This window comes from Crinia signifera, chromosome 2, assembly GCF_055691185.1.
Source record: "Crinia signifera chromosome 2, ASM5569118v1, whole genome shotgun sequence".
Taxonomy (NCBI): Eukaryota; Metazoa; Chordata; class Amphibia; order Anura; family Myobatrachidae; genus Crinia; species Crinia signifera.
The window spans coordinates 288650851-289804283 of NC_139218.1; the positions used below are offsets into that span (position 1 = coordinate 288650851).

General features: G+C 42.4%; 1 protein-coding gene and 1 pseudogene across 3 annotated transcripts; both read right to left on the reverse strand.

Annotated features, from left to right (window-relative positions):
- Positions 1 to 170077: 170077 nt before the first annotated feature.
- Positions 170078 to 176376, reverse strand: SLITRK5 (SLIT and NTRK like family member 5). 3 transcript variants are annotated; one of them, XM_083168799.1, is made up of 2 exons: positions 176044 to 176376; positions 170078 to 174155 (listed from the first exon to the last, which is right to left on the reverse strand). In XM_083168799.1, exons 1-2 carry the CDS (start codon positions 176084 to 176086, stop codon positions 171502 to 171504), a joined length of 2697 nt encoding a protein of 898 aa, XP_083024925.1. In that variant the 5' UTR covers positions 176087 to 176376; the 3' UTR covers positions 170078 to 171501. The 3 variants fall into 3 exon arrangements, with proteins under 3 accessions (XP_083024925.1, XP_083024926.1, XP_083024927.1); XM_083168800.1 differs by having other exon boundaries at positions 176034 to 176372; XM_083168801.1 differs by lacking the exon at positions 176044 to 176376 and adding an exon at positions 175709 to 175884.
- A 681308-nt stretch (positions 176377 to 857684) lies between these two features.
- Positions 857685 to 857804, reverse strand: LOC146060810 (5S ribosomal RNA; annotated as a pseudogene).
- Positions 857805 to 1153433: the final 295629 nt, after the last annotated feature.

Below are 1153433 nucleotides of genomic sequence, written 5' to 3' on the forward strand. Positions count from 1 at the left end.
GGGACCTGAGGGCAGGAAGTAGGCTAGTTAGTGATAGGTAGGAGGGTGAGGAAAGATAGTGCTATTGATTCTAGAATCCGGTAGCACTGCCCAACGAGTGCACAGGGAATCACAGAGCACATAGATATATGTGTGTTATCATGCATATAATATATGTGCTGCATTTATTGTCCTGGATTCACCAGCGCTGATTGCATCAGGTCCCTGGGAATTGGTATAAATCAGTGAATTGTCAGTCTGCCCACAGGGCTCTGATTGACCAGTGGGTGGGCTTAACACTGTAATAGCTTATGCTGATTCCTAGTCAACTCTGGTGATCCCTGGCACTGTGGACCAGGGACTGCGGCCTCCTCTGAGAAGTAAGGTACAATAACTATACTGAGAAATCTACTCATAAATCCTCACCACAAAAGGGACAGTCACTGCCTTCTGCAGTAGCACCTGCACTCCTGGGGCTGCTGCTGCTGGCTTCGGCTGTTTGCGGGCACTTGGAAAAGTTTAAGGGGGCTCAGGAGCACTCAGGTGTTTGGTTGCTTAGCCATTCCTCTGTTTGGGCATTCCTGTAAACACAGGAATGCTCAAACAAAGGAATGGCTGAGCAACCAAACACCTGAGTGCTCCTGAGCCCCCTTAGACACCTGAACACATGAACAGTCGAGCACAACTGAACCTCCCTGAGTGGCCCTGTTCCTCCCTGAGAAGCCCTGGTCCTGTTCAAGTGGCCCCGATCCTGCCCAAGCAGTGACAGGGAGGATTGGAAATGGTGACGGGGAGGATCAGCAATGTGGGGGTGGGTGGAGGATCAGGAGAGATGTTTGTGTGCCATTGGTTCACCACTGGAGGCACCACTAGCACACCCTTTCTTTACAGTGGCATGCATGGAAATTTCACTGGCATTTTATCAAAGGGGTAAGGCTTATAAGTGTCCATTAAATGAAAAACATTTTCACTTTACAAAACTTTAGAAAATTGCATTAGCATAACCTTTCACCCCTCCGTCGGACGAACCTTAAGACTAGTGCTCAATATATTGCTGGGGTGTTTAAGAATTTTTTTTTACAGGATGCAGAAAGAATTGATAATTGTGATCATCTTTACTTCAGAAGATGTGAAAGTGAATTAACTAGTTGATGCTAAAATGCATAGGGGTCAACCCATTACCATCTTAAGGGTGCAATATGCTATTACATTTTAACACTGGTAATAGCTCCTGATTTTGCACCTTTCTGCAGCTGAAATCAGCCCAACTTCACGCAAAAAAGGTTCAGAGACCTATGGTTGTGTAAACACTTTTATGCAAATCACAGCCACCTTACCGTCATGATGACACACACACCTGTGAATTTATCGCATGGAACAGGATTGACCACATAGTTGACAAAATCCTTCTTAGATGGGCAAAACCATGTGCACTGCAGGTGGGGCAGATGTAACATGTGCAGAGAGAATTAGATTTGGGTGGGGTTTTAATTCAAAGTGAGATCTATATTGCAGTGTAAAAATAAAGATGTCAGTATTTTCCCTGCACAGAAACAAAATTACTCACCCAAATCTAATTCTCTCTGCACATGTTACATCTGCCCCCCTCCCCCCTGCAGTGCACATGGTTTTGTCCATCTAAGAAGGATTTTGTCAGAAAGAATGAACCAAAATAAGGCCCAGTGTGAGGAAATGAGGAGTCCACGTTTTCCTGCTTGCAGACTCGACCATGGGCCTTATTTTGGTTCATTCTTTCTGACAAAATCCTTCTTAGATGGGCAAAACCATGTGCACTGCAGGTGGGGCATATGTAACATGTAGGGGGGGGGGGGGGGGTTGGAGTAAGTTGCGCTGCTGTTTAGGAAGATTTTAACACCAGTAACACACTAATTGGCTGAAAAGGAATGAGTCACGGACACACTGTGACTATTGAAAAATCTTTATCTAGAATCAATAAAAGATAATACATACAGATACATACAATATATAAAAACAATATAGAATATAAGTGAGAAAGGGATCCCAATCAATTAACTAAAATAGCATTTGATATATTTCCAGCAATACCGATTGCTTCAACAATAATAATATGAAGATAATTGTCCTTCAGATGGTGGTAATTTGCAGTATGGGATGGAAGGAGGACAATATATATATAAAGTCCTGATTTGGCAGAATAATGCTGCAAGAGGACTGATCAGTAGATTAAATCATATGCAGTCACGGATTAATATTATGCTCACCCGGGATAGGAAGCGCTCTCTTTGCAAAAATATATCTCCTGAAAGTGGTCCCAGTTGTTTCAAGGGATAAGATTCCTTCGAGATGTAGCTTGTCACTCCTCTCGGCAGCCTGCCGGTAAGATCTGCTCGTGGACAGGTGAGAATCACCGTTCCGACCACGGCGATACAAGGAGTGACTGAATGGACAAAGTAATGCACTTTGCGGCGGACCTCAATCCCCTTGATGTGACGTGGGGAGAGGGTTAGTGTGCAAGCAGCTGATGGCCGGCAGTTAGGGGGGAGAGAGCTGCACTTCAGCTGGATGGTGGGTGCACAACTGACGATAAGCCGGAATGAGCGTTCGTGCTGGAATAAGCCCGGGCAGCGTGGAGCGTGAGGCGGCTGGTTGCCGGTAGTGTTGGAGAAGCTCACGCTTACACAGAGAAGCTCACAGGAGTTAATGCTGCAGCTGTATTAAACTCTCATAAATATTTTTATTTCGTCTTGAGAAAGTTCCCAGCCAACCACGGAACGAAACGCGTTGACGTCAGCCATACACCTGAGACGGTGATCCAATCAGCAATACCTCCACCTGCTTCTCTGTGTAAGCGTGAGCTTCTCCAACACTACCGGCAACCAGCCGCCTCACGCTCCACGCTGCCCGGGCTTATTCCAGCACGAACGCTCATTCCGGCTTATCGTCAGTTGTGCACCCACCATCCAGCTGAAGTGCAGCTCTCTCCCCCCCGAACTGCCGGCCATCAGCTGCTTGCACACTAACCCTCTCCCCATGTCACATCAAGGGGATTGAGGTCCGCCGCAAAGTGCATTACTTCGTCCATTCAGTCACTCCTTGGATCGCCGTGGTCGGAACGGTGATTCTCACCTGTCCACGAGCAGATCTTACCGGCAGGCTGCCGAGAGGAGTGACAAGCTACATCTCGAAGGAATCTTATCCCTTGAAACAACTGGGACCACTTTCAGGAGACCCCTGTATATTTTCGCAAAGAGAGCGCTTCCTATCCCGGGTGAGCATAATATTAATCCGTGACTGCATATGATTTAATCTACTGATCAGTCCTCTTGCAGCATTATTCTGCCAAATCAGGACTTTATATATATTGTCCTCCTTCCATCCCATACTGCAGATTACCACCATCTGCAGGAGAATTATCTTCATATTATTATTGTTGAAGCAATCGGTATTGCTGGAAATATATCAAATGCTATTTTAGTTAATTGATTGGGATCCCACTCTCACTTATATTCTATATTGTTTTTATATATTGTATGTATCTGTATGTATTATAGAAGAAAAGTGGTTTGTTCACCAAACAGCGCTACCCTGAGATATTACCATAAATTTCACCAATATGTGGTAAATATTAATACATAACTTAATTGTAGGTAGATAATGAATCCAAATTGCCAGCCAGAGATTCACTCTGAAATAAAGCAAGAAAGTACCCATTTGTCCCCCAATAATTGGGACTCACATTGAGGGCACATAAAGACACATCATAGTGTAATATGGTACAAACAATTGAATTTTTAATGTGTAGATAAACTCACAAAAGTAGATGGTTAAAAAGCATATAAGCATGGAATCCTAGGCAAGTGCTGCTAACCAGGTCCTCAAGTTTTTTGTTCCAGGAAATGCAGGGTCCAACACCGGAAATCGGGTCCCACAGGGTCCTGGGAGTAGAGGGTGCCGATCAGCTTGCACAAGGATCCACATCAATAAACACCAAGCACTGCATTTCGAAATGCACCAATGCATTTCGGGCCTGAATAGGTCCTTCTTCAGAGAGTGCGCTATATTTTAAACAATTCACCCTTCCATCTGTATGTATTATCTTTTATTGATTCTAGATAAAGATTTTTCAATAGTCACAGTGTGTCCGTGACTCATTCCTTTTCAGCCAATCAGTGTGTTACTGGTGTTAAAATATTCCTAAACAGCAGCGCAACTTACTCAACCCCCCCTATTTCTTTATTTTGTGTGAGTCTGGACGGGCTCACAGGAGTTAATGCTGCAGCTGTATTAAACTCTCATAAATATTTTTGTTCAATTGAACTATACCCAAAACTGCTGAGCGCCAGGAGGTGTGTCACGGAGTGCTCTATCCCAGTACCACTCCGTCACACACAAACCCCCCTGCAGATGTAACATGTGCAGAGAGAATTAGATTTGGGTGGGGTTTTACTTCAAAGGGGGATCTATATTGCAGTGTAAAAATAAAGCAGTCAGTATTTTCCCTGCACAGAAACAAAATTACTCACCCAAATCTAATTCTCTCTGCACATGTTGCATCTGCCCCCCCTGCAGTGCACATGGTTTTGTCCATCTAAGAAGGATTTTGTCAGAAAGAATGAACCAAAATAAGGCCCAATGTTATCCATGATTCAGTTATTTCCAAATGGTTAAAGTTGATTGCATGGAAGAGGAAGGCATTCATAGCTATTTTTCCATGGGCTGAGTATACACTTATTGGGCATGTTTATAGGATCTTGAAAGTTAATGGAGACATACAGTACTGTACTGTATGATTCATGTGCTTTATATTGGGTGAAGACTCTGACTGAAATCTATGGGATGAGAAAGAAATGTTGACTCAAGCAAGATTGAGCAATGTTGACCCAAGCAAGCATATATTGCTTTATAAATAAACCACATATTTTATTTTGGTAATACCATTTGTATTATTCATAAACATAGCTAAAGTTTAAAAAGTCAAGGTCTAACTTTTATGATAAACATTTTTTTTTATATTTTATAGGAATGCACAATGTTTTGCAGTTATAAGTAGTCCTTGAAATGCTTTAAAATATTGTACATTAATGGATACACTCTGGATACAGTACATGGCTAATTTAAGAACTGCAATATAACTTTTACAAACATTTTATTTTTAAAATGAAATATCATTTGCTTTATTAGAACTTACAACTAAGTGCAAGCAAAGGCATTATTTAAATTTAAAACATTCAAATCTTTGTAACACTGAGTTGAATAAGGTACATAAACTAAACATTTGCTTATTTATATGAAATGTTTCCTATTCCTTTGCAGGAGGAAAACACTTTTCTGCAAAGTAATGGTGTCCACTCACGAAGTGATGTGCACCATACTCGCATCGCATCTAGTACAAAAAGCATGCAATGTGCTAAAGCGGAGTGCATTTTGTACTAGATGTGATGCGAACTAGTACAAAAAGTACGGGCTGCACATAATGTTTGTGCTGTGATATGTGTGGGAGCGCGAATTGCATCGCATTGCACGGGCAAAATGCACCATGTATGAGAACCTATAGTCAATTACAAGGACACTGATATCATAGTACTGCCTTCTAAGCTTGGCAATCTGTATAAAATGCTATAAAGCAGAGTAGGCTTTTGTATGGGCAAACCTGGTCTCAATCCAGGTATCATTAGTATCATCATTATCTTTATAATTATTTATAGGGTAGCACATATTGTCTTCAGTGCTGTACAGATGGCAACCATAAGACATTGGATGGTAGCACAGTAATGTACTGTATTCATAATACAATTATCAAATAAACAAAATACTCAAACACTCAAACTACTGTAAACTGCTGCTCATATCTAGATAACCTAAGAAGTGTGTCCAGGGCTGCAACCAGGAATTTTGGGGCCTGGGACTGATTTCTAGTCTGCCAACCCCCCCCCCCCCCCCCATTCACTTACCACTTGGCTCCCCCCTTCTGCTGTGTTGCCTGCGCTGTTCAGTGGCTGAACGAAGCGCTGCTCCCGAACATCAGAGTCAGGATGCTGGCGGCCAATTAATATGCGGCAGCCGGTGGTGAGCCAATCAGAGCATGCATATCGGTAGCTGCTCTGATTGGCTAGCAGTACACTAGCTCTGATTGGCTCACCACCCAGTGCCACATATTAATTGGTTGCTGGTGTCCGGATGTGAAGAAGCCTGCGCTCTGGTTGCAATGCTTCCTTCAACCACTGAGCAGCGCAGGCAGCACAGCACAGCGGAGGGGGAAATGAGTGGCCCAGGCCCTTTTCTCTCTCTCTGAGAGGCCTGGCCCAGGACAGCTGTACCCACAGCACCCCCCTAATGGTGGTCCAGAGTGTGTTGCCTTGTTGTCTGGGTTATTGCTATACTTCTAGATCATAGCCTATCTTCCTTATTTGTTCCTCCTTCCTCACTTCCTTTCTTTGGGGGGTTTTCAGAACTGATTGCAAGGCTGCTACTTTGCAGAGTCCTATGATAAGGTAAACACCACCCAAGCAGAATGAAACCCTGCCCTGTGCAAGGCTGTGATAACCCTGTGAAAATTTAGCATCCATGGATTTGGTGCAAATTCATTTGCAATCACTCACCATCTAAATGATTTTTCCAGTGTGTGCAGTCTTTGTTTAGCCCAGATCTTACTGCAATAGAAACAGGTTGATAAGGGCCAGAGCTGACTTCACACAACTTCCAATTTGATAATGAAGTACCATCTTGCTGGGTAATGCCAGAGATAAAACACCATCCCAAAGGCAAACATTTGGAACTGTGAACTGGTGGCAGAAAGTTCCTGCAGGACTGTACACATTACTAGCTAAATGATGATGATGCTGATGATGATGATGATGATGATTGATAATTAAAATAATACTACTACTACTAATAATAATAATAATAATAAAAATGCACTTTTCTACTAAAAGGAATCAAAGTGCTTTACTTTTGCCTTTACAGTACAAAATGCAAAACAAACTTAACAGTAGATATTTGTGAAATGCTTGCGTAAATTTGTCTTGAGTCTGTTTTTTAAAAATTCTAGAGTGGGAGCAGAGAGTTCTATATTATTAAAAGAAAAAGAAGAAAGCAGCACTCAACTCATTGGGTAACAATATTGAATGTTAATATGAATTAAAAAAAATATATATATGAAAAATTAATAAGAGATTGGATGGTCTTTACAAATATTTAATAGGACGTGGTAAAATATTACTATAGTAAATAACATGGTATTAATCACAGCGTGAATAATATAAAATGTCCACTCATAATTAAGAATAATCAATGAATTGGAGAGTCCGTTCCTAGTTATACCCTATACGGATAACACGTGAGCCGCAAATCAACATCCAGACTCTCCGTCCCTGCACCACAGCAACTATGGGGAAAGCAGCATGGAGCGGGACACCTCTCCCTGCTGGAACTTTTATTCCTGAAAAACATTAGCATATTTACTTCCTCATTAATACCCAGTGGGTTGGACCTAAAAAATGCTCAAAACAGTAGACCATATTATCCCCAGTGAATGAGCACACATCCCTAATACCAACCTTGCCCAATAAGAGACCGCTGTGGTTACCTATAGTGGACATACAGTAGGTCCCAGGTGAGGGACCTATGGTTTATAGGGGTCCCTCAAAGATAACCTAGCGCCCCATAAGGGGTCACATCGAGTGATACCTCGCTGGCATATGCATGTGAATTGATAAGCTACTACTCACTAGATTATGAATAAAACATTGTTTTAACATCAGTGTTCTTGTCTTTATACAGCTAATTGTTACATTTCACCACACCATTAGGTGAGTGCTTAGTATCGATTATAACTATGGTAATTAATATATATAAACCCAGATATTAATTATTATAGAGATACAGATATTGTTATAATATATTTTCATATAGTTTTTATATAACTCAAAATAGGAAGCAGAATTAATTTGTCAAATGATCACATTCAATTCAACCATTTACTTCAAGCTGTCTGGGCAAATGGAGCCCAACATCCAGAAGACTTCTTGCTTGCAGTTTTCTGAATCTATATGTTATTCTAGATAATACTCAGACTGAGGATATAGGTGTTAGGTTCATTGAGTTTTAGTCCTTCAATAAAGCTCATAGGGGTAACCAAGCAGATTCTGTATATTAGCTTCTAGAAGAATGTGCTAAAAAAATAAGTAGTAGAATCTGATTGGATGCTATGATACATCCCATCTTCAATAGAACTCCCATCTTAGTAAATTTACCCCATAATGTTCTTTAATATAATTCATTGGATCCAGTAGACCTCTTGTGCTATTTTGAGAATCAGCAGCTTTTGAAAGCAATAGAGGAAATTGTAATGCTGCATTAAGGGTGGTATTCAATCCCACCAGAAATAGTCTGAATAGTCGAGTTTTGTATTTTTTGTTTTGCTCGACATCCAAAATGCAGCTCGACAATTTGAGTTTCCACTTATTCAAAGTGTAAATCATCAGTGACTCCTCCTGTCAGAGTTTGACAAAGGAAGCGAACTGTAGGTGTGCCGATCTCGCCTTCCGGCCTCGACAGATACTTTATAAACCTATGTACCTCTTGGGTCGGTGGCATTTCCTCGTTTCGCCTGGGATGTTAATAGCTTGTCAGCGGACCACGACAGCGCTTGGAATTGTGATGCAGGGAATTATCCCACACAGACAACATTTTCAAAGGAAAGAAACAAGTTTTAAAAAGCACAATTTAAGCAACCAGCAATCGGCCATATGAGCTGTTCAGTACAGTAGTTAAATAGTAAATCCCCCATTACAGTAGTGTTGAAATGTATAAGGTGTAAAAGGAATTTAATCTATTCTAGAGATACATATGTACTTTTCCATTTATTAAACAACTACACTGTTCATAAGCTATGTTTCATAATATTCAGTAATCTTCAAGCATGCTTGTGGAAGGCTACTGAAATAGATGCTCCAGCAACAAACTTTGGAAAGCTGTACAGTATGCATTGCCATTAGACAACATTCAAATCACTTTTGTAAAGTTATCCATGGAATGAAAGTATTCAAAAATCTAAAAATATGAGCTGAAAAGAGTTGCATAAACAAAAAAGCTTGTGGTTTTGAAAGGGCATGCTTTTGAGGCAGATTTGAAAATCAAAAGTACCCTATCACGACTCCTGAAATAGGCGAGTTAAAAAAGGTAAGAAACTGGCTTGAAGCAGTCAAACACCTGAACAATAATCAACATTGAATAGGCAGATGAATATATCCCAAGTAATCTCACCCAAATATGCTCGACATTTTGAAAATCGGTCATCAAGCAAGCAAAACAAAACTACAAATCATACGAGCTCACCTCGAAAATCGAGAAATAGTTAGAATGAATAAACAAGCTCTGAAAAACAGAATTTCCTGTCCAACAAATTAACAAACTAGACAAAATTACATGCTTGACTGGGATTGAATACCCCCTACGTGTAAAGTCAACAGGCTTTACTTTTAATTTTAATACTACTTTAAATTTTTGCCTTAAACCCCCCAAAAATTAGCAGCTTACAAAGCAGCTGCTTTGAAATTGTAACTCCTTCAGTGCAGAGATTGTGTATCTTTGTACACTGTACCCCATACATTTTAATGAAGGACTAGAGTTTAATAAGTTAATAACCTAAATCACCAGCCTGGTAATGAATTTAAAGTATAAAGAAGAATTCCTAATCTTATTTTGTAGTTAAATGATCTGCTGTATAGGGTTTTAATTTAACACATTAACACATAGAGCGACAATTACATATCCTCCATGTACAGTATTTAAAATGGCATGTTCTTATTAATCATTACACAATACACAGGTGTTTTAATTTATATAACATATTAGTATATCATTATCACCTGTCATGTGATAGATGCTTTTGATTTCATACTTTCACATAATTGTTTCATTTTCAAATACACTTATTATCTCCAAATACTTTCAATGATCATGGGATGCAATTTGCATAAATATGCACATTTTTGCTGTTGCAATATCTGGATGGTCTTGTGTTATGTGGTCATTACTGGATGCAGTCAAAAGGTCAACAGTAACAATATTGACATTCAAGATATTGATACCACAATGTCAACAGTTATAATGTTCTCATTATTAACATGCCAAAAGCTAATGTAGATCTATTGTTAGAATGTAGACAAGATTAGGCTGTATATGGGAGAGTTAGAGTTAGGTTTCTGAGGGTTATGCACTAGAGGTAGGGTTAGGGGGGGGGGGGGGGGGCTTAGGGATATCTTAAAAAATATTTGCCAGGAAACCAGACGATCAAAGGCATGACCCAGAAGTGAAGTTCATATGATTGCTGGGACCCAGTAGATGCCACTGGAAGGTCTCCAGCTGCCAAGCGCAGGTAAATCCCCACTGGCTGACCAGGGACGATATGTCGAAATTCAAACATTTCAACATTTCATCATGATGAAATCATGAAGAATGTCAACATGCTCAATGATGATATAATTATCATGCTGACTTTTTATGTTGACATAATGAATGTCAATTTTATGACTATTGACATATTATATTTATTCCAGCCATTTTCTTCATACAGTATACTGTATTTCACTCTTGTTATTGAGAGGGAGAGGATTAAAACCTTAACATTCAGGAAGAAGGTAGTTATCTTTAATTATATTCACAAAGGGTGAGATGTAATAGGATTAGATTTTTAGACTTTTAGACCTCTGAATTAGAAAGTTTTCCAAAAATCACACATGTAATAGGATGCAAATTGCTGTAAAATCTCTCTTTTTGATGCAAAATTTGCACATTTTGACCAGTACATTTTTGTCACACTTCAGGGCTTCCCCATGCTTTACCTGTCAAGGGCTGAAACTCACGGCTTTCCCCAGCATCCCAGGTTGGTGAACTCTGGGCTAATTTTTTGTAAAAATTAGACCCAGCATTGAGAGCATTAATGTGCCCACTAGGTCTCGTAGTTCACCTGTAAAAAGAATGTGTAAAGAAAGAGTCAGACACCCAGAGAAGTATAATTTTACTAACACCCCTTTTACAACACATTTTCACACTCACACATAGTCATCTGGTCTGTCCAGCCATGTCCTCTCTTCTTCTGCTCACTCTCTTCTGACAGCCATGACACTGTAGCGGAGACCAGGACTCGATGCTGTCACCGGGTCTCCATATCCACAAGTAAACTATTAGTGGCTGTAGTGGCTAATAGTTTACACAATAGACCTTGGATCCATATCATTCCATATATCCAATTGAGAGGGATACACTGAAATCACAGATAATCCTGTATTTGCATCCCAAGCCTAGACTTTACTTTGAAGCTTTTAATCAAATAGATTATCTGGAATCTCTTATTAAAGCATTTTAGAAATCACAGTCCTTGAATAGAGAAGACCTTTTCTTAAGTTAATTTCTAAGTATAGAAATTGTCCTAATAAGATACAAAATGTTTTTTTAAGGATAATTTGCCTTTTATGAATAACATCCCTCCCAGACCTTCTGTAATATTTTATAAATTCACTAGAACCAGATAATTGGATGCCCAGCAATCCCATTTGTGGGTTTAAGAGTGGAAACATCTTGGGTATCTCCTGTTCTCACATTTAAAATAGTTTCTACATGTAAAACCATTGATACTAAAAAAAAAATCTTTAGAAAGTCCTAAGTCATTTGCTGAAATGCATTATCATTGGTAGAACCACAAGAGTAAAAATTATCCACTAAAGCTATTTAAAACAATTTAAAGAAACTGATTACATTCCAACCATTTATATTTTATTTATCCTTGACTTCAAAACACCTTTTTTCATTACTATTGAGAATATTGCTTGATATTAGGTCACTAAATAGAAGGTTTTATCATTTTATATATTTTCTCTAAACGGTTTCTTATTGCAAAAAAAAACATGTGTAAACTGCTTGCATCAATGTACAGTAGTAATCACCACAGGAAAGTAATTAAAATACTTTACTGGTATGTTTAATTAAATCTAATTGAATGTAAACACATGATTACAGTAATTACAGCAGTTAAAAACGTTTTTGCCAATTTTTTTAAAAGGATAAATAGGATAAAAAATTATTTAAAGTTTTTTTTTTTTTCATTCTCGGAAATACACATTATGGTGTATGGATACAAAATATTACAATACATTTTTGCTAAAGTCAATAGTAAAACATTTCTGCAGTAATCAGTATTATTCCTGGCTAAATTTAATCCAGTATATAAAAATAGAATACATTGTTAAAAGCACTGGAATACATTGCCCTGTGAATGCCTGGTGAATCAAATATTACAGAAAAAGCCCATCAATAGTTTAAACCAAAGAACAAAATTTGAATAATGTTCTTTATTCTAGCCACTTGTGTTCAATAAAAAAAAAACTACAAAAAAATAGTTTTATTTTGTCCTACAAATGTATAAGTTATATTTCCTCTTGTAAGCATTGCTAAGCCAGCAATGAAAATGCAATTAAAAACAAAGCAGTGTTTGTTCTAGTAATGAGAGAACTGAAAACAAGTCCTTTGTTACTTGTATCTCCAATGATGTTGTTTACTTGTTGTATTGTCCTTTCGAAAAACATTACAATACAGTTAGGAAAAACGTAACATATTAAAAGATTGAACCTTAAAGCCCCATACACACTGAGTGATAAAATGAGCGAGATTGCGCATTTTAGCCCTTCTGAGCAATACTGCTCATTTTATCACCCAGTGTACTGTATCTGTACGCTGTACAAGATGTATCATTATTAACCCTCTCCATTAATGAGGGCCATGCAGACTGCAGTATGGCTCTTGCTCCCCCTGCCACCATCGCTTATCCCCAGCTGTCATCGGCAAGGGAGTATGCACTTGCCAATGCCAGCAACCCATTGGAGCCCATCTGTTGCCGATATTGGGGATCAAACTGTGTGTGTTGACCATAAGCCTCAAAGTACAATTTCACAATCTGAGGCTATCAGGACTGAATAAAATCTTGCCATACAGTAGTAAAAAAATGACAGCAAGGAACACAAACAATATTAAAACCATGTGTTTCCATGAGTTAATATGACTTATTCAAATAATATCCTATATCCTATTGTAAAAAGTAGTAAAATGCTAAACTGCTCTGGTTTCCTATTTTATGACCAGAATGGTTATGCCTTTAAGATTCTAGGACATAAACAAATTATACATATTCAGGTGCTGGCTAAATTCAGTCATCTAATTCAGTGGTTCCCAACCCTGGTCCTCAAGTACCCCCAACAGTGCACGTTTTCCAGGTCACTCGGCAGGTGCACTCATTATTCAGGCACATGTGAAAAGATCACAGGTGGAGCTAATTATCTCAACTGTGATTCTGTGTGGAGACCTGCAAAATGTGCACTGTTGGGGGTACTTGAGGACCAGGGTTGGGAACCACTGATCTAATTCACCAGGGTGAATTATATTTGTCTCAGATTAAAGGGATATTTTGGCAACCATAATAATGGATAAAATTACAAATGTTAGAAATTGTAAAAAAAATAGTTCCTGCTGGACTGCTTGTAGCAGGAGCTTCAGTGCTCAATAAACCTCATGATGATATGTCATGAACAAAAGTGTTTCAAGGTGTGTATACACTGGCAGATATATTGGCCATTCAATCAACAGCTAATGTATAGATGCATCATCAGCCAGTATGTACGAGCAATATATCTGTGAATGGTGACATTCACAGATATACCCCATTGGCTCTACGTCACAGCTGATGCCCGATATATTTAGAAAAATATCAGGTCATCGTGCTGAGTGTATGGATGATCTTTTGTCTGCCCATACAGACATGTCGGGAGCCGCTGGTAATTGACAACTCAGTGCGCCCGCCCACTTATGATGTCAGTTAAGATGGATCGGGCAGTGTGAATGAAGAATACATCTGTAGATCTATCTGAAGATCAATTCATCTGTAGATATATCTAATAGTGTGTGTACAAAGCTTAAGGCTATACTGCATAGATCATGGAAAGTTATCAATGGACAACAATTTGTAAGAGAATATTGTCCATGTCTATGATGTTTATGAATAATTTTGCAGTGCAAGGAGCGCAAAAGAGGTAAACTGCCAGCTGGCACATTTCAAATGTCAAAAACTGATCAATGAAACTTTACAGGGAAATTTTTTAGAGGGCTTTTCTGATTGACTTTCACTTACTGTATATGTTTTCCTGGATATTGTGCATTAATTGGCACTTATGGGCGATATTTGAATGCACGTCATAATTCTAAACATATTGAGAGGTGCTATCATGATAGGACCTATAGTTCCATATGGAAAAAAAGAGAAAATGCAGGTGCACATTCTAAGAACTAAACACTGCTAATTAGAATATTTAGAATAAAGTATGAAATATAACATAGAGTAAAACTGAGGTGCTAAGCATAATTTGGGCCCACCAAAAGTAACCAGATGGCCTCATCATGTGTGCCCTAACATTTCTAAGGTTCATATTAAAAAAACAGAACTCTCCAATCCAGCACAAACCAACCACCCCACGGCTCAGTGGACATTCATGCAAATGACACCACAAGAATCAAAAAGTGCTATGCCTCATAGAAATACACTAGGAATGCTTAAGTTGATAAAGAGAAGCAGACACAGTGCTCCGACAGCTTCTGCTTTGTGCCATCTCCTGCCGCATTGAATTGTCTAATCCACTCATAAGAAAAGCAGATCAGTCTCTGCTGTCAGCGGGCGTTCCCCTACAGCCAGTCTGCTGGTGATGTCAAGGAAAACTCTGCCAATGAGAGGACAGGAAAGGAGAGGTCAGCCTGTGGGTGTAAAATAGATGACCTGGTGTGGATGACTGTGGTCTCCTTCTGGAGTAAATATATGAAGCAGTGATATGGGAGAAGAAGTGGCCCCTGGCAACCAATCAGCACTAAAGTAATAACTGTCATTTATATAACATTTTACAGAGCAGCTGATTTGTTGCCATTAGCCATTTCTTATCTGGCTCACTTCTCCTTCCTTATACCTGCTTCATACATCTACCTATCTGTGCCTAGATGCTGGGGGCACGTGTACAGCATGGAACCTGGAAGTTAGTGATGCAAGGGTATTATGTCTTTTTGATGACCATTTCATCCAGTGAAGGGAATCCCTGGCAGAGATTTAAAAGTCCATCATGAACCTATCATGGCAATAAGTCATTGATTGGCAGTTGGTCTAACTTATCACCATTACAGTGGGTGGAATAGGGGATGGAGAGCTCTATTCTTGGAGAATATGCAGTAAGAAAAAAAATATATAATTAATAATAATTATCAGCTGTGGTTTAATCAAAGTTAATTAATTTGATGCATTGGTAAAAAAATATCACAGAAAAATAACATAGTGCACAATATAACTGTATGTTACCGAACAAACAATATACATGTAGGAAGAGATTTATCCAGTAAGATGAGAGGGACCCAGATTTAATGCTTAAAAGTGCCACTGTGTCCATATTAGTTATTTTATTATTTATTTATTACCAGTTTCTTATATAGCGCACACATTCCGCAGCGCTTTACAGAGAATATTTGACCATTCACATCAGTCCCTGCCCCAGTGGAGCTTACAATCTATATTCCCTACCACATATACATGCACACAGACATTCTAGGGTTAATTTTGTTTGAATCCAATTAGCCTACCAGTATATTTTTGGATTTTTAGGAGGAAACCGGATTACCCGGAGGAAACTCACACAGGTCTGGGGAGAATATACAAACTCTGCACAGTTAGAACCATGGTGGGAATCGAACCCATGACCTTAGTGCTGTGAGTAAGTAATGCTAACCATTACACCATCCGTATTTCCCCCTGTTATTGTGGAAAGACTACAGTCTCTTTAGGGGATCTACTGCTGAGAATGGTAAAATGGACAGAGGTGGTGTCATAGTCCTGGATAGTGTATGGTGATTAATGAGTGTGGTGATTTGGTAGTGTATTTATGTGAGGCATTGCACTTTTTGATACTTGTGGTGTAATTTACAAAAATTGCCACTAAAAAATTCCCTCATGTGGTGTTTTGAGGCCTTTTATATGCAGTAAACACTTGTGGTCTTCCAGAATTATATATTATTGAAATGTACTGCTATTTATGAAGATATCTCTGCCTGTTCTTCAGCAGTATTTTGAAAATGTACCACTATGATAAGCCTTATCTGTACTGGAGAAAAATACCTCTTACACGTTTTCTCCCACCAATCACACGGTAATTTAATACCGCAAATACTTGAATTGATTGCTGTATGAGCTGTATCTTTGAGAAAAGCGCCAGAGAGCTTATTTGGAACACCTCTTTTTCTTTCTTTTTAGAATTACTTTGATTGTTTGGATAACTTTTTCCAGGATATTACAGATAAATGTTAAGTTTTAAACTTTTAAAATATACAAAATAGTGCACCCACAAAGAGGTTTTACTCATTTTCACCCAGCATTTTCACGGAAACAACAAGAGGTGTCTCACATACAGCGCTCTGTGTATAACCTCAATATAATGAATAAATATCACCAAAGATTTTCCATTGAATGAAGGTCTCAAATCAGCAGGCTTTTTTTATATAGGGACCTGTAATGATAGCCACCCAATCTCACAGCATGAGTGAGAGAGTGGAATAAAGGGAAAATATAGTGCAAATTACCCTTGATTTAAAAGCACATATCTAATAACAGTCTGCACTTACAAAGTTTAGACTTTAAGAACAGCATGTAAACAATCCCACGGGCAAAGCAGCTCACAGTCAGATGGAAGATAGGGCTTGCAGTCAGGGGTCCATAAGCCAGTCCGGAACCAGGAGATGGGGTCCACCACTGCACACCTCGACTAGTGTTCAGCCTTTAATCCAAGGGATGTCCACAGTAACACTCAACGCGTTTCAAAATGATCTCTTACCTGAAGAAGATAATTTTGAAACGCGTTGAGTGTTACTGTGGACATCCCTTGGATTAAAGTCTGAACACTAGTCGTTGAGGTGTGCAGTGGTGGACCCATATCCTGGTTCCAGACTGGCTTATGGACCCCTGACTGCAAGCCCTATCTTCCATCTGACTGTGAGCTGCTTTGCCCGTGGGATTGTTTACATGCTGTTTTTAAAGTCTAAACTTTGTAAGTGCATACTGTTATTAAATGTGCTTTTAAATAAAGGGTAATTTGCACTATATTTTCCCTTTATTCCACTCTCTCACTCATGCTGTTAGATTGGGTGGCTATCATTACAGGTCCCTATATAAAAAAAGCCTGCTGATTTGAGACCTTCATTCAAAGGAAAATCTTTGGTGATATTTATTCATTATATTGAGGTTATACACAGAGCACTGTATGTGAGACACCTCTTGTTGTTTCCACTATATGTCTTTTTAGTATGTTCTGGATGTCATACTTCTTGGTGTAATCACACTTGCTGCACTGTGTTTGAATTGCACACTCTATGTTGGTACTCCCTTTTTGTCTCTACCCAGCATTATCAAGGCATAGTCTCCTAATGCCATTGTTGGTCATTTTTCTATGAATTTACATTTTATTCGCAATATAATTTACATTTTCTTCACAATAGATGAGTGGGTAATAAATAAAATGATAAAAAATGTTAGTTTGGTAAAAAAATATTTAGTTGCTAAAAAATTGGTAGGTTAAGTGTTACTAGAAGCTATTCAATGATCAGGGTGCTGTTTCTGTGTTTTTCAGTAAGATTGGTAACTCTCTGATAAAGCTTTAGGTTTGATTTGAATCTTAGCAAGGATGAGTACATGGGTGAAACCAAGTCTTGTGAAAGCTTTAGAAAAGCGAGCTTTGGCGAGCCTTAACCCCTTCCCGACATTTGACGTATATATACGTCATGGCCGGGATGTACTTCCCGACACATGACGTATATATACGTCATGACTTTAAACTGTCCCCGCGTCTATAGACGCGGTGACAGTTTAAACATGTCTGCTGTCCCTGACAGCAGACATGTCCCTGCATGCCCAGGGGGGGTGGTGATGCCTCCCCCCCGTCGGCGATTGCTGTGATTGGCTGTTCAATGTGAACGGCCAGTCGCAGCGTTTTCCTGTGTTACCGGCGAATCAGACGTTCGGTAACACAGGTGTCAATCACCGCCGGGTGTGAGGGGGCATGAGGGGGTCACCGGTGATGACCACACCTCACCCCACCTCACCCCACCTGCCCCCAAGGCTGTGATGGGTCCGTCGGACCGACGGACCCATCACAGCCAAGGCGCGTCATTTAAACTAACGGTGACTGCGCTGCAGACGCCATTCCGGTCTGGAATTGCGTGCAGAGCGGTCACCGGCCACTCTGTCGTGCTATACATACCTGAACCTTGCCTGATACTTACCTGATCACCGCTGATCACCGCTGGTAGCGTGCTGCCAGCAGCTGGATGCTTCCTGGATCTTGTGACTTCCTGTGTGCTGCTGCTGCAGTGTCATAGAGTCACAGATAGTGAGAGATAGTGAGAGATAGTGACAGAGAGTGACAGAGAGTGACAGAGTGATAGAGAGTGATAGAGAGTGCTATATTTTGTGTCTGCTGCACCCCTTTTGTGCTGATCAGTATATCTGTGCTGATCAGCAACTTTTTTTTTATTTATTTTTTATATATATATACCTGTCAGTTGCACCAAAGGTTGTGCTGCCTGTGCAACTGACTGCTGCCCCCCCTGCTGCCCCCCCTTTTGTGCTGATCAGTTTAAATTAATTAACTGATCAGCAACTTTTTGGGGGTCCAGGGTGTTTTTTTTATATATACCCTGTCAGGTTGCACCCACATTTGTGTGCCTGCTGCCCCTCACTGCTAATCAGTGTTGCATCACTGCATCACTGATCTGCAGTTTTTTTTTGGAGAGTGCAGTGGGGTTTTGGTTTTACACCCACGTTGCTTTTGTGGGTGCTTTTGTGGGTGTCCTGTGGCCGCTGATCAGTGACGTACATCACTGAACAGCATTTTTGGCACAGGGTTGATATAATTTTTTTTCTGCAGTTTTTTTAAATTGTTTTTTTTTTTGGAGAGTGCTGTGGTTTATTACACCCACGTTGCTTTTGTGGGTGTCCTGTGGCCGCTGATCAGTGACGTACATCACTGAACAGCATTTTTGGCACAGGGTTGATATAATTTTTTTTCTGCAGTTTTTTTAAATTGTTTTTTTTTTTTTTGGAGAGTGCTGTGGTTTATTACACCCACGTTGCTTTTGTGGGTGTCCTGTGGCCGCTGATCAGTGACGTACATCACTGAACAGCATTTTTGGCACAGGGTTGATATAATTTTTTTTCTGCAGTTTTTTTAAATTGTTTTTTTTTTTTGGAGAGTGCTGTGGTATTTTTTTTTTTTTAATTGTTTTTACACCCACGTTGCTTTTGTGGGTGTCCTGTTGCCTTTGAGCGCTGTTCAGTGACGGACATTACTGACCAACATCTGTGCTCAATTTTTGGCGCAGGACCTTTTTTTTTTTTTTAACCCCTTCAGTTTTTTTTTTTTTTTATTGGGATCAAATTCCTGTATAAAGTATTTTTTTTTCTGCACTACATACACACTACACACTACATACCCCCGTGTTGAAATAAAGTTTGTACCCCCCTACACTATACACGTGTTGAAACATTACACTTACAGAAACACAAAAATAAAAATGACATCCTAAATGTCATCCCAAATGTCATCCCAGTCATCCAGAAGAATGTATTCAGTGGAGGAGGCATATGCCATGCTTGCCTCTGACACAGCCAGTGATGCAAGCGGGGAATTTGAAGGATTCGTCTTAAGCTCCTCTTCCTCCTCTAGTGATGAGGGACCCCCTCAAAGACGCCCCCGTAGAGCAGCTGAGACCCCCCCCAAATGATTGATCCCATATGGACCCCACCACCAGACAATTTTGAGCCCCAGGTTCCTGAGTTTTTGGCCATCCCAGGAATCCAATTTGATTCAACAGGTCTCAGAGAAATTGACTTTTTCAAATTATTTTTCTCTGATGATTTTATAAATTTAATGGTGGACCAAAGTAATTTATATGCCCAGCAGTTTATTGCTCAAAACCCCACGTCATCATTTGCTAGGTGGACCCCTGTAGATGCAGTAGAGATGATGACGTTTTGGGGTCTGGTGTTACATATGGGCATAGTAAAAAAGCCAGAAATTAGGCAATATTGGAGTACAGATGTTCTGTACAGCACCCCATTTTACCGTATGGCCATGACTCGGACTCGTTTTGAGACAATCCTTAAATTTTTACATTACACCGATAATGCACAGTGCCCACCCAGAGATGATTCCACCTTTGACTGGCTATTCAAAGTCAGGCCGGTCATTGATCATTTCAGTGCCAAATTTGCAGAGATATACATCCCTGAAAAATTTATTTGTATCGACGAGTCCCTTATACATTTTAAAGGAAGGGTTAAATTCCGCCAGTACCTTCCCAGTAAGAGGGCAAGGTATGGCATAAAAATGTATAAACTGTGTGAAAGCACCTCAGGGTACACCCACAGGTTTAGGGTATATGAAGGGAAGGATTCAAGAATTGAACCGCCAGAATGCCCCCCCTCCCTCGTAGGTGTTAGTGGAAAAATTGTCTGGGATTTAGTGCACCCCTTCCTGGATAAAGGTTATCACCTCTATGTGGATAACTTTTACACTAGCATCCCCTGTTTAAGGCCCTTTGTTCAAGAGGTACAGCAGCTTGCGGTACTGTGCGCAAGAACCAAAGAGGCCTCCCAAAAACGCACATTGCCCAAGTACTGAGAAGGGGTGAAAGCAGGGCACAATCCACCGAAAATATGTTGTTGGTCAAATATAAGGACAAGAGGGATGTCCTTATACTGACAACAATTCATGGAGACAGTATCACCTCCATCCCTGTACGAGGTACCAGTACCCACACCTCAAAACCTAATTGTATCCTAGATTACAATAAGTACATGGGCGGAGTGGATCTTTCAGATCAGGTACTGAAGCCGTACAGTCCCCTGCGGAAAACAAAAATCTGGTACAAGAAGCTGGCCGTGTATATCATCCAGATGGCACTGTATAACGCTTATGTGCTATTCCGTTCTACCAGCCAGAGGGGGACATTTATGCACTTTCAAGAGGAAGTCATAAAGGGCCTAATATTTGGGAACCAGCAGGCAGAGGGCCCCAGTACTTCTAGTACTGGCCCCCGTATTGTACCAGGGCAGCATTTTCCTAACGAAATCCCCTCCACTGCAAGAAAGGGCAGGACACAAAAAAGGTGCAAAGTTTGCTATAAAAAGGGAATAAGAAAGGATACTATTTTCCACTGTGAAACTTGCCCCGACAAACCCGGCCTATGTATAAAGGAGTGTTTTAAAATATACCACACATCTATGGATTATTAGGTTCATCATTTCACCGTGCTTCGGGGGTCTTGCTAATGCCACATAGCACCCACCATTCATTCCACCAGAATCTGAGCTGCAAAATCCAAAAATCACTCCTTCCCTTCTGAGTCCTGCCATGCACCCAAATGGTATTTTTTGGTCACAAAAATCAGCTGCAACTGCTCCAAGCCGGAAGATTTTGAAGCCCAATCCCAACAAATGATCAGCAAGTTTGAACAGAGACTATGACCCAAAATTCAGAGAAAAAGAACGAGATAAAGTAAACAACCTAGAAAGAGATGAACTTCTTACATACAGAGAAAAAGAAAAGAAAGGGAAGAATCAGAACTTCCTGTTCATATCTGAATACTCTGCTCAAAGCAAATAATTTGAAGCAAGCTTATGGAAACACTGGCATATTTTACATGGAAACGACTAACTAAAGGACATATTACCCCAAGTTCCACGCATCGTATACAGAAGAACCGACACGCTCAGATCAACATTAGTGAAGAGTTACCTGGACCCCAAAACGGACATCTTCAACAAAGAACCATCTCAAACACAAAAGGGTTCTCGAGATGCGGCTATTGTATGGCATGTAAGAAAACCTGATCAGATGGCACTAGAATAACTAAAGATGTAATATCCACATCAAACAATAGAATCTATAAGATCAGAGATCGCATAACATGTAATACCGAGGGGGTTGTCTATATGTTGGAATGCCCCTGTGGGCTATAATATATGGGAAAAACAAAGAGAAAACTACATGGACGTATCCAGGAACACATCTGCAGTATCGCCAATAAAAAGGAAACCACAGCATCCCTTCACACTATACAGAAAAACACAATAACGACCCCAGATCAATGAAGTTCATCAGTTTAAAAACAGTAAAAATTTACTGGAGAGGAGGCAATCAAGACACGACTTTAACTAAACTTAAAAATACTATTACCCGCCTCAGATATGTAGTTCATCATACCCAAAATTCAATTATTAATCAGTAACAATTATTTGATACTCAATGAGCATAGACAAATCATAATAAAGTACTAAATAATTATCCAAAGAAGAAATTTCATTCATATTTACCATCTCACATTTGTGTATGTGTGTGTGTGTATATATATATATATATATATATATATATAGCAGATAGATGAAAACAGCGGCACTCAGAGTCTTGAAACGATGCAAACAGCGTGAAAACTTTACTGATCTACAGTTTCGGGGTAATCACCCCTTCATCAGGACAAATACACAGTGAAAATACAAGCAATAAATACACTTCAAACCACTCACCCACGCCCCCCGGCGTTCCCGCGTCTCCGTGGTCCTACCCCGAACTTCCGGCTGTATCCAGGAGCGTCATGCTGCGGGGCGGACGTGCGTCAGCTGTTGATCGCCGTTGTCCGGGCAACCAGAGGACTCTCACCCCTCTGGCGTCTCCGGCTTCCGCTCTCCACTGCATCGTTCACTTAAGATTAAAGAACATTTTCACAAAAACCCGGTTCTGAGCCAGGAATCCAACCTTCCCGAGCGTGTTCAAAAATTGGGACCAAGATCCAGATTCGACCCTCAGTCCCACAATCCGTCGATTAAAACGTTTTCCCGGTTGCTGGAACAGGAGGGCCCCTGTTTGGACCACACTATTGGGAATTCCAACTTGTCCCGTGATCAAATGTCCGCCCTGAAGTCACTGAGCAAGCGCCAGGACATCATCATCAGAGGTGCGGATAAGGGGGGATCAATTGTGATCCAGGGCACCCCAGAGTACTCCAGGGAATGTCTTCGGCTCCTGGGTGACTCCAGTACCTATGAGGAACTAACACATGACCCGACCATACGTTATCAAACGGAATTGAAACAAATTCTGGATGAAGCGGTCATCGAAGGTACGATGTCCAAAGTCATACGGGACAAACTATTTGTTGAATTCCCTAAAGTGCCTATTTTTTACAGCATACCTAAGATTCACAAGGACGCACAGTGCCCCCCGGGCCGTCCTATCATCTCGGCGAGGGGGTCACTGTGCGAGCCAGTGGCTATCTTTCTGGATGCATACTTACAACCATGCGTCCAGAATACCTTTACTCACCTGAGGGATTCTGGTATGCTGCTACAGAGACTCATGGACGTTAAACAGATTCCTGAGGACCTAGTGTTGGCCACGTTGGATGTGACCAGTCTCTACACCTGCATCCCACATGTGGAGGGGTTGGCAGCGGTGCGGAGACTGGTCACAGGAAACGTGAACTACTGTGGTCCTGATATCGATGTCTTTATTTGTTAGAGTTTACCTTGTCCCACAATTTTTTCTTATATGATGGTCGATTTTATCGCCAAAAGACAGGCTGTGCGATGGGGTCCCCAGTGGCCCAGTCGTTTGCTAATTCATATATGTGGGAGACTGAGCGGGGTATCTTTTTTGAGAACCCCGAAATCACGGATAAGATATTCATGTACTTCCGGTACATAGACGATTTGATCGTGCTATGGACCGGAGAGGAAAAAACTCTGCAGGAGATTGTGGATCAACAAAATGGCTCTCCTAGTCCCATAAAACTCACGCTCACCAGCAACAAAAAAGAAATTTGCTTCTTAGACATCTTGCTGAAAATTGAGGGTGGCACATTTAGTACCTCCCTATATTCCAAGCCAACGGACCGCAACACTTTGTTGCGGTTCGATAGCCATCACCCCCGCTCAGCAGTCCGCGGACTGCCGTATTCTCAATTCATCAGGGTCTGCCGTGTCACCAGCGACCCAGATGAGTTGGAATTTCAACTATCTAAAATGTTCAATAAATTTAGAGAACGGGGATATCCTGCTAAGGAACTGGAAGAAGCCCAACTAAAGGCCCGCAAACAAAATAGGGCAGATCTCATTGCCCATCGGGAGAAAAAACCAAAAACATTGGTATACCCATGGGTTAATCAGTTTAACACAAACAGCCCTAAGGTAGACAAAAAGGCCAAAGAGCTGTGGCCAATTTTGACAACTGATCCTGAGTTAAAATTCCTAAAGAACACCCGGCTAATGCCTTGTCACACGAGAAGTAGGAACATTAAGGATTATGTTGTCAAGACTGACATCTCACAATTCAGCAAAACAGCCCCCAGAGCTGGCTTCCTCAGCAGACGTAATGGCTGCTTCAGATGTCTAGGCTGCCGGACGTGCAGCTACATGGCCCCAGGAGAAGATATTCTCCATCCCCACTCAGGGAAAAGATTCAAAATCAGGTGGCCCCTCACGTGCACATCCAAGTTCGTGGTATATGCGGTAATGTGTCCATGCGGACTTTATTACATTGGTAAGACTGAATGCCAGTTTAAGGTCCGCATGGCACAGCACCGCCAAGCCATTCGCACGGCCCTGAACACAGGGTCTAGCGAACAACCAGTGGCCCGGCACTTTGTGGCCATGAAACACAACATGGCCACACTCAGGTATAAAATAATTGACCAAGTGCCGGATAGCCCCCGTGGAGGTAACAGGGGTAAAGCCCTGTTACAATTGGAATCCCGTTGGATTTTTAGGTTGGAAACATTAAAACCCAAGGGACTCAACGAGTCCCTTGGGCTAATTAACTTTTTGTGAATTCTAGCTGTACTGGCTGTTATATGTATCCAACAGCAGGCCAGTTGGCTAGTCAGAACGTATTGAGTTGTTTTGATGTACCCACTGCACACAGAAACATGATGGGGGGATGGATAAGAAGGTTCACCCCACCCAGGTACTTATTAAGACAGTAGTGAAAGGTTTTTAGTAGGAGTCATGTGCTCACTTCGCATGCTGATGAGAAACACCATAGCCCAGCTTTTTAACATTAGAGTTAAGTTTCCACAGGGCCATGGACACTGGGGATCCAGTGATACCTTGTTCCTTTTTTAATATTGAAGCACTTTAGAGATTTGTTTCTCAGCACTTAACACTTTTTTATATATTCACTAATGTCTTGATGGTACATTTGTTTGATAATGTCGCACTTATTAAGGGGAGAGCACGATACCCACCAGACCATGGGGTCTGGCCACACAAGGATGCATGAATAGAAGTGCCTCTTGTTTGTTAATAGGGCGCCATGGAGTGTGGAGAAATTGTCCAGATATTTGGACACACTGATATGTAACACTAGTATGTTTTAAGGTTTGACAGGATGGCAACACCCGACATGTATTTTTATAAGTTTTTTATATGCATAATATTGCACATGATCACATTACTGTCTGTGTTTACATTTCAGGCAGTTCCCAGATCACCGTGACAACCATCCCTGAAGCGTACGGGCAACCAGCGTATCAAATGCTGAGGGAGCGGTGACGCAGGATGGGGGCCGGGTTGATCGGCTAAGTGAGAGATGGCCGGTTACCAGGGAAACCACCAGCGTCACAGAGAGGCGGGCGAGCGTGGAGAGCGGAAGCCGGAGACGCCAGAGGGGTGAGAGTCCTCTGGTTGCCCGGACAACGGCGATCAACAGCTGACGCACGTCCGCCCCGCAGCATGACGCTCCTGGATACAGCCGGAAGTTCGGGGTAGGACCACGGAGACGCGGGAACGCCGGGGGGCGTGGGTGAGTGGTTTGAAGTGTATTTATTGCTTGTATTTTCACTGTGTATTTGTCCTGATGAAGGGGTGATTACCCCGAAACTGTAGATCAGTAAAGTTTTCACGCTGTTTGCATCGTTTCAAGACTCTGAGTGCCGCTGTTTTCATCTATCTGCTACATGTTTCTGGCTTCTCAGTCAGCACAGACAGGCAACGGAGCAAGTTACCCCGTGGGGGGGTCTGAGTGCCGGGCATACAAGACTCGTATATATATATATATATATATATATATATATATATATATATAGACAGAAAAGGTAGTCCAGACTGCGCACAGCCAATTTGAATATTGAAGTGCGTCCTCTTTCACATGTGTGTGCAGCTTTCTCCAAATGAACCAGACCACGGTTCAGTATCCCACAGACATGCAAAAAGAAACGGAGAGGGAGCGTAGTATGAGCATCACAATAAACTTTTACTAAAAAAGTGAAATCAAGCTCACATACATGTAGGTTAAGATTTAACAGCTTGCCAGAATATAACCACCACACCACGCCGACAGCCGTTTCACCGTCTGTGGAGCTTCAGTGGGTCAGGAACAAACAGCACAGCGTTGTAGATTTAGGCCACTTCCAACGCGTTTCATCATTGGATAGACTTTGTCAGGGGGTGTGTCCATTCAAAGTGCTAGTGTGGTATATATGTCCATCATTACAGCTGAAGTCAATTGATTCTCTCACCTCTAGCCCTCTAGCTTTCATCTAAACGTATCACGCTGTCTCAGCATATCACAATAAAAATACATTTTTATACAAAGAAGGAAAAGTATACATTACATAATAATTTAATACATACATTAGAAAAAATTATATACATACATAAGAAAGAAACCTTTTAGAAAAAATCTTAACCTACATGTATGTGAGCTTGATTTCACTTTTTTTGTAAAAGTTTATTGTGATGCTCATACTGCGCTCCCGCTCCGTTTCTTTTTGCATATATATATATATATATATATAAGTTTGTGACTTTATGTGATTTCAGTATCTTTACATATCTCCATATTTTCATCATAGTTATTTATCATTAGTATTATAATGTGTTTAATCTTACATACTTTTAGGCTCATTCTTTTTTGATATTATAAACTTAAATACTCGTAGAAATGTCACTATACGTTTCTGTCTGCCATCTTATACAAATGAGAGAAGAAGAAGTATAACCAAAAATTACAGCAATTATCAACTAAAGCCATTGCCCCTACTTAGTTAAAGGCAGAAGTCAATGGGGCAACAAGGAAGATGCCGATATAACTGCACAGCCCTCCCCCTTGACAAAAAGAAGGAAGACCCAATGACTGACACATCACATGCCCTTTATGGGCAGACACATCTAACTCAGTGGCCAAAGTGTCTATGGGCAGAGGTGATGTCACACCCGATCAACTCTAGGGAGGAAGTCAGCTCCCATCACACCCAGGTATGGGAGGAAGTGCAATCGCAGCATGGGAATCCTGAGTGCCCTCACGAGGGTGTACAAAGCCACTAGAACCAATGAGAAGGCATGAAAATCTACTTAAACCCCGGTCTGCAGGGGTACAAAACGCACACCATCCTGAGGAAGCCTTGCTGGCGAAACTATTTGATGACACTGGTGATCCCGGCATCGCCGTTTGCGCACAATGGCACTGACAGGTAAGTCTGCCGGCAGACCCCCTGCATCTTGGAAGATAGGTACCTATTAACCTTCTATTTTAATTTATCACTCAAAAAGAAATACTTATCCTGAAAGGAAATTTTATTCAGCTAATCACTGCACCAACACTGCACTGGCACTGGACTTATATATGTTTGTCTTGTGACCCATAGTCCGTATGGATGTGTATACCGGTATTATCTGTTACTAATTTATACTTTACAGATAGTGGTAGATGCTCTAATTAGTTCAGTAAAACTGACATTGGTTCCCCCGGCACACTGAATAGTTTTAGCAACCAATCTTGAACACTACATGATAATAGAATTCAGAGGTATTGGTTACATATACCTGCGCAGGTGTATGATATTCCCTCAAGCCGCGTCAAGGCTTCTCTGTATATTGGGGGTCCAATTTAATTATTATTTTTATATATAATTTTTTATGCTGATTACTTTTATGCTGTCAATTTAATAAAATCCACTGCAGCTTTTTAACAAACCAATGTGTATGTAAAATCTGTATATGGAAGTGAAGTGCAGGGTGTATACCGCACCTGTTTTAGTTACACACACAGAACTTGGCTAACAAATGATCCACCTGCTGCCGGAATTCCTGTATTATTTGTGTCAAAAAACACCATTTTGGGAAACCTTAAAATGACCTGGTTTCTTTAGATTAACCCCTTCCCGCCGCAGCCTGTTTTTGCCTTCCTGACAGAGCCCTTTTTTTCAAATCTGACATGTATCACTTAAGTGGGGATAACTTTTTTTGCTTTTACTTATCCCAGTGATTTTGAGATTGTTTTCTCGTGACACATTGTACTTCAAGTAAGTGGTCAATTTTGGTCGATACAGTCTGTGTTTTTTTGTGAAAAATACCAAAATGTCGTAAAAAAATGGAAAATTTTGCAATTTTCAAAATGTTAAATTTTCTGCTTGTGAGACAAATAATCATACCACTCAAAATAGTTAATAACTAACATAGACCATATGTCTACTTTATGTTTCCATCATTATTTCAACCTCCTTTTAATTTTTTTGGACACTAGGAGGCTTAAAATATGAATAGCAAATTCTCAAATATTTAAGAAAATTTCAAACACTGATTTTTTTAGGGACCAGTTCAGTTCTGATGTGACTTTGAGGGACTTGTATGTGAGACACCCCCATAAATGATGCCATTTAAAAAACTGCACCCCTCACAGTATTCAAAACAGCATTTTGGAAGTTTGTTAACCCTTTAGGTGTTTCACAGGAATTAAAACAAAGTGTAGGTGAAATTTCAAAATTTCATTTTTTTTGCAGATTTTCAATTTTAATACATTTTTCTAAGGAACACAGTAGATTTTACTAGAGAAATGTGACTAAAAATTGATTCCCCCAATTCTTTTGTTTTCATAAATATCCTATATGTGGCCCTAGTGTGCACGTTGACCAAACCACAGGCTTCATAATAGAAGGAGCACCTACTTGATTTTGGAGCCTCCTTTTTATGAGATTATTTTTTAGGCACCATGTAGGTTTCTAGGCACCATAAGATGCTAAAAGTTAGGAACCCCTCCACAAGTGACCCCATTTTGCAAACTACACCCCTCAGGGAATTCATCTAGGGGTATAGTGTACATTTCAAACCCCCAGGGGTTTCACCAATTGTGGTACAACTGGGCTGTGAAAATGAAAAATTAAATATTTTACACAAAAATGCATTTCTGGCTCAAAATTTTTCATTTTCACAAGGAATGAAGGAGACAAAGCAATCCAAAATCTGTGCCCCAATTTCTCCCGAGTACGGCAATGCCTCACATGTGACCAAAAAATACCATTTGGGTGCATGGCAGGACTCAGAAGGGAAGGAGTGATATTTGGATTTTGCAGCACAGTTTCTGGTGGAATGTTGGTGGGTGCTATGTCGCATTAGCAAGACCCCCGAAGCACCAATACAGTGGAAACCCCCACAAGTGACCCCATTTTGCAAACTACACCCCTCAGGAAATTCAAGTAGGGGTATAGTGTACATTTCAAACCCCCAGGGTTTTCACCAATTGTGGTACAACTGGGCAGTGAAAATGAAAAATTAAATTTTTTACACAAAAATGCAGTTCTGGCTCAAAATTTTTCATTTTCACAAGGAATGAAGGAGACATAGCACCCCAAAATCTGTGCCTCAATTTCTCCTGAGTACGGCAATGCCTCATGTGTGACCAAAAAATGGCAGGACTCAGAAGGGAAGGAGTGATATTTGGATTTTGCAGCACAGATTCTGGTGGAATGTTGGTGGGTGCTATGTCGCATTAGCAAGACCCCCAAAGCACCAATACAGTGGAACCCCCCCACAAGTGACCCCATTTTGCAAACTACACCCCTCAGGGAATTCATCTAGGGGTATAGTGTACATTTCAAACCCCCAGGGGTTTCACCAATTTTGATACAACTGGGCTGTGCAAATGAAAAATTACATTTTTTTACACAAAAATGCAGTTCTGGCTCAAAATTTTTCATTTTCATAAGGTATGAAGGAGAAAAAGCACCCCAAAATTTGTGCCCCAATTTCTCCCGAGTATGGCAATGCCTCATATGTGACCAAAAAATACCAGTTGGGTGCATGGCAGGACTCAGAAGGGAAGGAGTGATTTTTGGATTTTGCAGCTCAGATTCTGGTGGAATGAATGGTGGGTGCTATGTGGCATTAGCAAGACCCCCGAAGCACGGTGAAATTATGAACCTAATAATCCATAGATGTGTGGTATATTTTAAAACACTCCTTTATACATAGGCCGGGTTTGTCGGGGCAAGTTTCACAGTGGAAAATAGTATCCTTTCTTATTCCCTTTTTATAGCAAACTTTGCACCTTTTTTGTGTCCTGCCCTTTTTTGCAGTGGAGGGGATTTCGTTAGGAAAATGCTGCCCTGGTACAATACGGGGGCCAGTACTAGAAGTACTGGGGCCCTCTGCCTGCTGGTTCCCAAATATTAGGCCCTTTATGACTTCCTCTTGAAAGTGCATAAATGTCCCCCTCTGGCTAGTAGAACGGAATAGCACGTAAGCGTTATACAGTGCCATCTGGATGATATACACGGCCAGCTTCTTGTACCAGATTTTTGTTTTCCGCAGGGCACTGTATGGCTTCAATACCTGATCTGAAAGATCCACTCCGTCCATGTACTTATTGTAATCTAGGATACAATTAGGTTTTGAGGTGTGGGTACTGGTACCTCGTACAGGGACGGAGGTGGTACTATCTCCATGAATTGTTGTCAGTATAAGGACATCCCTCTTGTCCTTATATTTGACCAACAACATATTTTCGGTGGATTGTGCCCTGCTTTCACCCCTTCTCAGTACTTGGGCAATGTGCGTTTTTGGGAGGCCTCTTTGGTTCTTGCGCACAGTACCGCAAGCTGCTGTACCTCTTGAACCAAGGGCCTTAAACAGGGGGATGCTAGTGTAAAAGTTATCCACATAGAGGTGATAACCTTTATCCAGGAAGGGGTGCACTAAATCCCAGACAATTTTTCCACTAACACCTACGAGGGAGGGGGGCATTCTGGCGGTTCAAATCTTGAATCTTTCCATATACCCTAAACCTGTGGGTGTACCCTGAGGTGCTTTCACACAGTTTATACATTTTTATGCCATACCTTGCCCTCTTACTGGGAAGGTACTGGCGGAATTTAACCCTTCCTTTAAAATGTATAAGGGACTCGTCGATACAAATAAATTCTTCAGGGATGTACATCTCTGCAAATTTGGCACTGAAATGATCAATGACCGGCCTGACTTTGAATAGCCGGTCAAAGGTGGGATCATCTCTGGGTGGGCACTGTGCATTATCGGTGTAATGTAAAAATTTAAGGATTGTCTCAAAACGAGTCCCAGTCATGGCCATACGGTAAAGTGGGGTGCTGTACAGAACATCTGTACTCCAATATTGCCTAATTTCTGGCTTTTTTACTATGCCCATATGTAACACCAGACCCCAAAACGTCATCATCTCTACTGCATCTACAGGGGTCCACCTAGCAAATGATGACGTGGGGTTTTGAGAAATAAACTGCTGGGCATATAAATTACTTTGGTCCACCATTAAATTTATAAAATCATCAGAGAAAAATAATTAAAAAAAAAGTCAATTTCTCTGAGACCTGTTGAATCAAATTGGATTCCTGGGATGGCCAAAAACTCAGGAACCTGGGGCTCAAAATTGTCTGGTGGTGGGGTCCATACGAGATCAATCATTGGGGGGGGGGTCTCAGCTGCTCTACGGGGGCATCTTTGAGGGGGTCCCTCATCACTAGAGGAGGAAGAGGAGCTTAAGACGAATCCTTCAAATTCCCCGCTTGCATCACTGGCTGTGTCAGAGTCAGAGGCAAGCATGGCATATGCCTCCTCCGCTGAATACATTCTTCTGGATGACTGGGATGACATTTGGGATGACATTTGGGATGCCATTTTTATTTTTGTGTTTCTGTAAGTGTAATGTTTCAACACGTGTATAGTGTAGGGGGGGTACAAACTTTATTTCAACACGGGGGGTATGTAGTGTGTAGTGTGTATGTAGTGCAGAAAAAAATACTTTATACAGGAATTTGATCCCAATAAAAAAAAAAATAATAGATCAACCATGTGGCAAAAATGCTGATCTGTGATGTACGTCACTCAGCAACTTCAAGGCAGCTTTTGGTACAACCTTGAAGGGGTTAAAAAAAAAAGGTCCTGCGCCAAAAATTGAGCACAGATGTTGGTCAGTAACGTCCGTCACTGAACAGCGCTCAAAGGCAACAGGAATTTGATTAAAAAAAAAAAAAAATAGATCAACCCTGTGCCGAAAATGCTGATCAGTGATGTACGTCACTGATCAGCGCTCAGCGGCCACAGGACACCCACAAAAGCAACGTGGGTGTAAAAACAATTTAAACAAAATAAACCACAGCACTCTCCAAAAAAAAACAATTTAAAAAAACTGCAGAAAAAAAATTATTTCAACCCTGTGCCAAAAATGCTGTTCAGTGATGTACGTCACTGATCAGCGCTCAGCGGCCACAGGACACCCACAAAAGCACCCACAAAAGCAACGTGGGTGTAAAAACAAAACCCCACTGCACTCTCCAAAAAAAAAAAAAAAACTGCAGATCAGTGATGCAGTGATGCAACACTGATTAGCAGTGAGGGGCAGCAGGCACACAACTGTGGGTGCAACCTGACAGGGTATACAGTATATAAAAAAAAAAACCTGCACCCCCAAAAAGTTGCTGATCAGTTAATTTATACTGATCAGCACAAAAGGGGGGGCAGCAGGGGGGGCAGCAGTCAGTTGCACAGGCAGCACAACCTTTGGTGCAACTGACAGGTATATATATAAAAAAAAAACTGCACCCCCAAAAAGTTGCTGATCAGCACAGATATACTGATCAGCACAAAAGGGGGGGCAGCAGACACAAAATATAGCACTCTCTATCACTCTCTGTCACTATCTCTCACTATCTCTCACTATCTGTCACTCTATGACACTGCAGCAGCAGCACACAGGAAGTCACAAGATCCAAGAAGCATCCAGCTGCTGGCAGCACGCTACCAGCGGTGATCAGGTAAGTATCAGGCAAGGATCAGGTCAGTATATCACGACAGATTGGCTCGGTGACCGCTCTGCACGCAATTCCAGACCGGAATGGCGTCTGCAGCGCAGTCACCGTTAGTTTAAATCACGCGCCATGGCTGTGATCGGTCCGACGGACCAATCACAGCCTTGGGGGCAGGTGGGGTGAGGTGTGGTCATCACCGGTGACCCCCTCACGCCCCTTCACACCCGGCGGTGATTGATCCCTGTGTTACCGAGCGTCTGATTCGCCGGTAACACAGGAAATCGCTGCGATTGGCTGTTCACATTGAACAGCCAATCGCAGCGATCGCCGACGGGGGGGAGGCATCACCGCCCCCCCTGGGCATGCTGGGACATGTCTGCTGTCAGGGACAGCAGACATGTTTAAACTGTCACCGCGTCTATAGACGCGGTGACAGTTTAAAGTCATGACGTATATATACGTCATGTGTCGGGAAGTACACCCCGGCCATGATGTATATATACGTCAAATGTCGGGAAGGGGTTAAAATCCCATTTTGCAGCACTATACTGTATGCTATTTATGTCATGCTGAGACCAAAGTTACCTTAGGACAATTCTGTGTATACTATATACTGCTTTTTGCTGAAATAGGTACTATAAGCTAAGAAATAAGGTAAAATTTGTGTCACTTTGCTCACCATAGAAACTCCCCTAATTTTATAAAGTTGCATTACTAATCCTGCAAATGTAATTTTTGTCAAAAATACTGAAAACACTTTTTTTTTCTTTTTAAATTGTTTTGTAACTGTATTAAACATAAAGTAGAAACAATATTGGTTTCAATATAATTATTATGATATTAAATATATTGTTTTGTTAAAAAGAACACCTGGTAAAGAAAAAACTAAATAAGTAAAGTACAAACCAGTTATTAAGATATTAATAAAAGTTTTAGGATGATGTCTTAAATCTTGGGGAGAGACTGAGTTTTCTGTCGAAGCCTATATAAATTACATTTTTAAAAGCTAATTGGTTGGTATGTTGTATCCCTTCATGTTTTATCTATACTATATTTGAGAAATATTATTCTGAATTCGCTCATTAGGTCTGAGACTCTCTGACCTATATACTTTACTGTCATTAAGCTTGTGATACAGCCACAGTGCTATAATTTTCTGTACTGCGAAACATAAAACCATTTTTGCCTAAAGTAGAAAAGCTGAGAACTATGTAACCGCTTCTGTAAACAACTGCTAAATAATAATGAATACAGAGTATATAGGTATATTTATGAACCCGTGGAGAGATAAAAAGTTCCATTAAACCAACTGCTGTCATCTTACAGTTTGGGAGTTGGATAATGACAGTTAGGGGCCGGGTTTGCTAGTTTATCTCCATTCACTTTATTTTCTTCCAAGACTTTGTACATACTGTAGGTCCCAAAGCACAATGGACACTTTTAGACACATGTAATATTAAAGCATGGTAGTAGCAATTTTACTTTATAAAACTTTAGAATATTTTAATATCAGTTTGTACAAATAATGTTTTTAGCCAGCTCTGTGGGTGTGACAAGGTCAAGGGTGAGTTCCAATGTATATTGTAATATTCTCATATTCACTACCATATTCATATTCACTATTCATATTCACTACCAATACCATTACAGATTGAACCTGAATGTCTTCATTTTAAACATATTTAAAAATTGGAATTTTGTAAATTAATATTAAATTAATTTTAAAAAGTTTTAGTTTTTTCTTTAAATTCCTATATATGTCCAATATAACAAATATGTTACTAGAAAGATAAATAATAAAAAGTAGGGGCATGAAGAGAAATAGCTATAGTACAAATGAAATTTTGAGAACCTTAAAATATGTAAAGTAATTCTATAATAATTAGGGGTGTGCATCAGACCATTTTTTTGTTTTGGCTTGGGTTGTATGTTTTGGTTTTGGATCTGCATCTCCTCCATTTTATGGATCTGTATTGGTCTTGCCAAAACCACCCTTGCAGAATTTACTTTTCCACTTTAAGGTGAGGGTTTGAAAAATACAAGTGTGGATAGGTAGTTATTAAGTATATTAGATTTCTGTACCACTTCTGATGATCAGTGTGAAGATCTGGGGTTCCAAATCACTCAGGCACAGTGATAGATAAATAACCAACAGTGGTTTATTAAACAGAATGGGTGATAACAGCTCAGCATACTCCAGTAACAAGTCCAAACCAAGTTTCCAAAGCAATCCCCTGAAAGAATATCACTTCTTAGCCTGGGAGCAGAGAGAATCTCTCTTCGTTCTTTTGGCAGCTCTGTTTATACCCCTAGAATAGCAGGGGTGTGTCCTCCTTTCTTCTGTGTCTCAAAGTCTTAAGTATGGAAATTACATCTACAGTTTTCAATCCAGGTGAGTACATGAGACACAGAGACAACCTGTCTGGTCAATTTTGTAACAAAGGAGAGGCCACCACACATAGCTGGGTTTGGTTAAACAAAGAACTTCCATGTCAGCAGCCAAGTCCATGGGTTGGCTCCATTATATGAGTTCAAGCCTAGGAAGAGCATGCTCCTTTGGCACATACTGCACTGTGCCTGCTGTGCATACTGTACTGTCCCTGCTGGTCATAACCCCACTGTGCATATTGTACTGTCCCTAGCATCAATAATGCAACTGTGCATACTGTACTGTCCCTACTGGTCATAACCTCATTATGCATACTGAACTGTCCCTGCTGGTCATAACCCCATTGTGCATACTGTAATGTCCCTGCTGGTCATAATTCCATTTGCATACTGTACTGTCGCTGCTAGCCAGAATCACACTGTGCATACTGTATTGTCACTGCTGACCATAACCCCACTGTGCATACTGTAACATCACTGCTGGCTGGCCACAACCACACTGTGTCCCCACTGTGTCACTGCTGTCCATACCTCACCATTTGCTAATGGTACTGTGACTGCAGGCTGTACCCCGCCATTTGTTCTGTGACTGCTCACAACCTCCATGGTTTTTTAACAGTACTGTTACTGCTGTCTATATACCACCGTTGTAAAAACAAGTTTAATTTTTTTTTAATATAAAAATTTCACAAATATATTTTCTTTTTTTATTGCACCCCACTGTGTATACGTTATAGTGACTGAAGGCCATATCCCAGGCTGTATACTGTGTATACAGTACTGTACCCCCACTGTGTATACAGTATTGTGACTATTGGCTGGATCCCCAGTGTATATATGGCACTGTGACTATTGGCTGTATCCCCAGTGTGTATACAGTACTGTGACTGCTGTTTGTACCCCATTATTGTTAACACAAATGATATAAAACAATTAAAATCCCCAAATATATTAAAAGTAAAAGAAAAGAAAACATAATAGTTTACTGTGTACTGTATTGGTTAATGTTTGTGACTACTGGCCGTACCCCTGTGTATATTCTATTGTGACTGCTTGCAATTTCGTGCTGTGATCGATATGGAGGACACAAATCAGCAGAGGTGCAAAAATCTTTTGGTGAGAAAATTGTCAGCTCAAGCAGAACGTGACATGGCAACTTCTCCTCTTTAATTTTCTCTGGCAACTGTCCTTGCAAGGAAAAAAAATAGATTTCCAAACAGACCTACTGGCAGTGATGCAAATCAGTCAGAAACATGTTTTGACATTTGGTCTGTTCTGAAGGAGCTGCCTAAAATGACATGTATGCTATCACTGCATATGATGCTGTTATCATTGAAAGAATGGTTGACAATTATTTCAGTGATACTGTAGGCATGTCAGACAATCAATTTATGTACTGGCAGGAAAAAGAGCCATTCTGGAGGTCCTTGCACAAAGGGGGTTATTTTGGTTCACTCTTTCTGACAAAATCCTTCTTATATGGACAAAACCATGTGCACTGCAGGTGGGGCAGATGTTACTTGTGCAGAGAGAATTAGATTTGGGACGGGTTTTACTTACAAGTGAGATCTTTATTGCAGTGTAAAAATAAACCAGTCCGTGTTTTCCCTGCACAGAAACAAAATAACTCACCCAAATCTAATTGTCTCTGCACATTTTACATCTACCCCACCTGCAGACAGTGCACATGGGTTTGTCCATATAAGAAGGATTTTGTCAGAAAGAGTGAACCAAAATATCCCCCTTTGTGCAAGAACCTCCAGAATGTCTCTTTTTCCTGCCAGTATAGAAATCGACTGTCTGACATGCCTACAGTATCACTGAAATAATAACCCCCAAAATGGCTTTGTTTTACTTGTTAGTTAGTTGCTTGTACTCAGAGAGATTTAATTGGAGCTCAGAACCTGATCAGCGATTGGCATTGGAGGTTACTTACACAAAATGTGGAAAAGATGATGTTCTTGAAAATTAATTACAAATTCCACTAGGAAGACCTTTACCAACAATTACCTCCAAAAACTACGCAGGGACCTGTGATGGTGGATGCCAGCAGGGACAAATTAAAATTCTGAAGACGAAGAGGTACACACTGATGGGATGAAAAATCAGATGCTGATGACTACATTATGTCTGCTTGTTTTGTGGGCATCCAAACAAATCATTAATTTCAGCCACAAGTTACAGTCCCTGTCACTGAAATGATTGATTTCTTAAACTGTGCATGTCCTGTTTAATATATACAACATAAGGGTGGGAGGGCCCAAATTACATCTTGAACCTCTTTTTTGCATTATGTACCCTTTTAACATTTAACATTTAGCATTTGTTTTGGCATATTTTGTAAAACTGATATCCTGGCTGTCACTCAAGTGGAAATTAAGATTATTAAGGTTAATAATACTGTAGGAACAAAAACACCCCCAAATGTTGTTATTTTAGCTGTTTTTATGATATTTTATAAAAAAAAAAATCCAAAACCTGCTAAGCTTCACTTTTTCAGATGTATGTAACCTCAGCCTTCATTATAGCAAGTTCAATTATTACTATCTGGAGATTACTGTCTTCTCTATATATACTGTAGTATTGATACTGATTAATGCTGTCAACATGTCTGTGAGAGATGTACAAAATGTCAGCTACAAATGGCAGCGTCGCTCACATATGTTAAATAATGTTGTTAAAAACTGTTTTAAAAAAGATTATATTCTCTGCATAAGGTAAATATTACATTTTATTCATCCTAATGACTACGATTAATAAAAATGTTTGCTTGGCAATTTTCACACCAATTTATGTATATTGTCCAGTGATAGGGATAGAAAAGGAAGAACTGTTCATTAATGAAAAGTTAATATGGTTTTTATTTGAATGTGTAAAAATGGTTGTAAAAGAAACTACTCTGTGTAACAGAGCGATTGTATTTTTATGAGTGTTGAATTCTAATCCATTTACCCTTGACAGCATTGGTTCCAATACAACCACTTAAATTTACTTTTTTCTCCAAAAGCTGCTCGGAACTTGTTAATGTTTTTTTTATGATTGAGTTAGGTCAAAAACAAAACTTACACAAAATAATTTTATTTAAATATAACATATATTTCCCCAAACATTGAAACATGGCAACCATTACCTTCAGAACATCAAAACACTGGAACATTGGAACTATCGCGACCAACATTACATGTATTCCCCAAAAAGTGTTATGTGTGGTGTACACAAGAGGGGTGAGGGGTGGGGGGTAAATTTACATATCCCATGCATCTGCTCCTCTTTGTGCTGTTGGGTTAATGGTCTTGCTGTTGTTGCCTATCATGAGTGATCAGTACCAATCAGGAGTGCTTGGGAGGCCCATCTCTGATTGGCAGCTGCTAGAAGATTATTTCTGGCAGCGGCCCACTCTGCATTTCTGACTGGCTGCAATGTTTGCAATTAGGTACAGCCTGGTGTGGTAAAAAATAATGCAACTATGCCAAGCAAGTGGGTAATCAACTTTTTTGCCAGGAATTGGAGGGTTACTTATGTACAATTTTGTTGAGGAAGCTCTGTGCTAGTATACTGCATCTATAATTTTGTACATATCATGCTCCTGCATTTGGCATTTACATAAAGTATTTCTAAAGCAATAGTGTATGTATGTGTGTTTTTAGAGAGGAGTGATCATGATCCAGGCTCACACAAATTATCCACATTTTAAATACATAAGTTATGCCCCAATTGATTGAGAATTGTCCTCTCTCCTCTAACCTGAAATTAAGGCATAATGTAATTTTCACATGATGTCACAATCTTGTGTGCATTACAATACATTACACAATGGGCCTGATTCAGTACTGCTCGCTAAGCAGAAGTAATTTGCCTCTTAGCAAGTGGCTAAATGCCACCCTTGGCTCGGTCAAACACCCCTTCCCTGTTAAATCCCCTCAGTACCATGCAAGGGGATGTACGCAAACACATCTCCTTGCATTCAGCCAAAGGGCAAGATAAATCATTCAATGGTCGCTGACAGCAGACCTTCCTGCTGTATCTGCCCTTCTCCCAGACTCACTTGTCACTGTAAGATAGTCAATGAGAGCCAATGATAAATTACTGGACAAATTAAGAAAGACATTAATTAATGTAGGAGCCATTGGTGGACCCCAGAATGATGCTGATGCCTCCACTAAACATCATGAAACAACTTGAGCTCTAATTAAGGATTCAGCAGCCTTTAAGTACCTTAAACCATCCTCTCTAAGCAGGTGAAGAAAAGATCAAAGCCGGTGTATTTGCTCAGTCAGATGAGGGAAACTGCTTGGACCAGCTTTATCATGGTAGATGGGGGCATCTTAGGCAATCACAAGGCCGAAAACTACATGTACTTGGTTAAGATTTTGGTGAAGAACTTCAGCACAATGGGGTGCAGGATGTCCCTCAAATTCTTGATTCTCTTATTGATCCTTTTCAAGAATAACAAGGGAACATACTTAGAGGAGGAATAACTCTAGTAGGCAATGGAGTCATCTTCCACCAGGCTCCTGCTCCGAAAGGGGCACTTATCTGGGACGAACTCACACCACTGGTGCTTCTACCAAATCAAGGCTAATTTGTATTGTAATCATAACTCTTGAAAAACTGCTCACCTATAAGTCTTTTGTGGCCATTTTTGTACATCTTTATTTGTCAATTTTTATATATGCATTGATGTTTTTACTCACATTTTCACTTTGCCCTCACCTGAAATATGTAAATGACAAAGTTTTATAATTACTGGTTACAAAGAAAAGTTTGAAGGGAATAAATACCATTCATTGTACTTTTGAGACATAAGTAATTAAGAAACAGCACTTTCTAACAAAGGAAAAATATTTTGTTAGATTGTGTAATCACTGTTGAATTTATTTCACATACTGTAAGTGATTGATTAATTAACATGCAACCATAGTTACTGTATGTATTATACTAATAAATAAACATTTCTGTTTATTGGTATAAATGTTCTGTAACTGTATTTTTGAGCCGAGTCTGGTTCTTAACGATTGAACTGAATTTGGCCCCTGCCCCTATGGTGAATTTGCAATCCCGTACTGCAAATGGCTGCATCCTTGCTGGACCTTCCCATGGGTACGCTGGTGGGCCAATGCCTGCTGGGGGCAGACTGCTGATGTCACATTACATCAGCCACCCACCCTGTGATCATCCCAGCAGCTGCTAATATAAGTCAGTATCAAATGACTTCTTTTTATGAAGGCAGGGGAAATCATCCGATTGTCGCCGACCATCAAATAAAGTTTGCTGCTGCGGGCACATGTGAGAGGGTGTGTCTTCCTAACACATTAACACATTCCCTCACATTGTTGCCATGTGAAATGGCAGAGGGGAAATGGGGATTTGTGCGGGTGGTGGGCAGCGTCACAGGGACTCGGTAAGTTGTGAGCTTTAAAACTTACCGAGTCAATCAGAATGTCTATTGTGTCTATTATGTTTTCTGTGGTGTGTAATGACAAACAGGTACAATTTAGAAATTACTTAAGTACATATATATATATATATGTACTTAATAACTACAATTTAAAGTTTACATATAAAGAACATGATACAGAGATTGATTTCCTAGATATTGTACTAACGGTAGACCAAACTAATAAAATCAACACCAAAACATACTTCAAAAAAACGGACGCGAATAGCTTCATTCCCGCTAATAGTTGCCATTTAAATAGATGGATAAATAATGTGCCTTATGCCCAATTTGTCAGGATTAGAAAGAACTGCAGCGATGAACAGACTTACTGGGAACAATCAAATCAATTAGTAAAAAACTTTGTGGAAAGGGGTTATAAAATGATAGATCTACATAAAGACCAAGAAAGGACTGCAATACTAAATAGGCAGGACCTTTTACAGATCAAAGAGAGAAGTCCTCCAAAGAAGTTGAGACCTTTTATAACTCAGTACAGCCAGGAAAATAGAGCTATTAAAAAATGTCTTGAAAAACACTGGCATGTGCTAAAAATGGACCCTATTCTCGGCCCGCACTTACCTGATAGCCCCGACATAGTCTATAAAAAAGCAAAAAATTTAAAAAGCATACTAGCCCCCAGCCAGCTCAAAAAAATAGATAATGCAGGCCCCCCTGTACAAAGTGGAATATTAAATAGAAAAGGACTGTACCCCTGCAACAGAAACATCTGTTGCGGCCACATAGACAAACGAGGCCCCTGTATACCTGACAATCTAAGGAAAGAGTATAGACTAGATAAAGTGATAACGTGTAACACAACATACGTGGTATATGTGATTAAATGTGGCTGTAACCTGTCATATGTGGGGAAGACTAAGAGATGTCTGAAAATTAGAATACAGGAACATTTAAGGAATATAAAAAAGAAAGTACAAACACATAGCCTTCCAAGGCATTTCGAACAACAACATAACTCTGAAATTGGAAAACCCCAGAAGAGGGGATAGAGAAAAATTATTAACTATGAGGGAATCTTTTTGTATTTTCTCTCTGGATAGTATAATCCCCAATGGCCTTAATGAAGGCATCGAAATTACACCCTTTCTTTAAGTGTACCATTCTATGACAAACTTACAGCCATAATAATCTGTATTTATTTATTTCTTTATTTATATATTTCTATAATGATGTATATGTATTGAATGTATATATTCTTCAAACCATCGACCTGGTAAAAACACAGGTCCATATAAAACTATCCATATGTAAACAATGTCTAAAAAAATCATCTGTAAATATTAGTTGTAATTTGACGTATGTATAAACTGATGTAAGATCCTGATTATGTATGACTAAATGTATATGAAAAGTACGTGATAATGTTCATATGATGACAATTTGGTCCATATGTGCATTCATGAAATAAGGGTTACATTGTATTGTGTTGCAGTGTCTCGCATTTGAAAATCATGTATGGAACTATTTACTTATAAAAGGGCTATATGAATGTACATTGAGCAAACAAACCTTGTTGTTTGATCATGGGGTCACATCCTCAGTAAGGGTACTGTTTATAGTATGTTTTATTGTATATGTGTACAAAAAAAAATGTTGTCTTTATTTTTATTTTTATTTTTGTATTTATATTTATTCATTTGTATGTATATTTTGCTCGTGTGTAGAGTACATGCAAATTGTAACATCAAGAGCCAATCTGGAAACAATAAATTCCACAAAAGATTGCACTTACACATTTACTATAAAGATTCATTCAGGTACATAAAATTAGGCCACTCACTTATAAATCCACATTCACAATCACCCTAATAATAGTAGCACTTTGACCACTTAAGTATATATTATATCTATTAGATAACACTATAAATATAAAAATAGAAATATGCCCATATAAGAAATTTTATATAAGGAAAACGTCCCCTTTAAGAGCACATATTAGAACACCTCTAACATATAGCACTAAGGAGTTACAGTATATGCACTCGGAGTTTATATAGTATGTACAGCACCTATATAGAAGTGAAGCATCCCATCAGATCAAATAGGTGGAACCCTTTAAGTACAGCAGATCCCGGCGCTAGTTCCTCCAAAATGGCGGTGCGTTCCACCGATAAGTAAGATGACTAATAGATCCCGGCGCCAGTCCCTCCAAAAATAGCGGTGCGTTCCACCTGAACATTGAGGTGGAACGCTGACCGCCCGGAGGCATATCAAAATGGCAGTGCGTTCCACCTGGCATAAGGGTGGAACACAAACCGCATTTCTGCCTATAGAACAACCGGAGAATGGTTGTGCGTTCCACCATCGGGCAGGTGGAACGCAAACCATATTATTAAGCTTTTTATGGTCCCCTGCTTATATACTTACAAATTTGAATAAAGATATTGTCATATAGATAGAGGGCACTTCATATAGGGTTATATGACACCCTATATAGTATTTAAAAAGGAGTTAGGTACCCTTCCAGTATAATACATTGTGTAATTAACACTAATAACTTATAGATCTAGTAGTAATAGTCATAATGCACACTATGTATTTATTCAAAAAGCCAGAGTTGACATCTAGTATAAATGATAATAATAATTAAATATTTATAAAACAGGAAATTAGGTCATAGATCTCTCCCTATAAATTCCTGCACAGGGATGCACACAGCCACTTGCTACTAGGACTCTAATGAGCACACATGCACCTGGACTAAGGTAAAGGAAATGGAAGGTTTTGTTGTTCTAAGATTGGTTCTTGTTGATCTGCATGGTAACATTATGTCTCTATACAATGTTGTAGGAGCAGCCCCAAATACTTCCTCTTTCTGAAATACCCATTAGAGGACAAGTTTACTATTGCGAATTAGAGGTATGTTCATCCTTTTATATTAAAAAAAAAATATATATATATATATATATATATATATATATATATAATAGGTAGGTCCGCACTCCCAATCAGGATGGTAGGCAACAGTGGGGTGCTTCACTTAAGGTACCACAAGTGTACCATATATAAGTCTGTGGGCTAATCTTTGTATACGTCAGCCGAGAGAGCACACACCAAAAAAGTTCAGCAAAAAGTAAATGGTTTAATACATCACCATTATTAGGAAAGCAAGTCGACGTTTCGGACTAGGCACAGTCCTTTTTCAAGACAAACAACACTGTAACTCAACAGCTCAGCAACAATGCAGGAGGCAATGTGATGTGCTGAGCCTGGGGCGCCCCTAATAAAGGTCCTTAATTACATTCATTAAGAGCAGCTGAAAAGCTGTCAGATACATAGTGCAACGGGAGCCTGCATGGCTCAATTCAAAATACCTTGTATCACTGAGAATCCCCCAAGCGCGCCAGTAGTTGGACAGTCAGTAACGGGTGTCCTGTCAGGACAGCCGCACAGCGGACATGCTGTCTGTGCGGTCCACCATTAATTTAATCCCCTTGCGTACAGATACAGAGCGAGCGCTCAGCTCGGGCGCACGCAACCCGGAAGTGACGTCGGTGCGGTCCACCGTACGGTCACTTCCGCATACATGCGTTCCAACTAGCTGTAAGCGCGTTCGTACTGGGTAAACTGCACTGTATGTCGACCATTATGTCGTTAAAGTGTTAGTGACATAAGTCTTCAAATAACCATTAATGTGGGCAGACCTCAGTGCTAATTATAAATGAGGCACGGGGGTAAGGTGGAGATGGGCTTGGATGGGGGGTTCTCAGCAAACCAAAGGCATATATAGTGTCACCCTTATTTTAACACTAAACAGAGCAATGAGAAAAAGTTGTCAAGGGCTCACACTCAGTCAGCCCAGACCATAGACCAATAAAGAGGCGCAACCAGGTCACCCCAAGATAGCCATAAGCAAGCATGATAATCAATTCATCAACACAAACATACATATAATACAAAATCAAAAACACACAAAAACATAGAATATTTACATATGTACAATGGTATAGCACCCGTCCAAAAAAATGTTAGGACAGATGAAAGGTTAGTCAGCGCCTATCGGAAAACTACCACCCAAAGCCAGCAATTGGCTATGTGGGCAGAAAGCAATTTAAAGGATTGTGCTCGTTGAGCCCACGCGGGGTCACTGTATTGAGTCGATGTATCCATCGTGCTTCAAGGCGACGTAGCAGCAGATTCCTGTCACCCCCCCTGGTCGAATGAGGTACGTGGTCAACCAAGATGCAGCGTAGGGTGGATGTCTGGTGTCCCAGGGCCAGATAATGTTTGGCCACTGGCTTATCTGAGACTCCTGTGGATAATGCAGTCCTAATCGAGTAGCGATGATTCGCCATACGATCTCGAAAGGACCGTGTCGTCATGCCGACATAGTATAATGTGCATGGACATATTAACACGTAGATCACGTGTGTGCTGGTGCACGTCAGCCTATACTTGATTTTAATGCTGTTACCATTGTGGGGATGTCGAATTGAGGTCCCACTATTCATAGAGTGGCATGTCGTGCACCCTGCACATCGAAAGCAACCCCCTCTCATGGTCATTGTAGCTTGACCTGTCCCAAGCGGTGGGTACAGCGTAGGTCTCATTAGGAGCTGTTGTAAATTTCGTCCACGCCGATAGGAATTCATGGGTGGTTTGAATTTCTGCAGTTTGAGAGCAGGGTCGCTGGTCACCAGTGGCCAGTGCTTTTTATAGATGTCCTGTATCATGTATGCTGTGTGGTCGTAGTTGCCCACACGCACCAACTGGGTCGACATGTCGGACCTTGATGTTATTTTATCCACAGGAGTAGTGTGTCTCTCTCGGGCTTTGACCAGGCAGCGTTCAATGGTAGAACGTGAATACCCACAGGTGAAAAAACGTTTACTCATCTCAAGGATCTGTACTTCTGCGGCCGTCGCTGAAGAATTGGTTCATAGTACACGGAGGAATTGGGAAATTGGTAGGCTTTCTTTGAGTCGCACAGGGTGCTGACTACTAGCTTCAAGCAGGGTATTTCGATCGGTCTTTTTCCTGAACAACGTAAACCCCAGCTTGTTGTCCTCGCGGAGCACTGTTACGTCCAGGAAATCAACCGATTGCTGGCTCAGGGTATGTGTAAACCGAATTGGCTCAGGCACTGTATTGAGCCAACCTACCATTGACAAAAACATATCTTGTGATCCCGACCAGACCAAGAATACATCGTCAATATAACGCAGGTAGCATATGAGCATACGCAAGGGGATTAAATTAATGGTGGACCGCACAGACGTCATGTCCGCTGTGCGGCTGTCCTGACAGGACACCCGTTACTGACTGTCCAACTACTGGCGCGCTTGGGGGATTCTCAGTGATACAAGGTATTTTGAATTGAGCCATGCAGGCTCCCGTTGCACTATGTATCTGACAGCTTTTCAGCTGCTCTTAATGAATGTAATTAAGGACCTTTATTAGGGGCGCCCCAGGCTCAGCACATCACATTGCCTCCTGCATTGTTGCTGAGCTGTTGAGTTACAGTGTTGTTTGTCTTGAAAAAGGACTGTGCCTAGTCTGAAACGTCGACTTGCTTTCCTAATAATGGTGATGTATTAAACCATTTACTTTTTGCTGAACTTTTTTGGTGTGTGCTCTCTCGGCTGACGTATACAAAGATTAGCCCACAGACTTATATATATATATATATATATATAATCCTCCAATTTTAGTTTGAAGTCTCAAGATTTCTTAACACAATGGTAGTCTATCCCCTCTAGGATCTACAGAGATCTTTTGCTTGCTTTTATATTTAACCGTGATTGGATTTAAATTTCTGAACTCTTTGTGGGATCTCGCCCAGCTGAATAGGGGGAGACTCTAATCCCTTTTAAAAGGGTATGTAACCTTTAATACTATAGAAAAAAGATATACATATACAGTAAATAAAATATCTGATGTATATATTAATTTACTAGGTCCCTTATTAGATATCAGTATCGTGAAGGATCAGTATAAGAGAATATTGTCTTGATATCAGATCAATTACAGGTAAAATACAAAAAATAATTTGATCTAGATAACGTGTTAAGTTATGATGGTACATTTGAACATATAATTGGTGACCCGCAAAACACAGAGGGAATTTTCCATTTCGGCAGAAGGTTGACTTAAAATACCTATATTTTTACTACCGGAAGAATTTGTGGTTAATACCTATTGGAGGTAAAGTAGAAACGTTTTCATTTATATTATCCTCACCAGTTAAATACCTGGAAAACCATATAAGAAAAAATCTTTAAATATGATGTAACTATTCTGAGCAGATGATGCCCCTTAGAATTTTCTCAACCTCATTACTCGTTCCCATTTATATTATCATCACCAGTTAAATACCTGGGGAATCATCTAAGAAAAAAGAAAAAATCTTAAAATATATGTAACTATTTTGAGCTGATGATGCCCCTTATAGTTTTCTCAACTACATTACTCGTTTGTTCCTTATCCTTCTTCAATCTAATTTATAGTGCGAATTGTACATATGTCTCTCATGTATTTTACACATCTATGTTTAAAGTGTCTCCATTTGTAATTACTTATTATTATATTTTATTCTTACTTTTATAGATTTGTTTAAAACATTTGTACCCCTGATGAAGTCTCACAACGAGACGAAACGCGTTGGGTTCATGTTTCATCCATAATCTTGTGAAAAACCACCTCTGACAAGAATCTGACACTGAATTTTTTTTAAAATACTGTATTAATAAATATTTCATGTTTAAGAAATCTTGTGTGTATCAACTATAAATTAAAGAGAGACAGGAATTCCCATTTTACTATATAGGGCGCCAGAGAGCACTATTGTGGGAAGATTAGGATTTGGAAGCCCCACTAGTAGGGGGCTAAGTGCTATCGGCGACCACTTTTAGACTTTATATTTAGCGTGACATAAGGGATTTTGTTGGTTATATATATATATATATATATATATATATATATATATATATATATATATATATATATTAAATACAAATGTTGATAACTTGATTCATTGAATGTGAGCCACTCATAAAGGACATTCAATTTGAAATCCCTGGCTGCACTTAGAAAGCAAGGTGAAGGAAAGGACATTTCTGGTGACATATTTACAGTTAAGAGATTCAAGCAATGATCATAGCTACCTTTATATTCAGTCTCATCTTTTATTATCTAAGTAAATGCTAAGCATTATTGTGTAAATATATCTTGATTATATTATACTGTTCAACCATTTCCTATTCATTACTTTATAAATAGCACTTCCTTATAAAGTCAGTAATTTTGTATTCAAGAATAAGTAGGAGAACCTGGACACAACAGCAGTAAAACATAATAATAATAATAATAATAATAATAATAATAATAATAATAAAAAAAATGCTCTTAATTAATCAAAAAACCAGAGAACTATTGAATGGAAGGGATTAGTTTAATAGATGATAAACAGCATATGAGAGAAAAAGGAAGATCAAAAGACAGCCAAAAACACAGTAATATATTACATAAATTGAATGTCTTTGAAAGTGATATTGAACAAGTAAATTATTGTGATTATTATATTAGTACTCAAGGCCATGTGAAAGATTTGTAACACAAACTGTAGCAAATCATTACTTTAATTAAATATCAAAAGGATAATGATCAATTGCTGTTAATTGGGGATTGAAAACTAACATCCTAAAAATAAAAGAGGCTTCCTTTACCTTATTGCAGTGGGTCTCAAAGTTGGTCCTCAGGACCCAACACAGTTCACGTTTTCCAAGTATTCCAAAAGGTGCACTCATGTTGACTGACACCTTTCTATAGATCCACAGGTGGAGCTCTATATTTTATTTGATTCTGTGAGACCTGCAAAACATGCACTGTGTAGGGTTCTGAGGACCAACTTTGAGAACCTATGCCTTATAATAATTATCTGTTGAAGAAAATTATTTTTTTTATATATAATTTTATTGTCAGATTTACAAATACAATAAAAGTTTTTTCACATGACATGACAGATTAGAATCATTGATCAAACATTAAATATCAACAGCCCCCTTCCAATGGCTGGCGGCAGATGGTGGAGGCTGGCGGCAGATGTCGATTCCATCACCAGCCCCAGACTGAATGAGGTGGGCTTCCCCTTAAAGGGGTTGTGTCTCCATGGCAATGCTGCATTTGCAATTCTCGCTCCTGTTTTCTGCCACTGTGGGGGCATGGTCAGCACTCTGGCCCCCTGGCCCCCTCTCTCTCTTTCTCGCTCTCTTTGTGTATCTATACAGTATGTGCAAAAATCAGGAGAAGTTGGGAGGTATGCAGACAGACAACAGTGAGGAAGGGCAATACATAGGCATGAAAATATGCATAAAATTATATTAGAATTCTGTCACCAAAATATTTACATTTCCAATCAGTTGCATGTAACTGAGACATCATTTTTACAATACTTATTGCAGATGAAAAGAGTTAAACCTCTTTTGCAGTGAAGATGGGACTAGAATTGAGGAATTAGACTTTTTTTGTTTGGAACAGTTTCTTACAGTACAAAGAAAACTGCAAAACACATATGCAATATTAAGCAGAAAGGAAATAGAAGCGGTTGAGATAAGTGTGTCAAGCACTTACAAATCGATAGCAAAATGTGTCACAGAGCTCATGCCAAGGACACCTTGTGCCTCTTGTCACTGAAGAATTAAATGCAGCAGCTTTATCATTTCACATATAAAGCAACTGAACTCTCTGCTGTGATCTCTATCATACGCACTGACTAAACAAAGGAAATATAAAAATGCATAGTACTTGTATTGTTAATGTAAAAACATGATTTTACAAGTACTGTATTGTAGTGATTTTTTCTCTTTTTGGTCATTTCACTGTGTAACTATGTACTTGGCAAAACCTTGAATAGCTTTTTACAGAAAAGAAAACATAGAATGAGGTTATAGAAAATAAGATATTGTTGGCATTTTGACAGGCAAACTAAGACAATCAAAATGTCAACAACAAAATGTTGACTGACAAAATAATGATATGGTCAAAATTGCGAAAAATAAAAAGGTCAACAATAAAAAAAGGTCAATAATAACATAAAATGATGAATGACAAAATGTTGATGTAATCAAAATGTCGAAAAACAAAAAGTCAACAAAAACATAAATAAAAACAAAAAGGATAACAAAAAATTGATAGTCAAAATGTAGACACAGTCAAAATATGGGCAGTCCAGAAAATAACACAGGCAGGGACTCTAAGGTGCTGCTAAGAGCCGGTGGCTTAGATGCCTGTTAGCTCTCAGGCTAGGAGCAATTGATTAGCTCCATTTTGTAAAGAAAATAGATGAGATCCATCCCAAATCTATAATCAACCCCATACCTCGTAGCCTGGGCTGGTATGGAATATTGATGGAACAATGGCATTGGGTTCCCATTACTTTCCAATAAATGTCACCATACTTATCCAGATTGGGGGTAACGCTATCAAGGATACACACATCATGAAGTTCATAAGGTTAATCAACCTCAAACTGTTTAGCCTAAGATTGTAATTTCATGGAAAGTCAGATCCCCACCAAACTGTGGGCAACTCTACAGATAGACAATCAAATCTGTGATATTCTCTGTATCGCTAGACCACTAAAAACACTTGTATTGTGCTTACATTATAATTCCAACCTTAAAATACCTGTAGTATTATTCTATTGTAGAAAATAGCATAAATATATTTTAAAGCTTTGTACATTGAAATATATAATGAAATACTGACCCAGAAGATCTTACAAACTAATTTGTGAGCCACAAGCACATAAACACTCCAAGTTAGTAAAAAGATAATTAACCCGCAATGGATCAAATAAAATAATTCAGGAGTATAGTAAAACTCTATGCAGACAGCATCTAAGCTTCAAATCTAATGCTAGGCCTTAGTACTGCAAGTAAGTAATGTTAAGTGAATTGCCACAAACTGGATTATTTGTGTGCATCGTTATAAGGACAAACTATAAACTCACCATCTGGTATCCACAGGTCCACACTTTACAACTTATCACACTAAACCGTAACTTAACCTTAACTTATATAACTTAACCTAAAATAAAGACACGGACACAAAGTGCTGACATTTCAAAATGAATGTCAAATTTATTTTTGACAATTAAACTATGACTATAAATGGTAGCGGCACTAAAGAACGGTCACTATAGGAAAGTGGGCTTAAAGATCACTACACATACACACCATCGCTGGTGATCACTCTCCCTGGTCATCCACCCTGGCAGATGGTGTGGCCAACCCCCGTGCAGAAGCATGGCCCATGACAATCGATGTCACTATCTACACACACACAGAGATCTTAAAGGATGACCGTTCTTTACCGCCACAGCTAGGCCCTAAGCTGCAGCACCACCACCACCTAACAAAATGCTCAGCACTGTGCACCCAACCAATCAAAAACATCATCCACAAACAGAGCCACGCCCTCCGGGCTCAAATAAACACCATCGCTCCTATACAGCTCAGGTTGCTGATAGCTGATGGCGTCATGGCGAATGACAACCCCACCATTGGTCAGCAGGTACCCTTCAACTGCAGCGTCACTTTCTTCCGCGAACGCTCCAGGCGGGGCAAGATCTAGCATTCCTACATACTCTCCTAGAGATCATGGAGGACCACACCAACCTACATGATGGCAAAGACTGGGCAATGATGTGTAGGTCCCGGATAATCACAGAGCGCAGCTCCAAGGCGGATCCCCGCCCTAGGTCATTTCCACTCAGGTGGAAGATAATGACCTCCGGGACCCCAAACATCCGCAAGGCTCTAATCAGCCAAGCCTGCAGTCCACTCCACATCATCCCTCGCACACCCAGCCACCTAACCTCCCCAGCCTGTGGAAACACACATACATCAGAGGCGAGGTTCACCGGCGAGGCCCAATAAACAAAGGAATGGCCCAACATCCACACAGACTTTACATCCTGTCGACCTGAAATATGCATATGAGAGGTTAGTTAGCTGCCGACATTCTTTCACGTGCACTTGAGAACCAAACAGGTTAATAAAGAGAGATGAGAGGAGAAAACCGTGGTCGACCAGCTCTTGAGGCAAAAAACACAGCGCCTTGAGTAAACTAACAGGTACGCCATGCCAGATTGAAATAGAAGCCAAATTGTGCCCCCCAGGCGACTGTGAAAGCACACGTCAAGGCCCCCACAGGAAGTTGGCGAGCGCATATGCACCAAGTCGGCTATAGTGAAAAGGGACAGATAAAGCCGGCCGAATGTACATACGGAATGCTGCAGAGCGCCATCGACCCAGAGACTGAATCTCTGCATCGGAGTGGCCCTCCGCAGCCGCCGAGGTAGCAGCCCCGATCCAAAAGGAATGCAACCCAAATTCCTTTGGATCGAGACCCGTGGCCTCCAGCGCCTGTCCAAAAACATGGCAAAACTGATATTTGGTGAGAGGTGACCCGTCCTCATGCATCAGCCACGCACCAGGCATATCTGGGCGCACCCGCGCAAAGGCCTTTACCAATGCCACGGGGCACGCCCCATCCACCGCGCATGGGAGCAATGACAGCCACCGCCCCTACCAGCCTGGTCCATTTTGGATCGTCGCAGGTGACATAGCACCGAATCCTCTGGGACCACCAGGTCATCCATGGCCAGCAGTGAGGGCGTACGCTTCGACGGCGCCACCAGCTCCCCTATCCTGAAGGCGCCATGATAAGAAATCACATACGCCGTACGGAACAAAAGGACCTCATAGGAAGGCCAGCAAATGTCCACCAGGGCCCCCAACAATGCTGGCAGCAATGACAAATCAATTGGATGCCTGAAGTCCGGGAGCGCCGGTGAGGCCCGCCACCCACCACGCAATGTCCTGGACACCAAGAATGACCGGGACGGGTCCGCCCTGCCCTGCAAAGAGGAGAAAAGACACCCCTGCAAGCGTCCTGCGCACGGAGGCGACAGAAATACCGCCGGAGTATAGACTCCAAACAAAGGCCACCATGGCCGCATCACGTGTCTTACCTGCTTGAGGGGCAGACAGCCGAAACTGTTCCCACTCCTGCCATCCTGCTTGATAGCATTTCAGCGTCCTGGGCGCAATAGCCCGCATGGCTAGCCCCTCCATTCCAGCCTGATCATCTGCCAAATATAAGAGGGACAGGGCTCACCAACCAGGGAGGCGTCCGGTGCCAAGGCTTAGTCCAGTCGGCCCTGGACAATGCGTCTGCCACAGAGTTCTTCACTCCGGGAACATGTTTTGCCACAAACTGTACATTGAGCAGCAGGCATTTCAGGACAAGACGCACAAGCAGGCGAACCACCGGAAGGGAGGCTGAACCCTGCCGGTTGACCGCGTGCACCACCCCCAGGTTGTCGCACCAGAAAATAATACTAGAATCGCGTAGCCTGTCCCCCCAAAGCTCCAACGCCAGGACAATGGGAAACAATTCAAGGAGCAACAAATTTTTGGTGAGGCCCTCCGTCACCCACTCCACAGGCCACGGTGCAGCGCACCACGACCCATGCAAGAAGGCTCCGAAACCCATATAAGGACCCCATTAAATTGCTCCAAAAAGGCAAGCCATATGCGCAGGTCTCTCTTCAGTTCAGCGGACAGCCGGACATAATGAAGGGGGTAGAGAAAATAAAGGGGGTGTCTGATGCCCGCCATGGACCTCTCGAGTTTTCTGCAGAACACTCGGCCCATGGGTATGACCTTGCAGGCAAAATGCAAAAAACCTAGCAGTGACTGGAGCTGGCGCAATTGGAGTTTTCCCGTGGCGAGTGCCAGCGAGACAGCCCCCGTAACCTTGACAGCTTGTTGAGGGGCAGCCGGCAGCATCCCGCCACTGTATCTATTTCGATGCCCAAGAATGACAGGCACGGCTCCGGCCCCTCCATCTTGTCCACCGCTATGGGAACCCCAAAATGCTGGAACAGATCCTGCATGTAGGAGAGCAGGAAAACGCACGCACAGGAATTCATCCAAATAGTGGGCCACCCCATCTTCCCCGGAGCCTGTCACCACGCACCAATGTAGAAAGCTGCTAAAGCATTCAAAATATGCGCACGAAATTGAGCAGCCCATCAGCAAGCACCTGTCCACATAGAAGCCAGTGGAAAGGCGAAAGCCCATGAACTGAAACGATTCCGGGTGGAGGGGAAGCAAGCTAGCGTGTCGTGGGGGCCTGGCCCGCTCCCGCGAGTAGATGCGCAGCGGGCTCTACCCCTGCCCGACGCCCCCGGCTGGGCAGTACATCCTGCCCGCCTGCTGCGGCCTACTCCCACAGTACGCGCGGTCAGGCGCCCAGCCACGTCATCAGCCGGCGCCGCAACCGTCACACTGGGTGCCTCCCTCGATTTGGGAGCCGCCGGCCCGCACCGCACACGCCTCCGGTCCCCACTGAAACCACCAGGGATAGCAGCGCTAAGCCCCGCGGCCCTCCCAGCGAGGTATGGAGCCTCCAACAGGCAGGCGGGCGGGCACGACACCGTGGGCGGGTGGGACATTGCTGCAGGGAACAGCGCTATAGTAAGAGAAAGAGGAAGAGACAGTAAGAGCACAGCTAGAATAGAGAGGGAGAGAGGAGAAGAGAGAGTAAAGTGTCAGAGATGTGTATCGAAAATGGATGTTACAAATCACTATTGTGCTGCACTGCAGCTACTGCCTGGTCAGATGCTTTGCAGGACAGAGGGAGATCACCTCTAGCATGTGATCTTTCCTACCCTGTCTAAATCCCTCCCCCTGCTCAGATTGGCCTTGTGCCCATCCTCATTATCATATCACATGACTATCTACAAGTGTAACCTGCAGGAACCATCAGTGGTTTATGCTCTCTCATTGCTTACTCAGCATTCACGTTTCTTTTTTTTTTTAAATAATATTATTCTATAATATTAATATTTTTAAATATTGAGATGCTATTTGTGAGAAAGAACACACTGGGGATGATTTAAACAAAAAAACGTACTGTTTTAATTAGTTCAAAGTATGTCAATGTCAAATTGAATGTAACAACTTCATTTGCCAAATATAAGAGAACTTTGCAAAGTTGATGAAATTAGAAATCTGCAGCACAAATTCCATCTGCAATGTTCTGTACTTATATTTTAACCAGTCTACAATGGATTTTTAAACGGCTTTGAACAAAAGGATGATGGCAACAGGAAAGTAGAAGAATCTGTCTCATTCTCTTGTAAAGAATTGTCTGGCTCATGGTGTACATTGATAAATGTCAAGGATGCCCTAGTGGAGAAATGCCATTTTGTTTTGCTGGAAGATATTTTGGAAATAAAGCATTTTAATAAATGAAGACTGTACAGTAGGATAGCATGCTGTTTTTTTTTTAGCTTTCCACCTAGCCTTTTCATACATTAAAATATACATAATGTTAATCACTCTTGGATAGCGTTTGTATCATTTAAAATTTATTGCTGAATTATTTGTTCAAAAATGATGCAAAGCTAATCTCCATCATCTCAAAGTAATGGAAGTTTTGGCAAAGTGTTGTGGAGGGAATGCCAAATATGCAGTATTGCATGTATTAATCTAAGACACTCTGCCCTGACATCTGCCCCCAAGAGATGGCCATACAAATCTGCCATAAAGAGGAAAATATGAGGGAATGAATGGAAAGTATGACTATGAGATTATATCATATATTTCTTCCCAATGGTTAATCACTGCCTTTTAAATAATGTGTCTGAGATTAATAAAAGTTTACTATATACAAATCCATCAAAAATGCTTTGGCTGATACAGAGTTGTGAGAGTCTGTTTTGTGTGTGATGCTCCAGCACCCTGCACACAATTAGTACATACATGTGTACTGAAGAGGCATACAGTATCTGGGTGGAACAAAAATGTTGCATTTGTACACAGTCTATGTTAATTTAGAGATTATCAAGGACATGTAGACAAAATTGTCATCCAGAGTTTTTTCCAAACTCAGAGATCAATATATTTACAGATAAGGATATGGCAAGAGTATTCCGATTAAAACACTATGGATAAATGCATACAGGGCTGCTGCTAGGGTGAGCAATACATTTGCGCCTTCCCATATATTACCTAGTCGCATTGCATGCCGGAAGAAAGGGTGTGGTTTCAAAATGAAAGGGTTTGGCCACACAATAGTGTCCCTATTTTAAATAACACCACACAGTTGAATAAACTTAATCACATTACACCTCACGTAGTGCCCTTGATTGATATTGCACCACATAGTAGTGCCCCTTATTCATGTTACACTACAAAATAGTGCCTCTTACATATCATGCCCACAGGAGTAGTGCCACCTACACATGTAATGCCCACAGGAGTAGCATTACATATGCACATAATGCCCATAGGAATAGTGCACCTTAAGCACAGAATGCCCACAGCAGTAGTGCCACTCACTTCTGTGCCCATAGTAAGAGCTCTGCTTCAACACATAAGGCCCACAGGAGTTGCACAGCTTGCACACATTACACTCATGCCCACAGGATTTGAACAACTTACGCACATAATGGCAACAGTAGCAGTGCCTGCAGTAGTTGTGCCAGTGCTGCTTACACACATAATGCCCACAGGGTAGTATATTTTTCCTGGTGCTGGCTTTCCCAAGGGGTTGGGAGGAGCTTCTAGCTGCCAGTGCTTCTGACTGTCAAACTGTGTGATAGGCAGTTTTGACTGTGTGACATGAGTTTTGTCCACTTATGTAATAAAAGTCAGTACAGACAGATTTATTCTGGCCGCTACCCGCTGAATTTTGGGTGGGCGCTGATGTCATGTGACATGCCTGCCTTCTCAGGGGTACACTAGCATTTTCATGGGCATACCCATGAATCTCCCTTCCCGAAGCCGTTTTTGCTCCCAGGATTGCACATGCTCAGAATCGCGCATGCACATACCACAAACTTTTGGGGCAAGGCTGAATTCGGACCCTAATGAACAGGTCTGAATGGACCCTTGGTTCTATGTTGGCCGATTTAAGTACAACTCTGAATAAGCACCACTGTATTCTTTGTGTCAATATCCATCGCATTCGTTTTTGTAGTTGAATTTATGTTTATTGCAACATTTATTTTAACTGCAATTGAAAAATAACCATTTATTTATGCGAAAGCCTGTTGTGTTCATAAGCTCTATAGGTTAACATAAATGGTTTATCTACCACTTGTATTTAAAAATGATATGGTCCATTCACTCCGGTAATACATTCATATCAGTGGGGGTGCACTCCTTATAGAGAAAACTGAAAGAAGTAAAGAAATCAATTGGCTAAATACATAACTGAAGATTCAGAGCATTGTTGTATGCATTTCCCATATCATAAGAGATTTATTAACCTCTATTGATGTGTGATCAAAGTATGGGTTTCTTGAAACTCATCTTCACTACAATGACATCAGTCATAGCATGGAAAACTGCTTCTCATTGGCTTAGGATAGATCCAGTCAATTGAGTTTACTATGCACTGATCATTTTTATTTTGCAGCAGTGTTCCGAGAAAAAAGGTTTAAGATTTATTACTCATGGATTACAAGATTTTATTTGGATTAAAACAAAATCTGGTTTGTCTTTCACTTTTACAATACAAAATAAAAGGATATTTTACATTGGATTAAAAGAAGACAATCTTGATTCAATTTTGTGTTGCAGTTAAAGGACATGTTTAATATTAACATTCAAATCTGCAAAAGAGTAAAAAATAATACTATTAAAGAATGTTTTAATAAATATTTTGCCAATGTGTGTATGTCTTTGTTCATGTTTATTTATATTTTAAAATTTATTTTATATAATGGGCAGGTGACTTATGAATCTTTTGCTCATTATGTGGGGAGGTGTGGCAATATTGCAATTATAGATTTTTTCCATTGCCCAAAAGTACAGTAGATTTCATTACAGGACTGGTAGTCTTTTTGAGGAAGATCAACTTCTGTTTTCACAGGACAGTGGTCAAAAACAAACTCAACCACCAGCTCCGATATTTCCATTAAAGCTGTACTTCAGAGGGGTCACAGGCGTATATAATTGTGCTTACTCCTCTTCAACTCTTTTCAGTCCTTGTTGCCTTATGCACTGGTGATTTACATTATGCTTAGCATGAATAGTAACTGATTTCTATAGTAACATTTACCTCTCCTGTAATATGAGATTCATGGTTGGAGGTAATTAAATTTTAAAATGAAAAATTATAGTATCTACTATAAAATGAAATATTCAACAGTAGTTACCAATACATGGAAATGTTTATCATTATTTCAGTGTAGTACAGTACACCTTGGATAGCTCCACAGATATGTATGTCATTTTATGTTATCCATTTAAAGAGTACTACATAGTGCGCATTGACCTCAAATAGTAAGAAGCAAAATGCACTATATGAAAAGAATCCTGTCATGTGGGTTACATTTTTTTTGTTGTAACATTAAATTCTATTGCAATTCATATTGTGTGTGTCTACAGCCAAATATAGCCTGTATATTTTCTTTTCACAACATGGAGAAGTATTTAATGGGGTTTTTTTGTGCTGCAATGAAAAAAAATAGAAATACAAAATGCCTTGTACACAAATCTCATAACAGTAAAAAATTGCACAATATAGTGATCTGTCTATAGATTATTCTCAGCCCGTGCCATCACTGATCCGTCCAGAAGACCCCAGCAGTGCCCAAGCCAAAAAAATTGTCACATTGGCTTTAAAGTGGTTTTAGGCTCCAGAGGACAAGTTGACCCACCAGTTATCTGCTCCAAGCAGAGGGAGACTGAATATGCAGTGGTGACCCTGTTTGTACTTTCTGCTAAAACAGCTCTCAAACCAGCCCTAGTTATTGATGGCATTGCGTAATAAACCCTTAATACTGTAACTGCAGATATCTTCAGTTGTTTTAGCATCTATTTCCATTAGTTTTCCATCAAGAGACAACTGAAAGGTTTCAATTTGTATTTTCACTACAAAAATGTTGTATGCTAAATTTTTAATTGGAGTTATACACATTATATGAAAAGTACATTCCAGAAACCACACAGTCCTAAAAGCTTAAATTGGAAGGATATTCCAAAATGCTCCAGAACTGAAGCTAGATTATGCCTAAAATTTATCTAACCACATGGCAGAGGCTGAACTCATGTCAGGTACTCAGTGTTAATAGTCTATGAATACTTAGGGGGAATTGTCAGAGGCTTTATCTGGTAAAGATTTCCATAGGAAATACAGATATGTTCTCCTATATATTTACTGCAGACACACCAAACAGTCTATCTTGGAACACTAGCATCATGCATCTCCTTTGCTTTTTGTTTGCCAAAAATGCATCTTAGCAATGCGACTAGGATGACTGTTCTGATTAATTGCATACTGTACAGTATATATAACTTGTGTATCTGTGTGCAACTGAGTCTCTGAATATGTACATGAAGGGCTACAATGTTAGCAGCTGCAGATGTTTCCAATACAAATTCTGTTCCGCTTCATATACAGAATCACACACAATATACAAGTTTCAGATATTTAATGAATAAGCAGTTTGCTCTGGAGTCCTAGGGATCATTCTGGAGCACTGGTAGTGATCCGAATTTGGCCCCTGCCCTGATGTTCATTAAGTCTTCCTTGCTTTTATTCCCTCGGTTTACTTTTCTTTGCTATCTTTACCTTACTTTGTTCTCTTCTTTATCTGTAAGATAAACAGCCTACTTTGTGGATGGTTGCACTTTTCTTTCTGGGTGCAACATGTCATCTAGTATGTGCTGCAGAAATGCCAAGGTTAGTTCTTGATTTAGTTGTGGATTTGGGAACTCAGGCTGCTGAGTCCTGCATGACAGCAGCGATTGCTCAAGCATAGCATCATGCCATGTTTTGTGCATGGCCTGGCCCCTCGATGAAGAAAAAGCTATACAGTGGAGAGGTTCACCTAGAGGACCACCTTCCAGGAATATGAGCAGTGCATTGCAGATTCTGGTGACTGTAGACCCCGTTCCAATTTTGGCAAAGAATCAACTTTACATTAGAAGCTATTTTGTGAAGCCAGTGTGTGTTAAGACAATGTAACTATTTTATGTACTGTATCAGTGCAAAAGGAGATTCTCATGGCTGATTTATGACCAAGAAGTTTGTTACAAGAAGATTGGTGTGTGTACTATATTTTAGGGGTGTATAGCCATAGATAAATGTTTAGAAGTCACTCGACCTTTGTTTTTATTTATCATATAATATTGGGTTTGTGTTGCACTCTGGTCCTAATGTGTCTGGCTTGTAGGCCCAAATTTGTATATCTAGTATACTGTATGGATAATAAAGTTGGGGTAGAACCCCTCCAATTAAGTGGGTGATATTCAGGAGTACATGTTCTATGATGGATGTAACACAATGTGGTTTTATCAGATTTTTACACTTTGTTTTTATTTGACAGTGCAGCTCAGCAGAGGAATGATGGATCAGTCCATAATTCCAGTCAACATTTTCAAAAGGCAAATTATCTTGATGATCTCCTTTTCATTGATCCTGAAAGTGCAAGCATTCCTTACAGTCTCTTTTTATGCATTTTGGGGTTCCCATAACAAGTGAAAACTTTGGGGGAACAACAAATCATTAGTCCTATTTGGGAATTTAGATTGATATCTTGGGCAGATGTTGTAGACTTTTTGTGGACAGTATTAAATTGCTCACTGTCTTTAAGTCTTCCTTGGCAGCCAAGTCGTGGTCATCATAGGTTTACTTAATATTTCATTCTGGGTCAAACCAATTGACAGGACACATTACTTTGTTTGTTTATCATCTGATTTGATGTAGGATATGTATGTCTTTGATACTTCTCCAGAAATTAAATGCTGTTCTCTTGTTGCTACCCCCCCCCCCCCCCAGAAAACATTACTTCACAGTTACACTTTATTTTGTTTACAGATTTGCAGTGCCCACGGATTTTGTCTGTTTACTTGTATGAATCTTGGTGATTCCCACCATGGCCTTTGATTTGGGTTTTCTAAGGCCTCTTGCAAGATTGAATAGTATTAGAAGAAAGTTTGGCTGAACAGTTGCAGGATCAGAGCATAGGGGGTTATTTTGGTTCATTCTTTCTGACAAATTCCTTCTTAGATGGACAAAACCATGTGCACTGCAGAGGGGCAGATATAAAATGTGCAGAGAAATTTAGATTTGGGTGAGTAATTTTGTTTCTGTGCAGGGTAAATACTGACTGCTTTATTTTTACACTGCAATATAGATCTCACTTTGAAGTAACACCCCACCCAAATCTAACTCTCTCCACACAAGTTACATCTGCCCCCCTGCAGTACACATGGTTTTGTCCATCTAAGAAGGAATTTGTCAGAAAGAGTGAACCAAAATAACCCCCATAGTGCTGTGCTATAATAACCTAGGGGTTGTGTATTCATTCAAATAGCAGTTAGGTGACAATATGGTTACATTGTGGGGTGAGGTTAGGTTTAGGCTGTGTGTGGGAAAAGTTTCTGTTAGTCATTAGTGGAAACATTATGAGTAGGGATAGTGGAATAATAATAACAATAATAATAATAATAATAATAATAATAATAATAATAATAATAATAATAATAATAATAATAAAAAGTTTATATAACATAGAAGTGATGATCACATGACCACACAAGCGCAGAAGCCATGCTTGAGCCACTGGCTAAGAGATTACTACATAACCAGGGGCACATTTTGTTGACATTTGATTGTGTTGATAAATCATAATACCACAACCATAACACACATTTGTATGTGTTTTTGTTTTGCATATGTTAAGTCCAAAATACTTGTACCATCATATTTTGCAGGAAGTTATAGTCTGAAGTAAAATTTACATGTTCATATGAAAAGGTCCAGAGCATGATGAATGAAAAATAAGACTACTGTATATACAGTATTTGTTTACTCAAAAATGTTTCAGATAAATTGAAGTTTATTTGCTGTGTCAGCTTAAACTTGTGTCAGCTTGTGTTAAAGTCTAGGCCTACAGTAGCATTTGACAGTAAAATACTGGCTATTTTGCTATTTAAGTCCCAGAAGTACAGTATGACTGTTATTGTGAGAATACACTTCTTTTTTTTTTTTTATCAATATCATTTATTGAGACAATCTTTTGATTTACATTTTACAATATACAAGAAATACATACAATAAAAAGGGACAATGTCATTCAAAATATTGCAAAGTACACTGTGACTGTTCAAAATATAGCAAAGTACATGGCGACTGAAATTTTTAACTCAATCTTTTGTTTTTTAAACAAAAAATAATGAAATGACACCAGTATTGCAATAAACTATGTATTTTAAGACATGTTCTTTAAATTGTCAAATGCATAAGAAACATATTAATTCCTAAATAATAGTTTAAGTTATAAGGGTGAATGGTATTGGGAGAAGAAAGAAAAAATATGGTTAAAAGAAATAGAAAGGGTTTGCCCTGGGGGTATTTGAAGGGGAAAAAAAATTAGAGTGGAATTTTAAGGAATTACCATGGAAGAGGTCTCAATGAAGATTTAGATTACATAACTCTCAAGATGGTCAGAGTTATTTCTGCCACAAAGAGATTAGCTAAAAACAAACCAAGGATTCCATATTTGAATACATTTTAAGGATTTGTTCTGAAGAAATGCTGTTATATTCTCCATGAAAGCTACAAACCATATCTTATTTATAGCTGCTTGAGGGGGGTCCAGGTTTTTCCAGTGTGAGGCAACTAGGCACCTTGCAGCGCTAAGTATCTGGGATGCTAATTTTTCATAAAGCGGGTCTAGGGAAGCTATGGTATGTCCTAAAAGAAAGGACCATGGATCCATTATAACTTTAGTAAGTAACACTTTACCCAATAAAGTTGCCACTTCCCAATAAACTACAATTTTAGAGCATGTCCACCATATGTGTAAAAAAGTGCTGGACTCTCCACAGCCTCTCCAGCATAGGGGAGAAGCAGAGCTATATATTCTATTTAGTCTTACAGGTACCAAGTACCAGTGACAATACATTTTATAGGCATTCTCTTTAACCAGAGTAGAGATTGAATTTTTAGATAATCTCTCACGAATAAGGGACCATGAATTTTCCTCCAGGGGATCTCCCAAATCTATCTCCCATTGTCACTCAAATTTGGTAGTAGGGGGATCTGATGAATGTAATAATAAATTATATAAAGAAGAGATAAGGGGTTCATCCAAACAAAGTCATTTCAATGGAGATTTTAAGGGGAATTGGGTGGGGAAGTGTAGGGAATCAACATAATGTTTTAATTGTACTTATGTGAAAGTGGTCATATCCGGAAAATACATTTTTTCTTGTAGATCACCTAAACTCATACAAATACCCCCTTGGAGGATATCTGCGGCAAATCTTATTCCCTTGGCAATCCACTTTGCTGCAAGAGAGGTAGACTGCCCCAGTACAAAAGAAGGGTTTCTCCATAGTGGGGTAAGGGGAGAAGGAGCAGAGAGTAATTTAAAATTTCTAATCCCCTGATCCCATATTGAGCTGGTGAAATTAATTACAGGGTGGGAGGAGACCTCTGGTGGACGGCTTTTTGAGGGAAGCATTAATACAAGAGGGAGAGATATAGTTCTACAGGTAGTAACTTCAATGTCTACCCAGTTTGGACCAAAAGAAGATGCAAACCAGACCACCGCCTGACTGATATATGTAGCTATACAGTATAGTTTAATATCAGGAAACCCACGGGCATCACAGGAAGTGTCCTTTCGTAAAGTTAAAAAACTAATTCTGGGATTTTTTCCCTTCCAGACAAATTTTATAAACCATTTATGAAGCTGGGAGAGGATCTGGACTGGAACATTAACAGGCAGTGTTTGAAATAGGTAGAGAAGGCGTGGTATAATATTAATTTTAATAGCTACTATTCTTCCAAAGCAGGATATATAATACGTTTACCATCTGTGTAGATCTAATTTTATAGAAGAGAGAATTCTGGGGATATTGGCACTATATAGAGAAGTACTAGTAATGAATACTCCAAGGTATTTTATTTTATCTGATTATCATGCAAAGTCATATTTTGCTTTAAGGAGATGTAATTGATCTTGAGTCATGTAAAAAGGTAGAGCCTCTGTTTTTGTATGATTAACCTTATAAACAGATAAATTACCATTTGTGTTAAGGATATTAAATAGTTTAGGGGAGAAGATAAGTGATGTTAGGGGAGAAGATAAGGTGAGTAGTACATCATCAGAAAACAACAAGATTTTGTAGTCTTTCGGGCCATCTAGTATCCTTTTTCCTGGACTGACGTATGTAAGCAGCAAGGGGTTCAATAGTCAGAGCAAAGATCAGGGGAGGCAGAGCACACCCCTGTAAGAAGGAGTCTGAAACAGCACCATTGACCGCAATTTTGCCCGACGGAACTGAGTATAGAGCTAATACACCCTGTAAAAAAGGACCATCAAAACCAAAATTACGTAGAGTCTCTTTCATAAAGGGCCAACTAATCCTGTCAAATGCCTTCTCAGCATCTGGGGAAAGCATTATTGCAGGGATTTTGCTGGAATTTATAATGTGTATCAGGTTAATAACCTTTCTAGTATTATCACGGGCCTGACAACCAGGTATAGAACCTACCTGATCTTTATCAACTAAAGAAGATAAAACAGAGTTTAAGCGGGATGCCAATCTTTTAGAATATAGTTTTAAGTCGGTGGTGAGAAAAGATATTGGCCTATAATGGGCACAATTTGTTGAGTCTTTACCCTCCTTATGAATGACAATAATACGTGCCTCTAAAGATAAAGGAGAGAATGGAGCCCCATTCATAATACTATTAAATAAAGAAGTCAGGTGGGGGTCTAGGACACCTGAGAACGCTTTATAATAGGCTGCAGCAAACCTGTCAGCAGTAGCGCACGCAGGGGGGGTTTCAGAGTACCCAGAAACCCCCCCAGAAGTCTAAGGACCCTTGTCTGAAAGCTGAGGGTCCCCTCTTTCCAAGGGTACAAGAATTTAAAAAATCGGCCCTTGGGAACCGGAGATATCTGACTTCAAAGCAGTGGTCCCCATCCAAGCCTGTTAATTGCTCTTCCCAGTCGACTTCCGGTTCCGGTATGTGTGGATAAGCAGCGTGTCCACGCAGCTCCGCTTCCAGAGACGGGCTTTTTCCTACCTTCAAGCTGTCGAAGACAGGCAGGGACAGATCCCGTTCCCCCCGAAGATCCTCCCCAGACATGGAGAAATTTCTGGGTCCAGCAGTGACGGGCAAAGCTAGCCAGATCCCGTTACAGCAACGACAAGACAAGAGACGCGGCGAAAACATGGCGCCTGAAGAGAAAGACACCGCAGGTCTTCCAGCGTCTAAGAAACCTATCCCAGAAGGGAGACTTGAAACCGCAAGTATTACTGACTCCACTTACCTATCGTCCTTACAGTACAGAGATCTGACTGCGGCCATACAAGCCACGATCACCCCCCTGCTTAACCAAGCTGTCTCTGAAATTACCTCACAGCTCTCTAGTATCACTGTGCGGCTCACTGACGCTGAGACCCATATTAGCGACAATGCTGACAATATTCATGACATGCAGAAAAGTCTCAATATGATATCTAAAGATAATATCAGACTAACTGCCTCTCTACAAAATATGGAAAACAGAATGCGTCGCAACAATTTACGCATCTCGGGTATACCCGAATCTGTTAAAGGTCCAGCTCTAATGCACTTGGTGAGAAACGCTCTCCCAAAAATCCTCCAGATTGAGCGAGACTGCTCGGATTTGGTTATTGAACGGATACATAGAGTTGGTCAGATCACAGCCAAGTCTCAGGCTAGCTCAGCCCCCCGCCCTAGAATCGTTATTTTCAAAGTACTAAACTTCTTGCACAGGCAATTGTTTTGGTCCGCCTCTCGGAAAATTAATCCCATAATCTGGGAATCGCATACATTGAGGATTTATCAAGATTTCTCCAATGAAGTTTCCCAAGCAAGGAGAATGTTGGCCCAGGTGTGTACTAAGCTAGTGAAGGAAAAAAGGAAATTCTTTGTTATCTTCCCTGCCACCCTTCGAATCTTCACCAGTTCTGGTTTTAAGGACTTCATAAACCCAAAAGAAGCGGAGGATTTTATTTCTTCTGCCTCCTTTCGAGACACTCAATTAGACCAGGAGGATATTGCGGACATTCCCCCTACCTGAAATCCCCCTGCCTCTGCCTGAATGGCAGTATCTATAACCTCTCCTTAACGGAGCACCCTACAACAGCTTGTTGGTATATAATTATACAATATTTGTTCTTGTTATTTGGTTCTTAGCCCTCTCTGAGGCAGATGCCTTACCGGTTTAGATTATGTTCTTCCTTGCAATAGCAAGGTTAATACTTTTTTTATCGTTGAATAGTAACGGAAGTCCAGAAGTATGTAAAGGATTTGTAGCTGCACTTGTTTCTTGCTGTTTTGTATGCTTATGTCTCTTTGTCATCCCCCTTCCTCATGTGTTTACCCTATATGTTTTCTGTGGACAGATTCCTAGGAGGTATAAAGGTTTAAAGAAACATTACTACGGGATATGGCTCTGACCATAGCTTCGTTAAATATAAGAGGGATACACACCCCTTCTAAACGCCGTAAATTACTCATATATCTTACTAAACAAAAATCAGATATAGTTTGTTTGCAAGAGTCACATCTACTTCCTGAAGAAATAAAAAAACTAAATATGCTAAATTGGTCGGTATTAGGCTCTTCCTCATTTACATCTAGATCTTGTGGGGTTGTGACTCTTGCACGCAAAAATCTGCCAGTAACGGTTGACTCCTGTCAAACTGACCCAAACGGGAGATATGTAATTTTGTCTATTACACTGTATAATAATAAATTAACTATTGTTAATATATATGCCCCTACCAAGTATGATCGCACATTTTTTACTACTTTATTGGCAAAGTTATGTACCTATGATCCGGCTACTCTGGTCATCTGCGGAGACTTCAATCTTGTTGCTTCTCCGATGCTAGATAAACACCCAACACCTAAACGCTTTGCCTCTCTCCCGAAAATTGGAATACCCTATATACTAAAAATATTGAATCTGATTGATTCTTGGAGAAGCTTAAACCCCACGAACTCCGAGTTTACCTGTCAATCCTTGACGCATCATACATGGTCCAGGATTGACTACATTCTAGTCCCTGAGGCCTTTATTTCCAAAATTGCAGACCCAAAAATCCACCCACCCCTACTTTCTGACCACGGTTTAATTTCCATTTCCATTACTCTGGACCATCAAAATAAGCCCACCCCCAGTTGGAAATTTCCTTCTCATCTCTCACAGTCCCAAGACCTAAAAAAGAAACTTATTTCTGTCTGGCTGGAATTTGCTTCTGCGAATGCTGATAGCAGACAGTCGAAACCAGATATGTTTTGGCTTATAGCGAAGGCAGTTATTAGAGGGGAGATGATAGCCTATATGGCCAAAGTAAAAAAAAAAAATAATTCAGACTATCTATCACTGCAAAACAACCTCTCAAACGCTTATCAAACCTTTAAATCAGATTCATCTCCTAAAAACAGGGAATCCTATCAATCTGCTAAGTTAGCGTTCGATGAGTACTTAAAACCGCATGGGGATAAGTATTTATTCAATATTGATTCTAAGTTCTATAACTTCGGGAACAAAACAGGGAAATTATTGACTAACCTCCTGAGAGGACCAAGACAATTTAACACAGTCCAGCCTTTGGTGGCGGAAGATGGCTCTGTGGCTAAATCAAACCAGGACACTGTTGAGATCATGAAAAATTATTATCAAACACTTTATTCCAACCCATCTTTATCCCCCTCCATACCTGTAGATTCGCTAACTGACTCTTTTTGGAATTCCCTTCCTTACCCGCAAATACCCGAACAGCACATAGATTCCCTAGTAGAGGACATTACAGTGAAGGAGGTCAGATGGGCAATCTCTCAGTTAAAACTTGCCAAAGCACCTGGCCCAGACGGCTATTCCACTGAATTTTATAAATTAATGGTAGAAAATATAGCTGAACCTATTACAGAATTTTTAAATCATATAATTAAATCCGGTTCACTCCCCTTGTATTTTTCAGATGCAATTATTAAGATAATACCGAAACAAGAAAGAGATCTAAGCCTTCCAGGATCTTATAGGCCGATCTCTCTCCTTAATTTGGATTTTAAAATTTTCACCAAGATTTTGGCTGAGAGATTAAAACCTGTCCTCCCTCACGTTGTTCATAAAAACCAGTCTGGTTTCATCACTGGTAGACATGCAGTCACTAATGTGAGGCGAGTGGTAGCGGCTATCCAAAATTCGAATGCCTTCTCTGCGTCGGATGGATTACCTAATATGGTTCTTGCTCTTGACGCGGAGAAGGCATTCGATATGGTCCTCTGGTCTCATTTGTACAAGACCTTAGAAAACTTTGGTTTCCCCAAACATTTTATTGATATTATACGTTCCCTATACACCTCCCCTAGATCATCAGTTAACTGCAACGGCCTGTTCTCCACTTTTTTTACCCAACAAAGAGGCACGAGGCAAGGGTGTCCTCTGTCTCCTCTTTTGTTTGATTTAGCCATAGAGCCATTGGCCTTAGCACTCAGAGCCTCTCCATTGATACATGGAATATTGATACATCAAGTGGAACTTAAAATAGCTTTATTTGCTGATGATGCGTTAATATTCATATCAAAACTGTCACAAACTATCCCTGCAGTTTTGAATCTCATAGAATCGTTCGGTCGAAGAGCAGGATATAAGGTTAACTTGAGCAAATCTGAATTAGTTCCTCTGGGACCCCTGAACCCTTCTTCTCTATCCTCTTTAAATATTCCCTTTGTACTTAATAAAATGTCTTTTAAATATTTAGGAATTAAAATTCCAGCAGACCTAAATTCCCTTTATACCTTGAATTTTTCTCCCTTAATAGCTGATATTAAACTAAAATTGGAAACTTGGAACAACTTACCGGTCTCCCTGTTAGGCAGGATGGCCATTATTAAATCCATAATCTTCCCAAAGCTTCTCTATATCATGCAAATGCTCCCTATTGCTATAAAGAAATCTGATATTCTGAAATTTGAATCCATTTTTGCAAAATTCCTTTGGAAAGGCAAGCATCCGAAGATTGCTAAAGCAAGATTGAAGTCTCCCAGAGCGATTGGAGTATTGGGGTTTCCGGATATATACACATATTCATTAGCTATATTTTTTAGGTATATCTCTGATTGGCTGATGAGTAGGTCAGTATATACGGATATAGAATTAGAAATGGCTCTATTTCACCCCTTTGCCCCGGCTGCTTTGTTGCTGACACCTAGTCGGAAAATCCCTAAAGATATACTATCACATATTTTATTTAAAGATACCTATAGTTCTTGGCTTTTATTAAATAAAAAAATGAATAGTAATCCTAATGTATCGAGATATATGCCTATCTGGGGAAACCCAAATTTTCCGCCGTCACTCAATAATGCTTGGTTTGGACACTGGAAAAAGAAAGGCCTAGACACCGCTACAAAAGTTTTTGACCCAGGGGGATGCCTAATATCGTTTGATACTATTGCTGAAACATATAAACTCCAGGAAAAACATAGATTTATGTTCCTTCAGTTGACCCACTACCTTCAACCTATTCAAAAATCTCTTCAACCCGTTCGCAATGTCACTTCAATACGCCAAGTGAATAATATAGACTCTCTGCTTCAATTCATCCAAAACCGACCCTACAAGTTGAAATACCTTTATTCACTGCTTGTCACTGGAACCCAATCCTATGGAAACCTCTCACCTTTATTACTAGAAAAATGGAAGTTGGACATTCCTTCTCTAGCTTCCCTTGATGATATTCTGGCTCTTCAGACGCTGACTAAGAAGTCTATAGTTTCTTCATATTTTTATGAAGTTTATGTGTTGACCTTTCATAGAGCCTATATAACTTCGTATCAAAGGAGACATATGACAATCACAGAAACGGGTTATTGTGTCAAGTGTAATACTGTGAAAGCTGATTTCCAACATTGTATGTGGGACTGCTATAAGTTAAGACAATTTTGGTTTAAAGTCCTACAATACATCTCTGATATTTTTCAAACTAACTTTACTTATGAGCCAAGCGCTCTGATGGGTCTAAACTTTGGAAAATGGCCAATTCACAAGATAGACACGTCATCGCTCCCCTTTCTTATAAATGTTGTGACAATTGCTAGGAAATGCATATTAAAATTCTGGACCAAACCTGCTGCTCCTCGTCTAAAATTAGTCAAGCAACTCCTTATTCAAGCATTGCACTTTGAATGGAGATTTGCTAGATTAGACCCAACTAATGGTGCTAAATTTTTTTTTAAAAAATGGTCTCCATTAATAAACACTTTAGATCTCAGCCTTAAAGCTTCCTTTGTGTAACCGAAAATAAGTAACTTATTCTATGGTACCGTACGCTTAATCTCTTGGAAAGGAATTTTGATATGCATCCTACTGTGGGGTATTTATTTCTGAACAGTCAGGCCAATATACCTTGTTATATATAGTACTCTTACTTGAACATATTTAATCCCTCCCTCCTTTTTTTTTTCTTTCCATGTCCACTTCTCTTCTTTTCATTCCTTTTCTTACTCTCTTTCTACCCCCTTTTCTTAATCCTATCCCAAAACCTGTCCTGTCGTCGTCGTTTATGTTTGTATGCCTGCCGGTTATGTTATTGTCTATGTTTAAGCATAAAAAGAGAGTATTGGATAGATCTCGATACATACATGGAGTGAAATACTTGGAATATGAACTCTTGGAAGTGTGCTCCCTCAAGCGGCTGTTCTTGAACGAGACATAAACAACCTCAGTAATTAATGGCGTAACAATAAATACAACTCCATAGTTCTGGATAGAACTTTCTACTTATGTTGTGCGATTAGGTCATTGAGCTAAATTACATCATATTTTCGTTCTGTTTGTTCCCGCTCTGAGCGGCTGCTGAGGGTTCACTATACAGGAGACATTATATATAATTCGTGATATATCTACATCAGTCATGTAATATCTCTGTGAAAGTATGTAACCTTTCTTTTTCTTCTTCTTTATGTATGTACAACTTAATAATTTTATGTCTTGTACAATTTTTTTTTTATATTCCATGCTCTTAAGTATAAATAAACATTTAAAAAAAAAAATTGCTCTTCCCAGTCAGATCTTTCAGGTTCTGTCTGACTTAGAGTTTTTCTGAGGGTATATTCCAAAAGCTGGGACTCTCCCCCTTTGATGGGCACTAGAAGCTTGTCTCTACTGTTTCCAGAACCAGAGATATCAGCCTTCCAGCAGCTGGTTACTGCTCCAGCTCCACACACCTGGTATGTAGTTTTATATACTTGTTGGCAGATTGCTCTGCCTCCTGAAAACTGATCCCCTAGACCCCAGTACCATTTGGTAGGTGGGATTCTCTAGTTTTCAATTCCATTAAAATTGAAGAAATCTATTTCCGAGAAATGGAGATATCTGCAGTCAAGCAAGCTGTCCTCCCACCAGAAATTATGAATAATAAGCCCACTCCACTATACACCCTCCTCTGCATATTAAACATCCTCTACCACCCTGGAAGTTATTTATCAGGGCCCCTTCATTCAGCCCAATGCCCTCATCTCCCACCATCTGTGCAGTAAAGGGGTAATTAGTGGAAATTACTGATCCAGGCCCTACATGCTGAGCGGTTGATATAATACCCCCTACCACCTGTGGGACATCAAAGCTTCCCCCACCCCTACCGCTGGAGGATTGGTAGGGGCCCCAATACATTGCTATGCCCAGGGACCTACACTGCTGTTGATGCCCCTGTATGTATATATATATATATATATATGTATATGTATGTGTGTGTATATATATATATATATATATATATATATATATATATATATATATATATATATATATATATATATATATATATATATAGCTTACAGAGAAAAATGAGGACACTCACCGGGCTTCATATATGTATAAATAACTTTTTCTTTTTAATCCATCTTCAGCAGTTCACAAACATAAAGTGCAATGTGCATGACAGTGGGCCATGGGCCAACGTTTAGGTCTGCCCCCAGACCTTTGTCAAGGCCCCCACTATCTCCTCCTAAAGTGCATAAACCCCATATGTGTATATATATATATATATATATATATATATATATATATATATATTTGTTTTTATTATTTATATACATTTGGTCTATCTATAATACTTTAACTGACCCGGCATATACTGGGTCACCTAAGTGTCCATTTCCGTGCTTTGCTCCGCCCCTCTGGAAACCCCCGTCTGAAAATCCTGCGTTTGCCACTGGTCAGGGCCTGGGGCTTTACTGGATTTTGTACGCTTAATAGTTTGAAGTATTTCTTCTTCAGTAAGGGACTTAGTAGTTTCTACAGACAGGTGAGGGAGTTTACATTTGGTTAAAAATTGTTGGATCAAAGATGTAAGCAAGGAAGAATGTTTTTGAGAAATATTATACAAATTGGAGTAATATGATAGGAATTATTCTGTAATGTGTTTAGGATTTTAAACCAGAGACTTCTATTACCATCAATGGTGCACTTTTGCAAAGTGCACTTTTGCAAATGCCAAAGCATTTGCTTTTGATTGGACAAATAAAACCAGCTAAAAAGCTGTAAACCATTATCAAATGTCAGGGACACAACAGATAGAAATAAAATCACAACATGAAATAGTACAAAAGATAAAACAACTATGTAAACAATTAACAAGGATAAAAGATATAGGTGGAGTTGATTTTATAAAGCCCGAAGCATGGCGAGTGCAGCGAGTCCTGCGAGGGGCTGGTTAAAACAAACCGGAAGCATGGAGAGTGGAATACACGTCAAGTAATCCGCGTCTGCTCGCCACGCTTCGGGCTCATTTTACGCATCCCCTTGCGGGGCTCGCTGCGCTCACTACGCTTCGGGCTCACAACACTTTATAAAATCAACTCCACGCTGACGTGGATAGTGGGGGGTATGCACAGGTCGGGAGGAAGCATACCGTGTCCTCTCATGGGGCTCGCTGTGCTCACCATGCTTCAGGCTGATGTGGCTAGTGGGGGTGTTTCAGGAACATATTCGCACCTGTCATGTCATCCATCTGAAACAATAATGATGACATGTGTTAACTGTCAAATGGATTTTACTGACATAAAGAATAAAGAAGACAAACAATGAGCACTGTTAAATAATAGCGTAGAACAACAAGTTCCAGAAGGTCAAAAACACTTATTCCTCCGGCACAGCAGTCAGTGCATGTAATATGCGCAGGAAAGCATCCTCTGCCCCTAGGGTTTTGTGACACATGAATTCCTGCAATTATGAGTCCAGGCACTAGTGTGCAGTGCCCCTCTGCCTCTTAGTCCTCTACTTGCAGGAGTCCCAGAGCCGCTCGATATTCTGGGTATGGACCCCAGTGTCTGGGTACACGAAGTTCTAACAGTGGTTGATGTGCATGTGGTGGTACCCCACCTGCTCAAGTTCTTGCGTATTGTGCGCACACCAACAGTCTGAGTAGATGGTGGTACCTGGCTCAATGTGTGCTTCGATGGCAGACATTAGGGTCTGGGCATCACGGCTAGCCCCTGGTGTGATGAAACAGTCACAAGTGTCATGTGATATCCCAACGAAGAGCCACTGCTGTGGTAGAACACATCCAACATGGCTTTTGCATTGAACAAAAAGACTTTCGTCCACCTCTACAATTTTCCCAGGTCCACCAATCCGGCATTGTGGTTGTGCCATGAGATCAAGGGTACATGCCTCTCGCTTCAGGTTGTTTTGCAATATGGCAGTTTTGTTGGAGATTTTGAGGTGCCGCTCACAAAACCTTACACTTGTCAACCCCTTGGCCCACAAAAAAATGAAGCGCAGAAGGATCAGAAAGGATAGGTAACATCCATGAAACCAATTTGCCCCATGGAGACTGACCTTCTTCCTGCAGCCTCTTATGTGGCAGTGCTACATACGCTCCTTCACATTAAGCGCCATAGGATGGCCATTGACACAGGTCTGTGTCTCTGCCAGTAAGTGGTGCTACTGAAAAAAATCACTGACTCCTCGGTCTGTGGCAGGTTAAAAAGGGGTGAATGGTTCGGCAGCCATAAACCACACAATGTAATAAGCGGTGACACAATGCTGACTGATTACGCAAACTGCGTAAGCTCCGCACACAATGTAATATGCATAAGCTCTGCACACAATGTAATAAGCGGCTGACTGACTAAGCTACCTGCGTAACTCTAACTCTGACTACGCTAACTATGAAAGCTCCGGTGAGCTTCGAACGTACTGACTATGCTGACAGGGATGCTGACTATGCTCAGCCGCTGGCTGTGGGAACACAACGCTGATGCTGACAGGGACGCTGGCTGCGGAAACACAATGCTGATGCTGATAGGGACCCTATGCTGACTAGGTAAGTGGCACCGTGAAACTACAGAAGTACCATTTATTCTTGTCAAGACTTACTAGTATACTGCAGGTTTCTCAATTGTTGTTGAGAAATTGTGCCAAAACATCCCAATTTAAGTAAAAAAAAACATGACTGTAAGAACCTGGCACAAACTGATTTCATTCAGGTTCCAAGGGAGACACAATTAAAATATGTATTGCTGTGTTTAGATTTGTTTTCAAGTTAGGTAGCGGCTGATTAAAAGGCAACAAGTCAGTTAGAATGACTGCTTACAACATAGTGAAAGTCCTTAAATGACGATACAAGTTTCAACAATATAGATTATATTTTGTATATGCAGGTGCACATTAAAAAATATATTTAGTAGTGCAGCTGGCAAAACCAATATTCAATATTTATTCAATTATAATTGAAAAAAAAATGTTTATGCCGTGATTACTGCAGCCACCCTTCCTGACAAACTGACCACAAGTTCCTAGACAACTGCAAGTGATATGTTTGCCATCCCTCCTTACGGACCTGATTCAGACCTGATTGTACTGTAGTAAAAAAAATCAGTATTCAGCGATTTCTGCACTTCTGCTTATGAATGCATGCTGTAGCATGAATGCTTGAGTCCTGATACTGAGATCACAGGCAGTCACAACTTCATCGCTGAAATGGCCTAGACCACATCTGTTGATCCAGTTCATCCCAAAGGTTCTCAATGAGTTAAAATCAAGAATCTTATCTTGCCAGTCCATCCGGGTTACCAAATTAACTGTACAACCTGCTGAAACAGCCCCACAGTATAATGTCTCAGGACAGTATTAGCACATTTTGAGTACAATCCTGAGTCTTGTTGTATCAGCCTATGTGGAATGCATGATAGGACAATGAGTGTTAAGTCCAAATATATTTGTCAAGAGAAGCTAAATGTTTAATCCAATGCTGCATTAGTTTTATACAATGTTTTTCCTAAGTGTGATTACAGTATTTATTCTTAGACGCTCAAGTGAGATCATGTATTTCTCCTGAAACCTTGTAGTCCTAACATAATTATGGCTACATTACTGTGCCAAATAATATATGTATGAGTTACACGATTTTCTTAGTGCCACTTATGTATGAGTTACACGATTTTCTTAGTGCCACTTGAACTTCACAGATCCTTTCTTAAAATCAACAACATACTGTATTTACATGCTGTGATGTAACCATTTAGCCTTATGTGTCATCGTACAACTATTAAATGACCCTGCTAAATGTCACATATTATTATTATTATTATTATTATTATTAGGTGCCAAGAGTGGTTCGCAAAGCCATATATAGGGCACATTCAGTATCAGAACAGGGTACACAGAGCTCAACATAACAGTAAAACCCTGTACACTGTACATGTATTTGTGCATTATTTCTAAGCAATCTAGTCAGATCACGTAGAAATGAGGCTTACATCACCCCTTGTGTGTGCCCCATAACTGAAGAACAAAAACTGAGCACAGGTAACAATTAGCAGCACAAAAAGAAGTACACAATACAGCTGAGATGTAGGGAAATAGAGGAGCAATCTGCATGTTACCAGGGGCAGGTTGTCAGTGGTAGAAATGAATGAACACAAGTAATAAGAGATGCGGATATAGATGGTAGGTGAGTAAGAGAGCTGTAATTCGGAAGAGGGCTGTGCGAATAGGAAGGAAGAGGGTCCTGCTCCAAGGAGCTTACAGTCTACAGGGACCTACACATATTTATATCATATACAGTTTATATATACTATATATATGTGTATGTATATATATACATATATATATATATATATATATATATATATATATATATATATAACAACGTTGTTTGTTCGGCACTCCGGAGGAAAGGGCAACTTGCTGGGGTGCCTTCAGAAGTAAATAATAATACTAACACGGTACCTCCTGGTCTGGCTAGGGCCAGGTAGGAAAAAGCGGCACTCCACAGGCTCCAGTAGTGAAAAAAGATAAATTTATTCCATCAAGGTACAGTACATCATAGTCGACGTTTCAAGACCTACAGGTCTTTTCCTCAAGACTAGTACCATAAAGTGCGTATAGTGCTGTGCTGGTGACCCAAAAGAAAGCAAAGACTCTCTTACCTTATATAGCTGATCTGTGTAACGAAGTGAGCGTGCAGATCCCATCAGCATCCCGCAGTTGAGCCCCCGGAAGTGCCGGTGTCGGGCAGACCATCAGAACATTCCGGGAGCGGATGGCCCTCCACCGGTCTGCGATCAGTGCCTGCCTTAAAGGCGAGGACATTGACCAGCCGGTGGCCCGACATTTTAAAGAACATGGCCATACTTTAGCTAGTATGAAGTGTAAGATCATAGATCATATCCCCCGCTAAATAGAGGAGGCAATAGACGCAAGCTGCTAACCCAAAGGGAAACAAAATGGATATTTAGATTGAATTCCCTAAAACCTGCGGGTATCAATGAAAAAATAGATTGGAATGTCTTCATTTAAAATTTACTGTGAAAGTGTCCCAAAAATGTATGGTTTGTGTAGTGATTTGATACATGATTATATATATATTTGTGCTCTTTTGATGTATATATAAGGTTTTGACAGTGCTGCTTTTAATTAAGCGATTTTATTATATTGCTTATGATATATGCATAGCCTTCAACCCCATTATTCCATAATCTTAGACAGTGGCTGGTTTTTTATAGATACACTTATGCCCAGAATCAGCCCATGAATGGGTTAACACATTGCACTTTAAAATTTTCAACAGGCAATATTTACTAAACATCCGACACATAGCCTGATCACAGTTCGCTTTTGTTATAACACTGTTTTGCACATATCCAACCATTTGTTGTTGGTCTTATTTACAGTTGCACACGCAGTCCTGACGCGCACCACAGGAGAGGCGTCCGGTGGTTGCCAGGAGACACTAACGGAGGTATCCGGTGACGTCACCGGCACTTCCGGGGGCTCGACTGCGGGACGCTGATGGGATCTGCACGCTCACTTCGTTACACAGATCAGCTATATAAGGTAAGAGAGTCTTTGCTTTATTTTGGGTTACCAGCACAGCACTATACGCACTTTATGGTACTAGTCTTGAGGAAAAGACCTGTAGGTCTTGAAACGTCGACTATGATGTACTGTACCTTGATGGAATAAATTTATCTTTTTTCACTACTGGAGCCTGTGGAGTGCCGCTTTTTCCTACCTGGCCCTAGCCAGACCAGGAGGTACCGTGTTAGTATATATATATATATATATATATATATATATATATCTCACAAGCGGTCCGGCACTGCCCAAAAGTAAAAGCAAGAAAACCTGCCCGGGTGCTCGCTCACTAGTCAGCTAGCAGAAGCTGACCACATGTAGACTTCCCCAAATAAGAACGTCACTCCAGGTCTCTTTAGTAATCAAGTGCGGTTTTTACTGATGCCTACGGCGTTTCGGGCCAAGCCTGAAGACGGGCTTGGCCCGAAACGCCGTAGGCATCAGTAAAAACCGCACTTGATTACTAAAGAGACCTGGAGTGACGTTCTTATTTGGGGAAGTCTATATATATATATATATATATATATATATATATACGCACGATACCCCCTGGATTTTCAATCCAAGGAGAAAAGCGGCACTCCACGGTCTTGTAGGTAAAAAAGGTTTTAATCCATAAAGTGAAAAGATACGATCAGTACATATGAGTCTCATGACTCATTGACTCATATGTACTGATCGTATCTTTTCACTTTATGGATTAAAACCTTTTTTACCTACAAGACCGTGGAGTGCCGCTTTTCTCCTTGGATTGAAAACCCAGGGGGTATCGTGCGTATACAATTACTGATGAAGGCACCCCGGCAATAATCTGTTTATCCTTGTGAGTGCCGGACAAACAAGTCTGTATATATATATATATATATATATATATATATATATATATATATATATATATAAAGACCAAAAAGACACTCTCTCCAGACTGTTTGATGCAAAATAAAAAGCTGTGTATTTGTATTCACATAGACATCATAGTATAAAGAAGGGTACTCAACGTTAGCGTTTCAGTCCATATAGGACCTTCCTCAGGAGTTAGACAACAAGGGCATCCATTTGGGGTGAAGCACAGCGTGGACCACACAGCAGGTTCCTACAGCAAGGAGCCACTGTTGGTCCTGTGATATATATACCCCCCTGAGCATGTCAAAAGGGCGCCACCCAAATCAATCAATGTGTGCAGTACCTTACTTTCGCGTTCCATGCTGGAGTGCATATGACATCACTTCCGGTTTCGTGGTATCACGAAAAACGGGTATAAACAAATAAGTAACAAGTGAAAAAATGTCTCTGTGTGCCTGTTAGCAACACAAAGCTAAACGCTGGGCAGCTGAACAAGCTGCATCAGTCAGACAAATGTGTCTGTGTATAGCACTAGCAGAGAGACAGGAAGTGGTGGGGGCGTCATAGATAGACGGACCTGGGACCGTCCAGAGCACCACCATATAGGACCTGTTAGAAAAAATGAAAAATATGAAAAATGTGAAAAATATGAAAAATATTAATATACACGTTGAGGACTTGCACAAGTGCTCCCAATGTCAACACTATGGTGTGTGTTGAGACGCTGTCGATTTAGGGGAGGAGCCAAAAAATTGAAGAATAATCATGGGCTAATGACATCCACATCTCAAGTCACCGGGGCTTGCCGGTTCACATTAAGGGGATAGTGACCGATAGAAGCTTCATCTGAGAAAGATATTTAGTGGATTGTGCTCGTTTAAGCCAAACGGGGCCACAGTATTTAGCCGGTGGATCCATATAGATTTACATTTTTTGAGGATGAGGGCTCTGTCGCCGCCCCTGGGAGGTGGTGGCACCCAGTCGATAATTCTGCATTTAATCGATGCCACTTGATGTTTATGCAGCAGACAATGTTGTGCGACGGGCTTGTCGGAGCTGCCCTTGGCGTGTGCCTTATTGATGGCGCTCCTGTGGTTCGCCATTCGCTCGCGGAAGGAACAGGTGGTGAGGCCCACATAAGTCAAGCCGCATGGGCAATGGAGCAAATAAATGATGTGATCCATCAAACAATACAGAGAGGGGTTTTGGATCCGCACAGACTTGAAAAATCATTATTTCAAAACATCTCAAAGAAATGTATCTAATTACCAATATTATAGACTACTTTTTACCATTGTTGTAGTCGTAGATTGGTGCTGCGCCCAACACATTCAGTATTGTGACTGAATAGAAGGGGGTTTTGTTTGCGGAGGGCAAACAGAAAGACAAATGTGCCTTTTTGGGCGCACTCTTTTATTTATTCATTAAATGATAAGATTAGTTATTTAAAACATCACTTTTATTTAGACTCTGCACCTAAAATATAGGAGGTGATTGTAGCTCATGCATTATACAGTCAATTAATATTGTGCACTGTTATCTACACGTGAATAAAAAGTTTTTCAACTAGACTTTGTGTTATTGTATGGATTAAGCGTTCATTCTAGCTGTCTACACATATTCAACAGACTTACTCATTATGTGCCTTTTATTGGCTGGCTTCGTCTCTTACAATACACAGTCTACAGATTATACATACTTGTGTGTGTGCATAACAAGCATTTTTTTATATATTTTTTCATTTTATTCAATATTCTCGCACATAGTTAAAGAAGGCCCACGTGAAAAATTGCCCCCACAACCGGTTGCTCCTGTACATCTACTATTGACCACCTTGCCTATGTTACCAGCCGACTCTTTGCCAGGAGTCTCCTCACTGGTTACTGGGTCGGCCCCTATTTCCCCCCCTGTATCCTAGCAGGAGATTTACTCCTTATTCATGTTTTATTGTTGTGTGTGTATTGTCTGTCTCGCATATACCATTAAAGTATGTAGTTTCTCCGCACGTGTATATCTGTGAATTTCTGCCAGCCTTGAGCAGAGTGTGTACGCCGGAGGCATTAATTGGTTCAATCAGCAGAAAAGTTTCTGTGCTGGAGCGAAAATAGGCCAGCTGAAACAAGGTATCAGGCTGACTTAGGTTATAATTGGAAATTGGAGTGTTTCTGGTGGATATAATTTAATTCTACCAGCAGTGGAAATCCTTTGCTGCAGAGTAAATGTGTCAGTAATTACAGGTATCAGTGTGAACTGTGGTTCTGACTTCATGAGCAGAATGTTGGTGCCACAATCTGTGATTTAATCAATTGTACTTAACCAGCCATAGGATCGCGGCACTGGTAAAATTGTGTCAGCAAGATTGGCTGTAACTTCTAATTATTCTGTACACACCATCCAATTTAACAGAGATGGGATCTGATAAATAATTGTCATTTAGAAATGCGATTTGATTGCAGGTGTGTATAGTTCAAATGATGCATTACTGATTTAGAACAATAGGGCACAGTGAATTTAGAATGTATCTTCATGTTTACAACAACGTAGGGCAATAAAGTGCCAACACCCTTGTGTTACAGGGAACTCTTCACACAGTGGGTGCCAATTTACTATTCTGCAGCTATACCAAACACTCACTAAATTTAAACCGCTTTGGTCAGATACTGGGCACTTTCCATCTTTATCTATATACACACCATTCCGTTGGACACACACCTGACAACCTAAGACTCTCTCATCATGAATTCGATGTCTTGACAGATCCCTGAAAGCAGAAGTCCGGTTGATAGGTGGTCTGACACTCTGCTACTGGTAATCACCTTTCTATCACTCTCTCATCCACCCAGTCCGAGAGGTTATCCCTGCAATACTGAAAAGCATCAGGGGACCCATCGGGCTGGACTGGAAAGCAGAAGTGATCTGCAATCTAGCTCCCGTATACAACCCACCTGGCACTCTCATTTGACACCAATGCCATATTGTTACCCATGTGCCTTAACCATAACTAGAACTCCACGGTGTAAAATAGGGGCCGACCCAGTAACCAGTGAGGAGACTCCTGGCAAAGAGTCGGCTGGTAACATAGGCAAGGTGGTCAATAGTAGATGTACAGGAGCAACCGGTTGTGGGGGCAATTTTTCACGTGGGCCTTCTTTAACTATGTGCGAGAATATTGAATAAAATGAAAAAATATATAAAAAAATGCTTGTTATGCACACACACAAGTATGTATAATCTGTAGACTGTGTATTGTAAGAGACGAAGCCAGCCAATAAAAGGCACATAATGAGTAAGTCTGTTGAATATGTGTAGACAGCTAGAATGAACGCTTAATCCATACAATAACACAAAGTCTAGTTGAAAAACTTTTTATTCACGTGTAGATAACAGTGCACAATATTAATTGACTGTATAATGCATGAGCTACAATCACCTCCTATATTTTAGGTGCAGAGTCTAAATAAAAGTGATGTTTTAAATAACTAATCTTATCATTTAATGAATAAATAAAAGAGTGCGCCCAAAAAGGCACATTTGTCTTTCTGTTTGCCCTCCGCAAACAAAACCCCCTTCTATCCATCAAACAATGTAATTTATAGTGGATCTTGATGGGAATCCCGCTGTGTGGGTGTGGGAAGCTGGCTCCTGGAATCATGGAATTGCACGTGGTGCATCCAGCACATTTAAAACAACCCGGTCTGCGGGTATGTAGCCAGGTAGTATCGCCAGTGGTGGTCTGTCCCTTGTGTTTAAGCAATTGATTCAAATTCCTACCCCTGCGGTATGCCACGGTTGGTCGGTCAGGTATCGCCTTGTGTAAAATCGGATCTGTCGCTACAACTGGCCAGTGTTGACGGATGGCTCTAGAGATGGTTGTAGACTTCTCATCAAATTGTGTAACATAAATGTTGGTCGGCCCAATTTTCGTGGTCGGGTTACCAAACTTGGAGCGAGCTTTCTTCAAGCATTCGTCCAGTAGCTTCTTGTGGTACCCCCTAGCAAGAAATCTGTCCTGCATTTCGAGCAGTTGTGCTTCCGTTCGTGTGGGGCAGGTGTTGTTACGGAGGACCCGCATGAATTGAGATATGGGGAGACTGTCCTTCAATCCGGGGGGGTGGTTGCTTGTTGCAAAAAGTAAGGAGTTGCGGTCCGTATGTTTGCGGTACAAGGTACTGCCAAGTTTGTTCTCACTTTTGAAAATGGTAACGTCCAGAAAATGTATGGACTGGGAGTTGACCTGTCCTGTAAATCTAATGGTGGTGGGTAGACTGTTAAGCTCACTGAGCATCTCATCAAACTCACTGGAGGTGCCATTCCACAAAATAAAAATATCATCGATAAAACGCTTGAAATAAACAATATGTTGACCATACTGGGGGAGGATATATTTCTGTTCATAGGCATGCATGAACGTGTTGGCATATGATGGCGCTACGTTGGAACCCATCGCGGTCCCCACCCGCTGGATAAAGTATTGATTGTTAAACATGAAATGGTTGTGGGTCAAGATAAGTTCTAATAATTCAACCACAAACTCAACGGGGGGATCGCGGTGGGCTCCAACGCAGAGCAAATCACATATGGCCATACAGCCCTCGTCATGAGGAATGACGGTATATAGGGCACAAACATCAAGTGTGGCCAATAGTATGTCAGGGCCTATGTCAGGTATGAGATTGAGTTTTTCCAGAAAATCCCCTGTATCCCTGATGTAACTGGGAATCAAGGCTGGTCTTATCAAATTGTGCAATCTCCACTCTGATTTTACCCAATTCAATGCCCACTTCTTCGATTACGAAGTAAATGGTGTGGAGTCCTTAATAAATGTTCGCTGGATTTAATCCTCCTCGTAAGAAGTGGGCATTGAATTGGGTAAAATCAGAGTGGAGATTGCACAATTTGATAAGACCAGCATTTCTGTATTACGTACCGACAAAACCGACACTTGGTGTGATAAATTATCTACACAAATTGATACCTTTCGTGACGAACTTATTGCCTTTAAACGCAATAAATTACAAACTGTGACTAACGATTACACCAACCACCAAGTCTATCGGTGGCTCACAGGGGAATCTAGGGGCAGAAGGAATTTCCGTAACCCCAGATTCAACCGTAACAGACCTGGCCGCAATTTGGAGTCTGGCTCTTCCCAATCTGATTCAGACTCCGGTACACAACAGACCGCCGTTTTTTTAGGACAGGCAGCTACCCCCCCGACAGGCCGCGGCAGAGGAAGAGGTACAGGCCCCATCCGAGGCGGGGCGGACACAAGGCAAAAGGGCAAGAAGGGGACAACTTAATATTTAATTTGTCCGACCATACCCTTACCCCAGGGGAAATATCGCTCTTGTCTCTTGGATTATCGTATGTCCCCTCGACGCGACATAACAGCTTCAATTTTGAAGTTGACCATTACAAATTCGGCCGCAAAATGCGGCTCAGGGAATTTTTTGCCGATAAAACGGCCAGCAATACCTCTTCCACTGCCAAAGCACTACTTAGACCCAGCCTGTTTGATCCACCATCGACCAACCCGAGCATACGGACCTATCAAAGGATGGTACACCATGATGTATGTAATGATAAGAAAGACAGATATTACAGCAATCTGTCACCCATCCAGAGACAGGCAATAGTCACCCTAAGAGCCGATCCCAACTTGATAATCGTAGGGGCGGACAAGGGGGGCTCGATAGTGCTGCAGAATAAGTCTGCATACGATGCAGAGATCTGCAGACAATTAGCCGATAGCAGCACCTACGAACTCTGCACCACCAACCCCATCCCACGCATTAAACGGCGTGTGGACGTGACTATCCTACGTGCCCTACAGAACCAATGGATCACAGAGGGCCTGGCCAAATACCTTACGGTTGATTATCCAATTTGCCCCACGATTTATACCTTGCCAAAGGTGCACAAGACCCTTGTTAACCCCCCAGGGCGCCCCATCATCTCGGGGAGGGGTTCCTTGTTGCAACCTTTGGCGGTATTTATCGATGGTTTCCTACAGAAACTCATGCCCCTGATTCCCAGTTACATCAGGGATACAGGGGATTTTCTGGAAAAACTCAATCTCATACCTGACATAGGCCCTGACATACTATTGGCCACACTTGATGTTTGTGCCCTATATACCGTCATTCCTCATGACGAGGGCTGTATGGCCATACGTGATTTGCTCTGCGTTGGAGCCCACCGCGATCCCCCCGTTGAGTTTGTGGTTGAATTATTAGAACTTATCTTGACCCACAACCATTTCATGTTTAACAATCAATACTTTATCCAGCGGGTGGGGACCGCGATGGGTTCCAACGTAGCGACATCATATGCCAACACGTTCATGCATGCCTATGAACAGAAATATATCCTCCCCCAGTATGGTCAACATATTGTTTATTTCAAGCGTTTTATCGATGATATTTTTATTTTGTGGAATGGCACCTCCAGTGAGTTTGATGAGATGCTCAGTGAGCTTAACAGTCTACCCACCACCATTAGATTTACAGGACAGGTCAACTCCCAGTCCATAAATTTTCTGGACGTTACCATTTTCAAAAGTGAGAACAAACTTGGCAGTACCTTGTACCGCAAACATACGGACCGCAACTCCTTACTTTTTGCAACAAGCAACCACCCCCCCGGATTGAAGGACAGTCTCCCCATATCTCAATTCATGCGGGTCCTCCGTAACAACACCTGCCCCACACGAACGGAAGCACAACTGCTCGAAATGCAGGACAGATTTCTTGCTAGGGGGTACCACAAGAAGCTACTGGACGAATGCTTGAAGAAAGCTCGCTCCAAGTTTGGTAACCCGACCACGAAAATTGGGCCGACCAACATTTATGTTACACAATTTGATGAGAAGTCTACAACCATCTCTAGAGCCATCCGTCAACACTGGCCAGTTGTAGCGACAGATCCGATTTTACACAAGGCGATACCTGACCGACCAACCGTGGCATACCGCAGGGGTAGGAATTTGAATCAATTGCTTAAACACAAGGGACAGACCACCACTGGCGATACTACCTGGCTACATACCCGCAGACCGGGTTGTTTTAAATGTGCTGGATGCACCACGTGCAATTCCATGATTCCAGGAGCCAGCTTCCCACACCCACACAGCGGGATTCCCATCAAGATCCACTATAAATTACATTGTTTGATGGATCACATCATTTATTTGCTCCATTGCCCATGCGGCTTGACTTATGTGGGCCTCACCACCTGTTCCTTCCGCGAGCGAATGGCGAACCACAGGAGCGCCATCAATAAGGCACACGCCAAGGGCAGCTCCGACAAGCCCGTCGCACAACATTGTCTGCTGCATAAACATCAAGTGGCATCGATTAAATGCAGAATTATCGACTGGGTGCCGCCACCTCCCAGGGGCGGCGACAGAGCCCTCATCCTCAAAAAATGTGAATCTCAATGGATCCACCGGCTAAATACTGTGGCCCCGTTTGGCTTAAACGAGCACAATCCACTAAATATCTTTCTCAGATGAAGCTTCTATCGGTCACTATCCCCTTAATGTGAACCGGCAAGCCCCGGTGACTTGAGATGTGGATGTCATTAGCCCAGGATTATTCTTCAATTTTTTGGCTCCTCCCCTAAATCGACAGCGTCTCAACACACACCATAGTGTTGACATTGGGAGCACTTGTGCAAGTCCTCAACGTGTATATTAATATTTTTCATATTTTTCACATTTTTCATATTTTTCATTTTTTCTAACAGGTCCTATATGGTGGTGCTCTGGACTGTTTAGCTGACTTATAACCTCCTTTTGTACTTTTTTCCTATTTTTTACAATTTTCAGCATACTATATTATGCGCATGTATTTATGCCTTAGTGCATTTTTTCTATTGTACATATATTGTTGTATTTATTGTGCATGTCCTAGTCTGTGTATTTCTGTACCCCCCTGTAGCTGTCAGATCCAGCGCCGGGCTTAACAGCCCTATCATACTTCTTTTACACATAGGAACCTTGTGTCAGATTATCTGTTCACCAGGACTGGAATCATTACATCAGTGTCCTTGGTCCATCATGTAATGATGCCCCCTCCAATTGCTGCTTATCCAGAGCTAGGCTCATCAGCCTATACATTCATTCAGCAATAGGAACCTTTTTTCCAGGTACTTTGTTCCCGCTGACTGCATTCTTTACATCAGGGTCCCAGGTCCGTCTATCTATGACGCCCCCACCACTTCCTGTCTCTCTGCTAGTGCTATACACAGACACATTTGTCTGACTGATGCAGCTTGTTCAGCTGCCCAGCGTTTAGCTTTGTGTTGCTAACAGGCACACAGAGACATTTTTTCACTTGTTACTTATTTGTTTATACCCGTTTTTCGTGATACCACGAAACCGGAAGTGATGTCATATGCACTCCAGCATGGAACGCGGAAGTAAGGTACTGCACACATTGATTGATTTGGGTGGCGCCCTTTTGACATGCTCAGGGGGGTATATATATCACAGGACCAACAGTGGCTCCTTGCTGTAGGAACCTGCTGTGTGGTCCACGCTGTGCTTCACCCCAAATGGATGCCCTTGTTGTCTAACTCCTGAGGAAGGTCCTATATGGACTGAAACGCTAACGTTGAGTACCCTTCTTTATACTATGATGTCTATGTGAATACAAATACACAGCTTTTTATTTTGCATCAAACAGTCTGGAGAGTGTGTCTTTTTGGTCTTTATATACATGGACTTTGTTTCTTGTAAGGAAAGTTCTGGACATCACCCCAGCGGTTGCATATTTTGTATGGAGTGCGATCTTATTGAATATATATATATATATATATATATATATATATATATATATATATATATATATATATAAAATCCAATCCGTGTGGACAGCACTCTCCAAACATGGGACAACAACCAGGGTGCCAAACCAAAAAGAGTCCCAGTAGTCCAGGTATCTTCAGTATTTAAAGTAGAAAAATGATGGGGCACTCACCAGATTTGCTTGCAGAAGCAATTTTAATCACATACCGATAATAACACCATTGTGTGACAGTGGGTACAGGTCAACGTTTCGGTCCTTCCTTGGACCTTCTTCAAGACCCCCTTTGCTGCCTCCTCTGCATGCAACTACCCATCTGTTCCAATGGTCCTTAAATACCCAAATCCAGTGTCACATGGCCACTCCCATTAGAGTATTCAGGAAGTTGTCAAATTATGTTATTAACCCCTTCCTGACACAGCCAGTTTTTGCGTTCCTGACAGAGCCATTTTTTTCAAATCTGACATTTATCACTTAAGTGGGTATAACTTTTTTTTGCTTTTACTTATCCCAGTGATTTTGAGATTGTTTTCTCGTGACACATTGTACTTCAAATTAGTGGTAAATTTGGGTCGATACAGTCTGTGTTTTTTTTGTGAAAAATACCAAAATGTCGTAAAAAAATGGAAAATTTAGCAATTTGCAAAATGTTAAATTTTCTGCTTGTGAGACAAATAATCATACCACTCAAAATAGTTAATAACTAACATAGACCATATGTCTACTTTATGTTTCCATCATTATTTCAACTTCCTTTTAATTTTTTTGGACACTAGGAGGCTTACAATATGAATAGCAAATTTTCAAATTTTCAAGAAAATTTCAAACACTGATTTTTTTAGGGACCAGTTCAGTTCTGATGTGACTTTGAGGGACTTGTATGTGAGACACCCCCATAAATGATGCCATTTCAAAAACTGCACCCCTCACAGTATTCAAAACAGCATTTTGGAAGTTTGTTAACCCTTTAGGTGTTTCACAGGAATTAAAACAAAGTGTAGGTGAAATTTCAAAATTTCATTTGTTTTTGCAGATTTGCAATTTTAATACATTTTTCTAAGGAACACAGTAGATTTTACTAGAGAAATGTGACTAAAAATTGATTCTTCCAATTCTTTTGTTTTCAAAAATATCCTATATGTGGCCCTAGTGTGCAGGTTGACCAAACCACAGGCTTCATAATAGAAGGAGCACCTACTTGATTTTGGAGCCTCCTTTTTATGAGATTATTTTTTAGGCACCATGTAGGTTTCTAGGCACCATAAGATGCTAAAATTTAGGAACCCCCCCACAAGTGACCCCATTTTACAAACTACACCCTTCAGGGAATTCATTTAGGGGTATAGTGTACATTTCAAACCCCCAGGGGTTTCACCAATTTTGATACAACTGGGCTGTGAAAATGAAAAAAAAATATTTTTCATTTTCACAGCTCAGTTGTATCAAAATTGGTGAAACCCCTGGGGGTTTGAAATGTACACTATACCCCCTGATGAATTCCCTGAAGGGTGTAGTTTGCAAAATGGGGTCACTTGTGGGGGGGTTCCACTGTATGGGTGCTTCAGGGGTCATTCAACCAGAATCTGTGCTGCAAAATCCAAATATCACTCCTTCCCTTCTAAGTCCTGCCATGCACCCAACTGGTATTTTTTGGTCACATGTGAGGCATTGCCATACTCGGGAGAAATTGGGGCACAGATTTTGGGGTGCTTTGTCTCCTTCATTCCTTGCGAAAATGAAAAATTTTGAACCAGATCTGCATTTTTGTGTAAAAAAATGTAATTTTTTACACAAAAATGCAGTTCTGGCTCAAAATTTTTCATTTTCGCAAGGAATGAAGGAGACAAAGCACCCCAAAATCTGTGCCCCAATTTCTCCCGAGTACGGCAATGCCTCATATGTGACCAAAAAATACCATTTGGGTGCATGGCAGGACTCAGAAGGGAAGGAGTGATATTTGGTGGTGGAATGAATTGTGGGTGCTATGTCGCATTAGCAAGACCCCCGAAGCACCAATACAGTGGAACCCCCCCACATGTGACCCCATTTTGCTCACCAGCTTTGGGAGGGGGGCTGGCTCTGCGGCTGGTGGGGGGGTGGGAGGGGTGCTGGCGCTGCGGCAGCCGGGTGGGTGGGAGGGGGGGCTGCCGGGTGGGAGGGGGGGGGGCTGGCGATCGGTGGTGATCGGTGCTGTACTTAACAGCACCGATCACTGTATATATATATATATATATATATATATATATATGTGTGTGTGTGTATATATATATATATATATATATCTATATATATATATATATATATATATATATATACACACATATATATATATATATATATATACATATATACACATATATATATATATATATATATATATATATATATATAGTTCATTTAATCCCATTTCACTTATAAATCATATTCTTTCTGCTGCTGTGCTGCAGCTGGCGGGGGGGTGGGAGGGGGGCTGGCGCTGCGGCTGCTGGCTGGGTGGGAGGGAGGCTGCCGGGTGGGAGGGAGGCTGCCGGGTGGGAGGGAGGGTGGGCTGCCGATCGGTGGTGATCGGTGCTGTACTTAACAGCACTGATCACCACCGATCTCTGTGTTACCGAGCGGCTTAGCCGCCGGTAACACAGAAAACGCTGCAATTGGCTGTTCACTTTTGAACAGCCAATCGCAGCGATCGCCGACCGGGGGGGGCACCCCTGCCCCCCCTGGGCGCCGAGGGGGGATGTCTGCTGTCAGGGACAGCAGACATCTCCAAACTGTCACCGCGTCTATAGACGCGGTGACAGTTAGAACTCATGACGCACATTTATGCCATGTGTCGGGAACTACATCCCGACCATGACGTAAATGTACGTCAAATGTCGGGAAGGGGTTAAACTTAGCTTACTACAGCTCTAGATGCTCAATATTTATGTTGAATGCTATCTGCCATCAAAACACCGCAATCACATATAAATCATGCACAGAAAATATATACAAAGTCCTGCATACCTGCATATTCACGCCAGCCATGCGTTTCATTAGTGCTGGCGTGCGCTCCAGACCTCACTTTGATCAGCCGCCAGGAAGTCATCACTACAGCCCCGCAATATCATGAAGGCAATACAGACTTCCGCATCATGCGTTCCATCTGCGTTCCAAGGCTTGCTTTGGCAAGCGGACCGGAACTCATCACTACAGCCCCGCAATATCATGAAGACAATACAGACTTCCGCATCATGCGTTCCATCTGCGTTCCAAGTCTCGCTTTGGCAAGCGGACCGGAACTCATCCCGCAGTATCAGGGAAGCTATTGTGACATGCGCATTACCCTTATGCTCTCCATTCCCCGGAAGGGGACATTTTTCAGCATGAATATGCGTTCCACCCGCCGAGTGATCAGGGTATTAACCCTAATCCAAATGCACATCACTATGTCATGCTCAAATATAGAAAAAACGCGTGTCTTAAAGACATTTATACTGATCTCACTACATATCAGCCAAGTGCTTACCATTATGGAAAACCTGTGGATAATAATATATCGATCACAGTGCCATCTATGGCATTGCCCTATACTGCTACTGTATATCTATTAGGTATTTTACCATTATGGTGAATCTGTGCATAATGATACATGGATCACAGTGTCATCTATGGCATAGCCCTATTATTTAGACCATTCAACTGACCATATATGGAACATTTGCTATACAAGTGCCCCCATAAAAAAACTAAATACAAAACATACAAGTAAATATATACAAAATATACAAAAAACAAGAATTTAATACACGGATTACGTCATGTGCGATAGTATTGCCAGGCACAATAACCTAATATTACTTCAAGCAAAATTCTCAAAAATACACTCAAGGTGTTAGACTCGTTCAAGCCCTTTGGGGCGATGGTGTCCAACCTCATAATCCATTTTGCTTTTTTTCTTAAGAGCAAGAGGCTGTGGTTTCCTCCTCGTTCAAGAGGTGGTACCCAGTCTATTATTATGTAGGACATAGCCGATTTTGATGCTTAAGTCTGAGGAAGTGGGCTGCAACTGGTTTGTCAGTTCCGGACGTCGCATACGCCAATCGGATGGAAGACCAGTGCTGATTCATCCTCTCCCTAAAGGTCTGTATGGTCTTGCCCACGTATATGGGCCCACACGGATATTTGAGGATATATACCACATTGTCCATTGTGCATACAAGGTGATGTTGAATCTGTATCTTCAGACCAGAATGCGGGTGGCAAAAGGTACTCCCCGTAATGAGTGCCCTACATGTGGTGCATTTCAGGCACCTAAAGCAGCCGTTCTTGTGCTGAAGCCAACTGCCCATATCTCTTGTGTGGCACATGTTTGGGCGCATCAGGATATCCTTGAGGTTTTGACCCCTCTTGGCTCCTATTAGTGGTGGAGTATGACTCACTGATTTGAAGGCAGGATCAGTCGCTAGTAATGGCCAATGTTTACGTATTGCTTTGGTGACACTGTTGTACCCACTGTCGCATTTCATTACAATGGTCATCCAGTTCGAATTGTCATGTTTGCGCCCATCAGTACTAGAGTCCTCATTTATCTTTCTGGCCTTTATCAGGCAACACTCAATATCACCTGTCCTATAGCCTCTTGCTTTGAAGCGCTTCATCATTCACCATAGCTAGAAAAGACTCCTCCGTCCCCTTCCAGACCATGAACAAGTCCTCAATAAATCGTTTGTAATGTACTATATTTGCAGCATATTTGTACAGGATGTGGACCTCCTCAAATTTCGCCATATAAAGGTTGGCAAACCCTGGTGCGAGGTTAGAACCCATTGCCGTACCAGACATTTGCATAAAATGCTCACCCTGGTACTGGAAATGGTTCTACATTAGCACCTTCGTAATCAAGTCACAAATGAACTCAATCAGGGGCCCACTATATGGACCACGCTGTAATGCCTGCCGCACTGCACAGACTCCGGCCTCATGGGGTATCACAGTGTACAACGAGGCCATGTCAAGTGTGGCTAGTATGCAATCATCATTTAACTCCACAAGACCACTCAGGCCCCTCAGGAAGTCCCCAGTGTCTTTGATGTAGCTCGGTACCACCTGGACACATGGCTGCAAGTAAAAATTAACCAACTGTGCCAGGGGTTGTAGAATAGACCCACAAGCTGAAATGATGGGCCTTCCTGGGGGGTCCTGGAGTTTGTATATATTTACTTGTATGTTTTGTATTTAGTTTTTTTATGGGGGCACTTGTATAGCAAATGTTCCATATATGGTCAGTTGAATGGTCTAAATCCAGTGTTCTAGGCATTTTTAATAATAGGGCTATGCCATAGATGACACTGTGATCCATGTATCATTATGCACAGATTCACCATAATGGTAAAATACCTAATAGATATACAGTAGCAGTATAGGGCTATGCCATAGATGGCACTGTGATCGATATATTATTTTTTTTCCATAATGGTAAGCCCTTAACTGATATGTAGTGAGATCAGTATAAATGTCTTTAAGACATGCCTTTTTCTATATTTGAGCATGACTTAGCGATGTGCATTTGGATTAGGGTTAATACCCTGATCACTCGGCGGGTGGAAAGCATATTCATGCTGAAAAATGTCCCCTTCCGGTGAATGAAGCGCATAAGGGTAATGCGCATGTCACAATAGCTTCCCTGATACTGCGGGATGCCAATGATGAGTTACGGTCCGCTTGCCAAAGCGAGACTTGGAACGCAGATGGAACGCATGACGCGGAAGTCTGTATTGTCTTCATGATATTGCGGGGCTGTAGTGATGAGTTCCGGTCCGATTGCCAAAGCGAGACTTGGAACGCAGATGGAACGCATGATGCGGAAGTCTGTATTGCCTTCATGATATTGCGGAGCTGTAGTGATGACTTCCTGGCGGCTGATCAAAGTGAGGTCTGGAGCGCACGCCAGCACTAATGAAACTCATGGCTGGCGTGAATATGCAGGTATGCAGGACTTTGTATATATTTTCTGTGCATGTTTTATATGTGATTGCGGTGTTTTGATGGCAGATAGCATTCAACATAAATATTGAGCATCTAGAGCTGTAGTAAGCTAAGTTTAATTACATAATTTGACAACTTCCTGAATACTCTAATGGGAGTGGCCATGTGACACTGGATTTGGGTATTTAAGGACCATTGGAACAGATGGGTAATTGCATGCAGAGGAGGCAGCAAAGGGGGTCTTGAAGAAGGTCCAAGGAAGGACCGAAACGTTGACCTGTACCCACTGTCACACAATGGTGTTATTATCGGTATGTGATTAAAATTGCTTCTGCAAGCAAATCCGGTGAGTGCCCCATCATTTTTCTAATATATATATATATATATATATATATATATATATATATATATATATATATATATATATATATATATATATATATATATATATATATATACATATACATATATATATATATATATATATATATATATATATATATATATATATTGATACTGTAGATCCTAGTTGATCTGAAAATGACTCAAATGTTATTCTGCAAGGATAACTCAATTCCTATATAATAATTTCTTTGATCTTAATGTACAGTATGCACTGCAAATGTTCACATTGTATCACCATCTCAGAATAGAAGCAGAAGGAAACATTAATTATAAAACGGATGATATATTAATTTAATAACTGAAAATATTTTTTTTACATTTTTTTCAGGAATTGGATGCTCAAACAAGATGCCATAAAGTGTTACGTTTTTTATTAACCTAAGGTATCTGGAACCCTTAATCAGACCTTGGGTCTTAGTAAATATTGATGTTACTTTATAACACAAGCAAAATGTTCAAGACTACAGAATCATTTTAATTTTATTATTAAATGGATACAAGCAGTACTTTGTGTACATGTCATGAAATTCAACCAGAATGACCCTGGATTTATGTTCTATCATCTTATTCTAATTCTAATACATATTACAGTCTTACTGCAAGACATGCGCCAGACTGGTGCAGATAATGAAAAACGGAAAGTTCTACCATTGAGTGGTCGAAATTGCTTGGGCAGGACAAACCTACCCAGGTTTCTCCTGCCCCAGCAATACTCACCACTCAAGGGCAGCAGCCAGTCTGGACTCCACCCTCCTGTCACTCCCCCTCCTGTTCCTGACCTACGATCTTATGCCAGAGCTCCCCCCCTGCCATTTGCACTGCATCAGTGACCAGGTCTAGGCCACGCTCGCGGAGGTTCATGGCAGCTCTGGGGAACTCTGGTGCCCAAACTCCCGAGTCCCTCCGAGCCTTCCAAACCTCCCAGAGTGGGGCCTGCCACCTGGTCACTGATGCAGTCAGTGCGAATGGCGGCAGGAGCAGTGGCAGGGGAGCACCGGCTTCCGGTCGCCGGAGCGCGAAAGTCAGGGGAGGAGCGATAGGAGGCGGGGAGCAATTGGAGGATGCCACTAGAGGTGGTATGCCAGTGGTGCACAGCTAGAGGCACCATTGGTGCACACCTACCTGCTGGTGGTATGCCTGGAAATGGCAGCTGAGCCCGGAAAGTTTCCGGGCATACCACTGAACCTACAATGTTCAATTGTAACCTACAATGCATGAGATAAATACACTGAAGTCCATCTTCCTTTTCCTGCATACTAGTGATTGCAACTTAACCAGTTGCCCTCCTGGAAAGCCACACCAGTAGTTGTTTATTTATGCTTTTATTCAGAAGGAATAGTACCTACTGGATTAAATTAAATTAAGAATGCCAAATGATTTATACATACCAAAATGTATAAAACATGGTAGTCAACTGCACAGATTGTCATTTTATTAGTCTAGCCATTTTACACATCATTCCAGGGATCCCTGTTTGCATAACACTCTAGCTTTGTATGATATTTCATGCTCTGACTCCTATGATGTGTAGGAATTCCTAATAACTTTTGATTCTTAATTGTTGACTCTGGAACTAATGCATAAGGAGTTCTCCTAAAGTGTCTTGCCTGATTTTGTACTGTACATGCAAAGAACAGTGATCATGCATGATTCTGCTTCTTAATATTTAAGGTAACTGGACAGGATCAGATGAGAATGGGGCTATTTTGACAAATACCATGTACAGATAGTGCATGTTTATTTACATAATTGTAAAGAGATTTAAACTCTCATTGGGCATTATTCAATACCGCTGGGAAGGGGGCTTGTGCAGCCGGGATGGCTTGTTTTCAGTGAGGATCACCGAAAATAAACCATACCCGCTGTCTAATCCCCTCGCAGGCCACTTGCTGTATTCAATGTTCTGGGGAAACCCTCACCACAAGAGGACAGCGAAGACTACTCGGAACGGTGAGTTTCACCACAAATGCAGCAAGCCTGCTGCATTTATTGTGAACCCCGTCGTTTTGATGGTCGCACTCGCCGTTTCCACTCCACTGAAAAGAACCAGCGAGTGAAGGTGATGCCATTGAATACTCTGACGGCGAGCTATGGCCACTGTTCGCCATATAGCTTGCCATCAGAGGCTCGCCGGTAGCATTGAATATACCCCATTATATGCAGGTGGTCAGATATGTAATTGTCTATGTGCTTTCATAGACTTTTGCTTTATTTGTTAGTTGACCATATATAATCTATTTTTTTTGCACTTACAATGTGGGCAGTTATTTCATCTGTGGCATAAAGATTTTTGAAGTGGTGTGTAATTGTGAATGTGTTTGTTGTAAATAAGTGGTTAATATTAAGAGAAAAAATGAGAAACTATTGTATTGTCTGTGACGTGTCCCTTTTGTCATATCACTAAAACGTGGAGCTATTTGCTCCTGCATATGATGCCTGCTACAGTAATTCTTACTATATGAAAATAGATGTAATGGATGGTTTAAAGCCATTGCCACAATGCAATCATACCAAATAGATGATAGGATGGATCATACATTATTGTCCCTACTCTATTGCTGAGGAACTAAAGGTGCCCATATGCGGTACAATTATTGTATGCGTTATGGACTACAACACATCGCATCTCATGCAATCTGCAATTGTGCAGCACATACTTTTTGAGCTGTGCAATGGGATGTTCCCAGGAGCGCACATCTTATTGCACACAACAGCTGTACCGTGTATGGGCACTTTAAGATAGCTTGGTATAATTTATGTTTATCCATCTTCAATTAAATGGTCACCACAATTCAATCTGGAAAATGATTATTTAGAAGACCCTTCGTTCAACCCAAGGCTGTTTAAATTGTCCAGCTGTAAAGCCTTCATTTCTCTATAAATGACTGTTACTTTCAACAATTATTTCCTTATTGTGAGCAGTATTGGAATAACCTTTTCTCTACAATCAAACACAAGATCCTCTACAGTTATGCATGCGATTGTACTCCAATGTCCTTTACATTTCCCAGAAAACTTATCTCTTTGTTAGAGAAATTGGCCAGTTTCATTGCCAGTCATCCTTTCCTCCATCATTATCAGATATGTCTGGAGATGGCCTGGCTAAATATATGCAATTTAATAAAAAATAATTGCAGACTTTCCTGTGTAAAATGAAGCACAAATGCACACAGTACACTTCAAATATTTATGAAATAGACTTGTAGCAGGGTTGGCAATTATATCAGCGGGGAGTCTTGTTGGTAAGTAGCAGACCACCCTTAACGCCGGGATGTTCATATTAATCTGCTTTGAAGACACTGAATAACTTAATGCAAGCTTAGTTTACAGATGTTTTCCACACAGACTCTATATTTTCCAACACCTACATTACATATACAACCTGTTCCCTTGCAAGCTTGGATCTATCTTATCACAGTTCAAGCTATTACACTTTGAATGACTCAATACCTTGTAGCTCTCCATTCTCTGCAGCACTTGCAGGCTGCCTGGGCTTGGCTTCACGCCTCAGCAGAGACATGTATGAACTGCTCATGGGTTTCTATTAGCAAAGGCCATATGGATCTGTAGTTTATTTTGATCATTATATTAATTGGGATGGACCCAGTGGCCTTGTGGACCTTGCAGACCATATCTGATTCCTTGGACTTACTTTTCACCAGTCCTATTATTGAGTCATCCCACTTTTCAGACTCTGCAAGTGCAACACCAAACAAAGGGATCTGATCATAAATGCAATTTTAAACTTAAAAAAAAAAAAAAAACTCATACTGCGCACAAATTGAGACTAACATGGATTTTATGCAAAACCGCCTTTGAAAAACAAAGGAGTCATACAAACTTCTAAAATGTTGTTTGAAGTAAAAACAAGGTGAAAATCAAAATAATGTAATTTTCATTGCTTGTTTCAATTAATTAACACAAGGGTGTATGTACATTATGTACATGCTTGGTTTCCCTGACTCTTCTGACATCCCTAAGTGGCAGTAATGTCTTGATATAATCTGTACTAATCCCAGTTATAGAGGCAGTCGTATCACTTCTAGAGGCTAATAAACTGCACTAATATCACTTAAAGAGGTCCTACAGCAATCATCTCAGTTACAGAGGTGGTCATTCCTAAAAATCATTCTCAGGTAAATAGGTTTGACAGTCTCATTAACAGAGGTGTATTGGTACAACAATGGTTAGACCCCCCAATTAATCCCCACTTATCCATGTTTGACTGCTAATGTTTTAAAACAAGTAAAGTAAGGGTACTCTGCACCTGTTGAATGTATTATCATCTATATATGTCTAGTGTCTGAGTGTCATTGAAACACTGCCATGTGTTGACTGCAAGTAAAACTACATCTCTTTCTCTATCTCTCTCTCTCACATAAACTACCTTACTAGCTTTAGAATCATTTGATTCGAGGGGGCTTACTTGTTTTGAAATATTTGGTGAATATTTATACAGTGTCCAAAAATATAGACTGTAATACCAGCATTTCTAAACATTATCATTGAACTATGATTCCAGAGTTAGGATCTTTATATGGTATACTACAGTGGTTTCTAAACTTTTTCAGTCCAAGACACCCTTTTGAGTCTCCATTACTTTTTCAAGGCACCCTGGTCACCTGGACCCATTTATAAAAAAAAAAAAAAAGCCCATGCTTTCTATCAAGGTCATGCACCAAGAGCCCGATTCAGACCTGCAGCAGGCAAACGCCTCCCTGCCAAGCTTAATCCCCCCGCCCCTGTGCACAGCTGCAAACATGATTGCAGCCTTGCCCACAGGAGGAAAATCACTCGTCATCTAATGATTTTCCCCTCTGCCTGCAAGCACAGAGTAATTCCACAGTGGCATTATGTGTGTATGCAATCACCTCTGCCCTCGCTGCACCCAGCAGACCCATCTGCCTTTCTGCACTCAGCAGACCATACTGCCCTCTCTGCACCTGTCAGACTCCTCTTTCCGTTGTACTCCGCAACCCAGTGGGAGGGGAGAGGATGCTCCCAGCATGAGAGGCTGGGGAGGGTGATCATGGCCTGGTGCAGTCACAGCGCACATGGGGCAGGTCCCAGCTTCCAGCCCCAGCCTGCAGCACAGCCTCCTGCCCGGGAGCACACAGCTGCCAGCTGCAGCATAGCAAGTGACACACATAAACCCCCTCAGAGATTTGTCATCAGTTTGAGCCGGCTGTCTACACCAGTGATCAACGGACCCCCAGTGTCCTGGCACCAACAACGCAAGTTGTTCTCTTGCAGAAGAGATAAGCCAGAACAGCCTGGATGAGTCTACCTGCACCTTACACAATTCCTCCTAGTCCCCGGCAGTCCAGCGGCTTCCATCTAGCTGTGCACCAAAGGGGAACGGCTTGCTCACTGTACATAGAGTATCAGCTGGTCATCAACAGGCGGCGGCAGCTGACAATGTAGCTCGAGCGGTCCACGGACAGGATGGACTGCAAGTATAAAGCTTAAAAACCGGCTACCTATTACCTTCTCGATTCCCCTGAAATCATTACCTCTAAGTCGTGCACAGGGAGCGACTAACCTAATTGCACATACCACTTAAGGAGAGTTCTTTGAATTATTAACTGTCGGGACTATTATCTGCTGCAAATATTTTTAAAGGAGTATACATTGTTCCTTCTTTTATATATTTTTATGCGTATTTTTTATTACAAATCTGTACCTAAGGTATAATAATTTTTCTAGATTATATGTTTGTACCAATAAATCTATTAACACTTTGAACAATTTCCAATTGTGTGGCGCTCTCTGGATGCATGTGTTTATTCACATACATCCGAATGTTTATTGTTCCACTCTAGCAAACCATCCAATTTGTTAATTGGGAGCAGCCATCCATTTTTTAATATACTGTATTCCCTTATTCCAAGGGTGAGGTTTTAGTGTTTGCGCCTGATTGGTGTTACCTCAACCTAAGTTTTTTATATCATAGATTTACTCATTTTACATTTTTAAGGTTCAAATGATAAATGATCAACTGAATATGTTTGTGTAAAATTAATCTGAGGCCTCTGCATTAATGTGGTATGATATTGGTCATAGGTTGATCTACTTAATGCATGATAAATACCATTATCACAAAGTAAACCATTTCATAACATATTGACTTATATTGTGAACTATCAGGTTCAGATGCTGATGAATGTAATTATGGCAACATTAGAATCAATGAATATGATAAAGACAGAAATAAATGGATTATTCTCTTGCCTCAGGTCTTTGGTTTGCATGAGAAAATTCATCCTATATTGTCATATTATACATCTTGGTGTCTTCATTTGTAATGAATAGTTTTTTTTACATTATGTGCATTGCTGCAAAAGCGCATCTGGAAATTGCAAAATGTGTCCTATTTAAACTATTGTATGAGTCCTAATCTCTTCCACCTCAGAGGTGATAGAAAAATGATGTCCTTTTACAGGAAGAAAAACTCTGTGCCCCATCATGCAAAAGAAAAATTCTGAATAGTGTGACATACATCTTTCTATGCTGCATTCATTTATAAAATTGCACACACATGAAAACAGTATTTAGAAATGAGCAGTGTATAAACAGTGCACTTAGAATGAAAGACAACATTCAATTTTCCATAGATCTCCATTTTGGATTGTATCATTAATGCTCTGCATGTACAGTTGTTAGCCGTTTACATCCCTCCATCATTCACTTTTGACATCTTGGTGAAAGCGGCCGATTTTCACCGGATACCCATGTTATTTGCATGGTTGATTTTAATAACGTGATTAATCCTCAACTGGATAGATGGAAAAAAGCTCAGATCAGTAGTGGTAAAGGTAATAAGGGTTTTGGGAAATTTATAGCAGATATAAGCTGGTTGGATCCCTGGCGGGGAAAAAAACCCTGATGTAACACAGTTTTCCTGTTTTTCTATCTTTTCTATCATTATCTGGAACAGTAAACGGGCCAAAATTCAGGTGGTATTGCTCTTCCCAAATTCAGATCTATCCGGTCAGTTTATGCATATAAGGGACTGGTGATAGAAGACATTGGCAGTGATGCAGTTAAGATACCAGTGACCCAAAGAAACGCAAGTAGTACTCCCTTACAGCATCTTTTAAAGGGTCCTTAAAATATTGCGAGAAGCTTAATAATAGATAATTAAATTCTCTGACATAAATTTTGATCACCCTGCGGTGGATTATAAGTTTTTGAAAGAACTGAGGGCCTTATTCTAGTTCACTCTTTCTGACTAGAGATGTGCGGCGGCCACTTTTTCGGGTTTTGGTTTTGGTTTTGGATCTGGATCTCCCTTCGTGTTTTGGATCTGGATTGGTTTTGGCAAAACCACCCTTGTGGGTTTTGGTTTTGGTTTTGGATCTGGATTTTTATGAAAAAATGCTAAAAATGGCTAAAATAACAGAATTTGGGCCTGTTTTTGCCCCTAAAGTATTATTGACCTCAATAACATTAGTTTCCACTCATTTCTAGTCAATTTTGATCACTTCACAGCTTACAAAATTGTTTTCATTTACTGTAGTTGGGCCAAAAGGGTATACCGAGGTAGCTGGATGACTAAGCTAAGCGACAGCAGTCGGCATCACATACATGTGGACCTTACACTTCCAACCTGGCAGAGCGGCACTGCAGGGGCAGACAGGGTGGCAGTTTAATAAACTATCCCAAAAAAAGAGAAATGCTCCAAACAGCAAATACAAAGAGGTATCGGCCTTATCATGACTGGTGGTAGCAGCTTCAGCACTCCCACTATTTCCTCCTCCATCATCCTCCAAAAATGTGTTGTTATTTTATTAATTACTTTTATTTATTTTTCTTACTTTACACTGGACACAGCCTGTCACACTGGACACAGCCCCTTGGACACTGGACACTGGACACTGGACACAGCCTGTCACCCTGGACACAGCCCCTGGACACTGGACACAGCCTGTCACCCTGGACACAGCCCCTGGACAATGGATACAGCCTCTGGACACAGCTCCTGTACACTGGACACAGCCGTCACACTGGACACAGCCTCTGGACACAGCTCCTGTACACTGGACAATGGATATATGTCACGCTGGACACTGGATATATGCCGTCACACAATGGTTAGATGTCACACTGGCCACTGGATATATGTCGTCACACTGGACACAGGATATATGTTGTCACACTAGACACAGGATATATGTCGTCACACTGGACACTGGATATATGTCGTCACAGTGGACACAGGATTTATGTCGTCACACTGGACACAGGATACATGTCGTCACACTGGACACTGGATATATGTCGTCACACTGGACACTGGATATATGTCGTCACACTGGACACATGTCGTCACACTGGACACTGGATATATGTCGTCAAACTGGACAATGGATATATGTCACGCTGGACATAGGATATATGCTGGCACACATTACATGTCACACTGGACACAGGATATATGTTGTGACTTGTGACACTAGACACAGGATATAATGTCGTCACACTGGCCACTGGATATATGTCGTCACACTGGACACAGGATATATGTCGTCACACTGGACACAGGATATATGTCGTCACACTGGACACTGGATATATGTCGTCACAGTGGACACAGGCTATATGTCATCACACTGGACACAGGATATATGTCGTCACACTGGACACAGGATATATGTCGTCACACTGGACACATGATATGTCGTCACACAGGACACAGGATATATGTCATGAGTGACTGGACAATGGATAAGATATAGGCCGTCACACTGGACACAGCCCCTTGTATTACTGCAGCCCCTGTACACAGTGTACTACTCAGCAGTACTGCAGCCCCTGCGTGTGAGCACTGCAGCACTGAGTTAGTTAGTTAAATCACAAAAAAACACAGGGTTCAGGGCTAAATAAATCACAACACAGGGCTTAGGGCTAAATAAATCACAACAGGGCACGGGCCACAGGACAGCCCCGCGAGAATCCGACAGCGCGATGATGACGTTCGGCCTCGTTATTGGTCTGGAATTCAGGCAGGAACTCCCGAGCCGGCTCGGATCTGGCCCGGATCCCCGATATTCGGATCTGACGGATCTCGGGGATCCGGACCCGCTCATCTCTAATTCTGACAAAATCCTTCTTAGATGGACAAAACTATGTGCACTGCAGGGGGGCAGATGTAAAATGTTTGAGAATTAGAGATTGGGGTGAGTTATTTTGCTTCTGTGCAGGGTAAATACTGGCTGCTTTATTTTTACACTGCAATATAGATCTCACTTTGAAGTAAAACCCCACCCAAATGTAATTCTCTCTGCACAAGTTACATCTGCCCCACCTGCAGTGCACATGATCAGGTAGGGGGTGTCCTGGGGAGATTAAAGTCAGAAACATCAGAAAGGCTGTTGGAGGCAACAGCTCATTTACAGAAGCCCTACCTTTTTTTTCTAGGCTGCAACGTTACCTCATTACAGGGAGAGCATAGAGACATTTTACTGCATCTTCATTGCCCCTTACTGCTCCACAACCTCCAACAATAAATGGGATGCAACTATAAGAAGTGGGAATAAATATCTTCCCCTGGTCTAACTGGTCTAACCATAATCCTATAAGTTTATAGTTTTTTTGTTTTTTTTCGGGGGCGACCCCAAAAGTCGAAACTAATTAGACGAGGACATATAGAGTCTATATAGAAAAGGCTCTTTAGTCTCATACTGGCTCAGAGAGAAATCTGACATATTATCCCAAAAGAGCCAACTCTAACCTACAGATATATGAGATGTGCAAACATGGACAAATACGTTACAGCACAACAACCTCCATGAACCCAGCAGCAGACCGGGAAACAAGTAAAACGTGGCCCTACTCCTGTAATGGCGAAGGATTTGGAAGATGTAACTCTCTCGTCAGCTTTTAAAAAATCTATTATAAGCATGCATGAAGAGAACCTTGATTCTTACTCTCAGCGCACGCGAGGCCCCGCTTACATACAGTATGATAACATGTGGACACTATAACGGCAACAATGGCACCTTTACTGGCTAAAGCGGTGTGTGATATATCATCCAAAATACAGAAACTCACTATGCGTGGTGATACTGCTGAAAATAGAATTGGCACAATAGCACACAACTTGGCAAATGCACAATGTGATATAAAGCAGTTAGAAAAAGAAAACTACTCCCTCACCAACAGGAGGAAATAGAAAATCACTCTAGGAGAAACAATATCAGAATAATAGGCCTTCCTGAAGCCATCAAAGAAAACATTGACTCTGTAAAAACATGACTCTGGAGAGAGTACTCAGAATAGGACCTACCCCTTGGCCTAAAGACACCCGTCCAAGGGTTTCATTTTTTATGACCCTAAGCTATACACATAAGCTGAATATCTGGAGAGCCTCTAGGAAAATACCTGTTATTAAATGGGAAGGAAACACCATAAGATTGTTCCGAGACTTCTCAGCCACAGTTAGCTTTTTAACCCATCTGCGGCTCCTTAATTGAGTCAAAACAGAAGTTTGCTTTAACATATCCAGTGAAACTACGTGAAATGACACACACTACGACTTCACTTCACCAGCTGAAGCTATGGAATTCCTAAGGGAAGGCACTGCTCAACCGGATCAAGATATTACCGATGCTAAGTAATGTGTTGGTGTGATGGTTAGAAACAAGTTACGTTCCTTGTATACGTTGTGTAAATTGTTATCTGATTTGTGATTTGTCTAAATAGTTGTAGTAAGACGGAGAAAGGGTTACCTATAAGGAAAATCTTTAGATAAGCCATAATATGTTAATAATATCGATCAGCCGGGTCTGGGGAGAGCTAGGCTCCAGATTGAAATAGTTAATAACAAGTACGATGTTAATAGTGCTAACACCTTCATACCGAAAGTCATGTAAAGTGGAAGTACGATACTTCAATGCTCTGAGAGCATTTATGTTCTCAAAATGATATAGTTAGAGTCTGTCTAATATGTGTTTTCCCCCACCTATTGTGTCCCCCCCCCTCTCTTCGTATCTTAAGGGTATTACATGTACCCTAAGTGGAACTTGGAAGATTGGTACTTTAAATGTTGGAGGATTTATTTCACCTATAAAAAGGAGAATTATGGTATATTGCAATAAATTAAAATTAGATATTGTGTTTATTCAGGAAGCCCATCTTATTCCTACAGAACATCTGAAATTACAAATGCTCGGTTGGAAATTGGTCAACAGTGCTGCTTTTACCTCTAAAGCAAGGTAAGTAACTATATTGATTAAAAGTTCAATCCCACATGAAGTAATCAATACGACATCAGACCCTGAAGGCAGATTTACTATAACACATATATCTATATACACATCTAAATATTGCTATGCAATATTTATGCTCCCACAGTGTACAAGAGAAATTTCTTTTTAAAATTACTCAGGGATTTGACTCCTTATATGTATGGAGCTTTAGGGATTCTAATTTGGTCACAGACGTCAACTCAGATAGATCGTCCCAAAGCACCCATTCATCCACCTTGCCCAGCTTAGGGGTCCCACAATTTGCGTCACAACTCAAATTAGTAGATATTTGGAGAGCAACTAATCCTACATCCAAGGAGTATACATGTATTTAGGAGGCACATCATACACTATCAAGAATTGACTATTTGCTAATCTCTGAGTCCCTGTTCACGAGAGTTTTAGACACAGAGATCGAACCTAACTCGGCCACGGACCACGCACTAGCGTGGTTCAAGATATCTGTTTTGGAAGAGACTACAAACAGGGGGGTGGGGAGATTCCCTGGTCATCTTCTTTTCTCTACCGACTTCAAAAAATATGTACTGGACAGATGGGTAGAGTACTGCTCGAACAACCAGTGACATGCTTCCACAAGCCCATCTCTTTTTTTTGGAAAGCAGAGGAGACATCCCATTGTTTTGGCTATAAGACAGGCAGATTGTTAACAAATATATTAAATGGTACAAGACCTTCAGCTGTATTTCACACACTAAAATTACCAGATGGCTCTTTTACCACGTCTAACAAACAAATTACAGAAGTTATGAAGGAATTTTATTCCTCTCTTTAATTCACCACAGTTATACCTCCACCAATTATTGAGCCCATTGTCACCTTTACTTTTTGCTACCGCAATCGAACCCCTAGCATTACTTCTCTGCCATTCCAGAGAATTTCAAGGAATAAAGATTGCCTCATATGAACTAAAAGTGTCATTATTTGCGGATGATATGATTTTATTTGTCACCAATTCCCGAGAATCTATACCCGCAATACTCTCCATAATAAATATCGGTAAAATATCAGGCTATAAAGTTAACCTAGATAAATCAGAGATTTTAATGGTAGGAAATACAAAAATAGATCAAACATCTCTCCCGATATTATCAAGCTTTCAGCTTAACCAAACCCAGATAAAATACTTAGGAGTTAATATCACAAACAAGATCGAAAATTTATAAAGTGCTAACTTTACTCCTATAATTGCCAAATTAAAAACTTTAATGGAGTCGTGGAACTCTCTCCCCCTCTCATTGGGGTTTATTCTAGTTCCTTCTTTCTGACAAAATCCTTCTTAGATGGACAAAACCATGTGCACTGCAGGGGGGCAGATGTAAAATGTGCAGAGAGAATTAGATTTGGGTGAGTTATTTTGTTTCTGTGCAGGGAAAATACTGACTGTATGATTTTACACTTCAATATAGATCTCACTTTGAAGAAAAACCCCACCCAAATATAATTCTCTCTGCACAAGTTACATCTGCCCCACCCGCAGTGCACATGGTTTTGTCCATCTAAGAAGAATTTTGTCAGAAAGAATGGACTAGAATAACTCCCATTGTTAGGTAGAGCTGCTGCAGTAAAGATGATAACAAACATTACATATCAAAGTTTTTGTGGAAAAGACAAAGACCCAGGGTCGTGATATCAAATCTAATGCTCCCAAAGACACAGAGAGGACTTAAAATAACAGATTTTAAATCATATACCATTGCAGTTTTTTCAGATACGCAAGCGACTGGTTGTTGGAAAGCTTGGTATATAGCGACTTTGCTTTAGATGAAGCAAACTTCTACCCATACTCCCCATCTGCCTTGCTCCATATGACAAGGAGTAGTATCCCAAAAGAAATTGCTAACAATGTCTTATTTAGAGATACCTATACAAATTGTATAAATCTACATAAGAGACTTGGGGGTGACTATGGGCAGTCTCCACATCTTCCTATATGGGGGAACCCAGACTTTGAACCTTTGTTAAATAACCCAGTCGCCAAAATATGGAGACAAAATAGATTGGCTCTCGCGAGTAGGGTCTTCGATCCGGGAGGGATAATTATTCCTTTTAACGTACTAAGCCATAAATACTCACTGCCATATACCCATTTTTACTTCTACCTTCAAGTCCGACATTACATTCAAGGACTATGCCTAAACTCTTTCTTGGGCAAAGAAGCTCATATCATATTCACCCTGGTACAACTTAGGGCCACTAGAAAATACACCCTTAGCTAATTGTACCCCTTGCTACTTTAGGCTAAATTGAAAATTCCGATGCCAAAATCCCGACGCCAGAATCCCGACCGCCGAAATCCCGACCGCCAAAATTCTGGCATTTTGTCCCTCTATGGGTGTCCATGACACCCATAGAGGGAGAATAAATTAGTGTGCTGAGCATAGCGAGGCACCGGGCACGCTGTGTGGCGAGTGCAGTGAGCCTGCAAGGGGGGTGATCCACGTTCCCCCCTTTTGATAGTTGGGACCTGGGCCCACATGGATCTAAATACATTACTTTCATGGTCATAACATTCTCAATGGCAAAGAAATTGATACTACGTCATTGGATAAAAAAATCTACTCCAACTCTACAAGAACTTAAAATAAAGCTTATTCAACTAATATACTGTATAAAAACTTTAATGCAGAATGAAACTCCAAACTCTGACCTTTCATAATAAATGGGACATGTTTATCCGCTCATTGGACGAATCTTCAAGACAGTATATTATGGACTTTTTTGTCTCTGTCATAGAGTTAACCCTTTACTGGTTCTTGATTAACACGTGATATACTGTACTCTAACTCTAGACACCTCTAGGGCCAACAATATATACAGTAATTATGCTATTTAGCCCTGACGCAGATCCCATACACTCCCCCTACCCACTACCAATTTTAAATTTTCAGGAATCCAATCAGTAAGAGAATGGGACTTTATCGCCAAGTGCGAGGTTAACCAAGAATCCCTCTAAATTGGCGTACATCCACCTATCTTATCCATTTTATATTCAAGAGGACGAATACTTAATTAAGTATGAGGACATGTAAGCGACCTAGTTTTTTAAGGACAGAGACTGGGACAGGAAACTGGGAAGGGGAGGAAGAGTGAGGAAAGTTAAGGGTGGGGAAGGTGTTCAGTTACCTGCAGGGCAGGCAGCCTATGGGAGAGAAAGGGGTAGAAAGGCCAGGGGGTATACAAAAGGGGAAGTGAAAGGGAAGCCTTTCTCTTTGTCCTGTGATCCAGTGAAGTTCCACCCACCCGCCCAATGTAGCAGTAACGGTATGAAAGTAAAATGCGTCAGAGGGCATACACAGGTTATGGCCTTCTGACAGATAGGGTGCAGCCCGGCGGTAAGCAGTGCACCTTAGCAGCCTCTAGAGATGCAATAACGGTTGTCTGGCATTTCCCCTTGAAGAATGGCAAGAGTGTCGCTACCTATGAGAGGGGACCAGGCCAACATATTTAAGGAGGGGTCTGTGCTTCGCCCAATAAGGGGAGTAGTTACACTAAACCAGGTTGCGCAGGTGCGGAGGGCCTTCTGCCCCATTGGTTAAGGAAAGATCAAAAAATTGATCAAGAGGCTGTTGCTGCTGGTACGCACTGCTTCTTACCGCCACTGCTTCTTACCGCTACCAATTCTAATTTAATAAATACATTTGGCTGTGACCCCTTTTTATTTGCAACACTGTTGTCCAGATCATTATTGGGAAGGACCAAGGGAGGGGGCCGAGGGTGGTATTGGGAGGGTAAGGGAAAGGAGGGACAAGGTGAATGGGAGTAATACAATTATTGGGCAACTTACTATTCATATTAGAACTTTACACAATAAGAATAATTTCAGCACCATACTGTATGTATTGCTGCCCACAAAGACTAATCATAGCAAGTCCTTACCCTTACCTTCCCCTCCCACATTTTCCCAGTCTGTGTGTCTTCATGTAAACTTGATTATTTTAGTTTATAGATTTAAGCCTTTACAGTTATAGAGTGTAATGGTATCACTGAAAATGCCTCCTTCAGGAACAACTCCTAAATTTGCTTTTGGAATAGTAACTCAGTTATGATTGTTATCTCAGGGTTTGCTCATTGTAATCTTCTACAAATGTTCTTGATGGAAAAATACATTGAAAACTAAATAAAAAGCGTATTAAAAAAAGATAGTGGTGGTGCCTCACTGTCCTCTGTGTTTATGTTAATGTATGTTTTTGTAATATGTAAGTGCTTTTACATTTCTTGCTAATGTCCGACCTCCAGTCATGTTGTACTGTATTGTCAAATATATTTTATATATAAAACTTAATAAAAAAAACAATTAAAAAAAATTCTCCATAGACAATAGTTGGGGACAAAATCGATTCCCCAAAGTCAATGGACGGTATTCAATGAGGCTGATTCGCCAGGTTTTTATGGTGATTTTGTGCTGTAAGGCGAATTTCTGACTAAAACGGTGAATCACCCTATTCAATGACCAGATGGCGAATACATTTCAAGGTTTTTTTCGCCATGATTCACCGAGTAGCAATCGCTATCTTTTTATGGTGAAGTGGAAGGTGAACTTTTAAAATAAAGTGTTTTGTTTTTTTACATTTGGTGTCAAAAAATCAGGAATTTTATTCTGAGGAGGGGCATGCTATTTTTATTCATGTGCTGTAAGCACATGAATATATATTTTTTTTTTTTTTTTACACAGAGCAGCCAGCAGGGGGCCGGGAGTCGAGCCGCTCATTAGATATTCATATATTCACTTCACCCGATCATTACATATGCATGATCGGGTGTAAGGAATATACCCGGTCCCCTGCTGGCACCCCCGGGGGGCAGACTGTGCTGCGGGGCACCCGGGGAGCCCACCTCCCCCCCACAAACGTTCTGGGGCAGGCAGGGAGACTTCCATCTCCCTGCCTGCCACCGTCCTCAGGCTCCCTGCGGCGTTCGCTGCAGGAGCTCAAATTCGCCGGTCAGGGGCAGCGAGCCCCTGACTCGTTGAATGCCGGCGAGGCTCCGGAACGCGGCGACCAGTGGCGAATGTGCAGTGAATCCTAAACAGGATTCGCTGCACGTCACCAGTATTCACATTGAATACTGCCCAATGAGGGGTGTAACAAAATTAATGTTGTGAATGGTTTTAGTGTACCATCCTGCTATTCAAGGACCATGATGACAAATAATGGCCAGAATTACACAGCACTCAGTGTTCTAAACATCTTTGATGACAATATGACTGTAACCTGTACTTTTCCTAGTGCTGTTGATCTGCAAGTCATAGAAATGCATGCATCTGCAGCCATAATATAAGAAGCCTGAATCATAAAATGTATACATTAATAAACACAAATAATAAGTTAAACCATGTTTAAATAACATGCATTAAAAAGCAAAGTATTTGCAATCCCTCTTTGTATGGGTGTTACGTGTCTTTTTTGTCCAATAAAAGGACACTCTAAATCCTTTACCTAAAAAGATTTTATACAAGAACTATGTATTTTCATTGCCATCCATTATGGGGGGGGGAGGGGGGGGGGGTCCTTACGCTTTAAGAGCTACTATAAAGGTTGAATCATTAGCACATACAGCATTGATGCCTCTTTAATTATTCCAGTAATTTTAGGCACTACAGTGTGCACTCACTAATGTGCTGTTTTGCATTTCACCAGTTTTCCAGGGATTTTTCCATTAGATTGCATCCCACTGATTTACTAATGTCAGGCCAACTTGGAATATGATAGAGCAGTGTCATCAAGTTTTTTTTTTTTTTCCATTAAAAGTATAGAAACCCATACATAACCAAGTAGCTCTAGAACTACCACTACAATTCTGACAAAACTGCCCAAATAATGATTTATTACAGAGGCAGACCTCAAGAAATATATTACATTCAGAGAATCTCTGACTGGATTTTTTTACTCATAAATGCAGCCTCACATTCAAAATACCTGTTCAGGACAGCTATGTAATATAATATCAAACAGAGGGCCCTTTCTTACAGTTGTCCTGTATTATGCAGTATGCTGATACTGTCGCAATTTAATAATTAGACTGAGCATGTACCAGAATTATTCTGCACGCAAAGGCGGTAAAAGTTTTTTGGCACCATAAGCATAACTTCAGCTTACTGCTCTCACCACCACCCACATACAGTACCAATACTGACTTTCCAGAACCTCAGGTGAAAGTGTGGAGGTGGCGCCTTCGAAAGCCAGTTGCCATTAAGTTCAACAAGGACACCTCTCTCAGAGACATCCTTATTTATTGATAAACTCAGGGCTACCCCCCCCAGATTATGGAGCCCCTAGGCAGCTGCCTTATGGTAGAGCCAACCCTGACTGCATGAGTGCAGCAGTGTGGCATACATTGCAGAGTGATTAACAAGTGATCATTTAGAGGAGTTGAAACCAATTGGTGGCAAAAATGTGGGCGTGTAGTGGACATTTTTGTGGTGTGTTTATGCTGGCAGCTGTGATCATGTACACAGAGAAACATGACACCTGTGTTGCTAATTCCAGGACATTACACCTATAAGGAGTAGAGCACAGCGATATCACCTATATTATATTCAGAATTGCCAGGCCGATCACCTGTCAGTGCTGCAGCTCCAAATTACCAGACTCAGGGGTAGATTTATTAAGCTCGGTGAAGTGTTAAAGTGTCTGGTTTTTATCACCAGCCAATCAGCTACGACCTGTCATTTTTCAAACCAAGCCTGTAACTTCACAGGTAGGAGCTGATTGGCCGGTGATAAAAACCAGACACAAAAAGGCCCCATTTTTTGTCCAGGCTACATCATTTTCTCAGTCCAGCCTGGTGTCACCCAGCTAAGTGTTTTCCCTTGATTCATGCTATTTTATATTATTGTCTCATGTTTTTTGGAATAAAGGATATATATGTCTTTAAATCATAGTATCCATTCGGCTGTGTTGTATGTTTTGACATAAAAAGCATTACACAGAAGTTGAAAGAAATCAGAGGAGGAGATAAAAGACCCACCAGACACGCTATTATCAGACAGCTCTGTGTGAGTAATTTGTTTAGGGGTGGATGCCCCACAACATTTGCTTCTATTTGATCCTATCCTGAGGGATGTTATATGTGTGCTTGAATTATAATCCATTGTGAGTGTGATTAAAGGGGTCAATACCCCAACATACCACTACTTATTATTGTGTGAACCATCTAACATAAAAGTGTGGTTTACAGTAAAGTTTGATAGTTAAAACTGTATTACACGAGGGATCTGCCCTCCATCTCTCCCTTTTTTGTCGTTCCATAAATCCCCCACTATGAGAATAATGGATTGAGGAGACCCATCAAGAAACATCATCTGAACATGGGAGTACAAGTTTTTTCTTCAAAGCGCCCATTTTCCTATAATTGAGATTCTTTCTTCACTGTCCCATGTTTTAAGGTACTAGGTGGTAACCTTATCTCAGTTGGATTATAGGCAGCTTCTAAACGCGCAGATAGATATACACTCCACCTTTCTTTATAGTTATGTCCAGCATCTCGTCCATACTGCGTGTAACCGGTAGGTCAGCTCGCACACTGTGGGCTAGAGATCAGCAACATGGGCAGGTTTTCTGGGCTACATTGGAGGCATTTGAGGATAATCAATGGCTGGCAAATTTTAGGATGTCGCATTCCAAACTTTAATTATGTTTTGGAACTCCGCTTACCAGGCAATGAACCCATTGGAGACAACCCATTTCCCCTAGCAGGACACTGGCGATTGTCTTATGGTGTTATGCCACCCCTGGCAAGTACAGGACAATATCATGTTTGTTTGGTGTAGGCATCTCCATGGTGCCTACACCATGGCATCTCCATGGTGCCTCCATGGTGTGTGTTTTAGTGCAGGAAGTGACAAAGGCAATCCTGGATTCCTTATATCACCGGTTCATATCCCTACACCAGGGAGAGAGACTGGATGAGACAGGGTCTGGGTTCCTGCGTTGCAGATATCCGCAGTGTGCAGGTACCATTGATGGCACACACATACCCATAATTGCTCCAAGAGACAGTGCAGCAGACTACTACAACCAAAAGGGTTGCCATCCATTCTAAAAGTGGTAGTGGATCATAAATATTGGTAAGTACTTTTATATGGTTGTGAGGGGGGGTGTTCAATGTGATCTGTATAGAACAATGATCTCCAGCTGTTGTGAAACTACACATCTCAGCATGCCCTAACACAGTTTTTGCATTCCCTAGGATAAAAACTGTTGCTGGGCATCTTCTGACTTGTAGTTTCACAGCAGCTGCAGAGCTATAGGCTGGAGAGCACTGGTATTTTCAACAATAATTTTGTTTCCCAGCTTTACCGATGTCTTCATTGGCTGGCCTGGTCGTGCTCATGATGCCCGTGTACTGGCCAATTCGGACTTGTACAAGATAACGGAGCAGGAAGAGGAAAAATGGCAGGCTATTCCCTGAGGAGAAAATTTATGTGTATGGCACAAAAGAAATGTGGGCCTAGTCAGATAAAAAATAAATATTTGCTATATAAGAATCTTTTTTGTGTATTTACCGTTAAAATATATTCCTGTACCAAGTCGGTGTAATAATGTGCAAGTTTTCACCTTAAGTTCCACTGCTCTATATTGATCCTGTTTTTTCTTTGAAGAAGTCAAAGATTGTTAGGGGGGGGTTCCAAGCAACATCATTGGAGATGCTGCTTATCCTTTAAGAAGGTGGCTAATGAAAAGTTACAACCCGGCACCGGAACAGATATGGTACACCCATACCTTCAGCTCTGCCAGGATGATGGTGATGAAAGCATTAGTCATGGCTCTGCATGGTCTAATGATGAAATTGAGCTGACGAGCAACACAGGCACAGATAACAGAAACCTCACACCTACCCACACACACCTTCCCCATGCTCTCCACACACCTCCACAGTGCTCCACACACACCTTCCCCGTGGCCCCACATCTCCTGGAATGTCGAGATTTGGAATATAATAAGCTTCTCCCAGTGGTTTCTGGACAGGGCTTGTGTGGGCCATGGGCAGAGCTTGTGCTGTACCAATTTCCCCCATTAGAATGTCGGGAGCTGGGGTGACAGCCGGTGGCTCTGGCTGAACAGACAGTCCTGTGACCATCCTTCCGTTAGTGTCACAGACCCTTGAAGGAAGAGCTTGGAATCTACATCCTGTGTTAAGTCAGCAACATAGCTTTGTTGCCCACTGTGCTAACACTGCCTGTATCACAGCAAGGGCACTCGCCTGGCTTTCTTCTACAGATGTAGTGGGTCTTATTGTTGCTGGCGAATCGCCGCTCCATCTGACTGAGACGCGCGTGCGTCCCCCACGCACACGCGTCTCAGTATCCGGGCGGCGGGTCGGCGAGGCGGACGCAATCCTGTCCGCCTCCCGCTTCAGGGGGCTGCGGGGGTCTTCAGGGGGCTGCGGGGACCCGGTGTAGACACCGGGCAACTGCCGGCAGCACCGTCGGAAGGGGACGCGCGCACACCTCGTGCGCGCGCGTCCCCTTCCGGCATACAGATGGCGCGGGGCAGGGGATGGCGGCTGGCGTCGCCATCCCCTGGATAGATAAGTCCCGCTCCATCTGTATCTCCAGCCTTCCCCCACCACTCATCTCCCTTTTGTGCCACTCATCCAGTCCCTCTTGCTCTGGCCTGCTCCAGGTTTCTCCAGCTCGCATGGATGACCTTCCTTGCTCCCGCCCTGGTGCCCGCTCACCAACCTGCCGGCCGAGGTATAATTAAATAAATACATTTAAAAAAGGTCTGTATGAGCTCTGGCCTGGGCCCTCCAGACATGCCCAGGACTGGGTAAACTATAATCACCCCCCTCAACTCCCTTCACTACCACCCTATTACCCTGCATATTTTGCTCTGTGGATTATGCAGCGTTTCCTTTCCCACCTAAATGCTGGACGTCCCCATGCGAATGCAAATGGAAACCTGCCTTCCAAGGGGTAAGTGGCTGATGGTATAGGATGGCAGCCGCCTGCCCAGTTCTCGTACCCGGATGCCACAAGTCTAAATCAGCCCAGATTGACTTAGATTTGTGAGCAGTGTAGACATCATTCGATGCTCAGCAACAATCAAATAATTGCAGCCCCACACGCTACCCTGTGAATGGATGTTTATGCAAAACATCCATTTGCATTGCGGCAGGGATTTTGACACCGTGGTGGGGGCAGGAATTTGTAGGCCTGGCTAGCGGCGTTAGAAGGCTCGTTAAGCTGTGAACTACAGCTGCTTAGCGAGTCAACAAAAATCACCCCCTATATTCTAAGCACCATATTCTTATTATTATTAATATTATTATTAATATTACTATTAGTGTTATTGTCATTAATAATAATAATAATAATAATAATAATAATAATAATAATAATAATAATTATTATTATTATTATTATTATTATTAGTAATTATTCAATTACAAGAATATGCCCAAAATCATCCTTTTGGAATCTGTTCCAACTTAGATTCACATGACATGAAATGCTGAGAATGTAATCATTGTGACACAAACCTGGATAACATGATTTTTTTCCCTTTTATATCACGGACCATCTGCACATTCATAGATTATGAGTGAAGTCAGTTAATGCAAAAATATGTACAATTCCTTGGTGGTTTCAGCCCTACTGTATGTGTGTCCAATCTCCAGCTCTCAGGACATTAGGCAAATATGCAAGTCTATATTTATTTATTTACAGTTTCTTATATAGCGCATACATATTCTGCAGCGCTTTACAGAGAATATTTGACAATTCACATCTGTCCCTGCCCCAATGGAGCTTACAATCTATATTCCCTACCACATGTACACGCACACAGACATTCTAGGGTTAATTTTGTTGAAAGTCAATTGTCCTACCAGTATATTTTTGGATTGTGTGAGGAAACCGCAGTACCCGGAGGAAACCCACGCAAACACGGGGAGCATATACAAACTCCGCACAGTTAGGGCCATGGTAGGAATTGAACCCATGACCAAAGCACTGTGAAGCAGTAATGCTAACCATTACACCATCCATGATGCCCTCTATAGAAAACTACCCTGATGCCACTGTGACTCCTGACTGGAAAAGTACAGAAGATGTAGGCTTTGGCAACTGGGATGGATGCTGCCACCTGGGTTATGTGTCTGCTAAATGTAAGCTATTATAAACTCATCACTTTCCCTGACTGAAAGGAACCAGTGCAAAACAAACTGCAGCTTGTGCAGGCCTTATATGACATGTGTCCATGCAGTGTCTGGCGCAAGCAGAGTCTTGACATGGTCATACTGTACATCATCATTCTGTTGTAATTGCTGACCTCACTAGAAAGACATTCATTGATATTTAATAAATAACTAGGCTTACAGTACATATAGATTTGCATCTCATTGCCCAGCATTGAATCACCATGATCACTACAGCCACAGTGTAGTATTGCAGGTTTCCAGTTGTTTTCAAATAATCTCTGTGTCAATTTTAACACTAATATTTAGTAAATATCCAGTATCTACGTATTAAAAAGATGTTGGCTCAATGTTGTTTTGAGGTTTGTACTGTATTTTGGTCAGCTTTCGGTCAGTTTGGTTTTTATTACTATGGATGCCTGATTTTCAAAATTGAAAATGAATATAAAAATTAATGAGCGATAACCCCAAATCAACCACAATACCACAACAAAATACCACAATCAAGTATTATGTGTTTATATGCATATAACGTTGTCCTTATAAAGGATTGCAATATTATCATAATACGGATGATATTATATTGTACATAGAGCCTTTTTTTTTTCAAAAACTGTATTTAAGGTTATCACGAACTTCATGATGAGTCACAATAAATAACAACATTCTTAACTCATGTTAGGTTATGGAGATACTAACAACTGTCATTTGGAAATTTGTCTGAAGCAGAAGTGTTTCAAAATGCTATCCATCATGTTATCTAGCCAGTTTGAATTGCCATCAATTACAATGGTTTTCAGAGCAACATGCCAAGAACATGATGTGGCTCTCTGCCAAGAGGTTCAGTGTCAGGAATTTGACATTAAATAAAGACAAATGCTTATTTCTTTGGCATTTAACCCGCACACCAAAAATATATTTCCTTTGTATTGCAACATGGGTTGATCTTGATAAAAAAAGTTTCATACTTTTAATTTCTTTTCTTTAAAATCAGAATCAAGCCCAAAGTTATGGCTTTCATAAGTGTGTCGAAATCAAACAATTACTAGAAGGGCTGTTTAATGTGAAAGGAGGCTAATTGTACGTGGACAAATGTACTGCAGCTATGCAATTCTCTTTGAGGCTTACCAAAAATACAAAGACAACACTAACTCCACTATAAAACAGTCATATTTAATGACATAGATATATTTTTATGAGTTTCTCCAAAATATATGTACATTTTTTGAGTGAATTTTCACTTTCACAAATTTGGTACTAAGACAGGCTTTCTCAATCTTCTACTATGGCACTGCTATGCTACGGTAGTTCATCGACTGTGTATTGCAGATTGCTATTTTACTAATCCAATCTGCATATTGATTAAGGTATAATTACCTTTTATGAGTAATTATATGGATGAGAAAATTGGCTCCAATCTTGCACTGTATACAGGGTATGGCAAGGCGTTGCAAAATGGAGTGAAAGCCTTCAATATTCAAAATCCCTTTTACCTTGTGCAAATCTTCCACTTTATCACCACCAATGCAGCCCCAGACCATCACATTAACTCCTTCAAGATTGACAGATGGTGTCAGGCACTCTTCCAGCATCTTTTTACTTGTTTTGCATCTTACAATTTTTTTTCTGTGTGATCCATATACCTCAAACTTAGATTCCTCTGTCCATACCAATCTTTTTTCCAATCTTCCTCAGTCCATTTTCCAATGCCCATATTCATATTTTCCTTATATTGACCAGTCTCAGATATGTTTTTTTTCTTTACTACTCTGCCTAGGCCAGCATCCCAGAGTCACCTCTTCACTGCAGACGTTGACACTAGTTTTTTTTTTACGGGTACCATTAAATGAAGCTGCCAGTTGAGGACCTGTGAGGCGCAGACTCTAACGTACTTGCTCAGTTGTGCACCATGGCCTCTTACTTCTCTTTCTACTGTGGATAGAGCCTGTTTTTGCTGTTCTCTGAAGGGAGTAGTACACACCATTGTAGGAATGTTCAGTTTCTTGGCAATTTCTCACATGCAATAGCCCTCATTTTGAAGAACACAAAAAGACTGTTGAGTTTCACATGAAAGTTTTATTTTGGGTCATTTTTAGAGTATAATCGAACCCACAACTGTGATGCTCCAGTTACTCAACTATCTCAAAGGAAGACCAGTTTTATAGTTTCTCTAACTAGCAAACCCATTTTCAGCTAAAATAATTGTACAAGGGTTTTCTAATCATCCATTAGTCTTGTAACGTGATAAACACAATGTACCATTAGAAGTGATGGTTGCTGGAAATGGGCCTCTATACACCTATATAGATATTCATTTAAAAACCAGACATTTGTAGATTGTATAGTCATTTACCACATTATCAATGTATGGAGTCGATTTCTGATTTAATATAATGTTATCTTCATTAAAAATAAACTATTTATTTTCAGTCAAAAATAAGGAAATTTCTAAGTGACCCCAATCTTTTAAACGGTAGTGTATGTTTCTGTGTTATTTTGAACATTTTTATTGAAAAATCTCAATAAAAAATATATTTTTTTTAAAGTACAAAAAGCTATTGATCTATTGGGATATGTTTAAAGAAAAGAAATATCCAGAGAGATATTGGATGAAACTTTAAAATACTCTCTTTCCCTGAATAGATCTGAACTGTTTCACCCCACACCGTATGTTAGAAATAATGAGACGACTGATAGGTCCATCTCCTTTATACAATATCTAAGCAGAATAGATCAGGGAATAGGATATAATAAATAATGAGAAATAATTATTGTTAGATATGCTACTTTAAGCTCACTTATTCTCCATCTGTTGTCTTTAAGAGGACATGAAAAAGGAGGAGAAAGGTACTCTTATGCTGAATCACGCTTTTTCAGAAACAAGAAACCTGTATGGAAATAATAATATAATTTATTGAATTATTATTATTTTTTTAAAAAGCAACAATCATTTTCCTGTGCTATTAAAGGCAAGTGAAAATCTGAAAAAAATTCGATAAATAATTCTAAATAGTATACCTACTATGATGTGTAGTGCCTGATTCAGGTTGGCTCACAAAAGCAAAGTCTCTCTCTAATGGGCAAAACCATGTGCACTGCAGGTAGGGCAGATGCAACATGTGCAGAGAGAGTTACTCTCTCTTCACATGTTAGAGAGTGGGTGGGGTGTGTTCAAACTGAAATCTAAATTGCAGTGTACAAATAAAGCAGCCAGTATTTACTCTGCATAGAAACAAAATAACACCCAAATCTAATTCTCTCTCCACATGTTACATCAGCCCCAACTGCAGTGCACATGGTGTTTTCCATTAGAGAGAGAATTTGCTTTTGCAACTGAACCAGAATCAGGCCACATGCATCTGGGTAATATATTTATAGACTGCTATAATCTGTTGCAAGTATTAAAATACTTTTTGGTACAAGGATTTTTAGCATTGTCACATACAGAATTTAGTAATTCAATTTAACTGTGTGCAAGCTTCTCACACTCACAAGTTATCTTGGCAACAGCAGCACCTTATGATGGCCCAAACTTACACAAAAGTGCTTGCTACCCCATAGGACTGTAAACAAATTCTGGCAGAAATCAGCCCACAAGGGGTGCGAGTTCAGGGGCCATTCTAGGAGTTTGAATGCTGAAGCAATGGCAAAATGCACCCTTCACATATCATTGGATTGACCCCAATGTATCTTCTTCTTCTTCTTCTTCTTATTATTATTATTATTATTATTATTATTATTATTATTTCGCTTTTTTTTTTCTTTATTTCATCAATAAATAACATTTCTATGAGAGAACAAGAACATATACTATTGGAATGTTGACAACCTCGCCATCACTATTTATATTTGCCATCAAATAAAAGTCTTTGAAGTGGGCAGATAGAGATGTAAGTACTGTGGTGAAACAGGGTTAATTTCACCAGAGAGTGTTAGATTTCTCTGGTCACAGCTGCCCTGTAAAGAGTTAAGGATCTGTGAGAGTGCTTTGCAGCCAGGAAACAGAACTTGGTTCACTGCAAAGCCAGGAATGGGTCTCTGATGTGTATTTGGGGAATAGATGGGTGGGCTTCCAAATATATGGCTCCAGTCCAGGTTTTCAGACCTGCACAGAGGCTAATTGCAGAAGAAGGGATTTGTTCAGTGTGCTGCTCATGGCACTGATGCCAGTAAGTAGATCATGGTTGCCTACCTGACCCTCTCCTTCAGGGAGAAAATGCTCTGTTCCTTGACTTCCCTGATAATGTATGATTGTCATGATTTCCTCCCCGCACGCAAGCTGCAAATGGATGTTTATGCAAAACTGTGAACTTGACAGCTTTGGGTGTCGACCAGAATGAGCTGCTCTATGCGATCAAATTGTGACTGTTTTTCCATTAAATATTTTTTTTAAATCTTAAATCATTAATTTTTTTCCCTATTTTCAACTCAGTCCTATGTGCGATTTTGTTTGTGTGTGAGTTTAGTGTGATGTATACTGTGTATTTGTATGCTTTTTAGATTTTTGTAGTTCAGCTAAAGTCCAGCCATTTTTGCTGATTGACTTTATAATAATCCTCCATATCCCAAATAGATGATGTACCTATCAATCATTTATTGCCTGTCAAAATCAATTTACATGATGTAATTGGAAACACATCTACAGTATACGAAGCTAGTCATTTGCATTGACAGGTTTTCCAGAAGTTTTATGTTCATTTCCCAAACCACTGCCTTATAAATCCACAATTCCTATTGTACAGTATTATTTCTATGGTCTAAAATATCTATGGCTCTTTGATAGTTACTTTTGCTCTTTGTATTCTAAAGTGTGGTATGATGTCAGCAAGTTTGCCCTAAAAAAATATGTGACTAGCAAAACCACGATCATTACACCAGGTTTAGAACCTACTGCTTAGTAAATTTAGCCCTAAGTCACTTGGAGGGGTGCTTGTTTTTATGCTACTCATAATTAATAGAACTCCTAGTACGTATAATTTTCATGGTTGTAACTGAGAATGCACTTTAATATCCAGAGTACATACAGTAAAACCATGTTATGTCATACTTAGATATACTCAAATTAAATAACATGCTCCTGTCGACGCGGTCATTGACATCCTGACACTTTTTGACTCTTTCCTTATTATCTTGCATTGTCGTGCTATTAGCTCCAAATCTTCTAAATTTTCTAATTAGTTTAGGAAAACTAATTAGATTTACAATGACTTTATGTCTTACTTGGTAGTTTATGGTATGAGGCGTATGTCATTACAGCTGTATAAAGGAACTCAACATAAATGCCATTTATCCCATCTGTTATTCAAGTTTGGGACTAGTTTTATGGTATCTGCAAGTGTTTCACTGATATTAAGGTCACAGCTTTTATGAATGCTTTGCTTTCATAGTGTATACCCAATCCAAAAAGATGTCTTCTTAAATCATGCGTAAAATAACAATTTGGCTTAATTTAGACATTGACATAGTTAAATCTGTAGCAATGTATCTAGATGGATTCAGTATGAAATGCTGGTGGTTGGAATCCCGACGGTCGAAATACCGATGCCGGAATCCTGACCGCCGATATGCCGACAAGGGGTGGCTGTGGATTGTCCCCCTTGCGGGCTCACTGCACTCGCCATGCAGCTGGCCCGGTGCCTCGCTGCACTCAGCACATTTTATTCTCCCTCTATGGGTGTCCTGGACACCCATAGAGGGACAATGTGCCGGCATTGCGACGCTCGGGATTCCGGCGTCGGCATTTCACCCGTCGGGATTCTGACCGCCAGCATATTGACCGCATCCCATCAAGATGTCCTTTCTTATATAAAATACTTTATGGTTATGGATATGTTCCTATATCAAGAGAGGCTCTATATGAATTGAATGTATGGAACACTGTTATGACGGTATAAGTTCACCAATTGAGAACACCTCCCCCCTCTCTATTTTAGGTAGAATCAAAATGAATTTGGCACAGATTATATAGCCTTTGCAGGCACTTTTTATTGTCTTGTTCTGACCATCTGCACATTAAACAGACAGTTAGATATTTTATATAGAAAATCTAAATTAGCCTAGCTATTTTTAGTTGTGCTAAATCAGAAGTTGGAGTCAATGTCCTAGATCTTGAACTTTATAAACAAGCGGCACATTTTTAAATTGTTATGAGCTGATTGGGTAGGGATGCATAATAAGTCATTGATTAGTAGTATTCACATCATGAGGGTTTTTTGGGAGAAGACATACAGACTGAATTGATGCAGGTTATAATTGCAGACAATTAAAATATTTGGCAATGCGGTACTTATGTATTATCTGGGCTCCCATGTTAAATGCACCACATTTTTCATACCCTTACTATCCATCTACGCATGTAGTTGATTTTATATAGTGTGGCGAGCACAGCGAGCCACCGTGCCCGAAGCGTGGCGAGCGGACGCGGTCTCATAAGAAAAATGGGAGCCCAGATATTACATAAGTACCGGCAATGCTGATGATAGTTTGAAGCATTACATGACCCAGCAATGTGTGCTGGGCTCAGGCAAACTTAATGTACAGGTCTCAGCAGAATTCCATACTGATAATGGATGACTAGTTAATTAACTGACAAAGAGCCTGATTCAGACCTGTTCACTAGGCCTAGCAAGTGGGTAAACACTACCCGCCGCCCCATTGACTGCCCTCCCCGCAGCACGAGTCCCCGCATTAGCATACAAGCTCACCATCAAATGTTTTTTTCCCATCTCAGATAAGTCAGTTTAAGCTGACTTTTATTCTGGCCAGAGATGGCTGAATTCAGGGTGGGTGCTGATGTCATGTGCTGTCAGTCACCAGCCCCAAGCAGGCATCAATATGCCTGTGTATAAAGTGTGTGTGAGAAAAACAGGAACCTTGGCGATTCTTACTGAAGTTCTGCTGCCCGGCTTTGTCAAAAATGGAGACTATTCCTTAAAGTCCCAATAAAGTAATATAGATAAAAAAGGGGGGATTTTGGTAATTGCATGGCGCTACTTCAGGTTAATCATAGATTTCTTAATACTTATCTTTTTTGGTGATGTGGGGTTGTCTCTCTTCTCTCCTCTTTTATTTTCCGGTCTCACGGATTGATATAGAGGGGGTAAAAGATAAGAGGACGTATTTTTAGCGTAAGAATATTGTTAGATGCTTGTCTAAAAAAAAAATTTTTAATCAAGAAAGATTTTGTCCCAGTTTGTAGGTATTCCTACCTCACTTACACATCAATGTAGTGAGGGTAAGCCTATCTGGGTTTCTTTATACTCAATGAATCGTGAGTCCCCGTGGATTCGTACCTTACTTACGTAAGAACGATTAAAGCCTCTCGCATCTAGGTATCTTTTGAATATACAGGTGCTGTCTGTGATGCCTTCACATCAATATATTTCTTCAAATGTGTATAAATGCGTACCAATACTCACGATAGTATTCATATGATTCCTCTTATAAAGGTTTCTTTTCCAGTGTGTCAGTTTAAAAGATTTTATTTTTGACATAAAATTTCAAAAAACATAATAAAAACTTTTTTAGCTGGTGGAAGGGCAGCTGCGTTCCTCCTAGAAGAAGGTAGGGCATGGGTACAGGGCTGCAGACCGGTAAAACAGACTCTGTACAGTAAAAAACCTCTGTCCTACCTTACTTCCAGGAGGGAGACGGTTCACTGCCAAAAAAAAGGCAAACCTCCAGCAGAAAATGACATCAAATGAAATAGCAAGTCCTCCAACCCCACATCACCAAAAAAGATAAGTATTAAGAAATCTATGATTAACCTGAAGTAGCGCCACGCAATTACCAAAATCCCCCCTTTTTTATCAATATGCCTGTGTTTGCAGGGGTATGCCCTGCATTTCTATGGGCGTGCCTATAAAACGCTGGGTGTTCCCCTGCTTCTGCCCCATGCCCACCCCCTACCCTCCCATAGTGGATCGATTGCTTTGGCGAGTGTGAAACCTGCCAAACACTTTTACTCAGGGATTTTGCACATGTGAATATTTGCACATGCGCAGACCCCCTACCATCTCCTGGGGGATCGAATATGTCCCACTACGAGCGGGTCTGAATCACCTTCTAAGTCAGAGCAGCAGCACCTCTGCCCTGATCCTGAACTGCAATGCAAAGTCAGGAGGGTTGGTGTCAGTACTTATATATCGGAAAGAACAGTCTAACATACATACTGTATATCCATACACCAATGTGATATTTATGACACCTGTTTTAGAACAATGGTTTCTAGCAACAATTACATTCATTTATAGATTACACCTCTTCAACAAAGAAATTCCAAACTTTAGTGCTATTAATTGCCTGCTGGTTTTGCTCTGAGCTCTGTGACATCATCTTGATCATACTGTACATGTGATTGAGTAGTAATGACTATATTTTTCACTGTAGCATTTCATGATGGAGAGGCCCAACTTTCCTTCTAAGCCTGGGTGCAACAGGGGGGTCTGGTATGGTGCTCCGACAGTGTGGATACTGACAGCCAGTATCCCGACATCAGGATCCTGACTGCCGGTGCTCCGACAGGGAGGCGAGCGCAAAGAAGGCCCTTGCCGGCTTGCTGCACTTGCCACACTGTGGGCCCGGTGGCTCACTACGCTTGCCTCAGGTTTTATTCTCCCTCTATGGTGGCCGTGGACCCCCACAAGGGAGAATATCTCCTGTAAGTCGGGATCCCCCTGTCAGAGCACTGGCAGTTGCGATCGTGACATCGGGATACTGACTGTCGGGATCCCCACTGTCGGAGCTTCATCCGTCACCCACAACTGGGATGTTAGTTTGTTAATTTACTTTCCAGTAAACTGTTTAACTTCTGTGAAGCATGCTCTAGATTTTATTCGCTTGAGTTGCATAATTTGGCTTTTTTTGTGAGCCCAGCTCTATGCACATACTGTGTTATCATTTCTGTCCTCCTCCAATAGCTGTAATATATTCAATCTGAATTTTTCTAACTCCAGGGTATTACCTCTTGCTATTTCTCAGCTGTATCAACTGACGCATACTCCTAAAGTTGGCTGAAAAAGAACCTCGGGTATCTCCCATATTTCTAGCTTGGAAGTTGAGCAAATCACTATGGCATTGATTATTGTTAACAAAACTCTTACTTCCACTATGTATCAAGAGAAGCATTTTAGAATTTGTTCTAAAGGTTATATGTCTCTCTGCTGCCAGAGGCTTACTTACAGCTATCTCTTTCATATTTTAAATGTGCTTGTGAGAACGTCTCTTTATATCATTGTTTGTTGGACTGTCCAATAAGAAAATTTGAAACAAAGTAACAAAAATAGGCTCTGCAAGAGCTTAGTAATTGTGTCCATTTATCTCCTGAATGGGCTATTTTTGCTGTTACTCTTTACTGCTGTCAAAATTACCAGTGACTGTAAAAACACACTTTTCATACATATTCTGATGCAGCTAAGAATGTATTTTACAGCATTGACTTCTTTCTACTTCCCCTTTATGTCTTTCTTACAGAAAAGAAGGTTGTCTTTGTTTGGTGCCAGATGGGGTCCAGACAGTCGGGATCCCGACTGTTAAAATACGACGAACGGGTTCCCGACGGCCACCAGGTATTCTCCCTAGTGGGGGTCCATGACCCCCATAGAGGGAGAATACAATAGGTGGCATCGTGCCACAAGGGGCTTTGTTGCGCTCGCCATGCTGTCTGAGTCCGGCCAGTCAGGATCCCAATGTCAGGCTAAGGACGGTTTGGATCCTGACTGTCGGAACCCTGTACCACACCCATAGGCGAATCTAGGGGGTGGTCCGGGGGTGCACAGGACCACCCATTAGCCCATTTTGTAGCTGAGGGATGGGGCTTTCCAACGAGCCCAGCCCCGTGTCTCTAGCCCTCTGGGAACCGGAGATACGGCCAGGCAAAGCTGGAACGTTTTCCCTATAGGATAACATGGGACCCCCACCCAGTTCAACGGCTGCCAGTTCCCCCTTCAGCATCACTGAAGCTCAAGGTTGATCTCAGTCGAACCCAAATCGCTGGGCCTTCAATCTGATACCAGGCTGGATCTATATGGATTAATTGGTTCCAGGGATATTGAGGTTAAACCGTTTTTTTTTTTTTTTCATTTCTTAAATGTAATTTCATGACTGTTTATGTTCTTTGAGGGCAGATTTCTCTGGAACCAAACAGCCCAGTTTAACGGGACCAAAATCATTCGAAGCCAACTCAAAAGTTCTTCAATATGATACTTGTCTCATGTAAATGGGTCAGTTGGTTCCAAAGATATAGCTGGTTGGTTAAAGGGGGGTAGGGAGAGGAGAGTGTTTGTCTCTCCCCCTCACACCAGAAAATGCATCCTGGGACCATATTCCCGGGTAAATCCCTGCATTTTCTGTTGTGAAAGGGGTATTATTTCAAAGGGGCATTACGGTGTGCAGCATCATGTGTAAGCGGCATTATGTGTGCAGCATCATGTGTAAGGGACATTATGTGTGCAGCATCATGTGTAATGGGTACTATGGTGCACGGCATCATGTGTAATGGGTACTATGGTGTGCGGCATCATGTGTAATGGGTACTATGGTGTGCGGCATCATGTGTAATGGGTACTATGGTGTGCGGCATCATGTGTAATGGGTACTATGGTGCGCAGCATCATGTGTAATGGGTACTATGGTGCATGGCATCATGTGTAATGGGTACTATGGTGCGCGGCATCATGTGTAATGGGTACTATGGTGTGCAGCATCATGTGTAATGGGTACTATGGTGTGCGGCATAATGTGTAATGGGTACTATGGTGTGCGGCATCATGTGTAATAGGTACTATGGTGTGCGGCATCATGTGTAATGGGTACTATGGTGTGCAGCATCATGTGTAATGGGTACTATGGTGTGCGGCATCATGTGTAATGGGTACTATGATGTGCAGCATCATGTGTAAGGGACATTATGTGTGCAGCATCATGTGTAAGGGACATTATGTGTGCAGCATCATGTGTAATGGGTACTATGGTGTGCGGCATCATGTGTAATGGGTACTATGGTGCGCGGCATCATGTATAATGGGTACTATGGTGCACGGCATCATGTGTAATGGGTACTATGGTGCGCGGCATCATGTGTAATGGGTACTATGGTGTGCCGCATCATGTGTAATGGGTACTATGGTGTGCGGCATCATGTGTAATGGGTACTATGGTGTGCGGCATCATGTGTAATGGGTACTATGGTGCCATCAAGCAAGAACCCCCTAGCAATGAGCACGTAGGTATGCAGCACTTATGTGGCAAATATGTAATGGGCATTACGGTTTGTTATATAGTATGTAATGGACATCATGATGTGTGGCACAATGTGTAATGGGCATTATGGTGTGTGGCCTTATGTGTAATTGGCATTACGGCGTGTGTCTTTATGTGTAATGGGTATTACGGAGTTTGCTAAAATGTGTAATGGGCATTACTGTGTATGGTCTAAAGTGTAATACCACACCCCTTTTTGTGATGCCACGCCTCCTTCCCATGAGGCCACGCCCCCTTTTTGCCGCGCGGCTACGCCGCGCAAAGGTCCCCCTCCTATTATGTCTAGATCTGGGACCACCCATTACCATACATCTAGATTCGCCTATGACCACACCCTCTTTGTTTTGGATGGACAGACTAGATGCCTTTTGGCAGTGAAAACTTAGTTCTGGCACCTTTATCAGAATCTGTGTGTGTTTTATATAGACAGTCTAACCAATTCCATTAAATCCCAATGTTTTCACCACACTATGTGGTATTAGCTCAGGCTCTACTCAGAGGAAACCTCCCCATTCAATTACTATATAGTATAGGCCTTTTTTATTTGGTATAATCTCACTCTGCTATAAACATTTTGATCCTATTACATTCCCTACATAACCCCCCCCCCCACACACACACAAACCTCTCAATATTTTGTTGCCACTGCTCCCAGACAGGTCTGGATATGTTTCACCTCATTTATAAGTAATGAAGAGCATGGTGTTTCTCTATTCATTTTGTTTTCAATTTGTTTTTATGGCTATAGTATGTTGGTACAGTACAGTAGGTCTGTTCATTTTTTTTCTATACTTCCACTCTTATATTTGAATTTATTGTGTTTCTTTGCTTCAAAAGGATGCTTTCCGAAAAAAAAAATTACATTGGCATTTTAACTATGTCAACATCATCAATTTTGACTTTCTACTGTCTATATTTAGAATTTTAATGTAATAATTCACATTTTGACTGCATAACTTTATTGAAACATAAACACTACTCAAATTCCTTTTTCATTTTACTCATAAAACCATTTGGCTTCTATTGTCATTTATATTGAATAAATCCAAGATGAATCCAATGGGAAATTTATCCAGGTGAAATGATATTGAACTACTGTAGAGCTTCAAGATTTCCTAGCAAAACTAGATGCCAGAACAGTCCAAAGTCAGCTTGACTTTTATTGGCTGCAGTGCTGTAAATATCACTACATAGTGTATGCAAACACTATTGCGCCTGGTTTATGAGTAAAGGTATCCAAATAGCCCCAATGCTTTTTTTTTATAACGGATGGTCATGGGCTATATAATTAGATCTGGTTTTCTTCAGAAAAAAAGGTCCCCATTTTGGGCAATGACACATGAGATCTGGGATAACTTACCAAACCTATGTGCTATTGTGGATCTGCAGGCTGCTTAATGGGATTAAGGCACCTGAAGCATAACCTGTTATAAGTACCATGTTCTCAGGGCTAATTGGATAGCCCCAGGCGAATCCATCAGCTGCAGGAATTTACAGCAGATAATTGGATATCGCCTTACACTGGTATGAATGAAGTCCATTGATATTTACAGTATTTACAATTTAATTTCCAAGTTATAGTTAAGGCAAACTGTTGTTGATAAATAGCATGCTAATCATAGGTGCCGATTCTGTGGGTGCTCAAGGGCCCGAGCACCCACGGAAATTGATGAGCACCCACGGACCCAAGTCCCACTGCTGGGCCACTGTATTAACTTGCTAATTTGCGGCTGCAGCAACGGCATCGCTGGACCCGCCGCCCGGGAAACAGTAAGCCAGGATGGCGGGAAGAGTGTATTCCTTCTGCAGAGTAAAAGGTGGATGTGAGGCAGTCCAGCCTGTGCGTGCTCTGTGCGTGCTGTGCACATAGCACACACTGACAGAGTAGCTCAGCAGCAGCCCTTCCACCCATGTCCCACCGCACTCCCCCTCCCTCATTGCCAGCACAGGTACTGTGGGGGCATTTATGTATTAGGCACTGTGGGGGCATTTATGTATTTGGCACTGTGGGGGTATTTATGTACTTGGCACTGTGGGGGCATTTATGTATTTGGCACTGCTACCATATTTCAATATTGGAGACAACTTACTACGTAATATAAATTGGTATTATTTTGTGGCCACGCCCCTTCCCCATGAAGCCACTCCCCTATATTGTTGGCTTGAGCACCCACCAGCAAAATCATAAATCGGCACTTATGATGCTAATATTCAATCAATATGGCAACTATTATTTTCTACCATATTCAAGCCAAAAATGAATATTTAGCTGCTGCACCTCACTTGCATTTTGACAGCATGCAAAAGTAAAGTCAATGCTATCTTATTCTATGTGTGCGCATATGCGTTCATAATTGTAATTGCATTAGGGTTTGGGTTTTGCTTGTTCAATTTCAGTGAATTATAAGAATTAAATTGCATTTCATAGGAATGGGAAATTTAGAGTGCAAGGCTTGTTAAACCTCTAGTGTTAATCTGTAGTGAGTATGTTCACAGTATACTGTACTCCCATAGAAATAAATTGACTTTTTCAAATGCAATAGTAGTATCTTTGAATACTTTTTAAATAGAGCGAGTAGCATAGGTATGAACATAAATGATTATGGAGAGAATGGGTTTTAACTCTTACCCAGTGGGTAATAGCTATTACTCAGACAAAATTGTTGCAAGGTCTAAGTGTTCTCTATAATTGAAAAAAAAAATAATAATAATAATAATAAAGAACTATTATTTGAACTTTATGTTTTCTTATCTTTTTGACCTTTTAATATATATAAATATAAAAAAATTGGCTTCATATTTAATCCGGTAAGGTACCAATATATATTTATTTTTACAAAACCATAAAAAAGGAGGTGCCAACATTATAAAGTACTATTAGTCACAAACTGCTTTAAAGCATGAATCACACAAATGGCTTCAATATTTTTACTTCTATATGTACTTTCATTTTATCACTTCACTATCGTCAAGGTTCAGCTGAAAGGACAGTTAGAGCATGAGGAACATTATGAGCTGTATGCAGTAAAGTAGATGTGTCCATTTTCATTAGTTAATTCACATTGCTATCAGCAGAAGGAAATGGCAAATGTTCTTTTCATATCATAGGCAGTATATGTCTGCGTTTCTGGTTCTGAATTTAAATCTTAAGTTGAAAATGCAGCAATGAAAGCACCTCCACCCAATACCACTACAAAGTACATAAAATATATGTATTAAACATAACATTTTTTTAAGGCCTTAATTTACAGTAGAGCAAAAGGATATGTTTACCAAAATTGCAATGCCAGTGCGTTTTCACTGTGATGGAAGGCACTCACAGGTGACTTTAAAATAAAACTTACAGTACAGTATATTATGGAAAGTACATTTTCAGTTCCTGATGATGTCATATTTAATTAGAGGTTCGGGAACCCTGCTGAAAAATAGCACTGCCTGCAGGCATAGCACTTATTGAAATAGTTTCCATGTTGATAAAAGCCACATTTTGCAATCCAAAAACATTTACCCCCCAAAAAACATTTTATTTGGCATTTTGTTCATGAACAGACAATCACAGTGGAGAGGAACATAAATGACAGTCCATAGAACAAGGAATAACACCATACATAATTATACTGCAACACAACATATGAAAATAAGCCGAAGATTGTCTTCCCTGCGGAGGGTGAAGTACAGTGGTTGTCCTTGTTAGTCAGACAAATATGCATATCATATATGGGTTGCTAGTTCTATAACGGTTCCAGTCCTAGCATTTAGTCAGTTTTTGATCATTTCTAAAAAATTGTAACAGTAGCAATTACTATGAAAACACTTTAAAGATTTTAAAGAAGGGTGGAGGAGGGGGGGGGGGTGACGACTGCATATTTTTTGCAATAATGAGAGAGAGAGATGTCCACCCCCACATCGGACAAAGGCAATCAGGCTAAGTAGCTGGTACTTTACACATCAGTAAAATTATTTTCTCATAAGTATAAATAAATAGGTAAATAAGTAGTCTTGATATTGTGAGTGGGCATTAGTCGAGTGAAGGGGGATGTCCATTAGATGGGGTAGTTCTATTCATCTGGGGAGGGGTCAAAGAAGACCATCTGGTAAATTCCGTAGAGAAAAGTATTTTGTCTCTGTCTGCAGCCTCCATGGTGGAAATATACGGGTCCCATTTTTTGTGGAACCTGACATGGGATGCATTAGACATAGTCAAAAGGGTCTTCTTGTCAAAATACAGTTGTTGCAACATCATGTTATGAAGTTGCATAAGAGATGGGGCTGTCTTTACCGTCCAGTGTTTTAAGATTAGTTTCTTTGCAATTGTAAGTAGCATGGTAAGCATAGGGTACAGAGGTTTTGCTGATGCAATAGAAGACCATTCCGAAAAGACCAGACATAAGCTAGCTTTAGGTATAGGGTTCAGAATCAAAGCAAAGTGAGAAATGACAAATAAATATACCTTATTCCAGAACTTTCGGATCTTCGGGCAATCCCAAAAGCAATGATAGAAGTTGGCCCGGTATCTCCTGCACTTAGAGCATGAGGCATCTACCAAGGGGTCGAAGTGTTCTCGAACTGAGGGAGCCAGATAGGCCCTGTGTATAGTTCTGATGTGCACTTCTTGTAAGTAGGACGAGCTGAGTGTCTTTAATATGGAAGCACAATCGGTTAGCAGTGGTTCGTATGATTGGATTGAGGGAATGTCCCTGGACCAGTTACTGGCCAGGTTTTGAAGAGGAAGTGTGGATGGTAAATGTGCTATTAGTTCATATACCTGTTTTAGTTTAAATGGATGTGTTGTCCATTTGAAAATAAGGTTATGTATTGGATTGGAAGTTTGCTTGTTATGAGGGTCAATATGTAGTGATTGTAGATAATGTCAGGTTTGGAGAAACATAAAAAAGTGGGTGTTTGGCAGATCATATAGTGTCTTTATAGAAGAAAAAGTGGCTACAGAGCCCCCAGGATCAAACACCTGACTCGATGCACACAGTCCCCTCTCCCTCCACTGCAAGAATTGACTGTTGGAGAGTGACAGAGAAAAGGAGGGGTTGCCCCATAACGTGACATATGGCAATGAGGTGTGGTCTTTACCTAGTATTTTATGAAGTTTAACCCAGGCCAAGAGAGTAGGGGTGGAACATATTGGCATCCAGTTCAGAGTCAGTATACATGTTTTTACAGAGAATCCAGTCCACAGCACACCGGGAGAGAATAGAGTAAGAGGAAAAATCAGGAGTTCCCGTGCCTCCCTTCTTCTTATCTAGTATAAGTTTCGTATAGGCTATCTTGGGTTTTTTCCCCTGCCACAAAAATTTTGTAATGGCCTTTCTTAGGCGTTTTTCGTCCGCGTCTGAGATGGAGATGGGAAGGAGCTGCATTACATACAGGAATTTCAGGAATAGATTTTACAACCGCTACTCTACCCATAAGGGATAAAGGAAGTTCCATCCAACCCTCCATTTTTGTTATAAATTTATTAATTGTTGGTTTAAAGTTAAGGTCATATAGGTTGTGGATATCTCCTCGAATTTGGACCCCCAAATACTTAAAATGGGAGAATAGGAGGGAGGGGGAAAGATGTAAAGGCCCCCATACATTAGTCCGACTTGTCCTAAGGACAAGTCGGACCTGATTTCCCCCTGCAGCTCCCCGGGAGGGGGACACACGATTTGGCACTTGATGTGCCAAGTTTTGCAAATGATACATCGCATGCGATGTATAATTTGCAACTCCCGGGGAGCTGCAATGTGGAGCGAGCAGGGGGGCCGGGGACATCGAGGTGGCGGGCGGGGGATGCTGCAAGGCGACTGGGGGGACGGACGCACGCTGCTAGTACTGCGGATGCTGCGGAGGACACAGGCGGCAGTAACATAGAGCTGGGCGGGGGGAGCTGGGAGCTGTCAGTACTGGAAAAAAAAAAGCCCATACAATGAATGGGCAGCCTGTGATTGGCCAATCACAGGCTGCCCAATCATTGTATGGGCTTTTTTTTTTTCAGTGCTGACAGCTCCCGGCTCCCCCCGCCCGTCTCTATGTCACTGCCGCCTGTGTCCCCCGCAGCGTCCGCACTACTAGCGGCGTGTCCCCCCCCTACCCGGATGGAGCATGACAGCTCCCTGCTCCGCCGCCCACTTCCCTCGCCGGCATCTCCCGCCCCCCCTCCCTCGCCGGCGTCCTCAGAGTCCCCACGGCTGCACATAAGATTTATCTTATGTGCAGCCGGTCCGACGTCCCGACTGTGACCCGATGCACACGGGACTGCGCATCGGGTCAGACCGGGTGTCAAAACCTGCGATTTGATCCGATTTCACTGCCCGATCCATCTGGATGGGGTGAAATCGGGGCCAAATCGCATAGTGTATGGCAGCCATAAGGGAAGCAATTCTGATTTAGAGATGTTAATCCTGTATCCAGCCGTTGCACCAAACTCCGCAATAAGTCTTAGAACTTCCCTTATAGAGGGGGTGGGATCTGATGTGAACAACAACATGTCGTCCGCGAATAAGGATAATTTTAGTACTATACTCCCAATACGTATACCTTTATATACCTGGGAGGCGCGTAGGGCCATCGCCAAAGGTTCAAGGGCTATAGCAAACAGCAATGGCAATAATGGACAACCTTGTCTAGTCCCCTTTTCAATTATAAAGGGAGAAGACATGAAACCATTGCAAGAGATTTGGGTGCTAGGCTGGGTGTACAAGACACGAAGTGTGCGGAGGAAGGGCTGTGGGAATCCAAATTGGGTCAGGGTGTGATATAAGTGGGGCCATTTGATAAGATCTAAAGCCTTCTCAGCATCTAGGGATATTATGGCCTGGTTTGTAAAATAGGGATCGTGGGGGTTAGTGGAGAGTGCAGCTATAACTTTTCGAACATTGATATTGGAATGTCGACCTGCTATGAACCCAGTCTGGTCTGGGTGGATAATGGAAGGTAGGATCATCTTAAGTCTGTCAGCTAAGATCTTTGCCAGGATCTTATAATTAAGGTTTAAAAGTGAGAGAGGATGATAAGACCCTGGCAAAGAGAGATCCCTCCCTGGCTTGGGAAGAATATTCAATATTGCAGAATTAAAATTAGGTGGGGGGGAGGTGGTCGTGAGGAACGCATTAAATACCTTGACCAGTGTTTGACTTACCTGCCCAATCATCATTTTGTAAAAGTCACCACTGTAACCATCTGGTCCCGGTGCTTTATTAGGCTTTAGGTGTTTTATAACTTTATCCACCACCTCCTCCTGTGTAATCATGGCTGTGAGGAGTGTGGATTGTTCAGGAGTGACTTTGGGGAAGGTCAATGTATCCCACATTGGTGAGGGATGTAACGATGGTTCAGGAGAGGAAGGGGAGAAAGGAGAGGAGGGATTATCATGACCTGAACTGGAAGTATTGATAGTGGATGAGAAGAGTTTTTTGTAATACAGATGCATAGTGTGAGCTATTTCCGAGTTATCTTTTGTTAAGATGCCTTGTTGTGTTTTTAGGGGTTGGACTACTGCCGGTTTGACCATTCCTTTCATAAGGTTTGAAAGAAGTCTGCCTGTTTTGTTACCAAAATAGTGAAACTTATGTGAGATCAGAAAGAAGTGTCTGTCTCTCATCTCTGAGATATACCCCTCGAATTGCGTCTTAGCCACTGGGTACTTTTGCTTTGTGACGGGGGTAGGGTTTTGTTTATAGTGGTGAAAGGAGTCTGATAGCGCAGCTTGTAAGGATAGGTATTTTTGTTTATAGTCCCTGTTAGAGGACACCGTGAAAGAGATCAGTGATCCTCTTAATACAGCCTTCGCTGTCATTCAAAATAGAGCTGATCACTCTCTAGATAATCACCATTGGTGACATAGAATTCCTTCCAGGCCTCCTCCAGTAGGGATTTGAATTTAGGTGTTTTGGAGAAGCGAGAGGGGAATTTCCACAATTTGGGAGAGCCTCAATAGTTACAAGGGCATGATCTGAGATTGCAATGGGAGCTATAACTTTAAACGGCGTCTGCGTAGGGCAGTTATTGCAATAGAATTTGTGATGCAGAGGTGATATAAAGTGCAATATTATACTTCCTTTATGAGAAAGACCCACATCTCTTTGGGTTGAAACGTGTTGGCGGAGTCCAGTGGCATTTGGTATCCAGGAGGACATAACGACTTTACCTGATTTCAACTTTTCCCAGACCTGTTACCCGGGCACCGGACTGGTGAATATTGACAATACTATGCGCATGAACTGACTAACCACCAGTTCTGATACATCGTCTGGTAATTAGTACCTTTGCACCCTAATATTGGATTTTATTATTGGATCTTTATTATTGTGTATTCCATGTACTGTATTTTGTGTATTAAAACTGGCTTCACTATCATAAGCCCTTTTTCTTTCCACATACATTGGAGCATTCCACCGTGCGGGGGACCTTTATTGATTGGAAATGAGGACATAATGGAGCTCCGTGCCTCATGAAGGAAGTATAATATTGCACTTTATATCACCTCTGCATTACAAATTCCATTGCAATCACTTCCCTACCCAGGCGCCGTTTAAAGTTATATACCCTGTTTTAGTGTGCTATATTGTTCAAAGGAGTTGGGAATTTCCTTTATTTATAACTTTTGTGGCAGCCATAGGGAGCGCAGAACCGGAGATAACCTTTATCTTTTTTTCTATGCAATGGGAGCTATATTAGAATTAATAACTTGAGGGAAGAGGTTCTGAGAAATAAAAATATAGTCTATTCGCGAGAGGAAACCGTGTGCAGCGGACTAACAAGTGAAATCTTGCTCGACAGGGTGCATGGCCCTTCAAACGTTCACCAGTCTCAGGGTTTTTATCAGCAGATTGACTCCTATCTTAGGAAGCGGGGAGGGGGTGGAGACACTGCCAGATCTGTCCAAAACTTGGGGTGAGACCATATTGAAATCTCCGCCTATTATAACGTTATCAGTCATATACCGGGTCAGTAGTGCAAGTAGGGTTCTGTACTATAACTTGGAATATGGGGGGGGGGGGGCGTAATTGTTTGATAGAGTGTATGTTTGACCGAGATGTGTTACCTTAGCAATCACATATCTGCCCTCCATATCCATCTTGGTTTCAACAACATCCAGTGCGAGAGACCTCCGGGCCAAGACCACCACTCCTCGGGCTCTGGAAGAAAAAGAAGAGTGAGCCACAACAATCCATCCCAACATTTGCAATTTAGGTATCTCAGAGGGAACCAGATGAGTCTCCTGAATATATGCTATATCAACCTTGCTTTTGTTCAAATATATCAGAAGTTTCCTCCTTTTAATCTGGGAATTTATGCCTCCCACATTCCACGTTGCAATTTTAATACCCGAGGTCATGGTGTGTATCAGTGAAAGAAAAGATGGCAGTGTACCACACTATCGTAGGAAATGGAGACATCTCCTCTTACAGCCAAGGATCCGAAATCAGTTAGAAAGAGGCTGCCTCGAAAAACAAGTGAAAAGAGAGAATTGCATCGTCACAGATAAAACAGGGAAAGGAAAAGAAAGAGGCGGAGGGAATGAAAGGTAAGGAGTGGGAAAGAGACAGAGGAAAAAGGCATATAACATGCCCCAGGTAGTAGCCCCTGGGGGCAGACTTTCTATAACATTAAACATAGTTGTTATTGACAGGGTGGGTAGTCGCCGGCAAACATAGTCAGCGCCGTCCACCACTTACCAGCACCCAGTCTGAACCAATAAACAAAGAATTAGCCATTTCCAGCCCCTTAGCACTTATTATTAACCGAGGTTAAAGACATAATAAGAGCTATCTATATGTGATAGCCTAAACATTAATTTTATCATTTTATCTTTAAAGAAATAATTATCTATATAGAGCGAGAGATTTCTAAATATTGATAACATAAAGAAAATCAGTGGTGAGCACATGGTAGATAAGCTACCTAATCACAGTAAAAAAAAAGACAAATGCCAACCCCTGAGGTATATCTTGTTGCATCCAGTAATCAAGCTGACATGGTTAGCCGTGATGTGCTAGTCCAATCCTGGGGGGTGGGGAGGGGTGATGAAGAGGGGGGGGGTAGGCCGTTATTTCTTCTGTTGAGTCTGGATGAGTAAAAAGAAAAAGGAGGATGGGGGGGGGGTGTTGGATTAGTAGACTGTCATTGGTTCACAATGGAAACATCAGAGTGGGGGTTCGATGGCATCGGGTAATCCCAGCAGGTGGAGAAAGATCAGTTTGCATGGTATTTCAGGTAGGGATGTCAGAGATGTCTTTCGGGGGATTTTTAGAAAGTTCCTTGAGGTATGTGTCAGCATCTGTGGGGCTTGTGAAATCTTTGAACGAGTTCCCCTCGTAGATCCTTAATTTGGTTGGGTAAAGTAGGTCAAACTTGCGGCCTTCTGCCGCAAGGGCCGAGCAGATAGTGAAAACCGCCTTTCTTGCACGGGAAAGCTCCGCAGAGAAATCTTGAAATATAAAAAGTTTGTGGCCCTCTCACGTAAGGTTTTTAATTCTTCGTGATGCAGACCATATTTCAGTTTTGTGGAGATACTGTAGTTGAGACATTTGAATAAAGTAACACGAGGTCGAGGTCGAGGTCTGTTAGGGGTCAGTGTAGGACCCACCCTGTGCACCCTCTCAATAACCATGTCCTGGCAAAGTGCTTCTATGCCTAAGAGCGAGAGCAGGGTGTTTCATACAAATTGAGCCAGTGCTTGAACATTGATAGATTCAGGCAGTCCCACCAGTCTGATATTGTTCCTGAAAAACAAAAGGTCTGGCGCTGTATATCTGAATAAACCAAATTAAAAAGGTTCCTATAACCAATAGCTGCTGTTCTGATGAGAAGTTTGCCTAGGCTCCTCAGATTAGAATACACAAGAAAACACAACAAAACTGAACTGTGCAGAGGTATAGGTAAAATGAAAACAATGAATTTATTTAATAAAAATTCATAAAGGAATTATGTCATTGTCACAATTGGCCTATAAATACTATACATACTAAGTGAACCCTCAGAGAAATAAGATGGCTGCAGAATTAGGTAGATGTTTTACAGTTCCTTATCAGAGTTTTAATAAGCGATGTTAGTTGCCAGGGGTTACTTTGGTAAATGCAGAGATTAGTAGAAACTTCCAGTGGCTTACCCCCCTTAGACTCTCCTGGGGATTTTTGGTGTTGGACAATGCCAGTAACATTGTGCGGCCATTACACATGGGACATTTCCAGCACGTGCCATGTTTTGCCCACACAATAAATTTGGTGGTGCAGCATTTCATCAGAAGTGAAAGGAGCGTGCAGGGATGCTTGTGGTGGACCGAAGGCTGGAGCGGCAGCAAAAAACACCAACTTGCCCTGCCATCAGCTTAAACAAGAGGTGGTGATGCGCTGGAACTCCACCCTCTATATGCTGCAGAGGATGGATGAGCAGCATAAGACCATTAAAGCCTACATGGCCACCTACGACATAGGCAGAGGAGCGGGGCTGCACCTGACAAGCGCAGCGGAGACTGATTTCCGTGTTGTGCAAGGTTCTCCAGCCATTTGAACTAGCCACACGTGAAGTCAGTTCTGACATTGCCAGCATTAGTCAGGCGATTCCCCGATCAGGCTGTTGGAGAAAGTGAAGGTGGAGCTAAAGCGTTGTGATTTCGCAAAGCATGTCGCTCTTGTGGAGGATGTGTTACAGGTGTCTCCCGGAAGCCATTCTGCAGTGTCATTAATGTAGGCACTGTACCTTAAGCACAGATAACATGTACATTCCCAGACACTGTAATGCAGATGGGTATATTCCCTATATTTTTCCGGTAGTCCGCCGCTGCCGCTCTCACCCTGCATCACACAACCAGATGCCGTCGGAAGATGGCCTAAGTTAAAGGAGTGTTTCTACCACTGCCTGCAGAAGGCTGCCGAATCGAAAACTGCTCCTTGGATGGTGGTAAACAACACAATCAAGCCAGATAGTGGTATTATAAGATATTAAACTGATAAAATCAGATACACAGCACACTCGCAGACCAACTCAGTGCTGCACCAATCGCCCACTGCTCCTCGGCTGGTCACCGCCTGTGGTCACAAGGTTCCACCCCTTTGCAGCTATTGCATTGCTGCACCAATCGCCCACTGCTCCTCGGCTGGTCGCCGCCTGTGGTTACAAGGTTCCACCCCTTTGCAGCTATTGCATTGCTGCACCAATCACCCACTGCTCCTCGGCTGGTGGTAAACATGATCAAGCCAGATAGGGGTCTTTTTGGGGCCTAATTTTTCAATCTGACATCCTGTCTGCCGCTGCAGTGCCACTCCTAGATGAGCCACGTGTTTGTGCTGCACACATGTATGGCTTAGCATAGTTATCCAGCTACCTTGTGCAACCTTTTGCCCTAAAAGCAATATTGTGAGGTGTTCAGAATAAACTGGAAATGAGTGGAAATACATGTTATTGATGCTAAAAATAGCGTAGGAGCAATGAAAAACAATGATTCTGAAATTTTAGCAGTTTTTATGCTTTTAAAAAATAAAAAATCAGAACCCAAAACCTAAAACGTTTAGGGGGTGTTTTGGCAAAACCCATTAGAGCCCAAAACCTAAAGGTAATCAGAACCCAAAACCCAAAACACGAAAAGTGGCCGGTGCACATCCTTCGTTTTCACTTTCTTAAAACAAATATACAAAACTAAGAAATACTGTATGGGATATTTATTCTAGGTCAGAAGCAATGCCAGTAGTCTCACAAATGAATGATATATTTATATCTGACATGCAGCTAAGTAGCTAAAAGCTCAAACAGCTCATGCATACCAAGGAGTGTGAGCACAAAGTTGCAGTAGTGATTGGGACACAGTTTTTTCAGAAATCTATTTGATGTTGGCTATTTGTATTCAGGAATTGCATATGGACTTGTGAGTGGATGCCATTTAGTAATCATTCACAAGTCTCTGACAATTGTGCAAAGGGCGGTTACTCTTTCTGTTCAGGTGGTGGCTTAATACTCACAGTCCATAAAAATTTTCACATTAGCAATGTATGGTAACCCCATTGTTGCAGTAGTTATTTGAGTTGTGTCCTAGGATAAAGCATCAGATTTCTCTTCCCCACTGGCCAGCTTACTGCACCCATTATACTGCACAAGCCATCCGTCACAGAGACCAGGAACTCTGTATTCTTTGATAGAGATCCTTAACCTCTCCTCTCTCCTAAATGGCAATAACACACCTCTGTTTTCACAAATGACTGCCATCAACTCCCCCCCCCCAGGTAGGAGACTGTCCATCACTGACAAGTTGTTGTTGCCCTATTTTGCAGGCCCAGCTTGCATGCACACAGATAATTGGTACTTTGTGCATTATAGCACAGGTGCAACCACACCTGAAAAAAAAACTACTATTGACTTATTGTATCACAGAACCACTGTAACACACATGCTTTATGACCTGCATCACAAGACAATGCTATGAGTTTGTCCACAACCAGCATCAGAGGGTGAGTGTATTACATCTTACTAAACATCTATCATAGCACATTGACAATTCTACCAAGCGTCCATTACTGACATTTAAACTTTTAAAAGTAAATACTTCATCATTTCCAATGAATCTCTGCATGTTGCTCTAATGTAACACCCTTGGCTCACACCAATACCTTTTTTAACATTTCTCTGAATGGACCTCTCCTTCCATTGCCACTATCATTGGTGATTTCAATATATCCATTGATAATCCATATTCTCCTTCTGTATCTATCTAACCTCACCTCTTGGGCTTCCCCTATGAAGTGTATTTTTTACATCCCATGGTGGCCATTTATTTTATTCTTTAAATACTTTAACCTCTCTTTTCTAAAACTCCACAAAGTTTCGTCATAACCACAGATTTCACATATAAAAAAAAACCACCTGTAACAATGATGTGTATATATTCTAGTGCAACCTTAGGCACCTGAGGGCAAGGATAACTCCTGACAGCACTGTAGATCTGAATGCTATGTCCTGAGATACTGGATCAGTTCATGTGTGAGACCATCAGCCATCTCAGTGACCTTGAAATTTCTCAGATTTGTCCTTGCAGTTCAGAAGATGTAAATCCTGGCCTCAGCACTCCCAGAAAATTGGGATGGAATTATCCTGTAATGATGCCCAGCAAGACCTGAATATACATAGGCATCCCACCATCAGTGATGCACACTAACGGATGAGGCCTGAAAACAATGTAAAGCTACCCACCTTCCTAATCTTATCAAATCACCACTCAACAGAAGATATCCAGGAAGCAGATTTGAGGAACCACAGCAGTTTCTTTAATGTGCAAAATAGTAGTCAGTGATTGACAGTCTGATGCCTTTTGGGGCAAGGTAGGGGTAGCACTAGTATCAATTTCCCAAAATGGCAACATCTCACTATAGTTGATGTGGAGGGACTGAGCCAGGATGTCTATCTATGTTTGGAGAATTTCCAGGCCTCTTTGTAGTAGAAGCGATGACTGCCATGTGTTAACCCATGGGCCAAGAAGTTGCCCACTAGTTTTGTAAATAATCCAATGTTGTGTCCTAGGATGCAGCTCAGATCACATCTGGAGGTTAGTGTAGCTGTCTGTTCTGAGGCATACTATGAACGGACAGCTACACTAACCTCCAGATGTAAGGCCCTTTTTGCATCCCATATAAAGGCACTTTCCCCCAAACGGCCATTCATTGTATAAATAAATTTGTTATATTTTTTTAATGAAAAATCAGTCCAATCTCATTATGGTGTTTTATTGTTTTCAATTTGTTTTTCTTTAGGTTTTTTTTTTTTTCAAATCAGCCAGCGCTGCTATTCCCCACCTTGTTTTGTCTACAAGCAGGAGGCATGCCCTGTGCTTACTAGTTTCTCTGTAAAAAGACTTTCACTCTAAAATCTATAATGCTGACAGTGTCTTGACTGCTTTTACCTGCAAAACATTCTTCTAGTGCTTCTATACAGTGGTAGCCTGTGTTTTACCAAACTCAATATAAAATATTTCTGCTTACAGATAAGACTTTGAAAAACAAACTACACCAACATATCCATCTATTATTTGCTTATCTCTAAATATCCCATGTCCTCTGCTCATCACATAGCAAGCTAGTCAGATTGCTGAACCACCCCCATCTCCAGGGTCATTAGGTTGACACAAGCATTAGGTCGACGTGGGGAAGGTTGATAGTCAAAATGTCGACATGAGGTTTCTCACTTTTTTTTACCCAAATGTTGACACAGTCGACATGGTAACTAAACCATAGCACTGCATCCCCTCACTTGCCTCACTGTGCTCACCATGCTTCAGGTACACTATTTTATTCTCCCACACACCCTAGTGGAAGACAGTCCATGAAATACCACCTGTCGGCACATATCAGCTTAAAAATTAACAACACGTCAACCTTTTGACTGTCAACCTTCCCTATGTCGACCTAATTTCCATGTAGGTCTAGTGGTGTCAACCTAATACATATTGACCTAATGCTTGTAGACCTTGTGACCCTATCCCCCCTCAACTGCATTGGAGCAGTTATGCTGTACTGACTTGGGGGGTCCTGTGTCCTGCACTTGAAGCTTAAAATTAAGAACCTCCAAGAAGAGGTCACCTGGTTCTTGGTTGGTGGGTCCACATTTTTTGACAAAACTTATTCTAACAACCTTATACCCATTTCACATCACACCTCAAATCCAGGTTATTGCCGGGTTGATGATGTATGGACCCAGGTTGAGGTGCGTTGTGAAAGCACCATACCTTATAACCCAGGTCGACAAACCTAGCAATACGACCCGGGTTATAAGAAGGGTTAAACCTGGGTCATCCTCCATATAATGTGCAGCCTGGGTTTAATGTGAAAGCACCGGACCTGGGTTGCACCGTCCGACCTCTGTTTGCGATGGGAAAGGGGTATATAGTTTAGCTCTGTGTTAGATTACGGAGTTTATTACAATTATTCTGATTAGCAGTGCTTGGTTTTATCGAGTGTGCATCTGCATTTTTTCTTCTGTGTGGAACTACAAGTCTCAGCATGATAGCACATCTTATTATGTTTGCAATTAGAGTGTGCAGTCCAATGTCTCCATAAAGACACACATTTATAAAATACATCTACCTTTCCGAAACAGTCACATATTGTACATATTTTCTGAAGTGCCTCAGTTTATTCTAAAAAATAAAATAACCAACTCATTTATGTTTTCATTCAAGCATTCCTAGTAATACATAAAGGAACCACTGTTCATTGTTTTTTCACTATTTTTAGATATATAACTCCAATCAAATTTCAAATATATTATCCCTCTTCTTTTCAGCAAGCCATGACGGTAACTGTCCAGAGTTTCCATGAGAACTAATATAGTTCTCATACATTGGGTTGTGGTTACATGATTTTATTACCCTTTGTTTATACTGACATGCTTTTTCAATTAACCTGTGTCTGAATGTGTATTGTATTTACTCATATTTATGTTCAAATAAATTTCCAGAAAAGGTCAGTTAAAATGAACAGTACTTCACTGCTTTTCACTCTGACAAGCAGACGGTGGCTATATTGTGTAAATGTATACTTGTGTACAAATACAATGTATGTAAATATGTGATGTTATAGTAGTGAATATGTGCAGTGCAGTGCACATGCATTTGTACTATCTTGTGTCACTCATAAAGACGTTTAGTTACATTAGTGAGATTTTGCAGGCAAAAAAAATTGCGGACCTAATGCTGTGTACACACGGTGAGATTTTACATTAGATTTTGACTATATAATCAAAATCGCATGCAGATCGTACAGGTTTTTTACCTTGCGATCCCGATGCGTGCTCCCGTGACAGCATAAATTGAAACCCAAATAGACAGGGCAGCGATGACTATATAGTGCAATCTAAAGCAGATTGTATGAATTGTATGTAAATAGTACAGAGTTATGGTGTGTACACACGGTGAGTTTCCTTTGCTATTCGACTTAACATGCGATTGCTATAACACTAAATTTTAAATTCCCAGTGGTCAGTACCCTCCTGATAATTGCAGAATTCTACAAATAAAAATGGTTGCTTTTTTTTTTCTTTTTTTTTGCAGACAAATTCCTGCGGGAATGTTTTTTTCTTTAAATCACTATTCACTGAATGCAGTCACCAGAAGGCTGACACTGTTGTATTGGGTAGGGGTGGATAGTTATGGGTAGTGTACTGTAGTACATGCAGAGTGAGGGTGTAGGGTTAGTGATAGTTTAGAAAAGTGCAGTGTGTGGTGGGAGCAGGTGCAGGTTGAGCAGTGTTGTAATGTAGTGCATCAGTGATCAGGTGCAGTGGTAGCATAGAATAGAGTAGTGTAGTGCAGTGTGTGTGTGTGTGAGGAGGAGGTATAGGGTGAGACATATTACCTCTGCCTGGTCCTTGGAAGAGCTGCTGTCTTTGACACTGGAGAGAGAGGACAGCATTGCAGGAGGTGACTAATTATCGGCTAATTAAGCTAATTGGAAACTTTGAATTGCTTAATTAATCAGGGGGTTCCAAAGGGTTTATCAAAACAACCCTCAAATGGTTTGGTTTCAGGTTTCTTAAAATAGTTGTTAAAACAGCTAAATTTGTGTCATTTGGACCAGTTTTTCTTCAAACCATATTATTAACATCAATAACTTTAATTTCCATTCATTTACAGTGCATTTTAACTACAACAAAATGTACAATATTATTTTTACTAAAGGCTGCAACAAGCTGGCTGGCTAAACTAAGGGCTTGATTCAGCACTGCTTGCTAAGCAGCGGTTGTTCGCCCGGTCGAACACCTGCCCCCCTTACTTGCATTTGACCAAAGGGAAGATAAATTATTCAATGGTCGCTGACCATCAAATGATTTCTCTCCCCTTCGGAAATAAAAGTCAGCTGAAAATGACTTTTATTATTACTTCCGCCTGAGTCTGCCACAGAGGGCAGGTGATGTCCTGTGAAGTCAGCTGCCCAACCCCCGCAGGCATTGGCCCACCTGCATTCCCAGAGGAATGACCAACGTTTTCATGGGGACGCCCATAAAATGCTGGGTGTTCCCCTGCTCTGGCCCCTGCCAGTCCCATTCCCTTCCCTACCCATGCGAGTGCCTCAGTGACTATGACAGTCACCGAAGACATTCGCACAGCAGCTCTACACATGCGTATAATCACCTATATGCATGCCCACTGCCACATTATCGGTTCTACGTGCGAATACGCTGGAGACCGAATACTGTTGAATCACCCCAAGTGGCAGAGCAGCAAAAAAATGGCAGTTTAAAAGAATATACCAAATCTCTAAAACATACAGTAGTGACACAGCAGTGGCAGACAGGAAGGTTGTTTAACTACAGTATATGGTATGACCCTATAGAATGTTTTTATTCATCAAGTACTAGATAGGCCCAGTACAGGTGACTCAAGGCAATAATTGTGTGATGATATGATATGATTTAATGATTAGAAGATCATTTGAAGATTTGATCTGAAGAGACTACTCTGTCTGCAGAACAGAGTAGTCTATACACCTGGATGAGATGATGGTGATTAATGCCCCATTTAAGTACAGTATTATAGGATGTCTGACAAACACACACAATACAGGATTATAAAGAGGATGAGCTCGTGATGGATGGCCTTGTAAGATACTGAAGACCATCAACACCCCAGTAAAGAACAGTATTATATGCTGCCTGTCAAACACACAATAAACAATAATAGGAAGGATAAGCTAGAGATAATGTATATGTTCTGGCAAGATACAGAAAATTGTCAATGCCTTACCAAGGTACATATTTACATGTTGTCTGTCAAACACACACAATAAAGGATGATAAGGAGGATAAACTAGTATAGCCTTGCAAGATACAGAAGACTGCCAATGCCCCAGAAAATTACAGTCATACAGTATAATATACAGACTAGATGGCCCATGTGGATATTTCCCATGCAAATAAAATACAATTAATTTTATAGCAAGGTTGGTGGTTTGTAATAGGATGAAAGAACCGGTTCAATTGTAGCCATTTTCAGTAGCCGAGCAAAACTTATCATCGAAGCCATGCTGTATCAACGCATCCAGGGAAAGAACTCTAGGGGCAAAAGTTAATTGTTAACTTAGATTTTTAAACAAACAATATAATTTGCAATTCTAAATTAACAATTTGTCAGAGGCGGAGAACTTAATCTTTAAAATGGTACCTCATTTATCAATTTTGGTTAAGTATGAAGGGAGAAAAAGGATATTCATCAAAAATCACCTTCTAGAAATATGATGGAGCCAGTTTTACCTATCCAGCCGGCACACCGGAGCTCCATTTTTGGCACAACTGTTCTCCAATATTGGGACGCATGAGCATCTTGCAAAAAACCTGCGTCCCATTCTCTGTGAACGGTGCACCAAGACAGAAAGCTCTGGCATGCCAGCGGGATAGATAAAACTGGCTCCATCTGTACTTTAGAAGGTAAGCTCCTGGGCCCTCTTCCCTTCTGTGTATTACCTACTATTATTTAATCTTCTACTCTATATTTTGCCCCCAAACTTTTGTACAGAGTGTAAGGTGTTAACAACCAAAAAATGTATTTTCGAGTATCTGAAAATTAAAAGGTAGCAACCCTAGCCATGACCTATATTCAGCAATGTGGTTGCAAGACACCAGCGAGTTGACCAGTGCACTGAGGCTGAGGGCAAGGGTTGGGAATCATAGAATACACAACTAGTACATGCAGCCAGGGATGCCATCAGAGATTGTGGGGCTTAGAACTAACAAAATAGGCCCTATCGAAACCATAGGTGCCGATTATGTGGGTGCTTGAGGGCTTGAGCACCCACGGAAATTGATGATCACACACCCGCTCAGCAGCGGCCCACCCATCTGTGTCCCACTGCACTCCCCCTCCCACGTCGCTGGCACAGGTACCGTGTGGGCATTTATGTACCTGCAGTGTGGGGGCATTTATGTATTTGGCACTGTGGGGGCATTTCTGTATTGGGCACTGTGGGGGCATTTATGTATTTGGCACTGTGGGGGCATTTATGTATTTGGCACTGTGGGGGGAATTTTGTACCTGCACTGTGTGGGTATTTATGTATTTGGCACTGTTGCCATAATTTGAATATTGGACACAACTGTGCTGCGCAATATATATTTTGGCTTGAGCACCCACCAGCAAAAACATAAATCGGCACCTATGATCAAAACACTCTAACACTCCAAATAAATACAAGGAAAAAGCCAACTCTGCATCAAATATGATGAAAAACACTAGCTCATCATCAAATACAATAAAAAAGGCATAACACATTGCTTCATGTGTCACTCCAACCCCAAACATGTGTCTTTCAATCCTCCGCTAATGTGTTACTCCATCAGGCCCCCTTAATATGCCTATCCATCCAGTTCCCCTAATGTCCCCCTCTCATGTTTCACGCCAGCCAGGCCCATGTGCCCCTTCAGCCAACTTCCCTTCAAGCTTCACTCCAGCAAGCTGTATGCACGGAACCCTGGTCCTGGCAACCCCCCCCCCCCCCCGATGGCGGCACTGCACGCAGCCAGTGGGGGCCAATGTGGGATTTCTTTTCTGTGGGGGCTAATGTGCGGTCTTTATGACTGTGGTGGGCAACATGTGTATTTTTTTTCTGTTTGGTATCAGAAAAAGTATTAAAGTTCAAAATCAGCCGGCAAATTATAAAGTTTCAATAGAAATGAACAGTGATAATACAGGAGAAATAAGTACATAGGGTTATCAAACACTAGTGTTTTGCTTATTTACCCTCCCATTTTCCGATCAGCTAATAGCTGTCAATCCTTTTTCAGCTCACTCTCCAATGATTTTTCCTGTCTATGCAGTCTGTGCGTAACCCAGAACCTATTCTGCCTGTGCAATAGAAACAGGCTGATTGAGGCTGGAACTAACATCACACACCCTCCCCTGAAAATACTTGGGCACGTCTACATTTTTCCTGACAATCGCAGAAAACAGCCGTTCACCACCCCAAAACGATGGCTTCATGTCAATCAAACGGCTATTGATCAATAAAGGTTATTGGTTTGGCCTCACACATGCTCGCGACCATCCGGACGCATGAGCAGTCGATCGATAATCGACCGCTCTGTGGATTCATAACAGCTACCAGGTCTAAAAAAAAACATTGTTAAAAAACCCTAAAATATTACCTTCTTCACCAAACCTTTGAGTAAGACCCTTTTTTTACTTATGAAAGACACTATAGACAAAATACATATAAAACAGACAAAATGTAACAGAACAGAGGGGTCCGGGCCTTTCAAAGTAATCAATATACATCAATGTGCACAAATAAGAAAGATAATAATAACAATTTTCCTTGAATTCAAAGATAGTTCTTTGTCTTCTATTTTCATTTTAAATGTGTATCTTCTTATATGTCATATTTAAATATTGAATGAAAAGTATAATGAAAAAACAATAGTAATATAGTGTATTACATTCAAAATGATATTCACACCCAGTGACATTTATCTTCATATATGCATGTAAGTGTATTTTTCTCTTCCCATTGTGTTTTATTACACACAGCAGTACTATATCTCAGGAGGAGATGAAAGATATTAAGATATGAAAATCGATTTTCAGCATTTACATAAAATTTCCATGTGATTGATGCATAGCCAGACAGGATGTGGAAAACGATTTCTGAGATTTCAGTTTGGACTCTTAATGAAGAGGGTTATCAGTGTTTCATTAAGGTAGTGTGCTGTCATAACTTCTACACTTTGGTGTGTAATGGATTTTGGATTTCAATTAAGAAATAATGTATAAAGTTAAATATTGCAAAGTATGTGATATGATTGTTAAAGTCTTACCCTATGTATGTATGTGTTTAGTATTTATCTTATAATCTTATATTTAATGCTCTAATTATATATATATATATATATATATATATATATATATATATATATATAATTTTTATGTAAAGTCCGCACTCTAGTAAGAATCAGGTTTGAATGGGAGGTGCTCCTACAGATGACCGAACATCAAAGTATACATTGGAGGAAAAGGGCACTCACCACTTTGGTAAAATTTTTCAAACGATTTTTATTCCATATAGGTAAATGCTGACCGACGTAACGTTCCGGTCCAAACTGGACCGTCATCAGGATATAATGCAGCCAAATTAGATATACATCAGACAACCGACCTGGCATCCATCCCCATGAGAGGATACACCCCATGTATCCTGTACCCATCCCCATGTATCCTCTCATGGGGATGGATGCCAGGTCGGTTGTCTGATGTATATCTAATTTGGCTGCATTATATCCTGATGACGGTCCAGTTTGGACCGAAACGTTACGTCGGTATGTCAGCATTTACCTATATGGAATAAAAATCTTTTGAAAATTTATATATATATATATATATATATATACATATATATATATATTATATATATATATATATATATATATATATATAATGAAGAGGCACTCTGAGGCTAGTTGCAAGTGAAGAAATTACGAACAACTTTAATCCATAGATTGAAAAGCTATCAACGTTTCGGGGTAGGCACACCCTGTTTTCAGGATGGTGTGCCGACCCCAAAATATTTATAGCTTTTTAAGCTATGGATTAAAGTTAGTGCTACTTTCTTCACTTACAACTAGCCTCGTAGTGCCTCTTCATTTCTTTTGTAATATTTGAGGAATTAACCCCTCATTGGCAGGCACCTGAGAAAGGACTGCGTTATACGCAAGCAGAATTAAGACCTGAGTGACAGTTCTTTCCCAGTATATATATATATATAGGTACTTATGTAGTATCTGGGCTGCCGATTTCTAAATCGGGTCGGATCGGGAGATCGCATCGCATCGCATGCGACCATGCGATTCGATGCGATGCGATGCGATGCGATGACCCGATTTTTCCATAGGAATCAATGTTAAAATGGACTGAGTCCATTTTAACATGGAATTCAATGGGAAAAATGGGTCCTTTTCATACCCCTACTATCCAAGTGGGCATGGAGTTGGATATAAACCTGTGGCGAGCGTAGCGAGCCACCGAGCCCGAAGCGTGGCGAGCGAAGCGAGCCCCGCGAGGGGACGAATACCGTCCCCTCGCGGGGCTCGCTTCGCTCGCCACGCTTCGGGCTCGGTGGCTCGCTACGCTCGCCACAGGTTTATATCCAACTCCATGCCCACTTGGATAGTAGGGGTATGAAAAGGACCCCTTTTTCCATAGGAATCATTTTAACATTGATTCCTATGGAAAAATCGGGTCATCGCATCCGATATCGGATGCGATGCGATGCGATGCGATATCGCATCGCATCTGATTGTATGCCTTAACTTAAGGCATACAATCAAAAAATCGGCAGCCCAGATACTACATAAGTACCTATATATATATATATATATATATATATATATATATATATATATATATATATATATATATATATATATATAGACAACAAGGATGCGTTACTCCTGGGGCTTAGCAAAACCAAAAAAATTTATTGGCGCATGTCAACGGCGTTTCGGGATGTTTCCCGTCATCAGGACAATTACCAAAGAAATACAAACAGTGCATTAAATTAATACAAAAACATATTTCTTTGGTAATTGTCCTGATGACGGGAAACATCTCGAAACACCGTTGACACGCGCCAATAACTTATTTTGGTTTTGCTAAGCCCCTGGAGTGATGCATCCTTGTTGTCTTATATTGGAGTACGCTGTGACCCCATGCGAGCACCCGGGCAAATATACCACAGCCATCCCCTGTTGTCACTGGAGTGCCAGACCTCAATTGCATATATATATATATATATATATATATATACATACAGGGGTTAAAGTGAGGGGGGACGGGGTGGAACTGAGAACTGAAATGGTGAGGTGGAACATTTTAACCTCCACATTGGCCCTGCACAGTATTTCTCACAGAAAAGCATTCTAGTTTGCAGGGGGATGCCAAAACCCCTGCCACTGGCCCTGTCTCTGCCTAATGGGGGATGGGTATGGGAGGTAATTAGGTGGCATAGAAAAATTAGTTCCCCCACCTCTGCATTACCACTTTAAGCCCTATATATATTCAAAATATCAAGGTAAAAGTTTGACAATATGGTCAAAAAATTTTTAACTATATATTTACTACTGGCCCAGTAAAAGTAAAGTATTCACATTTCATGTTTTAACTAGTGATGTGCGGGTTCGGATTTACTTGGTTCTTACCCCCAAATTAGTTTGGATTTATACAAAATGCTCTTATTTTCTATCCAAAACATGTCATAGCTGTTTTACTTAGTAAGCCGCTGACATTACATTAAAGCAGAGAAATGCATTGTGAGTTTTGGGGAGACCCTTATTTCATTATTTCCAACACGAGGAAGGCCTAAATAGGTGTGTAATTTGTAAGGAGAAGAGACCCAAGCAGGACCCTGATTGACTGTGTTGTGCTACTGTTAACAGTCCAGATGGTAAGACACTGCATGCTAATGGGATACTCCTAATATAAAATCTCATCTATTGTGGATATCAGTGCACTTATAAGGAAGGAGACACCCTTTATCCAAAAAATAGGTAACTGCCGTATATCTGCTAACTGAGCAAAGTTATGTATCTGTACCTGCAATATTGCAACCTTCAGAAAGGAACTTTTGTGTTTTGTGTATGCATCCTCCTTCTTCTTGTATTTGCCTCAGATACCAGCAACCATATTGCCTCATGAAAAAGCTTATATAAAATTGTAGAATGTACTGTATATGACATGCTTGTTTTTTATGTGTTTTTTTATTGTCAATTGTATGTTTTTTATTAAAAAGGAATTAATCCCAAAAGTATTCTTGTATATAGTGTGATTGCTTGAGCAGCGCTTCATCTTAAATAGCAGATTGATTTGCTATATACAGTTTTACAGTTTTATTTATTTATTACCAGTTATTTATATAGCACACACATATTCTGCAGCACTGTACAGAGTAGGTTTGAACACTTACGTCCAGAGCTTCCAATTTATATTCCCTACCACATGCACACAGACATTCTAGGGTTAATTTTGTTGGGAGACGATTACCCGGCCAGTAAATGTTTGGATTGTGGGAGGAAACCGGAGTACCCGGAGGAAACCAACAAAAGCATAGGGAGATATAGAAACTCTGCACAGTTAGGGCCATGGTAGGAATCAAACCCATGACCTCAGCACTGTGATGTAATAATCCTAACCATTACAACGTTCGTGTTTCCCCTCAAAGTGTGGAGGTGGCATGTTAAAGTGTCCACAGCTGCCACCTACATTACTTACAACAGGGATGTCTTCCTCATAGAAATCCTTAATTGTGAAATAAGCAGACTTGGTGGTGCCCCCTAGACCCCCAGAACCCTAGACAACTGCCAAAAGCTAATAGAGAGCTGGCCATGCCACCAGGACACTGCCTTAAGATGTTATAAATGGTTTGGCAAGGTGGTAGTCTACTGTTTGTGGTAGAATTGATACTGAATAGTTTAATTTACCTTTAATTTAAAGTATAGGTTTAATGACCCCTTATTTGAATTATTTCTCCTATAGTACAATGCTACATATCAATGTTTCTAAACCAGGGGCGTAACTATAGCACTGCAGCCCCCGCGACCGCGCGGGGGGGGGCGCTATGCATGTGCGGGCGCCGGGGGCTGCAGTGCTATAGTTACGTTACACCCCGCCGCCCGCCGCACCATCCCCAGTCTTTACCTGTGCAGGTGGGACGGACGCTGCGAGGCGGCTGGGGGGACGGACGCTGCGGGGGACACAGCTGAGCCGGGCAGGGGGACCCGGGAGCTGTCTGTACTGAAGAAGATAAAAAAAGCCCATACAATGAATGGGCAGCCTGTGATTGGCTGCTGAGCGCTCTCTCAGCCAATTGCTGATTGGCTGAGAGAGCGCTCAGCCAATCACAGGCTGCCCATTCATTGTATGGGCTTTTTTTTTTTTCCTTCCGTACTGACAGTGACAGCTCCCGGCTCCCCCTGCCGGCTCAGCTGTAAGTAATTGCCGCCTCTGTGTCCCCCGCAGCATCCGTCCCCCCCACCTGCATTGACGGCTACCTGGGGGAGCGGCGGGTGAGTGGCTGGGCGCCCTCCCTTTAACGGCGGGGGGGGCGCCCAAAATGTAGTTACGCCACTGTTCTAAACATTGGCATTTATGATAAGGAGTTTTGTGGCCATAGTTTTTCTAGTGGAAGTCCAGCTAAATGGCTTGTTTTTCCATAATCAAATAGACTGGATATTTAAGTATACCCTCTTTACAGTAATTCAACAGGATTGATCTATTGCTATCTTTACATATTAGAATAATAATATGATAACTTTTGGCATCTAATTATTCTGTTTGTTTTCTGAACATTACATTAATCTTCTGTTGATACTGTATGTATACTGAATGTAAAGCTCAACCGATTCACATCATGATAACCTTCAGTTCAGTGAATCTATTTCTCATTCTATTTAATGAGCTTTAACCGATGGTGAAGTTCCGAGCAGGTGCATATTGTCATATGCACATGTGTAGGGCTTCTCTGCAGGTGTCTTTGCTGACCTGCATGTCAGCATGGCACTCACACAGGGAGGGGCTGAAGGGGGCCATGGTGGCAATAGGGCATAGGAACACCCAGCATTTTATGGGCATCATCTAATGATTTTTCCTGCTGCGGGCACATACTAGGGGATGTGTTTTCATAACACATTCCCTTGAATGATTGTGTGGGGTTGTGGCAGCAGGGGGGCAGATATGCGGCAGGGTGGCATCACAACTGCTCAGTAAGATGCAGGCTTCACAGCTTACCAAGCAGATCAGAATCAGGGCAATATTGAACATCTGCTGAATTCACTGTCATTAATAAACAAATACAACAAAAATAAGAAAGAAAATAAATGAGAAATGGCACCACACTAACAATAGATTGTGTAAGGTTTATATTTTATATATTTAGAATGCGTTGCCTGTGACAACCAATAGTTGATGAGCTTGGGAGGCCTGACTGACACACCATGCACTAAGCCTTTGTTTGTGCTTTGTATGAATGCACTACATCTTTAAATGTACAATAGCTTGGCCACACAGTTTCTTGTATATTTAAAAGGTTAATCTTATTATTGCTTCTTGGAATTGACTTGTGTCTATTCGAGTGTGAAAGAACCACTTCAGCGTAAAATAGTTATTCAACAGTGAGTGACATTTGTAGCATTTGCTCTTCATCCTCTGCTTTGTGCAAAGCTATAGTGCATTTCCAGAATAAATAATTGTACCATGCCTCCTAAAATTACAGCATGAGGATTTTCATAAGGAAGACATGATGGTCAGATGGACTAAAAACCACAGGTACAGGCTACTACTGTGCACAAGGTAAAAACTAATTGAGACTGGAATAAGCCTATATATCTCAACAAAAATCTTCATTTTACCTTTGCCCATATTACAGGCAAGAGGATAACACAATTCAGGAATTAGTGCAGCATGCAGGATTCAATCCCAATCAAATGTCCTAACTATTCCAGTTTTCTGCATAACGACTATTCATTCTTGGACATTTTGAAGGGTTCCCAACAGAAAATATATTATTTATTGGTTGTTACGTGGTTGAGTGGATCAGCTTATATGGGATAATAACAACATGGCCTTTACTCTGGCTTATATTGTCAGCATTCTGGACAGTTTTAATTTTGATGAAGAGATTGGGACAGATTAATGATCAGCGACAATGCTTACCCCACAGAACCGCAAGAGAGCAATCAAACTATTACATTTAAGCCATCACACACACACACACACACACACACACACACACACACACACACACACACCCTGTATTCCATGTTCTTCTCTGTCTTATATTGCTAAATTCTATCCTTGCATTGACTATGAACCACATCTCAATTTGCATATATTTGCCTAGTAGAGTGTATATAGAACTCCCTAAATATGCTGTTTTTGATATTTAATTTTTGGGAAGAATAGGATGGGACCTCTGTCTATTGCTTTTTTTCACATTGTAAACTTGTAAAAAAGGCCCAGTCTGTACAGCTCTCTCGAACATTACAAACAGTTAAGTTCATCATAATGGAGTAAACCTTTAACAGATGTATATACAAGTTTAATACTCCTTGCTCCTCACTGCACCACTCAATCATCAACTTCACAAGGAAAGCTGCACCTTTTTAGTTTAAATTGCATTGGGTCTTGGTCAAATGGCACCATGTTTATTTTGCTTTGCAATGCAATACACGCTCCCCTTTAGTCCATATAGCTATGCAAAAAAGTATATGCAGGCAGGTATTATTTAACTAGATCCCATTTAACTAGTACAGCTAATCATCATTCATTCGTAGCCTTGGATGCGGGGAAGAAATCATGCGATGGTCGGTGACATCTCTTTGGTGTCTCTGATCTCTGAGCGCCTTGTGTGGGAAGCAGCCGTCTGCTGACATCAGCTGCCCACCCCCCACACCCGCGTCATCACCAGATTACCATGGGAATGCCCAGCATTTTCATTGGAACTTCCATGAAATGCTAGGCATTCCCATGGGCTGTGCCCCCTGCCGCCGCCCCATGCCTGCACTGCTAGGTGCCAGCTGGATGGCAAATTTACACATACGCAGACTCAAAACATTAGCCCCCTGTGCGAATGAATGGGGGACTGAACCATTTAGAATAACCCCCATAGCGTGAAGTCCAAATTGTATAGCACAAATTGTATGGCTCGAATCGCACCTAGCACACATCGCACCATGTGTGGGCAATATAACTTAAAGGAATCCAGTGATAAAGTAGATAATGGCCAGTATTCAATGCTCCCAATTTTATTTCTGTTAAGGGGCATGCTATTTTTATTCATGTGCTTGAAGGACATTAATATATATTAATTTTTTATTTATAATTTTTTTACATTTCTTTTTTACACATTCGCCAGCAGGGGGCCAGGAGACGCTCATTAAATATTCATATATTCACTTTACACTGGTCCTGGCTTATTTATAGCAGGACCAGTGAAGCGGCTCCCAACCCTTTCCCCTGCCAGCTCTCCCGGGGGGGGCAGCTTCTGCTGCCTGTGTCTCCGGGAGCCCTCCCCCACAAATTCTGAGGAGGCTTACATCTCCCTGCCTGCCGTCATCAGGGGCAGCGAGCCCCTGTAGCATTGAATAGGGTGACAGGGAGGGCTGGCAGCGAATGCTGCAGCCCTCTGGAACCCTGCGAATGTGCAGCGAATCCTAAACAGGATTCGCTGCACATGGAGAAAAAACCCATTGAATACAAGCCAATGTGAGCAGCAGATTTATCTTTTACCAAGTTTTGCTAATTTATATCTCAATTCTGAATCAGTCCCAATGTTTATCAATACAGCAATCAAAATCATCTTGTGTTTTCTTGGATGAGGAACTGTTACAATTATTTATTTAAGTTTAAAGTAGTGCCCTGCTATAAAACACCAACTGATATATTATGCCTCAAAAAGATATTATTGGGTGAGAGTAGTGAGTTTTCTCCCCACCCCCATTCCCTTGAGAAATAATATATTTTTTAGGCATAATATGTCATTAAAGGGTTGGGGCAAATAGGGTGTGAGATTCAGAAAGTGAGAGATTTGGTGGGGTTTTTATTTTTTTTTAAAGCGGCGATAAATATATGGCAAAATCAACCTGTTTTTTTCAGTGTAATTGATTGCCGCTTTATAAAAATGGGAAAGCTCTCCAAAAATCTCTCTTTTTCTGGTTCTCACACCCTGTTTCATTTGGACCTTTTATATAGTGTTCCCTAGTTCTTCTCTATATTTCAGTGTAAAATGAATCTGTCCAGTATTCATGGGCCAAATACAAAAGCAGCCAATGTATAACTTTCATGTAAAACAAAAACAACATAAAATCAATCAAAAGGTCCATGGTGAACCCCAAATGGCCTACATGGTAGATGGGCATAGTGGAGGAAAAAACAAGAAAAATGCAAGTTTTCTTCTAATTATGATTCATTTAGTTAACTGAAAAAATAACTGTCAAAGGAGACAAACCCATTTTTTTTTAGCAGTGCTTTGTTTCATAGCTAAATACTGTTAGAACTACCAGAAATGAAGTAGTAAATCCACAATGGGATATTAACGCATAATTAATTCCCAAATTGATCTTTTATAAAGCATAATGGCAAATAATTTAATTGTTAACCTGTTAATGTGAAAAAAAAGACTGATTCTGAAATGGGAGTAAAGCAAAAAACAAAAACTAGCTAGTATCTTTTGGGATAAATTTACTAAAATGGGACATTTATTGAAGATGGGATGTTGCCCATATCAACCAATCAAATTCTACCTCTTTTTATTTTGCACCATCTACAAGATAATAGATATAATCTTATTTGTTGCTATGGGCAAGATCTCATCTTAAATAGAACTCCCATCTAAGTAAATTTACCCCTTTGTATCTGGAACAAACCTTGTCGTGAAGCAAAGGCTGAAACATATTGGTTTTGTTAAATGCAGGGTAAATACTCACTTCTTTCATATGTAACTCAGAAATCCTGGACACATTTATTTGAAAACATAATTTAGATTTTAGTTTGGACACATCTCACAGAAATGTATCAGCACCTTTTATATCTACCAGCTGCGTAGCTAGGATTTTTGCGCCCCCCCCCCGCCGTTATACCGTTATAGGAGGCGCCGCCCCCCCCCCTAGTTCTTCCAACCGCCCACGTAGAGTTAAACACCCCATTCCCACCCATCTTACCCCTCTGCCGCCGCATTCCCGCAGCGCAGATCTCCTCCAGGCTCCGGACCGTCTCCTCCTGATGTACAGTGCTAATGAAATAATACCATCACAAAATGGCTGCCCCCTAATAGCAGACTGATTTTAAGGATGCTAGAGGAGGCTGCCGCCTCCTCTAGCATCCCTACAAAAACTGTCTGCTGTTAGGGGGCAGCCATATTCTGAGGGGCAGTTTTCAATAGCACTGTACGTCAGGAGGAGACGGTCCGGAGCCTGAAGGAGATCTGCGCTGCGGAATGCGGCGGCGGCACAAGGAGGGGTCAGGGGGGTTATTAACTGTACGAGGGTGGGCGGATGGGAGGGCGAGGGGAAGGGGAGGGGGCCGCGCTGTCTGCCCACACGTCCCGGCCAGCCACACACAGCGTAACATAGCCCCGCAGCGGAGACCGGCGCCCACAGTTACTCAGCGCCTCCCCGCCATGGCGGGGGCTGCGGGGCTATAGTTACGCCACTGATATCTATCCCACCTTAAGTGCAATATGCCAAAGTGCAGAGTTATTCGCTCTTTTTTGCCCCATTATCTGTGTTGATTAAATTAAATATTACAACTATGGTAAATTAAGTTACTGCCCTTTTCTTTAAGAGATAGTGCACACAAAACCCACATTTGATTATATAAAATCACAAATACCATATACAGTACAGTATATATAAAAGTTTGAAAAGATTATCAGAACTGAACATATTTAAGATTCAGTTATAAGCTGGAAGCTAAACATTATACACAAAATTATTCCAGCCAACAATGCTACATGTATTTCTTTTGGCAACCTTTAGCCTAAAATTTCAGACTACAGAGAACAGTGCAATGTATGCTAAATACTCTATAATGCTAAATATATCATGGAATAAGATGATTAGCGCATTAACTATGTTTGCAGAATATCTTTAAGGTAACTTGCTATTCTTATATACTACAGTAGGTCTTTGATCTCTTCACTAGGAATAGTTTTTACTCAATTCAATGGCCGGGGGTCGTGGGCGGCAGCGAATCCTGTGTAGGATTCGCTGCCCTTTCGCCTTGGATTCTCCCTGCTGGGAGATTCGCCGGCAGCCGCCCGTCCCCTGTATTCAACGCGTCAGGGGCTCTCATGACGAATTGCTCTCCCCTGCTTCTGTGGCTACACTGCCACTGCAGGGGATGGAGCGGAGTCCCGGCCGGGGAGCGCACTAATGCTGCTGGGAGCCCCTGCACAGCCTGACGAGTCCAGCAGCAGCAGCAGTAGCAGACCTCCGGCTCAAGCAGCCCCGGCGCTGACATCTGCTATCACCGTGCTGGGGCTGCCGGAGCCAGAGGTCTGCTACTGCTGGAGCCGTTCCTGTCAGCTAATGTCCCCCGCATATCTCCCCCCCCCCCCTGTCCCCTCGTCCACTCACCTCCCTCCCCTCACCTCACCCCCAGCAAAGCAGCACACGTGTCCCACCTGTGGGGTGTCCGGACACTAGTGGGGGTGAAGAAGGGCTTGCAGGGTGCTGCTGGGGTCGGAGCCGCTGCACTCACTGGTCCCGATCGTGCCTATGTAATGATCGGGACCAGTGTGCAGTGAATATATGAATATTAATGAGCGGCTCCGGCTCCCGGCCCCCTGCTGGCGAAAGTGTAAAAAAAAAAAATATATATATATTGTTTAAAAAATATATATATATATATTAAAAATATATTCATGTGCTGCAAGTATATGAATAAAAATAGCATGCCCTTTAATAGAAAAAAAATTCAGATTTTTTAACACCAAAAAAAAAATTAAAAACGCTTTAATTTAAAAGATCACATTACAGTTCACCTAAAAAAGATGACGAATGCTAAACGGAGAATCATGGCGAAAATCAATGGAGAAAGCAGTTCTCCATTTGAGCATTGAATACACTGTCAGCGAATTCCACTAAAAACCCCATTGAAAATCACAGGCGATTTGTGGAGAATCATTTTCGGCGAATCGGCAGACATTCGCTGTTCATTTGTGGCGAATTGCCTCCATTGAATATGGCGAATTGTTTTTTCTAACAGAAAATTCGCCGTTAACCCAGCGAATTGCCAGATTCACTGAAAAAAAACTGCAAATCTGAGGCATTGAATACTGGCCTAAAAGTGCAAAAGTCGCACATATCCTGTAACTAAGGGATACACATAAGGGATACAAGTAAAACCACTGAGCACTGCCCAACATGATCAGTGAGTCTTCTTTTTATACTGTAGTAGGAGTACCACTTTGTGCATGTGGCTAGCGAATAAGCACTATAATGCCAAGGATAGGCTGAGACTCTTTCAGTAGATTTATGACTCCTGGATCAAAAAATCTCGTGTGACACTGCTTTGTAATTTCCCATTTCATATTATCTCCAACTTGTGCTTAGTAAATAAATTAAACATAATATTCCAAAAAACTACTGAACATTTTAGCCTTAGGTTTTGTAGAAATCTATACTCATTCAGAAAAATGCATTTATGATTCAAGTGAATACCAAAGCTTGTTTATATTGAACTTGGAATGTGATTTGTCCAAAATTGGCAAAATAGGCTCATCATAGAAATAGAATATAATTGAAGCAGTTTACCTTATGTTCTTCTCTATTGATGGTATCCGGATGAAATATCACCAATGTCTAGGTCATGCATTAGATCAGCAGTGACAAAAGGTCAGCAGATAAGTGTTTTACAGTGCGGTCAACAGATACAAATGGTCATTAGGTTCAAATGGTTGACAAGGAAATGTTGCCACATTTAAAAAAAAAAATTTTTGGTACTTATGTACTAACTGGGCTGCCGATTTTGAAATCGGGTCCATCGCATCGCATCGCATCCGACCATATCGCATGCGATGCGATGCGATGGACCCGATTTTTCCATAGGATTCAATGTTAAAATGGACTGAGTCCATTTTAACATGGAATTCAATAGGAAAAGGGGTCCTTTTCATACCCCTACTATCCAAGTGGGCATGGAGTTGGATATAAACCTGTGGCGAGCGTAGCGAGCCACCGAGCCCGAAGCGTGGCGAGGGGACACAGAATACCGTCCCCTCGCGGGGCTCGCTTCGGAGTTGGTTTATATCCAACTATATATATATATATATATATATAATATATAAACTTTGGAAATCCCTGGCACTCCCCCGCAGGGTTGTTTGCGCTGGTGCCTTCCCTGGATTGAGCGTCCATCAGGTATTTAGAGCAGTAAAGGGCGACACTCACAACAACCAGTGATGTGGTGAATGTGCAATTTTCATAACGTTTCGAGGCACGCAGCCTCTTCATCAGATTAATCAAACAACAGTGAATAAGCGGAATATATGTGACTAGTCACCAACCACGACGTGGCTGCTCCATACACGTCACTGCTGCCGGATGCCAGAAGTGGGGGACACTGGCGGGGCAGACGGGGCGGACAGGGCGGACGGGTTCCCGTGATTGTTGAGTAGTCAAATATATTCCGCTTGTTTGGTAAATCTGATGAAGAGGCTGCGTGCCTTCAAAATTATATTAAAATTGCACATTCACCACGTCACTGGTTGTTGTGTGGAGTCGCTGAGTGCCGCCTGTTACTGCTCTAAATATATATATATATATATATATATATACAGTATAATATATAGAGCAAACAAAGCATTATCCAGCACTCCAGAATATGCTTCACACAACAACTACCCCAGTTCTGAAGTAAATGTGGGCAATAAATGTGGTGGCACTCAGTGGACCCACAATGGAGACAGATAAATAATTGAGACCACAAACATATTTGTGAGCTAACATTTCAAGATGACAAAAGAAGTAAAAAAGATATATATATATGGTACTTGTGTACTATAACGGCACCCATCGCATCGCAGACCATACCACGCGATAACGGCCGATGTTGTACAATGGCATACAATTTTTAAATTGTATGCCATTGTATATGGCATACAATGCCATACAATTCGATGGGATGCGATTATAAATTGTATAAGCACCCTAATGGGTGCTTACAATGCTTAAATGCACCCCCATGCCACCCTCCCTGTATAAACGTGAACCCAAAGTGTGGCGAGCGCAGCGAGCCCACGAGGGGCGGCGGTACGCGTCCTACGACCTTTTCATACCCCCACTATCCACGTCGGTGTGGAGTTGATCTTATAAAGTGTGGTGAGCGCAGCGAGCCACCGTGCCCCGCGAGGGGACACTGATACCTTCACAGGTATCCGCGTCCCCTCACGGGCTTCACAGGTATCCGCGTCCGCTCGCCATGCTTCGGGCTCGGTGGCTCGCTGCGCTTGCCACACTTTATAAAGTCAACTCCACGCCGACGTGGATAGTGGGGGTATGAAAAGGTTGTAGGACGCGTACCGCTGCCGCTCGCCACGCTTTGGGTTCACGTTTATACTGGGGGGTGGCGTGGGGGTGCATTTAAGCATTGTAAGCACCCATTAGGGTGCTTAAAAGCACACATTAGGGTGCTTATAAAATTTAATATCGTATAGGCGTTAAAATCGCATCACATTGCATGCCATCGGGTGTATGGCATGCGATGTGATGCGATTAAAAAATTATTGGGGCGCCATGCTAGTACACAAGTACCATATATATATATATATATATATATATATATATATATATATATATTCACCACTTTACGCCACGTTCCGGAGCCTCGACGGCTCCGGTATTCAACGAGTCAGGGGCTCACTGCCCCTGACTGGCGAATTTGTGCTCCTGCGGCGATGCCGCAGGGAGCCTTAGGACGGTGGCACTTAGGACAGTGGCAGGCAGGGAGATGGAAGTCTCTCTGCCTGCCCCAGAGCGTATGTGGGGGGGAGGTGAGGTGGGCTCCCCGGGTGCCAGGCAGCACAGGCTGCCCCCCGGGGGTGCCAGCAGGGGACCGGGTATATTCACTACACCCGATAACGATAGGGTGCAGTGAATATATGAATATCTAATGAGCGGCTCGGCTCCGGCGCCCCCTGCTGGCTGCTGTGTAAAAAAAAATTAAAAAAAAATATATATTTTTTAATTAAATATATATGCATGTGCTTACAGCACATGAATAAAAATAGCATGCCCCTCCTCAGAATAAAATTCCTGATTTTTTGACACCAAATATAAAAAACAAAACACTTTATTTTAAAAGTTCACATTCCACTTCACCATAAAAAGATAGCGATTGCTACTCGGTGAATCATGGCGAAAAAAACCTTGAAATGTATTCGCCATCTGCTCATTGAATAGGGTGATTCACCGTTTTTGTCAAAAATTCACCAAACAGCACAAATTCGCCATAAAAACATGGCGAATCAGGCTCATTGAATACCGCCCTATGTCTACGGCGCTTCAAGCTTATAGCTCGTCTTCAGGACATAACGAGATGAGCTATACTCTTGAAATGCTGTAGACATTGAATACAATTCATGTTATTTAGTTATATGTGGAGTCCCTGGCTTACTATTGTGAACGACACCCTCGTTGGAGTGAGCACCCGGGCACATAACAATTAAGAGTGCCTGATTGGTGGATTAGATATCGTATTTGATATATACATGTCTGTATGTGTAACCGAAACACTACGATCTGCTGGCAGTGACTAAAACGACATCTCTTTCACACATACAGAGACACAGGGCTCAGCTAGTATATATATATATATATATATATATATATATATATATATATATATATATATATAGTAGGTGAGAATGGCATTCACAATGGCTAACTGGTGGGGTGCAGCTCCCAGGCACCCAATCCCTCTGACTGTAGGAGAGGGGCCAAATAAATAAAAAAGATAACTAGAGAGCATTCACCAGGCTTCCACTTTAGCAGATAAACAAACAAGTCCTTTAATAGTCCAACAGTATAAAAGTGCAGTTTGTCGACGTTTCAGGAATCTACAAAGCCCTTTGTCAAGATCAAGCATGGATGACTCAGATACAGCAGATCTGCCCATGACAACATTTTGACAATGTCAACCATATACATGTTGCCCATACTGTATGGTGTTCACCTATTGACTGTCGACATATTATTTTTGGACCTTTCGACTGGATACCAGTTTAAGACTCTTGGGCTAAAGAAGCCCATAAACTTCAACACTGGTGTTTTCATAGTTACTCATTTTCATTGGACTAAAATGCAGTTCACAATGTTACACAATGGTACAAAATGCTAGATAGTATGTTGCAGTAGTTCAAAGGGTATAACTTAAAGTTGCACAGTGTAATTACTGTTTATATGTGTAAGACTGCACATACTGCTTTTGCTGCATTTCCAGGAAAGGATTTGGACATATAATATGATAATGTATTTTCACAATAGATATTTTTGTACTGTATTTTCTGGTACTGTACATTTGACTTTAAATAAATTACCTGTGAAAGATAGGGACATAGGGCCTTATTCTAGTTCACTCTTTCTGACAAAATCCTTCTTTGATTGACAAAACCATGTGCACTGCAGGGGGGCAGGTGTTATTTGTGCAGAGAGAATTAGATTTGGGTGGGATTTTACTTCAAAGTGAGATCTATATTGCAGTGTAAAAATAAAGCAGCCAGTATTTACCCTGCACAGAAACAAAATAACTCACACAAATCTAATTCTCTCTGCACATTTTACATCTGCCCCCCTGCAGTGTACATGGTTTTCTCCATCTAAGAAAGATTTTGTCAGAAAGAGTGAACTAGAACAAGGCCCATAGGCAGAATTTCTGTAGGAGGGGTTTCCAAATCATTTATTTATACTGTTCCTGCTCAAGATGGGTACAAGATATGATTCTTCTTGCGACTAAATATTTAAACTATAATTTTGCATATCATCGGATGCTTCTTTTCAAACTACAGACTTAAAAACCCAAGTGCATAGAAATACATTTGCTTAAAAACAAAGGGCATTTTCAACTTCTTTCTGGTTCCCAATTGATTTTCCAGCATACTGACACAAGGGCTACCATTATTGCTACATCACTGCTCATGAACATGAAAGAAAATAACAAACATAACCAAAATGAATACAAATAATAAAGAAAGATAAATAATTCAGGGCCCCATTTAGCATAACCATTTCGCAATGCAATTATTTTTTTTCTGCATGTAGGGAAAGTTCTGGTTGATTTCTTTGCAACAATGAAATAGTGGAGAGCTTTATTTTAACTAACTCTTAATATAGTCATACATCTTAAATCTCACCCATACTACTTGCGGGTATTGTCTACAGTATCCAGGTTGACAAGAAAACATCAACATTCACTGGAAAAAGGTAGACACAGAAAAGGTTGATTTTTTCGCATTTTTGTACGTCAATGTCCACACCTGAGCATTTGGACCCCTAAAAAGGTTCCATGTTACCCTCAAGTGGCTTGCTTTGCATGTCATGCTTCCGCTCAGATGCCTCGCTCCTCTACCATGGCACTTGGGACATGTTACTGTTCCCAAATGTAGTCCAGGTGGATGGTAAAGTTTTTTTTTAACATTGTAATGTGTTGACTATTGTTGATGTTGACCCATTGACTATTATCCAAATCCCCCCCCCCCCCGTGCGCGCAGTGCAACATAATTGTAATAATTTAAACAAGTTCCAAATTTGCCTCTTTTTTTTTGCTTTACTCCTGACTTTACATAAGGCCCTCAGTGTACTAATTTGCCACATGTTCACTGTGGGATGCGGTCAATTTGCCGGCGGTCGGGATCCCGGCGTTCAGAATCCCGACACTGGAATCCCGAAACTTTCTCCCTCCGTAGGTGTCCACGACACCCATAGAGGGAGAATAAAATAGCGTGCCGAGCGTAGCGAGGCACCGGGCCCGCTGCGTGGCGAGCGCAGCGAGCCCGCAAGGTGGGGCGATCCACGTCCCCCCCATGTCGGGATTTCGGTGGTCGGGATTCCAGTGTCGGGATTCCGACCGCCGGGATTCCGACCGCCGGCATTACATATCGGATCCGTTCACTGTTATGTTGTAATGTATTTTTTAATAACTTAATCTTGCATGTGAGATCAAGACCCACTACTTCACAAAATCCAGCCAAATCTCATTCTAACTCTCTATTCTGTACTGTTTACCCCAACTTTGTCACCACGGGCTGTCTGTCTCTCTTCTTTAGAATGTAAGTTCTCAAGAGCAGGGCCCTCTTCCCTAATGTGTTTTTTTCTCTTACTCCTATCATGTATCATAATTGTATTCAACTGTAAGTCACTGTTTCCTGTAATTACTCTGTAATAGGGTGCTGCGGATCCCTTGTGGTGCCATAAAAATAAAGGATAATACTACTACTACTACTACTACTACTACTAATAATAATAATAATAATAATACTAATAATAATAATAATTCATATTTATATATAAGTATTGAATATTTAATTCAGTGCTTTATCCTGGAGTCTCTGCTATGAAAAAATATGTTACTTTATTTAAGTTTAAAATCTTTAATAATGTCCTATGTGAACAATAAATACTAAATATATTGTATTGATTTCCTGTGTGCTAGCAAATATTCAATATGCAGTTCTGTGTAATATAAATTAAGTGCATGAGAAGTAAAAATGTATCATAAACCATAAACCATAAAATTGGGATTGGCAATACATTTAGAAGGAAACAGAGTACATTTACTTCTACTTTTAAAAAAAAACCTCTTATATAATGTACAACCCAAAAAAATAGCCACCCAAAATTGTTTGCTTCAGCGCACTTATGCATCAATCCCATACTCTGTGTCAGTAAGCCAAAAAAGAGTGGTGTTCTAAGTGCTAAATGTGATATTTTAATAAATAATTTTAATCTAGCATATTATTCTAATAACTACTGTATACACATTATGTATTACAGGTAACTGACTATTTTGTGATGTAATGATAGTTGTATACCATAGCGCTATAGGAACACCTTCTCCCAATGCTGAATCATGCCTCATGTCAGGGAAGCCAAATTCCCAGCACAAATCTCTATTGAAGCTGGCAGTTAGAATTCTCCAATACCAAATGAATTACTTAGCAGAGAATGGCAGCTGAAACTATCAGCATGATTGGGATTCACGTAGGCAGTTTGAATCCCCTGACATCTGATATGTAGCCGTGGGGGGTGGACCTCATATACTGCTGTAGAATAGAAGCTTGTTTTTATTTTAGATCCGATTAGAAAACATAAATAGTTTACGTATTAAATATACTCACTGATGCAGAAAAGATATAGCTAGCAATAAACTGGAACTTGACCAATTTCTTGTTTTTTAATAACTCCAGCCTTTTGGGATATCAATAGTATACACTTAGGGAACTCTGAAGCTATAAAGATAGAGAGCGGTGGCATCTGTACCGTATGTTACGCTTGTATATGTAAGTCTAATAGCTTTAAAATATATTGTGCAGAAGTAGGTTGTAGGTTGTTCCTAACCAAGCATGTTGTTGCCAACCTTTGAATATAAGCTTTACATTTAGATTTTCCTGCTTGAAGAATGAAGTGTAAAAATTACCATTGATCAGTTTTGAAGGCTCTGGACATAAAACACCTACAGTTTTTCTAGTTTTATAAGTTAGGGATAGGAGAGTTTACTTAGAAGAGAACTTGTGTTTTTAAGTGTTTATAAGCAAACACAAGAAATCCTGTTCTACTGTAAACTGATAAAAAATATATATTTACTTAATTGGCTTCCTAGAGATAATGGGCTATATTCTGCAAGCATTTTTAATTACTGTAAATCATGCCCAAACATGGGTTACAGCATAAATTAAGTATCCTTGATATTTAGCAAAGAAGATATTTAACAAACAAGATATTGCAATTATCTTCTCCCTTAATACCCTGCATCTCCAAAATTCTACTGTAGAGAGCAAGCCATTGATCTGTACAGTGATTAATGTTTTCTGCTAGCCAAGTAGCTGAGAAAAGTAAAAATCATGTTAAGTATATATATATATATATATATATATATATATATATATATATATATATATATATATATATATATATATATATATATAGTGAGCAGATGGGCAGATGGGGAATGTGCAGGGACATTTAAAAAACTGAACAAGGCTCTAGAAGGCCAGCGTGTTAATGCAGCCAATGGCAGACCTGTGTTTGGTGACTCCCCAATTGCTTCACTCTGGATATGTGGGCCTGCTTCCATAGATTATTCCAGCACTGCTGGCTCCCTTTCTGTGACAGGGTCCAAGTGCTGCAGGAAAATGTAAATGCAGAACATGGCTCCCGTCATTGTCATTGCGGGGGAGTCATCAATTTGATATTACCCTCTGGATGGATGACACTGTGAGCAGGCCAAACCCCTCTTTTGATGCCTCTGAATGAAACTGCTGTCTCTGAACTCTTCACTCGATAATAGGGAAAGATTTGTGGAAAAGGAACTAAGAAAAAAATTGTGTTGTAATATTGCTGATATCACCAATGTGTGGTAGAGAGCAGAGCAATATTGCATAAAATATTGCATAAAATATGTACCATAACTAGCTTTATCAGTGAAGATAATATCAACCAATGGCATGACATACCTCCTTCAATTTGGATCTATCAATTAGAATGTGCATATCATCAGTCCACTACATATTCCACCTGAGGACAATATTGTAATTGCTATGTTAAACACTTTAACACCCATTCACACATGAATGTTCACATTATGTTAAAGCACATTATTAATACTTTTAAGGCTCTGATATTCAATTAGTGGTTCCCATCTGGTGTGAAACCATTGGACTATGCAAAGCTTACGATTTGGAAATCCTTGTTCAGAAAAAAGATTGGCCATGTAACCTTTTTACAATGTTACCTTTCATAATGTTTTTAAAATTAATTAAAATGATGTATCCTATCTTAATTCATTGCGTAGGCCCAAATTGTACAGATAACTTTTATGACCTGTAGGACATTCTAAATTATGTGTCATATAATAACAAAAGCGTGAATACTATAATACAGATTGGTATCATCAATTTTAATAGAATTATTTAATTTCTTAAAATATAATTTTACATTGAAATCCCAAAATTTTGTAGATTAAATAAAGTACATATCACTGAACAAAATATCTGAATGTAAATAAAATAACATCCTTCATACATTACAAAGCTGCCTTGTAGTATCCTGTCTCTAGTTTCTCATGTATCAACAAAATATCATCAGCAAGTGTTTGGTATAGACATATGATTGATATGTACCCTTTGCTATTCCAGTAAAATACACACATTTTTCTTATTATAGTTAAAGAGTGACATCATTTATATTTAATATATTAATGTGTTGATCTTTATTTTTTTATTTTTTGTTCGATCATGTGGCTATGTCCCTTTATTGAATGCAGAAATATCATATAATGTAAAGATCTTTCACTCTAGCAGAATAATCAGTTTTTTAAATCATCATTTTCTTAATAATGTATACACTGTACAAATGTTGATTAAAATCATATTAAGCGTGCATAAAAAAATATATATTTCAGATTTATTTTTGTAGAGATTGATTGATTGTATCTTGGATAATATTAGAAGGAAAATCATGGCAGAAATGAATGCATTCTAATGAAAATTAATTGAGCCAAGTATAAAAATGCAATTCATTACATTAATTTGAAAAATGTGTAAAGGTTTCGATGATTTCAAAATAACTCTATGAAGAGATAAATATATAATGAAACATTAAAGTATTTAAGCCAATGAAAACATATGAATAAAATCAAACATGCACTAAAAATGAAACATGATGTTTTAGGTTAACTGTTTTGATTTTGATTTTATACCTAACACAAACACATAGAAAATAATATGCTGCTTTTAGGGAACATTGATAAATAGCAAAAACAATATAATTTCAATAATGAATAAATTATGCAGCATTGTAGTCCAATGCTAATCATAATATACTTCATAAAAATAGTTTCAATTTTTGAGGGCAGTTATTTGAAAAGTTGCATATCCCTGTTTATCGTCATTTGAAAATAGCAATACAAAGTACAATACCGTATGTCAACAAATTAATCTTCATGAAAGAATCCTGAAATGATATTCAGTAAGTAAATCATTGCACATGAGAAATGTGTCTCAATGCAAAATACTATATAAAACTTTTGAGGAGTAATCTACAAACCAGAAATATGTTTAGATTATTTTATACATAAACACTATAGAAACACTTGCATGAATTTACCATGATCAAGAGGAGATAGATCCGCACTCCAGATGAATGTTTTTGAGGATGCATATATATATATATATATATATATATATATATATATATATATATATATATATATACATATACACACACATATATATATACATATATATATACACACACATATATATATATATATATATATATATATATATATATATATATATATATGGATGTAGAAGTTTGTTTGTGGGAGTGTATATGTATGTATGTGTGTCACTTCTTACCCTGTTGCAAATATTAAATAAAAAAATAATTTAATGACATTTATAGAAGTCAGAAAATAATAAAAAAAGAATGTGTTTTCATTATTAATACAAATGAGAAATTAACATGTTCTGAATAATGGAAATAGTTCTAATTGTTTCTTGTCATAATCTCAGACTGGGCATTACAGAATAAGGTATACATCAGAGTATGAATACCTAGCTCATATTGGACACATTAACATTGACTATTTCTTTAATACTTGAATTTGTGCCATTCATTCCAATGGCAGAATCCAAATGAAAAGGAAAAGAAATGTTTTGAATCTGGAATGCATACGGAATGGTTGTGTTTGCTCATATAACATTCTTGAAAGTTGAATACATGTATCAGTGCAACTACTTTCCATTAAAAACAATAATAAAATTAATAATAATACAGTAACTTTCCAAGCTTATACATTTCCATATGTCAAACCTACCAGGTGACAGAACGCATGTCAGTCTGTACAGTGCAGTTGATATTGGCTACAATAGTAGTCAAGAAATTACATTTGGTTCACTAATGAAATGAAATCATTTTCCAATTAATACCAGGTTTATCCCTTAATATTAAACTATCTGAAGTGTCCAATGATTAATTTAACCTTTGCACTAACCTCTCTTTACAATTTGGTCACTTAAGTCTAAAATTTGCACACCCATATCTCCCATATTACTATTTCTTAAAATCAACATCTTTATGTAGTGCAACACATTTGAGCAAATAAAAAACTGGAATAGTGAAGAACAAAAATGCTAATGTGCATATAAAAATAGGTGCTACATTAAAATATTTGATATTTCAACAATAAGTTATTTGACTACCCAAGTTATGAATTCTATGTCTTTGCACTTTAGAATTTGTTACACCATCTATGGTGATGCATAAAGATCGTAGTAGCTTACATAATTTAGCTTTTACTTCAAAAGTTCGGAAAGCATACAAATACATCCTGTAAAAATGGACCTTTATATTAAACCTAGGTGGACTGGTGCTAAAACACCATAAAAGTCTTTTAGACCCACCCTTATCTGAAGGGTTATAGCATATGTGTGGTATATTCTTCATAGATACCTCCTAGCACCAGGAGTGATTCCAACTTTTTTAATTCTCAGGCTGCAGAAATAGACCACAGCGGACCACTTGCAAACAGTAATTGTTGTGCCCAGTTTATACAATTGATGTTGTCCTACAAAAAAGAAGAAAATTGCACACCCTTTCAGTATAATTTGCTGCAGCTGAAAATCTTGTGCCAAGGCACTTCATCCGAAGGTTGAAGCAACAAAATTGTCATTTAGTCCTTTGTTTCAGAGATAATACTGTAGTCGTAGGAGTCTAGAACTGGCTAAATGTTGTCTGTTTTTCCAGCACTTCGAGGTAGTCCGGCTCAACGTTTAGTTTTGCTTTTAATTCCAGATATTCATTCCTATTAGGTTCCACGTAGACAGTACTGGGTGTGCTATACAGCACAGCTTCTCTTAACCTATCCGGATGTAAGAACTGACGCTTTGCCTCATATTTTGGGGTGTAGGTAAACGCAGGAGGGTTGCTATATTTATAATCTATATTATTTCCTGGCGAAGGTGTTTTATCAGGTTCTAGAATTCCTCTGTAGACGCGATCTGTATCTTGCACAGGAGAAAGCTCCACTCTGGGCTCAATAGTGCTGACACTGTAATTTGGACTCCTGAGATGATTTTCCCTTTCCTCATCTAGATGATTTCTGTACGTGACTTTAAGTTCATGGAGATCTTTGTAATCATCCACAGAATTGCCTTCTCTAGATCTGTATATAGGGTTTTTGCACATGTGACCAAGAGGGTGGGGGATGTACTCATACACATGGCCAGCTGGAGTCTTCACTTTAGGCAGTGGTCTGTTGCTGTACACACTGTACTGCATGTTGAATGAGCTCACGTCTGAGTTATTTGTGCTGGCTGGCTCATTTTGATTCTTTTTCCTCCGTTTCATCACAAGAACAAATAGCCCTGCAGCCACAAACACAGACATAATGAAAACCAAGAGAAGGCTCAGTATGAGCACAGACAAGGGCACTGTGCTTGACACATTGTTGAATTGAAGGGGATAAATTAACGTTGTAGTACTCTCTGTAGGCAGTTCCTCTGAAGGAGTAGAAGTTGGCACTACAGTATCAGAGTAATCTGGACAGAGAAGATCAGACTTGATTGATCTCATTTCTTTCAATGCAAATTTCTTGGGACTTTTACATATGACATCATCCACCAGGACTCCAACACTGAGCTGTTCCAGCCAGAGCTTCATCCCAACTACATCACATGTACAGTCCCAGGGGTTTTCGTGGAGGTCTATCTGCACTAAAGACTGGAGCTGGTCTAATACACCACTCACTGTCAAATGTGAGAAATGATTACTTCGTAAATTTAACCTGGAGAGCTTCAATCCAGAGAAAATGTTGCCAGGCAAATATTTCAAGAGGTTGTTGTTGAGGAATAAGAGGTGGAGATCAGGAACAGAGTCAAAAGTTCCAGGCTCGATAACCTTAATAGAGTTATATTGAAGGAAAAGGTATTGAAGGCTTTGAAGGCCATAAAACAAGCCTGGATTCAGCTTTTCAATAGAATTGCCATTTAAGTACAGTCTGCGTAGATTAGTCAAATCCCCAAAGGCTCGATCCTGTATAACAGATATCCGATTGTTCCCAAGATGCAGAAGGTCCAATCCAGTAGAATCAATAAAGTCAACCCTACGAACCAAAGTTATATAATTGCCTGTCAAATACATCTTTTTGGGATTATAAGGTTTAGGGTGTAATTCCGAGATACTCTGAATCTTTCTCTCCTGACAGTTAACATTAAGTCCCAGATTGGAGATCTGCAGGTTGCAAGTGCAGTTTGTAGGACACTCCAAAGGCACTGGGGATTTGGTCTGATAAGCAATGTATCCATTTTCTTTGGGAGGGTGGTGTGATGTGGCTCGCACTCTGGATCTGTTAGGTTGCCGTGTGCTTTTGGGTTTTGTTGGGTTTTTGTAAACAAATGATGAAGAGATGGTTGCACCAGAATTTACTGAGGCTGGGGTAGTGTGGAAGTACTCATTTGTACTCCGAGGAATTGGTGGCCGCATTTCATAGGATGGAATCAGTTTCCTGGGACATAATTCCTGCTTCGAAATTTCATCTAGATCTCTCCCATATAGTCGAAAAGGAGTTTCACAAACCACATCACCAACTAGAGCAGAGTAAGAAATGCTATATAGCCAATCCTTTAGGGCAATTAGTTCACAGGAGCAATTCCATGGGTTCTCCTCTAATTGCAGCTCAACCACCTTATCCATGTGTTCCAGTAGGCCCATAAAGGGAAGCACTTTTAGTCTATTTCCTCTCAAGTCTAGGTGTGTTAAAGGGACAAAACGAAATAGATTGTTTGGCAAAGTGGACAAAAGGTTGTCATTTAATATTAATACTTGCAAAGTGTGAAGCCTACTAAAAGCATGAGGCTCAATAGAGATTATATAATTATAATCAACTTGCAAATACTCCAGGCTTTCTAGGCCAAGGAAAGTGTCATTTTTTAAAAGTTCCAGCTTGTTATTGTTCAGATGCAGCCTTTTTAGACCATGAAGTCCATGAAATGACCCAGTTTCAATATCCTGGATGTCGTTATTACCAAGATGCAATATATAAGCACCGGTGTAGTTGACAAACTCGTTTAGGTATAGACGGTTCAAGAGGTTCCCAAACAGGAAGAGATGATAGATTGAAAAACGTGGAGGGGTGATCTCAGAAAGACTAATGATCCCTCTATTTTCACAATTCACAGATAATATACCATCTCGTTCCTCACAAGGACAATTGTCACAGACCTCGCCATAGGATTCTATTGTTTCAGCCCAAGAGAGAACCAGTGATGTTAAAGCAAATGCAATCGTCTGTAATATCCACATCTGCATTTTCTTGTTTAGGTCCTGGTCAAACGTGACTGCGGAGCAGCAATAGTACATCTTACCTCCTGAGGGACAAAATACAAAACATATTAAGTATGACAGCAGCACACTGGGACACAAACATGCCATGTTGCTTTCATAGATGTTGTATGTACTATAAACTATACAGTATGTCTGCTGTGCAATATTCCACACAAACATGTCCTAGCATTGCTTTTCACAAGCCTGTATCCATTATAACCTGCATCTAATAAATGTCAAGTACATATTTAAAAATGTGCAATGCAATGCCATGACCAGACAGGTTTCCATTACTAAAGATTCACAATTTAGAGTGTTCATTATCATCTATAAGTATGCATAAAATGGCTGTCACTACTGCTTCTGGAGATCTTTTCCCACTTCACCTATCTTATACTCTTTTCCTTTTTCAGCACCGCTTCATAGAACAGCGCACTGAAAGATCTCCATATTAACCGACATGGTTTAATCCAAGTTGGGTATGGTATCAACGCATTTCTACCGCAATGCGTTGCAGTCTAGCTTCTACCTAGGAGCAAGTGGTTCATTTAGTCTAGAAATGACTAAGGTATCACATTATCATTGATAACACGTATACAATAATCAGACTGGAGGAAATGAACGGCAAGCTCAGTGTTGCTTGTAAAATGCGAATCGGATTCGCAAGCAAAATGGCACTTTGTAAGGGAGCTAAGGACTATGCCGGGGATCTACTGTATACTGTAGACCCCTCTTCCATTCCTATTCTGCTGTGACATTCAGGAGAAGAAAGAGCCCCTGCTTCCATCCTCGTCCATACAAGAGCAGACTGCACGACATCATTCCTATTCTAATGCCTCATCATAATCTATCAAGGATGCAGACTGGGGGAGCCGGCGGGGAAGGGGTTAATCGCTGTATACTCCGTGCTGCTGCTGCTGCCTATTAATGCAAATAATACACATACATGTACATGTCTCCCGGGAGCGTGTTTAGTTCAATACGATTTACTTCGGAGATGCTAGAAAACTAGCTTAGTGAGATGGATCGAATGGATCATTTCTATTTTCACCATTGTCAATACTCTCAGCATTAAAGCTGCTCATTACAGCCAAGGATGGTGGCTAATGGTGCTCCTCTGGGAAGAGGGGAAAATACACCGGGCAAGAGCCTGTCCAATAATAACAAAAGCTTCAAACATCTGTATAATCGATAGGTGATGGTATCTAGGCATGATTACTGTTTCATTTTTTTGAACATATAAATGGGATCCACAGAGACAGCATGGCTGGAGCTGGCATGATGCTGCTGCTGCTGTTGCTGTCAGTGACAGCAGCACAGAACCACTGACGTGCCTCCAGTCACCCTAAAACAACTTGTATCCCTACAGCCACAGCCGACAGTAATAAAACAGCTACAGATACATACAGTATAGCCAATGATCATATGCAACACAAACAAGCAAGTGAGCTCTCCTATCCTACCTTCCATCCATTCATCCACTAAGCCACCCTTGCCAGCAGTATATGTAACATGTACAGCTGTATATGACCAGCAATCATTCATATACTCTCAGTCCCAGTCGTCTTGCAACTTTAATTCAATTACAATTGCTTACCAGAAACGCCAGGCAGGGGATCAGTGCCCTTCTATTCACATACAGTTAACCATTCACTTGCCAGGATCCTATATAATGAGCAGAGGATGACTATTAATGAGCAGAAGCCCCGGAATTCTGCACTGCATCCGCCTCGGAGCAGCCCATCCAGTCCTCTCTGAGCAGACTCCAGCACAATTACACTATGTTGCTGCCTAGATCATACCAATGAAACAGGGAGCATGGCAGCGCCGACAAGGAGAAGGCACACACACACGAAAAAAACACCCACATCGCTCTAATCATTTAACCTGCACCGATCATCGTAATAAATCAGAATACTCACTCAGACTTACGTCTCCAGGGCCCAACCATCGCGGAAAGCCATAAAAAATGCATCTGGTGTGTTTAGGGTGGCAGGAGAAGAGGCGCTGGCTGCTGAATGCAGTCTGCCCAGCAGCCCTCACACACAGACAGACCCACAGCCCGCACTGCCAAGCCTCCAGCGCTCATCCTCCGGCTTCAGGAGTCCCATTGTGATGTGTAACCCGATGGGATTGCAGGGAGGCAGCTATACAACGTAGAGGGAGAGATAGAGAGAGAGGAGAGCGGGAGAAAGTATAGGGGGATGGGGGGAACAGAAGGAGGAGTCTGACAGTAGGTAGGGTGGATGGGGAGAACACTGAGCAGACTCAGCCTTTCTAGTTATCAAGTTGACAAGCCTCTAGATTCTACCATGCATTACATATCAATCCAGCCCGCAACTGCACACAAGCACGCAGTCCCTTTAACATAACATGACAAATGGTTTGCCTACCGAGGATTTGTGGTCATCACTGCAGAGTTTTCTTGTGTGTGTGTTTTTATCTAGGATCTGATTTGTGTGCTATTTAGATGTATTGAGCACTTATCTACATGTATTGAATCCTTGTCCTTATGTCCATGTTTAGTATCACCATTCCCTGGACCATATAACAAAGCGCAGCGAGGCTGAGACTCGCAGGGATGTCTAGCTGGTGTGTGGGTTGGAGATTGATACATTGTATCACTGATACTGAAAGTTACAATGCCTGTCTTTCCAAGTGATCGGTGGCGTAAAGCGTTACATTTCTGTAACATGCTGTATCTAACAAGAGATACATGTGTATGTGCTTTCTTATTGGTGATACAGATAATGGCATTATCCCTGGCCCAACCACCTGTAATAACCACACTCACATCGATCTCTCCCCCACACACTCATCTATCTCTCCACAATGACCTTTCATTTGTCCCGATTGCCGATTACCTATCGCGATTTAGCAGTGCATACACCTACAGTAACAGATTTCCGGGGGCTTTGGCCAAGGGGGTGGGCAAGCAATCTGCTGTTGAAAGCTAATGCACTTTTTTTTTTTCTCACTGAAGAAGTGGTGTCATTTTTTTCACTGAATGAAAAAGCCAAAATTTTGGGTGAGAGAGGAAAGTGAAAACCGACAGATGGCGATACAAGGCGACACATCGTATTGTTTTTTTTTGTCTTCTTCCCAAGGAATGCAAAAATGAAAGATGAAGCCATTGCTAGGCAAAGGATGTCTGTTTTAACCTGGATTGAGGCACAAAAGCATTTCATTTGTAATGTAGTCATATTTAGGTGGTGCTATAGGACAGTGAATATCCTCCATCTTTCCTTGGATAATACAGGATGTTTTGCATCCTGTAATCTGGCTGTGCATATATTTCTGCAGAATGCAGTTATTCATTTTTATTTAATAACATTGCACACATAGATGTCACATGACACATGTACTGTCTGAGTCACTTAAAAGGTTATCCGTAGTGTAACACAGCAAATTCAGTTTTACTGTCTTGTAAAATGCTTGTGCCAGATGCAAATTCTAATGTTATCCTGCCACAATGTTAACTGAAAAAGACAGATCCAACTGCTCTAAGCAGGCAAGGACATGCTGTCTACAGACAGTAGCAAATGGATTTGGCTCCAAACAATGCACAGCCAGTATTTCTGCATTAGATTAATTAATTTTTTTGTGAGTGTGACTTAGTTACAATGACATAAATTTCATATGGAGATTAATTTATTATTTCAAGTCTCAATGATTTGTTTTCGTTGGTTCTATTTGCTAATTTGGTATTTATCATTCCTCCTCCTAGATCTTAGTAATGTATTTGTGTCACAGGATTTATTCTAAATAGGGTTTACCTCCTTTCATTTGTTACACGGAAAGGACAGCTGGGAACTTTCTCATTGACACTAAAGGCTTTAAATAAAGGAAGGTGTGTTTGAGGTGATGCTGAAGCCAAAAAAAACTCATCACAAATTACATTGCAATACTGTTTGTTCAGATAGTCTGACCACTAGGTGCCTCTTGAAGAACTTGTGTAATGGATCTCTAGAGGAGGATGGTAGTGGAAGCCAAGGATGTAAGACAAGAGCAATACTATGGAAGCTGGTAACTGAATTAACAGCCAGTAGAGTGGAACACAGAAAAGAATATTAAACAGTACACAGAGTCCTTCTTGACTTTGTCTTAGATGTGTGGGAATTGCATATGAGTAATCAATTCTGTCTTTCAGGGAGGCATAGTTCAGAGTTATTGTAAAAGCAAATTTAGCTGCTGGGTTCAAAAATTTCCCCTTCAAATAAAAAAAGAAAAAAATATATAAATATATATATATATATATATATATATATATATATATATATATATACTTAGCCATGTAACGTCACCCGCCAGTCGTGCGAATGCCCACCCCTGCTAAACATTGAATTTCCCCACAGCACTGTGAATGGATGTTTTGCATAAACAGCCATCTGTGATGGTCACTCTCTGGTGACTTAGATTAGCGGCTCCCTGGTCCAAAAACTGGGCGGGCAGCTGAAATCTGGTGATGTCAGCGGCCCGCTCTCAAGAAGGCGGAGACCGCCCCTATTCGCAAGTGAATGCCTAGTGTTTCCTTGGGTTCACAGTTTTTGTGGGTATGCTTATGTAAGTCTTCAAAGACGCCCACTGAGAAGTCCTGCATATTTTCTTATGCGCATGCATAGAGCCTCAACATTGAACTTCCCGTACAAACGCAAACCAGAATCACGCCCTATATGTGTGTGTGTGTGTGTGTGTGTAGAAAATTGTGGATAGGTTATTAATGACCAATTATTTATTTAGACATTATAAAGTATTTGAACACATTTTTCTTAAAACTACATATATGATAGATAGATAAATAAATACATACAGAAACAAATCATAATATAAGACAATAATAGATGTAGCTTATCTTTTATTGTGGGGGGGTCAAAAATAAATATGCCTACATGATTTGTCAGTCAGGCTAAATCTTAGATACAGGTTTCTCAGTTATAGCTATAGAAGTTAGGAGTTCACTATGGGCCATATGTACTAAGCTTCAAAAGTGATAAAATGGAGAGTGATAAACAACCAGCCAATTGACTCCTGTCTAACAGTCTGTGACATGACAGGAAGGAGCTGATTGGTTGGATGTTTATCACTCTCCATTTTATTACATTTGAAGCTTAGAACATCTTGCCCTATATGACATCACTTCCTGCTTTGGTGACTATAAACTGCAATTAAGTTTTTCTGTTTACTTAAGAACAAGTTACTATATACATAGTGTAATGATTGGTCAAATATGTATTAAAAACATAAAAAGAAAGTTTTAATTAGTTTTTCTCTTAAAGTGCAGCACTTTTCCCACACACTTACGGTGTTCCCGGTGTCTATCTGCACTTTCTGCGCATGCGCCACTTCTGGTTTGTGTCCTTAGTGGCGAATGGATGCCCCCATGGTAATGTCATTGCAATACTTTCATTTGACTTCATAGTTTTTTCCCCTCAATGCTACAACTCTGCATGCTGCAACATCCAACAGAGTATGCGCAAGCCAGACTCATGGGTGAGGAATCCTCTCCAGAAAAAAATTGGGAAAGGTAGCACATAATACTGCTTTCACATTGCAAAAACCTGCTTTCAACCCATTTTTCTAAACGTGTCTTAAAACTGGTCAAAAGCCAGTTAAACCCCTTTCATATTGCATGTTGTAAAGGTATATTGCAGTTTAAATACCGTTTTGTACCTTTCAGATTCAACCCGTTTCACCCATAGAAAGCCATACAATGTCATTTTAAATGTTTTTTTCCTGCTTGTGGGCGGGGATCAAGTGTGGTTATCATTTGTAGCAAATACCGTTTCTGAGCTGTTCAGACTGCAGGAAAAACGGCTCAGAAACGTGTAGGATCCTGCTTTTAACACGTGTCAAAATACCGGTTTTCTGTAACCGGTAAATTGACAATGTAGCTTTCACATTGCAGTTGGAACCGTTTTAAAGCACTAAAAAAACGGCAATATACCGTGTTACAGCTGCAATGTGAAAGGGGTATTAGCTACTATGGACTAATGCCATCTGGAGATGGATTAGTAGCTGGGACCTATTTCCAGAATGCTGTACATTACAGAGCTTGGTAAACTTGGCAGTGCAGAAGTCCCTAGAGCAGGCATTCCCAACCACGGTCCTCAAGGCACACCAACAGTGCAGGTTTTAGTGATATCCAGGCTTCAGTACAGATGGTTTAATCAGAATCCATCAGATACTAATTAAGTCACCTGTGCTCAAGGATGGATATCTACAAAACCTGCACTGTTGGTGTGCCTTGAGGACCGTGGTTGGAAATGCATGCCCTAGAGAAACGGGATACGGTCGTATTGTCGACCCGACTTAGGTCGACAGTCATTAGGTCGACACCATTGCGTCAACAGGCAACAAGTCGATAGGTTGACATGGATGAAGGTCGACAGGTGTCTAGGTTGACATGGGACAAGGTCGACATGCTTTTAGGTCGACAAATGCGCTAGGTTGACATGGGTTAGGTTGACAGGTCGTGAGGTCAACATGGGGTTTTTCACTGTGTTTTGAGCCGACATATGCCGACAGGTGGTATTTCTTGCCCCACCATCCACTAGGGTGTGGTGGGAGAATAAAATAGTGTGCCGAGCGCAGCGTGGCACTGTGCCCGAAGCATCGTGAGCGAAGCGTGCGATGCGAGTGGCTGCGGTTGACTTCCAACTGTGTCCATGTCGACAATCGGGTAAAAAATAGAGAAAAAAACCATGTCGACTTCGCAACCTGTCGACCTAACTCATGTCGACCTAACGCATTTGTTGACCTAAAACCATGCCAACCTTGTCCCATGTGGACCTAGACACCTGTTGACCTTCACCCATGTTGACCTAGAACCCTGTCGACCTTACTGCCTGTTGACCCAATGGTGTCGTCCTAATGACTTTCGACCTAAGTTGGGTCGACAATACGATCCACACCCAGAGAAGCGTGGGGATTGCGGCTTCTGATAGAAAAGCAGGGTCCACAACACATATTGGATATACTGTACCTTTTGCAGTCTCAGTGTTACGCACAGGGTGGAATTTTGGTTACCAAGAACCACCCTCCCCCTCAACAGAAATATTATTTTTTTCAGAGATGGAGACAGCTGTGTCTCCATTTCAATTAAACTGCTACTTTGAAATTCCTCATCAGTCCATCTGGATGGTAAAATATGAAAAAGTACAAAACTATAAAAACCTAGATATCAGGTGTTTCAGGGGCTATGCTGAAAATATACTTCTATAAAATAGCGTCTTTGTGCTGTATGAGTAAATATGTCATTAAGATTTTTTAAGGATCATAAGGATCAAAGAAAAAAAAAACATTATGTAAAGTACAGTATCTGCAATATACAAGGACATGTAATATATCTCCTGCATGCAAAATAAAGCTTTTATAGACATTTTTGGCTTAGTTTGCTGATATTACAAAAATGATTTCCTTTAATATGCAACCAATGTACCAAATATATGCATTGGCATACTCTATATATCTACTAGTAGTTCTAGGTTACCTTATTAAAATAAGAGATAGAAAACCTTCAAAAATAATATATTTAAAGACGTGATAACGAGTTTATAATTTATTGACAAAATTTGATGCAATCAAAAATCAAAAGTTTTGTGAATGTTATATTGCCTTTATTAAGTTAATGTAGTTACACAGTTACACAGGAAAATCTAAGGAGGGGTTAACAGTTATCCAGAACCCCAACCCCCCTTCCCACAGTGTAGCCAGTGGTCACTATGACCCTTATTCTGGTTCATTAGCTAGGCTGCAAATTCGCACATGGACGGATGTTTTGTGTATGCACATGCGTATGTGTAAAGGCTGTGTGGTGTGAACTCGGAGAGAAGTCTGGTCGCCGTGGGCACATTCCCAGCCTTATATATACATTATATGCATATATGCATATGCAGACGTACCCACATTATCTTTCTCTTTGCAGCGGCTGCGTTGTCCAAACCACTCTTCCAAAATGTCACTTACAGTAGGCCCTCACCACCACTGTTACTCACAGTGTGATCACATACTTCCGGAATGCGCAGAAGTCCAATCATTGGACAATTTTTGAAATTATACATCCTAAACTGAATCGGGCCCAATGTCTTTAATGCAATAAACACTGCAATGGTTAATAAAGACCTGTTGGATCTGTTCACCCATCTCTTTAACTGCATTTAATTCCAAAGAGCCCCCCTCACCCTCCCCACCACGACAATTTAATATCTGTCCATTTTGCGCTTCTACATCTCTCTGCATCCTAAACACCCCAGGCAAGTCCACTATGTGTTTGTAGTCAGGTAGCAACTAGTGTTTTATGCTTTGTTCAGCACTACACTGCCAGCTTTCCATAACTATTCCATAACCATAACAGGGTGGCTTTAAGGCTGCCACTACAATCATTTGAAAATGTTTATACATCCCAGAAGTGAAAAGAATTGTACGAAAATACTTGTCCAGAGGAGTCCACACGGCAAACCCTGTACCCCATGGGTCTTCAAACTGTGGCCCTCCAGATGTTGTGAAACTACAAATCCCAGCATGCCTTGCCACAGTTTTGCTATAAGGGAGTGTTAAATCTGTGCAAGGCATGCTGGGATTTGTAGTTTCAAAACATCTGGAGGGCCACAGTTTGAAGCCCCATGCTGTACCCACTTCTTCTGTACATACCTTTCCGTACATACCTTCCGATTTCAGAGATGGCTGCTGCAGTGATACAAAATCAATGTCATGGTAGCCATTTTCCCTTCTATTCACACATGTGTAGCATGCAAAGGAAATCATGCCATTTCCTCGGACACCTATTCATGTGCAGTAGACTATGGCACACCGCCAGAGTCTAAAAGCACTCAGAAGAAAGCTGTTGACTACAGGCGAGTGAATGGGGTCGGGACAGAGATTGCACAACGTACATGCCTGGTTAGGCCCTATAAAGATATCTTGGCTGTCCAAAATATTCCCAGAGGAACATTGCGTGACTACCATATCATGTCATAACATCTACACTCTAAATGTCCCTTTAATTAACTTTCATACTGCAGGTAAAAATTGTTGGGACACACAAAATGGTTTCATCCACTGTGTGTGGATAGTTTACTTTATATGTGACAAAAGTATTTAGCGTACTTCAATCTTCTCGGTACACTGAGAACGTGCCAAAGCTCTCTATCGATGTCTTCTGCAATCCGAAGCAAAAGAATAGAGTGCTATGAATTGTTTAAGGGAAGAGGGCCCCAAACGTGTATCTTGCCTAGGGCCCCATATGGTCTAAATCTGCCTTTGATGCTGGTCTTTGGAGGTTGGCAGCTTATTTTAAATATTTACATTTCAGGAATGCATGCTTTTTTATAATGCAGCAGCACCCCCTCTCTTTCCCCAAATTTGTTTCTCTCTGTGATCTCCATGTTTTAGCTCAGTTGTGCGTGTGTGTGCTTTATAGGCCTGATTCAGACCTGATCGCAGGACAAATTTGTTCTCAAAATGGGCAAAACCATGTGCACTGCAGGTGGGGCAGATGTATGATGTATGAGATTTAGATAGATGTATAGAGAGTTAGATTTGGGTGAGTTGTCCTTTTTCTGTGCAGGGTAAATAAAACAAACCCAACTTTTCTAGTTAAAAACTAACTTTTGAATGAAAAGACCCAAATGGGACCTACACCCGGGGCGGTTACGGCCCCATTTCTAAATGATCTGACTAGATAGCTTAGAAATGAAGCAAGGATCGCTCCGTGTATGTGGCCCCTGGCGACAGCGATGCACGGTCCCACTCGTCGCTATCACCAGACTACATATTTCAAACATGCTTGAAATATCTAGTCATTGCCAGTGTTCTCTCCCTAGAGAACACAGACATGACAGGTTGCTCAGCAAACATCGCTGGTGCAGCGCTATGTGCTGAGGAACCCGCGGTATAGTGTTCTACAAATCTATATCTGTGCATTTCCCATAGAACTCGGGCAATGAAATCATACAAAACTAGCTACAGTACGTTACCTTACAAAAGTGCATTTGTGCTAGGGTTCAAAACTTTAGCATTTTGTAATTGACCCTTACTTTGTATAGCTGTAACAGCTGGGAGGCATACATATTGCAAGTTAATAAGAGGCTTCCCTTCAGAGTTTTCATAGCAACTGCCATTTCCCAGTGTTCTTTGCCACTTACTGCTGAATGCTGCAGGTATTAATCTGGATTCTGATGGATGCTTACCGCAAGGTTGTTAGGTGTTTAGCAAAAATAAGTTACAATGAGCATCCACCAGCAGCAATGTAGGTGGAGGCCTTGTACTGTAATAATAATCCACATTAATAATTTTATGCTTAAACAGAGGAGTCACTCATTTATTTTTTACACTGATAAAATGCATCCCATATTATATTTACAGTTATAATACAATTATTCTTCCTATAGTTACATTTATTTTAGAGATGTGTGTGGACCCACATGTTTTCATTTTGATTCTTAATCATCATGTTTTGCTTTTTACAAAACCAACCTCAAGTATATTGGTTTTTCGATCAGTTTAAAAAGAAATTGCCCCCTACTCCACTGTTTTGTCTTCAATTTTCCTGGTATTACATATTTTCTCAGTTCTTCACTGAGTTCCTAAAAGCCTGCAGTGTATGTGAGACAATTTAGATAAACAGTGGGCAGTAGTGATGGGTGTGTGTACTCGGTACTATTACACTACAAAAAATACATACTATTAATTAGCTTCCTTTATAAAAATATTATATTTAATAATGTAAAGAAAAACAAATATGTTTTTATTACGGTAGCTCTGGACTTTGAACTGCTTTTCTCTATATATACTTCTGTTATATATTCATAGTGAAAAGCAATGTTAAAATAATCTTATCCAGTACTTTTGTGATACAAATTAAGTAACAGTTGTTTCTATTCTATCAATCGTAAATAAGAACACAATATATAACAACAGGAACAGTCTCAAATAGTGGTTTAGTCATGAGAGCGTTCTCTTTGTATGTTGTTTATATTCCTCTTCTAGGGCATCTTTTATAACTGCCCAACAGCAGTCATCAAGCATAGAAGCATTCCATGCACCCTGAAATCTTCATCCATTGCTAAAATGTGTTGATGGAATCATTCACTGCACCAAAGTTTTTGAGAAAATGGATTTTGAGTAACTTGTTGCAGCCTAATTGATCAGAGCTGGTCCTAACAAATTTGAAGCCCTAGGCAAAATTTTGGATAGTGCCCCTAGTACCACTGCTACCTCAACCTATTACAAAGCACCCCTCTCCCAGAATAGTACCCATCACAGCAACAGCTGTCACATCTCATTCATATCAATACCCATTTTGGTGCCCTATGCCAGCAACAGCATAGGTGCCCCCCCCCCCCCCCCCATTCCTCATATTTGAGATAGGAAAAATTCACATAAGTGCAACATTATTCATATTATTGGCCCAAATAAGACCCATTCGGCTAAGTCCAAACTTTGACACTGGCCATTGGTTGCGCTACTGCACATGTGCATTGGCTGCGCATGCACAAGACCTGAGTGAAGCGTTGGGGTGGATCCTGTCCATTTCACAAAAACAGTGGCTAATGATTGAATGATTTTTGCTCTAGGGGGCAGCTTACAAACGGATGCTTACCTGCACACATCCATTCGCAGTCCCTGCAAACTTCTTTGTAAGGCGTCATTTTGCAGGGCAGAGGGCAGTGGCTGAATTAGGCCCTATGTCACTCAGTAGTGTGCCTTATTCACATTACATCATGCAGTAGTGACCCCTATTTGCAATAGTGCACCTTATTCACATTACACCACACTGTAATGCTACTTGTTGACGTTACACCACACCATATCACTCCTTATCGAAGTTTCATAACACAATATTGCTAATTGTTCACATTACACCTCTCAAACATGCTATTTATATATATTACAGCACAGTTATAGTGATCCAGTACACCTAATGCCACACATTAAAGCTAAAACACTCAACAAGAACAGTATATATTCTTGGTGAAATATTAAAATTATAGATAGAAAAGAAGTGAATAAAGTATATAGGGCCACTGTCTGTATAGAATCTGTGTCTAAACAAACAGTGCCCATATTTATTTAAAAACACTTATTCATTTCTTTGCTCACTATCTATAGAATCAATATTTCACCGATATGTTATTTAGGTTTTAATACAAATTAATAAAGGTTATATTTTCTCTACCCACCTATTCCCGTAATAAATAATAAAATTTAATAAAGAATAGTTAAAATATAATAAAGTATAATTATATAAACAGTCAATAAACTTACCCCCCCTCCCCGCCCTCCTAATATACATGCTCCCAATCTGTGGCTGCTGCCCCCTCCTCCTCATTTTTTAAATTTAGTTATTTTCTGGACCAGGAGAAGGCGGAGCTACATGCTAGGACTGGAAGTTGCAATACTAGAGTATCGCTCTGCAGCTGCAGCTAGTGTAAGATACGGAGGGAGGAGCATCTCTACCAAAAGCATGTGACATAAAGATATAGGCAGCGGCCACGCACCGTATCAGGAGGAAGGGAGGTGCTAGCATGTCTAGACTGAGGGCCTGCTCTGTAGTTGAAGATACTTTTATCGTAGGTTGTTCACATAAATTCCAGCTCTTTTTTTATCCAAGAAACCACTCACAACACCATTAAAGGCTTCCTAAGCTGCTTTCTTATTAACCTGGACAATTTGGCTGTAGTTTTTCAGTTACCCTGCATTAACACCAAAATAGTGATAGTAGACTGTCTTCATGAGTGAAGAAAATTGCTGTTTCTGGGTGGGAAATGTCACATTACCACACTCATGTCAAATTGTCAGCAATTGTAACAAATTTAGTGTATGTGGAATCCTGACTTTTAACAGACATATCTATACTGGCAGTTGCTCAATTAGTTTAGTGATATCACTCAGGTGCTCCCAAGGGAAGAGTAAATCTGAGTCAGAAAAACACACTTAGTTTTCCCTCAGTACCCTCAATAATACCAGTAACAGGATATAAATGTAAATGTATATGTATAAAAAATATATATATAAATATATATATATATATATATATATATATAGTAACAAAATTCAGAGATATTGGTTACATATATTTGCGCAAATGTATGAATAAGCCTCCAAGCCGTCATCAAGGCTTTTCTGTGTATTGGTCCATAGCACAAAAAAATCAGCATAAACAGAAAAGCCCAGGGCAGCACACCAGTGAAACTAATACATATTAGTGTTAGGAAACCAAAGCTATATACAGTAAGTGAAACAAAGATAATGAACTGTCATTAAAATATTAAAGGAAAAGTGTTAGAAAGAAAGAAATTGGTAATAGGTAATAAGTGCTAAGTGTTAATACTGGTATCTTTCAGCAGGATTCAGTATTGAATCCCGGCGGTCGGGATCCCGGCGTTCAGAATCCCGACGCCGGAATCCCGACAGCCGAAATGCCGACAAGGGGGGGACGTGGATCGCCCCCCCTTGCGGGCTCGCTGCGCTCGCCACGCAGCGGGCCCGGTGCCTCGCTACGCTCGGCACACTAATTTATTCTCCCTCCAGGGGTGTCGTGGACACCCCAGGAGGGAGAAAGTGTCGGCATTTCGGCAGTCGGGATTCCGGCGTCGGGATTCTGAACGCCGGGATCCCGACCGCCGGGATCTTAACTGCATCCCTTTCAGCATGCTGGGGGAAAACATCCTGGCTTTTAATGTAAAATATAACCACAAAGCAGAAATGAATTAGATCTGAGGCTTCCACTAATCTGCGGCTAAGATAGGCTGGAAGTGGTCATGGCTGACCTCAAAAATGGCTAGGCACCCCTGTGTTTTTTTCAAGCACACCCATAAATGCATGTTTCCACCCCTAAATGCTGGCTTCTTGTCATTCAAACTTTGACTGCTGCGATCAAACTACGGCTACATAACACTAAGGTATTCTGTTCATAATTGTGGCAACGCTCTCACCATGGGCCTTATTTTGGTTCATTCTTTCTGACAAAATCCTTCTTAGATGGGCAAAACCATGTGCACTGCAGGTGGGGCAGGTGTTACTTGTGCAGAGAGAATTAGATTTGGGTGGGGTTTTACTTCAAAGTGAGATCTATATTGCAGTGTAAAAATAAAGCAGTCAGTATTTTCCCTGCACAGAAACAAAATTACTCACCCAAATCTAATTCTCTCTGCACATGTTACATCTGCCCCCCCTGCAGTGCACATGGTTTTGTCCATCTAAGAAAGATTTTGTCAGAAAGAATGAACCAAAATAAGGCCCCATATGACAGAGAAGCACGTGCATTTGTTTGATGATTGGTCAAATTGGAAAGTGGCTGATTAGCGATCAGGTCTGAATCAGGCCCATAGCACTGATAAGAAAATCAAGTTGGAACTGCAGTGACTTAACCCTTTGAGTACCAATGTTTCTATGAGAAATGTGCAAAATACCCGCTAAAAATGGCAGCTTTGCTGACAACTGTTCATTTTTTTTTACCCAATTAATTGACTTCATGGGTGAAATGTAATAAGATGAGAGATTCAGAAAATGAGAGATTTGGTAATAAATCTCCAGATTTTTTTAAAGCAGCAATCATTTACATTTCAAAATCAAACTGGTTTTGCAGTGTAAATGATTGCCGCTTTAAAAAAAACTGGAGATATCTTACCAACTCTCTCACTTTCTGAATCTCTTATCCTATTAAATCCCCCCCCCCCCCCCCCCATATTTTTCGACCCTGGCATTTTTAGCAGATAGTTTGCACATCTCTCACAGCAACATTGGCACTAAAAGGGTTAAGCAAAAATGGGGTTCATACATATGTCCCTTATGAATGAACCCCGTATAATATGTGCTTCATATGCATCACATATTTAGTACATACTGTAATTTTTATTTGATGTTTTTCTCTTCCAAAATCTGCATTATCATTTTATACTGATATACAAAACTTTTATTGTTCACAACAAATATGTGCAGATTTTTTTTTTTTTTTAAGACAGTATATGATAGTTTTTGGACCACCCCATTTGATGTGTTTATTTTTCTTTTCATTTTTTATGGAACCATTTAAAATTGTGTTTATTTTTCTTTTCATTTTTTATTGAATCATATGCAATAAAACACAGTAACTTGACAATATAAACAAAGTATTCAAAAGAAAAATTAAGTAAAACATATAGCACATTAAAGAAAGGAATCAAGTGATAAGATGAAGGATCTAATATATAGAATAATAAAAGTATGTTGTTTAAATCGACATGCTCTAGTTACATTATATAGTTACATAGTTACATAGTTACATAGTAGATAAGGCTGAATAAAGACTTAAATCCATCTAGTTCTGGGGTAGCCAACCCTTGTCCTCGAGAGCTACCAACAGTGCATGTTTTGCAGGTCTCCTCACAGAATCACAAGTGAGCTAATTAGCTCCATCTGTGGATCTTTTAAAATGTGTCAGCGATTAATGAGTGCAGCTGTGCAGCAGCTAGGTTGTCTGGAAAATGTGAACTGTTGGTAGCTCTCGAGGGCTAGGGTTGGCTACCACTGATCTAGTTCATCCTAGGTTTTAGTAGCTTATCCCTTGTAAAAGACAGAATATGATTCATTTCAAATTCAGAATATGATTCTTATTAGTACCCTTGGATGTTTTTATCCAATAAATGTTTGTCCAACCTTACCTTAAACGTACCTATTGTGTCCACCGACACCACCATTCCAGGAAGAGAGTTCAACAGTTTGATTGCTCTGACCGTAAATACATTTTTTCTTTTGAGGGAACAAAATTTTCTTTCTTCTAAACTAAACTCATGCCCTCGTGTCCTATATTCCTTTCTTGCAGTAAAAAGGGTGCTTGACAGTTCCTTATATTGGCCCTTGATATATTTGTACATGTTGAGCATGTCCCCTCTTAAACGTCTCTTTTCTAGTGTAAATAATCCCAAGTTCTCATTCTCTCCTCGTAGTTTCAATTCTCCATTCCCCTGATTATCTTAGTTGCTCTTCTTTGGGTTTTTTCTAATTCAATGATGTCCTTTTTATAGAGTGGGGCCCAGAACTGTACTCCATATTCTAGGTGAGGTCTAACCAATGCCTTGTATAGTGGCATAACTACTTTTGAGTCCCTATTTTCCATGCCCCTTTTAATACATGCTAGAATTCTGGTGCCCTTTTTTGTTGCAATGTGACATTGAGCACTACACCCCAGCTTGTTATCTATTTGGACTCGTAGATCCTTTTCAAGTACTGAAATACGCAATGCCTCCCCACTTAGGTTATAACTAGCACACTGGTTATGCCTCCCGAGGTGCATAACCTTGCATTTATACACATTGAACCTCATCTTCCACTTTTTAGCCCACTCATCTATATTTTTTTTTTTTTTTTTAAGATATTTTATTAAATTTTCACATAAGAGAAAATACAATCATTACGGTCAAAATGATCCACATTCAGAAAATACAATTATGTCATTAGAAATAAGTCTAAAATAATAGACTTGCAAACAGCAATAATGTAATGATTCATTGAGCGCTTTGTTTACACACTTTAAACTAAAACAAGTTTTAAGAAATGGGGGGGGGGGGAGCGGACAAAAGGGACACACATAGGGGGAAGAAAAATATAGCGAGTAGGGGGAAGCTGTATAAGCATACATTAATGATAACAAAGTTATTACTAAGAACAGAAAGATATCTTATCACTTAAATACTTAGATCAATAGGTAACATCATACTCCGGTGGAAATCTGTCAAAGTAGGTTCCAGGTGGTATTCTCAAACAGTTTCATTATATGGTCTTGGGTCTGCTTATCTAATATATTAATAAAGAACTCCCATTTTTTATAAAAATTTTCAACTCCGGACTCAATATCGGGAATAGTTGAGCGTCTATCATAATATAAAACCTGCAGTAATTTTTGTTTTACTTCTGCAAGAGAAGGGGTAGATCTCTGAGTCCAGTGAATTAGAATTGCTTTTTTTGCAACAGTGATAATTACAGCTAATATACGTATTTTAAACTTTTTATCCTGACCCAAGTTCCAATTTTTAAAATTCCCACAAATACATGCCAGGGGATCAGGAGACAGATGGGTGGAAAACATAGTATTAATAAATTGTACAATTTTGTGCCAGAATTTTTTGATTTTTCTGCATTGCCAAATACAGTGAATAAAATCAGCATGAGATTTTTTACATTTGATACAGGCACCAGTTTCAAGAGCATTCATATATTTCCTTTGTGCAGGGGAGATGTAAGCCCTGTGTAGCATTCTAATATGGACCTCTTGTAGGTAAGAGGATTGTAAATATTTTAGTGTGGGTTCATACTGGGACAGGAAATCTGACTGCAATCTTATTTCGGGAATATCTGTCATCCATTTATGTGTGGTAAGGGTCCAACTATCAGAAGCCAACAGAGAAACTAATGGTATATATAGTGTACTAATTTTGTACGGAATGGTAGATAAAAGTTTGAGAAAGGAGAGGAAAAGGATTGCTGTGTTATCAGTTGAAGCAGGGGTAGGCAGGGACCTAGCATAATGTCTGACTTGGAGATACATGTAAAAGTTATTGTTAGGGAGATTGTAGGTAGACTGAAGGTCTGTGAACGGGCGTAAAATGCCTCCTGGGTCAAAAACTTTTGCAATTGATGCCAAACCCTTCTTTTTCCATTGGAGAAACGTTATATTGGACAGTGATGGAGGGAAGGCTGGGTTGCCCCATAACGAGACATATGGAGAATAAAGAGGGCTACAATGGAATTTCTTATTGATAGTTTTCCAGGCATGGTAGGTATCTGTAAACAGTAGGTGTTCCTTAATAAAAGTAGGTAGCTCCGACCATTTAGAATGTAACAAACCATTTGGTGAGTATGGGGAACTCATCTATATTGTTAAGTGCAGTGACATCCTCTGTTGATTTAATAACTGTACTCAATTTTGTGTCATCAGCAAAGATGGATACATTGCTGAGAATCCCCATCCCAATATCGTTATTATATATGGTAAATAAGATGGGCCCTAATACCGAACCCTGTGGCACTCCACTTAGGACTGGTGTCATATTTGATACAGCACTGTTCACAACCACTCTTTGTTCTCTATTACACAGCCAGTTCTTTACCCATCTGCAGATATTTGCCCCTAATCCCAGGTCCTCCATTTTGTTTATCAACCTCTTGTGTGGTACTGTATCAAAAGCTTTTGCAAAGTTTAGGAAGACCACATCTACTGCGTTTCCAAGCCTAGTAAATTTGTCTGGCATGAATGATTTTTCACAAACCCATGTTGGATAATACTAAGTAAATTATGAAGGTCTAAATATTCCATGATGCCATCCCTTAAAATTCCTTCAAAAATTTTACCTCACCGGTCTGTAATTAGATGGGTCGTCCCTTTTTCCTTTTTTGAATATTGGCACTACCTCTGCTATTCTCCAGTCTTTTGGTACCTTACCTGATGATAGTGAATTTCTCCCTTAATTCCATTAGTACCCTAGGATGGATCCCATCTGGCCCTGGTGATTTGTTTGTTTTGATTTTGCTGAGCCTCAATATTATCTCATCGGACGTGAAATCAATAATGAGATCTGGCTTGTTAGTCACAATTTTAGTACCTGTGCATTGCTCTATCTGCTCTCCCCTAGTAAACATTGATGAGAAGAACCCATTTAACAGTTCTGCTTTTCCCTTATCCTCTGTAATACTTTTACTATTTATATCGGTTAATGGGCTTATGTTCTCTTTAATTGTTTGTTTACTATTTATGTACTTGAAAAACTTCTTGGGGTTAGTTTTGCTTTCAGCGGCTATGCACTCTTCATAATCCCTTTTAGCTGCTTTGATTACTTCTTTACAAATTTTGTTTGTTTCTTTGTACTTGTTGAACGCCTCCTCATTTACGTTGTTCTTATAGAATTTAAACACTTTCCTTTTATTGTTGATTGCTGTCCTTACTTTTTGTCTAACCATGATGGATTTTTTTTATTGAATTTACCCTTATTTACTTTAGGAATGTATTTAGTAGTTAATGATTCAAGCACATTTTTTAGTGTATTCCACATTTCTTCTGCGTTCTTCCCTTCAAATAACTCTTCCCACTTAATTTCTTTTAGAGCTTCCCTGAATAATTCGAAGTAAGCTTTTCTGATATTTAGTATTTTGGCCGGTCCTCTATGTTTTAGTTTACAGAAGTTGATTTTCAGTGAAACCATGTTGTTGTCACTATTCCCTAGATGTTCAATTACTTTGGTGTTTAATACTAAATCTATGTTATTTGTTAATACTAAATCCAATAGTGCCATGTTACGAGTTGGAACTTCTACAGTTTGTGTAATAAATTGATCTTTGAGCAAGCTTAGGAACCCACTGTTTTTTGTTGATTTACATGTCTCATTTTTCCAATCAATATCTGGTAAATTTAAATGCCCCATTATTAATACCTGCCCCAGGTCTGACGATTTTTTGATTTGGTTTAAAAGTAGAGACTCGTCCCTACATTTCGCGGTCTGTAGCATACCCCTATTAAAATTGTATTATTGTTTTTTTTTGTTAATTCAGCCCACACAGCCTCCGTGTTATCTTCTTCTGTATCTGAGGTCATTTCTTTCCCACATGATTTTAAGTTATTTTTTTACATAAAGGCACACACCCCCGCCCCTTCTATTTTCTCTGTCTTTTCTGTAGAGAGTATATCCCTCCATGCTTAATGCCCAGTTGTGCGACTCATTACACCATGTTTCTGTTATACCCACAATGTCATAATCATCCCTAGTGACCACAGTTTCCAGTTCTCCGATTTTTCCTGCTAAGCTTCTTGCATTAGCCAGTAGGCATTTAAGTTTATGTTTATTTTTAGTTGCTTCCATTGGGGCTAGGTTGGGATCTCGATGCTCTATTGATTTCTTACTGACTCTAATTTTGCTCCCCGACCCCCATTCTCCAACCTTCAATCTCTTATTTGCCCGTTCCTCACTGTTCTTTCTTACTTGCCTATAGTTTATATCTGCATCTTCCCCCCTATGACTGGTTTAAAGACTCCTCCAACCTTCTAAATATCCTGCCTCCCAGCACTGCCGCCCCCTTTCCATTCAGGTGAAATCCGTCTCTGCCATATAGATGGCGCCTGTCAGAAAAGTCCGACCAGTGCTCTAGGAACCCAAACCCCTATTTCCTACACCATCCATTTAGCCATGTGTTTAGCTACATAAGTTTCCTCTGTCTCCCTAGACTAGCGCATGGCACAGGTAACATTTCGGAGAAAATTACCTTTGATGTCCTTGCATTTAATCTTCTTCCTAAGTCCCTGAAATCATTTTTAATGACACCCCACCTGCCAATGACTTGGTCATTTGTGCCACTGTGCACCATAACTGCTGGGTCTTTCCCAGCCCCTCCCAGTAATCTGTCCACCCGGTCCGCGATATGCCGTACCCGAGCACCCGGAAGAAAACAGACTGTACGACGATCACGGTCCCGGTAGCAAATTGCCTTGTCTGTCTTTCGAATGATAAAATCCCCTACAACCACTATCTGTCTTTTGGTCCCTGTTTCTCTAGCCCCCGCTAAGTCTGATGTGCCAGTAAGGGGGTGCTATATACTATATTATATTATGCTATATTATTATGCTATGTTATATTTTATTTATGCTATATTATATTATGCTATATTAAGTGTTTACTGTCTGGGAACTATGTTACTGGGGGGAATCTAATGGGCACCTATACCGATATTAGAAACAGATAAATATGCTATGTAGAATGAAGGAAAGAAGAAGAGAGACAAAAGACAAAAATGTACTGCGTGTAACTGTGCTAGTAAGCCTATACAGATCCCACCCCAGATACAGATCCCACCCCAGAAGTAAGGAAAATACTCTAAAACAACTCTAAAACAACTCAATAAAGTAAACCTGCACAATACAGTTGAGATACAGATGAAATACAGTACAATAAGTGGGAGAAGAGAAAAAAAATAAAAATAAAAAAGACGACAAGAGAGAGAGACAACTTATACAGTATTATACACTATACTTGCTGTTTTCAGCTGCCTCCGATAATCATTCATCACCCTGCTTCGCAGCGTCCCCTCACTTCTCCTGGATCTTGCTTCACGTGCTTCACGTTCTCTCCTCCTCCTCCACCTGTGTATTGGGCACCTACACCTCAACTCAATGCCCGGTACATTATGCAAAAGTATTCGGAACATGGACCAATTAGTCTGTCCCCCCACCCGCCGGAATGCTGCACAACCCCCATAATAAGCAGGGGCCATATAAAGATCTTTAGGTGGGCAGTTATCTTTCATATGCAATAGGTACCATAAGGTAAGAAGTGGTAAATTTGGCATAACATGTCAATGGATAATGTACTGTAGATATATATAGTTTTCCCATATATCAAAGAAACACAAGAGGAGCTACCCTACCAATGCGTTTCGACCTGCTGGTCTTTTTCAATGGGGCGTTGTGCAAAATTACATTTCCAACTATAATCTCCCTGAAACTAGCGGTGACATTTAATAGAATGCAAATTTTTCCACATTTTAAAATCTCACCGTATCGCCGCACATCACACATTTTCCCCTTCAAAATCGCATATTTTATGAGATGCGAATTCGCGGAAAAAAAGCGCAATAATGTGCGATATAGTGCAATTTTTAGTCATGAAAATGTGAGATTTCAGACGTGCGATTTGTGTAAAATAAAAAAAGCGGGGTACTTGTGTATTTTGGCGGCGCCCGATTTCAGCATCGTTCGATGAACGCATCGCGTGCCATGTACCCGATGGCATACGATGCGATGCGATTTTGACCCCCTATACGATGAAAAATCGTATAAGCACCCTAAAGGGTGCTTTTGAGCACCCTAATGGGTGCTTACAATGTTAAATGCACCCCCACGCCACCCCCCCACTATAAACGTGAACCCGAAGCGTGGCGAGCGCAGCGAGCCCGCGTGGGGCGGCGGTACGCGTCCTACGACCTTTTCATACCCCCACTATCCACGTCGGCGTGGAGTTGAGAATAGAAAGTGTGGCGAGCGCAGCGAGCCACCGAGCCCAAAGCGTGGCGAGCGCAGCGAGCACCGCGAGGGGACGTGGATACCTTCACAGGTATCCGCGTCCCCTGGCGGGCTTCACAGGTGTCCGCGTCCCCTGGCGTGGCTCGCCACACTTTCTATTCTCAACTCCACGCCGACGTGGATAGTGGGGGTATGAAAAGGTCGTAGGACGCATACTGCTGCGCTCGCCACGCTTCGGGTTCACGTTTATAGTGGGGGGGTGGCGTGGGGGTGCATTTAACATTGTAAGCACCCATTAGGGTGCTTAACATTGTATAAGCACCCATTAGGGTGCTTATTCAATGTTTAATCGCATCGCATCGCATCGTATGGCATTGTAGCCATGTACAATGGCATACAATTTGAAAATTGTATGCCATCGTACACTATGGCACGAAATCGCGTCGCATCGCATACCATCGCATGCGGTATGGTATGCGATGCGATGGGCGCCGCCAAAATACACAAGTACCATAGGCGGAAATAAAAAACGTTGTGGGGTCCCCCCTCCTGAGAATATCCAGCCCCGGGCTCAAAGAGCCGGTACTGGTTTCATAAAATCACGAGTCAAAACAAATAGGGGTCCCCTGGATTTTATAAAACCAGCACCAGACTCAAGGGCCAGTCCTGGTGCCCAAAATACTGGGGACAAAATGTGTAGGGGTCCCCCGTATTTCAAGAACCAGCATCGGGCCCTAACCATCCAGCAGGGTAATGCTACAGCCGGGGGGAGATTTTTTTCACAAGTCCCCCCCGGCCAAAGCATTCATCCCTCTGACCGGTAAAGCCTGGGACTGTCCTCGATGCCCCTGGGAGGTGGACATCGAGCTAATTATTTTTTGAAAAACTATTGTGTAGTGCTGTGGAACTATGAGTCCCAGCAAGCCTGCACCGCATGCAGGGACTTGGAGAACCACAAGTCCCAGCATGCGGGCAATAAAGGGCCCACTGGGACTTGTAGTCCCACAGTAGAACAAATAGTTAAATAAATACACACACACACTGACATTAAAATGTTATTGCACACAGAGCCCATTCATCCAATACTCACCTATGTTGCCACGAAGCATCGGTTCCCTTGTCCAGTAGTATTCACTCGGGTACCTGTGGAGAGAAAACATACTCACAGTATGTCTTCGGGGCTTCTCCGGGACCCCTGCACACCTGTCACCACGCTCAGGTCTTCTGTTTACTTCGCCGGTCTTCTTCATTGGGAAATCCTGGACCATGATTGGCTGGTGGGCGGGCCTAAGTCCCGGTTGGGGGGGCGGAGCCCCAGAAGTAAACAGAAGACCGGAGCGTGGTGACAGCAGTGCAGGGGTCCCGGAGAAGCCCTGAAGATGTCCGGTGAGTATGTTTTCTCTCCACAGGAACCCGAGTGGATACTACTGGACAAGGGGATGATGCTTTTTGGCAACATAGGTGAGTATTGGATAAATGGGCTCTGTGTGCAATAAAGTTTTACTGTCAGTGTGTGTGTGTGTATTTATTTGGTACTCTTTACTTATCACGGCGCCCATCGCGGCCATCGCGGGCATTGAATGCACTAAAAAATCGGGTGCGACGCGACCGACGCGATGCCCGCGATTTCCCATAGGGAACAATGTTAAATGTCTCAATTGACCCGATTTTCCTGTTCAGTGCCTCAATTGACCCGATTTTTCCATAGGAAACAATGTTAAATGGCCCACAGAGGCCAAATAGGCACCCTGAAGTGTGAAATGGCCCCCACAATTGTTAACGCCACCCCACGATCAACGTCAACCCGAAGCGTGGCGAGCGCAGCGTGCCCGCGAGGGGCGGCGGTACGCGTCCTACGACCTTTTCATACCCCCACTATCCACGTCGGCGTGGAGTTGAGAATAGAATAGTGTGGCGAGCGCAGCGAGCCACCGAGCCCGAAGCGTGGCGAGCCCTTGAGCCTGGTGCTGTTTTATAAAATACAGGGGACCCCTATTTGTTTTTCCCTGTGATTTTATGAAACCAGTACCGGCTCCTTGAGGCTGGGGCTGGTTATGCTCTGGATGGGGGACCCCCACACTGTTTTTTTTTTTGGTTTTTTTATGTTTTAACTCTTTTTATACACCAGAACCATGCACAGATCACAATGATCTGTGCATGTCTCTGACAAATTAGCCCATCTGAACCTGGTCTGAATAATGTATGATTTTTAGACACCTCAAAAATGCGAATTCCGTTTGTGCATGCCTATTAAATAAGCGATTTGTATACTTTTCTATGCGAAAACATCTGGATGCGATAAAAATGCAAATTTTTACTTGCAAGTGAGAAAGTGCAAGTTATTGCACAAAATGTACGATTTACTGGACTTATCGCACCCTATTAAATTGGCAATTTACTCAAAAAATGTGATAATACCATTTTGTTGTCTAATTATCACCACAAATCGCATCCTATTAAAGGTCACCCAATTTTTCCAAAGTAGGCAAGTATGCGTCAAGCACAGTCTGTGACATGGCAGGTAGGAGCTGATTGGCAGGCTGTTTATCACTCTTCATTTTATCACATTTGAAGCTTAGTGCATCTAGCCGCTTGTAATGCATCACAAAATTTTTTCCAAACATTTCAGTATACATAAATTAGAATACAGGAGAACAGTAGTTTACAGTACATGATAAAGTAAGTGTGGCAAGTAGATCATGGACTTCGAGTGTTGGTTATTCTGTCAACCATTCTGCCATTCCAGTGAGAGAGATGGAATTATGCAATGTGTCACAGAAGACTTGTAAAAGTAGATTTTCTTTTTTCAGCTTAGTAAGAAACAACCAGATCTGTACTTGAAATGGACTAAACTTTACTAGCAGTTACAAGAAGATAATTTTATGGGAGCTTCAAGTCTTAGAGGGACCTCCCAGCCCCTTTGCAACCACAGCTCCTTCTCTTGTGTGTACTGATAACTGCTGTTTGCATTGATAAAGAAACTTGCCCCGCCCCCCACAAAATGGCTGCCAGGGAAAGTAAACAAACAGCAACTCTTCAAGTGGCTGCAGAGAGGAACAGCCAGCAGGTACATGGACATACCAAAACCTCTACCCTCCTGCGTTATCAAAGCAAAAAAACAACATGCAAATGAGCAAATCTATGATGCAGTTCAGGTGGGGCATATGTAACATGTGCAGAGTTAGATTTGGGTGGGTTTAAAACTGAAATCTAAATAGCAGTGTAAAAACAAAGCTGTGTGCTACATACAAAATCATCTACTATTTACACTGCATAGAAACAATATAAATGCATTTGTTCCCCTTATATATAAACAATGGGTGGGGGGGGGGGGGTGTAATAGGGTGCTAGATTCAGGAAGTGATAGATTTGGTAAGAAATCTCCAGTTTTTTAAAGAGGCAATCATTTATATGGCAAAATCAAACAGGTTTTGACGTGTAAATGATTGCCACTTTAAAAAAACCTGGAGATTTCTTACCAAATCTCTCACTTCCTGAATCTAGCACCAAATCTCTCACCCTATTACATTTCCCCCTTGGTTTGTTCCAAACACAAAATACATGGCCCTTTATACAATACTATTTTCTATAATATAATATACTGTATTTAAAAAAAAGAAACAACCAATCACGCTGAAAGCGTGTGAGTAGCGCCACCACAATAATACCACAACAGTTGAATAATATAGGCTTTACTGTATATTTTACTTTCTTTTGAATGTTTAAATGTTTTGAATGATTAACATAGGCGTGCGCACGGGGGGTGCTGGCCATTAGGGGGTGCCTGGGCACCCCCCGTGCGCACGCCTATGTTAATTATTCAAAACATTTAAACCAGTACCCCTAATGACCAGCAGTGCCGTTTTTACCTGTAAACCGCCATGCTGTGACACGGGCGCCTGCCGGCTACTGACAGTGGAGCACCCGATGGGGCCCGGCCGGATGAGCTCCGGCATTTCATCTTGGACCTGGTGGAACCTAGCACAGCTGAGCACATACATGCTGTGTAGCCCGGCCCCCTGCTGAGTCTCCACTTCCCCGGCGTGACATCGGGGGCGGGGCTACACAGCCATGTCACACACACACTGCCAGGCAGCACAAGCCGAGCAGCATGGAGGGAGAGGAGGAGAACGGAGGCTTGTACAGTACAAGTACAAGTTGTACTGTACACAGTGAGTGTACAGTATCTACCGTGTAATATAAGGATGGAAGAGGCACTTTATAGTCTGTGTGTCTGTGACTCTATTCATGTATGTGTGTGTGTGATAATTGTGTGTACAAGTATCTGACTGTATGTGTGTGACTCTATTAATGTATGTGTGTGTGTGTGTGTGTGTGTGTGTGTGTGATAAATGTGTGTACAAGTATCTGACTGTATGTGTGTGATAAATGTGTGTACAAGTATCTGACTGTATGTGTGTGTGAATAAATGTATGTATGTTTGTAACTGTATGTATGAGACGTGTGTGCTTTTGTGTAACTGTATTTATATTGTATATATGTATTACTGTATATTGTGTGTGTGTGTGTTTGCGACACTGTATGTAGGTCTATATTTGTGTAACAATGGCCCTCATTCTGATTCATACCTTGCAAATTCGCAACGGTGAGTGATGTTTGTCGACTGCGCATGCGCATAAACATTTATGCACATGTGCAGCCGCTTGTTGCAAGCGGGCATGGCAAATTGCTTATTCGCATCCCATTCGTGCATGGCAGTGCAGGTGTGGGGCAGCGGCGAGGGGTTGCGCCCATGGGAACATCCAGCATTTCTTGGGCGTCCCCATAAAAATGCTGGATGTTCGCACGGTAATTTGCGATAGCTCGGATCACTGGATGTCAGCTGCCCGCAATCTTCCCATAAAGGGACCCACAGATCAAAGACACCAAAGACTTCCCCCTGGGCAACGAGCATATAATCCCCCTTGTCAGCGATAATAAAACCCCTGACAAGTAGCATGTAACTACAGTCATTGAGCCAGAAACCTCTGGCAACGAGCATTACGGAGTGTGGCATAATGTGTAATTACATAACGGTGTAAATTTTTGACGAGCAACTTTGCTGCGCACTGTCCCTATTTCTAGTGTGTGTGTGTGTGGATGATTCATTCTGAAGCTCATATACATAAATAAGTCACCACCTATTTAGTTTGTATTGATGCCTAGTAGGTAGTGATAGACACGCCCAGTAGGCGTGATAGACAAGCCCAGTAGGTGTGATAGATACGCCCATTGACATATTAGACACACCCCTCAAATGCTGCACCCCTAATAAAATGGGCTGCGCACGCCTATGATGATTAATATAGTTTTGAAGTAAAGTTAACACACATGCTGAACGTCGTTTTCCAGTTATATATATGTGACACACGAAAATTTTAATCTCCTTCAAAGTTGCATGGTGGCTGGTGGGATGTTTGGCGCGAGCGAAATCCGAATATAAAACAATTTTCATTCTACTCGCCCCCACATAACTCATTCTCTCGAATCGACAACATATTTGTCTCTCAAAACCTACTCCCCAAAGTGTTAAAGATAGAATATATGCCCCGGGGAATATCAGACCACTCACCAGTCTGGATGCAGATAGACCCAGTTGGTAATACCGGCATAAAATTATGGAGGCTTCATCCATCATGGCTCCCTCAGCTAGGGGATGAAGAGGAGATGAGATCACTTGTCGACGGCTTCTTTAGTGTGAACGTCGAGTCTGCCAAACCATCTATAGTTTGGGAGGCCTCAAAGGCCTATATCCGTGGGTTTTGCGTTAAAAAGATTGCATACGCCAGACGGAAACTCCGTGAAACAGCTGTGGGGTTAGAGAATCATATGACACTTAAGGAGCAGGAATTCCTGACTGATTGTACAGAAAGCACTAAAAAAGCCTGGCTGGACTCCCAGCGAGTCTGGGTTGAACATTTGCAGAAAATGATGGCCCATAAAGTTTTAACTGATTCACATAGATTCTATATGAACATCGATAAGGCGGGCAAGTATCTGGCCTTCTTGTCCAAATTAGATAAACCTGCAACTATTGTTTCGAAACTACGTCTAAGTTCAGGAGATATGGTGACATCTGCCTCTGATATCGCGGCTGGGTTTCGGGAACACTTTATTCAAGTGTATAGTACAAAAATCACTAGTGGTGATAGGCATATCGAGGAGTATTTAAATACCATTGACCTCCCTACACTGACTGATGAGGATAGGGAAGTCACGGAGGCACCAATCACGCTTGAAGAGGTGACCGCGGCAATAAAATCCCTCCCTACTGGGAAAACCCCCGGGGTAGATGGTCTCCCTAGCGAGCTGTATAAAAAATTTGCTGATGTTCTGGCCCCACAGCTGTTGCAATTTTTTCAAGAGATGGACAAGGAGGGCTGTTTCTCCAGTTCAATGACTGAGGCTATTATAACAGTTATATTGAAAGAGGGGAAAGACCCATGTAGCGCGGATTCTTATCGGCCGATTTCTTTGATTACAACTGACGCCAAAATCTTTGCGAAAATATTGGTCAGCAGATTGAATACGGTGATCGACAAGCTCATACACCCGGATCAAACGGGATTTATGAGCGGGAAATCTACTAGTATCAATCTACGGAGGCTATATATGTTTTTGCAGACTGCGGATCTAGGACACACTAGTGCTGCGGTAGCCTCATTTGATGCCAACAAGGCATTTGATTCAGTGGAGTGGCCGTATTTAAGGCAAGTGCTCAGGGCCTTCGGGATAGGTCCAAGGTTCGCTAACTGGGTCTTTCTGCTATACCAAACTCCGTCAGCAAGGGTTTTAGTTAACAGCTATCTATCAGATTCAATCCCACTGTTCCGTGGTACGCGGCAGGGGTGTCCCCTGTCGCCGTTACTATTTGCACTTGCCATGGAGCCAATCGCTTGTAAACTCCGATTGACTCTGGCGACAGATGCCAGACGACAGGGGACGCTCAAAAACATTGTTTCACTATATGCCGATGATCTATTGGTGGGGCTGACGGATCAAGCTAGCCACTTACCTATAGTAATCAACAATATGAAGGAATTTGGGGAAATTTCTGGCTTGACAATTAATTACAACAAGTCACAACTCCTACTTTCTAACATCGTAGATAACTGCAACGTTAGTTTGAATGACAACTTCTGTCTCCCAGTGATTAAACAATTTAAGTATTTGGGTATAATTGTAACCGCGAACCCAGTGGAATTTGTTGCCCATAACTTAGATCCAATTATTGAATCCACTAGACAGAGGTGTTAAAATTGGCAGAGGCTCCCGCTAACCATGTTGGGGCGTATCAATTTGGTAAAAATGATACTCCTGCCTAAAATGTTGTATGTTTTTATGAACTCCCCTATCCTTATTAATGAAAATGTTATTTGCAAAATTAACCAAATATTATTCTCCTTTGTGTGGAAGAATAAGGTACCGCGAGTAAAGCAATCTGTACTATGTAAAGAAAGGAAATGTGGGGGTTACGCCATGCCCAATGTAAAAATGTATTATTATGCAGCCCAGCTAGCCCAGCTTTCAAACTGGCTTAAGGATAATGAATATTATCGGGAGTTAGAGGATTTTGTTGGTGCTGTCTACCCCCGCCATTCTCCCCTGCAGGTGCTATTGAAGCAAAAGGGCTACCGTGGCTTGCCTCCATATATAAAGCAAATGAGGTTCATATGGAAATGGGTTCATAGAAGGCTGGAGTATTGCGGGTTGGACCCGGATACATACCTTTTTTCTATGCCCGGGCTCGCTAGTTTAAATCTTAGCCAGGGGGGGAGAGCTTGGGGACACTATGGAATTAACTCTATTGGTCAGGTCTTCAACGACGGGGAATTGAGACAATATTCCCAACTGCAGACTGAATATGCCTTAGCAAAGAATATGTTTTATAGGTATCTGCAGTTGAGAACTGCAGTGTTACAACTCCATAGGCGGCACTCTATTATTGTGGTAGAATCTCCCGTGAAGAAGTTTCTGAGCACAGTGGGCAAAAATAAGAAATTGTCAAAGTGTTATAAATATCTCACGGCCATTACCCAGAAAGACGATTTTGACATGTATGCACAGAACTGGCTAGCAAAGGTGCCGGAATTGACTAACGACAGCTGGAAAGTGGCGCTTGCTGTTCCAAGTTTAGCGACTAGTTCTCTAAGAATTCAGCAGATTCAACTCAATATACTATATCATGCATATTTAACACCGAACAAGATGAAAAAATTCTCACGTAGCGGTAATTTCCAGTGCCCAAAGTGTTTATCGCTCGATTCTGACTTCTGGCACCTTGTATGGTCATGTAAAGTGCTGCAGTCATATTGGGAAGGAGTAGGTGATGTATTAGTGGCTATAGGGCTTGCGGGTCCAAATCTATCTCCTCTATCGGCACTCCTTGGGGTATGGCCTAGTGGTACCCAGTCTGGAGTTAAATCGCTTTTGATAAATTTATGTGCAATTGCTAAAGTTGTTATCGCCCGGTGCTGGATGGCAAAAAACGGGCCTAATGTGCAAGATTGGATCGTGGCAGTTAACTATACTATGGCGCATGAGAAGTATGTGTATCTTTCCAGGAACTCAATCGATAAATTTTATGATATGTGGGCGATGTGGTATTATTCAGAGTATAGCGATAATAACCATGAGTGAGCCTTTTTCCTTTTCTCTTTTTTTTTTTTTTTTTTTTTTTTTTTTTTCTCTCCTTTTTTTCTCCTTTCTCTCACTTTAATATTAGGAATCCTTAATTCCTCATATTGACGCACAGTAAATACTTACACTTAAAATAATACACGTAATTTTTCTTCTACTGCCACCACTCACTGAGGCAGCTTGGTACGTCACAATTTAATAGAAACGGTAAAGTAAAGGTACTTGGGGGGGTAGTTAGGGATTAGTATTGGAGGGTGGGACGGGTGGGACTTGGGGTAAAAGGTTATAAAATAATAAATCTTAATAAGGGCGAATTGTAGAGCACTAATAATGGTTGAGAAGTAGTGGAGTATAAATTTAAAAAAAAAAAAAAAAAAAAATAATAACTAAACGGTTCACTAGGCACTCTAGCTGTGGCACTCCACAGTTTATTCACTGACATAAGTAGGTACTAGAGAATATTTGGATGATAATATATTATCTTGGGAAAAAGGAGATTTTATTTTTTTTTAAATGGCTCACAATTAGCGACTGGAGTTGTTAGGTTGATTTCCTGGAGAATAGACATGCTATAGCACTCTGATTATGTGCGCCACCACGCATAATGCTGGCTTTCTGTATTGTCTGCATCTCTTTTTCTTTCTAGAGTCTTCCTGCTTTTTTTTTTTTTTTCCTTTCTTTCTCTCTCTGTTTATCTTCCCCCGATCGACTTCGTAACTGTCATTATGCACTTTATGTATGCAATATTTATATTACTATGTCTACTGAGATATTATGCACAAAACTGTACGCGTTTATATGTTATGTATGTGAATTGTTAGTCTTGTCTTATTTTGTTTTTATGATTGTAAGGAAAAGTAACAAAACTTTAATAAAGAATAATTAAAAAAAAAAAAAAAAAAAAAAAAAAAAAAAAAAGTTGCAGAGCCAATATCTTTAGCTGCACACACCCTTCGTAAAATTAGAGGGAACATTGCTGACTACCCCCTTTCTGTTGAGCAGCTGCCACTTTAGAGACACACCTCTTGTCCAAGCGCCTCAATATATTCTTATCGAATATTTTTTGTTGTATTTTAAAAAAAATACAATAATATTTTTTTCAATAAAATTGTTTTGGTAAATGTAAATAAATGATCTTGACCTGATTCATTCATAAAAAATATCAATTTCTATGGGTTTTGTTAGGTGGCTAATGAATTTCTGCCTTCAGAATCTTGTCATTCTGTTTTAAATCATAAAAACATAAAATCCATTAGTGTATTTGCATAGTAACACAATTACAGATGGAGCCCTCCTCATTTAGTCGGATCGTCAACCGCCAACCCCTACCAGCTGGCGGAAGAGGACGTGCGTGCACGGGTCGCTCACACGTCCCCTTACGCCAGAGCTCACCGTTGGCACCCGCCTCCCCGTTGCTGTCCGCTGGTCCCCACTGCCTCCCCGCACCCCCCTTACCCGGCCATCTCCCTGAAGCGGAGATGGGCAGGGTTCCTATCCCCTGCCACCTGAAACCTGGGATGCTTGAGCGTGTGAGACGATCGCCAGCGGGGGCATTCTGTTGAGCCCCGGCGCTGGCTCAGAGGCTCTCCATCTGTATGAATAGTAGTGATGGTGTCTGATGAAGAGTTGCAAGTATATTAGGAGTACTCAGTGGTGCCGGAACGGGGGGGGGCGAGGGGGCAGCTTGCCCCCCCAAAATTACTGAGGCGCTAAAGCGGCTGATTAATCAGTAATATAGGCGGGCGGTGGGCTGATTAAGCTTGATCCAGCCTCCTGCCCGTCCGCCTATATTACTGATTAATCGCAGCCGCCCGCCCGCACAGCTGCTTTAGCGCCTCAGCAAGAATCCGATTCCTATTCGCAGCCGTCCGCCCACATGGATGACTGCTGCGGGGAGATGTTGAGAACCAGCGCCCGCCAATCACAGTGGCTGTGGATGTGATGCGTCCACAGTGATTGGCGGGCGTGATGCGGGCCGTAGGGGGGAGACTGGTCGCGTGGATCAGTGCATGGGCGGGAGCCGCGGGAGCATCCTACAACAGCCGCAGCAGCAGCCATCACGCTGTGCTGCCACAACTAAAACTTAAAGGTAAATGCTGCTCCTCTCACCCTCCCTTCCCCAGTGACTGACAGATCCAGGGGTTGTCATTTACCCCTGGATTCACACCCAAACAGGTTTATGTAATTATGTCTGATTATCATAATCAGACATAATTACATAAATCTGTTTGGGGGTGACACTGCCACTTTTTCCACTTTTTACGTGTAAATGACAACCCCTGGATTAATGTCAGTCCTGGTGTCTCTGGCCACATGTATATGCCGCTGCCCGGTGTATAATGCCCACGTGTATATGCCGCTGCCCTGTGTATAATGCCCATGCGTAAATGCCGCTGCCTTGTGTATAATGCCCACGCATATATGCCGCTGCCCTGTGTATAATGCCCATGCATATATGCCGCTGCCCTGTGTATAATGCCCACGTGTATATGCCGCTGCCAGTGTGTATAGTGCCCGGGGGTAACATATAGCAATTTAGGGGGCGCTCAAATGAGATTATATCTTGCCCCCCCCAACCTAAAAACGTTCCAGCGCCCCTGGGAGTACTTTGAGGCCAATTCACACATAATTGCTCAGGTCCAAATTCGACGCACATATGCAAACTCCAGGAGTGAATGCCTTCAGAAAGTTTCATAATTACCGGTGCTTTGCAACAGGATGTATGGACAGGGTGCGGGCATAGGGTAGACATATGGGACCATCCACAGTTTTGTGGATGTGCCCACAAAAAGGTGGGCACGCCCATGGAAATGCTTAGCAAACCCCTGCGAATGCTGATTGGGATTGAATCGGGATTGAATGGAATGGTACAACTGGAGTGCCCGTGGTTCTTGCAGGGGTTGGTGGTCAGATCCAGCCTCCAGAAGGGGACACACACACGACCCCTTATTACAGAGCTCCCTGCCGCTTCTCCACCGATCCCTGCCACCCGATCCCACCTCTGCGCTCCCCCCTAACCCTGCCCGTCTCCCAGAAGTGAAGACGGAGAGGGTTTGCGTCCCCCACCACCCTGAAACTTGCGCATCCCAGTTAGATGGAGCAGCATCTCACCAGCAGGGGCAATCTGGTTAGCCCCGGCACTGGCTGAGAGGTGCTCCATCTGTAAGCAAAATTCATTTGAATTGACTATGTACTGTAGTACAGATCTGTACTAGATAGAAATACGTGACAAGACTAATTGTCTTATTGATTTACACTGCACAGGAGCGTGCATTGGGATCAAATCTGCATCGAATGTAGAAAAAGCATTCATTGCCCATTCGATTTGCTATTCGAATTTGCTTATATAAGCAAAATCGAATAGAAAAATACTGCATATCGCACAGTGTGTACCCTTTATTACTGTTTAGAGAGAAGGCTAGATGAGGTGAGCGACCATCAAATGATTTCTCCTCCTTGCGGCTGCATGCAAGTGGATATGTTAGCATACACATGCATGCTAGTGTGGGGATTTGCTCATTGGGGGTCGGGCATGCCTATGGCGTGGCAGTGTTTACACAGCCTAGGGAGCAGGTCTGAATCAGGCCTCTTCTAGGTGCAAAAGATATAACTTCAACAACTGAAGTTTTACTTAATTACAGTCTAACTCTTGATAGTCCTCAATTGGATATATAACGATTACATTTGTATGACTCTATGTTGGGAACACACAAATAGTGGCGTAATAAACTGTGAAAACTGACTTTTATTTGCATGCACCAGGACATCAGCCGCCCGCCCCTGGTAGGCATCGGCCCGCCTGTGTATCCATGGGAACGCCCAGGATTTTCATGGGGATGCATTCCCATAAGCGAACCCCATTCCTGTTGCCATCCACCACTGGCCCTCCCCCCCTGCAACTATTTCGTTGCTGAGGTCTGCACATGGACAAATACGCAGTCACATATGCGCAGACCCCCGAACAGGGCCGAATTTACCTCATTCTGAATGAATAAGAATTAGGCCCAAAGTTCAGATAAGAAAGGCCAGAAGAGAAATGTGGAGTTGGAATCAATAATTATCAGCATTTTATTTATCAATGGGTGAATAAACTGAACATGAATCAATTCTGGCTTAAAGAGGTAAACATTTATTATCTTATCAATAAATATATAAATATATTCTACCTTTTATAATAAATTATTTAAACTTTTACAAACACCACACCATTAAAAGTCTTCAAAAATAAATGAAACCACCACATTTATGAATAAATACTATCAATTAATAAAGGTTTATTTTATAATAAGTTTAATAAATATTACACTTCTCTGTTACACTACACACTTACACTGTAAATATTAAAATCAGTTCATCTACCACAATATACTGTAATTAATTGTAACATTGGTGCACAGTTGGGGCCAACATATTGTTTAACGAGATAATGCCTGTAGTTGCACAAATTAGGTTTATAAGCTCATTAAATGTTGTGGTGATTTATATATCCTGTGCCCTATTTCACTATCTGGGTATTATAATTATTACATATTAAAGCTATAAACTAGTGATGTCTCCTCTAGCTGTGTATTTGTGCTATATAATTAGGAATGTATATGCTAAGCGGCTCGCAGCAATTTAGCATATGCAATCCTCAGAAATGCAAATGCAGGAGGAGGTGCATACCAGCCCTGCATGAATACCATCTAGAATACTAAGTCCAGGTCTGAGGCCATATCCTGCGGCAGATCCAGGAGAAAATGACATGGGGGCTCCATGATAGGGGAGGGGGAAGGGGGGTGTTAGTGGTGCCAGTGTGCCCACTCAGAGAGTGGAGAGGGAGAGGAGCAGAGCAGAGAGAGAACGGGAATTGGATAATAAATAGGCCCTGGCATTTAAAGTACACTGGCCCACCTTGGCGGCAAAAGTGAAGGCTGTAGGTACGTGTTCCGGAAAAGGGGGTGTGGACAGTCAAAAAAATGTGTGTCCTTGAGTGCACATACACATTATGCAACAAAATAGTAGACCCCATTATACTTGCTCCTTACACATAATGCTAAATGGATTTAGCCAAAATTCACATACTGCAACACGGATTAAGGCAAACTTCACATAACGCCACACGGATTGAGGCAAAATTCACATAATGTCACAGGGATTGAGCCAAAATTCACATAAGGCCACACGGATTGAGCCAAAATTCACATAATGTCACAGGGATTGAGCCAAAAGTCACATAATGTCACAGGGATTGAGCCAAAATTCACATAATGCTACATGTGTTAATAAATTACATAAACAGTGACATTGCGTGCCGAAGGTGTGCATCTAAAGTTTACACTGTAATGCCAATTACTCGATAAGACACCATAATGTCCATTACATGTTATGCCAAACACCGTAATGCCTATTACAAATTATGCTACAGAAATCCTGCTTACCTACATGCTAGTTGCCAGGAGTCCAATGTTCATTGCCAAGGGTTCCATGCTCATTGCCATGTGGGATTACATGTCATTGCCATGTGGGATTAGGTGCTCCTTGCCAAGGGGAAATACAGGTACTTGTTTCCTAGAACGGCGCCCATTGCGGGCATCGCAAGTACATCGCATGCCATTATAACGGCATGAGATGTGACCGATGCGATGCCCGCGATTTTACATAGAAATGCATGGTAAAATGTAAATCGTGTCGGTCGCATAGCATGCGGCCAAAAAATCGCATGCGATGCGACCAACGCAATAACCAATTTTACATAGGGAACAATGTTAAATGGCCCAATTGACCGGATTTTACATAGGGAACAATGTTAAATGGCCCACAGACACCAAATAGCCACCCTGAAGTGTGAAATGGCCCCCACAATTGTTAACGCCACCCCACGATCAACGTCAACCCGAAGTGTGGCGAGTGCAGTGAGTCCGCGAGGGGCGGCGGTACGCATCCTCCGACCTTTTCATACCCCCACTATCCACGTCGGCGTGGAGTTGAGAATAGAAAGTGAGGCGAACGCAGCGAGCGGACGCGGAATACATGTTAAGTAATCCGTGTGCGCTCGCCACGCTTCGGGAGCGCGTTCCGCGTCCCCTCACTGGGCTCGCCACGCTTCGGGCTCGGGGGCCCGCTGCGCTCGCCACACTTTCTATTCTCAACTCCACACCGATGTGGATAGTGGGGGTATGAAAAGGTCGGAGGACGCGTACCGCCGCCCCTCGTGGGCTCGCTGCGCTCGCCACGCTTCAGGTTGACGTTGATGGTGGGGTGGCGTTAACAATTGGGGGGGGGGCATTTCACACTTCAGGGTGGGTATTTGGGGTCTGTGGGCCATTTAACATTGTTCCCTATGTAAAATCCGGTCAATTGGGCCATTTAACAATGTTCCCTATGTAAAATCGCGGTAATCGCGTCGGTCGCATCGCATGCAATTTTTTGGCCGCATGCGATGCGACCGACGCCATTTTTTTCCTTGCGATGCCTAAGATAAAAATCGTGGGCGCCGTTCTAGGAAACAAGTTTCGAAATACATGCTTGTTGCCAAGGGGAAATACATGCTCTTTGCCATGGGGGTTACATGGTCGTTGCCATGTGGGATTACATGCTAATTTCCATGGGGGAATACATGCTCGTTGCCATGGGGGAATATATTAAGACAATTTCTCTACTTGCACCACTGCCTTGTATTTTACCCCAGAGATGGTCATTGCCACCTACCAGACCATGTCCCTACACACTCACCCTGTCACATACCAGACCTTATCACCTACTGCCCCTCATTGAGAGGCCACATCTGCTTTTTCCAGGAATGCATGACAAAAGAATGCGCAGATGCGCAGATGCGCAGATGCACAGCAGGGTTGTAAACTTTTGTCCTTCGAAACAGGAAGTCTTTAAATTAATTGTGCACTATGTGGATGTGCACAGATAAAGGAATGATTTAAGTGGCAGCAAAGACAATTATGGATTACAAAGTCAGGCATACAGTACAGTAAGTTTGTGAGCAGCAATAAGCAAAATCCAAATGATAGGAAAAAAAGCAATGCAAAGTTGTGCCATGGGGCAAAGATTCTGTCCAGGCAGCAGTAAGTAAAATCAGGCTCACAAGCAGATGTCTAAATCCAAGCAGCAAACATGAACATGCATAGTTGTGTGCAAGAATGGTGCCTAGTGTGCACAGGCACACCCTGATGTCATCTTCCTCCTCATGCTCCCACAACTTTGAGTGGCCCTGGCACTAACGGCTGCAGGCTGCAGCTTTGACTGAAGTTACTGGCCAAGCCAGCAGTGCAGCAGCAGCACTGTCCCCTAATACCACCTCCCTGGGAAATATGTACACCTCCAGGCTCCTCCTCCCCTGCAGCTTTGTGGGTGGGATGCACGGCCCTTCTCACGAGGTGAGGTAATTCCCCTAGCAACCACAAGGTGACATAAGCTGTTCATAAACTGCTAGTGGCACTCAAGGGATTTGGCTGTCAGCGGCTCCCTTTTTATGTTTTTGTCCTGACTGGCTCCTGCCCTGCAAACTGGGAGCCTGGGAGAGCACCACTGCCATCTGCCAGCTAGACACAAATAGGTGATTTTGGCAGTGCACACCTTAATAGAATAAGCTGTGCATGCCTATGTGCACAGACACTGAGGAGAGAACATCAAAATTGTAGCGCTTACTAGTAAGATGTCTTTGAATCAGAAAGAAGCAATATTGTCTCTCACAATATATTTAATTATTTAATTTTTTACAGTGATTATTAGCTAAACCTATACCACAGAATATAAAATTATATTCCCTACTTACAGTTTTACTATTTAAAAATAAATATTACTATAAGCCTATTTTTTAAGATACCCAGAAATGCCTGAACAAACAGTAAAATAAAGTATTGAATAGATTTGATTGCATCATCCTTATCTAATTAGTGTATTCCAATGACTAAAACTGTCAGGGGAACCATTTCCAAGAGAATTAATGAAAGTAAGCTATTTATTCCTATTGGTTTGCAGATCAATGTGCTCCTCTCAATGTACAGTATAGCAACAATAAAATGTATTTTTCAGTGGATCAAATGAACATACAGTATAAACAACTCAGGTAGGATCTATGTAGCACATAGGCCATATTTTCAATAATTATATAGTTGGATACTTTCGTATTATCTTATATTACACTCTGCAGATAGAGACATCTCTGTGCTCATTTCAAACTGATAGGACAATTCAGCAGAATCTTTGCTTGTGCCTGGTTTATTTAGTTTAACTACTAAAATGACATATTAGCCCATTGTTTTTAATTTATATCACAAACAGGTAATAAGATTTTTAGTTAAACCTTAAAGTGGTATAGTTAAAACATTGAGAAATAAAGAAGGATTTCCGGTCACAAAATCTGTCTTTAGTGTTTTTCATTGTTATATCTCTGGGAATGGCATCTGGGTACATCTGTACCAACAAGATTGAATGCACTGTCTATTGCTATTGACTTTACTTTTAATGGGACACATTTTGAACCTTTACACTTCTGCAGAAATAAGCACTTGTAGGGTCATTACTTCTCTTTTAAAACCTGTGTTTTTATGTGTCACCTTCACTTACAGATGTAGCAAGCGCCAAATTGTCTTTTAACTCTGACCGATTCAACAGTAGGTACCTGTGCAGTTTAAATTCTTCACATGAACATGTGCTGATATCTATATTTGTTGTGGAATCCTCAGATATATAAGGCTGCAGTAAAAACATCAGATTACATTGAATGACAGATGTTGTGACTATAAATACTTACAACGTCTAAAGGTGCAATTTCCCATAGATTTACAATGAAAATATAGTTGTTTTTCTACCAATCTAATATAGAATTGTTTTTATTTTTAAGGCTGTGTTCCTAAAACTCAGTCTTTCATTTTTAAAGTATCTCTGTGCGGGAAAATGACATGGCTGTAATACATTGCAAGAATCCAACTTCGATAGGCTCTCTGGAACCCAATAATACGATAGTTGTTGGAGAGTTTGCAAATCAAGTAACCAAATGTAGTAGATGGGGAGTTACAAGGCTAAGGTTTAGTAACACATCAACTACTTCTATTAGGTTGGCTGTAACTGTAACATTCCAAAAATGACCAACTTCTTATGGTGACTTAATACATGGCCTAAATTTTTACCAGGAGAAAAAAAAAAGTTTTTGCCTGTTTTTTTGGGGCAAATTCGATTTGCCTATTCAATCCCAGTACTGATTTTCACCTGGATGAAAAATCCAGCATTGGCGAAAACCGCATATAACGGCGAAATTGCCTCTAATTCACGTATTTGGCAAACTCTCTGCCATTTTCTCCCATTTTTGCTGCAGTTTTTGCTCATCTCAATTCGAAAAAAGAAAAAAAGTGAAATGGCATTGGGAAAACGGACTAAAAATGGGCAAAAATGCCCATGATTCAATACTGAAAAGGAGAATCTCGGCTGTTTTTTTCATTTGGTGAAAAATTTGGCCGGCATTGAATACCCCCAATTGTGTTTGCTGTTAATCCAGTAGATATTTTTTCAACCAAAGTCATGTAAGTTTGACTTCATTTATCCAAGAATCTAATTTTTTTTATTTATTTAGCATCTTCTAGAAGAAAATAGATAAAATCTGATTGGTTGCCCATAACAACATCCATCTTCAATAGAACTCCCATCTTAGTAAATAAACCCCTTAGTCAAAGTTTATGTGAGTGCTCTTTAATTACTTATTGATTTGTTTTTGTGGATTGTGTTTTTTTCCATCTCTCCCATCTTTCTTTTCTCCATACGTGCTCATTTAGTGATTTTCACTCCTTGGGGTGGAAGAAGTACTAATCCTTGAAAAGTGATACAGTGGACAGTGATAAAGTGCTAGCCATGTAACAGTTATATTGCAGTCTGTGTTTAAAGAGCTGATTGGCTGGTACTATCACTCTCCACATTATCGCTTTTCAAAACTTAGAACATGTGGCCTCCATTATTTTCCTTTTAGTTCACAAGTTCAGGAATTTGAGTTTCATAATTTACTTTATGCATCACAATTATTGTTTGATGTTACCTATTTTGAGGTATGCCTACAGTATAGCATTTTTAAATTCTTTAAATAAATTATTTATACAAAATTTGGCTCTTGTACAGTAGTTTGTATTTTTTATCTATCTAGACTTATTTGTGTGTGAGTGTATAAGTGTTGTGTGATATGGTATATTTGTGTTACTTTCTAGTTTTCTGTTACCTAATGTTTGGGAGTAATATGGCAAGTAGGAGGCTTCATGGATGGGCAAGTATGGAGGAGAAGATGGGAGAGGTATCCTTTGAGTTAGTGGAGGTGAGTGTAGATGACAAAGATGTTGAAAATAAGGAAGGGCCTGAATAGTATACTTCCAGTAAAACTAGAACAGTGGAATATTGGTTATGCTGAAAATTGTGTACTAGTCATCATTAGACTGGGGCATGAAGAGCCCATCAGGGCTATGCAGGGGGTGTGGCCAATTACACAAAGTGGGACCAGCCCCCACAAATGTATAGAGCAACAATGTATAATTGGAGTGCACCATCTAGAATGTTAGAAGGAGATGATGTGCAGTCATGCAGTAGGGCCAATCAGGAATATCTGTACCTGTACCACTGTGGGCCAGACACATACAGTTTAATTCAGGGACGATTTTCTGCATTGCGCCGGGTGGCCGTGTCATTTTCATATTGACCTAATGACACGACCGCCGCACATCTGATCCGCCCCCTCATGTCTGAGCAGCCTGTGTGGGGGAACTGAGAGGCCGACCATGACGCAGCAACGTCATAATGTCTGAAGCGCGCCGCCCACTGTGTGTATAGACAGTGCCAGGCCTCATGCTACTAACATTCAGGGGCAGATGGCAGAAGCGGAGAATGGAGCATCTCCTGTCCAGCGGCGCCTCCTCTCCTTGCTGCAAAGCAGCTGTACCGTACTTCACTGTGCGGGTAGCAGCGCCGGCTCTTACCGCGACCACATCAGGTGGGAGAAGCTGTAAGGCGGGGCACAGAGCAGAGCAGTCATCGCGCGGATCTGTCCTGGGCTGCCTGCCTGCGAGAGTACTGGTGAGTGTCCTGCAATCTTGTCCTGAGTCCGACTCCTGCCACTGTGAATGTCATCCTCTTCTTTGTCATTGGGAAGAAGCACTTACTGGCAGGCTGCCAGTAAGTGCTTCTTCCCAATGGCAAAGGAGAGGATGACACTCACAGTAGAATGACTTCTGCAGAGCATTCCTCCTTGAGGCATCTGCTGAGGGAGGAAAACAATATATATCTCTGTGTTCCCACTGGTACTAAGAACTCACATTCTAAAGGCTATTATTAGAAGGTGTGTTCCATAATGTGGAATGGGCATATTAAATTGTGTATTATTCTGTAATGGGCATTATGTGTGTTCCATAATGTGTAATGGGCATTATGGTGTGTGCAAATGCCATAATGTGTAATGGGCATATTAAATGGTGTAATATTCTGTAATGGGCATTACATGTGTTCCATAATGTGTAATGGGTAACGCCTCCATTTTCTGATGCCACGCCTCCTTTCCATGAGACCACACCCCATTTTCACAGCATGACTTCGCCGCGCAAGGGTCCAGCCTCCTTCCGGTGTGCTCAAAATGCTAGGGCTGATTTCTGGTTATTTTCAAATGTATAAGTGGCAAATGTATCATTAAGGGTTAGGTGAGGTTAGGAACCAAGGGCCTGATTCAGTTGTGGTCGCTATTTTGATATTTAGGCAGTTGAGCGATTATTTTTTGGGATGCATTTTAGCCACGATCACACTTGGAAATTCTGTAAGAGAGGGTAATACATCATTTTTTAGGCTACTGAAGTTAATCCAGCTATTCCATTTTTGTTAATAGTACAGTGCTCATATGAGGTGAGTCCATGTTAGCCATGGCCTGTCAGGGTGTGTGTGACTTCATATATTGTGCAAATGTTTGCATCAATTGTCCTTTATTATGTTACATTTTATATTGTGCCAAATAGTTACATAGTAGTTAAGACTGAATAAAGACGAGCGTCCATCGGGTTAAACCTTTGGTTAGAGTATATGATCTAAAATTGTATATTTTATTTTAGACAGGTTATGATTGTTTGTTGTACCTCTGGATGTTTTTACCCTATAGATGCTTGTCCAACCTTATTTTAAATGTATTTAATGTGTCTCCCGACACCAGCTCTCCAGGAAAAGAGTTCCACAATTTAACTACCCTGACCATAAAAAAGTTTTTCCTTCTAAGGGTACGAAATCTTTTTTCCTTTAGTCTAAACACATGCCTACATAACTTATACTCCTTTCTCAAAGCAAAAAAGTTGCCTGATATTGACCCCTGATATATTTGTACATGTTAAGCATGTCTCCCCTTAAATGTCTCTTTTCTAGCGTAAACAATCCCAATGCATTTATTTATTACGTTTCTTATATAGTGCAGCATATTCTGTTGTGCTTTATTGTCCATTTGTCATCATAGCTTAATTTCTCCAACCCTCTAATTAGCTTTGTTGTTCTTCTGGGTTTTTTCCAGTTCTATTATGTCCTATTTTTTACTGCATACCATAGTATTCCATATTTTAGATGTGGTCTAACCAATGACAAAGCATTGACAAGGGGCATAATTACATTTGGGTCCCTAGTCTTCATACTCCTTCTTAAACAGGCTAGTATCCTGTTGGCCTTATTTGTTGCTATGTGACACTGTGCACTACACCCCAGTTTCTGTATTTAGACTCCTAAATCCTTTTCCAGTTCTGAATTACCCAAATGCCACCCTGTTTAGGTTATAACTAGCATGCTGGTTATGTCTCCCAAGATGCATAACCATGCATTTATCCACATTTAACCTGATTTTCCAATTTTTTTGAAAATCAGGTTCACTTCTATACTGTTCTCAGTTAACTGTTTTGTAAATTTATCATCTGTGTCATTCGGTAAGAGCCTATAAAAAGAGAATAAAATCCATGTCTAACAACAATCACAATACAGTCAAATTACATATAGTACAGTATTGTGTAATAACAGTGGCGTAACTATAGATATTGCAGGGGATGCAACTGCTATGGGGCTTGGCGGCTTGGGGGGCCCGAGTGCCCAGCATGTGATCCCCTGCACCCTCTTCAAGTTTTTTTTTTTTTGTCAGTTTATTTTTTAAATAGTGTGGTTGCGGGGTCCCGGCTCTGCTTTGTGAGCAGGGGACCAGGACCAGTTGAGGCAGGTGGAGACGCGGTGCGACTGTGGGAGCAGGGAGCGGGTGCAACTGCATGAGCAGGGGACCCAGCTCTGTTGCTGGAGGAGGGCACTAATTTCATCCGAGGTAGGAGAAGACCCGGCATGACTGTGGGAATGGGGAATGGATGCGGCTGTGGGAGCAGAGGACCAGGCATGACCAAGGTAGGAGTAGACATGGCGGATGCAGTGGACTGGACACTATCACACGCAGGTAACAAATTGTGGTGGCGTGTTTTTTTGGGGACCAGGGTTTATATAATGTTTATTTAATGTGCATATGTACAAAAATTACAATTGCACTTCAGATGTAGCCTCATGCATGGATGACACAAGGATTGTGCCCGAGAATAAGATGTGCGTGCATGACATTCATTCCTGTGGATGTTCCGCTGCAGCCTGGAAAAGACTGCAGCATGCCGAGATGCACATGCACATGTTTACACATTGCTGAAAAGGTGAGCGTGGCTACATCTTGAAGTTTTGATTTTGTGTGCCAAATGTAATAGGGTGTCAGAATCAGAACGTGAGAGTTTTTGGTATATATAATGGGGGAAATTTACTAAGTAAAATACGCCCCAAAAAAATCTTTTTTTGTATATTGTAAAATACTAATTTTTAGGAGTATACTTATTTTCAGGAGTTACTATACTGAAAATATGTAAATTTGTATTCGAATTTATGGCACATTCGTATTTGTAAATACAAATGTATACGCCATCGAAAGAATACGACTAGGAATCACCATTCCAAAGAATGGTGATTCTGTAGAGTTTTATTTTAGGGATCATATATCTCTCTTAGCCCAATAATAGTTATTGAGATTGAGATATTATTATATAAAATATATTTATTATATCTTGTATTGATATAACACATATATTTTATATAATAATATCTCAATCTCAATAACTATTATTGGGCTAAGAGAGATATATGATCCCTAAAATAAAACTCTACAATGGCGACCGCAGCAGGACTTGTGAATTTTGGTATCTGATTGGATGATTATAATATTTATAAGGAGTAGCAGATGCGTGAAGCTGGCTACCTAACCTACAGAATCACAGTGAGGATGTATCTAGGAAAACGTAATACTATTGTGTATTTTTATCTTGCATTGTTTGTAGACCTAGAATTACGTATTGGTGAAACAGAACTGATATTCCATTGTTACCATTATCTGGGAGTGCACGCTTAGATATTGATAATATGGTATTATTCAGAAACATTTTTAACTAATACTATATTTACTAGGCTCAGCACAAGGGCATGTTAGCCTGCTGACACATTGCAAGATCACAGTGGGGTATGTTACTAAATAGGCACTTCATAATTGCAAAGGCCTAGAATAAATAAACAGTGGAAATAAGCATTTCCAAATAAATGATAATTAGTACCAGATATTAGAGTTAACTTTGAGAATCCGGACACTCTCATTGGGAGGATATCTTGTGTACAAAGGTATAAATACAGCATTGTAAAATAAGTGCAATGTTGAAAATGCAAAGAGTTGCTGTAGCATTTAGGAAAATGCACAGAGCAGCGACTTTAGAAGTTAAGCAGGAATGTAAAGAGAAATCAGGTTCACGTCTTAAGAGGGCATGCCTGAAAATGAATGCAAATGTGAATTCCTTCTTAAAATCCCTAAAGGTTAAGAAGTGTACTCAGAAGAATTCTGAGACAAAAGTAAATTTTCTGGCAGATTGTAAACAAACTGCCCAGATCTCTCAGGAAGGGATCACAAAAGCACCCAGCAAAGGAGATGGGAGCAGTGATGAGACCACTGAGGTGCTCATTCACAAACAGACTACAAAGTCTGAAATGGTCACAGATGCTAATCAGGGCTCTGTAATAGAGAGAGAAAGTAATACTGTGCACGATGTACCTATACTCAAAGCGCACATTACTGCAAATAAGGCAGGAGCAATGAGAGATATCCCCTGCACTGTTTTGATTAAGGGGGGAGATCATTACATTGAGAAGGAGAGAGATTCTGCAGAATCCAATCTCACAGCCCCCATAGTGACAGAGAAACTTGTGTTGTCCTCAGGGAAAGGGGAACAGACAATAACCTTGTATACACACACTCCAATTGTAGGTAAAGTTGTCACAGAATTAAATGAGCAAATGTATTCAGCCACAAATATGTCTGAGCTGAGCAATGGCATGAATTTGAGCATGCATGATCACACAAAAGGTTCCACCATCTCTGTAACCCCCACACAGCAGTTAGAGACATATAGTGGTGGAGCAAATGTCCACAGTCTTTTAGAGAGACCACATGCAGAGTGTCAATCTGTGAACACCACACAGAAGTACAGGAATGCTAAAAAGCATCACCAGGATGAGAAGGTTTATATGTCCTGGAGTCCTAACCATTTTATTTTAGGTTTGGTCAAACATGAAGCTCCGAGTCATACCAAGCATATATGGCAAAGCCTAACCAGTTTTTCGCCCCAAAAGTATATTTTTCAGAAGCTCCAAGTTTCCAGACTGAAGAAACTCGCAGGACCACCAAAAGCAAATCGAGAAAAGATGCATCCTGGCAATGACAACAGGGAGTATCGTTCATTTACTTTATAGATTAAATCTAGTTATTGGGTGGTGTAAGGAACTGCCACATGTTTAAATGTATACAAGATCCAGATTAAATGTAACCTGCATCATACCTGCAGCAAAGTTTGTGTTGTCAGTGACATATACTATTACATAGAGGAGAGAAATGGTACAAACCAGAAAACCTGGCCAGCAATGTTGGACCAGCAGATATCACAAAAGATATAGCAGCATTGTCACACCAGTTTGTAAATAGCAATAATAGTAATTGTATTTCTTTTTGTTTAAATTTTAGGTTACAAGTTCTACACAGCAGCCTTATTACTGATGGACACAAAGTTTTAAGGAAAGCCCCAAGTCGCAACAACAACCTCTACTAAACCTTTTATTGCTGCAATTATGCAAAGAGCCAGTACCTTGCACAGCTTGTGCTTGTCATCCAAGGAGAATCCACAGTAGCTCTAAAAAAACTGTCACATGGACAAAAATCAAAGGACTTTTTTTTTATTAGTTTATTTTTCTTTCTTCAGTCCTTCAGAGAAGGAAAAGGTTTAACTACAGCAACTATTATTTGTTTTCTGGACACATGGACAAAATCCCCTTTTCTCTTCTTCAGGAGAAGTTCATTAACCCCCTCATTACAGCAATCATTGTTTGTCAGGACACTGTGACACATGCACATTCCATTTACAGCGTGCATCATTCTCACCACCAAGTATGCAGAATCCTTTTGTACATACATTTTTTTTTAATCGCCGATCAATTCACACATATGATCTTCATTCTTATGTCATTGTATATACCTTGTAAATATTTTATTTTTTCTTCATATTCTTCATATGAGTATATGCTGATTATATATACGCTTCCTTCTTAAAAAGCTTCAAACTAATTTAAATATCAGACAAAGAATGGTATGCCTTACATCAAATTGTAAAAGAGAAACGTTTTGTTAGTTGTTGAGATGGACCATTCTCTTAATACAGACTCAACCAAGTCTAAGAGAATGAATAATAGCATAGATGGAATATAGTAGTTATTGTATATGCACATGGCTGCATATCACACACACTGGATGGAATTCGATATAGCCAAACCCATTCTTAACAGATATTTGGTATTACTTTGAAGCAAAATCGTAGTCATTTATTGTATTGATAGGATGTTTTCATAGATACGTCAAATCAAAATATCATTGTTAGTTATAGGATTTAGCTGGTGTATGGTTATTTTAGTTTAAGATAAGATAGCATATAGGAAGGTAGGTAAGAGATCAGAGACTGAATGGTAAATTATTATTCAGTGAGGAAATTTAGTATAAATGGAGTGGATCCTTTAGAATCTACCCCAGACATTTACCTGCCAATGCCTGAAGATAAATGTTCTTACCAACCAGTAAAGCAAAAATACTTGGTTAAAGTTTCAACTGCTGTATTCAACATCACAAACTGTTTTGTTCAACACAACGAGGTTGGGGTTAAAGAGAGACATGGACACTTATCATGATTGCAGCGTGATAATCTTAAAGGACGCACAAGGACACTTGTCCCGATCACAGCGATAATCGTAAAGGACATACAAAGCAAACTCGCTAAGGACTGCATTAATGAGGCTTATCAAAGGCCTTGTGTTTTGCAAAACTGTGGTGAAGAAATTTATCAAGACCACAGCACTCCAAGGGCCACACATGTAAAGCAACATTTCAAGCAAGTCAACAGCCTCTACACAAGTAAAGCAACATTTCAAGCAAGTCAACAGTGTCTATGAAGAATTCTACTTCTACGTCCACCATACTAAAGTGTCTATGAAGAATTCTACTTCTACGTCCACCATACTGCAAATGTAAAGTGTCTCCAAGAACTGCAACCCACACAGGTGACAGCCCTCAGCCAGGAAATCACTGTGAGCAACAGTTCAAGGAAAGTGTCCTCACTCATCGACCAAACAAGATCTACAAGGCAAGCTGTGGCGTGGCATATAACTGTCTGTAGCAATGAAAATATTTTCCTCATGAATACTGAATATAAATAACCTCTGTCCCTGGTCAAATTTAGTTATTATAGGGTAAATCAGGTTAATTAAGTTAGGATATTTCACACTAATGGTTAATGTATGGTTAGGAGAGTTGGGAAAAGAATGTTTGAAAATATATATGAAGCAATTATGGTAATTTACTGTGTGACCAATCAAAATAATTTCTCATGGTCACAAGCGGGGGACTGTTACCATATATAATTTTGTTTGCATAGAAATTGAATATTATTTTGATACTATAAAGTAATGTAGCTATAAATTGAATATGTATATCATTTAAATGTTTACAGAATGTAGCAATATTTGTATTTAGGTAGTCTGTGCTGTAAGGCAGAATTGTGTGACAGTGTATATTAGACAGACTGTATTGACTCCAGCCATCTGGTTTCCTTTCTGGAGAATGTAGCTGCTAGTACATCATCCAAGTTACTTTGCAGGACAAACAAGACACTATTGTATTTTGACAACAGGAGTGTAAAATAGATTGATGCACAGGGAGAGACCAGAACAGGAGATCTCGCAAAGGAGATTACCACTAGCGTCCAGACAAGCAGGAGACCCTGTCACCATTAGCATCCATAAATTTAATAACGTCATGAGAACAGGGAACTTCAATTCATGTATTTGTGATATAAGGAGAGAGATAGAGTAGACATTCACTCACATTCGCACACAGACACACACGGACAGTCAGCAAGAAACCTATTCAGTGAGTCAGGAGGAGAGATGTGAGCCACGGGCAGGAGAGAGGACGGAACCACAGTAACAAGCAATGGGCTGGAGTGAGAGGTTGTCAGTAAACATGGTAAATATGAATGTTCAATTGTTGGTAAAGTTATGGAATACTGAAGTCTACAATTTATGTTAGTTTTATAGCAGTCTAAGTCTGTCAATTGTTTAATGTAATTTTATGTAATATAAGCAAGGAGGCGTGTATATAAATATATATATAATAGCATATACATTAATTACTGTGTTACAATTATTCTGTATGGTTTGTTTGCCTATAAATAAAATCCTCCAATTGGAGCTAAAATTACAAGTCTCGAACTCTCATATTTGGGGAATCAAATTATGACAAGTACTCTGCATATTGTATTGTAAGGTCTATTAGAATATAATTGCAGATGTCAAATATATATGTTATTATATCAATACCAGATATAATAAATATATTTTATATAATATTTCAATCTCAATAACCCTTATTGGGATAAGAGAGATATATGATCCCTAAAATAAAACTCTACAATTCCTAATTTACTAAGCAGCCATAATTAGCGGTAAATGGCAGCTAATTGCTGGCCAAATACGCAGGAAAATACACTTCATTTTTCTGGCATATTTGGCAGAAGCCTGCACGGAATAAATAAATAATTAAAAAAATTAAATATAAAATTACATATACATATATATATATATATATATATATATATATATATATATATATATATATATATATATCCAAAGGAGGCAGCACTCAGGAGGCGGTTATTAATGTAGAAAAAAACGTCTGTATTAAAATACAAGCTTTCGGGGTGTGACCCCCTTCATCAGGTACAGAAGGGGGTCACACCCCGAAAGCTTGTATTTTAATACAGACGTTTTTTCTACAATAACAACCGCCTCCTGAGTGCTGCCTCCTTTGGATATATATCTGTGTATTTTGTCCGGGCACCGGGGCCTTCTATACATTGAGAACAAGCTGAGTGCCGGCTGATTTGGACTCCTATATATATATATATATATATATATATATATATATATATATATATAAATATATCCAAGGAGATAAAGAGCGCACTCACCAGACTTGAATTAAAACTTCAAACTTTTATTTGATCCATTAAAAATTCCACAAGGCAAGGTCGACGTTTCGGGTCATCGCATGACCCTTTTTCAAGACAACAGACGCCTGGATCCCTGCTTCAGGCCAGTGCGGAAACATCGTTGCTCTCAAAAGGTCTCAGCTTTGTGCCCACATGTAAATTTGACAGTTTCAACTGGTCGGTAGACCATTATAAAATGGGCAGGAAGCTGAGGCTCAATGAGTATTTTTCAAAGGATAAGGACAGGGATAAAATCAATGTTGTACCTATGAAGGAGGAGGTGGCTAAATTTAAGAACCCCAGTACTTTTGATCCCCTGTCAAATAATCCTAACATCAAAACATTTTTGAGACTGGTTAATGAGGATGTAACTTCTAGTGCCGATAAGATACCATTTGACAACTTGACTAAAGCTGAAAGAGAGGCTTTGAGGACTCTGAGATCTGATTACAGCATTGTTATAAGGAAGGCGGATAAGGGAGGGGCTGTGGTCCTCCAAAATTTGACTGATTATGACAATGAGATCCGAAGGCAGTTGAGTGACAGTGTCACGTACGAGAAACTGTCATATAATCCTATGATGAGAGTTAAAAAAGAAGTGGACAAGCTAATTTCAATGGCCTTGGGCAGTGGATGGATAGATGAGGTGCTGGCAGGTTTTTTAACTGTAGAGCACCCTGTCTGTCCGATCCTCTATACACTGCCCAAGGTCCATAAGTCCTGTAGTGAGCCGCCGGGTAGGCCAATAATTTCGGCCCGTGACTCGGTGCTACAACCATTGGCACGTTTAGTAGATTTTTATCTACAAGATTGTGTCATAAGGATTGACAGTTATGTGCGTGACACTGGTCACTTTCTGGAGGGTTTAAAGGCCCTGGGAGAGATACCAGAGGAATGTTTCTTGGCGACTATGGACGTTAGCTCCCTCTACACCGTCATCCCACATGGTGACGGTGTGGAGGCGGTGAGAAAATGTCTTTGTAAAGGTCCATATTCAGGCCCACCGATAGAATTTGTACTATCTTTATTGGAGATTGTCTTAGAAAAAAACCATTTCATGTATGACAAAGACTTCTTTTTTCAGCTGTCCGGGACGGCTATGGGCTCGAACCTGGCACCGGGGTACGCGAATATTTACATGGATGAATATGAGCGGAACCACATTGTGCCAGTGTTCGGGTCCCATATCCGATATTACCGGAGATTTATTGATGACATTTTTATAGTTTGGCAAAGCAGTGAACAGTCATTTTTTTCGATGATAGAGAGCCTAAATTCCCTGAATACCCCAGTGAAATTTACTGCGGCGATTGATTTTTATCAAATGAGTTTTCTGGATGTACTGATATTCAAGAAAGACAGGAAACTCGCCCATACCCTGTTCAGAAAAACAACGGACAGAAATACGTTGTTATCAGCAACAAGTCACCACCCTGATGCCCTCAAGAACAGTCTGCCAGTCTCGCAGTTTATGCGAGTGCTGCGTAACAACTCGGAGGAGGAGCTGGCAGCTGTTCAGATAGAGGAGACAAAACAAAGATTCCGTGAACGGGGTTATGGCATGAATTCGATCAATAAAAGCCTCACCAGGGCACAGTCTCTGTTTAAAATGGAGACTGTAAGGGAAAAGCAGAAAAATTCAGACAGGCTGCTCTTCAGTGTGAAATGTGACACGAAGCTGCGGACGGTACAGCATGCAATTAAGAAAAAATGGGAGATCATTAAAACTGACCCAGACCTCAGTAAGGCCCGAAGTGGACCACCCTTGTTGGGTATAAGAAGAGGTTCAAATTTAAAAGATTTGCTCTATCGTACCAATGCCAACTCAGATGATCTAAAAGATGGCAGCAGTAAGACCTGGCTGGCACGAAAAGACGGGTGCTATCGATGCCTCGGTTGTATAACGTGCCGGTCATTGATGGTGGGTAACTCCTTCCCACATCCCCAAACAGGGAGGAGGATTTACCTGCGGCATAAATTGCATTGTCAGCTTGACTTTGTGATATATATCCTTCAATGCCCGTGCAGCCTGATTTATGTCGGGAAAACAAAAAGGACCTTTCGCGAGAGAATGACGCAGCATCGTTCTGATATACGTCTTGCATATGAAAGGGGTAGTACCGACAAGCCAGTGGCTGCGCATTTTATGCAAAAGGGACATCATATCTCAATGCTGAAATACATGATCATTGATTGGGTTCCGCCGCTACGCCGGGGTGGTGACAGGGACTTAATCTTGCTGAAGAGAGAGTGTCGGTGGATACATGATCTGGACACTGTGGCCCCAAAAGGGCTTAATGAATACAACCATCTTGGTGTTTTTCTACAATAGGCTCAATGTCAAAGTGAAATGATGTTTTGAAATTCTTCAGATTTGGTCTGGTTTTTCACGTTTTTTTATGTTCTTTTTGATTTTTGACTTTTTCCTGCCTGGATTGCTATATTCTTATGTGCAATATAGGGTGATTATTGTTGAGATTTGGAGGCCCGCATTGTGTTTATGTTACTGATGCGATGGTGTGTTGTTGTGAACATCGATGCACCATCGAGTATCATATGTTGAATGTGTGTTAGTCATAAGTTTGTAATATTTGATGTTTTTAATATAATTGTGATGGCATGTGTTGAATACGAGTAGGGACCCAGAATACCCTGATAATGGGCCGTAGATAAATAAACAGTATATGATTACAATGTACTGTGGGCTGTATGCGCACGGAGCTACAGCGCTGGAGTATAGAAAACATGGCCGTGCGCTCCACCTGTTATAATGGGTGGAACGCAGATCAGCTGTTGGGAAACGGAAGCTCTAGATCCTGGGTGACACGCAGGACAGAGTTACTTCCGCCGCAGTGGAACGCACGCCGCTTTGGATGTGCCTGTTCTTGGCTGCAGCATGATGCGCGGCTGTGACATGTGTGATTATCAGATCAAGTAAGTAATTTTGTGCGCTGCTGGCTGTGTGTCATTGTGCTTACAGTGCTTTGTGATACTTTTTAAGGGGGATTTGCCTTGATTGGTAGCCTTTTGGTGGGCGGGACTGGGGCTCCCATAAGTATCGACACATGTCAATAGGGATTTACCTGTGTGTCTTCTGAACGAGGCGGTCATGAGTAAGGCCACGTTCTGTGGCCGAAACGTCGACCAGATCCTATGCCTGTAATTCTTTCCTGATTTATGGATTAAAAAACCCCTTGCTGGGAAGATTGAAGCCCTGGTGAGTGCCATTTCTTCTATTTGGACTGTATTTGTGACCCTGTCATAGGGATATCACTGATGTGCAACCCCAGGCGGATGTTTTTGTAAATGAGTGTGCCAGCCCTATCCAGGATATATATATATATATATACAATACAAGTGAGTCCGGCACAATCCTCCAAACGATAATAGTACTCGGGTGCCTCCAAGGGGTATAGACAGTCCAACAAGAATGATGTGGCACTCCAAAGCTTTGATGCTAGTGAATTTATTAAATTCACTAGCATCAAAGCTTTGGAGTGCCACATCATTCTTGTTGGACTATATATATATATATATATATATATATATATATATATATATATATATGTATATGTATATGTATATGTATGTATATGTATATAGTATATTTATATATATACAGTATATTTATATATATATACGGCGAGGGTTCCTCCCACGGCCATTACCAGCCCCAGGCTCAAAGAGATGTTCCTGGTAGTAAAAAATCAGGCATCGAGGCAGCACCAGGCTTCAGCATGGGCAGGTAAGTTCTGAAGGGGGGTCCCCACTTCCCCAGGAACCGTGCCCATGCTGAATGGTAAGGGGGTGAATGCTTTGGCTGGGGGAACTTGTATAAAAACTCTTCCCCCCTGGCTGTTGCATTACCCTGCTGGCTGGTTGGGCCTGGTGCTGGTTCTTAAAATACGGAGGACCCCTAGTCATTTTATGCCCTGTATTTTGGGACTGGCTCTTTGAGGCTGGGGCTGGTCACGGCCTTGGGGGGGAACCACACTCCGTTTAAAAAAAAATATATATATTTTTTTTTTACACACTGAAGCCGATATGAATTTGAATTTTAAATATGAATTTGTATTTAAAAATACGAATTTGTATCAGCTAAAATATGAATCCATACACCATTGGAAAATACTAATCAGTCAAATACGATTGACTAGTAAATTTTCCTCCGGAATACAAATTTGCATACCGCTAAAACAGCCATATGCATTCATATTAATTCGTATTAAGAATACGAATATGACAAATCGTATTTGTATTCTTAGTAAATCCCCCCTGAATGACAATAGCTGATTTTCTCTTTACACTTTTCCTCTCTCTGAGGCTTAGTACATCTTCCACAGTCTTTTATACATATGAACAATCTTTCTATGTACAGTATAGGAGATTCATTTGCTCAAATCTATATTATAATGGTCTATGGAGGTGGTTTTTTAAACTGCTATTAGGCATGCAAAAGTTGTGGCAGGGCATGCTAAAATTTACATTATACTTCCACAGCAGCAGGATTAAAAATGATTGCCTATTGACGGAAGAGCCCAGCAATCAGTAATTATATATTGTTACAGCATTCTATTTAGTATCATACGGTACATCCAATTTTCCCACATTTAATGGGACAGTCCAATATTTTTGGTATTGCACCACTGTCCCACACATGAGCCCAGTGCTGGATCCAGGGAGGGGAGCACTCAGGCCCATGCCTCCCCTGTCATACAGTATCTTGCATATTTTTTAATTGAGAGCAACATGCTGATCACATGTCATAGGAGCAGATTCACCCATAATTAGTGTTGTGCCTGCTGTTATCTACAATAATAGAGGCAGTGCTCTCAGCTTCTTCTCTGAAGTCCTGTACTGACCTCTGCAGTGGCCTATTCAGCTCTTGTTTGTAGGGTGATATATAATCTCTCCTCTCCACACACTATCAGACACACTAATTGAGTGCTGCACTGCTGCATATAATGTTGTAGGAAGAGAGAAAGATTGGTAGGGCACTCCTACTATTCTGTGGCATTATGTGGAAGGCACTATTACTACTACTGTGTGACTTAATGTAAAAAAGGTGTTATTACTGTGTGTGTGTGCATTATGTATAAAGGGCATTACTACTGTGTGGCTTAATGTGCAAAGAGTATAAATACTGTGTTGGCATTATGTACAATGTGAACTACTACTTTGTGGCTTAATGCACAAGGAGCATTTCTATTATGTGGGCATAATGTGTAAGGGGTAATACTACTGTAGTACTGTGTTTCTTAATGCGCAATAAGCATTATTTCTAGTCTGTGGCATAGTGTGTAAAGGGCACTTCAACTTTGTGGGAATAATATGTAAGATACATTACTAAAGTCTGGCAAAAGGTACTCTACTACTGTGTGGCAAAATGTGTACGGGGCACTACTACAGGTGTGGTTTGCAAGAACAGCATATACAATGAGGCCATTCTCAATTTTTACAGGAGTGGGGCACTGCTACTACTACTACTCTGTGGCATTACGTGGAAAGTACTATTACTACTACTGTGTGACTTAATATGCAAGAGGTGTGACAACTGTGTGGGCATTATGTGTAAGGGACACTACACCTACTGTGAGGCTTAATGCACATTGCTAGTACTTACTACATAAGGAGTATTACTACTACTATGGCATAATGTGTAAAGGGTAATACAACTCTGTGGACATAATATGTAAGATACACTACTACTATGGGTCATATATTCCAGAAGGTGCTCTACTACTGTGTGGCTTAATGTTTAGGGGGCACTTTTACAGGTGCTCCTTGCAAGGATGGCATATATGATGAGGCCACGCCCTTTGCAGCAAAGTCACACCATTTTTTCATGGCGTGCATGCACCATAGGCACGCACAAATATTCCCACCCCCCTTCCCTTATCATGGTGTCTCCCTTACCCTATCACAGTACAGGGAAAGCCTGCTGGCAGCCCATGCTTAGTACATCCCCACAGTGACGTGAACATGGGTTGTGCAAGGCTCTGCCCCATTTTTCTGTATGTCCGCCCTTTTTCTTGCACATGCTGGGTTCCGCATCTAGATGCTCAAATGCTTGGAGGTATGTTGTCACCCATACAGTCATATTTACCTAACTGTCATGCCCCACCCACACCGTTAGAGAACATTGCATTGACTAAGAATGCTTCCATTTTGTGACACATCATAAAATAATTTTCAAAAATGTTGCACTTAACCCTGTGATAGTAGCACTAAGTCTCGCCATGGTAACACCAATCCCTTTTATAGCTGTGATAAAGAAAATTACAAGCCAAGCAGCCATCGTTTGCTTTTCTTTTTTATTATATGTTGACATGTATATATACAATACAATATATCATAATGCTTTAAAATGCATTGTTTAATGTTCTTGTGTCTCTCTCCACTTCAATACTAACTTGATATTATCTTAAAGTATGTCTTTTAACTGTATTTTTTACACACATTTCTATTAAAACTGAAAATTACTATTGGATATTTTATGTAATAAAATACATGTTATTATTTTGCTACTAAAAACAGTAAATAGTATAAGCCAAATTAAAAATGCTATAGTTTGTTATATAATTTAAATAACAACAAGTAACTTATTCAAACCTGTCTGTGCCTCCATAACCTGGAAATGTATGGATGTGGGAAAAAAAAAATAAAACTCCTTCTGACTCATCTCCAGAAGTACTGTAAGGTATTGTTTTGGGTATCTTTGTTATTTATTTTTTTAAATGTTAAAGACATTTTAAAAATGAGAAGATGCCTGTGCCCAATAAATAAATACTTCAGCCTACCATAGACTAAATGGGGATGGATGTGGACATAATCGTCTTTGATGCTGAGGAGAAGCCTCCTGCTAATTATCATGAAATATAAAAAGCATCTGTCTATCATCACAGCGTGAAGAGTTAATCACACACATTGTCAAAAATATAAAAGTGTATTCGAATTCAGAGACAATCACACCATGAGGATGTCCTGACATCATTATCTCACCAAAGTCTCCAATCGTGAAGGGACCTGCAGTCACACAGCATAAAAAGTGAGGAGAATCTCCAGGCAAACCTTGAGATTACAGGGAGGACCTACAGATTTGTACTCATACATCTTTGCTGCAGTAGCACCAAAGAGCCCTATTTGGTACGCCAGTGCCGTGAGACTCTCTGAGCATTGGACACCATTTTTGTGTCTTAGCAGCAAAATGATGCAGCTAGGATGCACCAAGAGACTGTGCTGATTAATTTATTTGCAACACTTGTGTATCTTTGAGTGACTCTGAAGTGACCATATTTGAATTTGTTTTATGTAAATAATGTATTTGTTTTTATATATTGAGATAAAATCTATATAATATTAATTATGGAAAAGGGGGTATTAGAGGCCTGCGCTCAGGTTGTGTGGGAGCAAATGGGTTAAAGAAGGTAATAAAGTGCGTGACTGGGGATAAACAATTTAATGATGAATCACACTGAACCTGCTGTACATTTACATGCACTGATGCACCTAAACAAGATGAACATGTGGTACAAACAAATGTATGTAAGAGTGGTGTGCTGACAGCCAGCACTCATGAGGTGGTGGGGTAGTAAAGAACAAAGTTGTGAAAGTCTCAGTGCACAGGTCGGTGGTGCGGGGGGCTGGTGTCCCATCCCGTCTGCAGTACACTTCTAACCTATGGGCGCTGATGGTGCAGATGCTTCCGACCTCCTTCATAGTTCCTATCCCACCACGGCTGTGTTTGGCGCCGTGTCTGCACAACCCGCCTGCTTCCACGGACTTCACTGCAGGCGAGACTTCCGGGTGCGGGTCCCACGAGATTCCGGCACCAAAGTCTCAGTCTGTAGCAAGTACCGTGCGCTCGACTCCCGGCCGGGAGGAGACTGATGGGCTGTGTTCTGGGAGTGAGGGCAAGTCCTCCAACGCGTTGCGACCCTTCTGGGTCTTCTTAAGGGGGCTGCCACAGAATTAACAAGCCAATATCTAAATGTGTGTGGCAGGTCATGCTGGAAAGTGTAGGTCCACAACAGCTGTAGGCCCATGACTTTAACACCACTACTCTAGAATCTCTCAATGAATGTAAGGTGTGTCAATCACTGAAGGGGTGATGCATGGCCACACTCCAAACCTACACCAAGGAACCCATTGTTCCTGGAGGAGGACACCCAACAGGTCATGGTGGGATTGGAGTGTTGTGGAGTGACTACCAATGTTTTGGAGTGGACATATGTGTTGTAAATGTAAATGTGTGTAAATGTGTATGACAACATTAGGCACATTGTTTACTTACATCTGCCATTGACATCCATGTGCCCATTTCCAGAAGGTGTGGTGGTTGGGGATGGGGGACCAATGAGGGATGAGGCAGGGATAGGAGTAGGGATCAAAGTTATTGGGTGTGGTGGTGATTGGGGTTGGGTGGTTGGGAGTAGTAGGGGGGTTGGAAATGGAGTCGGGGTGGATGGAGGTAGGGGAGTGGGTGGGGGCAGAGGAGGGGATGTGGGATGGGGAGTGGGTGGGGGCAGGGGACTGGATGTGGGCAGGGGAGTGGGTGTGGGTAGAGGAGTGGGTGTAGGTAGAGGAGTGGGTGGAGGCAGAGGAGTTGATGGAGGCAGGGGAATGGGTGTAGGTAGAGATGTGGATGGAGGCAGGGGAGTGGGTGGGGGCAGGGGAGTGGGTGTGGGCAGGGGAGGGGGTGGGGATAGGGGAGTGGGGGATGGTGTCGACACCAGCAGGTGCAGCTGCCTGATCTTCTGCCTCCTCCTCCTCTTGTCTGGAATCCTCCTCAAGTTGCTCCCGAGCTTCTCGTGCCAGGATGCATGCCCTGGCGTGTGCTGCGATGTGAATGTTGATTGAAGTGTTATAGAAAGTGGTGGGATATGAAATGAAAAATAAAAACAAAAAACAGTTATTAATTCAAACAACAAACATAATTTATATTTTCTTATTATGTGTTTAACAATTAAAACACACACACACTGTATTTCTTGAACATTCGCAAACATTCGCATGTACATACTGTATGAATTGTAAATATTACTCACAGCGGCGGACATAGCGGAAAATACAGCTCAGCAACTCCAGCTACCTCCTGCAGAGATTGGACCACCACCTCTCTAGTTGGGCGATGGTTCGCCTCACTCCCGTGCGGGAGAGAATTCGGTGCCGGGCAGCATTATACGCCTGGAGCTTGATGGCATTACTTATGTAAGTGCCCATGGGCCCCAGGCGTTGGTCCATTACTTGGACCAGCACCAGCAGCTCCCTGGTTGAAAATGGCGCTGCCCAAGTGAAACTCATATTGGCATTGGCGCAGCAAAAAATTGCAGGTACATATATAAATGATGCTGTTCACTGATTCGTATAAGCTTTATTAATCCTTTCAATATTAACAATATGTGTGCGTTTAAATGTCTTTAATAGCTACACGGGCGTACACATGCTTGCCCATATCGTCACTGTACTGAGAGATTTGTACATAAATATGAATACATACTAAAAAAAAAAAAAACATGGTCCAGCGATTAGTTTGCATCTGCATAACAATAATATTAACAAATATATCACCTAATGACACCTGTTATGCTGTCCTTTTTGCTAAAGTGTGGCATAACCTTACTATCCGGATTGCAATATAACACACACACACATACATTGATACTCTACATACATATTGAATAAGGAATGACAAAACAGACTAGGCCATGGACCACACATCCAACTCAGTCTGTATGTGTGATCTTTAGCATGCTCACGTGCATTCAGTCGGCGTAATTTTTCAGCGAGAAAAAAAGGTGGGATTTAGAGTATATTTAGGTGACCGCCTAGAAGGAAAGGTTGCTGCAAACATGTCTGACTCTGGGTCTGATGGGTCTATGTCTGAGCAAGAGCTGATTTTAGCCAAAATTCAATCAATGACAGAAAGTATACAGAGGAAGGCAGAGGAGCAGAGAAGCAGGAGAGAGCCACGGGCAAATGACCCAGTCAGCCCAAGGGTTAGCCTCACAGCCAGAGGCAGGCCCAAGTTCTGTTGCTAAACCGGGGCCAAGCAACCAGGCAGAACAAGGTGTGCCATTACTTGAAACATCTGAGACCCAGCAGTTGTGTGCTGACGTGACTGGCCACCCCAGCAATCGGTCTGCATCATCTAGGAAACGGCGTAGGCAGGATCCCAACAAAAAACATAAGAACCCTGCATTTCAGGAGTGTGAACTACAGATTTTGGTACCCCGAGCACGGTAATGGATTGAGATAACTCCCAGGAAGCTGACCCCCTCTGCGAAGGACAAGATTTGGGCCCAAATTACAGATGAAGTCAATAAGGTGGCACCACTGCACAGGGATGAGAGGTCTGTACGCAAAAGGCAAGTGTGTTGTTTGAACTGATGTGTAGTTGTTTGTGTAAAAATTCAAAAATAGAATATGATAAAGGTGTGCTTGTTGATATGTCGTTAGTTCCTTTACACATGTGATCACATTTATAGATGGGAGTGCTGTCCAGGTGGTGTGATTATGACACCTTGCACCATGGACTATAATTTCAGGTGCTATTGGTTCCCAAACACGCTCCTCAAGGCAGTCAAATGTTCCAGGAATTAAGTGTATCCATGCTTGGCCACAGGTCACTTAATTAGTATCTCAGTCAGTCTGATTTAACCATCTGTGTTGAGCCATGAATATACCTATAAACAGGACCGTGGGGTGCCTTGAGGACCACATTGGTTTTCTGTGCTGTATGTGATGATACAGCCGTACTTGTGTGTCCCAAAAAGTTGCAGTGTTTCCTGCCCAGCATAATTCCTGGATGATGCAGATCCTATGCTGGGGTGGACATTTTTATTTCAGCACGTAACTGTTGTGTCTCAGATTCAATAACTAACTCAGTTTTAGTAAATTGCACATTTTGTTCTGTCTGGTTTTTGTTTTGTTTGGTTTTTTTTTTCATTCAGTGATGGAGGGTGAGAGTGAGTGGTAGAGGGCCAGATGTGTGTTTCCTCCAAAAGTGTAAAAATGGAAAGTGGTAAACTGTCAGCTAAAAAACTAGCAAATTCATGTTACAGAGTGGTGGGCAGATGTAAGAAGCCTTAACCAGAGATAGGTGGTGGCAATCAGGTCCTAACTGCCATGTTACATACAGAGGCTGAAAAAGACAGTAGAAACAATAGAAACAATCCTACCTTGGAATGGTGGCAAGCATAGAAAGTGAAACTTCCAATGTGTTTCAGGGCTGTGTATGGCTTGCAGGTACTCAAATAAGCTATTATACTAAATTGCCTGCAGCATTGCTTATTATTGCATTCAGGTGACAGTATTTTAGGTGTGGTGAGCGTCAATTAGTTGACCGATTGCGGCCGTACTCAGCCGGATGGTCTAAGAGTGCTAGGGAGAAGTTTTTGCCGGACCGATGGTTTATATTGTGTTACAAAATGTATTTTGTGATCAGGTGCGCATAACACAGAAGCAGCTTATCAACAGTTTAAGGTGACATTCAATAACCACCTAGTATAGGAGATGAGCAGAACAAAAAATGCGAAACTGTTGAATTAGCGCTGGTGGTGTTCCCATAAATGATAGGTCCATGTGAAATATCACAAACAAGTCAAAAATAATGTCACCAATTATGGTTTCATGAAAGGTAGGATTGCCAATCGTTTAAATCCTTCAATAGCCATGTCCTCTCAGCAGTGGCACATATATGAAATAACACAATAAAAAGAAATAATAGTGCATAACTTTAAAAACAGGTGAATTTAATAAAATTTGTGCACTTACAATTTATATGCAAATGAAAGCATAAGGTTAAAATCGCTCAAGGCAAACTGCGGTCCAATAAAGTAGTCCAGGATACAGAGTCCCACCAGGTCCGGATACTGGGAGAAGCTGGAGCCTTGGAACCCGCAACAGAGTCCGTATGTAGCGAATGAATTATCAGGCAAGACACGCCAAATGCATTTCGGACCGAAAGGTCCTTCCTCAGTAGCGTGTCTGATGTCATGCCAATACTTCCTTATATATGGTGTGTGATAGGGGTCATAGAGTTAAACACATTTCCGCTTATCGGCGTACTCAATATGGCCGTACGTTCCATCCTTTATTAACTAGTACGTTCCACACATGCTGCGGCTTAGAGAGAAAAGCACTTCCGCCTTTCGGTGTGCTTAACATGGCGGTGCGTTCCACCCCTTAATTCAGGTGCGTTCCACACACGCTACGGAACAATGAAAAAGTGGCAGTGCTTTAAAACTCATAACAGTTCATACCTCCAAGCCCGCAGGCATAACCATCCATAAAAGATGTACACTGTATAAAAAGGACATTACAAAATGATAAAATACATAAAAGTGTTCATTTCATAAAATATAAAAATAACTGAAGAGATGGTCAGGGAATACCTAAAAAACATAATAATATCTAAAACATATCTAGCAGCACAAATCGATAGCAGCTTACAATAATAGCACCAAAGTGAGAGTGTTTTTAGCAGCAAACAGAAATAATGATTTAAGCAGCAAGAGAAATATATAGCAGCAAATAGTGGGTTTGGTTTAAGACAGAAAATGTTTCAATTCAAATTCCCCGTTTAACCCCTCGGGTACGAGGGTGTTCAAACGATAAATCCATTTCACTGATGGGTTATAGGCAAAAGTGTCCCGAGTGCTCACAAAGCCAAGCGGATGCACCTCCGTGCAGTTTGGGTACACGCCCCCGTGTACACCCACGGATATGCCCAGTCTTACCCTGTTTTCTGGCCTCTCCCATAAAAATAACCACAATGCGCCCACTTTGTCTGTCTGTAATCAGACTTGTCTTTTTGATTGGAGAGTATCGTCCGCTAGCGGGGTACTGTCGTTGCACATGCGCATTGCACAACGTACACATGTGCAGTGAAAAAAGAGTGTTCCGGAACTTTGGGTGCCAGCATCTCTGTGAGAGATGTTCAGGATATCTGCTAAAAATGCCAGCGTTGCTCACATTTGTTTTATAAATTCAAATAAAACTGTTATAATATCTTATATTTCCTATATAAGGTGAACAATACAGGTCATTTTGATGAATACTTGTTAGGGATAGAAAGAGATTTGTCACTGTAGTGGTGCACCAACAAAGAATAATGGAGACTTAAAAAATACCTTTTATTGGGTTATAGGTTAAAAAGCTGCGAGGTATGGCAAACTACATAAAACATGAAACAAAGACAAGTGTTTAAAGTGCAAATTAAAAGCTTGGCTCATGTGGTGTCCCTTAGCACACTGGGACTGGCGGGTGACAATAATTATTGGTACTTGTTACCTAGCACGGCGCCCGTCGGGTCCCATCGCATACCATAGCTTAAGGTATGCGATGGGACCCCACAGACCCGATTTTCGGGTTTTAAAGACCTTCCCATACAATTAAAAAATCGGTGGCATCGCATGTCATTACAATGGCATGCGATGCGATGTGACGCAACCGACCCGATTTCACATTGTACCCAATGTTAAATGCCCCCCCATACCCGATTTTTAATTGTATACCCACATGATGGTTAATTATCAATGCAAATTCCCCCCCCCCCCCCCCCCTTTGTTAACGCAACACCATGATAAACATCAACCCAAAGCGTGGTGAGCGCAGCGAGCCCGTGAGGGGCGGCGGTACACGTCCTTCGACTTTTTCATACCACCACTATCCACGTCGGCGTGAAGTTGATATTATATAGTGTGGCAAAGTGTGGCGAGTGCAGCGTAATACTTCACATGTATTCCACATTCGCTCGCCATACTTCGGGCTCGGTGGCTCGCTGAGCTCGCCACACTATATAAAGTCAACTCCACGCTGACGGGGATAGTGGGGGTATGAAAAGGTCGGAGGACGCGTACCGCCGCCCCTCGCGGGTTTGCTGCGCTTGCCACGCTTCGGGTTGGCGTTGATCGTGGAATTAACAATTGGGGGGCATTTGACATAGTAATTACCCATCAGGGTGGGTATACAATTAAAAACCGGGTGTGGGGGGGGGGCATTTAACATTGTAATCAGCCATCAGGGTGGCTGTACAATTAAAAATCAGGTCGATTTGGTTGCATCGCATCGCATCTCATGCGATTTGGTCGCATGCGATGCTATGGACCCGATTTTTCCGACCCGATTACATACAATAGAAATCGGTGGCGCCGTGCTAGGAAACAAGTACCACATTATTTACTTGTCACGGTGCCCCATGTATATTCACTGGTAGATGACCGAGGTAAATTTTGCACAATATCAAAACATTAGAGTCCTTAAAAGGAGTAGAAATCAGGCAAGGGTACAGGAGGACTAAAGGGAGCCGTGCAGTCGCTCCCTTTAGCCCTCCTGTGCGATTTATCCTTACATATTGGAATGAATACATATTGTGTCCCCGTTTCATTTAAGGCTATATAGCCGTTATTAAAGGGAAAGACACATTAAAAAGGATATATAATTTATTTAAGGAATAAGTGCTAAGGGACACGAATTAGTGCCAAGCTTTTAATTTTCACTTTACTCACTTGTCTTTGTTTCATGTTTTATGTAGTTTGTCATATCTCGCAGCTTTTTAACATATAACCCAATAAAAGGTAGTCTCCATTAGTCTTTGTTGGTGCACCACTACAGTGACAAATCTCTTTCTATCCCTGATGAGTATCAATTGATCCTTGTCCTTTGGTAGCACACCCCTGCATGACCATTATAATATTCATCACCATATTCAGCAGGGGCCAATCTCCAGAAATAAAAAGTGATACTGTGGTCCTGTGCGGTTGACCCCCCTTAAAATGCCGTCCATTATGATGAATACAAATGTTTGCTTGGCAATTTTTTACATCTATTTTTACAAATTCACTTGGCACTTAAAGGTTTCAGGATTTAAAATGAAATATGAAAAAGTTAACTCTTAAGGGTTTAATTACTAAGCAAAACGCTTTCTCTTATGATAAAGCCAACATCTAAAGGTACTTGTTTCCTAGCACGGCGCCACCGATTTTAATTGTATCCATCGGGTTGGAAAAATCACGTTGATCGCATCGCATGCCATGCGATCGACGCGATCGACCCGATTTTTACATTGGAATCAATGTAAAATGGTCCCTGAGACCTGATTTGACATTGATTTCAATGTAAAAAGGCCCAAAACCCCCCATTTTAATACCAACCCCCTCATGTTTGAAATGCCCCCCCCCCATTGTTAACGCCACCCCACTATTGATGCCAACCCGAAGCGTGGCAAGCGCAGCGAGCCCGCAAGGGGCAGCGGTACGCGTCCTCCGACCTTTTCATACCCCTACTATCCACGTTGGCATGGAGTTGATTTTATAAAGTGTGGCGAGCGCAGCGAGCCACCGAGCCCGAAGCGTGGCGAGCGCAGTGAGCCCCGCGAGGGGACGCGCATAACTTCACAGGTATACGAGTCCCCTCGCGGGGCTCGCTGCGCTCGCCACACCATTATAATGGCCCGCGACCGACGCGATCAACCCGATTTTTACTTTAAAAAAAATAATTTAACATTGTTCCCTATGGGAAAATCGCGTTGATCGCCACATCGCGGCCCCTTATTAAGGGCCGCGATAGACGCGATCAACGCGATTTTCTCTTTTACCGGCAAATTAGCTGGTGATTGACAGAAAATCGGGTCCATCGTGTTGATTGTATGCATTAAGTACCTTAAACTTAAGGCATACAATCAACGAGATGGGCGCCGTGCTAGGAAACAAGTACCCATCTTAAAATTCCAATGCTTTCAAAAGCAAACTATAGCTTTACATGCAACTTAGTAAATACCCCCTACCCCCTTTCCTATCTTGATTGAAAGATTTTTCTGAACAATGTGACTTGACTGCCTTTGGAATATAATAATAAGTAGATAATGGTCTAAAACATACCACAGAATAAAACATCACACAATTTTCTGTTGCAGTTTCCGCACAGAAACCTATCCTGTCACAGAAATGTGTTATAATGAGGACTACCATATTTTTTATTGTTTACAAAAAAATTATTTTTATATAAAAGTTTTTCCCCTAAAATTTATAACAAGCCCTAGCACTATGCAGCGTGGGCAGGTTTCCATTAAGCAACATTTAATCACACATTATTCAGTCTGGTTGGTTACTCGTTAGTAAATGACTAACAGTATAGTGACAAGAAAAAATATGTGAACTACAGTATTTTGAATATCTAGATTTCTGCATAAGTTGGTCATATAAGTCTCAATAATAGACAAAAAGAATCTGATTACCTTAGTTATACCAGTTTTCTTGTGAATATGGAATACATATATCTAAATATATCTTGAAAAATGTATGTTAACACCTTGGTTAATGACTTTTAAAAGAGATAACATGCTTCAAGAGTTAGCTAACCCGGGGTCCAATAAATTGAATAGTTTTAGATATAAACTATAGTTGCTCTTCTCTTTAAAAAATAGAAATGTTGTTTTGCTGAGAAATTAACACACCTGTACTTTGAGATTTCCTGTCAAAACATGTCCCTTCAATGGTCACTTTGGTTTTGGATCTTGGATCTCAATAATGATGCTTGCATGTTTTTTATATGTAGTACACGTACTTCACTCATGATTTAAGGTACCATTTCACACTGTAAGTGAAAGTTATTGATGTAATTAAACCTGCAGAAACAACAACAGATTCAACATTAATATGGTTTGAACGGTCTATCAATTTTAAAGAAATAGAAAATCAGAACACTTGAGGGTGATTTAGCAAAAACCAAAAGATGTGGGTTCCGGTACATCTCTATTGAAAACATTTTCAAACTTTGTTTTGAGTTTGTTATTCAGTGAAATCTTTAATTTATGGTTATGATTATAAAAGTAGCACTAAAAGGCTTGGCGATCATCTACAGTATATATGAAAAGACACATTTTGTATACATGGAGAAAGTTCAGCACTGTTGCCAAAATTCATAGAAGTGGCCATCTTATAACTGTAAGAGAATTGCACAGAATGCTCAAAGCGTTTATGAGTAATCCTAAAGTAAAGACATCTCTTCAACTTGCAAGCATATCACTAGAATCTACAATCCTTAAAACACTTAACAATTGTCGTGTTCATGGGAGGACTCCACTGAAGAAATTACTTCTGTTAAAATGTTCTGTAGACCAATTACTTTGTTCAGAATGGGCAAAAAACAACGAGTTGATCGCTGATTTACGAATTCACAATCTGTTCGATTATCAAAAGACTGCACATACATTCCAATCATAGGGCCTTATTCTAGTTCACACTTTCTGACAAAATCCTTCTTAGATGGACAAAACCATGTGCACTGCAGGGGGCAGATGTAAAATGTGCAGAGAGAATTAGATGTGGGTGAGTTATTTAGTTTCTGTGCAGGGTAAATACTGACTGCTTTATTTTTACACTGCAATATACTGTAGATCTCACTTTGAAGTAAAACCCCACCCAAATCTAATTCTAACATCTGCCCCCCTGCAGTGCACATGGTTTTGTTCATCTAAGAAGGATTTTGTCAGAAAGAGTGAACTAGAATAAGGCCCATAGTGCACATATGCAAGTTAAAATAGCTACAGGAAAAGTGAAATGTCTAATTGTAATCCCCTCATAATTGGACAAATGGGAAGTTAACGAAAGGGGGTGGTAACCTGCCATATTCTACATGTGTCAGGAAAATGCAGGGCATACACAAGCATTTTAAGAGGATGTTTTATGTCAGCCTCGATCACTATGTCTTGGTTGCAGAATTTAAAAAGGGTCAGACTTACTCACATTTGCACAGACTGGAAAAATAATTTGATGGTTCGTGAATAGATGTTGTGAATAGATGTCCAACAGGATACCGGATAGCGATTCACTTGCAGATTTACACAGTGCAGGTTTTCACTCTGTGCAATCAAGTCTGAATCAGGCCCAATATTTACAAAAGTACAGGTTTTTAGAAGTGAAGATGTTGATCGTAGCAGCCAATAAGAGTTTAGCTATTATCTTCAAGAATGTGCTAGAAAAATAATGAGTACAATCTGATTGGTAACTATGGGCAACATCTCCACTTCTAAAAACACACTCCTTGGTAGATATACCCCTATGTGTAGCATCAAAATATCTTCCCAATTGTAAGGTATGATAAAGGACCATCATGGTAAAGAGTTCCTTGGCTGCCTCATTTCTTAGCTCTCTCTCATAGATGACCGATGACAAGGATTACACAAATTATCTTGACATTTTGTTGGATAATGTAGGTATAACTGCTGTCTACCAATAGAAATGAATTAACATTTCTGCAGTCAGAATCCTGATCTCAACCCAGTTAAAAATATGTGGCAAGTAAATTGATCACAACATACATCTGAAGAATATTACTGAATTGAAACAGTTTTGTAATTAGGGCCCTTATTCTGGTTGGTGCGGTCGAGCCGCATATGCGGCTCCGACCGCACCAGACGAATCCCCGCCTACAAGACGGATCGGCACGGCCGTCCGTACACGGACGGCTGCCGATCCGCATGAAAATGGTGGAGGCGTACGCCTCCACCATGGTGGGAGCTGCCCCCTGCATTCGATGGTCGTCGACCATCGAAGGCAGGTCCGCACGCCGCGGCAGCTCCCGCAAGCTGAGACCACACGGACAATCGTCCGTGTGGTAGCTTGTATGGGGGCTGAAAGCTGACATCCGGCGACGTCAGCTTTCCGCCCCCATGAGTTGCGTCATGGCCTCATTACCATGCGTACGCCCCGCGTTTGCATGGGAACGCCCATGAAACGCGGGGCGTATACATAGGGAAATGAGGGCATGAAGCCCCTCACGCCCCTATACGCCCCCTTTGCGGCGTACAAACGTTATGTGCGGCGAATTCGCCTGCACATGCGCAGATTGACCTCTGCGCATGTGCAGACGGAAAACATCGGCGGTACGGCCGCACGCGGGCCGTACCGCACGAACCAGAATAAGGGCCTAGGAGAGGAATGGTCCAAACTTCCTCCTGAATGTTGTGCTGGTATGATCTGCCACTACAGCAGTGGCGCATGCAGGGGGAGTTTCTGTATGTATACGTTCTTCTCTCCCAACCCGCTCGTGACAAGTCGATACATCGCATGATTTTTCCTACGACGTTCTCTATTGCCTCGGCGAAGCTGAGAGAAATTATTTTTGAGCACTGGCACATACTTGAGTCCGACCCTACTATGGGCCCCCATTGTGTAGAGAAACCGCTATTTGCTTATAAACGTAGCAGCAACTTTAAGGATCAAATCACCTCCTCTGATATTGGGCCAATGGCCAATAGAAACACCTGGCTAGGTGGCAAAAATGGAGCCTTTAGGTGCAGCGGCTGTGTGAATTGCCAGTTTATGATCACTGGTGACACCTTCCACAATGTAAAATCGGGGACTGACTTCAAGTTGAAACATCGTATGAACTGCGACAGCAAATTTATCGTCTACGCGGTCGTTTGCCCATGCCACTATGTGTATGTGGGCAAAACGATTCGTATGCTTAAGGAGCGCATCGGAATGCACCGTTCCTCAATTAAAAAGGCAATGCTGGTTCGCAATCATACCACCCCGCCAGTGGCACGTCATTACTTTGAGGCTGGACATACAATGCGGGACTTTAGATTCATGCCTCTATTTCAGATTAAACCTCCCAAAAGAGGAGGAGACCGACACCTTTCACTTCTATGGAAGGAGTGTGAATTTATTTATAATTTCAACTCCTTAGCTCCTAATGGACTCAATGAGGAGCTGAATTTGAATGTTTTCATCTAAGTGGGCCTGCTCGCATGTTGATGTTCTATTTTTATCTGAGTATATTATTATGTAACTGTATGCACATTTTCCACATATAGTGGTGACATGATGATTATGTACATACGGATTTATTGACTTGTAAAAAAATGTTTTGTGTATGTCACTTGGTGGTCTCTTGACATATACACTTTCCCCTTTAAATTCTGGTGACATACTATAGCTGTCCAAGCCGGGTAGGACATGTATGTCATCATGTGTTGTTGTTTTTTATATCACATGGTGAAGGTCCTGTTTGGGGCAGCAATGTGGTGGCCTTAATCATACGCAGACAGTAATTCCTCATTGTTGTCAACACTAGAGGCTGACACTAGTCGCACATATTATATATATTTTGTTGCCAGTATACAATGATCATTTATCTAGGCTGTATATGCTGCGGCCAGCCGTATGTACGCCGATTGTGAGAAGTGAGTGACAGCGGTGGTAGCCGGAGCATTGGCTGTGCGTTCCATTGCCCTGCTCTGTGCGTTCCACTTGAGAGGAAGTGACGCGGAAACTGTTGTGCTGTCCGGCTGTTGATGGGAAGCGCACCGTAGGTGTGCTGAACATCGATCAGCGGTGGTAACGGCTGCTATGAGCGTCACCCTACAGCTGGGTTCACCAGGTCTCCGGGCGCTGCGGTATGTTTTTATATTTACTTCTGCTGGCAACATGTATTAACGGAACAGGAAGCGCTTATGTGTTCCATTATATGCTTCCTGCGTTCCAGCGGCTTAGAGTGACGTTGTCTAGCCCAGGTGTGTGAAATCAACAGGTGAGGTTTGTATGGTGGATTTTGGCGCCATTTGTTGCTCTATTTAATGGCAGCATTTTTAGTATGCTTTGTACCCTTGAAGAAGGTGGTAGCACCACCGAAACAGGCTGTCGGGTAACCTGCTCTGAAGTGGTGATGGGTGTCCTATAGAGTATGCAGTTTTCATGGATGCATTGGACCTTTAATAAGTAACCTTCCCACTTGTAACAAAACTTTTTATACAGTATGTTGCCATGTGCTATTTTTTTTTACTTTTCTGCTTATAAAAGCTTTTTTCAAATTTGCATAAATTGGTGTGCAGGCCATTTTTCTACCGTGTGTGGGAATGTATCTATAATGTTGTTTATATGATCTGGCACCCACTGTTGGAAACAGAATTTTCTTGTGTGCGGTTTCTCTACTTGTATATATATATGTATATATATATATATATATATAAAGAGCAAAAGAAGAGGGCACTCACCAATCGTTGAATGAAATTTGAAGAAAAAAACGATTTATTTACATGACAGGGCTAACGTTTCGGTCTTACACAGACCTTTGTCAAAGCCAAGCAATATAGAGAGCAGATCCTTCCACCATGAACACCCATGAATATATATATATAGCAACAAGTCTGGTTTTTAGGCCAGAGAGGGCACTCACCACCACAGCAGGTAAAATTGCTTTTTAATCAAAGATTGTAGACAGGCCTGGTCAACGTTTTAACCCCGGAGGGCCGTTTTCAGGACAGCTACAGGAATTCAGTGTGTCACCACAGCAGGTCAGACATGCTGTGTGTGTATATGTGTATATATATATATATATATATATATATATATATATATATATATATATATATATATATTTTTTTTTTTTATTATTATTATTATTATTATTATGATTATTATTTATATACATTTGGTCTATCTATAATACTTTAACTGACCCGGCATATACTGGGTCACCTAAGTGTCCATCTCCGTGCTTTGCTCTGCCCTCTGGAAACCCCCTTCTGAAAATCCTGCGTTTGCCCCTGTACAGGAAACATTTTTGTTGATGCAATTTCTGTGAGAGTCAAAGTGGTTTATTTACTAATATGGGAGTCCTATTGAACATTAGGCATTAGCCAAGAACACAGATGCAGAGAAGTGTGGATTTTAAGTCGATATATGATAAGGAACCATCCATTTATATTTATTTCATCATTCTTTTGCTGATTTAGTACATGTTTTTGTTTTATTTATATATTTTTTATTATATTTTTATTTTCTTATTTACATATGTTTAATGTTTTTGTGATATACTATACTATACTATACTATACTATACTATTTATACTATTTACATGTGTGAAGTTTCGATTTGTTAAGCAGGCGAATTAAAAAACATATTTGTTAACTAGCGCAGGATTACCTAAGCGCAGTATTACATATTTGTATATCTTTTTAGTCTTATTGAAGATGGATTGTTGCTATCAGACATACAATCAGATTCTATATATTATCTTCTAGATCTAGAAGGTGCTAAATAAAAAAGAAGTACAGTAGAAACAGTTTGGGGTACTTGTGGATTATCACGGCTCCCATCGCATGCCATCGCATGCCATCTATAGTGGCATGCGATGGGATGCGATTTTTGCCGGTTTTTGTCATTTTTGTCAAAATCGCATGCAATCGCATCGCATTGCCATTGCACATGAAAAAATCGCATCGCATCGCATGCGATCGCATGCGATTTGAGCGCATGCGATCGGATGCGATTTTTAACTGAAAAGCATCCAAATGCATTGGAATTAGTATGAAACATGTTCAATGGCCCCTAAATGGCATTTTTGAGGCTGTACCACCCCCACTATCAACGTGAACCCGAAGCGTGGCGAGCGCAGCGGTACGCGTCCTACGACCTTTTTATACCCCCACTATCCACTTCGGCGTGGAGTTGAGAATAGAAAGTGTGGCGAGCGCAGCGAGCCACCGAGCCCGAAGCATGGCGAGGGGACGCGGATACCTGTGAAGCCCGTGAGGGGACGCGTATACCTGTGAAGGTATCCGCTGCACTCGCCACGCTTCGGGCTCGGTGGCTCGCTGCGCTCGCCACACTTTCTATTCTCAACTCCACGCCGACGTGGATAGTAGGGGTATGAAAAGGTCGTAGGATGCGTACCGCCGCCCCTCACGGGCTGGCTCCGCTCGCCACGCTTCGGGTTCGCGTTGATAGTGGGGGTCGTACAGCCTCAAAAATGCCATTTGGGGGCCATTGAACATGTTTCATACTAATTCCAATGCATTTGGATGCTTTTCAGTTAAAAATCGCATGCGATCGCATGCGATCAAATCGCATGCGATGCGATGTGATGCGATTTTTTCATGTGCGATGGCCATCGTGGGAGCCGTGATAATCCACAAGTACCCAGATTGGTTGCCCATAGCAACATTCCATCTTCAATAGAACTCCAATTTTAGTAAACCCCAAACAGTTACTAATCCAAGGATTAGCTTGCTTTTTCTACCCTGCAGTGTGAATGTGGTCAAGATTGTCATCAAAACATATAATTGTATGGGTGTTTTTAGTTTAAGCATATTGTGTTTGTATATTCTTGACATTTTGATAAAGATTTTATGTCCATTTTCTAAAAAAATTATGTACCAATGGAGAGAAGTTTTCTTTAAAATCTAGTGCAACCAGGAAATACAGCCAAAAAAGCATAATTAGCGTTTTGTCACTGTCACCGACCTAATGGTCACTTCTCCATATATGTCAATCGGTGCAGCACCATCCGTGACTTGGGGGTCACTATCAACACATGAGGTCAAACATATAAGGTAAACTGCCACCAGCACAAGTCCGGATTTAGCTTTCTGCTTGCAAGGTAAACTTGTTCTAACACAATACAATATATGCAAGAAAAGAAGTAGGGCTGTAGGGTGCACAATAAAACCAAAGTGCTGCTATACACACACTCATAGAGTAGAAAACACCTTAGACTACTCAAAACATATAGCGATTGTGGAAAAGAATGAGTATGTGCAATGGCGCTCAGAGGTAGCCAAATACAGAAATAGTTTTAACCATATAATGATATAGTCAATAGGATACCATACAAAACCCTATACATTACACATCTGAGGTCAACAGGTTAGTATGTAATAGGAGGGATGGATGGTCCGAATTCATCGAGTTCTCCCCTTATTAAAGTGGTGACTTGGATCGTGGCAGTGGAGTACCGTGGACTGAGCCCCCCTTGCTTTCCGGACACAAGGGACCCAGACTAGAGGACTTCAGACAAACATCTGTATGCCTGCTGTTTGCCGGGAACACTCTATTACATGCTTTTATGACAAGTCACCACTTTAATAAGGGGAGAACTCGATGAATTCGGACCATCCATCCCTCCTATTACATACTAACCTGTTGACCTCAGATGTGTAATGTATAAGGTTTTGTATGGTATCCTATTGACTGTATCATTATATGGTTAAAACTATTTCTGTATTTGGCTACCTCTGAGCGCCATTGCACAAACTCATTCTTTTCCACAATCACAATACAATATATAAAAAAAGGTATAACTTAGGCCAATAGGCATTGAGTCATAAATAACACAGATTCAGAGCTAGAAATGTAAATGATTTATTTCCAAGAACACTTGCATTTTTTACCTTTGCAGATTCATGCCCCCACCTTTTTGTTTTAACAAGTTAAATGCTAGACAATGGACCCTGTAATGAGTCAACCCCCTCACCTATATGTAATCTGAGGATTTATGTGAATATAGATCCTGGTTTATAAGACCCGGTTTTATGATGAGTAACCTAAAAATGTGATTCCCATCCAGAGAATATAAACAATCAAAACATAAAAACAATAATAGTGCAGCACCTTCCAGCTAGTAAATTTTTTAATTCAATTGCACTTACAGATAACAGATGGTTAAAACAGCATAAAACATATGTCGTGGCAAACAGCAATCATGGTGGTACTTCACAGTCCCTCTATGGTCCTCAAGTGGTCCCGATTGGAGGATAAGATGTCACCTGCATAGGTCCAACCACAGTCCACTATGTTCTGAAGTGCAGTAAATGGTCACATGTTTCAAACTGTGCTAGTTATTACTCATCTTAAATCTGCACTATTGTTTCTTTAAACAATTCACATAGAAATCCAGATACTTTTTATTGCCATTGCAAAGTGGTTATTTTGGAATATAATCCACTGCTTCCCATTATAATTGTTAGAAAATTCCTTCCCCCTTTTTGTTAATTTGGTCAAAACCTCATATATCTTTATTTTTTATGACTTAGTTCAAACTTTTTTTTCTCAATAGAGTACAATAGGAATTTGTTGATACTGTTGTTTTTACTATTGATACTGCATTCAACTTGGAATAATAATGACAAGCAGGGGCATAGTGAGGGCAGAGCCCAAGCTCTGGGTGCCGAAAGATCACAGGGTGCTGGAGCCATGCACTGCAAACTCTGCTGCCAGCTCTCCCTCCCTGCTCACCCGCTCCCTTGCTCCCCCACTCTCCCAGCTCACCTGCTCCCCGCTGTCGCCGCTATATTCAATTTAAGTCTCCTGCTGGACTGCTAGCCAATAGGCACTTGCGGTCCAGCAGCCAATCAGAAGCAGCATTGGTGGCTGCTGGACTGTTAGCGCCTATTGGCTAGCGTTCCAGCGAGGGACTTGAGAATTGAAAATAGTGGCAGACAGGCTCAGCTGGGATCGGGCAAGCTGGGCGGATGGGGGAGCAAGCTGCAGTCCCCCTTGACAATGAGCTTTTCAAGTCCCCTTTGGCAAAGAGCTATTTTAGTCCCCCTTGGCAATGAGTAATTTCAGTCCCCCTTGGCAACGATCAATTCCAGTCGCCTTTGTCAATGAGCAATTTAAGTCCCCCTTGGCAACAAGCTATTTCAGTCCCCCTTGGCAATGAGTAAGTTCAGTCCCCGTTGGCAATGAGAAAATGTCAGCCCCCCCTTGGCATTAAGCATGAAGCCCCTTGGCAGTTCCTAGCAATGAGCATGTAAGTAAGTGGCACTTATGTGTCAAATATGTAATGTGGGCATTACGGTTTGTTATATAGTATGTAACGGGCATTACGGTTTGTTATATAGTACGTAATGGGCATCATGTGTGGCCTTATGTGTAATTGGCATTATGGCATGTGGCTTTATGTTTAATGGGCAATACAAAGTTTGGTAAAACGTGCAATGGGCATTACGGTGTGTGGTATAATGTTAGGCTGTGCCCCCTTTTTTGCTATGCAAGAGTCCCGTCTACTAAAAAATTGAGGGGAAGGTGGGTGTGAAACATGCCCTTGCCCTAGGCACCGTGGTACCTAGCTACACCACTGCTGACAAGGCAGACTCTGGTTTGTAATACTTTGGGGGTTATTCTAGTCCATTTTTTCTGACAAAATCCTTCTTAGATGGACAAAACCATGTGCACTGCGGGTGGGGCAGATGTAACTTGTTCAGAGAGAATTAGATTTGGGTGAGGTTTTTTTTCAAAGTGAGATCTATATTGAAGTGTAAAATCATGCAGTCAGTATTTTCCCTGCACAGAAACAAAATAACTCACCCAAATCTAATTCTCTCTGCACATGTTACATCTGCCCCCCTGCAGTGCACATGGTTTTGTCCATCTAAGATGGATTTTGTCAGAAAGAATGAACTAGAATAAAGCCCTTTATGATATGTGGACATACCCCATGCTCATTGTCCCACATTTTGGGTGGCAAATAGCTGCATATGCTTCTCTTTATTTTTTCAATCCTTAACTATTCATTTCTATTTATGAATGACACATAATGTAGTCATAATTGTCAAGTTTTTCCCTTAGCAATTCAAACAACTGAAACTCATTAAGATGATTATTAATGCCATGGTATTTATGCTTCATATGCCACTATATGCTAAGCATAATTTGAGTATGATGACTGGTGTATTTTTGCTATATGGGCCTGATTAATGTTTGTAGGTAAAGCAAAAAAGCATGTAACTGGACAAAACCGTGTAACACTGCAGGTGGGGCAGACTTATTGTAACATGTGCAAATAGATTTAGATTTGGGCAACAAGGATATGTGCGTGGTTTTGGAATTTGATAGATTTTCATGAAGAGGTATGCTTTCAGTGAATGCTTGAAAGTTATGACAAATGGATATTCTTAGTGTGCATTGTGGAGAGCTAAGAGGCCAGGTTGGAGATATTTTGAGATCAGCAAAAAAATGTACATTGTTGTAGTTTTGTTTATGGCCTTGTGTGTGTAAATAAAATGATTTTATATTGAATACAGTAGAATACAGTTAACCAATGGACTAACAAAGCAGTTTTGCAGATGATGAATGTCTAGTGAGGAAGATTAACCTTACAGAATCACTCAGAATTAATTATAGTGGTAGTAGTATGGGAAATACCAGTAAAGAGACCATTACAATAATCAATGGGGGAGATAATGAGAGCATAAATTAATTTTTCTGCAGTGTCTTGTGTAAGATATTGTCATATTTTTTCAATATGTTTTGTTAGATGCATGATTTAGAGACAGACTGGATGTGGGGACGAATTAACAGTTCAGAGTCAAGGATGATAACTAGGCAGAAAGCTTGTGTGGCAGATTTTGATTGTCATGTTCTCAACATGGATAGATATATCAGGTTGGTAACTACTATTGGTCAGTGGAGATATAATTAATTCTGTTGTCTAAATATTCAGTTTGAGGTGGCAAGATGAGATCCAAAATGAAATGGTAGAAATGTATTTAGTGACATGGACCAAAACAGAAGGTGACAAGTCTGGGGAGGATAGATAGATTTTTTTTAAATTCAATATCTTTTTATTGATGAGGATAGGTAGATTTCAGTATATTGCATGTACATGTGATACTGAATCCAAAAGAGTTGATTAGCTTGCCAAGAGGTGTAGTATATATTGAGAAAAGCAGAGGGCTATGACCGAGCCCTGAGGTACTCCAACTGATAGAGGAGATGTATTTGGATAAATAAACACTGAAAGAGATATTAGATAATGTAGGTAGGATTAAAACCTAGAAATGGATTTCTACTGAAGATTTAGAGGTTATAGTGTTTGTATGATAACATAAATGGTCAATAGTGTCAAAAGCAGGTGGACAGATTATTCACTACTTTAGGAAGTTTTGTTTCTGTGGAATGTTGGTAATGAAAGCCCAAATGATGTGGGTCACATAAGTTGTGCGAGTTAAGAAAGTCTGTAAGGCAAGTGTATGCAAATTTTTCAAGTATCTTGGAGGGGCAGAAATGCTGAGAGTTGGGACAGTAATTTAAGGGGGGTATTCAATGTGAGGGTCACGGCAGTCAAACTTGCTCGACCGCAGTGACCCAGTCCCGTTCTGGGTCAGCTCGACTGAGAACATGCAGGCGGGATACAATGTCCCGTCTGCCGGGGAGTGAGAAGGGGGCGTGGCCACGAGTTGCGACTGGGAAAAGGGAAGCTGCAGCCAGCAGCTCGTCACTTCCCGGCTGTTCTCAGCAGAATGAGCCTGACAGCTGGTGCTGTCGGGCTCATTCTGCCGAGATACCCTGCTCAATGCTGTTGGGGAAGACAGCATTGAATAGGGCCCGGCGAGCATCTCTCCGACGGGAAGTGTTTGCAGGAGCTTGAATATCCCCCTAAGAGAAAGTTTGGGTCAGAATTGTATTTTTTCAGAATGGGAGTAATTGCTGCATATTTGAACAGTGAATGAAAAATATAAGTAGAGAGAGAGAGATAAAGAGCAAGATTACAGAGTTTTATTAAGTTTTGAATGAACACAATAAACAGAGCTTTACTTACAAATATAACCATGCTCATTGGATCTTTGATATGATGCTAGTACGCACTTGGTGCAGCAAATCACACCCGTAACTTGGATACACTGTGTTGTGCCATGAGCAAGCTAATGCTGTTCAATGAGTCTTCATTACCTGAGTGAGGCAGAGAGTATGCATCTTTCACCATGCATGTCACAACGGCTATATCTGTATTTGTGAAGGTACTGTATAGAATTAAAGTAGAGGTAGTAGAGTAGTAGAAAGAGTAATGTTTTTATACTGTACTTGTGAGATCATATGAAGAGAAGGTGCCAAAGGGTTCAAGTAGGGTATTTAGAAAATCAGTGACTGAAGAAGGGCATTTCTTTTATCTTGGATCTTATCAATCTTGTCCTTGATGTAGGAAGCAATATCTTTTGTACTGATAGTGGCTGGTGGGTTGGGTGAGAGAGGATTGAGAAGTTATTTAAATGTATTAAAATGCATGCACTACGTGCAAAAGCAGCAAGTATTTATCCTGTACAGAAAAATTATAAATGTATTGTCTCCCCCTCCACCAGATACAAAGTAACTTATCTTTCGTTTGTTTGTTTTTGTTTTACTTACAAACATAAATCAGGTACTAATCGCACTTAAATAAGTATAAATTTACAAAATTTCTGGTATGTTTAGTCGACACTTTGTGATTATTCAACAATAAATGTGTATGTAAATAGTAAGGCATTTATATGAATAAAAAACTAAAAAACAGATGGTTTCCAAAATCCCACAGATGGAGCCCTTCTTAGCCATCCTGCCAGCTCGCCATATCACAGTTTCTGGCAGAACTGGTGACGGCAGATGGCAGGGATGCACGAGCATCCAACTCATTCCCACAACCCATTGTTATGTGATAGACAAGGTATAGACAAGGTGTACCTTCGGGGGTCACGATGCAGGCTTCTGGGGTCCGGTGCAGGCTTCAGAGGTTGGGTACATGTGTGCAGCACAGCTGGCAGAGCTCTGCTGCGCTGGTAATCGTGGCACTGGAACACTCCTGAATGGTGCGTGGAGATAGTCGCAATAGGTCCCCATCTATAGAGAGTGGCTCCATCTGTTCATATACAGTATGTAAGTGATTAAAAAGTTAAGCATTTACTTAGAAAATTATGATACAGAGAAATCTCTATATTATTTTGAATTGAGAATTCATTATTGTATATCCTATTTAATGAATAGGTCAGTGACTGATTGTGGGCTTATATTTTAACTTTGGGATATAACACATTATTAAATTATTCTTATTACTCTAAATTGACTGCAGATGCAGTAAGTAGGTTGTAATTATGTAGTTGCAATAAATTGGAAGTGTTTTAAGTTCAAATATAATTATGTGATATTAATAGAAATAATACAAAAATAAACATACATGCATTTTAAAATTAAACTTGCAGCATTTGAATATATATGATATAGATAAATAATATTAAATGTATTCGTTAAAAATGTTTATCAATATTTTAGAATATGTATCCAATACCTTTAATTCTGATATAAAAACAAAGGTGTTTGCATTCTAAGCAATCTCATTTAGAAACTCTGCACATTTTAAGAGTTATAGAGGTCATATGGTTGTTTTATCCTGATTAAACTACTTAACAAATTTCTATATTTAGATTTATATTAATACCTTTTTCTCCCAAGGACAATTTTAGCATATACTGTAATATGACATTTAGAAAATGCAAGTTGCTTTATAAAACTGCTGATGTTAAACATTATTCTTATTTTGTATTTTTTTTATATTAAAGTGTTTGGATACTTCAAGAAATTTCAGTCTTTTTTCCAAAATAAACAAATAAACAAATTAAGATAATTCCTCCAATAACTTCATAAATATTAAAGTCATGGTAAATATGTTTTTATACAGTATTTTATGTACAAAAGGTTTATTTTAGTATATTTTGTTAAATTGCATTGGTGATAAAGGAACTGAAACCAGGGGCGGATTGGGATGCAAATCCAGCCCGGGAACGGGGGGAAGGGCTGGCGATACCGCCGGTGTGTGTGTGTGTGTGTGCGGACACTAGTACTTACCAGGCACCGCCATCGTCATCAGACAGCGGCCGCAGCTGGTCACAAAGTGCAGCATCGCCCAGAACAAATATGGCCGCCACATATGTGCATACACCAAGTTACTCTATTGAAGCTTCCTGCAATCAACACCAAACATATAGTGCTATGGATTGTTGGAGGGAGAATGGCCCCAAACCAGTATCTTGCCTAGGGCCTCATCAGGTCTAAATCCGGCTCTGATGTTTTGCGATATGAGGATGTATGTATGTTGACACATCTGCAACGGCGGACTTAGGGATAAGGGCGCCCCTATGCACAACGATAATGGCCGCCTCCCCTCCTGCCTAATTATTTTTTTTTATTACCTCATTTGATAATATCCAATTTAATGGATTTATAAAAAAGTCACTAACTGTGACATTTTGTATTTTTTATTATGTATACCCATTTAATAAGTAGGACAGTTTATAGGGCAGTATCGGCATGTCCTATCGATTTACACTCTATTCAAGATAGTATATGATACAGTAGAGTGGATATTTTGCAGTTACCGGTACATTTCAGGCTGACAGTACTATCACAAGAATCCAAGTGCCGCCCCCAAACATGTTCCTCGCCTAGGCACATGCATCACTAGCCTAAGGGGAAATTCAGCACTGCACATCTGTACACATATATATAGTGGGGCAAAAAAGTCTTTGGACAGCCAATGATTTTTCAAGTTGACCCACTTAAAAAGATAGAGGTCAGTAATTTCCATCATAGGTACACTTCAACTATGAGAGACAGAATGTGAAAAAATAAAACCAGGAAATCACATTGTATGGTTTCAATTTATTTGTATATTCTTGAGGAAAATATTTTAACACCTACCAATCAGCAAGATTTCTGGCTCTCACAGACCTGTTAGAAATTGTAGAGCTGAACATGGCTGGGAAGAGCTACTTGACCATATGCAAGCAGCTTGGTGAGAAGAGATCAACTGTTGGCATAATTATAAAAAAAATGGAAGAAATATAAGATTACTGACAATCTCCCTCAACCTGGGGTTCCATGCAAGATCTCACCTTGTGGGCTATAAATAATCTTGGGAATGGTGAGCTATCAGCCCAGAACTACATGGGGATCTAGTCAATGACCTCAAGAGAGCTGGGACCACAATAACAAAGGTTAGCTTTAATAACACATTACATCGTTGTGGATTCAAATCTGAAAGGTCCCCCTTCTTTAGCCAGCACATGTCCAGGCCCGTCTAAAGTTTGCCAGTGACCATCAGAATGATCCAGAGAAGGATTGGGAGAATGGGCCTTATTTTGGTTCACTCTCAGAGGCAAATTCCTTCTCAAATGGACAAAACCATTTGCACTGCAGGGGGGGGGGGGGCAGATGTAACATGTGCAGAGAGAATTAGATTTGGGTGACTTATTTTGTCTCTGTGCAGGGAAAGTACTGACTGCTTTATTTCTACACTGCAATATAGATCTCACTTTGAAGAAAAACCCCACCCAAATCTAATTCTATCTGCACATATTATATCTGCCCCACCTGCAGTGCACATGGTTTTGTCCATTTTAGAAGGAATTTGCCTCTGAGAATGAACCAGAATAAGGCCCAATATCATGTGGTCAGATGAGAGCAAAATAGAACTTTTTTGTATAAACTCCACTTGCCGTGTTTGGAGGGAGAAGAGTTTATTTATTATTTATTTACAGTTTCTTATATAGAATGATGAGTGGCATCCCAAAAACACCATACCGACTGTGAAGCATGGATGCTTTGGGGCTGCTTTTCTGCAAAGGTGATAGGACGACTAATCCGTATTAAGGAGGGGATGAATGGGGCCATTTATCGTGTAAGCGCATTGAAGATGGAACGTGGCTGGGTCTTCCAGCATGACAATGACCGCAAACACCCTGCCTGGGCAAATAAAGAGTGGCTCTACAAGAAGCATTTCAAGGTCCTGGAGTGGCCTAGCTAGTCTTCAGACCTTAACCCAATAGAAAATCTGCAGAGGGAGTTGAAAGTCTGTGTTGCCTGGCAACAGCCCCAAAGCATGACATATCTAGAGAAGATCTGCATGGAAGAGTGGGCCAAAATAACTGCTACAGTGTGTGCAATGTTTTTCCCACATTCTGTCTCTCACAGTTTGTGTGTACCTATGATGAAAATTACAGACCTCCCTTATCTTTTTAAGTGGGTCAACTTGCACAATTGGTGGCTGTCCAAATACTTTTTTGCCCTACTGTATGTGTGTGTGTGTGTTGGTATGTGTTTGTGTGTGTTTGTGTGCCATTCCATGTGGTTCACATTCCATTATTACATTTCATGTACATTTTTTTTCAAAAGTTTAATTGAACCACGCACAAAAGCAAATCTGAAAATCAATGTTTTCAAAATATGACAAAAATGTATGGTGAAAATCGTTATAATTAATACTTAGAAGCAGAAAACATTACTCACCATGTAGTAATATTTTATTGTTTATATGTGTAACTCAAAATGAACAAACTCAGAAACTTAGGGACCTTTTTATTGAAACCTGCTTTCCTAATTATTTCTACAGTATGATTGTACACTATACACCTCCCAGACCTTAAACTTATGATTGACTCACAAACAAAACTAAATATAACCTAACTATACTTAAAATCAGTTTTCACAAGTGTCTCACGTTACATATGAATGTGACTGACATTACATTTCTGTCCCCAGAAATTTATGTCAAAGGGGCTTATACACAAATTACTCAAATGTGTAGAATCCATATGAATTAATTAGTGTACGCCTAGGTAACTCTTTCCATCATATTAGTGGCGATGAAAACACACAATAAAAAGAAATACATTTTTGTAATTTTTTTTGTTTAATTAATCTTTGTATTTGTTCTTTTTACAATTTCTGTGTATCACTGCGATTATATAATTATAGTAACTGTGGCATGCACCTGTGTACTTCAATAAAGTGTTAATGCTGCACTGAGGGCAGTTATAAAAAAAACACCAGTTGGTTACTCATCATGTTTTAGGTGGAAATTATTGTTGATATATGCTGGGCATTCTTGTGCCTGTAGTCTCAGGCAAATAAAAAAAAATTGGTTAATGCTGCACTTGTGTACAAATGGGGTGACGGGTGACCCATGCTGAGCAAGCAAAGTAAGCACGGATAGCTTAGCACCAGCGGCGACTCCTACCTTTGTATAGGAGGGGCTGCTGCTGGCCGCATCGCTGGGTCCCACTGCCAGACGCTGATGCTGTAGAATGTACTTACAGGTGCCTGATCCGGTGCATAAGCAGTATTGGCAACGGTACTGCCCATGAGCATACCCCTGGCTTTTATCAGTTGCATTGGCTGCAGCTTCGTACAGAAGTCAGCTCTCTGCCTATTGCAACCCCTACTTGCAGTCCTAGAAGGAGGGGAACTGGGTTTTTGGGAACCGCACAAGGTTATGCCCACCCCGTGTGAGATGGGTCAAGTGAGACCCTGGTCTCCTCGTGGGGTGGGTTTCGGCCTGGGTAGCCTGATCCCAACTGTGTTAGATGTGGTAGTCCCAAAGTCTGCAGAGGGTGTCTGTGTGTTTTGGCGGTGCTCGCCTGAGTCCAATTGAATTGCAAAGAAGAAGAGAGGGGAAAGAGGACTCTTTTTGTGGGGCACTCTTGGTTTAGTTAATTTATTAAAATGTAACTTTTAATTTTAATTTGTTAAGAAAAGTTTTCAAATTTAAATTTTTATTTTTCATTTTACTTTTTAACTTTTTGTTAAAACGTTTGTCTGTTTCACTGCAAATTTCATGTTGTTAGTCCTTATCTGTTTGTCTGTTTATATTGTGTATGTCTCTAAAACTTTTCTTAACATTTTAAAATTAAAAGTTAAATTTTAATAAATTAACTTATCCAAGAGTGCCCCACAAAAGAGTCCTCTTCCCCTCTCTTCTTCTTTGCAGTCCCAGAAGGAGGTAACACCGCCCAATGGGACTGCTTTTACTGCGGATGACTAGCAGGTCGGACTTCCAATAAGAAGGCACTGTCAGTCGCAGTGAACCCAGTATAGTCTGACTGATTGCACCTGTCTCTCTGTCTCTAGAGCTAGACATAGTGTTGGGTTTTAATTGGGGTTGCTGCAGTCCTGCAGCCCATAGATAAAAACCACCACTGCTCATCACACATTGCTGCACACACAAGATGCACCTGCGATGTGTGCTGACTGACCTGTGATGAGCATTGCAATCTAAGCAGGATAGACAAGCAGAATATAGATAGAGGATTGAGAAGCAGCATAGACAAGCGGGATATATGCATCGCTATATAGTGTACACAAGGAGTGAGCCGTGCTTAATTTCTAAGCAATTTAGTCAGATCACTTAGAAATGGGGCTTAAATCACCCGGTGTGTATGTTCTTTTAGGAGGATAGTATTGCTGATATATGCCCTGGTACCCAAGTGGCTGTGTCCTCTTACCAGCATCTGCAGTTAATTCATCAAATTGCTGCCAAGTTAAAGGATGCATATGGATGGGGCAGCCCTCCATACTGGGCAATATTCCTTGGAGTTCCTAGGGCATCAGTATTACATTTATGGCTCCTGAAAGCATTTTAGGGTCTTCATCTAGTTGGCTTATCATTTGTGCAACCAAAATTAACTATGGAGTTGATTGTGCACAACTTGGATATATGGGAACTTATATAATTAATAAAATGGTGTTGGCTTGTTTCACATGTTTGTTTAATGTAGATAATTATGTGTTCTTAACAATGACTTTATTTCAGTTAGTTCATGCAGAATTATTTATCATTTACTATTTGTACAATACACTACATTTGTTGTACTTATTATATATATTTGTGTTAATATAATATAATACTCAGACATGTGTTTATGTTCATCACATGCGTGTCTGCCACCTGCAGCACCACAAAATCAGAAGCTCAATTTGCCAACCATAATTCTTGAAGATAATTCTGCAGAGCTAACAGTGTCTGTGAGTGTGCATCCCCAAGGGCTGGACAATCACCACAAGATCCAGCCATACCCAGTATGAGCAATCTTAAGATGTAGATGACCAGCCAAATATGGGGGTCATTCAAATCTGTTTACTCAGGTCCGAATTTGCCCCCAATCTTGATGGTGGGGCTTTGCGCATGCAAGTCCCAGGACCTAACACTTTTGGCGAGTTTCATACTCGCTGTGGCATTCACTCAATGGTGAGCGGATATGGGGCAGATGCAAGGGACACCCATTGTTTTTTGGGCATCCTTGTGGCAGACAGCTGACATCACATGATGTCAGCACCCGCCTCCAATTTGGCCGATAGCATAGACTTACTTTTCAGAGCGAAGGCTGGAGAAATCATTCAATGGTCAGTGACCATCCAATGGTTTCTCCTCTGTGTGTAGGCATACACATCTGCTAGCATGCTAGTGAGGGGGGGATGGATTCGGCAGGGTGGCATACTTATTCAAATATATGCTGCCTAGTTAGTAGATCTGAGTCAGGCCTTGTGTACATTGTTTAATCAGCTATGAAATAAGTTAATTTTGTAAATTTTTTATATTTTATGCTGTATGGTTGGTTTAACAATGAATGAGGATAAGTGCTTATGATATGAATAGAACGCTCACCATTAGTAAGAGACAATAGGTTTATTCCGCACAATGCACATCAGTACAAACAGAACACAATGTCACAGAACTGAAACAAAAAAAAATACATTGTCTTTGAAGTTGTAAGTACTATTATTAGAATGGGGATGATATAACCTAGTGCAAAGATGTTGGCAGCACTTACATTTTTTGCATTATCTTCACAAGAAGCTTTAAAAAAACCATGAAATACTGTATAAACTCACTCTATTCAAAATGGGATGTTTTTATAGGCTGTGCCAATTTTGTAATAGTCAACAGAAATTTGCTACCATATATCGCTATTGATGTCTAATAATTAAATAATATTAAAAAGTGTAGTCCATTCATTTAATGATTATGAAAAGAGTCTTGAAAAAGAGACCTTGGTTTAAAAACATGTCAGCATAGAGCAGCATCGAAAACCCAATCTAGAAAGTCATTTGGGAAAAGGTAAGTTCCCCCACACTTTTTGATTCAGCACTGTTTTGATTGTGTTCTATGCATCTGAAAAAGTGTGGATGGAACCGCCAAAAATTCCCATACCACTCTTTAGTTTCGATAACTGCTTTTATGTTTTTTTTAACTTTTTCATGTACACCAAACCTTTATTAAAACTACATATCAGTTTAAAAAAACTGTAGTTTTCACTGCATCCTCAAAGGAAAGGAAGATACTGTACCTTGATGTGATATTAGTCTGTCCACCTTCAGTGAGTATTGCTATGCATTCAACTTCAGAAAATATTGTACAACATAGCATCTCCGTAAGTAGTGCACGCATCCCTACTAATTAAAATATCATCTAAACATTCACCTAAAGATACCTTTATATTTATTTAATTAAACATTTCTGTGTATGTTGCGATACGCAACCTGTTGATGACAATATGCATTCCCTATCGATATATTGTGCAGTTAATGTTACAAACAATACTAGGCATTGTGTCCATCTTCTCTTTTTTCATACTGCTAACTGTATCTATCGATCAATATGAGGAAAAATCTCATGCACTGTATTCGCAGACAAGAAGAACTACAGTATGTATCCCATTAGGCACGAGGAACATAATACTGTATTTTATTCTTATTACCTTAAGTCCTGATATTATCATCCCCATACATCAAGTAAGAGCTCCCATTGATATACACACAATACACTATACTTCGTTCATTTATCACCTTTACTAGTGATTTGGTCTAGATCAATATTAGAGGGAAAAAGAACATGGTGTACCCCAAAATTTTTATTATATTATGCATTGAGTATTGAGATGATATCACAATAGAAGGGTACACAAACAACATTGGTTCCTTCACCTTTGTGACAACCAGCCTTAGTTATTCTGCTAGTCTGCACAGGGTGCTCCTGCTCATACAGCTCTTTCTGCCCCAGTACTGCTCCCAGTCTCTGCAGTTATGCAATAGTTCATATCCCAATGGTTTGGTCATGAATTTGCATCATCAGCACTGAAGCTGGTACCAGAGCCTCCTTCAGTGACTGGAATGCCAACTCCAAAGCAGGTGCACAGTCTATTATCTTGGGAAAACCCTTCCTAGTAAAACTTGTACAGGGACATCTTGTCAGAGGACTCTTTAGCGGATTAGCTGAGAGTCAACCAAAGTATCAGTGACCTAATAGTAAAAACACATTTTGGGTACCAAACACAAGAATTTTTATTGTCAGAGGTATTTATAAAATAACAACATCATCTAGACAATAAATAAATTATTTTCTCCACACATTGAAAATCTGCTTAATAAATAAAACTGACATTCTCCAGTCAAGATCTTTTTAGGATCACTTTTTACTCAATTCTTTATCACCTAAACACCATCTGTGTGTATATGTTTGTTCGTATGATTTTAACCTCTTTAAATTCACTGCGGCTTCCCACCATGTTATATAATGGGACCTTTTAACAATATAACTCATTAAAAGTTAAATTTTATGTGATTATTTTTTTGTCCAAGTGCGTTCCCTAAACAGTCCTTTTTTATTCCTGTTTATTGTCCCATGTTGTGGCCAACAAGGTGTCTTACCCACTCCTGCTTGGGCAAATCCTGCAGTTTGCAAGTCCTCTCAAAAACTTGCAGATGCCCATCAATGTCCCTAATATCACTGTTGGCAAACACTGTAAACTGGATATGCCCCACAGTGGCTGACAATGACTCTCGGGGTACCATGGCCTGTAGTGCCCATTCTGTATGCCACATATGAATGATGAGCGTGCATTCCTGCTCTGTTTCCCTTTCTCCTAGTTCCATTAGCTAATCTGCTATGGTATCTATGCTGACCCCCCTGGCACTTTGGGATCCTGGCCCTGCTAGGGAAGGTTGGGAAACCTGGATGCTGATAGAGGGGGAGCTTGTGAATCTCATTGGGTCTACATGAAGGTCCTTTTGCTGGACCATCCTCTTGGATGCTGATGCCACCAGCATTTTCCACCTCCTCCAAAATCATAAGCGCTGCCCTCATGACTCGGTTGCTTTAATAGGGATCTCCACACCCTTTTCTTAACACAAGATTTCAAGGTCATTTTTATACATTATGCTGAAGTCTGCCATCATGTGTGTTCTCCTGCACTGCAGTTATTGCTCTCCTGAGTAACTCTGCTTCTCAAATCGGATGACTGAGATTATTCTACCGCTATGCTACCAATATCTGTGACCAGACGCCTGCCCTCACTGGCTACACCCTTTGCTGTCAGAGATAGGGATTCTGCTCTTATAGGATCTGACAATAGGGGATTCCCTCTTACCATAAGTAACTTCCTTTACTGACTCTACTTACTACACAGTGGGCGGGTATATTGCTGCCACCACCAGACTCCTGATATGTGGTGTCTGGAACCACGGTTACTTGCTTGTTGTGGTGTATGCATCAACACGTTGCTGACACACCTGGACCAGGCCTCTACAGTGGTAGCCTGCAGAAGACAGAGCTTAGATTCTGGGTCATACCTGGACATGCGGAGGATGGGGCTATGTGTGGGTGCTGGTCACAAGAGAAAGCAAACATTGTCTTGAGGCACTGATGTTTATTTGCTCAAATAGAAGTCCTGGAAAGGACCCTCACCTCATGCCAGGTGGCGCAGCATACAAAGTTGCAGCAAGATAATATACCTCAAGATGTTCAAGCAGAAGTACATTTACAACTCAGAGTCTACTTTATAACTGCATAAAACACACTTGCATGATTCAAATACTCCTGTATTTACTTTTGGGATTTATATATAAAACAGATTACAAGTCAAATGGATCAATACTGTGTAGGAGATTAGCTTTGTATGCTTCCCACAGAGAAACACATACAAGTCCATTACTAGTAATACTGTACCTTGCTCACATGGGCTGCAGATGACAAGATGTTGCCTGCTGTGCACTAATCAGCATCAGACCTTCTATTTGGAAATTGCAATTGCCATCTCATCTAGTCACAGAAGCTGGTGAATCCTTTTCCAGTATTTTACTTTTAAAATGCATTAATACCACATCTTACATATTAATACATTTAAACATATAATCCTACAACTGTGTATACACCAATACATAGACCATATTAAAACACTGGAATTAACCCCTTCAGTGCCATGGGCTCCATTTTGTCCATGTGGCTAGGGGGGTCTCCAGCCACAGAGACATTTTCCAAAATGAGTTATTACCAAAAATTCTATAATCACGTTTATCACAATACTAAATAGTACTACCAGGTGCAAATCTGTAATACAATTGTTTGATGATACTATGAAATGAGTTCCCGCAGTTTATAAAGAGTATAATAGTTGTCATTTTACCACTGTTTTCCAACTTTCACCAGTCACTTACAAATATATTTTATGACCTTTATGTACAGTATCAAGCAGTGAAAAGAATGGTGAGGTGGACCAGAGGAGAAATTCACCATAGCAACCAATCATCTTCGAGGTGGCATTTTTCAGGTACATTCTATAAAATGATAGACAGAAGTTAATTGGTTGATATAGGAAACTTGGAAGCAGGGTACACAACACGACAATGGGGGCCCATACAGCAAACCCTGCACCCATATAATTATACTTTCCTTTCTGGAGTCCTGTGTTAGCCAGCGCTGCAGTCAGAAATCACAGAGATAATGGTGTGGTGGGAATTACTTCAGAGATTTGGGCATGTGCAGTGAAGAAGAAATGAACTAGAGAAGGGCCCCTGAAGATGACAAACTGTTATAAACTTTTGAAATGGAAAATAAAATATCTGATACTTAAAATAAATGCATAAACAAAATTGTGTCAGGTATTATACAAAAGACGTATACAAAAATAAGTTTTGTGTAATCAAATAAGTGAAGGACAAATATACTATATACTGTTGTAATATAGTAACATAGTAATAAAGGTTGAAAAAAGATGTTACTCCATCAAATTCAATCTATTTGACTTGTAACTATCTATATGATTCCCTTAGTGGCCAAAAATGTATCCACTTTTGATTAAATTCATTAACAGTAGTTGCTGTAACCACCCCCACCGGCAATGAGTTCCAGAATTTTACTGCTCTAATGGTGAAGAATCCCCTTCATAATTCAGTAAGGAATATATTTTCCTCGAGCCTCAGTACATGCCCGCGTGTCCTAAGTATAGCCCTCTTACTAAACAAATCATCTCCCAGATACATGTGATTCCCAATCCTATATTTGAACATACTAATCATATCACCTCTCCGTTTCTCCAGTGAAAACATATTCAGCCTGGTTAGCCTGTCTTTGCATTGTAGTGATTTGAGACCTTTTACTAGTTTAGTCACCCTTCTCTGTACCTGTTCCAATTCATTTATGTAATTTTTAAGGTGCAGTACCCAGAACTGAACACAGTGTTCCAAGTTTGGTCTCACCAATGCCTTGTAAAGAGGCACTATCACATTGGCATCCCTACCATTTTTAATGCATGACAGTGTCTGGTTTACTTTTGCTGCTGCACTTGAGCAATGTGCACTATTACCCAATTTATCATCCCTGGTGACCCCTAAGTCCTTCTCCACTGCAGAATTCCCTATATTAACTCCATTTAGCCTATAAGTAGCTTGTTAATTTTTTTCTCCATAATTAATTACTTTTTTCATCATTTAAGTCGCTTTGTATATACTTTCTTGAGTTAATTTCCTTACTTATTTTTGTGCTGTCCACAAATATCTCTCTATGTCACTACCTAGGTCACTACCTATATCATAATGAATACATTAAACAAGCTGAGTCCCAATATTGAACCTTGTGGGACTCCACTCTGGACTTTACCCCAGCTGGAATGTATGCCATTTACCATGACTCTCTGTTCCCAATTGTGGAAGCAGTTTTTAATCCAATTACAAATTGTATCTCCTGCCTCTAACTAACCTAGTTTTATTAATAATGAGGCACCATGTCAAAAGCTTTAGTGAAATCAAGAAGTATTAAGGCCCCCATACATTAGTCCGACTTGTCCTAAGGACAAGTCGGACCTGATTTCCCCCTGCAGCTCCCCGGGAGGGGGACACATGATTTGGCACTTGATGTGCCAAGTTTTGCAAATAATACATCGCATGCGATGTATCATTTGCAACTCCCGGGGAGCTGCAATGTGGAGCGAGCAGGGGGGCCGGGGACATCGAGGTGGCGGGCGGGGGATGCTGCAAGGCGGCTGGGGGGATGGACGGACGCACGCTGCTAGTAGTGCGGACGCTGCGGGGGACACAGGCGGCAGTAACAAAGAGCCGGGCGGGGGGAGTCAGCACTAAAAAAAAAAAAAAAACCCCATACAATGAATGGGCAGCCTGTGATTGGCTGAGCGCTCTCTCAGCCAATTGCTGACAGGCTGAGAGAGCGCTCAGCCAATGACAGGCTGCCCATTCATTGTATGGGCTTTTTTTTTTCAGTGCTGACAGCTCCCAGCTCCCCCCGCCCGGCTCTATGTCACTGCCACCTGTGTCCCCCGCAGCGTCCGCACTACTAGCGGCGTGTGTCCCCCCTACCCAGATGGAGCATGACAGCTCCCTGCTCCGGCTCCCCCTGCCGCCCCCCATCCCTCGCCGGTGTCTCCCGCCCCCTCCCTCGCCGGCGTCCTCAGAGTCCTCACGGCTGTACATAAGATTTATCTTATGTGCAGCCGGTCCGACGTCCCGACTCTGACCCGATGCGCACGGGACCGCGCATCGGGTCGGACCGGGTGTCAAAACCTGCGATTTGGTCCGATTTCACTGCCCGATTCATCTGGATCGGGTGAAATCGGGGCCAAATCGCATAGTGTATGGCGGCCTTAACATCAACAGATTTACCTAATTCCACCCCAACTGACTTCTGATTATATTAGTATGACATGATCTATTTTTGATGAACCCATGCTGAGCCTTACTTATCACCCTTTCCTGTTCTAAGAAATGTTGGATACTATCTCTTATTATCTCTTGTTTTATTTTCCACACAATGGATGTAAGGCTGATGGCTCTATACTTTTCAGACTTAGTTTTGCTACCTTTCTTCCATGTTGGAACTATGTTAGCTATACTCCAGGCCCTTGGTACCGTCACTGAGTTTATTGAATCGCTGAGTATCAGATAGTGCTATGACAGAACTCATTTTTAGTATCCTAGAGTGTATTTCGTCCATGCCAGGAGATTTGTTACTATTCAGCTCCTGTGATCTATTTTTTTTCACTATTTCCTCTCTCAAACATACAGTTCGAGAGCAATCAAGAGTCAAACCTTCAATCTGTGGGAGAATAACTGAAGGTTTTTCCCTTGTAAATCCAGAAGCAAAAAATGTATTGAATATTTCCACTTTTTCTTTTTCTGCTATTACCAGGGTACCCTGCTTATTTTTTTTATTGTATTTTTACATTTCTTATTACATTCTTTATATGCAGCAGATGATTCGGGTGTCCTATCTTGTTTAAACATTTTAATTGCCCTCCTTTTGTTAGCCATTTCAGAATTGACTTTGCTGTTAAGCCACATCGGTTTCATTTTGAAATGTGTTCTTTTATTCACCCAAGTAATACATTTATCAGTGCTGTCCTTCAGTAATTTTTTTTAAGTTTGCCACATTTTAACAGTATCCATACCGCTAAAGAATTATTTCCAGTTTGTGTCCCTTAAAGACTCCTCAAACTTATCAAAGTTTGCTTTTCTGAAATTAAATGACCTACAGTAGTTGCTCCAATATAATTATCTTTGTTAAAATTTATATCAAACATGATCATATTGTGATCTCTGGTCCCTAATGTCTCTCTTATAATTATGTTAGAAATAATGTCCCCATTGTTGCTTATCAGAAGATCCAGGATATTATTATTTCTAGTCGGATTTTAGATAAATTGATACAAATAGTGGTCATTCAGGGCATCCAATAAAACATTTCCCTTAGCGGTACTACTTGACTTATCATTCCAATTTATTTCTGGGTAGTTAAAGTCAACCATAATAATAATGTCCCCTAAGATGGCTGCTTTTCTCACCTGTAGCAAGAGTTTTTTTTCCGCATCTGTATTTATGTTGGGTGATTTACAACACATCCCTACTATAAGTTTATTAGCCCCTTTATTGTTACCTGTGATTTATACCCATACCAATTATACTGACTCCATTGTGCACTTATGGATGGTTTTCAGGATGATTTAACATATAAACATAGCCCCCATCCACTTTTACCTAATCTATTGTTTTCTAAACAGTATAACCCTCTATGTTAGCCTCCCACTTATGTGATTCGTCCCACCAAGTTTCTGGGGAATATTTACTTTTACATGTGGTTGCAAGGATCACTGACATCAGATATGGTATTTAAGGTCAACAATGTCTAGGTCAACACCAAAAGGTTAACATGAACAAGGTCAGCAATGGAAAAAAGTTTGACACAAGCAAAGATAGACGTGGAATGAAAATTTTGCATTCGTTTTTCTTTCTTGTGTGTCAATTTTGATCCCCTATAACTGCACAGTGTCCCCTCACATGGCTTACAACACTTACCATACTTCAGGCAAGGTGCCTCACTCCACTAACCATGTGGTTGGCACGCTTCACCTTTCCCAATCAGAATCCTTGTGGATGGTATGCATGAAAAAGTTAAACAAATGCAAATAAAACCCAAAACTAATGTGGAACTTTTTTATGTGTTGAACTTTTGCCTGTGTCAACAATATGTGTGTTGACCATATTATATCAACCTATTAATTATCCACCTATTCATTACCTACCTGTATCAGCCATCTTTATACCATTAAAATGAGGCAGTCAGATCAACAGTGTGATGGGTAACCTTGACACTCCAGCTGTTGTTGAACTACACATCCCAGCATGCCCTGCTACAGTTTTACTATTTGGCCATGCTAAAACTGAAGCAGGGCGTGTGTTGGAATGTGTAATTCAACAACAGCTGGAGTGTCAAGGTTAGCCATTACTGGTGTAGATAATAACAAATACTACCCAGTAACGACAATGGCATGCATTAAGATGCATTAAGCTCAGTGTGTCATGTTGCTGTATTGCACTGGTTAATATGTTAGAAAAGGTGGTGTTGTTAGATCCTTCTATTTATAAACAACTTTATATGATTGGGTGAAGGTTACCGTTTCTACCTTGTTTATCTTAATTATTTCCTACTGTGCTTATGAAACCGAGTTGCCATACATGAAGCGTAATACTGTGTATCAGTTGGATTTATTTTAAAATGTAATAATACTACAGAACACTTTAAGAATTCTCAGAAGTGCTAAGTAATACCACTAAATGCTTTATTGGAGAAAAATAAGATTTTTATCAGATCAAATAGAGTGAGCTACTATATATTACAACTGTATTTAAGAAATCATTGCTATAGATGGTAAAAGAGTTATCACATTATTTCCCACTATTGCATTCAGGGGACCATGCAATGCATGTGTCCAGTCTAATCATTTTTTCAAATATCTTCATTACTAACTGATATGGCTTCTAGAACCTCACCAAGTGTATTACAGTGAATGTAAAATGAACATTACACTAATCTATTATTTCGTTATAGTCTCGTTATAGAGGTTTTTGATGTTTAGTGAATTCATTAATTACAGTATAAAAAGTAAAAAAAGAGTATATTAATGTAAGACTACAGAAAAATAATATAGCATTTCTATAATTCCACATCTTTACAGTGGTAGCACTTTGCAATAACAACATTGTTATCAACTCTAAAAGCGATGTGGTGTGAATGCTAACTATGATTTTTCTCACAATGTTCAATATAATGATTACAAGGAGAATACAAATAAGGTTGGATAAAAATTTCAAGGTAAAATCCATCTTACTTAACTTTATATGTAAAACATTTTTCTCTGTAAAACATCTAATAGCATATCAGTTGAGTTTGACAATGTTGCATGACTCTATAAAGAAATTCATTTTATCTTAATAATTTATATCTTACAGCAAAGTAAATCGCAATATTTTTACTATGTTTGCTTTATTAACAATTTTCTAAAGAAAACTCAGTTTGGTCCAACTGCAAGAGATTTGCGCAGTCGGTTCAACAAGCAAAACATAATTTTCCAGGATAATGTATTTCATGCACTATGAAAATACTGCGCTGTGGATTGGACCAAATAATGTTCCACCATTTTGTTGCTTTTTTTAAATCTGTTCTGTATTAGCAAGAATAATATTCTAGATAGATAGATACCACTTTAGTGTCATCACCCTAAATTAGGGCGACAAAATTCAATTTAGCATCCATCCGAATACATACATACATACAGTAAAAAAACAGTAATCCATAAGCAAATTACAATGAATACTTAAAACCCATTAACCCTCCTCCCCTGTCCTAATTTCGCATTTAATTCTACAATAGCCCTAGGGAAGAAGCTATTCCTCAACCTAATAGTCCTACTCCGCAAACAACTAAAACGCCTGCCTGACGGTAGTAACACAAACAAACCATTTGCCGGGTGGGTACTATCTTTTAAAATGTTATAAGCTCTTCACACACAGCGCTTTCTCTGAATCTCCTCAGCAGTCGGGAGAGTAATACCCATTATCCTTTGGGCCAATTTGATTACCCTCTGTATAAGTTTCCTTTCTGCAGCGGTGCAATTACCATACCAAACAGAGATACAACTGGTCAAAATACTCTCCACTGCACATCGATAAAAACTTAGCAATATGCGCTGTAACAATTGATGTTTTTTCAACATCCGAAGGAAAAAAAGGCGTTGATAAGCCTTTTTTACCAAGCATTTAATATTAATTGACCATGTTAGGTCCTCAGAAATCTGAGTACCCAAAAATGTAAAGCTAGAGACACGCTCCACACTAGTCCCATTAATCTGTATGGGCGTGATCGGGATAGATTTTTTCCTCCGAAAAAATAAACCCCACACACTTACATCACTTACATACACCCCCCCCCCCCCCCCCCCCCACACACACACACACAGACACACTTACACCTTCCACTTCCTCATCCTGTTTATAATGGGCATCTTCCACAGTAATGTCCCTAATTTTTAAACCATCATCATTACTACTCATACAGATTAATCTAAAAGCCCTGGGAAAAGCTGGTACAGAGTTAGCCTTCCAGCACTTGGTGTCAGTCAGATGTGCCACCACATTATTGTTAGTATGGCTTTCTTGTGGAAAACTGTTGGAAGAGTAGCAGGAGAAAATCCATTCTAAACACATTCACAACAGTTGTCCTTATTAACCCCTGGAATGGACTCAGATTGGGTAAGTAATTAGGCATCTTGTGGGAAAGGATGGTGAGTAGGAAGGTGGAATAGTAGTATAAATGTGGGGGAGAGAACTACGGGGGAAAGGAAAGAGAAGAATGATGGCTATGAAAATATGAATGAGCAAGGTTGAATGAAGGTATGCTTGGAGGTGATTTTTTTGTATTGTGGAATGAAAGGAGTGTGATGGAGGAGTGGGTTGAGTATGCCTGATGGAAGACTAATCTGGAGGATTGTAGAATTAGGTGAATTTTAAAGGCCATACTAAGAGAAGGGGGTGTTGAAAGTAGAGTAGATAAAGTTTGGGTACACTAAAGTGAAATGCACCTAATATGATGCTTATGAGTTGATTTGGAAAATGTGAAAGGTTTTATACATTTATATTTTACATTTTTTTAAAATGTAACACAGGTGCACTATTTGAAAAAATCTAAACATGAAAGATGAACCAGTGTAACTGTGTCAGTAAATGCCCAGCTTACTTTGGTTGTATCCAGTGTGACCAATCACAGTAACTGTTTAAAGTGTAAATTAAACTAAAACTTGCACATACTGCATGTATCCACCTTCACTTATCCATTTAAAGATAATTGCCTTTGTTCTGGCACTTATAATAAACTCCGTAAACATCACGATATAATCTGCATAGACTATATTGAATACAGACAGCGGAATATAAAGTATTATCTTATATTTCATATAGCTCAGAATTAAATTTTGCAGTGTGTTCTCTATGATTTTATTTAAAATTCAACATGGTTGTTTTTTTATTGAGATCCTTATGAACCGACTTGTGTTTTTTTTAACAGTCCCTGCTACTCTCCAAAGTGTCTGTTACCCAATGTTACACAATTAAAATGACCATGATACCCATTGGACATCTTTGAAGACTGTGAATGTAGTTTTAATTTTATACAAGAAAGAGTGTGGAGACAGGCTCAAGACTAAATAATTCCTATAACACATGGGGTCAGATGTAAAAGCCTCTGAGTTAATTGGCTGTGTGGGATCCCCGCCACACATTGAGTTTTTTTCAAAGGGGCAAAGATATGCAAGGAAAATCTCTGCCCCTTTAAAAAAAATCAGCATCCCACATGGGTGCGAACTTGAGGCTATTGCATCTGACACATCGTGTAATAAATAATTGAATAAATAAATCAAAAGAGTACTTGTTCCCCAACACCTCAAATAGCTCTGTATAAAATCTGGCCTACACTTTAAACTTTTTGGTGTATTTCATACAAAAATGGTGCATTCCCATCCTAGGGGTGCTGTAAATTTCTAAGAATTGTGTTTGGTAGAGATTAATGTCCCTATGGCATTAACACCCCCCCCCCCTCCCCCTCAGTGCTAGTTCATGGATATGGGAGAGATGGTGTACGGGGCAACCATTTTCACATTTTCTTCCATGTATTTTCAGGACTAGCTCATTGGTTTGGTGCTGGCTATACTTTTTTCTTGGTAAAAGGCAAACATTTTTTGTAATTTTTAAGCATTTATTTACACAATAACAAACAGAAACACTGCACAGATCACAATGGCAGGGCTATGCATGTTGAAGTGAATTGTTTTGATGGTTAATTGACTTATTTGCATTTTTGTCCAGATAGAAAAGTGTTTTTAGACCTGTCTTTGGCTTTAGTAACCCTCCGAGTAGAACAGGTTAAACACGCATGGCAATGAATTCTTGACCAATATGATTTCTAGTACATTTACCCCTGAGATTCATGCAATTCCTTCCCTAAGCTAAAACACATAATGGCTATTCCCAAACATTCTGGAAACTTTCCTGTTATGCCACACACAAATGTAAATTAAAATAACAACTCACAGATACCTGCATCGCTGCTGTACTAGCAAAGATTTGTGTTAACAAACAGTTCCGAATTTTTTCGGTTTTTTATATAGTAATTGCAATAATATAAAAACTGTACCATTCCTTGATTTTATTGGTAACATAAAATGAAGTGTCATGTGATGCAACACAAGGATATTTAAATAATTATATTTGACTTAGGAAGAGATTCAATTGTATGGTCACTGAAAGCCAGTAGATGGCAGCCAAGAGAGCAAATCAATTGTTGCTCCAATGTGGAGATAGTTATTGAAGAATATGAGACACCTTTAGATTATAGAGAGTCACAAAATGTTCAATCATTCAGTTTCTGATAACTCAAGTTTGAGAGTAATAGATCTACAGCACATAGAGAATGGAGGTGAACCTGAGACATCAACCAGGAGCTTTGGTTCCTTTATCTGATATTAGTTGATATAATATCAAATTTGTGTCTGCAGAAAGGGATTGAGTAGGCCATTAGTCTGATGGAGGTTGTGTCAGGTCTAATTTGAAAGAACACAAATAGCTGTGAAGGTGAGATTAATGTTATACCTGAGTTGTTTTCTAGCAAGGAAAACTGAGTAAATGAAAATAAAGAAAAAAATTGAGCATGGGCATAGAAAATAACAATTTATATTGGTTTCTTGGCTGGATGGTGGAGGAGGGAAAATGTTTTATTTGCATTTTATCTTACAAAGTTATGTGTTGACTCCAATAAATAATAGTGAGGGGGGAGAGGGTTGGACTGTTCACCCTAATTTTACACATTATAAGAGGGTGCTAAGCACTAAGAATGCTGATACTGGAAATTATTTGATCATCTTTACAATTAACATGAAGAAATATAAAGGTTCTTAGCACATGGTTGGCCAAAAATATGAGTCCATCGATCGAGTCAAAGTGAACCCCCTCTAAGGTTTCTAGCATTGGTACCACTAACACATCAGATGAAGTTGCCTAGGATTTACCTATAACAGTGGTCATCTTAATATGTAGACAGTAATGCAGGGACCTGTACTGATTAAAATCTCCTATGGACAAATAGGTGGGTTAATACCAAGCAGAAGGAAACCCAACCTTCATGTTAGTATTATCCGCAGAAATATAGAAGAGCAGTTCTATGTACATTATAAACACAAACATAGAGGAATTGGAGGGGGGTGGAGTGGTCCTGGTCTGAACACCCTAATTTACTCTATGGCATAAAATATAGGTTCTATATTTTATGCCATATGTTTTTTGCAATTTTGGTGCAATGGAAATACAGTAGAATTTGCCAAGCAAGAGTCATAAAATTGTAACTTAAGTTTGAACTATTGAAAACTAATAGCAACAAGTATTCATTGAAAAATTCCATATATTCATATAATTCTACTTTTATTACATCTACTGATACAGGTTGAGTTCCCCTTATCCGAAATACTTGGGACCACAAGTATGGGAATTTTTCCAGTTTTTGGAATATTTTTTTTAAACATACTTACCTGACCCCTGGTGGTGCCCTGATGGTCCCTCAGCATCCACGGTGTTTCCCAGCGCCAACAGTAGGTTTTCAGCATCATCTCTGGCATCTCCAGCAGTCCCAGGAGTGTATTGTTCAAGTTTCCAGACGCCTCAGTGACGTCACCGATGCGTGCGCTCACTCGGGCAATGCACTCCTGAGACTGCTGGGGACGCCGGAGAGGATGCTGAACACCTGTTGTGGACACTGGGGGTCTTGATAAGTATAAAAAATGGCCAGGGGGGCAACAAAAAAAATTCAAATTATTCAAAAAAAAACACGTTTTTTTAAATACTTCAGATAATAGATCTCCGGATATGGGATACTCAACCTGTACTACTATTTTTATTCCAATTACTAACAATATTTATGAATGGAGTGGATGCTTCAAGATGTAAATCAAAACTGATGAAAAAAATACATTATCACAGTAAGGTAGTATAAATTAATAGCTTTCTTACTTTACAACTAGTTTGATGAATTACAGTCAGTCAGTCTGGAAGATTGTTTTGTGCAAAAGGAATGGGGTGGTATGGTGCACTGTATTCTTCTGTTTAAGGTGATCAATCAGTCCACTTGTCACTGTGATGCAAAAGCTTGATATAGTGATTCCATCCATTGTTCATTCATCTTCATAAAGTTCAACAATGTTATACTGTACATCAACCAGGATATACAGTACAGTATTTCCAGATCCCTAACAGCCCACCAGCACCACTAATATTGTCATCAACAACTCTTGTCTGACTTACAACAAAATAACCTTCATTGTCATCACTGCAACACAAGCAATTATTTTTAATGTTATTTACCAGCAAATTTAAACACCATTTTGTTTAGCTTGTAATGATAATGGCACTTTACACTTCACTATCTTCTTACAGTTAATTGAAAATTAAGCCTATAGCCTTTCAATGCTAAATCAAATTTATGCACCATTTTTGCACTAGCTGGTCAACTATACTTATTAATTCTAGAAACCTTCTTTTTTGGACTTTGTTTATTTAAAAAAGAATATTTTTTTGCAGTGTCCAACTGGGGCAACTAGGTCCCACCAGGGTATTGAAGTGTAAAGGTGCACCTACACTTATACGATTTGGGCCCTTTTCATCCAATTATGATGGATCGGGCTAAGAAATTTGGTGAAAAATGCACAAATTGTAGATGCCTAACATCTGATTCTGAATCGATGCGCAGTCCCGTGTGCATCAGATTGGATCCAAAGATCGCAAGTGCTGCACATCAGATTATCGGATCTGGCAGGACTTGCTTGGGTTTACGTTTGATACATTTTATGCTGAAGGACCAAATAAGAAGTATATTATGCGTTCTCGTGACTTGGCAGTTCAGAGGTATAGCATGCGATACCTTGTTTTATGGGAGTCTTTAGGGGTTCATTGTTATATGTGTGGCCAGCCCCCCATAGAGTCTTGGCTAACCATTACAAAATACATTATTAAGGCCCCTAATAAGTATATATATATATATATATATATATATATATATATATAATCAAGAACATACCCTTGTATCGCACCACAGGAATTAGAGTTACTATGTGGGGGCTGCCTAGCTTACAAGATCCCCTGTTGGATGGGGGGAAATATGGAGTACAGTTGTAAGTTGGCACCCCTTGTGTTGATGTTTGCAATTAGACCAATCAACCCTCATGTTAATTCACTCTAGCATACAGAAAATAAGTCCATATAATTACAAAAGTCTCTTATTCCACACAGTAGTAGCAGTTATTCCAGATTTTTACAATGTTTATTGAGAAATTTCAGGTACTTGGAAATAGCAGATGAGAATACACAATGCGTTTCGACCCTTAGCGGGCTTCATCAGGGGTTTACTGAAAATTGACAACATATAAAAACATATACATTAAAAATATTTTGCAAACAAAATGTATATTTTATGACAAAATTAAAACCTATTTTCAAATGGACTTCAAAAGAAAAAAAGAACTAAAGGAGTAGAGGTGAGAACAGTTGAACAGAAGCAGAACGACAAAAGGTGAACATTTATTGTAGCATTCATCTGTACAACGGATTACATACCGGATCACAAGAATTATTTTGGACAGTTTCCACAAGAAGAGAATATTCACAACAAGGTGATTAATGAGTCCTTGTAAAATTGAGGTACCTAATACCTAATACAGGATAATACATAAAGCATTTTTAGAAGATCATTTCTATAGACATTTGGTTATAAAACATTGTTCAACCTGTCCTCCAGAACATTATCTCCAGATGAGATCAAGGTCCTCAATCTGGGCCTATCATTTGTACCTACACACCATGCAAGTCAATTTCAAGTTTGACAGATATCTGACCATTCATAAAAAGTCTACCTTCACCCCAAAATCTGGCAACAAAAACATCAAATGTTTCACTGACCACATGGAAAATAGAATTGACAACAGCAACATATATCTTCAAACTATTGGAAATAATCTGATGGCACTACAATGGCAAGTGCTCAAAAACCTTGGAGAATACAAGGACATTATTATTCGCCACTCAGACAAGGGAGGGGTGGTACAAAACCTGAATATTGCTGAGATTGACCGCCAATTAGCAGATAATCAGGTATATATAAAATTGGACAAGGATCCATCGTGCGGTTACAAAAAGGAATTGGATGGGATCCTGAATGACGCAGTTACCAATCAATTAATTCCCAGTACAGTCCGGGACGCACTCCTCAGTGAGCACCCTAGGGTACCGGCATTGTACACAATTCCCAAAATGCACAAAGATGCAGTGAATCCTCTGGGGAGGCCCATCATTGTCGCAAGGGACTCGTTATACTATGATGTCTCGAAATATTTCGACCATTATTTGCAACCACTGATCCAATCCCATCTGAGATTTTTGAAGGATACCACGGTTTCTTTATTAAAGCTTCAATCTTGGTCAGCGGCTCAAAACAGATCCTTGCTGTGTACCATAGATGTCTCAAGCCTGTACACGAGTATCCCACAGGTGGCAGGCTTACAGGCAATAAGACACTTCTTGACAGACAATCTGAACTACAAGGGTCCAGAGATGTCATTTTTTATGCACCTGCTGGAACTGACTTATACTCACAATTACTTTCTCTTCAATGGCTCCATGTATTTGCAGAGCTTGGGGTGTGCAATGGGATCTTGCGCAGCCCCGAGCTTTGCCAAAATCTACATGTTTGAGATTGAAAATGAATTCTTCTTCCCTGACTCGTTAATATCCAAAAGTATAGTGGGCTTCACCTGCTATATAGACAATATTTTCCTGTTATGGACAGGTAGCCTGGAAGCCTTACAGGACACATTAAAAACGCTTTACAGTGTCTGATCATATTGATGTTTGAATGCAGCTATGACACAGTACATTACTTAGATGTCAAAGTCACACAGAATGCAGTTGGTTAACTATCTAGTACCATGTTCTACAAAGCCATCCATAGAAATACTTGTCTACAGGGGACAAGTCACCATCCAGACACATTAAAGATATCCTTACCATTCTCACAATGTCTCAGAGTGAGAAGAATTTGCAGTAACCCCGAGGACACCAAAAAGCAAATGGATCACATGCTGCGCAGATTTTTGCAAAGAGGGTATCATCCGAAAACCCTATTAAAGGCAAAAGCTAAGGCACTGTCCTTTACCAGAGAAGAGGCACTTGCAGGTAAACCTTCACAAACTGAATAGAAAGTGGTTGTATGGACCCAGGAGTACACAACAGCCAGCATTCAACTGATGCAGCAGGCCAAAGCAATATGGCCAATAGTGTCTCAGGATCCAGACTTACCAGCATTTAACGGCACAAGCATCCTGCCTTCTTATCGGAGAAGCAAAAACATTAAGGACATTATAGTACACAATGATGTTACAGACATGGCAATATCTAGACCCACTAATTTCCTTTCTCGTAAACCTGGAAACTATAGATGCACAGGGTGCACCACTTGTAGCTCCATGGAAATTGGGGATAAATTCTATCATCCACACACACTGGCAAACAATACATCATTAAATTTCCCTTAACTTGTTCAAGTCGAAATGTAATATATCAGATAAAATGCCCATGTGTCATGCTGTACATTGGCAAAACCACAATACAGATAAAAGAGAGAATTGCGCTCCATAGATCACACATTAGAGCTACATTCGAAGGTAAATCAGCAGACCAACCGGTCGCACAGCATTGAAAGGACTCACATCACAGCATTTCAAGCTTTACCATAAAAATGATTGATCATGTACCAGCAAGCACAAGACGTGGAGATGAAGGAAGAACATTATTACAGAAAGAAACCTTCTGGATATTCACGTTGCAGCCTGTGTACCCCAAAGTACTGAATGAAATTCTCTCTTACACAGCATTTCTATAGACATTTGGTTATAAAACATTGAGTTGATATCAAAATTGCCTCCGTCAATTTTCGAGCATTGGATGATTATATTGGAGGATAGGAGGATTGGATTGGACTACCAGATTGGCCGATCTGGACATATCCTTTTGAGATTCACAGACCTTTCATAAACCTGTATATATTTATGCGTTTATCTGCATGCTGCCTATTGTACCCCATTATTGCTTTGCGTCATCTTGCAGATCCTTGTTTTAAACTTTCATTAATCATGATTTATTATTTTTTTCCATTGTCATTCTACATCCAGCACCATCAAAGCGCCATTGTGCCCAGAAGGGATCCGAACACCAGCGCATCCGTAGAATCTTGTCAGGCTCTTATATCCCGCATCACGGGCAGCACACATGGTATTAAACTTACACAACTAAGGTAACCATGGCAACTGGAGCTTGAGTGGAAGCCTCGCCCCTGGGAGGTGCTGGACAGTCACTGCAGGCACACAGTGATGACGTCACCGGACCCCACACGGCAGGCCAGACAGGTGATGAGTGCACTTTCATGTAAGTCTTGTATGTTATAAATGTGTTGGTCTGTTCACTGCGCTTCAGGTCTTGATAAAAGGGGTAAATCCCTGAAACAGTCTCTGTATTATTGTGTTTCATACTCTGAATGACATCTCACTATTTGGACATATACTGTATATATATATATATATATATATATATATATATATATATATATATAATAATATATACACTTAACATCGGCACTCACCTTTCCTAGTTTTGGGGTGCCCTATGGCTTGTGACCACATTGTTTAAACAGACATTGGATGGGCTCTGCACACACTAAATTAACTGATAATAAATAGTGGAGATTTGGTTCATGAATTGATCAATGCATTTAACCCTGCAGCCCCCGTCAAGGGACCCCACTGTTCTGCAGGTCCTACCACTATCGCTGAAAATGGCTGCAATACACATACTGTAGCTATCACATCAATGTTTGATACCAGGCATGCTATCAGGTCTGAAGCTCACAGCAGACTTTGCTTTTATAGGTGAGCAGCTACCAACACACCTGTCACTAATCATCTAGGGAAATGGCTAACATAAGCTATGGAATCTTAGTTAAAAACAGGGTGCATGAGAGAATGTGACCACAATAAGACTAATTAACAAATTAATCTAATAAACAATATATACACTTAACATCGGCACTCACCTTTCCTAGTTTTGGGGTGCCCTATGGCTTGTGACCACATTGTTTAAACAGACATTGGATGGGCTCTGCACACACTAAATTAACTGATAATAAATAGTGGAGATTTGGTTCATGAATTGATCAATGCATTTAAGCCTGCAGCCCCCGTCAAGGGACCCCACTGTTCTGCAGGTCCTACCACTATCGCTGAAAATGGCTGCAATACACATAGCTATCACATCAATGTTTGATACCAGGCATGCTATCAGGTCTGAAGCTCACAGCAGACTTTGCTTTTATAGGTGAGCAGCTACCAACACACCTGTCACTAATTATCTAGGGAAATGGCTAACATAAGCTATGGAATCTTAGTTAAAAACAGGGTGCATGAGAGAATGTGACCACAATAAGACTAATTAAAAAATTAATCTAATAAACAATATATACACTTAACATCGGCACTCACCTTTCCTAGTTTTGGGGTGCCCTATGGCTTGTGACCACATTGTTTAAACAGACATTGGATGGGCTCTGCACACACTAAATTAACTGATAATAAATAGTGGAGATTTGGTTCATGAATTGATCAATGCATTTAAGCCTGCAGCCCTCGTCAAGGGACCCCACTGTTCTGCAGGTCCTACCACTATCGCTGAAAATGGCTGCAATACACATAGCTATCACATCAATGTTTGATACCAGGCATGCTATCAGGTCTGAAGCTCACAGCAGACTTTGCTTTTATAGGTGAGCAGCTACCAACACACCTGTCACTAATCATCTAGGGAAATGGCTAACATAAGCTATGGAATCTTAGTTAAAAACAGGGTGCATGAGAGAATGTGACCACAATAAGACTAATTAAAAAATGAATCTAATAAACAATATATACACTTAACATTGGCACTCACCTTTCCTAGTTTTGGGGTGCCCTATGGCTTGTGACCACATTGTTTAAACAGACATTGGATGGGCTCTGCACACACTAAATTAACTGATAATAAATAGTATAGTAATATATATATGTGGGTACAGACAGAGGCCACTCTCCAGACTGAAGATCAATGCGAATAAATACTTTTATTTGATTATGCTGCCATCACACTGGTGTACCCACGTATAAATTGAATGCTCTTTTCGACATGAAAAGGATGTTTTGAGTGTTAACCCCAGCACTAATGGATTTTAGTAGTGAGTGGCATCTGACCCCCTGGATATATATATATATATATATATATATATATATATATATATATATATATATATATACGCTTGGAGGGGGGTTGGTGGCACTCGCAGGTTTTTCAAAGAAAGACACAACACCAATGTCTTCTTAACGTTTCAATTCAAGTAAGAATTTTCATCAGAAACATTAGACAAATGAAAAAGAACATACCTTTATAGTATCCCATCACCAACACCTCCTGTGGGTTGGTGTTGTGTCTTTCTTTGAAAAACCTGTGAGTGCCACCAACCCCCCTCCAAGCATATCCATTTGACCCAGGAAGGCACCCAGGGACTCGAGACTCATGTCGAGTGCCGACAAACCTCCATATTCGCTATCTATCTATCTATCTATCTATCTATCTATCTATCTATATATATATATATATAGGCAGGCAGGTGTGGTGCGGCACTCTCGGCATAATAAGACACACTTAGTCAGCAGACCACAAGCTGACTAAGTGTGTCTTATTATGCCGAGAGTGCCGCACCACACCTGCCCATACTCTCACCTGTGAGGGCACCGGCTCAAGCTACAAGCACGTTTCTGGGAGTGCAGATTCTTGGACAAGTATATATATATATATATATATATATATATATGCCAAAGCATTATAGAAGTATAGAAAAAAAATGCAGCACTCCAACACTACTTTAAGGCTCTTTAGTGAGCAAGACAGTGTAACAGGTACAGCAAAGTTTCAACACCACTTAAGCCTGATGATGACACTACGGTGTTGAAACGTTGCTGTACCTGTTACACTTGCTCACTAAAGAACCTTAAAGTAGTGCTGGAGTGCTGAATTTTTTTCTATACCTCTATAATGCTTTGGCATAGTGCGGGCTTGAAATGCTGTTATAGATATAGATAGATAAATAGATAGATATTGTTTTTTTTTTTTGTCTGGTGTCGTGTGTTTTTCTCCTGTTGGGGCCACCAATGTGTATTGTTTTCTGTATGGGACAATGTTTGTTTTTTCTTTGGGGGCCAGTGTGTTTTTGCCATGTGGGGGCATATGTTTTTGTTTTCTGTGGGGTTTTATATTGGGGTTCAGTATGTGGGGTCATTGATTTTTATTTATTTATTGGCGGCCAATATAATTGTGTTTGTACAGAGTTGCTGATGCGAAAGTACCGACAAGTCTATTATAAATGTGTTTATGCTTTTCTTTGGGTTACAGGGGGTCAGCTATTCACAGTATGGATGTTATTGGAGTAATATGGGCGAGTTGCTGATAGTGGTTGCGTACAGAGAAGCTGATTTAGCCTGCATTGCAATTACAACCTCTGCAGCTAAAATATCAAGAAATGTACTTCCTCTGTATTTTAGCAACTTTATGGATAATGACAACAGACGAAGCAACTAGTTTTGGATACATTAATGTATTGAGTAATATACAAAAGTGGTGAAAATGTCAATTTGCATAATAGAGGAAAAAATCAACATATCTTCTGTATTGTACTGATTTTAAGTAGGATTCCAAATGCAGATAATAATTACATTATTTAGTGGCCAGGCAAATGATAAATCACATGTCACAATACATAGATTCTTTTCTGTAAAACAGTCTAGGAAGAATGAGCACCAGAGGGATTGTAATTCCCAATAATAAGGATATAGACATGTTATTCACCCTTGAGATTGGATTCTCTATGCCCAGTTCACTATAGTTGACCTGATTTTGCCAGAAGGAATTCAATTATTCTATGGATTTTACATGTACAGTACCTGGACTGATTTGCAGTATTTGTAGTGTAAATTAATAAAATGACTATATATTGTCAAAATGAATAAATATAAACTTAATTGATTTGTCTAAATCTATGTGCATGGGCCAGAAAGAATTGTCTAGCAACTGCATACTGTGATTTTATCAGCAATTACTGACTTAAAAGAACAGAAAATAATTAAATCTAATAAATTTTGCACATCAAACTAATGATCTTGGATATTTTAAAACATTTATACTGTACAGTTGTTGTTTTGTTCTGTAATTTTTAAATGGAGTGTGCTAAAAAATGCAAGCCTTTATTACAGTAATAATAGTTTATTTGCTATCCCACAATATATTAATTCTCTTCTTGGCAACAGTAGACGTACAAGGTTTTACATGACATTGATGATTTATGAATTTATATTTGCGTGTTATGCTTTGCCAGTAATGACTCAAATTTACTGTATCATGAAGAATGAAGGCTATTATTAAGAGGGCTTAATGTTATGTAAAAAATATTTTCAGACCAATTTTTGTCATAACATGACATCATACAATTTAATTATGTACTTTTGGAAATTATTTGTGAAGAATTTGGGGGATTTTTTTCGAGGGTGATATGCAATTACAATTTTTATTTTATGTAAAAAAATAAATGAATCTATTTCTGTGCTAATAATGTAAGGTTGAAAGTAAGGCAATGTTAATACAGGTTGAGTATCCCCTATCCGAAATGCTCGGGACCACGAGCATTCCGGATAGGGGAATTTTTCGGTTTTTGGAATAATTTTTTTTAGCCATACTTACCTGTCCCCTGATGGTGTCCGGTGGTCCCTCGGCGTCTATGCAGTCCCCGGGCATCCACAGCAGGCCTCCGGCATCTTCTCTGGGTCTCCAGCGGTCCCAGGAATGCATTGCGCGGGTGTGTGCGCGCACCGGTGACGTCACCGGCGCGCGCGCACACACTCGCGCAATGCATTCCTGGGACCGCTGGAGACCCTGGAGAAGATGCCGGAGGCCTGCTGTGGACGCCCTGGGACTTGGAAAGTATGAAAAGAGGGTTAGGGGGGTAAAAAAAAAATTTGAATGATTCCAAAAACCACGGTTTTTGGAATAATTCGGATAATGGATGCACGGATACGGGATACTCAACCTATAATAATTCAGCTCTTTGCCATAACTAGATATTTTAGTATGGAATGCATGTATCTACAAAATTTATGAGTATGACTTATAGAGGAATATTTATGAAAGCTTGGAGGGATAAAGTGGAGAAAGATAATACAGACTGTAAAATTATTTAGTTTGAAGCTGATTAGATTGTACTAATTCTCACCCCAGTTTATCTCTTCCAAAGCTTTCTTAAATGTGCTCCCTAGAAAGGCAATTATATATAATGTATCAAGTACAATGCACACCCAATTTCTAGTGACCCCTGGCTGGTTGTTGATCATTTTTGGATCCTGTTAGTTGTGGGAGACTTGATTGGGGTTTTCCTGATGGAGAAGCACACAGACATGGGCAGATTAAGAATGGGGTGAATAGGTATCCAGGTCTCCACCTAAAATAGGCCCATCATCATGACAGCTGGCTACTCAGTCCACCATAAGTATTAAAATGTCATGCTATTTTCTTACTTTTACATGCAGAAAACTTAGGGCCTTATTCTAGTTCACTCTTTCTGACAAAATCCTAATTGGACAAAACCATGTGCACTGCAGGGGGGGGGGGGGGGCAGATGTTACTTGTGCAGAGAGAAATAGATTTGGTTGGGGTTTTACTTCAAAGTGAGATCTATATTGAAGTGTAAAAATAAAGCAGCCAGTATTTACCCTGCACAAAAACAAAATAACTCACCCAAATCTAATTCTCTCTGCACATGTTACATCTGCCCCCCTGTAGTGCACATGGTTTTGTCCTTCTAAGAAGGATTTTGTCAGAAAGAGTGAACTAGAATAAGGCCCTTAGTACCAGAGAGGTGTGTAGTGGTGGTGGAATGCAAGGTGTATGAAGGTTCCTAGTGTGTCTTCTTCCTACAAATAGGATAGGAGGTCTTGGGTCAACACTAAATATCTTTAGCCTGGACCCCAGACCACCAGGGCTTTCTACTGGAATGCTAGAATTTTTGGCACTAATCCTGAGTGGTATAGTCAAAAAGTAGGCAAGCATTAGGCCCATAGCATCTATTTAAGTTCAGGCACTAGGCCTGAGGATTGAGAAGCCTCTGATTGCTTGCACACACTCTTCTCCAAAATTAAGTCAAAACTCCTCTGAAGTATCATCAACTGCACCAGAGGTAAGCACTTTGGAGGACACCTCTATACATCAATTTACATAACAATGTAACAATAGCTGACAAGGAACAGAGCTGTTCTGAATTTTATATAACATTTAGAGCACGGCAGCTTGTTGATGAAGGCTTAGTATGACTGTAAGATGCCTCCCCTGTAATTTATTACCCTGGTGGGTGGTATATGTTGCACACTTAAAATGGCCCAGGCTACTCCTGGCAGTGGCAAATCTTTACCATCCACACATCAAAGGAATTATTATCTGGGATGTCCTCTTAAAGATTTCGCTCTTTGCGGATGATATGCTACTGTTTATTTCTGGTTCACCAATTAGCATACCTGTGATTATGGACCTGATACATAAATTTGGTAAAATATCAGGATATAAGATTAACATAGACAAAACTGAACTTCTCGCTTTAACCCCAATTCCAGAATCCCTTCGTTCACCTTCAATAATGTCTTCCATTAAAATAGTCAACAGAGTGCCTACTAGAAACGGAAACCAAGGCGTCGAAATTCTTTGGCACTTGGTTACTATACATACAGTATCTTCTCTCACGACTCAAGAAAAAGAACATATTAGGCAAGCAGTTATGCTTACAACATGGTATAATTTGGCCACTTTGGAACGAGGACACTCTCCTTTCTGAATCAGTTTTAGGCGTCTTCCATTTCTTTTTTACCCACTATATAGAAAAATAGACAGTATGTCCTACATGTATCCAGGATATGATGTGAATATGTCTACTGTCCTGATATTGCAATGTGCCATTCTGTCTTCTATCGTATATTACTACAATGTTCTATATTATTTTTGTTGTACCATATGTCAATTTATTTTCAATTTTTCAATAAAAATATATATATATAAAAAAAACATTTTAAAACATAAAATTATTATACAAGGGGTATGCAATAGTGCTTCCTCCATAAAAGCAGTTTGCTGTCACTACAAATTATTCTGCTGTTGCAGACATCTCTTGTAGTTATAGAATATCATAGCTTTCCAGTGATATCTGTTGTGTTCCATAAGGAGTTTTTGAAGGAGTTAGTGAGTTCCAGAATGCGTGCGATGAACCAGGTAGAGCCACTTCAGCAGCATCAGTGATACAGTGTAGTTCTGGACCCTAGCCTCAGAAGTGTGTTGGAACAATGAAGCTTTGATGGCATTGTTCACTCAACATGTTTCAGAAAGGATCAAGGATGAGTTGGCATCCCAACAGCTGGCTACTTCCTTGTATAATCTAATTTCTATGTGTACCCGAGCAGACCTGTGTCACCACCAGCAAAAGAGAGGGAACAATCTTGGAAATTCAGCTTCAAGTTAGCTCCATGATTTATTCCTCCTGATCCTTTTGTTTCTTATGCAGCTCAAGTTTCTTCTGCTCAGCAGGCCAAAGAGCCAATGAAAAGTGGGAAGTTCTGTCTTCCTGATGGAGAGAGAGAAAGGAGATTTAAAAATCGCCTGTACTTATATTGTGGTGAATCCGGACATCTCCTTTCTTCTTGCCCATAATGTCCGGGAAACGCAAAGACCATAAGTGATCAAGGGGTGGTTAGCCTAGGAACACCTAACCGAATCTCCACAGTGGGATTCACTATTGACGTGACCCTACAGGATCAACAACCTCCCATTGTTCTCAAGGCCATCTTAGATTATCGTGCCGATGGCAATTTTATTATGGCACAGACAGTGCATCGCTTAGGAATCCAGTGTCAAGCACTGGCTAGTCCTCTACATATTAAAGGGGTATATGGAAACAAGTTACCAGTCTCTAGTATACAATACAGCATGGTACCAGTCAACAGGAGTGCTCCACAAATTATTTATTTCTTTATTGTGCTTCCTTAAGCAGAGAATCCCATTATCCTAGGGTTACCTTGGATTCAGTTGCACTCACCCATGCTGGACTCGAAGAGTCTGCAGGTTTTATCCTGTGGCACAGATTGTCATGGTTGGTGCCTCACCAAAGCTGAACGACTCCATCATGCTATTTCCTCAGCCAGCTTGTCTCTCAGTTCCTTGGTCCCAGCTCCCTATCGTGCCTATGCTGATGTGTTCAGTCAAAAGGAAGCATAAAGGCTACCAGCCCACAGGAAGTCGGACTGCTCCTTTGATTTAATGTCCAGGAAGATAACTCCTCAAGGAAGGGTATTCTTGTTATCCTTGAGCAAATCCCAGGCGGTGTCGGAATACATCAAAGACAATTTAGAACAAGGCTTTATTAAGGAGTCTGAGTCTCCAGCCGGTGTGGGACAGTTTTTGGTGAAGAAGAAGGATGGAGGACCCTCTATTGATTATAGGGGTCTAAATGAGTTTACAATCCTCTTCCACTGATCTCAGAACCATTTGACAGGATCAAGGGAGCACAAGTCTTTACAAAATTAGATGTTCATGAAGTGTATAAATTATTTTGATCTAAAGCGGGTGATGAGCGGAAGACAGTCTTTAACACTTGGGATGGGCACTTTGAGTTACTAGTGATGCCCTTTGGCCTGAGCAATGCCCCAGCTGTCTTTCAGAGATACATGAATTATATTTTTCAAGATCTACATAAACTCATTGTAGTTTATTTGGATGACATTTTAATTTTTTTCAGAAAGCCTCCAGAAACATTGTCTCCATGTCCAAAAAGTGTGACTTGACTTCAAAAACATCAGCTTTATTGTAAATTGGAGAAGTGTTATTTCGAATAACAGGAGATGCCATTTTTGTGATACATCATTACGGGTACTGAGATACGTATCGACCAACAAAAACTCACTACCATAACCAATTGGCCCTAACCAGTAGGTCTAAATCCTTTTCAGCAGTTTTTAGGATTCTGCAACTTTTACAGACAACTCATCAAGAACCATTCTTCAGTAGTGGCTCCTATAACAAAGCTCACCCGTAAAGGGGAGAATACCAAAGACTGGTCATTGCCTAAATTGTCGACAAGAAAGGTGGTCCATATTTTTTTTATAATTTTAATATGATTCTTACTTATTGTTCAGGAGGTAAGAATGTCAAGACTGATGCACGCTCCTGAGTATTTATGGCATCTTCTTCTGAAGAATTGGATGATCAAAAACCCAACCTGAAATCCTTCTGTTTTATTTCATCCACCAAGAAAATTAAAATTCTGGCTGGGAAAACATTTGTTTCCCTAATATTACAAGCCAAATTAATGGATTGGATTCATTTGTCCTTATTCACTGGGCATGCGGGGGTCAAGAAAACTCTGGATTTGATATGTCGTGATTACTGGTGGCCTTCTATTAGATGAGATGCTCAACACAAAGTAACAACTCAAGATTTGGCAGGGCTACTACAACCTCTACCAAATCTGAGTCATCCATGGACTGACATTTTCATGGACTTCATAACTGAACTTCCAACCAGTGGCAGATGTAACACAATATGGGGGTGGTGGTGGACCGATTTTCCAAATCAGCCCTTTTTATTCTTTAAAAGGCCTTCCTTCAGCTCCCAAGTTGGCTGAAATTTTTTTCAAGGATATTTTCAGACTCCATGGATTTCCTCAGAACATAGAGCCTTATTATGGTTGATGCGGGCGGACCGCCGTATGTACGGTCCATACGAGCAAATACCGCTTTCTTTCGGGCAAGCGTGATTCCGCCCACAACACATCCACACACGGACGGAGTCAGCAACCGACAATGGGGAGTGGCGTTCATATGAGCGTACGCTCCCGTGCACGGACGGTCCACAGCCTCATTAATCGGAGACAGAACGCAGCTCTGATCAGAGGTGGTGGCATACGCCCGAGCACGGGAGCGTACGCGTCACTTTTCTGGACCAGCAATTGGTCTGCTATTTTTTTTTTTAATTGTATGTTTGTGTTGCAGTAAAAAAGTTGACACATGTCGACTCCTATGAATTGTGTATCCTGTTTTCCTAACATTAAAAGTACACTTGCATTAAGGGTGTAGATGGTTAAAAAGTTACTAAATGGACACATTGAAATATGTGTATTTGTATTAATACAACATAAAAATAAACATACCTTGAAATGGTGATTAGTGTAGAAAGAGAACCTTGCAATGTATTTCAGTGCTGTGTATGGCTTGCAGGTACTGAATCTAGTTATTTCACTAAATAGGCTGCAGCATTGTATAATATTGCAGTCAGATGTATGTAATTCACTTGTATTTGGCGTTAATTAGCAAACCCAAGGCGTCCGTACTCAGGCGGAAACTCTGAGTGGTATTGAGCACTCTTTGGCGTCCGACTGTTTTGAGCCAAAAATGCACTGTGTGCTCGCCAAGCGAGGCAGTTTTAGTGCACACCCCCGTGTACACCCAGGTATACGCCCAGTTTTGCCCACTTTTCTGGCCTCTCCCTGAAAAATGCCCACATCACACTTACTGTGACCGTGCGCTTGCGGATAGGAATTTTTGCTCGGGAAGGTCCGTTCGTGCACTGCTGTCGCCGCACATGCACATTACGAATGGTACGCATGCACAGTTGAAAAAAACTCAGTATCGTACGAACGCAGTCTGACCGAACCAACCAGAATAAACCCCATAATGTCAGATAGAGGAGTCCAGTTTACTTCCAGGTTCTGTGCCTCTTTCATTGTTGAGCTTCATTTTTATAGACAGAGAGAGGGCATTGGGCCCCTCGGGCTGTTCTGGCTGGACTGTCCAGCCAGAACAGACACCCCCCCCCCCTACCAACCTCTATGTTTTTAAGCAGGGAAACAGCATGGACTGTGCTGAGACAGAGGCATAATTCTAAGTAAGTTCTATTTATTTGTATATAGTGTCAGAAAATTTGGGGTTGGCATCTGGTCATGGGCCCCCCGGGCTGTTCTGGCTGGACTTTCTCAGGGCATCACTACTTAAATACACAGTCACTTTTTATATCACGTTTGTTCATTATTTACAAATGCACATTTTTTTCACACACTCTCTACCTCTGAACACATAATACGTATCTTCATACTTACTACTTTATCACTTTACTATCATTATTCTTTATTGTGATGCCCTGGGGGGTCCTAGGCCGGATCATGTTTTGGGGTTCCCTGCGCCCCAGATGGTGTTAGGGACCTGCTCGACAAGAGGTGACCTGGACGATTGGTGGGCAGGCCAATATCACTGGACAATGATATACTTATAACCTCTGACTTTGTTTCCTGACTATCATTTGGCTTAATCCCAGTGTACTTTAAACCATGATTACCCGTGTATGACCTGGTCTAACTTTGGATTCTCCCTGCCTTATCCTTTGGTACCTACAGATGGAACGCCTCTTATTCAACGCTGGGAATCGCCAGATCCCCTGCGCTGGTGAGAGCTGGTGAAGAGGCGATCCATCTGACGGGGACTTGTGAGCATCTCACACACACACATGTGTCCCTGTCAACATGGCGGAGGGGTGCGCTTTTCCTGCCTGTCTCCAATTCAGGCAGGGTTAGGGGGTGCAATGAGCTATGGTGGAGCGGTGGGGAGCTGTGGGGAGGTGATGGGAGGTGGCGGAGGGCTCAGACGGAAGGGGCACGCAAGTGTCTGGTTTGTGCGTGCCCCCTTACGTCTGATGGCGGGTTCTGGTGGTTGGTGATAGAATTACCAGGACCTGCAAGAACAAGAGGTGCTTTATCTGTACTTGTCTGTTCTGATCTTGACCAGGCTAGACAACTATAACTCTGTAACCTGCTCCCTAGTAGATATCAACTCAAAAGGGGAACCTGACCAGGGGGCTGTGATCGGCTTGTTGGGTGCCGCAAAAGCCCAAATCCTGTTCGGAGGGGTCATTGGTAGAAAACCCCCAGCAAGGTAAGACTCTGTGCTTGTGTCAGGTCACGCCAATTCCCAAGTTGATAGGCTGTTTACCGTGGTTTGTGACATAAAGATCAGACTGGCAAAAGATGCTTATATAGTGATTTTATTATATATATTGCTGAGGTTTCTACAGCAATGCATTTGTTTTTTATTACTATTCTTTCTGTAATAAATGCATTTTTTTTACATTGTGTTGTTTTAATAGCTTTTAGCAAACTTTATGGATACTTTAATAAACGCAGACTTATTTGGGTCTCCAGAGATAAGTGCTGGTAGTTCTTTTGTCTACACTTGTTCAAGTTGACATAAAAACCCTGTTCTTTAATTTTATGTACAGCAATAAAAATTCTTATTATGTATTTGCAATAGTCATTATTTATTAGAATAAAGTTACAGGAACATCACATAATAGGATATGATCACTTGAAAAATGTTGTGCTCAGAAATTTAGAAAATTGATGTTACTGTACTTTAGCCATGATTTAGTCAATAGAAATCTCTGTTTTATGTTGCAGTTAAGTGCCACCATGAAGATTGCAAAATATACAACTTGCTGGTCTTATGAATACACATAATGATAGTGTATGTGCAGATAAAATAAGAATTGATGTTTACCGGTAAAGTAAAAATGCTGGGAGTGGAATTATGTACATAATTTACAATGGTAAATACAGACACATTATTTATTGGTAGACAACTACTCTTCTTGCTTCTATCATTGTCTGTGTACTTGAGAAATCAATAGCTGCATATTATTTTATTAAGGAAAGTGTATAAGAGAGATAATGGATTACATTAAAAATTACATATTAATCAGTGCTGATGTCATTCCACAGACAGAAATGTTATATAAACTATGCAGACACTTATATATGTGCAACATGCATACACATTAAGATAATTTAGACTGTTTAATTAAAGTTAAGAGATGGTACAAGTGAAATTAAAGCACATAACAAATAATAATCACTGGTTCACTCTCTATTACCTAGAGAGAAATTGTAGATACAGAGTACTTATTTTATGCAAATGATATAGGCATTTGGCAGCTGGCCTGTGCAAAGAGAACATCCAATACACATATTTCTTAGGGCAAGATAAAGATCTATTGTGTGGTACTAAAGTCAACTGAATTTGTAACTTGATCATTTGTAGGCTGTTTCAATGTTTTATAGCTCGAAACACCAAAGGACGATATTATTCTTTAAAATTAAATATGACTAGCAAGGTCTAAGATTGCAGTGTAGTTAGGAGGTAATTTGTTGGGTTTGTAATGTTATCCTGGTGGTTACCATGCTGGTTTTTAGAAGAGTAACAGTGGCATTCCGGTGCCCAGGATCCTGACACATGGTGGTTAAATATACTAACCCTCTCCTCCTATCTCCTTAACCCTAACTACCTGCAGACTTAATCCTAACCAACCCTCCCCAACAAGCTAACCTTATCCATCCCCCTTGCAACCCAACACTACTACTACCTCTTTTACACCATAACGCCAGATCCGACCCAGTATTTGGAACATGGTTCAAATCCGGGATTTTCCTGTTTAAACTGCGGTGCCTACAGCAGCTAAGGCTGTGTGTGCCCCCTGCCCAACCTCCATACTGACCGTAGGATGCTGCATTCAGGAGGATGGGCTCCCCCATTGATGTAAATGGTAGCCAGGTCAAATGACCCTGTCACACTCAGCCGCGGCGGTGCGCGGCGGGCTTACTACTCACCCGTTCGCGCCCGCCGTCGGCTAGCGTGTAGTGGTCTCCAGTTCAGTGGCAGCAGGCAGCGGCAGTCTGGTGGGCAGCAGGCAGCGTGGGACGCCGGCAAGTGTAGCGGTATGTGCTGTAGGGGCACCGGGAGGCCGGCGCCGCCATCTTGGTTAAGGGCAAATAGCAGATTGGTCCTTGTCTGAGGTTTCCGCCCATACTGACCTGACAGCCAATGGCAGCCGCCCTCTAGGGATATAGGAGATCTGCCTAGGCCTGTTCAGTGTCAGTACAAAGAGTCTCCAGAGGCGTTCACAGCTCCCAGCTGACTCCGGCTCTCTGACTCACCTCTCCTGACTTGGTGCCTTGCTTCAGTGCTCTGTGTTGGTCTCGGTTCAGCTTAACCCCATCGCTGCCAATTCTCTCCACAGTCTGGTCTCTGCCTGCATCCCTGAGCTTCCTGGCCTAAGCTCTTCAAGCCGTCTGCTTCCAAGCAACTTCCCATTTCTTCTGTCATCATCCATCTTCTTTCAGTCTTCAAGGATCCCTCATTACCATCAAGTACATTCTCTTTCCGGATTTCTTCATTTCTCAAGACCCCAGCCTGCCGTCTGCAGTGCTTGAACTGTCATTGTTTAAATTAACTTTTCTTCTTTCAAAGTGCCGTGCTGGCTCAAATCTTATTACCACTAACTGCCACTTAAAGAAAGTATTCAAGTGTGTATTGTTCCATTTATGAATTCTATTATTAAACCTGCACGATTTAATCCTTCCTCCTCTGGTCCGTCTCCGGTTGCTACACACCACATGACTTCATCCATCCAGTTGTGACAGACCCTGCATACCCGTTTACACTGCCCCCCACCTTGGTCCTCCCTGCGATCCACTCTGGTCAGGTCCAGGGTAGGATTCACGGGGAAATGGACTTTTGTTTTTATTTTCAGCTACCCCTTTTACACCGATGTTGAACCGGGTCTATGAGGCAAAAACATAGGTTTTTGTCTCAGTGTAAAAGGGGTATAACTGTCCACATTTAGTACATAATCCTAACCCACCCAGGATAGAATGATTATAAACAAGAAAATTGTTAATCTTTTGAATTGATAATTTGTTAATTGTTCATCAGGGCTTATTATCACACATTGGGGAGCTTGTATATATATCAGGAATAGTATATATATATATATATATATATATATATATATACACACACACACACACACTGTATATATATATATATATATATATATATATATATATATATATATATATATATGGATAGCAGTTGTGGGTTGGCGCCCCTTTGTGTGACCTTCAATAATTAGATCTGTACAGCCTTTAGTTATAATTCCAAAACACAAGCAAATAGGTAAAGTCCAAAATTCATATAAATTTATTAAAAAGTCTTTGGTTCCACACTATAGTGGTGGTTGAATCAGACCATAAAAAGTTCAGTGGTATATTTCATAACAGCACTTTAAAAAACGATCCCCATTTAAAGTGCTGTTATGAAATATACCACTGAACTTTTTATGGTCTGATTCAACCACCACTATAGTGTGGAACCAAAGACTTTTTAATAAATTTATATGAATTTTGGACTTTACCTATTTGCTTGTGTTTTGGAATTATAACTAAAGGCTGTACAGATCTAATTATTGAAGGTCACACAAAGGGGCGCCAACCCACAACTGCTATCCACATTCTCCTTGTCCCCATCCAACAGGGGTCCGTGTGAGTCCGGCAGCCCTAACAAAGTTTACACCAGTATTAGTGGCGCGATAAGAGAGTCTGTTCCCCATATATATATATATATATATATATATATATATATATATATATATATATATATATATATATATATATATATATATATATATATATATATATATATATTAAGGAAAAATACTTTCGTTTGTGCTGCATATAGCAGCTACTCTATAAGACCTCCCTGTTAGAGAGAGAGCTCTAGATAGTTACCTCCACCTTCGTGTGAAATTTGACAGTGGATACAATTTTTTACTATTTATAAAAAGATTTATTTAAAAAAAATATAACATGATTAGTCTAAAAATGGGGGTAGTGGGAGGAAACTGTTGCGCTAAACCTTCGCTGAGGGATGTACGGGAAAGTGTGGGTCACCTACTCACACAAAGAAGTAAACAATCTAGAAAAGGTTACCAGTATATCCCCTTAGCGCTGGTTGTAAATGATTTTCTTGTTCTCTTATTGGTTTACCCAAAAAGAAAAAAACAGAAAGAAAGACACAATAGTGTGATACAGTTTTTTACAATGTTGGTAACATTATTGACACAGGTGATTTAACTGACTCGTACCCTTTTCCTATGTCTACTAACATGTAGACATTAGCGTTTTGATAGGGGAGCGGTCACGTCACCGATGAATCAAATTGTATCTGTATTGCTCATAAAAAAGAAGAAGGTACAGATCGTGTGGTCCACACACATAGATGTAGACAACTGCGCAGATGTTTAAGTTTTGTTGGGGGGATCCCAGGCGTCCCTGATAGTCTCCCAGCAGTGTAGTGCCACCAAGCTTCCTCACTCCAGCCGCCAACGCGTTTTGAAACACACCGGTTTCTTTGTCAAGGCATATGGAGTGTAGTACAAAATACCTCTATTTATACCCCCTTCATGCACACCTATTTCCAGACATGGATCATCCTAACAGCTAATACCCTATGCTATACACATGATGGAGTATAAAGTCTGTTCCAGGTCTCCTTTCAGACCCGCGGGAAATGTCCGTTACTTCCGGGTTCCCGTCTGAATTCAAGCCGGAAGTGACGTTTGCGGTTCATTCCGCGTACTTCCGGTTTTGAACTTGCGGGGAACGTACATTATTTCCTGATTCCCGGCTGGGTTAAAGCCGGAAATGACGTTTGCGGTTCATTCCGCATACTTCCGGTATCGTCGTGCGTGTCATTCGCCAGGATGTTATGGCGGAAGTGCCGGTTTCTGTAGACTGATATGCGTTCCAGCTGCCGTTCCGCCATTCTTTTAATATGATGAGATAGTTGATCTCTCAATTAAAGTGCAATATGCGGGGAAACAATAAAAGCAATATAGAAAATTGAGGTATTAATGTGCAATTCATAAAAATAAGTTTACAATACAAATATATCATTTAATAACAATTTTTTTAAAAACATGTTAAAAATATTTGATGTACTAATAAAAAGATAAAAATAGATAATATAAGAGTACAAAATCTATAAAAGGGGACTGATCACATAAACCATTTGAGCTCAAAGTCTTTATTTAAGCCATTTGGTAACAGTGTATGGAAATTAAAAATCATTGACATTTCTTTTTTCGCCAACACTGAGCTAATGTCACCTCCTCTTCTGTTCAATTCCACTTTTTTCAAAATATAAAAAATTTTTATACAAGCGGTGTCACAATTGTGAACCAATTTAAAGTGGGAGGAAAATGCATGTGCTTCTAAGCCTTTTTTAATATTCCGGATATGTTCACTGATCCGTACTTTAAAGGCTCTACTAGTCCGGCCTATACACTCAACATATAAAAAACGACAACTACAAATGGTCCTTTACTACCAACTTCTCCTCACAACATAAAGAAGTAAAGAAAATCATTGGTAGACATTGGGATATATTAAAAAAGGACCCAATTATAGGAAAAGAAATTCCCACCAATCCGAAATGTGTTTTTAGGAAGGCACCTAACCTGAAAACTAAACTCGTGAAAAGCCTTCATCCTACCTCCCCCAAAAAATCTACTATTAGCTCAGTGGGATTCTATAGGTGCGGCACCTGTATGGGTTGTAAACATGTAACAAACACCTTTGGCCCCAAAATTACCGAGCTAATGGGAAAAAACACACGATTAAAGAATTTTTAACATGCCACTCTACGAATGTGATCTATGCAATAGAATGCACATGCTCTAAATTCTATATAGGCCGGACTAGTAGAGCCTTTAAAGTACGGATCAGTGAACATATCCGGAATATTAAAAAAGGCTTAGAAGCACATGCACTTTCCTCCCACTTTAAATTGGTTCACAATTGTGACACCGCTTGTATAAAAATTTTTTATATTTTGAAAAAAGTGGAATTGAACAGAAGAGGAGGTGACATTAGCTCAGTGTTGGCGAAAAAAGAAATGTCAATGATTTTTAATTTCCATACACTGTTATCAAATGGCTTAAATAAAGACTTTGAGCTCAAATGGTTTATGTGATCAGTCCCCTTTTATAGATTTTGTACTCTTATATTATCTATTTTTATCTTTTTATTAGTACATCAAATATTTTTAACATGTTTTAAAAAAAATTGTTATTAAATGATATATTTGTATTGTAAACTTATTTTTATGAATTGCACATTAATACCTCCATTTTCTATATTGCTTTTATTGTTTCCCCGCATATTGCACTTTAATTGAGAGATCAACTATCTCATCATATTAAAAGAATGGCGGAACGGCAGCTGGAACGCATATCAGTCTACAGAAACCGGCACTTCCGCCATAACATCCTGGCGAATGACACGCACGACGATACCGGAAGTATGCGGAATGAGCCGCAAACGTCATTTCCGGCTTTAACCCAGCCGGTAATCAGGAAATAATGTACGTTCCCCGCAAGTTCAAAACAGAAAGTACGCGGAATAAACTGCAAACGTCACTTCCGGCTTGAATTCAGCCGGGAACCCGGAAGTAACGGACGTTTCCCGCGGGTCTGAAAGGAGACCTGGAACAGACTTTATACTCCATCATGTGTATAGCATAGGGTGTTAGCTGTTAGGATGATCCATGTCTGGAAATAGGTGTGCATGAAGGGGGTATAAATAGAGGTATTTTGTACTACACTCCATATGCCTTGACAAAGAAACCGGTGTGTTTCGAAACGCGTTGGCGGCTGGAGTGAGGAAGCTTGGTGGCACTACACTGCTGGGAGACTATCAGGGACGCCTGGGATCCCCCCAACAAAACTTAGACATCTGCGCAGTTGTCTACATCTATGTGTGTGGACCACACGATCTGTACCTTCTTCTTTTTTATGAGCAAGAGATACAATTTGATTCATCGGTGACGTGACCGCTCCCCTATCAAAACGCTAATGTCTACATGTTACTAGACATAGGAAAAGGGTACGAGTCAGTTAAATCACCTGTGTCAATAATGTTACCAACATTGTAAAAAACTGTATCACACTATTGTGTCTTTCTTTCTGTTTTTTCTTTTTGGGTAAACCAATAAGAGAACAAGAAAATCATTTACAACCAGCGCTAAGGGGATAACATGATTAGTGTCAGACACTGTATACATTTGGATGATGGTTATGAGATGGCTTAAAGATGAAAAAGAGATCCAACGCGTCCCGTCAAAAACGACTTCTTCAGGGGTTACTGACTCCAAATAGTGTGGTTTGAAGATTAAAATTAGTTATGAAAAAAACTTCATATGGAGGACATTCGTGACGTCCAACGTGATCACAGATAAATCATAAATATTGGACCATCCATATATTTTGTACGTGGACCAGGTGAATAGCAATAGAACTCTCCAGTGTCTGCCTCTAGTATGCTGGTGTCCCAGCATGTTCCTTACGGAACTCAATAAATTGGACTTTAAACAACAAGATTTCTTTTTGTGTACTGTGAACGTTGTAAATTTGTACACCAGCATTCCACATACATTTTGCTTACATAGCAGTCAAGCAAATTTTAACAGACAATGCTGCATACAGAGGACCAGATGTGGATCTATTTATGCAACTACTAAATCTGGTATTAACAAGAAATTATTTTGTCTTCAACAACCAGATATACATCCAATTGAAGGGTTGCTCGATGGGGGCTTGTGTTGCCCCCATGTATGCAAATGCATTCATGATAGAAGTTGAGGCTGATCTGTTTCTCACCAATCCACAGTACTCATTGATAATATCTTTCTTTCGTCGATTCATCAATGATATTTTCATAGTCTGGGGTGGCGTAGTAGATGAATTCAATACAATGATGATGGAGATTAATCTTCAAGATGAACATGTCAAGTTCACCCACAGCATCAGTAATAAAGAAATTTATTTCCTGGACGTACAAATATCACTACATGGAGGCAACATCACAACTACCATATATAATAAACTCACAGATGACAATTCCTTATTACTAACGACCAGTTACCACCCGGACCCCCTAAAGAAAGCTTTGCCATATGCTCAATTTTGCAGAGTGAGACACATATGCTCTACAGTAGAGGATGAACAACTGCAATTGCAACTTATGAGAGAAAAATTTCTAACTCAAGGTTACAGTCCTGATCTTTTACCTCAAGCATACAATAGTGTCATGGTGGTTCCTAAATCCCACTTTTTGAATCCAACAGCTAAACAAAAAGATGCGGATAAAACAGTCTTTATCACGGACTATACCCCATCCAGCCACTTAATATCCAAAACAGCAAAATCTTTTTGGCCAATAATGAAAAGGGATCCTGGTTTACCCTTATTGAAGAACTCCACATTAACACCTTGTTACAGGAGAGGTCGCAATATCAAAAATTGGGTGATGAAGACAGATGTGACCTACCCAATACCAAAACGGTGGGTCACTTCCTCCTGAAGAAACCAGGTAACTATCGGTGCTTGGGCTGCACCACATGCAGTTACCTTGAACAAGGGGATACTTTTACACACTCACATTCAGGAAAAATTTACAAAATAAAGAACATCTATTCATGTAACTCCTAGTATATTGTATACCTCATAAAATGCCCGTGTGGTATTGCCTATGTCGGCAAGACCACAAGCAAATTCAAAGAGAGTATGGCAATGCATAGATGCTCAATCAGATATGCACTAGATGGTAAAACATCTGACCAGCCGGTAGCACGGCATTTCCCCTCTCACAGACATGGACTCTCTACACTGCGGTATAAATTTATCGATGATGTTCCACAGACACTGCTGGGCAGTGATCACTTGCTCCTGAGGAAGCCAGAGGAGGATATTCTGGGGAAATGCGTTGAGCATATTTAAAACTGCTGACTTCCTGAAAGTGACCGAGTTCATTATCCTGCTGACCTCCCTTTAAAAATCTGGATAAAATTGTTTGGGTTACAGCTCTATCCCTAATTAAATCCACACCAAAAAGGAAGACCGTCGCATGGGAATCTTGAGCCTTTGAAATCATAAGGCACCACAGAACCATTGTTGTCACAGACTTCTGGATACAAATCTGCCAGACGAATTGGATGGTAATATACAATATTGCATCAGTCAGCCTCAAACATTTCCCTACTAAGGGACTATATACATATGTATGAGATCACTCCAAAGTGAGATATTAATGATTCACCAGCACTCAAATTATTTTTATTTTCATATTTATTTTTATTTTTCATATTAAATGTACGTATGTATTTTATATGTTAATTTTAATTAAATAATTATTTTAGAGAACCGTGTAATTATTGAAACAGCAAGCGCTGGCACACATCTTTCTTTTCTGGGCGGTGATCATGCCTGGCATTTACTACAAAAGGAAACTCGCTGGACTTATGAAATTAATAAGGTTAGCCCTAACGGATTATATGAACAACTCAATTTCAACTGCTTTCTGTAAAATAGGAGGTAACATGAATGTACTTTCCCCACAACCGGCTGATCATTTAGTTAACAGTGTCTTATTGATCTGTCTTTCTAACAACAGTCTCATATTATTTATTGAATACACATTTACTTTGCTGCATATAATATGCAACAAGCTGAGCAGCGTTGCCAAAACTTTCAAACCATAAAACAAGACTTGGTGATGCAGTTGCAAGAATTATTTTTATCGAAAAAAGGTACATAAAATGTATTATTTTAGCAGATAAAACACCACCAGGTGAACAAGACAGATGTTTTAATGCACAGTGGCATCAGAAGTAGCAGTAATTATGGCTGGAACACACATACAGTAGGCAAACGCAGGGGGGGGGGGGGGAGGGGTGGTTCTGGTTGCCTAGAAACCCCCCTCCTCTTGGCAAGTGCTTTAAATTATTACAACAATAGCACTGTTATATAATATGATCATTAGAGCAGCCACCACATCATGCAGTGTAAGTGACACATGCCCAGTGTACCAGCTGATTTTACCACATTTACTGTATGTGTGGATCTGTGCCGTAAAACATTGCAGTGAACCAGAGAGTAGCTGCCAGGAGGAAGAGATAGGAGCCTTTCCATGAAGTGGGAGATTGTGAGCTCAGAAAGTGCAGTACTGGTTCTATTTTGTTTGTGTATTTATATTTATTATATGTTTAACCTTTTCCTGAACACTTATTGTATTTAAATGTTTGAAACAGCCTATACTATAGACCATCTGTACTGTTAAATATCTATACTGTATTCCATACATTATCGAGTGTATATAAAGACCAGTTTTCAGGGCTGTTACTGCTCCCCCAGACTCCCGTACTTACTCCAATGTGCTGCAGAGTGGGAGATTTTTGGGTTACATTTGGAAACTCCCCCTCTAAACATCCTGCGTTTGTTACTGGGAACACAATATGGAAGTAGAGATATACTATTGTAAACAAAAACTACAGTAACAACATTAAGAAAATTGCAGACTCTATCAGTATCCAATATTATTTCCAAGAGGAGAAGATGGATTCCATTTTGCTCTACGTCAAACCAATCCAGTTACAGCAATACTGACAACACAAAAGATTTCAGCTATGGATTTCTATCTATATAGGCTCATGATGCGTTTTTCAAATTACAATATTCTTCTCTGAAGTAAGGACCTATTCCACCAGTTCATCGTAAACATGTATGCGAAGATTAAATAGGAAAGACTAAGGTATATTCGTCTGAATCAGAGGTCACTCAGGGTGGACAAATATGTGCATTTGTGGGATGCCATTATTAATTATGGTAATGTTTCTGACATTTGTAAGTTAATCATTTTGCCTTCAATCTTCACTGGTGGTCCAAGATATATACAAGAGCATACACAGGATGCAATGGCATATGTGCAAAATTATGGTCGCCCAGATCTCTTTATCACTTTTAAATGTAATCCCTGTTGGACTGCAGTCCAAAATGAACTATTTCCTGATCAGAAACCCCACGATCATCATGATTTGTTAGCAAGAATTTTCCACCTGAAACAAAAGACGGTACTTGTTTCCTATCTGGGCGCCCGCTAAGTTAATTGCGCACCATGCTATTCTCCGTAGAGAAATCTGATCGCATCGCATCGTATACATACACGATATTGAACGATGCGATGCGATGCGATCCGATTCGATTTCCCATAGGAAACAATGTTAAATGGATCAATTTACCCAAATCAGCATAGGGAAGAATGGTAAATGGGCCAGAAACCCAAAAAAAACCCACAGAGCAGTGGAATGTCCCCCCAAAAGTAGTTGACGCCACCCCGCCATCAACGTGAACCCGAAGCGTGGCGAGCGCAGCGAGCCCGCGAGGGGCGGCGGTACGCGTCCTCCGACCTTTTCATGCCCTACTATCCACTAGGGCGTGGAGTGAGAATAGAACCGAGCCCGAAGCGTGGCGAGCGCAGCGAGCCCCGCGAGGGGACGCGGATACCTTCACAGGTAAACGCGTCCCTTCGCGGGCTTCCCAGGTGCCCGCGTCGCCATGGACACCTGGGAAGCCCGCGAGGGGACGCGTATAACTGTGATGGTATCCGCGTCCCCTCGCGGGGCTCGCTACGCTCGCCACGCTTCGGGCTCGGTGGCTCGCTGCGCTCGCCACACTATTCTATTCTATTCTCACTCCACGCCCTAGTGGATAGTAGGGCATGAAAAGGTCGGAGGACGCGTACCGCCGCCCCTCGCGGGCTCGCTGCGCTCGCCACGCTTCGGGTTCACGTTGATGGCAGGGTGGCGTCAACTACTTTTGGGGGGACATTTCAATGTTCAGGGGTGTTTTTGGCCCATTTACTATTGTTCCTATGATAATTTGGCTAAATTGAGCCATTTCACATTGTTTCCTATGGGAAATCGAATCGGATCGCATCGCATCGCATCGTTCAATATCGTGTATGTGTACGATGCGATGCAATCCGATTTCATTACGGTGCCGTACGTAGAAAACCTGGGCGCCCAGATAGGAAACAAGTACCCAAAAGACTAATGAATTTCATTACCAAATGCAACATTTTTGGAAAAGTACAATGTCATATGTCAATAGAATGGCAAAAGCGAGGACTTCCTCATGCTCAAATTCTGGTATGGCTTCAAGACACTTTGCATGTAAAGAGTTAATAGCTTCATCTGTGCAGAAATACCAAATCCACTGAAAAACCCAAGCCTATTTCACATTGTAACAAGTCAGATGGTACATCGTCCCTGCGGAAATTTCAATCCATGTTCACCTTGCATGAAGAATGGTAAATCCACAAAGAAATATCCATGTTGTTTTTTTAAAATAAATACATATGGGACAAGATGGGTTCCCACTCTATCGATGTAGAATCTTCAATGATCACATAAATGTTCTGTTAATTTCATAAAGTACATTTGCAAGTATGTCAATAAAGGCTCTGACATGGCTGTTTATAAAGTAACTACTAACAATGTATGTATGTAGTGCATCCAAACAACTTGGAATGTTTTCACCTGAAATTGCTACTAAATGAGTTATGAGGACCTACTTGCTTTAAACATCTTAGAACTGGGGTAGTTAACTCCAGTCATCGAGAGCTACCAACAGTTAATATTTTTCAGATCTCCTCACAGAATCACAAGTGAAGTCATTAGATCCACCTGTGGATCTTTGAAAATGTTTCAGCTAGTAATGAGTGCACCTGTGCAGCAGCTAGGTTGTCTGGAAAATGTGAACTGTTGGTAGCTCTGGAGAACCGTAGTTGGCTACCACTGTCTTAAGCTGTGTACACACGGGGGCGATAGGGGCTGAAATCACTGGAAATATTGTCACAGGCGACCATATTGCCAGTGATGGAAGTGTGCCCCGGGGATAAATCGCCAGGTGCGCGCTTCCGTTTTCAGCCCCATTCTAATCGCTGGTCGCAGGATCTTGCTCCTGCGACCAGCTGATTACCTCTGCGGCACCACCGGCAGAGGTTCCCTTTCATCAGCGACCATCTCTGGTCGCTGATAAAAAGGAGAAACTGAGCAATATATTGCTCAGCCATATATTGCTAGATATATATGGCTGAGCAATATATCTCCCCCGTGTGTACGGGGCTTTCGAACATTTCAACATAGACTTTGTGAATCTTACAAAGAAGCTTGCCCGCTTAGAGAATTTTTTGAAAATGATGAACACTGGAATAGGACACTAGAAGAGACAGCTGCAGGTTGATCACCAAAGACGTTATGTAACCTGTTTGCTGTTATGCACCAAATATGCTCCATGACAAATCCTTTACAATTATGGATTAACCATAAGGAAAGCCTGTCTGTGCATATACTACATCAGGCCCGACTTCAACAACACAATATAGATCTACAATATAATGACTCCATATTTGATACAGTTCTAGTCATGATTGAGGACAAGAATAAATCATTAGATGTATCAGATATACAAACTTATGGATTGCCTCAACCTTCACGAGACCAACATTCAAGATTACCTGATGAATTTGTAGCAGAATTAGTTTACAATATTTAGAATGAATCAAAACTGCTTCCAGATTAAAAATAAAAAAAAACATACGCCAAAATTCTGATCTCCCTTTCAGAGTGATGGCATATTTCTTTTCTGAATGCTCCAGGAAGAACAGGGAAAACTATTCTTCTCAATCTTCTGGCCAAAGTACGCCACAGAAAGGAAATTTCTCTGGCAGTTGCTTCATCCGGTTTGGACAGTAGGTAAGACAGCTCACTCTGCTTTTAAGTTACCTTTATATCTAGCAAACACAGGGCACTTGTGTATTATCACGGTGCCCATGAAATCGGCCGAAAATCAGCCGCAAATCACATGCAAAAATTGGATGCAATTTAGCGGCCGATTTTTGGCTGATTTTCTGTGATTTCCTGCCAATTTGCATGCTATTCCATCCTTGCACACCCCCACTATCCAAGTCAGCCCGATGCATGGCGTGGCGACCAGTTCATACCCCCACTATCCACGTCGGCGTGGATTTGATTCTACAAAGCGCGAGGGGACATGGATTACTTGATGTGTATTCCACGGCCGCTCGTCACGCTTCGGGATCATTTCCCACGTGAGCTCGCCACGCTTCGGGCTCAGTGGCCTGCTGCGCTCGCCACACTTTATAAAATCAACTCCATGCCGACGTGGATAGTGGGGGTATGAACAGGAAGGACCCAAAGGTCCGAAATGCATTAAGCAAGTGGTTCCCGTGGCTGGCTGAATTACCTGTTACCTATTATCCTTTGGAGGAGAAAAACCTGCTTTTCGCCCCTTAATCTCCCGTGTGACTGAAGAGGTTCCGGAGCCTTGATGTTTATCCAGGAGAGAATTTGGGTGTAACCTCCCCATCACTTCACCGGCTGGTGACTATATGTTTTATATGAGTTTTAAATTGTGAGTGCAATAATAAAATTGTTATCCCTTTCCAGCAAAGCGGTATTGCACTATTTCTTGTTTTTTTTCTAGAATTACTCATTATGGACATACCCTCCATCATGTACTGACTGTGGATACACCGCACCACATATTGGAGGACTTTAACATTATACGGCTGATATTCCTTGTGAAGGGTTTAAAGACCATTTATGTAAAGGATACTTACCCGTCTATTTGAGTGTAAGTTCATCTGAAGGCGCTAAGGGACATTTTGAACTTTCTTTTGTACTCTGTGTTTTTGGAAGGGGGTGAAACCTTCCGTTTTCAAAAATTCCCAGCTGCATTCATTTATCAGCGCAAGAATATCAAACTAACCCATTGTTTTTTAGCTAAGCAACAGAACAGAGCCACAAACATGCAGCAGATATTTATGTTTAAAAATGTTTGTCCATGCAAAAATACTGTCACCAGTGCCACCCGCCCCACGAAAACAATACAGCTCACAATGGAAAGAAAAGTGGTGTAAAATGGAATTGTCCTTAAACCATCCCACCCAACCTTATGTTAGATATTAAAGGAATATGCAGAGTTTAACATACCAATGACTTCAATGACAGGAACTGACACTTTTGAGACTGAAGTGCTTAGTTTGTTTTGGCCCCCATAAACCAAACTAATAATCAAGACAGAGAACAGTAAGTAAGTAAGTAAGTAAGTTTTATTTATATAGCGTACTTTCTCCAACAGGACTCAAGGCGCTTTGCAGACATGAATAATAATAATGCACATACTGTAATACAAAGGGTTGTCAGTACATGGAACAGGCAACAATGGCAGTACAGATATACATCACATATACAGATATGCACAAGATGGGGAACATATTTACCGAGCTGTGCAGTACCCAGGCAGCCATTCAGCGGCGCCACATGGTGATTGCACAGCCAGCTAGGTAGCCAGTAACAGTACTGATATATAACTAGATGTACTCTAATGAGGGACACAGACATGGGGAACATATAATTATCGAGCTGTGCAGCACCCAGGCAGCCATTCAGCAGCACCACATGGTGATTGCACCAGCCAGCACATAAGACATAACACAATTAAAGCACAATTCTTAGTACACAATACAGCTGAGCTATAAGGAAGTGAATGAGATTAGACGCAGGTATAGATTGTAGGTGAGTAAGAGAGCTGTAGTTGAAATACAAGAAGAGTGCTGTGAGAACAGGAGGGAAGTGTTGTTAATCCTCTCTACAGTTGACAAAGGACCTTTCCCTTGTGCAATTCCAGCAAATAACTACACTACAGTACATGCATCTCCCAGCAAATGAACAGCCCCAAGCCTCATTCATCCACACGATAGCGACACCACCACTCAAGACATCTTGCATTCTGCATTTGGGGGCAGTCAGCCCTAGATTTACTTTACATGTAAAAAAAAGTCATAAACATTTTTAAATGCAGAGCAGGCACTGAACAAGGAATACAATGATACAGATAAGTAATCTTTAGAAGAATCATTTTCACAGCTGTAGTACTCCAAAATGTAAACAAGAAATGGATAAGGCTGCAAATTAAAGTCAAATAATTAAATAGTTACTGTCTTTAATGTTTGAAGAATGTATAAAATAGGAAACCTAAGTAATGTAAAATGATTTCTAACTATATTCTTTTGAAAATTTGAAAGTAAGGTCCAGTTAGGAAAGACTTTATATTTAGTATTTAACATTTATTAGAACATTTTCTTTATTTAGCATGAATATTTAAATATTGTCCACTAAAATACACTGCTCAAAAAAATAAAGGGAACAATAACATAGCACATTCTAGATCTGAATGAATGAAATATTCTTATTAAATACTTTGTTTTTTACATAGTTGAATGTGCTGACAACAAAATCACACAAACATTGTCAATGGAAATCAAATTTATTAGTATAAGTCACACTCAAAATTAATGTGGAAAAACACACTACAGGCTGAGTAGTGTGTGTGGCCTCCATCTGCCTGTATAACCTCCCTACAATGCATGGGCATGCTCCTGATGAGGTGGTGGGTGGTCTCTGGACCTGGACTAAAGCATTTACAAACTCCTGGACAGTCTGTGGTGCAACGTGGTGTTGGTGGATGGAAGGAGACAGGATGTCCCAGATATGCTCAATTGGATTCAGGTCTGGGGAATGGGCGGGCCAGTCCATAGCATCAATGCCTTCATCTTACAGGGACTGCTGACACACTCCAGCCACATGAGGTCTAGCATTGTCTTGCATTAGGAGGATCACAGGGCCAACCGCACCAGCATATGGTCTCACAAGGGATCTGAGGATCTCATGTTGGTACCTACTGGCAGTCAGGCTAACTCTGGCGAGCACATATAGGGCTGTGCGGCCCTTCAAAGAAATGCCACCCCACACCATTACTGACCCACTGCCAAACCGGTCATGCTGGAGGATGTTTCAGGCAGCAGAATGTTCTTCTTGTCATCTCCAGACTCTGTCACGTCTGTCATGTGCTCAGTGTGAACCTGCTTTCATCTGTAGCACAGGGCACCAGGGGTGAATTTGCCAATCTTGGTGTTCTCTGGCAAATGTCAAACATCCTGCACGGTGTTGGGCTGTAAGCACAACCCTTACCTGTGAATGTTGGCCTTCATACCACCCTCATGGAGTCTGTTTCTGACCGTTTAAATAGACACATGCACATTTGTGGCCTGCTCCTGTTCCTCCTTGCACAAAGGCAGAGGTAGCGGTCCTGATGCAGACACAGCAAACCTTCTTGCCACAGTTTGCATTGATGTGCCATGCTGGATGAGCTGCACTAACTGAGTCACTTGTGTGGGTTGTAGACTCTGTCTCATGATACCACTAGAGTGAAAGCACCACCAGCTTTCAAAAGTGATCAAAACATCAGCCAGAAAGCATAGGAGCTGAGAAGTGGTCTGTGGTCACCAACTGCAGAACAACTCCTTTATTGGGGGTGTCTTGCTAATTGCCTATAATTTCCACCTGTTGTCTATTCCATGTGCACAACAGCATGCAAAATTGATTGTCAATAAGTGGACAGTTTGATTTCACATAAGTGGGATTGACTTTGAGTTACATTGTGTTGTTTAAGTGTTCCCTTTATTTTTTTGAGCAGTGTACAAAGCTTATGATGACTAGCACGAAATACTGAGCTGCTAATGTAATCTGATCTCCTAATTATCTCTGCTAGTGGCTCTATACAGTGGTATAACTCCCGGAAACAATGGAGACATTGGCCGCCCAGCGTTAGCCACTAGGGGGGCACATAGGAGCCCACACCAGAAGCCTGTGACTTCTGCAGTGAGCAGCAAATAACCTGTTGATACAGTTGTCACAGGAAAGAAGTAGCCAGTGCCACAATTATGGGGGCATGATCCGATGCAGGAGCCAGATCAAAGTGAGCGCCACTATCACTGCTGCAGCAGCCAGGTCATAGGTGCACTGCAGGGATGAAACTGAAAGTAAACTACAGTTCCTAGCAGCCCTTGCTGAAGGAAGCTCAGGGCTGCTGGGAGCTTTAATTTACATTTAGTTTCTTCACTCACTGACAGTTAGTCATTGTAATGCTGTCAGTTGTCCAGCAGCCAGATGAAGAGGGGGCTAATAATCTCAGCTCCTCACACCAGCCTCCCAAGAGTTTTTATGAATCACCCTAGCAGGCTTCGGAGGAGCAGTCCAAAATGGGGTCGGGGCTAAACACCAGGCCCTCCAGGATCATAGTGAGTGTGACAGGAAGGTGCACTGTACATATTTATCTGTGTGTGTGTTACTATTATACTGTTTGTGTGCATGGGTGTGACTGTATATACTGTATATTGATACAGGTGTTTGACTATGTATATTTGTGAGTGAATGTATGCATAGGTGAATGTATGCATGTGCGTGACTGTATATATATATATATATATATATATATATATATATATATATATATATATATATAAACTGGTTTGGCTGCCTGGCACTCACCCAACGGGGTACAGCTGCCTGGGTGCCTTCCGGATACAGTGAATAATAGAAAGAACTCACAACAGCGGCACTCAGCAGGAACTTTTCAGCGTGTATTTTCAAAACCAAAAACCAACGTTTCAGGGCCCGTGGTGCCCCTTTGTCAAGGTGTAGGTAACAATAAAATACAAATCAAGTCTTACCTATATAGCAGGTGAAAACTGGGTAAACAAGGATCAGCTGCACGGTGGCGCCGCGTCCAGCGCCGGCGGAAGTGGTCATAGCCGGAGGTGCTATGTACAGGAAAACGGAGTGGAACGCAACCTTCCGGGTTGCTTGGTACGCAAGCTGCCGGGGTTGTCATGGTGAGGGGACGGCTGTGGAGACGCGGCGCGCTCGTGTCGCTGAAAAATCAACAAAGAGGGGACATGTCAGTTTACACAACAGTGGAGGGGTGAAATATACATAATTGTGAGACAACATTTTCAGTAAATGCTCTGGTGTACTGAAAGACTGGTCTGGCCGGAGCGATGTGTGAGATAGTGCAAACGTTGATAGTGTCCACATATAAGAAAAATATTTTTTTTTTTTAAATATTGGCCTTGCCCTCCTCCAAAAAAGGTCCAGTGGTATTCTGCATATGGGATACACCTACTGGGTACCTGGTGGGGTGTATCTATTTCCAGGGGTGATCAAGTGTATCCCCGTTATGTTCCAAATTAGAGACCTGCAGGGGGCATTATATGGTTCATCTGGACAGGAGGCATGGACATATATTTATATATATATATATATATATATATATATATATATATATATTGATAGCAGATATCGCACCAGCTTCACAGAAAGTTAGGTGACCGTGCTCAGGCCAGTAGTATATTTAGCAATAGATCCCACTAATGAATGGGAAGACCAGCACCATTCCAATAAAAGAATGAAAAAATCGTTTATTGTCACGGAGGACACATCATAATGAGCATGAAATCATGTCAGCACAACAGAACACCCAGCAGGCTATACTTAGCAAACATCAGGCTGTAGTAAGTGTAATGGCATCGTCTCCTCGATGGATTTTGATGCTAATGATTTAACTGGCACAAAGAGGTTCCTTGATAAGGATGTGAATAAAATCCTCTTTTCAGATACTAAAGAACTGGCTTTTGATGTGGATAGCCCCCTTGAGGTACATACTGATTTACTCAGACTCCGTAAGAGGCTGGTGGAATTAGAACTCCATGGATTAACCCTGTCACAGTACCACAGGGAAGGTTATATACCCAGGGGGTTCCGCATCAAGAACCAGCCTACCATAGGCCGCACTAATAAGGATTTTTGTAAAAACTGGTGTGCCATCCTTAACCAGTGCAGTTTTGATTTAATTGTATTGGTGGTACAGCAGGTGAATTGTGACATAGATACTGTGAAGCGAGAAATTGTGATTTGTGAAAAGGAGGGCACTGCTATTTTAAAAGCTGACACCTCCACTGATTGGTTGACCAAACTGGAAGACACAGTAGCTACATTCAAATCTGAGCTATTAGCCTTTAAGAAAGGCAAATATAAAAAAGTAAAGGATGATTACAGAGAGCTACGTGTTTATCCCTGGCTAACAGGACAAAATTCCAGACGTCCGTGGCGTGAACAATATACTGCCAGTAGGAAACGCAGAGAGGTTAACTTTACCGATCTTGAGTCGCAAACTTCACACAGCGACTCGGATCATTCAAGTAAAGGTGTTTTTTTAGGCAATCGAGCGAGCAATCGCAACAAAGAAAAAAGAGGCCCACGAGATGCAGGAGAGGGGGCGTCAGGCACAAGTACTCAAAAAGGAAGGGGAAGGAGGGGGGATCTGAAATAATGGTGTTTAACCTCTCAGCCCATGTCTTGTCCGAGATGGAAATGTCCGTACTTAACAAGGGTTTAACTTTTGTACAAACCCATAAGCAGAGACCTTTTGAATGCGAAACAGAACTCTTTCGTTTTCATAGACAGTTACGGCTCAAAGATTTTTTCCTCAGGCAACCACAGGCTGCCAAAGCTAATCCATCTCCTTTTCGAGTCCAAAGTGACTTTGACCCCCCCTCTCCAAATGCATCCATCGACACTTTTATGCGCCTTGTTAAACGTGATGCTCTACCGGTGGTTAAAAAACCAGGTAGATACTATTCTAACATCTCTCAAGGTGAAAGATTGGCCATCAAATCCCTGCGAGACAACGCCAATATCATCATTCGCCCCGCCGACAAAGGCGGGGGCGTAGTTGTTCTCGACAGGGATTACTACATTAATGAAATTAAAAGCCAACTGAGTGATGCCAGCTGTTACTTAAAACTCACGTATGATCCCACCCAAAAATACAAAAAGGAGTTTGATTCCCTTATTTCTATGGGTTTGAGTAACAACTGGATCGATGAGTCCACTAGTGAGTTTCTCAGTCAAAAATTTCCTGTGACGCCTTTGCTCTATTGCCTTCCAAAGGTACATAAGTCTTTGGTCTCCCCACCTGGGAGGCCAATTATTTCCTCCATGGGGTCAATTAGCCAGCCGGTGTCTTAGTACATAGATTTCTTTCTTCAGCCGGTGGTGCAGGCTAGCCCATTTTTTCTGCGTGACACCACAGACTTTCTAAATAAACTCGGGCAGTTTGGTCAACCTCCAGAAGGGTGTTTGCTGGTGACCCTTGACGTCACCAGCCTTTACACCAACATTGAGCATGAGGAGGGCATCGGAGCGGTTCGGGAGTGTATCAGTGCCAGTCCACTTTATACAGGTCCACCAGTTGATTTTTTACTTACCTTACTTGAATTGGTTCTCAACAAAAACTATTTTTTGTTTGACAATGGTTTTTTTTTGCAACGCCGTGGCACAGCGATGGGGTCAAACATGGCCCCATCGTATGCCAACCTTTTTATGTTTCAATATGAAAAACGGTATTTGCTTTCCCATCCCATTTTTTCCAAATTTATCAGCTGTTACGTTCGTTATATTGATGATTTGTTTTTTGTTTGGACTGGCACTGAGAAACTCCTTAATGATTTTGTATTGTTTTTGAATTCTATCCCAGGGAAAATTCGCTTTACTTCTAGCTTTAGCCCCACATCGTTACACTTTCTTGATGTTCTAATCTCTATTAAAAATGGGACTTTTGCTACTTCACTCTTCAAAAAGCCAACCGATAAAAATACTCTTTTACTTGCATCCAGTTTCCACCCCCAACCGCTCAAGCGCGGTTTACCGTTTTCTCAGCTATTGAGAGCAGTACGCATCACGTCTGACAGAGCAGCACTTGATGAAGTCCTGACTGAGATGTGTAAACAATTTACGGATCGCCAATACGACCACAGAGAAGTGGACGAGGCAAAATCCAGGTGTCTGAGCCTATCCAGGTCTGATCTGCTGATTCCAAAAGTTAAGGAAGAAAAAGAACAGAGGCTGCATTTTGTGACTACCTATTCTACAGCATCTAAGGCCATAAAGGAAGCCTTTTTACAGCATTGGCATATTTTGCGCACAGACCCAATTATGGGGAAGGTATGTCAGAGTCCTCCTATGTTCTGCTTCAAAAGAAGCCAAAACCTGAAACAACAGCTGACCTATTCGGACATCAGCCCTAAAGTTGATCAGAGAAGTTGGCTGTCCAGGCCAGTTGGCTCGCAGAAGTGTACTGGTTGCGTCAACTGCCGACACATAATCAAAACCAATGTTTTTACACACCCATTAACAGGCAATAGATACAATCTAAGGCATGCTATGGACTGTGATACAAAGTACGTTGTGTACCTAATTCAGTGCCCGTGCAACAAATTGTACGTTGGCAAAACAATGAGAATGTTAAAGGAGAGAATTGGAGTACACAGGTCCTCAATTAAGAAAGCCTATCTGAAGATTGATGCTAGCACCCCTCCGGTAGCCAGGCATTTTGTCGAAATGGGACACTCTATCAATGATTTTGCTTTCATGCCCATCGAACACGTGCCACCGTTGAGGCGAGGTGGTGACAGACATGGCATTCTTATGAAAAAAGAATGCTACTGGATTTATGAGCTCAACTCTATGAGACCGGTTGGCTTAAATGAAGAGTTTTCCTTTTCCCCTTTTATCAAATAATATTATTCTGTATTAATATTGTTTACCGCCTCCGATGTCCTCATAATATTCTAATATTCTGCTTAGTGTGTTTTATATTATTGATCTATTGCTATGCCACTCTTTTTTGCATATTTTTCTTGTTCACCATTTTTTATGTACATATATTCCTTGCGATTACTATGGTACGCCGCTGTTTAATGTTATAGCTGCATTGGCGTCAGTTTTCCATAGCAACAACCTGCGACCCGGCTCACTTCCGGGGACTAGGAACCACATTGTCTTCCCCCCTGCGGCGGACGCTGCACTTTAGTTCCATACCGCCGTCTGGACTTCCGGTCCATACGTGCGGCAGGTGCTGACTGCGGTGACGCGCGTGTGGGTGTGAGCATGTGAGCGCCGGATCCCTATGATTGAGCTGACGCTGCGCAGGTGAGTATGGCTCTGTACACCTTTTAAATTCTAGGTCTCTGGCTCAGTGTCTTGATGACCCCTCTTGATGAAGGCGCTGTGTGCGCCGAAACGGCCGTCGAGGAGACGTGTAACGTATTGCCTTTTTGTATCTGCCTGATGGGTGTTCATAACTAACTCACTGTACTGAGCCTGGATTTATTATTCATTAAATGAAATCACTTTGAAAACTTTATCCTTTGACTGGTGCCGGTTGTTCTGCGTGCTCTGGAGCATTCTGACAGGACTTCTCCCTATCCAATTGTGACCTGGCACGGTCCGTCTACACTAGTCAGCGGGTGCGACTGCTCTTTGGACTATATATATATATATATATATATATATATATATTTTTTTTTACCCAATAGTGGTATGGCGCCTAAAATAAAGTCCACAATGCACTCTTGCAAGATCCAAAATCCAGTGAAGTAAACAGGGGATGTATTTCCAATAATTGTTTATTAATCTTCATAGGATTGTCAAGGTAAAAAAACGCTTGTAGAGTCCCAACGCGTTTCGTCTCATAGAGACTTCATCAGGGGAATATAATGGTCTTGTGATCTTGAATTTATGAGATCAGAAGAATGAATCTTTCCTTATAGAGATGCTTTCCAAAGAGATTTTTTTTAAATATAAGGATGTGGTGTCCCTTGAACCTATATTAGGGATATACAACAGTAACAGTTGATTGGATATTAGTATGCCTAAAATGGTGGCCTATAGTTTAACAGGACTAAGTATTCCTGTTAGCCTCCTCTGTGTCGGAGCTAAAAACGTACCTAAAACACGGATGACAATCCTTCATCCAATATAAAAGCAAATAAATCTTCAATGAGACTACTGGTTGCTTCAGAGTATGCAGATACTGAGGTATCCTGCACTCGGATTGACTGAGACAACTGCTCCTGGTGACCTTGCCCAAATTGTAACATGCAGGTGTAGTCTGATAAAGTTGTGTCGGAGACTGGAAAATAATTACTCAGAACAACTTCATGTTGTAGTCAATGTTTCTGAGGCACTTTATTGCCTTTACTGTCAGGACAGCAGCATATACAAAGAACAAATAACATTTATATACCTTACCAGAAGAAGCCCCAAATCATCTCCTGCACGCAGTCCCGGGCGTCATCAGAGTGCATATATAAATATATATATATTATAAGGGCACGGTAGTGCCCTTATATTAAGGCTGAATCCAACGAACGGATTTTTCCCATAGGGAACTTTTCGGATGGGGGCATGGTGTTTGAGGGACTGCACCTCAAAAGTGACTGGGCGTACTGAGCTGAAATTTGGCATGTACGCGTAGAATCGTCAACCGGTGCTGCGTGCCAAATTTCAGGGCGAAATATTAAAAAATGTCCAATTGGGAGCGATCTAAACTTCCAACTGCCAGTTTTTTTCTGACACTTCAGAAATGACACTTTGTCACCCATGTTAGTCTATGAGGGTTTTTTTGGGAAGGCATAACTCGGGGTAGGGGAACAATTGAGACTTGGGGTTTGTTTTATTAGGTAGATATTGTCCCAGTGGAGTGCCTTTTGGGGTTGAGGATTTTCAGATAGGTACAGTTTTTTTATAATTTAGTGAAACATGCCCCATTATAGAGATAGGAGCTCCAACTTGTTGCGCATGCGCAGTACATAGTTGCCAGCAGCAGGGGGAGTACACAGACAGGCAATCAATACGTTGTGCGCACGAGACAGGAGCAGTAAAGTTTCCCGCCCAATAGGACTTGATATAAGGGGCGCAGAGGAGGTCGTGCAGACAGAGCAAGGTCTGCTGAGGAGAGAAGTGGTTGCAGGACTCAGGAGCAGCGCTGCGTGGGTAAGTACCTCACACAGCGTGGGTTAACGGTGCCTGTGTGTGGGGGCAGTGGCGTCCCTACCCAGGTGCGGGGGTGCGGGCCACACCGGGTGTCACCAGTCTCTAGGGTGACACCCAGTGCTCTGAGTCTGTCTCGGGCCCCGGCCTAGTCAGTCACTCTCAGTGACAGACAGCCAGGCCAGGGCAGTGAGCGGCGCATAGACCGGGAGGGGGGAGGGAGCCGGGACTACAAGTCCCAGCATTCTATCTAGCACCAGCGGCACCTGACCCGGGCCGCACAGCGCAGTGCACACACAGCAGGGGGAGAGGGGGGCGAGTCGGCATAGCATGATGCGCACTGCGCATCATGGCATGCTATGCCGACCCGCCCCGCTCTCCCCCTGTTGTGTGTGCGGCGCGGTGCGCCAGCCCGGGCGAATTGCGAGAAGCGGCGGCACAAGCAGCGGGGCCGGGGTGCCGTCCATACACACCCCAGCAGCCTCAGCTTGGAAGAGGGAACTGTGCGCTGCCGCTGGTGCCTGCCGGGGATATGCTGCTTGTATCCTGACGAGACCCCTAGTGTGCGGCAGGTCCGGCTGCCGTGTCGCAGCCTCCCCCCTCATCCAGGGAGGCTGCGACACGGCAGGACATGTCAGAAGAAGGAATTGGGGCTGTGGACTGGAGGAAGTGTGGCTGCGGACTGTTCCCAGGGGCGTCGGAAAGGGTTTTGCTGCTGCAGCCTGTCATACTGTATGACAGGCAGCAGCGGCGCTGGCAACACTATCTCCTGTGTAAGGAGGCTCCCCCTGCACGCTCCTCCGCGCTGCCCTGTCATGCTAGCAGCTTACAGACACTCAGACAGTGTCTCCGTCCCCGGGTCCCCCCTCCTCCCTCCCTTCAGTGTAAACACAATGACAGTGACACCTGACCTCTCTGGCTTCCTGAACAGGAAGTCACATGGTGTGCAATGGAGGAGCGAGGAGCCCAGCAGACTCAGAGCAGCAGCCACACGTCTACATGGAGCACAGACTTGGTCAACGGGCTCAGGCAAGTCCTGGTGAAGATGGAGGAGGGTGCCAATAATGTTTGCTGGGAGGGGGTGGGGGTGTCATTAATGTTTTGCTTGGGGTGACAGCAATGTTTGCTGGGAGGGGGGTTTCAGTAAATGATGTTTGCTGGGTGTATGTCATTAATGTTTTGCTGGGGGTGTCAGTAATGTATCATGGGAGGGCGGGGGTTGTCAGTAAATTGTTTGCTGAGGGGGGTGTCAGTAATGTTTACTGGTTGTCTGTGTGTGTTTAAATATGGGTCACTAAGCGTTTTGTAATGTAAACATATGGACACTACATGCTGTAATATTAATATGGGTCAGTATGTGCTGTGTAATGTAACTGTCGGACACTGCGCTGTGTAATTTGACTATGGGTAACTACGTGCTGTGTAATGTGACTGTGGGATACTATGCGCTGTGTAATGTGAGCATAGGTAACTACGGGCTGTGTCATGTGACTGTGGGACAATATGCGCTGTGTCATGTGACTGTGGGACACTATGCGCTGTGTAATTTGAATATGGGTCACTACGCGCTGTGTAATGTGACTGTGGGACACTATGCGCTGTGTCATGTGAGTATGGGTAACTACGGGCTGTGTCACGTGACTGTGGGACACTATGCGCTGTGTAATGTGAGTATAGGTAACTACGGGCTGTGTCATGTGACTGTGGGTGTGTACGCCGTGCCCCCCTCCTCGGAGTGTACGCCGTGCCCCCCTCCTCGGTGTGTACGCCGTGCCCCCCTCCTCGGTGTGTACGCCGTGCCCCCCTCCTCGGTGTGTACGCCGTGCCCCCCTCCTCGGTGTGTACGCCGTGCCCCCCTCCTCGGTGTGTACGCCGTGCCCCCCTCCTCGGTGTGTACGCCGTGCCCCCCTCCTCGGTGTGTACGCCGTGCCCCCCTCCTCGGTGTGTACGCCGTGCCCCCCTCCTCGGTGTGTACGCCGTGCCCCCCTCCTCGGTGTGTACGCCGTGCCCCCCCCCTCCGTGTGTACGCTGAGCCCTTTAATATTATTATTTATTATATTTCCTGCCCAGACGCTGACCTCCCCATGCCACCGACAGGACTGAGGAGATTCCACAGCCTGCGGACCAGATTCAGGCGCTTCCTTGAGTTGCCTCCGCCACCGAGAAGGCAGAAAGAAGCCATCCGGACCATCAGAGGAGCAGCTGCATCTAGGTAAATCCGTCCCCCCACTGTCCGCGTGTGTACCCGGCCCCCACCCCACTGTCCGCGTGTGTACCCAGTGCCCCCATGTGTACGCTGTCCCCTTCCCAGTGCCCCCATGTGTACGCTGTCCCCTTCCCAGTGCCCCCGTGTGTACGCTGTCCCCATCCCAGTGCCCCCGTGTGTACGCTGTCCCCATCCCAGTGCCCCCGTGTGTACGCTGTCCCCATCCCAGTGCCCCCGTGTGTACGCTGTCCCCTTCCCAGTGCCCCCGTGTGTACGCTGTCCCCTTCCCAGTGCCCCCGTGTGTACGCTGTCCCCTTCCCAGTGCCCCCGTGTGTACGCTGTCCCCTTCCCAGTGCCCCCGTGTGTACCCGGCCCCCACCCCACTGTCCGCGTGTGTACCCAGTGCCCCCATGTGTACGCTGTCCTCTTCCCAGTGCCCCCATGTGTACGCTGTCCTCTTCCCAGTGCCCCCATGTGTACGCTGTCCCCTTCCCAGTGCCCCCATGTGTACGCTGTCCCCTTCCCAGTGCCCCCATGTGTACGCTGTCCCCTTCCCAGTGCCCCCATGTGTACGCTGTCCCCTTCCCAGTGCCCCCATGTGTACGCTGTCCCCTTCCCAGTGCCCCCATGTGTACGCTGTCCCCTTCCCAGTGCCCCCGTGTGTACGCTGTCCCCTTCCCAGTGCCCCCGTGTGTACGCTGTCCCCTTCCCAGTGCCCCCGTGTGTGCTCTGTCCCCCCCAGTGCCCCCGTGTGTACGCTGCCCCCCCCCAGTGCCCCCGTGTGTACGCTGTTCTCTGCCCCCCCTTTGTATGCTGTTCCCTGCCCCCATGTGAACGCTGTTCCCTGCCCCCCAGTGCCCCGTGTGAACGATGTTCCCTGCCCCCCAGTGCCCTCGTGTGTACGCTGTTCCCTGCCCCCCAGTGCCCCCGTGTGTACGCTGTTCCCTGACCCCCATTGCCCATGTGTGTGTTCGCTGTTCCCTGCCCCCCAGTGCCCACGTGTGTACGCTGTTACCTGACCCCGTGTGTACGCTGTCCCCTTTTCAGTGCCCCCATGTGTACGCTGTCCCCTTCCCAGTGCCCCCATGTGTACGCTGTCCCCTTCCCAGTGCCCCCATGTGTACGCTGTCCCCTTCCCAGTGCCTCCATGTGTACGCTGTCCCCTTCCCAGTGCCCCCATGTGTACGCTGTCCCCTACCCAGTGCCCCCGTGTGTACGCTGTCCCCTACCCAGTGCCCCCGTGTGTACGCTGTCCCCTACCCAGTGCCCCCGTGTGTACGCTGTCCCCTACCCAGTGCCCCCGTGTGTACGCTGTCCCCTACCCAGTGCCCCCGTGTGTACGCTGTCCCCTTCCCAGTGCCCCCGTGTGTACGCTGTCCCCTTCCCAGTGCCCCCGAGTGTACGCTGTCCCCTTCCCAGTGCCCCCGTGTGTGTACGCTGTCCCCCCCTATGCCCCAGTGTGTGCTCTGTCCCCCCCAGTGCCCCCGTGTGTGCTCTGTCCCCCCCCAGTGTCCCCGTGTGTGCTCTGTACCCCCCACAGTGCCCCCGTGTGTACGCTGTTCCCTGCCCCCGTGTGTACGCTGCCCCCCCAGTGCCCCCGTGTGTACGCTGTTCCCTGACCCCCAGTGCCCCCGTGTGTACGCTGTTCCCTGCCCTCAGTGCCCCCTTGTGTACACTGAGCCCTTTAATATTATTATTTAATATATTTCTTGCCCAGACGCTGACCTCCCCATGCCACCGCCAGGAATAAGGAGCTTCCACAGCCTGCGGACCAGATTCAGGCGCTTCCTTGAGTTGCCTCCGCCACTGAGAAGGCAGAAAGAAGCCACCCGGACCATCAGAGGAGCAGCTGCATCCAGGTAAATCCGTCCCCCCACTGTCCCTGTGTGTACTCGGCCCCCACCCCACTGTCTGCGTGTGTACCCAGTGCCCCCATGTGTACGCTGTCCTCTTCCCAGTGCCCCCATGTGTACGCTGTCCTCTTCCCAGTGCCCCCATGTGTACGCTGTCCTCTTCCCAGTGCCCCCATGTGTACGCTGTCCTCTTCCCAGTGCCCCCATGTGTACGCTGTCCCCATCCCAGTGTCCCGTGTGTACGCTGTCCCCTTCCCAGTGCCCCCGTGTGTACGCTGTCCCCTTCCCAGTGCCCCCGTGTGTACGCTGTCCCCTTCCCAGTGCCACCGTGTGTACCCGGCCCCCACCCCACTGTCCGCGTGTGTACCCAGTGCCCCCATGTGTACGCTGTCCTCTTCCCAGTGCCCCCATGTGTATGCTGTCCCCTTCCTAGTGCCCCCATGTGTACGCTGTCCCCTTCCCAGTGCCCCCATGTGTACGCTGTCCCCTTCCCAGTGCCCCCATGTGTACGCTGTCCCCTTCCCAGTGCCCCCATGTGTACGCTGTCCCCTTCCCAGTGCCCCCATGTGTACGCTGTCCCCTTCCCAGTGCCCCCATGTGTACGCTGTCCCCTACCCAGTGCCCCCATGTGTACGCTGTCCCCTACCCAGTGCCCCCGTGTGTACGCTGTCCCCTACCCAGTGCCCCCGTGTGTACGCTGTCCCCTACCCAGTGCCCCCGTGTGTACGCTGTCCCCTACCCAGTGCCCCCGTGTGTACGCTGTCCCCTACCCAGTGCCCCCGTGTGTACGCTGTCCCCTACCCAGTGCCCCCGTGTGTACGCTGTCCCCTACCCAGTGCCCCCGTGTGTACGCTGTCCCCTACCCAGTGCCCCCATGTGTACGCTGTCCCCTTCCCAGTGCCCCCGAGTGTACGCTGTCCCCTTCCCAGTGCCCCCGAGTGTACGCTGTCCCCTTCCCAGTGCCCCCTTGTGTACGCTGAGCCCTTTAATATTATTATTTAATATATTTCCTGCCCAGACGCTGACCTTCCCATGCCACCGCCAGGACTGAGGAGCTTCCACAGCCTGCGGACCAGATTCAGGCGCTTCCTTGAGTTGCCTCCGCCACCGAGAAGGCAGAAAGAAGCCACCCGGACCATCAGAGGAGCAGCTGCATCCAGGTAAATCCGTCCCCCCACTGTCCCTGTGTGTACTCGGCCCCCACCCCACTGTCTGCGTGTGTACCCAGTGCCCCCATGTGTACGCTGTCCTCTTCCCAGTGCCCCCATGTGTACGCTGTCCTCTTCCCAGTGCCCCCATGTGTATCTGTCCTCTTCCCAGTGCCCCCATGTGTACGCTGTCCTCTTCCCAGTGCCCCCATGTGTACGCTGTCCTCTTCCCAGTGCCCCCATGTGTACGCTGTTCCCCTTCCCAGTGCCCCCATGTGTACGCTGTCCCCTTCCCAGTGCCCCCATGTGTACGCTGTCCCCTTCCCATGCCCCATGTGTACGCTGTCCCCTTCCCAGTGCCCCCATGTGTAAGCTGTCCCCTTCCCAGTGCCCCATGTGTACGCTGTCCCCTTCCCAGTGCCCCCATGTGTACGCTGTCCCCTTCCCAGTGGCCCCATGTGTACGCTGTCCCTTCCCAGTGCCCCATGTGTACGCTGTCCCCTTCCCTGTGCCCCCGTGTTTACGCTGTCCCCCCCCCCTGTGTATATGCTGTGCCCCCCCCTCCTCGGTGTGTACACCGTGCCCCCCCTCCTCGGTGTGTACGCCGTGCCCCCCTCCCCGTGTGTATGCTGTGCCTGCCCCCCCATGTGTATGCTGTGCCCCCCGTGTGTATGCTGTGCCCCCCCGTGTGTATGCTGTGCCCCCCGTGTGTATGCTGTGCCCCCCTCCTCCGTGTGTACATGTGCCCCCCTCCTCGGTGTGTACGCCGTGCCCCCCTCCTCGGTGTGTACGCCGTGCCCCCCCTCCTCGGTGTGTACGCCGTGCCCCCCCTCCCGTGTGTACGCCGTGCCCCCCTCCTCGTGTGTACGCCGTGCCCCCCCTCCTCGGTGTGTACGCCGTGCCCCCCTCCTCGGTGTGTACGCCGTGCCCCCCCCTCCTCGGTGTGTATGCCGTGCCACCCCCCTCCTCGGTGTGTACGCCGTGCCCCCCCTCCTCGGTGTGTACGCGCTGCCCCCCCTCCTCGGTGTGTACGCCGTGCCCCCCTCCTCCGTGTGCTATGTACGCCGTGCGCCCCCTCCTTGGTGTGTACGCCGTGTGTGCTCTGTCCCCCCCCAGTGCCCCCGTGTGTGCTCTGTCCCCCCCACAGTGCTACGTGTGTACGCTATTCCCTGCCCCCGTGTGTACGCGTTACCTGCCCCCGTGTGTACGCTGCCCCCCCCAGTGCCCCCGTGTGTACACTGTTCCCTGCCCCCCAGTGCCCCCGTGTGTACGCTGTTCCCTGCCCCCAGTGCCCCCGTGTGTACTCTGTTCCGTGCCCCCATGTGTACGCTGGTCCCTGCCCCACAGTGCCCCACTGTGTATGAGTATTCCTGCCTCCCAGTGTCCCCTGTGTGTACACTGTTCCCTGCCCCCCAGTGCCCCCGTGTTTACGCTGTTCCCTGCCCCGTGTGTACGCTGTTCCCTGCCCCCCAGTGCCCCCGTGTGTACGCTGTTCCCTGCCCCCCAGTGCCCCCGTGTGTACGCTGTTCCCTGCCCCCCAGTGCCCCCGTGTGTACGCTGCTCCCTGCCCCCCAGTGCCCCCGTGTGTACGCTGTTCCCTGCCCCCCAGTGTGAACGCTGTTCCCTGCCCCCCAGTGCCGGCCCTGTGTAACGCTGTTCCCTGCCCCCCCAGGCCCCCGTGTGTACGCTGTTCCCTGATCCCCTGTGCCCCCGTGTGTACGCTGTTCCCTGATCCCCTGTGCCCCCGTGTGTACGCTGTTCCCTGTCCCCTGTGCCCCCGTGTGTACACTGTCCCCCCCCAGTGCCCCCGTGTGTACGCTGTCCCCCCCCAGTGCCCCCGTGTGTACGCTGTCCTCTTCCCAGTGCCTCCCATGTACGCTGTCCCCTTCCCAGTGCCCCCATGTGTACGCTGTTCCCCATCCCCAGTGCCCCCATGTGTACGCTGTTCCCTTCCCAGTGCCCCCATGTGTACGCTGTCCCCTTCCCAGTGACCCCGTGTGTACGCTATCCCCTTCCCAGTGCCCCCGTGTGTACGCTGTCCCCTTCCCAGTGCCCCCCGTGTGTACGCTGTCCCCTTCCCAGTGCCTGTGGTGCTCTGTCCCCCCAGTCGCCCCCCGTGTGTGCTCTGTCCCCCCCAGTGCCCCTGTGTGTCGCTGACCCCACCAGTGCCCCGTGTGTCCGCTGTTTCCTGGCCCCCCAGTGCCCCCCTGTGTTCGCTGTCCCTTCCAGTGCCCCTGTGTGTGCTCTGTCCCCCCACCAGTGCCCCCTGTGTGTGCTCTGTCCCCCCACAGTGCCCCGTGTGTATGCTGCCCCCACCACTGCCCCCGTGTGTCCGCTGTTCCCTGGCCCCCCAGTGCCCCCGTGTGTACGCTGTCCCCCCCCAGGGGCCCCATGTGTACGCTGTCCCCCCCCCAGTGCCCCGTGTGTACACCTGTCCCCCCCCAGTGCCCCCGTGTGTACGCTGTCCCCCCCCAGTGCCCCCGTGTGTACGCTGTCCCCTTCCCAGTGCCCCCGTGTGTACGCTGTTCCCTGCCTCCGTGTGTACGCTGCCCCCCCCCAGTGCCCCCGTGTGTACACTGTTCCCTGCCCCCCAGTGCCCCCGTGTGTACGCTGTTCCCTGCCCCCAGTGCCCCCGTGTGTACTCTGTTCCGTGCCCCCGTGTGTGACGCTGTTCCCTGCCCCACAGTGCCCCCCTGTGTATGCTGATTCCTGCCTCCCAGTGCCCCCGTGTGTACACTGTTCCCTGCCCCCCAGTGCCCCCGTGTTTACGCTGTTCCCTGCCCCCGTGTATACGCTGTTCCCTGCCCCCAGTGCCCCCATGTGTACGCTGTTCCCTGCCCCCCCAGTGCCCCCGTGTGTACGCTGTTCCCTGCCCCCCCAGTGCCCCCATGTGTACGCTGTTCCCTGCCCCCAGTGCCCCCGTGTGTACGCTGTTCCCTGCCCCCAGTGCCCCCGTGTGTACGCTGTTCCCTGCCCCCCCCAGTGCCCCCGTGTAGTACGCTGTTCCCTGTCCCCTGTGCCCCCGTGTGTACACTGTCCCCCCCCCCCAGTGCCCCCGTGTGTACGCTGTCCCGCCCCCAGTGCCCCCGTGTGTACGCTGTCCCCCAGTGCCCCCGTGTGTACGCTGTCCCCCCCCAGTGCCCCCATGTGTACGCTGTCCCCTTCCCAGTGCCCCATGTGTACGCTGTTCCCCATCCCAGTGCCCCCATGTGTACGCTGTTCCCTTCCCAGTGACCCCATGTGTACGCTGTCCCCTTCCCAGTGCCCCCGTGTGTACGCTGTCCCCTTCCCAGTGCCCCCATGTGTACGCTGTCCCCTTCCCAGTGCCCCCATGTGTTACGCTGTCCCCTTCCCAGTGCCCCCGTGTGTACGCTGACCCCTTCCCAGTGCCCCTGTGTGTGCTCTGTCCCCCCCCAGTGCCCGTGTGTTCTCTGTCCCCCCCAATGCCCCCGTGTGTACGCTGCCCCCGTGTGTCCGCTGTTCCTGGCTCCCCAGTGCCCCGTGTGTACGCTGTCCTCTTCCCAGTGCCCCCATGTGTACGCTGTCCCCTTCCCAGTGCCCCCATGTGTACGCTGTTCCCCATCCCAGTGCCCCCATGTGTAGCTGTTCCCCATCCCAGTGCCCCCATGTGTACGCTGTTCCCTTCCCAGTGCCCCCTTGTGTACGCTGTCCCCTTCCCAGTGCCCCTTGTGTACGCTGTTCCCTTCCCAGTGCCCCCATGTGTTCGCTGTCCCCTTCCCAGTGCCCCCATGTGTACGCTGTCCCCTTCCCAGTGCCCCCGTGTGTGCTCTGTTCATCCCCCAGTGCCCCCGTGTGTGCTCTGTTCCTTCCCCCAGTGCCCCCGTGTGTACTCTGTTCCTCCCCCAGTGCCCCCGTGTGTGCTCTGTTCCTCCCCCAGTGCCCCGTGTGTGCTCTGTTCCTCCCCCAGTGCCCCGTGTGTGCTCTGTTCCTCCCCCCAGTGCCCCCATGTGTGCTCTGTCCCCCCCAGTGCCCCCGTGTGTACGCTGCCCCCACCAGTGCCCCCGTGTGTCCGCTGTTTCCCTGGCCCCCCAGTGCCCCCGTGTGTACGCTGTCCCCTTCCCAGTGCCCCTGTGTGTGCTCTGTCCCCCCCCAGTGCCCCCGTGTGTATGCTGCCCCCACCACTGCCCCCATGTGTCCGCTGTTCCCTGGCCCCCCAGTGCCCCCGTGTGTACGCTGCCCCCCCCCCAGGGGCCCCGTGTGTACGCTGCCCCCCCCCCAGTGCCCCCGTGTGTACGCTGCCCCCCCCCAGTGCCCCGTGTGTACGCTGTCCCCCCCCCAGTGCCCCCGTGTGTACGCTGTCCCCCCCCAGTGCCCCCGTGTGTGTACGCTGTCCCCTTCCCAGTGCCCCCGTGTGTACGCTGTCCCCTTCCCGTGCCCCCATGTGTACGCTGTTCCCTTCCCAGTGCCCCCATGTGTTCGCTGTCCCCTTCCCAGTGCCCCCATGTGTACGCTGTCCCCTTCCCAGTGCCCCCGTGTGTGCTCTGTTCCTCCCCCAGTGCCCCCGTGTGTCTCTGTTCCTCCCCCAGTGCCCCCGTGTGTGCTCTGTTCCTCCCCCAGTGCCCCCGTGTGTGCTCTGTCCCCCCCAGTGCCCCGTGTTGTGCTCTGTCCCCCCCAGTGCCCCCGTGTGTACGCTGCCCCCACCAGTGCCCCGTGTGTCCGCTGTTCCCTGGCCCCCCAATGCCCCGTGTGTACGCTGTTCCCTGCCCCCTGTGTATGCTGTCCCTGCCCCCCAGTGCCCCCGTGTGTACGCTGTTCCCTGCCCCCCAGTACCCCGTGTGTACGCTGTTCCCTGCCCCGTGTGTATTGCTGTTCCCTGCCCCCCAGTGCCCCCTGCGTGTACGCTGTCCCCTGTCCCCAGTGCCCCCTGCGTGTACGCTGTCCCCTCCCAGTTGCCCCCTGCGTGTACGCTGTCCCCTTCCCAGTGCCCCCTGCGTGTACGCTGTCCCCTTCCCAGTGCCCCCTGCGTGTACGCTGTCCCCTTCCCAGTGCCCCCTGCGTGTACGTTGTCCCCTTCCCAGTGCCCCCTGCGTGTACGCTGTCCCCTTCCCCATGCCCCCTCGTGTACGCTGTCCCCTTCCCAGTGCCCCCTGCGTGTACGCTGTCCCCTTCCCAGTGCCCCCTGCGTGTACGCTGTCCCCTCCCAGTGCCCCTGCGTGTACCCTGTCCCCTTCCCAATGCCCCCTGCGTGTACGCTGTCCCCTTTCCAGTGCCCCCTGCGTGTACGCTGTCCCCTTTCCAGTGCCCCCTGCGTGTACGCTGTCCCCTTTCCAGTGCCCCTGCTTGTACGCTGTCCCCTTTCCAGTGCCCCCCGTGTGTACGCTGTTCCCTTCCCAGTGTCCCCCGCGTGTACGCTGTCCCCTTCCCAGTGTCCCCCGCGTGTACGCTGTCCCCTTCCCAGTGTCCCCCGCGTGTACGCTGTCCCCTTCCCAGTGTCCCCCGCGTGTACGCTGTCCCCTTCCCAGTGTCCCCCGCGTGTACGCTGTCCCCAGCGGTGTACGCTGTTCCCTTCCCAGTGTCCCCCGCGTGTACGCTGTCCCCTTCCCAGTGTCCCCCCGCGTGTACGCTGTCTCATTGCCAGGGGTGTGTTATCTTTAAACATTTTAAAAAATCTAATTTATTCTTACACTGAAATTTAAAATTTAAAATAAAAAATAAATAATTGAAAAAAGCTATGAAATTACATTGACAAAAAACCTTACGGTTTCACATGTCCCATTAAGGCTTCTTACACATGATCTGGCATTTCAGAAACCTGTTGCAACTCTTCCACTCAAACGCCAAAAAGCAATGAAATTACGATCATTAAGGCTGACGCCTTAATGGACGTGTTCCTTGCACAATACAGATATGGTACGCCATCACAGCCTGTGGGTAAGTGCAGATTCAGCACTCTCACAGAGTGAGATTGCTGTCACTCACACAATGGTGGAGCTGCTAATTCACAGATTTGTGTGCTCATTGGAATACAACACATGCAGTCTATGCAACTGAAGGTCTGAGCAAGTTATGTGGCGCACTCATCCTAATAAGTACCTGCAATTATCTAAAACTGTCTAGCCCACTAGGTTACTATAGTGTTTATTCTAGCACCCGCCATCTTTGAAAACCCATGCAGTTCCGCTTCCCTGCCTGGTGTGTATCTATCTGCTGTAGTGCTTCTAGCACAGTGTGATCTGTATATCAGCACTGCAAACCAGACATGTGCTAGAAACACTACAGCAGACAGCAACACCCCAGACAGGGTAGAGGAACTGCATGGGTTTTCAAAAGATAGCGAGTGCTAGAATAAACACTATTACTAGAACTATCCCACTGAGAGTCCAACATCTTTCACACTCACTACATACTGTATATCCATTTCATTAGTATTCACATGCAGTTACCAGAAACATCTTTCATAATTGCAAAAACTATAATACTCCCAACTACCTATGCATCTACACTTTCTTCTCCCACCTTCATGCTGTTCTGTCTTCCCCGATACCTACTGCTGTGTGTATTCCCTCATCTGCACCAATGTGTCTTTCCCCATCTGCGCTGCCCTGTCTTTTCACACAGGTGCCACTGTTTCCTTCTATCTGTGCCACTGGCTTCCCCTCTATTAGTGGTACTCTGTCTCCCCCTCCATCCATGCTGCTCTGCCTGCCTCATCCATGACACCGTTTCCTTCCATCTGTACTGCTGTCTCCCCTCTCCATCTGTACCGCTCTGTTTTCCCTTTATCCCCTTTGCTCCGAACCCCCTCCCCCATCAGTGCTGTCTTTCCTCCAACTGCTCCTCTGTCTCCTACCCAATCGCATCACTCTGTCTTACCTTCCCCAATCTGTGCCACTGTTTTCCACCCATCTGCTTCGTTAGTCCCCCATCAGTGCTGCTTAGCTTAGCCTTCCTACCATCTACGCATTTCTATTCCCCATCCGCACCACACTGCCTCCTACCCCAATCAACACCACTTTTACCCCATCCTCTCGGCTCTGTTTACTGCTCAGACCTTCAGTTGCATAGACTGCATGTGTGTATTCCAATGAGCACACAAATCTGTGAATTAGCAGCTCCACCATTGTGTGAGTGACAGCAATCTCACTCTGTGAGAGTGCTGAATCTGCACTTACCCACAGGCTGTGATGGCGTACCATATCTGTATTGTGCAAGGAACACGTCCATTAAGGCGTCAGCCTTAATGATCGTAATTTCATTGCTTTTTGGCGTTTGAGTGGAAGAGTTGCAACAGGTTTCTGAAATGCCAGATCATGTGTAAGAAGCCTTAATGGGACATGTGAAACCGTAAGGTTTTTTGTCAATGTAATATATATATATATATATATATATATATATATATATATATATATATATATATACATTATATATATATATATGTGTGTGTGTGTGTGTGTGTGTGTGATTTTATGTATGTATATTGTACACACAGTTGCAGACAGGCTGACGTGGACTGGGGGATGGTGTGTGGTGATGGAGGGGCAACATAAATCCCAGTTTCAGCTACTGCATACCTTCCAACAGAGGGGTTGGGGGCATAACTGCTGATGTTATCTGTGGTATCTGGGGGTTGCAGGTGCTGTCTGTAGACCTGGGGGTCACTTATGCTATGTATGTGCTATGTATGTGTAGTTGGGGGGGGGGGGCACTACCATCTGTGTCACCTCTGGTCACTTGGTATAAACTTACGCCACTGGCTTTATAGTTAGGACAAATATAGAGTAAAAGAGTATTGGGTGCACCCTTGTGTTTTAGCACTGGTGTTTTTAAAAGTCAAGATAAAAAAGTGTTACTCACTTTGAGGGAAGCTCCCATAAAACCAATTACAACATCCCCTAATATTGCTGCAATATCAAGCACCCACATAGTATAATGAGGTAATTGTCTACCCAAATAAAGCTTGCTTGAAATTCATTAATGTGTTTTGGAAGAATAGGATTTAGCTTACTGCAATTAAATTAGTATTCACATTTAGCATATATACTCGAGTATAAGCCTACTTTTTCAGAACATTTTTTATGCTGAAAAAGCCCCCCCTCGGCTTATACTCGAGTGATGGTCCCACTTGAGTCAATACGTTTTCCCAGTTTTTTGTTGTAAAATTAGTTGCCTCGGCTTATATTTGGGTCGACTTATACTCGAGTATATACGGTATATGCCTAATTTATCAGGCATACTAATACCACTACTACTACTACTACTTATTATTATTATTATTATTATTATTATTATTTCCAAAGTAGACTGAAAAGTGCTTTACATTTTCACTAATTAAGCCATATTGGTATTACTAAAATGGTTGCAATGGGTGAATGTAAAACATGAAATAAAAACTATTAAAAAAATATAATAACCCATGAAAGAATTAGTAGCTTTAACTAAAACTTTCATTTAAAAAAAATTGCACCCAATAACTCTGACCCCACAGCTAAAATTTCTGACGACTCCATGATCAAACTGTTTATACTTGGAATTGGAACTAAAATAAGAAACTTTCTAGATTCTCCCCATGAAAAACAATGATAGACTAATAACAGTTTATTTTATTGCAATCATATTAGGTCTCTGTTGTAACCCATATAGAGAGGTGGACCTTCCATCTATTGATATCCCATTTACCATCTGCAACCATGTGTACCCTAATGTTTAATCAGTCTACCTGTCTAATAGGGAAATTAAAAAAAGTACATTCTAATATCTTCTTGCAGAAATCAGTGTTTAAATCACAACACTTTTAGCTTAGTTTTTCACTTGTGTGCTGCCCTGGGGTGACTGGCCTATGCCAACCTTTTCGGGGTTCCGCACCCCAGATTCAAACTTAGTATTAGGGACCCACCAGAAATGAGGCCACCGTGAAGCTGGTTGGTGGGCAAATATTTCTTGGCCAATTAATATACCAAGAGCCTCTATTATTGATTAATGATATGGAGTGTGCATCTGCACCATGTATTTTTCTTTGCAGAACTACAAGTCCCAGCATGATAGCACCTCATGTATCTTGGGTGTGCATTCTAAGATCCCCCCCCCCCCAATAAGCTAATATTGTGTACACCTGTACACCTGAAGGTTGGGACTCCTTCAACTTAGAGTAGCACCCCACCCACCTGATTTGAATATTATTTTACCAGCTTGGTCCCTGGTAGCCAGACTGCAAACTGGAGGCACAATATAGGTAAGACCTAAAATTGACATTTATTGCTAGTCTTGGGGATGGATTTGGGGCGCGGCTCCCCTTGGGTTGGTGTGGCTGAGTTGCTTTCGGGGTGGCACACCCTAACATTTATTTAGCACTATTTATTTCCCACTAATATATTATACGGTACTTGTTTCCTATCTGGGCGCCCAGGTTTTCTACGTACGGCACCGTAATGAAATCGGATCGCATCGCATCGTACACATACACGATATTGAACGATGCGATGCGATGCGATGCGATCCGATTCGATTTCCCATAGGAAACAATGTGAAATGGCTCAATTTAGCCAAATTCTCATAGGAACAATAGTAAATGGGCCAAAAACACCCCTGAACATTGAAATGTCCCCCCAAAAGTAGTTGACGCCACCCCGCCATCAACGTGAACCCGAAGCGTGGCGAGCGCAGCGAGCCCGCGAGGGGCGGCGGTACGCGTCCTCCGACCTTTTCATGCCCTACTATCCACGTCGGCGTGGAGTGAGAATAGAATAGTGTGGCGAGCGCAGCGAGCCACCGAGCCCGAAGCGTGGCGAGCGCAGCGAGCCCCGCGAGGGGACGCGGATACCTTCACAGTTATACGCGTCCCCTCGCGGGCTTCCCAGGTGTCCATGGCGACGCAAACACCTGGGAAGCCTGCGAAGGGACGCGTTTACCTGTGAAGGTATCCGCGTCCCCTCGCGGGGCTCGCTGCGCTCGCCACGCTTCGGGCTCGGTGGCTCGCTGCGCTCGCCACACTATTCTATTCTCACTCCACGCCGACGTGGATAGTAGGGCATGAAAAGGTCGGAGGACGCGTACCGCCGCCCCTCGCGGGCTCGCTGCGCTCGCCACGCTTCGGGTTCACGTTGATGGCGGGGTGGCGTCAACTACTTTTGGGGGGACATTTCAATGTTCAGGGGTGTTTTTGGCCCATTTACTATTGTTCCTATGATAATTTGGCTAAATTGAGCCATTTAACATTGTTTCCTATGGGAAATCGAATCGGATCGCATCGCATCGCATCGTTCAATATCGTGTATGTGTACGATGCGATGCGATCCGATTTCTCTACGGAGAATAGCATGGTGCGCAATTAACTTAGTGGGCGCCCAGATAGGAAACAAGTACCTATTATACTTTCTAGCACTTCACTTTTTAACCTCTAGCTTCTGCTACTTTCTTATTAATACACCTTTAGCTTAGTTTTTCACTTGTGTGCTGCCCTGGGGTGACTGGCCTATGCCAACCTTTTCGGGGTTCCGCGCCCCAGATTCAAACTTAGTATTAGGGACCCACCAGAAATGAGGCCACCGTGAAGCTGGTTGGTGGGCAAATATTTCTTGGCCAATTAATATACCAAGAGCCTCTATTATTGATTAATAATATGGAGTGTGCATCTGCACCATGTATTTTTCTTTGCAGAACTACAAGTCCCAGCATGATAGCCCCTTATGTATCTTGGGTGTGCATTCTAAGATCCCCCCCCCCAATAAGCTAATATTGTGTACACCTGTACACCTGAAGGTTGGGACTCCTTCAACTTAGAGTAGCACCCCACCCACCTGATTTGAATATTATTTTACCAGCTTGGTCCCTGGTAGCCAGACTGCAAACTGGAGGCACAATATAGGTAAGACCTAAAATTGACATTTATTGCTAGTCTTGGGGATGGATTTGGGACGCGGCTCCCCTTGGGTTGGTGTGGCTGAGTTGCTTTCGGGGTGGCACACCCTAACATTTATTTAGCACTATTTATTTCCCACTAATATATTATACTTTCTAGCACTTCACTTTTTAACCTCTAGCTTCTGCTACTTTCTTATTAATACACCTTTAGCTTAGTTTTTCACTTGTGTGCTGCCCTGGGGTGACTGGCCTATGCCAACCTTTTCGGGGTTCCGTGCCCCAGATTCAAACTTAGTATTAGGGACCCACCAGAAATGAGGCCACCGTGAAGCTGGTTGGTGGGCAAATATTTCTTGGCCAATTAATATACCAAGAGCCTCTATTATTGATTAATAATATGGAGTGTGCATCTGCACCATGTATTTTTCTTTGCAGAACTACAAGTCCCAGCATGATAGCACCTCATGTATCTTGGGTGTGCATTCTAAGATCCCCCCCCCAATAAGCTAATATTGTGTACACCTGTACACCTGAAGGTTGGGACTCCTTCAACTTAGAGTAGCACCGCAACCACCTGATTTGAATATTATTTTACCAGCTTGGTCCCTGGTAGCCAGACTGCAAACTGGAGGCACAATATAGGTAAGACCTAAAATTGACATTTATTGCTAGTCTTGGGGATGGATTTGGGGCGCGGCTCCCCTTGGGTTGGTGTGGCTGAGTTGCTTTCGGGGTGGCACACCCTAACATTTATTTAGCACTATTTATTTCCCACTAATATATTATACTTTCTAGCACTTCACTTTTTAACCTCTAGCTTCTGCTACTTTCTTATTAATACACCTTTAGCTTAGTTTTTCACTTGTGTGCTGCCCTGGGGTGACTGGCCTATGCCAACCTTTTCGGGGTTCCGCGCCCCAGATTCAAACTTAGTATTAGGGACCCACCAGAAATGAGGCCACCGTGAAGCTGGTTGGTGGGCAAATATTTCTTGGCCAATTAATATACCAAGAGCCTCTATTATTGATTAATAATATGGAGTGTGCATCTGCACCATGTATTTTTCTTTGCAGAACTACAAGTCCCAGCATGATAGCACCTCATGTATCTTGGGTGTGCATTCTAAGATCCCCCCCAATAAGCTAATATTGTGTACACCTGTACACCTGAAGGTTGGGACTCCTTCAACTTAGAGTAGCACCCCACCCACCTGATTTGAATATTATTTTACCAGCTTGGTCCCTGGTAGCCAGACTGCAAACTGGAGGCACAATATAGGTAAGACCTAAAATTGACATTTATTGCTAGTCTTGGGGATGGATTTGGGGCGCGGCTCCCCTTGGGTTGGTGTGGCTGAGTTGCTTTCGGTGTGGCACACCCTAACATTTATTTAGCACTATTTATTTCCCACTAATATATTATACTTTCTAGCACTTCACTTTTTAACCTCTAGCTTCTGCTACTTTCTTATTAATACACCTTTAGCTTAGTTTTTCACTTGTGTGCTGCCCTGGGGTGACTGGCCTATGCCAACCTTTTCGGGGTTCCGCGCCCCAGATTCAAACTTAGTATTAGGGACCCACCAGAAATGAGGCCACCGTGAAGCTGGTTGGTGGGCAAATATTTCTTGGCCAATTAATATACCAAGAGCCTCTATTATTGATTAATAATATGGAGTGTGCATCTGCACCATGTATTTTTCTTTGCAGAACTACAAGTCCCAGCATGATAGCACCTCATGTATCTTGGGTGTGCATTCTAAGATCCCCCCCCCCCAATAAGCTAATATTGTGTATACCTGTACACCTGAAGGTTGGGACTCCTTCAACTTAGAGTAGCACCCCACCCACCTGATTTGAATATTATTTTACCAGCTTGGTCCCTGGTAGCCAGACTGCAAACTGGAGGCACAATATAGGTAAGACCTAAAATTGACATTTATTGCTAGTCTTGGGGATGGATTTGGGGCGCGGCTCCCCTTGGGTTGGTGTGGCTGAGTTGCTTTCGGGGTGGCACACCCTAACATTTATTTAGCACTATTTATTTCCCACTAATATATTATACTTTCTAGCACTTCACTTTTTAACCTCTAGCTTCTGCTACTTTCTTATTAATACACCTTTAGCTTAGTTTTTCACTTGTGTGCTGCCCTGGGGTGACTGGCCTATGCCAACCTTTTCGGGGTTCCGCGCCCCAGATTAAAACTTAGTATTAGGGACCCACCAGAAATGAGGCCACCGTGAAGCTGGTTGGTGGGCAAATATTTCTTGGCCAATTAATATACCAAGAGCCTCTATTATTGATTAATAATATGGAGTGTGCATCTGCACCATGTATTTTTCTTTGCAGAACTACAAGTCCCAGCATGATAGCACCTCATGTATCTTCGGTGTGCATTCTAAGATCCCCCCCCCCCAATAAGCTAATATTGTGTACACCTGTACACCTGAAGGTTGGGACTCCTTCAACTTAGAGTAGCACCCCACCCACCTGATTTGAATGTTATTTTACCAGCTTGGTCCCTGGTAGCCAGACTGCAAACTGGAGGCACAATATAGGTAAGACCTAAAATTGACATTTATTGCTAGTCTTGGGGATGGATTTGGGGCGCGGCTCCCCTTGGGTTGGTGTGGCTGAGTTGCTTTCGGGGTGGCACACCCTAACATTTATTTAGCACTATTTATTTCCCACTAATATATTATACTTTCTAGCACTTCACTTTTTAACCTCTAGCTTCTGCTACTTTCTTATTAATACACCTTTAGCTTAGTTTTTCACTTGTGTGCTGCCCTGGGGTGACTGGCCTATGCCAACCTTTTCGGGGTTCCGCGCCCCAGATTCAAACTTAGTATTAGGGACCCACCAGAAATGAGGCCACCGTGAAGCTGGTTGGTGGGCAAATATTTCTTGGCCAATTAATATACCAAGAGCCTCTATTATTGATTAATAATATGGAGTGTGCATCTGCACCATGTATTTTTCTTTGCAGAACTACAAGTCCCAGCATGATAGCACCTCATGTATCTTGGGTGTGCATTCTAAGATCCCCCCCCCCCAATAAGCTAATATTGTGTACACCTGTACACCTGAAGGTTGGGACTCCTTCAACTTAGAGTAGCACCCCACCCACCTGATTTGAATATTATTTTACCAGCTTGGTCCCTGGTAGCCAGACTGCAAACTGGAGGCACAATATAGGTAAGACCTAAAATTGACATTTATTGCTAGTCTTGGGGATGGATATGGGGCGCGGCTCCCCTTGGGTTGGTGTGGCTGAGTTGCTTTCGGGGTGGCACACCCTAACATTTATTTAGCACTATTTATTTCCCACTAATATATTATACTTTCTAGCACTTCACTTTTTAACCTCTAGCTTCTGCTACTTTCTTATTAATACACCTTTAGCTTAGTTTTTCACTTGTGTGCTGCCCTGGGGTGACTGGCCTATGCCAACCTTTTCGGGGTTCCGCGCCCCAGATTCAAACTTAGTATTAGGGACCCACCAGAAATGAGGCCACCGTGAAGCTGGTTGGTGGGCAAATATTTCTTGGCCAATTAATATACCAAGAGCCTCTATTATTGATTAATAATATGGAGTGTGCATCTGCACCATGTATTTTTCTTTGCAGAACTACAAGTCCCAGCATGATAGCACCTCATGTATCTTGGGTGTGCATTCTAAGATCCCCCCCCCAATAATTTAAATCACAACAGACTGCTACTTCTACTTTGCTAGTTGCATTGCCATAATTGGCTTCACATTTGATAGTCAAGATTTATGAATGTTTATTATCTAGTAGTCATGATCAATGCCTATTCCAGCTCATGCTATTGATGAGAGTGTGATAATTCCACATTATTTTCCATTTAAATAACGAATGTACTGTAGGGTCATCATAGTTGTGGAAGCCTGCAGTGGCCAATAGCTCATCATTCATTCTAAGTGCTGCTTTTTGTAGCAACTAGAGTCAAGAACATGGTAAGTTGTGGTATATTGTAAGTTTCTTTCTTCAATTTTGCAGGTCCAGTTGTTATCTCAACTCTCATCCATTCTTGAGAGTCCAGTCACTGCCTTATACCTTATGATTCCTTAATTGCCTCTTGCTTTTTAAGTCCTCTTACTGCCTCCTCTCTTGACTTTCTATTTACTGCTTCTTGTCTTGAGGGTCCACTTGCCATCTCCATCCTTGAGGATCTACAGTATATTGTCTTCCTATTCTGAAGTCCATTCAGAGCCTTTCTAACTTGAGGCTCCAGTTGCTGTCTTGTTGTGAGGTTCCACTCAATGGGGGTGAATTTATTAAGATGGAAGTTCTATAGAAGATGGAATGTTGCACATATCAACCAATCAGATTCTAATTCTTATTTATTTAGCACCTTCTAGAAGATAATATATTGAATTTGATTGGTTGCTATGGGCAACACTCCCGTCTTTGTAAATCAAACCCTACAGTATGTCTCTTGTCCATATTGTCCATTTCTTGTATCGTATCCTGTCATTTTCTTTTACAGGGGTCTTACACTTTTTTTTCAGAGGAAAGTTGATTCAACACTAAATATAAACTCTTGAGCAGCACTAGTGGGACAAACATTTTTTCATATAAGAATTTTTTTTTTTGCTGATGTAATCCTGAAGAAGTGCAAGGTGTCTGGTTAGGCTGGATAGGCTGGGCAGCTCTAATCATGTCATCTGCATCCCATAAATAGATGATCTCCATACAGAGGTTTATTAGTCAACTGAGGCTTTCAAACATGATCCAGTATTTGGTAGTCGGGAAGTCCGGAGGAAGTCTGGAGGTTGTCTGGAACAAGTGCTGAAACAAGTGCTGACACAATGGCTAAACCTTCTTCAGAGCTACAGAACATAGATTTATCTACTTTTGAGGTGACATTTAAAGTGGATTGCTTTCCAGCAGGGGGAAAGAAAGTAAATTAAGCTTTTTCAACAGCTGGGCCAAATTTACTATACTTGGAAGATACAATTTGTGTTATGGATTGCTCAGTAGTATGTTATAATGCTAAGTATACATTAACAGGTTTTTATTAAGAAGAACAAGAATGGCAAAGAACATAATCATGTGCAAAATATATATATATATATATATATATATATATATATATAAATGGTATTCCACCAAAGAAATCAGTAATAAAATATATATATTAAAAATATATAAGTTCTCAAAAAGAATCACCAATGCTTGGGAATTAATAATATTCAGAAGTGTCCAACTCTGGATTGTTTATATAGGTAGTAAACAACCACTTTTTGGGTCAATTCGATATTAACGTTAGTTGATGTAATTCACTGACCCAAAATTATTGCAGGTTTTGTTGTAGTTATTATTGTGTTGGGTCAAAGCCCAAACTACAGTTATTTAGCAGATGATATTTTGTATAATAAGCACAAAGCCTCGTATGTGTGGGGGTAATTTATACTACCTTATAGTAGTAGCAGCAGCGGTCCACCGATAGCAGGAAAGGAGGACAGTCCAGCTGCTTGAGCTGTACCCACCCACTCGCCGTTTGTGTCAATTGAAAGGTGGCTAGTAGTTGGATTGGGTGGGAAGCGAGCTGTTCCTAGTAAGAACCGAGTTGTTAACTGGCAAATTTGAAAGTACAGAGCGTCCCTCGGCTTATGCTCCACCCGCCTTGTGCTGCTGTCCGATGACAGACAGCTGTTTGGAGATTTCAGCGGGGAGCTAGCCGTGTGGTAAATGGACGAAGTGTAGATTATGCTCAAACAGAGCAGTAGCTGGTAGCTGTAGATGCCGCTGAATCGGGTTGATAAGGAGATAAAATTCTCTGCACAGGGATCGGTGTCAGGTGGCAAACAATCCTGGTTGGAATGAATGTAGTAAGGGGTTCAATATCCTCAGCCCTTGACACGTTTCTCCATTATTGATAGCAACGGTTTCTTCAGAAGGAAGGCTGGTGGAAAGAAAGTAAATGAAGCTTGTCCAACAGCTGGGCCTAATTTACTATACTTGGAAGATACAATGTCTGTTATGGATTGCTCAGTATTATGTTATAATGCTAAGTATAAATTAACAGGTTTTTATTAAAGTTGTATACCCATTTGGGTATAATAATTCATACATTAAGAGGTTATTCTGGTTGATTCGCTCTGATGAAAATTTGCGCCGGCCCACCATTCACAAGGCGCGTACGTTTGCACTGGCTGTAAATGGATGCTTTACATAAACATCTATCACATCATTCGATGGTTGGTGACCATCGAATGATGTGGAACGTGCACACAGATCTAAGGTTGCTCAGAGCAACCTTAGATCTGCGTGCACATTCTGAGGGAAGTGGGCGGGCAGCTGCCCACACCCGCATTATTGGCTTATTACCATGAGAACACTGGGCATGTTCGGTTTTAGTAGAAGAAAAGAGCAAATTTGCCCTAATTTATCCTGCCAAGCTGCACATCTTTTTAGATGATACTCACTATGATTTTCACACCCCTGATGATGCTCGTGACTTCCTTAAAGAAAAGTTTTCCAACGCCTCAGTAGATATAACCGATCCTCCTGATTGAATCCCTTCCTGGCATATTCATCTTTATCCAGTCATCTAACCTGACTCATTACCCACATCTCATGATGAAGCCTAGTTACTATCAATTTTCATATATTTTGACATATCCACTCCTCTTTTTTGGATATTAATTTTTCTATCCCATTTAATTAATGCCTAGGTTTAATGCTTACATGCCTGTTCTCTAATCCTTATTTCCCCATAAAGGATTCCATACTATATACAATATTTACCTGGTTTATTAATGCTACCATGATTACTACAGTTACAGTAACTCCTCCTGAGGTGTATATTAAGTTAATTAACTATCATCTTTGATAGGGTTACAGACACCGGCATTGCCCCTTATTCATTATTAATCTGTTATATTCCAAAATGTGGTTACCACACTCCTTGGAGTGTTTTCACTTCAGATACCGGAATGTCATATTCATGTTAGATGATTACAGTATGTTGATCGTACTACCTGTATTATTTTAGCTGTTCCCCATGTTCTGTGCTGTTTTGTTTTTCCCTTCCATTCTTCCCTCCTGTCTCTTTCTTTTCAGATCTAGAGTCTAGGAATATATTATCACCTTCTCTATAATGCTGAATGCTTCCCCCATCCTGATACACATAACTGAATTGATATTGGGATCATTCAACATCGGAGGCTTCCACTCCCCGGCTAAACGCTGCAAGGTATTACTATACCTACGCAAACAGTCTCTGGATATTGCGTGCTTTTAAAAAACTCATCTTCTTCCACCAGAAATCCTCAAATTGCAAATGTTAAAATGGAAAGTTATAGCATCGGCCCCATACAATTGCAAAGCCAGAGGTATTATCATTCCAGCATCTAAATCGTCCCTATTGAGGTCTCTTCAACTCTTTCTGACCCGGAAGGCAGATGTTTAATTGTAAATTTCTCTATACATAGCAGGCCATATATACTTTGCTCATTATACGCCACAAATGTATATTCAAATCTCTTTTTTAAGAAGTTTCTTAGCCTTCTCATGCCTCATCTTCTCTTATCTTGTGTGGTGATTTTAATATTACCTCCCACACCACTTTAGATAAATCAGGATCCCCAAAACAGGCCAGACATCTTCTTAAACTAGGTATTCCCTTTCTACTAGACTCCCTCCTGCTAGTTGATGCATGGTGAGCACTTCACTTCCCCTTAGAGAATACACCTGTCCCTCTGCAGCGCACAACACCCTTTCCCGAATAGATTTCCTCTGTGTTTCTATTTCTCTCTTTCCACTGGTTAAGGAAGCTAACATTTCCCCTATCATAATTTCAGATCATGCATTAATCACTGTATCACTTCAAGTTTCAAAATAAACATCTACATACCGAGCATGGCATTTTCCAGCATGCATATTGACTCCTCTTCATTCCAGACCTATTTAACTGAGGTTTGGATCGAATATGACACTCATAACAGCCACAAATTGGCTGAAGATCCTCCGATATACTGGCAGCCAAGGTAGTACTAAGAGTTGCAATACTAAAATATGAAGCTTTGCTACGCAAACATCATTCCCACTTATATCTATCCCAACATCAAGCTCTTACTGCATCCTACTCTGCTTTTACACCTAAACCCTCCACCTCCACTAATAATACATATCTTCAAGATAAGGCGCTTTTAGATTAAACTTTACAATCTATGACATACAAATTACAATTTACATCTAATTACAAATACCATAAATTTGGCAACAAAACTGGCAAACTCGTAACTAACTTACTTAATTACTCTAGACCCCCCAATGTTAGTACACCCTCTTTCACTACTTGATGGTTCCCTTACCACAACTAACTCTCAGATCTCCCAAATAATGGCAGACTTTTACACCTCTATTTACTCCACTCCATCATCCCAAACTCCCCCTCCCCCCCCCACTGCCCCATCCTTGAGTCTGCCCCCTGACTTATGGTCCTCTTTACATTACCTTAGTGGCCCATCTCATCTACTCCCTTTTCTCACCCCCCCCCCCCATTACACTAGAGAAAGTTATCAAAACTATAAAAAGATTAAAATAAGCGAAGGATCCTGGTCCTGATGGATTTTCTAATGATTTTTTCCACTCTCTCAGAAAAAATAGCTCATATTCTGGTTTCTTTCAATCATATTCTCTAAATTGCCTCTCTTCCCCCTCACTTCAACTCTGCTATTTTTTTAATATATTCATTTTTATTAAAGCATTTACATTGTAAATACAAGCTTTTGCATACATCACGGTACCAGCAATAGTCACTATATTTTGGTATTAACTACAAAAGTTTGTTACAGGTGAAAATGATATCGACCCACAATTGTCGTTTTACAATAGGTTAAATCCGTCTTGAAAAAGTCTCCGCCCCTTGAGACAAAACGCGTCAATGTCACAGGTCACGTCTGCAAACCTACGTGATTCTCCTCCCTAATGCTCTCCAAACGGGCTGGTCTGCCGCAGTCAATTACACCTGATCCACCGTCATCTGGCAGCAGCCGCTGGACACAAGTCAGCGGTCGAGATCCAACTCCCGCTGCACAGCGCACAACCAAGCCGTTCACTAACCGGACTCTACACCCTCCACTTCTGCCAACGGACCACGGGTAGAGCTTCGCTCCCCGCCCCACCATCATTCTACAACCGGCTAGAGCCTGCATTCGCTCCCCGTCCGACCATCATTCTACAACCGGGTAGAGCTTGCATTCATCAGAAGCTCCCCCTAATCATCCCAACATCCCATTAACGGAGGGTGAGATATTAAAACAAATTCCTGCACTCAGTGCCCATTCACGGCACCTTAGTGATATACTAACCCTGCATTGAGCTAATTGACAGTGTTGTTGGCTATCTGCCTTAATCCATCTCATCCTTCATTTCATCCTGTTTCATTATTTCATCATCCTAATGACTGTTACTAACCACTAATTATACATAAACTCCGGAGCTCCCACAATAAGTTTGCAAACGTCACCCCTTTATGGCCATTTAAGCACTACTAATTTTATATTGCTTGTTGCCTACATATATTTTAATTATTGCCATTTATGTATGTTTTTGTGTACCCTTGAATTTATTTTTCTTCTATATATAAAATTTTTATAATTATCTAACAGTGTGTCCGGTGTTATTCTGTCCAGTGGTATATTAATCTAAATTTATCCACTAGCAGCGCAAAGTTGTTTAAAAGAACTCCATACTCCATTTTGTACCTTTATGAGTCTTAGCCAACTCATATAAACCATCTGCAGCAGCAGTGGACCGGCTAAATATTGCCTTTTATATACAATAGTCCATAATTCTGTATGCACAATATTTATTCTTTCTAACAGCGCCAGAAAAACTGTGCAGTACGTGCTGGCTTTGCATCCACTTACCTGTACACCCCCCCACACACACACACCCTCTTTCACTACCTGATGGTTCCCTTACCACAACTAACTCTCAGATCTCCCAAATAATGGCAGACTTTTACACCTCTATTTACTCCACTCCATCATCCCAAACTCCCCCTCCCCCTCCCCCCACTGCCCCATCCTTGAGTCTGCCCCCTGACTTATGGTCCTCTTTACATTACCTTAGTGGCCCATCTCATCTGCTCCCTTTTCTCACCCCCCCCCCCCATTACACTAGACAAAGTTATCAAAACTATAAAAAGATTAAAATTAGCGAAGGATCCTGGTCCTGATGGATTTTCTAATGATTTTTTCCACTCTCTCAGAAAAAATAGCTCCTATTCTGGTTTCTTTCAATCATATTCTCTAAATTGCCTCTCTTCCCCCTCACTTCAACTCTGCTATTTTTTTTTATATATTCATTTTTATTAAAGCATTTATATTGTAAATACAAGCTTTTACATACATCACGGTTACCAGCAATAGTCACTATATTTTGGTATTAACTACAAAAGTTTGTTACAGGTGAAAATGATATCGACCCACAATTGTCGTTTTACAATAGGTTAAAGTATTTACCATACGACCTTTCCATCGTATGACAAGGCAAATTCCGTCAATGACTAAACTGCGATGACCTTACTGGTAACAGGTATACAAAAGTAACAATATGACAATGACATAGACAATACAACGACAGAGAATGGGCTAGGGAAGATTAGGTATAATGAAAAGAGTGGTGTGGGAAAGGAGGGGGAGGGGCGTTATTATGAAATATATCAACTTACTTTTCATCTAATAAATTTCACTCATCTTTATTCAGTAGTAGTCCTAGTAGGTAAAGGGATAATTATACATTTATGTATACACGTGTGTTCAAGTTTTTATCTTTCCCAATAGGTAATGTTGATTGTATTTTAATTGTTATCTGTAGAACAGGTATTTTCAAATTCTGAGAGAATGTTTTCTTTCTGATATGTCCAAGGTATTGATAAATAAAGTCCATTTTTTATAAAAGGTATGTATGCCATTCTTCAAGTCCAATCTGGCGTATCTTCATTCAAAGTACATGATTTGCGATCATTTTTGTTTAAGCTGTACCAAACTGGGAGCTGATTTTTTAGTCCAGTGAATTAGAATGCATTTTTTTGCCATGGTGATGATTGTGATAAGAAGTGGCAATGATTGTCTGTTAATTGTTTCCCGAGGCCACGCTTGAAACGATAGTCCCATAAGTGCTGAAGCTTCATTGGGAAAGTAAGCATTACACATATTGCCAATAAACCCTGTTACCTTGTTCCAAAACCTTTTCACTTTAAAGCAATCCCACATACAGTGTGAGAAATCTGCATTTTGCATTCCGCATTTAGGACTATGACCTTTTTAATCTGGAACCATATGTTTGTTCGGAGTAATATATGCTCTATGCAGAGTTCTCACATAAATTTTCTGTAAATAAGCAGATTTCAGGGAGGTTAATTAAATAGTGTACAAAAGTCACACATCTTTATTCCTTTCAAATGTTGGTACAGTATGTCTAATTTCAATTTAGTCCATAAGAGGTTCCACTGCGGGTCATTAGAGACATCAGATTTCATTAGTAGGGAGTATAAATATTTTACTTTATATTTATTTTCTGTGTTATAATTTAGTAATCTAAAGGTGTGTACACACGGGTGCGATATGGCTTCCGATGTTGACGATATAGTGCACATCGGAAGCCATATCGTATACCGGTTATGTACTTTTCAGGGCTTACGAGCCCGATGCGCTGCCGATGCGCGCTCCCGAGTGAGCGCAAATCGGCAGCGACATAGTGAGGGCAGCCAAGACTATATAGTGCAGATCTGCACTATATGGTCTTTGTGCCTGAATACTCACTATAGCTCCGGCGGCCAGAGGGAGAGGGGCTTCTCCTGGGGCTGCGCTGCAGGGCTGATGACCCGGAAGAAGTCTGCATATAGAGGAGGGCGGGGGGATGTGGCCTGATGTCTGCACGGCGGGGGGGAAGCTGTTTCATGTGCCGCGGCCCCGGGTGTCGCAGCACGCTGACATCCTGGTACCCAGGTACTGTCCTCTGCTCTCCTTCATGTTCTTACACGGTCGACATGCTGCCATGCGATGCGAGTCCCGATGCCATCAGATCGCATCGGGACTCGCATCGCACGGCAGCATGTCGACCGTGTGTACACACCATAAGTCTAAATACAAATAAAGTCTATATTTGTTATTTGTGAGAACATAGTAGTTGGGTTATTATTTAAATTTGTAATTTTGTTTGTAGTTAAATAGTGTCTAATTTGTAAAAACATAAACAAGTTAGAATGAGTCCATTTTTCCTCCAGGATCAAATACTTTGGTAGATTTGTCTAATCCTTTTTCCTTCCATTTGAGATATGTGGGAATTGTAAGGGATAGAGAGAATGAAGGCTTCCCCCACAGCGGGACATATTGTGAAGAGAATGGATTTCTTTTAACTTTCCTATTTGTGTATATCCAAACATTATAGGCGTCTTTAAATAGAATATGGAAATTAAAGGTTTGGGGGTTAGTGGTAAGTTTAGATTGAATCAAGGCTCCTGGTGCATAGGGAATAAAGATAGCTTGGTCTAATTCTCTATCAGTGTAGTTAGAGTTATTCAAGAGCCAGTCGCTCACATATCCGAAGAAAATTGCTGAAGTTTAAGCATTTAGATCTGGATATCCTAGTCCTCCCTCAGATTTAACAGTTTTTAGCTTCTGGCAGGCTATTCTAGGTCTTTTATTTTGCCATATAAATTTGGAAAACATAGAATCTAAATTTATAACATTCGATTTAAGTAAGACAATCGGCAACATCTGCATAATATTAAATATTTTCGGGAATATTATAGATTGTATGATTGCCAATCTACCAAGTAAAGATAATGGAAGTTCTTTCCAAGATTCAAGTTTGGTGATTATTTGAGATATAACTGGTGTAAAATTCAAGATATACAATTTAGAGAGATCAGTCGGTATCTGTACCTAGAAATATTTAAAATGTGAGGTATTTATTGTAAATGGCATATTTAGGTTTTTAACAAATTCTATATCGGCCTTATTTAGTATCAATATCTCTGATTTTGCTAGGTTAACTTTGTATCCCGACCTAACACCAAACGATTCTATTAGGTGTAATAAGGCTGGAAAGGAGTGAGTGGGGTTTGAGACAAAAAATTGTGTGTCATCAGCAAATAATGCAATTTTTAATTCTTCCGGACCAATTTTAATACTTTGCATGAGGGGAGATGTTCCAACCGCTATAGCGAGTTTCGAAAAGATGTGGCTATAGGACCATATCAAAGGCCTTCTCCGCTGCCAATGCAACACCATATTTGATGGCGACGGCAACGCGGAGTCAGCCTCCGATTTTTAAATGACAGCAAGTACTCTACTAGCATTAACTGTTGAGTGTCTTCCTGTAATAAACCTGTTTGATTCTTGTGAATTATAGACAGTAATATGTGTTTTAATCATTCTGCTAATATTTTTGTTAAAATCTTATCATCTACATTAAGTAGTGAAATGGGTCTATATGACCCTGGTATATTTAAATTGCTGCCTGGCTTTGGCAATACTTTAATGACAGCATCAGATAAATAATCCAGTAGAGTTCTCTTATTAATAATATCATTAAAACATGCCGTTAATGGCTGTGTTATGTGCGGAGCCATGGTTTTATAAAATTCATTTGTGAAGCCGCCTGGGCCTGGTGCTTTGAATAATTTCAGTTGACCTATGGCCCAAGTGACTTCCAGCTGGGTAATTGAAGAAGTTAATGTGTTTCTCATAGATGCAGGCACCTGAGGCATCGGCAAAGAGTCCCAATAGGAATTTAGTAAGGATGGATTAGATTCCATATTTGTGTCAGTATTGATTAAAGAGTCAGCCGGAGGTAATTCAGGGACAGAGTATACATTTTCAGAATAATTTTTAATTACTTTGGCTATTTGCTTAATATTCTTTGTAAGGGTTGTATTGTATTTTGAAGCTTGGGTCCTTGTAGGAGGTTTGTAAGTAGTTTTCCTACTTTGTTTCCAAATTTATAAAATTTGGAATTGACATTAAATAAGTATTTGTCTCCTTGTATTTGGAGATAGTCATTATAGCGCATTTTGGCTGTTTGATAGCAGGCCTTATTTTCTGGTGTTGGGTGTGTTTTAAAATCATGAAAGGTATTTGTTAGAATAGATTGTAATTCTTTATACTGACTTTTTTGTGTTTTTGTCAGCCTCGAGACATAGGCCACAACCTCTCCTCTCATTACAGCCTTTGCAGCTTGCCAGTAAATAGTTGGATTATCATTCACATATGATTGATTTTCCGTGGTGTAATGATTCCAAGTTGTATTGAGGCTGCCACGTAGGCCCCAAACCTGCAAAAGGTGAAGGAAATTCCCATTGTGTATTTGTTTTTTCTTTATCCTGTAATAAAACATTATAAGATCTTAATCTGTGGTCTGATAACACTGGGGGACAGATGTCCGCTGTGGTCAATTTGGGAAAAAGTGGTTCAGAAATTAGAATATACTGTAGTCTATTCTAGACCAGGTTTTTTGTGTTAATGATAGGCATGTATAGTCTTTTATATTGATTTTAAAGCCTGCCAGGAGTCAAATTAACGGCTTTAATTAAATAGGAGACTCCTATTTTTGGTAGTTTCTGAAGGTGTTTCAGAGGGGGAGAGCGATCTAAATAGGGGGATGAAATCAATTTCAAATCTGCACATACAATTTAAGAAGTAGGGTCATATTTATGTAGTTTAGCATATCAAATGGGTGAAAAAGATTTTTTTGTATTGAGTTGGAGCATAAGTGTTGCACATAGTCAATATTGTTTCTAGAATATTCAAATGTAGAATAATATATCTGCCTGCTGGATCTGCATCTGCTGAGATTATTTTAGCATTTAATTGTTTTTATTTTGGCCAGAACTGCCACACATTTTGAAATAAAAGCGGCAGAGCCCAAAATTTCCCATTGTAATATTTTATGTTTGTTGATCTCTGGGGGCATTAAGTGCATCTCCTTCAGACATATAAGATCTATTTTTTTGTTTATTTAAATATATGAGTAATCTGCGCCTCTTAACCAGTGTGTGGATTCCTCTTATGTTTAACGATCTTATCGTGACTGACATAATAGATGTGGTTTAAAGTGTAGGTTAAAGTGGGGTGATATAATTGGAGAGGGGGATAAGGAAAAAACATTAGGAAGACAAACAACAATATGACAAGACAAAACAGAAAACATCCAAAATTCTGTAAAGGTATACAGTACTTAGCAGATAATAAACTAACTATGCAGCAATATAATACTAGAAACTAGACTTCCTGTAAAGTGACAGGGGATATGTCACTATGACAATATCAACTGGCAATATCAATGTATTAGTCATAAGCTTAACCTAAGGCCTATACTCCGTTACCCAACCAATCCTCCATAACAGCTCTAAACGGTTTCAAATGTGAAATTAGTTGTCTATATAAATTTTACAACTTTAGATCTCAGACATGTATATTTGGTTTTATGGCTAAAATAGCCTTCAGTGACCACATGAAGATGTTCATGTGGTATTTGTTATATCCATAATATCTTCCTCTGAGCTTTGCAAGTGTCCTTCCCTAGCAAGTTTAATAAAGAGAAAGAAAAGGCGTGTCCTTAACGGGTGCACCTGACAGGTTTTAATAGATGTTTATTAAAACTCAAGCGAAATATGACAAACACACAAGTAACATAGACATGTGAATACAAGGGAAAGGATAGGTGTGTTTATTTAAAATCGGTGGCCTACTCGTGTCGCACTATTCTATATAGCAGGTTTTAATAACCACGTTGTATCTGCACCTTAGAGGTTAATAAAGATAATGCCGCGTCAGTGTTTTATATCGTGTCTTAAGTCATTAAATCTTAGATAGTGTCTATATATATCCCCAAATCAAGTAATGATTCTCTTAACTGAGATGAGAGAAAAACACACACCTAGGGAGTCAGTGCCTTTATTAGTATAGGCAAAATCCCTTCTGTTGATTCTGTGTCGTCTCACAAACTGTATGTTAAATCTTAGGCCCTTTTAAATAGTGCCGTATTTATACATCATCAGGGTGCCAATACATACAGTCCGACAATTTTCTGCAACACCTTTATTTAGTTCAGATGTCGAAAAATATGTGGTATGTCCACTACTACCTGTCGACACCAGGTTTTACGTGTGAATGCAGCAGAAGATGTTGTTATATTTCTAAGCCACAAAATCTGTGTGTAGGATAAATCTCCTTCCTGCAGCCCAATCTTTAATCTGACAAATAAGGATTTTAAGTCAGATTTATATGGGGTGTGTCAATCGTCGTATGTCGACACAAAAAATATATACGAATCAGTAAGGTGTGTGCTGTCTACATCACACGGTAGATTTCTACACAGGTTTGCAGGAGGGGATAGTTATTTGTACAAAAAGACACTTTATTTAGACATGTTGCAACATTGTGTTATACGTAAGATCATGAGCTCATGTGGTTTAATTTTAATACTTATTTAACACATGGTAGTGATATGTTGCATTTGACAACGGATAGTTACAATATCACTGCTGCCTGCACATTTAAATGGGGTAGACTACGATAGTGTCTCCCATTATGTATGCAGACAAAGGAAAGTGCAGGAATAATAATGAAAATTCCCTGCAGCATATACTGTACACATGTACCGTGAAGGTAGAGGGTTTGATTGGCATATCTCTCAGCTCTATGGCTGTGTTGCCAACCCCCTATCTCGCCAGTAATATGCGGGGTTACGTGGTGAGCTATGTAAATGACACAATCTCATTAAAGTGCCAGGTATTAAGGCTAAAGTCAGGCTACCGCCGTTGCCCGTCTGATAAGTTGCGGGAACAACAGCCGGTACTAGATATTAGCCAAGCTCAAGTATAACCTGTGGGTGAAAAATGCATAAATCAAAATACAGTGCTAAGTATGGGCGAACGAGTAGGCACCACCGCTAGCCGGCGTGCGCTTCGCCTCCAGCTTTTTCAAGGCCAACCCGACTCTTGAACCGGATGCTCCTTAAATACCCTGTTGGTGTGGGCGTGTAGCGGAAACTTCGTTCCTGCGTGTGATTGACATTTGTGTTCCCCTATCGGCAGATTACTGCTGGATGGGGGCGGGCAAGTTACCCGCAACTTGGATTAGCAGCTTCTTCTCAGACATCGGATCGCGATGAGGTAAGTATCTAGTTACAATATATATGTTTTGTGATGACGGAAATTCGTCATCATGAAAATCATGTTTCCATCATCACAAAACATATATATTGTAACTAGATACTTACCTCATCGCGATCCGATGTCTGAGAAGAAGCTGCTAATCCAAGTTGCGGGTAACTTGCCCGCCCCCATCCAGCAGTAATCTGCCGATAGGGGAACACAAATGTCAATCACACGCAGGAATAAAGTTTCCGCTACACGCCCACACCAACAGGGTATTTAAGGAGCATCCGGTTCAAGAGTCGGGTTGGCATTGAAAAAGCTGGAGGCGAAGCGCGCGCCGGCTAGCGGTGGTGCCTACTCGTTCGCCCATACTTAGCACTGTATTTTGATTTATGCATTTTTCACCCACAGGTTATACTTGAGCTTGGCTAATATCTAGTACCGGCTGTTGTTCCCGCAACTTATCAGACGGGCAACGGCGGTAGCCTGACTTTAGCCTTAATACCTGGCACTTTAATGAGATTGTGTCATTTACATAGCTCACCACGTAACCCCGCATATTACTGGCGAGATAGGGGGTTGGCAACACAGCCATAGAGCTGAGAGATATGCCAATCAAACCCTCTACCTTCACGGTACATGTGTACAGTATATGCTGCAGGGAATTTTCATTATTATTCCTGCACTTTCCTTTGTCTGCATACATAATGGGAGACACTATCGTAGTCTACCCCATTTAAATGTGCAGGCAGCAGTGATATTGTAACTATCCGTTGTCAAATGCAACATATCACTACCATGTGTTAAATAAGTATTAAAATTAAACCACATGAGCTCATGATCTTACGTATAACACAATGTTGCAACATGTCTAAATAAAGTGTCTTTTTGTACAAATAACTATCCCCTCCTGCAAACCTGTGTAGAAATCTACCGTGTGATGTAGACAGCACACACCTTACTGATTCGTATATATTTTTTGTGTCGACATACGACGATTGACACACCCCATATAAATCTGACTTAAAATCCTTATTTGTCAGATTAAAGATTGGGCTGCAGGAAGGAGATTTATCCTACACACAGATTTTGTGGCTTAGAAATATAACAACATCTTCTGCTGCATTCACACGTAAAACCTGGTGTCGACAGGTAGTAGTGGACATACCACATATTTTTCGACATCTGAACTAAATAAAGGTGTTGCAGAAAATTGTCGGACTGTATGTATTGGCACCCTGATGATGTATAAATACGGCACTATTTAAAAGGGCCTAAGATTTAACATACAGTTTGTGAGACGACACAGAATCAACAGAAGGGATTTTGCCTATACTAATAAAGGCACTGACTCCCTAGGTGTGTGTTTTTCTCTCATCTCAGTTAAGAGAATCATTACTTGATTTTGGGATATATATAGACACTATCTAAGATTTAATGACTTAAGACACGATATAAAACACTGACGCGGCATTATCTTTATTAACCTCTAAGGTGCAGATACAAACGTGGTTATTAAAACCTGCTATATAGAATAGTGCGACACGAGTAGGCCACCGATTTTAAATAAACACACCTATCCTTTCCCTTGTATTCACATGTCTATGTTACTTGTGTGTTTGTCATATTTCGCTTGAGTTTTAATAAACATCTATTAAAAGTTAAATTTTATTGTTAAGGACCTGTCAGGTGCACCCGTTAAGGACACGCTTTTTCTTTCTCTTTATTAAAGTTGTTCCCTAAGTGTCCAGTGGTCGCACACCTCCCACAAATAAGATTCTGTTGACTACACGCTAGTTATTACAAAACCTTGGGGGGTCCATAATTTCCTCCTACCACAAGGAGGATCCTGTGCGGGTGACCACCCCCTCCTTTTCTTGCCCTTCCCTAGCAAGGAATTCTTCTGCCTCCTTTGCTGTCACAAAATCTTTGTAGCCTGATCCAATGAAAATTCTTAAACATGTTGGGTACATCATATAGATTTTTTGTTTCAGGTGTAGTAGCTTAGAGCAGATTGGAGTAAATGTACGCCTCTGTTTAGATAGTTCTAATGAAAAGTCCTGATATATCTGTAGGATACGGCCTTCCCATTTGAGAGGATCTATTTTACGTGAGGCTGATAATAAAGTCTGTTTATGCAAGTAGTTTAGAACTTTAAATATTACCACTCTTGGGGCCTTATTCTGATCGGTGCGGCCGGATCCGAATATGCGGCCAGCACCGTGTGTCTTAAACCCCGCCTTCCATAGGGATCGCCAACTCCGTCCTTAAGCGGTAAGAAGCTGTCCGAACGGACCGCACGTGTATTTCTCATGAATACACCTCCTTCATCTCAGGGAACCTCCCCCATCATTCGAATGTAGGACCGAGTGGCCAGGCAGCTCCCGCAACCTCAGACCACACGGGCATTTCTCTGTGCAAAAGCAGGGATCTGGGCGGGCAGCTGACATCCGGCAATGTCATATGTCCGCCCCCTACATGTGCGTCACGACCGCATTACCATACGTACGCCCAGCGTTTTCATGGGAACGCCCATGAAACGCGGGGTGTAAACATATGGTAATGAGCCCAAACAGCCCTTCACGCCCCTCTCCACCCCCTGTTCGTAGTGTACACATTTCATGCGGAATTTGGACGTGCGTCCCATTTGCACATGCGCAGAGACGCCTCTGCACATGCGCAGACACAAAACATCGGTGGACCGACCGCACGCGGACATTACCGCACCAACCAGAATAAGGGCCTGGGTCTTGAAGTGGTTTGGGGGTGGGGAGCTCCCATCCTGTGAAAACTATCCACTACCATATCTGAGCAGGATTTTTCAACTTGTAATAATTTTGGGAGGGTATTGCATATAAGATGTTCTAATTGCGGTCCTTTAACCTTTTCCGGAATACCGGTGATTCTCAAATTTTTAAGCTTTGCTCTATTTTGTATTTGGTCAGCATTATCACTTATATGGGTTTCAGCAGTGGTCAAGCGGTCAGACAGAGTGTTAATCTGTGTTAAAATATTTGTGACTGCTTTTGTAGCAGAGGTGCCATTGTGTTATTAATAGCATCCACTAAGTCTTTATAAGATACAGTAGAAATACTTGCATGATCCAAGGGGGAGCCAGCATCAGAGTCCTGGTCAGAAATTGGCTTATTTGCAGCTGACATGCCTTGGGTATTATTTTGGTCCAGCATCACGCTGTGTTCTAACTTTATCTTCTCCTGCCTTTGTGGCTGGGAAAAGTTGTGATGCTGCATGGGTGTTTTCGCAGCCGAGAGAGGTGCCATGAATGTGTCCATGGCTGCAGGAGACTGTCTGGGGGACCTGGATCTGTGTGATCGAAGCAGATGGTATGTCTGTATAAATGCTCCAAATAATTTGGCACCAGACTGTGGGAATACTAAAATATAGCAGGCTGGGCCATCCAAAGATGTGACCTGTTGTTTATATAAAAATATACAGCCATGGAGTCAATAAGTGTGAAAAGTTTGTGTTAAGATGGCCGACAATGCTGAAGGTCTGTATCTTAAAAGGAGACAGCTAGTCGGTTTTTCTCCTCCTTCAGAGTTACTTGAGGGTGATATGGAGACCCTCTGCAGGTGTCTCCACATGTAGGGGAGACCATGTAGAGGGAGAAGAAGTATTTATATACCTCCCGCGGGTCCGCTTTCCCACGATCAAAATGCAATTGACTCTAGGCCGCAACCTGCAGAGTTCTCCACAAATCAGGCATATACTTCTCTAAACCAGGTTCCTACCTTCCCATTTCTTTACTAAACTGTGACTATATTTATTTATTTATTTATTAACAGTTTCTTATATAGCGCACACAGATTCCGCAGCGCTTTACAGAGCATAGTTATAATCAAAAACACATAACAAATTACATTACATTACAGTTTAGGACAAGTACATGGTTAATATGGATAGTTGCAACAGGGGACAGGACACTGAAGCAATCATCAGGGTGGCAGTGGTTTATATATTCTAAGAAAGGCACATGAGGAGAGAGGGCCCTGCCCGTGAGAGCTTACATTCTAAAAGGGGAGGGTTAGACAGACAGGGGTGACACTGAAGGGGAAGAAGTGGGCATAAACAGTAGGTTAGGATGAGAGATGGTCAGGTTTTATGCAGGAGGGTGGGAAGATGACAGCTTAGTCTTTGATATTTTAAGTCTAAAGAAGCGCTGAGTCATCCAAGAGTAGACAGCAGAGAGACAGTTGGAGATATGAGTGAGGATAGAGGGAGAGAGATCAGGAGAGGAGAGGTAAATTTCAGTGTTATCAGCATAGATGTGATAGCGGAAGTCGAGTGAGCACATAAGCTCACCCAGAGAGGACATGTAGAGAAAGAGGACACCTACTATCAATGGAAGAGCAGGAGAGGTGAGGTCATTAGAGGTACAGCTGGTCATTTTCAAAACTGACAGTGCAAGTACAAGCTTTAACAGTGATAGTAAAAGTTGTTTGCAGATGTAAAATGCTGATGTTATGGTTGAGTATATATTAACAAATATTCTAGCTGACCGTATTAATCCGATCCTCCCACATATTATCAATCAGGACCAAACAGGTTTTATAAAAGGAAGATATTCAGTTAAAAATATACGTAACGTACTTGCTGCTACACAATCCCTCCATAATACCACCAACCCCCTCTCCCCCAATTTAATATGATCTTTAGACGCCGAAAAGGCATTTGATTTAGTATTATGGCCCAATTTATATGACTCTATGTCCAAATTTGGGATACCTCCTCTTTTCATCTTATTCCTGTCCACATTATACACTTCCTCCTCTTCCCAGATAGCCTGCAATGGTTTTCTCTTCCCCCTTCCCTATCACTAGAGGTACAAATCAAGGATCTTAGCCATTGCTCTGAGAACCTCCCCCACATTTACAGGTATAATTGTTAGTAACATTGATCTTTAATTAGCTCTTTTTGCAGACGACATGCTGTTGTTTGTTTCTAATACCTTCACCTCAATCCCGAATATCATGGAAATTATTGCATTATTTGGTCCCCTATCAGGTTACAAAGTAAATGTCAGTAAGTCTGAACTTCTTCCTATCACCCCCTTAACCCCTGATATCATACGCCATCACATCCTAGCTCGGTTTAAATAACAAACATCGCACATTAAGAGTGAAATTTACTAAGATATGAAATACACTTCACAGGTCATGTTGCTATGGGCAACCAATCACATCCTGCCTACTATCTTCTAGAGGGTGGTAAATAAATAAGAAGTAGCTTCTGATTTGTTTCCCATAGCATCATGACCTGTGAAGTGGATTTCACATCGTAGTAAATTTCCCCCTAAATATCTAGGAGTTCTAATCACCAGAGACCCACATATCCTCTATAAAATCAACTTCGTCCCTTTACTATCTTCTATCAATACTCAACTTGATATTTGGGACAAACTCCCAATATCTCTGCTTGGTAGAACAGCTGTTCTTAAAAGCATTGTTTTCCCTAAAATCTTATATCATCTCCAACTGCTCCCTTGTGTTTAGCGGTGAATAAATACATGTCTAGGTTTCTCTGGAGTGGTTAAAAACCATGGATGTCCCTTGCGAAGTTGATGCTTGATAAATCTGAAGGTGGGCTGCCCACTTCAGAATTATTTCAGACTGGTTCTGTGATACCTCTCTTTATACTAATACCTAACTTGAGTCTGCCATTTTTCTCCCTTAGCGCCTTACTCCATTCCCCCTCTGCAATCCATTCCCTCTCATTTTCTAGAACATATCCTGTTTCGGTGACACATACGATGCATGGATCCATATCAATAAATCCCTTGGCAGAAACCATGCTCTTACTCCATATATACCAATCTGGGGTAATCCAATCTTTACACCCTCCTTATCTAACCCCTCCTTCAACACCTGGAAACGTAAAGGTTTAGACTTAGCCTCAAAATTATTCAACCCTCGAGGCAGTATCTTCTCCTTTTCTCATCTGAAAGAATCATGTGACATCCCCAATTCTCATTTCTTCATGTACTTACAAGTTCGTCATTTTGTATCATCTAAGATACCTTCCTTTCTCTCCTTGCATAACGATGACCCACTTTCCTCACTTTTTCTACTTCTATATCACCATAATTTCAATATGAAACACCTACAGTATATAACCTCCTCCTATCACCTACTCCTATCTCTATATATATACATCTCTAACTCAGTCCTGGTCAAAAGATATTCCTGACGTATCCCAGTCTCAATTACTTTTGAAATCCTTCCCGTCCACACTGAAAATACTACATTCCTCATATTTTCAGGAAGTCCATTTCAAGACAATTCATAGATTTTTTATTTCTCCTGCATGTAAACATATGTCTCCTGATGGGACAGGTATTTTTCCAAAATGTGGCATGAGTAATGCTAAGTTCTTTCACTGCTTTTGGGCTTGATCAAAAATCTTAAAATTTTGGTGTAAAATATTAAACTTTATCAACAAAATGCTTCTCACCTCCTTTTACCTGATCCCATGGACTCAGTGTGTTTACATTTTGACAAATGGATATCTGTCCACTGATGCTTGCAATTTATCCCTTTACTAACCCTGATTTTTACATTAGCCAAAAAACTTATTCTGATCCACTGGATCTACCCCACATCTCCGACATTGAATGAACTACATGCCAAATTATTCCAGAAATTACTTTTTGATAAACGATCCCTACTTCTTAATGGATCATCATTTCATTCTGCTTTCCTATGAAAATGGCACCCATGCATCTCCACTCTAACAAAAGTACAAAAGGATGCAGCCCTCTCTCTATTGTCGCCTGACAATATCCCAACCTCCTCTCCTCGTCCTTGACTACTTTCTAACCATTTATGCCATTTTGATTTATGTATCAGTCTTATCATATTATCCAGTTTTTACTAATAATATTTATTTAAAGAAAATCTCTTCATCGCATATCGCCAATTGCAACTGGATAGACTCTTCTTCTGATCCAGCCCCCCCCCCCCTATTTTCCCCACCCCATCTTTCGCACTTGATGTGTATCTCGTCTCGTTGACCCCCTCTTTTTTTATTTTATTTTCAATATTTTTATATGGAAATTATTGCTGTGCTTCAGTATTAATATGTATGATTGTTTATATTGTCAACACTCTTCCTTGTGCTTTATTTGCACTCTAGGTTATGATAGAACAGTACATGTAATTTCTTATATAGTTATGATATATTACTTACTTGCTTCTCAGCTCTTCAACTTCAACCTGGACATGGGAACTTATTTTGACTGTTAATATTGTTAGTTATGTTTTACTTAAATGTTTCATATTTCCTAATGGAGGCCATTTAGTCATCCTGCTCTATTGTCTCTATGTTTAAAAACCCAATAAAAACTTTTTAAACCAAAAACATAATTTTGACATGGTGTTGTCAACAGGTTTTCATTTTCTTAAACATTATTGTTAATAAAAAATTTCTACTTTCTGTTGTTGCAGATAATGGCTTGCATGGTTTCCAGTATTGTAATTTATTGTCAAAATTCTCATTAATATATTTAGTTTAAAAAGGAACAAGTAAAACCCAGCGAGCTGAATATGGACAAAACCAAACTCATTATCTTTCCCCCACCCAGAGCTATGCCCCCTACTAATATCTCTATCACTGTTAACAAAACCATCATCTCCCCCGTTCCCCAACTCCGCTGCCTGGGTGTCACTCTTGACTCCTCCCTCTCCTTTGCACCCCACATCCAAGCCCTGGCCCATTCTTGCCGGTTCCAGTTACGCAACATTGCTCGCATCAGGCCCTTTCTCTCACAGAGTGCAACTAAGCTGATCATCCACTCACTGGTCATCTCACGGCTCGACTACTGCAATGTTCTCCTCACCGGTTTCGCTCAATCCCAACTGGCTCCTCTCCAATCTGTCCTCAATGCTGCAGCCAGGCTTATCTTCCTCTCCCGCCGCTCTAATTCTGCCACTCCCCTTCAACAAAATCTGCACTGGCTTCCATTCCCCTACAGAATCCTCTTCAAACACCTCACACTCACATACAGGGCCATCTCTAATTCTATTGCTCCATATATCTCTAACCTCATCTCCATTCATAAACCCTCCCGCCCTCTATGGTCGGCTGATGACTGTCGTCTATCCTCCACCCTGATCACTGCTTCCCATGCTAGAGTACAGGACTTTGCCCGTGCTGCACCCCTTCAGTGGAACGCACTCCCTCGCTCCATTAGACTCTCCCCGACCTTGCAAAGCTTCAAAAGGGCACTGAAAACTCACCTATTCATCGAAGCGTACCCTTCCACTGCATAAACCAGATGGTTCTCCGACCTCTTGCCTGTTTACATCCTGCTATCTAACCATCACCCACTTGCTTGCACCTCTTGTAATATGTCTGTCTCCCCTTCCTACTAGATTGTAAGCTCCTCCGAGTAGGGCCCTCTTCCCTCCTGTTGTCAAAGCCCACTTCTCTTCACATGTCACTTACCGCTCTCCTATACTCCAACACTCATTGACCATCTTCGTCCGCATACTCATCTCCATCATTGGCATCTAGCCTCTAGTTGTATGTTGATTGAGTCCTCACTACTTATATCTAAGCTGTAATGTGTATTGAACTGTGGCGCTCTTTATTTGTACTGTATTTTTGTTATTTATTCAATGTTATGCCAAACTTTGTCTCCCTGTATTGTTCCTTTGTACGGCGCTGTGAAACACTTGTGGCGCCTTATAAATAAAATTATAATAATAATAATAACCCAGTGTAAAATTGAGTTCAAATATTTGAAAGTTTATACACTGTGCTTTCTTGAAATAGTCAAAATTGTCATGATCTCAGAAAATAGTTGGTTTAAACAGTAATTTTTGAAAAGTTTGAAGAACTGGTCATACAGTACTGTATGTTTATATTTTACCAATAATATATAATTTAACAAAAAAGGTACAATTATATATTTTTTAGAGTCAACTTGACACTGTAAAACTTGTAATTTTTCTGAAGCTCTCACCATAAAAATCTATAGGTCAGGAGCCAAGTAGAGAGCAGAATATGGATGGTGAAGTTTTTACCTCATTCTTCACATTTCTTGAACATAATTTAATGTTAAATACCTTTAAAGTCCAATGCAGAATTTTTCATTTAATGTTAATTCCACCTGAACTTCTGCCTTATTGAATCCATAGTACATTATGACATAGTAAGTTCCACGTGATGAAACACCGAATATACTTTAAAAAGATTCACTCACAATTACTTTTGTGAAAGAAGAAAAAAATAATTAAAAAAAGACAGAAAAACAAAGAAGATCCAGAGAAAAGTATAGTAGGAGGTAGAAGATACAAACTCTCAAATAACCAACAATAAAAAAGTGTCATACATTTATTTTAATTTTAAAATTGTCTAGTTCTGCTAGAGAATGTAGCTTGAGATGTGTATTTGACATTGGCAAATATGTTTCATATGTGTTAAGAGAAGAACTTCTGCATGTCCCACTCATTTGCACAGATTAGTAGGGATTGCAAAGTTTAACCACAGTAACTAAAAGTTTATGTCAGTGGTAGCCAAACATTTTTGAATCATGGCACCTATAGTATCAGAATTATTTCATGGCACCTTTAGGCCAAGATTGTTTTATTAAGCCATTTTAACAAAAATGTTAAATGTCAATTGTGTTAATATGTCATCCTGAGGTTGAGTTATGCGATGAGGGACAAAAATCACTTCTGTTTTTCCACATATTTTATTCTTGGCAGCCATCAGCACTGGTTTTGCCTATTACATTGACTATAAATAATTTGAAGCGGTCCTGGACCACCAACCCTGGGTGCCAATTCTAATATCCTGATGCACCCCAGGGTGCCACAGCACACAGTTTGGTAACCACTGCCCTATGTGCAGCATAATAAGTCTCAGTATTAATGCTACTGTTCCTCAAGGATATGATAAACAAGTACATACTGTACATACTGTACATGTATCCTCATACACCTTTCCATTTTTTGCTTCATTTTGGCACAAATAATTAGCATGACTAGATACTCCACCATGAGTAGCAATTGCTGTACATTGATTCCCATTATTTTACCACAAAATAATTATTATAAAGTAGCATATTAAACTTCCATATTTAAAATAAATCACAAGATTGCAATGTCGCAGACAAAGACATAGGGGCAATGGGGAAAGGTGTATGTGGACACATCTGTTTATACAGTAATTAAGTAAATCTAAGAGTAGCTCAGACTTGGTCAAAAGCTGGTAAGAAACAATCATCAGATTTGCAGACAAAATTTCTGCTACAGTTTATAGCTTAATTAATTTTCAAATGCAAGCCAGGATTTGTATATAAAAATTCAACAGTAGAGGTAGTTGAATGTAAGCCAAGAACTGGAACATGGAATTCATGAAAGCAGTAGTCTTTAGCAAAGCCAAGATCAGCTAAACAATAACTCAGGCAAAGAACACTAGGCACTAATCCAAGATATTTATTAATCCAGAAATATGAGAATTAAGCTGCCAGATACTTAAAACCACTTAGATGTGACAGGTGTTTTTGATGGCATCACAAGATGTTCAATAAACAATATAATTTAATATTCAAATTCAATAATAAAAATAATATTAAAAAAACAATATTATTCATCAGTCTGCCACTTATACAATGAAAATAAGCGATGTAAGCTCTTATGAGCAGGGAGAGCACTCTCCTTATATGCTTTTCCTAGAACATATACAGGTATATCTCTGCCACCCAATTATTATTTCAATGTCCTGTATCCTGATTTATCGGTCTTCATTTACCATGTACTACATTGCCTTGTATTGTAATTAATATTTCTTGTTTTTTCCTTATTTATGTATTGTTAGGTGCTGCGGAACCCATGTGGCAACATATAAATAAACTTCTGAATAATAATAATTAATCATTGGGACTTCCCTACTGTACCATTTGCCCGTATTGATTATTTCCTGATATGGTGCTTTCAGTAGCTCTGTTGCTTTAAAGTAACACCTCTGTGAAGAAGACATTAACTTCATTACCATTGACCATGACCTCATCTGTTTTACCAGATTGTTCGCTTTTTTTTCTTCACATTGTTTTTTTTTTTGTGTGCAAATTTGTTGTTTTTGCAAAGTATGTGTAGCATTGCAAAATGTACTGCACAATATTATAATAATAATAATAATAATAATAATAACAACAACAATAATAGTAATAAGGCATACAATACCCCCCCCCCCCCCCCCCCACAAGAGAAGGCATTGTTAGAAGGCATTGCCAGATTTATCAAGGACTAACGAGAAAAAAAGTTGAGAAATATACAATATACACCAATCAGATCTTAACTGTTCAGCAGGGCAGCACTTACCAGTTCGCTAGGCTGGTTTGAATCAGGCCCTATATTTATTACAATTGCTTTACATTTCACTTAGATATTATATTGTACTATTTTCATACAGGGCCGGTTTAACAATGGGCCTGATGGAGCTACAGCTCCAGGCCCACTCTCCAAATAGGCCCATTTTGTCGCTGAGGACTGGGGCTTTCCAACGAGCCTGGCCCATGTTGTTAGATACCGCCAGGCAAAGCTGGAACATATAGGATAAAATGGGACCCACCAATTCCGACCCCCACCCAGTTCCAACGACTGCCAGTTTCCCCTCTGGCATCATTCAGTTGAACACAAATCGCTGGGCCTTCAATATGATACAGGCTGGTCCATATGGGTTCATTGGTTCCAGAGATATTGAAGGTACAGTAAACTGATTTTTTTTTTTTTTTTCTGAAATGTGATTTCATGGCTGTTCATGTTGTTTGAGAACTAATTTTCTTACTCATAATTAGTCCTTCCTTTCATGCACTTGTGATATCACTAAACTGATTAAGCGTTTACTAATATAAAATTCCCTCATGGCAGAGATGGCCAGGACATGAGGCAGCAGGTAGGGAGTTTGGCCACAGTACTAGGTTATGTAGAATCAGTGGCGTAACTACTGTATTAAATTTGAGCCCCCCTGCTGTAAATTTTGGCAGCCCCCCCCCCCCCAAGGAGGGTTAACAAGCCCCCCCTACAGCCGGTACCTCCTGCTGCCGGCTCTGTCGGGTCCCGGCTCTTCCGGCTCTGGCTGCTAATAAAAAGTGACAATCGGCGGCTGGAGGTACCGGACACAGGGGGGATGTTAACCCTATGGGTGGGTTGTGTTTTATTAGCAGAAGGAGACGGGAGCAGACAGAAGTGCCGGCAGCAGGGGCAGATGGCAGTGGGTAACAATAGCCCTGCAGACCCCCCCGGGGCCCACACCTTCTCAGTGCCACCGCAGTAGCTGTGGGGCTATAGTTATGCCACTGGTAGAACGGTCTATTTAAGTGCAGAAGTTTCAGAGCATGAGATGGTATTCAACTGGAGTTTAAAGAGGGTCTAAAGGAGAAGTAGTCTGAAATCCAATGGGTCAAGTGACAGTGACTCTGATAATGAAGAGTGCGCAGTTAACTAAGTCTAAGGGCCCATTGTAAACAGGTCAAAACTCATCGTCCTAGTCCAGCAGCATGAAATTGCTTGTGGGTTTATGTGATGACTATTGTACTTTTATTGTACTTTTATTGTAAATTACATATGTAATAGGGTGCTTGTATGCTAAAAATTAAATATTTTTACCTTTACCAAAAAAATTGCATCCAGATGTTTTCACATTGAAAACTATAGAAATCACAAATGTACAGTATCCACATCAAATGTGTCTGACGTAATTCACCTCTGTGGTTACACATGTTAACATAAGTAAGTATATGTGTTTGTCAGTATGTCTGTTAAATAAAGTTCTAATTTTACTATAGTTTATTGTATTTTTTTTTGTTTTTATTCAGCTATAGAACTAGATGTGCCAGCAGGCCCTTTAATATCCTGCATGCTGGTACTTTTGGTTCTCCAAATACCATCATGCAAGGAAAGCTTGCTGGGACTATTAGCTTCACAGCCAAACAAAACATAATTTCTTGTTTTACACCAAAAAGCTATCAAATCGTCATCCACTGCCCAAGGATGCAAAGGATAGCCCCGGTCTTCAGCCCAGGTCCTTGGGTGCCCTGGGGATACCACTTTATTGGTATTACAGGGACTAGTTGAGGTGTTAAATGCCATGGCATCAGGGACCAATTTAAAAATGTCCCCCACCTGTGGCATAACCTTACTAACTAGTGGAGCCTGGTGCTGGTTCAAAAATACAGGGGACAATACATTTTTGTCCCCCCATAATTTTGGACTTGGTTGACATGGATAGGGGGACAGGGTCATTAGGTCAACAAAAGCATTAGGTCAACATGGGGAAGGTCAACAGTCGACATGGGTTTTTTAACTTTTTTTACTTAATTGTTGATGCAATTGTTGATGCAATTGACATGGACACTAAAAAAGAGCACTATGTCCCCTCACATTCACTCGCTGTGCTTGCCAGGCTTCTGGCACAGTGCCTTGCTATGTTTGGCACACTATTTTATTCTCCCTCCATGCCCTAGTTGATGGTAGGGCATTAAATACTGCCTGTTGGCACATGTCGGCTAAAAAAAAAGCAAATTAAGCAATGTCAAACTTTTGACTGTCGACCTTCCCGAGTCCTTGCAAGCCGCTAAGAAGGGGTTATCTGGATTCAGACGGAATTTGGTAGGGTGTAGGGGTAAATAGGGGTGCACTGTTCAAAACACTCCTAAACCTGTTCACAATGACACTAGTCGACATAACAGCTGTCAACCTTGTTAATTCCACTATCCACGCCAACCCGAAGCATGGCGAGCGTAGCGGTACGCGTCCTACGACCTTTTCATACCCCCACTATCCACGTCGGCGTGGAGAACAGAAAGTGTGGCGAGCGCAGCGAGCCTGAAGCGTGGCGATCGGACGTGGATACCTTCACAGGTATCCGCGTCCCCTCGCGGGCTTCACAGGTGTCCGCGTGCGCTCGCCACGCTTCGAGCTCGGTGGCTCGCTGCGCTCGCCACACTTTCTATTCTCGACTCCACGCTGACGTGGATAGTGGGAGTATGAAAAGGTCGTAGGAAGCATACCGCCGCCCCTCGCGGGGCTCGCCACGCTTCGGGTTGGTGTGGATAGTGGAATTAACAAGGTCGACAGCTGTTATGTCGACTAGTGTCATTGTGAACAGGTTTAGGAGTGTTTTGCACAGTGCACCCCTATGTACCTCTACACCCTACCAACTTCAGACGTCTGAATCCAGATAACCCTCTTCTTAGCGGCTTGCAAGGACTCGGGATTAAGACGCTAAAGCATCTCAATTGTAGCGTGTACATTACGCTACGCTGATAGCGTAGCACTGCATTGAGAACAGCTAGAGTGGCACGCGCACACGCTACGCTGGTAACGTAGCGCTAAGAACAGCTAGGATAACAGCTAGAGAGGCACGCGCACAGAGTCTGGCAAGCTGCCAAGTTTTCTAACAGACTGTGCGTGCGGTGGAGCCTTGAAACTACACAAGTACCGTCTTATGTTAAACGTGCGATATGGTGCAATTTTTGTCAGCCAAAAATATCTGGCCTATTTTGTCTGTGGAATTGGAGAAGTCACTTCATGCTCAAAGAGTCATTGTATACAGTGGATTCTGAAAATAACTGTTATTAATAGCTAAGGTTAAATTACAAAGAAATGTTTTTGATTCTGGCCACTAAATACAAATTCAAAGACTTTAGCTTAAGTGGGTAGCACATGTTTAGGCTGCCAGTACTTACAATGGAAGCATCTCTGAACCATTTCTTGTGTATAAAGACATTATATCAGATACACATTGGTTAACCTTCAGAGTAATTCCAACCTTCAGAGAAACCCTATGCTCATACAACACTGTTGTTGGAAGTACAGTAAGATGCAAGAGCCAATATATCTGTGTACAGGATCACAGTTACAAGCTACATCATGCCTATGTTTGAGTGGTCATCCCCTGGCCCTGTCTGAGGGAACATTTGAGCCATGAAACATTTAGTAAGATTTCAATAAGTGAAACTCATTTCTGTTTTGACCTTATACCCACAAACACTTCCTGACTTTGTATCAGTTTGCAAATAAATCCTCACTGCAAACGCTATCACAAATCCACAACTGCAGATGCCCTAGGTGACCAGGGCCGGTGCAAGGCACCGGAGCACCCCAGGCGAGTTGGGGTGCCCCGGTGCCAGGGGGAGGGAGGGGGGGTGGTACCTGTGTAAAGAAATTGCTGCCCCGGCGTCCCTGCGGCGCTGTCATGTGTATAAAGCTGGCTGCGGCCGGCGGGGTCCCTGTAGTGAATAGCAAATAACTAGCGCTTCCCGCGCCGACGCCGTGCATAGCGCTATTTATTTGCTATTCACTACAGGGACCGCAGCCAGCTTTATACACATGACGGCGCCGCAGGTACCCCTACGGCACGGACACCCCTGACCGCCCCAGCACTGCAGGGACGCCGGGGCAGCAATTTTTTTACACAGTTCGCTGGGGGTGAGTGGCGAACTGCCGCCCTCCAGGTGCCGGCGCCCTAGGCAAATGCCTAGAGCTGCCTAGTGGTGGCGCCGGCCCTGAAGGTGACAAATGTTCATTGACAATTTGTCCCTTTTTTAGTCAGGCCCATTTTCAATTGATCTGTCCCAATAACAATGCAAACCTAACCATTGCCTGTGCTGACACTAAATTTATGCCTATAACATAATTGTCCAATTATAAAATAAACTTAATATACAATTTATTAGCTTATTTGGTTCAAAAAATTGAATTAAACAGAAAACCACTGCAGTAAGTTATCATGCTTGATAATAATAATGTATCACAATTAAATATCACAGGCCAGATTATATTATTGCCCTGTTTGAAGTCTTCATCTATATTAATATTTTTTGTAGAATGCTTTACAAATTATCCCAGATGTGACATTGAAGATTTTAAGAAAAAAATATGATATTCAAACATACTTCTAGATAGAGAATGAATGTCATCAATAGTTAGGAATACTTGTTAGATTTTTATAAAGCTGTGGTAATATATGTAATATAGGGATCTGAGGCTTGTCTGAAAAAAATCAAATCAAATTCCTGTCTGGTGATTATGTCGGCTATTAGAGTCTCTTCTGAAATACTTTTTAATAGAAGATTCTATTCTTTAGTGGGAGCGCTTTTAAGTTGTAAATACAATTTTCTTTCATTCAACATTCTATTACATTCATTATAATAAAATTCTTTTCAGCTTCTTTCATAATGATATTCAAATTATCTTTAAGTTGTTAATTGCTTTTCTCTCTATCATTTTTAAATTGTTCCTTTTTTCCTACAGTATTTGATGAATTAAATATATATTTTTTTTTCACTCAAAATAAAGTGATTTAATGTACTGAAATTAGCAACTCTTGCCGGTGTTGTTTGGAAAGAAAAAATCTTAGATCATTCTTAACAAGAAGTTTTGCAGTCTACTTCTACAGATCATTAATATTATCTTGGTGCTCAGTGTGGACTACACCATCTGCTGTATTTCATCTTAAGTCAATTTATATTATATAAAATCAAGTGCTGATAAAATGCATGTCATCACAATGTGGTACTGTATATGACAGTTGCATAGAACTTTGACCAACCCCACCAGCATCAGAAGTGTCACTTCCAGAGAGTTACAGGCAAATCTACAATCAAAAAATTACATGGCTTATGGGTTTGGTATACTTTGCAAATTATTGAAATGTTGACAAGTTAAAAAATTTCACATTGGTCACGTTGGCATAGATAGAGCATGAAGATATTTAAATATGCTACCCATCTTGACAGTCTGCCGTATGGCGATGTGGTTGTTTCAGCAGTCATGGAGGTAACTATATTTGCAGATTTAGGTATGTTATCTGTAAACATTTAAGCAATGTAGCCAACACAACTATTGCCATTGTACTGTTGACATTAACAATGTCAACATTGTGACAAAGGATATCCTGACTGCATGCATCATATTTTATGATTCCAGTTAAGTTATCTAATAAATCCATGAGCAATAAATAAATTAGTGGAATACATTATAACTTTCTTCAGTCATGGATAAGAAATTTTGGATGACTACCATCCATAAAAGGAATCATATTGATATAGTGCAACCTATTGTTATACCTCATATTCAAATATTGTGCCATACCAACTATCCACATTCAGTTTTGGACTGGCCCACAGGGGAAACCCCTGGTGGGCACCTCTGCTCGGGTTCCCACCTCCTCCTTTAAAGATCAGGTTCAAGACTGTGCGCTTGAATTATATATTCATATGTTACCTTATACTGCACAGGACAATGGTGTTACTACTACTACTGTGCATTGCTGGTAATAATTTTGTGTATTGTTGTGCACAAAATAGTAATATTAAGTATATATATATATATATATATATATATATATATTTATCAAGGGGTCCAGACTATGCACTCTCTAATAGTTAGCCAAACCTCTGGCCACTGGCCTCAACCCTAAACATGAACCCCTACTACTGCATTCCCCACAGTGTGCCCTTCATGCCCCAGGCTGACACAGTCCACACTCACCATAAAACACAATGGATAGGTACAGATGGAGCCTCTTTCTTCTTGGCCTTTAATAGGATTAACTGAGAAAGACGTCACACTATTCCCCTGTTAATCCCCTTGCTGTATTGTTCTCTTTATTGTATTGCAGCTGAGAACAATAGATGAAAGGAAGCATTTTCTGTGCCTAAGTGCAGAAACTTAGTCAAGAAGAACCTGGCACTATCTGTATATACAGTAATTGGATGGGTGAAATATATGGTACTTGTTACCTAGCACGGCAACCCATCGCATTGCATACCATAAGCCTTACAATGGTATGCGATGCTACGCGATGGCACCCAATGTTATACAATTTAAAATCGTATACCATCGCATTGTATGCCATTGTATGCCATATAAAATGGTATACGATTTTAAATTGTATAAGCACCCTAATGGGTGATTTCAATGTTAAATGGCCCCCCCCTATAAGATTATTAATTGTATAAGCAACGGGTGCTTACAATGTTAAAAGCACCCCCACGCCACCCCCAGTATCAACGCCAACCCGAAGCGTGGCGAGCGCAGCGAGCCCGCAAGGGGCAGTGGTACGCATCCTCTGACCTTTTCATACCCCCACTACCCACATCGGCATGGAGTTGATTCTAGATAGTGTGGTGAGCGCAGCGAGCCACTGAGCCCGAAGCGTGGTGAGCGGACACGTATTACTTTACATTTATTCCGCGTCGCTTTACTTTATATTTATTCCACCACGCTTTGGGCTCGGTGGCTCGCTGCACTCACCACACTATCTAAAATCAACTCCACGCTGACGTGGATCGTGGGGATATGAAAAGGTCTGAGGACCATTTGCACAATATTATCTATCGCACCATCATAGTAAGGTTTTGAACATGCCTTTCCATTGCAGTACACGCATTATATTTAAACATATACAGCAGCGGTGGCTCTTATCCGTTTGGAGGAGGGGGCTGCCGCAATGTGCCCCCACCCCTCTGCTGCTGCCACCACCGTCCTCCCCACACCTACTCGGTTGCCGGTCCCCTGCAGGGAGCCAGCGCATGCGTAGTAACTTCATACATACTGTGCATGCACTGGCCCAAGCCTCCATGGTATGCCTTTGCAGCAGCCCCCGGAGGCTTAATCAGGTTCCCGGGTCCGGCACATGCACAGTATGTTTCGCTGTACTGCATTTTGGGGGCTGCCGCAGAGAGGCAGCCTGGAGGGAGGGAACACCTCCCAATGGGACAGACTTCCAATACGAAGTCACTTCCAGTCACATTGAAGCCAGAGCAGTCTCACAGACTGCATCTAGCTTCACTTTAGGTTGTGGTTTAGTACTATATAATTTCCAGCACCTTTTCTGAAATATCACTTACAGTACAATGGCTGAAGAAACTAATTTATTCTGTAATTCACAATTGAAAAATGTATAAATTAGTCGCTGAGTCTGTGGAAGTAGATTATTAGTTTTCATCTCAGTATTAATTCTTATAGTAGTAGAATTTGACACATTAAATTAGAATATTTTTCAGAATTTTATTCAAATGGTAAAAAATTCAGGATTTCCATTATTTTGTGTACTGTACTTTGGAGTATGTGTCCCACATTTAAAGCATTTTCTTTGAGGATTTGGTATGATGATTCAGCTCTTTGTTCATAATGTAACTTCATTTGAGGCAACAACCAATATGTAACATCACTGCAAGTTTATTGTGATTCTAGAATGTTGTTTTTATTAAATAAAATCCTTTATGTGCTGTATAGGTAGCCTTATCCATTGTTTCTTTTGTAACTGTAGCTAACAAATGCTACGTATATTGGTAAAATATACCCAGGGGCAGATTGTGAACTAAATGTGGCCATGGAAAAATTATAGACTTGGCCTCACATGGGTGACACTAAATCAAATGTAGGCGGAGCAAACACCAAAATAGGCGGGATTGAAACATCACTACATCTGGGTGGAAGCCATTGGTTTTAATGTGCTTTGCAGTCTAGTAACCCCAAAACATTTAAGCTGCTGTGACAACCCACAAACCTCCACATTTCAAACCAGAGGAGACCAGAAACACCTCAGAAAATGTTAGACCCCAGATAGCAACAACTTCTGTCCCATTAACAGATGTCTCAATGGAAATAGATGGGCACCCACCTTAGATGAATATTTGCAGAAATGGGTACTCTGCTCTGTGATCCAGCAAATGTGTGTGGGAAAGACATGAGTGGGGCGGGGCCAGGACTGTGGGCAAGGCCAGATTATAAAGATAAGTAACTGGCTGGTACTGTAAGTGGCCTCGCAGGTGTATCAGTCTCCCAGTAATCGTCCCTGTAAGGTCTATGGCCAATCCACACCTGAATATATCACAAATCCCAGGTTAAGCAAGTTTAATTTGATTGAAAAAGGGAATGACACTAGTTACACATCACATGATGCAGTCCCAGGCAGGGGCTTGCTGGCACCTTTTAGCATGGGGGGGTAAGTCCAGAGCACCAGCTCTGGATGTAACAATGCATCCTTATTATTATACTTTATGTCCATTACACATTATGCCACACATGTAATGCCCATTTCAGATTATGCCCCCAGTAATGACCCTTATACATAATTCCCCCAGCAGTGCCCCTTACACATTACCCACATTAGTGCTCCTTATAGATTTCCCATCTTTGTGCAGGGGAGGACAGCATTCCCCACCACCGCCCGGTGTGGAGTGCGCTCAGCTCCTATTCTGCTGAGTTGCTCATACCAGCAGTGACAGACATTTGAAATATAGCTCTGTCTCATGAGACAATCAGAGCTCAAGGTCTGGCAGCCAATCGCTAAATCTGGCTGGCAGTCTGCGAGCTCTGATAGTCTGGAGACAGGCACCATACTGTATTTTAAATGTTTGTTGGTGCCGACAAGTGCCACTCAGGAACCAAGGAGCTGAGCAGGCGCCACACAGGGCAATGGCAGGGGGTAGCAGTGGGTGGACAGTAGTCATGCGCTGCCCAGCCAGGAGCCAGCGTTTAAGGCTGCAGCCTGCTCAGACAATTGATTTATCAGGCACTGAACCCCTCCCTATAATATTATTATTACAATGTTGGCAGCCATGCAGCCAACCCCCCTGTAGATATTTTAGTTCTATTATATATTCTGTTATTTCTTCCACCCTCCCCTTTCTCTCCCTTTAAATTTAGTTTTCCTCACCTGTGGCTTCGACATTCTGCTCCAGACCTGGTGTCACTCTGGAGGCTCCTCACTGCTTTAGATCACTTTACTTCCTGTCTGAGCAGTGTCTTCTGGCCCCAGTTCAACAACAGGCAGCCTCGTGATTTGCTGCCTGTTGCTATACCGACTGAGAGGAGTGACAACCTCTGGCGTAGACGCAGAAATCAGGGCCAGTGCTGTCTGCATACATGTCCATCTCTCCATTTATGTTTTTGGCATCCTGCTGGACCCGTTACCCCCTAGGGGTCATGCAAACCCTCACTCCATTCAAAGATGAGAAAAAAACAAAGAATCACCCTTTGTGCAAGTTGGTGTACTGGGATGACATTTTGCATTGTTTCTCTTAAACAACTTGCTACTTTACATTTGTGTTGAATTATTACCTTCCCTGAAATAACAGTGATATAGTTAACTTTGCAGTTTTGCTCACATTGAACGTCTATAGAGTTTGCTTCAAAATATTTTTATAATTGTCTATGGAGTAGGACAGCAGGTTTTATAAGAAACTGATTTTGATAGCCGTGAGGGATACCATGCAAAACAAACAGAAGCAGATTTCTTCTGTAATAAAAAAACAAATTCTGTCCTTTGAAGGCAAAACAGCAGCAGTCCTTACAGCAGTTTCCCTTGAGGGAAGCAAGCACAGTAGTACAAACTGTATTAAGCTTTGCAGGAGACGAGCAGAGGTTGTATATGTGTTTAAAACTCTTGGTGACATAAGATACTCAATTTTAAAGATAGTAATTAAAAAAAGCCTTTAAAGTCATGGCCTGAAAGAGTCTTTTTTTATTACTTTTAATGATAATTGTGTGATAATGTGTATACTGTAAGTTTTTTTGTTTTATCACATGAGAGATCAATATATCGTATGCTGTGTAAATATCTTTGAAACATCTTCTTTTGTTGAGCAAAAATCAATCTTTTGTGCCCAAACACTTATACTCTGGTATAATAATTCAATTTCGATAAATTGCAGCATCAAATTACAGTGGCAAACGCAGGATTTTCAGAAGGGGGTTTTCAGAGGGGTGGAGCAAAGCACGGAGATGGACACTTAGGTGACCCATTATATGCCGGGTCAGTTAAAGTATTATAGATAAACCAAATGTATATAAATAATAATAATAAAAAAAATTATATATATATATATATATATATATATATATATATATATATATATATACATACATGGGCTTCAACAGCAGTGTAGACCCCTGGACATAGCAATGTATTGGGGCCTCTACCGATCCTCCAGCGGTAGGGGTGGGGGAGCTTTGATGTCCTGTGGGTGGTAGGGGGTATTATATCAACCGCTCTGCATGTAATTTCCACTAATTACCCCCTTTCTGCACAGATGGTGGGAGATGGAGTGGGAGAAAGGGGCATTGGGCTGAATGAAGGGGCCCTGATACATAACTTCTAGGGTGGTAGAGGATGTTTAATATGCAGAGGAGAGGTTAAAGCGGAGTGGGCTCATTATTCATAATTTTCTGGTGGGAGGACAGCTTGCTTGACTGCAGATATCTCCAGTTCCCGGAAATAGATTTCTTAGATTTTAATGGAATTAAAAACTAGAGAATCCCACCTACCAAATGGTATTGGGGACTAGGGGATCAGAGTTCAGGAGGCAGAGCACTCTGCCCATGAGCATATAAAACTACATACCAGGCGTGTGGAGCTGGAGCAGTAACCAGCTGCTGGAAGACTGATATCTCTGGTTTTGGGAACAGTAGAGACAAGATACTAGTGTCCATCAAAGGGGGAGAGTCCCAGCTTTTGGAATATACCCTCGGAAAAACTATAAGTCAGACAGAACCTGAAATATCTGACTGGGAATAACAATTAATAGGCTTGGATGGGGATCACTGCTTTGAAGTCAGATATAATTCTTGTACCCATGGAAAGAGGGGACCCTCAGCTTTTAGATGAGGGCCCTTAGACTCCTGGGAGGGTTTTTTGGGTACTCAAAGACCCCCCCTGCGTGCGCTACTGAATTACATGGATCGTACACCAATCACATTTCTCCCCAACACGATGCATGTGCACATTGGTAGAATCTTGCATCTCAAGATATTATGTGCTACCAGGGCCGGCGCCACCACTAGGCAGCTCCGGCCACTGGAGGGCGGTAGTTGGGAGCCAGGATGGAGGTGAGTAGCTGCCTCCTGTCACTCCTCTCCCCCCAGCTCCCAGTGACACGGCGGCCGCCGCATAACCCCCGCCCATCTGCCCGTCATCCCAACAAACCCCCCCATGGTGCCTTACAGCCAGTGAGCCCGTCATCCCAACACCCCACCCGTCATCCCATCATCCCAACACTCCCGCCCCCCCGTGGTGCCTTACAGCCGGTGAGCCCGTTATCCCAACACCCCGCCCGTGATGCGATGCGGCCGTGGCATGGAGCAGGGGAGCGGGCAGCGCCGGGGTGGGTGAGCGCCGGGGTGCCCCCCCCACCTGGGGCACTCCGGACACAGATATTCGGAGGTTGAGAATAATGTTTGAGGGGAAAGAACCCCCCCAGACATTAAAGATATTAGTGGGACTTTTAAAAATATAAAGTTACTTTATTCCCAGCAGGACCTGCTATCTTTAAATATTTTGTGGTGTTTTTATTTATTTGTTTGTACATTGCATACTGTACTAATCTCTAATAATGTTAAATTGTCGCTAGTAAGTTTTCAAGTAAACAGTTTGGGAGCTGCATTAACCAAGCCTACTTATGGTATTATTGATTATTAGTATTCTTGCTGCTTTTTATTTTTTAATATTGGTTTTGACTCTGATAATACAGGTTGAGTATCCCATATCCGAGTACCCATTATCTGAATTATTCCAAAAACCATACATTCCAGAAAGTGGATTTTTTTTGTTTTGTTAAAACTTACTGGGGACAACTGTAACAGCACTACAGAGGACATGATATGTAACTGGCACTATATATGTGCAAGAAAATGATTGCTTGGCATTCACATTAGTACCTGAGATAGTACACAAATTTTGTTTCATATTTTGAAACCTTGTTTTTGAACAAATAAAATATATTTGTGCGTATTTCATGTGTTTGATGTGTTTATAAATGCATAAATGCAAGATAAAGCATACATGTTATAACAAATAGCACTGCACAATTGCCATTTTGCAAAAATGGGGAAAGAGCAGTAAGATTTTTAATAAAGTTGATAAAATAAATGACAGATGGAGAGGGGAGAAATGAAAGGCAATGAGCTAAGCTGAGGAGCAACTCCCTGATACTGACACAGCAATTGGTGTAAATGCAAGAGGTCACTATTACATATAAGCATTTATGCTGAGAGTGAGGCTCCTGAAGAGAAGCTGAGAAAACAAGCTGCAGCAAAAGAGTAGTCAGGAATAGCAGTGCAAAGTCAGTTTCAGTGTTCAGTTTCTCCACAAGAAAAACTCATATTGACCTTTTGACTATCGACCTTGCCATTGTCAACCCAATGTTTGTGTTGACCTTAGCCATGCTAACAATACTAACAAATGGGATCATTAGCCAACAAAAGAGATTATTAACCTCAAGGGTGGGATCTTCTGGAACTTCCTGTCTCCAAATTTTTCCTCATGTAGTAATAGGAAATATACTGTTGGACCCCCCCCCCCCCCTTGGTTCTTGCCCGGGGATCGCCAGCATGCCTGTGCTGACGATCGCCAGCACAGAGGCACTCTATATGCCTGGGATGCGCATGTGTCTCACACGCACGCGCATCCCAGTTTCTGGATGGCGCTGCTGCGGGTCCCTGCCCGTCTCCATTTCCTTATTTTGGAGCTGAGCAGTGTACACTTCCATATAGGACCACAAATGTCCTTTTTGGATGATTCCAAAAACAGTTTTTTGAAGGCCGTCATTTTGCCTAAAAGAACTTGAGTTATTCCCTCCTTTTATAAAATTTACATCAGCTGGTAGATATCATGATGATTTTATTACTGTTACTTGGGATCCAACACTTCTATCATATTACCCTGGAGAAACCTAGTCTCAATTTGTGATGGTGTGATCATCAGATTTAACCATTGTACCAGTGACCCTGATGAAGTCATGCTAATTACAAAACGCGTTGGGATTATGGGCTTATTGTAGTATCCGTCTTGATTATTTATCTACTGTACAGGAGGAAACTGGGTGTTAGTGATTCACTGTAAATTAAATCACATCAACCTTTGTTGTATACTGCTATGCCCTGTGGACAGTTTTATAAAAAAAAATTACTATGACCTGTATGATTCTGGTCAATAAGTTAAGGTTTAGCGCACCCTGAATCCCCCCTTTTATTTATTTATTTATATATATATATATATATATATATATATATATATATATATACCGTATTTTCCGGCGTATAAGACGACTTTTTTCCCCATAAAAAAATGCCCCCAAGTGGGGGGTCGTCTTATACGCCGGGTGCACTTTGGGATCAGGGGTTAAAGTGAGCCCGGAACGGGGCGGAACGGTTCCGCCTCCGTCCGGTCACCTTGCCCCGTTGTGTCAGTGTCCCTGCCTGCAGCGTTGCTATAAGAGACTGCCGGGCAGAGCGATGCAAACCTGGGTGTCTTTATGATCTAACCCTACCCGCGACTATGCAGCACGGCGTGGCTATTTAAAATGACGCGCCGGGCCCGGCAGCCAATCAGGCAGCTCGTGACTCTCAAGCCAATCAGAGCTGCTTGCCTTGATTGGCTGCTACGCCGTAAGCCGGGCCCGGCGCGTCATTTTAAATAGCCGCTCCGTGCTGCATAGTCGCGGGTAGGGATAGATATTAATAAAGACACCCAGGTTTGCATCGCTCTGCCCGGCAGTCTCTTCTAGCAACGCTGCAGGCAGGGACAGACAGCAGCAATGGCGGGCGGGCTGGGCTGGGGGGCAGGGTGCCAACTCCCCCCCCCCCAGGCCACTACAATAACCCATCAGTAGGGTCACCGCAGCCTGTCACCTTCATGGTGTCTGCTGCACAGTGTTTGGCACAGAGCAAGAAACCCCTGGCACAGAGCAAGAAACCCCTGGCACAGAGCAAGAAACCCCTGGCATCAAGCAAGAAAACCCTAGTAATGAGCATGTAGGTAAGCAGCACTTATGTGGCATACTATGTAAGGGGCATTACCGTGTGTGTGGCATATTGTGTAATGGGGAATATGGTGTTGCATAATGTATAATGTGTGTTTTATTTGGTGTGTGGAAGGTGTGCGGAAGAGGGGGTAGTCTAATCTGGCGAGTATGTAACAAACTCTATACTTTGAGTGGAAATGTTCGGGGGTCGTCTTATACACCCAGTCGTCTTATACGCCGGCATATACGGTATATATATATATATCCAAGTGGGGAAATGTGCACTCACAAGATTCATCCAATATGTTACCGGAGGAAACGCGTGCCACGGGGATTTCGCATTGCCAACACCCCCACCATCGGACGCAGGAACCCTGCGTTTTGCGTCAGATGGTGTGGGGTGTTGAACAAATGCTCTTTAGACCTTATAGCACTTGTAATTGAAGAGGTCGGGGAGAGTTTGAAAAAGGTCAAAATTGAAATGAAAGAATTAGAGAGAGAATCCCTCACAGTGCTAAAAAATGATAAGGGTGAAGAATGGCTCAACCGGTTGCAAGAATTGGTGGATAAATACAAAACTGATCTGGTAGCTTTTAAAAGGAAAAAGCTAGAGCAAGTGGAAAATGACTATCAACAGCATGCTGTCTATCGATGGTTGCTGGCGATGGAGACAGGCCAAGACCAAATAGGACCAGATATAATAGAAACCACCATACACAATACAGGCCCTATGAGCAGGACAGATTTAATTCCCACTCCTCAACTGATACCGATTCGTATGACACCTTACCTCCTACTGGATCTTCCTCCTCCACCTCGACTCCTTTTTTAGGCCAAGACCTGGGCTTACATCGACAAGGCCTAAGACCCAGGGTAGACCGCACCCGAGGCGTGGTGGGTGGAAGAGGAAGGGGACGCCCAAGGGGCAGGAGAACAGGGAGGAATTAATATTTAACCTCTCGTCCCATAATTTAACCCCAGCAGAAAGATCACTTCTATCTAAGGGACTGTCATTCATTCCCACAAGCACGCATGACTCATTCCAGTGGTCAATTGACCACTATAAAAATGGACGTAAACTGAGGCTGCGCGAGTTTTTTGACAATAGAACAGCGCCAGATCCCCCACCAAAGACAGAATATAAACCCTTCAAGAAGAACAGCACTTTTGACCCTATTTCAACAAATCCCAGTCTTAAAACTTTCCTAAGAGTAGTGGAACATGATAATAAAACACATAATCGGTTTGACAACTTAAGCTCAGATGAAAGACAAGCCTTAAAAAATTTAAAAATGAATAACGAGGTGGTGATCCGTAACGCCGATAAAGGCGGCGCGGTAGTTTTGCAAGATTTTGCAGCATACCACAAGGAGGTCCTACGACAGTTGGCAGACCCGCACACATATCAGAAAGTGCCTACCAATCCCATGTGGTCTGTCAAAACTAAAATTGATGCATTGATCAATCTAGCATTCGGACAAGGCTGGATTGATGATGATGAAAGAAGCTTTCTAACCGTTGAGTTTCCAGTGTGTCCAGTGTTATACACACTGCCGATGGTGCATAAAACACTAGTAGCACCCCCGGGACGTCCAATTTACTCGGCCAGGGGTTCTGTGCTCCAGCCACTGGCGAGGTATTTGGACTACCAACTGCAACCGTTGGTTATAAAGACTCCAACTTATTTAAAGGACACAGGCCACCTTTTGCGTGATCTGGATCAGCTGGACACTCTGGAACAAGGAGATATACTGGGCACACTTGATGTATGCTCCTTGTACACCATCATACCCCATGTTGAGGGGGTTGAGGTGATCAAGGAAGCACTAAAAAAACGTACCACTGCCGGCCCACCAGCAGAGTTTCTTACCTCAGCATTGGAATTGGTCCTAGGTGAAAATCACTTTATGTACGAGGGCAATCATTACGTACAATTGGCAGGTACGGCAATGGGGTCGAATGTGGCCCCTTGCTACGCCAATCTTTATATGGACCATTATGAACAGTGCCACATCATACCTAAGTACCAAGAAAATCTGGTATATTTCAAACGCTACATTGATGATGTGATAGTGATATGGCGTGGTGGAATTGAGTCTTTCTTTGCAATGGTGGAGGCTCTCAATGTCCTTGATAGCCCAGTGCGCTTCACAGCAACAGCCGATCCAGTGCAAATACACTTTTTGGACGTTACACTGTTCCGGACTATAAGTGGTATTCAATATACCCTGTATAGAAAAGAAACAGACAGAAATACCCTGCTGTGGGCTACTAGCCACCATCCGCCTCAACTTAAGTCTAATTTACCAGTGTCCCAGTTCTTGAGGGTACTACGCAACAACTCTAACCCTGAACTAGCCGAGACACAATTACAAGACTGTGTTGAACGTTTCGTCTCAAGAGTCTACAAGAGATGTGAAGTCAACAAATGCCTAGAAAAAGCAAAAGCCACTCACCAGACTCCAGTCCCAAATCAGAAGGACAAGAAAACTGATCGTGTGGTGCTAAACACCAAATGTGACACAAACCTGGCAGTCACACAAAGATCAATAAAGACCAATTGGCATCTGGTCACGTCTGACCCAGCCTTCAAAAAACTCCGTAACCAACCTCCCCTAATTAGTATCTCAAAGGGGAGAAATTTGAAGGATGAACTGTACCGCACATCAGTAAAACATCCTAAATCTGCTGATACCAAATGGCTGTCTAAGAAGATTGGCTGCTACAAGTGCCTAGGATGCACTACTTGTCGGGCACTTGTAGTAGGAACATACTTCTGCCATCCTCACAGTGGCAAAAAGATATTTTTGAGACACAGGGTGCATTGCCAGTTGGATCACATAATCTATTACCTGATATGCCCATGTGGTCTCATGTACGTGGGGAAGACCATCCGAACCCTACGGGAAAGAATGAACCAGCACCGATCAACGATAAAATTGGCCCTGGAAACAGGCTGCACTGATAAACCAGTAGCAGCCCATTTTCTCAAAGCAAAACATCAAGTATCGTGTCTCCGCTATATGATTATAGACTGGATAGCACCCCCAATACGTGGTGGCGATCGAGATCTAATGCTGCTAAAGAAAGAAGCTTTCTGGATTCATCATCTAGATACTGTAGCTCCAAAAGGGCTGAATGAAATGAATTCACTATCAATGTTTCTATAAGCATCCCCACTATTTATAACATCAAGCAGCAACTGCTGACATTAATGCTGCACATTTAGTATTGAGACCGAAATTCATTATTCACACTGATGCGCCTCTGGGGTGGACTGTGCACCTCCAGACCTGGAGGGTTAAGTTTCCCATCCAGGCTGGGGGGTTGCACTATCCACATTTTTTAGATTGTATTGTCTTTTGTAAATATATATGTACACTGACCCCCTAGAGCCTGCTCGATACCTAGGTACCTTTCCTCCTATTAATATTGAATGACAGTTCAAAATTGTCTTATTTTGTAACTTGGAAGCTGGCGCTATATTATAGACCAGTTGGAATGCACTTGAAACGCAAAACGCGGAAGCAGAGGCTCTCTAGATACGGCTGGAAGGCAGGTGGGACAGACGGATAGTGATGTCATCACATCCGGTACTGTGGAACGCAAGCCGCAGGTAGCGTGTCCCCATCCCCTTCCGCCCTACTATAAAGACCAGCCGGGTCCCTCCCGCTTATTATACAGTGGAACGCAGAAACGGAGGGTGATGATATCACTTCCGGGCCTGTGGAACGCACGCCGTAGCCAGCGTGCTCTGACCCGTTCTGAACACACTGATTAACTGGTCTTCTCTTGTAAGGTATGTGTACGCTTACAAATGTTTTCTATATGCAATTAACATTTTGATTGGCTATGAGCAGTTTTGGTGGCAAACTGGAGGTATTTATCAGGCTTGGGGGCATCAGTGTTTTATGCTGTTTTCGTGATACAAGCATCTTTGCAGTGTCTTGAAAAAGGGTCGGGTGTCGACCCGAAACGTCGACCATCTTTTAAAATGGATTATTAAAGTTTTGGGATTTTAAACCTACTCTGGAAAAAAGTCTGGTGAGTGCGCTCTGAACTATTGAATATATATATATATATATATATATATATATATATATATATATATATATATATATATATATATATATATATATATATATATATACACACACACAGGGCTATTTTTCAGTAGGCTCCAGCAGGAACTGAGGCCCTTATTCTAGTTCACTCTTTCTGACAAAATATTTCTTAGATGGACAAAACCATGTGCACTGCAGGTGAGGCAGGTGTAAAACCCCACCCAAATCTAATTATCTCTGCACAAGTAACACCTGACTCACCTGCAATGCACATGGTTTTGTCCATCTAAGAAATATTTTGTCAGAAAGAGTGAACTAGAATAAGGGCCTCAGTTCCTGCTGGAGCCTACTGAAAAATAGCCCTGTATATATATGAGTAGAGGGGGGTTTGTCAGGAGTGCGCTCTATTAGTACCACCTAGTCCGTATATACAATCAACATGATATTACAATCATTTAATGTGTGAAGTAGAGTTCCGATGTTTCAACAATATAACGTAGACTTCATTCAAAGAATAATCTTTTATTGTAAAAGAGACCAACGCGTTCCGTCAACACGACTTCATCAGGGGCAAATTCAATAAGAGGTAGTAGATATATAATCACTGAAGTGGGTCAATATCCCTTTAATTGAATAAATGGTATCACCTGTGGGTTCCAGGTATGGGAAATATGAAGAACCGCTGAAGTGGGTAATCACTTTGAATTTGAAACTCCCAGCCAGAGAGAGAGATAACCACAACGGAGACAGGAAATTCTCACCACAGATGACTGTCTCTTGCCGTTTGTTTGCTTATAAATATATATATTTGTATATATATAGCTTGGATTAGATATCGCACCAGCTTCACATGAAACAAACGGTGACCGTGCCAGGTCCACAATAGGTAGACTCACAGTTATCCAAAAATCAATTTGAAAGACCAGCACCAGCCCAAATGAAAAAAAATCAATGTAAATTTAATGTCCAAGGACAAACAATAAGATCAGCCATGATCATGTCAGAAAAAACAATTCATAAACACCCAACAGGCATAAGTGAGGCTATACTTAGCATTCTCAGCAAAGTTTTCACAACAGCGTCTCCTCGACGGCCGTTTCGGTGCCTCTGCACCTTTATCAAGATAAAGGTGCAGAGGCACCGAATAACGGTGCATATTGATAAAGGTGCAGAGGCACCGAAACGGCCGTCGAGGAGACGCTGTTGTGAAAACTTTGCTGAGAATGCTAAGTATAGTCTCACTTATGCCTGTTGGGTGTTTATGAATTGTTTTTTCTGACATGATCATGGCTGATCTTATTGTTTGTCCTTGGACATTAAATTTACATTGATTTTTTTTCATTTGGACTGGTGCTGGTCTTTCAAATTGATTTTTGGATAACTGTGAGTCTGTATATGTAATATATATATATATATATATATATATATATATATATATATATATATATATATATATATATATGTGTGTGTGTGTGTGCCATTTACCCTGCACTTATTCAATATCCAGGGACTCTTATTGCACCAGATCCATACTACACACTCTGCAATGGTTTTATCAACAGAGTTTGTGGTTTGATTATGTGTGCAAAAGCAAATCCCTTTATATTTTCTACAATTTCAATCATCCCTGGTTTATCTTCAGCACTCACCTGCTCACTGTTCATTATAACATACAGGGGAGAAACAGAAGTGGGATATACTGTAAATAATATGAATGTGGACAACTATTTACCATAATTAGATAAAGCTTTAGCTATTGTTACAAAAATATAGCTCATATGTCATTGAAAATCAGGTAAAATAAATTATAGATATGGAATTTATTATTGTCATGTTATTTATGTGCCATTTTGCATAACATATATAAGTAGATAAAATATATGTCACAGTGTATCTTACCCTCTTATTCAATAAACAATGGGCCTAGTTTAAGTTTTAATAAATTTGATCCGATGGTAGGAATTCAGTGCATGCACATATGTGCACATTGTCACGTTTCGTGAGCTTGCTGAAGCACCAGCCAGAGTGTAACGGAGGCTGGGTGCTTTAATGTAGGGCTGTTGCATGAATGACAGAATGGAGTGAAGCAATTGAATAAAATGTAACCTTTTTTTAATGAAGATACTGTTGGTACAAAAGATATGGATGATGCACAATGAAATAACTGTAAATATTGATTGAATGATAAAGAAGACAATAATAATAATACTTATTGAAGAAGCTTGAAGATGATTGGATGATTGAAAGATTGGATGGTTTGGATGATTGGATGATTGAAAGATAATAAAGAAGGAATGGAGATAAAATGAAGTCCAATAGTAGTTTCTTGCTGAATGAGGTCGTGGCTGTCAGGATACCAGGGATACTGGCCACGGATATTGACCGTCAGGATCTGCAGGAGGAAGATGACATCTTTGGGGTGTTTAACCTTGTCCTTGTCCATAAAGGCGGCAGAGGGGTTCCGTGGTAGGATATGATTTGAGCAGTGGACGACCAGCAGGAAGGATCACAATAGAATTCACCCAGGAGTTAGAGGAGTCAGCCTGCAGCGGGTACTGCAGGAATTGTCAGGGATGCACAGAGATGCTATCTGTTGGACAACATTGTACTTACTGCCTGTCTGGCCCGGCTAGTCAGTATTTCAGTGCTGAGCTAAACGGTGATTGGCCGCAAGAGTGACATCACGGCTGGAGCCGCGTAGTATAGGTTGTGGACACCAAAAAGGTGGCCGCTACCCATTGTGGCGACAGAAACCAGCCGGCGGAGAATACTATGCGGAGGCGCTGCGGCCGGGGTGTCCCAGCCTGAGAATGACGCGGACACCATCATGGCGGATTGTGCCTCACGCTACCCAAGCACGCCAAGATATTGCACACCAAAACTGACACCCGGCAAATGGACATGGAGCCTGGGTGACAGAGTGACACAATGTAGCAGGTCGGCATTGGCATCAGCAGCGGAGGTGAGCACCCCCTCTTTTACGAGTGGCCCCAGGACACTCTGGGTTTAGCTGGAATTTTTTTGTGAAAGTCCCGAATCATTCTGGGGGGGTGTACTTCAAAAGCATTGGTCCAAGATCTTTCTTCAGGCCCACAGCCTTTCCAATCAATCAAATACTGTAGACGCTTGTACCTAATGCGAGAGTCCAGAATTCGGGCCACCTCATATTCAATGCCCCTATGCGTGAAGACTTTTGGAGATTGGGGAAGTGCAGCATGAAATTTGTTCAGAACTAAAGGTATGTGGAATGAATTTAGAATTCTTAAGTAATGTGGTAATTTTAATTTATAGGCAACTGGATTGATGATCTGTATTATCGGAAAGGGACCGATAAAACGAGGCGCAAACTTCATCGATGGTACACGAAGACGAATATTGCGAGTGTACAGCCATACCTTGTCACCCACTCTCAATGTGGGAATAGATCTTCTTCTTCTATCAGCAAATTTCTTGTATTTCTGTGAAGCTTTCAATAATGAACTCCTGACTTTCTTCCAATGCTGACGAAGTTGGCGATGAGTCAAAGCTACACATGTCGAAGGTAAATGTTGGAAGTCAGGAACCCTAGGATGGAAGCCATAATTAATAAAACATGGTGTAGAAGAGGAAGATGAATGGTATTGATTGTTGTGACCAAACTCGGCCCATGGTAACACCTCGACCCAATCATCCTGAGAGGATGAGACATGCAAACACAAGAAAGTCTCTACATCTTGATTAACTCTCTCTGTTTGGCTGTTAGATTGAGGATGGTAGGCTGTGCTGAAATTGAGTTGGATTTTGAGAACTTTACATAGGGCTCGCCAGAATTTTGCGACGAACTGTACCCCACGATCTGAAACTATTTCTTTAGGAAGTCCGTGGACCCTGAAGATCTCTTTGATGAAAAGATTTGCTAGTTTAGGAGCAGATAGTAAACCACGGAGTGGTATGAAATGAGCCATTTTAGAAAATCGATCTATGACCACCCAAATGGTGGTATGACCATCTGATGATTGGAGGTCGGTGATGAAGTCCATCGATATATGAGTCCAAGGACCCTGAGGGATGGAGAGTGGCATCAATGGACCAACTGGAGCTGAATGGGAGGACTTGTGTTGAGCACAATGAGGACAGGAAGCAATATACTCTTTGACATCTTTTTTCAAGTCAGGCCACCAGTAACTTTGGGACAGAAATTCGTAGGTCTTCTGAATCCCCGGATGACCGGAGAATTTGGAATCATGAGCCCAACGTAATATTTCTTTCCTTGAACTTGGTTTGACAAAGGTTTTACCTGGGGGGATTGATGCCTGTACAGTTGTTGCAGAAAAAGCAGGAGGATTAATAATAGGACTTCCCTCATAAGACTCGGATTCCTCTTCAATCTCCCATGATCTAGACAGAGCATCTGCTTTGCGATTCTTTACTCCAGGACAGAAGGACAATTTAAAGTTGAATCTAGAAAAGAATAACGCCCATCTGGCTTGTCAAGGATTTAGACACTGAGCATTTTTTAAATATAGCAAGTTCTTGTGATCAGTGATGATGTTTATGATGTGGGCTGCAACCTCGAGTAGATATCACCACTCTTCTAAAGCCATCTTGATCACTAATAGTTCTTGATCCCCAATAGCATAGTTTTGTTCAGCTGGGGAAATTTTTTTGGAAAAGAAGCCACATGGATGTGAATGTCCATCAGAACTTGTCTGGGAGAGAACAGCCCCTACGCCAATAGCAGAGGCGTCGACTTCCAGAGTGAAAGGTAAACTGACGTCTGGTTGGGCCAGGACTGGCGCTGAGATGAACTTTTCTTTGAGAAGAGAAAAAGCTTTGGAGGCATCTGGGGGCCAGTTGGAAGGTTTGGCACCCTTACGAGTGAGGGCAGTTATTGGAGCTACAATAGTAGAAAAGCCTTTGATGAACTTTATGAATAATAGTTTGCGAATCCAAGGAATCTTTGAACCCCTCGGAGGGTGTGAGGATGAGGCCATGTCTGGATTGCTCCAACTTTAGCTGGATCCATCTCCAGACCAGAACCTGATACGATATACCCCAGAAAGGGTAATGATGGGACCTCAAAAATAAATTTTTCTAGTTTACAGAAAAGAAAATTCTTCCTGAGGCGAGAAAGTACTTCTTTGACAATTTCTCGATGTTTCTGAAGACTATTGGCAAAAATCAGGATATTGTCTAGGTATACTATGACATGTTTGTAGAGAAGATCACGGAAGTGTTCGTTCATATAGGATTGAAATACTGCTGGCGCATTACTCAGGCCGAATGGCATGACGAGATATTCGTAATGTCCATCTCTGGTATTGAAAGCGGTCTTCCACTCGTCTCCTTCACAAATGCGAATGAGGTTGAAAGCTCCTCAAAGGTCTAGTTTTGAAAAGATGGTAGCCCCTTTGATCCTGTCAAAAAGTTATGTGATGAGAGGCAATGGGTAACAATTTTTGATGGTGATTTTGTTTAACCCTCGATAGTCAATGCAAGGCTGTAACCCTCCATCATTTTTCTTGACGAAAAAGAAGCCGGCTCCAGCAGGAGTGGAAGAGGGGCGGATAAACCCTTTGGATAGGTTCTATTGTATATATTCAGACATAGCCTGTGTGTCAGGTAAGGACAAAGGGTAAGTGCGACCACGAGGAGGACTCCTTCCAGGCATTAAGTCAATTGTGCAGTCCCAAGGACGATGAGGAGGCAACTTGTCAGTAGCTTTTTTACAGACAACATCAGAAAAATCTTGATATGGAGTAGGTAACCCTTCAGGAACTTGAAGAGAGATTTGACGTGTAGGTGCCACGGACTTAAGACATGACTTAGTGCAAGTGGCACCCCAGGCTTGGACCTGGGACGTTACCCAATTGATACTGGAATTATGGGCATGTAACCAGGGGAGACCCAATACGATTGGGTAGGGGGACTTAGGAATGACGAAGAACTGAATTTTTTCAGAATGTAAAAGTCCGATTTGTAAAGTCAATGGTTGGGTTTGAAGAGTAACTGTCTCACCCAGAATATGGCTGCCGTCTACAGGGGTGAGATAAACCGGGTGATGGAGAGGTATGGTAGGTAGATGCCAACGCTTGACAACATCGGTGGTGATGAAACTTTCTGAAGCTCCTGAATCTAGGAGAGCCGGCAATTGTCTGAACTGATGTTTGACTTGCAAAGACACTTGAAGAATACAGTCTTTATTATTTGGAGAGGTAACAACAACCCCTAACCTGCCCTCTCTCTTACAGGTTAGGTTCTGGCGTTTCCCGGTTTCTTGGGACAAGAATAAACGGCGTGATGTGGATCGGCACAGTAGAGACAGAGACGTTCAGTACGACAACGCTTGAGTTCATCAGGAGTCAAGTTGAAACAGTTAACCTGCATAGGTTCCTCCGCTGGTGGTGGTGGAGGTATAGGAATATTGAAGGATGAACTAGTATTAGCTCGACTTCTCTCTTGACCCCTCTCTCTGAGCCTTAAATCAATTTTTGTGCAAATGGATATCAAATCTTCGAGTCTAGGAGGTAAATCTCTTGCTGCAAGCTCATCCTTGATTTTATCGGAGAGACCATTCATGAAGGCCGCAAGAAAGGCTTCCTCATTCCAGGCCGACGTAGGCGAAGGATTTCAGTTTCAGCTGAGCTAAGTCGGTATAGACAAAAAGAGAAAATAATGTCCTTAACAGGTGCACCTAAGAAATTATTAAAATATAACCTTTATTATTGTATCAGTAAAATACTGCGAGATAATTTAAAAACAATAATGACATACAAAGGTGGGGATCACACATTTAAAACTATGGTGGCAGGCAGAAATTGCTATTACTGTTTGTATTGTGTTTATACGTTGTGTTGTGTTTTAGACACAGTGTTATGGCTACCCACTTCTGCACAGCAAGTGTGAGTCTGCAGACCCCACACGTTGCTTGTGAACCGAGTCAGGTACGGAGTGCCAGCTAAAGAGTGGGTCTACTGACCTCTAATAACTCTTTTAGCCTCAGACTGGTACAGGCTCAAGGTGCTATTGTACTCTAATCAGGGTCAAAGTGCCCCACTACGTTGTAGCAAGTGGTAATCACAGCCCTCAATGGCACTGCTGTAGCACTGTCTGCTCCCAAGTGTACTAAGAAGACTGCACACTGGGTCAGATATTGAGCGTTTGGAGACAAGTCTAAGCCCTTACAAGGGCTTGTGAGGCATTGCGCTGTGGTCACACATAATCAAAATACATAATAAGAAAAATAACAAACAAGCAAACAATCTGCGCTAGCCAGCACGCGCTTTGCAGATTCGCTTCCTCAGGGCCCCGAGGAAGCAAATCTGCGAAGCACGTGCCGGCTAGAGGTGCGCAGGCAGATTGTTTGCTTGTTTGTTATTTTTCTTATTATGTATTTTGATTATGTGTGACCACAGCGCAATGCCTCACAAGCCCTTGTAAGGGCTGAGACTTGTCTCCAAATGCTCAATATCTGACCCAATGTGCAGTCTTCTTAGTACACTTGGGAGCAGACAGTGCTACAGCAGTGAGGGCTGTGATTCCCACTTGCTACAACGCAGTGGGGCACTTTGATCCTGATTAGAGTACAATAGCACCTTCAGCCTGTACCAGTCTGAGGCTAAAAGAGTTATTAGAGGTCAGTAGACCCACTCTTTAGCTGGCACCCCGTACCTGACTTGGTTCACAAGCAACGTGTGGGGTCTGCAGACTCACACTTGCTGTGCAGAAGTGGGTAGCCATAACACTGTGTCTAAAACACAACACAACGTATAAACACAATACAAACAGTAATAGCAATTTCTGCCTGCCACCATAGTTTTAAATGTGTGAATCCCACCTTTGTATGTCATTATTGTTTTTTAATTATCTCACATTATTTTACTGATACAATAATAAAGGTTATATTTTAATAATTTCTTAGGTGCACCTGTTAAGGACATTCTTTTCTCTTTTTGTCTATACTGTTCTAACCCATGTCCTAAGGTAGCACACCCCTATCCAAAGTGATACATACCTTTCTTTATCATAAGGCACAGGGGTCCTTCAGACAAATACTCCAGCCTTGTGCGACCCCCCTTTTTGCTGAGCTAAGTCGACCTGGCTCATTGAAGATAATTTTGAAGGCGGAGATAAAACGAGGACAAGCTAGGAGTGGGTCCGCTTTTTTTCCATAATGGAGATGCCTCTACAGTTTTTCGGATTGCCATCAAATTTAGTTGGAGTGGGAAGTTGGAGATGAGCTGTGTTACCTGTCGTTGGAGACACGGGTCTAGGCGGTTGCACTGGTGTGACTGCTGACCCTTGGCCCTTCTGAAGTGTTACTTGAATCGTATCCAGTCGTTTTGACAATCCTTGGAGTGCATGAATGACTTGCTCCTGTGCGACTTCCTGTTGATCTAGATGGGCCTCTAGTTGTTGAACTGGAGAAGCCCCTCGCTCCTGTCCCAATGCTGGATCCATGGAGTCAGTACAAACTGTCACATTTCGTGAGCTTGCTGAAGCACCAGCCGGAGTGTAACGGAGGCTGGGTGCTTTAATGTAGGGCTGTTGCATGAACGACAGAATGGAGTGAAGCAATTGAATAAAATTAAACCTTTTTTAATGAAGATACTGCGGTACAAAAGATATGGATGATGGCACAATGAAATAACTGTAAATCTTGATTGAATGATAAAGAAGACAATAATGATAATATTTATTGAAGAAGCTTGAAGATGATTGGATGATTGAAAGATTGGATGGTTGAAAGATTGGATGATTGAAAGATAATAAAGAAGGAATGGAGATAAGATGAAGTCCAATAGTAGTTTCTTGCTGAATGAGGTTGTGGCTGTCAGGATACCAGGGACACTGGCCACGGATATTGACCGTCAGGATCTGCAGGAGGAAGATGACACCTTTGGGGTGTTTAACCTTGTCCTTGTCCTTAAAGGCGGTAGAGGGGTTCCGTGGTAGGATATAGTTTGAGTAGTGGACGACCAGCAGGAAGGATCACAATAGACTTCACCCAGGAGTTAGAGGAGTCAGCCCGCAGCGGTTACTGCAGGAAATGTCAGGGATGCACAGAGATGCTATCTGTTGGACAACATTGTTTCACTTAGTGCAATATATTACTTAAAATTATCAGGGTAACTTTTCCATTTGGCAGTTTTAGGCATATGACTAGGGAATCGGGATCTGGAGAGAGTCTGTTTATCACAAAAGGACGAGGAAGACATCCTTGTTGTATTTAACTTCTAAGATGTCACCTCCACATTTTCACTTTAGAGGCTTAAAAGTGTTTGACAGTGTGGGGTTGGGAGAGAGGGCAGTATAAGTATTGACAAGAAGCCATTCACCCCCTTTGCAGCTTATAAGCTACATTTACAAAACATCATACAGTACTAGTACTTTACATGAGAAGTCACTGTACCTGTATAAAGCACATAATAACATTAATATAAAAGCAGTTGAACATTCTGTTTTATTGTTCTTTACAAATCCAGTAATAAATATGTTATATAACTTCCTTTTTAAATTACATTAATGATTATTTGAAATATTAGTCACAATTTAATTATAGATAATTTTTCAATGATCTATTTTTTTCATTTAATTATTTTGCTATCATCTATCTATATGTCTAGTGTCCGCGAGTCTCCAAAACACTGCCATGTGCTGGCAGGGAGTGAAACTAAATCTCTTTCCTATACATGCACAAACACAGAAGGTAGCAGACTAGCTTTCGAAGCTTTGAAATCAAGCAGGCTTACTAGTCAATACATAACCTAATAAATCGTCATTAGACTGATCACTACAAAAAAAATATTGTGATCATCTTTTCTACACATTACTTATCATTTCACAGGACAGCCTATTCCTTTCTCTTTTCATTGTTTTTTTCTATTTTAGAAATTGCTGATATTGTATTGGGCAAGATGTATTCCACACTTTGGACACGTAGGGGGGTATTCAATCTGCTGCCGCTATTTCCGACGTGGGAAATAGCAGCAGCTCCCTATTCAATGCTGTCATTAACGACAGCATTGATGAGGGATCACGGCAGAACGGGCCCGACTTCAGAAGCTGTCGGGCCCTTTCTGCCGATAACGGCCGTGGATTGTCGTTATCCGGCCCGCAGATCGACAATCCATGGCCATTTCGCGGCCACACCCACTTTGCGCCGAGCGGCAGGCGGGACATTGAATCCCGCCTGTCGTTCTGCGGTTGATCTGACCGCAAACGGGCCCGGATCACGGCTGTCGCGGGGATCAACAGCCATGATCCCACATTAAATACCCCCCTAACTCTTCAGGTATTAATAGATAAAGTGATTTATATATGCTATATTAACAAAAAAAAATTTAAATGATTGCAAAGAATTATTATTCCTACTATAGTGAAAGGTTTAGATAGCTGCAGGAGAAGCGAAAAGGGATGTCATTGTACTAATCTAATACTAATTAACTAAATTTGAAGATAACCACACCATTTACATTATGGTTAGTTAGAGAGTATTTGCACCTTATGTATCCAACCATTGATGAATTGAGCAGATGGAGAGGAGTCAGAATAGATAAGGGAAATCTATTGTTATTACATTTTATGGTACTTATGTATTATCTGGACTCCCATGTTAAATGCACCCCATTTTTTCATACCCCTACTATCCAACTTCGCATGGAGTTGATCTTATATAGTGTGGCGAGCGCAGCGAGCCACCGTGCCCGAAGCGTGGCGAGTGCAGCGAGCCCCGCGAGGGGACGCGGTCTCATAAGAAAAACGGGAGTCCAGATATTACATAAGTACCCATTTTATTTATAATGTGCCTCAAGGGTTTTGAAGCACCATACATAAGGTACACATTATAACAAAACAACAGATACTGAGAAACTACAATAAAGCCCAGATAACAATTAGCAACACAACTATCAGTACATAATAAAGTTGAGATGTAAGGAAAGAGTTTTTTGCATATTACCTTGGATTGTATTTGGAAGAGATGAAAGAATACGAGTGAGAAACAGCTGCAGTTATACATTGTAGCTGTGTAGAAGAGTACTGTAATTGAATTGTGGGAAAAGAGAGCTATGAGGACAGTAGGTAAAATGCACATTTGAAGCTTTGTAAGGTTTGGGACAGTGTAAATAAGTTCATGCCAGTGTAGGGGAGCAGCATGGGAAAAATCATGGATATGTGCATGGGACCATGATAAAGGAATGGTGATGATCATCGGCCAACCAAAGATGGTGGGAGGGAGTATGTAGGGAAATTAGTTTGGAATTATTAGGAGCAGTGGAATTAGAGCAGGCCTTGTATGTGAGGATGAGGAATTTGAAGAAGATTCTGTAGGGGACTGGCAGCCAGTGCAGAATCTCATGAATGGCATTATCAGAATTGGAGCAGTGGGAAAAAAATAGCTGCATATTAACACAATTTGTTTACAGGTACCATACAAAACAAATAATGGGCAATGCACCAAGTGATCCTTTTCAATGACTGCACCATGTGATTCATCTCGAACAGTGATCTACCTCAATACTGCTAAAAAACATCACCCATGCCCCCTACCATATGAGACATAGGGGAAATTTACTAAAGGAAATTTGTAAAAAAATAGGTGTATTTGTATCCAGAAATACACTTATTTTTGACATTAACTATCCCTAAAATACGACAATTCGTATTCGTATTGATAGCACATCAATACGAATACGAATTGCCGTATTTTCGGGATAGTAAATGTCAAAAATAAGTGTATTTCTGGATGCAAATACACCTATTTTCTTTTTACAAATTTCCTTTAGTCAATTTCCCCCATAATGTCTAGCACTTAGTTCATTTACACTTACTATACTATTCAAAATATGGAGATACATCATGTGATACGCCTCAAAGATTGGCAATCAACCACAGAGGTGAAGCACAGCAGTATGTAATTGACCAACCACCCATTTAAAGCATTACCGATTGCATAAAACTACATCCTTAACAAAGGCATTTAATTGCTGAAAAGGGTTGGATAACATTGCAAGAAACACATTGTAACTATCAGCCAAAGTCCACCTACTGTAAGCCACCGACAAAAAAGCCACTACTTCTTAAATCTGCTCACCAGGCCTAGTGAGTATTGTAGCGGGTATGCGCCATGCAGAAGGCCATTGACCGTGTGACCTGCTTGTAGCACTGGAAGTCCTGTGGCACCCAGCAAACCCCAACTATTGCTTCAATCACACCAAATAGCCCCTTTTTTGCTTGTCAGGTCTTTGTTATCCGTGTTGCGCATCTTTTTCAATGTAAATTGAATAAGATCCAAAATTTGAAGAAAACAATGAATGGAGATGACACTATTTGTATATTTTTTATATTATTATTTTTTTAACTTATTTATAAAAAAAAACAGTACTTGTGTATTATCTGGGTGCCCGATTTTTTCATTGCACGTTAAAAAATCTCATCGCATCGCATACAATCATATCGCATGCGATGCGATGCGACGCGATTGGACCCGATTTTTAATCGTACAGGCACCCATATGCCGGATTCCTATGTTAAATGCCCCCCCAGACCCGATTTTTGATTGTACACCCACCCTGATGGGTGATTACTATGTTAAATGGCCCCCCATTGTTAACGCCACCCCACTATCAACGCCAACCCAAAGCGTGGCGAGCGCAGCGAGCCCACGAGGGGCGGCGGTACACGTCCTCCGACCTTTTCATACCCCCACTATCCATGTTGGCGTGGAGTTGATTTAATACAGTGTGACGAGCATAGCGAACCACCACACCCGAAGCGTGGTGAGCGGACGCGGAATACATGTGAAGTAATATGCATCCCTTCACTCGCCACGCTTCGGGCTCGGTGGCTCGCTGCACTCGAAACACTATATAAAATCAACTCCATGCCGATGTGGATAGTGGGGGTATGTAAAGGTCGGAGAACGCATATAGCGTCCCCTCACGGGCTCGCTGCGCTCGCCACGCTTCGGGTTGGCGTTGATACTGGGGTGGTGTTAACAATGGCGGGGGGGGGGCAGTTCACATAGTAATCACCCATCAGAGTGGGTGTACAATTAAAAATCGGGTCTGGGGGTGCATTTAACATTGTAATCAGGCATCAGGGTGCCTGTACAATGTAATATCGGGTATAACCACGTCGCATCACATGCCACTAGTTAAGGCATGCAATGCGACGCGATATTAAAATTGTACACTCCGCCTGAGAAAGGCTCAAAATCGAATCCAATCGCATCGCATGCCGTAACTAGTGGCATGTGATGCGATATGGATTATGGATTATGGTTTCTGCGCTGACAGGAAAGCAGCTCTTTTAAAATTAAGTTGGCAAAAGAGGGTTAATGAAGAGCGCTTGATACTGTGGTGGAGTAGTGCATAATTAAATGGTGAAGATTGATATGTACTCGGGAGGGGGGAAAGGTGAAAAGATTGAGTGGTACCTGTGGAATAAACAAGTTAGTTGTCGGAAGGGGGGAAAGGTGAAAAGATTGAGTGGTACCTGTGGAATAAACAAGTTAGACACCCGCTTCAAAACTCCATCCAGCGGCCGCGGCATCACTTCCGGCAACTTCGGGTTCCAGCGGGATCAGACGCCCGGCACCGCAGCCACAAGTAACAACAAGCGGCTGCCCCTGCAATAGACGCTGCCTCCACCTCGCCACAAAAGGAGGTACACTATATTGCAGGAGAGTCAGGGTAATTACAGGGACAGCAAGCTGGTCACACCAACTTTTAACATTTACCCAATTATTCCCCAAAAGGGTGTAAACATTATAACTAACTTGTTTATTCCACAGGTACCACTCAATCTTTTCACCTTTCCCCCCTCCCGAGTACATATCAATCTTCACCATTTAATTATGCACTACTCCTCCACAGTATCAAGCGCTCTTCATAAACCCTCTTATGCGATGCTATATATCGGTCGCCCAGATAATACAAAAGTACCAAAAAAAACATATTTACACTAGTATTATCAATTACTCACACTGTCAGTATTTTTTATTTTAGAAATATATCTCTTTGAATGTAATATTCTGGAGGGACAGATTATTCGATACTTTGATCTTTAGTTTGAATATATTTTTGGTGATCTGAGAGATCTATTTTTAGATTGCCCTCTTTTTATTCTTTTCTCCTACACTTCATGATTTACTAGAGTTACATCACCACATATATGCAGCTTAATGGAGACAATTAATCAGCACTACCTGTGGTATTTTAGAGCGCAGAAGCTTCAGATGGCACAAAACATGTTTTATGGGTATATAACTTTCCAATATTGATACCTATTATAGAAGTCAGTTGTTTAAAATGCTAAAAATGCATTAATAAAATAAACTAAATTGCACTGGGAAATAAATTTGTTGGATCAATATATTAAAGGCATTAATATGTCAAAAACACTTGCATTTGATATGGACAATGAAACAGATGAAAAAGAATGTCAGGGTATGTTTATTAAATCCATTTGTATTATGTTATAAAAAGAAATAGGACAAATTCAATTGTTTAGTTTAGTAAGAATATGAAATAAGCTAAACTACTGTTAAGAACTAAGAAGGTTTAAGACGTTTAACTATCAGGAATGAAGAAAGATGCAGTTCAACAAGTATGCACAGCTATGTGCATGGCTGTAGGCCTAGGCTGCAGGTGATTACAAATACAAACTGTATATACTACCATTCAAAAGTTTGGTGTCACCCTGACAATTTCGGATTTATAGATGGAGCGCCGCTCACTCTTGCAGGGGCTGGCGCTTCCATTGCCAGCATAAATGTGTGTAATGTAATGTGTTTTAAAAAATAGTTTTTGTCTATACATGTTGTGATAATTATATTTACTGCCGGCCGGTGGTACTTTATATTGTATTTATTGTTTTTTATATATAAAGAAAAGGATATTAAATAAATAAAATATATTTTGATACTTGAATTGTAGTCCTTAAAGCGCCGCTTACACTGTTTCGCTTTGATTGTTGTCCATTCTAAGGGTTGAGTATCCCTTATAAGCGGCAGCTGGGACTATAGTGCCCTGCGCTTGGTTATAATGGCCCTTATTCTGATCGGTGCAGACTTTTCCGCATTCTTTCGGATGGCGTTTTTTAGCCGTCTGCGCATGCGTGGAGAACGCGACGCGCATGTGCCACGCATGGTCTCCGTACTTGTTCTCACTAATCCCGTACAGAACTGTGCACCGCATACATTCGGCCAATAGGGGTGTGTTATGGGCGTCATGCGGAATGACACAGGGGCGTAGTTTCAAAGTGGGCTAAACTGGGCGGAAACATGGGCGGACACGGGGGAGTACACATATATTGGTAGGCGTGCATTCGGACAGCACGCCGAATGCACGCGAACAAAAAGGGAAGAAATGTGCGGTGTCCAAAAGGTTACTTTTGCTTTGCGGACACCACTCGGTCATGCGCTAGGCAATCGGAACGCCTAATCAGGACGGACGCACCTCAACCAATGTCACCTGAACCCAATACAATCACATACTTTACCCATTACAGTGGCAAACGCAGGATTTTCAGAAGGGGGTTTCCAGAGGGGCGGAGCAAAGCACGTAGATGGACACTAAGGTGACCCAGTATATGCCGGGTCAGTTAAAGTATTATAGATAGACCAAATGTATATAAATAATAATAATTTAAAATATATATATATATATATATATATATATATGTCCATGAATACGGATTAAGTTCAGAAACGCCGTCGGATAATAAAGGCTTGTTTTACTACACTGAAAGAAGACTGACGAGTGCCGCCTCATTTGCACACCTATATATATATATATATACATACATATATATAAACATACAAGGGCATCAACAGCAGTGTAGACCCCTGGGCATAGCAATGTATTGGGGCACCTACCGATCCTCCAGCGGTAGGGGTGGGGGAAGCTTTGCCCCGGGTGGTAGGGGGTATTATATCAACAGCTCAGCATGTAGGGCCTGGATCAGTAATTTCCACTAATTACCCCTTTACTGCACAGATGGTGGGAGATGGGGTGGGAGAAGGGGGCAATGGGCTGAATGAAGGGGCCCTGATGCATAACTTCCAGGGTGTATAGTGGAGTGGGCTTATTATTCATAATTTTCTGGTGGGAGGACAGCTTGCTTGACTGCAGATATCTCCAGTTCCCAGAAAAATATTTCTTAGATTGTAATGGAATTAAAAACTAGAGAATCCCACCTACCAAATGGTATTGGGGTCTAGGGGATCAGAGTTCAGGAGGCAGAGCAATCTGCCAATGAGTATATAAAACTACATACCAGGTGTGTGGAGCTGGAGCAGTAACCAGCTGCTGGAAGGGTGATAGCTCTGATTTTGGGAAAAGTAGAGACAAGCTACTAGTGTCCATCAAAGGGAGAGAGTCCCAGCTTTTGGAATATACCTTCAGAAAAACTCTAAGTCAGACAGAACCTGAAATATCCGACTGGGAAGAGCAATTAACCGGCTTGGATGGGGACCACTGCTTTGAAGTCAGATATCTCCGGTTCCCAAAGGCCGATTTTCAAAATTCTTGTACCCCTGGAAAGAGGGGACCCTCAGCTTTCAGCCTAGGGTCCTTAGACTCCTGGGGGGGTTTCTGGGTAATCAGAAACCCCCCTGCGTGCGCTACTGCATTACTTGTTAATTACACGCTTCTCACTGCTACAATTGGAAGCATTGCAGCTTAAAGGGAACATTACATGCTGCACTTGTCACACACTTTAACACTGCAAATAATGCACACAACTTAATAATATTAATACTAATACACATGCCACTTCTGCATGTCTAAATTAATACAGACATTTGTGGGGCCAAAATAACATTTATTAAACAAACTTTGGCAATATTTGAAAATACATAACAAAACAAAATGGTACCATACCAGGACAAAAATTACATAATAAAGAATAAATAGCCACAGCAGAATCATTGGGAACACATCAGGTGGCTTCACAACAAAAGTACAGCACCAACACTTCAAGTACAGCACACTGAAACAGGGCAACAGAGGAACCAAACATGACATTTGAACCGCGGGCAAAAGTGGTGACCCTGGGCACGGATTTGAACACAGGATGCTGACACACACAGCTCAATGGAAGATTTGGGAAGACATAACGGAGGAGATTAATGGGGACACAAGTTCATTTGCGAGCACGTTTGCCCCTGGCAGGCTCCTTGCCACGTGCAGCAGCTCTTCTGCCTCGTCCACGGCCAGAGTCAGATGGTGGCTCATGTGGAGCACGTGCTGGTGAGGGGGTGGATCTTCTTCCCCCTCTGGCAGCAGGGAGTGATGAGGTTGGCAATGCACCCGAAGCGGGTGACATTAGGGCCCTATTGCTGTTAACTAGCTCCACCATAAGTTCATTATGGCGGAGGAGGAGGTCATTTTGCCGCAGGGCTTGATCAGCCAGCACCTGCAGGCTACCAGCAATAGCTTGGTGGCTGCCAGCCATAGCTTGCTGGCTGGCACTCATAGCCTGCAGGCTCTCAGCAATACTCTGCTGGCTGGTGGTCAAACCCTGCAGCACCTCCTCGGCCCTACGCACCCGCTCGAATGCCGACTCTCCCTGCTGCACAATACTATCCAGCACACGGCCCCACATGGACAATTCAGCCGCAGACAATCTTGGCAGCTGCTGCACGGGCCTGCTACTGGGGCCAGGTGGCACAGACTCCACAACCTCCTCAAGAGAATCTTGACCAAGCGGTGGCGATGCTGTTGAACAAGAAAATTCAAATTACCACACATTCCATGCAACATTTAAAACATCTACTTATGGCCTGGCAAATAATTACCTTCAAGAGTAGAAGCCATCACTTCCGCTGGGGACTCGCTGTCTATAGTGCTCACCCCCCGGACCTCCTCCACTGCTATACAGCACTGGGCCATCTCTTCCAGGGGGGTGAGCTCCAGCTTGCCAGGCATGGGGCCAGCCCCAGAGGTCTGGCTGTGTTGCCACCGCTCGGTCAATTTCTTCTTGAGGTTGCCTTTGAAGTCGTGCCACCTGCAATCAAAGTGTACATATTAATACATGTAACTCCTCATGTTTGCTGTAGCACCCATTGCAATCTGAAACATAATACAACATGTGCCTACTGACACCAAACGTACTATATTCTTTTTTCAAACCAATCCTTAGAAGATACCAAAACAGTCACCCTCCAATAATTATCAATTCAATGTCATGGCCTACATGTCTGTGCGTCCAAGCAACGTGAACTCCCATTGGCCAACTCCATCTAATATTGAATGTAAACATTACTGGACTTGTCCTACTCAAATTTTACACACATGTACTTGCCTCTTCTTAACGTGCTCCGTCTGACAAACTTGTGGAGCCACTGCATTAATCTCCGCCGTTATCTCCTCCCAGATCTTCCATCTCCTTGTGTGTGTCAACTTCACCGCAGGACACTCAATTAAATCACGTGCCTGGGTCACCAGGATGTCAAGCTCCCGCGGTTCAAATGCCATGTTTCGTGTTGTTGGTTCCCGTGTTGCCCCACTGCGGCCACGGGCACGGGCACTGCCACTGCCACGGCCACGGGCACCGGTTGCTGTACCTGAAGTGCTGGGCTGGCTACTCTGTTGGGAAGCCACCTGCTGGGTTCCCAATGATTCTGCAGAGGATGGCCCAGCTGCTGATTGGCCTGATGTGGATGGGCCAGCTCGGTCCTCTGGGTTGAGGGGTACATATGTGGTGTTGGCCTCCATGCGGGACAACAGATTCTGCACCACCTGCTCTTCCTCAGAGTCTGAGCCTGGCATGTTTGCAACAAGTGTTTGCCTTTCTAGGACCACTTTAAATACTATTTCTGTAATTGGCGTTAATCAGCTGCAAGCTGCGTTCCGTACGGCCGCGTTCCGTACCCCAGCGTCAACCGTGCGGCGCATACGGCCCGCCCCTTGGTGTGGCGAAATATTTCCAGAAAACCTGGCAAACTCAGTAAGTGTGATTTATTTGCTAAATGCAGATTCCAACACCAATGACCAAATACAACTGAGGTCAGACATGACATGTATATTTGAATGTACTTCTGTACTGTGCACTTGTTTGCTATGTAGTACAACTGACACTACCCATTCCATATGTCAATCCAGTCCCCCACTTAGCCACAAGTAATCAGTGCTAGCATCCAAATCACATGTGAAAGCACTCCACATTCAGGTTAGATGCTAGCTACTTTTCATTCCACCTCTGTAATATGGCCCAGTAGAAGGTAAGTGTACACATGGCAGCATTGCCTAATTTTGGGAAAAGGTCTGCCTTCATTATAAATTAGCTGTTTGGTACCTTGTGGAGTTAGGTGTAAGTGTCTAGAGATGCAGACTATTTCACCTGTTGCTTAGACCCATGTTTGGTGAATGTTATAGATTAGATATAATGTGTTTCCATCTTATTTTACACTGTTTCGGATGGGTGTGCGATGCAATGGGTTAGCCGTCTGTTCGGGCGCATACACGCTGTTAGTGTAAAAATGAACAATAAAGTTAATACCAAATATCACTATGATCAACCAATGACAGCACATGATTGTTAGATTTGTGCCATTGCTAAGATGGCGGCCTATGGGAGAGCAGCCCCATTCTCTTCCGCGGAGCTGCGAACTCTGGTCTCCGTTATGGAGACCAGGCTGGGGCGTGCCGGCCCTTTTATTACAAACAGGCAGAAGCGCCAGGCATATGCATCGGCCCGCAGGCGCATATTCGCGCACACCCAGGTGCACTGGACCATCGCACAGCTGGAGCGGCGATGGTCTGATCTCAGGCGGCGCCAGCCTGAGAAGCTCCAGCAAATACGGGCCAGCATTGCTCGATGTAAGTGTTTACCCATTAAATGCCCAATTATACAATATTGCTGACATGACCATATTTCAACCAATAAGGTAACCTGCCTGATCCATGAGTTAAACATGGCATACAATATATGAGTGCTACTTCCTGTTTGACACCCTGTAATGGTCATAAAATATGTTATTGGGGAGGATTAATGCTTGTGATGCTTACAATGGGCCAAATGTCACAGCATACCTGCCATGTTACAGGCTGTGTTTTGTAAAGGCCACTAAGGAGCTGTTTGCCTGTACAATTATCTGTACTTCTAACCTTAGCATTTATAGCGTGATAAGGCATAATAGTAATTACCACTAATTGGCACTTTTATGATTTTTCACATACACAGCACGTGCTCGCGCAAGACAGGCCCGGGAGGAGGCAGAGGTGGCCCTCGAGGACCTGCCCCAGGAAGGGAGCCCGGAGGAGGGGGCGCAGGAAATGGAGGAGGAGGAGGCAGCGGTGGCCCTGGAGGACCAGCCGCAGGAAGGGAGGCCGGAGGAGGGGGCCCAGGAAATTTCCGATGACGAGGGGTGGGCTGTGGAGGCACTGGCACCCGTGGAGGACGTCAGCGAGGCCGAGGATGGCGCATTGGAGGCCCCTGAGGAGGAGGTGGAGCCCGATGAGGTTGTCCAGGCGGCCGGAATTGGTATGTATACATAAGGATTTATTTTTCTGTTTGGCATGTACTATTTGCTATGTAACACTGGTGATTCAATTGATTTTTACAATACTATAAAATGACAAAAGAAACGGGATCGCAACAGACACACTTTGGGGTTAGATAGGGTGGGCAAACCATCCCTTTCAGCCAGGACACATATTAATGACACAGGTTGTGAGGATGGCTTTCATGTCGATTTTAAGTGCCACTGAACCTGTGTAGTTAATCTGTATCCTGGAAGAAAGTGATGACTTGCTCATGTAAGGGTTACATGTCTCTGCTGCAAGCATACAATCTGTAGACTCATATAGGTGAGTAGAGTTTACTGGTGATTGATCTTTGTAAACTAGATTCAGTATGGCATAAATGGAGTATGGACAGGCGTGGCTTAGACTGGAGTAACAAGTGGTCAGTGCCCCTGGGCCCTCCTCTAGCTAACCACCCCCTGCGGCCTGCATGTATGTTTTGCACCATAATTGTGTGTTGATTTGGTCTTAGTAATGCTTTTGAGCATGGGAGTGGGTTAGTGCTGCAGCCTCCCCTAACTGGCATTCTGACAATGATTTCTGGAGCAGACCATCAGCAGGCAAGCCATGCTTGATTGCACAAATGTACTGAGCATTCCTGAGAGTTGTGTAACTCCCCTGCCAGGCTCCATCATATAACAGACACTGAACTTTGTTTGCCGAATTGTGATTGGTGCAGAGCGTGGCATGCTTCTCAGAGCTTAGTCATGGGTGGGTTTGGATGGAGAAGGAGCAGTATGACTGTGAGGTGTTCTACAGAGTAAAGGGTAGAGGGCCAAAATCAGGCTTTCCATGTAGTATGTATGCATGTATGTATAGGTGTATGTCTCATATATATAGGTAGATATGTGTGTATATATATATATATATATAGATATATATATATATATATATATATATATATATATATATATATATATATATATATATACACACACACCTCGCAGAATGCATGTTTAAAATGTAGCTTTGACTATGTTAAATGTATGCATGAATAGCACTAGTCATTTTTATTTTTTAATTTCCTCCAAAGATGAGCCTGCCCAAGCAGAGGAGGGTCACCGTGGGGCCCTCCTGAGACTGAGAGGCCTGATGAGCCAAATGATTGTGGAGATGGACCGCATACTTGATGGGGAATTTTAAATTTTGGGTTGGGGCAAGTTATGTTTGAATAAATCGTTATTTAAAGTTGAAAGTTGTCAGTGTTTTTTTCTAACATGCTAAAGTATATGTGTAAGTTGTTTAAAATGTTTAAAATAAGCAAAATGTACATAGTGTATCTAGATGTATGTTTGGGTCACATGCTGTAAGGGTTAATGTGTGTCATGAATGTAGTAGGAATGTGGGTCAGTATAGATGAGCATTTAATTGATTGCAATTGCTAACAATCCCTTTTTCAGGAGGTTGCCTAATAGCCTAAGTGGGTCATGTGATCGCTGTGTGTACTCAGCACAAAATTGTCTTGGATTGTGCGTAAATACTCCGCATCGGGGCATACGGACAGCTTTCCGTACGTTCTCACGCGGTAAGACCGTGCTTGTGCGGGAAGACCGTGCAAGAATCTGTACGTTTCCCCCGCACACGCACGGTTTGTATGTCGTCCGTACACACGCCCTGTTCTTAAAGAGTGACTCCGTCCGAATGCGGAGGACACGTGGGCGTTTCTACGGACGATGCCCGCACGCTGCCGCACAGCGTTGCGTGCGGCCCGCACCGTAACAATTCGGGAATGTCCGCACCGATCAGTATAAGGCCCCATATTTGACTACGTTTGTTATTGTAGAGTTCTCAGAGCCCTGGTTAGTACCACTCATCCGATGCTGACGCAAGTGATGATCCCTGCACCATTGTTAGTGGACTGTGAGAAAGGACTTGACAGTGGACGCTGAGTCTGCAAGCTTCAGATGGTTGAGTCTTTGTAAGTTGTGTGTGTTATATACTTATATACCTATGTTATATACCTATGCTATAGACCTATGCTGTTCCTCTGTCCTGCATGGGGTGTTGCTCTCTGCCTTTGTGCTTCTGGTGCTCTTTTGTCTGTATCTCAGCACTAAGTTGCAGGCCGAGCAGCGCTGGAGGTGCCGTGGCGGAGAGTGCACCCAAGGAGGAGGGGAGGGGCTGGGTTTGTGAGTTGCAGAGTGCTAGAGTGTACACAGAGAATATAATCCTTGTGGATCTATTAATGCAGAGTTTATCATACTATTACACATATAAGTTTCCCATATGTGCATTGCATCCATTTGTGTCTTTTCTCCTACAGCATAACCATCATAGTGTGCCCAAAATGGCTGCCTTATTTGGTATGCCTGTGGATAGAATGAAAAACACATGGATCTAATGGTTACGCTGGGACAGTAGCACTAGGACGCTGAAACCAACCATTTTGTGTTATATGTTCTGGGCGTGACCTATTTCTCCCAAGGTAATCCTACGTTGTGGGCCCAAGATGGCTGCCACGCCTGGTACCTTTTATGGTTGGAATATATAACCCAAAAAAGCTATAACTCAAAATGCCTACACCAACCCAGCAGTGTGCTTAATGTGCTTTCTACGTCAAGTCCTTAATTCTCTCTGTTTTTTAACTTTGTGCAATTCTGTCTTTGTTCAATGTACAATGTTGTTGATGTACTGTATCATAAGGGACTTTGAGTCCTATGGGAAAAAAGCGCTATATAAATAAAATTATTATTATTTGTTTTCCATTTGTTGGGAGGGGGGGTTGCTCCAAACTCCAACTTGCATTCTGGGCAACTCGAATGAACGTATGCCTCCGGTCCAAATGCAACATATTCAGCATCTGCAGGGAAATTAGCAAATACTGGGGCAGATGTATCAACCAGCGTTAAGTGCAAAAATGCACTTAACGCTGGTTAACTGGGGGGGATTACGTCTATCCCTAATGTATTACTAGCGCACCTAACGTGCGCTAGTGACAGCCCGCTGAGTTACGCTCGGCGGGGCTGTCCCTGCAATCCCCCCCAGGGATTAGCGGCCGGGGCGATGTATTAACAGCCTTGAAGGCGATAATTCGCCCCGGCCGCTTCGCCAGCTCAGGGCTAGCGTTGTCCTATCCCCCACTGTGGGGACAACGCTAGCCCTGCTTCTGGCTAGGGCTGCGCTGGAGATCTCACGTTTTTTGCGAGATCTCGCGCATGCCCAGTAAGCCGGGCAGGGGGGGGGGGGCGACGGCGAGTGCGCATGTGCGGGGCGGCGAGGGAGCCGATAAGGAGAGCCGTTAATGCTGAGGATAACGGCTCTCCTTATCGGCATGGGGGATGTTAATACATCTCCCCAGTAACGTGTGCCCGCTTCTCCTCGTTATGCAGGAGAAGCGGGACGTTATCTCTGAAGCGCAAAGTGGGGGGGTTAGTACATCTGCCCCAATCTCTCATTTTGCCAGACTTGATCACTTGTTAATGCTCAACCTTTCCAAATATATCACCAGAAGGCACTGGGGGAAAGGTTCTGGTGAGATGTGCTGTATGTGGTGTTGATGGCGAAGCATTGCACATAGCCTGCCACCTCCCTCAAAACACCTTAAAGTAAAAACTAGTCCTGACTGCAGTGATTCTTTGGAATTGAAATAGACATAGTCCAATGTTCAGCATCTGGTACAGTCTGTAGTGTTTACTTTTCATACAATCTAAATTTCTTTTAGAAAGTGTTTTATCCAATTTGTCAAGAGATGCCGGTAGACTACATTTTAGAAGACACCAAATCTTTACTTAATGATTTCTTATTTTCTGTGACAATTTATATACTCCTTATGCCTTAACATTTTAAAATCTGTGTGGTGCTGATCTTTTATTGGCTTATTGCATTAACCTATAATTGCTCCACAGGGTATATAAAGTGTCAACTATAACATAGAAAAGTACAGTGTTTTAAAGGACTTCCAAATGCATTATTGATATTAATAGCAAGAAAATGAAAAGTGAATGTCATCTACTGGCTAATTATGGAAATAATGTATGATATTATCATCGTAGGTTTTGTTTAAGCACAACCTAAATATTAAGTGATATTTAAACCTAACTGAAAACATCTCTTCTTGCTTTAATTAAGGAGCCAGTGTTGCGCCTTGAGGTCAACCTGCTAGAATTAATCAAAGTACACAATTCATAGCTGGCTGCAAAGAGTACAGAATGTTAGAGGCTTTTTATTTATGGTTATCTTGAATCCATTTAATTTCCTCTGTATTTTGTCTTCAATGTGCAATACGGAGATCAATAAATAAATATAATAAAAAGAGACAAGTGGTAATCTCGTAAAGATCAGCTTGTTATCCATGACCACTGTACTTTACTTTTATTTGTTCACCAGAACAGTAAGTAAAAGCCTCTCTCATTGTTTATAAAATGCATTTGAATTTTCTATAAAATTAAAATTATAAAATTGTTTAGTAATGTATGTTTTCAAGGGAATGTTTTGAATACATTTTCTTTTTTGGTTTTATTAAGCAATATATGAGTTCAATGGAAAGTTCCATTAACATTTCCTTGCAGAATTTTGTCTTTGTGTTAAAATGATACATGGAACATGCACAATGCATCCATTTTATAATACATACCTAACATTCAAAATGGAGACCCTATTATTTATATGGTGAGCATGTTTTAACAAGGTCACAGGATACATTGACAAAAAAACAATAACATGAAAATATTTTTTAAAAAGTAACATTATAACCCACTGGTACTTTTCAAAAGCTTATTTATTGCTATACTTGTAGTTAATAAGCCAAAAAGACTGACTGTGGCAAATGGTGCTGGGAAAGGAATTTAGTCCTTCACAATGCCAACATTCAGAATGTTGACACCACAATGTGTCCATACTATTTCATGGTTGATATGGAACATGTCAGAATCTGTCGTATAATGACATGTTCACAATGAGGATTAGAGGATACTAACATTGAAGATTTAAGGCTAGGCTTGGTATGGGCTTATTGTTAGGCTGTAGGAAGGAAGGTTTATACATTAGGGTAAGGGATATGGGTTAGCTGTACTCAATACCATTAGGTTTTTTTAGATGTATGTCACTATCAGGCAGCTGGTACTGGGGTTGTCAGTCCTAAGTGAAGTACAAGGGGGAAAAGTATGTACCAGCGCCGGCTGTAAATAATAATAAAAATGAAAAGTTTCTTCTATACAAACAACACAGTCCTGCTAGAAATGTATGTTGTGATTGATATTAACACATTACAAGTTCATTTTATTATTTGTTTATTCATAAAATAAAACTATTCTGTTTGTATAGAAGAAACCGTTCATTTTTATTACTATTTACGGCCAGTGCTGATACATCATTTTTTTCTTTCCTCAATACTATAAGATCTGCTGGACTAGGAAGAAAGTGCTGGAACCAACAGACAAGTCACCAATAGACCACCAGGGACATTCATTGACATCAGCATACTGTAGACATTACATAAAGTGATAACTTAAACAATCAACTTTTTGGATAATTCTACCCTTTAAAAGTAAATTAACCGACTGTTAAGAACATATTTTTTGGATTATAAAGGCTGTCTATTTTGTCTACTAAATAACTTATGCAATGTGTCTTTTAGTGGCATCTGGGCAATCAGTTTTTTTAGGCTATGGAATATACAATGTATCCAGCAATTGGACATTTGAATGTAGATATGTATAATGTGGCTATAATTATTTAGGATTATTTATCATATATTTGCAATTTATCTAGCAAGATGTGTATTATTAGACTGCACAAGAATGATACATTATTTTATGCATATATAGATGCTGGAGGTCGTTTTACTAACCTGTGGAAGTTTTATTGTCACATTGTTAGATAATTGAAGGTGAAACGCAAGCTGAACAACCACTTTTTTACAGTAATATTAATAGGCACTTGCCATCCAGTCATCTTATAATTATTCACTCATTATGAACATTGTGATCATTGCTGTTAAAATACTATACAATCTAAATATATTTATGCTAAACTGTGATCACATAGTAATATAAAAAATGCCATAATTATTCTATATAATAATAATAATAATAATAATAATAATAATAATAATAATATTAATAATACAATCATATGAATGAAGTTATAAATGTGTCAAGTATAACATCATTCTTTTAAAGTGGGGGCCAGTTCAAATCAAATAAACAGCCCCTCTTCCTACCAATAGAATTTCATGACTATTCATCTAGTCTACTTAGATCATCAACAATTTGTTTTAACTCTTCAGGTGTTTCTCTACTTTTGCATATCTTTGTTTCATCTTCAAAAAAGTCATACTTTCCCTTCAATACCATTGGCAATGTCAGCAATAAAGATATTAAAAAGCACTGGTCCAAGTATGTATCCCTGGGGTACTACACTCGTAACATTAACCTCCTGTAAATGCATTGCATTTACTACAACTTTTTGTTTTCTATTCTGCAACCAAGATCCTATACATCATTATCTAATCCCATGATTTCAAGTTTATTTATACCCCTTTTACACCGCCGAAAAATCCGGGTCAGCGGCGGGTCAGACCCGGATCTTCGGCGGTGTAAATGGGGTCAAACCGTGTCCATTTACACGGGTCCTCTACCCAGGTCCTGACCTGGGTAGAACACGGTTAGGACCTGTGTAGAGCCCGGTGTAAATGGTCCCGCTGCGGGTTGAGGCACCCCGCAGCGGGTCTGTGCACGGCGTGCAGTGCTGGGGAAGCTGTCCCCAGCTGCTGAGGGAGGAGAGGGGTGTCTGCAGCTGCTGAGGGGTTGGTGGGGGGCGATCTGTCAGGCTGCTAAGGGGGAGATGGAGGGGATGCTCACTGCGGCTGCCGGTGTAACTCGACGTGGAGGCAGCGGGATCCTGCAGTGCAGGTGACATCATCACTCTCCACTGCTGCATCACATCATCACCCCCCCAGCGCGGGGTCAAGCAGTGCAGGCGGGCAGGGCGTCCATCCGGCGTATGGGAAGTCGCCGGCGGCAGAGTCCATCCAGCGCATGGGAAGTAACCGGTGAGGGTCCCTGCGGCGGCTAGGAACTACCGCTACTAGTTCCCATCCGCCTCAGTGACCCCACGGGTTACTTCCCATGCACTGGAGGGACCCCACTGGCAACTTCCTATACGCTGGATGGACCCCCTGCCCGCCTGCCCTGCACGACCCCGCTGCCTGGAGGCTGGTCCCCACACTGGGTTGAGGTGGGGTGGTGATGTGATGTAATGCTTCAGGGGGGTGATGATGTGCAAGGGGCATGGGGGGGGGCTGATGTGATGCTTCGGGGGATGAAGATGTACAGGGGTGGTGGGGGTATGATGTGATGCTTCAGGGGGGTAAATATGTGCAGGGGGGGGATTTGGTGCTTCAGGGGGTAAAGATGTTCAGGGGGGGGATTTGGTGCTTCAGGGGGTAAAGATGTGCAGGGGGGGATTTGGTGCTTCAGGGGGTAAAGATGTGCAGGGGGAGGTGATTTGATGATGCAGGGGAGGTGATGTGATGCTGCAGGCCATTTTACACAAGGAAAGGCAGGGCTGACCCAGGTCCAGTATAAATGGTGCAGACCCTGGTCCGTGTTCAAAGACCAGGGTCCGACCAGGGTTTTTGGTGTAAAAGGGGTATTAGTAGTCTGATGTGAGACAGTGTCAAAAGCCTTAAAAAAAGTCTAGATAAGCTACTGTAGTATATCTTCAGCCCCTTCTTTATCTATTACTTAAGTCACCCAGTCAAAAAGGTCAATAAGGTTTGTTTGATATGATCTCCCCCAAGTAAATATATGCTATTTAGGATCATGTAAATTGCTGGATGTGAGATAATCTACAACTCACAGTTTTAAGAGTGTTTCCATCAATTTCCCTACTAATGATGTGAGGCTCACTGCTAGGTAGTTGCTTGTGTCTTCCTTGCTTCCTCTTTTTGCAATGGTATAACATTTGCTCTTTTCCAGTCCTCTGGAATTACTCCCATACAATAGTTAGTGACTGGTGGAATAACTCTGGTAATGGTGCAACCAGCACCCCCTTAAAATCTTTCAGTATCCTTGAATTTATCCCATCTGGCCCCATTGATTTATTCACTTTTAGATTTGATAGTCTGGTTAGGTCTGTCTCCACTATAAATGTACATATTTAACTTTTCTGAATATCCCTGCAAATTAACTCTTTTTTTCAGCAATGAATACTAAGCAAAAATAATTATTAACAGGATGTGCTATTACAGGTGGAGCCTCTTTTATCTGAGCGGCTCCTGGTGTGGTAAGCTCCAACCCCCACCAAGTAATGTAGTGTGCATGAATCGAGACATGCGCATCCATTCCTGGTGATGGACAAGTGAGCGTGTTCCACAGTTTCTGGTGTGCCGGCTGCCAGATCCTGATGGCTGGTGGTTCACCAGAAATAATAAGAGTGGCTCCATTTGTACAGTATATGACTCCCTCAATAAGACACCAAGGTTGAGATATAATAGGCTGTGATTTTTTAGACAATTTCTGGTGATATTTAGTAATGTGAATATGCATCTTTTTATTAATGGAAGATTTTTGTTGCAATTAAAATAAAAATATGCCCCCCCCCCCCTTGAGCATAACCAGCATGGTTCCCCAAATACTGGGAATAGTGGGGATTACCAATATTTAAGAAACTAGCACTGGGGTCTTGGAAAGGTCCTGGGGGGTCAAAAGAGTCTGCGGGTGCCCATATTTTGGAATCAACACTGGACTCCAACAGCCAGCAGCATCATGCCACAGACGGGGAACACTTTTTATATAGGGTCCTACAGCCGAACAATGACTACTGTGGCTGGTAAGCCCAATAAAGGCATCCCCCTAGGCTTCACCTGTCCAGAGCTGTAGCGTGGGGCTGTCCCCAACCACTCTTGGGTGGTGGGCTGATTGTTTTGCTGTAAAAAATAATTACAAAATACATTGGTTTTCACAGTAGAACTACAAGTCCCAGAAGGCCTCCTCCTCCTCATGCTGGTACTCGGAGAACCACAAGTCCCAGCATGCGGGGCATTTATAGGCCCACTTAGACTTGTAGTTTTACTGTGAAAACAATGTAAAAAAACAGACTTTTGAGCTTCTGCTTTTGGCCTTGTATATATACATGTGTCCTATATGTATCCTGTCTGTACCTTCTCTTACTGAGTTTCTGTTTGTATACCTGTCAGTCCTGTGTTGCTATTAGCGACTACTCTGCTTCCAGAGTCTAGCCAAAACAGCACGTTTTCAAAAATCGCAAATGTAGTATCGTGCGGATTGCAGTGCAATTTGCATATTTTGACCTGTCCAAAAATATCACTTCCAGATGTTTTCTCATAGTAAACATCAAAATCTCAAATGTAATAGGGTGTGATTTTTCAAATTGCACCCTAAACATGACCAAAAAATTGCAAAATAAATACACCAGGTCCTGCCTGGCGAGTTTGACAGAACCATGCAAAGATCAATGAGATCTGTACATGGTTCTGTCAAAAAAAGTGTGATAAAGTTAAATTAAATGGGCTATAATTGTATAGTCACATAATGACCATTGGGGTAAATCGTAATAATAGCTCTTTTTTTCATGAGAAAAAGCAGCACAGGTAATTGGATACTCCCCAAAGCATTTATCTTTGCTTTAAATCCAGTACTTTAAATTTGCAGTATTGAACTATAATACTTGTCATAAGTCCAACCAATTGTCATCTGTTTATCACAGGTCAACTAATTTCTACATCTGCAAAAGAAACATATATATATGAAATGATTATTATCATACTTCCAGTAATACTTGTAAAGTCATCTTTGCTAATGAGATAATTAGTCCACATGCACATAAAAAATTTACTATAATATGCCTTGAAAAATATAATAACATGGTACACAGTCTGTTTGATCCCATTTCCCTAACATAATTAGAATTAGATATTGCCATCATTTTATGATTAAAATATATCTTAGAGACCATTAATTTTTATACTTTCCATTTCAGTAAGTTCAGCATACAAACTAATTACTATAAAGGTCATTGTTCTCATTTTACAATACCAACAGATCATTAAAACTGCACAGCCATGATTATGTTGATGGATACAATGAAGCATTCTGAGAATAACATTTGTGTCTGTATATAAACAACTGTTATATTTAGAATATAAAGTTTCTTACATTCACAACCCGAAACTCTTCTGGAGTCAACATTCAGGGAGGTGGGGGTGCATGCAATATAAGATTAATGTAATGCCAGCAATAGGCATGGAGTGGGTTAAACATCCAATGCTGTGTGTGTGACCCTTGGGAAGCATGTGACTCGGGGATCCAATAGGGTTAAAGGGAATGCAGGTTAATAGTTTTAGCCTTCATTATCTAGTTATGCAAAGTATATAGATTGTTTTTCGGTGCGCTCGCCTATTCAATGACTTAGGCCTCTCGCTTGATCACCCACTTGGGGGCAGCGAGCCCACCCGGCTGAGTGGGTAGTCAATGCAGTAGGTTGAGTGGATACCGCTTGGTAGGGTAGTTTGATTACATCTGCTATGAGTGGGGGTGGAGTTTTAGTTAAGTAGCCGTTCTTTCTTGGCCACCATTATTTAATTTGTTTATTTATTTATTAATTCAGGTTTATTTAAGTAGGTTAAGTTATGTTTAAGGTTGAACATGCTAGAGGTACACACATAAGGTGCTAGGATGTTTGTAAGAATTACCATAATGTAAAATAAAATTTATACTAACCTATACAGTATATGTCCTGCCTATATTTATGTTAATACTACAGTATATTTAATCAAAGATAAGTGCAAAGTGGAATTAAAGTAGTGTCCTGGTACTACATATTTTCCATATGTAATAAAATAAACACATTACAATGTTAAAGTCTATTTGGAAACAAATGTCATTGATAGAACTGAAACGTTTCCATACTAAAGATTTTACATGTTTAAATTGCTGTCTGGAACATTGTGCACAGCACTAGTGAATGATGAAGCTATATCTGTCATTTATGACATTGGCAAATGGTTATAATGATTGAAAATTAGCAAAACTCACGTGGTAAAAAAAAATATCTGAATGTGACAAAAACAATGTCAATATTTCAGTCCAAAGTGGTATATATATCCTGGTTCTACTTGAAATGAATGAATAAATTATTTTGTGATTACCTGATGAGGATGATGGGGATGATATTGATGATTATAACTTATAACTGAACATTTAATAGAATAATTCTGGAGTGAAGTGTATATATTTCCCATGTGTGCAGTTTCAATTGTGCAGCACCGCTGCTGGACTTTACTTACTAGTAATATATAAATGATTGCCTTAGATGTTTAACTTATGCTAACATATTATAAGTAATGAAAATTAGTTCCATATGTTACAATAAATTGGTTCATCATACTGCATGTTTAATATATGAATCTAAGAACACTTTTTTTATATAAAAAACACACAAAGATATTTAAGTTGTAAATGTATGTACAGAAGTCATACTCTAACAAATCTTAAATCTACTATTATAGCACATTATGATATAATACCATTGTGGTAGCAATAAACAAGGGGCTACGCCACTATCAGATGGAGCAGCATAGTTAAGTTTATTGCATGCGTACACACGGGTGTCTCAGTCAACCAACTGGTCCAACCAACAAAGAAGACATAGCTGTAACCAACTGGATCATACATGACATCATAAAAAAAGTTATTACTAGACACTAGACACAGTTATCTATATAATCAGGATGTAGGGCCTCAGGATAGTTAAGTAATGGCCACATGTCCAAGAGGATTGTACATCCATCACTCTACATGAACGGAACCCTAAGTAACCACCATGTAAACCCTATACAAAAATGCATATATTTTATCTTATGTAGTCCTATGTAAAATATTACTAATATTAGCGCATCATAAATGGATATTCTTATTAACAGATATCAATGGTAAAGCGATATCAATGGTAAACCAATTTAACCCTTGGTACATTCAGCTCCATATTGTGAGCTCCAGATTTCTCTAACATAGCAGGTTTATTCTTTAAATATGGATCCTGTTAATTTAATGTCATAAGTGGTTATGGTGAATTGGTATAAAGTAGTTATCGAATGTCAATGTTATTATTTCATAGTTTGGTTAAAAAACACCTTTAACCCCTTCACGACATTTGACGTATATATACGTCATGGCCGGGAAGTACTTCCCGACCGTTTACGTATATATACGTCATGGCTTAAAACTGTCACTGCGTCTAGAGACGCAGTGACAGAGGGACGATGTCTGCTGTCCCTGACAGCAGACATGTCCGTGCATGCCCAGGGGGGGCTGCGATGCCGCCCCCCCGTCGGCGATCGCTGTGATTGGCTGTTCAGTGTGAACAGCCATTCACAGCGTTTTCTGTGTCACCGGCGAATAACGTTCGCCGGTGACACGGGATCGGAGGTGATTGGTGCTGTAAAGTACAGCACCAATCACCGCGGGGTGTAAGGGTGACACTGGTGTCACCCCACCTCACCCCGCCCGCCCCCAAAGGCCGTGATTGGTTCGTCGGACCGACGGACCAATCACAGCCAAGGAGGGGGATTTAAACTAACGGTGACTGCACTGCAGACGCCATTCCGGTCTGGAATAGCGTGCAGTGCGGTCACCGTGCCCAGCTGCCACCACTACTGACCAGAACCCATCCAAATACTTACCTGATCACTGCCTAGATATTGCTTATTCTTGTGACATCTTGTGACATCCTGTGATATCTTGTGCTGCTGCGAGTTATTAGATAGAGAGATAGAGAGAGAGAGATAGAGAGAGATAGAGAGAGATAGAGAGAGATAGAGAGGCCTAGTGCTATATTTTGTGCTGCTGCAGTGTGATAGAGCTATAGATAGAGAGATAGAGAGAGATAGAGAGAGAGAGATAGAGAGATAGTGACAGATTGTGCTATATATTTTTTATATAACTGAAAGAGATAGAGAGAGATAGAGAGAGATAGAGAGGCCTAGTGCTATATTTTGTGCTGCTGCAGTGTGATAGAGCTATAGATAGATAGAGAGAGATAGAGAGAGATAGAGAGAGAGTGATAAAGAGATAGTGACAGATTGTGCTATATATTTTTTATATAACTGACTGCTGCCCCCCCTTTTGTGCTGATCAGTATAAATTAACTGATCAGCAACTTTTTGGGGGCGCAGTTTTTTTTTAATATATATATATATATATACCTGTCAGTGCTGCTGCTGCAGTGTCATAGAGTCATAGATAGTGAGAGATAGAGAGATAGAGAGAGATAGTGACAGAGAGTGATAGAGAGTGCTAAATTTTGTGTCTGCTGCCCCCGCCTTTTGTGCTGATCACTATATCTGAGGTGATCAGCAACTTTTTGGGGGTACAGAGGTTTTTTTTTTTATATATACCTGTCAGTTGCTGCCAGTTGCACTGTCAGTTGCACCAAAGGTTGTGCACCTGCTGCCCCTCACTGGTAATCAGTGTCGCATCACTGATCACCTTTTTTTATTTTTTGTGAGTGCTGTGGGGTCTTTTTAAAAAATTTTTTTTACACACACTGTGATTTTGTGTGTGTCCTGTGGCCACTGTGCGCTGATCAGTGACGTACATCACTGATCAGCTTTTTCGGCACAGGGTTGATCTATTTTTTTTTTTTTTTGATCAAATTCCTGTTGCCTTTGAGCGCTGTTCAGTGACGGACGTTACTGACCAACATCTGTGCTCAATTTTTGGCGCAGGACCTTTTTTTTTTTTTAACCCCTTCCATTTTTTTTTTTTAACCCCTTCCATTTTTTTTTTTTTTAACCCCTTCCATTTTTTTTTTTTTTAACCCTTCAATTTTTTTTTTTTTGTATTTTTTTTTTTCTGCACTACATACACACTACACACTACATACCCCCCGGGTTGAAATAAAGTTTGTACCCCCCCCCTACACTATACACGTGTTGAAACATTTCACTACCAGTAACACAAAAATATAAATGGCATCCCAAATGTCATCCCAAATGTCATCCCAGTCATCCAGAAGAATGTATTCAGTGGAGGAGGCATATGCCATGCTTGCCTCTGACTCTGACACAGCCAGTGAGGCAAGCGGGGAATTTGAAGGATTCGTCTTAAGCTCCTCTTCCTCCTCTGGTGATGAGGGACCCCCTCAAAGACGCCCCCGTAGAGCAGCTGAGACCCCCCCCCAATAATTGATCTCGTATGGACCCCACCACCAGACAATTTTGAGCCCCAGGTTCCTGAGTTTTTGGCCATCCCAGGAATCCAATTTGATTCAACAGGTCTCAGAGAAATTGACTTTTTCAAATTATTTTTCTCTGATGATTTAATAAATTTAATGGTGGACCAAACTAATTTATATGCCCAGCAGTTTATTGCTCAAAACCCCACGTCATCATTTGCTAGGTGGACCCCTGTAGATGCAGTAGAGATGATGACGTTTTGGGGTCTGGTGTTACATATGGGCATAGTAAAAAAGCCACAAATTAGGCAATATTGGAGTACAGATGTTCTGTACAGCACCCCATTTCACCGTATGGCCATGCCCCGGGCTCGTTTTGAGGCAATCCATAAATTTATACATTACACCGATAATGCACAGTGCCCACCCAGAGATGATCCCACCTTTGACAGGCTATTCAAAGTCAGGCCGGTCATTGATCATTTCAGTGCCAAATTTGCAGAGCTATACATCCCTGATAAATGTATTAGTATCGACGAGTCCCTTATACATTTTAAAGGAAGGGTTAAATTCTGCCAGTACCTTCCCAGTAAGAGGGCAAGGTATGGCCTAAAAATTTATAAGCTGTGTGAAAGCACCACAGGGTACACCCACAAGTTTAGGGTATATGAAGGGAAGGATTCAAGAATTGAACCACCAGAATGCCCCCCCTCCCTCGTAGGTGTTAGTGGAAAAATTGTCTGGGATTTAATGCACTCCTTCCTGGATAAGGGTTATCACCTCTATGTGGATAACTTTTACACCAGCATCCCCCTGTTTAAGGCCCTTGGTTCAAGAGGTACAGCAGCTTGCGGTACTGTGCGCAAGAACCAAAGAGGCCTCCCCAAAACGCACATTGCCCAAGTAATGAGAAGGGGTGAAAGCAGGGGAATATGCACCGAAAATATGTTGTTGGTCAAATATAAGGACAAGAGGGATGTCCTTATACTGACAACAATTCATGGAGACAGTACCACCTCCATCCCTGTACGAGGTACCAGTACCCACACCTCAAAACCAAATTGTATCCTAGATTACAATAAGTACATGGGCGGAGTGGATCTTTCAGATCAGGTACTGAAGCCGTACAGTGCCCTGCGGAAAACAAATATCTGGTACAAGAAGCTGGCCGTGTATATCATCCAGATGGCACTGTATAACGCTTACGTGCTATTCCGTTCTACCGGCCAGAGGGGGACATTTATGCACTTTCAAGAGGAAGTCATAAAGAGCCTAATATTTGGGAATCAGCAGGCAGAGGGCCCCAGTACTTCTAGTACTGGCCCCCGTATTGTACCAGGGCAGCATTTTCCCAACGAAATCCCCTCCACTGCAAGAAAGGGCAGGACACAAAAAAGGTGCAAAGTTTGCTATAAAAAGGGAATAAGAAAGGAAACTATTTTCCACTGTGAAACTTGCCCCGACAAACCCGGCCTATGTATAAAGGAGTGTTTCAAAATATACCACACATCTATGGATTATTAGGTTCATCATTTCACCGTACTTCGGGGGTCTTGCTAATGCCACATAGCACCCACCATTCATTCCACCAGAATCTGAGCTGCAAAATCCAAAAATCACTCATTCCCTTCTGAGTCCTGCCATGAACCCAACTGGTATTTTTTGGTCACATGTGAGGCATTGCCGTACTCTGGAGAAATGGGGGCACAGATTTTGGGGTGCTTTGTCTCCTTCATTCCTTGTGAAAATGAAAAATTTTGAGCCAGAAGTACATTTTTGTGTAAAAAAATGTATTTTTTTCATTTTCACTGCCCAGTTGTACCAAAATTGATGAAACCCCTGGGGGTTTGAAATGTACACTATACCCCTAGATGAATTCCCTGAGGGGTGTAGTTTGCAAAATGGGGTCACTTGTGGGGGGTTCCACTGTATTGGTAATGCAACATAGCACCCACCATTCATTCCACCAAAATCTGTGCTCCAAAATCCAAAAATCACTCCTTCCCTTCTGAGTCCTGCCATGCACCCAACTGGTATTTTTTGGTCACATGTGAGGCATTGCCGTACTCTGGAGAAATGGGGGCACAGATTTTGGGGTGCTTTGTCTCCTTCATTCCTTGTGAAAATGAAAAATTTTGAGCCAGAAGTACATTTTTGTGTAAAAAATTAATTTTTTTCATTTTCACTGCCCAGTTGTACCAAAATTGATGAAACCCCTGGGGGTTTGAAATGTACACTATACCCCTAGATGAATTCCCTGAGGGGTGTAGTTTGCAAAATGGGGTCACTTGTGGGGGGGTTCCACTGTATTGGTAATGCAACATAGCACCCACCATTCATTCCACCAAAATCTGTGCTCCAAAATCCAAAAATCACTCCTTCCCTTCTGAGTCCTGCCATGCACCCAACTGGTATTTTTTGGTCACATGTGAGGCATTGCCGTACTCTGGAGAAATGGGGGCACAGATTTTGGGGTGCTTTGTCTCCTTCATTCCTTGTGAAAATGAAAAATTTTGAGCCAGAAGTACATTTTTGTGTAAAAAAATGTATTTTTTTCATTTTCACTGCCCAGTTGTACCAAAATTGATGAAACCCCTGGGGGTTTGAAATGTACACTATACCCCTAGATGAATTCCCTGAGGGGTGTAGTTTGCAAAATGGGGTCACTTGTGGGGGGGTTCCACTGTATTGGTGCTTGGGGGGTCTTGCTAATGCGACATAGCACCCACCAAAATTCCACCAGAATCTGAGCTGCAAAATCCAAAAATCACTCCTTCCCTTCTAAGTCCTGCCATGCACCCAACTGGTATTTTTTGGTCACATGTGAGGCATTGCCGTACTCGGGAGAAATTGGGGCACAGATTTTGGGGTGCTTTGTCTCCTTCATTCCTTGTGAAAATGAAAAATTTTGAGCCAGAACTGCATGTTTGTGTAAAAAAATGTAATTTTCCATTTTCACATCCCAGTTGTACCAAAATTGGTGAAACCCCTGGGGGTTTGAAATGTACACTATACCCCTAGATGAATTCCCTGAGGGGTGTAGTTTGCAAAATGGGGTCACTTGTGGGGGGGTTCCACTGTATTGGTGCTTGGGGGGTCTTGCTAATGCGACATAGCACCCACCAAAATTCCACCAGAATCTGAGCTGCAAAATCCAAAAATCACTCCTTCCCTTCTAAGTCCTGCCATGCACCCAACTGGTATTTTTTGTCACATGTGAGGCATTGCCGTACTCTGGAGAAATGGGGGCACAGATTTTGGGGTGCTTTGTCTCCTTCATTCCTTGTGAAAATGAAAAATTTTGAGCCAGAAGTACATTTTTGTGTAAAAAAATGTAATTTTTCATTTTCACTGCCCAGTTGTATCAAAATTGATGAAACCCCTGGGGGTTTGAAATGTACACTATACCCCTAGATGAATTCCCTGAGGGGTGTACTTTGCAAAATGGGGTGACTTGTGGGGGGGTTCCACTGTATTGGTGCTTTGGGAGTCTTGCTAATGCAACATAGCACCCACCATTCATTCCACCAAAATCTTTGCTGCAAAATCCAAAAATCACTCCTTCCCTTCTGAGTCCTGCCATGCACCCAACTGGTATTTTTTGGTCACATGTGAGGCAGTGCCGTACTCGGGAGAAATTGGGGCACAGATTTTGGGGTGCTTTGTCTCCTTCATTCCTTGTGAAAATGAAAAATTTTGAGCCAGAACTGCATGTTTGTGTAAAAAAATGTAATTTTCCATTTTCACATCCCAGTTGTACCAAAATTGGTGAAACCCCTGGGGGTTTGAAATGTACACTATACCCCTAGATGAATTCCCTGAGGGGTGTACTTTGCAAAATGGGGTGACTTGTGGGGGGGTTCCACTGTATTGGTGCAACATAGCACCCACCATTCATTCCACCAAAATCTGTGCTGCAAAATCCAAAAATCACTCCTTCCCTTCTGAGTCCTGCCATGCACCCAACTGGTATTTTTTGGTCACATGTGAGGCATTGCCGTACTCGGGAGAAATTGGGGCACAGATTTTGGGGTGCTTTGTCTCCTTCATTCCTTGTGAAAATGAAAAATTTTGAGCCAGAACTGCATGTTTGTGTAAAAAAATGTAATTTTCCATTTTCACATCCCAGTTGTACCAAAATTGGTGAAACCCCTGGGGGTTTGAAATGTACACTATACCCCTAGATAAATTCCCTGAGGGGTGTAGATTGCAAAATGGGGTGACTTGTGGGGGAGGTTCCTAACTTTTAGCACTTATGGTGCCTAGAAACCTACATGGTGCCTAAAAAAAAATCTCATAAAAAGGAGGCTCCAAAATCAAGTAGGTGCTCCTTCTATTATGAAGCCTGTGGTTTGGTCAACGTGCACACTAGGGCCACATATAGGATATTTTTGAAAACAAAAGAATTGGGGGAATCAATTTTTAGTCACATTTCTCTAGTAAAATCTACTGTATTCGTTAGAAAAATGTATTAAAATTGAAACTCTGCAAAAAAAAAGAAATTTTGAAATTTCACCTACACTTTGTTTTAATTCCTGTGAAACACCTAAAGGGTTAACAAACTTCCAAAATGCTGTTTTGAATACTGTGAGGGGTGCAGTTTTTGAAATGGCATCATTTATGGGGGTGTCTCACATACAAGTCCCTCAAAGTCACATCAGAACTGAACTGGTCCCTAAAAAAATCAGTGTTTGAAATTTTCATGAAAATTTGAGAATTTGCTAGTCATATTTGAAGCCTCCTAGTGTCCAAAAAAATGAAAAGGAGGTTGAAATAATGATTGCAACATAAAGTAGACATATGGTCTTTGTTAGTTATTAACTATTTTGAGTGGTATGATTATTTGTCTCACAAGCAGAAAATTTAACATTTTGCAAATTGCTAAATTTTCCATTTTTTCACGATATTTTGGTATTTTTCACAAAAAAACACAGACTGCATCGACCCAAATTTACCACTAACTTGAAGTACAATGTGTCACGAGAAAACAATCTCAAAATCACTGGGATAAGTAAAAGCAAAAAAAAGTTATCCCCACTTAAGTGAGACATGTCAGATTTGAAAAAAAGGGCTCTGTCATGAAGGCACAAACTGGCTCTGTCATAAAGGGGTTAATATGTATTTGTTGTTTGTTTTTTGCAGAGACAAATAGTATACTGTATTTCACTTTTTTAAATGTAGCTCCAAAAATTGTTACTTAAGTCACCAGCTGCAATAAGTAGGCAATGTTCTAATTACAGTTAAGAGAAAATAGCACATAAAGTTATCTGCACCATATTTGGGGGATTGTTGTGGAAAAACTGGAATATACCTGTATGCATTGTATGAATACCTATAAGTATGCATTGACAAATACCTATACTGTATGTTTTAGTATGGATCTTTCCAGAACAATCTCTATTACATTAGACATATTTTATTTCTACAATAAGTTTGTGATGAAGCAAATACAGGTGCATTTAAAGAAATCTCACTCATACAGTAAGCTGTGCACAGTGGTCTAGATCAATACAGACAGACATCAATAAGAATTCTGCCGTCAGTGCTGAAAACATACATTTTAAACACATTTTTATAGAAGGGTGTTCCATAGTTACATCGTAAGCTATATGATTTGTTAATTCAGAGTAAGAGGGACTGACACATAAGGTCTAGGGATGTAAGAGATGCATACTCTGGAACTATAAAGGGCTAATTCAGCATAGATATCCAAAGTGAGAATTCGCAAATTGAGCGATATTCGATAACTGCGCATGCATTCTGCACGTATCACAACAGAAAATGTGTATGGATCTTAAACGTAATTCACTTATTTATTTTATTACCAGTTTCTTACATAGCACGCACATATTCCGCAGCACTTTCCAGAGAATATTTGAACATTCACATCAGTTCCTGGTGGTGGTAACAAGCCTTATTCTGGGTGTGTCAGAAACAATGCAAGCTTGCCCAGGAGTTTTTGAGGAGGGTCTGTGACATCAGCAATGACCACTTTTGGTGGAAGCCTCAGAACTACTCAGATTTGCACAGGCAGTGAAATCATTTTCATGGTTTAGGAACTGCATATGGATGTGCGAGTGGAGGGTGATTACCGATCCATTTGCAATTCTCTCGCTATTTTGCAAGGGGCTTTGTCTATTTCTGTCTGTTCAGCGGCTTAGTCCCCAGAGTCCACTGTGAAGTTTCACATTAGTGATCCATGCGGAATGTTGCACTACATGTAGGGCAGATTTAAATTGTGCAGAGAGATATATATTTGAGAGTGGCATGTTCAAATGAATTCGTTATTGCAATGCAAAAATACAATTTTCCAGTATTTCAGGGCTGCATACAAACATAGTATTTTCTCCACATACAAAACTAATACAGTATTTTTGTTTGCACCCCTTGCATTGCAACATTGTTTTCCCAGGTACACTTTTACTTACACTTTGTTGCTTTATTGCCAATTCAGAACCAGACACAGACACAGGGGTCACTAATATTGTGTGCACTTATCTAAGGTGTGAGTTCCTTTATGGCACAGATTCAGACAAAGGTGCTTGCTCCACAGGACTCTGAGCACTTTTTCCTCCCTCGCATTAAAATGCTGTGGCAATGGCACATTTCAACCTTTGAAAACAAAAGGATTGGCTACACAGTGTCTTGGATATTTTATTTTTTTGTGGAGACCTTTCTCCTTTTTTGTTTAATATATCCCTGGACTCTCTTTTTCAGATGTTTAGAGATTGTCCTACACTGTCTAGATGGGATGACTGACATAATCAAGATAATTAGAGGAAAAGGATATGCCTCATTGTTTTGTATAAAACCTTTTTGACCTTGTCTGTGTTACTGCACATATTAGAGGAAAGTAAATGATAGTCCTTCATTGTATTTTTCATTTACATCTTTGCTAACGGATGTTTTGACAACTGAGCTATTCTGTCACACCATCCTTACAAAGTAAACTATCTTTACTACATATACTACTGCTACTTTTACTGGCTTTACTGGTATAAAAAGCTGTCTTTATGTGTACACTGCATTGCTTATTTGGGATTTTCCATTGTTGCTTCATACTTCAAATGTATACAGCCTAGAAGTCCTGTAAGCCAAAAACCACCCTGCTGTCCTGGCATGCACGTCCAGCATGGAGCTGTATGACCACTTTTGTGCAGTAAGCCACCAGTGTTGCTCCATACTCAATAGAAGTGTAAAGAGAATCCCCCTAGCATGTACTTGGATAAATAGGATTAATTTCCAGCAGCAACTTCAATGTATATACAATTATTCTAATAATACTATTCCTGTTCTCCTGAGGAATTAATATTAAAAGATGGACATTCTGGTTAAGGATTCCTAAAATTTACCAAACTATTTTGATATACAGTAGCAGGCTGATTATGGGCATGGAATTGGAAACAATGGACTTGGAAATGATATTTTATATATCCAATATTGTTTTTATATGTAGTGAATGATTGAATTCTAATTTATTCAGCAATCTATTGTCTTTTATTTTATAAATACATTTTAAAAATAAAAATATACAATTTTTTCAAAAGTTGTTTAAAGAGAATGAAGCACATATAACCAGTGCTATAGCACAAATGTAATAACATGAACAAGCATATCAAGAACCAGGAGTTTTCATCCTCATTGAAAAGTTCTTTATTTTTATTTTTTTTGTAATTATTGTTTTTTTTTTTTTCCATCCAGTCACAGCAATATATTTTATCATTAGGTGTTTTTCTTTCATAAAGAAAAAAAAAGAAAACTTTCCCAACACATGCAATTTGCTGTGTTTATGTATATACATATATACACAGCGCCTAGGCAGCTGATGGCTGCCTAGGCGCTGTGAAGCATGGTGGGTATGTGTTCCCTTGTGATAAACTGTACTGTCTCTGCTTAATTGTTACCCACCTGTCCACTGCAGCGACCAGTGGTACAGCTAAAGGCTGCTAAGGCGCTGTGCAGCTCGGCGGGCATGTGTTCCCTGCATGTAATGTCTTAATGCAATGTATGTAATGTCTCCCCCCCCTTCTTCCCCGCTTGAGGCTGCACTGTAATCCACAAAAAAATCCTAGTTTGCGCAAGCATACATGGCCAATAAAGTTGAGACTATTGTATTCTATTCTATATGTTGAAAAAAATCCAGTTTCCAAATCCAGAATCATGACAGGGGTCAATCATAAGCATGCACCCCTGTGCTCTGAAAACAGGTATACTACTACAACAAAAACAGAGACAGTATTTAGGAGGTCTCTTTTTGACTTTTATATTATTGTGTATTTATTAAGTAGAGTCTACTTTCTAAAAACCTGTGCTAAACATTAGGTCTAACTAAGAATTAAGTCATAATATTTTACAGGGTTAATCAAAGGATGGAGCATCATCTAGGTTTTAAAGTAGTGCTTACTGTATATCAAAGAAAGTATGCACCATATTGGAAATGCTTAGAGAAAAACTTCCCTTTAGCTAGACAGGAAAAGCAAAAATAAACTAGACCTAGCACACAAACAAAAGTGAAAGAAGTTTGATCCCTGTACAGTGTATTATACTGTATTTCACAAACTGCAGAAATATAAAGTCCAAGTACTTACACAACATTAAAATACATAAATGAGTAGAACCTAAAATCTGGCCAAATACCTTAAGCCATAGGCTAGAAATTATCAAAAAGGTTATGGTGTGATAGAGTCCCAGAACAGGCAAGCCCTCAAATATGCCTCTTCTGTCATAGAGCAGTTGGATGAGGGACAGTCTATTAACCATTATGTACCGTAGATAATTCCATTGAACACTGGATGCAAAAACATTTGGTCAACTTTTTTAGTGTTTCAATAAGTGAATATGATCTTCAATAATCAACTGTTGAAAGTAAAGATATTACCTAGTATAAACACGTTATAAATGCATAATAAAACAATACAGAATTTCCGTATTACAATAAACAAAGTTAAAACAGTTTCTAATAGACTGTTTGTATACTGCATACATTTTTAAAATGCAAAAACATAAATTTCAAGCTGAAATAAAATTTTCCTTATTTAAGAATTGATTACTATAATCTAGGATCCTGCAACTGTAAAAATTTCCAGAAACATTATTTTGAAAATGCTGTGTACAGTACCTTTACAATTGTCTACTATTGTGTTTCAAGAATCAATAAAGTATTCTTTAGACATATAGAAAAATATCAAGCTAGGAAAATTATTTACATTTTAATAAGGTGCATGTACATTAAGGGTATTAAAAAGTCTATATTTTAAAGTTTATTTTGTGAAGACTATTTTGTTCACAAACAATTGTGCAACTGTGTTCCTTTTCCCAAACACCTCCCAATAAAAAAAAACACAACATAAAAAGAAACGTAAAATTCTATAAAATGTTTATTTAACTTTAAAATATGGGCTTAGTTCATGTTGGTACAGTATGCAATGCTGATGTTTATGCAAAGGAGCGATTATCAGAAAAATTTTCATAGGTCTCATTCTCACAGTCCAAGGTACCTTTGCAACTGCCCTCACACTGACATTTTTTTAAAGACAATTTTTATTAAATAGATTAAAAATATATAAAAAATTCACATGCAGAAAACAGATCAGAAATACATTTCAGATATCAACTGAAGACAAATACATTTGCATGTCATACATAAAATATTAACTGTATAAAGTACAGTATTTATCATCTAAATTAGTAGGTTTTTTTTCTTTTAAGCTGTGTAAACATAGAAGAGAAAAAACTAATAAAGTAGTGCAGAGAGAAGTGTGGTTTGGAAAACCGCATAGGAGAAAGAAGAAAGGGGAGATAGGTGGGGTGTGAACAGTATTGTTGCCCTACTGGATATTCCCAAAGCTCTATCTAAGTCACCCAGAACCATGCCTCATTGAAAAGAAGGAGGTATCCGAAAATATGATGTCCATCGGTCCCAAACTTTTAGAAAACTTTTGGTATAGTTGTGCAAGATACTGGTCATATCATCCATAGAGTGCACATGCCAAACTCCCACTGACATTTTATAAGCAGATCGATTGACAGGAATTAACCATTTGGGTGAGTTAACTTGGAATTGGCAAAACAAAAAGCAGGTTTGTAATGGCCATATTCAGCTGTAATCATGGCCATTTTCAGTTGTTACAGCTGTAAGCTGTGATCTTGTACATAGAAGAACATGTAGCCAGCGCTGCTACTGATGGGCATTCTGCTTAGCCATAGGTCAATCCTAGGAGTTAATGTTCCTAATTTTTGCACCAATGTTGCACGTGTAGTCAATAAGCACTTTGCAATGGCTCTAATGGACATCTATATCCTTTACCTGGTAGCTGCTTCACTTGAAATGTTTAGCAGATTTGTAGCCTGAAAATGTGAAGCTATGTACGCATTACAGTACAATCTATTCTAAATATTTTGCCAGTATCCCTAGTCAAGGAAAAACGAATACATGAAAATCATTTAAAAATAAATTTAAGTTTTAAGATGGAAATAGAGTGAGGAACTAGAGTGAGGAACTGTATTGTTATTGTTATTACTTTTACTACTTCTACTACTACAACTACATCTACTACTACTACATCCTGTTTAATAAAAGGCTTACACTGCTCCTAACCTCTTTAGGATAAATTTGAGTGTGTTGCATGTTGGCAGCCACTAGATGGTGCCCAATGGAGCAAGTCAAGTGTTGCCTCCTTTAGCCATACAAAGCTGCAGCCACTCGCATTGCAGTTTTGTTGTTCCAGGATACTGATGGGCTCGTGTCTAGTTTATATACAATTTATGATGTACTGCTGCACAGTAGAAACAAATGCTACAATTATATTTGATAGAATGCTACTTGTGTATTATCACGGCGTCCACTAAGCAAATAGCTTAGTGGGCTGATCTGCGTAAGAAAATCGCATCGCATCGCAGCCGATTATTGTAAGGCATGCGATGTGATGCGATTTTCCTATGTAATTTATTCACTGCTCTCTGTCAGTGAATACATTACAAAACTCATATCTGATATAAAATCGGGTCCGATATCGGATCTAATATATCGGATCCGATATCGAACCCGATTTGACATGGTTTTATGGCATTTAATGTACTGTACAATGATATGACATACAATGTCATTTATTAATGTGATTTAGGCCCCCCCCCATCCACGCCACCCAGAAGCGTGGCAAGCACAGCGAGCTCCGCGAGGTGCGGCACAATGCGTCCTCCCAACCTTTTCATACCCCCAATATCCACGTTGGCGTGGAGTTGATTTTATATAGTGTGCTGAGCGTAGCGAGCCACCAAGCCCACAGCGTGGCGAGCGCAACGAGCCCCGCAAGTGGACGCGGATTACCTTACATGTATTACACATCCCCTCGCAGGGTTCGCTGCGCTCGCCACACTATATAAAATCGACGCCACGCCAACGTGGATAGCGGGGGTATGAAAAGGTCGTCAGGATGCGTTCCGCCGCCACTCGCCACCCTTTGGGGTGGCGTGGATAGTGGGGGTGCGTAAATCACATTAATAAATGACATTGTATGTCATTTAATTGTACAGTACATTAAATGCCATAAAACCATGTAAAATCGTATCCGATATAGGATCCGATATATATTGGATCCGATATATATCGGATCCAATATATCGGATCAGATTTTATATCGGATCTGATTTTTGTTATTTATTCACAATGTACAATACATTAAATGCCATAAAACCATGTAAAATCGGATCCGATATCGGACCCGCTTTTATATTGGATACGATTTTTGTAATGTATTCACTGACAGAGAGCAGTGAATAAATTACATAGGAAAATCCTATCGCATCTCATGCCGTACAATTGGATGCGATGCGATTTCACTATGTTAGCGTACATAGCAAATCTGGGAGCCGTGATAATATACAAGTACCGATAGAATAATCAGCCATACATATGTATACCAGTTTACCTGGCACCTTTAAAAATCAAATTTTTTACCACGAATCCGCATATGTAACAAGATGCGGATTTGCAGCAAAAAAGTGGGTACTTATGTAATATCTGGGCTCCCGTTTTTCTTATGAGACCACGTCCCCTCGTGGGGCTCGCTACGCTCTCCACGCTTCGGGCACGGTGGCTCGCTGCGCTCGCCACACTATAAAAAATCAACTCCATGCGTAGTTGGATAGTAGGGATATGAAAAAATGGGGTGCATTTAACATGGGAGCCCAGATAATACATAAGTACCAAAAAGTGCGATATGGTGCGATTTCAGGTGATTTTTAGTCATGAAAATGTGCACATTTTAAAACATGCGATTTTGTGTAAGAAAAAAAACGCGAAATAAAACGGCATGGGGTCCCCCCTACTGAGCATAACCAGCCCCGGGCTCAAAGAGCCACAGGGACAAAAAATTTGGAGTTCCCTGGAAAACCAGCACAAGGCTCAAGGGCAGGTCCTGGTTCCCAAAATACGGGGGACAAAATGACTAGGGGTCCCCCGTATTTCAGGGGGACCCTGAAAATGACTAGGGGTGCCCCGTAAGAACAAGCACCGGGCCCAACCAGCCAGCAGGGTAATGCCACATCCGGGGGGAACCAGCACCGGGCCCAACCAGCCAGCAGGGTAATACTTTTTATGCAAGTCCCCCCCCCCGGCCAAAGCATTCACCCCCTGACTGGTCAGCATGGGCAGAGGTCCTGGGGGAGTGGGGACCCCCCCAAAGAAGGGGTACCCCCCTCCAGAACTTACCTGCCCATGCTGAAACCCGCTGTCCTCGATGCCCCTGGGTGGTGGGCATTGAGCTGATGATTGTGATTGCTGTGGAACTATGAGTCCCAGCAAGCCTGCACCACATGCAGGGACTTGGAGAACCACAAGTCCCAGAAAGCGGGGCATTAAAGGGCCCGCTTGTATTTCAACAGTAATAAAAATATTCAAATAAACACGCACACAGACACAATAAAAATAAAACTGTAATACATCCAAAGCCCACACATACTGATACTTACCTATCTTGAGCCCATTGGTAGGTCTCTGGGTCCGAGGTCCAGAGCTCCTGGGTCTGGGCCTCCATGGTCCAGGTCCAGGGGTCCGGGGCTCCAGGGTCCGGGGGTCCGGGGCTCTATAGTCCAGGGTTTGGTGCCTTGGTTCCTGGGTCCGTGGCTGCAGAGTCCGGGGTCCGGGGCCTTGGTTCCATGGCTGGTCCGGGGTCCGGGGCACCAGGGCTGAAGAGTCCAGGGTCCTGGATCTGAAGAAATCCATGGGGGACCTGTGGAAGGAAATCCAACTCACTAAGCTCCTCTTGCGAAGATCTGTCCTCTTCTTTCCAAAGTAGTACAGTTCTTCTGCCAAATGCCGGCGATTCTGGCAGCTCCCCGCATCGGACTGAGGAGAGACACAGAGATGTTTCATCTTCCGCGCCTCTCCTCCGAATGATTCTATTGGCCGCCTAGTGGCCAATCAGGAGCCTAGCAGCCAATCAGGAGCCGCTAGGACCCCTACTCATTTTGTCCCCCCGATGATCTGTGCATGGTTCTGTCAAATTCGCCAGCCAGAACCTGGTTTAACTTTTTGGCGATTTTTGGTAACCTTTACCAAACATCGCACCCTATTACATGTGCGAGTTAGATGCTTTCCAAAGGGAAAACTTCTGGATGTGAGTTGAAGTGCGACTAAAAAGCGCCACCAAAATGTGCGATTTCACGGCAAAAAGTGTGATTTTTTTGCAGCGAATCGCACCCTATACAATATGTGATTTTTGGAAAATGCCCAAAAACTGACATTTTTGCGGAAAAAAAATCGCACCCTATTATATTTCGCCCTATGTATCTTTTTAGAAGTGACAACATGACACCAGTGACAACATCTTGGAAATAAATATATAAATTAACTACATTTTTCTTTTTACAATAAGACTTAAAGATATGTTTATTTACTATTAAAATATTCAGAAATATTGCCACAATACCTGTACCTCAGCTGCTAAAGAAGAAGGATGTACAGTATTTACTGTACATTTCATACATATCAAATAGAGTATTCTTCTCAGATAGATAACTTAGGGCCTTATTTTGGTTCATTCTTTCTGACAAAATCCTTCTTAGATGGACAAAACCATGTGCACTGCAGGGGGGGCAGATGTAACATGTGCAGAGAGAATTAGATTTGGGTGAGTTATTTTGTTTCTGTGCAGGGAAAATACTGACTGCTCTATTTTTACACTGCAATATAGATCTCACTTTGAAGTAAAACCCCACCCAAATCTAATTCTCTCTGCACAAGTAACACCTGCCCCACCTGCAGTGCACATGGTTTTGCCCGTCTAAGAAGGATTTTGTCAGAAAGAATGAACCAAAATAAGGCCCATAGTGTGTTACAAGTTTGTCTCTGGTGTGTCATGCATGATGGCAATGGGATGAGGCCAAGTCCCACATGACATGCTCTATCCCAAGTCCAAATACTTACACAACATTAAAATACATAAATGAGTAGAATCTAAAATATGGCCATAGACTAGAAACTATTAAAAAGCTTATGGTGTGATAGAGTCCCAGAGCAGGCAAGTCCTCAAAAATGCTTCTATCATAGAGCAGTTGGATAAGCAACAGTCTACTAAGCATTATATACTGTAGATAATTCCATTTAACACTGGATGCAAAAACACTTGGTCAACGTTTGTTAATGTTTCAATAGGCCAACTTCATCAACAATTTCATAAACGAACCCCTCCCATACACAAACAGTGAATACGATCTTCAATAATCATTGCATACGGCTGTGGCCATAGTTTAGCTGTGGGCTTATATTTTAGTGGCCCATTTTAAAGTGGGAAAACTGAATCATAACTACAGCATTATACCAGCGTTACACCAAAGTGACACGGAAGGAGACCACTCTATCAAAACTCTGAACCCTACAGACCAATTTAACAAATGTATGTGATTTACATTAGCATCTTAAAATCACTATAACTGCTAATCTGTATTTTGCCCATTGCATAATCAGTGTTGTATTGTTAATGTGTTTCTAGCCTTTGTAGTACCTGTTTGAAGCTATGTTCAGTGAGGCATAATTTATTGGATTATATTTTTGGGCAAGTGTTTATTTAACCCAGACTAATTTATATCCTTTGATTAGCTGGACATGTGACCTCAGCTGTAGGCTCTCTTAATTATACCTGGTATATCTGTTCACAAAGAGGGAAGTTCTCTAAGTGAGAAATTACAAAGTGGGAATTACTCATGAAGAACAGTTAAAAAAAGAATAAATAAATAAAAAAACTGCTGAAAAACATTGAACATCTTCAAGCAATACAATACTTTTACACAATATTACTATACTTATCTACTCTACTTTACCCTATCTCTAACATATACCAATTACATCACACTCACCAAACTGCTACTTCTCATTTCATTACATGGAATACACACCAAACTTCAACCATCCTGTAATCTCCCTGACACTCACCACTCAGTACACATTGCCTCTTCCATTTTTCACTCCCCTCTTCTAAACACTCATGAGCTCTTTACTTACTTCTCTACTTGTACTTTCACATCCATATCCCACCACCAATACAAAAAAAAACACGAACATTCACCTATATCTATCCCCTTTATAATCTTATTAGCTGGTGACATATCACCAAACCCAGGCCCCAACCACCTGTCCCACTCAGATTTTACTGGTTGTAAGCCTAGAAATTCAGCTAACCTCGAAAATATCACATGCCTTCCACCACACACCAAACAATTTAAATGTGCCCTATTGAATGTACCCTCTGTTTGCAATAAATTAACATCCATCCATCTCACAACTTCAACCTGATGGCCATTGCAGAAACCTGGTTCACACAATCAGACACGGCCTCGTCTGCAGCACTGTCACATGGTGGTTTCCACTTCACTCATACCCCCAGGCCTGGTAACTTTAAAGGAGGTGGGGTTGGTATATCACTGTCACAAGCCTTCACATACTCTGTTATACCACCAATTCCTTCACTCACATTTACATCATTTGAAGTTCACTCTATTAGGGTTTTTTTCCCTTTTCTCTCTGCGTGTTGCTGCTATCTATCACCTACCTGGGATTCCCAAAACTCAATTTCTAGAATATTTCTATGCCTGGCTCCCCCATTTCTTATCCTCTGACATCTCCACTATCATGCTGGGTGACTTCAATATTGCTATTAACAGTCCACCATCTTTGCATGCTTCCAAACTCCTCTCTCTAACCTCCTCTCTCGGCCTCTCCCAGTGGTTTGATGCCTCTACTCATGAGGAAGGCCACTGCCTTGACCTTGTTTTCACCAGGCTGTGCTCAGTCTCTGATTTTACTAACACTCCCTTCCCTCTCTCTGATCACAATCTCATTACCCTCTCGCTCTCCTCCATTACCCCAAGCTCATTGACACTGAAATCATGCAAGCCTTCCCTAACCCGCAGAAATACTTATGCTATTAATTTTCCACAACTTTCCACCTCCCTGCAACAACAGCTCTCACTAATTTCTACATTTACCTATCCTGACTCTGCTGTTTCCCACCTCTACCAGACTCTTGAATCAGCCCTTGATGAAGTGGCTCCAGCTACCCATTACACCCCACGTAGGCTTAGCTGCCAACCGTGGCACTCCAAAACATCAAGACAACTATCAAATCATTCACGTAAAGTAGAACACCAATGGTTTAAATCTCGTTGTATGACTGATTTCCTCACATTTAAGACTAGCTACCACTCCTACTGCAATGCTTTGGCCAAACGAACATACTACCAATCTCTCATCTCTTTTCTAGCCTCCAACCCTAAGCGACTTTTTAACATATTTAAGTCTCTTCTGTACCCTCCCCCTCCTCCCCCACTGGCTACCATCAGTGCAAAAGAACTTGCATCCTACTTTAAGGACAAGATTGATAACATCTGAGATGAACTGGTATGCTCCACAACCTCTAAACCTCTTTCTTCCCCACCTGAACCCTCTGGCACTTTCTCTTCATTTGAGCCCACAAATGAAAAGTAAGTATCCACACTCTTCTTATTCTCCTACTCTACTACCTCGCCTCTTGATCCTATACCTGCACAAGTCATTAAAAATCTATCTCATGTGCTTATTCCAACCTTAACTAAAATCTGCAATTTCTCTCTTGCTACTGGTACTTTTCCTTCTCTGCTCAAACATGCAGTGATTACTCCCATTCTGAAAAAACACAATTCTGAACCTAACTCTCTCTCTAACTATCGTCCTATCTCTCAGCTCACATGCCTATCCAAGCTACTTTCACAAACTTTCTTAACTCTCACACCCTATTAGACCCACTTCAGTCAGGCTTTCGCTCTCAACACTCAACTGAGACAGCACTGAATAAAGTGTTAAATGATCTGGTAACTGCTAAGTCTAAAGGCCATTACTCACTACTTATTCTTCTTTCTGCTGCATTTGACACTGTGGATCACAGTCTTCTCTTACAATTACTACACTCCCTAGGTCTTAATGATACAGCCTTTTTTCCTGGTTCACATCTTACCTATCTGAATGCTCTACATTGTTTGCTTCTCTGATTCTACTTCCTGTTCACTACCTCTGTCAGTCGGAGTTCTGCAAGGCTCAGTCTTAGGTCCTCTGCTTTTCTCAATCTATACTTCCTCTCTTGGCACACTAATCAGCTCTTTCAGATTTCAGTATCACTTATATGCGGATGACACTCAAATCTATCTATCAACCCCAGAGTTGTCACCAGTGGTTTTGGGCCGAGTCTCTGAATGTCTCTCTGCCATCTCATCTTGGATGTGTTCTCACCAACTCAAACTTAATATATCCAAAACGGAATTACATATATTCCCGCCAACTAAGAACAGTTACCATCGTCACATATCCATCGCTGTTGACAAATCAACAATCCACTCTACCCCACAAGCTCGTTGTTTAGGGGTCATCCTCGACTCTGAACTGTCCTTTCTTCCCCACATTCAATCTGTCTCCAAATCATGTTACATGCATCTAAAAAAACATATCCAAAATACAACCCTATCTCACACAAGACACTATTAAATCTCTTATCCATGCGCTCATTATATCCCACATTGATTATTGCAATAGTCTCCTAACAAACTCTCGCCACTGCAATCCATTTTAAATGCTGCTGCTAGGCTGATCTTCCTTGCAAGACACTCATCATCTGCTGATCCGCTCTGCCAGTCCCTTCATTGGTTGCCTGTATCTTACCGTATTCAATATAAAACACTTCTACTTGCATATAAATCTATTAACCATACTGCACCAGCTTATATCTCATTACTTATCACAAAATATCTCCCATCTTGACCACTCCGCTCTGCACATTATCTGCGTCTCTCTTCTACACGGATCACTAGATCCCATTCACTATTATAAGACTTTCATCGGGCTGCTCCCATCCTATGGAATGCCCATCCACGCACAATAAGACTCTCCATTAGCCTCCAAACTTTCAAATGTTCCCTGAAAACTCACCTCTTCAGGCAAGCCTATCATATTTAAGTTTTACACGCATAACTCTCTGAGGAAGTTATGTATTACCTAGCTTCCCTCCTGGACTTGTAACTTGATGGGAGTGCTATGCTATTACTGATGTCTGTCCTTGTGTTTCCCTACTATATCCCTATAGATTGTAAGTTTGTTTTAGGGCCCTCTAACCTCCAAGTAGTGTTTTATCACTGTCCACCATTGTAAAGCGCAACAGAATCTGCTGCGCTATATAAAAAAACTGTAAATAAATAAATCAACTGAAAATAAAGAAAATATTAACTAGTATAAAAATGTTACAAATGGATTATAAAACAATACATAATTTCCATATTACAATAAACAAATTTAAAACAGTTTCTAAAAAACAGTTTGTATACTGCATACATTTTTAAAATGCTAAAACATAAATTTCAAGCTGAAATAAAAATTTCCTTATTTAAGACTTGATTACTATAATCTAGAAGCCTTCAACTGTAAACATTTCCAGAAACATTATTTTGAAAATGTTGTGTACAGTACCTTTATGACCTTTGTCTACTATTGTGTTTTCAAGAATCAATAAAGTATTCTTTAGAAATATAGAAAAATATCAAGCTAGTAAAATTATTAACTTTTTCATAAGGTGCATGTACATTAAGGGTATTAAAAAGTGCCCTCACACTGACATTTTTTTAAAGACAATTTTTATTCAATAGATTAAAAAGAAAATTCACATGCAGAAAACAGATCAGAAATACATTTCAGATATCAACTGAAGACAAATAATCTAGCATGCCATACATAAAATATACACTGTATAAAGTATTTATCATCTAAATTAGTAGTTGTTTTTTCTTTTAAGCTGTGTAAACAGAGAAGAGAAAAAACTAATAAAGTAGTGCAGAGAGAAGTGTGGTGTGGAAAACCGCATAGGAGAAAGAAAAAAGGGGAGATAGGTGGGGGGTGAACAGTATTGTTGCCCTACTGGATCTTCCCAAAGCTCTATCTAAGTCACCCAGAACCATGCCTCATTGAAAAGAAGGAGGTATCCGAAAATATGATGTCCATGGGTCCCAAACTTTTAGAAAACTTTTGGTATAGTTGTGCAAGATACTGGTCATATCATCCATAGAGTGCACATGCCAAACTCCCACTGACATTTTATAAGCAGATATATTGACAGGAATGAACCATTTGGGTGAGTTAACTTGAAATTGGCAAAACAAAAAGCAGGTTTGTAATGGCCATATTCAGCTGTAATCATGGCCATTTTCAGTTGTTACAGCTGTAAGCTGTGATCTTGTACATAGAAGAACATGTAGCCAGCGCTGCTACTGATGGGCATTCTGCTTAGCCATAGGTCAATCCTAGGAGTTAATGTTCCTAATTTTTGCACCAATGTTGCACGTGTAGTCAATAAGCACTTTGCAATGGTTCTAATGGACATCTATATCCTTTACCTGGTAGCCGCTTCACTTGCAATGTTTAGCAGATCTGTAGCCTGAAACTTTTAAGCTATGTACGCATTAGAGTACAATCTATTTTAAATATTTTGCCAGTATCCCTAGTCAAGGAAAAACGAATACATATAAATCATTTAAAAATAAATTTAAGTTTTAAGATGGAAATAGAGTGAGGAACTAGAGTGAGGAACTGTATTGTTATTGTTATTACTTTTACTACTTCTACTACTACAACTACATATACTACTACTACATCCTGTTTAATAAAAGGCTTACACTGCTCCTAACCTCTTTAGGAGAAATTTGAGTGTGTTGCATGTTGGCAGCCACTAGATGGTGCCCAATGGATCAAGTCAAGTGTTGCCTCCTTTAGCCATACAAAGCTGCAGCCACTTACATTGCAGTTTTGTTGTTCCAGGATACTGATGGGCTCGTGTCTAGTTTATATACAATTTATGATGTACTGCTGCACAGTAGAAACAAATGCTACAATTATATTTGATAGAATGCTACTTGTGTATTATCACGGCGTCCACTAAGCAAATAGCTTAGTTGGCTATTCTGCGTAAGAAAATCGCATCGAGCCGATTATTGTATGGAATGCGATGCGAAGCGATTTTCCTATGTAATTTATTCACTGCTCTCTGTCAGTGAATACATTACAAAACTCATATCTGATATAAAATCGGGTCCGATATCGGATCTAATATATCGGATCCGATATGGAACCCGATTTTACTTGGTTTTATGGCATATAATGTACTGTACAATGTGAATACATGACGAAAATTGTATCCGATATAACATCGGGTCCGATATCCGATCCGATTTGACATGGTTTTATGGCATTTAATGTACTGTACAATGATATGACATACAATGTCATTTATTAATGTGATTTAGGCCCCCCATCCACGCCACCCAGAAGCGTGGCAAGCACAGCGAGCCCCGCGAGGTGCGGCGCAATGCGTCCTCCCAACCTTTTCATACCCCCACTATTCACGTCGGCGTGGAGTTGATTTTATATAGTGTGGCGAGCGTAGCGAGCCACCAAGCCCACAGCGTGGCGAGCGCAACGAGCCCCGCAAGGGGATGCGCATTACCTTACATGTATTACACATCCCCTCGCAGGGTTCGCTGCGCTCGCCACACACCACGCCAACGTGGATAGTGGGGGTATGAAAAGGTTGTCAGGATGCGTTCCACCGCCACTCGCCACGCTTTGGGGTGGCGTGGATAGTGGGGGTGCATAAATCACATTAATAAATGACATTGTATGTCATCTAATTGTACAGTACATTGAATGCCATAAAACCATGTAAAATCGTATCCGATATCGGATCCGATATATATCGGATCCAATATATCGGATCTGATTTTTGTTATGTATTCACATTGAACAATATATTAAATGCCATAAAACCATGTAAAATCGGATCCAATATCGGACCCGCTTTTATATTGGATATGATTTTTGTAATGTATTCACTGACAGAGAGCAGTGAATAAATTACATAGGAAAATCCCATCGCATCTCATGCCATACAATTGGATGCGATGCGATTTCACTATGTTAGCGTACATAGCAAATCTGGGAGCCGTGATAATATACAAGTACCGATAGAATAATCAGCCATCATATGTATACCAGTTTACCGCACAAATTTGCTACTACTGTAATATCATGTGCTAAATTTGATTTGGCCTTCTTTACTAATTATGGCTGATTGCATGCAAACCTATGTGGGCGAAATGTAATAGGGTGCCATTTTTTTGCTTGGAAAAAAATCGCACCGAATCGCACCTTTAAAAATCGCATTTTTTACCACAAATTCACATATGTAACGAGTTGCGGATTTGCGGCAAAAAAGTGGGTACTTATGTAATATCTGGGCTCCCGTTTTTCTTATGAGACCGCGTCCGATCGCCACGCTTCGGGCACGGTGGCTCGCTGCGCTCGCCACACTATATAAAATCAACTCCATGTTTAGTTGGATAGTAGAGATATGAAAAAATGGGGTGCATTTAACATGGGAGCCCAGATAATACATAAGTACCAAAAAGTGGGATATGGTGCGATTTCAGGTGATTTTTAGTCATGAAAATGTGTGCATTTTCAGTCATGAAAATGTGCGCATTTTCAGTCATGAAAATGTGCACATTTTAAAACATGCGATTTTGTGTAAAAAAAAAAAAAAACAGGAAAAAAACGGCGTGGGGTCCCCCCTACTGAGCATAGCCAGCCCCGGGCTCAAAGAACCGGTCCTAGTTTCATAAAATCACAGGGACAAACAATTTGGGGTTCCCTGGAAAACCAGCACAAGGCTCAAGGGCCGGTCCTGGTTCCCAAAATACGGGGGCCAAAATGACTAGGGGTCCCCCGTATTTCAGGGGGACCCTGAAAATGATTAGGGGCCCCCCGTAAGAACCAGCACCGGGCCCAACCAGCCAGCAGGGTAATGCCACATCTGGGGGGAACCAGCACCGGGCCCAACCAGCCAGCAGGGTAATACTTTTTATGCAAGTCCCCCCCGGCCAAAGCAATCACCCCCTGACTGGTCAGAATGGGCAGGGGTCCTGGGGGAGTGGGGACCCCCCCAAAGAAGGGGTACCCCCCTCCAGAACTTACCTGCCCATGCTGAAGCCCGCTGTCCTCGATGCCCCTGGGTGGTGGGCATCGAGCTGATGATTGTGTAACAAAATAGAAAAACTATTGTGTATTGCTGAGTCCCAGCAAGCCTGCACCACATGCAGGGACTTGGAGAACCACAAGTCCCAGCAAGCGGGGCATTAAAGGGCCCGCTTGTATTTCCACAGTAATAAAAATAGTCAAATAAACACACACAGACACAATAAAAAATAAAACTTTAATACATCCAAAGCCCACACATACTGATACTTACCTATCTTGAGCCCGTCGGTAGGTCTCTGGGTCCGAGGCCCAGTGCTCCTGGGTCTGGGCCTCCATGGTCCAGGTCCAGGGGACCGGGGCTCCAGGGTCCAGGGGTCCGGGGCTCTATAGTCTAGGGTTTGGTACCTTGGTTCCTGGGTCCGTGGCTGCAGAGTCCAGGGCCTTGGTTCCATGGCTGGTCCGGGGTCCGGGGCACCAGGACTGAAGAGTCCAGGGTCCTGGATCTGAAGAAATCCATGGGGGACCTGTGGAAGGAAATCCAACTCACCAAGCTCCTCCTGCGAAGATCTGTCCTCTTCTTTCCGAAGTAGTCCAGTTCTTCTGCCAAATGCCAGCGATTATGGCAGCTCCCCGCATCGGACTGAGGAGAGACACAGAGATGTTTCATCTTCCGCGCCTCTCCTCCGAATGATTCTATTGGCCGCCTAGCGGCCAATCAGGAGCCTAGCAGCCAATCAGGAGCCGCTAGGACCCCTACTCATTTTGTCCCCCGTATTTTGGGAACCAGGACCGGCCCTTGAGCCTGGTGCTGGTTTTATAAAATACAGGGAAAAATCCAGGGAACCCCCACTTGTTTGTTCCTGTGATTTTATGAAACCAGAACCGTCTCTTTGAGCCCAGGTCTGGTTATGCTCAGGAAGGGGGACCTCACACCGCTTTTTTTTTCTGTTTTTCTTTTTAACCCTTGTTTTGGACAGAACCATGCACAGATCACGATGATCTGTGCATGGTTCTGTCAAATTTGCCAGCCAGAACCTGGTTTAACTTTTTGGCGATTTTTGGTAACCTTTACCAGAAATTGCACCCTATTACATGTGCGAGTTAGATGCTTTCCAAAGGGAAAACTTCTGGATGTGAGTTGAAGTGTGACTAAAAAGCGCCACCAAAATGTGCGATTTCACGGCAAAAAGTGTGATTTTTTTGCAGCGAATTGCACCCTATACAACATGTGATTTTCGGAAAATGCCCGAAAACTGACATTTTTGCAAAAAAAAATCGCACCCTATTACATTTCGCCCTATGTATCTTTTTAGAAGTGACAACATGACACCAGTGACAACATCTTGGAAATAAATATATAAATTAACTACATTTTTCTTTTTACAATAAGACTTAAAAATATGTTTATTTACTATTAAAATATTCAGAAATATTGCCACAATACCTGTACCTCAGCTGCTAAAGAAGAAGAATGTACAGTATGTACTGTACATTTTATACATATCAAATAGAGTATTCTTCTCAGATAGATAACAGTGTGTTACAAGTTTGTCTCTGGTGTGTCATGCATGATGGCAATGGGATGAGGCCAAGTCCCACATGACATGCTCTATCCCAAGTCCAAATACTTACACAACATTAAAATAAATGAGTAGAATCTAAAATATGGCCATAGACTAGAAACTATCAAAAAGCTTATGGTGTGATAGAGTCCCAGAGCAGGCAAGTCCTCAAAAATGCTTCGTCTACTAAGCATTATATACTGTAGATAATTCCATTTAACATTGGATGCAAAAACACTTGGTCAACGTTTTTTAATGTTTCAATAGGCCAACTTCATCTACAATTTCATAAACGAACCCCTCCCATACACAAACAGTGAATATGATCTTCAATAATAATTGCATACGGCTGTGGCCATAGTTTAGCTGTGGGCTTATATTTAAGTGGGCCATTTTAAAGTGGGAAAACTGAATCATAACTACAGCATTATACCAGCGTTACACCAAAGTGACACTGAAGGAGACCACTCTATCAAAACTCTGAACCCTACAGACCAACTTAACAAATGTGTGTGATTTACATTAGCATCTTAAAATCACTATAACTGCTAATCTGTATTTTGTCCATTGCATAATCAGTGTTGTATTGTTAAAGTGTTTCTAGCCTTTGTAGTACCTGTTTGAAGCTGTGTTCAGTGAGACATAATTTATTGGATTATATTTTTGGGCTAGTGTTTATTTAACCCAGACTAATTTACATCCTTTGATTATCTGGTCATGTGACCTCAGCTGTAGGCTCTCTTAATTATACCTGGTATATCTGTTCACAACGAGGGAAGTTCTCTAAGTGAGAAATTACAAAGTGGGAATTACTCATGAAGAACAGTTAAAAAAAGAATAAATAAATAAAAAAAACAGCTGAAAAACATTGAACATCTTCAAGCAATACAATACTTTTACACAATATTACTATACTTATCTACTCTACTTTACCCTATCTCTAACATATACCAATTACATCACGGTCACCAAACTGCTACTTCTCATTTCATTACATGGAATACTCACCAAACTTCAACCATCCTATAAACTCCCTGACACTCACCACTCAGTACACATTGCCTCTTCCATTTTTCACTCCCCTTTTCTAAACACTCATGAGCTCTCTACTTGTACTTTCACATCCATATCCCACCACCAATACAAAAAAAAACCACGAACATTCACCTATTTATATCCCCTTTATAATCTTATTAGCTGGTGACATATCACCAAACCCAGGCCCCAACCACCTGTCCCACTCAGATTTTACTGGCTGTAAGCCTAGAAATTCAGCTAACCTCGTAAATATCACATGCCTCCCACCACACACCAAACAATTTAAATGTGCCCTATTGAATGCACGCTCTGTTTGCAATAAATTAACATCCATCCATGACCTCTTCATCTCTCACAACTTCAACCTGATGGCCATTACAGAAACCTGGTTCACACAATCAGACACGACCTCGTCTGCAGCACTGTCACATGGTGGTTTCCACTTCACTCATACCCCCAGGCCTGGTAACTTTAAAGGAGGTGGGGTTGGTATATTACTGTCACAAGCCTTCACATACTCAGTTCTACCACCAGTTCCTTCACTCACATTTACATCATTTGAAGTTCACTCTATTAGGTTTTTTTTCCCTTTTCTCTCTGCGTGTTGCTGCTATCTATCACCTACCTAGGATTCCCAAAACTCAATTTCTAGAATATTTCTATGCCTGGCTCCCCCATTTCTTATCCTCTGACATCTCGACTATCATGCTGGGTGACTTCAATATTGCTATTAACAGTCCACCATCTTTGCATGCTTCCAAACTCCACTCTCTAACCTCCTCTCTCGGCCTCTCCCAGTGATTTGATGCCTCTACTCATGAGGAAGGCCACTGCCTTGACCTTGTTTTCACCAGGCTGTGCTCAGTCTCTGATTTTACTAACACTTTCTTCCCTCTCTCTGATCACAATCTCATTACCCTCTCGCTCTCCTTCATTACCCCAAGCTCACTGACACTGAAATCATGCAAGCCTTCCCTAACCCGCAGAAATACTTATGCTATTAATTTTCCACAACTTTCCACCTCCCTGCAACAACAGCTCTCACTAATTTCTACATTTACCTATCCTGACTCCCACCTCTACCAGACTCTTGAATCAGCCCTTGATGAAGTGGCTCCAGCTACCCATTACACGTGGGGTGGGGGGTAGGCTTAGCTGCCAACCGTGGCACTCCAAAACATCAAGACAACTATGAAATCATTCACGTAAAGTAGAACACCAATGGTTTAAATATCGTTGTATGACTGATTTCCTCACATATAAGACTAGCTACCACTCCTACTGCAATGCTTTGGCCAAACGAACATACTACCAATCTCTCATCTCTTTTCTAGCCTCCAACCCTAAGCGACTTTTTAACATATTTAAGTCTCTTCTGTACCCTCCCCGTCCTCCCCCACTGGCTACCATCAGTGCAAAAGAACTTGCATCCTACTTTAAGGACAATATTGATAACATCCGAGATGAACTGGTATGCTCCACAACCTCTAACCCTCTTTCTTCCCCACCTGAACCCTCTGGCACTTTCTCTTCATTTGAGCCCACAAATGAAAAGGAAGTATCCACACTCTTCTTATCATCCTACTCTACTACCTCGCCTCTTGATCCTATACCTGCACAAGTCATTAGAAATCTATCTCATGTGCTTATTCCAACCTTAACTCAAATCTGCAATTTCTCTCTTGCTACTGGTACTTTTCCTTCTCTGCTCAAACATGCAGTGATTACTCCCATTCTGAAAAAACACAATTCTGAACCTAACTCTCTCTCTAACTATCGTCCTATCTCTCAGCTCACATGCCTATCCAAGCTACTTTCACAAACTTTTTTAACTCTCACACCCTATTAGACCCACTTCAGTCAGGCTTTCGCTCTCAACACTCCACTGAGACAGCACTGAATAAAGTGTTAAATGATCTGGTAACTGCTAAGTCTAAAGGCCATTACTCACTACTTATTCTTCTTTCTGCTGCATTTGACACTGTGGATCACACTCTTCTCTTACAAATACTACACTCCCTAGGTCTTAATGATACAGCCCTTTCCTGGTTCACATCTTACCTATCTGAATGCTCTATCATTGTTTGCTTCTCTGACTCTTCTTCCTGTTCACTACCTCTGTCAGTCGGAGTTCTGCAAGGCTCAGTCTTAGGTCCTCTGCTTTTCTCATTCATTACTTCCTCTCTTGGCACACTAATCAGCTCTTTCAGATTTCAGTATCACTTATATGCGGATGACACTCAAATCTATCTATCAACCCCAGAGTTGTCACCAGTGGTTTTGGACCGAGTCTCTGAATGTCTCTCTGCCATCTCATCTTGGATGTCTTCTCACCAACTCAAACTTAATATGTCCAAAACGGAATTACATATATTCCCGCCAACTAAGAACAGTTACCATCGTCACATATCCATCGCTGTTGACAAATCAACAATCCACTCTACCCCACAAGCTCGTTGTTTAGGGGTCATCCTCGACTCTGAATTGTCCTTTCTTCCCCACATTCAATCTGTCTCCAAATCATGTTACATGCATCTAAAAAACATATCCAAAATACAACCCTATCTCACACAAGACACTACCAAATCTCTTATCCATGCGCTTATTATATCCCACATTGATTATTGCAATAGTCTCCTAACTGGTCTTCCCAGGAACAAACTCTCGCCACTGCAATCCATTTTAAATGCTGCTGCTAGGCTGATCTTCCTTGCAAGACACTCATCATCTGCTGATCCGCTGTGCCAGTCCCTACATTGGTTGCCTGTATCTTACCGTATTCAATATTAAACACTTCTACTTGCATATAAATCTATTAACCATACTGCACCAGCTTATATCTCATTACTTATCACAAAATATCTCCCATCTTGACCACTCCGCTCTGCACATTATCTGCGTCTCTCTTCTACACGGATCACTAGATCCCATTCACTATTATAAGACTTTCATCGGGCTGCTCCCATCCTATGGAATGCCCATCCACGCACAATAAGACTCTCCATTAGCCTCCAAACTTTCAAATGTTCCCTGAAAACTCACCTCTTCAGGCAAGCCTATCATATTTAAGTTTTACAAGCATAACCCTCTGAGGAAGTTATGTATTATCTAGCTTCAGTCCTGGACTTGTAACTTGATGGGAGTGCTATGCTATTACTGATGTCTGTCCTTGTGTTTCCCTACAATATCCCTATAGATTGTAAGTTTGTATCAGGGCCCTCTAACCTCCAAGTAGGTCTGTCATTACCCAGTTTGTTTTATCACTGTCCACCATTGTAAAGCGCAATGGAATCTGCTGCGCTATATAAAAAACTGTAAATAAACAAATCAACTGAAAAGAAAGAAAATATTAACTAGTATAAAAATGTTACAAATGGATAATAAAACAATACATAATTTCCATATTACAATAAACAAATTTAAAACAGTTTCTAAAAAACAGTTTGTATACTGCATACATTTTTAAAATGCTAAAACATAAATTTGAAGCTGAAATAAAAATTTCCTTATTTAAGAATTGATTACTATAATCTAGAAGCCTTCAACTGTAAACATTTCCAGAAACATTATTTTGAAAATGTTGTGTACAGTACCTTTATGACCTTTGTCTACTATTGTGTTTTCAAGAATCAATAAAGTATTCTTTTTAGAAATATAGAAAAATATCAAGCTAGGAAAATTATTAATTTTTTCATAAGGTGCATGTACATTAAGGGTATTAAAAAGTCTATATTTTAAAGTTTATTTTGTAAAGATTATTTATTTCACAAACAATTGTGCAACTGTGTTCCTTTTCCCAAACACCCCCCCCCCCCCCCCCCCCAATATAAAAAAACACAACATGAAAAGATGGTAAAATTCTATAAAATATTTATTTAACTTTAAAATATGGGCTTAGTTCATGTTTGTATGCAATACTGATGTTTTTGCAAATAAGTGATTATCAGCAACATTTTCATAGGTCTCTTTCTCACAGTCCAAGGTACCTTTGCAACTGCCCTCACACTGACATTTTTTTAAAGACAATTTTTATTCAATAGATTAAAAAGAAAATTCACATGCAGAAAACAGATCAGAAATACATTTCAGATATCAACTGAAGACAAAAACATTTGCATGTCATACATAAAATATACACTGTATAAAGTATTTATCATCTAAATGAGAAGTTTATTTTTTCTTTTAAGCTGTGTAAACAGAGAAGAGAAAAAACTAATAAAGTAGTGCAGAGAGAAGTGTGGTGTGGAAAACCGCATAGGAGAAAGAAGAAAGGGGAGATAGGTTGGGGGTGAACAGTATTGTTGCCCTACTGGATCTTCCCAAAGCTCTATCTAAGTCACCCAGAACCATGCCTCATTGAAAAGAAGGAGGTATCTGAAAATATGATGTCCATGGGTCCCAAACTTTTAGAAAACTTTTGGTATAGTTGTGCAATATACTGGTCATATCATCCATAGAGTGCACATGCCAAACTCCCACTCTTCCCACTGCTCCATTAAAAACTGTGCAAAGCGTTGTTTTAACTACCACTGGCATCCTGCAGCATCAGAGAGGAGTCTGTAGCAGCCAGGGATAGGTAGCACCTAGTATTTGAATCCCACCTGTACATACACGTGTTTATTCTCCAGGGGCATCTAGGGTGAGACTCCAGGGGATACAGAAGGGCAAACTTCCAATACATCGAGCGCCACGCTAACCTTCACTCCAGTTTTTTCCATACTAGTTTCACTTACCCAAGAAGGTTTTGAGCGCAAGGATGTTTGGACACAGAGAAAAAAGGAAAGAAACTGTGGAGGAAGTATTCAAACTCAACGAAGAAACAGATATGACTGATGAAAAACTAACAATAGCCATGAAAAAATTAGGAGATTGGCTAGTGACTGAGAACAAGTTATGGTGGGAAGTAGCCACATTGGAAAGATATATGGCGGAGCATATTATACCGAAAGGCCTACGCCTGAAGAAGACACCATCATTCGAAGAAAGAACTTAAAATTTTAGTAAAGAATGGGAGAATATCCTGAATATATGTTCTTTTTCCCTGATGGAACTAATCTTGAAAGAAAGAAGGGGAAAACTTAAAGAAGTTTCAGAGAGAGTGGATACTATCCAATCATTGATAACCCAATTCAGCCAAATGTCGATATATACTGAATTGGAACAGAAAGTCATAGCCAGGCTAGACAAAAGTACAAAAATGTTGACAAAGAAAAAGCAGAAAAAATAACACAGCATAAAAGTATTTCAACAACTAGAAAAATTCTATAAATTGCTGGGGACCTAGAACGGAGGCAGGGTGACCTGCTACATATATTTTGGACAAGTTATATCATATGGGAATGATCCGGACACTTACATCCGGTTTTGGAAAAAACGGAAGTGGGAGGGGATTGAGGAATAAAAAGGGAGCATCATTATACACTAATCCAGGCCCTGATGAAGAGACATGCTGTCTCGAAACATGTTGACCTGGATTTAAGTGTGCATAAGACTGGGAGACTACAACCGAGATCAGGTGAGTGTGTATGAGCTGGTCCACTGTCATTTGGGTCCGGAATACCAGGTGGGAGTGTTGATAGCTCATTATCACCATCAGATTCAGGTTTGCTACTCAGAACAGTCTTATTTTTATAAGATATTTTTACTTAACTGTGTGGATATGTATCAATAAAGAGTTTATTTGAAGAATCCAAAAGAAACCTTGTTGAGTGTCAAACCACCATTTACATCATGAGTACAGGTGCGTGTCACCTAGTAGAAAGATACCCAGATACATGTGTTTAATTAGTCCCCATAGTGAGTTTTTTTGTACGCCTACGAATTCACATGAGGAGTTGTGAGATATATTTCTAAAGGAATAATATAACCCATTATATGTACCATCTCTTTCCATATTTCCAAATTATTTGGGAGAAAAATACACAAGAAAAAGAAGAAATAAAGAATTTAAGAAGGACACGAATATCTTGGAAAAGAAGATACTGTCTCGACGTTAAGGGAAGTACTCTCCATTTTTCACGCTTGGCACCCTTACATTTGCATCATCAGATTTGATCTATGCCCATAGGAAGAGCGCCTAGTATTTGAATCCCACCTGTACATACACGTGTTTATTCTCCAGGGGCATCTAGGGTGAGACCCCAGGGGATTCAGAAGGGCAAATTTCCAATACATCGAGCGCCACGCTAACCTTCACTCCAGTTTTTTCCATAGCAGGAAGCGGCACTAATAGAAAAAGAAATGGAAAAGGTAAAGAAACTTATACTATTAAAAAGAAAGTAGAGGGCTGGGACATAATAAGTGTTTGATATTCTGACAGAGTGTACAATCAGTGGCATCACAAAGGGGGCAGGGTTGGCAGGTGTCACCTGCTAAGGGCTTACACCAAATTGTTCACTCCTGGGGACAGCCCTCATCTCCAGAACATAGATTTGGCCATGAGGCCACATCCCTCCTGTGAAACCACACCCCTTGTATGTGGCCACACCCAATTTGTGTCCGATGGGTGTCACCAGGGCAAATGATTCCCCTGGGGATTAAGTAAAAAAGTCTAATTTGCATTTATTTTCTATATTTAAAAATGTGTGTCATGTATTAGGATCTTATTCTACAGTTTGTCCCAGCACAAAAAAAGTTTGAAATCACTATAGTAGAGTGCTGTTCTTGTCACTTGCTATCCAGGTGTGCCATAGAACATAATTTTAATAAATTTATATTAAATAAGTTATATTAATTTTAAAAAATTCTATTTTTGGTCTCCATTGTACTGTGTACTATTAGAAACCACTGGGTGATCTGCGCAGGTTACAAGGATCCAATGGATCAGGTATTGTTCTAGCAAAATTAGGCACTACCATGCTTGTGCAAGTGTAAACTTTGCACTATTTACTAGATATGTGCATGGACCCCCATGTTTTGGTTTAAGTTTTGGGCTGAATTAATCAACGTGTTTAGTTTTTGGGAAAACCATCCACATGTGTTTTGGTTCTGATTTGGATTTAACATGCGTAGCAGAAAATGCTGATCTAAAATAAATGAACAGGGGGCCACTTTAAAAAAGATAGGTACATGTGTATGCTCCCAGAAAGTGGAATGGGTCCACTAAAAGGGGTGTGGCTTCACAAGATAAGGGGCGAGATGTACTAAGCTTCAAAAGTGATAAAATAGAGAGCGATAAACAACCAACCAATCAGCTCCTGCCTGACATTTTTTTCAAACACAGTCTGTAACATGGCAGGTAGGAGCTGATTGGCTGGTTGTTTATTACTCTCCATTTTATCAAGCTTGGTGCATCTGGCCCAGGGATAGAGTCACTATCAGTGGGTGACAGGGAGAGTGAGTGGCTTTGGGTGTTGGTGAGAGTGATTGGCAAAGGTAGGCAGGGAGACTGGGAGAGGGTGACAAGAGTGACTGTCAGTGGGAGCCTGGGAAACTGGCAGTTGATGACTGGTAGAGAGACTGAAAGTTGATGACAGAGAGAAGGTAACATGTAAGTTAGTGTGATGTGGGCATTTACTGTATAAGTTGGGGAACAAAATGAGACACACTTAATAAAATGTTTTTTTTTTTTTTTATACAAAACTAAAAAGTCTGCCATCATCATGTAGCCCTAAAGACAGGTTATATATCAGGCCTAATGTCCCAGCTGTGAGGCGGGGAGACAACAATTTCCCCCCAGCACTGAGTGCAATACCCAACATGATGTTCCAGGACCAGCTCTAGCAGTCAGTCACCACTAACAACTGCACCCCCCTGCCACTGCCCCCTGCATTAGCATTGTTACAGCAGGCTGCCACCAGACCCACAGGCCCCATTGCTCTAGTGCCTACTGGCTCTGAAGACAGCAGCACAGCTGCTACTGCACATCGATTTTAAAACAAAGTGCGACAAACAACATGGGAGCATGGGGCTGAAGCCCGTCCAGCCCCATGGATCTCTGGATGAACTTGGCTGCCTGGGAGAAGGTATGGCTCCAGAGAGAGGGCTTTGCCTTGGCCACAGGCCTCACTGTCTATCCCAGGCCCCAGGCTCCTGGCCTCACTGACTCTTCCCCCCCAGCACCAGCCCCCCCAGCCTCATGGACTCTCTCTCTCTCCCCCTCCCCTGGCAGCTGCCTGCACTGACTCTCCCTACAGGAGGATGGCCTGGTGAGGCCTTCAAAATGGCACCACAAATTGCTGCCTAGGATCTGTGCTCAGCAATATGTATCCCGTGTCTCATGTGTGATAACTGTACTGTCCCTGCTACAACTGTACTGTCTCTGCTCATACTGTCACCTGCCCGGCTGCCGCAATGAACAGTGGCACCGCGGATGGCTGCCTAGGCGCTGTGCAGCTTGGCGGGTGTGTGTTCCCTTTGTGATAACTGTACTGTCTCTGCTTCTATTATTACCTACCCGGCTGCTGCAATGACCAGTGGCGCCGCTGATGGCTGCCTAGGCACTGTGCAGCTCGGCAGATATGTGTTCCCTGTGTGATAACTGTACTGTCTCTGCTTCTATTATTACCTACCCGGCTGCTGCAATGACCAGTGGCGCCGCTGATGGCTGCCTAGGCGCTGTGCAGCTCGACAGGTATGTGTTCCCTGTGCGATAACTGTACTGTCCCTGCTTATATTGTTACCTACCTGGCTGCTGCAATGACCAGTGGCGCTGCTGATGGCTGCCTAGTCGCTGTGCAGCTCGGCGGGCATGTGAATCCCCGCAAGTAATGTCTAAATGCTCTCAATGTAACGTGTATAATTGTCTCAATGGAATGTATGTAATGTCTCCCCACCCCATTTCATCCCTGCTTGATGCTGCACTGTAATCCACAAAAAATTCCTAGTGTGCGCAAGCACACATGGCCAATAAAGTTGATTCTGATTCTGATTCTCTACTTTATCTCCAATTTGGGCCTTATTCTAGTTGACTCTTAGAGACCAATTCCTTCTTCTCTCTGCACATGTTACATCTGCCTCCCTGCAGTGCACATGGTTTTGTCCAGCTAAGAAGGAATTTGCCTCTGAGAGTAAACTAGAATAAGGCCCTTTATCTCTTCACCGGGCTTACTACAACTGCCCCCATGTTCCTTAATGCTTAATTGTGTAAATGGCTGTAGCAGACAGTTTGGTTGATGCTGAATTATCTAAAAAGAATTCAGAGATATAAGATCTAATTAAATACTACAGTAGGTTTATCTGTTCACATTTATTGATGACTTAATATGTGAATGACATGGTGATGTTTTTAATATCCGTGGTCAACTGTTAATATAGAAATGTTTTGCAAACATTTCAAACATCATTACTGCCTTAAATGTGAGTTTTCTCATTCATATTTAATAATGTGAATATTTATGCATTGTATGCATGGAAATGAGGACAAAGTTCAAAATGTTATTTACTTTAATCAGAGAGTAAGATACTCATTATAAACATTGGTGAAACTGCTAAACACCACTTTGCTGATGAAGCAGGCTGCTTCTCTGGGGAACAAGTCAAAATGCTGCAATTTAGACTTCCATCTTCTGTGACTTCTTCTGTATGTCCTTTAATAAAACAAACTACATTAATGTATATGTGTTTCATTGTGCACTAATTGCACAATAAAGGCATTGTGTAGGTACTGTGTACATAATAGAATCCAACATTTTTATCCTTTATTTTAAATTATCCTCTCATTTCACTAATTTGTGTTTGCATTATGCTCTGTTTTTTTGTTTTATTATTTTTTCATAATTTCACAGAAGAAAAATCATTGTGGTAGGTCCTTTAAGAGTATCCAGTGATGCTGCTGTATATGGAATTCTTAAACAACTGGTGTTAACATGGATGGTGTAATGGTTAGCATTACTACCTATGTCACTCCCTGGAGGTCTCCACCCACACAAGTTTAGTCAACAGAATACGCATGAGCAACCATATTGCCAGTGATTTGTTTGTGCTGTCGGCGATAAATCGGCAGGTGCGCACTCCCGTGTGCAGCCCCTGATGGTCACTGCAAGCTCCTGCGATCAGCTGTTTCCCTGCCTCTTCCCCCAGCAGAGTCTCCTGTTCATCAGCGACCATCTCTGGTCGCTGGTTTTAAGGTACAGCAATTGTGGACATAAACGCTTACAAGACATTCTGAAAGTTATACATCAATAAACTATAAACTATTACTAATTACTAATTGAGGCACATATAAAAAGTTAAAAGTGATATGTTAAAAAAAGATAAAGAAATTAAACATAGAATAGATAATCAAGTGAGAAGATAGAAGGTACAGTGTACGCATGCATGTTTGATATTCATTTTATGAAAGTAAATATAAGACATTATAAAAATAAAGGATTATTTGTGCTATAGGTCACGGGTTCTCAAACTCGGTCCTTAGGACCCCACACAGTTCCCGTTTTCCAGGTCACCCGGCAGGTACACAGGTGCATTCATTACTCATTGACACATTTTAAAGGATTCACAGGTGGAGCTAATTATTTCAGTCATGATTCTGTGATGAAATCTGCAAAACATGCTTGGTCCTGAGGACCAAGTCTGAGAATCTCCGGTGCTATAGGAGATTTATATATATTTCATGTCTGCAGTATTTGTTCTATGTTGAAACTTAACCGTCAATGTCTAAAGAGGAGCTTTCAATAGTCATATTGTTTAGTTATACTAATTCCTTTTATCTATTCTGTATTCCAGGCAGAGAACAGAAAAGCAAGCACTATGATCTTTAGAAGTATCATAATATTGCATTATCATTTATTTTTATGTATTTGTATGTATTTTGTTTTGTTTTTTTCCATCAATAATTTTTTTTATTAAGAATTGTGTTCTGTTAAGTACGGAAGGGGGGGGGGGGGGCAGAAAAGAGAGGGGGGGGGGGGGAGTCCAGTATCAAACTTCACAATGCACTGTAGATACATCGAACAATGAAACATGTAGGTTACAGGACATCTAATACATATAAATCAATACATAAAAACAAAAAGGAAACCAGTAAGAGAATACTTTGCAATATCAATAATACAGAGTCCAGTTTCTAATCACATATAATCAATTTGCAGCACTTAGTAAGTTAGCACCATCTTCTGATGTCAGGAATTCTTGCCATCTAAACAACTTGAATAGAGGAGATTTAGTTGTAGAGTAGGGTTAATCCTATAATTTCCATCTGAAAAGCATGGTGAATTTACTGAAAGATTTTAATAATTGATGGGGGGGGGGGTTTCCAATCTTGGGCTATCGCTGCCATAGTAGCAATAAGAATATGACCTAAAACAAAGCAATCAGGAGGGGAGAGATCCTTTGGATAAACATGTAACAGGGCCAATGAAGGAGATTCTTGAAGCAGACACGCAGCACCTTGGAGGCAAGAGTAAAAACATCTCTTCAAAGTTGAAAAAGATGAGGGCATGCCCAGTAAACATGAAATAAATCTCCCACCACTGTACAGTTCCTCCAACAAAATTTAGATATCGTAGGCCAAATTTTATGTAATTTATTTGGGGTGAAATATAGAACATGTAATAGTTTAAGGTGCATTTCTATATGGTTATTACATTTGGACATAGTATATATTGAGTGATAGATCGACTCCCACTGTTCGGGGTATATGTACCGTTTAGGTTAGTTTCCCATGTCAGTTGTATGGGAGATTTATTATCCAATTTGAGGTCTTGTGCTATATCCAAACAAAATTTTATAGAGTCTCTGCTGCTGCCAGCTGGGATCTTCATTAATATGCTGGGAGGAGGTAGGAGTATGGGACCTGAAACCCTTAACGAGTTAGATATCCAAAACACAATCCTATTATACAGTATGAGAATAATTTCCCAGTGGTGAGGTCATATTGAGTTTGTAATGTAGGAAACCGAGTTATTGGCATACCATCTACAATGTCTGCGATAGTATTAAAACCACACTCCATCCATTTAGAGAGATTTAAATCTGTGATTTTTCCTGTGAGCGCAGTCAAGGAAGACAGCCTTAAAGAGGTTTACAATAAAATACCATGCTTTAAGGGAGTCTATAATAGCTAAGGGAATTTATTTGTGAGAGGTCTCTGACTAGATGAAGTCCATAGCAAATCTACTAAGGGAGTACGAAAGTATAAATATTTCTCTAGATCTACCCATTGTTTGACCCCTGTGGGTAAAGACCAGTCACTTATTTGTGCCACTAGACAAGCTAGATGATATTTCTTTAAGTCTGGGTCTTCTAGAGCTCCTAGCTTCTTCTCTCTAGTTAATTTGCTATATGCTAAACGGGGAGGTTTGTTTTTCCAAATATATCTGAGTATAACTGAATGTATTCGGCTAATGATCTTCTGGGGGATTAAATAAGGAATGGAGCGAAAAAGATACATTAGTTTAGGCAAGATTGACATTTTGTATGCTGCTAGTCTACCTAGCCATGATACTTCTAGGACTAACCATCTTTTTAATAAAGAGTCTATCCTAGACAGAAGAGGATCATGATTACTTGCCAGTATAGTAGATAGGGAATTAGAGATGTGGATACCTGGACATAATATGTGATCTTGTTTCCAGTTATATTTATAAAGCTGTTTGAGATTGGACAGTTTATCATTGTCCAGATTAAATGGTAAAGCCTCAGTTTTCAATGTGTTAAGTTTTTAGAACGAGGCATCACTGTAATGCCCAATAATCAATTATTAATTAGTAAATTAGTTATAAACAAAATGACATCATCCACAAATAAACTGAGTTTGTGAGAAGAAGAGCCAACTTGGGAAGGTTTAAAACTTGTGTATAGCTATCGTAAGTGACTCTATCGCAAATACATTCATTAGGGGTGAGAGGGGGCATCCCTGTCGGGTACCATTTGAGATCTTAAAGGGGGCAGATGAGAAATCATTGCTAAAAACTGTGGCTGTTGGAGACCTATTTAATAGAAGTATTGAGGACAAGATTGCGCTCCCTAGTCAAATTTTCAGCAATATCTCATGAAGGAATCCTCAACGCATTCTCAGCATCAATCGAAAGAAAGACTACTTCCTCGTCCCTACGTGAAACAAATTCAGCAAGGTCTAAGGTCCTTCTCGTGTTATCTGTAGATTGTCTACCTCTTACAAAGCCTACCTGGTCCTGATGTTGGGGAAGTCTATAAGCTATTAGTTTGGAAAATATTTTCAAATTGGTGTTGAGCAAAGCTATCGGTCTATAATTCTGACAGAAGGAAGGGTCTTTCCCCTAATTTTTGAATAATAATAATAATACTTGCTTGGAGCATATCTTCTGGCAATGACCCTATAGAAGTGGAATAAACAGGAGGGAGGAGCAGCATAAGATTAGGGGCATATTTTTTGTATAAAGAGTTAGTAAATCCATCCGTACCTGGAGCCTTTCCAGAAGGCAAGGCTTTAACTACTGTTGCTATAGCCTCCTCTGACCAGTCTATATTAAGGGAAGATAAATCATCTGATGACAATTGAGGGAAATGCAGGCCTTGCAAAAAGGAAGCTATCAAGGAAGGAGTGGGCTGCAAAGTGTGGAGATCGGAGTTTAAATTATATAATGATTTGTAATACTTCACAAAGTATGCTAGATGGATCAAGAAGCTTTTTTCCATCAGATGTTTGAATACATTTAATTCTAATCTGAGCTTGGTGTAATCTGAATTTGTGAGCAAAAAATTGCCAGATTTGTTACCTAGTGTATAGAACTTTTGTTGCAGTTTCTTATAGGCATCTTACTTAAGATTTAGGAATAATTTTTGGAGTTGGTTCCAAATTAAAACTATGTAGTTCCCTTTTCAGGAGACATGAGGGTATTGATCTAAGTAAGGACTCTACTTGATGTAGGTGTGTTTCTAGATCTTCCTGTTGGCTTAAATATTGTCTCTTTAGTCTAGCCCCTGTTTGGAAGACTATTCTGCGCAGCACTGCACACCAATAAGTTGGGATTGACGTATCACTAGGAGAATTTGTAGCCATATAAGTAGCCAAAGCATCAGACAGAGCAGTGGTCGCTTCAGGGGAAGTTAGAATATACTCAGGGAATCTCCAAGGATGGGGAGGGACCTTAGAAGTATTATGATTCCAGGACCAAAGAACCTCTGCATGGTCAGACCAAACCAATGGGATGATGGTAGAGGCGGACGTATATTGGAGAGACCGCATATCCAACAAAATTAAATCTATACGGGAGTATGAGGTGTGTACATGAGAAAAGAAGGTACTTGTTTAGTTTCATGGCGGCAGCATGGCCGTGCATCTGAGTCCCATTGCTACGGGTTCGGTGGCTCGCTACACTCACCACACTATCTAAAATCAACTCCATAACAATGTGGATAGTGGGGGTATGAACTATCCACATTGGCATGGAGTTTATTTAGTTTATTTTAGAAAGTTTGTCGAGTGCCGAACCTGAAAGTAGCGCATGGCCATGCTGCCGCCGTGAAACTAAACAAGTACCGAAAAGAAAGTATAATCTCTGACCATTGGAGATCGCATGCGCCAAACATCGTAAAGATCAAATTTTGTTAACAAGCGATTTAAACTATTCTTGGAACGTAACACTCTGAAGGATCGTTTAAGAGGAACAGACTTATCTAACACATATATAATATAAAAAGAGGTTTAACATTGCACAGTGTATCAAATAATTTTCTGGAACATCATGAAAAAAATCCAACAGGTCTAAAATACACAATCATACAAAAAGTGAATAAACATTGGAGAGGCGGAGATCTAGTAACAGAATTGAAAAAGGCAGAAACAAAATGGATCTTTGAGCTCAAAACATTAGAACCCAAAGGTCTAAATATAGACATAGAATTAAATGCCTTCCTCTAAAATAATTGCCTAATCACCTAATTTTTCTAAAATCCTTTTTTACATGACCAAACACATTACCAATTATTAACATCGAGTGACACCGAAAAAAAAAAAATGTAATTATATTTTTAGGAAAAATATTTGACATGTGTTTCCTGCTTTTATCGAAATCCGGAAGTGATTAAATCAAACACATTTCCTGAATATTTTTTAGTATAAATAAAGCATCCTGCTGTAGTAAAGTCATCTTTGACAAAGTGCCCTGTGAGGCATGAAACGCATTGGAGACTTGAGGAGAGAACCAAGCCGCCCTGCTGCTACCCGAAGTTCCCGTACGATAGCCGCTGACGTCATCAAGCCGCGTCACGGGACTGAAGCCAAATCGGAGAAAATCCATCCACAAGCGGACAGCATTTAGCTGAAGAATACCACTGCCTCCGAAGGTTAGGGTTAGTAGGGACACCACCTCTCTACACACCAAAACATACTCGAAAAGGAGCGTAAACATTTTACCATTAACCTATTTTTTCAGGTGTCACTCGCCAAACTCCCTTTTACCCTAGCGCTATACCCTAACTAATAGACTTATCTAAATGTTCATCTGGGATAGTACTGAAATCACCCATAATAATCACATGACCTTTTTGAATCTTCTGAAAAATTTCAAATACCCTACGCAGGAAGGTAAGCTAATTAGTGTTTGGAGCATATATTAAAAAAAATTGTAACAGTTTTATCTTCTAGCTTTCCCACTAAAATTAGATATCGCCCATCCTTATCTGAGATCTGGGTAGTCAAGTCAAAATGAGCAGTGCTATGAAACAGAATCGCCACTCCATGTTTTTAGGAGGGATCATTGGCAAAGTAAGCATTAGGGAAATGAGAGTTTGAAAAAGTAGGGGAGCTTTAGCTGAAAAGTGCATCTCCTGGAGACCAACAACTCTAGCTTTTTCTCTGGGGAAAGTCTCTAGGGCCTGGTGTCTACATTTAACGAAAAAAAAAAAACGAATAAAACTTAACCATCGAGGTGTTTGAAGAAATGCCAAAGATAACATACTGTATCAAAAATCTAAACAAACAATTGGACTCCAGGGAGAAGAGAAGAGACAAAAGGGGGACAATAAAAATATAGAAAGGGAGAATAAGAAAAAAAGAGAAATAGCCCTATATTCAAGGCCACAGTATATTTTTGCCTAAAAAATTACAACAAATCCAAAAACATTGGAGGAGTGGCCTGAATGGGTCTCACTCAGTCAATAGTGATTTCAAGGAAAGATATTCTAAAGCCCCTGTATTAACCGCAACCACTAATCTAAAGTGAGGGACAATTTAGCATTGTTCATTCCAACTAAATACACAGTGCAACCTAGAAAAAGAAAACATTACAACACAAAAGCATATAGAGTTAGCAAGGGAGAACAATCACAATACTGTGGCCGAACAATAAAGTACATCACATATCAAACTGATATCTTAAGAGTATTACACAGTACATCACTTTTGGAACTGGAGTTAACAAAACATACTGTTTTATAACTCATATAGCAATGCATGAGAGCAGAAAAAGTTTGTTCCTTCATTCAACAGGAACCTTAGCTGAAGCACCAGCTTTGGGCTGTGAAACCGCAATTTCCCAGTCTAATAAAAGCTTAACTCCAGCTTCAAAAGAGGATATCACATATGAGGAAGAGTCATATTGGATGATAATTAACAGGGAATCCCCATCTGTATAGGATATCGTTGTCACGCAGGGCAGACGTGATCGGTTGGAAAGCTCATCTTCTAGACAAAGTAAACTGTGATAAGTCAGGGTAGATTTGGAGACCTCCCAAAGTATCCAATCTCACTTCAAATCTCACGGTTTTTAGGATGTCTTCTTTATTATGGAAGAAGTGAACTCTCAGCAGTGTATATCTTGAATAGTTAGATGCGTAACCACCTCTTGGTTTAGGAAGGCGATGGACACAATCTACAGTATGATGAGGTCTTGGAGTGAAGCAGACGGGAGTAGTTTTTGAAAAGTTTGGTGACCTAGTCCTTTAACTCTGATGGTACCACTGAGACAGGAATTCCTCTAATCTTTAGGTTGTTTCTCCTCTACCTGTCTTCAAGGTCAGCTACTTTTTCACGCAGTGAGGACACCTCTGTTTGTAGCTCAGAATGAGAAGAAAGGAATTCATTATGAGAAGACACTAATTCCTCAATTTTAAATTCCAAATGTTCAGTCCGATCGGCAATTCCCACAATATTGGTCCTGAGCATTGGGATTAAATACTTCAGTCCAGATAGTATGTCTGTGCGAAATGCAGTGAACATTTTGAACATAGATTAAGTAGTAAGGGGGGCTTGAGCATCAAGATCCATTCCCAAATCTACAGGTGTAATCAGAGTGGAGGATATAGTAACAGTGACAGTCACTGACAACAAGTCGGATGATTTCTGTTCATATTGGAGGCTGTAGGAAATTGTATCGGAGCAGGTGGACGTAAGGATTTACTTCCTTTCTTTGCTGGCATGGCGGACTGAGCAGACTAAAACTTACAGAGGAGGAAACCGTAGTACAGAAGCCCAGAGACAGCGGTTAATAAGTGTGTGTTATTGAATGTGTATTTAATTGATCAATCCATTCAGAGAGGTGGGAGAATCTGATCTGTGAGAGCCATTCAAAATTCATCAAAGAGACATTACATCAAGTGTTGTGGTGTAGGGAGGAGGAGCCACGGACAGTATGTAGACCCGTGAAGGTTATAATCACTCCAAAAGAAACATCAGAGAAGGGCCAGCAATATCTCCAAGCATTGTGGCAGTAAGGTATTATATGGGGCAAATTTTGCACCTGCTAAACTACTGCAGCACACAGATCAGGGAGTACATGGAGCCGGCCAGCAACTGGGAGTGGTAGGGGCCCAGAAAGACATTTAAGCTGTAGTGCATGAGAGGGAGAGCACTCTCCACTGTGTGAGCAAATTTGGATGTGCTGCCAGGAAAATGGGGTAGATGCAGTCAGGAGCCCAAGATGGTCACTGGGATGCCGCAGGGGTGCAGTGTCTCTCCGTCTGCCTCCCTGTATCACTAGCAGATAGGTTTGTTTAACAAGGTAAAAAGGACCAGGTGCTGGTATGAGGTGCCTCCAATTTATGTATAATTAGCAGCTGTGGTTATAGTGGACCACTAGAAAAGAACTATGCAACTACTGTATGCAAAACAACAGAAATAAAACAGCGCTGTTTAGTGGTAAGTTGAACACAAATTTCAAGGGATTGCCTGTAAATATTATGTTTATTAATAAAACAATATTAGCAAAATAAAGCACAAATAAAACATATAATAAAAAATTATATAAGCGTTAATAACCCTCTCTGGTTAGTGTATAGGTTCACTGGCTGTAGTAATTCCTCCTTTAGATTAATAAAATATATGGCATTTTTCTTTTTGTGTACAGAAAGTCTCACCACTTGAAGATTTTGGATTATTTCCGGGATGGGGTCCGTATTCCTCACTATTCTGTGGTTGTGAAAATGTTGTAAACAGGGCCCCTGGAGGAGTTGCAAGGACCTTGTGGAGCTTCCCAATATGGTGGTGTCCTTTTCCAGGATAAAGGGACTGGTAAGAGATGTCCAGGCAAGGTAAGAGGAAGTACCTCTTACCTCCCAGCCCAGTTCCAGGCAATCTAGCTGCTTCCGGGGCCCGTAGTGTGCCAAGATTGGGTCAGGGAACTCAGCCGCCGAGTGTCTTGCCAAATTTAGGCTGCAGCTTCACCCCAGGCGTAGGACTCAATGTGCAGGTAGGGATTACTCCCTCACCCGACTTTGAGGCACTACCGTCCTCAGTCCGGAGGGTCTCTACAGGGTGGGTAGGGGTAGGATAGGGAAGCAGAGGCTCAGCAAGAGGTGAAAGCCACTGGTTTAGAACAGCAAAAGTCAGAGCTCCGGGATAGTGCAACTTGTCTCCTTCACAGCCAGGCTACGACCCCCCCCGGATTTTTATGTTTTGATTGTTTTATTTATTGTTTATTGTAAATAAATTATATATTTTTAAATAATGTACTGTTCTAAAATGTTTAAAAAATGAATATGTTTATTACAGTATATACAATAACAATAATATAGAAGCAATTATTATATAAAAGGGTTAATAAAATGTTAGTAATACGTATTATCAAGCGTAATAAATCAAAAACAATTAAAGAACTACTGTACTGTAAAGTATTAATTGTTTTCAGCCAATGGTGCTTGTACAGTTTTCAGCAATGGAAAATGTAAAATATACTAATATCTTGACTAAAACATGTAAACTATGCTGCAAGTATTGACAGTAACTACAAAATATATTTTTAATCTTTATGGTTGATAGCCCCAAAAGTATAATAATTGAACATTTGTGAGCCTTAAAAACATAATTTTGCATATAAAAAAAAGAAAAAGGAAATAAACTTTATCGGACAAAGGGCCAGATGCACTAAGCTTCAAAAGTGATCAAATGGAGAGTGATAAACAACCAACCAATTAGCACATGCCTGACATTTTTCAAACACAGTCTGTGACATGGCAGGTAGGAGCTGATTGGCTGGCTGTTTATCACTCTCCATTTTTTCTCTTGTGAAGCTTAGTGCATCTGGCCCATTGTGCTGTAAGAATAGTTCACAGGCTTCCATGGTCTACCAGTGCTAAATGTATTATACCAGAATATTATAATGTATTTGAATTTGTGCGCATTATTGGAAACTTGTAATACTACTTATTTTGCTTTAAAAAGACCTGTGGCATATATCCACATATCTGATGTGCGGTTTCTGATGCAACACACCTTAATCTGTCCAGAAAAAGAGGAAGCTACAGTATGGGACCACTGATAATGCATCAAGAAAGGGGCTGCAACATGTCCACAAAAACCTTCATGACACAATTGCACTTTACTAGCCACACAAAAAAAATGATAACTATTCCACAGTATGACCTTCATTGCAATACCATTGTTGCACATGACGACTGAGTGTGATTGTGACTCATGATGCATGCAGCGTAAAAAAACATTTGTCAACTGCAAATATTTTAGACATTGACTCCACATTTGAATCAGGCCCAAAGTCAGGATTTCTGTGTGTATTTTTTTGCAAAGATGGGTTATATTTAAAGTAGAGGTTTAGAACCATTTTTTTTACTGATTCACTCGGAAAGGCAAATCACTCTTTAATGGATAAAACCATGTGCACTGCAGGTGGGGCTGATGTAACGTGAAGAGAGAGTTCGATTTGAGTGTTTTATTGTTTCTGTGCAGGGTAAATACTGGCTTTTTTATTTTTACACTGCAATTTAGATATCAGTTTTAAGTACACCCCCCCACACACACACACACACAAATCTAATGCTCTCTGCATATGTTACATCTGCCCCACCTGCAGTGCATATGGTTTTGTCCATTTCCGAGTGAATCCGAATAACCCCTATGTTATTTAATGTGTACTTGTTATATTATCATAATACATACAGACAGTCTAATGACAAAGGTCAGACAAAGTATATAGGTTTATATATCACCTGTCCCTATTTTTATAAACCATATGGTTGTTCTTATAACAGGGACCTGAAACCTGCTTACGGTAATTATGTTCATATGCTTATGCAACCTTTTTGAAGTTTCCAATTATCATGATTTAATGGGTTCACAGCAAGACTATTTTCTTGTGGTCATTTTTAAATTGCTTCACAATGAAAGACTAATGGAAATTAGGAAGGATCAGAAAAAGAAACATTTAAGCTGAATTTATTAATATGAGACTCAGTCAGTATTTTCATTTATCTAGCTCAAACCTGATTTACTCTATACTTTCCTGTGGTGCAAAGAAATCATCCTAAAGCCTGCATTCAACTTTAGCCTACACGTACATGAATTTTAAATCTCTACATAAACATATTATTTTTATGTTATATTATTAACTATATTTCAGAACCATTTGTCCAACAATTGGAAAGCATACCTATGAAAATTATTTCAAATCTAATAATTCAATACTGTATGTCATGTATTTAATTTGACATAATATTAAAATACAGCACGATTGTGACTATTATATTTCACTTTTGGTATTACTGTACATTGTTATTGCTTTGGAAACATTGTTAAATGTAATTTTTTTTCTTTTACCTGCTGATTAAAAAAACAAGAGTCAGTCTAAATTGTAGGCAATTTTTTGTACTCACAGGAGTAAGAGGACAGTCTAGTATATTTGAAGCAGCTGGCATACTTTTACATGTATATATCAAGGGCAAATAAACTCATTCCACATCTTCCAGGACCCAGATTTGAAAGTATATTTTCAGCGTTTTATAAGTCTATTTTAAAAATATATATAAAAAACAATGACTAGTGAAAGGATAAGAAAGAAAATAAACATGTCTTGTAAAGAAATGTATAAACTTTGTATATGTATCAGGCTTGCCTACCCTCCTGAAATTGTGGGAAGGCTTCCGAAAATCAGATCCCGTCCCAGCCCCCCAGGAAGGTGGGCATTCCTCCTGCATTTGCCAGGCACCAGTTTTCCATTTGCCAGGCATTTGCCAGGCACCAGTTTTCCGCGGTCCGCGGCGAGGGTCAGGGCTAAAATTATGCCTTTTGCATCATTTTAGCCCCTCCCTAATTGTGAACCCGCGAATTGCGTTGTTTGACTGCCATGGGGGTGGGGCTTGATGACTTCTGCACCGCTCCGCCCCCTGCCATTCTACCATCTGGGCTTCTCCAGGAGAGGAGAAAACAAAAGTCGGCAAGTGTGATATGTATGTGTTACTCTCCATTGACTGAATGACGTTATTTTAAAGAAGTTACATTTTCTAGAAGTGAATAATGTATGCCTGCAAATCAAGTTTAAAACAAACTTTTGTGCATTGATTTTATATTACAGTATATGATCAACTGACACAAAAATGGCCAGGAGGAATTCCATTCAAAGGCAAAGGAGATTATTTAGCATTGTCAACATGGGAAATGTTCTAAAATGCACAGTAAAGATATCTGTGAAAAAAAAGGCTTGCCAAAAAAATCATGCAGTCTAGACAGAGGATTTGCTTTTTTTTTAAGGATAGAGGATTATTCTGCCATTAGCATTAAAAAATGTGTCTTATCCTCCAAAAAAAGATCTGTTAATTTGAATCCATTTTTAAAGTTTGTTGTGATGTTATCTGCTATGTGACTGTTTTTACAAGGGTGGTGATAATTATCTTCTTTTACAATAGATATGCACTTGGGGAAGTAGATGCAACAAATATGCATACTAAAAAGATTTCTAGGCCTCCTTCTAGGTTTCGGTACAGAATGGGCCCAGGCATGATGATTTTAGATTTCTAACCCATTCCTCAAATGATATGCCACAGTTTGCCCCCTAGTTCCCATTGTGTGCAACAGTGTGCTCCTAGTTCAAATGAGAAACTATACTGTACACTATGCCCCATGTTTACAGTACACACTTGCTTAGTTGTTGCACAGCTGTTCCTTTAAGTCTTTCTGTTTTACTTTTTGTCCTCTTTTATCACATTCTTCTGATTCAATAGTTCCTTTTGCAAGATTCTCATAAATGACACTCATGGTGGCTCTTCTTCCAATCATGTCAGCAGCCTTTCATCTGTGTGCATCTTAGAAAGTTATCCTTCAGACCCAATGCATCATTGGCAATTAAATCCATTCACCATGTCTTGGGATAGCCAGCTAAATTATACCTTGCAATGAAGGATAATCACACATCTAGGCATTTGTAGGCCATTGTGTCAACCTATGTCACTAAAGATTGGGGCTGAGAACACATGGTTCCCCTTAGACCGCCTACTGTATAATATAACTGTTGATAAATTACATCTACAGTAAATCTACCTACAAATATAGGCATTTCTGTCCATCATGGAAAAAAAATCACATTTTTCTCTGAAGAAGAGGCCATACGTTATGTCTATTTAAACACCAGCCCTTTTTGTAACTTTTGTATAGTGGTCTGTTTACTATATTTTATTTAACTAAACAATCATGTACAGGTCTTTCCAGAGTCACTCCCACCAGACTTCTATCTAAAATGAATGGATGACCGGTGCAAACATATGCATGTTCCTGTTTTCCCGTGAATCAGAACATCTGTAATTAAAGAATAGAGAAAGGGGTGCAATATAGTGATGTTTTTAACAACTTTAATAATGCATACTATACTGAAAATACATTTTTATTAACCTCAAAAGAGATTATAATTATAGTGTCTACCTCACAATGCCAGAAAAGCATACTGTACAAGCCTTGCACTTGTCTTCACAGCAGTAGCCACCGAAGTATAGTCTTTGTCGCCATGATGATGTCAACCTTTGGCATACCCAATGTGTTTTGTCACTAAGTATGATTTTTTAGGCGGGTGTGATTTTATATATAGAATTCATTATCAAAGGATCCACAGCACCCAATTGCAGAGTACATAAACAAATGATAAAAATGGAAAACAAGGGCTTAAAGTTGAATACAATGGAGGATAAATACAGGGTACATAAACATACTGTAGCTGCATAAGCAGATGACACTGAAATCTGCAGGACTTGGTGTCATTGATGATGGTTTAAGTAAAAGAAGGAGTGCTTACATTCTAAAGGATTAAGACGGAGATGGGGTAGACAGTGAGCATTCAGCATGATGGTGGCATTTCAAGACTGTAGTAACTTTGAAATAAGCAGTGCTTTATTATTTCAAAATGTCAAAACTATATCCATTGACAAGAGGTATTGTCCCAAAACAGTGAAATAATAAAACATTGTTTTTAAAAGTTACTACAATCTTGGAATGCCAACATCACTTTGCCTATCTCAAATTGCAAATTTGTCACAATGACACCTGGTGCCTCTCCCTCTAGTTAAATACAATTAACTACCTAGTTAATGGCCATATACTTTAACTGCCTTGTGACAAGGAGCACTGTATCAGATTGGTGGGACAATCACCATAGGCAGGCTAGATGAGAGCTGCTCCACCTCTAACTGACATACTGTATGTTGCTCTGTGCACAAGAACAGACAGTGTTTTATCCACTATCCAAGCATTATAAGACAATCACAGAAAACAATGAATCAGTTACACTCATGTGGTATGCTTGTATGTTTGTGTGCTGCAGGGTAAACCCAAAAGAAAGTCATATGCCCAAATTAGGTATGCAATGGAATATGCAACATACTGTTCTGTAGCCAGGCCTTGCATTTTTTTAAAGCTATAGGGCCATATGCAATAAGATGATAGTTTAAGAAAGTGAGAGATTTTCTTTGTGAGCCTGTTTCTATCGCAGCCACCGAGAAAGTCCTGGGCTATGCACAGACTGCACAAAGTGAAAAAAATAATTCTTGGTGAGCAGCTAGCAAATGGATTTGCAGCTACTCACAGGCCTCTGATATATTCATAAGCCATGCTAAGCAAATTGCAGGCTTTCACTGCACAGGATTTCACTGTGGCTGGTGAAGCAAACCTGAACGCTAGGCTCTAAAAAATAGCTATTCCATCAGGTCTGAATTATGGCCATTATTTCAACATGTTGAAGTACAGAACTAAGTAAACCTTAAATTAAACAGTAAATAGCTGCAACCAGACAAAACAACAGCCATGAACAATCAGACAAAACAATAGCCATACTGTAGTGTTAAACAAGTTCCGTAAAGCCAACAGACTATAGCACCAATCATATAGTGCATACAGCATCCCACTTCTTCTAAGCCTGCCCCCTGACTGTGAACATAGCCAAATGGAGTCTGGTGGCAGGCATAGAAGGAGTGTACCGCATGGTGCCTGATAAATTCAGTACTGCCAGTCCTGCCGGAGGCTGCATCCGCTGCTTTGTAAGGCTGAGCTTTGTGGATCGTGAATGAATGGATTAACATCATCTTCACATTGCATAAACCCAATGACTGCAAGGGAGCAACTTTCCCAGAAAGGAAACTTGCAATTCCTCTCCAATTGCCTTAAATTGATACACTTAAGTTAATTCTTACTGCCACAGTACCCAGCTAAAAAGGATTCTTAATATTTGGGGCAGATAGCAATTCATAATAAATATGCTCCAAGCTTTGGTGAAACGGTCATTGGCTAGCAATGACCACAGCTTCCTCTCCAAATGTTTCCTAGAAATGTTAATATGTTGAATCAATGAAATGTGATGTGATGTGATATGTTTAGCTAGCAGTCAGAGAAGCGGCTGGGCAGAAAAGTTAGAAGCAGTGTGGGTATATATTTCGGCTAATTCAAGCCAACTCACAGCCTCAGTACAGTCTCCAGTGTCGCATAGGCATTTAGACCAGATAACAGCGGCATGAGTGTACTCTCTGGCTGATAACAGCCGACTCATAGTCTCTGTGTGCCCGCAAGAACGGACGCCGCTTTGGTATCACAAACCCATATTAAATAACCTCTGACAGTTAGAACACAGTGGATGTCGAGCTAGCAGTTAGTGAAGCGGCTGGGCAAACAGGATAGAAGCGGTGTATGTGCATTTTCCTGCTAGTACAAGCCGACTCACAGCCTACGTTTATCCACGGTACCGCTCTGACATTCAGGACAGACAGTAGCGGGATGAGTGTACTGACTGGCTGACAACAGCCGATTTATAGCCATTTGTGCGCCCGTAAGATACGGATGCCGCTCCAGCATACATAAGCCCACATAAGCCTGTATTAAACAACCGCCGACTACTATAACATAGCGGCGCGATATACTGTAGCTTACCAATATGACACCATATTAAAATCTTAGCCCTAAGTACCCTAATATTTGGCAAAGCACAGCAGGCGCAAACAGCGTATATTTGAAACAATATTAGCGGCAAAAATATTCAATATAGCCGCATCTATAAACCATCTAAATGTTCACCTATAATTATAATACAGTGGCATAGAATAGCTCGCTGAAGCCAGGTACTCAATAACACCATACTAAAATTTAAGCCCTAAGCACCGTGACATTTGGTATCAGTGCAGAGGGCGCTAACAGTGTATATGTGAAAAATCATCAGCGGCAAAGACATCATATATAACTGCAGTGCGTTGAGCTAAAACACTTATTAGACATCCTTTGTTTTATAGGTATATGAGCTGAAATATCAAACTATCTATTATAGAGTATTAATACCGGATATAGCTCAGAAATTATACACTCTGAAACAAAACCTGTATATTAACAAATGGTGTTGGGCTATAGAGGATACCTGATGTCTGTCCGTCATAATAAAATCTGTGCACTGTTGAATGCATGAATCTGCGGTATATTAGACAGAACCTGTCTGCAGTGAATATTAGGTGTCTGTTTGCCACATTTATTTATTACTGCTGAATGAAATTAAAACACACACATCAATCGAAGATTTGAACTCTTGATATAAAAAGCATGAATTGGCAATACCTGATAAGTGAGGATTTATTGATTAATTAAAATAATAAACAGTATCCTCAGTCCCATTAGCAATCAGGAACAAACTTTTATAATAATCAGAGATTTACAGTGTAACACAAAATCCTGACATAAAGGGGGAAATTTACTAAAGGAAATTTGTAAAAAAAAATGGGTGTATTTGTATCCAGAAATACACTTATTTTTGACATTTACTATCCCGAAAATACGGCAATTTGTATTCATCTTGATGTGCTATCAATACGAATCCGAATTGCCGTATTTTCGGGATAGTAAATGTAAAAAATAAGTGTATTTCTGGATACAAATACACCTATTTTTTTACAAATTTCCTTTAGTAAATTTCCCCCAAAGTATAACAATACAAGAGTTCGCAACATTTAAGCACAAAGAAGTAACGCTTCCTGACATTGAAAATAGGGAGAAAGTGTGAAATAAAACATATAGGAAACATACAGGGAGAAGACAACCCTGCAAAAAGTCTAGACGGGGGAGCAGTGGTCATTCATATTTTAAATTCTACATTTCTTCTTTTTCTTTATTTCTTTCATATATTTTAAATATTTCACGATTTTATTGAATACTAATAAAAGTTAAATCTTAAAAATAAAAATTTTGACTTTCAGTGCACCTATACCATACTTACCTTTTTCTTGTAAAAAATGTAAGACAATAGCCATACTGTAGTGTTAAACAAGTTCCGTAAAGCCAACAGACTATAGCACCAATCATATAGTGCATACAGCATCCCACTTCTTCTAAGCCAGCCCCCTGACTGTGAACATAGCCAAATGGAGTCTGGTGGCAGGCATAGAAGGAGTGTACCGCATGGTGCCTGATAAATACAGTGCTGCCAGTCCTGCCAGAGGCTGCATCCACTGCTGTGTAAGGCTTCATCTTCATCTTCACATTGCATAAACCCAATGACTGCAAGGGAGCAACTTTCCCAGAAAGGAAACTTGCAATTCCTCTCCAATTGCCTTAAATTGATACACTTAATTTAATTCTTACTGCCATAATACCCAGCTAAAAAGGATTCTTAATATTTGTGGCAGATAGCAATTCATAATAAATATGCTCCATTGCGACATACAGTAAAAATATAAGTATGGCATTCCAATTGTTACACCCATTATAACCAGATTATTTTTTATTCACAGATTGTCAGAATGACATCATCTAATTCCACACATGAATTTAAGCCCAACATTAAATTAACACTTCAGAGTTAATCACTGCTGTGGGAATTCACTTAGCGATCATTTATCGAATGGCAGCACAACCTTATGGATCATAGACTGCCTGCAAGAGGCCAAACTACAACAAATATCAGTGATTTTTTTTATTCACAACCCCCCTTGCAACGTGACTGACAGGAAGCTACCATTTGGGGGTGGTCACCTGCCATTTTCTGGTGTGTGGAAAAAAAAAACAGGCATGTCCTGGCGTTTTCGGCAAATTCAAACAGCAGTAACCAGCGATAGTCTGAACAATTCAGAAAGTGTGTGTGAAAGGTTTGCAGATTTGTTATTTAAAAAATAAACAAAGTATTGGTTTATGAATTAATATAAAAACATAGGTCAAGTTAAGTTCAGCAGCTTAACAAACTTTTGTTTTAGGAAGTATTTTGTGTGCTATGCAAATTACAACTAGGAAAAAATACAGAATTATCATGCTGTGATGGTACGTTTTTTAAATTTATTTTATTTCAGCATCAAATAGCTCAAAAGTAAAGCAAAAAAATGAATAAATAACAAGCAACATTCCTACCCAGATGAAACATAGAACAAATGTCCAGAAGACGAAAAACAAATACTGTCTTTCCAGCTGGGATATAATAAAGCATATTGCATTCATTCACAACTTTTTAAGCAGTATTAAAATAAAGAGATGTCAAAAGATTTTTTTTAAATATAAAGGCATTAGATAAAATTAGGGAGGGGAAAGGGAAAGAATTGTAAAATATAGCAAGAATGGTAGCCTTGTAGGAATTAGGTTAATTTGGCATACAGTAGCACATATATCGTAATAGAGGAGTAAGCTGCTATCATGTTTTATCCAAGGGACTCAAGTTTTGTAAATGGAATCTTCAAAAGACCCTGAGGATGCCAATTCTCAGTTTCTTCTCCTAAATAAAGATAATTTCATATCACTTGTAAGGAGGCATTAAGAATTCCAACCTTTAGCAAAGAGGCAGCACTAACTATATGTCATGTATTATTATGAAGAGGGTTTAGGGAAAAAAACTGTTTGCAGTGAAATGAGATGTCAATATATGTTAAAGAAGAGATAAGGGCAATAATATCTGACCAGAATCTCTTTATGGTCAGGTAGTGCTAACTATTCTTTATTCTTTCACATGGCAGTTTCAAGGGAAGAGGAAGTGGAGTACATGCTGTGCAATTTGTTGGAACTAAGTAGAGAAGTTTGTATGCATTTTGTTTATAGTGATCACATATGGAAAATTTAGCCATCTGTAGCCACATATCATCCCAGTTCTCAGCATCCAGTATCCACTTATGTTGGATTCACAAAGTAGCTCATAAGAAGGTTTTTTTCAAGCTAGATGTGCCAAGAACTGTGATAAATGAGGCTGATGGACATGGAACTTTGCAAAGAGTTGTTCCAAAAATAAGAACATACTGTACATCCTGCAATCTTGTCTGCTACTGATGTGCACCAATGCATCATAGATGTGCTCTATTATTTTAAAGTACTGCAGCTTATTTATGCTGCTTGTTTAGCCAACCAGTCTTTGGCCAATATTGGTGAACAATTTTATGAGCTGTAAGGGGGTCAACGTTTTTGAGAAATATTGGAAATTAATGTTAATGTTATTAACGTTAGTAATGCTATTTTAACAGAAATAGGTCCAAATTACATAATTTTAGTTGTTTTATCAAGTTTCATGAAATTCAAAACCAAAACTAACTTTGAATCAAGATCAAAACACTTGATGGATGTTTTGCAAAAAAACTAAATCAAAGAATTAAGGGTGGTTTTGGCAATACCAAGATAAAATAAATGGTACAACTCTATTTAAGAAAGGCAATCTTTGAAGTTCACCAAGCAAAAAATCAATTGGTGGTCAGTTATTAAATTGTTTTTACTTGAGCCAATTATATAATGAAATAACATTTAGTTTTCAGATATAGTATTCTGTTTTAAATATTTTTTTTTTTGGGGGGGGGGGAATAAATATATTTATGTTTTACGATATACTGGGGGATATTCAATGTTAGCCAATATATCTGACAGTTGGAAATATCAACCATCAGTATTCAATTCAGGCCATTTTCAGCCAAGACTAACCTCATGCAGATTCAACTTTGTTTAAAGTCGAATCTGCATTGTCAAAAAGAGCCACTGGATTGTCAAGTCTGTGGCTGTTTTCCAACAGTCGGAAAAATGGACCCAACATTAAAAAGAGTGAATGTCAATTCGACCGAATCTTGTTGGAATCTGACAATATTTTTGCCTGGCAGAAATATTGTCCGGGCATGAATACTCCCAAAAAGGGAAAAGGCAAATTTTCAATGTCCCTATCTTTAGAATGTAAAAACTTATATTAAAGTCTTACCGTTAATTTCAAAAGATCTATTTTTTAATTAATATGTAATGTATATTGAACAAGCAAAGGGGAAAAGTTTTTATTTTTCAAATATTAGGATTAAGACAGATCAGCTTTACTTAATATTTTTCTTAAACTTGGTATAAACAGTACTGTATTTTCTGCAACTGCTTCTAGTGTACCTCTTAAATGTCAGAACACAAGGTGTCTGTTTTATTTTCATTTGTTTGGAGTTTTTGTGCATGTTGCAAAAGATACTTGCTCCTTTCTTTCTTGCTGTAAAGTAAAGCTTGCTTTTAAAGTACCAAATGACAGTTCTTTCAATAACAAACCATTAATCTTTTAAGTTTCCCATCTATATTGTTTCCTTCAGTGATATAAATGGCTGTATCATAGAAGCAATTTAGTGCTGTATCTCTAAATTAAACCTGTTCAACTACATGACCTTATTTATAATTTTAAAGATAGCCCACATCATAAATATAAAAAAAGTTGTAATATTTAAATTAGAATCCGAAGGGCGTAATACAATTAAGCATTATTGAGATTAAGGTATTAAAACTATGTTTTGGGTTCCAAGTGGACATACTGTCATTTGTATTGTTAACACTCATGATTCTATTTTCTCATTCTAGGATGCTGGTTTATTGCACTTCATTAAATATTAAGAACATTAAAGTACAGTACAGTTTGCTTCTTTTCATTTCCTGTTAGCTAGGACAGACATTTTGTAAGTTAGCATATTTTTAATATCTAATTAAGTAATGATGTGCACCAGAGATACTGGTTAACAAGTCCCAAGAGTTTCCATGAATTAGTTGTGTGTGTTGCATAGGTGTTTCTTTATCTACTCTAAATGTAACACTAATAACAGTGCATTATTAAAATGTAGATATCAAGGTGGTTAGAAGTGCCATTAATTGGGAATATAAATCCTTCAGATGTGTCCTCGTTTAAATGTGTTTCTCGATGGACCTACATGTAGCTTATTTGTGATTTTCTAATTGCTATACTGTATATCTAGTGATAAGGTATCACATGCTATTACAATACAGATCTATGGAAATATAGCTTGTAACATCCTATCATACATATCACTTCATGGTAAATTACAGTATGTCATCCAGAAAGACTGTAAAATTACATTTGTGTAATCCTTCAATATAAAATTAATGTTTTTATATAATACAAAAATTACGTTTGCTCTTATGGGTCTACAAATGGGGTGATTTTCGGGAATTTTCTAAGGAATATCACTAGATAGCTTAGACGATGCCTCTACATCGCTCAATGTGTAGGGGACATAGCGATAGCGATCCGCAGCCCCACATGATGCTACCGCCCAGCGATTAATATCCATCATGCTGGAAAAATCTAGTTAATCACTGGTCAAGGACTGTGTTTATTTATTTACAGTTTCTTATATAGTGCAGCAGATTCTGTTGCACTTTACAATTGTAAACAGAGATAAAACAAACTGGCTAACAACATACAGACTTTGAGGTAAGAAGGCCCTGCTGCTAGCTTACAATCTATAGGGATATAGGAGGGAAACACAAGGACAGACACCAGTAATAGCTGAGCTTGTAGGTCCAGAAGGGAAGATATATAATACATCTGTGCCTCAGAGGGTTATGCGTATGTACTTAAATATGATAGGCTTGCCAGAAGAGGTGAGTTTTCAGGGACGCTTGAAAGTTTGGAGGCTAGCAGTGAGTCTTATTGTGCGTGGAAGGGCATTCCATAGGGTGGGAGCAGCCCAATGAAAGTCCTGTAATAGTGAATGGGAGCTGGTGATCCTTGCAGAAGAGAAATGCAGATCTTGTGCAGAGTGGAGTGGTCGAGATGGGAGACATTTTGAGATAAGTAAAGAGATATATGCTGGTGCAGTATGGTTAATAGCTTTATATGCTAGCAGAAGGGTTTATATTGAATACGGTAAAACACAGGTAACCAGTGGAGGGACTGGCAGATCGGATCAGCAGATGATAAGCGTCTTGCTAGGAAGATCAGCCTAGCAGCAGCATTTAGAATGGATTGCAGTGGCGAGAGTCTGTTCTTGGGAAGACCAGTTAGGCGACTATTGCAGTAATCAATGCGGGATATAATGAGTGCATGGATAAGAGATTTAGTAGTGTCATGTGTGAGATAGGGCTGTATTTTGGATATGTTTTTTGGATGCACGTAACATGATTTGGTGACAGATTGAATGTGGGGAACAAAAGTCAGTTCACTGTCGAGGATGACCCCTAGGCAATGAGCTTGTGGGGTAGGGTAGATTGTCGAGTTGTCAACAGTGATGGAGATATCAGGATGGTAACTGTTCTTAGCTGGTGGGAATATAAGTAATTCATTTTGGAAATATTGAGTTTGAGTTGGCGAGAAGACATCCAAGATTAGATGGCAGAGAGGCAAGAGAACACTGGCCCTGACAGATCGCTCAGCACACAACACTAACATGTAGCTGTGTGCTGAGTGATCTTTCTGAATGTTCTGAGTGATCTTGCATTGCTCAGAACGCTCAGCAAATCTCCCTGTGTGTAGGCCCCTTAAAAGTAAAGTACATTTCTGAATATTACTAGGATTATGTGGCCCTGTAATCCAGCCCTGGAGTAATTTATTTTTTACTCCAGGCAGGAATTATGAATATTGGATCATATACTGTATATTTCCACCATTAAGTGCACAGTTATTTGTATGCTTTGCATTGTATGCTTTGCATTCAATGTATCGCAATGTTGTTGGTTGACCTTCTGCTTCCCATGCAGCAGTTTCTACATTAAGTGGAATGCTCTTAAGTCTACATTACTGGTAGCAGTTGAGAGATTTATGAAATACGGTGTTTTTAGTTGCTCACTGAGCTGATTTGGTGATGCACATACTGTACTGTATTTTTTATAACTGGAAAGCTGTTGCACAGGACCAGTTGATTGAAATGGTACATACTTTGAGATGTGGTGTAGTATTTTGTCATGGTCCCAGTCATTCTGGCATTGCTTTCCTAAGGGGGCATCACACATATCCATGATGTAAATTTTGTATTTTTTTTTTTTATTTAAACAATTTTATTGAGCAAATACAAGGATAAACAAGCTTTACAGACCAGCTGTTTTCACTAAATATCAAGACAGCGTGTATCACAATTTGCCAAGTTTTCTGTATTTAACATAGTGCAAGAAGAGAGTCGACAGATAGAAAGAGGGGAGGGAAAAGGGCGTGACATCAGGGGTGAGATAGAGAGGAGGGAGGGATGGGGGAAGAAGGAACAAGAGAAGAACGAGTGGGGGGGGACGGGGAAGCGAAAAGGGGGGGGAGGGGGATGGCCTCCATTAACATGGCTCAAACGGGGGTGGCATGTTTTGTTGTGAAAGCCACGGGTCCCAAACCTTTTGAAAGGACTTAAGTGAGTGGCGTAAATTTTGTATTTATTAAAGGCAATTGTTGGTAGTCTATCATTTATAAATTCACTATCTGAACATGCATCAAGGTTGGCACATCTGAAGGTCGACATGGGCTTAAGTTGACAGACCACTATGTCAAAACATTCATGAGGTTGACATGGGCTAGGTTGGCAGACAAAATGGTCGACATGGGGTTTTTCATTTTTTTGCTGACATGTGCCATCAGGTGGTATTTTATGCCCTACCATCCACTAGGGAGAATAGAACAGTGTGCTGAGCATACTGAGACACCATGCCTGAAGTATGGTGAGCTCAGCCAGCCATGCGAGGCACCTTTTTATTGTCAACTGTGTCAACATTTGGGATAAAAAAATGTTAAAAACCCCATGTTGAACTTTTGACAGTCGACCTAGCCCATGTTGACCTAATGCATATGTTGACCTAGTGACCTGTTGACCTAAACCCATGTCGACCTTCAGGTGTGTCAACCTTGATGCATGTTGACCTTCAGTGGTTGACCCAATGCATGTCGACCTTCAGTCTGTCAACCCTATGATACATACTCCACATATCTTTTGTGTCAGTCAGTCTAGTCAGTTTATGGTCTATCAAAAGGGCAGGAATTCACATCACAGGTAAGGACACTAACCATTAATTTACAAAGATTGCAGGAAACCGATGAAGCATTCTGAATTAGACATTCTGAAGAACCACATTAGTAACTTTGTTAATGTAGTCAATTTTTTTTGTGACACTTCTTTTTTGTGTGTTTAAACTATACTGCTTTTTAAGGTATTTTATTTATAATGTAGAGAAATAATTTACTTCTAATTACTCCATACACTTTAAAATTCCCATGGGAATTTAAACTGAACATAAACTGGAGTGAATTAGTGCCAATCACCCTTTGAGATCTTAGTATTTATTCATTAACTACAGTATATTACTGCATGAGCTAATATGACATTACTTAGTCATTATTGCTTTAACAGTTACTGTATTATTCACATTTCTTAACAAGCTGAACTGTCAACTTTATTTTTGAGATTTATTGTCATTTTTGTGGGGATTTTTTTTTTCATTTATTTTATAAGCTTGTGTTATAATGTTTATTATTATTAATGTTACAACACAAACTTAGTGGAGAATATTTGCTAAAGTGCGGGTTTTCAAAAGTGAAGATGTTGTCCAGAGCAACCATTCATATTATAGCTATTATCTTATTGAATGTGCTAGACAACCTACAGTAAAAGTAGAAACAGATTGGTTGCTACAGGCAACATCTTGTCTTCTGAAAATCCACACTTTAGTAAACATACCCCTCTCTATCCAAAATGAGAGGGTGCGAGACTTCATACTTTATCATTAGCATACAACTTTATGCAACTTTTTTATATTTATAATAAATATACTTTATTTAGCACATATACAATAGAACCATACTACAGGCTGAGTATCCCTTATCCAAAATGCTCGGGACCAGGAGAATTTTGGATAATGGATTATTCCGTATTTTGGAATATTTTAATATTTCAATGATGTATCTTGAGGTATCTTGCATTTATGTTGTACGTATACATCAAATACATGACATAAACACAAATATATTTTATTTGTTCATAAAACAAGGTTTCAAAACATGAAACAAAGTTTGTGTACAATCTCAGGCACTGAATTTGAATGCCAAGCAATCATTGTCTTGCACATATATTGTGCCAGTTACATATCATTCCCCCAGTAGGGCTGTTACAGATGTCCCCAGTAAGTTTTTAGCAAAAAAAAAATTTTTTGTTCACTTTCTGAAATGTATGGTTTTCGGAATAATTCGGATAACGGATATTCGGATACGGAACACTCAACCTGTATTGTGTTTTCTTAAGAAAAGTAATTGTACAGTAGTTACAGTAATGGGCCCTACATATGCAGAGATGTGTGCCAGAGATACATAACGGGAGATTCAGCACAAGAGATTTCACTCTTGTGACTCATTTCAGACAATGAGCCACATACAGAGAGATTTGTGTCAGAGATTCATAATGGGAGATTCAGCACGGGAGATTTCAAATCTGTCACAGAAAGTGAAGTAAAACACTGCACTTCATCACAAAAATTTTATTATTACTGAACACATCTAGCACATAACTAATGTCTTCTTTAATAAGTATTCTTTCACCTCCCCTAATATGCTACCCCCCCAAAAAAAAAAAAATTAAATCATGGTGGCTAGTGGTTCCCCCTGAACCGAATGCAAACCCATATGCAAACTATTAAACGTTGGTGGTACAGTGGGAGCTGACAAAAAAAATACTTACCAAGTCCGGGGTCCAGCGTCTCATCCTCTGTCACACAGACAATAATTTTGTAAAAAAAAATGGCATGGGGTCCCCCCACCCAGGCATGACCAGCCCCGGGCTTTTTGAGTGGTCCTGGTTCCCAAAATCCAGAGGACAAAGTGCGTGGGGTCCCCCGGATTTTGGGGACCAGCACCAGGCTCTTGAGCTGGCCCTGGTTTCCAAAATACGGGGGACAAAATGAATAGGGGTCCCCCATATTTTGGAGACCAGCACCAGGCTCAACTAGTAGGGGGTGTAATGCCATAGCCAGGGGACACGCTTGATGGTGTCCCAGGCCAGGAGTTTTTGGGGAGGTGGGGACCCCCCAAATAAGGGGGTCCCCCCTCTCCAGGGCACCCCAGGCCTGGGCTGCAGCCCGGGGCTATCCCCTGCACCCCTGGGCGGTGGGTGCAGGGTTGATAGCTTATTTAACAGTAATATTGTCTTTTACAGTAGGACTACAGGTCCCAGCAAGCCTGCCCCACATGCTGGCACTTGGGAGAACCACAGGTACCAGCATGTGGGGCATTAAAGGCCCGCCAGTACCTATAGCCCCCCTGTAAAGGAAATATTAAAATAAAACAACAAACACTGGTTTTAAATGTTTTATTTAATAAAAACACAAACACAGAGTTTTTAGTATTTTATTAAACTGCATCTGGTTTTCACCTGGGGGCAGCGGCCCCCTAAGCTCTTTTGCATGGCCGCCGCCTCCCAGGGCTTCTGCCTCTTATCTGTGTTCTTCACCTGGGGGCGGCGGCCTTTTAAGCTCTTTTGCATTGGCCGCGCCTTCCAGGACTTCAGGAGCTCTTCTCTCCTCCGCCGTCGGACTGACTGCCCCGACCCTGTTTCGAGCTGGCTAATATAGCCAGCTCTAGGGGGCGGGGCAATGACGCGGCGAGCCGTGATTGGCTGGCCGCGGCCATTTTGAAATTTGAATTTTTTTTTTTTTACATCTCCGTCCTGATGCCGCCGCGCTGCCGCCGAGGTGAGGTGGGGGTGGCGATGGCAATGGGTGCTCCTGCTGGTGGGGGAGGGAGGTCAGGGGTGGCGGCGGTGGCGGGTTCTGCGGTGCGGGGTGCGGCGGTTCTGCGGTGCGGGGTGCGGCGGGTCTGCGGCGTCCGCAGTCGCTCGGTCCTGCTCATCTGCCCGCAGCCACACATGCGGGAGATGAGCAGGAGCTTTCTGAGCGACTGCTCTGAATTGTACAGCCCGTCCGTTCTGAATCTTGGACAGATTCAGAACGGCGGGTGCGCGCATGTAAATCGCTGTGTGGGCTATATACACAGCGATTTACATGCATCTTCAGGCATTTTCTGAGCGATTTGTTAGAATCGCTCAGAAAATGCCTGAATATCGTGCTGAATGTGGGGGCCTTAAGTGTTCATTTTTGCATGGGTGCAGAGCCAGTAGGAAATCTACTAGACCACAGAAGTATGTGGTTTTTATTTTTGTTTCTGTTTTATTTTCTTTGTTATTGTTATTTGTATTCTTACTGTTTTTTAATGCATTGTATACATTAACAAGAAATTTACTATGATCTTAAATTAGTTACATTAACTTTCCAGAATGTGGTAGATTGTCATTTATACACTATGCGGCCGTTTCAGATGGGTACACATTTGGGCCTGTTTTCGATGGTGCCGGGTTTGCACTAGTAGCATGCCGTGGGGTGAGGCAGGTGAGGCACAGCCTTTCCTGTCATACTAGCGTATATGCTGGAGTTTGGAGTTTATATTATAGTATGTCAAAAATACAAAGAACCTATAAAAAAATCTTATTTTTATTATTCTAATAATTTTTATAGTCAAAACTCTGGAGTAAAAAGTCTATGGCAGGTGAGGCAGTGCCTCCCCTGGCTACCTTTTCTGCACATCTCTTATTAAAACTAAGCGAATCTCCAGCAGTATATACTGCTGCACTTGTGTATAATGCAGGCATGTACATCTTGGGTCATATATTGTGTGCAAATCTGGCTCTGGTACTTGCCAGGGACTCCTCAGTCAATTACCTCACCGCACATTGTGTTCTCGGCAGTGCTAACTCGTTCACTAGGCTGCCAGTATACGCAGCCTAGCGAACAGGTCTGAATCAGGATTACTATATGTTTAGAAAAATATAATATCCATCCTGTTTTACAGTAGTTTCAGCAATGTCTGTGCTATGTATAGTAGGATAGAGAATGTGTGAACAGTGACTCATTATTCAGACTAATTAGCCTGTATGTACATTGCTAAATGACATGGATAAAGAGATTAAGCAATAATAATGTATATATGTATAAAAGGGCATAACTAACATAGGTGCAGGGGGTGCATTTGCTAAGGGGCCCAGAGCTTAGTGGGGCCCATCTGCTTTATGTAAGTTACTGTACAGTACATGTGTTTTATACATTTATCCCCATATGTTGTTAAACAGGAGACCTTACAAACATTTGCTATAGTCAGGCTTGCCTACCCTCCCGGAATGGCCCGGAGCCTCCCAGAAATCGGGTCCTTCTCTCGGCCCCCCAGGAAGGTGGGCAAGTCTCCCACATTCTGCTAATTGCCCTCGATCCCACCTTGCCCGCTGGTGTAATTACCTGAAATCGCAGGTCCGTGGAGAGCGGGCGGGGCTAAAATGATGCGACCGTGCATTTCGCTTCATTTAAGCCCCACCCCCTCTCTGCGTCCTGCGAATCATGGAGTTTTTTGGCATGGGGGTGGGGCCAAGTGATGTCAGACTTGCTACCACCCCCCTGACGTGTTGCCTCAGGGGGATTATTTTATTGAAAATTTATCTTTCCATATTTTACAATTATTTATTGTTATGAGAATATCTTTATATCAGGGACTTAACTAGATACAGTAGTTGTATGTACTATAGCCATACTTGCCTACTTTTATTTTCACCTCTCCGGGAGAAGCCCTCAATAAAGTTATATTGTCAATTGTACATTTTTCCATTGCACTATAGTATGAAATGTCAATTTTATAGTAAAACAATATACTGTACATGACAAGCCCCTAAAGTGTGCAGCAAAAAAAATATTTTAAATAATAATAACAATCTGTTTACTTTATATAGCTAAAGCTGTGTACACACGGTGAAATTTGATATTCGATTTTGACTATATAGTCAAAATCGCATGCAGATCGTATGCTGATCGTAAGCAGATCATATGCAGATCGCACAGGTTTTTTACCTTTCGATCCGGACGCGCTCCCTTGACACCACAAATCGAAACCCAGATAGACAGGGCAGCAATGACTATATAGTGCAAACCTAATGCTGATTGTATGAATTGAAAGTACAGAGATAGCAAAGACTGTATAGCACTCGAATCTTAAGTCGAACAGCAAGGGAATCTCACCGTGTGTACACACCATAAGTCCTACTTTAAAATGAAATGGTAAATTTACTAAACATTGAAATTTCCTGCATTTAAATCCCAGATCACTTAGGGAGCTCAATGCAAATGACAGGTTACAAGTGGTCATCTCATAGAAATCAGAGATGGCTCCTACCACTCTGCAACCAACAAGAGTGTTTCTATTGATTTATCTGGGTTATACAGTATGTGTTAACCTATGAAATGTGGCAGGTAAAGTGTTGTTACATATATTTTTTTTCTCTCTTCTAGTTTATGAATGCCTGCTTGGGTTGAAGCAGACTTATTGTCTAAGCATTTTGTAAGCTATATATACAAAGGGGTGTGATGGAGTTTTTGTTTTCTAAATTATTTTTTCTTGGTGACATTTTTTAAATCATTTTTACAGGTCCACTGCAGTTCCCAGTGAGTCGTGTATCCTGCATAAAAACAATATTAATTAAATTTGCCAACAATATTTATAAAGAAATATCCACTACAAAATCTATCACATTCTTAATGCTATAACCATATTCAATCTAGAAGAATGCTTTAAGTTACTGTACTTCTTATGACTCCAGTCACTGTCAACAACGGAATAGTGCCAGCTCTCTTCTGAGAGGACTAGCTGGAACAGTAGTAAGTCCTGTGATAGCTATTGTGTGAGTGGAACTGTCTGTGAAAATTGTGTCAGCTGCAGTGCCACTAGGAGATCCACTGAGCCAGGGTTAAATTTGGGGGCATGGCATAATCATGGATGGTTTTTACATGTACACTTGGGGAAAAATAGAGTTTCAAAATTGTGTATACAGCTGTTGAGCAGGGGGCAGTCTCAGCAGCAGCAGCAGCCTCTCTGCAGCACATCACAATACAGTGTGTGCTGTACTGAGCTCTCATGGTGCTGCTGCTGTTGCCTGGGAGGTAGGGAGGGGAGAGGTGCAAGGGGCCCACTCGTTCAGGCCTGGGTAATTAGTACCCCCGTCCTGTGGCCATGGTCAGTTGCAGCTTTCAATAATGTCAACTCAATCTGAATGGTTTAAATGTATTATCTTTCATCATCAACCTTTAAGTTTAGTGATGAGTACTACTTTTATAGTTAGATATACACTTTTAACATTAAAGCAGGAAAATTATGTGGCTCACTATGGATTACTTTGTGATAACCAAAAAGCCTGTTTTCTGCCAGCGATATGTGCTAAATATCGCCCCACGTGTACACAGCTTAAGGGATACATTTATGAGAGTCTATTGAAGAGTCTAGCCCATAGACTTTTTTTACATTACGTTAAAGCTGGACTATCTCACTAGCTGCACCGGTGCACCATTCACTGAGACACGGATGTGCAAGTGTCTCACACGCCCACACATCCATTGATGTGAATGGGGCAGGCAAGCATCTCACATGTGCATGTACCTCAATCACACCCTGGCGTACCACGCCAATAGTCGGAAGCAGCTCAGATGAGAGCGGCCCCATTTGTAGGCTGCGGCGAGCCTTGTGTTTCAACGGTTCTAACGGTTATCTCAGTTTTCAATCATCTTCAGGAAATCCCAAGGCATTTTGCCCCTGGACCTCCAGAGGTTGACATTTAACAATATTTACGGTTTTTGCAGATATTTACAGTGGTTTTACTATAGTTATAGTTATACTGTACAGTAGTCATCACATGTAAGGAGTTTTGACTACAGTTTGTTTTATTTATTTGTTTAAATATGTACAGTATGTTACTAAAAGTGTTCATTGCACAATTAAAACACGAATGTATGCTGCAGATACTTGAACTACAAAGAGAAACAGAGTTGCCACAGAACAAAACCTGTTCCATATTAGGAGATGTGAGATATGTAACACGTGTACTATTCCACTATGCAGACTGGATATAGACAAATGGTATGTGCATATTTTTACCTAAGACACCTTAGATCATTTTTCAGAATCACTAAAAATGCAAAGAATGATTACAGGAGATACAGTTGTTGATTAAAGTCTGCCTGACTTGCTTTGCTCATTATGTACTGTGAGAGTCATTAGCTGGAAATAAAACCCTAGCTGTTCACTATTTACTACATATTCTGGGCTATGAGGCTGATGTAATGCTAGATTATGCAATAGAAAGCAGTCTTTTAGAAGCATTGAATTTGATGGCAGATAAGAACCAGCCCATAGTTCTTTATAAGGATATCCTTATGTCTATCCCATGCATGTTTACATTGTTCTACTGTCTAACCCTCTACCACCTCTGATGAAATTAGCCTACCAGAAAATGTTTGGATTGTGGGAGGAAATCGGAGTACCCAGAGGAAACTCAGTAATGCTAACCATTACACCATTCATACTACCAATGACCTATACAGAGCTGTATTAAGTCTCTGGGGCCTTGGGGTACTGAACACAAGGGGGCCTGTCAGGGGTGTTAGGTTTAGGCACTTAGAAGGGGGGTTAGGATTAGACTGTGGGGCAGGGGGGTTAGGTTTTGGTGGTGGGATATGGTGACTACGCACTAGTAGGGAGGGTTAGGCTGTGGATGAAGGGAGGGTTGGGGGCAGGGGGAGGATAAATATTTGCACTTGACCCCTGTCAGGATTCCCTCCTTCAAGATGCTGGTGTTGGATTTCTGACCGCTGATGGTCCGTATACATCCCACAAACATATATACACTGCTCAAAAAAAATAAAGGTAACACTAACATAACATATCCTAGATCTGAATGAATTAAATATACTTATTAAATACTTTGTTCTTTACATAGTTGCCCTCCTACGGCCTCCTCCACATCTCCTGATGTACTGGCCTGTCTCCTGGTAGCGTCTCCATGCTCTGGACACTACGCAAACAGACACAACAAACTTTCTTGCCACAGCTGCTAGGGATCCAATGCTAGCAGTGCACATCCAGTTTCATTGAGCCAATATTGGCTTGTGGCCTTTTAAACGTACTTGTGAGAACTGACAGTGCATAAACTTCTGGCATTGAGATTTTTTGACTAATCTTCGGTTTTATTCAAAAAGTATATCTCTGACGATTTTCCGCCATTAAATTCAGGAGCAATTCCACTGGAGCAATTTAGGAGCAATTCAGGAGCAATTCCACTGTATTGTTGGTCCCAAGAGAGACACTTTTCTGTGGCAAATTATGCACAAATTGTTCTTATAATATGCTGCTTCCACTGCCCCTGAAGAAGTCATTTTGATGAGGAAACGCATTGGACCTGTTATTCTCATCTTGAAGTTTCAACATCAGAAAAATAATCATCCAATGCTGTATTGAAAGATTTTTATTTTGTATATACATTGTTATGCCCATAGGGAAATTTGTTATGGTACTTGTGTAGTTTCATGGCACCAGCATGGTGCTCGCCCATGCTGTGCACTCGTTGGCTCGCTACTCTTACCACGCTATCTAAAATCAACTCCATGCCAACGTGGATAGTGGGGGTATAAACTATCCACGTTGGCATGGAGTTAAGGGACTTTATTTTAGATAGTTTGCCGAGCGAAGAACTCGGAAGTAGCATGGTGCCATGCTGGCACCGTGAAACTACACAAGTACCTTTTTTATTATTAAAAAATTATTTTATGCATATCGTGTATTCATCCATAGCGCACTCTGAAACTTTATATATATATATATATATATATACATATATATATATATATATATATATATATATATATACCTCCCCGAACAGTCAGCACTCTCCTCTCCTTTGCTTTAATGGCCGGGGTGCCCTGTCTGATAAGGCATACAACTTACAATTCTGTACCGGCACTCCATGGATTTGGCTCACTCACAATAAAGCTTACAGTCGACACACTGGTCTTGTGCAACGTTTCAGGATTTTTATTCTCCTGGTTTCAGGCAGTGTACATTTGCTCTTTCTTCGGCTATGTACCAATACAGTGGCATTATTTCTTTATTTCTGATACTTATTACTCTTAATATGCTACCAAGCATCTGACTTTCTGACTTGCCTTTTTCATTGCTTTGTCACATTGCACACCTGCCTTTAAGTCACCTGAAATAGTGATTTCTAGATCCCTTTCCTCCTCAATAGTTTCCAATACAGTGCCATGATAGCGGCATAGGACATCATGTACAGAATCAAACTCTTTTGTACACAGATGTACAAATGCCACACTATAAATGAATGTTAATTAGAAATGTAGTTTTGTCAGTATCAATTGTATTACTAATGTGTATAAGATGCACATTTGAAGCAAAAATTTGGAGTTGCCAAGTTGCCCTGAACATGCTAAGAAAAGATGTTTGTCACAGCTGAAGCAACAGTGTATGAGGACACATCTGTATTTTCTATAGCCACATTTCTGGAGTCAGTTTTATTTTTATTTTATAGTCATCATAAAGTTTGGATTAATAGAATCTCTTTAAGATAGATACCGACCTCTCCAGTGGTACATGAATTATGTGGGTTCTCTGCTGGTTCTACAATATTATATCTAAAATACTGTTGATTTTTGGATTGTTGTAAATGGTCCTGATTCTGAATATAGTAAGAAAGAGCAAGTTACTGTACCTGAACAAACCATGTCGCAATATGCATGGAGTGTACATATATTTTTTGTGCATATTGGGTGACTACTAGCTGTTTTTGCATGTGGCCCACAAGTGCTGCAAAGCTAAATTGTTAACTGTATTGTTTGTTTCAATTCGGACATGCCCCAATCAAATCTAATAAATCAGATCAGTCCCTACCCCCATAATGCATTGTGGTTTTAGCAAGGTGAACAGTTACTCTACATGATCTCTCTTACTTTATTACTGACTCAGAACTACTGTAGGCTCTATGTTACAGTATTTACCAAAGGTCCATCAAATGGTTTATTAATGTGCAATGCTCTCTAAAGTATTTTTGCACCTTTTTATTGGATTTCACTGTAGTAAATCTCTGATGTGCAAATCCAACAGAAAATCAGAAATACCCCAAATTGACGCTCATTAGATTTGCCCCTAAATGTGATCATGGTGGGCCTCACTCAGGGACAGATGTATCAAGCCTTGAAATGTGATAAAATGGAGAGTGATAAATCACCTAACAATTGGTTTCTTACTATCATTTTTCAAACCCAGCCTGTAACATAGCAGTAATGAGCCGATTGGCTGGTGGTTTATCACTCTTCATTTGATCACTTTCCAAGGCTTCATACATCTGTCCCTCAAAGATGAACATACAGTTAATTGGTAGCTGATGACTATGTGGTGGTGGGCCTGATCTCTAACAATGACAAGACAGTCTACCTAGAGGAGGTTAGCAACCTGGAATCTTGGTGCCAGGTCAACAATCTCAACCTGAACATCAGCAAAACTAAGGAGCTAAAAGTGGACTTCAGCACAAAGCAGGAGAGGAACTACAAGTCCCTGACAATGGGCGGGTCACCAGTGGAGAGAGTAGACAGTTTCAGGTACCTAGGTGTCTACATCATGCAGGACCTGACTTGGTCCTGCCATGTTAACTCACTGGCAAAGCAGGCCCAGCAGCGTCTTTATCATCTTAGATGACTGAAGGACTTTAGAATATCCTCAAGAGTACTAAAGAATTTCTATTTCTGCACCATCGAGAATATCCTGACAGGAAATATCACGGCCTGGTTTGGAAACAGCACCAAGAAGGAAAGGCAAGCTCTCCAGAGGGTTGTGCGATCGGCAGAGCGTACCATCCATTTTGAGCTCTCAGACCTGGACACTATATACAGCAAGTGATGCTGGACCAAAGCCAGGAAGATAATGAAAGACCTCAGCCATCCCAACAATGGACTATTCAGTCAGGGAAATGCTACCGCTCATTGAAGGCAAACACAGAGCAAATGAGAAGGAGCTTCTTTCCGCAAGCCATTAGAGCCCTCATCCAGCCCTCCTAGTACCGGAACTTTCTTTCTTTATTTCTGGACCTACCCAACAATTTCTCTCTACACTCTTCCTCAGCTAATCTACTTTATCGTAATGTAGGACGGTTGTATAAAAAAAGCATTTCACTACATATTGTACGATGTATGGTTTTTGTATGTGACAAAAAAAAATTGATTTGATTTGAAGATGCACTGTGCCATTCTGTGCACATAAAAAAATGCTGCCATTCATTCATAGGGTGGCATTCTATAAGCCACAGGGTTTATATGACAGCTAATTGCTACATCGAGGGAATCAATATGGGGAATTAGCCCGCATCAGTAAAACTGAAACTGAACTCCACGAGTTGCGGGTTAAAGTCCGCTTAAAAAAAGTATAATTTGGATTCCAGGTTTTACGTTATATCAGTAGGTTTCCGCAACTTAATACCAATTTTAAGTAGCTGGAAAAAGGCTATTTGATTAAAAATCCCCCCACCGCAGAGGTTTTTTTTGTTACATGGTAAACCCCACAGCTAATTGAATACCCCTGTTAGTGTCTAATGTTTTTTTAACTTGAATGTACTGTATGGTGCACTTCACCTGGAGAATCAGATTAATTGTCTACACATTTGATTTAATTTTAGACTTTTCTTCAACATATTTTTTTTCAAGGATGTGTTTAATTACCTTTACACTGAAATGGCACTTATATTCCATTCTATTGTTTATGTTTATTCACCTTTTAGGTTTACTACACAAACATTTGTACTAATCTTGAATAATGAAAAATTGAACATATTAGGTGCTTTTTACAGAGGAATGTCAACTATTTCAATGACCGAAACAATAGCCTGCAAACTATATTTGCCTCAATTAAAAATATAGTTGACAGCATATTTAATATTTATCAAATGACATTTAAAATAGTTTATTCACCATATGTTAAACTCCATTAATTACTTAAATTGTGGTCAACATTGCAGAAAATATCCTATGACAATGGAATAATTTTTCTTGTCAGTACTGATTGATTAAAGTGACATAAAAATGCAGAGTATCTTACTCATTCACAAATATTGTATACTGTATATTTAAACTGGATTTTATTGAGAAAATTCCAGTATATTCCATGTGTATTTCACACTCATGCCACCTTGTGGATTGGATTTTTTCTTTTGCATTCATTTTGCAGAATTATGTTGCTGCACAATTCAGTAAACTAAAGTACTGTACTCAGATACAGTTGTGATGCTACTGTAAATATTTATTTTTCATTTTGAAATCGGTCAAATTAGTTTATTTCTCATATTTTTCATTTTTTCGTTTTTGTTATAACTGTTTTGCATTAGAAATGAGAAAATAGTGTTAGCAGTTTAAATGTTTGCAAATCAACATACTTGTCTACTATTCATAGGAAAATGTTATACTGTCAACATGATCTGGAGAACATTATTTATTTATTACAGTATTTATTTACAGTTTCTTATCTAGTGCAGCATATTCTATTGTGCTTGAAATTGAAAACAACAGTGACAAAACAAACAGGGTAGAAATAAACCGACATAGAGTTAGGAGGTCCTGCTTGCAAGTTTACAATCTATAGGGATAATAGGAGGGATAAATAAGTATAGGATTCCATAGCATAGCAGTCCCACCAGATTACAAGACAGTCCTGATGGGGTGCATTTATATTTGAATGCTACTGGATGTTATGTGGGGGTTTTGTAATATGATACGCTTGCCTAAAGAGGTAAGTTTTCAGGGAATGCTTGAAAGTTTGGAAGGTAGAGGAGTCTTAATGTGTGTGAAAGGGCATTCCATAGGGTGGGTGCTGCCTGACAAAAAGTGTAAGTGGGAGAAAGCAATGAGTATGGATGAGAGATGCAGATCTTGCACAGAGCGGAGAGGTCAGGTGGGTATATATTTTTAGATAAGTGAAGCGAACATTACCGGTTTAGATAGAGTATTTAGCACACAAAACATATTAGCTAACACTCAGTAGCAAAAAAGTTTATGTCGGTTATGTTAGATTGATCTTCATAGATAAACCAATTATGAAAACAATGTTGGGGTGACACAAATCACATACAGTAATTGTAGCCATGGTCCTGTGACATTTTTCCACAATTTCCAGAATGGCGTTACTGGTAGCTTAGCTGTGATTATGTTAATCATAGAAAATAAGGTCATCATGCCCCTTACCCTACAAATTTCAGTTTTGGACGAACATTTGTAAGGCTCCTAAGAAATCTGAGTAATTCCAAGCTGTATCCTTTGCATCAGTAGTCATACAAAACATTGGGGCAGATGTATTATAGCGGCGCTTATCGTGCCGCTATAATACTTCCTGCTTTGCCTCATTAGCGAGGCATAGCAGGAAGGGACATCAACAAGATGCATTAACATCTTGTCTGCCAAAGCAGGGGAGCGCTAACTCCCCCCTCCGGCGATGTCCAATCCTGGCGCATGTGCGGGATCTCACTGCTCACGTGAGATCCCCAGCGCAGCCCAGAGCTAACAGCAGGTACAGCGCTGTCCCTGCTGTTTAGATAGGAGTTCACCAGCCTTCTGCTGGCGAAGCCAAAAGCGGCATCATGTGGAATGGTCAGCAATGCTGACCATTCATACATTCAGCTTGCTATCATTTAGATAGCAGTTCCAATATTTACAGGGGCACATAGTGCCCGTGTCCTTTACCGCATCCCGGCTCCATCATACATGAGTGCACTGATACTCCTTCTCCCCCATAACAATCTTTCATACTTCTGCCCCAGTATTAGCTATAAGATTCCCTGGAATTAAAGGGCAAATGTTACTGTATATCATAAATCCCAAGGGAAAAAAAGCTTTTGGGGAGTTCAGGATAGGGGCCCTACATTTTACACATTAAAGCTATACACTTAGTCGCATCAGCATCCGATTTCTCCACCTAGCCACCAGTTACGTGTAGCTCATCTGAATAATCTCACTGCCCCTTTTATATTAAAAGATTAAGTGGGAAAATGTCAGCAGTATGAAGATACATTTTCATACAGTACAGAAGCTTTTGAGAAGTGTTGTTCTAGTACAACTGATCAGCAGGACATATTGAAAGTTTGTGACAATAGTTGAAAAGATCTCAGTGTGTAAGCGGGTACCTCGGAGGGTGATTTGCTGTAAAGGAAGTGGAGGCTACTTACCTCAGTTCCCTGTGGGCAGCATCCCCTCATATCCGGTCCTGCAGCATGTGCAGGGTCGAACACAGCAGCGGTAGGATGCAAGTTCCTCCAATGAGACCATGGTGTTTTGAATGGCATGCCCAGCATGAGCCAATCAGAGCTCACGGCTGGGCAGCCAATCAGGAGTGGCCACGGTGACCAATCAGGTTCATGCTGAATCATAGCTCCACCTCTACCAGTATCTTATAATAGACGGTGCAAAATGGGACAGCTTAATCTGACAGCAGAGAGGGAACAGAGAAGAGCCCTTGAAGAAGCAGTGGAGCCAGAAGCGGCAAAGACAGCAGCAGAGCTTTGAGGATGGTGTCGGCAGGTGGAAACAAGATTGAAGACAGCAGCAGAGCCTTGAGGTTTGACTGCGGGATCACTACAAAAGGCTGTAGAACCCTGCTTGGCTAAGAACAGGAGAGGAGGAAAGCAGTGGGAAGCTCCTTACTGTCCCCTCTTCCAACATAATGGGGCAGAGAAGTTCATTATGTTCTACAAGACAAAAATAAAAATTGCTTTAAATTCATTAGAGCTATGTTGTTTCCACTAGGAAGATGTGTCTCAGCAATTAATTGGATGCATTTTGGTTGCAATGTGGGTGGGACTTTCCCGGGGGACAGGATTGCATGAGATACATTGCATACGGTCCTTATGCATGCAATGTATCTCATGTGATCCTAGCTGGGCTTAAAGGGCTGCGACAGATATTCTTGGCAGCCAGTGAGATCTGCGACTTCAATGCACGGTTCACGGGAGCGGCTGCACCAATGGGAGTGATCAGCATTTTATGGCCATAAGATATTGTAAACTAATATGCAGCTAAGTCACAGCTGGCTCAGAAGTGGAACAAAAACTCACCACGGGGACTGATGGTTTAGCTTCCTCTAAATTTCTCTCTATTCTTCTCCATGACCAATTGCATTTTTTTCATAAGGTCTTGTCCCCATGCATTTGTATAATAATACTACCTGGATTTCCTGGACCTGAAATTTCCTATACTCCCTCTTTTTCAGGAGGCTGGTATCCAACTACACGCCTCCAATGATTCTTTCCTTCCTGGCCCTTTAACATATACACGGCCTATGTAGTCTAACATGTTTTATATTCCCTGACCTTATTAGAAAACTTTTGCAGCCATATGTGTGATGCAATGGATAATTTATGCTAATTTATGTCTTTGTGCGCACATATGTGTTTTTTTTTTTTTTTACATACTGAACTACAGTATGCCTTATCATTTTCTGTTGTGCAACCACCTGCTGTTTCCTATAATGTATTCTGCTTCTAAAAATAAAGTATTTTTTATTTTAAATTTCTATATCAATTTATCTGCCTCTTTGTGATTTACAGGTAAATTCCAGTTTAGGATTTTCTTTTACACTGTAGACTCTTGTCAATACTAATGTACTTTCAACAGGAATCCAGTTGGAAGTAGCTTTCTATTCTTCAATATATAAAATATGTTGCTGCCAGGATTACAGAACAGTTCTCTAATTCTGTCTCTTACTCCGTACAATGCTTGATTTAATATATTATTTTGACTTTGTGCAAGGGTAGAGGATAATCTGTCAACACAATTACAATTAACCGCAGAAGAGTGTTTTATGCTAATTATTTATTTGTCAATTAAACCTTCTAGAACAGATATACCTATGCCTTATATATTTTGATATGTGTGCACTTTTTCAATACTTACAGTAGCTGCGTTTAATCAGTACAAAGCATATCATTATTCCATATGCACTTACAGAAAATGCACATGAGTATAACTTATTTTTTATGTGATGTTATGAAGAAGTGAATGTGTTTATCAACATGCATTAGTAAAAATCTCCTATAAACGGGTGACCTATTTTACAGTACACTCCTCATTCTACATCATTATGTGTCCATAGTATGAGTAATATTTAAATATAAAATAAAGACTTGCAATTTTATGTAACTCTACTACTATAACATTTACCTGAAATTAAGTATATAGTCTACACTACAATAGATAATGCTTAGTTCACCTATTTATTATGATACCTTTAAATAGAAGTGCCATTATGAAGACTATAAATATATATATATATATATATATATATATATATATACAGTTTTTGGAGAGACCGAACTCGCACTATATGAAGGCAACAGTGGGGTGCCCAACAAAGGGATTGTGTACCCACAATATATCTATTCTCCCCAGTCGGCAGAATGGGGATGTGGGGCACTCGCCACAACACAGCTCAATGGGAGGTGTGTCGTTACTACAAAGTCAACAATCATCCAAAAGTTGGTATCAAATTGTAAAAATGATTAAAGAGTATTTATTTGTAATCCAATCACATGCCCCGACGTTTCGGTCCAAGCAGAAGGACCTTTTTCAAGGAGTCTAAAACAATGATACATAGATATAAATCGGAAACATTGCCATAAAACATAAATAGCAGGAATTAACAAAAAATCAAAAATGTGAAGTCAAAATCAGCATCAGGCGATGAAAGGGAATAAGTACCTCTTCCTAGAGGGGACAGCCTGTAACTGGGACCACCCCGGGCCGGCTTTATATACCAGACTGTATTAAACACGTGTAACCACGTTTGGCGCCGTTTGTGACGGCGTCAGCGCAGTTTTCCCGCCACTTCCGGCCGGACCGGAAGTCAGGCCATCGGAAGTGTCGGAAATGACACGCATATTGGAACGCACTACGGCTGATCCAGCGTCGTGCGCTCCGTACAGTCTGCAATTAAGTACAGGGGGCGCAAGGGCTCAAAACGAGCGCAATCGCGCTACTGCAATACATGGAAAAACGGGGACATAGAGTGGTACAAAGCCGGACCTGGGCTAACAAATGCTCCATCACTATAATGAATCGGATAACATTATCGGATGACTATTGGTATATATAATTAAATGTTTAAATAAACAACAAGCAAAAATTAATCGGACAGTGAGCATTTGTCAGGGACTTTAAATACGCAACCAAACCAGAGGGACCAGAAGAATAAATTGCACAAGAGAAAATAACACATGCATCAAAAAAAGGCATGGATAAGATGAAATACTATAAAAAACTATAAAAAGGACAAATAAAGAGAAATATATGTATACTGCGTACATGCTTTAGTAAGTGCATGACACATGGTGTATTGAATATGTATATATTTATGTATTTTAAATTTTTATTATTTTTATATTATTTTCTAGATATATTTTATATTTATTTTTATCAAAAAAATATATTTTTTTATAGAAATTTTTGGTACTTATGTAGTAACTGGGCTGCCGATTTTGAAATCGGGTCCATCGCATCGCATCGCACCCGACCAAATCGCATGCGATGCGATGCGATGCGATGCGATGCGATGGACCCGATTTTTCCATAGGATTCAATGTTAAAATGGACTGAGTCCATTTCAACATGGAATTCAATGGGAAAAGGGGTCCTTTTCATACCCCTACTATCCAAGTGGGCATGGAGTTGGATATAAACCTGTGGCGAGCGTAGCGAGCCACCGAGCCCGAAGCGTGGCGAGCGTAGCGAGCCCCGCGAGGGGACACAGAATACCGTCCCCTCGCGGGGCTCGCTTCGCTCGCCACGCTTCGGGCTCGGTGGCTCGCTACGCTCGCCACAGGTTTATATCCAACTCCATGCCCACTTGGATAGTAGGGGTATGAAAAGGACCCCTTTTTCCCATTGAATTCCATGTTAAAATGGACTCAGTCCATTTTAACATTGAATCCTATGGAAAAATCGGGTCATCGCATCGCATCGCATCGTATCGCATCGTATGCGATGCGATGCGATATCGCATCGCATCGCATCTGATTGTATGCCTTAACTTAAGGCATACAATCAAAAAATCGGCAGCCCAGATACTACATAAGTACCAAATTTTTTTATATTTATGGAAAAAAGGAAAAAATGAAAATAAATGAAAAAAAATAGAAAAAAAAGAAAGAAAAAAATTATAAAAATAAAAAATCTATTTGAACTCCATAGAGTATGTCTATGCTTAGGAAATAGTATGGCTCGTTTAACAACCATTCTGATGGTCCCTAAGGTAAAGAAACAAGCAAGGCTGAGCTGCAGGCATGGGGTATCATACTATTGTGAGAATGGCCGGGGCCATGAATTCCAAGTGAGATGTGAATCAAAGACAGGACATTATCGTAAGAAAATGTTCATGGGATTATTTTCATTGAGCTCGTGAGGGGCAAGAGTCCCCAATTGGTGAATCCATCTGCATTCGAGTTTTTTCAGGAGTAATACTCGATCGCCCCCTCTGGGTGGTGGGGGGACCCAGTCAATCAGACGACATCTCAAGCTGGCTATTTGATGACCTGCTGCAAGAAAGTGGCGTGGGATGGGAAGATCAGCCTTACCGGTCTGTGTGGCTGCTCGGATGGAGTTTCTGTGGTTAGCCATCCTTTCCCTAAATTTCCGGGTCGTCATCCCGACATAGGCAAGGCCACAAGGGCAGTGTAACAAATAGACAACATGGTCCATTAAGCAATGCAATCTATGACGGATGCGGATAGATTTACCCGAATGCGGGTGTGGAAATGAAGTGCCAGGGGTTAGGCTGTTGCACGTAGTGCACCCGGAACATTTAAAACAGCCTGGTCACACAGAGTGGAGCCATGTGGTGTTCTTATCGATATCTGGGCAGGCTGTGGGTCGCATTAGGAGTTGCTTTAAGTTTGGACCTTTTTTATACGCCATCATCGGACTGTCAAACTGTTGTAGTTTGAGTGCAGGATCTGAGGCCACGATTTCCCAGTTTTTCTTAAGGTATCGTTGGGTCTGGAATGATGTATGATTGTACATGTTCACGTAGATTAATCGGGGAGTCTTGCTCTCTGCGGTGCTAGGTGTTGTACTGTTGCTCATGTTGAACCGTGCTTTACTCAGGCATCTCTGGAGGGTTGCAGACGGATAGCCCCTCTGTAGGAATCTCTCGGTCATCTCGGAAATCTGGGACTCGAGTATCAGATTATCAGTGTTGTTCCTTATCACCCTCATATATTGTGATATTGGTAAGTGCTCTTTAAGAGCTGGAGGGTGCTGGCTGGTGGTTAACAACAAGGTATTGCGATCTGTCTCTTTCCTGTAAAGGCTTGTCTGTAGTATGTTATTCTTTATAGAGATGTTGATATCGAGGAAGTTTATTGTTTCAGCCGAGATAGCATGGGTCAAACGAATCGGGCACTGTAGTTGATTCAAAGTCACTGTCATCTCAGTAAATGCTTCCAGTGTGCCTGACCATAGAAGGAAGATATCATCTATGAATCTCTTGTAAAAAATGATATTGTGATGGTAATGAGACAGTATGTTCTCTTGCTTGTAATCATACATATAGAGTCCGGCATACGACGGGGCCAAATTGGACCCCATCGCAGTACCGGACGTCTGTACGTAGTATTTACGCTGATACATGAAGTGATTGCACGTTAGTATAAGGCGCGCCATCTCGACCAGATAATCAGTCGGTGGGTCTTTATCAATTCTGGTGTCCAGAGCTTTATGCAGTGCGGCTAAATCGCTTTCATGCGGGATCACTGTATATAGTGAACTCACGTCCATTGTGGCTAAAAAGGTATTCGGAGGGATGTTGATGTCCTTTAGCTTATCAATGAAGTCGGACGTGTCGCGAATATACTCTATGGAGTTCAAAAAGATTTTTTATTTTTATCATTTTTTTCTTTTTTTTTTTTTCTTTTTTTTCATTTATTTTCCTTTTTTCCTTTTTTCCATAAATATAAAAAAAATTCTATAAAAAAATATATTTTTTTGATAAAAATAAATATAAAATATATCTAGAAAATAATATAAAAATAATAAAAATTTAAAATACATAAATGTATAAATATTCAATACACCATTTGTCATGCACTTACTAAAGCATGTACGCAGTATACATATATTTCTCTTCATTTGTCCTTTTTATAGTTTTTTATATATCCATGCCTTTTTTTGATGCATGTGTAATTTTCTCTTGTGCAATTTATTCTTCTGGTCCCTCGGGTTTGGTTGCGTATTTAAAGTCCCTGACAAATGCTCACTGTCCGATTAATTTTTGCTTGTTGTTTATTTAAGCATTTAATTATATATACCAATGGTCATCCGATAATGTTATCCGATTCATTATAGTGATGGAGCATTTGTTAGCCCAGGTCCGGCTTTGTACCACTCTATGTCCCCTTTTTTCCATGTATTGCAGTAGCGCGATTGCGCTCGTTTTGAGCCCTTGCGCCCCCTGTACTTAATTGCAGACTGTACGGAGCACACGACGCTGGATCAGCCGTCGTGCGTTCCAATATGCGTGTTATTTCCGACACTTCCGGTGGCCTGACTTCCGGTCCGGCCGGAAGTGGCGGGAAAACCACGCTGACGCCGTCACAAACGGCGCTAACTGTGGTTACACGTGTTTAATACAGTCTGGTATATAAAGCCGGCCCGGGGTGATCCCAGTTACAGGCTGTCCCCTCTAGGAAGAGGTACTTATTCCCTTTCATCGCCTGATGCTGATTTTGACTTCACATCTAGTGAGTAATTGATTTTTTGATTTTTTGTTAATTCCTGCTATTTATGTTTTATGGCAATGTTTCCGATTTATATCTATGTATCATTGTTTTAGGCTCCTTGAAAAAGGTCCTTCTGCTTGGACCGAAACGTCGGGGCATGTGATTGGATTACAAATAAATACTCTTTAATCATTTTTACAATTTGATACCAACTTGTGGATGATTGTTGACTTTGTTGACTTTGTAGTAACGACACACCTCCCATTGAGCTGTGTTGTGGCGAGTGCCCCACATCCCCATTCTGCCGACTGTGTATGTGATCATTCGGTGTTTCTCCCGGACCACCCGATGATCTCTTAGACCTGATACCCACACCAATCTCCCTCTTTCCAAAAAGGGTTCAATATAGCCCACATCTGGGACCAGGACAGCAGATACCTCTACCATCCCTCTCCGGACCTACTTTATTTCAATTTGATCCTCCATAAAATCACCCCGACTCAGATTCCCCTGAGATGGCCACCGGTGGTTTAGGATTCCTGAACGACGACCTACTTATGCATGCCGAACATGGCATCATCTCCTTAACCGACGATGATGCAGACAAGGTGCTATTCGACCAGTCTGATTTTGACACTCTCCCAACAGAATCACCCACAGACCTCTACCAGCGACTGATAAAACTCAAGAAGCGTGAAGTTGATCTATCCCTTCATGGACATTTTTTGTCCAAGTACCATAGGAAAAAGCTGATACCAAGGGGTTTTAGGATCGCCAACATTCCAACTATAGGCAGACATAACCCCACCTTCTGCAGCCGCTGGTGTGGGGTCCTCAACAAGTGTTCCTTGGATTTAATCCTATTGGTTGTTGAGGAAGTAGGGACTGAATTGAAAAAAATCAAAAAGGACATTGATGACTTTGGATCAACCCACCTTGCTGCAATCAAGACCGATAAATCTTGTAACCTGATTGAGAAACTTAGGGTTCAGATTGATGAATACAAGAGAGACTTAGTCTCTTTCAAACGGAACAAATTATCCATCGTATCCACCGACTACCAGAATCATACGGTGTATCTGTGGTTGGCAGGAGAGGCCGGCCCTAAACGTACATCATGACCATATCGTAATCGTCGCCAATTCAGGAACCCTCAACAATACAACACCGGTTCATCCACCTCGGCTTCTGACACGGAGTTCTCTGGCCCAACCCCTAATTTTTTAGGGGAAGGCCCAAGTGGCTACAACAAAACACCAAAACCACGGAGAGGAAGGGGAAACGACCCCATCCCCGTCGTGGAAAACCTAGGAAAAAAAATCCGCAAGCAGGTGCAGACATAGTCTACAACTTATCTTCCACCCTAATGTCTCCAGCTACCATGTCATTATTGTCCAGAGGTTTATCCTTTGTGCCCACCCATCCCCACGATTCCTTTGAGGCATCTATTGACTTATATAAATTCAGTCGGAAGATTCGTCTTCATGAACAATTTCATGACAGTCAAACCTCGGTACAGCAATCTACATTTAAATTACCGTCTACGTATGATCCGCCTTCAACCAATCCGAGTATTAAGACCTTTAGCAGGCTGATGGAACATGATCTCCAGCAAGCCGCAAGATCTCCTAAATATGACAACCTGACACATGAAGAACGCATTGCATTAAAAGCGCTTAAAAGCAACTCTTCGATTGTTATTCGTCCAGCGGACAAAGGGGGAGCAGTGGTGATACAGGATTGGACACAGTATCACCAAGAAATCACCAGGCAACTGGCCGATACCAACACGTATCAACTGGTCGCACAAAATCCCATCCCAGTGTTTAAGAAAGCAGTAGACACAATGTTGATGAAAGGCCTTACTGCCAAGTGGCTCACGAAAGATATCTTTGTGTACTTATCTGTTCAATTTCCGGTGTGCCCAATCCTGTACACCCTCCCGAAGATCCATAAGTCGATTGAAAACCCCCCTGGTCGCCCAATCATTTCGGCGCGACAGTCCCTTTAGCAACCTTTGGCCATATATGTTGACCACCATTTACAACCTTTGGTCACCAGCAGTGCTACCTATATTCGCGACACGTCCGACTTCATTGATAAGCTAAAGGACATCAACATCCCTCCGAATACCTTTTTAGCCACAATGGACGTGAGTTCACTATATACAGTGATCCCGCATGAAAGCGGTTTAGCTGCACTGCATAAAGCTCTGGACACCAGAATTGATAAAGACCCACCGACTGATTATCTGGTCGAGATGGCGCGCCTTATACTAACGTGCAATCACTTCATGTATCAGCGTAAATACTACGTACAGACGTCCGGTACTGCGATGGGGTCCAATTTGGCCCCGTCGTATGCCGGACTCTATATGTATGATTACGAGCAAGAGAACATACTGTCTCATTACCATCACGATATCATTTTTTACAAGAGATTCATAGACGATATCTTCCTTCTATGTTCAGGCACACTGGAAGCATTTACTGAGATGACAGTGACTTTGAATCAACTACAGTGCCCGATTTGTTTGACCCATGCTATCTCGGCTGAAACAATAAACTTCCTCAATATCAACATCTCTATAAAGAATAACATACTACAGACAAGCCTTTACAGGAAAGAGACAGATCGCAATACCTTGTTGTCAACCACCAGCCAGCACCCTCCAGCTCTTAAAGAGCACTTACCAATATCACAATATACGAGGGTGATAAGGAACAACACTGGTAATCTGATACTCGAGTCCCAGATTTCCGAGATGACCGAGAGATTCCTACAGAGGGGCTATCCGTCTGCAACCCTCCAGAGATGCCTGAGTAAAGCACGGTTCAACGTGAGCAACAGTACAACACCTAGCACCGCAGAGAGCAAGACTCCCCGATTAATCTACGTGAACAAGTACAATCATACATCATTCCAGACCCAACGATACCTTAAGAAAAACTGGGAAATCGTGGCCTCAGATCCTGCACTCAAACTACAACAGTTTGACAGTCCGATGATGGCGTATAAAAAAGGTCCAAACTTAAAGCAACTCCTAATGCGACCAACAGCCTGCCCAGATATCGATAAGAACACCACATGGCTCCACTCTGTGTGACCAGGCTGTTTTAAATGTTCCGGGTGCACTACGTGCAACAGCCTAACCCCTGGCACTTCATTTCCACACCCGCATTCGGGTAAATCTATCCGCATCCGTCATAGATTGCATTGCTTAATGGACCATGTTGTCTATTTGTTACACTGCCCTTGTGGCCTTGCCTATGTCGGGATGACGACCCGGAAATTTAGGGAAAGGATGGCTAACCACAGAAACTCCATCCGAGCAGCCACACAGACCGGTAAGGCTGATCTTCCCATCCCACGCCACTTTCTTGCAGCAGGTCATCAAATAGCCAGCTTGAGATGTCGTCTGATTGACTGGGTCCCCCCACCACCCAGAGGGGGCGATCGAGTATTACTCCTGAAAAAACTTGAATGCAGATGGATTCACCAATTGGGGACTCTTGCCCCTCGCGGGCTCAATGAAAATAATCCCATGAACATTTTCTTAAGATAATGTCCTGTCTTTGATTCACATCTCACTTGGAATTCATGGCCCCTGCCATTCTCACAATAGTATGATACCCCATGCCTGCAGCTCAGCCTTGCTTGTTTCTTTACCTTAGGGACCATCAGAATGGTTGTTAAACGAGCCATACTATTTCCTAAGCATAGACATACTCTATGGAGTTCAAAAAGATTTTTTATTTTTATCATTTTTTTCTTTCTTTTTTTCAATTTTTTCCTTTTTTCCATAAATATAAAAAATTTTCTATAAAAAAATATATTTTTTTGATAAAAATAAATATAAAATATATCTAGAAAATAATATAAAAATAATAAAAATTTAAAATACATAAATATATAAATATTCAATACACCATGTGTCAGGTACTTACTAAAGCATGTACGCAGTATACATATATTTCTCTTCATTTGTCCTTTTTATAGTTTTTTATAGTATTTCATCTTATCCATGCCTTTTTTTGATGCATGTGTAATTTTCTCTTGTGCAATTTATTCTTCTGGTCCCTCTGGTTTGGTTGCGTATTTAAAGTCCCTGACAAATGCTCACTGTGCGATTAATTTTTGCTTGTTGTTTATTTAAACATTTAATTATATATACCAATAGTCATCCGATAATGTTATCCGATTCATTATAGTGATGGAGCATTTGTTAGCCCAGGTCCGGCTTTGTACCACTCTATGTCCCCGTTTTTTCCATGTATTGCAGTAGCGCGATTGCGCTCGTTTTGAGCCCTTGCGCCCCCTGTACTTAATTGCAGACTGTACGGAGCGCACGACGCTGGATCAGCCGTCGTGCGTTCCAATATGCGTGTCATTTCCAACACTTCCGGTGGCCTGACTTCCGGTCCGGCCGGAAGTGGCGGGAAAACCGCGCTGACGCCATCACAAACGGCGCCAAACGTGGTTACACGTGTTTAATACAGTCTGGTATATAAAGCCGGCCCGGGGTGATCCCAGTTACAGGCTTTCCCCTCTAGGAAGAGGTACTTATTCCCTTTCATCGCCTGATGCTGATTTTGACTTCACATCTAGTGAGTAATTGATTTTTTGATTTTTTGTTAATTCCTGCTATTTATGTTTTATGGCAATGTTTCCGATTTATATCTAGGTATCATTGTTTTAGGCTCCTTGAAAAAGGTCCTTCTGCTTGGACCGAAACGTCGGGGCATGTGATTGGATTACAAATAAATACTCTTTAATCATTTTTACAATTTGATACCAACTTGTTGATGATTGTTGACTTTGTAGTAACGACACACCTCCCATTGAGCTGTGTTGTGGCGAGTGCCCCACATCCCCATTCTGCCGACTGGGGAGAATATATATATATATATATATATATATGTTATATATATATATATATATATATATTTATGTGTATACATATATATATATATATATATATATATATATATATATATATATTTATATATATATATATATATATATATATATACAACAACAAAATTCCTGAAATTGCGCTATGGATTTGTGGTCGCCAATGACACTAGGCCCCCTACTAGCGGAGCTACCTCTACCTAAATCTTCCACAATAGTGTCAGGCGCCCTATGCTTAGAATGATAATTTCAGCCTCTCCTTAGTTAGCTTTTTCTCAATAAACCATACATATATTAGCATATAAAAAGATTGTTTATTAAAAAGCGAAGATTTTTTCTTAAAACCAGATTACTCTTGACACTGGAGTACGCTTTGTTTTTAAAGATGCAACCCAACGCGTTTCGTCTTCAAGCAAGACTTCATCAGGGGTATAGATATTTTTTATACAATGGTCTCTGTTTGGACTGAGATGAATGTGGTTATAAGGGTGTTTCCTTGGACTTTTTGATTATTTCTAGGCTTATATATGAGCCTTATGGTGGTATGTTTCACTCCTGAAAACAATTACTGGATTGGGACCGTAACCTTTTTTTCGTCCACTCGGACCAACTGGTAGTATTTATATCCCTGTGGGTATATCTAATCCTAGTATACTTCTCCGTGGGGACTGTTTGTAGGGTGTTTTCGGTGGTCCAACTTTTTACACACAATTGATCTTAATACAATAGCCTCCAGGAATGGAAATTTATATATATAAAGTAAAATTATTTTGTCCTTATAAGGACATAATGACCATAAACCTGCCTATGGATCTGTATAAGGAGCAATAGTGGTTCCTGATCAAGTGGTGCTTGTGTTCTCCTCAGAGTCCAGAGTGCAATAATTTTACTTTATATATATAAATTTCCATTCCTGGAGGCTATTGTATTAAGATCAATTGTGTGTAAAAAGTTGGACCACCGAAAACACCCTACAAACAGTCCCCACGGAGAAGTATACTAGGATTAGATATACCCACAGGGATATAAATACTACCAGTTGGTCTGAGTGGACGAAAAAAAGGTTACGGTCCCAATCCAGTAATTGTTTTCAAGAGTGAAACATACCACCATAAGGCTCATATATAAGCCTAGAAATAATCAAAAAGTCCAAGGAAACACCCTTATAACCACATTCACCTCAGTCCAAACAGAGACCATTGTATAAAAAATATCTATACCCCTGATGAAGTCTTGCTTGAAGACGAAACGCGTTGGGTTGCATCTTTAAAAACAAAGCGTACTCCAGTGTCAAGAGTAATCTGGTTTTAAGAAAAAATCTTCGCTTTTTAATAAACAATCTTTTTATATGCTAATATATGTATGGTTTATTGAGAAAAAGCTAACTAAGGAGAGACTGAAATTATCATTCTAAGCATAGGGCGCCTGACACTATTGTGGAAGATATATATATATATATATATATATATATATATATATATATATATATATAGAAAATGTCCGCCGGCACTCCAAAAGTCAAAGCAATAGGGTCGGGTGCCCTCCCAAAAGGAGAGAGACAATCTCTGTCCAATATAGCGATGCTGCACGGGTGGCACTCCAGAAATAACGACAGGTAGACAGGTGTCAGGTGACCAACGTTTCAAATGTTATATTAACATGATGTTATTATAACATTTGAAACGTTGGTCACCTGACACCTGTCTACCTGTCGTTATTTCTGGAGTGCCACCCGTGCAGCATCGCTATATATATATATATATATATATATATATATATATATATATGTATAGGATTTGTATAAAAAGTAATGAGACATAATTGTTTCTGACGCGACGTGCATGCTCCAGGCAGGTTTGATGGAGGGGTAACTCAGCTTCAACGCGCACCGAGCGCCAGTCGCCCACGAGTTTCCGTGTTGTTCATATTGTGGTTTTGGTGAAACCTTTTCCTAGGCTCGGTTGAAGCTTAAAAAATGCAATGTTCTATCAAACAGCGCTACGCCATTAAATTATTATTGTAAAAAAATATAAATAGTATTGTAAAAACAAGCCATTGTTGTTTTTATAGATGTCACCCTGATGAAGTGCCACTAACAGATAAAACACTATTTGTGACATTCTATGGGATGAGATTTGTGTTTTTTGGCGAAATTTTTGCAAAAAATGGCCGAAATCCCGTTTTCGCATATTTAATGAGATGCAAAAAATGGCAAAAATCGTAAATTTTGCTGCGAAATTGCACTTTTACAAAGTGCGATTTTAACTCGCGCCGGAACTCGCATCCAGATGTTTTCCCATTGAAAAGTATACAAATCGCATATTTAATGAGATGCAAATTTGGGAAATGTGTCTTAAATTCGCCAAAAAATCAGACCATGTTCTGATATGCGAGTTGGCCAGAACCCTGCACAGATCATTGAGATCTGTGCATGGTTCTGTGGTAAAAAAATATTATTTATTTTTTTTGCAAAAAATTGCGTGGGGTCCCCCCTCCTGAGCATAACCAGCCCCGGGGCTCATTGAGCCAGACCTGGTTCCAAAAATACGGGGGACAAAAGGTGTATGGGTCTCCTGTATTTCTGAAACTAGCCCCGGACTCTTGGACCGGTCCTGGTTCCAAAAATACGGGGGACAAAAAATCTGGGGGTCCCCCGTATTTTGAAACCAGCACCAGGCTCCAACAGCCCGCAGTGTCATGCCACAGCCAGAGGACACTTTTTACATAAGGTCCCCCGGCCGTACCATGAGCACCGTGGCTGGTCAGCCTTGGACGGGGTACCTGGAGGAGTGGGGACCCGTCCAGGGCTGAAGTCCGGGGCTGTCACCGGCGTCCCTGGCCAGTGGACGCCGGCCTGATGGGGTTAAATCTTTCAGTCCTAACATTGCTTTATACAGGAGAACTACAAGTACCAGCAGACCTCCCCCGCAGGCTGGGACTTGGAGAGCAACAAGTCCCAGAATGCGGGGCATTAATGGGCCCGCTGGGACTTGTAGTCCACCTGTAAAAAGAATGTTAAAAGAAAACACACACACAGAGAGAAGTAAAACTTTATTACATACACATCCACACACCTCACTTTTACACCCACGTACTCACCGATCCAGGATCCAGCGCTGGTCTCCCTCCCTTCTCCATAATAATAACTACAGGAGAGCTCAAGATAAGGGTATAAATAGCAAAAAAAAAAAAAAATATATATATATATATATATATATATATATATATACAGATGGAGCCAGCCTACCTCTTGCTGGCTAATCGCCAGATTGTCTCTGCTGATCCACCAGCGGCGAGGCGCTCCATTTGACTGAGATGCGCATGCGTCTTACACGCACACGCATCTCAGTTTCCGGGCGGCAGGCGACGGGAACCCTGTCCGTCTCCGCTTCAGGGAGATGGACAGGGTTAGGTGGGAGAGCGCGGAGGCGGTGGGGACCCCGGGTGACCGCCGGCAAGCCAGCGGGGACCCGGGGGAAGCGCTGTCGGAAGGTGACGCGCGCGCATCTCATGTGCGCGCGTCCTTTTTCGCAGATCAGATGGCGGCTGGCGGGGGATGGCGGCTGTAGATTCTTCCGTCATCCCCTGCAAAGCTGGGACCAGCTCCATCTGTATATATATATATATATATATATATATATATATATATATATATATATGCATTGGTCAGCCATGTGTGGTCTCCATCCTTCCTACTCAGTGCCGCTGCTTTGCATCTTATATTTGGGCCACAGATAAACCATTTGTGAATTCAGCATGTATAGTAGTCATAGGCAGCATTCCAAATCATAACATCCCAGGTAGGTTCCCGCCAGATCACTCACAGCAGGGGTCCAAATATAGAGTGTTACACTGGAACTCACATGAATGCAGTTTTCGGAGGGTATTCAATCCCCGTCACTATTTCTGTGTAATAGAGGTGGGCGACTATTCAATGTGGTAATTTCCGACAGCATTGAAGAGGCAGCTCGACAGAATGTAACCGACTTTAAAAGCAGATGGTCTGATTTGGCGAAAACGGCCATGGATTGTCGAATTCAAGGCTGGACATCAACAATCCACAGTCGTTATCAAGAACACGCCCCTTTTAGCTGCTCTGCAGGCGGAACATTGAATTCCGCCTGCAGATAAACTGGCGAGTGGACTGAAAAATGAGCCAGGGTTCTGACTGTTGGAATGACATTTTCATGAGACAATTATTGTCATTTCGACCTAGACATTGTCTGTGAGCCACCCCAATACTGAGTGCTGCTGTCTTTGTTGAACACACACACATATATATATATATATATATATATATATATATATATATATATATATATACTGTATTCATATTCTACAAGCACTTTCCATCTTTCACGCTTTGATGCAGTCCAGCACTTCTATAAAACTTGTGTGCAGTATGACATAAGACATGTGTGGACAGATACAGTACATGGGTATCATATTGCATGCCAACACCCTGTACTTTGAACCAAAACTAGATATTTTGGTGCCCTTTGCAAGAAAGGAATTCAGTACCCCCTCCCCATATGTAAAAAAGACACAGTTCAAAGATAATGGGGCGTGGCTTCATGGGAAAGGGCGTATCCATTTTTAAGTACATATACACCACACAGTGCCACTTGTAGTCATTGCACCAAGTAGAACCCCTTAGGCACTTTGCACCAGGTAGAGCCCCTTAGGCACTTCGCACTAAGTAAAGCCCTTTAGATACACCACACCATATGCAAATAAAACAGAAAGTTATGATCAGACCAAAAAGAAAAAAATGACATACTGTATTATAGCACTAGAAAAAAAGTGCTATAATATTACTTCCCTGGAGATGGAAATGTGCACCGGGTTGTGGATGAATCCTTTTGATAATATTCCAAAATGGCAAACATGTAAAACAATGCCCATATAATATATATTATAATATTATTCTGCAATTGTATGTAATTGTAGGTAATGATGAATAGAAAGAACAATAACAATAATATATGTGTGTGTCTGTTTGGGTAGCAAGGTGGCACTTCAATAGGGTTTTGCAATGGTTCTGGTGCCTGGTCCATAAAGTAGAAATACAATGCACTTACCCCCCACGAGGAAGGATTCCAGACCGGCACACAGCAAATCAAGAAATGAAAGATTTATTTGATGCGAATGATGTATATATACTAATATAATGGGCGGTATTCAATGAGGCTGATTCGCCATGTTTTTATGGCGATTTTGTGCTGTAAGGCGAATTTTTAACTAAAACGGTGAATCACCCTATTCAATGACCAGATGGCGAATACATTTCAAGGTTTTTTTCGCCATGATTCACAGAGTAGCAATCGCTATCTTTTTATGGTGAAGTGGAATGTGAACTTTTAAAATAAAGTGTTTTGTTTTTTACATTTGGTGTCAAAAAATCAGGAATTTTATTCTGAGGAGGGGCATGCTATTTTTATTCATGTGCTGTAAGCATCCTCCGACCTTTTCATACCCCCACTATCCACGTCGGCGTGGAGTTGAGAATAGAATAGTGTGGCTAGCGCAGCGAGCCACCGAGCCCGAAGCGTGGCGAGCGGACGCGGATACCTTCACAGGTAAACGCGTCCCTTTGCGGGCTTCACAGGTATCCGCGGCCCCTCGCCACGCTTCGGGCTCGGTGGCTCGCTGCGCTTGCCACACTATTCTATTCTCAACTCCACGCCGATGTGGATAGTGGGGGTATGAAAAGGTCGGAGGATGCGTACCGTCGCCCCTCGCGGGCTCGCTGCGCTCGCCACGCTTCGGGTTCACGTTGATCGTGGGGTGGCGTTAAAAATTGTGGGGGCCATTTAAGACTTCAGGGAGACTATTAGGGCTCTGTGGCCCATTTAACATTGTTTCCTATGTAAAAATCGCGGGCATTGAGGCATTTAACACTAAAATCGCGTCCAATCTCACTTTTAACATTGATTCCTATGGGGAAATCGCGTCGCACCCGTTTTTTATGTGCATGCGATGGCCGCGATGCCCGCGATTTTTTACCCCCGACGCCCGCTATGCTAATCGCGGGCGCCGTTCTAGGTAAAGAGTACCATATATTCACTTCACCCGATCATTACATATGCATGATCGGGTGTAGTGAATATACCCGGTCCCCTGCTGACACCCCCGGGGGGCAGCCTGTGCTGCATGGCACCCGGGGAGCCCACCTCCCCCCCACAAACGTTCTGGGGCAGGCAGGGAGACTTCTATCTCCCTGCCTGCGGCCGTCCTCAGACTCCCTGCGGCATCCGCCGCAGGAGCTCAAATTCGCCGGTCAGGGGCAGCGAGCCCCTGACTCGTTGAATACTGGAGCCGGTGAGGCTCCGGAACGCAGCAGGCAGTGGCGAATGTGCAGCAAATCCTAAACAGGATTCGCTGCACATCGCCAAAATCCTCATTGAATACTGCCCATTGTATTGTTTAATAGAAGACTTCTTAGCCCTTATTCAAGCTATTTAAAAAAAAGGGACTTTACTATTTTGGATGTATGTGAGGAATCCTTATTTTATTAAATTGTGGTATTATTATCTTAAAAATATTGTGTAATAAGACCATTTAATTACCCACAGGATAGAATAAAAAGTTTTCCCTTTATGTGGCTATGCTATATATTTGGACGTATTTTCTGATTAGTACATCACTTCCAAATTAAATGATGAAACTATTACTCACCTAAAAATGGTATGTATGTATGTATATCTTTGGCCAATTAAATTCCATTATGAAGGAATAAAGTTGTTTAGGGCTTATATGTTATTTAAACCCTATTAGGTTCTCACCTTCAACTGATAAAAGAAGAAGATAAACTGAATTATTATCAGTAGATTTCAAGTTTAGGATAAAATATTTACAGGTATATTAAAAATTCATTAAAAATCTATTATTAACCCCACTATATAAAATATGTTTGGATTAATATATTTATGGTTTCATATGTTTTATTTACAGTAAAATCTCATATTCTATTCTTTTTACAATTGTGGTTAAGAAATACATTGAATCCCACCTATGTTAAATCCTACTGAATCCTTAAAGGTACAGTACCTAAAGAAATTATCTGTCAATAACAGATTAACCTATAAAAAGTTGTTAAATCATCTATTGCCAAGCAAGATTGACTTTAAATTGTTTCACCCCTGATCCATCTGTTCCCCATTTTTGTTTCATCTTTTTTTTTTATTTATTTACTTTCTTATTTATGTACTTTACAGTCATTTGTTAAATTGATTATTGTAAATGTCTTCCCTGTTATATGATGTTCTTCTTATCATTTGATGTATACTTACAATTATGTTCTACTATTGTAGATTCATACAAAAATTGTCATACCTCTGATGAAGTCTCATCAAGGGCCTTATTCTAAATCGGACGGTACGGCCCGCGTGCGGCCGTACCGCCGATGTTTTTGTTCTGCACATGCGCAGAGGTCATTCTGCGCATGTGCAGCCCCCTTCGCCGCAGACGGATTTCGTCCGCCGCAAAGGGGGCGTATAGGGGCGTGAGGGGCTTCAGCCCCTCATTACCCTATGTGTACGCCCCGCGTTTCATGGGCGTTCCCATGCAAACGCGGGGCGTGTGCATGGTAATGAGGGCATGACGCCCTCATTACCATGACATGGGGGCGGAAAGCTGACGTCGCCGGATGTCAGCTTTCAGCCCCCTTTCAAGCTCCCACACGGACGATTGTCCGTGTGGTCTGAGCTTGCGGGAGCTGCCGCGGCGTGCGGGCCTGCCTTCGATGGTCGTCGACCATCGAAGGCAGGGGGCAGCTCCCACCATGGTGGAGGCGTAGCCTCCACCATTTTTGTGCGGATCGCCAGCCGTCCGTGTACGGACGGCCGTGGCGATCCGTCGGGTGGGCGGCCCTTGGTTTGTGCGGTCGGAGCCCCGTGTGCGGCTCTGACCGCACCAACCAGAATAAGGGCCAAAGAGACTAAATGCTTTGGGTACTTGTTATAATTCATAATCTTAAGGAGAATACTGCCAATATAAATCCAAGAAAAGGCTTTTTTTAATGCGTGTTTATTAATAAATGTTTTATATTAAGGATAAAGTCTTTGTTGATTTTGGCTGTATAGGAAAGAGGAAAGACATTTACTATTTGGGCGCTGTATAACACTATTGTTTGTGATTATATATATATATATATATATATATATATATATATATATATATAATCATTTATTAATCTATAAGTGGGCAGTGCTGCCCATTTTGGTGGCTTTGGAAGAAGTAGTCACCAGGTGCTGCCTGCCACCAGCTAGCAGTGAGATGCAGAGCTAGCACATATAATCCCTGTGCAGTGGTGGGTAGTACCGTGGCGAAGCTCTAAGGGTGCTGCTGGTGATACTGTGCTCACAGTGCATATAATATAATATCCATAATGATGACATAATAACAATCCTTTACATCACAACTGCTATAGTTATACTTCTATAATAAATCTAACTGGAATATTTCCAGGACTTTAAAGAAATATCTGTAGTTCACTTTTCGTGTTGCATACAGCCAAGAGCAAAAAAAAGTGCATTGACATTAATATGAAATGATGTGCATACTTCCAGTTTGGTAAATGAATTCACACTAAAGCCAACACAGGAGGCTAATTCTGTTATAGCCTCAATTAGGCTCAATAACTAATGTACAATCATTGAAAATACCAATTAATCTCTGTTAGATGTACTGTAATCAGCATTTGTATTAGGTTTTCTCATATTGACAATACCACCCTATTGTCTTCCATACATGTTAAAAGTAGCACCATCTATTATTTGTATCTTCTCTTATATAATACAACAGTGGTTCCTAACTCTGGTCCTCAAGTACCCCCAACAGTGCACGTTTTCCAGGTCACCAAGCAGGTGCACTCGTTATTCAGGCACATTTGAAAAGATCCACAGGTGGAGCTAATTATAGCACTTGTGATTCTGGGCCTTATTCTGGTTGGTGCGGCCGGGCCGTACGCGTACGTTCCTGGGTTTTTCATGATCTGCGCATGTGCAGATTCGCTAATGCGCAGGCGCGACCACTGAACAACGCTTACGGACGGGTCTCAACGTGCGAAAAAACCTGTACGCGAGTGTACGGGTATTGGGGGCGGCATAGGGGCGTGTTGAGGGGAGCGGCCGAAATAATGAGGGAAAATGGGCGTAAATATGGGCGTACAAGGGGGTGTGCACCAAAAATGAGCGGTGCTACTACCGCACGATTGACTAAAGCACCGTTCATTTCGGACACCAGACAAGCGCCCGCCAACCGCCAGCTCAGACCACCCCTACAGATACCGCATGCCAGCGTGCGCCTGAGTTTGCTAATTAACGCTGATTACTACTCAAACACATACACCTGAATGTAATAAGCAATGCTGCAGTCTATTAAGTCCAAACCATTATTTCACTGCCTGCAAGCCACACACACAGCACGCAAACACATTGGAAGCTTATGTTTCTATACTTCTCCACATTTAAAGGTTTGTTTAATTTAAGGTAAGAATCTTTTTAAGACCTGCTTATATACGCTAAGGTAGGTCTTTGCTAAACAGTTAGACACATTCACTACGTGCTTTCATAGACTTTACGCAGTAGCACACTCAATCTACACAAGTCGACATGTGTCAACGTGTTCACTGTAATACTAACATAGGTTTTGTATTTAGGATACAATAACATAAACCACATCTAACACCTACAAAGGATGTTTCAGCAATGTTTTAAGCCCATGACCACTATTTTGCACACAATCTTTGTATAGTACCCAAAATAATGACCTGTACCACTATCTCATCTGCTATGATTTGGATTTGACTACACTCTGGATGTAAGATGCCACCAATCACATTATTGCACTCTCATCTCTCTAACAAAGGATTCCTACATCTGCTTATGACACTGTAAAATCATATATATTTAAAAAGTTATGCATGTTTGTTCACAAGCTAATTTATCATGTTTGGCCCATTCACACATCTTTTTTTAGGGAGGACACATATGCATTCCTACACCAATGTACCTTTTCACCCTTGTTTGTCTGCCTCACCCACTCCATGAGGAAAGCATTGTTCTGGACCTGCTTTTACCTACTACTGTAGGAGCTACCTCACCTGCACACAAACTGCTTTCTCACCTATTAAGTTGCTCTGCACATGTGCTGACACAAACTAATTAGCAGGGAAAAGTTGGATAGGAACATGGGAATGGCCATGGAGAGGGTTACACATGGGAAACTTCTACCACACTTCCACAAATGTTCAAAAATACCCTGGTCAGTAAGTACACATAAATCTAGTATTTGTTTCACACAAGAAATGACACATACCACAATTTTGATTTAATTTGTAAAATAAATTTATTTGCTGTTCAGCATCACAGCTTATTTCACACTTTAATGTGAGAAATCAAATAAACAAATAAAATAGACACACAAATAATAAAACAGCCAGAACAAGAGGTTGCATATCTCCAAACATGTGTTACCCTGCAAATGCAATGGTGAAAGAAATGGGGACACCAGAATACGTACTGCAACAACCAGGGTGAATACTAAGCAAGATACACACCACCAAAAATTGATCCTGCATTTGTAGAGGTCAAAATACGAACTTTCATGCCCATGGCACGCAAATGGATAGATGGCCAACTCAGGAAGCGGATGTCCAGTGCAATTTAAACATTTGGGGTCCAACCACAGAGGAAGTGAACCAGGTCTTATTATTTGGGCCCTTTTTTCCCCCTTTTAGATGGGGCCTTGGGGCCAGGGGCCTTTGGCTCAGCTGCCTTGCGGCGTCTTCCCCTAGTCGACACAGGAGGGTCAGCAGAGGTGGAAGGTTGGGGAGCAGCTTGGGGTGGGGCAGCAGATGGGGGATTGTCCCTTAGGGACCTGGCGGTGGACAGCTGCTCCGCAAGAAGTTCATTCTGGCGGCTGAGGTGTTGGCCAATGCTTACTATGCCAGCCGCCAGAGTGTCGTTAATGCGGGTCAAGGCCTCACACTGCAGCCTGTTTGTGGCCTTCCACTCCGCCAGAAATTCCGCCACCTGCTGCTGACGGATCGCAGCATCCACCCCTTGCTGCTCGATCCTCTCCAGCGTCACCATCATGCTCTCTTCCCATGTCTCCTGTGGCTGGGGCTGGGGGTGTCTTCTTGGTGGAGGATGGACCACTTGCTCCACCTGTGGCTCTGCAGAGAAAGATGCTGCCGGTACATCCTGGGTTTCTGCTTCTTCTAGGATAAGAATTGAAAACAATGTCACCATCACATACGCAATAAAAAATATCTTTCTAAATGCAATGCATTACTGTGACTTACCATCAAAAGCAGCAGCAAAGACCTCCGCCGGGAGCTCACTGTCCATATTGGAGATCCCCCTGACCTCCCCCACATCAATCACGTCCAAGGAGTCCTGCTCCAGGGGGGTATACTCCAAATGGTCAGGCATAGGACCTCTCCCGGTGGACATGCTGTGGTTGTACCGGTCAGTCATCTTCCTCTTTAGTGTACTTTTGAAGTCAGTCCACCTACAAGTTTAAAAATACAAATATCACCATGAGATATGTGCACCACTGTGCTACGTGTAGGGTTACCACCTAGTCCCTTAAATTCCGGACACATGTTAATTACACCGGTTCTGTGGCAGTTTAAAATTAGGTGAAGTGGAGTCTTGAAGTCAGCCAGCCACAGAACCTGTGTAATTAATATGTGTCCGGAATTAAAGGGACTATGTGGTACCCCTAGCTACGTGACATTTCCTAGTGTGGGTGATCTTATGTTTTTTTGCCATATGTGTCCCACACACACATTCATGTCTCAATTAGGAGTCATTTCAGTGTCTCATCTCATTCATTAGGCCACTAAATGCACATACATACATCACTATGCAGAAATGACATCATCCATGGCCAAATTAGGCACCTCCACCTGGTGTGAAACTACACATTCCACCATAGCTTGACAATGTGGTTATTATGGAGTAATTTAACTATGGAATGGCATACTGGGATGTGTAGTTTCTCACCAGCTACATGTGCACAGTTTGGTCATTCTTGTTTCAGTAGCATCATATGGAACATGTTACAACAACTCTTTCAAAAACACACTTTCTCTTGTCCCATCACATACTTAACATGAGCAGAACTGTGCCCATAACCTCACATCACACCAATGGTGCATGTTTCATATATCAATGTGGGTTATTAGACATGGTTGTGTTCACATGTGACATTGAAGTGTAGCACTATCTACAAACACACCTTTCTATTAGTCTCAAAACATACATGTAACATATGTACACACATATGACATCAGGGGGACAAAGACCAGGGCAATTTTTCAGCAGTCTCCAGCAGGAACTGAGGCCCTTATTCTAGTTCACTCTTTCTGCCCAAATATTTCTTTGATGGACAAAACCATGTGCACTGCAGGTGAGGCAGGTGTAAAACCCCACCCAAATCTGATTATCTCTGCACAAGTAACACCTGCCTCACCTGCAGTGCACATGGTTTTGTCCATCTAAGAAATATTTGGGCAGAAAGAGTGAACTAGAATAAGGGCCTCAGTTCCTGCTGGAGACTGCTGAAAAATTGCCCTGACAAACACACTAACCTTTTCTTCACCGCGTCCCAATTTCTGACCACTGGTGCCACCTGGTTCACTTCCTCTGTGATCTTCTCCCAAAGGTTTCTCCTTGCACTGGCACTAGGCTTCCTGGTTGCCAATTCAATCCATTCGCATGCCCTGGGCACTAGAATTCGCATTTCGGCCTCTACAAATGCAGGGTTTCTCTTTCTGGTGGTGGTATCCTGCTCAGTCCTCACCCTAGATGTTGCAGCTCGTTTTCTGGTGGCCCCAGTTCTCTCACCATGCACCTGCTGGGTCACACCTGTTTGGAGAGATGCAACCTCTTGTTCTGGCTGGTTGCTTGCCTGTTACTGAGGGACCCGCTTGATCTTGCAGGCTACTCCTCTCTTGGGCCCTCCTTCTCCGCTCCTGTTCCCTCTTGTTCAGTGCATCAAGCAGGGATTGTGCTGTAGCTCTCTGCAGAGCGTCCTCAGCTGCGGAATCGTCTGAGTCAGACATGTTTGCAGCAATTGTGGGCTGCATCTGAGTGAATATTTATATGTTAATCTCCCGCCATGAACAAGGGGGCGTATATTTTTCCACGCAATGTAGATGCAAATTTACGCCGATATTTCCCGCCGATAATTCCCGCTTAAATTACGCAGGTCTCAACGCACCTGATCAATCACCTGTATATGCACATACACAGGTTGTGGAGCATTGTGGGCTACATCGTGAAATGTGTGCACCTGTCATTCCAATGATGAGTGTTGTCAGCTGGTATCTGTTGGAGTTCGTGTATGCTTTGTGAGTCACATTTCAAAACATCACGTTACAATGCTTTCCTTACATATGTAATGTGTATGAAATTGTCATACAGCAACATGTCGCATTGTGGCCCTTTAAGCAGCGTAGTTATAAGTAGAGGGTTGCGTGTATTATTTTCCGCACACTGTAAATACAGTACTCCTCTCCATGGATATCGGTGTATCGTGCCCCCTTTAAGCAGCGTAGTTATAAGTAGAGGGTTGCGTGTATTATTTTCCGCACACTGTAAATACAGTACTCCTCTCCATGGATATCGGTGTATCGTGCCCCCTTTAAGCAGCGTAGTTATAAGTAGAGGGTTGCGTGTATTATTTTCCGCACACTGTAAATACAGTACACCTCTCCATGGATATCGGTGTATCGTGCCCCCTTTAAGCAGCGTAGTTATATGTAGAGGGTTGCGTGTATTATTTTCCGCACACTGTAAATACAGTACTCCTCTCCATGGATATCGGTGTATCGTGCCCCCTTTAAGCAGCGTAGTTATAAGTAGAGGGTTGCGTGTATTTTTTTCCGCACACTGTAAATACAGTACTTCTCTCTTCATTGAATGCATGCTGTTGGTTGTGGTGTGTGTATATCGGAACGGTCCGCGTAAGTTTCTATTCGCATCCAGTTTGTTAATGTAAGAGGGATTAATAAAGTTAATACCAAACAAACAATTTTTTCGACCAATCAGCAAGCACCAAAAGTGATATATGTACCTGCAATTATTAACTGCGCCATAGCCAATATGACTTGTAACAGAGCTAGGCCGTTTTCCACCCCTGAGCTGTTGGCCCTGGTTGACGTAATGGACCGTCACCTGGGGCCCAGGGGCCCATATGTTAGCAATGCGGACAAGCGGCGGGCGTATACTGCTGCCCGCCGCCTGATATTCTCGACGACCGGCGTCCGCAGAAGCCTGGGGCAGGTTGAGTGGCGCTGGTCAGACCTGCGCCGGCGGCAGCCCGTTTTTCTCAGCAGCCTTCGCCGCCATATTGCCCGATGTAAGTTTTGATTACTAGTATGTCAGCGTTTTTTAGCAATGTTTTGTGTACTTTTTATAAATATGTTCCTAAATATGGGGGTGTATATGGGGGTGTATATGGGTGTATATGGGGGTATATGGGGTGTATATGGGGGTATATGGGGGGTATATGGGGGGTATATGGGTGTATATGGGGGTATATGGGGTGTATATGGGGGTATATGGGGGGTATATGGGGGTATATGGGGGGTATATGGGGGGTATATGGGGGGGATATGGGGGGTATATGGGTGTATAGGGGGTGTATAGGGGGGGGGTTTAAGTAGTTGCTCAGTTTTTGGGTGTAGGATATCAATTAGTTTGCATGATAAATGTCTGAAATATCACAGCAATGATAATTTTGAAGGTTATGAGCATGACTAATGTGAATTTTTCTTTCCCCCTTTTTTATGAAACCCAATCTTCGATTTCTATGCCATCAACATGAACATTTCAGCACGGGCAAGAGCACGCAGAGAAGCCCGGGAGCAGGCACGCCGGGACCAGGCAGCCCAGGAGGAAGAGGAGGAGGAAGAGGAGGAGGAAGAGGAGGAGGAAGAGGAGAAGGAAGAGGAGGAGGAAGAGGAGGAGGAAGAGGAGAAGGAAGAGGAGGAGGAAGAGGAGGAGGAAGAGGAGAAGGAAGAGGAGGAGGAAGAGGAGGAGGAAGAGGAGAAGGAAGAGGAGGAGGAAGAAGAGGAGGAGGAAGAAGAGGAGACACTGGCTGTAGCTGGGGCCCACACCATTTCTCCATCCCCTTCCCCCTCCCCAACCCCCACCCCCTCCCCAACCCCCACCCCCACCCCCTCCTCAACCCCCACCCCCACCCCCTCCCCCTCCCCAACACTGGAGACACTGGCTGTAGCTGGGGCCCACACCATTTCTCCATCCCCTTCCCCCTCCCCAACCCCCACCCCCACCCCCTCCCCAACCCCCACCCCCTCCCCAACCCCCACCCCCACCCCCTCCTCAACCCCCACCCCCACCCCCTCCCCCTCCCCAACACTGGAGACACTGGCTGTAGCTGGGGCCCACACCATTTCTCCATCCCCTTCCCCCTCCCCAACCCCCACCCCCACCCCCTCCCCAACCCCCACCCCCTCCCCCTCCCCAACCCCCACCCCCTCCCCCACCCCCACCCCCTCCTCAACCCCCACCCCCACCCCCTCCCCCTCCCCAACACTGGAGACACTGGCTGTAGCTGGGGCCCACACCATTTCTCCATCCCCTTCCCCCTCCCCAACCCCCACCCCCACCCCCTCCCCAACCCCCACCCCCTCCCCAACCCCCACCCCCTCCTCAACCCCCACCCCCACCCCCTACCCCTTGCTCATGACCACCCCAAACACCGCACAGCCAACCAGCGGGGACCAGGATGGCTCAAGTAGCCGTAAGTAAATAATGTGTATAATGTTGACCTACACATTTCTACACATCAAAAATCACAACAACCACATATGTGTATCCAACATCAACATTAGTTGCAACATATCACTGCAGGCCGACCATAAGGTGTGTCCTGTCCTTCTCCATGAACAAGGGTCCCCTTGGTGATATTTTTGAGTGTGGCCATGCCTCACCCCTTGAATAATTGACATAACAGTACATCCAATGAGATATCCGACATTAGTGGTGTGGTAGTTATGTGGCTCCAGGTGTTGGGTAACTCCAGTTCCCAGCATGATGTGCAACACAGGGCCGGATTATAATGGAGGCACAAGGGGTCAGTGCCCCTGGGCCCCCCTCTAGTTAGGGGCCCCCTGTGGTTGGCATGTATTTAAAAAAAAAAAAAATTGATTTGTTTTGTATTTTTTGTTTTTTGCTAAAGGTTTTGTCCATGGGTGGGGTAGTGCTGCAGCTTCACCTATCTGCCAATGTGACAATGATTTATGGTGCTGAACATCGGGAGCCAAGGCACACTGATTGCACAAGTGTGCAGTGCATTTCTGGGACTTGACTAAGTCCCCTGACACTTTGCACCAGAGGACAGAGGCTGAGAAGTTTGTGCTGAGCTCGGATTGGTGGAGCTCATTACATGCTTCTCAGGTCCATGGAGAACAGCAGCAGCAGCTAAGTCATGGGAGGGTTTTTAATCAGAGGCAGCAATAGGACTGTGAGGTCTCCTCCAGAGTAAGGGGCAGAGGGACAAACACAGGCTTTTCATGTGGTGTGTGTGTGTGTGTGTGTGTGTGTGTGTGTGTGTATATATATATATATCTATCTATCTATATATATATATATATATATATATATATATCTATATATATATATATATATATATATATATATATATATATATCCCCTGCAGTTAACCATTAACCAAGTTTACTCTGTGTTTTGACAGTATAATTTTCTCCCATGCAGTGTGCGGCCAGTAATGACAAGTGCAAGGGGGCCCCCCGGTCTAAAGTACCCCGGGCCCCCCAAAGGCTTAATCTGGCACTGGTGCAACATAAATGTAGAGATTGTTTGGGTAATAGTGTGTGAGGCCATGCGGATGCATGCTTTACAAACATAGCTGTAGGCCTATAATTTGTACAGCAATGTCCTAAATTTAAAATAGTAAGGAGTGCTTAAGCCACAACAATCTCATAACCCTTAAATAGCACAGGCTAATTGTGAGGTTAGAGGACAGTCCCCCAAAACCAAAGTACCAATTGGGATACAGCATACATTCATCCATGAAGGAGTAATTGAATTAATGTTATTTACTATGTACAGTATGTGTGTGTTAACATATTATTTTTTAGTACTGTGTTGACAGCAGACCCATCTTCAATGTAGTTTAAAAATGTATGTGGCCTTCACACATAACTCTGAACTTTTTATTATGTACAAATACAACAAACATTTGTGTATGTTATATATTAATTTTTTTTTTTTATCCCTTCACTACAGACACTGAACAGCAGCAGGAGGAGGTGGCAGCCCTAATGAGGGAGATAGTACTGACCCTCCTGTACCTCCAGATACTGTTTGGACTGTTGGAGGCCCGGATTTAATTTTTTTTTATCCCCCCCCCCCCTTATTATTTTTGCCCAAAATAAACGTTTATGTACAGTTCGAAATTGCCTGTGTTTTTACTAATAAATATGTTAGAGGGCTTGTAAGGGTAGGTACATACAGATGTGTACTGTACGTTATACTTGTAATTTGAGGTGAGGGGTAATGATTGATGTGTGAATGTGTGTGTTTTTGAGTAAAATAACACATAGTGAAAATGCATGCATGTTTAATGTTGTTAGATTAAAACATCACACATAACATCAGGGTAGGTATACATGTTACACATTGTGGACAAAGTAATTATGGACATAATTTAGTACATATACAGAAACACCAACATAACTTGATGTAAAAGTAACAGCAATATGGGGACACATAGATAGTGATTAAAATGCCACATTAGAACATAACAAATATACATGTAATGAGGGTTCAAATGTAGTTTTATTAGGTCTTTATTAAGGTAGACAATTGAGTTAATAGAAAACAATAATTGAATAACAAATAGATTAATTAATCAATTGTCAGATTAGTAGTTGAGAGGCAAGATTTGCAGGTCCATATGTGAAGGGTATGGCAGCGTACACGGACGTACGCTCACTCTCACGAGCGGTGACATAACCTGTGTTTTCCATTGAAAACAATAGGGACCCGTCCGTGCAAACTGGCGTACGCTCAGATCTCCGCAAGAAGTCGGTGGGGAGACGGAGGAAAGACGTCCGTAAACGGCTCCGTACGCTCAGTTGTACGCCTGTTGTCGGAGTGCAAGGGCTGGGCCGTCCGCGTACGTTGCCGTACGCTCATTTGTACGCCACTCCCCTTCTACGGTATTTCTGCCCGTACGTAAGTGGCTGATTTGTGGGTGGACCTAACCCTAACGGCCGCGTACGGCTAGCGTACGTTAATGGCGAACGTACGCACGTTTGGCCGCTCCGATCAGAATAACCTCCTCTGTGTGGAGACCTGCAAAACATGCGCTGTTGGGGGTACTTGAGGAACAGGGTTGGGGACCACTGTAATACAATATAAAGCTATTTGTAAAAGGGTTATTCTTTTTAAGATCTTTATTAAAAAATATTATATATATTTTTTCTGTCAATGTATGGTGCACTTAATCAGTCATCCTTTTCTTTTATGACCTCTGCTGCCTTAGACTCTGTTCCTGCATTCTGTCTCCTGAAAGCATTGAATTGGTGCATAAAGTTCCCTACCGGTGTAACTACTAAGGGTTCAGGGGGTGCAGCTGCTATGGGGTTTGAGGTGCTTTAAGAGCTCAATGCTCCCCTTGCACACAGTCACTGGCAGCCTCCAAATCCTGCAGCTCTGCTCCACAACCCTTCACCTAAAGGGGATGCAGTTAAAATCCCGGCGGTCGGGATCCCGGCGTTCAGAATCCCGACGCCGGAATCCCGACCGCCGAAATGCCGACACATTCTCCCTCCTGGGGTGTCCACGACACCCCTGGAGGGAGAATAAATTAGTGTGCCGAGCGTAGCGAGGCACCGGGCCCGCTGCGTGGCGAGCGCAGCGAGCCCGCAAGGGGGGGCGATCCACGTCCCCCCCTTGTCGGCATTTCGGCTGTCGGGATTCCGGCGTCGGGATTCTGAACGCCGGGATCCCGACCGCCGGGATTCAATACTGAATCCACCTAAAGAACGCTGCCCCCTCCTACCTTCATTCCATTCCGTTCCACCAAGAGTGCAGGAAGGCTGCAGCTGTATGGAGGAAATATAGTGGACATTCTCAGTGTGTCCACGACTCACGATTCATGGGTAATTTGGGGGCAGGGCATAATGCTGGGAAGTGCCCATCCCCAACAGAGACCTATGCAGCTGTTTACCACAGTTAATAACTGAACCCCTTTCTCTTGATTTTTCTCTCCTTCTCTCCCCCTCTCTCTCTCTCCCTCCCTCCCCTACTTTCTATCTCTACCTGGAATACAGTGCTCTGCGTGGCATAATGGGGGGTTCTTCCTGGTGTAACATAACGCTGGCTCTGCCTCACGTAAGGTGTGTAATGGGGGCTCTAAGTTTTGTAATGGAAGCTCTGCCTAGCATAATGGGTTCTGCCTGGCATAGCATGAAATGGGAACTTTGCCTGTCGTTACAGGGACTCTCTGTATAACATATAATGCTGGCTCTACCTGGCATAACGGGTTCTGCCTGGAATAACATGAAATGGGAACTTTGCCTGGCATATAAGTATAAGGGGGCTCTGCCTGGTGTAACAAAAGAATATAAGCATAACTGTAAATAATAATGTTAGTGATAAATAGCCTGCATTTGCCTGGTCTGGTTATGAAGAAATCTTGTGTGCCAAGGTCCCAAGACAGCTGGGCTAATATCTCATTACAGACATCAAGATTCAAAAGGGTTGATGAGGCCCTTATCGGAGCTGGAATCTGAAAGTGAACACTGCTCTGGTTTGCACTTCAGAGATGTGTAGGCTGCCCAAACATCCTGGCTATTGTGTACTCAACCCCAGGAGGTCTTCTTTACAAAGATCAGATCCCCCTCAGCTAGCTATAATAGTATCAGTGTTGTGATTGATAAGACCTGATTGCTCAACTTCAAAAGGAATGGGAAAACAAATTAGCCAGCCCCTGCTTATATGACCAGGAGACCCTATGTGACAGGTCAGTTACACTAATAACTCTGATTTGGAAAGGGTTAAGATTTCCGAGGGAGGGTACAGTACCACACACAGAAAGCAAATTGTTCATTGTCTTGGAATGAGTCTTCTCACAGAGGCTGTTTCCAATTCACCCTACAGTTTCATGAAACTGTCTTTACTTGTGACTTTTACCCATATATCTTTCAACTTTCTTTTTTGTAATAAGTTGAAGGATTTAACTTAAATTAAATTTTCCATAATTTAGTTCCGGTGTCTGTTGTCTTTCCAGCTCAAGTCTCTGAAGGAGCATAACCATAATATTAATAATTGGCTATTATTAAAATCGGTGCTTTATGGGTACTGCCATATTTATTGGCTGGTGGCAGCAATTCTGTTGGAATACACACGCACACAGGTGTCTAGTAATGGTGTCACATGGCACAGATTCACAGATTGTCATATCAGGAATTGCCGTGTCTAGGATTGTGAAAGGGGGCTGCCTGGCATAATTTATAATGCTGGCTCTCCCTGGAATAACATGTAATGGGGGTCTATAATGGGGGATCTGCCTGACATAACATGCCTTGCTTCCCTATCTCTCTACCTCTCTGATACCATGGGGGTTATTTTGGTTCACTCTTTCTGACAAATTCCTTCTTAGATGGACAAAACCATGTGCACTGCAGGTGGGGCAGATGTTACTTGTGCAGAGAGAATTAGATTTGGGTGGGGTTTTACTTCAAGGTGAGATCTATATTGCAGTGTAAAAATAAAGCAGCCAGTATTTACCCTGCACAGAAACAAAATAACTCACCCAAATCTAATTCTCTCTGCACATTTTACATCTGCCCCCCTGCAGTGCACATGGTTTTGTCCATCTAAGAAGGATTTTGTTAGAAAGAGTGAACTAGAATAAGGCCCAATGTCCCTCACTGGCTCTGTTCTGCTCCCTCTTTTTCTCCTCCTCATCTTTCTCTCTCTCTGACACTTTAGCACTTCCCTCTCATCCCTTTCTAATTCTCTGATACCCTCTCTTTATCTTCTTCCTTCTTTTTCCATTAAACCCTCCCCTTCTCTCTTCTTGCTCGTCTCTCCTCCCCTCCCCCCCCCCCCAACACCTTTTTTCTCTCACTTCCCTCTCACTCTCTCCTGCTCTCCTAAGGGCATTGTAGTGACATTGGTTGCATAGGAGAATGGGGGGGTGGGGCTTTTTATTTGCTATGGTGCCATCAAACTTCTAGTTACACCCTTTGGAGTGTGGCAAGAATCCAAGGGGGGAGGGGGTGCCAGTCACTGCAGAGATTTGACTAACCATTATAGAGTGCATGGTCTGGGAACCTTAATAAACATATACATTTAATACTGTACTGCTAGTGCATGCCTGAGAATTAACTAGATTGGTGACAGCAGTGCACTGTACAAAATATACCACAGTCCTGTGCAGGTGAGGCTTTCGCAAGTTGGACATCTATTTAGGACATGACTTTTCAAAAACTATGCATGCTATGGCACAAACCTGGTGATAATGTTCCACCATAAATGCTGCAATATGTCATTTTTTAGGCTGCGGTCAAGGGGCTGTACGACCTAATCTACACATGCAGCATTTGTAGGCAAACCATTTGATTTGTATAAAAATATGAATTTGACCCAAAGTACACATAGATAGGACCAAGGAACTCTGCCATAGAGCCCAGAGATACTATCTATCAGGCTATGCTAACCCCTTGGCTACCTTCTAAAGTAAATATCATGTTATTATTTTATTTTTTATTTTTTTAAAGTCTCAAAGCAATGAGATCTGTTACAAAATAAAAATACCTTGAAGGTTGCTGAAAACACATTTTCATTAATTTATTCAAATCACATTATCATGCACTGAGAAAAATTAATTTCAGAAGTGTCACAATGGTAAATGAATATCCATGTCTTCGGATTAGTGATGGCTAATCTTGCATAATGAAGCAATTTTATAAGCTAAAAGAAGATTTAAACAACATCTACTTCTTTCTCATGCCAGACCAGGTTTCAGGCTTTAAAGTATTACAGAAATATTGAGTCTGACCGCAATAGAAGAAGCAATTATTTGTCAGCATACAGCGATTCCACCTGCTGACCAAAAAAATAAGTTTAATTATATGGTTTTGCATTTCAATAGTGTCAAACTGTTGCAAAATGAAAGGTTTTATTGATCAAAGTTTCATTTTCACCTAGAAGGATTTTATGTCAACTTAAGTTTAAAGAAAAGAAAGTGCTCTTATGTGTAGTTTACAAATGTAAAGATTTTCAGGCTTTCCATCTATATAAGTAAAAATAAATACTGCTTTGATCTTTTACTAATGGTATAAAATCTTACCCAGTCACCGTACTTTCTTGTATGGAAATATAGATACATGGTTATACAATCTTTTAATACACATATTGGCCCTTATTCTGGTTGGTGCGGATATGTCCGCGTGCGTTCGTTCCGCCGATGTTTTGTGTCTGCGCATGTGCAGAGGCATATCTGCGCATGTGCGAAAGGGACATACGTCCAAATTCCGCTTGAATTGTTTACACTACAAACAGGGGGAGGAGAGGGGCATGAAGGGCTGTTTGGCCTCATTAACATATGCATACGCCCCGCGTTTCATGGGCGTTCCCATGAAAACGCTGGGCGTACGTATGGTAATGCGGCCGTGACGCACGTGTAGGGGGCGGACATATGACATTGCCGGATGTCAGCTGCCCGCTCAGATCCCTGCTTTTGCACGGAGAAATGCCCGAGTGGTCTGAGCTCGCGGGAGCTGCCTGACCGCTCGGTCCTGCATTCGATGGTATGCGACCATCGAATGATGGGGGAGGTTCCCAGAGATGGAGGAGTGAGCGATCCGTATGGAAGGCGGGGTTTAGGATGCACGGTCCTGGCCACATACTCGGCTCCGGCCGCACAGACCAGAATAAGGCCCAAAGTTATTGTAAGTATTTCAATGCAGTTACTAGCAGTAAAAATAAAATTTTTGTACTCCATGTTGGTATGTTGGTACAATCATGCTCTGTGCATCATAAAATCACTCCCACTAAAATGTGCACCCAATAGGGCAGTGTTTTTCAACCACTGTGCCGTGTCACACTAGTGTGCCTTGAGCAGTTCTCAAGTTTGCTCCCAATAGGTATGTTTTTCTTCCTGTGGGGGTCAATGTGTTATGCCCTGTGGGGATCTCATGGTGTGCATTGACAATTTAAAAATCTTATTCAGTGTGCAGCAAGGTAAAAAGGTTGAAAATAACTGCAATAGGGCATAGCACTAATTTTATTAGTAGCTTAAAAATGAAATAGGGTGTAGAATAGGGGAAAAATATGGGACATCACGTTGATTATTCTGAATGTGCAATAAAAAAGAAATTACGGCTAGATAAAATATTGTAATATATTACATCAATGGCTATAAAACAATACACATGTTAATACCACATACAGTATAAAAACAATGGAAAACCTATTTAATTACCATTTAAACCTCTTAAGACTCTCAGTACTGGTAAATCTGGACTGGCTAAACCAAGGAGAACTTTTCTATCCCAAATACTGTTACATGCTACACCAAATAAGGACATCTTAACAGACCTACAACTTACTGGGTAACTCCTATTATTTGCAGAATATTATTCCAGGACAGATCTAGTATATCTATCAGCATTACAGAATATATATCAAGAGTATATGTGTACATTTTTCCCATACAGATTTAGACATGCCCATCTATCCTGTAAGCCCAAATGTCCCATTATGGCACAATAAGGCATACTATGGAAAAAGCATGTAATTACAGAGCTTCACAGCTGGGTGGCGATTGCTCAACAAATGAATAGTACAGTACAGTGGTGTGGATATATATGTAAAGCTCGATCTCCATTTACTGGCTGCCTTTGCTTCCACTTTACATGTTTACAGCATGCCGAGCTTAGCTCTATAAGGATGAACTCCCTCATGGCCAATATTCTTGGCCTGCCACCATGTTGTACAGTATTAATCTACATAGTCACTCATTATCCTAATGGACTCGGTATGTAAAGGTATGCCGAGCTTACCTCTGTAAGGGTGGGCTAAGCACAGCATACATTTAGACATCGAGTCCCTAAGGCTGAATGAGTTACTACAAACATATTTACAATTTGGTGGCTGACAGAGTATACTATTGAATCTACAATTCCAAAGTACTGTATATCATAGGGTATTCACAACCCGTACCGTTGAAGGTGGTCTACAAGGAAAGTAGACTATTGGAGCATTTGCATCAACACTGATGTCATCATAGGCAACCAGATCACATGCTCCCAATGGATATATGTAAATAAATAAATCACATAATAGTGCAGCACACTTTTTAATAAAAATTAAATATTAAAAACATCAAGGTCTCAATGCAGACCGGATTCTCACCTAGTGGGGTGGTCCACTTAAGAAGTAGACATACAGGCACAAGATGTTACAAACAAAGGCATCCCCGCAGTCCTTATGGTCCCTCAAGGTGGAGTCCCTCTTCTACATCAAAAAGTCTTTCAATAGACAAGCTATCTTTCTCAAGACTTACAAAATCATTTACATTAAATACAATATTTACAGCAATTCATCTTGAAATCTGCTGCTTGGTTGATCTTCCGAGCAAGATGTTTATCATCTACTGATGTGTTCTTCCAGTCTCTCCATTGGTTGCCGGTATTTTACCATATTTCTTTTTTTGTATAACAGTTTTATTGAAAATGAATTGAGCAAAGATGACATACATAGTATATATTTGTTACAGAACAAACATCAATAAATTGTATCATCTTAACAATGCGTGAAATATTTGTAGTTATTCATTTTAGTTTTTTAAAGTTTTTGGGAGAGGGGAAGGTTAAGGAACAAGGGATATAGTGGGCAAGGAGGGGAAGAAGGGAGGAAGGAAGGAAGGAAGGTAGGAAGGGAGGGGGAAGATGGTGACCCATACTAACATAAGCAATAGTAATGGTAGTGCACCAATACATTGCAGGCAATAAGATCAAGAAATTATATAGATAGATTTCTCACAAGTGACCACTTGGTGTTTTCAAATATCTCCATAACAGAACCAGAAACATTGTCTGCAGATACATTAAGTATTGTTCCCATTTCTCATGAAGTTTTTCTACTCCCTTTTCAATATCATAACAGGCAGAACGTCTATCATGATGTCTATCATACATCATGAGTTCGGTTTTCAGCATCTCAATAGATGGAGATAGTCTTTCCAACCATTTTCTCAGTAATAATGATCTGGCCAAGGTGGTGAGTATAGTTAATAAGGGTAAGGACTTAGAATGAATTATATTTGGGAACCATGGTGTAAAATCGGCCAGCAAAAATGGTCTCCATGTAAATGGGAGTTTGGTTTTTGTAATGGTTTGAATTAGGTTATGGGTTTTGTACCAAAATGTTTTATTTTTGGACAGTGCAATATATATTATGTATAAAAGTGGCTGGGGAGATAGAGCATTTGGGGCATGCAGAAGAGGCAGAGCTATGAAAGTGGCTCCATTGAGCCTGAGAAACATAAGCTCTGATGAGGAACTTATATGAATTTCTTGTAGTTGGCTGACTTCAGCCTTTTTAGCACGTAAGGGAATTGTTTTAAAACAATATCTGGGGAAGGAAAATCTGGGAAACCATGTGACCATGTAGACCATAGCTTATTCCATATTTTATCCATATCTGAGGGTAAAAGTAATAGTTATGGCGGATCTTGAACTTAGTCAATTCCGCTAGATGAAATAAAGAATTTAGGGAGTATGGAGTGATATGATGTACTGTAATAACATATTATAAGAGCTCACTTTAACTTTACTATGTATGTAGTGTCAGACTTGAAGATAAACAAAGAAATGAGAGTTGGGAATATTAAATTAATCTTTTAATTGTTGAAATGAGTATAATTTGTCTCCAGGTCAAAACCTTGTCTTATGGACAATAATCATTTTTTTGGCTTCCAGTATTTTACCATATTTAATATCATATTTAATACTTCTACTCGCATATAAAGCTATTACCAAACTACACCAATGTAAATCTCTACTTCTCTCTAAATACTGTATCTCCCAACTCAACCACTCCACTCTGCACAAGACCTGCATTTGTCTTCTGCATGGAATACTAGCTCCCACTCACTATTACAGGACTTTCATTGGGCTGATCCCAAGCTATGAAATACCTTTCCATGCACAATAAGACCCTCTACTAGCCTCCAAACTTTCAAACCTGAAAACTCACCTATTCAGGCAAGCCTATCATATTTAAGTACCACACACACATAATCCTCAGAGGCACGTATGTATTATATAGCTTCCCTTCTGGACTTGCAACTTGGTGGGACTGCTATGCTATTACTGGTTCCTGCCCTTGTGTATTCCTCCTATGTCACTATAGATTTGCAAGCTTGCAGTAGTGCCCTCTTACCTCCATGTCTGTTATTAACCAATTTGTTCTATGTAGTGTATGCCAAGCTTTGACAAACCCCACAAAGCTAAGCTCGGTATACACGATCTGTATTCAGTGATCATCTGTAAGGCATACTGCACATTACTTCATTTAACATACCGTAAAGTATTTCTTGGACTATAATACAGTACTGTATTTCATTGAAAACCTCACACATGCGCAATGGGGATTTGCAAAAGTGGATGAAAATAAGCATTACACTCAACAGCAATGCCATACGCCACACTAGCCACATTGCTTACTGCTCGCCACCCTGTGACACAGTGTAACGTGTATCGCTCGGCAATCAAACTGCCATAGGTAGGATAGATGAGCACAGCTATATATATGTTTGAACAGTGAATGATTTTTCTCCTTAATCAATCAGGAGCCAATATAACCCACTTGTAACGATTGAAAGGTTTTTCGAGTTTTTTTGTGTGTGTGATATTAACATGTGTAATGTTTTATAACCATTGATGGAATATATTTTAACAATATATTTTATACAATATATTTTAACAATATATTTTATATAGCTGTAATTTATTTTTTATTGTACATTCAGTGTAACCTAAAAGCTGACCCATCTATTCCCCTATTTTTGTTGCAATCTTTAATAGTCATAGGGAGTCACAACATTTCTGAATGAAAGCCTTTGCTGATAGGTGTGAGGCAGTTGATATTATAATCATTTTATATGGGGGAAGGTCTAATATTATGACAACTTGTCATCGGCCTTGCAAAAGGTTTTTCTAAACCTAATTCCTAGTTAATCCACAGTTTCTAAACGTCTAATGAAAAGAAAACAATTGCTGGTGAGCATATGTTTAATTGTGTGTTCAAGTCTGTATTCACAGCGGATTCTAGTTTTGCCATTTAGTTAGAGCTGGTGATAGGGTGTACTGCAGCCCCCTGCAAATGATGACTTTGCACACTGCATCCCATAAGTAATAAAGAGGGGGCATGGCCATAAAATAAGGTACTTATGTATTATATGGGCTGCCGATTTTTTGATTGTATGCCTTAACTTAAGGCATACAATCAGATGCGATGCGATGTGATATCGCATCGCATCGCATACGACCATATCGCATGCAATGCGATGCGATGACCCGATTTTTCCATAGGATTCAATGTTAAAATGGACTGAGTCCATTTTAACATGGAATTCAATGGGAAAAAGGGGTCCTTTTCATACCACTACTATCCAAGTGGGCATGGAGTTGGATATATACCTGTGGCGAGCGTAGCGAGCCACCGAGCCCGAAGCGTGGCGAGCGAAGTGAGCCCCGCGAGGGGACGGTATTCTGTGTCCCCTCGCGGGGCGCGCTACGCTCGCCACGCTTCGGGCTCGGTGGCTCGCTACGCTCGCCAGAGGTTTATTTCCAACTCCATGCCCACTTGGATAGTAGGGGTATGAAAAGGACCCATTTTCCCCATTGAATTCCATGTTAAAATGGACTCAGTCCATTTTAACATTGAATCCTATGGAAAAATCGGGTCCATCGCATCGCATCGCATGCGATATGGTCGGATGCGATGCGATGGACCCGATTTCAAAATCGGCAGCCCAGTTAGTACATAAGTACCTAAAATAATTCTCCCAATTTAAATTATGCCATGCAGTAGCACATGTGATGATGAGAAACACTTTTTTTACCGCTAAAGTGCGTATCTAGACTTGCACTGAGGTGCACTTCTAAGGGACTCCAGCACAATGTTCAGATAGCGGCAGATCTGGCATCCAGATGACGCAGCCTGCAGTAATCCACCAGCAGCCATCCTATCATTCTGATGCACATTCCTCTACTGCAGGCATGTCCAAACTATGGCCCTCCAGATGTTGTGAAAGTCCCATCATGCCTTGCAACAAATTTGTTATTAGGGATTCATAATGGGAGATTCAGCATGGAGAGATTTCAAATCTGTCACAACTGTCACAGAAAGTGACATAAAACACTGCACTACATCACAAAAATATAGTGGCCATATATACGTCCCCAAATACGTATGGAGTGGCAGAATTGCACGGATCAGTGGGATCCGTGCAATGCTGTCCAGTGTAAAATATTGAAAGAATGAATGAATAAATAAATCATTTAAAAAAATCATTGTGTGGTCCCCCCCCCCCCCACGGCTAGAAAAAGCCCTGGGCTCAAAGAACCGGCCCTGGTTTTAGAAATTGTTGAAAATGTTTGGTTCCCCCGGATTTCTAAAACCAAAATACGGGGGACAAAATGAGTAGAGGTCCCCCATATTTTTGCAACCAGCGTCGGGCCCAAACAGCCAACAGGGTAATGCCCTAGCCAAAGCATTCATATCTGTAGCTGGTTAGGCCGAGCAGGGACCCTGTGGGAGTGTGGACCCCCATGAAGGAGTCCACCCCTCCAGGATACCCCCTGCCCGGCCTGAAGCCCGGGCTGTTCCAGGTGCCCCAGGGCAGTGGGCTCCAGGCTGCTTGTAGTATTAAAAATAGAATATAGAAAAATAGAATATACTATTCTACATTGACTAGGATAACCACAAGTCCCAGCATAGGTGGCCAATAGCGGCATTCGGGAGGCGGAGCTGCACGATGTACACAAACATCGTGCGGCTCCTACTGTCCGGCTGGTTTCGGGTGTCGGTTTGTTTTTTTGCCAAGACCCTTACCTGGACTACGTCGCCCTGGGACAGGTGAGTATGGTTTCCTTCCACAGCTTCCACAGCTTCCTCCATGGATTTCGTCGGATCCGGACGCCATCGCCGACAGTGACGTCGACTTGAAGAAGGACGTCGACATGGATCCAGAAGATCGCTGACACAGGACCAGAAGACGACACAGGACCAGGGCTACCTACGAAAGAAGATAGGTAAGTATTAGTATGTGTGGGCTTTGTATGTATTAAAGTTTTATTTTAAGTGTGTGTCAGTGTGTTTTATTGTACTATTTTTAATACTGTGGCACTACAAGACCCAGCGGGCCCATTAATGCCCCGCAGGCTGGGACTTGTGGTTCTCCAAGTCCCAGCTTGCGGGGGAGGCTTGCTGGGACTCATAGTGCCCCAGTATTAGACAATAGTTTAATCTTTTTTTTTTACACCGCTATCAGCTCGATGCCCACATCGAGGACAGCACCAGGCTTCAGCCTGGTCAGGTAAGTCCTGGAGGGGGGGGGACCCCTTCATTGGGGGGGTCCCCACTCCCCCAGGACCCCTGGCCAGGCTGACTGGTCGGCAGGGTTAATGTTTTGGCCGCGGGACCTTATATAATAAGTGTCCCCCGGCTGTGACATTACCCTGCTGGCTGGTTTGGCCTGGGGCTGGTTTTTAAAATACGGGGGACCCCTAGTCATTTTGTCCCCTGTATTTTGGGAACCAGCCCCGGACCTGGAGCCTGGGGCTGGTTGTTAAATATCGGGGAACCCCTATTTGTCGGGTTCCCTGATTTTTAATTACCGGCCCCGGCTCCTTCAGCCTGGTGCTGGTTACAGCTGTGGGGGGGACCCCACGCCGTTTTTTTATTTTATTTATTTAATTTTTCTATTTTTTTACACACTGCAGCCTGCACGGATCTGACTGATCCGTGCAGACTGCCTGTACGAATTCGTATTAGCGGCCATATATATGTGCCGCTAATACAAATTGTTACACCATCGGAGGGTTACAAAGCAGTCGTATCTGACTGCTTTGTAATTTCCCCTCCGGAACACGACTTTGCATACGACTAAAACAGTCTTATGCAGCCGTAGGGGAAATACCAATACGAAAAACTAGGTTTTTCATATTGGTAAATTTCCCCCATAATATACAAATATTTATTTATACAATTATCAATGTTTTTGCCATAGAAAACATTGTTATTCAGTTGCTCAATGCACATACTTCTATTAAATTTTTATGTAACTACTGATATTTCAATCTGCTCTCTTCTACTCTCCCATGAGAGCTGGACCAGTCAGTTAATGATAAAAAAAAAGATACTACTGTAATGACTTGTTTTCATCTCCGACAGACATTCTAAAGAAGAGGGACTTGTAACTTTTTTTTATCCTTATGGTTACTGAATGTTTTTCTGCTGCTGTGTCAGATTTACTGAATATGCAGTTTGACCTTTCAGTATCTTTCCATATACATTTGTTCAAGACTGGCCCTAATTTAAATCTATAACAATTACTGTTATGCTGTATGCTGTATGACTGCTGTTTTGTTGTTTTATTGACAGAGTCTGTATCTTATTCTTCAGTATGTCCAGCAGCGCCTCAATGTTTGCTTAAGGTTTGACTCAAGTATTTTATTACATTTGTCAGATGGGATGGGACTCAAGTGTTCAGCGTCATTGCCGGGGTTTTGATTGAGAGGAGATTGCCCATGATATGTTCTCCAGTGTGGGGTATATTTACTTACAATCAGATTCTTATTTTAATCTATCTTGCATCATCAACAAGATAATAGCTAGCATTGTATTGGTTTGTATGGACAACATGCACATTTCTAAAAACCCACACGGTTTAAAATATACCCTTAAGTGATTAGCCCCTATTCCTTGAAACTGTGTGAGCCCCGCTTGTAAGTCTGACACCTATTACTGAATCTTGGCTTTCCACTCTTGATGTGCTAAACTTGTGTATTCCTTATGTATGGAAACACCCTGTGATCTAGAATTCTTCCCCCAAATGTGATAGCCTCCAAGTTTGACGGCTGCGTGGGATTCAGGGGCGAACTTGAAGGTTTTTTAAAAGGGCAATCACTGACAAGGTATAACCATGTCAGTGATTGCCCTTTTAAAAAACCCTTTAAGTTTGTCTGGCATCCCACATATCCACCAAACCTATTACATTTGGCCACTGCTGTGCAAGCTTGTGATTTCCATGCACTCCCGCACATCAGTTATGACTCTAACCCCCCATTGTTGTAACGCAATTTTCACTATGCAATGACTTGCATGTTCAGCGGGTATAAGTGATGTCACTGAATAGGATAGGTAACTGATATTGTTCTGCATCTACGAAGCACAAATCATTCATATACAGGACTTGTTCATGTTACACATTAGGATAAGCACAGCTTTCATGGTAGAATATAAAATACCTTTTGAAGTATAAGACATTCAATGTGATCCACCGAAGGATAATGGCAGTACAGTAGTTTAAATTAGTGAGGAGGCCTTCATTCTTCCTGTACCTTCAAATTGTGCATGGAAATAAGAATTCATGCATTTGTAAACAAGAAAAAAATTCCCCTTGGAACATGAAAATAGGCTACAAACAATACATGTCTGTAATCACAGTGCTAACAATACTAAGTAATGAATTTATCATATTAAAAATACATACACACATATACTTTATGCATATAATAAATACACACATATACATTTAGGTGTATATATATATATATATATATATATATATATATATATATATATATATATATATATCCAGGCAAAGGCAACTTGCACACTCCTCGGAATTCACCAGGTGGGTGCTCAGACCATGTAAAAGGTTTGTAGATTGGCAATTAGAGGCAGGCACACCATTGCGATAAAAGATGAAAGTTTATAAGATGAAAATTTTCAAAAGATCCATGTATGCAGCGGAACAGCGATAAAACAGCAATCCATACTTAGCATGACCATCAGGTACAAAGAATCACAGATACATCACTGCAGGATCAGTCTAGCTCAACAGCTGTTTCGGCACGTGGTATGCCGTCATCAGGAGCACAATTGACTGAACCTCAGTGCGCGTATATATAGCGTCACCAATTGTGTCTCGTCAGAAATCATTAAGCCCACCTGTGTATAACGAAACTCACCTGTCCTGAGAGCCGGCATGGACGCGAAGCTACTTCCGGTATTACCCGGTCATAGCGTCCGTCTCTTAGGCAACAAAGGACAACGTCACCGGAAGTCACATGACGCGGGGTAACAGAGTTATCCGTCCACCGCGTCTGTAGCTATGGTAACGCGGAATATCACGTAGCTGGTTCACAGCGGCTAGAAGCTGACAAATAGCCAGAGCCTGTCGCTGATCCCACAACCACGTAACAAAACCGCACGGAATCACCTATTAGTCATGGAGGAGCCTTCAGTGTAAGGCACCATCCCCTGACATAGGGTTCCTATGGGTGAGTGACAGTGGATCCGGGCATGTAATTCAAAGCAGACACTTGGGACCTTAATACAGCGCAGAGAGGTGTACAAAAATATATCAATCTTTAAAGTGACAATACATATGCAAATAGAAAGAACTAAAGTAGAGAAAAAAATATAAAGAAAAAACATGAGAAATTTTAAACATGTAGATTATATTGGGCAATTCATATGAAGCAATGTAAAGATAATTCTTCATTTAGACCCAGTGGTGATACACAATTGAGCTTTCGAATCCAGTAGCATTCCTTCTGCAGAAGGAGCTTTCCCCGATCTCCTCCTCTCCGCAATGGTGGAATGTGATCAAGAGCCACAAAGTGAAAGTCCTTAAACGTATGTTTTTTTAAAGCAAAATGTCTAGCCACTGGCGGTGTGCTGGAGTCAATGGTTAACAAGGCTTTTTTAATGGAGGTCCGATGCATGGCTAATCTTTCTTTGAGGGTACGTATTGTTTTGCCAATGTAGATTAAGGGACAAGAACACATGATGCCATATATGACATAACGACTGTCACAGTCCAAGTGATGATTGATGTTATAGCTCTCCTGAGTTAATGGATTGGTGAACTTAGGTCCTGTAAGGGCGAATTGACAGTTCACACATTTCGAGCACCTGAAACTGCCTTTTTTGGCAGTCAACCAAGAACGTGTATTCACAGGTTGTAAGTCCGATTTCGCAATAATGTCCTTGAAGTTCCGACTTTTTTTATAACAAAATAAAGGGTTCTCTTGACAAAACTGTCCCAAAATGTCGTCGGAGCGCAAGATGTGCCAATGCCTCAACAAGGTCTGTTTAATTTTCTCAGATGCGATGGAGTAAGTTGAAACAAATGTGAGACGTTCAATATTAGATCTATCCTTATGTCCCATCAATAGATCATCCTGTGAATAATTCATACATTGGCTAATCGCTTTATCAATCTCAATTTTAGGATAACCACGTTCTAAGAACCTGGCCCCCATCTCACATAAAGATGCATAACACTGTTCGAGATCAGACGTAATACGCACCACTCTCATCAGTTGCGACAACGGCAAACCTCTTTTCAGAGGACGAGGGTGAAAACTCTCGTTGTTCAACGGATAAAAATACTCTGTTGAACAACGAGAGTTTTCACCCTCGTCCTCTGAAAAGAGGTTTGCCGTTGTCGCAACTGATGAGAGTGGTGCGTATTACGTCTGATCTCGAACAGTGTTATGCATCTTTATGTGAGATGGGGGCCAGGTTCTTAGAACGTGGTTATCCTAAAATTGAGATTGATAACGCGATTAGCCAATGTATGAATTATTCACAGGATGATCTATTGATGGGACATAAGGATAGATCTAATATTGAACGTCTCACATTTGTTTCAACTTACTCCATCGCATCTGAGAAAATTAAACAGACCTTGTTGAGGCATTGGCACATCTTGCGCTCCGACGACATTTTGGGACAGTTTTGTCAAGAGAACCCTTTATTTTGTTATAAAAAAAGTCGGAACTTCAAGGACATTATTGCGAAATCGGACTTACAACCTGTGAATACACGTTCTTGGTTGACTGCCAAAAAAGGCAGTTTCAGGTGCTCGAAATGTGTGAACTGTCAATTCGCCCTTACAGGACCTAAGTTCACCAATCCATTAACTCAGGAGAGCTATAACATCAATCATCACTTGGACTGTGACAGTCGTTATGTCATATATGGCATCATGTGTTCTTGTCCCTTAATCTACATTGGCAAAACAATACGTACCCTCAAAGAAAGATTAGCCATGCATCGGACCTCCATTAAAAAAGCCTTGTTAACCATTGACTCCAGCACACCGCCAGTGGCTAGACATTTTGCTTTAAAAAAACATACGTTTAAGGACTTTCACTTTGTGGCTCTTGATCACATTCCACCATTGCGGAGAGGAGGAGATCGGGGAAAGCTCCTTCTGCAGAAGGAATGCTACTGGATTCGAAAGCTCAATTGTGTATCACCACTGGGTCTAAATGAAGAATTATCTTTACATTGCTTCATATGAATTGCCCAATATAATCTACATGTTTAAAATTTCTCATGTTTTTTCTTTATATTTTTTTCTCTACTTTAGTTCTTTCTATTTGCATATGTATTGTCACTTTAAAGATTGATATATTTTTGTACACCTCTCTGCGCTGTATTAAGGTCCCAAGTGTCTGCTTTGAATTACATGCCCGGATCCACTGTCACTCACCCATAGGAACCCTATGTCAGGGGATGGTGCCTTACACTGAAGGCTCCTCCATGACTAATAGGTGATTCCGTGCGGTTTTGTTACGTGGTTGTGGGATCAGCGACAGGCTCTGGCTATTTGTCAGCTTCTAGCCGCTGTGAACCAGCTACGTGATATTCCGCGTTACCATAGCTACAGACGCGGTGGACGGATAACTCTGTTACCCCGCGTCATGTGACTTCCGGTGACGTTGTCCTTTGTTGCCTAAGAGACGGACGCTATGACCGGGTAATACCGGAAGTAGCTTCGCGTCCATGCCGGCTCTCAGGACAGGTGAGTTTCGTTATACACAGGTGGGCTTAATGATTTCTGACGAGACACAATTGGTGACGCTATATATACGCGCACTGAGGTTCAGTCAATTGTGCTCCTGATGACGGCATACCACGTGCCGAAACAGCTGTTGAGCTAGACTGATCCTGCAGTGATGTATCTGTGATTCTTTGTACCTGATGGTCATGCTAAGTATGGATTGCTGTTTTATCGCTGTTCCGCTGCATACATGGATCTTTTGAAAATTTTCATCTTATAAACTTTCATCTTTTATCGCAATGGTGTGCCTGCCTCTAATTGCCAATCTACAAACCTTTTACATGGTCTGAGCACCCACCTGGTGAATTCCGAGGAGTGTGCAAGTTGCCTTTGCCTGGATCTACATTTGTATGCAATTTGGCACCTCAATTAATGTCTTTTTGTCTTTGTATATTTATGGTCTTATATATTTGTTTGTACAATTCTTTGCACTAATACGTTAGTCTTTTTTGCACATGCTTTGCAAATGGATATTAATCCAACTATGGATGATTTGTCAGGTACTAAACGCTTTGACCTTAAGGATGCTGCTAGAATACTGTTTGCCAATACCGACACACTGGCTTTTGATGTTGAGACACCTGGGGAAATTTATGCTGATTTATTGAAACTCAGAAAAAGAAAAGTTGAATTATCATTACATGGTTTAACCTTATCTCAGTATTACAAAGAAAAAATTATACCCAGAGGCTTCCGCATACGGAACCAACCTACAGTCGGTAGGACTAATGTCGGTTTTTGCAAACAGTGGTGCCAGATCCTTAATGACTGCTCATTTCAATTAATGCTTTTGGTCATTGAACAAGTTAATACTGACTTAGCTTTGTTGGATGTTGAAATTAATACATGTGTTGATGCTGGCATAGAACTACTTAAAAATGACCCTTCTGGTGATTTAACATTGAAGCTGGAGGAATCCATTACAGCCTTTCATACTGATTTATTGTCTTTCAAAAAAAGCAAGTACAAAGTGGTGAAGGAGGATTATAAGGAGCAAAGAGTTTATGGATGGATTTTTGGCAATGAACCTAAATACTCATGGAGGGACAATATTAGATCTAGAAGAAGGCGCCCTAATAGAAATGAAAAATTTTCTGAGGTTGATACACACACCTCAGCTTCAGATTCTGATCAATCTTACAGACAGGTTTTTCCAAAGGGTACAGTGACCCGATCCAAACACAAAGGCGACCCAATAAGAAACCCTGTAGAAGGGGAAGGACTAGACTACAGACAGACCGGGAGAAAGGGAAAGGGGAAAATGTGATTTTTAATTTGTCGCATTATACCCCAAATCCCAGTGAACTGGAAGTTCTCACAAAGGGTTTATCCTTTGTGAGGACTTTCAAGCAAAAACCCTTTGATTTTGAAGTTGAATTTTATAGATTTGTGCGCTTACTCAAACTAAAGGATTACTTTAGTAAATACGAGAGCCCTAATACCAACATAAATAAATTTAAACCTGCCAGTACCTTTGACCCGCCCTGTACCAATGTGGCAATTGATATGTTTTCCAAACTGGTTAAAAGAGATTTACTGCCATTCATTGGATCACAAAAATTATCTTATTCCAATTTATCTAAAGAGCAGAATTTAGCTCTTGACACCTTGAGGAGCAATACTGCTGTAATAATACGACCAGCTGACAAAGGGGGGGGGGTAGTTCTGCTTAATAGGGAAGACTACGTTAATGAAGTGAATCGACAATTAAGTGATAATATGTGCTATAAAAAACTTACTTATGACCCCACCTATAATTACAAAAAAGAAATTGATGCAGTAATTAGGTTAGGATTGGTCAATGGTTGGATAGACGAGTCTACTTCTTACTTTTTAACGCAGAACCATCCCAGGACCCCAATTATCTATATCTTGCCAAAAGTCCACAAAACTCTTGTTAAACCTCCAGGTCGACCTATAGTGTCGTCGTGTGGATCGTTGTGTCAACCTCTATCCCAATTCGCTGACTTTTGGCTACAGCCAATAGTACAAAATACTTGCTATTATTTGAAAGACACTACTGATTTTATTGTCAAATTGAAAAATTTGGGTAGCTTGCCCGAATCTTCCTTACTGGTCACACTAGATGTGTCCAGTTTGTATACAAACATCAAACACAAAGATGGACTTGATGCAGTCAGAAGCTTGGTTACCGACAGTCCCCATTATACAGGCCCTAATGTTAATTTTTTACTTTTACTTATGGAAATTGTGTTAACTAAAAATTATTTTCTTTTTGAGAATTCTTTTTATTTACAGTTGCAGGGGACTGCCATGGGGTCCAACATGGCCCCCACATACGCAAATCTCTTTATGCATATGTACGAAAAGCAACATATTATGGCGAACGGTTTATTTTCCAGTCATATATTTTTTTATGTTCGTTATATAGATGATTTGTTTATGATTTGGACTGGCGGTGCCAAGCTTCTGACTGAGTTTGTTGATCATCTTAATTCGCTAGCCACCACTATTAAATTTACTATGGCATTTAGCAACACCATCTTGAGTTTTTTGGATGTCAATGTTTCTATTGATAAAGGTGTATTAAGCACTACACTCTTCAGAAAACCAACGGATAAAAATACTCTGTTGAACAACGAGAGTTTTCACCCTCGTCCTCTGAAAAGAGGTTTGCCGTTGTCGCAACTGATGAGAGTGGTGCGTATTACGTCTGATCTCGAACAGTGTTATGCATCTTTATGTGAGATGGGGGCCAGGTTCTTAGAACGTGGTTATCCTAAAATTGAGATTGATAACGCGATTAGCCAATGTATGAATTATTCACAGGATGATCTATTGATGGGACATAAGGATAGATCTAATATTGAACGTCTCACATTTGTTTCAACTTACTCCATCGCATCTGAGAAAATTAAACAGACCTTGTTGAGGCATTGGCACATCTTGCGCTCCGACGACATTTTGGGACAGTTTTGTCAAGAGAACCCTTTATTTTGTTATAAAAAAAGTCGGAACTTCAAGGACATTATTGCGAAATCGGACTTACAACCTGTGAATACACGTTCTTGGTTGACTGCCAAAAAAGGCAGTTTCAGGTGCTCGAAATGTGTGAACTGTCAATTCGCCCTTACAGGACCTAAGTTCACCAATCCATTAACTCAGGAGAGCTATAACATCAATCATCACTTGGACTGTGACAGTCGTTATGTCATATATGGCATCATGTGTTCTTGTCCCTTAATCTACATTGGCAAAACAATACGTACCCTCAAAGAAAGATTAGCCATGCATCGGACCTCCATTAAAAAAGCCTTGTTAACCATTGACTCCAGCACACCGCCAGTGGCTAGACATTTTGCTTTAAAAAAACATACGTTTAAGGACTTTCACTTTGTGGCTCTTGATCACATTCCACCATTGCGGAGAGGAGGAGATCGGGGAAAGCTCCTTCTGCAGAAGGAATGCTACTGGATTCGAAAGCTCAATTGTGTATCACCACTGGGTCTAAATGAAGAATTATCTTTACATTGCTTCATATGAATTGCCCAATATAATCTACATGTTTAAAATTTCTCATGTTTTTTCTTTATATTTTTTTCTCTACTTTAGTTCTTTCTATTTGCATATGTATTGTCACTTTAAAGATTGATATATTTTTGTACACCTCTCTGCGCTGTATTAAGGTCCCAAGTGTCTGCTTTGAATTACATGCCCGGATCCACTGTCACTCACCCATAGGAACCCTATGTCAGGGGATGGTGCCTTACACTGAAGGCTCCTCCATGACTAATAGGTGATTCCGTGCGGTTTTGTTACGTGGTTGTGGGATCAGCGACAGGCTCTGGCTATTTGTCAGCTTCTAGCCGCTGTGAACCAGCTACGTGATATTCCGCGTTACCATAGCTACAGACGCGGTGGACGGATAACTCTGTTACCCCGCGTCATGTGACTTCCGGTGACGTTGTCCTTTGTTGCCTAAGAGACGGACGCTATGACCGGGTAATACCGGAAGTAGCTTCGCGTCCATGCCGGCTCTCAGGACAGGTGAGTTTCGTTATACACAGGTGGGCTTAATGATTTCTGACGAGACACAATTGGTGACGCTATATATACGCGCACTGAGGTTCAGTCAATTGTGCTCCTGATGACGGCGTACCACGTGCCGAAACAGCTGTTGAGCTAGACTTATCCTGCAGTGATGTATCTGTGATTCTTTGTACCTGATGGTCATGCTAAGTATGGATTGCTGTTTTATCGCTGTTCCGCTGCATACATGGATCTTTTGAAAATTTTCATCTTATAAACTTTCATCTTTTATCGCAATGGTGTGCCTGCCTCTAATTGCCAATCTATATATATATATATATACATATATATAGCCAGGGGGGTTCAGCACTCACATCCAAATGCAGTGAGTAGATAGGGGTGCACAATAAGGGTCATCCTTTTGAGATGGCCAAATAATACTTCCAAGATGCTTAATCAAGAGCGGAGGCACTCACCATTGCAGCACAAAGTCAGTCACTTTTAGTCATTGGTCATAGTAAAGTTGACATTTCGACCCAAATAGGGCCATTGTCAAGACAAACAGGTAGATCCATAGGCATCTTGCATCTTAAGCATCTTGGAAGTATATATATATATATATATATATATATATATATATACACACACAGATATTGTAGGTGCTCTGTACACACTAAATTAACTGATAATAAATAGTGGAGATTTGGTTCATGAATTGATCAATGCATTTAAGCCTGCAGCCCCCTTCATGGGACCCCACTTTTCTGCAGGTCCTAACACTATCGCTCAAAATGGTTACAATACACATAACTATCACATTAATGTTTCATTCCAGGCATGCTATCTGGTCTAAAGCTCACAGCAGACTATGCTTTTATAGGTGAGCAGTTACCAACACACCTGTCACTAATCATCTAGGGAACTGGTTAACATAAGCTATGCACTATAAGTTAAAAAAGAGTGCATGAGAGAATGTGACCACAATAAGACTAATTAAAAAAATGAAACTTATAAACAATATATACACTAAAATCGGCACTCACCTTTCCTAGTTTTGGGGTGCCCTATGGCTTGTGACCACATTGTTTAAACAGACATCGTAGGGGCTCTGCACACACTAAATTAACTGATTATAAATAGTGAAGATTTGGTTCATGAATTGATCAATGCATTTAAGCCTGCAGCCCCCTTCACGGGACCTCACTTTTCTTCAGGTCCTAACACTATCGCTCAAAATGGTTACAATACACATAGCTATCACATTAATGTTTCATTCCAGGCATGCTATCTGGTCTAAAGCTCACAGCAGACTATGCTTTTATAGGTGAGCAGTTACCAACACACCTGTCACTAATCATCCAGGTAAATGGTTAACATAAGCTATGGAATCTTAGTTAAAACAGGGTGCATGAGAGAATGTGACCACAATAAGACTAATTTAAAAATGTATCTAATAAACAATATATACACTAAACATCGGCACTCACCTTTCCTAGTTTTGGGGTGCCCTATGGCTTGTGACCACATTGTTTAAACAGACATCGTAGGGGCTCTGCACACACTAAATTAACTGATAATAAATAGTGGAGATTTGGTTCATGAATTGATAAATGCATTTAAGCCTGCAGCCCCCTTCACGGGACCCCACTTTTCTGCAGGTCCTAACACTATCGCTCAAAATGGTAATATATATACTGTATATATATATATATATATTGTGACAAGGAATCACATACACTGGAAATACCATAGATGAAGTCTGAGTCTTTAGTTTCTGGCAGATAAACACCAAACCAGGTTAAAAGCTCGGCAAACAAGGTTACAGCATTGCAGGGTTTTTCACATATTTCAGTCAGGATACACTCCAATGCAACTAATATAATATTACATTAAGGCCTATCACCCAGCTGCTTTTCAGCATTGGGAGCAATGACTTGCTGCCCTGGACAGGAAACAACAGGTACTGCGAATTGGCCAAACCTTGATCACATCAATTTAGGAAACCTAGACTGTATCTAACTTTCCCGCTGCTGCTGCTGCTGCTTTTGCTGGACTCAATCTTCCACATTACTCTCATGGAGAAATATGCAGTCCCTGCCACACTCATTCCTCCTTAGTTTCAACCACCCTGGTGAAGTTAAGAAATTTTCAAACGAGCTCTATTCCTCACCCACCTCTACTTGTATCTTCTGCCAAGGTACACAGCCCTCCATCACTTTCCAGAAGTCACTTACCTCACCCTCTTCCTCATCCTGTAGCTTCATCATAGGGTTGCTTATAGGATCGGGACCTCTTGGAAAAGGCATCCGCATTGAGGTGCTGTTTCCCCTGATGATGCCACACCTCAATCTTAAATGGCTGTAAGGCCAAAAACCAATGGATCACATGAGCATTTACCTCTTTGTTTGTGTGCATAGACTGCAAGGGTGCATGGTCTGTGACCAACAAAAATTATCGTCCCAATAAATAATACTTGACGGACTCCACTGCCTACTTAATTGCTAATCACTGCTGCTCTACAGTTGAGTACTTGCGCTCTTTGTCCAGTAATTTATGGATAAGGTAGTGGATAGGCTTCTCCTCTCTATCTACCCCTTGGGAAAGGACTGTCCCTAATCCTATCCCAGAGGCATCCATTTGCAATACAAACTTCTTTATAAAAAAAAAAAAAAGCTTGCAAGACAATCTCTGTACATAAAGCTTTTCTTAAATCTTTCCAAGTAGTTTCCACTGCTCTAGACCACGTTATTTTTTCTGGAGACAGTTGATTTGGTGGAGCTGCTTTAGTTGCAAAATCCTTTATGAACCTGCGGTAATATGCCACCAGACCAAGAAATGTCCTTTTGCAACTTACATATGGGTTGAGACCAATTGAAGACTGCTTTTACCTTACTAGACTGAGGTTTAACTTGTCCTTTGCCTAAAATGTACCACAAATACTTTGCTTCCAACAATGGCACATTTCTCAGGGTTGGCTGTAATCCTGTGTTTCCTTAGAGACTTTGACAAGGCCTCTACCTTTGGTAGATGTGATTCCCAATCAGAGTTAAAAATAACAATGTTGTCTAATTATTCCAGGCCTTATTAACTTATTCATATCTCTCTGGAAGGTTGCTGGGGCACCATAAAAACCAAATGGCAGCATTTTGTACTGAACTAAGCACTCTGGGGTAGAGAAGGCTGTTTTTGCCTCAGCAGCTTCAGTCAAAGGAATCTTCCAAATACAATTTTGTAAGATACTGACTCTTGGCAAAATTTTCCACCAGCTAATTAAACCAGGGCGTAGGGTACGAAGCTAAGCGAGAAACTTGATTTAACACACAGGAGTCATTGCAGAATCTTAAAGCACCTGAAGGCTTAGGTACTAAGATAATGGTATTATTCCACTAACTGGTTGATTTCTCTATGACCACTTAGCATAGTATCAGCTCCAACTCTTTCTTTTATGCTGCCTGCTTTGCCTCGGGTATGCAACATGGCCACTGTTTAATGACCACCCCGGGTGGAGTCGATCCATCATGGTGGATGATTGTGTCTTTTCTACAATTGCAGAAAACATATCTTGGTACTGCGCAGGGGGTGATCCAGGATAAAATGACAGGGGGGGCACCAATGATAAAAAAGGGTTTGGGTGGGGGAGGGGTGGTGTTAGTGGTGCCAGTGTACATGCTAAGAGAGCGGCAGGAGAGGGTGGGAATGGAATTAAAAATAGGCCCTGGCATTTAAAGTACGCAGGCCCACCATGGCGACAAAACTGAAGGATGTAGTTGTGCGCGCGCCGAAGGCGCGCTCCGGAAAAGGGTGTGTAGCCACTCAACAGGGGGCGTGTCAACACCATATACAACTTCTACACATTATGCAACAAAATACTAGACCCCATTATACTTGCCCCTTACACATGATGCCAAATGGAATGAGCCAAAATTCAAATAATGCCACATGGATTGTGTCAAAATTCACATAATGCCACATGGATTGAGCCAAAATTTACATAATAACACACACGGGTTGAGCCAAAATTCACATAATGCCAAATGGATTGTGTCAAAATTCACATAATGCCACACGGATTGAGCCAAATGCATAAAATGCCATACGGATTGAGCCAAAATTCACATAATGCCACATGGATTGAGCCAGAATTCACATAATGCCACACAGATTAAGCCAAAATTCACAATACACTTCATAAACAGGGACATTGTCCACCAAAGGCTCGCATTAAACATTTACACCATAATGTCCATTACACGTTTAGTTACACGCCATTATGTCCATTATGTGTTATGCCAAACACCATAATGCCTATTAAAAATTATGCAACATAAGTGCTGCTTCTCTACATGCTCATTGCCAAGGGTTCCATGCTCATTGCCAGAGGTTCCATGCTCGTTGCCATGTGGGATTACATGCTCATTGCCAAGGGGGAATACATGCTCATGGAAATGGGGGACAGCAGAAGTGATAGCCACTGACAGTGGCAGAGCCTGGCTGTATTCAGAGCACTGCAGGTCCCGGCTATTTGAAATAATACCCCTTTCACACCAGAAAATGCATTCCCAGGTTGGCCCCTTTTACACCAGCCTAGTTCTTGCATTTTCTGGTGTGAGGGGGAGAGAAAACCACCCCTCCCCCCTTTAACCAGTTATCTCATTTAACCGCCTTTATCTTCTGAACCAACTGACCCATTTACATGAGACAAGTCTTATGTTGAAGAACTTTTGAGTGGGCTTTGAATCATTTTGGTCCAGTGAAACTGGAACGTTTGGTTCCAGAGTAATCTGCCCTCAAAGAGCATGAACAGCCATGAAATTACATTTCAAAAATAAAAAAATCGGTTTACACGCAATATCTCTGGAACCGATAGCCCGATTTAGACCAGCCTGGTATCATATTGAAGGCCAAAAGGTAAGTTGTATAATGTGATAGGGGCAGATGCACTAATATGATATCAGTAAAATATTACCACAAGCACTTTCAGTTAACTTATACTCCTTTCACACCACTGCCAAAACCTGGGGTTTTGCCTCTTTGACACAGGTCAGCGGTGGTGTAAATGGGTTGGCGCAATCTAAATGGGTATGCCAGGTTATCCAACCCATTTTACATCTATGGGGGAGCAGCCCCAACCTCCCAATGCTGCGGTCATTATTGAGGTAGGGTGGGGGGCACACAGGGGCGGATCCAGGATAAAATGACAGGGGGGCACCAATGATAAAAAAGGGTTTGGGTGGGGGAGGGGCGGTGTTAGTGGTGCCAGTGTACATGCTAAGAGAGTGGCAGGAGAGGGTGGGAATGGAATTAAAAATAGGCCCTGGCATTTAAAGTACGCAGGCCCACCATGGCGACAAAAGTGAAGGATGTAGTTGTGCGCACGCCGAAGGCGCGCTCCGGAAAAGGGTGTGTGGCCACTTAACAGGGGGCGTGTCAACACCATATACAACTTCTACACATTATGCAACAAAATACTTTGTTACTTTGAATCTGCCCTTAAAGAACATGAACAGCCATGAAATTACATTTAAAAAATAAAAAAATCGGTTTACACAAGCTTCTGTGATGCCAGGGCGGGAACTGGCAGCCGTCGGAACCGGGTGGGGGTCGGAATTGATGGGTCCCATATTATTCTATGGGGAAAAAACGTTACAGGTTTGCCAGGCGATATCTCCGGTTCCCGGGGGGCTAGAGACACGGGGCTGGGCTCGTTGGAAAGCCCTGGTCCTCTGCTACAAAATAAATGACAGCGGGGGCACGTGCCCGGGTGCCCCCCCTGAATCCGCCACTGGTACTGCGCCACTAAATTTACCACTGACAAGGACTAACTGTGACTTCAGTGGGTACCTAGCATTCTGGAACATTTTTTGATACCAAAGAGAGCTTGCTGACACTTTCCTTTCAAGGTTTTATCATGGTTTATATGGTAAATTTATATAGTATTTCTCTCCTTCTACCTTCCTGATGAACCTCATAATTGACTGGTCCCACCGCCTCTATGATCTTATAAGAGCCCCACATTGGGCACCAAATGTGACAATTAATCACATACACTGGATATTGATCATGATATTATGTAACATAAAAACAGCATACAGCTCAGCAAACAAGGTTACAGCATCGCAGGGTTTTCCAAAGATTTCAGTCAGGGTACTCTCCAAAGCACCTAATGTATGATTACATTATGGTTTCTCACCCAGCTGCTTTTCAGTATTGGGAGCAATGACATCCTGCCCTGGACACACATAACAGGAAACAACAGGTGCTGCTAAGAAGTTAAACCTTGATTATGTCAGCTGCTGCTCTTTAAAACCTGGACTGAATCTTCCACAATAACCTCATGTGGAAATATACTATCCCAGCCCCATCCGTTCAAGCATGAGTCAGGCTGTTAATGACGTATCACATAACAGTTGAAAAACACAGCACATTTGAAATTTCAGTTAACCATAACTGTAAGATGAAATCAAAAATGGTACCCCTTAAATTAACCACATTTTTTTATAAACTGGTAAATGTACTCTCATGTGAACCTAGTACTCCATGTGTAAAGCACTGTGTGAGTGATCATTTGCCTGCTTCCCAGGACAAGGGCCAATCCCTGCTGTGGTAGGAGTTGTCTACATGTGATTAGATTCCACCTGCTGCATTACCATACAGGGGGGTTTATTCTAGTTCATTCTTTCTGACAAAATCCTTCTTAGATGGACAAAACCATGTGCACTGCAGGGGGGCAGATGTAACATGTGCAGAGAGAATTAGATTTGGGTGAGTTATTTTGTTTCTGTGCAGGGAAAATACTGACTGCATGATTTTACACTGCAATATAGATCTCACTTTGAAGAAAAACCCCACCCAAATCTAATTCTCTCTGCACAAGTTACATCTGCCCCACCCAAAATTCACATGGTTTTGTCCATCTAAGAAGGATTTTGTCAGAAAGAATGAACTAGAATAACCCCCAGAGTTATCTCTGCTGTTTCCTAGGAAGCATCTGTTATGGCCACTCAAACCACATGTGAATAGCCACTTTTTATGGCAAAAGAAGCAATGCTAGTATAAGACATAACAAAACCAAAATGATCCATTGTAATATATTAAGATGCAAAATATTATGACTGTGAAACATTACACAATTTTACAAAATGCAGAGAAAACTTATTGTACGTATTGAAAACAATGTAACACAACAAATTTACTAAGGTACTTGCAATATTCTGTTAACCTCTAGTATGATGATAAAACATTTTTTGTTCTATTCATACAACTACTGTAAATTAAGCTTCCATAGAGCAGGCACATACACATCAAAAAAGTGCAGCTTAGTAGCACACAACCAGTAACTTGAAAGAATAATTCTACTGTTTGCTAAAGCTAACTTTATCTTACAGTATATAGTACATGAATCCTATAATTCAATATTTAGCAATCCCATCACTGACAATTCTCTGTCACCTAAAACCTTATAAAAGTGCCCTTAGAAAGCTAAGCCAAGAAATGCAAGCCATGTGTCACCTAAAAGGTCAACCAACACTGGAAGCTGAAAATCGTTGGCTTGAAAATTTTTGGAGTGTCACAGGCCAAGCATATAGAGTTTGTACAAAGGCTCAGCGGGTTTCACAGTTCTGAATATCATCTTACAGCCTACATATGAAAAAGCATTTGTGGTTCCCTTGGGAGAAAGTAAAAGAACTGTACTGTATATGTTAACTGAAAATGTACACAAACACTTTGGAATTTTAAGTTCCAACAATCTAAAATTTTGATGTGAAAGTATAAGTTAGTAATGATCAGTTAATAATAGTGACAATTATTGCAAACCATTTCTTGTCATGTTTTCCCTTATTGTACAGATGATACAATATTAGCTTTAAAAATAAAACATAAAAATGTGTAATTATGTATTTTTCTATGTTACTGAATTGCATTAAAATATATATACAGATGTTTCCTCTTACATCATTGCTTATTGCACACCATTCAAGCCTCCCAGTCACAGCATAGCATGGGTCATGTCACAGAATTTAATGGCATACCGATGGAGCTGCTCTCATCAAATCGGCTCCTGGCATGGTTATCGCCATCCCATGTCACAGAATAAGGCGCCTGTGCATCGGAGACGCACACGCGTCTCATTCCCGGCAATGGATGCGAGACCATGTTTGCTAGTGCGCCAGCTGCCAGATCAAGATGGCTGACGATACTTCAGCAGCAACAGAGCTGGCCCCATTTGTATGTATGTCATGAGAAAATCCACACCACACAGTTCACAGTTGAACCACTAGATGGCGAGAGCCCCATGGATAAAAACCACTGTACTAAAAACAATATTGTGCCAGTGGACATTGATAACTAATAAGCTGGCAAGTCACAGTCATACAGTATCAAAAGTCACTTGGCTCGGCACCCAATCACAAACTTAGTTTATATGCTGCTTTATGCCCTTGTAGTATACCTTACTGTAGGAATGATGCAAACTTGCTGTAAATTTGGTAGTTAAAATGCCACAAGATCAGCATTTCACAAAGTGAGTTCAATTCATGTTCAGAAATGCTGTTCATGAAGTAGTGTCATAGTGGTAAGTAGGGGGTTATTCTGGTTGGATCGGTGAAACATGCGTTCGGACACGCTTTCCAATCGCATTACGCATTCTTTTGGTGAGCGTGAGTCCGCCCACAGAACATACGCATATGGACGGTGGGGATGCGCCAACAAAGGGGAGTGCCGTGCATATGAGCGTACGCTGCTGTGCACGGACAGTTTCTTAACCTTGCTGCTACGATCATAAGCGGTAGCATATGGCTGAGCATGGTAGCCTACGCTTCACTTATATGGACCAGCAATTATTCTGAGAATTGGAAAATTGTTAGAAGGCAACTTCAAAGGGAATTCCCTTTGAAGTTGCCGTCTAAAAATGTCCTAATTAACCTAATTGTAATGTTTGATTTGCTTATTATTACCTAAATTTTTCTACAATTGAACCCCCATTATATGTGTATTTATTGTGTACTAATGTGCAACTTTAATCAATATCTATGTGTCCTCCAATGTTTATTATTTTTGTTTTTGGTGTTTGTTTGCATGCTGTAAATAATGTGAATACTTAATATGTTCCTATTTATTTACATGTTTTACTACCCTAATGATATGTGTGATGTTTTACTGCACCAACAACTAACATTCATGCTTTTACATTTTACATAATGTGTGCATGAACAGCACCTATTTCTTAACCCCTTCCCGACGCAGCCAGTTTTTGCCTTCCTGAGAGAGGCCTTTTTTTCAAATCTGACATGTATCACTTAAGTGGGGATAACTTTTTTTTGCTTTTACTTATCCCAGTGATTTTGAGATTGTTTTCCCGTGACACATTGTACTTTAAATTAGTGGTGAATTTTGGTCGATACATTTTTTTTTTTTTGGGGAAAAATACCAAAATGTCGTAAAAAAATGGAACATTTTGCTATTTGCAAAATGTTACATTTTCTGCTTGTGAGACAAATAATCATATCACTCAAAATAGTTAATAACTAACAAAGACCATATCTATACTTTATTTTTAAATCATTATTTAAACCGCCTTTAATTTTTTTGGACACTAGGGGGCAGCAGAGTCTAAATTTTACACTACACGGAGTTTAACGCTAGTTTTGGCTGTTCACTTTTGAACAGCCAATAGCAGCGATCGCCCAAGTCGGGGGGCAACCCTGCCACCCCTGGGCAATGAGGGAGGATGTCTGCTGTCAGGGACAGCAGACATCGTCCCTCTGTCACCGCGTCTGTAGACGCAGTGGCACTTTTAAGTCATGACGTATATATACGTCATGTGTCGGGAAGTACATCCCGGCCATGACGTATATATACGTCAAAATGTCGGGAAGGGGTTAAACATTGAAAGGAAAAAAGGTGTGAAAAAACATCAGTGGTGTTGTTAGACGTGATAGAGGTGTATAAAGTAATGATGTGAAGTGTATGTTTGTGTTGCATAGTGTTGCTCGTGTGAATTGTGTGTCCTGTTGACCGAACATGACAGGCACACTTGCATTAAGGGTGTAGTTGCTTAAAATAGACCTAATTCCACATATTCAAACATGTGTATTTTGCCTAACAAACAATCCTGCAACATCATACATTGTAATGGTGGCAAGTGTATAAAGTGAACCTTCCAATGTGTTTTAGGGCTGTGTATGGCTTGCAGGTAATCACATAAGTTATTATAGTGAATTGCATGCAACATTGGTAATAATTCTGTTCAGGTGTCAGTATTTTAGGTATGGTGTGCTTTAATTAGCCGACCGAGTGCAGCTGGACTCAAGCAGATGGTGTAAGAGTGGTATGGTCTAAGAGTTGTATGGAGCATTCTTAGGAGGACCGATTGTTTTGGGCCAGAAATGTCCCGAGCAGTCGCCGAGCCAAGTGGTTGCACCTCCGTGCACTTTGAGTACACACCCCATGTACGCCCAGGGCCGGATTAACAATGGGCCTGATGGAGCTACAGCTCCAGGCCCACTCTCCAAATAGGCCCATTTTGTAGCTGAGGGTCAGGGCTTTCCAACGAGCCCAGCCCCGTGTCGCTAGCCCCCCGGGAACCAGAGATACCGCCAGGCAGACCTGGAATGTTGTCCCCATAGGATAACATGGGACCCGCTAATTCCAACCTCAACCCAGTTCCAACGGCTGTCATTTCCCACTCTGGCATTACAGAAGCTCGAGGTTGATCTCAGTCGAAAACCCAAATCGCTGGGCCTTCAATCTGATACCTGGTCCATATGGGTTCATTGGTTCTAGAGATATTGTGGTTAAACCAAATTTATTTTTCATTTCTAAAATGTAATTTCATGGCTGTTCATGTTGTTTGAGGTCAGAATTCTCTGGAACCAAACGGCCCAGTTTCACGGGACCAAAATAATTCGAAGCCTACATTTAAATGGGTCAGTTGGTTCTGAAGATATAGCTGTTTGTTTAAAGGGGGCGGCGGTGGTTTTCTCTCCCCCTCACACCAGAAAATGCAGGGATTAGGCTGGTGTAAAAGGGGCCAGTCCGAGAATGTCCTTGCATGATCCTGGGATCATATTCCCGGGTAAGTGGTGTGAAAGGGGTATTATTTTAAATAGACGGGACATGCAGTGCTCTGAATACAGCCGGGCAGCCCCCTGCTCTCTGCATGGCTGTCAATCAGTGCCAGATTAAGCCTTCGGGGGGCCCAGGGCACTTTAGACAGGGGGACCCCCTTGCACTTGTCATTACTGGCCACAAATTGCATGAGAGAATATTATACTGTCAAAACACAGAGTAAAGACAGTATAAACTTGGTCAATGGGTAACTGCTTACTCTGTAGGACTGTAGGAGACCTCATAGTGTCAGTGCCTCTGATTAAAAACCCTCCCATGACTAGGCTGCTGCTGCTGTCCTCCATAGGCATGAGAAGCATGTAATGAGCTCCACCAATCAGAGCTCAGCATAAACCTCTCAGCCTCTGCCTTCTTGTGCAAAGTGTCATGGGACTTAGTCAACTCTCAGTAATGCACTGCACACTTGTGCAGTCAGTGTGCCTTGGCTCCCGATGCTCAGCACCATTAATCAATGTCACATTGGCAGATAGGTGAAGCTGCAGCACTACCCCACTCCCATGCACAAAACCTTTAGCTAAAAAAATAATAATAATGTTTTTGTTAAAAATACATGCCAACCACAGGGGGCCCCTAGCTAGAGGGGGCCCATGGGTACTGCCCCCTTTTGCCCCTGCTTTAATCTGGCCCTGCTGTCAATGGCTGTCATTTCTGCCCCGCGGTGGCTGTCCCCCAGTTACCGCGAGCATGTATTCCCCCTTGGCAATGAGCATGTAATCCCACATGGCAACGAGCATGGAACCCCTGGCAATGATCATCGAACCCCTGGCAATGAACATGTAGGTAAGCAACACTTATGTAGCATCATTTTTAATAGGCATTATGGTGTTTGGCATAATACCTAATGGACATTATGGTGTGTGGCTTAACATGTAATGGGCATTATGGTGTCAATTTTTAATGCGCGCCAAATGCCCCTGTTTACGGAGCATATTGTGCATTTTTGCTCAATCTGTTTGGTATAGTGCAGGCATGTCCAAACTATGGCCCTCCAGCTGTTGTGAAACTACAAGTCCAACCATGCAATTCCACAGTTTTGCTATTAGGGAATGCTAAAACTATGTCAAGGCATGCTGGGACGTGTAGTTTCACAATAGCAGGAGGGCCACTGTTTGGACATGCCTGGTATAGTGTGCATTTTGGCTCAATCCATGTGGCGAAATGTGAATTTTACCTTAATCTGTGTGGCATAACGTGAATTTTGACTCAATCTGTTTGCCATAGTGTGAATTTTGGCTCAATCGGTGTGAATTTTGGCTCATTCCATATGTCATAATATGTAAGAGGCAAGTACAGTATAAGGGGGTTACTATTGTGTTACATGATTTGTATAAGGGGTATACGGTGTGGTAACTTTAGGTGACCACATAAAAGGTGCTGAAATGTTGTCTACCAAGTTTCGGCTTTCAGTATTTTTTTTATGACTGGAGTGCCGCCTCACCCCGCAAGTATCTGAGGACATCGGCATCCTGCGGGTGTACCTTTGGAGGGCACCTGCCAATATATCTCCATGCAATTTTCTTATGCCAGCCCCCTGCCTTTTCCAGGCATATATAATTAGTTGAAAGCATTTACACAAATAAAGACACTCCCATGAGCAGACCACCCAACCAGAACACTGGTCACGCCCCCCACATTATTGCGCATAATAGGCCCTTGATCATTTTCAGCTCCAGGCCCATTTAGACCTTAATCTGGCTCTGTGTACGCCCAGGGATACACCCAGTTTTACAAAAACGCGTACAATAGGCTAACTTTCTCCGTGTGTGATCGGACAGGATTTTTTGATCGGGGAGGTCCGTACGCGAGCGGTGTGCTGTCTACGCACATGCGCATTGCGAAAGATACGCATGCGCAATAGAAAAAAAACACATTCTGTCTGTACGTGGTACGGACCGATCCAACCAGAAAAAGGCCATAGTTACATAGTAGGTAAGGCTGAATAAAGACTTGCGTCCATCCAGTTCAACCTAGGTTTTGATAGCTTATCCCTTGTTGTATAGTATGTTGTGAATTTCTTAAAGACAGAGTATGGTTACTATTAGTACCCCTGGATGTTTTTAACCAATAAATGTTTATTTAACCTTAGTTTGAATGTATTTATTGTCTCTGCCAACACCACTTCCCCAGGAAGATTGTTCCAAAGTATGACTGCTCTTAACGTAAAGAAGTTTTTTCTTCTAAGGGAACAAAATCTTTTTTTCTTTCAATCTAAACTCGTGCCCTCGAGTCCTAGATTCCTTTCTAGCAATAAAAAGGGTGTTTGACAGGTCCTTATATTGCCCCTGATATATTTGTACATGTTGAGCATGTCCCCCATTAAATGTCTCTTCTCTCGTGTAAATAGTCCCAAATTTCTAAATCTCTCCTCGTAGCTTAAATTCTCCATTCCACTAATTAGTTTTGTTGCTCTTCTTTGGATTTTTTTAAATTCTATTATGTCTTTTTTTTTAGTGTGGGGCCCAGAAATGTACTCCATATTAAAGGTGAGGTCTAACCAATTATTTGTACAGGGGCATAATTACTTTTGAGTCTCTAGTTTCCATGCCCCTTTTAATACATGCTAAAATTCTGTTGGCCTTTTTTGTTGCTCTGTGACATTGAGCACTACACCCCAGCTTGTTATCGAATTGGAATCCTAGATCCTTTTCCAGTACTGAACTACCCAGTGTCTCCCTGCTTAGGTTGCAATTAGCACACTGGTTTCCATTCCCAGTGATCTATATCAATACCAGGATGTGGTTTTAAAAAACTTTGAGTATTTTTGATTTCAAGGGGGAGACAAGCAATTCACTATATGCATCCTATTTCCTTTATAAGGAGACCTCATCATAGCCAGCTTGCTTATCATAGCCTAAGATAGTAAGAATCAAAGATTTAGCATGTTCTAAGAATGGAGAGGAGAGTCATGACAGTATTTTTGTCTGGACCTTAATCCAAAAATTGCAAAATTGGAACATAATAGTCCAAGGAGGTCGTTTATGAGGTGCAGGCAAAAATACTAATAATAAATAATACAACTTTCCACCAGAACCTGCTAATTTTTGACCACAGACAGAAATTATGAAAGAAAGTGGGCATATGCATTTGAGGCATTTACCTGAATCTACTGTAAAACTCCTGCAAGCCTGGGAAATATAGACCAGATGCAGCATTTTGATATGGACATTTTGCAATCAAGTACTCTCCGTCCTCGCACCAGACACCCACCAACTGGCAGATGGACAGCGGTGGATGGTGCATCAGGGATCCGCTTAACTGGACTGGATGGTGATGTCCCCTGATGTGCTGCAGTAGATGCTGACGGGTCTGGCCATATAGGTCAGTGCGTCAGCCCACTCCAGGAAGGCAGCTGCACGGGAGCCTGTAGCGTGCACTGCCAGCTTGCCTCAAAGTGAAAGTAAAAATAAGAATGAAAAATAAAAGTGACCTGTTCTCGGAGCACCAAGGAAAAAAACTGAGGCCTAGGGGTGGGCAATGGGGAGAAGGAGCCTGGGCTGCACTCAAAGAGGTCTTAACTTCTTTGTGCCCTGTTGCTGAAGCTCCACCCACACCCACTGTTCCAATGACCACCATCAGTACGAATTAACATTTTTATTTTATATGGTTGAAATAGAAAAAAATAAAGTAATTAGTGTATCTGGTCCGGTAGACCTGTAGACTGTAACTGTGTTATTTTAGAATAAGTGAACTGAACAATTTGGAGAGACATGCAAAATTGTTTTTGGGGAATATAATAACATTCATGAAAGGTTTGAAATCATATTGTATATTTGCTATAGATTTGTGCTGTCAATTATGATTACTATTGGACAACATCTGTATGCCACAGTTCAGAATATTTTTGAGTATACAGAATTGTATTTAATTTGGCAATTGTATTGAAAGTGACCATAGACTGTGAATAATGTATGCTACAGCATGATTGTTTTGCCATATTAGAAATAAGTATCCTCTTCCTGGCCCATTTATTAAGGATTACATACACAATGCAATCTGGATGGAATATTACCGCCCAGACTCGCAATTCAAAATGTGATACTATTGCAGGGTTGTATTACCCTACACTCACAGGGACAGGGCTCCAAAAGGAGCCCATCCTTGCGATGCGCTAAGCCGGGCGCTGCAGGGTCTGCGCATGCACATGCCCTGGTGGCAGTGTGGTCTGTAGCCCATAGGCTACAATGGGCTACTGCCATCTCAGAAAAGTGGTAGGCCAGGGACCCAAAGCAATGCTGCTCAATGTTGCTTTACATCCCCCCTTAGTAACCTATGGGGGTTGCTGCCGGCTGTGGTGCTGCAGGGACTGGAGATTCGTGCTGAAATCCCTCCTCATACATTATTATTTATTTATTTATTAACAGTTTCTTATATAGTGCATACATATTACGCAGCACTTTACAGAGAATATTTGAACATTCACATTCTGGTGATACTTAATATTTGTGGCTAACAGGTGGTTTTGGGGATTAAGCTGCAAATATTAAATAATAAATGGGCCCCTGTGATACTTGGCTGTTTCACGTGATTTTGCCTCTACATCTTGTCACTGTATAGTTTTCACTTTGCTCTTCTTTTTCTTTCTTCCTATTAATATATCTTCTTTTCTCAAGCCGTATTATCCCCAACCCCCACCCTCACTGCTCCTTATTCCCTTTGATCCTTGGGAACTTAATATGACATTTCAAAATGTCTAATGGATCTTTGATTTGCTAGTGAGATAGATTATTATATTTTGCGACAAATTAAAATGTTATGTTTGTTATATTGTTTGTTCTTTCATTGTTATTGTTTACTGAATACTGAAGATTACTCATCATATATGTTCTGGTACAAAATGAGGTACTTGACCTGTTGTTGTACTTATTGACTCTGTTCGGAATGTATTTATAAAGAAAAACCAATAAGGAGATCTTTAAAAAAATACTTCCTTTTTTTCTAGCCTATAATTTGTGGCAAGTGCTTTTATTTCTTAGGTAGATATCAAAGCCCCTTATTGTGTCTTTATTGCTGAAAATGTTTCTTACACACATTAATGTAACATTTGCAATTTGGTTGAAATTACTGTGCAGTGTTTGGGCCTCCTGTACAAAAAAAGCATGAAACACATTAACAGGGCAATATAGATCCTGGCTGGACCCAGGTTCTTTTAAAGGGGCGTGGCCTAATAATGGGAGGCATGGTCATGCACCCTTAGAATAATTACAGACAAAACAGCACTTAAAGCACATCAATGGCCACACTGCAGTCCAGCATACAGCAGCATGTGCTGTATTGGGAAGAGCAGCTTCACCTGCTGCTGCTAGGTAACAGGGGCCCCACTGGGGTCACTCCAGCAGACCTGAGACCAGGTAATTAGTACCTATCTCCCCTTCTCACATTGGGGCAGATGTATTAAGCTTTAACAAGAGATAAATCCAAGGGTGATAAGGAGAGATAAACGTCCAGCCAATCACCTACTAACTGCCATGTTACAGCCTGTGTTTGAAAAAAGTCAGTAAGGAGCTGATTGGCTGGACATTTATCTCTCCTTATCACCCTTGCATTTATCTCTTGTTAAGGCTTAATACATCTGCCCCATTGGACCTTATTCTGGTTGACTGGCTAGGCTACCAAATTTGCAGCCTTGTGAGTCCACCAAAGGTCGCCCGCCCCTCCCTAGCATGCCCCTCCTGCACAGCTGTTTGATTTATTTATTGTATATTTTACTACACCTTAAATGTGTTTCCTACATCAACCTATATTACTTGTTATGTTGTTATCATTTGAAATCTGGCTATGAAATCTTGCCCTGTGTTCAATGTTATTTGAATGAAACTCAGCCTTGGGCCTGAATCATAATGGTTTGACAGTTCTTTGTGCTTCCCAGGCTCCTGGTAACTACTGGATATGCAGGTTGAATTATTAAATGGCACTGCTTTGCACACAACAATCCACCTCATTAGCAGGCATGTTCCTACTTGGACCTGGCATCAAAGTAAAAAAGCGATTTAGTAAATTCTGATTCCAAAAGTATTTTCCAGATCAATTCTGATAAATAATAATTCATGTAAAAAATAATAGTCTAAATCACAATATAATTTTTTTAGGTAAATAAAAAATCTCATTAACACTACCATCGGTAACAGCAGTAGTTTATGATCATGTTCCAACAAAGGTTCATTAATTTTTTTTTTCAAAATTAACATAAAATACATCAGATGAAACATTCTGTAAATTAAGAACAACAGAAATTAAGAAAAACATGATGTGATTTTTGGAATATTAAGCTGTCAATATGATACATTGGACCCATTTGTTAATTAATACTATTATTAATTAATTAATTATTAATTATTATTAATTATTATTAGTTATTAATACTTTACATAAAATAATGTATTAATTGCAAAAACTTATGTGATCATATATTTAAAAAAATATTAATAATGAAGTATAAAAAATTAATACAAAGTACAAAAGCATAGAATATCTACTAAATTCAAAGTTAAAACATATAACCAACTTTCTAAAAGCCATATTACTATTTTGTGAAAAATATACGCACAAAGAATGATTCATGCTAATTAAGCTTTTATTTGCCAATCACAATGAACCATGTATAATTGTGAAGTACATAATTAAAAAATGCCCACACACACTCAGCATGGTATTAGGTCTTATCTGTGCTAAATAACCCATTGCAAAACATGAAAACAATAGCACTTTATAAGCTGTTTCCGTTGGTATATTTTGGATCACCTTACTTCCCTAGATTTTCCAGTTACAAATAAAAATATGCCATTAACACATGTATCGAAAACTGTGAGGGATTTCAATATTTTGGATCTTTTAATGAATGGTAATAGCTAACAAGCAGTAATACCTAGAAATGTTTTAAGGATTTTAATTAGGCCTTTGGATATAATACAGCCATAATGACTTTGTGAATGCTAATTAGTTTTCTATTCAAATATTTCAATACAACTACTTCATTAATCTGAAGTAAACATAATTAGAAAACAAGAATGATTAACAAACGTGATATTTCAAAGTAACAGTGCTAAACATTGCAGAAAAAACAAATATTTCTGCATAAGTATATTAACATATGAGCATCATTTCTAGCATTTGCATTCAAAACAAAACAGTGATATAGCAAAATCAGTAATGATATTTAATATGTGTATGCTGGGACAAGTAAATTCAAGGGCCTGATTCAGAGACGCTTGCTAAGCAGCGTTCTTTCGCTAGCGAGCGGGTTAGCGCCACCCGCCGAATACCTATCCCCCCGCGCTGCCCATATCCCCATGATAACATGCAAGATGATTTGTCCGAGAACACATCCCCATCGCATGCGACCGAAGGGAAGAGAAATAATTTGATGGTCGCCAACCATAAAGTGATTTCTCTGCCATTTGGAAGTAAAAGTCTGTGAAAACTGATTTATATTTCCACCGCTGTTTGCCAAAAAGGCGTGAACGCCGATGTAATGTGACTTTAGCTGCGCGCCCCAAGCAGGTATCTTCCTGTCTGCATTCCCAGGGAAACGCCCAGCATTTTCATGGAGATGCCTATAAAGCACTGGTTGTTCCCCTGCTTTAGCCCAGTGTCCACCCCGACTGCCCCCTCTGGAGCGAATGGCTCAGCAAGCGTGAAACTTGCCATAGCCTTTTGCTCCTGGGGTCTGCACATATCCAAATATGCACATGTGCAGAACCCCACCATCAAAACAGGCCAAATTCAGCGCCATCCGATTCAGATTTTAATCACCCGTTAAATACACTGATTACCTTGGGTCTAAGCAGAATCAGTACAATTTTCACTTTTGAGACCACATTGCTTGCATCAACATAATACATGTGTTGATGGCAACAGCAGGGCCTTAACTAGAGGGGGTCACGTGCCCCTGGAGTGTGGGGGGCATGAAATTGACAGGCTGTGTGCTATGTCAGCTATCAATAGCGGACAGCCTGTTGGGTTGCAGCTACAGCAGGTGCAGAGGAGCCACCACAGCTTTTGGCTCATCCCTGCATCCAGTCACTGGCGGCTCCAAAAGCTGTCTGCCATCGCCACTCCCCCTCACCCCTGCCACCGCTTCAAGGGGGACACACAGGGCACCTCTGGTAGGGGGGTGGGGGCTCCCAGATGTGGGCTGCCACCGGGTGAGAACAGAGGGGGCACCATATTAATGCCTGCACCAGACACTGTAAAACCTGGTTTCAGCCCTGGCAACAGAGAGAGAGCTGAAGTGGATGATCCTACCTGATTTTAATGTGCCTTAAACACAGAACAAGTTTTTTGGGTGGAATGTCTTCTATCAGCTATTTGGCCACTGGGTGAAGGCATGCTCTGTGGTATCGCATATACATGGTTTCAGAACTTTCTGTTATACTGAGGCCTATAGCATGCTCGTTGGTGTATGGTAGTATGACATTCATTAGTCACAGTGGTGGAGGTCTCAAATTATTGATGAAAGTCTAAAACTGTTAACCAGTGTGCAAAAAGCAATCAGACTAATACCCCTTTCAAACCTGCCTGAAATTCCATCATAATTGGGTGCAGTATCATTTATATTCTTTTTTTGGAAGGAGGGGGGGCTAGGGGGAGCACATGGGAAATTCAGTATGCTGCTGCTGCAGGGGAAGGGGGCTGGGGGAGCACATGAGAGATGCTGCACTTTTTAACTGCTATGTGTGCTTGAGCACTGAATATAACGTTTTGAAAAAATATTTGCCACAATAAACCAACCAACATTTTTCAATGCTAACTTGTCATGTGTTTAACTTTTTATTTAAATCATTGAGGGAAGGTTGACTGGCAGTTTATCAGTCCTAAAATGGATATTTTTAATGTCTCCCATAAGGAAAAGAAGGGCTGACTCCGGTTCAGTGTAAATGGTGCATTACTGATAACCACAAAAACATTAAGATTTTTGGTGTGATAAATTTATTAGCTAGGAGAGCACAAAAGAGAAAAAGGGATGAGTAAAAAATATATTTGACTAAATATCATAAAACCGAGTCAATAATACAACATATATTGAACATTTGTTCTGATTACTATATGAGAACTTTTATAACGTGAATAAAAAATGTGCTTTCAGATACAATAAAGCAACAATTTAAATGCTTTGAGCAGTACTAGGTGTTTGCGTAGTCTGTAACAGAGGCACAACAGTAGCATCTGGTATTTACTCACCATCAGAAAATTCTGCATCATCAAATAATTGTTTGACATTGCATAAGTAATTCTATTATTTAGGGAGTGGACAACTCTATTTCATGTGGAGCAATTGGCTTTTTCCAAACAAAAATAAGTATCGCTATAGTAATTATTAGTAATATCTTGCTTATGATCCAACTGTTATTATTACTGGTATAAAATAGAAAAAAGGAATTATGTAAATAAGAACACACACTAACAAATAGTAAAACATTTTCACAAAGTTTTTATTTTACTTTTTAAGGACAATTCCCACCACTGTATGCATGGTTTTAAGATACAGTATGTGGGACTTCCCCCCCATGTCGACCTTTTGACTGTCCACCTAGACCATGTCGACCTAATGTTTGTGTAGACATAATGACCTGTCAACCTAAAGCCATATCGACCTAGAACAATGTTGACCTTGACCTATGTCAACCTATCCCCATGTCAACCAAATGGTGTCAATCTAATGATTGTCGATGAACTTGCTGTAGACCAAATTATCCCATTCCTGTGAATGTGTGAAAAAAATATATGTCTTCCAAATTCTGGATCTCACAGTTTTAGAAAGTGAATCCACCAAGCTATTTGTTGGTGTTTTGAAAAACTGCTACATTTATTTGAAGCATTAAAGCCGGGTGAGGAAAATCCCTCTTCACTGTCTACATTTTTTCTATTAAATCTGTTCTTATCCTGTTTTCATTGTCAGATACCTCACTACTATTTGCATCTGTGTTGCCCATTTCTTTGCCAAATAACTGCTTACTGAACTGGTCTGTCACTGTTACTTTCAAATGAGTGAATACTAATGAAAATGATTAAATAAATACAGATATAAGAACAAGAAAGGTAAAAAAATATTTCACACGGTTTGCTTTTAGTATTCATCAAATTTAGCTTTTAGAACCATAACAAAAATCAAAAACTATTGTATCTGACTAGAAAACTACAATATTTTGCAGTCCATTGGGGTATTCAATTACAGGTGCTATTTCCTACAGTGGAAATAGTGCCTGCCGCCTATTTAATGCTATGATTAACGTGTTAACTCTTATGAGCAGGGCCCTCCTTCCTCACGTACTCACCCTACCTCATTACTTCACCTGTGCTCCTGTCCTGTTCTTCCCTTCCTCTACTTCATCTTCGGTCTCCTTGACTATTTAGACACCTACTTCTGAACTGATGCTGATTTTAGTTCTACCAGCTATACCCCTATTTATACTGTATCTTTCTACACACCCTGTACGTTACCTCTTAATTTTTTTTTTTTTTTTGTTTGCTATGTACGGCGCTGCGGACACTTTGTGGCGCCTTATAAATAAACGTACTACTACTACTACTACTACTACTACTACTACTACTATGATTTCTGACAGCATTGGATTTCGACAAAACAGATCCGACTTTAAAGGAAGTCGGATCTGTTTTGACGGAACGGACTTGGAGTCTCAAATTTACTGCCATTTCTCGACAATCCACAGCCATTTTCGCCGAAATGCCCCCTTTTTGACACTGAGCAGGCAGAACATTGAATTCCACCTGTCGAGAAACTGTCAAGCTGGGTGAAAAGCGGGCCAGGATTCCATTTGTTGGAATGCAAGATTGAATAATCCTCTTAGTGGGAAAACTTTTAACTGTTACTTTTCAATGTTGTGGTTCAGCTGTGGGTTATAGTATAATAGCAGTCTTTTGTTTTTGAAGGTGACATTTTTTTATTCTAAGCTAAATTAAAATAAAATCATTTAACTCTTTTGTCATAACATTAATACAATCTACATAGCTTGGGATGGAGACGTAAAAACAAGACTGAACTTGGAAATAATGTAAATTCTTTACATTCAATTATTACACTTACAATTGAAAATAATGCATAAAGAAAATCTGATTTGCCTCAGTCTATAGCAGTGGTCTCCAACCTTTTTAGGGTCGGGAGCTACTCGCGACAAAATAAACCGCCCAAAGAGCTACTAAAGTAAAAAAAAATTAAAAATCTGCATAATATCCCAAAAAATGCCCTTTACACATAATGCCACAAACTGTAATGCCCCAGACACATTATGCCACACACTGCAATGCCCAAAACATACCTCCCAACACTGGAGGCAGAGGAGAAGAGTCATCTGCGCGTGCCTTAGGCACGCGCCAAAAATTAGATTGTTCAGCTACTACCGTGGAACTCCTGCGAGGCTACATCCCCCATTTTTTCCGCTATGGGGGCATAGTCAGCTCTCTAAGAGCTGTAGCCACATGGGGTGCGGCCATGGAAAATGGGGGTGTGATACACATATGCCCTCAATAGTGCAGTGCCAGATACACATGACCACAATAGTGCAGTCCGTGATACCCATTATAAATATGCCCCGCACCGTGATGCTCCATTATACAAATGCCCCACACCGTGATGCTCCATTATGCATATGCCACACACACACGATGCCCATTATACAAATGCCCCACACTCTGATGCACCATTATACATATGCCCCACACCGTGATGCACCATTATACATATGCCATACCGTGATACTCAATTATACATATGCCACACACCGTGATGCACCATTATACATATGCCACACACCGTGATGCTCCATTATACATATGCCACACACCGTGATGCTCCATTATACATATACCACACACAGTGATGCTCCATTATACATATGCCACACCGTGATACTCCATTATACATATGCCACACCGTGATGCACCATTATACATATGCCACACCGTGATACTCCATTATACATATGCCACACACCGTGATACACCATTATACATATGCCACACCGTGATGCCCATTATACATATGCCACACACCGTGATGCTCCATTATACATATGCCACACCGTGATACTCCATTATACATATGCCACACACCGTGATGCCGATTATGCCTATGACCCACGACGTGAAGCTCCTTTATACATATGCCCCACACCTTGATGCTCATTAAACATGTGCTACACAAATGATGCCCATTACACATATTGCACACAATGTCCCACAGTAAGGCTTCTAATAAAAAAATGTAAATTACCTGCTTGCTGTCAGGGGTTTATTTTTGTTGCCAGGGGTTAATGCTCATTGACAAGGGGGTCACTGCTTGCCCCCTCCACTATGCCCGTCTTCAAATGGGCATAGTGGGCAGTTTCACTATAATAAATTCCTGAATAATAATATAGTCATTGCTGCTGCCGCGTTCGGAGCTCAGCTCAGCTCCATCATCCCCTCGCTGGCTTATGGAGTCCCCCACACTATGCTAGAAGTCATATTTGCATCTGACAGGGAACAGCGCTGCAGCGTTACCCGGAAGTGCCGGGAGCGCTTAGCGCGGTGCTCCCTGTCAGACGCTAGAGGTCAAATATGACTTCTAGCGCCTGCTGTCTCCTCTGGTCCTGACTCCCCGTACAAGGACTACAGCGGGGGGGAAGGTGATGGCGGCTGTAGCGGGGCAAGGCGGCGGCGGCGGCTATAGCGGCGCGAGGTGGCAGCTATAGTGCCGCAAGCCAGCGGGCGGGCGGGCGGACCGGGCAGGCAGCAGTGGTCGAGCCACCCGTTTCGCTCAGGCGAGCTACCAGTAGCTCGCGAGCGACGGGTTGGCGACCACTGGTCTATAGCAAGCCAACGACCAAAAATGTCTTACTGAGTGTATCTCGTTTTATCCATTTACCCTTACAATTTGAGTTCACAATGTTTTTATTTGAAAGGAATTTTTATAACGCTATTGTTCTGGAAAAATAACTCACCAATATTGCTAAAAGGGGAAGTAAACTACAGGTATTGTTCTTGTACTCGATCACTGATATTTGTGGTTGCATGTTGTACTAAAAATACTCAAAATATTTCCTTAAAGTTTGTTTAAGTTTTTATAAGGGGATTCATTGCATTCAGTATTATACCACTAGGGTAGATTTTCCTCACCCACATGGGATTAAACATCCTAGCCTTTGATGTGTGACCTTGTGCATGTATATATTTTCACATTTCAACACAGCCTCCCACCACCCAACCCCACCCAGTCCCATCCACATTAGTAAACCCTGTGCATTGCCCAACCACAGAGGTCTGCTAAGGATCAACCCAACCTCCCACCCAGGGAGGATTACTACAACCCAATATGCAGAAGACACCAAGTGAGATCTGCAATATTGGAGGTCCATGAGACTTACCTACCCCCCACCCACCCAGCACTTTTTTGAGAACCCCCTAATTTTCAAGTGTCAAATAAAAGCATTTTGTTTACTATTAACAACAGTTGTGCAGCACATTATTACCACCATTTATATTTAAAAACACAAGAGGTCCATCATTATACCCAGCGAGTGCGCAATTCACCGAAATTGCAGTACCAGTACCCCGGGCTCTATAGGCGAAAGAACCCAGAATCTGCTGCACCGCAGAAACATTTATTAGTGGAGCGCAGAACCAACCCCCCAGAACCACACATCGCTTACTGAAGACCTAAATCAATTAATCTGCCGTTCTTTCCCGCCTTTCAGCCAACGCGTTTACAGCCCCCCCTTTATCCCCTCTTTACTAAATCGTAATAGGGCGGGTAGGGTGGGAAATTCCACAGGGAAAAGAGGAAGACTCCTCCTTCCCTGCCTCTATTATCCCAGCTAACTCTGCCCTCCCCTGTTTTCCTATTGGCTCCGAGTCACATGCCCATAGTGTACACACAGCCTTGGATGTTTAATTCACTCCTTTCCTATGGCAGTCATTGCGTTATTCTAAACATCCTAGCCTCTGATGTGTGACCTTGTGCATGTATATATTTTCACATTTCAACACTTACTTATATAAACCTGAAATAACGACTCAGAGACTTGGGTTTGGCAGAAATTGTTAGCTGAATTTATTTAAAACAATTTAAGCTAATTGCTTTTTATTAGAATTCCTTAATTAAATGGTGGCCCAGAAAGAACGGCTAGTGATCTAAGCTCCACCCCACGACTGACGTATGTTATGACGTATTCCCTACACAAGCGGTATGGCTCCACCTGCTCCATTGACTGCCAACCCGAGCGGGTGGTCTCGCTGTCCCCCGAGCGGGTGATCTAGCGCAGGCCTAAAGTCAATGAAGGTGAGCGCACCGAAAACAACCGATATGATGTATAAACATCGCTTACTGAAGCTGCAATTTCGGTGAATTGCGCACTCGCTGGGTATAATGATGGACCTCTTGTGTTTTTAAATATAAATCCACCCAGGGAGGATTACTACAACCCAATTTGCAGAAGACACCAAGTGAGATCTGCAATATTGGAGGTCCATGAGACTTACCTACCCCCCACCCACCCAGCACTTTTTTGAGAACCCCCTAATTTTCAAGTGTCAAATAAAAGCATTTTGTTTACTATTAACAACAGTTGTGCAGCACATTATTACCACCATTTATATTTAAAAACACAAGAGGTCCATCATTATACCCAGCGAGTGCGCAATTCACCGAAATTGCAGTACCAGTACCCCGGGCTCTATAGGCGAAAGAACCCAGAATCTGCTGCACCGCAGAAACATTTATTAGTGGAGCGCAGAACCAACCCCCCAGAACCACAGATTGTTGAATTTTGCCTACGGTCTCTGCAGCAGACACTAACTACACATAGGGGAGAAAAATCCTCACACGTAAATGGGAATCCTTGACCTCAGGAACAGTAGGATAGATAGGGCCAAGAACACCTTCTCACAATTTGATCAGACAGCATCTGTACTGACAAAGGGACAAGACATACAGACACGTATTTTCAAATTAGAGAAATTATTGAACAAAGAATCTAAATTGTGGTGGGATACATTCGCATTACAGTGGTATCTAGACCAAAATACCATACCAAAAGGCCTACAGATAAAAAAGAAACCCACATGCAATTTAGACAATGAGGACTTTATGAACAAATGGAACACTATTCTCAAGAACAACTCCATACAATTAATCAAACTCCTGATAGAACAGCATGAGAAAGACTTAGACCATCTCGACACAGAAATAGACTTAATACACAAGACTCTAGAGCCCCACATTACGGACGGAGACTACAAGGACATAGAACAAATCACAAAAGCCAGGCTAAACAAGGGCGAGGATAACATAATAGCAAGGAAAAAATCCAAATTCCTTAGGGACAAATGGGGCATTAGAAGCAAGACCATTGACAAAAAGAACAAGACACCACCCAGAAAACATCAGACCTTGACTCAACACACCCACAAGAGAACGAACATCACAAATAAGAAACACCTCCTCATACACCCCCTGAACAATTACAAAAAAATTTACAGACACCCCAAAAGCAATGCTATACTAACATACCATCAATACATGAAAGCTATACACACCAATACTGAGAGGGACACAGAACTAGAAACAGAGGAAGCAAATACAGAGGAGACATGTGCTTCAGAGGGAGACTCCTCCTTCTCAATACATGGAGTAGAGCAAATAGATTATGCGGAGACAGCAAGACAGTCATTGGGAAGGGGCTGCATCACACAAAGAGGAGACATGGTAGATGCAAGAGAGATAGGAGAAGGAGGAGATCTACAAACCCAGGAGTTAGGAGGGGGACACATACAAGAAGTTCTCACACAACCACCACAATGGGACATCAATTTTTTAGATATAGAGGCAGGTCTCGCTGCCTGCCAGACGCAAACACCAACGAGAACCACAGCACAGAAACGAAAATTAGCAGACATAGGAGAGGATGTAGAGGAGGGCAACACAACAAGACCCAAAAACACCACGACAAACAGGTAGAACAGCTACATAACCCCAATGACAACAAAGGCATATTCAATTTGAGTAGCACACAACTGACAACACCAGCCAAAAAAGCCCTTCAAAAAGGCCTCAAATTCGCGCCAAATCACAAACTAGACAAATTCGAAACCTACCTTGACATCAAAGCATTTACTAGGAAACTGACACTTAAGAAATACTATGCAAGAGAGACAGTACAGTACACACCCAAAACCACTGAAGACATGTATAAACATACAACTCTCAAAAAACCATCAAAATTCAATCCAACATACATAAGGGGACACCTCATCAATACATTTGAGACAATGGTTATCAACGACATGGAGAAAATAGACACTACCAACAAAAATAGGACCAAAACCAACCTCACGAAAGCAGAGAGAGAGGCCATCATAGCACTAAGGGATAATACAAATCTGACACTTAAACCAGCAGATAAAGGGGGAGGGTTAGTTATCATGGACACGGAGAAATACACAGAGGAGTCACTCAGACTGCTAGGGGACCAGACAACCTACCGCATACTCAAAGGAGACCCAACTTTAAAATACAAAGAGGAATTACAATCACTACTCAATAAGGGACACAGCTTAAACATACTGAACAAAAAAGAATTCGAATACATCAATCCCACCAATCCAGTAATACCCGTTTTTTACCAACTACCCAAAATCCATAAAGACACAACAAACCCACCAGGAAGACCTATAATTTCGGGCATTGACTCCATAACAGCAAACTTGTCAAGATACATAGACACATTCCTACAGAAACACGTTAGTACACAGAGATCATACCTAAGGGACACCACTCATACATTACAAACACTTTCAGAGATCGAATGGAAGGAGGGAATGTGGCTAGCTACTAGCGACGTCACTTCCCTCTACACCATAATAGAACACACGCATGGAATAGAAGCAGCTAGACATTTCCTAGAATCAGACACCACCATACCACAGGAACAGACAACATTCATCCTTGACTCAATCAACTACATACTCAACCATAACTATACCTGGTTTAACAACCAATTCTACTTACAGATCAAAGGGACAGCGATGGGGACGAGGTTTGCCCCGAGCTATGCCAACCTCTTTATGAGTAAGTGGGAGGAGGAGAACATATGGAGGGGGCATGGCTTCGGGGGAAACCTCGTCCTCTGGCGCAGATTCATAGACGATGTACTTTTCATATGGGAGGGAACTGAAGCAGAATTACTTGAATTCAATAAACACATCAACAACAATAACCTTAATCTCCATTTCACTACACAGTACAGCCAATCAAAGGTAGAATTCTTGGATCTAGAGATATACATCAACAACAACACCATAGCCACCAAAACATTCCACAAACCAGTAGATGTGAACAGCTACATCCTCTCCACCAGCAGCCACCACCCCAACTGGATTAACAGCATACCCACAGGACAATTTACACGCATTAGAAGAAATTGTTCCACAGTAGAGGAGTACAAGCAACAAGAACAGGAACTCAAACAAAAATTCATTGAAAAGAAGTATGACCCACAGACAGTAGAGGAGGCCTACACCAAAGCACTTACAATAGACAGATCAACACTAATTAATAAGATTCACAAGACAAAAAATACCAAAATCAATAAAGGCCCATTTTTCATAACTCAGTACAACGATTCGGCCAGACAAATTAAGCAAATAGTAAATAAACATTGGCACATTCTGAAGCAAGACGAAACACTAGCAGAGAATCTAACTGAAAAACCAAAAATAGTCTACCGGAAAGCCCCTGACCTAAAAAAACAATTGGTACATAACCACATACCACCCAAAAATCCCATACAAAGCAAACTGGACGGAACAACTCACACACCAGGATTCCACTACTGTGGGACTTGTACAGCCTGCAAAACAACAGACAGGAAAGGACACAGAAAAGTGACAGATATAACATCACATACCACGGGTCAGGTATATACTGTACAATTAAACAAGAGATGACGTGCCACACTAAAGGGGTGATATACCTTATATCATGCCCATGTAACAAACAGTACATAGGGAGAACGATCAGACCCCTTAAAACAAGAATGTATGAACACATCCACAACATCAGAAAGGGATTTGAACAGCACAGCTTATCACAACACTTTAATGAGACACACAACAGAGACCCCAAAGGGATGACGTTCACCGCCATCACACAAGTACTACACAATTGGAGAGGGGGGGATTACATCAAGAAAATAAACAAAGAAGAACTCAGGTGGATATACAAACTACAAACAATGCAACCCAAAGGACATAATATCGACTTTAATATAAGTGACATAGTATAGGCACAACACACTTCCATCTCAAAATTTGCACGCCCAATACTGACCATCAAGTGTATTTATGTGAGAGGAAAGATATCCTTCAGGCCTCAAACCATTAGTTAAATCTTAAATCTTTAACATTCAATTGTGAAACATCATTACCACAAATATGTTCATTGAAGGTTTTCTATTTTATTTCAATTCCATTTTAATTGATTTAAGTATATTCTACTCTATTCTGTCTTCACCCCGTCCCAATATAATTCCATTTCCAAGCACCAGCCTGTGATTTATCCACTCCATTTCTCCACCCCAATGTTTTCATCATCAGAAATCAACCTATAAATAGGTTAGAGAGTAGAGCACTCCTACTGTAGCACTCCCAGTATCTGCGCTCCTCTGAGATCAACATATGAACACCTCGCAATAATATCCAGAATTCCCCAACAACCATGTATATGCCGGCTACCTTGTAAAAAAGCAGAGGAGTCGACATAGTCAACACACACAGGTGTGTCCACACATAGACCAGACAGGACGCAGCTACAAGCTGCGTAACACAGACCAGCTTGAACCCCACAGCTAACAGGCTGTAACCCCGCCCACCGTAGAGCCAGCAACCAATGGCTGAACACCCGGGCAGGTAGAAATACAGGAACACTAAAGACATTATCGCATCCTTGATAAAGGCACAAACGTGCCGAAACGCGTTGGACACCAGGACAGAAGTCCTGCACCCACCCAGCAACCCAAAAGTCTCCTCCGCAAGGAGTTGAGCGCGCGCCGCCGCAGGACCTCTGACACCCCGGGTAACGCCGTCAAGCCGAACCCGGAAGTGCCGTGAGTAACTGCATCAGCGGTGCGGACCAGACTGCCGGCTATCGCATCAAGTGAGGACGCCGGTGAAGACTCGAGGAAGGACGCGGCAAGCATCTCCTGCTAGCAACAAACCAGGTATCGGGTAAGTGCACGGTGCACCACCGGAGGGTCAGGGACGCCAGCCCACCGGTACCACCGGTCACTTTCCTTGACCACCCAGACTTTGTCTAATAAGAGACTTCCGCTAATACCTAAAGCCTGACAGTGCCCATCCACAGTTCCGATCAGCCACCCACCACCCAACCCCACCCAGTCCCATCCACATTAGTAAACCCTGTGCATTGCCCAACCACAGAGGTCTGCTAAGGATCAACCCAACCTCCCACCCAGGGAGGATTACTACAACCCAATATGCAGAAGACACCAAGTGAGATCTGCAATATTGGAGGTCCATGAGACTTACCTACCCCCCACCCACCCAGCACTTTTTTTAAAACCCCCTAATTTTCAAGTGTCAAATAAAAGCATTTTGTTTACTATTAACAACAGTTGTGCAGCACATTATTACCACCATTTATATTTAAAAACACAAGAGGTCCATCATTATACCCAGCGAGTGCGCAATTCACCGAAATTGCAGTACCAGTACCCCGGGCTCTATAGGCGAAAGAACCCAGAATCTGCTGCACCGCAGAAACATTTATTAGTGGAGCGCAGAACCAACCCCCCAGAACCACACATCGCTTACTGAAGACCTAAATCAATTAATCTGCCGTTCTTTCCCGCCTTTCAGCCAACGCGTTTACAGCCCCCCCTTTATCCCCCCTTTACTAAATCGTAATAGGGCGGGTAGGGTGGGAAATTCCACAGGGAAAAGAGGAAGACTCCTCCTTCCCTGCCTCTATTATCCCAGCTAACTCTGCCCTCCCCTGTTTTCCTATTGGCTCCGAGTCACATGCCCATAGTGTACACACAGCCTTGGATGTTTAATTCACTCCTTTCCTATGGCAGTCATTGCGTTATTCTAAACATCCTAGCCTCTGATGTGTGACCTTGTGCATGTATATATTTTCACATTTCAACACTTACTTATATAAACCTGAAATAACGACTCAGAGACTTGGGTTTGGCAGAAATTGTTAGCTGAATTTATTTAAAACAATTTAAGCTAATTGCTTTTTATTAGAATTCCTTAATTAAATGGTGGCCCAGAAAGAACGGCTAGTGATCTAAGCTCCACCCCACGACTGACGTATGTAATGACGTATTCCCTACACAAGCGGTATGGCTCCACCTACTCCATTGACTGCCAACCCGAGCGGGTGGTCTCGCTGTCCCCCGAGCGGGTGATCTAGCGCAGGCCTATAGTCAATGAAGGTGAGCGCACCGAAAACAACCGATATGATGTATAAACATCGCTTACTGAAGACCTAAATCAATTAATCTGCCGTTCTTTCCTGCCAAAGCGGGGGTCCTGGTCCCAGGACACCCCCGCCCCGCCACCAGACTAGAGCACCAAAAGGACGCTCCTAGGAATAGATCCTCTACAAATCTGAGCCTCCCTTTCCTTACATAGGGGATTCTAACCGGGAGAGGCCAACACCGGACCGCTCCAGGTCATGGCCCGCAGCTTCCCTGCTGCGCTAGTGTACATCAGACCACTCGAGGTCAGGGTCCGCAGCTTCCATGCTGTGCCCTTGGCCAACTGGCCCCTTCTAGGTCAGGGCCCGCAGCTTCCCTGCTGCGCTAACATGCATCAGACCACTCAAGGTCATGGGCCCACAGCTTCCATGCTGTGCCCAATGGCCAACTGACCACTTACAGGTCAGGGCCCGCAGCTTCCCTGCTGCGCTAATATGCATCAGACCACTCAAGGTCTTAGGCCCCCAGCTTCCATGCTGTGGCCATGGCCAACTGACCACTTACAGTTCAGGGCCCACAGCTTCCCTGCTGCACTAGTATGCCTCAGGCCCCTTAAGGTCGGGGCCCACAGCTTCCATGCTGCGCCCATGGCCAACTGACCACTTGAAGGTCAGGGCCCGCGGTTACCATCCTGCGCTAGTGGCCAACGGACCACTTGAGGTCAGGGCTTAAAGCTTCCATTTGGACTAAGGTGTGACCTGCCCTCCTTACCCCGATACTATCTCTTCCCGACTCCTTATGGGTGGGTACAAGAATTGTGCACTGCTTTGTAAGGCTATGATATGTTAGTGTATTTTAGGAGGATCTGCCAAAGAAAATAAAAATTTCTGATGCCCAATTTTGGTAGCATACAATTTGGTAAAGTACCAATTGAACGCCCATTTCTGACACAAAGGGGGAAGGGTTCTGGGGAATGGGAATTACTCCGCCGGAGGACAAAAACGTCTGGACCTGCTGAGGGACTATTGACTATAGAATTCAGTCTGTCAGTTCAGGTAAAAAAGCGTGAAAACTCCGGACGCTCTGCCCAACAACAGAGCGTAGTTAATCCCCGAGTAGGATGGGCACAAATGACATACAAACATCCACCCAAGCGCTAGCGCAATTTGGCTGTTGCACTGCCCTCATGGCAGTAGATGCGGGCAGATGTACTTATTGTAACTAGCGGTATGCCATCGGCCTAAGGCCCTAAATGTTTTTGCCGTGCGGCCTGCCCTTGCCGCGGTTGTAGCAGACCCTATTCTGTGAGAGTGTGTGCCGAATTCCCTTGGGGAGAGGCCTAACCCTTCAAGGCATCAGCGCAACATCCAGCTGAATGGGTACCCCACTTCTAGGTCAGGGCCCGGAGCTTCCCTGCTGTGCCCAATGGCCATCTGACCACTTACAGGTCATTGTCCGCAGCTTCCCTGCTGCGCTAATATGCATCAGACCAGACAAGGTTGTGGGCCCCCAGCTTCCATGCTGTGCCCATGGCCAACTGACCACTTACAGGTCAGGGCCCGCAGCTTCCCTGCTGCGCTAGTATGCATTAGACCCCTTAAGGTCGGCATGTCCCTTTTTAGCCCCACTTACTCCCCTTACTGTAGTTAAGTAAGAGGGATTACAATACTGCGCCCCTGAAGGCTGCTGTAACCGTTGTGAAGGTTGCCCTGTAGCGATGGCCGTGGGCCCCCTGATACGTGAGCTTCTGCATTAAGCCATGTTTCCTTTAGAAAGAAAGGGCCATGACGTATATCTGTAATTGGCTGTTGTGCCTGCGGCTCTCTTTCAAGCCTCGTGGATCTGCGGTGTAGCCGTATTCCCCTGGCCAAGCCACCCTCCTGCCCTTAATGCTGTGTCCTTGCTTGCTCGTCCGCCTACTGGCCTACCTGGCTGGCTGTGCGCTTGGGAGCCCTGGCCGTGCTACTTACTCCCGGCCCCTTCCTTTCAAGAGTGGCTGGCGTGAGACCCAGCATGTGCAGAAAAGGAAGAACACCACAAACATTGTCTCACCACTGGAAGGACCGTCACCTGCTTGCTCTGACTCGGCTGTCCACGTCTCCTCAACACCCTTGTTCGATCTGGGTCCGCTTTCCACCTCCTTCCATGTTTTCCTGAGCAATTTGCCATCTGTGGAGACATGTGATTGGGCCCTGTCCTACTTCCCTTGCTGTGCGGCTGCTAGCATTAACCCGTCTGCCTGATGTGCGCCTCCTGCGGCCCGCTTCCCTAATGCTGGAGTTATGTTAATGCATATAGTGCGACCAGGTCAATAAGCCTACGCCTCTCACTACTACTTACTAATCCCCCCTACCGGCTTCAATCTCCCCTATACTAGAATCTAGGCGCTGTGGTGGCGACTCCCAGGCCTTCCAGTAGCTTGGCATGTTGGCCTTTGTCTGTGTCGACCTACACCCCCCAGTTTTTTGGGAATAAATATATATCCACTAGGTGCTTTCCACCTCCTTAAGTGGGTATCAACATGATGCTATGACATTGCCACATATGGCCATATCCGACTAAAGGAAGCTTTAGGCCGATATGTAATAGGGTGCGATTTTTAGACTTTTGCGATTTTTTGTCAAAATTGACCAAAATCCCTACTTCCCCAGGACCCCTGCCCATGCTGACCAGCCACAGGGCTGAATGCTTTGGCCGGGGGGACTTGTATAAAAAGTCTCCCCCCGGCTGTGGCATTACCCTGCTGGCTGTTTGGGTCCGGTGCTGGTTCTTTAAATACGGGGGACCCCTAGTCATTTTGTCCCCCGTATTTGGGGAACCAGAACCGGCCCTTGAGCCTGGTGCTGGTTTCATAAAATCGGGGGAACCCCAACTTGTTGGTTCCCTTGATTTTATTAAACCAGCACCGGCTCTTTGAGTCCGGGGCTGTTTTTTTTTTTTTTTTTTTTTTTTTAAAATACTTTTTATTGGATTTTTGAGCAAAATATAACAAAGCATATAATAATATATTTGTGTTCACTCTCAAGCATTAGTTTCACAATAGGATACAATAGGATACATTCTTGGTATGTATTTTTATGTCATTGTCTCTATTACTTCTAGACACATATTAAGAACATTATGTGAACCCCTTGCTTATCAAACAATTGAAGTAATTCTAAATTTCCTATCTATCTATGAGCTGTTGTATTTCTTTATGACGTAGTCTTTCCTGAAAGTTAGAAAAACGTTCAGCTCCCTAATTTTAACTAAGCTCGTGTATCTTAAACCAACGTTTATCTAATTACTAACAAATATATTTATTTGTTCTAACAAATTATATAAAGACATAGACAGAGAGGAGGTAGGAAAGGAGGGGGAGGGGATAAGGGGTGCAGTGTTCTTTTATTCAGATAACTTTTATGCGCATGCCGTATGATTTAACTATTTCGTATCAGGTATGTTTGTTTCAGTCATGTTTGTTTCAGTCGTGTCAGCGTGTCTTCTTCTTTTCGTTCAGATCCCCTTCAACGCGAGAGATCCACTACTTTTGGGGTCTATATGGCCAGTTTCCAGTTCCCTAATTTAAACTTCTGTTAAAGGACCAATGAAGAGGGTATTTGATGGGTTCTATTTTCTGCAAGACCTTCCGATATCAGCGGATTAACTCTACTCCAAGAAGAGGTTTCGAAATAATTTAAAATAATAAATCTGGACTCTTGGTCTAATGATATTATGTAGTTATGCCATTTTATTTGGAATTTGTGAATAGAACTGCTTTCTTGTAAAATAATAGATTTTAAGTCGAAATATAAATATTGAAGCAATAAAGATTTCAACTCTTGAATACTGGGTGCCTTCTTTTTTATCCAATATTTTAAAATTAATTTCTTCGCTAGGGTAAAGATTAGAATAAGTATAGGGATGTTCCGTGAGCTAGTGGGATTTTCATTTTCTGATTGAAACTTCAAGAGTAGGCAGACTTCAGGTGTTGCTTTTAGCGAGGTTTGTAGTATAGAATTGGTATAAATTATTGTTTTGTTCCAGAATCTGCGTACTTTTGAGCACTCCCAAAAGCAGTGTATAAATTTAGCATTGCTCATTGAGCATTTGTAACAGTGTCCTGGGTCGTCCACTACCATGTATTTCTTTTGGGCTGGAGATATGTAGGATTTGTGTATAAATTTTAAGTGTGTTTCCTGAAGATACGCCGAAGTCAGATGTTTAGTTAGTGAACAATAATTTTCGATGAGTTTTTCCGGATATTCAATTGTGGAGGCAATATCAGGTTGCCATTTATTTGTCAGATTTTTAATTTGGTTTTCAAAGGGGAAGTTGGCTTCTATTAGATGGGGATATAATAAGCTTAACTTGTATTTTCCTGTCGTTCTGTAATGTAAGATATGGAGGATTGGGTGGGAGGGGGAGTTATTATTTGTTGTTAGGTTTAAAGTTTGTGCGTAATGTCTTACTTGGAGATAAAGATAGAATTGTGAATTCGGTAGCGCATACATTTGTGCTAAAATGTTGAAAGGCATAATCCCTCCACCTGGGTCGAAGACCTTGGTCACGAGAGACAAGCCACTTTGTTTCCATTTCAGAATTGTAGCATTCGAAAGGGAAGGGGGAAAGCCAGGGTTTCCCCAGAGCGGAATATAAGGAGTGATACGTGGATCTCGTTTAAATTTTTTATTTAGGTAGATCCAATTTAGGTATGTATCTTTAAACATGATATTATTTAATATTGCTTTTGGGATATCTGCAAGCTTCTGGTGTAGTAATGCTGCTGGGGAGAATGGGTAGAAATTTGCACAATCCAACTCATTGTCGGTATAGACAGAGTGTTCCAACAACCAGTCACCTGCATATCTAAATAAGACCGAGGCCGTGTATGATCTGAAGTCCGGAATTCGTAGCCCTCCCTGTGCCTTAGATAATGTTAACCTCTTCAAAGCGATCCTTGCCCTTTTGCCTTTCCACAGGTATTTCGAGAATGATGAATTTATTTTTTGTATGTCTACCTGTTTCAAGGCCAAAGGGAGGAGTTGAATAAAATAAAAAATTTTGGGGAATACAATAGACTTGATTACCGCTGCTCTGCCGAGCAGTGAAAGAGGTATTTGATTCCACGTTTCTAAGAGCGTTAAGGTTTTAGAAATAATTTGTAAATAATTTGCTTTATATAGGTTTTCCGTTTTGTTTGTAATATTTACCCCTAGATATTTTATCTGTGTTTGGGCTACTTTAAATTTGTTAAAGATGGGATCTTTGGACAGATCTGCTGTATAGTTCCCTATCAGTAATAGCTCCGTCTTGTCCACATTAATTTTATACCCCGATATTTGGCTAAATTCTTGGATCAGAGATAAGATAGCAGGTATTGACGATTGAGGTTTCGTGATATACAGGATCATATCGTCAGCAAATAGTGACAGTTTTAGTTCTAATCTATTAATAAAAATACCTGTAAATTCTTTAGCTTGACGTAAAAGAAGAGCTAGTGGTTCTATGGCCATAGCGAACAAAAGGGGAGATAAGGGGCAGCCCTGCCTGGTACCTTTAAGCAAATGAAAATAGTCTGATATCTGCCCATTGCTTACTATTTGGGAGACCGGTTCATTGTAAAGTAATTTGATGTAGCTAATAAATTCCGCAGGTAGACCAAAAAGTTCCATTGTTTTGTGCAGATGAGGCCATAGAACGAGGTCAAAGGCCTTCTCTGCATCAATAGACATTATAATGCCTGGTGGGAGGAAGTCCTTACTATTTTGCATTTTCTGTATAACTGTTATTGCTTTACGGACATTTACAACTGAATGCCTTCCCATTATAAACCCCGACTGGTCAGGATGTATAATTAAAGGCATTAAAGGTTTAAGTCTGTCTGTTAAAATCTTAGCTAAAATCTTGTAATCGGAATTCAACAAAGAGATCGGTCTATACGATCCTGGGTTGGTCAAGTCTCTTCCTGGTTTCGGAAGGGTTTTGATGAATGCTGCATTAAAAAGGGAGGGTAGGGATTTAGTTTGTAATATATGATTAAGGGCCTTAGTGAGGGGTTGAAGTATTTGATTTTCCATTAATTTATAAAAACTGTTTCCAAAGCCGTCAGGGCCCGGTGCTTTCCCCTTTTTTAGACTTTTAATCACCCGTGCGACTTCCTCCGTTGTTATGGGTTCTAAAAGTGGAGTAGTTTTGTCCGTAGGAAGTTTTGGGAACGTGATTTTTGAATATAGTAAGGTAGAAACGTTTTCCTGGGCTTTCTCATTAATATTGGGGGCAGGCATATGGGAATATAAGTTTGAATAAAAGTCCTTTAGGACTTGGACTATTTGTGCGTTAGATGTAGTCATTGTCCCGTCTGCTATTCTGAGGGGACTAACTATAGCCGGGCTCCTAGTTCCATTAAGCATATTTGTTAATAGCTTGCCCGTCTTGTTTCCGAAACTATGGTAGCGATAGTTAATACTGTACAGGTATTTATTGCCTCTATTGTGTAGGTATTCATTCAGATGCGTATTAACTGTTCTATAAGCTTGGTGATTTGTGGTATTGGGGTTTTGTTGATAACTTATATATGCTTGCGTTACTTTCTGTTGAAGCTTTAAAAAAGTTGATGCATAATCCTTATTTAGTTTGGCTACGTATGATAAAATGTTTCCTCTTAATACTGCTTTCGCAGCGATCCAAAACAGAGCGGGGTCGGACTCAGCATGTGACTGGTTGTTGAGACAATACTCTCTCCAGTCTTTCCTCAATTTTTCTTTAAACATAGTAGACGTGATAAGGTGGTTTGGGAATCGCCAGGTGGATCTAACGGAAGGTTCATCAGAGATTAATATTTTGAACCACACAAGCGAATGATCGGAGACTACAATTGGCTCAATTTCAGTGGCTGTGACTCTCGGGAGCAAGGCCTCCGACCCCAATGCATAATCGATCCTTGAGAACGTGCGATGTGCCGCCGACTGGCATGTATATTCTCTTGCTGTGGGATTCAACACCCTCCATATATCCATAAGTCTTAATGTTGATGCCAATTGTGGAACTCCTAGTTTAGGTAAAGTTGCTGCACGTGTGTTGTGATTTGATCTATCTAAATAAATGTCAGAAGTAAGGTTTAAGTCTCCACAGAGAATCATCTTCGTGTCTATATAAGGGGTTAAGTTCCTAATTAAGCTTTGATAAAAGGACTTTTTGTATATCGTGGGGGCATAGACATTACAAAGGGTGTACAAGTGCGAATTCAAGGATATCTGGGCTATTACATATCTTCCCTCTGGGTCTTCTATTTTTTTAACTAATTCATATGGGATGTTCCTTTTGATTAATATTACTACCCCTCTCGCTTTTGAATTATAACTTGCAGCAGCTATCATTTTCCAACCTAACATTTGTAATTTGACCATCTCAGCGGGTATAAGATGTGCCTCTTGAATATACATGATGTCCAATTTCAATTTATTCCCATATACTAATATCTTACGCCTTTTAGCTGGCGAATTGAAACCGCCCACATTGAGGGATCCAACTTTCAGTTCTGCCATATCATACAAAAAGGGTGGGATATCACGCCGACATGCCTGATCCGATGTGTTCTTTTGATCTCAGGATCTTCACTGCATTTAGGAGAAGGAAGATACAAAAGGGGGGGGGAAGACAAGACAACAAAACACAATAAAGATACATTTAAACATTTTGAGCTCGATATTCGAGCTACTACTCTTTCCGTTGCCAAATGTCTGGCTACAGCCCAGTAACTGCAGTAGAAATATAACGTTTGTGTGACCTGCACACTTTATCATCTAGATCCGGGTTAAGCTCCCTCCGGATCGGCCTTTAAACTAGAATGAATACATTTAACCTTCTGAACCATATATATGTATGTGATGATGAATATGATGATGGAAATGGGGGGGGGAGGATAAGTGGGGAATAGATGGGAGAGGGTAGTTTGGTAAGAAGGGGGTAGATCCTGGAGAAAAGATAGGATCGAATGGTACCAGAGGAGGAATGAGAGTTATGGGAATGGAAACATATATTTTTCTATTTACGGTAGGAGAATAATATAACATTTTAACTCTATTAGCAAACTTTTAAACCCACTAGAAGAAGAACATATCTTATAGTAGTGTCCATTTTTAACGGGTTGACCTCGGGAATTTAAAGGATACTCTCTCTCTCTTTTTGAGCTTCAGGGAGTATCAGAGATATTCTCTCCATTGTGGTGGATTTTGCTCCGTAGAAACTCAATTGCATCCGCTGGCGAGGTGAAATCCCATTGTTTGTCCATGTGAAAAATTCTCAATTTAGCAGGGTAGAGTAAAGCGAATTTAACTTTCTCAGCAATCAATCTGCTGCATATAGGTGAAAAAGTTTTACGGGCCTTAGTAACTTCTGCCGAGAAGTCTTGAAACAGTCTTAGATTGTTGCCTTCCCATTTTAGATTTGGAATTTTCCTTGAAGCTCTCCATAAGGTCATTTTATGGACATAGCTTAAACATTCAAATATTAATACTCTGGGCCTAGTATCTCCAGGGCGTGGGGGAGGGCCCAATCTGTGCACTCTCTCAATAACCATCGATGAACACTCTTCTTTCACATTGAGCAATTGCGGGAGTGTGTCTCCTACGAAAAGATCAAGGGCCGGGCCCTTGAGAGATTCTGGTAGCCCTATTAATCTCAAATTACTCCTTCTAGAGCGATTTTCAATTTCTTCCAGCTTGTTAGTGATGTTATAATTTTCTTTCTCAAGCCTTTTTATCTGACACATGGCTCCAGCTAAATCATGTGCAATGGCTCCTACATTATTCTCCACAATGTCCACCCTGTGAGTAAGACTTTGTAGTTGGGATGTAATGTCGCTCACTGCTTTGGCTAACAGGGGAGCCATCGTGGACGTAATTGCGTCTACCATGTCATCATATGTTAAGGGTACAAGGTTAGGGGATTGAGGGAAATCTGTCTCTTCCTCTTGATTATCTGGGGTTGCTTTTTTCTGTGCAGGAAGGTGTGTCTCTGTTTCAGAGGTTTTTGAACTCCCAGGGCCTCTTTTCACCTGTATCCCGCTCTGTTGTGCTGAGCGCTGAGGCAGTGGGGTAGATTTAATTCTGTCCATTTCTGTATCGTTTGAGGGATTTGAATTATAAAGGTTTCAGTCGGTGTCAGTGTTGTGCTCTATATACAGCCGAGGCCTTATCCGAACGGGAGCTTGGTGGGTTGTCACTTAATCCATGACTGTATAATAAGACTTATATACTAAAGTTCCTCCTTATTTATGGGGATTAGTGCTAGACCCTTAATTGTGTCCCACAGGCTTGTGTCAGGTTATGGTGTCAGTCAGTCCCTGTTGTCCTTCAATGCTGCAGGCAGTGATCTTTCCTGCTTATAAGTTATTGTGCCTGCTATATTATTGCAGGGAGTTATGCAGGACTAGAACTGTAGGAGAAGTTGAGCCTATGAGGATAAGAGGTATAGTTCCCCTTTTCACTTAATCACTGATTATGACACCACTCTCTATAGGTCTCGCGATGCAACAGGGAGCCTTTATATTTCAGGGATATCTGGCTTTGTGATAGTGTCCCTGCCCCTTCCAGCTGTGATATGGGAATCGTACAGTACCTTGGCTGTGTTTGTCTGGTACTGCTGAGTGTCCAGGTGGCAGCATTAATCCCAGATGGAAGCTGTTTAGGTGTTCTAGGCTTTTGTTGGAATAAGGGGAGTCCGTCTCAGCGCGTTCCGACTGGGCTGCGCCTTCCAAGATGGCGGGCGCTACTGGCAGGCCTCAAGCGTCGCAGCCTGCAGGAGGGGAAATATTCCCTCCCCGGCTCTGCGAACTAGCTCGGGCGGGTCAGGCGGTGTTCCGACGGCGGCTGGTGCGTCCAGAGGTGCCTTGATGTCGGGTAAGCTGTTCGTTTTTACAGCGTCCTCCGGAGCTCCGATGGAAAGCCACTGCCTAAGATGGCTGCCAAGCCACGCCCTCCCGGGGCTGGTTATGATCGGGAGGGGGACCCCTCGCCGTTTTTTTTTTTTTTTTTTTTTTATATCGCACATTTGAAAATGCGCACATTTTCATGACTGAAAATGTGCACATTTTCATTACTAAAACTCGCCCGAAATCGCACCACATCGCACTTTTTTCCCGTGAATTCGCATCTCATTACATATGCGAATTTGCAGCAAAAAATGCGATTTGGAAAGGTGCGATTTTGTGCGATATGGTGCGATTTTTGGACTAGTCCAAAAATCGCACCCTATTACATATCGCCCATAGTGTGGAATAGAATTATAATATTCCACACTCATACTTGTAAATTCATTGGGTGCGGACAACAAAATTAGTTTTTAATGGCCATATGCGTCCACATGAAAGGAAATATAGAATGTAAGATCCCAGGGCAGTGAGTTATGGGTAAAAGGTTACCGGTAATGCACTACGTAATATGGGAACAATATGAATCACCGCTAACACGTAGATAGTAGCAAGTGCAGGAATACATACATTGGGACTATTGGTTATTAATGTAATGCTAGCGGTTTTAGCTTTACTTATGTTGCTGCTTGTGACCCAATGGCCACGCCATAGTGAATATCTGAGCGGGAACCTATCTCTGTCCCTACACATAACCTCTGTGTTCTGCAGCCAAAACATGCCATAACTTTGCCATTGCTCTTAATAATTGTAGATCGCAGTAGCAGATGGCGGCTCCTCTCTCCTTGGATGTAGCTACTTAAACAATTAAAGGTTATTGCTCTTAAATAACTAATTATGCCGTGCCCTGTGCTTCCACTGTCATATTATGTAATCTATTTATTATGCTGTTATAAGGCCCCAATTCTAGACAAATGCCTGGAGAATGGCGATCCCTGAGCCGAACACCTTTATTAAGAACTGTATACCTAGAGATTGCGGCTGATCTTTTGAGACATAAAACACAAAGGGCCAAGTGCAATTATAGCAAGAGATTGCGGTTATTGGGCAATATGACAGAATATCTATAGATTGTAAGCTTGCAGCAGGGCCCTCCTACTTCCCAGTCTGTCTTTTGTTAACCAGTTTGTTTTTCCCCTGTCTACGATTGTAAAGCCCCACAGAATGTGCTGCGCTAAATAGGAACTGCAAATCAATAAATCAATGTGCAAATGTGGTAATTCTAGAAGGAAGTTGCTGTTAGTGCAGTATATGGTGGTGCAGTGGTTAGCATCACTGCTACTAGCAGGGCCATTGTATAATTGCAATCCTTGTCCACCCATTCATCAGCAAGTTTGTCTGTAAATTGTAACAGTATATAAGTCTAAGGCCGCCTGTCTTGAAGGTGGCTATTAGCTTTGAGGCACCATGTCTGCATAGGGGCGCCCCCGATTGCCATATAACATCTAAGTGGACTCCGGGTCTTAACCAGCGGTGACCCCCTTGCAATTGTTATTCTGGGACATACTAGACTACTTTTTGACAACTTGTTTCAGGAAGATTATAGTTGGTAATAGAATTTTGCAAAGTGCTCCCCTGATGCGGCGTGTCCTGCTCCCTCCAAAGGCTAGTTTCATCTAAGGAGAGATTGTGAACGCAGCCCCAAAAGTGTGGTTGTACATCTGAGAGGAATCTTTTAAAATGCCTTATTCAATTGTTGATGATCCCCAAAGCAGTTATTTTAAGGCAAATGTAACAGAGTTATGTGTGGGTATAGCTACCTTATGGTAGCTGTGCAGAATATGTTTGCCCAGGTTGCTAGTGTATAATCTAGCAGATGTTTTAAATATGATGCATTTTAATGTCTACTTAAACGCCATTTTTTGGAGGAACGAGGAATACTGCAGAGGACCGGAGGTAATATCGGCCCCCCGGATTACCATAAAATTAATAATAATAATTTTTACAGTGCTTTTCGTTTCCCCTCCACCTTGCTCCTAGCTTCTCTGCTAAGTGCAGGTAAACTGGAGTTTGCTGCTCTTTTCCCCTGTGGACCTCTGGATTTTGTCCTGTTTTTCTCTCCCACACCCTCCTTCTTAACCCGGCTGTACTCGCGGGGCAGAAGCAGGCGACTGCCCCGGAGCTGATGTTGCAACAGGGTCGCTGTGATCGGGTGTTGGGAACGGGAGCTGCTGCTCTTTCCCCCAGCATACTCTGGGTCCCTGAGCAGGCTGCCCCCGCCCGCCTCTGACCCCCGGCATTGAGGGGTCAAATGTGGAAGAGGGGGGGGGGTTGCTCTGACGTAACTGCCAGACCTGGAGGAGGACCTGGAGTTTTCCTCTGTTTTTGTACCCCTAGTCCCCCCTCTTCTGCTCCTTTGATTATCCATTTCCCTGTGCCTATGTGGAGAGCCTGTCCCTTCTGTGCCATCCAGTGGCCTGGCTGGGTAATGCACCATATTTGGAGGCATTACCTTCCACCTGCTACCTGCTGTATCCCGTGCTGTATGCCCGCCCACCACCGACCCTTGACCATTGGCTCCCATCAATCCTCGTGGCCGCGCTGCTTGGTGACGCGGTGCTAGAGCTGCCCCAGTTCCGTCCTGCCCCGGATCCCCACTGTCTGAGCCGTCTGAGACTCCCTCACAGCGCCGCTGCTGCGTGCACCCGACGCCCTCCCCCTGCCTGCCGCCGGACACAGCCTAGCGTGTGCGGCGGCGGTAGATGATGCTCTCACCGCTCCCCCCGCGGCAGGACGCAGCCACAGCATGACTTGTCCGGTGCCGGGAGGTAAGGGGGAACCTTGAGAGGTGCTGCGGGGACACAGCTGATCCTACAGTCGGCGCAGCACCACGCGGTAAATAGTGGGGGAGGGGAGGCGTTGTTGGTTGGCCGAGGGGCGACACGGAGAGTGCAGCACTGGGCCCAGGGAAGCATTACTTAGGCCAGAGTCCGCAGCGAAGCGTGCGGGTGGCTGGGACAAGCGATGTGGCCGGGTAGACACCACTGGTGCTTAGGTGATAGGGCAGGCGGGCACAGATAAAAATGCTAAGAGATTCCCTGCTATAACAATCCTAACAGTACTAGATAAAGTAATATAAAAGTAACCCCTTTTCTATGTATATCCCGTTAAACCAGGTGAGGCCCAATCAACTATATAATGCTAAAGTTGTTAAGCACTGAAAGCAATTCACAACCTAGGCCTCAAATCTACAGCAGGGTCAGTGGTGAGAACAAAGGATTCCCTCACCCCATCCCCCAGGAAATAGGCTATAGCAGGAGCAGTACTCACTCCAACCATCCAGAGGAAATTCCACAGGGAAAAGAGGAAGACTCCTCCTTCCCTGCCTCTATTATCCCAGCTAACTCTGCCCTCCCCTGTTTTCCTATTGGCTCCGAGTCACATGCCCATAGTGTACACACAGCCTTGGATGTTTAATTCACTCCTTTCCTATGGCAGTCATTGCGTTATTCTTTTTTCTGGTCCGTCTGGTCCGATGTTTAACACCTGGACATGCGACCTGTATGGGAAGTGGGCGGGCAGCTGATGTTAACTGCCCCCCCCCCACACCCTTGTCACCAGTCAATTACCATGGGAACACCCAGCATGTTCATTCGAGTGCCCCTAAAATGCTGGGCGTTCCCATGGGCTGCACCCCCCTCCCCCGCCACCACCCCACGCCCCCTGCCCACACTGCTAGGTGCGAGCAAGATGGCGAACATGCCTAGATGCAAAACATCAGTCCCCGTGCGAACACACGGGGGACTGAACCAACTAGAATAACCCCCGTAATTTATTAAATGTGAGACATCAGATGTAACAGCAATTTATAGTTCACTAAAATTAGAATTTGTTCCAACAACTTTTTTTCCCTATTATAGTTTCTTGATTGTTTTGCTCTTTTAAGGCTCTTGTTTTTGGTTTGTTTTTAGACCCTGTCATTGTGAATCATGGTACATTGTTGAAAACATCACGTCTACTAAACTTTGATGGAATTATTTTGAGAAAAGGAAATGTCATGCTGGCTTTAGTTTGGCATTTTACAAATCCAGTGGTTTGAGCTGTGCCACTTTTAACCCCTTCCTGACAGAGCTAGTTTTTGCGTTCCTGACAGAGCCATTTTTTTCAAATCTGACATGTCTCACTTAAGTGGGGATAACTTTTTTTTGCTTTTACTTATCCCAGTGATTTTGAGATTGTTTTTTCGTGACACATTGTACTTCAAATTAGTGGTAAATTTGGGTCGATACAGTCTGTGTTTTTTTGTGAAAAATACCAAAATGTCGTGAAAAAATGGAAAATTTAGCGATTTGCAAAATGTTAAATTTTCTGCTTGTGAGACAAATAATCATACCACTCAAAATAGTTAATAACTAACATAGACCATATGTCTACTTTATGTTTCCATCATTATTTCAACTTCCTTTTAATTTTTTTGGACACTAGGAGGCTTACAATATGAATAGCAAATTCTCAAATTTTCAAGAAAATTTCAAACACTGATTTTTTTAGGGACCAGTTCAGTTCTGATATGACTTTGAGGGACTTGTATGTGAGACACCCCCATAAATGATGCCATTTCAAAAACTGCACCCCTCACAGTATTCAAAACAGCATTTTGGAAGTTTGTTAACCCTTTAGGTGTTTCACAGGAATTAAAACAAAGTGTAGGTGAAATTTCAAAATTTCATTTTTTTTGCAGATTTGCAATTTTAATACATTTTTCTAAGGAACACAGTACATTTTACTAGAGAAATGTGACTAAAAATTGATTCCCCCAATTCTTTTGTTTTCAAAAATATCCTATATGTGGCCCTAGTGTGCACGTTGACCAAACCACAGGCTTCATAATAGAAGGAGCACCTACTTGATTTTGGAGCCTCCTTTTTATGAGATTATTTTTTAGGCACCATGTAGGTTTCTAGGCACCATAAGATGCTAAAATTTAGGAACCCCCCCACAAGTGACCCCATTTTGCAAACTACACCCCTCAGGGAATTCATCTAGGGGTATAGTGTACATTTCAAACCCCCAGGGGTTTCACCAATTGTGGTACAACTGGGCAGTGAAAATGAAAAATTACATTTTTTTACACAAAAATGCAGTTCTGGCTCAAAATTTTTCATTTTCAGAAGGTATGAAGGAGAAAAAGCACCCCAAAATCTGTGCCCCAATTTCTCCAAAGTACGGCAATGCCTCACATGTGAACAAAAAATACCAGTTGGGTGCATGGCAGGACTCAGAAGGGAAGGAGTGATTTTTGGATTTTGCAGCACAGATTTTGGTGGAATGAATGGTGGGTGCTATGTTGCACCAATACAGTGGAACCCCCCCACAAGTCACCCCATTTTGCAAAGTACACCCCTCAGGGAATTCATCTAGGGGTATAGTGTACATTTCAAATACCCAGGGGTTTCACCAATTTTGATACAAGTGGGCAGTGAAAATGAAAAATTACATTTTTTTACACAAAAATGCAGTTCTGGCTCAAAATTTTTCATTTTCAGAAGGAATGAAGGAGACAAAGCACCCCAAAATCTGTGCCCCAATTTCTCCCGAGTACGGCAATGCCTCATGTGTGACCAAAAAGTGGCAGGACTCAGAAGGGAAGGAGTGATATTTGGAGTTTGCAGCACAAATTCTGGTGGAATGATGGTCGGTGCTATGTCGCATTAGCAAGACCCCCAAAGCACCAATACAGTGGAACCCCCCCACAAGTGACCCCATTTTGCAAACTACACCCCTTAGGGAATTCATCTAGGGGTATAGTGTACATTTCAAACCCCCAGGGGTTTCACCAATTTTGATAAAACTGGGCAGTGAACATGAAAAATTACATTTTTTTACACAAAAATGCAGTTCTGGCTCAAAATTTTTCATTTTCAGAAGGTATGAAGGAGAAAAAGCACCCCAAAATCTGTGCCCCAATTTCTCCCGAGTACGGCAATGCCTCACATGTGAACAAAAAATACCAGTTGGGTGCATGGCAGGACTCAGAAGGGAAGGAGTGATTTTTGGATTTTGCAGCACAGATTTTGGTGGAATGAATGGTGGGTGCTAAGTTGCACCAATACAGTGGAACCCCCCCACAAGTCACCCCATTTTGCAAAGTACACCCCTCAGGGAATTCATCTAGGGGTATAGTGTACATTTCAAACCCCCAGGGGTTTCACCAATTTTGATACAAGTGGGCAGTGAAAATGAAAAATTACATTTTTTTACACAAAAATGCAGTTCTGGCTCAAAATTTTTCATTTTCAGAAGGTATGAAGGAGAAAAAGCACCCCAAAATCTGTGCCCCAATTTCTCCCGAGTACGGCAATGCCTCACATGTGAACAAAAAATACCAGTTGGGTGCATGGCAGGACTCAGAAGGGAAGGAGTGATTTTTGGATTTTGCAGCTCAGATTCTGGTGGAATTTTGGTGGGTGCTATGTCGCATTAGCAAGACCCCCCAAGCACCAATACAGTGGAACCCCCCCACAAGTGACCCCATTTTGCAAACTACACCCCTCAGGGAATTCATCTAGGGGTATAGTGTACATTTCAAACCCCCAGGGGTTTCACCAATTTTGATACAAGTGGGCAGTGAAAATGAAAAATTACATTTTTTTACACAAAAATGCAGTTCTGGCTCAAAATTTTTCATTTTCAGAAGGTATGAAGGAGAAAAAGCACCCCAAAATCTGTGCCCCAATTTCTCCCGAGTACGGCAATGCCTCACATGTGAACAAAAAATACCAGTTGGGTGCATGGCAGGACTCAGAAGGGAAGGAGTGATTTTTGGATTTTGCAGCTCAGATTCTGGTGGAATTTTGGTGGGTGCTATGTCGCATTAGCAAGACCCCCCAAGCACCAATACAGTGGAACCCCCCCACAAGTGACCCCATTTTGCAAACTACACCCCTCAGGGAATTCATCTAGGGGTATAGTGTACATTTCAAACCCCCAGGGGTTTCACCAATTTTGATACAAGTGGGCAGTGAAAATGAAAAATTACATTTTTTTACACAAAAATGCAGTTCTGGCTCAAAATTTTTCATTTTCAGAAGGTATGAAGGAGAAAAAGCACCCCAAAATCTGTGCCCCAATTTCTCCCGAGTACGGCAATGCCTCACATGTGACCAAAAAATACCAGTTGGGTGCATGGCAGGACTCAGAAGGGAAGGAGAGATTTTTGGATTTTGCAGCTCAGATTCTGGTGGAATTTTGGTGGGTGCTATGTCGCATTAGCAAGACCCCCCAAGCACCAAGACAGTGGAACCCCCCCACAAGTGACCCCATTTTGCAAACTACACCCCTCAGGGAATTCATCTAGGGGTATAGTGTACATTTCAAACCCCCAGGGGTTTCACCAATTTTGATACAAGTGGGCAGTGAACATGAAAAATTACATTTTTTTACACAAAAATGCAGTTCTGGCTCAAAATTTTTCATTTTCAGAAGGTATGAAGGAGAAAAAGCACCCCAAAATCTGTGCCCCAATTTCTCCCGAGTACGGCAATGCCTCACATGTGACCAAAAAATACCAGTTGGGTGCATGGCAGGACTCAGAAGGGAAGGAGTGATTTTTGGATTTTGCAGCTCAGATTCTGGTGGAATTTTGGTGGGTGCTATGTCGCATTAGCAAGACCCCCCAAGCACCAATACAGTGGAACCCCCCCACAAGTGACCCCATTTTGCAAACTACACCCCTCAGGGAATTCATCTAGGGGTATAGTGTACATTTCAAACCCCCAGGGGTTTCACCAATTTTGATACAAGTGGGCAGTGAAAATGAAAAATTACATTTTTTTACACAAAAATTCAGTTCTGGCTCAAAATTTTTCATTTTCAGAAGGTATGAAGGAGAAAAAGCACCCCAAAATCTGTGCCCCAATTTCTCCCGAGTACGGCAATGCCTCACATGTGAACAAAAAATACCAGTTGGGTGCATGGCAGGACTCAGAAGGGAAGGAGTGATTTTTGGATTTTGCAGCACAGATTTTGGTGGAATGAATGGTGGGTGCTATGTTGCACCAATACAGTGGAACCCCCCCACAAGTCACCCCATTTTGCAAAGTACACCCCTCAGGGAATTCATCTAGGGGTATAGTGTACATTTCAAACCCCCAGGGGTTTCACCAATTTTGATACAAGTGGGCAGTGAAAATGAAAAATTACATTTTTTTACACAAAAATGCAGTTCTGGCTCAAAATTTTTCATTTTCAGAAGGAATGAAGGAGACAAAGCACCCCAAAATCTGTGCCCCAATTTCTCCCGAGTACGGCAATGCCTCATGTGTGACCAAAAAGTGGCAGGACTCAGAAGGGAAGGAGTGATATTTGGAGTTTGCAGCACAAATTCTGGTGGAATGATGGTCGGTGCTATGTCGCATTAGCAAGACCCCCAAAGCACCAATACAGTGGAACCCCCCCACAAGTGACCCCATTTTGCAAACTACACCCCTCAGGGAATTCATCTAGGGGTATAGTGTACATTTCAAACCCCCAGGGGTTTCACCAATTTTGATAAAACTGGGCAGTGAACATGAAAAATTACATTTTTTTACACAAAAATGCAGTTCTGGCTCAAAATTTTTCATTTTCACAAGGAATGAAGGAGAAAAAGCACCCCAAAATCTGTGCCCCAATATCTCCCAAGTACGGCAATGCCTCACATGTGACCAAAAAATACCAGTTGGGTGCATGGCAGGACTCAGAAGGGAAGGAGTGATTTTTGGATTTTGCGGCTCAGATTCTGGTGGAATGAATGGTGGGTGCTATGTGGCATTAGCAAGACCCCCGAAGCACGGTGAAATTATGAACCTAATATTCCATAGATGTGTGGTATATTTTAAAACACTCCTTTATACATAGGCCGGGTTTGTCGGGGCAAGTGTCACACTGGAAAATAGTTTGCTTTCTTATTCCCTTTTTATAGCAAACTTTGCACCTTTTTTGTGTCCTGCCCTTTTTTCCAGTGGAGGGGATTTCATCAGGAAAATGCTGCCCTGGTACAATACGGGGGCCAGTACTAGAAGTACTGGGGCCCTCTGCCTGCTGGTTCCCAAATATTAGGCCCTTTATGACTTCCTCTTGAAAGTGCATAAATGTCCCCCTCTGGCCGGTAGAACGGAATAGCACGTAAGCGTTATACAGTGCCATCTGGATGATATACACGGCCACCTTCTTGTACCAGATTTTTGTTTTCCGCAGGGCACTGTACGGCTTCAGTACCTGATCTGAAAGATCCACTCCGCCCATGTACCTATTGTAATCCAGGATACAATTAGGTTTGGAGGTGTGGGTACTGGTACCTCGTACAGGGACGGAGGTGGTACTGTCTCCGTGAATTGTTGTCAGTATAAGGACATCCCTCTTGTCCTTATATTTGACCAACAACATATTTTCGTTGCATATTCCCCTGCTTTCACCCCTTCTCATTACTTGGGCAATGTGCGTTTTTGGGAGGCCTCTTTGGTTCTTGCGCACAGTACCGCAAGCTGCTGTACCTCTTGAACCAAGGGCCTTAAACAGGGGGATGCTAGTGTAAAAGTTATCCACATAGAGGTGATAACCTTTATCCAGGAAGGGGTGCACTAAATCCCAGACAATTTTCCCACTAACACCTACGAGGGAGGGGGGGCATTCTGGCGGTTCAATTCTTGAATCCTTCCCTTCATAAACCCTAAACCTGTGGGTGTACCCTGAGGTGCTTTCACACAGTTTATACATTTTTATGCCATACCTTGCCCTCTTACTGGGAAGGTACTGGCGGAATTTAACCCTTCCTTTAAAATGTATAAGGGACTCGTCGATACAAATAAATTTTTCAGGGATGTACACCTCTTCAAATTTGGCACTGAAATGATCAATGACCGGCCTGACTTTGAATAGCCGGTCAAAGGTGGGATCATCTCTGGGTGGGCACTGTGCATTATCGGTGTAATGTATAAATTTAAGAATTGTCTCAAATCGAGTCCGGGTCATGGCCATACGGTAAAATGGAGTACTGTACAGAACATCTGTACTCCAATATTGCCTAATTTCTGGCTTTTTTACTATGCCCATATGAAACACCAGACCCCAAAACGTCATCATCTCTACTGCATCTACAGGGGTCCACCTAGCAAATGATGACGTGGGGTTTTGAGCAATAAACTGCTGGGCATATAAATTAGTTTGGTCCACCATTAAATTTATAAAATCATCAGAGAAAAATAATTTGAAAAAGTCAATTTCTCTGAGACCTGTGGAATCAAATTGGATTCCTGGCATGGCCAAAAACTCAGGAACCTGGGGCTCAAAATTGTCTGGTGGTGGGGTCCATACGAGATCAATTGTTGGGGGGGGGGTCTCAGCTGCTCTACGGGGGCGTCTTTGAGGGGGTCCCTCATCACCAGAGGAGGAAGAGGAGCTTAAGACGAATCCTTCAAATTCCCCGCTTGCATCACTGGCTGTGTCTGAGTCAGAGGCAAGCATGGCATATGCCTCCTCCACTGAATACATTCTCCTGGATGACTGGGAGGACATTTGGGAGGACATTTGGGAGGACATTTGGGATGCCATTTTTATTTTTGTGTTACTGGTAGTGAAATGTTTCAACACGTGTATAGTGTAGGGGGGGGGGTACAAACTTTATTTCAACCCGGGGGGTATGTAGTGTGTAGTGTGTATGTAGTGCAGAAAAAAAAAAAATACTTTATACCAATAAAAAAAAAAAAAAAAATGAAGGGGTTCAAAATAAAAAATTGAAGGGGTTAAAAAAAAAAAAAAAAAGGTCCTGCGCCAAAAATTGAGCACAGATGTTGGTCAGTAACGTCTGTCACTGAACAGCGCTCAAAGGCAACAGGAATTTGATCAAAAAAAAAAAAAAAATAGATCAACCCTGTGCCGAAAAAGATGATCAGTGATGTACGTCACTGATCAGCGCACAGCGGCCACAGGACACCCACAAAATCACAGTGTGTGTAAAAAAAAAATTTAAAAAAGACCCCACAGCACACACACAAAAAAAAAAGGTGATCAGTGATGCGACACTGATTACCAGTGAGGTGCAGCAGGTGCACAACCTTTGGTGCAACTGACAGGTATATATATAAAAAAAAAAAAAAACTCTGTACCCCCAAAAAAGTTGCTGATCACCTCAGATATAGGCCTTTATTCTGGTTGGTGCGGTCAGAGCCGCACACGGGGCTCTGACCGCACAAACCAGTCCCCGCCCACCCGACGGATCGCCACGGCCGTCCGTACACGGACGGCTGGCGATCCGTACAAAAATGGTGGAGGCGTACGCCTCCACCATGGTGGGAGCTGCCCCCTGCATTCGATGGTCGTCGACCATCGAAGGCAGGACCGCACGCCGCGGCAGCTCCCGCAAGCTCAGACCACACGGACAATCGTCCGTGTGGGAGCTTGAAAGGGGGCTGAAAGCTGACATCCGGCGACGTCAGCTTTCCGCCCCCATGTCATGGTAATGAGGGCGTCATGCCCTCATTACCATGCATACGCCCCGCGTTTGCATGGGAACGCCCATGAAACGCGGGGCGTACACATAGGGAAATGAGGGGCTGAAGCCCCTCACGCCCCTATACGCCCCCTTTGCGGCGGACGAAATCCGTCTGCGGCGAAGGGGGCTGCACATGCGCAGAATGACCTCTGCGCATGTGCAGTTTCAAAACATCGGCGGTACGGCCGCACGCGGGCCGTACCGCATAGATTAGAATAAGGGCCATAGTGATCAGCACAAAAGGCGGGGGCAGCAGACACAAAATTTAGCACTCTCTATCACTCTCTGTCACTATCTCTCTCTATCTCTCTATCTCTCACTATCTATCACTCTATGACACTGCAGCAGCAGCACTGACAGGTATATCTATATATAAAAAAAAACCTGCGCCCCCAAAAAGTTGCTGATCAGTTAATTTATACTGATCAGCACAAAAGGAGGGGGCAGCAGTCAGTTATATAAAAAATATATAGCACAATCTGTCACTATCTCTCTCTATCTCTCTCTCTCTATCTCTCTCTATCTCTCTATAACTATCACACTGCAGCAGCACAAAATATAGCACTCTGTCACTAGGCCTCTCTATCTATCTCTCTCTCTCTATCTCTCTCTATCTCTCTATCTCTCTCTCTCTATCTATAACTATATCACACTGCAGCAGTACAAAATATAGCACTCTCTGACACTATCTCTCTCTCTATCTCTCTCTATCTCTCTCTATCTCTCTCTATCTCTCTCTATCTATCTCTCTATCTAGCTATTACACTGCAGCAGCACAATTTCACAGCACAGGAAGGCACAAGTAGCAACAGGATCCAGGAAGCATCCAGCACAGATCAAGCAGTGATCAAGCAGTGATGAAGCAGCGATCAGGTAAGTATGGAGCAAGGTTCTGGTCAGTATATGGCGGCAGGTGGGCACGGTGACCGCACTGCACGCTATTCCAGACCGGAATGGCGTCTGCAGTGCAGTCACCGTTAGTTTAAATCCCCCTCCTTGGCTGTGATTGGTCCGTCGGTCCGACGGACCAATCACGGCCTTTGGGGGCGGGCGGGGTGAGGTGGGGTGACACCAGTGTCACCCTTACACCCCGCGGTGATTGGTGCTGTACTTTACAGCACCAATCACCTCTGATCCCGTGTCACCGGCGAACGTTATTCGCCGGTGACACAGGAAAACGCTGTGAATGGCTGTTCACACTGAACAGCCAATCACAGCGATCGCCGACGGGGGGGCGGCATCGCAGCCCCCCCTGGGCATGCACGGACATGTCTGCTGTCAGGGACAGCAGACATGTTGAAACTGTCACCGCGTCTATAGACGCGGTGACAGTTTAAATCCATGACGTACATTTACGCCATGTGTCGGGAAGTGCTTCCCGACCATGACGTAAATGTACGTCAAATGTCGGGAAGGGGTTAACATTCATTTGCTTAGTTCCTCTGTACAATTTGTTGTAATAATCCAACAAATAGATTTCAATGCTGAAGAGAAGAATTCACAGAAATATGTATTTGTGTCACAAAATATGTTTTAACTATGCAAAATAAAGGAGCACCATGAGTTACTATCTAACGGTCAGTTCTGCTTTGGAACAAGAAATCTGCCTGAAGAATGATGTAATCGTTCCTTCATATTTGTGGAAATGAATCTTTGACAAGTAGGGTCCTCTTTCTTGTCTTCTACAGTAGAAGAAAATATAAACAGCGCACTGATGGCCAAGTAGCCTAATTAGTAAAGTTATAGCTCAAAATTCTGCAAGATATAAATAAAACATTTATACATTGCATAATTGTATTGCATAATTATTTATGGTAAGAGAATTTACCAGTTCTGTGAATGTTCGTTTAGGGAACTGAATTAGCAATGAAATTTAATGTAACGTAATGTTTGAGAGCAGACACAAGATACAATGGGGGAAATTTACTAAGATGTGTATTCTACTTCACATGTGATGTTGCTATGGGTAACCAATCAGATCCTGTCTAGTATCTTCTAGAGGGTGCCAAATAAATAAGAAGTGAATTCTGATTGGTTTCCAAAAGCAACATCACGTGTGAAGTAGAATACACATCTTAGTAAATTTCCACCAAAAGCTGAATTTCTGGTAGTAATGCAATAAGCTATGTGTAAGGAAAATGTGTGGTACATTGTTGATGGAAATAGGTGTCTTCCTAATTGTTTTTATACATTTGTACTGTCCACAGAACCAGGAGAGTGAGACACACACACATATTAAAATACTTCTAATAATGAAGCAAACTGACAATTCATATTTATACAATATTATTAAAAATATTCTAATAAAGGTATGACTTTATAGACCTTCTGTCCAATCTCTGCATGGGTCACAAAACAAGATAATCACAAAGATCACATGTATTATAAGTGTGTATGCACACATAATAGAGCAGCCATAAGTGTAGGTGAGCATCAAGCTGGTCTTTCGTATGCTGAAGATGGAGTGTGCATTGGCTTATGTGTGATGCTTATCCCATTATCACAAAGTACAGGAACACTAAGGTTTTTACGTTGTACAGCCAATGCATGTTATTGCTGCTTGTCATTGTCTGCAGCTTGATACAGTATCATGATTGGGATTTGGGCTGAATTCTGGTTTAGAACCTAAATTTCTTTATATTTTGTTGGCTGATTTTCAATTGGATAGTCATGTAAACAACTTGTAAACAATGAATGAAAAATCTAAACAGATTCAGCTGTTAGTGATCATTATGCAAAAGAAATTAAAGAAGCCAGTATTAATACAAGGGCACACTGTACAATTGTTAATATCATTTGAAATGGCAAAAGCAAAACAAGGTCACAAACAAACCATACAGTTACAGTATCTAATACAGTGGGCTGGTGTCACTATAGAAAAGAGTAAATAAAAAAAAGTGTTGTCCTACCATTAGAGTGATAAACAGCATTAGGTCAGTCATCATGGACAGTGTTCGGCAGGTGGTTTGGGCACACACAAAAAAATGTGCTCAAACCAGAGTGGTCATTCTTAACAGTTTTCTTTTTGGACAAGTTGAGTGATGTTTACTACTGTATAAGTGTTTTTGTATGTCAAGTCAGGCAATGGATTCTACAGTGCATGGACCGTTCTTGTTTTTCAATAAAATACTCGGTACTTGTTTCCTAGCAGGGCGCCCAGATTTCCTATGTACGCTTAGTAGTTAATTTAGTTAATGTATTCACTGCACTCTGAGTGAAATCGCATCACATAGTCCTTTTTTGTGGCATGAGATGTGAGATGAGATGAGATCTCAGTAGTTCATATGGTAAAACACCTAAAACAGCACCACCCAAAGTGTGGTGAGCCTCACGAGGGGCGGCAGGACGCATCCTCCGACCCTTTCATACCTCCACTATCCACGTCGGCGTGGAGTTGATTTCATATAGTCTGGCGACCTCAGCGAGCCACCGAGCCCGAAGCATGGTGAGGGGATGCCACACTTCAGGCTCGGTGGCTCGCTACACTCGCCACACTATATAAAATCAACTCCACGCCGACATGGATAGTGGGGGTATGAAAAGGTCGGAGGATGCATTCCACTGCGCTCGCCACGCTTCGGGGTAACGTGGAGTGTGGTGCTGTTTTAGGTGTTTTACCATATGAACTACTGAGATCTCATCTCATCTGATCTCATCTGCGATGCGATTTCCCTCAGGGGGCAGTGAATAAATAACTAAATTAACTACTGATATCGCATCGCACATCGCATTGCACGCATCGCAAGCTACAAAAAGCCATGCGATGTGCGATGCGATTTCACTATGCCGAATAGCCCACTAAGCAAATAGCTTAGTGGGCGCCCTGCTAGGAAACAAGTACCAAATACTCTAACATTTTGTGTCTGTATCCTGTGGGGGTTTTGATTGGTTGAACTAAAGTTGAAGGTTGCCTCCTGCTACTAACGTTTTTTCAAGCACAAGTACGCCTATCCAGCCATTAAATTAAACCTCCCTATACTATCACAAGTTTTGTAATTAATGCACTGTATTTTGAGAGGGGACTATATTTAGCAAAAAAGACAGTATATTGTCTTGGTTAAAGTATTGCTCTGCCATTGGAATAATGTACAGGTAAGGCATATACTTTTGAGGTTCTGAAGTGCTATTAAACACTGCCACTTGGTAAATCTGCTGGTTTCTTTTCTTAATGAAACATCAAGATAGTAATAAGTATTGTTAGAAATAACATGACTGTGAACAAACATGTCAGTGTCACTGGACAAACACCAAGGGAAGTGTGTGTCCAATTACAATAAAACATTGGGGGGAAAGTCCAGTCCAGTGGCACTGACGTTAAAGTCCATTGGTACTGCTGCATAAATCCAGTAATCCTGCCATTATAGTCCAGTGATATTCCTGCATAAATCCAGACCAGTGATACTGCATTATAGAGATTATGGAGAACTAAATAACTTTGGAGGATAAACTAGTGAAAGAACAAGAACCACTTTGTCCAAGTGCTGAAGCCAGGGCAGCCGAGAGGGGGGGGGGAGTGGGTACTAATTACCCGGGCCCAGGCTTGCTGAAGGGGCCCTGCATGGGCCCTGGTCTGACCCCTCCCTTCCCCCTTCGTCCCTCCCGGGTAGCAACAGCAGCACACACTTCTACAGCATGTGCTGTGCTGACAGCAGGCTCAGCATGAGTGTCTCACTAACAGTGTGAGAGGTCATGCTGGGCCTGCTGTCAGCACAACACATGCTGTAGGTGTGTGCTGCTGCTGAGATTACAATTTTTAGAGTTTTCTTTCACCCTCCTCTAAACATTTTGGGGGTGTGGCCTAAGTGCGGTAGGTGCCCACACCTCCCACACTTAGGCCACGTCCCCAAAATTTTACCGGGGCCCGGCATTCCTCTCGGCTGCCCTGGCTGAAGCTGCTGTCACTAGTCATGATGACATAGAACATGAAATGCCATCAATGTCATCTGCCAAGGACAATGCCCAATGTCAGTGTAGAGGTAATGTAAAATCCAATATGCCAAAGTTCAGTAACTTGAAGAAAAAAAATAAATGCAATTTTTTTAGGAGAAACGTAAGCTTGCCAAAATGCCATTTATAACACTTATTGGCAAGGAACGGCTAAGGCCCTGGTCTATGTTCATCATGAATAGTACAGGTTGAGTATCCCTTATCCAAAATGCTAGGGACCAGGAGAATTTTGGATAAAGGATTATTCCGTATTTCGGAATATTTTAATATTTCAATGAGGTATCTTGAGGTATCTTGCATTTATGTTGTACATATACATCAAACACATGAAATAAACACAAATATATTTTATTTGTGCATAAAACAAGGTTTCAAAACATGAAACAAAGTTTGTGTACAATCTCAGGTACTGAATTTAAATGCCAAGCAATCGTTGTCTTGCACATATATAGTGCCAGTTACATATCATTCCCTCAGTAGTGCTGTTACAGATGTCCCCAGTAAGTTTTTAGCAGAAAAAAAAAAATTGTTCACTTTCTGGAATGTATGGTTTTCGGAATAATTCGAATAACGGATATTCGGATACGGGATACTCAACCTGTAATTTAGATTCACACAACGATCTAAGCCCTCCTCCTCCCCCACTAGAAAATATAAGAGAGTTAAGCTGTCATCAAAAACACAGCAAACAAATGTGCCTTCTAAAGAAATGGTATCACAGATCCCCAAGGAGAGTCCAAGCGTGTGGGTTGTTGCGATTGATGACCTTTCCATCACTGTATGGGAAGAGGTGGCTCCTTCCACCATTTGCATTCCCTCTGCATATGCAAGGTGTCAATGTTGTACACATGGGGGAGGATATTGATGCTAAGGAGGAAGTAGACGAGGATACGGCTGCTGATATGGTTTGCCTAAATAAGGCCCCGGGTGAGACAGTTGTTGTACGTGGGATGCAAAAGGCCCTTGGCATGCCTGGGCAGAAGACCAAAAAAATCCACCTCTTTGGTCTGGAATTATTTTTATCCAGATCTGGACAACAATTGTCTTCCCATATGTAGCTTATGTAAAGCTGCAATAAGCAGGAATAAGGCCGTTGGCCAACTATGGACAGCTTTGCTTATGCGTCACCTAAAGTTTATTCATAAAGATGTAGCACCTGTCATTCATGCTGTAGCTGGCGATGGAATCACCAGCCGTCAGCCTCCGCCATCGACTGACAGCTGCCGGAAGGCAGTATGTGCACACGAGACTCTTGCCCTGTTCTGACAGAGCTCCCCGTCGGTACACACCACCTCGCCGATGGTCCCCGTCAATCATTGATGCTTCCACATATCACCCCTTACCCTGCCTGTCTCCCTGAAGCAAAGGTGGGCAGGGTTTACGAGAGGGGCTCCATCTGTAAGTCACTGTTTAGCTCAGAAACTGTGGCTAGGACCATAAGTAGTCCAGGGACACCTAAATCCCTTGATCCTGTTGTATCCAAGAGCCTGAAAACCAAACCAGCAAGTCACTCCTTGTCAATTTCCTCCTCATTCAGGATCGGAGGTATTGCTTCAGGCCCTGTCAATGGCATGAATGACTCCTCAACGGTACTTCTTTACTTTCACGGCACCAGCATGGCGCCGTGCTACTTCCGGCTTCTACGCTCGCCACAAACTATGTAAAATAAAGGAACTTAACGCCATGCCAACATGGATAGTTCATACCTCCACTATCCATGTTGGCATGGAGTTGATTTTAAATAGCATGGCGAGCGTAGCGAGCCACCGAGCCCGCAGCGTGGGCGAGCAAAGCGAGCCCCGCAAGGGGACTCAGACGCACGGCGCCATGATGGCGCCGTGAAAGTAAAGAAGTACCTCCTCAACTATCTGGGATTCCTCTGGAGCATCCTGCAGTGCTACACCTACTACTGCCGCTGCTGCTGTTGCTGCTGGGAGTAATTTATCATCCAAGAGGGGAAGTCGGAACACCTCTACAACTTTAACTAAGTAATTGACTGTCCAGCAGTCATTTGCGATGACGTACAACAGCGGTCATCCTATGGCAAAACGGATAACTGCAGCCTTGACAGCTACAATATATTGGTGTTAGATGTGCATCTGGTATCCACCATCAGTGGAGTAAGATCGAGATGATTGATGGAGGTATTGTGCCCCCACTACCAAATCCCATCTACAGTATATTCCACTTCACTAGGCAGGCAATACCCAGGATGAAAAAAAAGCCCTCAGGCACTTTAAAAATGCCTACTGTTCACTTAACCATTGACATGTGGACAAGTGGTACAGGGCAAACTAAGGACTATATGACTGTGACAGCCCACTGGGTAGATTCATCACCTTCCACAGCAACAGCATCAACACCAGTAGCAGCATCTCCGAAATTTCAGCTCGTTCCAAGGCACGATGCAATGCTGTGTATCACTAGTTTCACAAAGATGAACAACACCGTTAACCTCTTAAAGAGTGGTGTTGTGGGAAATGCTAAGGGAAACCATTGCACAGTGGCTTACCCCCCTTGGACTCTCCTGGGGATTTGTGGTATCGGACAATGCCAGTAACATTGTGTGGGCACACAATAAAATGGGTGGTTCAGTACTTTATTTAAAGTGATGGGGAATGCAGTGGATGCTTGCAATGGCCCACAAATTTATGGGACACTTTTTCCATTCTGCCACTACCTGCCAAAGACTAGAGCGCCATAAAAAACTCCTGAACCTGCCCTGCCATCACCTCAAACAAGAGGTTGTGACCCGCTGGAACTTAACCCTCTACATGCTGCAGAAAATAGAGGAGCAGCAAAAGGCCATTCAAGCCTACACAATCACCTACAACGTAGGCAGAAGAGTGGGGATGCACCTGACTCAAGCGCAGTGGAGACTGATTTCTGTGTTGTGCAAGGTTCTCCAGCTGTTTGAACTTGCCACACGTTAAGTCAGTTCTGACACTGCCAGCTTAAGTCAGGTCATTCCCCTGATCAGGCTGTTGAAGAAGAAGCTGTAGAAAGTGAGGGAGGAGCTGAAGCATTGCGATTCCACAAAGCATGTAGCTCTTGTGGATGAAGCCCTTCAAACGCTTTTCCAGGATATGAGGGTGGTAAGTCTAATAAAGTGAGAGGAATACATTTTGGCCGACCGTGGACACCTGTGGCAGCTCAAATTTCCTACCTGACCTGCTGGCAGTGATGCAGGGCAGGCATGAGTGAGTTTGGACATCTGTTCTGGACTGAATAACCTGCCAATGATTGCTGATATCTCTACTGTCGCTGCATACGATGCTATCACCATTGAAAAAATTGGAGGAGGCTTACTTTGGTGACAGCATACAAGTAGACATTTCAGGTAGTCCATACCTGGTCCAGCCCTTGTACAAACTGGCTCTATTTTACTTGAGTTGTCCCCCTCTAGTGTGTACTCCAAAAATAATCTTTAGTGCAGCCGGGAACCTGGTCAGTGAGCAGCGTAGGAGGTTGCGGCCAAAAAATGTGAAGAAGATTCATCAAAATGAATGATCAATTCTTCAATGAAGACCAGCAACTGTCTCCAGAGACTGGAGAGGGGCCTGAATTGGTGGATTCCATTGGGTACAAATTGAATATCTGTGAGGATGTACATACTGAAGGGGGTGAGTAATTGAAGGATGAGAACTACATTTTGCCTCTGTAGAGCCAGTTTGTACAGGGAAAGATGCTTTTTTTGGGGGGGGGGGAGGCCCAAACAAACCAAACATTTCAGCCACAGTTGTGTGGCAGATTCTATTGCTGAAATGATTGGTTTGTTAAAGACGGTGTGCACTTCCTATTTACGCAACGTAATGGTGGGTGGGAGGACAATTCCATCTTGCACCTATTTTATTTTTGGCATTATGTGCTCTTTGGGGCCTAGATTTTTAAACTGTCATCCTGTCTGCTGCTGCATTACCACCCCTAGATGGGCCACGTGTTTGTGCTGCCCACTTGTGTCGCTTAGCATTTTTAACCAGCTACCTCAGTGCAACATTTTGGCCTAAAAACAACATTGTGAGGTGTAAGGTATTCAAAATAAATTGGAAATTAGTGGAAATTTATTTTATTTAGGTTAATAATAGCGTAGGAGCAAAAATTAATTCTGTGATTGTTATGTTTTTTTTATAGAAAAAACAGATCCAAAACACGAAACAGGGAAGGGTGGTGTTTGGGAACAGATCCAGATCCAAAACACGGCCATAGATACAGACCCAATACATGAAACACTACATCTACAGTATGCTTATGTAGATAGATGAGATAGAGGTGCTTGCCACTATTAGACCAACTGCCTCTCTCATAGCTTGTTTTTTATGTGGATGTAGTAAGCATTAAGCAGGACAACAATCACTAAAAGAAATAAGTTCTATTAGTACAACTTTGTTCATTAAATGCAAATTTATTTACAAACATATGTTATTGACCAAAAAAACATTGACAGTAAGCTGCCAATCTCCACTGTAATGTGATTATTAATATTTAAGAGTATAGCAGAAAAGAATGGACAAAATAATCTAATTAGAATTAGATATGTGGACACGTGGCTTCTGCATAATTGTAAATAAACATATTGTGACAGTAAGTGTTTATAGTATGTATCATATAGAAAGTTAGTATGTACTCTCCACTTTACTATCTGTTCTCCCAAAATGAGCTGATTAATATCTCCTGTGTAACAAAAGCAACACCCCTGCTCCTTATCTCTGAAAGGAAGAGGATGATCTAACGGAATGACAGAGAAGGCCAGTTGTGATTAACTTTTAAAGATATGAAAGCAAGTTCACATAAGCGCGGGCAGCCAACTAGGGAAGACACTGCAGGGGAAAGAGGGAGAACAGGGTGCACGCCAGTAACTGACAGCAGTGACTGTGGCTATCTAGGCTCAGGGCCGCCAAGAGGACAGCCGGGCCCATGAAAATGGAAGGGGCTTGGCCACCAATCGGGATGTAGCATCGGGAGGGGCATGGCTATGCCCCCGTAAAATAAAACACTAGAGGCAGAGAGATCACAGGCTGCAGCTACAGCTGTCTCTCTGCCCAGCCCAGTACACTGAGCTGGGCAGCCCATCCTCTGTACTCCCACTGCCAGGTTCCTGCAATGGGGGAGGGGAAAGTGGCTCCCCGGGCCCCTACAGCAGACCCAGGCCTGAGCAAAAAGTACCTGCCTCCTCCCTCTTGATGGCCGTGGCTAGGCTAGCATCACATACTCTCCAACTGTACCTTTTTGGCCGGTACAATACTTTTTTGTGAGCTGTGTACCATTTTTGGGGGTCTCCAACTCTCCATTGTAAGAATAGGAATGGGGACAGGACCGCGCCCACTTTACCCCCTAGTCACCCCCTTTATGAATTTATATCTGTTTCTGCCTTTCACATGTTGGAGGGTATGGCATCAGCCGCTGTTAGATCATGCCAGCTACAGCACATTGTTATGTTATGTTTTAGTTAACCTCATTTACAGTATCAGCAGTGGGCAGCGCTCTCCAGTGGATGGCTGATAGTTTAAAAATTGTCACTTAAATGTTCACTTTGTCCTTATAAGTCACAGAAAATGGAAATAAAATATACCACATTCTTGTCTCTAAAATTTAATCCTGAGATCTTCTAAATTGAAAGAAAGCAAACTCGCATATCACTCTTTTACCTTGGAATAATAAAAGGTCAAATCCAGTGATCATCTGTCTCCATAATTTCACTAGCAATTGGCAAGTACAATTTAGATGCTGCCAAGAAATAAAACTGATCTCATTCATGTAGAAAAAGAGCATTTATTCATTAACTTTTTGTTAGGTATTGCAGCAATAAGAAAGGCATACAGTCATACAGTCATAAATTGTTCTGTTTTACAAAGTCAATATATCTTTTTATTCATTTTGCTTCACATTTATTGTGGAATATATTTTACATGCAGCAGTTGGTCAATAAAATCAAAGCAAAGTTCTATGGACTTTTATATTTTTGGTTAGAAATAATTTAATCAATTACCTAATATGATTTGTCTTAAATATTTTCAAAACCTCTCCTCTATAATAAACATTAATGCCTTTTCATATTGCAGTTCTTACATGCTTCAGAACTAGTTACCAGCCACTTCAACGTAACAGTAATATCAGATTTATCAAGCGTCAAAAAGTGATTAAATGGAGAGTTATAAACAGCCAGCTAATCAGCTTCTAACTGCCATGATACAGACTGGGTTTGAAAAATGAAAGTAGGAGCTAATTGGCTGGCTGTGTATCACTCTCCACTTTATCACTTTTTGAAGCTTAATACATCTGTGTGATGTGATCTCATGAGAAAAGAGTATCATAATGGTATGGAAGCTATTTCTGATCATAGAATACTTCAAATGCACATGATGTGTATGACAACATATATAAATGTGCAATGACATATATAAAACCACATCAATAAAAATCAATGAAAACCAATGAATTGGTAAAAATCTATGAAAACCAATGAATTGGCTGTGTGGCCATATCTCACGTGGGGAGGTGGGCCCAAATGGGGTTTCAATATGACCTGCACTGTCCACACTGTGGTTAGGGACCATGTTGTCAGAAAAGCGATCAAGTGATGTTTCAATGGTCTCCCTAGATCTACAACAGAACAGCACAACCAAAGTGTTTCACTGGACTAGCGCCAGCTTTACCAACGATAAAGCTGGCGCTAGTCCAGTGAAACGCATTTTACTGGCCACACAGCCAGGGAAACGCGTTAGTTGTGCTGTTCTTTTGCAGATCTAGGGAGACCATTGAAACATCACTTGCTCACTTTTCTGACCACATGGTCCCTAACCACTTGGAAGTCATCGGCTCATTCCCTGTTCATTGGATACAAATTTCCACGAGGTTGAAGGTCAGGCTTCCAACATCAGCCACTCCCTCGGCTGGTATACAGGATCATTCACTGCCGAATCAATTTGGACTCCATCTTTCTTTGGGACTACCACAGTGTGGACAGTGCAGGTCATATTGAAACCCCATTTGGGCCCACCTCCCCACGTGAGATCTGGCCACACAGCCAATTCATTGGTTATCATTAATTTTTATTGATGTGGTTTTATATATGTCATTGCACATTTAAATATGTTGTCATGCACATCATGTGTATTTGAAGTGTTCTATGATCATTAATATCAAATATTCAATTTTAATTGGTATTCACTCATCACTAAACAAGAGCACTGCTATCTCTTTGTGTTCAAACTTCATTTATCTTTTGTGGGGACTGACCATCCTCACCCCAGCAGCTGCTTCATTAAGTAAAGCAATTCTGATTAAGCGCTCTAGAGGAGCAACACTTTGGTTCTGACCCTTCAATTTCTCTCTTCTTCATGGAAGCTATTTCTACCTGTTTATGTATAAACATCACCGCAGAATGTACAACCATGAAAGGGTTAAAACAGTCCTCCTCTTCCTGGTATAGGATGGACTTAGCTGGAATACTAAGCACATCTTTGATGATGTATGGGAAGAGGAGGATTGCATTTAAAAAAAAAAAAAGAAAACCATCACATTTCCAATAGCTTTTAACTTCATAAAAAGTGCTTTCAGCTTAAAAATATGGCCACTGCTTTCACAAGTTGGTGTAGAACGCATGCAATAGTACTTATGAGGAAACTTCCTATCTAATAAGCTGAATTAAATACCAGCTACACTACTTTTTAATTATAAAAGGCAAAGTCTCTGGATGGTTGTATGCTACCTTCCAAAAAAAAAAAAAATATGACAGGTGCTCTCTATATACTGTATTACTATAATCAAATACTGCAAATAGAGGATTTAGCACTAGTCAGTAAACTGTAAAAATATACTGCGTCAGCATAGGCGTGCGCAGCACATTTTATTAGGGGGTGCACCACCTATTGTGCATGTCTAACAACACCCATTGGGTGTGTCTAACAACATCAATCAGGCGTGTCTATCATCATCTATTGGCACTCACTACAATATAAAAGTCTCTCAGCCACAACATATTCTCCTGCCTATTTCAGTCAGTTTTAATCTTCTTATTAGTCTCTGTAACAGTTCATGCAAATAAAGTCAAAAACATATATGGATGACACAGGTATGAATGTAGTGATATGACAATGGTTTAGTACAATTAACAATGCAAAACACACATAATTGAATGATGGGCTCTTCTTTTAAAAGAATGCAGTTCTAAAAAGAAAAAGTCTTTGTTAAAAGGTATTGCTGGTTGCTAGCGGCAGGGAGGTGTTTTTAAGGGTGGGCACAGCATTAGGGGGTGAGTGTGCACCCCTAACACTCTATGTGTGCACGCCTATGCTTCTCAGTTGCTTTTGGAAAAAAACAGTACCTTACTTAAGCCAAGAACAGCACATCCAGAAAAAAGTATTCAACAGCGACTCCCAGAAAGAAGTTTGGAGTCGGAAATGTCAGTATCGAATATGCAGCAGCCTCTATTTCCCCCGGCCGAAATAGCAGTCAGGATTGAATATCCCCTTAATGCAGTGGTTCCCAAACTGTGCGCCTAGGCTCCCTGGAGTGCCTCGGAGCACTTGCAGGGGTGCCTCAGGTTGGTGGTCCAGAACCAATTCAAATTGTTTATGGTCAATATAATGGGCAAAATCAGTGCTTGTGGCTTTCAGTTATAAAATATGTGGATAAACAGAAGTGAATCATGTTCCTCACCACATATCTGGACCTAAGGATAACATTTAAGCACAACTTATTTAAATATTTTAATATAATTTTTTATTCTTGGTAACTAACTTTTGGCTTAGGGGTGCCCTGAAAAATACTCTGATACTCTAGGGTGCCGTGATTCAAAAAAGTTTGGGAACCACTGCCTTAATGTGTTAAATTAATTTAATGTGTTAGTAATAGATATGTAGGGAGCTGTCTTTTTCCTGCATGGTACTACAAGTCTAATCATGGCAGAATCTCCTGTTTTGTTTAAAATGACAGTGTACATTCCAAGCCCCCTCCTCTTTTTTGTAGAGGGCCTGATTTAGATCTTGTGGGAAGTGTACATGAAAGCAAGAGCAATAGCACTTATACAGCAATGTTGGGACCTTATTCAGTCCCAATGTGTTCACCTGCAGTTTTATTTTCTGCCTTGTACTACTAGTCTTAGCATGGTAGTAAGTCTTGTAATGTTTAAAATTAGGATGTACAGTCCAAGCCTATGAGACTGTACTGGCTTTACTGTGACTGGCAGCAGGGCTGGCACCACCACTAGGCAGGTCTAGGCATTTGCCACTGGAGGGCGGTACTGAGCCGCCGAGGAGGAGAGGAACCATAGAGGTACCCGTACCATAGAACGCCTCACTGCATGCCGCAGTGTTGCCCGCACCCCCACCCCGTGGTGCAGTATCGTCCACACCGCCCGCCGCCTGTGCCGTCCGCTGCCCGCTGAAATCTCCCCTGTAGCAGGGATTGGGAGCAGGTGAGAAAGGTAGCTTAGCTTTCCTCTCCCCCCTGAACACCGGGTTGCGGGCACACGCCGCAGTGTCACATGCACCCCTACCCTGTGGTGCAGTATTGTCTGCACCCCCTGCCCGCCCGACTGCCATCTGCTGCCCGCTGAAATCTCCCCCGCAGTGGGCAGCGGGCGGCGAGAGGGCGGGCAGGGGATTTGCCTGGGGTGGCGGGGAGGCTTGCACCGGTCCTGACTGGCAGTGACTTCCTATTGGAAGTCTGACCTCCCAGTTACCCAAGGCACTCCCAATGGGAAGTGTTTTCTCCGTCCGGGATGTGTCTATGGGCTGCTGTGGCTGCAGCTCATAAAAATAGGTTCTGGGTATGTGCAATACCAAGGACAATACTGTGCATGTGCTGGACCTGGGACCATGCTTCTATGGAGTGTTGCTGAAGCAGCCCATAGATGCTGGGGTCCAGCGCATGTGCAGTACCGAAGAACCAACTGCGCAATGGCAGCAGGGACCAGCAGCATCAGAGGAGCGTGGGCCAGCATTATGCTGTGGCCAGTGTCAGCCCCCCTCCTCCATGGAGGTAAGAGCTGCCACTGCCTACTAAGGTTCCTGAGAAGGCCACATTTACTTGATCTTTTGATGAATGCCAGTTGTAACCATGTGACTTCCAAATCTTTATGGGGACCATCAAGTAAACATTGCATTTTTTATTATTTTACAATAAGTTAATTGAGCTATTTTGGGAAAACTGATGGCAAACATTTTATAGTATATTACAAACTATTTTAAGTTTCTCTTTAAATGCATAGATTTGCTTTACATCTGAAAATGAGCACAAAAATGTCATCTATGTATGGAAAGATATCATCTCTGCAGGAGCTTACAGGTTTGGGTGAATGTATAGAAGTAAGCAATACTTTAGAAAGTTTAGAATTCATGTTATCTGGTGACAAATGACTGTGAATAGCATCATATAGGCAAAATATATTACTCTACTTAGTCTTAGTCAATCAGGAGCAGTCTCTTACATCACCCAGCTAATCATTGCTAGTAGATCTGTAATTAGTTGAGCTCATCCTGTGACTACTGCTGTTTTCTAGCTGTTTAATTAAACCCATTTTCAGAGTATGTTCTAAGATAGCTTCCTATTATTTTTAGTATTTAGTATTGACACTTAAGTGTTCTCACACCATTTTTACATTTATATTTATTATTTATTATGCAATAAAAATGATTCTTACTTCAGGGTTGCCTACCTGACCCTCTCCTTCAGGGAGAATCCTACATTACCAGGGAATCCAGGAACAGAACATTTTCTCCCTGAAGGAGAGGGTCAGGTAGGCAACCTTGTCTTACTTTTACAATGTTGAATACTGTATATTGTGGTATCTTATAAAACTTTAATGATGACAATGGCTGTTTACCATTTAGTTTTACAAACAACTTTTTGATAAATACATGTATATATCCAAGCCAGGTCTAAAAGCATGAAATTCGTTTGGAGCCATCTAAGTTTGCTTTGATGCAATTTATTCATACTTGCCTACCTAACCCTCTCCACAGTGGTCAAACTGTGGGAGGCAATGGAGTCACTTGCCGCCTGGCTTTTTCTCTTAAGGGGGCGCTCCTCCATTGCCTCACACTGGCCGGCGATCCATTCCCACAGTTTAAAATATTTTTTCTCAGCCGACGGAGGAGGGGTGTCACGCGGCACCCCAGCTTCCTCCTTTCATTAATTTTCACACAGAGTGAGCCGGCAGCTGGCTTACACCAGGGGGAGCTCCAGCATACAGTTCCTCCAGTGGCGTAACTAGCGGTAGGCAGCCCCAGCGGTGGCGGGGGGGAGCCGGGGCCACAGGGGCGCAGGTGTTGGAGAGGTGTGCTCGGCAACCTTCTCCGTGGCAAACTCAGCAGCAGCCCGCAGGCTGTTTGTCCCCTGCAGCCACCATCCCCAGGTATAGGCAGTCCTGCGCTGTCACATCTCTGAGTGACAGCAACAGTTAGCCCCTCAGCGCTCCGTTACCAACAGCCAATTGTAGCGCTGCTTGTGTGGGGGGGGGGTCCCAGCGCTGTAGTGTGCGGTGCCCGCGCTGTGTAAAGGCAGCGTCCCTCGCAGTGGGGACGGGGGGGACGGGACTGGACTTCTGCCACTGATGTGCGGAGGATTTCTGCCAGTGATGTGTGTTGGCGGCCCTCACTGCATCCCCCTGCTGGCTGGCGCCGATACCGTCCCCACCGCATACACCCATCGCAGATGCCGCTGCAGCCCCAAGGAGTGGGAGACACCTGCCGGGGGGTGAGGAAGCCGGCGCAGCGTACGGGACCAGGAGACACCGCGCTGGCTTGTAGGACACCCGGCGCTCTGGAGAGGTGAGCTGGACACACGGCTTCAACAAGGAGAACTGGTGCGGTGAGTGGTAGACACTGCTCCAACAAGAGGGAGATTGAGCAGGAGGCACCGCACCAGTGAGTGGGAGACCCGGCACGCTGAGCAGGATCCCGATTCCCTGCCAAAACCAGAGGTGCACATGGGGGAGAGGGTATTTAGGAGCCACAAAGTGATGGCTGTCATGAGCCTTTCAAACCTGCTCTTCCATCTCCCCCACCTCTTGTCCTCTACACCCCTGGTATTCTCTACCCCCCACACTCTCTTGTCATATACCCCCCACACTCTCATCCTCGAATCCCCACTCTCATCCTTGATCCCCTACTCACTTCCTCTACTCCCCCCTCTCTCATCCTCTACTCCCCCCCCCCCCACTCTTGTCCTCTACTCCTCCCTCCCACACTCTCGTCCTCTCCACCCCCCCCCCCCCACATGTCCTCTACTCCCTCCCACTCTAGTCATTCACCCCCCTAATGTGAACAGTAGTGAGAATGGGGCAGGGGGCCCCTTTTAAGATTTGCTATGGGGCCCACAGAGTATTAGTTACGCCCCTGGTCCCTCCTGTATTGACTGAAGAGAGCCCGGCGCTATATTTGCAGCCGCTCTGAGGAGACGCTGTATCATTATGCGGCCGGTGGATGTCATTATGCCAGGAGGAGACGGAGCCCGCTGTGACATTATGCTGGGAGGGGGAGCTGTCAATCACCGCCCGACGGTGTCTCCAAATAGCGCCCGCAGCGCTATTTCATTGCCTGCCTAATAGAACCCTCCTGCTCCAGACGGCAAGGCTGTGCAGACTTCAAGCCAGCAGAGAGACCTCTGCAGGAGCAGATAAGTACAATAACTGCACCAATACACCTGCACCAAGTTTGCGTGTGAGTGTGTACACCTACCCCCCCCCCTGCAGCCTATAACCCTAACCATACACACACACCGCAGCCTATAACCCTAACCATACACACACACACCGCAGCCTATAACCCTAACCATACACACACACCGCAGCCTATAACCCTAACCATACACACACACACACACCGCAGCCTATAACCCTAACCATACACACACACCGCAGCCTATAACAATAACCATACACATACACCCCGCAGCCTATTACCCTAACCATACACACACACCGCCGCCTATACCCCTAACCATGCACACACACCGCAGCCTATAACCATAACCATACATATACACCCCGCAGCCTATAACCCTAACCATACACACACACCGCAGCCTATAACCCTAACCATACAAACACACCCCGCAGCCTATAACCCTAACCATACACACACACACCGCAGCCTATAACCCTAACCATAGACATACACCGCAGCCTATAACAATAACCATACATATACACCCCGCAGCCTATTACCCTAACCATACACACACACCGCCGCCTATAACCCTAACCATACACACACACCGCCGTCTATAACCCTAACCATACACACACACACCGCAGCCTATAACCCTAACCATACACACACACCACAGCCTATAACCCTAACCATTCATTCACTCACACACCACAGCCTATAACACTAACCAGACAGACACACACACACCCCGCAGCCTATAACCCTAACCATACAAGCACGCACCCCGCAACCTATAACCCTAACCCTAACCATACACACACTGCAGCCTATAACACTAACCATACATGCACACCACGCAACCCTAACCTTACACACATTCACACACACACACACACACACACACACACACAGCAGTCTATAACATTAACCATACATGCACACCACGCATCCCACAACCCTAACCTTACACACACACACACACTGCAGCCTATAACACTAACCTTACACACACACCGCAGCCTATAACACTAACCATACACCCACCCCGCAACCTATAACCCTAACCATAGAGTGTATAGTGTAAGGTACATTATGGTGTGGAGTGTATAGTCTGAGTGGAATTACAGTGTGTATCATATAGTGTAAGTGACATTAAGATGTATTGCCTAATGTATAAGGGACAGTATGTGGGGGGCGCCTGAAAATATTTTGGCTGGGGGGAGCAAAATTTATAGTTACGCCACTGAGTTCCTCCAAGGCTTAGAGCTGCCTGTCCGGGAAGAACGCTGTAAATGAGGAACGCTTTTGCTCCTTTATGGGGGGAGATGATAGTGTCTAGATCCATTTCATCGGAGAGATAGCTGCAGCCTGCAGGTACGCAGTGCCAGTGCTGTTGTTGCTCTGTGTGAGGCACATGTGGGGTGGGGGTCTTAAGTGTTGACAGAAATGGGATTTTACAGAATTTTTTTACAGAGAGTGTGTGTTTTTTTTTAGGGAATGCTGTTTTTTTTTTTTTTTATTCAGTAATTTTTATTAAAGATTTAACATTGTACAATTAGAAAAACCCCAAAACAGTATCCGACAGGGGCTGAAGGTTCCAGCAACATAAAGGTGCAGATAATATTTTGACTTGACATAGGATATTGTATACATAGCGTGAATTAGGAGATTGAGTTGTTACGGCTTCTGTTGCTACTATAAGAGAAGCGTGTAATCCCGGAGGCGCCATCCGGGCAATTGCTACAAAGGAGGTACTGAAGCCTTAACACAGAATTATGGATAAACGATACTGCACAAACACAGGAGAGAAACATCAATGATTAAGCCTCTGTCTGGAAATCTACCCTAACCAATAATCCTATCAAAATAAACCACCCATAAACCCAAAACAACCCTCCAAGAAAACCCCCCACCCTGTACAACCCCCTTTTTGTTTTTGTTTAATTAAAATGGGAGTGTATGTGTGTATTTTTAAATAAAAGTTGTGTGTGTGTGTGTATCTGAGTGAAAAAAGGCATGTGTGTGTGAGTGTGTGCATCTGAGTGAATAAGGTGTATGTGTGTGCATTTAAGTATGTGTTTAAGCATGCATCTGTATGAGAGGTGTGCATGTGTGTGCATTCGTTAAGGAGTGGTGTGTATGTGTGTGCGCACGTCTGAGTGAGAGGTGTGCATGTGTGCGCGGGCGTCTGAGTGGGAGGTGTGTATGTGTGCACGTACATCTGAGTAGGAGGTGTGTATGTGTGTGCGCGCGACTGAATGAGAGGTTTGTATATGGGCATCTGAGTGAAAAATGTGTATGTGTGTGCCCACGTCTGTGAGAGGTGTGTATGTGTATGCGCACATCTGAGTGAGGTGTGTATGTGCGACTGAGTGAGAGTTGTGTATATGGTCGTCTGAGTGAGAGGTGTGTATGTGGGTGTCTGAGTGAGAGATATGTATGTGGGTGTCTGAGTGAGAAGTGTGTATGCACGTCTGAGTGAGGTGTGTATGTGCGACTGAGTGAGAGGTGTGTATATGGTCGTCTGAGTGAGAGGTGTGTATGTGGGTGTCTGAGTGAGAGATGTGTATGTGGGTGTCTGAGTGAGAAGTGTGTATGCATGTCTGAGTGAGAGGAATATATATTAGTGTGGGGGGTGCCAGCATTTATCATGCCTCCGGGCGACTGGGGCAAACTTACGCCAATGCCTATCCATGAGGGAGAAAATGCTCTGTTCCTGGACTTAAAAAATATATATTAACAAGGTATTTTTCTATGAGAGACAAAGACAAGGGCGCCTATATAGGAGCTGATCCTCTAAATGAGGCTGCTGTTCAGTTTAGGGGTAGTCAGACCCTAATAATATTGCACCAAGAAAAAGAAAAAGATAAAGAACAGCGCCTCTTCGCTACAATGAAATACACACAACCACTAGTTACAAGAAAAAAATTATAATATAAATAAATATAAATATAATAAATAAAATAAATAACACATAAATACAATTATACAGCAAATTTAATTAAAAAATAATTGATATGCTCACTCCTGAATGGATTAATGGTGTATATCACTGGCTCAGTAATTAAACAAGGGGTACATGCACATTACTAATGGACTAGATGGTGGGTCACTGTCCATGAATGGTGGAAAGAGTATCACAGGTCCTCTCTAGTAGTAAGGTCTTCAGATGTTAGACCGCTGGAGGTGACTGTAAATTGGTCCTGGAAATTGAATCCCGAGTAACCCAATGGTCCTCTCTGGTTATGCGGTGCCCCTGAAGCCGCTGGAGGAAACACAATGGTACCGCAAGGTGATGGTGCAGTGTCCTTGCTTGTGGTGGTAAGTGGTGCCCAATTTCACCAGGGTATCCGGATGGCAATGAAGACAGGGGTTGTCTGTTGTTAAATCTCCAAAAAAGGGATAGTGACCAGATTTGTCCAAAAGGCAAATTGGCAGTCCTTGAATTTTAACTTGAGGTTTTTGAATCCAGGAGTGAGTGAACACCTCACGCGTTTCACTACTGGCTGTAGCTTTATAAAAGTTACAGCCAGTAGTGAAACGCGTGAGATGTTCACACACTCCTGGACTCAAAAACCTCAAGTTTAAGGACTGCCAATCAGCCTTCTGGACAAATCTGGTCACTATCCCTTTTGTGTGAAATGGAGAATGGTCCACACAGTGGGTCCATAACCATGCTTGCATGTTTTATTGGAATAAGCGGTAACAGCGATACAAACACACTGTGGTAATATGGGTACACAGATGTGACTATATCTGTGGTAATGCAGATAATGACAGTGGAATTTGATGTCATCTCTGAGGAGCTAAGAACTATGCAGCTTTGCAGCACAATGACACTCATCCCAGTGACCTGCACATGTCACATGTACAATGACATCATCCAACCAGGGTAACTTATCTAAGTAGAAGTAAACAGCACAGGAGTGCTCTCCTCTCCAACTTCCCTCTTGCTCATCGCTATTTCTGGTCAGATGAAATAGATCATTGTATTGAATACATAGAAAAGTAGAGGGTTAAATCTCAGGCTAGGGAGGACCTTATAGGATATAAAATGGTAATTTTCAGGTTACCTGTTTTAGGATGTATATATTAAAACCATATGTTTATTAGTTTTCATTTGTTTCTAGCTGTTGGTGCACTCACCTTTGTGGAGGAAACATGGAAGCATATATTTCAATGGCAGTTAAGAAATGCTTGACCCATCAAGTATGTCTCTTTTTTTAAGCAATCTAACCCTTTTTAAACAATTAGTTTTTTTTGTAAGGATATTCATATGCCTATCCCAAACATGTTTAAATTGCTCAATTGTCTAAGTCTCTACTAATTTTGATAGGAGGGTTTTTCACTTATCCAGTAGTGTTTATGTGAAGTGATTGTTTCTTAATTTTTTACTGATCCTCCCTTCTACATTTTAAGAACATATATTTGAGTTCTAATACAGTACTTATTTTCCTTTGAAGAATGTTTCCCTCCTGTACCTTTTTAATACACTTGGTATATTTGAAAGTTTCTATCATGTCCCCCCTTTCCTTTCTCTGCTAAAAACTATATATGTTACGATCTTTTAGAGTTTTGCAAATAAGTTTAGTGGTGTAGGGCATGCACCATTTTAGTTGCCCTTTGTTCTACACTCTCTATTATTTTTATGTTCCTTCTGAAGCTATGGCCTCCAGAACTGGACACAGTGCTCTATATGAGGCCATAACAATAACCTATAGAGTGGCCTTATTACTTATTTTTTTCCTGCTAATAATTATTCTGCCTATGCAACTAAGCAACTGACTTGTCTTCTTCATTGTTTTGTTGCATTGCTTTATTGCCTTTAAGTCACTTCCTCAGTAGTCTGCAATATCGTACCCTTAATATTATATTTAGCTTTTAGATTTTTGAGACCCAAATGCCTTATTTAGCATTAAACTGTAGCTGCCTTGTTCTTAACCATACCTCTAAAGTGATTTATTTAGCATTAAACTGTAGCTGTCATGTTCTTAACCATACCTCTAGTCTACCTTAGTAATCATTCTTTTGTTTTTCCCCTCCTGGTGTATCTACCCTGTTTCATATATTTGTGTCATCTGCAAAAATGCACACTTCCCCTTCAATACCATTTGAAATGTCAATAGCAAGGATATTAAAGAGCACTGGCCTAAGTACAGATCCCTGGGGTACTCCAATGTTAACACTTCCCTCCATAGAATGCACCACATTTACTACAGCTGTTTGTTTCCTGTCTTGCAACCAAGTTCTTATCCATTCAAATATTTTGTTCTCCAATCCCATGAATTGGAGTATATTAAGCAGTCTGCAATTTGGGACAATATCAAATGCCTTACTAAAGTTTAGATGTGCTAAATCTACAGCTCCCCTTAATCTATTATTTTTTATAATGGATTCAAAAAAGTTGATACATTTGGCATGATCTCACCCAGTATATCCATGCTGTTTTGGTTCCTGTAAGATGTTTTATTTAGGATATTTCACTACTGTCCCTTTTAATAGTGTTTCCATTACTTCCCCTAATACTGATATAAGGCTTACTGGTCTGTTGCTTGCTTCTACTTTTGTTCAGAGGAACTACATGTGCTCTTATCCAGTCCTCTGGAATTACAGTTGTATTTAGTAACTGACTGAATAATTCTGGTAATTGGGTTCCTATCACATCTTATAGCTATTTGGTATCCTTGGATGTATACCATCTGGCCTCATTGATTTATCCACTTTCAGTTTTATTTCTGTTGTGACCTTCTCTTGTGTAAATATACTTCAATTTACTTTCCTATGAATGCCCGTGCAACTAAGGTGCACATTCTCTTCACCTTATGTCATGAATTCTGAACAAAAATAGTAATTTAGATGATCAGATATTGCCTTGTTTCCCACTCTCTGTCTTCAGTCTTAATATTCCTCCATTTGATTTTCTCCTTTTACTTATATACTTAAAAAAGTTGGGCCCCCTATATCTATTGACTTGGCCATTTCATCCTGATCACATTCTTAGAAAAAAAGGACTGTACATATAGCTCTATGTTGTTGTGAAACCTTCTTAATAGTTTAGTAAAGAAATGCAGAGAACAAATATATTTTTTGTTTGTACAGATAGTAGACTATTTCCATATGTTCTATAACTCTTTAAATAACATTTGATTGACATATTAGATGAAGTGAATGGGACTGGAAAAGATTACAGCAGAGAATAGCAGAGAGGAGTATGGAAGATAAGGAAGAGAATTGCTTTTAATGTTTATGAAGTTCAAATGTTTAAGATGTACAGTATCATATATTTTTTGTACACAAACACCCATGGGATTAAAATACTCAAATGTAAAATGATGACACACATTATAACAACTATAATGTTCCTCTACTCTAAGGATTAATTAAAGATGCTGCCATTTACAGAGGATTGCAGGATTAGTGTTTTCAGTTTTGGTTATGTTTTTCCTTTAAAAAAAAAAATATATATATTTTTTTTCTTTTTTTTCTTTAGCAATACAACCTACAGTGACGTTCTTAAACAGATGGAGCTAACAGCAGTAGGTCCAAATCTCTATGAAAATTCAACCTTTGACGTAAAGTCTTATCAATGAATATATTGTTAAGAAAACTAGTCTGGAGAAGGCAATGTGTGACAGGCATAAAGGAGTGATGAGGTTTGCTTTATTAAAATTGATTTGCAATATTTTCCACATCAGGAATAAAACTGGCATGTCTATGAAAATTGGGGAATTCACATATGATTGTACACTCATATATCGCCTGCAGAAAAAAAATTCCACAGTCTAAAAAAGGCAGTTACAGAAGGCATTTTAATACACCTACAGTATTTTACATCTCACACAATAAAGGGGGGTGTGCGTTTACACATATTTGGTTATCTTGTAGATGCCAGTGTTAAGTCACAATGGGGGACATTTACTAAGGGAATTACGCCTGAAATAGGCATATTCATGGGCAGTTGAATAGAAGTACAACTGCCTACATGTATTTCAGCATTTACAGTACTATTGCCAATATATATGCCCATTCACATTCTTTTGACAGGTATATTCGTATTCCGAATCAAGTGTGCGAGGCCTCTCACTGGCGTAACTATAGCACCACAGCCCACGCCACCGCGGGGGGGGGGGGGCGTTGTGCATATGGGGGCGCCGGGGGCTGCGGTGCTATAGTTACACCTCCCCCCAATCCCCCGCTGGCTTACCTATTTCGCTGGTCCCGGCGGCTCCGTTCTTCTGCTGAGGACCACCACAAAATGGCCGCCCCCATATAGCACACAGTTCTCTGAAACTGTCTGCTGTATGGGGGCGGCCATTTTGTGGTGGTCCTCAGCAGAAGAACGGAGCCGCCGGGACCAGCGCGAAAGGTAAGGCTGCGGGGGATTGGGGGGGGGGGGGCTGTAATCCACACAAGCTGAATTACGGAAAGACAATAACTAAGTCTTGTATACAGATGTGTAATAATCACACACCTTTTTCCCCATTTAATCCATATGGCCAGACAATGCAATGGAATCTATGAGTTAGCCAAATCTTTTTTGTAATATCTGCTACTTTAATCTCTTACTTTAAGTTAATTATTTTGTGGCAAAAATTCTACCTTACCTTTCCCATGTGCTGCCATGGTTTTAGTATTTTCTATTCATAGCTGCGAGGGAAGAGTGTTGCGGACAAAATGGGTAAGAGAAACCCCTTTTACAGATTCGGGGAGGCCGACTAGTCGTATGTTATTTCTGCACAACCTATTTTCCATTTCCTCAACTTTGATCCATAAAATATACTTGTCAGTAGAAAGCCTTTTAACTAAATGCTTGAAGATCAAAAATATCATGGGAGTTAGCACCAAGGTTTTGTTCAACAGTCACTCTGGGTTAGCTGCTGCAGCTATGAGGGTATATCATGTTGCTGTTAGAGCCTCTACTACATTTTTATAGCTTACAAGGGTATTAGGATTGTGACTCACGTGCCCAGCGGGGCCAACATCTTGGGCTGCATATTTTTTATGTGCTGAGAGGCAGCTCTCCCCAGCATTGTACGGTGCCATACTGCCTGCCTCGCTCCTCCATTCATGCAGCAGCTGAATCGGCTGATGTGGGGACAGAGTGGCTAAGAACTTTTCCATAGAGTGGCAGCAGGGTCAGCGGAGTGTGCGTCCGGGGTTGGTGGTGAAGAGGCTCAGCGAACCGATTAACTTTGACAGAGCGGGTGGCAGTAAGGAGGAGCTGTGGTGGTGAGCTCATTACGCCATAAGCCGGAAGTGGCATTGCTGCTGTTTAACCCACTCACTGATTGCAGCTTCCCAGTGAACCCTGTGACTAGTTTCCTGCTATTGCCTACACAAACAACTGTGCAATCTCCTAACCAACAGCCATTTGTGTCCAGTTTCAGACTGAGGATATTTTCATTCATTTCCAGTTTCCACAGCAAGATTTTTTAGTTGCAAGGTTCCTGATTTGTTTAAATTGAGACTATCCCCTGCTGTTATTCACCACTTATATATTTCCCCTTTACTTTTCTCTGCTATAAAGAATCCTGAAATCACAGCAGTGTAATTAACCTCTGGACTCGCAGCACAGATTCAGCATTCTTCACCATTGTTTCATGGTTTCCAGGTAACCCATAGCTGCTATCCATACCAGTTTACAGTTTTCTTCCAGTCCTGCCATCATCTCAATGCATCCAGACCCTGTAATCCATTTATCAAGTAAGGAGGGTGTTTATTAATATCTACAGTACCAATCCATTATAAAGTCAGGTTATCTACTGCTTAATATTCCATCACCACTAAAGTCCCCAGTGTTCCAGTTGTCAGTTTATGGCTGTCTCTCCCTTTGCCGAGACACAGGTTCAATTCCCAGTTAAGGATTGCACTCTCTCTTCCACTACATACTGCTGTGAGTTTCCCAAACCCACCAGTCTCACATACCTTTAGTCTTCAACACAGACTTATACTGACTTCGGGTTCACACACATAACAAATTTGACAGTCATTAGGGAATGGGTTAAATTAAACATTGGATAATATTTAATTATATCCAGAGTTTGTTTGGAATGTGGATTAACACCTGCAATATAATAAAGGAAAATGTTAATAATAGGGAAATATGTCTGATAAAAGATGCCTTCATTTTTCTGATCTATTCAGTGATGATTACATTTGCAAGTTTGCAGCTGTAGCTCCCATCCCTTCATGTTTGTAGCTTTATGTCGCTGGAATATAAGTGGACATATGGCTTCATAGTGAATGATAATATTTCTAAACATAAATGTAAACAATTGAAACACATTGCAGTTAAAGACTAGATAGCACTAGATCAGCATCGATTAAACGAAGCCTACACCATTTTTTTCTTCTTTTCAAAATCTATATCTACTGTACATAAACCTTTACAGGATTTTTACCAGGGAGTTATATTATTGACCAAATGGACTAACAGTATTTAACTGCAGGATAACTTTTGTGAGTTATAGTCTTTTCACCAAGTGATTTTCACACTTGCATTCTTTTTGATTTATAGTACTGTAGTATGCACATATATTCACTTTAAACCCATCTAATGATACAGCATTCAGGGTCATTAAATTATTTGTGGGGTACTATGGCATGAGGCATGGTAATACACTCTCCAAAAGATAAATCCATACTGTGAGCATACTCAGCTCTAGCACACACACAGTCTGCAGAGCAGGGAGGCACTGGACAGAAAAGGTGCTCTGCTTACCATATCTGGACTGTAAAACTAAATGACAGGCAATGGCACAAGTGGCCTGTGCAGCGACCCTCCTCCCTGCTGCTAGGGCCAGGCCACACTTTACATACAGCTCCATATGTCTTCCACTGCTGTACTAAAAGTGGATCACTGGCTTGATTGAGGTACTCTCCCTCTGCTCTTCTTCAGCTGAAGCAGTCAGTCAGCAGCAGCCAGCCCATGCTGTATGAGCAGGGCTGCACTGGGTGACTGGAGACTTCTGCAGTCCTTTTCTCTCTGCAGGAGAGAGGGGTGATACACTGATACACTAATAACCCCCCCCCCCCAATGAGCCATATACTTACTGAGAGGCGCTGTAATCTGAGGGGAGTTACATGCTGTGCTAAAATGGTACTATGATGGGATTGGGGTTCTGAGAGGGGATGTTGTCAACATCCTGACCAATGAATACCAGCTGTCAGAATACCAACTACCAGCTGTCAGAATTACAGCTGTAAGGGCTCTGGGGAGTCCCTTTGTGCAAATATGGTAGGAGACTGACCATGCACCACACCTGACTCTGTTGTCTCTCCCAATGGTCGATTGATGCATGCAGTGCTAGACTTCACCTATAGCAGCCGCATCCAAAGGAGCGAGTTAGGCCCGCTCCAAGCCCGATGCCCCCAGGCCTTATGTAGGACAATGCATTAACTGAGATTGAAAGATGGTCAACAGGCTAACTGACTAAAACTTGTGGAAACAAACAGACAGTGGTACATATTATAATAAGTGGTCAGAAACACCATGGCATTGGATAAATATGAGAGCAATCCTCCACTGAACTCCCAGGAATGCAAAAATGCAAGATGTTATGCAAATAAGTAATTACACACACCCACACTTGTAACTACAGAGACACAGCAGGATGTGAGCACAGTACAGATGGAGCCGGGCTCCCTCTTGCTGGCGATTCGCCAGAATGTCACGATAATAGTTTGATAAAGAGATACTGTGCAATTGATAGTCTATCTCACGTTTCTTGGCTTTGAGCAGTTGGAAATAAGCATCCTCAGCATTGTATCCCGGATCCGTATGATCCACTGTTTCCTTGGAAAGGATCCTTTCAATCTCAGCAGAAGAAAACATCTAAAGTCCATCAAACACTACAGGTCACCCACCCCATCGTGCCCGTTATATATACGTTGCCAAAACTGCACAAAAACAGCTCCAAGCCCCCTGGTAGGCCAATCATTTCGGCCCGCGGGTCATTGATGCAGCCTGTATCTAGGCTATTGGACAGCATTGTCCAGCCACTATTGCTGTCACAGAGCACATTTCTCAAGGACACCACCACATTCTTACAGAAATTGGACCAACTGCCCGCCATCCCAGAAGGCACGCTGTTATGCTGCCTTGACGTCAACAGCTTATACACCTCTATCCCCCATGAGGGGGGACTTCGAGCTATGAGGATGTTCCTTGAAGCAAATCTGGATTCCAGAATATTTGACCATCAATTGTACTTAACTCTGTTGGAACTCACCCTTATCAGAAATTTCTTCTTGTTTGACGGATCCTTCTACCTCCAGCGGCGTGGGTGTGCTATGGGGTCATCCGTAGCACCCACGTACGCGAACGTCTATATGTTCATGGTAGAACAGGACATGTTCTTCTCTGATCCCGATGTATCTCGTAATATTATTATGTATACGAGATACATCGATGACATCTTTATGTTGTGGTCCGGGGGAGTACAGTCATTTATCAAACTCATGGCTGACCTTAATGAAAGGGATTTTCCTATCAAATTCACCTTCACATATGATGTGGCTCGAGCAAATTTCCTTGATGTTTCGATTTTGCTGGAGACAGGCAAATTTCAAACGTGTGTGCATAGTAAGGAGACCGACCGAAACACGTTACTTAGGGCCACTAGCCACCATCCTCCAGCCTTAAAACGAGGCCTCCCTCTATCACAGATGATGAGGGTGGCACGCATTACTAACCGTGAGGAACTTATTCCTGAAGAGTTGGATAAGATGGTTGTTAAGTTTGAGGCCCGGGGTTATGACACTGAGCTCCTTCTTAAACAAAAAGCCACCGTTCTTTCTAAAAACAGACAGGAACTTTTTGCCACTAAAATCAAACAGCCCAGTAAAACCATCCCCTTTGTTAGTGATTTCACTACGGCTAGCCCTATCTTAGGCCGTGCCATGAAAGCATTGTGGCCCATTGTAGGCACTGATCGGGACTTGCCTTCCCTAGCAGGTGTCAGACCTCTTCTGGCTTACAGGAGGGGTAGGAACTTGAGGGATCGTCTTGTCCATGCTGACGTGACCGACATCAATGTGTGCCTACCCAATGTGACTAGAAAACCCCCCGGCTGCTATAAATGTCTTTGTGTCACCTGCAAATTCCTTGTAGCAGGGAGAACATCCCCACCTTGACAAAACATATGACATCCGTCAGGTCCTTAATTGTAATTCAACTCATGTCGTGTATGTGGTTACATGTCCGTGCCACATATACTACGTGGGTCAAACAATTAGGAAATTTAAAGAGAGGATGGGGGTACACAGGTCCTCTATCAGTATGATTTTAAGAGGGAAGGACATAGACCAGCCTGTCCCCAGACATTTTAGGGACGCTGGCCATGTGCTTGAGGATCTGAAGTACTTTATGATAGATCAAATTCCTGTCTCTAACCGTGGAGGAGATAGAGCGAAGGCTTTACTTATTCGAGAGTCCCAGTGGATCTTGCGCTTGGGGACCACCAAGCAAGGTGGCCTCAATGACAAGATCAACTGGAACAGCCTTGTATAAATTTATCTGTATTATTGTTTTTTTGTTTTTTCTTTCATTATATTATATGCGGTTTTTCAATGTATTAAATGATATTGTTGTATATTGTGTTGCAACTTAGGTCACCTGTATGGCATGCTGACCCCCGCAGGGTGCGTTGTTACCAAACCCTGCCCAGCCTGTCTCGGCTGTCTAAGGCGGTGGAACGCACAGTTGGAAGCTGGTGGTAAGCAAGCTTGCTGCTACCATGGCAACGCTGTTGCGGAGACCGGAAGATCAGCTGAGAAGACTTCCGGGAGACGGTGCACGCGGCGGGAGACGCTGCTAACAGGTAAGATCTGGGGGGTATATATGTGCAATGTTTGTTCTATGTAATTGCTGTAGGAGGTTCTGAGGAAGGCAGTACGCTGCCGAAAGTACTTAACCACTTCAATACAGTTGTATTGTATTTATACAGTCTCCGAGTGCTTTCTTGATTTGGAAGTATATGAATGTTTGTGGACCCAGCACCGGAGCAGTTGCGGAATTAGAGTGCCGGCATAAGGAGACATATATATATATATATATCCCTTCATTCACGTATTGGACACACAGCCCCGGATCACCCGGAAGCTGTGCGTTCCATATTGCGGTCCATTGGCCGCGTCACTTCCGGTTTCACCGGAAATCAGTGAGCGTTCCAGCAGCCTGACACGCAGGCTTATTCGGCGCGCTCGCTACACACCTCCGCCCCCTTTTAAACACTTAAATAGCGGGACCTGGACTGCACTAAGGTGGTAGCTGACTCTGATCTTACCAGGCAGAGATTACTTCCGTCGCTGACTACCAGACTTCAATGATGGCTATGTAAGCTTAAACCTGTACCTTGTTGTTTCAATGCACTGTCTGTTTCATTCTAAGTGTATTTATGCTATATGTTTCTTTTGTGTGCCTTAGGCTCCTTGATAATGGTCCATGATTTGGACCGAAACGTCGGGGCTGTCACACTAATATACCTTTTTGTCTACGCTGGACTCTGATGACTCTTTATTGAACTGATTATCTACTTCTTGGATTTCACAAAATTTGTTTTGTGATTGGCGAGTGCTCGCCTTTCTGCTCCCTAGCGTGCAGATATTTGGATTATTTTTGAGTACACACCCTTTTGGGTCTGTACTTTTGGTTGGGCACCCCACTGCTGTTTGTTTTTGGGTGAGAGTGCGGTCTTTCTTTGTATTTGTATATTGGGGTTTAAGTGACTAGATCACCACAACCTCTTGACCTGACACCCACAAAAATCCTCTGCCTTTAATAATGGTTCGTTCTTAGTAACTACCTCCCCGGTGCTACGTTAGATTCTAGCAGATCACCTTCGGTGACTCGGCTCACCCCTATTCTCCTCCTCACCCCAAACCTCCATTATTTGTTGTTGTCCTTTGCCCCATAAAACCACACACCCCCCGTCTTTCCTTTCTTGTTTGATCTCATTGCTATCGATACCCCTGCCTCGACGCCAGCACACACTAAGCATGGCCTCTGGAGGCTTGGGTTTTTTGGATGACAACCTACTGACACAAGCTGAACACGGCATCATCTCATTGACTGATGATGATGCTGAAAAAGTATTATTTGACCATTCTGACTTCGAAACCCTACCGACTGAATCCCCCACTGATCTTTATCAAAAACTCCTCAAACTTAAAAAACGTGAGACTGATTTGACCTTACACGGCCACTTTTTATCAAAATACCATAGAAAGAAATACATCCCATGGGGCTTCCGTATATCCAACATCCCCACTATTGGTAGACGTAACCCGACCTTTTGCAGTCGTTGGTGCGGCGTTTTAAATAAGTGTTCCTTTGATCTCCTACTGTTGGTGATAGAGGAAGTTGGTACCGAGCTCAAAAAAGTAAAACAAGAAATTGATGAATTTGGCATTGCCCATTTACCAGCCATCAAAAGCGATAAATCCTGTAACCTTATAGAAAAAATCAGAACCCAGGTGGACACGTATAAACAAGAATTGATCTCGTTTAAACAAAATAAGTTGACGGTAGTAACCTCCGACTACCAGAACCACACCGTGTACAGGTGGCTGGCTGGTGACTCGGGGAGTGGCCGCACGCAGAGGCCCTATAGACCTAGACGCCAACCTAACCCATATCGCCTCAACACGGGCTCATCTACATCTGCCTCTGATACTGAGTTGTCTGGCCCACAGTCTGATTTTTTAGGGTCCGACCCCGGCAACACCTCCAAAGCCCGCAAACCACCAAGAGGACGGGGAAGGGGCATAGACCACACCCTCGGTGTGGCCGAATTGGGAAAACGAGTCAGGAAACCAGTGCTGACTTAGTATTCAATCTGTCTGACACTTCCCTGACCCCAGCCATGACATCGCTATTAGCCAAAGGCTTATCATTTGTTCCCACTTGTCCTCATGACAGTTTTGAAACGACTATAGACATGTACAAATTTGGCCGGAAATTACGGCTACATGAGCAATTCGCTGGCACCACGACTATGACTCCCAGATCCAATTTCCATAGACCATCAGTATTCGACCCCACGTCCCTCAACCCTAGCATCAAGACCTTCACCAGACTGGTCGAAAATTATATCTCACAGTCACCTCTCAAGCCCAAGTATGACAACTTGACCCATGCCGAACGGGCAGCACTAAAGGCCCTGAAAAATGACCCTGACTTGGTGATTCGCCCAGCAGACAAGGGTGGGGCGGTGGTGGTACAAAACTGGTCTGACTACCATTCCGAGATACTACGCCAACTAGCCGACAGTAATACCTACCAAATGGTACCACAAAATCCGATTCCTGAGTTCAAAAGGAGAATTGACAAACTCCTACTCGATGCCCTAAAAAACCAGTGGATCACCAAAGAAACTCATGAATACCTGACAGTAGACTTCCCAGTATGCCCCATAATATACACCCTGCCGAAGATCCATAAGTCCCACTCTCACCCACCAGGCAGACCCATTATCTCCGCCAGACTCTCACTTCTACAGCCTTTAGCTATTTTTGTGGATAGCTTCCTACAACCGTTGGTCACTACGGGCACCACGTATGTGAGAGACACCTCCGACTTCATTGAAAAAATCAACACCACCGTCATCCAATCAAACCCGATCCTACTAGCAACTATGGATGTGTGTTCACTGTACACAGTAATACCACACACTGATGGTCTGAGAGTATTGAGAACCAAACTTGACGCAAGACCAATATTAGATCCCCCCACCAACCTCTTGGTCGACCTAGCAGAAGTAATCTTCAAATGCAATCACTTCCTCTATCAGAAGAAATATTATATTCAGGTATCAGGGACCGCGATGGGTTCAAACCTGGCTCCGTCGTATGCCTGTCTCTACATGTCAGACTATGAGGACACCCACATCATGCCACAGTATGGCCACCAGATCCTTTTTTATAAACGCTTCATCGACGACGTGTTCCTGATATGGTCCGACACTACAGAAGCATTCCACTTGATGATGAATTCCTTAAACTCACTCAATTGCCCCATCAAGTTCACTCACCTTATTGACAACCAGTCGATCAACTTTCTCGACATCAACATCTGCATCAAAGAGGGCACTCTCCAAACCAGCCTGTTCAGAAAATCTACTGACCGCAATACATTGCTATCAACCACCAGCCAGCACCCTCCTGCACTAAAGGAGCATCTACCGTTTTCCCAATACATGCGGGTTATCAGAAATAACTCAAATCACGACACCATGGAGGTCCAACTCAAGGAAATGACTGACCGATTTGCCCAACGGGGCTATTCTGCAACCACTTTGAATCGATGCCTCGCGAAGGCCAGGACCAATATGATGCGTCCACGTCTAAACTCTTCCACCACTACCAAAAGTCCATCAAGGATGGTCTTTGTGAATCAGTACGACCACGTCTCCTCCAATGTCCAGAAGAGCCTGAAGAAACACTGGCCCATCATCTCTTCTGATAAAGCTCTAAGATTACAGCAATTTGGTCCACCCATGATTGCCCACAAGCGGGGACCTAATCTAAAACAACTCCTCATGCGCCCTATGATGAGCCCCTCCTCAGAGAGCAATCTGACTTGGCTCCATTCCAAACGACCTGGGTGCTTTCGCTGCACTGGGTGCACAACTTGCAGCAGCATGACTCCCGGCACTTCCTTCCCGCACCCGCACTCCGGCAAGCCTATCAAGATCAAATATCGTCTCCACTGCCAAATGGATCATATCATCTATCTCCTAAACTGCCCCTGTGGACTGGCGTATGTGGGAATGACCACCAGGAAATTCCGAGAAAGGATGGCAAACCATAGGAACTCGATCCGCACTGCAATTGAGACCAAGAAAGCAGACTTGCCCATACCACGCCACTTTCTCGCAGCAGGTCATTAGAACTCCAATCTGCGCTGCCGACTTATTGACTGGGTACCACCCTCACCCCGAGGTGGCGACAGGGGACTTCAATTGCGTAAACTTGAGAGTCGCTGGATTCATCGATTGGACACGATTGCCCCTCGAGGACTCAATGAGAACAATCCTTTGTCCATTTTTTTGAGACAGTCATAACATCATGTGTTCCATTTTTTATTATTATTTCTTTATTTTTTGTTTTCTATGTTTTTCATGTCCGCTGACCGTATATATGGTCCCTCTATTGTGTCAGTATCCTGTACACTTTGCATATCATGTTGGTGGCGGGTTGTTACCCCTTTGGGTAGCAGTGACAAGCCTGCCTTTGATGTTTTGATCTTTGATTTTTGATGACTGTATCTACTCTCGCTAATAGACATGTTTACATCACGTTATGTCTTTTAGCCCACAGGTATGCATTGATTGCCATACTGTAATCATTATTCCACCATGATATGGCACCTCTATTTCCCTACATATTGTATATTTTGAAGCCTTTATGGTGATTTTGCTGATATGGACTTAAATATCCATTCACTACCCTGGTGACTATTCCCTTATATATCCCCATTGCGATGGTATTTATCCGTTTACACATCTTTCTAATTACCTATTATATACCCAGCACTTGGGCTTACTTAACCCGTGTTAACCAAACCAGGCATCCATATTTTATCACTCTATTTTTACCTCTCTATTTATGTATCTCTCTCCCTTTCCTCACTCCTGTGCTGCTCTTATCTAACACCTGCCCCCGCTATTTAGTGTATTTACGTTTATTAATATATTGCGCGCTCTGTTTACCCCATATACTCCGTTGGAGTTGTTAACAGTGACACCGTCACTGTCCTATAGACCAATAGTGTCCTCCTATCCCAGCGCAATTTGTATCCCTTCATTCACGTATTGGACACACAGCCCCGGATCACCCAGAAGCTGTGCGTTCCATATTGCGGTCCATTGGCCGCGTCACTTCCGGTTTCACCGGAAATCAGTGAGCGTTCCAGCAGCCTGACACGCAGGCTTATTCGGCGCGCTCGCTACACACCTCCGCCCCCTTTTAAACACTTAAATAGCGGGACCTGGACTGCACTAAGGTGGTAGCTGACTCTGATCCTACCAGGCAGAGATTACTTCCGTCGCTGACTACCAGACTTCAATGATGGCTATGTAAGCTTAAACCTGTACCTTGTTGTTTCAATGCACTGTCTGTTTCATTCTAAGTGTATTTATGCTATATGTTTCTTTTGTGTGCCTTAGGTTCCTTGATAATGGTCCATGATTTGGACCGAAACGTCGGGGCTGTCACACTAATATACCTTTTTGTCTATGCTGGACTCTGATGACTCTTTATTGAACTGATTATCTACTTCTTGGATTTCACAAAATTTGTTTTGTGATTGGCGAGTGCTCGCCTTTCTGCTCCCTAGCGTGCAGATATTTGGATTATTTTTGAGTACACACCCTTTTGGGTGTGTACTTTTGGTTGGGCACCCCACTGCTGTTTGTTTTTGGGTGAGAGTGCGGTCTTTTTTTGTATTTATATATATCCCTAGGTATATGAACACCTACAGTATGTAGGTGATAACAAGTAAAAAAAAAAAGCAGCTGTAGTTTTGTGACAGTGCTGAATGGAGTAAAGGTGAGTGATGTGAAAATATTACTACAAGTTATGCAGTGGAAGAAAAAAGAAACCTACACAAAACTATTGGGCTCCAACTTGGTTTTGCACTTGGGTGATTTGTGTCTACCCAGATCATATAACTCTAAAAACTCTTCACTAGCAGGAACTGCTTCAGAACTGATATAAAAATCAAGTCCTTTTGCCAGATAGAATTGACTGATTTGTTCCATACAGTGCGACACACAATAAAAATTCTTGTTAATGCATGCACCAGCTAACATGCATTAATGTTAATGCATGCACCAGGACAACCGTTGTAAAACTTTCTACCAGAAATAAATGATGTCACTTTATTCAGCTGCACTCCTATTGTGCAAACGATTTCTTTCAACAAACATGTCCTGTATATTTTACAGTATAAATCAGTATGCCAATGCAAAAGTTTATTAACATTTACACCAGTAAGGGGCAGCTGTGGTTCTCAAATCTTTTGGAATCACGGTATCCCAGAGTTTCAGCTGTTTAGAATAATAGTTTTTTTTATTGATACAACTGGAAAAGGGCTTTAAGTTTTAATGGTTTTCAAGTGTTTTAAGTTTTAAGGGTTAAGTAATTTTTGCCAACCTCTCATCCTTAGATTTAGTCAAATGATGGTCTACAGTTGTGCTTCGCACTGTCCACATGTTTCATGATTGGCAGTTACTAGCACTGGTTTCACCTATCACTTTGAACATAAATATTTTTATTTAGTTCTGAACAGGGGTTACAGTGGGGAGCGGTCAGGGGGGGGGTGTGTAACTGAGTTCCACCACCTCTTATGGTGAAATGGAACTAGTTCTTCTCTGCTTTGGCCCTGGCAGAGTAATTCTAGCAGGAAGGCATTCTAGTTTGCATGGTGGTACTGAAAACCCTGCCACTAGCCCTCGCTCTGCCTAATGGGAAGGAGTTCCCCCACCTCTCCAGGACCACTTTTAGCCCTGCTTCTGAACCACTAACCAGTGCCACCCTACAGGAGCCTCAGGGCACCCCAGGGTGGATAGGCACGCAGCTTGAGAACCACTGGTCTAGCGGTTTGAAATCAGGATCTGCATGTCACTGAGACTATTTTCCACTTTATATTGACCTCCACTGGGTTCAAAAAAAGCTCTAATGGCAAAGCTTGTTCCTGATTGATTACTTTATAGTATTTGCAAAAAATGAAAACATACTTTGTTAGAGTTCAATTTATTCTTAGCTTATATTCATGATCTGGAATGTACTATTGGCATATACAAAAAGCTTTTACTGACATTTTGTAGAACATAATGAACATGATCTAAGTGTTTTTCAACATTAAACATATGGAGATAGAATAAAAATGTGTTATTTACAACAGAACAGTAAAGTAAAACATCACTAACATTGTGGTTATTTATATTTAATAATAAAAAATGTGTTTACATACAAAACTATTTTTTCCCAATAATTACATGATAGAAACAGAAAAAAATACCCATTGTATGATGCCTTTGGGTCATTTAATCACCCAGGAAACAACAACTATTTTGTCATTAACATTTGGAAGCCAGTGAGTTATTTGTGAGTTATGTAAAATGAGCATATTTCTTTTTTTCCTGTCAAGCCTATTATGCCATATCAAATTACTAATACCATCAAGTTATAGTTCCAACCCTACCATACTGAGCTTTAAAATGGCCTTGAATCAAAAGCACTTCTCCCTCCTCCACAGAGCTGGCCAATTTTCAAAATTTAAGAAGACATCTTTTGTGATCATGAACAATTTGTCTACAGGGAGCTCCATTACTTATGATTTTGAACATTTGTATGGAAATATGATACATATGGCATCTGATGTTTTTTAATGGTCACCCATTTACACAATACAGTATATAGAGTCTAAATGTTATATCTGGGTTTATAAAAAGTAAGATGGAAGATAATTTCTTTGCAAAATATTTATTTATACATCTTATTTACTAGGTTATTGATGTGTATGATAAATGTGTAGAGACATTCATTAAAATATACACAGAGAAAACACAAAGTAACTATTGTTCAGCCTGTCCATACTAATAAGGAATATATATGTGTGATATCTATTTTTCTTTAAAGAATATAACATGTCTTTTACTGAAATTTTAATGAAATCACAGTAGAAAAACAGATGGCTTTGGATCCAAAGTGGTAACTTCTGACTTCTATATATTAATATCTCAGTTCTTTGAAATTTTTTGTTCATACAAAATATATCTTCACACATTTATTCTCTAAAACTAAAATCATTTGAAATAATACTTTGTCTGCTCTCTCTACCTGGTGCCTCATGTCCTGACCCTCCCTGCCATCCTCACTTCTTGTCACAGGTCTCCTTACCTGCACCTCATGTCACCTGTCTGTCTCCCCCTCTAGATTTGCTTAGAGCAGGGCCCTCTTCCCTCCTGTTCTCACAGCTATACCTGCATCTCTTCTAAATCTCTTCCCTATATCTCAGCTGTATTGTGTACTAAGATTTGTGCTGTTAATTGTGCTCTGTTTTTGATCTTCTGTCACTTTTATGTCTAGTTCTGTTTACCTTGCACTGTTCTAATGTGTTCTATATGTACGCGCTGCATACCACTTGTGGCACCTTATAAAAAAAAAAATAATAATAAATCGAGCTTAACCAATAGCCAGTAGGAATAAAAAAAATGGTATATGCATAGAATATATCAGTGACATTAATGTTATTTTTAGGAAAAATGTGGAATATATCCATTAGTGATACTTGACCCTGATTCTGGTTCAAATGGTGCATTTGAACAGGGGAGCAATGTTTAGCAACTGCACACGTGCATAAACTTTTATGCGCATGTGCAGCCGCTTTGTGTGCGCGAGTGCTGAGAATTCCTTACTTGCCAACCCCGGTTGCACCTAGCAGTGTGAGTGGGGGGACATGGGGTGGTGGCGAGGGGTAGTGCCACTGGGAACACCCAGCATTTCATGGGCATGAAAACATTGGGCATTCCCATGCTAATGCGGCCGTGATGCGGGTGCAGGGGATGGGAAGCTGATGTCAGTGGATGTCAGCTGCCCGCCCTCTTCCCGTACAGGGACGCCACTTATCTAAGACACCAGAGATGTGTCTTAGGTCTTGGTGTCTTAGGTCTTGAGCACTGTAGAAATCATTTGATGGTCAGTGCAAGCTTTGGGGGAAATCGGCGTGTAAGGGGGTGGGCGTTCGTGCGGGCGGTGTTTAAATAACCCGCAAAGCTACTAAAGTATAAGAGCCAATCATATAAATTCTTATATAGACAGCTTAGACATGCTTTAGGTAATCTTGTTAGGGGCTGTATAATGTATCTACATTTTACTTGAGTTATTTAACAAATCCTGGTAAATGATATGCATATACTGTACTCTGTATTATTATTGTTTTTTTTTTTTTTATCTGATATACATTCTTATACTTTAACCATTACAGACTACAGTTATTTCTTAATTTAGTAATAAACATTTCCTCTACATGCAATAAACATTTCCTCTACATGCTATTATTAAGAGGTTAAAAATTATATTAAAACTCTGTATCACATGGTTTTGTTTACCTTATTGCATACTATCTGTTCACCTGTGTCCATTATATAATGTTTCACATTGTAAAGTGTTGGTTTGACTGAACACATTAATAATATTTGCCTGAAGCCTTGCTGAGCTTGCTGTCACTGCAATAAAAATGCTTGTTTCATCTTACTTTGTATGTGCTGTCCTTCCACAGACACATTATTGTTTCACAGAGTGTTGCTAGAGGCCTCGTTGTAAGCAAAAATAGTGTACAGTACACTACGTATAAGAGTGACCTTTACATTTATGCTATTAAAAACCTCAAACGCATCACAACTGACTTTTTGTTACATTAAGTAATAGAGCCAAGTTATTTATAATTAGTTTGGGGCAAAAAAAAAATATCAGATAAAAAACAAAAACCTGTAAGACTACATCCAGTGGTGTAGCTAGGTGCCACGGTACCCGGAGCAAGGGCATGTTATGCCCCCCCCCCATTTGTAGTAGGTGGGGCTCTTGCGTGGCAAAAGGGGGTGCAGTCTAACATTATACCACACACCATAATGCCCATTGCACATTTTAGCAAACTTTGTAATACCCATTACACGTAATGCCACATGCCTTAATGCCAATTACACAGAAGGCCACACGTGATGCCCATTACATTCTATATAACAAACTGTAATGCCCATTACATACTATATAACAAACCATAATGCCCATTATACATTTGACACATAAGTGCCACATACCTACATTGCTAGGAACTTCATGCTCAATGCCAGGGGCTTCATGCTCAATGCCAGGGGCTTCATTCTCGATGCCAATGGGCTTCATGCTCAATGCTAAGGGGGACTGAATCAGCTTGTTGCCAAGGGGGACTGGAACAGCTCATTGTCAAGGGAGACTGAAATAGCTTGTTGCTAAGGGGGACTAAAATTGCTCCTTGTAAATGGGGACTAAAATAGCTCATTGCCAAGGGGGACTGAAATTGCTAGTTTCCGAGGGGCACTAAAATTGCTCGTTACCAAGGGGGACTAAAAAAAACATGTTGCTAAAGGGGACTAAATAGCTCATTGCCAAGGGGGACTAAAAAGCTCTTTGCCAAGGGGGACTGAAGCCAGCACCCCACCCCCTCCCCGCCCTGTTCCCTGCTCTGCCTGGCTGAGCTGCCCTGTCCGCCACTAAATTCAATTAAGTCTCCCACTGGACTGCTAGCGAATAGGCGTTTGCGGTCCAGCAGCCATCAATGCTGCTTCTGATTGGCTGCTGGACCGCAAGTGCCTATTGGCTAGCAGTCCAGCGGGAGACGTTATTGAAAATAGCGGTGGACAAGGAAGCCGCAGCTCAGCCGGGCAGAGCAGGGAGCAAGTGGGGGAGGGAGCGGAGGAGTGGGCTGCACGTTTCTGGCGTATTTTGATCTCTCAGCATCCGGAGCTTGTGCTCTGCCAGCTCCGCCCTCCCTATGCCCCTGTCTACACCTTATACTATATTATTATTATTATTATTATTATTATTATTATTATTATTATTATTATTATTATTATTATCTTTTATTTATATGGCACCACAAGAGTTCCACAGCACTTAATAATACATAAATTAGTAAAAACAAGAAAACAATGACTTATAGTACCAGGCGATTTAGGACTAGCAAATGGTAAATAAAGACATCAGGGGACAGGACAATTAAGTAATTATTAGGGTGGTAGATATATACAGTATATTTTACAAGAAATGCATATGAGAAGAGCTTACATTTGAAATTGCTTTTTAAATAACACAAGAAAAAAGTAGGTGAATCTGAAAGTGAAAATGAACTACAGATCTTATGTCTTTTTTATAGTGTACAGAAAGTAAAGCTTATGGGCCCCATACATCAGCAATCACAATTAATGGATTTCCAGATCCAGTGATTTTTGGGCCAGATAAATGGATTATACAATCTATTTGACTTGCCCACACATTACAGATTTATTTCAGTGATCGGCAGATTTATTTCAGTGATCGGCAGATTTTTCCATCTAAAGATTGCATTTTCATATTTGTAAATTGCCCAATCGATTGTCATCTCAGCTGTTCATAATGTAAATAGATGAAGAAGACGAATTGGGAATGCCCACACATATAAAAAAGATCCGCAGATAATACCAGATTATTAAGCATGTTTAAAAATATGATTAAGCAATCGATTGGCGATCCCTATTAATTTTTGATTGGGATTGCCAAAAGGGGGAGCCCACACATCTTAAATTAATTGTGGCAATCATCTCCAGATCTCAGGATTGTCACAATTAATTGCTGATGTATGGGGCCCATTAGTTGGCAAGTTTAAAAAGGTCAGAATGTGGTTATGAATAGTATACTTTATGAGGAAAAAAAAACATGAACAAAAAGGAATTATCATATATGAAAAGGATGGATAAAGAAATATTATTCAACTTTTTATGTAGGTACTATAAAAATATAGAACAATAACATGAAGGCCTCAACTCTGCTGCATTTAAAATAATCAAAAAGTGATTTTACTTTTTGAAATAAGTACAGAAAAACTATAAGTGTGCACACACGGGTCGATTGGCTGCCACCAATATAGATTTTAGTATTGACGGCTGCCAGGACCTGGTGGGGCACCGGTATCGGCTGGAAGGGAGGGAAGGAGAGTGCGCGCACTTGGAGAGGAGGGGGAGCAGGGTCCATGCTGCATTGAGCAGCATGTCTATCCTTATGATCTAGTAGAAATAGAGGGCCAGATGCACTAAGCTTCAAAAGTGATAAAAATGGAGAGTGATGAAAAACCAACCCATCAGCTCCTGACTGAAATTTTTCAAACACAGTCTGTGATATGACAGGTAGGAGCTGATTGTCTGGCTGTTTATCACTCTTAATTTTATCACTTTTGAAGCTTAGTGCATCTGGTCCAGACTTTTGAAATATCTATTTCTACTCACGATATCGACGCAGCAAGGGCCACTAATTAGTATAGCATCAGTATCAAAAGCCCCCTTACTCAGTGCAATTTTGGCTAACTGTCTTTATGATTTTGACTATATATTCAAAATTGTAAGGCAAAAAATAGCCACAAGTGCACCGTGCGTACACAGCATGAAGCAATTTACACATGATGAGATATTGGCTAATGGCCAATTTGGACTAAGAGATTTTGACTAGATGCTTTGGAGATTTTGACGAAGCGATTTTGTCTAACTACTCTTACTTCTATATGTAGTAAAGACTATACAGGTATAGTATTTGTATAAATATGTCTGCTGTATAACTATCTATATCAGAATAACAACAATGTAGCAAAATCAGTTTGATAAATTGTGTTACAAATTAAATCCAATGGGAATTTTATATGTTCTGTAGCTCCGACAATATTTGCTCAAGATTTAAGCTAAAGTTTGTACATTTTAATCATGTCTGATATTCTATGCAGATTTGACTGAAAAAAAAATAGAGTTTATTTTAAAAGTTATTTTTCCTTGCTCAACAGTATTGCTATTGGTTGTTAATAAATCTAGAAAATATGTAGAGGAAAAATAGTGGCCCCTATAATGCGCTTAGGAGAGCAGCACCTCTATAGTACCCTGCTGTCAGTGAAGGTACGGGGTGAAAGAAATAGAAAAAGAAATAGGGGTGCGCTTTATGTACCACTTGGTGGCTAAACATACAATAAGTAAAAACGTATTTTTCATAAAAGCAGAACAATATTTATTATAAGTTCATCCAACAATAAAAGAATCTTTCATTAGTTCAGAATTTTTCAGAAGTGTGCCACATACACTGTGAATCCGCGGCCCAACGCGTTTCGTCCCTTAGGACTTCATCAGGGGCAGAGAGTCAATCTATGTAAGTGGTAAAACATGCCGTTACATATAGATAACATAAAGTTCATACAGATGATAATCCATGAACAAAAATATATAAAACAACATACATATATATAAAAACACATACATATATATAAAATATAAAATATGTCTAGAGAAAGGCGCAGTTCTTTCAAGGAGGTGTGGAGGAGGAAATGGAGATTGTTCAAGAGAGTGAGGAGGAGGAGATGGATAAAGTGGTGGGCTGAGCATTTATAGTAATAAATGTCACATACCTAATTAGGATAGATCACCAACTTAATTTATAGGTAAGATTTAAATTTCTTTTTATAAAAGGCTTAGATTGAAATAACCTATGGGGGTAAACAAAAATATTTAATATTTGATATTATACTCAAATGTTAATACCACATCAGTAGTGGAAACAATTAACATATCAATTAGAGTGGATAAAGGTCTACCGGCTGGGGCCATTCTGTTCTAGTAAGGGAGATTAAGTACCACTTTTATAATAAAAGGGCCTTATGTTGAAGGACTCCTCTTAGTTAACGATGTAATTTAGTATAAGAATACATAAAAGACATACCGGAATGGATGTGGTCTTCTTTAACCAAAAAGCAGGGTTAGCATAGATCAATACACAAATGACAGTGTGGGTTTCTTCAGAATTCTAGCGGGTGTGTCTATAACCTTTGAAGTGAGATTAGATAGACATCTTACTAGTGTTCCTCACATGAGGACAGATATAAGCCTACAGTGTGTATATAAAATTAAATTGACATACCCTTTAGGGTGGATGGATGAATTTCAACACCAGCAATGGGATCACATATACACAAAAAATTTTTATTAGGATATCCCTCTGTTCACAATAGGATGCAATTTCTAAGATGTAACCAAATTCAAACGTTACAATGACATAGTGGGATAGGTATAAACTAACAAAATGTGTAAATCACAAAATGAACATACCCTTTGGGGTGGGCAGAAGAACTTCGACACCAATACAAAAGAAAATTGGGTATCCCTCTGTTCACAAATAAGTGCAATTTCTATGGTGTAACCAAAATCACACATTACAATGACATATCAAATTACCAATATATATGGAGTCTGAGGGAGCGCAACCTTACCTAAAAGCGTGTAGACCAAGTATCACAGGGTCTCCAGGAGTTAATATGCAAATGACTGGATAGGGCACCTTAATAAAATTTAAATTTAATGAGACCAAAAAGCAATGACCAATACAATCCCCTATATAAGGAGTCCCAGGGAGGGTAACCTTACCTAGAAAGCGTGTCAACCGAGTATCACGGAGTCTCCAGGAGCCTGTGTTCCACTTATGCGTTCCAGTAATAATATCCGGCCAGTGACAACATCCGGCCAGCGTGTATTCATATGTATAGATTTAGTCTAATAACTAACCAAGTATGTAAGTACCCTACTGTTCTAAGCAGTAGGAGGCATAGGTATAAGCCACTTGAGATATACCGGGAGTTCAAGTGTATAACGTGAAGGCAGGTGAACCTAATGTTCACATCAATAATGTCCCTGGAAACTAAACTTCCGCTTGGACGTTCCTAGATTCCAAGTGTACTAAGTGTTGGAGCAACCTCTATTGTGTCCCCGGAGTCCAACTAACGGTATGAGGTACCGCCAGGGGATGTGAAATATTATTAGTATATAAAAACAAGTGAGCTAACATAATTGTGAAAAAATGAATGAAATAATTAATGCTGTCCCCAAATAGAGACAGTGTTACATTTAACTATGTCCCCGGGTGTAAAGGACATTAAGGGCCCTGAAAGCTACATAATAAGTGCTGGGTGTAGGTGGATAGTGTCACCCGGATAGGAATATAATATATAAAATATATAAATGGATAATAAATAAATATTAATAAAAATAAAAATATATAAAAATAATAATAAAAATAAAAATAAATAAACATAAAAATGAAAATAAAAATAAATAAAAATAAAAATAAAAATAAATATGAAAATAAAATAAAAAAATATATATATAAATAATAAAAAAAAAAAAAAAAAAAAAAAAAATTAATTAAAAAAAAAAAAATTATAAAAAAAGAATAAAATAATATAATAATAAAATAAAATAAAAATAAAAATAAAAAATATAAAATTTAAAATAATAATAATAATAAAAATAAATAAAAATAAAAAAAAATATAAATATAAAAATAAAAATAAATATAAAAAATAAGATATATGTGTAAATAATGTATCTATCAATAACTGCCTCCTAGAATAAATCTAAGGACTCAGTATAGCCAATAATGGAGGGCTCAGCATAGCCAATATTAGAGGCTCAATGTGAACCAACACGTAGGTGGGGATAGCAGAATATGGGGTATCAAGGGGTTCATAAGTATTAGAAGTAACATAGAAGGTGTGAAAGTACATAATAAACTATCCATGGAGGGTGAATAATATATGAGGCTCAATGTGAACAGACACGTAGGTGGGGGTAACAAAATCCGAGGTATCAAGGAGTACGTAAATATTAGAGGTAACATAGAGGGTATGAAAGTAAATAATAGACTAGACTATCCGTGGAGGGTGATTAATCGTACTCGAAACTGTGGGAGATCTCGAGCAGTCCTAATCTTGTTCCACTTTTGATAGAGGTTTATAGCTCCCTAGACTCCATATGTACAATTCAGTGGACATATATCCCGTAAACCAAGGTCGTATCTTATTTTCTCGTAAAACACTATACTGTGTGAACTAGATAAGAAATAGATTTTAAAGGAAGGGAAAGAGGAAACGAATAGTAGAATAATAGTAGAATGGATGTTTATAGAAATGATGCTATGTCAATATTCTCGTTAAGGCCCAACGGGCATAGGGAGTTAATGGTATAGATCCAGAAGGATTCTTTTTTTGACAACGTGAGTTCTCTATTGCCCCCTCTCGGATGAACTGGGATGTGTTCCAGTACTGTGAACATGAAGTTCTTGGCGTTGATCTCCCCGTTGTGCTTTTCGGCATAGTGTCGAGGAAGGCTATGCGTCATCACTTTGTGTTTTATATTCCTCATATGCTCTTGGACACGGATTTTGATCTGTCTCTTCGTTTTTCCAACGTAAAATAGGCCACAGCCACATGTAATCCTATACACTACATAGGTAGAGTTGCATGTGCATGGATGCTTGAGGGAGAAACCCTTTTTGTTGTCATCTGTTATCCATTTGAACGGTTTCTTTTCCATAAACCTGCAACAAATACATTTGCTGCAGGGAGTGCATTTGTTTTGATCGCTTAGAAAATGTTGTTTCTTCACTACTCCCGTAGGTTCCGCAGTAAATTGACTCGGAGCAATGAGATTTTTAAGATTCGGTGCTCTCCGAAATATGATGTTCGGTTTCGGTGGTAGGGTGGGTCCCAGAATGGGGTCTTTTTGTAAAATATTCCAGTTTTTCTCCAGTACTTTCTTGATAAGTGCATTTTCTTTATTGTACTGTGTGATGAAGGGACGACTGGTGGGGTTGTATATTTTCCTGTTGAGGGGATTTCCAGTTAGCATGGTCCCTCTGTCTAGTTCACCAGCCCTTCTCCTTGCATCTTCAATCTTCATTGGGTTGTAGCCTCTATCTTGGAACCTCTTTGCAAGCACGCTTGATTGAACCGTATAGTCTTCTTCTTTGGTACAATTTCTCTTGATGCGTGTGAATTGAGAGAATGGAATCCCATCCTTCCATTTCTGATGGTGGCAGCTATTATAGGGTATGTAGCTGTTGGCATCCACTTCCTTGAAGTATGTGCTTGTAGATATTTTCTCCCCAGGAGTGCCACAAAGGGAAAGGTCCAAGAAGTCAATTTTCCTGTTGTCATACTTGGAGGTAAATTTAAGGTTAAAGTTATTCACCTGGAGGTAGTTGGTAAACTCACAAAGACTTTCCTCGGTGCCCTGCCAGATGAAGATCAGGTCATCTATGTATCTTTGAAAAAAACAAATATTCTGCTCATATCTGGAGCCGTATATATGCCTTTCTTCCCAGACCCCCATCAGCAAATTCGCATATGAAGGGGCAAATTTGGTCCCCATTGCTGTGCCATTTTTTTGCAGGTAAAACTTGCCGTTAAATTCAAAGAAATTGTGTTTTAAAATATACTCAATACTAGCCAGGATGAATTTACTTTCTTCTTCTGACACAAGTGGGTCTTTCGTGAGTACCAATTTGACTGCTTCAATCCCTTTGTCGTGAGGGATCGAGGAATACAAGGCCTGGACGTCCACAGTTAGGAATACCGTCCCCTCGCGGGGCTCGCTACGCTCGCCACGCTTCGGGCTCGGTGGCTCGCTACGCTCGCCACAGGTTTATATCCAACTCCATGCCCACTTGGATAGTAGGGGTATGAAAAGGACCCCTTTTTCCATAGGAATCATTTTAACATTGATTCCTATGGAAAAATCGGGTCATCGCATCCGATGGTCGCATGCGATGCGATGCGATGCGATGCGATATCGCATCGCATCGCATCTGATTGTATGCCTTAACTTAAGGCATACAATCAAAAAATCGGGCGCCCAGATAACTCACAAGTACCATATTCTTCCTCTGAGATGAAATTATCCTTAAGGGCTTTAGTCAATAATGATTTCAGTTCTTCTTGAAATTCTGTGGTTGGATCTTCGAGAAGTATAGTGTATGTTAATTCATCTTCAAGTATATTGGCCGCTTCTTTGAGGTAGTTCTCAGTGGTTTGTACTACCACTGAGCCTCCTTTGTCAGCGTTCTTCACGATAATCCCTTTATCTTTTTTGAAGATTTTTATCGCTTGTTTTTCTTGAGGATTGACATTACTACTATATTTCGTGTTGATCGTTTTAAGTTTTCTGAAATCATCTTTGACCGTGTCGTAAAAGATATCAATATAACTTCCCCTGGATTCTACCGGGTAGAAACGGGAAGGAAGAGCGACTCTTGGTGGAGTCTTTTTTTGGGGATTTTCAAGTGGAGGGTTTTTAAGGAAGTGACGTTGTAGGGTGATACTTCTTATATATTTATTTAGGTCAATAAATAAATCAAATTTATTCACGTTGTTGTCAGGTGCAAATTTGAGGCCTTTGCTTAGAAGTGTGTTCTGCGATGGAAGTAGCTGCCTCTTAGAGATGTCAATAACCCCTGACTCTGGCTGGGTTGGTTGTACGCACTTTTCCTTTTTTTGGGGCTTTTTTCGGCCCCCCCTTGTGCCTCTTCCTCTCCACTCTTTCTGTTCTAAAAAATGCCTGGTAGTGTGTCGGTCAGGGGATGGTGTACGGTAATTACGACCTCTTGACTGGTAAGAAGGTATCCTTCGCCGGTATTGGTAAGATAAATGCTGGTCTCGATATCCTGGGAATCTAGAAAATATGTTAAGAGGCCATCAACTCTAAAATAGAGTTGATGGCCAGAAGAAAAAGGCAAGTTCAAGAAAGTAAGGAAGAAATCAAAATTATACACTCGGTACAGACATGCTCGAATTGTAGTATCAAAATGTACAACCTATCACAAATAGAAGTTTAATATAAATTACGGAGCTAATTCTTTTCAGATTGATTTAAAGGATAGAATTCTCTTATTACATATATGCTTACGTGGATGGAATTGTCAAAACGATCGTTATAAAGTAAGGAAGAAAATGTAAAGGAAGACTATCAAACAGTTTTGTCTTAACAAATTGGACAGTTCCTTTAGGCCTTCTAATGCAAACGTGAGAAAATATGGAAACATTTTAATTAAATACATCTTCTTATCCATCAAGAAACATACTGTATTGCTCTACAGAAATGATTATCTCTTATTTGAGTAGATAATTAGAATTATAAATCAAATGAAAAGGCACAAGCAATTAATTGAAGTCTGTGTGTATGTTGATAGAAAATATGATGACATTTAGAATGCTAATGCTTATTCTAGAAATCAAACATTCTAAAACATGTCTGTTTTTTTATAATTATCAACAATTCTTACTTGTAAAACAAATTGAATGCATTACAATGTTTCTAATGGATCATTTAAGTAGCATACATTTTTAACATCAAATATTGCAATGCTAATCATAGCAAGTTGTTTTGCTTTCAAGCTTACTGTACTTTAGATTTACCTTTATTTTATATTATTTACTTATTTGCTTTTATTTTAATTTTGTAAGCAGTAAGAATATGTCAATTGTCACAGTGAATCACCTGCTTTGTATCATGTGCACATGCTAAATATATAGCAAAAATATAACTATGTACTATTCAGTACAATGACTGCATGATTCATTGATAATAATTAGCACTCTTGAACCAGTAGTACATCACCTTACTGCAGTTTCAACTATTACACATAGAAACAGGTAAAAAAATCTAATCATTTTAATATGCTGTTCAAAATGGTGACTGAGTATAGCTGTTCAGTATGTTGTAGTGTCTTTAGGACAAAACAAGAATTTTTTATTTTTTTTGCATTTATGACCTTGTATTATATCCTAAAAGACAAGTTCAGAACGAAAGAGGATTGGATTTTTTGTTGTTGCACTTGCAGTTTGATTTTTATCTTTAATTCTGACTGTATTTCTGAGAATAAAGGCTATTGAGAATAAAGGCTACATGGCTATTTCCACTCTGCAAGAATACTTAACTTTCCCTTCAAGCAAAATTTGCAGCTTTGCCAGTCAACCAGAATGACCTCCATAGTGTGGAGATGTGGCCATTGCTAATACTCATGTGGACAATTGTGGCTTCCTGCATAAAATAATTTGTTGGCACTGGTTTCTGCCTGCACATACACAATCTTCTACATAAATTGAATGGATCCAGCATTACCATAAATTGGCATATATTATAAACAGCAGTAGTTTACTGCTGCTAATCAGTTCATCAAGGGTTATCCAAATAGCCCTAATACCGGCATCTGGATTCCCCATTGCTGTTTTTTTGGGTATTATGCTGTGGGTAGCTCAGGCACTCGAAAAGTAATCTGCGATAAGCAGCCTATAGATCCATGATCCTTATCCCAGATCACATGTGTTATCGCACCCAAATGGGACCATTTTCACCCCAAAAATAGGCAATGATGGCACACTATCAGCTATTTTCTTTTTTTTTTGGGGTGGGGGGAGGCAGGCAGAAAGCATTGGGGCTAATAAGATACCCCTCAAAGTAGTAATATAGGATTCTGCAGCTGTCTGCAACTACATCCATTTTACGTATGGCTCATGGCAGTATAGTATATTGTGCATGCTATCTTGATAACACAATGGGCAGTATTCAATGCCACTGGCAAGGGGGTTTGTGTGGCAAGGATGGTGAGCATCGCCAAAAAAAAGCCATCCTTGCCATATAACCCGCTAGCCAGCCACTCGCCATACACAATGTTCTGGGGTAATCCTCGCTTTCAGAGGATGGTGAGGATTCCCAAGAACAGCAAGGTTTACCACAAATGCAGCGAGCCCACTGCATATAGTGGCCAGCCTCAATGTTTTGATGGCCACACTCACCATTTCCACCTCTCTGAAAATAACTAGTGAGGTGGAAATGGCGAGTGAAGGGGGGGGTCAGTTGAATAGTGACTGTGAGCTATGACGGTGAGCTATCAGCATTGCTCGCCACCATAGCTCGCCTAAAGGGCATTGACTATACCCCAGTAGGTAGACAGTATATTTTAAAAGGTGAAATATTAAGTAGTAATAAGTGCCAAACACTCAAGCTTTGATGTTCGTAGTCAAACCATATACCGGCTCAGTTCACTTTTTGGCTTTTGAGTGGCATTAAGTACCCGGAAATTGCTATAAATGTATGTTACTGATGTTAGTAATATTGATGGAACAAAAACACCCAAACTACATGCTGTTACACTGTTCCAAGGTTACGCGCGCCAAGCTATCCTCTAACCTTGTGCTAGCTAAGTCTTCACCTATAACAACCACCTTTCCCAGGTAGATAAGGTCCACTCGGTATTCATATACCTCCAGGTCTAAACCCGGTGAGTGACGGGTTTTGCTAGGGCAGGACAAACCAACCAGGGCAGGTTTGTCCTGCCCCAGCAAAACACACCACAGGATGTAGGAAGGCTCTCCCCCTCACCTCTGCTCCAGCATTTGTACGCTGGAGCTTCCCTGTCCCCGCTGCCCCAGTCGCAATCACAGTCGGGGATGTTTGCGGCCGCTCGGTAGGACTCGGGCGCCTGAACTCCTGAGTCCCCCAGAGCCACCCCGAACATCCCGAGCCTGCCGCCTACGTCACTGCTGTAAAATGTGTGGTGGCTGTGGTAGTCAGGAGTGTCCAAGGTACAACAGAGTTCTCAGGTTAACACAGATTCCACAAGAACAAAGAGTAACAGGACTTCACGAGTATTCAGAGTTTCTCTGGATTATTGCCAGCATTAGGACAAGGGCAGGCTGCATAAAAAGGGAGAAACTCCCAATCAGGACAGCCAGAGATGAACAGACTCAATCATCTGGACAGTCAGACACACAAGAGAAAAAGTGATGACGCTGAACACAGCAACACAGCAGGAGTCTGTTTGAGTGCAGTTTCACATACCAGCCACAGGTGGCTGGTAACACATCCTTCTTTAATGTTCTTATAATTATTTAGCAATATATGTTTTAGATTTATACAAGCATATCACATTCAACAGACAATACTTTTGCAATTTTTAAAGTTATCCAGATGCAGAACCAAAACACTGGAGGGTGGTTTTACCAAAACATGACAATGATTTAGAACAAAACCTAATACCAAAACATGGGATCTGTAACCCATCTCTAGTAATTAGTTGGAGTTTGGTTCGAAGTTTAAACATTTGCCTGGCAGAAACTCCCTAAAATGGAGAGGTGAGATTTCTAAATTGCCTTTTATTTGAAACCCTAATATATTTCACATCCGAAATATATGGTACTTGTGTATTAGCATGGCACCTGGCTATGCTACATTTTCAGCATAGGCTAAGCTATGCTGTCAACATAGCCCAACGGCTGCCTAGCATACTTAGCATAGTGACTCTGCAGCAGCCCAACAGCTGCCTAGCGTAGTTAGCGTGGTGAATCTGCAGCAGCCCGGCTCTGTCCCCGGCGTCCATGGCTCTGTCCCCGGCGTCCATGGCAAGCCTAGTGAGCGCCTCTCACACAGCGCAGGTAACCGCCAGATCACCTGCTCTTGCAGACACCGGCGGAGAGGGAATAATGCGGGCACTGGCGGAGAGGTGCTCTATCTGTCTGAGATGCAGATGCAACTCAGATGTTCCTGCATCTCAGTATTATTGCGGCAGGGTACGGCAACCCTGCCCATGTCCGCTTCAGGGAGACCCTCCTTTTCAATCCCCCACTATCCACGCCAGCCCGAAGCATGGGGAGCGCAGTGAGCCCTGCAAGGGGATGCATTACACGCCCCCTGACCTGTTCATACCCCCACTATCCACGTCAGCATGGAGTTGATTTTATAAAGTGCCTGAAGTGTGGCGAGCACAACGAGGGGACGCGGATTACTTTACATGTATTCCGTGTCTGCTCACCACGCTTCATGCTTGGTGGCTCGCTGCAGTCGCCACACTTTATAAATTCAACTTCACACCGATGTGGATAGTGTGGGTATATCCATGCTCGCCACGCTTCGGGCAGGCATGGATATTGGGGATGTTTCAGGAACAAATATCTGACAGGGATGCTGACTACGCTGGCCGCGGGAACACTACGCTACTTCTGACAGGGACGCTGACTACTCTTACTACACTAGTGGGAACACTACGCTACTTCTGACTGACTACGCTAACTATGCTGGCCGAGCGAACACTACGCTGATTCTGACTACGTAACTAGCGCCCTGCTATTACACAAGTACCAAATATATATTTATTAACTTTATCTTTAATAACAAATTACGCATAAATACATTAGTATATGCATAGTTATCTATTTTTTTTCTGGGCATTTTTTATTAATCACAAAATGTAACTTATATTTGCTACAGACATAATTCAAGATTGACTATTCTTTATTCTCTGTGCACATAAATATAATATTTTTCCTATTATTGGTAGGGTTTTGCCATTCCTGTTTATTTCTATTTTATTCTGTCTTAGCCCCTCTGCTTGATTGTCTAGACAGAGCATATGAGTTATTCAGCTGCTTTCTCTTCCTTCAAACTTTGATTAAAAATGACATTGCTAGTCTACTTATTCTTAGATGCTAACTTGATATACTTGGGATATAGGCATGCATACAGATCTTACATCAAGGTAAGCTTATTTCTCTGCCTTTAGGAAATATTTCTAACAGTATTTTTGTCTGTGGTTATTTGCTCTTTATTCAGGGTATTTAAGCTTATTTTTTAAATCACTTAGGCCCTTATTCTGATCGGTGCGTACTTTCCCGAATTCTTTCGGATCGCGTTTTTTAGCCGTCTGCGCATGCGTGGGGAACGCCATGCGCATGTGCCACGCATGGTCTCCGTACTTGTTCTCACTAATACCGTACAGAAATGTGCACCGCAATCACTCGGCCAATATGGGCGTGTTATGGGCGTCATGCGGAATGACACAGGGGCGTAGTTTCAAAGTGGGCTAAACTGGGCGGAAACATGGGCGGGCACGGGGGAGTACACTTATTTTGGTAGGCGTGCATTCGGATAGCACGCCGAATGCACGCGAACAAAAAGGGAAGAAATGTGCGGTGTCCAAAAGGCTAGTATTGCTTAGCGGACACCACTCGGTCATGCGCTAGGCAATCGGAACGCCTAATCAGGACGGACGCACCTCAACCAATGTCAGCTGAACACAATACAATCACCTAATTTACTCATTACTTGTAAAATACTCCAACTTCTTTATTAGCTTGGTAGTCCTTCTCTAGACTTTTTCTATTTCTATTATATCATTTTGGTGTTGTTGCACTAGAAATTCTAGATGAGGTCTAAACAGTGCCGCGTATAGTAGCATATTACATTGTCTTCCCTAGCTTTTATGCCCCTTTCTTTATAGGCTAATATACTGTTGGCCTTAATGGCTGCCCCATGACACTGAGCAATGCACCCCAGTTTGTTGTCAATTTGGACTTCTACAGTAGGTCCTTTTCCTTATCTGATTTACGCAAATTTACCCAATTTAGATTATAGTTGCTGCATTGAGACATCCTCATCTGTTCTAATCACCCTACACAGTTTTGTGTCTACAAAGATGGATTCTTTGCTTAGTATTCCCTCCTCTATGTTATTAATGAATATGTTAAACAGAAGATGCCCAGCACCGAACCCTGTGGTACCCTACTTAGCACTGGTATCCAACTTGAAAATGCACCAATTACCAGCACTCTTTACTCTCTATCCTACAGCCAGTTACTTACACAGCTTTATGGTTCACAAGATCAAAGGGTTTACTTGAAAATGGTTGAAATGTTTCAAATGATTAGCACATACTTTTTTGCAACATCTGTTTAATTTACTATCCACTCATTTATTGGGAATAGTAACTAACAGTAGTTTCTACTGATGGTGGTCACATAACACGAAATGCCCTAATGCATGATGAAAATATAGGGATACATTTACCAAGATTGGAGTTTGATTTAAGATGAGATGTTGCCCATAACAACCAATCAGATCATATGTCTTATTTATCTAGCACCTTCTAGAAGATAATAATGTAGATTGAATCTAGTTGCTATGTGTAACATACTGTATATAGGACTCCCATTTTAATAAATCTATCCCATAATTTCTACCTAATGACTTTACCTAGACATTGTTGATTTAGTAATCCTCACCCGCCATCGTAACTTGCAAAACTATAGTACTATCCATAGCTGAGAAAATGTGTGCAAATGTAGACACAAAAGGCAATTGTTACAAAAGACCATGCTTTAGTTACCCTGTATTTTATAGAACTTGCATAATAATCCTTTATTTTACATATTCCCAGATATAAACCATATTGCATATTTTTTTATTATCAGTTATAAACTTAGGGATCCTATATATTTTAACAATATGTCCTATCTTTAAGAAATATGAATAAAATCAGAGGCTGCTAAAGAGCAGTTTGGTACAACAGCAGACACAAAAGACCTTTCAACACAAGACATCAACCTTTTCTTAGCCAACCAAAACTTTATGCAGAATCATCAGCATAAGGTCATTTGAGGAAAATGCTTCTGCATGTCTAACCTTGTATATCAATCATTTAGGTTAAATGTAACAAATGATGTCACGCTAAAGACATACTTTTCCAGTGGGCTTTTCTACTTTCATTACCAAATTTAGTTTGAAATTTTGCCAGCTTTAACAATAATCTATTTTTGAGAGGAAGAAAAAAAAGATAGGCAATTGATATTAGAAATGACAGGATACAGCATGAAGTGTGAACAAGCATCATCTTCTGCAGTCCTACAGTAATGTGTAATTCTAGTGCAGACAAATATAATTGGTACTTGTTTCCTAGCACGGCCACACCGATTAAGATCGGGGTGGTCGTGCTGAAAAAAATCGGTCGGTCGCATCGCATGCGATTTGGTCGCATGCGATGCGACCGACCGATCCGACCGATTTTTGACCCGATTTTTTCATTAAATCCAATGTAAATTGGGTCCCTGGGACCCAATTTTACATTGGATTTAATGAAAAAAATTCCAAACCCCCCCAAATTGAAGCGTGTACACAGCGCCCCACGATAGACGGCAACCCGAAGCGTGGCGAGCGCAGCGAGCCCGCGAGGGGCGGCGGTACGCGTCCTCCGACCTTTTCATGCCCTACTATCCACTAGGGCGTGGAGTGAGAATAGAATAGTGTGGCGAGCGCAGCGAGCCACCGAGCCCGAAGCGTGGCGAGCGCAGCGAGCCCCGCGAGGGGACGCGGATACCTTCACAGGTAATCGCGTCCCTTCGCGGGCTTCACAGTTGTCGGCGTCGCCACGGACACCTGTGAAGCCCGCGAAGGGACGCGTTTACCTGTGAAGGTATCCGCGTCCCCTCGCGGGGCTCGCTGCGCTCGCCACGCTTCGGGCTCGGTGGCTCGCTGCGCTCGCCACACTATTCTATTCTCACTCCACGCCCTAGTGGATAGTAGGGCATGAAAAGGTCGGAGGACGCGTACCGCCGCCCCTCGCGGGCTCGCTGCGCTCGCCACGCTTCGGGTTGCCGTCTATCGTGGGGCGACGACGGGGACATTTTTAATGTGAAATGGGTCATATTGACCCATTTCACATTTTTTAACATTTTTACACCATTTCAATGTTAAAAATTTTTTTAACATTGAATCCTATGTAAAAATCGGGTGCATCGCGTCGCATCGCGTCGGGACCAATGTTAATGGTCCCGACCGACGCGATGCCCCCGATATTTTACAGTTCCCGACAAGATTTCAATGTTAAAATTTTTTTTAACATTGAAGTCAATGCAAATATCGGGGGCATCGCGTCGGTCGCGTCGGGACCAATGTTAATGGTCCCGACCGACGCGATGCCCCCGATTTTTGTTTCCTAGCCGGCAAAATGGACCTGATTTCAAAGGAAATCGGGTCCATCGGGCTAATCGTGTCCCTTAATTAAGGGACACGATTAGTTACGATTGTGGCCGTGCTAGGAAACAAGTACCATATAATTATTTCTTATGTCAACAAACTTTATCACATATTAATATATTTAGCATTTTTTGACATAATGTTATCAATTGTTAATAGCTTTTATCCAATTTGATTAAACTATGTTCATGATAACCAGAAATAAAACACATTCCTTTCCTAGTGAGATTAAAACATAATCAGAAGCAGGTCATACATGCCTGCAAAACTTGTGCTTTCATTATATGTTATGTAAATGAAAGCAGGAAGGGGTTGTAATCTTTTTTATAACCCCCTGAAAACAAATTCCTAACCCAGGGTAATGGTATGATAACAAAGTGAATTAGCATGATGAAGAAATAAATGGTTTTGAGCTGTAGCCAAAGATGCTGTTATACTATAATAATTAGCTGTCAGACTCTAAGCTAATGACTTGTGACACACCTGCGAAGCTGACGATATATATTTTTATCATGATATTGAAATATCATAATATTGTAACAATCAGTTAAATAGATTCAAGACCAAAATTATTAACATTAACCTTTATTTATATAGCATGAGCCAGTGAACAACGTGGGCTACATTTCAGCTCTGGCATTCAGCAATGCCAGACCCAGGGCTGCCGACAGGGGGGTGCTGGGGGCACAGCTGTCCAGGGCCCCCGGTTTCTGGAAGGGCCCGGGCAGCTCATTTTGCCCACCGCAACCCTCCAATGTGCTGCCTGTGCTGCGCTCGGTGCACTGAAGGAAGCACAGGCTTCATCAATGCAGGACGCCAGCAGCCAATCTAAATGCTGCACCAGCTTTTGAGCCAATGAGAGCTCGTGTACCATTAGCCAATCAGAGTGGCTGCTGGTACATGATCTCTGATTGGCTCACCAGCCAGTGCTGCATTTAATTGGCTGCCGGCCTCCTGTATTAAAGAAGTCTGTGCTCCGGGACCTGCTGAGTCAGGCGGTAAGTGAAGGGATGGGGGAGATGGGGGCAGGGGGGATGAGGGGGGGGGGAAATAGGGGGCAGAGGGGCCCGGCTTTAAAACCAGTCCCAGGCCCCAAAATTCCTAGTGGCAGCCCAGCCGGATCTACACATACTACACCCATTACAGGGTGAGTGGACTCTTGCACAATGCCCCTGTCTCTCTTCTGCACACGTGTGTCAAAAAGAGGGGGATGGGTTTGAAGCAGAGATACCGGAAGTTGTGCTGCTCATTTGCCAGAGATGTCTGGCACTGGCAGTAGTACAGTATGCTCTGTTTTGATTTACAATTTTAATCACAAAATCATTAAGTATTGTAAACAAAAGAAGAGGGAAAGTCAGAACAGTAACTTTATATAGCTGTCCCTGACATGCAAACTTTAATTAGAGAGAAAAATCATTAACCTATGCAATAACATAGTCAATATCTCACTACACTTGATTTGACAAAAGGTTATTGGCAGATGCCGTTAACAGAAGCTGCTATGGCAAAAACAGCCTTCTCTACCCCAGAGGGCTTATTCCAGTATAAAGTGCTCCTATGTAGTTTACATGCGGTACGGGGTGGTATGGCGGTACGGGGTGGTATGGCTTACCGGTAAAAGATATATTGCTGGTACCCCGTACCGCCATAAAAAATATGCGCGCATGCGCACATATATAAGTGGCGGTCGACAGTAACACACATACCCAGCTCACTACTGCACTGATGCACAGCACTTTAACATGATAGTATGGCGACGGCTACCGCACTTTCCCCTCCCACCTCCTGGACTCATCATGACACGCCCCCCAGCTGCGTTGCTCCCGAACAGCCAGATCAACTCACCGCCTTCCTTCCCCTCCATTATGCATAAGCGGCAGACTGTGGGGTGGGAGCAACAGGTGACCACCAGTTAGGACTGACTGGTGAGAGTGCCTGGAACTGCACAGGCTCATGAGAAGGGAGGCAGCAGCTCTGCCGCAGGCTGTCAGAGAGTGGCCGCACACTAGAATAGAATCAGAATCAGAATAGATTGGCACTTAAGATGAGAGCGCAACTGCTGTTGGTAATCGTCTATGCCTGCCCTAGGAGGGATGGGTTGGGTGGGTGTCTATGGTGGTGTATGCAGCACTTGGGTGTAAAGACTGTTACAGGGCCCCTGTGTCTGTGCTGATCACAGCTAATTAGCATCCAGACAGTCCCCTATCCTCATGCACAGAACTGCCTAGCAACTACCCCAAAGCAGGGCTAGTCTTTTTTCAGTGGTAGTGCTCCATATACGTCCATACAGGCTGGCACTGAGTACTAAAGTCTATTTTCTCTTTATTTTTAAGATTAAAACATGTTCAAACACTAACCTGCGGGGGCATATTATATCTGTCACTGTGGGGCATATGTGTGGCACTGTGGGGGCATATCTGGCACAGGGGGCATACTTAGCACTGTGGGGCATATGTGTGGCACTATGGGGGTATATCTGGCACTGGGGGCACACTTAGCACTGTGGGGGCACTGTGGGCATACCTAGCACTGTGGGGCCATATGTGTGGCACTGTGGGGGTATATCTGGCACTGCAGGCATATTAAGCACTATGAGGGCACTGTGGGCATATCTACCACTGTATCGCCATATGGGTGGCACTGTGGGGGTATATCTGGCACTGGGGGCATACTTAGCACTGTGGAGGCATATATGTGTGGCACTGTGGGGGTGAATTATATCTGGCACTGTGGGGGCATAGATGTGCACAAGCCCAAACAGAAATGTCATTGTGTTTTAAAGTTTTGTCATATAGCCACTCCCCCTTGTGTCATATGACCATGCCCCTGACCACACCTCTAACCCCGGCACAGTACCACTAAGACATTTTCTCTACTTGCACTACTGTTTAAATGGTGGCCCAGTAACCTTCCAGAGAACTATGAATACGTTTTTGTGACCCCACAGAGAGTATGCAGCTGCATATTTAGATTACATTGTTATTTATTAGCACTGACTAGGAGTAACACCTACCAAAATTAGACCTGTGGCACATTGTAGGGACAGATAAAGATTTACCCATGTTATCCCAAGGGAAACCCCCTTTTAACTCACAGGCAGGGAAGGAACTTGCAAACGATACTGAAGCAACTGTCACCCCGGGTAATGTGTATGTAAAACCTCCCGGGTATTATAAATGCAGCAATTGCATTACCTCTAACTACTGTATATGGTCGCATACAATGCTATTTTTCAGCAGGAACCAGCAGGAACTCAGGGCCTTATTCTGGTTGGTGCGGGCGGGCCGTACGCGTACGTTCCGGGGTTTTTAATGATCTGCGCATGCGTACCATCTCCAATGCGCAGGTGCGAACACTCCACAACGCTTACGGACGGGTCTCTCCGTGCGAAAAAACCTGTACGCGAGAGTACGGGCATTGGGGGCGGCATAGAGGCGTGTTGAGGGGAGCGGCCGAAATAATGAGGGAAAATGGGCGTAAACATGGGCGTACACGGGGGTGTGCACCAAAAATGAACGGTGCTACTACCGCTCGATCGGCTAAAGCACCGTTCATTTCTGACACAAAACAGGCGGCCGCCAACCGCCACCTCAGACCACCCCTACAGATACCGCATGACAGCATGCGCCTGGGTTTGCTAATTTACGCTGATTACTACTCAAACACATACACCTGAATGTAATAATCAATGCTGCAGTCTATTAAGTCCAAACCATGATTTCACTACCTGCAAGCCACACACAGCACTCAAACACCTTGGAAGCTTATCTTTCTATACTTCTCGACATTTAAAGGTTTGTTTAATTTAAGGTAAGAATCTTTGTAAGACCTGCTTATATATGCTAAGGTAGGTATTTGTTAAACAGTTATACACATTCACTACGTGCTTTCATAGACTTTACTCAGTAGCACACTCAATCTACACAAGTCGACATGTGTCAACGTTTTCACTGTAACATCAACATAAGTTGATCTAAAAGTAACAGCAATGTGGGGACACATAGATAGTGATTAAAATGCAACATTAGAACATAATAAATATACATGTAAGGAGGGTTAAAATGTATTTTTATTAGGGTGTTCATTAAGGTAGACAATTGAGGTAATATAAAACAATAATTGAATAACAATTAGAATAATTCATTTAATTGCCTTAATCATAGTTGAAAGGCTAGATTTGCAGGTCCATATATGTGAAGGGTATGCCAGCGTGCACGGACGTACGCTCACTCTCATGAGCGGTGACATACGCTGAGTTTTCCATTGAAAACAATAGAGACCCATCCGTGCACGGTGGCGTACGCTCAGATAGCCGCAAGAAGTCGGTGGGAAGACGGACGAGAGACGTCCGTATAAAAACAAGTGTCTGTGGAGTAATTCAGCGCAATTAATTAAGTGGGGTGCAGCTGTTCAAACAAAAGAAGGTACACCACCTTCAAGGTACAGATTCAAAGAACAAATATGTTTGAATGGTAGCGCAACCCCCTTAAAAAGATGTGATGGACACAATAAACATTTGAAAATTTATTGTGACAAGAATGATAAAACAAGCAGAATAAAGCACATATAGAATATTTACAAATGATCCAAGGGCAGGTTTCAATTTCCTAATGGTTACACCAGGCAAATGTAATGAAGACTTTCTCTCACCATATGATGGAATTGCGGTGGGCTATGCTCCCATATGAAGTCCTGCGGCCACACCGCAGATGGCTTGATGTAGAAAAAGTCCTCAAGTAAAGTGCTGGTGCGTCCTTCAAAAAGTGTCTGGTCGTTTTTTAAAGTGCAAGGTGCCAGTGCACTGTGATGGGCAGTCTGTATCCAGAAAAGCTGCAACGCGTTTCGGAGAACTAAGTCCCCTTTTTCAAGCTGTGTGTGGATACCTTTTGCCACAGACTCCTTTTAAACCCACTTCCTGGGTCTGATTAGTCTGATCTTCCAATCAAAAACGCTGCCGATTCGCGGGCAGGAAGTGCCGTGCGTTCCACACGGCACTTCCGGTTTGCGTTCCATTAGCCGCATCGTCACTTTCGCTTCCGGTTTTTGTATATGCGGATGCGGTTATGGACTCGGTCCTTCGGCGCGCTCTGATCCTCTCCTCTCATTTTGATAGTGTGGACTCTGCTGCTTTAGTAAACACCTCCCACTTGCTCTCACTTGAGGGATGTGGCTTCTTCTTCTATAAAGATGTACTCGAGGTGCGCCCGCCATCTTGTTTAAGGGCAAAAGTGAGGGCAGATGGTAATATGCTTCAAAACATCCAATTCTTTTGGAGTTAACCCTGTGGAGAAAGGACACCTCCTCATATACCTCACTGTGCAGTACTTTGTATTCCTGCATAGTCCATCCCTAATTACCGGGAGGGTCCCCTTCCACTAGGTTTTTATTGCAGAATTGTAGTAGGTCCAGATTCACATATAATAAATAAGAAGAGATAAAAAAGAGTTTAATAAAATTTGCAGTAAACATATGACATTCTAAAATATAATAGACTTTAAAAATAATGGGTTCCTTAAAAATGAGTAAAAAGCAGAGTGATAAAACAGTGAACTGCAGATATACCTTATTCTAAAAACCACTTTAATTCGAAATCGGCATTATGGCCATTGGGATGAAGACTATTGAGTGTAAAAATCCACTTCATCTCGCTTTTGGCTAGCCTGATTTCAAGATCTCTGGTTTTCCAGTTAGTGGACAACTGTTGGATCCCCAGAAATCTTATGATCTTATTTTCACATTTGTGGTGTACTTTTAGAAAGTGATCTGAAAGGGGGTGCGTCAGACATCCTTTTTTTATATTGTAAATATGCTCTGCTGACCGCAATTTGAGATTTCGAGTGGTTTTTCCTATATATATTTTTTTACACTCGCATTCCAATAGATATATCACGTTTCGTGAATGACACGTGATGAATTGGTTGATCTTATATTTAACTGCATTCACTTCGAAATGAGTGGCTTTTTTGTCAAAAGGTTTTGTGTTGGTAGCTTTACACATCAAGCAGGATCAACACCTGTGGAACCCCTTGTTGCGATCGCTACCTTCACTTTTCTCTGGTAGGGCGCTCTTAACCAAGAGATTTTTTAGTGAGGGAGCTCGCCTATAAATAAATCTCAGTTTTTGAGGCATCACCCCCCCCAGCACAGGGTCATCCAGGAGTATCCTCCAATTTTTTTTGATGATTGCTTCTACCTTTTTGTGGTGGGATCCATATTGGGTAAAGAATGGCCACTCAGCAACACCCGATTTGTCATTTTTATCTTTCTTGGGTTTGACTTGGTATGTGAAAGAAATTGAGAGACAATTGGGCGATACCTTAACATATAAAAAGCTAAGAAGTGACCCCACAGCCCCAATAACAGGGAGACTAAAAGAACTTACCTCCAATGCAATGGAAAATAATCTTTTATCCAAAGAAGAATTTGATTTTATTAACATCTCCAACCCCACCACACCTACTATTTATGTATTGCCCAAAATTCACAAACATCTTACGAAACCCCCAGGGCGACCAATAATTACAGGAACAGGAAGCATTACCTCCAACCTGTCAGCCCTGGTTGACTTTTACCTGCAGCCATTAGAAAGTAAAACACGTTCCTTTTTAAAAGATACAGGGGACGTTTTACGAAAAATGGACTCTATCCAATGGACAGAAGATTGCTTCCTAGTCAGTGCTGACGTAAGCACATTGTACACAATTATAGATTGGCAAAAAGGACAAGAAGCAATCAGGTATTTTTTAGATAAAAGTGAGTACTCTAAAGAACTACAAGAGTTTTTAGTTGAGTCCATTTTATTCATTTTAACCAACAATTATTTTTATTTTAATGGCAGCTACTACTTGCAGGTAAAGGGAACAGCCATGGGCACCAGGTTCGCCCCCAGCTACGCCAACCTCTTCATGGCCTATTGGGATATGGGAGCGGTGGATGAGAGGTTGGCGGGAGGGGGGGATCTGGTGTCCTGGTGGAGATTCATAGATGATGTTTTATTCATATGGAGAGGGGAGGAGAGGATTTTAAAGGATTTTTGTGACGTTTTAAATTTGAACGATTTTAATATTAAATTAACTTTTACTATGAGTAAATCTAATCTAGTTTTCCTTGATCTCCACATATATATTGAGCATGGGAGTATTAATACCAAAACTCACAGAAAGGAAACAGATTCCAATTCATATATACAAAAAAACAGTGAACACCACGAAAGGTGGCTTAATAGTATCCCATTCGGACAATATATGCGTCTGAAAAGGAACTGTACGAAGCAGGAGATACTAGAGGAACAGTTCTCCGAAATGGATCAAAGATTCATACAAAAAGGGTATACACTGGAAAATCTCCAAGCATCAAAAGAAAAGGTTAACCAGTTGAATAGGCAAGATCTCCTCAAAGTCAAACCCAAGAAAGATAAAAATGACAAATCGGGTGTTGCTGAGTGGGCATTCTTTACCCAATATGGATCCCACCACAAAAAGGTAGAAGCAATCATCAAAAAAAATTGGAGGATACTCCTGGATGACCCTGTGCTGGGGGGGGGTGATGCCTCAAAAACCGAGATTTATTTATAGGCGAGCGCCCTACCAGAGAAAAGTGGAGGTAGCGATCGCAACAAGGGGTTCCACAGGTGTGGATCCTGCTTGATGTGTAAAGCTACCAACACAAAACCTTTTGACAAAAAAGCCACTCATTTCGAAGTGAATGCAGTTAAATATAAGATCAACCAATTCATCACGTGTCATTCACGAAACGTGATATATCTATTGGAATGCGAGTGTAAAAAAATATATATAGGAAAAACCACTCGAAATCTCAAATTGCGGTCAGCAGAGCATATTTACAATATAAAAAAAGGATGTCTGACGCACCCCCTTTCAGATCACTTTCTAAAAGTACACCACAAATGTGAGAATAAGATCATAAGATTTCTGGGGATCCAACAGTTGTCCACTAACTGGAAAACCAGATATCTTGAAATCAGGCTAGCCAAAAGCGAGATGAAGTGGATTTTTACACTCAATAGTCTTCATCCCAATGGCCACAATGCCGATTTCGAATTAAAGTGGTTTTTAGAATAAGGTATATCTGCAGTTCACTGTTTTATCACTCTGCTTTTTACTCATTTTTAAGGAACCCATTATTTTTAAAGTCTATTATATTTTAGAATGTCATATGTTTACTGCAAATTTTATTAAACTCTTTTTTATCTCTTCTTATTTATTATATGTGAATCTGGACCTACTACAATTCTGCAATAAAAACCCAGTGGAAGGGTACCCTCACGGTAATTAGGGATGGACTATGCAGGAATACAAAGTACTGCACAGTGAGGTATATGAGGAGGTGTCCTTTCTCCACAGGGTTAACTCCAAAAGAATTGGATGTTTTGAAGCATATTACCATCTGCCCTCACTTTTGCCCTTAAACAAGATGGCGGGCGCACCTCGAGTACATCTTTATAGAAGAAGAAGCCACATCCCTCAAGTGAGAGCAAGTGGGAGGTGTTTACTAAAGCAGCAGAGTCCACACTATCAAAATGAAAGGAGAGGATCAGAGCGCGCCGAAGGACCGAGTCCATAGCCGCATCCGCATATACAAAAACCGGAAGCGAAAGTGACGATGCGGCTAATGGAACGCAAACCGGAAGTGCCGTGTGGAACGCACGGCACTTCCTGCCCGCGAATCGGCAGCGTTTTTGATTGGAAGATCAGACTAATCAGACCCAGGAAGTGGGTTTAAAAGGAGTCTGTGGCAAAAGGTATCCACACACAGCTTGAAAAAGAGGACTTAGTTCTCCGAAACGCGTTGCAGCTTTTCTGGATACAGACTGCCCATCACAGTGCACTGGCACCTTGCACTTTGAAAAACGACCAGACACTTTTTGAAGGATGCACCAGCACTTTACTTGAGGACTTTTTCTACATCAAGCCATCTGCGGTGTGGCCGCAGGACTTCATATGGGAGCATAGCCCACCGCAATTCCATCATATGGTGAGAGAAAGTCTTCATTACATTTGCCTGGTGTAACCATTAGGAAATTGAAACCTGCCCTTGGATCATTTGTAAATATTCTATATGTGCTTTATTCTGCTTGTTTTATCATTCTTGTCACAATAAATTTTCAAATGTTTATTGTGTCCATCACATCTTTTTAAGGGGGTTGCGCTACCATTCAAACATATTTGTTCTTTGAGAGACGTCCGTAAACGGGGGCGTACGCTCTGTTGTACGCAAGTTGTCGGAGTCTAAGGGCTGATCCGTCCGTGTACGTTGGCGTACGCTCAATTGTACGCCACTCCCCTTCGACGTTGTTTCTGGCCGTACGTATGCGGCAGATTTGTGGGTGGACTTAACCTCAACGGCCGCGTACGGAGAGCGTACGTTAATATGGAACGTACGCACGTTTGGCCGCACCAACCAGAATAACCCCCTCAGTTCCTAAACCTCTAATTAAATATGACATCATCAGGAACTGAAAATCTACTTTCCTTAAGATAAGTATTATTTTAAAGTCACCTGTGAGTGCCTTTTTTCCCAAAATACAATATATAGATCTATCTCTCTCTCCCTCTCTCTATTATATATATTTTTTATTTATTTAATTGATCCGCCCCCAGACCTGGAGTTCCTGGACCTATTTTTCCAGAAAAATAAAAGTGGACTCGCATGCAAAATGTTTTGACAAACTCATCTCAAAAAGACGTATGACATTGGGCAAGTTCTCTCGTGTAATTCAACCTTTCTGGTTTACATTGTGACTTGCCCTTGTGGGATATTCTATGTGGGCCAGACCTCTCGCAGATTCAAAGAGAGAATGGCAGCACATAGATCATCCTTTAGTCTAATGCATAAGGGTAAAGATATAGACCAGCTGGTACCCAGACATTTCAAGGATGCCAGCCATGGTCTGGAATGCCTTAGGCAAGATCTGAGCAGCGGCCTCCAGGTAGCGTGGATCCGGGCAGTGGTGCTGGGAGCTTTTAGCAATTTTTGCCAGGCGGTGGTGGAAACGCTGCTGAATTTGACAAGACTGGCCAGATGCTGATTAGCTGAATTTTCTCAGCCAATCAACATACCAAATGATGGTCTTAAAGGAACAGTCAAAAGGTAAAACTTCTAAACATATAAGCGACCTTGTTGCAAACCAAGGGCTATCTAGTTGCAGGCATAAGAAAAAGACACCACACAATAGCACAATATTATACTGTACCACACAAAAAGACACAGCAAACCACACAAAGGTACAGGAAGTACCGTAACATAAAATATTGGGGGAAATGCCAAGTAATAGCGCAAAACCTGTGGCATACTCTGAACTGACCAGAGCACCCTCATGCAATTGTGGACAGGAAAAGAATATACAGTAACAAAATGATAAGGAATTTGCCCACCAGAATATAAAGAAGAAATACCTGGGCTCCACAGTGGACTATGAGCAGGCGTGCAGTAGGAGTCCAGGAATGAATGAAAATATCCAGCCAGAAGCAAAGGGTCACTGCATGGAAGGTGGGAGTGAAAGCAAGCAGAGAGGAGCAAGGAGAGAGGCAGGTGCCTGCTGAACACAGGACTATCACCGGCTGGGCTGTGCTGACCTGAATCCGTTAAAAGGGCTCAGGTGCCCAATCACCTGAGCAGGGTCAGCCCAGTCCCCTGGACTAATGACTGCCTGCTGTGACGAGGGATGAGGCCACCTGTGCAGCTTCTCCCATCGTCCTGACAACCATTAACCAGAGTTCGTAATCCGGTTAATCCTGCCTGGGGCAGAAGCAGCTCCAGCGTTCCTGGTTGCCGAGCAACTGGCACCGGGGATGCGATCACATGCTGACAGGAGTGCTGGGACTCCTGTCAGCCTGCGCATAGAAGAGATGCCGTTGCTGCCCCTAAGTGTGGTTAATATAGTATATGTCTCATTATTTAGCATGTATACCAATATATCTAGCATGTATATCATTACCATTATTATGTAGTATTTATTTTCCATTTTTATGCAGTATTCATTCCATGATATTAATTTAGAAAATTGGGAGCATAGTAGTCTGAATGAGAAAGCAGCAACAATAAATGAGCAGAGAAAACCCGCACAGTTGTATGTAAGTAAGTACAGTTAAAATCGGGGGTTAAAGTGTGTGGGGGGGAATGGGGTAGAATGAAAGAGGGGGGAAACCCTACCACCTGCTCTGGCACTGATTAAGGGGGGAAGGGGGACAATAGGTGGAAGAGGGAAATGAGATCCACCACCTCTCTAGAACCACATTAAGCCCTGGTTATAATCCAGTGATGACTGCAGCATAGCATTTGAACAAGGTCTGGACTTGTACAACTACAGCTACTAATCCTCGTGAATAACTACAGCTCATAGAAATGGCTGATTGCTGCTCCTCCTCTCCTCCCTTCGCTGAGACAAGTCAGTGCTGGAAACACCCACAGTTTCAAGACATCATCCTGGCACCAGTGGAAAAGTCATAGATGCAGCCAAAATAAGCAAATTTTGCAGAGAAAAAGGATGAAAGCATAGGTGCCTATTTATGTTTTTGCTGGTGGGTGCTCAAGCAAAAAATGTAGAAGAGTGGCTTCATGGGAAAGGGGCGTGGCCACAAAATAATACTGATTTATATTACACAGCACAGTAGTCTCCAATATTCAAATTATGGCAACAGTGCCAAACACATAAATGCCCACACAGTGCAGGTACACAAATCCCCCCCACAGTGCTAAATACATAACTGCCCCCACAGTGCCAAATACATAAATGCCCCCACAGAGCAGGTAGATAAATGCACACACAGTTCCTGTGCCAGCGACAAGAGAGGGGGAGTGCAGTGGGACACGGGCGGGTGGGCCGCTGCTGAGTGGGTGGGTGCTCATCAATTTCCCTGGGTGCTCGGGCCCTCAAGCACCCAAAGAATTGACACATATGGATGAAAAAACTGCTCCTCCTTCCTCTCAGGCCCAGACCATAACCCCACTCCTTGCATTTAGGCATGAGCCACATCAGCAGAGTGAGACAAGAGATGTGGCTGTTAATTTAATGTGCAGGAGAATATCTAGAACTATAGTAGTTTTAAGGCAGACTACATAACTTTATGAAAAAAGTTATGAATTGATTAATGGTCATATTGTATACCTAAACAAACGTATGTTGCTAAAAGTCAAAAAGTACCCAAAATAGGCTATTTGTCTCTAAGGCCCTTATTCTGATCGGTGCGTACTTTCCCGAATTCTTACGGTGCGGTCCGCACGCCACACTGTGCGGTGGCGTACGGCCAACGTCCATAGAAACGCCCATGTGTCCTCCGCATTCGGACAGACTCACTCTTTAAGAACAGGGCGTGTGTACGGACGACATACAAACCGTGCGTGTGCGGTGGAAACGTACAGATTCTGCACGGTCTTCCTGCACAAGCACGATCTTACCGCGTCAGAACGTACGGGAAGCTGTCCGTACACACCGATGCGGAGTATTTACGCTCAATCCCACACTTTTTTACTGAGTACACACAGCGATCACATTACCCACTTAGGCAATTAGGCAACCTGATGAAAAAAGGATTGTTATCAATTGCAATCAATTAAATGCTCATCTATACTGACCCACATTCCTACTACATTCATTACACACATTAACCCTTACAGCATGTGACCCTAACATACATCTATATACACTATTTACATTTTGCTTATTTTAAAGATTTTAAACAAGTTACACATATACTTTTGCATGTTAGAAAAAAACACTGACAACTTTGAACTTTAAATAACTATTTATTAATAGAAAGAACCAATGTAGTAACAAATAAATTCCCAAAAAATTAATTTGGCCCATCTATGAGCCGGTCCATTTCGGCCAGAATGTGCCGCATGTGGCCTCTAATTCGTAGGAGGGCCCCACGGAGACCCTCCTCTGCTTGGGCAGGCTCATCTGTGGACGAAATAAAAATTGAAAAATTAATAATGATATTCATGCATACATTTAACATAGTCATACCTACATTTTAAACATGCACCGTGACAGGTGTGTGTGTATATGTATATATATATATATCTATATATATATCTATATATATATAGAGAGAGAGAGAGAGACACATATATAACTATATATATGACACATACACCTATACATACATGCATACATACTACATGGAAAGCCTGATTTTTTCCCTATACCCTTTACTCTGTAGAACACCTCACAGTCAAAGTTCAGTGTCTGTTATATGATGGAGCCTGGCTGGGGAGTTACACAACTCTCAGGAATGCACAGTACATTGGTGCAATCAAGCATGGCTTGCCTGCTGATGGTCTGCTCCAGAAATCATTGTCATAATGCCAGTTAGGGGAAGCTGCAGCACTAACCCACTCCCATGCACAAAAGCATTACTAAGACCAAATCAACACACAATTATGGTGCAAAACATACATGCAGACCGCAGGGGGTGGTTAGCTAGAGGAGGGCCCAGGGGCACTGACCACTTGTTACTCCAGTCTAAGCCACGCCTGTCCATACTCCATTTATGCCATACTGAATCTAGTTTACAAAGATCAATCACCAGTAAACTCTACTCACCTATATAAGGCTTTCTTCCAGGATACAGATTAACTAGACAGGTTCAGTGGCACTTAAAATCGACATGAAAGCCATCCGCACAACCTGTGTCATTAATATGTGTCCAGGATGAAAGGGATGGTTTGCCCACCCTATCTAACCCCTAAGTGTGTCTGTTGCTACCCAGTTTGTTTTATCACTTTATAGTATTTAAAAAAACAATTGAATCACCAGTGCTACAAAGCAAATAGAAGATGACAAAAGGAATAATGAATCTTTATGTATACATACCACTTTCTGGTGCCTGCACCACCTCACAGGCCTCCTCTTCTCCTGTGGACTCCACATGTGGCACCTCCTCCTCTTCTGCCACCTCATCCTCCACTGCCACCACCTCCGCTGCCCAGACCTCCTCCTCCACTTCCTCCCTTTCCTCTTCCTCCACTTCCTCCGCCACCCCTTCTTCTATGGCAACCTCCTCCGCCATTACTGCCTCCGCATCCTCCTGGGCCTGGGAGGCCTCGGAGTCTTCTCGGGCCTGTCTTGCTCGTTCCCGTGCTGTGTTTGGGAAAAGACAAAAAAGTGCCAATTAGTGGTAATTTGTATTAAGCCTTATCAACCTATAAATGCAAAGGTTATAATTACTGATAATTGTACAGCCAAACACCTCCTTAGTGGCCTTTACAAAACACAGCCTGTAACATGGCAGGTATGCTGTGACATTTGGGCCATTGTAAGCATCACAAATATTAATCCTACACAATGACATATTTTATCACCATTACAGGGTGTCAAACAGGAAGTAGCACACATATAGTGTATGCCATGTTTCACTCATGATCAGGCTGGTGACCTTATTGCCTTAAATAAGGTCATGTAAGCAATCATGTACAAATGGCCATTTATTGTATAAACACTCACATCTCGCTATGCTGGCCCTGATTTGCTGGAGCAAATCTGGCTGGCGACGTCTCAAGTCGGACCACCGCCGCTCCAGCTGTGCGACGGTCCGCCGCACCTGCGTACGTGCGAATATGCGGCGGCGGGCCACCGCATAAGCATTCCGCTTCTGACGGTTCGTTATAAATGGGCCCGCCCGCCCCAGCCTGGTCTCCATAACGAAGACCAGTGTCCTCAGCTCCGCTGGCGAAAAAGGTGCTGCTCTGCCATAGGCCGCCATCTTAGCAATGGCACAAATCAAACAATCATGTGCTGTCATTGGTTGATCAGAGTGATATTTGGTATTAACTTTATTGTTCATTTTTACACTAACAGCGTGTATGCGCCTGAACAGACGGCTAACCCATTGCATCGCACACCCATCCTAAACAGACAGTGTAAAATAAGATGGAAACACATTATATATAATCTATAACATTCACCAAACATGGGTATAAGCAACAGGTGAAATAGTCTGCATCACTAGACACTTACACCTAACTCAACAAGGTACTAAACAGCTATTTTATAATGAAAGCTATGCAGCACAAACATAGCAAATAGTGGCAGACCTTTTCCCAAAATTAGGCCATGCTGCAATGTGTACAGTTACCTTCTACTGGCCCATACTACAGAGGTGGAATGAAAAGTAGCTAGCATCCAGCCTGAATTTGGAGTGCTTTCACATGTGATTAGGATGCTAGCTCTGATTACTTGTGTCTAAGTGGTGGACTGGATTTACATATGGAATGGGTAGTGTCAGTTGTACTACATACCAAACAAGTGCACAGTACAGATGTACATTCAAATATACATTTCATGTGTGACCTAAGTTTTATTTGGTCATTGGTGTTCAAATCTGCATTTAGCTACTAAATCAGACTTACTCAGTTTGCCAGGTTTTTAAGAAATATTTATCCACACCAAGGGGCGTGCCGTATGCGCCGCACGGTTGACGCTGCCGTACGGAACGCGGCCGTACGGAACGCAGGTTGCAGCTGATTAACGCCAATTAAAGAAATAGTATTTAAAGTTGTCCTAGAAAGGCAAACAGTTGTTGCAAACATGGCTGGCTCAGAGTCAAAGGAAGAACAGGTGGTGCAGAACCTTTTGGCCCGCATGGAGTCCAACACCACCTATGTCCCCCTCAACCCAGAGCAGCCAGATGGGCCATCAACATCAGGCCAATCGGCAGCTGGCCCATCCTCAGCATCAGCAGAATCATTGGGAACACAGCAGGTGGCTTCCCAACAGAGTAGCCTGGCCAGCACTTCAAGTACAGCAACCGGTGGCCGTGGCCATGGCAGTGCCAGTGGCGGTGCCAGTGGTCGTGGCCGTGGTCGCAATCGGGCAACAGAGGAACCAACCACCAGAAACATGGCATATGAACCGCAGGAGCTTGCCATCCTGGTGACCCGGGCACGGGATTTGATCGAGTGCCCACCGGTAAAGTTGACACACACAAGGAGATGGAAGATCTGGGAGGAGATAACGGCGGAGATTAATGCGGTGGCTCCTCAAGTTCGTGAGGCGGAGCACGTTAAGAAGAGGCAAGTACATGTGTGTTACATTTGAGCAGTACAAGTCCAGTAATGTTTACATTCAATATTAGATGGAGTTGGTCAATGGGTGGTCACGTTGCTTGGAGGCACAGACATGTTTGCCATGACATTGAATTGATAGTTATTGTAGGGTGACTGTGGTTGTATCTTCTAAGGGTTGTTTTTCATAATGAATATAATGTAAGTTTGGTGTCAGTAGCCACATGTTGTATTATGTTTCAGATTGCAATAGGTGCTACAGCAAACATGAGGAGTGACATGTATTAATATGTACACTTTGATTGCAGGTGGCACGACTTCAAAGGCAACCTCAAGAAGAAATTGACCCAGCGGTGGGAACACAGCCACACCTCTGGGGCTGGCCCCATGCCTTCAAAGCTGCAGCTCACCCCCCTGGAAGAGATGGCCGAGTGCTGCATTGCAGTGGAGGAGGTCCGGGGGTGAGCACCATAGACAGCGAGTCCCCAGCGGAAGTGATGGCTTCTACGTTTGAAGGTAATTATTTGCCAGGCCATAAGTAGATGTTTTGAATTTTGCATGGCTAAAACTGAACTTCTAATCTTCCATCCCCCGAACATCCCCTCTTCTCCCACTATCTCCATCAGCATTGGTGAAACCGAGATCACCTCCACCGACCAAACGCGCTGCCTCGGTGTCATCATTGACTCCTCACTCTCTTTCACCCCCCACATTCGTGCTCTCTCACAGTCTTGCCGATTTCACCTACGCAACATCTCACGCATCAGACCATTCCTCTCCACTGACGCGACCAAAATTCTCATTCACTCTTTTGTCATCTCCCGCCTTGACTACTGCAACATCCTTCTTTCTGGGCTACCTCTTACCCGCCTCGCACCTCTCCAATCCATTCTTAACGCTGCTGCTAGGCTCATCTTCCTCTCCCGCCACTCTACCTCCGCCCCCCCCTCTGTCTATCTCTTCACTGGCTCCCCATTCCTTTCCGAGTTCTCTTTAAACTCCTCACCACCACCTACAAGGCTCTCTCCTCCTCCACCGCTCCCTACCTCTCTTCACTGATCTCTATCCACACTCCCTCCCGTCCTCTTCGCTCCATCGCTGACCGCCGACTGACCTCTCACCTAATCACCTCCTCCCACTCCCATGTCCAAGACTTCTCTCGCGCTGCCCCCCCTGCACTGGAACAACCTCCTGCCACCCATCAGGCTATCTGATTCCCTTACCTCCTTCAAGCGCTCCCTCAAAACCCACTTTTTTTGACTAGCCTATCCCTCCTCCTAACCTCTTTTGATCCTCCTATCCTGCCTCTGTTCCCCTCCGTTCCTACTTATCCTATTGTATTTCGTTCGTCCACCCACCTATTTTTAGTATGTTAACTCTTATGAGTAGGGTCCTCCTTCCTCACGTACTCACCCTACCTCATTACCTCACCTGTGCTCCTGTCCTGTTCTTCCCTTCCTCTACTTCATCTTCAGTCTCCTCGACAATTTCCACACCTACTTCTGAACTGATGCTGATTTTAGTTCTACCAGCTATACCCCTATTTATACTGTATTTTTCAACACACCCTGTACGTTACCTTGTAATTTTTTTTTTTTTTGTTTGCTATGTACGGCGCTGCGGACACTTTGCGGCGCCTTATAAATAAACGTACTACTACTACTACTACTAATTGGTATTTTCTCTTTCAACAGCATCCCCACCGCTTGGTCAAGAATCTCTTGAGGAGGTTGTGGAGTCCGTGCCACCTGGCCCCAGTAGCAGGCCCGTGCAGCAGCAGGCGGCAATGTCCGTGGCTGAATTGTCCACGTGGGGGCATGTGCTTGAAAATATTGTGCAGCAGGGAGAGTCGGCATCAGAGCGGGTGCGTAGGGCCGAGGAGGTGCTGCAGGGTTTGACCACCAGCCAGCAGAGTATTGCTGCGAGCATGCAGGCTATTGCTGCTAGCCTGCAGGTGCTGGCTGATCAAGCCCTGCGGCAAAATAAACTCCTCCTCCACCATAATGAACTTATGGTGGAGCTAGTTACCAGCAATAGGGTCCTAATGTCACCCGTTTCTGGTGCAGTCCCAACATCATCACTCCCTGCTGCCAGAGGGGGAAGAACATCCCCCCCCTCCCCAGCATGTGCTCCACGTGACCCACCATCTGAGCGTGGCCGTGGGCGAGGCCGAAGAGCTGCTGCACGTGGCAAGGAGCCTGCCAGGGGCAAACGTGCCCGCAAATGAACTTGTGTCCCCATTAATCTCCACCGTTATGTCTTCCCAAATCTTCCATTGAGCTGTGTGTGTCAGCATCCTGTGTCAAATCCCGTGCCGAGGGTCACCACATTTGCCCGCGGTTCAAATGTCATGTTTGGTTCCCCTGTTGCCCTGTTTGGCCTAGCATTACTGTGTGCTGTACTTGAAGTGTTGGTGCTCTACTTTTGTTGTGAAGCCACCTGATGTGTTCCTAATGATTCTGCTGTGGCTATTTATTATATATTATTTACTTTTAGTCCTGTTATGGTACCATTTATTTTGTGATGGTTTTGAAAATATTTTCTACGTTGATTTAATAAATGTTATTTTTGCCCCCCAAATGTCTGGATTAATTGATACATGCAGAAGTGACATGTGTATTAGTATTATTAATATGAAGTTGTGTTCATTATTTGCAGTGTAAAAGTGTGTGAAAACTGCAGCATATATGTGTGTGTTTAGTAATGGTCCATTTAAGGTGCATTGGTTTCAATTGAAGCAGTGAGAAGCGTGTCTTTAGGCTATGATGAAATATTAGCAAAATTAAGAATTGTAGGCTGAAAAAATCGACATTTAAGAGGAGACATGCTTAACATATACAAATATATGAAGGGGCAATATAACAAACTTTCAGGCATCAAATTTACTTGAAAGTCAAAGGGCATGCGCTCAGACTAGAGGAGATTTCATACCCTTAAAAGAAAGTACTATTTTACTGTCAGTGCAATAAAGGTGTAGAACCCTTTGCCAGTGGAAGTGGTGGTGGAAGACAAAACGGATCAGTTTGTGTAAACAGTATTTTTTACCCTGCAAAATGGACTGAGTTTTCTAGGTGGTGAAAGGTTCTGTAATTTGCACTTTCCATTCAAACAGCAGAAAATGCTATATTTTTTTCACCCTGATTTAATGTAATAAAAAGTTAAACCTGTCATAAGGACAGCCAGGACATAATTTTCCCCTAGAATTGGTAGTTTTAAAGTGTCTATTGTACAAATACTGTAGTTAACAATTGGGATTTAAGACATTTTGTTTTATTGTTATCTATTAATGTGTAAATATCTTTTAAAAAATAGTTCTATGGGACATTACCATTAAATAAGAAGTTTAGATGTATCTTACACTGAGCCAAGTGTGCTCACTAGTACAGATGTGTCTTCGTACATCCAGCCTTAATAAACTATGCGGTGTAGATGCCTGTGCAACTGAGGGATTGAGAATCACACGTGTACTTTGCACCTAATTCAGCAGGGATTGCTAATCAGAGAATTTGAAAAACAAAGGATTATCGAATAACTGCACATGTGTGTGCCCAAGTAGTGAAAATATATCTGTACACAAAGATGTTAAAGAGTAGTTGCAATTTGATTAACAAGAATTGGCGTTTAGTGGCGGAAACATGGTATTTTCTGGGGTTGGTTGTGATAATTCAGGCATGCCTGTGTGTTTTTTGGGTAGGTCTCTAATGTCAGCAATAACCACTTCCAGTCCGATTCTTGAGCCGATTAGTGGAAGCCCTAGACTGTTGCAGATGGAAAAAAACTATTCCAGTTTTGGTTTTTGTTTATGGATTGGGTTGGCATCTACAGAATCACAATAGTAATATAAACCACAACACACATGGTACAGTACAAATAGTAGAATATGATTTGATAAAACAAAAAACATAAACTAAGACTAAAACAATAAGAATAATGCAAAGTTATGTATACCCACCCATAAGAGTTCAGAGGTGCAAGATTCCAAAACAAGATGTGATGAGTGTCAAAGAGACCAAACATCAAAATAAGCAATGCATTTTCATTTAAAGTATATGAAAATTTAATTAGATACAGAAATGTTCATCATCCATACCCAGGTAGCAAGGGGTTTAGCAACTTTAGCTAATGTTAGAAGAATAGTAACAATAAAATGTAGGTAGGATTTTAGGGAGTTTAAAAGGTTGTAGCCAAAGAACTGTATGAGGGTCAAAAAGTTAGATCATTTCTACAAGTTTGAACATATCATTTTCATATTTATCCAGTGTTAATATCATCATCATGCAATATTATCTCATCTTTGCTAGAAGTCTCTGTACTTTGATGTAATTGGCAAGAAAGGTCTTCCTCATTAAATTTGTAGTTCATATTTATGAACATCATGTTTTCCATATTTTTATGAAGTAGCCACATGTGCCAATTGCTCACAAGATTCCTATGCAAAAACTATTTTTTTTTTTTTTAAATTAATACTTTTTTTATTAGCATTTTGTTTTTGTTTTTTTACATACATACAAAAGACAAGGAAACATACATTAGCAAAGAAGACCAGATTGAAGAAAGTAAAAGGAGTTTAACAGGTCAAGGTCATGCATGAACATCATCAAGTCCTTATAGTCTTACATATAACAAGCAGTCAACATTCCTGCTGTGATATATTAACTGTTATAACCGTTTATTCAATTATTATGCTATATTTCTTCAATAAACATCATGTATTTTGAACGAAACAAGGCTGTAGCTACCCATATGTGGAACGTGTTGCCTCTAACTTGTGGTCAGATTTCCAGTCTCTCGTATAAGTTTCCCTATGCCCCAACAAAGTTGGAGAAGCAAGCAAGCACTTTATTGGGTGATGTCTGTGTCTGTGCTCCAAATGTATTTGATAGCCTGGTTTCCTCACTTTATGCTGTTGTTGCTAACATCTCCCATCTACTTCACGGCTAGGGGAAATCAATATACCGCTGCCCAACTATGGTCTGACATATCGAGGGGAGGATAGCCACCTATCCAATATTCTCAAGTATTTGGGTTCGGAGTTTCTGGACATATATACAAATCTCTCATGACACACAGTCTCATTAGTGAGCGTCACCCATGCCTCGTGAAACGGCCCTCTAGGTGCCAGCCACGCCCGGGCTATGCATACCTTGGCCAGCGTACACAGGATGTTTATGTAGCTCGTGGTATCTTTATCAAGTGTGTCTCCTCCAACAGCTGCCAGCAGGCATGTCACAGGCGTGAGTGCGTCCGGGGGTACCCCCGTAGAAGCTATAGTATGAGTAATCTGTTACCAAAAGGTTTGTATCACGGGACACGACCATATCAGATGCCAATAGTTGGCCTCTGGGTGGGCACACTTAGGACATCTGGAATCAGCCCTCCCCCCCATCCTTAATAGACGGGTCGGGGTGAGGTAGACCCTGTGTAGGATATACAGTTGAATTTGCTGAAAACGTGCACAGGAGGTTGCTACGCGTGGTCTAGCCAAGGCCAGTTCCCACGCTTCAGAGGCCAATGGGCCCAGGTCTTCCTCCCATCGCGCCCTGAGATTTGGAAGTGCATTATTGTGGTGTAGAGTAAGTATTGAGGAGTATATTTTAGATATCAGCCTTGAGTCTCCCAGGGATTGCAATAAGGACTTGACAGGGGACACTTGTAGGTTGGGCTGGCCCCGGGGGAATTGGGCACCGCATGCGTGCCGCAGTTGTAAGTACCGGAAGAAGTGTGTGTTGGGTATTGGGTTGGCTACTTGTAGTTGTTGAAAGGAGTTAAATATACCGTTAGTATATAGTTGTCCTATGGAGATTACCTCATATCGTCCCCAGATTTTCCTTAGTTGTTTTCCGTTCAACTCTTTAAATCCTAGTGTGCCATCTAGGGGAGTGTCCGGGTCCCACCCTGTAGCTCGCATGATGTCGTTTGCTCTTTTCCAGATCAGAATGGCCTGCTTAACCAGTGGCAGTTGGACAAGTGCCGCATTGCCCGATAGAAGGAGTTGTAGTGGCTTAAGTCCCGGAACCAGGGTGGAGACCATCTGCGCAGGCAGGTCCACCTCCACCTCCTCCCCCACCCAGGAGTGTACGTGGGAAAGTTGTGCTGCCAGGTAGTAGAAGCGGAAGTTCGGCACCGCCATGCCCCCCGTGTCCTTTGTGCGGGTTAGTGTGTTGAGGCTAATCCTGACCCTCTTTGAGGACCATATGATGGAGGATAGGATTCCATCTATTTTCTTAAAGATATATTGAGGAATGTAGATTGGGGAGTGTTGTAGGGCGTATAGGACTTTAGGCTGTGCTATCATTTTGATGAGCCCTATTCTGTCTGTCACCGTTAGGGGCAGCTTTCCCCACACCGCTACCCTGGACTGTAAGTATTCTATCTGGGGCTGGATGTTATGTGCTATGTAGTCGGTTGGGTTATTGGATATCCAAATCCCCAAGTATTTAAATTTATCTACCCATTTGAGCGGAAGGGGGATGGGCGTGTCAGTCGGGCATGGGCCAGTATGGAGCATAATACATGATTTGTCCCAGTTTATCATCAAACCAGAGTGTTTACCGAATGTGTTGACGATGTCCAGGACTATGGGCATAGTGTTTACATAATCGGAGACAAACAAGAGTATGTCATCCGCATACAGCGCTATTTTGTCCGTCCGGGATCCCGTTGCAAATCCCTTAACTGCCTGGCTGTGCCTCAGAAGGCATGCCAAAGGTTCCACCGCCAGTGCAAACAGGGCGGGGGAAAGGGGGCAGCCCTGCCTGGTGCCTCTAAATAACGGGAATGAGGAGGAAATGTACCCGTTGGCTGAGACCCTGGCGCTTGGCAAGGAGTATAGGAGCCGCACCCATTTAATGAACCCGGGACCGATACCAAACCTAGACATGGTTCCCCACAAGAACGCCCACTCCACCGAGTCAAACGCTTTTGCAGCATCTAGGGATACTACAATGGATGTCGGGGCGTCCCTGCGGGGAAGCTGCAAAAGGGTGAATAGTCTACGAAGATTAATGAGTGTGGATTTGCCCGGCATGAACCCCGTTTGATCACTGTGCACAAGTTGGGCAATGACCGAGTTGAGTCTCATGGCAAGGACTTTTGCCAGTATCTTGATATCAGTGGTAAGAAGGGATATGGGTCTATATGATTCCACTCTGCGCGGATCTTTATCAGGTTTCAGCAACACAATAATGAGTGCTTCCGACATAGAGCGTGGGAGAGAGCCAGACTCAAATATCCCGTTAAAGGTTACAAGTAGTCTAGGTGCATAAAAAGTGAAGTATTTTTATAGCGCTCCAGGGGAATGCCATCCAAGCCCGGGGCCTTTTTACTCGGGAATGACTTGATTGCCGCTTCCACCTCCTCCACCCTAAGGGGGGAGTCAAGGATATCTCTTGCCTCAGTTGTTAACGTGGGCATGGGTATGCGGGTTAGGTATTCCTCAATTTCTCTTTCTGTGTGTTGTAATTTGGTGCTGTAGAGTTGATTATAGTATATCTGAAATTGTTGAGCTATGTCTGGAGTGTTGTCATATATAGTTCCGCTATTATCTATTAGTTCGGATATGGTGTTATTAAGGCTATCAGCCCTAGCCAACCTTGCCATGAAACTGCCTGGCCTGTCCCCTGTGAGGTACTGGTTGTTTTTATTAAAAAGGAGTTTGGTGCAGGTCTTATCTTTAAGGCAATTAGTCCATTCTTTCTGAGCCCTCAGCCAAGCCACTCTGGACGCATCAAGGCCATCCTCCAGGTAAGCAAGTTCGAGTGAGCGGCAGGAGGCTTCTAAAGCCCTTTCCTGTTGTTTGTATGCTTTTTAAGGGTGGATATGGATTGTATCATGGTACCTCTTAAGAAGGATTTAAATGCATCCCACACTACAGAAGGCGGTGCCGACCCCACATTGGTCCTAAAGAACTCCTGCCAGGAATCCTTCAGGTCCCGTCCTGTACCCAGTCTGGTAAGCCAGAAAGGGTTGAGTTTCCAGTGGGTTTGTCCCCTCAAGCCCCCCACGTCCAGCGTGAGCGACAAGGGGGAGTGATCCGAAATACCCCTGGTCTCGTATTGTATAAGTCTGGTTCTGGGCAGCAGGTCAGGTGTAAGCAGGGCCATATCTATCCTGGAGAAGGCGGTGTGCGTCGCTGAAAAGCATGAGAACTGTCTTGTGTCTGGGTGTTTATGTCGCCAAGCATCACACACGCCCATGCCCTCCACCATCGCCCGGAACTGTCCGTTACCCCGTCTATGGGTGTCCCCAGCGGTCGTGCGTCTATCTAGTGTGTGGTCCATGACATTATTGAAATCCCCCAGAATAATAGTGGGGGTGTCGGGGTAGGCTGCCATCATTTCAGCGGCCTTTTTTAGCACGTCATGTGAGTAGGGAGGTGGGATATATACTGCCATCAGCAGCAGTGAAAGGGAGTGTATTCTACATTTCAGGAAAATTGATCTGCCCAGTGGATCAATCTGTACCTGTTCTAGCATAAATGGGATGGTCCTTCGTATAAGTATGGACACTCCCCTTGATGCAGAGGTGTGAGTGGAGTGGTAGGCCCACCCCACCCATGGTTTCTTGAGGGCAAGGACCTTAGCCCCTTCCAGGTGTGTTTCCTGTAAGAATACTACATCGGGTCATATATTTTGAGCTGTCGTAGTACTAGTGCTCGCTTAATTTTGTCATTGAGGCCCCTAACATTCCAGGTAAGGAGTTTGATGTTGTTTGAGGCCATCATCTATTGTGTGGTGGGGCATGTGCATAGGACCACAAGTGTGCAAGCGAGGCAGCATAACAGTATCGATAGAGCAGGTAGCATACATGTATAACATTTCCAGCAGAAACAGAACGTTTGGCTGTAGCGAGCCATAAAACTAACACTAAACATTTAGAACAGCCCATACCCCCCTCCCTGTATACTTTCTTAACTAAGTACACCTCTTCCCTTTAACCGGAAAAAAAACCTGATGAAAAATATTAACCCTAGTGGTTAATAACTATATGAGGCAAAAGATTGAATGGCTCCTGTGCATGTGCACCAAACCAAGCCATCCGTCCCTTTGCTTTGCACCCAACAGGAGTCTGTTGTGTAATATGGTTATTAGAGTAGACCCCTACTGTAGCCAGTGTACTGGCCGGGTATTAAGTGCGAGTTTTTTTTTTTTTTTATTATTATTTTTAGATGCCATGGGCGTTAAGAGTATATTCCAAGGATCCACATTGGTGACCCATCAGGACCAGCTCTTCTCGGATAAAGTCCGAGCGGAGGGAGCAGCCCGCCAGCCATGTTGAGTCAGCAACAGGACGGTGTGTTTCTACCCCACATGCACTATCATCGTCACAAGGTCACACCCACATCCCCCCCATGCCCAGTATCATATATAGCTCACACAAGCGTGCCCCCAATCATTGGACCCAGTGTATCCCCTGCTATAGTGTGATTGCAACAGGCGAGCCATATATTCTGCAAGGGTAGAGGGCATGCTCAGATCAAGTCATCAATACGCTGGCATTCCTAGCACACATCAAAGTAAATAGTCCTTTACACCCTATATGAGGAAGTTAGGAGTACGAGAATAAGTAAGAAAAAGGGGAAAGGGATAAAGACATATATATGCATCTATTTTCCAGCACGTATCACAGTATACATTACGGTTCCGCTGCCATTGGTCTCCGTGCAGGCCTAGCAGTGTCCAGCCATCTGGCTGCCTCTCTAGGAGTGGAAAAGAATTTAGTGTCCCCGTCCACAATTACTTTAAGGCGGGAGGGAAACAGCATGGCGTATGTGATGTTTAGTTCGCGTAGTCTTCTTTTCACCGGAAGGAATTCTGCCCGGTTCTTTTGGACCTCCACGGCGAAATCAGGAAAAACTGAGAGTCTAGTACCATTCCATGACAGTGGGCCCTGTGTGCGATTCAGCCGAAGGATGGTGTCTCTGTCCCTATAGTTGAGGAGTTTGGCAATGAATGTTCGCAGTGGAGCACCAGACGGCAGGGGTCTGGTGGGCACACGGTGGGCTCGTTCAACAGCAAAGAACGGGGAGAAGGAATTGGCTCCATAGGTATCCAGCAGTAGTTTTTCAAGGAATTTTTCAGGGTTTTGGCCCTCTTCTTTTTCAGGCAGCCCCACTAAGCGTATGTTGCAGCGTCTCAAACGCCCCTCCATGTCAAGAATTTTATCTTGCACCGCTGACAGCTGGGTGGCCATGGTCTGCACCTTGTTGCTTAAGGGGTCAAATTTGTCCTCGACGGTGGAGGTTCTCGTTTCCACCTCGCCAACCCTTTCTCTGACTTTCTGCAGATCCTGGTGAATAATGGATAGGTCCGACTGTACATGCCCAATCCTCTCCGTTAGCCTGGTTTAACACGCCACAACCGCCTCAAGGACTTTCTGTAAGGCATCATCAGTATGTGTATCAGTAGGGGGGGCTTCCAGTGACGAGGAGGCATTCGAGTCTGAGTCACGTTCTGGTGAGCGGCCCCTGGGAGTAGATGATCTAGCATAACGTTCCAGCTTGGCAGCGGCATTTGCATTCTGCGTTTTGCCCATGATGATTGCCTGAGCCCGTATTATATTCAATGGACGGTCACAGGTGTTATACGGAGGGGTGCAAAGTGTGACGCCCCACACCGGCAGGCTGGTGTTGATGTGAAAAGGAGTCCCGTTCCCCCTGTGTAATGTATGCCAAGTGCTCAGCAGGTGTGGTCTCTCCAGCGCCCACCGCTCACCGTCATTAGTTGGCACCAGGGGAGGCAGTGAGCCAGCTGCAGGGGTATTATTTTGAGGAAGAAGAGCAGCACAAGGGTATCAAGAGCTCCAGGTTGCACCCTCCACCATCCGCAGTAACTTTAGGATATAGTGCTCTTCTGTGTCAGCCTGTAGGGGTGCGTGTGGGCTGGCAATCCGGGGTCTGGATATATGAATACCCCTTAGTGGTGCTGGGATATCCTGACCAGCCAATCCCTCTCAGGTGGCCAGCGGGGCTGCACAGTCTGTTTTATAATTTTTTATAGGGCTGGGACAAAAAGCCAGCAAGGCAGTTCAGGCATGGCAGTTAGGGGGGACCCACTTGAAGTGGCAGAGCATAAAAATTGGTCTCCCTGGCTCGGCACCCGTGTCAGAGCCGCTGTCAGTTCAGCTCAGCTTCCTGGGGCAGCGGGGGAATCCCCCAGCGATGCTACTCCGGCAGGGAGGGAGATGGACGCCCGCACCCCGCAGGTCAGGCAGTGCGGCGTCCTCTGTCCAAGCGGGGGGGGGGACCTGGGGGGGACCTGGGCGGCCTGCCGCGGGAGCTCTGGTGGTGTCTTTAGCTCACCGCCAGCCTGCACACCCGTCCCCACAGTGCCCGCTCTCGTCCGCTATCTGCAGCAGCCCCGGGCGGGTAGAGAGAAGATGGCGCCCGCGTCACGGGTCTCCTCGCGCCGTCAGGGGGATAAGATGCGCCGGGTGACTCACCGGAGTAGCAGGGGGGGGTCCGGACCCGGCCACCACTCTTCCGACCGCCTCTGGAGGATGTCAGCAGCCACGATCCGTCTCCTGTGCGCGGTCGCTTCCACCCCTCAGTCCTCAGGATATTTCAAGATGGAGCCGGCGGCATTACAGACGAGCACCCCCGCAGATCCAGGTATATCTTTTCAATGTGCAGCCGGACAGCCACAGCACTTATCTCCTGGGGTTCAGTAGGGTTTCCCACAGATTTTAATGTGTCTATAGCTTAGCTGGGTGCAGTCAGGATTTTTGTTTCAGGATTATAGGGACGGAGAGCCCAGTAAGGTGCTGCTACTCCATGCCCCGTGAAGCCACGCCCCGCAAAAACTATTTTAGAGTAAACACTGGATGGTGGGCATCTAAAGTAAACCAAAGCTAGTTGTACAAGGGGCTCCAAATTGCCTTTTATTTCCTCTCAATATCCAAAGGGACTGTCTGACATGCTACTGTAATTTGTATATTGTCATTAAAATAATCCACCACCTATTTATTGATGGTAACTGAATTATATTGAGGCACAGTAGAGGAGACAAATCTTTAAAGCTTGACAAGATACCATAAAAATGTTGTTTCATTCTGTTGGGCTGAGTTGACTCATCCTCGTCACCCAAACCCAGTGACAGGGATGGAACAAAGAGATCAGCCATCCTGGGCCCCATGGTTCAGAGGGGACCTGAGACTCTGAGATTCAGGGCTATGTAGATCGAATAAAGAAGCAGCACTCCGTCCTTTGTGGAAAAAAAAGATATATTGTGGGACACAGCAACGTTTCAATGCACTTAGCGCATTGTCATCAGGCTCATCTGGAGCCTGATGACAATGCGTTAAGCACATTAAAACGTTGCTCTGTGTGACGAAATGCATTGAGGCGTGGTTACCTTCCAAAAACGCTGTCCAAGACCGCTCCGGTCTCCTGGTCTGCTTGAGACGCACTGACGGCGGTGAACTAGTCCCATCTTCTTTAGTCTGTCCGATGCGGTGTGGACTCCATGTATTGGGCAAGCTGATTGCTGCTATGTTATATGTATGTGAGCTTGCTTTTACAAGTAAAATTGCTTTTATGTGAAATGCTTATTTGTTGCTCTATTTTCTTCTTTTCTTCCTTGCCTGAGTTGGGACGTTTGTGAGCCTTGGTCTGGCTCTATGAAGAAAAAGCTGCAGACATACTAATTGTTTAGGTCGCACATTTACTTTGAGTAACTGTGCGCGGTTTGACGTCCAAAAATTATATATAAAGCGTAACGAAACAAGCACCACTCGGAGCCTTGCAATAAAGGTGCAAAACTGGTGTTTAATTCAATCAACGTTTCAGGGCCCGTATCCCCTTCATCAGGATGCAACAGGTGACAAGGGCCTCGAAACGTTGATTGAATTAAACACCAGTTTTTAAGAGAGAGAGAGGAGCCGGCACTCACAATCCACGGGTCCAACTACTGGGGTGCGATTCCCAGGTTGCAATCCAGAAAGGCAAATATAGAAAAAGTCCAAGAAAGAACACACCAGAATTCCATTGAAATTGCAATTTAAAAGGTTTAATACGTCATAACAATCTCATAGCAATATGTCGACGTTTCGAGTCTCTCAGGGTCCTTTATATAACCACTTTCTTTATCAGGAAGAGTACTTTTTACAATTGGCAGGGACTGCTGCGGGGTGCTGCCTTTGCCAACTTATATATACATCACAAATAATTTTTTCAGCATTACTCAGAAAATTTGAGGTACTACAAGAGGTACATTGATGATGTCTTCTTGATTTGGCTGAGTGATGAGATATTGTTTCTTAACAATGTTTCTACCAACCCCAGTCCAATTTACCTATGCTTGAGGCCCACAGACCATGAACTTCTTGGACATCACTGTTCTGAAGAAGGGTACATTTTTGGACTATACTTTGTTCAAGAAACCAACCGATAGAAATATGCTACTGTGGGCCACCAGCCACCACCCAGATTCTTTAAAGTCAAAATTACCCATATCGCCATTTCTGAGAGTTATGCGGAACAATTCCAACTCTGCTGCTATGGCGATGCAATAAGCAGAATGCTCTGAAAGATTTAAGGAAAGGGGGTACAGCTTGAAGAACATCCGGAGTAGACTCACCAGAGCCAGGAAAAGATTCAAGGATCAAACAAAGAGGATAGATGATGGTATAGCTACGACACATTTGATTATGAATATCCATTGTGACACCAACATCTAAAATACTCAGCAAATTATCAAAAAGCACTGGCCTTTGCTTACTTCAGATGAAGCATTCAAGAAGATGTGGCCCGCTCAACCCCTGTTGAGCATCTCGAGGGGATGAAATCTACAAGACTGTCTTTTACGACCCAACATGAAACCAGCAAAAATAAATAAAGATAAATGGCTTACCAAGAAAAATGGCTTCTACAAGTGCTTGGGCTGTGCCAATTGTAGAGCACTGATAACTGGGCCGTACTTTTGCCATCCCCACAAGGGTACAAATATCTACCTCAAACATCGCCTCTATTGCCAGTTTGATCATGTGATTTATTACCTGATCTGCCCCTGCGGTCTAATGTACGTGGGGAAGACCGTGAGGACATTGAGGGAGAGGATAAACCAGCATAGGTCCTTAATCCGATTGGCATACTCAACAGGAGCCACAAATAAATCAAATTTGCCTTTTCTCAATAGAATGTAGTTTTTGCTACCCAGGTCTTGACAGATGGGCCGCTTATCTCGGATGATCAACTGAGCCATTTATTTGGTCCATGGTTGACCTGCGAGTGGTCGGTTAATTTTTAATTGTGTGTATATGTTGTTTGCCTTGGTTTAATATAATAGTATTGTATTGTGACCTGTGATACCGTGGCGACAGATTAGTGGCCTCTGATTATATTTATCTATTTTTTTCATAAAGTAGAGGAGGAGGTGTTATTAGCATTATAATCTACTTCTACTAACTTTATTTTACCAGTGCAGTCTTAGGTAGTAATTAGAGGTTAAGTTAGTATCTCATGATAGACTCCATATTTATTATTTGCGTTCCAAACCCGATGGATGGAACGCATGAGCTTAGTAAAGCAGCATTTCTGGATAAAGCTCGGCTGTGAATTGGGTAATGGAGCTTCCGGCTGGCAGTTCCGGGTTGCGTTCCACTGCAGTGGAATGCATGCCACCGCACCGGAGATTCTCTCCCTCTGTTAGACTACTATGTTGGTATGTTTTACAAGTTTAGTCTGCTTATTATGTAATGCGATTGTGGCTGTATAGGTACTGTTTAGTATATACACTTAAAACATGGTTTTGAATCTTATAAGTGATAATTACTGTATTGGAGGGGCACTTCGTGCTGCCATGGTATTTAAGGTGGTACTATTGGTTTGTGTTTTAGACGCTTTGATGCTGTAACCATCTAAATTCTGGTCTTGACAAAGGGCCCTGAGAGGCTCAAAACTTTGACATATTGCTATGAGATTGTGGTGACATATTAAACCTTTTAAATTGCAATTTCAATGAAATTCTGGTGAGTGCTCTTTATTGGGACTATATATATATATATATATATATATATATTCCAAAGACAAAAAACCTTACGGTTTCACATGTCCCATTAAGGCTTCTTAAACATGATCTGGCATTTCTGAAACCTGTTGTAACTCTTCCACTCAAACGCCAAAAAGCAATGAAATTCCGATCATTAAGGCTGACGCCTTAATGGACGTGTTCCTTGCGCAATACAGATATGGTACGCCATCACAGCCTGTGGGTAAGTGCAGATTCAGCACTCTCACAGAGTGAGATTGCTGTCACTCACACAATGGTGGAGCTGCTAATTCACAGATTTGTGTGCTCATTGGAATACACACATGCAGTCTATGCAACTGAAGGTCTGAACAGTTATGTGGCGCACTCATCCTAATAAGTACCTGCAATCATCTAAAACGGTCTAGCCCACTGAGTTACTATAGTGTTCATTCTAGCACCCGCCATCTTTGAAAAATCATGCAGTTCCTCTTCCCTGCCTGGGGTGTAGCTGTCTGCTGTAGTGCTTCTAGTGTGATCTGTATATCAGCACTGCAAACCAGACCTGTGCTAGAAACACTACAGCAGACAGCAACACCCCAGACAGGGTAGAGGAACTGCATGGGTTTTCAAAGATAGCGGGTGCTAGAATAAACACTATTACTAGAACTATCCCACTGAGGGTCCAACATCTTTCACACTCACTACCTATATCCATTTCATTTAGTATTCACATGCAGTTACCAGAAACATCTTTCATAATTGCAAAAACTATAATACTCCCAACTACTATGCATCTACTCTTTCTTCTCCCGTACGCCTTCATGCTGCTCTGTCTTCCCCGATACCTACTGCTGTGTGGATTCCCTCATCCACAACAATGTGTCTATTCCCATCTGCCCTGCCCTGTCTTTCCACACAGATGCCACTTTTTCCTTCTATCTGTGCCACTGGCTTCCCCTCTATTAGCGATACTCTGTCTCCCCCTCCATCCATGCTGCTCTGCCCGCCTCATCCATGACAGTTTCCTTCCATCTGTACTGCTGTCTCCCCTCTCCATCTACGCTGTTCTGTTTTCCCTTTATCCCCTTTGCTCCGAACCCCCTCCCCCATCAGTGCTGTCTTTCCTCCAACTGCTCCTCTGTTTCCCAACCAATCGCATCACTCTGCCTTACCTTCCCCAATTCGTGCCACAGTTTTCCACCCATCTGCTTCGTTAGTCCCCCATCAGTGCTGCTTAGCCTTCCTACCATCTACGCATTTCTATTCCTCCCCATTTGCACCACACTGCCTCCTACCCCAATCAACACCACTTTTTCCCCATCCTCTCGGCTCTGTTTAATGCTCAGACCTTCAGTTGCATAGACTGCATGTGTGTATTCCAATGAGCACACAAATCTGTGAATTAGCAGCTCCACCATTGTGTGAGTGACAGCAATCTCACTCTGTGAGAGTGCTGAATCTGCACTTACCCACAGGCTGTGATGGCGTACCATATCTGTATTGCGCAAGGAACACGTCCATTAAGGCGTCAGCCTTAATGATCGGAATTTCATTGCTTTTTGGCGTTTGAGTGGAAGAGTTACAACAGGTTTCAGAAATGCCAGATCATGTGTAAGAAGCCTTAATGGGACATGTGAAACCGTTTTTTGTCTTTGGAATTTCATAGGTTTTTTTCAATTTTTTATTTTTTTTATTTTAAATTTCAGTGAAAGAATACAATTAGATTTTTTTAAATGTTTAATGATAGACAAACCTCATCTCAACACTTGTCAAGACAATGCACTTTGACAAATATGACACTTCCCTCCCTACTGGAAGAATCTCCAGATATAACAGAAAATGGAGATTTTTTGAAGGCCTCCAAACACTCCCTTCCTAACCACGAAATCCCCTACTCGTATACTCCCCATCTATCTGGATATAAGACATATCGCAATGTATTCAGCACGAAACGACTCCTAGATACGGCCAATGTGTTATTTCAAGTTAACCCCCCCCCTTTTCCCTACCTGTCTCCTCTACTTCTAACTTTCTTCTATTCCCCCCCTTTTATATATAAGTATATAAGATATTTAAAGTTATTAGAGTTTTTGCAACATTGGTAAACCAACAATAAGACCCAGACACGCACGTTCTTGAAGAGCGTTACCCGAGAAGGACAGAAATGAATCCAATAAAACCCCAATCTACCTCACCTCGATGACAATAGACCCAGAGATCCTGAGACACACAGGAACGCGTCCGAGGGAACCACACCAACACCCCAGACTCCAACCTACAAGAAAACAGCAAAAGGACGTTATAATAATGTAAATCAGCCCCTAACTCAGGATCATACCCTAAGAGACTCCTTAAATTTTTCCACTGCTCGAAATACCCATGTTGCAATGTATTTCTTTCTATATATTTTTCTATAAGTGTATGTAAATATACTATGTGAAAAATGGAATAAATTTTGTTTGAAAAAAAAAAAAAAAGTTTAATGATAACACACCCCTGGCAATGAGCAATTACCCCTGGCCACAAGAATAACAAACCCCTGGCATTGAGTATGACACCCGTCCCAGTGCATGAAACCCCTGTCAACAGGCAAGACATCCATCCCAAGAAGCCCCTGGCAATGAGCATGACACCCAGAGAGTAGAAGCTTTACTGTAGGGCATTGAAGGAGGACAATGTACACACGGGGTACACATAGGGGGGGCAGAGCTTACGCACGAGGGGCACTGGGGGGGACTGCGTACACACGGGGGGCACTGGGGGGACTGCGTACACATGGGGGGCACTGCGTACACATGGGGGACTGCGTACACATGGGGGGCACTAGGGGAGGGACTGCATACACATGGGGGGGGCACTGGGGGAGGGACTGCGTACACATGGGGGGGCACTGGGGGAGCGACTGCGTACACATGGGGGACACTGGGGGAGGGACTGCGTACACATGGGGGGGCACTGGGGGAGGGACTTCGTACACATGGGGGGGCACTGGGGGAGGGACTGCGTACACATGGGGGGGGCACTGGGGGAGGGACTGCGTACACATGGGGGGGCACTGGGGGAGGGACTGCATACACATGGGGGGCACTGGGGGAGGGACTGCGTATACACACGGGGCACGGCATACACACACAGGGGCAACAGCATACACACAAGGGGCACCGGGGACGATGACAATGTGCACACGGGGGCACGGGGGGGGGGGGACAGCATGCACACGGGGGCCACTGGGGGGGACAGCATACACACGGGGGGCACAGGGTACAGTGTACACATGGGGGAACAGCATACACACGGGGGGAACAGGTACAGCGTACACATGGGGGGACAGCATACACAAGGGGGCACAGGGTACAGCGTACACACGGGGTCACTTGGGGGCCGCATACGCACAGGGGCAGCATACACAGGGGCACTGGGGGGGGCAGCATACACACGGGGGGCACAGCGTACACACGGGGGGCACTGTCGGGGAAGCGAACACACGGGGGAGGCACTGGGGAGACGACAGCGTACACACGGGGGGCACTATGGGGGGGGCGACAGCGTACACATGGGGGCAATGGGGGGGCAGCATACACACGGGGGGCACAGGGTACAGCGTACACACAGGGGCACTGGGGGGGCAGCATACACACGGGGGCACTGGGGGGGCAGCATACACACAGGGGCAGCACACACACAGGGGCACTGGGGGGGAAGCACACACACGGGAGGCACTGGGGGGGAAGCACACACACGGGGGCACTGGGGGGGCAGCGTACACACGGGGGGCACTGCGGGACAGCGTACACACGGGGGGCGCACTGGGGAAGGGGACAGCGTACACACGGGGGGCACGGGGGGGAAGGACAGCACACACAGGGGGGGCACTGGGGGGGCAGCGTACACACAGGGGGGAGGCACTGGGGGGGGGGCAGCGTACACACAGGGGGGGGACACTGGGGGGGGACAGCCTACACATGGGGGGGGGGGCACGGGGGGGACAACATACACACGGATGGGGGGGGCACTGGGGGGGGGACAGCATACACACGGGGGTGCACTGGGGGAGACAGCATACACACGGGGGAGAGGACTGAGGAGGACAGCGTAAACACAGGGGGGCACTAGGGGGGACAGCGTACACACGGGGGGGACAGCGTACACACGGGGGGTCTGTTCATATGGGGGGCACTGGTGGGGACAGCGTACACACGGGTGCACTGGGGGGGAGCGTACACTCAGGGGCACTGGGGGAACAGGGTACATACAGGGACAGTGGGGGGACGGATTTACCTGAGTGCAGCTGCAGTACAGGGGGGGACAGAGTACACACGGAGGGCACTGGGGAGACAGCATACAAACGGCGGGCACTGGGGGGGACAGCGTACACACGGCAGGCAGTGGGGGGGACAGGGTACATACAGGGACAGTGGGGGGAACAGGGTGTGCACAGGGATAGTGGGGATAGGGGACAGGGTACACACAGGGACAGTGGGGGGATGGATTTACCTGGGTGCAGCCACTCCTCTGATGGCCCGGGTGGCTGCTTTCTGTCTTCTGGATGGCGGAGGCAACTCAAGGCCGGGGCTTCACCAGACTGTTAGGCCGCAGGCTGTGGAAGCGCCTGAACCTAGTCCCGACGAGTCCCGGCGGCAGCATGGGGAGGACAGAGTCTGGGCAGGAAATATAACAACAACATCAACAATGCGTACACACGGGGGGCACTGGGGGGGGGCAGCGTACACAGCGGCCAATGGGGGGGCCGGGACTGCGTACGCACTGGGGGCGGGACGGGGGCACTGGGGGTACAGTGTACACATGAGGGAGCACTGGGGGGACAGCGTACACACGGGGGGCACTGGGGGGGGGACAGCATACACACGGGGGGCAGCGTACACACGGGGGGCACTGGAGGGGGACAGCGTACACACGGGGGGTCTGTTCATATGGGGGGCACTGGTGGGGACAGCGTACACACGGGTGCACTGGGGGGGAGCGTACACTCAGGGGCACTGGGGGAACAGGGTACATACAGGGACAGTGGGGGGACGGATTTACCTGAGTGCAGCTGCAGTACAGGGGGGGACAGAGTACACACGGAGGGCACTGGGGAGACAGCATACAAACGGCGGGCACTGGGGGGGACAGCGTACACACGGCAGGCAGTGGGGGGGACAGGGTACATACAGGGACAGTGGGGGGAACAGGGTGTGCACAGGGATAGTGGGGATAGGGGACAGGGTACACACAGGGACAGTGGGGGGATGGACTTACCTGGGTGCAGCCACTCCTCTGATGGCCCGGGTGGCTGCTTTCTGTCTTCTGGATGGCGGAGGCAACTCAAGGCCGGGGCTTCACCAGACTGTTAGGCCGCAGGCTGTGGAAGCGCCTAAACCTAGTCCCGACGAGTCCCGGCGGCAGCATGGGGAGGGCAGGAAATATAACAACAACAACATCAACAATGCGTACACACGGGGGGCACTGGGGGGGGGCAGCGTACACAGCGGCCAATGGGGGGGCCGGGACTGCGTACGCACTGGGGGCGGGACGGGGGCACTGGGGGTACAGTGTACACATGAGGGAGCACTGGGGGGACAGCGTACACACGGGGGGCACTGGGGGGGGACAGCATACACACGGGGGGCAGCGTACACACGGGGGGGCACTGGAGGGGGACAGCGTACACACGGGAGGGCCTTGGGGGGACAGCAGTCACACTGGGGGCACTGGGGGGACAGCGTACACACGGGGGGGGCACTGGGGGGACAGCGTACACACGGGGGGCACTGGGGGGACAGCGTATACACACGGGGGGCACTGGGGGACAGCGTATACACACGGGGGGCACTGGGGGGACAGCGAATACACAGGGGGGGCACTGGGGGGACAGCGTATACACAGGGGGCACTGGGGGGACAGCGTACACACAGGGGGCACTGGGGGGACAGCGTACACACAGGAGGCACTAGGGGGACAGCGTACACACAGGGGGCACTGGGGGGACAGCGTACACACAGGGGGCACTGGGGGGACAGCGTACACACAGGGGGCACTGGGGGGACAGCGTACACACAGGGGGCACTGGGGGGACAGCGTACACACGGGGGCACTGGGGGGACAGCGTACACGGGGGGCACAGCGTACACACGGGGGGGCACTGGGGGGACAGCATACACACAGGGGGGCACTGGAGAGATAGCGTACACACGGGGGGGCGGCAATGGGGGGACAGCGTACACATGGGGGGGCACTGGTGGGACAGCATATACACGGGGGGCACTGAGGGGACAGCGTACACACGGAAGTGCACTGGGGGGGGACATAGAGTACACACGGGGGCTCTGGGGGGACAGCGTACACATGGGGGGGCACAGCGCACATGGGGGGCACAGCATACACACGGGGGGCACAGCGTACACACAGGGGCACTGGGGGACAGGGTACACACAGGGACAGTGGGGGGACGTATTTACCTGGGTGCAGCTGCTCCTCTGATGACCAGGGTGGCTTCTTTCTGCCTTCCCGGTGGCGGAGGCATCTCAAGGAAGCGCTTCAATCTGGTCCGCAGGCTGTGGAAGCGTCTCAGTCCCGGCGGTACCATGGGGTGGTCAGCGTCTGGGCAGGAAACATAATAATAATATTAAAGGGCACAGCGTTCACACGAAGGGGGGCACAGCATACACACGGAGGGGGGGGTCACAGCGTATACGGGAGGGGGCACAGCGTACACACAGGGGGGGGCAAACAGCGTACCCACGGGGGCACTGGGGGGGGGCGAACAGCGTACACACGGGGGCACTAGGGGGGGGCGAACAGCGTACACACGGGGGCACTGGGGGGGCGAACAGCGTACACACAGCGTACACACGGGGGCTAACAGCGTACACACGGGGGGCTAACAGCGTACACACGGGGGGCTAACAGCATACACACGGGGGGCTAACAGCGTACACACGGGGGGCTAACAGCGTACACACGGGGGGCTAACAGCGTACACACGGGGGCACTGGGGTGCAAACAGCGTACACAGGGGGCACTGTGGGCGAACAGCGTACACACGGGGGCACTGGGGGGCGAACAGCGTACACAGGGGGCACTGGGGGGCGGACAGCGTACACAGGGGGGCGGACAGCGTACACAGGGGGGCGGACAGCGTACACAGGGGGGCGGACAGCGTACACAGGGGGCAGACAGCATACACACGGGGGCACAGCGTACACACGGGGGCACAGCGTACACACGGGGGCACAGCGTACACACGGGGGGCGGGAACAGTGTACATGGGGGGAAGACAGCGTACACACACGGGGGGCACGGGGGGGAGCGTACACACATAGGGGGGGGCACTGGGGGGGCAGCGTACACACAGGGGGGGGCACTGGGGGGACATCGTACATACAGGGGGGGCACTGGGGGGGACAGCGTACACACGGGGAAGCGGGCACTAGGGGGGACAGCGTACACGGGGGGGGGCAACATACTCATGGGGGGTACAGCGTACACATGGGGGGACATCATACATGGGGGGTACAGCGTACACACGGGGGTGGCACTGGGGAAGGGGACAGCGTACACGGGGGGGGGACTGGGGGGGAAGGACAGCATACACACGGGGGGGGCACTGGGGGGGAAGGACAGCGTACACACACAGGAGGGGCACTGGGGGGGCAGCGTACACACAGGGGGGGAGGCACTGGGGGGACAGCGTACACACGGAGGGGGGGCACTGGGGGGGACAGCATGCACACGGGGGGCGCACTGGGGGAGACCGCGTACACACGGGGGGGAGGGGACTGAGGAGGACAGCGTAAACACAGGGGGGCACTGGGGGGTCAGCGTACACACGGGGGGAAGCGTACACACGGGGGGCACTGTTCATATGGGGGGCACTGGTGGGAACAGCGTACACATGGGTGCACTGAGGGGGGGAAGCGTACACACAGGGGCACTGGGGAGACAGGGTACATACAGGGACTGTGGGGGGACGGATTTACCTGAGTGCAGCTGCAGTACAGGGGGACAGAGTACACACGGGGGGCACTGGGGGGGGAACAGCTTACACACGAGGGGGGACATTGGAGGGGACAGCGTACACACGGGGGGCACGGGGGGACAGCGTACACACGGGGGGCACAACATACACGGGGGAACTGCGTACATGGGGGGCACTGGGGGGGGACAGCGTACACACGGGGGGCACTGGGGGGGGCAGCGCACACACAGGTACACTGGGTGGGGGAGCGTACACACGGGGGCACTGGGGGGACAGGGTACACACAGGGACAGTGGGGGGACGTATTTACCTGGGTGCAGCTGCTCCTCTGATGACCAGGGTGGCTTCTTTCTGCCTTCCCGGTGGTGGAGGCAACTCAAGGAAGCGCCTGAATCTGGTCCGCAGGCTGTGGAAGCGACCCAGTCCCGGCGGTACCATGGGGTGGTCAGCGTCTGGGCAGGAAACAGAATAATAATATTAAAGGCGACAGCGTTCACACGGAGGGGGGGCACAGCATACACACGGGGGGGCACAGCGTACACACATGGGGGGGCGGACAGCGTACACACGGGGGGGCACTGGGGGGCGGACAGCGTACACACGGGGGGCACTGGGGGGGCGGACAGAGTACACACGAGGGCACTGGGGGGGGCGGACAGCGTATCCACTAGGGCACTGGGGGGGGCGGACAGCGTACACATGGGGGCACTGGGGGGGCGGACAGTGTACACACGGGGGCGAACAGCGTACACAAGGGGGCGAACAGCGTACACACGGGGGCGAACAGCCTACACACGGGGGCGAACAGCGTACACAAGGGGGCACTGGGGGGCGGACAGCGTACACACGGGGGCACTGGGGGGGGGTGGACAGCGTACACACGGGGGCACTGGGGGGGGGGCGGACAGCGTACACATGGGGGCACTGGGGGGGGCGAACAGCGTACACAAGGGGGCGAACAGCGTACACACGGGGGCACTGGGGGGCGAACAGCGTACACAGGGGGGCACTGGGGGGGCGGACAGCGTACACACGGGGGCACACTGGGGGGTGGACAGCACACACACGGGGGGACTGGGGGGGCGGACAGCACACGGGGGCACTGGGGGGCGAACAGCACACACGGGGGCACTGGGGGGCGAACAGCACACACGGGGGGCACTGGGGGGCGAACAGCGTACACACGAGGGCACTGGGGGGCGGACAGCGTACACACGGGGGCACTAGGGGGGAGCGGACAGCGTACACACGGGACACTGGGGGGGGCGGACAGCGTACACACGGGGACACTGGGGGGGCGGACAGCGTACACACGGGGACACTGGTTGGGCGGACAGCGTACACACGGGGGCGAACAGCGTACACAAGGGGGCGAACAGCGTACACGAGGGGGCGAACAGCGTACACGAGGGGGCGAACAGCGTACACACGGGGGTGAACAGCGTTTACACGGGGGCACTGGGGGGCGGACAGCGTACACAGGGGGGCGGACAGCGTACACACAGGGGCACACTGGGGGGTGGACAGCGCACACACGGGGGGACTGGGGGGCGGACAGCGCACACAGGGGCACTGGGGGGGCGGACAGCGTACACACAGGGACACACTGGGGGGTGGACAGTGCACACACGGGGACACTGGGGGGCGAACAGCACACACGGTGGCACTGGAGGGGCGGACAGCGTACACACGAGGGAACTGGAGGGGCGGACAGCGTACACACAGGGGCACTGGGGGGACGGACAGCGTACACACGGGGGCACTGGGGGGACGGACAGCATACACACGGGGGCACTGGGGGGGCGGACAGCGTACACACAGGGGCACTGGGGGCGAACAGCGTACACACGGGGCAAACAGCGTACACAGGGGGGCACTGGGGGGCGGACAGCGTACACAGGGGGGCACTGGGGGGGCGGACAGCGTACACACAGGGGCACACTGGGGGGTGGACAGCGCACACACAGGGGGACTGGGGGGCAGACAGCGCACATAGGGGCACTGGGGGGCGAACAGCGCACACATGGGGGCACTGGGGGCGAACAGCACACACGGGGGCACTGGGGGGCGAACAGCACACACGGGGCACTGGGGGGTGAACAGCACACACGGGGGCACTGAGGAACGAACAGCACACACGGGGGCACTGGGGGGCGAACAGCACACATGGGGGCACTGGGGGGGGCGAACAGCGTACACAAGGGGGCGAACAGCGTACACACGGGGGCACTGGGGGGCGAACAGCGTACACAGGGGGGCACTGGGGGGGCGGACAGCGTACACACGGGGGCACACTGGGGGGTGGACAGCACACACACGGGGGGACTGGGGGGGCAGACAGCACACGGGGGCACTGGGGGGCGAACAGCACACACGGGGGCACTGGGGGGCGAACAGCACACACGGGGGGCACTGGGGGGCGAACAGCGTACACACGAGGGCACTGGGGGGCGGACAGCGTACACACGGGGGCACTAGGGGGGAGCGGACAGCGTACACACGGGACACTGGGGGGGGCGGACAGCGTACACACGGGGACACTGGGGGGGCGGACAGCGTACACACGGGGACACTGGTTGGGCGGACAGCGTACACACGGGGGCGAACAGCGTACACAAGGGGGCGAACAGCGTACACGAGGGGGCGAACAGCGTACACGAGGGGGCGAACAGCGTACACACGGGGGTGAACAGCGTTCACACGGGGGCACTGGGGGGCGGACAGCGTACACAGGGGGGCGGACAGCGTACACACAGGGGCACACTGGGGGGTGGACAGCGCACACACGGGGGGACTGGGGGGCGGACAGCGCACACAGGGGCACTGGGGGGGCGGACAGCGTACACACAGGGACACACTGGGGTGTGGACAGTGCACACACGGGGACACTGGGGGGCGAACAGCACACACGGTGGCACTGGAGGGGCGGACAGCGTACACACGGGGGAACTGGAGGGGCGGACAGCGTACACACAGGGGCACTGGGGGGACGGACAGCGTACACACGGGGGCACTGGGGGGACGGACAGCATACACACGGGGGCACTGGGGGGGCGGACAGCGTACACACAGGGGCACTGGGGGCGAACAGCGTACACACGGGGCAAACAGCGTACACAGGGGGGCACTGGGGGGCGGACAGCGTACACAGGGGGGCACTGGGGGGGCGGACAGCGTACACACAGGGGCACACTGGGGGGTGGACAGCGCACACACAGGGGGACTGGGGGGCAGACAGCGCACATAGGGGCACTGGGGGGCGAACAGCGCACACATGGGGGCACTGGGGGCGAACAGCACACACGGGGGCACTGGGGGGCGAACAGCACACACGGGGCACTGGGGGGTGAACAGCACACACGGGGGCACTGAGGGGCGAACAGCACACACGGGGGCACTGGGGGGCGAACAGCACACACAGGGGCACACTGGGGGGTGGACAGCGCACACACGGGGGGACTGGGGGGCGGACAGCGCACACAGGGGCACTGGGGGGGCGGACAGCGTACACACAGGGACACACTGGGGGGTGGACAGTGCACACACGGGGACACTGGGGGGCGAACAGCACACACGGTGGCACTGGAGGGGCGGACAGCGTACACACGGGGGAACTGGAGGGGCGGACAGCGTACACACGGGGGCACTGGGGGGACGGACAGCATACACACGGGGGCACTGGGGGGGCAGACAGCGTACACACAGGGGCACTGGGGGCGAACAGCGTACACACGGGGGCAAACAGCGTACACAGGGGGGCACTGGGGGGCGGACAGCGTACACAGGGGGGCACTGGGGGGGCGGACAGCGTACACACAGGGGCACACTGGGGGGTGGACAGCGCACACACAGGGGGACTGGGGGGCAGACAGCGCACATAGGGGCACTGGGGGGTGAACAGCGCACACATGGGGGCACTGGGGGCGAACAGCACACACGGGGGCACTGGGGGGCGAACAGCACACACGGGGCACTGGGGGGTGAACAGCACACACGGGGGCACTGAGGGGCGAACAGCACACACGGGGGCACTGGGGGGCGAACAGCACACACGGGGGCACTGGGGGGCGAACAGCACACACGGGGGTGAACAGCACACACGGGGGCACTGGGGGGCGAACAGTGCACACGTGGGGGCACTGGGGGTGAACAACATACACACGGGGCACTGGGGGTTGAACAGCGTACACACAGGGACAGTGGGGGGATGGATTTACCTGGGTGCAGCTGCTCCTCTGATGACCAGGGTGGCTTCTTTCTGCCTTCCCGGTGGCGGAGGCATCTCAAGGAAGCGCTTCAATCTGGTCCGCAGGCTGTGGAAGCGTCTCAGTCCCGACGGTACCATGGGGTGGTCAGCGTCTGGGCAGGAAACATAATAATATTAAAGGGCACAGCGTTCACACGGAGGGGGGGCACAGCGTTCACACGGAGGGGGGGCACAGCGTACACATGGAGGGGGGGGGCACAGTGTACACACGGGCGGCACAGCGTACACACGGGGGGCACAGCGTACACACGGGGGGCACAGCGTACACACGGGGGGCACAGCGTACACACGGGGGGCACAGCGTACACACGGGGGGCACAGCGTACACACGGGGGGCACAGCGCACACACTGGGGGGCACAGCGCACACACTGGGGGGGCACAGCGCACACACTGAAGGGGCACAGCGCACACGCTGAAGGGGCACAGCGCACACGCTGAAGGGGCACAGCGCACACACTGGGGGGGGGACAGCGCACACACTGGGGGGGCACAGCGCACACACTGGGGGGGCACAGCGCACACACTGGGGGGGCACAGCGCACACACTAGGGGGGCACAGCGCACACACTGGGGGGGCACAGCGCACACACTGGGGGGGCACAGCGCACACACTGGGGGGGCACAGCGCACACATGGGGGGGCACAGCATACACATGGGGGGGCACAGCATACACATGGGGGGGCACAGCATACACATGGGGGGGCACAGCATACACATGGGGGGGCACAGCGTATACAGTGAGGGGGGGCAGGGGACACACGGGGGCAGTGAGGGGGGCGGGGGACACACGGGGACAGTGAGGGGGGGCCATGCAATGACATGCAGCAGCTGCGGCTCTGCTACACCACTGGCACATACAGCGGGTCCCCCCATCACCAACCCCAGGACCAGCCTTACTAACACAGTAAGCAAAACAAGCCACCCACCCACAAGAATACTTGCAGCCGCGGCGCTGCAGACTCGGGAGGGGAAGCTTTCTAGTTTGTCTGTGTAAACACCCAGCTGCCGGCCGCCGCACGCGTACACACACTGACATGAGCGCCGCAGCAGCACGGGCTCATGTTAGTGTGTGTACGCGCGCGGCGGCCGGGAGCTGCGTGTTTTAAACAGGCAAACCAGAAAGCTTCCCCTCCCCAGTCTGCGGCACAATTATTCTTGTGGGTGGGTGGGTGATTGTTTTTACCCTTTTGGCTCTGAGTCCTGTCCCCTTGGAGGGATTGCGGGGCTGCAGCAGCGGATCCTAGCCCCTCGCATCTCCGTCGGCCATCTTGGTACACCCAAGTGAGGCCTCTGTATGTACTCCCCCTATTGGACGCACTGCGCATGCGCAACAAGTTGGAGCTCCTATCTTTATAATGGGGGACGTTTCACTAAATTTAATAAAAACTGTACCTATCTGAAAATCCTCAACCCCAAAAGGCACTCCACTGGGACAATATCTACCTAATAAAACAAACCCCAAGTCTCAATTGTTCCTCTACCCCGAGTTATGCCTTCCCAAAAAACCCCTCATAGACTAACATGGGTGACAAAGTGTCATTTCTGAAGTGTCAGAAAAAAACTGGCAGTTGGAAGTTTAGATCGCTCCCAATTGGTCATTTTTTAATATTTCTCCCTGAAATTTGGCACGCAGCACCGGTTGACGATTCTACGCGTACATGCCAAATTTCAGCTCAGTACGCCCAGTCTCTTTTGAGGGACAGTCCCTCAAACACCATGCCCCCATCCGAAAAGTTCCCTATGGGAAAAATCCGTTCGTTGGATTCAGCCTTAATATAAGGGCACTACCGTGCCCTTATAATATAGATAACAGCAAACACAGGCACTCTTTCTCTAACAACTTATCCAATAAATAAATGGACACCCACAGCGGTAGGTTAATGCCTGTGTTTGCTGTTATCTATATCTATCCCAGAAGGGAATCAGCGCACCTTCCCAAGTTGCCATATTTTCCTGAGTGCCGGGCATTGCAAGCCATTATATATATATACAGAACAGGAACAGAGTGCGCTAAGAGTGAAGGTACACAACTTATTTCACAATATAAAAATTTAATAAAAAGCCTACAAGACGGCTTATAGAAGATACAGTGTTTATACAGTCATATATTGGAATCAATTAACAGAAACTGTGGTGGTTCAGTACAACAGCAGGCCCAACGCGTTTCGTCAACCACGTGACTTCATCAGGGGCATTAGGCGACTTGATTAACAAAGCTGCAGTTGCTCTAAAAATAACAATAAAGTAAATCAGAAGAGAAAGATATGTATATCTCATTTAAACTAAAGAAAAGAATCGAGAGGAGGTGTGGAGGACAATGGAGAAAGAAAAAAAAAATGACAACCAGTATAAACTACCGTTTAAGCTAAAAATACTTTTTACACATATTTATACAACAAGAAGTCATAAAATGTGACTAAAATCAACGCTGCCATATAAAAAAAAACTGAGACAATATCTTTTAAAAGATCAATTCATCAGGATCGAATAATGATCAATGGGACTGATTCAAATATACAGTATTATTGAATTTGTACCAAATTTAAAAAAATTCACAATAGATACAAAAAACTTACAGAAAATACATATAGAGAGAATACATAAAAAACAGTACCTTCTTGCAGTGTCTCAAATTGACTGAACACTAATAATTAATGTAGACAGTGATATTCCACCAAAATGGAATATCACTGTCTACATTGTCTAAATAGTTTAGTTTAAATGAGATATACATATCTTTCTCTTCTGATTTACTTTATTGTTATTTTTAGAGCAACTGCAGCTTTGTTAATCAAGTCGCCTAATGCCCCTGATGAAGTCACGTGGTTGACGAAACGCGTTGGGCCTGCTGTTGTACTTAACCACCACAGTTTCTGTTAATTGATTCCAATATATGACTGTATAAACACTGTATCTTCTATAAGCCGTCTTGTAGGCTATTTATTAAATTTTTATATTGTGAAATAAGTTGTGTACCTTCACTCCTAGCGCACTCTGTTCCTGTTCTGTATTTCTATTGTTCTGGGTCTCAGCTAACGGGGGACTCTCAGAGTTGCTGCTGTTCTATATTAGGGCGCTGATTTTTGGGTACCTTTTTCTTTTGTGTGATTATATATATATCCGATTGAAGACCATGTATCCACTGGGACTGAACGATAAAATCAATTGGAACGCTGTTACTTAATGCTTCCTAATATTTCTTCATATTGTATATATATTCATGCTCTGTATTTATGTTTTTATCTTTATGCACGTTTTTTTATGTTTACCTAATGTGTATTCTCCCTCTTCCCCCTAGGGCTGCAGGCGCTGTCTGTAGTAGCGATCGTACTGAACATGGCCGCCGTGGAACGCAAGCTGCAGGCGTTGCTTAGCAACCTGTCTGCCGCTTGGGACCGGAAGGACGCTGTTCAGCGGTGCTTCCTGTATTCAGCGGCGTGCACCCTGTGGCGTGGAAGGCGGGGATCTGTACGGCAGCAGGTATTTATGTTGTATGTTTTGCTTTGTAAAATTGCTGTAGGATTGTGTGCTCTGACGAAGGGGGTCAAACCCCGAAAGCTTAGCCTTTCTCAATACAATTTGATTCAGCTGAAACGTGTCTCTGGAGTGCCATTTACTATTGGACATTGTGTATGACTTCTTCTACCTGGGCACCGAGGCCAGCTGTGATTATTTACGAGAGTGCCGGCTGCATTGGACTTTGTATATATATATATATATATATATAGAAGTCCAGAAAAGAAGGCACTCGGAGACTGTGTTAAATGAATAAAGTTACATCTGTATTCAGGTGTAACCTGAATACAGATGTAACTTTATTCATTTAACACAGTCTCCGAGTGCCTTCTTTTCTGGACTTCTGTATTGATCTTTTGGCTATGGCACCGGGGTTGATTAGTGGAGTGCCGACATAAAGAAAGTATATATATATATATATATATATATATATATATATATATATATATATATATATATATATATATATATATATATATATATGAACAGAAATATTTATATATATATATATATATATATATATAAATATATAAACAGAAAAAAGTGGGGCGACCCTTGTTGCGCCACTAGTACGAGTACCACACACTAGGGGTGTTGGAGGTTATGCACTGACTATTCCCACTCTGGTACTTACCTATTTTCTACATCGAAAATTGAGTCAAGTTGAATACTTCTCAAAATTGGACCAGTTTTGATTTACCATATATTTTAAGAATCCTACATATAGGACCGACATACCGCACACCCGTTTACCCCTGATGAAGTCTTTCGAGATGAAACGTGTAGGGTTTGGAGTTTAATCCATGTTGTATATCATCATGTGAACTGCAATCAAATGGAAGTCAAAAAGATTTTTCTGCACTTTAAAAAAAAAACTATTGTATTGATATTTGATCTGAATTGTATCTTACCTGACTGAGAAATATTTGATCCTATGCTGATCTCATTTCTTAAACCGTAATATATATATATATATATATATATATATATATATATATATATATATATATATATATATATATATATATATATATATATCCATTAATTGATAAACACTTTGTAATTAAGCACTCAATTATTTATATGAATTATTTAGATTTTGATCCTGTGATCTTTGCTCACCTCATTGATTATGGACTACTAACAAATGATTAGCTATCTTCCTGAGCTATTGGGCACCTGAGGCCTGCCGACACTCCAACATAGATAACAGCTGGCTCTGCTTCCCAACCAGAATAATAAACAGAATAAACAAAAAATAATAATATGTAAAGATACAACACATGTGACAGCACTGAATAAAAACTTGTGTTTGTAATCAATTACAATTCACATGTTTTCGATTTAGTAATTTGCGTCTTAAATTCCGCTACCAGTATATAGTGTGTGGATGTTTATCTATGTGTATAACCTACAGTATTTGTGTTTGTCCACTGGGAAAAACTGAATTATGACTACCATAACCCTGGGCCAGACTAAATAAATGTGGCTCTAAGCACATCCCCACAATGGTGCCCTCCTCTTTCCCCTTGACAATACATTAAAACTCAGTAAATGTTCAAGGTAATATAAGATTTTGGACATGTAACCCTTTTTCTTTTATGTGAAAAACCAGTAAAAGAAATAATAAAATGAAGAGCTTAAGGGAGCATGACCCAAATCAGATGAGTTAAATGCTAGCTGATCTTAGGTGTAATGGCACTCGACTGAAGTGAACCGTAGTCTCATACCATGAGATGAAAACAAATGTAATATCTAACCTCTGATGGCATCTAAAGACTTTTAAAACTTTAGTCAGTCACTATCCCACAGAAAACATTTATTTAACGGAGCAGAGTAAATTCAAACATGAAGCCCTTTTTAGAGTTGAGTAAATAGTGAATTTGCAAATTGTGCGATTATCAAAAAAATGCATATGCACAGCAATCGAATCTGGCATGTGTGAGGATAATGACAGAAAATGCATATGGATTGGCATTTAGGGGTGGACACTGTTATTTTCTGGGTGTGTCTGAAAAAAACAAGCATGTTCAGGCATTTTTAAGGAGGATCTGTAATGTCAGCAGGGACGTGCAGGCAGGGGAGGCAGTGCTGCCCTTGTCATTTTGTTTTAAAATAATACAAAGAATATACCTATGACACATATTCTGTGTCATAAGTATTTTCTTTAGATTATTTTACTACATTTAATTATTTAACCTAGTTTGGGAGGCACCGATAAGCGTGCCTCCCACAAAGAATGGCAAGGGGAAGAAGCGGGGCGGGGCTAAGCTGTTGGCTAAAAAAAGGCCATTAAAAATAATGCCAAAAGCGGCACTTCTAGAAGTGCCTAATTGACAGGGGCTGCTGTGATTGGACAGCAGATCCAGCTGCTGTCCAATCACAGCAGCCCCTGTCATTTAAGCGTGACAGTGTCACTTCTGTTCCCCCCTCCCCTGCTCCCCTGTGCCCTGGCTCCCGAGTCCCGGTTCCCTGCCGCGCGATGTGTCCCTCTCCCCTGCCTGGTAAGTACAATTTTATGAAAGGGGACAGAGGTGGCGGCGGGGAATGGCGCTGGTGTCATCGGCGGCCAGGTGCGGGATGAGGGGTTGGCGGGGAGGACGGAGATGGTGACGGGGAAAGTTTGCTGGCCGGCTGCTGAAAGGGGGGCAGCAGGTGTCGGCTGCAGTCATTCACGAGGGCCGGGAGGGGGGGGGGGGTGCGGTGATGGCTGTGACAGTGCCTCTCCATTCACAGCCACCACCGCACATCACTGAATGTCAGCGGTGACCACTTTCAGCATGTCTCAGTTATAGATTAACAGAAGCCTCAGACTTACAGTTAAATTGCAAGTGTAGTCAGAAAAATGAGGGAGAAACAAGTACATTTACAGAGAAGAAAGTCCTAACAGAATTCTCACAACTGAAAGTGGATATATCAATGGGGCCAGATGGGATACATACAAGGATACTAAAAGAGCTAAAAGAGGAGCTGGTAAAACCATTAACATAATTATTCAACCAGTCACTAGCTACTGGAATAATCTCAGAGTACTGGAAAACAGCAAATGTAAATGGAAGCAAGGAAGAGGTAAGCAACTATAGACCAGTGAGTCTTACATCTGTAGTAGGGAAATTAATGGAAACACTCTTAAAACAAAGATTTGTAGAAAATCTCAAAACCAGCAACTTACAAGATCCAAAACAGCATAGGTTTACTGGGGGACAATCATGTCCAATAAATCTTATTGACTTTTTTGACTTGGTAACTAAATGGTTGGCAACCATCAAATGATTGCTGGCCTGCACGCTACCCTGCAAATAGATGTTTATGCAAAACATCCATTTGCACTGCCCCGATTATCTTCGCTGGGCGGTGGGGGAGGGCATTCACATGCCCGGCGGTCGGTGATACAATGCTTGCAAAGTGAAATCCCATTGCTTTGCGAGTCAACCAGAATGACCTCCTAGGTTTCAATGGCAACTCACAATAAAGTTAATGCAATACAATACAATTCAAGGTTTATGACAAACATACAATAATTTCACAATTTCGCATAAGATTTCTACTTAACCAAAGCACTTCAATAAGTATTTCTCCTCTGGTAACAACTTCAGAAGACATGCACTTAAATCAAAAGTATGCATAAACAAGTACACAATATATTGAATACTTAATAATAAAATGTTTTAACAATTCCACTTCCTTTGAATAAGACAGTTCTATAGCAAATGCAATGACTCATTTATTCTTATGAAAAATGTAATGCAAAATGCAATAAAAATGTTTATTCTTAATAAAATCACATGAACCCTTGGGCTCCACAATATGTAATGCATCATAGCCACAAATAATCTCTTTGTTGCCCTGTTGCAGCCCCACCTCCATCCCAACAGGGACATAAGGTGCAGGCACTTGTGAGGAAGGTGTATGACTCAATAGATACCGCGGACCATACTGCGCATGCGCCGGGAACCCGATCAAGCCTCTGGGGGCTGCTGCAAAGGCAGCTCCCGGAGGCTTGGGCCAGCGCATGCACAGTATGTATCAAGCTACTGCACATGCGCTGGCCCGGTACAGGGGACAGAGGTGCGCAGAGTCTGGGAATGGCAGCAGTGGTCGGGGACGGCAGCGGAGGAGGGGGGGCGCATTGCATATGGTAAGAGCCGCCACTGAGTGTGACTAAATAACATAGAGCTCTCCTAAGAGTATTGCTTGAATTTTTACTCCAAGGTGATTTAATAATCCTTAAGGTTTGTATGATTGGTTTCCTCTAGATCTGCATTGTTGTCCCTTTCTTTAATTGTATTAACTTGCAGCTCTTTGCCAGACAAAACAGTTACACTATAAAACAAATAAATTCCAAGAGTATCTGTTCTTATCTGTGAAGGTTACTACTTTAAAATCTAGGCTGTAGGTCTCTATAGACCAGTGAATTTAGTCTGTCTTGCTCCCTGTAACACTTTTGCTATAATTCTGTAGTTTTTTACAGTATGTGTTTCTGTGTATGAAAGGTTCTTAAAAAATGGCTATTCAGCTTCATTTGTCTATAAGTATTTGCTCTGATGTGTTTATATACTAGTCTTATTAAATATACAATGATGGTAGCTCAGTCCTTTACAGGATGGCAATTAATACAGCTGTAACTGATGATCCCACCACTCTGCAGCCACTGTAAGCCACTGCTTAGCATTTATCTTTTACATGTCTTCGTCATTCTCTTATAACTCTGGTGTAGATAAGCTTAATGTTCAGCACCTCTCAGCAATACAGCAGCATCGTCCTCTCTACTTTCAGCCTTTAAACTAAGATGGCTGCCTCAGCACACCAGAGCCCAACTGTCCACTGTCCCAGCCCCCAGGGTGCAATTAACCTTTTCCATGCTGCAAGTGTCAGAGCATCTACCAAGGGCTGTATTCTGTATGGGGAAGGGGCACACCTGTCCATCACAAGTTTGTGGCAGCTCTACTGGGGTTATCTCTTGCCCCCATGTCATCGCAGACTTGAGGAATTTTATTTTTCACAGTTGTATGGTGCCGACAACATTGTAGTGTTTGGGGCAGCCGATAGTGTCAAAAAGGATGCAATTACTACTGCAGGAAGTGTAATTGTATCATATTAGTAAATTAAGTGATATGTGGGGAGACCTGTGCTACTAGTGAAAAGCCCTGTGTTACATATGGGGAATTGTGTGTGCTACAGATGTAGAGCCGCTCGTCCAGCGCCGGCGCATGCCAGACTGCCCCCGCTGGCGAGTGGATGCTACATCTGACTGGGATGCGCGAGCATCCCAGTTTACCATCGGCAGGGGATGGCAACCCGGCAGGGTTAGGCGGGGGACAGGCAGGGTTAGGGGTGGAGCGGGGAGGTGGGGGAACGTGGTGAGGACCGGTGGCAAGGCGGCGGGGGGAGCTCCGTTGTAAGGGGACGTGCGCATGCATCCCTTTGCGAAGTCTGGCGGGGGCTGGCGCATGGCAAATCCACCGCCAGCCCCTGCAATTATGAAGCCGGCTCCATCTGTATGTATGTGGTGTTTTTCAGTGTGTATTTATTGGTGAACAATGTGCATGTTTCAGACCTGATATGCAGCGGCCAGCAATCAGGTAGACACCGCTTTGCTATAGTGAAATCCCACTATGCAAATTAATGTGCATGCTCTGCATATAGATGTGTATGGATAGCAAATAATTCACAGATGAGCAAATGTGTCCAAATCAATTCGTTATTGATGATTTTTCCACTGATCACCACTAATCGCAGCGTTGCATAGGACTTACTCAGCGGCTGCAATAAAATCAGCCTAATCGAGGCCACACCCTCCCGTAAAATGCTCAGACACGCCTGCATGCTTCTTGGTACTCCCAATAAATGGCCGGTTACCACCCCCAGATACAGGCTTCGTATGTGGCCAGGAAGCATGTGCAGTCTATCAATAATCACCCCCTGTGCAAATTTGCACAGCAGCGGTCAGGTCTGAATCGGGCCCAATGTTAGAGTTTTAAAGTACAGTTTTCAAGTTTGCCATTTTTTCTATGTGCTCAGATGCATCTTCAACAATAGTTACATTTCTGCAACTATTAACTGGTGATTATAAATGAAGCTATAAAGAAGTACTGTATTTTATATTAATACAATGTACATTATTTTATGGTTATTACTTGTTTATTTTCCGGCATATTTTGTTTCTTCCTTTTTAGAGAAACTCTAATAAATTGTACTATGTCTTTGTATTTCCCTCTCAAAATTGTTATATTGATTTAAGTTAAATAAAAGTACAAGTTCAAAAAACTTGCTAAGTCAAATTAAATGGTATTTGTCTAGCTAGGAAGATAATTTGGCATGTGGTAGTACAGTATGCAGTAAATAATGGAAGAATTGTCAGATGAATGACAACATCAATGACAGAGGGTGTTAAAGTAAAATCCCTTAAGGAGCCATCTGTTTCTATTTTGTGGCTTTTAATTAATGGAAAGCTGCATGAATGCAAACTGACTGATATTGTCCATTCTGTTTGTTAAAAAAGAAACACCCTCAGGTGTGTAGAATATTTTCAACTGATGTATAGATGTCAGTTTCTCTGTGGTAGATGACAGAAGGACAAAAAGGAATTACAAAAAACTGTAACTCTTTACAAGTATAATACTTTCAAAAATTATGTATGTCTATGCATGTATGTATATTTATACAAACCCCACCGGGGTAGTAACTAGGTCTGTGCCAGCAGTGCCTTGCCCACAGTGCATCTGCAATGTGGGCGCATGATCTGCTGACACAAACATATTCTGCATAGTGGGGTGTCAGACACCGGGAGCGCTGTGTTCGTGGCTGTGAGCATAGTGGTCCAGTGGTGGAAGCTGGGTAGCGGAAACTTGGGGGTTTGATGTACTGGTGGTGCATACATGAAGGACACAGCTGGGCAAGGAGTTAATGCAAACTCTACATAGAGGAGCAGAGAATATCCCGCTGGATAAGGCTAACCCGCTGTTGGTCTTCTCTAGGTAACCCCTCATTGTATTTGGCTGAAGCCGCTTGGAACAGCCAGATCCGTGCAGGCTTCTCGGAGTAAAAAAAAATAGAAAAAAAATCATTTAAAAAAATCCACAATTGGCAAATATAATAGCCTTTGAGATTATTTTAAAGGGGCAATCATTTACAAGGCAAACACGTGCCTTGTAAATGATTGCCACTTTAAAAAAAAATCTACAGTATAAGTTCAGCCAGCATCCCACATGGCCAGCAAACTTGGAGGCTATTATATTTGACCCAATATTTCACAAAGTATCGCTAATTCCCATTATGACATACAGTGTTCTCAATTCATGTAATGCCACATTACAGTGTCCTCAGTTTATATTGTACCACATTAGACTGCCTTCCATTCAAATTTTTACACATTACAGTATACAAATTCATATTATGCCACATTATAGTGCCTACATTACCTATTATGCCACATTATATTGCCCCGTTTATTAATATGTAACATTAACAGTGCCCACCAAATGAACAGAGCAGATTATTAAATATTGCCATTCCCATGAGTTCATATTGTGCCACATTACAATAACCTCCAGTTCAATTGATGTCATATTACATTGCTCCATTACCATTACAATATCCACTACACACTTGTCTCACTTATTAGGCAATTCTGGAAAATTAGTATGCAACCTTATAACCTGGTCCTAGCCCCCACCTCTGGGTCCTATATCCATTGTTCCCCTTGTAACCAGTTAAGCAAAGTAAACATTGGTGCTTGAACCAGGTAGACCATCAGAACTGGAGGTGGTTTCCTGGAATTCTCATGTGTGGTCAGACCCAATGGATGCTCTATGCTGCTCCCACTAGTGCAGTCAGTTCTGTTTGTAATATGATCAGTGTCTGTAATAATATTTGTTTATTGCATGTTTAATGACTATTCAAAAAGGCATCATATGGTGGTGTGATATGAAATTGGAGTACAAGTCTATTTAGAAAAGGCAGCACTCACAAAATTTGAAAACATCTTTCGTTGTATAAAGGCATAAAAACCAAGACATTTCAGGCTAGGTGGGGCAATTATTATGTTGTGTCATGTTTTCATTTCAGTGCCTAGGCTCTTTATTTGAGTGAACAGTTAGTAGAATCCATGTCTTAAATACACAACGCTGTATTAAAGGATGAAAGGTTCCCTAACAAAGTACTAACCCAGTGTTCATAATGATCTGGCCCATCAGTGGATATCTGTACATTTAAAAGCTGAGCTGGCTTATCTGTGCTTGTGTGTGTGTATTTTTAAAAGAAAACGTAAGATGATGCTCATCATTGGCTTACAAAATACAGGGCAAGAAGTTGAGAGTAGAATTGATACATTAAAAGGCCAATTTTAATTGTGTATAAAAAGAAAAATAACATGAGATTTTTGCTATGCTGTACATTTTGATCAAAAGAATTAATTAGATTGCATGTGTCCAGCAATGTGATAGAGAAGTATTTAATTAACCTTTTTAATCTCTGATTTTGGCAAACAACCCTATTTGCTCACACTATACATTGTTGCCCCCTATTGTGGATTTTGACACAATTTTCCTCAACAACTTTCAGGTTATAGTTCTCTCTGGTTCATCAGCTGATTGGAGCTTTTGATGTTTTCATTAACAGATTAAAATGTTGCTACTGACCCAATTTTCTCTGCCAGGCCACCTTTGTGTCATATCTGTTTATTTTCATATGCTAATCACAGTATTTTCTAGAAAGTTGTCATGCACATTTTGTCTGTATAATATACTCTGCCATCAAAATAAATTCTTCAAAACAAATGTCATTCACACAGTTAGTTTGTCTATTGGCTAATTATTATACACCATCCTTGTCTACCATATCTACATGTGCTAGTTATCTTTCCTATATTAAGCGATATATGATTGTAAGATCACAGCAGTTACTTAATTCTTCTCATGTTGCACCAACATACAGGACATTTCCAAGCACCTTCTTTAACAATAAATATGTGTGTATATTGAGTTTCAGAATTGGTATTTTATTTTATAGCCCCACCCTTGCCATCACCTCCTGTATGGCCTCCTGTTCTGAGCCCAACCCCTGCTATGCTTCACACTCATCCCTCTCCCTGCTGTACAGAGCTCGCTGTCCTCACCCAGAGGGGGTTAGACAGAATTTTGCCACCTTATGTTAACTTTTTATATTGTAGAAATAACTGTCTATCTGCTGTCTCTGTATATTTATAAAGTACAAATGAAACCTAAAATGCAATATATCCAAAACATAATTTATAAACATAATACTTTCCAGTATTATCACCTCCCCTTAAAGATATCGCCCTAAAAACAACATGAACATTGAGGCAGATGTATTAATCCTGATGAAGTGATAAACTGTAGTTAAAATAGAAGGTGATAATGCAATAGTCATAATTAGCTCCTAATTCTCATTTTTAAAATACAGCTGATTGACTGGTGCATTATCACCTTCCACCTTATCACTTTCCATACACTGTATATCGTATACTGCCCAAACATCTGCTTCCCCATATATGCATTGGGTCATGCTATGGCTCATATCCCACAGTGTTACCTTCATAGTCCGCCCAACATGGCTACCTCATCTGGTACACTCATGGATGGGATAAAAAATACATGGACCTGAGTGTCTTGTTGGGACCCTACTCCACACTACAAAAACCCAATTTTTTGTATTTTCTTTGACAGGTAACCTATTCCACCAAGGGTAATTCTATGCATTGCACCCAAGATGGCTGCATCCCCTGGTACCTTTTTAGGGCGGAAAACACAACTTGTGGAATTTATTAACCAAAATGCCCACTACATTATTCCAACTGTGTTTTATTTAATGTCTGTGACTTATCTATTGCTATACTTCCCAAATCATATGTATTATGTGCATGGTTTTGATGTCTGTAAAGTGTCTTGAGTACTGTTGGAGAAAGTTTACTATATAAATAATACTTACTTTATCTCCACTTTATCACTTTACTAGGCTTAATACATCTGTCCTGATATCTACTGTCAGGAACTACCTTATTTTTTCTAGAGATTGTTTTTATTAAACCAAACCAATATGAATTTTTTAAAAAAGAAACCTTTGCCATTCATTGTGTTGTAAAATAATAATGTTCATTAGGTGCATTGTGCCACCATGATTAGAATCGCTGTTAGCCACAGGGATAAATTTACTAAGATGGGAGTTCTATCAAAGATGGAATATGGTCCATAGTAACCAGATTCTATTATCTTCTAGAACAGGGGTCCTAAAACTGTTTTACTCCCCATCAGACAATAAAAATAATTACAGGACCCCAGCAAGTTACTGCAGAAGGTCATCACATCACATATGTAGTCAGCAGACAGCATATGTATGGCAGCATTATGGAGGTACACAAATATGTGAGGAATCTAAAACAGATTTTACAGAATCTTTGAATCAATGACTGAGATTAGAAAAATCATCAGCCTCATGTCAGCAACCTGGAGTTGCGACCCCATGCTGAGAAGGTCAGGACCCATTTTGGGGTCAGGATCCACAGTTTGAGAACCGCTGTTCTAGAAGGTGCTAAATAGATAGGAATTAGAATATGACTGTTTGCCTTTTGCAACATACCATCTTTGATATAGCTCCTATCTCAGTAATTTCAACCCACAATGTTTAAAAAAATTGAAGAATTGTGAGTTGCAGTGTGTGAAAAAATAAAAAATAAAATGTGTGTTGTGCAGGTTCTGGCATTGTATTGTAAAAGATTGCAGGTCATTAGTAGCCAATGTGCCACCATTACTAGAATCACTGAGTCTCAGTTTATAAAAACAAATAAACATAAAATATGTTTTGTTCAGGTTCCAGTATTGTATTTTAAAATAATAACATGAATTAGGTGTCAGTGTGCCACCATTGCAAGAATGCTGTTAGTTGCAGTGTGTAAAAATAAATATGGATATGAATTATTTAAAAGAAGAGCAGGAACAACAAACTGGTGCTGATGCCAGTCATTATAGTACTTCAATGCATACAAAGGGTGGACCAGGGCATAAAGTTTTAGAAGGGGCACTTGAAAACGATGTATTTAAAAATGTTAAAGAAAATATCACCTTTAATAATAAAGGGAATGTTTACTGTTGAAATACTTCAAATTCGCCAACATGTCATACAAAGGAAAGGAAAGGTTTTTTTTTGTGAGTTCTGGTACTGTTAGTGCTACAGTACTTATGTTTTATGAAATAAAAGCAATAAAAGTATTCCTATTGCAGAAGCTTGGGCCAAACACATTCAGGCATCTTCTCTTGTAACCTCATAACATGACGCAACATCTTATCGCTCTGACTCATGTAGAGGTGTCAACTTTAAAACAGACAAATACGTGCCCAAAACAAAGAATGCTAATGCTGAAGAAAAAACTGAACTGAACTCATAGAAAAGCCACCTTCCTCCATATCTGCACCTTCTTCAAATGTGAGGATGAGCAGTACATAAAAGGATGGTAAAAAAGAAAATGGATGATGTGGTTAATTGCGTATCTGAAGTTAATGATGATGGCAATGTTGTTTGCATTGAAGTAAGTCTGCCACAAGTGGCAACAGTTCTTTACCAGTGATAAACAGAAGGCCATTTGTTCATCCCCTCAGAGATATCAGAGATACAATTATTTACATAATATAATGCAGAAGGGAAACAGTCAGAAAAGGAGAGGCAGATGTGGATGTAATCACTGGAGACAGAATGAGTAAACAACAAATAAAGCAGGGCGCAAATAACAGCCTTGGGGGACCCCCATACAGATAGTGGCAATGAAGGGGAATACTGAATATGCCAAAAGTATTAACAGTTATGGAGCAATTATGGAAAATGGAAGCTGGATAGAGGGTCAATGGAGGTCAGTAGACTGTAGGGTCTACTGAAGAAGAGGATGATCAATAGTACTTAAATGAGTAGGGAGAAGAAACCTATACAACTTTCTGTATGTAACCTATGAATTTGGGTGTATTTGAGATATGAGGTTGTACATCAGTTTCTTATGTAGTTAGGAGAGTGTGAACTGAGGGTACTTTGGAGAGTGTACGGGAAGATGTTAGGGATTCTAGAATAAGGAATTATCTTGTTAAGAAGGTGTCAGCTTTATCTTGGAAAATTCATGGGCTATAAAGGATAAAGTTGAAGGAGATCAGGTAAGCAGACAAAAAACAATCCTTTCATACTGCAAATTGAACCTGGAATATTGCCGGTGCAAAAAGGGCAACTAGGGTTGTGTGTCCCAGGACCTCATTGCAACCAGAGCTGAACCCAGAAAATACCTGGGTACACTGCCGTGTGAAAGGTGTGACCCAGGCTGCTATACAAGAATTTAATTAATGCCTGTGCAATTTTAGTCTGTGTTCACCCTATTCATGTCTACATATGACCTGGGTGGCCCCAGCAATATCACAACTGTATCCTTGCCTAGGTGTGCAAAGGTTTGAAATCGGTATCGACACGACTTGAAACTGTGTCAATGATTCTGAATCTGACCCAGGATTTAGGTGTGAACAGGTGTGAACAGGGTAAAAAAGGTATAAAAGATACATTGGGGGTGAAGATATATGGCAACCTCAGTAAAAGGTGAGGAGTAGGACCAGAAAGCAAGTGAATATTGCAGGATTGCTATAGCTACTGTATGACAGTTGAAATGTGTAGTTGTTGTAGTTGAACAAATTACAATGATGTGTGCAATGATATATGGATACTAATTAGATTTTCCAGAAAGTGCAAAAAGCCCTTATATTTTCACTGTTGGAATATTAGCATGCTTTATGTAACTTTCCTAACTCCTAAAAAAAATGCTGCCAGAGGCAGCTGTCTCATTACTGGAATAGGATATATTTATCCCATTTATGGAAGATAATGGTTAAAGTGTATTTATAAAAAATCAGAAATAAGCACATAGGTAACAATCCCCCTAGAAACACAGTACTATCATATATAAAAATAAATAAAATGATAAAATAAATAATTCATAGAGATATTATATAATGAAATGTTACAACTCTTCCTTAACCCATCATAAACAAAGACTTTCACATTGAATAGCCAATATAATTCTCCTTGACAGAGTAATTTAAATTTACCTTGTACTTGCTGACTAATGTGAAAAATACCTATTACTGGTATACAATTAGGGTCAAACTTGTGTTAAATCATTACAGCCTGTGAAAGACTATAATTTTTAAATGTAGAAAAACATTTTCTCATTTCCTAAGGTTTTGTGCCCTTCTAAATGAAACTAATTATTACTCAAAATTGCCCACACTGTACATAAACAAATAGCATTACAAAATACTTCTACTTTTTTTTTCAATAAAGCTCTACAATTATAAAAAAAAAGTATAATTTTTTTTCTTTAATATTTCTCAGGATTATTAGAATTGACAAATACATTTTGTGATGGTCTGTCACTTAGATAATTTTTATTTCATTTTTGAATTTCTTTCTTTTTTTGTGTTTTAATCAACAGTAAAACGGAGTTCAAATTCTGATTCCTGATTTATGAATATTGATCATTTCTTAATTAACTTTTCAAGTCCAGCTGCATCTGTAAATACTCAGCCATCCTGTATCTCATTATTATTATTATTATTATTATTATTATTTTTTTTTTTTTTATATAATTTTCATTGGATTCTTTTACAACCATGCGTAGAAGTAAAGAACAAAGCTTAGCATAAGACACATAACATAGGTCGGAAGAAGATAAGAAATAAAATACATAAATAAAATATATAACACAATATGAAGGATCAGTATACATGTGAATTATCGACGGGTCTACATTCAATATTGATTGAACTAAGATGTGTTGGAAGACTCATCTATGTAAACATAGCCCGGGTCCATAGAGATTAGGTAAAATAATGTGTCTAATTGCTTAGCTTAACAGAAAGAAATGCAAAACTGTGAACCTATAAATGGAGAAGAGAAAGAAATTTTAAAAATAAAAAATAGGGGGGGGGAGGGGGGGGGGCTGGCAATTAGAGAGAGATAAAGGGGGGGAGGATTAAGTATAGTAAAAGTAGCAAGTCAGGGTGATTAACGATAAAGACCATGATTGTGTGTGGAGGTAAGTAGCTATGTTTATCCTCAATAAAGGACTAGTACATCAATTAAACTATTCTTAATTCAATACACCTAAAGCATGATTCTACTGAGAGAATATTATTGGATAATCAGAGAAAGGTAGGGTGGTGGGTCATCATTACAATATATCCATTTGGGTTGAGGGTGGGAGAGAGGAGATGAAAGGTCCCCAAGTCTTTTTAAATTTGTTTGAGGACATTTGGAGATTAGTGAATGAAATTGAGCATCTTTCAAAATAGTATAGTTGCGTCAGCTTTTGTTTAACTTCATGAAGACTTGGGGAAGTCGTATCAGTCCAATGTATTAATATAACTTGCTTAGCAATAGTAAGTGTCTTCGCCAATAGAGGGAGGAAAGGGAGGTTTCTCCATGCTTGGTTTGGGGTGTCAAGGTGAAGAAAAGATATTGCGAGTAGGTTTGGAGAGAGAGAAGTTTTTAGAAGTTGATTTATGTACAAAAATATTTTGCACCAGTTTTTCCCACATTCCCAGACACAGCGAATATAAGTGGACGAGTGGAAGCATTTGCGACAAGCTCCAGTTTCCTCCGGAACCCAATGTTTCCTTTGCGCAGGTGGTATATATGCCTTATGCAGGAATTGGAAGTGAACTTCTTGTAAATAGGATGATTGAAGGTGCCTGTAGACTAATCCACAGGGTTGTGTAATAAGAGGATATTAGTTGAGCTATTTGTGTAGAATCGATAGAAAGTGTCAGTAGCGCACGCAGGTGGGGTTTCTGAGTACCCAGAACCCCCCAGGAGTCTAAGCACCCTAGGCTGAAAGCTGAGGGCCCCCTCTTTCAGTGGGTACAAGAATTAATAAAATCGTCCCTTGGGAACCGGAGGTATCTGACTTTAAAGCAGTGGTCCCCATCCAAGCCTGTTAATTGCTCTTCCAAGTCAGGTTCTGTCTGACTTAGAGTTTTTCTGAGGGTATATTCCAAAAGCTGTGACTCTCCCCCTTGGATGGACAGTAGTAGCTTGTCTCTACTATTCCCAGAAACAGAGATATCAGCCTTCCAGCTGCTGGTTACTGCTCCAGCTCCACACACATGGTATGTAGTTTTATATTCTTGTTGGCAGATTGCTCTGGCTCCTGAACTCTGATCCCCTAGTCCCCAATACCATTTGGTAGGTGGGATTCTCTAGTCCCTGCACAAGTAACATCTGCCCCACCTGCAGTGCACATGTTTTGTCCATTTAAGAAGGATTTTGTCAGAAAGAGTGAACTAGAAAAAGGCCCTAAATGAAGCCCTAAATGTTGTTTAATATACAATTAAAACACATTACCCTGGATACATTAGTATTAACACAGAAATGTAATACAATGCAAGATAAAATTAAATGGTAATATTTATTAATATAATAAGCACTGGCCGGTGATATGAATACACACAAATATATAATACAAAGGGTGAAATGTAATAGGGTGAGAGAATCAGAAAGTGAGAGATTTGGTAAGAAATCTCCAGGTTTTTTTTAAAGCGGCAACCATTTACACTGCAAAATCAAACTGGTTTTGCAGTGTAAATGATTGCCACATGTCCTGATAACACAGACTTTCACATGAATTTTTACCCAACACAGAAATATTATATAAAATGCTGCTCAGTAAGTTTCAAATAAGTAAAATTATTAATTCATAAAAACCAAGTTGGCAAAGTAAACATCAAATAAAATGTGCCATGGTAGCTCCTGTATAAAGAAGTGGAGATATATGCTCAAGCAGGGGAGTTCTGGATTCTAACCTTTGTCCAAGATCATTCACAAGAGTATCTACTCACTAGTTCATCCCCGTATTTGGGGGATGGACTAGTGATACAGGCATATTTCACAATCATTTGTGCTGTATGGATATAGGTAAACATAATGTTTTGCGGCCACTGCAGTGTGTTTCAAGCTGTTAAAGCTCTTCCTCTGAGTTGTTCTGACAGAATTTGTGTTTGTTTGTTTGTGTGTACTGTATATCACATTTTTGTGTGTGCACTTAAACTTAAGTTACCTGACTTTAAAAAAATTGACTGTGTAATGGCTAACACCAGCGGTGGGATATAATACAGTCTGAGTTTAGGGGTTATCTAGAGCTGATCGCTGGTGTGTGAATTAGCAAGCCTACAGGTTATTGAAAAAAATGCTCATGTGTATGGACTGTAGCCTGCAAGCGTAAGGCCAAACAGCATAAAAAATCAGCAATGACTTTTTCTTCACTCCCCTTGCAACTTGACTGACAGAAAGACACTTTTTTGGGGGGTGGGTGGGGGGTGGTAACTGGACATTTTCTAGGAGTATCCAAATAAATGCAGGCATTCCCAGATGTCTTCATAAGGGGACGTGATGTAACTTCGGGCCTCGCTCAGATTGCCAGAGTTACGTACACTTGTGGAAAAATCATTCCACCATGAGTGAGTTGTGTATGGATTTGCAATATTTTTGCAATTCATTCATAGACTTGAACAGGATTTCAATCTGTCTAGGCGGTAACTAATTGATCAGACATCTGCAAGTTTGCAAAGCAGCAATCAGGTCTGAAAAAACCCTTTGCCAGCATCCCACAAAACTAAGGGCCTTATTCTAGTTCACTCTTTCTGACAAAAATCCTTCTTAGATGGACAAAACCATGTGCACTGCAGGGGGGCAGATGTAAAATCTGCAGAGAGAATTCGATTTGGGTGAGTTATTTTATTTCTGGGCAGGGTAAATATTGCCTGCTTTATTTTTACACTGCAATATAGATCTCACTTTGAAGTAAAACCCCACCCAAATCTAATTCTCTCTGCACAAGTTACATCTGCCCCACCTGCAGTGCACATGGTTTTGTCCATCTCAGAAAGAGTGAACTAGAATAAGGCCCTAAGTGCAAATGATTGTCACAAATCCATCGAACTTGGGTTTCAAGACAGCTCGTTTTCATACTGTGCACTTTAATATATTCCACGTTTGCCTTTTACTGTCAATCCAAAACTTTTTGCATGTCTATTATTGTTTGTTTACTTGTTATACAGTATATATACAGAATTTACTTTGTGAATTTGAATCTAATGGGCCCTACACAAGTAGCAACCTTGCTGAGCGATCTGTCAGGGCTGGTGTTCTCGGCTGCAGGGCCGGTGCAAGGCACCGGAGCGCCCCAGGCGAGTCGGGCTGGGGGCGCCCCGGTTCCGGGGGGGGGGTTACCTGTCCTGCGGCGCTGTGTATTTAAATCTGGCGGCGGAGGCAGCGGGGGTCCCTGCAGTCCATTAGAAATCAGTAGCGCTATCCGTCGGGCTATGCGGAAGCGCTTCTAGTGTGAAAACACTGGCAGCACGCTGATTGGCTGAGATCAGCGTGCGCCGTGCTGCCAGAGTTTTCACACTAGAAGCGCTTCCGCATAGCCCGGCGGATAGCGCTCGTGATTTCTAATGGACTGCAGGGATCCCCGCTGCCTCCGCCGCCAGATTTAAATATACAGCGCCGTAGGACAGGTACCCGGGCGGCACAAAATGCCGCCCTCCAGTGACCGGCGCCCTAGGCAAATGCCTAGATTTGCCTAGTGGTGGCGCCGGCCCTGCTCGGCTGTGAACACTGGCCCTGAACCCAGCAGGATTGTGCATCACTATCACTATGACCCCTAAACACGGAGCAATGTAGGGGAATTTTCTAAGCAATCTAGTGAGGTTGTTCAGAAAGTGCCCAGGGATTACTACGTGTGCAAGCCCTTATGTCATTGTTACAGTTTCTTTCTTTTTAGGCCTCTGCCTTAGCTGCAATTTCTGCTCTGTGATGCCCTTTAGCACCCTCTTCATGACCTGGCATGTGAGTGTATTATTTGGAAATAGATATTTGTGACATCAATTTAAAAACCTTTAATACAGTAATTCCTCTACTTCTGCTGAATGGGCTGTAGGTCTGCATGTTGCTGTTACAGCATATTTTTGCTCCAATTTCCTTCCAAAGTATTACTGTTTCGAAACTGCACCTGGAAATAGTGTACATAGAACATACCAATTTTGATGCTAACTCACAGGATTTTCATAGTTCTTATGCTGCCCATACACACTGCGATCCCGACGTGCGTTGTGGGCTTAAATAGCATCCATCACATCGCATTGCATGCACAAGGCATGCAATGCGATGTGATGAAAAGCAAGTACAAAAAGTATGTGCAGCACATACTTTTTGGACTGTGTGATGAGGTGCTGTGGGAGCTCGCACCTCAAAGCACACATCGCACCGCCGGGAAACGCAACATGTATGGGCGTCTTTAGAACTAGACAGTTGAAACATGGTATATACTGTATACAGATAAAAATCACAGGAAGTTAAAACAACAACTTACAAGTTAAGTGCACTATACCATTCTAAGCCATATGCTTGTGGAATACATAAAATAATTTGTGTGGCTATCACCAGAATATCTAAAAAATATCTCGGTACGGACCTACTGCATTACTTAAACTCATTTAAACATTGATAATTCCCATAAGATTGCGAGATTTCTGTTCAACATGGTTGTTTTTTGGTAAAACATATTCTATAGTTATATTTAGAAAAAAATTATATCTGGCTACATTAATGAAGATCCTACACAAAGGTAAAAAAAATTAAGTACCAAAGATACAGTATATATGGATGCTTACACAATGGGGGGTTAATCTAGTTCACTTGCAAAGGCAAATTCACTCTCTAATGGACAAAACCATGTGTACTGCAGGTGGGGCAGATGTAACATGTGCAGAGAGAGTTCGATTTTTTATATATAAAAAATCTGTGATGCCGAAAGCACTGATATATATGTGCAACTTAGTAAACATTCCCCCTTATGTTGTGGCAATAAATACTTCTGATTCTATACTCCCAGAAGAGATTCCTGATAAAGTGACCAGCGGAAGGCATGAGGACTGTTGTGGTAAGACATGTCCCTACTGCGTCACTTCCATGTGCGTCACATCCGGATGGATTACCAGTCAATTCTGTCAAAGTACTTCCGGCGGATAGAGGAAGTAAATGTCCGGCTAGTTGAATGCATATGCGTTCCACCGAACGTAATTCTATTATATTCATTGTCTGCCCTCCTTTTTTAACATCCCACATTTATCTAAGAGCTTTTAAGAATTGAGTAAGCTGTATCCTCACAGGAATTCAATACAGATCTCTATTTGGGGATCCATTTAACTATAATCACAGCCAGTCACGTGACCCATGACCTGGAAGTTATACAAACATTATACAACATGTTTTTATAATTTATTCTAGTTTTATCCATATAATAATACATTTATGATGTTTTTGGTACCTCATATATGCGTTTGTCTCCTAGCTGATATTTTGATTTGATTATTGATGTCATACCTGTTTATTGTACAACTGAATGAACACCAATTAGGAATTCATTGGTGTGAGTATATATACCACCAGCTGCCATAATTGAAATCACCTTTGAAAAAGCCACAACTAGTGGGGAAATGCATCAGGTGTATACCTTCTCATCTCCAGGATTGGATCATCAGCCACCAGCAACTGCTTACCATCCATCTTTGCTCACTGCTTTTTGGGAATCCCTTTACAGGACTCTCCCTCGGGACATCCAACAGACACCAACCTCCTGGTGAGCCTTGCCATCTATAGCCACCTGTTAGAGGTTTTTCCCCCCTGGGAATAACCCCAGATGACTCACTGCGACCTCTTAACAAGACAACAATTGGATACCCTCAGGTGGACTTTCCATATATAGCCACCTAAAGGAGGACGTTCCCACTTGGGATTTTGTCTGCCCTCCTCTCATCCTCGAGCAGTCCTTAGGGGCCCAGTTCCATCATTGCCTCTGGGCATTATTGAAAGCACCTGTATATTGGCTTCAAGGATTCTTCCAGAGGCGCCAAATTAGGATTCCGGATGAATAGAGAGGACCTGTGATCCCTTCCCCACCTATATTCCATCTATAAGCGGTGATATTGGATATAACAGCCTTGGTAAGCTTTGCATTTACCTAAATTGGACACGTTTCCAAAGAGCCTCAGGCCCTTTGTGGCTCCACCATCCATCCTGCCAGCGAGATCATTTATTTTAATAGTTCTTAACCATTATTTTATATGTATGTGTGTCAATGTTATTGTAATGTCAATTATTCATTTTATAGAAAAAATAACATTTATATCAATTGATTCTTTTATTCACTGTAGTTTAAGCGCTGCTCCTCTGCCTTTTTTTCCTTTGTTAGTTCCAATAGAATTGACTACCCCAATACCCCAGCAGCTGCTTTGGGGAAACATCTCATACTTGAGGCGCCCTTTATATTCTCTAGCAGAATACACCTTCCTTTTTTCTCAACAGATCATAGGATCCATCTCACACCCTACGGGAGCGCGCATGGGATCATAACCGTACTGAAGCACCACACAATGTGCTCAAAAACAAGCACAATGAGCCACCCAAATTGTGAATTTATCTTTGAAATCACTCTCATGTATGGCCAGCATTAGAGATTTCAGGAACCCCTTTTTTGTAGGATGCAAAATGAAGGGAAAAATATACAATACCAAGTATGAACATTTTTTTCATAAGTGTGAACTGTTGTACATTGCTTTTGGCTGTTACATAAGAAAATACATATTTTAAAGGACAAATACATATCAGACAAGGTTGATAAGCTACTGTATAATATGAGCAGTGAATGTTCTGTGTAACTCGTACATATACTTTTATATATAATTATATCTGACACTTTTCCAAACCAAGGAATAAATTATTTAAGTAATGTTTTACTTTACAGACTTTGTAAGTCATTGAATTTATTTATGGATTTTCATTTTGGTATGTTAAATTTGTGGGGGAAAAAATGGAAAACAAACAGCATTGTATCTTGACAATGTACTAAAATACCTAATAAATAAATGATTATTCTTTTATATCAAGCCGCATCTAGATACCTCTGTGTATTAAACCTGTCAAATTATTGTGTTTATATATAAACACAGAAGGCTGATTAAGCCTGAAGTGACATAAACCACTAAGGGTTTCCACAGGGTACACTCTGCTGTTTTGGTCACATGACTATGATAATGAGGATGGGCACAAGGCCTATCAGAACAGGGGGGAGGGTCTAAGCAGGGTAGGAATGATCACGTTGTTAGAGTGATCTGCCCCTGTCCAAGAAGCCCCACCCACCCTTCCCTGTTTTTCTTTTCCTCTTCGGCGGCGGTAAAGAACGGTCATGCTTTAAGAACTCTGTGTGTGTGTAGGTAGTGGGGTACACTCTCCCTCGACAACGATTGTCATGGGCCACGCTTCTGCCTGGGGGATGGCCGTCACCACCAGGCCTGGTGGCTGACCAGGGAGAGTGGTCATCCAGCGTTGTATGTATGACTTAGTGATCTTTAACCCCTCCTTCCTATAATGACTGTTCTTTGGCGCCACCACCATTCATAGTCTTAGTTTAATTTGTCAAATAAATTTGACATTCTGTTTTGAAACGCCAGCACTTGTGTCGTGTCTTTATTTTAGGTTAAGTTTTTAGATAAGGTTATATAAGTTATATATTTAAGTGTATCAACAGCAGGTGGGACCAAAGGGATACCCGATGGTGAGTTTAATGACATGCTACATTGACAAAATACTGTACCTTTGTTCACTTGAGCATATTATAGGTTGACATTCCTGTTGAACTACTGTACCTACCTAGACATTGGCAGAAACCTATACATTGGCAGTGCTGCAGATGTGTAGATTTCTGGATTTTGAAAAAGCACTTGACACTGGGTGCTGGGATGCTGGTTAAACAAATGGAGGATTTGGGACTAGGTGTAAAAATTTGTAGCTGAACAAGAATCTGGCTGCACAATAGAGAGCAGAGGGTGATGGTAACCGGTACATTTTCAAGTTGGATACCAGTACTAAGTTGAGTACCACAGGGTTTAGTGTTAGGACCTCGTTGATTTAACATATTTATTAATGATATAGAGGATGGCATATTAAGCAGTCTCCATATTTGCAGAAGACACAAAACTGAACAGTTGAGGATGTCTCTGTTCTACAGAGGGACTTAGCTAAACTTGAGGAATGGACTGATAAATGGATAATGATAAAAAAAGGGTGTTGGGATAGACAACTGGGCGCTCCCCTTTTTAATTTGAGTGGACACAAGGATGTTTGGGAGAAAAGTGGGGGTATGAGGGGAACAGGGTTATTTCTCCCCTTAACTTTCTGTAGTGTGCTCTTCTGTTCCACCTTTTCTCCTGTGCCTTTTCCTCCTCACATGTAATGGATGACAATGGGAAAAATATATGGAGAGATGGAAAAGATGGAAAGAATGGCAATGTGAAGTACAGTCTATAATTTTTCTTCAATTGTTACTAAGCACATGAGAGATTGGTGGCGTACAAGACTCACATAGATAAAAAAAATAACTGTGTATAAAGGTATCTTTTTAGAATTGAATAGAGTGGCATACCCATTCTCACGATGTATCACAATAACTGAAGCTCATCAAGGTTTCTTTGTAATTTATTCCAAATTCCATACTGCTGGAGATTCACTGATTCTGCGTTCTCATTGCCGCCCCTGCAAAATCCTGTGTTTTTCTTGCCGGAGTTTTGGGGCACAGAGCTTCTCAGCTCAACAGACCCCCTTCATACTGCACCTCAGACCCGGTAATTTCCTGTGCCTGCCCCTTTCACACTGCTTTCCATGGTCTGCCTTCCAACAAGTGTATGGAGTTTGATTGGGTGTTGGGAAATTTGTACAAATTGCTGTGATTGGCTGTTTAAAAAACAGCTTTTATTGGCTGGCTGTCACATATCACATGATTACATCCCCCAATGAACTTGTTTTTTTGGCATCATGTGTGAAAAACCCGGGTCTAGCCTGTTCACACTGCCATATACCCGTGTATTACCCAGGAAAAACAATGCAAAAAACCTGTGTGTAATTCCCAGGGCATAACACCTGGGAATTTCACAAAGACCCTTTCACACTGAGACAGGACACAGCAAATTACTGCTTGCCCTGGCAAAAACCCGGGTTTTTTGTGAGAACGGGGTATGACTTTTGATAAGAGATGTACAGAAAATGTAGTAAGGTGAGGCACTGCCTCACCTGCCATAGATTTTTTACTCCAATGTTTTCACTATAAAAATTATTAGAATAATAAAAATAAGATTTTTTTATATATATTCTTTGTATTTTTGACATACTTTATGAATACAAATTTCCAGCATATACGTTAGTATGACAGGATAGGCTCTGCCTTCCCTGCCTCACCCCACAGCACGCTACTGGTGTGCGCATGTCCCCTTTCGGTGGCCGGCTGGGGCTGGTAGTTGCCAATCTGACCACCAGACCCCTGCTAGAGGAGAGGTGCTGTGTATCCAGATACAAGGCAGGAATGCCAAATGCCACTTCTTAACAAAATTCTTAACAGTTCTTTGTAACTGTGCACATCCTCAGAAAATATCAACTTTTTTGTTTCTTTGAAGCAGATTAGGGATTGCCATTGACAAGTGCCTCCGAAGAAACATGCCTTACATTGATTTAACCATTGATGGCTTTGCAGTGCTCATTTGCGGCCAGGGCAGGATAGCATGAATACTTGTAAGCAAATCCAGGTGCCCACGGCTGAAATTAATACTTGACACAGAGCGGGCATCAGAAACAAGCATAGTATGAATTTCAGCCATGGCAAACATGACATATTATAATAATAATAATAATAATAATAATAATAATCAATGTAAAATACTGGAGGTTTCCAAGGCGCAAAAAACAGAGGAGCAGCTCAATATAACCTAAATGCTTGTTCAACCAAAACAAGTAAGACAAAGATATACAGAAAAGGATAAGGATATATTTTAAGCGCTGTCTGTACGTAATCTTTCTTCTTCTCCCGCTCTCACAGATAGTTGATGTGTGAAATAAAGAGAAGGATTAAATGTGTAAGACTGTAATTTTGGTTTTTGAACATACAAAGGAGACAGGAGTGAAACGTACCACACGCACAAAAAGAGTGTGTATATGAAGCTCATAGAGGTATCTTTTATGGTGATTATATGACCTTCACCAGAATCCACCAGAGTGTCCAAGTAATTTCAATTAGGCGTACATTTTCACTCACTCGATCAAAATGTTGTAATACATATAACGGTTTCTTTTTAAAACAAGCGTATCGGTAACTCACAATTCGCAGGAATTTTCAAAGCACATCTGGGTTTCTTTAACTTGAAAATACTTTTATTGGCACAAAAACAATTAAAAATACACTAGGACCACAGGTACACTGAATAATAAATCCAAGGGTGGGTGAGTGGTGTTGGTGGGACTCACACTAATGCTGCATCAGAAACTTTCCGGATAAGTTAAAGATGTTGGTGAGTGAACACCCAGTACCTTAGTTTCAATGTCCAGCAATAACAAGATGGTCCAAAGTAAAAAGGGGAAAAAAAGGTTGTGCAAATCCAGAAAGTCACCCAACGCGTTTCGATTAAAAATCTTTTTCAAGGCCTCTTTCCATTAAACATACAAATGGAGCCGGTGTCAGCTTTGGGTCCCGCTCATTACATATGCACGGGGCGGGGACCCGCTCATTAAATATACACTGTGCTGCACAGATTGAGTCCCGCTTATTACATATGCAGGGGGCGGGGACCCGCTCATTAAATATGTCCTGCACTGGGTCCCGCTCATTAGATATGCATAGAGCGGTCCCAGCTCAGTGCTCACTGCAGCCTAGGTACTAAATACCGGTTCAGACCCGTTCAAACTACATAAAAAACGTGTCTGAACCATGTAGTGTCCTTTTTTTTTTTTACTGGTTTCAAATACCGGTTTTCTGGAACTGGTAAATTCACTAGGGCGCTTTCACATAGCAGCTATTACCGTTTTAAAATCAGCTACATAATAGTGCTGCTTGCTAACCTGTTTTGTTTCTCACTGTACCAGATCCTCTGCATTCATTGGACCATCCCCCCATATGTTCATGAACCAAATCCTATGCAAATCCTTCAGAACCTAATCCCCTAATTTCCTGGGCTGGTATGTATGTATGCTGCTCAGAACAGTTCATATAAACATGTTGTGTCAAGTTACTATAATGGGTACTGCCATTTTGGATTGAGCAGCTGACTGCAAGTTTATCCAATTATCAGGCAGCTAGTTCTCATATGACTTGAACTAACAGTGACTGATTAGGGCACCCTATTTAAACCCCGGCCCAGTTGCATCTGCTCATTACCAGCAAAACTTGCACCTTACCTGTTTCTGGCTCCAGTGACAGCAGCTTAGTGTTCTGATTATTATTGCTGTCAAGTGCACATTCCATTGACTGAGTGTTCCTGACTCCTTCGGTTTTATCAGTCCTCAGTCATGGTTGAAGAGAGGGTGGTTCCTATAGAGCACAAACTCCGAGTGACAAAAACTGTACTATGTGATGTGTATAATGCAAACTAATGTGAAGCGTAACATACTGTATATAAGGAACTCTACTGTGAGGTGCAATGTGTGTAATGGGTTTTACTGTGTAACATAACATGTACTGTATAAGGAGTAATACTATTTTGTGGCATCATGTGTATAATCAGTACTACTGTGTGGTGTAACGTGTATAAGGACATGTATTATGACATGGTGGTAGTTGTCTTGTGTTTGTGTGCTACTTTTATAGTGTTGATTATTTTAAGTATAAGCACACATTGTATGGGGGATTTTTTAAAACAGACTTATAACAGACTTGCCAAGTAGAAAAAAAGGACAGAGGCTCTCTGATGGGAAAGAAACTCCACAATGTATGCACCAGCACATAAATATTTACCAAGAGGAGACGGGACGAAGTAAATGGTCTCTTTGATGGTATGACTGCATGAAATGTGTCCCAATCCGGATAAATTGCCCAGTAGTCCAGGTGTCAGGATGAGTTATGGAATAGGCAGTCCTTTATGGTATATGTATACCAGGCATGGTTTTGCTGATGGCTGCTTAGAGATCAACGTCCTGGAAAGCGGTGAACTGGTCCGGAAATAAGGTGCAGGTTTTGGTGCAGTCTTGGTATGGTGCAAACAGAGCAATAAAGTGCAGTGGAGTGATGCTGGAAGCTTGCTCAACGCGTTTCGACGCTATCTCGCGTCTTCATCAGGAGCTGGGGTGTGTGGTCTTGTCCAAGGACCCTGTATTTATACCCTGAATTGATTGTTCCCATAGTTTAAGCAGTCATACCATCAAAGAGACCATTTACTTCGTCCCGTCTCCTCTTGGTAAATATTTATGTGCTGGTGCATACATTGTGGAGTTTCTTTCCCATCAGAGAGCCTCTGTCCTATTGTTTTTAACATATATTTTTATTGTTTATACTTTTTATGAGAGCTCTCATCTAATTCATTTCTTGTATTAATAAATGTTATACTTTTATATGTACATGTGGTAGTGTATACTTCATTCAGTCAAACCTAGCGCTGTACACCCACCCATTTTATAACAGACTTGCGTGGCATGTAAGCCAGGCCTTGATAGTGCATATTTGCTAAGCCTTTTGGTATTTATGTTTTAATTTGTAGAACAGCATCAGTTATGTTTTTTTTTATAAAATAGCAAATTGTATCAAATGGTCATGTGCAACCAATATCCCATCTAAGGGCCTGATTCAGGTTGGTTTGCAAAGCAGATTTGGTTTGCAGATGGACAAAACCATGTGCAGGTGGGGCCCACACATGGTTTTATCCATCTACAAACCAAATCTGCTTTGCAAACCAAACCAAATCACTCCCTAAGTACAATAATTATGCACTTTATACCATCTGCGGAGTATACATATCCCCCCCCCCCCCTCTGTCGATGCTCTTTCTTCACTTAGCCAACAAGTCTTTGGCCGATACTGGATGAAACAATATTTTGAGGGTGTCAAAATAAGTGTTACGGTTAAAATGCTTGAGGAATAAAAAAGGCCTAATGTTTTTGTTTTTGTTTTTTTCCTGTGGGAAATATTATGTGGATTTTTTTTCTTGTAGGTGGTCAATGCTTTTTTCACTGCCGGGGACAATGTGTATCTGTTGATGTGGGTGCAGTGTCATGACCCTACTCATGGTGCCATGGCTCCATGCTATGCCTCTGTGCCTAGCACTATTCCAGCCAACACCAACAACATTGTGTGCTTTACCATTTAGCCGACAGAGTGCACCTCCAATAACCCTATTCTTTACTATTTATAGCCTGCAGAATGCACATAAATAGCCAGCATGCAGCACCATTTACATCAATAACCTGCATGCAGCACCATTGAATGTACATACAACAATAACATGGAGGGTGTACATACATTCCAGTGTGCAACTAGTTTCAGCTAGTTTCTTCTACCACTGCAGGAAAGCATACCAGTCCTTCAGCCTAGCATTTTATCTGGTCTTCTTTATGCTCATTAACTATCCAGTAGGTAGCACTAAATGAGACTAAACATCATTAGTCCACCTAACTTCCTTCACTCCAGTTCTATCCAGTCAATCCAGGGCTCAAATCAACCTCAGAAACTGAAGTCCTTTCTCAAATTCAATTCACTGAAACTTTATAATATAACTGTTGCATTAAGGTTAAATAATGCTTCTGCACATACATAAATAACAGTAACATCTTAAAATGCAATTAAATCATCAAAAATGCATTTAATATAGTGTAATTCTGGATAAAAGCATTTCTGCACTACGCAACATTTTAAATACTGTACTTATAAAAAAAAACCAGAACTGATTACAGTTGTCTACCGTACTTTAATAAATCACTTCAAGTTTTTTTCACTTAGCATATGCATTCCACACATATTTGTCTGATGGCAGGTGATAACCTGGCTTCAAAGAAAATGAAGTTATTAGTAACCTAGGCTTTTATGCAAATTGTAATTAACTGCTATGTAAAATGTGCCATGGGTGGGGTGTGTAAAAATAAAGCAGGATTTTCCCTGCACAGAAACAGAATAACTCACCTAAATCTAACACTCTCTGCACATTACATTTACCCCACCTGCTATGCACATGGTTTTGTCCATTTGAGAAAAAATGTGCTTTGAGCTGAATTAGCTAGATCTGTACTTCCCAATATTTTGATCTTTGAGAGGGGAGGAAGCTGCAAACCAGTGCGGTGCAGTGAGGTCAATAACTGATGAGACACTAGATAGTATCGGAGTCAGATGGACACACATACATTGATGCTGTGGGAGTAAGTTTTGACTCTAAAAATGGGTAAAATAAGACAAAGATTATATAAATAATACAAAGGTGATATTTATAAGTTATAAATATCTTTGTTGTATTTTTCTAATCATTATTATACTCAAAACTCTGGAGTATACTGGAGTATGACAGGTGAGGCTCTGCCACCCCTGCCTCCCCTGACTGCAAGTCACTGTTGCAGACACTGTGCTGCCATCAGTAGAATTAACATTCCCACAATTGGTGGCATTGAGCCACGATGGGTAGGTCACAATTACTCTATTCTGCTTATGACATGATCAAGCTCCACATTGGGGATGTTGTAAATCTACTGACAGTCAGGATCCCGGTGGTCAGGATGCCAAAGCCAAGATCCTGACTGCTGACATTACCGCCAGCCAGAATTATGGCGCACAGGGTCTTTTCTCCATAGTGGGGGTCCACAACCCCCATTATGGTGGAATAGAACCTTGTGGTAAGCAAAGAAATCCACTGTGCCCACAGCATGGAGAGTGCATTGAGCCTGGAAGGGGCCTCATTGCACTCTACCACTGCCAGCATTCTGGTGGCCAGGTAATATCTGAAGAACTGGTTTACTCTCTTGGGAGTCTGCCTATAATTTGGGACTCTATTGGAGATTCCAGGGGCAGTGTGGTTAGGTCAGATAACGAAGTGAAAGCATTTGTTAGTTCTTTTTCATATCCAGCATTCACCGGTTTGCTCACAACAGTCTTGTGTACTGACTCCGTTGCTTCAGTCATCTACAGTGGCCCCGATTAGATTGCTGGCAAAAAAAATATGTACTAACAATAATCAATATCGAGCACATGCAAAAATACCAAACTCACAAAACAGGTGCAATCCTGCAAAAGTAACATAAGTACCGTGTCTACAAATGAATACAATTGTTAAAGAATTGACCCATGGTTTGCAGACTTTTAGGATTTAGAAAGGATTTAGTTGAGTTTTAAAAAATATTAACAATTTATTAAATCTTATAGATGTTATTTGAGTTTTTGATGTTGTTAACTATTTATTACTTTAGAAGATGTGTCAGTTTCAATTAATAATCACTTTTTTAAGTGGGTGGACAAGACTAGTCTCCAGCAATTTGCCATATAACCATCAAAGCAAAATGATCATTTAATGATATTTTTTTTAGTTGGTGCAACTTGGGAGAGAAGGATGAATAAGGGGATTTCCAAATTCAGGAGAAAGAACAAAAAATAATTTAATGTCCATCCAAAATGTAGAGATATTAGGACAATGGCCATTTTCTTAACATAAATGGAGCTAGAAGCTCCTTTTTTATATTCTTCCAAGACCTAATTATCCAAAATCTTTATGATTTTGGATAATTTCATAACATAACATTTAGCAACAGAATTTCAGCATTCTATATAGAACAATTAATTATTTAGAGGTTTGCTACTAGATTCAAAGGTGGAAAGAAGCATGAAACCTTTGGTTAATGTTAATGAAATATTATATTCCTCCATGAAATCAAAGTTAAAAGGTTGAGATACTGTATGTTGTCCTTAGTCAGCGCTATAAAATATGGGACCAAGAAACTTGTATGACTCCTCATATGTTGACATATGATTGATTACAAAATGGAGAGTGAGATTCATTTCTATTCTATGAAGAATTATAACTGTTTTAAATGGTTAAATCTATATTATAGGCAACTATATCAGTCAATAGTGCCTGAGTAAAAAGTTTTAAGATATGTGTACTGGATGACACATGTTGGATGTTATTTACCAATAATTAGTTATTGTACAGTAACTTTGCAACATGTCTCTGCTTTACCATTTACTATATCCATATAAGGAAGGCAGAATGAGTCCTAACTGAATGAGAACCACACACACATAAATGCTCAGCAGCCCAAAGACACATGTGCAACATGGAAGCAAGCCACAGCATAAATACCCTATACTTAGTTTCACCATTTTGTAAGTCACTCATACAATAAATGTACACAATTTAAAACAAGGATATACAACTTAAGTCCTTGCCTGGATATCATTTTACCATATTCCTCATTGTAAACTAGTATAAAAGCTGGAATATACTTTTATGGGACAATATTTTTTACTAGGTGATGCATCATGCCCTATGGGCGCTCTTCACACCGTTGTAAGGGGCTGCACCCCCTTAACCTGCAAACTAAAAACTATGGTTTGTGTAGGAGGGGAGGGTGGGGAAATACTGCAGGAGTGGTGGGTGTGGTGATACTGCTCTGCACCACACTTATACCGTGATGCTCATTGCACCCCACAACATGATGGCCATGACATATTCTGCCACACAGAGTAAGGCATACTTCACTATATTCCATGCAATAATGCCCCTTAGACTATACACTACACCGGCATGCATCTTAAGCAATATGCCCCATACCGTAATACCACTTACACTATACACCGTAATGCACCTTACACTATACACCATAAACCGTAATGCACCTTACACTATACGCCATACACCATAATGCACCTTATACTATACACCACACACCATAATGCCACTTAACTATACTTCACACACTGCATTACACCTTACGCTATATGCCACACTGTAATGGCCCTTACACTATATGCCTGGTGCAGTAATGCTCCTTACACTATGGGGGAAATTTACTAAAGGAAATTTGTAAAAAATGGGTGTATTTGTATCCAGAAATACACTTATTTTTGACATTTACTATCCCAACGATACAGCAATTTGTATTCGTATTCATAGCACATCAATACGAATACGAATTGCCGTATTTTCGGGATAGTAAATGTCAAAAATAAGTGTATTTCTGGATACAAATACACCTATTTTTTTACAAATTTCCTTCAGTAAATTTCCCCCTATATGTCATACACTGTAATGCCACTTACATTATACGCCACACACTGCAATGCCAGTTACACTATACTCCACAACATAATGCCACTGAAACTATATTGCTATGCAACGTAATTTCCCTTACACATTGCACCAAACACCGTAATGTCCCTTACACTATACACAACACTATACACAATATGGCAGCTTTGTCAGTGGTGCAAGTAGAAAGAACAACTTAGTGGTACTGTGCTGCGCGGTGAAGGTACACAACAGAAAAAGGGCGTGGTCATATGACACAAAGGGGAGTGGCTACATGACAAAACTTTAGAACACAATGTATTTTGCATCCTGCACACAAAATGTAGGAGCCTGTTACGCGTCACCCATCCAATACATATTATACATGCCATAATGCCTATTACACATTATGACACACATCGTAATGGCCATTACACATTATGCTGCACACTGTGATGCCCATTGCGCTGCTGTCAAACAATTGATGCCAATTACTAATATACCCCAACAGTGCCAGATATTCCCCACAGTGTCAATTGTGCCCCCACAGTGCCACACATATATGCCCCCACACGCTGGATAAATCTAGTTATACGTCGGGGTCAAGTCCAAACGCTTTAAGCAAGAGACTGCAACTCGGCTGTATTTTAAGAATGATATGCTCAAATCTCTGTGTGCATGCCCCATAAGGTAATGATTCTCAGAGGGATGTACCAACCTATTATCAGGTTATAAACACAGTGGGGCAGAGGTACTTAGCGAAAAGTGAAGAGATAAACTACTAACCAATCAGCTCTTATCGTTTATGAAAAGCAGCCTGTAACATGGCAATTGCTACTTTATCTCTCTCCACTTGTTAACACTCTCCCAGGCTTACTACAGATCTGCCCCTACAGTATGTGAGTAGTGTGCATGATAAAACACAAACTGCAAATCCATTCCCACACCCCGCCATCTATTACACCCACAAATGCCTAGTACTGGGGGTGGAGGAGGGTTACCTGTGCTGCTGCTGCCCCGGCTCTGCCCGCCACACTCGTAAAGAGTAGGCTGCTGGTGGCTCTTGAGCCTCGTTGTCACCGCTGCCTCTCTGCGTGAGACTGTACAGTCAGCAATGAGCAAAAGCCACAGGCCAAGCACAAAAGCACCAGCCATGACACCGGCCGCCTCATCACTCAATGCCCCAACTGGGGGCAGCTCTCCGGGCTTAAGCTGCTACAGAACCGCTTCCTTCCGGGGTGACACTTCTTACAGTGGATCCGGGGTCACGGTTGCAAAACTGCTGAGGCCGGGTTTGTGAAAGAAAAATGAAATGTATTGGCAATGCTGCTCTGGCAAGTCATTCTGTAGAGAGGAGAAGCGTGCTTGTGGGAGAGTGATGCGACGGACAGGGAGAGGCCAAGCTCACCCGCCACTTACATATGCACGCATGCACAGTGCACGCTTCGGAGGGTATTTGTTATGGCGGTACGGGGTACTGGCACAATATGTTTTACCATTACGCCGTACCACCCCGTACAGCTATACTTACACCCCTGAACATCATACGGTAACATGTGTGGAGACAGGGCCTGAACTGCAGGGACAATACAGTGGGCCAAACCCCTGCCCTCCAGAAATGAATATAGCACATACCCTTAATTAGTAATACAGCACATAAGTCCCCCACCCAATAATAGAGCCCATAGCATAGGACCCCGCACAGATAGTAATATACAGAAAGTAGGTCCCCCAGAGAATAGAGCAGCAAATAGCCCCCTTCCCAAATAAAACAGCACAAAGGTCCCCCCAACAGATAATTATACAGCACATAGAGCTCCCCACTTCTAATACAGCACATAGGTTCTCCCCCACACAGATAATGATACAGCACATAGGGCCCCTCCCCCACATATAATACAGCACATAAGTCCCCCACAAAAAAAAAGATAATAATTGAGTACATGGTCAGTTAGCTACCAGTTTGCAGAGAGGAGCGCAAAGGGATGGAGTTCCTGCCCAAGCAGGCAGGAAATCAGGTGGCACTATGTAGGTTTTGGCTGCTGAGCTCAGGGTGGACTGTGTAGTGCCAGCAGTCCCTCCTTCCTGTTGTAGAGCTGACATTTTGGAAGAGTGCACTTGCAGTGCGAGTGGGTCCACAAGCGCGGGGCTGTGTGGCTTCATGTGAAGCACGGTACTCATGCAATGCTGGAGGGCTGGGACCGGCCGGGAGCAATTTAGCCGCAAGCGTGAGGGGGTGCCGGGCATGACCCCCTCCCTGTGTGCATGCCTATGAGTAGCAGCCGCATACTGACAGTCGGAAGGCAGGGAGAGAGCCTTCCGGCTATCAGGTGTCCCTGCAGCAGCGACAATTCTCTTTGGTGCATTATTCCTGAAGGTTTATAATTTTCTTTTCTTCATGTAAGGGTTCTCTATAAAGTATCTGATAGTCACTTGATATTGAAACCTTCCAATACATCAAAAAGGTTCTATTAGATGACAGACTGACTGGTGAAATTAACACATACAAAACCACCAGTTGTATTTCCTATGAAAATCGGTGGTGCTAAAAACATTGGCGAAAGCAGATGTGCAGTATTTAGTATTGGTATTTTGTGAAGCATGCGTTGGGGGCGAGAGAGTGCAATACTGTATATTGAAACTGCATATGGAACTGAGAAATGATTTGTTCACTAACAGGCCTATACTGTACATATGACACATGGGCATGGACTGAGGCTCGAGGAAAATAAATTCTGTACTGAATTAAGAATAGGATTCTTGACCATTAGAGCAGTCAAATTCTGGAACTCATTGCCGGTGGGGGTGGTTACTATGTATAATGCCAGGTATTCAAACCAGTATGAGGCTAATGGCACAAATATCTAATACAGAAACACTAGCCTTTTACTGCGCTCAGTATGCTGTAAACCAATGCACCCAGTGACATATTGTAGCTATAACAAGTAATGTATTGTTTGGTAAACCTTTATTTAGGTACCAACATGTACAGAAAAATAAGGATTATGATTTGTACAATGGGGAAATATACAAGCATCTAATGGATTGCAATAAATTGTGGATTTAAACAAACATGGTAAATGATTCCTGAATGTTAAATACAACAAGTCAGATCAGTAGGAGCATGCATATAAATAAGGAAAGGTCAGGGGTCATGCCAGCTCATGTCATAAGTCACAAATAGCATTGATAGACAGTATAGGAAAAATGTTTGTCAGAGCGACTATAATCTTATTTAAATCCATAGACGTATGTTGATGCTTACCGATTGACTTCATTCCAGTGACTGAATATATTTGACAGTTGGTGTGCATTATTAAATTACAAGTTTGGGAATTTAAATGGTTTAGTAAGGATAGACAATCACACCAACCTTTTAGTTATGGCTGGTATTCCCCTCCATCCCATTGTACCTTTAAGATGGGCAGGGATCACTGAAGTCTCCACTTCCCCATGACAAACAGGATGACAGTCATTAGTAGTGGCATTGTAGCTTTCACATTGAAGCTCAATGTGGGTAAAGCTCAGATATAGATGGAGTTGCTATTTTCCTCATACAATTATTGTATTTTTGCAGGAACCATTTCTGCGCAAGTGCAATTTGGTCCTTAGCTATAGCTATGGTACTATGTATGCACCTGAATTTGCCCCATTGACACCTCAGTCCACGACACAACAGAAACACCTGTGTTAGACCTAGGGAACTAGTTTATTTGCTGAGTAACAGTATCAACTTCCCATTTTTCATCGCAACAGGGTAGTATAGCCAATAAAATGCTGTTTTATATTATAAAGAGACCCATACAACACTAGAGGGAATGCTCTAGCCATAGGATTAGGATAAAGGTTACTTAATTGCACATTTAAGGCAACATGAGAAGTTTTTTTTTTCAAGTATATACATTTTTTTGTTTAGATTAACATAATGATTTTAAAGTAATTGAAATAAAACTGCACAGTGATTGTTATATATTTTCAATTGATTCTAGGCAGCTGAATGGTATATTGTAAAATAATTAGGTCATTCTAATATGCCTGGAATTCAGGTTGGTAAAGAACATGAATTTATTATATAAACTTATTTTTCCATATCTATAAATTAGTATTAAACATTTACAAAAGAGAACGTCAGTTAAAGAGAAGCTTTCTATAAATGTACTGGAGACTTGGACTGCAAGCCATTTAAACAACATGCATAGGTATAGTCTGGCCGCATGTGATTTACATGCAATAGGTAGCCTTAAAAATGTATAAGATTATTTAGTCTAAGGGGGTTATTCTGGTTCTCTTGCAAATGCAAATTCCTTCTCAAATGGAAAAAAAAAAAATGTGCACTGCAGGGGACCCGATGTAACATTTGCAGAGAGATTTAGATTTGGGTAAGTTATTTTGTTTCTGTGCAGGGTAAATACCAGCTGCTTGATTTTTACCCTGCAATATAGATCTCACTTTGAAGAAAAACCACACCCAAATCTAATTCTCTCTGCACAAGTTACATCTGCCACACCTGCAGTGCACATGGTTTTGAACATTTGAGAAGGAATTTGCCTTTGCGAGTGAACCAGAATAAGAGCCTAAAGGTACAAGTGTAGAGATTCGTATTTACACAGATTAATGCTTATGGAGAGACATTGGTGTTGTCAATAAAATAAAAAATAAAACATCATACTTTTCCCAATTCTAGTGACATTTTCTGATTTGCTATGACAAAACTGTACAGCTTCTCTTCATAGAAATAAGTCAACTTCTGTCTCTTCTCTGATGACCTGCGAAGAATGAAGGGGAGTTAAAATTCTGGAAGTTCTGTATCACAAACTCTTACTTTACTTTTTTTTTACAGCACCAAATACGGCATTATGCTTTTCCTTAAAATTAGAAGGGTTAACATGATAAAAAATATGCCACTGCTGATGCACATAAAAACAATTAAATCCCTAACCATGTAACAATAATCATGGGGCAGAAAATTTACAAAAAAAACATCTGCAGACTCTCTTGCCAGGGTATTCTTGCATTTAGGGAACAAAAAGCACCAACATGCAGGGTTGTTTTGACCTATAGTCTTGCAATAAATACTTATTAAAGACATACCGTATATTCTCGAGTATAAGTCGACCCGAATATAAGCAGAGGCACCTAATTTTACAACAAAAACCTGGGAAAACTTATTGACTCTAGTGGGACCCTCACTCGAGTATAAGCCGAGGGGGGCTTTTTCAGCATAAAAACTGTTCTGAAAAAGTATGCTTATACTCGAGTATATATGGTAATTAGAATTTATTTTTGTAAAATAGAAAGTAACTCTAATTAGTTAGAGTTATTACACATACCTCCCAACTTTATGAATACTAGAATAGGGACACTCGTGTGGCAAAGCGTCTATTCTGTCAGATCGGGGACGACGACTCCCAACTACACCCCCCCCCCTGCAGCAGGACACTGCTGGCCGTGGGGGGGGGGGGGGATGGGAGAATGTCCCCAAAAACCGGGATGTCGCCGCGTTTAGCGGGACAGTTGGGAGGTATGCAATTTTTTTTTCAAAGTCAAAACTGCTGATACTACATATAATATTTTGAGTTAGGAGAACAATAACTTGCTAAATAAGGGAAGATTTTTATTTAATTAAGTGTCTTTCTATGGTGTTAATGTATTTTTGTAGTATATGTATTTTTTCAAGTGTCCTATGCACCCCAGTGGCAATTGGTAACAAGGCATGCTTTCACTTGTGGTTCCCCAAGTGCCACATGCCCTGGCAGCCATAAATATACGCATTATCACCAGGCTTGCTGGGGCCTGTAGTTCAACATAAAATCCTTTTCTTCTTTTGAACTAGTTCAACACTTTTGTTGGAGCTATCCCACACTTTTTGTCCATAATATATTGCCACTATCTATGTAAACTTTGTGAAGGGGGTGTGGAAGGGCATTTTACTTTATTTTACTTTTTGCATAACAAGGTGCTTGGCTGGTCATCGCACATCTTTATTGTTTTGACCTTTTTTTTTCCTGGTGCATTTTGACTGATTTTTTTAAAACTTCCATTACATCTAGCAACTTTTACCTTCAGTGATTTGCATTGCATGTTCTAAAACGATGGTTCTCTGTTGCCAGTTAGTTTTTAAACTTCAGAAAATCACTGGAAACCTGCCATTTTATCACAATTGGAGGTCATTTTATCCTAGCTTAGGGCTGTTGCCATGTATCTACTCTATCTTTAATTCCATTGTGAGTATGATTAAAATTGATCTTTCTTATTAATTGAGCTTCCGTGACTCATTCAACATTGGCTTTCAAAAAGAGTAGTAGTTTTTGTTAGTAAAGGGGGTTATATTTTTTGACATGACGGTCATGTGAGATATTTCATGACATGAAAATTGTAATTTAGCTGTAAGATATGTGTCTGAGATAATTAGCAGTATAACAATTAAAACTGTAAATTCTTTGAATCCAGTTATTAAAGCGCACATCTTGGTTCCGTGTTGTCAAGATGTTATGTTTCACCATACTACAACATATATGTTTGAAATAAGAATACGCTATTAAAGATTTAAAATGTTCTGTTTAATTTACACTGATAATAATGAGGTGGTACAGAGTATATAAAAGTACATTTCAAATCAAATTGATTTTGAAGATTAAAATCCTAGAAGCAGCAAATGACTAGGTGTTATATTTGAAGAGCAGATTTTAAGTAGTTTAAGTAGTAGTGGTAAGAAAGATTGCAGTCATTAAGTGTACAAACAACTTTACCAAATGTCACTGAAACTTAAATAAAAAGTACAGTATGTATGTCAAAAACATATCTGCAGTATATTCCTTGTACAAATGCAACAATGCAGGAAATACTTTCTGGAGAAATATCATGGCATACAGATCTTCAAGAAAAGAATTGATATCTTTATCTAGCACATACAGTATACAGTATACTGCTGTTACAACATTACAACATGAAATAAGAGCTGGTTTGTTATTGAAGTCAATGGATCAATGGAGGTTTTTGGGATCATACTGAATTTGGAGAACAGCTTGAGTAGTGACTCGTGTATGGAGGTATCAGAGACAAACCAACGAACTTTCAATGTGACATATTTTGAATGCAGCTAGAGAAAGGATATGCATATACTGTAGATATTAACATAAATGTAGAATGTGAAAATATGAGCTCAAGAAACTGTTCATGCTTAGAAGCTGTACACTGAGAGCACATCTTATCCTTTTGGTTCTCCTTTAAGCTGTGGCACTTACCTTGGTGTAAGAGGGAGCTGTAATGCCACCCCCCTTTGCTGTCACCCTGCTGGTCCCCACCAGAACCCTCTGCCACTGCTTCTGCCCCTGCTAATCCACAGTGGTCCCGCTGCGCTGGCCCTCAGCTTCTATGGGCTGCTTTGGCAACAGCCCACAGAAGCTAAAATACGGTCCCAGCCCCTGTACTCTGCAGAGGACAGGCACCAGGACTGGTGCATGTGCAGTAACAGCTTCGGTACTGTGAATGTGCAGACCCCAGATTCTATGGGCTGCAGCTGTAGCAGCCCATTGAGGCATCTTAGATGGAGCGAACACCTCCCAATGGGACTGCCTTGGTTGACTGTCATGTCAGACTTCCAATAAGAAGTCACTGCCAGTCACAGTGAAGCCCGTGCAGTCTGATAGACTGTATCTGTCTTTGCTCATTCAGTGCAAAGTGGCTGATTATACATGTAAGGGCTGCACTCCTGCAGCCCATAGGTAAAAATAACCACTGCATTTAAGTATAGCATCATGTAACATGACATCTAATTTGTGCATGTAAATTATATGTAGAGTGAACTGCACTGTCTGCAGCAATCAGCATAGAAAGAGCCAATCAGACCAACTCCCACTTATAACAAATCTTATTCTGTTTCATATAGCCATGCTTTGTATTGTTGAACTGCTTTTGCTGATGTTAACCAGAATATCTAAATAATACAATAGTTTTGTATTGACATTCTGGTACTTATATGTTAGTTGGGCGACCACTAAGCTATTTGCTTAGTTTTATGCGTCCGCTTGCCACGCTTTGGGCTCGATGCCGACATGGATAGTGGGGGTATGAGCGTACTTACTATAGTGGGCACCCAACTAACATATAAGTACCGACATTTTTCAAAGTAACAAAATAATGAATTCTATTTCTAGGTTGTCATTAAAAAAATTCTACTCTTGAAAATGAAAATGCATTTGTTTTATGCTCAATTTAATCGCTTAGAATGTGCAGAAATAATGTGTTATCCTAAATATTATGTTATACACAAATCAGGTAGGATCTTGGCATTGAATTAATTTATTCCAAACAAAAATACAGAGCTCATTCCCTTGCACAACACTAAAAACGATAAGACTTGAACACTACATATAATAGAAAATGTTAAGATCTTAAATGAATACTGTATACTATCAAATACAAATTAAGACACCAGGCCTTGGCAAAGGTTTCTCTGCTACTGGTGGGCCTTTATGCTACATAAAAATAGCACCCACTCTAGTGCTGTGTACACATGGGGGCGATAGGGGCTATAATCACTGTGAATATGGTCGCAGGCGACCATATTGCCAGTGTTGGAAGTGTGCAGCGGCAATAAATCGCCGGGTGCGCGCTCTCGTTTTAAGCCCCATTGTAATCGCTGGTCGCAGGAGCTTACCTCTGTGGCTCCCCCAGCGGAGGTTCCCTTTCATAAATCGCCGGGTGCGCGCTCCCGTTTTCTGCCCCATTGTAATCAAGCTCCTGCGACCAGCTAATTACCTCTGCGGCTCCCCCAGGAGAGGTTCCTTTTCATCAGCGACCATCTCTGGTCGCTGATGAAAAGGAGACACTGAGCAATATATTGCTCAGCCATATATTGCAAGCAATATATGGCTGAGCAATATATCTCCCCCCCTGTGTGTATGCACCTTTAGTACCTACAAAAATAGAACATTTTATAAGGCACTATAAAGACCAGCATGCCCACCAAATGCAGATCACATCAAAGCTTCTCAAAACAACATTATGAAGTGGTAGCTGCTCATAATGGTTAATATTACAAAAGTTCTCTTTTTCTGGCTTTTTTGAGAGTGTAATCAAACCCACAAAGTTGCGCTCAAGATACTCAACTAGCTCAAAGGAAATCCAGTTTTATAGCTTCTCTAACAAGCAAATGTTTTGGTACTTGTTTCCTAGCACGGCCACCCCGATTTACATCGGGGTGGTCGTGTCGGAAAAATCGGGTCGATCGCATCGCATGCGATTTGGTCGCATGCGATGCGATCGACGCGACCGACCGATTTTCTACCCGATTTTTTTATTGAATGAAATGTAAATCGGGTCCCTGGGACCCGATTTTACATTGGATTCAATGTAAAATATTCCCAACCCCCCCCCCCAATTTTAACGGCGTACACCCCACCGCACGATAGACGCCAACCCGAAGCGTGGCGAGCGCAGCGAGCCCGCGAGGGGCGGCGGTGCGCGTCCTCCGACCTTTTCATTCCCCTACTATCCACGTCGGCGTGGAGTTGAGAATAGAATAGTGTGGCGAGCCCGAAGCGTGGCGAGCGCAGCGAGCCCCGCGAGGGGACGCGTATACCTGTGAAGTTATACGCGTCCCCTCGCGGGGCTCGCTGCGCTCGCCACGCTTCGGGCTCGGTGGCTCGCTGCGCTCGCCACACTATTCTATTCTCAACTCCAAGCCGACGTGGATAGTAGGGGAATGAAAAGGTCGGAGGACGCGCACCGCCGCCCCTCGTGGGCTCGCTGCGCTCGCCACGCTTCGGGTTGGCGTCTATCGTGGGGTGACGACGGGGACATCTATAATGTGAAATGGGTCATATTGGCCCATTTCACATTTTTCACATTTTCTCACTATTTCAATGTTAAAAAATATTTTAACATTGAAGCCTATGGAAAAATCGGGGGCATCGCGTCGGGACCAATGTTAATGGTCCCGACCGACACGATGCCCCCGATATTTTACCTTTCCCGACACGATTTCAATGTTAAAATATTTTTTAACATTGAAGCCTATGGAAATATCGGGGGCATCGCGTCGGTCGCGTCGGGACCAATGTTAATGGTCCCGACCGACGCGATGCCCCCGATATTGTGTCCTAGCTGGCAAAATGGACCTGATTTCAAAGGAAATCGGGTCCATCGTATTGATCGTGTACCTTAACTTAAAGGTACACGATCCATAAGATTGTGGCCGTGCTAGGAAAAAAGTACCAATGTTTTTTTACCTGTGCTAACATAATTGCACAAGGGTTTTCAAGGGTTTACTAAACATCCATTAGTCTTCTAACGAGATTAGCAAACACAGTGTTCCATTAGAACACTGGAGTGATGGTTGCTGTAAATGGGCCTCTATACACTTATGTAGACATTCCTTTAAAAAACAGATATTTGCAGCGAGTATAGTCATTTACCACATTAACAATGTTTAGAGTATATTTCTGATTAATGTATGTTATCTTTATTGAAAAAACTGTGCTTTTCTTTCAAAAAAAGGAAATATCTAAGTGACCCCAAACTTTTGAATTGTAGTGTATGTAGGATCTGGTCTGGCACTCCCTTGTGTGTTTACAGAGATTACAGCTGGCCCGAGTGCTTACCCAACAAAAGCGCTGCTGCTGCTAGATACGGTATGAAGAACAGAAGTCAGGATAATGGGCTGAGCTTGAAATGGCGTAGATATACAATTAAAGCCATCTTTCTGCATTAAAAATCCATGTGATGTCTATTCTTCATACTCTACGGCCCTTATTCAGATCTGAGCTCAGTACAAATTTGTTTGGAAAAATGGGCAACAGCATGTGAACTGCAGGTAGGGCAGATGTAACATGTATAGAGAGAGTTAAATTTGGGTGGGGTGTGCTGAAACTGAAACTGAAATTTAAATTGTAGTGTAAAAATAATGCAGCCAGTATTTACCCTGCATAGGAACACAAATCTAACTCTCTTTGGGTTTTGCCCATTTTCCAAAAAATCTGTACTGAGCAAAGATCTGAATAAGGCCCTTAATACATTGTGTGTGTGTATATATATATATATATATATATATATATATATATATATATATATATATATATATATATATATATATTTCTTTGGCTATATCTGTCACTCATAGTATGTGAGTGTGTGTATAACGCTGGGTGGAGCCTCTGACTCACATGACTGACTCACATGACAGAGAACCAGCCCAGTGAGCCCACAGTGCCAGACACCCTCTGCCTCCCCATGTTGCCCAGCACTGCTAATCCACAACCACCAGGTGAGCGCCCCCCGCCGCATACCACCCCCCCTCCGGCGATTTGCGGCAAAACACCCCCCCCCGCGACCCCCCTCCCACGATTCGCGGCAAAAACACCCCCCTCCCCCGCCCCCCTCCCGCGATTCACGGCAAAAACACCCCCCTCCCCCGCGACTCCCCCTCCCGCTATTCGTGGCAAAAAACACATCCCCCTCGACCCCCTCTGCCACGGTTTCCGGCAAAAAGAACCCCCCGTCACCCCCCCTCCCGCGATTCACGGCAAACACCCCCCGCGATTCGTGGCAAAAACACCCCCTCCCCTGCGACCCCCCCTCCCGCGATTCACAGCGAAAACACCCCCCCTCCCGCGATTCGCGGCAAAAAGGACCCCCCGCGACCCCCCTTGCGCGATTCGTGGCACACCCCGGCGACCCCCCTCCTGCGATTCCCCCCCCCCAGCGCAATTCGCAGCAGCCCCAGGATTGAATGGCACATGCAAAACACTGACATGGCTATGGTCGACAATGAAAAAGGTTGACATGAGTTTTTGAAGATTTATTTTTAATTTGTTTAATGTTTCCATATTCATTGTCATGTGTCGACATGGACACCAATGAAGTGCCACATATGTCAACATTTACATGTGTTGACCTTTCTGTGTTGATTTTTTCTTGCGGCGATTCGCGTCACACACCCCCGCCGAAACCCCCCCTCCTGCAATTCGCGGCACCCCCCCCCGCGGGATACGCGGCAGCCCCAGGATTAAATGGCACATGCAAAACACTGACATGGCTATGGTCGACAATGAAAAAAGTTGACATGAGTTTTTGAAGATTTATTTTTTTATTTTTTGAATGTTTTCATATTCATTGTCATGTGTCGACATGGACACCAATGATGTGCCACACTTATGTCAACATTTACATGTGTTGACCTTTCTGTGTTGATTATTTCTTGTGGCGATTTGTGTCACACCCCCACCCCACCCCCCGCAACCCCCACTCCCGTGATTCACGGCACACACACACCCCCGCGACCCCCCCTCCCGCGATTTTCTGCAACCCCTCCCCTCCCGAGATTCGCAGCAACCACCCCCCACCCCCGCAACCCCCCCTCCCGCAATTCGCGGCACCCCCCGCGACCCCCCTCCCGTGATTCGCGGACACCCAAGTTGCAATACAGGTCATCTTTCATACAATTCTAACCATATTTCTCATATACGAACGTTCACAAATTAAGGGGGCGCAGCCCCTTACGACGGTGTGAAGAGCGCCCGTAGGGCGCATTGAATCACCTAGTATATATATATATATATATATATATATATATACCTAGATCATGTCCGAATAAAATGTGTTAAACATTCCCCCAACATGCTCTGTCCACACCCACTCCAGAGGGCCCCAGAAAGTTGTTATACCATAGCTCAGGATTTCTCTTGGCAGCCCTGGCAGTGGGAAAAGGGTAAAGGTGTAGAAATCACAGCACCAATATATGAAGCTTGTTTCTTATGTTTAAATTTGTGGTGTGCATGTGTTTATAATGATTCGTTTATATATATATATATGTTTGTCTATCTCACAAATATAATAAATGCAGCATGGCTTTCCAGATTTTGGACAGCTGTTTCATCCAGCCAGGACTTTGTCCTAGCTGCAATGATATTTGGGATATTAATACTTTATGCTGGACACATCAAAACCTGTGTGCAAAGTGTTTCCAGGGAGGAAGGAAAGGAGAGGAAAGGGGTTGGCATGTAGTCTAGTATTATGCATGCCTCCTCCCTCAAGCTAAAAGCTGTCAATTAGCCCCTAATTATCTCTTGTGACAATGGGCCTTATTCTATATTTCCAAATACTTTCGGATGGCGTTTTTTAGCCGTCTGCGCATGCGTGGGGAACGCTATGCGCATGTGCCACGCATGGTCTCCGTACTTGTTCTCACTAATACCGTACAGAAATGTGCACCGCAATCACTCGGGAAATATGGGCGTCTTATGGGCGTCATTCGGAACTACACAGGGGCGTAGTTTCAAAGTGGGCTAAACTGGGCGTAAACATGGGCGTACACGAGGGAGTGCACTCATTCTGGTAGGCGTGCATTCGGACAGCACACCGAATGCACGCGAACAAAAAGGCTAGAAATATGCGGTGTCCATAAGCAAGTATTGCTTTGCGGACACCACTCGTTCATGCGCTAGGCAATCGGAACGCCTAATCAGTACAACCAATGTCAGCTAAACACAATACAATCCACTCCTTTACTCATTACTCATTAATTACACGCTTCTCATTGCTTCAATTGGAACCATTGCAGCTTAAATGGACCATTACTAAACACACACATATATGCTGCAGTTTTCACACACAATTACACTGCAAACAATGGACAAAACTTACTATCAATAATAGAAATAGACATGTCACTTCTACATGTAACAATTAAACCACACATTTGGGGATACAAATATACATTTATTACAATAAATTCAAAAATAAAATGGAAACCATAACAAAATAAAAGGTACCATGCCAGGAATGTACAAAAATAATATATAATAAATAAATGATTTTGTGACATACAGAACCACAGCAGAATCATTAGGAAAACATCAGGTGGCTTCACAACAAAAGTATAGCACCAACACTTCAAGTACAGCAGACAGTAATGGTAGCCGAAAGAGGCCAACAGGGGAACCAAACAACACATTCGAAACAAGGGCAAATGTGGGGACCCTCTGCACGGAATTGGACACAGGAAGCTGACACACACAGCTCAATGAAAGATTTGGGAAGACATAAGGGTGGAGATTAATGAGGACACAAGTTCATTTGCGGGCACGTTTGGCCCTGGTAGGCTCCTTGCCACGTGCAGCAGCTCTTCGGCCACGGCCACGTTCGGATGGTGGCCCAGGTGGAGCAGATGCTGGTGAGGGGGGGGATGGTGTTCCCCCTCTGCCAGCAGGGAGTGCTGCTGGTGGGAATGCACCAGAAACGGATGACATTAGGACCCTATTGCTGGAAACTAGCTCCACCATAAGCTCATTATGGTGGAGGAGGAGGTCATTTTGCCGCAGGGCTTGATCTGCCAGCACCTGCAGGCTTGCAGCCATGGCCTGATGGGCCTCAGCCATAACCTGCAGGCTCCCAGCTATTGTCTGCTGGGTGCTGACCAAACCCTGCATGACCTCCTCGGTCCTACGCATCCGCTCTGATGCCAAGTCTCCCTGCTGGTGAATGTGGCCAAGCACCTGCCCCCACCTGTCATATTCGGGGTTGGCCGGTGGCTGCTGCTGCTGCACGTGCCTGGCACTGGTGGCAGGTGGCACAGACTCCTCCACCACCTCAAGAGATTCTTCACCAAGCGGTGGGGATGCTGGTGAAAGAGAAAATTACAATTACAACACATTCCAAGAAAATTATTTCCAACTGCTTATGCCATGGCAAATAATTACCTTTAACAAAAGAAGCAAAGACTTCCGCTGGGGACTCGCTATCCATGGTGCTCACCCCACGGACCTCCTCTACTGCAAAGCAGCACTCTGCCATCTCCTCCAGGGGGGTGAGCTTCAGCCGGCCTGGCATGGGGCCAGCCCCAGAGGTGTGGCTGTGTTCCCACCGCTTGGTCAATTTCTTCTTGAGGTTGGTTTTGAAGTCGTGCCACCTGCAATCAAAGTTTACATATTACTACATGTCACTCCTCATGTTTGCTGTAGCAACCATTGCAATCTGCAACAGATTACAACATGTGCTTCATTACACACACCTTACAATCATTGAAAATATAAAAACAACCCTTAGAGGATACATTCACACTCACCCTACAATAACTATCGATTACATGACATGCCAAACATGTCTGTGGCTCCAAGCAACGTGACCGGCCATTTCCCAACTCCATCTAACATCTATTTTAAACATTACTGGTCTTCTACACATGAACTTGCCTCTTCTTAACGTGCTCCGCCTCACGAACTTGTGGAGCCACTGCATTAATCTCCGCAGTTATGTCCTCCCAAATCTTCCATCTCCTTGTGTGTGTCAACCTGTCCTGTGGACACTCGATCCAATCCCGTGTGCGGGGTACCAGGATGGCAAGCTCCTGCGCTTCGAATGCCATGTTTCTGCTGCTTGGTTCCTCCATCGGCCTATTTCGGCCACAGCCACGGCCACCTGTCGCTGTACTTGAAGTGCTGGCCAGGCTACTCTGTTGGGAAGCCACCTGTTGTGTTCCCAATGATTCTGCTGAAGCAGAAGATGGGCCAGCTGCTGCTTGGGCTGATGTGGATGGCCCAGCAGCCTGCTCATCTGCCCCTGGCTGGTCTGTGCTGAGGGGCACATAGGAGGTGATGGAGTCCATGCGTTCCAAAAGATCCTGGCACTCCTGGTCAGATTGTGAGCCAGCCATGTTTGCAACAACATTGCAGTTTTCTAGCACACCTTTATATCCTATTTCTGTAATTGGCGTACATCAGCGACACCCTGCGTTCCGTACGGCAGCGTTCCGTACGGCAGTGTAGACCGTGCGGCGCATAGGCCACGCCCCTACCCGCAAAAAAAAAAAAAAAACTGGCAAACCTCAGTAAGTCTGATTTAGTAGCTAATTGCAGATTTGTACACCAATGACCAACTAAAACTGTGGTCAGACATGAAATGTATATGTGAATGTACATTTGTACTGTGCACTTGTTTGGTATGTACTACAAATGACACTAACCATTCCATATGTAAATCCAGTCCACCACTCAGGCAATAGTAATCAGTGCTTGCATCCAAATCACATGTCAAAAGGTGTCCAAATACTGGCTTGATGCTAGGTACATTTCATTCTACATCTCTAGTGTGGGCCGGTAGAAGGTAAGTGTACACATGGCACCATGGCCTAATATTGGGAAAAGGTCTTGCACTATTTGCTATGTTTCTGCTGTATAGCTTTCACTATAATAAAGCTGTTTAGTACCTTGTAGAGTTAGGTGTAACTGGCCAGTGATGCAGACTATTTCACGTGTTGTTTTCACCCATGTTTGGTGAATGTAATAGATTATATATAATGGGTTGCAAACTTCTTTCACCCTGTCTGTTTAGGAGATACTAAGTAATGGCATGGTCTGCTCAACTATGCAAAGGTACAGCAAGTGTGGTTTGGCGATGCAATGGGTTAGCCGTCTGTTGTGGCGCATACACGCTGTTAATGACAAAATGAACAATAAAGTTAATACCAAATATCACTCTGAACAACCAATTACAGGACACGATTGCTTGAATTGTGCCATTGCTAAGATGGCGGCCTATGGTAGAGCAGCACCCTTCTCTGCGGCGGAGCTGAGGGCACTGGTCTCCGTTATGGAGACCAGGCTGGGGCGTGCAGGGCCCTTCATAACTTACCGCCAGAAGCGCCAGGCGTATGCCGCTGCCCGCAGGCGCATATTCGCGCGCACCCAGGTGCGCAGGACCATCGCCCAGCTGGAGCGGCGATGGTCAGATCTGAGGCGCCGCCAGCCCGAAAAGCTCCAGCAAATAATGGCCAGCATTGCACGATGTAAGTGTTTACACATTAAATGGCCAATTGTACATTAATGCTTCCATGACCTTTTTTTTGGCAATAAGGTTACCTGGTTGATCATGAGTTAAACATGGCATACACTATCTGTGTGGTACTTCATGTTTGACATGCTGTAATGTGGGTCTAATATGTCATTCTTTTTGCTGCATGAGGAATGAACAAATCATGTGCCTTATTTAGCACTCTGCATTTTGATTTTCCTTACAGCACGTGACCGTGCAAGACAGGCCCGTGAGCAGGGCCAGGAGGAGGAGGCCGCTGAAGAAGTGGCCGAGGAGGAGGCAGCTGAAGAAGTGGCCGAGGAGGAGGCCGCTGAAGAAGTGGCCGAGGAGGAGGCCGCTGAAGATGTGGCCGAGGAGGAGGCCGCTGAAGAAGTGGCCGAGGAGGAGGCCGCTGAAGAAGTGGCCGAGGAGGAGGCCGCTGAAGAAGTGGCCGAGGAGGAGGCATGTGAGATGGTGGAGGAAGAAGGAATTGGTAGGTAAACATAAGGCATCATTAATAATTGGTGGTACTACTATTTGTTAGGTACCACTGGTGAATCTAGTGTGTTTTACTCTATTATTAATTAATAAACAAAAGTGTGTTACAACAGACACACTTAGGGGTTATAGGCCCAAGCAAAAAACGTGGAATCTGGAGGCTCACGTAGGTGATGAATGTTTATTTATGGAGGGCCTTTCTATACTAGCAGAAATAAAACATCAATGGAGTATGGTCAGGCGTGATTTATAATGGTCACAAGTGGCCAGTTCCCCTGGGCCCCCCTCTAGCCAGTTGGCCCGTGTTGTTGCCATGTATTTTGCAAAGCTATTTTGTAGGATGGATTGACTTTAGAAATTGTGTGGTGTAAGGAAGCGGATTAGTGCAGCAGTTTCACCTATCTGGCAATATGACAATGATTCAGGAAGTAAGGGGTAGAGGGACTAGGCTAGCCTTTAAATGTGCTATCCATCCATCCATCCATCCATCTATGTATCCATCTATGTATCTATCTATCATGCAGTTTAGCTATTAAGCAGTGACATGCAGGTATATATGTATGGCAAAATGTGGCATGTTGTATTGGATGTAGCTTTCTAGTACATTGATGAGTGTTAAGGCAGGAGATTTTTATCAGTCACATATTCAGTAGTGTAAGCCAGTGTGTGTGTGTGGGCCCATTTTTATTTTTACCATTACAAACAGTATTGGCTATGTAATTGTTTGTATGTATGATTTATCATGCTGTAGGAACTTAGGATTGACTGTACAAGGTCAACCTGAATAGCATAATTAATGTTGTTCCCCCTTTAACATGCCCACAGATCCCCAGAGGCAAGAAGGCGAGGGCTTAAGAGGGGCCCTACTCAGGCTGTGGCAGCACCTTCTTGTCATGGCCGCAGAGGAGGAGGCTGTATGTGACCTGCTGCTGTAAATTTGTTTACATTTTAAGATTTTGTTATGTCATAATAAATATTTGTGTTGAAAGTTCGAAGTGGTCTGTGTGTTATTGTTTTATTTTACAGTATAAATATAACTATAAGTATATAACTTTAAATAATGGTGTTTAGTTATGTAAGGTGCAAAAGGTATATGCATATGCATAGATAACACATGGGCGTAAAGGGGCAAGAAAAAACGTTGTGCACTTAGCATGATGAAAGGGTTAATCTAAAGTGGTAGTCAAGTGTTTAATTATCAATTAGATAAATAATAGATGACCATTAAAAACAATCCCTTTTTAATGAGGTTGCCTAATTGCATAAGCGGGTCATGGTACAGATTTGGGTCTTATGAGACTAGTGTAAATACACCGCATCGGTGCGTACGGCCAGGTTCCCGTACGTTCTGACGCGGTAAGACCGTGCTTACGCTGTAAGACTGCGCAGAATCTGTGCGTGTCCACCGCACACGCAAGGTTTGTATGTCGTCCGTACACACGCCCTCTTCTTAAAGAGTGAGTCCGTCCGAATGCGGAGGCTCGGGGGGCGTTTCTACGGACGATGTCCGCACAGCATGGTGTGCAGACCGCTACGTACGAATTCGGGAAAGTACGCACCGATCAGAATAAGGGCCAATGTTATTATCCTTTATATCTAAAGAAGACAGTTATGTGTCTAGATTTCTTATAAAATCAGACATTTTGCTGGAAATCCTGCAATATATATATATATATATATATATATATATATATATATATATATATTTTTTTTTTTTTTTTTTTTTTTTTTTGTGGTGTCGGCCTGGCACTCTCCCTTGTAGGCAACTGCCCGGGTGCCTTCTGGAACCGATGGATAGCAGATTGTAGAAGAACAACAGCGGCACTCCATCGGGAACTTTTCAAAGATATATTTGTCACAGCAAACGGTCCTACGTTTCGGGGATTACACTCCCCTTTGTCAAGGTGCAAAAACAATACAAACAGTGTACATAACGTGTTTACCTTAAATAGGGTGAGAAGGCAGGTGTCCTGGCGTCCTCCTGCAGTAGGAGGTTTTCCAACATACTTCATGTTGCCCCATCGATGATTATGTGTACTTTGCTGACTCATGCTCCTTGATAAAGGCCTGCCTATATTGGACCGAAACGTCGGAGTATCATTGAGCACAATATATTGTACCAACTTATTGGATGACTAATAAATCAAAATACTTGGATTACAACAAGTTTATGACTTTACTTAGGAGAGTGCCTATTTTCTCCCCGGAGAAACCCTCGGATTGTACTAAGGTGTTCATACTTGAAATGAACTCCCTTTAGGCACCCCGCCCGCTGCTACTATTACACACCCCGTGCGAGTGCGGTCTTCCACAGAATCTATATATATATATATATATATATATATATATATATATATATTTTTTTTTTTTTTTTGTGGTGTCGGCCTGGCACTCTCCCTTGTAGGCAACTGCCCGTGTGCCTTCTGGAACCGATGGATAGCAGATTGTAGAAGAACAACAGCGGCACTCCATCGGGAACTTTTCAAAGATATATTTGTCACAGCAAACGGTCCTACGTTTCGGGATTACACTCCCCTTTGTCAAGGTGCAAAAACAATACAAACAGTGTACATAACGTGTTTACCTTAAATAGGGTGAGAAGGCAGGTGTCCTGGCGTGCAGGGTCCGTCCCCCGGCATCAGCGTCTGGACCGGAAGTGCGGAGCGGCGGAAGTCAAGTCCCGTCATAGAAGCCGGCATCCGGAGTCTGACACGCTCAGTGGAGCGCAAGCATTGGGGTTGTCAAGGAAACCATGTTATGTTTCCTGATGATTCGATCGTTGTGCCTGGGGGATGTAACGCTGGACGCCGTGCCACACTGCAGTGAAATAAATAGAGCGATTATACACAAATATAAAATATAAAAAATAACTGGTGAATCATGGTTTGTGTAAGGTGCAATAGATTCTTACTGCACATTTTATGTGAAATAAGGCATTGTGCCATTGGGTCTATAAGGTAAGGTGCGTACACATGGGGGGGGGGAGATATATTGCTAGCAATATATTGCTTGCAATATATTGCTGAGCAATATATTGCTCAGTGTCTCCTTTTCATCAGCGACCAGAGATGGTCGCTGATGAAAAGGAACCTCTGCTGGGGTAGCCGCAGAGGTAATTAGCTGGTCGCAGGAGCAAGCTCCTGCGACCAGCGATTACAATGGGGCTGAAAACAGGAGCGCGCAGCCGGCGATTTATCGCCGGGGCACACTTCCATCACTGGCAATATGGTCACCCCGACCATTTTCCCAGCGATTATAGCCCTTATCGCCCCCGTGTGTACACAGCATGAGTGTATAAGAGAGATAATAGACGTGGTTTTTAAAATTCAGGGGGATGACAGAAATAATATTCATTATACACTGGTATGCCATAGATTCTTAGGTCTATTTAAAGGCTCCTATATTGGCTTTATGATTATGGGGCACATTGTGGGAAGATACCTTAGGGGCCAGTCCCAGTATGAATGTACAGGTATGCATTATAAATAATCTGAACTCTTTGGTTCATATGTCAAGTTCATCCTGCATGAGATCATCACATATTATAATTACATTGGAAGAAAATTTTAAAGGGACAGTAAGATAAGCGGAGATGAAAAAAGCACACAACATCTTGGTACATAACTGTACACAACTACATGGTCTCACACAGAGAAACAATTAAAGGGATAGTAAGAAAAACGGAGATGAAGAAAAAGCACACCAAATGAGTCTGATAAGACACTGGTCGACATGTGTCAACTGCACATCAAATGTCATAATGTCATGGAAACAACATAGTTAATCAATACACTGTTGGAAGAAAATGCAAAAGGGATAGTAAGAGAAGTCGGAGAGAAAGCTAAAGCACACAAAAGGGGGACTGTAAGTCCATCATTGTATGGGCTCAAAACTGGGAGCCATTTCATAGGAATATGCCAAGGGACAGTTTCTCATTTAGGTCATGGGGTCTGGTGCTATTCAGTTTATTTATCCACATGTTTCCCTTCTTAACAGCTTTCCATCATGATCTCCTCTTCGATTGGATTCCGGGATATGGTCTATTATGATGTGTTTTAAGTCAGATAATTTGTGATGGGCTGCAGCAAAATGTTTGGCTACTGGCTGTTCATTTTCTTTGCCAGCAATCGCTTTGCTGATTGCAGATCGATGTAGAGCCATTCGGGTGCGTAATGTCCTCACAGTCTTTCCTATATACTGAATTTTGCATGGGCACAAAATGACATAAATGACATGTGTGGTGGTACTGGATACTACATGCTTGATGGGAAATATTCTTCCATCTGTCGGATGGATGAAGGAGTTGCCAGTAAGCATATGTTGACACGTCGTGCATTTAATGCACTTGTAACAGCCATTTTGTTTTTTCATGAAGTTACCTTCTTCAGAGGGACTGTTAGACCAAAAACCTGTTATGTCATTGTGCACCAGTAAATTCTGTATGTTTCTGCCTCTAGTGTGGCAGATCAGTGGTCGTTTGTTGCTGAGAGCTGATAAGCTTGCATCTGTTTTTATTATGGGCCAGAGGGCCCTGTTGGCTCTGGGCAATACATGACTGGAGGTGTTGTATCTGGTCACGAATGGAATGGTGTTCTCCACTTTGTTGTTCCTCTTTGGATCATTTTTGGTTGTAGATAGAAGGGAGTCTCTGGGAATGTTGAGTACTTCCTCTTTCTGTGTGTGTAGTAAGTCTTTCTTGTACCCCCTCTCCACAAATTTCTCCACCATATGATCCAGTACTTCTGGTAAGGTAGAGCTGTCACTAACAATCCTCGCTGCTCTTAGCATCTGTGACTTTGGTAATGCTTTCTTTAGGGCTGGTGGATGGAAGCTGTTTGCCCATAAAACGTTATTCTTGTCAGTCGGTTTCACAACCAAGTTTGTATTGATCTCCCCATCTTTCAGATCAATTCTGACGTCAAGATAGCTGTTGGTTTGTCTTGAGGATTGGTACGTGAACTTAATTGGAGAATTTCTGGAATTGATGTTCTCCATGGCGCTGTTGAACTCCTCTGCTGTTCCCCTCCATATTAAGAACAGGTCATCAATGTAGCGTGTCATCATGATGATCTTGTCCTTCATCTCATCATTGTCATAAAACATGGCCCTCTCTTCGTTGAACATAAAAATGTTCGCAAACGATGGGGAGACATTGCTCCCCATCGAGCAGCCTGACAGTTGCTTATAGAACCTCCCATTGAATAAAAAGTAATTATGGGTAAGGGTTAGCCTTAGTAGATCCATGAACAATTCATGGTCAAGTAGGTCCATTTTGTTCTGGGTCAGGAATCTTTGGACTTCTCTCAAACCATCTTCATGCGGAATGCATGTGTATAGGGAACAAACGTCCATGACACATAACAGTGCATTAGATGGCAGGTTCTGGACTTGTTTGAGGGTATTGAGAAAGTCAGAGGTATCCATGATATAAGTGGGCTGTTTCTTGATGAGTGGCTGTAGTATGTGGTCTAAAAACTGGGAGATGGGTTGAAAGATGGAGTTCTTTGCAGATATTATAGGCCGTCCGGGGGGGTGGGTGAGATTTTTGAGAATTTTGGGTAGCACAAAAAAGATTGGTACAGATGGATTATTTTGTGTTAGTGCTTGTCGCAGTTTTTCAGTGATCAGATCTTGCTGTTGTGCTCTTACAAGTAATAGCTCCAGCGCCTTCTAATACTCGATGGTGGGGTCAATGGACAATAGCGCATATGTGTTAGCATCCGCCAATTGTCTATCACATTCAGCTGTGTATGCGGTCAGATCTTGGATTACCAGCCCACTGCCTTTATCGGTGGTTCGGAAAACCACATGACGGTATTTATTCATCCGCAATAGTGCACTATGTTCACTGCGGCTCAGATTACTATGTAGGGGATGTGGGGCTGCAGAGAATTTGGTCTTCGAGGCGTCCAATAATCTAGTGTATGTGGCAATCGATGGGTTGGTGGATTGTGGATCAAAGTGCGATTTGGTTTTGGATTTGATGAACTGATCGTGTTTCTCTTTCTCTCTCTCTCTCTCTCTCTCTCTCTCTATATATATATATATATATATATATATATATATATATATATATATATATATATATATATATATAAATCCTGTAAATTATCTCTATATGCATTTTAGAAGGAAGTATCCTTAAAATCTTTCCAGGTTGCCAATACAAATCTTCCTCAGTACATGTGTGGATTATGTGGTTGACAGTAATTAGGTCTAGTGTGTAGGTTGACCACAAAAAAAGTGACATGCACCAGGTTGACACTTTAAAAAGATCACCACATGGAAAATGTCGACAAAGACAAGTTTGACACATGAAAAGGTCGAAATGAGTTTTACACTTTTTTGGGGTGTCTATGTTGGCACCTGAACTTGTGACTTGCATGGCTCATTTTGCTCACCATGCTTCTGGCATGGTGCCTCACTCTATAACCTATGCTGCTTGGGACACTTTACCATTCCAAAATGTAATCCAAAGAGCGATCAGATAGGTAAGATGAGAACCAGGAAAGGGCTGTATCATTAAGACCTAGGGAGTGTAGTGTTTGTATGAGAAGAGTGTGATCAACAGTGTAAAATACAGCTGAAAGATCTAGAAAAATGAGTAGCTAATGGCCTTTGGACTTAACAGATCATTCACTACTTTAGTCAGTGCTGTCTCAGTGGAGTGTTGGGAACAAAAGCCTGACTGAAGTGGGTCTAATTGAGTGTAAGAGTTAAGAAATTGTGTGAGGAAAGAGTAGACAACTCTCTCAAGTAGCTTGGAGAGGCATGGAAACTGAGATATGGGACAGTAGTTAGAGTTAGGGTCAGAATTGTGTTTTTTTTTTTTTTTTTTTAAATGGGAGTAATCAGTGCATGTTTGAATAGAGAAGAAAAAGTACCAGTAGCAAGAGAGAGTGAGATTGCAGATTTTAGTTAAGGTTGGGATAAGCACAGAAGATAGAGTTTTAATGACTTGTGAATGGTATAGGATCAGGAGGAGTGGTAGTGGAGTAGGAAGATAAGTAGAGTGTGGATACTTCCTTTTCATTTGTGGGCTCAAATGAACAGACAGAGGTTCAAATGGGAAATTTAGTAGGCTAGTTGCTGCAGATAGCATACCATTTAATCTTGGATGTTATCAATCTTGTCCTTAAAGTAGGAGGCAAGTTCATGTGCACTGATGGTAGCTGGTGGGGGAGGGTACAGAAGATACTTAAATGTGTTAAAAAGTTGTTTAGGGTTGGTGGCATAAGAAGAGATGAGAGATTGTAAGTATGTTTGTCAGTGTCCAAAGCATTGCGGTAAGAGTGGTAGATGGTTTTATATGTGAGTAATTCACTCAGATTATGAGAGTTATGCTATTGGCGTTCTAATTTACTTGACTGATTTTATAGTTGTCTTGTTAATTTGGAGTGCCACAGCTGGCATCAAAGCCTGCGTGGGGTGTAATGGGAAGCTGGAGCTACTTTGTCAAGGGCTGTTTTATGAGTTTGGTACAGGTGGGGAACAGAAGAGTCAGTAGAGGTAAATTTAGAAATTGGCGAGAGTGTCAGGGAGATTATAGGATGTATGAAGTTTGGTGAAAATTCCATGTAATAAAATTAGAAGTAGCAGACTGGTGAGCATGATGTGATTGTGCATATGTTAAAGATAGGGTTAAGTAGAAATGTATGTATAGTAATGAAATGTAATAAGCTTTGTATTTACCTTTCCTGATAATATTCAATGTTTTTCAACTATTTTTGGTACTTCTGTACTTTCACGGCGCCAGCATGGCGCCGCGCGTCAGAGTCCCCTTTGCGGGGCTCGCTTCGCTCGCCCACGCTGCGGGCTCGGTGGCTCGCTACGCTCGCCATGCTAATTAAAATCAACTCCATGCCAACATGGATAGTGGAGGTATGAACTATCCATGTTGGCATGGCGTTAACTTAGTTTATTTTACTTAGTTAGTGGCGAGCGTAACCCGGAAGTACGCGCGGCGCCATGCTGGCGCCGTGAAAGTAAAGAAGTACCCTATTTTTTAACTGTTCTTTTCAAAGTAAGTCCAACTTTCCTAATTTCTCACTTTGTATACAGTATTTCTAACTAAGACAACTGCCCCCAGAGACAACTGCCCCCTTAACATGGAAACATTGTGCTCTGATCGGGGCTAATTTGGTGTGACTAAAGAAACAGTAAAACTGGATACAGCTGTAACTGTGGAGCTTCCACAAGCACAGGGAAACAAAGGGCCTTATTCTAGTTCACTCTTTCTGAAAAAATCCTTCTTAGATGGACAAAACCATGTGTAATGCAGGGGGGCAGATGTAAAATGTGCAGAGAGAATTAGATTCGGGTGAGTTATTTTGTTTCCGTGCAGGGTAAATACTGGCTGCTTTATTTTTACACTGCAATATAGAGCTTACTTTGAAGTAAAACCCCACCCATATCTAATTCTCTCTGCAAAAGTTACATCTGCCCCACCTGCAGTGCACATGGTTTTGTCCATCCAAGAAAGATTTTGTCAGAAAGAGTGAACTATAATAAGGCCCAAAGTGAAGCTATGAGTAATTGTATTATTCATCCCTAAGAGTTGGTGAGGTATTTCCATTGCTACACACCATATTTTCAAATGTTCTGCCACCATTAGTCAGGGATTGGGTTTAAATAGGTTTCAGGCTTTCATTCAAACTGTGTAAAAATTTCTGCCCATCTGTCTTACCTTCATTAAAATTTTTGAATGTGGTGTCTGCTCAATACAGTATAACTATTCATTTGCTATATATATATATATTTTTAGTGGCCTGCGATGCGACCGACGCGATGCCCCCGATTTTTCCATTGAAATGCATTGAAAACAGTGAAAATCGCGTCGGTCGGGTCGTATGCGGCAAAAAATGCTTAAATGGTCCACACGCGATGGCCGCGATTTCCCCATAGGGAACAATGTTAAATGCCTCAATTTACCCGCGATGACCGCGATTTCCCATAGGAAACAATGTTAAATGGGTCAATTTACCCAAATCATCATAGGGAACAATGGTAAATGGGCCAGAAACCCCAAAAAAACACCCCTGACCATTGACATGTCCCCCCAAAAGTATTTCACGCCACCCCGCGATCAACGTGAACCCGAAGCGTGGCGAGCGCAGCAAGCCCGCAAGGGGCGGCGGTACGCGTCCTCCGACCTTTTCGTACCCCCACTATCCACGTCGGCGTGGAGTTGAGAAACTGTGCGTAAGGGACACTTTTCTTCCAGGTCGGATGATGGCAGCTGTCCGCAGGGATGTAGCTGTTCGCATCTACTGACTTAAAGTGGGTTCTGGTTATAATTTATTTTCCTGGTAAGCCTTCCAGTTCGAGATCTAGATAATCAATTTTAACAGGGTGGAATTTGTATGTGAACTTGAGGTTATAGTAATTTACTTGCAGGTATGACATGAACACATCGATGCTGGCCTTATTGCCTCTCCATATAAATAGCAGGTCATCAATGTATCTTCGATACAAGATTATGTTGTCCTCATAGATGGTGTTATGAATATGGGTCTCCTCCCATGCACGCATGTGTAGGTTAGCGTAGGCAGGGGCAAATTTTGTGCCCATGGCCGTGCCCTGTTGTTGAAGAAAATACTGTCCATCAAACTCGAAGAAATTGTGGCCCAAGATGAAATTCATGCTTTTAACTAGGAAGTGTATTTCTGATTCGTTTTTGTTGGGATCGTTTTTCAGGATTTTTTCAACTGATTCAAGGCCTTTATTATGTGGAATTGAAGTGTAAAGGCTTTGGACATCAACCGTAAGCCAACAGCATTCACTTGACCAAATTTTTCCTTTAAGAAGGTTCAGCACGGCAGTGCTGTCCTTGAGGTATGATTTTGTTTGTAATACATACGGCTGTAGCTTCAGATCTAGAAAATGGGATAAATTTGCAGTGAGGGAATTGACCCCTGCAATAATGGGGCGTCCAGGTGGATGAGTTTTGTCCTTGTGTACTTTGGGAATGTGATAGAACACTGGCATAATTGGAAACTTGACATTCAGAAAATCAAATTCATCTTTACAGATGATACCCCTTTGAAGCCCAAAGTGTAAATGTGACTTTATTTCCAGTTGGAACTTTTCAGTGGGGTTATGAGGTAATTTAGCATAGGTGGTTACGTCTTCTAATATTCTGTTGGCTTACTTCAGATATTCGGTTTTGTCCTGTACAACGACAGCCCCTCCTTTATCCGCTGTGCGTATGATGGTTTCATCATCCTTCTTTAGAGACTTAAGAGCCTTATTTTCTCTGATGTTTAAATTATGGGGTCTATGAACATTGGGTTTGATTTTTTCTGAAATCTTCACGTACAGCTTCATAGAAAATTTCCACATGGCTGCCTCTTGATTCCACGGGATAGAAACGTGATGGTAATGAGACCAGAGGTTTGTCTTCAACTGGTTGGGAATTGGTTGAGGGATTTTTAAAAAAATGTCTCTGTACTGTTAGGTTCCTAACATATTTGTTAAGATCAATAAAAAGGTTAAAGGGGTCAATGTGGTTATTGGGGGCGAATTTCAATCCTTTGTCTAATACCGAGACCTCGGCTGTAGATAACTCCTTCGTGGAAATGTTAATGATTCCTGTGCCGATTGGTTGGGTGGTATTTTTTTCTTTTTTGGGGAGTTTTTTCCCCCCTCTAGATCCTCGGTTTCTCCATCGAATCTCCTTTTCTGACCATATATATATATATATATATATATATATATATATAGTATATATATGTATATATATATATATATATATATTACAAAAAATAACAGTGCGCAATGGGTTAAAAAGTCTTAAGTAAGGAACAATACCAGTCCCACAATAAAGATCATTCTGATTCCTTGATATCAGGTGTATTATGCACCACAGCGTTAATTGAATCTTGGACTGGCTTTTGAATGTAGCCGGCTGCTCCACACTTTAGTCCCAGGGAAGGGCTCTCCTGTATACAACAGGTAAGTGAATCTGAAAAAGATGAGTGCGGGCGCTCCAATGGTGCAAATTACCACTTTTAAATTCAAGGGATTTTTATTGAAGGTACAAATCAAAAACAAAGGATGGGGTCACGTACCACATATAGCGGCTCACAGTTGCCGCGGTTTGGACAGCATAAAAACAAGTGCACAGCACAGAACCTCTCCAACCTGAGAAGTGCTGTGCACTTGTTTTTATGCTGTCCAAACCGTGGCAACTGTGAGCCGCTATATGTGGTACGTGACCCCATCCTTTGTTTTTGATTTGTACCTTCAATAAAAATCCCTTGAATTTAAAAGTGGTAATTTGCACCATTGGAGCGCCCGCACTCATCTTTTTCATATATATATATATATGTATATATATGTGTATATATATATATATATATATATAGAAAAACTTGGTGGGATACGCACTCAATAGTAGTGATTTCGCAACAGGTGGGTGCAGGCCTTGTGAATAATAGGAAAACTTAATACCCAAGTTGGATATATGAGGCAGCACTCCAGATTAAAGAAACGTTTTTTACTTCATGAGTTAAAGTCTCAATTCAGATACATACTGGGGTTGCAACTGATAGCATAAGGTTGGCATGGGTTCAGGGTAAAAATATCATAGTCACCACAGTAGTATATTTAGGCAGTCAACGAGCCCGTTTCGGCTAATCCAGCCTTCATCCTGGGTCAGTCCAAGTCATATATATATATGACACAGTTTTTATTTAGAAGGTAAAAGGCAAATGCCCGTACATGTGTGTGTGTTCAATTTTCTTAAGGACTATCTGCAAAAAAAGGACAGTCTTTGCACTTTAATAATCTTTAGGATAGAAAATCCACCAACATCAACATTGATTTTGATATCAATTTTAAAATTGACTGGTAGTAAACTTGCAATTTAAACCCTGAATTATATTGTTGGTTGACTTGGATCAATTTTAAAATCATATTTATGAATGTATTTATGTTTTTTTATATTTATAACTGTAATGCCTACTAATAATAGAGCAATGGTCTGATGCCAAGGTGCTTTAAGTTTATTGCATTTGTTCTTTAACTTGGCACAGTACAGTATAACATTTATGAGACATTAGTGCACTGATTTGTCCTAGCAACTGTGCTCATTAACAGTTTATCCAAATGCAACTGCAAACTGCACATTTCTTACTAGGCATGATCCAACATCAAAATTTAGTTTTTACATAGCTGTTTATTAAATTACTGCAGTGTCTGGAGTGCAGTAAGTGGCAATATTTTGTAGCAATGATTTCTACTTGTCTTTGAGAGTGCAACTATCGTTGAAAATAAATCTTAATTCAGATTTTATTATTAAGGGTATGCACTTGCCAGGTTGGAAGGGAAAAATGCAATTTTAATAAATAAATTACCTATTTTTAAAGGTACAAGTTCTATAAACTACATTCTTAATCATGCAAAATGAGTTCTTAGAAAAGATTTGGCTAAATGATTTTATGCTGACATAACCTACAACTGAAAAACTAAGCCATATTTCATACCTCCCAACTTCTGAAGTCCAGTAAGCAGGACTTGATGCAACTGAATTGGAGAGGTGCAGGAGCAGGAGGGGGCATAACCTTGTATGGATGGGGCCTGTCTGAGCACTGCAACACCAGTTCTGTTATTTGTGGGCATGTCCAACACTCCCCAAACAACTGGACAATGCATATGGCATCAATTCTATAATCACTGCTGTGTGCATGTGGACACATACAAGCTGATTCTGGGGGAATGCACTAGAGGGGCTTCTTCTCTTCTGGATCTATTTATGGGGAAAAGTTAGTATACAACAGTTGTTCTGTATACCTTGATAAAAGGGTACCTGAGCCAGGAAACACCTGTTTTCTGCTGTACATGTCTTCAAGAATTCTACACACACATATATATATATATATATATATATATATAGCGGTGTGGCGGCCCGGCACTCACCCCTAGTGGTCGGCTGCCCGGGTGCCCGTTCTGGTCAGTGAACAAACGGGGGTACAGCAAAAAACTGGCACTCCTGGGACTTGGTGCAAAACTTTATATTTCAAAGTGCATGGTACAAAACCAACGTTTCGGGGCAGATGCCCCTTTGTCAAGGTGTGGGTGACAACGTTGTCACCCACCCATAAAGTTTTGCACAAAGTCCCAGGAGTGCCAGTTTTTTGCTGTACCCCCGTTTATATATATATATATATATATATATAATAGGAGAAGACTGCGTCACTCGGGACTGGTTCAGTAACAAACAACTCATAGCCAGACAATGGTTAAGTTGACGTTTCAGCCCTCAGGCTTTTATCTTTATTAAGCTGTTTTGATAAAAGCCTGAGGGCTGAAACGTCAACTTAACCATTGTCTGGCTATGAGTTGTTTGTTACTGAACCAGTCCCGAGTGACGCAGTCTTCTCCTATTATCTACATGGGACAGCATTGCCTGTACTTATACTGAAGGCACCGGGCAATAAGTTTCCTTCTGGAGTTGAGTGCCAGCGTTTTTGCACAATTATATATATATATATATATATATATATATATATATATATCACACAATAGAAAAGCCTGCAACATAATTTTAGAGAAAAAGTGTATTTATACTATTTAAAGGCATTAGTGTGCAAATCCAACAAATAAAAGCATTTAGCATCATATGCAGATGAGACTGGTAAAAGATAAACCCATCCATAATGTAGCAGCAGAAGATATAGATTACTTATCCAGCCACTATGAATAATTGTGCAATAGTCATCCTCCTTTAGGCAGCCATGGTACCTTTATACCCTGCAAATCGATGAGATAAGGACACTCAATATGTGGAAAATAAGGAAAAAGTCTATAATATGTGGCTCGGAAAACCAGAAGTGACATTGTGCACTAGAACAGATTCTAAGAGATTTAGCCAAAATATATTTTGTGTTTTTATTCCTCATGCAGCAAAAAAGCTAAATATTTTAGTCTCCTCCTATTGCACAATATGGAAATGTTTTAAAACTGTATTACAGATATATGTAAAATAAGGAATAATTGGAGAAGAAAATGAGTCTCCGTTTTCCAATTCCACTTACAGTATTTAGAGATTGTGCTCAAGGAATATCTCTACAATGGGAGATAGCTTCTCCAATCTCCCTTCTGTTGTAAACTCTCTGTATAAATTATGCTTCCATTTCCTCCAATGCTTGTGGAAGTTCATTTCTGTCAGATGTAATCATTACCACTCTAAGCAATTGCAGAATAAGTAAGCAAGGTTTAAGTGTCAAGCATAAATAACGTGTTTTTTGTCTGTCTCTTTTCTGAAAATTCTAATGGACAACAAACCTGCTTTTTTATGTACACATATACCTTGTATAAGTAGAGAATGGTGGATTCACTATATGAAAGAGTGAACCTAATGGTGGTATTAAGTGATTTTGGGACATGAAAAAAACTGGATGGGGCCAAGTATGACCTCATTGCAGTCCCTCTGAGCTGTAAATAGAAGGAATTCTTAATCATTTTTTTAATCAGAACAAAATACAGTCATAGTAACAAAAACTCAAAAGTATGTCACTTGTAGTGTAGACTAGAGATGATTAAAGCTCAAACCAAATCTTTACTATGAGTGTTTGTGAAATTGGTATAAAGACAATATCTAGAGTAACCAACAGGCTATGTTCTGGTAAAGTGCCAAGTGCATTAAGTTTAGTAATTAAGTCAGTCAAGTCCTTCAAAAAAATAGTTCTTATTGTGGACCACCATACATATTGAGACATTTGCGGACCAAAAGAGCCAAAGCAGGATACAATAGGACTTCCTGAAGACTAACTTAGGACTTACTGTATGTACCTTTGAAAGTGCAGAAAGTAAAGGATGTGTATATGTCAAGTGCAGAAAGTATCCTAGGATGTGTATATGTCAGGAATTGTGATGTAGATTCATCAATCCATTCTTTGAACAGACCTAAGTTAATCACAGCATCCATTTCCTACACATATGTAGCATCATACTTATGCATCCTGTAACACTCTGTGTCAGCCAATTGTCTTTTTAGTTAAAAAATGTAGTTGCCTCTATTCAGTCAACCAACTTTGTCTAATGGGCGGATGGTAATTTCATTGTTATCTTTGAGAGCATTAACTGCAGCATTCTCCTCACTGGACAGATTTTATAAATGTTTCAATTGAGGAATTAGTATAAAGCAGAGTCAAATTGCTCTTTGGCTTCAAATTAACAACAGTTATATTCGTCTGTTCATGTTTACAAAAACATCTTTACGTTTTAACAAGTGGCAGAACCTATACAATTCTACCTCAAAATCAAATGGGTGTTGTTTTTGTTTTCTAACATAGAGCAACATAAAGTAAGATAGTCCCTTACTGACTCAGTGAGTGTCAGTGTATGCAGATAAGTTAGAAATTGCGGTACTTATGTAGTATCTGGGCTGCCGATTTTTTGATTGTATGCCTTAAGTTAAGGCATACAATCAGATGCGATGCGATGCGATATCGCATCGCATCGCATCGCATCGCATCCGATATCGGATGCGATGACCCGATTTTTCCATAGGAATCAATGTTAAAATGATTCCTATGGAAAAATGGGTCCTTTTCATACCCCTACTATCCAAGTGGGCATGGAGTTGGATATAAACCTGTGGCGAGCGTAGCGAGCCACCGAGCCCGAAGCGTGGCGAGCCCGAAGCGTGGCGAGTATTCGTCCCCTCGCGGGGCTCGCTTCGCTCGCCACGCTTCGGGCTCGGTGGCTCGCTACGCTCGCCACAGGTTTATATCCAACTCCATGCCCACTTGGATAGTAGGGGTATGAAAAGGACCCATTTTTCCCATTGAATTCCATGTTAAAATGGACTCAGTCCATTTTAACATTGATTCCTATGGAAAAATCGGGTCATCGCATCGCATCGCATCGCATCGAATCGCATGGTCGCATGCGATGCGATGCGATCTCCCGATCCGACCCGATTTAGAAATCGGCAGCCCAGATACTACATAAGTACCGAAATTGCTGTTCATTTTGTCATTCACGGGATTTTTGTTTTGTGTTATGTCTGACCCCTCCCTTTCTACAGGGTTTACTCCTTTTGTATTTTTGTATTTGCTCCTGGTAACTGTGACTGTTATGAATTAATTGCAGAGATGTGAGTATCAACTTCTGAAAAAATTCTAACTTTCTTTATGTGGGTAAAAACATTTGGCTTCTCAAGGAACGCATTGTGTTACATCAATTATCTATTAAGAAAGCTATATCCAGAGCATGTTTTGTAAAATATATTCTGATGCAATTTTGTTGATGTTAATTCATATACTGTATGTTATGTGAATAATGCTTTTTTGCCTTTTCGTTTATTTTTCCCTCTATACTCCTGCAGTTTATGAAAGGATATGATGGCTATGTCCATATTTAGTTATTTCAGCCTGCTGTCCCTGGTGACGTGCACAGCTGGTGGGTGAATAACATGGGTACCTCTGTGTCTGCCTGCCATTGTGTTCTACATTTCCTGGGTTGAATTGGTACTCTGGGCTGTTGTCTTGGTTACATGTCATCACTTCTAGTTACTTTTGTGGCTGTGGTTGCCGGGATGACGGAAGGCTTCTGTACTTCCGGTCACTTGTTGTTCAGAGCCATATATTACAGATGTTTTACTTATTTTCCACAGGTGAGTGTCCTTATCTTATTGATTTGCATGGTATAAAGGTGATCTCACACAGGGGTCATTTGCCCATGATTTAGGTGTGTTGAACACAACAAAACACCAGTCACTGCCATAACTGCATAAAGGAGGATAACTGAATCCTGTGCATTTTTATTCATGTTGTCTGGATAACTATTCCATATCTACTGCTACATTATGTGGCTGTGTGTCCGGCACTCCACATGCAAATGACCATATAAATTACCCGGTGCCTTCCTAATCTGGCTGGTCGACCTTGGTAATACAGGTACATATATAAGGCGGCACTCACGGTCTTCAAGTGAAAAAAAACCTTCTTTATTGGTCCGACATGTTTCGGGTTATACCCGTCCTCAGGGATCAATGTTTTACAAACTGTGAACCAAATTTAAACACACTCATGGAACTCGCCCCCAACACCAATCAGTCACTCAGTGCCCACTCACCTGTGGGAGTCCATGGTTATCCCCGTCTCCCGGCTTCCATTACAGTGTCGCTCTAGCTGTGATGTCATCGGGAGAGCACGCCAAATGAGCCGGCTCTATCCCTCAACGTCATAAGCTACTGCCCTGCATTGTGGATAGCTTCCGGGATCCAAGCCTCACTCTGGACTCCCCTGTGCACGATTGCCATGGTAACTGGTGCATTACTGAAAAATAGGTAAAAACAACATATAATTGGTGCATATTAAGAGGCTGAATATCAGACATTTAAGAGGCCATAATAGCCATTAAAATTGTGAATAGAAATAAAGAAAAAATACAATACAATACAGAATAAAAAGACGCTGGACAAACCTTGTTTCAGAATCTCTTACCTATTCCTACCAATAGATACCTATAATATCCATAACTTTTATATTTTATTATATACAATGTGAATCCGATATTATTAGTGGCCCATTATGCGGTTTACCAATTCAGTCATATCTGGATCTTTTAATTTATTAAATGTAATTCTGCATCCCATGTTGTTCGTTAAGGCCTCTCGGTGAGATAGTATCTAGGAGGTGTATCCATCTGGATTCAGCCTGTAATAGGAGCTTACTCCTGTTACCCCCTCGTATGCTTTGGGGTACATGATCTATAATTTTTTATCTCAGACTGGCAATTCTATGTTTCTTTTGTAGGCAATGCCTTGTGACCACAATAATTATGCGCTAGGAATAATCAGGCGCTTAGACAGAGACTGTGTCCCCAAGAAAGCAGCTGCTCCAATGTGGGGGTAGTCACTCCCCACTGGCAAAAAGGAGAAAAAGTGACAAGCTCAAGGCGAGTCGAGCAGCGCTATAAATAAGTGACAATGCTGGATGATTGGAAATATAATACAATTTTACTCAATAAAGTACCATAAGTTGACAAAAATGAAAATAATACAATGAATAATACAATAATGTGTAGGGGGGGAATATAAAAGTAAATTGGAATGAATGTTTAAAATCAATAGCCAGGCCTTAACGGACAGGTGTGATATGGGTGTTGTAAAGTTATCACTGGTGGAAGAGAGGTACGTGCACGTTACCAAGTGATGGGTTCACTCCTTTCTGGGTGTATCAAGGATGGAGTCCTCACGATGATTACGGTTTGGTGGATTACCGCTGGAGGATAAAGAGATATTGATGCACACCGGAATATTCAGTCCTCCAATTGGGGTGAGTGGATTGTAGTTTGTATCACCGGAGGAATCCTTGGAGCAATGTACCCAAAGTGATGTCACTGGGTGGAGAAGTTTTAGAAGGCTTCCGTGCACAGTTAGAGCCTCATTGGTACAGGTGGAGGAAAGCATCCATTGTGTTCACCTGAAATAAGATTGTGCACGGTGTCCGCCAACATTGAAGAAACGGGGTGTTGGGAAGTGGAAGGGGTGATGTCCACACCACAAAGATGGTCCGCACATACTATCCAAAGGCTGGGTACTGTCACCTAACGCGTTTCACTGCATCCTGCAGCTTTATCAAATGCCTTGTGACCGGCTGGTCGCTGATGCCTGAACTTAATGCCTGCCTATAGATGAGCGGTGATTAGCCATTCGCTCTTTGGCAAAGGGCTAATCACCACTCCTCTATTAGGCAGGCACAAAGAACAGGCACCAATGACCAGCCCCGGTCGCAAGGCATTGCCTACAAAAGAAACATAGCATTGCCAGTATGAGATTAAACATTATAGATCATAGACTGCCATACTATGATCTTGGTGAATATGATTTTAACATGATCTGAACCCATGTTTTTTATGCTGCTATTGCCATCAGTTGCATCCCAGTTTTGTGTATGTTGATACTGATCGACATATGAAATAAATTTGTCTTTGCATTGAAAATAAGGAGTGATGCCTTATATATCCTCTGGATATCAAGTTCCTATACTACAATCTAAAGGCTCCTGCACCCATATTCTCTGGATACAAGTAATGAGTGCCTATCCCCCAAGTTTTAAGATATATATATAGTCAGGTAAAAAGATCTGTATACGGCAGCATTTAACATGTAATAGTACCTACGTTATATATCAGATCATTTGTCCCTGCGGTCTTACCTACATAGGTAAGACGCAATGCAAATTCAAGGACAGAATGGCTGGTCACGGTCTTCCATAAAAGCTGCACTAAAAAGTGGAACCAGTGACCAGCCTGTAGCTCGGCACTTCCTAGAACTGAAAAATCCTCTGACCAGCTTGCGATACTGCATGATAGATCAGGTCGATAGACCTGTCCGTGGCGGTGATCGTAACAAAATACTTCTTAGAAGAGAGGCTGAATGGATTCACTGCTTAGGTGAAATCTCACCAAAAGGGTTAAATGAATATCTGTCATTTGCTGCGTTTTAAATAAATATGTTTAGTAACTAAGTTACACTCTTATACTTCATTACGCCTTTTGTACTGTGAATGTAATACTTATATGTATTCCGCAACTTTTAAATGTACTTTTTTGCATTTTTCTTTTGTATCTTTGTATTAAAACTTTATTAGTGTGAAGAATGCACATTTTGGTAGGTGTGGTTATCTGATGTGAAATCCTCCGGGATTGGTGACCGTCGGCTACTGCTCCCGCCTCCTGATCACCTGTAATGTTATAAAATGTTTTTTGCACTTACCTGTTCCTTATCCTGACAGTAGTGCCAATAAACGAGCACTGAAACGTTGACCACCAGAGTGCCGCACCTTCGTTCCTCTATATCCCGCTTAACCTCGGTAAAGCAGTGAAGGCACCTGTGCAAGTTATTTAATCAAGCTGGGAGTGCCGGTCCCCCACCCAAGTTATATATATATATATATATATATATGGTAGAAAGGTGCGGCACTCGGTTCTTCAATCAATCAAAAAAGACGACAGGACATGTCGACGTGTCAACGTTTCAGTGCTTTATTTGGCACTATCTTCAGGATATAGATAGATAGATTGATAGATAGATAGATAGATAGATATTCCAATGTATGGATCACACTCTCCTCTGAATGAATGAATGAATGAATGCCACCTGCCGGGGCGTCAGCTCAGGTGTCCCAGATAATGGCAGTAAAACACACACATATATATATATATATATATATATATATATATATATATATATATATATACTGTATATACAAACTTTTGATATGCAGCGAGTGAAGGACATTTATAATGTAAAAAACAGGTGCCCTCAGTCATAATACATCACAAGAAAATGCAGGTGGATGCTGAAATCAAATTGTTTAAAAAAATATTTCTCTATGGCACAGTGGTGGATATTTTTTAAGAATCATGCACACTGGATATCAAAACTAGAAGACAATGTACAGTAGCTGCACTTTAACAGACTTTATATCCTTTAAATTTAAATTTTTTTTGTAGATAGCATATTTCCTTGGAGGGCAAGCCAAGTCACAAGAAGAGAGCACTTTGAGATAAAATGCAAAGTATTTCAGATCATTCACAGATCATTTTTTTTTAAAGAAAGGGTATTTAATTAGGAGTAAGTAGAAAAATACAGAAGATGGCCTTGTAGATGGGGAGGGGTCAAACATAAAAAAAATAAAGTCCAAACAACAGGGGAAACTGTAAAAAACATTGCTTATCCTTTCCTTTGTTTTTCTTTAAAGCTGACGGGTTTACATTTTATTAATTGTTATAAATCAAGGATTTCTTTTGAAAAGGAATGGTAAATTGTGATAAATAAAATATATTTAATAAAAGTACATTGTACCCTCCTTTTCTCAAACCTTTATCAACAAAGGAGTTCTGTTTCAAATTTGAGTAATGATGAACATCCACTCCTCTGAACTTACACAATAATAAAAAAGCATAATTGTCTGCCTGGTGGATAAGGGTAGTATCAGGCCAGAGTACCAATGGATCACCTCCTCAGCATTGTGTTTGTCACAAACAACCTTCCAAGTCTATAAATAAATATACAGTATAATATGTTGGGGTAATGAACATTGTCAGTAATCAAATCCAATATTCTTTACATTATTTTCTTCTTTCCTGTTGACTTTTTATTTTTTCTTTCTTTATAACCTATTTTATAAGAATTATTTTCTATTTGAAATGATATTTTGTTTGCAGTACTACTGCAAGTGATTGCGATGGGGTCTAAAATGGCTCTGTGATCATGGCATTCTATCCCAGTTGCAGCATTTTGAGTGGGAGAGGGCTGCATAAGCCAGAAACCATATAAGAGCCCTGACTTAGGTTCATAGAAAGTTCAGCAGGATAGAAAAAACTTAGCCTGGTTTTCTGCCTGGATACAAGCTGGTGATTCAGGCAGGGACCTATCAGGGGTTCAGGGGGAGTAGCCAGGCAAAGGTTATATAGGGCAGATGATCATGTGACCTCATCCTTCTTTTACCATTTTGAAGTGCTGGTGCTCCTGCGCGGATCTGAGGTAAGGATATTCTTTCTCTGCTACTACAACTATTTTGTCTATAATGCCCCGTCCAAGGCGTTCTGCACCCCCTCCACGCCGCCTTGTGGATGCGGCCCGGCCGTTATCTGCGGCGGGGTACCGCCGGCCACGGGTGAGGGTGGTTGGGGTGCAGGAGGCCTCTTCGCAGACAGGCTCACCTGTGGTGAGCCTGGCGTCGGGGTTTCTGCTGCCACCTGTTTTTCAGGACTCCCCGGTGAGCGTGGCCAGCGCTGCACCGGGTATCGGGTATGCGGCTCCCACCGTGGGGGAGCCGTTCGAGAATGTGCTCGCCGAGGTCCGGACGTCTCCGGGTCCCTCGGCGGGTGTCAGCGCCCCTCTGTTACCTCAGGTCGCGTCCGTTAGGGACGCGACGCTGGAGGCCTCCGAACCGGCGCCTGAGGTTCCCGCAGACACTCAGGCGGTGGTCGGGTCTGTGGCGATGACGCGGGCCTCAGCGCCGGCTGGCGCGAGGCCCGCTTCTGCGAGTCAGGTGGAGGGCGGGCTAGTGGGGATGCCGCGGGCTTGGACGCCGGCTGGCGCGGGGCCCGCGGCGTCGTCACGGATTGCTGACGGGGCTCCGGGTGGTCAGGAGGCCCCGGGCATGCCGCGGGCCTTGGCGCCGGCTGGCGCGGGGCTCGCGACGTCGATACAGGCAGCAGGCGCGGCTCCGGGAGGACAGCAGGCCCCGGCGCCGGCTTACGCGATGTTAGCGTCATCAATGCCGGAGCCGGGGAACCTGGCTGCTCCCGTCTCATCAAGCCAGGTCGCGTCGTCGGAGGGCGCGCGGCCTGTGCTCACAAATACACTGTTGAATGAAGAGGTGTCTTCCCTTGCGGGGAGAGACCTCAGTGATTTTGCTGCTGGTGGGGGAAGAACTGGTGGGGTGGAAGCAGGCAGTGGGGGGGGGGGGGGGAGCGGGCAGGAAAACCCCAATGCTTTTATGGGGATGGGAGGGGAGACTAGCGCAAGGGGGTCATTAGAGTCTGCAGCAGCAGCTGCTGCAGGCACAGGTAATGTAGATCTGAGGGCAGGAGGTAATGCTGGCCTGGGGGGGATGAGCCTGCCACACACAGCTTTAGGGGTGAATCCCATGGGTAGTGCTGGGAGGGGGGTAGGGGTTCATTCACTATGGAACCCAGTGGGTTTTTCAACAGGGATGCCCAGCGGGTCTGGGGCTATGGGTCAGATGGTTTATTCCAGGAGTACAGTGGCAACATCATTACAGTTACAGGGCCCTCACCTAGGGGTGCAGCCCATAGCATCTTGGGGGGGGGGAATGTCCACGCCTTCATGGCAAGGGGCTCATTCAGGAGTATCTGCCCAGTTTGCCCCTGCCGGGGGCTTCCACGGGCAGTGGCCCCCCACGGGTTCCCCGTATTTCCAGGCTCCTTTGGGGGGGGTGGTTATGGGTCATGGCCCCAAATCCCACCTTGGAGACACCAGGCGGTCCCAGGTGTCGGGCCACATTTTTCCTCGGGCTTTCAGGGTGTTCCCACGAGCCAGCCACTCCTGTGGTCCACGGGAGCACAGGTTTACAGCCCTCATAGTTCCGTTGGGTATGGGTGGGATCAGGGTTTCGCCCCTCCAGGTCCCTGGGCATCCCCAAGATGCCAGGGTGGGCAATTACCCCAGGTCGGGGGTGGGGTTACAGGGACGCAGAGTGTATTTTCACCAGCAGGGGTTCCACCAATGCCAAGGGGGCCTCCACCCAGTGCCACCGTGTCAGTCCCACCTCCCCCTCCATTGGCTTCGCCGGTGGGGACAGGAGGTAGGGGCGGTTTGTTGTCATCTCTCCCCCTCCCAGCTGTGTGTTCACAGGATACAAGCATTCTAGCATCATCGGTGGCGACCAGAAGGAGAAGTCGGGACGTCAGAGACGAATCAGGGACGGCATCGGGGTCAACATCAGCAGTTTCCAGGTCGGCCGTTGCGGCTGATGAAGTTCCGGGGACATCGGGTGCCGGTGAGTGTACGGTTCCTGATTCTTCATGTGATTCCTCTGTTAGCGATAGTACTAGCGGGGGGTCGGATTCCCCGCGGCGCCCGCGTAAGCTGGCCAGGCTTATTGCGCGTCATGTAGCGAAGGCAACGAGTAAGGATAAGGTCGCGAGTTCTGCGCCACCTCCTGCGGACCCCCCTTTGTTTACCGAAATGGTGCATTGCGCGAATACAGCAGTGACTAGGGGCCTCCGTAAGAGGATGAGGGAGAAGATCAGGAAAGGGAAATACGTGGACATGTTCACCCTTACGGAGGACATGAGACAGGCCTTTGATAAGGCAAAGAAGGCTGATGGCATAGGGGAGAATGCTTTTCGGAATTTCCATCAGTGGTTGAGGGGTTTCTTGGTTTTTGCGGCCTGTTACGCCGAAACCAGGCCTACTGAATATCCCAATGTGGTTAAGTACTTGTTTTTGGTACATGAAATGTACCTAAAAACAAAAGGCTACTCGTGGAGGGATTACGACGAAAAGTTTCGCCGTAAGCAGGATGGGAATGCTGTCTTGCCCATGGGGTTCAAGGACGTGGAGGTCTGGTTGGAGGTCACACAACAGACCAAACCACCAGGGGAGGTGGTGGCTAAGAAAGCGGTAGTGGTGGCATCCCCAGCCTCTAAGATAGTGGGAAAGGGCAAGTGCTTCGCGTTTAATGACGACAAGTGCGCCAGGGGGGCGAATTGTCGTTTTCGTCACTCATGCAGAGTCTGTGGTGGCAACCATGCAGCAAAGGACTGCTCCGCAGCCCCAGCTGGGAAGTCAGGTGACACCGGGGATGCCGGGGGAAGTCACAAGTAAGGCGTATTCGCCGGTTGTGGTTCCCGAGCTGGTTAAGTGGCTCAGGGGGTACCCTGATGTCGAGGGGTCTCGTTTTTTAAGGGAGGGTTTTAGTTCAGGGTTTCGGTTGCCCGTTATGGGTTCAGTTCATGTAGTGGCGGCTAGAAATTTGAAATCTGCAAGGGATTTCCCCCATATTGTTAGGGAGAAAGTTGATGCCGAGATTAGGCTGGGGCGCATGTGTGGCCCTTTTAGTTCCCCTCCTTTGCAGGATTTATGTATTTCCCCAGTGGGGGTGGTGCCCAAAAGCACCCCTGGGAAGTTTAGATTAATTCAGCATCTTTCGCACCCGCATGGGGCCTCGGTTAATGATGCCATACCTGAGGAGCTCTGCAAGGTCAGGTACCAGCTGTTTGAGGAGGCGCTGGGATTGGTTCAAGGGTGTGGGCGGAATGCATTAATGGCAAAAGTGGATATTGAGTCAGCCTTCAGGTTACTCCCGATTCACCCAGAATCTTTGCGGTTTCTGGGTTTTAAATTGAAGGGGGAGTTTTTTGTTGATAGGTGCTTGCCTATGGGCTGCTCAATATCTTGCGCGTATTTTGAAAAGTTTAGCTGTTTTCTTCATTGGTGCATTCAGAGAGCTTCAGGTTGTCAGGGTATTGCGCACTATCTTGACGATTTCCTCTTTGTGGGCCCAGAGGGTAGCCCAGTCTGTGAGAGTTTGTTGAAAACTACGGAGCAGGTTTTAGGGGTGTTGGGGGTCCCCATTGCAGAGGGTAAGACTGAGGGTCCCACGCACTGCCTGTGTTACCTTGGAATCGAGATTGATACAAGGGAAGGTTGTTGTCGTTTGCCAGCTAGCAAGGTGCATAAATGGTTGGGCCTCATTCAGGATTGTCTGGTAAAAAGGAAGGTGAGGCTGAAGCAAGTTCAGTCTTTGCTGGGGTGTTTTAACTTTGCATGCAGGGTTATCCCAATGGGTCGAGCTTTCAGCAGGAAGTTGGAACGGGCGACGGCAGGGGTCGCCAGGCAGCATCACTCAGTGTATCTGTCCAAGGAGATCAAGGACGATTTGCGGACTTGGTCTACCTTTTTGGAGTCATTCAACAGGGTGGTGTTGTGGCCGTCCCCTCCTTGCTTTAATAGTGCGTTGCAGCTTTTCACCGATGCATCGGGCAGTGTAGGCTTTGGTGCTTTCTTTGGGGTGGAATGGTGCGCCGATGGGTGGCCGGAATCATGGGTGGATAGGGGTTTCACCAGGAACTTATTGCTGTTGGAATTGTTCCCAATAGTGGTAGCCTTGGAGTTGTGGGCCCGGGAGTTAGCAGACAAGCAGGTTGTTTTTCGATGTGACAACATGGGTGTTGTGCACACCATTAACAATCAAAGGACTTCATGCCCTCTGGCCTTGCGGTTACTTAGGCATTTGGTCTTGCAGTGTCTGCGCTTTAATGTGGTGTTCTCAGCTTGTCACGTTCCTGGCATAGATAACAAGATAGCGGATTCCCTGTCCCGCTTTCAGTGGGTCAAGTTTAGAGAGTTGGTGCCGGACGCATCGGACGTAGGTTTACCTTGCCCACCTTATATCTGGCAGATTATCGAGCCGGTATAGTGGGATTGGCCAGAAATGCCCTGGCGCCTTCCACGCAGAAGGCTTATGACGCGGCTTGGAGGGATTGGCAGGCTTTTCTGAGCAGGTATGGGCAGGAAGGTGAGTCCTTGGAGGATAGGTTATGTGTTTTTGCCTGGGAACACTTCAAGGCAGGGAGGGCAAAAGGGGCCATGTCCGCTGCCCTTGCGGGCATTGCTTTCCATTCGCGAATACGGGGTCAGGAAGACCCCACTCGGTCTTTTGTCCTAAGAAAGGCGATGAAAGGTTGGGCTAAGGCTGTTCCGGCGGGGAAGGATTCAAGGAGGCCCATTGACTTAGCATTATTAAAGGATTTAGTTAGGGTCTTGGCGGAAGTTGGCGAGTCCGAGTACGAGATACTGCTTTTTCGCACTGCTTTTGTTTTGGCATTTTTTGGGGCTTTTAGGGTCAGCGAGCTGGTTGCCAAGAGTAAGACGGATGGTAAGTCTGGGTTGCTTTTCAGCGAGGTGCAACTGCGCAGCGATAGTGTGTGCTGCAAGATAGCTAGATCCAAGACGGATCAGGCTGGGAGAGGTAAGTGGGTTATTTTGCAAGCGCACAGCGAGGCGGAGATTTGCCCAGTACAGTTTGTTCAGTCTTACTTGGGGATCCGACCAGTAGGGGTTGGGGGACAGTTTTTATTGCACGTTGATAAGTCCGCGCTTTCTAAATTTCAGTTTGCAGCGGTGTTAAAGCGTTGTTTGAGTGTGTTGGGGCTCCCGCCTCAAGAGTATGGTACCCATTCCTTTCGGATTGGGTCAGCTACACAGGCTGCGGCAGCTGGGTTGTCCCCAGGGGCGATCCAGGCGCTGGGCCGGTGGAAGTCTGATTCGTATAAGAGTTATGTTAGATTAGATAAATTGTAGTTGCGCCTGTTGCGCCAACCCTAAAACGAAGTTTACTCCCGGTTTTTGAACGACAGCGTTCAGAAATCGTGGGTGTGAAGGTTGCTTTTACTTTTTCCTCCGAGGGGGCCTTAATTCAATTGGCAAACCAAGGTCCACGGGAGGTTTTTTAAGTTTTCTCCTTCACATGGGTTGAGTATTTAAGTTTTGTAATATTTAAGTTTTGTAATATGGATAAGTTACTGATGGTAAGGATTCTTCTTTTTTCAGTTTCAATGGAATCCTCGGGGCAGATATGGCTCATTGGCCATTCCTTTATTTATTGGGCAGGGAGGCACCCAATGGGAAGGAGGTCGCATGATTATTTAGGAGTCAGGACGGTCAGGTGGATAGGTGTGAGAGGTATGCGCTGGGGTGAGTTCTTGAACGAGCTTTTCAGGCATGAGAGGAGTTGGGGGCGTCCCCAGTGGCTGGTCATCCACTTGGGCGGCAACGACATGGGTATGGTAAAGGGAATCGACTTGATTTTAAGTATTAAGTCCGATTTGGTGGCCGTAAGGGCACATTGGCCCGAGGTAAGGATAGTCTGGTCTGAGATTATCCCTCGGTTTCATTGGCGGGGTGCTGTTCGGACCTCAGCCATTGAAAAGGCAAGGAAAAAGGTGAACTCTGCCATAGGAGTCTTTGTTAGGGCTATGGGGGGTAGTGTGGTAAGGCATCCCTCATTGGTTCTGGATAATGTTAGGTACTATAGAGAGGATGGGGTGCATCTTTCCCCTGCGGGAAACTGCATGTTTCTTGAGGACATCTACCGTTTGTGGGCTTGAATAGTTGTTTAGGTTTTTTCAGGTTTTATATTTTTTCTCTTGGGGATGGCGGCTGCGGTTAGTTAACCTTGTGGTGGCGGGAAGTCGCTACCAGCCAGCGGTCAAAGGGGGGCACAAGCGGTCATCGTGGGGCACCATCCCCTTCGTAGGACGGCGGGTGGTCCTTCCCGTGCGGGTGGACAGGGGGCGTTCCCCTGCGGGACGTCCGCTTAGGGCTCAGCCAGGTTAGGGGGTGGTGAGACCCTCACGATGCAGGTTGTGCCATTAGGAGGCGGTGGTGAACCCCTCCTGCAGTTTTTACGTATATCAAGTTGACTGGGCTGGCGTGTGGTAGCGGCTTAGTCTTTGCCATCCTCCAACCTTTAGTTTAAAGTTAGGGACTCAAAATCCAAATTCAAACCCAAATTTTTTCTAGTTAGTTACAAGGTCTTCAATAAATATTCCTCTGACCTTTTTAAATTTAACTCTCGGTGTCAGTGTGGTTATTTCTTGTCCGCGTGATTTATTTGGTGTCGTCTCAATTATTTTAGATAAGGGTTTTCGTTTAAATAATGTAAAGGTATTTTAAGGTATGGGCTACTTAGAGTGGGAGAGGGCTGCATAAGCCAGAAACCATATAAGAGCCCTGACTTAGGTTCATAGAAAGTTCAGCAGGATAGAAAAAACTTAGCCTGGTTTTCTGCCTGGATACAAGCTGGTGATTCAGGCAGGGACCTATCAGGGGTTCAGGGGGAGTAGCCAGGCAAAGGTTATATAGGGCAGATGATCATGTGACCTCATCCTTCTTTTACCATTTTGAAGCCCTCCCTCCCTCCCCATGAACGGGCTCACTAGAGGGATGGTTATCCCTGCGAGTAATTTTGGTGGTTTGCAGAAGCGGTTCTGCATGGAATGTTTTGTGGCTTTCCAGCCAGCATGGCGGGAAGTCGCTACCAGCCAGCGGTCAAAGGGGGGCACAAGCGGTCATCGTGGGGCACCATCCCCTTCGTAGGACGGCGGGTGGTCCTTCCCGTGCGGGTGGACAGGGGGCGTTCCCCTGCGGGACCGTCCGCTAAGGGCTCAGCCAGGTTAGGGGGTGGTGAGACCCTCACGATGCAGGTTGTGCCATTAGGAGGCGGTGGTGAACCCCTCCTGCAGTTTTTACGTATATCAAGTTGACTGGGCTGGCGTGTGGTAGCGGCTTAGTCTTTGCCATCCTCCAACCTTTAGTTTAAAGTTAGGGACTCAAAATCCAAATTCAAACCCAAATTTTTTCTAGTTAGCTACAAGGTCTTCAATAAATATTCCTCTGACCTTTTTAAATTTAACTCTCGGTGTCAGTGTGGTTATTTCTTGTCCGCGTGATTTATTTGGTGTCGTCTCAATTATTTTAGATAAGGGTTTTCGTTTAAATAATGTAAAGGTATTTTAAGGTATGGGCTACTTAGTGGTGTACACGGTTTAACCCCTGGATTGTGAATGCTCCAGTACTGAAAACGACACTTCTGAAAACAATATTGTGTACAGTAAACGGATAGTGATCTCTTATTAGCCAGCCAATCAGTCAGGCAGTACAAACAGTCACTTGGCTCAGTACTTTCTCCAAGGCTTCATTTCTATGCTACTATATGTCACTGATCTTCATATTAATATGGTTGTTTGGACTTTTGCATCTTTGATAGCTTCTGCTCCCCATCTTGCCTTTATTATGTTTTATCTGAGCATATTGCAGTACAGTATGTGATGCAGTTCTTCTTTTTCCACAGTCATTTCCAACTTCTTTTTTACAATGATTAAAGCTGACCCTTTTCCCCTCCAACATGTCTCTGTGACTTTACTTTAGCTATATTTTGTTTCTATTAACTTGCATTGAAAAACACTCTGACATCAGCTGAGATGGAGCTTAATTGCTCTTTCCCTTTGAACCCTGCACCAAAATTTCCATCACCTCTGACTTGGCGTGGTATAGGTCTACTATGCTTTTTAGCAGAAATGTATAATATTTAATCAAACAAATATTTTTAATGGAGTCTGATTCTTTCACTGAGGAATTGCTGCTTTGAATATGGTTCCAATATTTACAATATTAACAGTAATAGCTAGCCAGAAAACCCACCTAATAGATGCTACAGATTTCAAAATCTCATTAGAGTCGATTTATTTTTAGATAGTTTAGTAGTGTGACACACAATGCTCTATGGGGAAACCTATTTAGTTCATAACTAAATATTACATATGGAGCTGCTCTGTACATTAGTATTGTTTGCTATGTTTTTAGTAACTTATCCATTATAAGTGCTTTTAATTAAAATTGACACAATGGGATATATTTACAGAATGGCTACATTTCAAAGCAGTAAACATTTTAAAATAATACTTATAATACAGTTTGACTCTCCTATATCCAATATGATTAATATGCTTAGTACCAGAAGTGTTTTGGATATCTGATGTTTGCATGTTTGGGAATATCTGCCTCCTATAATTTATTTATTAACAGTTTCTTATATAGTGCACACATATTCCGCAGAGCTTTACAAAGAATATTTGAACATTCACATCAGTCCCTGCCCCAGTGGACTTTACAATCTATATTCCCCTACCACATGCACATATATTCACTCTTTGGTTAATTTTATTGGAAGCCAATTAACCTACCAGTATATTTTTGGATTGTGGGAGGAAACTGGAGTACCCGGAGTAAACCCACACAATCACAGGAAGAATATATAATCTCCGCAAAGTTAGAGCCATGGTAGGAGTTGAACCCATGACCTCAGCACTGTGAGGCAGTAATGCTAACCATTACAGCAAGCCCTATAATGAGAAATCTTGGGGATTACATATATGTTTCATATACACATAAAGGGGTTATTCAATTAAGTACATTTTTTGGGCTAGCTAAAAAAAAACAATGCACTTTTTAAAGTTTTTAGGTTGAACTTTGATTTGACCTATTTATTCAAAGTGCTAATTATTCAATGAGTCTAAAAATTTGGCGCAGTCGAAAATCTCATAGATCAGCACCATACTTGCCTATCCACATGTTTTTTGCTAAATTGCAAATGTTTCCGCTTGTTCCAAACCAAGTCAATCTCACATAATTCTGTATTTTAGAAAATTCTGTATTTTGGAGCCTTGCATATGGAAGACTACCTGTATCTACAAAAAGAAGCATATTTTGTGCATACTGCAATATTATTATTTTATAATCTATGGGAAATACTACTCAAGATTGAATTTAAATGGGTGCCATTCAATAAATATAGCCTCATGTCTAATGTACTAATATTCTTAGAATAATTTCTGACTATCATATCTGTAAAAAGAATTGTGAGTTCAAGAAATTTACATTCTCAACACTGTTCTGTGTTTCACTAAATTTATATCTTAGCAAAAATACTTTGACCTTTTCAATACTTGCAATTATATAGGATTTTAGGTATTTTTAATGAGATTATAATAGTTCAAAAATGTTAAGCTAGTCAAATGTATAATACTGAAAGGTTGCAGCAATAAAACATCTAGTAAAATTTGTAGATTTTATGAGCTATTAATAATCCTGTAAGTCTGAAAATAAATTGCTTGCACGAATATTTATATAGTGTATTGAAGTAGTTTGAAGGGTATATCTATGTTGTAGTCAGTAATAGTAGCTTGTTTAAGTGTTTATATATATATACAGGTTGAGTATCCCTTATTCAAAATGCTCGGGACCAGGAGAATTTTGGATAATGGATTATTCCGTATTTCTGAATATTTTAATATTTCAATGATGTATCTTGAGGTATCTTGCATTTATGTTGTACATACCGTGTTTCCCCGATAATAAGCCCTACCCCGAAAATAAGCCCTACCCTGGCTTTTGATGACTGGTCCAAAATAAGCCCTACCCCGAAAATAAGCCCTATCAAAATTCACATTACCCGAGTGCTTTCACCAACTTCAATACCCTCAGGTCCACTCTAACCCCCTTCACCGCCGCTTGAGGGATGCTGTACAGTACAATGCTGTTCTGCCGTTGAATACCCCAGCTCCAGGTCCCATGGATGCATCACGCCCTGCGCATGATGTCACTGCGCTCATCACGCGGATTCTGTACATGGCAGGAGCGGATAGCAGCGGTGCCGGTGGAAAGCAAGAAGAACATCTGGAACTGGAAGAAGGTTGTAGGTGAGGAGCAGGGCCGGGGGCATGGTGCTGTAACTGGGGGCTGTGAAAGCAGGACTGGGGGCATGGTGCTGTAACTGGGGGCTGTGAAAGCAGGACTGGGGGCATGGTGCTGTAACTGGGGGCTGTGAAAGCAGGACTGGGGGCATGGTGATGTGAAAGAAAGACTGGGGGCATGGTGGCTATAAAAGCAGGACTGGGGGCATGGTGGGCATGTTAATTAAAATAAGCCCTACCCCGAAAATAAGCCCTAGGGTGTTTTTTGTTACAAAAAAAAAATAGGACAGTGTCTTATTATCGGGGAAACACGGTATACACCAAACACATGAAATAAACACAAATATATTTTATTTGTGCATAAAACATGGTTTCAAAACATGAAACAAAGTTTGTGTACAATCTCAGGCACTGAATTTAATGTCAAGCAATCACTGTCTTGCACATATATAGTGCCAGTTACATATCATTCCATCATTAGTGCTGTTACAGATGTCCCCAGTATGTTTATAGCAAAAAAAAATTTTTTTGTTCACTTTCTGAAATGTATGGTTTTCGGAATAATTTGGATAACGGATATTCGGATACGGGATACTCAGCCTGTATATATATATATATATATATATAATCAGGAAAGAACGGGCACTCAGGGTCTTGTTGATGGTGAAACCAAGGACTGTTTATTCAGTCAGGTTGCCTGTCTACGTTTCGGGGTCTCCCCCTTCGTCAGGACAGGTAGTAGGTATAACAACAATTGAGTGAAAATAAAGTGATTTATAAAGGCTCAGAGAACTTACCACTCCTGCAGCTTGCGCTCACTCTCCGGGACCGCCGGGCTGACTTCCGGGTACGATCGCGCCGTGATGACGTCACCGTGATTGACAGTGTCATCCCTCCGGCGCATCAGAGCGGGGCTGGCCTGCGGTCACGTGGGGCGGGCTGTGGGAGGCATACAGAGCATCAAAACATTGCAATAAGCGATGTGCATAGTGACTACAAATAATGGCAGAAGATACTTCAGTGACATGAAGATAATGTGAACAGTGAATCTTGAACACAGCACCTAGAATATAAATATGCAAACATTAGTGATAACGCACTGCAACACAATATAAATAAATAACATCTAAGTGGGGTGGTGCTGGCATCTAGTGGTATGATATGGTATAAAGTGAGATAAGTTTAGAAAAAGTTAAAAACAGGGCAAACTACACTGTATAAGTGTAGCTGGAATACATGCATGTAGTGCAACATATGTGCTCGGTCTGTTCACAGCACTATCTGTCGGTGTCTTGCTACTACTCAGACTGACATGTAGTGGAAAAGAGGGGCATAACAAGCCCGTGAATGTGACAACTGTATCTGTTGTCGGCAGTGTCCGCAGCATGGTGCAGGAGATGGTCACAAAGGCAATGTGTGTACCAAGAAGGACACTGGTCTTAGCTCAGAACTGCAAGAAAATAAACAACTTGTAAGTTTATAAAAAATTGTGCAGCCCTAGGGACTCGTTGAGGCCCTTGGGGGCTAGTGTGTCAAGCTTGTAGATCCATTGTGACTCCAATTGTAGGAGTTTTTTGGATCTATCACCCCTGCGAATGGAAGCTGGAATGTGGTCGACAATTCTATAACGGAGCATGGCCATATTGTGTTTTGCTCGGGCGAAGTGCCGAGCAACTGGTTGTTCACTCTTACCCGATACAAGCGCTGCCCTGATGGCACTGCGGTGCTGTGTCATACGGACCTTAAAAGTACAATCGGTTTTACCGACGTAATTAAGCCCACACGGGCATTGAATAACGTAAATAACGTGACTGGTAGTGCACGTCAGGGGCCACTTGATTTTAAATTTTTTACCCGTGAATGGATGAGCTATCTCGGTGCAGGTGACTAGGTAGCTGCACGTTGTGCAACCCAAGCACCTATAGCACCCTATTTTAGTGGGCCTGATGGTACGGGTCTGAGATTCAAAGGTGGATATTTCCGTTTTAACAAGAAGGTCACGTAGGTTGGGCCCTCGCTTGTAACTGGGCATGAGTTTCGTGTGTTTGAACATTGGAAGGTCAGGGTCACTTTTGACTATGTCCCACCACTGTTTGGCTTTGCGGGACGTGACTAAGCTGGAAGAGCTATAGTCATTGACCCAAGGGATGCTAGGTGGCTTAACCTTGGGACTGCTTTTGGCGATGAGATCTGAGCGGTTTTGTGCCAGTGCTTTGGATTTTGCCGCCAGCAGTTCGGTGGTGGGATAGCCCCTTTGTTCAAACTTTTTGACCATAATGTCTAGTTGTGCTTCAGTTTCACTGATGGTGTCAGTGATTCTACAGACCCTAAGGAATTGCGAGTATGGCAGACTTTCCACTGTGCCACGGGGGTGGAAGCTGTCATGCCGCAAAAGGGTATTCCTGTCTGTGGGTTTCACAAACAATGACGTGTGTAACTGGCCGTCAGTAATAGAAATGGACAGGTCCAGGAAAGATATGGTGCTTTGGCTAGTCGTAAGGGTGAGTTTGATGGGGTGCATGGAGCTGTTCTGAGTCTCAACCATGTCTGTAAGCGGGTCTAGAGGACCTCTCCATAACATGAAGAGGTCATCTATATAACGTACGTAAAGGTCCATATGAGGGTGGACCCCAGGATTGTCAAGAAGTAAGAATTTTTCTACTTGCCACATGTAGGCATTTGCAAAGGACGGAGCTACTGGGGAACCCATAGCACACCCCGTCCTTTGCAAATAGAACCCTCCATCGAAGAAAAAATAATTGTGTGACAATGTATGGCTCAATAGTTTGATAAAGAAATCAACTGGTGGTCCATGGTACAGTGGATTGTTGTGGATCAATGTAGCCACTGCCTGTATCCCCTCAGAGTGTGGGATACAAGTATATAGACTTGTAACATCTAGAGTCGCCAGTGAGGTGTCTGACATGTCAGGATTAAGATGTAAGAATTTTTGTAAAAGAGAAGTGGAATCGCGCAAGTAGGTCGGGAGGTTTTGAATGCAGGGTTGTAAAAATGTATCTAGATACACTGCTATCGGTTCGCACAGCGACCCCCTGGCAGAGATAATCGGTCTGCCAGGAGGGTGCTGTGCGTCCTTGTGTAGTTTGGGAATACTGTAAAACAGAGGTATGACAGGAAAGGCCGTGGTCAATTTTCTGAACACCATGTCGGATATAATAGCGTTGTTCTTGGCAGTTGACAACAAAGTGTCAAGCGTGTTTTTAAATCTAACAGTGGGGTCACTGTGTAGTTTCTCATATGTAAGCGGGTCATGTAATAGCCGATAACAATCATTGCGGTAATAACTGGTATCCATAACCACTATGGCTCCCCCCTTATCCGCACTGCGGATGATAATATCAGTACGCTGACTAAGCTCCTTGAGAGCTGCTCTTTCAGCGACAGGTAAATTGGGGAATACCTTGGGCGGGGGGGAAGGAATGGCAGAGTCCAGTAGCCGTGAGAAAGTTTTTATAGACGCATTGGTCGACTGTGGGTCGAATTTCGACCTGGGGCCTAGATTTTTAATTGCCATGGGTAAAGTCTCATCAGTGGTGGGGGAAGGGTTTTTGGAGAAATACTCCTTGAGTTTCAGGTTTCTGTGGAACCTGTATGTGTCCACTGTCCACCGGAATTTATCCGGGCCTCTGGATGGCACAAAAGATAAGCCTCGACTGAGGACTTGCATCTCTGCCGTGGATAGCGGGGTTGATGATAAGTTAAATATTATGTCCTGGACCCCCTCGGTGGCTTGCGCTTGGTTTTTGCGGCGTTTTTGGCCTCCTCGCCTGGTAGGTCTTTTGGGCCGGTTTTGCCCCCGGCTCTGGTGTTCACCCCTAAAGGGCTTGGACCGCGGCTGGTAGTTGGTCCTCCTCTGCGTGCAGTATCAGTGTCACTCCCAGATGTGCTGGAATTCTGGAAGCGCTGTCGATAACCGGTACGCCCACCAAATCTCCCTCTGGTAGATGGTCTTGAAGTGCTGCCCAGCCAGGGATATACCGCGTGCTGCTCGTAATCAAGCTGCACTTTCTTTAATTTATCTTTTTTAAAACGGAGGAGTTCCGTTTTGTACGACTCCACTTGGGCTTGTAATTTGTCCAGCCACTTAGTGGACGGGTCAGCGGTCAGGGAGGCTAAATTGGTGGCTTCAAAGGAGGAGATTTTGGCCTGAGTGGTGGAGTGTTCCTTCTTGGATTCTTCTATCACTAGAAGCATAAGGTCCATGGAACACTTATTTAATATAGAAATCCACCTTTTACAAAAAGGCACACTGTAACGACCAATAGTGGGTGTGTTGTGCACCCTGAACCCTCTGGGTATTTGTTTATTTCTGTAGTAGTCAGATAGTGTGCGGGCGTGATAGAGGAAATCTATCTCTCTCTTTTTCAGTTTAAACAACTCTTTAAAGATGTCGTCGTTGGTGTTGATGTCGGTTTCATTAAAGGCAGGGTCTTTGCAGAGAATATCGTCTGCTTCAGCTTCTGAATAGCTGTGGTGGTCCACGTTATCACACTGAAGTACATATGCTGCTGCAGCCGGAAACTCTGGTTCAGTCTGTGACATAATCAGTCAGGGAAGCAGTGTCCGTAACAACAGAAGTCTGCAGCTTCTGTGAGACCTCAACCCCTCACACTGGGGGGGAGGGAGTAGTGATGGTAATCAAAACAGGAATGGAAGCAAAAAGAACTGAGCAGGGTGAACAGGCTTGCCTGGTGCCTGGAGTCATGTGCTAGCTGCACTAGAATATGGCAGCCTGCACATCAATATGCACAGAGTAGGGTCCGGCACAACAGGTCTTAGGGTAGCCAATGGATATATCCTTGCCCAGGTGCCAACAGTAAGGACCTTTCAGCCCCTTGTAGATAATCAGGAAAGAACGGGCACTCAGGGTCTTGTTGATGGTGAAACCAAGGACTATTTATTCAGTCAGGTTGTCCGTCTACGTTTCGGGGTCTCCCCCTTCGTCAGGACAGGTAGTAGGTATAACAACAATTGAGTGAAAATAAAGTGATTTATAAAGGCTCAGAGAACTTACCACTCCTGCAGCTTGCGCTCACTCTCCGGGACCGCCGGGCTGACTTCCGGGTACGATCGCGCCGTGATGACGTCACCGTGATTGACAGTGTCATCCCTCCGGCGCATCAGAGCGGGGCTGGCCTGCGGTCACGTGGGGCGGGCTGTGGGAGGCATACAGAGCATCAAAACATTGCAATAAGCGATGTGCATAGTGACTACAAATAATGGCAGAAGATACTTCAGTGACATGAAGATAATGTGAACAGTGAATCTTGAACACAGCACCTAGAATATAAATATGCAAACATTAGTGATAACGCACTGCAACACAATATAAATAAATAACATCTAAGTGGGGTGGTGCTGGCATCTAGTGGTATGATATGGTATAAAGTGAGATAAGTTTAGAAAAAGTTAAAAACAGGGCAAACTACACTGTATAAGTGTAGCTGGAATACATGCATGTAGTGCAACATATGTGCTCGGTCTGTTCACAGCACTATCTGTCGGTGTCTTGCTACTACTCAGACTGACATGTAGTGGAAAAGAGGGGCATAACAAGCCCGTGAATGTGACAACTGTATCTGTTGTCGGCAGTGTCCGCAGCATGGTGCAGGAGATGGTCACAAAGGCAATGTGTGTACCAAGAAGGACACTGGTCTTAGCTCAGAACTGCAAGAAAATAAACAACTTGTAAGTTTATAAAAAATTGTGCAGCCCTAGGGACTCGTTGAGGCCCTTGGGGGCTAGTGTGTCAAGCTTGTAGATCCATTGTGACTCCAATTGTAGGAGTTTTTTGGATCTATCACCCCTGCGAATGGAAGCTGGAATGTGGTCGACAATTCTATAACGGAGCATGGCCATATTGTGTTTTGCTCGGGCGAAGTGCCGAGCAACTGGTTGTTCACTCTTACCCGATACAAGCGCTGCCCTGATGGCACTGCGGTGCTGTGTCATACGGACCTTAAAAGTACAATCGGTTTTACCGACGTAATTAAGCCCACACGGGCATTGAATAACGTAAATAACGTGACTGGTAGTGCACGTCAGGGGCCACTTGATTTTAAATTTTTTACCCGTGAATGGATGAGCTATCTCGGTGCAGGTGACTAGGTAGCTGCACGTTGTGCAACCCAAGCACCTATAGCACCCTATTTTAGTGGGCCTGATGGTACGGGTCTGAGATTCAAAGGTGGATATTTCCGTTTTAACAAGAAGGTCACGTAGGTTGGGCCCTCGCTTGTAACTGGGCATGAGTTTCGTGTGTTTGAACATTGGAAGGTCAGGGTCACTTTTGACTATGTCCCACCACTGTTTGGCTTTGCGGGACGTGACTAAGCTGGAAGAGCTATAGTCATTGACCCAAGGGATGCTAGGTGGCTTAACCTTGGGACTGCTTTTGGCGATGAGATCTGAGCGGTTTTGTGCCAGTGCTTTGGATTTTGCCGCCAGCAGTTCGGTGGTGGGATAGCCCCTTTGTTCAAACTTTTTGACCATAATGTCTAGTTGTGCTTCAGTTTCACTGATGGTGTCAGTGATTCTACAGACCCTAAGGAATTGCGAGTATGGCAGACTTTCCACTGTGCCACGGGGGTGGAAGCTGTCATGCCGCAAAAGGGTATTCCTGTCTGTGGGTTTCACAAACAACGACGTGTGTAACTGGCCGTCAGTAATAGAAATGGACAGGTCCAGGAAAGATATGGTGCTTTGGCTAGTCGTAAGGGTGAGTTTGATGGGGTGCATGGAGCTGTTCTGAGTCTCAACCATGTCTGTAAGCGGGTCTAGAGGACCTCTCCATAACATGAAGAGGTCATCTATATAACGTACGTAAAGGTCCATATGAGGGTGGACCCCAGGATTGTCAAGAAGTAAGAATTTTTCTACTTGCCACATGTAGGCATTTGCAAAGGACGGAGCTACTGGGGAACCCATAGCACACCCCGTCCTTTGCAAATAGAACCCTCCATCGAAGAAAAAATAATTGTGTGACAATGTATGGCTCAATAGTTTGATAAAGAAATCAACTGGTGGTCCATGGTACAGTGGATTGTTGTGGATCAATGTAGCCACTGCCTGTATCCCCTCAGAGTGTGGGATACAAGTATATAGACTTGTAACATCTAGAGTCGCCAGTGAGGTGTCTGACATGTCAGGATTAAGATGTAAGAATTTTTGTAAAAGAGAAGTGGAATCGCGCAAGTAGGTCGGGAGGTTTTGAATGCAGGGTTGTAAAAATGTATCTAGATACACTGCTATCGGTTCGCACAGCGACCCCCTGGCAGAGATAATCGGTCTGCCAGGAGGGTGCTGTGCGTCCTTGTGTAGTTTGGGAATACTGTAAAACAGAGGTATGACAGGAAAGGCCGTGGTCAATTTTCTGAACACCATGTCGGATATAATAGCGTTGTTCTTGGCAGTTGACAACAAAGTGTCAAGCGTGTTTTTAAATCTAACAGTGGGGTCACTGTGTAGTTTCTCATATGTAAGCGGGTCATGTAATAGCCGATAACAATCATTGCGGTAATAACTGGTATCCATAACCACTATGGCTCCCCCCTTATCCGCACTGCGGATGATAATATCAGTACGCTGACTAAGCTCCTTGAGAGCTGCTCTTTCAGCGACAGGTAAATTGGGGAATACCTTGGGCGGGGGGGAAGGAATGGCAGAGTCCAGTAGCCGTGAGAAAGTTTTTATAGACGCATTGGTCGACTGTGGGTCGAATTTCGACCTGGGGCCTAGATTTTTAATTGCCATGGGTAAAGTCTCATCAGTGGTGGGGGAAGGGTTTTTGGAGAAATACTCCTTGAGTTTCAGGTTTCTGTGGAACCTGTATGTGTCCACTGTCCACCGGAATTTATCCGGGCCTCTGGATGGCACAAAAGATAAGCCTCGACTGAGGACTTGCATCTCTGCCGTGGATAGCGGGGTTGATGATAAGTTAAATATTATGTCCTGGACCCCCTCGGTGGCTTGCGCTTGGTTTTTGCGGCGTTTTTGGCCTCCTCGCCTGGTAGGTCTTTTGGGCCGGTTTTGCCCCCGGCTCTGGTGTTCACCCCTAAAGGGCTTGGACCGCGGCTGGTAGTTGGTCCTCCTCTGCGTGCAGTATCAGTGTCACTCCCAGATGTGCTGGAATTCTGGAAGCGCTGTCGATAACCGGTACGCCCACCAAATCTCCCTCTGGTAGATGGTCTTGAAGTGCTGCCCAGCCAGGGATATACCGCGTGCTGCTCGTAATCAAGCTGCACTTTCTTTAATTTATCTTTTTTAAAACGGAGGAGTTCCGTTTTGTACGACTCCACTTGGGCTTGTAATTTGTCCAGCCACTTAGTGGACGGGTCAGCGGTCAGGGAGGCTAAATTGGTGGCTTCAAAGGAGGAGATTTTGGCCTGAGTGGTGGAGTGTTCCTTCTTGGATTCTTCTATCACTAGAAGCATAAGGTCCATGGAACACTTATTTAATATAGAAATCCACCTTTTACAAAAAGGCACACTGTAACGACCAATAGTGGGTGTGTTGTGCACCCTGAACCCTCTGGGTATTTGTTTATTTCTGTAGTAGTCAGATAGTGTGCGGGCGTGATAGAGGAAATCTATCTCTCTCTTTTTCAGTTTAAACAACTCTTTAAAGATGTCGTCGTTGGTGTTGATGTCGGTTTCATTAAAGGCAGGGTCTTTGCAGAGAATATCGTCTGCTTCAGCTTCTGAATAGCTGTGGTGGTCCACGTTATCACACTGAAGTACATATGCTGCTGCAGCCGGAAACTCTGGTTCAGTCTGTGACATAATCAGTCAGGGAAGCAGTGTCCGTAACAACAGAAGTCTGCAGCTTCTGTGAGACCTCAACCCCTCACACTGGGGGGGAGGGAGTAGTGATGGTAATCAAAACAGGAATGGAAGCAAAAAGAACTGAGCAGGGTGAACAGGCTTGCCTGGTGCCTGGAGTCATGTGCTAGCTGCACTAGAATATGGCAGCCTGCACATCAATATGCACAGAGTAGGGTCCGGCACAACAGGTCTTAGGGTAGCCAATGGATATATCCTTGCCCAGGTGCCAACAGTAAGGACCTTTCAGCCCCTTGTAGATAATCAGGAAAGAACGGGCACTCAGGGTCTTGTTGATGGTGAAACCAAGGACTGTTTATTCAGTCAGGTTGTCCGTCTACGTTTCGGGGTCTCCCCCTTCGTCAGGACAGGTAGTAGGTATAACAACAATTGAGTGAAAATAAAGTGATTTATAAAGGCTCAGAGAACTTACCACTCCTGCAGCTTGCGCTCACTCTCCGGGACCGCCGGGCTGACTTCCGGGTACGATCGCGCCGTGATGACGTCACCGTGATTGACAGTGTCATCCCTCCGGCGCATCAGAGCGGGGCTGGCCTGCGGTCAATAAAAATTGACAGTTTAATTGAACGTCTAATTGTCAGAGGATATGATAATCAGTTGTTAATGGATACCAAGGATAGAGTACTTAAACTAGATCGTAAAAGTCTCTTACAAAAAAAGAAACCAGTTAATGACAAATTGATTAATAGTTTCCCCTACATTAATCAATTTAATACTTCCTCTCATTTGGTTGATACCAATGTTAAAAGTCTCTGGCCCATTCTTCAAACAGATCCCGAACTAAAACTCACTAATACTAAAGTTATGCCCTGTTACTCCAGAGCTAGAAACTTAAAAGATATGTTAGTGAAAACTGACATATCAGGCTTCGGTGAGGAATCAAAAAACTTTCTTAAAAATAAAAAGAATGGCTGCTTTAAATGTGGCTGCACTACGTGAATCACCTCATTGCGGGTGACACCTTCTTACATCCCCACTCGGGACACAAATATAAAATTAAGCACCACCTCACCTGTGATAGCACATATACAGTCTACCAAATAATATGTCCCTGTGGACTTAGTTATATTGGCAAGACGTAAAGAAAGATTAAGGAAAGAATGGCCGCCCACAGGTCGACCATTCGTGCAGCTTTACAAAATGTAAAAAGTGATCAGCCAGTTGCCCGGCACTTTGCTGAGGCAAAACACTCACTAGCAAGCCTTAAATATAGAATGATTGATCACATCCCTCCACTTAAATGTGGGGGTGATCGTGGCTTAATGCTACTTAAACGGGAGGCTGAATGGATTTTTCGCCTCCAAGTATTAGCCACCAAAGGGCTAAATGAACATTTTACTCTATCTATGTTCTAATGACCTTGTCCCTTGTTACAGTCTGCTTACATGCATTTCGTTATAATTTTTTAAAAAGATGACTATGTCAAAATAATAGTCGACACACACAATGTTGACAGTTTTTGACCAAAAACTGTCAACATTAATATAATTACACATGTCTAGGCAGTAGTGACGGACTGGTAAATATTTTTCTTTATTGTAACTCATTGTATTGCATACTCTTTGTTTTTAGATGTCACTTATTGACGTGCACCGTGTACTTACACGATGACGTCATGTTTCAGCGCCTGGGCACCAGAGGGCTCTCGCTGACAGGAAACTTTTGTGCACGTGGGTGTGATGGGGGTATAAGGTAAGCTAACTGTTCATGTATCTTTATCCTGACGAAAATCTTAAACGATTGAAACGTTGCAAAACCTTCGCTTGTACAGCGTGTTTATTTTATTTATATTTGAGTGCCGCATCTCCTGCTATTCTACATGCCCTATATTGTGTTAGCACCGGAGTACATATACCAAAAAAGAGCGGAGTGCCGGTTCCCCCTGCTAAGCTATATATATATATATATATATATATATATATATATATATGACTGCCTGATGACAATACTATGGTACATTAAACATGGATTTGTATTTGGAAGTGGAGTGCCGTGATTAGTTTGGAATGTTTCTATTTTGAACATAGGCACTCACGCAAGCAATTTCCAAAGAAGCTGTGCCGGACATCTGCATAAAGTGTGTGTGTAGATATGTTTTATATATATATATATATATATATATATATATATATATATATATATATATATATATATATATATATATATATATATATATATAGCGTGGTATGGTCGTCGGCACTCCCAGACTGGGAAATAAAGAACAACGATATGCCCAAATGTGGATCAACGTTTCAGTGCCCGTGCACTTTTATCAAGATCAGCAGAGTGAATAAAAAACAGTGAAAGTTACCACTCTAAATAGACAGTGAACACATCATGGGGAGTCAGCTGCTTCCGGACGCCTTCACAAGATCCGGCGCTCGGTTACTGCGTCATCGCCAGTACACAAACACGTTGCTAAGCAACCACATCGTAATAATTAGTAGCATATCTAAAAGAAAAAATACAAGAGAAAATATCGAATATATACAATGGTTCATATAAGATCTCATAAAAAAGGTTTTCAGTGAGAAATATAGTGACTGTATGAAGGGATAAATATATGCAGTATGTGAGGTTGTGGTGGATGTAATCTCCCTTAACGCAACCTGTCAACTGCAATGCCATGTCGTGATTCCCACATGAGATATATACCAGAGAACCAATAATGTGGTTGTATGTCTGAATACACATGCCCAATATTGCGTCCTAATTATTGGATCAGGGTTTTCAACAGAATGCATGCAATCCCAATGATTCATTTAACCCACGGGGTGCTAGGGTCCCCAATCTTTCAATCCACCGGGTCTCAAGTTGTAATAACTTGGTCTGTCTATCACCTCCTCTTTTAAGAGGTGGAACCTGATCGATGATCATGTATCTTATGGCCGTGACACTATGTTTTGCCTTAGCAAAGTGTCTGGCCACTGGTTGTTCACTGTTACCCTTGGCAACTGCTGCTTTAATGGCTGACCGATGGTTAGCCATTCTCTCTTTGAACATGGTTTCAGTTTTTCCCACGTAGAAGAGGGAACAGGGACAGGTAATAAGATAAATAACGAACTTTGAGATACATGTCAAACGGTAATGTATGTCGATTTTTTTACCGGTAAATGGGTGATTGAAGCTCGAGCCAGTTTGTAAAAAGCCACATGTGGTGCAGTTCGGACATCTAACACATCCAGCCCGTGGTTTGCCAAGAAATGTGTCAGTTGGATCCTTGACCATTTCTGTGATGTCATTATGCACCAAATAGTTTTTAAGATTTTTGTTTCTTCTATATGCGGGCATAAGTTTTTTGTTAGAAAGATGGAGGTCTGTGTCCGATTGTATGATGGGCCACAGTTTTTTTGCTTATTTAATCAGGTTAGGGGTTTGGTGGTTGTACGTATTTGTCCAAACCAGTGTCTCTTTGGTCTTTTTATTGGGATTTTGTGTGGGATTTTTTAATTCATTAAGAGGGATGGCTAGTGCTTTCTGTTTCATTTGTTGTATCGTTTTTTTATCATAGCCTCTCTCGAGGAATTTATTGGCCATAGTGTCCAGTTCTACCAGGGCCTGACTACGCTCACTGTTAATGCGTAGTGCCCGTAAAAATTGGCTATAGGGTAGAGCTTTTTTAAGGCTGGTAGGGTGAGCACTTGATGATAGGAGTATGTTATTCCTATCAGTGGGCTTATGGTACAAGGAGGTAATGATCTTATTATTGGCCAATGTCAAGGTGACGTCTAAAAAGTTGGTCGATTGGTCAATAATGGAGTAGGTGTACTTTACTGGACTTGAGGTGGAGTTATGTTTTTCCATAATGTGAGAGAATGTCTCTCTGGTGCCACTCCAAAATATCAAGACGTCATCAATAAATCTGAAATAAGCAAATACATGTTTGGCAATCTCAGGATCTGCAAAAAAGGTTTCATTTTCAATCATTATCATAAAAGCGTTAGAATATGACGGAGCCACGCATGATCCCATTGCTACCCCAGCTGTTTGCAGGTAGTAATTACCATTAAAATAAAAATAATTTTTGGTAAGGATGGTTTCCAATAAGGTCATGTACAGGTTAAGGTCAGGGCCATTGTAAAGGTGGTTGTTAGTTAATAGCATTCTTGTTGCTTGTAAACCCAAATTGTGTGGTATGCAAGTGTACAGGTTACATATGTCAACAGTGCATAATAAACAATTATCAGGCAGGGATGTAAAGGCATTAATGGCTGTTAGTAAGGCGGCTGTATCCTTCAGACAAGTGGGTTTGGCTTGAATAATCGGCTGGAGATATCCATCAAGGTACACCGAAATCGGTGAAAAGATGGAACCCCTCGCCGATATTATTGGCCTGCCCGGTGGTTTATCAAGATTTTTATGAATCTTAGGTAGTGAATATAAAAGGGGCCTTACTGGATGTTCAGTCGTCAGACAAATTTTGATGGCTGATGAAATGAGTCCTTCTTTATGGGCATGTGAGATCAGACTGTCCAATTCATTTTTAAAAGTCATGGTAGGATCCCCGTTGAGTAGACGGTAGGTGTTTGAGTCGGCCAATTGCCGGTCAAGTTCAAGTTGGTAGTCTGTTAAATTCTGAACCACAATAGATCCGCCTTTATCCGATTGTCGGATGATTATGTCCTTGTAATTAGAAAGAGCATGAAGTGCTATCCTTTCTTGGTTGGATAAATTCCAATGTGTCGGTTTAATGCTGTCGGCTGTTTTCGGTGTCTCCTTCTCCAGAAGTCGACTGAAAGTTTTCAGGGATGCGTTCGTACTCACTGGATCAAAGCTGGACTATATATATATATATATATATATATATATATATATAGGCAGGCAATCAAACCGCACACATAGGACTTGTCTTTCAATAATAAAAGTCAGGCATCAGCCAGTTCAAGTGCAAGCTTTCGGTAAAGTTTATTATCCCGTCCTCAGGCTACAAAACGTGTTAGCACGTTTTGTAGCCTGAGGACGGGATAATAAACTTTCCCGAAAGCTTGCACTTGAACTGGCTGATGCCTGACTTTTATTATTGAAAGACAAGTCCTATGTGTGCGGTTTGATTGCCTGCCTGTATTTGTACCTGACTTACCTGCACCTGGGCAGAAGGGAGCTTGAAGTGGAGCGTGCCGGCATATCGCCCAATATATATATATATATATATATATATATATATATATATATATATATATATATATATATATACCACTCCACCACTGCCGGCACTCACAGCATATAAACAACTTGCTCCCAGTGCCAGAAAGCAAAATCCATATACATCCAATCCCACATGTATAGTTGCATATATATATATATATATATATATATATATATATATATATAGAGAGAGAGAGAGAGAGAGAGTGGCCCTAATAATGCGCTTAAAATTGTGGCCCTAATAATGCACTTAACGAAGCAGCACCCCTATAGTGCCCCGCTGTTAATGAAGGCACAACTGATGGAAGAATAGAAAGAAGAATAGAGGTGTGCTATAGTACATTACCAATCAGTGGTTGTATACAAACATTGATACAAAAAATTATATTTTTTTTTAAATAAATGGACATTTAGGGGGAAATTTACTAAAGTAAATGTGTAAAAAATAGGTGTATTTGTATCCAGAAATACACTTATTTTTGACATTTACTATCCCGAAAATACGGCAATTCGTATTCGTATTGATGTGCTATCAATACGAATACAAATTGCCATATTTTCAGGATAGTAAATGTAAAAAATAAGTGTATTTCTGGATACAAATACACCTATTTTTTACAAATTTCCTTTAGTTAATTTCCCCCTTATTGTAGGTTTTCCAGAGTAAAAAGACTCATCCACATTTTCATACTCTTATGGATGACATAAATAACATGAATCCGTGGCCCGACGCGTTTCGTCTCTTAGGACTTCATCAGGGGCAATGAATCAATCTATACAAGTGGTAAAGAGTTTGCCATTAAAATACACATATTAAATAATATGTTTAAGATATACATTTAAATTTTATGAAAAATATATATATACACATCAAAAAATGCACATTGAATGTATGACAAATTAATACATAAATAAAAACAAAGGATAACTGATCGAGGAGGAGGAGAAGGAGGAGAAGGAGGAGAAAATGATGAACGAGAAAGTGAGGTATATGTAATTTGTACATACCCCAAAAAGCAATATGGCCTCTTACGTAATGCACTTATGTAGAGAAGAAAAGCAAATCAGTTTCAATATGACGCACTCCTTATTCACAAAATTGTCAAAATTGACTAAAATTCAAATATGTCTTTATTAAATGGTACAGAACAATTATAATAGTGAGTATCACTTACAGGTCATCATTAATTAAGTAGTAATCTCAAATTTTTATTATTTATAAAGTAATGCTTGACCCGATGATATGTTTCCCTGTATCAGGGATTTTAGTGGCGAAAGATTAAGATAAGATGATAGATATAGAGAAAAAGAAATTGTAGAAAGATTAAAATTAGTCTCTGTAGGCCGTTAGTATCAGGTATTAATGAAACGGTTCCTGTTAATGTTTCAGGTAAGTATGGTACATTCTTATTGGCTGAAATGTAATTAATAAATGGGTTTTATTCCCAGCTCTGCATCTAGTATCGTTTTTTATTGCGTATTTAAAAGAATAATCTCTTTCCACTGTTCACATATATGTGTTGTATTCAAAATATATCAAAATAGGAAGATGGGTGGTGACCTGCCGTACGGCCTAGTAAACCACTTCTTTCTTCAAATCCTATCAGTCACATCAGGAGTCATACACATGTCAGTAGGTGCATAAATTCACTTATAGTGTAGATATAATAAGCAATTATGTTCTTTATTCCATGTCTCCCTATGCCTGTATCTGACAGGTATTAGGTGAGATGCACCTTACACATTTATGGTTATGATGCTCATGTAATAACACGTTATCAAATGTATGTTACAACTACATATGTGATTTTTGAGCGCTCATAGTTATCCAGAATGCGTGGTAATCGGCATTGGGCTTGCAGCAAATTGCCCAATCTGTGCTATAAGTTTTGCAATTCACCAATTATGGTTTACATATATTCATGCAGATTGGTCAGAGCAAATTGCCCAGTCTGTACTATGTATTTTGCAACTAATCGTGCATATAGTTTTTATTCAGACATTTTCTGCAGACAAATCAGAGCAAATTGCCCAGTTTGTGCAGTATGTGTTACATCCAATCATACATACAATTTATTATTTGAAATATATTCGTGCGGATTGATCAATTAAATGCCAGATAGTTTATGTATCAATTATGTTCTGAAATTAGTACAATTGCATGCTAATATATATTTCCAGCTGTCAGCCAAATATTTGCAAAACTATTGAGTTATTTAACACAAATCAAAGCCACTTTATTTCATGGTTAGTGTTACCATTTATTGAGTGAGTGACTCTTGATTTTTGATTTTTGTGTATGCGCCCCCCTTAATAGAGTTTCCGCAGTATAATTAATAGTTTGTAACTCACTTTCTGAAATGTACAGGCGCCGGAGCGCTCTCAGTACAGTGAGCGACTTGCAGCCAGCACGTTTTCTGGGACCGGGTCACTGAGCTCTGCCTGTATTGCAGTGTCTCAAGTGCACCCTGCTATCCCTACTATGGTGGACGCTGCGGTGAGCGCTAGTTATACGCTATGTATTTGAACACTAAGTTATAGATACATCAATACATTTGCTGCCGACAGATTGGAGCAATTAGCCCAGTTCGTAGAGTATGTGTTATAACCAATCACACATGCAATTTACTGTTCCAGATATATTCATACATATAATGTCAGTTTCGTAGGAGATAATTTCTATATCAGTTGTATTCTGAAATTCACACATTTGCATGCTCTTGATAGAGCTTCCGTCGTATAATGAGTAGTTTGCAAAGCACTTTCTGAAATGTACAGGCGCCGGAGCGCTCTCAGTACAGTGAGCGGCTGGCAGCAAACGCTGTCCGGGATCGGGTCACTGAGCTCTGCCTGTCTTGCAGTGCCTCAGGTGCACCTCGCTATCCCGACTATGACACACGCTGCGGTGAGCGCTCGTTACACGCTACGTATTTAGACACAGAGTTATAGATACATTATTACAATTGTATACATTTTAACCAATAAATTAACGGCTACAGAGCGAGCTGCCGATGCGCATTTCGCCTGTGTCGGCTTTTTCAAGGCTTACGTAATGCGTAAATTGAGGAATCCACTAGCTTAGTGGTGCCTATTGCAGTCAATTACTGGGGTATGTAAAAATTACATGTACCTCACTTTCTCGTTCATCATTTTCTCCTCCTTCTCCTCCTGAGGTGATGTTTCCCATATGAACCAATTCGATTTTGTCTATCATTTTCTAGGTGCAATAGAGAAATGATAGATATTATCTGATTTGTCGCTATGGATAACATCACCTCTTTTTATTTTTAGAAGCTTTAGTAAATTTACCCTAGTATATGGTTATAAAAACATTTTAAGTACAATTTCAAAAGCGTTTTTTGTAGTTAGAAAAAAACTGCAGGTGCAGCACAAACATTATTTACAGCTGTAGGTCCTAATCTGCTTTTATAGAGAATCACTTTTTTTAAAGCAGACACAGCTCTAAAATGGAACACACATAGGGGAAATTATACAGTAAATAAAAACCTACATACTTGTATCTACATTAGCTCACCATCTTCATTTAAACTTAAGAGGTTCTTTTGTCACGCTTGTTCCTTGCATATAAATGCACTTTCCAATATTATTTGTACCACAATGATGTAGAAAACCTCTAACTGCAAGTAATTATTAAAACCTAATTTTTTAGCATATCTGAATATTCTTGAAAATTAAGTAATTTAAACACTGTTAATGGAAATACATTGCAAAGAAAAAGTACAATCTTCCTAGTATGTTCCTATAAAATGAACAAAGGTTGTATCCTGCAATTTCACTGATCTAGAAGTGAAAATCTGTGCACTTTCATGTGAAAGAATAAAGTATATTTCCAGTACATCCATATTATTTCTTAATTATGCATAACTATTATCAAAATTGGTTTCAGTAAGCACCCTGTGACTCTGTTATGCTTTGTTGTTTTTTATATAGATCATAAGATTGTTTTACAGTATGCAAATTATTTTTATGGTAAACTTTTATTTTTGCATGTTTCATTAATATTTATATTGCATATGATTTATCATACATATTAATATTCATCTAGTTAGTTTATTGATGGGTGAGATTAACTGAGATTAATTTAGTCAAGTAATAATAGAAAATCTATTTGTATTCTATAAAGGCATTCATTATATTGGATACATCAGTGTATTAAATATATAATATAGGATACTCCCTTTGAGTTTTTTGAAGCCTAATTGTAACACGGCAACTACACTGCCTATCCTGGGATGTCTGTAAAGCAGGGGTGTGATACCTTTTTTGTGCCAAGCGCCGTTTGTATGGGGGTAAAAATCCTTCAGGGGGCCAAATGCAAAAGTGTCTCTTACAAGTTGTCCTGCTGCCGCAGTCCCAGGTTCCAGCGGCTGCCGCTGAATAGGACTGACAGTCTCAGTCTGCTACCGATTAGGAGGAATCTCGCGAGAACTACTGCCCTCTCGACTTGACTCCCGGCAAAGCCACTGGGCAGGTGGGAGGGCCACTCACACCGGCTACGAGGGCCGTATCCGGGCCGCGGGCCTGAGGTTCCCCACCCCTGCTGTAAAGAATCATTCGTTTGGCAACTATAACAATTGCTACCTTTACTCATGGAAGTACTCAGTGTATCTAATATACAGTATAAGAAAGATACTCAATTTGAGCATTGAGAGCTAAAATTATCTAACTGGCTATAATAGCAGTGATGCCTTTTCTAATATTAACTCCTTTTACATCAAATATGTTACTTCTGGAAAAGCTTACAGTGCTATACAGTATAGCTTAATTCAAGTGGCACAATAGAACCTTATATTAAAGTATTCAATGAGCAGGAGGTAGATATAGTGATATAATAGTGATATAATCTAGAGGATATTACTGATAACTGATTAGAACATATATTACTTGGAATGCAGGAAATGTCTTATCCAGATATCACCACAATACTGCACATCCTCCTATCATAGCACAGCCGGGTTTGACTGGCAGAAGTATTATCCTATCATAGTGTATAAACGGAGAAGGGTTGTACACTTACTCCCACGAACACAAAATATTTATTTATTTTTAAGGCTGTTATATGATCATAGTATTGCCCAATTCTGGTCACTTCTGGCCTCACATTGATTGGCTACTTAACATTAAAATATCAGCAAGAGTTCCACAGTCCCCATGTCTTGAAAAAAGGCTCCCAGTGAGCTGAAACGTGTTGACACCTGTCAGGGGACTCTTTCTGCATTCTGGACCACGCGGACCATGGAGTTAACATTTGACACCTTTTTCCTGTCACTTTTGTATGGACCTTTTCCATCTTTCAGTGATTGTGTATCTTATAGCTGCCTCCTGGTTTGGGTCCAGTCTGCATATTTTTTTTATTTTTTTTTTCATGTATTTAAAACTTTTTAAAAGTTTCTCTGCATCTATTTTTGTATGTAATGTTATTGTCCAACTATGGACCTCATGTGGATAATTTTTTGGGATTTAAAATCGTTGCCCTCCTGTGAGCTTTGTGACTCATCTGTTGGGGATTTCCGATCTGTGAATATAAAGATACTGTACCTTGATGTGTTTGATTCCAGCTGTGACATTGTGAGTGTGGTACGCCCCTTATTCTTGGGACCCCATGGGCTTTTAAGTCATAAAGAAACCTGTATGAGTGTTCCCCACTTCTTGTGGATGTGAGTGGGGGTATGTTCATTTACGGATAAATTCATTGATTGTTATATATCCCACTATCTGTCTTGAATATACTTACCTGTGGGGGTTTGTTTAAAATGGGAACTCAACATTCTTCCCAATAGTACAGTATTTGGAGTACGCCATCATTACCATTTGTGGGCCCTAAAAGGAAACCTTTTTGGGTGGGATCCATCTAGTACCCTAAGGTGAGAGTACGCCCTTCTGAATTATAAAGTAAAGAAACCATTCAGCGTATTTTACTTACCTTTGCTGTGTGAGTGGGGTACACCCTTCTTATCTCAAATTACCAAAGACCAATCAGAAACACTGTTTTGGACTTATTTTATTTTAAATACAGTACTACACATTGTGTGTTTTTTTTTTCTTTCTATCATATGATTTTGAATCATCCTGGAATATCCATTGGAGTATGTAACATCATTCTATGAAGAACAAACATCACTAATTTTGCAACCAAATACGAGTGCTGGTTTATCTTTTTTTCATACCAAGGGGAGGTAAGTGTGCTTTTATATATATTCATATTTATCTAGCTCACATTAATGATATTTTTTAAATCACTGCACTTGTTATTCTGCACATTGGTCACCATAGCAACACAGAGGGATCTACTTTCTCCTCTTAGTGGGGCCAGTTTCTCAGCTGGACGGAAGTGATGTGGCTGCCGAACTTCCCGGGACACGTGGCTGGGAGGAAAGTTGTAACCAATCAGTCGTCAGACGCGATGGGCAGACCTCATCTTGATTTCACATATACTGTAGGTAAGATTTGTTACCCTTCAGTTTGTATTGCACATTTTTGTCTTGATAAAGGAAGAAATATCTTCCAAAACATTTTCTTAGATCTGTGTACCGTCTCATTTTTGTGGAAGCCCGGACGAGTGCCATATTTCTCTGTCCTGTATAGTTCTGTTTATGGGCAACCTGGCATTTCTATAACTGGATTGATAGGAGTGTCAGCATCCTTGCCTGTTTCTATAAATATCTGCTTTGTTATCCTGAAGAAAAGGTGTCTGGACCTTGAAATGTCGATTTGACAGAATAAAAGGAACACCTTTCTTGACCATTTAAGTCCATGCAGTGCCACCTGATGTTCTTCCAATAGGGGAACTCTGCAGTGTGTATGTATATATACATATATATATATATATATATATATATATATATATATATATATATATATGCGTCCAGACGGCGGCACTCACCAACAATAAATTCTCTCAGAGGCAGATTCGTTTATCAACGTTTCGAACCTTTTAATAATGGTTCTTCATCTGGATATACAATACATAATGCACACAAAACAATATTTATACATACCCCAATCAAGACTACACCAATCACCAGCATTCGGTCTTGGCACCATTCAGCCGTCCCCGTGCGTCAGCGTGACCCGGGCACAAAACGCACGTCATCACATCGGTGCCGGTCCAGCGTCAGGACACCAAAAACCAACCAAATTGCCATAGCAACAATAACAACGCAGCACCTAGCAACAGGAAATGCTGTACCACATGTCTACCTGAGGCTACCGTGAGGACGCTTTCAGCTACCATACCGCGTCATCACGTCCATACACGGCCAGCCCCCAGTTCAACAGTGGTACGCCTCCGTTACCATGGCACCGTTGTATACAAATCATGACAACACCACGGAGAGATGTGTCACGTAAAATACACATACAAATCAGAGTGGACATAGAAAAAAGATATAAACAGCATAATTACAATCAAACATACAGTTAAGTGATAATATAAAAAAAAAAAACAGAAAAAAACATAAAATAAAAAAAACACATGACAGTACTGGAATGTGGAGCATCAGAGAACATAACTGTTATAATACACGTATTTGTGTGATGCAATGATACTATAACTCCAGTTACTAAAATCAATAATGCTGCTGATATATGTATCTAGCTTTAAACATCATTTACAGGAAACAATGTAAGCCCCTGAATTCATTCAAGCCCCGAGGGGCCAAGGTCCCCAGGCGCTGTATCCACTGCGCCTCACACTGTAATAACTTCTTAGACCGGTCCCCCCTGCGTATAGACGCAGGGACATGGTCTATGATGGTGTATCTGAGCATAGGGATCGTGTGGCGGGCCTCCAAAAAGTCCCTCGCCACCGGTTGGTCACTAACACCCTTCTCAAGGGCCATCTTGATATAGTAGCGGTGGGAAGCCATCCGCTCTCTCAAGGTGCGCTCAGTTTTCCCTATGTAGTTGAGTGAACAAGGACATGTGATCATGTATACTATGTATTTGGCTGTGCAGGTCACCCTGTGACGAATAAAGTATTGCTTGCCACTAGATGGGTGGCAAAAAGAATCACCAGTATTTAAGGATCTACAGGTAGTGCAATTCAGAAATGTAAAGAAACCAGGTCAGGCGGCAAGAAATAAATATATATATATATATATATATATATAGGAGTCTGTAGCTAGCAAGCAGCGGCACTCAACAGGATTTGTGATGGTGGCAAAAGGTTTTAATTCCTTAAATTAAAACCTTTTGCCACCATCACAAATCCTGTTGAGTGCCGCTGCTTGCTAGCTACAGACTCCTATACCTATCCCCCGGAGGGCACCCAGGTGGCTGAATTTCTCGAGGTCGAGTGCCGGACTGACTGTAATTGTATATATATATATATATATATATATATATATATATATATATATATATATATATATATATATATAGATACAGAAGTACCAACACACTCGCCATTCCTATGAATAGGGTGCAAACAGCACCCACTTCACAGGGTGGGGTGCAGTGGCCTTTGACCACACACTCTAGTACAGTGGTTCCCAACCTTTTTACTCTCCCGTACCCCTTGATTAGGCTTTTCATTGATAAGAACCCCCTCCTCTCATTTTGAAATATGGACAGTACTTAGCGATATGCAGATCCTTATGCATGTCCTTATATTAAGGAGGAGCGGAGGAGTAGTACACAACCAGGAATCATGCCCTTCTGTGTCTAGACACTGGTTGTGTATTATCTCCAGGATTCCCGCTAACACCGGTAGGATTAATGTCGCTGCTTCCTCCACCTTTGTCAGTGCTGGGCAGATGACTGCTGATGTCTGAGGGCAGCGCGGGAAGCTCCCGGTGGATTGCTGGTCAGGCATATGACACAACATGGTTTGTCTCCATGGCACAGGGTCTTCTTCAGCCATCAAAAGACCTTTTCATCGTCCGCCATTACCAATATTCTTTTCAAGTACCCCCAACTGGTCTGCAGAGTACCCCCAGGGGTACTAGTACCCCAGGTTGGGAACCACTGCTCTAGTAAATACAAACACAGGGTGCCCAGGACTCACTACAACAAACTAACTCACCTTAACACTTAAATAATCACTTAAATAAATAATGGGGTTTTAGTTCATGAATTGATCAATGCATTTAAGCTTGCAGCCCATCGCCAAGGGACCCCATTTCACTGCAAGTCCTACACTAACAACTGGTTTTCTTAGGAATCTGGCAGCTGCTTACACATCATAGCTAAAATGAACATGTGTTTTTTTCTTGGGTTAAAGCTCAACTGCCAAGTACCTTATGGCTTTTAAAGGTGAGACAATCCCAAACACAGCACCTGAGCTAGTATTAAAGGGGCAGCTGTCACAGGTTTCAGGTAAATGAGCTTATCTAGGGTGCATGAGAAAGCTATGATCACAGTAACAGAAGTTAATTAAAAATCAACCCAAATATATAGATACAGAGGTACCAACACACTTGCCATTCCTACGAATAGGGTGCAAACAGCACCCACTTTACAGGGTGGGGTGCAGTGGCCTGTTACCACACACTCTAGTTAATACAAACACAGGGGGCCCAGCACTCACTACAATAAACTAACTCACCTTAACATTTAAATAATCAATTAAATAAATAATGGGGTTTTAGTTCATGAATTGATCAATGCATTTAAGCTTGCAGCCCATCGCCAAGGGACCCCATTTCACTGCAAGTCCTACACTAACAACTGGTTTTCTTAGGAACCTGGCAGCTGCTTACACATCATAGCTAAAATGAACATGTGTTTTATATATATAAAAGACAGGACGCCCGGCATATCCTCCATATATAATTCTGTCCGGGTGCCCGCACAACTGGGAATGTAGATAGAACAGGAACGTGCAGCACTCCACTACGATGTAGCAGAAAACTACTTTTATTCAAACAACGTTTCAATATCATGTAGACATTGTCATCAGGTTCGAAAATATCTGTACAACAATCGCCTTAAATATCCAGTGAACAGTAGGCGGAGGGGCAGGGAGCGTGAGTTGCATCCCTGTCCAGACCACATCAAGGGCCTGCGACAGGAGATGCTCACACACCTCCTGAACACACCGGAATAATCAGTGGCATCATATGACATCATAGTAACATATCAACAATTATTCTATATAACATAACAAAGACTAGAAATAAATCACAATGCGAAAAGATAAAAATATATACATATAGGAAGAACATATTAGAAGTACAATGTACTAACAGACTCATAATCATTGGTCATGGTATGTATAAAAGACCAGTACTAAAGAGCAATCCAAACCACGTCATCTAATCAATTAAGCAATACCGCAATGCCCGGTTGTTCATTAAGCCCATAAGGGGCTTCACATTTGAGTATTTACGATTACCTCCTCTGATGGGAAGAGGCACATGATCAATCATTCTATATATAATAGAAGTCTAGCCATCAAAAAATTTCTGGCAACCGGCTGATCACTCAAACCGGTGGCCAAGGCACTCTTAATAGCAGACCTATGGGCTGACATGCAATCTTTAAATGGGCCTTCAGTTTTACCAATATAAGATAGTCCACAAGGACAAATTATTTGGTATACTGTAAAACATGTTCGGCAAGAAAGTGTATGTCGAATAGATAGAACCTTACCGGTTAAGGGATGATTAAATGATGCACCGGCTAACATAAATTTACAGGCAGTGCAAGTGCAGCCCGTATACATCCCAATTTGCGCTGTGTAGGTATATTGTTACAAGGAGCTGCATCTGATCTAACCAATCGATTGCGCAAATTCCTGGATCGTTTGAAACTGGGTAACAGTTTAGTTTTGCTCAGACCCAAATCATAATCTGTTTGTAATAGTGACCAGTTATCTTTGGCAATTTTGGTGATAACTGGACTCAATTGTCTGTACATAGTCACCCCTGGTAACACATCAGATGACTTATCATTAACGGTTCTCTGTACTAGCAAGTCATTGCGATCAAAAGCCAGAACTCTGGCCTTAGTTTCTAGCAATTCGGATAGTGGGTAGCCACCTACCACAAAGCGTCCAATCATCTCATCCATCTGTGCTTCTACCAAATAGGATTAGATACAATCCGTCTAATTCTTAACATTTGAGAAAAATGGAGGCTTCTAATGGTCACTCTCGGATGACAGCTTGAATATTCCAATAAGCTGTTTCTGTCTGTTTCTTTTTTTAAAAGATTTGTGCTTATCACACCCCCTTCAATTTGGATCATAATATCAAGAAAACTGATGCGATGTTTATCAAATGTAAAAGTAAACTTAATACGATCGGGACCAACATTATGTTTAGTCAACAAATCACTAAGATCTTGTGGCGGACCTCTCCAGAATATAAGCAGGTCGTCGATATATATTTTGACTAAACATAATGCTGGTCACGACCCTATTAAGTTTACTTAATAGTTTTTGATTTTTGATTATGCTACTTGAATTGATTCTGAAGAAAAAATATTTTATGTATGGTACTAATCACTACATACAAATCAACGGTACCGCTATGGGCTCAAATGTAGCGCAGGCATTTGCGAACCTGTATATCGCATCATATGAGTCCAAATATATCACTACTAGATATGCGACACAGCTTCTTTGCTATGTGAGATTTATCAGTGATGTTTTTTTTTGTCTGGTCAGGAACACAAGGTGATATTTTAGAGATGAAAAGGGGACTCAATATGGAACCAGAACCAATACGGTTTACTTACTCCATGGATCAGCAGACAGGGACATTTCTTGATGTCTGTGTATCCCGTGATGGGAACAAGCCAGGATATACACTTTTTCGCAAAGAGACAGACCGCAACACATTGCAGCAAGTGGGCAGTCACCATCCTACTCACCTTAAAGAAAATGTCCACAGTTCCTGAGGGTTCTGAGAACAAACCCATGCCATGCGACAGCCATGCGACAGCAGAGACTCAGTTACTAGAGATGAGTGACAGATTTCGTTCCAGAGGTTACTCTGATGAAGTGATCTCAAGATGTTTGCGTAAAGCTAAATTAAAACACCAGAAGCCACAGAGTAAAGATACCAACGAGACTCAGAAACCCAGGATGGTTCATGTGGGGACATTTGATTACATGTCCAATGTGACTCAAGCTCTGCATAAACATTATTGGCCCATTGCTGGGAGTGACAATACACTGAAATTATCAAAATACAATGCACCGATGAATGCTTATCATCGATGCTCAAACCTCTGTCAACTACTGATGAGACTGACCCTACAACCATCGACAAAAGGGACTCAGTGGTTGAGATCGAATAAGATGGGCTGCTTTAAATATCCAAAGGGTTGTACCACATGTAATTCGGTGATGACTATGGACTCTATTGAACATCCTCATAGTGGACAACATTTTAATTCACCAGAGACTAACCTGCACGAGTGCTTTTGTCAACTATGTACTAATCTGTCCCTGTGGGAAATATTATGTTGGTCTCACATCCAGACCGTTCCGCGAGAGAATGGCAAACTATAGAACTGATATAAGACAAGCATTCCTTTCTGGTGAAATGGATAAGCCAGTGGTGTGACATTGCGTTCAGTCAGGACATCAAGTGGCATCTATTAGGAGTATACTGGTAGATCATATTGCGAAACCCGAACAAGGAGGTGATCGTGTCCTGACATTAAGAAGATGCGAAGTACAATGGATATATAAACTGGACACTATTGCCCCTCAAGGGCTAAATTAAAATAACTCTTACTCCTGTTTTTTATAAACGGATTTATTGTGTGCTGGTCCATGGCAAAGAGTATTCGTAGGTTCCTGTTCTACATCTCTCTTTTATTAATATTAAATAATTGACTATAGGTCATTGATTAATAGTATTTCCTTTTTGTTAGAGTAGTCTATCGTTTTTATATTTTTATATATGTGGTTGGGTTCTGTCATATATTTTTTCATTTTCTATTTATTTCTCTCTTGATTTTATTTTACTGCTGTGATGCTACTACAACAGTTCACAAATTGATGTTATATATATTCCAATATATTGCCAACCTCAGCCTGCGCCCCTTTAGATAAGTATATTTTGCTTATATATAGCCCTATTATTGCCCGTGATGGATTACTAAAGATATATGATATGCACAATGCACTTTGACTATAAATACTTATTATGACCGTATAAGAGCATTAAGCCTTATTGGTTTCCATAGTGATCTATAGTATAGCCCGTAGCGCTAATAGTACCAAATTTCCGGTAAGTGGAATGCATGGACGCGTCACTTCCGGTATTTGAGACGCACGGCCATATTGGATCCGGTGTCATGATGCGGAAAAAGCATGTTTGACACGTGCGGCGGACATGGGAACGCCGGTGAGTAATCACACACCATGGTTAACTTTATGTATTAACACCACTATTTAAGGGGGCGGGCCAGGATTACTCAGTGATTTTCAATCCTTGCTGCTGTTTGGTTGTGTCGCTGTCGTCTTGACAAAGGCCGGGTACCAGTCGAAACGTTGACTTGGACTACGGTCCTATACATTGCTGGTGATGTACTGAATACATTTTTTTCTACTATATTTCTTTGTTTAGTGCCCTGATTGGACTCTGAAAGGCCCGTCATAGACCATATTGAAGGAGCATGCATTGCTGCCATAAAGGTGCACCCCACATTGGTCTATTGGTGGTTTGGAGTGCGGATATATATATATATATATATATATATATATATATGCACACTATTTGGGGGTTTAGTATGTATCATTGAATATAAGTGATATTGGCATGCAGACATATTTTTTTGCCTGTTAAGGGCTATTTCTGGTTGCAATTCTTACCATTTCTCTTTGCTTTTCTGGCCATACTACTCCTTATCCTTGGTTCTCCCCCCACAATAAACTTCAGACCCTTCTCTATGGGGTGTATCTTTTGTTTTGAAATTATTTGAATCCTATTGACCTTGACCATACCTCTTACATGCTGTGACTTTACTAAACAACCCTCCCTTCCAGTTTCTCCCTATGACCATTCTTTGTGCTCTCATTTCTAAACCAATCCATTTGTTAGTTATTTCCCCACTGTTGTATGGACAAAACTCATTTTCCTTTAGTTACTAAAAACATACAACCAAATGCTAGTTTCTCTTTTTTTGTTGAGGTTAGCATACATTTTGTGTTGTATATGGAAAGGTAAGCAGTTAAATTCTTATTGATAGAAAAGTGATATATAAATAACACTGATATAGTTACTATTATTATTATCATCATCATCATCATCATCCAGTCATAAGAGACCTCATGGCACTCCTTTTGATGGTACTACCATCAGAGCAGAAATAGCGGTAATCCCTAAGGCTGTGAATGATGCTATTGTTTGTTATTGTGTAATTTCCCTATTGAATTTACAGTGCAATTTAAAAGTTTGGGCTCATCCATTAGTTTTCTAATGCGATTAGAGAACACCTTTTACCATTAGAACACTGGAGTGATGGTTGCTGGAAATGGGCCTCTATTATTATTATTATAATTTTATTTATAAGGCGCCACAAGTGTTTCGCAGCGCCGTACAAAGGAACAATACAGGGAGACAAAACTTGGCATAACATTGAATAAATAACAAAAATACAGTACAAATAAAAGAGCACCACAGTTCAATACACATTACTGCTTAAATGTAAGTAGTGAGGACCCAATCAACATACAACTAGAGGCTTGAGGCCAATGATGGAGATGAGTATGAAGATGGTCACTGGGTGTTGGAGTAAAGGAGAGCAGTGAGTGAAATGTGAAGAGAAGTGGGCTTTGACAACAGAAGGGAAGAGGGCCCTACTCGGAGGAGCTTACAATCTAGTAGGAAGGGGAGACAGACAGATTACAAGAGGTGCAAGCGAGGGGGTGGTGGTTATATAGCAGGATGTAAACAGGCAAGGGGTCGGAGAACCAGCTGGTTTATGCAGTGGAAGGGTACGCTTTGATGAAAAGGTGAGTTTTCAGTGCCCGTTTGAAGCTTTGCAAGGTCGGGGAGAGTCTAATGGAGCGAGGGAGTGCGTTCCACTGAAGGGGTGCAGCACGGGCAAAGTCCTGTACTCTAGCATGGGAAGCAGTGATCAGGGTGGAGGAGAGACGACAGTCGTCAGCTGACCGTAGAGGGCGGGAGGGTGTATGAATGGAGATGAGGTTAGAGATATATGGAGCAATGGAATTAGAGATGGCCCTGTATGATGGCTATGTAGATATTCCATTAAAAAACAGACATTTTCAGCTAGTCTTGTCATATACAAAATTAGCAATGTACAGTATAGAGTGTATTTCTGATTAAGTTAACGTAATCTTCATTTAAAAAAATAGTGCTTTTCTATCTAAAATAAGGACATTTCTAAGTAAACGCCAAACTTTTGAATGGTAGTGTAGATATCAAAATATTTTCTAACTTACTAATCATTTAGCATGATTCATTCCATCCCTAATCTGCCCTGACCAAGCTAGAAACTACTAGACAATCTATTACCATTATCCACTATTCCAACTTTCAAGTGTCTCCTCCATTGTTACAATGTTTGATGCCGAACAAAAGGTATCAATAATGAAACAAATTGGCTGAGTTTTCATGAATCCATATGCAGGAAGAAGATAATATTGGACCAGATACAAGTCCAAGAATCAGGACTCGGGGTATGCCCTATGTCACCCTACAAGGCCAGCTCATAAGGGTCTTTTTTAGGAACATGGGCTATAAGCAAGATGTGATAGATAGAGGACACTGACCCTTTGGAGGGAGACTGGAACTAGCAAAGTGACTCCAAGCAGTGTGTTGATGGAAGGCCTAATGTACAAATGATGTACCTGTGGATATTTTATATTGGGTATCAGATGTTTATAATAATAATAATAATAATAATAATAATAATAATAATAATAATAATAATAATAATAATTTTATTTATATTTGTGCTCATTCTCCAATAGGACTCAAGGCACTTAACAGATAGAATGAATGTAATACAGTACAGAAACAATGAAGCACAGAAAAGCTTTTCATAAACAATACTTAAGGGACTGAAGGAAACGCTTGAGTAAATAGGAAAGTCTTGAGTCTGTTTTTGAAGCATTCTAGAGTCTGGGTCTCTTAGATTTCTGCAAAGGAATGGCAGCTAAGAGCCCTATGTATCCTATATTGTAATTGTCAGAAACAATTCCCCTTCATTATGTTCTCTGTGTGATTACAGATTTCTCACTTATTATTTCCTTTGTACTAATGAATGGTGTACAATACTATTTTACTTGTTGGGTGTAGTAATATTCCATGTATCCCTTTCCTTCTTTCCTTTCTTTCTTTCTTTCTTTCTTTCTTTCTTTCTTTCTTTCTTTCTATCTCTCCCTATCACTACACTAAAATTAGTATGAAAAATAAAGTTTGTACAAATAAATGGATACAATGCATTTAATATGCAGTACAATTATTAAAACGACACAAAATAATCATTATTATCTTTCAACCAAATCAAAATTTTACAACATTATTGTTAATAATCTAAAGTTATCACTCTTTAAATTTCTTATTATGATATTGTATTGGAGTAATCGCCAGCACCATTAATAATAATTTGCTTTCTTTTCATATGCATAGTGGAGCAATTATCTATTCTGGTTTTTATGTGTTAATTTTCATAGTTAACAGTATGATATGAATAATTTATTGTATTTTTTGGAGTAAGTTTATTACTATTTTTTAATACAAACTGTATTTATTACAGTTACATATTTTTACAAGAAGCTTTGCATATCATATCAATGTAAGAATAGCAGCTGACATATATACTGATCTGTTGGTTTTGTGACAGAACACATTTTTATGCAGCATTGCTTTAAATTCAGGCTTTAAATAGAGCTATGACTGACACTTCATCTAAACAGCCCTGAGGGAAAACGTCACATGTTTGAAACAAGCCGAAACTGCAAACATTACATCGTCTGATCAAGCTACGTTAACTGAATTCACTTTCTTTATACTGATTGAAAGAGATCAATCGGCAGTTATTGGGCACAAGCAAAATCTTTACCCAGCTGTCTATAACTACAGCATTGCTGTATTTTCTCAATCACTGTCTTCTGCCACACACAGTATTTCTCATCATTTTTTTTATTCACTTTCTATCACATTTTAGTGACTTTTTATGTCTGAATTGATTTATATTTATTGCTCTGGAAGACTTCATAAAATATAATTTAGTGCCATTTTTTGACGTGTGTTTTAACATTATTTTAAGTTGGCAGTAACCTAAAATAAGTTCAGATGAATAATTATTTATAAGTCTTGTATTGTACAATATACTTCATATACATTTAATTTAAAGAGGCGCTGCATATTAGAAAAAAAACTAGTGTGTTTATATCAGCAATGCCTGGGGCATATTGCAGCTATGCCATTTATCAGCATTAATAAATGGCAGAGCTAATCCTGAAATGTTGATTATATTTTTGGCTATGATTTAAGCTTCAACATTTTGTATGTGTTTCTATAAACACAGTGCCATGCATCCTTATACCAATAACTATTGACTTCTCTACATGACCTTAAACTGTTGTGCCTGCTGAAATTAGCAGGTACTGTACAGAGCTGTATAGGTTGGTTGTTTAGCACACTCCATTTGATCACTTTTGAAGCTTAGTGCATCTGGCCCGAAGGAAGAGATGTACAGAATCAAGCTTCAAAAAGTCAGATAGTGGAGAGTGATAAGCAGCCAACCAATCAGCTCCTAGCTGCCATGCTACAGGCCGGGTTTGAAAGATGACAGGTAGGATCCGATTGGCTGGTTGTTTATCACTCTACATGGACTATAACTTTAAGCTTGATACATCTGGTCCTAATTGATGATTCCCAATTGAATTTGTCACAATTATTTAAGCTATGAGGCGTGATCCTGATTTACACACAGATTTGTACTGGGCTGCATTCTACAAGTCTTATAGAATGTCAGAATTTGATTCTGTACTGGATCCTCCCTCCAATACCAATCGATCAAGAAGTGAAAGGTATGTAGCGGTAGGCAGGGGCATGTTTCAAAGCCCAACTAAGACTGTAGAATTCATTATAATGGTCGAGAACTAATGAGTTTGTGGTGCTCTCTAGAGTCAGGGCAAAAACTTGGAACAAGGGAAGAAAGGAAGACTAGGGGCACTCAAATTACTGTGTAAATACAAATGTTTTGGTGTCATGAAAATGTGTTACAGTATGTCTAATCCTGAGTCAAGTGTATGCAGAGAGAATGCCTATTAAAACATATCGTAGCACTAACACTATCATGGGGTATGTTTTTTTAGCTTTACTTTTCCACTACCTCTTAAATTTATAGGTGCTAGCCCCACCTGACTCTCTTATTTATGGGGATGAGTGATGGCAATTGTGCTATGGTATGCATTATTTGGCTTCTTGTTTTTTGGTTATATAAGTAAAAAAGTATCTTTCGCTGCACTTCTTAAATTCTAATGGGCAAATTCCACAAATCAATATATATGAAAGAGGTAATGAAATATAACATTTCAAGTTCCAAATTTTAATACTTATATTACCTCCTAAACTCTCCTTCCACTGATTTCATAGTGACTTGGCAGATTGATTTATATACCTCTACTACTTATTCTTCCATGCCTGTGGCTCCATATGAAACTGTTTTACCATAAGGAATAGGAAAAGATACTTTAAAGTTCTTTCCATGAAAAATGACTTTCAAGCACTTAAAGAAAGGGTCTATGCATTGATTACATTTCCAATTGATCAATTGCGAGCTGATGTCAACAAATTACTTGATAGTATCTGCTTTGGCAGAGATTAGGTACTCTGGGAAGATTTTTTATGCATAAATCCTGTAATTATAGACTCAATAACTAGAGAATTTAGAGAACTCCATAAATATATGGAGGATGCGGACAACATAGGTCTTGAGAATAATTAGAGACTGAGGAGTATTTCAGAATATGTTATCCCTGGTTAATAATTTATGCTTTTTGAAAGATCTTAATGAGCACTTTTATAATGACATGGAAATAGAGCTTGCTTTTGATGAAGCTTATAGAGCTTTTTGGCTTTGTGACCTCTGGACGTTTTGTCCAGAGGTCACAAAGCCAAAAAGTTCTATAAACGTCAAACAGGACGCCCAACGAAAAGACCCACTTTGTCCAACATGTTTCAGATTCAGTGAAATCTGTGTATTTCAGCAAAACCGAAACCCTGTTTTTGCTGAAAATTGGGCTACAATAAGCCATGGCTTATTGGAGCTATTAGGATACCTAAAAAAATAACATTTACATTTTAAAACTGAAATAAAGTTGTTAGAATTCAAGTTAGTTTTTTTTCCAATGCACAACTTAGGCTTATTAGTGAGAACACTGGCAAATTCTGAATCCAAACTATCTGATGCTACAATTATTAAAAGCATACCTAATTACTTCTGGCTTTTGGGGATAACTGGATAGCCCCCAGGGGATCAAAATAACCATGTCCAATTAAATACTCCCCAATACCTTAGTTGGAATTGCAAGCAAAAACTAATACAAAAACTGGATTTGTGATGCCAGCCAAGTTAAATCATATCCTCATGCTATGGGCCTTATTCTGGTTGACTCGCTTGGATGCGAATTCGCAAGGGAACCAATGTTTCCCTTATGCGCATAAGCAGCATCATTTCTGCACATGTGTATACACTGGGTGCTTACTAACTCGGCGAAAATTCTTTTCACTGAGTGCACGCTCCCAGCCTTGTGAGCAGGGGGTGAAAAGGGGTGCGGGGTGCCGGCCTGGACCATCAGCATATGTGAACACCCAGCATTTCATGGGAATTCCCATGAAAACGCTGGGCATACACATGCTAATGCGTTTGTGACGCACGTGCAGGTGCAGACAGCTGACATAACCGGGTGTCAGCTGCCCACCAAATTCCCTAGAATTCTACATGCATACGTAAGGGTGGTCTGGACCACCCTTACATATGTATGCACCTTCACCATCATTCAATGGTCGGCAACCATCTAAAGATGGGGGAGGTTCCCACTGACTTGCGAATGGATGTTCCTGTAAAACAATCATTCGCAAGCCTAGAATATGAATCCCACTTGCAAATGGGTGGTGCCAGCTAACAAGTTGCAAAGTGGGGTTAGGGTGACTCACAAGGCCCCATATAAGGCCTCAGAATAAGGCCCCATATCCTCAGCTACTGTAGGTGTCTGACATTGCTTGCAGTGGTATTGGCTAGTGACGTATAACTAGACAAAAAAGTTAGTGAGGACCTTCACTCTTAGCGAAAACTGGAATACATACTCACACTCCAACACATCACACACATTTCCAGTGACCAAGGCACAAGCTTCTGTCAGTCCCCTTCTGCCAGTACCCTTGCTCCTGCTCCAACAAAAAGTTGAAATTTGGACCCAGAAGTAGCACTACCAAATCACTGTTCGCTGAATAGTGGACAGAGCTCTTATGAGTTGCATCAAAGGATGGGACGGGGGAGGGGGGGGGGGTCATGTTATTTTGAAAAACAAAAGGAACATTTATAATGTATATTAGTTTTATATAACTACATTTGCAGGTCAATTTTCTAACCATAAAATCTGTTAAAAGTCGAAATACAGTACAACTATGCTAATAATAGAGTTGATCTCTGAAATACTGTACTGATTTGGCAAATCAATCTTGTTCTATATTGTCTACATTAAAATTACTGTAGTTCAAAACCAGTGAAATGAAAAAACAAGGAAACAACTGCCAGTATGCATCTAAAAGCACTGCATGACCATTATAATGCCATTTCCACAGGCACACTAATGCACACACTGAATTGAATGGCTCCATCAATGGAACCATTATAGATGTATACACACTCCATAAAGGGGTGGTTCCTAGCACTTAATAACTTACAGCAGCAGGGCCCTCCTACCTCCATGTCTGTCTATGTTTACCCAGTTTGTTCTATCTCTGTCCACAATTGTAAAGAGCAATGAGATTTGATATATAAGAAACTGTAAATAAAAAAAATATATCAGTTTATCTGTGTTTTTAAGCATTTCCTGGTCTTTCTCTTTTTGCATATGACACATACTATTTTCATATTATTTAAATCATTGGATATCAGACTGCTGTAAAAGCTATGTGCATTATCCCCAGGCACCCATAGCAAAATTACCTGCAGAAACTTTAACAGGGGTGGGCAATTATTTCAGCTGGGGGGCCACTTAACACTTCCAGTAAATATTTGAGGGCTGTGCTGAGGGGGGTGTGGCCACTCAAATGGGGGGTGTCCTTGAGTTTAGTGTACCACACCATATCCCCTTATACATATTATGCAACATAAATAGTAGACCCCCTCTAAACTTGCCCCTTGCACATTATGCCACATGGAATCAACCAAAACTCACATTATGCCACACTGAATAAGCCAAAATCATATTATGCACACATAATAATTAAAAAAAATCACATGGAATGATCCAAAATGCACGTTATGCAACCCGGATGGAGCCCAAATTCATGTTATGCCAACTCTCGCGCAGTGGTCATCTGATAACAAAAAAGGAAATCCCCCCCGGGCGGCAGAGGTGGCCAAGCAGGATCGGTTTGCGGGCTGCATCTAACCTGCGGGTCGCATGTTGCACACCCCTACTTTTTTAGTGTAACCCTAGCTGTGGTTTTGAAGGTTTTTACCTGTTTGTTGCCCTACACATAGTTCAGGTATATGATAAATGGTACCCAATAGTTTTTTCAGGAGTTTTGTTTACCTCAGAGCAGGTCTTCCCCATTTGTCTCCCCATTCATTTCCCACTCTCTCCCCTTCTTTTTTATTGTTCCTGCTTTTTGTTATTAACTGGCTGACTGACTTATTTGCTGTTTTGTTTCAGGTGCATTTGTGGATTGTGCTCTTATTTTGCTTGTAGCAGGCATCTGTTGTTGAGAGGTGTCTCCATATTTGTCATTCTAGAGGCTACTGTAATATGACAGGGCCTGATGTTTGAGGTTTGTCTGCCTACATTGATTTAACTTCATTCTAAAGTATAAATAAATGTGATAACTGAATTGATTTGGTACATCTACTGTCAGTCCTGGCTGTTGTTAGGCAACAGTTACATGTATGTTATCAGCATAAGAGTGTATGCTCTGATCAGCAGGAGCAATCAAGACTCTGTTGCTTCAGCTGTGATGGACTAGATTGTTGTCTGAGATCAGGCTGCTCTCTTGTGATTGGCCTTGCCTGTAGCCTTCCCCTTTATATTGGAGTCAGCCCAGCCATGTCCTGCTTGTCATAGCCTCTGAGTCTGTGTTTCCAGAGTGTGTTCCTGGTCATTGTTCCTGTACCTATAGATGTCCTGCCCTGCTGTGTCTGCAATGTGAAGTCTTGTCTGTATCCAGTAAACATCCTCATCTTGCCTTTATCCAGAATACCAGCTCTGTCTTGTCTGCACCCAGAAAACCTGCCTTGTCTGTGTTCCCAGAGTGTGTTTCTGGTCATTGTTCCTGTACCTATTGATGGCCTGGAAACGGGTTGATATTCAAGAGAGAATATCAGGAAAGAAACTCCCGGGTGGGGCACTGCCTTCTATAATATAAACGTATCAGTCTAAAATATCAACTTTATTAATACTAAAATTGATCCTGTTAATGGATCAAGAGACGAACATGAGACAAGGACATACAGATAACATGAATGGAAAAGATTGAGAAAAGATCGTGAAAATATGATATCTGGGTCTGAAAATGGGCTAAATGCCTCTATTCAATATGGCTGTAATATCAGCGTATTCCTGTAAAGGATTATTTCAGACTAAGCACGTCTTCAATTAACCATATTGGTTATCATAAACACATATCTAATAAATGCGTAACAAATGGCACACTGTCTGGCAGTACAACTTATTGTTATCTTAATTACTTTCTAATGGTCGAAAACTGTGTATAGTCTCACTCTAATTGGACTGCAAGATCCAAGAGAAATTGAGAATTGTGGTGAAGTACCTGGGTTGAAAATGCTCGCCTAGTGGCTGCTGCCTGTGCATATGATGGCAACCGGACAACTGCACAGTTGAGCGGACTCTGCGAGCGTCACAGGTACAGGAGTTAAGACAAAAAGAAGGTTTCTGCTGTCTCCAGGGGTGACCAACCTGGCCCTGTTATACAGTGACAGCGCAGAGTCAGGTAATGGGTCCCCTGGGGATGAGAGAACCCCGACTATGGGAGATGCCAGAAAAGAAGAGCAATTTCACTTTAATCCCAGGTGTACGCTACTGTCCAGTGTGTACGCATGTAGACGTAGTGAACAATGGTTGAGCGGTATATCTGGGTAGTGAATTGCAGAAGGAAGCACAGGGTGCACTCTGGTATTGTTCCTTGTGGGTCGCTGCTATACCGTGCAAAGGTAGTAAAAAAGGAAGAGATTTCAGAAAATGCACAATCTGTACTTCACATAAGACTAAATATCTTGCTCTAATTGGCCGCAAGCCCAAGAAAGAAATGGGCTAACAAAAATTGATACAACTCCCAGTCAGATGGATATCTATGATAGAATATACACAATGGTTTAAAATGCAGTCCTGGTCTGTAGTCTTGTGTCGGCACACACTATGTGTCGACCTTACCCAAATACACTATATTCAATGTTGAAATTTTTGATGAATGGAGGGAACAAGTCCCACGTATGTGACAGGGTGAAAATATATATGAAGGAAAGAATCCCCTATAAATACGGAGTCACACTTTAAAACCTAAGGTCAATCAATACATTCAAATATAGCATCAACTGGTATAGGCCTATTGATGGCCTGCCTTGCTGTGTCTGCAATGTGAAGTCTTGTCTGTATCCAGTAAACATCCTCATCTTGCCTTTATCCAGAATACCTCCTATGTCTTGTCTGCACCCAGAAAATCTGCCTTGTCTGTGTTCCCAGAGTGTGTTTCTGGTCATTGTTCCTGTACCTATAGATGTCCTGCCTTGCTGTTTCTGCAATGTGAAGTCTTGTCTGTATCCAGTAAACCTCCTCATCTTGCCTTCATCCAGAATACCTGCTATATCTTGTCTGCACCCAGAAAACCTGCCTTGTCAGCGCCTAAAAAATTTACCTTGTCTTGTCAGTACCCAGAAAACCTGCCCTGCCTTGTCTGTTTCCATAAAGCCTGCCTTGCCGTGTCTGTATCCTGTGAATCCGTTCTACCTTGCATGGGATCCTGCAAAGCTGTTTTGCTTTGTATCCAGCCATTGGGTCATGTGTGAGCAGCATGCCTGTCATCCACTTGCTGCTCTATCCAAGCACTTCTATACCAGCCCAACCTTCAGTTTTCCCAAAATCGAAGTCACAGTCCAAACACCTGAACATTCAGCAACACTATCTTGTCTTTAGTAAGCATTGCCTTGAATTCTCCAGGTAAATTACTCTTGTCCAGTGCATATACCAGGTGACCTAGACAGAGGGCTCTGACCTGAACGTTGGGTGCGGCAAAGTCCAAAACCCTTTGCAAGGTTCCCTGGTGGACACCTCCTGGCGTGTTTGACTGCACGCCGCTGTTCTGGTTTGTGAAAAACCACCTGGTATCTGCCATCGGTATGCATGTACCACAACATTAATTTAATGGAAAATCATTTGTGTCATGTGGTCATGTTTTGGTTATGTTTTCCAAGAGTTACAAGTGGCATCTGCCCATAAGTGATGTTAACTGGCACATTCATTTCTCAGGTTTAACTATATTAACTATACGGCTACAAAGAGTAATCTCAAGTTCTGGGGTACTAAAGTTTCTAAAACAGACAAGTGTACAACCAATTAGTTTATAGTTATCAATTCTCACCTGCACTCTAGACATAATCCCCTTGGATGCACAGAGCAATATGAATCTATCTGCCAGTCACACACCCACCTGCATAATCAGCTCATACCCAGGGGTGAGCTCCTGACACAGAAAACTTTAGAAGTCACTGTGTGGCCAGTGCTTTGGCCCTTATACATGGTGCAGCTCATTTGTAGCCTGGCCGAGCCAGCACTCGTCTCTTTCCATTTGCATGCACATAGTTGGCGATGCAGCAGCATTATATCATTGCCCTGTCTGAGCTGAGGCAGGTTGCTGTGGAAGGTGCTGAGGCAAGGTTTGAGGAAAATGATGGGGCTGAGGACTGAGGAAGTGGTGAAACTGGGGCTTGTGGAGGGTTAAAGGGCTGTGGCTGAGCAAGGTGATGGGTGCTATAGCTGGGCATAATCAAGGGGGCTGTAGCTGAGCAAGATGATAGTGGCTTTGGCTGAGGAAGGTGATGGGAGCTTTAGTTGAAGAAGGGGAGTGGAGTTGGTTGGGCGGATAAGGAAGGTGATCCAATTCTGAGGTGATGAGGGCTGAGGGCCCAGAGAAGGGTTTGGGACCAAGGGCCTTATTCTGGTTCACGATGAGAGGCAAATTCATTCTCAAATGGATAAAACCATGTGCACTGTAGCGGGGCAGATGTAACATGTGCATAGATAATTCAATTTGGGTGAGTTATTTTGTTTCTGTGCAGGGTAAATACTGGCTGCATTATTTTTAAACTGCAATATAGATCTCTCTTTGAAGAAAAACCCCACCCAAATCTAATTATATCTGCTCCACATGCAGTGCACATAGTTTTGTCCATTTGAGGAGGAATTTGCCTCTGAGAGTGAATCAGAATGAGGCCTCAAGTTTCAATCCACTGGTTTGGTCTGGACTTCCTGGCTGAAGGCACTCACTTTCCATGTTTCTTTTCTTGCAAAGAACTGAGGATCAAAAAGGGTTGAGATCATACCTAAAGGATAAAATAAGGAGCCAAGTTATTTTGTTTTCTGACGTCAAATTTTATATTTCTGTTTTAGACTTTCTGGAGTGACTAAAGGGTGGTCTCCTGCATTTAGCTCTGCAGTTGTCTGTTCCAGACATGCACAAATGAGAAGATGGGGACAGTACCCAATGTTTACCTACAATTCACACTGCCAGGTCCCCAGGCCAACTGAGTACATTGCATTTGCATTACCTATTCTTATCTATCTTGTTTATCTGCCATAAACAAATGTCATCACATAATACTAGAACATTATCAATTAAACCTGGAGACTTTGATATATTCTTGTATTCATCTGTACATATGTATTGCATTGCTTATCTTCTTTATACATAGACATATATACTGCATAACATAACAGAAAATTAAAAATTACAGTACTGTACCTTTGCTGCAAAGTTGAAAGTGGAAATTAAAAGACACAATTCCATTATATTCAATATATTCCACATAACATGGCATAACATAATGTAATAAATATGTGAAGAATTTTAAATAAGTAATCCTGAACATCTGCTATTTTATGAAAAAAATAAATTATTTTAGTTTTAATTTTTCCATAAAAGAACATCATTCAGATATGATATTGTAGCTAGTTTCCTTGGTAGCAAATTGCAAATGTAATAGAAAATATTCATCCATCTATTATGTATGCACGGAAATAAGCATATTTGTTTTAGAGAACTTGTTAATAAAGTATATCATTTAGAAATGTGAAATGTATTTATTTAGTACTATGCTATAAATAATTAGAGAACATAGAATGAAATAATATTATATTTTAAGATCTCCTGATTCTGTATTCATTTGTTATGTTAATATACAGTACATTTTTCTATACAGTACTGTATGCACTGTACAACAAATCTCTTACTACAAAAAATTACAAAGTAGGAGTTACCATTAAATTACATTTATTACTTTGAATGCCTGATTACCCATGTGACGGAGCCAATGATTGTATAGAGGTGTGGAGAAATCTAATTTGATAATCCTGAGCAGAATACCAGATGTTTGCGCATGTTAGGCTGCATTTCCCTGCCGATTGCCCTGGGTTCCTGGTTTCCAAGAGGAGGATCCCGCTACCGGTTGTGTGCATCCTTTCTCCACTCTGATGACATCTTAGAGGACCGGACCCAGAACCAACATCTTGTTGCAGTTGTTTGCCATTGGGATTTTTGACCATGTGATTTTAAACGTCAATCTATTGTGAGTTTTATCTACAAATTAAAAGTTTCTCTTGTATCATAATACTACACTATGATGTTTTTTTTTGTGTCTCACCCCCATTGTAAATACCCGTCATTGGGTAAGGGGTGCCTCATGTTTCTGATCATTTCAGATAATCGTTATTATACCTATACTGCTGGAGACATCCAAAAGTTATGTATTGTTTTATATTCCATTCACCCATAGGTGACCTCCAATGCACTTTGTAATCAACTAGACAGCACTGATTCAGTCACCTTGGGGGTTATTTTGGTTCACTCTTTCTGATAAATTCCTTCTGAGATGGACAAAACCATGTGCACTGCAGGTGGGGCAAATGTAACTTGTGCAGAGAGAATTAGATTTGGGTGGGGTTTTACTTCAAAGTGAGATCTATATTGCAGTGTAAAAATAAAGCAGCCAGTATTTACCCTGCACAGAAACAAAATAACTCACCAAATCTAATTCTATCTCTGCACATTTTACATCTGCCCCACCTGCAGTGCACATGTTTTGTCCATCTAAGAAGGATTTTGTCAGAGTGAACTAGAATAAGTCTCCTTGTTCTCTGTCTATTTTGTTTTTTAGTGGATTGACAAACACTAAGTGTGTCTGATAAGCTGCATGCTCTAGTCACTTGCGCTCTTCTTCATTACACCCCTGTTTCTTGCATTTAATACTTTAAAGAAATAGTTCCTAAACTTTTTTGAATTATGGCACCCCAAAGTATTCTAATTTTTTATGGCACCCATAGGCTATAAGTTTCTTATTAAAATATTCAGAAAAAAATATTAAAATAAGTAAACTAAGGAGGTTATACTGGTTGACTCCCAAATCTGCGAATTTAGCAGCCTTGCAAGTCCACCAGACGCCCGTGTCATCGGGGAATTACCATGAGAGCATCCAGCATTTTCATGGGAACGCCCATGAAACACTTGACATTCCCATGGGCGACTCCCCCAGCCTGCCACCTCATACCCCCTGCCTGTACTGTTGTGTGCAAGTGCCCGGCCACATACACACAGCAGCTGCACATGCGCATATATGACTATGCGCATGCTCAGTCGCTAAAGATCGCTCCTCTTCTAGTACACACAAGGGAGTGAATAACCTCTTGAGTGGTGGGTTTTGCTGGGGCTCGGGGTTGTCAGGCTCGGGATGTGCGGGGAGGCTCAGGAGGACTCAAATGCACGAAATCCCGAGTCCCCACGAGCCGCGCCGAACATCCCCGAGCCTGCCACCTGTCAAATACTAGAACTAATGGCGGCAGGGGCATGGGAGCTCCGGCATACAATCGCTGGAGCTGAGAGGTGAGGAGGATTGATGGGAGGGGAGGCGACAGCAGAGCGGCCACTGGGAGGAGTGCCCGGACAGGTGATGCGCCAGTGGTGCACACCTGGACACCACTGGCGCACACCTTCATTTTAGTGGTATGCCCTGAAATTTTCCAGGACAGCCTGCTGCGGCAGCACAGCTGAGCCTGGAAATATTCCGGGCATACCACTCAAGTGGTTAAACTAGAATAGGGTCCTAAGTTTATACTTCATCTTTAGGGTCAGTTATGTGGGGATGAACAGGGTTCACTTCTATTTGTCCTCATTTCTTTATTATTGGAAGCCACTAGCATGACTTTGCTTTATATTTTGACCATTAATAATTTGAATTGGTCCTGGACCATCAACCCAAGGGACCATTGCAAGTTCCCTGAGGCACACCAGGGTGCCGAGGTGCACAGTTTGGGAACCACTGCTTTAAAGGCTTAGTTTCAGGAGTATTCTGTAAAGCCTTTCATACATTTATATATAGAGTTGAGAGTTTTGATAAGTTCAGCAGACCTGCAAAGTCATGCTCAATAACAGCCATTGGTAAAAAAAAAAACACTATAATGACAAGATCAAACAGTTTAATTCATACATATGCCTCCCACTGTAATCTTATTATCTGGACCTTGATAGAAAGCATCATTTATGCATTAACACTCAAACTAAGAGAGTGATTCAGAGATAGATTCCAATTGCATTGGTGCTGAGTCTTTTGACAAAGCTGTGATGCTAAATTATACTTACAGTATGCATCAGGAGACGCCTACTGCCAGCATCAGAAATCCAAGTACTGCATGCAAGGACGCAGCATCATATTTATGTTGTGTTCATTGGTAGTGATGATTGCGGCATTGGGCATCATATTAAGTCTAAGGCTTCTCAGATTGGCTGCCACATAAGACCAGTAAATTTCTGTTAAAAAGGTGCAGACACTGGCCTCAACACTCACAATAAACAAAGACAAACGCCTTATTTTTGGGACTTCTGTTAACTCCCTGCCCTAAACTGTCTGCAGACTTATTATGATTTAATTTAATAGGCTGTACAAATTATATAAAACACTTTTAACATTCTGCATACTACTGCTGTTCATAAAACAGGCAGAGAAAATTAGAAACAACAGAAAACTCTTCCAAATGCTCTCATTTTGGCTTCAAAGTATTGAAGTATACCATCCAGATGCAATATTCTAAAGAGAGAGCTCCAGTCTTGCAGATAGGTTGTACTGGTCTGGCAGCACATATCACTGATGTAGACATTTTGGACATCCAGGGGACCTAGTGAAACTTACCTTCTCTAAGTGCATGTTATTTTCGCACTGAATGAGTACACCATCGATAGAACTCTACCATATATGATCATGAGTTCTATGGTGGTAGGCAAATTTACTATCATTCGTAATTAAGTCATTACGTCTTCTGAAATCAGCTACAAATTCAACAGAAAATACAAAAAGAAAATGCAACACATTTTCCATCCATTTTTTGCTGAAGCCTGCACAGATCAGTCAGATCAGTGCAGGCCTCTCTGTGTAAAAAGTAGAAAAATAAATAACTAATAACAAAATCAATGTGAGGCCCTCCAAAGAGCATAACCACCACAGGCTCATTGAGCACCAGTCTCTTGGCCCCATCTTTTTTCTCAAAATATGGAGAAAAAAGGAGTAGGGGTCCCCTGTATTTCGGAAACCTGCAGCTGGGCTCAAACAGCCAGCAGTCATGCCACATCCGGGGTACACTTTTACATATAGTCCCCCAGCCAAAGCATGAGCATCATGGCTGGTCAGCCTGGGACAGGTCCCTGGGGAGTGGGGACCCCTGCCAATAAAGAGGTCCCTCCTCCAGGGGAACCCCAGCCCAGGCTGAAGCCCAGGGCTATCTTTGCCAACCCACGGCTGTGGGTGTAGGGCTGATGGTTTTTAAAGTGTACAGATGGGGCAGGCCTTATGCTTGCTGGCGAATCGCCAGCAGCATGCCGCTGGCGATCCGCCAGCAGCACGGCGCCCCATCTGACTGAGACGCGCGTGCGTCCCCCACGCACGTGCGTCTCAGTATCCGGGCGGCCGGCGGGCGAGGCGGACGCAATACTGTCCGCCTCCCGCTCGAGGGGGGCTGGGGGGACCCGAAGCGGCTGTGGGGGGGTGCGGGCGCCCGGTGTGGGCACCGGGCGCCCGTCGGACGAGGACGGCAGCACCGTCGGAAGGGGACGCGCGCACACCTCGTGCGCGCGCGTCCCCTTCCGACACACAGATGGCGCCGGAGCAGGGAATGGCGAATGGCGTCGCCATCGCCATCCCCTGGAAAGATGAGCCCGGCGCCATCTGTAAAAAATGAAATATGTTTAATATTTGGTTCTGTAGTAAAACTTCAGTGCCAAGCAAACCTCCACCACATACTAGGACTTGGAGACCCATATGTTCCTGCATTGGGGCATTAATGCAGACCTACTACAGAATAAAAGAAAATATACACACATCTGTCAAACTAAAACTTTAATACATACTACATACATTTATACATGAACCAGTTATATACTCTGTGCGGAGTATATATAAGGGCGCTTATTATATGAGTGGTTTCTCAAAGCTGCTGCTTGGTAACAGGGGTAGTCAGTCCCTGTTGGGGCTGTCACTGGGACAGATGTTGTAAAAAGAAAAAGTGGAAAGCAGCGCTGGTACTACAATGAAGAATTACACAGTTGGATGGAGTTAAATTAAAAAGTTTATATAAGTAAGGTTTAAAACATTGACATATACATTTAATACAATAGGCAATGAAATACAATATATAAAAAGGGGAAATAAGCAAGAGGGGTATCTCACTCTCAGGATGGACGCTGAAGTTGGTTCAATGATGGGTAAGTGCACTTTGCCCAATGGTTGGTATCCAAAAAATCACTGCTCCAAGATGGAATAGGAAAGGGGTTACAGGTCCTCACTATGCATGCGGAAACTTGTGTCTTTTTAGCCGCTGGAGGGTTCTGTGAAGATTTTTCTTTCGTGCCCAATGGTCCTCTCTAGTTGAAGCGGGGCCACCACAGACCGCTGGAGGGTGGAATGGGCAACAGAAAGTCCCGTGTGGACACTCCTTGGATGGTATACGGAGATCAATCCACTTTTATTAGGGAAAGGGGTGGGTGGATAGAGCCTCAGTGGGTGCTCGAATGGATGCCCACCGATGGTATAGGGTTGCCGGTGCTGGTGATGGTGTCCAGATGCACCTGGGGTGACACCACTTGGCAACTGACCACAGTGGATCTAGTTACTGGATACTCCCCCTTGGGGTGGGGGGGATTATGATGTCCGTGTGCCACTAATAGTTTGGGCACCTTGGTGGCCACATTAGTGGCAATGATTCCTCTGAGTCAGGTGGCTAATTGCAGAGGCTCACCTGGAGGACTCCTGTGGAATGTCGAGAACTCTTAGAAGTGGGGGAGCAGAAATCGGTTCCCCAATGGGATGCAGGGATGGTGAAGATCAGTGAGTGAAGGTGGCTGGCAGTCCAATCCTGGAGGTACCACTGACGCGTTTCGCCACTGGCTGTGGTTTTTTCCTTTGAAAAAGCCACAGCCAGTGGCAAAACGCGTCAGGTGTACCTCCAGGATTGGACTGCCAGCCACCTTCACTCACTGATCTCCACCATCCCTGCATCCCATTGGGGAACCGATTTCTGCTCCCCCACTTCTAAGAGTTCTGGACATTCCACAGGAGTCCTCCAGGTGAGCCTCTGCAATTAGCCACCTGACTCAGAGGAATCCTTGCCACTAATGTGGCCACCAAGGTGCCCAAACTATTAGTGGCACACGGACATAATAATCCCCCCCACCCCAAGGGGGAGTATCCAGTAACTAGATCCACTGTGGTCAGTTGCCAAGTGGTGTCACCCCAGGTGCATCTGGACACCATCACCAGCACCGGCACCCCTATACCATCGGTGGACATCCATTCGAGCACCCACTGAGGCTCTATCCACCCACCCCTTTCCCTAATAAAAGTGGATTGATCTCCGTATACCATCCAAGGAGTGTCCACACGGGACTTTCTGTTGCCCATTCCACCCTCCAGCGGTCTGTGGTGGCCCCGCTTCAACTAGAGAGGACCATTGGGCACGAAAGAAAAATCTTCACAGAACCCTCCAGCGGCTAAAAAGATACAAGTTTCCGCATGCATAGTGAGGACCTGTAACCTCTTTCCTATTCCATCTTGGAGCAGTGATTTTTTGGATACCAACCATTGGGCAAAGTGCACTTACCCATCATTGAACCAACTTCAGCGTTCATCCTGAGAGTGAGATACCCCTCTTGCTTATTTCTCCTTTTTATATATTGTATTTCATTGCCTATTGTATTAAATGTATATGTCAATGTTTTAAACCTTACTTATATAAACTTTTTAATTTAACTCCATCCAACTGTGTAATTCTTCATTGTAGTACCAGCGCTGCTTTCCACTTTTTCTTCATACATTTATACATACTTATCTATAGGGTCCAATGTAGGCTTGGCCTCCTGTCTAGTAGAATCCATATATCATACTTACCATCCCATTCAGTGAAGATTGTTTCCTAGCATCCAGGGTTAAAAAAATAATAAACCAAATCCTGTATCTAGTGGACTTAGGGAGTTGCAAGTGTGCTGACATTTTCAGTCCTCCCTGAGAACGAGAGAATCTGAACATTAGTTCACCAGTTTGGTCCCTGGTAGCCACAGATTGCAAACTGAGGGCACAATGAAGGTAAGACCTACAAATTTACACTAATTGCTAGTCTTGGAGATGGATTTGGGGCGCGGCTCCCCTTGGGTTGGTGTAACCGAGTTGCTTTCAGGGTGGCACACCCTAGCATTTATTTAGCACTATTTATTTTCACTAATATTATACTTCCTAGCACTACACTTTTTAACCTCTAGCTCCTGCTTCTTTCCTATTAACACTTTTATAGCTTAGTTTTTCACTTGTGTGCTGCCCTGGGGTGACTGGCCTATACTGGCCTTTTTGGGGTTTCGCGCCCCCGATTTCATACTTAGTATTAGGGACCCACCAGAAATTAGGTCACCGTGAAGCTGGTTGGTGGGCAAATATTTCTTGGCCAATAAATATATCAAGAACCTCTATTATTGATTGATTTTGATTAATAATATGGAATGTGCATCTGCACCACATGTTTTTCTTTGAAAACAAAACTCATGCAAATGGAAATTAGATGGATTTACAAATTGGGAACACTAACCCCACGCGGACTTAATGATCATTTGAGCTTAAGTTATTTTCTGTGACTGCCCTATGATTCGACTTCATGATTAGTTCCATCAGTGTTGCTGATGTTGGCATTAGTAACTGCAGTTCAGCATATATTTCATATTATTCTTCCCTGCTATATCTCTTTCGGTCTTTAACACTTCTTGTGGGTTTTAATCTTTCTAACTGCTTCTCTGCTAGAATACTCTGCTCTTTTTTTCTTTGTATGCATGATTTCATATCTGTTCTGCTCTGCTAAATTTTTCAATCTTTCTGAGTGAATGCGATCTTGTATGAAGCTGTTTCCCACCTATTCTTATCTGCTATATTTTTTCATCCCTTTATAATGAGGTCTTCTAGTCATGTCTAGCCCCATAATTTGGAGAGACACAAATTGTGATTCCTTCAGGCATCTTTGAGCATAGATTTATGCCCCACATAGTATACATTTCCTTATAGCGCATTTTTTACCCTTTATGTACGTATGTGATTTTCTACACTTGGTCTTCTCTGCTAAAGTATTTTCTATCTTCCACAGCGTGTAAGTATCTAGTGAGCATGAGTTTCTACCTGTTCTTATCTGCTAAACTATATCCTTCTTATATCTCATTAATGCACAGTCTATTTCCTTTAAAGTTCCTTTTTTGCTATAGTCTTGTTGCGTGCTGAGGCGGCGTTGGATGCGGTCTGTGCCTGCACTCAGCGCTCATATACAGAGATTCAGAAGTAGCATAATATACTGCTGTTCCGCTTGTCATTAGTTGTGTATAGATTCTAAGCATCTTCATTTCTCCATATTAGTAAACATATAAACATGATACTTTAACCCATGGGTCCTCAAACTGCGGCCCTCCAGATGTTGTGAAACTACAAATCCCAGCATGCCTTGCCACAGTTTAACACTCCCTTACAGCAAAACTGTGGCAAGGCATGCTGGGATTTGTAGTTTTACAACATCTGGAGGGCCGCAGTTTGAGGACCCATGCTTTAACCTGTACACGTCCTCCAAAGTCACTTCATACATTGTTATACAGTATGCATAAACATCACCAATACCGATCACTGATCAGTCTGTGTTACTTTATGAATTAATGATCATGTTGTGCTGGACATTATACTTGGTGCTTTCAAATGTTGCATTGTGCCTTTCATGGTTTACCATTTCTCACCATCCTAATTTACCATACTTAAATTCTTAACCTGGCATCATTGTGGAGGTGATGTATTACTCAGGTGTTGAGGTGGGTTATTATGTCCCAGGTATATTTTAATGATGATTTTTGAAGATTATTAGTATATTTGGAATAAGGAATTATTGAATGAGGTATTATAATAAACTTTTTTTCAATTATTTCTACCATAGTTTCAAAAGAAATCTTTCAATCCTGTATCATTCATTACTAATATCTAAACATTTTTTTTTAAATAAAATAAAAAGTTTTGTTGACTCAAACATGAGTTATTTAATAATGAAAACATTATAAAAACAAAATTAGTCTTACAATTAATTTGTTTCACTCAGCTTATATCTATGATCTTTGCAATATGAAATCATGTGTTTGGGGTTTAGAAATGTATAAAACTCTTGGCATGTAAGAGTGGTCTTACAATACATTTTAGCAGAAAACACTGAACTTTTGCTGGTGGCTCCTCTGAAGAATCTCCAGTGACATTTCCAATTCTTTTGCAACTTTCTAGTGGTATAGAAAAGGTTTCCACATTTTGAAAGAAAATGTAAAAGAAAAAAGATAATGGAGTCGCCTGCAGTGCAGCATGGTTTTGCCTAATATAGCACTATTTTGTCTTTAAAATCTTAACAGAATAGCCCCCTAGTCCGAAACAGAAAAGAACAATAAATGTGGAGCCCAAATCCAGAGACTACGGAGTTTGGTTCCAGTGAAGCACATAATCCAGGCAATAACAATTTCCTGCTTCTGGGACCCGTGCTGGGCTCTTTCAATACATAGCTTGAGCTGGGACTACAGTAGATAAGTCTGTGCAGGTGGCAAGGAGAGAGCAGCACTGCGGCATATCTGTAGTCATGGAGGCTGTCCCTGGAGTCTTTGCTGTGGGGAAGCATCAGCACAGAGGACCGCTGTGAGTTCAGGTAGTGATTGTTATGGGATATCCTGATTAGGGAGAGGACAGTTTTATCTTATAAAAAGGACCCTATATGGAGTTTTGAGGAGTACCCTGGATCAACGGGTTACAAGCAGCGGATCTAGGGGATGGGAAGCCAGGTGTCCGCGGTGCTCAGCAACCTAATGGAAACAGTGACCTGGAAGATGCAAAACCTGTGGTAAAGCTGCTACTCCGAACCCCATGCAATGTGGCCCCTTGTGCTGTGCTGTATAATTAACCCTGAACTCCGGGTACAACATTACCAGCATGAATGATCCTGTGCCCATCCACCTGCCCCTGCAGAATGGCACTGTGCTGTTGGCACCAGAAGGTGCATGAGATGCACAGCATTGCACTCAGACAGGGTGATATATAATAATGCTTATATTATAGCCTGTAGCGTTTTTTCCTGTGGGGTGGGGGACACATTGTTTTTTCCCCATGATTGGTTGAGCTATGCGTCTCCATGGAGACGCATCACCCAATGACGCTATCAGCCTCTGTAGCGATTGGACAGCGCTACAGAGGATGTTAGCTGTGCCGGAGAAAGCTGGCTCACCCCGCTGTCAGTGCGGGATGAGCCGGCTATGCTGCAGACGCACCAGCGCTGGATCCTGGATTGGTAAGTATATTGGTGTAAAAGTGAGGTGTATGTATGTGTGTGAAATAAAGTTATACTTTTCTGTGTGTGTGTTTTATTTTAAGCTTCTTTTTACAGGTGGACTACAAGTCCCAGCAGGTCCATTAATAGCCCACATGCTGGGACTTGTGGTTCTCCAAGTCCCAGCATGCGGTGGAGGTCTGCTGGCACTTTTCGTTCTCCTGGATAAAGCAATGTTACGTATGTCAGATTTAACCCTATCAGGCAGACGTCCACTGGCCACGGACGTCGGTCTCAGCCCTGGACGGGTGAAGCCTGGGGGGACCCCTTTATTGGGGGGGTCTCCATTCCTCCAGTTACCCCATCCAAGGCTGACCAGCCACGGTGCTCATGTTTGGCCCATGGGACCTTACATAAAAAGTGTCCCCCGGCTGTGGCATGACACCGCGGGCTGTTGGAGCCCGGTGCTGGTTTCAAAATACGGGGGACCGTCAGATTTTTTGTCCCCCATAATTTTCGATCCAGGACCGCTCCAAGGGTCAAGGGCTGGTTTCAGCAATATGGGGTACCCCTATGCTTTTTGTACCCTGTATTTTTGGAACCAGGTCCGGCTCAATGAGACCGGGGCTGGTTATGCTCAGGAAGGGGACCTCACTCCATTTTTTTTATAAACACAAAATCGCACATTACGTCAAATTTGCCCATTTTCAAGCCTAATATTCGCACATTTTCATGCCTAAAATTTGCCCATTATCGCACTTAATCACACTTTTCTTTCTGGAATACGCACCTCATCAAATATGCGAATTCGCAGGAAAAAATGCGATTTCAAAAAGTGCGATAATGGGTGATTTTAAAAATGAGTCCGGAAGTCCTACACTGCATGATAACAGCACCCAATCTGGGCCATATAATTGTCTACTGTAAGGCTACATGATAACAGCACTTACCAATATTTCTAAGTTGAGAGCCAGCCTATCAGGAGTTACCCCTAAATCCTCCTTGTGGCACAGCAGGAACCAGCATAACTTATATCCCCTCCCGTCATGTGTGCTGCGTGCTGCGTCCTCCTCCCGCCTCCAGCTCTCTTCCAGGTTAGGAATACCCCTCCTCATACCAAGATTTTGGTAATATCAGAGGGGCCAATCAGCTGACCCAGGAGTTGTTACATGGTGCAAAACTGATAAAAGCAATGAATACATTTGGTGACATTAAAAGCATTTAACAGTGAATATCCTTTAATATCTGGACTGAATATCTAAAGGATGTGGGTTAGTGAATCTATATCAGTTGTTACTATTGTCACTCAATCTGACATATGTATACATGATGCATGTTCTCTACATAAAATTTTTACAATTTAGTTGATCATTCAGACCTTTAGGTTTAAGGGTGTCAAACGTGAATATCCACTTGGCTTCGCACTTCAATAACTTTAGGTGTCTATCACCTCCTCTCCCATCGTCTGGTACGTGATCTATTACCATATGATGAAAACTAGCTTGATGTGCTTCGCTTCTGCAAAGTGCTTAGCCAGTGGCTGATCCACACTTTTACCCTCGATAGCTGCACTACTAGCAGACCGATGTAATGCCATGCGTTCTTTGAAAGTCTGCATGTTCTTTCCTATATAAATCAAACCACACGGACATTTGGCTAAGTAAACTACATATGAGATAGAACATGTCAAACTATGGTTAATGAAATACCTCTGTCCCATGTATGGATGACAGAAGTATTTCCCCACTATCATATGGCTGCATGTTTTACAACCAGTAAATTTATTACATCCTTTTGTTCTTCTCGTTCTCATGGTAGTTTATTTTAGCTGATTGGTGATGTCACTGTGGACCCAATCCCTGATGCTTCTTCCCCTCTCATAACAGTGTCTAACTTCTGATCTTTTTAGACTTTTAAATTCTTGTTGGATAACTGGACAATTATTTCTCACAATTATTTTGACAGAACTAGAAGAAGTATTATACTTTTGACCCAATTCACATTAGGATCTGTTGTTTTTTATCTTTAGATTTCAATGTGTCCTGTCTAGGAATCCCTTCCACTCTTTCTCTTGCCAAGCTCGGTGGGTTCACTATATCCACGTTCTCTGAATTTATCTGACATGTCATTCAAGGTCATTTCAATGATTTCAGGTTCACTTGTGATCCTCTTGGCCCTCAAGAATTGAGAGAAGGGTAGACTGCTAATAGTAGATTTGGGGTGGAAACTATCTACCCTTAACATCGTGTTTTTGTCCATGGGTTTTGAAAAAACACTGGTTTTGAATCCTATTATTCACAAGTTTAATCTTGACATCTAGATAATGTATTTAAAGTGTATTTTATAGGAAAATTGGCATTGTTAATCTTGTCCATCAAATTATGAAATTCATCATACGTTCCACGCCAAAAGAGGATTACATCGTCTATGTAGCATTTATAATAAAGGATTTTATCCCTGTTGTCACGATTAAGAAAAAAAATGGTAATCTGTTTCGTTAAATGTAATATTTCCCATTAAAAAATAAATAATTTATTTCTAAGATCAATTTTAGTAATGTCATAAAGAACACAGGGTCGGGGCCCAAGTACTCAGAGTGAGTTCTGATTAACTCTTCAATGGCATTTAATCCTTCTTTGTGAGGTAAATTGGTGTATAAGCTGGTGATGTCCAGGGTCACCATCCAGGTGTTATCCGGGACATCACCAAGCTCATTCAAGGACACTAAAAGGTCTGTGGTATTCCTTAGATATGTCTCCCCCGCCTGGACGCATGGTTGTAAAAAGAAGTAAAAATACTTTGAGACTCTCCAGATGATGCAACATATAGACTCTAGCACAACTTAGTTGGCAGTGTTTCAATCCCCATTAAGGTGTAATTTTCATCAAGCTAAACACATATGTACAATACTTTCTTACCTTGTGTAGAAAACACCCAGTGAGCAAGCCATAACCCGGAAATGGGACATCTGACCCCGTCAGGCAGCGCAAAGCAATGACATCAAAGAATGTCATCATGTGACTCATCACTAAGACTACATATATATACACTGTTACACATCAAAATTACATGTAAGTATCAATATGTTGCTTTTAAGATCCGTGTAAACTCAATAAATCTGAGTAAATCCGAACTTGCACATCTATATTATAATCATACAGAAGAGAACAAATGCAAACTATATAAATACATGTAACTACAGACACATAAATTAGAAATAGAACAATGATGAGCAGTATGTGAATGGTGCAAAGAAAGACTGAAGGAATTGCTGGGGTAGACAGGTGGGATGAGTGGCACAGAAATAAAAAGAAATGCAGGTTGAGCTAGGGATGGCCATCGTTGCCATTGCCAACTCTGCAACTGGCCATCGATAGTGCTTAACTATGCAATGGATGACCATTGATATTTTTACATATCGATGGTCATCCATTGTATTTGATTGATTGGCACGTGGGCCAATCAAAACATGGGGGGCGTCGCGGGTGTCGGGGGGCGGAGCTATACTCCATGTTCCAGCACTTTGAAAAAAAAAAAAAACATCGTTTTGCTATTCCATCTGGTTCTCCACCATCGATGGCAAAAGTATTAGACAGCGGCCATAAACCATTGATGATTTAAAATCATCGATGGTCGATGGCCATCCCTAGGTTGAGCACCCCTTATCCGAATATCCATTATCCAAATTATTGCGAACACCATAGTCTCCAAATGTACTTTTTTTTTTAAACCTACTGAGGACATCTGTAACTGGCACTGCTGAGGAAATCATATGTAACTGGCACTACTGGGGACATGATATGTAACTGGCACTACATACAGATGGAGCCGGCCTTGTCTTTGCAGGGGATGGTGGCAGAATCGCCAGCCGCCATCCCCCGCCAGCCGCCATCCCCCACCAGCCGACATCTGCTCTGCGAAAGGGGACACGCGCGCACGAGATGCGCGCGCGTCCCCTTCCTACGGCGCTTCCCCCGGGTCCCTGCCGGCTTGTCGGCGGTCACCTGGGGTTCCCACCGCCTCCCCGCACCCCCCCTAACCCTGTCCGTCTCCCTGAAGCGGAGACGGACAGGTTCCCGTCGCCCCGCCACCCGGAAACTGAGACGCGCGTGCACGTGAGACGCATGCGCGTCTCAGTCAGATGGAGCGCCGGGCTACTGGCGGATCGCCAGCAGAGAGAGTCTGGCGATTCGCCAGCTAGAGGGAGCCCGGCTCCATCTATATGTGGAAGAATATTATTGCTAGGCATTCAAATTCAGTGCCTGAATAAATAGTACATATACTTTATGTCATGTCTTGAAACCATGTTTCATGCACAAATAAAATATATTTGTGTGTATTTTATGTGTTTTATGTGCTTATACAACATAAATGCAAGATACCTGAAGATACAGTACCTCACTCATATATAAAAATATTCCAAAATACAGAATAATCCGTTATCCAAAATGCTTCTGGTACCAAACATTTTGGATGAGGGATTATTCTGTATTTTGGAATATTTTTATACAAATTAATTCTAAATAAAGTCAATGTGTAAGGCACAGTACTACAAAACACAGAATAAAGCAGTTAAAAGATTATTTTTTCTAGAGGTAACCCAACAGTAATTAGATATGGGGTGTTGCACAAAAGTTATCAAAATTCTCTATAATTAAGGTACCAGACGAAAATGATTGTTTGATTTACAATTTACTCTACATACATATTCATGTTATGGAGCATTAATAAGCTTCATTACATATGTACACTACACTACATTAGTTTCAATAATTGTGCATAGTAAATGAAGACATTAAGATTCCTTTAGAAATTACAAAACCTGGCACTGCTTTTATAATTTGTACACGAGTGACCAGCAACTGCAGCACATGTAAAGGTGTAGGCCCTATTCCTGTAAAAAAAACCTATCATATCTAAATCATTGGTGGATTGGTGGGTACTCCATAAACCGTACATGATGGGAACCTGCATTGTTCAGAGCGCCCCCACAAGATCTGAAACTGCGATCATCTGTGATTGTAGTTTCAGGGCTTGTACATGCACAGCAATGTGGAAATCTCAGATTAGGGATTTCCGCACTTCTCTGGCAGGATTTGAATCTGAATTAGTGTCCATTCTAAGGCATACCATAGTTCTGCAAAGTGGGGCTGGCCTCTCAAAATTGGTGCATGTCCCTAAAATGACAATGGCAGTGAGTATGACACATAGATGCTGACACTGACATACAAACAGCCACTGACACATGGAAACTGACACACAGACACCGAGATATGGAAGCATAGACACAGATGCTGCCCCACAGATACACACACACACAAACAAACACACACACACGGACATGCAGACAGATTCTCAAACACAGACATATGCTGACAAACAGATGCTGAAACACTGAAAAATGCAGACACACAGATGTTGATAAATTGACACAGACAGATGCTAAAATACAAATGCTGACACAAAGTGAGATGTTGACACACTGGCACTGACACACTAATGACAACACACTGACAGATGCTAACCCACAGACACACAGAAGCTGACACAGACAGATGGTTATACACTGACATACTGACATAAAAGGAGGCTCACACAAAGACAGATAATGCAGACACACTGACAGATGACACATGAACAAACACTGGCACATGTATGCTAATACAGTCAAATGTAGACACACAGACATACACTAAAACACAGCCAATGACACATGGGCACGAAGGCAGATATTGACACAATGATGCTGACATACTAACATAGACACTCTGATAACCCCTGATACACAGACAGTTGCTGACACACTGATGCCAACACAGACAGATACTGACACACATACTGTACTCATTGATGCTCATGCACAGAGAGATCCTGACACATGAATTAGTCTGGGCTAGCCAGACACTCATAATGTTAACAACAGCCGCAGGTGGGAGAGATGGGGGAGCAGCAATCCAGCCATTGGGTAGGTGGGGGGGGGGGAGATACAGCTTCCTTCCAAGATCGAAGGTGGTTCAGAGACACAGCCACTGGGTGGGAACATGGGGGCATGGAGATACAGCTGCTAGGTGGAAGAGTTGGAAGAAGGAGAAAAAAATCAGTGCATGAAGTGCTGGTATGATACAATATATCGACGTGTACTGTCACACTTCAAACTCTTATGGAAACAGAATAAATATCACATCAAATTCCAATCTGTCTAATATAAACTTAAAACCCACCCCCTGCTGAATTACATTTATTGAAACATCATTTATGCTAATTTAATTAATTATGTATGTGAGGTAACTACAGCTGTTTTTATTATTTGTCTACTTCTATTTATAGTCAGCTATTTATTATATTGGTCAAATCCGTCCTAGACTGGGCTTTAAGTGCAACCTTAAGGTGTAAATGTATTTCATTAACAGTATAAGGATACATTTGACCTTGATGGTTCTCGGATCTCTTGGGAATACAAATCCATTTGCAGAGGAAATGACACTTTCTGTACCTGTTAATAAGGAAATTACTTCTTTATTACATATTTTTTATTCCAGACAGATCATTACATATTCTGTCTTATAAATTTTAATACAATTTTCAATTGCATTGCAAAATTAGACATAAGGTTAAGTATGCTTTTTTTTTAAATCAACTTGGCTTGATTTCAACCGATTCTGACGGATCGTCCCGAGAAATCGGGTGAAATCGTCCAAATCTCATGTGTACGACATCCATTCCGATGCAAATTCCAGTGCACATCGATCTGAGTAGAAGGTCGGACGACTGAACTTAAGATGACTCGAAATCTGACGCATCGGCGGTACATTGCTCAAGTGAAATTTTTAGCACCATACGATTTCAATTGATTTCCCCGCCAGCTCCCAGGGAGTTTTATTACATACAATACAGTACATCATATGTGATTTATCATAATTAAAAAATTAAGTACCAAATCTTAAATTAGACCCTCCTGGGGAGCTGCTGCGGACGCTCCAATGAAGTTGGGTATGACTTGTCCTTATTGTATGGGGGCCTTTACTGCCATTGTGCATCAAGTTGTTTGAACACTGTATGCCCTTATCGTTCATACTGTTCAGAAAGGATCTGATGCTGAGTAAAAAGTGAATCAGGCCTTTAAGTACATTGCTGAAAAAAAGACATAAAAAGTTTGGTAAAATGTGAAAGTATTGACCTTTCAAACATTAGCTATAAACATGATCAGAAGTTCCAGTTTTACAAAACGAAGCTTGAAAAATAAACCCCTCAATCATTTTTCCAAACTTTTTCATTCCCTTTGGCATTTGTAATAAAACAGGCAGCATAATTATTCCTACTGTACTTTTCAATAATCCAATCTAGATGTTAAGAGCTGATACATGGAGTTTATTGTAGTAATAGGACAAATTGGTAAAACTGAAGTGTATATACAAACAGTAGAATGCAATTACAGTATGCTTAGATATAAAGCAATCAAATATGCAAACATATAAGATTTATAATATAAACGCTAATTGAGTATTCAACCATCATGAAATTACATATGCAAGAGTATACTGGAGTACATATAAAATCATTAGCATACAAACTGATCCACCTGAGCACATGCAGAGAGTCAGCAGCGATGTGCAGTAATAAATGTAACAGACATTGCTTAGTTCTGTTAGCAGATATAGGGGCTATTAAATCCCACAGGGTGGAAATATTGGCTGGTTCTGACAAGAATAGTTAAGATTGAGAGTCAACCTATTTAGTGTCCGGTCCATTTTTCCAACTGTCAGTATAGTTGAAAATGGCCACGGATTCGACAATGCAGTTGCCCTTTTTGACAATACAGATTCTACTTTAAACAAAGTATATGCTGTGTTTTGGTTGTGCAGCCCAGCTATCCAAAAATTAATTTAAACCACTGTCAAAATGGATCAAACGATGTCTGTCCCACATAGAAGCCTTTAGATGCCGAAAATGGCAACAATGTATGGAACTCATTCAGTCTTATTAATTTATAACTTATAAATTTGACTGTGTTATTTAAACCTGTTGGATTAAGAGTATTTGACTGAAATATCCAAAATGCTTTGTGTTTGAACAGTAAATTAAATGGGTTTTCAATGTGCCGCCACTATTTCCGACGGGGGAAATAGAGGCGGCTCCCTATTCAATGCTGTCTTTAGCGACAGCATTGAAGCGGGATCACGGCAGAATGCTGTTGGGTCCGTTGTTGCAATCCCGGACGCAGATCGCCAATCCATGGCTGTTTTCATGGCCACACCCCCTTGCGCCATTCGGCAGGCCGGACATTGAATCCCGCCTGTTGTTCAGCTGTCGGGCTGACCGCAAACGGGACAGGATCACGGCTGTCGGCAGCCGTGATCCTAGATTGAATAACCCCCTAAATCTGTTGCGTCCTCAATGCATCTCATTCATTTTCTCAATAGTCATTATGTGTGCAGTTAGCATATATGTTGTGATAAAGGGTGGGATGTACCAAGCAGTTGTGGTACATCCCGCCACACATCGCAATGATACTGATCCCATATGTACTAACATATGCTATTAGTATCACAAAGAGAAGCTCTTGCGATAAGAGCTGCCCTTTGTGAAGCAGCAGGCAGGTGGTGAACGGGTCTCCACACTCTCCCCCCTCCTCCTGTGCCTGGCAGATGTCTGCAGGGGCTGTCGGGCTCCTCCTCTCTGCACCTGGAAGAGGTGCATGGAGGAAGAGGTCACTATTCCTGGCATCACAGCAGTTGGCTTCTCAGACATAGATGAGGGGGTGGTGTGGATCAGCGGGGATTGCACAGGGTGGCAGGAGAAGCAAAAGAAAGCATATAAGCTTCTATGGGGTTATGCCAACCAGAGCTGACATACCCCCCCCCCCCCCCCGCGGCGACGCCCCGGTTTGGGGCTTTACTCCATATGAAAATGCAGTAAAACCCCTGAAAACAGGGTTTTTACCACATTTTTTGTTTAGTGCATTCCTGCCCATCTATAAAACTTTAAACCTTTCAACATGTTACATCTTTATCTAGCAGAGCAAATTTGCAGAAATGGCGGAGCAAATTTGTTCTCAAAATGGGCGAAACAATACTACACTGCAGGTAAGGCAAATGTAGCATGCACAGAGAGGGTTAGATTTGGGTGGGTGTGTTCAAACTGAAATGTAAATTGCAGTGTAATAATGAAGTAGCCAGTATTTACCCTGCACAGAAACAAAAAAACTGAATCAAATCTAACTCTTTCTGCACATTTTACATCTGTCCTACCTGCAGTGCACATGGTTTTGCTCATTTTGAAAACAAATAAGGTCCTAAGTTTCTTTATTCATAAATAAATTTCCAGACTATAATTCTTTTTTTTTTTGTGACAAGCACATTTTTATTCAACATTTTAACAAGCATTTCTAAGAATTGAAGGTATTGAGTTAACATTTCCCAGTAAAGAGAGATTAATATTCATAGGTAATCACTTTCAGTTTACATGTTAAGGAAGGAATTTTCTGAGTTATATAAATTATGTAATTTTTAAAAAAAATATTTTTATTAAGATAAAAATAGCAACAGTTCGGTGTTCACATAAACCCAATGTCATGTAGCTCACTAATTTTAAAGATATTATCACTCATTATACTTCAAATATCACTAAAGACAGATACTTTTCTCATAGGCATCTGTGATAGTAGGAATGGGCAGAACCTAAACATGTGTATTTAATTACATACAAATCACAATGAACCATATCGACTGGACAGCAGGGATGGGAAAGAGAGGGTGGAGAGGGATAAGGGTGGGTTTAGCGACTAATGTAACATAAATATACACATAATCCGGCACATTGTTGAATAAGCTTAGTCTCAAGAATAGTCCAAGGTTGAAAAGATATGTGCTGTTGTGGCCTCATCAAGTGTGTTTATGAACAATGTCCATTTTAAATAGAATTTATGGGCTCCATTATGAAGGTCCAAGCCTGCATATTTTCTCTCGAAATGCATAATTTGCAGTAGTTTCCATTTGAGGTTTAATAATTGTGGAGCTGCTGTTTTTGTCCAGAAGATTAGAATACATTTCCTTGCTAACATGATAATCGTTATTGGGAGTGGGAGAGCTTGCGCATCAATTTTGTCTGTAACCCATTTATCAAAGTTGAGTCCCATACAAGCTGAAGGGTCTGGAGCAAAGTTTACTGAAAATATCATGTTGATAAAATAAATAGTTTTGCACCAAAATGTTCTTATTTTATAGCAGTCCCATTGGCAGTGTGAATAGTTGGCTTCTGCTGCACCACATTTAACACATTGACCCCTTTCAACTGCGACCATATGTCTCTGTTGGTAGGGCGAGATATAGGCCCTATGTATGGTGTGCAGGTATACTTCTTGGATATACCTGTAAGAAGAGTTTAATGTCTTCATGGACAGAGTTTGTAGTTTAAGAACATTGTCAAATGATACTATGGAGTTCAAGTCAGATTTCCATTTTGCCAGCAGAGGTGTCCAGTGTTGGTTGTTATCATAGCATTTGTCTATAATTACCAACTGATACAAATATTTAAATGTATACATATTATTAGTCATAAATTGTAATAAAGAATCAACTGCGGTTATTTAAGTCGATAAAACCTTGGAATTTAGTGTGTATGTGGTGGTTTTCCTAGTGGCTAGGAAGTGTCTTACCTGAAAGTACATGAATAAGTGTGTCCTAGGTAAAGTAAACCTTTGTGAGAGGTCAGTAAAGAAAACATTGTGCCCCCTGGGTCAAAAACTTGTTTGAAGTGTCCAGGCCCTTTTCTTTTCAAGTAAGGAAGTGGGAATTAAGTAGTGATGGGGGGAAAAGGGGGTTTCCCCATAATGGTATATGTTATGTTATCAGGGGGTTTTCATTACATAATTTGTTGATTCGTATCCAGGCACCGTGGGGGTCTCTAAATAAGATATGTTGTCTGATCCATGAGGGGATATCCTTCAACTGGGATTGCAAAAGGGCACTTGGTACATAAGGTGAAAAGATGGCACAATCTAAGTGCATGTCAGTATACATAGATTTATTTAATATCCAGTCTGCAATGTATCTAAAAAGAATGGCTAAAGTATAAGTGGATAGATCAGGAAATCTGAAACCTCCTTTTAGTTTGGAAGTCTTAAGTTTAGCCTTCGCTATCCTAGGACTTTTTCCCTGCCACAGGAATGTGGAAAACATAGCCTCCAATTTTGAAATGTCAGCCTTCCTTAGAGCTATTGGAAACATTTGCATACAATATAACATTTTTGGTAAGTTAATAGATCTGATCACTGCCAGGCGTCCCAATAGAGATATAGGAAGTTCCCTCCATGACTCTAGTTTAGTCCTGATTTGAGTGATAATAGGGGTAAAGTTCAGTAAATAAAGCCTAGAGAGGTCATTACACATATGGACTCCCAAATACTTGAAATGCATTTGAGAAATGGGGAATGGAATATTCAATGACCGTATTGAAGTTATATCTGCACAACCCAACGGCATAAGTTCTGACTTTGTCAGATTTACTGTACCTTGTACCCTGATGTCTTCCCAAATGAAACTATAAGATGCAGCAAGGCAGGGAGAGAATGTGTAGGGTTTGATACAAAGATCAAGGTATCATAGGCAAATAGCGCAATTTTTAATTCTTCTCTTTTAGTTTTTATCCCCTGACTCAAAGGAGAGGTTCTAATTGCCTCTGCTAGGGGTTCGATAGCTACCGCAAATAAACTAGCTGCCAAAACTCTCCTAACACTAGTTTCAGAATGTCTGCCAGTGATGAACCCTGTTTGGTCGCCACTGATTATATTTAGTAGGACTGGCTTTAACCTTTCTGCAAGGATTTTTGTAAGTAATTTATATTCAACATTCAAGAGGGATATTGGGCGGTAGGAAAAAGGTAGGTTCTAATTGCGTCCTGCCTTCGGAAGGACTTTAATAATAGCGTCGGAGAAGTAGATCAGAAGAGTCCCGTTTTGTATTATGAAGTAGAAGCTAGCAGTTAACGGACCGGCTATGTTTGGTGCCATGAGCTTAAAAAACTCATTCGTACAAATTGGTTCATAGACAATACCTAACTCCAGCCCTTCTACACACAATTTGGCCATCCACCCCCAACGATTGTTGGAGACAATGCGGGGGAGTAGGATCATTGTACCATATATTCTGGAAGTGCCCCAAATTGTTGAGAATGTGGTATAAAGTGTTTAGTTTACTTTCAAAAATTTCCGGCGTTAACATAACTCCACAACCGAGAGTGGCTTTATTTCATCTACTCCCAGACTATATTCCCAAAGATACTCACTATGTCCTAGGACACAATTTAATTTCCGTTAAACTATTCCTAGCGAGCCATTGGCAGACTCCTCTCGTTCCCACAATTTAACGATTGAAGAAGCGGTCCACGATCACTATAGATGTGAAACGGAGGGCTCGGCTTGGACTGAGTCTTTTTCATCCCTGATGGCAAAGTGGTCCCCCTGGACCGCTTATAGACTAATAAGCCCCCTGAAAGATAATTAACTACGAATTGATTTACCTCACTATGGAAATATACCAGCTCATAGGGACTCCATGTTTCGCTTTGTTCTGCTATGTGAGACTATCTACGATATTTACTGTTTGCTTCTCTGGTTTATACGATGTTACAACTACACCTGTAAAGTGTATAAGACGTAGTACACTGTTAATTGTGAAGTGTTGTACCCCCCCCCCCACCCTCCCTTCTTTTCTATTCTGTATCCCCATTCCCCGGTGTCCATTCTGACACAATGCTAAAAAACTTAATAAAAATCTAATGTTTAAAAAAATTAAAAAAAAAAATCATTCGAAAAGCCATCCGTGCCTTTAGCTTTTGTCAGCTTCAACTTCCGGAGAAGAAAATATCTATCAAACCCAAAGCGCTATCTCCTATTTCACAGAATTACACAAATAATGAAATTGAATACATAATTCAATAAATATGAGTCCCGAATCCATCACAAATCCTGAGTCCAGAGTTAGATTTATCTGTAAGCTTCAACTTCCCAATAGCCCACCTCACCTCTTCTACTGTGATTGGCGTCGCCATTGAGTTCAAGAACTTCTCTGGAACCTGTGGCAAGGGGATAGAGGAGGAGAAGAAAGCGGTGGAGTATTGAAAGCTGGTGTAGGAAAAACAGTCGAATCATCTGGGGAAGACACCAGGGCTGAGTACAAGTTTTGATAATAGTTCTTCAACACCTCCACCACCTGTGCATCTGATGCGTCAATAAACCATCATCTTTAATTAATGGTTGGACTCAGGGCCGGTGCTAGGGTGTTCGGCGCCCCCCTGCAAACTATAAATTTGCGCCCTCCCATACTTTATAAAGAGACAGCGTGTGCTGAAAAAAGGTTGCCCTAGTAGTAGTGTCTCATATACATATGAGGTGATTCTAATTGACTTGGTAAGCTGCCCTTTTTAGATTGATTACACAGCCTGACAGACTGGATACGTTGAGACATACTTGCCTACTTTTGAAAATTAGTTTTAGGGAGATTTTAAATGCTCGAAAAATGTGTTGTGCTGTGGAGAGGGTTTTCATGCTCCGCCCAGTGGGCGTGTCTAACCTCACTTGTGGGCGTACATATCGCCACTAAAGGGTGTGTCCTGCAGTGGCAGAATAAAACTGTTGCTGACTGCACTGCACTAAACATTTGAAAGAAAACTTTTCTGCCTCTATATGTGTGTGTCTGTGAGAGAGATAGAAAAATGAGAGTGTTCTGAGTGTGTGAGAGACAGAGGTGGGAGAGAGTTTGTGAGAGAGACAAAGTAAAGGATAGAAACACACACAGGGAGGGAGTGTGTATGAGAGATAGAAGCAGACTGTGTGTGTGACAGAGAAAGAGTGTTGTGAGAGAGAGAGAGAGAGAGAGATATGGATAGACTGTGGGAGAAATTTACTAAGCTGTGTACTTCACATAAGATCTTGGGCCAGATTCTCTAAGCTTCAAAAGTGATAAAATGGAGAGTGATAAACAGCCAGCCAATCAGCTCCTGGCTGACATTTTTTAAACACAATCTGTGACATGGCAGGTAGTAGCTGATTGGCTGGCTGTTTATCCCTCTCCATTGAGGCATAGAGAATTCAGCCCCTTGTCTACTAACTTTTAGAGGGTGCTAATAGCAGCATTACATGTCGAATACACGTCTTAGTAAATTTCCCCCTGTATGTTTTAGAGAGGGGGAGGGAGACTGTGGACCTTATTCAGATCGGATTGCAGCACAAATTTGTTTGTAAAATGGACAAAACCATGTGCACTGCAGGTGGGGCAGATGTAACATGTGCAGAGAGAGTTATATTTGGGTGGGGTGTGTTGAAACTGAAATCTAAATTGCAGTGTAAAAATAATGCAGCCAGTATTTACCCTGCACAGAAACAAAATAACTCACACAAATCTAACTCTCTCTCTCTATATATATATATTTATTACATCTGCCCCACCACTGCAGGTTTTGCCCATTTTCCAAAAAATTTGTACTGCGATCAGATTAGAATAAAGGCGTGTGTGTGTGTGTTTGTGAGTGGGAGAGAGAGAGCGAGCCAGGGAGAAAGTGTGAGAGGGAGTGATAGAGGACGGGATGTATTAATATACATCGCCACCCGGCCCCCGCGATACCAGCGCATATGTACTAACATAAGCGGCTGGCATTGCGGTCTCCCCCCCCCCCCCCCCTGTAGCCAGAAGGACGTCCGGGTGCTTTACTAGGGGGAGGAAGGGCTTATCTTCCGGGTCTAAGGTAAGCCAGAGGGAGGGGGAGAGGGGGGTCGGCGGGTTTGCGGCGGAGGCGTCAGGCGGCGAAAAGAAGCCCATAGGCTTATATAAGGTATCGCCACCCAAAGGTGGCAATATCCTACTATGTGGTATCGTGGCGGCGGGGTTTTAATACATAGAAAAATGTGGTAAAACGGGGGTTTTACCACATTTTCCCTTAAGTACATCCCGCGCAGAGTCTGAGACAGAGGGAGAGAGTGGATGTGAGGGAGAGAGTGAGTATGAGAGGGAGAAAGTCTTGAGAGAGGAAGTGCGAGATTAGGGGAGAGTGTGTGTCTCACATACACTCCCTCACAAGGAGTGTGTGTGTGTGTGTGTGTGTGTGTGTGAGAGAGGGGGGAGAGTCTGAGAGTTAGAGGAGAGAGTGTGAAAGAGAGTGTGAGAGGGATAGAGGAAAATCTGAGAGTGAGAGTGTTGGTGTGAAAGAGAGGGAAACAGTGGGTGTGAGAGAGAGCATTAGAGGAGAGTGTGTGAGAGAGAGTGTGGGAGTGAGATAGAGGGAGAGTGTGAGAGGTATAGTGGAGAATCTGAGAGTGAGAAAGAAAGTTAGACCAGGTAGGAACCTAGACAGCTGCTGTATGCAGTAAGACGGCTGCTCACCTTGGAGGGACCAGTCTCACCGTGCACACACCAATAACCAGGGAGGATCCAGGAGACCTTTGCTGCACCAATTTGAATTCTTCAGCTGATTTTTTTTTTTACACCTAAAAAAAATTAGAAATGTGGCACAGTTGGCAGAGCTGGCTTGAGGAGGGAAGCTCATGGGCATGGAACTCTGAGATGGCAGTGGGGGAATCAGGTAGAATTATGTAGGTTTCTCGTCAGCTGTAGACTCTGGGAATCGCCTGGGAATTTCTCCGCAGGATGCAAGAGTATCCCTCCCCCCATATTACAGCCAGTACACACTGCCATTACATAACACACATCCCCCCATATTACAGCCAGTACACACTGCCATTACATAACACACATCCCCCCATAGTACACCCCATATACACACCACTATGATACATTACAAACATCCGCCCCCATATTACATTCACTACTCACATTATTATATTACATTATACACATCCCCCCAGCCAGTTGAGCACACACATCAATGTATTATATTACACACAGAGCCCCCCCCACACATTATACACAGCCCCAAGCACACACATCACTGTACTTTGTAAAGCGCAACGGAATATGCTGCGCTATATAAGAAACTACTAATAAATAAATATTACATTACAGAGCCCCCAGCTCCCTCACACACATAATATACAGCCCCCAGTACACACATAACTGTATTACATTACAGAGCCCCGTTCCCCAGCACACATATTATATACAGCCCCCAGCACACACATCACTGTTTTATATTACAGATCCCCCCTCCCCCACACACATTATATACAGCCCCCAGCACACACATCACTTTATTACATTACAGAGTCCCCCCTCCCCCACACACATTATATGCATACATACAAACATACATAATATACAGCCCCCAGCACACATATCACTATTGTATTACACCCAATCACACAAATTATATACAGCCCCTGACTCCCCGAGTATTCACAGCACTCACCGCACGGCAGGAAGAAGAGCTGCAGAGCAATTGCTGGCCTCACGGAGCTCAGTCAGTGGTGGGCGGGGCTTGCTTCCAGGAAGTAGCAGCAGAGCCCTGGCTGACAGCTCTCTGCTCTGCTCTCCCGATGTACAGAGTTACAGACACAAACAAAGCACAGAGGAGGACAGACCAGGCGCTGCCCGCTCTTCATGCTGCCGCAGCCTGTCATAGCCAGACAGGCGCAGGCTGCGGCAGCACACAGCAGTCCAGCATTGTAGCAGAGCAGGGAGAGCAGAGCGCCTATCCAGCACTGCGCCTCCCTGCTTTGCAGGACTTGCTGAGTGGGTAGCGCCGGCCCTGGTTGGACTGTTGTATAAGGTCTTGAACCTTTTAAAAGATTACTAAGTAATTTACCTACCTTATTGCCGAATTTCTAGAATTTTGAGTTTACGTTAAACAGATAGCGGTCACCTGAGATTTGAAGATAATCATTATAATGCGATTGGGTCAGCATATATGCTTCTCTATTTTTTAAAGAGGGGGATTGTTTGAACATTTGAAACGAGACTGTCAAATTTGATTGTAGGTCTATATATTGACCTACCTGTTTCTTTTTCAGGTTAGAGACAAATGCAATAATCTTGCCTCTAAGACCAGTTTTCGCTGTCTGCCAGTATATATCTGGCTTTTCTTTTTCATGTTCGTTATTTTCTATTTGAAAATTTTCCACACTTCTGTGAGTTTATTGCAAAGATCTCGGGACTGCGCTAGGTGGGGTAGAAATCTCCAGTGGGATTTAGTAGATTCAGACTGTTTAATTGTTAATGTAATAGTGAGTAGGCCATGGTCTGAAAATGTAGGAGGGGAAATGGAGGGAGAGGTAGTTTTTGAAATTAATGGTTCCGCAACTAAAATGTAGTCGATCCTGGACCATGAATTGTAGCTAAGCGAAATTCCCTTTCCGTGGGAGTATGGGCTCCCCAGGTATTTATTAAGTTAAGTGAACTCATTAGATAGGGTACTCCAATTCTTGGGAGTGTAGTTAATTTTTTTGAAGGGGGGATTTATCCAGAACAGGGGAGGATATAAGATTTAAATTGCCGCATATAATTAATTTAGTGGGATCATACATATGCAATTTTGCCAATAATCTAGTGAAAAAAGACTTCTGTATCAGAGCAAGCCAACAGCAACTGGATATCAATCATTTTCTAGCCAAAATGGTAAATCTGCATGAACCTAGGACCATCCATCCCATCATCTGCAGTTTTTTAACCTCTGGGGGTAGTAAGTGGGTCTCTTGTAAACAAACGAGATCTATGTTATGTTTATTTAAATACGTAAGAAGTTTCCGCCTCTCTGCTGGAGTATGTATCCCCCTAATATTCAATGATCCTAATTTATAAGGCAAAAGATATTAGGCATAATAGCAATACATCTGTCGCTAAATAGATAGGATGGGGGGTGGAGTGGTGGGAAGGTACAAGATGGAACAAGACACAAATTAAGATAAAAATAACAAAAAACAACCAATGAGCAGCTACATTTTGAATTAAAATGGACTTCCGATATAAAAATGACATGTGTGTCATTGACATGCTAACTTGTCAATAACACAACCAATACAAATGGCAAGGCTCCACCCTACCACCTCCGCCCCACTACACCAGGTTAGGAACAGATATATGTATAAGTGAGTCAATTTACAACATCAAAAATCAGATTAATTAGAAACTGAATGACTTTCGGCTAACCTTCTCTAATGTAAAATATATGGATACAGATCCGAAAGTGTATAAACAAGGAGAATATTGAGTACCCCATGCATACAAGTCCAACAAGCGGCCGCTTTCACACAAGGCCAGGTTGAGTTAGTGTCTACAGCAGGGGTTCCCAAACTTTTTTGAATCACGGCACCCTAGTGTATCGGAATTTTTTCGCGGCACCCCATGGCCCAAAAACAATGAATTAGATTGGGTTTATATGCGATTCTTAGTGTCAGTTATGTGCTAAAGGGCAGGATTTGCTTCTGTTTGTACACATTTTATGATTGGCAGGCACCAGCACTGGTTTTGCCCATAAATAATTAACCATAAATAAATTTAATTGGTCCTGGACCACCAACCTAGGGCACCCCTGCAAGTGTCCCGAGGCACCCCAGGGAGCCACGGCACACAGTTTGGGAACCACTGGTCTAGAGTATTATTATCACCCATTTGGATCGTCTGCAATGTTGGCATCATCACAGTGTTGGTTCTCCTTTGCAAGAAACTCGTTGGCTTCATTAGGATATATAAAATCATGGAAGCTATTGCCAGAGAAAATTCTCAGACATGCTGGGTACATTAAATAAAACTTGCGATTCGCCTTAGCAAGAGTTGAGTATATCGGGACAAAAGAGCATCTAGCTTTAGATAGTTCCATTGAGAAGTCTTGAAAAACACGTAGTGTATGACTGTCCCATTTTAAGGGATTAATATTTTGTGACACCGTCCAAATAGCCTGTCTGTGAAGAAAGTTCAGCACTCTAAAGATTACCACTCTCGGTCTGGTCTGCGTTTGTGGATTAAATGGCCCCTGTCTGTGCACCCTTTCAATCATAATGTCAGCACACTGAGATGAGATCTGTAGAAGGGCAGGGAGTGTATTTCTGATAAAGTGCTCCAGTTGCGAGCCTTTAATGGTTTCATGCAACCCTGAGTTTCTATTCTCTGCATTCTCTAGACCTTCAATTAGGCGTTTATTATCTGTCTGTAATGTACGTACAGATTTTGCAAAGTGACAATATCATCAGCATTTTGCCCTATGCGGTCTTCAGCAGTGGTGATACATTCTGTCAGTTTGGCTATTTCAGTGGTGATTTCTGTCACCGCTTTTTGCAGCAAAGGCTGCATTGTGGACTGTATTGCTTTAACTAAATCTTCATAAGATAAAGTAAATGAACCTATTCCGCTAGCTACGCTTTCTAAATCAGCACTGGCACCTGTTATTGCTCTATTGTGAGCTGGTGTTCCCTGGGCGGTGTCCGCGTTCCGTGCCATTTTGTGTTCCCCCTTATGCTTCTCCTGCTATTGCTGCTGCGGCACCGGAGGAGTTTTCGATGCCGGAGGGGAGCCAAGAAATTTGTCCATGGCTTTATGGGACTGACGGGGTGACCGGGATCGGTTTCTCATTGGAGTTGACAGCGTGAGAGGTGTTTAGAGTGGGGCGGGAGACGGAGCCGTGGAAGGAGTCTGCTCACTCTTTCATGCCAGAACCAGATGTCCAGGCTATAATTCTTAAGAAAAAGCACTAAGCAGTCATATTTAATAAAGCTACAGGTTATTATTTTCAATTTAATGTTACTATTCAAGAGCAGTGCTATAGTCACTATAAACTCAAAATATACCAAGAGTATAAATACAGTAGGAAGACTTAGGGGGTTATTCAATCTGGGGAATCCAACTGTTGGAATGTCCAACAGTCAGCTCCCTGCACTAACTCAAAAGTCGGAATTCAATATTCCAACATTGAGAGTTGAAAAGTCCACAGATTGGTGAAAACGGCCATGGATTGTCAGAAAACAGCCTCAGATTTAAAAATCTATGTCGACTTTTCAGACAAATCAGATTTGGCTTTTAAAAAGTTGAAACCTGTGGGAAATGACAGCATTGGATAGGCAACTGCCGATATTTCCACTTGTCAGAAATATCGGCACAGATTGAATCCTCCCTTAGAAGACGCTGCTGAGTGGATTCTGGTAAAATTAAAAATTAAATATGCTTGAAAACTTAAAAACACAAGGTTTTCATAATACAGTAATAGTAGAAACAGAATACTGTATTGTATGTCAATAGATGTAAGTTACTGTAATAATACAAAAAATGGGAAATTATTGTAAAGCAAAAAAAAGAGTATCATTTGTAAAAAACTTGCAATAATATATCTAAATAAATAACACCTACAAGTATTTTGAAGAGTGGAGAGATTTGGAAATGTTAAAACACAATAGGCCGATTCAGACTTGCTCATATTGGGCAGAATTTCGCACACTCCCCCATCTTTGGGGCTTGCGCATACGCGTTTATGCTGGGCCGTTCGCTCTACAGGGGGCACAGGGGACTGGAGCAGGTCAACACCCAGCATTTTATGTGCATCCCCATAAAAACAATGGGTGTTCCCCTAGGAATGCAGGCATGGTGTTTCCTGCTCAAGGCGAGCATCTGACATTGAATGATGTCAGTGTCCGCCCCACATTCACTGATCTGCGACGGTCAGAGAACATCAAATGATTATCTATCCTTCTTGTATGTTGTTCAGCAGGGTTGCACTTAGCTCTTTGAACAGGTCTTAATCAGGCCCAATATACTGTAAACAGATGCTTTACCATTTGTCTGGCCTGTGTGAAGAAGCACTATTTGGTACAGTGCAGGAGCTACATGCTGGTGTGCTACTCTGTGGAGTACAGGTTGGCTGTCAGATCTACAAATATCCACTGTTGCCCACATTATACCCCATCTTCCTTTGTCTTGAACGCTACTGAGGTGCTGCCATGACAGTTACAATCAGCTGATTGCTAATTCCTCAACCACTCTACTCTGCTGCTGTTCATTTTTTCATCAATCCATGATCTACAATAGAAGCAGTCATCTTACTTGATCCTATATTCAACCTTCTCCATGGGATATAAGGATTTCTAAGTAGCTTTAGATGCACTAAACAACATTACTTCGTGCAGCTGTCCCCCCAGGCTCCAGACTCCTGCAGCTTGTATACATTTTTATATCCAGTTCAGCAATATTGATACCCTTCTCCATTTTTTTAAGTTGATACTCTGTACCATCGATTCCAGTCTGACAACCCATGCCATCAGTTCCAGTCCAATAACCTTTGCCATCAGTTCCAGTCTAATAGCCCATGTGATCAGTTCCCGAGTGATAGCCTGTGCCATGTGTTCCAGTCTAAAAACCTGTACCCGTTCAAGTCCAACAACATGTGCCATAGGTTCCAGGCTGATAACATGCACCATTGTTATTGTCTAATAACCTGCGCCATTAGTTCCAGTCCAATAATCTTAACCATTGGTTCCAGTTCAATAACATGTACCATCAGACCTAACTCACTTACGTGTACCTCAATTTGATAACCTGTGCCATCAATTGTAGCTCTACATCTAGTACCTTCTGTACCTGTGATGTTATAGGTTTACAGACTTCACAAAGGGTCACAACCTGGACATTGGGTGAATAAAAACTCAATCTTCCCTCGGAAGACCACCATAATTTTAGGCTCTTTGTCTCTATCTTGATTATCAGCAAAGTCACTAGTACCTGTACGTTGCTTTATCACTCACTACCTGTAATTTGCCTGCTAGTACCACTTGTCAGTTCTCCATATACCTGACTATGTGCCAGAACTATCTGGGTACAAAATTGACACTGTAATGCAAACTACATGTCACACACCTGATATATGCCATAATGCCCATTACACATTATTTCACAGACCGTAAAGCCCATTATACATTATGCCATACCCTAATACCTATAACATATGCCAAAATGCCCTTTACATATACCACACACTGTAATGCGCATTACACATTATGCCACATAAGTGCATGCTTGTTGCTATGGGTTGAATGCATGTTGCCAGGGAATGCATACTTGATGCCAGGGGTTGCACACTTGTTGCCAGGAGTTGCATGCCTGTTGCCAGGGGTACATGCTCATTGCCAGGGGTTGCATGCTCATTGCCAGGTGCACATGTTTTTTTTGCCATGGGGTACAAGTTCTTTGCCATGGGGATTACACCTCCCCCTCCTCCTAACTGCACCAGAAAGAGAAAGCCCCAGCCAGGTGAGATGGGAGACACTGTACCGGAGAGAGGGAGCCCTGGCTTAGTGAGAGTGAGCCAGGCAGAATGGGGACAACCCTCCCTGTATGTAGCTTTGCAGTGCTACATACATGGAACTCTCTCGCAGTGATTGACAGCTCGCTCTGGCGGGAATAGCTCCCAGAACCCAGGGACACGCTGCATGCACTAATGGTGCAGTACTCTCTCACTGCTACAATGCAGAATCACCTCCTCACAAGGCGCACTGACTGCTACTCTCAGAAGGCACGCTGATTACAACTGGTACAGCATGGGAGGACAGGGGAACACCCACTGCTTGGGATGGGGAATGCAGAGCAACACAGCCTATGGGGCAGATGTTGCCACTGCTGCCACAAGGACAGATGCAGAGCACACAACATCAACAAAGTGCACCACTCTGTCTGACCAGGGGTATGCCAGGCGGCAGGGTGCACCTTGCTGGGTGGAGCGGCAAAATACAGCGCTGGGAAGAACACTGCTGGAACCTCCAAGCTTCCAATTTCCAGTTTCCACAACTTTTTCGAAAGTTTCCTAACCAGAACACAAAACGGCACGAAATCTCTGACTACTAACAAATATTCTTCCCTCATCCCTCCCCATAACAGTGGCAAAGTGACTGTTCTGACCCCCCCTCACCACAAAATGGCAACAAACTTTCAATGACTGATAGTCTGATATTGTATTCCATCCTACATTTGCAGACATGTACTGCACATGCACATCTCCCATGCCTCTCCCATAACACTCATAATTGAAGTTGGTTTGTGGTTGGTTTTGCCTTGTAAATGATTGCCGCTTAAAAAATATGGCCATTCTCAGAAAAATAAACCTAGCATCTCAAACCCTTTGCTGTTACCCCACTGACTTACTGTAAACTCAGAAATGTACTTCTGTTCATCTTTCCTATAAATTAAATTAATGTCATCCATAGCCTTGCTGGGATCATTTGGTGTTGGACGACAGGTTAATGCCAGCAGCGGTGAGCAGAGGCGTAACTATGGCACCGCAGCCCCCGCGGCCACGGGGGGGGGGGGGGTGCTGTGCATGTGTGGGCGCAAGGGAGCCAGGACGGGACCAGCAAGACAGGTAAGGCTGCGGCCGGGGGGTGCGGCGGGGGGCGCCCCCCATTAACGGCGGGGGGGGCGCCCAATTCATAGTTACGCCACTGGCGGTGAGTATGGTTAAAGAATTGCGGACACACCATGGCACTCTGCAAAAAGGTACCTCTGGACCAGTGGTGTGCACCTCAAAGCCGTTTTTGGAAAATGTAACTTAGAAATTTGAAAAAAAAAAACATGTTCATTTTGCTTTGATTCATGATCTGGAATAAAAATTAACAATCTGGGAAACAGATTATAAGTGAACAATGCCACACCTGGGGCAAAATGTAAAAGGGGGCGATTTTGTAGACATGTGTGATTTTTGGTAATAATGGGGGAAATTTACCAATATGAAAAACCTAGTTTTTCGTATTGGTATTTCCCCTACGGTTGCATACGACTGTTTAAGTCGTATGCAAACTCGTGTTCCGAAGGGGCAGTTACAAAGCAGTCAGATACGACTGCTTTGTAACCCTCCAATGGTGTAGCCATCCGTATTAGCGGCCGTATATACGGCTGCTAATACGAATTATTTGTAGGCAGTCTGCATGGATCAGTCAGATCCGTGCAGGCTGCAGTGTGTAAAAAAAAATAGAAAAATAAATAAATGAAAAAAAAAAAAACGGCGTGGGGTCCCCCCCACAGCCGAAACCAGCACCAGGCTGATGGAGCCTGGAGCCGGTAATTAAAAATCAGGGAACCCGACAAATAGGGGATCCCCGATTTTTAACAACCAGCCCCAGGCTCCCGGTCCGGGGCTGGTTCCCAAAATACGGGGGACAAAATGACTAGGGGTCCCCCGTATTTTAAGAACCAGCCCCAGGCACAACCAGCCAGCAGGGTAATGTCACAGCCGGGGGACACTTATAATATAAGGTCCCGCGGCCAAAACATTAACCCTACCGACCAGTCAGCCTGGCCAGGGGCCCTGGGGGAGTGGGGACCCCCCCAATGAAGGGGTCCCCCCCCTCCAGGACTTAACTGACCAGGCTGAAGCCTGGTGCTGTCCTCGATGCCCCTGGGCGGTGGGCATCGAGCTGATAGTGGTGTGAAAAATAGATTAAACTATTGTTTTTTTACTGTGGCACTACAAGTGCCAGCAAGCCTCCCCAGCAAGCTGGGACTTGGAGAACCACAAGTCCCAGCCTGCTGGGCATTAAAGGGCCCGCTGGCACTTGTAGTTCCACAGTTAAAAAAATAGTGCACAAAACACACTGACACACTTTTAAAATAAAACTTTAATACATCCATTACACACATACTAATACTTACCTATCTTCTTCCCGTAGGTAGCCCTGGTCCTGATGTCCTCCGGTCCTGTGTCGGCGTTCCTCTTCATGTCGACGTCCTTCTTGAAGTCGACGTCCCTGTCGGCGATGGCGTCCGGTGTCCGTGTCCGACGAAATCCATGGAGGAAGCTGTGGAAGGAAACCATACTCACCTGTCCCAGCGCGACGTAGTCCAGGTAAGTGTCTTGGCAAAAAAACAAACCGAACACCCCGAAACCAGCCGGACACGGAGACGCACGGTGTTTGTTTACATCGTGCGGCTCCGCCTCCCGAATGCCGCTATTGGCCGCCTTGCGGCCTAGCGGCTCCTGATTGGCCGCTAGTCCGCAAGGCGGCCAATAGCGGCATTCGGGAGGCGGAGCCGCACGATGTAAACACCGTGCGGCTCTCTGTCCGTCTGGATTCGGGGTGTTCGGTTTGTTTTTTTGCCAAGACACTTACCTGGACTACGTCGCGCTGGGACAGGTGAGTATGGTTTCCTTCCACAGCTTCCTCCATGGATTTCGTTGGACCCGGACACCGGACGCCATCGCCGACAGGGACGTCGACTTCAAGAAGGATGTCGACATGAAGAGGAACGCTGACACAGGACCGGAGGACATCAGGACCAGGGCTACCTACGGGAAGAAGATAGGTAAGTATTAGTATGTGTGTAATGGATGTATTAAAGTTTTATTTTAAAAGTGTGTCAGTGTGTTTTGTGTACTATTTTTTTAACTGTGGAACTACAAGTGCCAGCGGGCCCTTTAATGCCCAGCAGGCTGGGACTTGTGGTTCTCCAAGTCCCAGCTTGCTGGCACTTGTAGTGCCACAGTAAAAAACAATAGTTTAATCTATTTTTTACACCACTATCAGCTCGATGCCCACCGCCCAGGGCCATCGAGGACAGCACCAGGCTTCAGCCTGGTCAGGTAAGTCCTGGAGGGGGGGGACCCCTTCATTGGGGGGGTCCCCACTCCCCCAGGGCCCCTGGCCAGGCTGACTGGTCGGTAGGGTTAATGTTTTGGCCGCGGGACCTTATATTATAAGTGTCCCCCGGCTGTGACATTACCCTGCTGGCTGGTTGTGCCTGGGGCTGGTTCTTAAAATACGGGGGACCCCTAGTCATTTTGTCCCCCGTATTTTGGGAACCAGCCCCGGACCTGGAGCCTGGGGCTGGTTGTTAAAAATCGGGGATCCCCTATTTGTCGGGTTCCCTGATTTTTAATTACCGGCTCCAGGCTCTGTCAGCCTGGTGCTGGTTTCGGCTGTGGGGGGGACCCCACGCCGTTTTTTTTTATTATTTATTAAATTTTTCTATTTTTTTACACTGAAGCCTGCACGGATCTGACTGATCCGTGCAGGCTTAAAGCAAATAGAACAGGAAAATGGTGTTCGATTTTCCTGTCGTATTTGCGTGGGTGTTTCACACCACTTAGCAGCCGTATTGTCAGTACGGCTGCTTAGTACATCAGGAACCACCATTCTTTTGAATGGTGATTTCTGCCGTATCCTATCGATGGTGTAGGACAGGGGTCTTCAACCCATGGCCCGCGGGCCACAAGTGGCCCGCTGAGTTGTTTTGACTGGCCCGCCTGTAAATGCCGTTTAAAAAAAACAACAACCCTGTAAGTGCCGTTTAAAAAAGCCAAAACCTTCCACGCTCATCCCTTTACATGGGGGATGCGGCGGAGGAGGACGTGCAGTGGCTGGGGTGGACGGGACATGCACATTGTGGATTTCCTGAAGCTGCGCACACGTCCCGCCTGCGCCCTTTCAGAGAAGACAGCCGCCACCGCGTGACAACTGGCTCCAGACCTCTGATGCTGCGCACCCGTCCCTGCCTGCCTCCTTCTCATTGAAGACAGCCGCCGCCAGCAGAAGCAGCCCTCTGAAAGGGAAATACAGAGATTAAGGCAGGTTTCTTAAGGGGAGGGGGGAGGTGAGCTGCCTGCCTGCAATGCGGTGCTGACTGGGGGGGTGAGATGGCTGCAATGCGGTGCTGACTGGAGGGGGGGGGGGTGAGCTTGCTGCAATGCTGTGTTGACTTTTGGGGGGGGTAAGCTGGCTGCAATGTTGTGCTGAATATTGGGGGAGAGGAGCATCTGGCTGTGCAGTGCTGACTATGGGGGAGGGGGGCTGGCAGTGCTGTGCTGATTATCAATGGGGGGGGGCTGTGCGGAGATTCCTATGTTTTGGGGGGAGGGAGCTGTGCTGTCTATCTATGAAGTGCTGTGCTTTATGGGGGCTGTGCTGGCTATCTAGAATTACCCCTTTCTGACCAGTGACACTACTGGTGGCATTTTATGAGGAACACTACTGGTGGCATTTTATGAGGGACACTACTGGTGGCATTTTATAAGGGACACTACTGGTGGCATTTTATGAGAGGCACTGCTGCGGGCATCATATGTCATGGTGTGTGGCATAATGTGTAATGGGCATTACGGTGTGTGGCAAAATGCGTAATGGGCATTACAGATAAACAGTGTATATTCATTTAAGTAGCCTGTCATTGCTTGGGCTTGATTTGTGAGGAGTTCTAGGTCACTGTGTGGGCCTTCATGTTTATATGTCACTGTGCGGCCTTTAGCCAGCCAACTTAAGCGTGGAAGGACAACAACCATTCCTGCGGTAACCAATATCTGGTCATGCAGGTTGCAAAAGTGAAATGTCAGGTAATGGTTTTCCTGCTAGTTCACACGCTTATAAATAGACCACGCCCCTTAGAATTAGGCCACACCCCTTTGGGGGAGCGCGCGCCTACGGCGCGCACAATTTCTTCAATTTAATATTATGTATGGGGGAGCTGCATTTTTTTTCTTTTTGCACTGGGACCCTAATTGTCTAGAAATAGCCCTGCTGCTGATTATATATTGGGGGCAGGGTTTATGTGTATGGGCAGCTGTGCCAACTATGTATGCCGGGGCTGTGATGTCTATCTATGAAAGGCTGTGCTAAATACCACAGTAGAGATTAGTGGCCCTCGGGCTTCGTTGAATTTTTTAATGTGGCCCACACTGTCGGAAAGGTTGAAGACCCCTGGTGTAGGACATTCCTATTTGTAAATACAAATACGAATGTTCCATCTTTAGGACTACGACTTTTTGTATTTTTGGGATTGTAAATCCCGAAAATACAAATTTGTAAAAAAAAGGTGTATTTCTCCCTACGAATACACCTTTTTTCTACGAATCCATTTTGGTAAATGTCCCCCAATGTGCGAGTTGCGGAAAAAAAATGAAATTTTCGCCAGGTGTTCGCACATTGTGAAATAGTTATTTTTTGGTCACACTTCAATTCACATCCAAATGTTTTCCCATTATAAAGTATACAACTCGCAAATGTAATAGGGTGCAACTTTTGGTAAACATTACCAAAAATCACCCAAAAAATAGACCTGGTTCTGACAGGAGAATTTGACAGAACCATGCACAGATCATTGAGAACTGTGCATGGTTCTGTCTTTAAAAATGTGTAAAAGTTAAAATAAAATAAAAATAAAAAATGGTTTGGCTCCCTCCTCCTGAGCATAACCAGCCCCGGGCTCATTGAGCCGGACCTGGTTCCAAAAATACAGGGGGCCAAAAAGCGTAGGGGTCCAACGTATTTCTGAAATCAGCCCTGGACTCTTGGACCGGTCCTGGTTCCAAAAATACGGGGGACAAAAAAATTGGGGGTCCCCCATATTTTGAAACCAGCACCAGGCACAGAGGCTATCACAGCGCTATAGAAGCTGTTAGCAGGGATGGGGGAAGCCAGCTCATCCTGCTGTCAGAGTGGGGTGAGCCTGCAGTGGAGGAGGGAGTCAGCGCTGGAGCCTGGTGGTGTAAGTATATTGGTGTCAAATTAATGTGTGTGTGTGTGTGTGTGTAATACATTTGTACTGTTGTCAGTGTCTGTTTTTTTTTTACATTCTTTTTTAAGATGGACTACAAGTCCCAGCAGGCTCATTAATGCCCCACATGCTGGGACTTATGGTTCGCCAAGTCTAAGAATGTGGGGGAGGCCTGCTGGGACGTGTAGTTCACCTGTACAAAGCAATGTGTTTTGGGTGTCATTTTAACATATCAGGCCTGCATCCACCACCACGGATGCTGGTGACAGCCCCAAGCTTCAGCCCTGGACTAGTGAAGCCTGGGAAAGCCCCTTTATTGCAGGGGTCCCCACTTCCCCAGCTACACTGTCCAGGGCTGACCAGCCACGGTGAGCATGATATGGCAGCTGGTGGACCTTATGTGAAAAGTGTCCCCCGGCTGTGGCATGACACGCGGGCTGTTGGAGCCTAGTGCTGGTTCCAAAATATGGTGGTGCTGATTCCAAAATACGGGGACCCCCAGTTTTTTGTCACTCATGTTTTTGGAACCAGGACTGGCCCAAGAGTCCGGGTCCGGCTTCAGAAATATGGGGGACCCCTAAGCTTTTTGTCCCCATATTTTTGGAACCAGGTCTGGCTAAATGAGCCCGGGGCTGGTTATGCTCAGGAGGGGGGACCCCACACCATTTTTTTTTCATGTTTTTAAAACAAAATCACACATTTCCTCAAATTAGCACATTTTCATGACTAAAAATCGCACATTTCATGACTAAAAATCACACAATATCGCAAATTCGCATCTCATTAAATATGTGAATTTGCGGCAAAAATTTTGATTTTAAAAAGTGCGATTTCGGAAAATGTAATAAAATTGCATCCTATTACCTGTTGCCCCTTATTTCATTGCTGTCATTGAGTATGAATGCAGGAACATTCTAAAATGATGGTGGAGGCTTTAAACAATTGTGAATAATTGGGGATATACATATACCAAACATCACACATGCACATACACATTTTGCACACACATCACACACAGTACACCATGCACACACACAGCAACACACACATATATATGTAGAGCACCTCACATACTTACACATTGGACACATTTATTTATTTATTTATTTACAGTTTCTTATATAGTGCAGCAGATTCTGTTGCGCTTTACAATAGTAAACAGTGATAAAACAAACTGGGCAACAACAGACAGACTTGGAGGTAGGTGGGCCCTGCTGCAAGCTTACAATCTATAGGGACATAGGAGGGAAGCACAACGACAGGCACCAGTAATAGAATAGCAGTCCCACCAAGTTGCAAGTCCAGAAGGGGAGCTATATAATACATATGTGCCTCAGAGGGTTATATGTGTGGAACTGGGGTGGGACCTGGTCAATGACCTCAAGAGAACTGGTCACCATTAGTAACACACTACGTCATCATGGATTCAAATCCTGCAGTGCCTGAAAGGTCCCCCTGCTTAAGCCAGCACATGTCCAGGCCTGTCTAAAGTTTTCCAGTGACCATCTGGATGATTAAGAGGAGGACTGGAAGAATGCAATGTTGTCAGATGAGAGCAAAATATAACTTTTTGGTATAAACTACACTTGCCATGTTGGGAGTGAGAAGAATAATGAGTGGTATCCCAAAAACACTATATCCGCGGTAAAGCATGGGGTGGAATCATCATGCTTTGGGGCTGCTTTTCTGCAAAGGGGAAAGGATGACTAGGACCATGTATCATGAGATTTTGGCCAAAAACCTCCTTCCCCAGTAAGAGCAATGAAGCTGGAACGTGGCTGGGCCTTCCAGCATGACAATGACCCCAAACACACCACCAGGAAAACTAAGGAGTGGCTCCGTAAGAAGCATTTCAAGGCCCTGGAGTGGCCTAGCCAGTCTCCAGACCTCAACATAATCAAAAATCTGTGGAGGGAGTCAGTGGCGTATCTTGAAATTTTGCACCCCCCAGCCAGAAAAAGGCTCTGTCGCCCCCCACCCACATTAATTCATGCCCTCTGTGGGCCACTGAGAGGGAGATAGGAGCCGGTCACAGGGGAGGGCTCCTAGCGGCACAGCCTGCCTCCCACCTTCTTCCTCCCTCCAGCCTCTGGCAAGCCAGCAGGACTCGGGAGATAGAGCCCGTCACAGGTTAGGGATTCCACCTCCTTCCTGCCTCCCCTGATCCCCTGTTACTTGCTCTTGGTAACTCACTCTGCCATGTTGTCCAGGCTCACATCCTCTGTCCCTATAGCACATAACGAACAGGGACAGAGCTGCTGGGAAGATCAAGAAGGCAGAGCTCTTCAGATTCAGAATGCCACTGCCAGTAGCTGCTGCTCATAAGGCTTCACTGGCATAGTGAGAAATAGCTCCATCTGCAGTCCTTGAATAAGTTGTGGATGGCAGCGGCAGAGCACCCACATCAGCGGGTCTCCTGCTCCCAGACTCACTTTCATACTATGCAAACTGAGCAGCTCCTGCCAACTCAGCCTTGCTGCAGATCAAGATACATGGCTTACTCATGTTTGGTGGCAGCTGATGATGTACCTGGGCTGAAATGTCACTGATAAAACCTGCAACCGGCTCCTGCAGGTCAATGCAACATGCACCTGCGTCCCTGTGGTACTGGCTCTACCCCGCTACCTCTAGGGCTGCGGAGCCTTAGTTACGCCACTGGAGGGAGGTGAAAGTCCATGTGTCATGGAGACAGCCCTAAAACATGACAGATCTAGAGAAGATCTGCATGGAAGAATAGGCCAAAATAACTGCTACAGGCCCTTATTTGGATCTGCTCGCAGTACAAATTTGTTCTCAAAATGGGAAAACCATGTGCACTGCAGGTGGGGCAGATGTAACATGTGCAGAGAGTTAAATTTGGGTGTGGTGTGTTGAAACTGAAATCTAAATGTCAGTGTAAAAATAATGCAGCCAGTCTTTACCCTGCACAGAAACAAAATAACTCACCCAGATCTAACTCTCTCTATACATATTACATCTGCCCCACCTGCAGTACACATGGTTTTGCCCATTTTGCGAGCAGATCTGAAAAAGGGCCACGGTGTGTGCAAACCTGGCCAAGAACTACAGGAAACGTTTGACCTCTGTAAATGCCAACCAAACTTATATTACAAAGTATTTAGTTTAACTTTTTGATTGTCCAAATATTTATTTTCCCCAAGAATATACAAATAAATTGTTTAAAAATCATACAATGTGATTTCCTCTTTTTTCCCACACTCTGGGGGAAATTTATTAAGATGTGTATTCTACTTCACATGTGATGTTGCTATGGGCAATCAATCAGATCCTGTCTACTATCTTCTAGAGGGTGCTAAATAAATAAGAAGTAGATTCTGATTGGTTGCCCATCATACCCATCATGTGTGAAGTAGAATACACATCTTAGTAAGGGCTAACATTATAAAATACACAGTAATGCCCATTTCACATTTTAGTGAACTTCGTATTACCCATTACACATAAAGCCACATGCCGTAATGCCAATTACACATAAGGCCACACATGATGCCCATTAAATACTATATAACAAACCATAATGCCCATTACATACTATATAACAAACCGCTATGCCCATTACAAATTTGCCACATAAGTGCCACTTACTTACATGCTCATTGCTAGGGGCTTCTGCAAAAAAAGATGGACACCTGTGTCCCTGGCCCAGCACTTCTGATGCTGGATGCCTGTTACTGCCTATGGGGCACACAGGACTTGCACGCTACATCATACAATTTTGTCTTACTCTCAGTTTTTGATCTGTGGCCGGTATAATAATGTCTGATACTCCAATATGGTTGACTACAGCATTGCAATAATTGTGCAACAATTCTCCTTTATATAAATGAACAAATATATAGATCTAATGGTTTGAGAAGAGGTCTAAGCGACTACAAATATCTGTATCACAGACGTTTTACTTTTAAAACATAAAAGTTTTATTTGTAAAAAATATATATATATATATAAAAAATGCACAGGAGTATTTAATAAGAAAAAACAAGAAATATCATAAAAAAACTACAAGAGTAAAAAAAGCGAAGCTAAGTAAAAAAATGCCTATCAAAAATATCGCTAAAAAAAGGAGATATATAAGTTATAGATAAAAGATACAGAGGTATCAAACTTAACTTTCTATGGAGGAGTCAGCAGGCAGTACCCAACGCGTTTCGTCATCTGAGACTTCATCAAGGGGTGAGAGGGATGTGTGCCTGGTGCCCTATTTATACTCTATATGTCTAGTGATCCCAATTATGATGTCACATCCTGTAGGATGTGGCTATCGTTTCTAAAAACAACACAAATCATCAAAATTCGAAAACACTCCTATGGGTGTTACAGTACAGGCTCTATACAGCCAGCGCTATTGGTGAATGATGCATATTCATATTAAAAACAGTGGAAAACATAGTTTATAATTGCGGGGACGCGTGCGCCCACTTCCGGCGGGCGCACGTTACTTCCGCCCCGCTTCCTGTGTCTGGCAGTGCTTTGTAGTGCGGTGACTTCCGCTTCTCTTCGGCGGACGTTCGGGAGCGCCCCACTTCCTTTGTAGGCTTGTGTCTGATTGGTCTGTTTCGTTTAGACGTCAGCTCTGTTTGGACGGAGTTCATTCATGGTAAATGTCTCCGTTTCAGCGGCCATTTTGTTAGAGATTTCTTCATCTTTTGCTTAAGGAATCGGCCATTTTTCTGAATACAGATGCGCGGACTTAGGATAGTAATACTCGATTTTTCATGGGACATATGAAGAGAAATATATGGATAAGAGATACAAAACGTTAGTGCTTGTATTTAGATGTACATACCATATTCATATCGTTTAATAAACCCTATCATAGCTTATATTAACCATATATGACAGGTTATCCTGGTTAAAGCAGTGTAAATTACTGTCTAATGTACATTTATTTAGAATAACCCTGGTCAGAAATATATATATATATATATATATATATATATATATATATATATATATATATGTGTGTATATGTATATATACATATACACACCTATAGAAAAAATATAAATACATTTTATAAAAAAATTTTTTAATTAATAAATAATTATAAATATAGAGACAAAGTATGCAACATGAGACGGATAGATATAAAATAGCAGCAATTTTAGTGAATTAAGAGCAGATATTATGTACTCATAATTTTAGTGAAAATACAGAACCTTAGTGAAGTAAGCAGAATTTCGACAGTGATTTATAAGATAGGAGTAATAGCTAACAGTATATAGGTGAATCATACAAGAGTAATGTGATTTTGGTGTTTATAGCTTTTTATTTTTATTTTGAAAATATATATTACAGTGATTACTAAGTAAGGACATAATGGTATATTTGTGAATAAATAGTGAGTTTGATTGTGAAGGTGTTTGAGCCATGGTATCTCTATCTTGTCCTTATCACGAGGTATACGTTTTTCCTGTACATTACAGTACCCGTTCTTCTCAGGTAGTCACCTGTCCTGATACTGTACGGGCCCAAACACTGCTTGGCTGCCAAGATCGAACGGGGTTGGGCATTCCCAGCGTGGTATGACTGTAATGTTTATTCCATGTTCCATTTCCTCTCGGACTTTGGTACCTTATTGCTCATATAGTGAAACCTGAGTGAGGGTTTGGGAAGGAAAGAAAAAGGGGAAAAAAGGAAGAAAGTGATCCAGTTTGTGATAGAATAGTGAGGTTTAGAGGGGGTTTACAAAACCTTCACAGGAAAGGTGCAATCTCGTATCCTATATTTAAACCGCTTGGATACAGCGTCTGGAGCTGGAAGATCCAGTACATCTCCCTTTGGGACAATTTCTTAGCCAGGTCGCCTCCTCTGTCACCCAACTGGACATGTTCGATTGCTTTGAACGTCAAATCTTCAGGGTTAGAAGCATGGGTTGCGGTGAAATATATAGATCTCCCTGCTAGCGTGTGTCTGTGTGAGGTGTAACTAATGCTGCATGGGCACATGCTTCCTCTCTGCTGAACTCCTGCAGCAATCTGCATATATCCCCCCATTATAGTCCGCTGCTGCTGCTCCACACATGTCCCTCTTGCCTGCTGCCCCGACCAGCGTGTCATCCTCCAGTCACAGACAGTGGGCGGGACTACCAGTGACGGATTGGTGGCTTAAGACTCCAGTCACCAGCCCTGACTGTGTGTGAATCAACAGTGAGTTGCGGTTCCAGCTAGGAGTCAGGACACTGGAGGCGGGGGAGCTGGGCATGCACGGGTGTGGGGAAGCAGGTGTGCTGGGTGGGTGACAGAGTTTGTGGAGCATGTCTCCGGCGCACAGTGATTTTTCAGCGCCCGGAGCTCATGCTCCACCGGCTACGCCCCTGTCCAGAGGCTCGACTAGCCATATGCAGGAGGTGTTGCCTGCACCCAAAATGGCTGCTCTTCTGCAGTGACAGGAGCTGGGTGATGCAGTGTGATACTCTCTTGCAGCACTTGGTCACAGAGAGTCCCATCTCTGGGAACAGCCAGCATCTGAGGGGATGCTGGACATGCCCCATAAGTGATAAAAACTAGTCCCTGTTAGGTTATGCCCACTTTCCATTAGGCCCCTGCCCTTTAAGATAACCATGACTATTTTTCTCTGCATTTTGAATTTGATTTGAACTTAATAATAGTGTACTAAATAACTGGAATTTCATTAGGTATTTTTACTGTTCTTTCTATAGCCTGTATTAGATCATTAATCCCTGTAAGCAGTACAATACAGTATATTAATGACCCTTCTATACACTACAGTTCAAAAGTTTGGGTTCACCAGAAAATGTTGTGTTTTACATGAAAACTGACTTTTATTTATCAAATAAGTTGTAAAATGAACAGAATATTTAGTCAAGACATTGGCAATGTTAGAAATAATGATTTTTATTTGAAATAATGATTTTGTCCTTTAATCTTTGCTTTCATCAAATAATGAAGCAATTACAGCATGGCAGACCTTTGTCATTCTAGCTGTTAATTTGTTGATGTAACCTGAAGCACCTCCCACAAGTTGGAATAGCTTTTTGGGCCCTTCTTGCATACCATACAGTCAAGCTGCTCCAACAGCTCAATGGGGTTGAGATCTGGTGACTGCGCTTTCCACTCCATTACGGACAGAAAACCAGCTGCCTGCTTCTTCTCTAAATAGTTATTGCATAATTTGGAGGTGTGCTGTTGGAGGAGGACACTGGCTCTAATCAAGCACTGTCCATGGGGTATGGCATTGCAAAATGTAGTGATAGCCTTCTTTATTCAAAATCTTTTACCTTGTACAAATCTCCCACTTTACCAGCATCAAAGCAGCACCAGACCATTATATTACCTCCACTATGCTTGACAGATGGGGGAAAATTTGCTAAGAATACAAATAAGATTGTTCGTATTCGTATCCATAATATGAATGAACACGACTGCATACGGCTGTTTTATCCATATGCAAATTCGTATTCCAGGGGGGGGGGGGATATACAAAGCAGTCAAATACGACTGCTTTGTAATCCCGATGCCATATTCATTCGTATTAGTGGCCGTATATATGGCCGCTAATAAAAATTCCTATAGGCAGTCTGCCTCGGGGTCCGTGGCTCCAGGGCTGCAGAGTTTGGGGTCTGGGACCCAGGGCTCCAGGGTCCGTGGTCCAGGACTCGGGGGCTGCAGAGTCTGGGGTCCGGGGCTCCAAGGCTTCAGGATCCGAAGAAATCCATAGGGGTACCTGTGGAAGAAAATCCTACTTACCACGGTCATCCGGCGAAGATCATGTCCTCTTCTTTCCTACGTAGTCCAGATCTTCTTTTAAAAAAAAACTCGTATGACCCGGCCTGTACCCTCTCACAAACTAACCGGAGAGATGCTGAAGTTTCATCTTCAGTGCCTCTCCTCCAAATGATTCTATTGGCCACCTAGCGGCCAATCAGGAGCTGAGAAATTCGGCTTTTTCAGTTGTGCGAACATAATTGCATAAGAGTTTTCTAATCATCCATTAATCTTCTAAAGCCTTTATCAAAAACAATGTACCATTAGAACACTGGCGTGATAATTGTGGTAATTATGTTTGCAGCTAGTATAGTCATTTACCACATTAACAATGTATAGAATGTATGTCTGATTAATTTAATGTTATCTTCATTGAAAAAAAAAACTGCTTTGCTTTCAAAAATAAGGACATTTCTTACTCCAAACTTTTGAATAGTGTATACGCCACTGCCACAGATCCACCCTGAACACTACACTACTGAATTCTCTATATCCTATACTACATAACTAACTTCTCTATGACCTACACTACCTTTCTGGTTCCACTATGTTGCTATCACTACAGTGTAAAACATCATTATACTACCACTATGCACTACATCAAAGGAAAAGACTAAAGGAAAATGAGACATTGGGTCCACAATGCTATCAATATCTGCCCCCTCTAGCAGTATGTGCCTCAAATGCCCAAAGCATTTGCAGCATGCTTATTTTACATAATCACAGGTGTGCCCCAAATGCCCCAGTGTCGCCACAGCACTCCATTCTGTGTGCCAGAAATAGCCCTAGTGTCTGCTCCCCAGCAGCTTCTTTCAGTAAGGCCCTCAGTGGCATGGTGACACACTATTTCTACAGCTCTGTGACAAGTTCCCCATCAGAGTGTTCTTCGAATGCCTGTCAGCTTTATTCTATAATGTCTTCCAATAATGTTCAGCTTCAACCATATAAACTGCAGCTGCAGCTGAGACAGTTTGGGTGTATAATATGTGCGGTCAGTTCTCTTGTCACATGATCTTATGACTCATGATGATGTTAGTGGGTATATCTAGTGAAAGGGATCCTTCCATTACTGTGCACAGACCAGGAGGGTATTGTAGGTGGGATGGATCAGGGGGTGGCTAGGAACAAAAAAAGAGGCAATAGCTGCATGTACCAGGAAGGGTGATGGAATGAAGTTGAGACTGGCTGACACCTGCTGCACCCTTCAAGGCAGAGCTGGATTAAGGGGTGGGCCCCCGTGCAGATGGAGACATGCTTGTCTTTGTCTCTGTATTGGCCAAGGCACCCATGCAGCAGAATAGTAGAGCTGCTGCTGCTCCTTACTGAGAAATCTGGAGCCAGCAGTTGTTAATTCCACATGCACCAGCAGAGAAAGCTGCTGAGTACATCCATCAGTGACTGATTTCCTGTCTACCACTCTGTGGGGCAGATGTACTAACCCCCCCTTTGCGCTTCTGAAATAACGGGTCCCACTTCTCCTGCATAACGAGGAGAAGCAGGCACCCGTTATTTGCTAATGTATTAACCCCACCCTAGCCGATAAGAAGAGCCGTTACGGTCCAGAAACCCCCCAAAACACCCCAGAACAGTGAAATGGCCCCCCAAAATTAGTTAACGCCACCCCACGATCAACGTGAACCCGAAGCGTGGCGAGCGCAGCGAGCCAGTGAGGGGCGGCGGTACGCGTCCTCCGACCTTTTCATACCCCCACTATCCACGTCGGCGTGGAAGTGAGAATAGAATAGTGTGGCGAGCGCAGCGAGCCACCGAGCCCGAAGCGTGGCGAGCGCAGCGAGCCCCGCGAGGGGACGCGGATACCTTCACAGTTATACACGTCCCCTCGCGGGCTTCACAGGTGTCCGTGGCGACGCGGACACCTGTGAAGCCCGCAAGGGGACGCGTTTACCTGTGAAGGTATCCGCGTCCCCTCGTGGGGCTCGCTGCGCTCGCCACGCTTCGGGCTAGGTGGCTCGCCACACTATTCTATTCTCAACTCCACGCCGACGTGGATAGTGGGGGTATGAAAAGGTCGGAGGACGCGTACCGCCGCCCCTCGCGGGCTCGCTTCTCTCGCCACGCTTCGGGTTCACGTTGATCGTGGGGTGGCGTTAACTAATTTTGGGGGGCCATTTCACTGTTCAGGGGTGTTTTTGGGGGTTTCTGGACCATTTAACATTGTTCCCTGTTGATTTGGGTAAATTGAGCCATTTAACATTGTTCCCTATGGGAAATCGGGGGCATCGCGTCGGGACCATTTAATGCTTATTTAGCCGCATGCGACGCGACCGACGCGATTTTTTAACTTTTCAATGCATTTCAATGGGAAATCGGGTCCATCGCGTCGGGGGCCATCGCATACCACTATTAAGGGCACAAGATCAATGCGATTGTGGCCGTGCTAGGAAACAAGTACCTGATATTTTGTAAAGGCTCTCAACACTGTCTAATGTTTAATTGTTGACAACCGGGCATCAGATGAAAAGTGCTTGCAAACAGAGGCGTAGGGAGGGCGGAGCCACCGGAGCTCATGCTCCGGGCGGCGATTGGCCGAATGGCGCCGCCGGCCCGCCCTCCCTCCGCAAATGTTGCCTGCAATACAAGTGCCACGCCGGGCAGTGTGCGCGGCTGCCCGGCTCCTGCTCTGCTCGCCCGGTCCCTGCCGCCAAGCGTCACGGGCGGTGGGGCCGGGCGACGGGCTGACAGTGACAATCCGACTAGAGCCGGCTCTAGGCATAGGCATCCATGCCTGCCTAGGGCTGGCGGAGGTCCTGCACTGGGCTGACTACCGCGATCGGAACTCTCGGTTCCGATCGGGTAGCTCAGGGAGCCGGCAGCAGCAAGTGAGGGCAGCGGGTAGCGTAGGGGAGCCGGTGTCATGGGGATGCAGGGAGCTTATTCTGTGCAAGCCGGCTGCCGGAGGCAGGCTCTCCGGCTGCTATTGCTATTATGTTGCCGCTCTCTGCTCCAGCCTGCACAGGCAGCCGAGTCAGTGACAGTAGTACAGAGCGTCTGTATTTTGTAACTGTCAGAAAGAGAAAGCCTGCAGTGCTGGCAGACAGTAGCTGGGGCTTGACGTCACATTCTAATATATTTTATTAATTTTATAATACATAGACATACATTTCATCCAATACAAAACAGTCGTTTTATAGTACTACATTATATCATTTATCAGGCGTACCCTCACATATTAACATTCTAATGCCTTTAGACTGGGCAATTTATCCTGTATGTATATACGCCTGACTTACTTAATGATTATCACTTTAAAATACAACAACCTACACAATACATAACACACATACATACAACATAACCCAGCTATTCTGCTCTTCCCCTCTATCCTATCCAATTCTACTTGCGGTTAGCCTCATGTCCCTTTCCAGTATGTTAAGTACCACCTTTGGTCGGCTCTCTGTCTCCTTACCTATGCCCCTCATGCTTCTATCTACCATTGAAACAGGTCTATATTTTCCCTCCTGCTGCCCTGACTGATACCCCCTAGGCGTGAGTGAGCGATTATGACCCTATATGGCTCATGCTTGCTTACTTCATCACTGATGGACTCTACCCTCACAATGTGTGTTACAAACTGTGAAGTGTTTACAGTGTTTATGAATTATTTATTCATCTCTAATTGTCTTACTACGTGAGAATTTATATTATCCCTTACCCTTTTCTATACCTTTCTTCTTTCTGCCTCTTCTAGTTCGGTTTATTGTGCACTCTGCTGTGTATACAGTGTAGTATGTGAAAAGTCACCCTCCCCCCCCCCCCCTTTATATTTATAATATAATTTTTTTTTTTTTTTTTTTTTTTGGATATATTTGTGAGATTACTTTAAGTGATTTAATTAAATCTATTATACTAATTTAATGTCGGGCTCCCTTGCCCCAAGTGCCCCATATCTTTTCAAACTTACTAATAGTGTTCCTGTGCATATATATGTATCTTTCATGTGATACCGTGTAGTCCACCAGTGATTCCCACTTCTCATATTCCGGACCCATATCAGCCAGCCAGGTCCTGGCGATCATTACTTTCGCTAAGGCACACATATTTATAATCAGAGCTTTGGTGTTCCTACTTATACCACTACTGGCGAATATACCCAAGAGACAACATTTGACTGATAACCACTCTTCCTTGATGCCCATGTCTTTCATGGTTTGCTTGACCTTAACCCAAAACTCCTGCACGTGCGGGCATTCCCAGGTCAGATGGTAAAAGGTTCCCGGGGATAGTTTACATTTCGGGCATTTATCCGAGGTTCTTCCACCAAACTTTATTAACCTTAGCGGCGTTAAATATGACCGGTGCAGCACATACATTTGCACCTGCTGCACTCTAATTGAGTTTGTTGCCTTCGCTACTGCTGCCCTCGCCTCTGTCCATTCCTCTATCCCTATAGGGCCTAGATCTCCCTCCCATTTTTCTCTCACCTCATCCATATCCCCCACTTTCGACTGTAACAGCATATTGTATAGTTTAGATGTTAATTTACATTTGTTATTCTCTCTCAACACTTTCTTAATTGGGGAGTCCCCGAATACCGGAGAATGTTCCTTGAAATGTTCCTCCATCACACTCCTTAACTGGAGGTATCTGATGGCATAGCCCGAGGGAACAGAGAACTCCTCTTGTAGTCGGCTATATGACTTGATCTCATTATTTTCATAAATTTGGCACAACCTGGTGACCCCCAGTTTTTCCCAGGCCAGGAATATTTGATGTTCTCTAGTTTCCCTAGTTCCCCAGGGTATATCCAATGGATACTCCATATCCAGAATCATAAATTTCATAATGTTGTTCGCTTCCCTCCATATTTTTACCGCTTGGGTGAGCATCGGAGCCTCTTTCCTTTTTACCTGCCCTTTTACCAATTTCTGTATCAGGGTAGTCCCTCTTTCTTCCCGACTCAGCAGGTCACGAATCCCCTCATCCTGAGGTGTAGTTCCCATCCATTCCCCTAGGGATGTCAATTGGCTTGCCATATAATATAGTCTAAGGTCCGGGAGGCCCATTCCCCCCCCATTCCTTTTCCTCATTAATTCCGCCAGTTGTATTTTGGGGAGCGAATTGCCCCATATAAAGGAGGAGAGCAGGCTGTTGGTTTTTCTAAAAAAGGATTCCGGTACATACTGTGGTGCATGTTGCAAAGCATATAAATATTTAGGGAGCACTACCATTGAAATTAAATTTACTCTGCCCATATTTGTCAAGGGTAGCCTCCGCCACACCTTGATTTTATTGGTTAAGTATATTAATAATGGATCTAAATTTAGTCTCTGATACTCCATAGGGTCTCTGGAGATCCAAATTCCTAAGTACTTAAAAGTTTGGGCCCATTTTAATGGTGTATCCAAATGGGATACTCCCTGGTTCCCTTGCTTTATTGCGAAGATGTTGGACTTGTTCCAATTTACTCTAAATCCTGAATGGTCTCCAAACCTTTTTATCTCCTCCATCACTATTGGAACTGCTTGAGTGCCGTCAGAGGCAAATATTAATAAATCATCAGCATATAATGCTGTTACGTCTGTGGTAGGCCCTGCTTTTAGTCCCTTAATTCCAGGATGTCCCCGCAGGATACAAGCCAGGGGCTCTATGGCCAAGGCGAATAGGGCAGGTGATAATGGACACCCCTGCCTTGTACCCCTATGGAGACCAAATGGAAGTGACGTTCGTCCATTTACCGCCATTCTGGCCGAGGGGGACGCATATAGCATTTTTACCCATTTAATAAATTTTGGTCCCACCCTCATTGCCCTCATCACTTCCCATAGGTAATGCCACTCGACTGCGTCAAATGCCTTGACTGCGTCGAGTGACATTACCACCGGGAATGGATCATCCATTTTGGGGCTCTGTAGATGTCTGTGAAGTTTCCTCAAATTAATTGAGGTTGATCTTCCTGGCATTAAGCCAGTTTGATCCTTATTAACTATTTTATCAATGTGTTTATTTAATCTTGAAGCAAGAATTTTTGCGATGATTTTTGCTTCCGTATTTATCAAAGAGATTGGGCGATAAGAATCTAATAGGAGCGGGTCCTTATCCGCCTTAAGCAGTACTACTATTTTCGCCTCTAACATGGATTGGGGAAGTTTGTTCTCATTATAACAGGCATTGAATGTTTCTAATATCAAGGGGGCTAGTGTATCGGCATATCTTTTATATATCTCCCCTGGGATTCCATCAAGCCCCGGGGATTTCCCACTTGGTAGAGATTTAATTGCCTCCTTTATTTCTTGGATGCTCAATGGCCTATCCAATTCCATCGTGACTTCTAACGGAAGTGATGGTATATCTATTTTACCCAGATATTCTCCAATGTCCGCCTGACTATGTTTAACCCTTGATTCATATATTCCCTCAAAATAGTCCCTAAACACTTCTCCAATTCCTTCCTTATCGGAGACCTCATTCCCCATTTTATCTTTTATTTTCAAAATAATATTGGATGGACTATCTACCTGGGCTATATTGGCTAGAAATTTTCCCATTCTATCAGCGGATGCATATCTGATATGGGATCCGTGTAGCATCATCCTACAGTTTTCATCTTCAATACACTCGAGCCAGTTCTTCTGGGCTTTTAACCAGGCGTTTTTACTCCCTTCATCCTTATTTGTAATATAGGACCTTTCACATTCTTCACATTCCTTCTCTAACTGCAGTGTTTTGTTCCTGCTCGTTCTTTTAACTTCGGAGATGCTACTTTTCAGTGTGCCTCTCATATAAGCCTTGAAACTATCCCACACCACACCTCCAGATGCAGTATCCCTATTTATCTCCCAATATTCTGTCCAGTATTCCCTCAATTTCTCCTCGTCCCTTAACTTCCCCAACCACCTTGCATCGAATTTCCAGAAACCTTGCTCCCTCCCCTTATATTCTGATAATTCAATTGCCACTGGAGAGTGGTCTGATATACCTCTGTTTTTATAATCCACTTTAATCACATCAGGCATCAATTTCCTAGAAACTAACATCAAGTCTATTCTAGAAAAAGAGTGGTGGGAAGATGAAAAACAGGAAAACTGGACAGTCTCTGGGTTTTTTTCCCTCCAGGCATCCACCCAGTTTAAATTTTTAATAAATTCATCGAATCCTCTATTGCTCCTTCCACTCCCCGCTGGTGACTTACTCCATCTATCCATATTGGGATTTAATACGTTGTTGAAGTCTCCTGTACAAATTATTGGTAAATCAGGGGCTGTGGAGATAAATTCCACTGCCATCTTTAAGACCTCATATGTAAATGGAGGTGGAATGTAAGTCACCAGCAGGAGCACCCGTCTTGAGCCCAGAGTGCAATCCATAAATATATAACGTCCCAGTGGGTCATTTTTTTTCCCGTGAAGAACGAAAGGGAGAGACTTTTTAACGAGGATCGAGATACCCCGGGAAGTGTTGGTGAATGGGGCATGGTATGTCCATCCCACCCAAGGTCTTTTAAGGGATAAGAGCTTACTCCCGGTGAGGTGAGTTTCTACCAAACATGTAACCTCTGCGTTATAGTGCCTTATTTGTTTTAACACCAATGACCTTTTTATTTTATCATTTATGCCCCTAATATTCCATGACAGTATTACCACCATGTTAATTCACCAACAATATGGGAATCCTAGCATGAATAGCTAATATGTATGCTATTCCGTCCCCCAGGTCCAGGATGGTGCAGTTATTAAGCCTATCTGGGTATTCACATAAGAGCCCATCAACCACCTCTAGATACGTTTGGACATCAGGCCCGCATGCAGAAAGGATTATCACCAATATATTTACACATATAGCTGGGTACATATAAACATTAAACACACTCCCCCCCCCTCCCCCCACCCCGTATACCAACCTCCCTCTGGCATACCTTACACCCTACCATTACCCTCAATCTTTTCCCTGAGGCTATTCTCCAATGGCACACCCTAGCCGGGTGAGCCCCCCAGACATTCAATTACATTAGTATGTTTTATTAAGTCGAGCATCCGACCGCCAATTGGCAGCTACCCGGTGTCCATTTATCAACCCAGGCAGCAGCTTCATTTGCCGTCTGAAAAAAGAGGGTTTCCCCATTGGCCACCACCCTCAATTTAGATGGGAACATCATCGAGTACTTAATTCCCTTTTCCCGAAGTCTATGCTTGACTTCATTAAATTTTGCTCTGTCCTTTTGGACCTGGATTGCGAAATCGGGAAAAAATGATAACTTTGAACCGTTGTGCTCCAGGGGACCCTTCTCCCTCGCCAGGCGGAGTAGAGTGTCCCTGTCTTGAAAATTCAAAAATTTAATGAGTAGAGTGCGAGGTGCTGAGCCAGATGGTAATGGTCTGGTTGGCACTCTATGCGCTCTTTCGATGATAAACGCTTTGGAGAATGATTCACTGCCAAACTTGTCCATTATCCATTTCTGTACATAGGCTGTTGTGTTTGCCCCTTCCTCTCGCTCCGGCAAACCCACCAGCCTTACATTGTTCCTGCGGATCCGTCCCTCCATATCGGACATTTTGTGCTTAATCTCGCGGACTTGCTCTGACAGCAGATTGACTTTAGTAACTAGGATATTATTACTGTCTTCCAGATTGGAAACACGTGTCTCTGCTTCTTTTATTTGGCTTTTAACCTCTTTAATATCCTGCTTCACAGAGCTGACATCCATTTGGACATCATTAATTTTTTCCATAAGGCGTTGCTCGCTGCCTTTAATAGCTTCTAGCACTTGCTGCAAAGATATCTCAGGAGGGGATGGAAGATCATGTCCCTTTACAGGTGTGCTATGTGGGGTTGTGACTGGGGTTTGTGAATTACTGCTGGGCTGGGACCTGGCATATCTTTCCAGTCGCGCTGCTGCAGCTGTATTCCCTGTTTTCCCCATTTTTCCAGTATTTATCTTGGCAGAGGGAGGGGGTTGCTTTTACAATTTTATAGCTTATAACCACAAATTCTGCCGCACTTTCCAGCACGTGCCTTTTAACAGTCTCGGCCCTTGTGAGCGCACACACTAGGCAGGTTGTGCACAGCGTGTTCAAAATACAACAGTGACACTCTGTAACGAGTTCAAGCACAACATCACCCCGTTTCAAGCAGACCCCCATAATCAGGTAATAATGAATTTCCAACAGTGTTCACTGAAGAATTATAACAAGTTCCAGTACCACAGTCTCTCTGTCAGAACAGACCCCTGGAGTCGGATCACAGCAAGATCGCAACAAATTTGAGCACCACAGTCCCTTTGTTTCAGGCAGGCCCCTTGAGTCAGATACAGATGATTTATAACAAATTTCAGCGCAACAGTCTCTTTATTCAGACAAACCCCTAAAGTCAAATTGCCATGACTGCTCAACAGTATTTACTTGATAGACTATAATGAGCACGGCAGTCACTTTATTCAGGCAACCCCTGGAGTCAGAGTGCATTAGGTTATGACAACATTTACTGGTGCTTTTTTCCTCCAAGCCCCACTGCGGCTCCTATCTTCAGCTCCCTTTATGTCACACCAGGGGAGCAGTGTACTCCTTCTGCTCTTTACTCTCAGGTGCCACTTACTTGACTTTTCAGCGTTCAGCGTTCTGCCGACCCAGCCACCTCTCAGCTTGCTGCTGTGTTTTAGTAGTGCTCTCGGGAGGAGGGGGGGGGGAGATGCAGTCCCCACTACCCGGCTCTCACTCCACGTCCTCCACTGCCCACCTCGAGGGTGCCGCCCGTCCGTTTTCACGGCTGCCCAAAGTTGTCCTGCGGCAGCCTTCTCTCCTCTTGCTGCTGTCCTTAGTGGTGCTCTCGAGGGGGGGGGATGCTGTCCCCACGGCCCGTCTCTCACTCAGCGGCCGCCGCTGCCTGCCTCGAGGAGTGCACCGCCAGCCAGCCGTCAGCTGACCAGCGCGTCACAGCTCAGCGCCGCGCACCTCTCCCTCGCTAATCGCTGGTCTCCGGGTCTCCGTCCACTGATGCCGCGTCCTGACGGGGAAAAGTACACCCGCTCTCCGGCCACCAGCGGTTCAGCAGCCCAACCACTCCACTCACGGACCCCCTCTGCTTCGACAGCCAGGTATAATTTTTTAATCTCTGCCGGTCTTGGCTCGCTTTGTCGGAGGTTTGTCCAGGGAGCTCGCTCACCTTACTCCCTCACTCCCGCCCTGCCGTGGCCACGCCTCTTGACGTCACATTCTAGTGACAAGCCCCAGCGCGACTAATCTATTGCAGGAGACCTAGTGCTGTGTGTTTAGAGAACAAGCACTGTCTGACACTTTACGGAGGCTTCTCTTCAAGAGAGACCCGGCGCTGTACTCCCTCCCCCCCATGTGCAGGAGAGATCTGCCTGTCAGGCTGCCACAAAGGTATTTAACCCCTTGCTCCCTTCCTCCCCCTCTCACTCCCTCTCTCTTCTCCCCCCCCCCTCCTTCCTCTTCTTTCACTCCTGTCAGTGATGCCTGTCATGCTTTCACATCCATTTCAAACCCCTGCCCCCCCTCTCTCCACCTTTCTCCCCCTACTCTCTCCTCCATTTCTCTCCTCACCCCTCACTCCTTTCTCCTCCTCTCTTCTTCTCTTTTCTCTCTCCTTCTCTCTTTTTATTCTTACCCCCTTTCTCTCAAACCTCTCATACCCCTTTCACACCAGAAATGCAGGGACCAACCCGGGAATTACATTCCCGGGACAAGCAGGGACATTCCCGGGTTGGGACCCATTCACACCAGAATTGTCCCTGCATTTTCTGATGTGGGAAGGAGGCGGGATGGCGTCAGGCAGTCGGCGAGATGGCGGCAGAGGTGGGCAGTGGGTAGTGAGAATACTCACCCCGGTTGCCGGTCCTCTGTGCAGGCCGGGATCCACACAGGTGGCAGCGCAAATGACGGGACAGGCGGCAGATGAAGATGACGCAGCTCTCCGGCGCCCTCGCTGTGCCGGAGGGCTGCATCATCATAACCCACCGCCTGTTCCATCATTTGCGCCCACCACCAGTGTGAATTCCTGGCCTGCCCTGGTATGTAATGGGCATTACAGTGTGTTATATAGTATTTAATGGGCATTACGGTGTGTTATATAGCATGTAATGGGCATTACGGTGTGTTATATAGTATGTAATGGGCATTACAGTGTGTTATATAGTATTTAATGGGCATTACGGTGTGTTATATAGTATGTAATGGGCATTACGGTGTGTTATATAGTATGTAATGGGCATTGCGGTGTGTTATATAGTATGTAATGGGTGTTACGGTGTGTTATATAGTATGCAATGGGCATTACACTGTGTTATATAGTATGTGATGGGCATTACGGGGTTTTATATAGTATGTAATGGGTGGTACGGTGTGTGTTATTTAGTATGTAATGGGCATTACGGTGTGTTATATAGTATGTAATGGGCATTACGGTGTGTTATATAGTATGTAATGGGCATTACGGTGTGTTATATAGTATGTAATGGGCATTACGGTGTGTTATATAGCATGTGATGGTCATTATGGTGTGGTACGGTGTGTTATATAGTATATAATGGGCATTACACTGTGTTATATAGTATGTAATGGGTGGTACGGTGTGTTATATAGTATGTAATGGGCATTACGGTGTGTTATATAGTATGTAATGGGTGGTACGGTGTGTTATATATACATGCCCTTGCTTCGGGCACCGTGGCACCTAGCTACACCACTGCTTGCAAATTGATTTCATATATTTGTAGCGTGGTAAATGTTGCATTATCTTAAATAATATTAATATTAAAAAGGCTTATTATGAAAGATTGTGAAAGAAACATAATTCACAAAGCTTATTTACCTGACATTTGTTTTTATTAGTCTACCTTACTCAAGATGAATCAAAACACTGCATTGTAATATAGAAAAAGCCATATCAAAATCTACCCGTTCTTGGAATCTTTCTTCCATCCTGAAATGCATACAAATTAATCAGTTTGCTGCTCAGAGGGAAGAGATAAATTGATACAAAGCAGTCAATGAGAAAGGGCAAGCTTATCAGACTAAAAGAAAACATCTCAAGGTAACAACATTGCCGACTAAACTCATAACACAAAAAGGTCAATTACAACCTTCAAAATACATTGGCATATACAGCATTTCATTTTAAACATAAGTATTACAGTATGACCGCATTCTGCTTTTAGGAACTGTTATTGGAACAGGAAGGTTTGTGTGAGCTTTTGGTTTGTGTTTTGCTGGAAAAGGTGGAAAGAGAAAAAATATCAATATCTATCACTTTAAAGGCAATTTTACTACTTTGGCTGAGGGATTCTGTTGACTCAGGCAAAAACTGATATGGATACCTTCTAGTTTATAATATAGTCTATCCTGTTTAAGCAAGAGGTGACATAAACCACCAAAGGTATCTGAGATGCTGGCACTTTAAGTAGCAAGTTGGTAAGGTGTACTGACAAGGATAGGAATAGCCAATTAGGGATCAGGGGAGGAGTTCTGTATGCTATGATTAGGCAGGAATTCAGGTGATCTTCCTCTTTGGAACAATTTTTTCTTAAGGAAAAGGTAGTGAACCAGATTTACTCTCTATAATACTGTGCTTTCAACTCTTTTATTCTTACCTTGCTTTCTTCCTTGCTTTCCTCTTTCTTATTGTCGAATAGCTGCCCTGACTTTGTGCGTCCCTATCTGTTAGGGTTTGATTGCTGCGTGCCTATAATCCATAGCGCTTTTTGGCCTAGTCATGCCGCGCCTACGTCGTGTCTCAATGCCCCTGCCCGCTTCTTTGACACAGGGTACCTGGACTGCGGGTCCTCGGCTCCGGCTGTATCTCTGCTGCCCGACCCTGCTTACCGCGGGCATGGCGATGGGCATTCAGTGGCTCCCAGGGTCCAGAGTGTGGGCTTCGGTCGGAGAGGCGCGGCAGCTGATGACACAGCGCCACACGCCAGAAGGCCGTGGCCAATCACTGCTACATGCTCCGGCGCCAGGAATCATGAAGGCGGCTTGGCAGGAGTGGCAGTGGGTAGAAGGGATGTAGGGGTGGGGTTTTGGCCACAGTGGTGCTACGACAGCCGGGGCGATGGCGGGTGCCACAGTCCGCCTAGTGGATACCCAAGATGGCTGGCGGAGGCCTGCAGTGGTGGACACTGCACAGGTTCTGGGCCCCAGGGCTCCGCAGCTGCCGGGTGGGCACCCTGTCTCAGTCCTGGCCTCCCGGGGGTGAGTGGGGTGGCACCGCCCTCTGTCATCCCGATTCTGGCAAGGAAGGGTATGCCGGTGGGCAGCACTATACTTGCAGCCCCTTGACCTCCCATACAAGCGCTGCCAGCAGATGTGGGGGTATTGCCTGTAACTCCATAACGGGCACCCATGATGCTCAGTATATCCCCGCTACACAGGGCTAGGCGGCGCTGGCTGAGTAGAGCTAGACTATTGCCGCAGTGCGTGGTTATAGGTGGGGGTGTGGTGGCTTTTCCTTCCTCAGCGGTGGTGCCAGTGGCACCCCTCCTTTGTTCCCGTTGGTACAGTTGGAGGCAAATGACCTGGCAGTGCAGCAGTTGGTTGCTATTTTTGGCATCATTGTTAGGGCAGGCCCCTCCTCCAGGGGCTGGGGCGAGTGCAGCGGTGCAGGGGAATGTAGGGTCGTCCACTTCAGGGCCTCTGGATTTGGGGTTAGTGTTCGCACAGGTCTTGGCAGCCTTATGTCTTCAGCCGCCCGCTGGTTCTGCTAAACTAAGGGTAGCTACACCTCCATCGGCACTGGTTGTGGTGTTGGCAGCTCTGCCTCTACCTGTCTCCGCAGATGCTGTTTCAGTGGTCGAGCCAAGGGAGGTGGCTTGGCCCTCCGGCAAGGTAGGAGTGCCTCAGTCGTCGCAGTCACAGGTGTATCAAGGACCATCTGCAAGAAGTGCAGGGGAAGGTCCTCTCACACTTCCTCTTACTCGGGGTCTGAGGTGGCAAAGTCTGGTGTGGAAGGGGGGCACAGTTCTAGGCAAAGGCACAGGTGCTCTAGGAGACACTGTCAGCATTCCACGTCCACTAGTGGTAGCTCTGGCTCATGGCTATTACCTAAGGGCGAGGTGGTTGACTATGAGTACAGAGCTGTGCTGAGAGGGTTAAGGCATAGCGTGCGGGATAGGATAAAGGAGGGGAAGTATGCCAACTTCTTTACTATGATGGCACAGGCAAAAAAGGATTATCGCGCTGCCAAGCGACGTGGTGGAATAGGTGAGGAGGCTTTCTGTACTTATTCAGAGGAGGAAAACAGGGGTGTTCATGTTTGCTGTGTGCTACTTGTAGACGAGGCCCCAGGAGCACATGAACATGGTGCGATATATGCATATGATGCATGTGATATTCGTGTCCGATGGGGGCACGTCATGGCGGTCGTATGATGAAGAATTCCGACACAAACAGTTGGGTTCTGACATCATGGACTTTGGGTGAAAAGACGTGGAGATATGGATGGGTTTAAAGCCATCGGCTTCACCCGTCCTGGCTGCCGCATCAGCTGCACCTCCCATGCCTGCCACCCCCCGCAAGGCTCCTTTGTCCTTTCGAGGGGGCACTAGGGGGACTTCAGCCGGGAGATGTTTTGCATACAACGGGGTTGTATGCTGGGGGCCCCACTCAGTTAAGGATTGCCCATGGGTCAAGCCGGGTGGAGCCGTCCCAAGGCACCCTGCCGGGCATCCTTCTCAATAAGGCTTCTTCTCCTGTTAGGGGAGACCACATGACTAGTTGGTTGCGCAGGTACCCCCTTAGAGATAAAGCAGATTTTTCTGGCCAGAGGTTTCTTGTCAGGGTTTCTCCTTCCCATCATGGGTGTTGTTCCTAAAAAAGGAAACGGGCAAGGTCTGACTCATACAACACCTGTCTCACCCTCCAGGATTTCCGTTAATGATGCAATTCTGGCAGAGTTGGGGTGCCATCTCCCTGAAGTGGAGACGGGCAGGGACCTGCAGGATGCGTGTGCGTGTTTTGCCTTGTATATGCCATGGAGTACCATGGGGCCATCAGGTTAAGCGATCTGGTGGCCCCCGCAAGGCATCAACCTTCTCCTCTGCTGATGGAGAATGTAGTCATTCAGGCTGATTTGGTTTTGTGCCATTAGCGTTGTTCCAAGACGTCCTGGCTGGGAGAGGTTGTTGGCTGTCGTTGTGGCCATGCTCGGTGGAAGGGATTTTCCCGGTGGAAATGGCAAGAGCCTTTACACTGGTGCGGTCTGACCTGCCTGGGGCATGGTTGATGCAACTGGACAGTTCATCGCTGACCAAGTATCAGTTTTGTCACATCTTGGGGCGGGCATTGGGCGCACTTGGCCTGGAACCAAGGGAGTTTGGAACATACTCCTTTGGGGCGGCCACATCTGTTGCTGTGGCTGGCCAATTCAACGCAGAGATTCAGTTTCTGGGTCGATGGAGCTCTGCAGCATTCTGCAGATACATATGGCCTGGTTTATCTGTCCACCTGACTGACCATGGCCCACTGGACATATAAGTACTCATCTAGCAAAGTAGGAGAAAGAAAAGAGTGTCTTGTGCTTGTGCACCAAAAGAAGGACTAGACTCTTAAAACATTACTTTTAATGTATCATTTTTAAAAAGTTGTGAAATAAAACCATATAAACTGACATATAACAACATGTAATAAAAATGATATGAATCCTCACTTAGGGGGTTATTCTAGTTCATTTTTTCTGACAAAATCCTTCTTAGATGGACAAAACCATGTGCACTGCGGGTGGGGCAGATGTAACTTGTGCAGAGAGAATTAGATTTGGGTGGGGTTTTTCTTCAAAGCGAGATCTATATTGCAGTGTAAAATAAAGCAGTCAGTATTTTCCCTGCACAGAAACAAAATAACTCACCCAAATCTAATTCTATCTGCACATGTTACATCTGCCCCCCTGCAGTGCACATGGTTTTGTCCATCTAAGAAGGATTTTGTCAGAAAGAATGAACTAGAATAAACCCCTTAGTGTGCCCCACATATACATGTTCCCCCTTTAGTTTATCAGAGACTGGAAAGTGCAGGCATAAATTGCAGTGTAAATGAAAATACTTTAATTGAGGGACAATACCCTTGGATTTTTTACACTGTACTGGTCCTCATCGATTGTCCCGCAGACACAAGGGGTGTTGTGTCGGTGCATCTCTCCTACATACATATAATGTATTTGATTTATTAGGGAGGCCAATCCCGGGATCCCAGGAATCCCGGGATTGAGCATCCCTATATACACTGTATCTTTGCAGCTTGTACAATTTTCTGATTTCAATCTACCTGATCTATTTTTTCAGCCGGGATTAATGATTTGTACAACAGGCTCTCTCGTCAGGGATTCTATGCTTGTCTGCAGATCCTTGAAAGCAGAAGTTTGTATACTTATCACCTGACTCTGTATTGACCGTATTCACTCTCATCTATCCAGACTTTCATACCATCCCTGCAATACTAAAAAGCATTAGGGTGCCACACTGTACCGCATCAGAAAGCAAAAGTGTCCATTATCTAAGCTTCCCTAAAAAAATCATCCTGGCACTCTCATTTGGCATTAATCTGCAGTCATTACCTCCATACCCCACTGCTAATTACTGTGTAGCAGGATCAGTGACGGGCCAGGCCAGTAACCAGAGAAGAGACTCATGGTAAACAGCTGGTTGAGGTAACGCAGATTATGGGTGAGATATAGTAGGATGAGAGATTCAGAAAGTAAGAGATTTGGTAAGAAAGCTCCAGGTTTTTTTAAAGTGGCAATCATTTACACTGCTAAACCAGTTTGATTTAGCAGTGTAAATGATTGCCGCTTTAAAAAAACTGGAGATTTCTTAACAAATCTCTCACTTTCTGAATCTCTCATCCTATTAAATCTCACACATAGGGGGAAATTTACTAAAGGAAATTTGTAAAAAATAGGTGTATTTGTATCCAGAAATACACCTATTTTTGACATTTACTATCCCGAAAATACGGCAATTCGTAATCCTATTGATAGCACATCAATACGACTACAGATTGCTGTATTTTCGGGATAGTAAATGTCAAAAATAAGTGTATTTCTGGATACAAATACACCTATTTTTTTTACAAATTTCCTTTAGTAAATTTCCCCCATAGTGTCCAAACAGCAGATGAACAGGAGACACTGACTGTGGAATCACTTGCTCATTTAAACTATCCCTTTATTAATATATCTAACATACACCTTTCTCCTATGAATCAAAACTATGAACGGACAGAGATTATTTGGGTGCGGAACCAACTGGGGTAACCGGTCCCAATTATGAATGCACATTCTAAGGCACAAATGGTTATTTAAAACAATTGGGACCATAATCAATTTTGCCAACACAACTAACTTATTATACTATAATTAAGTCAAAACAGCAGATTTGTCAATTGTGCTAAATAAAGTATAATTAAGCTCTTTTCAACAAGTTATAAACGCTCACTTTCTTTTATAAAAGTCTAATAAAAGCTATGTTTTAAAATAATACAAATCATACAACTATCACTGTAATTTAGAGTGCACCTAAAGACACATTTTTCTTCCTGTTTGCGTTTAGGCGAACAAACCCCTTTATATTGGGGAAACAGTTGTTATCCATGGAATAAAAAAGCCCATCGTCATGCCTGGGCAGAGGACCAATAAATCCACCTCTTCTGTCTGGAATTTTTTTTTAACCAAATCCGGACAACAAATGAATTGCCATATGTAGTTTATGAAAAGCTCAATTAGCAGGTGAAAGGATCTTGCCCACCTAGGTACAATTCCCTTATACGTCACCTGAAGACCCTTCATAAATCAGTGTTTAGTTCAGAAACTGTGGCTAGGAATGTCAGCAGTCCAGGGACACCTTAATCCCTTGGTCCTCCTGTTGGAGCCAAGCGCACGAAAAGCACACTAGCAACTCCCTCCTCGTCAATTTCCTCCTCAATCAAGATAGGGGGGAGTACTTCAGGCCATGTCACTAGCATAGAATTCAAAGGAAAAGGGGGAAATGGGATATATCCGCACAGGCAGGTGCTATGGCACCAGGTGGCCCCAAGCGAGACGGTCTTATTTGTAAGGCTCAAAGGGGGTGCAGCCAAAGACAAAAAAAGTTACAATGGAAAAAAGACAGAGAAGAATGTCTTTTTTGTTGGCGCACAAAAGTAGATTGAGAGAGTTATATTATTTTAAAATTTCAATATTTTAATAAGTAATGTTTAAATTAGATGCTGTCCAATGAGTGAAATATCTTAAATGTTTGAAAAAAGTTTTAATTTTGTTTTTAATTTGTGTTTTTTATATTTTTATGGTTGTCAGTGTCCTTTTAGGTCCACCAGGGAAGTTTCACTTGTGATTCTTTACAAGGGTTGTCAGTATTATCTTTCGATATTTTTTCTTTTGTGTATTTAGTCGTTTAATTTCCCTTCAAGTGTCTTCTCCTACTGTGATGCTGTCATATGTTATTATTGCTGTCATTTAAGCATCACAGTTTAGACATAGTATACGGACACTGACACGCCGACGCGCGTTTTACTAATGACAGTTTTTTCAAGGCAGAACTTGAAAAAACTGTCATTAGTGAAACGTGCGTCGGCGTGTCAGTGTCCGTATACTATGTCTAAACTATGGGCAGTATTCAATGTGAATACTAGCGACATGAAGCGAATCCTGTTTAGGATTCGCTGCACATTAGCCACTGGTCGCTGCGTTCCGGAGCCAGGGGCTCGCTGCCCCTGACCGGCGAATTTGAGCTCCTGCGGCGGCCGCCGCAGGGAGCCTGAGGACGGTGGCAGGCAGGGAGATGGAAGTCTCCCTGCCTACCCCAGAACATTTGTGGGGGGGAGGTGGGCTCCCCGGGAGCCAGGCAGCACAGGCTGCCCCCGGGGGTACCAGCAGGGGTCCGGGTATATTCACTACACCCGATCATGCATATGTAATGATCGGGTGAAGTGAATATATGAATATCTAATGAGCGGCTCGGCTCCGGCCCCCTGCTGGCTGGTCTGTGTAAAAAATATATATATTTTTTTTAAATTAAATATATATTCATGTGCTTACAGCACATGAATAAAAATAGCATGCCCCTCCTCAGAATAAAATTCCAGATTTTTTGACACCAATTGCAAAAAACAAAACACTTCATTTTAAAAGTTCACCTTCCACTTTACCATAAAAAGATAGCGATTGCTACTCGGTGAATCATGGCGAAAAAAACCATGAAATGTATTCGCCATCTGGTCATTGAATAGGGTGATTCACCGTTTTAGTCAAAAATTCGCCTTACAGCACAAAATCGCCATAAAAACCTGGCAAATCAGCCTTATTGAATACTGCCCTATGTCTAAACTGTGATGTTTAAATGACTGTATAACTCCTACCTCTATAGTAGTGTGATTAGAAGCGTCTGCACCCGCTCTGCCGGCTGCACTAACTCAGCCGGAGAAATGGCTGCAGGGATGATATTAACCTCCGTTAAACCTAGGCTGCTGGCTCTCATGATATAGGATCCAGCAGTTGTAATAGGTTGGCAATTCCAACTACTTACTACACATAAGGTTATTGCATAATCTGTAAAGGAGGAAAAGCTGTCAAAAATTCAGTAGATACAGCCTAAAATAATTCCTCACAGACAGAGCAATAACACATAAATGTGCCCGCTACATAACCTGTAAAACCAGCTGAAAAATAACACATTACTGTTTACTGTGTCAACTTTATTTATTTGACAATCTAGTGTGTACATCCAATTTATTGGACAATTTACGCGTTAACCCAATCTATCTAAGCCTGTACATCCAATTTATTGGACAATTTATGGTGGTAACCCAATTTATCTAAGGTTATTGTAAAGGAGGAAAAACTGTTAATATTCAGCAGATACAACCTACAATAACTCCTCACAGATGAAGCGATAACATACCTGCTAAATAACTTGTGAAACCAGCCGAAAAATAACACATTATTGTTCACTATGTCAATTTTATCTATCTGACAATCTAGCGTGGCTATCCAATTTATTTGACAACTTACGGTGTCAACCCAACTTATCTATCAGTATGGCAACCTAATCTTTCGGATGTGCTAATTTAAGGCTGCTAAAAGCTCTCATAATACAAGATCTAGCAGTTGTAATTAACCGGCAACTCCAGCTGTCTATTACATACAAAATTACCGCATATCTTGTAATAAAGAAAGGGGTCTAACACCTAGCAGGCATACCAAACAGCCTAAATTGATATACACTAAGCCCAATACACTCGGAACAATCTAAGCAGTAAAGAAAAAACGAAAGATTTATCTGCTAATACTAGCTCTAAAATTCTATGTATCTCTAACGGTGAAAAAACCATGATACGTATCTATTTGCAGATAATCTACTAACAAGACTATCAACATACAGTAGATATACCTGACACCCTATAAAATTGGAGCACATATGCAGAACAATTAACTAGTGTGTATTCTCTAAAGGCTGCAAAAAGCAATCACATGTTCGCTGTAAGCGACAATATAAGCGGCTCATCCAGTCATAAGCAGATATGTACTATTTGACGTTAAGAAAGCAACAATACGCTTACTCTCTGCTGATAATCTGCCTATGAACAGACCAAACTGTTGCACTTTAATTCCAACATATTTGTAACAATTGGGGCAGTAACAAATAAATCTGAAGATTTATCTGCCAATCACAGCTTAAAAACTCGGCGGATTCCTAATATTGTGAAAAAGGGGATACACACTCTTTGCAGTCAATCTACTGATGAGATTATGAACTCACAGTAGTCATACTTGATACTCTATGAACTGGGGTACACATACAGATCAAAAACGGGTACACACTGTCTTCTTGAAATTCTGACTCTATAAGAGACACAATAAACAGCCCACAAATTTAGTTGGCCTATATATAGTTAAGTATACCTACAGAGGGGACAACCTGAAAGGAGTGCACGGCACAGTAACAGCACCTGAAGGTGCCAATCGGAGGTTATACAATCTAGTCACCTATTATAACCAATAAAAAATGTGGAAGATATAAAATAAACCACAGGACACTAATTGAGTGCTCACACACAGAGGTATAGAGAAGTAAGAACGATAATAATAATAACATATGACAGCATCACAGTAGGAGAAGACGCTTGAAGGGAAATTAAACGACTAAATACACAAAAGAAAAAATATCGAAAGATAATACTGAAACAACCCTTGTAAAGAATCACAAGTGAAACTTCCCTGGTGGACCTAAAAGGACACTGACAACCATAAAAATATAAAAAACACAAACTAAAAACACAATTGAAACTTTTTTCATACATTTAAGATATTTCACTCATTGGACAGCATCTATTTTAAATATTACTTATTAAAATATTGAAATTTTAAAATAATATAACTCTCTCAATCTACTTTTGTGCGCCAACAAAAAAGACATTCTTCTCTGTCCTTTTTCCATGTCACTAGCATGACTGACGACTCTTCTATCCGGGATTCCTCCAGAGGATCCTGCAGCACTACACCTACTACTGCCACTGCTGCTGTTGCTGCTGGGAGTCAGTCATCATCCCAGAGGGGAAGTCGTAAGACCGCTGCGTCTTTCACTAAGCAATTGACTGTCCAACAGTCGTTTGCAATGAGGATGAAGTATGACAGCAGTCATCCTATGGCAGAGCGGATAACTGCACCCTTGACAGCTATGTTGGTGTTAGACGTGCAGCCAGTGTCTGCCATCAGTGAAGTGGGATTTAGACGGTTGATGGAAGTATTGTGTCCCCAGTACCAAATCCCATCTAGATTCCACTTCACTAGGCAGGCGTTACCCAGGATGTACAGAGACGTCAGAAAAAGTGTTTTCAGTGCCCTGAAAAATGCAGCTGTACCCACTGTCCACTTAACTACGGACATGTGGACAAGTGGATCAGGGCAAACTACGGACTATATGACTGTGATAGCCCACTGGGTAGATGCATCACCTTCCGCAGCATCAGCAGCAGCTCCTACATGCCAGCTCCTTCCAAGGCAGACTACGCTGTGTATACAACACCAGTAACATTGTGGTGTTGCAGCATCAGAAGTGACAGGAGCATGCAGGAGATGCTTGCAGTGGCCCGCAAAATTTGCAGACACTTTTGGCATTCTGACACTCTTGAAAAAAACTCTTGAACCTGCCCTGCCATCAGCTTAAACAAGAGGTGGTGATGTGCTGGAACTCAACACTTTACATGTTGCAGAGGATGGAGGAGCAGAAAAAGGCCATTCAAGCCTACACGGCCACCTACGACATAGGCAGAGGAGCGGGACTGCACCTGACTCAAGTGCAGTGGAGGCTGATTTCCGTGTTGTGCAAGGTTCTCCAGCCATTTGAACTAGCCACACTTGAAGTCAGATCCGACACAGCCAGCTTGAGTCAGGTGATTCCCCTGATCAGGATGTTGCAGAAGCAGCTGGAGAAAGTGAAGGATTGGCTAAAGCGTTGCAATTCCGCAAAGTATGTAGCTCTTGTGGATGAAGCCCTCCATACGCTTTGGAAAGATACGAGGGTGGTCAGTCTGTTAATATCAGAGGAATACATTCTGGCCACCGTGCTCGATCCTCAGTTTAAAGTGTATGTTGTGTCTCTGTTTCCGGCGGACACAAGTCTACAAAGGTGCAAAGACCTGCTGGTCCGGAAATTGTCATCTGAAGGGGACCATGTGATGCAGCCCAAGCTCCTTCTTCATTTTCTCCCACATCTGTGCCTGTGAGGAAACAGCTGTGATTTTCCACGCAACCCGCTGGCTGGGATGCAGGGCAGGCAGAAGGGAGTTAAGACATCTGGTCTGGACTAATGGACCTGCCAACAATTGCTGACATGTCTACTGTGGCTGCATTGGATGCTGTGACCATTGAAATAATGGTGGAGGATAACTTTGGCGACAGCATCCAAGTAGACATGTCAGATAGTCCTTACCTGTACTGGCAGGAAAAAAGGCAGTTTGGAAGCCCCTGTACAAACTGGCTCTTTTTTACCTGAGTTGTCCCCCCTTCAGTGTGTACTCCGAAAGAGTTTTTAGTGCAGCGGGGAACCTAGTCAGTGAGCGGCGAAGGAGGTTGCTTCTGCAAAATGTGGAGAAGATGATGTTCATAAAAATGAATTATCAATTATTCAATGAAGACCAGGAATTGCCTCCAGAGATTATAACGGGACCTGTGATTGTGGAGTCCAGCAGGGATGAATCGATAATCTGTGAGGATAAAGAAGTACACACTGAAGTGGGTGAGGAATCAAAGGAGGAGGATGATGAGTGACGATGACATCTTGTCTCTGTAGAGCCAGTTTACAGGGAGCGATGAATTGCTTTTTTGTGTGGGGTCCCAAACAAACCAATCATTTCAGCCACAGTTTTGTATGCCCTGTCACTGAAATATTTGGTTTGTTAAAATGTGCATGTCCCTTTTCCACAACATAAGGTTGGGTGGGAGGGCCCAAGGACAATTCCATCTTGCATCACCATTCATTAATCCCACTGCTGAGAGTCATTGATATGTAAGATAAGTGGACTTACCTTTAATTGCATAAAACAGTTTGCACCACTTCTTTCTTCGGAAATGTATTGCGAGAGAAGTGGTAATAATCACAGAGCTGAGCAATCCCACTGCTGAGAGTCATTAATATGTAAGCTGCACAAATCGGCCACTGCTCCTCAGCTGGTGGTAAACATGATCAAGCCATTTAGGGGTCTTATTGGGTATTAACCTTTGCTTGTAAGTCAGGTTGAAAGTCTCGCCTAGCTTGCTATTAAAAAGGAAGTTGATGCAGTTCTGTTGGACCCTCATAGCAGATCTCATTGCTGCATTAATCACCCACTACTCCTCGGCTGGTCGTCGCCTGGTTATGTCCGGTCAGTATGTTCCGTTCCTTTGCAGCTCCGAAGTGCAGCTATTGCATTGCTGCACAAAACACCCATTGCTCCTCGGCTGCATATCGTAAACACGATCAAGCCAGATAGGGGTCTTTTTGGGGCCTAGTTTTTCAAACTTTCATCCTGTCTGCTGCTGCAGTGCCACTCCTAGCTGATCCACATGTCTGTGCCGTACACTTGTGTGGCTTAGCATAGTTATCCAGTTACCTCAGTGCAACCTTTTGCCCAAAAAACATTATTGTGAAGTGTCAGATGTTTAGAATAGACTGGAAATTAGTGGAAATGAATGTTATTAAGTTTAATAATAGCGTACAAGCAAAAAAATAATAATTCTGTTATTATAACAGTTTTTATGCTTTAAGAAATAAAAAAATCAGAACCCAAAACGTTGTGGGGGTGTTTTGGCAAAACCCAGTAGAACCCAAAACCTGAAGGTAATCAGAACTTAAAACCCAAAACGCGAAAAGTGGCCGGTGCACATCCCTACTTAGAAGTCACTTATTGTAATATATACTGTAAGAATTTCAAGAATTATTATTAGATTTACAGTGTATCCAGAAAGTATTCACAGAGCTTTACTTTTTGCAGCCTTATTCCAAAATGGAAAAAAAAAAAATGATAACATAATGATAACATGAAAAATGTTTTTGGGAGATAAAAAATGAAGAAATCACATGTACATAAGTATCCACACCCTTTGCTCAATACTTTGATGATGCAGTGTTTTTTAATATGATGCCACAAGCTTTGTAAACCTATCTTTGGGCAGTTTCGCCCATTCCTCTTTTCATCACCTCTCAAGTCAATTATGTAGGATGGAAAACATCAGTGCACAGCCATTTTCAGATCTCTCCAGAGATGTTCAATCTTATTCAAGTCTAGGCTCTGGCTGGGCCACTCAAAGACATTCACATAATTGTCATGAAGCCACTCCTTTGATATATTGGCTGTGTGCTTTGGGTCCTTGTCCTGCTGAAAGATGACCCTTCGCCCCAGTCTAAGGTTAAGAACTCTCTGAAGCAGATTTTCATCCAGGATGTATCTGTACATTTCTGCATTTATCTTTCCATTTATTCTGACTAGTCTCCCAGTTCCTGCCACTGAAAAACATCCCCACAGTATGATGCTGCCACCACTATGCTTCTATGTAGGGATGGTATTGGCCTGGTGATGAGCGGTGCCTGGTTTCCTCCAAACATGATGCCTGGTATCCATGCCAAAGAGTTCAATCTTTGTCTCATAAGACCAGTGAATTTTGTTTCTCATGGTCTGAGAGTCCTTCAGGTGCATTTTGTCAAACTCCAAGTGGGCTGCCATGTGCTTGTTACTAAGGAGGGCTTCCGTCTGGTCACTCCACCATACAATCTTAATTGGTGTATTACTGCAGAGATGGTTGTCCTTTTCGAAGGTTCTTTTCTATCCACAGATGAATTCTGTAGCTCTGACAGAGTGACCATCAGGTTCTTGGTCACCTCCCTGACTAGGGCCCTTCCCAACCGATTACTCAGTTTAGACGGCCAGTAAGCTCTAGAAAGAGTAATAGTGGTTTCAACTTTCTTTCAATTCTGGATGATGGAGGCCACTGTGCATTAGAACGTTCAAAGCAACAGATATTTTTCTGTACCCTTCCCCAGATTTGTGCTTGAAAACAGTCCTGTCTCGGAGGTCTAAAGACATTTCGGTACTTGTGTGTCACTCGAGGATTCAATCGGAATGACAGGCAGTTTTCAATATATCCTTTAAGATGCCGTCCTGTCCCCAGGGTATTTCATCCAATATATATGCAAAAGAATGTGCAAAGGAGATGCATATAGTGCAATGACCCTTTTTTATTCAAATATAACACAAACTGATATATACATGAACAACACACAAGTGGGTAGTGGAGGGAGAACTGTGAGAGAAAAGGTGGTCTGTAATTACCAGATCAAATTGAGAACTCCTTTTGGGGAAATTCTCAAATGAAGCATGGATTGAAGGGATGGTGCTCTGTCCTGTCCGGATTCAGTCCAATGCAATGTCCCCTCTGCTGGTAATCGTGGCCTCCGTCCTTCTCAGTGCCTCCACAGCCCCGTACACCAACGCGTTTCAATCGCTGACTGCAATCTTTTTCAAGGTTAAAAGTTTCTTGTCCTATGCGGGTCTAAATCCCCTTCCCAATTAACTTGCCCGCCCTCACGCCAGCCTCCTGGCGTCCTTACGGCATGACGTCCTATGCTGGCGTCCTCTAAGCGTCCCTAGTTGCTAGGACGCAGCTTCCCGGTTTCTGAAGGCGCGGTCACGTGTTTCCCTTACGTGGCCGCGTCATGCGCCGGCAATGTGTATGAGACTCTAGTTGCTAGGAGACCATATCCCCGGCGTCTCCTGTTTCACGGTCTGTTTTATACACGTTCTTTAATGTATCTCCGTGTCCGTGGCCGTCCTCCATTACTCATTGGAGGGATGTAATTATATTCATCTTTTTATCGGTTCAGTTGGGATACCCATTATTCACATTTTCTTTAAACCCGAATGGATGGTTTTAATTTGTTCTGCCCGGGACTGAGTTCTTTAGTGTAAAATTTCTTGTACACAGAGAATAAGAATGAAAATATAATAAAAATATTAAAAATAGGCAAAAAATCCTGTTTATATTAAAAAACCTAAAATTGACGATGCAGTGTTTTAAGTGATACTAGATAAAAAATGTACATATAAAAAATATATATATAGTAAATAACAGTAATAACGTAGTGCGGAGTGCCCTTCCTTCGACTAAAAAAGGGACCATCACCACTAAAGGTTTTCACAGGTGTGGGGACTGTAAGGGATGTAGAGAGATTAAAAGCGGTGGAATTAGAAAAGTAGAAGAGGTCAACATTGGAGGAAAAATTAGCAAAATCAGAAATTTCATAACTTGTAACACCAAGAACATTATATACGCCATAGAATGTTCTTGCAACCTATTTTATATAGGCCGCACCACTAGACAGTTTAAAATCAGAATGGGTGAACATATGAACAACATCCGAAAGGGTTTGGAGACCCATTCACTGTCCCACCACTTTAAAACTAAACACAATAGCTCCACCGCACATAATAAAAGGTTCATGGGGATTAAATCAATAATTTTAGACCCACGAAAAAGAAATTTAACAAGCACCCTGGCGAAAGAAGAGATGCGCTACATCTATGAATACAATACTCTAAAGCTAGGGGGGCTAAATTCTGACTTCGAACTTAAGTGGTTCTTTTAGACAATTTTTAAATTGGAAGTATTTCTATCTCTATTTTCTTGCTATCCACCCTACCTGCAGCACTTTCTTGGAATATACATGTCCTAGCCCCTTCTTTTATGTATAACTTTTTTTTTGACGCTTATTTGAATGGGGAAAGTGCAATATACATCCAGGGGAGGAATAGTCATACGTATTTTATATTTTATGTATATTTTTACTATAAACTGTATATATTTTTTATATGTACATTTTTTATCTAGTATCTCTTAAAACACTGCATCGTCAATTTTAGGTTTTTTAATATAAACAGGATTTTTTGCCTATTTTTAATATTTGTATTATATTTTCATTCTTATTCTCTGGGCACAAGAAATTTTACACTAAAGAACTCAGTCCCGGGCAGAACAAATTAAAACCATCCATTCGGGTTTAAAGAAAATGTGAATAATGGCTATCCCAACTGAACCGAGACAAAGATGAATCTAATTACAACCCTCCAATGAGTAATGGAGGACGGCCACGGACACGGAAATACATTAAAGAACGTGTATAAAACAGACCGTGAAACAGGAGACGCCGGGGATATGGTCTCCTAGCAACTAGAGACTCATACACATTGCCGGCGCATGACGCGGCCACGTAAGGGAAACACGTGACCGTGCCTTCAGAAACCGGGAAGCTGCGTCCTAGCAACTAGGGACGCTTAGAGGACGCCAGCATAGGACGTCACGCCGCAAGGACGCCAGGAGGCTGGCGTGAGGGCGGGCAAGTTAATTGGGAAGGGGATTTAAACCCGCATAGGACAAGAAACTTTTAACCTTGAAAAAGATCGCAGTCAGCGATTGAAACGCGTTGGTTGCGGGGCTGTGGAGGCACTGAGGAGGACGGAGGCCACGATTACCAGCAGAGGGGACATTGCATTGGACTGAATCCGGACAGGACAGAGCACCATCCCTTCAATCCATGCTTCATTTGAGAATTTCCCCAAAAGGAGTTCTCAATTTGATCTGGTAATTACAGACCACCTTTTCTCTCACAGTTCTCCCTTCACTACCCACTTGTGTGTTATTCGTGTATATGTCAGTTTGTGTTATATTTGAATAAAAAAGGGTCATTGCACTATATGCATCTCCTTTGCACAATCTTTCGCATATATATTGGATGAAATACCCTGGGGACAGGACGGCATCTTAAAGGATATATTGAAAACTGCCTGTCATTCCGATTGAATCCTCGAGTGACATATACGGAGAAGAGGAACAGTATTTATTTATAAGGGACGTATATTTCCTTTAATATTACCCTTCCTCATCAGTGGCGCTGAAAGTGGATTTATCCCAAACCTTTGTTTTTTGCACCAATTTGTACAGGTGGGAGGGCACCTGGAGGGATACACCACATTGGCAGCCTAGTGCGCACTAGCAGAGTCTCATACACCATTCTTTTTGCATTTCAGTACTTGTGTATTATCACGGCGCCAATCACATCGCATACCAAAAGGCATGCGATGGTATGCGATGTGACGTGATATCGCGCGATGTTGTACAATGTCATACAATTTTAAAATTGTATGACATTGTATATGGCATACAATGCCATACAATGCGATGTGATTAAAAATTGTATGAGCACCCTAATGGGTGCTTACAATCTTAAATGCACCCTAATGGGTGCTTACAATGTTAAATGCACCCCCATGCCACCCCCCCACTATAAACGTGAACCTGAAGCGTGGCGAGCGTGGCGAACGCGTAAGGTAGGTAAGTATCAGTGTGTGTGGGCTGTGTATGTATTAAACTTTTATTTTTCAGGGTGTCAGTGTGTTTTCTTTAACTATTTCTTGTACTATGGAACTACAAGTACCAGCGGGCCCTTTAATGCCCCGCATGCTGGGACTTGTGATTCTCCAAGTCTAAGCATGTGGGGTAGGCTTGCTGGGACTCATAGTTCTTCAGCATAAGACAATAGTTTATAATCTTTTTTTTACACTTTACATCAGCCCGATGCCCACCGCCCAGGGGCATCGGGGACAGCCCCGGACTTTCAGCATGGGCTGGTAAGTCCTGGAGGGGGGGGACCCCTTCTTTGGGGGGGTCCCCACTTCCCCAGGACCCCTGCCCATGCTGACCAGCCAGGGGGTTAATGCTTTGGCCGCGGGACCTTATATAATAAGTGTCCCCCGGCTGTGGCATTACCCTGCTGGCTGGTTGGGTCTGGTGCTGGTTCTTAAAATACGGGGGACCCCTAGTCATTTTGTCCCCCGTATTTTGGGAACCAGCGCCGGACCTTGAGCCTGGTGCTGGTTTTATAAAATCCAGGGAACCCCAACTTGATTGTTCCTTTGATTTTATTATACCAGCACCGGCTTTTTAAGTCCGGGGCTGGTTATGCTTAGGAGGGGGACCGCACGCCGTTTTTTTTCTTTTTTTTTTTTTTTACAACACAGCGCACTGTACTGAAAATGTGCCGATTTTCATGACTGAAAATCGCACATTTTCAGGACTAAAAAAGCGCCCGAAATCGCACCATATCGCACTTTTTTGCCGCAAATTCGCATCTCATTACATATGCGAATTCGCGGCAGAAAATGTGATTTTTAAAGGTGCGATTTGGTGCGATTTTTTTCTTACGAAAAAAATCGCACCCTATTACATTTCGCCCCCTTATTCAGTTGGACTTCCGATCAACTTTTATTTTGTTGGTTAATCAACGTATTAGTGAAAATCCCCCAATGTGTATCCAGCAATGTTCATGGGGAAACCCCTTGGTAATGCTGGGGATCCCACACTATAAGATTTGTTTATGTGAATTGCGAGTAACCCATTAGATATCTCCCATTTAATATCTCTACCATGAGAGGGGATTTTGATATCTATTATGGGAACAGGTCAAAGGCTTAATTCAGTATCCTATACGCAGTATTTAGACCCTTGGTGCTGAGTGCGGATAGTACTCTCCGTCACCCGCCCGAGGTCCAGTGATTGCTGTAATGGATTTATAAGCTGTATTTTCAATATAGCCAGGCAGCGTCAGGGAATCATATCCGTGCGGCTTCTGGTAAGTATGCCCGTGCAGGGCTTCTAAGACACACGCTGCCTGTGTGCGGATGAGCTGTCAGGCTGACTACCGCACCTTCCGGCAGAGGGTTCCGTGTACAGTGGAGACCCATTAACTCGTCACATATAAATCAAAAATACATTGTAAGTGGGGAGGGGGTATCGGGAGTCAAAACTGATGTGCGGTCGGAGCACGCTTCTCAAGTGCTACCTCAGGACCACCAGGTTACAAGATGGTGCTGCACATTCTCAGTAGTAACTCCAGTGGCCATTTTATACCCCTTTTAGACATAATACCTGGGATTATAAACCCAGGTTTTTAAAAATCCCAGGTCCATTGCAGGTGCACAGAACCAGGAAGAGAGTCTTCCTGCAACTACCACTAGCAGGGGAACCTCATGGTCTCCCTTCCTCCTGGCTCCCTTCCCTCTGTGTCTGTCATGCTCCAAAGTAGCACCCCTTATTCTGCAGCTTTTCACATAATCAGCTGCTGGAGAAAATGTATAAAATAGCCCTTTCCTCTCTACCCCATGTGGCTACGGAGAGGAGCAGGTACTGGGGAAATGTGAAGTTGTGTTGGTTCCAATGTTTCGACCATAAATGTCTATATGTATTTTTTTCCATTTCTTTTTTTACCTTTTTGAATCCTGACAATTTATGCTCTTTTTAAAAAAATATATATATTACCCAGTTAAAAGGTTAATGGTTTTTACACGTATTTTTCAGTTGAATTGTGTTTTTTGTACTTCTCCAACAGGAGAAGTGCATCTAGGCAGAGAGCAGTCTACAAGTGTATGGATCGTCAAGTCAACAAGATTTAGGTTGACACTTAGGTAAATCACTATTGATCAATAGGCTGAATATCGACACATGAAAAAGGTTGACATGCATTAGGTCAACAGTTTCAAAAGGTCGCAATGAAAAAGGTTTATACGAAAAGGTCAACGTGAGTTTATTTTTTTTAGTTTTTGGTGTCTCTGTAGACCTAGGTTGACATGTGCACCATATACTGTAAGTGTACCACATCCCCTTGCATAGTTTGCTGCACTTGCCTTGCTTCAGGCACAGAGCTTCACGGTGCTTGGCACACTATCATGTTCCCCACTGGGATGGTAAAGTATTAACAAGTCCTTTTTTGAAACAAACATGAAAAACTCATGTTGAATTTTTTCATGTCAACCTTTTGACCCCATTGACTTACTACATGTCAACCTTTTTCATGTGTTGCCATACTGTCTGTCGGCCAATAGTGGTCAACCTAATGACTGTCAACATAGACCTAGACACTTTCAAAGTAATGACTGCATTCAGTACTAAAATGTCTTCTGTTGGTGATTCAATGGGTTGGCACTTTCACTTTGACAGCCTGAAGGTTTGTCTCTGTCTCAGCTAAATACCGACTCACCATTTCATTGGTTCTTTGGTCACTGGCTAATTCTATTTGGAATGGGGTGAGTGTCATCCCAATTCGTTTGAACTTATCTGGCAGTGGCAGAGGTTGCACTGGTTTTTCTGCCATGACACCTAATTTAGTTATAATTTGGTTGATAAAACTAAGCTGTGACTTCTTTCTCCAAATCTTTTTGTCTGAGCCATTCTTCATCATTTACAGCAGACATGGCCAACTATGGCCTTCCAGCTGTTTCGAAACTACAAGTCCCATCATGCCTTGTTACAGTTTTGCTATTAGGAACTGCCAAAACTATTGCAAGATATGCTTGGATGGGTAGTTTCACAATAGCTAGAGGGCCACAGTTTAGCCAGGCCAGATTAACAACCTGGATATTTGTTTAAGATGTATTAAAGACATATACATTAATGTTATAATAAAATTACGTTGTGGCTTAATGTTTACTTTTTTTGTTGTTCACAATATATTATACTTGACTTTAAATTATTTAATTGTGTGACATTATTTAAAAAAAGTGTATGCAAAATTGAAGTTAAAAGCAAAAGCAAAATTGTTACTAGAAATTAAACAAAGGGTGACATTTAATAGGGAGTGAATTTCTGTTTTTGGCGATTTTTGGGGCAAAAACGGACGAAATCGCACGTTTTTCAGAAATCGCCAACTTAATGAGATGCGAATTGCGGCAAAATCGCACAAATTTGCACATTCTGAAGTGGTGATTTCTCAATTTGCATCCAGATGTTTTCCCATTGAAAAATATACACTTCGTAAATTTAATGGGGTGTGAATTTGGAAATCGCCCCAAAAAATGTGCAAACATCGCCAAAAAAAAGACCAGGTTCTGACTGGCGAATTTGTCAGAAATATGCACAGATCATTGCGATCTGTGCATGGTTCTGGTGTAAAAAAAAAGGTAACACAATAAAGTGAAAAAAAAGCATAACCAAAATTGCGATTTTGTCCTAAATCGCCCTATATCACACTTTAAAAAAAATCACACTTTTGCTGTGAATTCTCATGAGATGCGAATTTGCGGCAAAAAAGTGCGGTAAAGTGCGATTTTTAGGCATGAAAATGTGCGATTTTCAGTCATGAAAATCGGCACATTTTCAGAAATGTTCGATTTTGTGGACCGGCATGGGGGTTGCCCCGGACCATGATTGGCTGGTGGGCGGGCCTAAGTCCCGGTCTGGGGGCAGAGCCCCAGATGTAAACAGAACACTGGACCGTGATTAGAGTGCTGCTGGGCTCCCGGACAAGCGCTGAAGATGGCTGTATGTTTTCTCTCCACAGGTACCCCAGTGGATTCTACAGGACAAGGGGACCGATCTTCTATCAACATACAGTAGGTGAGTATGGATGAATGGGCTCCGTGTGTAATAAAGTTGTACTGTCAGTGTGTGTGTGTGTGTGTGTATTTATTTAACTATTTGTGCTACTGTGGGACTACAAGTCCCAGTGGGCCCTTTATTGCCCCACATGCTGGGACTTGTGGTTCTCCAAGTCCCTGCATGTGGTGCTGGCTTGCTGGGACTCTTAGTTCCACAGCAGTATACAAAAGTTTATCTTTTTGCACAATAATCAGCTTGATGCCCACTAACCAGGGGCATTGAGGACAGCCCCGGGCTTCAGCATGGGCAGGTAAATTCTGGAGGGGGGGAGACCACTTCTTTGGGGGGCTCCCCACTCCCCAGGACCTCTGCCCATGCTGACCGGTCAGGGGGATGAATGCTTTGGCCAGGGGGACTTTTATAAAGTTCCCCCCCCCCCGGCTGTGGAATTACCCTGCTGGCTGGTTGGGCCCGGTGCTGGTTCTTGAAATACAGGGGACCCCTGCTCATTTTGTCCTCCATATTTTGGGAACCAGGACCGGCCCTTGAGCCTGGTGCTGGTTTTATAAAATCCAGGGAACCCCAACTTGTTTGTCCCTGTGATTTTTTTAAACCAGTACCAGCTCTTTGAGCCCGGGGCTGGTTATGGTCATGAGGGGTGACCCCACACAGTTTTTTTTTTCACATTTCTTTTTTGCACATTTCTGAAAATGTGCTGATTTTCATGACTGAAAATCGCACATTTTCATGCCTAAAAATCGCACTATATCGCACTTTTTTCTCATTAAAAATGTGAATTCACAGCAAAAGTGCGATTTTTTAAAAGTGCGATATACTGTAGGGCGATTTAGGACAAAATTTGTAAAAAACGGTAATTTCACTAAATCACGCCCAAGGTGTCAGCTGAATTTTGCTGCAACTGAATAACCTTAGTTACACTTTATCTAACATCTCCCATATGAGAGGTAGAACTTTTCTGTTAAAAGCCATTTTATGTTTCACTGTAACTTATCTATAGTATGCTAAATTTACTATAACTAGGCTGACAGTTTAAAAATAAGATTGAACAGTAGCAAATTTTAACAGCCTTTGTTTGCCCTTTAGAAAAGCTCCTGTCTTTAAGACACAATAAAGTATATACTGGTGTGATGTAGTTAGGTATGGATGGAGAAAATTAACTTGGGGAAAAAATCAACAAACATTTAAAATCTTGGTCTGAAAATAATCACCAATGTAGACTAAAAAGTAAATACAGCATTTCCATTTTCATGTAAGTCAAATAGTCCCTGAAGATAAGATAAAAGGAAACTGGAAATACAGTATGCTGCAGTAGAATCGTATCTTGGCACTGGATATATTGTCACCTTACTAAGAATAGCAAACACGAAGCAAATGGATATCATCGTTTTGGTTTTCTGCTGAGGAGCTTTTTGGAGAAGAGATAGAAGACAATCTTTAAATTGAACTTATAAAGTAATAATGGTCTGGCCAGATGCAAGGAAATGAAACCACAGATTGAGTCATCAAGCTACATGGCAAACAACAAACGTGTTAAGATATTGTAAAGTGCTAATGTAAAACACAAATACTATAAGCTCTAAAGTCTCTTAATACGTTGTATCGTTGCATTGTTATATGTAAAATTGTTACTGCATGGAATGGGGGGGTCAGTGGCGTAGATACTGTAAGGCAGCCCCCGCTGCTGTTTGGGGGAGCTGGGGCTGCATGGGTGCCGGAAGCCGTCACCCGCCCGGCGGCTGGAGCACTGAGTCAGACTCACTACACTATAATAATGAGGCTGCCCTGCTGCTTGTGCCACGGCTGCTGCCTGCCGCTGCCCGTGCTCACTGATCACAGGCAACTAAACTAAACTAAACAAGGTACTTGTTTAGTTTCATGGCGGCAGCGCGTGCGCTCGCTATGAATCTTGGCAGCTTGCCAGGATGCCTTAAGCTACGTTATCAGCCTGTTTTAATCCTGGCAGCTCACCAGCTGCCTACGTTATCAGCGTCCTAAGCTAACTTTTCGTCAGCCCAGCGCTGCTACGCTTAAGCTCCTGTCAAGCCTAGTGAGCGCCTCTCACACAGTGCTGGCGCCCACATGATATCCTCTCTTCTGTGGAGAGAGGATCATGCGGTTGCCGGCGTAAAGGTGCTCCATCTGTGGTTACATAGGAGCGTCTCAGATGCTCCAGCAATGAGACGCTGCTGCGTCTGAGTAGCGCGTGCCTCTCCTGTCCAAAGAGGGGGTGTAGATGCAATTGCGTATCATGCACAATGAAGGAGGCATTTGCCAGTGTTCCATGTTACATACTGGCAAATGATACCCCCAATATCCAAGGCAGCCTGAAGCGTGGTGAGCGGATGCGTTATACCCCCACCATCCTAATCGGCGTGTAGTTGATTTTATATAATGTGGCGAGCCACCGAGCCCGAAGCGTAGTGAACGCAGCGAGCCCCGCGAGGGGAAGTGGAACACAAATGAAGTTATTCGCGTCCCATCGCGGGGCTCGCTGTGCTCTCCACGCTTCGGGTTCACTGCGCTCGCTACACTATACTGTATAAGATCAACTGCACGCCGACGTGGATGGTGGGGGTATGAAAAGGTCGGGAGGACGCCTCATGCGTCCGCTCGCCATGCTTCGGGCTGCCATGGATAGTGGGGGTGTTTCAGGAACACATTCACACCTGCCATATCATACATCTGAGCAATAGCTACTCAGAGGTCAGAGGCAGGAGCGTCTCATTGCTGGAGCGTCTGAGACACTCCTACATATCACACAGATGGAGTGCCTCTCTGCCGGCGCCCGCATGATCCCCTCTCCACAGAAGTAAGGATATAATGCGGGCTCCAGCACTGTGTGAGAGGCGCTCACTAGGCTTGACAGGAGCTTAGGAGTAAACACTAATTCCAAGAGAGGAAAAGAGAAGAAAGATATACTCTGGGTGGAGGTGCCCCCACCCAGAGTATATCTTTCTTCTCTTTTCTTCTCTTGGAATTAATGTTTACATAATACTCAGGGGGCACCACTGGTGGTCCTTTAAACAGACACAACAAATGTATTATGTGTCTAGGACCCATGCATCCTTAACAGGATCCCTCAACAGCCTCTCACAGACATTACAGATTCAAATCTTATAAAATTCTACAGTGGAATATAGCCACTGACCAGTGCGGACAAGACTCTCAATACCCCCTTCCCCTTTTCCCTTTTCAATAACAGTAGCTTAGGAGTAGCAGCGCTGGGCTGCCGCGGAGTCAGCGTAGGATGCTGATAACATAGATTACAGAAGTAAGGCAGCTGGCGAGCTTCCAGGATTCAAACAAGCGCTAAGCTGATAACTCAGCTTAAGGCAGTCTGGCAAGCTGCCAAGATTCATAGCTAGAGCGGCACATGCTGCCGTGAAACTAAACAAGTACCAAATAAAAAAACCTTGTCCAATGGGAGGGAGTGCGGGTGGGCTGTCCAATGGGAGGGCGAGTGGGCGGGCGGGGGCGCAGCCTAGGATGATGGTGTCAGAGGCAGGGGAAGCAGCAGTGTCTGCTGGTCCCTGCCTCAGCTTCTCCTATGCGTGTGACGTATATTTTTTTCTTATATACTTTTATTAATTCTTAAGACATACAATACATATGTTTCATTTATCACATACATATCTACTACAATACAAAATAAACAAACAAAAAAAGGAAACATAATACACACATCACATACTAACTACATATGTACATATTCCAGCATTAATGTCATATATTTCTAAAAGAGATGTTACATACAGTGCTAAATGAAAACATTTTTTAGAAAGTACAGTATTTTATTACTCTTTATTTATAGCTTCTCAGATGGCACTCTCCTCCTGTTCAATATGCCTTTTCCAAATGTTCAATTTCGTGATTCATTTATTATTATCCATTCAATCATTTGTCTTCATTCTATAGGCATAGTTTATTTTATTTTTATTATCAATGATATGGATGGTTTTTGATTCTCTTTCTAATATTGGGCAATTGCCATTTTTGTTGCAGAATTATGACGCACTTCCGGTTCCTGTGATTTAAGAAGCTGGAAGTGCGGCCAGCTGCGCATTATTCACACTAATTCTCCTGCTAGTTAGTGGTGCTATAAAAACCTCCTCTGCCACAGGGAACACCTAGCTTCTGATGAAGGACCATCATGTCTGAAATGCATTGAGTTGGTGTGTACATGGTAGGAGGAAATTCTGAATATTTTGCCCGTTACTGCCAAAAAGTTTGTGCCCCCGCAGCTCCTCTCCAGCGTGTTTCCCCAGTGTGTGACATGATGACATCACATGCATAACGGAGAAGCTGAAGCAGGATAGAGGAAGAGAAACCAGCAGACACTGCTGCTTCCCTTGGCTCCAACACATCCCAGGCTGCCCTAGCGTGCCCATCCACCAGCCCATCCTGTACACAGTAGCCAATAGCCAGACGGCTATTGGCTACTGTGTACAGGATGGGCTGGTGGATGGGCTACAGTCAATTGAATCAGTGGGGGGATTTGTTGTCTGTGCCATGGCCACACCCGTGCTGCGGCTGACTCGCCTCCAGTGCTCACCCAAGTGGGCAGCGGCAGGCAGCAGCATGTCAGTGAATCAAGCATGTGCTGGCGCCCACATAGACCCCGCAGCAGTTTGCTCCCCCAAGCGGCAGCTGGGGCTGCCTTACAGTAGTTACGCCACTGGTCTTCACTCATCTCTACCCTGTGTCCACATTCTGAGGTTCCAGGGCCTAGAAAAAGTCCTCAAGAGCAGTGCGATGAGGTCCAATCACAGCAGAATTACCCTTATCACTATATAGTTACAGTATGTAGCATTTTAATCTATGCAAGTGCAATGTGTGAATAAATGTTACCCCTTTTTAAAGAAGGTGTTGCACTACTTGCCATTCTTTTCTACCTACAAATTTGAACCCTTGGTACGTAGAACTTTGCATATTATCTTGCATGACTGTTGAACCACTACAAGTCCAATGGCTCAGATTAAGGAGTCATTGGACTAATCATATACACTTAAATTAATTAGTGTAAGTTTCTGTTTCTTAAGCAGTTCCTACACTGTATGATTTTTTGAGTATTTTGTCTTGTTTATATGGGTTGATTAAACCTTATCATCAGTGTCAGCTAAAGTGTCTAGCGCAATCAGTATAACTTTTCTCTAAATATAAATTAGATGTGTAAAAAGGTTCCACTATTGAAGTCATTATTCTGTGTTAGGTAATGGTGTTACATTAAAGCACTCCATGATTGCCATCTCTACTCCTTTTATCCTCCACTGACTCCATTGCTAAATTGCAAATGCTTAAATGGAAGGTGTTGGCCTCCGCTCCATACAATAGTAAAGCTAGAGGTGTGGTTATTCTAGCCTCCAAGTCCATTCCTATTGAAGTAACCTCTTCTACCCCAGATCCCGAAGGTAGATATCTACTTGTTCATTTGACCATATACAATAAGCCCTACATCTTGTGCTCTGTTTACGCACCTAATATATACTCAAAAACATTTTTCAATCTACTCCTACCTCACGCCTCTTTAATTTCATGTGGAGATTTTAAATTGATGCCTCATCCCACTATGGACAGATCGGAATTACTAAGAGACCTCGTCAAACCCCTAGATTGAATATTCCCTTCCTTTTAGATTATCTCCAACTAGTAGACATATGGAGAGCCCATCACCGCACCGATAGAGAGTTCACTTGTATTTCAGCGGCGGTGGAGATTCCCTGCCCATTTACTACACTCTCAATCTTTTCAGACTTGAAATTCCTCATGGAGCGAATATGAGGCCCACAATAAGCAGACTTTACTTACAACCCCCCAGTATTTTGGATGTCCGCTAAAGAGGTGCTTAGAGGAAACATCTTGCGTTATAAAACCTCTGTAAAGAAAAAACATTCCCATGAATACCTCACACATCAACGGGCCATGACAGAAGCTTACACTGCATATATTTCAAATCCCTCACCTTCCTCCAAATCAAAATACCTACAAGCGAAAACAGTTATTGAAGACACTCTTCAGTCCATGATAGACAAATTACAATTTATATCTAATTAAAAATACCACAAATTTGGCAATAAAACAAGCAAATTGGTATCTAACATACTTACATTGTCTAGGCCTCCGATGTTGATAAGTCCTCTTTCTTTACCAGATGGATCTCTGACCACCACCAATGCACAGATATCCTAACTAATGTCGGAATATTATGCTTCCATTTATTCTGCCCCTCTAGAAAATAATGCAGACTTCCCACATCCCCGGGCCGACACATCACCCCCTCCTATTCAGGACTTATGGTCCACATTGGAGTATCCACAGGCTCCACCTCACCTTACTACCCCCTTATTTCTTCTATCACCTTAGATGAGGTACTTAGAGCAATAAAATCCCTAAAACCTGCAAAAGCCCCTGGGCCAGATGAATTTTCCAGCGATTTCTATAGATCTCTCCCCAATACAATTGGCCCATATTAGTAGAGGTTTTTAATTATATCCTTCAGACAGAAACTTTTCTGCCCCATTTCAACTCAGCCATAATAAAAGTCCTCCCTAAACCAGGCAGAGATTTAACAAAGCCAGGTTCATAACACCCCATCTCCCTCCCCCTCTCACATATCATCCACCCAGACCAGACGGGATTTATAATTGGGAGACATTCTGTAAAAAATGTTTGCAAAGTCCTAGCTGTCATGCAGTCTGTCCACGCCACAGCCTGTTCTGATATGCCAAATTTAATACTTTCCATAGAGGCAGAAAAGGCATTTGACCTTGTTTTATGGCCCCACTTATTTAACTGATTTTCAAAATTTGGAATCCCCCCTCTTTACTTTGTTCCTTCGCACCCTCTATACCTCATCTTCATAACAAATTGCTTGTAATGACTTTCTTTCCCCTCCCTTCCCTATCACTAGAGGAACTAGACAGGGCTGTCCACATTCCACCCTTCTCTTTGCCATCGCAATTGAACCCTTGCTATTGCACTGAGATGCGTCCCTAACTTTACGGGCATTAGCATAAAAAATCTAGAATTTACAGGTATCATTGTTCGTCGACGACGTGCTATTGTTTATTTCTTATCCACTAGTTTCCATATGATCGATTATGGAAATTATATTCTCATTTGGCCCCATATCTGGCTACAAGATCAATATAAATAAATCAGACATTTTTCCTATCATCCCTTTCTCAAATGCCACTGCGCTCCACCCCTCCATTTCCCAGTTTTGGAGACAGACTGCACACATTAAATACCTAGGAATCTTAATCACTAGAGACCCTCACATTCTCTATAAAACTAACTTTAACCCTCTAATCTCCTCTATAAAAACTCAACTGGAGAACTGGACAAAATTACCCCTGTCACTACTAGGCAGAGCAGCAGTCCTTAAAAGTGTAATTATCCCCAAAATTTTCTATTGCCTCCAATTACTCCCATGTATACTCCCCAAGTCTGATATTGGGAACATGAATGACCACATTTCTTTGGGGTGGAAAACGTCCATGAATGACACTGACCAAATTGATGTGAGCAAAGACAGATGGTGGACTTTGTGTTCATAATTTCCAGCTTTATTCCTGGTCAAGTCATTTTAGAATTATAACAGACTGGCTATTGGAAATATCAAAATACACAGACATTCAGTTAGAGAATTAAATGTTTGACCTATTCACACCTAGCACACATTACCCTCTAAAACATATCCCCCACCATTTACTGGAGAATGTTCTATTTTGAGGTACCTACGATGCCTGGATTCAAATTAAAAAAAAACTCTAGACAGAGACCATACCATTACGGGTGTGGTACGGGACTTTGACAGTCATTATCCTGACGTCGGGATCCCGACTGCCCGGAGTCAGACAGTATGGCGAGCGCAAAAAAAGCCCCTTGCGGGCTCGCTGCGCTCGACATGCTGCGGGCACGGTGGCTCGCGTAGCGAGCCACCTATTCTATTCTCCCTCTATGGGGGTCATGGACCCCCACGAGGGAAAATAGCAGGTGGCCGTCGGGCACCCGGCTGTTGGCGTTCTGACAGTCGGGATCCCAACGTCGGGTAAATGACTGTCGGGATCCCGACTGTCGGGAACCCGTCCGGCACCCACCATAACACTGTATATACCAATTTGGGTTAACCCAGAATTCTCTCCCTCCCTGTCAAACCCTTTCTTCAACACATGGAAATGTAAAGGACTAGATATGGCCACAAAACTATTTGATCCTGGTTAAACAATATTCTCTTTTTCATGCTTGAAAGATAGATATGACCTTCCCAACACCCATTTTTTCATATACCTGCAAGTTAGATATTTTATAACCCCCCAAAATAGCGACCATACTTTCTGCTTCTGATCAACTCACATCTCTACTTCTTCTACTACATGACCATGGTTTCAAAATGAAATACCTTTATGATCTTCTTTTATCACCTTCACTCAGTCAGCCACACACCTCTTAAGTCCAGTCCTGGTCGTCAGATATACCAGGGGTAAACTGTCCCCAGAAACTTTTTAATTCCTTCACTTCTTCGCTGAAAACTCTGCACTCAGTATATCTACAAGAAGTACATTTTAAAACTATACATAGAATTTATATAGCCCCAGCCCAAAGTAAACATATGTCTCTTGAAGCAACCGGTGACTGTCCAAAGTGCGGTATGAGCAATGCTAAATTTTTTCACTGTTTTTGGGCTTGCTCCAAGATTTTGAAATTTTGGCATAAACTCTTTAAGTTTTTAGACAAAATGTTATCTATACAATTCCCACTAGACCCTGTTGATTGTTTGTGTCTATGTTTTGACAAGTGTATGTCTACTTTCAAATGCTCCCACCTGATCCTGCTACTTACCATATTCTTCACTATGGCTAGAAAACTTATTTTAATTCATTGGATTGTGCCATCTGCCCCTTCAATCGAAGAATTATGTTCTAAATTGTTTCAACTTTTTTTTCTTCGACAAATGCTCACTAATGCTTTCTATGACTCCCTCATCGACCTCATTCTTAAGAAAATGGTCTCCATTTATCAACATGTTAGATGACTCCCAAAGGAATACCATTCTTTCCTCTCATCAAACAGAAAAGCTTCCATCCTTCTCCACCTGATGGTTTAATCCTTATTTATATCGGAGATTTCTACAGGCCTATATCTTATAAGTGTATTAAAACATTAATGTAATGTAATCAGTAATAGAAACTATATATGTTTGTAAAGGTCTTATCTTAAACGTCAGAAGTCCAGACCAACCAAACATTTGTTGCATTTCTAAGATATTTTATAAAACTATTGCTATGAGATGATGCCATGAGATATATCTGAACCCAAATGCCTCCCCTATAATTCCCTGATTTTTGTTTTGCAGGATGGCACTCTAAATAGAAAAAGTCCCGGTGCCAGGAACATAATGTTTTAGAACATGAAAAGCACTTACCCCCCTTGGTTGTAGAAGGATATGAACTGGCACACGGGTGGATGGTGAAGAAAAGTTGATTTATTGTACAAACATGATTGCACACGACAGCTGTACACCTGACAGCTGTTTCAACCGAAATAAACAAATTTTCTCTGATGAAAACCATTTATTTCGGTTGAAACAGCTGTACCGCTGTCGTTGTGTGCAATCATGTTTGTACAATAAATCAACTTTTCTTCACCATCCACCCGTGTGCCGGTTCCTATCCTGCTATAATTCCCTGATAAATCCCCGATAACGTCTCCGCCATTTATTCCACCTGATCATAAATTCAACAATGATGGTCTCACTCACATTTGTTATGGCACTAGTGCACTACTTTTTATTATTCAATACTAAATTGACAGACATTGAGGAACTGCTCCAATGTATATCATTTGTTCTTGCTTAAAGCAATACTTCTATGTTGTTTATTATAATGTCTTATTGTGAATCTGTCTAAATTTGACTCCAGGCTATATTTTGGTTAAGTGTGGGGCTAGAGTGTTCAACTTATAGATCCACTCTGCTTCTTTTTGATTGAGTAGTTTTTGTCTATCTCCTCCACGTTATTATTTTCCTGGTAAGGGAATGGCCATGTGCCTTGAAGTGACGTGCTATGGGTTGATCTATATAATTGCCCTCAAGTATGGCTTTAATTGCAGATCTATGTAGGGCCATTCAATCCCGGAAGCTACGAATGGTCTGGCCCACATAGTATTTGCCACAAGGGCAAATTATGATGTACTGTACACTATATATTGGGATTTGCAGTTAAGAACATGTCTTATTTTGAATCTTTTACCTGATTGTGGATGTTTGTCATGGCCACTTTCCATATATCCACATGTGGTACATCCTGGACATCGGTAACAGCCTGGCTTTTTTTTTTATTATTGAAGATGGTGTTCTCAGGTTTGCTTTCAATATTAGTTTTTACTTATATATCTCTTAGGTTTTTGCCACGCCTGTAACTGGGCATGGTTTTATTGCAGGGGATAGACAAGGTAACTTCTTGTCTCCTGACATGATTGGCCAAAATGCATTCAGCGCTCGGGGTAGTACTACACTGGTGGGTGATGTGGTGACAAATGGTATTCTAGTACTCGGCCCTGTTCTGTTATTTTTATTCCACTGTAGGAGACATTCTCTAGGTATAGCTAGTACTCCCAGTTTTTGCCTATTTAAATCTTGGATGTTGAAACCACTTTTAACAAATTTAGTAATCATGTCATCTAAGGCGGGGTCTACTTTATCCGGGTTATTCTTGATGCATGCTACTCTGACCATTTGGGATTTAGGCAATAATTTTTTTTTTAAAGATAATGTGTGGTTCCTTCTATGTAGCAACAACATATTTCTATTGGTTTACTTCTGGAATGCCGATGTTTCAATGGTGCTATTACTGATAGAAATATTTACATCCAAATAGTTAACCATGCTAGTGCTTATGTTATAGGTTAATTTTAAAGACCTCTCTAGCTCATTGATCTTCTGTATTGTGCTGACAAGATGTCCCATCATGCCCATCCAAATCAACATCATCTATATAGCGCATTTACAGCGCTATATTTTGACTGATGGTATGATCCTGAAAGAAGAATATTTCTTCCTGTTCAGACACAAAGATGTTTGCTAGTGAAGGAGACACGTTAGAACCCATTGAGCATCCTGTCAGTTGTAAATAATAATGGGTGTTATGTAAAAAGTAGTTATTTTTTAAAGTCGACTCCAGAAGAGAGGGTTGATCCCATTATCAACAGGAGACGTTGAGTCGTAAAAACCCGTAAGCACCGTTTGCGGGCACTAAGGGCACAGCAGGAGGATGCCCATTGTATATATATATATATTCCCACCCACTACTGTTTGTATCTTCCATATATGGAGCGGGCACCCAGCGCAGCTGAAAACCCACAGGGAGAGCCAGATCTCCACCCTTCTTGTATATATATATATATATATATATATATATATATATATATATATATATATATATATGGTCAGATGGTGGGTGTAAAAGCGCTGGAGTGTCCAAATGTGAAAGTAAGTTCCAGTAATACACCTGCAAGCATGCAAGGTGAATAGGTGCACCAAAGTCTATGTACAGACTGCAGCTTCCTTCTCACAAGGGAAATCCCGGGTCCAAGGGATGAAGCAAATCTGGGAGAAAGAAAGAAATGGGAAGGAGCGCTTCCTGGTGCATTAAACGAGACTTTATTTATGCAAAAGGAGAAACAAACTCCACGGTACTTCAACAATGTGCTTGTACCTGTAAAAGCAACACTGTGGACTGGTTACCACAAGGCTTGATAAAATACAATCAGGCAAATACAGCTCACTCGTGGATGCAGCTCCGTGTCGAGGACACCACCGGTAGAACAAACGCTGGCTTGCGCTGCAGAATCGGGATTATCCAGGGTCAGGAACGTCCAACAGGTGAGTAAAGCTGGTGAGCGTGGTAGGCCACGCCCTGACGCGTTTCGTCACTGGGACTTCGTCAGAGGGCGTGGCTACTACCTGCGCCGACCAGCATTAAATACCAACCATCTGTCAATCAATCAGAGGGGCCGGGCTCTATGGCTAAAAGCGATACTAACCAAAAAAAGAGCTGCTATACTGCATAACTCCAAATAGAAAAATGAGCTTAAAAGAGACAGTGTATAAAAATATTAAGGTACAAGACCTCGTATACCTGGCTAATATACAATATATATTGCCAGTATATTTAAAACATTAAATAAATACACATAATTCCCCAAGGAATGTGTGTGTCGACTTTTAAGATAATGTCGACCACCTCGATGTTATTTATTCTTCCATATGGAGGAAATATATAAAAAGTTTAAACTTTAAAACTGAATATGAATAATTCATATCATAAAAAAGAAAAAGAAAAATAGGCCAATTGATTGATTGACACATAATACATAGACAATGGCAAAAACAAACAAAATGACAACCAATGAATAAGGATAACAAGCACTTCCATATACATTGTAGGATCATATGCCAATACTCAAACATATACATAAAAATTTTTTCTATACATATATGCGCATACATCGCAAACATCGAACCAACAAATTAGAACACATAGATGAGAACAATATGTATAAAAGGCAGGAAATACATATAAAAATTACATGAAAAATTGGTACATGTATAAATTGAGGTAGATATTTGGGGGCCATATAGCCATTAGACAAAATCAAGCAGAAACTAATAATAACAATATACACAATAAAATGACGGACTACCCGGAGGGCATCGTTTTGGGTGCACTCGAAAGAGCTCGGGACCTCGATAGAAATAAACTCGATAGAAATAAACTCCTGAAAACCAAAAATGAAAGGGCAATTGAGGAAGCCACGATTCCTACTCATAATCAAAATGATGTTTTGTTTATTACACAATACAGCAATGGGGAGAAGGATATCAGTAGAATCTTTAAAAAACATTGGCATGTGTTAAAACTTGACCCAATCTTGTCAGACCATATCCCTCCTGCACCCAAGATTGTTTACAGACGGGCAAAAACCATTAAAGCTATGATCTCGAAAAGTCAGTTGAACATTATCCCTAATCCATCTGCTAGTGATACGTTCCTTTCAATAAAGGGATGTTTTCCTTGTAACCACTGTAAAGTGTGTTCTTTTATCAATAAAGGCTGTAACATATGGGATTCTGATCAGAAGATTAAAAGCTTTATCAACTGCAATTCCACTTATGTGGTTTATTTATTGAAATGTGGCTGCGGTCTAAAGTATATAGGTAAAACTAAGAGATGCCTCAAGACTCGTGTTCTAGAACATATTAGGAACATAAAACATGGCATAACTAACCATAGTGTCCCTTGTCATTTTAAGGACTCTCACGGCTGTGATCCAGCGAGTCTGACTGTTAAAGGGATTGAGAAAGTTCAGTTATCTAAGAGGGGAGGAGATTTGGATAAGTATCTGATTAAACGTGAAACCTTCTGGATATTAACACTCAATACTCTTGTGCCCACAGGATTGAATGAAGGTTACGAAATTACCCCCTTCATCAATTAGTCCGTCATTTTATTGTGTATATTGTTATTATTAGTTTCTGCTTGATTTTGTCTAATGGCTATATGGCCCCCAAATATCTACCTCAATTTATACGGAATGGGATCATTCGTCAGACTGCATTTAGGTCTACAGTCATTAGGTCGACCCCACTAGGTCGACTGGCAGGAAGGTCGACCTGACTTAAGGTCGACATGGGCCAAGGTCGACTTGACTTAAGGTCGAATTTGCATAAAGGTCGACATGAGGAAGGTCGACTGGTCATAAGGTCGACATGGGTTTTTCACTGTTTTTTTATCTGAATGTCGACACAGTCGACATGGACACAGTTGGCAATGAGAATCGGACCCTCGCATTGCTCGCTTCGCTCGCAATGCTTCGGGCACGGTGCCTCGCTGCGCTCGGCACACTATTTTATTCTCCCACCACGCCCTAGTGGATGGTAGGGCATGAAATACCGCCTGTCGGCACATGTCGGCTCAAAAAACAGTGAAAAACCCATGTCGACCTTATGACCAGTCGACCTTCCTCATGTCGACCTTTATGCAAATTCGACCTTAAGTCATGTCGACCTTGGCCCATGTCGACCTTAAGTCAGGTCGACCTTCCTGCCAGTCGACCTAGTGGGGTCGACCTAATGACTGTAGACCTAAATGCAGTCTGACGAATGACCGCATCCCATTTATACATGTACCAATTTTTCATGTAATTTTTATATGTATTTCCTGCCTTTTATACATATTGTTCTCATCTATGTGTTCTAATTTGTTGGTTCGATGTTTGCGATGTATGCGCATATATGTATAGAAAAATTTTTTATGTATATGTTTGAGTATTGGCATATGATCCTACAATGTATATGGAAGTGCTTGTTATCCTTATTCATTGGTTGTCATTTTGTTTGTTTTTGCCATTGTCTATGTATTATGTGTCAATCAATCAATTGGCCTATTTTTCTTTTTCTTTTTTATGATATGAATTATTCATATTCAGTTTTAAAGTTTAAACTTTTTATATATTTCCTCCATATGGAAGAATATATAACATCGAGGTGGTCGACATTATCTTAAAAGTCGACACACACATTCCTTGGGGAATTATGTGTATTTATTTAATGTTTTAAATATACTGGCAATATATATTGTATATTAGCCAGGTATACGAGGTCTTGTACCTTAATATTTTTATACACTGTCTCTTTTAAGCTCATTTTTCTATTTGGAGTTATGCAGTATAGCAGCTCTTTTTTTGGTTAGTATCGCTTTTAGCCATAGAGCCCGGCCCCTCTGATTGATTGACAGATGGTTGGTATTTAATGCTGGTCGGCGCAGGTAGTAGCCACGCCCTCTGACGAAGTCCCAGTGACGAAACGCGTCAGGGCGTGGCCTACCACGCTCACCAGCTTTACTCACCTGTTGGACGTTCCTGACCCTGGATAATCCCGATTCTGCAGCGCAAGCCAGCGTTTGTTCTACCGGTGGTGTCCTCGACACGGAGCTGCATCCACGAGTGAGCTGTATTTGCCTGATTGTATTTTATCAAGCCTTGTGGTAACCAGTCCACAGTGTTGCTTTTACAGGTACAAGCACATTGTTGAAGTACCGTGGAGTTTGTTTCTCCTTTTGCATAAATAAAGTCTCGTTTAATGCACCAGGAAGCGCTCCTTCCCATTTCTTTCTTTCTCCCATATATATATATATATATATATATATATATATATATATATATATATATATATATATATATATATATATATATATATATTGGGTGCAACAAAAATAGACCCAACTGAGTATAAAGCATCTTTTAGTAAAGATCATCTACAAGCTGGCTGCCAAGTAAAAGCAGGCCGCATAGAAGGGTAAAACCACTGCACACGGTCTTCCACAGTGGTTAGTACCCCGAATGTACATTACAACACATTCTGGTTGATATTTACTAAGCCTTGAAAAGTGATAAAATGGAGAGTGAAAAAAAACCAACCAATCAGCTACTACCTGTCATTTTTCAATGAATCATATAATTTTAAGTATTACAATTATTTTTATTATGTCAAAAAATTAATAAAGATGGATATTCAAATATGTTTTTGTCTCGAATGGGTCGCTCATAGTTATGTGTTTTATAGATTACAGTACATATACTTATATTAACTGCATGTATTGTATATAATTGAAAAACATCTTTGTCTAAAGGTTGATGTTTCTTGGATTAGATACATTACTTACTTATTGTGTAGCTTATGTTAGCCTTCAGCCTTACTGAATTATATCTTGATCATCGTTGTAATGTACAGAATATTGTTTTTGTTTCTTTTTTATCTACAAATTTTCTATATTTAGAACTATTATTCTCAGTTGAAGATCAATGTTCCCATTCCCCAGGAGATGTGCAGGAAAATATTAATCAGTTGATCTTGCTTTTGCTACCAAGCAGCCAATACATATCTTGGAGAAACAATTGTTATGCTTTTACAGCAATATTTATAGCAAAGAAATAAACCAAGGTCATGTAACAATTGACTATGTTTTTTTTTTAACCGAACTGGGAAAAATGTTACATACAGTATGTTAATGTTACAAGCATATATAATGACTTATGGCACACATACAGTACATTACAATATTATGTATATGCATCATTTGTATTTATTTATCAGCAAGGTAAAGGTAAATGTTGTTTCCATTCTAAATAGGGTTTTAAGACATACGTAGGGGTACCTAGGTGCAGATTTGAATACAGTTCTATTTACAGAACACGTCTTGTATGTCTTTCCATACACTGGAGATGAGTATACAAAAATTCACATCATGCAATTGCCTACCAAAGCCGTCACAAAGGGGTGTTTTCAGTCCTGATCACTGATCTGCTAATCTACGATCAGGTATATGCTGCCCCACCATAGTGAAATCCTGCACCATGCCCGTCTGTGATTTGCTTAGAATGGCTTGTGAAAATTTTCTGGCATCACAACACTTCCCCTCAAACACCTGGGAACACCTACATTTTTCCTAACACTCCCAGAAAAAAGCTGGTTACCACCTCAAACACCGGCTTTCTGTCAACCAACTTGCATATGGCCAGTGATAGAAAAAAAGTAGCAGACTTTTATCACAGGACGGCCTAGAACATGCATGCTACTATCCATACTCATGCAGTCTATCAATAATTACACGCCCTTCTAATGTAATTCACAGCTACTGTGTGTGATCAGGTCTCAATAACCTACAAAGTCCTTTGCAATTGCATACACACTGATGTTATAATAAGGAACATTGACTTCTGTGTGTACGTCTATGCTGACTGGCCTTAGCATTACTGCTGTTGTTGCCATGTTTGATACGAGCAGATACGAGACCCTGAAAAAGCCAGAAACACGCCTGCATTTTTGCCACCCATGGCCATTACCTCTACCAAGCGGTCCCTTCCTTTCAATCACTCTGGTTGTATTTAATGACTTCTGTTTTTTTTAATAGCTGAAACAAACTGAACTAATTTGATGCCTGCCTATTCAATTGTGGCTGATTTCGACAATATTGAAGGCGTTTTTTGCCCATACCATTTTCCCCTTTTTTTTTTTGCAAAAATGCATGGCCGAATATGCTTTAAAAAAACTGCGAAATTCTGCAAAATATTTCCAGAAAAGTTCACCACTGTCGCATTTTTCACCTAGGTGAAAAATTGATGACCTCCATTTGAAAAGGGCGAATCCCTTAAAAAAAAAAAATGATTAAGCCATCTGTGTTAAAAATCTCACTGCATGTGATATCGCAATGGTACTTTTGTGCAATTGTAGCTTATGCACATTATTCTGCGTGAACACCGGCATTGTAAACAAACATAAATTAGGCCTTCTGTTAACTAAATCATGAACACTAAGGGGGGTATTCAATCTCCTGCTGATATTCCCGCCAGGGAAAATAGCGGAGCGGCCCCAATCAATGCTGTCTTTCCCGACATCATTGAACAGGGATCTTGGCAGAACGGACCCAACTTTAGAAGCAGTCAGGCCCGTTGATAGTCGAGCTCCCGCCACAACACGGCGATCCACGGCCACATCTCGAGGCCACGCCCCCTCTACAACATTCGGCAGGCGGACATTGAATCCCGCCTGACAATTCCTCGTCGAGCCGGCCGAGAATGGGATTCTAAATTGCAAAATTGTGTTTAGAAGATGTCATCAAAGAAATATAATGTACTATTGTTCTTCTTTGTATTCCACAGCAATCAATGTTCATGATGCTTTTTTGCTTATTATAATGCAGGTGCTCTGATATTTTTATTTTTTTTGAACATGTTAAAAAAAAAGGTTCTAATATATTCACTCCTCACTTTAATTAAACTATAAAGCTTTCATATTATAAGCTATACAATGCCAAGGCACTAGTGAAGATTATAAACCTACTGTATGTCCTTCCAATTTATGTACATTATTTAAAAATACACTGCTAATAAAATATTAATATATGGAAAATATATTAAAGACTTCCCAGTTTACAATGTGATCACAAGGCCAAAACTATAATTATTATCTGCCCTGAAAGCAAATTTAAATGTGTCTGGAAGATGTTTCTAGTTAATTGCATGAATATACATGATCTTGGGTTGCCCTCATGCTGTCAGGAATGTGTCTGCATGCTACAGTTTATTTTTTCCAAGCTGCACTGGAATAAAATAAACTCCTTAAACTAAATCCTTATTGTGCATTTCCAAAGGAACATATTTTCAGGCTATATTCCTTCATTGTGATTGTTTCAAACAAACAAATTAATCTCTGAGACTGAAGGCTCAGGGGCAGCACATTATTTAAAGCTTAAACAGATGTTCATTTGGGATGTCCATTTTAGATTGGTGGATTCTGTGAAAAAGGATTTACAGCTGCTTCAATATGTAAAGTTTTCACTGCTAATGTACATACGGCTATAATTTGTAGAATTCATTAACAAGAGAATGTCATATTTGTAATATATAAAAGAAATGCCAGAATTAAGTGCTTTGTATTGTTTTGTAGTTTAGATTTATTATAATGAATGTGTGCTACTTTTTTCACATTGTGGAGGAAATTTACTAAGATGGGAGATACAATCTATTATCTTCTAGAAGGTGCTAAACAAATAAAAAGTAGATTCTGATTGGTTGCCCATAGCAACAGCCCATGTGAAATAAAATCTCCACCTTAGTAGATTTACCTCAATGGGTCTAACTGATAGTTTTATGCTAATGTGCGTGCAATTTTTTTTTTTAGGCTACGGTACTGCTAGTTAGCAAATGAAGCTGCTGGCCAGGAATAAAAAGTGATGCAAACGGCAGCTTTGCTATGGATTTGCAATTGCATACACATTTACAGACTAAATTCAGTAAAGGAGAACATTGACTGCAATGGTAGTGCTATGGCTACACAAACTAGATACGGCAGTAGTGACCCTGGTGCCATGTTTCTTTATATACATGATCGCAGTTGACTGCATATGCACACCATGATAATGGTAATGACAATCACATATATCATCATCAGGGACATCAGGAAGGTTTATTGTAATGGCACAGGACCGTAAATAAAGACATTTTAACATCTAAAGAAAGTCTGTTGGAGTGCCGCCCATCTATTTTGGCTGCATGTATGGATCTCTATGTCCAAAGGAGGGCATCGCAGCAAGTACATTATTTGTTATATAGAGTGCTGGCCTCTCTGCTACAATTGTATATACAGTATATACGTGTGTGTGTGTGTGTGTGTGTCAAGGGGCCCAGACCATACATACAGTACACAAACCTCTGTGGTGGCTGGCCACATCCCCAATAGAGCCCGGCCACACCTTCAAGCATGGACCACTACCACTGCATTTTCCTGGTGGGCCCTTTATACCCTAGTCCAGGGGTTCCAAATCTTTTTTGAATTACGGCACCCTAGAGTATCAGAATTTTTTCACGGAACCCCTAGGCCAAAAAAAAAAAAGAATAAATATAATATTAAGTAGATTGGGTTTATATGCAATTCTTAGGGTCAGTTATGTGCTTAGGGTGCAGTATTTGCTTCTATTTGTACACAGATTTTAGGATTGGCTGCCACTAGCACTGGTTTTGCTCAAAAATAATTAACCTTAAATAATTTGAATTGATCCTGAACCACCAACCCGGGGCACCACTGCAAGTGTCCTGAGGCACCCCAGGGAGCCACGGCATACAGTTTGGGAACCACTGCCCTAATCCAACACTGTATCTGTATTTTGCTTAGTTTGTGACTTTGAATGTGTGTAAAACCAATCCTCTGATTTGTGCTCTGCTTCTTTAAGAGCATTACAGTTGTGCTGAACATCTGGCAACATATGGCATATTTGGTCGTTCCTATTAGCTGTGAAGGGTGCGAGGTGCCATTCAGGTGCCGTTCCAATGCATTTAAACGCTCTCAATGGCACCCGATTTTTTTTTTTTTTTCAAAATTTTTATTTGGTTTACACAATGAATTATTGCAGTAATTTGTACAATAATATCCATTTCACATGGCTCGAACAAGTAAATTACACAATGGTATATTCCACCCTGTACAATCTGAACTAGAGTTGGGGAATATATGACGACAGATGTGCCTTAAAAGTAATTTTGTTTAGAAGAAATATTCCAATCAACCTAAAGGGGGGTATTCAATCTTTGTCGTGCACCCGCAGCCATCTCCCGACGGGGGAGATGACTGCGGGGCCCTATTCAATGCTGTCTTCCCCGACAGCATTGAACAGGGGTTTTGCACAGAACGAGCCCGACAGCACAAGCTGTCGGGCTCGTTCTGTCGAGAAAAGCCGGAAATAGGCGAGCTCCTGGCCGGAGCTTGTCTATTTTCGTCATGAACTCGCAGCCACGCCCACTTCTCGCCACTCGGCGGCCGGGATATTGAATCCCGACTGCCGAGCTCCAGGCGAGCAAAACGAGAACGAGACAAGGGCACGGCTGTCGAGCTTGCTCGACAGCCGTTCCCCTGACATTGAATACCCCCTAAGTCTATATAACCATCTAAATTATTTACTAAATTATTTACTAATCTAGTCTTGTATCTATGTCAAATATAGAAGAAGGGAGGTGGACAGGACACGGGATACATAAAAGGAAAGTGTGGGGGGGGGTGAATGATGAGCATTTTCGTCTCAGAATTAACATACACATCTACTTATCCATAGGTATGAACTTCCACAGCCAGCCTGGTATTTAGTGGACATGAGTAATCATAAGCTTTGATTTTGTCCTTTACGTGACTCCATCACCCCAGAGGCAGAGGTCTCCCAAGAAGTAGTAGTGGCCTATCTCCCAATAAGGATGGACCTTACTGAATAGTGAGGGGGGTATGCTTGTTAGTATAGGGGCTTCAGGGTGTAATGAGTCAATGAACTTTTCCCATTTTTGATAAAATTTGTCAAGGGAAGGTGATGTGCTGAATTGAAGGGATCTAACATCGAAAAGCAAGAGTTGAGTAAGTCTATTCTTCAGCTCGTTTATAGATGGTGTTGAAGTCTTGATCCAGTGGTTTAGGATAAGTTTCTTTGAGAGGGTAAGTATAGTTACAAGAAGTGGGACGTGTCTAATGGAGCCTGACAGAGAGGGCCAATTAATAAAATTCAGACATAAGCAAGCCAGAGGGTCTATGCTAATTGAAGCATCAAATAGTGAGTTAATGTAAAGGATCACTTTCCTCCAGAACTTTAGAATCTTTCCGCATGTCCAAAAACAGTGGAAAAACTTTGCGTTTATCATTACACATTTGATGCACCTCCCAGTAGCCTCAGGTGACATATGTTTAGATTGAGCTGGTGCTATATATAGTCTGTGAATTGTCTTAAAGTGGACTTCTAGTAGATAAGCGGATTGAAGTATTTTCTTTGAAAGAGGGAAATGACTTGTTAGGGTCCTTTCCTCAACTGCCATATTCAAATCAGTACTCCAAAGTGTAGCGGTGTTAGAAATAGTGTGCGAAATATCATGTTCTTGTAATATTGTCATGAGAGATTTAGTTTTATATTTAGTGATTGACAACATATGGAAAAGTGTCATCAGGGGGTCTACTTCTAGAGTTCGGGAGGTCGTATTTAAGTTTTAGTGTCTCAAAAGTATAGATAGTGCCGCCAGGGTCGAATAATTTGGTCGCTAGATCTAATCCCTTTTGTTTCCAGTCTTGGAATTTGGAATTAAGTAGTGATGGAGGAAATAGTGGGTTTCCCCAAATTGGGATGTATTGGGATATTGTTGGCTTTCTGTTTAATTTCTTGTTCAATTGGATCCATGCATCATAGGTGCTCCTGAATAGGACGTGGTTAAAAATTGAAGTGGGAATCAGTTTTGGTGCAGAGTGTAGTAGCGCACTGGGAGAATAAGGGTGGAATATCTCTCCTTCTATCTCAGGGTTGGTATATGTAGATTTGCCTAGGAACCAGTCTGATATGTATCTGAAATGGGAGGATAGGGAGTAAAGATAGTAGTCTGGTATTCCGAGTCCACCAACTGCTTTTGGTCATATTAATTTGACCATGGTCATTCTGGCTCTCTTCCCATTCCACAGGAATTTAGCCATGATTTTATTTATATGTAAAATGTCTTTTCTAGGCATGATAATAGGGAGGAGTTGAATTATATAGTGCAGCTTAGGGAAAATAATGCTCTTCAGTACCGTAGATCTTCCTAACAATGATAATGGGAGTTTTGTCCAGCCTTCTAGTTGGGTTTCAATTTTTGAAATTAAGGGAGGGATATTTGTTTTGTAGAGCTTAGTTGGATCGTTGGTGGCCTGTATAACCAAATATTTGATTTGGGAATTTTGGATTTTAAATTTTCCTATTAGAGGGTGGGATGAAAATGATTCAGTAGGAGGGGAGATCGGAAGTATTTCTGTCTTGTCTATGTTTATTTTGAAACCTGATACATAGCTGTATGATTCAATAATTTGCAGGATATTCAGGATAGAGGATAGTGATTTAGATATGAAGAGGACCATATCATCTGCAAATAGGGCTAGTTTATGCTCCTCTTGTCCTATGCAAATACCAGTAAAATCGGGGGAGGAGCGGAGAGCTATGGCTAATGGTTCTTTTGCTATGGCGAACAATAGGGACATCCCTGTCTTGTGCCTCTCTGTATGGGGAAAGGTGGGGATAGAAATCCGTTACATTCAATCTGCGAGGTTGGGCTGGAGTAGAGGGTTTTAATGAAGGAAATTAATTTTGATGGGAAACCAAAGTTAATCATAGTCTGGTATAAGTGATTCCATGAGACAAAATCAAATGCCTTTTTGGCGTCTATTGCTACGATCATGTCAGGGGCGTCCTTTTTTTATTAGAAAAGGATGCCTGAGCTGCTGTTAAAATTTTACGTATATTTCGAACCGACTGGCGTCCTGCTATGAATCCCGTCTGGTCCTCATGTATTATAGGTGGTAGTACTGGGTTTAAACGGTCTGCTAAAATTTTTGTCAGGAGCTTATAGTCGCAGTTCAGTAAGGAAATGGGACTATACATTCCTGGTTTGGTAAGGTCCCTCCCTGGTTTTGGGAGAACCTTGATAATTGCGGAGTTAAAGTTTGGGGGCAAAACTTTGTTGACTAAGATAGTGTTGAATACAGTTACTAGTATGGGGGTTATTTTCATAGGAAGCATTTTATAAAAGTCTCCCGAAAATCCATCTGGGCCTGGGGCTTTAGCAGGTTTTAACGCTCCAATAGCTTTTCTCATCTCTTCTATAGTGATGGGAGTAGTAAGGGTGGAACATGACAGTGGGTAAGCTTTGCATACTGAAGAGCGGACCAGTCTAACTGGGGGGTAGGTGACTCTAAAGGCTGCGATTGATTAGAGGTAGGATTTGTGGTGGGGGTGTGGTTGGAATAGATAGAAGCATAGAACTCAGCCATGACCTGTTAAATTTGGGCATTTGATGTGGTAAGAGACCCATTTGGAAGTGTCAGGTGGTTCACCGTCATGGCAGGGCGGGTGGAGTTAAAATGTTAGTTAATAATTTACTGGTTTTGTTCCCAAACCTATGATATCTATAGTTTGAAATGAATTGGAGTTTGTTGGTCATACTCAGAAGTGATGAGTCGAATAGGGATTTAGCTTGTAGGTAGGTAGATCTATTGGAAGGGGACGGGTTTGAAGTGAAGTTAGTGTATGCGTCTGTCAAGGCAGACTGTTGGGAGATGTAAGCGGAGGAAAGAGATTTCTTTAGTTGATTTCCATAAGATAATATAGTTCCCCTCAATACTGCTTTCGCTGTCATCCAATATAGGGGGGGGGGGGGTTAGAAGCTAAAGTGGCACTGTTATGTATGTTATGTATGTCATCCCAAGTTTTATGAAGCTTTTCCTAAAACACTTGGGATTGGGTAAAATGGGCTGGGAATCTCCATGATCTATGTGGAGAGATTTCTTTGGATATTTGCAATGTGATATGGATTAGTGCATGGTCGGAAACTATTATTGGCTGTATCTCAGAGTCTGTGATTTGTGGAAATAGAGTGGAGGAGATGCAGATATGGTCTATTCGTGACAGTGTGTGGTGTGCTGCGGATAAACATGTGTATTCCCTCTGAGTGGGGTGGAGTGCTCTCCAGGTTTCTATTAGGTGAAGGGATTGTGTGAGAAAAGGGATTCCTATCCTAGGGGCCAATCAGCGGCCAATCAGGAGCCAGGAAAGTCAGCTCCTGATTGGCCAGAATTCATTCTGAGTACAGACGCCGAGGAGGAAGGATCTTTGCGGCTTTGACAGTCGGGGAGCTTGCTGGAGTCGCCGGCAGCTTGAAAAAGAACCAAGAAGATGGAAGAAGGAAGAAGCCCTGGACTACATAGGACCAAGCCAGAAGAACTTCCATGGAGGACCTGGGTGAGTTGGATTTCCTTCCACAGGTCCACCATGGATTTCTTCGGACCCGAACCTGACGCCGGCGCCGACATAAAGATCGACATGGTGAAGAATGACGACATGATCCGGAACCAGGACAAGGCACCGGATCAAGACTCTGGGACCTACCTACGGGATCAAGATAGGTAAGTATCAGTGTGTGTGTAATGTATGTATTAAACTTTTATTTTTCAGGTGTCAGTGTGTATTTATTTAACTATTTTTTTTACTGTGGAACTACAAGACCCAGGGTGCCCTTTAATGCCCCGCAGGCTGGGACTTGTGGTTCTCCAAGTCCCAGCTTGCAGGGGAGGCTTGCTGGGACTCATAGTTCCACAGTTTAAAACAATAGTTTATTCATCTTTTTTTTTACACCAAGATCAGCTCGATGCCCACCGCCCAGGGGCATTGAGGACAGCACCAGGCTTCAGCCTGGTCAAATAGGAAAAAGGAACAAAGGTGATAATGAGCGCTGATTAAAATATTCTGCACTGCAGCTGTACCAAAAGGGGAAATGAGAAAAAAGAAATATGGAACAGCGCTGTGCTGAATAATAAGAATACATTTATAAAAAATTATACAGTACTATGGCCAACAATAGACAGACAAGACTCACAACATATATAGAATTTATTAGTCCATTCCCATCTCTTCAAAACTGGTTAGTGATTCATTATATGCATGCAGAAACTTTGTTAATTGTAGCCAGAAATTAGGTTCGTTATAAATCAAGAGTCCTCACTTGATGTGCACATGCAAGATTAATAGAGTATACTTAGGTTAATCTCCAGTCTTGAGGCAATGATGGGGTATTCCTTAGGGCTTTATAGATACCGTAATGTTGTCTCCGACCGTTGGTGCAGTCCCTATTACACGGTCATATCCAAGATCAATTTGTAAGGTGTCTGTAGCCAAAAGATGTCCCCTCTGACCTCTCTACGCATTTCTCCGCCTCGAAAACGTATCAGCGGCTTCCTCAGGAGTGGTATTGTTGGCCATAGTACTGTCTTTCAGCCTGGTCAGTTAAGTCCTGGAGGGGGGGGGGACCCCTTCATTGGGGGGTCCCCACTCCCCCAGGGCCCCTGGCCAGACTGACTGGTCAGAGGGTTAATGCTTTGGCCGGGGGGACTGGTATAAAAAGTCTCCCCCCGGCTGTGGCATTAGCCTGCTGGCTGGTTTGGCCTGGGGCTGGTTCTTAAAATACGGGGGACCCCTAGTCATTTTGTCCCCCGTATTTTGGGAACCAGCCCAGGACCTGGAGCGTGGGGCTGGTTGTTAAAAATCGGGGAACCCCTATTTGTCGGGTTCCCTGATTTTTTCATTACCGGCCCCGGCTCTTTCAGCCTGGTGCTGGATACAGCTGTGGGGGGGACCCCATGCTGTTTTTTTTTTATTTATTTATTTAATTTTCTATTTTTTTTACACCTTGCAGCCTGCACGGATCTGACTGATCCGTGCAGACTTCCTGAAAAATTTGTATTAGCAGCCATATATATGGCCAGCTAATACAAATGGTTACACCATCGGAGGGTTACAAAGCAGTCATATCTGACTGCTTTGTACATTCCCCTCCGGAACACGACTTTGCATACGACTGAAACAGTCGTATGCAGTCATAGGGAAAATACTAATACGAAAAACTAGGTTTTTCATATTAGTAAATTTCCCCCTAAATCGACATTCCGCACAAAATTATTAAAATATCTAACAATTTGACCGTGCCGAGTAACATGGCACAACATTATAAATGTAACCATATACCGGTACATTTCCGCTGACCCGTGACCCTTAGTAGTATAACTTTGTTTGCAGGATATACTTTTCAAGGAGAGGGGCAAGTGATACAAATCCTGATAAGTGTATTTAGATAGGTATTCCTATCTAAAAGCATGGGCTTATTACTACATTTTAAGAATGATCTGAGTAAGGTAGTAACATTTCAACTTTATGAGTGGGTCCGTTTCCTGGATAAGATCTCATCACAATTAGAGGAAAGAGTCCCATAAGGTTATCCTCAGACAGTGGCAGAGTATGTCATCAGGTCTCAATCATGTATAGGTCGCGACTCAGGTTGGGATGTCTGTGATGTCAGTCGAAGTCTCGGCTCTCGATTCACGGAGATATTCCCCTGCATCTTTGGGCGTAGAGAAGTCATAGTGGGAATCTTCGAGAAGATCCATAAACGTGCAGGGTAGAGTAGTGCAAAATTACGTTTCTCTGTCACCAGCCTGGAACAAATTGGGGAAAAGGCTCTTCTCATTCTAGACAGTTCGACAGAAAAGAATGAGGGTTTTGCCTTCCCATATGAGCGTGGGGATTTTGCGGGATGCTTTCCATATGCTCAATTTATGCAGGTAGTTCATACATCGGAAAATGACCACTCTGGGGCGGGTATCGTTGGGTCTGGGTGGGGGGCCCACACCGTGTACTCTCTCCACCACTAAGCCATTGCATTAAGCCTGGATCTTCAATAATTGAGGTAGAGTCTCTGAAACAAAGGTATTGAGAGCAGGTCCTTTTATGCTTTCTGGGAGACCAACTATTCTGATGTTATGTCTCCTTGACCTATTTTCAATATCATCAAGCTTGTTCCATAGCTGATGATTTTCCCTTTGTAGCTTTATGACATCTTTCTGTACTATGTGCATATCGTGGTGTAATGCACCCATTCTGTTCTCTGTATCAGTAAACCTTGTTGTGAGCTGCTGGAGCTGCTGGGTGATTTCTGCCTTATTCAGCAAGGGGGACATAGTGGCTTGTATGGCGTCCACTATGTCTTTATATGAAATTGGGGATGCAGGGTCCCTGAAATGGCATGTGTCTGCCTGTATTGGAGAACCCTCTGGGTACCTGGATGCCGGGGAGGGTGGCGCCAAGTCCAGCTCTGGCGCCATGACAGTTTCTGCCCGGCGCTTGTCGGGTCTTTGCTGCTGCGGCTTCTGCTGCGTCCCCGGGACCTGGGATTTCTCCATTGGTCTCCCTGTTGTGGCGGTTCAGGTGGGGCGATGTTTGGGAGGTTGTCAGCCTGCCTGTTGTAGCGGGTTTTTGGGTCCGGTGTCGGAGCTGTGCTTTATAGCCAGCGGGCGTCATGCACCGGAAGCGCCAACGGCACCCGATTTAAGCCGATCGCACACCCTTTACTGGGCTGAATCGCTTAAAATTGGAGATCTATGGAGGTGCGAGCATTTTAAGGCAAATTCCGTCCACCGCAATGTGCACCCTATTATGTGATGATTTGCACTCGTGAATCATCCACATCTACATCCAGGATCAACCCTTAAGTGTGTGAGGACACATTCATATTTTTAAAAATATTGTTATTGACAAAACTATTACAGCATCAACCAGAGGAAAAAAAAAGTGTGGTATCTAGATTTCTGGGTTGCAAAGGTGTCCCTAATCCCTGGAAGTAAAAGAGTTAATTTATTTTCTGTTGCTTGGTTTATACACTGTACAGCACATTGCATGGTTCTCTATTTTTCGATGAGAGTACACCTGCGCAATAAATGATTGCTTTAGTGTCTTTAAATGACCTGTTCATCTGAGCATATCTAGTAGTAATGGATTGTTTCAATGAACATAGTGACTTTTTTCACTGTGTCAGGGTTGATTGCTATACTTGTGATGATCTGTCTGTCTCCAGTAGATGTGTGTAGAAAGTGGAAACTATACTATATTTTCTTGAATTATTACTATCCAGAAAGTTAAAACTGCTGTTGCAATGTTCTATTCAAAGTTTGATAAATGGATGTCTACTTCGGCAAGAACTACTTATTCAAGGTTATCTATTAAAGTATTATCTAACTTGTGCAACTTGTTTCTATGGAAACACTGTATTCAATACTGTATTCCAATAATTGCAAATATGTAAATATGTCAACAGTATGTCTAGCATGTTTTTGTTTTCTATCTATCTATCTATCTATCCATCTATCTATCTATCCTTCACCTAGCATTTTTCTCCATATGGCCTAATTTAATTAATCTTTGCTGCATTAGTGATGCAAAAACGATGCATATTATGTGAAAAAGACTGGCAGAAGGCTTATTACTGTTAATGTGGAGTGCCAATTAGCCTCGCTGGGCTGGAGGATGGGTGTATGTGGATAAATATGGACAGCTAGGTGCTGCCCTCGGTTCCTTAGATATAATAAACAACAGTACAATTTCATAAAGTGATGAACTTTTCAGTGCTCGTTTAATGGCACTATCGTCAGGAAACAAAAATAGCAGGTACAAACAAACCTTATATAACAGCACCCATGTGAGGCTGAGGATGATGTCATTGGTATGTCCCATCATTTGATTACGTGACAACCAATACCACAAAAAGTATCAATAATATTAATGCGGAAAATAAACATTAATATGCAAGTATTGTACATGAATACATAATAATAAAGAAAAGTATGGAAAACAAGAAGAAGTAAGAAAAAATTAAGTAAACATAAAAACTGCATGGCATACTGAGCGTTATTAGATAATGGGATGTATCTATGTAAGCAATACAACAATGTAACAACTGCTTAGAAAAAGATTACACTAGAAAGCCGCAAATGAAAACCCTTTGGGGATATAACATCTAAGCGGTAAATCCACTCAGCCTCTCATTTGAGTAATGATTGGTTATGGTCACCACCCCGCACTGGTTTAATGACCTGATGGATCATCCAGTATCGGAGGCTTAACAAAGGGTGATTATTTTCAACAAAATGATGGGCCACCGGCTGGTCACTGCTCGTGTAGTGAGCGCTGCCCATCATTTTGTTAAAAAGAATCACCCTTTGTCCAGTAGGACTTGCAGTGAAATGGGGTCCCCCAAGCTTAAATGCATTGATCAATTCATGAACTAATACCCCATTATTTATTAGATTATTTGTATATTATGGTGAGTTAGTTTATTATGCTGAGTGCTGAGCCCCCGGTATTTGTATTTAGTAGAGTGTGTGGTCACAGGCAACTGCACCCCAACCTGGGACCTGTGGGTGCTGTTTGCACCCCATTCATAGGAATGGTGATTGCGGTGGTATATATATATATATATATATATATATATATATATATATATACACACATATATATATATATATATATATATATATATATATATATATATATATATACAAACATACATTTGTAATATATATTAATATGTATATATTCAGTGCATCCGGAAAGTACTGTATTCACAGCGATTTACTTTTTCCACATTTTTGCTATGTTACTACCTTATTTCCAAGTGCAATAATTATTTTTCTCCCCTCAAAATTTAAAAAACCAAGTACTCCCAGGCTTTGCCATCAATCTCAAAATTAAACCCATGTGCATCCTGTTTCCACTGAGCACTCTTGAGATGTTCCTACAGCTCAATTGGAGGCATATTCAGTTGACTGGACATGATTTGGAAAGGCACACACCTGTTTATATAAGGTCCCACACTTGACAGTGCAGGTCAGAGCTCAAACCAAGCATAAAGTCAAAGGAATTTTCTTAAGACCTCCAAGACAGGATTGTCTTGGGGCACAAATCTGGGAAAGGGTACATAAAAATATCTTCTGATTTGAAGGTCCAAATGAGCACAGTGGCCTCCGTATCATCTGTAAATGAAAAAAGATTGGACCAACCAGGAGCTGTCCAGCCATCTATCCTGAGTGCCAATGGTCACTTTATCAGAGCTAAAGCATTCTACTGTGGAGAGAGGAGAACCTTCCAGTAAAACAACCATCTCTGCAGCAAATCACCAATCCAGCCTGAATGGTAGAGTGGCCAGACGGAAGCCACTCCTTAGTAAAAAACACATGGCAGCTTGCCTAGAGTTTGCCAAAATGCACCTGAAGGACTCTCAGACCATGAGAAACAAAATGATCTGGTCTAATGAGACAAAGATTGAACTCTTTGGCGTGAATGCCAGGTGTCATGTAAGAAGGAAACCAGGCAATGCTCATTACCAGGCTAATACCATCCCTACAGTGAAGCATGGTGGTGGCAGCATCATGTTATGGGGATTTTATCAGCAGCAGAAACTGGTAGACTAGACAGAATAGAGGGAGAGATGAGTTCAGCAATGTACAGATACATTCTGGATGAAAACCTGCTCAAGAGTACTCTTGACCTCAGACTTGCGTGACAGTTCATCTTTCAGCAGAGCACACAGCCAAGATATCAGAGGAATAACATTAGGACAACTCTGTGAATGTCCTTGTGTGGCCCAGTAAGAGCTCAGACTTAAACCCAATTGAAAATCTCGGGAGAGATCAGAAATAACCGTGCACTGACGCTTCCCATCCAGTCTGATGGAGTTTGAGAGGTGCTGCAAAGAGGAATGGGCAAAATTGCCCAAAGATAGGTGTGCCAAGCTTGTGGCATGATATTCAAAAAGACTTGAGGCTGTCATTGCTGCCACAGTGTATCAAAAAAGTACTGCACAAAGGTTGTGCATACTTATGTTCATGTGATTTCTTAGTTTTTCATTTTTAATACATTTTCAAAATTCTCCCCAAACCTTTTTTTCACATTGTCATTATGGGGTATGCGTGTAGTTATTCCATTTTGGAATAAGGCTGTAACATAACAAACTGTGGAAAAGGTGAAGCACTGTGAATACTTTCTGGATGCACTGTAAAGATATATATATAATAGAAAATCAAGGGTGGCACTCAGAGTCTGGTGAATTTAATCAAGTATATTGTGGAAAAAATCCAAAGCTTCCAACCTTTCGGTGCCCACATACAACTTTTTCAAGGCTCTTTCACCTTGACAAAGGTGCATGCGGACATCAAGTACTTTTGTGGGAATTAATCCATGTTTCCTCAAACTTAACCAACCCAAAAAACTTTTTTTTATACTGTATGCTTAGAAATGATTCCACACAAAATACCAGCAGTGTAAATATTCTTATAGTTCAATGAAAAGCCAAAACCATAAAAGAAACATGAGTACTGCATATACAAGCTTTAAGCCAAGTTACAATGGTGTACTTTCATGAAATGCTCTCAATGTGAGATAATTCAAAAGTTAAAAGCTTAAAATGTTTTATATATATATATATATATATATATATATATATATATGTGTACATGTTTTGGATATAGAGAGTGCTAGATAGAGACCTCCACCTTACTGTGACATTCAATAGTGGATACAGAATTTGCGATTTTGCAAACAAATTTTATTTAAAATGAATAATGTAGTCAATGTCAGACAATATTCACATAAAAAAGTAGTAAAATTATAATTCAAGCATTTCCAGTGAGTCGAGACCCAACGCGTTTCGCCGATGAACGGCTTCCTCAGGGGTAGTAGACTCGGGATTCTGAGCTTATGGAAGGTCTCAGGATGAGTTTTTTTTAAAACTTCTTATGACGCTTAGATGACGTCCTATGATGTTGAAAGATCTGTCATACAGATATCTGTCCAGTGTTTATACGAGTAGCACTGTTCAAAGGTTTGGAAAAACACCCTTTGCTGTTGATAGATCTGTCAAACAGTTTTCTGTCAAATGCTTATACGGGTCGCGCTGTCCAAATAATTGGTGGACACCAGAGGTGTGTGAATCGCTCTTTCACAGTGTCTGAAAGCAGACACATTTCCATTTTTTGACCTTCACTAACAGGGAGGTCTTATAGAGTAGCTGCTACAAGTAGCGCAAAACGACGGTCTTTTTTTCCCATATATATATATATATATATATATATATATATATATATATATACCTCTATAAATGCAGCACTCCAAACTCAGCTCGTAAAACAGAAGTAGGGCCGATGTCCCCTGTGGAAATAGCCTGCAGATGCAGTCTTGATAAATATCAATTGTGGACAGCGGCACTCGGATTAATGAACGACACAGGAGACCTTGTTAGATCCGGATCTAACAAGGTCTCCTGTGTCGTTCATTGATCTGAGTGCCGCCATCCACAATTGATATATGTATAGAGTTGTGGTCATAAGTTTACATACCCTAGCAGAATTTGTGATTTTCTGGCCATTTGTCAGAGAATAGGAATGATAACTCACAAACATTTATTTCACTCATGGTTAGTGGTTGGGGGAAGACATTTATTGTCAAACAACTGTGTTTACTCTATGAAAAAAGAAACTACCCAAATGACCCTGATCCAAAGTTTACATACCCTGGAGATTTTGGCCTGATAACATGCACACAAGTTGACACAAACAGGTTTGAATGGCTACTACGGGTAACCATCCTCATCTGTGATCTGTTTGCTTGTAATCAGTGGTAAAAGGTCAGTGAGTTTCTGGTCTCCTGAAAGACCCTTGCATCTTTCATCCAGTGCTGCAATGACGTGTCTGGATTCTGAGTCATGGGGAAAGCAAAAGAATTGTCAAAGGATCTGTGGGAAAAGGTAATTAAACTGTGTAAAACAGGAAAGGGATATAAAAATATATCCATGCAATTGAGAATTGCATTCAGCAGCGTTCAAACTCTAATTAAGAAGTGAAAAGTAGGGATTCTGTGGAAACCAAATCACATTCAGGTAGACCAACAAAAATTTCAGACACAACTGCCAGAATAATTTTTAGGGATGCAAAGTAAAATCCACAAATAACTTCAGCTAAAATACATGAATCTCTGAAAAAACAGTGGTGTGGTTGTTTGAAGATGCACAATAAGGAGGAATTTGTTTTCCCCGGGTATTTATATCATCTCATGTGGTAACCAGTCCACAGCGGTTGTGAACTTGGTACAAGAAATTGCTTTTAATTATTGTTTGGAGAGTATTTGTATGTCTCCATAAATAAATCTCTTTTCTCTGCACCATGGAGCGCACATTTCTTCTTTGTTTCTCCTAGATTGTTTCATCCTGACCCTGGATGCCATTTCATGGAAAGGGAGCTGCAGTCCATATTGCGGGACTTTGGTGACATTTTAGCCTCTCTCTTTGCAAAAGAGTGATTAGGCATTTATTGTTCTGGACTTTATTAGCGCTGTTCATACTACTTCTATATATCTCTATCTATCTATCTATCTATCTATCTATCTATCTATCTATCTATCTATATATATTTAAACAAAGAATATACCCAGCGCAAAAAGTCCTCAGTGTTAAGTGTCAATAATTCCACATCAACTCCCAGTGTGTGCAGTCTTTTTCTTTAGGATCGTGCCATAGATCCAGACATGGGGAATTTTGCAAAAAGAGTAGAAAATACGCACCAATGAGCACAAAGTAACATAATTTTACTGATCAAATAAAGCTCACATACAGGGGTTAAAAGTATAATGCTTGCCAGCCAGATCATAACACCATCACAGCCCGGATACTCCTGTGGGGGATCACCGCTGCTCAGCTTCAGCTGCAGAGACCTCAGACCAAGACACCGCACCACTCGCACAGGACCAGAGGGGAATGCCGGTGTACACCCCCTGACGAAGTCCTTCTGTGTGACGAAACTAGTTGGGCGTGACTTCTATGGTCCGACGTTGGAGACGTCCTTCTTCCACCTGTGTTCCAGCAGGCATTCCCCTCTGGTCCTGTGCGAGTGGTGCGGTGTCTTGGTCTGAGGTCTCTGCGGCTAAAGCTGAGCAGCGGTGATCCCCCACAGGAGTATCCGGGCTGTGATGGTGTTATGATCTGGCTGGCAAGCATTATACTTTTAACCCCTGTGTACGTGAGCTTTATTTGATCAGTTAAATTATGTTACTTTGTGCTCATTGGTGCGTCTTATCTACTCTTTTTGCATATATATATATATATATCTATATATCTATATAGATATATATAGATATATAGATATATAGATATATATATATATATATATATATAGAGATATCTATATATATCTCTATATATATATTTTTCGATATAGTCGGCACTAGCAGTTAGATAAAACATCCGCTTCAGGTGCCTTCAATTTTGTTGTGTTTACACAAGAAATAGTATGGGTAATAATGTCCAGCGGCACTCAGAAGACTGTAGTTAATCACGTAACGAATACAACAGACTCAATGAAGCTTTCAGCCAACGTTTCGGGAAGCTAATCCCTTTATCAAGACATAAAGCAAAAGACAAAAGTACTTACATATATAGAAGACCATGTGCAAACAACACCCAGTGCACCCATCCTGATGCCAGCTCCCCGACGGAGACCCGATGACGTCATTGATGCGACCCAGCACCGACGCATCCAGCGTCTCCAGGGGGCGTGGTAATCACCCTGTGAACCATCACCTAGGTGATGAAACAAATAAACAAACATGAGATACAAATACTGCGGGGAAGATATAATATACAGATGCAATGAATAAGCGCAGTCACAAAGGAGCAGGTATAGGCAATGAAAGTCAAACAGGACATAACTGTATGTCTAAGTGATCATGGTGTTACATAAAGGGAATCATATAAAGCATGCGAGTGGGAGCAGTTCATTGAGTCCGTGCGGTTGCACGGTTTGCAATTTGTAAATCCAGCGCGCTTCGAGTTGGAGAAGTGCACGATCCCGGTCTCCTCCTCTGACATTGTCAGGGATGCAGTCTATGATCTTGTAGCGTATACTGGAAATAGGATGCATTTTCTCCTTCCAGTGTCTCGCTACAGGTTGGTCCGAACCTTTGCCAGTGAGAGCTGCTCGTATGCTTGATTTGTGCATAGCGACTCTCTCCTTGAATTTTCGTATCATTTTTCCTATATACAACAGTCCACAGGGACATTTTATATAGTATATCACGTACCTTGTAGTACATGTTAAAGGAAAATTAATTTTAATGCTTTTTCCTGATCTCGGATGCATGAATGTGTCACCAACTTCCAGGCTGCTACAGGTTACACACCCCAGGCATTTGTAGTTGCCATTTTTGCATTTACTAATCAGACTATTTTCACGTAAGTCTGAGATATCGTTGTGGACAACTTGGTCCTTGATGTTTTTTTTCATGTCTATAAGATGGAAGAATTCTACTGTGTTTCAGTGATGGTAGATTTTTATCTGCGGTGATAATCGCCCATTTAGATCTAGCTGCCTCCATGAGCTGATCACTGTTAGACGCATAGTTTTGTGTCCACACTACGATATCCTCTTTTTTGTTGGTACGGGTGTTGGATAGAGCAGTCTCCCTATTCATCCTCAGTATTTTGGTTCTGCAATTTTTTAGCAGTTTGAGCGGGTAGCCTCTGGAGAGGAAGTTTTTAAACATCTTGTCAATTTCTTTTTCTGCTTCAGTTTTTGATGAGCAAATACGGAGCACCCTTAAGAACTGTGAGTGGGGTAACCCCCACTTCAGGGCAGGTGGATAATGACTACTTCCCAGAAGAAGAGTATTGCGGTCCGTGGGTTTGTGGTAAACTGAGGTCTCCAGGATATTGTTGTCAGTCAGAGTGATGAGGATGTCTAGGAAGTTGATTGACACATTGCTAGATTGGAAGGTAAATTTGATGTCCATATCGATGGTATTGATGTTGTTCATCATATCAGTGAATTCATCACTGGTGCCATCCCAGAATAGGATGATGTCATCGATATAACGAAAAAATGTAATGATCTTTTTAGAAGTTATAGGGTCTGTGAAGAACAGGTTTCTCTCAATCTCATGCATAAAGATATTGGCGAAGCTAGGGGCCACGCAAGACCCCATAGCTACGCCCGACCGTTGTATATAGAATTTGTTGTTGAAAAGGAAATAATTCCTGGATAGAGCCAAGTCCAGCAGTTGTATGAAGAAATGGATGTCTGGACCATTGTAGATGCCACTCGCAGTGACTGATCTTCTGACTGCTTCAATGCCTCTGTGTAATGGAATGCTGGTGTATAACGATATTACATCAACTGTGCAGAGAAGCAGTTTTTTAGGTAATGGGGATAATGACTGTAGGTGTAGTAATAGTGAGGTGGTATCTTTGATGTAGGTATTTTGTTTCTGAACGATGGGCTGAAGAAAGAGGTCCAAAAATTGGGCTGTAGTATAGAAAATGGAATCCCTGGCTGAGACAATCGGTCTGCCTGGGGGAGTAACAGCATTTTTATGTAGTTTGGGCAAAGTATACAAAATTGGGACTTTTGGATGAGGATTAGATAAAGCATCTCTTATATCATTAGGGATGATTCCACAGCTGACTCCCTCCTCTAAAAGAGTGTCCAGTTCCCTCTTGAAACGGACAGTGGGGTCTGCTTGTAGTTCTTCATAAACATTTGAATCAGCCAGTTGCCGGTATATTTCATCTGTGTAGTCTCCAATATTTTGCACTACAAAGCCCCCTCCTTTGTCCGCAGAACGGATTGTGATGTCTTTGTAGGATTTTAAATCTTGCAGCGCTCTTTGTTCAGATCTGGTCAAGTTTGACCAATGTTGGTCAGGTCTGATACATGCCTCTTGTATGGTCGTTTCCATGTAGTTGGTAAAGCTCTTTATTGCACAGTTGGTAGATAAAGGGTCAAATGCAGATTTCTTTTTTAATTTAGACACTTCGGGCATATTAGCAGAAGATGATCCAAAATGCTCTTTTAAACGGAGTCTTCTACCGAATTTATACAAGTCCACTTGGCTAGTGAATTCATCAGGGATGTAAGTTGGGACAAAGGATAAACCTTTATTTAAAACACTGATCTCTGAAGCTGTTAATATTTGAGATGAAAGGTTGAATACTAAATTCTCCTGGTAAACTTGCGTTTTGGCTTCCCTGGCCCACTGGCCACCGCGCCTGGTGATTTTTCTTTCGGTCTGGCAGCTTTTCCCCTTGTGGTAACCCCTAAAGGGGGCCTTCTGGTATTGGTAGGTTGTGAGTCTCCAGCACATTCTTGTTCGCTGGATGACTGTCCACTTGAAGCTTCAGTATCAAAACGTTTTTTACCGAATCTTCTTTGGTAAGGTCTGCGTTGTTGTGTCTGATTCCTACCATACGCCCAGCTGTATACGCGGAATTCAGCGTAGTCGCGGTTCACGGTTTCCAATTTCGATTTTTTGAATTGGATAAGTTCTGTACGATATTTGTCAATTTGTAGGGATAAATTGTTGAGCCAATCTTGTGATTTATCAAGTGCAATTTTGCCTAGATTAGCAGCTTCAAACGATTTAATCTTGTCTCTGGTGATGGTAAGTTCCCTCTTTGATTCCTCCACGACAAGTAGTATTAGATTGTACGAACATTTATTTAGGACAGATGTCCAGCGACGACAGAACTCAGGATTATGTCGACCTATTGTTAGGACATTTTTGATCCTGAATCCCCTTGGAATTTTTTTATCACGGAAATAGTCCGACAAGGTTATCCCATGAAGATGGAAGTCTATTTCATGTTTCTTTAGGCGGGTCAATTGAGTTACAAGTTGTTCCACTGTGTCGGCATTATCCACGTCGGTAAATTTATCAGTGAAAAGGATCGATTCAGCGTCTGAGTCTGTCAAAATCAAAGTATCACCAGGGTGTAGCGTGAGATCTTTAAAGCCCGGGACAGCTTCTTGTGTCGACATTCCAGTGTCGACAAGATACAAGATGTACGCAGTATATCACAAAAAAGACAGAGAAATCTTGATAAATGAAATAGAATGTAGGTAATTGTCGTCGCTGGACATCTGTCCTAAATAAATGTTCGTACGATCTAATACTACTTGTCGTGGAGGAATCAAAGAGGGAACTTACCATCACCAGAGACAAGATTAAATCGTTTGAAGCTGCTAATCTAGGCAAAATTGCACTTGATAAATCACAAGATTGGCTCAACAATTTATCCCTACAAATTGACAAATATCGTACAGAACTTATCCAATTCAAAAAATCGAAATTGGAAACCGTGAACCGCGACTACGCTGAATTCCGCGTATACAGCTGGGCGTATGGTAGGAATCAGACACAACAACGCAGACCTTACCAAAGAAGATTCGGTAAAAACCGTTTTGATACTGAAGCTTCAAGTGGACAGTCATCCAGCGAACAAGAATGTGCTGGAGACTCACAACCTACCAATACCATAAGGCCCCCTTTAGGGGTTACCACAAGGGGAAAAGCTGCCAGACCGAAAGAAAAATCACCAGGCGCGGTGGCCAGTGGGCCAGGGAAGCCAAAACGCAAGTACACCAGGAGAATTTAGTATTCAACCTTTCATCTCAAATATTAACAGCTTCAGAGATCAGTGTTTTAAATAAAGGTTTATCCTTTGTCCCAACTTACATCCCTGATGAATTCACTAGCCAAGTGGACTTGTATAAATTCGGTAGAAGACTCCGTTTAAAAGAGCATTTTGGATCATCTTCTGCTAATATGCCCGAAGTGTCTAAATTAAAAAAGAAATCTGCATTTGACCCTTTATCTACCAACTGTGCAATAAAGAGCTTTACCAACTACATGGAAACGACCATACAAGAGGCATGTATCAGACCTGACCAACATTGGTCAAACTTGACCAGATCTGAACAAAGAGCGCTGCAAGATTTAAAATCCTACAAAGACATCACAATCCGTTCTGCGGACAAAGGAGGGGGCTTTGTAGTGCAAAATATTGGAGACTACACAGAAGAAATATACCGGCAACTGGCTGATTCAAATGTTTATGAAGAACTACAAGCAGACCCCACTGTCCGTTTCAAGAGGGAACTGGACACTCTTTTAGAGGAGGGAGTCAGCTGTGGAATCATCCCTAATGATATAAGAGATGCTTTATCTAATCCTCATCCAAAAGTCCCAATTTTGTATACTTTGCCCAAACTACATAAAAATGCTGTTACTCCCCCAGGCAGACCGATTGTCTCAGCCAGGGATTCCATTTTCTATACTACAGCCCAATTTTTGGACCTCTTTCTTCAGCCCATCGTTCAGAAACAAAATACCTACATCAAAGATACCACCTCACTATTACTACACCTACAGTCATTATCCCTATTACCTAAAAAACTGCTTCTCTGCACAGTTGATGTAATATCGTTATACACCAGCATTCCATTACACAGAGGCATTGAAGCAGTCAGAAGATCAGTCACTGCGAGTGGCATCTACAATGGTCCAGACATCCATTTCTTCATACAACTGCTGGACTTGGCTCTATCCAGGAATTATTTCCTTTTCAACAACAAATTCTATATACAACGGTCGGGCGTAGCTATGGGGTCTTGCGTGGCCCCTAGCTTCGCCAATATCTTTATGCATGAGATTGAGAGAAACCTGTTCTTCACAGACCCTATAACTTTTAAAAAGATCATTACATTTTTTCGTTATATCGATGACATCATCCTATTCTGGGATGGCACCAGTGATGAATTCACTGATATGATGAACAACATCAATACCATTGATATGGACATCAAATTTACCTTCCAATCTAGCAATGTGTCAATCAACTTCCTAGACATCCTCATCACTCTGACTGACAACAATATCCTGGAGACCTCAGTTTACCACAAACCCACGGACCGCAATACTCTTCTTCTGGGAAGTAGTCATCATCCACCTGCCCTGAATTGGGGGTTACCCCACTCACAGTTCTTAAGGGCGCTCCGTATTTGCTCATCAAAAACTGAAGCAGAAAAAGAAATTGACAAGATGTTTAAAAACTTCCTCTCCAGAGGCTATCCGCTCAAACTGCTAAAAAATTGCAGAACCAAAATACTGAGGATGAATAGGGAGACTGCTCTATCCAACACCCGTACCAACAAAAAAGAGGATATCGTAGTGTGGACACAAAACTATGCGTCTAACAGTGATCAGCTCATGAAGGCAGCTAGATCTAAATGGGCGATTATCACCGCAGATAAAAATCTACCATCACTGAAACACAGTAGAATTCTTCCATCTTATAGACGTGGAAAAAACATCAAGGACCAAGTTGTCCACAACGATATCTCAGACTTACGTGAAAATAGTCTGATTAGTAAACGCAAAAATGGCAACTACAAATGCCTGGGGTGTGTAACCTGTAGCAGCCTGGAAGTTGGTGACACATTCATGCATCCGAGATCAGGAAAAAGCATTAAAATTAATTTTCCTTTAACATGTACTACAAGGTACGTGATATACTATATAAAATGTCCCTGTGGACTGTTGTATATAGGAAAAACGATACGAAAATTCAAGGAGAGAGTCGCTATGCACAAATCAAGCATACGAGCAGCTCTCACTGGCAAAGGTTCGGACCAACCTGTAGCGAGACACTGGAAGGAGAAAATGCATCCTATTTCCAGTATACGCTACAAGATCATAGACTGCATCCCTGACAATGTCAGAGGAGGAGACCGGGATCGTGCACTTCTCCAACTCGAAGCGCGCTGGATTTACAAATTGCAAACCGTGCAACCGCACAGACTCAATGAACTGCTCCCGCTCGCATGCTTTATATGATTCCCTTTATGTAACACCATGATCACTTAGACATACAGTTATGTCCTGTTTGACTTTCATTGCCTATACCTGCTCCTTTGTGACTGCGCTTATTCATTGCATCTGTATATTATATCTTCCCCGCAGTATACGTATCTCATGTTTGTTTATTTATTTTATCACCTAGGTGATGGTTCACAGGGTGATTACCACGCCCCCTGGAGACGCTGGATGCGTCGGTGCTGGGTCGCATCAATGACGTCATCGGGTCTCCGTCAGGGAGCTGGCATCAGGATGGATGCACTGGGTGTTGTTTGCACATGGTCTTCTATATATGTAAATACTTTTGTCTTTTGCTTTTATGTCTTGATAAAGGGATTAGCTTCCCGAAACGTTGTCTGAAAGCTCCATTGAGTCTGTTGTATTCATTACGTGATTAACTACAGTCTTCTGAGTGCCGCTGGACATTATTACCCATACTATTTCTTGTGCAAACACAAGAAAATTGAAGGCACCTGAAGCGGATGTTTTATCTAACTGCTAGTGCCGGCTATATCGAAAAATATTACTCTGCCAGGTTGCCATAACCTCTCAGAAGCAAGGCACAGCCACCTCTTGAATTACCTTCATTCTATTTCATTCATCAAGATTTCCCTGTCCTTTTTGTGATATACTGCGTACATCTCGTATCTTGTCGACACTGGAATGTCGACACAAGAAGCTGTCCCGGGCTTTAAAGATCTCACGCTACACCCTGGTGATACTTTGATTTTGACAGACTCAGACGCTGAATCGATCCTTTTCACTGATAAATTTATTGACGTGGATAATGCCGACACAGTGGAACAACTTGTAACTCAATTGACCCGCCTAAAGAAACGTGAAATAGACTTCCATCTTCATGGGATAACCTTGTCGGACTATTTTCGTGATAAAAAAATTCCAAGGGGATTCAGGATCAAAAATGTCCCAACAATAGGTCGACATAATCCTGAGTTCTGTCGTCGCTGGACATCTGTCCTAAATAAATGTTCGTACGATCTAATACTACTTGTCGTGGAGGAATCAAAGAGGGAACTTACCATCACCAGAGACAAGATTAAATCGTTTGAAGCTGCTAATCTAGGCAAAATTGCACTTGATAAATCACAAGATTGGCTCAACAATTTATCCCTACAAATTGACAAATATCGTACAGAACTTATCCAATTCAAAAAATCGAAATAGGAAACCGTGAACCGCGACTACGCTGAATTCCGCGTATACAGCTGGGCGTATGGTAGGAATCAGACACAACAACGCAGACCTTACCAAAGAAGATTCGGTAAAAAACGTTTTGATACTGAAGCTTCAAGTGGACAGTCATCCAGCGAACAAGAATGTGCTGGAGACTCACAACCTACCAATACCAGAAGGCCCCCTTTAGGGGTTTCCACAAGGGGAAAAGCTGCCAGACCGAAAGAAAAATCACCAGGCGTGGTGGCCAGTGGGCCAGGGAAGCCAAAACGCAAGTACACCAGGAGAATTTAGTATTCAACCTTTCATCTCGAGTATTAACAGCTTCAGAGATCAGTGTTTTAAATAAAGGTTTATCCTTTGTCCCAACTTACATCCCTGATGAATTCACTAGCCAAGTGGACTTGTATAAATTCGGTAGAAGACTCCGTTTAAAAGAGCATTTTGGATCATCTTCTGCTAATATGCCCGAAGTGTCTAAAATAAAAAAGAAATCTGCATTTGACCCTTTATCTACCAACTGTGCAATAAAGAGCTTTACCAACTACATGAAAACGACCATACAAGAGGCATGTATCAGACCTGACCAACATTGGTCAAACTTGACCAGATCTGAACAAAGAGCGCTGCAAGATTTAAAATCCTACAAAGACATCACAATCCGTTCTGCGGACAAAGGAGGGGGCTTTGTAGTGCAAAATATTGGAGACTACACAGATGAAATATACCGGCAACTGGCTGATTCAAATGTTTATGAAGAACTACAAGCAGACCCCACTGTCCGTTTCAAGAGGGAACTGGACACTCTTTTAGAGGAGGGAGTCAGCTGTGGAATCATCCCTAATGATATAAGAGATGCTTTATCTAATCCTCATCCAAAAGTCCCAATTTTGTATACTTTGCCCAAACTACATAAAAATGCTGTTACTCCCCCAGGCAGACCGATTGTCTCAGCCAGGGATTCCATTTTCTATACTACAGCCCAATTTTTGGACCTCTTTCTTCAGCCCATCGTTCAGAAACAAAATACCTACATCAAAGAAACCACCTCACTATTACTACACCTACAGTCATTATCCCCATTACCTAAAAAACTGCTTCTCTGCACAGTTGATGTAATATCGTTATACACCAGCATTCCATTACACAGAGGCATTGAAGCAGTCAGAAGATCATTCACTGCGAGTGGCATCTACAATGGTCCAGACATCCATTTCTTCATACAACTGCTGGACTTGGCTCTATCCAGGAATTATTTCCTTTTCAACAACAAATTCTATATACAACGGTCGGGCGTAGCTATGGGGTCTTGCGTGGCCCCTAGCTTCGCCAATATCTTTATGCATGAGATTGAGAGAAACCTGTTCTTCACAGACCCTATAACTTCTAAAAAGATCATTACATTTTTTCGTTATATCGATGACATCATCCTATTCTGGGATGGCACCAGTGATGAATTCACTGATATGATGAACAACATCAATACCATCGATATGGACATCAAATTTACCTTCCAATCTAGCAATGTGTCAATCAACTTCCTAGACATCCTCATCACTCTGACTGACAACAATATCCTGAAGACCTCAGTTTACCACAAACCCACGGACCGCAATACTCTTCTTCTGGGAAGTAGTCATCATCCACCTGCCCTGAAGTGGGGGTTACCCCACTCACAGTTCTTAAGGGTGCTCCATATTTGCTCATCAAAAACTGAAGCAGAAAAAGAAATTGACAAGATGTTTAAAAACTTCCTCTCCAGAGGCTATCCGCTCAAACTGCTAAAAATTTGCAGAACCAAAATACTGAGGATGAATAGGGAGACTGCTCTATCCAACACCCGTACCAACAAAAAAGAGGATATCGTAGTGTGGACACAAAACTATGCGTCTAACAGTGATCAGCTCATGAAGGCAGCTAGATCTAAATGGGCGATTATCACCGCAGATAAAAATCTGCCATCACTGAAACACAGTAGAATTCTTCCATCTTATAGACGTGAAAAAAAACATCAAGGACCAAGTTGTCCACAACGATATCTCAGACTTACGTGAAAATAGTCTGATTAGTAAACGCAAAAATGGCAACTACAAATGCCTGGGGTGTGTAACCTGTAGCAGCCTGGAAGTTGGTGACACATTCATGCATCCGAGATCAGGAAAAAGCATTAAAATTAATTTTCCTTTAACATGTACTACAAGGTACGTGATATACTATATAAAATGTCCCTGTGGACTGTTGTATATAGGAAAAACGATACGAAAATTCAAGGAGAGAGTCGCTATGCACAAATCAAGCATACAGATGGGTCTTGTCCCATCCTTGCTGGCGGGTCGCCATGGCGTCTGCGCTGGCGACCCGCCAGCAGCCACGCCAGCGAATGCACTGAGACGCGCGTGCGTCTCACGGCAACGCGCGTCTCAGTCTCCGTCGCCAGCGCGACGGAAACCCTGTCCGTCTCCGCCTCAGGGAGACGGACAGGGTTAGGGGGGGTTAGGGAGGGATGCGGGCAGGCGGCGGGGACCCGGGGGAACGGATGGAAGCGCCGTCGGAAGGGGACGCGCGCGCCTCTTGTGTGCGCGCGTCCCCTTCTCACCATCGCCATGGCGCTGGCGGGGGATGGCGGCTGGCGACGCCAGCGCCATCCCCTGCCAAGATGGGACAAGACCCATCTGTACGAGCAGCTCTCACTGGCAAAGGTTCGGACCAACCTGTAGCGAGACACTGGAAGGAGAAAATGCATCCTATTTCCAGTATACGCTACAAGATCATAGACTGCATCCCTGACAATGTCAGAGGAGGAGACCGGGATCGTGCACTTCTCCAACTCGAAGCGCGCTGGATTTACAAATTGCAAACCGTGCAACCGCACGGACTCAATGAACTGCTCCCGCTCGCATGCTTTATATGATTCCCTTTATGTAACACCATGATCACTTAGACATACAGTTATGTCCTGTTTGACTTTCATTGCCTATACCTGCTCCTTTGTGACTGCGCTTATTCATTGCATCTGTATATTATATCTTCCCCGCAGTATACGTATCTCATGTTTGTTTATTTGTTTCATCACCTAGGTGATGGTTCACAGGGTGATTACCACGCCCCCTGGAGACGCTGGATGCGTCGGTGCTGGGTCGCATCAATGACGTCATCGGGTCTCCGTCAGGGAGCTGGCATCAGGATGGGTGCACTGGGTGTTGTTTGCACATGGTCTTCTATATATGTAAGTATTTTTGTCTTTTGCTTTTATGTCTTGATAAAGGGATTAGCTTCTCTATATATATATATATATATATATATATATATATATATATAGACTTTTAGTGTAATAGCCGTGTAGTCGTTTGCGGTGTCTTCCCCTCGACGGGTCGTCCCAACATACATGGAAAGATGGGCGGCACGCACTGGCAATAAATAACTGAGACCACTCAGAAATATGCTATAAACGTTTTCAGTTTACTCAACCTTCGTCAGATATACAGAATGCAAGTACAATCACCAAATAAATAACATTATCTCACCCCATTCTCGTGCTCGTGCTAGCCGTGCCTCCTCCCTCCTCCTTCACTCCCTTCCGGTACAGGGTGCAGGGGGGAATAGGCTCCAGCACAAAACTAGGTAGCCATGGTAAACTGTAAACAACATTTTGTTCTAAGATCGTGCCACTTGTGATGTTAACTATATAGGTCATACTCATAACAGTACAAATTTGAGGGTAAATATAACATGTCAAAAGAAGAGAACAAAGCCCTGAAAGATCTATCCAAGTACACAGATATAGTAGTCCAGCGGACAAAGGAGGAGCGATGGTAGTGCAGGATGTCGAACAATATAAACAAGAAGCCTACCGACAGCTTAATGATATCAAAGTCTATTTGAGATTGGAACAAGATACCACTCCTATATATTATAAAGAGCTGGAAAACATCTTACAGTCAGCACTTAACAATGGATACATTAAAGAAGATACCAAAAAAGCCCTTCTAACTATGAATTCAAAGATTCCAGTCTTTTACACAGTACCCAAACTACATAAAAATAAGGAGAATCCTCCGAGACGTCCAATTGTGTCTGCCAAAGAGTCCCTATACTATAATGTAGCGAGGTATCTCAATTACTACCTGCAACCAGTAGTACAAAGACAAAGGACCTATTTAAAGGACACAAATGTATTTTTACAAAAAAATCAAGGATCTAGGAGATCTTCAGAGTGACAGCTGGTTATGTACGGCCACAAAAGAGGCTTACAATCGGTAAGGGAACTACTTACGGACAACCCAGACTACCAGGGATCGCAAATCGACTTCTTCATACAGCTTCTTCGTTTAGTACTAGAACGAAATTTCTTTCTATTCAACAAAGAACTGGGTACTTGTGTATTTTGGCGGCGCCCATCGCATCACATACCATAAGGCATACGATGGTATGCAAAGCGACGCGATATCGCGCGATATTGTACAATGCCATACAATTTTAAAATTGTATGACATTGTATATGGCATACAATGCCATACAATGCGATGCGATTAATGGGTGCTTACAATGTTAAATGCACCCCCCCGCCACCCCCCCCCACTATAAACGTGAACCCGAAGCGTGGCGAGCGCAGCGAGCCCGCGAGGGGTGGCGGTACGCGTCCTCCGACCTTTTCATACCCCCACTATCCACGTTGGCGTAGAGTTGAGAATAGAAAGTGTGGCGAGCGCAGCGAGCCACCGAGCCCGAAGCGTGGCGAGTGCAGCGAGCCCCGTGAGGGGACGCGCATACCTGTGAAGGCCGCGAGGGGACTCCGATACCTGTGAAGGTATCCGCGTCCGCTCGCCACGCTTCGGGCTCGGTGGCTCGCTGCGCTCGCCACACTTTTTATTCTCAACTCCACGCCGACGTGGATAGTGGGGGTATGAAAAGGTCGGAGGACGCGTACCGCCGCCCCTCGCGGGCTCGCTGCGCTCGCCACGCTTTGGGTTCACGTTTATAGTGGAGGGGGTGGCGTGGGGGTGCATTTAACATTGTAAGCACCCATTACGGTGCTTAAAAGCACCCTTTAGGGTGCTTATACAATCTTTCATCGTATAGGGGGCAAAAATCGCGTTGCATCGCATGCCATCGGGTGCATAGCATGCGATGCGATACAATTAAAAAATTGCGCGATGGAAATCGGGGGCGCCGCTATAATACACAAGTACCAAGAACTGTTTCTCCAAGTGCAAGGATGTGCGATGGGGGCATGTGTCGCTCCGTCGTATGCGAACACATTCATGTTCCAAGTGGAAAATAAACTCTTCTTCAATAATCCTGTATATTCAACTAAGATCAAGATGAACACCAGATTTATTGATGACGTCTTCTTCATATGGCTAGGAACGAAAGAAGAATTTGATATCTTCATGAGGTAAGCCAATGAACTGGATGAGCATATTAAATTTACATTTAATATACATACACAGGAACTTCATTACTTGGATCTAAAACTCCAAGTCAGAGATGAGAAAATTGTAACGTCTATATACTCGAAACCTACTGATAGTAACAACTTACTACTAGCATCCAGTCTCCACCCTGAACCACTGCTGAAAGGATTGCCATACTCCCAATTTTTCAGTGTCCAGCATATTTGCAGTGATGCTCACCTCGAACAGATTGAAATGAATAAAATGGCAACAAGATTCCTACAGAGGATATAACAACAAACTGATCCAAGAAGCCAAGAGTAAGGCTCTGAACTATCAAGAACCAGCAGCAATAGTACCAACCAACCAAGCAGTCAATAAAACAGAACAAGAAAATATTATCTGGGTGAATAATTATTCCACAGAATCCAAGAAGATCACTAAATTGGCCAAACAAATTTGGCCAATTGTCCAAAGAGATCCGGACCTCAAGGGGTTAAAAAATAGACATCTTCTACCATGCTATACGATAGGGTAAAAACATTAGAGATCATATTGTCAAGACAGACATATCGGATCTAGATAGGACAGAAGAAACGCACTTTCTGAGAAGAAAAATGGGAAATTACAAATGTACAGGTTGTACTACATGTACGTACCTCATAACAACTGACTACATAACACATCCACATGATGGATATAAAATTCCAATAAAGCACAGGTTGAGTTGTCATAGCACACACGTTATCTACTGTATCATTTGTCCATGCAGTAAATATTATATAGGAAAAACCATATGCAGCTTTAAAGTCAGAATGGCGCAACATCGGAGTTCAATTAAGGCAGCACTAGAAGGCAAAAGTGCGGACCAGCCTGTAGCAAAGCATTTCTTAAAATATAAGCATAACCTATCAAGTCTGAAGTATCTGATGCTTGACCAAATTCCAACAGACAGAAGAGGAGGAGACAGAAATTTAAAACTGTTACGAAGAGAACTTAACACTGTAGCGCCGGCGGGACTCAATGAACAATTGCCGCTGACATGCTTTTTGTAATGTCTACATAATAATCGTTTGTACCAATGAGTAAAAAGATGGATGGCTCTGTGATTGCGTATGCTGATTCTATATTGTTCATCATCCACAGATATTGGCATATACTGTTATGAGTATGACCTATATAGTTAACATCACGAGTGGCACGATCTTAGAACAAAATGTTGTTTACAGGTTACCATGGCTACCTAGTTTTGTGCCGGAGCCTATTCCCCCCTGCACCCTGTACCGGAAGGGAGTGAAGGAGGAGGGAGGAGGCACGGCTAGCACGAGCACGAGAATGGGGTGAGATAATGTTATTTATTTGGTGATTGTACTTGCATTCTGTATATCTGACGAAGGTTGAGTAAACCGAAAACGTTTATAGCATATTTCTGAGTGGTCTCAGTTATTTATTGCCAGCGAGTGCCGCCTGTCTTTCCATGTATATATATATATATATATATATATATATATATATATATATATATATATATATATATATAGAGAGAGAGAGAGAGAGAGAGAGAGAGAGTTTTTGAACAATCAAGCAGCGGCACTCGGAGGATTTTTTCAAAAGTATTAGGTCAACCAAAAAACCAACGTTTTGGGGCTGGCACGCCCCTTTGTCAAGGTGTGGGTGAGAACACCTCTCACCCACACCTTGACAAAGGGGCGTGCCAGCCCCAAAACATTGTTTTTTTGGTTGATGTGACCTAATATACTTTTTGAAAAAATCCTCCGAGTGCCACTGCTTGATTGTTCAAAAACTCTCTCTCTCTATATATAGATATATCTATATATATATATAAATATATACATGGAAAGACGGGCGGCACTCGCTGGCAATAAATAACTGAGACCACTCAGGAATATGCTATAAACGTTTTCGGTTTACTCAACCTTCGTCAGATAGACGAAGAGTTCCGCTGTTCGATTGTTCAAAAACTCTACCCTATTTACCAGAAGGCACCAAGGTGGCTGGAAAAGTTCTGAGTGAGTGCCGGGCTGCAAAATACCGAGCACAAAGCGCAGCGAGCCCCGCAAGGGGACGCAGATTACTTTACATGTATTACATGAATACATGTAAAGTAATCCGCGGCCCCTCGTGGGGCTTGCTACACTCGCCACGCTTCAGGCTCGGTGACTCGCTGCGCTCGCCACACTACATAAATTCAACTCCATGCGAAGTGGATAGTAGGGTTATGACCAGGTACAAAATTGCATCATATCGCATGCGATATCTGCCGCCGTTAAACTAAACAAGTACCTAATAAAGTTAGGAATACAGTATACAATAGTAAAATATAATATAAAGATCAAAATACTCTTTAACAAACAAAAAAAGTGAAGTTTTGATTTGGCCATGCTAACGCAGCTTACTTACAGTACACATCATTTCTACATGCATTAGTGGGCACATAGGGCCTTATTCTAGTTCACTCTTAAGCCCCGTACACACGGGGGAGATATATTGCTCAGCCATATATTGCTAGCAATATATGGCTGAGCAATATATTGCTCAGTTTCTCCTTTTCATCAGCGACCAGAGATGGTTGCTGATGAAAGGGAACCTATGACGGGGGAGCCGCAAAGGTAATCAGCTGGTAGCAGGAGCAAGCTCCTGCGACCAGCGATTAGAATGAGGCTGAAAACGGGAGCGCGCACCCGGCGATTAATTGCCGGGGCACACTTCCATCACTGGCATTATGGTCGCCAGTGACCATATTTCCAGCGATTTCAGCCCCTATCGCCCCCGTGTGTACACAGCTTTAGAGGCAAATTCCTTCTCAGATGGACAAAACCATGTGCCCTTCAGGTGGGGCAGATGTAACAGGTGCAGCTAGAATTAGATTTGGGTGAGTTATTTTGTTTCTGTGCAGGGAAAATACTGACTGATTTATTTTTACACTGCAATATAGATCTCACTTTAAAGAAAAACCCCACCCAAATCTAATTCTCTCTGCATCTAACATCTGCCCCACCTGCAGTGCACATGTTTTTTTCCATCTAACAAGGAAATAGTGAACCAAAATAACCACCTGAGTTACTACAAACAACCTCTGATTATTAATAATTGTGGATCAAATAATAATGGCCATATCTTTAGCAATTTAAGATTCTACTTTAGTTATATTCATCTTAAAATATAAACTGCATTAGTAGTTGTCTGTAGAAAGAGATGTGAGGTTATCGGATAGCAAATTGTGTAAAATACCAAGTATGATGGGAATCTAAGAGTTTATTAGATATTAAAATTTAAAAAAGTTTGTGTTTAATGTGAAAAACAGTAATGTTAACAATGTTAATATAGCATTTGGGTGAAATAGAAAGACAAAATATTCTTTGATAGTTTAGAAATTCTGTGGAAATAGAGAAAACATCTAAGAAGTGGCCACAGGAGCAAGCGGAAAAATCATTATTTTTGAATCAAAGGAGACTGCTAGTGACAGCATGCTTTGAGATCTTCAATAGAAACAGTGTAGATGCAAGAAAAGAAAAGCAAAGATTCCAAACAGACATTTTTCCCTTGTAAAAGTAAAGTTGTAAGAGGCACATAAACATGTTTTATACATATTGTTTCTAAAAACTCTTGGAGCATTATTGGGCTGATGCAGAGTTCAAAGTACTGCATGCCTCTTTGTGCAGTGCCTTTTATTGCTCTGCACATATAGGCCCTCATTCAGATCTGTTTGCAGTACAAATTTGTTTGGAAAATAGGCAAAACAATGTGCCCTGTAGGTGGGGCAGTTGTAACATGCAGAGTGAGTTAAATTTGGGTGGGGTGTGTTGAAACTGAAATCTAAATTGCAGTGTAAAAATAATGCAGCCAGTATTTATCCTGCACAGAAACAAAATAACACACAAACCTAACTCTCTCTGCACATGTTAAATCTGCCCCACCGGCAGTGCACATGGTTTTTCCCATTTTCCAAACAAATTTGTACTGCGATTAGATCTGAATAAAGGCCATAGTAAAGTGGAGTTGATTTGAAGTCACATGCAAAGTGGTGGTAGCTGCGTGCAGCGGTAGAAGCCTGTTGTACTACCCTATCTATCATTAGTGTATAACAAAGGCAGATTTGCACACAAGACAACCTAGGCACCATCATAGGGCAAGCAGGTCCCATGAGACCAAATAAAGATATCATGGCCACCCAAAACATTCCCAGAAAAGCATTGAGTGACTAACACGTGGCGTCATGACATCACATGGACCTGCATACACTTACAAAATCCCTTTGTTGTTCTTTGATAGGATAAAACATTTTGGACACGCAAAATAGTTTCAGCGCTTGTATGTGGGTATACTTTTAAGTATTAAGCCTACTTCCAAAATACCTAGAGCTATATTCAGATTTGTACACAATACCGATGTTCACACAGCTAAGTATTTATCAGTAGTGCCAAGGAACTCCATCGATGGCGCCTACAATCAACAGCAAAAATATAGTGCTATAGATTTTTGGGGGGAGTAGGGTCCCAAACTGGTATCTTGCCTAGGGCCCCATGATGATTAAATCTTCCTCTGGTGTCTGCACTTGAACCAGTGCCAGGCTAGGTGCAAAAGAAAACATGAAAGGCACACCACATCACAGAAATCATTACCTACACATTGAATAGCCCCAATAATGAAAAACGATTTATACACATGGAAATTATATTTTCCATGCTTATAATTAAATGATGAATCGACCGTTTAGGGCAGTCTTTACCAACCTCGGTCCTCCAGGCACACTTATAGTCCACGTTTTATTTATTACTATGCTTTAGAACATCATATGGTTAAATGAAAAGAACTGTGGTTCTTTTCATGAAAAAAATATAAATAATTTTGCTCCCCCCTGCCAAAAAAGTTCCTAGCAACCCCCCCCCCATAATGGATGTTGAATATTAAGAACCACACCGTGCACTCCCCAAAGACCCCACGGGTACTGGCTCCCCCAAGCGGGGTCTGCTGCATGCTAGTTACGCCACTGTGTGGTTCTAATTAAATAAGCTGTGCTCATGTATCTTTAAAATCAGGATTTTAAGGTGTGTACACTCTGAGAGATTTTCTGTTTTATATTCCTCAGACTGAAGACAGGATCTGCATGATCATTTTTAAATATATCTCTCCAGCTAGACTGTCTGCACATGCACAACATCTTGCTGTATAGGTACACTGGGTGCTGTCCAGGGCCACACAATTCTATGGGCCTTCAAGCAGGGCTGGTAGTGGTCTCACAACTAGGGTGGCATGGCAGCATTCTCTACCTGCCTCCAAGCCTGCAGCCAGACAGTGAATGGCTGTTATCATGCTGATGACTGGAGCTTTCTACTAATCAGAGTGCTGACAGCCATTTGCTATATAGAAGCATGTGGAGAGATGAAGCAGTACCGCTGAAGGACATGTTATGATTTTTTTTAATTGGTTCCCATGAATGGGTGTTTAGTGGCCCCAGATTTATTTTGCCTAGGTTCTCCAGAAGATTTTAAGATAGTAGCCCTCACTGGTTATTTTAATATGTTTATTCTTGATAATCCATAAAAAGTTGGGCCCTGATTCTAATCGGTTTGCCCCGACCAATGTAGAAGATCTGCGCATGCTCAGAAGCATATATGCGCATGTGCAGGTCTACTCTGCAGGTGCCCTCGGAGACTTGCATAGTCTCCGAGATGCTCACAACAGGGTGGCCGTACAGAAGGCAGGCATTTGTATGTGAAAGCGATGGGTGCACCCAGGAAAATGCTAGCCTTTCCCATGGGTGGGCAGCTGATGTCACCGGATGTCAGCTGTCCACTGTGTTCACGGAGAAGAGTACTGGTAATCTAATTCTCCAGGGAGTGACTTAGATTAGTGAGCACTTCTGAAACTATTCGATGGTTGGTGAGCTTTGAATGATTTTGGGTACCCATGCAAGGCTGTGAATGGTTCTACAGTATATGCAAATCATCCATTTACAGCACTGCAAGGAAAAAATGCAAATAGCGGGGGGCAGTGGCTGGCGAACAGCAAGTGGCGCTACAAGGCTTGCAAAGCAGCAAAATCGCATACACATGTTGATGATGATGGAGTGTTATAAACGCATTTGTTGACTGTATTTTGAATGTCTTCACACCGCATACATGTGAGGAACAGTATAAAACTAATGGTGATAGAAGAATCAAACACATTCAGTTGCAGCTCTGCTTCAGACTCTGTAGGCTTGACTGATTTGTGAAGCAGCATTCTCACCCAGTGGAGGAACTTGTCAGTTGTGGGACTAGCTGCAAAAATATAATTTGGGCCCCCCACCTTCACCCTGTGATGTTAGTGTATTAGAATGCTTAATATTTGTAGACATTTTCTTACTAATATGTGTAAGCCTTAATCTTCAGTGATGGTCCCTAGGACCAGGGGAATGTTGGGAAGTGGGTGGTCCTGAGGCAGCGTGTCTGGAGTTGGATGGAATAAAACAGCACAGCAGTGAACCCACATGTCTCTGTGTCCTTATGACTGGATTTACAAACATATGAACAAAACATGGTGTCAGAAGAAGTTTAACTTGGACTGCTAGTGCTCTCAGAGTGTGAAAGATCCTGCAGCAGTATGTAAGGCTGTGATACTCAGTGTCTGCAAAGCCTGTCGTGTGCTCGTCTCTTCAAACAGTGAGTAACCATGGATAAACTGGCTCCTTCAACTGACATGCTGATGTCTGGTAACTTGTCTGAGAACTGGAAAATATTTAAGAAAAGGTTTAATATACATCTTGCTGCATGTGGAGCAGATACAGAGGCTGATAAAACTAAGGCATTCATTTTCCTCCATGTGATAGGAGAGGATGTGCTGGACATTTATATTAGTTTTCATTTTGATAAGGGGCATAATATGGTGCTATCTTCTATAATGCAAAAGTTTGAAGATTACGTTTCTGTGAGAAACTAAGCTTGCTAAAGAAAGATTTTACGGTAACATAACAAGTAGAAGATGACTGCAAATCAATGTTTACAGAATAAAGAGACTTGTTTGAAGGTCTAGGTTGCTTGCCTGGAGAGCATAAAAAAAACATAGATACGCAAGTTTCTTCCATGATACACCCCTGAAGAAAAGTGCAGTTTGCGCTGAGAGAAAAACTGAAATAAGAGTTAAATCGCATGGAAGCCTTGGGTGTGATACAGAAAGTTGATTCCTACTGACTGGGTAAGCTCCTTAGTAATTGTTGAAAAGAAAAATAGAGAACTCAGAATATGTCTAGACCCCAGAGATTTCAACAAAGCTATTAAACGAGAACATTTCAAACTACCAACTAGGGATGAAATCAAGTTGCAATTTGCGGGACCACAATGGTTCAGTAAATTGGACACATCTTCAGGATTCTGGCAAATGAAGCTAGATGAGGCCAGTTTAAAGCTTTGTACATTTAATACACCAGAAGGTCGATACAGATTTCTTCGACTACCATATTGAATTTTGTGTGCTCCAGAAGTATATCACAAAAAGATACACATGACTTTTGAACATATTCCAGGTATTGAAACAATGATGAATGACATTATTTTCTGGGGATTTACAAATGATGAGCATGATTCTAGATTGAGACAAGTAATGGAACTTGTCAAGAAAGTGAATCTAAAGCTAAACAAGGACAAATGGGAATTTGGCATGAATACACTTACCTTTATGGGCGATGTGGTCTCAGATCAAGGTGTAAAACCAGACCCAAGGAAAACATCAGCCATATTGAACATGGAACGTCCTAACAACAAAGACGATGTCAGAAGATTCCTAGGAACGATTACTTACTTAGCAAAGTTTATTTCTCAACTCTCTGAATGAACAACCTCTCTTAGATGGTTGTTGGACAAAGATTACGAGTGGATGTGGTCACATGAACAAGAAGAAAGTTGGCAAAACTTGAAACAGATCATTACAGAGCAACCAGTGCTAAAATTCTTTGATCCTGCGAAAAGAATAAGACTTTCAGCAGATGCTTTGCAATTTGGCCTAGGCTCAGTTTTGTTACAAGAACATAAGGATACATGGCAACCAGTAATCTATGCATCAAGAGCACTGAAAAGTGCTGAAACAAGGTATGCTCAGATAGAAAAAGAACTTCTAGCGATCACATATGCATGTGAGCGATTTCACCAATTTGTGTATGGTCAAACATTTACAGTAGAAACTGACCACAAGCCATTGGTAGCTATCATGACTAAATCATTACATGACTGTCCCATGAGAATTCAACGAATGCTTATCAGACTACAGAAGTATGATGTACACTTGCTGTACTGTCCCGGTAAATACATGTACATCGCTGATACACTTTCTCGTGCTGTGGACAAAAGTGAAGGTTCCAAAAGTCTGATAGATGAAGAGATAGAAGCCTATGTTAATTTGATTGTAGCTTCTCTACCAGTGTCTCTTGTAAAACAAGAACAGATTAGGAAAGAAACTGAGACAGATGACACAATAAAAGTGTTGAAAGATATCATTCTGAAAGGTTGGCCAGCAGAAAAACATGCGTGCCCGCTGTCTATTCATGATTATTGGATGTGCCGCAGTGACCTTACAGTTGTCGATGGTATTATTTACAAAGGCAATAGGTTTTTCATACCTGCATGACTAAGAAAAACTATGCAGTGCAAGATTCATGAAGGCCGCTTAGGAGAAGAAAAATGTAAAGGGAGAGCGCGTGAAGTTATGTATTGGCCAAGAATTAACCAAGACATAGCACAGACTACAGCTACATGTGAATTATGTCTTACATATAGACCGAAACAACAAGACGAGCCGCTGAGTCATTGTGCAGTGCCAGAGAGACCGTACCAGAAAGTTAGTGCATATTTGTTTGACTGTAATGGGAAAACTTCCATTGCCGTGACAAATTATTACTCTAACTACCCTGAGGTGAAGACACTACTTACAACTAATAGTAAAGCCGTAATCAATTACATGAAGTCAATCTTTGCAAGGCATTGTGTTCCTATGGAAGTGTTCACTAACAATGGTCCTCAGTTTTCCAGGTGCCTGGCTTTAACACCTTAATAAAGCCAGGCACCTGGCAAAACACGTTGGCGGACCAAGAGGGTTACCCCTATCCAGTTCTGGACTCTACCACTTTCCACTAGTGGATCCGGACAAGTCTCCATATCTTAAGTCCATTTGTGACCACCTGCTACCAGTTGGCACTTTCCATCGAGAGGCTATCCATGCCCTAACCCGGACAGAGGTTATATACTACAAACAGGAGAGTGCTACTCCACAAAATACCTACCACGGGCCATTCTGGACATATTGGATACAAATAATCAGCTGTCAATCAGGAGACACTATAGCTAGCACGGTACCGTATGAACTAGACTATTTTTGAAATATTCCTCTTTTTTACTACCCACTCCCTCCCCCCATTTTTTTAGAATGTCATGTCATGTTCAATGTTTTTAATTAAATAATTTTGCTATTTTTCCTCCAATCGAAACATATTATTATTACTATCATGACTGAAGAATACCCTTCATCTAACATGTATGATGATCCTGATAATGGTGAAAAAAACACAATTCTAGACAGGTCGATGAAACACAGACTGTGTATGAAAGACCCAAAAGGGAAATAGGCAGACCTGAGAGACTCATTGAAACGTGATAAATGATGTTCTTAATATGACATTGTTAATGTTGCATTGAAGCGTACAGGGCTTATCTTTAAAGAAAAGAGGATGTGGTATTAATGTATTAGTATGCTTAATATTTGTAGACACTTTCTTACTAATATGTGTAAGCCTGAATCTTCGGTGATGGTCCCTAGGACCAGGGGCAGTGTGTCTGGAGTTGGATGGAATAAAACAGCACAGCAGTGAACTCACATGTCCTTATGACTGGATCTGCAAACATATGAACAAAACACACCCCAACCCCAGTTCACATTATTAAAAAAGGCAGATGGTGTCATGGAGAGGCAGAGAATGACAGTGAGAGGCAGGGAAAGAGGAGGTAGACTGTGACAGTGAAAAGCAGTGGATTACAGCAAGGGTGACAGGGGCAGCATTGGGCCCATCAGCCCTCAGGGGCCCAAAGCACTGCAATGCACCTGCTGCACAAATGGTAGTTCCTCCACTGTTCTTACCTAGCATTGTTCTGGGACATGTCAGCCAGGCACTTAAAACAAAACTACATGTCCCAGCAGCCCCTGCTGTCAGGCACCAGAGCAGACCAGACTAATGGATGCCTGAAGCAGTTCTCGGTAAGAGCTGCTGCTCAGTGGGTATAGAGTGATGTATGGAGATGGTGCACTGCCTGTGCGGATAAGGGGAGGGGGAGAACCCAGCAAGTCACAGGGATCCAAAGAATAGACTGCAATCTCTGTCAGCCCCCCATCACAGTGTGTATGTGTATTATATATTCTTGTTCAGGCTGATCTCTGTTGCTTTTCTCTCTCTCTCTCTCTCCCAATTTCTCATTTCCCTCTCTTTCTTCTGTTTCTCACTCTTTGTCACACACTCACCAATTTCCCCTATCCATTCTCTCTCCCCCTTCCCTTCCATTTCCACCTATTTCCTTCTCTCTCTCTCTCTCTATCTCTCTCACACACTCACTCACACACGCACACATATACATACATATATATACAGGGGGGGGGGGGGCTGCCTTTTTTTTAACAGTCCTAGGCCCCATCATTTCTGATGGCAGCCCTGACGGTGATCACACTGAACGCATTCCAATCACTGTGATTGACAGGACAAAAAACATGTAAGGGTGTGTGTCTGCTGTCAGCTGCAATTGTATATGTAGAGAAACATAGCTCCTTTGTTGTCCATTATGTGTATCGCTAGGGGTACCCTGGCACTCTACCTTCCTGCATATGTGTTTGTATGGGTTTGCAATGGCTTCAGTGGGAGTCTATCTTATTTTCTGGACCACAACATCACTTGGGATGATTAACAATTCTGCATCATTAAGGTTTGCAGATGTGTAGATAAATGTGTACCTGGCAAGCGTGTATTCCCTGGCAGTGGGGAAGTTTAATAAGATGGGGGGTCTATTGCTATGAGCAACCAATAATCATCTACTTCTTATTTATTTAGCACATTTTAGAAGATAATAGAATCTGATTGGTTGCCTATAGCAATATCCCATGTGAAATACAGCTCCCATCTTAGTAAATTCCCCCAGTATGTATTAGACAATGTATTAGGTAATGCACATATCATTTAAAGCTTCCAATATGTAATTTTCTGTTGTACAATTTTGTCTCCATTATTCAAATATGAGACATAGTTTGTCTGAAAAGCACAAGACGTTCAAGACTAAAGAACTGAATATGTCTAGAGCTATACAGAGTTTGATCTACCGTATTTGAACAATAAAGCAAGCAGGGATAAAAAGAATCACCTCAAAATATTTAGGTCATGTCAGTATCATATTCTATGACTTTTTGCATTAAACATTAACAAGTTTTGTTTTCATTTGAACATAAATATGAGCTATTTATTCAGTGCGTCTATATGTGTCAAATCATTTTGGCTTCAGTTGCGAATCCAATGAAGTATGAAACGGGTTGCTGTTTTTTGTGGTGTCATTTTTAGTCTTATGCTTCTGTGATTTAATATTTGTTAGCAGAAAAGGTTTTACTCCATTGGATTGTTGCTCAATTCCAGTTCATTTGCATACTGTGCCATATTGTTTTTTGTGTTCCTGTTATCTCAGGTAATGCAGGTTTTTATTTGAGCAGGGTGGAGTCAACAGCAGTTGCTACTGTATGTTCCCTACAAAAGGAAACTAGTTGGAAGAGGAGAGATTTCTTCACATTCCTGAAAACAAAGCAACAGACTTAGGGGAACTGCTAAAGCATAATACTCCCTTGCGTGGTAAGCAGATTTTTCCTGTTAAAACATCCTTTTTATGTTACCAAAGATAAAGCTGTAGTTCCGTTAATCCTTATATTACTGAAGATAATCCGTATGTAATTTATGTTGCTGATTTTAAGCTGCTTTTTCATTTTGTGTTCTGGCTGCTGAAAAGTAAACAAACTTCTGTTTTCTTCAACAGACCTTCCTACTGGCCGAGCTTGTTTTCTTACATGTGGTGTCAGAAGAGGGATTTTGATCTGATACTTGACAGATATCTCTTCCAAGTGTGTCTACTGTAAACAGTTCTTGGAAATGAGTATTGTACACAAACTTGCAGTGAATCTTCCAAATCTTAACAGCATGCAATATGAACTGTTAATCCCTAAGCAACTTTTAGTTTATCTTTTTAAATGTTTTTTAAATGTTATTTTTTTAATGTTATTTTACAGATGGATGCTAGGATAAAAGCTTTGTAGGAAATGCAGACAAAGACACTAAAACATTAAGGGGGTATTCAATCCCTGCCGCTATTTCCAACAGGGGAAATAGCGGCGGACACCTATTTAAAACTGTCTTTCCCGACAGCATTGAAGAGGCAAATCGACGGAACAAGCCTGACTTTAAAAGCTGTTGGGTCTGTTTTGCCGAGAACGTCCGTGGATAGTCGAGATCATGGCTGTATCTCGACAATCCATGGCCGTTTATGAGGCCACACCACTTTTCACAGATTGGCGGGTGGGACATTGAATCCCGTGTACTGATAAACAGGAGAACTGGCTGAGAACGGGACAGGGTCACGACTGCCAGGACTTCCTGACAGTCGTGACCCGGGATTGAGTACCCCCCTTACTGTATGCCTTGATGAATAAAACAGCAGCTTAATTTATCTGTATCAAACAGGGTTGGAACTCCCAGTAGAATTGGAGATGCCTGCATCAGGGCTCCAAGCTCTGAAGGGCACCTGTTTGGTTCACAGCAGCATCCGAGTGTGACTGCTGTTCTTGCAATGGAGCTCTGTGGCAGTTAATCGCCTCCATCTCAGGAGCCCTGCTAACAGTTAACTTTCATATGATGTAGGCGGCACAATGTAGTGAGCCTGATCCTGGCAAAATTGGCCCTGCTCTGTTTACACACACATATGAAAGGACCAAATTCTAACTTGCCTCTCGGAAACTGGAACGAGTTTATGCCCCTGGCATGTAAATACAAATCCCATTTATCCCAAGATATTTTAAAAATTAAAAGATGGGGCCAAATTTAATAGGTTGCGGTTTGTAAAAAACTGAGACTGCCACAAAAAATATGTAGGTTTGCATCGCAACCACAAAAAAAAACCACATAACCAGCACTGGACTGCAAGCCGGTCCTGGTTGTGAAAATATGGGTTACCCCTACATTCTTATACTTTTGAATTGTCACAACAATGACTGTATTACAAAGCCCCTTGCACATATATTTTTTTTAAACTTTTATTATCTTTTAATACACAAAATCCTGCACAAATCACACTGATCTGTACAAGATTTTGTCAAACTTGTACCTTGTAATGAAACCTTAAAGTTTTCCTGCAGTAACAATAAAAATAAAATGGAATGAACTTGCATTTCAGGACATTACATAATGGGTGTTTTGGAACAAATTCACATCACACTTGCAGCAAGGGGATGCAGCAAGGTCCATACTTATATAATAAAATGGAGCCTATTGCATTTCCCCCTAGGCATTTCCAGGCACACTGTACCTACTTGAATACTGTTCACCTACAAGCATATTATCCCATGCGAAGGCAATTAGAGTCCAGTTACTTTGGATAAATGTATGCACAGATGGACAGTCTTGTGGATGATTCCAGCACAGACAATTTGACCAGGACTTGTATGTTAATTATGAAACCAACATATGGCAGAAGTTTAAACAATGTGATACACAGATTCTGAAACACCAACAAGCTGTTTGTTTTATCAAAGGATCAAAAAAAATTATGCTTAATTTGAAAACTGCAGTACCTCAACTCAAAGTATGCACTTAAAAGACTAGCTCTTATTTGACTTATTAGCCTTTATAGCGGAAATACATACATACATACATATAGGGGCGTCAACAGCAGTGTAGACCCCTGGGCATAGCATATTGGGGACCCAGCCGATCCTCCAGCGGTAGGAGTGGGGGAAGCTTTGATATTTGGTACGGGGTATTATATCAACCGCTCAGCATGTAGGGCCTGGATCAGTCATTTCCACAAATTACCCCTTTACTGCACAGATGGTGGGAGATGGGGTGGGAGATGGGGGCATTGGGCTGAATGAAGGGGCCCTGATACATAACTTCCAGGGTGGTAGAGGATGTTTAATAATCAGATATCTACAGTTTCCGGAAATAGATTTCTTAGATTTTAATGGAATTAAAAACTAGCGTATCCCACCTAGCAAATGGTATTGGGGATCAGAGTTCGGGAGGCCGAGCAATCTGCCAAGGAGAATAAAAAACTACATACTGTACCTGGTGTGTGGAGCTGGAGCAGTAACCAGATGCTGGAAGGCTGATATTTCTGGTTCTGGGCACAGCAGAGACAAGCTGCTAGTGTCAATCAAAGGGGGAGAGTCACAGCTTTTGGAATATACCCTCAGAAAAACTCTAAGTCAGACAAAATCTGAAATATCTGACTGGGAAGAGCAATTAACAGGCTTGGATGGGGACAACTGCTTTGAAGTCAGATACCAGGCTAAGTCTGGGGTTAGTATTCCAAACTTGGGTGGGATCCCCATGGAACTGTTGAAATGTAGAACCAGTGATGTAGTGAGTTGAGTTCAGTCCAAATAGATTCCTGTTAACCAGGAAGAGTGGAAATCCCAGGGGAGGGAGTATGGTCAGAGATATCTTGATTGCAGTCAGAGTGTCTAACGCATATATAGTCCTCCGCATCTCTGGAAGATTAAAAGTCTTTGTGGGAGGTGCCTTCGTATATGCGTAGTCTAGCGGTATATAGCAATCCAAAGTTGTGGCCCTCTGCGACTAATTTAGAGCAAACTGGGGAGAAGACTTTACGTGCCTTAATAAGCTCCACAGAGCAGTCCTGGAAGATTAAAAGTTTATTGCCTTCCCACTGGATGTCTTTAACACGCCTGGAGGCCGACCAAATCAGCTGCTTATGTAGAAAATTCAAGCATCTAAATAATGTAACCCGGGTTCTTGGTTTGTGTGCTCGTTCCAATACTAGGTCACTGCATTCAGACACGATACCCAGTAAGGATGGGAGTGTGTTTCTGACAAAATGGGAAAGGGCTGGGCCCTTGACAGACTCAGGGAGACCCACCAGTCTGATATTGTTTCTTCTAGATCTATTTTCGATCTCGTCTAATTTGTTCCAGATATGGTAATTATCTGATGTGAGTGATTTTACTGATTGAGAGAGATCTGAGACCTCATGTGAAAGTGCCCCTAGGTGATTCTCTGCAGTAGTCACCCTGTGTATCAGAGCTGGGATGTACCTGTAATGTCACTCACAGCTTGTATGAGCATGGACACCATTGTGCTCCTTATCACCTCCACTATGTCCCCATATGTGACCAGGAAGTCCAGGGCACGACATACCTTATCCTGGGGGTCCAGGCTTTCCGATGTGGCTTATTTGCTGGATGAAGGGAGGGCGCTGGTACTGTTCTATGCCGCCATATTGAGGTCAGTGCAGCATTTCTCTTGCCGCGGCGGGAGCGCTGCGGATGCACCGGCATGGTCACAATCCAATACATGTTCTGTCGCCCACTTGTATGAGGGGCTGTGGTAGGCTGCAACCGAAGCTGGACGAGTGGTTGCGAGGTTTGTGCTGGTGCGTTCTGATGGCGCTCCGGTGGATGGTGCCTCACGCCATGAACCCGGAACCGGAAGTCAGTTTTTATGCTTTTTAAAAAAAAAAATCAGAATCCAAAACCCAAAATATTTAGGGGGTGTTTTGGCAAAACCCATTAGAACCCAAAACCTGGAGATAATCAGAACCCAAAACCAAAAACACAAAAAGTGGCCAGTGCACATCCCTAATATATATACACACAAATACAATGGAGTGACAGTGGAGCATTACACTGTATCTCTGTAGCCTTTCCCTCTGTAAGTCAAATTGATACATACATTTATTCAGTTCCTAACTGGGGAACTTTAGAAGACTTCAACATGAGATCTCAACTTTAGCCTCATCCCAAAGACTTGCCACAAACTGTAGAATAAAAAAAAAAGTCCTCATATATTTAGCCTGAATATGCCATGTATTAGGAGAAGCCTGGTGTGAGCGAGCCACTGGTCCCATGCAAGCATGCTAACAGTCTCTTTTTGTCAAATATTTTTCTTATACGCAAGGAGATGTGAATCAACATAAAAAGAGATTGTTTTGATTTATTTGAAATACACTATAACACTTGTATTTTGTGTGGGGCTGAGTTTGTATATGTAGCAAAAAGGAACTTTCTGTATCTTGGAAAAAAGCTGCTATATAGTCACAATTCATGTACAGGTTTGTACACAGGTAACAAGAGTCAATTATCTAATGAATCAGCATAGTCTCCTTGTGTGTCCTAGTCACATTGTGCCCTAGCACTATTCCCTAGCACTGTGCCGATGACGCAGTTGGGCGGAAGTGGAACTGACGTCAGACAAAACTTCCGGCTGAGTACTGTTGCCCGGCAGTATGGAACATAAGCTGTCTGTTGTCACTAAGCCGCAGATGACAGTTTGTAACTGTGAAACAGACTTGTGTTCCATATAGCTGGGCAAAGGAAGGTCGGTCTGAAGTCAGTTCTGCTTCCTCCCAACGGCATCACCAGCATCCCGGCAGCCTGCGCCGTGGAGAGGAGAGGGGGTAATGAACACCTTACTTAAGGTTAGACCCTGTATTGTTATTTTTATTCACATTTCACCTTGACAAAGGGCCAGTCCAACCCTGTCCCCACCCCTTTCTTACCTGTCAGCCAGCCATAGCTGCCATGGGTCCAGACTGAGTGCATCAGTCTTCTCTACCTGCAGGGGTTTAGTGTTTGCACTGATCATACCCTTTTTAAGATCTGGCACTGGCACCCCCCCCTTCCTCCCCCCATGTAGGTCAATGCCACTCTATGGTGCACAAACAGTGAATAAATTGTATTTTTGTATTTTTGTTTGTGGCCATGAATCCATAATTACATCATTACTCCTGCTTTAATGAGGCCCTCACAGTCTCTTTAAGACCCTGTTAGTTCTAATGTATGTTTGCTTATCAATATTGTTTTTTTTTTTTTTTAATCTTTGCCTATTTATTTATTCTCAGGTGTACATATGGATATTGCCAAAAATATGTTCACAAAACTGCCTGCTGCTTGAACATCATAAGAAATTCGAAAAGTTTTAATAAAAATTCGATGGGTTTAAGAGACATGAAATTGTGGGTTTACAACAATCATTGTCATGTTAATGATATAACACAAAACTCTTTTTAAAAAAATGTGATATTTAATAGCAACGTAGGTTTTGGAGGATTTCAAGTCAAACCCCACTTAGCACATTTATTCTTTATTTCTAAGGAGAAGATGTGTTCAGACCTATAAAGTCTGCTCTAGTGAGGTTAAATTTATTTTTTTATTTCAGCTACTGAGCATAAAATTAAGAGAAACACTATTTTATATTTTTTTACTCATGACATAATGAATTTAGACAGGTAAAAAAAATGAGTTCAAGTGAGATACACTATGAATTGAAAGATGAACTTGTTTTGAAAGAAAATTCCCTTAATGTGGAAATATAAACTGGTTTGCAGAAATCATGCATCAACTGATATACACCTTGAAATTTGTTCTGTTGCAGCAAAAGGGCTAAAAGTTCAAGTTTTATGCATCACTGTTTGTTAACCATTGATATTGATATAAATTTCACAACATGAAACAGTTTTTCCCTTGCTAATAGACACATACAGATGGAGTAACTGAATTAAGAGAAGGTGTTATATTCTTTTTTCCATCACTGTTGAATAAAATATTAGTTTGTTTAAGACTTTTATAGCTATCCATTGTTGTGGAAGGTTATTGAAAGTTTATTAAAGTTACTGATCATTGTTTTTTCTTGCCCATACTTAATAAGTGTATCCACGGCTGTAAGCCAGAATGGGCATAAAGCAAAATAAAAAGGAAATCAAATCACTTTGCACTGACATACCAAGTTGCAATGCACACATCATTTTAATCAGCAGATGCTGCTTGCTCATCATATTCCGACTTTTTTTGCAAAGAAGAAGCATTTTAAAGGAAAAAGATGCACACTACCACATTTATTGCTTCCAAATCACACCATGGCATGGTATGACTGAAAGAGCTGTTTAAAGTGCCAGGAGGCTAGATGTATGTAGTAGAGATGAGCGGTTTGGATTCTATGAAATCCGAACTGCCCTGAACACAGCCCGGAATGATGTCCACGAGCCGTGCTTGTGAGTTTCCGGCTTTGTTCGGAAACCTGAGCGCAGCCGAATGCAGTAATCTTGCAACTGAGTCTTGCGAGACGCCAAGTCTGTAAAGGCTCGGTGTCCCAAGAATTCAGCACCAATTCACACACACTTCCACAAGCTGCACACAGATCTGCAGTGCAGGGGTCTGGGCATGTTGTGCAGAGAGGTGTTGTGCAGGGGGTGTTGTGCAGATGGGTTTGTGCTGTGCAGATGGGAGTTGTGCATTGCAGAGGTGTTTGTGCAGTGCAGAGGGGTTTGTGCTGTGCAGAGGAATGTTGTGCAGTGCAGAGGGGTTTGTGCAGTGCAGAGGGGTTTGTGCTGTGCAGAGGGGTTTGTGCATGGGTTTGTGGTTATATTGGGTTACATTGATTATTGCAATAGTCTCCTAACTGGTCTTCCCAAGAACAGACTCTCACCACTGCAATCCATTTTAAATGCTGCTGCTAGGCTGATCTTCCTTGCAAGATTCTCATCGTCTGCTGATCCGCTCTGCCAGTCCCTTCATTGGTTGCCTGTATCTTACCATATTCAATATAAAACACTTCTACTCACATATAAAGCTATTAACCATACTGCACCAGCATATATCTCTTTACTTATCACAAAATATCTCCCATCTTGACCACTCCGCTCTGCAAAAGATCTGCGTCTTTCTTCTGCACGGATCACTAGCTCCCATTCACTATTACAGGACTTGGGCTGCTCCCATCCTATGGAATGCCCCTCCACGCACAATAAGACTCCACTAGCCTCCAAACGTTCAAGTGTTCCCTGAAAACTCACCTCTTCAGGCAAGCCTATCTTATTTAAGTTCTATACGCATAACCCTTTGGAGGCACTTATGTATTATATAGCTTCCCTTCTGGACCTACAAGCTATGCTATTACTGATATATTATGAAGATGTGACAAGAATGGGCGTTTCCTTTGTGTATCGACTTCTGGAGAAAAGGAGGAAATGAAAGAAGGAGGAAAGTGAAGGAAAGAAAGAGGAAAAGAAAAAAAAAAAGAATAACGAGGAGAGAAAATAATTTGAACCTCCCTGTACTGTTTCCTTTCTTGCTTTGTTATACTGATTCTTTTTTGTTCTCCAATCCACGATATATGTAAAAAGAAAAAGAGGACAATGTGTAGAGTTGTTTCTTAAAAAAGAAACAACTCTAATTTGCATTGAAATACTTTACTGAAAAAAAAAACTATTTGCATTAGGTGTGGGGCTGCTGCGTTAGAATATTGGCGTCTTCTGAAAGGCTCTCTTATCATCTTAGAGAATCTTTGCTGGATGCCAGAGGAAAGCCTCCAACAGAAGTAAAAGAGAGGTGGCGATGAATAAGTTTGGGTGGCTGTTACAGATATATATATATATATATATATATATATATATATATCAATCAATCAAAAGCAGAACTGATCTGCCCAGTATATCTATCAATACAGTATATCTAACAAAGTGTATTGACTGTATTGAAATTCCTTAAAAATATCAGATAGTTATACCCCACCAAGTCTAAAAGCCACCTTAAGTGCATCATAGACACTATAACTCTAACATTCACCTGTTGTTGTAACAGAGAGGGCATAGGTGTAAAAACCTATGTGATTGTAAGGGGGTTCTTTTGTGAATCGCCCTAAGCCTATAGGCACCTCCCTGCATACAACATTGACAGAAAACTTTAACCACCCGGTCTCTTCCTACACAAATCATCAGGTGAGACCGTAGTTCCTGGGCTCAGGATCTACGGCAGCCAAAGAAGTCTAGGACAGACTATCTGAAAACCCATTTGGGACTTCTCACCTGGTGACACTTGTTAAGGAAGCTTCCCCACTTGGGGTCCCCATATAGGTGTAATAACAACACCAATTACCACCGCTCAAGGTACCCATTTACCCCATGGGTAATCAGGAATCAATCCCCATCCCCTTCACAACACCAGAGTCTGGTGTTCATCCCACAATATTCCATTTCATTCTATTTCTTTTTTTATTTAATAAATTTATATATTTTACCCAATTACTCTGCAAATCTCATATATTTTTTTCATATAACACTGATATCACCAAACACAAGCATGTTAGCACTTTCCCACTACAACCATTGTATACTATTTCTGAAAAAGGGACTGGGATACCCTTAAGGGAAAAGCAGCACCTGTGTATAGTTTAGGAACATACACAGGCAGAGCGCAGTGTGAAAACCCTCACCTATAAAAGCCATCTGAGTTTACGGTTTCCTCAAAGCAACAACCATAAAATAATAATTGCCTACCCTGAGGCTAACAATTTTTGGGTAAGTCCCCACCGAAAGAGTAGGCGGCTATCCAGCATCCCATCCAGTGGCATAAATCAGAGTTAGGCATTATTACCCCTCCCAACTAGAGAGAGAGAGAAAAAAAAAAGGGGGGGGTCAATTCCCCTGGGACTTTTGTGGCATTTTCATAGATCTTCACCCAGTGGTTGATGGCCTTTAAGCTCTTTTGTATAGCTGGTAGCTCTTCACCCAGTGGTTGATGGCCTTTAAGCTCTTTTGTATTCTGGTGCACATCCATGACTACCACACTGTTTTTATGAGATCTTTTCCTGGTGTGCGGTGGTCACATCAAGCCAATCACGACTTGTACCATGATTGCCTCGCACACTCGCCCCCTTGCCTTGAGAGTGAGAGGCTGGAAAGGCATTTTTACAGTGGGGAAGGAGCAATTAAAAGCTGGAGAAGATACAAGATGGCGTGGAACACATGAACACATGGCGATGCAGCGAACATTAAAAATAAATGAAAGAAATAAAGAAAGCAGCTCACTAAATGAAGAGCTCAGAGGACAGCTTGGAAGTCCCCGATGGGTGAAGGACTTGCAAAAGAGCTTCAAGGCCGCTGACCACTAGTGAAAAGCTCAGAAGACTGCATGGAAGTCCTAGAAGGGTGGCAGCCATGCAAAAAGCTTAAAGTCCTCTTTCCACTGGACGAAAAGCTCATTAGAGGCTCTGCGGGATGGCAACCATGCAAAAGCAGTAATCCCAGGAATCCTGGGGTTTTTCCAGTTTGAGGGCAGGACCTCATGATTAGACTTTTCAGCCCTGCCCCCTGAAGTGCCTTATAGTGTCTTACAAAGTATATAAATTCAGCATGCATTAAATGCACTTTTGTGTAATGGAAAAAATTCCTGGTGCTTTTTTATTAGTTTGTGTTAGTTTTCCTATACTACCTATCATTTAATATCTTGAGGGAAATGTAATGGGGTTAGATAATCAGAAAGTGAGAGATTTGGTAAGAAATCTACAGTTTTTTAAAAGCAGCAATCTTTTACACTGCAAAATCAAACTTGTTTTGCAGTGCAAATGATTGCCGCTTTAAGAAAACTGGAGATTTCACTTGGGTGCAATGTCTTTGAAGATGCACTTTCTTCATTCTCACATTTTTTCCAGCTAATTGCGGCACAGTTAGTGAGGAACACGGTGAACATTTTCACCAGGATATTTATGAGATGGAGAAGAGATAGCAGGGGAAATGGAATGCTTAAATGCTAGCAGACTATGGGGGGTATTCAATGCTGTGGGCGAGCAGCGACAGCGAGCAGAGCTTCCTGCTCGCTGTCACCACTCACCCTGTCAGTATTCAACGCAGCCTCCTCATACGCCAATTTCCCCTCGCTCCCTTTTTTGAGCGAGGGGGAATTGGCGTATGCAGCTCCAGAACCAGCGAGACTCGCGGCTAAATACAGCGAGTTTTCTGCACTAGCCGCGGGTCTCGCTGTTTTGGGGAATTCTCGCGGTCCTGTGACAGCAAGGATTTCCCCAGAACATTGAATAGAGCGAGCGGCCAGCGCGGGGGTTAAACAGCGAGGATCGCTGGTTTTCTGCAATCGTCGCTGTTTAACCCCCTCGCCGGGCGCATTGAATACCTGCCTTATGTTGGACACTTGTCAGAGATGCCCTCAGGAAATAGTGTACAAGCAACTTGCAAAAGGAAAGCGGCATTATAAGCAATGATTTCTATTATTGTTGATGTTGTATATGTATATTAAGCTATTTATTTTGGAAAACAACACATGTGAGAAACTATAAAACTGCAACAAATCTTTAAATTTCATTGTCATTTTCAGCACCCTAATTTCTATTAATAAACATGTCATTTTTAGGATCCCAAAAAAATGTTCCAATTTGTTGTCCAGTGTAATATGCCAGAAAGGGGTCGTGTCCGATGGTGGGGGGTTTGCGCAAACCCCGGGATCAAACGGCTTCAGCGAGTTTCATACTCACCAAAGCCCGCCCCCTTTTCGGCGATCTGTGGCCAGAATACAAGTTAGTTTAGACTGACTTTTATTGAAATAATTTGATGGCGTGGGACCATTGAAAGATTTCTCTCCCGTTCATGCATGCAAAGAGGATGTGGTGGGGAACACATCCCCTCGCATGTTAGCGAACGGAGTCGGGTGCTGATGGGGAGGACTTTCGGCGGGGCAGAATTTACCTGCTCGATAGGCAGCCTAGCAATCAGGTCTGAATTAGGACTGAAGTCTTTATCACAAAGTCACAAAGTCTTATAGGTAAATTTACTAAGATTGAATTAATTTGAGCAATGCAATCTTGGCCGCAAAAGCCACATTGGAAATATACTAAACACAAAACTTGGCAGAGTATGCACCATTCAACTTGTATGGAGGAAACACATGAAAACACCTGTTCTGACCATAAGACCAAAAAACCAAACTGTGTTTGTGTGGAGGAGCTCAAGAGTAAGGGCCCCATGGGCATGGGACATACGATCCTACAGGATAATAAATTAATTTGAGGTGGAGAGGCCAATCGCATGTACACATTCTAGTAAATTTGAATCTGAATAATAAAAAATAAAAAAACGGTGTCAATCGAGATCGATCTTGAATGTCATTAAATGAAAATTGTCAGTTTACTAAATTGAACCCATAAAATCTTGCCTGCTTCCTACAGATATATCCAGGGCTGGATTAACAATGGTACACCTCTCTTTTTCTCACAAGGTACACCTCTCTTTTTTTCCTATTATTTTACCATTTGGGCTTGACAACCACGTACCAGCCGCTGTTGATAGCGCACCACTCAAACCCACATCTTTTTACTTGGATTAACAATGGGCCTGATGGAGCTACAGCTTCAGGCCCACTCTGAAAATAGGCCTGGAGATGAGGACTGGGGCATTCCAATGAGCCCAGCCCCGTGTTGGTAGCCCCCCAGGAACCGGAGATACTGCTGGGCAAAGTAGGAACGTTTTCCCTATAGGATAACATAGGACCTGCTAATTCCGACCCCCACCCAGTTCCAATGGATGCCAGTTCCTGCTGTGGCATCACAGAAGCTTGTGGCATGTAAGAAAATATATATTTTTTCTAAAACAATTTAAAAATGACGATGACGATTTTTCTTCTGTAGCAATTTTACAAAAGTCATATTTTTTTACCCTTCCACTTTCTTTTTCTATGTTAAAAAATGTCACTGCTTGTACCATTAATAATTCTGTATATTGTTATTGTGCACATTTGTAATAAATACTTTTATAGAAAGTCACTGTTTCTTGCACAGGTATATTTAGTCGCTGAACCTCTATCGCTGTTTATATATATATCTCTGTACACCTTGACAAAGGGGTATTCATTCCCCGAAACGTCGGTCACCTCAATAAATTTATATATATATATATATATATATATATATATATATATATATATATATATATATCGAAGAAAAGAGGGGGGGATTGGGGTGCGCTACCTAATATAAAATCTGTACCTCCCAATATAACATAATAAAATCAATATAACATTTCAGAAATTTGTTTCCTTGTATTTTGGAGACATCCACAATGATTAGGCCCAGTCCATGTCTGGATAAATAGACCTTTTATTAAAGACGAATGAAGGGTTTTGTTCATCTTTAATAAAAGGACTATTTATCCAGACATGGATTGGGCCTAATCATTGTGGATGTCTCCAAAATACAAGGAAACAAATTTCTGAAATGTTATATTGATTTTATTATGTTATATTGGGAGGTACAGATTTTATATTAGGTAGCGCACCCCAATCCCCCCCTCTTTTCTTCGATTACTATACTGTTCCTCACTAACAGGAGGAATTTTGGTGGTGCTGCACATACAAATAAGCGCAATACAGAGTCAAACCCTTTCTTTTATATATATATATATATATATATATATATATATATATAAATATAAATATATATATATATATATATATATATATATAAATATATATATATAAATATATATAAATATATATATATATATATGCGTTAAACTGCACCTGCACTTTTCTTAATAAATTTGGAGCTGTATGTGTGCCGCCTACTTTCCTGCCACCGTATAGAATGGAATGGCTCCTAAGAGGGTACTCAGATTTGGGACACCAGAGTGCCGGGAAAGATATTGTGTGTTTGTGTGTGTGTGTGTATGTATGTATATATGTGTGTGTATATATGTATATGTTAATCACCATGGTAACGGGTACACTTAGATGACGTCATTGCAGGAGGCGTTACTACGTCTGCAGCGATGTCCTTCGTTTGAACACATGGGTGTTGCACAGTATAAAGGTATGTTATGTTTTTTTGCACTGTTATCCTGATGAAAAATCCAATAGAGCTTTGAAACGTTGATCACAACTGAGACTCTGTGTCCTTTGTTCAATCCGCCCGTGAGTGCCGCCAATCCGGTATCTGCATATAGAGCCCATTATCAAGTGGGTTATCTCTAAGGAGGGCACCGGGCGCCTGTCATCTATCAGCAACGGAGTGCCGGCATCTACACCACTCTTATGTATATATAGATATCTATATATATATATATATATATATATATATATATATATATATATATATATATATATATATATAGATATATATATCTATAGTTGTAGAAAGCGCTCGGCACTCCTCGTCAATCGATGCAACTTGTGCGGTGCCTTTTGCTCCCAAACAGGGAAATATGGAATATATTGTAGGTCCAGGCACTCGCATCAGACAATCAATTTCAGCAGAAAAAAACAGAATACAACAGGTATACGGTGGTATACCTGTTGTATTCTGTTTTTTTCTGCTGAAATTGATTGTCTGATGCGAGTGCCTGGACCTACAATATATTCTATATATATCTATATATATATATATATATACAGAGCTTCGTTCTGCACTCCGGAAGATCAAGTTGATGCCCAGGTGCCTTCCAAGAAGTAATATATTCCAAGCCCGTGGTTGCTGGTAGGCTTCCTTTGGGAAAAAGAGGCGGCGCTCAAAGGGTCTTCAATAAGTATTTATCATGGTTATAAGTGCGTTATAAATACAAGACGTTGTTTCAAGGTCAGCTTCGGCCTTTTCATCAGGTCAAATACAGTGCATCATGAATGAAGTAGACAAATAAGTGAACAAGAGCCTTACCTGCCAGCTGGTTAATATAGCGTGCAAACACAAACCAAATTCAGACCGGTGTCCAGGGGTTGAGACTTCCGTGGAATCACAACCACGGAGTCGCAGAACCTGGACATCAGAAAAATGTGCATAAAATGGGTGATAAACTTGAATACATGTGTGACAAGTGAAACAGTAACTTAGCAAACTATGTTAAAAACTGAAGAGTACATCCATATAAGTTACAATGTAAAGAATCAATTTGACATAAAGCCAATGTGAAATGCACCCGCAGAGAAAAATATATCGTGTCACCGGCAATTCGCAAGAAATAGGCTGTGATATGTTATGCTGCTACAAGAATCATTTCAGAAACACATAATGAAGACATCATAAAGAAGGCAGATAACTGTCATTATCCCAAATAGATGGATTAAATAAATATGTTCCACGAGAATTTCTCATTTAACCCTTTAGGTGCAATGGTATTAAGGGTATAGATCCATTTGGATTCACATTGGGAGATCGACAATGGGCTTTGTCCCAATGTGATCCACACTGCTCTACATTGCACTGCTCTGCAAAATGCATACATACTGTATGATGGTATAATTTGCCCAAGGTGTAATTTCAGCTTCATCTCACCACTTTAATTGTCTAAAGGTGTTATGTCTGCAGTAATTAATTGTGAAGTGCCAAGAAATGTGAACAATGAATACTTTATAGTGTTTAAGAATAACATGCTTAGAAAGTGAGATCTTTAGCAGTAGAAGTTGATTTGTCATTTGTCAGGGTTTAATGAAAATGTTCTTTACATTTTAATTTGCTTCATATTAAGTAACCCACTAAATCACTCCAAACGACTGTACTTCTATCGGTAGTTTATTCATAAAATATTCATTTTTTCCCCTTAATATTTATTAGTCATTATTTATGAATGGTGTAGTTCTACACATTTTGATATTTAGAGTGAGAAACCAAGATTACTGTACTTAATAAATATATTTAGTATTAAAACCTACTGTACTGATAATAAACATACTGGACCTAATGGTGGCAATGTTCGCGTACTGGAGCTTATTGATTTTTTTCTATTGCCCATGCAAGGAAAGCCCTAAAAATTCCTAGGTTGCATACGTCATTCAGTGGCCAATACCCAGGTATTTATCACCCATTCCGTAACTTCCTCACCTCATCACCAATAACACAAGCAAGTATCTAAGAACCTACGTACACTGAAAGTGAGTTTCTCAGACTTAAAATATTCGGAACTACACCAAGAAAGGGCTTTGCAGTGACATTTACGTAAAGACGCAGAGGGACAGCCCCCAAAACACATAGCCACATCTCTGTCCATATACAAACCATCACCACTCTATTATTAAATAATAGATTTAGTAAATGTTATCTAGAAATGATTGTTTTAATTTGAAACATTGCAAGAACATAGCTTAAACTGGAGGATAAAAACATCAATTGTCATGAGATGTAAAACGAAATTTAAGATACAACACATAAATATTTCTCATAATTTCCCCAGAATTTAACAGACTTTCTTTCACTCCAGAAATCCGGACGTTGAGGGGTACATTTACATACTACATACATACTAAGATCAATTATATGATGATCAAGATGACTTACAGTATGTGAATGTTCAAATATTCTCTCTGTAAAGCATTGCGTAATATATGTGCGCTATATAAGAAACTGTTAATAAATAAATAAAGATCAAATGGATATGAATGCATCCATTCATAGTTTTCGTATCCATCTGATCTAGACCCGGTTCCCGGATAATTTACTAACAGCTCTTTTTTAGGAATGGCATCCTCAGCCAAATTCTGCTGTATAAATGAGTACACCATCTATAGAAATCAGCCATATATGGCCAAAGAGTTCTATCACTTGGGCAAATTTATTACCATTCATACTCAGGGTGACTTTTTCAAAAGGCTTGAGATCTCAGCCTTTTCAAAAACCTGCCATGAGTGCGGTGAAATGCATTAAGGAGGAGATTTAGCAACAGGAGGTATCCATTGGACCGGCTCTATAATTAAAATATCTGCCCTCCCACAGTTGTGGAAAGCCTACCATCGGATATACACAATTGCAACAGCAGTGGTTGGATGCATACTCACCCCAAAGACGCCAAACACATCTCACAGTGGCAACCGGCACCTCCTCACTGCTGCAGAGAGCAAGGTAAAGGCCCGCTCCCCAGGCCCCACCTTTACTGTCCTGTGCTGTGCGTCCTGCATCAGATGGTCCACCCAAATTTGGCTGCGGGCCGTTTGAAGTGACAGCACGGGCCACAATTGGCCCCCGGGCCGGACTTGCCCGCTATAGGCTATGTTACGGTACAGTATGTCACCAAGTCAACAAAGATGTTGAAGTAGCAATGTCCTGCACGCCTTCTTATGGCCAGGGCTGCCGAGGGTACTAATTACCCGGGCCCAGTCTTGCTGGATAAGCTCGGCAGAGGCCCTGCTCCAACCCCACCCATACCTTCCCTCTCTATCCCTCCTGGGCAGCAGCACACACCTACAGCATGTACTGTCCTGACAGCAGGCTCCGCATGAGCATCTCACTGACAGCATGAGAGCTCATGCTGAGCATGCTGTCAGCACAGTACATGCTGTAGGTGTGTGCTGCTGCTGAGGTGGTCGGGGGTGAGGGACGACTTTAGAAAGTTTTTCACCCACTTTAAACATGTTGGGGGCTTGGCCTAATTGCAGGAGGTGACCACACCTACCACGATTAGACCACACCTCCAAAATTTTACCAGGGCCTAGCATACCTCTCGGCTGCCCTGCTTATGGCAGCCTTCAAATTGTCACTTTGGGGTCTCCCTCAGACCTTAGATACCTGGATAAAGTGGGTTGGTGTGACAATTACCAGGCGACAAAGAGTATAATGAAAGGATTTATGACAGATAAAAGATTAAAATAACATGAAGAAACTTGAAAAAGGTTTCTACCCCTGCACTGCAAGTCCAATGGGGAGTGTGTCAGTCACTGCCACCGTTGCTTTTTGAGCATCTGGTGATCTTCTTCCTGGGCACCGTGACTGACATCTGTACTGGGCCGGTATTTATGGCCAGAAATGGTGCCCATTTGTCCAGTGACCAGAAGTGGTGGGCCGTCACTTCCAGGTTTTGCGGTCTGACTAAAAGAGCTTAATAGGTGAATAAATTTATGTTATATTGAGCATATAGTAGCAATAGTAGAAGAGTCTATTTGCCTCTATTGCACTTAGTTTAAGTTCTTTACTTGTTTGGATGTAATCCCGCCATCGGAAATGCCGTGATTTCCGGGTTCTGGCATCTAGTGATCATTTCTGGTTTCTGGATATGGATGATGGTCCGTAAACAGTGGTTGGCTGAAGTGTTCTCATTTATCCTCAAATATCCAATGTCACCAAGGGGCATTGGACGTTAAACTGCTTGATCAAAAAGTGGTAAAAACGCCCATAAAACCGTTCACTCAGTGAACTCAGCTGCATTAGGTGTGAATGAGCTGACAGGCCAATACTACACTATCACTTGTGGCAGTACTTGTTTCATTTCCTGTGGAAGTGGGTGAAAAATCAGTGAAGGACCTGCACTTTGCAATGGCTACTGCACTTCCAGCGGAGAAGTGTCGGTTCGTTGGTGCACACTTCCAGCAGAAGTGGGGAAGCACTCAAGGCCATGCAGAGTCACAGACGCTGTGCTCTTTCTGGCGGATGTGCCCTAGCCACCGGGAGTGGCGGGAAAACCCCTCATGTGCTTCCAATATTGTAATGATGTTTTGTATACAAATATGGACTTTTGTGAACATTAGCCACGCTTCTGATGAAGGAATGCCTTGCGTTAAGTGTGGATTTTTATGGTAGCCTGACTGTGGCTGCATGCAGTAGATTCTTGGTTCAGAGTGGAGGACTTGATGCCAGTTTGAGGACTTCCTTTATAATGCAATCTTAAACCATCCGTTTAACATTAAATTCAGGTTGTTTTTTTATTACATATTGCACTATGATGGTTTTTATGTTCTACCTGGATTATTCCCTTGAATTAATGAAACTGGGGGTGAAATTTAACAGGATTATATATTCATAAAGTGAGAGAATTGGAAAGTGATCTCCAGGTTTTTCAAAGCGGCAATCAATTAAACTTCAAAATCAAATTGGTTTAGAAGTGTAAATGATTGCCGCTTTAAAAAAAACTGGAGATTTCTTTCCAAATATCTCACTTTCTGAATCTCTCATCCTATTAAATTTCCCTGTGTGTCTTTTCTGCAGGTTAAGAACTGCTATTCTGTGAACTACATCATTGTTTGCCAGTTATGTATATGTCATATACATGTCAAGTATCCCTTATCCAAATTTCCGTTATCCAAATTATTCTGTAAACCATAGACTCCAGAATGTCTTTTTTTTGCTAATAACCTACTAGGTACATCTGTAACTGGCACTACTGAGAACATGATCTGTAACTGGCACTACATTGTACATCTGGAACTGACACTACAGGGGACATGATATGTAACTGGCACTACTGGAGATATGATCTGTAACTGGCACTACTGGGGACATGATCTATAACTGGCACTACTGGGTACATCTGTAACTGGCACTACAGTGGATATGATATGTAACTAGCAGTACTGGGTACATGATATGTAACTGGCACTACTGGGGACATGATCTCTAACTGCCACTAAATACAGTATGTGCAAGAAAAAGGATTGCTTAGCATTGGAGTTCAGTGCCTGAGATAGTACACAAACTTTGTTTCATGTTTTGCACCGTTTCATGCACAAATAAAATATATTTGTGTGTATTTCATGTGTTTGATGTGTACAAAAGAAATGCAAGGTAGCTATTTAAATATAAAAATATTCCAAATTACGGAATAATCCTGGTCCTGATAATTTTGGACGAGGGATACTCAACCTGTACTCACTTTATGGGTGTATACTCTGTGAGAGAACTCTATTAAGAGTAGCGCTGTTATTGGAGCAATTTCTGCAGTGCGGTGAGGGGCGGCGGTGACGGGCTGCGCCCATGGGAACGCTCAGCATTTCATGGGCATTCCCGTGAAAATGCGTGGTGGTGCCATGCTAATGTGCCCATGACACACATGAGGGGGGGGGGGGGGGGGAGGCCAGCTGACGTCAGTGGATGTCAGCTGCCTGCCCACTTCCAGCACAGGGTGCAGGCAGATCTAAGACACCACAGAGGTGATCGCGGCATGCGAGGGTGGGCAGACATGCAGGCGGCATTTGGTGGACTCGCAGCTTTATGAGTCAACCTGAATATGGTCCTTTGAAAATCTCATTAAATCTATGTGGGCATATTTAGATCTTGCCAATGGACAGACCCATGAATCCTTAGTTAAGCTACTGGTACCAAGTAAAAACAAGGTAAATGTTGTGTAAAATAATGGGTTTTATCCTTCCTTATGAAATGAAATATTGTAATAGTACCAAAATATTAATTTAATAAAGGGTATTTTCCAGTGAATATGGATGCAAGGAAATAAAGTAAAATATATAGGGTGTACGGTTTGTTCATTGCATGAAAAATATGTGCATGCAGTGATAAATCAACCAAATTGTATGCTGTCACTTTAAAACGCCTTCAATTCATCAATGTCCATCTCAGTGTTTGAGTGAAAATAAAACAAATAACAACAATGCATTTCACAGGGCTCTGTCTGCTTTCTTGTGTGGAGAGTGAAAATAAGATGTTTACTATACTCCTAAGATTCATTACTTCCCCGCTGCACACTTGGTACTACATCTGAATATTTAACCACTTGTCCACTGGAACTAGTCACCAGCTGTGTTAAATATTTACTCAACTTTAATGTCTAAATACTTTTGACAAGTTAAGTGAAAATAATGTTTTGTATACAATGAGTGACTTTCATGTTTATGTTGGTGCCAGTAGGGCCTCTTATTGAGAATCAATGGTTTTCTGCAATGGGTCAGTAATGTCTAATGTAGGGTACACACCAGGACGACCACCGTCGTTCACGACCGATAGACGACCATGGAACGATTTCCCTTGGACTTCCCGGGAGCTCCCAGGCAGTCCCCAGCAAACGATTAGCAAAAATTGTGTTTTTTTGCGGAACGATCTAGATCCGATCCCGATGCGCCCGCGATGGTCGTTAAGACGGTCGGATCGCTGGTTTTTGTTTTTTTGCAAGAACACATGCGACCGTCGTCAGATGGGCCTTTGAAATTTGAATGACGGGGCTGGACTAGCAGAGGGGGGAGGACTAGCAGAGGGGGATAGGAATAGCAGCAGCCATTTTAAACCAGTGTATTTCTGCTTTGTTACTAGTGAGGCTTGGTTTATACCTGCTGAACGCTGGACATAGCTATTTACACATTACTTTGTTTTGCCTGCCATTACAAAGTGTCTTTTAACCCTGCACTATGGAGAATGCAGTGATGGGTAGTCACCAGCAACAGTACCTGCTCTATTATGCAGTTTTGAAGCTCAGGCGTCAGAGAGCCCAGCGCAGGAGAGAAAGATCATGCTGGACAAAGCAGTGGCTACTTCAGCGTCAGACTCGTTCGCACATGCCACTGCTCAGGGACATCAGGGAGAATAACCCAGACGATTTTCGTAACTTCTTGAGGATGGATGATGCCACATTCCAGGAATTGCTGCGTCTGGTGACTCCCCACATCGAGAAGCAGGATACCAAGTATCGCATGGCTATCCCTGCTGAGGAACGGCTGGTGGTGACCCTGAGGTTTCTTGCGACAGGACGGTCTCTTGCTGACCTAAAGTTTGGATCCCTCATCTCCCCGCAAGCTTTGGGCCTCATCATCCCGGAGACCTGCAAAGCCATTGTGAAGGTGCTGCAGTACCAGTATTGCAAGGTAAGATGAAATATACACTGTACACTTTATTGTGCAAACAAAATATTTTTATTTATAATTTAGGCCTAGGACAGAAACAGGTTTTTTAGGCCTTTCATGGTTAAAACATGTAAAATAGTAAATAGATTGTGTCAACACAAATATATTATAATACCATATATAAAAGATATTGTACAAAAACACACACTATATATAAAGATTTAAGTATGTATGACCCAGTTTAAACTTTCCCACTAAGTACGGGCTACTGTGTGGCAGAGGATGTCTGCCGCAGATAAGTAAAGGCTGCGGCCCACATAGCGCATGGCGCAGATGCAATGGTCCCGGCCCCATTGATGTGCGCCATACGCCATGTGAGCAGTGGCCATCACATACCTGCAGCTGAGACCATGTCTGCCGCACAGTACCCCATACTATTGGCAAAGACAAAAGGGTAATAAATGGAGTTTGCTCTCCAGATTGAGGAGAATCCTGTTCTCCCTCTGGTAATGCAGGTACAGGTAGCAGCATATAAAAAGAAAAAAAAGACACTCTGGTAACTTCTGAAACAGGCCCTTACAACAGTAGGGATAAGGTACTGTGTGGCAGAGGATGTCTGCTGCAGATATGTAAAGGCTGCGGCCCACATGGCGCATGGCGCAGATGCAATGGTCCCGGCCCCATTGATGTGCGCCATACGCCATGTGAGCAGTGGCCATCACATACCTGCAGCTGAGACCATGTCTGCCGCACAGTACCCCATACTATTGGCAAAGACAAAAGGGCAATAAATGGAGTTTGCTATCCAGATTGAGGAGAATTCTGTTCTCCCTCTGGTAATGCAGGTACAGGTAGCAGCATATAAATAAACAAAAAAAACACACTCTGGTAACTTCTGGAACATGCCCTTACAACAGTAGGGATAGGTACTGTGCGGCAGAGGATGTCTGCTGCAGATATGTAAAGGCTGCGGCCCACATGGCGCATGGCGCAGATGCAATGGTCCCGGCCCCATTGATGTGCGCCATACGCCATGTGAGCAGTGGCCATCACATACCTGCAGCTGAGACCATGTCTGCCGCACAGTACCCCATACTATTGGCAAAGACAAAAGGACAATAAATGGAGTTTGCTATCCAGATTGAGGAGAATCCTGTTCTCCCTCTGGTAATGCAGGTACAGGTAGCAGCATATAAAAAGAAAAAAAAGACACTCTGGTAACTTCTGAAACAGGCCCTTACAACAGTAGGGATAAGGTACTGTGTGGCAGAGGATGTCTGCTGCAGATATGTAAAGGCTGCGGCCCACATGGCGCATGGCGCAGATGCAATGGTCCCGGCCCCATTGATGTGCGCCATACGCCATGTGAGCAGTGGCCATCACATACCTGCAGCTGAGACCATGTCTGCCGCACAGTACCCCATACTATTGGCAAAGACAAAAGGACAATAAATGGAGTTTGCTATCCAGATTGAGGAGAATCCTGTTCTCCCTCTGGTAATGCAGGTACAGGTAGCAGCATATAAATAAACAAAAATACACACTGTGGCCCTTGTGTGGCAGAGGATGTCTGCTGCAGATATGTAAAGGCTGCGGCCCACATGGCGCATGGCGCAGATGCAATGGTCCCGGCCCCATTGATGTGCGCCATACGCCATGTGAGCAGTGGCCATCACATACCTGCAGCTGAGACCATGTCGATGGTAAATGATAAAGTAGCCTATTTTTTAAGACAGATCCTCAAAAACAGGACACTCTGGATCTTCTATCAGTAAAGAACTGTAGAATTGACGGTACTGGGGGGGTTTAGAAGGCTGTGTAGGTGTTGACTGGGTATGTGTTGGAATTGTGCTCGACTGGCCTGCTACGGTGGCAGGCGGAGTAGGCACTGGTGATTCTAATGACAGTGGTGTGTCTGGTGCACTACCAATGCCAACTATTTTAGTGCCACTGTTGAGATACCCTAAACTGCCATTATACACCAACTCCATGCATAACTTTTCAAAAGTAAGTTGCTGGTCAGGAGCCATGTTGCGAACACACTCTGCCACATAAGTGAAGTAGTTGTCATGTTTGTCGGGGTTTCTTTGCAGGACTTGATGTGCCCGCATCATAAATTCTTCATGTGCCGCTGCTTCTCCTTTTTTTCCTTTGCCACGCATTTTTTTGGCACGGGGGAGTGGTGGAGTGGGTTCCAGGGTGGGTGGCGGAGTGCGTGCCGGAGTAGGAACTTCGTTCGATGTGCATGCATTCTCAGATAGGACAGATAGGTCTGGGGTTGCAGGTGGGTAGTCACCAAGCTGTAAAAAAATTGAACATGTTTACTAATCAATTCTATTTACTTCTAATTTCAGTTCCCTACCAGCGTGAATGAATGGAAAGTCATCGCAGAGGAGTTTGAACAGCGATGGAACTTCCCAAATTGCGGTGGAGCCATTGATGGCAAACATGTCCGCATAGCCCAGCCTATCAATAGTGGTTCCTACTATTTTAATTACAAGGGCTATTTTAGCATTGTACTAATGGCTGTTGTTAATGCGAACTATGAGTTTATCTTCCTGGATGTAGGAAGGAATGGCCGTGCATCGGATGGTGGCACTTTCAAGGACACAAAGTTCTACGAAAGGCTCATAGCGAACACCCTTCACTTGCCGTCTGTCCAGGAAACTAAACAGGGGCTTAACTTTGTTTTTGTGGCTGACGAGGCTTTTGGCCTGCACGAGCATGTCATGAAGCCATATGCGCAAAGGGGGTTGAACCATGACAAAAGGATCTTTAACTACAGGCTATCCAGGGCACGGCGTGTTGTGGAAAATGCTTTTGGCATCCTGGCAAGCCGGTTTCGCATTTTCCACACTGCCATTAACCTGAGGGTGGACAAAATTGACTGGGTTGTCACGGCGTGCTGTGTCCTGCACAATTTGCTCCGCAGAAAAGCCACACAGCAAAGGGCTACAGGCACAGCACTCCAAGAAGACCAAGAACTGCCAGAGGAGGTAGTGCAGATATCCTCCTTGCAAACCCCAACACAACGCTACACAGGGAGTGCACGAGCCAAACAGGTGAGGGAAGAGTACATGGCCTACTTTAATGGGGAGGGCGCTGTGGATTGGCAGGAGGAATCAATTAGATAGCCAAAAAAATAGACTCACCGATGCAGACTGCGAATTCTCCTCCTCCTCCTGCGCCGTGACTTCTTGGTTTTCATGTTCTACCATAAGGACTACTCCTGTCCTCATCGACTCCTGGCTGAGGGTGAATGTCAACCGGTCATAGTACCAGAGCGATGTTTGATACATCTCGTCGACTCCAGCACCAGACTTCTTTGCAGCCTCCATCTTCTTGTGTTCCTTTAAGAACACCGTGCGCATATTCTGGATGCGTTTCCTCACCCATTCAACATTGGCCTCTGGATGAAATGGAAGACTGTAGCGTGCCAACTCCTCCAAGGCTTGGTTTCTTTTCATTTTGTTTGAATACTCCTTGGATTTGGTTCTCCACAGGCATTCGTGTGTACGATATTTTTCAATAAACCCTTCCAAAAACTCTTGTTCCTTTGCGTTGGACATTGGGACTGTAAAAAGATAAAACCATTTTAGTTGTTTGTTTTGTTTCATATTTAAATTTTTATAGTTATAGTTATACCCATGTTTTGTTTCATATTTAAATTTTTATAGTTACACCAGTTACCTAGTTCTTATGTTTTAAGTATTTAAAATGTTAATAAACTTTTATGAAAACCACTATACATTTTATTGTGCAGATTGCTATTCACACACACAGGTGAATGGGGCCTAGCAGAGAGGAGTGCATGGAATACTGCAATGGTGGACAATGGTTTATGTATATATATCTATATATACACAAACACACACACACAGGTGAATGGGGCCTAGCAGAGAGGAGTGCATGGAATACTGCAATGGTGGACAATGGTTTATGTATATATATCTATATATACACAAACACACACACACAGGTGAATGGGGCCTAGCAGAGAGGAGTGCATGGAATACTGCAATGGTGGACAATGGTTTATGTATATATATCTATATATACACAAACACACACACACAGGTGAATGGGGCCTAGCAGAGAGGAGTGCATGGAATACTGCAATGGTGGACAATGGTTTATGTATATATATCTATATATACACAAACACACACACACAGGTGAATGGGGCCTAGCAGAGAGGAGTGCATGGAATACTGCAATGGTGGACAATGGTTTATGTATATATATCTATATATACACAAACACACACACACAGGTGAATGGGGCCTAGCAGAGAGGAGTGCATGGAATACTGCAATGGTGGACAATGGTTTATGTATATATATCTATATATACACAAACACACACACACAGGTGAATGGGGCCTAGCAGAGAGGAGTGCATGGAATACTGCAATGGTGGACAATGGTTTATGTATATATATCTATATATACACAAACACACACACACACACACAGGTGAATGGGGCCTAGCAGAGAGGAGTGCTTGGAATACTGCAATGGTGGACATTGGTTATATGTATACACACACAGATGGGGCCCACCCAAAAAAACAAAAGTGACATGGTCGGGTGCACGGTTGCCAAACCAGTGCTTTATACACACTATATACATTGGTGGCAACAGTGGGCATGCATAGAAGAGCATTGGGAGTGCAAACATACCAGGTTGTTGTTCTGGGAGATGAGACAAGAAGGAGAGTCCAACTGCTGCGCCAGCGCTGTTTGCTATGTGGAAAAACATGGCGCCGGGGGAGTGTTTAGGAAATGCCACTCAAATAGGCTGGATCAAACGACGGACGCACCGACGGACGGACGACGGAGGCGGCAAAAAACACTCACGATCTGCATACGATTGACGGTCGGTCGGCCTGGGATTGACGGATCCTACCTGCAGCACGTAGGACCAAAGATGCGACCAAACGAGCGGCGTGAACGCGCATTGGATCGGAATCGGATCAAATAAATGGCAAAAACACACGATAGTACACACAATCTGCATACAACCGGTCGGAATCGGATCTAAATTGACAGAATCGTGCCCTAGTCGTCCTGGTGTGTACCTAGCATAAGTGCAGGGAACCAATTTATATGGGCACCACTATAGGACCAGACCAAATGCTGAATAGTACTGGGATTATCAATTTATTTCATTTTGCCAGACAAGATAGATCAATTAGTATGCTGTCAGTACATGGTCAGCATTAATCACACTGTATATATATATATATTTTTTTTGTATTATAAAATGTGCCTGTATGCCCTGCAGTTTAGCAAGAAATAATAATACAGACTGAGTCTTCCATATCTAAAATTCCAACATGGCTGGGTTAGTGACACCTTTGCTTTCTGATGGTTCAATGTACACAAATTTTGTTTAACGTACAAAAATTGATTTTAAAATATTTTACAAAATTGGCTTTAGACTATGGGCAGTGGCGGTTTATACCTATGAGCTGCAGGGCTGCAGTCCCCCCCCCCCCCCCAGGTAAAATCTGCCACTGTAGTGAAGCCAGATGTAGTCTGTGAGACTTCCAATTGGAAGTCCAACCTGCCAGTCACAAAGGCAGTCCCATTGGTAGGTGTTCCCTACCTCCAGGATACCTTTGTGCGGGCTGCCGTGCAAAAATTGTGATTGCGCATGCGCAGTACCTATATCGATACTGTGCACGCGCTGGTCCCGGTGCCTATAATTTTTATTGAACAGGCGCTGGGACCAAGATTGCTTCTATGGGCTGTTGCCCAAGCAGCCCATAGAAGCTGGCCGCATGCGCATTACACGTTTGTACTGCATATGCGCCAGTCCCAGCGCCTGTCATCACAGCACAGGCGCCGGGGACAGGACTAGAGGAAGCAGCAACAGGGGAAGGGGGTGCCTGAGTCACGGTACCCCCGCTGCGGCCAGAGGCAGCCCCCCTCTCCAATAAGGTACGAGCCGCCACTGACTATGGGGCTGATTTATCACCATCCGCATCTGAGCATGTGGTTGTGCTTAACATTGGCCAAACTCGCCATGTGATAATTGCATACATCGTATGTATTGCATGCAGGAACAGAGCTTGAGATAACAGGGAAGTGGGTCTTGCAGTCGGCGGCAAGGATGCCAAGCTTAATACTATGAGGTGGGGCTCATGACCAATTGCACCCAGACTCAAGCATCAATGACAGAAGGCAGTGCTTCAATTTTGATGGATTTGAAATCCAGAGAAGTAAAGTACTTTCATTCCATGTGGTTATCTTGTATCTTGTACATCCATAGTTGTACTTTTTTTCTTACAGGAATCTCACCCTTTGTCCTCTCCACTAAGCTATTTCTGTGCCCCCAGTGTCATGCTGCAAATCTTGGCTTTCTCTAAACCTCAGAACATAAGAAGAAAGTGGTGGTTGCCATAGACATGCACAGAAACCAAGATGGAACTGTTGAAATGGGAAGCATGTATAACCATGTCCACTAGTTCAAAACCTTTCACTACATCTAACACACCTCATTCCCTTTATCTGCTCTCCTATACTCTTCTCCTTGCAGTTTAGTCCCTTGTCTCTGTTCACCTGTTCTCTTACAGCAGGCATTCCCAGCCTTGGTCCTCACTGCACACAAACGGTGCAGGTATTATTGATATCCAGGCTTCAGCACAGATGGTTAAATCAAAATATCTCAGGCACTAATTAAGTCAACTGGGCTCAAGCATGGATATTATTAAAACATTGAGGGCCAGATGTATCAAGCTTCAAAAAGTGATTAAGTGGAGAGTAATAAACAAAAAGCCAATCAGCTCCTACCTGTCATTTTTTAAACACTGGGGCAGATGTATTATAGTGGCGCAGCAGGAATGGACATTGACAAGATGTATTAATATCTTGTCTACCATAGCGGGGGAGCGCAAACTCCCACCTCCGGTGAGGTCCCCTCCTGGAGACAGCGCATCAGTTAACACTGATGCGCTGTCTCCTTCCCTCTGGCTAGCTGGACTGGGCATGCATTGGAAACTTGTTGCTCACGTGAGATCTCCATCGCAGCCCTGAGCCAGCAACAGGGCCAATGCTGCTAACCGTTCATACATTCACCCTGCATATTAGGTTGCTCTTATTTAGATGGCAGCGCCGATATGGAAAGGGGCACATAGCGCACCTTTAATTTAGCACATACTCTCTCCTTCATACATGGGGAGAAGCAGTATCAGTGCACATAACGTGCACTGATACCCCTTCTCCCCCATAATGACTCTTCCTACATCTGCCCCACAGCCTGTAACATGGCAGGTAGGAGCTGATTGTCTGGTTGTTTATCATTCTCCATTTTTTCACATTTTGAAGCATGATAAATCTGGCCCTGACTGAGGTTCATGACTGAGGTTCAGAAATGCCTGCCAAATCCATTGTGTCTGCTCTCCTGTATTCTCCTCTATTATTTAAATTCATTGTCTCTGCTTGTACTCTTATCCATATAGTCTCTTCCCTACTTACTGTTTCCCAATACCATATTTGTTATACTTTATCCATTCTTACTGTTCTCCTTAGATTCGAATCCATTGTCTCTGTTCTCCTATACTATATTTGTTATACTGTTTGCCATGGGTCTTCAAACTGTGGCCCTCCAGATGTTGTGAAACTACATTTTCCAACATGCATTGCCACATTTTTTCCTATAAGAGCATGCCAAAACTCAGGGCATGCTGGGACATGTTGTTCGACAATATCTGGAGGGCCACAGTTTAAAGACCCATGCTGTATACTACTCCATTGTGTCTGCTCCTCTCTATTATCCTCGTTATGTTCTAATACTTTGGGTGTGATGTAATGCCTCCTGAGTTCAGCAGCTGTGAAGGATGCCGGTAGAACTCGGATGTTTTTTAAAGGGGCAATCATTTATAAGACAAGATTTTGCCTTGTAAATGATTGCTCCTTTAAAAAAAGTCAAAGTTTGTTGGCATCCCGTAGTGCTTTTCACACCATCCGGTTTTGCCTGAAGGGTAAAATGATGGACAGCAAAAAGCCATGCTAGGAATTTAATGCATACTGAGAGGTGTAGTGTCCTTACACATGGGCCAACCCAGCCTCCAGGTAGCAGCCAGATGTATCCACTGAGAAGCTGACACATGACACAAATATTGTTTAACACAGGCAGATCGGGCCTTTCACACACACCAGTTTTAGGTGTACTGCTGCAGCAATCCCCTGCTCCCAACTTGACATCACACTGAAACTCCACTCCCAGAATTAATTTGACAAGCATGGCAGAAATATATGCATACCTCCCAACACTCACGATTTCAGCGGGACAGTCCCGATTACCGGGTCCTGTCCCGCTGTCCCACCCGCGGCCGGAGGTGTCCCGCTGCGGGGGGGGCAGTTGGGAGCCCCCCCAATTTAACAGAATAGATGCTGTGAGCATGCGCACAGCGTCTATTCCCGGCCGAAAACGGGGACGTGGCTTATTTGCATAAGCCGCACCCCTCATTTACATAAGCCGCGCCCTATTTCTGCAGCTACAAAGTTGGGAGGTATGTATATGTAGATATATTTTTATATTTTTTTAAAACACACAAGTACATCTGGCTAAAAAACAGTGCTTGTGAAAGGCACTGCCATTCGGCAAAAAACAAAAAGTTTGTCCGGCTTTTTGCCATCTGGTCAAACCTGGAGTGTGTGAAATAGCCTGCAAGGCCTCTGAACTCAGACAGCATTACATCCTGCCCTTTGTCTCTGCTCTTCTGTACTCTTGGAGGTAGAGTCTGGTCAGTAAATGTGGATAAGCTGCAAGTCAGAAACAGAAACAATGAAACGGAGAGACAAGGAGTTACTGAAGATAGAGGGCCAAATTCATACTTGGATGTTGGCCTGACTGTCTTTTGGTTCTATAATGATCATGTGCAGATACTGCAGGGTACATTCTTAATTGACCCATTTAACTAGGTAAGTGACATATGCATAAGCATATCCATTTTATTAAGGGGTGCACCATCGTGTCTATCACCGCCTACTGGGCGTGCTGCAACACTTTACACTATAATGCCCATTACACATAATGCCACACACCATAATGCCCATTACACAGAATGCCACACACCATAATGCCCATTACACATAATATTATAATCACAATATACAAGAATATACTGATACAGAAAATGATAGATAGATAGATAGATAGATAGATAGATAGATAGATAGATAGATAGATAGATAGATAGATAGGATTGATTAATGGAGAGATACTCACATTTATTTTATTTTTCCACCTAAATTAAATTAAACTATAGTCCAATTTATAGATTATTAGAAGGGTTAACATGATTTACAGGTCAATACTACAAGTTTTAAACTCTATCACATTAAGGGGGCATTAAATGCATGACTATATTTAGACAGTCAAAAATATTGTCACTTTTCAACAAGAACAGGTCGAGTTTACATTCAACCTATTAAATCTATCAGCCAGTCGGATCCGACTGTCGGAAATGTTCTGATGGTCGGAAAGCCCACAAATAGGCGAAAACAGCTGCAGATTGCCATTTTCTACAATGCAGATTCGACTGCAAATGTTGAATTTCCATGGGGGGACAATGCTGCGAACATGGCCGCATTTAATAGGTTTGTGCCGATATTTGGGATATATATGTGTACACATTGAATACACATATAATAGAACTACCATATCTTCATAGCATAAAAGCTATGGAGCAACTGATATTTCTGCAGGCCACAGTGAAAAAGGCACATATGTTTAGAAAAAGGGTCATGTGACTTTACAGCGTAATGCATTCACAATGTGACTATTAGAATTACGACTAAGACATTTCTATTTAGCTCTTTTCACTATTGTATCAAATGTTTTCTGTATTACAAAAAGAAATAAAATCAGGTTTACAGTGTTTTACTTCTATTGACTTGGTATCATTTGGTAATTTGCCCTTCAGGCACAATGTGTTAACATCTTGCAGCACTTTCATCAGTACAGATGTCTTTACCTGTCATTTATGTTTATTAGCATTCTTATAAAAAATGGAAAGTGCTGACTGTTCCTTAACTCGCGGGGAAAATATGGTGTTTGCAGGAAAGATAAAATAAATGGTTTCTGTACAGATCAGATAGAGGGGAAAGAGAAAAGCTGAATAAAATAATAAATACTTCACTGAATTCTTTAATAGCATTTCCAGTGTTACTGACACACGCACATGAACCCATGTCTGTACGCACGTACATACGCACCCACGTGTTTTTACAAATAGTTTTTACATCTTTTGGGAAAATCATCTATAGATATGTCTAGTGTCCTTTTGTGTGACTCCGAAACACTGCCATCTGTTGGCAGCAAGTGAAACTACATCTATTTCTCTCTCACACATGGACAAACACAGAGGCAACCACAAGGTAGCAGACCAGCTTTTGAAGCATTTGCTTTGAGTGAGCTTACTAGTATTAAATAGCAATCAACAGGGGGCGTGGCCTGGAGTAGCTCGGAGTAGGCAGCATTTCTCAGCTCTCCCGCATCCATCCTGTTAAAAATCCTGTTTTTTGGAGGAAATTCCTGCTCTACTGCAGATATACTTAGAGCCTGCGCTCCGCGGACCCTTCTGATTGAAACTACCTAATTCCCATCTAGCTGCCTGTGCACTTACAAGCCGAAGTTCACCACTGCCTGGTCCGGAGTCCGTGACAGCCTCTCTGTGCGGAGCGCGGCTCTTGCTGTCTTCACACCCTGCTGGTTTGCCCCGGCTTTTCTTTTCTTTGGTGGCTTCTCCCGACCGCAGGCTGCATTGTCTGGTGAGCTGATCCCCAGTGTCTAATATCCGCTCTGCTGCTTTTACTGGTGTGATCACCAAGAACCGCCATCTTGGAATTGCACTGCCGCGTGAAGGAGGTGAGCTCTGGCGGTGTGCTAGCTGCTGCCATCTTGCTGCTCTGCCGTGGTTAGCAGACTTGCCTACAGTGGGACACTCGTCTTGTACTATGGAGAGTCCTATACAACAACTCCTCTGTGCTATAGCTGCTTCTACTGAGAGGCTTCTTCGTATATTTGATGCAGCGCCGGGGGACACCGCTTCTCCATGTTCGTATGGACAGGTCTATGTTAGAGAGGTGCAGGAGTCTGTTCCACAGCCTTGCTCTATACAGTTTACAACCTCTGTGACTAAGTGTGCACTGGAATATGCAATGTACCAGTCTGCGCCTAAAGCTGACTCCATCCACTGCATCATTGCTAAATGTCCTGCTCTGACCACTGTCCTTCCTAAGAAAAATCCTATAACCCTAACAATGACTGAGCTAAATCCCCACAACTTGCTTGTTATCGGAGAGGGAGGCTTTTCTGTTTACTACTGTGCACGATGGGACAAGGCTGTTTCTGAGAGTCTGTACCCTCAGGTCGTGAAATACTGGCCGGACTAATAATTAAGTTCAAGTATACCTCTCTACTTTGATTACCGTTCCTGCCATCCTTTTGCCTTAAACTGTTTCTAATATATGCACTTTTGCTAAGTACTGTTTATAACCACTGTGCGTTACCTATTGTGTTTGAAGTGTGAGGTCAGAACTAATCTATCCTGTTTAGAGTCACAGTGATATATGTAGTTTTCTACAATACCATTGGTACACACTACAGTATATGACATTTACTCGATCTACATGTTGGCTGGGTAGAGCTGATTCTCGTACAGCTTAGGCCTCCAAGCTTACTAAGATTTGCATATTCTTATAGTATAATATGATGGAGTATTTATATGTCGGAACGGAGGTTAGATGCTATGTGTAATTTTGCTCTACATCCTTGTATAGCGGGAGAGCTGGGTTTATCCCTGCTAAGGTCATTAATCTATTGCCCCTGTTGGTTATACTTTTATTTTACTGGAAATGGGTGGGCGGGGGGAGAGGGGGGGGGGGGGTAGTTAGCATAGGTTAGTTAATGGGTATAAGGTATTAATGTTAGGGAATCCAAGTATGCCTGGGGGTAGGTTATACAGGGTGAGGGGTTATGTGGTGGTTTGATTTGGGTAGTTTTGTTTTATTTACTTTATACATTTCTTTAAGCATACAGACAATGCAATCTTATCTTGCTCGCAGTTTGGAGAAACATGACAATATATTATATAATATATTATGTTTTCGAATATACTGTACATCCTGATACTGTCCATTTTATATGTCCTTTATGAGTAATATTCTACTTTATATTTTATATCACCCTTGTATGTCGGTGCCCGAGTGGCGCCTTTGGGCACTGATGTGCTACAAAATCATTTGTTGATATTCTATTAAGGGCTACCATGATTACCCTGCATTTCTATTATTGCACTGATTTTATTGTCGCTAGATGTATACACATCCTACTACATATCTACTACGTATGTTTTTAGGGTCATTTTTTTTTCCTACTTATATTACTGTTTATAGCAAAAAATCAATAAAAATCATTGAATAAAAAAAAAAATAGCAATCAACAGATTTCTTATAGAATACAAAGAGGAGTGTATCTCGCACAAGACACGTACAGACTGACGGAAAATTTGAAGAACTAGCAATGTTAGTAATTATAGTCTTATCATTACTGTATGTATAATGGGGATTAGAGGTGCCCCCAGAAATCAAATATTTAAGTATTCAAAACACAAGTGGGTGGTTGCAGAGAGCAGACTTCCACTATATTATTAATGAGTTATGATATGTTGGTAATTTTAAAACGTAGCTTGTAATAGTTTCCTTATTAAGATAGTTTTGAATAATTCTTACTTACATAGTTACATAGCAGGTAAGGCTGAAAAAAGACTTGCGTCCATCTAGTTCAACCTGGTATAGATATCCATTGCTGATTTGGTAGGTTCTGATATTTTACAGACAGATTATATTTCTTATTTGTACCCATGGATGTTTTTATCCAGTAAATGCTTGTCCAACTTTGCCTTGAACGCATTTAATGAGCCAGCCGTTACCACCTCTCTGGGAAGAGAGCACATGTCCCCCCGTAAACGTCTCTTTTCCAATGTAAATAGTCCCAAATTGCTTAATCTCTCCCCGTAGCTTAAATTATCTATTCCCCTAATAAGCTTTGTTGCTTGCCTTTGGATTTTTTCTAATTCTATGATGTCCTTTTTATAGTGTGGGGCCCAGAACTGCACTCCGTACTCGAGGTGAGGTCTCACCAATGCTTTATACAGTGGCATAATTACCCTTGAGTCCCTAGTTTCCATTCCCCTTCAGATAATATTTATGCAAATATAAATATACATTAAAGCAATTATTTGCATATGGGCACCATAAAAGCAGTACTGGATATACTGTGCAAAGCATAGAATCTTAGGTAACTATGCAGATTAGCTAAATAATAAATATGTCTTCATAGTCAATGACTCTAATTTGGCAGTGGTGTGTTCCAACAAATCTTGAATAATATATCATTTATAATGGCTTTTTCAATGCTTGGCAAGATTATAGTGAGGCTACAAGACAGAAACCCTCTACAGGGGCATTCAGATTTTTTTTTATGAACATTAACAAATTGATAAAAGGACCTTATTCCTAAACCCATCAAACAGCAATGTAATGTTCATATGCAGTGTTTCCATAACATGAATATAAATGTACAGTAAATAGGCCAATGTTCTATTGCTGTTGTTTGGCAGATTTCTAAGGAAAATAAAAATAAAAAACATAGAAAATGAGAGAGAACGCCAATAAAAAAAAAATATATAAAACAAATTGCAGATATGTTACCAAAGCTACAGATAGGATGCTCACACTATGGGGTCAACTTGGTAATAAATAAATAAATAAACTTATGAAGATGTGAACTAATTCCAACCAGCAGAGCCAATTTGATACCCTAGGCAAAAATGTGTCTTGTGCCCCCTACCACCAGCACTACAGTAGTTCCACCTTTGATCCAGCAGCCCTCTCCCAACAACACAGATCAAAAAAACTTCCATCAACAGCCATTACCGCCTTACCTGTATTAATTCTAATTTTAGTTATCTATGCAAGCAAGAGTATTAGTGGCCACACAATACTTTACAAATCAAATTAGACCACACACTAATTCAACATTATTCACATTATATCACACTAGTGTCCCTTATTCACATTACACCTCACCTTACTTCTCCTTATTTACATCACAACACACCATATTGCCCCTTTTAACACCACAAACCACCGTACTGCCCCTTACCTACATAATACCACACCATATTGCTCCTTATTCACATTTCACTGCACCACATAGCTCATTATTCACATTACAATACACCGTACTGCTCCGTATTCACATCACACAACATTGTATTGCACCATATTCACATCAGCCACACCATATTGCCCTTTATTTACATCACAATGCAGTGTACTACTCCCTATTCATATTGCACCACACCGTACTGCTCCTTATTCAAATCTCACTGTGTTGCCCCTTATTTACATCACACCACACTGAACTGTACATTTAAGCATTAGGGGGCACTTAGGGTTAGGGAGGGGTAGATTAGGCAATATAAAGGGGGAAAATAGGGTTAGACTGCAGAGAGAAGAGGGTTAGGCACAAACAGGATCGATAAGGTTAGGTGGGGGTTTTAGGCACTGAAAAGGGGGTAGGGTTAGGGTTATGTTTCAGATAGAGGAGGGTTAGAGTTAGGCACCAATGGAGAGGGATAGGGTTAAGGAGGGGGAATTAGGATGAAGGACACCATCATGCTTATTGGGTGAAACAATCTAGGGGTATTACCACCTAACACCATTATGTGTTGTGCTGATGTAGTCAGCCTTTACACATGTATCCCTCATGCAGAATGTATGAAAGCTGTTGGTGACCTGATAGAGGCTAGTGCTGCATACACAGGCACTCCTATTCCATTATTTTTACAGCTGTTCAGTTTGGTGTTGAATAGAAATTATTTTTACTTTGACGATACTATGTACCGCCAATGGCTTGGTTGTGTGATGGGGTCCAATGTGGCCCCGTCTTATGCCAATGCCTTCATGGATGTGGTTGATCAGGATTTGTTTTTATTCATTGCTCTTACTCTAGCAAAGTATTGCTGTATTTGAGATATATTCATGATCTCTTGGTATTCTGGACTGGCACAGAGGAGGAACTAGTCTATATTTTTGAAGCTCATAATTGTACCAACAGTTCAGTGAAGTTTACATTCACAATGAGCAGGAGTGTAATGAATGTCCTATATGTGAAGATCAAGTAATTGATCAGAGGATCTCTATCTATATTAAAGAAACATATCGTAATACTATTCTGTGGCATGAAAGCTGTCATCCTATTCTGCTGTGCAAGGGCCTCCCTTATTCTCAAATGTTGAGGTTCAGGAAAATAACTAGTGACCCAACACAAACCAAGATTGATTCAGACCTTATACAAAATAAATTTATGGAGAGAGGCTACAATATATATAGAAAATATTTGATGGCAGCTAAGAATAGAGTGTTACGAACATCTAGAGATATTGCTCTGAATCCTCCTCCTAGAGATGTTAGTCCATTTGACAGAATTCCTTGGCTTACTCAATATGCAACTGGTAGCCCTGAGGTCACTAAACAGGTTAAGCAGCTCTGGCTTCTTATCACAATGGATAAGGAACTATGGAGTTTAAAGAACACATGCATTATTTCTGCTTATAGGCATGGAAGGAACCTGAGAGATATGCTGGTCAAGATTGATGTGACCCACCTTACAAAAAGTGTTGCACCCTCACATTTTTTGACTTGTCTGGCTGGATGTTTTGGTTGTGTGGGGTGCATCACCTGTAGATCAATGCTTACAGGTAAGTTTGTTAGTCACCCTCATACCGTTCATAAACGGCCCATCAGATATCCACTAACGTGTTCTAGTAATTTTGTGGTCTATATTCTATCTTGCCCATATTCTGTCTTGCCCATGTGGCTTTTACTATGTAGTGAAGGCAGAATGTCAGTTTAAAGTGTGAATGGCCAATCATTGCTCGGCCATTAGACATGTACTGACCTCTGGAACAAGTAATCAGCCTGTTGCATGGCAATGTGCACTGATGGGGCACAGTACAGCAAGCATTTGATCTAAAATAATCTACCACCCCCTATATCTTTGAGAGGGGGCAATAGGAGCAATATCCAGATGGATATTGCTATTGGATACCATTCCCCCTAGGGGACTGAATGAACAGATGGGGTTACACCATTTTTTTATGAGGTTCCCCATTTGTTCATCCCCTAGCTCTAGTACGATTGTTTAAATCCTGATAGTTGCTGTTATTCACGATTAACTGCATATATTTAAATTTACCTAATTTTGTTATTTGCACTATTGTATTTTCATAAAAAAGTAATAATGCCACTGCTATGCATATAACAGTTTTTAACCTTATTTTATTTATTCATGTATTATTCTTTTGTTTTTAGTATTATGCTTTTTTTTATGCTTATCTATGGCAACGCCTGTGTCCAGGAAGTCCCGCATCATATCTCCTGAGCCGTTTGATGATGCCAAATGCAGCGCCGGGCCAAAGGGCAACACCAGCGCTCCCACAGATGTTGTCATTTTAGAAGCGGATACTGCACTCTGAGCGGCACAGGTGATGCCTTATTTCTACACATGGCTTTGTATTTTTTCATTACGACCAAATATCGATGTGCTTTCATGTATTTAGTCCTGGCTTGTGGGGATTCACTGCGGTTGCTGGGGACGCACCGCCAGCCTTGCTGCGTTGCTATGCAGCAGGCGGGGTGACATCAGCGGTGCGCGCTCCTGCCTCAGTGACAGGGGGTGTGCGCGCCGCACCCGGCTGCCGGTCTGTTTCACATGGAGTCAGTAAGTGTTTCCTATGTTATATATCTGTGGTCCCGCCGCCGTGCGGGCATATACCTGTGAGTTGCATGTTGTCTTGATAACGATACCGCCGTGTATCGAAACGTTGACCATTATCATGTAACTTTGTGCTATTTTTGATCTATAAACCTCTTTGAAAAAGTCCCCTGGAGTGACACGTCTATTTTTTAACATACTTCACTCCTACTCATTGGCACCCGGGGCAGCTGAATATTGGATACTTGAGTGCCGGTTCGTTTGTTTCCTTTGTACACCGGTTTTGGATATTTTCCTCAACCACCCGGAACAAGGCACCAGTCAGAATTATACCTGACTCCTACCCGCTGGACACCATGAATGCTAATCCCATCGATGGCTGTCGTACTATGCCCTCCACAAAAGGGGTGCTATACAGCATAAATGACATTGAAGCGCAGAAGATTCTATTTGATGCGAATGAAGATGCAACCACTGCCGAGGTATCCCTGGACGACATATACCACCAATTGCTACAACTGAAAAAGAGAGAGACCGATTACTATCTACACGGCTCCTCTTTGTCAAAATACTAAAGACAACAGCTTATCCCTCGAGGCTTCAGGGTTAGGAACACCCCCACCATCGGGCGCTTTAACCCCGAGTTCTGCATGAAATGGGTGGGAGTGCTCAATAAATGCAGTAACGACCTGATGCTTCTCGTAATTGAGGAATCTGCAAGGGAGCTTGATACAGTGCGACAAAAGATCAGCACCTTGGAGACCGTCCATGATATCCCCCTAATCAGGACCTCTAACCCTGAGTGGGCACAACAACTGAGCATGAAGATTGAAACCTACAAAAAAGACCTCCTCAAATTCAAAGCTAACAAATTTGAAATTGTATCTCGTGACTATGAGGACAACTGTGTTTACAGGTGGCTCATGGGCGGCGATACCCGAGCACCCAATTACAGCAGAGGTGGCCAACAACAGCATCGTCGTCGATGTGAACGACAAGTGAGAGAAGTCCACACATCGAATTCTGATAGTGACTTCCACATCAGAGATTCTGACGATCCCTCCGCAGCCAGTGATGTCCCTTTAGACCCCCCAAACTCTCAGACAAGACGAGGACTACCAACCGTCGCTCCCGTCAAAACCAGAGGATCAAGAGAGCTGAGGGCCCTCATGAGGAGCTGATTTATAATTTATCCAATCACCATCTCACCCCCGCTGAAACCTCTGTCCTGAACAAAGGCTTATCATTCATACCCACCAATCCCCACAGTGATATCCAATGGGAAGTCGACAAGCATCGATTTGCACGCAACCTGAGGCTCAAGGAACACTTCCAGCATCATGCCGACACTAATTACGACCAAAATAACATCCAAAAATTCATCCGTACCCGTATCAAGTCGTCCTTCGACCCTGTGTCGACAAACAAATCAGTACCGACATTCACGAGATTGGTTGACGAGGCAGTGGTAAAATACAATGCAGCAGCACCCAGGGCACACTATAACTTATCCAAAGCAGAACAGCTCGTCCTCAAACAATTATCCATATACCGTCACATCATTATCCGTCCGGCGGACAAAGGGGGCGCGATAGTCATTCAAGACCTATCTGACTACAAGGCTGAATTGTACTCCCAACTTGCCGATAATAAAACCTACGTCAAACTTCCAGGTGACCCTACAACACAATATAAGCATGAATTGGATGCCCATTCTCCATGAAGCGGTCCAGAGCAATACTCTGGACTCTAAACTGTCTCAAGCCCTCAAACAGAATTACCCAGTCATCCCCCTCATTTACACGGTACCCAAGATACACAAAAACGTCACCCACCCCCCTGGACGCCCTATCATATCTGCCAATAACTCACTTTATCAACCTGTTTCTAAAATCCTGGATATCATTCTTCAACCCCATATACAAACCCAATCATCGTTTATTAAAGACACCACTGCGTTACTACTACGTCTGCAAGAATTTGAGTCCGTTCAAGAAGACACCAAATTAGTTACTCTGGACGTCAGCAGCCTTTACACCTCCATCCCCCAACAGGCAGGGGTGGCTGCTGTGGCATCATTCCTAAGAAACAATAACATCAGTGACATGGACCATTCCCTGTTCATCAAATTGCTCACCTTGACCCTTGAAAGAAATTATTTATTTTTCGATGGCTGCTTCTACCAACAGACTAGCGGGTGTGCTATGTGGAGCCCCGTGGCGCCTAGCCTGGCGAATATCTTCATGTTTAAGGAAGAAGATGATGAATTCCTAAACAATCATCACCTAAGATATCACATCCTCATGTACGTCAGATTCATCGACGATCTGTTCCTAATGTGGACAGGACCGACAGATCTACTTACGGAACATATGAATAACATCAACTTAAGTTCGTCCCCCATCAAGTATACCATTAACATACAGCCACAGTCAATCAGCTTTCTGGATGTCAAGGTCAGCCTATGCTCTTCCAAAATCGTCACCGAGGTGTTCAGCAAACCCACTGACCATAACAATCTCCTGTTGTCTTCAAGCCATCATCCCAAAAGCCTCAAGCGTGGTCTCCTTTAAGTCGCAATTGATGTGAGTGGCTAGAATATCTAGCACACCTGAAGCGGCACGTGTCAGCACCGACTTGGTCGTCGACAGATTCGTCCATTGCGGATATGACCTTCAACACCTCAAAGCCACACAATCCGAAATACTTAACACACCCCGCTCTGATCTGCTGAAATCCACTCATCGTACCAACAAAGACACCTTACCCTGGAAACAATGTTACACCACTTCCAGCCCGGTGGTCCAACGTGCCACTACAGCTTTGTGGCCAATTGTCAAATCCGACAGATCATTACCGTGCTTCAGAACCACTCGCCCCATGGCCTGTTATACGCGTGGCAAGAATATTAAAGACAAAGTAATGCATGCTGACATCACCAGATTTGACACTGTTCCCCCTAATCCCCACTTTTTACAAAAACCACCAGGCTGCTATAGATGTCTTAAATGCACCACCTGCCACAATATGGTGGTATGCAAAACTTTTCAACATCCACATTCTGACTACTCATTCCCTATCTGTCACGTCCTGACTTGTCTCACCACGCATGTAATATACTTTCTATTCTGCCCATGCCGACAATACTATGTCGGCAAAACCATCAGGACAATTCGGGAACGGATGGCACTCCACCGCTCCGCCATCAACAATGCCATCTCCACCAAGAAAGCGGACCAACCGGTGGCCAGACACTGCCTTGATGCTGGACACACAGTGGCAGATATCAAATTTGTGTTGATCGACCACATACCCGTGCTGTCTAGAGGGGGTGACCATGATGGCCTCCTGCTGAGGCTTGAGGCTAAATGGATATACAAACTTAATACTGTTAAACCATACGGCTTAAATGACCGACTCAACTGGAACTTGTTTTTCTAAACCTTGTGTCGTTTTGAACATATGTCGACTCTGATGTCGACGTTGACGCCATGTAGCTGCTTTCGCCTCCACCCCATTGTGCCTACTTGAGCCAGTGACCGTCTAGACTTCAGTCGCTACAGCAGCCTCTATCCTCCAGTGGAAACATTCACTTGTCAGCCTATGGTCTGCAGTGCGACTCAGCTTTGCCCCTTCATAGCCCCCCTCTTCAGCATCATCATGGACTCAGGCGCTCTTCATAGCATAGCTTTGTATTTTTTCATTACAGCCACATATCGATGTGCTTTCATGTATTTAGTCCTGGCTTGTGGGGATTCAGCAGGCGGGGTGACGTCGGGGTGACGTCAGCGGTGCGCGCTCCTGCCTCAGTGACAGGGGGTGTGCGCGCCGCACCCGGCTGCCGGTCTGTTATATCTGTGGTCCCGCCGCCGTGCGGGCATATACCTGTGAGCTGCATGTTGTCTTGATAACGATACCGCCGTGTATCGAAACGTTGACCATTATCATGTAACTTTGTGCTATTTTTGATCTATAAACCTCTTTGAAAAAGTCCCCTGGAGTGACACGTCTATTTTTTAATGTACTTCACTCCTACTCGTTGGCACCCAGGGCAGCTGAATATTGGATACTTGAGTGCCGGTTCGTTTGTTTCCTTTATATATATATATATATATATATATAATTTCCATGTGTCGGCACTCAAATTGAAATGCAGGCTTTTACTCGCCAGGTGCCTCCCGTATGCTCCGATTAAGACACTGGGGCACTTCACACTCTTCTTGACGGTGGCACTCTGGACTTCCAAAGAATAACGACAGACCACTTGGTTTCTGCAACGTTTCAACGCTTTATTTCGTTTAAAAACGCAATAAAGCGTTGAAACGTTGCAGAAACCAAGTGGTCTGTCGTTATTCTTTGGAAGTCCAGAGTGCCACCGTCAAGAAGAGTATATATATATATATATATATATATATATATATATATATATATATATATATGCAGTTTGGACTCTGAGGAAAACACATGCACAACTTCACCAGGAGCAGCCGGTGTTCCTGCTCAGACTCATAAACTCACTAAAGGGCTAAATGGTTTCCTTTTAAGGACCTATAGGAAATTATATGGTTTCCCGCTTGAGTAATTTGAATGGAAAAGTCTTGTGTATTATCACGGCACCCATGATGTTCATCTTAGTACATCGTATGCATTATATATATATATATATATATATATATATATATATATATATATATATATATATATATATATATATATATATGCAGATAGGGAATCCCAACAAGCAGGACCCCAAACACGGCACTGGTAGGTCTTTGTAAACAAATGGACTTTTATTTTCTCAACGTTTCACGTGATTTAACCGCGTCGTCAGGAGAAACAAGCAAGACAATGATACATACTCACTACTCACCTTATGTAGAGACCAGCACGCTGCATCCCCCGCCCACACACCGCCAATCACGGAGACCGTTCACACCTGTAAGTGGCGCACAGAATGACATCATGCAGCCACAACAGTTCTGGGTTGCATAGCAACCAACGTATCTCCGAGATCAACAGAGCCGGCCGGCGTTAGCAGAACAATGCAAGTCCCCACATAGGTTTTAAAATATACAATTGGACAATACACAAAAAAAATATATATTACAATAAGAATAAATAAAAAGACAAAAATACATATAGATACAGTTAAGAATGACATTTAGTAAAATGTCACAACATACACATAAAAGAAATTAAGAACCAACAGTCAAATAGTTTCAATATTTCAATTAAACACAGTGCTGTGTGTCAAGTGCATCTAGCAGATAATAGATCTACATCAAAGTATTCCAAGCGATACGCTCATTAAGGCCCCTTGGAGACACAGTATCCAATCTGTATATCCAAGATGCCTCCAAGCGTAACAGTTTTTTATTGCGATCACTCCCCCTAATATTCTCTGGTACATGATCAATTATTAAGTATTTGAGAGAACAAAGCTGATGACCATGCATTTTGAAATGCACAGCCACCAGCTGATCACACGGTTTCCCCATCAAAGCTGCTTTAATGGCAGATCTATGTAAAGCCATTCTTTCTTTAAATTTCCTGGCGGTTTTGCCTACATAATAAAAGCCACACGGGCAAATAATAATGTAAGCCACGAATCGGGATTCACATGACAACACATGGCGTATTTTATATTTGAAGGCATTATGAGGATGCCTAAAAGTGCCACCCGTGATTAAATAACTGCAGGTTACACAATTAGGACACCTATAACATCCAGGTTTTTTAGCAGAAAAAGTGTTAAGTATTTTATGATCACTTATATCGGTATGTACCAATAGATCACGGAGGTTTTTACCTCGACGGTAACAGGACAGGGGTCTAGTATTTTTAAAGCATTCCAACTTTTTATCAGAAGCTACAATTGGCCAAAGGGATCGGGTTGCAATTGGCAGTACAGGACTGGACGTGTCAAAGGTAGTAACTAATGTGAAAATTGCTTCTTTGGATTTTAACACAGGTTTTAGAAGATCTTTACGATGTAAGCCTAAAGCTTTACTTTTGGACATTTGTAGCTGCTTAAGGGGGTACCCACGTTCACGGAACTTATCAATAACTTTATCCAACTCAGATGAGAGGGATGACCTGTCACTACTGATCCTCGCCACCCTCACCATCTGTGAGTACGGAAGCCCTTTTTTCAGGGGGGGTGGGTGATGACTACTAGCTACCAATAGGGTGTTCCTATCAGTCTGCTTGGAAAAAACTGATGTCTTAATTTGTCCATTAGTAATGCTTACAAGAACATCCAGGAATGCAATTTCCAAGTTACTACATTTAAAAGTAAATTTGATAGGAGAATCTAATTCTTTTATTTCCTGCATTATGGCCAGGAAGGTGCTCTCACCACCACCCCATACCATGAACACGTCATCAATATATCTACAGAACATCTGGATGTGCGGTCTATGGCGGTGTTCAAAAAATACACTCTGTTCAAAACCGAACATGTATATATTTGCATATGATGGTGAGACCGCCGCCCCCATCGCACATCCAGATGTCTGCAGATACATTTTACCATCAAAAACAAAATAATTGCGGGTAAGGATAAGTTCCAATAATGTCAGATATAGTGTAACATCAAACCCGAAATTTTCAACCTTATGACACAAAAAATCCTTAACTGCCCTCAATCCTTCTCCATGCGGAATTGAGGTATATAGGCTTGTGACATCCATAACACATAACAGTGTATCCGGTGCCACAGTGCCCAATTCCTCCAATTTGTTTAGGAAACAGATAGTATCCTTAAGATACGTGGGTTGGATGGAGATGTGTGGTTGCACCAGCATATCCAAAAGTTGGACGTAGGTTGAAATAAACTCCCCCTGGCCGATATAATCGGTCGACCAGGGGGGTTTGTCGCATTTTTATGGATTTTGGGTAATGTATATAATGCTGGTGCAACCGGGTGATGTACCTTTAAAGCAGAGCAACATTGTCATCAATTAAACCTTCCATTTTTGACTTGTCAAGCAGGTCAAAAAGTTCTTTCTGATAACAAATTGTGGGGTCTCCACGCAATTTACAATACACTGTCGTATCGCTTAATTGGCGAAGCGCTTCCAAACGATAATCATTGATGTTTTGTATCACTATCCCACCCCCCTTATCGGCAGGGCGGATAGTGATAGTTTTATCTTTACTTAAACAATTCAAAGCACGTTGTTCTTCAGCCGATAAATTGCAATGTGAAATTTTATTAACAGCAGTGTACTTATGCATAGATTCACCCAACAGTCTGTCAAACGTTTTCAACGAGGCATTATGGCTAATGGGATCATAAGTGGACAACTTTTGTTTTTTGACAAAGTCCTGCACAACAGATGTAGACACATTGACTTTGTTGACTTTGTTGACTCTGATGACGCAAGTACATCTAAGCGTCCCCCTTTAGGCGCAATCACCCATGGCAGGGGTGGAAAAGCCAAAGGACAAGAAGAGGGGGCCAATGCGAAAGGGAATACAAAAGCACGCACAAAGTCCCGGAGCTAATTTATAATTTGTCACATCGAGTTCTAACGCAGGCTGAAAAATCGGTACTGAACAAAGGACTATCGTTCATACCGACTAATCGACATAATGACTTTAACTGGCAATTGGACAGACACAAAATAGCGCGCAATATGCGCCTTAAGGAACATTTCCAAGGGTCGACACAAAATGTGTCTACATCTGTTGTGCAGGACTTTGTCAAAAAACAAAAGTTGTCCACTTATGATCCCATTAGCCATAATGCCTCGTTGAAAAGTTCGAGAGACTGTTGGGTGAATCTATGCATAAGTACACTGCTGTTAATAAAATTTCACATTGCAATTTATCGGCTGAAGAACAACGTGCTTTGAATTGTTTAAGTAAAGATAAAACTATCACTATCCGCCCTGCCGATAAGGGGGGTGGGATAGTGATACAAAACATCAATGATTATCGTTTGGAAGCGCTTCACCAATTAAGCGATACAACAGTGTATTGTAAATTGCGTGGAGACCCCACAATTTGTTATCAGAAAGAACTTTTTGACCTGCTTGACAAGTCAAAAATGGAAGGTTTAATTGATGACAAATGTTGCTCTTCTTTAAAGGTACATCACCCGGTTGCACCAGCATTATATATGTTACCCAAAATCCATAAAAATGCGACAAACCCCCCTGGTCGACCGATTATATCGGCCAGGGGGAGTTTATTTCAACCTACGTCCCAACTTTTGGATATGCTGGTGCAACCACACATCTCCATCCAACCCACGTATCTTAAGGATACTACCTGTTTCCTAAACAAATTGGAAGAATTGGGCACTGTGGCACCGGATACACTGTTATGGGTTATGGATGTCACAAGCCTATATACCTCAATTCCGCATGGAGATGGATTGAGGGCAGTTAAGGATTTTTTGTGTCATAAGGTTGAAAATTTCGGGTTTGATGTTACACTATATCTGACATTATTGGAACTTATCCTTACCCGCAATTATTTTGTTTTTGATGGTAAAATGTATCTGCAGACATCTGGATGTGCGATGGGGGCGGCGGTCTCACCATCATATGCAAATATATACATGTTCGGTTTTGAACAGAGTGTATTTTTTGCACACCGCCATAGACCGCACATCCAGATGTTCTGTAGATATATTGATGACGTGTTCATGGTATGGGGTGGTGGTGAGAGCACCTTCCTGGCCATGATGCAGGAAATAAATGAATTAGATTCTCCCATCAAATTTACTTTTAAATGTAGTAACTCAGATTTTGCATTCCTGGATGTTCTTGTAAGCATTACTAATGGACAAATTAAGACATCAGTTTTTTCCAAGCAGACTGATAGGAACACCCTATTGGTAGCTAGTAGTCATCACCCACCCCCCCTGAAAAAAGGGCTTCCGTACTCACAGATGGTGAGGGTGGCGAGGATCAGTAGTGACAGGTCATCCCTCTCATCTGAGTTGGATAAAGTTATTGATAAGTTCCGTGAACGTGGGTACCCCCTTAAGCAGCTACAAATGTCCAAAAGTAAAGCTTTAGGCTTACATCGTAAAGATCTTCTAAAACCTGTGTTAAAATCCAAAGAAGCAATTTTCACATTAGTTACTACCTTTGACACGTCCAGTCCTGTACTGCCAATTGCAACCCGATCCCTTTGGCCAATTGTAGCTTCTGATAAAAAGTTGGAATGCTTTAAAAATACTAGACCCCTGTCCTGTTACCGTCGAGGTAAAAACCTCCGTGATCTATTGGTACATACCGATATAAGTGATCATAAAATACTTAACACTTTTTCTGCTAAAAAACCTGGATGTTATAGGTGTCCTAATTGTGTAACCTGCGGTTATTTAATCACGGGTGGCACTTTTAGGCATCCTCATAATGCCTTCAAATATAAAATACGCCATGTGTTGTCATGTGAATCCCGATTCGTGGTTTACATTATTATTTGCCCATGTGGCTTTTATTATGTAGGCAAAACCGCCAGGAAATTTAAAGAAAGAATGGCTTTACATAGATCTGCCATTAAAGCAGCTTTGATGGGGAAACCGTGTGATCAGCCGGTGGCTGTGCATTTCAAAATGCATGGTCATCAGCTTTGTTCTCTCAAATACTTAATAATTGATCATGTACCAGAGAATATTAGGGGGGGTGATCGCAATAAAAAACTGTTACGCTTGGAGGCATCTTGGATATACAGATTGGATACTGTGTCTCCAAGGGGCCTTAATGAGCGTATCGCTTGGAATACTTTGATGTAGATCTATTATCTGCTAGATGCACTTGACACACAGCACTGTGTTTAATTGAAATATTGAAACTATTTGACTATTGGTTCTTAATTTCTTTTATGTGTATGTTGTGACATTTTACTAAATGTCATTCTTAACTGTATCTATATGTATTTTTGTCTTTTTATTTATTCTTATTGTAATATATATTTTTTTTGTGTATTGTCCAATTGTATATTTTAAAACCTATGTGGGGACTTGCATTGTTCTGCTAACTCCGGCCGGCTCTGTTGATCTCGGAGATACGTTGGTTTCTATGCAACCCAGAACTGTTGTGGCTGCATGATGTCATTCTGTGCGCCACTTACAGGTGTGAACGGTCTCCGTGATTGGCGGTGTGTGGGCGGGGGATGCAGCGTGCTGGTCTCTACATAAGGTGAGTAGTGAGTAGGTATCATTGTCTTGCTTGTTTCTCCTGACGACGCGGTTAAATCCCGCGAAACGTTGAGAAAATAAAAGTCCATTTGTTTACAAAGACCTTCCAGTGCCGTGTTTGGGGTCCTGCTTGTTGGGATTCCCTATCTGCCTACACAATTTCTACAAGGGCACGGAGGCTATGGATTATTGAGGAGAGAGTGCCAGTCCGAGTCGTGGATAGATATATATATATATATATATATATATATATATATATATATATATTTAATGCATAACATAAAAAAAAAAAGATTTAAAACAACCAGTCTTATTTTCAGTAATACACAGATAAAGAGCGGGAGCTTCCATCTTCCTCCCTTATCCACAGCATAGGCTACACGCCATAGTCGACTCACTCTTTCCTTGGCAGGGATACCACTTTTTTCCCTGAAGCCTGTTCACAAACCAATCAGCATGCCACAGACTGCACTGTCAAATTTCATTTTCATTGTCAGTGCTGTCAATAGGGGGCGCAGCAGCGTGGATCGGATCCGTAATAGAGATCAGATCTGCAGTGTGGTGGGGGGGGGGGTCTTTTTAGAGCGAAAGACCTGGGGTTACTTAACAATATTTAATCGGATGTGATTTTTTGGGATGAATTCAATGATTTAATGAGATTTAAATTTGCAGCAAAAAAAATGCGATACGGTGCAATTTTTAGTCATGAAAATGTGCGAATTTGAGGACATTTGCGATTTGGGAGACATGGTAATTTTTTTGTGCGTTCTTGTGTAAAAAAACAAAACCAAAAAAACCCGGCGTGGAGTCCCCCCTCCTAAGCATAATCAGCCCCGGGCTCATTGAGCTGGACCTGGTTCCAAAAATACAGGAAACAAAAAGCATAGGGTCCCCCATATTTCTGAAACCAGCCCCAGACTCTTGGGCCGGTCCCGGTTCCAAAAATACGGGGGACAATAAACTGGGGGTCCACCATATTTTGGAACCTACATCGGGCTCCAAAAGCTAGCGGTGTCATGCCACAGCCGTGGGGACAATTTTTACATTAGGTCCCCAGGCCGTACCATGCACATCATGGCTGGTCAGCCCTGGATGTGGTACCTGGGGAGTGGGGATCCCCCAAAATAAAGGGGTCACACCCAGGCTTCACCCGTCCAGGGCTGAAGCCTGGGGCTGTCCCTGGCTAGTGGATGCCTGGCTGATACTCATAAACTAAAATAAAAACACATGTGAACTACAAGTCCCAGCAGGCCTCTCCCTACTCCCCCTGTCGCAGCACAATACAAACAATCAGCCATGGTTGGCTGTATATGTCTCCAAGCCAGACCCAAGCCGGCTTCGAAACTCAAGCTGGACTGATCCCGGCTCAGATCATGAAGTTTGGGCTGGGGGTTCCGTAACTCTGAGGTCCGAACCGCTCATACCTATGCAAGCTCTGATTAGCTCATCAGCCTGTGCTGCATTTTAATTGGCCACCAACATCCACAGTTGAAGAATCCTGCGCTCCGGACCTCCGGGCTGCAGCTCAGCGGACGAGGAGATGGGGGAGCAGGAGCGAGGTTATGGTAGGTCAAGTGCGGAGAGGGGGGGGGGCAGACTGGAAATGAGTCCCGGGCCTCAAAATACCTGCAGAGAATTTATAATGTGCAAATGCATGTTAGTTCCAATAAAATGTGATTCCTTAATGATGCATATAAGTACCCAATCCAATGTCAAATTCTTTGTGTAAATCAAAGGCAATTAAACAAAAAAAAGTTTTTAAAAAATCACCATTAAAGTTACTGTATCTTGAAATAAAAATGTACAGTAGCGCTCTTTGTTATTCAGTTGTTAGCAAAGCTTAAATAATTCCATCCCAAGAAAAGTACATGACAAATAACATATTACCTAGCACAGTATGTCATATAAAAAGTTCATAGAAATCAGAGATTGACAGTGCATTCACAATAATGTTTCTAAAGGTATTTAAAAGTAGAAATATGTATTGTCTGCAAATACAAGCAATAAAAAAATATAAAGCTTCAGTCAATGCAGTAAACAAAGAAATACTCAGCAAATACTTTAGGTACAGTTTATTCAAGTATTGTGAGTCATACCGATGAAATAACTTTGTTTTTATATATATATATATATATATATATATATATATATATATATATATATATACACAGTGCGTGAAGGTGCGGCACTCGATCGTCTTTAACTGTACTCAAATAACCACTCAGCAAGCAGGTTGCAGGTCAACGTTTCAAATGTATTACATTTGTCATCAGGATCATTGCACTGTATCATTCCTTTTGTGAAAACGTTTTAAAACATGTATTTCGGAAACACACATAAAAGTAACAATGCGGGCAAGAATCACGTACCCACGGTGGCGTTACTAAACACTGCAGATAATTCGCAGAAAGTGCAGTAGCGCACGCATGGGGGGTTTCTGAGTACCCAGAACCCCCCCCCAGGAGTCTAAGATGAAAGCTGAGGGTCCCCTCTTTCCATGGGTATAAGAATTGTAGAAATCGGCCCTTGGGAACCGGAGATATCTGACTTCAAAGCAGTGGTCCCCATCCAAGCCTGTTAATTGTTATTCTCAGTCAGATATTTCAGGTTCTTTCTGACTTAGAGTTTTTCTGAGGGTATATTCCAAAATATGGGACTCTCCCCCTTTGAGGGACACTAGTAGCTTGTCTCTACTGTTCCCAGAACCAGAGATATCAGCCTTCCAGCAGCTGGTTACTGCTCCAGCTCTACACACCTGGTATGTAGTATTATATTCTCGTGGGCAGATTGCTCTGCCTCCTGAACTCTGATCCCCTAGTCCCCAATACCATTTGGTAGGTGGGATTCTCTAGTTTTGAATTCCCTTCAAATCTAAGAAATCTATTTCCGGGAACTGGAGATATCTGCAGTCAAGCAAGCTGTCCTCCCACCAGAAAATTATGAATAATGAGCCCACTCCACTATACACCCCTCTCTGCATATTAAACATCCTCTACCACCCTGGAAGTTATGTATCAGGGCCCCTTCATTCAGCCCAATGCCCCTTTCTCCCACTCCATCTCCCACCATCGGTGCAGTAAAGGGGTAATTAGTGGAAATTACTGATCCAGGCCCTACATGCTGAGCGGTTGATATAATACCCCCTACCACCCGCAGGACATCAAAGCTTCCCCCACCCCTACCGCTGGGGGATCGGTAGGGGCCCCAATACATTGCTATGCCCAGGGGTCTACACCCGTATGTATGTATGTATATATAAAAATTTTTTTTATTATTATTATTATTTATATACATTTGGTCTATCTATAATAATTTAACTGACCCGGGATATATTGGGTCACCTAAGTGTCCATCTCCGTGCTTTGCTCCGCCCCTCTGGAAACCCCCTTCTGAAAATCCTGCGTTTGCCACTGAAGTGCTACACGCACAATTGTGGGAACGGTTACACTCAGCGATAGCCGTTGGTGGTACAGCCGGTTACACTTAGCGTCAGTGCTAAAGCTGGTTCCACTTGGCCGTGAGGATCGGTAGCAGCGAGGTAGTCACCCAAAATTAGGGTTGGAGACGACGCTAGGCCACATCCAAATGTGTTTCGTCATCGACTTCGTATAGAGGGCTGGCCTAGCGTCAGTCTCCTGCCCTTAAATCACACACATGGAAGGAGGCAATCTCAGCAGCAGCTGAACCATTAACTCTATAAAGACCTGTATCTGATATGTGCTTAGAACAAATAGCTTAGAGTGGTTAAATATACCACATAAAATAATTAAAGGGCCATATAACTTATAATAGTGCCTGATTGCCTCATCTTCTTAAAATAATTATAAACAGCAATTATAAGAATACTTATTAAAAATACTAATACATAAAAGCAAGTGGTACAGTTATTAAATGCAATGGTACAATGGTACAGAAATATATTTAAAATGGTACAATGGAAACAATTAATTTTAAATGCCGACTATTATCATATTTATAATTGTTGCCGATACTACATAATTATCCATATTAATAAATACTAGCCTTTTGTATGCAGTATGAATACATAGATGTTCCTATACAAAAGAAACATGAAACTTTAAAACACTACAAAGGTATATAAAGACAAAAAATGCCGGTACTTGTGTATTATCACGGCGCCCAGATTTTCTACGTACGGAAGCATAGTGAAATCGCATCGCAGTGCATCGCATGTATACAATACAATGCGATGGGATGCGATTTTATATCGCACCCTATCTTTTTAATGGTCTATACCACTAAATGACATAAAAATGCCATTTAGGGTGGCCTCCCACTATCCACTTCCCCCCACTGTCCACGTCCCCGCCCCCACTATCCACGTAATACCGAAGCGTGGCGAGGGGCGGCGGAACGCGTCCTCTGACTTTTTTCATACCCTCACTATCCACGTCGGCGTGGAGCTGATTTTATATAGTGTGGAGAGCGCAGCGGATTACTTCACAGGTATACTGCGTTTGCTCGCCACGCTTCGGGCTCACTATATAAAATCAACTCCACGCCAACGTGGATAGTGGGGGTATGAAAAAATTCATAGGACGTGTTCCGCCGCCGCTCACCACGCTTCGGGATTACGTGGATTGTGGGGGGGAAATGGATATTGGTGGTGGAAGTGGATAAATGGCATTTTTATGTCATTCCGTGGTATGCAATGTGATGAGTGCTTGTACAATTTTTTTATCTCATCGCATCGCATCCTGTATACAATGCTGTAGAATGATGTACAATGCTGTACAATGCGACACAATTTTTAATCGCATCGCATTGTACACATCGCACAGCATTGTACACGGCATGAGATGCGATGCGACACGATTTCACTACGCAGAATAGCCCTCTACGCTAATAGAGCAGTGGGCGCCGTGATAATACACAAGTACCAAAATGCCTATAAAATACAGAGATTATAACAGTACAATTTCATTTCAAGGGGGGTCATAGAGTGTCACGGCTGCTGCTAAGACGCGCCACTCACCTGTTCATCTCTGGCGGTGGGGCCTGCGGGCCATCCGTCCGGGTGCAGGACGGGGAGCGCGGCGTTTGGGTCTCCCGGCCGCGACCATCTCCCTGGGGCCTGTAGCGTGCACATCCAGTATGAGAACCAACCAAAGTTGTTTGTCTCCAGTCCGGGCACCGCCATCTTGTGGTAGCCAACCAATGGCCCGGATCCCCAGTTCTGCTCCTCCAATCAAGATCTGCCCTGGGGGATAAAGCAGAGCCCTCTGGGGCATGCAATCGCCAGTGCTTTGTTGTCAATCCCATGGGAGGAAGCTTCTGCCTGTGCTCCTGCCCTTGCTCGGTGAAATCCTTGATTCCAGTGTTCCCTGTCTGCAGTCCACACCTGTATCCTATATTCATTATCTTCTAATCAGCAGCTGTTACCTGGATCCCTGCATTTGCATTCTGCCTCCAGTCCTTACAGTTCAACACCTGTTTCCTGGACATCGCAATTGCATCCTGCTTCCAGCTCTCTCAGGTTTGCTCCAGTCGTCTCCACTCCTGCTGTCGACCAGCTGCACCTGCTGCCAGCCCTCCGTGCTTGTTGACACTTCTCCACTCCTGCTGTCGACCAGCTGCACCTGCTGCCAGTCCTCCGTGCCTGTTGACACTTCTCCACTCCTGCTGTCGACCAGCTGCACCTACTGCCAGTCCTCCGTGCCTGTTGACACTTCTCCACTCCTGCTGTCGACCCGCTGCACCTGCTGCCAGCCCTCCGTGCCTGTTGACACTTCTCCACTCCTGCTGTCGACCAGCTGCACCTGCTGCCAGTCCTTGGTGCCTGTTGACACTTCTCCACTCCTGCTGTCGACCCGCTGCACCTGCTGCCAGCCCTCCGTGCCTGTTGACACTTCTCCACTCCTGCTATGGACCAGCTGCACCTGCTACCAGCCCTCTGTGCCTGTTGACACTTCTCCACTCCTGCTGTCGACCAGCTGCACCTGCTGCCAATCCTCCGTGCCTGTTGACACTTCTCCACTCCTGCTGTCGACCAGCTGCACCTACTGCCAGTCCTCCGTGCCTGTTGACACTTCTCCACTCCTGCTGTCGACCAGCTGCACCTACTGCCAGTCCTCCGTGCCTGTTGACACTTCTCCACTCCTGCTTTCGACCAGCTGCACCTGCTGCCAGCCCTCCGTGCCTGTTGACACTTCTCCACTCCTGCTGTCGACCAGCTGCACCTGCTGCCAGTCCTCCGTGCCTGTTGACACTTCTCCACTCCTGCTGTCAACCCGCTGCACCTGCTGCCAGCCTTCTGTGCCTGTTGACACTTCTCCACTCCTGCTGTGGACCAGCTGCACCTGCTGCCAGTTCCCCGTGCCTGTTGACACTTCCTCACTCCTGCTGTCGACCAGCTGCACCTGCTACCAGTCATCCGTGCCTGCTGACGCCTCTCCATCCCAGCTGTCGGCCATCTGCACTTGCTGCCAGTCATCCGTGCCTGCTGACGCCTCTCCACTCTAGCTGTCGGCCATCTGCACTTGCTGCCAGTCATCGGTGTCCGTCGACACTCAACCACCGCTGCTATCTGCCGTCCGCACCCGCGGTCAGTCGTCAGTGTCCCTCTCGGCACTCTGACAGAGACTCTTGGACATTCCTTGTTATGGTGGACATTCCCTTGTTGCCCAAGTATCCACTGGGTTCTTTGTCCTGTAGTTTCCCTAAATGGTCTTACCTTCCAGTGTTGGTACTACAATAAAGCGTTATATTAAACCTGCTGTTAAACCCCTGACCTCCAGGTCTCGGACAGATCCACAAGGTACCCCTAGCATGACAGTAAGCACTGGCCCAATGGATCCATCCGCCAGCCAGGAGTTCTTTCAAAATGTGGTTGCTCGGCTGCAAGCACTGGCAGAATCCCAGCAACAAGTCACTCAAGCACTCCAAGGTATTTCTCAACGGCAAGCTTCAAATCCTTCTCAACAGACTGTTTCCTCTTCGTTACAGTTGTCTGCCCCTTCCAAGTATAATGGTACACCCCGTGCCTGTCGGGGGTTCATCAACCAATGTGAAGTGCATTTTTCCCTGCAACCAATGAACTTTCCTTCTGATCGTGTTAAAGTGGCCTATATTGTCTCCTTATTGTCGGACTCTGCATTGGATTGGGTCTCCCCACTCTGGGAGAGAAATGATCCTTTGCTCTCCAAGTACTCTGACTTTATTTCACAGTTCCGGAAAATTTTTGACGAACCTGGATGAGTATCCTCTGCAGCATCAGAAATCCTGCGGATTCGTCAGGGCTCCCACTCCGTGTCTCAATACGTCATCCATTTTCAAACTGTGGCATCTGAATTGAAATGGAATGAGGAGGCTCTCATTTCCACCTTCTTGGCAGGGTTGTCTGAACGCATGAAGGATGAATTAGCCACCAGAGATCTTCCCACCTCATTGGGTGAAGTCATATCTCTCTGCAATAGGTTGGACCTTCGTTTTCGGGAGCGTCAACTAGAGAAATCTCGGCAAGAGCGAGGCAAGTCTATCCCTGTTCCGCCTCGTCCATGTCCTTCTCCTCCTTCAAATTCTTCTGAGGAACCTATGCAGATTAACTACACTCGTTTAACTCCTGAAGAACGTCAGAGAAGACGGCGACAGAACTTATGCTTGTATTGTGGGGAATCCGGTCATCTTTTAGCCAAATGCACTCGTCGTCTGTTAAACTTCCGGTCCTAGTTGGTTGTGGAGAAGCCAATCTAGGACAAGGGGAAACTTCTCCAATCAAATCTGACTCTTTGCTCTCAATACAAATTGCGTTACCTAATTGTTCACTCTCAGTATCTGCTTTACTGGACTCTGGGGCAGCTGCCAACTTCATCTCTGCCCAGTTCGTGTCCCGTCATCATCTGGGCTCTCAGGAACTTTCGCAGCCACTCCAGTTATCTGCTGTAGATGGGAGTCTTATCCCTCAAGCCTCCATCACTCGCTGAACTCTGCCCATCAAGATACAAGTTGGGGCTTTGCATCAGGAAGAATTATCTTTCTTCATTTATTCCTAAAGCTAATCATGCGGTGGTGTTGGGGTTTCCTTGGCTCCAGCAACACTCTCCAAACATTAACTGGGGTACCATGGAGGTTCTATCCTGGGGTACGAATTGTCGCCATGCCTGCTTTCCCAAGTTGTTGCATATCCAGTCCACTTCATCCACGTCTCCTGATCTTCTTCCTCAAGTTTATCAAGCCTTCTCTGATGTCTTCTGTAAAGGATCAGCTGACAAGTTACGTCCACATCAGCGCTTGGACTATCCCATCGAGCTCATCCCAGGTAAAATGCCTCCAAAGGGGCAATCTTATCCTCTCTCTCTTCCAGAGACCGAAGCCATGTCCCAGTATATCAAAGAGAACTTATTGAAAGGTTTTATTCGGCCTTCTACGTCACCAGCAGGAGCGGGATTCTTTTTTGTTAAAAAGAAGGATGGAGGTCTGAGGCCCTGTATTGACTACAGGGGATTGAATAACATCACCATCAAAAATAAGTATCCGTTGCCCTTAGTGACTGAGTTATTTGACCGAATTAAAGGGGCTAAAGTGTTCACCAAATTTGACCTCAGAGGGGCTTATAACCTTATCCGTATCAGAGCTGGCGATGAATATTTAATACTAGGGACGGCCATTACGAGTACCTTGTCATGCCATTTGGACTCAGTAATGCACCAGTAGTATTCCAAGAATTCATGAATGAATTATTCCGTGACTTACTGTATTATTCTGTGGTTGTCTATCTCGATGACATTCTCATCTTTTCCCAGAACATTCCAGAACACTGTCTGCATGTGAGAGAGGTGCTACAGCTATTGCGATCCAACCAACTATACTGCAAGTTAGAGAAATGTGAGTTTGAGAGACCTTCAGTTCCCTTCCTTGGGTACATCATCTCAGGAACCGGACTAAGCATGGATCCCTCTAAAGTTCAAGCAGTCCTTGATTGGCCACAACCTAATACACTAAAAGCTGTTCAACGCTTCATCGGTTTTTCCAATTATTATAGGATAATTCATCAAAAATTTTTCCCATCACAACTTTGACTCACAAAGGAGCCAATTCTGCCAAGTGGCCTTCCGAAGCAGTAACAGCATTCCAGCAATTAAAACGCGTATTTACTTCAGCTCCAATTCTTCTGCAACCTGATTGTTCACGTCCATTTATCCTGGAGGTAGAGGCCTCTTCCGTTGGGGTTGGAGCTGTACTTTCACAGAAGTCTGAGGACGGTCAACTACACCCATGTGGGTTCTTCTCCAGGAAGTTTCTGCCAGCCGAGATGAACTGGAATTGGTGAACAGGAATTGCTAGCCATTAAATTGGCCTTTGAAGAATGGCGTTACCTGTTGGAGGGGGCTAAGTTTCCTATATCCGTTATTACCGATCATAAGAACTTGTTATACCTACAGAATGCCCAGTGTCTGAACCCCAGACTTGCCCGATGGGCCTTATTTTTTACGAGGTTCGAGTTTGTTTTGTCTTTTCGTCCTGGATCTCAAAATGGCAAAGTGGACGCACTCTCCAGGTCATTTACATCCTCCTCAGAAAATCGTACCATAAGTCCAGTCCTAAGTCCTACAGTGTTTGCAAAGACTTCTGTATTGCCCATTCCTAGAGGGAAGACTTTCGTTGATACTGGTCTCAGACCATCCTTGTTACAGTGGGCTCACTCTTCTAGTTTTTCAGGTCACTGTGGAATAAAGAATACCTTAGAATTTGTTAAAAGGACATACTGGTGGCCTTCCATGAGAAAAGATGTCACTGACTTTATAGCATCCTGTACTCAGTGTTCTCATCACAAATCTTCTCGTCAATCACCAGCTGGCTTCCTTCAACCTTTATCCATACCCGAGTCACCTTGGTCACACATATCAATGGACTTTGTCACTGATCTGCCTCTCTCACAAGGGTTCAACACAGTCTGGGTCGTCATTGACCGCTTCTCCAAGATGGCTCATTTTGTTCCACTTAAAGGCCTTCCGTCTGCTCCTAAACTGGCTCAGATATTCATAGCTGAAATATTCCGGTTACATGGCCTTCCAAGAGAGATTGTATACGACAGAGGGGTACAATTTGTATCGAAGTTTTGGAGAGCGTTGTGTAGTGCTTTACAGGTAAAGCTGAATTTTTCTTCGTCCTACCACCCACAATCCAATGGCCAAAAAGAGAGAGTAAATCAAGACTTGGAGGCCTTTCTACGTTTGTATCTTTCCTCTTCGCAAGATAATTGGAAAGAGCTTCTGCCTTGGGCCGAATTTGCACATAATAACTCTTACCACTCCTCCACTGAAAAGACTCCCTTCTTTATTGTGTATGGCCGTAATCCACGTGTTCCAGAATTCCAAAATCTTCCTGTCTGTGATATACCGGCAGTTAACTCGTCTGTCCGTTTTATTTTCAAACATCTGGAAGAATGTTCATGCTTCATTACAGAAAGCCTCTTAACGTTACAAAAATTTTTCTGAACGGCACAGACGGGCAGCTCCGAAACTCAAGGTGGGGGATAGAGTTTGGCTCTCCACCAAAAATATTAGACTCCGAGTCCCGTCTATGAAGTTTGCCCTTCGATTCATTGGGCCATATACAGTTACTACTGTGATCTCTCCTTTGGCTTACAAGTTACAATTGCCTCGTTCTTTGAAAATTTCAAATACATTCCATATTTCGTTATTAAGACCATTGATATTAAATCGATTCCAGAATAAAGTACCAAAGTCTCCTCAGCCTCAAGCTCATCATGATGTTGCTTTTGAAATTAAAAAAGTGGTGGACTCAAGAATTCATTCGGGGCAAGTTCAATATCTGGTAGATTGGAAAGGTTACGGTCCAGAAGAACGATCCTGGGTAGATGCTGCTTGCGTCGATGCTCCCACTCTGGTCCGAAAGTTTCATCAACAGTATCCAAGAAAACCATGGAAGTGTCCGGAGTCCACTTCAAAAGGGGGGGGGGATGCTGTCACGGCCGCTGCTAAGACGCACCACTCACCTGTTCATCTCCGGCGGCGGGGCCTGCGGGCCATCCGTCCTGGTGCAGGACGGGGAGCGCGGCGTTTGGGTCTCCCGGCCGCGAACATCTCTCTGGGGCCTGTAGCGTGCACATCCAGTATGAGAACCAGCCAAAGTTGTTGGTCTCCAGTCCGGGCGCCGCCATCTTGTGGTAGCCATCCAATGGCCCGGATCCCCAGTTCTGCTCCTCCAATCAAGATCTGCCCTGGGGGATAAAGCAGAGCCCTCTGGGGCATGCAATCTCCAGTGCTTTGTTGTCAATCCCTTGGGAGGAAGCTTCTGCCTGTGCTCCTGCCCTTGCTCTGTGAAATCCTTGATTCCAGTGTTCCCTGTCTGCAGTCCACACCTGTATCCTGTATTCATTATCTTCTAATCAGCAGCTGTTACCTGGATCCCTGCATTTGCATTCTGCCTCCAGTCCTTACAGTTCAACACCTGTTTCCTGGACATCGCAATTGCATCCTGCTTCCAGCTCTCTCAGGTTTGCTCCAGTCGTCTCCACTCCTGCTGTCGACCAGCTGCACCTGCTGCCAGCCCTCCGTGCCTGTTGACACTTCTCCACTCCTGCTGTCAACCAGCTGCACCTACTGCCAGCCCTCCGTGCCTGTTGACACTTCTCCACTCCTGCTGTCGACCCGCTACACCTGCTGCCAGTCCTCCGTGCCTGTTGACACTTCTCCACTCCTGCTGTCGACCCGCTGCACCTGCTGCCAGCCCTCCGTGCCTGTTGACACTTCTCCACTCCTGCTGTCGACCAGCTGCACCTGCTTCCAGTTCCCCGTGCCTGTTGACACTTCCTCACTCCTGCTGTCGACCAGCTGCACCTGCTGCCAGTCATCCGTGCCTGCTGACGCCTCTCCATCCCAGCTGTCGGCCATCTGCACTTGCTGCCAGTCATCCGTGCCTGCTTACGCCTCTCCATCTCCGCTGTCGGCCATCTGCACTTGCTGCCAGTCATCCGTGCCTGCTGACGCCTCTCCACTCTAGCTGTCGGCCATCTGCACTTGCTGCCAGTCATCCATGTCCGTCGACACTCAACCACCTCTGCTATCTGCCGTCCGCACTCTCGGTCAGTCATCAGTGTCCCTCTCGGCACTCTGACAGAGACTCTTGGACATTCCTTGTTATGGTGGTCATTCCTTGTTATTGTGGACATTTCCTTGTTGCCCAAGTATCCACTGGGTTCTTTGTCCTGCAGTTTCCCTAAATGGTCTTACCTCTTCCAGTGTTGGTACTACAATAAAGTGTTATATTAAACCTGCTGTTCTCCAGTCTCCTTCAAGCCGTGAACCCCTGACCTCCAGGTCTCAGACAGATCCACAAGGTACCCCTAGCGTGACATAGAAATCATAGCAATATATTTTCATTTCATAAAGGGGGTCATTATCCAATAAAGGGGGTAATTTCTATCCCTTCATTTAACCCCTCTGGGTATAATGTTACCAAATGGTACATCCAAAAGGATTCTATTCGCAAAAGTAATCTGTCTCTATTACCGCCTCTAATATTTGTAGTGATGGCTTCTATACCAATGAATTTCATACCCTTCGGGTCCCTATTTGACATGATGAGAAATGTTGTGGTACAGTATGATTAGTTATATGATTTTTAATATTTCAAGATATGTATTTTTAAAGCTCTTTTTGTCTGTCCTACTTATCTCATACCGCAGGCGCATATCAAAAGATAAACCACATACGTAGTATTACAATTGATAATCCCCTTAATTTTCCATTTTCTATCACCTTATCCTATAATCTTTTGAGACTATGTTGACACATTTTACATCTTTTACAGCAAAAAAACCTGTAGGGGATGGTGTTTGCAAAATAGTAGGTCTAATGGCTGTCTTCACTTCAACTGGCAAAAGACTAGGTGCTAATCTCATATGTAAGGTTTTTGCTCTTCTAAAAACCAAATCTGGGGAGGGTCCCAGGGTATCCCCTAGAATGGGATCCATTGTAAGAACAGCCAAATGTTTTGTAACAATCTTTCTAATTTCTGAATTATGAGTATTGAACCAGGATTTTTTGGCCTTTTTTCTTTATATTGAATGAGTCTATCCAAACTCCTTGCTTTTGGTAAAGCGTTATTTATGAGGGTCTTTGGATATCCTTTCTCTTCAAATCGAGCTATATATGTTAGGGCTTGTTGTTCAAACATCTCCACAGTACTGCAATTACGCCGCAGTCTTAATAATTAATATTAATTAATATGGAAGATTGGTCTTCCACTTTTTAAAGTGGCAGCTATCATATTGCAAAGAGTTATTACTATTTTTTTTTTTTTTAAAGGTTTGGGTTTCTATACTTGCTTGGTCCATATGTCAAGGTTAATTCTAGAAATTCTATGGACTTATTGTTAAAATTCTAAGTGAAGCCCAGATTGTGCTAACCAGTGTTCTCTGGTTAGAATACTAGTAATCTGATTAGAACTTGACTACAAGTTCTAGTCAGGTGATGGTGTTGTACAAGACCATGCATTGCCATCACTACAGGTCATACACACAGAGCAATCTATGCTAAATTTCTAAGCAATCTAGATAGATCGGTTAGAAAATAGGGCTAACCTTGCCCCGTGTGTATGTGATGTTAATGTATGGAGGCTACTGACATCATTACTATGGGCAGTACGGATGGTTAGCATTACTGCCTCACAGCTCCGATGTCATGGCATCGATTCCCACCATGGCCCTAACTTGTGTGGGTTTTTGCCAGGTACTCTGGTTTCCTCCCACAATCCAATCCAATATACTAGTAGGTTAATTGGCTCCTAACAAAAATGAACCCTAGAATGTCTGTGTGCATGTACATGTGGTAAGCAATATACATTGTAAGCTCCACTGGGGCAGGGGCTGATGTGAATGTTCGACTATACTCTGTAAAGCGCTGCGGAATATGTGTGCGCTATATAAGAAACTGTTATTATGGGTTTTCATATACCTGGCAGAGTATAAACTACCGGGCTGTGTCAATAAAATAGTAGCTGCTTTATCAATTTCAATTAAATGAGCAGCATTTTATATTGCTGTTTAGTATTCAATGAACTATAAGAACAGAATGGTTTCTGCATTGGCCTGCCTAAACCAATGCCGTATTCACATGGCATTGATTGCTATAGCCCAGCTCCTTCTTACGAAGCGCATGTGTTGTTATATACTAGCCTTGTTACCGGGGCCGGTGCGAGGCACCGGAGTGCCCCAGGCATGGGGGATGCCCCGGCGCTCACCTGATCCACGGGGGGGTGGGGCATGTGATGGGTGCTGCGGTGTAGGAGGGACCTGGGCTCTGTCGTGGCGCTCCACGGATGATGGATGGGCGGGTTTTTTGGGCGATGTGGAGAGCTGCGGAACAAGTACCCAATCCATTTGGGGGTAGGTGGTGTGCCAGGTGATGGGTGCTGCGGTGCTCCACAGGTAGGAGGGGGCAGGCGGGTTTTGCTGGGAGCAGGAACTTACCCCTGCTGCCGGCATCCCTGCTACTGCTCCGATCCTCTCTGCTGACGAAAGGGGGGGGGGGGGTGCATGGCTGATGCTCCGGTGGGGGGAGAGAGTTGTGCATGGAGCTGACCTCTATCCAGGGGGGGAGGGGGTGGCTCCAAACTGCTGCCCTCCAGTGGCTGCTTAGTGATGGCACCGGCCCTGCTTGTTACACATAACAGCTGCCAAAGTATACAATTGTTTTGTGGGATGTTTGCATACTGGAGTAAAACAGTCATGTTGCTAAGCTAAACGGGATACATGTTTATTAACTCAGTGCATTAATTGCTGTATGTAAGAAATGTTACAATATCTCCAGATCAAATAAGATGAAATAACTCCTTTACAGCAAGGAATCCAGGAAAAACCAATTACATACTGTATATGGAGTTATGGCATATTTTTCTTTCTAAAAAACGAAAGGTTACTTTTGCAAATGAAGGGGCTAATTGAGCAGGCGATGCGAAAACTGCTATTAGGCGATTTTCACTATTCTGTGCATGTGGGCACGTTTGCGGTTGTAATATGGAAAATCGCACAGTAAGTGCCGGCGTGGTAGCGGCGATGTGGCATTGGGTGGGCTTGGTCTGGACAATGAAGGCATGTCAGAACCATTTTCAGGGCAGTTCACGGAGGCTGCGTGATGTCACACACAGCCACTGCGAGCCAAATTATGGTGGCCCTGTGTCTGCACAGGTAGGAGCTACCGTAGAAATAAACTACTAGTTTTTCCACCTCTGATTACAGTATATCATACATGACACTCAGCTTGATAAACATTCATTTTACTGCAATTTTACAGTATTTGAGGAATACATATTCTGTAGGATTTGCAAACAAATTCAACTTAACATTGAATTGCAAGAAAAAGGTTTTGATGAAAGTAGGAGCTAAGATATTATGCTAGAGGCAAACAGATTTCCATTAGTAATGACAACCACTGACAACTGTCTTTTTGTTTTGTATGAAATGGGGAATAACATTTTCTCCATTGCACAGTTTGCCTCTTACAATTTGCAGAATCAAACCAGAACAAAATTGATGTAAATTTGCATCCTTGCGAGTCAACCAGAACCCGCCCTGCAAATGGTTTACAGAACCTTTACACAAAATAACACAATACCGTAGATGAAAACTATGAAAAAATGTACCCAAACAATTTGAAACATTAACATTAGTGTGGTGTGCTGCTATGCCCACTACGTACTGATTTGGGTACGCCACTCAATGTACGAACACTGTGGCGTGGCGGTGTAACTGGTGAGGCATAAGCAGGTGTACTACATTGGCTGCTAACTGTAGAGGGGCCTGGAATAGTAGTAGCTGCACTCTGTGAAGCTAGGTGTGTGTAAATATACACCAATGCAGTTGTTTGGGCATTAATGGCATCTGTTTATGCTGTTAGTGCCTGAGATATTTATCCTAGGCGAATATCTAAATTTGCGGCCATCCTAATACAGGAACCCTCAGCAACGCAGATACTATTTGTCACCTTACAATTCATGGTATTCATGATGCACCAAAATGATGCATTCTGATTCTCAGTGAATCTTGTATGGACATTTGTTTACGATAATACATTTTTTACAGTTTCAGCAGTTCTAAGTTGGTAAGAAAATATAATTTAGATTTTTCCACCTCGTAAAATTGTCTATTGCCCAGAATACTTTATGTATAGCAGTAATCTCCTCTAATCTCTTCACGTGGTGACCCAATTGGTATCCCAGTCCATGGACCTTGGGGAATACCTACAATGTAGTTCCATCATTTGGACCCACTAAAATAACTTAGACTGTGATACTGATTTTGTCAATAAGACTTTTTGTTATTTCTTTGTATTTTTTGCATGTGACAAACATATATGTTGAGACTCTGGAATGACTTCCCTAGGAGGAATCCTAACAGAGGAACGCTATATCCTTTTGATTGTATTGTATTTGTGGTTATAGACTTTGATAACATCTATTCTGGATAGCAGCTGTCTCCCCTTCTTGCGCTAAGGTTGCATTCTTGCATATTCATACACTTTGGCCCTTATTCTGGTTCACTCACAAAGGCAAATTCCTTCTCAAATGGACAAAACCATTCTGATTTGTTGTTCATAGCAACATCCCATGTGAAATAGAACTCCCATCTTAGTTCATTTACCCCTACAACTGATTTATTTTATTTTGTAACTAGTATCGGAGGAAGGGGCAATGGTCAGTAAATTGTAGTAATCGGCGCAAGGGTGAAGATGATGCTGCTTTGGCAGTTAGGAGGCCCCAACATAAAGGGTCCATTGACATGATGGGGAATGACTGATGATGTTGTGCTTAGGGGTCGCCTGACACCGAATTACAAACACAGGGCAAACACACTTGCCGATGCTGGGAGTGACGTAGTGTACACCATGTTTTGCAACATGTCGCTCACCTGCGATGTCCTATGCCATACTGCATATACAGATGACATAGGATCTCCCTGAATACATGCGGGATTACACATCCTCAGCAATACAGAGCATAAATACTAACTACACGGTAAGAACATTTTGTTGTCCAGACCCGCCAGAATAGGTAAAATCATACATATTACCATCTAGTATGTACCCAGTTTAAAAGTTTAATGAAGATCTACTGTACTGCAGTTATTATGAGGATTGAAGATAAATACTTAGTTGGTCTACATATAGGAATAAACAACATAAACTTTAACTGTTATAAAATATAGTTTTTTTTGTCACTTTAATTGCATAAAAAGTAAACATTATACATTATTGAAATACATATTTTCCATTATTATTTTTTTGAATAAACAAAGCTGATTTAAAAATGTGATACCTGTTCAATATTCCATTATCATTAATACTAATTTATACTAATTTGCATTTCATTTGACTTCCTATAGAGAAATAACCAGCTTGTTTATAACATTGTTATTCATTGTTTATACAAGTAATTAGCTAATGTCGGACTTTACATTCTGCATATATAATTTTGCAGAACTGCTGCATCTGTTTAAAAGATGGGAATTATATGTAAGAACTTTTTGCAAATTATGGCAGATGTTTAACATGTAAAATAGGCAACTATTGCAAATATAACTACAGTAAATCTAGCATTGTTATAATCTACTACTTCTGCACCAACCTAAACGACACAAATTATTTTATTTCTTTGAACGTAAGCAGCCCATACACGGAGTGAAAATTCTGTGCATTTTGAACTAGATTGTATTGCATCTATTTCAAAACATATGAAATGGGTTAAAGCACCATGCATTTCAAACTAGATGCAATGTAATCTAGTTCAAAAAGATAGATTGTGCTGTGAGATGGGATGTACACAGGCAGATTGTCGTTTGCGTTGCGAGAGCGGGCTAGATGAGCCTGGCTCTATATGTATTTAACTCCAATATGAATATCCCAAAAACTCAGTAAACAATAAATTCTGATTGAATAAAGGCTACATTATTAGTGACAACAACATGCTTTAACAACATATTTAAATGAACTATTAATTATGGCTTGAAGAGGGTGGGACATTGCAACAGTAAATAATGTACAGTACAGCAGGGGTGGCCAAACCTGTCCTTAAGATCTACCAACGGTGCATGTTTTCCAGGCAACCTGTGGATCTATAGTAGGAATGAATGCAGCATGTTTTAAAATGTGACAGTTAGTAATGACTACAGCTGTGCAGCAGCTAGATTACCTGGAAAACATGGACCATTGGTAGATCTCGATAACCAGTTTGGCCACCCCTGATGTACAGTATAAAAGATTCTGACTTTCTACCATTGCATTATAATTAAATCTTAATACATCTTGTACATCAAAGATATGCATCTAAGTCATGTGCTTCTTTATATATGTTGTGCAGATGCACAGCATTGATCAGGCGCTGGGGGGGGATGGGATAGAAAAACAACAGGGGACAGACCGTGAGACAATTATGGTGGGGATTAGTTTCTGGGATTGGGACGAAAAGGTAGAGATAAAGAGAAGTAATAATGTAATTCAATGAGAAGGGTTATAAATAAAGCTAAATAGAAAAAATAAAAAAATAAAAATAATTAAATAAAAATAAAAATAAAAATAATAAAAATAATAATAATAAAAATAAAATAAAATAAAAGTTGACCAAATTTGTTTACACTCTTTATGTGAGTAGGTAGAAGCAGTCCAGGTTTTAGGGAGGTTGAGTAAGCTAGCCCAGCACTATTCTGACGGCTGTGCCACTTGCTGCGGCTTTGCAAACTTACGGGACTCCGGAGCGTACAGCTGGTGACGTCACCTGCCGGCTTCTTCGTTTGCGGCTCTGCGGTATCGTCTGGCAGGGGGTTGCTTCTCCTCTTCTGCTGGGGGGCTTCATGTGCTTTAATCCAACGCGTTTCACACGCAAGGTGCTTTATCAAGGATGTTTGCAGCTTGTTTTTTTTCCTTTAAATAGGGTAAACTTTATTGAAAAAACGGAAGTATAAAAACGGAAGTTGTCATAACAACTGGTGGGAACCTCATGTCTTTGGGTTTTTAAAAAAACACTGGCACATTCTCCTACTTGATGAAGACCTTAAACAAATATTTCCCCCAAAACCGAAAATCGTCTACCGAAAAGCTTAAGACAAAAACTGACAAAAAGCTATTTGCCACCACCAGAAACTAACAACAAAAAAATGAGTACTGGCTTCTTCTACTGCACGAAATGTAAAGGCTGTAAAAACCAAAGTGCTGGAACAAAACCCACAAAAACTTTTATCTCTAATCAAAACAGAAAAAGTTTCAGAATAAAAGAACACATTTCCTGCGAAACAGAGGGAGCAGTGTACCTCTTGGAATGCCAATGTGGATACCAATACGTGGGACAAACAAAAAGGAAAATTAAGATAAGAATCGCGGAACATCTATACAATATAAAAAGAGGACTGCAAACCCACAGTGTATCATCACACTTTCTGAAAGAGCATAACAAAGATCCAAAAGGCCTCACCTTCATGGGTATACAACATGTAGAACCACATTGGAGAGGAGGAGATCTGGTATCAAACCTCAAAAAAACCGAGACTAGATGGATATATGCTCTGGACACCCTGGAACCGAAAGGGTTGAATATAGACATTGAGCTAAAAGCCTTCCTCTGATGTCCACGCTAAAATAATCGTGACCCCCCCCTTCCTGATGCTGATCCTTACTAATCCTGACCCCCTTTTCCCCTTTTGTTCAAAATTCCCACTCATTCTAAGTATCCCTCTTATTTTATTTTATATCTATTTTTTCATTTATTTTATATTCATTTTTATTTTTTTATTTTTTATTATTTTTTTTTTTTTTATGTTTCATTTATTATTATATATATTTTTTCCCCAATTTATTTTTTCTTATTTTCATCTATTTTCTATATATTTCTATATTCATTTTCACCTTTCTTCCTTTCATTGCACTTCATTTTTGTTTTGTTTTGTTTTTAAGGCTATTTTTTTTAAGAACAATTGACCATTGTTTATTTTAAAAAAAACAAAGACCCAAAGACATGAGGTTCCCACCAGTTGTTATGACAACTTCCGTTTTTATACTTCCGTTTTTTCAATAAAGTTTACCCTATTTAAAGGAAAAAAAAACAAGCTGCAAACATCCTTGATAAAGCACCTTGCGTGTGAAACGCGTTGGTGTAAAGCACAAGAAGCCCCCCAGCAGAAGAGGAGAAGCAACCCCCTGCCAGACGATACCGCAGAGCCGCAAACGAAGAAGCCGGCAGGTGACGTCACCAGCTGTACGCTCCGGAGTCCCGTAAGTTTGCAAAGCCGCAGCAAGCGGCACAGCCGTCAGAATAGTGCAGGGCTAGCTTACTCAACCTCCCTAAAACCTGGACTGCTTCTACCTACTCACATAAAGAGTGTAAACAAATTTGGTCAACTTTTATTTTATTTTTATTATTATTATTTTTATTTTTATTTAATTATTTTTATTTTTTTATTTTTTCATTTTTTCTATTTAGCTTTATTTATAACCCTTCTCATTGAATTACATTATTACTTCTCTTTATCTCTACCTTTTCGTCCCAATCCCAGAAACTAATCCCCACCATAATTGTCTCACGGTCTGTCCCCTGCTGTTTTTCTATCCCATCCCCCCCCAGCGCCTGATCAATGCTGTGCATCTGCACAACATATATACTCTACTAAAAACCTCCTAATCAGGCTGCTCCTACCCTTGAGCGCAAACCCTATAAAAAGGATTTTATCCTTTTTACAAACCCAATGTGCTTCTTTATATCATACTTTTTTCATTTCTTAAGCAGACAATAAAAAAATGCCAAAATGAGGAGCAAGTGGGATATTGAATAATAATATATAGATGCAATCTGCCTAGATGGCAAGCTGCAGTAGCAAAGAATTATTAGCCGGCTGCACCTCTAATATACAGTATTTGGAAATGACAGCTCTGTCTCCTCAACCAGCTGTGCACTGTATTGCTGTCCAATTACTCTATGCACATGCTCATTGTGTGTAGGAAAACTAATGATCCTCAGAGCTTTTCTGCACTCTCAAGCTAACATGTATTGGTGAAGTGGCCATATTATTAATCACAATCATAAAATATGTAATGCTTTGCAGATTAGAAAAATCTGAAAAGTCTTGCAATACAGTATACCCAAAATAATAACAAACATTGGGGTTCTGCTTAGTTAAATGGATAATCCGCAAAATTCATAGAATTGGAAATAATATGCAGTATACTGTATTAATAGGATCTCAATATGAATCATTTAATAAAATAATCCCAGAACAACATGTGCTACACCATATGAGAACTAATGTATTTCTACAGGTTATTTCTTTTTCCTCTAACATACAGTAGTGCCTAGCTCATGTTTGTATGCAATATCCATGTTTTCGAAATGGAACCATTATCAGTAGACTGAGCATGCACTGTGATTGCATTGTGCACATGCAAAGGTATTTTTCGATCCAACTTACAGTGAGATTTAGGATGCCGAGTGACTGACAGGAAGGGACCGTGTTCATTTCAGGAAGTTAATGGAGAGTTGCGGCAAAAAAGCAGACATGGCATGGCTGTTTTCAGGGCATGTACATGCTGTAAGCTGAGATCATGTAAGTACAAAAACATGGCCTAGGCATTCCCAACTGCATATGTAAGTAAGTAGAAACATGAATTACAGTAGGCTGATAGTACTAAGCGATTTTATTAAGGGTGATGTACTGTAAGCAAATAACATACAGTACAATAACAAGAAATGGAAGGTAAACATAACCATCTAAATTGAGGGAAATACTTATGTAGGAGAAAACACTTGTAGCGCTAAAGCCCCATAAACAGAGTGAGACTGCTTAAGCTAAATGCTTAGCAATGTAGGCTAGGCGACTCCCTTTAAGCTTCCGTGTGGCTGAGATCGCCAATACACACCTAGGGATGTGTGTATGGGCTATCTGTGCTAACTTAGTGTTCTTTATGCACATGCAAGCGATCTGTCTTAGGGGGCGATGGTGATGCAGGAGACCGTGCATCCCCATCACTATCAGGCAAACACACCTATTTAAAAACATTAAATAGGGGAAAATTACACCATGTGTATGGGCTTTTACTGTATTCATTTCAGTAAGTGGTTTGGAGATTTGAAATGAGATTTTTAGGAGTTTATTTACTAAGATGGGAGTTCTGGTGCAGATAATAAATAAAAGCCTGTTGGGGGAGGATACAAGGACCATTTCACAAAAAAGTGATGTGTCTTTTGCAGCAGAGATGTGTAGGCATTTGGAGTGATCTTAGAGTTACACAGCTAGCCAATTTTCATGCAGATGATTGGATACTGCATCTTCAGATATGGTAGCAGATCAGAGAAGCTGTTAGGAGGCGTCTTATTACACAATTCGTGCAGCATTTGCATAATGATGCCCAGCTGCTGTGTATGAAAAGCCAGTGGAAGCAAGTATATCATCCACCTTTATTCAGCCCTCGATTTTTCTTTTGTAAATGTGTAATAATAAAAAGCCAAGGATGACAAATAACTACGAGTGGTGATGAAGGGGATGTTGAGTCTTGGCGACAGAAAGCCTAGATTTACTCTAAGGGACATATAGCGTAATATTTTGGCATAGTAGACACAGCACTACAGTAGCTTTTGCTAGGCATGCAGATGTGGAATGGTCCCCCAAAAAACCCACTTGGGCCAGCTACCTGTAGAGTAAATCAAAGCTGGCTAAGCCTGAAGATATATGAGTTGTGTTTAATTGGATGTACCGGATGGACTCCCTTTTTCCTAACGGTCTAAACGAAGCTGTGGAACTTAATAGTGTCATCTAAACCATATTGTTTTAGCTTACTGGTTCTTTTCCCTTTCTTTTCCCACGCCATACCCTCTTCAAAATGGACTCCTATCTAATTTTTAAGATTTGTTTACCTATCTATTTAGCCATGCCCCTCTTGGATAACATACTGTATATATATATATATATATATATACGTGATTTCATCATAATTAGATCATATATACATATTAGTAATAAGTGGTTAAAACACTGTACTTTCATGTGATTAATATAAGCAGTATAATAATTCTTACCATTGGGTTTTGTCTTCTGCATTTCATTCATATTTTTTATTATTATTTTTTATGTATTTTATTTTATATATATACTTTTTATTATTATTATTATTATTATTATTATTATTTTTTCATATTTATATTTATTTCTATTTCTATTCATTATTTTATTCATTATTATATTGTATATATATTCCCTATATGGATATCTACCCTATATATTCCATATTGACGAAGTATGGGTCACATACTAATAACCCTGTCAAACATCAGAGGCTCGTATTGTTTATCAGAACCATGGCGGTTGCCATGACAACACACATTGTGATCCCACTAGGTGGCTCAAGCAATCAATGAGCCGCACAGAATACATATAAATGATATAGTGATGAGATAGAAATATATACCGTCATGTACACTAATAAGATTGTCGAGATTCTTTCTATATGAATTTAACTTACTTTACGCTATATTTCATGAACATCCACATATAGGTTTTCACTGATGTTCCGTCCGTGCATCTGATAGGAGTGAGGTTTGACACGCAAACGTCACAACACACAGTTCCATAACGAGGCGTGCACCTCACGCCGGCTACTGCTATTTCCGGCCAGACTCACAGATGGATGACACAACATCACATGACCGGACAGTCCGGACATACTATTGGACGGGCTGTCGGTTACTATGACCACCATAAACAATCCCTCTATTGCCTCTGGCCGATTGGCTGCTTTTCTTCCTCAGTCAAAAATGAGATATGTTTATAATAGTCTTTCTAACACTCGTTTTCTTAATCTTTCTAACACAATAAATGTTAAATAATAAGTAATGTCCTTTGCCTTCTGTTGATTACATTCATATGTATATTGAATGTTTTTAAGAATACCACAGGTGCTAATCATGAATCATTAACCAGTGATGTATGGGTATATATACCCCACGGTGATCAATACAGACTCCACCTTTGATAAAGCTGCATTCTCACAAGCAGCGAAACGCGTCAGTAGCATATTGTGGACCGGACCTGCCACTACACCATTTGACCATCTCCATTCGACCCTTTCCTTTGAACCAGTATGGATGCCTATTCATCACAGCCAGAGGACACCATCTAATTCATCCCCAAAGCCATTGGGCTACCACCTTACCCCTGTATTCACCCACGCCATCAGCAGGAATCAAGGTACTCTGTTCTTCCAATCTGAACACCTGGTCATATAGACCTGACACACCTTGAGGACACCTGTCTGACCCACCTTCAGGAGAGTGCCACCTCTAGCGACACCAGTGACCCAAGGGTACATCAACATCAAGCCCACCATCCTCATGGGTCCCCACCAAAGTAGGCCAACAGTCGCACAATTTTGAGGACTTCTCCGCTACCACCAATATCGGGATTGGACATTGCCACATATCATCAGTGGTAACTATAAGCCCACAGGGCCATCACTTTCTACATTTGCTGTGCCCCCCATTCCATTCACCATTTGCATCCATATGGTTCTAGTCAATGCAGTTTCCGGCTCCTATACATTTTAAAACTATCATCACTCTATGATTTTTTTATTGATTTCATTTATTGCATTATGTATGTCATGTTTTTAATTTATTATTAAATATTGTTATATGATCTTTCATCATACAGCGCCACTTCCTTTCTTTCCTTTGTACTTGAACCTTTGGGACTGACAACCCCATTACCAAGTGGCAGCTCTTGACAAAACACCCCTGGTAAGCGCCTGTCTGTGCACCCTAGGTAGCACACCCAACCTTTTTTGTGTTTAATTGGTAATTGACTGAGTGTGACAGTCCTGTTACCAGGTAGATTATGAATATTCTTTAAAGTTTTAGTTATTGTTAAGGCTATTAGGATTATTTAGGAGACAGCAGTATATAGGGTTTGTGGAAGTTGCACAGCCTCTTTGCCAGTAAGTGCCCTACTCAAAAACTTGCTCTTATTATGTTTTTGTTTGTCATCCTAATTGGCAATTTCTAAATTATTCTATAGTAGAAATGCAGTATGGTGGCAAGGCGCTCCATCTCAGCTGTCAACTGTGGAGCAAGCAGTAATCAGGGCCGCCAACAGGGGGTGCAATGGGTACAACTGTCTTGGGCCCAGCTGCTTTGACAGAGGGTAGGGCCCTGGCAGCAGCCCGCCAAACCCCCATTCACTGCAGCCATCCCTCGCCCATGGGTCAGCTGGCCGCCACCCCCCACTTCACAGCGGTGGGCCGCGGGTCCTCCGCAGCCTGCTGCACATACACCGCATTCCCCAGGCCTGGCCGGATCCTCCTGCTGCCCGGGGACATACACAGCAAGGCAGTGCAGGGAGCAGGAGGAATGCTGGGCACCCACACTGTAAGCCGTTCATATTCCATAGTGCAAGTCTGTCACAGGTTGGGACATTTTAGTGATCCACAATTTTGTTACAACTGGCAACAGCTGAGATCTGTAGCACTTTCTTTTCCACATTTCTTTGATAACACCAATACATTAGTAAAAGTGTTACCTTTTTAACCAAACTGTGGGGTATGTGTCCTTATTTAATTGATTAAGTTAAGGGATGTTTAAAAAGAAATAAACAGACATCAGATTTTGCTTATTGTTACTAAGAACAATCTAATTTATGAATACAAATGTAAACAAGCTGAAGGGGTTGATGAGACACAAGCACCCTTGTAGTATTAGATCCCTCTCATTTCTATTTTGTTTTCATATGCAACACTGTCTTTAGTGGTTTGACAACGTTAACATTACAGCTTTGCAGGACAATCAGCTTCTTTGTGTTTCTATAGCAACTGTCTTTTTTCTGCTCATTGCTGAAAACTGCTGGTGTTGCTCATTGTTGCTCATTGTTCCTCTTCAACATTTTTGGCAGGACTATCAGATATTTAGTGAAATATCTCCATGGTAACCAGTGAAGAGGATTTATAAGCAATAGATATGATTGACGGTTTTTAGGTAGAGGACATAATGTCCTTTTAATAAGCTGCAAAACAGTGGATTATCTCTTATGATACACAGTATTTAATAAAAAGAACAGAATAATGATGCCACAGACAGAGAAATAAATATATATATATATATATATATATATATATATATATATATATATATATATATATATATAAAGAAAGATGAATACTAACAAACAGATGGAAAGTTGGTTCTACAAACTACTTAAAGCCCAGTTACGATTCATAAGAAACACATGGAAATGAATGCAAATATTTAATCAGGGATAAAATGGCAGGATAACTGCTGTTATGCTGGATGCTGGTTGGCTGTTGATCTCAATTAATTTACATTGTACAGTAAATACTGGTCTGTTTACTTTATGTATTTACTGTATAATTTTGCTGCGTTAAATGAAGATTACTGTGGTTGAGAAGGAGACACTGTGACTCCATACCCTCCAACATGACCCATTCCATTAGGTACAAAATGCTCTGTTCCTGGACTTCCCTGCCAGTGGCAGTTACAGAGGTTGGACTCCAGCATAGTCCAATATTCAAAGAGGGAGGTCACATCAACTGCCAGTGAGTCCAGGACCGTGATGTTTGGGGTGGCATTAGGTGTGGCTCCCCTTTTTAAATATTGGACTGTGCTACAGGCTAACATCTGTAACTGCCACTGGCAGGGAAGTCCAGGAACAGAGCATTTTGTACCTAATGGAATGGGTCATGTTGGAGGGTATGTGACTCACGTCACTCGTAGTCTCCTCTGCTACAGTGCACGCTACTCAATGGGCTGTCAGTGTGGGTGAGCAGTGGGATAGACTACACAACACTGGAAGCAGGTAAATGTGTGAGAGTGTGATTACAGTGTAAAAGGCATGTAAATAAACTTTTACATTTCATGGTGTCTGTATCTTTATTTCCACATTCTTTTTACAGGTGACCTACAAGACCCAGCAGACATATTAATGCCCCATATTCTGGGTATTGTAGTTGTCCTGTAAAAAGCAATGTGTTTTAATCTAATCTTCAAACACATCAGTCTGGTGTCCACCACCCTGGGACAACCCCAAGTTTCAGCCCTGGACAGGTGAAGCCTGGGGGGATCCCTTCATTGAGGTGGTCCCCACTTCTTCAGGTACCCCGTTCAGGGTGGACCGGCCACGTTGCTCTTGTGACAGCCAGGGGACCTTGTTTAAAAAGTGTCCCCCAGCTGTGGAATGACACTGCTGGCTGTTGGAACCCGGTGATACTTCTAAGATACAGGGGGACCCCTATTTTTCATCCCCTGTATTTTTGGAACCAGGACTGGATCGATGAGCCCGGGGATGGTTTTGCTCAGGAGGGGGGACCCCATCCCATTACTTTTATGTTTTTACAAAATACTGCACACTTCCATGTCTAAAAAATCGAACATTATCATTACTAAAAACTGCACATGTCTAAACAAAATCACACATTTACTTAAAAATTGCACTACATCATATGCAGATGAAAATGTGACATGTGCGATATGGTGCGATTTTTATAGACATCTTAAACAATTGCACAAGATTTTGCCCTATATATGGATACATGTACACTATGCAACATAAACAACCAGCTGTCTCTACCTTAGACTGCCAATTTACAAAATGTATTATGTTACCCTGCTTTTAGCAACAGCACCAGGATGATACTACTCTCCATGTAACCTTCACATAAAGTGCATGTGGCTATGGCCACAAAACAATAATGAACTACATAGTGAATAGATTGTACTGTTGTACTGTTGGTCTGATTGAAAGATGTCTCTTTTCTCTGATGGTGGTACTCCTGCAGATGGGTAGAACTCGTTCTGTATATGTACCTTCTTGAGGGGAAGTGAACCCCAAACTGACAGTTGCCCTTCCTGAAAGCATTCCAGAGGTTCACTACAATATCATCTCCGAGACTTTGTAGGTTATTAGTTCTTAGGCATAACTTGTGGATACGGATTGCCCAGCCTAAAATGAGGATGCTGACTGGTTAGTACTACCATCAGGTTTATCATGAAAATCATTTGGATGCGATCAATTTAACAACGCCTCTGTTAGGATTAACCCCTGTTCTATAGGGATAGAACAAGGAACTATAGCTGATAAGGTAACTGGAGCAGTTGCTGGATGATAAGGATAAACAAATGGCATAAACTAAACTAAATATGGGACATAGGATAGACAAGAGTAACTGACAATAACCAGGAGCATAGAGGTGAGGATGGGCCACAATCTCAACCCTGACTCTGCTAATCCCTCCAGAGCTTATAGGCACAGGCCTTGCAGGGAGACAAGGTGCCCAACACCTCCAGAGCAGACAAGAGGAAGACTAACTTAAACCCGTAAATCTGAAAAACAAAAAAAATGTGGCACAGCTGTCCTCCACAGGAAGGAATCTTCCAGCAGTCTAATACTGTATACACAAATGCTAGGAGGTGACCCCTAAGCAGGAAGGTAGTGAAATAGGAAATAATGTTGCAGTTTCCTACCAAACTACCATAAATGCAACAATGCATGAAGTGGTTAATCACAACAGGACTGGTGCTTTCATACTGCAGCTTTATCCATTTTAAAAGGCTAAAAAATCGGCAAATTACCAGTGAAGAGCTGCAGTGTGAAAGGGTTATTACACTGCAGATCATAAATGGTAAATTGCCATTTTTTTTAGCCTTTTAAAACAGGTAGAGCTGCAGTGTGAGAGCTCCAGGGTGCTTTAACCGTTTAACAAATACTAGTATTTGTTAAATAGTTAAAAAGCAGTGTCCTACCTTTTTCAGAGGCCTTTTTTGGCAGTGTGAACGACTCTATTTCTATGGCTTGAAATGTGTTACTTGGGCATTAAACGGGTTGAATGTGTCAATGGTATTACATGCTATTTAAAACGGTTTGCACCTGCAATGTGAAAGGGGTTTAGTGGCTCAGACCCGTTTGAAATACTGTTTTGAAATACCAGGTCTTAAACGTTTAGTCAATGCGAAAGCAGCATTTTAGAGCTAGACCCATAAATACAACAATACAAGAAGATATCAATAAGAGAAAACTACCTATGCAATGCAAAATATAGTAAACAAAGGAAAAGTGAACAATGAATGGAAGTGGCGCCGTGCTGCCTTATAAGAGGATCTTCCTGGGTGACACCAGCACCCGAAGTATTGAGCCAAAGAAGAAATTTTGAAGAAACTCCTCACGGGGCGCACGTTTTAAAATACAAAATAAAACCTTTTTAAGTTGATTGAGTCCAAAGTCAATACGTGAATCAGAATGTGTTCTTTCCCTTTAGAAAGTTTCCGTGTAGTGTTGTTTCTCAAAAGTGTTGAAATAGTGAAATAAATAAATAAATAACAAGTGTAATCATGAGTGCAACTAGTGGTAAAGAGGGGGCGTACCCAACTCACTCTGACAGCGTGGGTTTTCAAACCTATAAAGGTTTCTTTATTCCCTTGATGGAATGCTGTTTTCTTCTCCAAACCAGGAGATACAGAGACTGTCCAATTAAGGGTATGCTCCGATGATATGGAAAGATAAATACAGACAGCAATGTGTAGATCCTTTTATAATGTAACAAAATTTTGCATGGGTATGTTACCTTTAGTAGCGTACCTCACTCACCAGCTAGGGTGCAGTGGGACATGTATCAAGGTATCTTTTGAAAAAAAGTCGAATTACTTCTTAAAATAAATGGGGGGGGGGGGGGCGTAACCGGAACTCTCAGGAGGTGTATAAGATGACTCCTTGGAAAAGTCACTTTGGCAGCACCAGTATGTTCCAGACATAGGTGTGCGCAGCACCTTTTCTTAGGGGGTGCACCATTGGAGGGGCATGTCTATCACCGCCTACTGAGCATGCCTATCACCTCGTACTGGGTGTGTCTATAACTGCCTACTGGACATCAGTGCAAACTAAATAGGTTATTTATGTACAGTGTGTGGGCTTCAGCATTAATCATTACACACACACACACTAGAAATAGGGACAGTGCACGCTGAAGGCAAAATTTTACTGTAGTGGCCAATACACATAATGCCCCACACCATAATGCCCATTACACATAATGCCACCCACCGCAATGCCCATTACAAATTATTCACACAATGTAATGCCTATTACACATTATACTAAATAGCGTAATGCCTATTACATATAGTTCCACATAGGTGAAGTTTACCTACATTATTATTATCATTTATTTATATGGCACCACATGGGTTCTGCAGCAATATATAGATGAGCAATATAAAAAGTAACAATTTACAGTACAAATGCAAATTAGGACAAGTACATGGTAAATAAAAGATAGACTCTGAGGCAATGCTCATTGTCAGGGGGGAAATTACATGCTCATTGTTAGAGGGAGCTACATGCTCATTTCTAGAGGGAGATATATGCTCCTTGGTAAGGGTAGTTACATGCTCATTGCTAAAGAGGGTATGGGGGGTTACATGCTGGTTGCCAGGGGGAGTTATATATTCTTTGCCAGGGAGGAGTTATATACTTATTGTTAGGCAGAGCAGTTGCATGCTCATTGCCAAGGGGATTGCATGCTCCTTGCCAAGGGTACTTACATGCTCACTGCCTGGGTGGGGAGGGAATACATGCTTCTTGTCCAGGGAATTACTAACATCACACTGCACTCCTCTGATTGCCGCGTCTGGCCTCCAACTCACAGTGAGCTGCACTCATATTTTAATGGCGACGGCCCCATAAAAAAAATGGCCACCACCTGGTTGGACCTCTAGTGTTTGTCTCCTTTAAGATGGCAGCCATTTTTGTAGAGGCTGCCGCCATCAAAATGTGCATGCGGCCCGCTATGGGTTTGAGGCCAGATGTGGCAACGAGAGGGTGTGGGTATGTTGGGCATTAGGAGGTTTCTGGGCACCAAGTCTTTATAGCAGTGTGGGCTCCTGGGCAAAGCAATACACTGGGGTTCTTACCCATTCTCCCCTATTATACAGCTTTGATGTCCCACGGGTGGTAGGGGGTGCTCTATCTTCCATTCAACATGTAGGACCTGGAGCAGTAACTTCTGCTAATTACTCCTTTACTGCACAGGTAGGTGGTGGGAGGGTGAACACTAATGTGTGGAAGGGGGCACTGAGCTGAATGAAGGGTCCCTTGTAAATGACTTCCAGGGAGGTAGGGGGTGTTTTATATGCAGGGGAGGGTTGGATAATGGAGTGGGCTTAATATTCGTCATTTTCCGGTGGAAGGGCAGCTTGTTTGACTGCAGATATCACCATTATGTGGAAATAGATTTCGTAGCCTTCAATAGTATAAAAATCTAGAGTCCCAACTTTCAGGAGGTGCTGGGAACTTGGGGTCATAGATCAGGAGCCAGAGCAATCCATTGACAAAAATGGATTCTCAAGATCTTGAGAAAGACCCACAGAGGTAGAAACACATAGATTAGCAGCTGGAGATTGGAGCTCGCACAAGAGTAATAGCCGCCAGACACAAGGGAGCAGTACCGGGGTGAATACCATCTACCCCGAGAGGCTCACAGACACTTAAGTGAACCTTGGAAAGGTATCCGGACAACATTGGAGCCCCACAGCAAAAATTTAAAGATCAGCGTCTCTGTGACCCGCCAGACTGCGAGCGCAGGCAGGCACTGGCCGGTGAGAGCAACACAGGCTGTGTTCTTTGCTCTAAGGATTACCGTTCCTGTCTCCTACACACCAGGGAATACTTCATCCAGACACAGGGAAAACCCGAAGGGTCACCACAGTGGCAGTGTGGTGCCTGAAGGGAAGAGTACCAGTGAAGGAGCAGCACTTGTCCTGCTAAAAGAAATCCCACTGAGAAACATCTAAAGTGATAGGAGATTCTGCCCCCGAGAGGTCCGGTGAGCCTATTTAAAACTTTTTTCTGCAAGAAACGGTATTTTGTATTGCATTTGCTGCATTTTTTATATTTTTGTACAACTTTTTTTCATATTTTTGGCAATCTCTTTTGCATATATTGACTTCACAAATAAAAGGTTATTTTTAAGAAAAAGAAGAAAATTCTGGAATAACTTTTTTCTGAAACCCTGCAAATCCCATATAGATTACATATTTACCCAGCGCTGCAGATAATCCCTACTTTGCACAAAAATTGTTTATTGAAGTAATCCCAGATTGAATATTTCCACTTGGGATCCAGCAGCTGCAGGGGGAGAGCGCTTGAGACTGTGTGGACTGACCCGTTTAAAGAAATATTGTGGGTGACTCAGCCTGATTGCACCTAATCACCGATGCGTTTCGCTGTATAAACAGCTTTTTCAAGGTGTGTTTTTATTGTTTAAGTGCAGCATACCACCTCTTTTTGTCCTCCATCTCCTACTCTGAGCCAACTAACAAACCAGGTTTAGCTCAATCTGCAGGCACACATGAATGCCTCACCTTTTTCCTAGTTAAAGTGCAGGTCTCTGTCTCTCACTAACAGGTACCTCACAGCTCTCCCTCTTAAACACAGGGCAGTCTTCCAGCCCCCGCGAGCTTCCGGCTACAGCCAGGGATGCGTGCGCGATGCTCATGCACCCCGTGGCAACGGAGCCTGCTGCCGGTCTCCGCCACCTCCCTTGCTATCGTCGCCGGTCCCCCTCGCCGCCCGACTCCCCCTGAACTGGGCAGCATCTCCCTGAATCGGAAACGTGCAGGGATACGCTGCCCAGCCACCGAGTTAATGAGATGTGCATGCGCATGAGACGCATGTGCGTCCCAGTCCCTATCGCCGGTGCTCACCAGTGAAAGGGATCTGGCGGGCAAAGACCAAGGATAAAGCCTGCTACATATGTATATAGCATCCAACAACTAAGTCTGCTGCCATCAATGAAATCTGACATACAGTGTCACCAACATACCAGAATATATATAAACATTAAAAAAAAGATAGCCATACAGTACACTACATTTAGTTAATATATTTACTGTTATTTAACATAGGATATGAGATTGGAATACATGCATTTTAACTAGGGGTTATATAAGGTCAAATTGTATTGTTTTATTTAAGCTTTGTACAGATATACAAGCTAATTGCTGCTAACTTATGCAATCACTTTTCAACATAGGAATAGTTGTTTGCCTATTAATACTTGCAGCCAATCAGTGCTAAGAGAATTTTGTCAAAATGAGTCCTGATTTGCAAATTAATCCTTAGATTTAATATATCTTTATTGATTTCAACTTCATACATTTCAATCCACTCACCACTATTGACAAAATCCTCACGGATGATCAAATAAAATTGACTCCACTTCTGCTAGAGATATGGAAAACATTTAAAACTCTTCAGTGGTTATTGATTAGAAGCCACATGTGTATCTATGCCAAGGAAGAAAAATGGCAGAGAAACCTTGTGCATTTCTTGTACATATCAGTAATGCTAAAGATTACTAAATAAACATTACATCCCTATATAAAAAAATACAACATGTACACACTGTACTTTTCAAAGTTTTTTATTACCTTACAATTTTTGGTGGATCAAATAGCAAATCCAATGTAATGAAATATTCAAAACTATTTTCATAAACTTACATTATCCGACAGATAGTTCAGTTGAGTAATTTTTTTTAAGATGGTGCGCCTGTCAACCAGCCTAAACTATTGCCAGATCTCCTGACAGGAGCTCCACCTGAAGGGGATGCACATCCCTGTTAGCACGGCGGCTGGGAGACGGGCAGACCGAGTGGGGGTGCGGGCAGCTACAGGGGAGGACGGGGGAGCTGGCGGTGGCGGACCACCGCCAGAACAGGCAAATTGCAAATGGCGATAGAATCGCAAGAACCAGCTCCAATGTGAGCTGCTCCATCTATATACTACAACTGGCTATAGTAAACCTAGATTTTCTGTCCAACCAATCAACCAATCCATTCGCTGTTTGGAACAAAAATGTGGTCAATTATAGGAGCAAAGGAAACTATTTTTCCATTGTGCAGTATTTTGCAGCTAATGGTTGTTATTTGCTCTCATATATTTACTAAACTTTCATTCCATCCAGTGATTTGGGAGTTGTTGATATAGCTGCATATTATTATCATCATACATTTTAACATATATTTTAATCACAATAGAATAAGAGAGCAAAATGTCAAAAATATTATTAATAACATAAGGTAGTGAAATCAATATGTTCATGTAATATTGGAGTCATAGACAGGTGAATGGGCAGGATACAGTACTTTTAAATATTAGTACTATTTAGGGGTGTACTACAGACAGGGGTCCTAACGATGGAGTTGAAAGTCAGAATTTGAATTTGCTGTAGAAAAAAAGGGATACTCAACCTGTAAATATAAACAATCATCTGACATTTACAGGAGAGAGATGGATCATCTTATCTGTCCATTTATAAAGGAACACATTATTACAGTGGTTAAGACAACATTTGTATCTCTACCTGAAATTGCATAAGCATAGTTAAACCAGAAGGTCGAACGAGTGGGGCCCCTTTAAGCATGTTGGTTTCCTTCCCTTTTAAATTCAAATGTATTTTTGTAGTAATGGGTATTAGACAATAGTGTTTTGTGTGCGTGTTTAGAAGGTTATTTAGATACTGCTATCTGGTAGTTTTTTCCCCTTGTTTACTTGAACAACAATGTTTAAGTTTGGCTGTATAATGGTGTTGACTTATTTTGTCAATTCCTGTTTGCCACCATACTAACTTTAATCAATTTGAATAAATATAAATGTAATGTCACATCAAAATTGAACTCTTTTGACTGCAAACTCCTGTTGTCCTGTGTTTTTATTTATTATTTATTGTGGTAATAATTTGCATGGAGTTACAGTATGCTAATCTTTTGTTCTGTTGCTTTATCACTTTATAAATAGACCCATAAGTGTTATTTGTTGCTATAGAAATTATTAGGGTCCAAAAAAACTAGGGACAACTGAACAATTAACCCTTTGAGTGCCAAGTGAATTTGTCAAAATAGGTATGAAAATTGCAAAGCAAACATTTGCATTCATCTTAATGACCTGCAATGTTTACCTTATGTAGGAAATATATTTTTTTTACACAACATTTTTATTTGAACTTATGTAACATGTGAGCGACGTTGGCATTTTTAGAGGATATTTTGAACATCTCTCACAGAGATGTTGGCACTCAAAGGGTTAAAGGAAGGTACAGTATTACAACAACAAGGTCTAAACTCTGCACAACTAAAAATCCATGTCTTGACAGTACCCCAACCATTTATGATGACTTCCTCATTGTGTACCATGGAAAATTACTGTAGCTTTATTTTTGCTAAAATGACAATTAATCTATCTTGGCTAAAAGGTTCTAGGAGGCTATTCAGACTTGTTCACAGGGCTGTGAAATCACAGGTTGAGCAATTATCGTTACACTGCGCATGTATATGGATCATATATGTGAGGCCATCCGGTGATATTTTTCTTTGATTGTTGGCTATTTTTAAGTTATTTGACAGGAAGCTGGCATTTGGGGGTGTCAATTTTATGGGAGTGTTGGGGAAATATAGACATGCCCAGTCATTTGAGGGGAAAGCGTGTGATGTCAGCTCTAGCTGTTGGGGTTATGCACAGACTGCACACACTTAAAAATCTTTCGATAATGAGTGACTTGCAAATGGATTTGTAGCAAAACCTTAAACCAGCTAATTTTCGTAAGCCTTGCTAAGCAATTTGTGGCTTGCACAGGTGGGATTTCACTCAGACTGGGCAGCAGCTTTCTAATCGCAGGCTGATTGCAGGGTGCTGCTAAGTCACACGGTCTGAATTACCCCTTATGTCCTATGGAAACTATTGTAAGTAAGTTTTATTTATATAGCGCACTTTCTCCAACAGGACTCAAGGCGCTTTACAGACATTAAACATAATGCACATACTGTTATACAAAGGGTTATCAGTACGAGCAACAATGGCAGTACAGAAATACATCCCACATACAGATATGCACTAGACACATTCTAATGAGGGACACGGACATGGGGAACATATTTACCGGGCTGTTCAGCAGCCATTCAGCGGTGCCACATGGTGGTTGCACCAGCCAGATAGGTAGAAAGGTAAAACAGTACAGATATAGGACACGTACAGATATTTACTAGATGTACTCTATTGAGCAACACAGACATGGGGAACATACAGTATATTTACTGAGCTGTACAGCACCCAGGCAGCCATTCAGCGGTGCCAAATATTGATTGCACCAGCCAGATAGGTAGACGAGTAAAACAGTACAGATATAGGACACGTACCCATATATACTAGATGCATTCTAATAAGGGACACGGACATGGGGAACATATAATTACTGAGCTGTACAGCACCCAGGCAGCCATTCAGTGGTGCCACATGGTGATTGCACCAGCCAGATAGGTAGACAAGTAAAACAGTACAGATATAGGACACGTACCGATATATACTAGATGTACTCTATTGAGCGACACGGACATGGGGGACATATATTTACTGAGCTGTGCAGCACCCAGGCAGCCATTCAGCGGCGCCACTTGGTGATTGCACCAGCCAGATCGGTAGCAAGTAAAACCTGTACAGATATAGGACCCTACGGGTCTGACACGGGGTACATATTTGGCTAGCAGCACAGATACTAGGCAGCCACTAGAACAGTACAGGGTACACAGAATAAGACATAACTAGACATAACAGCAATAGAAGAACAAAAACAGAGCACAATTAACAGTACAATTCTTAGTACACAATACAGCTGAGATATAGGGAGGTGAGTGAGACGAGATGCAGGTATAGATTGTAGGTGAGTAAGAGAGCTGTAGTTGAATGCACAAAGAGTGCTGTGAGAACAGGAGGGAAGAGGGCCCTGCTCCAAGGAGCTTACAAACTAGAGGGAGGGGGGAGACAGACAGGTGACACAAGGTGCAGTAAGGAGACCTAAAGGCAGGGAGTGAGCAGATAAATAGACCTGAAGGAAAGAACTGAGCATGGCAGGGATGGTCAGGAAAAAAGGCATCAGGTAGAGAGAATGGGCAAATTAGTCCACTCCCTCCTCCACCTGCACCCTTGACACCTAACAGCCCTGCACTGTGGCCCAACGCCAGTGCGCCCCGAGGACCAAGGCCATGAATGCCCCACCACACATGAACATAGGCGTGCGCAGCCCATTTTCTTTGGGGGTGCACCATTGAAGGGGCGTGTCCATCACCGCCTACTGGATGTGTCCATCGCTGCCTATTGGCCATTAATGCAAACTAAATAGAAGGGGACTTATTTATGTATAAGCACTTCACACTGAAATCATTACCCCCACACACATACCGGAAACAGAGACAGTGCGCGGCGAAGGCGCACTGCAAAAATTTACACTGTAATGTCCATTACACATAACGCCACACATAGTAATGCCCATCACACAAAATGCCATGCACCATGGGGCTCACACAGGAGGCCATATTTAGACAGATTCTGGGGCTGGTGCAAGTTTCAATTGGTCAGCTGAAATTGTGTCTATAGATGCACCAATTAGTACTTCAGCTCCTGTAGTCAATGCAAGTGGGTGTCTCAGCCCTTACATATAAACATACAGGTACAGTATGTATGTGTGTGTGTGTGTGTGTGTGTGTGTGTGATATCTATCTATAGATCACACACACACACATTGATAAGTCAACACACTCTCTTCACTGTAATTGCTGCACCCCCTCCCCCATATTACACCCTGTACAGTACATAAAGCACATTGCACAAAACACTATAGTATATTACATGCAGATTCCCCCATATTACCATATACACAGCACCCCCTCCCCCATATTACACCCTGCACAGTACACACAGCACATTGCACAAAACACTATAGTATATTACATGCAGATTCCCCCATATTACACATATTTACATATACACAGCACCCCCCTCCCCCATATTACACCCTGTATAGTACACACAGCACATTGCACAAAACACTATACAAAACACTATAGTATTTTACATGCAGATTCCCCCCCCATATTACCATATATACAGCACCCCCTCCCCCATATTACACCCTGCACAGTACACACAGCACATTGTACAAAACACTATAGTATATAACATGCAGATTCCCCCCCATATTACACGTATTTACATATACACAGCACCCCCTCCCCCATATTACACCATAATACATTACACACAGCTAATACATGCAGCACATTGCACACAACATATTCAATTATACATAGCTGCCCCATATTACACGCAGTACACACACATGATACACCAGCCCCCATTTCCTCAGTGCACACAGCACTCACCTGGCTGAGGGCTCATGTCAGGGACTTGCAGGGAACCAGCCATGTGGTGAGGGAGGGAGGCGGAGAGGCAGGAAGAGCTGCTGGTCTGTGTAACACGGAGCTGAGTGTGGGGGCGGGCCCAGCCTCAGGGAAGCCCCGACTGCAGTGCCAGATGAATGCTGCCTCGGCTAGGATCGTGGGAGGAAGGGTGACTACCTATGCGCTCTGCACTGCTGGCTGCTCCTGATCTCAACTCAGGCAAGCAGATCTGGCTCTGCCTGGCTGTAATCGTGCGGGGGGTGCCCGTAATTAGGAGGTGCCTGTGCACCCCCGGCACCCCCTGTGCGCACGCCTATGCACATGAACATATTAATACGTGGTGCAACCTGCCAAAGGAGAAGCCATTCATGCAGCCATCTGAGTGAGGCACACAGTGTAGGTTGCTGCTTGATGGCAGTGCATAGTAGAGGTGTAGCATCCGGTGTGGGGTAACAGTAAGAAAATGTAAGAGAATACTGCAGTTGCAGAAAAGGGAGTATTAAGACAGTGGTAAGTTCAATAAAAAGTAATGGAATTAGATTTCACATGTTTGTCACGCCACTCAAAACTTATTGGGCCTTATTCAGACCTGATTGCAGGACCATTTTGATCTCAAAATGGGCAAAACCATGTGCACTGCAGCTGGGGCAAATATGTGATGTCAGAGCTGGCCTAGATCAGTCTGTCTCTCTCACAGAGTTGTGATGAATGTGGAAGGATCCGCACAGACTAAAGAAGCATAGTGTTGATTATGAAACCAATATGAAGAACTACTTAGTGACTAATTTAAGTAGTTATTTATTAGTGGTGCACCCCGCATTCAGTAAATGTGAATGAATATCTTGGGGTTGGTCTGAGGAGATGAAAAATACTTTTTGGGTGCACTCTTAATAGAAGGTATATGAAATTAATTTAAAACTTATCTTTTAATATAGATTAATTGGAATAATTGACAAGAGCTAGTGTAGAATTTAAATATATATATATATAAAGAGGAAAATGGACCCCAACCGCGCACACCTATATGGTTGCGGCACCTCTGAAGGCCCCCTGTTAGACAGGACCCGAATTGGTTTAGAGATGAAGTAGAGTGTGGTACAGAGTGCGCTACCAAGATTTAATCCACAATTGTTAAAAATATGATAAAATTTTATGACACAATGCCTACAATAGGCAGCATAAAATACATATAGACTTTTTTACAGCATGTATTTGTCAATATGGGGGAAATTTACTAAAGGAAATTTGTAAAAAATAGGTGTATTTGTATCCAGAAATACACTTATTTTTGACATTTACTCTCCCAAAAATACGGCAATTCGTATTCGTATTGATAGCACATCAATACGAATACGAATTGCCGTATTTTCGGGATAGTAAATGTCAAAAATGAGTGTATTTCTGGATACAAATACACCTATTTTTTACAAATTTCCTTTAGTAAATTTCCCCCTATATCTGATTCAGGTTATATCTGTGATGAAAACAAAGGCCCAACGCGTTTCGTCAGATAGTTGACTTCATCAGGGGCTTACAAGCAGGGTTTGACAATCCAAATGACACTTCCAAAACATTAGTTTTATACACACTTTCAAATCGGCATCAATAATTCATGTACGGTATAGCATAAAAACCAAATGTAAAAACAGCCAAAAAGCTTTTTTTGGGCTGGTAACAATGAAAGGACAGTTTTTTAGACTCAGTACATGGGGGTTGGTGTCCACCCCAAAAAGCAAATGTGACCGCAGTCCAATTTTCCTCCAATAGTATAGGCTTATATAAGTCTGGACTACCGGATATGCACTCTTTGGAATCCAGATATTACATAAGTACCCAAACTTTCTCTGTGATGTCAGAAATCACAGATACCACAGCTGTGAGCCAGTGGCGTAGCTAAGTTTTGGGCGCCCCCCTCCCGCCGCCACCCCGCCAAGCACCCGCTGCCCCGCCACCCATGCAAAACAATCCCCCCCCAATCCCCCGCAGCCTCCTATCGCGCTGGTCCCGGCGGCTCCGTTCTTCTGCTGAGGACCACCACAAAATGGCCGCCCCCATACAGCAGACAGTTTCAGAGAACTGTCTGCTATATGGGGGCGGCCATTTTGTGGTGGTCCTCAGCAGAAGAACGGAGCAGCCAGGACCAGCGAGATAGGTAAGTCTGTGGGGGATTGGCGGGGGTATAACTATAGCACCGCAGCCCCCGGGGGATTGGGGGGGTGTAACTATAGCACCACATACTATACACCAAAAGATAAACTATAAAAACCTAGGTTGAACTAGACGGACGCAAGTCTTTATTACTATGTAACTATGGGGGTTATTCTGTTTGGTACGGTGAAACGTACGTACGGTCCGTCACACCGTATGTTTTCCATACGCTGACAGTGAGGGTAAGTCCACCCACAGAATAGCCACACACAGACGGTCACAAACACCGACAATGGGGAGTGGCGTACACTTGAGCGTACGCCACCGTGTATGGACAGATCTCCCTCTTAGCCACCGATACCTGGCGTACATCAGAGCATACGCCAAAGTGCACGGACGGATCTCGTCCGTTTTTCCACCGACACCTTCCGTATATCTGAGCGTATTCCACATTGCAAGTAGAAATTGAGTCCAAAAACATTGTTGCTCTTAGACGTGGTTTATGTGTCTTTTCCATAATAAAAAACTAATATGTTTGTGTTACAGTGAAAAAGTTGACACATGTCGATTCCTGTGAATTGAGTGTCCTGCTTTTTAAAGTAGAAAAAAACACTTTCTGGGTGTAGATGGTTATAAAATAACTACCTTGACATATATAACCAGGTCTTAGAATGAATATTACCTAAAATTAAACCAACCTTTACATGTTGAGAAGTGTAGAAAGATAAGCTTCCAATGTGTTTGAGGGCTGTGTGTGGCTTGCAGGTAGTGAAATAATATTTTCACTTAATAGCCTGCAGCATTGCTTATTACATTCAGGTGTATGTGTTTGAGTAGTAATCAGCGTTAATTAGCAGACCCAGGCGTCCACTCTCATGCGGTAGCTCTAAGGGTGGCCTGTTGGCATCCGCCTGTTTTTGGACCAAAATAAACGGTGCATTCGCTGATCGAGGCGGTTGTGGCACCGTTCATTTTGTGTGCACACCCCCGTGTACGCCCATGTTTACGCCCAGTTTTCCTCATTATTCCGGCCGCTCCCATAAATACGCCCACATGCCGCCCACAATGACCGTACTCTTGCGGACAGGTTTTTTTCGCACGGAGAGACCCATCCGTGAGCGGTGTGAGGTCGCCACACATGCGCATTGCGAAAGCTACGCATGCGCAGATGAAAAAAAGCCTGATCCGCCCATATACGGTCCCACCGTACCAAACAGAATAAACCCCTATGTAACTATAGAGTGACATTTAATAGGATGCACTAGTTGAATTTGTGCGATATTTAGGCAACAAATTGGAATTTTCGCACTTTTGGCGAAATCGCTTGCTTAATAGGGTGCGCTAAGTCACGTAAATCGCACATTTTGTGTGATAATTCACACTTTTTCACTTGCCAGTTTAAATTCGCATTTTTATCTCGTCGTGATGTTTTCGCATAGAAAAGTATACAAATCGCTGATTTAATGGAATACGCAAACGGAATTCACATTTCAAATGTGTCTAAAAATCACCATTGATGCAGACCAGGTTCTGATGGGCGAATTGACCCAAAAGCAACTTTGGTCAAATGCAGAAATGGTTAATTTTCACACAGGTGTCCACAATTTTATTCATAGACTCCCCTACATATACCCAAACATCATTAAGGACACCTGTGAGGGTTTGAGAGATGGAGATTGTGTAGAGAAGGCTGTTTCTGACTTTGATCATTTGGAGGAGCTGCGCAGGAGGAGAGAGCAAGCTGTGCGCCAGATCCAGGTACCCCGATTACTGCGTGCTTGTCCTAGGTATCGTGCTAGGCTTTACCTGGACTCCCTCTCTGATCAACAGGTTATGGGGATGTTTTCGGCTGAACCGCAATAACCTTTTGAACTTATATGAGCAGGTGAGAGATGATTTGGACTCTTATGGGGGTGCCAACTGTGCAGTGTCTGGGCTGCAGAAATTAATGTGTGCCCTCTATTTCTTGGCCACAGGCTCCACTCAGTCTGTGACCTCATGGTTGTTGGGGGGTCTCACAAGCCACTTTCTCAAAGCATTTCACTCAAGTTTTACTTGCTTTCAAGAAGTTGTGGCGCACATATATCAGATTCCCACGTTGTGAGTCCGAGTGGCAGGACCTTAAGGTGGCTTTCTATTGGCTCTCAGCATTCCCAAATGTGCTGGGAGCCATAGATTGCAGTCACATTGGGCTTCGGGCACCGCACGTGAGGGGAAACATCTACGTAAATCGCTGTGGGAGTCACTTTCTGAACGTGCAGGTGGTTTGTGATGCCAACCTAAAAATACTCAGTGTGGTTGCAGGCTACCCAGGGAACTGCCATGATGCCTATATTCTGCGTCATTCAGCCCTCTGGGACAGATTCCAGGACCACCAAATGCCAGAGGGCTGGATACTTGGTAAGTACATTTTAATATATATATATATATATATATATATATATATATATATATATATATATATATATATATATATATATATATATATATATATATATATATATATATTAGGGCGGAGTGAAAAAACTGAAATTTAGAAATTCAAAATCGGCTAGTGTGGAAAAGTTGTGACTTGACTTGAATAAGAAACGTGCAAAAGCATTTTGATCTGAGTCAACATCTTCTGTTCTGGCAAGAGGCCTGAAGTTTCTCTTTTTTGGTGAAAATGACGAAAACTATGAAGATGCTCCGATCTAGTTAAAATTATGTCAGGATGTCTTAGAGTGGTTCATTAATATACTTTAGCATAGTAAAAGAGAGTACGAGATTGTCCTAGTGCAAAGTGAATGACTTTGGTGGGAGAAAAAATACCTAATAATTGACCCATTTTCATGGTCACAATTGTGAATATTGTGTTTTCTCCTGAACGTGTTTATAATAGAAGAAGCACAAATACTCTAAATGGAATTCCGGTGACACTGTGTGAAATATAACACTGCATAATAGCCCTTAATCAGAGCTGATCCCAGTACAAATTTGTTCTCAAAATGGGCAAAACAAATGCTGCATTGCAGGTGGGGCAGATGTAACGTGCTGAGAGAGTTAAATTTGGGTGGGGTGTGTTGAAACTGAAATCTAAATTACAGTGTAAAAATAATGCAGCCGGTATTTACCTTGCACAGAAACAAAATAACTCACACAAATCTAAAGGTGGCCATACATCTACAGATCGATTGTCAGATTGGGCCGGTTGGAACAAACAGCTGGTAATATCTGAATGACAGTTTTTCAGCATTTCAAAGCAAATGGTCAACTGTCATTTGCTCTCATCTTTTACCGGGATTTTGTTCCAACCATACAGATCGGACAATAAATCTGTAGATGTATGGCCACCTTAAATCTCTCTGCACATGTTACATCTGCCCCACCTGCAGTCCAGCATTTGTTTGCCCATTTTGAGAACAAATTTGTACTGCGATCAGGTCTGATTAAGGGCCACCATGCAGTGTTATATTTCACACAGTGTCACTGAACTACATGAAATTGGATTTATGCTGCTCTCTTAGCAGTGCATATACAAAGATAGACAATCCTGTGTACATAAATAAGAATTAACTGTTGCAGTCTGTTATTGAAAAACAGTAACTGTTACAATAAGTTTTACAAGTAACAGTGTAAACTGTCTAATGTATCATTTTACATATCACTTCTGTTTATTGACAGAAAAACAATGTTGCATCCCCTATACTGGGAACATGAAAGGGCTGCATTACAGCATATAATTATGCCAAAGATAAGCCAATATATTAACTGTTAAATACGTTGAAGTGTATTATGATGTAATAAATTGTAAGCTTGCAGCAGGGCCCTCTAACCCCCAAGTCTGTCTGTCATTACCCAGTTTGTTTTATCACTGTCTACTATTGTAAAGCGCAACAGAATCTGCTGAGCTATATAATAAACTGTAAATAAATAAATAAACAAATACATTGATTCAAAAAATAACAGGTTAATCATTCTATGAGTGGTGTCCAGCAGTACATATATGCCAATCACTGTGTTCATTTCTAGGCAGCAGGGCCGTCTTAACAGCAGTGTGGGCACCTGGGCAAAGCAATGCACTGGGGCCCTTACCCATTCTCCCCTCCTAGGGGTGGGGGGTGGTATCAGCAGCAGCTTTGATGTCCCACAGGTGGGAGGGGTGCTCTATCTTCCATTCAACATGTAGGATCTGGAGCAGTAACTTCTGCTAATTACTCCTTTACTGCACAGGTGGTGGGAGGGAGAACACTAACGTGTGGAAGGGGGCACTGAGCTGAATGAAGGGTCCCTTGTAAATGACTTCCAGGGAGGTAGGGGGTGTTTTATACACAGGGGACGGTTGGATAATGGAGTGGGCTTAATATTTGTCATTTTCCGGTGGAAGGGCAGCTTGTTTGACTGCAGATATCGCCATTATCTGGAAATAGATTTCTTAGCCTAATATAAAACCCTAGAGTCCCAACTTTCAGGAGGTGCTGGGAACTTGGGTATCAGAGATCAGGAGCCAGAGCAATCCATTGACAAAAATATAAAACTACACCAGACGTTTGGAGCTGGAGCAGGGACCGGCTGCTGGAAGGCTGATATCTCTGGTTCTGGGCAAGATAGAGACAAGCCTCTAGTGTCAGAGAGAACCAGAGAAATATGACTGGAAATTGTAATTAACAGGTCGGATGTGGACTGCTGCTTTGAAGTTGGATATCTGCAGTTCCCCAGGGCCGATTTTCAAAATTCTGGTATCCCTGGAAAAAGGGGATCCTCAGCTATCAACATAGAGCCCTTATACACCTGGGGCCCCTGGGCAAGTGCCCATTAAGCCCATACAAAAAGACGGCCCTGCTAGGCAGGATTGATCAGCAATACTTATTACAGCATAATGCACTTTAATGTATTTAACAGTTAATATATTGGCTTATCTTTGGCATAATTATATGCTGTAATGCAGCTGCAGGTGGGGCAGATGTAACATGTGCAGAGGGAGTTAATGTGGCCATACATCTACAGATTTATTGTCCGATCTGTCTGTTTGGAACAAAATACTGGTAATGGATGCTTTGAAATGCTGATACTTTGCTTTGAAATGCTGGAAAACTGCCAAAAACTGTCATTCAGATATTACCAGGTATTTGTTCCAACCAGCCAGATCTCACAATCGATCTGTAGATGTATGGCCACCTTTAGATTTGTGTTGAGTTATTTTGTTTCTGTGCAGGGTAAATACCTGCTGCATTATTTTTACACTGCAATTTAGATTTCAGTTTCAACACACCCCAACCAAATTTAACTCTCTCCGCACGTTACATCTGCCCCACCTGCAAAGCAGCATTTGTTTTGCCCATTTTGAAAAAAAAATTGTACTGCGATCAGGTCTGATTAAGGGCCATTATGCAGTGTTATATTTCACCCAGTGTCACTGAAATTCCATTTAGAGTATTTGTGCTTCTTCTATTATAAACACGTTCAGGAGAAAACACACAATATTCACAATTGTGACCATGAAAATGGGTCAATTATTAGGGATTTTTTTCTCCCGCCAGTCAGTCACTTTGCACTAGGACAAGCTCGTACTGTTTTTTACTATGCTAAAGTATATTAATGAACCACTCTAAGACATCCTGACATAATTATAACTAGATTGGAGCATCATCATAGGTTTCGTTATTTTCACCTAAAAAGTGAAACTTTAGGCCTCTTGCCAGAACAGAAGATGTTGACTCAGATCAAAATGCTTTTGCACGTTTCTTATTCAGGTCAAGTCACAACTTTCCCACACTAGCCGATTTTGAATTTCTCAATTTCAGTTTTTTCACTCCGCCCTAATATATATATATATATATATATATATATATATATTAAAATGTACTTACCAAGTATCCAGCCCTCTGGCATTTGGTGGTCCTGGAATCTGTCCCAGGCTGAAACTACTCAACCTACAGTAGTTGGGCATACTTGCCTACTTTTGAAAAGCAGTTTGAGGCAGATTTTAGATCGAACCAAAATGCAGCGTCACGCACCATTGAAGGGGGCATGTAGGTGTCATGTTTCACCTATATCTATTTCCACACTATCTATCTATCTATCTATATAGATATATATATATATATATATATATATATATATATATCTTGAAGTTCACCTTGTAGGAATACTTTTTTTAAATCCTTAACAGAAACAGTACACAGGCAGACAGATTATTAGGCATGCCACATGTCCATGACAGGGCAGGATGTGACAGGAACCTGAGGAGTGGAGAAGGCATTGGGTGCCAGTCAGGGCTCTGGTGTTGGTTACACTTACAGTCCTACACTGCCGCACTCGTGCTCCCGCTGCCCAGCTCTCCTGGTCCCGCTCACTGACACTGCTGCTGCTGCTGCACCTCCGTTCAACTTCTCCCTCTCAGCTGCCTCTTCTACTCCGGGGCCGGGCACTCCCGCTCACGCTGCCGCTCATACTCCTGCTCCTTTTCCTGCTGCCGCAGCCGTACCTCGTAAAGTCTGCTCTCCCACGGCCACCGCTACCCAAGCAGCGGGATTTAAATATCATGACGGACATAAAGACGTCATGATGTTGCGCATGCAGGCCCCGCCCCCCGTAACATTACATTTGCGCATGCGCAGTCAGTTTTTTTGCTCTAACCGGACCAAAAACTGGGAGAAACCGAGGGGTTTGCGGGGAACGGGATAATGGGTGAAAAAAACAGGAGCCTCCCGCTAAATGCGGGAGGGTAGGCAACCCTGAATTAGGGTACGCGGACAGGGATCTGATGCGTAGGGAGATCATAAGGCGCTATTTCTCAGGTAATTGTATTTCTAAACTATACTACCATGTACCTTTTGTGTAAGTGTATTTACATACCATAATCATTTGCCATACATTGAGCCTTATCCTAGGTTACACTTTCTGACAAAATCCTTCTTAGATGGACAAAACCATGTGCACTGCAGGTGGGGCAGATGTAATTTGTGCAGAGAGAATTAGATTATTTCCATATCTTGGTCAATAATTTCTGCTGTTTCTGTTGGTTGCATCAGTACTTGTGATGATCCTGTTGAGAATGAGAAATGGGCAAGTATTCCACCCTAATTGTGCAGTACTGTATGTGTCATTTTGCTTTTAAGGTGTCTTGTGGGCAGGTGCGGATTTAGGGATGAGGGCGCCCCTAGGCACAACAATAATGTTTACTAAGTAGGACAGTTACAGGGGCAGTATCTGCATGTCCCATACATTTACACTCTATTTAAGATGAAATATAGTACAGTACAGTGGGTATTTTGCTGTTATTGGTACATTTTGGGCTGACAGTACTATCACAGGCATCCAAGTGCCGCCCCCAAACATGTGCCGCCCCTAGGCACGTGCCTCACGTGCCTAATGGGAAATTCGGCTCTGCTTGTGGGTTATGCCACATAACAATGGGTACTGTTCAGTAACACATGTACACATGGAAAAAAAATGTATGATATGATTTTTAATTTGTCTGATGGCTGTTTCACATGAAAATAATATCTGTTGGTATGTACAGTAGTGGGTCTCAATGAGTCCATGGCATGGCCAGCATATCTGGCAGCACTTTAATGTGCAATTTTTTTTGCCATTATCCAATATGTCATTGGTTCAATGAGCATGTATTAATATTTAAACATGCTGCATAAAGTTGTTTAAACAATGTCGTTTACATTGAACCTATATATGGTTTACAGTAGGGTGCTGGAGTAGATTGTAGTGTAGCCTATTGTGCATGGTACATGGATATGTGTACTGTATGTGTAATGGTGCTGCATTCCTTTTGCTTACCTGCAGCCTCTGCATCCAAACATATGCATCGGTCTGTGTGTGTGGTGCGTGAGCACTTTGGGATTGATGATCTGCAAACAAAAAATGGTGGACAGCCGTTACAAATAGTGCATGGACAGCATTTCTTACCAGCATGCATCATAACATGGTTTTTTTTTTTTGTACCCCTGGGGCACACATGGGTCATGTTGACCAATTATTTGTGGTCAATATCTTGTTGTTTTAGAAAATATATAAAATAAATATATATATATATATATATATATATATATATATATATATATATATATATATATATATATATATATATATGTGGAAAAAATGGCTGCAATAATGCTGTATGGAGGCGTTTCAGCTATTACACAATTACAATTATGTTTGGGGCCTGAGCAATGTAAACCTGTAACATAATTTGCTATACATTTGACCAATACCAGCTGGTGTGGAACTACATGAGCCAGCATCACCAACAATTGCAATTTACATAAGTTAACCTTGCTGGGATATGTAGTTCCACAGCAGCACTATTGTTATGCAAACATTACAAGAGAGCATTACAGTTATAAAACATTGTAATGGTTGATGTACATGAAAATATGTGAACACTTACCAGCTTGGGGTGGCGTTGCTGGCCTATCCATGTCCACCATATGGAGGCCAGGAAGGACCTCTGGTGGGATTATTCTTGGCTTTGAGTAGCCTTTTTATGACATTAAAGCGCTTCTTGACATTTATTACACTTCTTTTGTGGCTGCTAACTGTGTTGACTGCGCCAGTGACAGACTCCCACATGGCCCTCTTCCACTGCGCAGTGGTCCTGTTGTTATGCTTCCACAGCAGCCTGTCAAATACGAGGACTATGGCGTTGACAAGAGCCACATTTTCCTCATAGGAAAAATGCACCTTACAGCCACTTTGGGTGCGCCCACTTTCTGCCTCTTCCTCCACCTCCTTTGCGGCCATGTCCCCCTCCTCCTTCAGGGCAGTATCACCCTACTCCTCCTCACCTCCATCTTCCTCCACCTCAGGCCAGTCGACCTCAGAGATGTGGCCCTCCTGCAGCTCCTTCTCGGACTGTGTGCTGAACAGGTCCTCCTGTGTAAGTGGATGAGATGGGGAGGCAAGAGGGTCCTCCACCTCCTCCTGCTGTGCCTGCTCCCCTGGGGTCCAGCCTGGCCCAGGCCTTGATGTGGCCATGCTGGCTGGCAAAGTGCTGCCTCTCCCTCTCACACTGCTGCCTCTTAGTGTGCCCCTGTTGCCTCTCCCCCTTGCTCCTCTGGCGCTGTTGATGCCTGTAACTGGCCCACTGCTGCCTCTGCCACCTGCACTTACTGACACTCCTCTCCCAGACATTGCTCCTCTCCATGCTCCTTACTACCTTTCAAAGGTCAAAATGGCACCTTTATATAGGTGGTGTGATGCATATTGTAGGGGACTTAGGTGTGTCAATAGGTTAAGGGGTTATTTGGCATGCAGAGGCAGTTTTGTAATTTGCATTCTGGTTGGTCAGAAAATCGCACATGACCAGCGTTGAAAATCGCACATTACTGTGTCATAAAGTCGCACCACATCGCATCTCTTCGCAGTTCTCCACACTTTTTGGGCACATTAGCGCATCCCATTGAATAATCAGTTTTGGAGGAAAAAATACGAATTGAAAAAGTGTGATATGGTGCGATAAGGTGCGATTTTGAAATGTTACTAAAAATCGCATCCTATTAAATGTCACCCTTAGGCTCTGCCTGTGAGAGCTGCCACTGCCTCTCCCCTGTTTGAGGAGTGAAATTACCTGGATGAGCACAACATGGGCAGAGCTGGCCTTAGGCATAGGCAAACTAGGCAATTGCCTAGGGCATTTGCCTATGCCTAGGGGCATCCTGAACTGGAGGCATCCGATGGTAAGTGTCGCTGCTGACAGCTCATAACAACTACCCGTGGTAAGGCCTGACCAGGTGCAGCACTGCTGGTCCTGCACTGTACCGGGTATCTCAGAGAGGGGGAATGGGACTGCTTACAGCCCCTAAAAAGTATAACCACTGTGGTTGCTCCAGAAGGAGGGCTGCTATGCATGGCCAGTGGCAGCAGCTCCTCCTCCAATGGGAAGAATTATTGCACAGGGCATAGCCCCACTGGAATGGAACCACAGCCCTCGGCTGGCCCCCATAGACCCTCCTCATGCTGGTCTCCGGAAGCCTCTGCTGATAAAGCTTGTGGGCACTTCCTGGTTCTGCTAGCTGGGATCTGTAGAAGACATCTGTAGTGTAGCCAGAGAGCTGCTGGGGGAGAGGACAGAGGTTGGCGGTGAGCATAGCCTCCACTCCTGTGTGCTGCAGCATGCCTGAGAGGAGGAGAGAATATCTGTTAAGTGCCCGGAACTTCCCATGGACCGTCTGTTGGGGAGTCATGCCGCTGAGAATTAGTGTAGGGTATAGAGGGGTCAGTATTGTAGTGGTGGGTATAGAGGGGTCCATAATGTAGTGGTGGGCATGTAGTGGTCAGTAATGTAGTGGCAGGTATGGAGGGGTCAGTAGTGTAGTGGCAGGTATAGAGGGGTCAGTAGTGTAGTGTAGGGTATGTAGAAATCAGTAGTGAAGGGTATAGAGGGGTCACTGATTTAGTGGTGGGTATGTAGTGGTCAGTAATGTAGTGGTGGGTATGGAGGGGTCAGTAATGTAGTGGCGGGTATGGAGTGGTCAGTAATGTAATGGCGAGCATAGAGGTGTCAGTAATATAGTGGCGAGTATAGAAGTAGTATTAGAAGTAGTATTAGCGCCGGTGCTCGTGGACACCAACCAAAATCTTGCCTATGGTATCAAATAGGCTAGGACCGGCTCTGAACATGGGTGTCCCTCAGCTGCCATCATATGACCATTTACTGTAAAAACCTGTAACACTGTGAACCAACATGTGCAATCATCCACTGGACTGAATAATTGTACCCACTAATCATTTATTTATTTATGTATTTATTTATTTATGTATTTATTTATGTATCCATTATTGTGAAAACAACTATATGTGCTGATCATTTACTTATCTACAGATGGAGCGGGGGATATCTTTGGCCGGCGCTCGCCAGATCTCTTGCACTGGCGAGCACCGGCGATAGAGACTGGGATGCGCATGCGTCTCACACGCACGTGCGTCCCAGGATGGGAACCCTTTCTGTCTCCACTTCATGGAGATGGACAGGGTTAGGGGAGGATGCGGCAAGGCGGCGAGGACCCGGGGCGACGTCGTGAGGCGGCGGGACCCGTGCGCATCCCCTTACGGCGGCTGGTGGGAGATGGCGGATGGCAACTCTTCCGCCATCCCCTGCAAAGATGTCTCCCGCTCCATCTGTATTATTGTGCAAAGAATCCATCCAAACAGCAATTGGCATCTTTGCACATAACCACAGTTGCACCAGCAACAACTTGCACAACTGGCTGACAGTTGCCAAACACCAATCAGAAGTGAGGACACAACGCAGCAGGACCCAACCCTATCCAATAAAGACTGATCCCCAACAGAACATCTGTAAAATCCCAAGAAGGCCAGAAGGCCGAAACACGTGGGAGCACCATATCAACCCACACCTGCAATCAAGGACCACCCATGACACAGTGCTGAAAGCCAGAGCAACCCTCCCAACTTTTCCGACCACCACCAGCGGAGTGCAGCCAGCAGTGGAGAGGAGAGCACACAAGGGGAGTGACGCTGCAGTCGGAGGAAGCATGCACCTAGACACGCTATGGAAGGAGACAGAGACGTTGCAAGATGTTCCAGATGGAGGAAGGGTAGGTGAGTGTAAGCAGGTCCATCGGCAAGTCCGGTTGGGTGGCTAACAGCGGTAAAAGGCTTCACCCACAAGCAACCCCTGCCAGATGCGACATGTCACCCCCACCCTTGGCAGAGGGCACTGTGGGAAGCAGGCTCCAAGACCAGCGGCCCACCCTTCCCACACACCCATGAGGGAAGACACACGGCACACCCAGACCTGCGGACACTACCACCCACTCCCAACTCATCAGCACAATCGACCCACCGAAGAGTGGGGTCAACACCACCGCCGACCAGCCGACACACCTTCCGACCCAAGGGAGACGGATCATCCCGGAACCTCCCATTGGACCAACCAGCAGCATCCCACATCCCTCACACCATCGCCCACTCTGACCAAGAATGTCACACGTGCCACGCACACGCCAGGCACTAATGGCAGCACCCATAAGAAACAGTCAGGTACAGGCGGGACACGCAGCCTTACCCACAGGTGGGAACATCTGACCCAATGGGTCATAGGAACACTCCAAAAGGAACTCTGAACTATGCTGGCAACAACCCCAGCCCCCCGCACATATATTAACCCACTCCACACCCAAACGGAGTATCATCACCTTTATTATTGCTATCAATGTATCGTTGTGTCAAACTTTAATTATCTGTATACAGTAGGAGCAAGTTTCATCGTTGCTCCTTTGGTCATGGCTAGCCATGGCTAGCCATGGCTATTCTATTGTTCTCAGCTGCAATACGTATTGTATTGCAGCTGAGAACAATAGAATAGCCATGGCTAGCCATGGCTAGCCATGACCAAAGGAGCAAAGATGAAACTTGCTCCTACTGTATGTGATTATTTATATATTCATGTATTGTTGTTTTGTATCAATTTATATGTTGACATTTATGTAGATGCTAAAAAGCGTGCACTCCACACTAAGTAAAAAATTAGCACACAATATACAAGTCCATACTCATCATTGCGTCACAATCATAGGAGCAGAGTGCACAACCAACAACCGCCACATTCATTTGCTTAACCAACCCGGGACAGTCTCCGGGCAAGTGCAGCAGCTAGTTCCGTACAAGGGATCAGAGATAACCCAGTGCGCAGGTCCCACCAAAAGTACTACACTATATACAGTAAAGCTGCCCTATTCTTATGAAAACCAATGAGTAGGAATACTGCAATATAGTATACTAGAGGCGGATTAAGACCTTATTTGACCCTAGGCAAGAAACCAATTTGGGGCCCTCCTTGCTTAAACAATCCATAGCACTATCATTTTGCTGCTGATTGCAGCTGGCATCGATAGATTACCTTACCTGGCACAATCTACTGATAAATGTCAGCTGTGAGAACATCAGTATTGCGTACAAATATAAATCAGGCTCTAGGTCCCTTGGAAGTACAGTAGGTTTAATACCTGTGTCACATTTAAAGTAACCTGACTGCAAACAAATAGTGGATGAGACCATTTTGTCTGTCCAAATAGTTTTTATCCTATAAAAAAACATTAAAGGGACTGTGGGCAGGTCTATGAGATGTCATGATGTCACGCTATAGTCAAGTAATGGTCCTATGAGAAGGTTTTGGATGGCGGGTTATCTTTACCTACCATAGGTTGCCTTGTGGAAAATCTGCTTCTGTACTGTACATCTATAAAAGAAAAGATAAACATCCCTGGTCATCTAGAATTGCAAAGTTGCAGTAAATGTTCCGGAGAAACAGCTAATATACTGGCAGGGGCTGGCGATAGAATCGCCAGTCGCTGCCAGCCGCCAGGCCCTTCCAGCTGACGGAAGGCGACTCGCGCGCACGAGATGCTTGCACACCCCATTCCAACAGAGCTCCCTGCTGCAGTCCACCGCCTCTGGGGTCCCCATCACTGGTCCCTAATGCCTCCCCAAACACCCCCTAACCCTCTCCTAACCCTGCCTGTCTCCCAGAACCAGAGATGGGCAAGGTCCTGCCACCCAGCCGTCGACTGACTGGGACACCCAAGCATTTGAGAGGCTCGAGCGTCGCAGTCAGATGGAGTCCGTTTCCGCCAGTGGGGACGTTCTGGCGAGCGCTGGCATTGAAAGACAGGGGCTCCATCTGTACTTCATATTTTAAAATATGTTTATAAGATCATCCTTGTGTATGTTTCATAAAACATTGCATTTTGTGTTCCTGATTACCCATTTGATGTATTTTGCAATCTCGTTAAATCTTATTCCCTATTTATTCAAATATTGCTCAAATGGTCTCTGCATATAGTAAGATGGCAAATTCATGTTTATTGTCAATGTTTAATATTTGCTGATTTGTGGGAAAAAAACGTGTTGATTCTTTCTAAATATTTAGGTTATTCTTTTATAACACTGATTAAAATAAACATGCGTTTAATTATCAAATTGGCAGCTTTCTTACAATGTCTGCCTTCCACTAATTGCCAGACTTACAGTATCTATAAAAAAAAAACTTACAGTAAGATAATCTTAAAATGAAATGATAAAAACTTATATGCAATACAAACCCTTTACCACAAGAGGGCAATATTGAATAACACATGTGTATTTCTATTTTCCTTTCAAACTGTTTAACGTTTGCAGTTATTGCAATTTTTCTCATGCACCATGTATATGCACCATATATAAAATACACTTTGATATATATATATATATATATATATATATATATATATATATATATATATATATATATATATATATATATATATGAGTAAATGAGCATATGTCAAAATAATAAAAATAATAAAATCTGCTTATTTTACTATTTTCAATGAATAGCTGACTCATTATGCCCAGTTCAATATCTTTAGAGATGTAATTGACCTTAATGGTGCCCCCACCACCACCACTATAATCAATACCTGTGATAGGTTAAGGCATTACTTTTACTGACTCCTGGAACTCCTTATGTAGTCGATGGTAATGTTGAACAGTATGTGTTCCATTGTTACTGTATTTGTAATATATTTTTTTCCTTTTGTATTTGCAATTGAGTTAAAAACATATATTTTATAGTATGCAAAGCATTGTGGTATGTAAACTAAAATGTAGGCACAGTAGAGGTAGTTAGAAACAATAAAGGACTTCCATAACGCTTCATGGGTATAATGGGGGACTCAGAAGCCGCTAGGCCGCAACCCGGCCAATAGCGCTATTCGGTGGGGCGGAGCCAATGGCCGGCACCTCCACTAGGCAGCTTTAGGCATTTGCCTAGGGTGCCAGCCACTGGAGGGCGGTACAGAGCTGCCTGCAGCCACCCGTCATGCGAGCAGGAAGGAAAGTACCAGGCCAGCAGATAGCAGGTGAGCATCCCCCCCCCCATGGAGCCCACCCGTGGATCAGAGTTAATCTGCGGGTGGCCCCCACCCTACTTGGTTGTCAGTGCTGGTCATCTGCGGCCACAGCCTCCCACCCGTGGATATGTTCGGTGGGTGGCGGTGTCCCCCCCCGGTCAGAGGCAACCTGCGTGTTGCATCCGCACCCCCCCTGGAGCGTGGAGCCTGCTGCCTGTCTGCCCCCCGGTCGGCAGCAGCTCCTGTTCAGTGGGTATCGCCCCCCCGGTCAGCGGTAATGGACGGCTGGCGCATGCTGTCCCCTGCTGGTCAAATGCAGCGGCAATCTGCAGGTAGCACCCGCAACCCCCCCCCCCCCTTCCCTGGAGCGTGGTGCCCACTTTCTGCCGCCCCCCCCCCCCCACCTGCTGGTCAAATTGAATCTGCCCCATACCACAATAAGTTATGATTTAGGGGTGGGGTGCGCCTTTGGTTTTGTTTGCCTTGGGTGCCTAGAATTCTTGCACCGACCCTGTGCGGAGCCGCACAATGTGAACAAAGACATTGTGCGGCTCCTGCTCAGTCCGGCTTGGTTCGCGTAGTGGCAGTTTATTTTTTCGCCAAGACCCGGGGATGCTAATTGGAAAGAAGATGACGTGATCTTCGCCGGACACTTGTAAGTATAATTTCCTTCCACAGGTACCCCTATGAATTTCATTGGACACCGGAATCGGACCCCTGGACACCGGACCCCAGAGCCCCAAGACACCAGACCTGGACCAGGGGACCTACTGTACCTACGGGCTCAAGATAGGTAAGTATCAGTATGCATGGGCTTTGGATGAAATAACATTTTATTTTCAGTGTGTCAGTGTGTTTATTTTACTATTTTTAATACTGTGCCAGCGGGCCCTTTAATGCCCCACATGCTGGGACCTGTGGTTCCCCAAGTCCCAACATGCGGGGAAGGCTTGCTGGGACTCATAGTTCCACAGTACTAGACAATAGGCCACCGCTCCAGGGCCACCGGGGACAGCACCAGGCTTCAGGCCAGGCTACCTGGCCAGGTAAGTCCTGGAAAGGGGGACCCCTTTATTGGGGAGGTCCCCACTCCCCCAGGACCCCTGACCAGACTGGTCGGTAGGGTGAATGCTTTGGCCGGGGGACTTGTATAAAAAGCCCCCCCCCCCCCCCCCCCCCCCCGGCTGTGGCATTACTCTGCTGCTGGTTGGGCCTGTGGCTGGTTCTAAAAATATGGGGGACCCCCAGACATTTTGTCCCCCGTTTTGTCCCCCGTATTTTGGTGTACCACATCCTGTCGCAGATAGGATGACTTGTGCTGCTACTACTGCACTCTGCCAAAAAGTTTCAACAAAACTCACACTTGCTGTACAATACTTATGGTACAAAGAAAGATTTGAATTTTGAATTTGGGAACTTATGTTGATCGGATGAGTGGTGACTACAGATCTTTTTTCAAGGTAATTTTTTGCAAGTAATGATATATTAATCAAACACCATACAGTAGCTTGGGCAGGGTTGGACTGGCCCACTGGGGTACAGGAGAAAGATCCAGCAGGCTCAATTGCTTTGGGGCCTTTCTCCTATGGCATATATTCTACAGTGCATTGCCATTATTAACCTGCTACAATATCATGCATGCATGCATTAGCAGTATTTATTATGGGACCCTGACCATGCTCTCCCTAAAGATTAGCCAAACCTCAGTTGCAGCTGCCCACAGCTCCTCTAGAGATTAGCCACAACCCAAAACAAGACCTCTATGACTGCATTCACCTGGGGGCCCTGTATGTTCTAGTCTTATACTTAGCTGGGTATATTCTTACTCTTGGAAGCAGATCATCACGCTTTTTCATTCCACATTGAATTTATTGCAGTCAGGGGCAGAACTACTGCCATTACAGCCGATACAGTGCACCAGGGCCCAAGCAGTTAATGGGGTCCGCTGCCAGCATGCTGCGGTTGTTGTTTATTTTTTTTAAATGCATCAGGGAGTTACTGCTTACCGCCAGCAGCTCTGTTCCCCCCTCTGCCCATATGGGCTAGCTCCTTGATCATTCCCCATCCTTCCGGCAGCGGGAGCTCTATCCCCCTTGCCCGGCTACAGGAGCTGTGTTCCCCCTCCACCTGGCTGCGGGAGCTCCGTGAGCGCACCCCTCCACCCGTGGCAGCTCCATCCCCCCTCCGCCCAGCCAATGGAGCTCCATTATCACCCTCCCTCAGCCCGGCTGTGGGAGCTCCGTCCCCACTCCACCCAGCCGATACAGGGGTATAATGGATGTGGCACTATGGGGGGGTATTTTGGATATGGCACTATGGGGGGGGGGGGTGCATTATGTATTCGCCACTATGGGGAGCATTATTTTGTGGCACTATTGGGGACATTATGGATTTTGGCACTATGGGTAGAATTATGTGTGTGGCACTAAGGGGGCATTATGGATTTGATACTATGGGGGGAATTATGTGTTTACCACTATGGGGGGCATTATGTGTGTGGCACTATGGGGGGCACTATGGATTTGGTGCTATGGAAGGCATTATGGATTTGGCACTGCAGGGGGCATTATGTGCATGCCACTATGGGGGGCATCATATGTGTAGCACTACTGGGGGCACTGTGTGTTGAAGCAGTGCTTCTACTGCAGGCTTTATATGCAGGTGTTGCTGCTACTGTGGGCATTATATGTGTACAGAGCCAGTGGAACTCAGTAAGCGTGGTGGGGTGTTGGTAAGCCAGGGAGACGCTCCCCCTCTGACAGATATCCCCTGCTGGTTCCCTGGCCATCCAGCGATTGACGTTTAAATTAAACAAATGAACCAGAAGCCGGTATAAGCACAAAAACAGGTAGTGGGGCCCCAGGGGCTCAGAGTCTTTGTCCACGTGGAGAACATGTGCCCCTCATAAAATGGCTGCCTAGAGGAGACAGATGCTAGAGGCCTTCCTGCACCTATAGCTTCAGTCAGGGCACCCAGCACTACTCGTAAGTGTGGATTCTGGAACCGCTGCATAATGTGCGCCTGCATCCGGTAATGAGCATGTTATCCCACCTGGACAACGACCATATTATCCCACCTGGGTAACGATCATGTAATCCCCCAGGCAATGAGCATGTAATCCCCCTGGGTAATGAGCATGTAATCCCCCCTGAGAACATGTATGTAATCCCCCAGGCAATGAGCATGTAATTACACTGGGCAACAAGCATGTAACCCCCTGTGACAAGCAGCATGTTACCCCCGTGACAAAGAGCATGTAAACCCCTGGCAAGCAGCATGTAAACCCAGGCATCAAGCTTGTAACAGCTGGCAACAAGCAGGTAGGTAAGCGCACTTATGTGGCATAATATGTAATCAGCATTATGCTGTGTGATATAAAGTTTAATGAGCAGTACAGTGTGGGGTATAATATGTAATGAATATTACGGTGTGTGGTGTAATGGGTATTTTGGTGTGTGGCATAATGTGTAATGGACATTACACTGTGCAGCATAATGTGTAATGGAGAATACAGTGTGTGGCATAATATGTATTGGGCTTTAAATTTTAAATAAACAAAACAAAAAGACACAGGCATTTTTTTGTGTGCATTTGGGGAGGCCCAAACCATATATTTGCACCTGGGCCCACAACTCGCTTGGGTACTTATGTAATATCTGGGCTCCCGTTTTTCTTATGAGACCACGTCCCCTCGCGGAGCTCGCTGCGCTCACCACGCTTCGGGCACGGTGGCTCGCTGCGCTCGCCACACTATATAAAATCAACTCCATGCGTAGTTGGATAGTATGGGTATGAAAAAATGGGGTGCATTTAACATGGGAGCCCAGATAATACATAAGTACCCTCGCTTGTTTCGCCTCTGATTGCAGTGGAAGATGGAATGTTATTTTTATGTTGGAATTTCTTATCTATTATGTGCTATTTATGTTTTTTTTTTCTTATTAATTATTTTTTAAGTCAAATATGTAACCACATGTTAAAATGCTAAAGGGAAAATGCATATTCTCCATATCACAGACCTAGATGAGTTTAAACATGCATATCGTGCTTACATCAAATAAGAATAAGAATTATATATATATATATATATATATATATATATATATATATATATATATATATATATATATATATATATATATAATTGTCTTTCATAGCATAAACTGATTCAGCAGGGGTTACCAATAATAATATAAATCAGATGAAGACATTGCTTTACCATTCAAAACATTACATGCAAGTGATAAGTGTATTCATAAAATTTTAGGTTGCTCAACTGGAGTGATAAAGATCAATAACCCAGCAGCATAGACATTGAATGATGGAAAGAGCTTACATTATACAAAAACAGAGTAAACATGTTGTAAGCCCACATGCAATTTTCCTGTATTAAAAAATAAACATTAATATAATAGATTAATGCGCATTAAGCAGATTAGACACACGTAATATAAATAGTGGCACACAAAGAGCATACCCCATGCATAAAGTGTTTCTTGGAAATGAACAAGGATTAAATACAATTATTTGCAAAACGAGTGCAGTTTTACTTAAATTTTACTGCCTTTAACATAAATTATATAAAATATAGAAACATAGAAGCATAGAATTTGACGGCAGATAAGAACCACTTGGCCCATCTAGTCTGCCCCTTTTTTTAAACATGTTACCTCAAACCATATTTGATCCTTATTTTTTAGTAAGGATATCAATATGCTTATCCCAAGCATGTTTAAATTTTACTACTGAATTTGCATCTACCACCTCTGATGGTGGGCTATTCCACTTATCTACTACTCTTTCTGTGAAAAAATTCTTCCTCACATTTTCCCTGAATCTTCCTCCCTCTAGTTGCTGTGCATGTCCTCGTGTTCTGTTGCTCCTCTTCCTGTGAATAATGTCTCCCACCTGTACCTTGTTAAAACCCTTGACATATTTGAAAGTTTCTATCATGTCCCCCCTTTCCCTTCTCTGCTCTAAAGTATACATATTAAGATCTTTTAGTCTTTCCTGGTATGTTTTGTGATGTAGGCCATGCACCATTTTAGTTGCTCTTCTTTGTACAGTCTCTAATGTATTTATATCCTTTTGGAGATATGGCCTCCAGAACTGAACACAATACTCTAGGTGAGGTCGTACCAATGACCTATACAGTGGCATTATTACTTCTTTCTTTCTACTGCTGATACCTCTCCCTATGCAACCAAGCATCTGACTTGCCTTCTTCATTGCTTTGTTACATTGCCTACCTGCTTTTAAGTCCCCTGAAATAGTGACACCTAGATCCCTCTCTTCCTCAGTAGTTTCCATTATAGTGCCATTTATACTATATTGAGTCTTTGGATTTCTGAGACCCAAGTGCATGATTTTGCATTTTTTGGCATTAAACTGTAGTTGCCATTCTCTTGACCATTTCTCTAATCTACCTATATCCTCAATCATTTGTTTTACCCCTCCTGGTGTGTCTACCCTGTTGCATACCTTTGTGTCATCTGCAAAAAGGCACATTTTACCCTCAATTCCATTTGCAATATCACCAATAAAGATATTAAAAAGCACCGGTCCAAGTACAGATCCCTGGGGTACTCCACTTGCAACCTTTCCCTCCTTTGACTGTACTCCGTTTACTACAACTCTCTGTTTTCTGTCCTGCAACCACGCTCTTATCCATTCAACTATCTTAGAATCCAATCCCAAGCTTTCAAGTTTATTTAACAGTCTGCGATGTGGGACACTGTCAAAAGCTTTAGTAAAGTCTAGATAAGCTACATCTACAGCCCCACCTTGATCTATTACTTTAGTCACCCAGTCAAAAAAGTAAATAAGATTTGTTTGACATGATCTTCCCCCAGTAAACCCATGCTGTTTTGGATCCTGTAAATTGCTGGTTTTGAGATATTCTACAACTCTTTGTTTTAAGAGTGTTTCCATCAATTTCCCTACTACTGATGTAAGGTTCACTGGTTGATAGTTGCTTACCTCTTCCTTGCTTCCACTTTTGTGCAGTGGGACTACATTTGCTGTTTTCCCGTCCTTTGGAATTACTCCAGTAGCTAGTGACTGGTTGAATAATTCTGTTATTGGTTTTACCAGCTCCCCTTTAAGCTCTTTTAGTATCCTTGGATGTATTCCATCTGGCCCCATTGATTTATCCACTTTCAGTTTTGAGAGTTCTGTGAGGACTTTCTCCTCTGTTATTATTATTATTATAATTTTATTTATAAGGCGCCACAAGTGTTTCGCAGTGCCGTACAAAGGAACAATACAGGGAGACAAAGCTTGGCATAACATTGAATAAATAACAAAAATACAGTACAAATAAAGAGCGCCACAGATCAATACACATTACAGCTTAAATGTAAGTAGTGAGGACTCAATCAACATACAACTAGAGGCTAGATGCCAATGATGGAGATGAGTATGCGGACAAAGATGGTCACTGAGTGTTGGAGTATAGGAGAGCTGTGAGTGAAATGTGAAGAGAAGTGGGCTTTGACAACAGGAGGGAAGAGGGCCCTGCTCAGCTGAGCTTACAATCTAGTAGGAAGGGAAGACAGACAGATTACAAGAGGTGCACGCGAGTGGGTGGTGGTTAGATAGCAGGATGTAAACAGGTAAGGGGTCGAAGAACCAGCTGGTTTTTGCAGTGGAAGGGTATGCTTTGATGAATAGGTGAGTTTTCAGTGCCCGTTTGAAGCTTTGGAAGGTCGGGGAGAGTCTAATGGAGCGAGGGAGTATGTTCCACTGAAGGGGTGCAGCACGGGCAAAGTCCTGTACTCTAGCATGGGAAGCAGTGATCAGGGTGGAGGAGAGACAACAGTCGTCAGCCGACCGTAGAGGGCGGGAGGGTGTATGAATGGAGATGAGGTTAGAGATATATGGAGCAATGGCATTAGAGATGGCCCTGTATGTGAGTGTGAGGTGTTTGAAGAGGATTCTGTAGGGCAGTGATTTTCAACCTTTTTCAAGCCGCGGCACACCAGACAAGACTTTAAAATTGCCAAGGCACACCAACAGTTTTTAATCAAATATAAGACAAGTAATAACAAATATTGACATATATATATATATATATATATATATATATATATATTATGTTGATATCTGTTATTATTTCCTTTAAAATTAGTTTATTATAGTACATAGTACATTATACATATGCCCCACACCGTAATGCCCATTATACATATGCCCCACACTGTACCGCTTATTATACATATGCCGCACACAGAGATGCCCATTATACATATGCCACACACCGAGATGCCCATTATACATAAGGCCCACACAGAAATGCCCATTATACATATGCCCCATACCGACATGCCCATTATACATAAGGCCCACACAGAAATGCCCATTATACATATGCCCCACACCGACATGCCCATTATACATAAGGCCCACACAGAAATGTCCATTATACATATGCCCCACACCGACATGCCCATTATACATAAGGCCCACACAGATATGCCCATTATACAAATGCCCCACACCGACTTGCCCATTATACATATGCCCCACACTGTACCTCTTATTATACATATGCCACACACAGAGATGCCCATTATACATAAGGCCCACACAGAAATGCCCATTATACATAATGCCCACACAGAGGTGCCCAATATACATAAGGCCAACACAGAGATGCCCATTATACATATGCCCCACACCGACATGCCCATTATACATAAGGCCCACACAGAAATGCCCATTATACATAATGCCCACACAGAGGTGCCCAATATACATAAGGCCAACACAGAGATGCCCATTATACATAAGGCCAACACAAGGATGCCCATTATACATAAGGCCCACACAGAGGTGCCCATTATACATAAGGCCCACACAGAAATGCCCATTATACATATGCCCCACACCGACATGCCCATTATACATAAGGCCCACACAGAAATGCCCATTATACATAATGCCCACACAGAGGTGCCCAATATACATAAGGCCAACACAGAGATGCCCATTATACATAAGGCCAACACAGAGATGCCCATTATACATAAGGCCCACACAGAGATGCCCATGTAGCCCACACAGAGATGCCCGTCAAACATATGGCCCACACCAAGATGCCCATACCTGGAGCTGCTCGCCTGAGAGATCTCCAATAGGCAGGCAGGCGGAGGGAGGAGACAGAGAGTGGATCCTGGGGGTGCTTGCCGCGCTTCAGACAGGAGGGCGCCGCGGCCTGGGTGGGAAATAGGATGATGCTGGAGCCGTCCAGAGTGTGCCTCGGCGGGTGGGGGGGCGGGCACCATGGATGATGCGCGCGGGCACCATGGATGATGTGCGCTGACACTGACGTCAGGTGCACACATCCATTGGAGTAGAGAGGGCGGGCGGCGTGAGTCTCGGCGGGTGGGGGGGCGGGCACCATGGATGATGCGCGCTGACACTGACGTCTGGCGCGCACATCCATTGGAGTAGGGCGGGCGGCTGCGGGAGGACCTGGGTGTGTCGCCGTGATCAGCTGTCGCGCGGCACACCTGAGGGTTGGCCGCGGCACACTAGTGTGCCGCGGCACACCGGTTGAAAAACCCTGCTGTAGGGGAATGGAAGCCAGTGCAGATTTTGTTGAAGGGGAGTGGCAGAATTAGAGCAGCGGGAGAGGAAGATAAGCCTGGCTGCAGCATTGAGGACAGATTGGAGAGGAGCCAGTTGGGATTGAGCGAGGCCAGTGAGGAGAACATTGCAGTAGTCGAGCCGTGAGATGACCAGTGAGTGGATGATCAGCTTAGTTGCACTCTGTGAGAGAAAGGGCCTGATGCGAGCAATGTTGCGTAACTGGAACCGAATGGGCCAGGGCTTGGATGTGGGGTGCAAAGGAGAGGGAGGAGTCAAGAGTGACACCCAGGCAGCGGAGTTGGGGAACAGGGGAGATGATGGTGTTGTTAACAGTGATAGAGATATTAGTAGGGGGCATAGCTCTGGGTGGGGGAAAGATAATAAGTTCGGTTTTGTCCATATTCAGCTTCAGAAATCGCTCAGACATCCAGGTGGAGTTGGCAGAGAGGCAGTTGGAAACTTGAGAGAAAACAGTAGGGGACAGATCAGGAGAGGAGAGATAGATTTGGGTGTCATCCGCATAGAGGTGATATTGGAAGCCAAAGGAGTTAATGAGTGCACCCAGAGAGGAGGTGTACAGAGAGAATAGAAGGGGGCCAAGGACGGAACCCTGAGGGACCCCGACAGGAAGGATGGAAGGTGGTGAGGTGGAGCCAGAGGCAGAGACTGAGAAGGAACGGTTGAAGAGGTAAGAGGAAAACCAGTTGAAGACTGTGCCAGAGAGGCCAATGTTTTGGAGTGTGTGGAGGAGGAGAGGGTGATCCACAGTGTCAAAGGCAGCAGATAGGTCCAAAAGGATAAGCAGGGAGAAGTGACCCTTGGATTTGGCTGACAGCAGGTCATTGGTGACTTTCACTTGGGCAGTCTCAGTGGAATGAAGTGGGCGAAAGCCAGATTGAAGGGGATCAAGGATGGAGTGGTCAGACAACTAGCTGGTGAGACGCCTGTAAACCAGCCGTTCTAGTATTTTAGAGGCAAATGGGAGAAGAGAGATAGGGCGGTAGCTTGTGTAAGATAAAGGGTCCAGGTTTGGTTTTTTAAGAATAGGAGAGACCAGGGCATGTTTGAAGGGTGAGGGAAAGATGCCAGTAGAAAAAGATAGGTTAAAGAGGTGAGCAAGGTGGGAGCAGCCAGTGGGGGAGAGGGAACTGAGGAGACAGGAGGGGAGAGGGTCCAAGGGACAGGTAGAGGGGAGAGAGGATGAGATGAGGGAGCGGACTTCCTCAGCTGTAGTAGGGCAAAAGGATGACAGAGTGGGGTAGTTGGGAGGGGAGGATGATTGGGGTGGGTGGGCAGCAGAGGGGGTATGGGAGTAGATATCATGTCGGATTATCTCAATTTTATAGAGGAAGAAGGAGGCAAAGTCAGTGGCAGTGAGGGATGAAGGGAGGAGGGGTGGTGCAGGGCGAAGTAGAGTGTTGAAAGTTTCAAAGAGGCGTCGGGGATTGGAGGAATGGAAAGAGATGAGAGATTTGAAGAAAGATTGTTTGGCAGAGGAGAGAGCAGCGCTGTAGGAGGAGAGAATAAACTTGAAATGGAGGAAGTCTGCCAGAGAGTGAGATTTCCTCCAGAGGCGTTCAGCAGAGTGTGCACATTTTTACAAGAATCATGTTATTTTGTTGTGCCAGGGTTGGGTTTTAGAGCATCGGAGGGGGACAGTGTGGAGGGGGGCTACAGAGTCGAGAGCAGAGGTGAGAGAAGAGTAATAGAAAGAGGCAGCCTGGTTGGGGCAAGCCATGGTTGAAAGAGGAGAGAGGAAAGTCTCCAGGGAAGACAGGACAGTAGGGTCAAGAGACCCGAGGTTACGTCTGGTGACGGTGGGTCTGGGCAATGAGTGGAGAGGGGAGGATGAGAGGGTGAAAGAGAGCAGATTGTGGTCAGAGAGTGGGAAGGAAGAATTAGAGAAATCAGAGAGATTACAATGGTGAGTGAAGACTAGGTCAAGGGAGTGTCCGAGATTATGAGTGGGGGTGGAGGTCCATTGAGAAAGTCCAAAGGAGGTGGTAAGGTCAAGCAGATTAGAGGAGGCAGCATTATTGATGTCAATAGGAATGTTAAAGTCACCGAGGATGATAGAGGGGAGGTCAGAGGCAAGAAAGTGTGGAAGCCACGCAGCAAAGTTATCAAGGAAAGGGGAGCAGGGGCCAGGGGGGTGGTAGATTACAGCCAAAAGGAGGTGAATAGGGTAGAAGAGGCGGATAGTGTGTACCTCAAAGGTGGAGAATGTGAGGGAGGGCTCAGGTGGGATGGCGCGGAAGGTGCAGTTGGGAGAGAGGAGGATGCCCACTCCTCCACCCTGGCGGTCATCAGGTCTGACCGAGTGTGTGAAGGAGAGGCCTCCATAAGAGAGGGCAGCAGGGGAGGTAGTGTCAGAGGAGGAGAGCCAGGTTTCAGTGATGGCGAGAAGGTTAAAAAAGTGGGAGATAAAGAGGTCGTGGATAGTTGGGAGCTTGTTGCAGACTGATCTAGCATTCCAGAGAGCACAGGAGAAAGGAAGGGAGGGGACAGGTGAGATAGTAATTAGGTTGTGTGGGTTGTGGTTGCGTGTGAGAGGTGTGGAAGTTGAGAGGGGGTGAGACCTGACAGTGAGGACTGGTATGGGACTGGATCGAGGAGCCATATTTCTGTGTAAAGTTGTTCAGAGTAGTGATATAGAATGAGGTTGGAGTTGCCTAGAATTAGTAGTGAGAAGATGATGTACTGGAAGCGTGGAGAGCCTACATTAAGTATAGTTTGTGTATAAGTGAGACAGAAGCAGTGTGTGACAGCACTTAATTCAGTGTGGAGATCAGTGTCCAGGTTGTTCAGACTGTAGGTGATGTTGAGTCAGGTAAATCACTGCAGTATGTTGATTGCTGGGGTTGCAGATGGAGGATGAAGTGTTCTTTGTCCTCCTGTTTCCCTACTGTTCATCTCCGGTATATCTCCGATGTTATATTACTATAGTCTGCATACTTGACACTAGAAGACTTCACAGCTAGAAGATTACACAGCCAGAAGGCCTCACAGCCTAGCATATAGTGAATAAATAGCAGTACAGGTCCTAAAGATCCCCACCCTCTAACTCCACCCACACCTAATTGATTTATCAAAGGTGTGATCAAAGTCAGACCACTTCCCACACTAATACAGACATTTCTTGTTTACTATATATTCCAAAGGGAATAATAAAACAAAGGTTTGAGATATTGTCATTACCTAACAGAATTTAGTAGTCATGGGGAGCATAAAGTGGAGAGAGATACAATTGTGCAGCAGATTAAAGCCCATAACTAACAGAATTTAGTAGTCATGGGGAGCATAAAGTGGAGAGAGATACAATTGTGCAGCAGATTAAAGCCCATACCTAACAGAATTTAGTAGTCATGGGGAGCATAAAGTGGAGAGAGATACAATTGTGCAGCAGATTAAAGCCCATACCTAACAGAATTTAGTAGTCATGGGGAGCATAAAGTGGAGAGAGATACAATTGTGCAGCAGATTAAAGCCCATACCTATCATAATTTAGTAGTCATGGGGAGCATACAGTGGAGAGAGATACAATTGTGCAGCAGATTAAAGCCCATACCTATCATAATTTAGTAGTCATGGGGAGCATACAGTGGAGAGAGATACAATTGTGCAGCAGATTAAAGCCCATACCTAACAGAATTTAGTAGTCATCGGGAGCATAAAGTGGAGAGAGATACAATTGTGCAGCAGATTAAAGCCCATACCTAACAGAATTTAGTAGTCATGGGGAGCATAAAGTGGAGAGAGATACAATTGTGCAGCAGATTAAAGCCCATACCTAACAGAATTTAGTAGTCATGGGGAGCATAAAGTGGAGAGAGATACAATTGTGCAGCAGATTAAAGCCCATACCTAACAGAATTTAGTAGTCATGGGGAGCATAAAGTGGAGAGAGATACAATTGTGCAGCAGATTAAAGCCCATACCTAACAGAATTTAGTAGTCATGGAGAGCATAAAGTGGAGAGAGATACAATTGTGCAGCAGATTAAAGCCCATACCTGGGAAGAGAGAGAGAGAAGAAGGGGTCGCATCAGCTGAAGCATCTCCTGTATATCTCCAATGTTATATTACTATAGTCTGCATACTTGACACTAGAATACTTCATAGCTAGAAGATTACACAGCCAGAAGGCCTCACAGCCTAGTATATAGTGCTCTGTAAATGTACTTGTCTCTCCCTCAGTTTTCTGACTATACTTGCAACTTAACTGTGGCCCCAGTGGCGTAAGTTCGTCCCAATTGCCCGGAGGCAAGTTAAGTGTTGGTGCCCCTCCCCCTCCAGCTTATACAGACACATACACACCTCTGTCACTCAATAAAAACAGACACTTCTGTACAGGGGTGGATTCAGAACAAAACAACAGGGGGACCATGACAGGGAGAGGGGTTATTTGTGTGTGCCCATAAAACAACGGGTGTGGCCTCACAACAATTTCTGGCTCCCAAAAGCAGTGGTGAAAACTGAAAAGGTGATGGGGTGGAGAAGGAAGGGAGGCAGTGATGGAGTGGGGAGTGAGAGGTACAGTAAAAGGGGAGAGTGACAAGGAAAGGGGGAGTGAGTGAGAACGGCGGAAGGGGTGGAGTTTTGGACAGAGAGAGTGGGGGAGTGAGAGAGAGGAGGAAGTGTGGAGTTTTGGACAGAGAGAGTGGGGGAGTGTGAGAGAGGGGAGAAAAGGTGAAAGTGAGTGTGAGAAGTGGGGGGCTGAGAGTGTGAGAGGGGGGAGAGAGATAGAGAGGGTTCTAGAGGGAGAGGGCTGAGCGTAGAAAGGGGGTGAAAGAGGGAGGGTGAGAGGGGGTGAGGGTGAGAGAGGGTGAAGAGACAGAGTTGAGAGAAAGGGGGGAGAGACTGTCAGTGGGAAGCAAGACAGAGGGGGTTAAAGAGAGAGGAGATGGGTGAGAGGGTGAAGAGGAGAAAGAGTTTGAGAGAGAGGAGTGAGAAAGGGGGATGAGAGAGGAAGAGTGAGTATGCGAGAGGGGGAGAAGAAAGAGGGATGAGAGGGAAGAGACCGATATTGAGAGAAGTGAGAGAGGGGAGTGAAAAAGGTAGAAAAGAGAGATAGGGGTGAGAAAAGGAGTGAGTGGGAGAGAAGGGTGACAGTAAAGGAGGGGGGGAGTAAGTGTGAGAGAGGGGGAGAATAGAGGGGAGGTTGAGGGGAGAATGAGTGTGAGAAACAGGGAGAAAAGAGAGGGGTGGGAGTGTGAAAAAAAGGTAGAAAGATAGAGGGGGAGAGGGAGTGTGCGAAAGAGGGAGAGAAGAGAGAGAGAGCATTGATTTAAGTGTGAAGGGAGCAGCACACAGATCAACATTACCTTCTCTGTGTCACTGGATCCCCGTAAGAATGGTAGTGCTCATGCGGGGGGCGGGGGCGCCCCATGTCCCACGGAGGTGTTGCAGCTCCCAGTATGCGTCCTGGCTCCCTCGAAGAGTGGTATACGAGTCGGCCTGCTTCTGTGTGAGGTGACATGTGGGTCGTCCAGCTTCTGTGATATGCGGGTCGGCTGTTTAATACGTAAAAAAAAATCACATAAACGACACGGGTTGTATGCTCACGTACCTTGGTGGCCCTCCGAAATCTGCCACTTTCTCTGTCACTTAAAACACACCTGTTTCACTGAAAACACACATGCAGCACACCTCTTGAATAACATACACTTCTGTCACTAAAGAAATACACACATACACTTCATTCACTTATAAACATCCATGCACACAGACTGCTCACTTATTAAACGCCTCATGGCACATCTCACATTATTTGCATAAATGTACCCATTTATTTGGGCTGCAGATAAAGAAAAAAATAACCCATACTCACACATATACCTCCATAAAGGGGGTCATTCTAATTTGTTCGCATCCAACGTGCGTTCGCACGGGGAACCTATGTTGTGCGTATGCGCTGGCACATGTGTATCGCCACACTATTCGCCAAGCGCAGGCACCCATGGGAATGCCCAGCATTTTATGGGTGTTCCCATGGTAATCGGCCCGTGACGTGGGTGCCAGGGGTGGACAGCTGACATCACCGGATGTTAGCTGGATGCCAAGTTCCTCTCCAGCGTGTACGCATATCTAAATGAACTGAGAGTCACTTAGATATGCGTGCATGTTCCACATTATTCGATAGTCGGTGATCATCGAATCATGTGGGTGTTTCCATGTAGCCTGCAAATGGATGTTTATGTTAAACATCCACTTGCAGCCCATGAGAACGAACAGGGCATGCAGGGGGGAAATCGGACTGACATTTGGAGGGCGGCGTATCACACACCTATACACATGCATATATAGTCACACATATATACACATACTGTCACACACTTATACATACCTACACTTATGCATACATATATTCACACACCTATTCACCCATGCACACATTCAAAAAGTATAATAATTACACACAGATAAATACATACACACACACACAGATAAATACATACTGTATATAATACTCACACACACACAGAGATAAATAAACACACAGATAAATACATACTGTATATAATACTCACACACACACACACACACACAGAGATAAATAAACACAGAGATAAATACATACTGTACATAATAGTTACACACACACACACACACAGATAAATACATACTGTACATAATAATTACACACACACACACACAGATAAATACATACTGTATATAATACACACACACACACACACAGATAAATACACACACAGATAAATACATACTGCATATAATACTCACACACACACAGAGATAAATACATACTGTATATAATAGTTAAGCACACATACTGTCACACTCACCATGCTACTGCTAAAGGGCCTGGGATGGCTGGCAATGACTGTGTGTACAGTCTCCAGTCCAGTGACGTGTAGCCACGCCCCCTTTTCGGACTGCTCCTCCGGAGCAACTCGCTCCCTCTTATCTGGCTGCAAAGTGTTGCAGAAACTGAAAGTAAAGCTCCCAGCAGCCCTGAGCTTCCTGCAGCAAGGTCTGCTAGGAGCTGTAGTTTATTTTCATTTTCTCTAATGCTGGCTGTCACAGCATTGTTGTGTGCACTATGCTCCTGAGCTCCTCACTCTGTGCCCCCCCTAGTGGCTAACGCCCGGCGGCCAATGTCTCCATTGCCTCCGGGAGTTACGCCACTGTGTGGCCCCTTCCCCTCTCTTTCAGCAGTGAATACTGAGCAGAAATAATTATTAATATTATTATCTGCTATTACATTGTCCACCTCAAGAAAACTGCCACTCTCTGGCATGTATTCAATGCTTTTTGCGAGTCAGGCTCACTGTTCGCTCCTGCATGTCACCGTGACCTCGCTGAAGCACTCACCACTTTTAATCATCTCCTCCTTTCTGTCTGTCTCCTTATTCAACGCTTCTGCAGCTCACCATCCCTTTTTGCGAACTCTGCATAATTATGCGAGGGGAAAAGGGTGAGCTGTAGCAGGAGAGATCAGGTTTCTCCTGCTCTCCATGTGAGGTGTGCAGACTGGGACTAAGTAAAAACCGGACCCGGATAAGACACCGGAACGCCGGACCAGACATCAAACTCTGCATTCCGGAGCTTATAGTGTCTGGTCCGAGGGGTATCCCATGCGGGGGGTGTCTTGTCCGGGGGGATGCCTGTGATTGCTCACACCAGGGACATGGGGAAGGGGAGATTACAGCCTCCCCGTGTGGTCTGGACCGTTCCAGTTTTTATTACACCCCCGGACCATGCGGTGAGGCTGTATTCTCCCCCCTCTCCTCTCCCAGGTGACAGGTGCGAGAGCAGCCTCATCAGATGGAGCACCCCCGGACAGGACACCCCCGGACCGGATACTACAAGCTCCGGAATGCAGAGTTTGATGTCCAGTCCGGCATTCCGGTGTCTTATCCGATTCCGGATTTTACCCATACCCGTGCAGACTTGTGTTTGAGCAGTGTGTTCGGGGGATCTGTGGATTTTGGCTTCTGAACAGGTTTAAGGTTAGTGTTTTGTGCATTGTTTTTATTACAACACATGGCTGTGTGACAATTTTAATTGGGTTTGTGGCTGCAGACTGGTGCTGTGTATTTTGTCCTCATTTATTCTTATTATTGTGTTGTGCTTTGGCCTTTCAGTGCCCTGAGTTTTTATTTTATTTATTTTGTAATTGTTAGCGTTTTTAAATGCCTTTTTGGGGGCTTTGGTTTAGTTTTTTTTTAATACACCCCTAAATTGTGGTTTTATGTTAGGTGGGGTCTCCCTGAGCTTCCCTGCCTGCTGCATGCTGTTTTATGTTAGGGGGGGTCTAACTAGGAGCATTACTGATTTCTTATTGGATACCATTAAAATAACTTATTAAATTCCAAATAAATTAATATAGAAGTACAGCATTATGGCACTTGCAATAAATACATTAGAGTACATTTTTTTTAATTTATAAACCATAAAAAACAAAAAAAATAACAACTTTAACAAAGATAGCCCTACAGTTCACCTAAAAAAGATGCCGAGGGAAAAATGGAGAACTGCTCTAAAAAAAGAAACCAACAGGACTCGCAATTTGTGCATTGAATACACTTTTGGAGAGAGACACTAAAATCCCCATTGAACAGAAATGGTGAGAAGTGCAGGGTGAACTGAGTTAGCTTCGCAAAATATTTTTGGAGAAGCAACAGAGCTGAATAGAGGGAAGCACAAAATAGGAGAGAAAAGTTCACCACTCTCCAAAAAACATGCACTCTCACCGTTTTTTACGGCGACATAGGAGCATTGAATACATGCCTCTGTCTTCAGTCTAATTATTCCACTTTTTATTTTTCTCCTTTCACTTATATTCCTAAAAAAAGTTTTCCCCCCTTTACCCACTGACTGGGCCATTTTCTCTTCAGCCTGTTCTTTTGCACATCTGATTACCTTCTTAGCCTCCTTCTGTCTAACAAGATACACCTCTTTGTCCTCATTCTTCTGCGTCTGCTTAAATTTCTTAAAGGCCAACTTTTTTGCTTTCACAATACTTGCTACTTCTTTTGCAAACCACAATGGCTTTCTTTTTCTTGTGTTTTTCCTAACTCTTTTGACACAAAGTTCTGTTGCTTTTAAAATATGGAAGAGTTATTCAGACCTGATTGCAGGATTGCTAAAAATATCAGACAGCAGTCGCCCTGCCAGTGTGAAATCCCACCCCATGCAAGCCTGAGAATGGGCTGTGGAAATATTGCAGCCCTTGGAATTAGTTGAAGACTATAGGCCACCATCAATTTTTTTTTTTTTTGTGTGTGTAGAGACTGTGGGTAGCCCAGGACCTACTCAGTGGCTGTGACAGAGACATGCTCTTCGGGAACAGAGCTGATGTCAGAGGCCATCCCTGAAAATGCCTAGGCACACCTACATATCCCATATCATACAGTTGCGCAAGTATAAGTAACCAATATCTCTCAATTCTATGATCATGTGGTGTTCAAGATTGGTTACTAATACCATTCATTGAGCTAGGGGAAACAATGTATGTTTTACTTATTTGTTATTAACCCCTCCCTCTCATGCACCTGAGTGGTATTACACAAATAATTGAACATCTACCACTATCCATATTGCTCCCGCCAGGACCATGGGACCATTTGCGGGTAGCAGCTGCAAGCTATGAGTTGGGGGTATGAGGATGGGATGGCCTAGACCCCTAGGATTTTGGGGCCCTTGGGAAAGTGCCCATTAAGCCCAATAGAAAAAACAGCCCCGCTCCTCCCCCTTAGTTTCAACCACAATGGTGAAGATACAATATTTTTTGGGCGAGCTCTTTGCCTCATCCACCTATGTACATAATACAGTGGCCCTATAAGGAGAGAAGGGTGACAGTAAAGGAGGGGGGAGTAAGTGTGAGAGAGGGGGAGAATAGAGGGGAGGTTGAGGGGAGAATGAGTGTGAGAAACAGGGAGAAAAGAGAGGGGTGGGAGTGTGAAAAAAAGGTAGAAAGATAGAGGGGGAGAGGGAGTGTGCGAAAGAGGGAGAGAAGAGAGAGAGAGCATTGATTTAAGTGTGAAGGGAGCAGCACACAGATCAACATTACCTTCTCTGTGTCACTGGATCCCCGTAAGAATGGTAGTGCTCATGCGGGGGGCGGGGGCGCCCCATGTCCCACGGAGGTGTTGCAGCTCCCAGTATGCGTCCTGGCTCCCTCGAAGAGTGGTATACGAGTCGGCCTGCTTCTGTGTGAGGTGACATGTGGGTCGTCCAGCTTCTGTGATATGCGGGTCGGCTGTTTAATACGTAAAAAAAAATCACATAAACGACACGGGTTGTATGCTCACGTACCTTGGTGGCCCTCCGAAATCTGCCACTTTCTCTGTCACTTAAAACACACCTGTTTCACTGAAAACACACATGCAGCACACCTCTTGAATAACATACACTTCTGTCACTAAAGAAATACACACATACACTTCATTCACTTATAAACATCCATGCACACAGACTGCTCACTTATTAAACGCCTCATGGCACATCTCACATTATTTGCATAAATGTACCCATTTATTTGGGCTGCAGATAAAGAAAAAAATAACCCATACTCACACATATACCTCCATAAAGGGGGTCATTCTAATTTGTTCGCATCCAACGTGCGTTCGCACGGGGAACCTATGTTGTGCGTATGCGCTGGCACATGTGTATCGCCACACTATTCGCCAAGCGCAGGCACCCATGGGAATGCCCAGCATTTTATGGGTGTTCCCATGGTAATCGGCCCGTGACGTGGGTGCCAGGGGTGGACAGCTGACATCACCGGATGTTAGCTGGATGCCAAGTTCCTCTCCAGCGTGTACGCATATCTAAATGAACTGAGAGTCACTTAGATATGCGTGCATGTTCCACATTATTCGATAGTCGGTGATCATCGAATCATGTGGGTGTTTCCATGTAGCCTGCAAATGGATGTTTATGTTAAACATCCACTTGCAGCCCATGAGAACGAACAGGGCATGCAGGGGGGAAATCGGACTGACATTTGGAGGGCGGCGTATCACACACCTATACACATGCATATATAGTCACACATATATACACATACTGTCACACACTTATACATACCTACACTTATGCATACATATATTCACACACCTATTCACCCATGCACACATTCAAAAAGTATAATAATTACACACAGATAAATACATACACACACACACAGATAAATACATACTGTATATAATACTCACACACACACAGAGATAAATAAACACACAGATAAATACATACTGTATATAATACTCACACACACACACACACACACAGAGATAAATAAACACAGAGATAAATACATACTGTACATAATAGTTACACACACACACACACACACAGATAAATACATACTGTACATAATAATTACACACACACAGATAAATACATACTGTATATAATACTCACACACACACACACACAGATAAATACACACACAGATAAATACATACTGCATATAATACTCACACACACACAGAGATAAATACATACTGTATATAATAGTTAAGCACACATACTGTCACACTCACCATGCTACTGCTAAAGGGCCTGGGATGGCTGGCAATGACTGTGTGTACAGTCTCCAGTCCAGTGACGTGTAGCCACGCCCCCTTTTCGGACTGCTCCTCCGGAGCAACTCGCTCCCTCTTATCTGGCTGCAAAGTGTTGCAGAAACTGAAAGTAAAGCTCCCAGCAGCCCTGAGCTTCCTGCAGCAAGGTCTGCTAGGAGCTGTAGTTTATTTTCATTTTCTCTAATGCTGGCTGTCACAGCATTGTTGTGTGCACTATGCTCCTGAGCTCCTCACTCTGTGCCCCCCCTAGTGGCTAACGCCCGGCGGCCAATGTCTCCATTGCCTCCGGGAGTTACGCCACTGTGTGGCCCCTTCCCCTCTCTTTCAGCAGTGAATACTGAGCAGAAATAATTATTAATATTATTATCTGCTATTACATTGTCCACCTCAAGAAAACTGCCACTCTCTGGCATGTATTCAATGCTTTTTGCGAGTCAGGCTCACTGTTCGCTCCTGCATGTCACCGTGACCTCGCTGAAGCACTCACCACTTTTAATCATCTCCTCCTTTCTGTCTGTCTCCTTATTCAACGCTTCTGCAGCTCACCATCCCTTTTTGCGAACTCTGCATAATTATGCGAGGGGAAAAGGGTGAGCTGTAGCAGGAGAGATCAGGTTTCTCCTGCTCTCCATGTGAGGTGTGCAGACTGGGACTAAGTAAAAACCGGACCCGGATAAGACACCGGAACGCCGGACCAGACATCAAACTCTGCATTCCGGAGCTTATAGTGTCTGGTCCGAGGGGTATCCCATGCGGGGGGTGTCTTGTCCGGGGGGATGCCTGTGATTGCTCACACCAGGGACATGGGGAAGGGGAGATTACAGCCTCCCCGTGTGGTCTGGACCGTTCCAGTTTTTATTACACCCCCGGACCATGCGGTGAGGCTGTATTCTCCCCCCTCTCCTCTCCCAGGTGACAGGTGCGAGAGCAGCCTCATCAGATGGAGCACCCCCGGACCGGATACTACAAGCTCCGGAATGCAGAGTTTGATGTCCAGTCCGGCATTCCGGTGTCTTATCCGATTCCGGATTTTACCCATACCCGTGCAGACTTGTGTTTGAGCAGTGTGTTCGGGGGATCTGTGGATTTTGGCTTCTGAACAGGTTTAAGGTTAGTGTTTTGTGCATTGTTTTTATTACAACACATGGCTGTGTGACAATTTTAATTGGGTTTGTGGCTGCAGACTGGTGCTGTGTATTTTGTCCTCATTTATTCTTATTATTGTGTTGTGCTTTGGCCTTTCAGTGCCCTGAGTTTTTATTTTATTTATTTTGTAATTGTTAGCGTTTTTAAATGCCTTTTTGGGGGCTTTGGTTTAGTTTTTTTTTAATACACCCCTAAATTGTGGTTTTATGTTAGGTGGGGTCTCCCTGAGCTTCCCTGCCTGCTGCATGCTGTTTTATGTTAGGGGGGGTCTAACTAGGAGCATTACTGATTTCTTATTGGATACCATTAAAATAACTTATTAAATTCCAAATAAATTAATATAGAAGTACAGCATTATGGCACTTGCAATAAATACATTAGAGTACATTTTTTTTAATTTATAAACCATAAAAAACAAAAAAAATAACAACTTTAACAAAGATAGCCCTACAGTTCACCTAAAAAAGATGCCGAGGGAAAAATGGAGAACTGCTCTAAAAAAAGAAACCAACAGGACTCGCAATTTGTGCATTGAATACACTTTTGGAGAGAGACACTAAAATCCCCATTGAACAGAAATGGTGAGAAGTGCAGGGTGAACTGAGTTAGCTTCGCAAAATATTTTTGGAGAAGCAACAGAGCTGAATAGAGGGAAGCACAAAATAGGAGAGAAAAGTTCACCACTCTCCAAAAAACATGCACTCTCACCGTTTTTTACGGCGACATAGGAGCATTGAATACATGCCTCTGTCTTCAGTCTAATTATTCCACTTTTTATTTTTCTCCTTTCACTTATATTCCTAAAAAAAGTTTTCCCCCCTTTACCCACTGACTGGGCCATTTTCTCTTCAGCCTGTTCTTTTGCACATCTAATTACCTTCTTAGCCTCCTTCTGTCTAACAAGATACACCTCTTTGTCCTCATTCTTCTGCGTCTGCTTAAATTTCTTAAAGGCCAACTTTTTTGCTTTCACAATACTTGCTACTTCTTTTGCAAACCACAATGGCTTTCTTTTTCTTGTGTTTTTCCTAACTCTTTTGACACAAAGTTCTGTTGCTTTTAAAATATGGAAGAGTTATTCAGACCTGATTGCAGGATTGCTAAAAATATCAGACAGCAGTCGCCCTGCCAGTGTGAAATCCCACCCCATGCAAGCCTGAGAATGGGCTGTGGAAATATTGCAGCCCTTGGAATTAGTTGAAGACTATAGGCCACCATCAATTTTTTTTTTTTTTGTGTGTGTAGAGACTGTGGGTAGCCCAGGACCTACTCAGTGGCTGTGACAGAGACATGCTCTTCGGGAACAGAGCTGATGTCAGAGGCCATCCCTGAAAATGCCTAGGCACACCTACATATCCCATATCATACAGTTGCGCAAGTATAAGTAACCAATATCTCTCAATTCTATGATCATGTGGTGTTCAAGATTGGTTACTAATACCATTCATTGAGCTAGGGGAAACAATGTATGTTTTACTTATTTGTTATTAACCCCTCCCTCTCATGCACCTGAGTGGTATTACACAAATAATTGAACATCTACCACTATCCATATTGCTCCCGCCAGGACCATGGGACCATTTGCGGGTAGCAGCTGCAAGCTATGAGTTGGGGGTATGAGGATGGGATGGCCTAGACCCCTAGGATTTTGGGGCCCTTGGGAAAGTGCCCATTAAGCCCAATAGAAAAAACAGCCCCGCTCCTCCCCCTTAGTTTCAACCACAATGGTGAAGATACAATATTTTTTGGGCGAGCTCTTTGCCTCATCCACCTATGTACATAATACAGTGGCCCTATAAGGAGAGAAGGGTGACAGTAAAGGAGGGGGGGAGTAAGTGTGAGAGAGGGGGAGAATAGAGGGGAGGTTGAGGGGAGAATGAGTGTGAGAAACAGGGAGAAAAGAGAGGGGTGGGAGTGTGAAAAAAAGGTAGAAAGATAGAGGGGGAGAGGGAGTGTGCGAAAGAGGGAGAGAAGAGAGAGAGAGCATTGATTTAAGTGTGAAGGGAGCAGCACACAGATCAACATTACCTTCTCTGTGTCACTGGATCCCCGTAAGAATGGTAGTGCTCATGCGGGGGGCGGGGGCGCCCCATGTCCCACGGAGGTGTTGCAGCTCCCAGTATGCGTCCTGGCTCCCTCGAAGAGTGGTATACGAGTCGGCCTGCTTCTGTGTGAGGTGACATGTGGGTCGTCCAGCTTCTGTGATATGCGGGTCGGCTGTTTAATACGTAAAAAAAAATCACATAAACGACACGGGTTGTATGCTCACGTACCTTGGTGGCCCTCCGAAATCTGCCACTTTCTCTGTCACTTAAAACACACCTGTTTCACTGAAAACACACATGCAGCACACCTCTTGAATAACATACACTTCTGTCACTAAAGAAATACACACATACACTTCATTCACTTATAAACATCCATGCACACAGACTGCTCACTTATTAAACGCCTCATGGCACATCTCACATTATTTGCATAAATGTACCCATTTATTTGGGCTGCAGATAAAGAAAAAAATAACCCATACTCACACATATACCTCCATAAAGGGGGTCATTCTAATTTGTTCGCATCCAACGTGCGTTCGCACGGGGAACCTATGTTGTGCGTATGCGCTGGCACATGTGTATCGCCACACTATTCGCCAAGCGCAGGCACCCATGGGAATGCCCAGCATTTTATGGGTGTTCCCATGGTAATTGGCCCTTGACGTGGGTGCCAGGGGTGGACAGCTGACATCACCGGATGTTAGCTGGATGCCAAGTTCCTCTCCAGCGTGTACGCATATCTAAGTGAACTGAGAGACACTTAGATATGCGTGCATGTTCCACATTATTCGATAGTCGGTGATCATCGAATCATGTGGGTGTTTCCATGTAGCCTGCAAATGGATGTTTATGTTAAACATCCACTTGCAGCCCATGAGAACGAACGTGGCATGCAGGGGGGAAATCGGACTGACATTTGGAGGGCGGCGTATCACACACCTATACACATGCATATATAGTCACACATATATACACATACTGTCACACACTTATACATACCTACACTTATGCATACATATATTCACACACCTATTCACCCATGCACACATTCAAAAAGTATAATAATTACACACAGATAAATACATACACACACACACAGATAAATACATACTGTATATAATACTCACACACACACACACACACACAGAGATAAATAAACACACAGATAAATACATACTGTATATAATACTCACACACACAGAGATAAATAAACACACAGATAAATACATACTGTATATAATACTCACACACACACACACACACACACACACACACACACACACAGATAAATAAACACAGAGATAAATACATACTGTACATAATAGTTACACACACACACACACACACACACACACACACACAGATAAATACATACTGTACATAATAATTACACACACACACACACAGATAAATACATACTGTATATAATACTCACACACACACACACAGATAAATACACACACAGATAAATACATACTGCATATAATACTCACACACACACACACACACACACACAGATAAATACACACAGAGATAAATACATACTGTATATAATAGTTAAGCACACATACTGTCACACTCACCATGCTACTGCTGAAGGGCCTGGGATGGCTGGCAATGACTGTGTGTACAGTCTCCAGTCCAGTGACGTGTAGCCACGCCCCCTTTTCGGACTGCTCCTCCGGAGCAACTCGCTCCCTCTTATCTGGCTGCAAAGTGTTGCAGAAACTGAAAGTAAAGCTCCCAGCAGCCCTGAGCTTCCTGCAGCAAGGTCTGCTAGGAGCTGTAGTTTATTTTCATTTTCTCTAATGCTGGCTGTCACAGCATTGTTGTGTGCACTATGCTCCTGAGCTCCTCACTCTGTGCCCCCCCTAGTGGCTAACGCCCGGCGGCCAATGTCTCCATTGCCTCCGGGAGTTACGCCACTGTGTGGCCCCTTCCCCTCTCTTTCAGCAGTGAATACTGAGCAGAAATAATTATTAATATTATTATCTGCTATTACATTGTCCACCTCAAGAAAACTGCCACTCTCTGTCTTCAGTCTAATTATTCCACTTTTTATTTTTCTCCTTTCACTTATATTCCTAAAAAAAGTTTTCCCCCCTTTACCCACTGACTGGGCCATTTTCTCTTCAGCCTGTTCTTTTGCACATCTGATTACCTTCTTAGCCTCCTTCTGTCTAACAAGATACACCTCTTTGTCCTCATTCTTCTGCGTCTGCTTAAATTTCTTAAAGGCCAACTTTTTTGCTTTCACAATACTTGCTACTTCTTTTGCAAACCACAATGGCTTTCTTTTTCTTGTGTTTTTCCTAACTCTTTTGACACAAAGTTCTGTTGCTTTTAGAATATGGAAGAGTTATTCAGACCTGATTGCAGGATTGCTAAAAATATCAGACAGCAGTCGCCCTGCCAGTGTGAAATCCCACCCCATGCAAGCCTGAGAATGTGCTGTGGAAATATTGCAGCCCTTGGAATTAGTTGAAGACTATAGGCCACCATCAATTTTTTTTTTTTGTGTGTGTAGAGACTGTGGGTAGCCCAGGACCTACTCAGTGGCTGTGACAGAGACATGCTCTTCGGGAACAGAGCTGATGTCAGAGGCCATCCCTGAAAATGCCTAGGCACACCTACATATCCCATATCATACAGTTGCGCAAGTATAAGTAACCAATATCTCTCAATTCTATGATCATGTGGTGTGTTCAAGATTGGTTACTAATACCATTCATTGAGCTAGGGGAAACAATGTATGTTTTACTTATTTGTTATTAACCCCTCCCTCTCATGCACCTGAGTGGTATTACACAAATAATTGAACATCTACCACTATCCATATTGCTCCTGCCAGGACCATGGGACCATTTGCGGGTAGCAGCTGCAAGCTATGAGTTGGGGGTATGAGGATGGGATGGCCTAGACCCCTAGGATTTTGGGGCCCTTGGGAAAGTGCCCATTAAGCCCAATAGAAAAAACAGCCCTGCTCCTCCCCCTTAGTTTCAACCACCATGGTTAAGATACAATATTTTTTGGGCGAGCTCTTTGCCTCATCCACCTATGTACATAATACAGTGGCCCTATAAGGAGAGAAGGGTGACAGTAAAGGAGGGGGGGAGTAAGTGTGAGAGAGGGGGAGAATAGAGGGGAGGTTGAGGGGAGAATGAGTGTGAGAAACAGGGAGAAAAGAGAGGGGTGGGAGTGTGAAAAAAAGGTAGAAATATAGAGGGGGAGAGGGAGTGTGCGAAAGAGGGAGAGAAGAGAGAGAGAGCATTGATTTAAGTGTGAAGGGAGCAGCATACAGATCAACATTACCTTCTCTGTGTCACTGGATCCCCGTAAGAATGGTAGTGCTCATGCGGGGGGCGGGGGCGCCCCATGTCCCACGGAGGTGTTGCAGCTCCCAGTATGCGTCCTGGCTCCCTCGAAGAGTGGTATACGAGTCGGCCTGCTTCTGTGTGAGGTGACATGTGGGTCGTCCAGCTTCTGTGATATGCGGGTCGGCTGTTTAATACGTAAAAAAAAAATCACATAAACGACACGGGTTGTATGCTCACGTACCTTGGTGGCCCTCCGAAATCTGCCACTTTCTCTGTCACTTAAAACACACCTGTTTCACTGAAAACACACATGCAGCACACCTCTTGAATAACATACACTTCTGTCACTAAAGAAATACACACATACACTTCATTCACTTATAAACATCCATGCACACAGACTGCTCACTTATTAAACGCCTCATGGCACATCTCACATTATTTGCATAAATGTACCCATTTATTTGGGCTGCAGATAAAGAAAAAAATAACCCATACTCACACATATACCTCCATAAAGGGGGTCATTCTAATTTGTTCGCATCCAACGTGCGTTCGCACGGGGAACCTATGTTGTGCGTATGCGCTGGCACATGTGTATCGCCACACTATTCGCCAAGCGCAGGCACCCATGGGAATGCCCAGCATTTTATGGGTGTTCCCATGGTAATCGGCCCGTGACGTGGGTGCCAGGGGTGGACAGCTGACATCACCGGATGTTAGCTGGATGCCAAGTTCCTCTCCAGCGTGTACGCATATCTAAATGAACTGAGAGTCACTTAGATATGCGTGCATGTTCCACATTATTCGATAGTCGGTGATCATCGAATCATGTGGGTGTTTCCATGTAGCCTGCAAATGGATGTTTATGTTAAACATCCACTTGCAGCCCATGAGAACGAACGTGGCATGCAGGGGGGAAATCGGACTGACATTTGGAGGGCGGCGTATCACACACCTATACACATGCATATATAGTCACACATATATACACATACTGTCACACACTTATACATACCTACACTTATGCATACATATATTCACACACCTATTCACCCATGCACACATTCAAAAAGTATAATAATTAAACACAGATAAATACATACACACACACACAGATAAATACATACTGTATATAATACTCACACACACACAGAGATAAATAAACACACAGATAAATACATACTGTATATAATACTCACACACACACACACACACGCACACACACAGATAAATAAACACAGAGATAAATACATACTGTACATAATAGTTACACACACACACACACACACAGATAAATACATACTGTACATAATAATTACACACACACACACAGATAAATACATACTGTATATAATACTCACACACACACACACACACAGATAAATACACACACAGATAAATACATACTGCATATAATACTCAAACACACACACACACACACACACACACACACAGATAAATACACACAGAGATAAATACATACTGTATATAATAGTTAAGCACACATACTGTCACACTCACCATGCTACTGCTGAAGGGCCTGGGATGGCTGGCAATGACTGTGTGTACAGTCTCCAGTCCAGTGACGTGTAGCCACGCCCCCTTTTCGGACTGCTCCTCCGGAGCAACTCGCTCCCTCTTATCTGGCTGCAAAGTGTTGCAGAAACTGAAAGTAAAGCTCCCAGCAGCCCTGAGCTTCCTGCAGCAAGGTCTGCTAGGAGCTGTAGTTTATTTTCATTTTCTCTAATGCTGGCTGTCACAGCATTGTTGTGTGCACTATGCTCCTGAGCTCCTCACTCTGTGCCCCCCCTAGTGGCTAACGCCCGGCGGCCAATGTCTCCATTGCCTCCGGGAGTTACGCCACTGTGTGGCCCCTTCCCCTCTCTTTCAGCAGTGAATACTGAGCAGAAATAATTATTAATATTATTATCTGCTATTACATTGTCCACCTCAAGAAAACTGCCACTCTCTGTCTTCAGTCTAATTATTCCACTTTTTATTTTTCTCCTTTCACTTATATTCCTAAAAAAAGTTTTCCCCCCTTTACCCACTGACTGGGCCATTTTCTCTTCAGCCTGTTCTTTTGCACATCTGATTACCTTCTTAGCCTCCTTCTGTCTAACAAGATACACCTCTTTGTCCTCATTCTTCTGCGTCTGCTTAAATTTCTTAAAGGCCAACTTTTTTGCTTTCACAATACTTGCTACTTCTTTTGCAAACCACAATGGCTTTCTTTTTCTTGTGTTTTTCCTAACTCTTTTGACACAAAGTTCTGTTGCTTTTAGAATATGGAAGAGTTATTCAGACCTGATTGCAGGATTGCTAAAAATATCAGACAGCAGTCGCCCTGCCAGTGTGAAATCCCACCCCATGCAAGCCTGAGAATGTGCTGTGGAAATATTGCAGCCCTTGGAATTAGTTGAAGACTATAGGCCACCATCAATTTTTTTTTTTTTGTGTGTGTAGAGACTGTGGGTAGCCCAGGACCTACTCAGTGGCTGTGACAGAGACATGCTCTTCGGGAACAGAGCTGATGTCAGAGGCCATCCCTGAAAATGCCTAGGCACACCTACATATCCCATATCATACAGTTGCGCAAGTATAAGTAACCAATATCTCTCAATTCTATGATCATGTGGTGTGTTCAAGATTGGTTACTAATACCATTCATTGAGCTAGGGGAAACAATGTATGTTTTACTTATTTGTTATTAACCCCTCCCTCTCATGCACCTGAGTGGTATTACACAAATAATTGAACATCTACCACTATCCATATTGCTCCTGCCAGGACCATGGGACCATTTGCGGGTAGCAGCTGCAAGCTATGAGTTGGGGGTATGAGGATGGGATGGCCTAGACCCCTAGGATTTTGGGGCCCTTGGGAAAGTGCCCATTAAGCCCAATAGAAAAAACAGCCCTGCTCCTCCCCCTTAGTTTCAACCACCATGGTTAAGATACAATATTTTTTGGGCGAGCTCTTTGCCTCATCCACCTATGTACATAATACAGTGGCCCTATAAGGAGAGAAGGGTGACAGTAAAGGAGGGGGGGAGTAAGTGTGAGAGAGGGGGAGAATAGAGGGGAGGTTGAGGGGAGAATGAGTGTGAGAAACAGGGAGAAAAGAGAGGGGTGGGAGTGTGAAAAAAAGGTAGAAATATAGAGGGGGAGAGGGAGTGTGCGAAAGAGGGAGAGAAGAGAGAGAGAGCATTGATTTAAGTGTGAAGGGAGCAGCATACAGATCAACATTACCTTCTCTGTGTCACTGGATCCCCGTAAGAATGGTAGTGCTCATGCGGGGGGCGGGGGTGCCCAATGTCCCACGGAGGTGTTGCAGCTCCCAGTATGCGTCCTGGCTCCCTCGAAGAGTGGTATACGAGTCGGCCTGCTTCTGTGTGAGGTGACATGTGGGTCGTCCAGCTTCTGTGATATGCGGGTCGGCTGTTTAATACGTAAAAAAAAAATCACATAAACGACACGGGTTGTATGCTCACGTACCTTGGTGGCCCTCCGAAATCTGCCACTTTCTCTGTCACTTAAAACACACCTGTTTCACTGAAAACACACATGCAGCACACCTCTTGAATAACATACACTTCTGTCACTAAAGAAATACACACATACACTTCATTCACTTATAAACATCCATGCACACAGACTGCTCACTTATTAAACGCCTCATGGCACATCTCACATTATTTGCATAAATGTACCCATTTATTTGGGCTGCAGATAAAGAAAAAAATAACCCATACTCACACATATACCTCCATAAAGGGGGTCATTCTAATTTGTTCGCATCCAACGTGCGTTCGCACGGGGAACCTATGTTGTGCGTATGCGCTGGCACATGTGTATCGCCACACTATTCGCCAAGCGCAGGCACCCATGGGAATGCCCAGCATTTTATGGGTGTTCCCATGGTAATCGGCCCGTGACGTGGGTGCCAGGGGTGGACAGCTGACATCACCGGATGTTAGCTGGATGCCAAGTTCCTCTCCAGCGTGTACGCATATCTAAATGAACTGAGAGTCACTTAGATATGCGTGCATGTTCCACATTATTCGATAGTCGGTGATCATCGAATCATGTGGGTGTTTCCATGTAGCCTGCAAATGGATGTTTATGTTAAACATCCACTTGCAGCCCATGAGAACGAACGTGGCATGCAGGGGGGAAATCGGACTGACATTTGGAGGGCGGCGTATCACACACCTATACACATGCATATATAGTCACACATATATACACATACTGTCACACACTTATACATACCTACACTTATGCATACATATATTCACACACCTATTCACCCATGCACACATTCAAAAAGTATAATAATTAAACACAGATAAATACATACACACACACACAGATAAATACATACTGTATATAATACTCACACACACACAGAGATAAATAAACACACAGATAAATACATACTGTATATAATACTCACACACACACACACACACGCACACACACAGATAAATAAACACAGAGATAAATACATACTGTACATAATAGTTACACACACACACACACACACACAGATAAATACATACTGTACATAATAATTACACACACACACACAGATAAATACATACTGTATATAATACTCACACACACACACACACACAGATAAATACACACACAGATAAATACATACTGCATATAATACTCAAACACACACACACACACACACACACACACACAGATAAATACACACAGAGATAAATACATACTGTATATAATAGTTAAGCACACATACTGTCACACTCACCATGCTACTGCTGAAGGGCCTGGGATGGCTGGCAATGACTGTGTGTACAGTCTCCAGTCCAGTGACGTGTAGCCACGCCCCCTTTTCGGACTGCTCCTCCGGAGCAACTCGCTCCCTCTTATCTGGCTGCAAAGTGTTGCAGAAACTGAAAGTAAAGCTCCCAGCAGCCCTGAGCTTCCTGCAGCAAGGTCTGCTAGGAGCTGTAGTTTATTTTCATTTTCTCTAATGCTGGCTGTCACAGCATTGTTGTGTGCACTATGCTCCTGAGCTCCTCACTCTGTGCCCCCCCTAGTGGCTAACGCCCGGCGGCCAATGTCTCCATTGCCTCCGGGAGTTACGCCACTGTGTGGCCCCTTCCCCTCTCTTTCAGCAGTGAATACTGAGCAGAAATAATTATTAATATTATTATCTGCTATTACATTGTCCACCTCAAGAAAACTGCCACTCTCTGTCTTCAGTCTAATTATTCCACTTTTTATTTTTCTCCTTTCACTTATATTCCTAAAAAAAGTTTTCCCCCCTTTACCCACTGACTGGGCCATTTTCTCTTCAGCCTGTTCTTTTGCACATCTGATTACCTTCTTAGCCTCCTTCTGTCTAACAAGATACACCTCTTTGTCCTCATTCTTCTGCGTCTGCTTAAATTTCTTAAAGGCCAACTTTTTTGCTTTCACAATACTTGCTACTTCTTTTGCAAACCACAATGGCTTTCTTTTTCTTGTGTTTTTCCTAACTCTTTTGACACAAAGTTCTGTTGCTTTTAGAATATGGAAGAGTTATTCAGACCTGATTGCAGGATTGCTAAAAATATCAGACAGCAGTTGCGCAAGTATAAGTAACCAATATCTCTCAATTCTATGATCATGTGGTGTTCAAGATTGGTTACTAATACCATTCATTGAGCTAGGGGAAACAATGTATGTTTTACTTATTTGTTATTAACCCCTCCCTCTCATGCACCTGAGTGGTATTACACAAATAATTGAACATCTACCACTATCCATATTGCTCCCGCCAGGACCATGGGACCATTTGCGGGTAGCAGCTGCAAGCTATGAGTTGGGGGTATGAGGATGGGATGGCCTAGACCCCTAGGATTTTGGGGCCCTTGGGAAAGTGCCCATTAAGCCCAATAGAAAAAACAGCCCTGCTCCTCCCCCTTAGTTTCAACCACCATGGTGAAGATACAATATTTTTTGGGCGAGCTCTTTGCCTCATCCACCTATGTACATAATACAGTGGCCCTATAAGCAGTGGCGGCTCTTACCTCTGCGGAGGAGGGGGGCTGCCACAATGCAGGGCTCCCAGCTGCTGCCGCCACTATTCCCGGTCCCATGCATGGAGCCAGCACATGTGCAGTAACTTCTTACATGCTGCACATGCGCTGGCCCCAGCAGCCCCCGGAAGCATATTCAGGGTCCCGGGTCAGGCGCATGTGCAGTATCGTCCGCAGTACTACGTATGTGTAGAACCCGTTTTTGGGGCTGCCCCCACAGCTGTGCATAGGGAGAAATCCCGGAGGGAAGGAACATCTCCTAATGGGACTGCCTTGAGTGACTGGAAGGTCGGACTTCCAATAGCAAGTCACTGCCACTCACTGTGATGCCAGCGCAGTCTCACAGACTGTCTATAAGACTACCTGCCTCTTGCACTGCAAGCACAATGCATAACCAGAAAAAAACTTGCTGTTTAAACACTGGTATCTTACCCATGGTTTTCCGCTGTATATAGTGTCCTTGCTCGCATTTTCTACCAATTGTGACAAGGATCACACCAATGGGGACTCAGATAAAGACTTTATTCTTTATTTCTCAATGCAGGTCACAGCATAGAAGATTTATTCCAAAGGCAAGAATTGTTACAGGCAGTAGCATAAAGGTAATCCCAGCATGACAGACTCTTGCAAGGGCCCCACTGGTCTCTACCATAGCACACTCCCTGGCCTATCACTTGGGTGAATAATTCACCATCAAGAGCAAAATTACTCTGCCCTGGAAACCCTTATATCAGGTATCCCAGGTGCTGATGATAACACACTTGGCTTCTCCTGTCACTCAAAACCTGATCTGTAGCCTCCACATTTCTTTCATGTGGAGTGATGCTGTGTATGCCACACTATGTAATACACACCTTCTGTACATACATACATGTACAGAACACCCCCCCCCCCCTCCCACTTCTACCGACACCACCAACAAGACCCCTCTGGACTAAAAGCGTATGGCATGCTCAAAGTCAACCTAGGTATCAGAAGAGGAGACCTAGATAGCGAACTGTTAAGACAGGAAACCAGGCTGATATTCCTGCTAGATGCTATGTTTCCAAATGGATTGAACGAAGAGAACAAATATACAGCGTATCTCTGAAGTCCACCTAATACACAAAAATTTCTTTCCATATCAGTATATCATATTTTTCTTTCCCAGTAGACCAATAATAGTATTATCTTGTTCATACTTACCATTATTACTTACACCTTTCTCTTACATCTCTAATGGTTACCAAATACACTTTATTCTATCTGGTCACAAAAATGTTCTTGATTCACCCGTTTTTCATCAATCTTTGTTTGATTTTGCTTTGTTTGATTTTGTCACACTCACTGTTTTTATGTGTCCAGCACTTGAAACCTTCCACTAACGTATTCACACCATTTATTAACTGTGATATCTGATTTTCTCAGAGACTCACATCACTTGAACTATCATTGTATTCTCACAAGAACAACAGTTAAACTTTGTTTCAATTTCTTTATTCCGATTCCTTAATACATATTTTTTGTCACTTATGACACAATATGTCACCATTTTATTACTGTAATAACGATATTTTTAATACCAAAAATCTATATTTTATCAAATATTTTACAACACCATACAGATATATATTGGATTAATTACCATCAACCACTGCACTATTGTAATAGCCTAAACTCTTTATTCTACTACATATAGATACTACTAACGGATCAACATATATTAATCAGCCCATAATTATGGCTTATATTAACATCAATACTAATACTATTCCCTGTTTTCATAACACAACATAATTGACATTCACAGTTACATATCTTTTGAAAATCTTGAAATCCTGAGTATCTTGCAGCACTATCTTACTGGGCTTGGTTTGCCCCATGTACAACAATGGTTATTAGATCTGATCAAGAAGGAGTTAAATCCTCTTAGTCAACCTTTCTCTCTGCTAGCAAAAATGACACGGGGTACAGACGTACAGTGTGTATCTGTCAATGTCTGATTTGCCCACTCATACACATTGACAGATATGATAAGAATTCATGAGGAACATAGGATAAGCCGCTTTCAGTGGCTAAAGTAAATGTAATATCTGCTCCCCAGAGTAAGTACATAAAAACCGTGAAATGCATAATAAAAACCACTGAAGACTAAGACAGACATAAACATCTTACTGACAGATTAGGGGACCAATGAGCATCGCAGCGCTCGTGGGATGACAGCATGATGGGACGCGGCAACTATCAATCAAGATTAGAATTAACCGCGCCCACTAACCAACCAGCATCGTACCGCTCATGGAGCGACAATGCGGTTGGACGCGGCAACTATCAATCACGCCCAGAACCGCCGCACCTACTGCAGGGAGGGTACTTAAACAGCCTCAGTACGGCCAGTCGGGTGGCCTTGAAAAAGCTGTAGCGAAACGCACACCGGCTAGCGTTGACGCTCTCTGACTCGCACATTGACTAGGATGTATTTTGATCTGCATTTCTCATTTTACAGGAGCCCCACCATTGTGTCTTAGGCGCATGATCTGACAGAGTGAGGAGATCCTCACTGATGTGGTGGGCGCAATTGGTGATACTCTTAAGCCACAGATCATTAACTTACAAGGGGGTTTTGGAGTGCTTTGCTTTAACCCAGCAATACTGCTCCAATCTGGGTACTGCACAATACGCCCATAACATCCCAGAGAGGCGTCATTAGTGCACCTGCCGCACTTAAGTAAAATCCTTATGTGAATTACACACTAACAGTAATTTCAGTGCTGGCTGGTACACCTAGCATCAATCCCCACCCTCCTGCATTACTGAATGTAATATTACCGCAGCAGTCCTAACAATTGTCATCTTTTCTGGACATCTAACTATATGTAACCTGTGGGTTACACACTGATACCCAGATTTACTGAGTTACTGTGAAAAACCACCATAAGGGCTACTCCATAGTTCCTGAGCTTGTATCAATTGGGGCTGACATACTAATCGATACAAACTGACTCTTGTATAATATATATTACAGTTATACCAGTTGACACTGTAATTGAATACATGATTAACATTAGTTACACTAAGACTGTCTCTTGCTAGAAGCAATTTCAGCTACTTATATTAGCATACACGGACAATATTGTGTATGACACAGTTGTTCCATCTTGTATGACACCTGTATCTGCAGATACATGTCATATCTAGAGAAGTCACGCACATTGCTGTAGAGATATTTTAGCAATAGTGCGAATATGACTCCCTCGAATTAAATTAAAGAGACAGAGTGTTAAACTTGCTTGATGGGAATTATTATCAGTCGACATGTATGTTGACAATGATATGTATGCTGTAAAATATATCTCATATCAGACTGTGGAATCATCGGTGACCAATATATATATATATATATATATTTAATTTCATCACTAGTGATAGCCACCGATAAGTCGGATCAACTTAAAGTTGCTGGCCGCCATAGTGGTCGACACTAGTGTCAACTTATCCAATAAGAGTCCTCTTTCCCACACTAGTCTGTGGATTGTTGGTGAACAACATATATATTTGACTTTACCACTAGTGACAGCCACTGACAATTTGGATCATTTAAAATTGTTGGCCGTCATATAGGTCGACACCAGTGTCAACTTACCCAAAAAAGAGTCCTCTTTCTACCTGCAACAACAAGCAGTAGCCCAGGCAGACACTCAAGAAAAATTATCTGGAAACTATTTCTGAATTAATTTGTAGCTTGCACCAAAATATTGTGTTAACCCTATGGATATATAACCACCACACCATTGTCATTTCTATGCGCCCCCGCACAGGGGAATCTAGCCAAAAAAAGACACTACGATATTAAATTTAATAATATAATACTACAAGAAGTGTCGGCTACTTACACCTGTATATAAATATACTTTAACAGTCAAAACGTTGTGTGGAGTCACTGAGCCGCCGTTTTTTAAACACATTGCATACATGTCTTGTTTGTGTGTTTTTATATTTCGCTATCTTAAAAATGATCAATAAAAGTTAATTTTTATTCGTGTGAGTCCCAGTAGGTGCACCACATAAGGACATACTTTTCTCTTTTCGTTATACACACTATGTAATACACACCTTCTGTACATACATACATGTACAGAACACCCCCCCCCCCTCCTAAAGGCCTGCCAAACCATGGGCTGATTGTACGTTCCTTTCACAGTACTTCAGTTTATTAGTACTTACAAGCAATGTCCCAATCATCCGCAATTTGCAAACACAGGACCTAATTAGGGCAGATTACAAATAGACAAAACCATGTGCATTGCAGGTGGGACAGATCAGTGGCAGAACTTGTGGGTTGTGGGCCCAGGTGAAAAAATTTAATCTGGGCCCTCCGCCTGCACTCCAGCCCAAGTTCACAATATGCAGTGTGGGACAGGGAGAGGCATAGGGTTATAAGGAGAGCCACGGAGAGGCAGAGTGTGACAGGGAAAAACTGGGTGACAGGGGCAACAGTTGGCCACTTCATTCCACTGCACCTGTGGCACCAATGGGGCAGATGTAACATTTGCAGAGAGAGTTAGATTTGGGCAAGTTATTTTGTTTCTGTTCTACTGGCTGTATTTTTACACTGTAATATAGAATTCAGTTTGAACACACCTCTAACACTCTTTGCACATATTACATTTGCTCCAACTGCATTGCACACACTATTAGAGAAGATTTGCATTTGTGAACTCTGAATCAGGCCCTTATATGTTTTACTTCACAGTTGCGGAGAGTAGATGGGCGGTCCATGTTCTTGGAGAATTTGAGATGGAAATGACTTGTTTCAGCTCCACCTCTAAGGAGTTGAAGTGTATGTGGACTGCTGGGCCATCCTCTGCTTTCTGACCTGCATGGAGCTCCCCCAGGCTCAGACTGGCCTGCATGGGAACCTGGGGATTACCCGGTGGGCCTCACTGTTTTATGACCCTGCCCACTTTTTAGGCAGGGTGGGGCCTAACGCTACCCATTATAAGAGTTACCTCCACCGGGTCAATCATCTGTTACTAGTATAGCGGAAAGCTATTGACTCACCCGGCAGCAGAGGCGGCAACCCGGAGGCAGAGGGGACAGCTAAGGAACTCTGGCTGAGGGGAAGCTCTGTTCAAACTGCGGGAAGCGGGCAGGCGGACAGACGGACATTACATTACCCACATTGTGCTTACACATGGGCGCTTGATAACATCGGCGGCTCTGCTCATGCTTCTGAGCCGCGCCACCTGCACACAGTAGCATTGGCGGAGCGGGTTTTGCCGCACTGCCTCCCAAATATCGGCCCGCCCACACACTTTCTTCCTGTGTAGCACAAAATGTTTGATGCTACCGCGCAGCGGCGCACCACCAGCACTGCGGAAAGGAGCCGGAGGTTTAGTTGGAAGATGCCTGATTACAGAGGTTAGTTTAACAAGGGAGGGGGAGGGGCATATCATTAAATATATTTTATAAGGTGGGGAAAAAGTGAGTTACACACAAGCATACCTGTATATAGTGCAGGGTTAGACAAATCCTGGGGGTTCGTTCGCTCATATTTCTTTTGCATGGAGGGAGGAAGCAGAATCAGGTTGTAGCCAGATCAATGGTGCCCCCCTGTCTCCCCCTCCCCCATCTCCCCCTCCTGTCAGTCCAGCGGCAGCATGGACAGCGGTGCCCAAACCCCCCCTCAGTAATCGCAAAACACTGTCAGTGAGTGACCCCATTTTTTAAATTGAGCGGGTCCTGAAGCAGCCAACAAAAATCCTCAGTGCTGCCCCAACCAATCACCGCAGGAAGTGACTTGTTCAGTCATTTGCCGCCTGAGACCTCTGCTCTTCCTTCCCTGGCTGCTACATCCTGATGCAGATGCCATACACCGAGTCCCTGCAGGGCCGCCTGTACAGCGTCTACCTACTTCTTATACAGCGGCTTAACAAGCGCCCCCCACCAGCCCCTGCTAGAAGACCCCATCGGGATGCATGTATTTCCCCCAGCCATGCTTCCGCACCTCCACTCGTCCAGGGCACCATTAAGCCCACACCAGTGCTGTCACTCCTTGCTTCAGGACGAGTGGGTGGCTGCACAGCTTCCAGAATGCAACCCCTGGCATCTAGCATGAAACTTCTGGCATTAAGCAAGAAACCCATAGCAATGAGCATGTAGGTGAGCGACACTTGTGGCATAATATGTAATGGCATTATGGCGTGTGGTATTATATGTAATGGGTATTACAGTGTGTTGCATAATGTGTAATGTGCATAATGTGTAATGGGCATTCTGGTGTTTGGTAGAACGTGTAATGGGCACTATGGCATGTGGTATAATATGTAATGGGTATTATGGCATGTGGCATAATGTGTAATGGGCCTTACGGTGTGTGGCATAACGTGTAATGGGAATTATGGCATGTAATGGTTGTGATACATGTGTAATAGGCATTCCGGTGTTGTTGCACGCCTTCAGCTCGCACTGTCCCTATTTTTAATTAGTTTGACTCTTAAGCTGTGTACACACGACGGCGATATATTGCTCATCAGAGATGGTCGCTGATGAAACGGAACCTCTGCCAGGGGAGCCCCAGAGGGAATCAGCTTGTCGCAGGAGCTTGCTCCTGCGACCAGCGATCATAAGGGGGTTAAAAATGGGAGCATGCATGCAAGTTATCGCCAGTGCACACTCCAATCGCTGGCAATATGGTCGCGTGTGTACGCACCTTAACACTTTCATCCTGGCTTCTAGATCTAAAAAAACATTGTCGAGCCCTGATATAGTGTGTGGTGTGAGGGAGGGACATTAAATATTTAAGGTTTGTGTGATCATATGTAAGATGTGGCAGACTAAAGGCCACCATACACTATGCGATTTGGACCTGATTTCATCTGATTCCAGCGGATCGCACAAGAAAACGGTTGAGATCGGTCCAAATATCATGTGTCTGACATCCGTGCTGCACGTTCGATCTCCAGGTTGAACCCCATCCAAGCAGCAGGGAGTGGGGATCACATGCGATACATTGCATGCAGAAGGGCCGCATGCAATGTATCAAAGGGAATTGGATGCGACTTTTCCTGTAGGAGTGAATGGAGGTCTTATGTGGGGATTGGTACGAAATCCCGGTGGTCAAAATCCTGATGCCGGAATCCCGACCGTCGAAATCCTGACAAGGGGGGGGGGGGGGATTTCCACTGCATTCCCTTAAGTGGTGGGGGATCATTAATACATACAGTATGGATTGAATGTGACGAGCTACTGGGGGAAAAGATATGCACACACACACACGTACCCAGGCCAACCGGAGCCTTTTTGGTAAGCAAACATAGATTTTAACTGTGGATATTGCCCTTTCTGAGCAATATTGTGACCAATATCGCCTATTGTGTATGGGGCTATAATATGCATAGAAATGTGATGATTAAAGTTACATGAATGTTTCTAGTTATATAATATGATGTGGAATGCATGGGAGCACGCATCGCATTGCAAAGCAGCATCACAATATTAATCATTACATTATGCTATGCAAATAAGTATTACTGGTGATCTTGCCATATAGTTAATATTGGTTCTTGGAAATTGTTGGTTTTCATTTAAAGTTTAAGTTAATTTGCAGTTTTTTTTTCTTCTTTCCTTTCTACTGCTGCACTATCTTTAGAGGCCAGTACACTTATTACTGTCTGTACAACCTATTTCCCATATGCTTCAGCACAACATTAAGAGTACTCTGGGTGAGGGTTAAATATGGCTTTTTTTTATATACAATTAATTAAATCATCTAAAATTATTTAGTATGTATTGAGACACGCCCAAAAGGCGGCAATAGACACGCCCAGTAGGCGGTGATAGACATGCCCCTTCAATCATGCACCCTCTAATAAAATGGGCTGCGCACGCCTATGCCCAGTGCGCACAGAGCAGATGGTCCGTGGTACACGCTGCCAGATCCGCTTCCCAGCTGCTCCGCTGGACCCGCAGTCCACTGTTGGAGCACAAGCAGGTTTGATAAATGTTGTACACTAGCACCTCTAGTATTTGCACCACTTTTGTGTCAGTGTAATGGCCAAGGCTGATGGAAGAAAGTGGAAAATTAAGGAACAAGAACAAGCCCTGTTACAGTAAATTATTTTCCAGCTTCTTCTTTTAAGGCTCTAGGGAGAATGTATTTCCCTATTACTTTCATTCTAATTTATATGTTTGCAGATCTGTATCTGTTCTGGAGTACAGTTGTTTATGGTACTGTAAACACCTGTACTCCAGCACAGATACAGATCTGCAAAAATATGACAACTATGGCAATCAGTGGCTTGGGATGTTATTGGACATTCATAGAACTATGGCACTGTCCACAAAGCAACTTGAACAGATGGAGTTGCTCTTATCGGAGCAGCTCCCATCGTGGTGCCCACCACCCCGTGATGTAGGAATATGGTGCACGTGCGTCAGTGACGCACACCCCACACCCGGATATGGACACGCGAGTGTGTGAGACACTCGCTTGTCCACAATTGTGCTATTTGCGAGCCGCCAGATCCCAGCGGCTGGCGAACTGCCAGCAATGATGGGGATGGCCCCATTTGTAAATTATTATTGCAGTTGCGTGAAACTGACCTTGTTTGAAAGGCACATTTGGCACCTAAAATGACTAGCCACGCCTCTCTCGTCAGGAAGCCACACCCCTTCAACAAATGACCACACACCTCAGTGGGCCCCTATGAGTGCATTTCCCTGGTGGGACCTTCATGCCTTAGTTCGACACTGAGATCCCCTACCATTTTGTATCTAAGAACCCTCTACATCTGAGAAGAGCATTTTATAGTATATACACGCTTTTAGAAACTAATAGCATTCACTTCATCACCAATCCTCTGCCATAAATCCTTCTTGTTGGACAGGGATGTGCATTAGCCTCTCATGCACTGACTCAATCACATGTACCACTTCAGAAGTTTTACTCCTAGGATAAAAAGAACATTGTTCCCTGTTCTGGTCTTGCTTGGGGTACATACTGCATGCTTTTCCTCTACCTCCTCCACTAGCTTTGTGAGGACCACTACATGTCACCTTGCCCCTCAGCTACACTCTCCTACATCTTCTTTTGTGATATGGAACTGGATTGGTTTTGCAAAAACTACCCTTTCAGGTTTGGTTCTGGTTTTGGATCTGTATTATTGGGGGGGGGGGGGGGGGGGGGGGGGGGGGAGTGGGTGGATTGTATCTATAGTATTATTAACCTCTATATCATTCATTTCCACTGCGGAATATGTGTGTGCTACAGTATATAAGAAACTGTTAGTAAAAATAAATACATTTACACTAATTTCCAGTCTATTCTGAACATTGTTTATAGGCCAAAGGGTTGCACCGAGGTGGCTGAATGACTAAGCTAAGTGACACAAGTGGGTGGCACAAACAGCTTTATAAGTTATGTAAAGAGCAAATAATACAAAGAAAAGAGGTGCTAGATGGAATTATCCTTGGGCCTCCCACCCACCCTCATGATATATACCCAGGACATGCACACTTTAACAAACCAATGATTCAATGACAGGGACTGCCGCACTTGTGGCTGAAATGATTGGTTTGTTTTGGCCCCCACAAAAAATAGGCTGCCAATGATCTCTCCCTACACAAACTGGCTCTACATAGGCAAGATTCCTCACTCAATGTGTGGAATTCTATGACACACTTGGCAGCACCCCTGGAATTATACGGTACAATTTGCAGCACTCCATGACTTTTGCACAATTGGCAGCACTGTTGCAGTAAAATAATACTGTAACTGTATTATATTATTTGAATACTTTTTTTTAAAGGAGCCCAATTAGTAGTCCCCCATAGTAGTAGTCCCCCATAATAGTAATCCTCCATAGTACACATGACAGCACCCCATGAATTATACGGCTCAATCAGATCCCTCTTAAAGGATTTTAGGCCCCAGGCAAAGCAATACATTTGGGGCCACTTCACACCCATTCATGGGGGGGGGGATTGGAAAAAAATTATAACATGCCCTTGCTGTGATCCCATGCCATCTCTCCACTTGCTCCCACACAGTGATTGGCAGTCATTGGTGGATAGTGATTGTGGATAGCTCCAGCCAGTTTGAATCTGGGGCGCGGAAACCCAAAAAGGCCAGCATAAGCCAGTCACCCCAGGGAGTACACAAGTGAAAAAACTAAGCTATAAGTGTGTTAATAAGAAAGTAGCTGAAGCTAGAGGTTAAAATGTGTTGTGATAGAGAAAGTATAATATTAGTGAAAAATAAATAGTGCTAAATAAATGTTAGGGTGTGCCACCCCGAAAGCAACTCGGTTACACCAACCTAAGGGGAGCCACTCCCCAAATCCATCCCCATGACTAGCAATAAGTGTAAATTTTTGGGTCTTACCTTCATTGTGCCTACACTTTGCAGTCTGTGGCTACCAGGGACCAAGCTAGTGAAATAATATTCAGATCAGGTGGGCGGGGTGCTACTCTAAGTTGAAGGAGTCCCAACCTTCAGGTGTACAGGAGTACACAATTTTAGCTTATGGGGGGGGGGGGGGAATCTTAGAATGCACACCCTATATAAATGAGGTGCTGAGACTTGTAGTTCTGCAAAGAAAAACACCTTGTGCAGATGCACACTCCATACTATTAATCAATCAATAATAGATGTTCTTGGTATATCTATTGGCCAAGAAATATTTGGCAGCACCCCATAAATTATGTCCAATTTGACAGCAGCCACTTGTCACACCTTCCCTTGTCACAGCAGCCCCTTGTCAGAGGGATATGGTCACTACTGTAGGTCCAGGGCTGGATTAACAATGGGCCTGATGGAGCTACAGCTCCAGGCCCACTCTCCAAATAGGCATTTTGTAGCTGAGGGCCAGGGCTTTCCAACGAGCCCAGCCCCGCGTCGCTAGCCTCCTGGGAACCGGAGATACCACCAGGCAAAGCTGGAACATTTTCCCCATAGGATAACATGGGACCCGCTAATCCCGACCCCCACCCGGTTCAAATGTTCAATCGAGGTTGATCTCAGTCTAACCCGAATCACTGGGCCTTCAATCTGAAACCAGGCTGGTCCATATGGGTTCATTGGTTCTAGAGAAATTGCAGGTAAACCGATTTTTTTTCATTTCTGAAATGTAATTTCATGGCTGTTCATGTTGTTTGAGGACAGATTTCACTGGAACCAAATAGCCCAGTTTTACAGGACCAAAATCATTTGAAACCAACATGTAAATAGGTCAATTGGTTCCGAAGATATAGCTTTGTTTTTTAAAGGGAAGGGGGGGGGGGGGGTAGTTTTCTCTCCTCACACCAGAAAATGCAGGGACTAGTCTGGTGTAAAAGGAGCCAGCCTGGGTAAATCCCTGCATTTTCTGGTGTGAAAGGGGTATTATTTCAGATAGCCAGGACCTGCATTGCTCTGAATACAGCCGGGCAGTCCCCTGCTCTCTGCCCAACTGTCAATGGCTGTCAATTCTGCCCTGTGATGGCTGTCCCCCAGTTACCGCAAGCATGTATTAACCCTTGGCAATGAGCATGCAATCCCACATGGCAATGAGAATAGAACCCCTGGCAATGAGCATATAGGTAAGCAGCATTTATGTAGCATAATTTTTAAAAGGCATTATGGTGTTTGGCATAATACGTAATGGATATTATGGTATGTGGCTTAACATGCAATGGGCATTATGGTGTAAATTTTTAATGCGCCATTGGTGCGCAATGCCCCTGTTTGTGAAGCATATTGTGCATTATTGCTCAATCTGTTTGGTATAGTATGTATTTTGGCTCAATCCATGTGACAAAATGTGAATTTTAACTTAATCTGTGTGGCATAACGTGAATTTTGACTCAATCCATGTGCCATAGTGTAAATGTTGGCTCATTCTATATGGCATAATTTGTAAGAGGCAAGTACAGTGACCCATACCCTTGTCAGCAGCCCCTTGTCAAAACAGCCCCCACAGCAGACACAGCATGGACACGTCCATGCAGTCTTAAATCCACAGCCAGAATGATGGTGGCGCCAATCACCAGGAATTATAACTGACAGCGGGTATGATGACTTTCGGCCCCGTTCTCTATCTGCATAATGGCAAAAGCAAACACACATGTAATGAACAACAGTTTTGGATTGGCGTGTTTTTCACTGATTTTAGCAGTAATTTACCTCATACCTCCCAACTGTCCCACTTTCCGCGGGAAATCACAATTTTTGGGGACATTCCCACATCCCACCCGGGGCCAGCAGTGTCCTGCAGCACGCGGGGGGGGAGCCCCCACTGCCACCTGCTGGGCAGTGGAGAATAGATGCCTCTATTCCCGTAGGCAGAGGGGCTGCAGTAGCAAAATAGGGGCATGGCCTTGTGTGAGTGACGCGATTTGAAGGCCACGCCCCTTGCCACGAGGTCTGCCCCCAAATTTTGGGGGCGCGCAATTGCGATGTGCACAAAGGTTTTGCCGGTGCTACTAACAATGTTGGGAGGTATGTAACCTGAATGGCACCATATGTGATGGCTATCACATGATGTAAGGCTGGGGTAGCCAACTCCAGTCCTCGAGAGCTACCAACAGTTAATGTTTTCCAGATCTCCTCACAGAATCACAAGTGAAGTAATTAGCTCCACCTGTGGCTCTTTTAATATGTGTGCACCTTTGCAGCAGCTAGGGTGTCTGGAAAATGTGAACTGTTGGTAGCTCTCGAGGACTGGAGTTGGCTACCATTGATATAAGGATTGGAAAAATATGCAGCAGACTCATACCCTCCATAATGACCCATTTCATTAGGTACACAATGCTCTGCTCCTGGACTTCCCTCTTACTGTATGACTGTCATCACCTGTATTGAAACACGCTTTTCATCAATTAACTCATTCAACACAGGTGAGGGTAATCATCATTAAGAGCGAAGTCCATGAAGAGAGCATTTTGTACCTAATGCATACCTCCCAACATGACCCTCTCTAGGAGGGACACAATGCTCTGCTTCTGGACTTTCCTCTTAATGTATGATTGCCATCATCTGTGGTGAAACACCTTTCTTATTAGTTAACCTGTTCAAAACAGGTGACAGCAATCATACATTAAGAGGAAAGTCCAGAAGCAGAGCATTGTGTCCCTCCTGGCATGGGTCATGTTGGGAGGTATGCTAATGAATGGGTCACGTTGGAGGGTATGCAGACTCGCTGCGAGATTTGACAAGAACAAAGTCACAAAACAACTAGGAACCTATTACATTTGCCCCTAGGTCAGAATAAACTTTTACCAGCAACTGTTCACAGGAGAGGGAGTATTTAAAAGCTTAGAAAACCAATAGGAAAGAATCTGAAAGTACAATACCTGAATGCTAAGATCAAACAATTAAGCAGCAACACCTGTGCTGCTGCCTGAAGCAGAATATAAACCATCTCCTAATAACAAGCACAGAAGCCATGATAGCAGCAGTGGAATCAGCAAAATAGCAAAAGCACCTATTACCAGTATTGGCAACTGTAGTGAATGTATGTGTATACACAGATCTTTGTAAATTGTAATTTTATAAATTTTTGGCATTTATTGGAGTTCTACAGTAAATCTGTGGATCTTATTATTTCATGATGTTACATTGTTAACATTTTTGGGATTAAAAAAACATAGTGGTTGTTGTTGCCTGTGTGCATAATACATACCTCCCAAAATGACCCTCTCTAGGAGGGACACATTTTTCTGCTCCTGGGCTTTCTTCTTAATTTTTGATTACCATCACCTGTGGAGAAACACCTTTCTTATTAGTTAACCTGTTCAAAACAGGTGATGGCAATCATACATTAAGAGGAAAATACAGCAGCAGAGTAGTTTGTCCCTCGTGTCATGGGCAGGGTGGGTGCCGGAAGGGGTCCCGACAGGATTCCGACAGTCATTTACCCGATGTCAGGATCTTGACAGTCAAAACCCCGACACACGGGGGGCCTGACGGCCACCGGATATACTCCCTCGTGGGGGGCCACATCCCCCATAGAGGGAGAATAGGTGGCGAGCGTAGTGAGCCACCGTGCCCGCAAGGGGATTTGTTGTGCTCACCATGCTGTCTGGGTCCAGCCAGTCGGGATCCCGATGTCTCGATAATGACTGTCGGGATCTCGACTCTCGGAACCCTATACCACACCCGGGAAGTATCATACCTCCCAACATGACCCATGACCAGGGTTACCTACCTGACCCTCTCCGTCAGGGAGAAAATGCTCTGTTCCTGGAATTTCCTGGTAATATATGATTGCCTGTGGTGAGCTAGGTAATGGATAAGAAAGGTGTTTCACCACAGGTGATGACAATCATACACTACCAGGGATTTCCAGGAACAGAGCATTTTCTCCCTGAATGAGAGGGTCAGGTAGGTAACCCTGGTCATGGGTCATGTTGGGAGGTATGATAATATAAACAGCACTGATCACCTTCATTGACCATGCCTTCCAACTTTCAGGATGGCTGAGGAGGGACGCTCAAGTGCGCCATAGGTGTGTCTGAAATTTCGGGGGCATATCCAAATGGGAAGGGGCCTATACTAGTGACACTCACGTCAGGCCACACCCCGTTTCACCTCTGTGGGGGCATAAATAGACGTAGTGGGCATGTACACAGTGTCTGCTCACAGGTGACAGAGGGGACTCCCAACTGCCACCCCCCCCTTCCGCAGTGGGACACTGGTACATCCCCAAAAAGAGAGACATTCCTGTGGAAAGCGGGACAGTCGGAAGTATGCATTGCCTAATTTATTAAAATAATTTCCAATTGTTAATATGAAAAATATGTTGTTTATCAGTTTTTTTTGTATAGCTGTGTGAAACAGCAGATACAGAACTTGTGTGTATGTGTTTGTGTCAGAGGCGTAACACCATATAATATATACCAGATGTTGAAGTGGGGGTATGGAAAAGTTAAGGCTGTAGTTATGGGCACACCAAAGGCAAGTGCACTCTGGAATAGGGGGTGTGGCCATTTAAAAGGGGGCATGTCCTTAAGTGTAGTGTACCACACCATATACCCCTTATACATATTATGTAACACAATAGTAGACCCCTTGATACATGCCACAGTGGCCTTAGATGCCCTGTCAATCCAGTGGGATTACAGCCTAGTGTACCTATGCCAACCATTTCCTTTGCTACCAAGGCTTCGCAAATGCATAAAACAAAGTCCATTTCAGAGATTCTTGTGGCTCCAGATTGGCTGCAGAGAGCGTGGTACTCAGACCTACATCCCATCCTCGCTGACAAACCATGGCGCCTTCCATTAAGGGAAGATCTTTTACCACAAAGTCCATTTGTGTACCCAGATTTACAGCATCTTCATTTAATGGGATGGCTGTTGAGTCTACCTTGTTGAGCAGGCATTGTATTCCACATTTGGTCATCCCAACGATGTTGAAGGTGAGTAAAAACGTTACTTCAGCCCATTACCACCTCATATGTAAGGCTTATGTTGCCTGGTGTGAATCATACATACAGTATTCTGTTTTCTAGAGAAACGTTTTTCAAAGGGTCTTCCTTTGGGTTCCCTGAAGGTTCAGATTTTGACCTTGTTGGTTTTCTTCTATTGACACCTGGCTTTTATCCCAGAGGTCTAGGCATATTTGAAAGGGGTTCTTTACCTGCAACCACTATTTGTGGCTCATACAGAGCCATGGGATCTGTCTTTAGTTTTATCTTTCCTACAATCTGATATGTTTGAACCTCTTGATTATGTAGTTACGGTTCTTAACATGGAAGACAGTTCTATTAATTACACTAGCTGAAGCTAGAAGGGTCTCGGATCTAGGGGCCCTAACCTATTGATCACCTACACGATATAGAGGACCAGGACTACCTAGATACTGCAAGGAAGTCCCTGGAAGCAGGACACATAACTTTCAGAAACAAACAGATAGAGCTAGAGACAACAAACCACACACCAGACACACAAGAACCAGAACAATGGGATCTGGATTTTTTAGATTTGGAGGCAGGCCTAAGATCCTGCCAAACACAAAACCCATCAACAACCACACACACCCCCCACAAAAGGAAAGCAAGGGAAGAAGCAGAGGATGCAGGGGAGGCAAAAAAAGTAAGACAGCAAGAATAGAGACTGACACAAACCTGGGCATATTCAACCTGAGCAAAACAACACTTACAGACACACACAAAGACGTACTCCGGAAAGGGTTGAAATTCGCCCCGACCAAAAAACTCAACAAATTCGAAACCTACATGGACATAAGAGCATTCACCAGAAAACTGACTTTAAAAAAATTCTTTGCACAAAATCCCATCAGAACGACAGAAACACACACGGACGAATTCAGACACACAACATTAAGACCTAAATCAACTTTCAACCCCACACACGCCAAAGGATACATAATCAAGACATTTGAAGACCTCTTGATACAAGACCTAGAAAGCATGAACACAGACACACGTAAAAGGGGTAACTTCAACAAGCATGAAAGAGAGGCATTAGGGGAATTAAAAGATAACGACAACCTCATCATAAAACCAGCAGACAAGGGAGGCGGGGTGGTACTCCTCGACAAAGAAGCATACATGACAGAAGCATACAAAATACTCAGTGACAACAAAACATACAAAACACTTCGGACAGACCCAACCCAGAATTACAAACAAGATTTACAGAAATTACTCAACGAAGGACTGTCTTTAGGGATAGTGACAAAACACGAATACAACTTCCTCAACCCAGAACACCCAGTAGTCCCAGTCTTCTACTACTTACCTAAGATACACAAACACCAGACACAACCACCAGGCAGACCTATCATCTCAGGCATAAACTCACTCACATCCAACTTATCACAGTACATCGATCATTTCTTACAACCACTAGTTAACAGACAACCTTCCCACTTAAAAGACACCACACACACATTACAAACACTACAGAGTATTGACTGGCAAGAGGACATGTGGCTAGTCACAAGCGACATGACCTCATTATACACTATCATCGAACACACACAAGGAGTAGACAGCGCAGAACACTTTCTCAAAACAGACCACACCATACACCAAGCACAGAGAGATTTCATCATCAAAGCCATCCAATTCATTTTAAATCACAACTACACCTGGTTTGACCACAAGTACTATTTACAATGCACGGGTACCGCCATGGGGACCAAATTCGCCCCAAGTTATGCCAACCTCTTCATGAGTAAGTGGGAGGAGGAACATGTATGGGGTGGGCATGAATTTGGGGCGAATTTGGTCCTATGGAAAAGGTACATAGATGACATCATATTCATATGGAAGGGCACAGAGGAAACACTGAATAATTTCATCACATACCTCAACCACAATAATAGAAACATCATCCTCACAACGACTTACAGTAAAACTAAAGTAGAATTTCTGGACCTCGAAATCTACATTAAAGAACACACCATCGAAACCAAAACCTTTCATAAAAAGGTAGACGTTAACAGCTACATCTCATCTGACAGCGGACATCACCATAACTGGCTGAAAAGCATACCACTTGGACAATTCACAAGACTCAGACGCAACTGTTCAGACTTCAATACTTTCAAATCACAAAGCAAGACCCTTAAAACACAATTTCTAGACAAAAATTACGACACAAAACTGATCGACAAAGCATACCACATAGCGGAACAGAAAGACAGGACCAGACTTCTAGAACATAAACCTAGAAATGCAGACACAGAGAACTCACATAAAGACGTTTACTTCATCACCCAATACAGCAACTCAGCCCAACAGATCAAAACCATAGTCAACAGACATTGGAAAATCCTACTAAAAGACGAAACATTAGCTGACATCCTACCGAAGAACCCCAAAATAGTATACAGGAGAGCCCCTGACATCAAACAGAAATTAGTGACAAACCATATCCCACCCAAACAACTGAAACAGAGCAAACTAGAGGGCACAACAGACACCCATGGCTTTCACAAATGTGGAAACTGTATAGGCTGTAGAACCCAAAGCACCAGAACCAACAAGACAGTCAAGACATTCCAATCTACCAACACCAAAGAGACCTTTACGATCAAAAACGAACTAACATGTCATACCAAGGGGGTCATCTATCTACTCACATGCCCGTGCGGCCTACAATATGTAGGCCGGACCATCAGACCGTTCAAGGTAAGACTGGCAGAGCACATCCGGAACATACGGAAAGGGTATGAACAACACAGTGTGTCCGCTCACTACAAAGACACACACGCACAGAACCCTGATAACATACAATTCACAATAATCTCACAAGTGACACCCAATTGGAGGGGGGGCAATTACAGCAAGACTTTAGACCGGGAAGAACTCAGATGGATTTATACCCTAAAAACCCTAGAACCGAAGGGACTTAATATTGATTTCAACATTGCCTCCATACTGTAAATCACTGCTCAAATTACTACTCAACTTAAATTAACACATCCACCTCCCCAGACTAGGTCCGCACCATACCTACTTGCCCCCACTCGACCCTCCCCCTCAAATCACAACCCCCCCCTTCCCCCTCCCGTCCTTCCACCTCAGTTCCCATCCCTCAGTGTCAGTGAACCATCCCGGGCAATGCCCACCCCCACCCCCACCGCAGGTCCATCCCATGTTCACACCAATTCCCTCACCCACCGAAGCCCAGAACCATGATAACCTTGATCACCACCCCTCACTCCCCCCTCCCAATCATGTCACCAACCCCCCAATCTAACCGTATGTCATCCTCATAATATGCATCCACCCCCAAGCCCTGTCCAATCCTTATGCAACCTTTTATAACTTCACCTCTCTCAGCTTTATCTCCTACTTTACCTCTCCTACTCTATATCTCCTACTTTATCTCTCTTACTTAAACACTGTTCCACCAACAACCTATCCATGCCGTCAGAGCAACACAACAGTCAAAGAATTAACAACAGTAATTAGTGCACACCACTTTATCTCTCCAACTTTAGCAAAAGTAAACCCACACAGTGAGAGTTGAAACATCTCCTGAACAGCAATAATGACACTCAGACCATCATTAATAAAGAAAACATACACTGCAGTCACATATATTGAGCTAGATATATTAATTAATTTAGAGACAGGGATTCTCATACTACACGGAGCTAACTGTACGCCCCACTTCACCATTCACTACGCAATGAAAGCCCAAAGCCAATCAATGAACAGTAACCTCCCACACAGCACAAACGGACCAATGGCTGAAACCGAACTCTAAGCCAATCAGCACAAACATTAGCAAATAAATGAAGTCACCCAGCGAACCAGAGACATCCTTGACAAAGGCTATTGACAGCCGAAACGCGTTGGACCTCAAGCAGCACCACCCGCACAAGAGGGTACATCACTACCAGCAGGACAAGTCTCCTCCGTCGGGAGTCGAGCGCACCATTCTGCAGGTGACGTCACCCGGGAATCGCCGCTGGTCTCGCGAGACCTGATACCCGGAAGTGACGCCGCTGACAGAGTGAGTGGAACCGTCCGTACAGACTGATCACCGGGAGAAGCACGCTGCGGCTGCAGCGTCACCCGGACAACATCACCTAACAAACCGACTTACAAGGGAGTAGGAACGACCGGCTTCCCAGGACTGGGAAAGCCGCATCACCCGCACTGGTGGTCCACCCAAGGGAGGATCAAAGTGTTTGTGCACCGTGAACTTCAGCACAACCCCGCTACGCTGACAGGGTAAGAAGCAGGCCAGTGGGACGCCGCTCCCTGCTTATCCCCAGCACGCACTCAGACTGTAACCAAGCCCCGCAGAAAGTCACACCTGCTGAGAGACATAAGCCCTTTTTGGGCTTATGGTACAAAGGGATCTGTTGATACCCCAATACCCTCAGGGGCTCTCAGTAGTGGTACTCAACGACCCTACCCATTATCCCCACCAAAAAAGCATTGCACCCCATGCAACAGTTTGTATTTATTATATTCACTTATACCATTGTACTATTTGTTATTTACTTAAATAAACATTTTATGCACCAAATACACCCTTCTTCTTCTTTCTTCTACTCACTGTATCTAGTATACCCAGGCAGCGCTTCAGCCCAACCCAATTTCTCTATTGATCACCTTACCTGGTGTTTAATGATGACAGGGCTAAACTGATGACCCATTAGGATAATTTACTTTTGGCCTTTCATATAATTCAGCCAGTCGTGGTCCCGATTTTGACAGGAACCTCGACTACTCTGGATGTTGTTTGTGCTCTAAAAATCTATGTAGATCACACTGCTACATTGAGAAAATCTGATTGTTTGTTCATATTGTATGATGCTGCCAAGAGGGGGTGGCCTGTTGCAATGCAGACTTGAGCCTATTGGATTTGTTTGACCATTCATGAGGCTTAAAAGCAGCCATTCATTGACCATTCAGAGACCTCCAGCAGTCATTTCAGCCCATTCTATGCATTCGGCAGCACCGTCGTGGACAGCAGCTTAGGGCATTTCAATGTGCAAAGCGCAACTTGGTCAGGTAAAAACATTGCTGTAAAGATTTACAAGTTTGACACCTTTGCAGCGTCCACGTCCAAGTTCGGATGCGTGATGTTTCAAGAATCTCAGCACTTTTCTGCCCGTGGGGGTAGCTTTGGGACATCCCCAATTTAGTAAGACCTGCAGTGTCCCTTAGTGGAAGAAGGAAAGAAGATGAATTTGGTACTCATTGTTAATTCTGTTTCTGTAATTCCACAAAGGACACTGTATGCCCTCCCGGCACTTTTCTTCCTGCCTGATGTATGTTGGTCTTGTGTGCTGTGGACATTTGGGGCAAAATTTAATAGGGTTCGAATTCATAGACATCTGCGATGTTTGGTAAAAATCTGCTGAAATCGCACATGTAATAGAGTGCGATTTGCAGTAAAAAAAAATTGCACTTTTTGCCGCATTTTCACACATTTGGAACAGGCGATATTTAGTCACACTTCAAATCACATCCAGATGTTTTCCTATTATAAAGTATCCACCTCGCAAATGTAATAGGGTGTGATTTTTGGTAAACGTTAAAAATAGACCAGGTTCTGACTGGCGAATTTGACCAAACCATGCACAGTTCATTGTGATCTGTGCATCGTTCTGTCCAACAAAAGGGTTAAATGCAAAAAAAGGGGAGCATAACCAGACTTGGGCTCAAAGAGCCGGTCCTTGTTTCATAAAATCACGGATCAAACCAATTAGGGTTCCCCTGGATTTAAAAAAACAAGCACCAGGCTCAAGGGCCGGTCCTGGTTCCCAAAATACGGGGAACATAATCAGCAGGGGTCCCCCGTATTTCAAGAAATAGCACCAGGCCCAACCAACCAGCAGGTTAATCCCACAGCCAGGGGGAGACTTTTTATACAAGTGCCCCCGGCCAAAGAATTCATCCCTCTGACCGGTCTGCATGGACAGGGGTCCTGGGGAAGTGGGGACCCTCCCAAAGAAGGGATCCCCCACCTCCAGAACTTACCTGCTCATGCTGAAGCCCAGGGCTGTCCTCGATGCTCCTGGGCGGTGGGCATCGAGCTGATTAAAGTGTAAAAATTGAAAAAGCTATTGTGTCTTGCTGTGGAACTATGAGTCCCATCGAGCCTGCAACGCATGCAGGGACTTGGAGAACCACAAAATTTTTCCACTTTCATCAGCATGATGCCCACTGCCCAGGGGCATTGAGGACACTCCAGGGCTTCAGCATGGGCAGGTAAATTCTGGAGGGGGGGACATCTTCTTTGGGGGGTCCCCACTTTCCCAGAACCCCTGCCCATGCTGACCGGTCAGAGGGATGAATGCTTTGGCCGGGGGGACTTGTATAAAAAGTCTCCCCCGGGCTGTGGCATTACCCTGCTGGCTGGCTGGGCCCGATGCTGGTTCTTATATAAATACTTGGGACCCCCTACTCATTTTGTCCCCCGTATTTTGGGAACCAGGACCAGCCCTTGAGCCTGGTGCTGGTTTTATAAAACCTAGGGGAACCTTACTCGGTTTGACCCGTTATTTTTATGAAACCTGGTTTGGTTATGCTCAGGAGGGGAAACCCACGCTGTTTTGTTTTGAATTATTGGTACTTGTTTCCTAGCACGGCCACAACGATCATGATCGCGGTCATCGGGGGTAAAATCGGGGCCATCGCGGCCGCTAAAAAATCGGGTGCGATGGGCCAGACGCGATGCCCGCGATTTCCCCATAGAGAACAATGTTAAATGGCTCAATTTACCCGCGATGACCCCGATTTCCCATAGGAAACAATGTGAAATGGATCAATTTACCCAAATTATCATAGGGAACAATGGTAAATGGGCCAAAAACACCCCTGAACATAAAAATGTCCCCCCAAAAGTACTATACGCCACCCCGCGATCAACGTGAACCCGAAGCGTGGCGAGCGCAGCGAGCCCGCGAGGGGCGGCGGTACGCGTCCTCCGACCTTTTCATGCCCTACTATCCACGTCGGCGTGGAGTTGAGAATAGAATAGTGTGGCGAGCGCAGCGAGCCACCGAGCCCAAAGCGTGGCGAGCGGACGCAGATACCTTCACAGTTATACGCGTCCCCTCGCAGGCTTCCCAGGTGTCCATGGCGACGCAGACACCTGGGAAGCCCGCGAAGGGACGCGTTTACCTGTTAAGGTATCCGCTGCGCTCGCCACGCTTCGGGCTCGGTGGCACACTATTCTATTCTCAACTCCACGCCGACGTGGATAGTACGGCATGAAAAGGTCGGAGGACGCGTACTGCCGCCCCTCGCGGGCTCGCTGCGCTCGCCACGCTTCGGGTTCACGTTGATGGCGGGGTGGCGTCAACTACTTTTGGGGGGACATTCCACTGCTCTGTGGTTTTTTGGGGGGTTTCTGGCCCATTTACTTATTCTTCCCTATGCTGATTTGGGTAAATTGATCCATTTAACATTGTTTCCTATGGGAAATCGTGGTCATCGCGGGTAAATTGAGGCATTTAACATTGTTCCCTATGGGGAAATCGGGGGCATCGCGTCTGGACCATTTAAGCATTTTTAGGTGCACACGACGCGACCGACCCGATTTTTCACTGTTTTCAATGCATTTCAATGGAAAAATCGGGGGCATCGCGTCGGTCGCGTCGCAGGCCACTAAAAATTACCCCCGATGGCCGCGATTGTGGCCGTGCTAGGAAACAAGTACCGAATTATTTTTTTACACAACATTGCACGTCTGAAAATGTGCACATTTTCATGACTGAAAATCATACATTTTCATGACTAAAAATTGCACTTTATCGCACCATATCACACTTTTTTGCCGCAAATTCGCATCTCATTACATATGCTAATTTGCTGAAAAAAATTTGATTTAAAAATGTACGATATGGTGCGTTTTTGGGACATGCGATAAAATCACACCCTATTACATTTTGCTCTTGCTTTCTTCTTTTTCTCCTCCTACCTTGGAGATTCCCTGGTCTCTTCTCCTCTCAGACACAGTTTTCTAAGACTGAGGTCTGGGTGGGAATAGAGGGGGAGGAGCCTGCCACATTCAATATTTTTAAAGTACCGATTCCTATCTTACCACTACTCTATCCCCATTGTAAGATACCTGCAGTGTCCTTTGTGGAATCAGAGAAAAAATGGAATGGTACGGATGGTGTAATGGTTAGCATTACTGCCAAACACCACTAAGGTCATGGGTCCAATTCCCATCATGGCCCTAACTGTGCGGCGTTTGTAAATTTTCCCCCGTACTTGCATGGGTTTCCTCCGGGTACACTGGTTTCCTGCCACATTCCAAAAATATACTGGTAGGCTAATTGGCTCCCAACAAATTAAGTACAAAGGAAAAAGGGGGTTCAAACTGTGCTAAGCTGACAAACATGCAACAGGTGTATGAAAGTATCCAATTTATTTGGTAAAAATACTTGGTATTAAAAAGCAATATTCAAAAATAAAAATAAAAGTCAGTATAAAAGGGTACTGCTGTTATTGTGTAGAAACCAGGTTTTGTATAGTCACCCACTGTTCAGTGCAGTTGTCCTGTCGTGTGTCCGTTCCTATTACGCTTCCTTATTGTATCTCAGTGATTTGAGGCAAAAGATGTTTTCTCCAAGCCTGGGGCTCTGTTTGTGGGGAGGCTGCGCTCTCCTGCCGTATTTGTGCTGGCTGTAGGTAGTCCCAATAAAGTTGGCCATTGGAGTGGTGTGGGAGCTGGTCCGGTCACAGATTATCCTTGGTAGACAGGGTGGCAGAAGGTGAAATGGGTATGCTGTAGGTCACCAATGCTTTTCGCTGTGAAGCTTTTTCAAGGAAAACCTTGAAAAAGCTTCACAGCGGCCAACTTTATACAGCCAGCACAAATACGGCAGGAGAGCGCAGCCTCCCCACAAACAGAGCCCCAGACTTGGAGAAAACATCTTTTGACTCAAATCACTGAGATACAATAAGGAAACGTAATAGGAACGGACAAACAACATGACAACTGCACTGAACAGTGGGTGACTATACAAAACCTTTAAAAACATGGTTTCTACACAATGACAGCAGTACCCTTTTATAATGACTTTTATTTTTGAATATTGCTTTTTAAAACCAAGTATTTTTACCAAATAAATTTGATACTTTCATACACCTGTTGCATGTTTGTCAGCTTAGCGCAGTTTGAACCCCCTTTTTCCTTTGTACTGTATTGCTGTCTGGGCTTGACACCCAGACATTCTCTCACTGCCGCTCCAGCAACACAGCTCCCACCTGGGCGCCCCCCTGGGACAAACAGTGCCCCACAACTTCCTCTTTTTCCCAACAAATTAACCCTAGAATGTATGTGTGTGCGTGTACATGTCTTAGGGAATACAGATTGTAAGCTCCACTAGGGCAGGGATGTCAATGTTCAAATATGCTCTGTAAGGTGCTGCGGAATATGTGTGCGCTATATAAGAAACTGTTAATAAATAATTAACGGTGAGTACCAAATTCCTCTTCCATCGCTTTTTGAAGCTTGATTCATCTGGCCCTCAGAGAGAACAACCAATTATTACACATTGGAGTACATAAGTATATAAGCTTTTATCTCTGTGCCTGGATTATAACACCTAAAGCTACATTTACTAAAAGACGGTTCTGGTCGATGTTGATCAATGTCTCAATTTAAAATCGATCTTAATCGATGTTGGGCTTTCAGGGCTAAACACACATTTAGTGACAGATTACTTTTTATATCAATTTTTATATGTTAGTGTATGTGTGTTCCAGCCCAGGAAGTCCAACATTAATCAGTCCAAAAATAGATCATCATCAACAACAGTCAACCTTCTGTAAATATACCACCTAAAATGAATTCCTGATATATTTTGACTCATGTTGTTTGGTTCTGTTAAACAGGGAAGACCTCAAAATGTACATCCATAGTACCTTACAGTACAGTAAAATGCATACAGTATTATACAGTAAATTCAGGGAGCTAGAGCAGATATAGTGGTTAATGAACTTGTATATAGGTAGAATTTAGAAGAAGAAAGAAGTTATTGGGTGAGAGGAGGTGCTAATTGTGCCTTTGGGGAGAGTGACAATATATTATTAGGTAGGAATACATTTAATGAGAAAACTACTGTAGGATGTTGTTGTTTATTTGATATTTTTCATACATTTTTTACAAAGTATTTTTGCAAGGTTGTTTTGCAGCTTATTTTCTCAATCTAAAGATTAAACATCATTAATTACTGTCAAATTGTGTTTACATATCTTACTTTATTATAATTGCTTTTTAAGTGATTTGTTTAACAGTGCTTTAGAACTAATGTTTCATTTGTTTGTCTAATATAGCGATTGAACACTAAACAGATGTTTAGCTAATTTTACATAAGTAGAATTAGTTTATTCTGTTATTTCATGCTCTGGTTTTTATTGCCCTTGTAATACAGGCAAATGCTTTTGAACAAATATCTTATATCCCAAATGCATCAGACGGGTACCGCTTGCCAGGGCATCTCTTGCTGGATCCAAAGTTTTGTCATGTAGAGACTGAGGAGAATTTATGCCTGCTTATTAATTACTGATGTTTCCAGGACATTAGAGCAATTTACGTGCCTTTACATCATTTACATCTGGTAGGTGTAATGCCAAAGAGGGCCTTTTTGGGTCATATGAATGGCTAAATAAAAATGTTTTATTATAAAATGTGAGCATGATAATGGGTTTCAGCTGCAGTTTTGCTAAACAGCAAAACTGCAACTGCAGACTTTCTCATGCTGGGGACTGCCCAGCAAAGGGATCAAGGAGTCTGATTGGTGGAAGAGAGAAGGGAAGGTTTTAGTAATGCTGGAAGGAAGAGGAAGGGTGTGCGGAGGCAACGAGGAGTGAGAAGCAGCAGTGAGGAGAAGAGACATGTGCGTGCCTTGGACAGGAAAGGAGAGCGGTACGCCACCAGCGTGGACCAACGGCAAGACGGACAGCGAGAGACGGAGCAGGGGACGCAGCTATACCAGGAGTGGTGAGTGACAGCTCTGGCCCCGGCACGCGACCGCATCCACCATCTGCAGCGCCGCATTACCTGCCAGTCCCGGCTCCCACTGGTGCCCACAGCAGACCCAGCAGCTCCCACTGAGCATAGCATAACAGCCTGCGTGGGTGCATGGGTGGGTGGGCGGCTCGAGGTTTGGGATTACCATTAGCTAATATGTGTGTGCGGGCAAGGGGGCCTTTCACTACCCAGAATGTACAGTATGTGGGGGTGATGGGAGGCAAAACGGGAAGTGTGTTTGGATATTTTGTTGCATAATATATTATGGGGCATGGTACATTACACGTAAGGCCACACCCCCTTTTATGTGGCCACACCCCCTTTCCTGGAGCACGGCGCGCGCTAAGTTCACTCTTTACTTTTCCATGCCCCCACTTCAAACTTTCCACTTCGACCACTGGTAACACAGGAAAATACATTGTAACATGAGTAAACAAAACGCTACAGAGACTGGTTAGAAAGGCAGAACACTGGATGAAGTAGATGGTTAAGTCTTACAAACCCAATTAATGCATATTGCAATTGACACAAGATAAATTTACTAGTGCATGTTGTTGAATTAACAGAAATGTAATTGTTATCTAAAAGTAATGACTGTATTGTTGATGATATTGATTTTAAGTTAGTTCGCCATTAGTTGTGATCCATTTCTGCACATTTTTTAATGTCACTGTTGAAATGTCATAAACTTTGCATTGTTATAATTATTTACCTAGCTAAGGAAATTAAAAACTACCTATACTTACCATTCCCACAACTGTTCTTGCGGTAAAAGGAGAAAACAGAGTAACCTGGAAAAGGAAAAAAATATATATAAGCATAAAAGTACATTACACAGCCACAGTCTGCGCAGACACTTGGATGGTACAAAAGTCTGTTTTAACAATCGGATTGTGAAAGACATCACACAGCTGCCATAGAAATGATCCAGACATGCCTGTGTTATCCGGACCTCTCCCCACCACTGTCATTCTTTCTAGGATGCGATCACACTTTGACAGATTAAGCACATACACTACGGCTGCTACGCATGCACAGCAAAGCGAAAATCAGTTATTTGCACTTCTGCACCTGAAGCTGAATCAGACCCAGTATTGTATTATTAAAAATGTATTTTCCCATCTGCTTATGAAAAATTATTTGTAGCATATTTTGACTGAATAGAAAAGCACTAATAATTTTTGTATTGGAATCCCTATAAGAAAAGAGATAGCAAGGATCTTTTAATAGAGGAAGCATGGGCTATTCATGCTTATATGCAATGGTCGATATCATACAACAATTATTGTCAAACTGTGCATGTGCCGCAATTGCAATGCACGTGTGCAGCAGCATCACTACCTGGTGTAAATGGGTCAGCAGGATCATGCCTTGAAGCGATATAGACCAGAAGGGTGTGGATGCATTGAGCCCATGCTAGATAGTATGCAGGGTCAAGTCTAAGGGGGTATTCAATGTTGGCCTGTCCCGTTCTCGGTCTCCTCGATCGAGAATTTGCAGGCGGGATTCAATGTCCCGACTTAGAGAGTGTGGTTGGATCCGCACAGACAAGACAACATGGTTTTTGCCGTATTTTAGGGATTCAATGTCCCACCTGTCGCAGACGAGAAGGGCGCGTGGCCGCGAGCTGCAGCCGGTAATTAGCGAGCTGTGGTTGGGAGCTCACTGCTTGTGAAGTCGGGCTCATTCTGCCGAGATGCCCTGTTCAATGCTGTCGGGGAAGACAGCATTGATAGGGCCCCGCAGTCATCTCCCCCTTCCGGAATGGCTGTGGGATGATTGAATATCCCCCTTAAGCAATCCTGATTGCAGACACCTGTGAGTTGGATCAAAAATACTTTCTGAGAATAGAGACTGGGCTCCTGATCCTGGAAAATCAGGCAGATTATAGGCCTGAAAGTGGTGAGTGTTAAGGTTTCTGGAATTTACAGGTCTCTGAAGGAGTTCACACCCTGTTTGTAAAAGACCAAATGAAGCAGTATTTGTAAGCCTTGTGGGTTCAGGTCATGGCCTCCAGGTCAGGGCCTCCTAAGCTGAACTTCCATTGTTTGTCACTGAGGGGTTCAGGCAAGTGTAGGTTGCAGCTGCAGAGTGCCTTAGCTGCAGTGATAGCTCCTACAAAGGGACAGGAGTGGGAGTTCTGCACTTAAACTTACAGTACTGCACCCAGCTTTGGCTACAGAGCAGTCTGCACCCCCTAGTGATGCCAATGCACATATACAAATGTGCCGCTGCAATATCGCTTGTAATGAGGATTATATCACAAAGAAGTGTCCATTAGGACTTGTCTACTGGGTGATTACTGGTAATAGTTGGAAAAATGCAGGCGTGCTATAGCAGTTTTGGGGTCTGGAGTCTACATCACTACTGCTGTGTTCAGTCTGTGCACCCATAGGGCTACCCCTAATCTTGATGTTTCTTATGCTTGTGTATAGGTTGCAAATGTGTATGCAATTGTGATTGTGTCTCTATTTGATAGACGTATGAGGGTGTTTTTTTGGTACTTGTGTAGTTTCACGGTGCCACCGCGCGCACAGTCTGTATTTGAAACTTGGCAGCTTGCCAGACTCTGTGTTTAACTGTGCGCGTGCCGCTCTAGCTGTTCTCAGCGCAGCGCATGCCTGCTTTACATATGTAATCTACGTTATTAGCGTAGCGCTGGCAGGTCACTGTGGTACTTGTAGTTCCACAGTGAAATAGACAGTCCTGAACACCACTGACAACGGGGGCATGTAAACTGGACACCCCGGCACACCGCTAACGTATGGGGCTTCTAAACTAGACACCCCGGCACACGCTAAAATTTAGACGCTAAAGCATCTAATTCCAGACTCCCTGCACCCCGGCACATGCTAAAATTTAGACGCTAAAGCTTCTAAATCCAGACTCCCTAGAAACTGCTAAGAAGGGGGCATCTACATAGGGGTGCACTGTGCAAAACACTCTTAAACCTGTTCACAATGACACTAGTCGACGTAACAGCAGTCGACCTTAATAATTCCACTATCCACGCCACCCCGAAGCATGGCGAGGGGACGCGGTATGCGTCCGACCGACCTTTTCATACCCCCACTATCCACGGTGGCATGGAGTTAATTTTATAAAGTGTTCACCACCCGAGGGGACGCGGATTACTTCACAGGTATATGTGTCAGCTCGCGGGGCTCGCTGCGCTCATCACACTTTAGGAAATCAACTCCACGCCGACGTGGATAGTGGGGGTATGAAAAGGACAGTCGGACGCGTACCGCGTCCCCTCGCCACACTTCGGGGTGGCGTGGATAGTGGAATTAACAAGGTCGACAGCTGTTACGTCGACTAGTGTCATTGTGAACAGGTTTAACAGTGTTTTGCATAGTGCACCCCTATGTAGATGCCCCATTTTTAGCGGTTTCCAGGGAGTCTGGATTTAGACGCTTTAGCGTCTAAATTTTAGCGTGTGCCGGGGTGCAGGGAGTCTGGATTTAGAAGCTAAAGCGTCTAAATTTTAGCGTGTGCCGGGGTCTCTAATTTAGAAGCCCCGTACGTTAGCGGTGTGCTGGGGTGTCCAGTTTACATGCCCCCGTTGTCAGCGGTGTACAGGACTGTCTAGTACCACAGTGACCTGTCAGCGCTGGGCAACGCGCGTTGCTGCTGCCCAGTGCTACGCTGATAACATAGATTACATATGTAAAGCAGGCACGCGCTGCGCTGAGAACAGCTAGAGCGGCACGCGCACAGTAAACACAGAGTCTGGCAAGCTGCCAAGTTTCAAACACAGACTGTGCGCGCGGTGGCGCCGTGAAACTACACAAGTATCGTTATTTTTACCCTAATGGACTTAACTACAGTATATAGGTTTTATTTAATTTTTATTTAATGACATTTGCTATGAAGTTTGTATAGACGTGTCCATGCAGAAAAAAAAAAAAACATACTAATGGTATTTCAAGAATTTCTATTTTGGACACAAGGAGAAATCGTCTTTTATTTTTTTACTACTGACTGATTTTTTGGTTTGTTATCATTTACAGGATTTTACTGTTCATTTTAAAGATTAAGGGGGTATTCAATCTCGTGTCACAACTGTCGATCCGTCCCGACAGCCGTGACCCTGGCTCATTTTCGTTTTGCTCGACCGCATATCGCAAAGCAGGATACAATGTCAGCTTTTAAAGTAGGGCCCATTCTGTCGATCTGCTTCTTCAGTGCTGTCAGGCAAGGCAGCATTGAATAGGTGCCTGCCAAAATTTCCTCCGTCGGAAATAGAGGCAGGGATTGAATACCCCCTACACATATATATAATGAATGCCAAATAATGCTTACATATCTCAATTATAACTACATTTTATCTGATACATACCCTTGCTCCAGGCACCATGTCACCTCGCTACACCTCTGGATTTAGGGTTAAACAGTCAATTTCACACCAAAAATAGTGTACAATTGGCGCTTAATACAACATGAACCAAACAAGAGTCAATTGTAGTGATCAAAAAAATACTTTATGTACTCAATAAATAAAAAAAATTACACAAATAATACAAATAAATAACCTCCCGGGGGTATAATAACTCAATCAAGCATATACTACTAAAAGCATTGTACTTAAAATAAGTGGTACTTGTGTATTTTGGCGGCGCCCCCGATGTCCGTCGTAAGACGGACAGATCGCATTGCATCGCATGCCATGCACCCGATGGCATACAATGCGATGCGACGCGATTTTGACCCCATATACGACCAAAAATCGTATAAGCACCCTAAAGGGTGCTTTTGAGCACCCAAATGGGTGCTTACAATGTTAAATGCACCCCCACGCCACCCCCCCACTATAAACGTGAACCCGAAGCGTGGCGAGCGCAGCGAGCCCCGCGAGGGGCGGCAGTACGCGTCCTACGACCTTTTCACACCCCCACTATCCACGTCGGCGTGGAGTTGAGAATAGAATAGTGTGGCGAGCGCAGCGAGCCACCGAGCCCGAAGCGTGGCGAGCGCAGCGAGCCCCGCGAGGGGACGCGGATACCTTCACAGGTAAACGCGTCCCTTCGCGGGCTTCACAGGTATCCGTGTCCGCTCGCCACGCTTCGGGCTCGGTGGCTCGCTGCGCTCGCCACACTATTCTATTCTCAACTCCACGCCGACGTGGATAGTGGGGGTATGAAAAGGTCGTAGGACGCGTACCGCCGCCCCTCGCGGGCTCGCTGCGCTCGCCACACTTCGGGTTCACGTTTATAGTGGGGGGGTGGCGTGGGGGTGCATTTAACATTGTAAGCACCCAATTGGGTGCTTAACATTATATAAGCACCCATTAGGGTGCTTATACAATGTTTAATCGCATCGCATCGCATCGTATGGCATTGTATGCCATGTACAATGGCATACAATTTCAAAATTGTATGCCATCGTGCACTATCGTACGATATCGCGTTGCATCGCATACCATCGTATACGTTATGGTATGCGATGCGATGGGCGCCGCCAAAATACACAAGTACCAAATAAGTTTACATATACTGTGCTTACTGTGAAGTAGGCTGTGTCCGTATGATCCGGTTCACCAAAAACTGACTGGATTTCACAGAGTCCTTTATCCAAACAGAGTTGCAAATGAAAAGATGTCACAATCAATTGCTTTTCAGATGGATACACTGGTTAATGAGCGCAGGATTACTAAGTATTAGGTTAAATCGATGTCCACTATAAAAGGTCCGTACCCCGGCATCAGCCGTGGGTGTCCTCGCAAATGAACCAAAGTCTGCAGCTCAAATATTTAGACAGAGAGGGATTTAACAGCCTGTACGGCTGGCTGTTCCTTTCTTGCTGGTTCTCCAAGCCTTTTGAGGTTGAGGAACTATAGTAGCTTCATTAACACAACACTTTGTGGAAAATTCTTCACTGCATGTAAATGTGTGTAACGGTGCCCTTACACGGTGCCCTTACACGTTGCGATAAACAGCGTACAATGCGACATGATGCACACTCCAGCAGGCATCGCATCGCACAGTACAAAAAGTATGTACTTTTTGTACTGCCCGCGGATCGCATCGCACGCAAAACGCACACGTGCGATCCACTGCGATGCGATCCGCCCGATGCAATCCGTCGCATTGCACTCTGTTTATCGCAACGTGTATGGGCACCTTAAGGCTTTGGAACTTGTAAGCCAGTGTTGTCTGCAAGGTCCTTTTCTATATTTTCTATAAAGACCCTCTTTGCATATGCTGTTCCACTCTACCAAGTTTTTTTCAGTTCCCTTTACACCCTCTTTTTAAGTATCTACTGTATACGGGGTTGACCTGTTAATATTTTGTATATGCACCAATAAACTGTATTGCTATATTTTAATATAATACTGAGTTTCAGAACAAAAGTGCAGATGGAAAACAACCAGGTAGTACTAGATAGGTAAATGCTACTATCAATCCCACAGATAGATACAAACCTCATAACAATTGTTGGTACTTGTGTATTTTGGCGGCGCCCATCGCATCGCATACCATAACGTATACGATGGTATGCGATGCGACGCGATATCGTACGATAGTGCACGATGGCATACAATTTTGAAATTGTATGCCATTGTACATGGCATACAATGCCATACGATGCGATGCGATGCGATTAAACATTGTATAAGCACCCTAATGGGTGCTTATACAATGTTAAGCACCCAATTGGGTGCTTACAATGTTAAATGCACCCCCACGCCACTCCCCCACTATAAACGTGAACCCGAAGCGTGGCGAGCGCAGCGAGCCCGCGAGGGGCGGCGGTACGCATCCTACGACCTTTTCATACCCCCACTATCCACGTCGGCGTGGAGTTGAGAATAGAATAGTGTGGCGAGCGCAGCGAGCCACCGAGTCCGAAGCGTGGCGAGTGCAGCGGATACCTGTGAAGCCCGCGAAGGGACGCGTTTACCTGTGAAGGTATCCGCGTCCGCTCGCCACGCTTCGGGCTCGGTGGCTCGCTGCGCTCGCCACACTATTCTATTCTCAACTCCACGCCGACGTGGATAGTGGGGGTATGAAAAGGTCGTAGGACGCGTACCGCCGCCCCTCGCGGGCTCGCTGCGCTCGCCACGCTTCGGGTTCACGTTTATAGTGGGGGGGTGGCGTTGGGGTGCATTTAACATTGTAAGCACCCATTTGGGTGCTCAAAAGCACCCTTTAGGGTGCTTATACGATTTTTGGTCGTATAGGGGGTCAAAATCGCATTGCATCGCATCGTATGCCATCGGGTGCATGGCATGCGATGCGATGCGATCTGTCCGTCGTACGACGGACATCGGGGGCGCCGCCAAAATACATAAGTACCCAATTGTTATATTACCACATTATAGATATAGAGATATAGAGATATAGAGCTTTTAAAAATGAAGAGTTGATGTTGCCCATAGCAACCAATCAGATTCTGTCTATCAATTCTCTATTGCATCCTACAAAATGATAGACAGTTTCTGATTGGTTGCTATGGGTAACTATGCCTCTTTTCATTTTCAGAAACTTTAGTAAATTTACACCATGAGAGATTGATCAGAAATCTGAAACCTTTATATTGCCATCCACATTATGGGGGTCATTCTGGTTGGTTTGCTAAGCAGCGAGCCTTCTAACGCTGGCTGCCCAGCAAACATCCCTGTTTGCATACAAACGCCCCCTGCCTTCCTCTATCCCGCTCACCCCCCCCCCCTGTGCTAGTGCCACAGAGAGTATGCAAGTTTACAAAGGTGCCTGCAAGAAGCCCTAAGCGCATTTGCGCATGCGTAGTTTCTCAACATCGGTCATCCATGCGAACACGCTGGGGACCGAGTCGACTAGAATGAGGCTCTATGTTGTTTATTCTGCTTGGTACGGTGTGTTTTTTTAATGCGCATGTGCGGCGACCGCACACCGGTCACGGACGGGTCTCTCTGTGCGAAAAGACCTGTCCGCAAGAGTGCGGTCATTGTGGGTGGCATGTGGGCGTTTTTATGGGAGCGGCCTGAATAATGAGGAAAACTGGGCATAAACATGGGTGTACACGGGGGTGTGCACACAAAATGTACGGTGCCACAACCGCCTTGATTGGCGAACGCACCGTGCATTTTGGACCAAAAATAGGCGGACACCAAAGATAGCTCCAGACCACCCCTAGAGATACCGTATGAAAGCGGACTCCTGGGTCTGCTAATTAACGCTGATTAGTACACCTGAATGTAATAAGCAATGCTGCAGCCTATTAAGTGAAAACCATGATTTCACTACCTGCAAGCCACACACAGCCCTCAAACACGTTGGAAGCATATCTTTCTACACTTCTCTACATGTAAAGGTTGGTTTAATTTTAGGTAAGATTCATTCTAAGACCTTCTTATACTGTATATGTCAAGGTAGTTATTTTATAACCATTTACACCCATTCAGAAAGTGTTTTGGTATACTTTAAATAGCAGGACACTGAATTCACAGAAGTCGACATGTGTCAACTTTTTCACTGTAGCACAAACATACCATGCTCTATATGGAAAAAGACACATAAACCACATCTAAGAGCAACAAGGATGTTTTTGGACTCAATTTCTACTTGCACTGTGACGTACGCTCAGATATACGGAAGGTGTCGGTGTGAAAACGGACAACATCCGTCCGTACACGGTGGTGTACGCTCTGCTTTACGCCAGGTATCGGTGGCTAAGAGGTGTGTTTGTGACCGTCCGTGTGCGGCTGTTCTGTGGGCGGACTTTCGCTCACCACGAGCGTATGGGAAACGGACGGTGAAACGGACCGTACGTCCGTTTCACCGACCTAACCAGAAGAAGGCCCTATATGTATAAAGCCCAAATGTTGCATACCTTATGACATAATGCTTTATTTTTATTGTTAAACAATTTTAGAAATACATGCAACATTCTTTTCCCTTACATGTAAGCCACATTTTCCATCATTCACAGTATTTCCTGCTGCAATGGATCTGAACATCAATTGATATAAACTGTGCTCTTAGTGAAACAACATTTAAAACTCTGTACAATTCTTTTCAATTTCACAGCAGTAGGCTCATTTTATTTATAGACACACAGAGAACTATTTCCTGTGTATATCCTTCTTTTGTAAAAGTGAAAAGATTTTACAGTGCTTTTCATCTTTGTTTCCTTAACATTTTATAATAGAAATCCAGGCTTACTTTCCTTAAAGTGCTTCTCCTTATAGTACAAGCCACTTTTGCAAACTAGAAGTGAGCATAGCAGGGAACCATAAAGACCTAAAGATGTTCACCGAACAAAAATGTAACTAACCATGTAAAGTTGAGAGTAACAGTGCAGAAATGACCCAAAAGACAATGGGGGAAATTTACTAACATTTGAAAATGTTGGGTACTAAGCCATACGACCGGAATCGGAAAATACAATTCGTAAATAGGGCAGATTTCCTAATCTGCCTAATTGACAAAATCATATGTGCCCGATGGTGTAGGCAGACGTATGCTGCCATATTCGTATTTGGCGGCCATATATAGTTGCAGTGTAAAAATAAAAATAATTGAAAAAAATGTGGAGTCCCCCCTTCCCACGGCTGTAACCAGCCCTGGGTTCCCAGAGCCAGCTCTGGTTTAAAAAAATTCACTGAACAAAACATGTAGGGGTTCCCTTGAATTCTTAGTGCCCTAGTTCCGGAATCCTAACTGCCATCTTCTGGCATACAGATTGTAAGAGAGAGAGAGACATTTAGGCACCAGGAGGGGGATGTAGGGCTAGGCTGCAGGGCAAGGGTTTTAGTTTAGGTGGCGAGGTATGAGCGTAAGGGTTAGGCACTAGCAGGGAGAGTTAGGGTTGAGGGAGGGTTAAGCAGCAGCAAGGGTAGGTTAGGCTTAGGCTTTGGGGGGTAGGGTGGGGGGGGGGTAAGAGGGCATAGAGGGAAGGTAAGTTTACTTACCGGACTCCTGTCTGGATTGTCTCCTACATGATTCTGGCATCGATATTCTGAATACGGGCAGTCCCAGCACTGGTCATCGGTGTGTATTCCAAACTTGGATAGAAGCAGAAAGACAGATGTGTGCAAAGATAGAAAAAACGAACATATGGCCTCTCCTGTCACCCTCTCCCTGTCTCCCACTATCTCTTCCACTCACTCATTGCCATACCCCCTGTCTCTCCCCTGCATCACTAATTTAATATCACCTTTTCTCTCCTGTCACCATCTGCCTTCCCGAGAGATCAACCTCTCCAAGTCATACAGCTACAGCATTCCCTTTAAAGAGGTATTTCCCTTTAGCATGGCCACACCCCTTGCTCTGATGCCAGGCCCTTCTTCCGAGACCATACCCATTACGTGCACAAAATAACCATTTCCTCTTCCCATGTCATGGTGCCCACCTGTCATTTTGTTCTGGATACACCTCTAGCTTGTTCCATACTTTCATACACTTTGAAACAAAACTAGATGTCCCAGAAAAATTCCATTAAGTATTTTGTATTGTAAAGAAGTGTTCAAATCAAACTTTATTGAGTTTTATGGTTCAAATACATTTAAATACTTCATATCTGAGTGTTTTCAATGTATGTGCTCATCTTTGTCACAAAATGGAGATCATCAGTACTCTCCAGCAGCAAACTGCATTACCTGCAGCGCTCTGTGAAACGCTGCACGTCATCTGCTGTCCCTGCTGGTGTTCCACTGTTGCCTCTGCGGCATTCTGTCCCAGCGGCCCGGTGTACTGCTGCGCATCCCTGCGGGCCCACCATGCCGGCCTTGGTGCCATTCTCCTCCATTGGCAGCACCATGACACTTTCTGGTTATCTGACCCAGCAAGATCCAGTCAGGACTGACGCTCCTGCTGTTAGCAGCCGGGACACCTGACAGTGCAGGGGTATTAATTACTTATTTATTTACAGTTTCTTATATAGCACAGCATATTCAGTTGGTCTCTACAAATGTTAGTAATCAGCCTGGAGGCTGGGCTGTCTTTTGTCTCCCCATTGGTGAGGCTGACCTTTATCTGGCACTCAGCACTGTTCCTCCCTGCTGGTGATAGCTTCCAGAAGCCTGAACTCCAGCCCCTGGTCTATTTGTCCTGCTGTCTTCCTGGTGTTCCTGCGTCCAGATCTCAGTCAACTTTTCCAGCGTGACCAGTTCTTTTAGTGGTAAACTTTCCAGTTTGCCTTACCAGCCAGATCATCGCTCATTCCAGCACCCTCCTCACCATCGGTAGTGGTGCCATGAGTCCTGCAGTATTGCCGCACATTGCTGTAAGGCCATCTTTTCTATCCTCACTGTTGTTCAATCATACACGATGGTTTTACCGCATGCATTTGTGTGGTGTAAATATTGTCCATTTGTGTGGTGTAATTATTGTACATTGCATGTGGTGTAATTTCTGTACATTGGTGTGGTCTAGTTATTATACTGTGTCAGGGTCAAATTCCACCCTTTGGTGGGTCAGCCTGGGTTGCGATTGCGGCGGAGTCACACATTGTGCATGGCAACAGGGTCGTGCTCTGCAACCGGGTTGAACTACCAAGTGGTGGTTACGACGGAGTCACATGTGTATTTTCTGCGGCAGGGTCTTATTCCGCACCTGGGCGCCAAAGTCTAAGTTGTGGTACAATGGAGTTGTAAGGTAGTTGCAACAGGGTCCTCTGCTACAGTCAGACAAGTCTGCTTTAGTTGCAACAGAGAAGGAGTCGCTGATTGCAGCGAGGCCACACGTATTTGGCCATTTCTGTTTATGCCACAGTGTCGCTTGTAGCTTTATTATTTTATTACGGTACCTAGTTTCAGGGTTTCCACATTAGCCACAGTCAGTTACCCTTTTGTCCATCTCTCAGTTTCGGTTGATGCGTTGTCCTACATAAGACCTGGGTCATTGGGGTTGGAGCGGGTCTAACTCGCTCCTTTGGATGCGGCTGCTATAGGTGAATTTAGCACTGCATGCATCAATCGACCACTGGGAGAGACAACAGAGTTAGCGAGTATAGGTGTCGCTGTGATCCTCACCACTCATGGACATGGCCTCACAGACTGGTCTGGATTGCCACATTACCATCCGTTCTCTCAGGGTCCCAAACCAGAAGACAATACCCGTCCTATCCCCTGGGTTCAGGTCAGGTTCTTATAACACCTGCAGGGAAACACCTTTGACAATCAGCTCACAGTTAGAGGTATAAAGCCCAGCTCAGGGAACAGAACCCTGTCAGTGCTTTGTTGTCTATCAACCTTTAGAGAGCACCTGCTTCTCTGTGCTTCCAAGACAGCACTCCCTGACTCCAGGTGTTCATTAAGGACAGCTTCTACCATTCTCAAGCTCCTTAAAGAGACAGTACAGTTCCATTTGCAGCTTCACCTGGCTTTAAGCAATCCGGCTGTACTGACCTGCTGGCAACCTCAGCTTCAAGCAAGCCTGCTCCCTGCAGTGCTGGTACATACAGCTTCAAGCAACCCTGCTTTCTGCATTTATGGTGTCCCCAGCTTCAAGCACCTCTGCTTCCTGTATTGCTGGTGTCCCCAGCTTCAAGCACCTCTGCTTCCTGTATTGCTGGTGTCCCCAGCTTCAAGCAACACTGCTACCTGTACTGCTGTTGTCCCCAGCTTTGACCATGCCTGCACCCCTGCATTGCTGGTATCCCCAGCTTCAAGCATCTCTGCTTCCTGTATTGCTGATATTCCCACCTTCAAGTAAGCCCATGCTCCTGTACTGCTGGGGTCCCCAGCTTCAAGCAACACTGCTACAGATGGAGTCTCGCCAATCCGACATAGTGCACCTAGTCGCAAGGCAGCACAATAAGAATTACAGCTTGGCGATTGGCAATGGTGTTACCGGATGAATGCAAAACCAGCAATCATCCACCAGATGTCGCTTTTTAAAAATGCATATGTCTAATGCAAGGCTATAGCCTAAGGATCCGGCTTGTGTGTGCATGAAGTGTGCATTGGAATGCAATATAGCGCAAGAACTACTTTACTGTACATTTCTGTACTGTTCAGTATTTTAGATTTTTTCTAAAAATAATATTGCATATACATGCGTCTCATTACGCTATTCATAGTATGCTATGGGGATAAGTGAGTGAGTATAGAAATAGGAAAGTACTCTATGGAGGTGCTAAGCACAGTGTTTTGGCATCCAGGAACTTAGGGACTTATTTTGGTTCACTCTTAGAGTCCTTCTTAGATGGGTAAAACCATGTGCACTGCAGGTGGGGCAGATATAACATGTGCAGATAGAATTAGATTTGGGTGGGGTTTTTCTTCAAAGTGAGATATATATTGCAGTGTAGAAATAAAGCAGCCAGTATTTTCCTGGTTTTGGTGGTCCAATCTGCTCAGAACTGGGTTCATATGGAAGATGAGACGTTTAGCTACCAGGGGATATGAACCCTAAGTTTCTGAAACCCAAAAAAAGTAATTGCATGGATATTGTATGGTGTGCATCCATGCACCTTGGCGAAGGGGAGTGCAAGAAGAAAAGTGGATCACCAAAACCTTCACCATGGCGAGCTGTCGGAAACAATGAGCGATGCCCCATCTGTAGCTGTACTGCTGGTGTCCCCAGCTTCAAGCAAGCCTGCTTTGCTGCATCGCTGGTATCCCCAGCTCCATGCAAGTCTTCACTCCTGCATTCCTGCATCACTGGTTTCCTCAGCTCTACGCAAGCCTGCGCTCCTGCACTACTGCATCGCTGGTGTCTCCAGCTCCACGCAAGCCTGCATCTCTACATTTCCTCATAACTGGTATTCCAGCTCCAAGCAAGCCTGCCTTCTGCATCACTGGTGTCCCCAGTTCTGTGCAAGCCTGCTTCCTAGTATTGCTGGACACCACAGCTCCAAAGAACTTTTAACTTCATATTATTCAGCCATTTTTTTTATTCCCATTCAACCATTGTCCTCATCTCATTCAGTTATTGACTTCCTTCATTCAACCATAGATACATACCTGTAACCATATGCATGAATAAATTTTTACATTAAGGTACTTGTTTCCTAGCACGGCCACACCGATTCTAATCAGGGGCATCGCAGGTAAAAAAATCAAATCGGTCGCATCGCATGCGTGCTAAAAAATCGCATGCGATGGTCCCGACGCGATGCCCCCGATTTCCCATCGAGCCACCGAGCCCGAAGCGTGGCGAGCGGATGCGGATACCTTCACAGTTATACGCGTCCCCTCGCGGGCTTCACAGGTGTCCGTGGCGACGCGGACACCTGTGAAGCCCGCGAGGGGACGCGTTTACCTGTGAAGGTATCCGTGTCCCCTCACGGGGCTCGCTGCGCTCGCCACGCTTCGGGCTCGGTGGCTCGCTGCGCTCGCCACACTATTCTATTCTCAACTCCACGCCGACGTGGATAGTGGGGGTATGAAAAGGTCGGAGGACGCGTACCGCCGCCCCTCGCGGGCTCGCTGCGCTCGCCACGCTTCGGGTTCACGTTGATCGTGGGGTGGCGTTAACTAATTTTGGGGGGCCATTTCACTGTTCTGGGGTGTTTTGGGGGGTTTCTGGACCATTTAACATTGTTCCCTGTTGATTTGGGTAAATTGAGCCATTTAACATTGTTCCCTATGGGAAATCGGGGGCATCGCGTCGGGACCATTTAATGCTTATTTAGCCGCATGCGACGCGACCGACGCAATTTTTTTACTTTTCAATGCATTTCAATGGGAAATCGGGTCCATCGCGTCGGGGGCCATCGCATACCACTATTAAGGGCACAAGATCAATGCGATTGTGGCCGTGCTAGGAAAGAAGTACCCATTAAACCTGACAGCTTTTGTTCTCATGCATCCAGCCAACTGGTCCTCTGCTCTCGTCCGGTTTCACAAACAAACATAGCGCTGACAATCATTTACCTGTATCATTGATTTTTTTTTTTATGTGATACCCACACATACAGGATGTTTGCTTCAATTCTGTTTGTGCAGGCACTGTATGTAACATACATGTGCAACCATTTACAAAAGTCTGAGTTATTATAGCCCTAGTTACACAGATAACCTAAAAATGATTACTTCTTGAACAATACAGATACAATGAGTATCTTAGATGCATTAAGATACTTTTGTTAAGTTATAGACATGTGATTGTCTACTTTCTTGTCTGCTGTACTTGCTAAATACTCTAAATACTTGTAATGTTAAAGGGATTAGGTCATACTTACTGTCGGAACTTCTAATGAAGCAGAGGGGTTCTTTGGTGTCGGGAACCAAGTGGGTGCATAATTAGGCCCCATCCCCATTATGGTAAATCCAGCTAATCATGGATCTTTGAGAAGCAGACTTTGCAGCCAGCAGCAGCCAACCTCCTACTGTACTTTAAGGTAGGAACCGCCACTGGATATGAGTAACCGCATTCAGCACTGCAAGACCTAATAAAGCCTTGGCAAACATATAAATACTTTTTACAAGCAGTGGTACTAATAGTTACAGTAAGCACATTAACCAGAATGTGTGATTGATCCTTTGATTGTGGTGTGTAAAAACTAGAATGAGATTTTCTTTGTGTGTGAGACTGACTTGGCCCATGCTTCGGGGACTTTTCATTCTTCTGGATGAAAACAATAGAAAGTTACATTTGATATCTTTGGGTCTTCTTTGGAATGTACTGGCTATCTAGCTATGTTCCCCTTTTGGCTTTCTGCACCTGTTTGCCACTAGTATTGTTCTGTTAAGGATATATATTTCTGTAGCTTTGCTTCAAAGGCTCCATGAAATGCTATGCCTGGCAGTACAGCAATGGGCAGAAAAGACAACTGACAACTACATTAGTGATCGTGTAGAATTGTGTTACACAATGTCTTCTGCTTTCATTTAAAATAAGTAAAAAAAAAAAAAAAAACATCATAGGGAAGCTTGAGGACGGATAGATCTTGCATGTTTCTGCAGTATATGAGCAAAACTAATAGCACTGACATAACTTTTTTTATTGTTCCTTTTTAACAACTTAAAACAAATGAGTTTCATTACAATGTGCAACTTACTATATGATTAAAAAACACAAATGCTTGAAATCATAAAACTTGTCATCAGTCTTGTTAAATGCATGTTTAGATCTACAAGATCTACAAAGATCTACTAGGAAAAAAAACAGGTATTCCGCAATAGCCAATTCTTTTTATTTATGTTGCGGTGCGTAGTTTTGTGCACAGATGTCACAGCATGTTGTTCAGTTATAAAAAGCTTTGGGTTTATTTGCATAAAATGCTGTATACTGTAGATTTCATTAGTCATTATCATACCCAAATTTACATGTCGTAATTGTAACACATGATTGTTTTGATAGTACAGTATTTGATGTTTGTCATGTCTTCGGTGAGGGCTTTGAACTATGATACAAAACAAGAAATGTGATGTGATCCTCGTAGCGCTCAAAGATGTATAAACACAAAAAGATGGTAAAAAAAAAGTAGTTACGTGCTTATATGCTCCGTATGCCCCAGGTATGGAATATGTACCATCAGATTTTCAAGGGTAATTCGTACATAAAAAAACAGATTAAAAAGAGCACATATAGTGTAATTTGTTTCTCAACAGTTCTTATTGGGACTATCTTCCCCAAAAGGACAAAATGAGGTTTTCCTCTGTACAGTGATGATATTCTTTAACCCCTTCCTGACAGAGCCAGTTTTTGCGTTCCTGACAGAGCCCTTTTTTTCAAATCTGACATGTATCACTTAAGTGGGGTTAACTTTTTTTTGCTTTTACTTATCCCAGTGATTTTGAGATTGTTTTTTCGTGACACATTGTACTTCAAATTAGTGGTAAATTTGGGTCAATACAGTCTGTGTTTTTTTGTGAAAAATACCAAAATGTCGTAAAAAAATGGAAAATTTAGCAATTTGCAAAATGTTAAATTTTCTGCTTGTGAGACAAATAATCATACCACTCAAAATAGTTAATAACTAACATAGACCATATGTCTACTTTATGTTTCCATCATTATTTCAACTTCCTTTTAATTTTTTTGGACACTAGGAGGCTTACAATATGAATAGCAAATTCTCAAATTTTCAAGAAAATTTCAAACACTGATTTTTTTAGGGACCAGTTCAGTTCTGATGTGACTTTGAGGGACTTGTATGTGAGACACCCCCATAAATGATACCATTTCAAAAACTGCACCCCTCACAGTATTCAAAACAGCATTTTGGAAGTTTGTTAACCCTTTAGGTGTTTCACAGGAATTAAAACAAAGTGTAGGTGAAATTTCAAAATTTCATTTTTTTTTGCAGATTTGCAATTTTAAAACATATTTCTAAGGAACACAGTAGATTTTACTAGAGAAATGTGACTAAAAATTGATTCCCCCAATTCTTTTGTTTTCAAAAATAGGTACTTATGTAGTAACTGGGCTGCCGATTTCTAAATCGGGTCGGATCGGGAGATCGCATCGCATCGCATGCGACCATGCGATTCGATGCGATGCGATGCGATGCGATGACCCGATTTTTCCATAGGAATCAATGTTAAAATGGACTGAGTCCATTTTAACATGGAATTCAATGGGAAAAATGGGTCCTTTTCATACCCCTACTATCCAAGTGGGCATGGAGTTGGATATAAACCTGTGGCGAGCGTAGCGAGCCACCGAGCCCGAAGCGTGGCGAGCGAAGCGAGCCCCGCGAGGGGACGAATACCGTCCCCTCGCGGGGCTCGCTTCGCTCGCCACGCTTCGGGCTCGGTGGCTCGCTACGCTCGCCACAGGTTTATATCCAACTCCATGCCCACTTGGATAGTAGGGGTATGAAAAGGACCCATTTTTCCATAGGAATCATTTTAACATTGATTCCTATGGAAAAATCGGGTCATCGCATCCGATATCGGATGCGATATCGGATGCGATGCGATGCGATATCGCATCGCATCGCATCTGATTGTATGCCTTAACTTAAGGCATACAATCAAAAAATCGGCAGCCCAGTTACTACATAAGTACCCAAAAATATCCTATATGTGGCCCTAGTGTGCACGTTCACCAAACCACAGGCTTCATAATAGAAGGAGCACCTACTTGATTTTGGAGCCTCCTTTTTATGAGATTATTTATTAGGCACCATGTAGGTTTCTAGGCACCATAAGATGCTAAAATTTAGGAACCCCCCCACAAGTGACCCCATTTTGCAAACTACACCCCTCAGGGAATTCATCTAGGGGTATAGTGTACATTTCAAACCCCCAGGGGTTTCACCAATTGTGGTACAACTGGGCAGTGAAAATGAAAAATTATTTTTTTTACACAAAAATGCAGTTCTGGCTCCAAATTTTTCATTTTCACAAGGAATGAAGGAGAAAAAGCACCCCAAAATCTGTGCCCCAATTTCTCCCGAGTACGGCAATGCCTCACATGTGACCAAAAAATACCATTTGGGTGCATGGCAGGACTCAGAAGGGAAGGAGTGATTTTTGGATTTTGCAGCTCAGATTCTGGTGGAATGTTGGTGGGTGCTATGTTGAATTAGCAAGACCCCCCAATCACCAATACAGTGGAACCCCCCCACAAGTGACCCCATTTTGCAAACTACACCCCTCAGGGAATTCATCTAGGGGTATAGTGTACATTTCAAACCCCCAGGGGTTTCACCAATTTTGATACAACTGGGCAGTGAAAATGAAAAATTACATTTTTTTACACAAAAATGCAGTTCTGGCTCAAAATTTTTCATTTTCAGAAGGTATGAAGGAGAAAAAGCACCCCAAAATCTGTGCCCCAATTTCTCCCGAGTATGGCAATGCCTCATATGTGACCAAAAAATACCAGTTGGGTGCATGGCAGGACTCAGAAGGGAAGGAGTGATTTTTGGTGGTGGAATGTTGGTGGGTGCTATGTCGCATTAGCAAGACCCCCAAAGCACCAATACAGTGGAACCCCCCCACAAGTGACCCCAATTTGCAAACTACACCCCTTAGGGAATTCATCTAGGGGTATAGTGTACATTTCAAACCCCCAGGGGTTTCACCAATTTTGATACAAGTGGGCAGTGAAAATGAAAAATTACATTTTTTTACACAAAAATGCAGTTCTGGCTCAAAATTTTTCATTTTCAGAAGGTATGAAGGAGAAAAAGCACCCCAAAATCTGTGCCCCAATTTCTCCCGAGTACGGCAATGCCTCACATGTGACCAAAAAATACCATTTGGGTGCATGGCAGGACTCAGAAAGGAAGGAGTGATTTTTGGATTTTGCAGCTCAGATTCTGGTGGAATGTTGGTGGGTGCTATGTTGCATTAGCAAGACCCCCCAAGCACCAATACAGTGGAACCCCCCCACAAGTGACCCCATTTTGCAAACTACACCCCTCAGGGAATTCATCTAGGGGTATAGTGTACATTTCAAACCCCCAGGGGTTTCACCAATTTTGATACAACTGGGCTGTGCAAATGAAAAATTACATTTTTTACACAAAAATGCAGTTCTGGCTCAAAATTTTTCATTTTCACAAGGAATGAAGGAGACAAAGCACCCCAAAATCTGTGCCCCAATTTCTCCCGAGTACGGCAATGCCTCACATGTGACCAAAAAATACCATTTGGGTGCATGGCAGGACTCAGAAAGGAAGGAGTGATTTTTGGATTTTGCAGCTCAGATTCTGGTGGAATTTTGGTGGGTGCTATGTCGCATTAGCAAGACCCCCCAAGCACCAATACAGTGGAACCCCCCCACAAGTGACCCCATTTTGCAAACTACACCCCTCAGGGAATTCATCTAGGGGTATAGTGTACATTTCAAACCCCCAGGGGTTTCACCAATTTTGATACAACTGGGCTGTGCAAATGGAAAATTACATTTTTTTTACACAAAAATGCAGTTCTGGCTCAAAATTTTTCATTTTCACAAGGAATGAAGGAGACAAAGCACCCCAAAATCTGTGCCCCAATTTCTCCCGAGTACGGCAATGCCTCACATGTGACCAAAAAATACCATTTGGGTGCATGGCAGGACTCAGAAGGGAAGGAGGGATTTTTGGATTTTGCAGCTCAGATTCTGGTGGAATTTTGGTGGGTGCTATGTCGCATTAGCAAGACCCCCCAAGCACCAATACAGTGGAACCCCCCCACAAGTGACCCCATTTTGCAAACTACACCCCTCAGGGAATTCATCTAGGGGTATAGTGTACATTTCAAACCCCCAGGGGTTTCACCAATTTTGATACAACTGGGCAGTGAAAATGAAAAATTAAATTTTTTTACACAAAAATGCAGTTCTGGCTCAAAATTTTTCATTTTCATAAGGTATGAAGGAGAAAAAGCCCCAAAATCTGTGCCCCAATTTCTCCCGAGTATGGCAATGCCTCATATGTGACCAAAAAATACCAGTTGGGTGCATGGCAGGACTCAGAAGGGAAGGAGTGATTTTTGGTGGTGGAATGTTGGTGGGTGCTATGTCGCATTAGCAAGACCCCCAGAGCACCAATACAGTGGAACCCCCCCACAAGTGACCCCATTTTGCAAACTACACCCCTTAGGGAATTCATCTAGGGGTATAGTGTACATTTCAAACCCCCAGGGGTTTCACCAATTTTGATACAAGTGGGCAGTGAAAATGAAAAATTAAATTTTTTTACACAAAAATGCAGTTCTGGCTCAAAATTTTTCATTTTCAGAAGGTATGAAGGAGACAAAGCACCCCAAAATCTGTGCCCCAATTTCTCCCGAGTACGGCAATGCCTCATGTGTGACCAAAAAGTGGCAGGACTCAGAAGGGAAGGAGTGATATTTGGATTTTGCAGCACAAATTCTGGTGGAATGATGGTGGGTGCTATGTCGCATTAGCAAGACCCCCAAAGCACCAATACAGTGGAACCCCCCCACAAGTGACCCCATTTTGCAAACTACACCCCTCAGGGAATTCATCTAGGGGTATAGTGTACATTTCAAACCCCCAGGGGTTTCACCAATTTTGATACAAGTGGGCAGTGAAAATGAAAAATTACATTTTTTTACACAAAAATGCAGTTCTGGCTCAAAATTTTTCATTTTCAGAAGGTATGAAGGAGACAAAGCACTCCAAAATCTGTGCCCCAATTTCTCCCGAGTACGGCAATGCCTCATGTGTGACCAAAAAGTGGCAGGACTCAGAAGGGAAGGAGTGATATTTGGATTTTGCAGCACAAATTCTGGTGGAATGATGGTGGGTGCTATGTCGCATTAGCAAGACCCCCAAAGCACCAATACAGTGGAACCCCCCCACAAGTGACCCCATTTTGCAAACTACACCCCTCAGGGAATTCATCTAGGGGTATAGTGTACATTTCAAACCCCCAGGGGTTTCACCAATTTTGATACAAGTGGGCAGTGAAAATGAAAAATTACATTTTTTTACACAAAAATGCAGTTCTGGCTCAAAATTTTTCATTTTCAGAAGGTATGAAGGAGAAAAAGCACCCCAAAATCTGTGCCCCAATTTCTCTCGAGTACGGCAATGCCTCACATGTGACCAAAAAATACCAGTTGGGTGCATGGCAGGACTCAGAAGGGAAGGAGTGATTTTTGGATTTTGCGGCTCAGATTCTGGTGGAATGAATGGTGGGTGCTATGTGGCATTAGCAAGACCCCCGAAGCACGGTGAAATGATGAACCTAATAATCCATAGATGTGTGGTATATTTTAAAACACTCCTTTATACATAGGCCGGGTTTGTCGGGGCAAGTGTCACACTGGAAAATAGTTTGCTTTCTTATTCCCTTTTTATAGCAAACTTTGCACCTTTTTTGTGTCCTGCCCTTTTTTCCAGTGGAGGGGATTTCATCAGGAAAATGCTGCCCTGGTACAATACGGGGGCCAGTACTAGAAGTACTGGGGCCCTCTGCCTGCTGGTTCCCAAATATTAGGCCCTTTATGACTTCCTCTTGAAAGTGCATAAATGTCCCCCTCTGGCCGGTAGAACGGAATAGCACGTAAGCGTTATACAGTGCCATCTGGATGATATACACGGCCAGCTTCTTGTACCAGATTTTTGTTTTCCGCAGGGCACTGTACGGCTTCAGTACCTGATCTGAAAGATCCACTCCGCCCATGTACCTATTGTAATCCAGGATACAATTAGGTTTTGAGGTGTGGGTACTGGTACCTCGTACAGGGACGGAGGTGGTACTGTCTCCGTGAATTGTTGTCAGTATAAGGACATCCCTCTTGTCCTTATATTTGACCAACAACATATTTTCGGTGCATATTCCCCTGCTTTCACCCCTTCTCATTACTTGGGCAATGTGCGTTTTTGGGAGGCCTCTTTGGTTCTTGCGCACAGTACCGCAAGCTGCTGTACCTCTTGAACCAAGGGCCTTAAACAGGGGGATGCTAGTGTAAAAGTTATCCACATAGAGGTGATAACCTTTATCCAGGAAGGGGTGCACTAAATCCCAAACAATTTTTCCACTAACACCTACGAGGGAGGGGGGGCATTCTGGCGGTTCAATTCTTGAATCCTTCCCTTCATATACCCTAAACCTGTGAGTGTACCCTGAGGTGCTTTCACACAGCTTATACATTTTTATGCCATACCTTGCCCTCTTACTGGGAAGGTACTGGCGGAATTTAACCCTTCCTTTAAAATGTATAAGGGACTCGTCTATGCAAATGAATTTATCTGGGATGTACATGTCTTCAAATTTGGCACTGAAATGATCAATGACCGGCCTGACTTTGAATAGCCGGTCAAAGGTGGGATCATCTCTGGGTGGGCACTGTGCATTATCGTTGTAATGCAAAAATTTAAGGATCGTCTCAAATCGAGCCCGGGGCATGGCCATACGGTAAAATGGGGTGCTGTACAGAACATCTGTACTCCAATATTGCCTAATTTCTGGCTTTTTTACTATGCCCATATGAAACACCAGACCCCAAAACGTCATCATCTCTACTGCATCTACAGGGGTCCACCTAGCAAATGATGATGTGGGGTTTTGAGCAATAAACTGCTGGGCATATAAATTAGTTTGGTCCACCATTAAATTTATAAAATCATCAGAGAAAAATAATTTGAAAAAGTCAATTTCTCTGAGACCTGTGGAATCAAATTGGATTCCTGGCATGGCCAAAAACTCAGGAACCTGGGGCTCAAAATTGTCTGGTGGTGGGGTCCATACGAGATCAATTATTGGGGGGGGGTCTCAGCTGCTCTACGGGGGCGTCTTTGAGGGGGTCCCTCATCACCAGAGGAGGAAGAGGTGCTTAAGACGAATCCTTCAAATTCCCCGCTTGCCTCACTGGCTGTGTCAGAGTCAGAGGCAAGCATGGCATATGCCTCCTCCGCTGAATACATTCTTCTGGATGACTGGGATGACATTTGGGATGACATTTGGGATGCCATTTTTATTTTTGTGTTACTGGTAGTGAAATGTTTCAACACGTGTATAGTGTAGGGGGGGGTACAAACTTTATTTCAACCCGGGGGGTATGTAGTGTGTAGTGTGTATGTAGTGCAGAAAAAAAAAATACTTTACACAAAAAAAAAAAATTGAAGGGGTTAAAAAAAAAAATTGAAGGGGTTAAAAAAAAAAAATTGAAGGGGTTAAAAAAAAAAAAAAAAAAGGTCCTGCGCCAAAAATTGAGCACAGATGTTGGTCAGTAACGTCCGTCACTGAACAGCGCTCAAAGGCAACAGGAATTTGATCAAAAAAAAAAAAAAAAATAGATCAACCCTGTGCCGAAAAAGCTGATCAGTGATGTACGTCACTGATCAGCGCACAGTGGCCACAGGACACCCACAAAATCACAGTGTGTGTAAAAAAAAATTAAAAAAAGACCCCACAGCACCCACAAAAAAAAAAAGGTGATCAGTGATGCGACACTGATTACCAGTGAGGGGCAGCAGGTGCACAACCTTTGGTGCAACTGACAGTGCAACTGGCAGCAACTGACAGGTATATATAAAAAAAAAAACCTCTGCACCCCCAAAAAGTTGCTGATCACCTCAGATATAGTGATCAGCACAAAAGGCGGGGGCAGCAGACACAAAATTTAGCACTCTCTATCACTCTCTGTCACTATCTCTCTCTATCTCTCTATCTCTCACTATCTATCACTCTATGACACTGCAGCAGCAGCAGTGACAGGTATATATATATATATAAAAAAAAACCTGCGCCCCCAAAAAGTTGCTGATCAGTTAATTTATACTGATCAGCACAAAAGGGGGGGCAGCAGTCAGTTATATAAAAAATATATAGCACAATCTGTCACTATCTCTATCTCTCGCTCTCTATCTTTCTCTATCTCTCTCTATCTCTCTATCTATAACTATCACACTGCAGCAGCACAAAATTTAGCACTCTCTGTCACTAGGCCTCTCTATCTCTCTCTATCTCTCTCTATCTCTCTCTATCTCTCTATCTATAACTATATCACACTGCAGCAGCACAAAATATAGCACTCTCTGACACTATCTCTCTCTATCTCTATCTCTCTATCTCTCTCTATCTAACGCTATTACACTGCAGCAGCACAAGTTCACAACACAGGAAGTCACAAGTAACAGGATCCAGGAAGCATCCAGCACACTACAAGCAGGATCCAGGAAGCATCCAGCACACTACAAGCAGTGATCAGGCAAGGTATTTGCAAGGATCAGGTAAGTATTTGGCAAGGTTCAGGTCAGTATACTGCGGCAGCTAGGCACGGTGACCGCACTGCACGCAATTCCAGACCGGAATGGCGTCTGCAGTGCAGTCACCGTTAGTTTAAATCCCCCTCCTTTGCTGTGATTGGTCCGTCGGTCCGACGAACCAATCACGGCCTTTGGGGGCGGGCGGGGTGAGGTGGGGTGACACCAGTGTCACCCTTACACCCCGCGGTGATTGGTGCTGTACTTTACAGCACCAATCACCTCCGATCCCGTGTCACCGGCGAACGTTATTCGCCGGTGACACAGGAAAACGCTGTGAATGGCTGTTCACACTGAACAGCCAATTACAGTGATCGCCGACGGGGGGGCGGCATCGCAGCCCCCCCTGGGCATGCACGGACATGTCTGCTGTCAGGGACAGCAGACATGTTGAAACTGTCACCGCGTCTATAGACGCGGTGACAGTTACAAGCCATGACGTACATTTACGCCATGTGTCGGGAAGTACTTCCCGACCATGACGTAAATGTACGTCAATTGTCGGGAAGGGGTTAAAGGTTCACCTCCTGTGTGAGCAGTAGTGAATGATGCTTACAATAAGCTTACATTCAAAAGGGTGGTACAAAGCACATCAAGGTATCTTTCAAATGCTCACTTTATCCTCGTAGTGGATCCTCATGTAGCGGTTTCTTTTTCAATGAAGTAACGTCCAGGCAGAAGTTATTTTAAAAACTTGTAGAAGTTTATTTTAAAATGAAATTATAAAAGGAAGGACTTGTTTGATAACAAATAAAACTCAAACAGTCTCCTCCAACACAATAAAACACCAACGCGTTTCAACAGTGTCTGTCTTTATCAAGGTGCCTTTGAGAAACAAATTACACTATATGTGCTCTTTTTTATCTGTTTTTTTTTTTATGTACGAATTACCCTTGAAAATCTGATGGTACATATTCCATACCTGGGACATACGGAGCATATAAGCACGTAACTACTTGTTTACTATTTTTTTACCATCTTTTTGTGTTTATACTTCTTTGAGCGCTTCGAGGATCACATCACATTTCTTGTTTTGTATCATTTGTGTAGAGGTTCCGAACTATCCCTTATTGTGGTTTGTGATCTTCATTGCTGCTCTAGGCGTAGTTGTTACAGTAGAGAAAAAGGTTTGTGTATATCAGGGCTTTGAACTATGTTTGACTTGTGTTACTTTGCATAGTCATTTATTTCATCCCCAGGGCTAAGGCGAGTATTTAATCCTTGATTCTGATTAACGTCCGTGGATTATCAAGACATGACCGTGAATTCGACCATCCACGGCCATTTCCAACAAAACAGATCCTACTGGTTTGAAAGTCGGATCTGTTTTTTCGAGATCCACCTTCAATGCTGTCAGAAATGGTAGCATTAGGCAGCGAGAGCTACAGTATTTCCACTGTCGGAAATAGCACCCGGGAAGTGATGTATACTTACCTGAACCCTGTTGGGATACCCTCCATTACGATGCTGGCTTTGCTACTCTGACTGCAAGCATCCTGACAGTTATTATCCATATGTATCCCTATGTGATCTGGATGTTTGGTATTGTTCTCATAGAAGCTGACTGTTCATAGGCTGAACTAGTGGTGCTGCATGCGATCAGGATTTCACCTATCTCTGCATACACCTATCTCTGTATATTTCTGTGTACGGACCTTAACGAGGTTAAGGTTAGGCTGCATCTAGATTTTGAAACCATTGTCAATATTGGTGAAAGTTATATTGTGGGATGTGGGATGATCAAAATTGATGTAAATGATTGGAAATGTATTTAATTGATTTTAGTAATACTGAATGTAGCTGTTTAAGTAACATTTAAAGAAATGAAAACCGAAACATATTGAAAACACATGTATTTTGTCAAAAACAAAAAGCACTGGAGCCAAAGCACATCAATAGAGAATAGAAAAATATATTTATCTAATATTATATATGTATTTTTATACTTTTAGACCGATAGGATTTTCAATAGGAAAACGTGAGAAACATAAGTGTTATTGCATAAGATGACTGTGTACACATACTGTATGTGTTCTCTATTCAATAAAAGTCATTTATAGCACAAACCACAAAATATGTAGAACTGGAATGTTTTTCATCTGTGTGTATATACAGTATGCATGCCAAGTGCATTTTGCAGTGCACGGTCACTTCACAGTTTTTGGACACCATAATATCATGAAGCAATGTTTAGATTTGGAGTTGATTGGATGTTCCAAAAATGTACAGTAATAATAACTAACATCAAAGCCCAACATACTATTATTAAGTTATGACCAACCAGTTTATTAATTTTCACTTTGATGTTTTCTCAGAAAGTGCTGCTCGTCCAAACCTCATTTTGTATTAATCATGGGGGTTTGGGGACATGTGTGTTTGAAGCTCTATATGAAAGGAGACTGTAAGGCACATAACACATACCATTATAAATATACTGTAGGTATGAGACTTGGGGGCAAATGTAATAAAATTAGTGCTTGACTTCTATTGCAAAACAATGGACATCACCAGTGGTTTGGCGGTGTAAAATACAGGATGTACTAACCATCGACTTAAGGTGCCCACACACGGAGCATTTGCATTACATCACATACATTTCACATATATCTAGAACAGTTCAAGTTAGTATTTACAGATGGGTCTTGTCCCATCTTGGCAGGGGATGGCGCTGGCGTCGCCAGCCGCCATCCCCCGCCAGCGCCATGGCGATGGTGAGAAGGGGACGCGCGCGCACGAGAGGCGCGCGCGTCCCCTTCCGACGGCGCTTCCATCCGTTCCCCCGGGTCCCCGCCGGCTTGCCGGCGGTAACCCGGGGTCCCCGCCGCCTGCCCGCATCCCCCCCCCTAACCCCCCCTAACCCTGTCCGTCTCCCTGAGGCGGAGACGGACAGGGTTTCCGTCGCGCTGGCAACGGAGACTGAGACGCGCGTGCGCGTGAGACGCACGCACGTCTCAGTGCATTCGCTGGCGTGGCTGCTGGCGGGTCGCCAGCGCAGACGTTCTGGCGACCCGCCAGCAAGGATGGGACCTGACCCATCTGTAGTATTTGGTACGTTCAATACTGTTTAGTTGGTGGGCAGCTATTGGGAATAAGCCTTTAGTAGTTCTTGTCGTCTTTGCTGGGATGGACCTAAAACATCTGCCTGACGGAAGGGGTTCAAACAGGTTGTGGCCAGGGTGTAGCTTGTCCTCCAAGATCTTTCCTGCACGCTTATTGACCCTGGCTAGGTATAGTTCTTGGACAGTGGGGAGCTCCGCCCCAATGATCTCTTCTGCCATCCTCACCACTCTTTGCAACCTTCGTCTGTCATTCTCGTTTGCTCTTCCGAACCAGATTGTGATCGAGGAGCAAAGGACAGACTCTACTATGGCAGTGTAGAAGATGAGCAGAAGCTCCTGCAAACTTCCAGAAATACGAATCAGTTTGTATGTATAAAATAGAATTTTACTTGTCCCTTTACAATAGATTCAGTGCTCAGATGTCTCAATGAGATGAATCACAATGATAATTGATATCAACTGACAATCAGTCTCTTTTCCTATTGGTACACGCAGGCATTTGTCAACTAGTCTTCAGTAAGCCCATATAATAATGTCCCAAAGCATTTAAACTTAGCCTTATGTCAACTGAAGCAAGGATCGTTATGATTGGAGGGCATACAATTAGTTGGCATTAACCCCTTCCCGACATTTGACGTATATATACGTCATGGCCGGGATGTACTTCCCGACACATGACGTATATATACGTCATGACTTCAAAGTGCCACTGCGTCTCGAGACGCAGTGACAGAGGGACGATGTCTGCTGTCCCTGACAGCAGACATGTCCCTGCATGCCCAGGGGGGGCGGCGATGCCGCCCCCCCGTCGGCGATCGCTGTGATTGGCTGTTCAACGTGAACAGCCATTCGCAGCGTTTTCCTGTGTTACCGGCGAATCAGACGCTCTGTAACACAGGTGTCAATCACCGCCGGGTGTGAGGGGGCATGAGGGGGTCATCGGTGACGACGACACCTCACCCCACCTGCCCCCAAGGCTGTGATTGGTCCGTCGGACCGACGGACCAATCACAGCCAAGGCGCGCCATTTAAACTAACGGTGACTGCGCTGCAGACGCCATTCCGGTCTGGAATTGCGTGCAGAGCGGTCACCGGCCACTCTGTCGTGATATACATACCTGAACCTTGCCTGATACTTACCTGATCACCGCTGATCACCGCTGGTAGCGTGCTGCCAGCAGTTGGATGCTTCCTGGATCTTGTGACTTCCTGTGTCCTGCTGCTGCAGTGTTATAGAGTCACAGATCGTGAGAGATAGTGACAGAGAGTGATAGAGAGTGATAGAGAGTGCTATATTTTGTGTCTGCTGCACCCCTTTTGTGCTGATCAGTATATCTGTGCTGATCAGCAACTTTTTTGGGTTTTTTTTTTTTTTTATATATATACCTGTCAGTTGCACCAAAGGTTGTGCTGCCTGTGCAACTGACTGCTGCCCCCCCTTTTGTGCTGATCAGTTTAAATTAATTAACTGATCAGCAACTTTTTGGGGGTCCAGGTTTTTTTTTTATATATATACCCTGTCAGGTTGCACCCACAGTTGTCTGCCTGCTGCCCCTCACTGCTAATCAGTGTCGCATCACTGCATCACTGATCTGCAGTTTTTTTTTGGGGGGGGAATTGCAGTGGGGTTTTGTTTTTACACCCACGTTGCTTTTGTGGGTGCTTTTGTGGGTGTCCTGTGGCCGCTGATCAGTGACATACTTTACTGAACAGCATTTTTGGCACAGGGTTGATATCATTTTTTTTCTGCAGTTTTTTTAAATTGTTTTTTTTTTGGAGAGTGCTGTGGTATTTTTTTTTTTTAAATTGTTTTTACACCTGTTGCCTTTGAGCGCTGTTCAGTGACGGACATTACTGACCAACATCTGTGCTCAATTTTTGGCGCAGGACCTTTTTTTTTTTTTTTAACCCCTTCAATTTTTTTTTTTTTATTGGGATCAAATTCCTGTATAAAGTATTTTTTTTTCTGCACTACATACACACTACACACTACATACCCCCCGTGTTGAAATAAAGTTTGTACCCCCACAACACTATACACGTGTTGAATCATTACACTTACAGAAACACAAAAATAAAAATGGCATCCCAAATGTCATCCCAAATGTCATCCCAGTCATCCAGAAGAATGTATTCAGCGGAGGAGGCATATGCCATGCTTGCCTCTGACTCTGACACAGCCAGTGATGCAAGCAGGGAATTTGCAGGATTCGTCTTAAGCTCCTCTTCCTCCTCTAGTGATGAGGGACCCCCTCAAAGACGCCCCCGTAGAGCAGCTGAGACCCCCCCCCCAAATGATTGATCCCGTATGGACCCCACCACCAGACAATTTTGAGCCCCAGGTTCATGAGTTTTTGGCCATCCCAGGAATCCAATTTGATTCAACAGGTCTCAGAGAAATTGACTTTTTCAAATTATTTTTCTCTGATGATTTTATAAATTTAATGGTGGACCAAAGTAATTTATATGCCCAGCAGTTTATTGCTTAAAACCCCACGTCATCATTTGCTAGGTGGACCCCTGTAGATGCAGTAGAGATGATGACGTTTTGGGGTCTGGTGTTACATATGGGCATAGTAAAAAAGCCAGAAATTAGGCAATATTGGAGTACAGATGTTCTGTACAGCACCCCATTTTACCGTATGGCCATGACTCGGGCTCGTTTTGAGATAATCCTTAAATTTTTACATTACACCGATAATGCACAGTGCCCACCCAGAGATGATCCCACCTTTGACCGGCTATTCAAAGTCAGGCCGGTCATTGATCATTTCAGTACCAAATTTGCAGAGATGTACATCCCTGAAAAATTTATTTGTATCGACGAGTCCCTTATACATTTTAAAGGAAGGGTTAAATTCCGCCAGTACCTTCCCAGTAAGAGGGCAAGGTATGGCATAAAAATGTATAAACTGTGTGAAAGCACCTCAGGGTACACCCACAGGTTTAGGGTATATGAAGGGAAGGATTCAAGAATTGAACCGCCAGAATGCCCCCCCTCCCTCGTAGGTGTTAGTGGAAAAATTGTCTGGGATTTAGTGCACCCCTTCCTGGATAAAGGTTATCACCTCTATGTGGATAACTTTTACACTAGCATCCCCCTGTTTAAGGCCCTTGGTTCAAGAGGTACAGCAGCTTGCGGTACTGTGTGCAAGAACCAAAGAGGCCTCCCAAAAACGCACATTGCCCAAGTACTGAGAACGGGTGAAAGCAGGGCACAATCCACCGAAAATATGTTGTTGGTCAAATATAAGGACAAGAGGGATGTCCTTATACTGACAACAATTCATGGAGACAGTACCACCTCCATCCCTGTACGAGGTACCAGTACCCACACCTCAAAACCTAATTGTATCCTAGATTACAATAAGTACATGGGCGGAGTGGATCTTTCAGATCAGGTACTGAAGCCGTACAGTCCCCTGCGGAAAACAAAAATCTGGTACAAGAAGCTGGCCGTGTATATCATCCAGATGGCACTGTATAACGCTTACGTGCTATTCCATTCTACCAGCCAGAGGGGGACATTTATGCACTTTCAAGAGGAAGTCATAAAGGGCCTAATATTAGGGAACCAGCAGGCAGAGGGCCCCAGTACTTCTAGTACTGGCCCCCGTATTGTACCAGGGCAGCATTTTCCTATCGAAATCCCCTCCACTGCAAGAAAGGGCAGGACACAAAAAAGGTGCAAAGTTTGCTATAAAAAGGGAATAAGAAAGGATACTATTTTCCACTGTGAAACTTGCCCCGACAAACCCGGCCTATGTATAAAGGAGTGTTTTAAAATATACCACACATCTATGGATTATTAGGTTCATCATTTCACCATGCTTCGGGGGTCTTGCTAATGCCACATAGCACCCACCATTTATTCCACCAGAATCTGAGCTGCAAAATCCAAAAATCACTCCTTCCCTTCTGAGTCCTGCCATGCACCCAACTGGTATTTTTTGGTCACATATGAGGCATTGCCATACTCGGGAGAAATTGGGGCACAGATTTTGGGGTGCTTTGTCTCCTTCATTCCTTGTGAAAATGAAAAATTTTGAGCCAGAACTGCATTTTTGTGTAAAAAAATGTAATTTTTCATTTTCACAGCCCAGTTGTACCAAAATTGGTGAAACCCCTGGGGGTTTGAAATGTACACTATACCCCTAGATGAATTCCCTGAGGGGTGTAGTTTGCAAAATGGGGTCACTTGTGGGGGGGTTCCACTGTATTGGTGCTTCGGGGGTCTTGCTAATGCGACATAGCACCCACCAACATTCCACCAGAATCTGTGCTGCAAAATCCAAATATCACTCCTTCCCTTCTGAGTCCTGCCATTTTTTGGTCACACATGAGGCATTGTCGTACTCGGGAGAAATTGGGGCACAGATTTTGGGGTGCTTTGTCTCCTTCATTCCTTGTGAAAATGAAAAATTTTGAGCCAGAACTGCATTTTTGTGTAAAAAATGTAATTTTTCATTTGCACAGCCCAGTTGTATCAAAATTGGTGAAACCCCTGGGGGTTTGAAATGTACACTATACCCCTAGATGAATTCCCTGGGGGTGTAGTTTGCAAAATGGGGTCACTTGTGGGGGGGTTCCACTGTATTGGTGCTTCGGGGGTCTTGCTAATGCGACATAGCACCCACCAACATTCCACCAGAATCTGTGCTGCAAAATCCAAATATCACTCCTTCCCTTCTGAGTCCTGCCATTTTTTGGTCACACATGAGGCATTGTCGTACTCGGGAGAAATTGGGGCACAGATTTTGGGGTGCTTTGTCTCCTTCATTCCTTGTGAAAATGAAAAATTTTGAGCCAGAACTGCATTTTTGTGTAAAAAATGTAATTTTTCATTTGCACAGCCCAGTTGTATCAAAATTGGTGAAACCCCTGGGGGTTTGAAATGTACACTATACCCCTAGATGAATTCCCTGAGGGGTGTAGTTTGCAAAATGGGGTCACTTGTGGGGGGTTCCACTGTATTGGTGCTTCGGGGGTCTTGCTAATGCGACATAGCACCCACCAACATTCCACCAAAATCTGTGCTGCAAAATCCAAATATCACTCCTTCCCTTCTGAGTCCTGCCATTTTTTGGTCACACATGAGGCATTGTCGTACTCGGGAGAAATTGGGGCACAGATTTTGGGGTGCTTTGTCTCCTTCATTCCTTGTGAAAATGAAAAATTTTGAGCCAGAACTGCATTTTTGTGTAAAAAATTTAATTTTTCATTTGCACAGCCCAGTTGTATCAAAATTGGTGAAACCCCTGGGGGTTTGAAATGTACACTATACCCCTAGATGAATTCCCTGAGGGGTGTAGTTTGCAAAATGGGGTCACTTGTGGGGGGGTTCCACTGTATTGGTGCTTCGGGGGTCTTGCTAATGCGACATAGCACCTACCAACATTCCACCAGATTCTGAGCTGCAAAATCCAAAAATCACTCCTTCCCTTCTGAGTCCTGCCATGCACCCAAATGGTATTTTTTGGTCACATGTGAGGCATTGCCGTACTCGGGAGAAATTGGGGCACAGATTTTGGGGTGCTTTGTCTCCTTCATTCCTTGTGAAAATGAAAAATTTGGAGCCAGAACTGCATTTTTGTGTAAAAAATGTAATTTTTCATTTGCACAGCCCAGTTGTATCAAAATTGGTGAAACCCCTGGGGGTTTGAAATGTACACTATACCCCTAGATGAATTCCCTGAGGGGTGTAGTTTGCAAAATGGGGTCACTTGTGGGGGGGTTCCACTGTATTGGTGCTTCGGGGGTCTTGCCAATGCGACATAGCACCCACCAACATTCCACCAGAATCTGTGCTGCAAAATCCAAATATCACTCCTTCCCTTCTGAGTCCTGCCATTTTTTGGTCACACATGAGGCATTGTCGTACTCGGGAGAAATTGGGGCACAGATTTTGGGGTGCTTTGTCTCCTTCATTCCTTGTGAAAAGGAAAAATGTTGAGCCAGAACTGCATTTTTGTGTAAAAAATTTAATTTTTCATTTGCACAGCCCAGTTGTATCAAAATTGGTGAAACCCCTGGGGGTTTGAAATGTACACTATACCCCTAGATGAATTCCCTGAGGGGTGTGGTTTGCAAAATGGGGTCACTTGCGGGGGGGTTCCACTGTATTGGTGCTTCGGGGGTCTTGCTAATGCGACATAGCACCCACCAACATTCCACCAGAATCTGAGCTGCAAAATCCAAAAATCACTCCTTCCCTTCTGAGTCCTGCCATGCACCCAAATGGTATTTTTTGGTCACATGTGAGGCATTGCCGTACTCGGGAGAAATTGGGGCACAGATTTTGGGGTGCTTTGTCTCCTTCATTCCTTGTGAAAATGAAAAATTTTGAGCCAGAACTGCATTTTTGTGTAAAAAATGTAATTTTTCATTTGCACAGCCCAGTTGTATCAAAATTGGTGAAACCCCTGGGGGTTTGAAATGTACACTATACCCCTAGATCAATTCCCTGAGGGGTGTAGTTTGCAAAATGGGGTCACTTGTGGGGGGGTTCCACTGTATTGGTGCTTCGGGGGTCTTGCTAATGCGACATAGCACCCACCAACATTCCACCAGAATCTGTGCTGCAAAATCCAAATATCACTCCTTCCCTTCTGAGTCCTGCCATTTTTTGGTCACACATGAGGCATTGTCGTACTCGGGAGAAATTGGGGCACAGATTTTGGGGTGCTTTGTCTCCTTCATTCCTTGTGAAAATGAAAAATTTTGAGCCAGAACTGCATTTTTGTGTAAAAAATGTAATTTTTCATTTGCACAGCCCAGTTGTATCAAAATTGGTGAAACCCCTGGGGGTTTGAAATGTACACTATACCCCTAGATGAATTCCCTGAGGGGTGTAGTTTGCAAAATGGGGTCACTTGTGGGGGGTTCCACTGTATTGGTGCTTCGGGGGTCTTGCTAATGCGACATAGCACCCACCAACATTCCACCAGAATCTGTGCTGCAAAATCCAAATATCACTCCTTCCCTTCTGAGTCCTGCCATTTTTTGGTCACACATGAGGCATTGTCGTACTCGGGAGAAATTGGGGCACAGATTTTGGGGTGCTTTGTCTCCTTCATTCCTTGTGAAAATGAAAAATTTGGAGCCAGAACTGCATTTTTGTGTAAAAAATTTAATTTTTCATTTGCACAGCCCAGTTGTATAAAAATTGGTGAAACCCCTGGGGGTTTGAAATGTACACTATACCCCTAGATGAATTCCCTGAGGGGTGTAGTTTGCAAAATGGGGTCACTTGTGGGGGGGTTCCACTGTATTGGTGCATCGGGGGTCTTGCTAATGCGACATAGCACCCACCAACATTCCACCAGAATCTGAGCTGCAAAATCCAAAAATCACTCCTTCCCTTCTGAGTCCTGCCATGCACCCAAATGGTATTTTTTGGTCACATGTGAGGCATTGCCGTACTCGGGAGAAATTGGGGCACAGATTTTGGGGTGCTTTGTCTCCTTCATTCCTTGTGAAAATGACAAATTTGGAGCCAGAACTGCATTTTTGTGTAAAAAATGTAATCTTTCATTTGCACAGCCCAGTTGTATCAAAATTGGTGAAACCCCTGGGGGTTTGAAATGTACACTATACCCCTAGATGAATTCCCTAAAGGGGTGTAGTTTGCAAAATGGGGTCACTTGTGGGGGGGTTCCACTGTATTGGTGCTTCGGGGGTCTTGCTAATGCGACATAGCACCCACCAACATTCCACCAGAATCTGAGCTGCAAAATCCAAAAATCACTCCTTCCCTTCTGAGTCCTGCCATGCACCCAAATGGTATTTTTTGGTCACATGTGAGGCATTGTCGTACTCGGGAGAAATTGGGGCACAGATTTTGGGGTGCTTTGTCTCCTTCATTCCTTGTGAAAATGACAAATTTGGAGCCAGAACTGCATTTTTGTGTAAAAAATGTAATTTTTCATTTGCACAGCCCAGTTGTATCAAAATTGGTGAAACCCCTGGGGGTTTGAAATGTACACTATACCCCTAGATGAATTCCCTGAGGGGTGTAGTTTGCAAAATGGGGTCACTTGTGGGGGGGTTCCACTGTATTGGTGCTTCGGGGGTCTTGCTAATGCGACATAGCACCCACCAACATTCCACCAGAATCTGAGCTGCAAAATCCAAAAATCACTCCTTCCCTTCTGAGTCCTCCCATGCACCCAAATGGTATTTTTTGGTCACATGTGAGGCATTGCCGTACTCGGGAGAAATTGGGGCACAGATTTTGGGGTGCTTTGTCTCCTTCATTCCTTGTGAAAATGAAAAATTTGGAGCCAGAACTGCATTTTTGTGTAAAAAAAATAATTTTTCATTTTCACTGCCCAGTTGTACCACAATTGGTGAAACCCCTGGGGGTTTGAAATGTACACTATACCCCTAGATGAATTCCCTGAGGGGTGTAGTTTGCAAAATGGGGTCACTTGTGGGGGGGTTCCTAACTTTTAGCATCTTATGGTGCCTAGAAACCTACATGGTGCCTAAAAAATAATCTCATAAAAAGGAGGCTCCAAAATCAAGTAGGTGCTCCTTCTATTATGAAGCCTGTGGTTTGGTCAACGTGCACACTAGGGCCACATATAGGATATTTATGAAAACAAAAGAATTGGGGGAATCAATTTTTAGTCACATTTCTCTAGTAAAATCTACTGTGTTCCTTAGAAAAATGTATTAAAATTGCAAATCTGCAAAAAAAAATGAAATTTTGAAATTTCACCTACACATTGTTTTAATTCCTGTGAAACACCTAAAGGGTTAACAAACTTCCAAAATGCTGTTTTGAATACTGTGAGGGGTGCAGTTTTTGAAATGGCATCATTTATGGGGGTGTCTCACATACAAGTCCCTCAAAGTCACATCAGAACTGAACTGGTCCCTAAAAAAATCAGTGTTTGAAATTTTCTTGAAAATTTGAGAATTTGCTATTCATATTTTAAGCCTCCTAGTGTCCCAAAAAATTAAAAGGATGTTGAAATAATGATGGAAACATAAAGTAGACATATGGTCTATGTTAGTTATTAACTATTTTGAGTGGTATGATTATTTGTCTCACAAGCAGAAAATTTAACATTTTGAAAATTGCTAAATTTTCCATTTTTTTACGACATTTTGGTATTTTTCACAAAAAAACACAGACTGTATCGACCCAAATTTACCACTAACTTGAAGTACAATGTGTTACGAGAAAACATTCTCAAAATCACTGGGATAAGTAAAAGCAAAAAAAAGTTATCCCCACTTAAGTGATACCTGTCAGATTTGAAAAAAAGGGCTCTGTCAGGAAGGCAAAAACAGGCTGCGGCGGGAAGGGGTTAAATAACAGCAACAGTTCACAAGAGAAGCAGGAAACCTGTCCTGCAGGCCAGGTAACAAGGTCCATTAACAAATACAAAAACTTTATTGTTTCAAACAGAGAAATGGGAAATGTCCGCAAAAATGCAACCGTGTCTGGGTGCATGACTGCGATCTTGTATGCATAAAACATGGTGTGAGGGTTACAACTCCTACTGTATGTTTGTTCTGTGTGGCCATTGAGGCACTCAAAAGTTGTTGTTTTTTTGCAATTGCGTCATGATTGTTAGGAGTAAACAACTGTAATACACAATGCTATAACTTCAGTAAGCATCTCTATTCACTTGTAGGTGGCTGCTATAATTGCAATTCCTCACAGTTATGTCACTATAAAAGGCGACATAGACTATAAAATCTATAGAAAAAATAATGTATAAAATCTATACATGGAGGTTTAGGAATAGGTAGTGTTATCAACAGATCTAGAGGTAGTTTTAGGTTGATCTCCGATGAGCAAAGCCTGGAGATTACAGAACAAACCTTTTAACATATTTGCAGTTCGTTGCTCACCACAGCTGAAGAGTTTTCATCAACTTATACGTCATTGGGGTCCGTCCAGCATTTTATGGGCATGCCTACAAAAACAGTGGGCGTGCCCATAGAAACACTGGGCTGGGCCCATCAGAATGCAGGCATGTCAATGCCTACTTGGGGCGGGCAGCTGACAACACATGATGTCAGCGTCTGCCCCCATATCGGCCACCTACGTCCAGGATGAATGTAAGTATAGACGAAGGGAGGAAAAATCCTCCGATGTTGAACAACCATTAATTGGTTTCTCCTTCTTGCAGCCGCATGCGAGCGGGTGTATAAGTGTACACATTCGCTCACATGCTATTGTGAGGATTTGCTTGGCTGGGCGGCATTTACCTGCTTGCTAAGCAGCGAACATACTAGCCTAGCGAGCAGGTCTGAATCGGGCCCAAAGTCCCAATAATCCTGGACACATGTATAATATTATCTGAAGAAAATTGACCAGTTTGATAAGGCTTAGAAACTCCCAATAGGGCATCCAGGATCACATTTTTAGTGACAAACAAAAATCTTGGAATGATATTGTAAATCACAGGGCCACTCATCCAATGCCCATTTTATTGCCAGCAGTTCATCCTTTAAATCATAAGGATTCTCTGTCCTATGATCTATAGAACTTTGTTGGGAAAGTAGTGCACCTGCCCAAATACCTGATACATGGACTTAAACCTAAGAAATCACTGTAATGCTATTAAGTTGTTGGGTTGTACCCATTCTTGAATGGCTTTCACTTTAATTTGATACATGGAGAATACATCAGCTGACATAATATAACCAAGAAAGGTTACCTTCAAATTCACATTTCTTCAACATGGATTGGATCTGAAAAATAGGAAAAACATCATTTTCCTTGCAGGCTGCATCCTGTGGTCAGCTGGGTTCCTTTCATTTACTGGTTGTGTAGACCAGGAGCAGAAACAGGGCTAGTCAGACTCCCCCTGTGCTCTCTCAGTGCTGACAGATACAGCTTCTAGCATTTGCTCCAATATAGCTCATGCTGTGTGACTTTTACAACATTTTTACAATTATTTCTTAGCTTAAAAATCAAAAATATACTTTGAGCTCTCAAAATAGGTGATGTACTGTACTGTACTGTACAGTACATGTAATTTTTTATTTCCCCTATTCTCTATGCGAATAGGATGCAGACAGATTCTGCTGATTACATTTATATTCAACTTGCCTATTACACTTGTTAATTGTGCCTTTGGGTGGTTTGGTTGTGCTGGCTTAGGGGTGTCTCATGATGATGAGGTTACTCGGACATGGTGGGTAAGCCAAAACTTTGGCCAAGATTATGCAAGATTAATCACAAAAGTAATTGCAAAATGTATTCCAATTCTAATGTTTGAATAGTGCACCTGCGTCCTTTATCTTTCTATTCTCAGCACTAGCAATTATCAGATTTATGCATTATGTTAAACTTATGAAATGGAATACATGACTAGCATTTGAGAATTTGGAAAATATTAAATATGGTAGTGCAGTGGCGTAAGTTCAACCCAATTGCCCAGGAGGCAGGATAAATATTATTGCTCTCCCCCTCCCCCCCCCCCACCCCAAATACCTCAATCAGCAAGGTGTTTGTCACCAATACGACAGGTCATGGGTTCTAATACAGGGTGTGACACTTGAAAAAAATAGATGTATGGGGGGCGGGGGGGGCAGTCAGCCACAGAAGCAATATCAACAGCTTTCAATCAACTGATTCAAACTTGCAGGGGAGGAGAAGTCCCCCTTGGGAGCAAGTGCCTGGTGGCAGATGACTCCATTGCCTCCCAGAGTTATGCCTCTGTTGTTGTGCATAAAAATCTATTTGTTAATTCTTGGATTGGATCTGAATGGATCACCACTCCTCGTTTTACCTGTTCTTCTTCATATGGCGGCACTATAGAT

Bases quoted from the DNA above. Each gene is read 5' to 3' on its own strand.
- SLITRK5 (XM_083168799.1), bottom strand. From the start codon at position 176,086: ATGCATTTTTTATGGCTTTCCGCGATGGTTGGGCCCTGGAGAC. The intron at 174,156-176,043 runs GTAAGTCTGAGT...TTTGTCCCTCAG, and splicing joins GATGGTTGGGCCCTGGAGAC to GAGGTAAGATGTACTATTGC.